General features: G+C 41.8%; 2 protein-coding genes across 5 annotated transcripts in view; both read right to left on the bottom strand.

The window, feature by feature from the left end:
• Window positions 1-63,658, bottom strand: part of efna5b (ephrin-A5b) — a 99,237-nt gene extending 35,579 nt beyond the window's left edge. For both annotated transcript variants that reach the window (XM_078214703.1, XM_078214704.1), the window contains exon 1: window positions 62,608-63,658. In XM_078214703.1, coding sequence (XP_078070829.1) covers window positions 62,608-62,726 — 119 coding nt within the window. In that variant the 5' untranslated portion in view covers window positions 62,727-63,658. The remainder of the gene's footprint in view (window positions 1-62,607) is intronic.
• An 83,036-nt stretch (window positions 63,659-146,694) lies between these two features.
• On the bottom strand, window positions 146,695-892,343 carry fbxl17 (F-box and leucine-rich repeat protein 17). 3 transcript variants are annotated; one of them, XM_078214702.1, is made up of 10 exons: window positions 891,769-892,343; window positions 880,026-880,712; window positions 875,333-875,455; window positions 860,935-861,192; window positions 826,936-827,067; window positions 634,454-634,561; window positions 587,208-587,338; window positions 362,083-362,159; window positions 190,363-190,505; window positions 146,695-150,296 (listed from the first exon to the last, which is right to left on the bottom strand). In XM_078214702.1, the coding sequence occupies exons 2-10, from the start codon at window positions 880,677-880,679 to the stop codon at window positions 150,159-150,161; spliced, it is 1,764 nt and encodes a 587-aa protein (XP_078070828.1). In that variant the 5' UTR covers window positions 880,680-880,712; window positions 891,769-892,343; the 3' UTR covers window positions 146,695-150,158. The 3 variants fall into 3 exon arrangements, with proteins under 3 accessions (XP_078070828.1, XP_078070826.1, XP_078070827.1); XM_078214700.1 differs by having other exon boundaries at window positions 891,619-891,839; XM_078214701.1 differs by having other exon boundaries at window positions 891,745-891,769.
• Between the last annotated feature and the right edge of the window lie 73,198 nt (window positions 892,344-965,541).

Genomic DNA, 965,541 nt, shown 5'->3' with positions numbered 1-965,541 from the left:
TGCCCCCTTCAGGCCCCACACCTTGCTAGTACCACCCAGGCAATCTAGCAATGCCAACCTGAGAGTGCCAATCAGGCTGGCATTGTCAGGGTTCCAGGGGCAGTGCCAGAGTTCTACCCAGCCATTTCCCTAACCACTCAAGGGGCTTCAATGGCCTCTGAGCTCCCCGACATGGCCACCTCGACTGGTCTCCGTTTTTGGAAGCCAGTAGTGATTCACGCCAGGTTCCTACTGCCCCTGAGGGTCAGAGAATCCTGGGAGCAGAAAGAATCCGACTTAAAACCAACTGAGAATATTTAAATGAGGATTTAAATATGCTACTCTGCTTCATGCCCTTGCTGGGCATGAATCCGATCCATCAGGTTGTGGGAGTAGGGAGAATCTCCCCAACGCTAAACACACTATGGCCCTTCCCCAGGCCCAGAGAATCACACCCATAACAATTAATGTAGCTAAATTAAAGCATTAAAAAAATGCATTGCTTCTCAACCAATGTACAGATGGATAAGTCCAAGGCAGACTATGTGGAAGTGGTCTGAACTGAGTTTTATTTGTATGCCCAAAAAGCAAATGTGGGATAAATGGGCTGAATGACCTCTGCTCAATTTCACAGAATAGGAATCTAGCGATGAGTTTCAAGTGGGCGGCACGGTGACACGGTAGTTAGCACTGCTGCCTCACTGTGCCAGGGACCCAGGTTCGATTCCTTGCTTGGGTCACTGTCTGTGTGGAGTTTGCACATTCTCCCCGTGTCTGCGTGGGTTTCCTCCGGGAACTCCCGTTTCCTCCCACAGTCTGAAAGATACGCTGGTTAGGTGCATTGACCCGAACAGGCACTGAAGTGTGGCGACTGGGGGAATTTCACAGTAACTTCATTGCAGTATTAATATAAGCCTTACTTGGGACTAACAAATAAAATTTACTTAAGTGAGTAAAAATCAATGAGCCACAATGAATAAAGATCTATTTGTTCAATAACACAAGAAACTCTTCACCAAAATATGACAACAAATGACACGTGAGAATCATGAATTTAAAAAGAAAATCCTTCTTTAAACACAGCAAGTAGTTAGGATCTTGAATGCACTACCTGAAAGGATAGAGGAGGCAGATTCAATCCTGGCTTTCAGAAGAGTTGGATAAGCACCTGAAGAAACTATAACTGCAGTGTGACAGGGATAGAGTCCAGGGGTGGGATGAGTTTAACCGGTCTTGCAGAGAGTCAGTATGGACTTAGCAAGCCAAATAGCCTCCTTCTATGCTGTAACCATTTAAAAATTGAGTGAATACCAGACTCCATCGATGCCAGTCTATGGTAAGGCACTAGAAAGTGCCCTAACATTGTTCAGGCTGATTGATCATATAAAATTAGCTTCCTCTCCCTTCTCGGAACTGTTTAACTTCCACTTGTGCTAATTTCAATAGCAGATACAAGATTACGACCTATACCATCCTACAATGCAGTATCCAACAGCTTCTGCGAGATTGCCTTCAAATGAGACACTGCTTGTGACACTAACTCGCAACAAAATTCTACAAGTCCGAATTCAGAATCTTTATAGAATGCCGTCGACCCAAAGTCATGCAAAAGTAACTCATTCGCCTCTTAAAAAGTGTTACAAATGTTGCTCTGTCGAACAACATACATCCCTTGGCTTTGGCCACATACTCTAATCTTACTTAACCGTGAAAATAAGAATCATCAAAAAGAGTAAATCTTACAAAACGAGTTTGTAGGTTATCAGCATCTGAATTGATTTCAACAACCTCTTCAACAGTAGAATGTGAGGAATTCCACTAACCCTTTTGAGTTGTGTGTGGCCCAGACTCGAGTATCAGGTGATAAATCTGAGGTGGTGAGGGTAACTTGAACTGGCTATTTATTTAACATATGCAACCTGAAGCAGTTAGTGTTTCACCAGTAGTCATTAAAACGGTGCCAGTGACAGGACCAGAAACCACTAAAGCTATGGCATTTAAAATTCATTATGCTTTTCCAAGCTTTGCCCTTAGGCATTGAAAATAGAAGCACTTTTCTACCAGACTCATTAGCAAATATGGTAGAGCTCAAACGAGGAACCCAGGTGGCTCACGTATTAGTGTAATGCAGATTATGGTACTGCCTATATTGGTAGTGAATTTAATTCCCAGTCTGCAAGGAACTAACTGATCTCAGTGAGTTCAGTGGGGTATCCCACTCCTGCTCAGTATCTCAGCTCCCTGTTGGAAAACGCAAAACTATAAACTTGAGAGAAGGCAGAACTTGCTTCATTTCCGATTCCACCAAGGTAAAATCCTCATTCAACACACAACCCAGAACAGATACGAAGGCATATTGTGAGGAAACTACAAGCTTGTTCTGTCGCTGTTTCAATAGGGACAGACAGGACAGAAGAAAATTTCAAAAGGTTACTAAAAAAAGATGCATTTTATAGCATCGTTATTTTTGTACTGTGAATTAATATCTGGGTTTGGGGACAAAGAAAGCAACAGTAATAACCTGAATAAGACTTAGCTCAGAATTCTCCGGCCGTTCACGCCCCACCATCTCCAGCGAAGGTGGAGAATTTGGCACTTGGCCAAACCTCAGTTCACTGAAGCGGGACCAGAAAATCCCACTGGCGTGAATGGCCAGAAAATTCCGGCCTTAGCTTTTAGTATTTCTTTTGAATAGGGACAGTGTTACAAGGCTATTGGACAGTGTTACAAGGCTATTGCACAGTTTAGGAATGCAGGTGTATAAACCACAGGACCAAAACATATTACACTCCCACATCTTCCATTATGTTACTCATAGTAATGTGGAAATAATAATGCACCGCCCAAAATGTACTGCACACCATCTCTCTCCCCACACACCTGTGTACATTTAGTCCTATCCATGCAATATCTGTGCAACATTTAGCCCTGATTTCATAAACGTTTGTCTTCCACAACCTTTCAGATTCCAGCAGTACCAGTCAGCTATCTTTTGGCAGCATTTGGGTTAATCCTAAGTGGCAAAAAATCCATTTGTACAAAAGTACATGCACCAATATATAGTGTCATGCTGCATTTTGTTTTTAAGAAATATATCATCCACAAGAACACTTTTAAGCACAATTTCAAGGAGTTACGAAAGGATGTGTTCTACCCTGTCTTGAACACAGTGAAAATTTTTTTTTTTTAGGAAAATTAGGAAAATGATACCAATACACAATTGATAATCTAATACTGGAGTACCATTTTCAAGATTCTCATTTCATTCGGTGCATGATTCGTTAACTCAATAACTCACTACCAAATCATTTACTAAAATAGTACAAAGCTTTGGGACTAAATATCCTACAATGGTTCTTGCTGATTGCAATACACAAGATAATCACAGCTAGAGTCGAGAAGTAGATAGATGTGGGAAAGAAAGAAAGAGTGTGGTGAGCAGGGCAGTCACCAGTAAATTTGGTGCCTCAACTATTTATTTCTGGTTGGGCATAACCAAGTCTGATATGCTCCCATTCTGCTGTTGCGACTTCTGGACCCTCCAACACTAACACTAACACTGTCACCATCATTTATCTTACAAAAGCTTCTGATCACAGTTGTCAGAATGAGAAACTAAAATTAAAGTAGGCACCTGAAAGACTGGAGCATATCGAATAACCTTTTGCTATTCTCAGGAGATCACCTTGTTTGGTCAATGAAGACAAAACAAAATGAGGGGCATTCTGATAAAGCAGAACTGCGTAATGTACGGTGGCACAATGGTTAGCACTGCTGCCTCATAGCGCCAGGGACCCGGCTTGGATCACTGCCTGTGCGGAGACTGCACCTTCTCCTCGTGTTTGCGTGGGTTTACCCCGAGTGCTCCAGTTTCCTGCCAGAGTGCAAAAGACAAGCAGATTAGGTGCATTGGCCATGCTAAATTCTCCCGTGTGCCTGAACAGGCGCTGGAGTGTGGCAGCTAGAGAATTTTCACAGTAACTTCATTGCAGTGTTAATGTAAGCCTACTTATGAGACTAACAAATAAACTTTATTCGCACCCATTTTAATCCCAGCTTTGAGGACATAGTGATTGATAATGAGAGGAGCATGCCGTCATGTCGGCACACAGTATATGTAATATATTGAAATCCTACGCCAGCGTTCACAAAAGAGAAGAAAATCTTCCACGAATTGCCTCTCGGCTTCTTGCCCACTCGCATTCCCTATTCTTCAATTTCTACACTTCATTCCTCTGGCTGGATCACTATCACACTCTTTTCTTGTTATGAAATCCATAGCTTTGACTTTTTTCTGCTCAATTACTTTTGCTCCCTATTTAAGTTTACTTTGCTGATGTCTCTTCAGTACATCTTCAGTGTTTAGTATGATTCTAGGATCCCCGATTGCTGGATGATAACACTGCATAATATTCTTCAATATAATGTTTGATTATCTTTTGTTTATTCATTTGTTCACCCAGGGATCTTGCATCAGGGAAGACAAATCACAAGAGAGAGTGGAGGTTGTGTTTCAGGCAAGTGTATCCTAATGTGCAACGAGAACACAACACTCCTTACAATGGGTGGTGGTGGTTTGGGGGGGGGGGGGGGGGGGGGGGGGGGGGGAGAGACCTGACAGTATAAAAGGGGGCAAAATATGTAAATCTTCAAAGTTCCTGGCATCTGAATGATGACAGTTCCTGGAATCAAAATGAAGAGGTAAAATAAAGCTCAGGCCTCCTTTTCTTGGTACTCCAGTAGGCACAATGCAAAAGAAAAAAAAATGGGGCAAGCATCAATCAACATCCTCCACTTGAGATCTGCTCTCCCCACTACGGATAGAGGAATATAAAAATAGCCAAAGGCCACATGCTCTGGTCAGCTTTAAACACTTTGGTGCTTAAAAGTTTGTCAAATGCAGCTGTCAGATCAAGATAATAAAGCTTAGCAAAGCATACAAGTTATTCCAGGTAGCTGCCTCAAGAGAAACACTTGCATGCAAGCCACAGAGCAGTCACACAGTATGGGCAGAATGCTTGCTTGCGACTGCGGCCCCGTCAATGAATAATTGAAGAATTTACGTTTCACGACCTACTCTTAGCTTTGTGGTGGGTTTGCATAATTTTTTTTGTTTAGGGTAGAAAACTAAAGCTCAGTGCACACCAAAAGAAGTAATTTCACGCATGAGATGGCGGATAAGATTTTGCCATTGAGTTTCTGAAATAAATGAAACCGAGGTACAATCTTTGGCAGAAACAAAAACATACTCCACTATCCACTTGACTACCATTTGTTCACTGGTTACCTAGGGTTTCTGCGCAAGTGAAGACAAATCACAACATGCCAAAAAAAGTGGAGGCTTATTTCAGGCAGATCTATCCAAATGAGCAATAGGAATACAACACACCCTCAAAGATGTCAAACCTAATATCGTAAGTACACCACCAAGACAATCTAGTTGACAGTTCTCCCTCAACCTATACTATCAAAACAAGTTAACTGGTCACTTAACTCATTGCTGTTTGCATAATCTAGTTGGACGTAACACTTGCTACGTACCAACAGTCACTAAATGCTTGAAGCATTTTGAGGTTTTTCTGAGAACTGATAATGGTCTCCAATGAAGCAAGTCTTTCTGAGATTACATATCACTGAGGCATTATTTTACTCTATGAAGTTTTGGGACGTATTATATTCCTGCCATCATATTGTCAACTCATCATTGTGCAAAGATGTGACAGATGATAATTCCAGAACATGTATATCCTATGAAGCCGTATCTCTGACAGATTACTACGGTAAAGACGATAGTGGATAAATAGAATTGTCATAAAAGAACACAGCAAAAACCGAAATAACCATTTTCACACAGATCTAAAAATTTCAGGTACATCATAAGTACTTTTTCCACCAACAGTTATCCACTTGTTTAATCGATTTAATGTGCGTTTTACATTCTTCATTTCCTTTTGTGCGCTTCTGCAAAATTGAGTGTGGTTGGACCATAGAATTCCAACAGTATTTAAATAAAAGATGTTTCAATGATCAGTGCAAAATCTTCATTACTCTGGTATTCTTGCTTACATCAATTGCAAATAGAGATGGGAAATGGTAAAAAGTGAAACATTTTTAGATATCTTCCGACTTTCGGTGCAAGATCTCATTGTCACAAAAGCCATCAGTGGTCTCACAGCATCCGCTGGTGGAAATTTATTCCCCCCCCCTGAACCTTGAATAGGACACTGCCATCGTTACAAAGCAAACTTGTCAGCTGGCACTGCACTTCAACCTCTGACCCCCAACTCAGCAAGAAATTCGTTCACAGTCCCAGCAGCATTAAACGGGGTGGGGGAAATGTCTCCAGAAGCAGCCTACTGCCTTGTTTCCTTTCAATGGTGGCACACAGACTTGGTCAAGCAACACAATCCCACAGACTTAATAAACAAACCATTTTTTATGTGTATTTGACGGGTCCTCACCCTCGTTTTAAGAACTGCTTTCACAAGCATTTAGCCGCTGAGAAGCTTCTATTCTTGCCTCAAATTTGATTAATTTGCGCTATTCATGTGTCTACTTTTTGAGCACAATGAAAATGAACTGGCTTTTAGTCAATGTACAAGCAATTTAAATCAGAACTCTTCATACTTTTGCAAAAGCGACGATAATGGCAGCTACTGGCTTGTTAATACTTCCCAGCAACACAAAGTGGAACCTTTGTCCTGACAATCAAACTCTACCTGTCTAAAGGCAGGAGGACTGGAATCGGAAAGAGGCAACAGCTGCAAAATTAAAATAAGTGGCACCTTCCTATAGTGTATGCAGATGTAAGTAAACATTATATAGACTCAGACGCGCTGCAGTAATATTTTGCCTCCTCCACCATCTGCCTGCCTTTATATGCAAAACTAATCAGCGCAAGTCAGCCATTCTTTCCTCCCCCTCTCAAAAAAAATCACTTAAAAGGGCCTAATGTGGTTCAGCAAGTAGACTGCGGAGACTTAAAAAAAACCACACACGAGCCTTATGTAGTCTCTAGAGCCTGACAAATGTAGGCTAGACTCTCAGCTGCACAGAGGCTTATTTTACCAGTGGGTGGGTGCAAGGGATCTCATTTTATCTCGAGGGAGACAGTGTTCAATCTCCAAAATTGAAATTAAAGCAGCTAAAACCTGACCCTCATCCTCTTGTTCTAAAAATATCTGCACTCCTTAACTTTACAAAATAAACGAATATCTTTCAGTAACTTGGAATGTTGTCTTTTTCTTCCAGAGCAGCCAATCATTCAGCTTGCAGGACAGAGGCTCCGCTCCCCAAGATTAATTCTCAACGTATTCCATTTTAGATAACTGTTCTGCACAAACAGCGCTCACCAGTCAAAATATCCACTGTCAGACACTTCCTTTTGCCTTTTAAATCACCCAAGGTAGCTAGTTCTGCAACTGGCCTCTGGCATGTGTTGTACTATGTCACATAATTAACTGTGATTAATGCTCCATTTTAAATGTCAAACAACAATAATTTCATAAGCGACAGCATGTTTTAATACACTTAGAAAAGCAGGTGGCTCGCATCATTGCCTTTACATACACTGCCTGACGGAATGCAACAATGGCCTGGCACGCACACAATGTCAATTAGTATGTGTAAACTGCAATGCCTTGTGGGTAATTATCACAATCTTTTGTGCCTCCTAATTAAGACACAGATAGAGCATCCATCTGCAAGTGCATAATGACTGATTCTTCATACCACTCCAGCACTGGGAGAGATGGCCACTGCGGGGACCACTGGCAGTCCCGCCACATTGATGGAGTTTGGACAGGCAAGTCAAGTCCAGGGTCTTGCCAGGGCCTGGTTGGTGTCAGTGCTTGGGGGGGGGGGGGTATGTGTCATAAAGGTGGGGATCTGAGTGGGAAGGGACTAGGTAGGTGCGGTTATCCCTCTTCGGTCAGGAGTTAGTGGTGCTCTCCTGGTCAGTGGAGGCTTGGGGGGAGGGGGGCAACCATTTCATTTTTAGGGGATGGGGCCCATCTCTGCGCGCGGAGATCAGGGTGCCCTTTCAAAATGGTGTTGCGATCTCTGAACAGCAGGCTTTCCAGGATGGATTCATTTGCATCTTTCAGGTGGATGACCCCCACCTGACCAACACGACCAGTGCAAAACACTCATTTTCCCGCCAGTGTGGGCACATAGCCTGAAAATGGGAGAATTCCACCCAACACTTCTTCCAAGCCACAGTACAGCCATTCTCCGAATCTCCAAACAATATCTCCTCCTGAGAAGTGACCCAAGTTCCAGGCACATGCTGCTTGCATTTCATTCCATGTTTTGAATACTGATATTGAAACTCATGCTGTGAAATGTTTGCTGCCTAAATACCCTGCTGAAATCTGTTGGGATGCCACAGGGTTTTGGTGTAAACAACAGAAGGCTTTCAAAATGGAGAAATCTGTAAACAGAATGATTCAAGTATATCTGGCTATAACTAAAGGGCGAATGTCACATCTCATGCTGGGGCAACAATTGAATCACTCAAAGATCCCAGGTTCAAAAGATGGCATGTGTCATATCAGGAATGTACACATTAACATTGAGTCATGGTTGCAGCACTGGGAAGAGTATCAAGTGGTAAAATCATGGAGTTTACTGCAATCTATTTTGGAACCACTCCTGAAAGTTCCTGCACTCCTGCAACAAGTGTGCCACAAGCTTTTCAGTAGCAGCAGTTGTGAAGCAGAGGCCGCATGCACATTATAGTTTCAACTCTTCAAATATACATTCTGTTCAGAGCAGATCATAGTTCACTTACATCTGACATAAGACACTTGCAGTTTTAAGAGACCTTTCTGGTTCTGCTCTTTGCTGACTTCCAATCTATCCTCCATCGAGTGTATCACCACACATCTGAAGAGTTAGGATCACAGCTTACCTGTGAACCTGTATCTTAAGAAGCAATGTCACTTGCAAACCTCCTTGTCTATGGTAACTTTACATAATAAAAGATGCATAAAAGCACGTAGAGACCAGGGCTGAAATTCTCCGTTCACACCCCACCACCACCGCAAGTGAGGAAGAAGAATTTGATGCTCAGCCAAATCTTCATTCATTGCTGCAGGATTGGAGAATTCCACTGGTGTGAACGGCTGGAGAATTGTTTTTTTGGAAATCCAAAAACCAAACATTTACTACACAAGCAAACATGTATAGTATTAACTATAACTGTCTTAATTAGTTGGTTATACTAAAGATATTAAAAGTGCTATGAACTGTTAATTATCTCAACCAGACTTGACTCAAATTTATTTCTATACACATTAGACTTAAACAGTCAAAACTCAAGTCAGACAATCATCAAAAATTGGAGGATTTGCCAATTGGTCTGAGTACTGCTTTGAAGATTTGTACAAGTGCTGAGATGTCTTGGGCCAAATGCTGACTTCTGGTAAGGTTTTCTTTTCAAATCTCCTCCAACAGTTGAAGACTCTCAGTTGCATACAGGTGCCGCAGATATCTTAAGTGGAGTCACCTCGGGTCAGAACTCTCCTGGTTCTGATATTCTTATACTCCGTAGTTTTGCATCCAAATATCTCTCTCCTCAACTTGGCTACCACAGATGTCCAACTCACTGTTAGTGGAGTCCTTCAGTTAACAAGAGTTCTAAACTCTTTTAGCCAGCACCCAGAATTTCAACTGAATTCTGCTGGCTATTTTCCCTGTTCTACAGCTAATTTGCTCTAAACTCGAAGAACTTGTTTGAAATAGAACTACTCCCCCTTATAATTTACTCCTTTTTACACTTTTTCTATTGTTTGTCGCCCAGACAATTTGGTCTCACGATCAGTTACTGGGTGCAACTGCATTACCAGAAATGATCTCCCAGAGAAACATAGTTCTTAAAAGGACCCAGTCCCAGCTTAGATTTTTCCCCAAAAGCACATGGTCCATCCCACTTTGAAGTCAATTTTGAGATGGAAATCGAATAACACGAGGAGATGATGTAATGATAATGTCACTATCACTAATCCAGAGGTCCAGGCAGCTGGTGAAATTGAATCAATTAATAAATCTGGAATATAGAACTAGTCTCAGCAATACGGACTTTGATAACAATCATCGATTGGGCAGCACGGTGGCACAACAAGTTAGCACTGATGCCTCTCCGAGCCAGGGATGCAGGTTTGATTTCCCCTTGGGTGATTGCCCGTGTGGAGTTTGCACGTTCTCCCTGTGTCTGCATGGGTTGCCCTCCAGGTGCTCTGGTTTCTTCCCACAGTCCAAAGATGTGCTGTTAGCCATGTTAAATACATGGGGTTATGGGAGCAGGGCGGGGGGGGTGAGCCTGAGTAAGATGCTCTTTCGATGGGCTGAATGGCATTCTTCTGCACTGTTAGGATTCTATGGAAGAGCTGGTAAACTGAATAGCTTTGACATTTTAAGACCAAAGTTCAACTTCAAATCTTCTTGAGTGGGGAATTAACATGATAAACAGGTGCACCATAAATGTTTCCTGTTCTGTTCTCCCTGCAATAGAAAACCTATACCTCAATTTAAGGAAAAAAACCACACTGCTATACCAATCCAGCATTTCCATTTTTAAACCACTCAAGTCTCTAAGCCTCTTACAGGTAGATTGTCAATGTAGTGCTAAGTATTGCCAAATTAGTGCTAATAGTAATCATTAATATCAGCTTTGCATAGTCAGAACTGGATCGAGACTGCTCGCACACCTTTCATTTAGGAGTCAGCAGAGTTTGATTCAATTAGCTGAGTCTGTACTGAAAAGATAGTGCTCAAACTCACTGCAAAAATCCAAGCCTGTATTTGCATATTATGTACACCCTAAGTCCTATATCACAGGAAAGGATCTGTTAACAAACTAGGTAATCATAAGCTTGAATCTCATGCAGCTCATCCCCTTGAGGTTCATGAATTTCTGCTGGCAATACATTTTTGCAATATTTACCCGATTATTGGATGTTGGGGTTAATCAGCACACCTGAATGCTCTACCTGGAAGCGACATTTTAAAATCACAACCTTAGAAAACATATTCATCAACCCAACAGGAAACACGCGAGAGCAGGTGTACGAGAAGTTTACAGTACACAGTTCTTCTCACACAGATGAATAAGACCAAGTAATTCAAGGAATGCGGTCTCCATAAATATGATTGGCAAATGCTTTCTTCATGATTGCAACTCCTTTGACAGGAAACAAAACTGCAGCATTCTAGATATTTTCTTAAGCCTTTTACATCTATTGACGTTCTCTGACACAAATCCACTCTCTGGGAATAAATGGTGAAAACCCAGTGAGTCAAATGACATGCATATATTTCACGTGAATACCCAGTTTAATCAGAAATGGGAAGGCCATAATAAAATAACTTCGATTTAAACTGGCAAGCACATTGAGACTTTAATCTGATGCTCAAGTTCGCACTGGTGAAAGACTCGAAAAGCACTTAACATGTGACAAACATTATAGACACAAATACTGATCAAAAGGCACTTGCAATATTGTACTAGGCTCACAAGAGTAACAATTTCAGTTTCTTCCGTGTTAACCCATATAATCTGAGCAAGCCACGCACAGGAGTAATACAATTACACCACTAGGCAGAGGCACCCAAGGAGGAGACTAAATGCAATGAATGGCACAAGAAATTAATTAATTTTTTTCCTACCCTTTCTTCTACTCTCTATTCAGCAGGTACAGATACATGTATGTATAAGATAGTGAAGGGGAAATCAGTCGATTTCTCTCACTGCTGCTGCACTCGAGAGAGAATTTATAGGCAATCCCCATGTCATGGGACAATAGCCACCACTCCTAATACATTCCCACCATTATCAATTAGAGGAATCTTAGAAATAAGGCACACAAGTTATTTCAGTTCAGGCATCCACTCTCACGGCAAACTGTTCAATCTAAAGCACGCATTCAGTTCAGACCCCAACAGTGGACCTTTGATCTTGCCGCATTTAGGAAAGAATCCCTGCCCTCCCAATGCCCAGCTGGCATCCACAGCTTCCTGAGCAAATACCCTGATTTCAGTCACACTGGAGCGCGCGCTGATTCATACAGAAACAGCATCCCCAGGGATTCCATTCCTCTATTTTCATCCTGCCTAATGACTTCAAAGAGTGAAGGAAAATGAACCGTTTAGGAATCAATGGAGAAATATAATGGTAAAAGTGCAATACGAGTTCATGTTTGGACATCTCTTGCCACAGTGGTCGCAGGGCTTTGTTACAGCAACTTTTACTTTCTCTCTTCCTGCTGACTCCCAAAAGAATAATCACTGCTATGCAGACAGGCAAGAAACTCATTTTCCCCCCTATAATAGATGCCATAATTTTGAAGAAAACTTGGCTTTGCATTCGTAGGAGTGTCTCTGACAGGTCTTCAGTGGGTATTTATGTGATATGTTTTTAATGTAAAAAGAATCTGACAGTTTACATAAGGGATGTGACCTCGTGACTGCAACCCCTGGCTCTCTGATTTTCCAGATGGAAGCAGATTAGCCTCCAGCTTTCATCCTTTAACAGGAGGGGCTTTTAACTTCTGGCGTAGCAAAGCTGGTGGAAAAAGTGATCTTGGTGACTGTATAAGCCACACAAAAGGGAGCATCACAAATGTCTGCTAATGTCTATCCTTCACAAAGCCCTCTTAAAAATCAACAGAAAAAAAGTTAATCTTGAAGTGAAAGGGTGACGGCAGAATTTAGTTCAACTGAATGCTTTCCTAGAAGTCAACATGAAAATGATTCCGCCAACCTCTTCTCCCTAAAGAAAAGGTGCGAACTATTCCACAATAATCCCCAAAATGTACCAGAAAAAGAATGGTGCGAGAGATTGCACTTAATACTTTCGGAAGAAAAGGAAATGGTAAAAAGAAAGACATGGGTGGCTAATCAAAGAGGACCAAAAGGTGACTGCACACTGTGTGAGCACATTTCCCACTTTACCCAAAGTCAGAAACTGAATAATCAGATTAGAACTGAGACGACAAAAAAAAATTGTGTGGGGCACGGAGGGGGAATTGGAAGCATCATCTACCATTTTTAGAAAAGCCATGGTCAGAAAGCTATGCATTTTCCCACCTCTACACGAAAAGCAATTACCTCATCCTTAAAAAAAAATTACCTCATCCTTCACTTTATTTTCATTACTATGGCAACTCCATATAGAAGGAAGCTATTGTCTGGCATCCTGGCTAACTGAAGCCGCTCTCAATACCACACACCTTAAAAATACAACTAAGCACATTCTTGTTGCCTTCATTTTCATGTGGTCTTTTCTCTTAAAATATAGAGCACCCAACAAACACTAATAGTTAGCTCCAGGAATTGTTGTCACCAAGAAGAACAACTGCCAATAATGTTAAAACATTTCCCCCCCCCCCCATGTGTAAGGAAACATCACCCAAGTCCAATACTGGCAAATTAGAACGACAAATTACATTTTGACCTTCAATCTTTGGGAAGTAGAACTCCTTCAAAGATATGAAAAATGATTTCAAAATAATCTTGAATTACCTTTGCCGAATTTAGCAACAACAATGTCAAATAAAGTTGAAAATCTCCTTGAGGCTGAATTGGGTCTCTCAGTTGTGTATTTGCTTGGAACTGGTTCATATCTCCGTGCATTCAACCACTGTAGGAATGTGCTTAAATAAGGCACGGAGCTAATTACAATAGATTAGTGACTTTGCTCAATGGTAGCATAGAGCATGGCTGGTAAATGGACACTTACAAACAAGGTTGGAGGTTGCAGATCAAAGTGCTGGGGTCAGTAATGGCATAGACCGCTGCTGACTGACACTTCCTCAACTTAATGAATTCCTTGTAAACTCAGTGCTCGATTAGATCAGTCAAGTGTAGCAAATTATAGGACTTTCTCTTTTCCAAGTCTTCTCCTTTGCGCTGCTGAAACTGCTCTTGCTTAGACACAGCTCCACGGGTTCCGACAGCTCAATGGTCCCCTAGCCATATTCTTCAGGTGTGAGCCTGAAAGGTGACGACAGACTATTCAAATGTTGGGAGATTTCACTTGGCATCCGTAGCATCTGTACTGTTGCTCCTTCAGAGTTCAGCTAATTCACCATAACCCAGGGAACTAATCTGGGCCTTTCATGATCTGGATGGCTTAGTCTCACAAGGCAGTGTGTTGATTCACTAAACCATCAACGGAGCTTGCATTCTTTGTATCGATAGAAACCTTATAGTTCTCTCATCGCAGGAAATAAAAGGCATTAGTTTTAATGCTAAGAATAATACACAAGCAGTAGGGGGTACAATTGCTTCCCTGCACTGCGCTGTTAGTATTATCAAAACTGTGCTGCTTTTTGAATGGCTCTGCCATTTTTGGTTAAAAAAATCCTGCTTCAGTCCAGTTCAAAGCCACCTTCTGAAAGTGAAGTTAACCTGTTATTGATGTGCATACAGGACAAACTTGGGTTCATTATACAAAGCTCAAATACCTAAATTACTATCCATTCCCCCCCCCCCTCCAAGAATCAAACCAGATGAGCAATTTTTCTCAGGTCAATGTCCAAGAAAAACCAGGAATCAGATTTATCTCCATAAAAGAGCAAGATACATTGCAAACTCTTAAATAAACACAGCAGTGTTTTCTTTTAATGGATGGAGATAGTTGATACTTTAAACCCACAGCAGGTGAGCACCACTCCCAATAGCTGGGACTTGGCAGGTTTGGTGCATAGCCTGAGCAATCACACTTGATTTTTGCAGCACCATTTCAGGGCACTACCAAAGTATATCCGAGCTGTTCACACTTACAACTGCGCCAACTCTTTCAGAAATTTATCTGATGCCGTTATTCAAGGATCGTTCTATGAATTAAATGGAAATAAGACCTGTCTTGCTGCTCTAGAATTTAGTAGGAAGTGCAGAAGTGTACAGATGTTAGAGATTAGCCGTAGAAACTGAAAAAGGTCTGTTGGCAGGAGTGTGGCTCACTTGCAAGCCAGATTCTTCTTAGATGTTAGCACAGCGCCTAGTTGGCATCTTTTCAAATCAACTTAACTGCCACTTTTTTAAACAATGCTAAATTTCTAACAGCTTAAAGAGGAGCCAAGAGGACCTTGCAGGTGAAGACAAAACGGCAACATATCTTGAGAAATACAGTCATCAGCCTGCAGGTTTGGGCTTGTTAACTCTCAACATGCTTTACAGCTGTTGTGGTTGGGTGGCTCCGAGAATCCTAATGGGGTGGATTGCGCAATAGTGTAAAACGGACGATGCAACCAAAATTCTTTTTAAAAAACAGGACATTTCCAAACAGGACTGCTGACTCACTATCACCTGCTTTCCACGAGTGCAGAAAGTCAAGATTGACCCCAGCAGCTGGATTGTTTGGAAGAGGTATTAAGTGAAAACAGAGTACGGTGCTTTTCCTAAAGGGAAGTGAAAATCCCACGATGCTGTTGCCTCCCTGCTCACTTAACTGATGGATGATGCAAGGCCTGAAGAATAGGGAGGAAAACATCAAAATATTATTGAAAGGTTCGTACTAGAAATCAAAATCTCCTCCCTACCTCTTTGATAATGATAATGGCAACAGATGAAGATTTCTGATATCATACTTGCAACTCACTTTCCTTGGCCGAATAACAGTTGAGTGTTCAAAGATTCAGTCCTGAGAAAAGCTAAAAGTTGTTGTGGACACTTAATTATTTTTAAAGCATATTTTTGCACAAAATGCTATGCTAACTGCAGTTATGGACCTGTGTGTTAAGAAATAGAACAAACCTTTCCCAACTTCGACATTAACTGGTGATATCAAGTATTCCCATGTTAGCAGCATGAGCCAGCTGAAGAATACAACTTCTGCCTACACCGACTGGGTCATTTTCTTGATCTCATGCTCTTTACCGCGTCCCCATCTATAATTGCAGGCATTTGTCCATTTCCCAAAGTATTTCTGAATAATACTGCACTTTGTGATGGGTTAGGCCTCGACAGCCCAGACTCATTTCAAGTAAAACTGACGCAACTATCTGAGAGAAGGGGGGGTGGGGGGGACATTCAACCATCCAGTCTGAGCTGGAGTCCAGTCCATAGTCACAAGGACTTGTGTGCTAACTCACAGTGCCACCCAACCACAACAGCTTTACGACCGCTCTGAAAGAAAGACAAAACCATTCATTCCATAAACACATAACTAGAAATGACCAAGACAAATCTTTGTTAAGTTTCAGATCATATTATGGTCCTAACAGGACTTCACAAATATCGATGAATTTGGAGTGCGTTTCCCATCCAGTCACATTTGGCTATAATGCGGTCCCAAGGAAATGGATCTCAGTTAGATCAAATCTTTTAGGAAGATTAGACTTCAAGGGTTAAATGTAGAGTCAGTTCAACTTTGTGCCAATATGTAACAAAGATATTGCTTTTGCCCATTTCATTCCCTTCTTATCCTCTTGTGAGGTGCTAATCCATGCTGGAATACGCCACATTCAAATGACCTAGACTGTCGAACGTGGCTATTTTGCTATTTTTAAGTAATTAAAACTCTATTCCAACTACCCCCGTCTCAGAATAACTGGGGCACACAGTCATATTCAAGGAGGCCTGACAGGAAGGGATGATAGATTAGGCTTCGCTCACATTGCAGATGCCAAGGTAGTTAAGGCAAAATTGTTTGAGGCCACCTGCTGGCTGGGAAATAAGTGAAAAGTAACACTTACTCATTTACAGGGATTCCTCCCTGTGTATTCAGAAAATAAACAACTTGCTGAGAGATAGATTGGCTTCTAGTCACTAGACTAACAGCAGCAGGATCTGTGGTGCCAAGGATCAGCAGGCAACCACCGAGGAGAAGAAAGGCAAATGAAAGCCAGACAACTGTTCTCGCCAGACAATACGTGTGTCAAGGAAAACAAAACACTTCGCTCTTTCAATAGCTTGAAGAATAAGAAAGTCCAAAAATACTGGATTGAAAAATAACATTGGAACATGCACAAAGGTAAGTGGAGGGTAAACTGTTAAGAAGATTTGAAGAGAGCAATGAGTATACATGCACGCAGGGAGTCAGACTTTTAAACATGTTTAATGAGGGTAAATGAGCAGCACCTGAAGTATCTACATCAAAGGCATTTTAAATCAATATATTACACAAGTATATGATTCTACACCCACATACATATATTCCACCCGGACACTTTAACGTTGCCACACATCCAATGCTGGTTCACGTAATCCAGTTTTTGTGTGCATGAAGTCCCAGACATGTCACAAAATTTCTTAATACTAATTTCACTTACTTCTTTGAAAGCATTGGAAGACTATTAATTAAGGTTTCAAAGGATTTTCTTTATTGACAAAGCATAGCTGAGGCTAAATCACAAGTCCACCGACCCCACTCCCCCCGCCTTCCTTGACTGACTCCATTTGGTTTTGTATTTGGCAAAAAAAACTTGACCCTATTCCTTACTTCAATTCTGAGTTTCTTTAGTTGAAATGATGTGATCAGAGTTTTCTGTAGTCACTTTCATCCTATTAAATATTTCCAATCTGCTTTAAATCTTAACCCCAAGAGGAAGGATTACATCCTTTTGGTATATTGGCTGCTGTAACTAGGTGGGGTAAATAATGGATAAATCCCAGATGGATAAGGAAAAGCAGGAGAATCAAGAGGCCAGAAATGCACATTAACAGGAAGAAACATTTCATGGTCAAAATTGAAGACTGATCAAAGAAAGGGAATGTGTGCGTTTAATTTTCCCCTAACTCGATCCCTACTGAACTGCAACTGAAAAGTTCAAGGTAGGATTTTCTTTCCATTAAGGTGTTTCTATGCTGGCTCTTTAGGATGCCCTTTGCTCTTTTATAATTTGTTACAGATTGTTGCTTGTTTTCATTTGAAAGGCTGGTCAGAACCTTCTATTAGAGCCTTGTTTATTGTTTGCATTGGTAATAGCCATTAATGCTGGAAACGGGTGAAAGGATTTTTGTCCGATGTATTTCTATAGTCAGACATTTAGTACTTGTTTGATTTGGACATGCACAATTGTGTCATTTTAATGAGGGGATATCCAACTGGCCAGACAAGGTTGTTTGAAAACGCTTCTTTTTAAATTCCAGAAATGTATACCAATTTAAAATGTTTTTCTTTTCTCACAGAACTCTCATACAGCAGCACATTGCAGCTCAAAAGCATTGAAAAGTTGACACAATTAACGCCTTGTCAACCAATATGTTTATTGGGAGCAAACAGTGGGCTGGGAATCCAGTGCTTTGTGCGGTGAGTGCAGGTGGTCATTTTAAGCAGCTTCTTGAGAGAGAACCCATTGATCTACAGAAAAAAAATTCTAACTCAATTCAAATGAACTGCTGATCTGACAGCACTTCTAATATTAAAACAGTCAGCCACATCTAGACGTAAACAAACCGCCTGCCCGGCAGAATCCAACATGGCGCCAGACACCAGGCCCACGGTGGTCTTTCTCTACGCGTTTGAAGAATTTAATTTAGGAATAGTCAATACGAAAGTCGTAACATTTAATCTCTTCAAAGACAACACTGGATCAATCATGGCAGACTCCGCTGTCACCAAGTTGTTGCCTTGCCCAGAACGACTGATTCCTCGATCCCACAGTCTTAGCGGGAAAGCCTGGCTTGGCAAGAGCGCAGGTGGAGAGGTCAGCCTACAACAAGGTGGCCTTGATTCTGTGATCCATGCTCCTGGTGAGTGGCAGCACTGGATCACCCCTGGAGGGTCAGCAATTATTTTTCTTTCATCTGTCTTCATGCAAGGAAACAGCATTGCACCAATGAAAACTGTTGCCTCTCATTTGAGATTTTCTGATGTCAGCACTCCTGTTTAGCAATCACGTTGCAGAGGTCATTTGTTCTGAACCCTCCTTTGGAGCGGGTCGAGATCCAGGGATTGTAGTTGGATAGGGGTCAATACCTTTGTTTAAATAGCAGGCAAAGGAATTTCAGTCAAAGATGCTAAAGCAGTCATTATTAAATTCTCACAATGCAATTTCAGTCCCCAGGTCTTAAACAATGCGAGTGCACTCACACTCATGCCACAGGTTTGAATAAGTAATTTGTTCTTGCAGATACCTGGTCAAGACATTAACCAGCAATGGCCATGTACTGTAGGCTTCCTAACCAGGCAGCCTTTGCTCACGATTCCATGGGTCAGATTCTCTAACCTTGTCCACAGCTGGGATTTTCCGATCCCGCTGCAGTAAATGGCGTTTCGGTTGAGTGCCAAATTCTCCATTTACGCTGTCAGTGGTAGCGGGGCGCACCAGACTGGAAAACTCCACCCATATTCCGGGTTCAATTCCGGCTTCGGGTCACTGTCTGTGTGGAGTTTGCACATTCTCCCCGTGTCTACATGGGTTTCCTCCGACACTCCAAAGATATGCAGGTTAGGGTGCTTGGCCACACTAAATTGCCCCTTGGCATTGGATGGGGGGGGGGGGGGGGGTCACTGGCACGTTGAATGCGTTGGTTTACGGGAAAAGGGTGGGATTGTCATTGGTGCAGACCCAATGGGCTTAATGGCCTTCTTCTGCATCGCAGGGATTCTATGGAAGCTGACAGTTTGCAGCCTATGGTACATGGTCATTGCTTGGTCAACATATTCTGGTATCCTATTTCCAACATTGTATGTAGAAAACAGCACATACTGACACTGTCCTACACAGAGTGGAATAATGCTTTAATTGTTGCCCATATTTTTTTATTTAAATGGAGCCTTAGAATGGCAAGGCTGCCTCTGGCATGAAGAAAAAGCTCGAAAGATTCTCCAAACAAGGAATGTCAGCTTCCACTGTTTGGAATCAACTTGTAAGCATTCAGTAATGGTGTAAATTGAGCGCCGACCACCCCTAGGGTCCTCTCTTTAATCCTCTTTTAGTATTTCTTGTACAAAAGCACGCAATCTCCTTCCACACAACGGCACTAAACTAATGGCTATAATCTGCAGAATCTGGTCAAGAACTGAATTATAGCACTTTGACATTGCTGCACTGGGGGTTCAAGAGAGCACTGTGATGTCAGCTCCAAGTACTATTTTCCACACTTGCATCTCACCAGCTGCATTCTAAATCAAACGTCAGCCAGACCAGAAACCAGCGAATCCAGCAGCTCATTCGAAAAGTGGGTCTCTTCTGCCTCCTGAATAAGGTAAATTGGCACCCTTCATGTTTTCAAGTGCAGCTGACATTGAGAGAACATTGTGGGCATTATTACAACAGAGACACTGGGGCTACAGCTCCCAAATTTAATAAGAAAAACGTCCCTAATTTAAGTCACAACGAGTACATTTTGAATTTATCGCGTCATTAACTCTAGGACTCTCCATTTTTTGCATGGAATCCAAATTGCTGCAACCCCCTTCAGAATAAAAGTCATTGTATATTCCAACCTTTGCCATCACCATCCTGTAAACAAGTGACCAATAGTGAAAACATTGAATGGTTGTGTCTATGTCAATGTCCTATCGTTGTTATTTATTTATTAGTGTCACAAGTAGGTTTACATTAACATTGCAATGAAGTTACTGTGAAAATCCCTGGAGTTGCCACACTCCGGCGCCTGTTTGGGTACACTGAGGGAGAATTTAGCATGGCCAACACACGTAACCAGCACATCTTTTGGACTGTGGGAGGAAACCAGAGCACCCAGAGGAAACCCACACAGACACGGGGAGAATGTGCAGACTCCACACAGACAATCACCCAAGCCAGGAATCGAACCCAGGTCCCTGGCGCTGTGAGGCAGTAGTGCTAACCACTGTGCCACCATGCTGCCCCACTTCTTTGATATTATGTTCATTAGAATTTGTTAAGATTATGAATTTATTTCTGTGCATATTTGCAGAGCTCTTGGTGTCTGCAGCAGTCACTGGATGTTGAGTTTGTTAACTTTCACCTCCATTTGTGGACCCCATGTTAACTAGCACTATATGCGACTCCCTGTCCTCATGTATTCTAGGCGACCAGGTCTTCACTCAGCAAAGCTCAAGGTTCTGCAGTTTCCTACCCAAGGTCCCTGTCCCTGCACGCATCTTACATAGAAACGTAAAAAATAGGTGCAGGAGTAGGTCATTCAGCCCCTCAAGCCCACACCACCATTCAATATGATGAGGGAGTATCCCACCTGCTTTCTCTCCATATCCCTTGATCCCTTTAGCCACAAGGGCCACTTCCAGCTCCCTTTTGAATGTATCTAACAAACTGGCCCGAACAGTTTTCTATTGTAGACAATTCCACATGTTTACAACTCTGAGCGAAGAAGTTCTTCCTCATCTCAGTCCCGAATAGCTTATCCCTTATTCTTAGACTGCAAACCCGAGATCTGGACTTCACCAACATCAGGAACATTCTTCCCGCAATTAGCCTGTCCAGTCCCATCAGGGGTTTATATGTTTCTATGAGATCCTCTCTCATTCCTCTCAATTCCAGTGAGTACAAGCCCAGTCGATCCAGTCTCTCTTCGTATGTCAGTCCTGCCATTCCATGAATCAGTCGAGTGGACCTCCGCTGGACACCCTCAATAGCAAGAATGTCCTTCTTCAGACTAGGAGACCAAAACTGCACACAATACCTCCTTAAGATCCCTGTAAAATCAACCACTTTTGATCATGCTTCTTAAAACTTTCCTTTCTTGGCTCAGGGTCATTTTTTATTTCCACTTCCATGAAAGAAATTGGGGGATGTTGCTACGTTAAAAATGCTATATAAAAACAAGTTGTTGTCGAAACCAATGAATTCCATAGATGCTAGCAATCCCTCAGTGCTTCCTCTGTTTGGGAGCCCCTTTTGTAAACTGCACATCCTGAATGCCGAGCAGGTGCACTCAGGAAAACATTGTCTGTAGGTGGCCTAACTAACGGTCCTTAAAGTGACCACTGGAGGCCACAATGAGAAAGGTACGTCTTTTTAAAATAAATGACTGAATACGCAATCGGGAGATGCAGCAGCGCTTCTCCCATGTCCACTGTAAGGTTGCAGACTTCAAACCCACTCACCTCCTCCAGAACATACCAAAATTGAAACGCTCTTCCACCTGGGAGGGCCCAAAAAGGTGTTTATAGCTCACCAATCTCATGTAAATAATGCCCGTGGCTTAATATCATAACGGACTTGGGCAACACCTTTCCAGCTCAGGGATCATTCCATGTCCAATTTTTAAGGCTTCATTTTATACAAGTGACTGTCTGATGAAACGACTGTGTTGCATAACTATCCAGGGAAGATGAAGCCTTGAAGGAGATGTCATTAAACTGCAATATTTAAAACAGCCATTAACTGAGAGTTCTTAGTACAAAAAAAGAGTTAAGAACATAGAAACTGAAATAATACTATCTCAACTAAATAAAGAAATCCAACAGAAAAATATGAGGCATGAATAATGCAGGAACAGCATTTACCGCAACAGAGTTATGGTCTAGTCGTTGTAGGAATGTTTATCTATTGAATTTTAAAACAGGATACTGATGGGTAATATGACAAAGAACAAAATGTTTTCCAGCACTTAAACAGACTTACGGAATAGTAAACACACTAAATAAGAAGGAACATTGATACAATTAACTCTTACAAAGGAACTGACTCAGCAGAAATGAGTGCTTCCTAGGAAGGTCTTAAAGTGGCTGGGTCAATTGAATTTTTAATACTTTATTCTGAAAGTGGCACCATTTTAACAAGCATCCTGGCGCAGTAAATCTACTGAGCAGCATGGCTCGCATAACATGAAAAAATCTTCGAGTTATCATAGAGCTGTTTCCCCCCACCCCACAAATCCCCCGTCACCGGCCCCCTACCAGGATAGGTCACCGGGACTCGACAGTTATGGGTGATTTTGTTTTAGTGTGAAGGAAATTGGAAGCTTTAAGGAATAACTGCCCAATAGGGCAAAGCTCAATACTTAAAAACTGCAAAGAACAACCAGGCAGCATGGACAGCACCGCAGAGTAACATGAAGCTGCTTCATCCTTTGAATTCTCCACATGATGCTGAGCCTCCAGGAGGGCAAGTTTCTAGTCTTCATCAGTTTCACAAAATAGCAGCTAGTTAATTCCAAAACTCAGTATATAAAAGAAACAGCAAAACAAAAGACCACTCACCTCCAAACTGGCTATGTTACTTCCATTGGATGGCATCTTCCCATTCTGCTGCAACAGGAGGCTTGGCAGCTGGAGGCACCTAACTGGGCAACAGTTAAAAAATCTGTTTCTCGATGGTGAGATAAGCAGTTTGAATTTTGTTCTCCCGACTCTGATGGCAGGTCAAACCTCCCAACGAACAAGGTCGGAAACTCTATTTGCATGCTTTAGTATCTCACGCTTGCTTGTTAAAAGGACAACTCGCCAGAATTAAGCTCACCCTCTCATTTAAGTTTCCCACCAGCTAGAATTTAGAATCTCTGTTTCCACCTCTAAATGCAAGTGGTGTGAACCTGGCGAACTTCACTTCTTCCACAACCTTCGAGGTCAGTACATGTTGCTTTTGTTTTGTTGGGGACCTCGGATAACTTCATTCATATTGGGTTACAGTCGCAAAAAAAGCTGCATCAAGGCTGGACACAATAAGCAGGGAAGGTGGGGTGAAAGAGTGCCTGGGGAGAAGGGGGAAAGAGTGTCTTAAAGGGCAGTGCCAGTGGTGGGGTCAACTCAGGGTATTGGTGGTAGGTCCAAGTGAGAGTCCTGGGTAATGAGTGGGGGGGGGGGGTTTCAAGAGTGACAGAAGGAAGAGGAAAATGATATTGGGTAGGCCAAAGGTGATGGGGGTACAGCAGTTGATGGGTGACGGGGAAGGGTAGAAGGTGGTGGACCCAGTCTGGAAGGTAACATATACCCCATTTTTGAAATCTGACCTTGATCATGCAGTTAGTTCTTGAAGTGGAGGGAGAGTCTTTTTGGGTGGGTGGAGTTCAAGGCCAGCACACGTGGCCAACTAAAGAGATGCCCAAAGAATTGAGGCAACTGGATATCAACAATGCTCAGTTGTGTTCTCCTGTCTACGGCGAAACCCACACGGCAGCAGGTTTGTACCCAATGCAAGGGGTGCAATTCTCCTAGGCTAGGTCCCATGGCAGGAGCAGGAATGTGGAGTGTTTCATATTATGGCAGCCAGCAAGAAAACACAGCAAGTCTTCCAACCTCACCCTGATTAATTATGCACCCGGGTGTTTAAGCTATATTCAGTAACGGGCAGCTCTGAATGGCGTGTAGTCCGCATAATGTCCGGGTGCCATATTGAAAAGGTGCCCAACATCACTGACCCACACTATTGAAGAAAGATGATGGATCAGCCAAAAAAGACGACTAATCGCCAGGAGCAATCTGAGACCAGAAGATGGATCCAAAGATAGGTCTCCTGGAACATCTGGAATGGAGTGGCCTCCATCCCAAACTCCGGAGACAGCCCCAGGTATTGTTCAGATGAGTCAGATGGCCAGGGTGGGGGTGGGGGGCCTCAGGCCTTCATCTGCACACCATTAATGGGATTCAAATGAGGTTAAAGGCGGCTTCTGGCGGGTTTTTCGACTTGACATGGTGTGCACCAACAGAAGATTCTGCTGCAAATTCGCAGCAGCGTCAAACCGATTTCTGACCCTCCCGCCATATTCTCCCACTGGGCCCGCCATCAAGAGCTTGGGAGAAATCCGTCCATCATCTCAAAATCAAAAACCCAAAAGCCATTACCCATCTGCCGTTGTCAGGGGCAGGGATGAATGGAGAAGGGAAGAAGATGCCTCCAAGGAGCACCAAGATGGTCAAGATGTTGGCAAATGGGGTCCAGTGCAATGTCAACCATTGACCCGACCATTGATATATAGCAGGCAGTGCTCTTATCCAGAAAGGAGTAAAAGGAAATAGCGGAGGCGTCGTCATATATCCCAGGATGTGGTTGCTGACATCTCCCAGCTTTTCCATTACGAGCTTCAGTCGCAAGGACTCAGGAGTAGTAACACGGAGCTCTTGGCCTGCATCGAATGAATGGCTGTCTGAGCTTCCTTTAAATGTGGCACCATGACCTTCAACCCCATAAGGTAATGGCAGGGTTTGCCACTTCCTGCCCACCTCACCATGTGACTTACCAAGCTCCTTACAGATACATTAATCGGTAAGCTGAACAGCAGAAGATCGAACATGTTCAGCCGTTCTGCCAACCAGCAGGAACCATGCCAACTTTTCTGCCTGCCATCAGACTGAGACTCCAGAAAAGACGATTCCGCCTATTGTTTTTTCAAAGGCCATCAAGTAATTTTAAGACTGCTCATAAATAAGGATTCCAGCTGAGTTCGGCAGAACTGCAGTCAATCTCATTACCATGCATTAGAGATCTGAAATTTTATGGCAGGATAACAAATCATGAAAGGGCTCAATGAGTGGGTGCATCCTCCACTTCCTCAGCCCTCACTGAATCAAGATTGTTTTACAAAGAGATGGCAATGTTGTTCATAGTTTGAATTTCTAGAATTGTTCATCCCAAACAAGATGCCTGCTGCCAGCTGCATTATTTTTTGCCCTGGAATAACTAATTTAGAGTTGATGGCTGACCCTTTAAGTTACAGAGCACAACAAGCCCAATGCTTGGCTGATTGGGAATTTGAGGTATAACCAGGGATGGGCAAGCATAGTCCCCAACCCACTTTCCCCATAACACAGACACTTTTAACTGATTATTTTCAAATTGTGGTGATCATAAAAAAATATCAGAGATGGGTTTTTTTCCATTAAATTTGAGGGTCCGTTATCATTTTAAAATATTACTGGGGCAGCACAGTGGTTAGCACTGCTGTCTCACAGCGCCAGGGACCCGGCCTTGGGTGACTGTGTGGAGTTTGCACACTTTCCCTGTGTCTGCGTGGGTTTCCTCCAGGTGCTCCGGTTTCTTCCCACAGTCCAAAGATGTGTGGGTTAGGTGGATTGGCCATGCTAAATTGCCCCTAGTGTCAGGAGGACTAGCTAGGGTAAATACGTGGGGTTACAGGAATAGGGCCTGGGTGGGTTGTTGTCAGCGCCGACTTGATGGGCTGAATGGCCTCCTTCTGCCATGCAGGGATGCTATGATTCTGATCTGCACAGTGCAAGACTTGAACAAATACAAACCTCTGGCCATAACTCGTCATTTCCAATACTATGACCACTTCAGTCTCAACATCATAAAAATTAATGGTTAAATATATAATTCAAAGAATTTGAAATGCTAAAGCAGCAGTGTAACTGAACTTTAATCTTGGTAAGCTGGCTGTTCTCAGTCAGGGTGGCAGTATGGACCCACAGATAAACCTCTCAGGCTGAGTTAGGGAAAGGGAAATTATCCAGCGTTCCTGTATGTTTGGATATCTAGCCAGACCGGGCTGTGGGTCATCTGTGATCCAACAGGCACGAATCAATTCATAAAACAATGACAATTTAATTGAAGTGATAGAGACCGATCACCAAAAATACAAGTTCAAAATTTGGATGCAGTGCATCCATTTGTTGGGCACTAGAGTAGTCATAGAACTCCACAGCATGCTGTTGCCACAAATCATGCCAAACAGCATACTGATGAGATATGTGGCACTGATTTGGCACCTGTGCTGCCACCTTAGAACTCAATGTTTCAACTAACGGCCTCTCTGAACCCATATTTCCAAGCAGCAAGGACCATCTGGCTATTAAATGGTATCAACAACAACATACAAGTTAGTCGTTGACAAGTTTCTACTAATTGTTGCAACAATTCTACATGTGTTTGGTGTACTCTTAAGGTCGCTAAGATCTAAGGGAGTGTTGTGGCACTTGAAGGATTTTTCACTGACTTCAAGGCTTTAGCACAAAACCAGTTAATGGGCGCACAAGAAGGCATCCCTTTGGAATACAACAAAATTGGAAGAATGAGCAGAGGCGATTGGGAACTGGACAAACTGCTGGAAGAGGAAGGAGGCAGTAGGGAAAAGTTCTCACCAGAAGGTAGTTTCCACCAAGGGTGTTCAAGAAGCAATTCCTATGTGAACCTCAGCGAGGAACAATGTGGGAGACATCTCCACATCTGTAAAGGGTGCTTTCGCATCAAATCTCTAACCCGAGTCTTTCAGGCTGGGGCTGGAGACATTTACAGTAACGTCCAGTTTACCATCCACTGTTGTGCAAAGGAGATCATTGGTACTATTTATTGAGAGATAAATACATTTCACTCTCTTTTGCTAGAGAACAGCAGGCCAAGTGAAAGCACTGCTTTGTGATAGTTGGAGCGTTTCCCATGGTCCAGGGTGCAACTGAATACATGCAGGTCACCTTGCAGCCACCACTGGTCAACTGTGAAATGTATCGCAATTGTAGGGGATTCCAGTCCATCAATGTCAGTCTGGTATGTGACCATATTCAATCAATCACACAGGCTAATATTTGGTTCCCTGGCAGCAGTCATGATGCCTTCATTCCATGGCAGATTGGTGTGCTACCTGCATCTAAGTCACTACAACATACCAGAAAGTGGCTACTGGGTGACAAGGGTCATTGCTGGTGACATTGGGTATGAGCAATGAACACATGGCTCCAAAGAGTCAAGGCAGGTTTCCACACAAAGTGTGACAGAGCAGTCCAGTGGCACGCTGAAACAACATTTATGCTGTTCCTCTGGAGGAGCTCTACAGTACTTTGCAGAGTGAGCATTAAGATTTGTGGTGGTGTGCTGTATGATGCACCATTTCAAGAGCGCAGTCCTTGCCACCAGTTATATGAGATTCTGAAAAATGGCAAAGTGTGAGGTTCTGACTGAAAACCAGTGTGTTCCTCCCCATTGAACGGTTTTCTCTCCCGATCTTCTGACACTGTCAAAACAAAAGCACGGGGGTGCGTTTTGCATCGTTATTCTTGAGGGGCGGAACCCAAAGACACCAGGAAGCCCGGTTCAGCAGAGATTGGGGTGTATTTCTTTTTAAAAAGAGTGCCCTGAACTCTCTCTATGGGCAGATTGCTGGCAGGGGGTGGAGGTAGGGCAGTATGGTGGCACAGTGGTTAGCACTGCTGTCTCACAGCGCCAGGAACCTGGATTTGATTCCCGGCTTGGGTCACTGTCTGTGTGGAGTCTGTATGTTATCCCCGTGTCTGTGTGGGTTTCCTCCCACAGTCCAAAGACGTGCAGGTTAGGTGGATTGGCCATACTAAATTCTCCCTCAGTGTACCCGAACAGGTGCCATTATGTGGCAACTAGGGGATTTTCACAGTAACTTCATTGCAGTATTAATGCAAATCTATTTGTGACTAATAATAAATAAACTTTAAAAAAAGATCTATTTGAAGTCTACCTGGCGCAAATCCCATTATGCACCTCTCGCAAGGGTTAGCAGTCATAACCGGATTTGCATTTGTGGCAAAGGGGGCTGGAAAATCACCCCCTATATCCAATTTTGTTTTCTTAATACTTCATTTATCATTTTCTAAAGTTAACTGGGATTATGACGACAGAATTTACCATTATGATGCAAATCTCAGCTGCAACTGGGAGCGGTTGGCTGAAAGTTGTCCTAATTAGTCTGCCAGCTGAATTAACTCATTCCTTATATCACTACAATTTGTGAATATTTGTATTATAGAAGAGCCTCCAGTCACTTCCGGACTGTTGCCTTTCTCCCCAACTACCTTTCCGGCAAGGTGTGCCGATGCCATGCTGAGCAAACACATTCCACTTTTCACATTGAACAGCGAAGCTCCAGAATCTCTGCATATCATTCAGGGAAGGCTGCTCCCTTTACACCATTTTCTTTACAATTCTCCTTGAGGGGGGGCAGTTTGACACAAATCAGTGGAAATTTCTGCACTTTTTGAATTAACTGACAGGTTATAACTGCTTTTTTGCATATTATCCCTTTTCCCCTGGTAGGATCACCTTATAAATTGTCATTGTTATGACATCATAAAAACATACTGCTGCAATAAATTGCACAAGCAAAAAGGATTTATTCTTCTCCTGAGTTTTTGACAAAAAAACAGCGATTTTTGTTTCAAAATAATGTGTTGTCTTTCAGATTCAAGTGGGACTCATTCGAATTCGTTCACGTGGCTCCATAAAAATGAGTGCCCATAAACCAACAAGAAGGGCAGTTGCAGGAAGCGGGTCTGTGGCGCTTTCTGTTCTTCTATAATATCTGCCAAGGCCATGTGCCTTTTCAAAGAGAGAAAGCACTGAAATGAGGGACAGATATCACCAGTCAGCTCATTTTGCAGCCAATTTCAGCTTGACGCAAGCCGGACAAAACCTCACCCCATGATCTACTCAAAATGCACCAACTTGCTGCTGTGCAGTGGAACAAAAGGCTGCTGGTGGGCGCTACCGAGAAGCTTCACGCTTTTCCTAAACCATTCTCTGAATATTGATAATCTTAGGGATGTTCGGTTTCAGTGTATCTGCAGGTTCACCTACCAAAGCAAGGCACAGATTCAGATGTCCTGTCAGTTGGTTTATGATCAGCAACATTAGGTGAAATCTATCACTATTAATGGACATCAAGAATTGCTGTCATTAGTACTTCAGTTGGTAATTCAGTTAAGATGCATCATCCAGAAACAGTGAAATTTCAATTCAACTGTTTAATCTATTATTTGCATACTCAATTAACACTATATTCTACACCATTTCCTTTCCTTCTTCCCTAAGGACTCTGTGAAAGGTTTACTTTGCCTGGCTAGCACGCAAGAAACAATACTTTTCACTGTATGCCTATATATGTGACAATAATAAATCAAAAATCAAAATCAATGTTCAAGTTTAAACACTGCTAACTGATTCGATGATGAACGAAAAAAGTTATTGCATGACTTTGACTTCTTTGATTATTGGCAAGAAAGAGTTAATTTGCTGACATAGTGTCATGTGTGAATGTTGATGCGGTGCTTGGCTGTCCAAATATTAATAGAATCTGAACTGGCTGATTTAAGGCATTTTGAACAACCTAGTTTACACATTGTGGATTGCGTGGTACCTTCTCATCAAGGAACCTTCTAGGATTTAGAATTAAGGATGAAGGTTCCTTTGATTCCCCCTGTTGAATTTATTTGTCAAGATATCAAGCATTGTAAGTGTCCCAGGCTGAATGTGGCCTTGGTCTCCAAAGAATTCAACAGAAAGGTAAGAAAACCGTCAGCTCTGTTACAAAAGGAGATGTGGGGCACCTAGTTATTCCAGGGGGTGGGGGGGGGGGTTTCCTTCCCCCTAACCCTGAAGTTCAGTAACAGAAGTCATAGATGAATATTTCATAGTTCTCCTGGGATGTGCCAAGATTTCCTCTCACTCACTGACTTTTGACTATTAAATCCAACTCTGTTTTTATTACACGGGATTGAAACTGATTTTTTAGGAGTTCTATTCGGAATGTCATTTTTCCCACAACCCCCACCCCTTTTTTATTTAATACCCTTTTTAATATTGGGTGGATTTAAATAGCACTTCGATCAGACAGCAGTATTAATAGGGTCCACTGTGGGGAATAGTGTTGTGAGACTATCTACTGAAATATAGTCACATGTCGTTGCTCACCATCCTCTGCCCTGCTGGTAAGGTTTTTTCTAATATCTGAGAAAAGCTCATCGGGATAGTCAATACTTTCCAAATATTGATATGGGAATGGTGGGCACACAGGCTACCAAGCCTGCATTCTTTAACGTTCAAAATTTGGTTTAGTGACCAACTTCACACTGGCTGCATTTATTCCATTGCTGATGTGTAAGGTTATCAATGCAAAATCAACTCTTGCAGGTGGTCTCACTTCAGTGCAAGTTTCAGCACCATTGCACACTCATTCATTCATTTTATATTACACTTCTGGCACAGAGTGGCTGAGGATGTGTCACTGATGCTATCAAAAGTACACCACACCCTTGATGTAAAATCTTTCTTTGGAACCAGCAGGCTGAAATTGCACTGGGTTCCATGTGTATCAAATTGATAGGAATTCCCTCCGACCACTAAATTAACTAATGCATTGCAATAAATGGATTACCATTTCATTAAATTAACAGAAAAATACATTTTATATGAATGAGTTAATACTGTATAACACAATTTCAACACACATGGAATATAATTTTCTGCCTGTGGTTTTAACACGCTGAATAATGCATGCGTTAAATTCCATTCTGTGGCATTTTTTAAAATATGGTTGTTAACCCATTTAAAATAAAATGGGTTAATAACAATATTAACTAGTGCATACAGGAGTTTAATGCAAAGGCCAAAAATAGCACACAGGAGGAAATTAAACCCCCAAGTGTTTTTCATATTGTAATGAGGCATGTGCTACAGTGGATGTCCCAAAAGAACACATACCATAACATGAGAAAAATCAGGAACCAAATCCAGTAACTCTCTGAATGAAGCTATGTATGCATTTTAGAATGAAGGTGGGAGCTTTTCTGAAATTAATGCTTCAATGGGGTTGTGTCTTTTCAAGCACAACGCATTTCATGATCACACTCAACCTTTGTCCCTTCTGATAATAGTTTCAAATCAATGAGCCTGAAACTAACACGAGAAGGGCTGAAGCCACCTGAAGTTGACAGGTTTTAAAAGCAACTGTATCCGATACACAAGTTTGGTCGTAAAGTGCATCCCGAGTTTGCTACTGTGTGTGGAGTAGAGCAGCTTTATTAAAAAGATATTACCAGATTTTTTTTTAAAATCATCTTTCAGATTCAGGCATGGATCATTTTAAAAGGACTCGTGCTAATGGTTGTCCTAGCCTCTTGAAGAGTTCCTTACTCAGATCATCAAATGTCTTGAACTCTTTAGCAGTAGAGAGAGCTCTTTGATCTGTCCTCCATGTTCTTAACATTAATGGCATGACTAAAACAGCGAATCAAACAGGGCTTGATAACTCAGAGTGAAAACTCAGCGTCCACACAGCATGGAGCTCTAACATAGGCGCTGCATTGCTAGTGAGCACTGGAATATATCCGTTAACCCTCAGGCTGTTGAAGGACTACAAGGCGAAGAAAGGTGACACTGTTCAGAATTTTTTTTAGGGGAAGAGAGGAATAAAAATAAAGGAAGCTGTGTTCAAGAATTGCCTCATTTTTAAAAAATGTGATACAGAATATTACTTTGCCTTAGGCCAAGTCAGGTGAATAGGATGCACTCGGTAGTAATTCCAGGTTCTTTTCCTCTCAAGCGATGTTTAATCAATTTTTCCTCGTACCCATCAATAGGCTGCTTGGTTGTTCACAGAATGTCTCAGGCTATTAATAGAATATTTCACATCCAATCACAGTTGCAGCACATAAACCATCTATCCTTTTTTCTGCCTCCATTATAGGAAGTATATAAAATATCTGCTTTAGATCAGCCCACGTTACTGTATTGCACTTTGGTACAGCTCCCTGTCCAACAGGCAGAAACAGCTGCTTTATGAGGCTAATTGTATCAAAATGATGTATTTTGCATCGGTATCGGAAAATGCATATCTTGAGGTTACAGGACAGGAATTTTGGGTCCCTGAAGATTTTGAAAATATTTACAGCCTGAAAATATTGGCATCACATTTGGTCACTATGACTGTCACAAAACAAATCAGAATTCAGCACAGTTCCCCGCGAGTGAATTTAATGGTGCTACTTTATACGCAGTCACAACCGGGAAAACTTTGTCTACTTGGCTACTCCTAAACATTTTTTCTCTCCCAAATACCTTTTGCATAATCGTACAAGCATGAAGGAGAAGAAATGACAGATAGGGGACTCTGCAGGAAAATACAGACTGCATTTGGAGAGTCGATTGGGTGCAGTCCCTCATTCTCAAATGTACGATTGGGCAACAGCCCAAATTTAAATGATACAGCAGATTATAAAGAAAACGATTGTGTTTCAGCATTGCATTCAAATGTGCTATGCAAACAAAAAAAAAAGTATATTTTTGGTAAGCAGGTAGCCACTTCTCTTACAAGGTGTTGTGTGTAAGATAAAAGAATAATCACAAAATGCAGCTCTTTGTGAAGTTCCGCCACGGTTAAAACCACAGCCAGTTTGAATTTCCAGATTTAACACAGCCCGTGAGCTGTGGGTTGTAACCTCTTTAAAAGAGGCGACACTTTTTCCAGTCAGGATTTGAGGTTGAGAAACCCACCTGCAGAAGTGCAGCCTGTTTCAAATCAATTTATAATCAAAAGCTCTTATTAAGATCATTGCTGTTTACTGTCTCTCAGTATTTTCAATTCCCTGCCAATATCAATCTCGGTTTCAAATCAGTCCCCTCTATGGCAAATTACAATGGCACCTGTCAGCATTTGACAATTGCCATTAAAAAAAACTCTTGTTTGCTTCACTGTTGAGCTTACATAGTGTCATTTAAAAATAGTAGGCTCTTTTTGGTCATTTATTTTTTAGAATTCATATCTTGCTCCAAAATCAAATTGGTGTTTTAAAAAAAAGCTCAATTTTGAACAGTGGACTCTACAAAAATAAATATTTCTGCCCTTGGTTTCTTCAGTTTCTTTAACAGAAGACTTGTTTTACTTTGTTCAGTAAAGTCTCACATTGCCAATGCGACTGCAGTTATTGATGCATAACAATGAGTTATTTCAACAGATTTCTCAACATGACTCTTGTCAAACCTCTAATTTTCCTCCAACAAAAGGTAGTTCTAAAAAAAAACCGTCAGCTGAACTATCTAACCTTCTCTTAAAATAAAACTAAGGAGACAATGATTGCTGAAGGAACAGACAACTTGGTGCTTCCAGTTTGTCTAAGCCGGGATAGCTAACATACCTCCTGAATGCTGCACCACACCTATATTAACATGAAAGGATTAAGCACAAAAAATATTTTGTCATTTGGATCAATAACGTTTATAAACAAGGTTATGAAATAGGGAGAATTATTCTTTAATTTTCTGTGGCATTTAATCCATGGAACACCCTCCAGACTGCAGAACTGGAAGTGGGCATCACTTCTGTTAAGAGTCAGGAGCCAGCCCCTTTGTGATTCATATGAAAATTTCAAGGGCCGGTGATTATGTGGCAGGGTGAATTTCCATCGGAGAATTCCACAGTCAGATGACAGGTCAGCAAGTCAGAAATGAGCTGACAACACAAGCAGAGAGACCTCAACTTTCAATTCGAGAAGACAGCAATTTATTTTCTTTTACAACTCTTCATCCTCCATCAACCTCTCCCTTCTGCACTCCCCATTCTCATTAATCTTTATGACCCTGGGATGCTCCTTTATCACGTCCAAGCCCCTTCCACATCACTTTGAAGATGTCAGAGCCAAAACCTAGACCAGCCCCATGATTCAGCAAAGCCCCCCCCCCATAGATTCTCTCCAAGGCATCAAGGAACAAGAGGTGCTCTTCGCAAGTCATGGCAACAGGGGCCTCCCGTCTGACTAAGGCAACCTGGGCAGAGATCACAGAAGTTAGCAACACTGGGATCCACTGAAGATCCTGGTTTCAGTGCAAGAAAACAAAAAAAGGTCAAAAACCTGTTTAATCAATGCAGGACAGTGTCACGGTGGCATGGAATTATCTCGTGAGCATCAGGCTACATGTGGATACACAGCGAGACAAGATCATGCAAAGCACTTGAGGCCAAAGCATGTCATAGTTTAGCTTGAGTGAATGATTGGATGCAACCTAATACATTGGTGGGCCAGTATGTTCGATGGGCATCCGTACAGACAAGGAGGTCAGTTGGTATTTGTGAAGTCACTAAATCTTCACTTTCTCCTACAGGACAAGACGACTCAACCTGAAAGAAAGAACAAAGACAGGCGGAGGGATGTTCGATTAAGGCTCTCATCCCTACTAAAGGAAGAAGGTCTCCAGATTGCAGAAGAACAGTGCAGCTGAGCTATAGTGGATTGACAAGACAACAGAGTATAAATGCACCAAAGTTATTGCTGCTATAAGGGTGCTCGGGACTATGTGAGGAATTGTGCAGTGCTCATAGATGTTGCAGACCTCATGTTTCTTTTTGTTCTCCTTTATAAAGGCTTACAAATACCCTATGTCTAGACACAATAACACCAGCGACCCAGAGGATGCACTCTCCACTAGTGCAGGTACACTCTCCCAGATAGCAGAGGGACTGCATTTAGAATTGGGTCCATGTTTAGATGAACGCAATTCAAACATCTCCCAGCAGCTGTGATAGCAGAGCTCCCAGACACCTGAAGGACTGTTGGGACTTGCTGAGCCCCTTGGTAATGACCGATTTCTGGTCATAGCCACAAGAAGTGCTGAAATTGAAACAGAGGTGAGGAGAATACATGGTGGAAATGCTAGGGGTATACACAGGTTTTGCCAATTAAGGAGAATTCCATATACACCATGAATTACGTCACATCTCATGCCTGTGAACATATGGCTTCCTCCATACAGAGTTTGGTCGCCACCACGGAGAGCAAAGTCGAGCAATTAACCCACATGCACTCCAGTCATGGGTTGGGAGGACAAGGCACTTGGACCTCCCTCCAGATGATGGACGAGCAGGTGCCAGCTACGCAGTGAGGTTCCTCTCAGAGGACTCTCAGGTGAGCAAGCTCTTCACATCCGTCTGCCAATGACCCCATTGTCTCCAGGCCAAAAAGAGGTTTCCTCTGCACTCGTACAAGCACCCCTATTAAGCCAGAGCCCTCAAGGCTCTGACTATCTGAGGATGTCCAGCAAAATCACAGCAAGCAATGGGACATCACACTCAGCAGCCTGCCTCCACCTCAGCTGTTGTTGTCGGGCTCACACCAAGGTTAGTAGTAGGAAAAGAAAATAAGAAATTATGCCACAATGGTAGCATGAGCTTCAGCACTTGTAAACATTGCACAATATATTGTTTTCACTTTATTCATGTGTGTATCATGATCCTTTTTTGGGGAAATGCTTTGAGAGCGGCCTAACTATACTGTGGGGCCTCATGCTTGGCACTCATTGAAGGCTGCAGGGAAAAGTTAGACATCTCCTTTATTTTATTGGAGACTATAGTATTGTGTGTTTGTGATCAGTCTTTTAATGTTTCGTGCATGTGTCAGTTTTCATTTCACCAAACTGCAGATATAGAAACCGCATAAACTGGTAACTCCAACCTGTCTGACAAAAACTGGCACCTGAAACATCTATAAATACAACTCTGAACAAAGGAGAATGTGCTTATATATTTCAGACTGTCCATTTGCTTTAACTAAGCTGTACGGTGTAATCTATGGTGCTATAGTTTACACTAAATAGATTATGGCTATACCTGCAGTCTCTGCCATCACAGATCATATTCACAATGCCACTATTTTTGTATGCACTTGCATTGATGAATTAAGATGCTGATACATGAAGTATAATGTGTTTGAGATAAATAAACTATATTGCGAATACAGCTTGTAAAATGTTAATTACATAATATATGGCACTTGATAATGGGGGCTATATATTTTAATGCACAGTAAGTCTTATTTATTGAAGCTCAGCTCAAAGTCAAGCTATTTATCTCAGCCATTCAATTATCTGTTTGAGATAACTGTGCTATCCTCCCATTATCCTCAAAACAAGGTCTGTAACTGCACTTTAAAAATCTCATTGTGTCATTAATTACGGTCAATAAATTAGCGCCGTCGTTGGGATTTCTGAATTCTGGAGCTATTTGAATATTTCAGATATTTGTTAAACAATCACATTCAGCGAATTGTCTCTAAGACTTTTCTCCCATACTATTATGCTAGATTTCAAGGATGCACTTGCACAGGGGAAAGCTTTGATATAGAATTGCATTTTTTTGGGCAGTTATGGCAAGATTCTCTAATTCATCTGAATGTTACAAATCAGTTGTGGATGGATTTCAGCAAATGGATAATGAAAGGCAGCAGCATTCTGTCTATCATGGTCTTATATTACAACATTATATTTGTTTCCTGCATTTAGAGCTACTACATTTCCAAAAGATTTCATTAGCAGCAGAGTGCTTTGGAAAGTCTTGAGCTTGTGAAAGATGTGATATAAATGCAAGTCTCTGTTGCACCTATTTGAAATCAACCTACCTCTCTCTTTTGGAATTAGCGCTTAATGATCATAGATTTTTATATTAATTCCTTTGAAAATTGGATAGCCTTTATATGAATTTTATAACATGGTAATTTTTGCTCTGATATGAAACTTGTACATGCTAAATCAAAAATACAAAGTAAAAATTATAAAGTATAATGGAATGAGAAGATTTTCTCACTTAATGTGTAATATAAATCAACAGAAGAACATTTAGAAGTAACGGCAAACTCAATCATTTTGGCTTAGCTGCCACGCAGTTTTCACTGGTTTATCTTGCACGGTGCAGTCTAACACTTGCGCACAAGATAATTGTAAATTGTCTCCCCTCCTTCACATAAAGATCAAGAGGATATATTTAATAATATGCTGGGGATTTTTTTTGCTGTAGTTAGGAATATTGTTGAATGAAAGCTGATTTCATTGAAATTTCAGAGTTGAAGGTTGTCAGGGCTGAGTGTGCTTCCCATTCCGCCACTTGCGTGCACGCAGCAAGAATTTATAGCACGAGAAATGTTAACGCTTCAGTGAGTTGAAATGGCAACTCGAGCATCGATCGCGCTGTCTGAAACAAATTTTAAAATGGCTTAATCTGCCCTGATAGATGAATGGTTTTGATTTCCCATCGCAGAGAAACTTGATTATAAAACATATTTCAAGTCTTTCTCTATGCGCAGATAATGATTCATTAATCAGTGCTTTCATTAACCCCCTACTGACTCCCCAAACATATACAGTCCAGTTTTTGAAGTGCAAAAGGGAAATGAATGCATAGAAAGTGACACATTAATGGCAACAACTGAGTCCTCCTCCCTGAAACTTAATTATCTGCTTGTCTGTGATGGTTGCTAGGTTGGAGTGAATTTTCAGCCAATTGCAATTTCAAAACAAAAGAAAATTGTTTTATGGTCGATTAGGATATTTCATACTCTAATCCTCAAAGAACTGGGCTAATATTTCTGCACTGGTTCATTAAATAGCAGAAGATTGGTTGAAATGGAATATTTTGCATGTTTGACTCCTAAATTCTTGCTGATGATTTTACAAATTACATCTCTTCTAAATTAATGGGAAGCCTACTGCATCTGATAAATTAATTTAACTCCCATCCCAAGACGGAGAGTAGAAGATTTATTTAGCAGAGTTTTCCTCTGTTGAAGAAAATATGTTTATTGGAAGTTCATGAAGAAAATATATTCGCTCCCATGCTGTTTAAAGGAGAAGCCTTGAAGGTTTTTAGCGCTCACCAGAGAATATAATTTTTTTTCCCCCCTTCATGAAGGTTTTGAAGTTCTGCAGGTAATTTTCATTGCACTGGCTCCATTCAATTCCAGCGAACAAGATGGTGGTGCAAACTAACCTCTATTTCAACAGTCATTTTCCTTGGCTGCTTGCCTTGTGCAGTTGTCCCACCAAACAGTGCTGCAGTTCTAATGGAAATTGGTATTGGAAAGGTAAAAATAAAATGCATCTCATGTTCAAGGTTCAGAAGACATTCACATCACAAGATTTCCTGCAAAGATAAGGATGTCCCCTTTGTTAACGGTTCAGCTATCACCTGGCTGCCTCTGTCACTCTCCAGTGCTCAAGACTGTATTTTTCATTTTGCCAATGCATGGTGGTTAAGAGTACAGAAAACTGCAGATGCTCTATCGTTACGTGACTCCTTCCTATTCTAGAAGTGTCAGTTCAAAACATAGCAGATAGCTCACATCAGAAAAGATGCTCTTTTTGGAAATTGCACAAAAGCAATGACTTCGTCACTATGAAACCACATCAATAGGAATAAAGCAATTTGAAAAATGATATGGTTAAACCTCTTTGGAAATGCACTCTGATAACAAAGCTCTCATTGCACAGGCATTTTCCAGTGAATAACTGCAGCAACATTTGAATAGCAACTCAGAATAAAAAAATCTAACAAGAAGAATTAACTTTTGAGCTTACAACAAAAATATGATTGCATTTTTGTCTTGACACAATGCTTCTACAACAAGTAATATGGTCTTACTCGTAAACAGTGACACAATATCCCATTGTATTGTTGGGGGCTTTTGGGTAGGCTTAATGGAGGATAAAGCTTTAATATTTTCTTATTTATATTAAAATCCACACAATGCCAGTTTCATTCGCCCCCCCCTCCCAAAAATCAAACCCCAGATTTAGTCCTTTGCCGCTTAATCCGATATCTCGAGTCAGTGAATGACCATCGACCCACTAAAATGGACGTATCTATATTAAGTGATCTCAGACCAACATCGCTTATTTTTAATTCTTTCACTGGTTGTGGGTGTCACTGGCTCGGCCAGCATTTATTGCCTGAATACGAGGGAATAAATGAACACATCAATCTGGAATTCCCACTTCAAATGCCTATCTCAGTGAAGTGAAATGTACCAAGGAGAAGTCATTTTTTCTCCTGTTTATTTCCAAGATTTTCGAAACTGTCAGAGGGAAAGAGAATGGAGAGAGATAGTCAGTCATTTTGAAAATGTATTGAGAACCAAAACGTGCTTTCTCTTGGCCTCCGACCCTTCCTTACCTTCTTCAGTTGGTAACAGTTAATAATAATCCATCGGGATCTGTACAAGGTTTTTTTTTTAAACTTCATAATGCAGCACAGGTTTGGAACACAATGAAATTCCGATAAGCAGAGCTCCTTGTGTGCCAATAGATAGAAAAGTAAACTGATTTTTAAAAATCGACAAACACTTTATTTGTATCTGTTTATCTTCTATAAATCACTGCTAAACAAATACATTTTCACTCATTATTTGCTGATAGCCCCTTTTCATGGAATTTTATTGCACGATTGAATCAGTCCAGCACGAAACTTAGCACGAAAAAACCCCCCCAATAAAAATTGGTTATGCTGCTTCAATTTAAAACAGCTTAATTGTAAGATGATGCAGTATTTCTCCTTACTTTTAAACAAAATGTATCATTTAAGTGTGAATTCGTTCACAATGAATATAGTCTTGCTCATACAATTATTTTTCCTCCGGAACACAAAATGGCACTGGGCTGCATTTAAAAAAAACAGAAAAAAATTACTGATCTCCTAGCAATTTGCGTCCTGCAGCACTGGGACAGGCGCTACTGGAACCATTGCCTCTCCCAGTACAGATGGCTTATAACTATGAACCAATACCTTCTGATCTGACTGCCAGTCGTTGTTAAGTGTCAGGTCCTGTTATATTTAGATGGCCCCCTTTCTCTGCTTCTAGCTGTGCATGTACTGGGCTTACACACGCAAACCAGTGATTACTGTACCCACACATCACTGCAGCGCAATGCCAGCTGACTGACTTGCTGCCTCACTGCACATTCGCATCACATTACTTCTGCTATTCTAACTCTTCCAGTTCTGAGCACCATCAATTATGCAAAAGAATAACAGAGCCATGGCTTTGAGATGTAACATAAAGGACGATTATGAGTGTAAATAATTTAGACACCTGCGTGCCATGCTCCTTTTACCAGCGATACTAGCCCAGTGCAAGTAATGTACCGACAGGGCAGGTTCCTCCTCCTAATGTACTGACAACTCCCCGTTTACTTTAAAGTCGGCAGAAAGTTGCTGCATTATTCAGCTGCGGTCTCTTGTCACTGCTGAATTTCAGTATATTCTTTTTCCCATCTCTTCGCTAACCGAAGTTTAGAGGCACAGATGCAAATGAAGGTGGGTCCAAAATTTTTTTTTAAAAAAAGAATGAAGTCAAAAACAAAAGGTGGTCTTTTGGACATGTATAGCGATTTGACGAAGTATTTCGGTGCCCTCTTTGTTGAGGACAAAAAATAAATTTCGTGCCCACTGCGCAAGGTCCTCAAGTCTCCCCAGGCTTCTGAAACGCAGCTGCAGTCACGTCATTGAAGCTAATGGGAAGTTTGCGTGCTACGATCAACTCTCAGATTTTTTTAAAATCCAAGGTTGGGGTCATTCCATTTAGTTACTTCATTTTAATATCACTATTTCTCACGCTATCTCAGTCAGATTCTAAAACTACCAAAACTTGATTCCATAAGCATTCTTCTAAAGGTTACACAACAGAGGAAGGGACACATTTGCACAAATGTTTCAAATTTACAAACAGATCAATGCCGTTTGAGTATTATTAAATCTAATGTGAAATCGTATGTGTATTGCGCATTCAGAATCACGTTAATAATCACCCTTTTCTCTATTTGACGAGGATATTTCGCTTAGAGAATCTAATTGCATGCGAAATCATATTCTACTTGTATTTTCATCGCAGTTTAACACAAAAACTCCCAATATAAAGATGGTCCTTTATTGCAAGATTCACACACAAAATAGACAGATTAAAGGTCCTTTAACAGAAGACCAGTCGCTTGCTTCATGGTTACATATCAAAGGAAAGTAAAGCCGCCATAAACAATTAGAACTGTGTCAGTTCTTAAACAGCTACAGTTCATTTTCGGAGTATTTTACAAAATTTTAAAAACTCAAATAAACATCTTTCTGTACAATACATTGTGTAGAGATAATAACAAGAGGTAATTCTGGAAACACACTAGATTCATCAGCTTTTGTAAAGAAAAACAATGGATTAATGTTTAGAATGTCGACCCATCGCAGGAGCTAGAATTCATAAAAAGGGTCTGTTGCCAAAATGTTAATCCACAGAAACTGATATTTTCTGCTTCTACCAAAGCTGTAGCGTCTTGGCAAGGAATGATGATTTTATCTGCACATAAATAGATTTCTAAGACTATTTTTGATTACCTCAATCACATTTCAATCATGGTATAGAAAAATATTCTACCTGTGGGAAACATGGAAAATGAACAGCGATGGGAGCAATATTCAATACAGACTGTGTCCAAAGGATTTCAAATAGTTTCATGACTGATTTTTCCTCCACTCGACTGTCATTGTATAGACAAAAATTAAAATTAATCTCATCATTTGGACAATAGAAAAGGGTGCAGTATTCCAAAATGAGTTGCTGTGAATTTAACTTTGTATATTGTTGATCTTCCTTTGATAAAATAAACAAGAAAATATATGTGTTTTGTACGAAATATTATCCAATTATGGGAAGTACGATTTCCTCAAAAGTTCTTTTCATGGGCGTGTGAAATTTTCAAGCCTTGCTTTGCCACTAATTCGCAGGCATCTTTTAATTTTTCATTGGCCACAAAGCACAGAGCGTGCCGAAATTCAATACAAGGAAATGCGTTATCGCTTCCTTCACAGACTAATAATCCAACAGAACTCAAACCAAATAGAAGTCACAACAAGTTTTTTAGGAAATGACGCACAAAGGTAGCCAATCTTTAACACTTTAAAATACATTTTTTTCAAACAATTCACGAAACACAGTCCCATACAAGGAAGCAGCAGCAGCTTTGGTAAGGTGTAAGTATGTATTGCGTCAGGGTCTGAAGAGACAGGAAATAAATAATATTCCCGTAGGTCTTTAAGTTTAAATGAAATGACCTCAAAAATTATAAACAGACCAGTAAAGCATTGTACTGTTCAGCCTTTAATGTAAGCATATGCAGAACAACCTGGAATGTGTATTGTGTAAATTTCCACACATGTAAATAAGAGAACCCAATCCTGCACAGCTTCGGATAGAGGTTTTAGTGGCAATTAAACAAAAGTAGGTCTGTCAAAGATTGAAGCCTTCAGTAGCCAGCTGTAGAGTTCACTATACAAATATGAACTGATTGTAGCTCAGCTACCTCCACAGCCAGTTGATGTAATCAAGCAGAGCAAGTTAGTGCTTAATCATAACTAAATCACTTCAAATATTTTCCAAACACTCATCTAATGTTTCTTCTGATGCTAAACCATTACTGCATGTTATGTCACAACGTACCTCAAAAGGAACGAATCCTTTAGATTAATGACCAGGAACAATTTCCTTTCTAAAATAATATTAGTGCATTCATTTTGATTGGCTTGGTCAAGGCATCGTAATTTCTCTTCCTGTCTGAACACACCCTTACACAGAACAAAGCAGCACCAGGTACGGAGAAATCTCCAACACAGACTTTTCAACAGAAGGATTCCTCAGTGAATCTTTTCTCCAGAAGCAGTGGTAAAACACATGCCAAAGTACAGGAGGCATTTAAATAACAGCTTTTCAAGTGAACATGAACTAAAGTTGTCCACATACATGAAATCAACTTAAGATTTTATCAAAAATCAATGAAATTGTTCAAAAGTTTGCATTGTAGTCACAACAGCAGGTGAGCTAGTACATCTTGGGACGTTTAAGAAATTTCTTCAGATTCAATAACACAGACTAATGAATACACCTTAGCAACTCAAAATCTGTTTTACATTATTTTACTATTTGTATTAATTAAAGGAACTCGATAAAAGTAGTAGTTTCAGATAAATTTCCGCAGAGTACGATAAGGAGTCGTCAGACAAGCATTACGTTATCAGTTGTACACCAACATCACTGATACTGTGCAAACACACAAGAGGAGCCTTCGGCTTCTGGTGGGAGTGAGAGACATTTATTAATGTTAAAATGATTCAAATGTAAATTTTCCAAGTGCCCAGGCAGACAATGGAGAGCCTGGACAATTTTTAAAAACACGGATTTGAACTTGATTCGAGTTAATTCTATCGAATGCTGAGGATCTTTTCATTCATGGCCTCTCGTAACTTGAGCTCAGGATTTCCAGCACCCACAGTATCGATACCACCCCAAATTGCAGAAGGACCCAAAAACCAGCTACATTTGAAGCTGGCACCCTAGGTAGCAACTTGAATAAAACCCTTTTATTCTTTATTTTTCGTACTTTGTTTTGTGTGTAAATACACGCTAGGCTGAACACCCAAAATCCGTAAAATCCCCAAAATCGGCACATGTCCGATCCCAAGGTTCTCAGATGTGAAGCTCAGTATCTCTATTTCCCTTTTGGCTTCAGGGAATTCGAGATTGCTTTGCAAATCAGGAATTAAACAGCCATTTTTGTGTCAGTGAAATTGTGAAAACATTTCACATAGGTGTTGTTGGGTGCAATCACTATTACTGCACCCGTTGTGTGATAATATAATCCATCACTATGGTACTTATACAATGCAATCTATCACTTTTGCACCTACATACTGTAACAATAACAATCTATCCCTACTGTTAGCCTTTTTTGTCCAAGTAGGTTGTGTGCTAAGTCCCACAGAGATTTGAGTACATTATCCAGGCTAATACTCCAATGCAGTACTAAGAGAGTGCGGCACTGTCAGAGGCTCTGTCCTTCAAGTGAGATACTAATCCAAAGCCCCGTCTACCTCTTAGATGGGCATGACAGATCCTGTACACGACAGGAAAATGAGCAGGGACATTCTCAGGGTGTCCTGGCCGAAACTTATCCCTCAATAAAAACCTTCAAAAACAGATCATCTGGTCATTTTGCTCATCGTTGCTTGTGGGACCTTGCTGTGCCCTAGTTGTCATCTTGCTTTCCTACGTTACAACAGTCACTACAATCAAAATGTACTTCGATGCCTATGAAGCAAGTTGGGACATCCTGAGGCAATGAAAGATGCAATCTAAATGCAAGTTCTTTATTTCTTATTACACCTACGTAGTGTGATATTGCAATCTTTCAGCTTCACCTACACAATGTAATATTATGATTTATCACTCATGTGACACCACAAGCTATCATAGATGTACCTACGGTGTGATATTACAATCAATTGCACGTACAGTGTGATATTACAATCAATTGCACCTACTGTGTGATATTACAATCTACCAGAACTACACCTTCAGTGTGATAATACAATCCATCATAACTGCACTTGCAGTGTGATATTATGATGTATCCCTCACGCACCTATACAATCTGACACTACAAGCTATCACAGATGCATCTACACATATGAGCTATTGCAACTGTACTAACACAATGTGATGTTATGGTCTATCGCTCATGCACATAGATAGTGCGATGTTCAGATCTATCACTCATGTACCTGCGTGGTATGTTACAATCACCACTGATGCACCTACAGTGTAACGTTACAATCACCACTGATGCACCTACAGTGTAACATTACAATCACCACTGATGCACAGTGCGATGTTATGATCTATCAGAACAGCATCTGCATGGTGCGACCCCACAATCTATCACATCCTCACAAATGTGTAGACATAGGTATGAAAAATGCCTTCTGTAACTGCACAGTATGCAAGTGTGCTCTATAACTTCTGTACCTACACATTGTCAAGATATAATCTACAACTGCTGTATCTACACAGGGTGAAGATGTGTTCTACAACTGCTGACAACTGTGACTTGTTCAACCCACAAGCATATGGTTGGATGAAACGCTCCTGACTCCCAGCTGCCATCACCTCTACAGTACAAAGTCCAGCTTCTCACACAGCACCAGAACAAGCACTTCAAGCATTCCTGCTTATTAATCCTCTGAGGGCTTGAGGACTTTTCAAGCTTCTGTGAAGAAAATGTGGTTTGTATCGGGCGTCTGTTAATAAAGAATGTGATAAAGACAAAGCCCAGATCACACAAAAGGTGAGTACTTTTGGATTAGAAAAGGACATTTGGAATTTTGGCCTTAACTAGATGTGAGGAAAAAGAAAAACAAAAAAAAGAAATCCTACTGCTCTTCTGACCCAGTTAGAAATCTTCATGGATATTAAGCAGCAGCTTACATGAATAAAAATCTCCAGCTGCTACCGTTTATGAACTGGAGTGGACAAAAGGGGAAAATGAAGGCTAAAGGGGAAGGTTATTCAAATAGACTTCACTGACAACAAGTCAGCGGCTAAGTCCCCAGTAACCAGCTCAGCCTTTCCTGCCTTTCCCATGGTATTTTTCACCCAAAAAAGCAAACTAATTCCTCCCTTTATTGTTTCTCAAGCTTCGTCAGCACATGATTGACCAGAGAGGGGGCAGACTAATACCCGAGGTAAAACTTGAGAATGCGTTGACATCTTAGAAAAACAAGGGCTAGCTATTCTCTGAAGTCCGATCAACTTCTCCTGCACCCCACCCCCCCTACACACACAGAAACCCTCCTCAAACTCCCTTCAAAAATGCTGACGCGGAAGGCTTAGGACAGTTTGAGGTCCTGCTTAAGATCTATTCATCTCATTAGCTTTAAGCCGATTAATAAGAATGGCCAGTTTGCCCCCTGGATATTTAAGAAGTGAAGAAGTTAGCTGAAAGATCTCAACGGAAGGGTTTTGTGTTCAGGACAATAATAAGGTGGCTTTTTAAATCCTTCATCGCTCTCATCATTAGGACTGAGAGTCTGTATTCAAATGAACTGGAGCTGGTCAAAACGAGCTCTTCGTGCAATCAATTTAAACTGCTGTGTACACAAAGAGAAAATAAACCTCAGAATAAGAGTTTGAGATGCAGAATTTTTTCTCCCTTAAACAAAAATTACACACAGCGTGAACCAACTTTTTAACCAAACACCAGCTTTGTCGAAGGTTTTCTCCCCTGAAACAGGAATGGTTTTTATTTGTGCAGATGGTATGAGAATAAAATGCTCCAACTGCAATAGGGGATAAAATGCATCGCCTGCATGCACTCCAGACCTTGCAACACTCTCCTACAAAAGGTTCAGCATAAGAGACATGGCAGGGAGGGTGGGGGGAGACTTTGGTCACCCAGCCAAAACAGCCAGTAAGGTTTATAAAGTCATGTAAAGCTACCTGCTGCTGAGAAACTGCAGTGAGTTTGCAGTCACAGATAAGCCAAGAATCACACATCTTGTCTCATCATTTTGTGGATGAAACTCATGAATTTCAGACTTCAATACTATGTTGACGCAAGACAAAAAAATCCATAAACAATGCTGCATTTGTATAGTGTGATATGGAGCCGTCTAATTTCAATGCACATTAACCACACTAGACACAACCATATAGGATTTGGCAATTACACAGCAAAGAAGAGACTATCTTTCGAACATCCAAACAGTGGCATGAACATGTAATATCTTTGGTGCTGTGAAGCTGAGGTGGGGAGGAAGGGTTTACCTTCCCCCAATAACTCTAATTAATCAACACTTGAAAAGTCTCAGCCTCTTACTTCCTGCTATGGAGAAAATTCATTAATAAAAACATTTAAAGGCACTTGCGAGAATTTTAGTGCTATTTACATGTCCAGCCAGCAAAGATCATACGTTCGAACGCATGTTACAGAAACCGTCCCATCTTTATTATCGCTAATGTCAATGGTTTCGATGAATGACATCAGATCTGAGAGAGACATTTTAGTCCCGGGTAGAACAGTTAAATTAGCCCCCAACAAAACTCTGAATGTGCCAAAATATAATTCTTCCATTGAGTGTTTTTCCCTTGTCTTCTGAAGAAACTGGCTTATGGTGGTATATGGTTCCATTTGCCGCAACTAGACCATTTTTCCATTCGGAAGTGGACCACGGTACTATTTGTGAGGCATTTTCACCATGGAGACAATGGTGTTCAAATTTGATTCAGATAGATCTGACATCCAGACTTGAACTATCCACAATGATAGATGTCTGAACCCCATAGCTGATTTTGACTCTACCTTACCTAAAGAACACGATAGCTCATTTCAAAAGTCAGTAAATTAAATGCAGACGAGAGCCTGAGCCATTCTGTCTGTATAACTCAGTGCACCTATCGACGAAGTACTCTGGTGAGCTTAGGCTATGGTGGCCTTCACAATTGAATAATTGCCACTGTGTTGAGTTATTTCCAGGAAATATTAAGCTATCCTGTTAAACACCGTTCAAAATTTGCACCAACCATTAATGGCCATCTGATGAAAGCCTTCAAATGCAGATGGTGAAAGCCTTCATTTCAAACCATTTCTTACTAATTCTTCCAGAACCTTTGCACTCTTCTGCAAGTTCACAACAAGTGCAAATTTGCAGCAGTAGCATAAACGAGGCACTGGGTCTAACGTAAAAAAAACCTGAGATCAATCAGAATTAGTTGTGACTTATTAAATCCTAGCACGAAAGCCAAGAAATCAAATTATCTCCGATTGCAACAGAGGTGTAAATTTGTTCAAAATAAATGTTTATACTTGGTTGCAATTGGTAATTCCACACCAGCTCAATCTTATTTATTAATAAATATACGAGAAGATCCAATTGACACTAGAGATGTAGCACTTAATAATCAGTGGTTGCAGCAGCAAACCTCACTCCAAAATCTATGAAAAGAAGCACTTTGCTAAGTTACACTAGGAAACACATTCATTAATAGATTATCCATCCGCTTAATTTGCAAAAATAGAAACCAACAAGAAAAGGTTGACGCACGTAACGCAAGACATCGCTGACAGCAATAAATCATAAGGTGAGGAAAATCATGAAACCGTGATTATGTGACTGCAGGCTTAGAGTGGAAGGGAGGATTAGCGAAGTGGTGTTTCAAAATCCAGAAGAATGGGTTTGAGTAGGAAAATTTTTCATGAGACTTCAATTTTGAGGAGGTGCATAGAAGAAACACGTGTGCAAAGCAAACCTCTGAAGCTCCGGAGGTACGAAAGAAGAAATTTGACAGTAGTCCTGACTGTCTTAATGTTGCTAAAAGAGAGAGAAAAATGCAAGGCAAGTTATGGGTTTAGTTATAATCAATACAGAATTGCCAGCATTTGCTGCCATCGCCAAAACTACCTTGGTTTCTGTAGGCACAAATTGTTTGTACAGGAAGTAATTCACATCCGGACAAAAGTAAACTGCACACAAGTTGAGCAAGATAAGTAAGTTTAAGGGAGAATGAGCAAGCGTTTTAAAAGTCTAATGACCATATAGTAAATAATTTAACGAGCATCAACACATCAGGGCGAGTGAAACCATCCAGCATTGAACAGCCATATAATCAATCAATAACATTACCAACAACTGCAGTTCAACCCTCTGCTGTATGGAATCCTATTTATAATGCTGCTAATTATATTTATGTAATGGCAACTTCTTTGACTGGACAAGATAAAAAATGTCAGAATCTGTCTGCAACCCGGTAATATTAGCAGCATCGAACATTTGTGCATTCATCAAGCACATATTTTGCTGGTGTAGGGAATGGAAATTTTTGTTGTCATCACACAGCCTTGGTATGATGGCATTGATCCTGACTGCCCGTGACACCACCTTATCCCGCTGACTGCTGCACAAAAAGATCAAACAGATACAGTAGGATCTCAAAACTGACAAAGACAAGAATCTCAGAGCCAACGCTCCTATCACCATAACCCCCACCCCCTGCAATCCACCACACACTCTTGATTTGAATTGTAATTTGTACAAAGTCAAGGATGCAGGAGGGGGTGGGTTGCAGTGAGTATATATCCTGCATTCCTTGGGGACTACTTCCTAGCATGGAACACAGCCTATGGTAACGTACAAGATCAGATGTGTATGCAAATCACAAATGCTTACTGCAACATAGTCAATCAGTGTGTAACCACCACCATGCCCCATCAAACTGCAGCTTCCTGTGGCATTTTGTGTGGTACACTTTAATATTGTTGAAATTATTCTATCCTTGCTGTAATTTTCTCTTGTACCTAAATAACATGCACAATTTGCAGAGATTTTTTTTGCGGCTTTTACATAAAAGCTAGTATGTGCATTGAAAGCTGGAAGATAACTAAATAGCTCTTAAAAGAACTGCCACACTTGTTCACATCCCCTTAAAACCAAGAGACCTACTCTCTAATTGCAGCTAACCAGTTCTGATCCAAAACACTCAATTGTTCATACTCCTCATTTGAGCTATCAATTCGGCTAACTGGAGTACCAAATCTTATATTCAGCTAAAAATAAAACAACAATAAGACTGAATCAGTTTGTGCTCGAAAGCCCAACAAATGCCACTTCACTGTGATACACAGGGAAGATGGTATAAATTAGCATTCACCCCAGGCACAGTGCTTTACCCCAGAATCAGCAGTAGGGTTGGACATTTACTCTGGTACACTGAAGGAATTTTTTAATTTATACTTCATTTAAATCTGCCCACCAGATCACTTTCAAAATTGCAGTTCAACTGTAGCAAATAATTGTATACACATCCAACCTCAATTTGTGTGTCATGTTCACAACTAGTGTAGTTTGGAGTGCTCAGGTTTTTGGTTAAATCGCAAAATCAAACCAAAGACTGCCCTATTCACTTGTCACTGGTGTAAACTAACCCCAAGGCACCTTCCAATGTGTTCCCAGAACAGACAGAAAGGGTTAAATTTAGCTGAATCCATATTGTCATGCTGAATATTCCATGTGTTTAGACCCTGCCCAATGACACACAAAGGGCAAAATGTTAAGTGCATCAATTAGCTCCCTCCATTTATAAATCCAGCCTCACCATACGGGCAGACTGTTTTTCATTTAGCTTTGTGGAAGTTTCTGTGATTCAGTGCATGTCAGTGCTTTGTATATTTTACTTTCCTCCACATTAGTACTTAAGACTTAGAGGTTCCAATGTGATGCCTATTTTACTTCCCTCCCTCCTTACTTCTTCCTATATATCTTTCTTATGCTGATTCTTAGCTTTTATCTCACACATACTTTGGTGTCCGTCATGGAGCACTGGTTAAGGACAGAACAATAGCAGTCTTTTAATTTGCTGGTTCCCGCTTTTAGAGCGGTCACAGCTCCAAGACACAGTCAATATTTACTGGAGTTTGACGGTACCGTTTTATGGTTCCTTCCAAGTGGAACTCAGCAGCAGGGAGCCGTGAAAGAGCCTGGACATTCGGAAATATTGGGCAAACAGCATTCAAACAAATTAACCAGAAAAGCCAGAGGACATGAAAAGACCTGGGCTTCCAGAAATATTGGACAAACAAGCATTAAAACAAAAATAAGCAGAGAAACCAGAGGACATGAAAAGAAAACTACCTCTGACATCACCACCAGAAAATACAACCACAGGATAATAAGAAAAGCAATGTTTCCCAGCATAAGCATCACTAACTTAATTCGCTGACCTGTCCAGAACTTCTCATATGTGACTCTGCCTCTACAAACTAACCACTCGACATGGTGGCACAGTGGTTAGCACTGCTGCCTCACAGCACCAAGGACCCGGGTTCAATTCCAGCCTCGGGTCACTGTTTGTGACACATTTTCCCCGTGTCTGCGTGGGTCTCCTCCAAGTGCTCCGCTTTCCTCCCACAGCCCAAAGATGTGCGGGTTAGGTGGATTGGCCATGCTAAATTGACCCTAGTGTCAGGGGGTTTAGCAGAGTAAATATGTGGAGTTACGGGAATAGGGCCTGGGTGGGATTGTAGTTGGTGCAGACCCGATGGGCCGAACGGCCCCCTCCTGCACTGTAGAATTCTATGAAAATCATTTTCTCCAATAAATCTACTGAATTGTAATGTCAACTATCCTAACAAAATATTATATTACATCAGCGTTACAAGGGAGACACGCCCAGTATCGATCAATGGCATCTGAACAGTTTTATACTGCTGCAGGAACTAAAACTCAGAAGGTCGAATACCTGGGGAGAGAAGGCATGTTAACGTGTTAATTTTTAAAAAAATATATTTGATAAGTATTTTCCTAAATTGCTGCAAGACAAACAGAGATCACCTCCCCTGGATGGAGGAGAGGAGAATTATTTTAAATTTGGAGCTCAGCATCTGCCAGTGAAATATTCATTTATTTTGTGAAAACACTTTGCACAACATAAAATAATTTCCAGAATGTTACCTGTGGAACCCCAATTAAGGAAGAAGTCATGCACAAAACTGTTTTTGAAGCTAATAAAACACTGGGATAGATCCTGACTGTGTAGTTGTGTCAATCTGACAATGGTAAGTCATCAGTCTGCTTTACATCTCTCCCTATTTTCACTTCCATTGACTTCAAGTGCATGCAAATAAAATGGCTTCTGAAAACAAAGATGGGCCAAATGGTCTTGTTCACCTCTAAGAATCTTGTGATGTGCTAACTGTGACTACTATTCAACCACTTGGGAATAACCAATTTAGCCCCTTGCTGTTGCTGCCAGTAACTGCGAAAAGGAGCCAAGTATATTTTACATGGTTAAACTAACATGAATGCAAGTCAGTTTTACCTTGAGAAACAACTTTTACAACGATCTCAAAATGCTTTGTGACAGCTTCACTAAATATGAACAGGTATGTTGACTGCAGAACGTGTAATGTTGTGTCCGATAAGATGACTGTACATCCTCCTCATGTTTTATCTTATCCCCTCCAAGATCCTCCAAATGTGACACTGCAATTTCCAGAAGAGAGAAGGTTGGGGGTCTACTTTTAATCTTCTTCTGATCCTATCCTTAACCAACCAGCAAAGATATGCCAAAGTAGATTATAACTCAAATGTCCTATTCAATGCATTATGTACCATCAAAATGCTATCAGATGATAATGGAACCTCTATTTCGAGAATGCAGCTTGCATAATAAATGCTAGAGTTGGTTTTCACCACTACCCTTTGTTCGACATTCGATCCTTTGTGAGTATTGACACCGATTGAGGACATAACCAGCACTGACAATCGTCACCAGCTAAATCTGCTAAAATTAGAGTATTTTATATTAAATTCATAAATTGCGGGAAAAAACACTATGGGCGCGATCTTACGGCCGTTCATACCCCGCTGCCGTGCAGATGGAGAACTTGAAGCCCAGCCAAATCTCCGTTCACTGCAGCAGGACCAAACAATTCTGCAACAAACGACCGTAAGATCCTGCCCTACATTATATATATATATGGCTTTTCACAACTACATAATGTCCCAAAGTAATTTACAACCAATGTAGTATTTTTGAAGCGTTGTCGCTATTGTTACATATGAAACAACAGCTAATTCACGCACAGTGATGTGATAATAATCAGATAATCTGCTTTTAGGATGTCAGTTGACGGGATAAATATTGGTTAGGACACACGGGATATCTTCTCTGGTCTTACTAGTATCATGGGATCTTTTACATCCATCTGAGATGGCAGACAGTCCTTCAATTTAATGTCTCATTCAAAGAAACAGCACTGCTGACAGCGCATCACTTCCTTAATACTGCACTAGAGTGTTGATCTAGATTGTAGTATTCGACAACATCTACTCAAATTTACCTACAATTTACTAAAACATCGAAAGGCAGTTTCCAGGAACATTATGAAACAAATAACACCGAACCACCCAAGGTACAATCAGGTCACAGTGGCAGGTTTTAAGGAGAGTCTTAAAGGTGGAAAGCGAGGTAGACTGGCAAAGGTGTTTAGGGAGGTAATTCCAGAACTTAGGGAATTGACAACTGAGGCATGACCTCCGATGGTCGAATGATTAAAATCGGGGATGGGCAAGGGGCTAGAACGTGAGTGCAGAGAGATCTTGGATGGTTGTAGTGTTGGAGCAGATTAGAAATGGGGAGGGGTGAGGCCATGGAAGGATATAAAAGGGTTGAGAATTTTAAAATCAAGACATTTCTTAACTAGAAGCCAATGTTGGTCAATGAGTAGCGGGATGATAGGTGAGCAAGACTGGTGCAGAGTTATGGATGATCTCATGTTTAAGGAGAGTATAAAGTGGGTAGCAGTTAGAAGTATTTTGGAATTGCCATGTCTAAAGATAACAAAGGCATGAATGAGGGTTTCAGTGACAGATAAGTTGACACAGGCAAAATCAGGTGGAAATAGGTAATCTTCCTGACCAGTGTGTTAAGTATCAGAAACTCAAATCAGGAGCCAATTATGACAGTGTGTTAACAGTGTGACTTTAGTCTCTGACCATTGCCAGTGACTGTGATTGGAGTTAGTACCTGGCAAACGGTTTGGAGGAGAACTGAAAACAATGGCTTCGATATTCCCAATATTCAATTGAAGGTAAATTCGGCTCATCCAGTACTGGATGTCAGATAAGCCATTTGATAATCTATGTCCCAAAGCAGGGCTTGAACTCATAACCTTTTAACACAAAAGGGAAAAATGTTACCAAAGAGTCACAGCTGACAGTAATGTAATCTCAGTCTTCTTAAATAGTTGTTGCGCACTTAAGAGCACAAACAGAACCTCTCAATTATTGCAGCTTGTTTCTTTGGTATGTTCAGTTCCAACCTTCTGATCCTCACTCATCATTTCATCATTGTAACAGAAGTCACCCAGTTTGTGACTACCTGCAGTGATACTCCTTCACTTCCAAGTGACAAAATACAATATAAGCTTTGGCGAAATCTCTGGATTGGAGAACAATTTGATAAACCCACAAGAGTGTACATTCCGTTAATACCCTGGAAATTAACAAATGTAGAATTTTTAAAAAGAGACATTCTTCAGAGAGAGATCATCTGCACTGTTTAAATCGTGTGACGAGCAACAATCTTCCTTTCAGTATTTATGTTAATCCCTACCTAGCCATTCTCTCGCACTTAATCATAGCGATTATTTATTGATTTAGAGGGATATTACTTTCAATCGCACATTTGAGGCAGCATATCAAGAGTAAAGGCTAACCAGTGGAAAGGGAGTCTTCCAACATTTCATCCTTCTGCTCTCTGAAACTATACAAGCCTCTCCAGCAGCATCCATTTTGAAAGTAGTCACTCACATAGTTTCCTCAGCTAGCTCTGAACACGAGTGCACCTCAAAGGTCATTCTGTGCAACTACTCGGAGACTGTAATGTACAAATGCAGTGACTAAAAGCAAGGACAGCAGCTCCTTTGATTCATATATAATCGCATAGCTTTTTAAAACCACATGCAAGACTAAAATTCTCAATTTTTATAAATAAAGCTCAATGAAAGATGCAGTTTAAGTGTATTTGTTTAAATTTAAATGACTTAATCCTCCTTTCTCTTCCCCCTCCCACCCCCACCCTTCCCCCATTCCTTTCATTACCTTTCCCCGTGTCATCAAAAAGAGACCCTCTGCCCTCCTCTGGGACATGGCCCACGGAGATGTGGAGCTAAGCTGATGAGCATTCTGCATTTGCCATCCTCCTTAACAACACACAGCGCAATTATTGTGCTGCTCAGGGCAATGTATGTGGAAGCACCTGCCTGCATAGAAACGCCAAATGCAATGTCCATGAGTTCTGAAGTTTCATAAAATAAACATGCCCACAATTAAATGAAGGACATGAGTCACTGTGTAAAATACTTTGCAATTAAATCACAGTGGGCTACTCAAGTGTAAAACTCATTAAGTGTAAACTCGTCTTTCTGCAACTTACTTACAATACCTTCAAACCGATGGTTCTGCCCAGTTTTACAAACAGTAACTTGAAACATGCAATAAAAATCGTATCAGGGTGCAATTATACATTTACAAAATGCACAAGCTAACTAAAGCAATACTGCTGGAATAGCCTGTGGTCAATTCAAAGATCACCCAATCGGACGGGTCACGAAACATACACACACATACTTTGTCATAGAACCATAGAAGCATTTATACTGCAGAAACAGGCATTTTGGCCCATCGAACACCTACAGTGCAAAAAGAGGTTATTCAGCCCATTGAGTCTGCACCAACTCTCTGAAAAGGCATCCCAACCATCCGCCTTATCTCTGTACAAATTTACCATGGACACTAAGGGGCAATTTAGCATGGCCAATCCACCCAACCTGCACATCTTTGGACTATTGGAGGAAACTGGAGCACAGTAGCCAACATGCGAGGCTAGTGTCAGGGCGGCACGGTAGCACAGTGGTTAGCACTGCTGCTTCACAGCTCCAGGGACCTGGGTTCGATTCCTGGCTTGGGTCACTGTCTGTGTGAAGTTTGTACATTCTCCTCGTGTCTGCATGGATTTCCTCCGGGTGCTCCGGTTTCCTCCCACAAAGATGTGTGGGTTAGGTTGATTGGCCATGCTAAAAGAAATTGCCCGTTAGAGTCCCGAGATGCGTAGGTTAGAGGGATTAGTGGATAAATATGTAGGGATATCAGGGTAGGGCCTGGGTGGGATTGTTGTCGGTGCAGACTCGATGGGCCGAATGGCCTCTTTCTGTACTGTAGGGTTTCTATGATTCACCCGGAAGAAACTCCCACAGACACAGGGAGAATGAGCAAACTGCACACAAACAGTCACCTTAGGCCGGGGGCAGCAGTGCTTACCACTGTACCACCGTGCTGCGTTATTTACTTTGCCAACATGCGATGCTAGTGTCAGCTGTTTAGCGTGTTCCTTATTCACTTCCCCAAAGTGCAGGGCCAGTAGCTGTGCAAACCAGGATTTATTTCAACAAATGAATTCACAATTATCTTCCTGCATCTCCACAGCGCGTTTTAGCAAAACCCTATGAACGTTAAACAGAGTGAAAAGGGGAAACCAGACTGTGGGTGGGGATGCTGAAGTTGTAAAATATATCTTTGGGACGAGGCTTGAAGACCTGAAAAAAAAGCAACAATACTTTTTTTTAAATCTTGCCTCCTTGTCATAAACAGCCATCAGTAAAACACATACTTTGTCATGTTTTTCCCCAAATGACAAGTTTAACAATAGTGACAGTCATGTGTGTAATTAGTTTTCATTGTTCCCCTGACAGTCATTGCTCAAAGCAGGACCTTGTCTTTGCTGTTTTAAATATTATGGAAAATGCTTCACTGACAAGTATTTAATTACTATGTAGTGCTGACAGGTCACGATGGGAGCAAAGGAAAGACTGACTGCCACAATCATTTTAGAAACAGAGAGAATGGCCAGGAAAACTATTCCTGTTTTTCACAGAGCCACTAAGCAATGCCACCACCTTGCACTTATAGTGGCTGTAGCATAGAAACATGTTCCAATGCACTTCATAGAAGTGCAAGGGAAAAATGGAGGCAAAGATATTATGGAGTGGTCAAAAGCTTGGTCAAAGAGAATGGCAATAAGGAGGGTCAAATGGAGAGAGCCGTGAAAGGGCGCAAAAGAAATGGGTTAAAGCTATCATGAAACGGAAAGAGAAGCACGAGAGGTCCAACTCAGAGGAATACGAGTTTGAGGAAGGACTTAAGTGCTGAAGGAAATCCAATGAGGAAGGATAATGCACCATTAGCAGTCACATAAAATGTTGCTTTGGACCATTTCAGTACTATAGGAAGGATATAAATGTATTTGAGCGATTCTGATAGGTTCTTGCAGGAAACATTGGCAAAGATTTGTGAGGCAACATGGAGAGAAAAGGGAGGTTGGACACAGAGCAATAATTCACGAAGGCAGAAGAGCTAACGGTATTTTTTCAGGTGTGTGTGTGTTGGGAGGGGTGGGTCGGATTTGTGGGTCAGGTCAACAGTTTTGGAAGAAAATAATACAGCATCGTAGAATACATGACATTTATAATGCTATTTAGCACACCTATTTCTGTTGACCTGCCTGGGTCCTAATTAGGCTGAAATATTTATTTGGGTTATCTAGCAATTGGACGTGTGCATATCTGAAGCTTGGGAAAGTAGACTGGGACTATCAGGATTTACTGTGCAAGTCAACAGAAGTGTAAAGGGGAGAGCTGTTACTGGGGAAGGATTATTTTCCTCCCGTTGGTACACTAATTTAGCTCAAGTAAAGCAACTTGCTGCTGACCTGAATATGCTTAAGTTCCTTTTATTGCATCTGCACTAAACAATAATTGTTTCACTGGATTGCAACCAGTATTAGCAAAGGTAATGAGAGGAAGAAACACAAAAGCATGTAAAGTATCTTAAAAGCTCCCCTAATGCTAAAAGTCCAGGTAAATAGAGCAACATAATTAATTATGGAATTAGACATAAAAACTGAAAGCCCCGTGCTTACCCAAATTTGAAGTTTTTAAGGATATATTGTCTACTATATATATTATATGGGAAAGGCTTCATTTGGACTAGTTTACATTTAATCTTTTACAACTGCACAGAGCTGTAATCCTTCGATAGGGACTCACCCCAGACACTGTACTCAGCACAACAGGAAATTTGTTCATGAAATCTAGAGATTGCAGAAATGTTTGCTCCATCACATCACTGGAAAAGATTTGTGCGTAAAGGTGAACAACCTCAAGGCAAAGGGGTTATTTTTCTTTATTAAATATCACATTTTTATCATCTGGACTCTGTTGTGTTACTTTCTTGGTGCAAAATTAATGAAACGGTTCTTGCAATACAACTATTTCTTGCCTAGGGTTACATTTCACATTGCACATGATGGCAAACTGACAAATTGTTGGCTGTTACTTGCGAAACTATGTTTAAAAGCATAACAACTGGAATGCGACATGTGAACTCCACAAAAATGACGAATAATGCATCGGCTTCACTGTAGAAGGAATTATACCTAAAAAGCGTTCAATGCACACGCACAGCTATTGATTAATTGAAATCAGAGCAATTTAGCAGTTTCCCTCATTTTAAATAGGACAAACTATAGCTTATATCCTACCCAAGGTTCCGGTGCAAGAATTTGTACCTTAAATGCGATTTATATCCTGTGTGCATGACCATACCTGTATGTTCATATGCGTCTGTCAATGAATCACTCAATTTCCCTTTCTCCCCTCCTAATTTTCTCTCTCATCTCTCACACAGTGAGCACAGGACTCCTGAAGGACTAATTGCATTCATTCACTTACCCTGCACAGCATGGCATTGTTAGATTACCAGATCCATAGCAACAGGAAAGGAGAAGAGACTCATCTTTAGCTGCACCTCACCAACAGGAAACATAGCATCTGGGCGGGTCGGAATGCAACCCCTTCATTAAGGTATTTGCAGTTCTGAATGGGAAGAATTTTTCCCTTTTTTTTTAAAAGAGCGCGGGGTAATTAACCTCTAATAAGTTGCCTGTCAGTACCTTCCCTCATGAGGCTGCAATCTGTGAAACCCTTATGGGTTCTGGTTTCTCTCAAGCTCACACAAAGGGACCACATTGAAAGAGCAGGGTTTCCTGCTGTAACAGTCATTGGATGCAGTGATGCTATTAACTTTCACTAAGCACTATATAATGAACTGCAAAACCCCTTTCTGTTGAATTTTACAACCAAAACCCGGACATATTTATGAGTAGCAGCAGTTTCTCTCACCCCCCCTGTGAGTGCCGAGAGAAGGTAAATAGTAAACTCAAACTTTCCCTTGCAAATAAAATGCTGACAACCACTCACTCTTAATAGGTAGCATTAACCCTTCTGGCATGGACTGATTCAAATCCACAGAACTTCATTGTGGACTCTAGTTTTCTTGCTCACCAATGCTCTCATTTTCAATTAATATTTTAAAGATTCAGCTATAGAAATATAAAAGTGGAATAGACAAAGACAACAAATAGCAAAATAGATCTGATTTTACTAATGGGTGCTGGAAGATTACCGCATTCAGAAAAAAACAGCTCGTGAGTTATCGTTAAAGAAACAACGTTGTTGAATTCATCCCAACTGCATTATGTAATAATTTTGTGTTTTTCTTTTCAGACATCAAGACTGTTAAAAAAACTACAATATATAGATACTATCCACATAGCTAAAAGCCCTAAGCTGATCATATTTCTCGGAGAAAAGCCGCTTAATCATTTTTTTAAAAGGTCACATTGTGGTTTATCCATAACTTTTGCTCAGCTGGACATCGAAGACCTACAACCATTACAAGGTCAGTGGCCATAGCCGATAATGTCATGATTATGCAGCCACTGGGGGCATGTCAAGGTATCTACAGGAAAGTGTCAGAATGCACTAAAATGCAGTGATGTTGATTCTGCCACACAGATGACATTTGAATTTGAAACAAGCAATTTTATGGATCATGAATTCCATGGCCATTTTGCACCCTTTCTTTAACAAGGAAATATTGTACTGAACCAATTTTGCAGAGGAGAGGACAGGCTACTGAAATAACCTAGCAATCGAGAGGATATGATCCCCGAATGAAAAGGGCATTACCCACTTTCCCATTGCCTACATTTGGCAAGACTAAAAATAACAATGATTGCATACAATTTAGTTCTTTATAAACAGCTTCAAACAGAATCCCACATGGTTACATTATATGTTTACTTGAAATGCCACAAGGTAATTAAAGATGGTAACATATTTTGTCACTGTGGGCGCCATTTTCTTTGATAAAACATATTGCTGAAACCCACGGACGTATCAAATGTCTAGTAGATTTTTTTTATTTTCAATTCTTCATATTTAGACCCACAAAGGCGATATTGCATCTTCAAACTTATAAACAACAGGTGAGGAAATTCTCCCAATAACTTAAAATCCAATGTGCAAGTTAGAAGCAGATTTTTGCCCACCAGTGTAGCAACCACACAGAAAAAACATGCCCTGTGACCCAAATCTGTTTGTTCATCTCATCTCAAACTGGGACATCACCTGTGTGCTAGGAAAAAAATAGATACACAAGACAGGGGACAACATTGAAAAGGGGAGAACATACAAACTAGGGTACGTACAGGAATGACAGGCGCACAAATTCTCAAAGAAGGGCACCAAGATAGAGAAGTGGAGAATATAGAATAAGAGAAAAACTAAAAATCTGGAGAAACAGATACAAAATGCAGTCAGAGGAAGGCAGAAGGAGAGCAAGGTGAAAAATACCTACAAAGTTGGAAGCAACTGATTCATGGAGACAGGGAGAAAGAAGGAAAACAGAGCGAGAAAGTGACATGCACAGAATGCAAAGATATATAAACATGAGAACTGAGGAAAAAGAGACTTTTACACACACAAAAATCACACAGAGGGCATGTGTACACAATTGGAGTAACAGAGAGGGAGCAACATAGTGACAGATTCAGAAAGAAAGGCTAAGGGAAGGTTCATTCAACAGCACCAATCCAAACCACTAATTGCAGGTTATATTGCAATGTGCCATTAGGATGAAACAATAAAAACAACCTTTTTATTGTACTCACTCCGAACCGCCCAAGTGTTCCCAAAAAGATTGAAAGAACTTGGGGAGAATCATTTAAACTGGATTGAAATGGAATCCGCACGTCTCTAATCTGTTTGTAGTAAATGGTTTTATGAAAAATCTTTACCTACCCCACTGTAAAATATGAATTGATATGTAAAATATTTTCATCTTTGAAAATGCAATAACTTAATATTGAATTTGGGAAATTTTTGAATATTTTAAAATCAACATTCACGATGAGTTGCATAAATCGCTGGAAAAAATAGTGACAAAACCCAGAAGTAAATAGTACATTTATGATGAGGATTGTTGGCTGGGTTGCTAATGTTTTAAGTCATTTTGCGTTATAGCACCAGACTGCAAATGTGCTGAGTTGATTCCTGGTATGGGAATGTTTGCAGTTTAGGTTTGTCTCACAGAAACAAGAAGAACTTTTTGAGTCTTTAATCTTTGAATTGTGAATCATTTATCCAACAAATCGATTTGCATTTCTGGCTTAAATTTCTAATTAAACTTTCAGTCTCCACAGATCAATGAAACATTAATAACAGGGCGGTAGAGAGATGAGGGGCGCTTGCATGGAGCGCAGCTGTTAATGCAAACCCAGATGTTGTTCCTCCTATATATATATATATATATATAAAGGTTTTATATATAATTTGGTTTCGGTAAAAGGAAAACAGCGCGACAGACAGGACTGGCGAGTGTGCGACTATGTTCTGGAAAATGTAAAGGCAAGGGAAACTTTATAAAACAACATATGGGAGCGTTCAGCGCTGCAATAATTGTAACTGTATGAACCGTACAGTGAAACTTGCAAGCTGCTTTCCCCGCATCCCGACCCGATGTTGTTCAGATGTGAGCCGGGGCCGGGCTGAAGGAGTCGTCAAGTTTCACTCTAAACTTTAGCGCCTTTCCCAGTAACCCTGCCTTGAGAAACTCAGACTTGATATATCCCAAATATCAAATTAAACATTGCGTGCGTTTCAAAACTCCAAATTTAATCTCCCCTCTCCCCCCTTGGTAGAGTGTTTTAAAAACACTCCTCTGGGGGATTGGAGAAGTCACTCCTACTGCCCAGCCGCTTCCTTTACTTTTCTGCCCTTTGAATTTCCAGTAATAAAAAAGAAACTTCGCCGCAAAGTGAAAAGCAGCAGCCTTGGGTTGTGGAGGGAGCCGCAGCTCTCTGGTGAACAGAGTGGCTTCCTCCTCGCAGCGGCCCCGCTGCCGGGGCAGCTTTGCACCCAGCGGGACACGGGGCTCCTTCTCCAGAGTTTACACTCCACTCTCAACTTGCTGTCGAGTTTTTTTTTAATTTTTAAAACGCAATGGACGCAGCATTTAAACACACACAAACTGGAGTGTTGAGAACCAACTGCGGCTCTTCAAACACCCCAGAGCAAGTTGCAGGGTTGTGAGAAGAGTAACTTTTCTATGGAGCAGGAGATCCATTGCAATTTCAAACATCAACCCCATTTCAAATTTCACCAGAGCCCACCTGGCTCGGAGGGCCAAATGGCCTCCTCCTGCTCCGATCTTCTATGTTTCTATGTCTATTTTTCTATGTGAAAATGCCCTCCTGATTGACAAAGGGGAAAGTCCACTCAAGACTCATTCAACAGCCCAGGAACACCAGTGTTTGATTTTTTAAACCATGAATTAGAGTCAGGGTAATCCAGACCTGTGGGGGTTACAACATTTTCCCCATCTGGGATTTTAAATAAAGAGGGAAGGTGTGGGACTCCCTCCCTCCTGGATACCTAGCCGGGGCCGGAAAAGCCGCCTGTCCTCCACCCATCCCCCCCCAAGCTCTGGCAGCCGGCTCCGGGCGCGCCTTACCTGGGGTTGCTGCTGTTCCAGTAGACCGCGTACCGGTCGGCCACCACTTTGCTGGGCTCCTGCGACCAAACACACATCCACAGCACCACGAAAACGACAACCATCTCCACGTTGAACATGCTGCTGCACAGAGGACGAGAGGAACTCGTTCTCTCTCTCTGTCTCTGTCTCCAAAAAACTTACAGCTTCAGATGTTCCCTTCACATTCAGTGTCTTCAGATAAGATCAAAGTCCGCAATCGGAGAAGCACAAAGTCCAAGATTGGATGGAGGATGAAATATCTGCGAGCGTGTATAAATTTTTTTTTAAAAACACTCTCCCCCTCAAAAAAAATAAAACACCGCAGAGAGAGAGAATTATTAATGCATCTGAGCACAGAAATGTGAGGCAGTGGTCAGAGGCAGTGACAAAAATATCCACCCCCCGGCTCACACTGGGAGCGGCGGAAAGTTCTGCGTTTGTTCAGCCAGACGAGGGGGGGGGGGGAAAGTCTGCAATCTGTATGCAACTGGCAGCGGGAAGTGGGTGCCAGGAGCCCGAGTGGCCCAGGGTGCTGGGGGGGTGTGTGTGTGGTTAAAATGACAGATATCACTTACTGGAGCAGCTGGAGATTCCCCAGGCAGCAGCAGCAGCATCCAGTCAGTCAGAGCATCCTCTCTCTCTCCCACCCCTTCTTTTCCCCACTGTGTCTCTCTGCTCCGCCAAAATAAAATCTCCCACTGAAGATGTACTTTGTGGTCTTGAAGAGCTGGAACAAAGTCTCCGCTGCGCACACACACACTCACTCCTCAGCCCGGTTAGTTAGCAAACAGGCTCCGCAAAACAGCAACCGAATGGAAGGTTTGCCTCTTCAGGATGAGGTTCTCTTTTTTTTGGGGGGGGGGGGGGAAGGGTTGGCTGGCTGTGTGTGTGTGTTTGCCCCTCCTCTGCCGGGATGAGATAAGCGAGCAGCCGGGATCCACAGCGCAATCCGGAGCGGAAAGCCAACACCGCCGCACAAGCCCCGCCGCTTCATTCAGAGTCTGGCGACTCGCTGTTGTTTTGGGAGGCCGGCGAGAGAGGCGGCACTCTCCCAGCCCCAGGGGGAGGGGAAGGGGGCGGGGTTTCACCCCATGAGAAAGGGGGAGGGGCATAGCAAAACTCCACCCCTTCATCCCCCCAGCCCCACCCCACCCCCCCTTAGCAACAGCTGATAGGCTGCGCCTGTCCCCGCCCATCTAGCCTCCAGCCAATAAGTGTGCGAAGGCGAAGGGGGGGGCGGGGGACAGTGATAGGGTTGGGTGCAATGCTGGGCTGGACACTCCTGGTAATCAGGATGTGGAGACTCCTGGTAATACAGGCGGCAGCAGCAGCAGTCTGTATCCAACTCCAACACTCACTACAGCTTCTTCCTCAACTTCCAACAATGTCACTTACAAAAGTCGATACATTGCATTGAAAATCATTGCACCCCTCCCATTCTGATCTTCCCCCAGCACTGTCAATGTCTCCATGCTGGATTCATGATCAGAAACCCATCCGTTAATAAATGAACCGGGTAAGACAATAATATTGCATTCCTAACGTGCGTCTTTATGTCAGGTTCAATCAATAGCATTAGTATTGTGTGAAATTACATGGTCAGTCCCGCTGCAACGGGTGAACTAGTCTTAGCTGCCCCCCATTCACCCGGGTTGTTACTTATTAGTACAAACAAAATCACAAAGCAGCAATGATCTACAGGTGGGAAAGAGTTTCACTGTCACCACCAAACGTGGATGAGCTCTCTCCCGCTTTGCTCCCACGTACGCAGTTTATCGAATTTCTCCAGAGATGGCTCGTAGCCCGAGCTTCGCACGTTTGTGTCTGCTCTTTCCACTCTCCAGTTTATTACGGGGATGTGAGTTTGTCTGCTGAAGGCACCCAGTCAGACCCCAGCGCTGTGTCTACAGATCGCAAACTCCTGTTAGACAGCTCCAACACTCCTCCTAGCGGCGGCACCACTTACCACCAACACATAGACTCATTCTCCAAATCCCTGTGAAATATCAACCCATAACTTTCCTCTCTCTCGCACATATTGAGCATTTCCAGTATTTTGTGTATTTACTTAAAGTGTTATCCTTTCCATTATACACGAGACTGTAATTGTGGATGCATTTCTCCAAAATGTATGTTTACATGCACAATCGCTCCAATTCATGGCTCTCTGGATAAAAAGATCAGAATCATGTGCCAGAAGTAATAAATAATTATGTGTATCTTGATTAGATTGTATCCTATACTTTGCATTGGACGAGTATAGGGGGTCAATACTCTGCTTTAAGGGCCCTTACCTGAAAATGTGAAACTATCCAGAACCTGTTTTTGTAAAGCGGTTGATGCGATAAAGAAACCACTGGACTATTCGTTGCATGTATAAATTGACAAGCTCGGCATTGCTGGATATCGGGGATAGTAGATCTTGACTTTAAGAACAGTATAAAATGGGCGACAGTGAGTAACCACCTTTTATTTTTTCATTGGAGTCAGTGGCAAGTTGGTGGGATGCTTTTGGCTGCAGGAGACTTTTGGAGCTAAGTTTTGGCGACTTTGGCAGTTCTTAGATTGTTTTATTACTTGGGGAAATTGGGGGGAAAAACACCTGAGGAAGAAAGTGTGGGAGGATGCTCATGTGAGCTTAAATACCCACATGAAGCAAGTTGGGTCTAACGTCCTGGTTCTGTGCGGTAAGTTCTCTGTGACTGAAGTGCTGAGGCCGAATCACTTAGCTTTGTTAGCTGTAGGAATTCAGGAAAGGATGGGCATCCTTTGTTGGGCTTACCGCTGAGGTTACAAGAGTAACAGCAAGCCTCTCAGCAAAGACCGGTGCAAAGTCAAGAAATATGACGAAGGAGGCAAGGGCGAATGAGGTGTTGCAGATTGTGGGTATTCCAGAATAACACGTCATATCTCAGGGTGTGTAAGGAGGCTACACTTCAGTAGGTAGGTAGCACTGATCTACCCTAACTGTTGCAGGCAAACATTGACGCCAAAGGACAAACACTTAAGAGCCTGGAGCTGTGAAGATAATGGCGGCTTCCTACTTTCATACCCTGATCTGGTTTCAGGGTGTAATAGGTGAGATAAACATCAGCAGTCAATGTGCTAACAATGCAGCTACCGAACAGATGCCAGAGCAGACTTCTCAATACAGGCTTCTGGGCAGGAGAGATCTTACATTTGTCCACATTGCTGGATTGGTTGTTCATACATTAACCCGCACCCTCTCCTTCAAGAAACAACAATGTTTTTACAAGACCGGTTGCTACTGTCTGAATGTTCAACTGGGCAGTTGTGAATTGTATATGAATTAGGTGTTTAATTGTATTCAGGTGGAGGTCAGTAACTGGACAGTCACCTATGTTCAGAGATTGGAGCAGGCTGACAACTGTGGATATTGGATTTTGAGGTGTAGGAGTGTGCAATTGTGTCTCTGCAGGTAAAGGCTTGTCGTGTATGAAGACTAGGCTCCACTTACATCCTTCACTGCCAAGTTATTTCCCTTATAACAACTGTGGCCCTAAGAAGTGAATATTGCAGGTCTGTTCCTCAATGATGCCTTCATTCTGCAAAGATCCTCAATTACCCCATTTGCAACCCAGACCAGCAAATGCCAGATTGGCTGCTTGAAGGCAGTGAGTATCCACTCTGCACCTGGTTCACAGCTCCTATTACGAACCTGGGTACTGATGCTGAGCACCAGTTCAGTGAAAAGATATCTAGATATCAGAATTCTCATGAGCAAACCATAGGCATGTTCAAAGAAAGCTTCAGGTGCCTGGATCAGTCTGGTGGTGCCTTGCAGTCTCATAAGTTTCCAGAATTGTAGTGGCTTATTGCATGCTCCGTAGCTGTGCCATTCACAGAGGCAAGCCATGCAGTCATAGAATCATAGAAACCCTACAGTGCAGAAAGAGGCCATTCGGCCCACCGAGTCTGCACCGACCACAATCCCATCCAGGCCCTATCCCCACATATTTACCCGCTAATCCTTCTAACCTACGCATCCTGGGACACTAAGGGGCAATTTAGCACATCTTTGGACTGTGGGAGGAAACCGGAGCACCTGGAGGAAACCGGAGCACCTGGAGGAAACCGGAGCACCTGGAGGAAACCCACGCAGACACGAGGAGAATGTGCAAATTCCACACACACACTGACCCAAGCCGGGAATTGAACCCAGGTCCCTGGAGCTGTGAAGCAGTAGTGCTAACCACTGTGCTACCGTGCCGCCCCACTGGAGGAAGAAGACCAGGAGTAAAAAAGTTGGTGATTCTTCTAAGCAAGCCCTCTCCCATCCCTGTATGCCACTTTTCCAATATTTAACCCAGCTTCTGAATAGCCCGCAACACTATCATCTCATTGTAACTGGTTCAAAGTTGATTCTGTAGGAGTTTTGCATGAACGCTAGTGGAACTGGTTTCAAGAACACCAGCATTTATTCAATGGTTCTCCCATTGAATCCGGAAGATGTAGCAGAGGGACTGCTGATGGAATCTTTTGCACTCTGTCATGTGTCACTGATACATACAAACACATGAAATGGGAACAGGACTATTCCACTTGGCCCCTCGAATCTGCTCCGAGATTCAATAAGATCATGGCTGATCTCATTTTAACCTCAACTTTACATTCCAGCCTACCCTCGATAACCATTCATCCCCTTGCTTATCGAAAATCTATCTACTTCTGCCTTAAAGATATCCAAAGGCTCTGCTTCAATCAACTTTTGGGGAAGAGAATTCCAAGCCCTCACAACCCTCTGAAAGCCATTGGCCTGGATTTTCCAAAATAATTCTAAGTCCCCAATTTTTTGGGAAAATGGGAGTAACTCCCACTGGATTTTTCAGCGTAATTTCCAGAGTGAATCTCCCACGCTCTGTGCATCGCAGAGTGCCCTAGCGGGATTCCCTCTGAAAATCAGTGGGCGGGGCCAGCAGCATAGCGCTGGCCATGCTACTGCGCATGCGCCGATTTGTCAGCGCAGAGATTGGAGCATACGCACTGGCCCCGCACTGCTGGCCTCCTGATCACTGACCAGCCCTGCAACCCCCCCATCGCTGGCCTTGTAGAGCCCCCCATCCCCCGATCGCTGGCCTCCTGGAACTCTCCGGCAAGCCCCAGTGTCCCCCTCCCCCTCCACCCCCCCCCACCGGCCAGCCCTGATCTCCCCGACTACACCCATCTGCCTCTTCCCCCCCCCCCCCCACCTCCCCTGGCCAGCCCCGCAACCCCCCTCACTATCCTTGCAGAGCCCCCTATCTCCCGATCACTGGGCTCCTCGAACTCCCCGTCAAGCCCTAGTGTTCCTCCCCACCCCCCACCACCACCGGCCAGCCTCATCTCCCCGACTCCACCCACCCTTCACCCCCCATCTCCCCTGGCCAGCCCCGATCTCCTGATTCCCCCCACCACACCCCTGGCAGTCCCGACCGCCACCTCCCCCCTCCCCCCCCCCCATTCGCCGTCCTCCCTCCCACCCTCACCCAGTCATCCCGATTGCAAAGTGGCAGCGGGTCCCCCCACCCCCACAGATCACCCTCCCAATAGGCCCCGACCCTCTCTGGCCCATCCCCTTGGCACAGCCTGATGCCTGGTGGGCAATGTCAAGGCACCCCCCATTGTCCCAGACCTCCCAGGGGGGAGCCTCAGTGGCCTCTCTTCCCTCCAGCGTGGTAGGGCTACCTGTTTCCCATTAGTGAGGAGCAGTTGTAAACCCCACTGGAGTGAACCACTCCGTGTGGGTGGAGGAGACACTAGCGGGCCTGGAGAATTCAGTTCCTGGCCCACTAATGATATTGAATTCCTGATTTACATATCAGCACGGATCTGATTACTCTGGAAATCTTAACCCAGAGACACGCAGAGGCCGTGGTGCCCAGTGGGAAGCTCGAGCAGCGTAGTGGCCTGGGAGAATCGTCCTCATAGGGTCATAGAGATAAACAGCATGGAAACAGGCCCTTCGGCCCAACTCGTCCATGCCGACCAGGTTTCCTAAGCTGAATTAGTCATATTTACCTGCGTTTGGCCCATATCCCTCTAAACCTTTCCTATCCATGTACCTGTCCAAATTTCTTTTAAATGTTGTAATTGTATCCGCCTCTACAACCTCCTCTGGCAGCTCATTTCATACACGCACCACCCTCTGTGTGAAAAAGTTGCCCCTCAGGTCCCTTTTAAATCTTTCCCCTCTCACCGTAAACCTATGCCCTCTAGTTCTGGACTTCCCTACCCTGGGAAAAGACCCTCATGATTTTATAAACCTCTATAAGGTCACCCCTTATCCTCCTAAGCTCCAGGGAAAAAAGTGGGCAACTACTTATTTTTCCCACATGTCAACCCTGTCAAGACATAGAAACTAGAAGCAGGAGTAGGCTATTCAGCCCTTTGAGCCTGCTACGCCATTCATTTTGATCATGGCTGATCATCAAATTCAATATCCTGATCCCACCTTCCCCCCCATGCCCCTTGATTCCTTTAGCCCCAAGAGCTATATCTCATTTCTTCTTGAAATCACGCAACATTTTGGCCTCAACTACTTTCCGTGGTAGTGAATTCCACAGATTCACCACTCAGGATCTTATATGTTTCAATCAAGTCACTCTTACTCTTCTTCTAAACTCCAGAGGATACAAACCTAACCTATCTAACCTTTCCTCATAAGACAATCTGCCTATACAAAGTCCAGGTCTTAGTGCAGCATGGGAGCATGGTTATGACAACTGCTCTGTACACTAGGACTTTGTTGACTTGTGGACCTCTTGGTTGTTAAATACTTGCTGCATATTTTGTAGAAGGCTGAAGTGGTGCAGCTGATCCAGTTTTGGGTCTCTTTGTCAATGGTGTCCTCTTGAGAGAAGTGACTATCAAGGTATGGAAAGTGCTCATTATATTCCTGGGTTCGTCCTACAAAATATACGGGAGGTGGGATATTTGGCTGATGTGGGTTAATATGAGTTTTATTTTGGCAGCAGTTAAGACAGGCTGAGTTTCTTGTATGCAGAATTGAAGAGATCAGGAGTAGCTCGCAAATACGTTGTGGAGTTAGCCATCACACAGCAGTCATCTGCAAACTGGTGTACAAAGATAAGCCTTTGAATGCATGTCACATCCTTGAGATCCCTCACTGTGCCCTTTCATCAGAGCTAAGATGCAAGCTCTCCCTTTGGCTGGTAGTTTCTTGGGCCATCTCACCCATTGCTCAGGCTCCTGTGGTCTCTTGCTTGCTGATTCCCTTTTGCCCATCCTTTGCTACATGTATAGTACCAGTCTCTGAGCTGGTACTTCCTAAAGTAAGTTTGAGTGACACTGCGTCATCTTATGTGATGCTTACTGACAGTTCTTCTCCTATGTTTTGTTGGCTTGAAGCATAAAGGATAAAGAAAAGAAAGACTTCTATTTCCTGGCCATTGGACATCCCAATGCACTTTTTTGAAGTGTAGGCACTGTTGTCGGGAATGTGGCGGTCAATTGCGCAAACTCCAACAAACAGCAATGTGATCATCTGTTTTTGTGATGTTGATTGAAGAATACATTTTGGCCGGAATACTGGGCATAATTCCCCTGCACTTGGGATTTTTACATCCAATTACATGACAAAATTATGATGGGGCTTCAGTTTAATGCATCATCCAAGAGACACCACCACTGAAAGTGCAGCGCTCCTACAGTACTGCACTGACTATTGTGCTCAAAGCCTGGAGTGAGACTTGAAGCCATAACCTTCTGACCCACAGGCAAGAGTGCTACCAACCAAGCCACAGCTAATAAGCAGCAATGGATGAGTGACTGCACCCTGTCATGCATAACGTCTGTGGTGAATTTGCAATGAGAAGAAACAGTCTAAGATGGCAAGAGCCCTGTAAGATGCACCTTCCAGTCTCAACACTCACCGCATCTTTGATGTGAGCCACAGCCGGCATCTGGATTACTTCTTCCTCAGTTAGGGAGAGGACCTGAGTAGATGTTTTCCCTCTGCCTGGACATTGCCCCCTCTCTATTAATATTCATCAGTTTTAGAGAGTTAGTGGATGTTCCGTGCTTTCGGCTATGGATAGACCCATTGGGCGGAATTCTCAGCTCTCGCATGCCCTGTTACTGCTGCCAGTGAGAACAGAGAATTTAGCACTCAGCCAAATCTCCACCCACTGCAGCAGAACCGGAGAATCCCGGCTGCAGGCGAGGTCGGAGAATTCCGGCCACAGTGTACTTTCAACATTTTTCAGCATTTGATGACTTTTTCTTTTTTGCATCAAAGTTACCACTGTTGATTGTCATGGCTTTAGGCATTCTTGAAGGCATTCATCACCTTATGGTGGGATTGACATTTTACAAGACTTTTTCCATGACATGTTATTAGTATCTAAACAGTGTTGCATACATCAAGATCATAAACATATAGAAGATAACAGAATAAATTAATTGAATGCAACTAAAAAACTGGGAGGAATACGAATCATGCTTACAAATAGTAATCCAGCCATTCCAATACAGTTCATAGCTAATGGCATCCTTGCAGCTGCCATGTGTCAGTTTAGTTCAGTTGAGATTTTACCTCATTCAGAAGATAATGGCCTCCAGGTATTCTCCCCACTTGAGTACATAACTTCGTGGCAATATTTGAAGGGAATTCTCCTAGCGAACGTTTTTTTTCTTTTAAAACCTAAAATTAACACCTGAGCATTTATCTTTGCATTGGGCTGGAACTCCGACCTTGCCCGTGGCTGGAATTCTCCAGTCCCGATGCTGTGAACAGAGATTTCGCTGAGCACCAAATTCTCCGTTCTCGCTGGCAGCAGTAGCAGACGTACGAGACCTGAGAATTCTGGCCATTGCATGCAAAAGGGCTGCTATGTTAGCCTATATAAAACAAATTGTCGGTATATGTTGACCTTTCTGAGAAATGTATTGAGGTTTGAGACATAAACTCAGTGCAATTCTTTCTTGATGATTTCCAAGTATTTCCATTTGTTTGTGTTGGTATACTCTATGCTTGCTTTTTGTATTAGCTTTTGTATTTGCATCACTGTAAATTATACGTTTCCTTACATTCTAATTTGGTTATTTTCCAATACAGTTCATTATTAGCACTGGGATGACTATTTTAAGGTAAATTAATGTGTAAACGTTGATCTTCAGTGTGTAAACTTTAAATACTTTGGCCAGGTTTCATAAGCTATAAATTCTTATCAGATGAATTAGTAGATAAGTGGCATGATCCCAACATATGTAATATATTTATAGTTAAGACTATTTTCCAATTGATGTGAGTTTTGTGAATTATACAATCAGGGAATTAGTTGGCAACAAGTGACAGGCATATTAGGCACAGTGAGACACTCAGTTACTGGGAATATGTACTCTATTTTCTACTAGACAAAGAGCACAATTGCAATCTTGAGTACATGCGTCAATGGGAAAACCGGAGTGGTTCCCACTGGCATTGGCAGCACCTGTCAGATGGGATTCTCCCACCTTCGGCATTTAAATTTATGAATCTCGGGAGTCATGCCAGCCAGCCCAGTTTTACAGAGATCAGGGCACCATTTTTAAAGGGCATCCCAATCTCCGTGTTGAAAGACAGGCCTCCCCTCCCCTCCACAACAGACATGGCAACTTCCACTGACGGGAGAAGCACCCCAATCCCTTAGCACAGAGGAATATCATCTCCCCCACCACTGAAAGAATGGTTCACCACACTGCGCCCCCACCTCACACCATGCAGGCATAAAGGTGACAACCGCCCCCCACCCCCTCCAGTCAGCGGTCTCAACACCGCCACCGCCCCCCCAACAAGAAAGACATTTCCAGATGGGTTCCCATCACAAACCCCCTCAGAAACCTCAGTGCCAACTTTACACTGCCCCCTAGCAGTGACACCCTGAACTGGCACTTGTACGAGTGAGCAAGCAGGTAAGTCAGGTACCCTTCTGCCGTTGACAGGCTGCAGAGGGAGGATCCCTCAAGTGACCTGGGAATTGGGTGGGCTTTGGCTGGGGGAAAGGGCTTGACATCGGGACTCTCCCCCAGGATCTAGTGGAGGCCTTGTCTTTGTTGCCCTGGGAAAGGTATTATTCAGTTTCAGGACGGTGAATTCTGACACCATTTTGTGGTAAGATATTCATTATTGCCTCTGGCCTCTGAAACCTTTGAAGTGCACTAGTTACTTTGACACCTAGACCCCTTGGACACCTGGAAACCTCTAAAATCACTGCCGCATTCCATTCCACAATAGGGATTGGTGTTAAAAGTTAAAAACACCCACGTTTGGCAGGACCTGAACCAAAACCCACCCAGTGGGCTTCCCAGTATGGGGGAGGGGGAGGAGGGGGGCAGGTACGTCGTGGAAGGCCATTGAATTGGGCTTCCAGCACACTAATTCACGATTAGTAGGTTTCTTGGATATTCATCCATTCCCGCCTGCTCTGGGCGGGAACCTGATCAGGGCTGGTGGAGCAGGCCGGGAGCATCACTCCGGGTTTGTTGCCCAGCAGGAATCCTGTTTTAGGCATATTGCCTGATTTAGCGGGCCGTGGGGATTCCTGTCAGGGGCTGGCGGGCCAGTGAACCCAGCCAAGAACCCAAATTGCAATTACTGCAGTAAGAAAAACAATGGGGCGATTCTAGGGACCTCATTGTGCTGTTAGCAGATTGCGCTGATCCTGGAGAATAGAGCGCAGACCTAAAAATCCATTTCACGCCCGGTGCCAAACAGTTTGTAAGTCACCCGGCCTCTTCTGGATGGTGCAAACTGGATTGCGCCCAGAAAGGACATAGAGCCAAATAGCCTATTTAAAGTAGCATTTAAATATGCATTATCCATTTAACTCCTAGCGCACAGAAGTCTCCGGCCTTCAAACACGGCGTGATAACGGCGAGAACCACTACTGATCTCCACTGGTAGAGACTTGCGCAATGGTCACATTGGACGGGGTGTCAGGAGCATGGGCCAGGTAGTTATTGGGCAGTGCCCACCTGCTAGGACCCACCAGGCATAGTGGCAGTGCTCACGAACATCCTGGCAGTGGCCACTGGACACCCATGTGGTGCCAGTTGGGCACTGCCAGTGTGCCGGGGCAGTGCCATGGAGTGGGCCCTGACTGGAGGCTATGACATGACGGGGGTGGAATGCAATGCAGGGGTGATATGATGGGTGGGCCATACGAGGTTCCTGATGGGGAGGGGTCATGCAGGCGTGGATCATGAAGGTGGTCATGATGGGAGGCCATTACGGAGATCATGAAAATATAGTGTTGTTGGGAGGGCCCCGATGCCAGCAACCATGTCAGTGGGGCAGGGGAGTCATGCCACCGATGGGTGAGGTGTCCCGATGTCTATGGGGAGAGGGAGGGGGTCTTCCATTGTAGTGAGGTCAGGGCACCATTGTGAAATGACACCTGAGTCCTCTGAAGCCAGGCTCACTGGCATGTATAGGTCGCATCCCCGCCCCCCCCAGTCCAGTGCAAAACTTCTAACTCTCCAAAAAAGTGACTGAGTGTGGGTGGATTGTGGTGTGGAGCGCGCCTGAGAGACTGGCATGGATCACTCCATTATTCTCGTGGTTATGACACTTTGGGGGAAAAATTCCGCCCAGTATGTATCGTAGAGAGGGAACTGGTTTAAAAAGGATAGTTTTCTTGCACAGAACACTAACATATTGGACAGACATCCAGCAGCCCTGTCTGCATAAAGTGTCAAAGTTCTGAACATATTCACATTGCCCTAATCCGATCAAAGTCTTCATTTTAAATGGAAGTCTCCAGGAAAGGGTTTGCTTCAGTCTCCTATAATTATATTACTCAGAATAATTTTAACCAATGACAATAAACATGAGGCATAGGTTTGTTTTGGCAATCAGCTGCAGATCATTTCTGCTATCTCTGCAATGATTATTTCACTGTGGATCGTTGTCCATAGTAAATGTCATCATGGATCAAAAGCATGGAGCACAATGGCAGTTGGCGTCTACATTCAAGGCCAGTATAGACACAGAAACTGAATAAAACCTTCACCAGAAATCAAAACACTATATTTTCTAAACAGTAGGAGATACCACATAGCGATTTCAAGGATGTAATCAAATCCCAGAATTGGATGGCAGCTATTAACCTTTTGGAGCTTCAGTCTTGTGGTTTGTGATGTCATCTGAACCACTTGATTAGATTACTTCCTTGTAATCACTATATTTAAAAGGCTCTCTAATTGTAACGTGGGTCCCAGGACACTCTTTGTTTCTGAAATCCTGTCTACCTTCACTGATTTGAAAGCAGGCTTGACAAAAGTTTAAGTATTCTTTACAAAAATGTTTTGCTCTTTTAAAAAAAAAAATCCATCAGATAAATACAAAGAGGTATGTTATTCAGCATAAAAAGATTGAGAAGTGAAATAGAGTTGCCATAAACAAGAAAAGGTACAAACAGAGCCAATATGGTTGGAACCTTCTGTTTGTTACATTATCAGGGGTGTGTTACAGACCGTCCAAATTGTAGGGAAAAAATGGAAAAGGAACTTTGCCGTCTGATTAGAGAAATGAATAACAACATTTTTGTGCTGGAAGTTTTTAAATTATCCATTTAGCAATTGAGACACAGAGAAAGCAAATAGAGGAAAGAGAATTTAATTCCTAGAATGCGTGCAGGCTTCCCAAAGTAGTGCATTAGTAGGCTTACAAGGGTGGAGCTGTTGCTAAATCTGGTTATGAACAGTAAAATAGATCAGGTAGGTAAGCTAATTGTGGGTGAGCACCTCGGGATTGGTGAAAACTATACAAGGTTTAAGAGCCAACTAGATAAGGGAAAACTCAGTGCCAGAAAGAAATAGAGCACCAGATTGAAATGACGGAGAATAAAGAAAGATGAGAAGAGAGCAAATTGAAGTGAGGTGGAGGGAGAAATCAGCACATTGGAATTTAGAACAACACAGGATGTGTTTTCAACATAGGGATTGCCAAGCTACCAAATATGTTTTTCCATCAAAAACAAAGGAAACTACTGCTAGTTTTAAAATGCAATGGATAAATAAAGAGGTTAAAAACTAATTAAAGTTGAAAAAGAGGCCTTTGAGAACCAAACAATAATAATAACGGAAAGCTGAAGAACTTGAGAAAATAAGATGAGGTTCAAAGCAGGAAAAGATAAACTAGAAGGGAGTACAACTAAATAAAACAAAAACATCGAAAGAAAAAGGGAAGTATTTTATAAATATATCAAGATAAAATTAATGGCTAAAAGTAAGATAGGATGAATGAGAGGTAAGGATGCCAATTTGTTGATGGATACAAACTTGAAGAGGTACCAATCAGACTTTACCAAAAAGAAGGATATCAACGAGGATGTAAATTCTGAAGTGGTTGAGAACAAGCTGAAAAAGTATGATGGATAAAAGAAAGTGGATATGTTTGTTAGTAAAGCTAAAGGAAGTCAAAGTGCCAGGGCCTGACAAGTTAATTCATTGAGATCAGGGAGAAAATCGCAGAGGTTCTGGAATTTATGGGTTAAAATTTGTCAGAAGTCAAGAAATTCTGCCGCTGGTATCAAAAATGGGTGCTGGCTCCTTGCCAGTAGGCAGCAGGACCTTGGGCAATAGGTTGGGATGGGGACCACCATCCAATTGAGATTGGCAACCCACCTCCCAGAGTTGCCAGCCCACTCCGAAGATCCGAAGGCATTCTATTCATACGTTAGGAACAAAAGAGTTGTCAGGGAGAAAATCGGACCTCTCAGGGACAAAGGAGGGGAATTATGCTTAGAACCCAAGGGAATAGGGGAGATCCTAAATGAATACTTTGCATCGGTATTCACGAAGGAGAGGGGCGTGTTAACCGGGAGTGTCTCGGAGGGAGGTGTTGACCTGTTAGAGAAAATCTCCATTACAAGAGAGGAAGTGTTAGGTTTTTTAGGGAACATTAAAACTGACAAAGCCCCAGGGCCTGATGGCATCTATCCTCGACTGCTCAGAGAGACGAGAGGTGAAATTGCTGGGCCTCTGACGGAAATCTTTGTCGCTTCTTTGGACACGGGTGAGGTCCCTGAGGATTGGAGGATAGCGAATGTGGTCCCGTTGTTTAAGAAGGGTAGCAGGGATAACCCAGGAAATTATAGGCCGGTGAGCTTGACGTCCGTGGTAGGGAAGTTGTTGGAGAGGATTCTTAGAGACAGGATGTATGTGCATTTAGAACGGAACAATCTCATTAGTGACAGACAGCATGGTTTTGTAAGAGGGAGGTCGTGCCTTACAAATTTGGTGGAGTTTTTTGAGGAAGTGACAGAAACGGTTGATGAAGGAAGGGCCGTGGATGTCGTCTATATGGATTTCAGTAAGGCATTTGACAAAGTCCCACATGGCAGGTTGGTTAAGAAGGTTAAGGCTCATGGGATACAAGGAGAAGTGGCTAGATGGGTGGAGAACTGGCTTGGCCATAGGAGACAGAGGGTAGTGGTCGAAGGGTCTTTTTCCGGCTGGAGGTCTGTGACCAGTGGTGTTCCGCAGGGCTCTGTACTGGGACCTCTGCTATTTGTGATATATATAAATGATTTGGAAGAAGGTGTGACTGGTGTAATCAGCAAGTTTGTGGATGACACGAAGATGGCTGGAATTGCGGATAGCGAAGAGCATTGTCGGGCAATACAGCAGGATATAGAAAGGCTGGAAAATTGGGCGGAGAGGTGGCAGATGGAGTTTAATCCGGATAAATGCGAAGTGATGCATTTTGGAAGAAATAATGTAGAGAGGAGTTATACAATAAATGGCAGAGTCATCAGGAGTATAGAAACACAGAGGGACCTAGGTGTGCAAGTCCACAAATCCTTGAAGGTGGCAACACAGGTGGAGAAGGTGGTGAAGAAGGCATATGGTATGCTTGCCTTTATAGGACGGGGTATAGAGTATAAAAGCTGGAGTCTGATGATGCAGCTTTATAGAACGCTGGTTAGGCCACATTTGGAATACTGCGTCCAGTTCTGGTCGCCGCACTACCAGAAGGACGTGGAGGCATTGGAGAGAGTGCAGAGAAGGTTTACCAGGATGTTGCCTGGTATGGAGGGTCTTAGCTATGAGGAGAGATTGGGTAGACTGGGGTTGTTCTCCTTGGAAAGACGGAGAATGAGAGGAGATCTAATAGAGGTATACAAGATTATGAAGGGTATAGATAGGGTGAACAGTGGGAAGCTTTTTCCCAGGTCGGAGGTGACGATCACGAGGGGTCACGGGCTCAAGCTGAGAGGGGCGAAGTATAACTCAGACATCAGAGGGACGTTTTTTACACAGAGGGTGGTGGGGGCCTGGAATGCGCTGCCAAGTAGGGTGGTGGAGGCAGGCACGCTGACATCGTTTAAGACTTACCTGGATAGTCACATGAGCAGCCTGGGAATGGAGGGATACAAACGATTGGTCTAGTTGGACCAAGGAGCGGCACAGGCTTGGAGGGCCGAAGGGCCTGTTTCCTGTGCTGTACTGTTCTTTGTTCTTTGTTTATCAGCAGCTTGGCAGCTTCACGAACAACACCACCACCAACGAGGCTGCACCATGAAGGAAGGGGAACCATCATCTTGCAGCAACCTTGAAGGTGAGGTGGGTTTTTTCATCAAGCCAGGGCCAGGCAGGCAGGTCCTGGTGATCGGGGTGGGACATGTTGCAGCAAAGGTAACCTAGCCACAATGGTAGCCATTGCCATCAGAGAGAGCCTCCAAGAGCAATGGAGAAACCATTTAGGAGGATCCTACCCCACCAGATGCTACGATGGTTTACCTGGGAGTATCCCCACATAGCAGCAGTGCCTCTTGTGGGCAGACTACAGGCAGGAGGGGAAATTGGCCCAATTAGTAAGTTCAATTAGCCACCTAACACACTGCCATGCAGCTAAAGGTCCTGCTGCCAGTAATACTCTGTAGCAACAGAAAGATGTTGGGCCCCTGATGGCTTCGTCCACCATAGTACTAACCCTCCTGCCTGCCAGCCCATCACCAAAGAGCTGGTAAAATTCAGCTAACTGTGGAGTGGCCATTAAAAAAGACAAAGTTAAACCAGGTGATTGGAACGAATTAGCATCATTAATTGAGAACCTTTTAGAGACTTTAATTAAGGATAAAATGTGTCTAGCCTGCATCGATTTGAAAAGGAAGAATAATGCTTATCAAGCCATATAGGAATCATTGCGAAATTATCATACCAGGTTACTGGTGTTAATGCGATATCGTGTATATGGAAAACACTCACCTGAGGAAGGAGCTGTGCTCCGAAAGCTCGTGATTCCAAATAAACCAAATTTAACCTGGTGTTATGAGACAGTGTATATGGACTTTAAGAAAGTCAACTACCACATGGAAGATAATGATGTAAGATTAATGGGTATTGAACTTTGGGGAGAATAGCAAATCAGGCCAAAAATTGGATAAAAGGAAGAAAATAAAAGTGTGAGTCAAGGATAAGTTTTAAAGGAGATTAGAAGTGCATAGTGATGTCACATCAAGTTCAGGTTTAGGGCTATTTCTGTTCAGTGTGAAGACTGCATTTTCTGGTGAGGTTCAAAACCCCAATATCATGTCCACTTGGGGATCCCAAACTCACCCTTCCCACCAGCGCAGTTTCTGGTGTAACCTCCGAGGAGGTGACCTCCTAATTACCTGCCTCTGCAGTTAGCATCCTTTTAAGGACAGATGGCATATTCCTGAGGCTGGAGGCCCAATCAGTGATGCCTAATCACTAGGAGAGGTAGATGCCACCAAGGCAAATAGGCAAGATCTCAACATGGAGGCACTCTAAGCTTCCTGCAGTAAAGTCCTCAAATCCAGAGACCTGAAGGCAGTCAGGCAATCAGGGTGTCAGAGAAATCCTTCCTCAGGTAATGGATTCAGTCACAGCCTTTAATCCCCTGTATTCGGTCATGGAGCCTCTGGCTCTTGTAGTCACTCAGCCTGCCAGTAGGAGACCACCTTTATTGAGTTGGCATCCTCCACACATTGCAGGAAACTACTCTGGCAGTGGGAAAATACCAACAACACAGCAAAATGGCCCCTGAGTGGGTCACTAATTGTCTGCTCGTTTCCATAGAGCAGCAGCCAACATTGTTCCCAGTCTTTCCTGGGAAAGTCCCCAGAGGCGGAAACGTGCCAAGGAAACATCCTGAAGTGGCTCCCTCCTATTTCCTAGCAATTCCCTGTCTCCAGGGGATCAGGAAAATTCTGCCCTTTATATTGTTTATTTGGATATTGTCCTAGAGGCAGTGGTGCTAACATTTTTATTTGAAACCAAAATAGGTGTAGTTAATTCCTTAGAAGATGAAAGGAAACTTCAAAGGTGGAGAAATAGGCTAAAAAGTGGCAGGTGGAATTCAATATTCGCAAATGTGAGCTGATGCATTTTGCTAAAAATAAAAGCAGTAATTATACTTTGTATGGAAGTAGACTCTGTGCTAGGGAAGAACAACCGTATTTGTTAGTAAGGGTTCACAGGGCATTAAAGGTAAAATATCAGGTTAATAAGGCCATGAAAAGAGCTAACGGGCAAAATCTTCCCAGGTATCGACAGAGGCGGGAAAAGCAACAGAACGTGACTTTTTCTGCCGTATTGTTTTCGACTTAGTCAGAAAAAATAGACAAAATTTTCCCGGAAAGCGGGAATGAAAAGCGGTGTTGAAGCTATTAGCAGCAATGGCAGCTTGCTTCATTTTATCGTTTGGGACTTTGTCAGCAACTTAGTCCCTCAAAGATCGAGGTGCCATTTCTAAAGGCCGCTCTAGCACACAAGTGTTCACCAGGAAACCATCATTTTAAAGAAATCATCTTCCAGAAAAACCTCGTACTTCAGGGGGGACTTGGCTCCCTGTTGGTCAGAGAACACGCTGGTCGATGGCAGAATTACAGGAGCTAGTAGTGAGCCTGCTGCATTAGTAGGAACATGGAGGAGTGAGTCAGAACCCCAATTCCAGTATGTCTGACGCCAGTGGGTTTAAGGGGGAGGTGGAAGGGGCCGGTCCAATCGCCAATCCCAGGAAGAAAGTTCAAATCCTAGTGCTAGACAGGGGCGAAGATAAGTTTGAGGTGGGGGTTAGTGCAAAGGGAAGCACCCCTGCTCCTCCTAACCCACAAATAATGCTGTAAAGAACTCCCTTTGTGACGTCCACCTGTGCAGGTAGGCAGAGGTAATGTTTTTGCCCACTAATCTGTCTGGATATATCTCAAAAACTAATGGGCGGATTTAAATGAAAATTGATACACAAATAGCCCAAGGAAGAATTGATTTATTTTAAGTGAAGATGTGGATCTGGATCTGTTAACATTGGGAGATAGGGTGAATAGATTTTTTTCGAGGATGTTGGATGTTTTAGCTACAATATTGTTTTAGAATATTGTGGGTTCTGTCAGCTGTTGTGGTGTAATTCCTCACAGCTGTGAAAATGTCAGCAGAGTTTTTAGAGCAGATTGTTGGATATGGATGGGCCTTGCACCTCCTCAGTGAGATAGAGCTCTTAATTATAAGGTTTCATTTTTGTGATATGTAGTTACAAACATCAACCAGACAGGGAAAAGCCTCAAGGAAGAGCTGCGTAATTGTAATAAGTTAACACAGGGTGGCAGAGGAATGCACTCTCCTGAGTGACTTCTTCACTTGTCTCGTCATTTTTTATGGAGCCTGGAAAAACCAACGGGTCAGGTTTAAATCTGGAATGCAGAATCACAGAATTGTTACAGCTGCAGAATGTGACCATTTGGCCCATCGTGTCAGTACCAGTCCACCAAATGAGCATTATGGCTCAGTGCCATTTTCCTGCCTTTTCCCCACACCCTTGCATAATTTTCTATTTAAGTAATCATCTAATGCCCTCTTGAATGCCTCAATTGAACCGGTCTCCACCACGCTTCCAGGCAGTGAATTCTGGACCCGAACCACTCTTGTGAAAATATCTTTTCTCACATCACATTTGCTTCTTTTGCAAATCACCTTCAATCTGTGCCCCTCATTCTTGATCCTTTTACAATGGGGAAACAGTTTCTCCTTCTCCACTCTGACCAACCCCCTCATGATTTTGAACATCTCTATCACATCTTCTTTTCGTTTTCTTCTCTCCATGGAGAACAGTCCCAACTTTTCCAATCTATCCTCATTACTGAAGTTTCTCATCCCTGGATCATTTTCGTAAACATCTTCTGCACTCTCTCCAATACATTCACATCCTTCCTATAGTGTAGTACCTAGAACGATACACAATACTCCAGCTGAGATCTAGCTAGTGTCTTGTATAAGTTCAGCATGACCTGCTTGCTCTTGTACTCTATGCCCTTATCAATAAAGCCCAGAATACTATCTGCTTTATTAAGTGCTCTCTCCACCTGCCATCTTCAATGATCCATACACATCTATACTCAGTTCCCTTTGCTCCTGCACCCTATTTAGAATTTGACCCCTCATGTTTCATTGTCTCTCCATGTTCTTCCTGCCAAAATGCATCACCTCAACTCCGCATTAAACTTCATCTGCCACCTATCTGCCCACCGCAGCAACATTGTCTATGTCCTTTTGAAGTTCTACACTGTCCTCCTCACAGTTTACAATACTTGCAAGTTTTGTATCATCTGCAAACTTTGAAACAGTCCCCTGCACACAAAGATCTAGATCATTAATATATATCAGGAAAAGCATTGGTCCCAATACCGACCCCCGGAGAACAAGCCTTCCTCCAGTTCAACAAATATCTGTTGACCATTACTCTCTGCTTCGTATTATTCATGATGTGGAGATGCCGGCGTTGGACTGGGTAAGCAAAGTAGGCCAAATTTGTATCCACGTTGTTACTATACCTTTCATCCCATGAACCAGTTTTTCTCTCAAGTATATTGTGTGGCACTGTATCAAATGCCTTCAGAAGGTCCAAGTACATGACATCAACAGTATTACCCTCATCGACCCTTTCTGTTACCTCCTCAAAAACTCCAGCAAGTTAGTTAAACATGATTTTCCCTTTAGAAATCCATGCTAGCTCTTCCCAATCAACCCACATGTTTCCATTAACTTTATTAAGTTAATGGCTATTAAATCTATCGCAAATAATTGTTTCTGGAAGCTTGCCCACTACTGACTGGCCTGTAATTGCTGGGGCTATCCTTACAACCTTTTTTGAATAAGTGGGTAACATTTGCAAGTCTCCAATTCTCTGTCAATTCCCCCGAGTCTAGAGACGACTAGAAGATTAAGGCCAGTGCCCCACAATCTTGATTCTCCCTTCCTTCAATATTCTTGGACCCAACTCATTCAGTCACGGAGCTTTGTCAACTTTCAGTACTGACAGTGTATTCGACACTTGCTCTTTATCAATTTTGAACCCTTCTAGAGACAGAATATCCTTGACTGTCACCATGACCTGGGTGGAATCTACCTCCTTGGTAAAGACGAATACAAAGTATTCATTTAATATCTCAGTCATGTCCCCAGCCTCCCTAATCCACCCTGCTCCTCCAGCTTAAGTCCGAGGTTTGCAGTGTCATTATAAGACAAATGTAGGTCCCTTACAGACAGAAACGGGGAATGTATAATAGGGGACAAAGAAATGGCTGAGCAACTGAATACGTACTCTGGTTCTGTCTTCACAAAAGCAGGCACAAATCAAATGCCAGAAATGTTGGAGAATGCAAGATTTAGTGACAGGGAGCTCAATATTCGTAGAGAAATGGCGCTTGGAAAATTGATGCTTGGAAAATTAATGGAATTGAAGGCGGATAAATTCCCAGGGCCTGATAATCTACATCCTAGAGTATTTAAGGAAGTGCCTCTAGAAATAGTGGATGTATTGGTGGTCATCTTCCAGGATTCTATAGACTCAGGAACAGTCCCTGAAGATTGGAGGGTAGCTAATGTCACTCCAATATTCAAAAAATGAGGTAGAGAGAAAACAGGGAATTATTGACCAGGAAGCTTAACATCAGGAGTGGGGAAAATTCTCAAATCCATTATCAAGGACTTTATAGCGGAGCATTTAGAAAGCAGTGGCAGGATCAGAGTCAGCATGGATTTATGAAGGGGAAAAATCATGCTTGACAAATCTGTTGGAATTCTTTGATGTAGTACTAGTCAACTAGTAGAGTTGATAAGGGGGAGCCAGTCAATGTAATATATTTGGACTTTGCATAAGAGATTATTGTGCAAGATTAAAGCGTATTGGATTGGGAGAAATGTATCGAGATGGATAGAAAACTGGTTGGCAGAGAGGAAACAAAGAGTTGGAATTAATGGATGCTTTTCAAATTGACAGGCAGTAACTAGTGGAGTGCCACAGGGATCAGTGCTGAGACCCCAGCTATTCACAATATATATTAATGATTTGGATGAGGGAACAAAATGTTACATCTCAAAGTTTGCAGATGATACCAAGTTGGTTGGGAGGGTGAACTGCGACGAGGATGCAGAGATCCTTCAGAATGATCTGGACAGGTTGGGTGAGTGGGCAAATCAATGGCAAATGCAGTATAATTTGGATAAATGTGAGGTTATTCACTTTGGAAGCAAAAACAAGAAGGCAGATTACAACCAGAATGGCTGTAAATTGGGAGAGGGGAGTGTGCAGTGGGACCTGGGTGTCCTTGTGCACCAGTCACTGAAGGTAAGCATGCAGGTGCAGCAGGCAATAAAGAAGGCAAATGGTATGTTGACCTTCATTGCGAGAGGTTTCAAGTACAGGAGCAGGGATGTGTTGTTGCAATTATACAGGCCCTTGGTGAGGCCACACCTAGAGTACTGTGTGCAGTTTTGGTCTCCTTTTCTGAGGAAGGATGCTCTTGCTCTCGAGGGAGTGCAGTGAAGGTTTACCAAGCTGATTCCGGGGATGGCGGGACTGATGTATGAGGAGAGATTGACAAGGTGAGGATTGTTTTTGCTGGAGTTCAGACGAATGAGGGGGTATCTCATAGAGACTTATAAAGTTCTAACAGGACTAGACAGGGTAGATGCAGGGAGGATGCTCCCGATGGTGGAGGATTCCAGAACCAGGGGTCACAGTCTGAGGATTCAGGATAGACCATTTAGGACAGAGGTGAGGAGACATTTCTTCACCCAAAGAGTGGTGAGCCTGTGGAATTCATGACCACAGGAAGTAGTTGATGCCAAAACATTGAATGTATTCAAGAGATGGCTGGAAATAGCACTTGGGGCGAATGGGATCAAAGGTTATGGGGAAAAAGCAGGATTAGGCTGTTGAGTAGGACAATCAGCCATGATCATAATGAATGGCAGAACAGGCTCGAAGGGCCAAATGGCCTCCTCCTGCTCCTTTCTTCTATGTTTCTATAATATGTTGTAAATTTTCCAGTCCAGAATGCTTGGAACAAAGTTATTTCCGGATTTCAATATTTTGTGAATTATAGAATAACATTAGAAAGCCGAGCCACAAGTGTGTAAAATGGAAACACCATAGGTATAAATATTTATCTGAAAGCTGGAACAGTGATAATACATTAAAATTGTTTTACTTTTCCAAATCTGTATCTTCCACGTCTCCACTGCCAAGGTTCTTTATTAAAATAGTGCCGATGATGTTAAAGGTCTGTTCCAAATATTTCCGAACAACTGGTGCTTCTGAATAATAGATTTCTGGACGGGAGAGGTTACAGTGTATCTAGATTATTAACCCACCTCTTGGGAGCAGTATGCTCACCTTGCCTGTCTCTTTAAAACCAAAAATGAGCAGGTTGGATGTAGGTTGGCAACATGGTGAGTTTTTTAAAAATGTTATACGTCACCTAACTCCAACCCACCCATTTTTGGGGTTGAGATTACCCCCAATGTGTAAGAGTAAGCAGGATATAAAATATCTTTTTTTTTTAAAAATCCTTTTGCCATTTAAGTACTGTTAATATAAAGCAATGGATCAATTGGGACACAATAAGAAAACAATTTACCAATGTGTGATTGTAAACTGGCACAACGCTAATTGTTAAGAGATTAAACTCTTCTGAAACTTCCAATCTTACATGTAGTTCCAAACAAAATTGCATAATAAATAAATTGTTTTGATTTGTCAGGGCTCAGATGTGGAAGCTGTGGGTTAACTGCAGCATCCCTGGGCTAAAGAGAAATGAGAAGTTAATTTATTTTTTCCTAAACCTTTATTGATAAATCGAAACAAATTGAGGCAAAATTTGTTCACCCCTTTTGCCAATGCTGTTAGCTCTGGATGGTAAATAGCACTGGCATTTCCAACTATGCTCAACTGTGACTAGCACATTGTGGTACAGGTGCCTGTTCGCGTCATGTGAATGATGTGCCCACTAACCCAACAGATTCTGGTGGGGTCAGTGATGGAAGTCACCGTTGGGACAATCCCAATCATCAATTTAATTATTTATTTATGTATTCATAGGCGATGGCCTAGTGGTAATATTGCAAGTTTATTAATCTAGAAACTCAGCCAATGTTCTGGGCATCCGGGTTCAAATCCCGCCACGGCAGATGGTGGAACTTGAATTAATAAAAAATATCTGGAATTAAGAATCTACTGATGGCCACGAAACCATTGTCAATTGTCGAAAAAAAAAACATCTGGTTCACTAATATCCTTTAAGGGAAGGAAATCTGCCATCCTTACCTGGTCTGGCCTACATGTGACTCCAGAGCCACAGCAAAGTGGTTGACTCTCAACTGCCCTCTGAACAAGTGCAACCAGGGATGGGCAATAAATACTGGCCAGCCAGCAATGCCCACAAATGAATTTTTTAAAAGACATGGTTGCAAGCTCCAGCAAAGAACACGTCTGCCTTATTTCACTCAGAGTTTAATTACTGCAAAATAGTAATAGAGAAAAAAACTAAAAAATAATTCCATTTCTTATTTTGGTGGAATAGAAAAGCATTTGACCTTGAATCCACTGATACATCTTTAAAATGTGTTGAAGCAGGCAGCCAGATATTATTAGGAGGAGACTGATACGTCCATCCAAACTTGGCAACTTTCCATCCTGAGGGCCATTCTCTTGAATTGGCTAAGAAGTTAAAGAGCTGCGGGCTGTGTAAGTGGAGTTGATTTCTGATTTAGCCCAATTCCAGGTCCTTTGCAAGAAATTCAGTAATTTTCTAAGAATCTCAATAACCTGGATGATTAATTAAATTCATTAAAAAGATAAAAGCAAAAGACTGCGGATACTGGAAATCTGAAATAAAAACAGAAAATGCTGGATGAACTCAGCAGGTCTGGCAGCATCATAGAGAGAGAGAGAGACAGACCTCTGGCCAGTATTTTACGACCTCGCTCGGCTGACCTCCCGCCCGAGGCCAACGGAGAATTCCATTCTGCGAACCACGCCCGCCCCAATTGTGGGGCAGGCACGGGGGTGAAATTACAGCCAGAGTTTCCCGTCGTAAATTTCAACAGGACTTCAATGTTCCCAGCATTTCTGTAATCCCCCCCACCGCCACCCCCACTCCCACTTTCCCCAACAGCTTCCCTCCCATAAATATCAGACCCAAATGGCCCTGGTCCATGAAACAGTTCCCACTTCAGACCAGCCATTGCACTGGCTGTTCGAAACTCACACCTTGCAAAGTCCGTTAACTATCTGGTCTGATGGTTATTCTGTTGGATGCTATCCAGTCCAACTTTGGTGTATTAACCCCTTCCATTCTACCAAGCAGAATACAAGTTAAAATTTAAGCACAGGCAAAAAATCCATCTACAGGCATGCTCTGATAATTTATATTCAAAAAGCAAGGGCGTCTTCAGCCATCAACTGGGAATGACAATAGGATTTCAAGAGAGCAAGATACTATTCACAAATACCTATACATTTAAAAAAAACTAATGGGGGAAATTGATTGTTATTTGGCATAATTGTCAGTAAATTGAAAACTGGTTAAATAAATACTATTGAAAGATAGAAAGAGATCAAAAGTTTCTATGTTCTGAAATCATTAAGGGAAAAGTCAAAATTATATGATTTTCAAATAAACAAACTAATTGTAGGACAAATTGCACAGAAGAATCTTGTCACTTTTTTACTGCTCTTATCTTTATTTTAGGCTAAATGGCTAAGACAGTAGATAAAATTGTCTCAGTTGTTAAATATTCCAGAACTTCTCTTGTCAGCTATAACCTTTCTCCAAGTACCCTGTAGTTTTACATCATTCCCACAATGATTCCTTTTTGAGCATCTCTTGTTTTATAATAATTGTTAACAACTCAAAGCAGTCATCTTCATGTTTTATTTTCTGAGGTATATTTGATGAGATTGGAGTTTATAAGTGATTCTGATTTGATTAGTTACCAAGCATCACATGTAGGATTGATGGATTACTTTGGCGGCAAATGCTTTTGATTAAGGTGTTAAACTATTTGTTTGTGTGGATAGAGCACAGAATTAACCTGGATTGGATTGTTTTAAATTGGATGACAAGAAGGAAAACCGTTATCTGCATTGCTGAGGATTTCAAAAGACAGAGATTTTGTTGGATTAGTTTCTTACAGTTTTTCTTAGTTTCTTCAAAATGGTCAGATTGGTCCTGTTTATTTAGCTTTGTTATTGATATTGGAAGTATTCGCAAAACTTGCTTCTAGTACAGCCTGTGTGCCGCAAAAAAGAAAAATGGCACAACATTGTTTCAAAAGTGAGGAACTTCTAGATTACTTTGGGGTTCATCAATCAATTAGTTCTTTAGGAAAGTGAAACTGCTGGACTTTTTGTTGATGACATTTTGGTTAATGCTGAATGACTTCAGCTGGTCTGGCAGTATCACACTCAGTGAGGTGTATGCCCATTAACCACCATCAATGAAATTCTAGACCCTCTTGGTACACCTTTCTGCACTAGCACTAAAGCAAGTAACTTTTGGTAGATGAAGGTGAATCCAATAAGCAAGGTAGAGTGCGCCCTTGTAGCAAAGTGTGACTTGTAACAATTTAAGATCACGGCATTTGAGCTTAAAATGCTTTGAAATATTAATGGAATAGTTCTTTAGGGGTCTTAGAGGAGAAAACTGTTTACTCTGTTTGCCATTATTTTCTCCAAATTTTGAACAAAGGGATTTGAAACAAATCCCTGCGACAGTAAAATATACTGACAGCTGCTTCTTAAAGGCGATATAAAATTGTTCTGTCATGTTGTACAGTTGTAGCATTGCCTCTTATTTTTCCTGAAGTCTCTGAGAATGAAGTAATAAAGAGAGATTCTTGGATAATAGGATGATATTACAGCTTTGTGCCAGACAACTTGGTAATTGTACAAACCCTGAATGTACTGAAGAAAAATGTCTGACTTGAAAGTGGACCCAAGGGGATAACAATACTTTTAAGGTCCTTGAAAGTGAATTAATTGAGAACTTCAGTAATGGGACATCCTGATTATAACCAGTCTTTTGTCATTCAGATTGATGCTGGTATATGTGATTTGGGAGATGTTCTCTGACACGATCAGAATAATTAGGCGAAGATTTTAACTTACCTTAGTAGGGCACCAACCACGTCAGAATTAAATTACAGCATATCAGTAGAAATGCCATTGCTGTCACTGTGAGCATTATAAAAAATGTATAGAGTCAGTGGCCAGGATTTTCTGGACACACTAGCTCTCCAAATGTTTCCATCCCACCTACAACGATGCTCGGAGCTGGTGGGGCCGGAGAATTTCAGCCAGTACCTTTCATTGGTCACACACCATAATTTATTGTTTTGGTATAGGTGAAATGTGCTGTACTTTATGGGATGAATTTGTGGAAATTGCCACCCACTTCTACTGGAATTTTAACCATTGATGGAATATCAGAAAGCACTGATTGGCTGATAAAGTACTGGACAGATTATTTTTTTATTCACTTTACAGGTGGACCAAGGTTTTGTTTGTAATGTCTTTAGGTCAGAATGAGCCTTTTGGGCAGAATTATAGGGCTGAATTTTTCCACAGGCATCCAAAAATTGATGTTGGGGCCACTTCTGGGTCCCAAGGATGTGCTATTCTGCAGTGGGCCTGTCAGCTTAATTTTATAGAAAATGGTCAAATAACAGGCCACTTCTGTGTTCATTGTCAGATTAGAGAAAGCAGATGGGTTTCATAGGAGGGAACTCAGGTCAGCGCAGCCCACTGCAAGAGCGGCTGTCAAGCCCCACTGTGTGACCAGTGTGAGTCCTATTGAGGTCCAGGTGATACAACTGACAGGGAAGAATACAGCTGCCATCAGCATCAGCAAGAGTGAGATATGGTGCTCATGACAATCGGGGACATTCGTCTCCATGGATCCACACTCAATAGCAAAGCTATTGACTTACCATTTTCTGCTAATACCAGTTAAATCGCAATCATATGTAATCTAGTCTCTACCTTCCACTTTGCAGCTGTCTTCTCTTACATGATAGGATATGGACAAAGTGGGAGCACAATGCTGCCATGTATGTAGTATGCTTATGAAATGCCATCTAACTACGTCATTAATAGGCTTGCCATTTGTCTGCTACCGCCAGGCACATTGCTGTTGCCAGTGCACTGCCACCTCCAGGAAAAGTAGGAGGAGGCAGCATCCCATTTGGCAGCAAATCCAACTCTCCCATTTCAAAAATGCAATGTGCCTGCCTCCCTGCTCCAAAGCTGCATTCATGAGACTGGGAAATTTCTGGCCATTGTTGCCTTGGATAAGGTAAGATTTGTTCTACACAATATGATGTTCAAATATTTATTTTAGTATGAATTGTATAAGTGTTTTAATAAGAGTTTCTCCAGGTTTTTAAATAGGAAAAGAGTAACTAAAATGTGTGTTGGTCCTCTAGAGAGTGAGTCTGGGAAATTACTAATGTGAAAAAAGAAAACAGTGGACGTGTTGAACAGGTATTGTTTTTGGCTTCACTGTAGAAGACTTAGAAAACTTCTCGAAGATACTTGAAAATCAAGAGGTGAAAGGGATGGAGGAACCGGAAACAATTGCCATCACCCAGGAGAAGGTATTGAGAAAACCAATTGAACTAAAAGCTGACAAGTCCCCAGCTCAAAGTGGCCTGCACCCTAAGCTCTTAAAAGAAGTGGCTGCAGAGATAGCAGACACATTGGTTACAATCTTCCAACATCCCTCAGATTCTGGAAGGAACCTAGTAGATAATAGCTAATGTAATCACTTTATTCAAGAAGGGGGACAGAGAGCAGCAAACTGAAGGCCAGTAGCCTAACATCTGTCATAGGGGAAAGTGCTGGAATCCATTATTGCAGAGATCTTAGCAGGATACTTAGAAAATCATAATGGGATTAGATATGGTGAACATGGTTTTGTGCAAAGGGAATCATATTTAACAAATTTATTAAAGTGCTTCGAAGATTTAACAAGCAAGATAAAATAAGGGGAACCTTTAGATGAGGTGTAATTGGGATTTTCAAAAAGCAACTGATAATGTGTCATATCAAAGGTTAATAGGGGTAACGTTATAGCAAGGATAAAGTACTGGTTATCTAACAGGAAGCAGAGATTATGGATAAATGGGTCTTTTTTGGGTTGGCGAGCTGTAACTAGTGGAGTGCAATAGGGATCAATACTGAGGCCTCAACTATTTATTGTCTACATCAAAGATTTGGATGAAGGGACCAAATGTACAGTCACCAAACTTGCTAATGACATCAAGATAAGTAGGAAAATAAATTATCAAGAAGAAGTAAAGGGGACATAGATAGGTTAAGTGATTGGGTAAAATTTAACAGATGGGGCAAAAAGTGGGAAATTTGAACATGTTCATTTTTGGCAGGAAAAATAGAAAAGCAGTATATTATTAAATAGAGAGAGATTACAGAACTCAGTGCTACAGAAGGATTTAGGTGTCCTGCTGCATGGATCACAAGAAGTTAGAAGGCAGACATAGCAAGTGATTAGGAAGGAAAATTGTATGTTGGTGTTTATTGCAAGGGGAATAAAAGATAAACATTGGGAAATTTTACTGCAGCTGTACGGGGCATTAGTGAGACTACATCTGGAATAGTGTACAGTTTTGGTCGTCTTATTTGAAAAAATATATAATTGTGAGAAGCAGTTCAAAGAAGGTTCACTGGACTCATTTCTGGGATTAAAGCCTTTTAGAAGAAAGGTTGAACAGGTTAGGCCTTTACCTATTAGAGTTTAGAAGAATGGCAGGCAATCAAATTGAAACATATAAGATCCTGAGGGGACTTGATCAGGTAGCTACCCAAAGGATGTTTCCCCTTGTGGAAGACACTAGAATGAGGGGACACAGTTAATAAATACGAGTTCTTTCTTTTAGGACAGAGCCGAGGAGGAATCTTTTCCTCAGAGGGTTGTTAATCTATGGAATTCTTTTCCCTAGAGAGAAGTGAGTGCTAGTTCATTGAATTTATTCAAGACTGAGTTAGTTAGGTTTTTGATAGACAAGGGAATTGTGGATTTTGGGGAGCAGAAAGTGAAGTTGAGACCACAACCACATCAGCCATGATCTTATCAAATGGTGGAGTAGTCCGATGGCCCTATTAATGTTATTGAAGAGGTGGGGGAAAAGGAGAGGGAATACTGTGTTAGATGTTAAATGATGCTGAAGAATTGTGGAGATCAACTTATATTGTGTAAATTAGCCAGGATGTATTGTTCTGTCCCTGTGCTTTTTACTGACTGCATGAATCACTAGGGAGACAAATATTTTGTGTGGATAGATCTGGCCTGCAACTCTTATAGAGGAGGAGCACTGTAGTTGCAATAGTCCACAAGGGAATCAGGGATTATGGGAGACAGACAGGAAAGTGGAGTTAAATGCACAGTTGGATCAACCACCATTTTATTAAATGGTAGAGCAGACCTGAAGAGCTGAATGGTTCAATCCAGCTCCTAATTCTTCTTATCTTATGTTCCTTACATTGTAAATTCTGTTCAGGTGAAGTAGCTTATCTGAATATTAATTGATCAGACAGAGAAAGACATCCTGGGCAGTTCAGCTTCAGGTTAATATTCAAGGGTCTTGCGTACAGTTCCATTCACATCGTCATTTGGTGCAGCTGATGCAATTGTTTGTTATTTTCTGTCTACCAACAAGAGACAGTTAAGCCTTTGACAGCTGAAAATCCACATTGTGCCAATGCTTCTATTCATTTCTGCACTTATACTTTAGTAAATCTGTTTGTCAGTTTATGGCCTAAGACACAAATCAAAAGAAGTGTTTATTTTACTGTTTTCCAAGGTCAACAAAAAGCAGAGGAAGGCCCTTGACATTACCAGTAACCAATCTACATTCATGTGGGTGTTACTTTTGATCCCTAAGCTTGTTATAAATTACCTAGATTAACGCATCGCAAACCTTTTCTCAGCAAGGCTGCATTTTAACACCTCAGACCCTCCTCCCCCACCCCCAGAGTAAAGATTTGGGGAGTACAAAACTTTGAGCCTGGGTACAGGTGGGGGCGTGGGGGCTCAGCTGTTGAGCGGGGCTGGGGTAGGGAGGGGGTGGTGAGGCTTCAGTTGTTAAGCAGAAGGTGAGAAATTAGTTGTGGGGTGGTGGGTGGGTTCAGGGAGAGGCTTCAGTTGTTGAGTTGGGAAGGAGGGTCCAGTAGTTACCCAGAATGGGGCAACAGTAGATAAGCATGGTGGGGGAGGGGAGTTGATGAAAAGGCAGAGTTTCTCCAAAAAATACATATTTATTCATTGGCTTTTTCCAGTGGCAGCAACTGGGCCTCAACGTGTGGTCTATTAGGCCACACCTACCTACAAAAAAAGACGTTTAAAGGGGCTACACAGCTGTCAGAAATCAATCCAAGCTCCACAGCAGCCTTTGACATCTTGGAGCCAAAGACCTCAAAATCCCAACTTGCGGCCCCACTGGTGGTCTCAAATTTTGGCAAGTTTAGATGCGCTCCAGATCCTCTTACCAAATGGTTAGTCTTTATGTACGGGTTGTGAAGACGGCATAGCCCAATCCTGCCCTTATTGAACAAATTGCTCATCGAACAAGAATTGCTGCACTGTAACCCTTTAAAAAGAAATTCAAACTCCCAGATCTTGATCGAAAGAATGGTTCCACAAGATTTCACATTTCAAAAAAAAATCTTTAATGCACAAGAGTTAAACAAACCAATGAAAAGAAAAAACTCTTCACCACCACCCAGACTAGGAAGCCTGGACGGAGGTGGCAGAGGAACAGTTTCAAAATAAGGGGGTCTTCCATTGAAGATGGAGATGAAGAAGAATTTCTAGTGGGAGCTTTGTATTTGGAATTCTCGCCCTCAGGGTGTAGTGAATGACAGCTCATTGAATGGATTAATGACTGATTTAGACAGAGTTTAGACAGACTCGTCTGCACTGCTATGAGTCTGAGTGAACGATGAACTTACTGCGGCTCTCAGATGGGTAACATGTGGAATCCCAACATGGGTGTTGACCATCTTCAGGGATATAACCTAGTGGCTTTAGTCGTTATATAATTGAGCCCTGTAGACCATTTGAATCCTTAGTCTATACTGTGTTAACTGCATTTATGCTGGGCAGCACTAAGGACACGGTAGCACAGTGGTTAGCACTGCTGCTTCACAGCTCCAGGGTCCCGGGTTCGATTCCCGGCTCGGGTCACTGTCTGTGTGGAGTTTGCACATTCTCCTCGTGTCTGCGTGGGTTTCCTCCGGGTGCTCCGGTTTCCTCCCACAGTCCAAAGATGTGCGGGTTAGGTTGATTGGCCAGGTTAAAAATTGCCCCTTCGAGTCCTGAGATGAGTAGGTTAGAGGGATTAGCGGGTAAAATATGTGGGGGTAGGGCCTGGGTGGGATTGTGGTCGGTGCAGACTCGATGGGCCGAATGGCCTCCTTCTGCACTGTAGGTTTTCTATGTTTCTATGTTCTATGTAATTAAACTCAGCACCCAGTGCTGATAATCAGCCACAGTAACCTCTGCTGGAAGTGAGGTTGTAGATGTTCGATAAATACAGTCTTGGGTTTGGCTTTGATGCCTTCCTGAACCAAATACCCTGCTGACATTCACTGCCAAGATTCACAAATAATGAGCATTTGGGCCAAGCATTATATATATCACAGAACCAAATTCTAGCAAAGAGTCGTCAACATCAGGGGAGCAGGTGATGGCTGGTGGGGGTGGGAGAATATGATGGAGGAAAAGCGACAATGTTTTTGAAATCAGGAAGATTGACAATAATAATCAATGAATGAAATTGGATATAATAAGTAAGAAATTCATCAGTTTATGATATGAAATTAACTAGCCTTGAAATAGGCTGCACCACACTCTCTGTTTTAAATTAAAACTAATAAATGCTTACTGTGTTCTGTTAGTCCTTTGATTGGAGGTAGCACCAGCAAGAACAGGTGCTGTCTTGCTGTTGAGTGGGTCTTTTATTCCCCTTCTCTGCAGTGTGTGGGAGGAGTTTCCCAAGAACAAATATCAATCCCCCATGAAAGCTGTCACTGCACTTTATCCATCATTGTAATGCTGCTTTAGGAGGGTACATCTTGCAAACATTCTCGCAATATGATTTATGGGTTCACAATGCTGCTTCTGACACTTCTGTGGTGAACTATCCTTACACTTATTGTACATTAATTTGCATACTGGAGCAAGGGTGCACTCCATATGCAGTTTTTAAAATGACTCCCATATGAATATCCAATAAACTGCTGCATAAAGATCAAGTTAATTGCGCAGAATATGCCTGCAGACAAATGAGCATTTTCAGTTATTAAATTGAATAGGTAAACAACCTATTCTAATTGACCCCATGATTGTATGCTTCTGTAATTATATTACATTATATTTGTCACCGTACAGCCAATTGTGGGCACCCATTTTATCTTTTGAAGACATCCAGACTCAAAACCCCATCAACATCCATCATTTAATTTATGATCAGCCTGGAAAAGATATTTGTCAATTTTTGTGTGCAAGATATTTGATGAATGTTTTGAATATTTTTGTAAAGATAATGAAATGAAACAAACCATAATACTGGCTTGAACACGTAGCTCTGGCCAGATGATTAATTTTAAACACGTCATTGAAGAATCGACCTCTGTATTTGGTTCACTAATCAGCATATTTTCTCAGATGTTTTATGAAAAATACTTCATAACTGCATTTGTTACGGAGAATGAGGGCCTGTCCGAACCATCCTCACAATCAGTTATGGTCAGCTGGAGGTTTCACTTCACTGAACTTCTGTCTGTGTCAGATTTCAGGCAATTTGTTGAGTTTAAGGGCACTGATTTTGCAGCAGTGCAGTAACATAGGCCTCAATAATCCACCAGTGCGTCACCAAACTGAGTAAGCAAACCATTTTCCAAGGTATCATAGACAAGCAGAATTCTATCTGTTCCTATTTTGAGGATTATGGGAGTATCACGGTTGTGCTACTAGATTTCTGCACCCTATCCTTTCCTTCTCCCCTATGTACTCTATGAAAGGTATGTTTTGTCTGTATAGTGCGCAAGAAACTTTTCACTGTATCCCAATATATGTGACAATAATAAATCAAAGCAAAAGAGACCTGGATTAATGATCTAGTCATGATGTGGAGATGCCGGCGTTGGACTGGGGTAAACACAGTAAGAAGTTTAACAACACCAGGTTAAAGTCCAACAGGTTTATTTGGTAGCAAAAGCCACACAAGCTTTCGAGGCTCTGAGCCCCTTCTTCAGGTGAGTGGGAATTCTGTTCACAAACACCACTCACCTGAAGAAGGGGCTCAGAGCCTCGAAAGCTTGTGTGGCTTTTGCTACCAAATAAACCTGTTGGACTTTAACCTGGTGTTGTTAAACTTCTTACTGTGTTTACCCCAGTCCAACGCCGGCATCTCCACATCATGACTACCATAGACACCGCAAACTGCCGGTTCCAAGTGGAGAGGATCGCCAAGAAGATCGCGCATATCGACACAGACATCAAGTTTCTACAAAGATGCAAGAAAGCAGACAAGATACCGAAAGGACTACAGATCACGAACCCACTCAGGTCAACCTATAACACAGACTACGCTGAGAGACTTTGCCGTCGCACCTCTCTCACCCTCCTCAACCACCTCATACACCAACTCTACAGCAAACGCCGCAGCCTGGAAACCAAGATCGAATCCATATTCTCAACTTGCGCTCAGGACGCAGACCAGCTGCGAAACTCTGCCAAGCAGACGAGACAAAGGAACTACACCATCTACATGCACACCAAGAACAGGAAACTTGAGAAACTCGGCATCACCACCAGCAGCAACCAAGCCTCCCCCGGTACCACAGTAGGAAACAGTCCCACTGCAGGGAAGTCCATTGTCAACTTGTCCGACTACACACTTCAACCAGATGAAATCGAAGTTCTCAGCCGAGGGCTTAATTTTTGCCCCACCACCAAAATAGACCCCATCAGTCTCGCAGCAGACACAGAGGAATTCATCAGGCGAATGAGGCTGAGGGAGTTCTTCCACAAACCCCAAGAGGCCAACAACGAACACAATGAGACAGCCAATGAACTGGAACAGCCGACAGAGAGATCCGCAGTGCATCCGAAGAGGAAAGAGTCGAATTGGACTCCTCCGGAAGGCCGCTGCCCTCGACTTGACATGTATGCCCAAGCCGTCAGGAGGTGCGTCAACACCAAATTCATCAGCCGCACTCACAAGACAGCCCCGAACATCACCCAAGCACAACGTAACGCCATCCACGCTCTCAAGACCAACCGCAACATTGTCATCAAACCAGCAGACAAAGGAGGGGCCATCGTCATACTGAACAGAACGGATTACTGCAAAGAAGTGTACCGACAACTCAACAACGAGGAACACTACAGACAGTTACCTGCAGATCCGACCAAAGAACACACCCGTCAACTCAACACTCTGATCAAGACCTTTGATCCGGACCTTCAGAACACCCTCCGTGCTCTCATCCCACGTACTCCCCGCGTTGGAGATCTCTACTGCCTCCCGAAGATACACAAGGCAAACACACCCGGCCGTCCCATCGTATCGGGCAATGGGACCCTGTGCGAGAACCTCTCCGGCTATGTCGAGGGCATCCTGAAACCCATTGTACAAAGAACCCCCAGCTTTTGTCGCGACACGACGGACTTCCTACAGAAACTCGGCACACATGGAGCAGTTGAACCAGGAGCGCTCCTCGTCACAATGGATGTCTCAGCACTCTACACCAGCATCCCCCATGACGATGGCATTGCTGCAACGGCCTCAGTGCTCAGCGCCAACAACTGCCAGTTTCCAGATGCAATTTTACATCTCATCCGCTTCATCCTGGACCACAATATCTTCACCTTCAACAACCAGTTCTTCATCCAGACACACGGAACAGCCATGGGGACCAAATTTGCACCTCAATATGCCAACATCTTCATGCACAGGTTCGAACAAGACTTCTTCACCGCACGGGACCTTCAACCGGTGCTATACACTAGATACATCGATGACATTTTCTTCCTTTGGACTCATGGTGAACAATCACTGAAACAACTCTATGATGACATCAACAAGTTCCATCCCACCATCAGGCTCACCATAGACTACTCTCCGGAATCGGTTGCATTCTTGGACACGCGCATCTCCATTAAGGACGGTCACCTCAGCACCTCACTGTACCGCAAGCCCACGGATAACCTCACGATGCTCCACTTCTCCAGCTTCCACCCTAAACACGTTAAAGAAGCCATCCCCTACGGACAAGCCCTCCGTATACACAGGATCTGCTCGGATGAGGAGGATCGCAACAGACACCTCCAGACGCTGAAAGATGCCCTCATAAGAACAGGATATGGCGCTAGACTCATTGATCAACAGTTCCAACGCGCCACAGCGAAAAACCGCACCGACCTCCTCAGAAGACAAACACGGGACACAGTGGACAGAGTACCCTTCGTTGTCCAGTACTTCCCCGGAGCGGAGAAGCTACGGCATCTCCTCCGGAGCCTTCAACATGTCATTGATGAAGACGAACATCTCGCCAAGGCCATCCCCACACCCCCACTTCTTGCCTTCAAACAACCGCACAACCTCAAACAGACCATTGTCCGCAGCAAACTACCCAGCCTTCAGGAGAACAGTGACCAAGACACCACACAACCCTGCCACAGCAACCTCTGCAAGACGTGCCGGATCATCGACACAGATGCCATCATCTCACGTGAGAACACCATCCACCAGGTACACGGTACATACTCTTGCAACTCGGCCAACGTTGTCTACCTGATACGCTGCAAGAAAGGATGTCCCGAGGCATGGTACATTGGGGAAACTATGCAGACGCTGCGACAACGGATGAATGAACACCGCTCGACAATCACCAGGCAAGACTGTTCTCTTCCTGTTGGGGAGCACTTCAGCGGTCACGGGCATTCGGCCTCTGATATTCGGGTAAGCGTTCTCCAAGGCGGCCTTCGCGACACACGACAGCGCAGAGTCGCGGAGCAGAAACTGATAGCCAGGTTCCGCACACACAAGGACGGCCTCAACCGGGATATTGGGTTTATGTCACACTATTTCACATAAATATTTCTGCTTTTTTCCTCCTGAGTCTTTATCATGCGATCCTAGAATCAGAATTTATGTCACACTATTTGTAACTCCCACAGTTGCGTGGACCTGCAGAGTTTCACTGGCTGTCTTGTCTGGAGACAATACACATCTTTTTAGCCTGTCTTGATGCTCTCTCCACTCCCATTGTTTTGTTTCTTAAAGACTGGATTAGTTGTAAGTATTCGCATTCCAACCATTATTCATGTAAATTGAGTCTGTGTCTTATAAGTTCTGTTTGTGAACAGAATTCCCACTCACCTGAAGAAGGGGCTCAGAGCCTCGAAAGCTTGTGTGGCTTTTGCTACCAAATAAACCTGTTGGACTTTAACCTGGTGTTGTTAAACTTCTTACTGTAATGATCTAGTGACAGGAGCTCAAATCTCACCACGTAAATCTTGCTTTCCTTCTTTAAGACACTATCTAAAAGCTTTTGGCCATCTATCCGAATATGTCTCCTCTTGTGTCTCAATGTCATATTTTGTGTAATGATGCCTCTGTGAAATGCCTTGGGATGTTTTATTCCATTAAAGACATAAATACAACTTGTTATTGTTATGACAGCAAGGGAACTTAAATTCAATTAATTAATTAAACATCTGGAATAATCAGTAATGGTAACTGTGAAATGATCAGATTAATGTAAAAAACCATCTGGTTCAGTGACGTCCTCGAAGGAAGGAAATCTGTTGTCCTAACCTGGTCAGGCCTACAGAGACTTGAGTCTTACAGTAAAGTGATTAACACTTAACTGCTGTTTGAAATGGCCTAGTAAGCCACTAGGTTATATTCCTGAAGGTGATCAATACCACATTCTCAAGAGCAATTAGAAATGGGCAAAAAATGCTGACGTTGCCACAATGTATACATCCCATGAATGAATTAAGAAAAGCTGGAAGCTTTTCTTCCCTTCTCTTCCCTTTGGTGTGGATTTTTAATCCAAAAATGTACTTTAATTATAAAGCAGTGTACCTTTACGGATTTTATGAATGAAGTGTGACAATTCTCAAATTGTAGGGAAGGTGAGGCCAATCATAACATCAATATTGTTATATTAGCTGAGAGCAGCAAACATGAGAAGGACCAGGTACTGAAACTGATATCTTCTAGTTACTGTGATCTGCTGGGTCACTCAGCAATCCCTTTACAAATGTATCCATTGTTGGAGATATTGAGATGCTTTGTTATTTGGAAGCTCATTTCATAGATGAGCGACTATTCTTCATTATAATATCTAATTAACATAAATTATTAACATTGAACTTCCCAACTGGTTTAGCATGTAATTGCAATGTACAATTTAGTACAGTGCAACACAGGAAGTTTCTGAGGTTTGGTTCTACATGTTCTGAGTAGAGTCATAGAGGTTTACAGCATGGAAACAGGCCCTTCAGCCCAACTTGTCCATGCCGCCCTTTTTAAAAAAAACAACCCTAAGCTAATCCCAATTGCCCGCATTTGGCCCATATCCCTCTATACCCATCGTACCCATGTAACTATCTAAATGCTTTTTAAAATACAAAATTGTACCCGCCTCTACTACCACCTCTGGCAGCTTGTTCCAGACACTCACCACCCTCTGTGTGAAAACATTGCCCCTCTGGACACTTTTGTATCTCTCCCCTCTCACCTTAAACCTATGCCTTCTAGTTTTAGATTCCCCTACCTTTGGGAAAAGATATTGACTATCTAGCTGATCTGTGCCCCTCATTATTTTATAGACCTCTATAAGATCACCCCTCAGCTTCCTACGCTCCAGAGAAAAAAGTCCCAGTCTATCCAGCCTCTCTTTATAACTCAATCCATCAAGTCCCGGTAGCATCCTAGTAAATCTTTTCTGCACTCTTTCTAGTTTAATAATATCCTTTCTATAATACGGTGACCAGAATTGCACACAGTATTCCGAGTGTGGCTTTACCAATGTCTTGTACAACATCAACAAAACATTCCAACTCCTGTATTCAATGTTCTGGCCGATGAAACCAAGCATGCTGAATGTCTTCTTCACCACTCTGTCCACCTCTGAGCTATGAACATATACCCCTCGATCTCTTTGTTCATTAACTGAGTAAGTCCTGCCCTGGTTCAGTCTACCAAAATGCATCACCTCGCATTTGTCTAAATTAAACTCCATCTGCCATTTGTCAGCCCACTGGCCCAATTGATCAAGATCCCGTTGCAATTGGAGATAACTTTCCTCACTGTCCACTATGCCACCAATCTTAGTGTCATCTGCAAACTTACTAACCATGCCTCCTGTATTCTCATCCAAATCATAATATAAATGACAAATAACAGTGGACCCAGCACTGATCCCTGAGGCACACTGCTGGTCACAGGCCTCCAGTTTGAAAAACAGTTCTCTACAACCACCCTCTGGCTTCTGTCAAGAAGCCAATTTTGTATCCATTTAGATACCTCACCCTGGATCCCATGAGATTTAACCTTATGCAACAACCTACTATGCGGTACCTTGTCAAAGGCCTTGCTAAAGTCCATGTAGACAACATCAACTGCACTGCCCTCATCTACCTTCTTGGTTACCCCTTCAAAAAACTCAATCAAATTTGTGAGACATGATTTTTCACTCACAAAGCTATGCTGACTGTCCCTAATCAGTCCTTGCGTCTCTAAATGCCTGTAGATCCTGTCTCTCAAAGTACCTTCCAACAATTTACCCACCACAGATGTGAGGCTCACTGGCCTGTAGTTCCCAGGCTTTTCCCTGCAGCCCTTTTTAAACAAAGGCACAACATTTGTCACTCTCCAATCTTCAGGCACCTCACCCGTGACTATTGATGATTCAAATATCTTGGCTAGGGGACCTGCAATTTCCTCCCTAGCCTCCCACAGTGTCCTGGGATACCCTTCATCAGGTCCCAGGGATTTATCTACCTTGATGCGCTTTAAGACTTCCAGCACCTCCTTCTCTGTAATATGTATACTCCTCAAGACACCACTATTTATTTCCCCAAGTTCCCTAACATCTATGCTTTTCTCAACAGTAAATACTGATGAGAAATATTCATTTAGGATCTCACCCATCTCTTGTGGATCCGTACATAGATGACCTTGTTGATCCTTAAGAGGCCCTACTCTCTCCCTGGTTACTCTTTGGCCCTTTATGTATTTGTAGAAGCTCTTTGGATTCTCCTTTGCCTTATCTGTCAAAACAATCTCGTGTCCCTTTTTGCCCTCCTGATTTCTCTCTTAACTCTACTCCTACACCCCCTATATTCTTCAAGGGATTCACTTGATCCCAGCTGCCTATGCATGTCGTGTGCCTCTTTCTTCTTCTTGACCAGGGCCTCAATATCCCAAGTCATCCAGGGTTCCCTACTTCTGCCAGCCTTGCCCTTCACTCTAAGAGGAATGTGTTTACTCTGAACCCTGGTTAACACACTTTTGAAAGCGTGTCACTTACCAGACGTCCCTTTGCCTTCCCACAGACTCTCCCAATTAACTTTTGAAAGTTCCTGCCTGATACCATCAAAATTGACTTTGCCCCAATTTAGAATTTTAACTTTTGGGCCAGACCTATCATTCTCCAGAGCTATCTTAAAACCAATCGAGTTATGGTCACTGGTCCCAAAGTGATCCCTCACTAACACTTCTGTCACCTGCCCTTCCTTACTTCCCAAGAGGAGGTCAGGTTTTGCCCCCTCTCTAGTGGGGCCACCCACATACTGAATGAGAAATTCCTCCTGAATACACTCAACAAATTTCTCTCCATCCAACTCTCTAATGCTATGGCTGTCCCAGTCAATGTTGGGAAAGTTAAAATCTCCGACTATTACCACCCTATTTTTCTTGGAGCTATCTGTAATCTCCTTACATATTTTCTCCTCAATTTCCCGCCGACTATTTGGGGGTCTATAGTACAACCCTATCAAAGTGATTTCCCCCTTCTTATTTCTCAGTATATGTACATTTTTATATATCTCATATATAATTGATATATATATATATATATATACAAGTGAAATAAAGAGAGCCGAAGAATCCCAAAAACCATTAATCAGATCGAAGCTCTGCAGTCTTGCCATATCCGGTTGTGGATGGTTGTGGACAATTAAACAACTAACCAAAGTAGAAGGCTTCACAAAAATCCCCATCCTCAATGATGGGGGAGCCCAGCACATCAGTGCAAAAGACAAGCTTGCAGCACTTGCAACCCTCATTAACCAGATGTACTGAATGGATTATCCATCTAAATCTCTCCCTATGGTCCCCAACATTACAGATTACAGGAATGAGTCGACTCACGTGTCTGTTTCCAAGCAGTTTAGAAAAAACTGGCCACCACAGGGAATATCTATTTCAAGTAGAGTCCTGTTGAAATTCTGTGTGCTGGCTGAAAAGGTTTTTAATCCTTTGACAACGGAAGTATCTTATTAACAGTGAATTGGACTTCTGGGATAGCCAAGCTGATCAAAGAGGGAGAAAGGTTCCAAGATGCAAGACTTCAAAGTTAAAGCAGATTAGAATCATGAGAGTTCTGACTGAGGTAGCTATGCTTATGGTGAACTGGATTACTATAACCAGGGGATGGTTGGAGGAGATTTGAAGGGATAACGTGACCAGAAGTAGGTGGAAGACCTAAGAAATCTCAACCATCATAGGAAAATTTGAAACAGTACTTAGACCAAACAGTTAATCTTCCAATTTTTTTCCAACTCGAGCATTTGAGTCAAATGGGTATAAAAGATAATTTGAGTTAAGTTTAGTTCAGAAAATAAACAACTGAGTCATTAGACTTTTAATATCTTTAATATAACCAGCTATTTAAGATAGAGTGCAATTAATAGGATTCATATTCTTGGATTTTTGTGTAGTAGAATTATTTTTGTTTTAAATGGTGAACCTGGTGGCTTCACTCTTTTAGTAAATATCTGAGTTTCCAGATTTCCTCTCAAAAAAATCACAGAACACTACTGGTCTCTACTGAGATCATAACAAAAGTGATGGAAGTTATCATCATCAACAGTGCTATCAAGCACCGCTTACACAGGAATAAGCTGCTCCTTGTTGCTCAGCCTGGGTTCCGCCAAGACCACTCAGCTTTGGCTTCATTTGTAGCTTTAGTCCAAACATGACAAATGAGCTGAACTCGAGAGGTAATATGAGAGTGACTGCCTTTGACACAAAGGCAGCATTTGGCTGATTGTGCATCGAGAAGCCCTGGCAAAACGGAAGTCAATGGGAATCAGGAGGAAAACTTTCAACTGGGTGGATTCATACCTAGCACAAAGGAAGATGTGTGTAGTTGTTGGACGTCAGTTACCTCATAATCCAGGACATCGCTGCAGGAGTTCCTCACAGTACTGTCCTAGTTGCTTCATCAATGACCTTTTCTCCATCATAAGGTCAGAATTGGAAATGTCTGCTGAAGGCACAGGTCAGGAGTATGATGGAATATTCTCCACTTGCCTGGATAAATGCAGCTCCAACAACACTCAGGACAAAGCAATGCACAAGATCGTCACCCATCCACCATCTTAAATATAGTCCCACCACCAGTGCACAGTGACAGCAGTCAATACCATATACAAGAAAGCTGCAGCAATTCACCAAAGCTCCTTCGATAACAGCTCCCAAACCCACAACCTCTTCCACCTGGAAGGACAAAGACAGCATATGCATGGTAATACCATTTGATTTGATTTACTATTGTCACATGTATTAGTATACAATGAAAATTATTGTTTCTTGCATGCCATACAGACAAAGCACCGTACATAGAGAAGGAAAGAAGAGAGTGCAGAATGCTGTGTTACAGTCATAGCTAGGGTGTAGAGAAAGATCAATTTAATGCGAGATAGAAGAAGCTGTTCTTGAGTTGGTTTGTACCCGTCCTCAGGCTTTTGTATATTTTTCCCAACGGAAGAAGGTGAAAGAGAGAATGTCCGGGGTGCATGGGGTCCTTAATTACGCTGGCTGCTTTGCTGAGGCAGCGGGAAGTGTAGACAGAGTCAATGGTTGGGAGGCTGGTTTGAGTGATGGGCTTCATTCATGACCCTTTGTAGTTTCTTGCGGTCTTGGACAGAGCAGGAGCCATACCAAGCGTACCACTACCTGCAATTTCTCTTCCTAGCCACACACCAACCTGACCTGGAAATATATCGCTGTTGCTTCATTGCTGCTGTGTCAAAAACCTGGAACTCTCTTCCTAACTGCATTCTGTGTGTGCCTACATTGGAAGAGCTGCATCAGTTCAAGAAGGTGGCTCATCACCACCTTCTCAAGTGCAATTAGTGATGGACAATGAATGCTGGCCTAGCCAGAGATGCTCAAATCTCATGGAAGAATAAAAAAATATTAGCTCCTATGGAGGGAGTGGGTGAATAATAGGGCTCATACAATTAGTCTCAGCAACACTGGACAAAGGAGTGGTAAAATCAGCATCCAATGACTCCTGTTAAACACGCACATGTGTGGGCAAAAGGCTTAGCTGTGACATATCTACAGTCAAATAGTTTGCAAAATCTGAGTCTCTAAACTCAAGCATGAGCCACTTTGGTGAGGTACCAAATTGCAGTTGGTACCCACGAAGCTGCAACCCAACACCAGTCTGTAGGCCCCTGGTAGCATGACTTGGACTGTCCCCTCTCAGCAAAAGACTAAAAAAGGCCTTGAGACTGAGATCCTTGTCCTATACCTTTAGTAAACTTAAAACTGTCAGCGAAATAGATGGCACAAGAGCACACTCATGCTGACATTCTAGTCCAGCCCCAGCTTACAACCCCTCTGAATAAAGATCCACAAATCACAGGAGCTGTGACATCCTCCCGGCCCAACTCCATTCATGCTTGGCCATTGTTGATTGGGCAAGAAACTCTCATGACTTACATGCTCCGAGAGATCTCACGCTTATCAAGGAGATGTGTTCCCCTGGTGAGAAATACACAATGTGCCAATCTGCCCTACAAACACAAAAAGAACATTTGGATATTTGCCAGTCAAAGCAAGTTATTACAGGCCATCTTTAGTGCTTGAGAAATATTAGGATATATAAGTCTCCCAAACAAGCAAACATCCACTCAATTCCAGCTTCCACAGCCAGGTTCATTTCAGATCTGACAAGTCCCAGCAAAACTGACATAGAGTAGCTGTTGCACAGCCTAATACAACTCCCTCACCAATCACTGGAGCCTCCAGTACCATGATCATGAAAGCCCCAATTTCAGTCACCATCACCCTAAAATGTAGAAGTGTATAACTATATAATCATTTTATGTACTGACAAGTATTATGAAATCTATACTATAGCATGGACTCTGTAACAAATCATATTTCAAAAAGTACATCAACTTCTTGTACAAGATTTTTTTAAAACCCTCATGGATAATCATTTGTAATTTAGTAAGGGATCATTTTGGCAAAATACTAACAGACCTCTGAAGTGGCCAACCTGGGGACTTAATTAAAATGCCAGGTTAGCCTATGTTTAGCACAAGACCCCATCTTGGTTGAAGGGTGTGTTAGGAGTGGCCTCCCAGATCAAGGGCTGGTTGACAGTTGAATTGCCTGAGAGCATTCATTAAAGAGGCTGCAAGTTGTTATAATGGGAAATGTTTCACTTAACAACTTCACCTAAAATAATCTGTGAATAGGAATGAACAAGTCCTTGTTGAGGATTTCGAGCACTACTTAATGTCAAACTCAGCTTTCAATGTTCAGTTGGTGATTGAGGCTAACTGACTATCCTGGCATTGAAGAGGACTTTTGATATTTTCTAGGATACTTTGTCAAGACTTCACCACTCTATCAAAATTTTCCCTAAGTATTTTCTCAAGACTTCATCTAAAAAGAGTGAGAACTGTGATACCATACCTTACTGATGACCTTATGGGAATCATGGGAAAAAGAGAGTGCTTGGTGATGGACATTATGTTGGGGATTCCCCCTTGCTCAATGTGAGAAATTGAAGGAGGCGTACTCCAGTATTCACATCCAAATTAGTGGATAAGGAGGCTGTGCTTTTCCAAGGAGATTACCAAAGGTTACCATGGAGTGAAGTTTCAGACCCCAAAGCTTGGACTGTATCATCTGTGGCAGTCAAGATCAAAGTTAATGCTTAATGTTTATGCTATTGGAGCCTTCCAGGTTGGCACAGGCAGACTCTGCTTCCTGCTAATTAGCCAATCCACCATACTTCCTTTCCTTTCTCTTTTAGGTTTTACCATGTTCCATAGGGTCACCACAATGCTGGTTGATCACCTTTCGTGTTAACTATCATTTGGATTTGGCAGGTAGTTTACAGCCAGATCTCCCTTCTTGCCACTAACCAGCGCCACTTATCAGCCTTGTCTGCGTGGGTTTCCTCCAGGTGCTCCAGTTTCCTCCCACAGTCCAAAGATGTGCGGTTTAGGTTGATTGGTCATGCTAAATTGACCCTAGTGTCAGGGGGATTAGCAGGGTAAAATATGTGGGGTTACGGGAATAGGGCCTGGGTGGGTTTTGGTCGGTGTAGACTCGATGGGCTGAATGCCTCCTTCTGCGTTGTAGGGATTCTATGATCTGGACTGGGGACTGACACCAATACGTGCTGACTAGTGGCTGGGTTGCCAGTCTTCTATCCATGCTAATATATTACCCCCAACATCTTCAACTCTTATCTTGTGTAGTAACCATTATTGTAGGATCTGTTGCCTGCATAGAGTAGAAAATGAATGTTACTGAATGTCTTTTGGAAATCCAGATAGACTACATCTACTTTATCCACCCTGAGAATATAACAAATGTCCTCAAAGAACGCCAATAAATTTGCCAAAAATGATTTCCCTTTGATAAAACCACAATGCTGCTGATGGCAGTGGTGGAGTTATTGAGCAGTGTGTTGGTGAAATGAGATCTTACCATGATCACTTGTGTCAAATCATTAAATTTGGCAGTTAATAACGTCCTGGGGCCAGGTCATTGTGCATGATTACTTTAAGAGCCAGTCACATGATTTGCTGGTGATGTCATTAGGGTGTTTCACAGGATCCTGCTTTAGTTTCATTTTCTACTCTGTGCAGGCAACAGCTCCTACAATAAATCTGTTGTTGTTATTTTAGATCTACTTGTGCAAATCTTTTCTTTTTGGTTAAAACCCACCATCCCTAACGTGGTTAGGACATTACAAAAAGAGAATTGATGTTGAACTGGGATTTTGTTTCATCGTGAACATCAAGAAAAGATCCTAAGTGAAAATAAATTGTGGGTCCTCGTACTTAAAATATCAGAAGGTTGAGGAAAATCAACAACAGGATTGAAGTGCCAATGAAGGAAGACCAAATAAAAAAAGGAAAAAAGTTGCATTATTTACTGGGAAAAAGACATTGGGCAAACTCTTCTGAGCTGCAGGGTCCGCACATGTGTTGGAGATGTGTAGCGGCAGAATGGGAAAGTCACCACACGATTGAAAATGGATGGAAGCTTTTTATGTGATTTTAAAAGAGGGTTTTTTTTTCCAATCAGAGAAACGTGAGCTTCTAGGCATTATCTGGCATATTTGAAAACAAGGGATGCTTTGCTATACGGCTTGGGCCATTTGAAAAAAAATCAACTCAATGGTCTCCAGGGTAAAAAGGGGAGCACTGGGAAGACAGTAAAATTAAAATAATATACTGAGCAGTCTCAACTTGCCAGTGCTTGTGAGAGAAATGGCGAGTCAATGGGATGTCATGGGTCCTTTTAATGAAGAAAATGAATCATGGAGTTCTCATGCAGAGCATTTGTTTTGTACAGGCAAATAAAACTGCAGACAAGTTGCTTGTGCCAACTTTTCTCAGTATAATAGGAAGTAAAACCTTCAATTTGCTCCAGAGCTTGGTTCATCCAGCAAAGCCAGGCTCAAAAACTTATGATGACTTGGCAAACATCCTTGAGCATTTCTCATGGATCATCATGGAACAGTTCTGGTTCCTCCAATGGAATCAGGTGGAAGGTGAAAGCACTGCTCAGTTTGTGACAATCTGAAAAAGGTTGGCACAACATTGTTAGTTCGATGAGTCATTAGAAGATACTGTTCCAGATAGTCTAGTTTGTTGTGTCCAAAATTAGGCTATTCGAAGAAGATTGCTTGCTGAACATGTTTTGACTTTAAAGATAGCAGTAGAAATTGCAGTTTTGGATGGACGTGACTGTGTAAAGATGCTTCACAACTTGTTGCAGGAATGAAGATCCACAATTTTGGAACTGCCCATAAGAAGCCAAAACTGCAACAAGCATGCCACAGATGTGCCAAAATGTGACTGGGCTACTTGCATCATACCTGTCATGAAACCAAATGGTTCCATTTGTATTTGTGGTGATTTTAAAACAACCATAAATCCAGGGTTATGTGCTGATAAATATCTGCTTATTTTAATTGAAGATTTGTTTGCTGGGCTATCAGATGGGCAGAAATTCAGCAAGATTAATCTTTCACAAACATATTTACAGATGAATATAGCCGCTGAAACTCAACCATTGCTTACTATCGTTACTCATGAAGGTCTTTTTCATTATAAGAGATTGCCTTTTGGAATAACATCTGCGCCACCAGAATAATACTCTAATTGCAGTATCCAGTGAATAATTTAAAAACAACATTGGAACATCTTCAAGCACCTGATCTGCATATCAGGAAGGAAAAGTATGATGTTTTTCAGATGTCAGTCCATTATTTGGGTCACGTTATTGATAGTAAAGCCCTACATAAAGCATCTCAAAAGATTGAAGCTCTTTTAGAAGCACAATGTCTAATGAATGTGAGGCAATTGAGGTCCTTTTAAGGATTCAAACCAGCCTCCCATCCATTGACTCTGTCTACACTTCCCGCTGCCTCGGCAAAGCAGCCAGCATAATTAAGGACCCCACACCCTCCGGACATTCTCTCTTCCACCTTCTTCCATCAGGAAAATATACAAAAGTCTGAGGTCACGTACCAAACGACTCAAGAACAGCTTCTTCCCTGCTGCTGTCAGACTTTTGAATGGACCTACCTTGCATTAAGTTGATTTTTCTCTACACCCTAGCTATGACCATAACACTACATTCTGCACTCTCTCGTTTCCTTCTCTATGAACGGTATGCTTTGTCTGAAGAGTGCACAAGAACAATACTTCTCACTGTATGTTAATACATGTGACAATAATAAATCAAATCAAAAATTAGTGAATTACTATGGCAAATTTGTTCCTAACCTTGCTACATTATTAAAGTCATTGCACAATTTACTAGGTGTGAAACTATGTATGACATGGAACTGGACAGCAGAAATTGAGAAAACATACAAGGGTATCATAGATGCTTTGCAGAAGTCTGAAGTATTGGATCATTTTAATGTGAAACTACCATTACTGCTTGCTTCTGGTGCTTCACATTATGGAGTAGGGGCAGTCATTTCACATATTATGCCTTTGGGAGAAGAATGATCAATAGCTTTTGCTTTGCATTCTCTGACTAGTGCTGAATCTAATTATGCTCAGCTGGTAAAAGAAGCATTGAGTATAAGGTGTAATCATTATTTATATGGCCATCATGTCACATAACTGACTGATCATTGAAACTTTCCCATTTTTGGACTATATAAAGGCATATTTTTGCAAGCTGCTAGTAGATTGCAAAGATGGTCACTGATCTTATCTGCACAATCCTACAATATAAAGTGTCATTAATCAGAGTGCTAAGTGCTATGTTAATGCATTATCATTCTTACCTTTACCTATTGAGCAGATGCCACCTAATACTTTTGCTAACATTCTTTATTTTTCATTAGTAGATCATTTGCCCCTGACAGCTTCTCATGTTCAAATACATACCAGAAATGATCCTGTGATGGGGAAAATGATGGATATGGTATTAAAAGGAAAAATAGCTGAAATGCATCGTATGCATCCTGATTTGATGCCATGTGGGATCTTACGACCTTGCTCATCCCGAAACTGTAAAATCCTGCCTGAGCTCAATGGACCTTCCCATGCTCCGCCCCTTGCCTGCTCCGATTCCTATGGTGGGTGGGCTGGTAGAATTCCAGCACATATGTGTCAAGAAAGCTTGAGTTGATCATCCAAGGTAGATGGGGAATCCGAGTGATCATTCCTCCTAGTCTGCGTGGAAGTGTTCTTGAACAACTACATGAAGGACACCCTGGTATAGTCCAGATGAAGGAATTAGCATGTAGTTAGGACATTACACACACTGACAGTGATCTCCTGGACAATCTTATCCCTCATGTCACATCAACTGTCTGTGGGTTACCTACCTCCTCTCTAGTTCCTCCATTAGGACCTCCAGTGCCATATTGGTGAACATGGATAACATCTTTTCTCCTTCTTTAGACATCATCCCACTCCCTGCCATCATATCCCACACCTTCACTGGAAGTGGGAGAGTGCAGGCTATATGCATGGCTCCAAATAAATTGACTGTTAAATCTGCAGTTGTTGGTTTCTGGGGAGCAGGCAAGTACAAATCATGATAATTATCAATTAGCCTGAAAATTGCATGCAAAATCCAAACTTTCAAACAGCCATCTCTTATTAGTAGTGCACCCATTGATCACATGTTTTCAGCCTGTTGCCAAAATATTATATTATATATTATATACCAATATTATCTAAAATGTCATAACATGTCCCGAAGTTCTTTACAAGATGAATCAGATATTTGATCGAGGTTCGGGTGAAGAGTTGGGGCAGCAGGTCGAAGGTATGGATCGAAAGGGGCTTGAGGAAGCCTTTGAGAGTGGAGTGCTTTAGGAAGAGAATTGCAGAGTGCAGCAGAAAGATGGTTGAATACTCTGCCATTATATGTCAAACAGAAGGAGGGGCTTCACAGTACATCTCAGTGTATCAGCATTGGGAGGACGCAGAATGTGATTTCAAGATAAGAATATGAGTGATTGCAGTGAGATTTGTAAATCAGGACAAGGATTTCAAAATCTTTGCCCTGGACAATAAGTAAATCCATGGAGGCCAACAAGGGCAAGGATTTTGGTGAGCAAAATAAAATGCATATGGGAAAAGTGTTATGGGGAATGGAAGACACTTACAGGAATAGAAATCATTGATGTCAGACTTTCAAAATTTCAGAACCCTAGAGTTTAAGGATTTACTGAAATTTATCAATGTAATTAGGCGTAATTGTCATTTTACATGAGTCACGGGAACAGGAGGAGACTTTCTGGTCCATTGAACCTGATCTGCCTTTTTGTTAACAATCACAACATTTTGTATTCCTAAATGGAATACAATAATCAAATGGACAGGAAGGTCTCAGATTTAGCTCCCAATTTGTGTTAATCTAATTGACTTTGGCTAAGACAGTAATATAAGGGGGGCGTGACTCGGCCTCAGAGCTCCTGACTAAAGATAATAAATGCAATTAGTGTTTTGCTTTCTCATTGCAATTCACTGACCCCTGCTGAAAAAGGAAAGGATCAGGCTGGACTCCGCCCCACAACCTAATAGCTAGTTAAGAATTACCACTGAGGCTCAAACTTGGCAAATCACTTGTGCTGATATGTGTGGAATCCTCTGACAGCTCATGTCAGCATCTTCAGATTAGAAAGGGAGAAAGTATGGGAAATCATGTAAAAACATTATCTGCTTATAATTACTAATGTTTTCCCTACTGATTGGAGGGACATAGGCCTTGAAATTGGGCTCCATGCTACCACTGGTGCTGCAGTACTGCACCCTGAAAGCCGATATTCAGCTGAACAGGCACTCAATAACATGAGGAACACCACCCCCCGCACCGGAACTGCCAGCACTGTTCAAAAAGTTAGATGCCAATCTCCAGGTGAGGTGCTTTTGATTTACTCCTGCTTAGGCAAAGTTAGTGGGAATGCTGTTGTATTGTTTCTAGATATTTTAGAGAACTACTGCATGAAATTAGGATTCAGGGTTTGGTGACCAACGTATGGGGTCTGTAACGTGGCCGCCAATGGATTGAAGACAGTAGAGAAGGAAGCTCTGTGAAGAGCGTGGAGGAGGAGGGCTCGCACAGAAGGCCCGACCAACCAAAGATTTTTCAGGAACACTGCTATTTCCACCTCACCCAGGCACAGTGCCTAAGGCACTGCAGGAGGGACAATATTTATTTTAACTTATAAAAACATTCTGCCAGTGAACACAGTCTATCGTTACCCCCTTTACGTTGTTCAATTAACTTTAACTGGGTATCATGATAAGTTCACTATCATGTAGTCTTTTATTTGGTGTGGTAGTCTCTGGTCAGAAGTATGGACAGGAATTTTAAGACGGCAGGGTTTTCCACCCCACCATCCACAGAGTCAGTGGGGAACACATCCCGCTGATACCAGCTTCCCTTGTAACTTTCAGCAGGGCATTAACTGGCTAAGGGTGAGACCTCCACTTCTATCTGGGGAGGAAATGCCACCTTAGAGAGCTCCTGGCCAATCCGAGAGATAGTCCCAACAGTGCCAGGTTCAAACAATGACCACTGCCGGGACTATAGGTAGTCCCCAAAGTAGAGAGGCTAAATGAGACTAGACTACAGATCTATTGCAGGGCCTGGATGGCAGACCCCAGCAAGGGTTCTGGGAGCCAGGTTTAAAAGTGTGGGGATGGGGGTGTGGGGAGGGGGGGATGAGGGGTGATGGACTAAAGTGTGACGTCTGGCCACTTTAAAGGGCAAGCTTCTGAAAGAGACATCTGACCCGGGCTAACCAATCAAGGACCAAGTTGGGGCTTCACTCCAGCTTGTCTGGGCTTGTCCCAGCAGTTAGATCCTAGAGTTATGTCTGAAAACATTGAATCTGCATCACCCTGTAAATAGTTGTTGTTCGTTAATAAACATCTATAGATTGTTCATAACTGATGGAGCCAAGTTACTGCATAAAGGGTAGTGTCTCCTCTGATGGTCTCAGGGAACTTTCAAATGAGGTTTCTCCCCCATTTTGCCTGATAACAGCTTGCCCAGTAAAAGCTGCTGGGCTACCCACTTGGCGTGGGTCTTTCCCAACCACAGGGTGGGATGAGGCACTTAATTTCAGTTAAAATGAAAGACATGTGAGCAGGTAGACAACAAGCAGGCCAAGCTTTGCATTTACGAGGTCCTCTTGCCTTCAAACCCACTGGTAAGGGACTGTAAAATTCTGGACAATGTAAAAGTAGCTCAATACTTTTTCAGCGACAATACTGCTCAGGATTATGATGTGATATATGGAGAGTCAATACAATACTGGGTAGGAATTTTGATTTGAAGGTTAATGGCAAATGTGGCAGCATCTTACCCCAGTTCTCTGCCAGTAATCTGGTTTTATCCTGCTAATTAAGCTGGCAAGCTCCTGTTTTTGGCTGAGTTCCAACATCATGGATAAATATCAATGCTGGTTAAGAACTTGCTCTTTTGTATTTGTCATCAGTTGTAACAGAATGCAAAATGCATCAGGCAGCAAAAGCAAAGACCTTGCTGCCTGACATTTAAGGACATGTTTTATTAAAAAGCAAATCTATAACCTGTTGGACCCTTGTGGTTTGTGCTTTCAACCTGAACTGTAGCTGTCTGCAGGTCATCAAACCTGCCAGCGGGGGACTGTAAAATTCCACCCTATGTATCAGTGTTCAAGGGAAAGTCATGCACACAAGAGACTTCACTGCTGGGCCATTCTGTAGTCACTCATGTGGGGAAAATATGGCAAGAGCCAAACTGGAAAGTGTGTGTGTGTAAATGGTAGGTGGGGTGGGTGAGACTTCACCGTGAGATTCCGCAAAGTCAATAAAACTGGGCAACACTCGCAGTCAGACTTCTAATAGGAAGAATAATTTTTGGGTAAGGTGCTCGGCAACTGCTGGCACCCAAAGAACTGTATCCAGCCACACCCAGAAAAAAAGGGAAGAACAATAAATATTTGCCTTGCTTTTGAAAAACGAGGAGTATTGAAAACAGATGGACAAAATGGGGCACTTTAATACAAATCAACCCAGTGCTTTTTAAAATGACATCATATTTTTAAAAATAAATGGAAATCCCCAAGTTTCTATTAATTACTTTTGCGTGGCTGACATCCTGAATTTAATATCAAGAGCCCGATGACTTGTAGAATAATGGGAGCTATGCTGATTTATTGGAATGTACTCTAAAGTATAGGAAAAATAAAATTACCATGACCCGAAACATCAGAAACTTCTACATTTTCATTAACCATTTCAAAAAAGCAAACCCTATCTTTGAGTTGTTGTACCATTACTAGTGCTGATATTTGAATAGTTATATTTCATCAACTTGGGTAAGAATCAATACACACAGGGGCCAGCATTACCTTTGCAAGATATCCATCTCCTGTAACTCGGAACGGGAATTCTTCCATTTTTTAAAAAACCATTTTAACACTGTTAAAATTGCTTGCACTGCATATCTAAAGAAGTTTTCCTTTCTCGATGAACATGATTACAGAGAAGACGAGGTCCATTAGTACCTTTTATAGCAGAAACCATTCGAATCAATAAAGAGAGATCGGGGCAATATGTTCCAAATGCTGGACAAAGCCTTCTTGGTGATAAATGAGGTAATAAATGCACTAATATCATGAGTGTAACAAATAGACACTCAAATGGGTAGTACTACAACCTGTGATTACTTAAGCTATAATGGATGACCATCTGCACAGCTCTGGAGAATTGAAGACAGGCAGGTCAGGTCCTTCAATCAGTGGCCTCAATTCTCCATTACAAAGAAGATGGCTCCATTATTAGTATTAAATCTTGCCACTTAAGTGAGAAAGCATTGCCACATGAAACCTACTACAGCAGTAGTTTAAACTCTGCACTGAATGGAGACAAGGCTTTTTGTGTCTCTTTACTGTGAACAATCATCGTTGAGAGCTGCAGTGACTCATTTTGTGGAATACTTGGAAAAACAAACTTGTTATTTGTTTGAAAGGGTACATGCTCTTCTATGAGAACATGCAACTGTGATGCCTAATGGGCACATGGCTACTCCCAGATCACTGCCAATATTGCCAAAGGCCAGTCAAATTGTGGTATATTATGATCTCAGCTGATACCCCACTGGACAAGTTAGATTCCAATATGGAACCTGGCTTGATGTATCCTAGCTTTTTTTGTTTAGGAATGTGGAGGGTGGCTACTGAACAGAGTCACACGTATCTGCCAATGAACTTTTAACACAAGAATAAAGCATTTATTAAACAGAAAAATGATATTAACTACTTCACTCACTATATCTTTATAGATATATAAAGACTCGTAGGGTTAACACAAGTCAAAAAAAAATCCATCTTATACTCTAATGTTTACAATAAGTATAACGTTCAGGTACTACTAAGTGACCTGTGGTCGGACACACTGTACTCTGAAACCAAGTGGCAGATGCCACCCAAAGCAACGAGTACAGTTTTCTCATTAAACCCCCACCCCCCGCAGTCTACTGGTCTCAAAACTTTCATACAAGGGTTTTCCACACGTGGGACCTTCTTCTGCTCTTTTGGGAACTCTGCTTTCGGAAGCTCCTCCTGGCACCTGCTTCTAAATGAACTAAAACTGACTCTCTGTAGGTCTCCTGTTGCTAGGCAATAGCCCAGTTTTTCTACTTTGTTTTAACTACCCGAAACCACTTTAAGACTGTAAAATCTCATTAAAATACTGGTATACAAACAGAGCTTCAGCCATGCTGACTCCTTCTCACAGAGAAAACTCGAAATGAAACTTGACCCAGGTTTCACCTTTGTAACCCACAAATAAAGAATATAAATTAAACTGAAAGCTATGTCTTGTTCTTAACACCCACAAATACAACATACTTAAAACTATCTCTAGTTCCTAACAGGTAAGTCAGTGGATACTTCCTATACGATCTTCCCTCATTCTCCATTTGGTGCTTCCTCTATGTAACTGCATAGGATGGCAGAAGGAGGAATTTGAATTAATATATTCTGTGGTGCTTTACTCTGGAGCCCCATATGGAGCACAATTGGAGGATTTGACAGAACATAAGAACATAAGAAATAGGAGCAGGAGTAGGCCATCTAGTCCCTCAAGCCTGCTCCGCCATTCAATAAGATCATGGCTGATCTGATAGTGGGTTCAGTTTCACTTACCCGCCCGCTCCCCATAACCCTTAATTCCCTTAATGGTTAAAAATCTATCTATCTGTGACTTAAACACATTTAACGAGGTAACCTCTACTGCTTCATTGGGCAGAGAATTCCAAAGATTCACTACCCTCTGGGAGAAGAAGTTCCTCCTCAACTCTGTTCTAAATTGACTCCCCCATATTTTGAGGCTATGCCCCCTAGTTCTTGTTTCCATTGTAAGTGGAAATAACCTCGCTGCTTCTACCCTGTCTAGCCCCTTCATTATCTTATATGTCTCTATAAGATCTCCCCTCAACCTTCTAAACTCCAATGAGTACAGGCCCAGTCTACTCAATCCCTCCTCATAAGCTAATCCCCTCATCTCCGGAATCAACCTGGTGAACCTCCTCTGTACCCCCTCCAAAGCTAATATATCCTTTCTTAAACAAGGGGACCAAAATTGTACACAGTACTCTAGGTGTGGCCTCACCAGTACCCTGTACAGTTGCAGCATGACCTCCCTGCTTTTATACTCCATCCCTCTCGCGATAAAGGCCAACATTCCATTTGCCTTCTTGATTATCTGCTGCACCTGCAAACTGAGTTTTTGTGATTCATGCACAAGGGCTCCCAGGTCCCTCTGCACAGTAGCATGTTGTAATTTTTCACCGTTTAAATAATAGTCCATTTTACTATTATTCCTTCCAAAGTGGATAACCTCACACTTACCAACGTTATACTCCATCTGCCAGATCCTTGCCCACTCACTTAGCCTATCGAAATCTCTCTGCAGACTCTCTGTGTCCTCCACGCAATTTGCTTTCCCACTCATCTTTGTGTCATCCGCAAACTTTTTTACCCTACACTCGGTCCCCTCCTCCAGATCGTCTATGTATATGGTAAATAGTTGAGGCCCCAGCACCAATCCCTGCGGCACGCCACTAGTCACTGATTGCCAACCAGAAAAGCACCCATTTATTCCGACTCTCTACTTTCTGTTAGATAGCCAATCCTCAATCCGCGCTAACACTTTACCCCCAACTCCGTGTACCTTTATCTTATGCAGCAACCTTTTGTGAGGCACCTTATCGAATGCCTTCTGGAAATCTAAATACACCACATCCACCGGTTCCCCTCTGTCAACCGCACTCGTTATATCCTCAAAGAATTCCAGTAAATTAGTCAAACATGACTTTCCCTTCATGAATCCATGCTGTGTAGACAGGGTAGAGTGTAGATGCTGAGAGGATGTTTTCTCTGGTTGGAGAATCAAGAATTAGACATTGTAGTCTCAGGTTGAGGGGTTGGCCATTTAGGGCTAAGGTGAGGAGTAATTTCTTTATCTAGATGGTTGTGAATCTTTGGAGTTGTCTACCTCAGAGAGCTATGGGTGCTCAGTCATTGAGTGTATTCAAGGCTGAGATTAATAGCATTTTGGGCTCTGAGAATCCAGGGATACGAAAGTAGGGCACAAAAATGGAACAGGAGTAGAAGGTCAGCCACAATCTCATTGAATGGCAAATAAGGCTCGAGGAGCCATATGGTCTATTCTTGCTGCTATTTTATTTGTTTGTAAAGCCAGACATCTTGCTAAATTTAAAATAAACTCTCTACAAATTTAAAAGTAGAAATTTAGCCTCGATGTGACAAAGAATGTTTGCCCCAGCTCATAATCGAGTTAGCAGTACTTTGTGTCAGTGTGGAAAATGGTTTGAACAGTTTCTTAATAGTTTCAGCTGAAATTCTAAGGGCTGGCTTCTTTGACCTTGCCCACAGCTGGGATTTTCCCATCCTGCTACAGCAAATGGAGATTTGGCTGAGCGCCAAATTCTCCAACTTCGCTGCAGTGGTGTGAACAGCCAGTAAGATCACACCAGGGCAGCGCGGTGGCACAGTGGTTAGCACTGCTGCCTCACAGCGTCAGGGACCCGGGTTCGATTCCCTGGATTGAGTCACTGCCTGTGTGGAGTTTGTACATTCTCCCCGTAAGATAATGAACGGCTTAGATAGGATGGACGTAGGGAAGTTGTTTCCATTAACAGGGGAGACTAGGACGCGGGGGCACAGCCTTAGAATAAAAGGGAGTCACTATAGAACAGAGATGAGGAGAAATTTCTTCAGCCAGAGAGTGGTGGGTCTGTGGAATTCATTGCCACAGAGGGCTGTGGAGGCCGAGACGTTGAGCGTCTTCAAGACAGAAATTGATAAATTCTTGATTTCTCGAGGAATTAAGGGCTATGGGGAGAGAGCGGGTAAATGGAGTTGAAATCAACCATGATTGAATGGTGGAGTGGACTCGATGGGCCGAATGGCCTTACTTCCGCTCCTATGTCTTATGGTCTTATGGTGTCTGCATGGGTTTCCTCTAGGTGTTCCGGTTTCCTCCCACAGTCTAAAGGTGTGCTGGTTAGGTTGATTGGCCATGCTGAATTGACCCTCAGTGTCAGGGGGACCAGCAGGGTAAATAAGTGGGGCTATGGGAGATAGGGGCTGGGTGGGATTGTGGTCAGTGCAGAGTTGATGGGCCGAATGGCCTCCTTCTGCACTTTAGGGATTCTATTGACAGTATCAGTCGTAATTTGTTTTATCAATAAACATCCAATCACAGGCCAGCACTTTGACAGGTAAAATATTCTGAAAACAAATTTCAAATTGTTAATTAAGATATGAGTAGCTAAGTCAGACTCTGTACGTGACTCAGCAGTATGGAGCAGTAGTATGGCTTCATCCAGCACTGACCTCCAGCACCAACATTAAAATTTGCAGTAACTCTAAGAATAATAGCCCATAAAATGAATTGTAATAGAGTTTACACTCTTGATGGCAATCTATTCACTGCTCCGGTGTCCCTTGTTGGTTGAAGATGACATCAATTATCTTTCTGATATGTGATGAAGTGAGCTTTTTTTGCTAATATAAATCAATATGCCAAGGAAATTATCTTTGAGATTGTCGTTCATGCTTAAAAAGAGCCGAGCATTACAAGTAAACGGACAAAAGTGGGAGTCTCAGACAAGAATGGATGGTGAAGTATAGTGGCATTTTTCTTTGACCTAAAGAATTTGAGTTTAAATTCAGACTGATAGGTTGCAGATTCTCCCTCTCTGTTGCCTGTAGCTCTGACATGAATGGATTTGGACAGCCTCAATCAAGGATTTAATGAGTGCAACTGCACAGGACAAAACTACTATAATCCTGCACTAATTTCAAGGCCATGAAGTTGGCTGGTGTGAGAAATAGAAATGTCATACTGGTAATGTAGCAGGTGCTCTTCTGAGGTTGCAGATAAGATGCTTTGTTCAGACAAAGCAGATGCAGCTTTATTCACATCTCACTATACTCTGCTGCAATCTTTTATGTTGACACTTATTTATGTTGTCATATTGTAAAATGTTCTACTCCACCAAGACTGATATTATTAAGTCCAAATAAATTATCTCGGCCAATGCAAGTACCCAATTGGTGGAATCAAAGTATGCACAACAGTACTGGGAAGAAATGAAAAAAAAACAAATAATGGTTTGAAGACAAAACAGAAGTTAATATTCCATAGATTCGAATTCAGGACTGTGAGAAAAATTGCTTTTCCTCCTTTATTTGATTTTTTGTTTCTCCTCAAAAAAATCAGCTGAAAATCCTGTCACAAGCAGCATTACTTCTTCAATCTTTGTGTACGTTGTATGACCAAATGCCTCTTCCAATAGGGAACTGAAATTCCCACTTAAAACTATTGATATTCCCAGAAGCAAACTGATTTTCATCTGAATAGTTTACAAGATATTGTAGTTAAAAACTTCTGTGTAAATGTATAAAACCCCAAATCCTCTTCAATCAGCCACTTTAACCAGTGTAACCAGTGTATGCTTGTGGTTTACCACAGAAACATAGAAAATAGGAGCAGGAGGAGGCCATTCAACCCTTCGAGCCTGCTCCACCATTCATTATGATCATGGCTGGTCATTCTACATAATAGTCTCTTCCAGCCTTCATCCTTCCCCCCTCCGCCCCCATACCATTTGATCCCCTTCGCCTCAAGTACAATATCTAACTGCTTCTTGAAAACAATCAATGCTTTGTCCTCAACTACTTTCTGTGGTAGTGAATTCCACAGGCTAACCACTCTCTGGGTGAAGAAATGTCTCCTCATCTCTATTCTAAACAGTCTAACCTGTATCCTCAGACTGTGACTCCGGGTTCTGGACAGCCTCATTTTCAGGAACATCTTTCTTGCATCTGCATACTGCATGAATGTTAAGTATGTGCACAAGAAATTACAATTATAAGACTGGGATTTATGTAGCGTCTTGCACAGCCTCAGGATGTCTCAAAGCAGTTTACAGCCGCAATTCATCTTGGCCGTCACTTGAATGTTACCTCAACTGCAACTAATCTTTCATTGACCCGTGACACAATAGACAGTTCAATCAAAAAAATGTTCTATTCCCCTCAAAGTAGGAAACTCATCATTTGAGATAGCCTCCTTCCAAGAGAAATATTTGTTATTGACAACAACATTATATATTTGCAACAACTTACCGACTGAGAATCTGATCTTTTGCTAAATCCTATGACCTGGCACTAATGAGTCCAGCTTCAAGTGATGCTCTTAACATGCATTAGTTATTATCCAGACATTATAATAGCTGCAGTACAAACAGTTGCCAGCATCTTCATACTCTTATGAGCTGGCAACCATCATTATGAAGTGCTTCGAAAGGTTAGTCATGGCATGAATCAATTCCAGCCTCCCATAGAATCATAGAATCCTACAGTGCAGAAAGAGGCTATTCGGCCCATCGAGTCTGCACCAACCACAATCCCATCCAGGCCCTATCCACATATCCCTACATATTTACCCACTAACCCCTCTAACCTATGCATCCCGGGACACTAAGGGGCAATTTAGAATGGCCAATCAACCTAGCCCGCACATCTTTGGTCTGTGGGAGGAAACCGGAGCACCCGGAGGAAACCCACGCAGACACGGAGAATGTGCCAACTCCACACAGACAGCGACCCGAGCCGGGATTCGAACCTAGGTCCCTGGAGCTGTGAAACAGCAGTGCTAACCACTGTGCTACCGTGCCGCCCATTTTGCCACCCCGGATTGCCTGGATTCACTACAGTTCGTCTACTGCTGCAACAGGTCTACAGCAGACACCATCTCCCTGGCCTTGCACTCAACCCTGGAACACCTAGATAACAAAGACACCTATGTCAGACTCCTATTTATTGACTGCGGCTCAGCCTTCAACACCATTATTCCCACAAAACTCATCTCCAAAGTCTGTGGCCTGGAGTGTGGCTCCTCACCCTGTGACTGGATTCTGAACTTGCTAACCCACAGACTGCAATCAGTAAGGATAGGCAACAACACGTCCTCCACGATCATCCTCAACACCAATGCTTCACAAGGCTGTGTCCTCAGCCCCCTACTATGCTCCTTATACACCTATGACTGTGTGGCCAATTTCTCCTCCAACTCGATTTTCAAGTTTGCTGATGACACCACTGTAGTGGGTAAGCTCTCAACAATGATGAGACAGAGTACAGGAATGAGATAGAGAATCTGGTGAACTGGTGCGGCAACAATAATCTCTCCCTCAACGTCAACAAAACGAAGGAGATGGTCATCGACCTCGGGAAGCGTAGTGGAGAACGTGCCCCTCTCTACTTCAATGGGGGGCAAAGTAGAAATGGTCGAGAGCTTCAAGTTTTTAGATGTCCAGATCACCAACAACCTGTCCTGATTCCCCCCCCATGCCGACACTATAGTTAAGAAAGCCCACCAATGCCTCTACTTACTCAAAAGGCCAAGGAAATTTGGCATGTCCGCTACGATCCTCACCAACCTTTACAGATGCACTATAGAAAGCATTCTTTCTGGTTGTATCACAGCTTCATATGGCTCTTGCTCTGCTCACGACCACAAGAAACTAAAAACGGTCGTGGATGAAGCCCAGTCCATCACGAAAATCAGCCTCCCATCCATTGACTCTGTCTACACTTCCCGCTGTCTCGGAAAAGCAGCCAGCATAATTAAGGACCCCATGCACCCCGGACATTCTCTCTTCCACCTTCTTCCATCAGGAAAAAGATACAAAAGGCTGACGTCACATACCAGCCGACTCAAGAACAGCTTCTTCCCTGCTGTCATCAGACATTTGAATGGACCTACCTCACACTAAGTTGATCTCTCTCTACACCCTAGCTATGACTGTAACACTACATTCTGCACTCTCTCCTTTCCTTCTCTATGCTTTTTTTGTCTATATAGCGCGCAAGAAACAATACTTTTAACTGTATACTAATATATGTGACAATAATAAATCAAATCAAAATCAAACCAAATCAAAGCTAATGGAGATGCTGTACCCTGCAATTAGGCCTGTATGTGTTCTGTGCTAAAGGTTGTTTTTAAAAATCTAATTCCAATATTGTGCAATTGGCTTTGTCGGAATTGAGTTTCATTTTGTTTGCTGCTATGTTCAAACATTCTCCTGTACACATGGCGAATTTGGATTTCCGACTTTTCAACAAAACTAAAACACTGTAGAAATAAAATATTCAATTACATTGCTGGATTTAATGTTCAAATTTTAAATTGTATTAAACATTTTGAAAAAAATGGTGGGATTGTCCTATGAGGAAAGATTGAGGAGTCTGGGCTTGTGTTCTTGAGAGTTTAGAAGATTAAAGGAGGGGATCAGATTGAAACATACAAAATTCTTACATGGCTCCATGAAGTAGATGTAGGAAGGATGTTCCCTTTGATTGGGGGACGGACATCTGGAACCAGCGGACACAGTTTCTGAATGGGGGCAGGCTATTTAGGACTGAGATGAGGAGGAATTTCTTCACTCAGAGGGTGGTAAGTCTTTGTAATTCTCTAACCCAGGGAGGTATGATTGCAAAGTCATTGAATACGTTCAACACAGAGATCAATAGATTTCCAGATGGTACAACATCAAGCGATAGGGAATAGAGTCATCGAGGTTTACAGCATGGAAACAGGTCCTTTGGCCCAACTTGTTCATCCCGCCTAGTTTTTACCACTAATTTAGTCCGAATTGCCCACATTTGGCCCATATCTCTCTAAACCCATCTTACCCATGTAACTAAATGCTTTTTAAAAGACAAAATTGTACCCACCTCTACTACTACCTCTGGCAGCTTGTTCCAGACACTCACCACCCTCTGTGTGAAAAAAATTGTCCCTTTCGACCCTTTTGTATCGCTTCCCTCTCACCTTAAACCTACGCCCTCTAGTTTTAGACTCCCCTACCTTTGGAAAAAGATATTGACTTTCTAGCTGATCGAGATGCCCCTCATTATTTTATAGACCTCTTTAAGGTCACCTCTAAGCCTCCTACACTCCAGGGAAAAAAGTCCCAGTCCCAGTCTATCTCCTTATAATGCAAACTATTAAGTCCCAGTAGCATCCTAGTAAGTCTTTTCTGCACTCTTTCTAGTTTAATAATATTCTTTCTATAATAGTGTGACCAGAATTGTACACAGTTATCCAAGTGTGGCCTTACCAATGTCTTGTACAACTTCAACAAGATGCCCCAACTCCTATATTCAATGTTTTGACCAATGAAATCAAGCATGTCGAATGCCTTCTTCACCATACTGTCCACCTGTGACTCCACTTTCAAGGAGCTATGAACCTAGCTAGATCTCTTTGTTCTATAACTCTCCCCAATGCCCTACCATTAACTGAGTCGGTCCTGCCCCGATTCGATCTACCAAAATGCATCATCTCACAGTTATCTAAATTGAACTCCGTCTGCCATTCATTGGCTCATTGGCCCAATTGATCAAGATCCCGTTGCAATCCTAGATAGCCTTCTTCACTGTTCACTATGCCACCAATCTTGGTGTCATCTGCAAACTTACTAACCATGTCCAATAAATTCTCATCTACATCATTAATATAAATAACAAATAACAGTGGACCCAGCACCAATCCCTGATTAACCCTGGTTAACATACTTTTGAAAGCCTCCCACTTACCAGACGTCCCTTTGCCTGCCAACAGACTCCCATCAATTTTTGAAAGTTCCTGTCTAATACCATCAAAATTGGCCTTACCCCATTTAGAATTTTAACTTTTGGGGGCAGACCTATCATTCTCCATCGCTTTCTTAAAACCAGTGGAATTATGGTCACTGGTCCCAAAGTGATCCGTCACTAACACTTCTGTCACCCGCCCTTCCTTATTTCCCAAGAGGAGGTCAAGTTTTGCCCGCTCTCTATTTGGGCCATCCACATACTGAATGAGAAATTCCTCCTGAATACACTCAACAAATTATTCTCCATCTAAGCCTCTAATACCTTGGCTGTCCCTGTCAATGTTGGGAAAGTTAAAGTCCCCTACTATTACCATCTTATTTTTCTTGGAGCTATCTGTAATTTTACATATTTGCTCCTGAATTTCCTGCTGACTATTTGGGGGCCTATAGTACAATCCTACCAAAGAGATTCCCCCTTCTTATTTCTCCGTTCTACCAATTTAGACTCAGTGGGCAAACCCTTGGATATATCCCTTCTCAGTACAACCATGATGTTCAAAAACACAACTCCCCTCCTCTGTTACCTTCTGTTCTATCTTTCCTGTAGCATCTGGAACATTGAGCTGCCAGTCTTGCCCTTCCTTTAGCCATGTTTCAGTAATAGCTATAATATCCCAGTCCCATGTACCCATCCATGCCGAGTTCATCTGCCTTGCCCGTCAGGCCTCTTGCATTGAAATAAATGCAGTTTAATCTGGACTTCCCTTTCCCTTGCTCTCTGGTCTGAGAAAGCAGGACATTTGCACTGTCATGTTGTGTACACTCTCCCTATGTTTTATTTTTCTAAGCCTTACTGGACCCATTCACGGAGATATCCACAGTTTCTGTACTCTGTACTGTGGCCCTTTTTGATTTTTGTCTTTGTTTTCTCTGCCTTCCACTTTTCCCCTTACTGCCTTTTGTTTCTGTCCCCACTTTACTTCCCTCTGACCTCCTGCATCGGTTCCTATCCCCCTGCCACGTTAGTTTAAACCTTTCACCACAGCAGTAGTAAACACTCCCCCTAGGAGATTGGTTCCAGTCCTGCCCAGGTGCAGACCGTCCAATTTAAACTGTTCCCACCTCCTCCAGAACCGGTTCCAATGTCCCAGGAATTTGAATCCCTCTCTCTTGCTCCATCTCTCAAACTACATATTCATCTTAGCGATCAGGACATTCCTACTCTGACTAGCATGTGGCATTGGTAGCAATCCTGAGAATACTACCTTTGAGGTCCTATTTTTTAGTTTAACTCCTAACTCCCTAAATTCAGCTTGTAGGACCTCATCCCATTTTTTACCTATATTGTTGGTGCCTATATGCACCATGACAGCTGGCTGTTCACCCTCCCCCTCCAGATTGTCCTGCAGCCACTCTGAGGCATCCTTGGCTCTAGCACCAGGGAGGCAACATACCATCCTGGAGTCTCATTTGCAAGTGCGGAAACGCCTGTCTATTCCCCTTACAATTGAGTCTCCTATCACTATAGCTCTGCCACTCTTTTTTCTGCCTCCTGCGTAGCAGAGCCAGCCACGATGCCATGAACCTGGCTGCTGCCACCTTCCCCTGGTGAACCATCTCCCCCCAACAGTAGCCAAAACGGTATATCTGTTTTGGAGGGAGGTGACCACAGGGGACCCCTGCACTGCCTTCCTACTCTTCCTTTGGTAGTCACCCATTCCATAGCCCTCTCAATAATTTTTATCTGCGGTGTGACTAACTCACTGAATGTGCTATCCACGACTTCCTCAGCATCGTGGATGCTCCAAAGTGAATCCATTCACAGCTCTAGACCTGTCAGGCGGTCAAACAGGAGCTGCAGTTGGACATACTTCTTGCACATGAAGAAGGCTGGGACACTGGAAGAATCCTTGAATTTCCACATTGCACAAGAGGAGCATGACATAGGTCTGGGGTCTCCTGCCATGGCTTAACCCTCAAGTTAACTTACAACAATAACGCCAAGATAAAAAAAGAAAGGAAAAACTATTTACCAGTCACCAGCCAATCACCTACCTCCTGGCTGTGACGGCACTGTGATGAATAGTACAAGAAAATTACGTTGAGGCAGAGGATCAGCCATGATTTAATTGAATGATGAAACAGGCTTGAAGGGGCTGAGTGGCCGACTCCTGCTCCTATTTCCTATGTTCCTATGTCAAATTCAAGACACAGTAAATTTGGTACTTGCACTAACTTTTCAACCAAGCTGTTACTAGCTTGGAGCTTCAATATAAAACCAGTAAAAATGGTTGTTCACTTTGGGATTTCTGAATGGATTGACAGGCAGGAACATATCCTATCATTACAACGTAATTACCTTCCACAAATTTTAGGTTGGCTCCAGAAGAGACAGCAGGGAGCTCAAAATTTCAGCATGCTCTTCAGTGAAACAATGCTATGGGAGTTTCAGATTTCCTGCCAAAACCTAAATACGGACCGTGAATTCTGTTATCCCTGACTATATTATCCACGCCTGACTGGTTACATTCCATTTGATGCTTTCATGATTCCAGTATGATTCGAATCACACTGTTCCATGGAGTATTACTCAGGAGGGTAACTTTCAGTCTAGCTCTCAATGCGATACTTGTCCAGCTCGTTTTTTGAAGGAGTCACGTGACAGAATGGAACAATTTTGATGACACTCCATTCTACCTCGGACACTAACTAAAGAAGAACCCCTCTCATCTCCATTTAGCTCGAGGCTTGGTAGATTTGAACTTGTGTCCTCTCGTTCTGTGATCACACTTTTAAGTTCTCTACAGATACAGAATAAACAATGGATTTCAACATTTTTAAAGACCAACATCAAACCTTCTCCCAAACTTCACATCAAAGAAAATAATATTCATTTTAAGAATTCTTTTCACGTAAGTGTTTTAAGTGTTGGAATCATCATTGCCGATGAACATGATCCAATGCATCAATATTGTTTTGAAGGTGAGGCAAGCAGTATGTCAAATGTGCCTATGAGTGACAGAGGGGAAAGATAATTTGTTTCAAATTATAGTCAAATGATAATGAGATGCATTCCATTCTTGTCTAGTCTGGTTTGATATTATTTCTCATCTCATCACAAGCTGCCCCTCAGCAACATCATCCAAAGACATCAGGTTTCAGATGTATATTGACAGCCTTCAGAATTATCTCAACACCACCTCTCTCAAACCCTCTGCTGCCTCTGTGCTGTCTGAATGCTTGTCTGGCATACACTCCTGGACAGAGCAACTTTCCTTCCAATTAAATATTGGCAAGAGCAAAGGTATTCGGCTGGATTCCTGCTATCAAGGCGAGTCGACAATATTCCTGACTCACCAGATCCCCCTCAGTAAAATGTACCCCAAATCGCATGATTTGTGTTCTGGGAGTGTGGGATAGAGTCGGGCCTGCTGACTCCAGAATCAGCGCAGGCAGCCACAGGGGGGCAGGCAAGTGTCGAGACAGGATAGACTTGCCTGGTTCTTTGACCCAGTTGCTTCAGAAACTACAAGGCCCTCTCGCCATGACCCCTCATATGCCCACCTACCTTCCATGGCCCCTGATACCCTCCATGCCGACTCAATGCCAACTGGGTTCATGAAGGGAAGGTCATGTTTGACTAATTTGGTGGAATTCTTTGAGAACGTTACATGTGCAGTGGACAATGGGGAACCTGTGGATGTGGTGTATCTAGATTTCCAGAAGGCATTTGACAAGGTGCCGCACCAAAGACTGCTACATAAGACAAAGGTGCATAGTGTTACGGGTAATGTATTAGCATGGATAGAGGATTGGTTAATTAACAGAAAGCAAAGAGTGGGGGTAAATGGGTGTTTTTCTGGTTGGCGATCAGTGACTAGTGGTGTGCCTCAGGGATCAGTGTTGGGACCGCAATTGTTTACGATTTACATAGATGATTTGGAGTTGGGGACCAAGTGTAGTGTGTCAAAACTCGCAGATGACACTAATATGGGTGCAGAGGACGCTGAAAGTCTGCAAAGAAAATAGATAGTCTAAGTGAGTGGGCGAGGGTCTGGCAGATGGAGTACAATGTTGGTAAATGTGAGGTCATCCATTTTGGTAGAAATAACAGCAAAATGGACTATTATTAAAATGGTAAAAAATTGCAGCATGCTGCTGTGCAGAGGGACCTGCGTGTCCTTGTCAGGAATCTCAAGGAGTTGGTTTGCAGGTGCAGCAGGTAATTAAGAAGGCAAATGGAATTTTGTCCTTCATTGCGAGAGGGATGGAGTTTAAAAACAGCGAGGTTATGTTGCAGCTGTATAAGGTGCTGGTGAGGCCACACCTGGAGTACTGTGTACAATTTTGGTCTCGTTACTTGAGAAAGAATATACTGGCAGTGGAGGGGGTGCAGATGAGATTCACGAGGTTGATTCCGGAGTTGAGAGGTTTGGCTTATGAGGAGAGACTGAGTAGACTGGGGCTATATTCATTGGAATTCAGAAGAATGAGGGGAGATCTTATAGAAACATATAAGATTATGAAGGCAATAGATAAGACAGAAGCAGGGAAGTTGTTTCCACTGGCGGGTGAAACTAGAACTAGGGGGCATAGCCTCAAAATAAGGAGGATCAAATTTAGGACTGAGTTGAGGAGGACTTCTTCACACAAAGGGTTGTGAATCTGTGGAATTCCCTGCCCAGTGAAGCAGTTGAGGCTACCTCATTGAATGTTTTTAAGGCAAGGATAGATAAATTTTTGAACAGTAAAGGAATTAAGGGTTATGGTGAGCGGACGGGTAAGTGGAGCTGAGTCCACAAAAAGATCAGCCATGATCTTATTGAATGGTGTAGCGGGATCCCTCTTTTTAACTCCACTGGGCTTATTTTAGGTTTGGTTCTCCGTTACCCAAATCCCACCAATGCCCGAGTGATTCTCTCTCTCGCCGATGGAACAACGGCCACCTTGCGTCTACTTCACTAGAGTAGCGCTCCCAAGAGAGAGAAAAGGAAACTGCTGCCTATCCACTACCTGGCAGCCTTTCCTGAGTGGGCGGTTTCGAAGGGCCCAGGGTACCCTCAGTTCTAGACTCCAGAATTATGGTAAGGGATATTTAATATTGTGACTTGGTCAGAGATCGTTGGTGAGAAATTGAAAAGATCAAAACGGACTCCAATGGAAGTCAAAGATATATATATATTTGTTAAAACATCAAGGTCAAGATCACCAAACACCAGGAAAACAACACACAATGCCTTACGCTCTATAAGACTATAGCTATGGAAGGAATATTAAAACGGGCACAACGGGAATGCTTACTTTACACAAGTTTACCAGTGTCTTAAACTATGAAAGGTGCATGCAAAAGCCCCCCCCCTTTCCCCAAAGCCTCATCCACTATGATGATCTCGGGAACTTCGCGAATTACCAGAGGATACTCACAATCCTAGTTTAAATTGCTCAGTGGGCTTCGGGCTGCGTGCTGGAGACGAACGAGAGGCAGCCAGGAACAGGAGAAGAGAGAGACCAGAGCTTGCTTGTCCCTTTTTAAAACCTGAACCAGTGATTCTCTCACACAAAACAGTTTCTGATCATTGATAGTTTCGATTTTCTGGAACAAAAAGGGCCGGAACTGTCGGGACCGCCCTTAATTGATATTTTAATGTCTTTTAAATGTTCTCTGAGTCATCCTGATTGGAATCCCATCAGCGAGCTGAGTCATTGATGTTGTCTGTGGATGGAATGATCTCTGTTCTCATTGTCTTGCTGCTGGGCTATTTACTCCTTGTCTGCTGGCCATGGTTTCTCCTTTGTTTCCTGTTGATTAGATTATCCCTGTCTCGACCTTCTCGTTATTCCCAGCCTCTTGCATATTCATGTGGCTGTAAAGGTTCCTGACAACCAGTCGGCCATTCTCCTTATCCCTGGGTTCTTTAATCATGGAGGATTTGCCCTAAACCTTGCAATGGCGGAGCAGGCTCGAGGGGCCAGATGGCCTACTCCTGCTCCTAGTTCTTATGTTCTTAAGTTCTTATGTTCTAATGCCCCCACATACCCTCCATGGCCCCTCATACCCCCCATTCACCTCCATTGCCGCTCACCCAGTATCCACGATGGCCAGACCTCAGGAGCCATTAAAAAATCTTCTTTTAATTCTAATATAGCTCTCACTAATACAAATTTGATTGTGGAAAATCTCCCATTCATAAAGTTTTTAAATCATTTCAAGTGGTTAATCTCTTATGAAGACAAACTTCTATTTAGACCCCACATCAAACACAGATAATACTTTAACAAACTGTGAATTCGAACCTCCTGAGATTCTGAGATAATTGTAACTTCTAAAGCTCAGCCAAACATTCAGAATGGCATAATAATAGGTAACTGTGAAAAAAGAACTCTTTTAAAACTGCAAGAACGAATGCTACTTGTTTTTTCTAACCTGCAGCAGATGGTCCGTCAATCAAAGAAGTCCGGCAGTGTTTTTTTTTTAATTGGGCAGAATCATCTCCGAAATCGGTACAGTCCGATTTCAGGTGGGGCAAGCACTTCGATGATCCTGACACCATAGGTAAAGGCTGTCCCTGCACACAGTTAGCAAACTTTGGAGTTGGCTGGAATGTCATGTCTGCCAAACCCAGGAAACATTCTGCACCCAAATCTACTGATGCTTCACTCGAGTGCCTGCTGTACTCAGTGGAGGCCTGCCACAATGTACTCTACCTACACTCTGGGCAAATACCTGCGACCAAGGTGATAAATCCAACATGGGAGTGGCAGTGGAGGTCAATGTTAACACCCTGCAGAAGAGGACAGCCATCCAGTGCCACAAGAGGATGATGATCTCAGTTCTGCCAGGCATTCTTCTCATCACTCACAACTCGCATGCTCAAAAGGCTCACCACACTCAATGCCAGCACAAGGGACACCATGACTAACTCTCTCACACACATCACCTCATCTGCAGGTCATGTCCTCATCACCTCAATGGTCCCACTCACCATCCAGACATACCAGTAATCCTTATCATCTGCCCTGGAACGCGTCTTGGTTATGCTGTCTCCATCTGTCTTCATGCACTGCAGCAACCATCAGCCGACTGTGCTGAGTGCTGTCTCCTGTTTCTGAGGCCCCTGCCATGCACTAATCAACTCTCCTTTCTTTTACAGACTCATCTAGAAACAGCTGACAAGGTCCGCAAACCAAGTCCTTGACTCCAGCCCCGACAGCAGCACAAACCATGAATTTATAGACCGCGGAGAATTGTCATAACACCCTCCACCAGCACATTGACGTGCACCTTGGTCAGACCTAGTCGCCACAGGCAACTATCGCACTGTCTGATCCACAGAACATGGAGGTAGAGACATCCAAGGATCAACATTCGGATGATTGCTGGAGCTCCAAAGACAATGGGGGGAGATCAGGAAGGGATGTCTGCTGCACTCATCAGATTACAAAGTTCCATGGAGGATTACATCCATTTTCAGATGAGGTGATTTTGTTGACAGACCAATGCGCCAAAGTCAACACTGGTAGGGCGGCAGCTGCCCTAGACCATAGAGACCTGGGTTCAGGATTACTGTCTTGCACGGCAGCAGGAGCTGCACTCTGTGGCAGAGACATTTACTGCCATCCATCAGTGTCTACACTGGTTGGGGTGGGAGGGGCTTCTTGAGCTCACTCCAGCTGCCCCTCCCTCTCAAGGAGGCAGGCAGCCTGGGGCCCTTGGACATCCCCAGGGAGCAGGATCAACTGGTGCACAAAACCCGGAGCCATCCACCCAGGTGATTCGAGAAAGCCATCTGAATTCCTCTTCCTGTGACGACTTCAGCTTCAGCTCCACAGGTGGAGATGGGTGACACTGCCACAAAGCAAGATCCCAAAAGCAGGCCAGGGCCCTCAGTTGCCTGCCAAGGTCATCACAGACAACAGAGCATAGCAGTCAACAGGCTGCTTCCATCTCTGCTGTGAATATTGGGGATGCACCAAGACATAAGATATAAAAACTAGGAGCAGGAGTAGGCAATTCAGCCTCTCGAACCTACTCCAGCATTCAATATGATCCTGGCTAATCTCATCACGGACTCGATTCCACTTTCCTGCCTATGCTCCAGAACACTTCATCCCATTTCTAATTAATGGGGTGTCAAGGTAGCTCAGTGGTTAGCACTGCTGCCTCACAGTGCCAGGTTCAATTTTGGCCTAGGGTGACTGTCTCTGTGAAGTTTGCACATTCTCCCCGTGACTGCGTGGGTTTCCTTTGGGTGCTCCGGTTTCCTCCCATGGTCCATGTGCAGGTTACTTGGATTGGCCATGCTAAATTGCCCCATAGTGTCCCAAGATGTGTATGTTAGGAGCGGTTAATAGGGATGGGGTGGGCCTGGGTAAGATGCTCTGTCGCAGAGATGGTGCAGACTCGATGGGCCGAATGGTCTCTTTCTGCACTGTAGGGATTCTATGAAAAATCTGTCTATTCCCTTCTTAAATTTATTCAACCTCCCAGCATCCCACACTCTGGGATAGTGAATTCCATTAATTTACAACCCTCTGTTTTAAATCTGCTACCCCTTTTCCTATAACTATGGCCTCTTGTTCTAGTTTGCCCCACAAGAACACTATTGTTGAGTACTATTTCCCTATTGATGATGATTGTTCTAAGTTCCTCCCTTTCTATTCCCTCTGCGTTACCAGTTACAAATGGGATGGTACCAGTATCCTCCACCGTGAAAACTGAGGCAAAATATTGATTTAGCATACCTCCATTTGTGTTCCCCACTATAACTCCACAGTCTCATCCTCCAAGGGACCAAATTCACTTTAGCTACTCTTTCCCCTTAATATACTTATAGAAGGTTTTGCTTTTCTTTTTTATATTTTGTGCCAGTTTTCTTTCACAATTTACCTTTGCCCTTTTTGTTACTTTTTTTTAGTAACTCTTTGTTGATCTTTAAAAACTTCCCAATCTTCCAGCCTGTCACTGACTTTTGCAATATGGTATGCCTTAGTTCTTGTCTTTATGTTGTCTTTAACTTCCTTGCTCAGCTCTGGATTTTTTTTCCCTCCTACAATCTTTCTTTCTCTCTGGAAGATATTTTAGTTGGAAGGAATTGAATATCTCCGTAAACAGCTGCCACTGCTCATCAACTGTTCGACCTTTTAGCCTTCCTGTCCAGCCCACTAGGGCCAAGTCTGTCCTCATGCCTCCATAATTACTTTTGTTTAACTCCAGAATGCGAGTGTGGGACTCCAGTTTCTCGGCCTCAAACTGAATTTTGAATTCTACCATACTATGATCACTCTTCCCTAGTGGATCCTGAACTATAAAGTCATTAATTAACCCCTACTCATTATGCAATACCAAATACTTAATAGCCTGCTCCCTGGTTAGCTCCACAACATATTGCTCCAAGGAACAATCACTAATATATTCAATGAACTCTCCCTTGAGGCTACCCCTGTCAGTTTGATTAATCCAGTTTATGTGCATATTAAAATCACCCATGATTATTGCCGTTCCTTTTTTACAAGCCCCCAGTATTTCCTGGTTCACACTATGCACCACTGTGGAACTATTATTTGGAACCAAGAGATTATTCGCACCATTTCTTTCCTTTCCTATTTCTTATTTCTACCCAGATGGGTTCCGCAACTTGATCTCCAATACTGATATCATTTCTCACTACAGCACTGATCCCTGCCTTCACTAGCAAGGCTAGACAACTTTCTTTTCCTTTCTGTCTATCCTTCCGAAATAGAGATAGATAGATTTTTGATCAGTAAGGGAATCAAGGGTTACGGAGAAAGGGCAGGAAAGTGGACATGAGGAATGTTGGATCAGCCATGATCCTATTGAATGGCGGAGCAGGCCCGAGGGGCTAAATGGCCTACTCCTGTTCCTATTGCTTATGGTCTTATGAGTTGTTCCTACATATTTACCCATCATTTAATGATCCATCTCAGCCCCCTTCCCCATCTCCAAGTCCGTCATCACAGGGCAGGTAAAATCCTGCCCAAAGGGTCAGCATAATTATGTCAGGCCACGTAGTGTCTTCTGTAATATAAGTTTCTAGGACTGCATGAAAATTGGTAAACAAAGTAGTTAGAATACTTGTTAATTTTTTAATTCAATGAATTATTAAAGAGGATACAGCGGATAATTAAACACAGCTTTCTCAACTATTTTCTTTTTTAAAGGTCTGATGTTGGAGACATAAACTATCAATCACCACTCATTGCCACACAACATTTAAATGAAGATTAGATCCTTTTGCTCCAGTCATTGAAGTATGAAAAATTCTGCCCGAGCTTAAAATGGTTTTCCATTTTACACTCAAACCAGCTTTCTTGCTAATATTAACAGCAGGAAAATGTGGACCAGCTGCTCTATATTTCTCTGATGCATATCAGTTTTGGAAAAATCTCTATGAATTGACTATGGTGCATTTTCAGGTTGATAAATCCAGAAGATGCAGGACATAAAGGTACTGCCTACACTAATCCACTTTTAAAATAGTTCAACTCCTAATGGTAGTCATTGCGGTGTATGGTAAGATTGTAATGACATCTTGCAGTATTGATTAAGCTGTCTCTATTGAAGTAGCATTTTTTCAGCATGCTTCAACTAGACTAGGAATAAACATCAAATAACTCTTTTAAGACACAGCACCACCACAGCAACAACAAAGTCACTGTATGGTAGCAGGCTGGCTGCACAGTGGGTTCATGCGCCGTTCTTTCATCTGTAAGCATGAATCCAGCCAAGTTGTACTAGGTCATGGTCTGCTCTCTCCGTTCTCTGTAAATATTCTACAAGAAACGAGTTTGGACAGTCTCAACCCATTTCACAGTGAACGCAAAGTGATGCCATAAACTGGCCCTGATTTGCACAAATTGACAGTAAACTGGTTATATCATTCAGACAGTCCATAATGATGGCTGATGTGGAAAATGGAAAAAGTTTCACTGCAGTGGGGGATTGGAAATAAGGCACAGTGTCAGACAACATTGAGAAATAAATTGGTCAGAAGAATCTAAGCATGTAGAAATGCATGCTGTCCTTAGAGGGGTACAACAGATAAAAGTGTTTAATTGTCTGATGATAATATCTTAAATCTTGAGCTGCAACGTGACTGCTTAGATTCCTTCTTCAACAGGAATCTAAAGGGAGCTGTGGTAGATAGGATTAGTCTCAGATGGTGGATTTTTAGGCATCACACTCAATTGCATGACTTTGGCTGGATTACAGCAAGAATTCCAGTCCACCGAGCTACCCATGTCGAGGGAGAAGGGAGTAAAGAATATTGTTGCTGAAAACCCTGAACGCTGGTGTCTTCAGGCAAGCTGAAAAAGCAATCAAAGCTTTCCATGTGTGTGAAAATGGATGCCCTGGCCTAATCCATTAGATCACACTATAACTGACTGCATTCAGCTAGTGATCCATTTAAAATTAAAGACCCCACTGGTCCACCTTGCGAACAAGGATAAGTGGAATCGGGGCAAATGGTTAACTGGATTGTAAAATGGCTAAAAGCTATAAAGCAGAATAGATGTTTGTGATGGTTATTCAGATTTGAGAATGATAAAGCTTTGTTCTATAAGTGTCAGTGCCACCACGATTCTTAATTTACATTAATGTTTTGTATTTAAGAATAAACAGCTCATTAACCTTTTCAGATAATACCAAATTGAACACTGAAGAAAAATGCTGTTGTAATATATCTTTAAGTAATTGCATACTGCTATTTCTTAAAGGGAAATATGTCTTGTGATCCAATCTCAGTTTCACTTCAGCCTGGAGCAAAACAGACACACACAAAGCCATGTTGCTTTCAATCCATGTACATGTGCCAGTTCTTAATAAATGAACCCATAGTATATTTGTAGGTCCCTTATGAGTGATCAGTGCCTTTATATCATTATAACAAACACAGCATGGTGTGCAGCAGTGGTTCCTTCTGAGCAACATACTGTTCAGACTGGTAGCAAGATTAAGTACAGGCATGATATGATGAACAGTCTTAGATCGTGCTACATAGCACAAGATGACCCTCAACATTCTAGTCAGACAGCAGTGAAGCTGCAGGGTCAGAGAGTGTTAAAATCACAGTGTGGTGACTGCACTAAAAGGCTTTGAAGACAGTGCAGATTTAGTGCTCAAATAAAAAGCTGATAAGCAGACGGATCCCTCCTGTGAGGACCAGCATTGTGTTAGTTCAGTTGGGCAAGGCAAGTGACCAGGGTGTGGGCTGGATCGATAGCAAGTGAGGGAAACAATGACAAAAACAAACAAACCAACCATAAAAATCAGGCCAGAGAAGGTTGCAATTATATTGAGCGGAGCTTTGGAAGAGTGCTATAGCAACATTCATCCTAGTTAATATAGGAGAAAGAAGGTCAAAGGGATATTGTCAAAACGTCCACAAAATTCCCCAGTTTGAATTGGAATGTAGCTGAGCTACTATCCAAATTAAAACTCTTTAAACAGCGAACAGTTTTAGTTTCTTGATTCAAGTGTCTCGAAACCAGACAAGCAAGCCATAAAAATTCAGCGAGCAACTGAGATTGGAGGTCTACGCAGGCTGAATGTGTCAGAATTAACAGCGGAAGTGCTAAAGGATTACGTGGGAAGACTGGTTCATTATCAAGTCAAACTATATGCTCATTGACTAGAATTCATGTAATTTCGACAACAGCCTACAGAATCCATAGGCTACTTTGTAGCAGATGCAGAGAAAAGGGTATGTACTGTGATTTTTCAAGCACAGAACTAGCAGACAGAATAGTTGAGTTGGTGATCACATCAACTCCCATGGAAACATTCCAGAAAGATCTGCCAGTCAAACCCAAAACCCAGCCTCGAAGAGCTACTGAAGGATGGGTGCAAGTACAAAGCGGTCTTTGCAGGTCAATGAAGCTTATTGGTCCACTAAGTACAACCCCAATTGTTGACCCACTTACTAGAACACCTAAGCCCAACAAGCAATGTGGAAGGTGTGGCCTTTAACTTGTACCAATGAAATGCTCAGCTTTCCTGCAATTCTACAAGGCATGTGGCAGAAAGGAGCAGTGGCAGTGCACTGGAGCAAAGGCTAATGTAATTACAGAGAGCAGTGCACTGATACAAACACATTATACACAACGGGTACCTCCAAGCAATAAGAATGACCAGCCAGTATCCTGTCAGAAACATATACATGAGATGACTGACAAACCAGAAAATGATGATGATGTGCACAATGAGACTACAAGCATTTAACACAGGTTTCACATCGTCAATCTCAGGGAAAACATAAATACCGCCGCGCCATCCGGAGTGTTTGCCAAAATTCTGCGGTAAGAAAGTTTGCAACTACTTGTTATTGGCCAAGATTGACATGGGGCAAGTGCCAAAATCTCCCCTTGCGAGTTTGAAAAGACATGTATCCACAGGCATGGAAGGACTTGACAAAACCTACTGCTATTCACTTATTCCATGTGCAGGATTCATTGTCCTGGAATGTAAGTTTAATCAGTTCTCCTGGGTGTCACAGATCTACATCATGGGGATTAAAGGCCCAGTAATTGCAGGTCTACCAGCATACTGTGACCTCACATTAATAACAATTCATGGAATTAGACATCACAAGGCAGATCCACTTCAGAAATTACATCTATTTCCTCATTTCATGACTGAAGGTCAAAATATCCAGAACATTTTGACAAAATTGGTAGTTTCAAGTGAGCTGCAACATTACACTTGCAGGAGAATGTAAGTCTGTCCATTGAACCACCACGTAAGTGCAGGATCCACTTACAAAACAAGGTAAAGGTCAAACTAGACTAAATGGAGAAAGATAGAATCATTATAAATACACAGGAGCACACAGATTGGAGCAGCTCTGTTATGTCTGTCATAAAGATAGATGGAAAGTCAGCGTGCAGGTACAGCAAGCAATAAAGATGGCAAATGGTATGTTGGCCTTCATAGTGAGAGGATTTGAATATAGGGATAGGGATGTTTTGCTGCAATTGTACAGGGCATTGGTGAGGCCCCACCTGGAGTATTGTGTGCAGTTTTGGTGTCCTTATCTGAGGAAGGATATCCTTGCTGTAGAGAGAGTACAGCAAAGGTTTACCAGGCTGATTCCTGGGATGGCAGGTCTGTCACATGAGGAGAAATTAAGTCGATTACAATTATATTCATTGGAGTTTAGGAGAGTGAGTGGGGACCTCATAAAAACTTATAAAGTTCTAACAGGGTCAGACAGAGTAGATTCAGAAAGAATGTTCCCAATGGTGGGGAAGTCCAGAACTAGGGGTCATAGTTTGAGGATAAGGGGTAAACATTTTAGAACTGAGGTGAGGAGAAGTTTCTTCACCCTGAGGGTGGTGAATGTGTGGAATGCACTACCACAGAAAGTAGTTGAGGTCAAAATGTTGTCTGATTTCAAGAAGAAATTAGTTACAACTCTTCGGGCTAAAGGGATCAAGGGATATGGGAGGGAAAGGGGGATCAGGATATTGAATTCAATGATCAGCCATGATCAAAATGAATGACGGAGCAGGCTTGAAGGGCTGAATGGCCTACTCCTGCTTCTAGTTTCTATGGATCATGGCCTCGATCCATGACATTTAAACACAACTTTGAAACATTGTCTTTATAAAATACCCAAATCACAAGAATTGAATCTGAGATTTGCAGATGTAAAATTCTTCTCAAAGCTTGATGCCAGGAATGTCTACTGTTCCATTCACCTCGCAGAGAAGTCCCAAGAGCTTACCCTATTTGGATGTTACTGTTTTCAATGACTTCCTTTTGGGCTGTTTAGCCAGGATCTCTTTAAAGCTCACATGGACCACATTACAAGCGCTATGCAGGGTGCATCTGTGCCAATGACATTGCTACTGTAGATAGAACAAAGCGAGAACATGGCTATAATCTGCACCCATTGATGCAAGTGACACACAATGAAGTATTGGTGTTCAACAGTCTGAAATATCCCAATGTGCAGCAGATCAATTTATTTGCTTTCTATTTATTCCAGCGTTGACATATGTCCCAATACAAGTGAAGTTGAAGGTACTAAAGACATGCCAACTCTGCGAGGTGAGAATAATCTTCAAAGATGTCTAGTTCCCTTTAATATTCTGAGTCCAATTTCACTCACAACTCTTCATCACTGCGGGAATTGTTGAGAAAGGATGTGCCTGTTCCGTGGCTTGAAGACCACCAATACCTCTTTGAAGTACCAGAACAGTCATTATCAGAAACATCAACAGTGCAATTTTATGATCTTGGGGAGACAACTACCCTGGAAATAGATACCTTTCAGAAAGGTCTTGGAGCATACATAATTACAAATAGGTAAACTTATTTTATTTGCTTCAAATTCTCTGTCTGTAATGCAATCCAACTACTCCAACATCAAGTGGGGGACATCGGCTTCAGTGTTTAGAATCATGTGTTTTCATAACTATCTGTTGGGCAAAAGATTTGTGGTAGAAACTTACCATAAACCACTGGAGAAGATTTGGCGAAAAGCTTTGATCAGTCACTGCCAAGATTGCAATGTCTCTTGATAAAGATTGAAGGTTATGACTGAGAGATCAGGCATATTGATGATCACATCAGACACATTTAGCAGATTGCCTAACCCAGTGAAAACAGAAGATGTATCCTTGGATTTACAAGTTAGTCTCACTGACATTGAACTTGAAGATTGATCTAGTACATTTCCCACAACACAAATGGCGGCAGCTACAAGAAGAAATGGCACAAGATTCTATACTACAGGAACTATGGAAAACCATAACTGAAGGATGGCTTGATTCAATTCAATACTTCCAAGAACCAGTGAGACCATTTTGGCCTTACTGGGACAAGCTAGGCATCTCCCAGGGAGTAAAGTTTAATGGCTAGCAGATCATCATACTGGAATCTTTGTGACCTGATATTCATCAACAAGTCCATCATTCATACATAGGTACAGATTGGATGAGAAGACTCACAAGAGAGATAGTTTATTGGCTGGGTATGAACAATGACATTGAAGTCATCATCAAGAAGTGTGAGGCATGTCGAGCTTATAAGAAGTCAGCAGAAAGAACTACTCATTCCACATGAAGTTCCTATCCATCCATGCTCCATAATGACATCCAACTATTTTGTGTCCATAGCACTAACTGCATCATCATTGTCAGATACCTCATCAAGTATCCCGTTATTTGACAATACATCAAGCACAACTGTCATGCACACTCTAGGTGCTACTTTAGTTTGTTTGGGGTGTCTCGAAAGATATTATAAATAATGTCAGCAATCTATTCATAAGCCATATGTGAGAGGAGTGGAACATCCATCATACTAATTTTTCATCAAATCATAGAATCATACAGCACAGAAGAGGCCCTTCGGCCCAACGAGTCCGCACCGACACATTAGAAACACCTGAACTCCCACCATTCCCAGCTGCTAGCACTTGGCCCATAGCCCTGAATATTATGACGTGCCAAGTGCTTATCCAGATACTTTTTAAAGTAAGTGAGGCAACTTGCTTCATCCACTCTCCCAGGCAGCACATTCCAGACCGTCACCATCCTCTGGGTAAAAACGTTTTTCCTCACATCTCCCCTAAACCTCCTGCCCTTCACCTTGAACCTATGTCCGCTCGTGACTGACCCTTCAACTAAGGGAAACACTCACTCCAACAGTCACTCCTGATCCACTTTGTCCATGTCTCTCATAATCTTGTACACCTTGATCAGGTCACCCCTCAGTCTTCTTTGCTCCAATGAAACCAACACAAGCCTACGCAATCTTTCTTCATAACTTAAATGTCCCATCCCAGGCAGCATCCTGATGAATCTCCTCTGAACCCCCTCCAGTGCAATCATATCCTTCCAATAATGTGGTGGCCAGAATTTCTCAGTACTCTAGCTGTGGCCTCACCAAACTTCTATACAACTCAAACATGACTTCCCTGCTTTTGTAATCTATGCCTTGACTAATAAAGGCAAGTGTCCCATAGCCTTTTTCACAACCCTACTAACACGCCCTTCTGCTTTCAGAGATCTGTGGACAAACATGCCAAGGTCCCTTTGTTCCACAGAACTTCCTAATGTCATATCATTCATTGAGTACTTTCTTGTCAAATTATTCCTTCCAAAATACATCACCTCACACTTTTCAGGGTTAAATTTCATCTGCCCATTTGACCATTCTGTCTACATCTTCTTGTAGCCCAAGACACTGCGCCTCATCGTTAACCATCCATCCAATCTTTGTATCATCTGCAAACTTACTAATCCTACCCCCCACATAGTCATCTATGTCATTTATATAAATGAAAATTAATAGGGGCCCCAACACAGATCCTTGTGGTACGTCACTGGACGCTGGCTTCCAGTCACTACAGTAGCCTTCTATCATCACACTCTGTCTCCTACAACTGAGACAATTTTGAATTCACTTCATCAAATTACCCTGTATCCCATGTGACGTTACCTTCTTCACAAGTCTCCCATGTGGGACCTTGTCAAAGGCTTTGCTGAAATCTAGACAAACACCATCGTCTGCACTACCCTCATCTACACACCTGGTCACCTCCTCAAAAAATTCAATCAAATTTGTTAGGCATGAGCTCCCTCTGATGAAGCCATGCTGACTATCCCTGATCAAGCGGAAATGCTCTCCTTCAGAAGTTTCTCTAATAGTTTCCCTATCACTGACATGAGACTCACTGGTCTGTCATCCCCTAAATTTGGGTCAGAGCCCCTGCAGTCTCCTCCCCTGCCTCCCATAGCAGCCTAGGGCACAATTCATCTGGACCTGGAGATTTATCCACTTTCAAGGCTGCCAATGCCTCCAATACCTTGCTCTTCCCTATGTTAATTTGCCCAAGAACTTCACAGTCCTTCTCCCTGAATTCCATACCATCGTCCTCATTCTCTTGGGTGAAGACAAATGTGAAGTATTCATTCAACACTCTACCAATGTCCTCTGGCTCCACCCACAGGTTGCCCCCTTCATCCCTAATGGGCCCTACTTTTTTCCCCGATTATCCTCTTCCCATTGATATACTGAGAGAATATCTTGGGATGTTCCCTACTTTTACCAGCCAGAGCTTTTTCATATCCCCTCTTTGCATTCCTAATTGCTTTCTTAAGCTCCACCCTGCGCTTTCTATACCTCACTATTGCCTCTGCTGATTTGCTTCCCTTGTACTTTTTAAAAGCCTTTCTTTTCCTTCTCATCGTATCCTAAATATCTATGGTCATCAGGGAACATGCTGGGCTTGCAACCTTCCCATTTCCTTTTTCAGTGGGATGTGTGCGTCGCTGGCAGGCCAGCTTTTACTACCCGTCCCCAGTTACCGTTGAGAAGGTGGTGGTGAGCTACCTTCTTGAAATGCTGCAGTTTCTGGGGTGTACAGTTCTGTTAGGGAGGGAGTTCCAGGATTTTGACCGAGCGACAGTAAAGGAGTGACGATATTTCCAAGTCAGGATAGTGAGTGACTTGGAAGGAAACTTCCAAGTGGTGGTGTTCCCAGGTATGTGTTGCTTTTGCCCTTCTTGATGGCAGTGGTAGTGAATTTGGAAAGTGATGGCTAAGAAATCTTGGTGAGTTCCTGAAGTGCAACTTGTAGATGATGCACACGGCTGTCACTGTTCAAAGGTGGTGGATGGTTTGAATGCTTGTGGAAGAGATAGCAATCAAGCAGGCTGCTTTGTTATGGATGGTGTCAAGCTTGAGTGTTGTTGGAGCTGAACTCATCCAGGCAAGTGGGGAATATTCCATTATACTCCTGACTTGTGCCTTGTACATGATGTACAGGCTTTGGGGAGTCAGGAAGTGAATTATTTGCCACAGCGTTCCTAGCTATTGACCTGCTCTGGTAGCTACATTTATATGGTTAGTCCAGTTCAGTTTCTGGTCAACGGTAACCCAGGATGTTGACTATTTCTTCTCCTCCTCATTACCCTAGATTTAACAGCCCAGCTGAATGAATGATTTGTGTGGTGTAATCCTTAATTCTCAAATGGCGACAGGCCAGCCAAGATCCACACATTGTAATGTTACATCCAAGAGCGACACGGTTAAGTGCAACTATTTCATCATCGGACAGTTTGGCAGACCGGTGTCTACCAATTTACCTACTCTTACCCATTCTACTCATCAGTAACCAGGAAGCAACTTTTAAAACTACAACAGAAGATGGCCACCAACATGCACGATAAAAATGTAGGTACAGAATTGCTAAGTTTACATTTGGGGCAAGTTTGCATCCAGGATCTCAGAGTTGGTACATGGTAATCAGCTGAAGAGACAAGCATTTGTTCAGAACCAAGGTCAAGTGAAATCACTACAAACAAAGGAGCAATGGTGAGGTGTAACTGAGGACAAATCAGATCCATTCCAGATCATCACCCACGGTAGAGTCCTATTACATCTATTACAAGATCTAAAGTGTATCGAGGAACAAAATCCAAGAATGACAATCTCACAGATAATTTGTGAGCAATTAAAGACACCTCCAGACAAAGTTACCATTACAAGATCTGGGCATATCAGGAGATACCTCTATTCTTTACAGGCTCATAGATTCATCAGTTCTATGAACTTAAGTAATGGTCACTAAATGAGATCATGTATAGATCATATAGTTATACTTCTTGGGAGGGGAGAAAGTGTCTTCAAAAAGGGGGATGTTGTAATATGCCTTTGAGATAGCAGCATGTTATCACTTTAAGAGAATGTGATCCAGTCACAGTTTCACTTTAGGCTGGAGCAGAGCGCACAAAGCCCTGCTGCTGATGTCCTGAAGCTGTCTATCCACGTATATGTTCACATGTGCAGTCCTTAATGAATGAATCCAAGCATGTTTTCACAATCCCTTACGAGTAATTGGTACCTTTATATCATTATAACACACATGACAAATGCAATATTCACATTGCAAATTTGCAGAATGGACAATTAGGTGGCAAATTTACTTAAACATAGATAAATGTTAGGTGATGCAACTTGGAAACAGAAACATCACCTATCCTTTTTTTGATATCTGCATGGGTTATGGATATCGTGGAAAGGACCAGTAATTGTTGTCCATCTCTAATTGTCCTTGTGAAGGCCTTCTTTAACTAGTTCATTGAATCATAGAATCCCTACAGTGCAAAAGGAGGTCATTCGGCCATCGAATCTGCACCGACCACAATCCCACCCAGGCCCTATCCCCATAACCCTACGTATTTACCTTACTAGTCCCCTTGACACGAAGTGGAAATTTAGCATGGCCAATCAACCCAACCTGCATATCTTTGGACTGTGGGAGGAAACCAGAGCATCCGGAGGAAACCCACGCAGACACGGGGAGAACGTGCAAACTCCACACAGACAGTGACCCAAGCCAGGAATTGAACCGGGGTCCTTGGCGCTGTGAGGCAGCTGTGCCGCAGTTGGCCAGAATTTTCTGGCCGTTCACGTTGGCGGGATTCTCTGGTTTCGCTGCAGTGAAGGGAGATTTGGCTGAGTGCCAAATTCTCCATCCTCACTCAAGCCACGGCGGGATGTGAGTGGCTGGAAAATTCCAGCCTGAAGTCTGTGAAGTTAGACCTGTGTTGTTAGGGAGGGAGCTCCTGAATTTTGAACCAGTGACAATGAAGGATCGGTGATATATTTTCAAGTCAGAGTGGTGTATGCTTGGAGAGGAACATGCTCCTATGGTGGTGCTCCCACATATTTGCTGTCTTTGTCCCAGGTGGCAGAGGTTGTAGATTTAAAGTACAGAGGCTGAAGGAATAAAAAGGAGAACTCTGAGATCATTGGCTGAGAGTGAGAATTGGAAAATTGAACACATACACAATAGTCAGAAGATTGAGGGCAGAAGGTATCCAATTTTAAGATTTGCCCCAATGGGAGACCCATTAAACTATCCCCAATAAGTTCACAGACCCAACAGTGATTATTTATAGACCAGTTGGTTTGTGTGTGAAATAAATACATGAGCGCAAAATTGCAACAATATCCTGGCGGAGATGTTTTTTGAAATGGTGTTTATTGGACAATCTTTAGGTAACAAATAGGCAAGTAATTTCCAACATTTTATTTTCTCATCTTGTAGCACTGTGATTTTACAAGAGACAGTTTACAGTTTATTTTTTATTGAATAGCTCCCTGGTAAAATAAATCAAATTTACACACTAGAGGAAAAAGGAATTTCTATGGATAAGAAAATGCCCCAAATCACTTGGAATTTCAATATTCGTTGAGAATCAAAGAAAGCACGAATTGAGAAAAGGCCAGTCAGCCCATCAAGCATTCCTTCCACAAATCATGTGCAACTCGCTCGATTAAAGGTCATACCAAACCCACCTGAATGAAAGTTCTGCAAAGTTTCTCCCTGCTTTCCCCCAAAAGGTAAATGAAATGAAACCTCAGCGTACGTGACAGTAAATCCGATATTATTTATCCTTGTCCCGTTGCCATGACATTCCATTGTTTCAGCAGAACAGAACTATCATGTCCCATTAATCATCTCTGTCAGTACTCATCATTATAACTCTCAATCTCATTCCTAACCGGATACTTACACAGCTCTTTTCTTTACAAAAAAGTATTAATAACACTTCATCATTTGAGAATCTAGTCCAGATACCCACTAATTGGATGGGAAATCCTTCTAATCTCAAACCTTGCTTGAGGCTTTGTTAAAATTAACTTATGGGAATGAAAATTGTGGGTGTACTTATTCTAGTCTGCATCAATTTGCCACACAAGAAACATAAAAGTTTTATTGAATTACTTGGGAATTGTGTGTACAACTTGCAGATTAGAGCTAGCTTTGTTATTAGCTTGCATACATATATTAATTCAAGACATAATCATCGTGCTTACTCTGTAGTGCCATCTGATATAAAACCAAGGGGAGGAAAGGAAAACACAAAGCATCGTCAAAAGAATATAGGGTGCTTTTATCAATAAAACCAGGTAAAAGAGTTTGGACAAGATGTCTGATCTTCCATTTAGAGTCTATATTTTTTGAGAAAAAACATCTATTTTAAATGTTGGAAAGGTGGGCATTTCACATATTTCTTTTGTTGAGGGTACACATTTTTTAGCATCATTAAAATGTAAGATTTTGAGATTACGTAAAAAAAATCATAGTTTCAAAACTGTTTTTAACTGATCAGTATTAGAAAAATGTATGGAATTTTGGGACATTTAAAATGCTAAACAGGGGAAAAAAATGTGCAGAGTACTTTCTGTTGAAAGGACTTTCACAGCTCAATTTGAAAATAATACAGCTAAAAAAGCAATATATACATTGCAATACCATCAAATGCATTGCCTGATAGAGACCCATCATTTATTGTCATCTTTTCTCTTGAGCTGCTCTGATTAGTTACAGGGGAGAGTCACTTGCATCCAAGGTGCTCCATTCAGCAAAATTCAGCATTTCAGTTTGATCTGAGCCAGCCAGACAGCTAGCCCTGAGGGAAAACACAGCTGGCTGAGTACTACTGTGAACTCAAGTAAAAATGAATGGTACTGGAATGGAGAGATTACAGCTATCTAGAAAGACTGAACAGGTTGTGGCTTTTTTCTTAAGAAAAGAGAACACTTAGTGGCGTCCTGGTAAGAAATTTTTTTAAAATAATGAATGGGTTGGATAAGGGTTAGATGTGGAGAGCATGTTTTCACTCGTGGCAGAATCCAAAAATAGGGGTCATAAATACAAGCTGGTTATTAATAATAGGGAAATAAGGAGACATTTCCTTGCTCAGAAAATGTTTTGAATGTTGAACTAGCTATCACAGGATGTGGTTGAGCCAAATATTTTGGATACTTTCGAAACAAACTGGAATAGTACATAAGACAAAATTGAACAGAAAGGTAAGGTGAAAAGCTGAGATGAGAGATACTCATGAGGAGTGCAAACATCAACACTAGGTGGACTGAATGGTTTGTTTCTGTGCTGTACATTCTATGTCAAGAGAGAGTGTCCTGAGCTCAGCTTACCCTGAACTGGCTCGCCTTCCCACACAACTCCAGTGAAATGGATAGGTATTCCAAGGTGGAAAAGAATGCTCCATACACCTGAATGTATAGGTTCAGCAAGGAAATCCATGATGATGAGATTCCCTACAAGCAACAAATCATAGTGCAAGTAACCAGATAATTTTATAATTATCATTTGTGTTCAGATAGGAAGAGCGCATGGGAATTATTTGAATAGTAAGTATTGCTTCCCTTTAATCAGCAGCCTTTAGTGATTGACCTAAAGATATGTAATGTTGGTTTTTGTGCATCTTTTCTAGTCAAAGCATTACTGAAGGATTAAAGCCCCTTTCATAAAATATTGCAAAACACTTTACTTTGGTGCATACCCCAATTAAATCCTCTCCATCAGCTGTGAACACCAACATTCTTTAACACATTCTAACACAGAATTAAATAGAAAGATACAATGTTGGCGAAATGGTTGTGTCTTAGAGAGAAAATGAGACAACCCTTCCACACTTGAGAAAAATCAATCTAATGGAAAATTGACAAACTTGTTTAATGTGTCTGCATAGGATCTGAGACACGACCCACAGAGACCTCCAGTTAGACACACCACGCTGTTACTGTCAGTTATCTTAATCTACTCAATTACTGCATTGGCTGTCAAAAGCAGCATTTACCAAACATCATTTAAATTGCCTTTACTTTCTCCTTCGTGCTTTCTCCTTACTTTTAGCATAGCCATGAAACATTGAAGCAGATTCTCTAGCTGCCCTGTACAATTTGTATTCCAGAGCAACTCTATATATTTCAAGCGCACACATCCTCTTTTAGGTTCCTAGATTTTCCTGTAAAATGGCTTACATTTTGTCGAACCCTTTATTTAAAAACATACAAAAGGTTCACGCACTGCATACTACTTTTTCTTATGACAATATAAGTAACTTAAGAGCTGGTGGGACATAATTATCATGTGCAAGTAAGAAAGAGTTGTACACTTATTCTCGATTCTGAAGTTTGATCACTTTTGCGAAATTGAAGGTCAAAGCGCTAAACCTCTTGGCTTCTGAATTTGAAACACAACATAATGTGTACAGTCTTTTTCACAGACTAAGTTCATTTAATGACAAATATTAAATAACAGAGTAATCCAGTGTTATTCCCTCAACTTTAACTATTACCTTTTGAAACACTTTTTTCAACTAAATAAGTAATAAAGCGTTCAGGCATGATATTTACAACAATTGTATAACTGACAAAAGTTGGTTTTATCTATGACCATGTTATAAAAAGTATGTCTTGCACAAGCTAGTACTTAACTATGTATGTAGAAAAATAACATACAAACAGTAATAAAATATGTCAGTCATTATTGTACATGCTGGCCACAGTTAAAGTTTGGATCTAGGGGAAAAACACTCCATTGATTCTTCTGTCTATAGTGAAATCTTAACAGGGCTGTTGCTAGTTTTTATCATCAGTCGTAATTGATTATTTCAAGGATGAATGAAGCTTAATAAAATGGAATTCAGATTTTTAACCAAGCTTATAATAAACGGAGATGTAATTTAAACAGAGAATATCTAAGAGAGGATTTGTTGAACAAGTGTATAACTAGATGAATTTAGTAGATTACTGTCACACCTGAAAAATCCCATTACATCTATTAGGGGCTCAGAGGTTGCAATCAGCAGAAAATCGGTTGGGGAGGAGACATCTCTTTCACTTTAAACCTTCTGACTATGCATTTCAGTAAATTTGATGACAGCTGCCTCAAAAAAAGACAGCTGGTATCAAATTATTCATAAAATATACTACTTTGGACTGGAATCCATACCTGCCCCCAATTATTTTGTTTTAAAGTCCTTCCATGGATGTCTGAAAATCCATGATTTCAACCTTCAAAGGGTAAAGATTGTCAGAACAGGAACATAATGTGGAAAAGTACTGTCTTTTGTGATTATAAATTCAGTCCAGCAGAGTCTACTGCTTGTGATTTCTCTTGCACTTACTCTTTACATCACTGTATTTAAGGATGACAAAATGATATTATTGAAAATTCTTCACAGCATTATGATGCCGTTGATGTATTGGGAATCCACCCCATCTGATAGGCTCGTTCTAGTGTCCGCTTGCAGTCCTGCATCACAGTGCTGAATGTGATATGGGGGTATTCTTGAACTAGACGTTCCACTGTGTCTTCATTCACCTACAAAATATGGATTTCAAAATAGAAGAATTAAAAAAAATGAAATCTACATTTTCCCTCACATTTCACCTCTACACTACAGATTAACAGGTTTTACCGGCAATCCAATATCTCATCCAGGTGGTCATTCTTCATTTATAGACAAGATAGTGACTGTCAGCAGCTACTGCAGTGCAACGCCATGGCCTAGTCCAATACTAGCCACAAAGATCTGAGATCATGTATAACCGATTTAAGAACAGTTTCTTCCCTGCTACCATCAGACTTTTGAATGGACCTACCTTATGTTAAGCTGATCTTTCTCAACACCCTAGCTATGACTGTAACACTACATTCTGCACCATCTCCTTTCGTTCTCCCCAATGTACTCTATGTACAGTATGCTTTGTCTGTATAGCACACAAGATGTGTAGCACACAAGAAACAATACTTTTCACTGTATGTCAATACATGTGACAATAATAAATCAAATCAAATAAAAATCAAATCTATCATCAATGTGTGCGCATTTTCCATTAAGGTCACTGGATAGAGATTTGGAATGATAAACTTGGCTCATTTTTTCCTTGCCAACATGTAAGTAATGAGAAAATAGTATCTCCGCTATAGACCCATTGAATATCAGCTAACACAGTACAAGCAGAGAATTAAGTCGGTAATCTTCTTGGTACTATATTATGCAGTGCAGATAACTACTGAGCCATCAAGATATTCTATCAAGCATATTCAACCAATGTGATGAAGCAGCAAATTAGTCAGTGTGACAGGACTGCAAAGATGGAAAGATAATCAAGCCCTCTTAAATGACCTAAAATACTTTATAAATCAAACATTCCGCGCAGCCAAACCGAGAACACTTAGGGTCAGGAAGCCTGATGATGTTATTGTAGTAATCGACATTGTTGTAATTGGCTGAAAAAAATCACAGCTTGGTGGCCATATTTACTGGTACCAGCTTTTCATTCCCAGATTTTCAAAATGGAGTTAAAATTCTGAGACAACCATTTCAACTCTTATTTTTAGAGAATAATATTCCAAGCCTCCAGATTGCATAATGGTTGCACTCTTATACCCCCATATTGGGTTACAGACAATTCAGGAATCATCCACTTATTTTCTAGATCACATGTTTCATGTTTACCTGCCTATTAGCATATCATTTCAATCAAGGCATTAACCTATTTTCCCAATTTTAAATAATTTACATGTTAATGCATAATTTGAATCCTGTGCCCTCATTTGCACCTTGGAGATGTTAAACTATTAATTGTTCACCTAAACTGGGCCAATTTAACACCTCATTATTCAATGTCTACAATAGTTTTCCCAATGTCATTAAAATAATCAAAGTGCTAAACCTGTACTATTATTTAAAATATAAAAACAAATTTCCTACAAAACCATATGGAATTATTTTGGGTGCATGATCCTGATAAATGCAAAATCAGTTATATATGTGACAGGAGTGTGTTATGCAAATGCCCTTAAAAAGCATTCCCCAAATCCTGTCCGAGAATGGTAATACATACATTTTCAAGTTTTAGCACTTATAATAATTCTCTTTATGAATCGTCAGTCAATGTGTCCGACTGTACCGGTCTTTTTTGGTGAGGAGGTGCTTAGAATCATGCACATTTTAGCACACCTTTCTGTGATAGGACAGGCAATGGCCCAGATGTTCCGGTTAGCAGAAATGTGTCCACAAAGTTTTCTACACCCTAACGGAACTGCCCATATTCAGCCAGGACTTCGATCCCAGCTGCAGCAGAAATAGGCAAGCACAGTCTTTCCAAGGCAAGTCTAGTGATTGCGGGAGAGTCAAAGGAAGGAGGTCATTTTTTTTTTGTGAAGTAGCTACTGTATTCAGGTCAGTTTTTAAAAGTCTCGAGTCTTTTATTAAACGAGTGTAGGTGACTGAGTGAGTGATAGTGGGTGGGAGTGAATGAGTGAGTCGGTTACGTGCGTGGGCATGAGGTTGAGTGAGTGGGTGGGTGAGTGGGTGGGTGAGTGGGTGGGTGGTTGGGTGAGTGGGTGGGTGGTTGGGCGACTGAGTGGTTGGGTCACTGAGTGGAGGGTGGGTGTATCAGTGGATGGGTGAGTAAATAAGTGGATGGGTGGGTAAGTGGGTGAGTAGATCGGTGGGTAAGAGTGTGCGTGCGTGTGTGGATGGATGGATGAGTGAGTGGGTGGGTGGATGAATGGGTGGGTGGATGAGTGGGTGGGTGGATGAGTGGGTGGGTGGTTGGATGAGTGGGTGGGTGGATGAGTGGGTGGGTGGATGAGTGGGTAGGTGGATGAGTGGGTGGGTGGTTGGATGAGTGGGTGGGTGGTTGGATGAGTGGGTGGTTGGATGAGTGGGTGGGTGGATGAGTGGGTGGGTGGATGAGTGGGTGGGTGGATGAGTGGGTGGGTGGATGAGTGGGTGGGTGGATGAGTGGGTGGGTGGATGAATGGGTGGGTGGATGAGTGGGTGGGTGGATGAGTGGGTGGGTGGATGAGTGGGTGGGTGGATGAGTGGGTGGGTGGATGAGTGGGTGGGTGGATGAGTGGGTGGGTGGATGAGTGGGTGGGTGGATGAGTGGGTGGGTGGATGAGTGGGTGGGTGGATGAGTGGGTGGGTGGATGAGTGGGTGGGTGGATGAGTGGGTGGGTGGATGAGTGGGTGGGTGGATGAGTGGGTGGGTGGATGAGTGGGTGGGTGGATGAGTGGGTGGGTGGATGAGTGGGTGGGTGGATGAGTGGGTAGGTGGATGAGTGGGTAGGTGGATGAGTGGGTAGGTGGATGAACATAGAACATAGAACAGTACAGCACAGAACAGGCCCTTCGGCCCACGATGTTGTGCCGAGCTTTATCTGAAACCAAGATCAAGCTATCCCACTCCCTATCATCCTGGTGTGCTCCATGTGCCTATCCAATAACCGCTTAAATGTTCCTAAAGTGTCTGACTCCACTATCACTGCAGGCAGTCCATTCCACACCCCAACCACTCTCTGCGTAAATAACCTACCTCTGACATCCTTCCTGTATCTCCCACCACGAACCCTATAGTTATGTCCCCTTGTGATAGCTCCATCCACCCGAGGAAATAGTCTTTGAACGTTCACTCTATCTATCCCCTTCATCATTTTATAAACCTCTATTAAGTCTCCCCTCAGCCTCCTCCGCTCCAGAGAGAACAGCCCTAGCTCCCTCAACCTTTCCTCATAAGACCTACCCTCCAAACCAGGCAGCATCCTGGTAAATCTCCTCTGCACTCTTTCCAGTACTTCCACATCCTTCTTATAGTGAGGTGACCAGAACTGCACACAATATTCCAAATGTGGTCTCACCAAGGTCCTGTACAGTTGCAGCATAACCCCACGGCTCTTAAACTCCAACCCCCTGTTAATAAAAGCTAACACACTATAGGCCTTCTTCACAGCTCTATCCACTTGAGTGGGTAGGTGGATGAGTGGGTAGGTGGATGAGTGGGTAGGTGGATGAGTGGGTAGGTGAATGAGTGGGTAGGTGAATGAGTGGGTAGGTGAATGAGTGGGTAGGTGAATGAGTGGGTAGGTGGATGGGTGGATGGATGATTGAGTGGGTGATTGAGTGGGTGATTGAGTGGGTGTGTGAGTGGGTGTGTGAGTGGGTGTGTGAGTGGGTGTGTGAGTGGGTGTGTGAGTGAGTGAGATGGGTGGGTGGGTGTGTGTGTGGATGGATGAGTGAGTGGGTGGGTGGATAAGTGGGTGGGTGGATGAGTGGATGGGTGGGTGGATGGATGAGTGGATGAGTGGATGGGTGGGTGGATGAGTGGATGGGTGGGTGTGTGGGTGGATGAATGGGTGTGTGGGTGGATGGATGGGTGTGTGGGTGGATGGATGGGTGTGTGGGTGGATGGATGGGTGTGTGCGTGGATGGATGGGTGTGTGGGTGGATGGGTGGGTGTGTGGGTGGATGGGTGGGTGTGTGGGTGGATGGGTGGGTGTGTGGGTGGATGGGTGGGTGTGTGGGTGGATGGGTGGGTGGGTGCGTGGGTGGGTGTGTGGGTGGATGGGTGGGTGTGTGGGTGGATGGGTGGGGGTGTGGGTGGATGGGTGTGTGGGTGGATGGGTGAGTGGGTGGATGGGTGAGTGGGTGGATGGGTGAGTGGGTGGGTGGATGGTTGAGTGGGTCGGTGAATGGGTATGTGGGTGGATGGGTGGGTGAGTGGGTAGTCAAGCCAGGTAGGCAGTCGAGCCGGGTGGACAGTCAGTTTGGAGGATGGTGAAGTCAGGGTTGGGGGCTGGTCAGTTTGGGTAGGCAGTTTGATCACATGGTTGGTTCGGGGGTGTAGAATTGGTGTTGGAAGAGAGTCAGACCAGCGGATGATGGGGGTGGGGTGTGGAGGTGGGGTTTGTTTGTGGTGTTCAGTTCGGTTACGTTGGCTAATCTCTGAGTAAGACCAGCTATTAGCCAGCATAACATTTTCTGGGTGAGTATACAGATGAGTCCCACATATCTGGTGCAAGTCTCTGACTTGGAGCTCAGGGTCAAAGGCATTAATGGAGAGTCCCAGACAGCACAAATCAGCCCCTTGGTAGTTTCAGCTTCCTGAGCAATGTGCATATGTTAGGACTTCCACAGGGACCAGACGCGGAACACAGATTTAAATGCAGGCTCAGTTGCTCTGGACTTCAGAAGATGTGGGCCAACTTGTGTTCCTAACTCATGCTAATGAAGCATGAATTAATTAGTTATCAACTAAATATTGTGACCGGATTTGTAATAGAGTGCAATTAAATTGAACTGCTTCCTACAATGGCTCCTTAGAACCGGAGCACCTGTCCTGTAAAAATGTCCTATTTATAAAACAGTTGTTGAAATCTTGTAAAATATTTGTTGCCAAATGGCTGGGAAAGTTAAGTCTCTTCACTGACTGCATGAGCCAGGAATTAAGACTTTAGTAATTGGTCAAAAAGCATAAACTAACATGAATCAGCTCCACATTGATGTTGACTGGCTAAATAATAAAAAAAAGCAGGTGCTAGTTACAGAAATAGTGGCCAGAACTTTACTGCCACGCCAGCCCCGGAATGGGGGCAGGAGGGTCTCACTAAACGGAATTCTCAGTTGGTCTCGGGCGGGATTTTACAAGCCTCGCCTGAGTGAGGTCGTAAAATACCGGCCAGTATGAGAGGCTGGAGAGTGAGAGTGCCGAGTAAAATTGGTATTGGACCATGGCGCAGTGGTTATCACTGCTGCTTCACAGTGTCAGGAACCCAGGTTCAATTCCACCTTTGGGTCACTGTCTGTGAAGAGTTTGCACGTTCTCCCCGTGTCTGCGTGGATTTTTTCCGCGCGCTCCAGTTTCCTTCGACAGTCCAAAGATGTGCAGCTTAGGTGGATTGGCTATGGTAAATGTGCAGTGTTACAGGGATAGGGCGGGGGGGAAAGACTGGGTGGATGCTTTTTCGGAGAGGCAAACATTAACAGAAGTTCAAAATGATCAGGCTCATACTGACCGAGTGGCTAGGGAGATTGCTGAAAGACACCAGAGTTTATAGTGAGGGTTGGTAACAAATGAGATTGGTCTTAGAAACACAGGAAAATAATTGGCTATGTATTCCCTTGGATCTATTTTGCCATTCGTTTAGATCATAACTGATCTGTATCTCAACTCCTTTTTGATTCATAATCTTGGATATCTTCATCTGATAAAACTACAGTCCTGAAAATTTACTTGCCCCAATATCCTCAGCCCTTTGGCAGACAGAATTCCAGATTAGCCCCACACTTCTCATGAAAAAAATGCCTCCTGATGTCACTCGAAAATGGTCTAGTTGTGATTTTAAAACTGTGCCTCCTTGTATTGGATTCCCCCACTACGGGAAATCGTCTCTCTGTATCCTGTTATCATTTTAAACAAACCAATTAGATCATTACTCAATAATCTAAACTTCAGGGAATATAAAGCAAGTTTATGTAACCTGAGTTCATCTTTTAATCCTTTAAGCTCTGGCATCTTTATTGTTTCCACTCCAAAACCAATAAATCCTTTCTGAGGTCCAGTGCCCGAAATGGAATGCAGCTCTCCAGATGGGGTCTGACCAAGGCTCATCCCAACTGGAATATCACATCCTCTCTATTGTTCCTCCAGCTTTACAGTGGAAAGAAATTGTGACCCATTAATGATTCCAGACAGGCAGTTTGATCGTTCGGGTTAAATTAGACGTCATCAGCCTACACATGGAAATTAACAGAATTCCTGTGAATGATATTACTGAGGGGCCAAATTGTATTGCAAATGTGGACAGGCCAAGGATAGATCAATGGGGAATTCAAGAGGTGATGGTGCAGGATGTAAAAATAATTGTTGTAGATACAGTTGGATAGATAGGAATAGGACAATAAAATAGAAGCCACATGTTTGAGGGCCATTAAGTAGAAATGAAGGTTAAAGTTGGAGGGCACTGTCACATCTAATAATCAAACAAAGGGGAATATTTGGGGGTGAAACTGGTTGACTGGCATCCATGTAAAATGTCAAAGAAAATTGAGCAAATTGCAAAAAAAAAATCACTATCAGATCGATTTACGTTATTGCTGTGGACCCACTTCTTTTATATAATGCTTCAAAATTCCCCTTTCTGTTTTAATTTTTTTCATATGTTTTAGCTTGAGCTGGCACAGGAAACGCTAACTGAAACAACTGAATATGAAATATGAAATCAAAGCAGCAAATTACAAAAATGAACATTTTCCATCATGAACAAAGATACGATTACTCTGCAACACACAAAGTCCTTTGGGTTACAAATATTGGAAGATGAAAATGAACATATTGAACGAATTAGAAACAGAAATACCTAACATATCAGCACACATGCTTCAAGACACTAAATCCCAATTTCCTAAATGTAGGAAAGGAACTGGACACAATACAGTGAGAAAATGACATTGGCAAAGTTGAAAAGGTAAGTGAAACCTTCCATACACACAAACACCCATTAAACAGTCTATGTTACCAAATTAATTTTTAAATTGTTAACTACTGTTATAAGGAACAATGCCTGAACAGTTCAAAATGGACAACTGGAAAGGCCACTTTCAAATCAATAATGATTTTTTTCTTACATTTCCACTTACATAATTTGCCAAATATTTGGTGTATAAAGATTTTGATAAGACACCCGAACTGGATGTACTTTTTGCTCAATTTATGTGCTCTATTATGTAGGTGCTGAAAATGAATTATGTTTAGAGTTCTTTTTGTTCAATGATATGCAATACACATCTAGAGCTGCATCACTTTGAGTCATGGTAATGACCCTGACACTATTGCTTCTCTATCTTGGTTTGTACATGCAAAATCTCAAAAAGGTACAGATGAAAAATGGCATTTGACCTAGCCCAGCTCATCCATTCAAATCAAACCTGCTGCACTTTCACTGTTTTACATGTATTTACTTGACTTGAATGTACAATATTTCATCAACCTGTAGTGGTTTTCCTGACATAAACGATATTAGATTACTGTACCCAAGACAACGACACAAATCAGCTGCAAATTTCCCTGATCAATTGCAAATTGTCAATCTGTGCCAAAGGCTGGATGTTATATTCGGTGGACTGATATTTTATATTTAAAGAAAGGATCTTCAAAAGAACTGCGTGACACAAAGTTTTTTTAATAAGGATATAAGATAGGAAATAGGAGCAGAAGTAGACCAGGCAGTCCCACGGGTCTGTTCCACCATTCACTAAGATCATGGCTGCTCTTTGACCTCAACTCATGTTCCATCTGATTCCCATATTCCTTGATGCTTTTAGAGATCAAAAAAGTATTGATCTCTGCCTTAAATGTACCAAATAACTAAGCATCCACGTTGCATCCCTAATGCCTGCTGAACAATGGAGGCCTGCTCTCTCCGTCAGCAGCAGGAGCTCTACAAGAAATGAATTTGAACATCATAACTATTAGGGAATTTGGACACTCATTTACCCAAGAGGTAAATTGTTATGAAGCTACACCTCTTTACTTTTGAAAATATAATTTTCAACTTTCAACTGAGTGGAACTTCTGCAGTTTGAACTACGACAGAGCAAATGTTAAAAAATGCAAGGCCACATTCCATGTTGAAGGTAAGATACCAACAGATCAGCCTCAATGGAGTGTGAAGAATCATTTCCTGCTATCCAGACATCTACCAAAACTCGTAACTGTGTAAGCAAGAAACATTACGAATATAAAGTACTAAATATTGAAACAATGGCTGCCATAGACAACACATCCAAAACCACCACACAGGTAGGGTCAGAAAGTCTTCAACTGAAGAAACAAGCTGAGGGCTTTTGCTTTCTCCATCTCTCTCTTTTGGAATAAGTGTGTCAACTGGTTCAAAGAGCCAACACACTACCAGACACCTACCAGTGAACTGAGGTCTCGTAATAATTGCAACACCTTTTCCGCCTGACCATATCCAACAAACCAGCTAACCTAAATTGGCCACAAGGTTTCAAATCTATGCCCCAAGAGCCATCAAAGGACAATTAAATGTATATTCTTTTACCTTTTTTTAATTGGACATTAACTCCCCTTATTTCTGATGTTTGTGTGTGTGTATGTGCACCCTAATGAATGCATCAAAGTTGAATGCATGACACTGACAAAAATGATAGTCAGCATGGTTTTGTGGCAGGTAGGTCGTGCCTTACTAACCTAATTGAGTTTTTTGAGAAAGTGACCAAGGAGGTGGATGGGGGCAAGGCAGTGGACGTGGTATATATGGATTTTAGTAAGGCGTTTGATAAGGTTCACCATGGTAGGCTTCTGCAGAAAATGCAGATGTATGGGATTGGGGGTGATCTAGGAAATTGGATCAGGAATTGGCTAGCGGATAGGAAACAGAGGGTGGTGGTTGATAGTAAATATTCATCATGGAGTGCGGTTACAAGTGGTGTACCTCAGGGATCTGTTTTGGGGCCACTGCTGTTTGTAATATTTATTAATGATCTGGATGAGGGTATAGTTGGGTGGATTAGCAAATTTGCTGATGACACCAAAGTCGGTGGTGTGGTAGACAGTGAGGAAGGGTGTCGTAGTTTGCAGGAAGACTTAGACAGGTTGCAAAGTTGGGCCGAGAGGTGGCGGATGGAGTTTAATGCGGAGAAGTGTGAGGTAATTCACTTTGGTAGGAATAACAGATGTGTTGAGTATAGGGCTAACGGGAGGACTTTGAATAGTGTGGAGGAGCAGAGGGATCTAGGTGTATGTGTGCATAGATCCCTGAAAGTTGGGAATCAAGTAGATAAGGTTGTTAAGAAGGCATATGGTGTCTTGGCGTTTATTGGTAGGGGGATTGAATTTAGGAGTCGTAGCGTTATGTTGCAACTGTACACAACTCTGGTGCGGCCGCACTTGGAGTACTGTGTGCAGTTCTGGTCCCCACATTACAGGAAGGATGTGGAGGCTTTGGAGAGGGTGCAGAGGAGGTTTACCAGGATGTTGCCTGGTATGGAGGGGAGATCCTATGAGGAGAGGCTGAGGGATTTGGGATTGTTTTCGCTGGAAAGGCGGCGGCTAAGAGGGGATCTTATTGAAACATATAAGATGATTAGAGGTTCAGATAGGGTGGATAGTGATAGCCTTTTTCCTCTGATGGAGAAATCCAGCACGAGGGGGCATGGCTTTAAATTGAGGGGGGGTAGTTATAGAACCGATGTCAGGGGTAGGTTCTTTACCCAGAGGGTGGTGAGGGATTGGAATGCCCTGCCAGCATCAGTAGTAAATGCGCCTAGTTTGGGGGCGTTTAAGAGATCCGTAGATAGGTTCATGGACGAAAAGAAATTGGTTTAGGTTGGAGGGTCACAGTTTTTTTTTAACTGGTCGGTGCAACATCGTGGGCCGAAGGGCCTGTTCTGCGCTGTAATGTTCTATGTTCTACTGCATTTTTATTATTTTTCTCAGATTTAGTGGTTAATAAATTTGGTCTTTCTTTGACTCATTAAACTCTTGTTTGACTGGCTCCTTACTGATCATAGCTTAAATAGATAAATATATTCTGATTTGCAAAAGGCATATCCTCGTAAAAAAGAAATTTAAACCTCTGTTGTGACCAACCAAGAAGGCTGAATAGAGGGAAGCCCTTCCTCACCTGGTCATAACAGTCATAAAGGTGACTTATATAAAGTGGGAATAATCACACTGGCGCAGCATGGACTGCAGCTCTGGATGAAAGTCACACTGTTGGACAAAGTTGATAATATGTGGTTAGCTGCTGCCTCACAGCGCCAGGGACCTGGGTTCAATTCTGGCCTTGGGTGACTGTGTGGAGTTTGCACATTCTCCCCGTGACAGTCTTTGTGGGTGTCCTCCAGGTGCACTGGCTTCCTCCCACAGTCGAAAGATGTGAGGGTTAAGTTGATTGGCTGTGCTAAAATTGTCCCTTCGTGTCAGGGGGGTTAGCAGGGTAAATACATGGGGTTACAGGGATAGGACCTGGGTGGGATTGTCATCAGTGCAGGCCCAATGGGCTGAATGGCCTCCTCCTGCACTGTAGAGATTCTATGATTTTATGTCCCTCTGCATCTGATTAGTAGTACATCTGCCTTGGAAGAGTTTGATTTACCTATTAAAAGTACAGGCACTGTATCCCCCATTGCCAGAATCGCTTACTGCTCAATCATTTATTTAAAATACATCAGCAATAGATTACAAGTTACTTGTATATTATAGAGCATAGCAGAAGTGTTTATGAACAAACACTAGTGATCTATCCCATCATAGTTGATGAGTAGAACTGCTTACAGATTAAAAAGGGAAATTTAAAGTTATGATCATCGGAGTTTCAAATTTTTATCACTTACAGACTGTCAGCCACTGCGTAAAACAGTAAAGTCAATAACCTGGTTTATAATTCAATATTGGTGAAAAGCAAGTCATGATACCAGTGCTTTGCAACATATTTCAGCTTCAAATAAGCAGCAATATGCAATCTGCTTTGCTGAAGCAGGGGTTTAGATTTTCATACCTTTGATAGGTACAAAATTAAAATCGCACTACGTCCATAACTGTGAAATGAACTTAAATAAACTGACAGATGAGTAAGAAGCCCAATGTCCCACACACCTACCGACTGGAACTGAGAATTCTTTCTGTATTATCATACCCGCACCATGCTGAAAAAAACCCCACAGTGGACCAGATTTTACTGCAGCAGAGATCTGCTGTTTGTTAGACTCGAACTTGTACATTTAGGTTTTTACAATTTGTGTGTGAAAAGTTGATGAAATGCGAGATGATAATGTCACAGCGAGGGAAACTGGATATCTGAGACCTGAATGAACAGGACAAGCACTGTGTATCTCCTTAACCAGACCGTAAAATTGTGAAATTAACTTTGGAAGGGCAGAGAAGGAATTGCAAAGTAGAGTCTGTCATTTCAATGTTAAGTCAGGCATTGACCAACAACAACTTTTGCTTTTTTTCACCTTTAACATAATAAGACATCCCAAAGACACCTCAGATGAGCATTATGAAACAATGTTGAACACCAAGCCTGATAAGGTGATGTTGCGGCAATTATTATTAAACTCCATACTTTTAATAGTTAATTTTCAGTCCCAGACGTTGATTGGTAGCAATTAACACCTTGTAGTTTAGACTTGTAATGGCTTGATTTAACTTTTGTGGCACACTTAATTTGTATCTATCATCGAAATGCAGCAACTTTACACTATTCAATACATTTCAATGGTGAGGAAGACAGTTTCTCAATGGGACACTGCACCTCAAGAGAACAATGTTTAGTATTTCCATGTTGAATTATGCAGTTGCCCCGAATCTGAAGTTACTCTACCACCTACAAGTAAATAAAGTGCCACTATATTAACAGAAAAATCCAGTCCATTATTAGAGAAAGTGTGTGAGCAATCATTTTTATTACTTTAATGCGTTTGAAATAAAAATAAACTTTTCCAACACTTTATTACTTCTGCTTGTTGCAATTTTCTCTCTAATTTTATTTCTCTTTTATTGAAGCTAATTCTCATTACAAAGGGACCTGAAAAGTTTTCTTATGTGTTTATTTTACAAAAACTAATTTGTTTGCAATAAATTTTTAATTTCTTAGATCAGGGCAGTTCAAAAAACCACGAAAAACATCCGAGTGTAAACCACACACTCATTGGATACCAACTGTCTATGCATACTGGGTGTTGAAATGTTAATAAAATAAATTCCAGTTGAAGGAGGAAATTTTCCAGAAAACCATATTTGTATCATCAAATATATTTTTATTGGACTAATTGGCACCACTCATAACGGGCCAACAATGCAGAGGGGCACCCCCGGATGGATATTCGATCGGGTCTCCCCCTGCACAGCTGAGAGACTCACGAATTTCAGAAACTGCGGGAGATCCCTAATCTGCCTAGCAACAGCCTGTAGCTGCATTTTAAACTGGCCAAGGAAGATCAAGATCCCTATGAAACGAGACAGAGAGTGGGTTATCAAAACCAAGCTATCACTGAAATATTACCAATTCGGCCAAGGCAGACATAAAAATCTAAGAGATAAGGATAAAAGGTTAAGAATGAAATACCCCAGACACCCAACAGGACAGGATGACATTAACACTCAATCTCACAAGCAGGAAACACAGACACGGAACAATAGGACCAATTTAAATAAGAGGACACATAGAGATAGTAATGGGAAACGCATTTAGACACCGGGGCAGGACCAAGTAATCCCATTAACACGAACACACACCATACAAATGCTAATCCATGAAACTTCCTAGGGACTTTTGAAACTGACAGACCACTTTATACATTGTGTAAAAAAAGGCATAATCAAATGTTCCCGCGCGAATTTTGGATCCCTATAAAGATCCAGAGCTGATGTGATTTAATTGAGATCAACGTGGCCAAGCCACTGTTTCTGAGCTGGCTACGGGGGTCTCCCTAGGATCCTAGTAAATTGTACAATAAAGACACGCTTTGAACCTTGATTTGCGACTCGGCTTCTATTCTGTGCTGGTAAGGGATTTTTCCCTACAACAAAATGGCGTAGTCACGGCAGGATTTGATATCTGACTTCTGACTGATGGCCACAGTTTGAAAGTCGGGATCAAATTTAAACGAATCTGATACAAATCCAGAGCAGTCAAAGGCGAGTGCAGGTCTCCGTTCAAAGTGAGGTACCTTTAAGGGTTAGGGTTTGTCTGTTTTAAGTATTGTTGTCTTGTAGAACTGTATAATCTTGCCTAAGTTTTTAAATTGAAACAGAAGTCCGCACTAAAGAGGTACAGGTCAGAACGACCGCGTGGAAGAAGGTAAGTAACTTTTAACTTTAATAGGAGTAAAGGACCAGAGGTAAAGATAACAGGTTTTGGGCTATTTGATAACAGGAATTAAGACTAATATAAAGATAAGTACCGCATGCAGAACTAATTGGTGTAACTAACCCAGGATTGTAAATGAAACCGCTGTCTGTGCCAAGGCAATAGGACAAGGGAGTGCTTGACTCAAGGTGCCCTACCCTAAACTGGACGTTAAGAGGAGAAATCTCCCACGCTAAGGTTGGGTTTTGAAGCGGGCGCTAAGAGGCACAGGCACTCAGGGTGCAAGGCACGGACAGTGTAAATCGGGTAACAACACTGACTCTGAAGGGACGAACAACCTCAGAGTCGATACAGTTACTAACTATAACAGGGGCTTTGATAACAGAGTACAGGTGTGTAAGTGTTGAGGAAAAGTGGACCCGATCCATCCTGACCAAGAGACACGACGACGGAGGATCCATTAGGGACCCGGGCGGAGTTTGATAACCTTGTTCGTCTGTAGGGAACACCACAGCCCATAGCAGGATACCCGGTTTTGGGGGGTAACGGATCAACCCTGCTAGTGGGGGTGGTGGCCGAGCGGGAGGCGTTGTACTTAGAGGGGCTGGGAACAGGGGCGGACAAACCCACTAAACAACCAGCACACATCCCAATAAGACAACACAAAATAGTCCAAGCGTGAGGTGTCAGGAATAGTTGGGGGAGCCCAGGGGAAAGAGACCCACTGGAACCTCACTACGAGAACCTACAGCAATACAGACGGTGCTGGGGCAGTATCAGTGACAGGAGATAAGGGAGAGAGTTGAGGCACTTTTACTGTAGCAGCCAGCATACGGGGGTTGCAGGACTGCTAGACAGAAAAATGGCAGACCACGTTGTTAAGGGAGAAACTGCAGTAGCTCTCATTTTGAAGTATCTGTTAGCCAGAGAAGCGATTGTTGCAAAGATGAAACGGAATGGGTGGAACGCATCACAAACTTTAGAAGATCAAAGAAAGTGGGTAGACGGAGTTAAACGGGACAAAACAAAAGTAATGGGAGTAATATTAGTGACCCAGTTAGCTGGACTAATTGAGGAAGTAAATGCCTCTATGGAGGAGAGACACAAAGAGACAGAGCAAATTAAAGTATTACAGGAGAGAGTGAGGGAATTAGAATGCAGAAACCACACTGCGGAGATAACGCAGAGATCAGAGGAAACGGACCCTCGGCGCCCATACGAGTCAGTGCAGAAACATACAGCCACTCCAGCATCAAAAGAAAACATAGACAATTATAATCTAGCGCCAGTCACGAGAGGAGGGACGTTAGCACAACCAAAGGCAACCTATAAGCCTTTTACGCCAGGGGAAAGGCAGCAGATGGATAGGAGAGATCTTAGTTTTTGTATTTCAGTGTGTTTGTGAGATCTGGTAGCTTGTCGAATGTAGGTGGTTGTTGTTGTAATTAGATTGAGAGCAGGAAGCTCTTTGTTCCTGTGGAATGTTTGCTACAGGCAGTGGGTGCAGTACATTGCACCTTGGTTTAGCCTCAGGGGGGCTGGGAGAGTGTTAAAACTGTAAAGATTCAAGTGATAGGATTTCTTGAATTTACTTCTGCTTTGAGTCAATTACAGTTTGGAAGAAAGAAGAATAAAAGCGATTGTCTTAATCAATGTTCAGTATTCTCTTTGAATGTTTTACACTCATCCCAGTCTGAAATGATAAGTTTGAATGAAAAAGGATGTACTGTGGAATGACTTTTGGAAGCTTCCATGTGTGTGTCTGTGTGTGTTTAAACAAAGTGGTTGCGTGGATGCTTTGTTGTTGTTTGTTTTAACGTTAAGAAAGGATTTAAACCTTGGAAGGAAGCATGTGCTCTTTCCTTTGTCTTGAAGTAGAAATTATAAGAGTTAGTTGAGGGGTTAAGAGAAGAAAATAAGTTATTTTGTGGAAAGGTAGAAAAGCAGGAACAAAAGACTGAGGTCTATGAATTAGTTTAAAGTGTATCAAGTCAGTGAAATACAGTATTAATCGCAGAATATCGCGATTTGCGAACGTCAGATAGTTTAGTATTCTGAACTAGTTTAAAATTATGTACTGCCGTCGGAATTTCATGAGCCATCAAGGTTCAAGGTTTGCCAAATATAAAAGCACTGCAAAGCTTAAAACCTAGCCAGTTAAGAAACCAAAATGTTCCTAATCAAATAACTGGTATGTATTGTACCTGCTTTGATTTTGATTCGGCGCCTGTTACTTTTCCTAGAGTGCGGGGGTTTCGATCTGGAGCTCAGTTTAAAAAAAGAAACGGCTTAAATTAAAAGGGTTTGGATATCACGGGTACGATGTGTAAAGTGGTATGATACAACTGCCGCTTGATTATTTTTATTATACAGTATAGCACTGCCATATAGACACAAGAATAACATCAAATCCTGAAAAGCCTTAACCAACTTTGTATGATATATTCATATACTATATTGAATATTGATAAAGACATAATTATTTTGTGAAGTACTGTGGTGTAGCGCTTGCACGCAAACAAATGATCAAATTAGAGATAGTGTAAGAGTACTCGTATAAAGATCGGAACTCTATGGCATGTGATTTTAATGGGGAAAGCGATGTCTTTTGATAAGACTACATACAAATGAATGGATGTATCCGACAATACATCCGAGACCTTAGCACCCAATTGAAGGGGATGCGCCGGTCCGTAATTTCTAATCAGGCACAGGTCGACGCAGAGGGGGACTCAGAAATATTACCAGAAGTCCCAAAAGCCGGGAGCCGGGTATTAACAAAAGTGCTTCCTGCAAAACCAGGATTTGCCCCAAGATGGCACGGACCTTACGAGGTCATTGTTAGCGGAGATACCTGTGCCTGTATAGATATAAGGGGACAGGGGGTCTGGAAACACTGGACCCAATTAAAACTATATGAGGACAAATGAACTAAAAAATACCGTTTTGCTCATTCAACTTCCACAGGAACCAGGACTAGATCTACTATCAAGACGTCGGAACCAACTACTTTTAATTTAATTGCCTGTTTATTTTCTGTATATACTGTAATTGTAAAATACTGTTGAAAAAAAAAGAGCGATATGGGAACAGGGACATATCTGATAATAACCCTGACCATTGTAAATACACTCCAACATATGGGGGTTAGGGGAGCAGAACCACCAATCATGGAAGGAAACCTATTCCTGAAAACACACATCCAGATCTATGGGAATAGGACCGCTTGTTACCCCTCAGCGCGATCAGTAAACTCCCTATTCATCGCAACACCAGGGTGGCTCCCACAAGAGTTATTCACTATTGACACATCGGGGGCACCCTGCAAAGAACATATTGGGTACTTTAAGCAAGGGATACAAGGAAGGTGTGTAGAGCTCACTGAGCCGGGAATTCTAAGGGGGACGGGACCCCAACCGGAGGAGACACATGGGAACTACCCACAATGTTTTAAGGGAGAGGGATGGGGGTGCGTGCATGCCTTTGTCCCTAAAAATGATTCGTGCGCTGAGGCACATTGTGCTCTCCAGGAGTGCCGGGTCCGGGAAGGACACTTCACTTGTGACTGCAAGCAACAAAAATGCATTGCAGTCACCGCGGGTAGGCAGCTTATGTGTGGCAAGTGCAACAGCACCCACGTAAGCTCAGCCTCAGGGACATATCCATTTGATTCTCACCAAGAGGTACAATCAAGTGGACAGTCCAGGGGGAGGGAAGGTTCCACAAGATGGGGCCATGCGGTCAAACGACCCCGGGGTAATGCATGTTATCGGGTTAAAGACGGGTACGTGTTTTTATTTAAAAATGTATATATGACGGCCACAGACAGGCCTCCAAGGTTCTTTTCCGTAGGGACAATCAGACCTCTCACGGTTCCATGCCCAAGTGAAGGGCATGTCCAGAAACGCATAGTGACCAGGGCCATCAGCGCAGAATTTTGCTCCGACTGGCAGGCCCCTGTCACACTAGGGTCTTCTTTAGGATATGGATTTCTGGGGACACTATCCCTGGGAGGCGCCGCAGGGGTGATCAGTGCCAGTAATAGGAACTTCTTCATATGTGGACTGACCATTTTAGGAAACAACACCCTACAAGCATTAGGCGCAATTGACCAAGAACTCGCAGAACTCAGACTATACACACAACAAACGAGATATGCGGTGGACTATCAGCTAGCCAGACAAGGGGGGGTATGCACCATCATCAAGGAAAAATGCATCACATACGTACACGACGAGACACTAAACATAACAGCAGCCATGTCCGGGATACAAAAGCAATTGGATAACTTTAAACAGGGGTTAACAGGGACTGATGGGTGGTTAGGATGGCTGTTTAACACAGTTTGGGGAGCATATATTATGAAGGGATTGATCCTAGTAGTAGCCATCCTGTTCACACTCTGCCTTGGCCTAACCTGTATTAAAGTGATATGTGCAAATATTACATCAAGAATGCTACCCACTGCCAGTATCCAGATGCAAGAACTTAACAACGATACAGAAGAAGAGGAACAACAACAACGGCAAGGACAACAGCTGTACAAATCACTGTTCCTCTGAAGGTCGTCCATGGGGGGTCAGCCATGAATGGCACCCCCTGGACGAGAGGAGGGACTGAAGGAGGAAATTTTCCAGAAAACCATATTTGTATCATCAAATATATTTTTATTGGACTAATTGGCACCACTCATAACGGGCCAACAATGCAGAGGGGCACCCCCGGATGGATATTCGATCGGGTCTCCCCCTGCACAGCTGAGAGACTCACGAATTTCAGAAACTGCGGGAGATCCCTAATCTGCCTAGCAACAGCCTGTAGCTGCATTTTAAACTGGCCAAGGAAGATCAAGATCCCTATGAAACGAGACAGAGAGTGGGTTATCAAAACCAAGCTATCACTGAAATATTACCAATTCGGCCAAGGCAGACATAAAAATCTAAGAGATAAGGATAAAAGGTTAAGAATGAAATACCCCAGACACCCAACAGGACAGGATGACATTAACACTCAATCTCACAAGCAGGAAACACAGACACGGAACAATAGGACCAATTTAAATAAGAGGACACATAGAGATAGTAATGGGAAACGCATTTAGACACCGGGGCAGGACCAAGTAATCCCATTAACACGAACACACACCATACAAATGCTAATCCATGAAACTTCCTAGGGACTTTTGAAACTGACAGACCACTTTATACATTGTGTAAAAAAAGGCATAATCAAATGTTCCCGCGCGAATTTTGGATCCCTATAAAGATCCAGAGCTGATGTGATTTAATTGAGATCAACGTGGCCAAGCCACTGTTTCTGAGCTGGCTACGGGGGTCTCCCTAGGATCCTAGTAAATTGTACAATAAAGACACGCTTTGAACCTTGATTTGCGACTCGGCTTCTATTCTGTGCTGGTAAGGGATTTTTCCCTACAACACAGTTAAGAAGAACATAATGTACTGAGGTGTTACTATTTCTCAGGGGATGATCTCTCCCTTTTAGCTGTCCTTTAACCTTGGTCTAGAATCTGTATCTGAATCACTTAAAAACTTAATGATGATAAGACAAGACAGAAACTCAAAGTAAAAACTGAAAAGCTAAATGAAAATAAACAAATGTAAACCATGTATAATCTTAAAAACTATTTGTTATATGTTGCAGCTATCATGTATTTGGTTTCAGGTAGCTGTGGAAATCATTTTATTCATATATTTATTCTCTGTGCACTGCAAAGTCTTTGAACCTGGCAACATTCTTCAGGGTGTGAAATGATTCTGTCTTATTCTTGAGACTGTAAGGACTTGTAGGCAATGCACGATCTACAAGTACACTTATTTTTCAGAGTATGTGGCCTCCTTAATCTTGCTATCAAAATATACGACTTGCATTGAAGTTTACTTCCAATGATACACCCACTCTGCAAGATCATTAATATCTTTCTGACTTTTGTATTAACTACACCTCCCAATTTAGTGTCATCCACAAATCATAAACTTGTGCTTCTGAGTCTCAAGTCCAAATTTTTTATATAAATGGTGAAAAACAATGGTCTATGCACTGATCACTGTGCAACACAACTTGCCGCGTTCTGTCAGCCTGAGTAACTATCTTTAACCCCTGCTTGGTGTTTCTGTTTTGCAGGCTGCTTGTTATCCACTGTTACTTGTTCTCTTATGCCACATGTTCTAATCTTAATAATCAGTGTACTGATCTGTGGTATCTTATTCAGGAACTTCTGAAAATCCAAATATATTACATCCAGAACATTATCTTTGCCGACCCTTTCCATTACTTCGTCAAATAATTCAAATAGGTTGGTAAAATGTGATGTATTTAGATTTTCAGAAAGCTTTTGATAAAGTCCCACACAAGAGGTTAGTAAACAAAACTAGAGCATATGGGATTGCGGGGGGTGGGGGGGGAGACAACATTATTGCATGGACTGAGAACTGGTTAATGGACAGTAAACAGACAGTAGGAATAAATAGGTCACTTTCAGGCCGACAGGTGAGAGGCTGGGAAATGTTGAACTTCAAAGCAACTAGAGTGTCTTTGTTCATGAGTCAGTGAAAGCTAATATGCAGGTACAGCAAGCAATTAAGAAGCCACAAATGCTGCCGGACCTGCTGAGTATTTACAGCGTTTCAGATTTTCAGCATCTGCAGTATTTTGTTTTTGTGTTGAAGTAAATAAGGGACCACCACCACCACCCCCCTCCCTCCCCTCCCACCCCCCAATGCCAAATGAAATTCTCCAGTTAGCAGGTGGTCGAAACACGATCAGTGAGGTCAGGCAGCCTCCCAGCAGCAGGCCAAGAGGGGGGTTGTGTTAGTGTGCCAGTGGGCTTTTAAACCCCTCCCCTCCTGAACAGCTGCCATACCCTGATGGTGCCAGCTGCAGCACAGGTTGTCCTGTAGAGGGGCTCCTCCACAATTCTAAATGCTTGTCTTTATTTCTTTCTCAAATATTTTAATTGTCAATTTATTGTTGTGACTTCTTTTTCTCAGCAATTTGTTTCTTTTCCTACATCAGCTTTTTTTGAAATTCATGTTTAACCCTGTGTCAAGCCTTAACTTTCCAAAATTTGTTCATTGGCCCTGAGTTTGAGAAAAATTGAAACGTGGTGTCCACATTCTCCTCGTGTCTGCATGGGTTTCCTCCGGGTGCTCCGGTTTCCTCCCACAGTCCAAAGATGTGCGGGTTAGGTGGATTGTCCATGCTAAATTGACCCTTAGTGTCAGGGGCACTAGCTAGGGTAAATGCATGGGGATATGGGGATAGGGCCTGGGTGGGATTGTGGTCAGTGCAGATTCGATGGACTGAATGGCCTCCTTCTGCACTGTAGGGATTCTATGAAGGAGGCAAGTCTGTCCTAGCAGCTCTGGCATCCTTTTGTATTTACGTTTTCAAAAAGAGTTCAGATGGTTCGAGATAAAGCTCTCCCCCTCCCCCCCTCACTCTCCTAGGTACATTGGCAACTCCCACCATACAAGCTTGTTACATCACAGGCATTTCAGGGTAATATTGTTCAAATTCATATTTATAAAAGGATACAATCTTCCACCATTATTCTAGCTTTGGGTTACTGCTCATTTCCATCGTCACAGATTAGGAAGGACGTAAAAAAAACAAACCAAGCATTGGGCTATGTCTCCAGAGGGATAAAATTGAGGAAGAGGGAAGTTTATGCTAAACGTGTATCAAATTTTGGTTCATCTGCATTCAGGACACTGTGTGCAATTTTGGTCACTATGTCGCTGAAAGGATGTCGAGGCACTGGAGAGTGTACAGAGAAGATTTGCAAGGATGGTGAGTGACTTTCTATTTCAGGGAAGGATGAACAGGCTAGGTTTCTTTTCTCTTGAACAAAGGCTGAGGGGCAACCTAATAGAGTTAAAAATTCTGAAAGGTTTTGATAAAACCTTTAACATACAGTGTTTCCACATGTGTGGAAGAGCATAACTAGAGGCCATCAATATAAGACAATCACAAAGAAATCACTAAGGGAACACAGAAGAAACACCCTTACCCAAAGAGTGGCAAGAATATGAAAAGTGCTACCACAAGCTGTGGTTGATGCAAATGGAATAGATGCATTTAAGGGGAAGCTAGACAAATGCATGAGGGAGAAGGGAATAGAGGGTGATGCTGATAAGACCATAAGACATAGGAGCAGAATTAGGCCACTCAGCCCATCGAGTCTGCTCCGCCATTCAACCAAGGTTGATATTTTTCTCATCCCCATTCTCCTACCTTTTCCCCATAACCCCTGATCCCCTTATTAATCTGATATAGTTAGGTGAGCAAATACAGGAAGTGAAGCATAAAGACCGGCATGGATTGTTTGGGACAAATGGCTTATTTCTGGACCAGATACCCTGTGTAATCGTTACGTAATTATAAATTGTTATTCTGGATTACTTCTCATCTCCCGTTCCCCTGTTACTCTGACTGTGAATTAATACTCATCTCCTACACTCTCCATTACTCTGAATCTGAGTTCTTGCCCATCTCCCACTCTGTCTAATATTCTGATCTGGATTACTGCTCATCTCCCACGCAGTGAAAAACCACAAATTGGATTTCTCTAGAATTATTGATCCTTTCCTTAATAAGGCTCCAGGACAAACCGGAATCAGCAGTTGTACGACTGTGACTGAACGTCATCAGTTATTAGGAGGGAGAAAAAAGACAAGGCTTTGCTCTATGATGTGATTTTTAACCTAATGTTAATACCTAATCATTGCAAGAACGGATGCTTTAAATTGTTATAAGCTGTAGAAACGATTTGCACGCAATTACCATAAACTGATTACAGCAACCATCTACAAGCTGCTGGTCTTCACTGTTTTGGGTGAACATGCTGCAAACCAAGGAACATATTTTGCCCACAAATTGCTGATCCTGTTGCTCTGCTGCCTTGATCACAATACAGCTGACCCTTTAGGCATCCAGCTGTTGTTATGGGCTGTTCTGTGCCTTAAGCCCTTCTTACTCCATGCAATTAGTCCAACTCTGCAGATAAATCCCCCAAGAATTCAAAGCAATAATGTGGCAACCTCAGTACTGCAGATTGAACATAAATCATTTGAAATTTGTATGGTAAATGCTGTACCCCTTTCCTAAATAACTGTTATATTTAAGTAAGAGTTTAATTTCAAGTTAAATATAAATAATCCACTGTCATAAAATGCCTCATTAACAATTGAGGTACATTCAATACTTTTCTGTTATGATTTAAAAATAAATGTCGCCAAAAATATATCATTTCACAGTAAAACTAAACATATTTGTACATATATATAACTTGCAAAATATGCATATCGACACAGGAATAAAACTACTATAAGAACAAGGGTGAAATGAGATAGGTGTTGCTGTTTCATAAATAAAGTCAAGCAATTTTAGAACTGAGACAGAAGAAGGGACATGAAAGCGAACAAGCCAAACATTTATGGGGTATCACCACGTCATCAAATGAGTATGATAATGTCATAACCTTAACCAAGTCTGACTTTTATATTTTTGTCTTACTTCGCATACCAGCATAACAATGTACTATAAAGCAATCCATATTTCACTCAGTGTATTTTCATTCTTGTAGGTACCCAAGAGGAAATAGTGGCAATGTACCTGTGAAATACAGGAGGAATAGAGTGCACTGGAGGTGTTATTCCTCCTTTAAAGACAACCAATGATTATCACATTTCTCTTGAATTAACAACCTGCCAACAAAGTCATGAGAGCATGGGGCTATGAAACGTGATTTCTGGTGACCTGATTTTGATGGCTGTTCATTATTTTTAAACTCTATTAGAAACATTTGTGCTTGATTCGCGAACATTATACATCAGAAAAATAAATTTATCACAACACTTATCAACGCTGAGCAGATCACTAAGCATTTTTCTGATTCTGAGGTCTGCATTTACAATGGGTTGAAATTACATCATGCAACTTGCTGATGCAAAGCTCAGACTTTTTATTGCCATCCTTGTAATAAATGTCAGAGCACGTTGCTCTGCATTGTACATAGGATGAGGGGGGTGGAAGAGAAGAAATTGTGTTTTTGTTACTTTAACATTAGGCTTGTCATTACGGCTGACAAGCGATGCTGACAGACTGTAGGTTCCCTTGATCAAATTGGAGCACAATTTTCCGAATATTTATATTATACCAAAAGTTCGGAAATGGGGATTAATCGTACATGTGATATGGGGCAATATGACCATTCCTATGTCATTATTAGTGTATATAAAAATACTTTATTCTTCAGTGCTGACATTTACCATCTAGGATGTGAAGAAAGTGACATTTGCCGTTGACGCTTTTTTCTAAGATGGTTACGCTGAGGAGCTGAAACGGGAAAAAAGGTCACGCCAACACTAATTTGATTAATAATGAATTCTTTTGATGATTTGTTATGGTTCTGATCAATCCATTCTTCTTCCATTGTGGCACTCTAGCCTGGAGGCAAATGATAATCAATGGAGTCATACAAGTGCATGGCTTCGCCTGGCCTTGAAAATGCTCTGATCTTTTACAGACAGGACAGTTAACAATCCTGCAACTCTGATTTATGTGTACTGCAAATAATTCAAACTGAGCAAAGACTCTGACATGAAGGATAAAAATAATGGAGAAACTGAAGCAGCCCCAATAAAGATTTTTTTTTAAGCATGTACAAGGCCAGAAGCTTAAAAAGGAGATTTTCAGTATTAACCCTTGACCAGTGAACGGAAAGAGATCAGTTGATGCCAGTCAAACAAAACAAATCATAGTTTCTTCCATATCCCTCAATTCCTCCATTGACATCTGTTTCATTTCGCAATGTACTCCTCCCTTGATTAGCTTTACTGGGGGAGATATATCACTACCCTCCCAAAGTCAAGGTCAATCGGTACACTGTGCTTACTTAAGTTCACAAAAATATATCCCACACAAAGGGGACATTTGTCGTGGTCTAAACTGGGACTAAACGGAGGTGGGACCAGAAAGAAAATGGCCTCCAAGTGCAGCAGCAGGAGGAAGCACATCTGTTTTTGCCCAGTGTCATTTTTGCAACATGTGAAAGAGTGTGAGAAACTAGACCGATGCCTAATAATGACCCATCATTAACATTGTTAAGTATCCTATTAAATGTGCACCCTAGGTAGGTTTTGTAATTTTCAGGGATGCGGCCAGCATTACTGGCTGTCAGGTTTTACACCAGCTGCATAGAGGCATGATTAGAGGCAGCAAGAATTTTAAGGGTGTGTAACATGCTTTGCCTCATTTACAGTTCATCTCGAGATGCTGCAGTGCGAGTTGAATCTTTGTCAATTAAGGTGAGTCATGATGGTGCTGTGCTTGGAAGATATAACTAGCCATTAAACAATATGCTTTGCCAGACTTACATCTGCCAACTGACAAGCTGCCACATATAACATCAACATTGTAAAGGTGGAAAAGTCTTCAGATGAGTTGAAAACATTCACCTAATAGATAAGAAGGTAGAGTACGTTTTACAGTATTGAGAATGTTACCTAAGTTTTTCTCATTGCTTTTATGTATTCAGTCAAGACATTTGTTGAAAAAAACAGTTCCAAAGTCAGCTTGTTTATTTGGGGAGAGATATGAGTTACCCAGCAGCTTCCAACTGTGATAATCGGGTTGTGAGTTATATTGATAAAGAGGATAATGGATAGGAAGGTGAGGGTGAGCCTAACAACAGAGGTGGTTTTGCGACAGTAGATTAGTTTTGCCTTCCGATTCCAACCTCCAAGCTGAAAATCCAGCCCCAAACACAACTTTTCTCCATTCTATATAACATTTCTTCTAAACCTTTTAGCATGCTGATTCTGCTGTAGATCTTTCTATTTTCACAAGGCTGTGAACTATTATTAAATTATTTTACATCTTCATTTATTAATCATTCCTTTTATTCAGTAATTTCTAGACAGCCTCCTGAGCCTATTAAAATTCTAATGTTAGAACATAGGAAAACAAAAAAAATGAAAGATGATTTGTTCTGGACATGTTTGGACATGTTCTGCTTTGTACAATCCACATGATCATGGATTCCATTCCACTTATTTATTTATCTGAGGGAAGGTGCCACAGGTCCACAAAATTCCAGGCTATTTAAGGCCCAGATTTTCATTGCCACTTTGGGTTTGCAGAGTTGGAAGATTTTCTAGATTGGCAAACCTCACATTTGAAAACGTCCGCTTGCAGGTTGGGTTTTCAGTAATGGATGGGAGGGTGGGCTGAAATGAATTGGTTAGCACAGAGGAAACAAAGAATCGGAATAAATAGATATTTTTCGAAATGGCAGGCAGTGCTGAGTGGGGTCCCGCTTGGGCCCCTGCTATTCAGAATATACATCAATAATTTGAATGAGAGAACCAAAAGTCATATCTCCAAGTTTGCTGACCACACAAAACTTGGTGGGAATGTGATTGGTGAGGAGGATGTTCAGACTTCAAGGTGATTTAGACAAGTTGAGTGAATAAGTAAATGCATGGTAGATGCAGTATAACGTAGATGAATATAAAGTTATCTACTTTGGATGGGGAAACAGAATAGCAAAGTATTATTGAAATGGTGATAGATTGGGAAGTGACTTATAAAGGGACCTGGGTGTCCTAGGTGTCACTGAAAGCAAGTATGCAGGTACATCAAGCAGTTAGAAAGGCATATGGCATGTTGGCCTTCATTGCAAGAGGACTTGAGGAGCAAGGATGCCTTATTGTTGCTATACAGGGTCTTGTGGTGACAGCACAACCTAGAGTATTGTGTGTGCAGTTTTGATCGCCTCATCTAAGAAAAAATATACTTGCCATGGAGGGAATGCAGTGAAGGTTTACAAGACTGATTCCTGGGATGGCAGCATTGTCGTATGAGGAGAAATTGGATTGGCTGGGCCTGGTATTTACTGGAATTTAGAAGAATGAGAGGGGATCTCATTGAAAGGTATAAAATTCTGATGGGGCTGGACAGACTTGATGCAGAGGTGTTGTTTCCTCTGGCTGGAGAGTCTAGAACAAGGGGTCACAGTCTCAGAATACGGGGTAGGCCATTTAGGTCTCAGATGAGGAGAAATGTCTTCACTCAGAAGGTGGTGAACCTGCGGAATTCTCTACCACAGAAGACCGTGAAGGTCAAGACACTGAATATATTTAAAAATGAAATAGATAAATTTCTAGACTCTAGAGGTGTCAAGATGTATGGCGTTGAGATAGAGGATCAGCCGTGCTCATATTAAATAGCGGGGCAGGCTCAAAGAGCCTAATGGACTACTCCTGTTCCAATTTTCTGTTATTATGAGTCAGGGCAGACCATCCTGGAATGAGTGCAGAGGCTGTTGGGTGCACAGGCAGGCTGGGTGCACAGGCAGGCTGGGTGCACAGGCAGGCTGGGTGCACAGGCAGGCTGGGTGCACAGGCAGGCTGGGTGCACAGGCAGGCTGGGTGCACAGGCAGGCTGGGTGCACAGGCAGGCTGGGTGAACAGGCAGGCTGGGTGAACAGGCAGGCTGGGTGAACAGGCAGACTGGGTGTAAACAGGCAGGCTGGGTGTAAACAGGCAGGCTGGGTGAACAGGCAGGCTGGGTGTAAAGCCTGCCTCAGTACTCTGGCACTGTGTTTAAATTCAAAAGTAATAAAACAAAAGACACCCATCCAGTTCTCACCCGTCACACATTCCCTTTGCTCATCCAAACAAACTAATGCCAGTGCATACACCTCATTCACGGTTCATCATACCTCCTATGCCAACCCATGCCCTTTACTTGCCTGCATAACCCCTCATATCCCCACACCAACTTACTGCCAACTCATGCCCTCCACTCACCACCCTTTGTCCTTACCTTCTCCATGTCAGCTTGACACTTCCTGGAAAGCTTGACAGTTCCAATGAGCTTGTGCATAAAAGGTGCATAATCAAGTTTAATTCTAGCAATCCCAAAGAGTGCCCTATCTTTCTCCAAGATGTCTTGGGAATTTATCCAAAGGGGTACCTTAGCTATCCAAAGTATCCACCAAGTTCAGGCCTCCTCTAATCTGGTCTGCTCTGTGTACTCTGGGATTCATGTAGATAAGGTTCGAAAGTGAGAAGTGGATGGAGGCAGTTGGTGGTTTAAATGGCCAGCTACTTAGGCGAATTGTGCATATCCACCCCCGCCTGACTCCAGTAATGCCCCTACAAAGATGGGAAATGCCGAATTCAGGGGCGAGATTTATAAATTTTGTCCATTTCCGGAATTGTTGCCACGATGGTCAACCTCTGGCATGGCGAAGATCCGGGCCCAACTCTCTGCACATCTGCATAATTGGAAACTTGCCAGTTGTTTGCCCCACAACATTTCCTTGGCTCCAGCAACACAGGGACAATCCTGTCAATAAATATTCCATTATCCCGTATCCCTGGAACCTTCAATTAAAGTAGCAACTAACATTATGTGGCTAACAGCTTCTGCCTTTTGAATTTATGCAATGTATTCCTGAATGTGACCCAAACAAACAGGCAGAATGTGATCAGTAGAAAACCGATGATCAGTAGCAAAAGTCACCTGTCAAGAGTGCTGATGATTTCTGACACATCTGGAGTAACTAATAAATCTGCATAACGTTTTATACAGCACATTTGTCATGGGATTGAGGCCCTCTTCTTCTGTGCGTGTTTTGCATAAGATAATAAAGACAAAATCCTTACTCATTGTTGATACAACTGGTTCTACTGTCTCTCAAGTTAATTAGTTTGGTCTGTTCACCAAGACATTACCCTCATGCAAGCAAAGCAGCTACAATAATTACATTGGTAAGAAATTCTGGGTTAAAATAACGTGGCTGAAAGGTATTGGTTGGAACTCTCTGACTTGCCCACAGCTGGATTCTCCGGTCCCGCTGCAGTGAATGGAGATTTGGCTAAGTGCCAAATTCTCCATTCTCGCTGGTGGCAATAGCAGGGAGGGTGAGAACGGAGAACTCCAGCCACTGTAATTTATTATTTTTAATAGTTTTACATGATGATGAGAGGTATAAACAATCTACTAGTTGACGGTGAAGAAAAATTAAAGGCGTAAATTTTGGTTCCTCAGCAATACAAATGCTGTTTTGGCTCCAAATTGGCATTCACAAATTCTGTTGGACACCATTTTGGTGAGTTTAATGCATGTTCAGAGAGTGTCCAGCAGGAGACTGCAGAGTGGGCAGACAGTGATTTCAATGAGTGTGATTTGACCCTGGCACCGCCATTTTGGAACTCAACAGCTCCAGCTAACATCCTTTCTTAAATACACATAGCTGAAGACATGTTCAGCAACAGGAAGGCCACTCCTCCAACCTAACCAGCTCTGGCTGTGTGCGCAAATTGGCTGCCGCATTTCCGACATTACAACAGTGTCTACACTTCAAAATAAAAGTAATTCATTGGTTGCAAAGTTCTTTGAAAGGTGGTTGTAAAGGCACTTGAAAATGTTTATTTTTCTTTACTATGCTAATTGAAATGATCATCAGTTACTGACCTATTTCTACTGGTTGAGGATGTGATTTCAGGAGCGTTTTGTGGTTTCCAAAGTTCTTAAAGTTGCTCATATCCAGAGAGAGCAGCGTGATACATGCCAAAAGACCTTAAGGATTCTGCCCAAACCACTTTCCCTCAGATATGGGTGCAAAAGTATACGTTCCCTTGGCCTACAGTATGATAGAATGAGCAGATGTGACATAGGGTAGGACAAGATGAGGAGGAGAAGAAAGACTTTCAGAAGGCAAGTATATCTGCCCAGCATGTTGGAGAGTAATTTGCCTACTTCAGAAATGGCATCCTCACCAAAGTCTGCTTGTTGCCTGTCACATTTACAACTGCAACTTCAGAGCAGGGTGACGACAACATTAATAGTGACTGTGACCATGAACCTTTATACACTGGGCTCCTTGCAGGCTGCAGCAGGTGACATCTGCAACCTTTCCCAGCTCAGCAGCTCTTGTTACATAAAGTCTTTAGGACACTATATTCTAAGAGAGGTTGAACACATTTCATTCTCTCTTGCAACAGTGAATGGTTACATATTGCACCGTGCCATTGACGGCATACATGTTTTGCTTTGTTAGTGCCACATGTCAACCCCGAGATGTACTGCAGCTAAAAGGGATTCCACTTCTTCAACTTCAAACTTATCATTAGCAACTTAGCATGCAGGTCAAAGCTTGGTATCCTGGCTGCAAACATGTTGCCTGCATTCTACTATAGCCTGTTGTGCCATCAGCATTTGAGCCACCGCGCAAATCACAGGGTATCTGCAATCCATGTAGATGTGGTCAGCATGCATACAATGAAAGCTATGGTACCACAGGAAATGTGAAAGATCATTGGGGTGCTTAAAGAATGCTTCCACTGCCTGGACCATTCTGGAGGAGTAGTGCACATCATGTTTTGGATGATATTCTGACGCTGCACTACCTTACCATCAAGGCCCTAGCCACTGACAACCAGTTGTGGAAAAGCAGCATGAGGAGCAGGATGAAGAGGAAGAAATGAGGTGACCAACGCAGCCCCTTTCTGGCCGGGCTGTCAATGAATGAGTCTTCTGACTGTGGCACCAGTGAATGCAACCCCAATTCCCCATTTACCAACATTGCTACACCTTACCTTCCCTCTGACCATTACAATAGCCACTTGGCTACAATGCAAAAATAAAAGGCAACACAAAATAAACATTTCCAGCCAAATTTATAAATGAGACCATGCCATACTGCATACAATAGGATCTCAATTTTATAGAGAGATTGAAAAAAGCTGATATTGTTCTTCTCAGAGCAGAGAAGTTTAAGGGAAGATGTAACAGAGATTTTCCAAATGAAGAGGAGTTTTAAAAAGAGTCAGTAGGGAGAAACTTTCCTCTGACAAGTGGGTCACAGATTTAAAATAATTGGCAAAATAACTCAAGAGAAAATGAGGAGAAATGATTTCAGACAGTGTTGTTCAGATTTGTAACTCACTATCTAAAAGAGTGATGGAAGCTCCACTCCAGAGATTGAACACAACATCTATGCTGACACTCCTGTGCAGTACTGCACTGTTGGAGGTACCTTCTTTCCAAAGAAATGTTGGATGTAAAAGATTTCATGGCACCATTTCAAAGAAAAGCACTATAAGGTTCTCCTCTTGCCCTGGCCAATATTTACCCCTTAACCAACATCACAAACAGATGATTTCATTGTTAACACATTGCTGCTTGTGGGAGCTTGCCGTCCACAACTTGCGCATTTGCTACATTATAACTGTGACCACACTTCAAGAGCACTTAATTGGTTGTGAATCACTTTCGGATGTTATGTAAAGCACTATAAAAATGAAGTTATGTAAAGAGAAACAAAAGTCCGCTAAGGAAATTGCGCAACCATATAACACCCAGCACTCCAACTGCATCTAAGATGCATCCAAAGTTGTGTGTAGGAGCTTGGTTAGACCTTGCCTGGAGTACTGTGTCCAATTTTGGCCCTCTTACCTCTGAAAGGATATTATTGCCTCAGAGGGTTTGCACTGAAGGTTCACAGACTTATTCCCAGGGGAGGGGGGGGGGGGGGGGGGGGGGTTGGCGTGGAGGGACTGCCTTATTATTGAGCAAATTGAGCCTGTATTCTCTAGAAATTTGAAGAATGAGAGGTGATCTCATTGAAACCTACAAAATACTTAAAGGAATTGACAGGGTAAATGCAGGTAAGATATTTGCCATGGTTGGGGAGTCTAGAACCTAAGGCACAATTTCAAAATAAGGGGGATGCCACTTAGGACTGAAATGAGGAGAAATTTCTTTACACAGAGTGTTGTGAATCTTTGGAATTCTCTACCCCAGAAACGCTGTGGAAGTTCTTTGATAAATGCCTGATTAACAATAACGTAAAGGGCTATGGGGATAGTGGGTGTAAAAGTCATTGAAGTGTCCGATCAGCCATGATGGTATTAAATGGTGGAGCAGGTTTAATGGGCTGAATGGCCTACTCCTATTCCTATGTTCCTAAGTTTATTTTTTAATGCAGAGCTTTAGTAAGAATGTATGAGGATCTTGGAAAGTGAGGTGGACCAACCTACAGCTCATGAGGTATTTCGAGTAACAGCTGTCCTGAAGAGCAGCATGAAGGTCAGTCATGCAAAAAGAGTAACCTCTTGCCTTGCTCATAGCATCAGGAGTGACTGAAGCAGTGAAACACAATATTCTTGCATAAACAGTAAACCCTCTCTCTCTTGCTGCACATACTACAGTGGACCTTGTACCCGGAGGATAATAAATCAGATGTCAAAGATCTACTGATATAAAAGGCAGAGATCTTTCCCTAAGGCTGTGTGTGCATGTTGTGCCAACATTAGGCAATCTTTAGTCTCCTACAAAATAGACACCCATGTAAACAGGAAAAATATTTAAGGTTATTTCAAGCTCAAACTCAGCTAGTCAGGAGCCAAGATATTTTTTGCTGTGGAGATTTTATTCCTGTATCAATCTGCTATTTGGTCTAGTGAATAATTTATTGGGACGAGCAATGGAAAATATTGTGCCTGATTCCAAAGGTGGGGGCAAAGTTTAGAAGAAAGGAATGAAATTAAAAAATCCTCTATTTATAGGCACAATTCACATACGGCTATATGGATAAGTGTTCTGGTTATATTGCAGTTTCTAAATAAACTAGACCAAATAAACTCTTTAATTTTAAACTCTAACTCAGACATTAATATATAGTGGACAGGGGTAGAAAAATAGAGCAAAACCAGCACCTCATTTACTTCTTAAAAATAAAAAATATTTATAAGCAATCGTAAGAAATAAGACTTGCAACAGATCAGAAATACTTACAAGAAAAATAGATCATTAGCACTATGTCATATATATCCATATCATTATGGATATGTATGACATGGTACTCTGAAACATTGTTCCCAAATCTTCCATTTCTCAGACCAAGTTAAATTCAGCCTAGATGATGGGCTTCTGATAAGAGTCACAAGGGAAATAGGTTTTGCAGACATATTGAAGTTGTCAGTGAACATGAGTGCAAAATACAGCGCTGCCTTTAATCTGGCACTAATTTGACAGTTTTCCCTCTGTGCGACCAATAGTAAAAAGATGCAAGGAATATGTGCAACAGGTGGTGTTATTACAAGGTCATGTTTGAGGAATAATCATTGGGAAAATGCTGTTAGAGAGTTCAAATGGATCACTGGCATGCAAATAAATTTACATTGTCATATCTTGGCAGCCTGTACTATACTATATAAGGCTGGGAAATGACAGTAAAGAGGATGCAATTTAAATATTCCTGTTCCATTAAATTCCATTACAAACAGAGGTGATACTGTTTAACATCAGACTTTTTTTTTCAGTTGATTTGTTTCATTGAAGTAATTTAATATCCACATATTTGAGTTGCTTTTCTGTTGCAACATGACTTGAATTAAGCCACAATTCAGCTAGCAAACCTGAATTTTAATCCACCTGATGCCTGAATGTAGATACTACTGCACTTCAAAAAGTGAGGATTGTTAAACCCAATTCCCTTATGATGTACCTTCCTGCCTAATAGTTTAGTATTTGCCTCTTCACTTCCATCAGTTAAGGAGATAAACAGTTTAAAAATTATTCACTTTTCTTTATTTTCCGCATAAACATTTACTGTAACACACTAATTGGAGTCAGCCAAATAGTGTGTCATGGTGCAGTATGTAATATAATGAGCCTTCCTGAATGCTTCTCGAGTAGACAGCACAAGTACAGAGAGTCAATGACACCTTCGTGGCTGCATCCTGCATTACACTTAGCAATTTGTAGGAACACATTTCAAACTTTCACAGCCAAAATGTGCTAAGTTGAACCCTGTCCTTGTTTCCCTCATCTATGTTGGCCCCACTACATTGTTATAAATGTTTGAAGTTTGTTTTATATGATATTGCTTATTGCTGCATTTTATCTGTAATTAATATATAAACTCTTTTTTTTAAGTAATATCCGATAAGGAGAACGATTCCAAAGATACTGTGCTAAAAGTTCAATTTGTCGTTACGGAGGAAAACCTTCCCCTGATCTATGTCAGCAGTTGGGGCATAAAATGTACCTTGTGCCGCAGAAGTACGAGTGGAGATGGGCAGTGCTGTTACCCCATCCAGTACATAGTGCATGACCATTCATCTGGTCAGGTGTGAAGGCATTTTTCAGCCATTACGTGGAAAACTGGCAGGATACTGAGTTGAAAGTTGCAGCACAATGATCTGCTGAGGGCAGCACTTGCATGGAGCCTTTTTGGGGGAAATCCACTACAAGCAGAAAAAAACCTATAGCAGCAAAGAGTGATTGGCTGCAGAAGAACTTCTTTCGGCTATACCACACTGTAGACAGGTTCTGCTAGCTCAATTTCAACAAAGTTGATTGCCCTAATCGGCCCAGTACAACCAACTACAATATACAATCCATTATTGGCCAATGCTGCACATGGTCCAATTTTTCTGCTTTTTTATGAACCAGTATCCAAGACAAGGGCACAAACACTCTCCCTATGAAGTTGCAACAGGGCTACCAAATATTTACTTTTTACACGTTAGTGCATGTCGCCTCTTTAATGTACATGCTTCCATTTTTTGAATCAATATGATTTGTGTGTAACTGAATCAGCTTCAATTTGCACTCCGTGAAGAAAATGTTATTATTTGAAAATATGTTTGGGTGTAGCGTGGTATTCTGTGAAGGAGACACTCCAGTGCAGTACTGAGGGAACACTGCACTGATGGAGTTAATTGTCATCTTACAGAAAAGGCACTAACCCTGTACGTTGGATAAAAACGATCCCATGGCACTACTTCAAAGAAGACCAAGGGTGTGCGCTATGTTTCCCTTGCCAATACTTACTCCACTATTTAACCAGTTTCACAAATCTGAATATGTAGTCATTTTCTTATTTGATGACTATGGAACTTTACTATGTGCAAATTGGCTGCCATGGTCACTACATAACAGCAATGACTATAGTTCAAGATACTCCATCAGTTACAAAACACTTTTGGATGACATGAGGTCATGAAAGGGTCTATATAAATAATTTCTTAAGTAATAGGAATGAGTTTTATCATGCAAATTATCTGTACTAGATTCCTTTTCTATGCCTTTAAGAAAAATCTGTTTTCAAATGACAAATGGTATTTTAAATAAATGAATATATTTGTCTTTGTTTGGCAAATAGTCTATTGAAGCTATTTAGTTCAGCCACTTTCCTGGAATGAAGTCAACGCAAGTTAATTGCATCAAAAGTTCCCTCATGTCTTTGAAATGCTAAATTTATGCAAAACTTGTTCCTGGAACCAAGTTATTTGATCTGCAAGGTAAGTGTCAAAAACAATCAACTCATTAAAACGACCAGAAGCCTGAGACTTACCTGAATGTTAAATTTGATTAATAACATGGTTGCCTGTCTAGTGGGAAAGAAGTACTTTAGTGTGAAATATCACAGCCTGCTTGGAATAAATGCTTCTGATTTTCCCCATTCGCCAGTTCCCAGTTTGTCTGTTTTTATCTATGTTGAAGCATTGTGAAGGGGCTTTGTACAGCAGGAGCACTCACATTGCATTTGTCAAAGGCTCAGTTAAAAGAATCTAGAAAAAGTCATTGAAGGGCAGAAATTACAAGACTCAGCTGCCAACGTGGAGAACATAAGAAATAAGAGCAGCAGCAATAGGCCATAAAGATTCCCAACCCACTGAGTGAAGACATTTCCCCTCAACTCAATCTGAAATGGCCAATCCCTTTTCCTGAGGTTCTGTTGTCTAATTCTAGATTGTCCACCCAGAGGAAACAACCTTTCAGCATTTACCCTATTGAGTCCCTTCATAATCTTAAATGTTTCATTGAGATTACTTCTCATTTTTCTAAATTTCAGAGTATAGGCCCACGCGATTCAACCACTTCTGAAGGGCAATCCCCGCATCCCAGGGGTCAATCTAGTGAACCTACATTGCATTCTCTCCAAGGCAAATATGTTATTGTTTGGGGATAGAGACCAGACTGGGTTTTAAACTGAATCTCGTACTTCCTATACTTGGACGTTTGGGCTCTCTTGTTACTTTTTTGGACAATATAAAGTATTGGGTATTGTGTGCCGTCACATTGTTAATTATTTGCTGCATTTTTTTGCTTAGTGTAATTCTCATTCTTGTAAGTTGTACCTTCTGACAGTTCTTTGGAATAGTCAGGACAACCAAAAGCAGCCCACTCAATCTTGTGTTAAGACCTGGGCCAGAAACTCCAAGATGTTTTATGAATATCGCCTAAGCTTTTATATTTGAATTTGGCACGGGTGAGTATCAGGTGTTTCACTCCAGTTATGATTCAAGTGATCCACTAGGAAGCTTTTGTCAAACAAAGTTTATTTAAGAACACAGTTCAGATCATAGAGTCCCTACAGTGCAAAAGGAGGCCATTCGGCCCATCGAGTTTGCACCGACCACAATCCCACCCAGGCCCTATCCCTGCAATTTCACATATTTACTCTTCTAATCCCCCTGACATTAGGATCAATTTAGCATGGCCAATCAACCTAACCCGCACATCTTTGGACTGTGGAAGGAAACCGGAGCACCGGGAGGAAACCCACGTAGACACGGGAAGAATGTGCAAGCTCCATACAGACAGTGACCTGAGGCCAGAATTGAACCCAGGTCCTTTGGCGCTGTGAGGCAGCAGTACTAACCAGTGTGCCACTGTTTATATATTTTATTACATAAAATTTGATTTAAAAAGATTCAGCATAACTTTTACCAATTACAAGAATCAAACATGATATAGTATAAACCTTAATAGCTAGCTTTCTATGATATTCCAAGTCAAACAAAACTCTTTCTAGGCTTGGCACAGAAAGCAAGTATGCTCACACGATACTGGTTTTTTGGATGTTTAACATCTGGTTTGAATGGGTCCTTTGAATGTGGGATTAAAACTTTGAGGCCTCTCAGTCCTGGAACTTTCTAAAAAGCTTCTGGAGACAAACAGAGAGAGACAGAGACAGAGACACTGCCTGCTTCCACCAGCTTCTAACAGCAACTCACAGGCTGCAGAATTTCCAACTCCAGAGAAAGGGGAAACAAGAGACATTGCTTTCGTCTCAAGTCCAAACATCTGAGAAAAATGAAACTAAAACCTTGGACTTTTCTGTGGAAAAAAAACTATCCCCAGGCATGACCTGACCCTGTCAATCATTCTCCATCCAGCAATTCCAAAAAGATCCTAAAACACCAGGACACTGTATTAGTCCAGATTAAAAATAAACATGTACCAGAACTCCACCACCTCGCCTGCCATGGAATCGGTGAGGGTCTGACAACAGAAATCTCCATTGACCTTGGGCGGGAATTTCCAGTCTCGCTCGAGCAAGGCTGTAAAATCCTACCCATGATGTCCATTACATTGGATAAAAGCAAATTACTGTGGATGCTGGAATCTAAAACCAAAAGAGAAAACACTGGAAAATCCCAACAGGTCTGGCAGCATCTATAAGGGGAGAAAAGAGCTGATGTTTCGAGTTCAGATGACCCTTTGTCAAAGCTGAAGCAATGTCCACTGAAGCAATGTCCATTACATTGCTTCTGTAACAATTGGAGACACTGGCTGCAGATAACACGGTGCCAAAATAAAATGCTAGGAGCCGCTTGAGAAACATGATTAAAATACATTTCTTAAAGGCGCAGTATCATTGGCTTTGATCTTTGGGTCCTCGCTGTCCACGGGGATGGTGCCAGAGGACTGAAGAGTGGCGAATGGTGTTCCTCTGTTTAAGAAAGGGAATAGAAATTACCCTGATAATTATAGGCCGGTTAGTCTTACTTCGGTGGTTGGTAAGTTGATGGAAAAGTTCCTGAGGGATGGGATTTACGACCATTTAGAAAGATGCGGATTAATCCGGGGTAGTCAGCACGGATTCGTGAAGGGCAAGTCGTGCCTCACAAATTTGATTGAATTTTTTGAGGAGGTAACTAAGTGTGTTGATGAAGGTAGGGCAGTTGATGTCATATACATGGATTTTAGTAAGGCGCTTGATAAGGTCCCCCATGGTCGGCTTATGATGAAAGTAAGGAGGTGTGGGATAGAGGGAAAGTTGGCCGATTGGATAGGTAACTGGCTATCTGATCGAAGACAGAGGGTGGTGGTGGATGGAAAATTTTCGGACTGGAGGCAGGTTGCCAGCGGAGTGCCACAGGGATCAGTGCTTGGTCCTCTGCTATTTGTGATTTTTATTAATGACTTAGAGGAGGGGGCTGAAGGGTGGATCAGTAAATTTGCTGATGACACCAAGATTGGTGGAGTAGTGGATGAAGTGGAGGGCTGTTGTAGACTGCAAAGAGACACAGATAGGATGCAAAGCTGGGCTGAAAAATGGCAAATGGAGTTTAACCCTGATAAATGTGAGGTGATTCATTTTGGTAAGACAAATTTAAATGTGGATTACAGGGTCAAAGGTAGGGTTCTGAAGACTGTGGAGGGACAGAAAGATCTTGGGGTCCATATCCACAGATCTCTGAAGGTTGCCACTCAAGTGGATAGAGTTGTGAAGAAGGCCTATAGTGTGTTAGCTTTTATTAACAGGGGGTTGGAGTTTAGGAGCCGTGGGGTTATGCTGCAACTGTACAGGACCTTGGTGAGACCACATTTGGAATATTGTGTGCAGTTCTGGTCACCTCACTATAAGAAGGATGTGGAAGCGCTGGAAAGAGTGCAAAGGAGATTTACCAGGATGCTGCCTGGTTTGGAGGGTAGGTCTTTTGAGGAAAGGTTGAGGGAGCTAGGGCTGTTCTCTCTGGAGCGGAGGAGATTGAGGGGAGACTTAATAGAGGTTTATAAAATGATGAAGGGGATAGATAGAGTGAACGTTCAAAGACTATTTCCTCGGGTGGATGGAGCTATTACAAGGGGGCATAACTATAGGGTCCATGGTGGGAGATATAGGAAGGATGTCTGAGGTAGGTTCTTTACACAGAGAGTGGTTGGGGTGTGGAATGGACTGCCTGCAGTGATAGTGGAGTCAGACACTTTAGGAACATTTAAGCGGTTATTGGATAGGCACATGGAGCACACCAGGATGATAGGGAGTGGGATAGCTTGATCTTGGTTTCAGATAAAGCTCGGCACAACATCGTGGGCCGAAGGGCCTGTTCTGTGCTGTACCGTTCTATGTTCTATGAGACTTGTGCAAAGTATTGTGATGAAAGGGGAATTGTTGATCCTATGGCATGTTGGTCCCATTCACAACACACAAAAGGATGCCAATTTCTGATCACAGGAAAAGTGGATCTACTTACAAATGCTGTCTTTGGTCCTTATTGAGAAAAACTGGGAGAGACAGCAAAGTATAGCACCTTACTTTGACCTGATTCAACAATGTTCACACTGGGCAATGAAAGTGCAAAGCTGTTCCTTTCCTCAGCACCGACAGCCATTATTGTGACAACCCAAAAATTCACCAAAGAAAACGAAGTAGAACGTACAGGGTAAATGGTAGGACTCTGAAGAGTGCAGTTGAACAGAGGGATCTGGGAATACAGGTACAGAATTCCCTAAAAGTGACGTCACAGGTGGATAGGTTCGTAAAGAGTGCCTTTGGTACATTGGCCTTTATAAATCGGAGTATCGAGTATAAAAGTTGGAGTGTTATGGTAAGGTTATATAAGGCATTGGTGAGGCCGAATTTGGAGTATTGTGTACAGTTTTGGTCACCTAGTTACAGGAAGGATGTAAATAAGGTTGAAAGAGTGCAGAGAAGGTTCACAAGGATGTTGCCGGGACTTGAGAAGCTGAGTTACAGAGAGAGATTGAATAGGTTGGGACTTTATTCCCTGGAGCGTCGAAGATTGAGGGGAGATTTGATAGAGGTGTATAAGATTTTGATGGGTAGAGATAGAGTGAATGCAAGCAGGCTTTTTCCGCTGAGGCTAGGGGAGAAAAAAACCAGAGGGCATGTGTTAAGGGTGAAAGGAGAAAGGTTTAAAGGGAATATTAGGGGGGGCTTCTTCACGCAGAGAGTGGTGGGAGTGTGGAATGAGCTGCCGGATAAAGTGGTAAATGTGGGGTCACTTTTAACATTTAAGAAAAACTTGGACGGGCTCATGGATGAGAGGGGTGTGAAGGGATATGGTCCAAGTGCAGGTCAGTGGGACTAGGCAAAAAATGGTTCGGCACAGACAAGAAGGGCCAAAAGGCCTGTTTCTGAGCTGTAATTTTCTATGGTTCTAAAAGGAAATGATGAGGGATTGGTCAATGGCCTTTACTGCAGGTACAGTTCATTTAACTCTTCCTGTGTTGGAGAAGGGCAGTACTTCAGCATTATTTGTTAATCTTTTCCTAAATTATACAATTAAGGAACTCAAGAGTGATTCCAATGACCTTGGAAAATATTACAGGAGACCTCCTGCAACAATAAGCATTGTTGCCTTTGACATGCTGGTCTGAGAAAGATACCAGGTAATCATGGAAGAAGGTTTGATGTAATGTAGTCATTTTAAAATTTTATGCACACCACATTTTGATTTGATGACAAAATATTTAGGGCATCCTTCTCTAAAATGTTGTTTAATTTCTGCAATAAAGCATGCAAACTTTTAGAAAATCGATACATTATGGCATGCAAATCAGTTTGCACTGGGTTTGTGACCATTATAACAGTGAACGTACCAGACAACTTGTTAAGCAAGTCAATAAGACATTAACATGGCAAAGTTGTACTAATCTTAAGTGCCTCAGTGAAGCCACTTACCTTATCACACCTCATAAGTCCCAAGTACCTAAGGGACTTGCTTGTCTGTGAGATCTGGGTGGCTCCCTTATCTGTGATTTCTTTGCACCAGCCTACATCCACTGTTTCAATGGTTTTACTGTACTGTCCAATTGCTATCAGAGCTGCAACAAATAAAGAACATGTCAATTTGGTGTGAGTATGCAATCATTATAATCACAGTAATGACCAAAATCTATGACGTGGAGATGCCAGTGTTGGACTGGGGTGGACAAGATGAGAGATCATGTGACACCAGGTTATAGTCCAAGAGGTTTATTTGAAATCTGCCTATATATTCTGTGCCTGCGCGCATCGTTCCACTTCACATGACAAAGGAGCAGTGCTCCGAAAGCTTGTGATTTCAAATAAACTTGTTGGACTATAACCTGGTGTCGTATGACCTCTCATCTTGTCCAAAATCTGGTGTTTTACCAACTGCTGGCTCTTACTGTTCTGAACTGGACTGCTGGGAAGGATGTGAATGTAGCTGGAGATGGCACACTCAATGAATCCCCATTTTTCCCAAAAAAAGTAACAATCGGTTCAATTTTAAATCACCAAAGGGAAAGCAGCAAACAGCAATGTGATTAGGAGGCTCACTTTACTCTATAAGTGATACCAGATCTATTTGAATCATCCTGAAATATTTTGCTACCTCCTCAGAAATAAATGATTGAGGGAAGGATGATGTCAGAAAAGCTTGAATTACGTGTAAAAGGGAATTCAAGATTTGACTTATTTGATTTGATTTATTGTCACATATATTGGGATACAATGAAAAGTATTGTTTCTTGTGCATTATAGCGTTTATAGAGTACATTGGGGAAAAGGAAAGGAGAGGGTGCAGAATACAGTGTTACAGTCATAGTTAGGGTGTAAAGAAAGATCAGCTTAACATCATAGAAGAACCATAGAATCACTACAGTGCAGAATGAGGCCAATCGGCCCATCGGGTCTGCACCGACCACAATCACACCCAGGCCCGATTCCTGTAATCCCACACATTTACCCTGCTAATCCTCCTGACACTAGGATCAATTTAGCATGGCCAATCAACCTAAACCACACATCTTTTGGTAGGTCCATTCAAAAATCCGATCTTGGTTATGCTGTAAAGGATCCAATAAATTGGCCAAGAGCATTTGTATGAAAGGAAAGAAATAACTTACATTTATATAGCTTTTTAATACAACTGACTGAAATGCTACTTGAAATGAAATATATTGTGAAGTTTCCATCATGTCAGTAAATGTGACAGCTATTTAAAACACAGCAAATTTCCACAGACAGCAATGAGATGAACCTCGGGTTAATCTGAGCTTTTCATGAATAACCACTTCATGACTGAATGTTACGCTTATGTTAAAAGTTGCCTTTTTTCTCTCAGGTAGCTGTTCTTTGCATACCTTCAGTATCATACTCAGTGTCAGTTTAGACTGTGTTCAGGTCTCTGTAGTGGGGTCTTAGCCCACAACTTTCTGTATTTGAGGCAAATCTAGCACTAAAATTATAACCATCTCATTTGTTACTTCAGGATATATTCATTGGTTATTAGAGAAATTCTATACATACTCCGTCATGCAAGAATCACATGCATTTCCCTACATCAACCATTCAATTAAAATCAAATCTACTAGCCATCTTTAGTTAACTTTAATAGATGTAGCCTGTCTATGCACACTACATTTACTAAACAGCGAGGAAAAGTTGATGAAATTAAGGTACAAGAAAGAATAAACTATGTTAAAGAAATAAGGAAAGTCATGTTAAATATAACATGCATTATTTTGGTCACAGATCCTCACGTTTTAGGATTATGTCTAACAAAAAGGGTGAATTTCCTGTTTAACAATCAATCTGCCTATTTGAAAGATAGTAACAGTTTTAACAACACCAGGTTAAAGTCCAACAGGTTTATTTGGTAGCAAATACCATTAGCTCTCGGAGCGCTGCTCCTTCATCAGATGGAGTGGAAACCTGTTCTCAGACAGGGCACAGAGACATAAAATCAAGTTACAGAATACTGATTAGAATGCAAATCTCTACAGCCAACCAGTTCTTCAAGATACAGACAATGTGAGTGGAGGAGGGAGCATTAAGCACAGGTTAAAGAGATGTGTATTGTCTCCAGACAGGACAGGAGGCAAGCTGTGGGGGTTACTGATAGTGTGACATAAAGCCAACATCTCGGTTTAGGTCATCCTCATGTGTGCGGAACTTGGCTATCAGTTTCTGCTCAGCGACTTTGCGCTGTCATGTGTCGTAAAGGCCGCCTTGGAGAACGCTGTGTTTACCCCAGTCCAACACCGGCATCTCCACATCATATTTGAAAGATAAGCATAGTTGATAGTCATGCGATTTCTTCTTGTTATTCCTTCATGAGTGGAGTTTACAGTGAGTCCTTGTGCTGACAAAGTGAGGTGCTCATACCTAAAATGATATTTATCTTGTAACATGATAAATAGTCCACAATTCGATGATACATTGTAGTTACTTAAATCCTATTTTGTGATTAAGCCTCGTGGCAACGGTGGGAAGGTGGAGCGTTTCCCGCTGCGTAGGCTGGTGGGAAAACAGGGCAAATCTTCCGGCCCTGACCTGATTAATTATGCACCTGGGTGTTTAAGTCGTATTCAGTGGCAGGCAGGTCTGAATGGCGTGTAGTCTGCCATCATGTTCAGGTGCCATACTGAAAAGCGTCCAATATCACTGACCCATTATTGAAGAAAGGTGGCGGACCACCTGAAAATGAAGACGAATCTCCAGGAACATTCTGAAGCAGTAATATGGACACTCTCTCTCCAGGGCACTGACTGTGAAAAGTCCACTTCAGGTGATTCCCCGACCCACTGCTCCACTGCTGTGGTGTACCAGCGTTCAGGGATGCAGGCAGTTCCATCCCAAAATCCGGAGACAGCCCGAGGCAATGTTCAGCTGGGTCCTGACATCTGCACAGCACATTGTTCCAAATATGTTTCGCGCCGGCATCATGGAGAATTTGGCATGGGGGGGGTCAGGCCTTCATCTGTATCCTATTAGCAGGACGTAAATGAGAGTCACAGCCTCTGGTGGGCACCAGCCAAAGATTCCGGTGCAAATTCACGCTGCCATGCAACTGATTTTTGAGTCTCCCTTATTCTGCTCCCAATCCCACCATCAAACATGCCGGTCGGGGCTTGGGAGAATTCCAACTACAGTTTTAAAGATATAAACTTAGATAAATTCCCACAGGTATAATATGCAAGAACTATAAAGATGGTATTTTTAAATATGTTTGTGGGATGTGAGCATCACTGGCAAGGCTTGCATTTATTGCTGAACCCTGATTTCCCCTTCATAAGGTGGTGGTGAGCCGCCTTCTTGAACTGTTACAGTCCATATGTTGTAAGTACAACTACAGCACTGTTAGGACTTGGGTTAATAGCTTTGGAGCTTCCAGAGAGATTTTATAGAGAGAGACTGTGCTGCTTGTCGGCTTCTATCTTTAAACAGCCTCTCCAGAAATGCACGCTTTTTAAAATAAAAAAGAAACCATTTTTTTCTGCTGCAAGCCTAGCTCCCCCACGCCATTAACCTAATATCACATGACTCAGTCAACCTAATCTGAAACCCCAGGAGAACTTAAGTAAACAAAGGTGCATTAACTCTGCAAAGTGACACATTCCTAGCGAAAATGAGTGATTATCCTGATTTCTCAGCAACTGCTGTATTCCCTCCAGATAAACCGACTCCTTGCAGAATAACACTGAATCTTAAAGCAGTCCCCCTGAACATAAAATATATTAAGAGCACACTATCATCACAGGAGGCTGTTATTTAGCTTCAGGTCTACATTTACTAAAAGTTACTTACGGGTGGTTTGATTTGATTTATTATTGTCACATGTACAATACAGTGAAAAGTATTGTTTCTTGCATGCTGTACAGACAAAGCATACCGTTCATAGAGAAGGAAAGGAGAGAGTGCAGAATGTAGTGTTAGTCATAGCTAGGGTGTAGAGAAAGAGCAACTTAGTGCGAGGTAGGTCCATTCAAAATCTGATGGCAGCAGGGAAGAAGCTGTTGTTGAGTTGGTTAGTACGTGAGCTCAGACTGTTGTATCTTTTTCCCAACAGAAGGTGGAAGAGAATATGCCCGGGGTGCGTGGGGTTCTTAATTATGCTGGCTGCTTTTCTGAGGCAGCGGGAAGTGTAGACAGATTCAATGGATGGGAGGCTGGTTTGCGTGATAGATTGGGCTACATTCACGACCTTTTGTAGTTTCTTGTGGTCTTGCAGGTTGTTGGTGATCTGCATATTGCTATTTAATGATGAGGAACCAATGATTAAGATGTAACTATCCAGTGAAAATCAGCTGTTAACTATCGCGGAGAGAATTCAATAAGATATAGAACATAGAACATTACAGCGCAGTACAGGCCCTTCGGCCCTCGATGTTGCGCCGACCAGTGGAACCAATCTAAAGCCCATCTAATCTACACTATTCCAATATCATCCATATGTTTATCCAATAACCATTTGAATGCTCTTAATGTTGACAAGTCCACTACTTCTGCAGGAAGGGCATTCCACGCCCTTACTACTCTCTGAGTAAAGAACCTACCTCTAACATCTGTCCTATATCTCTCACCCCTCAATTTAAATCTATGTCCCCTCGTGCTAGCCATCACCATCCGAGGAAAAAGGCTCTCACTATCCACCCTATCTAATCCTCTGATCATCTTGTATGCCTCTATTAAGTCACCTCTTAACCTTCTTCTCTCTAACGAAAACAACCTCAAGCCACTCAGCCTTTCAGTAACACCTTTTTATGTTAGTGGAAATTATAATCGGTAACAAAAATGGTCTTGTATCAATTATCTTTGAATTCATTCCGTGTTTGAATTATTGATTGAGATTTTTAAAACAAATTGTATAACCAGAAGAATCGCGGTCCTCAATTTCAACTAAAACAGACGAACAACCATTCATACTCTCTCAGGCTTTGATATTCAATGTATTTGTAATCAGCACTGGAGTCAGAGTGTACGGCTACCTCTGGTTTTCTCTGCAGCAATTTGCTATTAGTAGCAACTTAAATGAATTTAATGTTTATTAGGAACAGTTTTGATGATTTGCTGCATTATTTACTCCAACGGCAACACCAGGCTTTGAGAACAAGTAATTAATTACTCTGGATGCAGAAACAAACAATGCAGGAAACACTCAGTCGGTCAGACAACATTTGTGGAGAAGACAAAAGTTGACCAACTGTGTTTGGATGCTTCCTCAAACCTTCTTTATTCTGACGAATGGCCTGCACCTAAGAGGTTGACAGATTTCTTCACAAATGCTGCCTGACTTGCTGATAGTTGATTCGTTGAGTTTACAATTCTAAGCATGGAGTGCGAATTGGCAAGAAATATTAATTTCAATGATGTTGATTCATTTGCTGCCATGAAAGCTAGAAAGAACATTTTCATTTAGATACACTTGATTCACTTTTATTCCAATGCTTAATTTTCGTCCTGGTATCACTACTTCATTCTCAAATATTGAAAGATAAATTTTGCGTCAAATAAAATTTCCCAATTTCAATTTGTCTCTTTATATTCCATGAATTTTCTGTCCAATTAGTTTCTTTGATACGCTTGTTAAAGTAAAGATTCTTACAGCACATTCACCTCTTGTCATAAAAAATGAGCACACTAGCATATCGGTAATGGATGAATAAAAATTGCAAACATTTGAAATACATGGAGGCAATGACTGAGCATGATGAGCTTAAATTAAAGAAAATTGATTGAATCCAGGAAGAGCAGGGAAGTGTCATGTGATGAAGTATTTAAAAAGGCATGTTTCTACAGGCTAAGGTTACCTTTCAGCTGAAGGGAAGTTAAAGGTTTCCACATGCCCAACTGCATTAAAGCTCACTGCAATGTACAGCACCAGCAATATTGCAAGCAAGTCCCTGAAACAGGACACTGATGAATTTTGCATTCAGAAATGTAGATGTGTAAGGAAGTTATATTGTTATAATTTAGAAGGGGGGGGGGGGGTCCAGGATTGCCAATCCATTCAAAATGGGGTCCTTCAACCGAAAAAGTTGGCAAACCACTGTTTCAATGATTGGCTGAACAATATAGATTGAATTATTTCTCAAATATTTCCAGAGCCTAGCAAACCGCACAGTTAAAGGCAATTGGAGAAGGGAAATAAATGCCAGGGATTTCCAAATCCCAATATTGTCATGCTTTATCCTTATTTTTCTTTATACTTTCATGGGATGTGGGCATCACTGGCAGGGCCAACATCTGTTGTCCATCCCTAACTGTCCTTGAACTGAGTGGCTTGCTAGGCCATTTCAGAGGGCAGCTCAGAGTCAACCACATTGCTGTGGGCCTGGCATCACATGTAAGCCAGACCAGGTAAGGATGGCAGATTTCCTTCCCTAAAATACATTTGCGTTTACAACAATCAATGATAGTTTCATGATCACTATTACTGAAGCAAGCTTTCAATTCCAGATTTATTCATTCAGATTGAATTTAAATTCCATCAGTGGTGGGATCTGAACCCATGTCCTCAGGGCATTAGCCTAGACTGGATTACTAGTTCAGTGACATTACAACAATGCCACCATTTCCCCAAATATCTCAGAATTGTGACTTTGCCAGGTAGTTTTCCCAATCAAGGTGCATTATGTCATGGCTTAACAGTCAACTTGGGATATTAACTTTCTCAAACTTGAGGCATGATCTTCTCCTGTGAATCCATGTTGGTTGCTGTTTACTAGCATATTTTTATATATATATACTTCATGGCTTTAGTCTTGATGGTATACATATATTCTATTGCTTTGTTCTTGATGATATATATATATATATATATCCCTTGGTGATGAAAAATCTAACTCAGCCTTGAATATATTCAATGACTCAGCCCCTACTGCTCTGTGGGAAAGAGAATTCCAGAGACCAATGCTTGCAGCTGTAAAGTCTTAGATTATATTTGGCATATCTTTGGGGGAGACATATGGTTCAAAGCTAGCCTCTTAAAGTAATGATTCAGAACATGGACTGTCTTTTGTTCATCCACTGTTTTGGCTGCATTTGCAACCTTTATTGCTTTCATCTCTTTTGACTATTCTCTTTCTGTTAGAGGACTGTATGGGAGGGAGGATTGTCTTACGAGGAAAGGTTTGACTGGCTAGACTTGTTTCCACTAGAGTTTAGTAGAGTAAGAGGCAACTTGATTCAAACATATAAGATCCTTAGTGGTCTTGACAAAATGGGTGTGGACAGGATGCTTCCTCTTGCAGGAGAATCTAGAACTAGGGGTCGGTGTTTAAAAATAAGGGGTTGGCCATTTAAAACAGGGGTGAGGTGACTGTTTTCTCTCAGAAGGTCATGAGTCTTTGGAGCTCTCTTCCTGACAAGGTTGTGGAAGAAGAGTTCTTGAATATTTTTAAGGGAGAGGTGCATAGATTCTTGGTAAGTAAAGGGATGATAGGTTGTAGGTGGGATGCAGATTTGAGGGTACTAACAGATAAGCCAGGGCCTTATTAAATGGCAGAGCAGGGTCGAGGGACCAAATGACCTAGTCCTGCTACTTGTTCATATGTTTAACTTGTTTCTCCGAGTGAACTCCATTCCCACTTTTCTCTGCATAATTGATAGGAGTTACTATATTGTCACTTGTTCTTGTCACTATATTAGTTTTTAAATTTTAATCTGTTAATCCATTTTGGGATAGGAACAAAAGTGATTGTGGGAATAGAAGGTTCAAGGTAATGAGGATGGGATGGGAAAAACTACTGAGAGATTTGAAAGTAGGGACAAGAATGCTGAAGTCAACTTGTTGAGCCATAGGAATTCAATGCAGCTTAGAGAAATCAGGAATGATGAGAGTGTGGAACTTTACATGCACTTCAATTTTTGAATGAATAACCTATAGAGGGTTCAGCTTGGGAGGTAAAGTAAATTGTTGGAGTTGTTTGAGGATGTAATAGAAAGGGTTGATGAGGGGAATGCTGCTGATGTGGTGTACATGAACTTTCAGAAGGCATTTGTTACAGTCCCACACAACAGACATGTGAGAAAGGTTATAGCTCATGGAATAAAAGAGACAGTAGCAACATGGATACAAAATTAACTGAATAATAGGAAGCATTGAGTCATGGTCAATTGATATTTTTCAGGCTGGATGAAGGTTTGTAAGACTGTGCCCCAAGAGTCGATATTGGGACCCTTGCTTTTCTTGACGTATATTAATGGTTTAGATTTTGGTATGCAGGGGATAATTTCAAAGTTTGTGGATGACACAAATTTTGAAAGTATTGTAAGCTGTGAAGAGGACGGTGTTGAACTTCAAAACCAAAATGGTGGCACAGTGGTTAGCACTGCTGCCTCTCAGTGCCAGGGACCTGGGTTCAATTCCAGTCTCGGGTGAATGTGTGGAGTTTGTACGTTCTACCCATGTCTACGTGGGTTTCCTCTGGGTGCAGGTTAGATGAATTGGCCATGTTAAATTGCCCCTTAGTGTCAGGAGGATTAGCAGGTTAAATACATGGGGTTAGGGAGTTAGGGCCTGTGTGGGATTGTTGTCAGTGCAGGCTCAATGGGCCAAATGACGTTCTTCTACAGCGTAGGGATTCTATGATTCAAAAGGACATAGACAAGTTGGTGGAGTGGACAGATAGGTGGCAGATGAAGTTCAATGTGGAAAAGTGGATTTTGCATTTTGGAAGGAAGAACATGGAGAGGCAATAAAAAATAGGGGGCAAAATTCTTAAAAGGGATGCAGGAGCAGAGGGACCTGGGTGTATACGTGCATACATCATTGAAGGTGGCAGGACAGGTGGAGAGAGCAGTTAATAAAGCTTATAGCATTCAGGGCTTTATTAATGGAGGCATAGATATACAAGCAAGGAGGGAATGGCACTAAGTCAAGATGTTTGGTTGGAGAGCTGATGTAGACATGATGGGCTAAATGGTTTCCTTCTGCACCGTAACAATTCTGTGATTATCAACAAAAAGTGGACTGAGTTACTATAGTGATTCCTTGCGTACCGAGCAAAATGTTGCTTCACAGAATCACACTGGCTATTCTGTCCATCAGGTCTCTGGAAGAATGCTTCGGTTAGTCCGGCTCTACTGCTCTTTTCCTTCTAAATTTCTCTATTTCAAATATTTATCCAATTTCCTTTTGAAAGTTACTATTCAGTCTGCTTCCATCATCTATTCATGCAGTACATTACAAATCATAACAACTTGTTATAATAACAAACACTTCATATTTACTGTACAAGGGAACAAGTCCTCTTCCATGCTGGTTACATTCAGGACTCCTGGGAAATGAAAACACTCTGTATGTGGCAGGTTAGGCTGTTTGATAAGGAATATATTTTCCCATTATAAATGTTGGATCTATTATTATAAGCTATTTGATAACAAGTCAATTAAAAAAATCATTATGTGATTGAGCAGAGCTAATCCAATTTATGAAAGAAAAATAATGATTAACAAAGCTGTTGCTTTTTTTTTATAGGTTGTAACTAGCAGGTGGATAATGGGGACCCAGTGGATGAAAGGTATTGTATTTTGAAAAAGCATTCGATAAGGTGCCACACAAGAGGTTATTACACAGAATCAGGACTCATGGAATTGGATTAAATATTGGGTCTGAACTTTCTCGGGATGACAATCAGCAGTGAGTTGCCACTCCATTCCCAATTACCTTCGTCAATTCTTTTCAAATGCTATGTCACCCGACATTGCGACTCAGGCCAAGCAAGAAGAAATTAGATATAGCTCTTTAGCCTAAATGGCTAAACAATTTAGGACTGAGGTGAGGAGAAATTTCTTCACTCAGAGAGTGGTGAGCCTGTGGAATTCATGACCACAGAAAGCAGTTGAGGCCAAAATAAATTCAATGTTTTCAAGAAGGAGTTAGATATAACTCTTGGGGCTAAATGAATCAAAGGATATTGTATTTGATGATCAGCCACGAGCATAATGAATGGTGGAGCAGGCTTGAAGGGCCAAATGGCCAATTCCTGCTTCTAGTTTCTATGTTTCAAAGTGAAGGGGCCACTTTTTACAGCACTAACTTCCTTCAACTTCCTTAAAGTTTAAAGGTCCATAGAGATTAAAAGGTCCTTGATAGGCCAAGGAGATGGTGTCTCAGGTAAGTGGATAGGATTTTGGGGGTTGGGGGGTGTGGGAAATCATGGGGAGGAAGCAGGTCATAGATCGGTGGGTGGGAAGGAGCTAGGTCTCTGGGGCGGGTGGGGTGGGGTGATGGTATTGGGTCTTGGGGATTGGCAGGATAAGGGGTCCTTTGCAGGCAGCAGAAATCCTGTGGGGGCACGGGGGTGGGTAAAACCCCTGGGGCTTGGGGGCTGTGAGGTGTTCCTCTGGGTGTTTGGTCTGGTGTGTGCAATATTTATCCAGAAGTTAGATGTGGTTTTACTTCTTCTAACATTTTCTGGGTAACTATTGGTATAACCCAGTCAGAACCATCTGAAGTTTTTAATCGTGTTTTTGGATGGTTCGTAATTGCTCAGGGGAAGTTTGCACTCTGGGGAAAAGAATTCCAAAAGCTTCCCCCAGCTCTCAGTGAAGAAATTCCTCCTCATCTCAGTCCTACTTAGCCTGTCTCTTATTTTGAGTCAGTGTCCCCTGGTTCTAGACCCTCTGGGCCAGGGGAAACAAACTTCCTCCATCTACCCTGTCAAGCTTTGTATAAGCCCAGTTGTTGAGTATAGTCAAAATAGAGACTGATAGGCTTGAGGACACTAAGGATATGGGGATAGAACAGGAAAGTGGAATGTAGAAGATCAGTCATGATCTTGTTAAATGGCAGACCAGGCTCAGAGGGCTGAATGGCCTATTTCTAATGAGCTATGAATAGCAACTGGTTACAAATTGGGGTGTACTTTATCTAACAAAATCGTTCCCTACATTTCTTAAGTTTCATTTAGTTTTTGACAATACGCAGGAAAACTTCATTGGATGATGCTTGTAAAGTTATTTAGAAGTGTTTTGGTAAAATAGGTCAAGTTTGTTGCACTGAAAACATCTCTACTCCAGTAGGAAAGATGCGGCCTGTTCCAGAGGCCACTTGATCGGCACGGTGGCACAGTGGTTAGCACTGCTGCCTCACGGCGCCAGGGTCCCAGGTTCAATTCCGGCCTCGGGTCACGGTCTGTGTGGAGTTTGCACATTCTCCCCGTGTCTGCTTGGGTTCCCTCTGGGTGCTCCGGTTTCCTCCCACAGTCCAAAGATGTGCGGGTTAGGTTGATTGGCCATGCTAAATTGACACTAGTGTCAGGGGAATTAGCAGGGTAAATGGATACGGGAATAGGGCTTGGGTGGGATTGTGGTTGGTACAGACTTGATGGGCTGAATGGCCTCCTTCAGTGCTGTAGGGATTCTATGATCAACCAAATTAATGTTATTATCATAAGCTTCAATCTGGCTCTTATCCAAATATTGATTCAGATCTCTTTTAAAGAAGTTCATTAACACAGAATTAATTGCTGCAAGTCTAATCCACATAAATAGTACACTAGATATGGTTTAATCTCACTTGAGGTTTGTTCAGTTTGTATTTATGTCTTCTAGTTCTCTGCTGGCAGTAAGTTAAACTAACATTTTGGGTATTTAGGTATCTGACTCACCAAAACCTATTGTAGGTCTGTAATCTCTGGAGTGTAGAAGAATGAGAGTTGATCTCATCGAAATGTACAAGTTTCCGAAGCGGCTTGATAGCGTAGACGCTGATTGTTTCTGCTGGTATTTAATATAAACCTTGGGGGCACCGTCTCAGGATAAGGAGCCAATCATTTAGGACTGAAATGAGGAGAAGTTACTTCACTGAAAGGGTTGCGAACCTTGCAACGTACATGGGGTCCCTAGGCTTTTATCAACATGCACCTAATTTATTTGGACTTGGTTAAGTTGGTTGTGCTCACCATAAATAACGTATACAAATCTATTATTCCCATGTCACACATATGGATCACTTTCAGGGAAACATTTTTTTGTGTAGTTAATTACAGATGGCATTCCTGCTACTTTGCTGGCTGGCATTTTGAAGGATGAGCTGATTGCAACAGCATAGTTGAACCTCTTATATCTTATCTCCTTTCCTGTACAGTATTTAATAGAGTGACCAGACATATTAAGCTCACTAGCACATCTGTCACCATACCAGACATAGAAGAGGCAGGTAGGTCTGACCGGGTGATGGCAAACAATTATTTCTAAAAAATCATTTGCTGTGAGAGATGAACATCCATTGTACTCACTTAAACATATAGCTCACAAACACCAACACCTGAGACCACCATTTTAACTGAAATGGAATAGAACCATGTTTCTCATGAAGCTTATTTAAATATATGATAATTGAGTGTAATAGATTAGTTTGATTGGCTATGGTAAATTGCCCCTTAGTGTCAAGGGGATTAGCAGGGTAAATACGTGGTGTTATATGGATAGGGCCTAGGTGGGCCTGTTGTCAGTGCAGGCTCAATGGGCCGAATGGCCTCCTTCTGCACTATAGGGTCTCTATGATTCTATGGATAGCCATATTTTACAGACATTTTCCATATCACTAAATTCATTCATCATAAGATTTAATTTTTTTTAAAGCAAAAACCGAAAATTTCCAAATTCTAAAATCGTCAGATCATTTTCCTATATACTAACTTCTCAATTTCTATCAGTTCATAGAATTTTCATATTTCACCATTTCGACCAACATTTTTTTTTGTGATTACAGAATCCTCATGAAAGTTAGAAAACTTATACACTGCCTGAAGCAAGTCACTAATGGTCTATTGTAAGTCAAGGCAGGCTAAAGGATGGATACAATTTCCTATTTCTTTGGAAAATCTGCTCCAGTTGATATATCTTTACGGCTGTAGCTGTTGCTCCACAGGAGTATTTACTGGCCTCTAATCTAATCATTAGAAAAACTACGCAATAACCTTTTAAAAGTGGTCACACAGCCAGATATTCGTTACATTATCACGAGGATCACTCTGAGCACCTCTTGAATTAGCTCAATGGGGTCCAATAATTTATGCTCCCTGACAGAACATTGTGCAGCTACTGTGGTTTTATCAGCTCAGCAATTTCCACACAATTTTCAGGACAAAGTTTAGGAAACCCAAATTTAAATTATTAGCATATTATGCTTTCAAATGACCAAGTTGTACAAGTGTGGATTTCCTGGTTCCTTGATATGGGGCACATGTTCTCTGCTTGTCACAAAACTGCAGAATTGTTACACAGCAGGAGGCCATTTGGCCCATCATGTCTGCACGGTCTCTCTGAATGAGCAATTCACTTTGTGCCAATATCCCGCCTGCTCCCCATAATATAGGCATTCTATTTTTCAGATAAAAGTCTAATTCCCTTTTGAATACTTCAATTGAACCTACCTCCACCACACTCTGAGGCAGAGCATTCCAGACATTAACCACTCACTGCATGAAAAAAGTTTTACTTTTGTAATTATTGCTTCTTTTACCAAGTACTTTAAATCTGTGCCCTCTCATTCGCAATCCATTCATGAGCAGAAATAGTTTCTCTCTATCTACTTTGTCCAGAGTCCTCATGACTTTGAATACCCCACAAATCTCCTCTCAGCCTTCTCTTCTCCAAGGGAAACAGTCTTAACTTGTCAAATCTATCTTCATAATGGAAATTCCTCATTCCTGGAATCATTCAGGTAAATCTTTTCTGCACCGTCTCCAATGCTTTCAATCTTTCCGAAAGTGCAGCGCCCAGAACTGGATGCAATACTCCAGCTGAGGCCAAACTAATGCCCTTTACAATTTCAACAAAACCTCCTTGCTTGTGTGCTCTATGCCACTATTAACAAAACCTAGCTACTATACATTTTATTAACTGCTCTCTCTCTCAACATGCTGCCAACTTCAATGACTAACGCACATATATACCAGGTTCCTTTGCTCCTGCACCTGCTTTAGAATTATGCCCTTTTTAAAATTGTCTTTCTACCAAAATGTATCATTTCACGTTTCTCTGCATTGAACTTCATCTGCCACCTGTCCACCCATTCCACCAAATTATCCATGTTCTTTTGAAGTTCTATACTCTCTTCCTCACAGTTCACAAAGTTTTGTATCATCTGAAAACTTTGAAAATGTGCCCTGTACATCAAGATCTAGGTCATTAATATATATCAGGAAAAGCAAGGGTCCCAAGGCTGACAATTGGGGAACTCCATTACAAACCTTCCTCCAGCCCAAATAATATCCATGAACAATTACTTTCTGTTTCCTGTCACTCAGCCAGTTCTACATTCTATTGTTCCTTTTATTACATGAGCTATAACTTTTCTCACAAGTCTTTTGTGTAGCACCGTATCAAACACCTTTTGAAAGTCCTTGTGCACACATCGACGGCATTTCTCTGATCAACCTTCTCTGTTACCTCTTCAAGAATCTCCAACAAGTTAGTTAAACACAATCTTCCCTGAAGGAGTACATACTGGCTTTCTTTAATTAATCTGCATGCATTTGTCCATATGGCTATTAATTTTGTCTCAAATTATTGTTTCTAGAAGTTTCCCAACCAGCAACTTGTAGGAATAAACCACACAAACCCAAGTTCAAACATCTGAAGTGCAGGTTGGCAAGCATCCAAGTTCAAGGGCTGCCAAGTATGCACAGGAGTTTAACAAACTAAAACCACACAGCCAAAGGACACAGCACCAAGCTTCCTGCTTGATGCTGCCAGGAGTCTTTAGCTGGGTACAGCTGTTTAATTATGTTTTTCCAACATGTTGTTACTTGAAAAAGGTACAGAATAATGAGGTAAAAGCTCAGCTTTCAAGAATTAGTTGGCAAAAGTAAATATTGGAAACCCAATAGAGAAAATTATTTCCATATAAAAGCTGATTATGTTCATAATCAATTGTTCAGATTTATGTTCATAATTATGTTTAGATACATGTTCCGATGAACATAGAAATTTGTCTCTTGGTGGGATTGGGAGAACAGCTCTTGAAAACTGTTTGGGTCTCTGGTCCTTGATCTGAAATTCAGCCATTACACTGGCTTTTAGGTAGCTTAGATATCCTCACTTAAATTATGCCAATATACTTAAAATATAAGAAAAAAAGTAATCTGGTGGTCATGCAGCAAAGGGTAGGAGCGCAGATTAAAAGGCAGGAGGCGTTGCTGGCCTTTCTACAATTCAATGGCTAGCGACTATCGTCTGCCACATGACTACGCCAGTAATTTGTTGGGTCTTCAACCTGGGGACCTCGCTGTCAAACAGAATGGTTTTGGAGCAATAACAATGCTTCTCATGTGCTTATCATCACTCAAAGGAAAGGAAATGGAATGTTATTGCAAGGCTTTAGTGTCTGTGAAGCAACACTTGTGTGTAATAATGTCTCAGGATAAGGGGGAGGTGGCTGAATCAGCAACAGGAAGGTCTCCAAGACTGAGGAAGCATTCACGCCACTTACATGTCTATAAAATTGTCTTCTCTCCCTCCCAAGGAAAGGATGATCTATAGGGTGGTCTGAGAGAAATGTAACTGAGGGGAAAAAACACTATCATTGAAAATGCTAATTGTGTGTGAACAGGTAGCACAGAAAATCACAGGCAGACTGGCATAAGAGGCTGTAGGTCATGATGAGATGGAAACAAAGAGCATTGTTAAAATATAGGAAATGCCCATCATAGACAGGACTAGCAACAAAAGGTGACAACACAGATACTAAATTAAAGACACCATAATCCCAGATGACCCCTTTGAGGGGGAGAGCTGACTAGTGGTGATTTAACCTGAGGATCACCACATCTCAGACAAGGGGTAAGGTCGAGAAGGCGGACCTTCATTAATAACCTCAGCCGGTACAAGAATTGAACCCACGCTGTTGGCATTGCTCTGGATCACAAACCAGCTGTCCAGTCAACTGAGCTAAACCTACCCTGATAGTAGGAGCTACATAAAGGGAGTATGAAAGGAAACTTATAGCAGGTATCAAAAACAACACAAATACTTTTGTATAATTATGTTGGGGGAATTTGGGTAGTCAAGAGCAATCTTGAAAATTGATAACAGTAATATTACTCGTGAAGATAGCACTCAATAGACTGTATTGCTGTGTTATCTCAAAAGTTACTACAATTGCACAGCTCTTCCTTGAGGCATTTCCCTGCCTGAGTTGATGCTCTGTAATTTCAAAGCTGAGAAAATAAATAATTTTATTAAGGGCTTCCATCTCTCAGAGGTGATTTCAGGCCAACCAACATCCAACAAGCTGCTCTGAAAGCTGGGTTCACATTTTGACAGCTGTGACAAATTCCACCACAGCAGCTGAGACAACCCATACCATCTTAAAACATTGTAATTAAAACAATCCACAACATTCCAAAATTAAAAAGCAATTCACCCTATCTCCCAATGTTAATGGATCCTTTTTTAAAAAAAAGATCCAGGATTTGGATCCAAAACCTCACCAGGAACTAACCAGTTCTTCCTTGAGCCATAACCTATCTATGTACCAAGTTGCGTTAAAATTTGAGACATATTGTTTACGGACAAACAGAGGCAAAAGTGTTACCTGCACCTATCTTCAGTGGCATTGGTAATAAAGAAAGATGTTCAATAATTACTTTCTGTCAGTATTGACAAGAGAGGAGTATTGAAGACAGCCAGACTAAGTGAGTTCAAACTTTTGAGTGGATGATTTGTGGTGGTTGAGGCGAATGTTATACTAGGGGGAGCAGAATGTGAGTTTACCAATCAACCTGAAAAACACAAGTGTGCAATGTCAAGGTGGTCCTCATTTATTGAATGTATCCAGTATTGCAGAATCATTCACAGCGAAATAGGTTATGTGAAGGAAAATTTAACTGTAAAAACCATGGACCATGTAGAAGTAAAGAATGATCAGTGAATATATTAGGAGAGTGGAATGCAACCCAGATGCTCAGCAAACAACATAATTAATGTAAGTGTCATCTGATCACAGAGTGTGTCTCAGATTTTTAACAAGTTCTTGCTTGTAGCTGAAAATATACAAGCCCATCAAACAGGATGGCCTGTATATACAAATTTTTTAAAAAATGTATCACAGACTTGAGTGATTATAACTGGAAGGATATTGTGTGGGACATGGTCATGTTTGCTGGTGTCTTTTACATTATTAGTAAATCTCAGAGGGGTGCTTTAACTACTGATGTGCAACTTCAAATGCTATGGTGTCAGGAAATGCACAAGTGACTTCTTTTTCCTCTAATTAACATAGTTAAGTATCACATTGGGATTCTCATGAGAATCATGTACAAAAGGTAATTGGGCATTACAAAAGGACTGAAGGAAGTCAGTACAATGTTTAGACGGTTCCAACTTTTAAGCTCACTGCCCAACAAGTGCTGGCAAATCACATCCAATAGGATGTAAAGGAAATGCTCATGGTTAAAATATCAGATCAACTGCAGAGGTCGGCACCGCTGTGTTGTTCTTATCTTTATTCAAATATTATAAATTTAATTACAGAAATGTAGCAAATGCATTGAATTATCATTTAATGTAGAATCACGGAATCATGGAATCCCTACAGCGTAGAAAGAGGCCATTTGGCCCATCGAGCCTGCACTGACAACAATCCCAACCAGGCCCTATCCCTGTAACCCCATGTATTCGCCCTTCTCATCCCCCTGACACTAAGGGGCAATTTAGCATGGCCAATCAACCTAACTGGCACATCTTTGGACTGTGGGAGGAAACCGGAGCACCCGGGGGAAATCCATGAGACACGGGAAGAATGTGCAAACTCCACACAGTAACCTGAGGCCGGGATTGAACCCGAGTCCCTGGTGCTGTGAGGCAGCATGCTAACCACTGTGCTACTATGCCGCCATTTTGGCTTGATAATAAAAGTGAATGCAAATCTGAACACACGGTATATGTTGATTCACATATTACCTCCAAAAAAACAGAGTTAGATGCTCATACTTATGCTGACAAGTGTGGTTATCTGCCAGCATATAACAACTGAATTGTCTGCCACAGTTGTTTTATTTATTTTAGGGCCATTGCTATTTGCAAGGCCAACTCTCCTTCTCTGTGGCATGCTTCCCAGCAGTAATGGATGAATAAAAACATTTTTTTGTACTTTTTTTATAAATGACATTCAGCGCCACATCCTTCTGTAACCAAGAAGAAGATTAACCAACATAAACCTGTTGGACTTTAACCTGGTGTTGTTAAACTTCTTACCAAGAAGATAAACAGGGAATCTATTCCTGAAAGTGGATCTATTATAAACGGGCAGGTTGGAGGTCTATGAGAATGACTTGCTCTTTGGTTTTCTCTCCTTACCGACGGAGGGAACCACAGGGTCTCACCACTCCACAGTACAGCTGTTTACAGGCTTAAATCACAAAACTGTAGGACTTTATCTCCCACAGTTCTCTCTTCCTGGTACAACTCACAGGCTTTTAAAGCCCAATTTTGGTATCGGTTAATCACTCCTCCTAATTTACTTCATTGTTTTCAAAAAGCTAGAGCCCAACTTTGGCCCTTCATCTGGATTTTCCAAATTAAAAAGAATTAGATGGTACCTGCACCAAATTGCCTGAGTTCTCTGTCATAAATTCTAACCCAATAAGATTGACAAGGGGCACAATTACCACTGGTATGATATTAGCTGACCCAAACTTTCAGGTTCAGGATTTGTTTGAATGACTTAGCAACATTCCTAGAATAAATAGCACAGTATTTGTTCTTTCGCAGACCATTTTCTAATTCCATAAGTAGTATTTGCACTGTGGAATTTTGCACAGTGTAAATCAATTGAGACATACCACATTTTTTCATTAACAATCATTGGGGAGATGGTGCATTCATCGCATCAGGTTGGGCAGGATTCAAAGTGGAATTCAAGATGACAAAGGGCTTCTTCTAACTGAGTTTGTCAAACTTCATAGTTATTTTCAAGATATACAGGATGTAAGATTTTGATAATTCCATTCATTTTAGGGTATGTAATGTTTCCGTAACCACATTTTAAATGGTTCAGTTTGAATTTCTGTTTGTTGGAATTCTTTATAGGAATGTTGTTGCTTGCTAGAAACAACACATCATTGTTTCATCATTAAGTTCTTGAGCAGAGCAGCTATGGCTGCATTAATTCCTCACAATACAATTCGGTGTTTTTAAAATCAGTTTGAAGGATTGACTAAAGCAATATGAACTTAGGATGACACCTTGTCATTAAGCAACCTCATACATTGCTTTAATTGATCTGTATTATTTTCTGATCTTATGATATGAACTGTAATTGACCAGAAAATGCGATTTTGTTTGTGATGACGCGTATTTAAAAGAAACATATTATTTGTTTATAATGGAATGTAAACAGAGGAACCCAAGGGAAAAGGGATGAATGCACGTCTTTGGTCTTTATGGCTCTAGTTACAGAGGTGGGTGACACAAGATTATTTGCACCCTATAGCCAATTGAAGAGGTGGATTTTGACTATTTTCAAATCAGGGAGGAATAGTGAGAGACTGCAGGATAAAAGTTGGAAAATCAGATTCTTTGTTGGCACAGTGATACCATGGCTTCTGGGGTATGACTCTTCTTGAGACAGTTTAACGCCACTTCATAGACAAAGAGGAGAGGGGAATTGCTTGTGCTGGCAACACCAAGAACTCCAAGGAACTTGAGAGACAGAAAGCTTTATGTTGTCTTCATTGTTTCTTGTTAAACAGTGCTTAATATCTTGCTTAATAAAATATTGCTTAATAAATTCTGCTTATAGAATCATAGAATCATACAGTGCAGAAGGAGGTTATTCGGCTCATCGAGTCTGCACCGACCACCTATCTCCATAAGCCCATGCATTTACCCTAGCTAGCCCCCCCCTGGCACTAAGGGGCAATTTAGCATGGTCAATCCACCTAACCTACACATCTTTGGACTGTGGGAGGAAATCGGAGCACTCGGAGGAAACCCACGCAGACACGGGGAGAATGTGCAAACTCCACACAGACAGTGACCCAAGCTGGGATTCGAACCTGGGACCCTGGCGTTGTGAGTCAGCAGTGCTAACCTCTGTGCTACCGTGCCGCCCATAATTGATTCATAAATATTAGCTGTTTGTACCTTTTAGGTCAAGCACAACTGAGGACCTGGGTGTTATAAATTAAGAATGCGGAGTTTTTTTAAATTAAAGGCTTTTACACCTTGAGACCCGAAACCTTACAAATAAATAGATGTTCAGAAGCAATTTGTTTTAACAAGTACGTGTTAAAGCAATGTAGGAGTTACAGTTACAACTTTAATTTATTATTGCTTTTCTGAAAAATACAGTGCTATTATAAATCTAAACAAAAGCTGATTACATTTGTTGTGGAAACAATCAATGTAGAGCTTTGAACATAGTCTATATAAGCAAACCATTCCCTAAAGAGATTTAATAAATAGCCTCTAATAAAGGGAAGGTCCCCAACAACATAAAGGAAGGCTTGGATTTATAGCATCTCATCCTAAAAATGCCTCACATATTTCTGTTAAAGTATAGCTATGATTTTACATGCTGCAAAACCCCACAAACATTTAAATGAACGACAAGTTAGTGTATTGGTAGGCTTCTGCAGAAGTTAGTGTATTAGGTAGGCTTCTGCAGAAAATGCAGATGTATGGGATTGGGGGTGATCTAGGAAATTGGATCAGGAATTGGCTAGCGGATAGGAAACAGAGGGTGGTGGTTGATAGTAAATATTCATCATGGAGTGCGGTTACAAGTGGTGTACCTCAGGGATCTGTTTTGGGGCCACTGCTGTTTGTAATATTTATTAATGATCTGGATGAGGGTATAGTTGGGTGGATTAGCAAATTTGCTGATGACACCAAAGTCGGTGGTGTGGTAGACAGTGAGGAAGGGTGTCGTAGTTTGCAGGAAGACTTAGACAGGTTGCAAAGTTGGGCCGAGAGGTGGCGGATGGAGTTTAATGCGGAGAAGTGTGAGGTAATTCACTTTGGTAGGAATAACAGATGTGTTGAGTATAGGGCTAACGGGAGGACTTTGAATAGTGTGGAGGAGCAGAGGGATCTAGGTGTATGTGTGCATAGATCCCTGAAAGTTGGGAATCAAGTAGATAAGGTTGTTAAGAAGGCATATGGTGTCTTGGCGTTTATTGGTAGGGGGATTGAATTTAGGAGTCGTAGCGTTATGTTGCAACTGTACACAACTCTGGTGCGGCCGCACTTGGAGTACTGTGTGCAGTTCTGGTCCCCACATTACAGGAAGGATGTGGAGGCTTTGGAGAGGGTGCAGAGGAGGTTTACCAGGATGTTGCCTGGTATGGAGGGGAGATCCTATAAGGAGAGGCTGAGGGATTTGGGATTGTTTTCGCTGGAAAGGCGACGGCTAAGAGGGGATCTTATTGAAACATATAAGATGATTAGAGGTTTAGATAGGGTGGATAGTGATAGCCTTTTTCCTCTGATGGAGAAATCCAGCACGAGGGGGCATGGCTTTAAATTGAGGGGGGGTAGTTATAGAACCGATGTCAGGGGTAGGTTCTTTACCCAGAGGGTGGTGAGGGATTGGAATGCCCTGCCAGCATCAGTAGTAAATGCGCCTAGTTTGGGGGCGTTTAAGAGATCCGTAGATAGGTTCATGGATGAAAAGAAATTGGTTTAGGTTGGAGGGTCACAGTTTTTTTTTTTAACTGGTCGGTGCAACATCGTGGGCCGAAGGGCCTGTTCTGCGCTGTAATGTTCTATGTTCTATGTTCTATGTTCTATTTTGAAGGGTGGCTTGGTTAAGGGGAGAAAGGTATCCTGGATACTGAAATAATTCTTCGCTCTTCTTCAAACTGCTTTGCGAACTCCATGATAATCTACTGCTTTTGGCCCTACTTCAAGAGACTAAATCCCTCCCTCTCCCTGGCCCCCTCCCTCTCCCTGGCAAAAGCCCGAGAGTAAACCCAGACTGTTTGCAATCTTTATTTTACATTTGATCCCAAGATGAGCTTCTGACCACAATTTCACACCATACCTATTTCTCCTTCTGTAACATCATCCATCTTTGCCTCTGTCTCAGCACATATTGCAGCTGAACCCTCATTCATGCCTTTCTTAACTGCAGATTTGACTATTCCTCGCAACTCCTGCCTGGTCTCCCACAATCTGCCCTCTGTAAAATTAAGATCATCCAAAATTCTGCTGGCTGTGCCTCAACTCATACCAAATCCTGTTCACCCATCACTCTTGTGCTCCCAGACCTATGTTGGCTCCTGGTCAAGTAACATCTTGATTTTAAAATTCTCACATATGTTTTGAAAACTATCCATGGTCTCTCGTCCCTCTACCTCCGTAATATTTTCCAACACCATAAATTTCTGAGATATATGCGCTCACCTAATTCTGGTCTTTTGAACATCTTCAATTTTAGTTGCTCCACCGTTGGTGGCTGTGCCTTCAGTTGGCTGTATCCAAAGTTCTGGATTCCCTTCCTAAACCCTCTCCACCTCTCTACCTCAATTCCTTCTTTGCAAGACCCTTCACTCCTTAAAACGCACTGCTTTTGGCCAAGGTTTTGGTCATTTTACCTCATGTCTCCTTAAGTGGCTTGGTATCATATTTTGTTTCATAATGCTCCTGTGAAGGCCTGGGGGTTTTTATTATCTTAAAGGCACTATGTAAATATAAGTTGCATTGTATCGATGTTAACATTTTATGCAAAGGATAACTGATCTTACAGCATCTGATACACTCAGTGCTGCAGTCAGCCTAGACTAGGTGTTCAAATCCTGTAGTGGGCACTGAACTCAAGTAAGTGCCCACTACAGGATTTGAGCACCAAGCAGTTTAAGCTTGGTACAACTGACGCATTGTCAACTGTACCAAGCTTAAACTGGCCAATACTGTAGAGCTAAACAAATGTGGCAATTCCTTCAAGCCTGGGTGAAGGTTGATTATGGACATCCTTGTGATTGGGGTGGCAAGGATGGAGAGTCTTTGTTGACACACATTGCTGAATTGCTGTTAATTGGAGTGTTGCATATTTAGGGAATTACTGTGTGGGGCATGGCCCCTAAGAGAATGGTCATGTGATCATTTGTGACATCACGCGGCCTCCACAGCCTGTTGGCAGTTGGGGATTGGAGCCTGTACACGAAAGCGAGAGTTAACAGTCCAAGGCGGGTGTTTGTGGAGAACCAGAGTGATAATCCCTCCAAATTTACAAGAAACTGTTGGAGCAACGACACAAAGGGCATCCTGGCAGGTGGTCCGGATGAAGGAACTTGCCCGGACTAACTTTTGGTAGCCGGATGCCCAAAAAGAAGAAAAGTGGGACAATGCCAGTTATGTGCTCAGGTGAGGAACTCACCACCGTTGTCACCCCTTCTCCCATGAGAATGGCCTATAATGCCATGGCAATGCCTACATATTGATTATGCCAGTCCAGTAGAGGGGTATATGCTCTTGGTTGTAGTCAACGCACACTCCTTGTGACCAGAAGTACTCGCGATGAAATCCACCAACACGGAGAAAACCATTGAGAAACTGAAGGAGATCTTTGCAAGGTTTGGCAATCTGGAACAAATTGGTCGTGACAATGGACCTCAGTTTACGTCACAGGAATTTGAAGATTACCTCAAGGGGAGTGGTATCCAACACATCAAATCAGTTTCCTATCATCCAGCTACGAATGGGTTAGCTGAACGATTTGTGCAATCTTTGAAACACGCACTGAAAGTTTCTCGAGCTCAAGATTCATTAATCCAACGTCTCAATAGCTTTTTGGCTTCCTACAGGAATACTACACAAGTGGCCACACCGAGTTCACCTGCTTTGCAACTCATGAAGAGGAAGCTGTGAACGACATTTGATCTGCTGATATGCTAAATGACACTGGCGCTATCAGAGTGAAACCAACAGTCGCAGGAGGGCATGGGTTAAGGGTGAAAGGAGAAAAGTTTAAAGGGAATATTAGGGGGGGCTTCTTCATGCAGAGAGTGGTGGGAGTGTGGAATGAGCTGCCGGATAAAGTGGTAAATGCGGGGTCACTTTTAACATTTAAGAAAAACTTGGACGGGTTCATGGATGAGAGGGGTGTGGAGGGATATGGTCCAAGTGCAGGTCAGTGGGACTAGGCATAAAATGGTTCGGCACAGACAAGAAGGGCCAAAAGGCCTGTTTCTGAGCTGTAATTTTCTATGGTTCTATTAGAGGAGACAAGCCAGTGCCAAACGACACTTGTTTCACCAAGGGGAGTGAGTATTGGCACATAGCTACACTACCCGGCAGAAGTGGGTACCTGCAATTGTCTTGGCTTGAACTGTCCCCGGATTGTACACAGTCCAAACTGAGAATGAACTCATTTGGAGACGCCATGCTGACCACTTGCTGGCTGCCCACAATGGCTTGCCAGAATTCGAGACAAACCGCACCCTCTTGCTCCTGACGTTGGGCCTGCTACTACCGGAGTATCAGGCGAGCTTGAAAGGACTAGTTATCTTATTGTCACTGCCAATTCCCCTATTGGGAACAACACCACAGCCCCTCCAAGGGAAGAAACATTTAGCGACGTGCCCGAGCGACGGATACAAGCAAGTGCTCGACAGCCTCCCCTATTGATTGTGTTGCATTTAGTCCAGTTGCATAGCCTAATGTATACCCAGATTGGTGGTGCTATGTATAAACACCTCCGTGACTGACTTAGAGGGCGATGGGGAACGGTGGGCCTTAGAAGTAAAGGGGAGGGAGTATATTTGGGGAATTACTGTGTGGCGTGGCCCCTTTAAGAGGATGGTCACGTGATAACTCTGTAACATCACCAGGGGCTCCACAGCTTGCTGGGAGTTGGGGATTGGAGCCTGTACAGTGCACACCTAAAAATAAACCTCCTGCTGTTTTTATAAAACCTTGTGCGGACATCCTGAATGGAACTGATCTCTGCACCCCCACACCCCCCGCCCAGCCACAGACAACACAACATGGAGGTCCCATGGATTGAAGGCCTGGAGCTGATGGATTCTCAAAGGGATCATAGCTGCTGGAATATACCAAGAATGCAGGGAGGCCTCCCTTGTGCATCACTCCATCAATCTGGCATCTGGTACTGATTCTCCATCATGCAGACCTGCCTACTCAGATCAATCCTCCTTGTTGGATGAGGAGTGTGGCTCATCTAGATCCATGTTCAGAAAGATCTCCTTCTGCTACTTGAGGTTGTGCAATGCCCAGCAGATGACTATAATCCTGTGAGGTGCATATTGGAGATCTCCACTGCAGCGTTCCAGGCAATGGGACCTCGTTTATAAGAATACCATAGTCTGCTCTATAGTGGCTCTTGTGGAATCAGGGGATTTGTTGGCGCACTTTTCTGCTGGAGTTTTAAAGTTCCTGACTGATATCATCAACCAGGTCTTCAGGTGATGGCACCTGTCACCCAGAATCCATGCAGATGTGTGGGAGCCTCGACAGTTGTAGCACCTAACAGTGGTGTAAATGTGATCATCATGAGAGTCCCCTAGGGTACAGCTAGAGGATACATAATCTGTGGTCACACACCAATTGCGCATCAACAGAGTAGAAATCCATTCTGTTAATAAATGTATACAGGGTGGTCCTAGGAGCTCTGATCACCACATAGGTATAGTTGATAAGCTCCATACACTTTTGGAAAACCTGGCTTTCTCCATCCGTTCTGAAAAGTATGAACTCTCCAGCCCTTTTAAAGTGGGCATTTATCGCCTCTCTGATGTAGTGATGTGTGACTGCCTGTGATATGCCACACATGTCCCCAGAACCCTGGAAGGAGCCGTTGGTGTAGAAGTTCAATGACACAGTAACTTTGAACAACACTGGAACTGGCTTCCATCCCAGTTCAAGGGGCCGCCAGTCATCCCATAGTGGAGCACACAGGTGACAGCCGCCCTTAGACATCTGAAGATAGAACATAGAAAGCCACAGCACAAACAGGCCCTTCGGCCCACAAGTTGCGCCGATCACATCCCCACCTCTAGGCCTATCTATAGCCCTCAATCCCATTAAATCCCATGTACTCATCCAGAAGTCTCTTAAAAGACCCCAACGAGTTTGCCTCCACCACCACCGACGTCAGCCGATTCCACTCACCCACCACCCTCTGAGTGAAAAACTTACCCCTGACATCCCCCCTGTACCTACCCCCCAGCACCTTAAACCTGTGTCCTCTCGTAGCAACCATTTCAGCCCTTGGAAATAGCCTCTGAGAGTCCACCCTATCCAGACCCCTCAACATCTTGTAAACCTCTATCAGGTCACCTCTCATCCTTCGTCTCTCCAGGGAGAAGAGACCAAGCTCCCTCAACCTATCCTCATAAGGCATGCCCCCCAATCCAGGCAACATCCTTGTAAATCTCCTCTGCACCCTTTCAATGGCTTCAACATCTTTCCTGTAATGAGGTGACCAGAACTGCGCGCAGTACTCCAAGTGGGGTCTAACCAGGGTCCTATAAAGCTGCAGCATTATCTCCCGACTCCTAAACTCAATCCCTCGATTAATGAAGGCTAGTACGCCATACGCCTTCTTGACCGCATCCTCCACCTGCGAGGCCGATTTAAGAGTCCTATGGACCCGGACCCCAAGGTCCTTCTGATCCTCTACACTGCTAAGAATGGTACCCTTCATTTTATACTGCTGCTCCATATCTATGGCATTACCTTGCTGGCCTGTACAGGTGGTTAAGATGAGACTGACAGACTCCGCAATGCACCACTGATCTGCATGAAACTGGTCCTTGGTTTGCTCATTCCCGACCATCCTCAGCATTTGATCCCACCATAGGTTGCACCCCTTGTTGGCCTCCTGGTCACTATTTCTCTGGGCTCAGTTCCATTCTTCAGCCCTTCTCTCCTGATATTGGGGACTTGGCACATTGTTGCCCACATTATTCAACACCCCCCACTTCCCACCTCATTCTTCACTCCCTTGGCCAGCATTAAAATTGATCCACTGTTAAAGGCAGATTCCCCACTTTCCTCTGGAAAGCATGAGGTCTTGTCTGACTTTTACGAGTTAGCTGAGTTTTAAGAATTTGCTGAATATGATCATAGGTGTACATTCTATATTCTATATCTCCATTGTGCAGATATTCACAGCTTGCTGAAGTGTCAGCTCATCATCGAGCGATAACTAAGTTGAAGTTTATAAACAGATCAGTTTTATATGTCATCACTATTTATGCTGAGAGTCCAGGAGATTGGAAATGGGTTTAGTCACAGCTACGAGGCCGCTTTAAATCTTCACGTTTGTTTTAACTGGTGAATGTGGCCCAATGGACTGTTCTCTGAGGCCCAACTGCTACTACAAAAAAAAACCCATGAAAAGGTAGGTGTTCAGTGACCAAAATGGTTGACGAAGGAAGGGCCGTGGATGTTGTCTATATGGACTTTAGTAAAGCGTTTGACAAAGTCCCTCATGGTAGGCTAGTGAAAAAGGTTGGATCCCATGGGATAAAGGGGGAGGTGGCTAGATGGGTGGAGAACTGGCTTGGTCATAGAAGACAGAGGGTGGTAGTGGAAGGGTCTTTTTCCAGCTGGAGGCCTGTGACTAGTGGTGTACCACAGGGCTCTGTATTGGGACCTCTGCTGTTTGTGATTTATATAAATGATCTGGAAGAAGGAGTAACTGGGGTGATCAGTAAGTTTGCGGACGACACAAAACTGGCAGGACTTGCAGATAGTGAGGAACATTGTCAGAGGCTACAGAAGGATATAGATAGGCTGGAAATTTGGGCAAGGAAATGGCAGATGGAGTTCAATCCTGATAAATGCGAAGTGATGCATTTTGGTGGGAATAATGTAGGGAGGAGCTACACGATAAATGGAAGAACCATAAAGGGTGTAGAGACGCAGAGGGACCTGGGTGTGCAAGTCCACAGATCTTTGAAGGTGACGTCACAGGTGGAGAAGGTGGTGAAGAAGGCATATGGCATGCTTGCCTTTATAGGACGGGGCATAGAGTATAAAAGTTGGGGTCTGATGTTGCAGATGTATAGAACGTTGGTTCGGCCGCATTTGGAATACTGCGTCCAGTTCTGGTCGCCACACTACCAGAAGGACGTGGAGGCTTTGGAGAGAGTACAGAGGAGGTTTACCAGGATGTTGCCTGGTATGGAGGGGCTTGGTTATGAGGAGAGATTGGGGAAACTGGGGTTGTTCTCCTTGGAAAGACGGAGGATGAGGGGAGACTTAATAGAGGTGTATAAAATTATGAAAGGCATAGATAGGGTGAACGGTGGGAAGCTTTTCCCCGGGTCGGTGGTGACGTTCACGAGGGGTCATAGGTTCAAGGTGAAGGGGGGGAGGTTTAACACAGATATCAGAAGGACATATTTCACACAGAGGGTCGTGGGGGCCTGGAATGTGTTGCCGGGCAAGGTGGTGGAGGCGGACACACTGGGAACGTTTAAGACTTATCTAGACAGCTATATGAACGGAGTGGGAATGGAGGGATACAAAAGAGTGGTCTAGTTTGGACCAGGGAGCGGCGCGGGCTAATTGTTCCTGGTTTCTCGTTTCAAGGCTTCATTCTACGATCATCTTGCTGGTGCCAGTACAGAGTGAGACTGCGGATAGTTGGGAACCTGTCTCGGGGGCAGGGAATTCATATGGTGTTCGTGGAAGTGGAAATGAATAGGGTTGGGAAGCATTTTCCGATCGGGGCCATTGTGATCTCCTGGACTCGTTTCGATCGCCTCAGGGGGTCGGAGAGGAATTTCCCAGATTTTTTTTTTTCCCCATATTGGCCCTGGGGTTTTTCACTCTGGGTTTTCGCCTCTCCCTGGAGATCACATGGTCTGGAATGGGGGGGTGGGGGTAAGTTAATAGGTTGTAATGAACAAAGCATCATAGCTGTGAGGGACAGCTCGGTGGATAGGATATTGGTATGTAGATAGGCTGGAAAATTGGGCGGGGATCCTGGATTCAGGATTCAATCCTGGACCGGGGAGCGGCGCGGGCTTGGAGGGCCGAAGGGCCTGTTCCTGTGCTGTATTGTTCTTTGTTCTTTGTTGTTGTTCATTTCATCAACTCAACTAACTCATTAGTCACTGCTAAAACCAAGTGTGTATCCTGGGTGTAAAGATAGATGCAACAATCTTGGTCCGCTTCTGTCAGTGAACCAGCTAAAGTTGTGCAAAACAGTCTATATTTTAAAGATATGCACAAGTGGTATACTTGCTTACAGTTTTATGAGCAATAACATTTTTGAACGAGAGGAAAACTCATTGTGACTGCATATCACGTGGATATAGTTTTTGTTGTATAAATAACTAAAGCCCTATTGTGGTGACAATGGTATAATCTGGTTCTGTGTATAATTTGCAGTTATGTATATCAAATATCCTGTCCATGCAGAAATGAAACTTCAAGATTTTGAGGATTATGGAGTTATAAAGAGAATTATAAAGACTTAATTATGCACAAGTCCAATTTACCATGCAGGTCTTATGATATGCCAGATTTTAGTTGAGATTATTGCAAGTATTTAGCTGCTTCAGGTGCTCCCAGCACAATAATGATTGTGCAAGCTGTCTGTCTAAAGCTCCCCCTCCGCTCCAACCCCACTCCCCACCATTACCACCACTCAATGCTCCAGGGTCACACAATGCATTAACATTGAATCACCCCAGAAAAATGTTTGGGAAGCACTAGTCTGAGAAATAACACTTTCATTCCATCAGTCTGGTCTGAATTCAAATTCCAATCCAAAAGATCGGCATGCTGGCCTATTTTTTCATCTAGTTCACTTGTTTATCTTAAAAGCTTATTTTTAAAAAAAACAATAATCTGAGCGTTAATACTATGTTACCCATCATATCTGTACTATTTGCATTACAGAATAGCATGCTATGTTTCAATGACAAGAAACTTCTGGAAGCTGTTCCAAATGCTTGAATCTTCTCCTAATTTCCCCCCTTTTTCTCTAACTCAGCACAAAGAGTGGTTCTGGGGCCTTTTTATAACATACCACACAGAGGGAACTGTCAATTACAGTGGAATTTGTCAAGAGGAAGTATTCTAATTCTTGAGCTTCCATCGTCTTCAACTTTGCTCTTAGAATTCCTGAATATTTAAAAAATTCAAACCCGACAAGGTCTGACATAAGAGATTAAATATGTAAAGTTGAAGCGCATGGGTTTAGGGGTAGTGTATTGAGATGGATAGAAAACCAGTTGGCAGACAGGAAACAAAAAGTAGGAGTAAACTGGTCTGTTTCCAAGTGGTAGGCAGTGACCAGTGGGGTACCGCAGGGATCAGTGCTGGGACCCCAGCTATTCACTATATATCTTAATGATTTAGACGAGGGAGCTCAATGTAATATCTCCAAATTTGCAGATGACACAAAGCTGGGTGGGAGGGTGAACTGTGAGGAGGATGCAGAGATGCTTGGACAGGTTGAATGAGTGGGCGAATGCATGGCAGATGCAGTATAATGTGGATAAATGTGAGGTTATCCACTTTTGTAGCAAAAACAGGAAGGCAGATTATTATCTTTTTTTAACTCATTCATGGGTCAACATTTATGCCCATCCCTAGTTGCTCTTGTTCAGAGGGCAGTTGAGAGTCAACCACATTGTTGTGACTCTGGAGTCACATGTAGGCCAGACCAGGTAAGGATGGCAGATTTGCTTCCCTAAAGGACATCTGTGAACCAGATGGGTTTTTCTGACAATCAACAATTGTTTCATGATCATCAGTAGATTATTAATTCTGGATATTTTTTATTGAATTCAAGTTCCACCGTCTGCTGTGGTGGGATTAATAATACCACTAGGATATCACCTTCCCATCTGAATGGCTATAGATTGGGAGAGGGGAACATGCAATGAGACCTGGGCAAGCAAGACAGTAAATGAATGGAAGTCATGGGTTGAAGTTTGTTTACAGTAGGAGGGTAGATCCAAAGCAGGCAGAGAATAAAAGGGAGCAAGACGTTAAAATTCAGGAGCCTGCAGGGTGACAAAAAATGAATGGTATCCACATGACAAAAAAGAAGTAAAGTTGGAAGAATGAATATAGTTTGTCATCTATATCAATGATCTGGATGATAATGTGGTAAATTGGATCAGCAAGTTTGCTGATGATACAAAGATTGGAGGTGTAGTGGACAGTGAGGAAGGTTTTCAAAGCTTGCAGAGGGATTTGGACCAACTAGAAAAATGGGCTGAAAAATGGCAAATGGAATTTAACGCAGACAAGTGTGAGATATTGCACTTTGGAAGGACAAACCAAAGGAGAATGTACAGGGTAAATGGTAGGACTCTGAAGAGTGCAGTTGAACAGAGGGATCTGGGAATACAGGTACAGAATTCCCCACAAGTGACATCACAGGTGGATAGGGTCGTAAAGAGTGCCTTTGGTACATTGGCCTTTATAAATCGGAGTATCGAGTATAAAAGTTGGAGTGTTATGGTAAGGTTATATAAGGCATTGGTGAGGCCGAATTTGGAGTATTGTGTACAGTTTTGGTCACCTAGTTACAGGAAGGATGTAAATAAGGTTGAAAGAGTGCAGAGAAGGTTCACAAGGATGTTGCCGGGACTTGAGAAGCTGAGTTACAGAGAGAGATTGAATAGGTTGGGACTTTATTCCCTGGAGCGTAGAAGATTGAGGGGAGATTTGATAGAGGTGTATAAGATTTTGATGGGTATAGATAGAGTGAATGCAAGCAGGCTTTTTTCGCTGAGGCTAGGGGAGAAAAAAACCCAGAGGGCATGGGTTAAGGGTGAAAGGAGAAAAGTTTAAAGGGAATATTCGGGGGGGCTTCTTCACGCAGAGAGTGGTGGGAGTGTGGAATGAGCTGCCGGATAAAGTGGTAAATGTGGGGTCACTTTTAACATTTAAGAAAAACTTGGACGGGTTCATGGATGAGAGGGGTGTGAAGGGATATGGTCCAAGTGCAGGTCAGTGGGACTAGGCAAAAAATGGTTCGGCACAGACAAGAAGGGCCAAAAGGCCTGTTTCTGAGCTGTAATTTTCTATGGTTCTATGGTTCCAATAGCAGGTTGGCCAAACAGTGCCTCAAATTTGATGTTCTAATTTCTGAGTTTAATTTCCTCCATAGCCTTGCCCCTCCCGATTTTACAATCTTCTTCAATGCTACAACTCTTCCCAAATTCTCCATTCCTCTACCTCCAGCCTGTTATGCATCTTCCTTCTCCTTCACCCTACCAGTCTAGTGCCCATTCCCTTTCATTCCCTCTTTAAATCATGCTTCTGCACTCCCTCTAAAGAACCACCTCCCCCGACAAAGAACTATCTCCCCCTTAAAGAATCACCTCTCCGTAAAGAACCATGTCTCCTGTAAAAACCCTCTCCCCCGTAAAGAACCGCCACTCCCTCTAAAGAACCATCTTCCCCGATAAGAACCTGCTCCCCGGTAAAGAACCTCCTCCCCCGTAAAGAACCTCCTCCCCCGTAAAGAACCTCCTCCCCCATAAAGAACCTCCTCCCCCATAAAGAACCTCCTCCCCCGTAAAGAACCTCCTCCCCCGTAAAGAACCTCCTCCCCCGTAAAGAACCTCCTCCCCCGTAAAGAACCTCCTCCCCCGTAAAGAACCTCCTCCCCCGTAAAGAACCTCCTCCCCCGTAAAGAACCTCCTCCCCCGTAAAGAACCTCCTCCCCCATAAAGAACTTTGTTCCCCGTAAAGCGTCACCACTCCCCCTAAAGAACCACCTCCCCCTAAAAAAACTACATCCCACTCAAGTACCACCTCCCCTCTCCACTTCTTCATTGCCTCCAAATTTCCCTTTGAAGGACAGAATGAATGATGAGGGACTGAGCCCTATGATGCAAGTCTTATTGGATGGATGGAGCCTGAAATCATTGTGGCACTATCTTCTGTGACATATTGTTTTCAGATGCGTGCTGACAGGAGAATTTCCTTCATAAAAAAAAACTTGAAATTCAATGACCTTACACTGGCACCCACGGATCAGTTTAAATCATCGTTTAACCAAATGTAACCTCTAACCAAAGTAAAGCTTGTCAAAAACCACAGATATGAGCAAGGAGCCAATTAAGCCGCCATAATGATGCTTCCCTGTGCCTCTCTGCAGCCCCTTTCAAAGAGATGATGCATAACATGGAGGCGAATTTCACATCAGAATTGTATTTATTCTGCAATCCGTGGTCAGAGGATATGCGTGGGGATGACATTTGGACAAGGGGCACCTTTTGCAAACTTTGCACTGGAATTTGTTACCTATCAGTTGATTTTCATTCGATTATTGAAAGGGTGTATTATATCCATGCAGGTGTTTAGACATAGAAATGTTATCTGATGTGAAGTGATGTGTAAATCCATGGCTGTAGTTACCCCAGTGTCAAGGTTATTTGTACTACCGAAATTTGAAGTGACCCTGATCATCTCTGTAATTCTCTAAGTGGCTGTTGCAGCTGACCATCAATGAGAGTTTAAGAACATGAACAAAATTAAGAATGGTACCCTGCTGTGATAAAGCACAATCAAAGGCCATGAAGACAGGTCCAGCTACATTCAACCTGTTACCTTTCAAATCCCTTGTAGGTACTTTAAATCATTCTTTTGAAAGGTTGTTAGGCTTTATGAATTAATTTAGAAAGAATTTCTTTTAGGGTTTAATGAGATAGTATGAACACAGTCTCACAAACTAAGTGATTAGACCCCTCTGACAGTGCAGACCTACTGCTGGGCCATTAGGCCTTTTATTTTTTTAAAGGAAACTTTGCATTGAAAATGTTTTCTCTTCAGGACTTGATAAGAAATCAATCCCAGAGAACGATCAAAGTTCCAGCAGAAAGCCAAGATCCTTTTGTCTGGGAATTCATTTATTTAACGACAGACTCCCTATCAAGTCCTGTCACAGTTCCCCATCTTCAAATGCGATCACTACAAAGAGAAACAAGCAGGCTGATTTCAGCTAAGATCCAGCAAGTGTAAGTAAATTAATGGCAAGGAAAGGTACCTGTGGAGTACATTCGCACTTGGTGAGTGGATTTGTAACAAAGAACCCAGTCGAATGACAAAAAGATTACTTTCAATAAGGGCTGCTGGACAAATCAACCCAAAATCTTCTCAAACAAAACAAGTGTAAATTGCTTTACATGACATTTGCTGCTTTGCCACATAGTAAGGCGCTCAGAAAATCATTTCATATACAGGGTCTCTGTGGTCTGACTCCATGTGCAAATTTTACTTCAGCATATGGAATAAGTCTCTTCCCATCCAAAGCTGAGATACTGAAACAGAAGTATAGACATGATACTAGGTTTGCTTTTATGCTGCCCTGTCAAATTTCCATACATGCAAAACAATAAATTATAGTAATTAGTATAACTAATGTAGACACTTTTACTGCAAAGTGCCTCAGATGGTGTCATATTGCTGCAATACTACTACTGCAGTGGATTACTGTTGTGCTTTTTTGCGTGTCTGAGGCTGAAAACAGGATATAATCTGCATCAGGTAATTGCTATTATAAAACGACTGCTAATTATAGTCCATCAATAGAGATAATAAGCTTCCAGTTCCAGAAACTGTGTGATGCTTATATTGAACCTTTAATCTCGCTGGTAGCAGCTAGAATATGAATTAATGGAATGCGGTTTTGAGATCTTTTCTGCGCAAGGTCTACTACACCTTTATAGTTCTTGCAGTGATTTACAAAACAAACATGCCCTTGGCAATACAAATAGGGTAACTGCTCATTAAGTGCTACTGGGAACGGAGGCTTGAGGTCGGGGGGAGGGAGATGGGGTGGCTGTGGTGGAGAGGCGCTAGCGCGGCAATACAACTATCAAATGTTATAACAACTTCAGAGCTTACATACTGAGCAAGTAATCATCTCTGGTCATAAGGTGCAATCTTAATGCACATTTTCATGCAGCATAAGCCTGAAATGAACATCACAACCTACGCTATTAAATAGCATAATGCTCAGTAACAGGGAGAATATTGCATATAAATTCATAAGCCAGTAAGGAGCTTTTAGGCTCATAGTGTAGGTGTACTTAAGTTATAGCGGTAAGGATTTAAAAGTATGATCCACAGTGGGAGGATTATATTACATCATCCAACCAAACAAAATGCCAATGTGTTCTCTGTCAATTTTAGCTGGGTGGATTTAACACAGTCTCAATCTACTAGAAAAGACAAGCAACTTAACAAACACTTCTCATGGACAGAATGTATGTTCTCTCCTAGAACCCATGATCAGCTCATTTTGTATGGAAAGGGATGTGTTTTTTTGACTGTGGAGCCCAATTAAATAATTCCGCAAAAAGGTTTTTGTGTGTTTAAAATAACCAAGGTCATTTATTCTCATACTCCTACCCCGAATTAAATGCAGTGTCTCACACATTCAATTTCTTCCAGTTAAGGTTACAGTTAACACAGTCTCCAAATTAAAATCTTCAGTCTCCTGCATGGCTGGCCTGTAATTTCTTGGATGGCTTTGATGTTTTAAAGTTGAAAGAAGAGTCTTATAAAGCCAAGGGTTCACAGCAAGTTGGGAAGTTTCTTGTTGTCAAATTTCTAGGAGGTTGGTTCTCAGGTGAACTTTAGCTGGAACAGGTTACATTCTCTGGCTCCCATCTTTTCATAGAGTTTTACAGCAGAGAAAAAGGCTTTTCAGCCATCAGTCACCTATCTATTCTAATCCCATTATCCAGCACTTGACCCAGAGCCTTGCATGCTATGGTGTTTAAGTGCTCATCTAAATGCTTCTTAAATGTTGAGAGGGTTCCCCCTCTACCATCCTTTAAGGCAGTGAGTTCCAGATTCCCATCACCCTTTGGGTGTAAAGGTTTTTCCTCAAATCCCCTCTAAATCTCCTGCCCCTTAACCTGCTCACTGACCCCGCTACTATGAGGAAAAGTTTCTTCCTATCTACCCTCTCTCTGCCCCTCATAGTTTTGTACACCTCAATCAGGTCTCCCCATAGCCTTTTCTGCTCGAAGGAAAACAACCTCAGCCTAATCTGCCTCTCTTCATAGCTGAAATGTTCCAGCCCGGGCAACAACCTAGTGAATCTCTGCTGCAACTTTCTAGTGCAATAACATCCTTCCTATAGTGTGGCGACAAGAACTCTATGAAAAGATGGGAGCACACGGTACTCGAGCCAAATGGCATTTATACAGTTCCATTATAACCTCAGAGCTTTTATATTCTATACTTCGGCTAATAAAGGCATTTGCCTTCTTAAGCACTTTATCTACCGGTCCTGCTGCCTTCAGGGATCTATGGACATACACCCCAAGGTCCCTCTGGTCTTCTGTACTTCCAGTGTCCTATCATTCATTGTGTATTCCCTTCCTTGTTAGTCCTCTCAAAATTTTCAGGGCTAAATTCCATTTTCTACTGACCTGCCCCTCTGGGGCTGTATAGAAGCCCAAATAGTAATGGTGATGTTGGGAATGGTATTAAAAAGAAAATTAGAGATGCATGCAATAAAGAAACATCTGTAATTATGAATGACTTTAATCTGTATATAGATTGGACAAATCAAATTAGTAATAATACTGTACAGAAAAAATTCCTGGGGTGTGTACGGGATGGTTTTCTGGACCAATACATTGAGGAACCAACTGGAGAACAGGCCATCCCAGACTGCGTATCGTGTAATGAGAAAGGAATAATTAGCAATCTAGTTGTGTAAGGCCCCTTGGGATGAGTGACCATAATGTGATAGAACTCTTCATCAAGATGGATGGTGATGTTGTCGATTCTGAGGCTAGGGTCCTATGTCTAAATAAAGAAAACAACGATGGTATGAGGCACTCGTTGGATATGATGGATTGGTGAATGTTACTTAAAGAGATGACAGTGGAAAGGCAATGGCAAACATTCAAAGAGTGCATGGGTGAACTGCAACAATTGTTCATTACTGTCTGGCACAAAAGTACAATGGGGAAGGTAGTCGAAGCATGGATTATGAGGGAAATTAGAGATAATATTAGATCCAAGGAAGAGACATGCAAGTTGCGCAGAGAAAAAAACCAAACCTGAGGATTGAAAGCAGTTTAGAATTCAGCAGAGGACAAAGGCATTAATTAATAAGGGGAAAATAGAGTATGAGAGTAAGCTTGAAGGGAACATAAAAACTGTCTGTAAATGTTCCTATTGGTATGTGAAGAAAAAAAGATTGGTGAAGACAAATGTAGGTCAGAAACAGGGGAATTTATCATGAGGCACAAAGAAATGGCTGACCAACTAAATTCTTACTTTGATTCCACCTTCACAGAGGAGGACACAAATAACATATGAGAATTGTTGGGAACGCAGGGTTTAGTGACAGGGAGGAACTGAAGGAAATCAATATTGGTAGGGAAATGGCATTGGGGAAATTGGTGGAATTTAAGGCCAATAAATCCCCTGAGCTTGATAATCTATATCCCAGCGTACTTAAGGAAGTGGCCCTGGAAATAGTGGATGCACTGGTGGTCATCTTCCATGATTCTAAAGACTCTGGAACAGTTCCTACAGATTGGCGGGAGCTAATGTAACTCCATAATTTAAAAAGAAAGATAGAGAGAAAACGGAGAATTATAGACCAGTCAGCCTAAGGTTGGTAGTGGGGAAAATGCTAAAGTCTATTAGAAAGAATTTTATAGCAGAGCACTTGGAAACAGTGGCAGGATCAGCAGAATCAGCATGGATTTACGAAAGGGAAATCACGGAATTCTTTGAGGATGTAACAAATAGAGTTGATGAGGGGGAGCCAGTGGATGTTGTTTATTTGGACTTTCAGAAGGCTTTTAACAAAGTTCCACATAAGAGATTAGTGTGTAAAATTAAAGCGCATGGGATTGGGGGTAGCGTATTGAGATGGATAGAAAACTGGTTGGCAGATAGGAAACAAAGATTAGGACTAAACTGGTATTTTTCAAAATGGCAGGCAATGACTAGTGGGGTACAATAGGACCCCACCTACTCACAATATATGCTAATGATTTAGATGAGGGAGCTAAACATAATATCTGTAAATTTGTAGATGACACAAAGCTGGATGGAAGGGTGAACTGTAAGGAGGATGCAGAGATGCTTCAATGTGATTTGGACAAACTGAGTGTGTGCGTGGCAAATGCAGTTAATATGGATAAATGTGAGGTTCTCCACTTCAGTAACGAAAACAAGAAGGGAGATTATTATCTGAATGGCTAAAAATTGAGGGAGGGGAATGTGAAATGAGACCTAGGTGTCCTTGTACACCAGTCACTGAAGCTAAGCATGCAGGTACAGCAGGCGGCAAACAGTGTGTTGGTCTTCATAGTGAGAGGATTCAAGTAGAGGAGCAAGGATGTCTTACTGCAATTACACGGAGCCTTAGCGAGAACACACCTTGTGTCCAGTTCTGGTCGCCTTATCTGAGGAAAGATGTTCTTGTTATGAAGGGAGTGCAGCAAAGGTTTACCAGATTATTTCCTGCGATGGCAGGACTGATGTATGAGGAAAGGTTGAGTCACTTAGCATTATATTTACTGGAGTTCAGATGAGGGGGGAACTAAAAAATTATAACAGGACAGATGTTCCTAATGGCAGGGGAATCCAGAACTAAGGGTGACAGTCTAAGGATAGCGACTAAACCATTTAGGACTGAGATGAGGAGAAATTTCTTCACCCAGAGAGTGGTAAGCCTGTGGAATTCACTCCACAGAAAGCAGTTGAAGCCAAAACATTGTATGTTTTCAAGAAGGGGTTAGATATAGCTCCTGGGCTAAAGGAATCAAAGGATAAGCAACAAAGGAACAGACTATTAAGTTGGATGATCAGCGATAGTCATAATGAATGGCGGAGCAGGCTCAAAGGACCGAATGACCTACTCCTGTTCCTATTTTTCTATGTTTCTATCCCGTCCTGTAATTAAGGCTTTCCTCCTCTCTAGTTATCACCACCAAGGGTCTTGCTACTACAGTCCAGTTTTTAAAATAAAAAATTAATTTGAAGTTCAGAATATGACAATGTTTTTACTGGGCACTTTACAAAGCCATGGCATTAGATGAAGCCCATCGACTCAAGAACAGCTTCTTCCTTGGCTGCCATCAGACTTTTGAATGGACCTACCTCGTATTAAGTTGATCTTTCTCTACACCCTAGCTACTGTAACACTACATTCTACACTCTCTCCTTTCCTTGTCTGTGAATGGTATGCTTTGTCTGTATAGTGCACAAGAAACAATACTTTTCACTGTATACCAATACATGCGACAATAATAAATCAAATCAAATCAAATAATCTGATTTTTTTTTAGTAGCAATGGCTTCTCTTTCCGTAAGAAGTTTAACAACACCAGGTTAAAGTCCAACAGGTTTATTTGGTAGCAAAAGCCACACAAGCTTTTGGAGCTCCAAGCCCCTTCTTCAGGTGAGTGGGAATTCTGTTCACAAACAGGGCATATAAAGACACAAACTCAATTTATATGAATAATGGTTGGAATGCGAATACTTACAACTAATCAAGTCTTTAAGAAACAAAACAATGTGAGTGGAGAGAGCATCAAGACAGGCTAAAAAGATGTGTATTGTCTCCAGACAAGACAGCCAGTGAAACTCGGCAGGTCCACGCAACTGTGGGCGTTACAGATAGTGTGACATGAATATCCCGGTTGAGGCCGTCCTCGTGTGTGCGGAACTTGGCTATCAGTTTCTGCTCAGCGACTCTGCGCCGTCGTGTGTCGCGAAGGCCGCCTTGGAGAACGCTTACCCGGATATCAGAGGCTGAATGCCCGTGACCGCTGAAGTGCTCCCCAACAGGAAGAGAACAGTCTTGCCTGGTGATTGTCGAGCGGTGTTCATTCATCCGTTGTCGCAGCGTCTGCATAGTTTCCCCAATGTACAATGCCTCGGGACATCCTTTCCTGCAGCGTATCAGGTAGACAACGTTGGCCGAGTTGCAAGAGTATGTACCGTGTACCTGGTGGATGGTGTTCTCACGTGACATGATGGCATCTGTGTCGATGATCCGGCACGTCTTGCAGAGGTTGCTGTGGCAGGATTGTGTGGTGTCGTGGTCACTGTTCTCCTGAAGGCTGGGTAGTTTGCTGCGGACAATGGTCTGTTTCAGGTTGTGCGGTTGTTTGAAGGCAAGAAGTGGGGGTGTGGGGATGGCCTTGGCGAGATGTTCGTCTTCATCAATGACATGTTGAAGGCTCCGGAGGAGATGCCGCAGCTTCTCCGCTCCGGGGAAGTACTGGACGACGAAGGGTACTCTGTCCACCGTGTCCCATGTTTGTCTTCTGAGGAGGTCAGTCCGGTTTTTCGCTGTGGTGCGTTGGAACTGTTGATCAATGAGTCAAGCGCTATATCCTGTTCTTAGGAGGGCATCTTTCAGCGTTTGGAGGTGTCTGTTGCGATCCTCCTCATCCGAGCAGATCCTGTGTATACGGAGGGCTTGTCTGTAGGGGATGGCTTCTTTATCGTCTTTAGGGTGGAAGCTGGAAAAGTGGAGCATCGTGAGGTTATCCGTGGGCTTGCGGTACAGTGAGGTGCTGAGGTGACCGTCCTTCATGGAGATACGTGTGTCCAAGAATGCAACCGATTCCGGAGAGTAGTCTATGGTGAGTCTGATGGTGGGATGGAACTTGTTGATGTCATCATAGAGTTGATTGATCACCATGAGTCCAAAGGAAGAAAATGTCATCGATGTTGAAGGTCCCGTGCGGTGAAGAGGTCTTGTTCGAACCTGTGCATGAAGATGTTGGCATATTGAGGTGCGAATTTGGTCCCCATGGCTGTTCCATGTGTCTGGATGAAGAATTGGTTGTTGAAGGTGAATATATTGTGGTCCAGGATGAAGCGGATGAGATGTAAAATTGCATCTGGAAACTGGCAGTTGTTGGCGCTGAGCACTTCTCTTTCCGTCCCTTCACTAACTTCAAAGTCTCCAAACAATTCAACCTTAGCCCCCTCCTCTTCCTCACCTTAAATCAGGACGTGAGAAGTTGGTTTTAGTTCAAACAAGAACAGAAAAATGCTGGAAGATCTCAGTAGGTCTGACAGCATCTGTGGAGAGAGAGTAGAGCCAATGTTTCCAGTCTGGATGACCCTTCGTCAGAGCGGATCTGACCTGCCGTCAGACCTGCTGAGATTTTCCAGCATTTTTTGTTTTTGTTTCAGATTCCAGCTTCTGCGGTATCTTGTGTTTATCTTTAGTTAAAACAACTTCTATGTATCCTCATCTCCTTTGCAGCAAACTGCCCTTTAGATCATGATGAAAGTTACTGAAAAAGAGCCCTTTCTCTGATGATAATTTCCAAAATTTAACACACTTAAGTGTCCTTAAAGTATGGTTTACAATGAATACCATATTTAGTAGATAGAGGGAAACTATTTCCACTGGTTGGCGTGTCCAGAACTTGGGGGCCTAAAAATTAGAACCAGTTTTTTCAGGAGTGAAGAGTGGTGGAAATTTGGAATTCTGCAATGGCAACTGCACCAGATCAGATTTAACAAAGAACAAAGAAAATTACAGCACAGGAACAGGCCCTTCGGCCCTCCAAGCCTACACCGACCATGCTGCCCGACTTAACTAAAATCCCCTACCCTTCCAGGGACCATATCCCTCTATTCCCATCCTATTCATGTCCTTGTCAAGACGCCCCTTAAAAGTCACTATCGTATCCGCTTCCACTACCTCCCCTGGCAACGAGCTCCAGGCACCCACCACTCTGTGTAAAAAATCTGCCTCGTACATCTCCTTTAAACCTTGCCCCTCGCACCTTAAACCTATGCCCCCTAGTAATTGACTCTTCCAACCTGGGAAAAAGCTTCTGACTATCCACTCTGTCCATGCCTCTCATAATCTTGCAGACTTCTATCAGGTCTCCCCTCAACCTCCATCACTCCAGTGAGATCAAACCAAGTTTCTCCAACCTCTCCTCATAGCTAATGCCCTCCATACCAGGCAACATCCTGGTAAATCTTTTCTGTGCCCTCTCCAAAGCCTCTCCAAACACCTTCGTCAGATGGGGTGGATATCTGCTCACAAACAAGGCACACAGAGACGCTACGACAACGGATGAATGAACACCGCTCGACAATCATCAGGCAAGAATGTTCTCTTCCTATTGGGGAATACTTCAGCGGTCACGGGCATTCGGCCTCTGATCTTCGGGTAAGCGTTCTCCAAGGCCGCCTTCACGACACACGACAACGCAGAGTCGCTGAGCAGAGACTGATAGCCAAGTTCCGCACACATGAGGACGGCCTCAACCGGGATCTTGGGTTCATGTCACACTATCTGTAACCCCCACGACTTGCCTGGACTTGCAAAATCTCACTAACTGTCCTGTCTGGAGACAATACACATCTCTTTAACCTGTGCTTAACGCTCCCTTCACTCACATTGTCTGTACCTTTAAGACTTGATTACCTGTAAAGACTCACATTCCAATCATTATTTTGTAAATTGAGTTTGTGTCTTTATATGTCCTGTTTGCGAACAGAACTCCCACTCACCTGACGAAGGGGCAGCGCTCCGAAAGCTAGTGGCTTTTGCTACCAAATAAACCTGTTGGACTTTAACCTGGTGTTGTGAGACTTCTTCTTTGACCAAGCCAGTTTTGTATCCACCTTGCCAGCTCACCTCTGATCCCATGCGACTTCACCTTCTGCACCAGTCTGCCATGAGGGGCCTTGTCAAAGACTTTACTGAAGTCCATTAAATCTGAGATTGATCGATTATTGTTAACCAAAGGTATTAAGGAATATGGAATTAGGTCACAAAGTATACTGTACATGCTTTTGTTAAAAAAAAGCAAATGCTACTTAGAAGTTTGCCTATATTTTATTTTTGGGGCCATATTAGTTTGTCTGTACTCTTACCTCTCTCAACATTACCTAACCTCTAGTATATCTGAAGCCCAACATTATAAAGTCATAGAGGTTTACAGCATGGAAACAGCTTGTCCATGCCACCCAGCGTCAAATCATCAAGTCCTGGTAGCTTCCTAGTAAATCTGGGTGACCAGAACTGTACACAGTATTCCATGTGTGGCCTCACTAATGTATTGTGCAACTTCAAAAAGATATCCCAACTCCAGTATTCAATGTTCTGACCAATGAAACCAAGCATGCCGAATGCCTTCTTCACCACCCTGTCCACATGTGACTCCACTTTCAAGGAGCTATGAACTTGTACCCCTTGATCTCTTTGTTTTATAACTCTCCCCAACACTCTACCATTAACTGAGTAGGTCCTGCTTTGATTCGATCTACCAAAATGCATCACCTCACAGTTATCTAAATTAAACTCCATCTGCCATTCATCGGCCCACTGGCCCAATTGATCAAGATCTTGTTGCAATCCTAGATAATCTTCTTCACTGTCCACTATGCCACCAATCTTGGTGTCATCTGCAAACTTACTAACCATGCCTCCTAAAGTCTCATGCAAATCATTAATTTACATAACAAATAACAGTGGACCCAGCACCGATCCCTGAGGCACACTGCTGAGGTCACAGGCCTCCAGTTTGAAAAAATAACCCTCCACAACCACCCTCTGTCTTCTGTCGTCAAGCCAATTTTGTATCCATTTGGTTACCTCACCCTGGATCCTGTGAGATTTAACCTTATGCAAAAACCCCTTGTCAAAGCCCTTGCCAAAGTCCATGTAGTCAACATTGACTGCACTACATTCATCTATCTTCCTGGTTATCCCTTCAAAAAACTCAATCAAATTCGTGAGACATGCTTTTCCACTCACATTATGTTGGCTTTACTCAGTACTGCAAGAAGCGTGTTGTGTATTCAATCATAATCATAACTGATCACCTGCAAACAGCTAAATTCAGATTTAAAGCGCATATTATCAATGTTGAACAGGTTATGGGTCTGTTCTGCTTTTCAATAAAACAAAAGGTCAGACAGCAAAGTGCTTTTGCTGTCTAATGCATTTTGCATACTGTTGCAACTGATGACTAATATAAAATAGCAAGTTTTTAACCAGCATTGGTATTTATCCATGATTTTGGAACGCGACCAACTGCCAGCTTAATTAGCAGGATAAAACCAGATTACTGGCAGAGTACTGGGGGAAGATGCTGCCACACTTGCCATTAACCTTCAAATCAAAATTCCTGCCAAGTATTGGATTGACTCTCCATATATCACATCATAATCCTTAGCAGTATTGTTGCTGAAAAACTGCATTCAGACACTTTTACATTGCCTAGTTTTCTTGCCTGTGTCCTGGGAGTTTAACCTCCCCACACTTACTAATCAATCAAGAGTTGAGGTCTCCTGAGCATTGCAGAGATCCAATTAAGGTATACCGAGCATCACTGGCAAGGTCAGCATTTGTTGGCCATCCCTAATTGCTCTTGAACTGAGTGGCTTGTTAGGCTATTTCAGAGGGCGATTAAGTTGCAAGTTGCTGTGGATCTGGAATCACATTTGGACCAGGTAGGGATAGCAGATTTCCAAATGGTGACATGGTCACCATTACTAAGATCAGCTTTCAATTACAAATTTTATTAATGTATTTGAAATTCCACCAGCTGAACCCATGTATCCACCGCATTAGCTGGGGCATTTGGATTCCCAGTGCCCAGTGACATTACCGCTGTCACAGTCCCCTCCTAGGAATCAATTCACTCAGTTGGAGAGATGGCTTGTGTGTGGTTCAGAATAATGTCAAGAGCACAGATTTAATTCCTGTTCCAGCTGAGGCAGCTGGGACCTGACTCCTCTCTCTGCCCCTGAGAGTGGAAGGCAATGGCAAACCACCACTGACAAAAGAACTGCCAAGAAAATGGCTCAGGATGAAGCAAATATGTGGCAATAGCTACTTACACCATTGCAACTGTCTACCTGAATCTGGTAGCACACTTTTAAATCCATATTAAATACAGCCTCATTTTCTGGGTGCATAATGTGACCAGTCCTCTAACAATGAGACTTTGGGCCTGATTTTACCAAAGTCGGGCGTGAGGCCATTAATGCAATCCGCGCCCGCGCAGATGACCACTTTACCGAGGCCCGGGAATAGCCGTGATCCGATTCGCGCCCGAAACGATGATTTAAATGCATTTGCATGCATTTAAATTGAATTAATGAACTACCCGCCCACCTTTATCAGCATTTCCCCCTTTACCACCGCGTTCGCCAATCCAGAATCGGGCTGAAAGGACATGCTAAATAAAAGTCTGTTTCAGGCGCTCCAGCTGCTGAAGAGGTGAGTTCAGAGCTTCCAACGGCTCTCTGACTCAGATCAGTGGTGAGGGGGGGAGGGAGGCGGGCCTGATCATTCCCTGGTGGTGGGGGGAGGAGGAGGCGGGTCAGATGTATCTCTATGGGGGTGGAGGGGAGGGAGGCCAGATCATTCTCTGGCGGAGAGGGTGGGGATGGAGGCCAAATCGCTCTCTGGGGGGGGGAGAAAGGAGGGCCAGATCATTCTCTGGTGAGGAGGTGGGGAGGGAGGAGGAGGCGGGTCAGAAGTACCTTTGGTGGAGGGGGGGGGGGGGGGAGGGAGGGGTGAGGAGAAGGAGGCCAGATCTTTCTCTGGTTTGGGGGGGGAGGAGGGAGGTGGGTAAGCTGTACCTCTGGTGGGGGGGGGGGAGACCAGATGGATCTCTGGTGGGAGGGGTGGGGGCGTCTGCTGCCACTCTGCGGGCGATCGGTGGGGGGGAAGGGGGCAGTGGGTCGCGATTGGTCTGGGTAGCGGGGGGATGGGTGGATAAGGGGGACAGTGATGTCTGTGGGGGTCATCACTCCCGCATTTTGCTCTCGGGCTGCTTTCTGCGGCCTGGGAGCGATCTTACACGGGCGCGCTTTTTCAAATTTTTTTTTAGCTGCGCATGTGCAGTTCAGAGCTCCGAGCGTTTTGGGTGCGATAAGCCCACCCACAGCGCAATTCAGACCCGTGATTTTTTTTTCAAGCTAAGTGCTAATAGGGGCGCGCTTGATGGCAGATTTCCAAGTCGGATCTGAATTGCGTCCAGATTCAGCATTTAGAATGAAAATGGTAAAATTGGGCCCTTTATGTCACAGATACTGCTATAGCAGAAGAAAAATACAAATCATTGCTTGCATTGGCTTCTCTTCTCATCCCTGCACTAACTCCAAAGTCTTCAAACAATTTATCCGTGGCCCCCTCCTCTTCCTCACCTACATGCTGCCTCTTATCAACATCATCTGCAGAGATGGAATGAACTTCCATACTAATACTGAAGATGCCAGCTCTTCCTTTCACCAGCTGTCCATCTCGGTGCAATCTGTTGACGTGTCTAATAATCCATGAGACCAAACTTCCTCCAGCTGAACATCAAGAACACTGAAGCCAACATATTTCACCCTTTACCCTAACCACTAATTCCAACCCCCTCCTTCGTTAGTCACTGTCTCCAGATGAAATAGACTGATTGAAACCTGGATGTCCTTTTCAATGCTGAACTGATCAACATAATTCTTTCTAAAAAGAACAATTTTTATCTGGTGAGGGTCAGAGACTTAAGTCATGCATTAGCATTAAATTACCAGATCTCTGTTGCACCTTATAATAGTTTCTAAGGCCAATAACTGATGGAAAGGTGGAAGATTAAAGAAATACAAATGGGATTGTCATGATGGACAATGAGTAAATGATGCTCTTCTTTTCTTTCAATACTCAGCAAGACTGGGTTTGTCTGTCTGGAAACAAAGGGCTAAGTCGGAAGCTCAAGCCTGGAAATTCCCCAATTAGGGGGACTTAACTCCATGGAAACGACCCTCACACATGCAATTTTCGCTTTGGCAGGAGGGACATGTTCCTGTCAGACCTGACACCTCAGAGACTACCAGAGAGGTGGGCAGGTGCCGAGTCAGGATGGTTAGACAGCTTGTCTTGGTTCTCTAAGAATTCATCACAGTTGTATAAGAAGAGTGTTTGGCCCTCTAGTCCTCACCCCTTAAACCCCACCCAAGCTGCAATATCCTTTCATAGCCCCCATTCCACTTCCATGGCCCTCATATCCACAATTCCATCTCCATGCCTCAAGCCCACATGCCCTGCATATCCCCACTCACCTCTTTATACTCTCATGCCACTTCAAAGCACTCTCAGATAGCTTCCGTAAATTTGTGATGCCCACACAGTAGGTTAAGCACCCCAGAACAGAGAAAATGGGGACTGTTTGAATTCAGCATTAATTTCAAATGGCCATGCTGAGTTCCCGCTTCTGTAATTCACACCTCAACCCCTGCCAGTGAAAATGGGATTAGCCAGAATTGGGAGCGGGACTTCCAAATCCAGGTCCCGCTCGTAATTTTTAAAGGCCTTCAGGATCAGCCAGACTCTGTGTAATTCATTCCAAAAATGATTTTGGGGGCTTGGAGATATTAGGCACTTAATTTTATTTATGGTTACAGTCGATGCCACATGAGAAATTATTCCAACAGCGATAATACCTCACTAAGAGTGTATATCATATTGGTTAGAACTGTATGGAACCATTAAGATTGTTTTATTTTCAAGAATTCTTCCATTTGATTACCTACTCTTCAATTGTTATCTTCTCCTACATTGTTATTCATTCTTCATATTCTCTTCCCCCTTTATTAATCTTTGAATTGCTTCATCTTTTTAAATGCCTTTTTCCTGTCAGTCATTTTATTTTCTATTTTTCACTGGATTTATTATAGTCATTGTTCCTTTTTCAGATTAAATCATTATCTCTCCTTCCCTTCACATTTCCCTCATTGTATGTGCGTGTCTTTCCTTCCATGGGACTGCTGTCTTGGTGACTGGGAAAGGCAATTGAAACAGGCAGGAATCAAGACTAATGCGCAGGAAAGTAGTTAGAATCTGAAAGAAAAAGACAGACTGCACTTCATTAGATCACACCCAAAAATTAACTTACATTTTCTCTGAGCTGACTGACTCGTACAGTATTACCTCTGACTCAGTGACAATTGTGGAAGAAGTACTGATGCGAAGATCAAAGCAAAATACTGCGGGTGCTGGAATCTGAAACAAAAACAGAAAATGCTGGAAAATCTCAGCAGGTCTGACAGCATCTGTGGGAAGAGAATAGAGCCTGGATGACTCTTCGTCAGAGCTAAGAGCCCAAGATGCTGTCATACCACTTGAGATTTTCCAGCATTTTCTGTTTTTGTTACGAATACTAAGGTTAAGCTCCAATAGAAATAATAATGAATGGGATTAAAAACAAGTTGATACTTTTGTGATCAGTAATTTGTGGATTTTATTATTTTCATTTACCAACGTTATTCTAAATTAGGATTTTCAATGGGAGCCTTTGCATTAAGTCATGTTGACAACTGCTATGTACAGTCATTCGGATCTATTTCGGAATAATATTGCATTTGTTATATTTAAAATTGCACCTTTTCCATTTAAACAAAAGCATGGATGGGGGGGTGGGGGGTGGGGGGGGCAGCTGTTCCTCGGTGCATTCCTGTCAACACTGACTTGACCTTTTTGTCTGGGGGAAAAGCCTGGGGAGTAAACATTTCCTGGCTGGATTCTACATGGCAACACCTCAAACAATCGGGATCTACTTGCCAACCAATCAGCACTCTTTTCTTATGCAGGATAAATTGGTGTTCCCTTTGAAATTACGTATTCTTGTGTTTTTCTGTTGAAAAGTTTCAACAGCATGTCTGGCAATAAGGTTCAATTGTTCCAATTTCCATTCATGCACCACAGTACAGAAAGAGGGAAGAGTTTGCCTGCAATGACTACAACGTTGTACCAGTCAGTTTTGATCAAGTGGCAACCTTCTCACCTGTGAATTAAAAGGATGGGATACAAACCTACCCCTGTGAATTAATCCAGTATAACATTTAAGTGCACTGAAGGAACACTATAGGAAACACTGAAACACTATTTCTGGTATCAACGAGATGTTAAACTGAGGCTCTATCTGACTGCGCAGGAGGGAATATTAAAAATACCATGGCACTATTTAAAGAAAACCAGAAATGTTCTTTCTAGTATCTTGGCCAATGCTTATTCACCAACCAACACCACCAAAATAAATTATGTGGTCATTTACCTCATAACCGTGGGCAAATTGGCTGCGAGGTGTGGGTACATTAGGTTAATAATTAGAACAGAACTTCAAACCACTTCAAAGCTTATGAAATGGGCTCCCATGCCCCCTCCACCAAGATCTCCAACAGCAAGTGTACTCCTTCGTCAGTGAGACAGGTCATCTATGCTATTGCCTCTGTAACTTTCTTCCCTTCCCTAATACATCAAGCAAAAATTCTTTAAGGTCCCGACTGCCCCAGCCTTTGGCCAGCATTGTTCTCTAGTTCTTCTCCCATTTCTCTTCGTGCCCTCGCTGAGCTGATCTTGACCATGAGATCCACCTCCTGTTCCCATTATTCCATTAAACTGCTGATCACCCAGCTTCCCTACCTGATCCCCATATTAGCTGATATCATTAATTGGTCTCTCTCTTCAGTTATTGACCCTTTCTCCTTCAAATTTCACCTAAAAAATGACCATTGACCGCTCAAATTCAGCCTCCTGAATCTGTGCTCATCTTCCCTACAATTCCATACTTGAACCCTCACAATCAGGTTTCTGCTGATGCCTCACTACTGAAATTGATCCTTTTCAAAGTCACAAATTATATGCTTTGTGATTGTGATGGCAGTGAGTAATCTGTCTTCATTTTTCCCAAACTTCTTTGACATCATTGACCATACCATCTTCCTTCATTCATCCATTGTACAGTTGGATGGGACTGCACTTGTCTGGTTCAATTCTTACATAACCAGTTGTAAGCAGTCAGTTGCCTGCAATGGCTTCTCTTCCCAATCCCGCAACATTGCCATTGGAATCCTCAAAGACTCTATCCTTGGAACCATATTCCATTTCATCTGCACATTGAACTATGACTACCTTATCCTGTGGATGTAAGGTTCCATAGGTACACTGGTGATACCTAACTCTACCTCAGCATCATCTCTTTCTTGGCCCCTTCACTGCTTCAGATTTGTCACATAGCTTGTGCAATATTCAATACTGAATGAGTAGAAATTTTCACCAATTAAATATTGGGAAGGCCACCGATTCCTTGTTCCTGGTTACTGTTTGACACGCAACCAGATCTCTTGCAACCGTAGCATCCTATAAACCCTTAGCTGAGCTTTCGACCAAATCTCCTCTCCATTACCACCAGCATCTATTTTCACCTCTGTAACACCTCTGCCTCAGCTCGTCTCAACCTCATCCTTGCCTTTGTTATTTCAAGATTCATCTGCTCCAATACTGTCTATCTTCTGTAAATTTGAGCTCATGCAAAACTCTGGTCCTTTCCTAACTTGCATTACATCCTGTTCACTCATCATTCATGCGCTTGGTTACATTGTTCCCAGTTAAGCAATGCCTTGATGTAAAAATCCCACCATTGTTTTCAAATCCCTTCATAGCCTTGTCTCTCCCTATCTCCGTTATCTCCTCCAACCATACAACCTTCTGAGATACATGCACTCCTGCAATTCCAGACTCTTATATTGGACTCTTGGACAATTTAAATCTCTCCACAATTAGCAGCCAAAACCCTATCTTCTATGATTCCCTTCTTTTTGAATGTGTTCTTTAAAACCTATCCCTTCAACCAAACTATTAGTCACTATCCAAATCAACTTCTTCTGTGGCTTGATGTCAAACTTTATTTGATAATTACCCCTGTAATGTGTCTAGCGTTATTACACTACATTAAGCATGCTATATAAATCAAAGTTCTTTCCTGTTGAATACTAATAGAATTAGCACATGAATTTGTGCAGGGATCAGTTGATACCATGCATCTGATCTACCTATTTTCCAAAGTGGTCTGGTTGTTATTTTAGCTCTCTTGAGGACTTGCTGTACAGAGTATTTGAGGATACTATCCCTTTCAAGAATCTAGCTCTCTTGGGATCTAGGACTTCTCATAATGTTCATTTCTCTCGCCATTTTTAAACTTAGATCATGATTCCTCTCAACCTTCATTCCTTTTGTCCAACGAACATAATTCTGAGTTTCTCTTTGCAATGTAGCTCCTGAATATTTTTCGTGACTCAACCCTAAGCCTCTGTGAACACCAACTGTCAGCATTTTCATCAAGACTAATGTTCGACTAATTGGTACGTAATTCCCAGGTGCATTTCTCATTTCTTTTTTGAAGTTTGATATAACGCTGATTTCCCACAATCAACAGATGACGTTCCTGCGCCATGGAATCTGTATTTAAGGTGCAAGCTTTTCTCACTGTTGAAATTTAAAGCCACTATGTGAAGCAGCTCCAAGGGTTAAGGCAGTGAGATGCAGAGCCAGACGGAGCAAAAGGTCCAGGCTTGATTTCCTGTCTGTGCTGAATTAGTCAATCTCCAAAGATGGAGTAGTAAGGACACGACAAATAGCCTCAGCTCCCTGAAGTTAGAGAGGGCAAAATCATCCAAATTTCTACTGCTGGAATACAATCCAGAATCCCAGTTGCTGAAATTATAAAAAAACTATTTGTTCATGGGACGTGGCCGTCACTGGCAAGGCCACCATTTATTGTCCATACCTATTTGTCCACGAGAGGGTGGTAGTGAATTGCCTTCTTGGAGGCTTTCTAACGGGGAGGTGGCAGAGCGACAATGTCGCTGAACTGGTAATTCAGAGGTCCAGGTTAATGGTCTGGAGACAGGGATTTAAATCCCACCATGGCAGCTGGTGGAATTTAAATTCAATTAATAAATTTGGAATTAAAAGCTAGTTTCAGCAATGGTGGCCATGAAACTATTGTTGATTGTCTTTAAAAACCTATCTGGTTCACTAATGCTCTTCAGGAGCATTCCTTATCTCGCCTGGCCCACAACAATGTGGTTAACTCTGAAATGGCCAGGCAAGCTATTCAGTTGTATTAAAGTGCTACAAAGTCCAAAAGATGGCACATTTGCCTGTCAGGTAAGGGAAGGATAGGAAATCTCCCTAACACTCACTGTTATCACACAAAGTAAAGTTTTTAAAGTTTATTTATTCATCACAAGTAGTCTTACATTAACACTGCAATGAAATTACTGCAAAAATCCCCTAGTCGCCACACTCCGGTGCCTGTTCGGGTACACGGAGGGAAAATTTAGGATGGCCAGTGCACCTAACATGCACATCTTTGGATTATGGGAGGAAACTGGAGCACCCGGAGGAAACCCACGAAGACACAGGGAGAATGTGCAAACTCCACACAGACAGTGACCCAAGCCAGGAATCGAATCCGGATCCCTGGTGCTGTGAGGCAGCAGTGCTAACCACTGTGCCACCCCATATACAAAACAACCAAATGAACGATGTCAACAACTTGAATAGATGCAGTACCTTCACAAAAAGTGCTGTAATATTCAAGTGGGCACATAGACAAAAAAAGCAATATTAAGAGGAGTAAACAAAAGTTTAGTCATAGCTGCAACTTATGGAGGGTCTTACAGGAGGCAGAGGGGCTGAGGGAAGAAATTCTAGAGGGTGGGGTGCCTAAGTGGCCAACGATGTGGAGAGGTATGTGGAGAGATGGACAAGAGTTCGAGGAGGAAAGGGAGAAAGACCAAACCATAAAACACAAGGATGAAAATTTTCAACTGAAGTTGTCAGTGGCAGACAACCTATGTAGGTCAGCAAGGAAAGAGGTGCTGGATGAGTGGAACATTATGTGGGATAGGATTCAGGTAACAGCTTACTGGATCAACTGAGGAAGGGAGATGAGATGGGAGTGCATTAGTTTAGTTGCGTTGCAGCATATTGGCCAAAAGATTGTGGAGGCATGTGATGGAAGTTGCTGTTATTTGTGATTATGATCGAGAGGATGTAGGATGCAAAACTGAACTCAGGATCGAGTAAGATGACGAGTTGACCAAAAGTCTGCAATAATCAAGCAGAAACAGTGGCTGTGGAAGCAAATGGGACTGGTGGCAAGGGTACAAAGTTTGTCGTGGGGGACAAAACAACAGCATTTGTCTAATGTCTAATAAAAGTCTGACAGCACAATGAAGGGGTTGAGACTGGTGGTATAGAAATAGAGCTGGGTGTCTTCACCATACACAAGAAAACTGACCCCTTGACTTCAGATGATATCGCCAATTGGCAGCGTGTAATTAAGGGAGAGGAAGGAGCTAAGGATAGATCCCTGGAGGAGACCTGAACTCAAAGTGTGGGGAGAGGAAGATTGGAGTTGCTCATCTAGCTATACAACAGATATGCTCAGGTCTGTATCCCTTGAGAGGGGAAATATGGTTTCCAAGGTTGAATAAACAAAATGAAAGAACCAAAAAAAGGAAAACTGTTAAAGCAATTCACAGCAGGGACCAAAATACATATGCAAATGAACACACAGAGAATTCATATTTCACAGACATTGCGAACCAGTTTTTGTGGAACCATACCCCATCATATACCATTGATCTTTTTAGCATGTATGATCTTGATTCGTGGAACCCTGACCATCTGTACAAAAACTGGAAAAATATAGCATTTGGTCACAGTGAAAATAAAATTAAATCAATGCTAATATTTATGAGATTAAATTTCTGTATAATGAATTTTTAAAAATAAATGAAATCTTTCAACACTCCGATTTCAAATCCCTGTAATAATTTCTGCCAGACTACAATAGAATTCCTCCTACGCAATCTGACATCTATGAAGTAAAGAAAACTTCACACTGACAGATGCTGCTTAAAGTTTTTGAGCAATGTACGAGCTCTTCCGAACATGTTCTTTAAATTAATTGTTTCTCTCGGTTCAATTTTGACCTTTGTTCAAACGGTGGTTCAAACTGGATCCCATGGGAGCTGGCTGCCCTCTAGCATCTCCCCAGGTGTGAAAGTAGACAGTGCATTTTAAAATACCTCAACTGTCGGATATCTTATTGTGCCCAATAGTGCTTACTGTTATTATTAATGTTATTAGCATAACATTAACTTGCATTTATAACACAGAATTTGACTCTCCTCAGGACTGGACAGGGAGGTTGGGAAGCCTCCCCCCTCTCCCATCACCAATTAAAACAGGCTTTCTCAAAGGCATTCTCAACTAGAGGCCAACCGAGGCCCTTGTGACTAATTCATTGCCACCTAAGGGCTCCATCCAACCACTGCTGGAGAGGAATATGTATGCATGTGGGGAGACTGCCCAGTCAACACTGGCAGCTTTCCTGTGAGCTCACAGTGTCCTGTCTGAGAGGGCACTGTATGAGGGCCACAGAGGACCCACCTGACCAAGCGGCAAGGGTCGCTCACTGAAAGAAGCCACACCAAACTTCACCACCGGCCTTCCTGCAGCCCCTTACTTAAGTGTTCTTGACTAGCCTTGGAGAAATCCACAAACTCAACTTAATTCTGATGCCTCCTCCATCAGAGGTTGGTCCGGACCTTATGCAGTCTTGGTGGTGCTACTGGAACTAAAGGGCTGGCTGCCATCTGATTGGCCAGTAGCTTTTAGAAACAGGACCTCTAACTTTAATTGGCGAATAACAGATTAATACTGAACTCTGGCAGGGCTTGGCAAGGGTGCCCATAGCTTTCCAGATAGTGGACAAGGTCCCAAGACCAACTCAGAATTTCTGTCACATCAGCAACTCTCAAGTGTTCACTGATTGGCAGCTAGGACCAGGCACTTGGGCCAAATTCTATCCCATAGCCTGGAGACTGTGACACGTGACTTGGTTGAAACAGAGTGGTGATTGAATCTGGGTATTTCTGATCGATACAGTATAGCATTACACCACAAGATGCACTTAAAAGGTTTTTATATTTATTAGTGTCACAAGTAGGCTTACATTAACACTACAATGAAGTTACTGTGAAAATCCCCTACTCACCACACTCCAGTGCCTGTTCGGGTACACTTTAGCATGGCCAATGCACCTAACTAGCACGTCTTTCGGGCTGTGGGAGGAAATAGGAGTACCTGGAGGAAACCCACGCAGACATGGGAGCACGTGCAGACTCTGCACAGACAGTGACCCAAGCCAGGAATCGAACCCGGGTCTCTGGCGCTTGCGAGGCAGCAGTGCTCACCACTGTGCCACCATCTTAGTCACTAAATCCCAGGGGAAGTGTGTATCTTTTCATTTACAAAAACTACTTTGCAAAAACCTCATGCTGCTTGAATAACTTTTAAACAGAAAAAGAAATAAAATTTCTGATAGCTAACAGAATGAATAAAACTCAGGTTTTATTAAGTGATTCCCAGTTGTGCCATATGTGTTGGTGATCTGTTTTCAAGTGACTGAACATTTATTTATCTATTTAATGAGTATCAACTCTGTCACAGTTTGTGATTAGTGACAGTCTTTAGATGAAGGCTTTTGTCGTGGGCAACAGAAGATGCAGTAGTGGGTGGGAGCCTTCCAAGGCAGGGCTTTTGATGTATTGATTTTGTTGGTGTTGTTAAGAAATAAAACTTTTGTTCGTAGTCATGAGTTGCACATGGTCATGTGATAACAGGTTGGTAGCAGTCTTGAACTGAAAGACAACAAACTGTAAGCCCTCACCCCCTTGTGCATGGCCCCACCAAATGCATTCTCTCTCCAGCTCAATGTATATTGAAAGGACTGTAACCAAAATTAAATAATCAAGCACACAATTCAAGGATATTTCATGGAAAGTCAAAGAGTCGTACAGTGCAGAAAAGGTTCTTTGGCCCATCAAGTCTGCACCAACAATAATTACCATTCAAGTCGAGCTAATCCCATTTTCCAGCACTTGTCCCACATCCTTGAATGTTATGATATTTCTAAAATAGAAACCAGAGGCCATTCGGCTCATCAAGTCTGCTCCACCAATGTTCATCCAAACACTTTTTAAAGGTTGTAAGGTTTCCAGCCTTCACAACCTTCCCAGACAGTGCATTCCAGATTCTCACCACTGAGTGAATATTTTTTTCTTAAATCCCCTCTGAATCTCCTGCCCCCTCGTGATTGACCCCTGAAGAGGAACAGCTGCTTCCTATTCACTCTGTCCATACTCCTCATAATCTTATACACCTCAATCATGCCCCTCTCAGCCTTTTCTGCTGTAAAGAAAACAATCCAAGCCTATCCAGCCTCTCCTTAAAGCTCAAATGCTCCATCCCAGGCAACATCTTGGTGAATCTCCTCTGTACCCTCTTGAGTGCTATCATACCCTTCCTATAGTGAGGTGACCAGAACTGCGCACAATACTCCAGCTGTGACCGAACCAACATTCTGAACAGCTCCAACATAATCTCCTTGCTCTTATACTCTGTGCCACGACTGATAAAAGAAAGTGGCGCATATGCCTTCTTAACTACCCTATTCACCTGCTCTCCTGCTTTCAGGCATCTGTGAATAAGTACCCCAAGATCCACCTATTCCTCTGAGCTTCCTGTGTCCCGTCATTTATTAAGTACTTGCCTTGTCTTGTTTCTTCTTCCAAAGTGCGTGACCTCACACTTATCAGGGTTAAAACCATATTAAAGAAAGTGGGCACTGCACAAAACAACAGATTTAATTCAAATCATGCAGTTACAATCAAGAAATAAGCAGCACCAACCTAAAAATTAAATGGATGTTGACAATTCTCATAGAATCATCAAATCCCTACAGTGCTGAAGGAGGCCATTTGGCCCATCGAGTCTGCACCAGCCACAATCCCACCCAGGCCCTATCCCAGTAACCCCAAATATTTGCCCTGCTAATCTCCCTGACACTCGGATCAATTTAGCATGGCCAATCAACCTAACCCGCACATCTTTGGACTGTGGGAAGAAACCAGAGCACCTGGAGGAAACCCACGCAGACACGGGGAGAATGTGCAAACTCCACACACACAGTCACCCAAGGCCAGAATTGAACCCGAGTCCATGGAGCAGTGAGGCAGCAGTGCTAACCACTGTGCCACCCGGTGGATTTTAATATCCTTTTGTTTACTGCTGTTGATTTTTTAAAAAGATTACTACTTTTTCTTTCAACACAGAGTATAACATGATCAGACTTGAAGGACTGATTGAGCTATCAAGAGTCAAGGATTATTGTTAGCAGTGAGATGAAACATTAATTTGAATATAGTCCAGTTTTAAATCCATTTGTTATATCAGATTCTGCACATCACTGAGCAGGTAACACCTGCGCACTTTTGTCAAGAACGGGGTTTAATTTTTATCAATAATCCACCATGAACTTCAGAGGGAGATCAGTGGAAAACTGAAGAAATGTTATAATTGGTGGTAGATCAGGAGAGAACTTGCAGAAATTCAACCCATAGAAACAAGGAGTAGGCTATTCAGCCCTTCAAGCCTGCTCTGCCATTCAGTGTGCTCATGGCCAATCCTTCATCTAAACACCATACTCCTCACTCTCCCCATATCCCTTGACACCTTTAGAGTCTAGAAATGTATTTCTTAGATATATTTAGCAACTTGGCCTCCACAACCTTCTGTGGTGGAGAATTTCAAAGGTTCACCACCTTCTGAATGAAGACACTTCTCCTCATCTCAGTCCTAAATTGCCTCCCCCTAACCCAGTCAACCCAATCTCTCCTCACACAACAATCTTGCCATTCCAGAAATCAGTCTGGTGAACCATCGCTGCACTCCCTCTGTCAAGTATATCCTTTTTTGGATAAGGAGACCAAAACTGCAGACAATACTCCTGGTGTGGTCTCACCAAGGTTCTGCACAGCTACAATAAATCATCCTTGCTGCTGCACTCAAATACCTTTGCAATGAAGGCCAACATACCATTTGCCTTGCCAACTGCTATTGTACCTGTATGCTTGCTTTCAGTGACTCGTATACCAGGACACCAGATCCCTTTGTACGTCAACATTTCCCAATCTATCACCATTTAGGTAATACTCTGCCATTCTGTTTCTCCATCCAAAGTGGGTAAATTCACATTTATCCATGTTATACTGCACCTGCCATGTATTTGCCCACTCATTCAACATGGGGGGCACGGTAGCACAGTGGTTAGCACTACTGCTTCACAGCTCCAGGGACCTGGGTTCGATTCCCGACTTGGATCACTGTCTGTGTGGAGTTCGCACATTCTCCTCGTGTTTGTGTGGGTTTCCTCCGGTTTCCTCCCACAGTCCAAAGATGTGCGGGTTAGGTTGATTGGCCATGCTAAAATTGGCCATGCTAAAATTGCCCCTTAGTGTCCTGAGATGCGTAGGTTAGAGGGATTAGCGGGTAAATATGTCGGGATATGGGGGTAGGACCTAGGTGGGATTGTGGTCGGTGCAGACTCGATGGGCCAAATGGCCTCTTTCTGCACTGTAGGGTTTCTATGATTCTATGTCGAAATCACCTTGAGGCCTCTTTGTATCCTCACCACTCACATTCCCATCAGGTTTCAGCGCCAACAAACTTGTGTTTAAAAACCCCACTGATGTTAAATGCGAGGGTACCCCAAAACCCAGAAGGGTAACTTGGAACGCCGGTTTTTTGAGTTGCATGTTTTCAATTTGGCATAATGTGAGAAAACATATGCAACCAGAGAGGAACAGTCCAGTCATTTTGTGATCAATTATTAAAGAATATTTATTATCTTAAAACTAAACACATGACAAGAAGGACTATAAAGTTAAAGTTTTCTTTCTTAGTGTCATAAGTAGGCTTACATTAACACTGCAATGAAGTTAATGTGAAAATCCCCAAATCGCCACACTCTAGCACCTGTTCAGGTACACTGAGGGAGAATTTAGCACGGCCAATGCACCTAACCAGCACAGCTTTGGACTGTGGGAAGAAACCAGAGCACCCGGAGGAAACCCATGCAGACACAGGGTGAACGTGCAAACTCCACACATAGTGACCCAAGCCAGGAATTGAACCCAGGTCCTTGCCGTTGTAAGGCAGCAGTACTAACCACTGTGCCACCATGCTGCCCGGATTCACTCCCAACAGTACACTTAGCTACACTGATGGCTATATGTACACAATATCCCATGACATTACCCTTTTGTTCTTAATTACCTACGTCTCCTGAACCCTGAGATACCCCTTGTTCCCAAACAAATCCAATATTATATAACTATATGAGCTAAAGCCAGCAGGTAGTTACCACACACAGGTTATTTGTCTACTATTGGGATAGCATCTTCTGTTTCAGTAAAGGAATAATCGTCTCGATTTGAGTCTTGGAATTTAAACAGTTGCCTTTTAGCATTAGCTTGTTTTTGGGAGAGCCTGCTTTCTACAGCTGGGTGTGGCTATCATGGTAGCTGCTTCTACTGTGTCCCTCGCTCCAGTTATCATGTTATAGATATATTTGATGTTACCCAGCTTTTAGCATATAGGTGCCAATTCCCTTATCTCTCCACTTGCAAGTTACCTCTTCTTTACACCATTGTTTTCCCCCAGTCACATATAAACACTTGTTTTTCTCATTGGTATGTTAATTCACATATCAAAACACCCCTTCAGACAGCTGCACTTATCAATCCCCTTTAATCCCAATTTGATTTTTAAATCTTAATGTTCCATAATTCTTAACACTTGGAAATATTACATTTGGTTTCCTCATCCAAATCATTAATGTATATTGTGACTAGCTGGACCCAAGCACTAATCCCTGTGGGACTCCACTAGTCACCACCTTCACTTCGAACAAGACTCATTTATTGTTACTGTTTCCTGCCTGCTAATCAATTCTCAATCCATGCCAACATAGCCCCAATTCCATGCGCTTTAATTTTGCACACTAACCGCTTACGTGGGACTTTATCAAAAGCTTTCTGAAAATCCAAAATACACCACATGCACGGGTTCACCCTCCAGGTGCTCTGCTTTCCTCCCACAGTCCAAAGATGTGCAGGTTAGGTGAATTGGCCATGCTAAATTTCCCCTTTGTGTCTTAGGATGTGTAGGTTAGATGGATTAGTCTTGGTAAATGCATAAATTTGTGGGAATAAGACATGGGATTGGGCTGGGATAAGGTGCTCTTTTGGCTAGTTGGTGCAACTCGACGGGCCGAATGGCCTCCTTCTGCACTGCAGGTATTCTATTCTATGAAACTTAAAACGATTCCAGTAATGAGATATAGAAACTGGTTTAGAGACGATCAACAATTTTAAATATATTGGTTTCAAGTATCCTCAAGAAGAAAGCAATTTGAGCTGGGAATTGGGAGAATCACCACGAGCGTCAGTAAGTTATTAGATCGCGGGTAACATGTGACAGTGGGGGGGGGGGGGGGGGGAGACAGGTTTTCACCCATTTTTAAACCTTGACTTAACCACCAGGACACACACAAGCATAATTAATTAACCATTTAAGGGCCTCAGTTGGCCTAAGGATGGGTTGGTAATATACTAATGGAGGTAAGTAGGTGACAGGGACAGTGCCCCCCACCCCCCACTCCATGGTGAACAGAATGGGAAAATTCGCCACAAAGTTTCAGAGTGATCAATAAAACGCGGTCACAGAGCAAGAGAGCAAAAATGCAAAAACAAAAATGGAGGCTGGGGGAGAGGAGACAAAAACCCAGTCAAGATTAAATACGGTAAGGCAACTTTTAAAAGGAGGTAGAGAAATTACATGTCTCATAGAGAAAGTTTCAGGTAACAGGGGCATAGTGGCAAAACAGTGTCTGCAGTTGAAGGAGCAAAGAGATTGGGTGATACCGAATAATGCAATCAATCCAGAGAGATATAAAGAATACTCATGATTTCCAGAAATCTAAATAAAAGATAACAGTGGAATGCACTGATGATTAGTATGAGAGAGTGAGCAAGGGAAAGAAAAAGACAGGGATAGTTACAAAGAATGAGCAAGAGACAGAGTGTGGAGATGCCGGCGTAGGGCTGGGGTAAGCACAGTAAGAAGCCTCAGAACACCAGGTTAAAGTCCAACTAGTTTATTTGGTAGCACTAGCTTTCGGAGTCTCAGACTCCTTCATCAGGTGCGTGAGGCACAAGAGACAGAGGTCAGAGAGAGAGGAACAAAGAGAGGGAAAACAAAGGGGCAGGTATTGAGGGAGAGACAAAGAAAGGAAGAGAGAGAAACACAGAGAGAGAGCGAATGAGAGATTAATTAAAGAGAGTGCAACAAAAAGAAATGGGCTCTAATTTCTGTTATGAATGTTGACTGACATCTTGTGGACTGCCAGAATTTGCTCTGGTTAATTCATCTTTCCACACTTGAGCAAAAATTTGTCTCACCTCTGAAAGTGCCACCTTCAAAAGACTGTAATTTGATCGTCAGAAGGTTCAGCCTGTTGCAGCTTCAAAGATTTAGTTTTTAACCACCTTCCTGGGCCTGCATTGTCTATCTAAATATGTGCAGCCAGTCATACAAATCAAATGTAAAAAAAAAATCACGATACCACAAGCTGTGAGCACATATCCCACATCCCTTCTCTAGGAAATCATAACTGCACTGCGAGTAAACAAAATGAATATTCTGCACACTCCATAATAGGGGGTAAGCCAACCATAATAGCACATCTTGGCCACAATTGAAAAACTCAAACCACCGGATAGCTTTCATAGATATGATGTTGGCTGGGCAAGATCCCAGTTTATTTAGCAGTTCATGTCATAATCAGAACAAAAATACACCATTAAATTGTTCTTTCAATACAGTATGATTTTAATATATTAAATTCAACTAAAAGGCCATGCTCTTTCTCTGTTTTAACTGGTTTATTTAGGAAGAAACCAATGTGACGTCTTAAAAACAACAGTATTTTTCACTATTAATATTGCGCTCAGAGTTCTTCTGCATAGGGTGGCACAGTGGTTAGCATTGCTGCTACACAGGGACCTGGGTTCGATTCTGGTATTGGGTGAATGTCTGTGTGAAGTTTGCACGCTCTCCACGTGTCTGCGTGGGTATCCTCCAGGTGATCCGGTTTCCTCCCACAGTCCAAAGGATAAGTGGATTGGCCATACTAAGCTGCCCCTTGGTGTCCAAAGATGCATAGGTTAGGTTGATTAATAATGCGGGGATAGGATGGGGGAGTGAGCCTGGGTAAGATGCTCTTTGGAGAGTTGCTGCAGACTTGATGGGCCGAATGGCCTCCTTCTGCCCTGTAGGGATTCTGAGATAGTGGAGTGACAAATTTACCATTTTAAATTTAAAATGCGAAGTACAAACTCTTCTTCTGTTTAAAACTTGTAGAAGTACACAATCCTCTCTAACTGCAACTTTTCTTGAGCGTGTGCGCATGCCAAGAGATTGATGTCGCGCTTAGATCCTCAAAGTGAATGCTTGAATAAATACTCCTCTATTTAAATCCATGAAGCTTTCTGCTGTTATTTAAGTTGACCCCACACTTCCTGGGCGAACAAACACATCTTCTGCTCCAAAGCAGGTGCAGCATGGGTTCATAAAGGGCAGGTCATGTTTGACGAATTTGGTGGAATTTTTTGAGAACATTACATGTGCAGTGGACAATGGGGAACCTGTGGACGTGGTGTATCTGGATTTCCAGGAGGCATTTGACAAGGTGCCGCACCAAAGACTGCTACATAAGATAAAGGTGCACAGCGTTACGGGTAATATATTAGCATGGATAGAGAATTGATTCACTAACAGAAAGCAAAGAGTGGGGGTGAATGGGTGTTTTTCTGGTTGGCAATCAGTGACTAGTGGTGTGCATCAGGGATCAGTGTTGGGACCGCAATTGTTTACAATTTACATAGATGATTTGGAGTCGGGGACCAAGCGTAGTGTGTCAAAATTCGCAGATGACACTAAGGTGGGTGGAAGAGCAAAGTGTGCAGAGGACGCTGAAAGTCTGCAAAGGAAATAGATAGTCTAAGTAAGTGGGCGAGGGTCCGGCAGATGGAGTACAATGTTGGTAAATGTGAGGTCATCCATTTTGGTAGGAATAACAGCAAAATGGACTATTATTTAAATGGTAAAAAATTGCAACATGCTACTGTGCAGAGGGACCTGGGTGTCCTTGTGCAGGAATCTCAAGGAGTTGGTTTGCAGGTGCAGCAGGTAATTAAGAAGGCAAATGGAATTTTGTCCTTCATCGCTAGAGGGATGGAACAGCGAGATTATGTTGCAGCTGTATAAGGTGCTGGTGAGGCCACACCCGGAGTTCTGTGTACAGTTTTGGTCTCCTTACTTGAGAAAGGATATACTGGCACTGGAGGGGGTGCAGAGGAGATTCACTAGGTTGATTCCGGAGTTGAGAGGATTGGCTTATGAGGAGAGACTGGGTAGACTGGGGCTATACTCATTGGAATTCAGAAGAATGAGGGAGATCTTATAGAAACATATAAGATTATGAAGGCAATAGATAAGATAGAAGCAGGGAAGTTGTTTCCACTGGTGGGTGAAACTAGAACTAGAGGGCATAGCCTCAAAATAAGGGGCAGCAGAGTTAGGACCGAGTTGAGGAGGAACTTCTTCACACAAAGAGTTGTGAATCTGTGGAATTCCCAGCCCAGTGAAGCAGTTGAGGCTACCTCATTAAATGTTTTTAAGGCAAGGATAGATAAATTTTTGAACAGTAAAGGAATTAAGAGTTATGGTGAGCAGGCGGGTAAGTGGAGCAGAGTCCATGAAAAGATCAGCTATGATCTTATTGAATGGCAGAGCGGGCTCGAGGGGCCAGATGCCTACTCCTGCTCCTAGTTTTTATGTTCTTTTATTTATGACCTACCTACCTCGCATTAAGTTGATCTTTCTCTACACCCTAGCTATGACTGTAACACTACGTTCTGCATTTTCTCCTTTCCTTCTCTATCAACAGTATGCTTTGTCTGTATAGTGTGCAAGAAACAATACTTTTCACTGTGTACTAATACATGTAACAATAATAAATCAAATCAAAAGGGTCAAGGGTTTCAGTGCACTGCCAATCCCCTCTGTAATATAGGTAAGTTCAACTAACCCAATACAATAGATCAAACCTGGACTCTTTCTTGTTTATATGGCTTAACCACTCATTGGAAAATCAAAAACCATTCCATACAATCATTTCCTTTAGACCAAGAAAGTTCAATTTCTGCTCTGAGTTAGATGATCCAAGTCAAGGCTCTTGGAAATCCTGATTTGGGTTGGAAACTCGCTGAGGCTCTTTCTTGGCCCATGTACAATATCCTCTCCATCATCCTCTTGCCTAGCGAGGGCTATGAGTCGGGGTATTGGAGGAGCACAAGTTTTTTGATTTAATTGTGATATTCTTACCTCCTCCCTTCTTTACAACAACCCAAAAATTAAGTCGGCCCCGTACACTGAGACCCCGTAGCTTCTCCCGATCTTTCATTGTACCTGACTTGGAAACCTCCGAGGAACAACTCTTTTATGTCTGTTCTCTGAGATTTCCTTGAAGTTCTGGTGGGAGATCAGATTGGGGATTTCCCATGGAAATTCTTCCTCTCAATGACGAGGCTAGTATGTTAAGAAAATACACTGGAGAATAGAAGCTCAGGGTTGCCAGTGTCTATGGTTGTACCCCAAGATCAAGTCACTGTCTACAGGAGAGAAACTTAGAGGGACGAAAAGTTCAATTTTCCCAAGTTCATTATATAATTGCACGTTTTCACAGCTGAACTGCTAAAGTGCGATTGTAACATTTTCTAATCCCACAATAACACAAACTAGTAATAGAATACCTTGGAATCCATTCAAATAATTCCTGAGGAGGAAGTAGTAAGACAACAACCTCATTCACTTGTTTCAGCAGCAGTGATTTCAGCTGTTTGATGCTGCTTCCCTTATTGGAAGATTTCCTCAATGAAGAGTTAAAATTAAAGTTAAGTTAAAGTTTATTTATTAGTCACAAGTAAGGCTTATATTAACACTGAAGTTACTGTGAAATTCCCCTAGAGAGTGGGAAGTGGGGAGAAATCAAGGAATTTGGCTGAACAGGTACAGAAATCACTAAAATTAGTAATAGGAACGCACACAGGTACACAATGTAATCAAAAGGCTGCTGTTTCTCTCCTTTTATGCAAGGTTATTAAAACACTCCAATAATTATTTTCTGAATAAAAGAAATGTCACACTAGAATGGATTTCCAGCATGAAATTAATGTTTATACGGATCGTTGCATAGCAGCTCCAATTTACAACATGCTTGGCATTGGTCTCGGTTACAGCAATTCGTGTAAAAATTAATTGTACACACAAATTACCTTGTATTGTAATGGAACATCATCCTTCATTCTCACTTTTTTAAAAACCAAATAGAGGCCCTTCTCAAGTCAAGAGTCTGAGTAGCAGCTCCTGCATCTCTACCAATGCTGCTCTGCAACAGGATGGAGATGAATTGGGGCAGCGTGGTTCAAGTGTAAGCCATTCAGCCCCTCAAGCCTGATTGTTGAGATCAGAGTTCATTTGTACCTCGACTCCATTTACCTGTATTTGATCTTTATGCCTCAATATCCTTTTCTAAAAGAACCTGCCAATCTCAGTTTTGAACATGTCAACTGGACTATCCTCAACAGCATTTGGGAGAAGGGGTGCAGGTGGTGGTGGACATTCCAGACATCCAGTACTTTATTGTATTTTTTTCATTTGGTCAGGGGATGTGGGCTTCGCTGACGAGACCAGCATTTATTGCCCATCCTAATTGCCCTTGCAAAAGTGGTGGTGAGCTGCCTTCTTGAACTGCTGTTGTCGTCCCTGTGGTATAAGTATACCCAAGTGCTGTTAGGGAGGGAGTTCCAGGATTTTGACCCAGTCAGGATGGTGCATGGCTTGGAGGGGAACTTCCAGATGGTGGTGTTCCCAGGCATCTGTTGCCCTTGTCCTTCAGGATGGTAGAGGTTGCGGCTTTGGGGTAAGTGCCGTCTCAAGAGACTTGTTGAGTTTCTGCAGTGCATCTACTGGATGGTACATCCTACTATCACTGTGCATCAGTGGTGGAGGGAATAAATGTTTTCTGATGGGGTGCTAATCAACCAGGCTGCTTTGTTCTGGATGGTGTTGAGCTTTTCGAGTGTTGTTGGAACTGCATTCCTTCAGGCAAGTGGACATAATTCCATCACACTTGTGCCTTGTATTTGGGGAGTCACGGGGTGAGTTACCTGCCACAGAATTCCCATCACGTGGAGATGCCGGCGTTGGACTGGGGTAAGTACAGTAAGAAGTCTCACAACACCAGGTTAAAGTCCAACAGGTTTATTTGGCAGCACAAGCTTTTGGAGTCTCGCTCCTTCACCAGATGAGTGAGGAGTTGTGGTCACAAACAGGGTATATACAGACACAAACTCAATTTACAAGATAATGGTTGGAATGCGAGTCTTTACAGGTAATCAAGTCTTAAAGGTACAGACAGTGTGAGTGGAGAGAGGGCTAAGCACAGGTTAAAGAGGTGTGTATTATCTCCAGCCAGGACAGTTAGTGAGATTTTGCAAATCCACACAGATAGTGTGACATGAACCCAAGATCCCGGTTGAGGCTGTCCTCATGTGTGCGGAACTTGGCTATCAGTCTCTGCTCAGCGATTCTGCGTTGTCGTGTGTCGTGAAGGCCACCTTGGAGAATGCTTACCCGAAGATCAGAGGCTGAATGCTGAGGTGTTCCCCGACTGGAAGGGAATCCTCCTGCCTGGTGATTGTCGAGCGGCGTTCATTCATCCGTTGTCGTAGCATTTGCATGGTCTCCCAAATGTACCATGCCTCGGGACATCCTTTCATGCAGCGTTTCAGGTAGACAATGTTGGCCGAGTCGCAAGAGTATGTAATGTGTACCTGGTGGATGGTGTTCTCACATGAGATGATGGCATCCGTGTCGATGATCCGGCACGTCTTGCAGAGGTTGCTGTGGCACGGTTGTGTGGTGTTCGTGGCCACTGTTCTCCTGAAGGCTGGGTAGTTTGCTGCGGGCAATGGTCTGTTTGAGGTTGTGCGGTTGTTTGAAGGCAAGAAGTGGGGGTGTGGGGATGGCCTTGGCGAGATGTTTGTCTTCATCGATGACATGTTGAAGGCTCCAGAGATGTCGTAGCTTCTCCGCTCCGGGGAAGTACTGGACGACGAAGGGTACTCTGTCTGCCGTGTCCCATGCTTGTCTTCTGAGGAGGTCGGTACGGTTTTTCGCTGTGGCACATCGGAACTGTTGATCGATGAGTCGAGTGCCATATCCTGTTCCTATGAGGGCATCTTTCAGCGTCTGTAGGTGTCTGTTGCGATCCTCCTCATACGAGCAGATCCCGTGTATACGGAGGGCTTGTCCATAGGGGATGGCTTCTTTAATGCATTTAGGGTGGAAGCTGGAGTAGTGGACCATCATGAGGTTATCTGTGGGCTTGCGGTACAGTAAAGCCCACTCTCCACTCACATTGTCTGTACCTTTAAGACTTGATTACCTGTAAAGACTCACATTCCAACCATTATCTTGTAAATTGAGTTTATGTCTGTATATGCCCTGTTTGTGAACACAAGTCCTCACCCACCTGATGAAGGAGCGAGACTCCGAAAGCTTGTGCTGCCAAATAAACCTGTTGGACTTTAACCTGGTGTTGTGAGACTTCTTACAGAATTCCCAGCCGGAAAGAAGCAGAAAGTCCCAAAGATGAGAAAATCAGAACAGTATTTTCAGGATGGGGTGGTGATGTAGCAATATTTTTGGACCAATGAAAGACCAATTTTCTTACATTTCACCAGTATTCTAGCAGCTGGTCTAACAGTTGAACAAGACATTCAAAGCCTTTACAGCAGACTGCTAAATGGGAAGCAACAAATGCAAACTAATCTTTAAAAGACCGTAAAATGTTCCAATGCTAAGGGACAGAGATCACAAAGTGGAGCACTGCAATGAAGCTGAGGCACTATCAGTTACAATTTTACAAATCAGTCTTGATTTCTATTAATACACATATGCCAGTGACATGCAACATTGCATTTTCCAGTAATTGTCATTGGTCTACCCCATGGCAGACTATGGCATCAGCTTTTGTACTGTACAACACAAGGTGAAATTTAGATAATGATGTGTGCTACAAATGTTTACTTTGCTGGACTCATTATAATTATAAAAATGATTGATTTTCCTCATCCTTCTCTCCTTGGTCATCCTGCATTGTGCAACATTTGCATCCCAAGAAAAATAGACTCTAAATGACTCTGCATCCGACTTTCTCTCCCCATTACAGTTAGATAGCGGTATCTGCTGAGTCTCCATCCCAAAATGGTATAAGGTTAAAGTCAGTAACTCAGCACACAGGGAAATCAGAACTTTAAAAATATGTTTTGTTATGGACTGCCCATTAGAGATTGTCATGGATTACTTTTGGCAATGTTCAAAGGAACAGAGCCAAAATGCCCTTAACGGGCATTTCAATCTATAAATTTAATTCATGGAATAGATGAAATATTCTCAATTGTCAGTTGCTGTAATGCTGTATTTTTTGAATACTGCTTTACCAAGTTATTGACAGGAACTCTTTGCCCAACGCACAAGTGGTCGCATCATCTCCTGGTAGCCATGTACAAATGATCTTTATTTTAAAATTCACTTACGGGATGTGGGCGGTGCTGGTTAGAGCAGCATTTATTGCCCATCTCTCGAGAAGTGTGCTGTTCTGACATCGTGATTGTTAATCAGTGTGAAGGTCATTAAGCACCAAAGACAGAGTGTACTGTCAGCCATCATAAATAAAATGAAAATTGATACAGGGTTTAATAACTCTGCAGCCCCACGCCCAAATTAAATTAAGTTCCTTTTTTTTATGTTATAACATTATTAGGGACTCATTTCATGACTGATATTTGTTCCATTCTGAAATCTAAGCTCAGTGGTGAGAGCAGAAGTCGGGAGCATTTTCCACTATAGGGTGGAAAGGATGACCACGTGTGAGCTTGCGCTGGACAACTCATTACTTATGCATCTATGTGGAGAATGGTGAATCTCATCACAGGAAGTTGCCCTTCCCTCCGTTACCTCATGGGGTTGAAGGTCGTGAAATGGGGTGCCAGAGCTCCAGGAGAGTCAGGGGGCACAAGTGAGTGTAGTGGCCTTCACTAAGGAGAAAGTTCTGGGGAAACTGAAAGGTCTGAAGGTGGGTAAATCACCTGGACCGGATGGACTACACCTCAGGGTTCAAAAGAGATAGCTGAGGAAATTGTGGAGGCATTGGTGGTGATCGTTCAGGAATCACTGGAGGCAGGGAGGATACCAGAGGACTGGATAGTAGCGAATGTAACACTGCTGCTTAAGGGAGGGAGGCAGCAGACGGGAAATTATAGGCCGGTTAGCCTGACTTCGGTCACTGGCAAGATTTTAGAGTCCATTATTAAAGATGAGGTCGCAGAGTACTTGGAAGTGCATGATAAAGTAGGACTGAGTCAGCACGGCTTCGTCAAGGGGAGATCATGTCTGACAAATCTGTTAGAGTTCTTTGAGGAGGTAACAAGGAAGTTAGATAAAGGAGAACCAGTGGACGTGATTTATTTAGATTTCCAGAAGGCCTTTGACAAGGTGCCGCAAACGAGACTGTTAAATAATTAAGTGCCCATGGTGTGAAGGGTAAGATCCTGGCATGGATTGAGGATTGGTTGACTGGCAGAAGGCAGAGAGTGGGGATAAAGGGGTCTTTCTCAGGATGGCAGCCGGTGACTAGTGGTGTGCCTCGGGTCAGTGCTAGGACACAACTTTTCACAATATACATTAACAATTTGGAGGAAGGAACTGAAGGCTAAGTTTGCAGATGGTACAAAGATATGTAGAGGGACAGGTAGTGTGGAGGAAGCAGGGGAGGGCTGCAGAGGGACTTGGACAGGCTAGGAGAGTGGGCAAAGAAGTGGCAGATGGAATACAATGTGGAGAAGTGTGAAGTTATGCACTTTGGAAGGAGGAATGGAGGCATAGACTATTTTCTAAATGGGAAAATGCTTAGGAGATCAGAAATACAAAGGGACTTGGGAGTCATTGTTCAAGATTCTCTTAAGGTTAACGTGCAGGTTCAGTCAGCAGTTAGGAAGGCAAATGCAATGTTAGCATTCATGTCGAGAGGGCGAGAATACAAGAGCAGGGATGTACTTCTAGAGGCTGTATAAGGCTCTGGTCAGACCCTATTTGGAGTATTGTGAGCAGTTTTGGGCTCCATATCTAAGAAAGGATGTGCTGGCCTTGGAAAGGGTCCAGAGGAGGTTTACAAGAATGATCCCTGGAATGAAGAGCTTGTTGTATGAAGAACAGTTGGGGACTCTGAGTCTGTACTCGTTGGAGTTCAGAAGGATGAGGGGGGATCTTATTGAAACTTACAGGATACTGCGAGGCCTGGATAGAGTAGACGTGGAGAGGATATTTCCACTAGTAAGGAAAACTAGGACCAGAGGACACAATCTCAGGCAAAAGGGATGATGCTTTAAAACAGAGATGAGGAGTAATTTCTTCAGCCAGAGAGTGGTGGATCTGTGGAACTCTTTGCCGCAGAAGGCTGTGGAGGCCAGGTCATTGAGTGTCTTTAAGACAGAGGTAGATAGGTTCTTGATTAATAAGGGGATCAGGGGTTATGGGGAAAAGGCAGAGAATGGGAATGAGAAAAACATCAGCCATGATTGAATGGCGGAGCAGACTCAATGGGCTGAGTGGCCGAATTCTGCTCCTATGTCTTATGGTCTTATATGCCATATTTAACGGGCATCCAGACAGCCCCCTTCCCCTCACTCCCTTAGCCTGCCCTCCAGGTCCAACTTCTGCTCCACCCTTCCATTCTACTCCTCCCTTCCACCCTACTCTCACCTTCTTGCCTTTGTGTAGCTTGTGCTATTGGCACCTGAGATGATTCAAGTTGTGAGCAGACCCCAAGAATGCAAAAGTAGTATGCAGTCACCTCAAAGTCATGGAAGAAGTCAAACTGGCTAGGTGCACGCCACTTTTATAGAGTTGTAATGGTGAACGTTCCAATTTCTCGCTGGCAGGGGAATTAATTTAGAGGAGGAACTTAATTCTGGTGAGGTGGTTTTTATGGAGCATGCATGACGTGTTAATGCATGCATGGCATGTTACTACATGTAAAATGCCTTTCCAACATTATTCATCGGAAAGCTCAACTTGCCTTTAACCTGCCTTTAAAGTCCAGAGAACAGAATTCCTATTTAGATGATGTTAGAAATAGCTTGAGCTTCATTCTCATGCTATATTTCATCACTGGTGCCGAGGGTTAGAATGCCGGCTTCCAATAACTTTGTGGTTTCTCTTAAGCTTTGTACAAAATTGTTGTAATTAACACAACTTGAAGGCTTTTTCGATTTAGAAAGGTTTCTTTTATTCTTTCATGGGATATGGGTGTCACCGGCAAGGCCAATATTTGTTGCCCTTCCCAAATTCCTCTTGAAATGAATGGCTTGCTGGGCCATTACAGAGGAGAGCTGAGTCAACCATATTGCTGCAGTTCTAAAGTCACATGTAAGCCAGACCAGGAAAAAAGGACAGATTCCCTAAAGGACATTCATGAACCGGATGGGTTTTTATGACAATGGTTTCATAGTCGCCATTACTGAGAGTAGCTTTCAATTCCAGATTTATTAATTACACTTGAACTTCATCAGCTACCATCATGGGACTTGAACCCATGTGTCCAGAGCATTAGCCTGGGACTCTGGAGCACTAGTCCTGTGACATCAGCGCTATGCCACTTTTTTCCCCCATAAAATTTGAAAAGTTCTGATTTTCATTCATGTGACAAATGTTTATTGTAATGTCATATATGTCATTATGTTGTACGTGGGAAATAATGAGCTTAAAGTATTATTCCAATTTAGGGATACCCACTTGACAGAAACATGCTTTTAAAAATATATCAGTACCAGAGAGATCTCTATCGTAAGTTGAGTTCGCCAATTAACAGCAGCTTTAGTGTTGAGGTGATGTTGGGGGGCGGAGCATGTGTTCAACTGAACTTGCCTAGAAATACATCTGTGGAAGGATAAATAATATCACAGAGTCGTGGGCGCTCACCACGAAGCGTAATGTGGCCAAGGCAATCTGCTCAAACAAGGTATCAAATGAAGTTCAAACGCTGTAAGAATCAGATTTTAATGAAAATAGCTTGAATACTTAATGGGAAGAATGAGTAAGTAGACAATGCTGAGTGTGACAAATAAAAGTACATCGATTCGTGCTTGCTGAGATAGCACAGCAGCAAACTTGCATCTTCTGGAATCAAGGATTGTTGACAAGTGGGAGCTTAGCAGTGATCACAAGTTGCATTAAAGCTATTACAACAATGCTAATCGGCAGTGAGTAAAGCTGATGAGATATTGAGATGAATTAATAGGTAAATATTGAGCTGAAATAGTAAGGTAAGGCTTTCAAATCAGAAATCATTGGTGTGACCTGCATTTAGAATACAGTGTACAGCTCTGGTTGCTTCCATACAAAAAGGGCATTGAGCAATTGACAGGATACAGAACAAAACACCAGATTGATTGAGGGAATGAAAGATTGGTTTATGAAGCAAATTGGGCCTGGTCACTGGAAAGGAGAAATGGCATAACTGCAGTTTAAGGATTTTAAAGAGCCTAGATAAAGCAAACAATGACAATCTGTTTCACCTACTCCAGAACAACAGAATCAGAGGGCAAGGCCTGAGACTGAACCTGGGTAGTGGCCGGGCATTGTAAATTTAAGCTAATTTAACAACGGTTGGAATCCTTTTAACTTTTAAAATAATCTTCCACTGGGGACAAATGTATGGTGTCAGCTCTGACGGTCTGTGAATCCTGTCCCCTGTGTGATCTGCCCAGAGGTGGTCAATAATGAGGCCAGTTCCAGGAACACTATTCATTTGGGGACGGGGTGTGCATGGTTGGGGGGGTGTGCAGGTACATGAGGCTGCAGACTAGAGCTTGGGAAGGCTGGCAGAACCACTGGGAGAAATGGGCACTACTAAAGCAGCGAGAGTCCCTCAAAATGGATATGCCCTAAGAGGTGTCCAACAAAATTAAAGCTAATGAGGGCTTAGGCTGGAAGGCCCCTTGGAACAGATGGGAATCCCCTCTGCTGGATTTGTTTGTCATGATGTGGAGATGCCATGCAGACGCTACGACAACGGATGAATGAACATCGCTCGACAACCACCAGGCAAGACTGTTCTCTTCCTGTGGGGAAGCACTTCAGCGGTCACGGGCATTCAGTCTCTGATCTTCGGGTAAGCGTTCTCCAAGGCGGCCTTCACGACACACGACAGCGCAGAGTGGCTGAGCAGAAACTGATAGCCAAGTTCCGCACACATGAGGACGGCCTAAACCGGGATCTTGGGTTTATGTCACACTATCAGTAACCCCCACAGCTTGCCTCCTGGACTTGCAGAATCTCACTGATTGTCCTGTCTGGAGGCAATACACATCTCTTTAACCTGTGCTGAATGCTCCCTCCACTCACATTGTCTGTATCATTAAGACCCGGTTCGCTGTAGAGATTTGCATTTTAATCAGTATTCTGTAACTTGATTTTGTATCTCTGTGCCCTGTTTGAGAGCAGATATCCACTCCATCTGACGAAGGAGCAGTGCTCCGAAAGCTAATGGTATTTGCTATCAAATAAACCTGTTGGACTTTAACCTGGTGTTGTTAAAACTCTTACTGGATTTGTTTGTGCCATGGGTGCAGCCTTTCCTGCCCATGGTTCTATCACTGGGGCACAGATTCTCTGGCTCTGATGGCCACATAGCCTGCTGCGAGGAGGCCACCTCAACAGCACCACTGGGCTCAGCACTCAGGAAGGTTTCGCCACTAGGAAAATCCTGGTGGAGTCTTCTCCATCCCCTAATTATCCTCACAATTGTTCATTATTATCTCTCTGCCGCTGCTGGACAGCTAGCCACTTCTGTCACTGAAGTGCCCCCAGGCAATTGCCGGCCTGATGCTGACCTTTCCTACTTCCAGGATATAGAAGATGAGAACCTTGAGGGATGACGTATGCCAAGTTCCATATGCTTGGGAGGAAGAGCGAGGTGACTTTGGATGCTTGGGTTCCCAAAGCAGATCTTGCTTCCCAAAGCTTTTCACTTTTGGAGTTTTCCTCATATTATGCGTGAGAGTGCGTTGTAGACTAATTGATGGCTAGGATTCATCAACAACTCCATGATTACCATGATGGTAGAAGATAAAGTGGATAGATCTTCATCTTTTTGGTCTAACAATTCCTATGTTCTGTGAGGAAGAATTCTGGTCTCAATAAGCTGGATGCTGTGCAGTAAGTTGCTATAACCTCCTACTTTTATATTCAATTCCCCTCATGATAAGTGAAAACATTCTATTAACTTTGCTAATTACTTGCACGCTAACCTTTTGCAATGGTGAGTGTGACAGTTAGCAAATAGAGAAACCTGGTGGGGTATTTGTAGACAACATCTCGCCTACGCTTTAGTCTATTGCAATGTAAGTAGGCCTGAGCTAGGTCGACCGTGTGCACAGTATACAGAAAGTACCTCAAAGCCAAAATGTAATGAACCCCAAGGGTTTGAGATGAAGGATACTCAACTTTTATTTATGATAAAGGCAGGGCAGCAATTACCTGCACGCATGCACATGCAGACCCCATCTGTTGTGCTGGCCAATATTTATCCCTGAACAGACATTACAGACATGGTGGCACAGTGGTTGGCACTGCTGCCTCACAGTGCCAGGGACCCGGGTTCGATTCCCGGCTTGGATCACTGTCTGTGTGGGCTTCCTCCGGGTGCTCCGGTTTCCTCCCACATTCTGAAAGACGTGCTGGTTAGGTGGATTGGCCATGCTAAATTGCCCCTTAGTGTCCAAAAATGTGTGCGTTAGGTTAATTGGCCATGCTAAATTGTCCCTTAGTGTCAGGGGGACTAGCAGGGTAAATACGTGGGGTTATGGGGATAGGGCCTGGGTGGAATTGTTGTCAGTACAGACTCGATGGGCTGAATAGCCTCCCTCTGCACTGTAGGGATTCCATGATTCTATTCAGTGATTCTATATCCAACTTACTGGGAACAGAATGAGCTCAGTTTACAAAATTCAGAAACTAAGTTTCACCAAATCTACACTGGCAAACTTTTATATCACTTTCACAAAAGGACTGTTGACATCTGACATGAAATGCTATTTGTAGCAAACAAAAACATCAGTAATATCTCAGTGGTTTGATAATGGAATAGAATTTATAACCACACTGACTTCAATGCCCTTATGTTACTCCTTCTCTCAGCTGCAAATAAGAACAGAGGCAAACTTATGATTCTCCGGTTCTGTGATTACAAAATATTAAAGATGACATCTGGCAGTTAGAGCGGTTGGTTATTATAAACCTGCTGCTGTGCCCATTCAAATTGTTTTGCTGAAAATATTGTACTATATTCTGTGTGACTGCTGTTACCTTTAGTTTCACTTAATGCCCATGTTGCTGTGACAAATGGACCCACAAGAGGCTGGAGCAGCCATTTTGGTTCAGCACCAACAGACCGCATCAGTTTTGCTCGAGGCAGCCACTTTCACTCATTGCCATCTGAAACTGATCCTGTGCTGCACTTGTGTAAACTTGTCAAGCTGTATTTTCAGATACTTGACATCTTTCAGTGAATAGGAGTGCAGGATATGTTCACAAATTCAACTCAATTGAAAACAACCTGTCAGATTGAAGGTCAATAAACTAACTTAAAGGAACACTCCAGGGAAGTTCAAACTTGTGAACCTCTCACTAATATCCACATTTAACTAAGTGTAAATTCATCGAGCTTTTCTTTTTAAATGTTGGAAATAATTGATTTATGTATTTGGGATTCTTACATTCATGGGGCGGCACGGTAGCACAGTGGTTAGCACTGCTGCCTCACAGTAACAGGGACCCGGGTTTGATTCCCGGCTTCGGTCACTGTCTGTGTGGAGTTTGCACGAATTCCTAATGTCTGCATGGGGTTCCTCCGGGTGCTCCGGTTTCCTCCCACATTCTGAAAGACGTGCTGGTTAGGTGCATTGACCTGAACAGGTGCCGGACTGTGGCGACTCGGGGAATTTCACAGTAACTTCATTGCAGCGTTAATGTAAGCCTTACTTGTGACTAATAAATTAACTTTAACAAGGGTTCCTTACCTTTCCTGACCAAGGGTGCACTTACCTTTTGAGAGCAACTCGAGCTAATAATAACATAAGGCTACCTGACTGCCCGATGGCAACTGTGGAACTATTTTCAATTCAGCACTGGCAAAAACAAAACTTGATTATTAAAGTACACGACTCTCCCACGAGGTGATATTTGAACCTTTCAGCAGATTTTATTACTATAAAGTATTACTGGCAAATCAGCCCATGGCCTAATGCGGAAGACTTGAAATCTCATGCATTTACTTTATTCTGCAATGCTTTCACGGACTGTAATGCTCTGAAAATGAGCGTGAGAATGGTATGATGGCCTCAAGCAGCCTCGTAGGTGGGGAAGGTTGGTTGTGGAATAAAAATACTCGAGATGCTAAAAAAGGGAAGTCCAGAGAGAGTGCTCCCTTCTTCCAAAAACCCCCACAATCTCTATGAGAGAAAAATATAAATCACAAAAACATAAATTTGTTGCCTGGAAGAGATTGAGCACCTCGCCTCACCCACAAAGGTTTTCCGTTCGTGTTACAGAGAATAACAAATATGAGCACTGTTATTTTTCCCCAGCCTGTTTCTGAATACTTTTGGTTCTAAAGTGAATGCTGATGAGACCACTGCATGGGGAAGCTTGGCTTGGAGGAGTTGTCAAATCCAGCAGAGTGAGGAAACTGATTTAATGATTTAACATGCAGAGTGCTTATAGACACACAACTACTTCGGGTGCAAAAAATAGACAACTTTTCTTATTTGTGTACAAACGAAAATTCTCATAGGGCAAATCACATTGAAAAGATGTCAATTATATGGAGCATTCTGCCAAAAAAATTGATACATAGCTCTTTTTCCCTTCTCGATGAAGCTGAAAGACTTGCATAAGATATCAGAAAGAAAACTAAGGCGCTATTGTCTCATTTTAAATCTTTATGATACTATAACTCTGCTCTCACTGTCAGAATCAGGAACTCCTCCCAGTCAGTACTCCAGTGACATTTAAAGCAAAAAACACAGTAATAGCACTCGCCATTTAAACAAGTGAAAAAAGGATTCCAAGGTTTGTCATAATTCTGTGTGTGAGAGTTAGCACTCCCTTAATACTGATACCACAGTGCCATTCCAGTCAATACACATGGGGTGGATTTTAAAGTCGGCCCTCTGACTGATTGGCACCTCAAGGAGACTGGATATTCTTCCTTAAAGGGGTGGGAGTTCTGATGGCAAGCAGTTCACTGCCTGATTATTGTGCTTTCTGTTGTGCTTTCTGAAAACCACCACGGTCATTAAATTTAGCCCTTAATTTCACTAGGTGAATTGCATCCTTTATACTGTAAGTCTGCCATTAGCGGAAAGGTGTCTGCTCTCAAGTTTCTATTTAGTAATACTGAATTGTAAACCTGGCTTTCTCTTTTTTGTGACCATTTATGACAACACAATATTCATTTAGAACTTGGCAGACGGAATATAATATAGGAAAGTGTGAAGCTATGCGTTTTGGTAGGAAGAATAGAGCAGCTGGATATTATGTAAATGAGAAAGACTGCAGAAAGCTGCAGCACGGAAGAATTTAAGGGTCCTCGTACATGAATCACAAAAAGTTGGCATGCAAACCCAGTAGGTAATAGGGAAGGGAATGGAGTATAAAAATAGGGAAACCTTGCTAAAACTATACAAGGCATTAGTTAGCCCACACCTGGAATACTGTGGACAGTTTGGTCCCCTTGTGTAAGGGAAGATATACTGACATTGGATGCAGATCAGAAAAGGTTCACTCGGTTGACCTCAGGTAGGGAGGGATTTTCGTATGAGAAGAGGTTGTGTAGTTTGGTCCTGTACTTATTGGAGTTTAGAAGAATGAGAGGTGAACTTATTGAGACATACAGGATCTTTGGGGCCTTGACAAGGTAGATGTTGAGAGGTTGTTTCACCTTGAAAGAGTTTAGGATGAGAGGGCATAATCTCAGAGTAAGGAGGTCGGCCATTTAAGACAGAGATGAGGATGAATTTCTTCTCTCAGAGGGCAGTGAATCTGTGAAATTCTTTATCTCAGAGAGCTGAAAAGGTTGGATCATTAACTATGTTCAAGGTTGAGGTAGACAAATTTTTAATCAGCAAGAACTATGGGGATAAGGCAGGAGAGTGGAGTTGAGGATTACCCTATCAGATCAGTCATGATCTCTCTGAATATTGGAGCAGACTTGATGGGCATCTTGGCCTACTTACTGCTCCCTATGTCTTGTGGTTAGAAGTCACTTCCCAGGTATTGCAGGACACATTGGCACAATGAGGTTGTAAGTCCAGTTGTGCATACATTGAGAAAAGGGCAAAAAATGTGTGGATACAGCAAAATTATTTTTAAATTGAAAAGTACAGGTAATTCACACCAACAAATATGACATAACAGTGCAATATTATGACAAATTATATTCCTTCAACTCCCATTGGAAAAGCGACAATCCATCTATGCCCGACAAATTCTGCTTAAATTCATTGTTACAGGTTATTCGTTTGCTGAGAGGTGACATACAGAAGCATGCGGCGCGGGGGAGGGAGCGCGGCGAGGGGGAGGGAGCGCGGCGAGGGGGAGGGAGCGCGGCGAGGGGGAGGGAGCGCGGCGAGGGGGAGGGAGCGCGGCGAGGGGGAGGGAGCGCGGTGAGGGGGAGGGAGCGCGGCGAGGGGGAGGGAGCGCGGCGAGGGGGAGGGAGTGCGGCGAGGGGGAGGGGGCGCGGCGAGGGGGCGCGGCGAGGGGGAGGGAGCGCGGCGAGAGGGAGGGAGCGCGGCGAGGGAGCACGGCAAGGGGGAGGGAGCGTGGCGAGAGGGAGGGAGCGCGGCGAGGGGGAGGGAGCGCAGCGAGGGGGACGGCGTGCAGTGACAGAACTTTAAACATGGACTGCAGTCAGTATGCAACTTTCTGGAATTGTCTTTCATTTAAAATGACTATTAAGATGGCTGTCAAGGATTAACTCATGTCATAGAATGCTTCTAGAAAGTTCTCAGATGTGAATGGCTTTCTCAGGTGCAAAGCGACTAGCCTTACCAGCTCAATGGAAGGGATCTAACAAACAATGGCTTTCAGACGTGTCAGAGCTGTGAGGATGGAATATCCAATAAGGTCTTCCAGAGAGCTAATCAGTGCTATATGTTGATTTGTTACCAATGAAATCTGCCATCATGTGACTGAAGGTAGCTTCTGATAACAAGTCTTTTATTATTCCAAGCACCACAGAGCAAATCAAGCAGTTTACACAGCAGCAGCAGAAAAGGCGGTGGACCCACACCTTCTGAAGCTGAAGATAATGACGTCTAAAAAGTCTCCCAGCCTGATTCCTATTCCAAGCCTGCCTGTAAAAAAAAACTTAATTTTGTGGTCAGAAGAAACTACAAGTGGCTAACTTCATGATTGCTGAACATTCATCTCGTTCAGGGATCCTACAATTATCCCTGAGATATGATAACAGTTTTGAAACCACCTGAACTATCCTTTTGGAGTGAAAACACTATCGTTGCCAGGCTTGCAACAACTGTTTTTCTTCCAACAAGGCAAACATGTGAACTATGAACTATTATTTTGTTTACAACCTGAAAACGTGCACTATTCTTTTGAACTGCGTCACCATTTGTATGTTTGTGCGTGTGTGTGTGTATTCGAGACACAGTGCTTAAACTTTCAGGGTGAATGTGTAAATAAATAATCCTCTTTATTTAAACCCACAAAAGCTTGCCATTGTTACTTCAGTTGACCACAGACTGCAGGAGCTAAGCAACCACACATATTTCTCTCCAAAACCACTAATTCTGGACAGGAAAGGAAAGAGTGCAAAAGTTTCAGTTCTGTCCTGGCCCTGTCCATCAGAGTGTGCTGATGGATAGTTTGCAGAAGGAGGATAGCATGCACTAAAGTGACAGCATGTGCTAAGGGTTAGTGTGCAGTGAGGAGATAGTGTATACAGAAGGACATTGCGTGAGCTGAAGGGATTCCCTGCCCTGTGGGGATAGCGTGCGCTGAGGGGATAGCATGCAGGGTGTGGAACAGCATGTGGTGAGGAAGTAGCATGCAGTGAGGGGATAGTGTGCACGGGAGGACAGCTTGTGTTGAGGGGGTAGCATGCAATGAGGGAACAGTTTGCACTGATTGGGTTGCATTAACTAAAGGTTTTTGTGGTGAAATCAAAACATCTCACATTTATTTTAAAAATCTGATGAGATTGTAATGATAGATAACTCCTTGGGCAGTAAATGCTAAGCTAATTCTTGTGATTTTATTAACTTCACACTGCTGCCAGAGTAGCTCTTTCTCCTTCATGCCTAAAGTCACCTGGACACAAAAGCTGTTTGTTAGAAGCCACATTCATTTGTCTGAAGTCAATGACTCTGATGTGGAATTGAACAGGAAGCACTTAATTCAGAGAATTCACTGGATAGTCAGACAATGAGGCACTTTGGCTGCTTAATATAATTATCAGAATGCAGATACAGAGGTTTAAGTGCCTATATTTCATGGAATTTACATTCTTCGAGAGGCCACAAGACAGCTGAGCCAGGTGTTATTTAGTTATCTCAACCTCCATTCCATTCCATTTGGTCATCTCTGCCTGCATTCAATGCATCAATTGCTGAAACTGTGAAAACAAATCTAAATTTCAGAATCAGGAAATTTATACTGGACAGCGTAGGCTGAAGGGACCAAGGCTCGATCCCTGCTCCCCAATGTAATCTACAGCTAGTATTTGAAGCCAGTACATCCCTACATACCTTCCACAACACAGTCCATCATTCATACAGCCTAGAAGTGACCAAGAGAGAGCCATCGTCTCTGAAACTCTCAGTCTGGAGTCACCTCTGTGCCTCTCTGAAGAGCCAACCAGGTCTATCAGACCTCACTCCAGTATTACACTGTGAATAAATCCCAGTTGGATTCACTTCAACTTGATAGAAACTACATTTGAAAAATAGATCATAACATTAAGGCAGCTCCACACACTTGACCAATATGACAAATCTCACAAATGAGAGAGAAGCACTACCTCCAGATATTTAGCAAACGTCAGCCTGAGTCAACCTGGTTAGAAATTGTCCTCCACTCAATAATCTCATGCAGATGTACTTCCACACTGTGTACCACTCTTGATTCACTGACCAAAGGTGAGAAGACAGACTTGCATTTATGTAGTGTCTTTGACAACTTCAAGATATCCCAAGGCATTTTACAGCTAATGATGTACTTTTTAAACTGTAGACACTGCTCCAATGTAAAAAAAATGCTGCAGTTAATTTAGGCACAGCAAGATCCCCAAACAGCAATGTGATAATGACCAGATAACCTGTTTTTGTGTTGTTAATTGAGGGACAAATATTTCCAAAATACTGGGGAATGAGATATGACATCCAGATCGCATCCTGCATTTATTCCACTAATGCAAACTATGGCCCCCATGTCACATCCTGCACTTGTTCCGCTGATCTAAAGGTCTTTACCAGGAAATATTTGAGAGGCTGCAGCCTCCTCCATATGTCCTGGTCATCTCCCCTATTCAACCTTTCTGGGTCAGCAATCCAGAAGGCCAGTGAGCGGAAAGCCAGTTTACTGATCCTTGAGGACTCAACAGAGAGAAAGTGGTCTCTGGACAGAGAAACTAACCCACCAATGACACCGGACAGTGACCACACCCACAATAAACAGTATTCAGGAACCCTCTCTGTACATATTTCTAACCAATCGTAGAACCAAGCGCCAAACAGGTTCTAAGCCATCTGACCAGCATTGCACCAAAGAACAAGTAGGGACCTTCCCATTTACAGTCAGGAGCTACAGTGACTCCTTGATCCTGTATGTAATTCTGCAACTTAATAAAATGTATAACATTCTCAAATATCTAAAAGCTAGAAATGGTGGCAGTTCAAAGAGACTTGGGAGTTCAGGTCCATAAATCATTAAAATGTTATGAACAGGAACAGAAAATAATCAATAAAAATGTAATATGCTACAGAGGCTGGAAATCTGAAATAAAAACAGAAAGTGCAGGAAAAACCCAGCAAATCTGGCAGCATCTATGAGAGAGAAACAGAATTAACTTTTCAAATTCAATCTGACTTTGGAACACAAAAATAATCATAAAGGCTAATGAAATGCTGGCCTCTATATCACAAGAGCTAGAATACAAGGACCCGAAGTCATGTTTCAGCAACAGAAAACCCTGGTTAGACCATGCTTGGGAGAGCTGGGCACCCGATTTGGAAGGATATATTGGGCATGGTGGGAATGCAGTATAGATTTACCATGACGATGTCAGGACTCCAAGGACTAAATTACATGGAGGAATTACACTCACTAGGATTGTACTTTTTGGAATTTAAAAGGTTATCGGTGATTTGGTTGAAGTTTTCCATATATTCAGAGGAACAGATAAATGTTAAAATGTTCCATTTTTGGTACTGTGTCTTTAATTTTGATAAAATGAAGGGGGTCATGTGACTGGTTCTGAAATCTGCCTGACAGCAAGCCTGGGTGGTCTGACTGTTAAAGGGGCCCAGATTCTTTTACTGGGGTGAAGGTACAACATGTTTACACTTGGAGACAATGTTAGCAGTCTGTATGCTCTAAATGGACAGCTGTGAACCTCTCAAGACACAAGAAAGTGTTGAGAATGTCAGGTTTTTAAATAGTTGTGCTTTAGACTGTCCACGGCAGCACAGTGGTTAGCACTGCTGCGTCACAGCGCTAGGGACCTGGTTTCAATTCCAGCCTTGGATGATTGATTGGAGTTTGCATGTTTTCCCCATGTCTGCATGGGTTTCCTCTGGGTGCTCCGGTTTCTCCCACAGTCCAAAGATGTGCAGGTTAGGTGGATTGGCCAAATTGCCCGTGAGTGTCCCAAGATATATAGGTTAGATGAATTAGCCATGGTAAATGTGTGGGGTTACGGGGGGAGGGCCTGGGTAAGATACTCTGTCAGAGAGTTGGTGCAGACTTGATGGGCTAAATGGTCTCCTTCTGCACTGTAGGGATTCTATAATTTAGTTCCAAGGTGAAAGTGAGTTTGGTTCTCAAGGATAACTAATGAGCATCTCTACCTGGATTCAAGACCCATTTGATTCACATTGCTATGGTGATGGGCTTCGAGGTGGAAAGAAGCCATGGTGATATTGGGTTGTAAGTTTTCCTAAACTATCACTTTTTAACACTGACAGGTTAGTCCGCTAGGGTCTCAGAGAGAGGGGAGAGTGGGTAGAGGCCAAAGGTTCACGACATCAGAATGTAGGCGGAAGCTTCTGCTCGAATTGGAACAAGCAAAGTTGTGGGTAGTTCAAACAAGGTTGGAAAATTTCCCAAGCTTTAGCTAGGGGGAGAGGTCTCCAGGACAACTCACACTATGAAAGACATGAAAATTCTGGAATTAAAGATAATTCCAGGCTGGAAAGGAAAAGATCGTCACCAAACCCATGGGAGCTAAGAATCATTCTGGACTGATTCTGGAGGAATTGAATAGCTATTTAAAGGATAGTATGACATACACCTGATAATGGATTTTTCAGCTGTGTTAAAATTTGTCTTCTGTGGATTAAAGTGTAAATTGTCTGCAGAGATAATGTTTAATCAATAGAGCTTTTCGTCTTTTGTGACAGTAAGTATCTTAAAACATGAAATCATGTCTTGTCATTCTTTTAGTTATTAACTGGAAGTTTGAATTTCTTTTTAAAGCTATTGGTCTCTACAGAGATCATAACATAGGGTAGATAGAGAGTACCCATTTCTGTTTGAGAAGTGTAGGACTAAGGGAATAAGGGGCTACAAAAGCAGCACAGTGGGCCAGGAGAATCTAGCAGAGGCCATTTCGCAGGCTCCCCGCTGGGGGTCACGGCCTCTGCGAGTCTCCAACAGCCGATTTCCACGCTGAGCTGCATAAATTATGGTAGGTATATTACCATACAATTTCAATATCATTAGTGGGCCTGGGACTAAGGTTTCCAGGCCCGCTAGCATCTCTCCCCATCCTGCCAGGAGTGGTTCACTTCAGCGGGGTTCACTTGCGGGGTGCTGGCAGCCTGACCTTGCTGGAGTAAAGTGGGGGGCAATCGAGGGTTGGGTGTGGGGGAGTGCCACCTTGGCAGTGCTAGCCTGGGCCCCCTGGTACTGCCCAAGTGGCAAAGGGCCAATGCCCAGGGGGCACCTTGGCACTGCTCATCAGGCATAGGGCAGTGCCAAGGGGGCGGGGCCTAATGGGGGCATGCCTTAGGGGGCAATTGGTGGGGTTAGGGAGTACCGCTGCCACTCTGCATTTGGGCTGAGTGACAGAGGGAGGGAGGCCAGCAATCGGGGCTCGCCATCGGGGTGGGGGTCAGCCTGCCGGGGTTGGTGGGGAGAGAGGGATGCAGGGAATCGGGGCTGCTGGAGAGGGGGAAGAGGGCATCGAGGCAGGGTGTGTTCGAAGCTGACCCGGGCATGTTTAAGAGGTCAGCAATCGGGCTGTGGGGTGTCGCACAGCCGGTGATGAGGGGTTGGGGGGGGGCTGGCCAGTGCTCGGGAGGCCGGCAGTGCAGGGCCACTACGCATGCGCTGATGTCGGTGCTGACAGATTGACGCATGCGCAGTGGCCAGCTCAGCGCTATGCTGCTGGCCTCTCCAGTGGGAATCGTCCCCGCCCCCTGATTTTTGGATTGATTTACACTAGTACACTGTCCTGCACAGTGTGTGGGAGATTCATTCTGAAACTCCCGCTGAAAAAACCAGTGCGATTTACTCCAGTTTTTATGCAAATTCGACACTTGGAATTTTTTTTGGGAGAATCACCCCCACAGTCTAAAATTAGAGACAAATCTTCAGGAGTCAAACATTTCTGGACATGAAGGTGGTGGAAGTTTGTCATTCTATTTTGTATACAACAATTGATGCTCGAATAATAGTTCATTTTAAATTTGAGATTGATCGATTTTTGTTCACCAAAGGTGTGAAAGGATTTTCGGGCAAAGGTGGGTCCAAAGGGATAGGTCATAAATCAGCCACAATTTGAGTGAATGGCAGAACAGGCTTGAGGGGCTAAATAGCCTCTCCCTGCTCCTACATTCAATGGTTTCATAAATGTTTTGCAAACATACACCTATATATATATATATATATGAGCTTTATGAAATAAGTGAATGAATATAAATCCCCATAATAGCTTCATAAAATCTGCATATGCACGTACAGCTATTTGTACAGTAGGTACGTAAAATATTTATATGAATGCACACTTACATGTATAACAGCTTCATAAAATGCAAGTGTACACTCTTGTAAACCCAATTCAAAAAGAAATCTGGATCTTAACTGGCATTTGTCTTACAAGGGTAACATCACCATTAAAAAAATGATTAGTTTTGTTTTCCAATGCTGCATAATCAGCATACAATGTACATTTTTATTTGTGTTGTAGTTTTACAATTCGTGTTGGAAAAGTCACTGCATCGCAAAAAATGTCACTGGCAGACTTACCTGTGACATTTTCACAGAGAGATCGTCTTCCACTTTATTTCACTCTTTTAACTGCAGCTGCAACACCTATCCCCTTACATTCTGTACTTCATTTTATTTTCTCCCACTCTAACACTGTTACTTTGCATTTATGTTATTTAGTCTGATGTAACAACGTGAGGTGCCAGCTGTTTGCAGACTGGCACTTGCCACTTGAATTTCTGTGGTGTTTTAAATGGCAATTTCTTGTCAGCCAAACGACCAAAGAGCACAGCGCCTTCTACCGGGGAATCTTGGATTTGTTTGAATAGGGAAAGTCACTGCGTATCTCCCAAAGTAATCGGATTAAAGAATCCTTATTGAGCAACGTAGAGTCTGGACCCAGGAAGTGTAGGATGGAATATTGAATTTAATGTAAAATTAGGGACAGAAAGTAAAAAAAAAGCAGAGGGTAAGAAAGATGGGATTAAGAGTGAGAGATAAAAGAGATGGAAAAAGTTTTAAAAAGTATCTAAATTATTTTAAATCTTCAACAATAATTAAAAATGTAAGGAATGAGATTCCACATTTATGCAAGTTAATTTCCAGTACCAGAGAGGTTGTTTGGCAGCAATTACTGTTTACATTACAAGGGATTACAATAGCGCATATCTTTGTGTAATCGACTAATTTGGATATGTGGCCCTCTGTTCCATCACCTAAGTCATGAATGAATAGAATGAATAGTTGAAGTCTCAACATAAATCCTTGTGGGTCACCAGTAGTCACACTGAACCAATTAGAGTATCTGTTCATTAGTTTTACTCTTTCTCCTTTCGCTCAGCCATTTTCCTAACCAGGTCAACAATTTGTCTATAATTCCATGAGTTTCAACTTTAACTAACAGTCTCTTATGAGGGACTTTATACAATGGCTTCTGGAGATCCATATCAATAACATCCATGGAGATTTCCCTGTCCACTACTTTAAGTCAAAACTTCAAAAAGTTAAATTAGGTTCAACAGACATGACCTAGTCTGCACAACTACGCTGGCTCTCTCTGATCAGCTGAAGATGTTCAAGGAGTTCAGCCTTTCGATCCTTAATTATATACTTCAATCATTTCTTGACAACAGCTGTTAGGCTCACTGGTCTATTGCCTGTTTATCCATCTTCATACTCCTTTCACCCTTGGAAAATGGTTTGGAGTGTTGGAAGGGTTTTGCAGGCTGATTAACAGCCGGCTTTGAGCTGTGTAAACCCTCCTTCCTTGGCCAACAAGTCCTGGAGTGAGACTTGAATCTGAGACCTCTCAGCTCAGAGACAGGAATGCTACCAACTGAGACACTCAGGCTTCTAGCAGCAGTTTATAATTCCCTGATTTCCCTCTCTCACCTTACTTAACATTCAATGCTGGTAACTTCAGCATTATTTTTATAGCAAAACTGTGTTTACATTGCCCTTTCTGCTCATTTCCAAAATTACAAACAAGATTGCTGTAACGATTGACAGCTGGCTTGAATCTTGGCCAGAAATTAAATTAATCACAGTTGTAAATCACATGAAAAATAAAATGAAGTTACTTGAAGTTTGCTCTCAGAGGAACAGACAAACAAATCTAAGCAGCACAAGAAAAGGATGCTTCAAAAACGTATCAAGTTTCAACATCATTTTTCCTCATGCCATTCAATCCATTTAGTGCTATTTTAGGATAAAATGAGCACTTTGTGAAGCATAATGCAGAATGTGGCTGTCTGCCTGACCCAGGATTAAAGCGTGAATAAGTGCAAGTTATGGGTTAAATCTACAGGAGTATATTAAACAGGATGACAGCGCTCAGCATCATTTACAGAAAGCTTTAGTATCACTTTCCTAACAATTTTCCTGTCAATTTCACAGGGCTCAGATCTAATTTTATTTGCCAGTTAAAATGGTGGCACTCCCCCTCCCACTCCAGTTTTGCCCATCAATTTCCCAACATTCTGTGAGCAATGCTCCCAGCTCAATGCCTTGGTTTCATAGTACTGAATGTCCATTTTGTCACCACGCTCATCAGTCTTACTTTAATTTGGTTTCACTGGTAGAAAAGACAATGTGCAGTTGACAGATTATAGCCAGCAGCAAATGCTTGGTGCCTATGAGAAATATATTAAATTTTAGCCTTGAATTTCATAAATACAAAAGTGGATCAACTAATGATTTCCATTTATTCATGCTTATGTCAGAACAGAGCTGCTGCAAACACAATCAAAGTCTCAGATGACAAAATGTTGAACGTTTGCAAATGTTACTGGGGCAAAGAAAAACTTCCATTGTCATATTTCAGTCTAAGCCAGATAGCCTTCCAATTGTCTCTGCAGTAGGCACTGTCATTTCAAATTATGCAAAAGCATAGAAAGATCTACACCTAAAGGCACATCGAGAAAATTGCTATGATGTGTATCTGTCAAAATATCCAGCCTTCCCAAAAATGATTATTTAAATTAATTCCATTTTGGTGATATTAGATTTTGTGGCTCTCCCCCTAATGATTGAAGCAAATCAACAGTTCTTGCTAATAGCCAATCCACTGCATCTGCCAAGCTCAGTAGGGGAGGTAAAGGAGCAGACAGACTGAGTGACATGCATACCCGAGGCCGAATTTACACTGAGTCGGGAATCAGCCTGTAAAAATGGCAGGCAGAACCCGAATGCAACAGTCCTGCTTGCCATTTGCAACAGATCCCATTTTTGCCAGCGGGGGAAATGGGGAGGATGTGACTAACACAGGATTGAAACCCAAAGTGAACAAGTCCATTTGAAACTTGTGCTGAACTCAAACAGACACCATTTTGGTTGCTGCAAGGGCCTTAACTTGCAGTGCGGGAGTCACAAATTGATGGAGTAGAGACTTGAAAGACATTTAAGGTCTGTTTAAGTGTTATGATCTGAAGTTTTATAAATCACCCACTCGGGTATGCATGCTTTGTCCATTTAACACCCCCCTCTCCACCCGCATCTAATCCTGTCCGTTCATCCATGTTAAAATTCCCCCAATTATTAGTGGGACAGAATTGGAGTCATGGTGGGGAGGAAGAGAAGTTATGAAGTGCAACTCGTGTAATACGTTAATTAAAAAAATCGGAAATTGCTGCACATTCTAAATGTATTCCATAAGGTGGTGGAGCCAACAATGGAAGATGGGATGCATCAATTTTTATGGGGTTTTATAGCATCAAGTATGTTCACAAAGGAACAATTGAATAGCAGGGATTATTTTGGTGATTAAACCATCCTTCTAAAATGCTTCAACTCAAAAAATACTGCAACAGATGGACAGAGGGAGTTGCAGTTCAATTACCGTGACCACTTAACCCAACTGGGGAGTTAAGTGTATCACTGTATTACACTGCTAATGCAACCTTTACTCATAACAATGCCGTATTCAATTGGCACAACCATGCAAAGAGGAAAAATGATTTGAACAAAAGAAATTGCATTTATGCAGTGCCTTTCACAACCACCAGACATCCCAAAGTGCACTGCAGCCAATGAAATACTTTCTGAAATGTAATCACCGTTGTCTCATGAGAAAGATGGCGTTCGTATCCCGCTCAAACAATGTGATAATTACCAGATAATCTGTTTTTGTTTTGTGAGGTTGATTAGGGGATAAAAATAAGCAAGGACGGGAGTAACTCCCCTGTTCTTCCAAATAGTCATGATGTGGAGATGCCGACGTTGGACTGGGGTAAACACAGTAAGAAGTTTAACAACACCAGGTTAAAGTCCAACAGGTTTATTTGGAAGCAAAAGCCACACAAGCTTTCGGAGCCTTAAGCCCCTTCTTCAGGTGAGTGGGAATTCTGTTCACAAACAGGGCATATAAAGACACAAACTCAATTTACAGAATAATGGTTGGAATGCGAATACTTACAGCTAATCAAGTCTTTAAGATACAAACAATGTGAGTGGAGAGAGCATCAAGACAGGCTAAAGGGATGTGTATTGTCTCCAGACAGGACAACCAGTGAGATTTTGCCGGTCCAGGCAAGCTGTGGGGATTACAGATAGTGTGACATGAACCCAATATCCCAGTTGAGGCCGTCGTCACGTGTGCGGAACTTGGCTATCAGTTTCTGCTCAGCGACTCTGCACCGTCGTGTGTCGCGAAGGCCGCCTTGGAGAACGCTTACCCGAATATCAGAGGCCGAATGCCCGTGACCGCTGAAGTGCTCCCCAACAGGAAGAGAACAGTCTTGCCTGGTGATTGTCGAGCAGTGTTCATTCATCCGTTGTCGCAGCGTCTGCATGGTTTCCCCAATGTACCATGCCTCGGGACATCCTTTCCTGCAGCGTATCAGGTAGACAACGTTGGCCGAGTTGCAAGAGTACATTGGGGAAACCATGCAGACGCTGTGACAACGGATGAATGAACACCGCTCGACAATCACCAGGCAAGACTGTTCTCTTCCTGTTGGGGAGCACTTCAGCGGTCACAGGCGTTCGGCCTCTGATATTCGGGTCAGCGTTCTCCAAGGCGGCCTTCACGACACAACGATGGCGCAGAGTCGCTGAGCAGAAACTGATAGCCAGGTTCCGCACACGAGGACAGCCTCAACCGGGATATTGGGTTCATGTCACACTATCTGTAATCCCCACAGCTTGCCTGGACCTGCAGAGTCTCACTGGCTGTCCTGTCTGGAGACAATACACAACAGACAATACACAACAATACACTGTCTGTGTGGAGTTTGCACATTCTCCTCGTGTCTGCGTGGGTTTCCTCCGGGTGCTCCGGTTTCCTCCCACAGTCCAAAGATGTGCGGGTTAGGTTGATTGGCCAGGTTAAAAAAAAAAAATTGCCCCTTAGAGTCCTGAGATGCGTAGGTTAGAGGGATTAGTGGGTAAATATGTGGGGGTAGGGCCTGGGTGGGATTGTGGTCGGTGCAGACTCGATGGGCCGAATGGCCTCCTTCTGCACTGTAGGGTTTCTATGAACTCTTTAGCCTGTCTTGATGCTCTCTCCACTCACGTTGTTTGTATCTTAAAGACTTGATTAGCTGTAAGTATTCGCATTCCAACCATTATTCTGTAAATTGAGTTTGTGTCTTTATATGCCCTGTTTGTGAACAGAATTCCCACTCACCTGAAGAAGGGGCTTAAGGCTCCGAAAGCTTGTGTGGCTTTTGCTACCAAATAAACCTGTTGGACTTTAAACTGGTGTTGTTAAACTTCTTGCTTCCAAATAGTGCCAGAGAATCTTGAACTTCCACCTGAGAGGGCAGATGGGGACACAGTTCAATATTTCATCCAAATACAACACCTCTGACAGCACAACACTCCCTCAGTACTGTACTGGAATGTCAGCCTAGATTTTCCACTCAAATCCTGAAATGGGACTTGAACTCTCAACTTTCTGACTCAGAAGTGAGAGTTCCAACAACTGAGCCACATGTTTTTTTTTACTTTTTTTTGCATCCTTCCCGATTGATCAACCAACATTGTGCTTAATTTGTAAAGAAACTGCTCCGAACATGTTTGAATGTGAAGGGGCACTATGAAGCAAAAGAATCTAAAGGGCTCTGTGCTTTGTCACAACAACAACAACTTGTATTTACAGAGCACCTTCAACATAGGAAAACATCCCAAGCTGCTCCACAGGAACAGTGTAAGCAAAATATGACACCCGAGCCACAAATAGTGATTTTAAGTAAAATGGCTTGGTTTAAGAGATAGGTTTTAATGAGTGCAGTGAAGGATGAATGGGAGGCAGAGACGTTTAGGGGGCCAATGTATGTCAGCAAGGACAGGAATGATGGATGAACATGACTTGGACAGTTCAAGGCAGCAAGAAGGCAAATCTAAACATGTCATAAGAAACAGGAGCAGGAGTAGGCTATTTGAATCCTCAGACCTGCTCTGCCATGCAATAAGATCACGGTTGACTTGATTGTGGCCCTCACTCCACTTTCACGCCTTCCCTCTATAAACCATACACTCCTGTAGATCAAAAACCTGTTTAATTCAGCCTTGAACATATTCAGTCACCAATCTTCCACTGCTCTCTGGGGAAGAGAATTCCAAAGACCAATGACCCTCTGAGAGAACGAATTTATTTCCATCTTTGTCTTAAAAGGGCTTTGAAACTATGTTCCAGATTCCCCCATGAGGCCCTGTTGCCAAAACCCATGGCGGCCAGTAGTGTCAGGCACTGCTTGGGCTGGAGTAGAATATAACTTTGTTGCATGCAAGCCACTGACCATACATAGCAAAACACTTACAAAATGGCCCATGAGAGAGGTTGCATTACAAGTGTTGGATTATTACTCCAAAAATGGTTCCATTCTCAAACTCAGATGAAAGAAGAATATATTATAGAAGCTGTTTTCACACTGTTATCAAAGCAATACAATATTTTGGAAAGTTTTCAAAGGATTTTCCCCCGTCAAATAATTCGACTGCTCAGCAATATGAAGTGTTAGCAGCGAGTGCATTTGAAAAATGTAGTAGCATATCAGAATAGTTGAATGGATTTCAATTCCACTTCATGAAACTGTAAACATTGATCATATTGAGCCGATTTCCAAATCAATTCACTTTTTCAATGCCAATGCGTTAGTTGAAAAATTGCATACTCTTTTTCTCAGGATGAACTGCGATGTGACAAATATCTGTATGAAACTGTTTCCATGACGTTACATAAGGCACCAGCAAGCAACTTCACCATGCATGGATGGTATCCGAGTAATGGGGACAACCAGAAAAGATTCATGAGGTACATCTGTTACTTGCGCGCTAGTATATTATTCCATCAATTTGTTCATTATTTTAAACTTTAGCAAGTTGATGGCTGCTTGACAAAGCAGCAAAAACTATTTGTACTAAATTGTTATTTCAACATTGACAGTTTAAGACTTAAGATATAAGGTGAATCTGAGCAGGTTGATGTCTCGCCCACCCAACCCCACTACTCCCAATAATTTCAGGTGTTGTTCAGACTGGAGAAAGATTGGATGTAATGTGCCCTAGAAATTAACACTGGTTTCATTTCTGCTCTGGGGACACATGGACAATTTGGATATAAGGAAGACAATCTGGGAATTTTCCGATGACACAGAAGTCAGATATTTGCCAAATATTGATGAGTACAGGCAGATAAGTTAGACGGTTCAACTTAATGCAGGGAGGTGCAAGGTATTATAGACAAATATTGGGATCCTACACTTAATAGATGAATGCTGAGGGGTCTGAATGAACAGATATCCAGGAATTCAAATACAATTCCCTGAAACTACAGGTAGATAACTTCAATTAAAAAATGCGAATAGAATTTAGAATTTAAAAACAGGAATACAGCATACGAGACTAAAGAAGTAATAATCAATTCATAAAGACAAACACTGACTAGGCGGCAGTTAGATTACCGTGTGTTAATGTGGAGGCTCCAATATAGATAGGACAGAGCTACTTTGAGATATCTTAGGTAAGAGTTGGGGAAGTATGTGTATCCTGACTCCACCTCATTTAAATTTGATATCATGGATGGAGATGGGACCAGCATGATATCATCCAATGAAATGCCTGCCAGTCCTGCTGTTATAATGAAGATTGCCTTTGTAACAGGAAAGAGACCAAAATCCTCCTCTTTCCTCTATCCGAATAATTGCCGATAGTGAAATTTCCAACTCGCCAATCTGTAACCTAGCAAGGGCCCAGATGTGTACCAAATATTGACCACTTTGTGTATCCCTAAATCATGAAATATAAGTTGATCTGATGTCTAAGACAATCCCATTTTTCCTGCCCCAAAAATCATGTTTTTGCATGTCCTTGGTATATAACTCAACTCCCACTTTTCAGCCAATACACATTATACTCGCATTAATAAACAGCCTCAATTTTTCACCCCACAAATATATTTTTTACTTAGCAGTCCTTACAACTGGGCTCAAGGGAATATGGACTGTATTATGAAGATGGGCAGGAGTATTAGACATGCAGTCTATGCGCCGAATGCTGATGAAATTTCTAAATGATGACCAACACCAACACCGGCAGTTCATTTTTACACAGCGTAGAAGTCGAACCATGTATTTAATGGGATTATTTTGAGGTTTTAAAGATCAATTTATACATCAACATATACGGAATATGCCTTTGAGCTTGAAGTCAGTGATGGGTTGAAGCTGCAGGGTGAGTGAATACAAGTTCTAATGCACTATGCTTAGAGAAACAGAGATATATAATGGATTTTTGGAGCTGGTGATTTCAATTGCAATTAAGCCAACACATTCCCTAAACTGGGTGCGACTTTGAATACAATCGTATTGTGACAGCCAAGTGTCTTCGCTAGGCAGAACCTGAATAGACAAAATCTAGTCTAATTACGTGTAAGATTATCATTGCTGCCAACTGACCATACCTTACCCATCAGCCCCTAATGACTGGCAATTATATCAATAATCCAGTCAAAGTAGAGGCTCATCCATCTTTTTGCTTTGAGTCTGTCACAGGTAGGAAATATCAAAGCTGCTGGAATAGGAACCATGAGAATCCATAATCATTTCTGATGAGGGATGAAGGACTAATTGGGGAAAAAACACATGAAGGTGGCTTGCAATCCAATTAGCACTATAGTCGCAATTAAATGCGAAGGTCTTTTTATTCTGTAGAGATTCCCCTTTGATCACATTTGTTCAAATTGACTGATCTTAAACCAGCCATTTTGATTTCTGTCTATAATTAGCACAGTTCATTATAAATATCCACCTGACTTGGTACAAATAGCCCTTTTGCCTTTTTGGTGATTCTCCTTTGAGATGTAGTCACTTTGGTGACTATCATCACATCCTTTGGCCTTTTAAAGACTGAAATTAGTTCAGCTAAATCACAGAGGAAATAAAGCTGAAATAAACCCTTTGTGCAGAGTTGTAATTCCCAAAACAAAAGAAGTGGGTCTTGTTTTTCAGAATGTAAGGTTAATCAGGGATCCAAAGATAACACTCTTGGCGGGTCTGTTGTTAAATCAGACAGAATCTCCTTCTACTCATCTGAACACATTTACAAAAATTACTTCATTTGACTGTTTCTTTAACTTCTGACTGCCTTCGTTATGATTATTTCTTAACCCCATCTTCTCCCACCCCCCCTCCCCACTCGACAAGTTTTGCATACTCAAGTATAAATTTATTGTATCATAGAATCATAGAATCCCTACAGTACAGAAAGAGGCCATTCAGCCCATTGAGTCTGCACCAAACACAATCCCACCCAGGCCCTACCCCATATCCCTACATATATTTTACCCACTAATCCCTCTAACATACGCATCTCAGGACACCAAGGGGCAATTTTAGCATAGTCAATCAACCTAACCCGCACATCTTTGGACTGTGGGAGGAAACCGGAGTACCTGGAGGAAACCCAAGCAGACATGAGGAGAATGTGCAAACTCCACACAGACAGTGACCCAAGCCGGGAATCGAACTCAGGTCCCTGGAGCTGTGAAGCAGCAGTGCTAACCACTGTGCTACCGTGCGGCCCACCTGTACTTTCATCATAAAATGGTTCAACTGCGGACTGGATAGGATCATGGGAACCCCCACCAATATTAAAAGGGGTGAGCAGAGGGAGAAAGGGTTTGGGTACATAGCATCACCACAACTCAGCAAAATAGGCAATGTTTCCTTCTTCGTTGAATATGACATTTATGTCCCTGCGAACAGGCAAGAGCGGTTTTTGGACTTGCAGGAAAATTTTCTTGGGGAGTGAGCCAGGAAATGGATTTGATCTTCCCTCTCACTTGCACAAAGAAATGATAATGACATCTCAGTGTGGAAACAACATAGTGGAGTAATGAAAGTGGAATAATGCCACTTTGCGGCACCACCTGTTCTGAGCTTCACTGCAGCTAACTTGCCATCAAAAAGTGTTCCGTTCCCTTGGAGTGAACTCATTCCAGTCTCCCGGAGTTTGCCTTTTCCACATTTTTATAACTTCTTCCTCTACATTTCCCTTCTTCCTCATGTACCTTGCTTAGAACTTTTAAAATTGAACAAACTACTTAGAGAAGTCAGAAAGGGCTGCCTGCTACTTAGAAAAAAATGTTCAAAACTTTTAGAAAATGTACTTTTGGTGGAACAACACAGTATGCAAAATGACCATTGTGTTTGTAAAACAAACTATGAAATCATTCATTCTTTAGAAATTGTTCCAAGATATTTTTGAGACACATGATTTTGTACTACAAAGTAGTTTTACTTTCATTTTGCAACATATTGGGTGTCACAGTGCAGTTCAATATTACTTTTTAAGATTTGATGTTGCTAGTCAGAGAGACAGTGGTGAGAGAGAGACAGAGAGAGGCAGGATACTCCCAAAGCATGCCATATAAATGAATTACCATTCTAGTCACTGGTGTAACATAACTGCACACAGCAAGATCCCAATAAAAGGAAGCGAGATGAATGGCAAATTAATTTGGTTTCCAGTGGTAAATGCTGAGAGATAAATGTTGGCCAGGACACTTCTGGCATTCCAGTTCTTCAAATAATACCATGGGATAAACATAGTATTGGTTTAATATTCCAGCATACCCCCAATGCATACTCCCCCAGTGTTGCACTGAAGTGTCAGTCTACATTAGATCGCAGAATCTTCTGAGTCACAGCTGAGATAGTTTCCAGCCAAACCAGGCACTGGTGTTTAGATGGTTACTGTGGGGCATAGATCTTATTTGCATGTTACTGTTCTGCTAATGTTACAAATAATTGGGCATATGTGCATTTCAATAATTGAAGAAGGCTAACGTAAGACAGCAAACTGCAGGAGATGGCGAGTTAATTCCTCAAAACTGCTGATTTTTGTAGACATTCTTATTCTTCCTCTCTCTTGCTGTACCCTCTGTTTTTATTTTATTTCCCATCTCTTGCCCTGGAGGAAAGCTTGGTAATTTCTTCTAAATTAGCATGTTTGAGATTGGGAACACTAAACAAAAAATGCTCAATGAATTGTTTTAAATGTTACAGGTTATCTGATCATCATTTCATTGCTGCTGTGGGAGTTCCCCGTATGCAACTGGTTGCCGCTTTCTTACGTTACCACCTTTGTACTTCAAATTTAATGAATTTGTTTCAATGAGCTTTGGTATGCCCCAAAATTGTGCAAGTTGTTATATAAATGGAAGGCTTTTTTCTTTTATAATTGAATCAGTAGTCAAACTGAATGCTTGGAAAGGAAAATGTTAATTTAATATAACAATGAATATTGAGGTTAGTAAACCTTCCTCATCATAGGTAGATGACACACCATCAAGACTGATAGGCCCATAAATGCCCTGATTTACCTGGAGGTGTTTGCAATGCCTTTGTTAGCAAAGACATGAAGCAAGGAGTCTCTAAATTTAAAAATAAATTTCCCCGAGACGAAAAGGTTATACCAATTAAGATTGCATGGCTTTACCACCCAGATTTAAGCATATGGAAGTGAATAACTTTGATGTACTGGCGTCCGAGACCAAGATGACTGAGGTAGGTCAGCTAGTTCAGACACAGCCACAAGCGAGAAAGATGAATTTAGCCGGGACTAGAGGATTCATGAAAAATGGATGGCATCACTTCTGGAATTTACCACCCTGATGGTTCAAAATGCTATCCTCATCCTCCAGAAGAAGGCAAAGCTACTGATTCAACCCATGCTCATGAGGATAAGGTAATAAACGCTCTGAAAACATTGCTAACAATAAATACATAGACTTATAATGAATCAATAGATTGACTGAGTAATGTTGTTACTATGTCAACCATCAAAGGAGTCAATCCTTAATTAACCTCACTACTCTCATTCACTGACCTAAACAGTAAACTCATAATCAATGAACAGTTAATGCTGAATAACTATGACACTAAATTTTAAAAAGTTACAAAGGCAATCCAGTAATCAATTAATCTTAATAACAAATTTTAAGTGATTACGACATCAGGAAAAAAACATATCTTCACAAAAATGTCAAGCCTTTTAAGAAAGCAGAACATTTCTACATAAAGCACAATGAGATAACTAAAAGGCTACATCCAGTCAGTGTTTCAATATGGATGTGAGATTGGAATATAAGGCAATGGAAGATAAATTAAAGGCAATAGAGATGCAGGCCCATATTTTCATCTTTTGAGTGTGAATTGAGAGTCGGGCCATTTACCAATGTCAGGATCCCTCATTATTGCAAAGGTAATGGAATATAAAAGCAGAGATGTTTTGCTACAGTAATACAGGGCATTGATGTGACCATATCTGTGGTAATGCATACTGTTTAGTCTCCATATTTAAGAAAGGACATAATTACATTAGAAGCAGTTCACTAGACTGATAGCAGAGATGAGAGGGTTATCTCATTTGGAAAGGTAAAACCCCAACAGCATTGAGTGTACCTACACCACATGAACTGCAGTGGTTCAAGAAAGCAGCTCATCATCACCTTCTCAAGGGCAATTAGAGATGGGCAATAAATGCTAGCCAAGCCAGTGACGCCCACATCCAAAGAATGAATTGACAAAAACCAAGGAAACCTTTCGCAGATGATCACCAAGAGGCAACTACAATTCTTTGGGCGTGCACATAGGAGAGAGAAATGAAAACATCAGATATTGACTGGTTAAATTGAGGGTAGCAAAGTAAGAGGAAACATGGGAGGAAATACACAAACAGCTTGAAAAATAGAACACACACAGGGTTTGCGAACAACATCACAATGTTGACTGCTATCAAGGCCCGTGAAAGTAGAGAGCCATGATTGCCGATACGGGGAAACATGGCACCTGAAGAAAAAGAAGAATTATTGGCACATTAGTGTTGCTGCTAACAATGACTTATCGGCTATTGATCAGTTTGTATTGCACGACTTTATTTTCTAACATCTTTAGAATCTGCAATGAAGGGGTTAATTGATTCAGTAATTAGCTTGTGTGAACCCTGATGGAAGGTGGGTCACGTAAATGCTAACATAATCTGAACTGGTTGATGCAAGACTGTTTGAGCAAACTAATTTAGGCTTGTTCATGTTCAGGCATAAACTGGGAGGTAAACACTGACAACATGTTAAGGTGAAGAGTTAAATATTTGCTTGTTTCCCTTGATAGTGTCTTGTTAGAGTATTGATCCCAGTTTTCTCGCAATTCATTGTGTGGAGGATTGTGGCCAAGAATCTGACGTTTTCTATTCTTTTCACTTGCTGAGTCAAAGTTCCCGGTGTGTTTTGTTTTGTAAATTAAAAAGAGTATCTGTTAAATCTAAGTCAGAAAGAAAGAGATACCAAACAATACACAAAGCCAAGAGAAACTGCCAGCAATGAAGGATAGCAGCCTCAGAGCTGGGATGGGAAAGTCAAATGGAAGGGGTTAGGCAAAAGAGAGAGAGGAAAAGACAGAAAAATAATTACAGATACATGTGCGCTCGAGCGAGGCTTGTAAAATCCCGCCCGAGGCCAACGGAGAATTCCGTTCTGTGAGCTTCCGGGGTGGGCAAGGCGGTAAAATTCCGGCCTGTGTCTCTCAAAATTAGGAACCTTGGGACTGAAGCCATGCCGGATTTCAGCTCTTGCTGGATTTTGTGCCAGGTGGTTTGGTCAAGCCGGGTCGGGTGGGGCCAAGGGTTGCTCGGAATGTGGGAATGGACTGGCACACAAGCAGTGAAGGGGATAACCAGTCAGGCGTGACACATGCCAATGTAGCAGCTAGTTGAATGGTCCAGGCAAGATACTTTCAAGACGTTTTACTCAATTAAAATTGATATTTAGCACGTGCTAAACATGTCTGGTTTTCGGACAACTCTGGATTTTTGACAGCCACACTAGAGTCACTGTACTGTAATCTGTGAAAGGTTCAGCATAATGGAGTCACAACTCATACATCCCTTTCATCTTAGTTCATTTCCCAATGTATTTAGCCAAAAAGAAAATATTTTCTACCCTCAAAATATTAACCTTAAAACGATCAGCATGACAGCATTTTAATTTGATTTTTTTCTATGAAAACAAATATAAATGGTAATTTTGGTTTGTTGCCATTCTGCATATTCAGTTCTATCAGTTGTATGTTATCACTAGGAAATTAACAATGAAGGATATAAATCGATAAGCTGTGGTATTTTCACAAATTCCTATGTAAAATTCAAACGAAACAATGTCAAAAGCTTTATGAACTCACACGGACCATATCAAATTGAACTAAAGGAAGAATAGAGTGCAAATATAGATCATGGATATGCATTTCTAACAAACAATTAAAGTTTTCAAAGCAAAGTTACTGTGTTGTCATTAAATCAATTTGCAGAGCCCATTCCATTTACCCTTGTGCAATATTTCATATTGAATTGTATGCAAGAAGAATTTACCAAGACCAAAGTTGCAGATAAGTGGCACACTTTTGCTCCAATTCTCATACCACTTTAGGCCCTCTGTTCTATTCCCAGTCAAGGAGGCAACAATTATGAGTCCTACTTGATCAAAAGCCCGGCTAATTACAATGGAATAAGAATTTCAATCTCTTCCTGTCCAACGTACAACTGCCTGTACCCCTCAGCGCAGTGCTTAAACAATCTGGGAGAGCACAACCCTCCTGCCTTAGGTAAAAGCAGCAATGTGGATGAAGTGGGAAACTACACGCTGCTGGAAACCAGCAAACATGACAAGTGTAATAAATAACAGCAAAATACTCCGAATGCTGGAAACCTAAAATAAAAACAGAAAAGGCTGGAAAAACTCAGCATCGGTGGAGAGAAAAAAAAGAGTTAACGTTTTGAGTCCACACGACTCTTCTTCAGAGCTTTATAACACAACTCTGGATTGGGAACACTGGTAAAATACACTAGAAACCTATTTTCATCCCATTTTGAACTCCTTTTAGTCCCTGTTAAATGAAATTCTTCAGTGGGAAATGCCTATGTGAACAGTTTCTGAGATACCTGCATTCTCAAATCTTTCTACATGGTCAGGTTAATTAAAGGCATTACACATTATAATTGAATTGTGATTTTAAAAATCTCCAATTCAGCTGTTTGCTCGCACTCTGCCAGCCCACCATTCTGTTCTGCCTTGTGCCACGGAGAATTTAATCCACCTTCATAAAGCTTTTCTTCTTACCTTGGCAACCTGACTACGCATTATATTTCTGAATGGACTGTAATAAAAGCTGTCATTTGCAGTAAAAAGATAAAATATTGGCAGTGCACCAGGTGTAATTTTTTTTACTGTTCAATAAATCAATGTGAAGGGAAAATGCCAATAATGCAGAATAACCAACAAGATTGCAAAGATTAGAGAGATAGAGGGGTAAATGAAGAAGTAGTGAATAGGATTATGGGCTTTGTTTATTTAGCTGGCCTCCTAAGGCACTGCTCAAAATATAAAAAATGAAAATCTGTGAGATTTCGAATTTTTTATCAGTCTGTTTAATTTTGCCTCCAACTTCGTTTGCTCCCATTCTCTTCCAACCGTCTCACACATTTTCCAAATGTTTTTGTATCTTTTGTCAAATTCTCAATCTTGCTCCTCTACTTCTAAATCTCCTTTATTTGTTCCATTTTCTCCTGCATGCCTCTCACACACACACACTGGACTGCATTTTGAGGAGAAGATGTGGAGATGCCAGCGTTGGACTGGGGTAAACACAGTGAGGAGTCTAACAACCTTTAACCTGGTGTTGTTAGACTCCTTACTGTTTTAAGGAGAAGACAGGCCGTTCACCCCCCCAGCTCTCCCTCCCCCTCAAGGGAAGTCAGCCGGAAGCTGACACCCACCAAGGGAGCCTGCCCCACAGCCACAACATGCTGTGGGCGGACTAAATTGCTTAACAGTGTGATTTCTGCCTCGCTGTAAGGCCTGCCCTCAGGAGTTGCCAGCTAATCTGACTGGCAAGCAGATCTATCAGTCCTGGCATTTGCCAGAGCTTAGTAGTTGGTGCTACCAGACTGCAAGAAGAAGCCTGAATAGGATCATGGCTATCCTGGATAGAAAAGTCTAAGTGATTTAGGGCAGGGAGGGATCATACAGCCCATGGAGTAGGGAGCTGCATGGTGGGATTTGAACTTAGGTCCCCAGAACTTTAAGCTGGGTCTTGGATTACTAAACTAGTGATATTACCATGTGATAAATACCACTGTCTCCACCACCCCCTCATAATAAATAACATAATAAATCTATATCCAATATAAGCCACTGCCTGGAAGAAGTTTAGAAAATCTAAACTTAATTACAAACATAGCAACTCAGTTCAGCTGAAGACATCTGCTTGAAGGTTTTTAAAATTATTTCTTCCCAGGATATGGGTGTCAATGGCAAGACAGGCATTTTATTTATGAGGGGCCATAAATATTATTAATAAATACAAAAGAAACTTCAGGAAACAGTTTCTTTGCCTACAAGGTGGTTAGAATGTGGAACTCACTACCACAATGAGTGCAAACAGCAATGATGCATTTAGGGAGAAGTTGGATATACACACAAAGGAGAAAGGAATAAAAGGATATGTCGATAGGGTTAGATGAAGAGAGGTGGGAGGGAATATAAACACTGGACCTGTTTGGCTGAATGCCTGTTTCTGCACCATACATCCAACGTAATTGAATGTGACTGCTCTTCCAGTCGCTCACATCACTTGAATTCAATGAAACCCCCTCCAGCACTATAAGGTATCTGTTATTTTTCATACAGTGCGTCAGACACAGATAAGGAAAAAATATTCTAAAGAATCAAACTAAAAGTAAGTGTTTAAGTGTTTCTTTGGGATGTGTCACTTTAAGCATTTTTCTTAATTGATAGCCCTTTGAAGCAGTCAGTTCCTTCCATGCTTTTGCAATCCATTTTCATTTAGCAACTCTCCCGATTATCATCTCCCTTACAGGAATGGCGCCAATCCATCTTCTTGTCATATTCAATAAGTTTCCAGTAAATGGTGAACTGTTGCTTCCCTCCATGTTGTGATGAATTATGAGAAACTATTCATTTTAATTTACAGGCAGTTGTATCTGAAGTGGTGAAAACCATTTCCAGCAGTACCGCAACACACATTAAATATAAATTAATAATGTTACCCTGTCCAACTTCTTCAGCTTGCTCTCTAATATAAATTGTCTTTAAGCTGCAATAAACTGGAGTGTGCTATTTTTATAGATATCCCCCTGTTCAGTTCATTGTCCCAACTCCTCATTCTCCTCTCTCTGTCTAGAAAGACATTGTAAGGAGTCTAACAACACCAGGTTAAAGTCCAAAAGTTTTATTTGGTAGCAAACGCCACTAGCTTTCGGAGCGCTGCTCCTTCGTCAGGTGAGTGGGAGATCTGCTCATAAACAGCAAACAGGGCATATAAAGACACAAACTCAAGTTACAGAATAATGAATAATGATTGGAATGCGAGTCTTTACAACTAATCAAGTCTTAAAGGTACAGACACTGTGAATGGAGAGAGCATTTAGCACAGGTTAAAGAGATGTGTATTGTCTCCAGACAGGACAGCCAGTGAGATTTTGCAAGTCCAGGCAAGTCTCGGCACTCTACACCAGCATCCCCCACAACGATGACATTGCTGCAACTGCCTCAGTACTCAACGCCAACAACTGCCAGTTTCCAGATGCAATTTTACAACTCATCTGCTTCATCCTGGACCACAATGTCTTCACCTTCAACAACCAGTTCTTCATCCAGACACATGGAACAGCCATGGGGACCAAATTCGCACCTCAATATGCCAACATCTTCATGCACAGGTTCGAACAAGACTTCTTCACCGCACAGGACCTTCAACCGATGCTATACACTTGATACATCGATGACATTTTCTTCCTTTGGACTCATGGCGAACAATCACTGAAGCAACTATATGATGACATCAACAAGTTCCATCCCACCATCAGACTCACCATGGACTACTCTTCGGAATCGGTTGCATTCTTGGACACACGCATCTCCATTAAGGATAGTCACCTCAGCACCTCACTGTACCGCAAGCCCACGGATAACCTCACGATGCTCCACTTCTCCAGCTTCCACCCTAAACACGTTAAAGAAGCCATCCCCTACGGACAAGCCCTCCGTATACACAGGATCTGCTCGGATGAGGAGGATCGCAACAGACACCTCCAGATGCTGAAAGATGCCCTCATAAGAACAGGATATGGCGCTCGACTCATCGATCGACAGTTCCGACGCGCCACAGTGAAAAACCGCACCGACCTCCTCAGAAGACAAACACGGGGACACGGTGGACAGAATACCCTTCGTCGTCCAGTATTTCCCCGGAGCGGAGAAGCTACGACATCTCCTCCGGAGCCTTCAACATGTCATTGATGAAGACGAACATCTCGCCAAGGCCATCTCCACACCCCTACTTCTTGCCTTCAAACAACCGCAAAACCTCAAACAGACCATTGTCCGCAGCAAACTACCCAGCCTTCAGGAGAACAGTGACCACGACACCACACAACACTGCCACAGCAACCGCTGCAAGACGTGCCGGATCATCAACACGGATGCCATCATCTCACGCAAGAACACCATCCACCAGGTACACGTTACATCCTCTTGCAACTCGGCCAACGTTGTCTACCTGATACACTGCAGGAAAGGATGCCCCGAGGCATGGTACATTGGGGAAACCATGCAGACGCTACGACAACGGATGAATGAACACCGCTCGACAATCACCAGGCAAGACTGTTCTCTTCCTATTGGGGAACACTTCAGTGGTCACGGACATTCGGCCTCTGATCTTCGCGTAAGCGTTCTCCAAGGCGGCCTTCACAACACACGACAGCACAGAGTCGCCGAGCAGAGACTGATAGCCAAGTTCCGCACACGAGGACAGCATCAACCGGGATCTTGGGGTACATGCCACACTATCTGTAACCCCCACAACTTGCCTGGACTTGCAAAATCTCACTGGCTGTCCTGTCTGGAGACAATAAACATCTCTTTAACCTGTGCTAAATGCTCTCTCCACTCACATTGTTTGTACCTTTAAGACTTGATTAGCTGTAAAGACTCGCATTCCAATCATTATTCATTATTCTGTAACTTGAGTTTGTGTATTTGTATGCCCTGTTTGCTAGCAGATCTCCCACTCACCTGACGAAGGAGCAGCGCTCCGAAAGCTAGTGGCGTTTGCTACCAAATAAACCTTTTGGACTTTAACCTGGTGTTGTTAGACTCCTTACTGTGTTTACCCCAGTCCAACGCCGGCATCTCCACATCATGACTACCATAGAAAGACATTGGCAGAGCATTGGCAGTAGGTCCAGTGTTGTTGTACTGCCTGCAATTAGAAGCATGGTGACAGCAGAGTTAGAATAACTCTTCTTTGTATTTGCTATCCTGCCTCTGTTGCTGCAAGTGGAACAACAGACTGTGCGATTACCTTTCCATTTCCTCCCTCAGTGACTGTCTTCGTCTCCGACTTACCCCACATGGATTTCAACTCAAATTCCAGGAATACAGGTATCTCCAGGATATACAACATTCTTCGAACTGCTGTTCTCGCCGCATCCTGAAAGCCGCACACAGTGCCATGCACTGCCACATGAAGACACTCGACATCTCTCTCCAGCAACACCGTCTTTCTCTCAAAGCTGTCCTTGTCCCCAGTTTCATTTCATCCTCCGCATCATTCGACGTCTTAACAAAAAACATTTCCTGTTTCTTGCAGATGTAAAGGAACGCAAGCTTCAACAACTTATCAATACCACTGCCCATCCCAGGCCCTCCACCAGTCCCAATCTCTCGAACTCCATCTCTTCTAGCCCCAGCCCTTGCCATGTCTTCACCACATCCTCCGACTTTCCCCTCTCTGAGGCTGAGCGTGCTGCCCTCAATGAATTCCGGGCTCGACTTGATGTTGAACTCTTCTTTTGTCGCCTTCGTCATTGTGCCCACTTCTTTGGGCAAGGTCCTCCCCCCATTCCACTGATCCTTTCACATGCCTCCAACATTCTGCCTCCAATTGGACAATTACCTGCCCTCGATCTTTTCATTGGGAACTGTCGACGGGACTTTGGCCGTCTCAATTTTTCTGCCCCCCTCACCCATTCCAACCTCACTCCTTCAGAACTTTCCGCCCTTCGCTCCCTTAGGTCCAACCCTGACATTGTCATCAAACCTGCAGACAAAGAGGGTGCTGTTGTCATCTGGCATACTGACCTCTACCTCGCAGAGGCTGAATGCCAACTCTCAGATACTTCCTCCTACCTCCCCCTGGACCATGACCACATTATTGAACATCAAGCTATTATCTCCAACACCGTCACCGACCTCATTTCCTCCAAATGCCTTCCCCCACAGCTTCCAACTTCATCGTCTCCCAACCCCGGACAGCCCTCTTCTACCTACATCCCAAAATCCACAAAAAGGACTGTCCTGGTAGGCCCATTGTGTCAGCATGCTCCTGCCCCACTGAATTTATTTCCTCTTACCTTGACTCCATCCTCACTCCCCTGGTCCATTCCCTCCCCACCTACATCCGGGATTCCTCTGATGCCCTGCGTCATATTGACAGCTTCCAGTTCGCAGGGCCTAACCGCCTCCTATTCACCATGGATGTGCAATCTCTCTATGCCTCCATTCCACACCAGAACGGCCTGAGAGCTCTTGGCTTCTTTCTTGAAAAGAGGCCTGAACAATTCCCATCACCACCACTCTCCTCTGCCTGGCTGAACTCATTCTATCTCTCAACAACTTTTCCTTTAACTCATCCCACTTTCTCCAAATCAAAAGAGATGCAATGGGTACCTGCATGGATCCTAGCTATGTTTGTCATTTTATGGGGTATGTGGAACATCCCCTGTTCCAGGCCTACCCAGGTCCCCTCCCACAATTTCTTTACTGGTACATCGATTACTATTTTGGAGCTGCTTCAAGCTCTCGTCCAGACCTCGAAAAACTCATCAACTTCACTTCCAGTTTCCACCCCTCCATCGCCTTCACCTGGTCCATCTCAGACACTTCCCTTCCTTTCCCTTTCTGTCTCCATTTCCGGCAATAGACTACCTACCAATATCCATTACAGGCCCACTGACTCCCACAGGTATCTGGATTATAGCTCTTCGCACTCTGAATCCTGTAAGGACTCCATCCCTTTCTCTCAGCTCCTTCACTACCGTCGCATTTGTTCCAATGATGCCACTTTCCAAAGTGGTGCTTCTAACATGTGTTTCTTTTTCCTCAACTGTGGATTCCCATCTACAGTCGTCGACAGGGCCCTCAACAGCGTGCAGTCCATCTCCCGCGCATGACCCTCACCCCCTCCCTCCCAGAACAAGGATAAAGACCCCTTGTTCTCACATTTCACCCCACCAACCTCTGCATACAAAGCATAATCTACCGCCATTTTCGCCAACTCCAGTGTGATGCCACCACCAAACACATCTTCCCTTCACTCCCTCTGTCAGCATTCTGCAGAGATCATTCCCTCTGGGATAACCTAGTCCACTCCTCCACTACGCCCAACACCTCTCCCGTCACTCATGGCACCTTCCCATGCAATCGCAGAAGGTGTAACACCTGCCCCTTTACCTCTTCCATGCTCACCATCCAAGGTCCAAAACATTCATTCCAGGTTAAGCAGCGTTTCACTTGCACCTCTTTCAATTTGGTCTATTGCATTCGCTGCTCCCAATGTGGTCTCCTCTATATCAGAGAGATCAAGTGTAGACTGGGTGATCGCTTTGCTGAACACCTTCGGTCTGTGTGCAATCAGGACCCTGACCTTCCTGTTGCTTGCCATTTTAACACACGATCCTGCTCCCATGCCCACTTGTCTGTCCTTGGCCTGCTGCAATGTTCCAGTGAAGCTCAATGCAAACTGGAGGAGAAGCATCTCATCTTCCGGCTGGGCACTTTACAGCCTTCCGGTCTCAACATCGAATTCAACAACTTCGGATGATTAGCTCTACCCCACCTCAACCCCTTTGTTTTCATTCTATTTTATTTATTTTACTGTTCTCTACCTTTTATTTCTTTATTGTCTTTCTTCATTTTTCCACCCCCCCCCCAGTCTTCCCCCCACTTTATCCCCCCCTTTGCTTCCCCTTTTCTAAATTTTACCTCTGTCCTATCCATTCCCCCCCACCTTCATCTGTCACAGCTTATCCTCTCATTTTGGCTCCTTTGCCGTTTGGCCATTCACACCCTTTATTCTCTCTATGGACTGCCATTAGCAGTCTTTTCCTTTGGTTTCTGTGGCTATGACTCACCTTTCATTCTCTCACCCTGCAGTATAAATATCTCCCACTTTCGATGCCTTTTAGCTTTGGCAAAGGGTCATCTGGACTTGAAACGTCAGCTCTTTTCTCTCCTTACAGATGCTGCCAGACCTGCTGAGATTTTCCAGCATTCTCTCTTTTGGTTTACCATTAGTACTGTTTATTTCCCTCTTCTCACTAAAGAGATACTGTTCGAAACAAATGTTGCTTCGTTTTGCAAGAACAATTTAGATTTATCTCTAGTGTACTAAAATGGCTCAAAATATTTCACATGAGCAATATAAACAAAATATGACACTGAGTCACATAATGACCAGATGACTAAAAGCCTAGTCAAAGAGATAGGTTTTGAGGAGTGTTTTAAAAGAGGAAATTGAGGTGAGACAAGCGTCAGATTCCAAAAGGTTGGTATAGACAGAGGCTGGTATTCAAAATGGGGGAAGTTTCGGTTGTATACGCTGTCGGACAGACCTTACCATGGAGAACTGTGTTCAATTTTAGGCACCACACCTCAGAAAGGATATATTGGTCTCAGAAGGGTATGCAGTACAGATTCACCAGAATATACCAGGGTTTAGAGGGTTAGATTATAGGGATAGGTTACATAAATTGGGCTTTTATTCTTTTTAATATAGAAGTGTAAACAATGATCTTACTAACATTTAAAATGTTCAGTAAGGTGGATGCAGAGAACTTTCCTCTGCTGGGGCCAACAAAAATTAAGGGATATCATTTTAAAATTAGATCTTTGAAGAGAGAGTTTGATACGTTTTTTTTTAGGTAAGGATATCAGGCGGGGTGGGGGGAGAAGGCGGTAAATGAAGTTGAGCCATGTTCTGAGTGAACATAGAACACAGAACATTACAGCGCAATACAGGCCCTTCGGCCCTCGATGTTGCGCCGACTTGTGAAACCAATCTAAAGCTCACCTAACCTACACTATTCCAATATCATCCATATGTTTATCCAATGACCATTTAAATGCCCTTAATGTTGGCGAGTCCGCTACTGTTGTAGGTAGGGCATTCCACGTCCTTACTACTCTCTGAGTAAAGAACCTACCTCTGACATCTGTCCTATATCTATCACCCCTCAATTTAAAGCTATGTCCCCTTGTGCTAGCCATCACCATCTGAGGAAAAAGGCTCTCACTATCCACCCTATGTAATCCTCTGATCATTTTATATGCCTCTATTAAGTCACCTCTTAACCTTCTTCTCTCTAATGAAAACAGCCTCAAGTCCCTCAGCCTTTCCTCATAAGACCTTCCGACCATACCAGGCAACATCCTAGTAAATCTCCTCTGCACCTTTTCCAATGCTTCAACATCCTTCCTATAATGCGGCAACCAGAACTGTACGCAATACTCCAAGTGCGGCTGCACCAAAGTTTTGTACAGCTGCAACATGACCTCATGGCTCCGAAACTCAATCCCTCTACCAATAAAAGCTAACACACCGTACGCCTTCTTAACAACCCTATCAACCTGGGTAGTGGAGAAGGTTCAAGTGATTGCCTTATTGATTCTGGTTCCTAATTTTCCTTTGCTCCTCAGAAATAATTCTGATTTAAGGTTATTGTATCATTTGGTCATACTTCAATTGTGATAGAAATCACAAATTTGCACAACTTTACTGAAAGGAAAAGACACCCAAAATTGACGTGGAATACAGATTTAAATGTCAGATTTGATGGCTGGTTGGATAGTGGTCCCAAAGCTAATAATGGAAGAGTAGAACAAGATGTGTGACTGGTAGGCTGGCAAGGAAAATAAAAAAGTTGAAGAATGATGATTGTTTCTGAATCTGTTATGCCTTTAATGCTTCAAGTTCTATTGCCTCAAAATCTACTTCTTTCCCTCTTACTAAACAACTACATATGACTTCTTTGAATACATTCTATTTTCCCCAAAACTCTGTTGATTTTGTCTGTATCTTTGTCTGGGAGGAAGAGAGAGTATGTACCTTCTTTTTCTCAACTTTCTTTTCTACTGATCTTTGAAAACAAAAGAAGGGGCATTGGCATGAGCCTCGAACGCAATTTGCATTCATTTAAATCTAATGGATGCTCATTAAAGCAGCTAATGGTGGCGGTGGTCTGGAAGGAAAAAACAATGTGCTGAAAATATGCATACATAATGAGGTTTGGCTGAAAGCCCAGACAACCATTAGAGTGCTAAAACAGCTATATCCCAGAGAAAACATTCTTTGATTGACAGCTCAGACTCACTGATATCTGCTGTCCATTTCACAATGTTTGTTTGCACAAGTTAAGTGGTTTCAAGAGTTTGTGGTTTGTATTATAGACATTTTAAAGGATCTGGTTGATTGCCACTTTTATGAGCTTATAGGGTAATAACATTTATTTCAACATAGGAGAAAGTTATAATGAATTGCTTGTTTTTAAAACTTGTTTCAAAAGCATACCACAATGCGCTATAAGGTTAATTAGTTCCAGACCATACATAGTGGATCAATCAGTATGGAAATGCTAGGCATAGGCAACATAAAGGGCCATGGGGGAGGGTGAATGGGTAAAATTTGGCATTGGGGACACGACGAGGACCTTTTAAATTTACCTTTTAAAAAGTCCACTCACGTAGACTCGGGTTCAGGACTCCTCTGAGGAGCCGTGAACTGTGACTCTTTAAAGACCTGACCTGATCCCACGAAACTCAGAGCGGAGTGCGTATCTCAACATTGCAGTCAGCCAGCTTGGTCGGCAGGATGCAGGCTTTCGACAGGAATCAGCCTGCACTCTTTAAAGGCACTCCCAGAAATCAGGCAGCCTGGGAATGAGGTCAGGATTCCCAATATCGGAATCTGCCCATCATTTTAAAGTGCCCCCGAGTCTTCAGGACTCAGTGAAAATCCAGGTTGTACAATTCATATTTTCCAATGAGAATTCTGTTTGCATTTTTGTTTAAAATAATGCAGCCTTCTTTCATAAAAGCCACACAGGTGAGTGTGGCAGCGTACAGTCACTCCTTTACAAATCTCATCACTTTCTACAACGTACGAGTGAAAATTTGAGCAATTGGTAAATGCCAGTTTACAAAAAAACAGCAGTTCTCAAAGGATTACATTATTTCTTTGAGAGCAAGAATAAAAGCTGACCTTGTCAAATTGATTGACAGCATGGCACAGTATCTCAGGTGTTTCTGGCTCACCACTGGACCCTAAGTACTTCTTTAAAGACAAGGTGGATCAATTGTACAATAAGCAACAATGTGAGGTCGAGGTCAAAGATGTGAGAATTTTGAATTGCTACCATTCAGGATGTAGAACTAGGTTACAGAAGCAATACCGACTTTAAAAGATTATTTTAAACATTTTTTATAAACAGATTCTTTGCAAGCAGTATTATTGACAGGGCAATACAACATGCTGAATTTCACTCCTATTGCGAGCTTCTGGTTAGCTGCGGGCATTACAGATAGTATTTTTGACTCTCAGTCCCACTTCAGAGACTTGAGAGCATAAACTAGGCTGGAACTCCAGGGCAGCAATTAAAAACATGATAAAAAAAAATAGGAGCAGCAGTAGGCCAAACAGCCCATCAAATCAGTTCTGCCATCCAATAAGATCATGGCTGAACTTCTACACCAACTTCACTTTCCCGCACTATCCTCATATTCCTTGATTTCATTAGTTCTCAAAAATCTATTGATCTCGGTCTTAAATATATTCAATGACTGAGGAGACATTGCTCTCTGAGGTGGAATACTTCAATAACGTGGAACCTTCTGAGTGACAAAGTCTCTCCTCATCTTAGCAATAAATGTCCAACTCTTTCTCTTGAGACTACGACCCCGAGCTTCAGCCAAGAAAAAGAGCCTGCCTTGACAAGTGTAAAAACAAGTGCTCACTGAAAGAGTGCCACATTGTCACAGATGCCGGCCGGAATTTTACCGTCCCGCCTGCCACGGGAATTTGAGGGGGCAAGGGGCAGATCATGGAAAGGTCCGTTGACCTCGGGCAGGATTTTACATCTGGGATGGGTGAGGTCGTGAAATCCCGCCCGCCATCTTTCAGATGAGATATTAAATCAAGACCCCCATCTGCCCTCACGTGAATGGAAAAGACCCCGTAGATTTGAAGATTTTATCTGTCATTAGTTTGTGGGACCTCACTGTGAGAAATTAGCTGCCGCATTTCCTAGATTACAACTGTGACTACACTTCAAAAATACTTTATTGGTCATGCAGGACTTTGATTGCCGAGGCTGGGAATGGTTTTATATAATGCAAGCTTTGTATTTGTTTATGTTATGTGGACATCAGTTGTACAAGGTATCCTGCTATTTTGTTATTCAAAGTCCTATTATACATAGTTCTGTAGTAGTTGTTCAATTATGTTAGATAGTGTTTCTGTACTGTGCTAAAGTACAATACTTGCATACCAATGTAGTTATATGCTTCTGACATAATAAGTCCTCTTACATGCATATTTCTTTATGATCCTGGGAGCCAGTAATTGTGTTATAGTCCGATCAACAGCTGCACAATTAATAACAATACAAGTTTCCTTTTGGAATACTGAAGTCTATTTTATAAAATGCAGCATTTGAAGTAATTCATTTATGAAATTAAAATCTGACTACAATGACCACTGCTGAGTACTTTCCACACGGTTCATCAAAGCTGGATCTCAGAACTAAACAATGGCTGGCTCACCTCTCTTCAGCTTCAAGTTTTATATAATAACAAGGCTTATTCTTAATTTGGCAATAACCCATTTTATTTCCTTTCTGCTGCAGTGCATGCTCCCCCTGAAACTACTTATCCAGGAAGTTCAGTGACAGCTTAAGGAAGGCATGGGGGCCCCAGTGAGTAAATTAATTGCAGTGGAATGCTTTAGCCTCAAGTTCCAATGTTCATTCCTGTTAAGGATTTACTTCCACTACTCCCAGCACATGTCGAAATGAATTTGAGTTCAGGTTGACTTCCTCTCACTGAGCAGGTGTGGATTTCTTTCAGGTGGCTGTACAAAAGGACAGTTATCAATGTAGATTTTGCAAGGGCACATTTCTTCAAATGTATACCCAAGTGTGACGCTTTACTCCATTTGTATACCACTGATTATGTAGTACTCAAGCTTAACTATGCAGTGCATACTTATGCATGGGGGATTTTGGTAAGGCTTCTGACATTTCTTAATTTGGGATAATGTATTTCAGTATGTGAAGTTAATGAATCAAAGCTGATGTGTGAGTGAATGAAACAGCACCATAAATGATCTTATATCCTATTTACTGTTTGGGTGCAAAGTTTCCTGACCTTTCAAAAAGAAGACATATGACGAATGCACTAGCAGGAAAGAATGAACCAATATTAGCATCAAGCAGGTTAATTTTTGATGTTTGAGCTCTATAGATATAGGTCACATATTTCATCAGCTTAATAATGCTCAGACAGTACGGGACAGAACTCGTGACAATGCAACATGCAGAAACTGCAGCTAACGTGCTGTAAGAAATCAAATTAAAAACGTTCTAAAAGAGTAAAAGATGGTTCTGGGACTCATTTGAGAAGCAAACATTCATAAGCTGAGTTACTTGTGCCTACAAGTATAAGCATATAATACTTATAATTTACAAAAGTCTGAGGTCACATACCAACCGACTCAAAAACAGCTTCTTCCCTGCTCTCATCAGATTTTTGAATGGACCTATCTCACATTAGGTTGATCTTTCTCTACACCCTAGCTATGACTGTGACACAACTTTCTGCACTCTCCTTTCCTTCCCTATGTACGATATGAGTTGTCTATAAAGTGCGCAAGAAACAATAATTTTCACTGTATACTAATACATGTGACAACAATAATAAATCAAATTATACTTACTTACATATTTACTGTAAATAAATTAAATGGACACAGACATACAAATGCAATCGCAAGCTAAAGAGATATTATTTTCACACATTTAAGTGGTCAATGGGAAAGTGACAACATTTGTCAGTCACCTCAAAGAAAGTTGTCCATAAAGATCATGAAAATTCTGTGGCATGGTTTTCACCTTTCCAAACATTAATTCCAATCTGGCATCAAGTCAAGGGGTCCACTAACATCTAACAAAAGTGATACCATCAAGCAGGGTAAGTCGCAAATGACATGGCAGAGTTTTCACCGAAAACAAACCAACATGCAACAATCTGGTTTTATCATTCACTTTTTATGATTGCAAAAATTGAAATAAAGATTGGGGCATACACAAGGCAGTAAGGTAGAATTTCAAATATCATAATGATGGAATTTTTAGCACAGAATGCAGAAATTTAAAATTCCACAAGTAAAGTATTTAGTTTTCCAGGGTCAGAGAAGTTGTTCAGCAGTAATTATGACTTAATCTATTATACTCCATTTAACATGGCGTGACGTTTTCAAGGGTTTTAACAGGTAGAATAATAATGCAAAAAGTGGAAGTTCACGCCAGCTTAGCGATTTCTGTTTGATTTTCATCTGCAAAAGCTTTGACAGGACACCTGATGGCAAAATTGTGCTCAACTATTTCTGGATTTCGGCATTTAGCAGGTCGCATGTTCTGGAATAATGACAACAAATGCTGACTGTTTTGCTGTCATAACAGCAAAATCTAGACCTTTATATCAACATCAACCTGTCATCAACAATCATCCAGACTCAGGACTGAGTTTCAGTTCAGGACCACTGTTGCTCCTCTTTGGACAGCAGGTGCTCGTAATGATTTTGTGTTCACAGACCTCCCCTTTTGTCCCTATCTCTCCTCCCTTCTCCTCTGATCATCCACCGATACTTGCTCACAGCCTGTTACATCTGTAATGCACTCCAGCTCTGACGAAAGGACATCAACCTGAAACATTGGGCAGGATCCCACCCGAGGTTAATGGACCTTTGCATGGTTCATGTCCCGCCCGCTTTGATTCCCGTGACGGGTGGGGTGGGAAAATTCCGCCCATTAACTCTGCTTTCTTTTCCATAGATGTTGCCTGGCCTGATGAATAACCCCAACATTTTCTGTTTATATTTCATAATTTGTAGCACCTGCTGCATATTTGCCCTCTGTGATTGGCACTTTTATACAAAATGTGATATCTTCGCACCTAGAAGAGGCAGGAGCTCGAGTTTAATGTTTTAAGTTTCATTTCTGCTTTCTTTTCGTTTCGGGCAGTCCCTCTTTAAGGGACTGCCCTCCTTGCTTTGTCCCTCAGTTTGTTTAATTTAGTTTAATTGGTTTACCAAAAAGAATGGCAGGTAGCTCGAATCGTTAAATGTCTAGACTCACCGACATGATTCAGTAGAAAGACCCCTGGAAAGGATCAACATTTACTCTGGGAGTGGCGGATAGAGTCTGGGACAAAGTCAGACCCCCCTTTCTTCCTCCCCCATTGAAAAACCAGAACAAGATTGGAGGTGGCCGCCCTAGTGCCACTTTAGGAGGATTAAAAGGCCTGCCTTGACTCTCTGGGATTTTTTTCCCCAGTTGGTTAGTTACATTTTAGGTCCTCCAGTCCTCATGCTTCACGCCCCATCGACCACCTGACCCACACCCCATATCAATTCATTTCCCTCACCTACCCACATGGCCCCTTACAACCCTCTTGCCAACTCAATAATACATCCTGTCCCCAACCACCCAATGGCCTCTCTTACCCTCAAGTCAACTCATGGTCTTTCAATGCCCATTCATCCAGTACACAATATGCACAGAACCAATGATCCCTATAGTAATGATGGCTGTTTTGAAAAAAGGCACAGTAAGAAGTCTCACAACACCAGGTTAAAGTCCAACAGGTTTATTTGGTAGCAAAAGCCACTAGCTTTCGGAGCGCTGCTCCTTCGTCAGGTAAGTGGGAGTTCTGTTCACAAACAGGGCATATAAAGACACAAACTCAATTTACAAAATAATGGTTGGAATGCGAGTCTCCGAAAGCTTGTGGCTTTTGCTACCAAATAAGCCTGTTGGACTTTAACCCGGTGTTGTGAGACTTCTTACTGTGTTTACCCCAGTCCAACGCCGGCATCTCCACATCTTGAAAAAAGGCACATATTCATAATTTTTGGGGAAAAATCTAATATTCCTACAACGTTATAAAAGTGCCAATCAAAAAAGCCATTAAAGTATCAACAACAGATGCTTTAACATCTTTGAATCTTTCATATCTCTTAATCTTGAGCAAATAACATTGAGACATTGATACATTACATCACAGAAAAATATAATTTGTTATATCCTCAAAGAATCCAACCAACCAAAGTCATCGATCTCTTCAGCCAAGTGGACAAGGCTCCCATTGGCTGGACACTAATTTGACTAGTCCAATTGGCCATCCTTTATTGCCTGTCCGATTTTAACAGAATGAAAAGACATGTTCTGTACAGGGTTTTAGATCTGCCCTGCTAGATTACTGCCCCAGACATCAAAGGCGAAACTTTACCAATAAATATTGCATTTATATAGCATCTTTTACATAGTAAAGTGTCCTAAGACACACCACAGCAAGATCTCATATGAAGCTACATTGAGAGATATTAGGACAGCTGATTAGAAGCATAGCTAAAGAAGTGGGTTTTAAGGAACCTCCCAAAAGAGGAGACAAACACAAAGAAGTTTAGAGAGGAGATCTCAGACTTTAGGGCCTAGCAAACCGAAGTGGAATAACTGAAATTGGGGTTGAGCATGAAGTCATAAGTGGAGGAGTGCAAATATCTCTTGAGGGCTGCAGAGGCAACAGAAATAGGGAGATTGGAAAACAAGGATAAGAATCTTAATATTGCTACATTGACAATGTAGGTCAATGAGTAAAGAACGATGGGTGACCAGAACTTAGTGTAAGCAAGGTTGCAGGATTTTGGATGGGCTTTAGTAGGGTGGAAGATGGGAGGTTGGCAAGGAGAGCATTGGAGTAGCATCCAGAGAAACAAAGACATACACATAGAGGTATAGACTAGGTCTAATGAAGGAACAAGGTGGATTTTTCGCTATATTTGATAGAGCTAAAATGTCTACAGGAGATGCGCAGTTTCAGCAATTAACTATTCTCCATGTCTCCATATATTGAAGACAGGGACCTACATTTTTAAAAAAGAAACTTGGAATGTTACAGTAAGTACGTTACCCGGCTAAATCCTGTACTGTCTTTTTTCTCCACATTGAGCCCCTACCCTTTTTTCTCCACATTGAGCCCACTTTCCTGCTTCCTCTATATATCCTTCTATAACCCTCTTTTTTACACATCTATGTCTCAAATAAAAGAATAAGTATAATGATTAATTAGGGACAAACCGTTGTATTGAACAATTCTCGTGTAAAGCCTTTTTTGCGAATTACTCCTTCTGCCTTTTAATCTTTGCAATTACACAAAATGTTTACCTATTGGAAAACAGCAGAAATAATTTACTATGTTCCACTTAGCTTATAAAGCCCTTCGTAATCTTTCAGACCTTAAACAGGTCATTCCTCATCCTTTTCAGTTCAGAGAAAAAGCTTGAAATTCTTAAGTCTGAGTAACTAAAAGTTCCCCTCTCCCTGTTGGTAACATCTGATGAATCTACACTGCCCACCTTTCACATTGAATGTAGGGTAAGATTTTGAACAAGATGAATATTAGCTTCTTGTTTTTGCCTTCTATGCCCCAAATACAAAACCAAGAAGTAGCCCTCCACCTCCCCAAATTTGGTTCTCCCTTTTCCAAACTTTTGCTGAATACACTTCATCCAGGTTTCCATTCTTCATGTACAAGACGAGACAGTTAGGGGCGAATTTTCCCGTCCCACCCGCCACGGGAATTGTAGCGGGCGAGGGGTGGACCATGGAAAGTCCATTGACCTTGGGGAGAATTTTCTGGTTTTGGGGCAAGCGGGGTCAGAAAACCCCACCCTTAGATTGTCCAACTGTAATGGGTATCACAGCTAAGACCAATCTGGGATATAATCAGCTCTCTCAATAGAGAATAGGGACTAAAATAAGAATTTTAAAATTTGAGAAGTTCATTTCCATATTGGGCAGTGCATTTATCCAGTGATTAATTGCATCATAGAGTTCGAGCCACTGCGAAATAGATGGAGAATTTCAAACTCACTTCATGTAGGTCTTTACAGCTGACAGATAGATTATACTTGCTTCACACCAGTTCAGGCTATGATTCAAGTGCATATCCTAGAAGAATAACCATGCTTCGCTTCACTCCATTCCAGAACCGACATTTATGCCAAACATAACAGGTTTATATAATGGGCCATCATTTGCAGGGCAATGAATCGTTTCTGCCATTAGTTGAACTTGTCAGTGCTCTTTTAAGCATGATGATGTTTTGTTCACTAAGGTTCTGACAATGCGAGCCAATGATGTTCAGCAAGGAAAATGGGGCATCCGCAACCTAAACTATCAGGGCAAGCAACTGTGCATCTTCCTCCGGAATTAGATTAATGGATTGTCACATTAACAGTGCAAGGACTGAGAAGGGAGTCTAAATTACATTCAATGCCAAATTCTAACAGAAAGAGAAATAAAGAATGGGCAAGGTTGGATTAAGAGCGACATAAAATAGGGAAATTAAATATAAGTTAATTTTATACTTTTAAGATCTCCAACAATTAAAACTTGAAGGGATGAGACTCCATCTCTGTAATATAGAACTTTCAGTGCCAGAGAGGTTATTTGATGGTGATTAATACATGGTGAAAATTGTACTTGTGATGAAATAATTTGCTGTGGCACATAAACTTCATATTTAACCAGCAAATACAGCCATGCTGCACGATACTGTTTTCACAAAACTAAGAGTGAAGTAGTGCATTGCACACAGCAACTTTTGGACTTCAAAAGTAACCTCAACTGATGTTGCTGTGGTATGTGTGCAGAAATAACCGTGAGTGCCATTATATCGACATTAAATTATGGCCCATTTCTTATACAAGGATCTGTAACTGAATTTATCACTGATGCATCAAAGTCACAGATCAAGTGCTGCAATTCACTCCACTATTTCACCTCTTATTCCACCCAAAATATATGCTTTTGTAAACATTATGCACATGAAATAGAATGGAGATTTGTCTGCACAAGTCAACTGATTGTCAAACCGTGGTATTTAATTCAACCCCTAAAGATTAAATCATTCAGCAGTACACTTTGCATGAATTTAAAAATGATTCTATTATAATTACATTTCACAAGCATTCAGAAAATACTCCTGGTGAGGACATTGTTTATATATTTTTAAAGATATGAATTTTCAACAGTTTGGTTACAGATATTTTGGAGTTGAAGTGTAAATAATTATTTTTACTCATGGAGAAATGACAAGTTTGAACCTGTTCAGAAAGAAGCTGACCACAAGCTTTTCCCTCCAGTTTAGGACCGAAAGTATATTTGCACGTTATTAGTGATGCAATTGCTTTAAGTATCTAGCAATATTCTCAACAATTACATGTAAAAAAAACACAATTTCTGATGTACTTGTGTCACTTGTCCATTTATTTTCTGTATTTTTCAGGGGATTAAAATTGGATAATGTTATGTGCTTCATGTTGATACAGTGGCTGAGAGGTCAATGAAACTGGAAATAACTTGAAATCTGCAGCAAGAATCAAGTTTTACATTATAAATAAAGATTTGGGTTTAACTACCACTTCCTTACATTGCGGAGAAAGATTGTATGAGAAGGACTGAATGTATGGTATCTAAATTTGCTGAAGGCACAAAGATAGGGAGGAGAGTAAGTTGTCAAGAGGTCATAAAGAGTCCACAAAGGAATATGGATAGGTTAAGTAAGTATAATATAATGTAGGAAAATGTGAACTTGTCTACTTTGGCAGGAAGAATAGAAATGCATTATATTATTTAAATAGAGAGAGATTGCAGAACCCGGCAGTATAGTGCGATATGGGTGTCCTGATATGTGAATCTCAAAAAGATTAGTATGCAGATACAGCAAGTGATTAGGAAGGTAAGTGGAAAGTTGTTATTTCTCACATGGGGAATGGAATCAAAAGTAGGGAAGTTTTACTATAGTTGTACAGGGCATTGGTGAGACCCGCATATGGGGTACTGTGTACAGTTTCAGTATCCTTAATTAAGAAACGACATAATTTAATCAGAAGCAGGAATGTTCACTCAAATGATTCCTGGGATCTTATGAGGAAAGGTTGGGCCTATATCCATTGGAGTTCAGAAAAATTAGAGGAGATCTTATTGAAACATATAAGACCCTGAGGGGTCTCAATAAGGTAGGTATTGAGAAGATGTTTCCCCTTACGGGACAGACTAGAACTAGAGAGTACAGTTAAAAAATAAGAGGTCTGCCAATTAAGAAGAAGATTAGCAGAATTGTTTTCTCTCAGAGGGCCATTCATCTGTGGAATTCTCGTCCCCAGAAATCAGTGAATGCAGGGTCAGTGAATATTTTAAGGCTAAATTTGATAGATTATTAAAGGACAGGAGAGTAAAAGGGTATATATGGAGCAGGCAGGAAAGTAGAACTGATGCCACAATCAGATCAGGCATGATCCTATCAAATGGCGGAGCAGGCTCGAAGGGCCGAATAGCCTACTCCTGCTTCTAATTTGTCTCTGTAATTAGAAAGAGACGTTCAATAATTATGCTTCAAATATTCGTAACCAATTAGGAGTCACTCAAAATCATTCATTTGTTTTTACATCAGTCAGCTTGTGCAGGTTTTTTCAGGTTAACCACTCACAATAAAGTAATGTTTTTTTCCCCCCCATCTCCTACCATCAGAAATTTGTGTGCCACAACCAACTATATGTGTCGTTTGTGTCAGTATGGACACACAAACATGAGTGTGGTGGTGAGAGGGACAGTAATGTTACTTTAGCATAAAGTTGGTTCTTTGCATTGGATACAAACAGTTGGACATTTAGATATCTGTTTCCTTTGAACTAAACTGAAAGCTCTGTTTTACCAGAAACAGAAAGCTTATGAATAAATTAGAACACACACCAGAGCTAACTTTCAAGAAAAAATGGTTTTTTTTGCGTACAATAGGACTTTTTGATTTTATCATACTCCTGTCTAAATAGTGTTGTGAATGTCTCAAGTGGAGTGTCTGTAGAAAAATAAATTTAATCTTTTGATTCGTTCCTCTAGTTTTAATTGACTAGGTCTGCCAATGCAGCACAAATTGCTGGATTTCACTGTTTCACAAATGCCCACATTAAAATGCACAGGTAATACTTATCTTCATTGTTTGTACATCCAAATATTGGCACCCTAAATAGAACAAGATAATGCAGTTTGCATATTGGCAACCTCTTGACCCTGCAGTAATTACATGTCGATTCAGTTTTACCTGACTCCCTGCATCCTAATGCTTGTGATGCTGTGGCTTTGTTCTACCTTAACATGATATTCAGCAGCCGAGCCACATTTAATTTATGCTCACAGTCTGAGGTCATTCTCAAACAGTATTGTATGCTTTGCAATTATAGTTAGTAGTGGGTCAAAACGCTTCCCAGAATGTATTTCTCCAAAGGTTTGTTACTGAAGAAAAAGATTATTTATTTGGATTAAATGAACCCAACAGCACAGGAAGTATAAAGGCAACATGGACATGCCAACTGAATGAGAAAAACTGACAGATAATGACACAGGACTTTACTGTAGAATGAAAAGCATCAAAGCTACTCATTAACCTGCCTTTTTGTTCACTTTACAATTATTGCCTTTTTGCCTCATGAGTGGTGAGGATTGAATTATTTCAAACCTTAACCATTGCTGAGCTAAATAAAAATATTCAACAAAAACAATAAATCAGGTGACACTGCTTTGTTAGCCAGCTCAGTTGCAAAATGAAGACATTTATATCAATCACCAACTGACATTTACACCCTATGGTTAAATATGTGACAACGTAAAGAGTTTAAACCTGCTTAAATAACCACTGTCTCAGATACTGCATTCACCCTACGAGCTCACCACCTGTGCCAAATAGTTTTCGCCTGGCTCTGATGATAAACTTCTGGAGTGTAAATCGTAAGTTAAGGCTCAGAATGACTAAAGTGAGGTGGAATGAGATTAATCCCTGATTTAGGATTCAGTCTGCATTTACATGACAGCTGCAGCCTCAGCGCGAGGTGACACTGCTTTGCACCAAAGCCACAGTGCAGTATGAATGGGCTCAGAGAGAGAGAGAGCGGAAAAGAGTGAAGGAGAGAACTCACTCATCCCCATACATATCTTGACAATTATTCCTATACAGAACTCACATTCTTTGCTCAGCTGTAACCCAGGAGTTTAACAGTAATCCCACAGCGCAACCCTTTGAAGAATGCTCGAACTTTCCAATCAAAATTAAACATTCTATTTATTTTATGCTCACAGGAATCTCATAAAATCAGAACTTACTTGATTTAATGCTTTTTAATTCTTTATATCTCTTCAATTCTACCTGCCATCAACAATCCAAAAAGCAAGAAATATTTTCCTAAAGGTATGTATTTATATTTCATATGGTAAAATATTGCTTCAGCAAAGTGCTGAGTATTGTGCTGATTAGCTATAGAAACAAACCAGTTCCTCTTCCCCAAGACACAAGGCTTTGATGCTTTGACAGCACCATAAATGCAAAACAGTTCTACTGCACCACACAAAGGTACAATATATGACGGGTCAGGCAATGTCAGCAAGCTTTCAAAGACAGTCATTTCTGAGATATTATAAATGCCTCTTGGATTAAGATATTATACTTGTATATTTAAGCAATAGTATTTGTCTTTTTTGAAAAATATTCTGGGATAGAGGGTTGGACTAAGAAATGACTAGCTGTCCTATTGTGATAATCAAACAGTTAATTCAATGCCATTGAAAACCAATTATACTCACCTGAACTAAGTTCTAAATTATTCCACAGGACCTAAGAACTTCCCTGTATGGAAGAAGGCAGAATTATCCCAAGGCTGCTTTTCTGCATCTGATAACATGGCAGAAGACCTGAGACTAGATTAAATTTAGAACAAAACAGAGAGGGGCGCCCCATCAAATTGAAAAATAATGATTCTGAACAAGAATTTTTGGAAGTTGTAAGGGCTAATCTGCAATTTCAAATCCCTATAGACACTGCATGACTGTACCAAACACATAGAGTGGAATTCTCCCATGCTCCTGCAGGTGGGATCAATGGTGGACAGTTCGGAACAATTTGGCAGGAGGCCCACAAATTGGCTTTACACTGCTGCAAATTTCCCGTGGGACTTTCCGATGCGGACAGTTCATACAGACATGAAACCAATTTGCATCCCGCTAATAGGATGCAGATGAAAGCCTGTCCGGGATCTTCCCCCACGTCCAATTTGCCACAATGTCAGCAGGAAAACACGCTGGTCCAGAACATATCTGGACCTACATGGCATGCAAAAATTGGGACTTAAGTGAAGAATGCCTGGGGCTGCCTCTGGAATTAGGGATGGAGGCCACCAGTGACCCGAGACCTTGGAACACTGAACAGTGGGTGGGGTGGCATTGATCAGGTCCCTCTACCAGTTTCAGTACCTTCAAGGAGGTCCATCTTCCAGTCTTAGATTGTTCCTGGAGATCTATCTTCTTTATTCAGGAGGTCCATCGTCTTTCTCCATGGTGGTTCAGTGATCTTGGGTGCCTTTTAAATACAGCACTCAGATATGCGTGCCATCAGGTTTTAAGGTGTGCAGATCACTAACAACCTGTCCTGGTCCCCTCATGCCAACACTATAGTTAAGAAAGCCCACCAACGTCTCTACTTTCTCAGAGGATTAAGGAAATTTGGCATGTCAGCTACGACTCTCACCAACCTTTACAGATGCATCATAAAAAGCATTATTTCTGGTTGTATCACAGCTTGGTATGGCCCCTGCTCTGTCCAAGACCGCAAGGAACTACAAAAGGTCGTGAATGTAGCCCAATCCATCACGTAAACCAGCCTCCCATCCATTGACTCTGTCTACACTTCCCACTGCCTTGGCAAAGCAGCCAGCATAATTAAGGACCCCACGCATCCCAGACATTCTCTCTTCCATCTTCTTCCTTCAGGAAAAAGATACAAAAGTCTGAGGTCACATACCAACTGACTCAAGAACAGGTTCTTCCCGGCTGCTGTCAGACTTTTGAATGGATTTACCTTGCATTAAGTTGATCTTTTTCCACACCCGAGCTATGACTGTAAACACTACATTCGCACTCTCTCGTTTCCTTCTCTATGAACGATATGCTTTGTATAGCACACAAGAAACAATACTTTTCACTGTATGTTAATACATGTGACAGTAATAAATCAAATCAAATCAACTCAACTCAACTCAAATCAAGCCTGTTTCACTGCGGAAGATGGCTCAAAACACCCAGATGCATAATTAATTACGTCAGGGACAGAAGATTTGGCGTGGTTTTCCAGCATCTTCCCGAGCGGGAAACATTCCCTGCCCCACCATGGGACTTAGTCTTAGATGGGAGAATTCCGCCCATTGTTTTACAGGAAATGCCTGGTGCCATGTTATATATATATTTGAGTGAAGAGTGTCTTCTGCATTAAAAAAAAACTGTTAAATAAGGAACTCAAAATTTAAAATGACGTTTTCAGGTGAATAACATTAGTACTGATGATAGAACTAAAATCAACATGTTTTACATTTCTGAACTATAACAGAAGCCTTTACTGTATTACTAATGGGATAATTTACTAATTACTAATTCTTTACTAATTCTTGAAGAGAATTAGTCTGAATCTCTCCTGTCCAACAGTATATGGCAGGTATCCCTGGATACACTATGGGTTAAAAAAGACTATTGAACCAAAGCAGAAATTCAAGAATAAAAATGGTCAAAATCTTTCAATGTCATTGCGGGTTCTGAGTATGGCCCCACACAGTCAAGGAAAAAGCCAGGTTCAATCCCTGGTGTGTGTTGAATGAAGCAAACTCAGCCAGATTCTACAAAAATAGTTCCTGTACTCGAGCTAGGTAACCTGCCAGGGTCCCAGATCCTGATTAATAAACATAGGTTGTCAATAGCACGTATACACAAAAAAAATCTTGTGTTACAAAAAAAAATCCATCTAGGCATCAGAGCCTTTTACACTTGCTGTCTTAGGTTTTCAGTTTTCATTTCCACTACCTTGAGTTGATTCTCTCTTTGGAAATGATAAGTTAGGGAAGCAGTGAGGCAGGCCGCAGCACTAACAAAGCATTTGTGTGCTCAGAGTTGACAAATCAAAAAGCTTAAAATTGTTCTGTCCAACCACATTAAAAACCACTGTCAAAGTGATTTTAATTCAGCACCCACCCTGCCAAAAACTCTACTCCTTTCAGTCTACTGCAGAGATTCTCACTGAAATGTACAAACACAATCAATCTTTTTAAATTTACAGCACAGGTGAGCATTGCTGCAATGTGCCCATTTTGTTCTTTCGGATTTTAGCGATGCTTCTGAATTAGAATCAGGAGGTAAAGACAAAGAGTGACCTGCAACTTTTAAACAAAATTTCAGATTTCCACAGGCTATGGGGAAAGAATTAAAAGGCAGATGTTTCCAACTGATTGGCAGCATTTCAGTGGCTCAGGTGGGATGACTAATAGCAGGTAGAGCTCCACAATCAGTAATGTTCTCCTTCAAATAAAATAATCAATTAATATCAACTCTAGTAGAGTAAAATCCTGATGTCCCTCAGATTATAATCTAAACTCCAGATGTCCCTCAGATTATAATCTGTCAAAATTTGTCCTTCAAGTCTACTCTGACATAACAATGTGATTTTATCTGTTTTTTTCCACCCAGTATTGGTGTTACAAAATGGGACATTTACTATTTAGACTTTCCTAAATCAGTTTGACAAAGGAAGTAAAGAACTCAGAATATTCCCTTTCCTTGAAGCAGCAACCTTCACTGAACCTCTGTCATTTTGTTTCATTTCCCACACGAACTATGCTGAGTCAAGGTGTTAATCTAATGTTGAATTACAGTAGATAACATATAACAACATCAGAAATAGGAGCAGGACTAGGCTACTCGGCCCACAGTCTGCACTGCCATTGGATAAGATCATGGCTGATCTGATCGTGGACCTGACTCCACTTTGCTGCCTGCTCCCCATAACCCTTGACTCTCTTGTCAATTAAATGTCTGTCTACTCAGTCTTAATTACATTCAATGACTCAACATCTTGCTCTCTGGGGATGAGAATTCCAACCATTAATGACCCTCTGGGAGAAGACATTCCTCCTCATCTCCATCTTCAGTAGCAGGCCCCTTATTTTCAGGCTGCCCTACCTTGTTCTAGATTCCCCCATGAGGAAAAACATCCTCTCACCATCTACCCTTTCAAACTTCCTCAGAATATTATGGGTGGAATTTTCTCATTTTCTGGGTGGAATTTTCTCATTTTCTGGCTGGGTGGCATAGCAGGTGTGAAAAATATGGTGGACACCCACAGAATCCCTCCACCATTTAACTTCCCTCCCTCCCCCCACAAAATTCCCCCTTCCCCCACAGAACTCCCCAACCACAGAACACCCTCCTGGCACTGCCCCTGACACTGTAGTGCCAGGGTACTGCCCAGACATGACCCTCTCCCCTCTGGGGGCTGTACTCGTCTGTGCGTCTCTGGTGGGTTCTGCTCTCCAGGTTCACATTACAATGTGATGTGCTGGACAATTTGCTGGTAAGGGGAGGGGCATATCTGGGATAAAGGCCTGGTAATTACATTCAAATGGAGATGCCAATGCCCTTACCCACTCGGAGATGTCCTAACTTAACTGCAACATCCAGTTCTTGATTTGAGTGTGCTATTAATACAAATATGTTTGAGATTGAAACTCTCGCTGTTAATTTGATCTAAAATGTACAAATACAAAATATGACTTTCGGTCTTATATATGTTGGTTTTTCTGCTCTAAGATGTTTTCAAAATGTCAAATGCAGATCAGTATCCTTTTGTGCAGCACAAAAAAGCCAAAAGGTTTGGTGTTCAAGTCTCCTGAGTTTTTTATTAATTGCTGAATTACTAGAATAAAGGGAAACTTTCTGATATCTCCGTTCCATGTCCTGCTCCCAAACATTATTCCACTACTTTCCTTTCGTAGGTTTGCTCTCATGTTCACCAGAATTATTTTTTCCTTGTTACCAAACCCCAAATATGGCAAAGCAACAAACCAACAAATATTTGAATCAGAAATTCCTTTTTAATTCCTGTTCAATCAGAATTCAAAGTAAAATGAAATAATGATTTCTAAATTCTTAATTGATAATGAGCAACATGAGAAAGAACAATAATACATGCAGCAAACCTGACAGTTATTGTTTTCAGACTGAAGTCTGGAATGAGCAGCAATGATAAATCAGCATAACCTTCCGACATGAGACAATCTAAAGAAGGTTTAGTGTTCTCAACAACTCAGTAGATGTATATGTTGCCAAGTAAGTGCTAGGTTGAAACTCTAGTGATGAATTTGTCCATCTCAGACACAGCAACAATGCTAAAACACTCTACTTCTGAACTCTATCTGATGGCAACTCCGGGAATTATACAGTGATTTAGCGCGAATTCAGATATAATGCGATGAATTGCGATGAATCATTGGACCCTTTTTTTCCCGCAAAAAATTGGCAAATTTAGTGCGAGCCCGCTTTTTTCGCAATAACATTTTATGGACCCCAACCATTGCGTTATAACGGGGCCGCACTGTATTTGCAGATTTTTACAGAAGATAAATATATGTCGGTGTGATCTCGTGAGAGCCTCACCGTCTACCGATGCTAATGAGGAGAGAAGAAGGGGAAATGATCTTCAAGTAAATTGGAGGAAAAATTTAGACTTCTGAATTTAGTAAATACTTAGATGAAATAAAGTTCTCACAAAGTAACTCAATATAGAAGGTAGTTTATAAAAAGCATTCAGCATGGCATGGTGTCACAATGGTTAGCACTGCTGCCTCACAGCACCAGGGACCCACATTTGATTCCCGACTTGGGTCACTGTCTGTGCAGAGTCTGCACATTCTCCCCCTATCTGTGTGGGTTTTCTCCAGGTGATTCGGTTTCCTCCCACAGTCCAAAAGACACACTGGTTAGGTGCATTGGCCATGCTAAATTCTCCCTCAGTGTACACGAACAGGCACCGGAGTGTGGCGACTAGGGGATTTTCACAGTAACTTAATTGCAGTGTTAATGAAAGTCTACTTGTGACACTAATAAATAAACTTTAAACTCACCCAAGTGTACATAACATCACTGATATAGGTTAAAAACTCTTTGGAAATCCACAACTGATTCATTTAACAAGAAGAAAATCAGTGTATGGATAACTGGAGGTACTATAATGGACTTAACTTTGTCAAAAGGCCAAGGATAAATAAAATCAGCAAGTATAGCCACTCTGGAAGCTGCATGCATTAGACATCAAGTGAGGACAAGATTGGCTTAATTGTGATGTTCAAATAGTCTCACTGTCTAAGTTGAGACAAGAAATAGCCACACAAGCGAGATATCCAAAGATGTTGTGTACCAACATCTTCCCTAAGGAATTGAAAACCCAAATTTGAGGCAAAGAGCACCATATTTTTGAAAAAAAGTTTAATTGTCCTTATCCATTTTTCTGACAGCAGCAGAAAAATTAAAAATGTCTATTCTTGAGATTCACTATTCAATACTGCTTTTCTCTTTTATACTTTTTCATTATAGCAGAAGCGAGTTGTGTGTGTATTTGACCTATATCCTACAGGTCAGGGCAATTTTGGTATTCTGTTTTGTTCATTCTTTGCAGAATGAAAGAAATAAAGTATAACTAGAGAAATAATCAAATGGAGAACACTTGTTGCTCAGGGACTCAAGGACACAAGGACACACAGTGTCATGTACAGCCAAATAGGCTTCATTTCTGTTACTCTAAAGCAAATAATACATGTAGCGCCTGCATACAAATATCAAAACTAGGTTACACAGCCGGCTAACAATACGGTGTGCACTATTGCTCCAAACCACATAATAATTAAAACATTGATAAGGATAATTTTATTGCCACATCTGCAAATATTTTACAAACATTTACTATTCAAGCAAATTCTTTTTAACTTTGGCTAGACCTTTAATGCTAGTCACTTTTAAATGGCTTGCTTACGAACCACACCATTGCTTCATTTTTAAATTGGCCAATTCAGAATGAAAAATCATATCAACCTATTATCTGTTCAGTTTTGCACAGAAGCCCCAAAGGATGTAGATTTTAAAATACTGCACCTAAAGCACTCTCTTTCTTCACTGGAAAGTAATACGACAACAGCTTAGTGTAGTTCAAGCTTGTGTTTGATCCAAGTGATTTGTAAATAAAAAGAAAAACTCTTCACAATAGTGATGGACCCATCCAAGGAACCAGTTGGCATTTCGCATATGATTTTACTCTTCACGTAACATTATTGAAAATGGTCGTTATTCGTGTCAGAGAGCACAATCTTGAAAACAAACAAATTAAGAGCACAAAAACTCTCAATAATAAAGGTTTCATTTCTCTCTTTTCCATTGTAGACAGGGTAATAGGATGGTATAATTTGCAGACAATGCTAAGAGCTCCATCAATGGCACTCCTTAATTAGTGCACTGTTTTGAGTATTTTCCTCTCGCTCCCTTACCCCCTTGCCTCCCTTTACCCTGAAAATTGTCACCTGAGATTGAATTAAACCAGTCTCCTATTTGGGAGCCCTGGCCAACAGTTCTCCCTCAACTAGCGCAATATGGAGACAGTGGTATAGTGGTAGTGTCACTACCAGAGGTCCAGGCTAATAGGCACATAGATTCCAATCCCATTGCGACAGAAAATGGAATTTAACTTCAATTATTAAAAATATCTGGTGATCGTGAAACTATTATGGGCGGCAGGGTAGCACAGCGGTTAGTACTGTTGCCTCACAGCGCCAGGGACCTGGGTTCGATTCTTGCCTCGGGTAACTGTGTGGAATTTGCACGTTCTCCCTGTGTCTGCATGGCTTTTTCTTCCAGGTGTTCTGGTTTCCTCCCACAGTCCAAAGATGTGCAGGTTAGGGGGATTGGCCATGTAATTTGCCCCGAGTGTGTAGATTCGGTGGATTAATTAAGATGGATGTACGGGGTTGCAGGGATGGGGCAGGTGAGTGGGCCTGGGTGGGATGCTCTTCAGAGTGTCAGTGCAGACCCGATGGGCCAAATGGCCTCCTTCTTCACTATAGAGATTCTATTCAATGATAATGGTCATAAAAATTCACCTGGTTCATGAAAACACTTCAGGGAAATATTGAAGAAGAAATGAAACAAAAACTGTTTTCCTATGTAGCAATTGTGAATACTCTTTAAAAACAATTAATTGGTTGTGAAATACTTTGAGACATCCTGAGTTTGCTGATAAACCGCCACTGAAATCGGAGCTGTTTTACGAAGTGCTTGTTCAATCTACCTTCGGAGAGAATAAAGAAAGTCAAATGACAGACATGAAGAGGCTCTCCTGATTATAATGGAACACTTCTGTTCTATCCCTGGTTTTCTCATTCAAGTAGAAAGACTGCAGTGAGAGTCATTTCTCAGTAAGGTACTTCGATTGCTTAAGGGAGTAATCAACATCTTGGAAGTCAAGAATTTCTGGCAGACCCAAATTTCTATCAGGCCTCAGAGATGTCTAAAAGCCACAAAAATTAAATCGATGGATAAAATTAAGTGTATGATATGATTTTACACATTTTTCAATTTGTTATTGTTTCAACCTTATGTTTAGATATTAGAAATTTCTGTTACGAAAAATAAATGATAAAAAAATTCACAATGCATTTTAGGTGACATGCGAGGAACTAGTTGGGCAGACTTTTCAACAACAAGATGTTACAACTTACTAGAAAGCAGCAGCCATTTTGTGTCAAACAGTTTAATAATTTTCAAATGATCAGAGCACCACTTTCTGCAGTTACAGGTGATTCTAACATGTTTGCAATGAACCTCTTATCCCACATACCATAATTAATATTGTTAAGTTTTCTGCCTCTGGGTTTCCAGACTAAATCTGAGAAGACACCAATTAGAACATTGGCAGGTTAATTTCAGGAATGGACTCAACTATCCACAATAATTAGAATTTTCAGTACAACAAGAGTCTCCTTTGGGCTGGATTTTCATCCTCGAGGAGGGTAGGGGGAATCAGAAAAATTCCTGACTTGGCCTGTCCGCTTTGAGAGATGGGATTTTTATTGTTGGGAGCCAGGAACAAGCTGGAGTCAGACCAGCCAACCCAGGAAAAAGTGTAGAGGCACCAGGGGCTGCCAGGTGCCGAGATGGACTGTTTAAAAGGCTCACCTCAGAGTGGAAAAACTAACACAAAGGCCCTCACCCCTGCTTCACTCTCCGAACATTTCCCATGTTGCACCTATGACACCTCATTACCCCCTCCCCCTTTGGCCCTTCATGCCCCCTGTGCCAAGCTCTGCCACCTCTATGCAGAGAACATCACAGCGTCAAGTGGGATATGTGCAAAAAAGCTTTGAAAATATATACTCCTTTGCTAAATCTCTCGTGTGAAAAAATGGTTTGGACTGAAAACTCATAAAAGTGACAATCAAACATGTCAATCAAGCACTTCTATGAAAAAAAAGTTTGGACTGAAAGCTAATGAAAGTGTCAATCAAGCACCGAGACCTCAGCATCTATTAGAATGACAGAACATCTGCTCCCCAGTGTAAAGATTGTTTGATTGATGAAGCTTTCTGATTTCTGTGGTTCATTTCATTATGTTTGCTCACATAGCTCAACTGGTTTTCAAGTGTTTGTGGTTTGCGGCTTTTGAAACTTCAAAGGACTTCAATGATTGACACTTTTATTTTTTGATTTAAATTGCAAAGTTGGGATGGTTCTGACTTGAGTTACGTCAATAGTAACCCAGAAACAGCTAGAAAAATTAAAACCTCCTCTGATTGCTGGATAATCACTGTACAGACCAACAGTGACCTACCTGTGGGACTCCTCTCACACCCCCAAACTCCCAAAGGCCTTCCCCCCAACAGGACTCCCCCTGTCATCCAACCAACAGGACTTCCCCAACCCCACCCATGGGACTTCCTGCGAACTTTGCCTCGAAGGAATGATCTGACCCAACCCCTGAAGTATCGACCTGACCCTCTTCCAAGGCCCAACCCAAGCCCCTTCTCTGATCTAACCACGCCCCACCTCTCCCCCATCGTACCCGCTTACCAGATACACTTATCTTGTCAAAGACCTTCAAACCTAGCTGGACCTTTAACTTACCTGGTTTATGGTAGTAAAGTGCTGTAAAATGGAGGCATGGCTTATTTACTTTGACTTTACAGCTCTCGATGCTCGAACAAAACATCAAGCAACTTAAAGCTCTTAAAATAATTAAAATAAATAATTATTCATCAATATTGAATATATGCCAATTTGTGAAAATGGTCTAAATCACTTATCATTGAATGTAACAACTGGTCTATTGTCATTCTTAATTCACTGTTGTCCTTAGTCTTATTAATTAATTTTGTTCTTATGAAAAAGGCTATATTCAGCTAATCCTGAATTGATGTGCTTTCCTTTGACAAAGACCTGTGTGTGATCCTGTTTTAATCCCTCACATGCTGATTCCAGTAATACAAGATGTAAGATTTTTTTTTAAATCAGCAGAGACCAAAAAATATGCTTTTGTCACAACGGACATTGCAGAAAACGCTTATGCCAACCTTTTGCATCATTGCCTTCAAGTTCAGAGTACTTGATTAATACCACATTTGCTGCCTGCAAAAATATACTGAATAAATGATTTTCAATTTAAAGATCTCTGTCAATGTCTGATTACAAAGTAAAATGCACATGTAAAATATGACATTCTGCCAGATCCACTTTTTGATTCCTGCTGATTAACATTGGTGAATAATAAAAGATAACAGAACCATTTTTTTTCAAAAGCATATTCATAATGAGAGTCAGCGACAGCTCAGGTCGTGGAATTCTCATTGCTGAGTTCTACTCACATTCCAGAACTTGAGCACAAATATCAAGGCTGACACTCCAGTGCAAAACTGAAGGAGTGCGACACTGTCGGTGGTGCTATCTTTTGGATCAGATGTTAAATTGTGGCCGCATCTACCTACTCGGGTGAGTGTACAGGACTTTATGGCATTATTTTGAAGAAGAACAGTGGAGTTATCTCTGGTGTCCTGGCCAATATTTATCACTCAAGATCACAAAAATGTTGCTGTGTGCAAATTGGTAGCTGTGTTTCCTACATCACAGTAAGGAGTCTAACAACCCAGGTTAAAGTCCAACAGGTTTATTTGGTAGCAAACGCCAATAGCTTTTGGAGCGCTGCTCCTTCGTCAGGTGAGTGGGAGATCTGCTAACAAACAGCAAACAGGGCATATAAAGACACAAACTCAAGTTACAGAATAATGAATAATGATTGGAATGCGAGTCTTTACAGCTAATCAAGTCTTAAAGGTACAGACAATGTGAGTGGAGAGAGCATTTAGCACAGGTTAAAGAGATGTGTATTGTCTCCAGACAGGACAGCCAGTGAGACTTTGCAAGTCCAGGCAAGTTGTGGGGGTTACAGATAGTGTGACATGTACCCAAGATGCCGGTTGAGGCCGTCCTCATGTGTGCGGAACCTGGCTATCAGTCTCTGCTCTGTCGTGTGTCGTGAAGGCTGCCTTGGAGAATGCTTACCCGAATATCAGAGGCCGAATGCCCGTGACCGCTGAAGTGCTCCACGACACCACAACCCTGCCACAGCAAACGCTGCAAGACGTGCCGGATCATCGACACGGATGCCATCATCTCACGTGAGAACACCATCCACCAGGTACACGATACATACTCTTGCAACTCGGCCAACGTTGTCTACCTGATACGCTGCAGGAAAGGATGCCCCGAGGCATGGTACATTGGGGAAACTATGCAGACGCTATGACAACGGATGAATGAACACCGCTCGACAATCACCAGGCAAGACTGTTCTCTTCCTGTTGGGGAGCACTTCAGCGGTCACGGGCATTCGGCCTCTGATATTCGGGTAAGCGTTCTCCAAGGCGGCCTTCACGACACACGACAGCGCAGAGTCGCTGAGCAGAGACTGATAGCCAGGTTCCGCACACATGAGGACGGCCTCAACCGGGATCTTGGGGTTCATGTCACACTATCTGTAACCCCCATAACTTGCCTGGACTTGCAAAATCTCACTGGCTGTCCTGTCTGGAGACAATACACATCTCTTTAACCTGTGCTAAATGTTCTCTCCACTCACATTGTCTGTACCTTTAAGACTTGATTCGCTATAAAGACTCGCATTCCAATCATTATTCATTATTCTGTAACTTGAGCTTGTGTCTTTATATGCCCTGTTTGCTGTTTGTTAGCAGATCTCCCACTCACCTGACGAAGGAGCAGTGCTCCGAAAGTTAGTGGTGTTTGCTACCAAATAAACCCGTTGGACTTTAACCTGGTGTTGTTAGACTTCTTACTGTGTTTGGCCCAGTCCAACGCCGGCATCTCCACATCATTTCCTACATCACAACAGTGACTAGACTTCAAAAAGCACTTCACTGACTTTAAAGCATTTTGAAATGTCCAATAGTTATGAAAAGTGCTGTACAAGTGAAAGTCTTTTGTTTCTTTTCACTGCTCTCTCAGATCCTTTGAAATGTATTATGGAGAAATGGTGTTTGTCATATCAGATTGGATTTTCCCTTTCAAGTCAGGACGAGTGAATCAGGCTATTTCCTTCTAAAGACAGTCCATTAACACAGGATTTTCATCTAAAAGAGCCAGTGGCAGACTGTGTGTGACTGGCACTTTCTTGACAAAGACCTGAAGCAGAAACAGAGGCAGATGAATGCCAAGGCCAGGGGATCAGAAGGCCTGCCTCTGGTCCTTGGGATATTGACGCACTTCTCTGCATAATTGTTCAGCCCCCTAGCTCTCAACTCTCCTCACACCCAGTTAAAATAAATGTCCCTCTTAAATGCTTATGAAACTATCAGACATCTACAAAGCCATTGGAACTTGTCTTGAAAAATTCTCAATCTTATCTCTCAAGTGTGGATTTATCTGTCACAATAAACAGCTGCCATTTAAAATAATCTCCAAAACATTTAATCTATCATCCCCGCATAAAACTGTCAATCAAATAAGCATACTGCCTCATCCACAGCAGTGTCAACAACTCCTCCGGAGCTAAATCCATTAATGAGGTTTGGAAGTCAGCCACGCATTCATAATCGGATTCCATTCCCCAACTTAACAGCCAAACCCTGCAGAGCTCAATACAATGGAGTCTTTGAAATTGCCTGACTAGATATCCACCCATATGCTCTTTTTCTTCAAAGGCTCATTGTATGGAGTTTCAAGCTAAGAAATCTAGCATCTGCTTAATTTTTATCAAGAACTCTACATATATCTGGACTTCACTAAACATAAGAATCAACAAACACTGTCTAGATACTCAATGCAGTTGAAAGCATGAGAACATTTTATCCACTGGATAAAGCATTCTACGGCATGTAAACTGCTGGTCAATCTAATGATTGTTTAATTTTTAAATTCAAAGCATTATAATAATTTACTGGATTAAAATCACATTTTACTCATCAAATAGCATCTAATCAGGAGATTTGGAGTTGGCATAAACTTCTCAGGTTCCTGATGCATAGCAGCTAAGGTTCATGAAAATACACCCCTTGCATGTTTCCCGCAGCTTTCAACCACTCCCCTGTCTTGACAAAAATACCAGTAACAGGATAAATTGTATTTGCAGGAGGCACATGTCCCACACCAGGGAAAATTATGTCTGTCTTGAATGGCTTGTTAAGTATAAATTTGTGGGCCCCCACACCTCCAGTTCAGACCATATGAAGCCATTTGTTACTGTGATGCAACACTTCCCTTTGTTGCTGGCAGGATACAATCCCTAAGCTGTTGTTCCACAATTTTAGACGAAGAGGATGTTTCTAAACTTGTTCAGTAAGAAATATTTTGCTTGTCAACACCACAAAAAGCAAGTCCGACTGTGAGCAAGTGCACATTCCTGTTCAGGATCTATCAAAGATACTTATCATGCCATCAGTATTGTGTAACCTCCTGGATCATACAATGCTGTTCACAAATCATATCTTCAAATAAGCTGTGCATTCGGCTACTCTGGATTGTTAATTAATTTGGTAATATGTGTTACATGTTACATAACAGGCAGTAACTTCGGATGGAGTGCAATTGTGCCAGATTGCCACTCTTCTTCAAAGTTCTTCCCTTGAAATCCAGGCAGTCTTACCTTGCCCAACCTTCCTACTCAACCTGGTGTTAGGAATGGGTTAACAGACCTTCAAAATTAAGTCCTAATTTGATGTCAATTATTCAATAGAAGTCACTGATATATAAAGGGGCCACAGGTGGCATCAATTGTTGGTTGAGAATTGTGTGTGAAGTTGGATCAAAGAAATAAAGGTATTTTATGAAGAAGCAGAACTTGTGTCTTCTTTACCCTACAACAACCGAGAGGCTCAAACACCTGGGTGAGATCTGGGAAGTGCAGCATGTCCCCAGGACCCAGTCTATGGCAGTGATTTTGACTGATATTTGTTTCTGAGACCTTCTAAGATGAGGGATAGACCTTTGATTGGCTGGAGGCCACTGTGCTGAACAGCTTGGTGGGACAGAGACAGCACCTTGAAAACTGATAAATCATTTTTAAAAAATGATTTAGTATTGTCACAAGTAGGCTTACATTAACACTGCAATGAAGTTACTGTGAAAATCCCTTGTGCACAACTAGTTGTAATTAGTCCAGATGAGCAATCAATCAACAAATCTTGCAGCCAAAAGCTAGAAGACTTTCTGTGTGGTTAGCATAGCTAAGGAAGCAAATTTCAGTTTTGGGGAAAAAATGAGTCGCATCTTTGCTGTTTTATGTATGCATTAATATAAATAAATGTATATTTTACTACGTTTACTGTACACTCTCCGTCCATACACTATGTGAATAGAACCACTACTTGTCCAAAGCCAGTGCCTGAATATAGGAATTCTCATCTCTGTGTCTCACCATTGTTACCTAGATATTGAGAGCAAAAATGTGCTCTGGATTGTAAGCAACATTCAACGAATTTACAGGATTGACCTTGAAGTGGTATCCGAGTAAGTACCTAGCAGAATGACAAAGTGTGAAGTTTTTCTACCTTCTTTCAAAGTTTTAGCTTTTAAACTGGTCTGTATTTCTTGAAATCTTCAGTAAAGTTGTTCGCTTAAAGACATTTAATATTGAGAGAACAGCAATGAACCTGAACATCAACCTTTAAGCATTGCTATCCTTCATCATAGTGACTACTGTGTCTATTTCTATTTGTCTGTTACAGAGCTAATGATAAATCAAATGAACAAGTTAGTTGGAAAATCAGCTGGAACTATTACGAGGAAGTTACAAGAAGTCAGTAATGGGCGTAATTTACTCATCCAGACATGGGTCCCAACATTACACCTAGAACTGAGTGGCATGTCCACTCGTGGTGGGAATGGCTCACTTATTGTGATTACATGGCTGCCAACCAATAAACATTGTGGGGGCACATGGTTCAACTAGTTATGCAGCAGACAGGTAGAAAGTCACCAAACCTGCCATCAGCTGATGGCATCAGAGGTTGGGTCACCATTTTAAGCAGCACCCAGCATATATCCAGCACTGGTGTCGCAGAGGCTGCTAGGAAACCAGGATTATCACCTTGATGTCCTGACTCAATCTGCACATGGCTCAAAACAAACAACTTGTAGCTCCACAGTTCAGCAATCCCTCACTGCAGATTTTCCAGGTTGTCTGGGAATTTCAGGTTCTCCACCAGATCAACAAGTCTTCCTGCTTAACCAATGAAGCCTGGATGGCAACAACAGTGGAGGTTAGCAACCATGTGGTCCACAGGTGTATCTGGTTGCAATGTAGAAAGAGGGTCATTGACCTCCTCCAAAGTACCAGGATGAATAGAATGACGCTGATGGATGAATATGGGGCTCTTGTGAAACAAAAAGCAATGTGTCTCAACGAGGGGAGGGGGAAGACAAGCAGGGGAATAAAGTGCAAGACAAAGCAGTGGTTGCTTGGATCCACATTGGCCAAAATTTACCAGTTCATTCTTCCATCACAGGGCATGGTGATGTTATGGTAATGTCACTGGACTGGAAGTCCAGAGGCCCAGGCTAATTCCCTTGGGACATGGGTTCAACTCCCACCATGGCAGCTAATAAATCTGGAATATAAAGCTAGTCTCAGTAATGGTGATTATGAAACCATTGTTGATTGTTGTGAAACCCCATCTGGTTCACTAATGTCCTTGATAAAAGGAAATCTGCCATCCTTACCTAGCCCGGCCTACATGTGACTCCAGATCCACAGCCATGTGATTGATTCTTAACTGCCTTCTGAAATGGCCAAGCAAACCACTCGGTTCACAGCCAATTAGGGATGGGCAACAAATGCTGGTTTTTGTCAGCGATGCCCACATCCTATGTGGGAGTACAAAGAACAGTACAGCACAGGAACAGGCCCTTCAGCCCACCAAGCCTATGCCAATCACATTGTCCTATCTAGACCAACCACCTGTATCCTTCTATTCCCCACCTGTTCATGTGTTTATCCAGATAAGTCTTAAATGTCGCTAACGTGTCTGCCTCAACCACCTCACTTGACAGTGCATTCGAGGCCCCCACTACCCTGTGTAAAATAGCTTCCCCCACATATCTTTACTGAACTTATCCCCCCTTGCCTTGAACTTGTGCCCCCTTGTAATTATCATTTCTGCCCTGGGAAAAAGCTTCCAACTGTTCACCTTATCTATGCCTCTCATAATTTAAAAAACTTCTATCAGGTCGCTCCTTAGCCTCCGTCTTTTTAGGAAGAACAATCCCAGTTTATGCAATCCATCTCTCCTCATAGCTAGTGCCCTCCATACCAGGCAACATCCTGGTAAACCTTTTCTGTACTCCCTCCAAAGCCTCCACGTCTTCTGGTAGTGGGGCAACCAGAATTGAACACAATATTCCAAATGTGGCCTAACCACCGTTTTATATAACTGTAACATAATTTGCCAACTTTTATACTTGATGCCCTGGCCGATGAAGGAAAGCATGCCACATGCTTTCTTCACCACCTTTTCCACCTGTGCTGCCACTTTTAAGGATGTGTGGACCTGTACTCCCAGATCTCTGTATGTCTATACTCCTGATGGTTCTACCATTTATTTTGTAGCTCCCACCTGAATTAGATCTACCAAAATGCATCACCTCACATTTGTCCGGATTGAGTTCCATCTGCCATTTCTCTGCCCAATTTTCCAGCCTATGTCCTGCTGTATGCTCTGCCAAACTTCATCACTATCCGCAACTGCAGTATCATCCGCAAACTTGCTAATCAGACTAGCTACATTTTTTCCAAGTCATTTATATATATTACAAACGACAGAGGTCCCAGCACTGATCCCTGCGGAACACCACTAGTTACAGACCTCCATTCAGAAAAACACCATTCCATCCCTACTCAAGCTAGTTCAGAATCCATCTAGCTAGTTCACCCTTGATCCAGTGTGATTTAACCTTTTGCATCAGCCTGTCATGAGGGACCTTGTCAAATGTTTTACTAAAGTCCATGTAGACAACATCCACGGTCCTTCCCTCATCCACCATTTTTGTCACCTCCTCAAGAAAGTCAAATTAGTGAAACATGACCTCCCTTGTAAAAAACCATGCATCTGTCACTTATAAGACCATCCAGTTCCAAATGTGTATAGATTCTATCCCTAAGAATCTTCTCCAACAATTTCACTATCACTGACGTCAAGCTCACTAGTCTATAATTACCCAGGTTATCCTCGCTACCCTTCTTAAATAACAGGACAACATTGGCTACCCTCCAATCCTCTAGGATCTCACCTGTGGCCAATGAGGAAACAAAGATTTCTGTTAGAGGCCCAGCAATTTCCTCTCTTGTCTCCCTCAGTAATCTGAGATTGATGCCATCTAGCCCTGTGGATTTGTCTACCGCATTTCATGACCCCTTTTTGCCCTCCTAGCTTCCTGTTTGAGTTATTTTCTACTTTCCCTGTATTTTTCAAGTGCTTCATCTGTTTTTAGTTGCCTAGACCTTCTGTATGTATCCTTTTTCTTTTTGACTAGACTTGCAATTTCCCTGGTCATCCATGGTTCCCGAAACCTGCCTTTCCTGTCCTTCCTTTTCACAGGCACATGCCTGTCCTGCACTCTGATCAACTGCTCCTGGAAAGACTCCCACATGCCAGATGTGGATTTACCCTCAAATAGCCTCTCCCAAACAACAGCCTCCAAATCCTGCCTAATCTTGGAGTGTTGATTGATTACCTGAAGGGCCCATTATCTGTCAAACAATTCCATGTTGGTAAGTGAGTTGGTTATGTAGTCATCCATTGAGCTGAATGTCATTCTCTCCTTTTGACTGCAGGAGAAAATGACACAATAATGCCAAAGAATGAGTAAAAATGGATGGAGGGGCGTCCAACATTAGGATACTGGCACCTGTAAAGGAAGAGGAGGTGCAATTGGCTGGATCTTTGTGTTCTTTGTATTCTTCAATACAGGTTTTTACATTCCAGAGGGACAATCTGCTCGATCATCCATAACCCTATAGTCCATCTCTGAGGAGGATAATCGAGGCTCAGAGGGTGGACCATCACAGCTTTCCCCTACACTCACCATCACTGCAGATACAATCACCTCGGTGGGTATGTAATTGCAGTTAGAGTTGGGGGTGACAATCTAGTGAGCACATTACAGACACACTGGAACAGCTGATGCAAGCTGTGACAACTGAGGAATCTGACTGTCAAACAACTGTTGAAATCCAGGCCCTTGTTGAACCGCCAAAGGTTGCACCCCCTCACTGCCCCGATGGCCTCCTGGTATTGTTTGTCTAATCTAACCTTCCTCTGCACTGTTCCTCTTGAGGCACTCCTGAGGCTCCAGGAACACTGGATGGGCAAGATCCATTTTGCCTTGAGAAATTCAAGAGGTCAAAACCCTGGCGTGTGTGTGTCCTGCAGTAGCAGCGACCTGGCCAACAAAAAGCTTGAATATGTAAATGAATAGCCTCTTCTACAGTTTGCCAAGTTCCTGAACCCTGAGCCCACCCTTGTCCTCCGTTTGGTCACCCTCGACCTCCCTTGTTATACTTCTCAGCCTTCTCTCGCCTCTTGTAACAAAATCTCTGAATGGTGACAGGTAACTCCAACCAGCTCACCTCAACCTTGAGGACTACTTCACCTGCTCACTGATAGCTTTAACTGGTTGGGAAACTAAAGGCCTGTGATCCCTATGTGCTGATGTGGAGATGCCGGCGTTGGACTGGGGTAAACACAGTAAGAAGTTTAACAACACCAGGTTAAAGTCCAACAGGTTTATTTGGTAGCAAAAGCCACACAAGCTTTCGAGGCTCTGAGCCCCTTCTTCAGGTGAGTGGGAATTCTGTTCACAAACAGAACTTATAAGACACAGACTCAATTTACATGAATAATGGTTGGAATGCGAATACTTACAACTAATCCAGTCTTTAAGAAACAAAACAATGGGAGTGGAGAGAGCATCAAGACAGGCTAAAAAGATGTGTATTGTCTCCAGACAAGACAGCCAGTGAAACTCTGCAGGTCCACGCAACTGTGGGAGTTACAAATAGTGTGACATAAATTCTGATTCTAGGATCGCATGATAAAGACTCAGGAGGAAAAAAGCAGAAATATTTATGTGAAATAGTGTGACATAAACCCAATATCCCGGTTGAGGCCGTCCTTGTGTGTGCGGAACTTGGCTATCAGTTTCTGCTCCGCGACTCTGCGCTGTCGTGTGTCGTGTGTCGCGTGTCGTGTGTCGCGACTCTGCGCTGTCGTGTGTCGTGTGTCCCTATGTGCTCCCAACTTAATTGAAAAGGTAGTGTTGAATCACTAAAAATTGTGGTTTAATGAATATTTATTATGTGCAAAGACATTAAAATTACCTTCCCACTGTGTGCTGTTGGCATTGCCTCCATCAGGATAATTTGATGCTTCCCCCCCTGACTTGACATGGCGCTTCTCATGTGACTCAACGTCTCCCCCTCCCTAGTTCCCCACTCTTCTTTTCTAGCATGAAATTCTGTCCAATGTCTTTTGGATCAGTGTCTGGAACATCTGAATGAGGCTCACAGAAAGGATATGCAGTTGACGTATTTGACATGATTCCTTTATACTAATCTGCTGGCATTGACATAAATAAACACCAGTGACATTTGGTGACCATTTAGGGTCTGGCCATTGTCCATTTTTCGAGGAAATTTTGTTTTAGTTTTGAGCTGAAGTTCTAATCGGCTTTCTGCTTTGTTTCTGAATGCTTTCAGCTCTTTGTTAAATGGCATTGACAGTTCTAACGTGATTTTTTTCCAAGAGCTGCTCAGACATACATGCGTGTTAAAAACAGGCACACGCCCTCAAGCAACTTTGAATTTATAAGAATTCTCTCATGGTGTTTCCTAATGGTTAACATGGTGACACTTGGAATTCGACCTAAAACAGACATCCTCAATAAGACTCCGCATGCCATTATGAGAACCATTAGTGGGGGAAGAAGATATAATAGAATTCTGAGCGCTTTAAAATCCTCTTGTCTTTACAATGGATAGTCTCTGTAATGCTGCAGACATATTTTCCTACAGATTAGGTCATGTTGAAACAGCTGCATGCTTTGAAATCAGTCTCACTTACAGCACTGAACTAAAAAAATGTTGCTCTCAAAAAGTGTCTCCCTTCTGGTAACCCAGTGAAGATAACATTGTTCATTTGTACCTCATAACGGTCTCATTACAGATTTTTCAAAGGGTTCAGACTCGCCTTAGATTCAGATTTTCATCCCAAGACTATTTATACTCTAGTGCCACTTTCTTTTATCTTTTAAAATTGTCATTTAATAATTAGACAGCAGAGGAGAAGGTCATCGGTCCACTTTGCCATTCGCGGTGTTTTGAAGGACCTGCCCAATTCATCACACTTCTCTGTTCATTCTTGTCATCCCATTTTTACCCCATCAAGTGTCTATCCTTTAGAAAGCTATCAGTGAATCTGCTTCCAGCAAACTTCCAAGCAGCACATTATAGATTATAACAACCTGCTGCGTGAAAACAATTGTCCATAACTCCCCTCTTTGTTTTCCAATTACCTGCCCTCCTGCCAATGGAAATAGTTTATCCTTATGTACCATATCAAACCAGGCCACTGCCACACACACACCACCCCCCCCCCCCGATTTCTTTTAGAATCTCAGTGCTATCTCACAATATCCTGTTCGCTATAAAGAAAATAATCCAATCCCTTGGTACCCCTTCAAAGTCTTGACACCCTTCTGAAAGTATACTGCCCTGAATTGATCACAATGCTCCAGCTGAGGCCTAAACAATGCTTTGCTGAAGCTTGGTGTGAATCCCTTCTTGCTTTTGTACTCCTTTGGCTGGACTTTCCCTATAGGTGGTCATGTTCAAAAAGGGTCAGATCCCATATCATGTGGGAAACAGTCAGTCATTGTGAATTTCCCTGGAACAGCCTATTAATGACCAGAGGGTGGGCTTGCTGTCCAATTAAGGAGGTTGTGAGGGTTCTCTAAGCTGGTGGGCCATCAGAGGCTTTCCAGCTTGAAAATAGCAGGCTGCAATAACGAATAATTTGAGGACACTTCAAAAGGAGGCATGCTCCCTTCACAGGTCACCATTATAGTGGAGGTGGGAAGTGGTTATGGGGAGGAGTGTAGCCTCTCCACAGAGTGGCCTGCAACTGTTGCTACATCCAGACAGGCAGGGCGGGCCTCCAAGCCTGCTTAAAGTTGCTGGTCTCTACTGAAGCCATCTCCAAGCAATTAAACTGGCACCTCTAGAGACATGGAGGCAGAGATAGGAAAATCCCAACTCGCCTTTTGGTCCTTAATGAGTCAGATCAGCTATGGATAGGTAACCCTATTGCAGACAGTCCTAGTCTGTGAAAACAGCTCAAGGTGAGGTGGAGTTGGAGAACCAGCACGTTGTCCAATGTGACTATTTTTTACCACCTCTATTCCTGGCTACAGCAGTGCCTAAAAATCAGGCCCACATCTGCAGCCATATAAAGCCAAGGATACCATCTGCTTTTTAAAACATCGCCTTCAAAGATTTGTGCATGTTAACCCCCATTCCCACCCCACCACTCCACGCCAAGGTCTTGCTGTTCCTGCAGCTCCTTTAAATTTGTACCATTCAGCTTAAAATACCTCTCTTTATTGCTTCAAAATGCAGAAACATCAGTTTCTTATATACACCGCTCAGCTAAGAGTTTTGAACTTTGTGTTGTTTGTGTGGTTATAAAGCCTTTGAGACCAATAGGAATGACAAGGTCCTATTCGACTTTGACGTTCTGCTTACTGTCTTCATTCACCGCTGTGCCTTTTCATAGATTGTACCTTTGAAGTAATTTGCAGGCTTCTTGCTAGTAAGCCTTTCAAATAGGTTTGCCAACCCTCCAGAGTTGGCCTGGAGTCTACAGGAATTGAAGATTAATCTCCCTGACACTACAAAGAGAGACTGTGGAGAAAAATCATGGGGACATAAAGAAATGAAAAAGTTTTGTTTTCATTTTACTGAATACTTTTTTGTTTATTGGTTTTAAAAATATTGCATATGGAGAAAAATAAGCTGTTTGACTGGACATCTTATGTCCTCCAGGAAGGCATCCAACAAGAGTTGGCAACTCCATTTTTAAATCTCTGGAAAATTCGACATAAAAAAACACAATGTGCTCAGCAAACAATATTATCTTTCACTGACATACATTAGTAAGTAGGTACTCAGGCCACAGGATAGAAATTATGGATGAATCACAGAATTGTTACAGTGCAGGAGGCCAATCAGCCCATCATTTCTGCTCTCCGAATGAACAATTCATTTAGTGCCATTTTCCCTGTAACCCTGCAACATATTTCCTTTTCAGATAACAACCTAATTTGCTGTTGAATGCCTCAATTGAATCTGCCTCCACCACACTCTCAGGCAGTGTATTCCTGGCCTTAACCACTGCCTCTGTGGAATTCTTTTCTCAATTCACACTGGCTACATTTGTCAATTACTTTAAATTGTGCCTTCTTCTCCTTGTCCTCTGATGAGGGAACAGATTTTTCCTATCTACTCTGTCCAGACCCCTCCTGGTTTTGCCTTCTCTTCCCCAAGGAAAGCAGTCCTAGCTTCTTCAATCTATCTTCATAACTGAAGTTCCTCAGCCCTGGAACCATTCTTCTGAATCTTTTTCACACTCTTTCCAATGCCTTCACATCTTTCCTGCGACACCCAGAACTGGATGCAATACACCAGCTGAGGCCGAATTTGTGACTCATATAAGTCCATCATAACCTCCTTGCTCTTGTACTCTACGCCCTATGACTAAAGCCGAGCATACTATATGTTTTATTAATCACTCTCTCAACCTGTCCTGCTGCCTTTAATGACTTAAGCACATACACCCAGGTGCCTCTGCTACTGCATCCCCTTTAGCATTGTACCTTTTATTTTACATTGTCTCTCTATGTTCTTCCTATCAAAATGAATCACCTCACATTTCTCCAACTTGATCTTCATTTGTCATCTGTCCTCACATTCTACCAACTTGTCTATGTCCTGTTGAAGCTCAAGCTATCCGCCTCAAAGTTTACAATGCTCCAAGTTTGTGTTATTTGCAAATACTGATATTCCCACTGATCCGAGGGAACCCCACTGCAACCTTCCTGCAGCCCACAAAACATCCATTAAGCACGACTCTCCGTTTCCTGTCACTCAGTCAATTTTGAATCCATGTTGATAGTGTCCCTTTTATTCTATGAGCTGTAACTTTTCACACAAGTCTGTTGTGTGGCATTGTGCCAAATGCCCTTTGGAAGTCCATATATAACAACAGCATCATCCTTATCAGCCCTCTCTGCTACCACTTCAAAAAACTCCAAAAAGTAAGTTAAACACGGTTTTCCCTTAAGAAATCCATGATGGTTTCCCTTAAGTAACCCACATCTTTCGATGTGGCGATTAATTTTGTTCCAAATTATTCTTTCAAGAAGTTTCCCTGCCACCAAAGTTAAACTGACTGGTCAGTAGTTGCTGGGCTTATCTTTACACCCTTTTTTGAGCATGGGTGTAACGTTTGCAAATCTCCAATCTTCTGGCACTACCGTGAGTCTAAGGAACATGAGAAAATTATGACCAATGCCTCTACAATTTTCGCTCTCACTTCCTTCAGTATCTTTGGATGCATCTCATCCAGTCCTGGTGCCTTATTAATAAGCTTTTGGAGTCACAGTTTTATTCATCAGAAAATCAGAATGACTTTCTGACTGTTAGTGAATAATTTATGAGAAAAATATTAGCAGTAGAATGACCTACTGGCTATGATATTGGACCAGCAAATCCAGAGGTCATGAGTTAGCGTTTTTGCATTATATATATTTATATCCACATTCCATTGGGAAATGTGTACACAGAGATGGTAACACAGTGGTAATGTCACTGGACGAGTAATTCAGAGACCCAGGTTAATGCTCTGGATTCACGGGTTCAAATCCCACTGGTGGTGTTTGAATTTGGTCAATAACAAGTCTCTGTAATGATCACCATGAAACTATCATTCATTGTGTAAAAAACCCATCTGGTTCACTCATGTCCCTTTGGGAAGGAAATCTGCAATCCTTACCTGGTCTGGACTACATGTGACTTTAGATCCATAGCAATCTGGTTGACTCTAAATGCCCACTGAAATAACCTAGAAAGCCACTCAGTTCAAAGGCAATTCAGGATGGACAACAAATGCTGGCCTGCCAGTAATGTCCGCATCACACAGAAAGAGTAAAAACAATGTAACTTAGCAATGATGTAACTTTTTAAAAATGTGTTCTGTCATGGGATTCAGGCTTTGCCTCCTGCCAACAGCAACACTGTAATACCTCGGGTTTGCAACTCCCAGCTCTCTAACTTGTACTGTCGAGGGAAAGTCCTGTATTGTAAACTTCTTTACCTCAGAACTGCCTTATGTTTGATTTAAACAGCCAAACATTAAACAGAACATTATGTAAACTAAGGACAGTCAATCTGCTGAGATGTTGCCTGTGTGAAGTTAAAATCCTGCAAAATCTTCAGTGAAGCAGGATTAGGATGTAGGTTTAGTACAAGGGCAAGCAAATATAATCCAGTTCCCATTTTATAAATCATACATTTAAAATCTGATTTATTGTATTTCTTAAATATATAGCATTCTAACTATAACCAAGTGTTTATGAACATATCTGTACAATGAAACTGTGTTTAAACTTGGATTTGGATATGTGCAGACTACAGATACAATTAGCTGATTTGTAATTGTAATTTAGTCAATTTGCTCATTTATTCTGCAAGCAAATCTAAATTAAAACACTTCATCATGTCAAAAACCATCCATATATGAAAGTCAACCAATTTCAGCATACCAAGCAATAAAAATACAGACAAATGAAATAAAAAGCCCAATGATGGGTTATGGACTGGGGAGAGAGGGAAAACTGAGTTCCTTTATTTTCTTGCCTTCTCATCATAAGCAGGTGTTTTGATTTTGGAAATTGGCTGTGGTGTGTTTCCTCAAAACCTCTGTTTGTGAGGTCAATTGTTAAAGTTAACTTGCAGTAAACACACTTTAGAATTAAATCAGAATTTAAATTTATTCATACATTCAAAGCTGGAGAATGGTTGCAACTTCACAACGCATGCACAATCTCAGAAGACAGGAAAGGGGAGTTTTTACAAACTTGAACAGCTTAAAAGAAAAAGAACCACACATATGGATCTCAGTTCATGTGACTGCCAGAGTCCAGAAAGTCAGAGTTCAGTCAGACCAAAAGAGAAATGTTGGAAAATCTCAGCAGGTCTGGCAGCATCTGTAAGGAGAGAAAAGAGCTGACGTTTCGAGTCCAGATGACCCTTTGTCAAAGTAAAGGTTTCAGATTCCAGCATCCGCAGTAATTTGCTTTTATCCAGAGTCCAGTGAGAGTTCCTTTACAAAAGAGTTACAGTTCAGGTGGTTTCAGCTAGCTGAAGAACGAGTTGCACAATTCCTTTAAAGTTTTATGCAAATGGATAAGGTTGGTTTGCTCAGCAGGAATATTCCAGAGGAACAGGCCTCGAGGAGGCTTAGACTAGATGCAGACTGTTGGTCTGCCTGGAGTCCTACTTTGATGCTTGCAAGCTGGAATTTAAAGCAACAGATTGAGTTGCGGGTCTGGAAAGTAATTTTGAAATTTTCCAAAGGCCAAAAGCGTAAGTCAGGTGATATTGCCCATTAATGAGCCAGTTGCAGGCTAACAAGCAGTTTCTAGGCCTCTAGTAAAAATCCATTGTTCACTTTAAGAGACAGATGGCGGCTATTAGTGCATTTGCAGGTATAATGAGTTTTCATAGAAAGAAACCCTACTGTGCAGAAGGAGGCCATTCGGCCCATCGAGTCTGCACTGACCACAATCCCACCCAGACCCTATCCCTATATCCCTACATATTTACCCGCTAATCCCTCAAACCTACGCATCTCAGGACTCTAAGGGGCAATTTTTAGCATGGCCAATCAACCTAACCCGCACATCTTTGGACTGTGGGAGGAAACCGGAGCACCCGGAGGAAACCCACGCAGACACGAGGAGAATGTGCAAACTCCACACAGACAGTGACCCAAGCCAGGAATTGAACCCAGGTCCCTGGAGCTGTGAAGCAGCAGTGCTAACCACTGTGCTACCGTACCGCTCATTGATTCCCGAGTTTTGATGGCTCTCCCTTTATTATATAAACAGGCTGGGGAAACAGAATGTCTGCCGGTCTCCGATTTCATTGACGTGAATGTGTCTTCACAAAGAGATGTGGGAGATTCCACAAGGATGAGGGTTGACCTTTTGTCTAGTAACTGCTGTAGGAAACTGTACCCAACTTGTGACCTGTAGCAGCCATATTTTGGTTCGGCAAAATCCACTCTTAAATAAGCAAAAAAGTAAGACTTGATTTAAACAGATTATGATCTCTTTCATGTCTCAAATTTGTTTAGTGTTCCAGCATCCACTACACTCTGGGATGGAGAATTCCACAATTTACGACCTTTTGAGTAAAGTAATTCCTCCTCATTTCTGTTTTAAATTTGCCACCCCTTAGCCTAAAAATACAGCCTGTCAGTCTAGAATGTACATTTACCCTGTCAATCCCCTTCATCAGTTTATATGCCTCAATTAGGTCTTGTCTCATTCTTCCGAAACTCAGTGAATATAGGCCTAAACTGCTTAATCGGTCTTTGTAAGAGAAGTCCTTCCTCCCTGGAACCAATCTAGTGAACCTACTTACAACATCTACAACTTTACCTGCATCAACTCTCTCTTACTTTATCACAGAACATGTTTATAATTTCAGGAAAATATGATTAATTGAGAAATATTTAATGTTTTGATTAAGATCATGCATTCAAGTTTTACAACCAGCATAAGAAAGTCTGTGTAACTAGAATAAATATAAAAGCCCATAATTTGCTGTCAAAATAAGATGAGGCTAGATGTGGGGTTAAATACAAAAGCAAAAGGTTGCTGCCCAAGTTTTGTCACTCCACTATTAGCTTTGTGAAAGCGGAATTTCACTTATTGTCTTGCCATGGATAGGCATCAGATGTTCTGAAGTTCTTGGGCGGTACGGTGGCACAGCGGTTAGCACTGCTGCCTCACAGCGCCAGGGTCCCGGGTTTGATTCCCGGCTTGGGTCACTGTCTGTGTGGAGTTTACACGTTCTCCCCGTGTCTGCGTGGGTTTCCTCCGGGTGCTCCAGTTTCCTCCCACACTCCAAAGATGTGTGGGTTAGGTTGATTGGCCATGCTAAATTGCCCCTTAGTGTCAGGGGATGCATAGGTTAGAGGGATTAGTGCGGTAAATGTGTGGAGTTACGGGGAAAGGGTCTGGGTGGGATTGTGGTCGATGCAGACTTGATGGGCCGAATGGCCTCCTTCTGCATTGTGGGGTTTCTATGATCCTATGATTCTTGGCCTGGATATTCCCATTGGAAATGGGAAACAGGAAGCAGGAACATTCTGGCTATTAGAAACCTGTTTCTGCCAAAACTCTGAATTCTGTTGCAATTTTCACTTAGTTGAGTCCTTAAGTGGTTTGGAAGTGGGTTTTCCACAAAATTGAAGCTGGTAAAGGCAGGAGGGGAAGTGCCACTTGCACCACTGGGACTCCAGATGGGACATGGGAGATGGAGAGGAAGGAGGTCCTCTTCATGCAGCAGCAGCATCTCTCTCCTCAGGTCACCTCTCCCTGCCTGAGGCTGTGCAGGGCACCACCTGACCAGTTCTGGCACCAGACACAGCAGCCCTGAGCCTGTGATGCTCTATCAGTTGTGATCTTCGTGTGTTGCCCAGCTTCATTAAAGAAGGCACATGTTACTTGGGTGATACACAAGTCTGCAGCCACCTTTGGGATGCCAGGGAGCTCTGCAGCTGATCAGAACACAGATATCTTTGACCATCTCTTCAGAGAGTTGCAGTTTCCTTTGCCATTCATTCTTGGTCATCTACATTTCTACACTAGAACCTTTGCTCAAGTTAGTGTCTCCCCCTTTGTGGCCTTCATCCCTCTCCTCTGGCCTCCCAATGCCTGGGAGAGGCTGCTTCCTGTGCAGGCTGCTGTTCCTCACCCCAAGGGCCTCAATCTCCAATGATGTAGCACTCATTTCAGCTGCAGGCTTTCCTGATGCCCAGGTTGCATCCAAACAGTTGTGCCCACTGTACAATGTCAGGAGGGTGAGGACCCCCGGAACCGGCAAAGTTCCTAAATCTGTCTCATCCACTGATCTGTAATGGTCTCTAACTACAAAGGGGTAAGCCCTGTGAATTAAAAAAACACATTTTTACTCCTTTATCATTCTTGCAGTTCCAATACATGGTTCAAACCTCCACGCAGCTATTCCGAAGCCAGACAGTTGGTAACTACAGCTGTCACCCCGAAAATTAAAGAAACTTATCTTCAACAGGTTCCTAATGAATGAGCCCACAAGGTCCTTCACAAGCTCCTTAATCAAAGCAGGTCTATTCCCTGGCCTGCTCCCTCCCCTGCCCTCAGGAAAAATGGTTGAGGGTGGAAATGGAGGCAGGATATCTGACCACATGCCTCCCCGACCATTGTTTCCTCCGCCTTCATTTGGATCCAATCAGGACGAGGAAAGTCTGGCCTCTTGAACTTGCATGGCACATACGTTTTGTTACAAGTTTAGTTTGTAAGTAAGGTTACTTGAAATCTAAGTTTTTGTTTAAAAATGTGATCAGTGTTAATTGCTGGTGGTACACCTGTGATACTGAAAATTAACCAATACAAGTGTGGAGTTCAATTCCAAGGTTTTAATTGTTGGAATTTTAAAAAATGTACAGTTTTTAAAAAAACATCCCCCGAGATCCTATGTAAGGACTGCACAGGAATTGCAAGGGAAGTTTCAACTTCTATTACCCTATTATCCCATTGAACCACCCAACACCACCCCCCCCCCCCCCACCAGACTATCCCCTCCCCTCTAATTCCTGACTGACCACCCAACCCCCAAACTATCCCCTCACTGCCCGACTGACCATCCGACACCTCACCCATCTTATCCCCCATGCCTACCTGACTGACCATCTGATCCCCATCCACCTCCTACCCAACTCTCCCACCATCTCATTCGCTCCACCTGACTACCTGATTCACCAAGCCACCCCTCCCTCCACCCACTTACCTTACACAGTTACCTTCTCTCCCGTGAGTGTGGCTGTGACCTTTAGAACTTCGCTGGTCTACATCAGCTAGTGCTGTACAAAGGGGGCCTAGCTTCAGTTCCCCCAAAATTGCTGCCCTGCACAGAAGAGACTCGAGGAGTAGCTGCGCTGCACATTTCTCATCAGGCCTGGGTCGGAGGTGCAGCCGTGAAATGTGTAGCTCCAGACTAAGCCAAGTGAAAAAAAGAGTTGAATGGCAATCCAACGGTGATTGCCACTGTGCAGAAGATTCGACCCTTGCTTCACAATGCGTCACTTGGATTACTTAAGGTGTTACACAGTTGCTTGCACTTTTCACTCAGGTCCCAGGTGCCCTGTTTCCACCACTGTGATGTTATCAGTTGTCAGTAACTTGCCAAACAAAATGTAAAAAACCTGAACATGCAAGAGAAAATCTAACTCATGGCAGATGCTGTTACCTGTCCTGCTACATGTAATTATGGCCAAGTGTGCTTTGATACATTTATGAAAAATCTTTACAATACACTGGTCAAACCATATCATACAATGTTCTAACTTTCACAAAAGTATAGGGAAAAAGAGATATTTAAGCTTGATAGTCTGTAAAGAAACAAGAGTATAGAATGGTGGCATAAAGTAAACCTAGAATTTTACTTGAGAATAAAACAGGAAATTTGAATCACAACATAACAAGTTAACTTTGTGAATAGTACATTCAAAACACCCAGATATTTGGAAGAATTTCTTTACACAAACAATGATAGTTTTTAAGAATAACCCAGCTGATATGGCAGTGGAGGTAAAAGCACTAGATGAGAAAACGAGATTGAAAACTGCAAGATTGGAAAGGGAGCTTTATCCTTGGCTTTTCTTATGTTTTATTTGCATATTGGTCTAAGTACAGCATTCAATCAATAGTCAATTATGTAGCTCTCACAGCATTAATTCAAAAGCTTAGCTGATATAACACTATATTAAGCAAAAACCATGATTAGTCAAGTAAAAATGGTCTCAGAAGCTCAGATAGTCTTGCTTTCCCACGGTTCCGATCATCTGAGTTTTGGGATATTCCAAAACTGGAGAAAGAAGAGATTTCATTTTAAATGCCAAGAACAGAATGCTATATTTAAAAGGAAAAGCAATCTATAGCAGTCCTCAGCTGTCAAAATGAAAACAGTGCACTGAGTATATTCAGATTTGCTTGCACTTAAAGAAATGCAAAACTTGGCCAACAACCAGTCTGGCCTTTTCTAAATAAAGCACTCGATGGCATTCTAACAATTACGATATCAATGTACTTTTTAGGTTAAAGACGTAAGAATTATATTTCGAAAGGGATTTATTCAGTACTCAGTAAGGTCACAATGGGTGAGCAAACCAGAGCAATGAGCGTAAATATAAGCAAAATACTGCAGGTGCTGGAGACCTGAAATAAAGAGAGAAAGTTCTGGAAAATCTCAGCAGCCTGCCAGCATCTGTGGCGTGAGAAACAGAGTTAACCTTTTGAGTCCAGTACGACTCTTTTCTTGGCACTTTCTGTATTCATATCAATGAGTCCCTCACAGAGATGAAAGCCAACTAAGAAATGACTTCAGTGTGTCATGAAATTCAAACTGCAGCCACTTGCCTGGGAGTGTGGCAATGGATGTTGTGTTACCAAAATAAAAGTAAATCCCTGCCTGCCTGATCTTGAGATATAGATTACATTCAGTATTTGCTTGCTTTAATTGTTATGCTGGTAACAAGAACTGTGGATACAATTTACTCTCTTGAAATCTGTCAGCATCATTAACTAAAAACAAACCCATTTCCTCAACAGGACTGAAAAGACCCAAGGCTCACTTGGGTCCAACTATTTTGCTACCTTCACAGTTCTCATCGGGTCATATTCCAAAGGGTTCCAAATAAGATGCCCCTTATTTGTACTTTAATATTTTCTAAAAACAGGGCAGTGACATATTCACCATGTCATGATGGCCATGAAGGACACAAGAGATCATCGATAGATCTCCCCGTGGGCATCATGGAATACAAGCTTCCTTATTGAGGGTTCGGAGGCTTGCAAAATGAGAAGCAGACAGCAGGGGCATATAAACCTGTGGCTCAACCCGGACCGACATTGTAGATCCCAAGGTGTAAACTGTCTAGCTGTAAGCCGCAGGTGTGGCCCTTCTCTTTGATACACAATAAAAGGTCTTTGGTGATGGGAAACTGGCATCTGGCTGAATTACTACATACCATGTAGTATAATTAATTTATACACCAAACAAGATCATCTTCCTGATCTTTGTTAACCTTTCATATTTAAACAAACTTTGACTTCCCTCTTTAATTCAAATGTGGATTATTTGAGAAAAGCCAGCACAATTTGTTCAGGACAAATTGTTTTTAACTAAAGCCTTTTGATAAGGTAACCGAGAAGATTAATGAGAGTAATGCGGTTGCTGTGGAGTATATGAATGTCCAAAAGGTATTTGATGAAATGCCACAGATCAGGCTTGTTGAGATGCAGATAAAGCCCATGAAATAAAAGGGACAGTGGCAAGCATGGGTACAAAGTTGGTTGAGTAACAGGAAAGAGAGAAGTGGTGAATGATTGGTTTCAGATTTGGGAAGGTAAAGAGTGGGGTTCCTCAGGATTGGCACTAGGACCACTGCTTTTCCCGATATCCATTTATGACCGAGATTTGGGCGCGCAAGGCACAATTTCAAAATGCGCATAAGACATTTGGAAACATTTTGAACTGTAAGACGGATGGTGATATGCTTCAAGAGGACATAAACAGGTGCTGGATTGGTGAACAAATGGCAGATAAAATTTAATGCGGAGAAGTGTGAAGTAATTTGTATTGGTAGGACAGTGGGGGGTGGCAATATAAAACAAAGGATGCAAATGAGGGTGTAGAAGCAGAGGGAGCTGCGGGTATATGTATATAAATCACTGAAGGTGGTAGGGCAGTTTGAGAAAGTGGTTAATAAGGTGTATGGGATCCAGGGTTTAATAAATAGAGGTGTCAAATATAAGAGCAGGAAGTGAGGATGGATCTTTGTAAAACACTAGTTTGGCCTCAACATGTGTCCAATTCTGAGCAGTACATTTTCGAAAGGATGTGAAGGCATTGGAGAGGATGTAGAAAAGATTCACGAGAATGGATCTAGGGATGATGAAAGTTCAATTACTTGGATAGATTGGCAAAGCTAGGGCTGGCCTCCTTACAGAAAAGAAGGTTGAGAGGAGATTTGATAGACAGAGTCAAAATCATGACGGGTCTAGACATAACGGATAGGTGGAAATTGTTCCCATTGGTGGAAGAGTTGAGAATCAAAGGAGACTGATTTAATGTGATTGACAAAGGAATAAGAGAAAACACCTTTTTTCACACACACCGAGTGTTAGGATCTGGAATGGACTGCCTGAGAGTGTGATGGATGCAGATTCAATGGAAGCTTTCACAAGGGGATTGGATAATTACCTGAAGAGAAAAGAATTGTAGAATTACAAGGAAAAGATGGACAGTGGGGGGGGGAGGGAGGGGGTGGGACTAGCTTAGGAGCTCTTATAGAGAGCCAGCATGGACAAAATGGACTGAACGGCCTGTTTCTCTACTGTAACCATTTTATGATTCTTTCTTTTTTCCATGCTTCACTCTTTCATTTCCTTTCATCCTTCAGTTCAAATGATTGCTAATTTGTGCAATTGGTAGGAAAGCCTCCAAATTTATTACATTTAAATTGAAAAATGGCCTCAGCAGCCAGATCACCATTTTGGGTGGGTGGGTGGGTGGGGCGGGAGCCTCGCTAGAGGGCAGCTGGGACTGGAGCTGATACTCGAAAGGCCGGCAGGACCTCTAAACCTGGCATGGAACCTTGTTGCCTGGTCTGCTGCTAAGCAGTTATCTCCAGACAGCTAACCCTTCCACCTCTCCCCATCCAACCTCCTGGGGTTAGGGATGAAATCAAGGAACTGGCATGCCAACCAGTGGTGCCACCTACTTATATGCCCTTCCCCATTCAGGCTGAACTAAAAGCCAAATGTTTTGACGTGACCCAGCAGCTGACTCAGTATCAAATTCAGTCACAGCTCACAAGCTGGTTGTCACCTTATCTTTTCAGTCAAAACACTTGAATGGCATGAAAAACCATGCAGGTGAAATAAGGTTCCTACTAAAGGAACAAACATTAAAATGATTTGGTATAATTTATTAACATATGCCAACATAATTTATTAAAAGAATAGGAAAATACATAAAAGTCAGAAATTTGTATACATGTAAGAAAATAGAGTAATTGCAGTGCTAGGGATAGAAAATTGCAGGGAGCATCACTAAGGCTACTCTCGCACACCTTCTTTTAAAAAGCAGTGTTCCAGCTGGTGCGGCTGACTGGAAGAATTCTGAGAGAAAAGCAGAAGCAATCATATATAATTTTTATATTACATGGGCACTGTGGACACTGTTGCTGATGCAGGATACCAGTGACTCTAACATGAACAATCTGCCACATCCTAAAAAGGTAATAATCAGAAGTCTAGCCTTTTGCACTATTCTGCAAGGAGGAGATAGCTGAACAAACTGCAGCAACAGAGGCTGAATCTGTTTACAAATCAGCATGTGCTACAGTGTGAAACATAATACACTGATTACCATGTCAATCACTGCTGCTGACTTGGAGAATGGGAAGAGGGGCCTGATTTCAGACTTTGTTCCCTAATTATTGCAAAAAAATTAATAAGCATTTAAAATCTGTTGTCTGAATACATTATGCATAGCTTTATAAAATAACACTTCCATATTTTTATACTGCTACTGACACTCAGTGAATCGACTGAATGTAATACACAGCACCACAGATCAAATCCATTTTTAACTGTAAGTCATTGACAAGGCAATGAAATCGGAAAAGTTTAAAAAGCCTAAAAAAAACCAACACTCTCCATTTTCAATCAAAATACAATCAATGTATTATGACGTCAGATACATGCTTTTCAATGCATCTCCACGTGAATACAAAAAAATGCTTTTGTTGAAGTATTTCTGAACAGAAAATCCTGGAACTCCATGGAAATGAATAAAAAAATGAATTAGAGTGGAAAATCAAAAAGACAGTGACACAATTACATATACGATTGCTATCCACTTTGTCAGCCGCACACGATGACTCCAAACTAATTCATTTGACACACTATCTCCCTAAAGCTGAAGTAAAGCTCACTTTCTTCCAAGTCCTTGTAAATGATAACATCCTTTCTGAAGGAGAGAAGTGGCATAATCAACCGCTAATCTCCATGCAATTTTCATCCTCTGAGCTGCATTCTGCTTTCATCCAACCCTTCTGGAAATTGAGGTACCTCTTTCCTTTCAGTTTTGTGCAAACGAAAAGCCTGAGTTTTCAGGGTTTTCCACTGTACAAATAGTTTTTTCTGTTACACATCTACTTCCACAGAACAAGCACCTGAAATGTTGTTTAACAACAACAATTTGTACTTGAATAGCATCTTTAATGTAATAAAATATCTCGCGGCACTTCACAAAACTGTTATGATGCAAAATTTGACACTGAGCCACATAAGGCCATGTTAGCACACATGGCCAAAAGTTTGATTAAAGTGACAAGTTTGAAGGAGTGCCTTAAAGGACAAAAGCATGAGAGGGAGGCGGAGACGTGTTGAAAGGGAATTTCAGAGCTTAGGTTCTGGACTACCAAAAGTACGGCCACTGGTGAAGCAATTAAAATCGGGGACACTGAAGAGTCCAGAATTAGGGGAGTGGACATATCTTAAAAGGTTTTGGTTCTGGGGAAGATTACAGAGAGGGAGGGAGGAGGCCATGGAGGGATTTGAAAACAACACAGAGTACTTTCTTTAAAATATTGCTTGAAAGGGAGTCAGTGTTGGTCATCATTCACAAGGGTGATGGGTGATCGGGACTGGTGCAAGTAAGGGCACAAGCAGCAGAGTTTCGGATGATTCAATTTTGTGGAGAATAAAATGTGTTAGACTCTTGAATAGTCAAGTCTGAACATAACAAAGGCTTGGATGATGGTTGGTATGGACAAATATACGTTGCTTCAGTGATGGCGTCGAAATGTGGTCAAAAATTCACTTTGGTGAAATATGAAACTGAAGTTGAACAGTCTGCTTCGGCTTCAGACAGTTGCCAAGGAGAGGAATGAAGTCAGTCGCCAGGGGAAAAAAGATAGGAAATGGGGAAGGTAAAGGTTGTAATGGGGATTGAAGAAAGCATTTAACTGAAGAAAATTTCTGCTCATCCAGCACTGGATGCTAGCCAGGCAATTTGATAATTTGTCACTTTGATCACAGCCTTTTTGATTAGGAATTAAATAAAACAGTCCAAGTTTTTATCCCTTAAAAGTAATATGAAAAATATTTATGAACATTAGTATCACTGGAGTGGTACATCAGAACAGACTGTGCAAAATATTACATGTCAACTGACACTGCATATACAGGGCCAATGTAAAAGCAGTTTGTTGTTTATGCTCACTTGCAATCTAGTGATTATCCCAAATTCAATTCACTTAAACTGACAGGAAAAAAAGACTTACATCCCTGCACTTGATTATATTTAGGAGGAAATTATGCTTCAGTGGTACAGAACCTCTGAGACCCATCTGGAGCTGTGCATTCAGTTTTAGACACCACACCTCAGGAAGGATATATTGGTGATGCAGTGCAGATTCATAGGAACGATATCAAACCTTTGAGTGTTCACTTAAAGCTTACATAAACTTCTATTCCCTAATAATACAAGGCGGAGGGATGGTCTAGGCAAGGTGTTTAAAATGTTAAAAGTTCTGTTAATGCAGAGAAACTATATTCCTTGATGACGGAATCGAGGAGGAGGCGGGAATAATGCTAACGTAAGAGTTAGGACATTTAGGAGGGAATCAGGAAGCATTTCTCTCCACAGCTGAATAGTGGAATTTTCTCCCCCAAAAGACTGTAGTTGGTGGGATAATTTGAGCTTTCAAGATTGAAATTACTGGATGATTGATTGGTAAGAATATCAAGGATCTGGAGTTAAAACAAGTTGAGGTGCAGGTCAGCCATGATCTAATGAATGGTACAGCAGACTTGAGGGGTCAAATGGCCTCTTTCTGTTCATAATTTCATCAGGCCAAAATAGATCCAAAAAAAAAATCCAAATCCAAAGTGAAAAAGACAGAGTGCTATACCACTGCAAAACTCAGTCTCTTCCTTGGTGTACTATCATGCTTTTTAAATCACAATGATAGCTGCAAGTATGTTGAATCTAAAGGATGCACTGCAAGCAAACACCAGTCACTTTGACAGTACCTCTCTCCACTGTGACCTCAACCACCGAGAGGAACAATGTTGCGGGAGCACCATCACCTTCAAATCTCACTCCAAGTCACGTATGAACGTGACTTGGACAAATATTGCATATTTCCTTCACCAGTGCTGGATCAGAATCCTGAAACACTCCATCTCACACCACTGTGAGATATCCTTTGCCACAAGGACTACCGTTTTGCTAAGAAATAGAACCCACCCCCACCTTTCCAGGGTAACTAGGGGTGGACAATAAATGCGACCTGTGTTGCCAACATTCTGTGGATCAAACAAAAGGAGTTGGTATTTTAAAACCATTTTAGCAGATAACATTGTGACAGTATTTATTCAGCACCTGATCTAATGCCACCATCAAAACAGACATGTATTCACCGCACAAAAATAAATATATTTTAAAACCAATACATATCACCTGAAAATATAGTGAACAAATTTAATTGGGGAAACCATCTGAACTCCTGATTAACATTAAATCTTTATTTTGAAATGACTGGTGATTGATTTACTCAGCTAATGATCAAAATTACCTGTCAAATAGCTGATAAATTGCTTGTCAATCAATCCTAATCTGCAGACAGCATCTTCCAGGAAACGTTCTCTCTGTTAGTCATAATACTATTGAGAGTTTAAGAGTAGATTACAGTAATATTAGCGAAGTACCCACACCAAAAAAATCCTACATAGAAATATATATTTTTTAACTTTTATTTCTTTTACAACATTATTATTTTCACATCCTCGTAGCTGCTATTATCTCTCACCTATACATGTGAATTAACTTAAGAAAAAAATTAACATACGTTTTCTACCCATATTTACAGAATGAATCCACTTGCCTCCATCGCAACTGATTTATCTTGAATTCTCATGATTTGGGCCACCTCAATAAAAGCCGGAATTCTCTGAGCTCGCTCGCAGCTGGGATTCTCCGTCCCGCTGCAGTGAATGAAAATTTGGCTGAGCACCAAATTTTTCGTTCTCGCTTGCAGTTGGGGGGGGGGGGGGGGGGGGGGGGGGGGGTTGCCCCATGACATTGGAGAATTCCGGTCAAAATCAGTTTGTGATGAGGGAAAGGGTATTGGAAAGTCTGTTTCCCCTGTGAGTAATTTTCCATTAAGGTTTCACCTGATTATACCTTCACAAGAACAGGTTTAAGGTTTTCATGCACAATAGTAAAATATTGTAGCTGCTGGCAATCTGAAATGAGAACAGAAAATGCTGGAAATACTCAGCGCATTAGGCACCATGTGTGGAGCAAGAAGCAGAATTAACCTTTCAGCTTGATGGCCTTTTTACTGTTTCTCCTTTCACAGAAGCTGCTTGATTTGCTGAGTAGTTCCAGCATTTCTGTTTTATTGAAGGTTTTCATGTGATACGAGCAGCTGAAAATTGTCGGTGGTTGAAGGTTGCACACCAAAACTGTGAAACTATTGGTCGCACTCTTACCTCTAAATCTGAAAGTTGTGAGTTGAAGTACCACTCCAGAGACTTGAGCATAAAATCTAGGCTGATTCTCCAATTTGGTACTGAGTTGCCATCTTTCAGATGAGATATTAAACCAACAGCCCATCCACTCTTCCAGGTGGGCATAAAAGATCCCATAGCTTTGTTTTGAGGAAGTATAGGGGAATTATCTCAATGTCCTGGCCAATATTTAGCCCTCAATCAGCACCATTGGAAAAACAGATCATCTGATCATGATCACATTTCTGTTGTGGGAGCTTGCTGTGTACAGATTGGCTGCCGGGTTTCAAACATTACAACGGTGACTACCCTTCAAAAGTGCTTATTTGGCTGTTCAGCGATTTAGGATGTCTAGAGATTCTGAAAGGCACGACATAAATGCAGGTTTTTCTTTAACTTTTCCAGTGTCAGCAATGGAATAAACACCAAATAACCTTTCTCCCAAAACAGTTAGCTTCCTGATAACTAATGGAAACATTTCATTTCTTTAAAATCCAAAATTAAATACTTGTGAGATGTTCAGAAAATTCACAAATGATACAACAGTCAGCTACAATGGCTCAAGTATATACTGGCGTGGGTTTTGTGAGCAGGAGTGGGAAGTTGTGTTGCTTAGGCAGTATGCAATCTTTTAAAATCACAGTGTGCGCCTTTTTCCTGAGCAGGATCTTCCCTGCCCAGAAACTAGCTTGATTTGGGGGCAGCACGGTGGCACAGTGGTTAGCACTGCTGCCTCACAGCGCCGGGGACCTGGGTTCAATTCCAGCCTCAGGTCACTGTCTGTGTGGAGTTTGTACGTTCTCCCCGTGTCTGCGTGGGTTTCTTCCGGGTGCTCCGGTTTCCTCCCACAGTCCAAAGATGTGCGGGTTAGGTTGATTGGCCGTGCTAAATTGACCCCTGTGTCAGTAGATTAGCATGGTAAATATGTGGGGTTACAGGAATAGGACCTGGGTGGGATTGTGGTCAGTACAGACTTGATGGGCCAAATGGCCTCCTTCTGCACTGTAGGGATTCTTCTACGATGGTCAGGCTTGGGTCCTTATCACATTGGGGAGATTCCCAGGAGGCCATAACCCAGGACCAGCTGGAAGCCTCCTGGTTGTGGTATCCCCAAGAGGATTTAATCCCTGATCCTGGGGTAACCAATAGCAGGCAGGGAAACTTGGTAAACTTGGCAGGATGGGAGGAAGCACTCTGATCCGTTTTTCATCTATTCAACCTTGGGATGCGAGTGTTGAGGGCAAGGTTGCCGATCTGCAATTATCCTTGAGAAGGTTTTGGACAGTCACCTTCTTGAACCTCTACAGTGCGTGTAGTGTAGATACACCCACAGTGCTGTTAAGGAGTTCTTGATCCACAAGCTGTGCTGTAAAAGCAATACACTCTTTCCTTTAGCTGCTACATTTCCGGGGGCCCAGGAAACTTGGCTGGCCAGGGCTAAAACTGGAGCTCGGGCCAGATCTGTGACATGACGCCTCATAATGATAGTTAAATAAACAATCGTTAAATGTTGGTTCAAAATGATGGGAAATCTCAGCAGGTCTGACAGCATCTATGGAGAGAGAACAGAGCTAACAACTGCTCTGATGAAGGGCCATCCAGGCTCAAAACATTAGCTCTACTCTCTCTCCACAGAAGCTGTCAGACCTAAGATTTTCCAGCATTTTCTGTTTTTGTTTCAGATTCCAGCATCTGCAGTAATTTGCTTTCATTTAAATGTTGGTTGAGCATCCATCCCCTCCCTCCCCCACCTCATCCAACCCATCCACCCTCTCTACCCATAACTTTAAAATCAAAAATGGCCAGGTTGGAGGCGATTTAGGTTTGATTCGTCTGATCAAAACCGCACACCGAGTTAAAGTTCTCCCCTATGTCTTTTTGATCAGATATTAACATTGATAGCCTCATTTTTAAACACTACTTTCCTTTCTCTGCAGTGCATCATTGTAATGAACAGCTTGCACACCTAAACTGGCATGGGGTCTTGACATATAAACAGCGCTCTGTCCAAGTATTGCCTTATGCGCTATTCACAACTTCATAATATATGAGGTGTGGACAATAAAATCAGGAGTCGTAGAAAAACACTGTCAGCATCTGGAAAGACAAACGGCCAGATAAGGTTTTATGTAGAGACCATTGTTGGAATTCAATGCTGAATGATCTGCCCTCAAAAGCTGTCTCTACTTTTTCAGATGCCGATGAACCTGCAATGGATTTACAGTATTTTTATTTTATATTGCCAGCATTTGCAATCCTATATTGTGATGGCAGGGAATCTTTTTGCAATTGATAAAAATAACCCAGTAAGACAGCAGGTCCTATATCAGGAAACCAATATTCCTCCAGAGGCTCTATTCCTTCACACAAACGCCATAGCAACAGCAAAAATGTATTTTAAAACAATAAGCCTCTGGGGCATTTCAAATATTTTCGATACAGTACTAGATAGCTTTTAGTGAATTTATTCTTGGGTTTTAGATGGTTGGTTTAATTTGCTTGAGTGATGGCCAGTATCCTTCACAAAGTTGCATAAACTTAAACTTTATCTGACATTTTCCTTAATCTTTCCTTACGTGTAAACTTCTGCTCATCTCTAACTCATCTATTCCGTATGTCTTACTCCTTTTCGTACATCTGTCACTTCATGTTTCACACACTGCGGGCTGAATTTTCAGGTCTCCCTGAAATCAAGAGCGGAGGTGGGTGGAGTGTGGGGCAAAATTTCTGGCAGCGGCCAGCCTGTCAGTTCAGAACACTGTTCCTGACACCGGCCATTTTGGGGACGGGGGAAGAGAGGGAGAGGGGGTGGTGGCCTGGGAAAGCTGCCTGCCCTCACGAGGCAGGCAGAGAGTCAACCTTATTAAAGCCACATTTAGAAGGCCAATTTCCGATACGATGGTGGGGGGGGGGGGGGGGGGGGGGTGTGTGTGTGTGTGTGTGTGTGTGTTCTGGAGAAGATCAATTGCTTGGAAGCAGATACCCAAAGACAGGCAGGTGCACCAATACACTTGCAGGAACACCTGGAGGCCCGTCCTTCCTGACTAGGCAGGGGTACAGCCAAATATAACACTGTAGGAAGGCCATTCATTGACCCTACCCCTGGATCCAACCCCACCCACCCCCCTTCTCCCATCACAGTGGCTGCCCGGCTGCTTTTTAATTTGTTTTACAGTGATCGAGAGGGCACCTTCTTGCTTAAGCGCTCCCCCAGTTACTTATCTTGTGCTGAAGTTTCTGAGGCTGGAAGGCCTCCGATTAACCCTCCAGCTTTGAAAAGTCATTGTTCTTAATTAAACATGGAACTCACCTCTATACCAATTAAGGGCACAGCTATGTGAAAATCCTTAATTAGTTTGTCCCTGGAGGCATGTTTCTGACCCAAAAACAAATCCAGCTCCTATTTCCCGCCTCTATGGTAAACAGTCAGGCCTGTCTCTTTGTACTTAATTCTGTCTTGTTTATTTTTTGTATATCTTGCATTTCCATTATTCCAGTCATAGTGGATTTGAGGTAGACTCAGACTCCAAGGGTTACACTTTCATTGGCCCTTGGCAGCAGGGCCTGAACAGAAGAGTGAAATGCAGGAGCTTATCTGCAGCTCCCGGATAAGTTCCTGCCTCCACAAATTATACAGGAGTCACACGACAGCAGGAATAATTAACTATCCACACACACACAGCAAAAAATCAATTAAGCCTGCTACGGTCACTCTCCTGAAGCCACCCAGATATTCAATCTGGTGCATGGATCCCCCCCATCACATCAGGAATCCATCCATAAATCCATCCTAGCGGCAGGGCAGGCAGACACTAGAGCTGGTGACACCAATCCATTTGGAAGCCTCTACTCCAAATATAGGTCACAACCGTGGCAGCGCCCATTACTGTTGGGCCATTTCTCCTGTTTTATAATAGCTCTAACTCTTCTGACCTTCTTACTTACTTAATCTGTGGCTGGTGAGCAGGAGAACCTGGCGAGCACCTATGCACCTCCCTAAATATTTCTGCAGCTCCCATCTCTGACAGTGACTGCTGGAAAGGTTTCTATTGACCTTCCAGACCTTCTATTGACCTTCCAGGCTCTCCTTAACTGGGTGGGACTCTTGTAGGAGCCCACTAACTGGCTGTCCTTCTACAAAGTTACCCATTAGATCTTGCCATCAGCATTTTGGGTTCCCAATGCACATTTCATTCTGATGGCAAGGTCAGGACACCAATGAGAATTTGGCCTCAAACTTCTCACAGCCACAGAAATCACATTATCCCTCTGGATGCAATTACTCCATTCTTCTTTCACTTATATTTCTTGTCATCTCACTTCTCCACTGGTTTTACCTCTGTTGTTTCTCTCTTTGCTTTACTCATCTATGTTTCTCTCCGCCTACTCTTCTCTCATTTCCTTTTCACTTGCCCAATTTATCCTTTTTTATGTTTTGCTACTTGTCAAACCTCTTAAAAATATTATATGTTTCAGGCGAGACCAATTCTCATTCTTCCAGACACTAGCCAATATAGGCCTAGCCCACTCTATTTCTCCTTATAGGACAGTCCTTTCATCCCAAGAGTCAGTCTAATGAACCTTTGCTGTACTCTCTCAAACAGGTAAAGGCCCCTTGTTAGGTAAGGAGACCAAAACTGTGCACAGTACTCTTGGTACTTCTTTTACCAAGACTATACATTATTGCAGTTAGATCTCTTTACTCTTAGACTCCAATCCCTTTGTAACAAAGGGTAACATACCATTTATCTGCTTAATTGCTTGCTGTTCTTCCATGTTAACTTTCAGTGACTTGTGTACAAGGACACTCAAGTCCCACCGAATGCCAACATTTCCTAGTGTCTCATCTTTTTAAAATATATTTTATTTTTCTAACCTAAGTGGATAACTTTGTCCTTCTCGACATTATATTCCATCTGTCGTGCTCTTATCCCTGACTTAATTTGTCTATATCTCTTTGCAGTCTCTTTGTGCCCTCGTTGCATCTTGTTTTCCTAATAAATTTCGCATTGGCAGCAAACTTGGTTGCATTTCACTCGATCCCTTCACTTAAGGCACTGATATAAATTGCAAATAGCTGACCCACAAGTGCTGATCCTTCCAATATTCCACTAGTTAGAATCTGCCATCTCAAAAAAGACTTCTTTATTCCTACTTGGTTTTCTGGCCACTAACCGGTTCTCAATCTATGCAAATACATACATCCAATCCCAAGAGCCCTAATTTTGTGTGATAACTGGTGTGTAACACCTTATTGGATTTTTTTTGAGAATCCAAATAAACTCCATTCACTGGCTTCCCTTAGTACCTGCTAGCTTCAACTTAACAATGTTAATCGATTTGCCAAACATGACTTTCCTTTTGTAAATCAGTCTAAGCTTATTTATTAGTGTCAAAAGTAGGCTTACATTAACACTGCAATGAAGTTACTGTGAAAATCCACTAGTAGCCACAATCTAGCGTCTGTTTGGGTACACTGAGGGAGAATTTAAGCATGGCCAATGCACCTAACCAGCTCGTCTTTTGGACTGTGGGAGGAAAATGGAGCATCCAGAGGAAACCCACGCAGACACGGGGAGAGCGTTCCAAAGATGTGCAGGTTAGGTTGATTGGCCATGCTAAATTGACCCTAGTGTCAGGGGGATTAGCAGGGTAAATATGTGGGGTTACGGGAATAGAGCCTGGGTGGAACTGTGGTCGATGCAGACTCGATGGGCCAAATGGCCGCCTTCTGCACTGTAGGGATTCTATAATTCTATGAACATGCAGACTCTGCACAGACAGTAAGTGGCCCAAGCTGGGAATTGAACCTGGGTCACTGGCGCTGTGAGGCACCAGTGCTAACCACTGAGCAAGCATGCCGCCCACGAAATCCTCAATTACTCTGCATAATCATATTATGATTTTCTAACTGGCCTCTCATCGCCCCTAATAATTGTTTCTATTGTTTCTCTGCAAGACAAGAATGTCCCTAGCACAAGTATAGGCTTAATCTGAACTTCATTCATGACACTGATGCAATTCCAACCTGCATTAAATGTTTGTCTGAATATGCACATGCATGATGTTATAGGCAGCAGTTCACACCTTTGCTACTCAAGTCAACATAAAGACCTCAGCTGTTGTCCTCCCAGGGAGACACCGAACAACAGTCATGCATGTCGCAAAGGAAGAGAAAGGAAATGCTCAAGAGTTACCTCTGGTGAAAACCAGCTTTAACAACAACATGCATTTATAGAGCACCTTGAAAATCACAGAACATCCCATCATGCTTCAGAGCAGCAATATGAAGCAAAATTTGACACTAAACTATAATGGGCAATATTAGGGCAGAGCTAAGTTTTAAAGCGTGTTGGAAAGGATGAAAGGGGGTGAAGTGGAGAGTCTTAGGGAGGGAATTTCAGAGTTAGGGCCTTGGTATCTGAAGATATGACCATCAATAGTGGAGGAATTAAAATCAGAAATGCGTGAGAGGCCAGCATTTGAATAGTGTAGATATGTGTAGCTTTTAGGACAGCAGGCGATTACAAGATAAGAAATGTTGAGGCCATGTGAATGAGGACATGGGTAGCAGAGTCTGGATGAATTCAAATTTATGGAGGGTAAAATGTGGAAGGCTGAATTGAAGTGCATTGGACAAGTCAAGCCCAGAGGTGAAAAAAACATGGATGAGGGTTTAGGGAGCTGATGAACTGAGATGCAATGGAGTCAGTTGATTGTATGAAGGTGGAAATAGGCAGTCCTGGTAGGTGCCGGAGACATGCAATTGGAAGCTTTTCCTGGGGGGCCAAATGCGACATTGAGCAATCTGGTTCAGCCTCAGAGAGTTACCAGGGAGAAAGATGGAATTGGGAGCTCTGGGGAAACTATGGAGCAGAATCTCTAATGGAATCCAAAGAAAATGCTGTGTTTTTTAAGTGGAGAATAACAGAATAACAAAGGCCTTATAGCTGGTGATGGATTTACCATTGCCTGCAAATAAAAAGGAAGCGAGAAGGAAAAATACATTAAATTATGTACATTTGTGTATATATGTATGCATTCTTCCAGTGGAATCTTGTTAAGTTGAAATATGATGCCAGCCATTTGGAGGATCTGGTGTCAAAGTCGTTTTCTATAAAATTACAATGCTTAATCAGGAGGCCGAGGAAGGTGCAGAATTTGATTTAAATAACTAAAAATGTGTGCTGAATTTCACTAAGGTCTCGGAATTGCAACCACAAAATGCTTCTCGTTTGGTGGGGGAAGAAGTAAAAAGAGAGAATGTAGGAACAATGACCAACTTCACTGTAAAACGTTTAGCTGAGTAACCCTTGGCTACATTTGACAATGTATTAGGTTTTTTTTCTTTGTTAGTGTCTCATTTTTACTGAACATTGTAGAAATAAGAAATGAAAATTAATATTAAAGCTTTGCTTAATCAGTGACGTGACCAACTGCAACTTGAATAGATTGTAGGCAAAATATAATGTAAAAAGAACTGCAAAAATCAATCTTTTAAACGTACTGTATTTCAAACCTTGAAAAAGTAAAATGTGTTGTGATCTCCCACTGGACCGCTACTGCTTACAGAGTGCTGTCAGAAGGAAGAATGCGCACTCCAAAGGTGCCAATCAAAATTAGTTAAAAGGTTATGCTGTTTTAATTGGTCTTCGTTAACTTCCAATTAGCAAGCTCCGAGCTCAAACAAACTGTGTTTTTCAAAACAACAGGGGTGATTTTGAACCCACACTCTGCGTCTGCGGGAATGATGGCGCGTGCTCAAAATCCGGAGAGCGTGGTTCGCGTTGGCGAGTTTCCACATTCCAATCTTACCGGTCCCTCACCAGTCGAGTGGTGCGAAACATGCTGCGGGACCACAGAAAGCTCATTTTAATACATTAGCATGTCATTGGTGAGAGGACTTCCCCTTCTCACTGGCGGACGGGGGAGCAGGAGTTTTTTTTTAAAAAATCCCCTGCCAGAAATGGCTACTGGGGGGAAGGGGGGGGTTGGGGGAGGGGTGGTGAAGTGGTAGTGCAGGTGAGTGCTGGCTTAGACTGTGGGGGCAGGGGAGAGAAGGGGCCAATGATTGGGGGATGAGTGTGGAAAAGTGACCTCCATGTTGGGTTGGAGGGTGAGAATTGCTCAGGATCGAATCGGGGGTGGCCTTTAAAGATGGCGCCAATCTCTGAGCAGCGGGGTTTTGCTAGCGTGCTGAGGCCCCGCCTCCCTGAATAACACCGTGAAACACGCCCCTTGAATTTTTTTTGGCAGAATTTTGTAAGATCAGGAGAGAAACACACCAAATTTCTCACCGGAAACAACACTGCCATTTTTTTGGTAAGAATTCGTCCAATAACTTGTAGTTTAACAGCTGAAAGACTGGATGTTGACGAATGATTTTTTTTAGACGACTATATGGTTGAACCAAATGAATTAGATGGTCACTTGCGAGGCACAAATGTGACTTGCCACTTGTCAGACCAAGCCTGATATTGACCAGGACTTGTTGCATTTGGACATGGACTGCTTCAGTATCTGAGGAGCTGCAAATGGTGCTGAACAACATTGAAAAGTTGGAAGCAGTGGAGGTCCAGAGGAACTTGGATAAACGATGACACAAACTAGCCTTGTATTTCCCAGAATTTAGGAAGTCAAAAAGTGATTTGATCACAGTTTTCATGATATTAATGGGAACTGATAGGGTAGCTTGAAGGCAAGTATTTCTGCTGGTTGGAGAGTGTAGGTCCAGAAGACAACCTAAAAGTTAGAAAGGTCTTCCAGCCGTGAAGTTAAGGTACACTTTTACACTTAAAGGATGGTAGAAATTTGGAACTCTCTTTTGTAAAAGACAGTCAATTGTACGTCAATTGTTAATTTTAAATACAAGCTTGACACATTTTTGTTTACAGGAGGTATTAAGGGATATGGGGCAAAAGCAAGTATATAGACGTGAGCCATTAATCAGTCATGATCTCACTGACTAATGAAAAGGTTCAAGCAGTCAAATGCTTTATGCTGTTTGTATGTTCCTAATAGCTGTCTGAATAACCATCATCGACTGAGCATCCCAAGCACCATTTGTTTTTCCTGACGGGAAGCATGGCAGACCTGATCACATACACCTGATCCACCAGTAAACACTTACAAACCTAAAATATAAATTATGAGAAAAATGATTATAAATTAAATCTAATACAACTGTTTGCACATGGGTGCAGAAGACAAAGAGGATACTGTAGCCAAGATTTTTTTATACCTCAATAGATTTCCATCATCTAACTGCTTTTTGCTGAAATATATCCAAAGGTCTTGTCAAATAAACTTATGAACATGAATAGTGAGACAAAAGCAGAGAAAGGGGAAGAGAAAAATCTATTTTTCTAATATTATGGCAGGCTGACTGATCTCCTCTGTGCTGCAACTATTCTACGATAATATACCTGTACCTGGATTGTCCTATGGCTGACCCAGAGGCAGTGAGGCATATAATCTGAATAGCTGAAAGCCACTAACTCACTAACCCAAAGGGAACAGTTATGATATTGAAAAATACTGCATTAGGGTTACAACATCATTGGGCAGAAAATGCAAATGGTGGCCAGAGCACGGATCCCCAAGTCCCATCCCCGTTTCCATCTCTGCTGATTTTCAGCTGAGCAAAAGATGGGATGGGACAAGAACCTCACACCAGGTAGTTGAGAAGTTGTCGGCACCATTTTGGAAGTGGGTGTTTCAGAATTACTACAGTTTTCACGAAGATGGCTGCGTTTTGAAAGCCTTCCCAAATCACACCAGGTGAGCGGAGACATGACTATGGATTGGAGAAGGGAACAGACTTGGTGAGTATGGGCGGAATTTTTGCCCATAAAAAACAAATGTCATAATGGTGAGAATATCGGAGCGATGTGCGCCGGTCTGTCAGGCGCAGTCTGGGCTGCAATCATCCCACATTTAAGTCATTTGTTTTCAGAGAGTTGTGAGTTGCGTGCCTGTTTGAGGGGATGGAGGGGTGGAGCCTAAACATGCCAGTGAGCTGAGCTGCAAAGCACTCGGGCACCATTTTGGAAGGGTGCCCTGATCTCTCACTGCATTGGGAGACCCCCTCCCTCCCCCCATGGACATCAAGACCCCCATTGTTGCATGTTTCCCCACCCTCTCACCAACAAAGTTCACTGGCATCGGGGCCCTTCCAATGGGTACACCCCACGTGCTCCCCCACCCCCATCATGACCTCTGATGCTCCTCTTCATACCCCACCGCTGCATAACTCGCCTGCATAGCCCCCCGTCATAGAACCACTCAGGCCCCAGCTCTGGCACTGCCCCTGGCAGTGCCCAACTGACACTGCCAGTGTCTGGTGGACAGTGCCAGAGCACCTGGTGGACAGTGCCAGAGTACCTGGTGGGCACTGCCATTTGGAGACCAGTTGTGATTCTCGTCAGTCTCAAGCCAAGCTCAAAGATTAGAAGACTCTGGAGCTGGGAGAATCCAGCACTGAATGGGATATGCATTTTTAAATGCTACTTTAAATGTGCCAATCGGCCTTGTGCCCTTTCTGGGAGCTATCCAGTTTGCACCATTGAAAGGGACTGGAACGATTGCAAACTGTTTGGCACCGGGCACAAAACCAATTTTTGGGCCTGCACGCTATTTTCCAGGATCAGCGCAATCTGCGCCAGGTGCAACGAGATTGGAAAATCACCCCGTGTTGCCTCTTCACGGTTCATCATGAAATGCAATAGCCTGAATATCTATGTTTGCTGAAATGTATGATAACAGTGCTGTAATTGCAAAAGGTTTGTGACCATTAAGTAATGCAGTTGCCAAGTTGTTATGTGTGACAACTGGCAAGCTGTCAAAGTGAAAGAATAGCATTGTCTAAGTGGACAAATCTTTGGAATTGATCGTCAACTGGATTATATTGTATTTTACAAGTTCAGACACATGCACAAATTGGGCATCTAAAACGTACTTTTGCAGAAACGTCAAAATCACTCTTCAGTAGGGTTCACATTACAGATTGTTAAGGGGAGCACTTCCAAGATAATTTTGCAAACCAGATGGACTAACAGTGGGGCGAGTGTAACAGAATGTTGGTCATGGATGTGGCTCGTTGTAAAATTACTCCTGCATCTCAAATTTTCTGTGATGTGTCCTTGCTTGCTTATATTGCAAGATAAGGAAATAACTTTCTAAAATTCTTCAAAAAGGAATATGAGAATCTTCAAACAGATTAACCAGATTCCACTTTCTTTGATTTGAGGGGGAAAGAGGTTTTTCTAAAAAAAAAATCAGTGAAATCGATTGGTATCATTTAAAATTGTCCACTGGTAACACCCTAGACTTTGGTAAATTTGTACAAGTTAACATGCAGTTTAAATGAAGCATAAAATGATTGGATATTCTGAAGATTTGAAAAAATCCAGTTTCAGCAAAAGATGCCCCAGCTTTTTATGATTACTTTTGAGAGGCCTCAATGCCCCGTACATTCGATGTCCTTATAATCTCAGGTTTGCAGACATAGACATATCCCAAAGGCAGCAGTGATAAACAGCAGCAGTAATACACACCGTAATCAGTAATCTTACAGGACACCAGGTACAGCTCCTTCAGGCTTTGTCCTTCCTTAGCTACGAATTCCACACATCTGCAAAAAAAACAAAACAAGATGCTCTGTTTAATACAAATTGGAGTCAAAGGTTTAAAATTGTTAAGTAAACGAGATCTATCATCACAATATCTGCCTGCAACAGACGGGATAAACGCAATGCCAAATCCACCCCATCACAAAACATTGTATCAATTTTAAGAAATCAGTGCTTTGTAGTTTTATGTCACCAACTGGTAAGACATCATTTTTAGGCATGATTCCCCACAGGATATGTTTTCCTATATTGCCTCTCAATGGAAGGGATTAAAAGAAAATAGAGTGAATTTGTATAGGTTACTCTTGCATCTAACCTGGCCAATCAAGAGCTGTAATGACAAGGGCTTCGGTGCAGGTTGCCTGTTCAACTCTGCAGCATAAATTAGGAGTTCATGAAAATTAAATATGATAGGATAGAAAATAGAACACATTTTTAAAAAAAGACTTGCATTATTTTAGTGCCTTCCAGAACCTCAAGGTGACTTGAAGCGCACTACAGCCAACAAAATACTTCAACACTATTGTCATATAGGAAATGTAACAACTAACTCAGGCATAGCAACTCACACAAACAGCGATGTGATAATGCCCAGATAATCTGCTTTTTTGTGATGTCTGATTGAGGGATGGATTTTGGCCAGAACATCGGAGATAACTTCCCAGGTCTTTTTCAAAATAGTGCCATGGGATCTTTATGTCAATCTGAGAGCGCAGATTGGGCTATAGTTTAACATCTTCTCCAACACACCTCCAACATAAAGTCATACAGTATAAAAGGGACTCTTCAGCCCATCGATTCTACACCAACCAAACTACAATAAATCTACACTAATTCCATTTTCCAGCACTTGGCCCATAGCCTTGAATGTTATGACATTTCAAGTGCTCGCCCACGTACTTTTTAAAGGTTGTGAGTTTTCCCACTTCTGTCACCCTCAGCCTTCTTTGCTCCAAAGAAAATAACCTGAGCCTATCCAGCCTCTCTTCATAGCTCAACACTCCCTCAGTACTGCACAGGAGTGTCAGCCTGGACCTTTGTGCTGTGGTCTCTACACATGTGAGGAAGGGGCAAAGCTCCGAAAGCTCGTGCTACCAAATAAACCTGTTGGATTTTAACCTGGTGTTGTGAGACTGCTTACTGTGCCTACCCCAGTCCAACGCCGGCAACTCCACATCATGTCTTTACAATTGGGCCACAACCTTCTGATTCAGTGTTAAGACTGCTCCCAACTGAGCCACAGTTGTTGTTTTAAATTAATCCAAATACTGGCGGAAAGTTTAAATGATAGGCAAAGAATGGAAAATCACAATGAAAACATCAATTTAAGTCTTGGTGAGCAAATTAATCACTGCATCTTGAAATTGATAAATGGTTGTGTTTACATTTGGACTGTACATTAAATTGTTCAAGGTTGACATCACAGTGGCTATAGTTTAAATGGTTTTATTTAGCACAGCAGGAATTAATACAGGCAGTTAAATGGTAGCTTACAATGTATATTATGTTTGCCTTTATTGTACTTTGGGTGGAAATTACCAATTTTCCTGTATCTCTTGCTCACATAGAATTGTATACCTGTCCGGTGTACTCCTTGATCCTTCTAAGCTGAGACCCAAACCCGGAGGATATACACCAAAAACTAGAACTGTAGAAAAATCTTCTAAACTCCCTTTCTATCATGGGCCCAGCACCCCTTATCTTGTTTTTAGCCATAGCACAGCACTTTTTGTACTTGTTTTCTCATTGTAAATTCGTGAAAAGTCCTATGAACCTTAAAGCCAACATGAGTTCCAACTGTAGACAGAACCAAGATTCAATATGCTTCTTCTCTCTAATTCTAATAAATGAGAAGTGATACTGAATTAATAAAACTGTAAACTAGCAAACTTATTAAACTAGATTCTAGCAAAGCTTAATACTAATAGTAAATGGAAATTATTACATTCTGCCCTCTCTCCTTTCCTTCTCTGTGTACAGTATGCTTTGTCTGTATAGCACACAAGCAACAATACTTTTCACTGTATACTAATACATGTGACAATAATAAATCAAAGTTCTGGTCCTCACATTACAGGAAATATGTGATCGTACTCGAAAGATACACAGAAGATATACAAAGGTGTTACCAGGACTGGAGAATTTTAGCACTAAGGAAAGATTGGATATTCTGGGGTTCTTTGCAACAGAGGGGGTTGAGGCAAAATCTAATTGAGTTGTATAAAATTAAGGGGATAAAGTGGAGAGGAAGGACCCATTTCCCTTAACAGAGAGGTCAATAACCAGTGAGTCTAGATTTCAAGAAATTGGCATAACGACGAGAGGAGAGTTGAGGATAGTAGTTAAGAGCTCACCTCCTTAAAGGCTGGTAGAAGCAGAAACCATCATGACATTTAAGCAGTACTTGGATTTTACTCAGAATGCAGTAAGGGTGGCGCAGTGGTCAGCACTGCTGCCTGAAAGTGCCAGGGACCCAGGTCCTTCTGGCCTTGGGTGACTGTGTGGAGTTTGCTCGTTCTCCCTGTGTCTGCATGGGTTTCCTTCAGGTGCTCTGGTTTCCTCCCACAATCCAAAGATCTGCAGGTTAGGTGGATTGCCCATGCTAAATTGTCCCTTAGTGTCTCAAGATGAATAGGCTAAGCAAATTGATGGAAGGGACACATGTTTATTCTATCTGTGCTCTCCTCAAGCTCCAACAAAGATGTGTTATTTCTGTTCACTATCTTCCCTAAATGCTTCACTTGAGACCTTTCATATTTAAGTGGCACCAGCCATGACTTGATACTGCTGCCATTGATGGTGCTGATTAAAACAGAAGGGACCTGGCTTTGACAGCTGGACAACATCAGAGTCTCATGTTTTTGTAAGTTGCCGTCAGGTCCCCAATTACAAGGAAGTATGTGACACTGGATTTCCCTATTCTTCTTTGCTAGGAATTGTAATTCTCTGATGTCCACACTGTGTTGACTAAGAGCAGTGGAACCAGTCAACTTAAACAGCAGGAAACAGTGGACAGAAATTATGCTTTTCTGTTTTAACTCTACTCCCCGGGAACCCCTGATGAAAATATAGAAAGGCCATTAATGGCACTGCAGTGCAACAATTAACCCAACCATAGAGTGCTGCATTGAGTCAAAGGAGCACACTGCATCAGAGGGAGTCACAGCCATACTGCACAGCGCTCTGCCAGACAACACCTTGAATACTGTGTCCATTTCTCATCATTGAAAAACAAGGGAAGGCATTCAAATGCTAGACCAGTGCTTTTGCTTCCCAAACCATTTTCCAATGTGACTCCATTTTAACACTTGGAAATTAAAGTGACCCCAGATGGCAGCAAAAATAAATTAGCAATAAAGCAGCATAGTAACATTCAGTATAAAATGATTACAATTTGCATATTGATCAACATTTAATAAATACATCATACATCAAAGGAAAAAACTCCTTGGTGGGAGTAATTTACAGGCCCCCGAGCAATACTTCCAAAATGGGGCATAGTATAAACCAAGAAATAATGAAGGCTTATGAGAAGCTACAGTAATCATGCGTGATTTTTGACTGGATTAATCAAATTGGCAAGGGTAGCCTCGAGGGAGATTTCATAGAGTGTTTCTTAGAGCAATATATCATAGAGCCAACCAGGGAGCAAGCTATTTTAGATTTAGTATAATGTAACGAACAAGGGTTGATAAATAGTCTTGTCGTTAAGGATCCTCTTGGAAAGAGTGATCACAGCATGCTAGAATTTCATCTTCAGATTGTGCGGGAAAAGATAGAGTGCCATACTAGAGTTTTCGTATTGGGCAAAGGTAATTATACAGGCCTGAGGAAAGAGTTGGCCCAAGTAGACTGGGCACAATAATTGAGGGTAGGACAATTGGGGAACACTGGCGGATGTTCAGGGAAATAGTAAATCAATCTCAATTAAAGTATATTCCTGAGAGAAAGAGGAATTATAAAAGGAAGAAAACGTTCCATGGTTAAACAAGGAAGTCAAAAGGTATAAAGGAACACAGGTCACAGATCACTGAAAGTGGCAACGCAGGTGGAGAAGGTAGTCAAGAAGGCATGCGGCATGCTTGCCTTCATCGGCCGGGGCATTGAGTTTAAAAATTGGCAAGTCATGTTGCAGCTTTATAGAGCCTTAGTTAGGTCGCACTTGGAATGAAGTGTTCAATTCTGGTCGCCACAGTACCAGGAAGATGTGGAGGCTTTGGAGAGGGTACAGAAAAGATTTACCAGGATGTTGCCTGGTATGGAGGGCATTAGCTATGAAGAGCGGTTAGAGAAACTTGGTTTGTTCTAACTGGAACGACGGAGGTTGAGGGGCGACCTGATAGAAGCCTATAAGATTATGAGAGGCATGGACAAAGTGGATAGTCAGAAGCTTTTTCCCAGGGTGGAAGAGTCAATTACTAGGGGGCACAGGTTTAAGGTGCGAGGGGCAAGGTTTAAAGCAGATGTACGAGACAGATTTTTTACACAGAGGGTAGTGGGTGCCTGGAACTCGCTGCCGTGGGAGGTAGTGGAAGCAGATACGGTAGTGGCTTTTAAGGGGCGTCTTGACAAATACACGAATAGGATGGGAATATAGGGATATGGTCCCGGAAGGAAGTGAGTTTTAGTTAAGTCGGGCAGCATGGTTGGTGCAGGCTTGGAGGACCGAAGGACCTGTTCCTGTGCTGTAATATTCTTTGTTCTTTGAAATAACATAGGCATACCATGGGGGCGGGTGGGGAGTATTCATCGATGGGAATGACACTGAATGTCAAGGGGTAACGGTTTGACTATCTCTGTTGCCATTACCTGGCACTTGTGTGCCTTGAATGTTAATTGTTACTTATAAGTCCAAGCTTCAATATTTTAGAGGCCTTGCTGCATATGGATATTGACGGCTTCAGTATCTGATGAGTTGTAATGGTGCTGAATATTGATACAACTATCAGCAAACATTCCTACTTCTGCCCTTATATCATAGAAACCCTACAGTGCCATTTGGCCCATCGAGTCTGCACCGACCACAAATGATGGAAGGAAGGTCATTGATGAAGCAGCTGAAGATGTTTGGGTCCAGTACACTACCCTGAGGAGCTCCTTCAGCAATGTCTTGGAACTGAAATGATTGACCTTCAACAACCACAACCACCTTCCTCTGTGCTAGGTAGTTTCTCCTCATTTTCACTGCCTTCAGTTTGCTAGGGCTCCTTGATACCACACTTGGTCAAATGCTGCACTGTTGTCAAGAGCAGTTGCTTGCATCTCACCTCTTGAGTTCAGCTCTTTTGTCCATGTTTGGATCAAGGTTGTAATAAAATCAGGAGCTGAGTGACCCTGACAGAAACCAAACTGTTAGTGAGCAGGTTGCTGAGTAACTGCCACTTGATAGCACTGTTAATTACCCCTTCCATTACTTTGCTGATGACTTTGCTATTGATTCCATCCTCCTCCATGACAAGAGTCTGAGATTATATCGGTTTAGTCCAAACTTTGGTGTAATGTTTGATCTCCAAATATGCTTCCGATCTCATGTTCATGCCATCACTAAGGTCGCCCATGTCCATCTCTAAGATTGCTCAGCTCATCTGCTGCTGAAACGTTCATTCTTCTCTTGTTATCTCTAGACTTGACTATACCAATATATGCTTGGTTGATCCCCCATAAACTTAAGGTCATCCAAAACTCTGCTGTCCATGTCTTAATTTGCAGTGTCCCATTCTCCTATCACCCTTTTGCTCACAAGCCTCCCAAACAAGCAACATCTAGATTATAACATTCTCATCCTTGTTTTCAAATCCCACCATGATCTTGACTCTTCCTATCTTTGTATTCTGCTTCAGTCCCACAACCCTACAAGGTATCTGTACTTCTCTAATTCTGGTCTCTTGGGCATCCCCAAGTTTAATTGCTCCACGTCCGGTGGTCATGCCTTCAGTTGCAAGGCCGGAACTCTGGAATTCGCCCTCTAAAGCTCTCCATCTCTTTTTCTTGCTTTCCTCCTTTAAGGCACTCCTCAAAACCTACCTCTTTGATCACGTTTTTGGTCACCTGATATAATAATCCAGGATTTTGTCAGACCAACAGAGGTCTCGTTCGCTGCTTGGAGAACTGGCAGGGAACACCCTCCAATCAGTTCTGTATGGGAGATCCGACAGAATCAAATGTCTTACAGGCATTTAGGTGACCAATGCTGGGTCTTTCTCACGATTGAGGTCCCCAGCGGTGGCAGTCCTGCATGCCGAGAGCTGCCAGCCAATCACAAGACAGCAGCTTTTCCTGCTGTCAATGCTAGTGGGATGCGGCGGCAATGCATCTACCAGAGGCAAAGGATCATCATGGGACCCCAGGCCAAAGGTGAGTGAAGGCAGAATGAAACTACAAGTGCTGAAAAAAAAAACTCAGCAGGTCTGGGAGCATCTGTTACGAGTGAAACAGAGTTAATGTTTCAAGTTCAATCTGACTTTTTGGAACTGAAGAGAGGTAGAAATGTGGTGGGTTTTATGCTGCTGAATAAATGTACGCTCGTGGGGGTGGTGCATCAGGTGGAACAAAAGGGAAGGTCAGGGATAAATTAGAGGGCAGGAGAGATTAGATAACAAAAATGTCATGGAACAAAGGGCAAAGGGAATGGTGAGGGTGGTAGTAAAGAAGCAAAACATTGGTCCAGAGTCGGATTAATGAGCCTAATTGGCATCCCACCAGCAGCAGCTGGAATCCTGTGGAATCCCCTTCTACCCTCTGACTTAATCGGTGAGATTTTGTCACTCATGGAGTTCTCCCATGATTAATTGTGCACAGTTGCCATGTTTTACACTGCGACGGGCTGCATTAAACATTGTTCTGTATCTCCTTATGTAGCTCAGTGTCACACTTCGTCTTATAATGCTCTTGTGAAGTGGCTGGGGGTGTTTCATTACATTAAAGGTTCTGCATTAATATAAGTTGCTCTTCTTTCCAGACTGGAAAGGAGTGCCTGAAAAAAACAATCATATAGCGCTCGAGTTCCCACCATTTAAAATGTCTATGTTTAAAAGGGGCAGTTGTTTATACCAGACAAAACGTGATAACCATTAACCACCTCTATTAATGTGAATTTCAAAGCTGCAGGTTATGGCATCTTAAGTGTTCCATTTATTTCAGACAGTAACAGCCATGCTTACTCAACGGCAAGGATTTACAGTCAGTTACCAGCACAGGATTGATCAGATTTATCAAGGTTACAGTAAGAGCAACAGTTAGTACAGCATCTGCACAGTCATTACCTATGGTAAACCTTATTTTTGTATTGTGTCAATAGTCTATATATACACACTACTAACGGCAGGCAATAAGAAGCAATATCCAAATAGATTCAAATAATAAAAGATAACTTTATTCCCAGTGATTAGGCAGCAGTTTGACACTTTCTTCATAAAATCAGTATGTAAAATTAATCAATGATGACAACATTCTTAAAGGAACTACCAGAATGCAAATGGCATTGAGGAAATTCCAGGGAATATCCTGTCTGCACCATTCCGCTTTTAGGAGTCAGGAGTGACGATGAGACCAACAAACACAGGCATGCAATTGGCAATGAAATGAACAGGAAAAAAAGCTTCTCTTAAAAATATATTTTTGTATATTTTTCAAAGACAATAATTTTAAAAGACTATCAATGCATAGAATAGCGAAGCCTGAATCAGAGTAGGAAGCCCATAAATCATAATGTATCTAATAATGTTCTCATTATCAGTAATAAAGGTGACCATAGCCTGGATAGCTGGTGGTGATTGAACCTGAGGATCACCATACCTCAGGCAAGAGGCAAGGTTGAGAAGGCAAGGCCTTCATGAATAACTTCAGTCGGTATGGGAATTGAACCCACGTTGTTGGTGTCACTCTGCATCACTAACCAGCCATCCAGCCAACTGAACTAAATCTCATTACTGAACTATTAGTAATCAGCAACAAATAACTCATAGAGCTACCATATTACAGCAGCCATTGAATTTAAAAGGTAAATTGCATTTGCATGAACATGCCTGATCTGTATGCGAGACAGCAATCTGTATATGAGACTGTAGACAGGATAGTAAATGCCATAGAAAAAGGTAATGCAGAATACGAACCAAAATTAAACTATGAGACTCGTCTAAAGGAACACATGTTCAAAAGGTAATTTTAAGTAATTGGTAAGTGAAGTGGGTGATCAATACAGAGAATAGACTTCCAGGTAGAGGAGTAGTGGAGGCAAAAAACTCAGACACACCAAATGAGGGAAATGTAGCCTCAGTCTGGATAGGTGAATTAAGAAGGGGCAGAACCTGACAAGGGAAGAACCTGACAAAAACAAAGTTCCCCCATCATCCCCAACCATTGGAATTTTTCTGATACTTGTGAAAAATGTTACTGCTCTTTAGCTTTCCAGATGACAAGAGTGGTACAACAGTGGGAGGAGAAAACAAAGAAAATGCACAAAGCACAAGGAGGTTGCTGCTGTTTCTGAAATCATATATTAACAAAAGGCAGCATCTCAGGAAAACTTAGGGAAATGAATGAGGGGAGATAAATTTGGGACAATAATATAGGAATATATCATTTCACTATGTACTCGCTAAAAAATATTTATGGTTATAGAATCAGATAATTGGGAGTGTTAGAGGGCCACTCATTTGAAAGTGTATCAATGGATAGGTTTGTGATAATAAATTTAAAATTTGACACTAGTGACAACCGACGGTAGTTAATTAGGAAATACAGCCATTGTTCTTGGCAGCAGATAGCAGTCCTAAGAGGCCTTGTTACTGTTTACGATGTATTCACAACCAAGGGAAAGCTAATTAGAACTGTCATATATTGGTTATCATCTCTCACTCTCCAGGTCTGGGGGCCTTAGATTACTCCAGAGTTTAAAGCAAATTGCACCTTAAGAGACACTTAAATAACTAGATTCTGAACTGCCTCTGGCCACATTTTGTTATTAATTTTTATTTATATCTGTCAAATCAGCCAGCCAGACAAACGGGCACAGAGATAACAGGGCCATTTTCAGCCACTTTCCTGACAAAATTTACTTTTGCAGGCAGCATCATAGGTACCATCTTACACCAATCAACAAGAACAAACATGCCTTTGTGGCCTGGTTTAAACAGTGTATCGTTGTGTTTAAAACAAAATAAAGTGGGGAAGAAATAAAACGAGGACTTTCAGATTCCTGAATTCAAGGACATCATTTCAAACATGATATCCCATTATTATTGTGGTGATTGTCTAGTATTCTGCCTCCAACAAAGCCCTAGTGCATTGAAATGTTCGCTTTGGAAGCTTAATCTAAACTCGGATCAACAAAAGTAAACACAATGGTGAAGGTCTGATTGGGTGCACATTGATGAAAGAACAAAATTTCATTTGCAGGAGGCTAAAATTTTAGAATGCTTTCAGAACATGGGAAAGCAAAACGCTGGCTACCTGGAACCTGAATGTACAAAACATTTTCTCAAGTTAATCTACTGTCAATGCCTGCCAATGTTACATATGTGTTATAATCCAGGATGATTTTACAGTATTATTCAATCCTCACTTTTCAAAATTATACTCGGGAGTTGGAATGATAAGTGTGGCATCATAGAATCATAACATCCCTAAAGTGCAGAAGGAGGCTGTTCGGCCAATTGAACCTGCACCGACTAAAATCCCACCCAGGCCTTATCCCCGTAACCCCATGTATTTACCCCACTAATCCCCCTGACACTAAGGACAATTTAGCATGGCCAATCAACCTAACTCACACATCTTTGGAATATGATTTGGAGTATGATGGAGTATGGGCGGCACGGTAGCACAGTGGTTAGCACTGCTGCTTCACAGCTCCAGGGTCCCGGGTTCGATTCCCGGCTCGGGTCACTGTCTGTGTGGAGTTTGCACATTCTCCTCGTGTCTGCGTGGGTTTCCTCCGGGTGCTCCGGTTTCCTCCCACAGTCCAAAGATGTGCGGGTTAGGTTGATTGGCCAGGTTAAAAATTGCCCCTTAGAGTCCTGGGATGCATAGGTTAGAGGGATTAGCGGGTAAATATGTGGGGGTAGGGCCTGGGTGGGATTGTGGTCGGTGCAGACTCGATGGGCCGAATGGCCTCCTTCTGCACTGTAGGGTTTCTATGATTTCTATGATAAATAAAATCATCCACTGAATGCTAAATATAATTCTAACAATATTTGTTTTCCGACATTTCAGTATTATTGCAGCAACATAAAAACAACAGAATAGTTTAAACACATACACATGTATTTGTACTTCTCCTCAATGTACAAATTAATATAGTAGTTGGCTTTTGGACAAGATGACACCTGGCAGAAACTATTGAAATAACTTCAGCAAAACCAGCAGAATCCATCATAATTTTTAAATTCTCTTCTGCTTTCACTGCAACAAGAACAGCGTACATTTGACTGAGTAAAATAAGCAAAGGAGCTGCACTAGACCATAATCAAATAAAATTTGACAATCAGCTACATATGAAGATTTTACAACAGGACTGTAAACCTGGTCCAAGAGGTAGATTGAAAGGTGCTCTTATAGGAGGAGAGATGTGGAGCATGTTAGGAATGAAATTCCAAAGATTTATGGCCAAGTAGCTGCTGGCAATGTGACTAAAGTTTATTTATTAGTGTCTGTCACAAGTCGGCTTACATTAACACTGAAATTAAATTACTGTGAAAATCCCCTAGTCGCCACACTCCGGCGCCTGTTCGGATACACTCAGGGGGAATTTAGCATGGCCAATGCACCTAACTAGCACATCTTTTGGACTGTGGGAGGAAACTGGAGCACCCAGAGGAAACTCACGCAGACACAGGGGGAACGTGCAGACTCTGCACTGACAGTGACCCAAGCCAGGAATCGAACCCAGGTCCCTGGCGCTGTGAGGCAGCAATGCTAACTATTGTGCCAACGTGCCGCCCCAGCGAGTTAAGCGAGTTAACGCTTCAGGTCAATGAAGTTGGAGGTGTAATAGGTTTTGAATAAGGGGTGGGTAGGACAAGGACAAAAAGGTCTGTGACAGGGTAAAAGACAGGAGAGATTGATGACAGGAAAGTTAGTCTCTCAGGACCAAAAGGAACGGTGATGGGTGAAGAATAGAAACAAGAGGTGTGCCTGGAGCAGGTGTGCTGCTGACTGAAAGAAAAATCAGAGAAAAATCAAAACTTGCAAAGAAAAGGAAGCTGAGTTTACAGTCTGAAATTGTTGAACTCAAGAGTTCAGTCCAGAAGGCTGTGAAGTGTCTAATCGAAAGATGAGGTGGCATTCCTCAAACCTACTCTGAGTTTCACTGGAACAGGGCAGCAGTTTGAGGATGGAGATGTCAGCTTGAGGGCACAATGAAAAGTTAAAATGAAGAGCCCCGAAAGCTCAGTCACGCTGGCCGACTGATGGGAGGCGTTCTGCAAAGCAGTCACACACAGTGTTTGGTCCCGCCAATGCAGAGGAGACCACATTATGAGCAACAAATACAGTAGACTAAATTGAGAGAAGTGCAATTAAATCACTGATTGTTGTCTTGTTCAAAACAAATTAACTTTTACCGGTCTTGATAAAAGGTCATCAAACTGAAACATTAACTCTGTTTCTCTCTCCACAGATGCTGCCAGACATGTTGAGCATTTCTAACCTTCCCGCCAGATCAAGTAAGCAGATTCCTTCCGTAAAGGACATTAGTGAACCAAATGGGTTTTTATGACAATCGTTTCATGGTTGCCATTAGAGTTTTAATTCCAAATTTTTGCAGATTTCAAATTTCATCATCTGCCATGGCGGGATTTGAACCTGTGTCCCCAGATCTTGCCTGTGTCTCTGGATTACTCATCCAAAGACAATATCACTGCACCATTGCCTCCCCGCAAGTCTTTAAAGACACAAGTCACTTCAGGGCTTTTATCCGACAATCATACATTTCTGTTCACAGCCTGACCATGTTTCTCTGGCAGCATTTAGTATACACTCTGTCAGTTATAGAACCATGCAGTGCAGAAGGAGGCCGCCATTCAGCTCATCGAGTTTACACCAACTCTCCAAAAGAGCTTCTTACCAAGGCCCACACCCGCCCCCACCTATTCCTGTCACCCCACACATTTACTATGGCTAATCCACCTAACCTACACATCTTGAACACCAAGGGGCAGTTTAGCATGGCTAATCCACCAAACCTGTGGGATGAAACCCACGGAGACACGGGGAGAACGTGCACAGATAGTCATCCAAGGCTGGAATTGACCTGGATTTTTGACGCTGTGAATCAGCAGTGCGAATCACTTTGCCACTATGCCCCCCTCCCCAAATTCAAAGTTGCTTTGTTCGCATTTTCTGATAACTCAAATTTTAGCACTAAAGCTGCACTTTGCTGTGTTATTCATAGTGCTCAATTTGAGTAATTGTAAAATACAATTATTAAGTTATTAATTAAAGACCTTTGAAAATCAGATGTCCGTATTCACAAATGTATTTAGCTCATGTTTATTAATGTGTAAATCCAGGAAGTCAAGTGCACACCTGAAAATTACAGCCGTTCCTCTAATTCCTTCCTGGAACCATGGCCAATTTTGCTTGCCAACCAGAATCTGATAATACCTGAGAAATTCCTCCGCTCCCAGCCAGATCTCATTAGTGCAGCCACTTTGCTCCGGCCTGATCTGATAGTGCAATAGGAGGCACTACAACAACACTGGCCAGCAAAGTCAGCAGGTGTCCTGTTCCTGACTGCTATCCAGTGGGCCCTGCACCTACAGGAGAGCAGAGTCACGTTTGACTGATGTTCCCTATGTATCCCACCACACGTTGTTCCTTCTAGGAAATAAAATTATAGTGCACCATTTCCCATTTTGTCCATGCTGCAATGATTCTTCAGTCATGAGATACAACCTAAAAGGGAATGCAGCGAAGGTTTACCAGGCTGATTCCAGGGATGGCGGGACAGATGTATGAGGAGAGATTGATTAGGTTAGGATTATTTTCGCCGGAGTTCAGACGAATGAGGGGGGAGGGTTTCATAGAGACTTATAAAATTCTAACAGGACGAGACAGGGTAGATGCAGGGAGGATATTCCTGATGGAGGGGGAGTCCAGAACCAGAGGTCACAGTCTGAGGATTCAGGGTAGACCATTTAGGACGGAGGTGAGAAGACATTTCTTCACCCAAAGAGTGGTGAGCCTGTGGAATTCATTACCACAGGAAGTAGTTGATGCCAAAACATTGAATATATTCAAGAGGCGGCTGGATATAGCACTTGGGGCGAATGGGATCAAAGGTTATGCGGAGAAAGCAGGATAAGGCTATTGAGTTGGATGATCAGCCATGATTGTAATGAATGGCAGAGCAGGTTCGAAGGGCCAAATGGCCTCCTCCCACTCCTATCTTCTATGTTTCTATGTTAATGCCACTATCTTGGTTAATTTAGAACTTGCAAGCTAAAAATAAAAAGTTAACAGTCTAGTAGCTCTTCAATGAAGATACTGCCAGTGAACATATACCTGAACCAGGTTTACCAGTGAACCATACGAACCAATTTCATATGGTGCAGCACAGACGTCTGTCGGTAGAGCAGCTTAGATATCGTCACAAGCACAAACAGCTGGTCTTGACAGACATGGTACATCTGTTCTCAGAGCCCACTACAGTCACACAGGACTTCCAAGATAATTGACTCCCCCCTTTCTTTACATGGATGCTTTTACTTATAGATGAGCAGCATAAAATTACACTGATTACAATAATTTAAACCTCTATCTTTCCACTGAATGGCATCTTCAATTTTAGTGAGCATACTGAGCTAAACAAGGATTCTCACCAAATATTCTTTTTCAACCATAAAAAGCTTAAATGAATCACAGTCAATGTTAAGTTGATTTTTGATCACTTTAAGTCCCTTTCCAAGGATGGAGCCACTTGTTCCCTCGGGAACGTTGGTGTAAATTGAGGATCCAGCTGTGAAGAGTTAGAGACCATGGTGTGAGAAAGCAGCCTCAGGCTTCACTGTTATTAAATCTCCAAATAAAATCCAGCATCCACAATTAGAGAGACAATGCTGAAGGAAGGAGCCTGCATTTATTGTAGAATTCAGCACACAGGGGACCAGCTGCAGCTGAGGTGAAATACAGTTCTCAAGCTGCGATAAATACATTTTGAGTTCATTGCTGATATTGAAGTATACCTTTGTGTATTTGTTTTCTGAGGCTGTGTCTGTGATTATGTGATGCAGAACAGTAAGTGGTTCAGATGGAATTAAGGTGAAGGAGACGAAGCCATTTTAATTAGTTATCAGTTAATTAGTGCCCTGCTTTGCCCTTACCCGTAATCTAATTAGACAATAATAAATGAGATGGGTTAAAACGAAAAATCGTTAATGTGGAAATGTGAAACAAGCAGACAATGCTGGAAATACACAGAAGGCCTATCACTTAACTTCTCGCAAACATATGATAAACAGGATAATGCTGAAGGTTCCCAAGTTGACCTTCCTTTCATTTTCAGATGTGGAAACCCTGTAACATCAATGAGGTAAATACAGCTGGGGTATGGTGACATTCCACTTCAGTGCCTTGTGTTATAAGGCAAAGCTCAACATGAAGCAAATTCCAAACTCCATTCATGGCTCAGTAAGTTAAAAAAATACTATTTTAGATAATTATCAAAACTCTTGTCACCTCTAACTAAAAATATGTTGATATAATTTGAAGCTTAATCTATGAATCGCTACTTAAGTGTGGGTCAGACACTGAATTGGATTGCAGTCAAAATGGGGTGCCCCCTATAAACACAACTGTAATGTTGTCTTTGTGTGTCTAGGTGCAAACCAAGCCACTACGCTGCACTTTTGCAAAATTATTTCCAGCAAATTCACAAATGATTTTACTTCTTGCTCATTCCAGCATTAGAAGTGATTCTGTAGTCAATTGTGTTTATCATGGGAATTTTGTCTCAAATTTCAGCTTAGTGGGTTTAGTCACCAACACAGCTGCTTAATTAAATGGAGCGTTGACTGTGTCAATACCATCAGCATCCATTCAAAGTAGTAATCAGGTACTGCAGGATTGTAGTCTAGTGCTTCCTATCAGCACAATGTCCAATTTTGATTAAGGCTGAGGAAGAGCATCCAAGTATCCATCATTTGATCTGATTTGATTTATTATTGTCACATGTATAGGTAGAGGACAGATGTTAGAGGTAGGTTCTTTACTCAGAGAGTAGTAAGGGCGTGGAATGCCCTGCCTGCAGCAGTGGTGGACTCGTCAACATTAAGAGCATTCAAATGGTTATTGGATAAACATATGGATGATATTGGAATAGTGTAGATTAGAGGGGCTTTAGATTGGTTCCACTGGTCGGCGCAACATCGAGGGCCGAAGGGCCTGTACTGCGCTGTAATGTTCTATGTTCTATACAGTGAAAAATATTGTTTCTTGTGCGCTATACAGACAAAGATATCGTTCATCCACCCAAAGACTGTAAAACCTTCCCATTTCAACATTCACTCATGTCATAGATTCTAGGATTTGCACCCATATCACTCTTTGAGTCTATTTCACAATTTGGTCACTTTCTGTGTGAAGAATTCTTTTGTTACCATCACCTCCCATAAGATTTAGCCAAGAATCCACTGCCCTACTCTCAATCAGATCTCTACTCTGAAGACTAGCACACTGCCGCAGACTCCCACTTACACTAAATTAGGGCGCAGTGCTGAATGTGCTAATGATGTTCCATCCATAAATACGAGATCAAATTGGAAACTCTCAGCTTTCTCAAGGTGAAAGACATTGAAGAAAAATTGAAGCACTGTAGATCAGCATCATATTTTTTTCAACTTTTTATCTTTTACAACGAAGGAAGGTACAAAAATAGAGGAATTGTTCTTATCATACTTCCATTCTTGTGATACAACAGGTCACCATTAAATGTTTTTGGAAGGCAAATAAATTGGGTGGAGTACATTCTGCTGAAATGCATCATCGCATCAAGTGTATAGTCCATGTGATTAAAATCTTTCTCAAAATATGTCATGGTTTATTTTCTTACCCATCCTCTAATTCATTTTATCTCTTATTCTCCTCTCTGCTGAAGGCACTGAGCGGCAGTACCGTAACCCTTCAGCAAGTTGTCTAAATGGCATTCTTCATGTGAGAGCTTGGACCACTCAATCCCAGGAAGATCATCGCTGCCAAGCCCAATCCTACAATGTCCCAGCATTTGTGCTGAAAATCATCCTGGTCTGCAGTGTCTAACACTACAGCAAATAATACATCTGTCCAATGAGTTGTTCAAGATTTTGTAGAATTTTCTTTCTCAAGGTTAAAATGCCCTTCAAAATCAGATGTCTCTAATCGAGGTCTAGTGAGATTCTGGGCAGCTGTGGTCTTTTCCTAGTAGCAACAACCCCAGAGTTAAAATTCTCGCCCACCGAGAGCTGGCAGAACGGCAGCGCCACTTGAGAGGCCATGGCTGCAACCAGTATGACCATCTATGGGCCTTCCCACTACAGTCTTAATTGGGATAGAGGCAGAAAGACAGCAGGATCCCCACTGCCAACCCTCCTTCTTGATTAAATGCTCCCCACCACCAAACTTGCCAAGGGGGAAGAGTATTAATTTCGGCCCCACATCCCATCGTCATACATACTAAATATATTTGGTGCTAAAATTAAGTGCATCACAAATAGAATGTGTGTCATATATGAACACTATCGTGGCTTTTAGTTTGCATTAACAGAAGGCGATCGACTATCCTATTTCAAAGTAGTCGTATTCTTATTTGAGCACATTTTTTTCTTTATTCATTGGATGTGGGAGTTGTTGACGAGGCTATCACTTGTTACGCATCCTTAATTGCCCTTGAACTGAGTGACTTGCTCGGCCATTTCAGAAAGCAGTTAAGAGTAATTGCTGTGGGACTGGAGTGACATGTAGGCCAGGCTGGGTAAGGTTGGCAGATTTCATTCCGTAAAGGACATTAGTGAACCAGATGGGTTTTTAAAACAATCAATGACAGGTTCATTGTCATCATTAGTGAAACTAGCTTTAAAATCCAGATTTATTAGTTGAATTTAAATTGCATCAGCTGCCAAGGTGGGATTTGAACTCGTGTCCCCAGAGCATTAACTTGCATCTCTGAATTACTAGTCTAATGACATTGCTACTATGCTACTATCTTCCCCTAAACATGAAATACAATTTTTGTTGTTTTGTAATGTTTTGCATATTTTTCCATTGCCCACACCAATCATCCTGTAATCTCCATGAGTGCTAATGTTATTTAATTAGTAACGGATTAACAGCCAGTTTTCTGCTGGGGGACAGTGTCCAAATCATTAGGCAAAAAGACTGTCCAAACCTATCTACAAACAGTGCAATCTATGCTCATTAGTTTTATATCAGTTAAGGCTGCAACTTAGCTTTGATCAGAAGACATTTATAAGGAACCTCTTATTCACAACTACAAACAACGTTAAGTTTCTATTCCAAGAAGTTGTTTAGTTATGGTGGTTATAACCTTGAGCACCAACAACACTCAGTTAAACCTTTAATTCTATGTATAACTGGAATGCCTTAATCGATACATGAAGTTACTGACTGAGTTGGATGGTTGTTGATGAGATGCATATCAGATGTATTTTCGCATCAATTTCATTTGAATCAATTTTCTTCCCACTGGTCCAAGTCTTACTCACTGAGCAACAGCAACATATTAATATCATGTCCTGCCCAGAGGAGCTGGTTTTGAGTGATTAGCTCCTCAATGTTGGGCATATCGACTTGGGAGAGGACGCTGCTATTAGTCTGGCTCATTATCTCTCACTTCTGGCTTCAGATTCCTGAACTTCACAGGACATCTGAAATGCATTTCTGCACCGGGCCACATTGGGAGAAAAAAATACAGCTTCTGTTTACAATCTGCTGCTTTTTTGAAAATCTGTGACTCGGTGGACAAGATCTGTATCAACTTTCAAGCTTTGCTTCAAATTTCTGGACTCCCCTTGATGTCAAGACTGTGTTTCTGCTCTGGCCCAAATGGGGTATGCTGTAAGACCCACCTTTCACCAATGTCTTGCTGCTCCTTTGCAATACTTAAAGTATCTTTAATCATATCTGCTTATCTTCCCCACCACTGCCTTGATTGAGACTCCAATTATCAGCTGAACCTACTTAGGGCTACTGGTTTTCCCACTTCTGCTGGTAGACCAGGGAAAGTAAAACATGAGCTGGATCGCAAAATGAGTCAGAACCATATAATCCTTACAGTGCAGAAGGAGGTCATTCGGCCCATTGAGTCTGTACTGACCCTCCGAAAGAGCATCTTACCCAGGCCCACCCCTGTATTGTCCCAGTAACTCCGCGTATTTACCATGGCTAATCCACTTAACCTACGCATCTTTGGACATTAGGACAATTTAACATGATAAATCTACCTAACCTGCACATTTTCGGTCTATAACTAACTAACGACACTGGTATTCATTGAGATTACAGGGTGATTGGTATGGGCAATGGAAAAATGTGCAACATAAAATTTACTAAATTACTAAAGTAAGAAATTACTTCACTGTCACATTTGGTTAAATGAAGATGACATGCTTGTGTCATAACTCCAATTTTGCAGCACTCCTCAGCAGTGAACTGTATTATAAGGCTGAATTATGTCCTCAAGTTGTTAAAGAAAGTTGAACCCAATCCTTTGACTCAGTGGTGAATGCGCTCCTGTCTATCGCAAACTAACTTAGAAGAGGAGAAAACCAGGGAGGAAAAATGCTTTTATGGATATTTGCTCAATTGTTTGTTCAGTACCTATTTATATATTTGATAAAATATATTTCATCAGTACTTCTATTGCCAATCTCCACACAATAAACTATAAATGTGATTTAAAAATACAGTAACTTTTCCTTTATTCCTTCCATTCTTCATTCAGCTGATGTTTACTGCAGTTTACAGCAGTAATGCTACTCAGATTTCTCTATAGAGCAATTTTTCTTTCAATTCAGCATCAATAGAATTTGTCAAATAGATACATATATATATAGATCAGAATTTTCCTTGCATCTTACTCCCTAGTCACAGAGCCAAACATTCGTACTAGCTTCCTAACTCTAAGATGAAAGTCATGATACTTGGGACCTCAGGCAGCCCATAAAATTAACAGTTAATCCAGATTGAGTAGACATTTGTCATATGTGACGTAATTAGATTTTTTCGGAAACTTATTTTTTGAAGATGATGTTTGGCGCTCATTGTGAAATGCATTCAGTCAGTCAATCACTAATTCAAGTTCAGTTGTGTGTGGTCTCTAAATAGAATATTGTCTCCTCAATTTAATAAACAAAAGTCATTGAGGTCAATGAGGTAACAGTGGCTTTGCTGCACCAGAACCACATGGAAATAACTACTTTTTTGTTTATATGAGCAGACATGTGAGTCACATGAACATATTATGCGATCCAGATCACCATCTTGTCAGTGTTGAGTGCAATATAATCAATATCCTCACTTTCTGATTCGTAGACTCAGGTTACCAAATTTGCTTCCATTACTCTCAGATCACAGCTGTGAACTGAAATTCTATCAAACTATTGAATGAATACACTGAAGATACATCACAATCCGCCTCTCTGGGATGATGACAAGAAAAAGCCCAGCTCAGACCAAACTAGGGTCTGCAAATGAACACTCTTGAATATAGCTCATTCGTTGTATATATTCATGCAATGAACTCACCTTTGCTGGTGATGAAGGGTTGGATCCTGATTAAAGTACAAGCATTCGGCTTGTTATTTATCAATTATGTTCAAATTAGGACATTAAAAGAAAGTCAAAAGATAGGAAAAGTACACTGGAATTTTGTATGAGTAGCAAGATTATTCCATATGTCTGAGGCATTTGTCAATCTCCTAAATAGTAAAGCATCGCCAATCCACATTGAACAATTACACACTTGTCAAAAGACATTTAATTGTAACAAATTCCACTTCATTTGGTCTTGAAAAACAAATAAGCCACAGTCACATCAAAAGCCCTGGTAACAAGCAAGCCTATGATTACTCCAATTCAAAATGTTCAATGCTCTGCCTGATGAGACAAAGCCCTTTCCTTCAATATCTGCTGCCTTGGTGTTAAAATTTACTGGAACTGTAAAACCAGTGATGTGAAGCCATGAATTTTCAGGGAAAAAGCTGATGTTCAGCAGTTGGTACACAGTACACACCATCTCGCACTAAAGTGTGGAACAATCTATTTTCATAGCAGATTTCAAGTGTTTATTACTTCTTCAGAATATTTCCATCGTTTTTGTATCAAGGTGCTACATTGTTCACTGTCATCAACACTTTAATAAAAATAATTTGAATTTCTAACTTTCCACATTGAGATTCTTACAGCTGAAGCATTTTAGGAAGATTCATCGAATTTGCTGGAAATCGTAAGAAAATGAGAGAGAGAGGTAGCTTAGCGAATTGGATGGGACTGCTCATCAGTTCAGGTTTCATGAATCTGACCTTTTTTTAATACTGAAGATGATGGATCAAGGCCAAAAATGCAGATAACACCAAAGTTGATAAAAGGTAACAAGACAATATAAATCAAAGGGCAGCATTTGAAAGTCTGGATTATATGTCTGCAGACAGAAGGAGGATGAAAATGATGAAAGTGGCAAGAACTGCCACTGTTTCAGGGTGCCATGGAAGGAGGAGTTATTGGAGAAGACTGTGTGTTGAATTTTAACAACAGCAAATTGAAGATTTAGGAAAAAGGGAAAGTATGTAGCATGGTGTTTTTGGAGATCTGGGGCAGTGTAGACAGTGTCAATGTATGGAAGGCTGGTTTGTGTGATGGACTGGGCTTCATTCACAACCCTTTGTAGTTTCTTGCAGTTTTGGACAGAGCAGGAGCCATACCAAGCTGTGATGCATCCGGAAAGAATGCTTTCTATAGTACCTGTAGAAGTTGGTGAGAGTTGTAGCAAACGTGCCAAATTTCCTTAGTCTCCTGAGAAAGTAGAGGCATTGGTGGGCTTTCTTAACTAAAGTGTCCGCATGGAGGGACCAGGACAGGTTGTTGTTGATCTGGACACATAAAAACTTGAAGCTCTCGAGCATTTCTACTTCATTTCCATTGATGTAGACAAGGGCATGCCCACTACTATGCTTCCTGAAAGAGCAAGGGATGAAAGTTGGATATCTAAATCGCTGTACGGCCAATTATATGCTTTTGAAATGTAATCATTGTCGTGATGTAGGAAACACAAAAGACAATTTGCAAACAGCAAATTTCCACAAGCAGCTATCCTATGCAAAACCCACAAACTGGTATCCAAAGACTTCAAAAACATTTCAAGCCCATTGAGTTAGAAGAAAGTTAACATGCATTAAACTACAGTTCGCCAATCGCCGCAACAGGTCTACATCTTCTTGGCCCTATACTCAACCCTGGAACACCTAGATAACAAAGACACCTATGTCAGACTCCAAGTCATAGACTACAGCTCAGCCTTTAACACCATTATTCCTACGAGACTCATCTCCCAACTCTGTGGCCTGGGTTCAGCTCCTCCCTCTGCAACTGGATCCTAGACTTTGTAGCCCACAAACCATATAGTCAGTAAGGATAGGCACCAACACCTCCTCCAAGATCAACCTCAACACCAGTGCTCTGCAAGGCTGTGTTCTGAGCCCCTTACTTTATTCTTACACACGCATGACTGTGCGGCCAAATTCCCCTCCAACTCAATTTTCAAGTTCGCTGATGACATCACTGTCGTGATTCGGATCTCAAACAATGACAAGACTCTCTCCTTTCCTTCCCTATGTATGGTATGCTTTGTCTGTATAGTGCGCAAGAAACAATACCTTTCACTGTGTACTAATACATGTAACAATAATAAACCATATTAAATCAGATCAAAATCATTATTATAAATTCTTGAAGTCCACAAAGATTTCAGTATCATTCAAACTAAAATAGTCAGAAACTTATTGATAATGTGATAAAGACCAATCTGTTTTTGTGATGTTGAGTGAGGGATAAATATTGGCCAGGTCAAAGCAAATGCTCTTCTTTGAAATACTGCCATCCACCTGAGGGGGCAGATGTCAATTGCCAATTATCATCTCACTTGAAAGACAGCACCCCTGAAAGGACAGCATTCTCTCGGTACTGCACTGCAACGTGAGCAGGGATTTTACTGCCCAGGTCCTGGACTTCAACCTGGAACCTTCTGACTTAGGGATAAATGTGCTAACAGCTGAACCATGACTTTTCACTAAGATACACAATATGGGAACAGGATTCAAGTCTGCTGAGTATTTTCCATCAACTACAGATTTTTACAATTTAAACTCAAGCTTATTTGAAGGCTTTAAGTATATGTCTACTCTCAATCATCAATAAAGTGATGGAAGAGGTCATCTGTCAAGCAGCACCTGCTCAACAATAACTTGCTCAGTAACACCTAGTTTGGGTTTGCCAGCATCACTCAGCTCCTGATCTCATTACAGCCTTGGTTCAAACATGGACAAAAGAGCTGAATTCCAGAAGTGACGCGAGAGTGACAGCCCTTAACATCAAGGCTGCATTCGACCGAGTGTGGCATCAAGGAGCCCTAGCAAAACTGAAATGAATGGGTGTCAGGAGGCAAACTCTCTGCTGGTTGGAGTCATACCTGGCATATAGGAAATGGTTGCGGTTGTGGAGGGTCAGTCATTTCAGCTTCAGGACATCACTGCAGGAGTCCCTCAGGGTGGTTTCCTAGGCCCAGCAATCTTCAGTTGCTTCATCAATGACCTTCTCTCCATCATAAGGTCAGAAGTGGGGATGTTCGCCAATGACTGCAACGCGTTCAGCACTACCCGTGACTCCTCAGATATTGAGGCAGTCCATGTTTAAATGCAACGAGATCTGGACAATATCCAGGCTTGGGCTGACAAGTGGCAAGAAACATTTGCGACATACAAATGCCAGGCAATGACCATCACCAATAAGAGACAATCTAACCACAGCCCCTTCAATGGTGTAACCATCACTGAATTCCCCACTGTCAACATCCTTGAGGTTACCATTGACCAGAAACTCAACTAACTCGTCACATAAACACAGTTGCTATAAAAGCAGATCAGAGGCTAGGAATATTACGGCGAGTAACTCACTTCCTGATTCCCCAAAGCCTATCCACCATCTACAAAACATATGTCAGGAGTGTGATGGAATACTCCCCACTTGCCTGGATGGGTGCAACACTCAAGAAGCTTATCATCCAGGACAAAGCAGCCCACTTGATTGGCACCACATCCACAAACACCCACTCCCTCCACCACCGACGCTCAGTAGCAGCAGCATGTACTATCTACAAGATGCACTGCAGAAATTCACCAAAGATGCTTAGATGCACCTTCCAAACTCACAACCACTTCCATCTAGAAGGACAAGAGCAGCAGATACAATGGAACACCACCACCTGCAAGTTCCCCTCCAAGCCACTCACCATCCTGACTTGGAAATAAATCACCGTTCCCTAACAGTCGCTGGGTCAAAATCTTGGAATTCTGTCCCTAACGGCATTGTGGGTCAACCCATAGCATGTGGACTGCGTTTCAAGAAGGCAGCTCACCACCACCTTCTCAAGGGCAACTAGGGATGGGCAATAAATGCTGGGCAGCCAGCGACGCCCATGAACCACGAATGAAAAAAAATCAGTGATTTAAATAGAAAGTCAGCAGAGTAACATGATACAAATTATTGATAACTCAGAGTAATATATCATAAACAAGTATTAAATAAGCCAAACTATCCAAAAGCAACCTGTGTAATTTAATGTAAAAGTACATATTAATGTACTTTTTAAAGTGATACAAAGGCGCAACATAATTGTAAGTTATCATACATGAAAACACAGATCAGAATTTTTTCAGGACTCATCTATTTCATAGACATCCTTGATCATCGCAATAGAAAGAGGAAATGATGGAATGACTTATGTCATTAATTATGGCACTTCACATTTCCTGTGATATTCGTGCTTCTCTGCCATGTACTCCGTGAAAACATTTAGAAAGTAATTAGCATAGCCCAACCTTCATTAACATCAATGGTGATCGTGATTTTCCGACACTTAATTCAGCTTTCACACCGTTGCCACGTCGGCTTCAAAATAATGGTCTAAGTGGCATGATTTATTACTCCAAGATGGAGTTTAAACTCCCAGTTGTTAAAAAATGTATTACAGCTGCAATGATTAAACAACGAGGATGTTTGAATACCAACTTCCTGCATCTGGGAATTCCAATTTTAATACTGCCACTCCATATGTTCATATGAACTCATTCAATTTATGAGATTGTTTGAAGAACTTAAATGGCTGCTCTGTTTTCCCACAGTGCTTAATCTCACTAAAGCCACTTATACAACCAACATATTTTTTCTAACAACTCTAATTTGCTTATTAATGACTATTGATACGAGCAATTTGTTTGCACCCATGGGATGCAGGGTCATTGTCCCCGTCCCTAAGTGCCCTTAAGACAGTGGTTTGCTCAACCATTTTAGAGGGCAGTTAACAGCCAATCACACTGCGATGGGTCCAGAGTCATGCAGAGGGCAGACCAGGTAATAATAGCAGATTTCCTTCCTGAAAGGACATGAGTGAAAAGGAAAGATTTTAATGACAATCCAGTATTTATATGGTCATCATTACTGGTGACCATTACTACAGCCTTTTTTTCCAAATTTATTTAACAACTTATTTTGGAATTTCCTTGTCGTCATAGTGGGATTTGAACAATGCTTCCAAATCATTTATCCAAGCCCCTGGATTACATAACCACTATGGTATCCTATGCAACACCTACAAACTGATGTACACGTATTTCAAAAACATTTCAAGCCCATTTAGTTAGAGGAAAGTCAGCAAGTGTTATTTAGTTTTTTTTGCAGTCTACCAAAAATTTCAATCTCATTCATATCAAAATAGTCAGAATTTTGACTTTCAAGGGAGTCAAGGTTTATGGGGGTGGCTGGAAGTGTTGTTAAAGCCACAGAATAAGATACGATCTGACTTGGTGGCAAAGCAGGCTTGATAGGCTGAATGGCCTGCTTGTATTTTTCTCTTATGATCTTTCTTTCAGCAAGGTACAAATTCAAGGTTAGTTTGTTCAGCTCTGTTTACGCGCATGGAATCCAGAAAGTACAAGTCTATAATCATTTTATTCTTAAATTATAAATAATTTAATAATGGATCAACCTGAAGTAGTCCGAGCACAGAGCAGTAAAACTGACAGAAATCTAATACCTCAAAAAGGGACGTTACAGCTTTGAGTAAGATCAAAGTTTATTTAAGAAGTTAGCAATTCCATTTGTGAGATCCTGAGGTTATGAAAGGCTCTTTATAAATGAAAATCCTCTCTTTCTTTAACAGAGTATTTGACTGAAAATATTCAGTCATGCTCAAAAGTATTTTACAACCCAGCTGCTGTTCGATCTAATTGCAAATACTTTATTTAAGTCTGGATTCCATTTTGAAAGATCAAAAATACCAGTTGTAAATTTCACTTGAACATTTCTGGAGCCATGTACATTCCTCTTCCTAATGTTATGTATAAATCAAACTAACAAAGTCTTAAACTGTGATCTAACCTCTTGTCTAGATAAGTTAGATCTAGTGCCAAACAGAAAGGCTTATCTTAAACCATTATTTGCAGCACAACATAAAAGTAAACCAAGCTGAAGCAGCACCATCAACCACAAGTGACTGAATACAATTTCATTTTTATTGCAAGCAGATGATGTGACAGTATTTTGCATAATATTGCACAGTGTCAAGGTTATCCTTAGTCGGTCCGAGCAAGATTAAAAGCTAAGAATATAGCGTGGTTCCTGATATGAAAGTAATATTGAAATATAGTATGATGTTCAGTAGCAGTACAAACAGTATTTTTAATTTTAGGTAATCCACTCAGCATTGAATCGGTCTCCAAATAACTGTGTATTTGGCACCAATAATACATTTAATTTTACTTAGAAAATAGAAGCGGGACTCAGCCATTTGGCCCTTGGAGCCTGCTCCGCCATTCATTATGATCATGGCTGATCTCATTCAATATCCTGATCCAGCTCCCCCCCCCTCCCCACAATCCCTCGATCAATTTAGCCCCAAGATCTTGTTCAAAAGAAGCCCGAAAAATTGAGCAAAAAAACATGCAGTTTAAACAGCTAGAACAGTAATACTGAAATAGGCGCTGAGGCAAGACAGACAAAAACAAGTCACATGGTAACACTTCTACACACACCCTCAAGCAGCGGAGCTGAAATCTTTTGACAGCTTCTTCCAATGCTAACAATATTTGCTAGTTTTTTTTAAAGTCAATTTAAACTAGTATATCACTTCTGAAATAGACTGGCACATCAATAGGACAGCTTTCTGAATGACAACTCACACACAAAGCAGCCTCGTCCATATATGGGAATCTCTGCAACATTCTCAAAAATTCAGCAGGTTAATCCAACACTCGCTATATTATAGACCAAGGGAGGCCTCAGATTCAATCCCACTTAATGTAGAGTTAGCTTTTCTCAGCTGATCCAGCAATAAGTTGCTAAAACTGCCCTGAGAAAACCTGGGCAGGGTGAGGAAAACCATCCAGAGTCACATTGCTATCCAGCAATCCATGCTGAAAGTGCAAATATGTGGGTGCCCAATAAAGGAGAATGAAAACTTAGTTATAATGATCCATCTGGTCAAATGGCCCACTGACACTGACCATCCAGGATCACAAATGAAGGAGTGATCCATGAGATGAAGTTACAGAGGGTCCCGACTGTGGTTTGTTGATCTTATTCAAGCAGGAGTCAGAAGAGGAGCAGGGGGAACAATTCAGAGCAAAAAGGTAAAACTGTTACACGGATTTTAATTGTAAACAAAAAAATACTGCTCCTTTGCTTGTTCAGGATTTTTTCCAAGTTCACCCAAAAGGCGAAGAAGTGTGTACACCAGATGCTTTAGTTTACCACAAAACTCACTACAGCATTTGCATGAGCCTGCAGAGATATTTCAATGATGCAAACATCCAGCGATAGTTCATAGCCTGAAAGCAGATTTCATTTGTCACAACAGATGAATCTTAAACTGCTGAGTATGTGTGCAGAACAGGTGGGAACTTTTCTGTGCTAACATGTTTTTTGGAAGTAAAAACAAATAATCATATATTTCGGATGAAAGGAAATAGCAAATTTCTAAAATAGTAAACTTTGAAAGAAATATATTTTATAAGGGGTTTACAGGGTATTTAACCCTCAGCACACTTAAGGAAATCCAGCTTTTCAATTTTCAAACAAGCCTTTCTGGTGCCATGTTCCACAGTGAAATTATTCTTCACAGAAAATGAGCAAATAGATGCTTCCTTTGAAACTAACTTTTAACCTAGATCACAATCCTCTGCCGCCCATTCACACTGCCATCATGTGGCTTATTTGAATCCCTTTGAGCAAAGATAAGAGACTTTTGGAAACCGTTAATGTCAGCTTCCGTCACCGTTCCTCTGCTGAAGTTGCTGATCTGATGTCAGGGTATGAATCTACATGTGCTGACTGCCATGCAAGCAACTATCAATCATGTTGACCGTGGATGGAGAGTGCCAGGAGGTTATTCAACAATGGAAGGGATCACAACCAAGTCTAACTCCATTTTCTGTATGGGGCAACTGCTCAGATCACTGGAGAGGTATCAACAACAGGAACTAGGCTGATATTTCCCCCTTTCCCCTGTCCACTATTATGTCTAATTGTAAAATGCCTACTGTTGAGATCAGCTAACTTGGTGCAAGCTACAAACTGTGAAACTTTGTCACCCATCGTGGTGGTTAACATGATCATGTTACATGGTGGAGTGGGCTCGAAGGGCTGAATTGTCTACGCCCTAATTCCTATGTATCTTTGATCACTGGACTCTGGGAAGAATCTGAATTTCATCTTTTTAATTTACATATTTTCTGTGTAAGAGAGGTGACAAAATAAATAATTTTCTAACCAGTTTAAATAAAAATATAGTGGAATTGATGAGAAATGGCTTTGTACCTGGACTCTCTTTAATCTCCACAGTAAACCAGGAAAACATGTACACAGGAACTTGATGTTCCTAAACTGAAGTCCAGGACAGAAGACAAAAAAAAAACTGGACTGTGAAGAGTACTTGAATTTGAAGGGTGACAAATACTGAAGCTAAATGTGGGTTGATTTTTCATCTTTGTTCATCCCGATAAAATGAGGTTGTCTGGAAAAAAAAACTGGTCTTCGTCTGTCGAGTGAAATGCATTCGTATTGAGTCGGCAGCTTGTTTAACACACCATTTGATTCTCGTTTCCATTGAAGTCAACAGAAAATAAAATTGGGTGGTGTGTTAGAATAGACTGCTGATTCCCTATGAGTATTTCACCCTACTGGTGAAGACCAATGTCATCCCTGTTTATCTAAAAGACAGACCAGCCTGTTTAAGACCCATGGCAAAGATTAACATGGCTCTGACAAGCTGCCTAGTTGCAGATAAATACACACAACAATGATCAGTACAGATTACTCCATGTGGCCGACTTGCAAATCTTCATTTAGGTAAAGATTATGGACGAGGGCAAGTAAACCCACACATCCAATTAAAGAAATTAGAATAGTAGTTTTCCATTTCAGTGACAGCATATCACGTAAAGCCATTGCTACATGAAACAACGAAGAAACACATTTCTATACCAATATGAAACTGGGCAATATGGAAGCTTGTGAAGAGGCCTAGCAAAAAAATATAGTATTTTCCTAATGGTCCTATAGTCCAAATGTGAATGAAATAAGAGAAATATCCTCCCCCAAATGCACAACTCCTAAGAATCATCATAAAATTTCTAAACATGCCTGAGAAATTAAAACTAGTGTTGCTTAGCCTAGCACTAAAACAAATCGAAAAGAATGGTTTTGAAGATTATAGTATTAATTCTATCATTTTAAACAATAAGAATGAGCTCTTAATACATTGTTACGGATAGAATCCCAAAGAGGGTTTTGATAGCATAAAGCCTTGGAAGCTTGGAAAAAGTTATTTGAAATAAAGAAAATATTGGAGCATTTTATTAAATTAAAGGCACGATATAAATACAAGTTGTTGCTATTGATCTGATTCTGGTTGATGGACAGAGAAATGCTGGCCAGGATTCAGAAAATATTCTTGATCTTCTTCAAACTGCCCTGGAACCTTGAATCTAGTTGAGTTACTAAAATAGACAGGCAGCACTTTAGTTTCATGAGTGTTAAACAAGATTCATCTTTTGTGCTCACACTGACATTTTAGTAAAATTAACAAAAAAGTTCATTCCCTCTCTTTGGTGCTTCTCTACATGTCTCGTTTGTGCTATCCCATGGACATTATAATTTCACATCCACAGAAATCGGCTGGAATTCTCCAGTCTTGAAAGCCCTGTTACCTTGTGCCAGCAAGGGAGAATTTGCACTCAGCCAAATCTCCATTCACTGCAGCGGGACTGGAGAATCCCAACCATGGGTGAGAACTCCAGCCTTAGAAAATGCTCTGCATTAATTAAATGGACCATTTTTCTACACATTCACATGTATTTTATATGATCCAATTCACAGGTGGGTTTTCTATTCCGGGTTTTCATCTTGGGTTCATAAAATGCAAGTCAGGCAATGATGCAGCTTGACAAACACACACCAAACTCATGTCTGACCTTTCCCAAGATGTGCAGAGTTGGGCCATTTAGAAGGCGCATCTCAGATCTCAAGGACAGCAGCCCAGCTCCCAACATCTTTCCTATGTATAATAAACATCACCCCTCACTCCCGATGCCTCCACCATGTCCTTTCATACTCTCCATGCCACACCATGCCTCTTTCATACATCTCATGCCTCCCCCCTGATCTCTCATATCCCCCATTCCAGCTCCAAGTTATTAAGGCATCATCCATAGCCACTCACTCAGTATCTATTATGTATAGTCCTCAGGAGCCATGGAATAGCAATGGGTGCAGACGAAATAAATGAAGCCTGTAACAATCTAATAAAACTTTCAGTCAAATTAGCATCATTGATCCTGCAAAAAATACTGCAGCATCATAGTAAGAAAGTTTAATCTCTTAAGTGACCATTGAGCCGTGTTCAGGAACCACATCAAAGGCAGAATATTTTATTATAACCTCTCTAAAACTGTCAATCAATCTACTGAGCAGCTGCATTGAGAGAGCTAAGTACTTTCCTTAGATTTTGGAACTCAACCAAGCATCCAGAATAGTGACAGCTATCAAAAACCATTACAGCTCCAGCCAAGAAACTAAAAGATGAAATGGTGTTTCATTCCCTTTTCAAAGCAGATTGCCTGCCAATCATTAGAGTGGAGCAGGAAGTTTTAACTTGTTTTTTCAAAGTAAAATATATTTGGATATTTAAATACCAGTTGTAAAAATGACAGGAGAGTTTTCTAGTATATCTTTCAACAATTTTAAATTCATGATGGCACTTTCTCCATTGGGAGAAATACTGTAATGTATGCCAATACCAATGGGGTCAGTTTAGGATAGAGTTGAGGAGGAACTTCTTCTCTCAGAGGGTGGTGAATCTCTGGAATTCTCTACCCACTGAAGTGGTGGAGGCTACCTCGTTGAATATGTTTAAATCACGGATAGATGGATTCCTGATCGGTAAGGGAATTAGGGGTTATAGGGATCAGGCAGGTAAGTGGAACTGATCCACTTCAGATCAGCCATGATCTTATTGAATGGCGGGGCAGGCTCGAGGGGCTAGATGGCCTACTCCTGCTCCTATTTCTTATGTTCTTATGTTCAATACAATGATGGTCAATGTAATGGTCAACTTATCTTCACAGAAATGCCCTATTAAAATTCAGCTATCTTAGAATACAACATCTAATAGTGACATGCAAAGTATCAAAATCATTTAACGCTGATCTGTCAGAATGTTCTGGACTCCTCAGCAGGCTTCAAGAACTCTTCAGGTGCTTCAAAAACTGGTACCAGCACACAAAAATACCTTGAGAAAGGAAATTCTAATTTCCTATAGCCTTCACAATGGCAACCCGACCTTAGCAAAGATACAGGCGCATTTTGCACCCAAGGCTGTCCATCGCTGAAAATCTTCACCAGCACACAAATGATGTCAGGAAGGCAAAAGAAAACTCTTTTTCCAGCAAATAAAACTACATTCAGAGCTTTGCGACCTGATTCCTGCCTCCACTGGGAGACAAAGACCTGGTGTTAGGGTTATTAGTCATGTGTCAATATCAAAGTCCCACTTCAGGACTTGGGATCATAACAATGAGTGAAATGCAAACTGCACTGAACATGCAATATGATTGAAGACATATTCGCTGATTGTTATCGAGCCCAAAGATGTGCAGGTTAGGTTGATTGGCCATGCTAAATTTGTCCTTAGTGGCCCAAGTTATATAGGTTATGGGGATTAACAGGGTAAATATGTGGGGTTACGGGGTAAGCCTGGATAAGGGTCGGTGCAGACTCGGTGGGTCGAATGGCTTCCATCTGCATTGTAGGGATTCTATGATCTTCTTAGTTGGTAGATTACATAACCATGACTCTCCTACACTACATTATGGTGGGGTTCATTATAGCTCACATTCACAAAAATTTCAAAATGCTTAGCAACCAAAGACTGTACCATGTCCAGGACAAATATATTTGGAGGAGGCCTTAAACCAAGCTTATTCATTGTTTGTTGATGTTGAAAACTGTGATAATCATTGCAAAATGCATGATAAAAGTATGGGACTAGAGGAGCGTTGTTCAAAAGAAGATCCATAAACTCCATACATCATTGTCCTTTAGTTATATTTCTTGTTGTTGCTGCTCTGAAGGAAGTTCAGAGACTCAACAGTCACAGCTACAAAGAGAAGAAACCAGTTTCATGCAGTTAAATTTAACTGGGAGCATGAGGAAATCAGCTGAGCAGCTGTGTCAACAGAGCTAAGTACAACAAAGTTGTGAGTAGCTCATATTGTCAAGTCTCCAGAGGCCAATCATTTAGTGAGTTTGGTTAACTGCTGGAATACCAGGCATGATACTTAATTAAACTGCAACCGCCTTTAGTTAGCCACATATTCAATATACCATTGTTTTGCAGGAGATGGAGAGTTATACCTATCAAGTAATTATGGACTGGATTTAAAGCTCCCACCAATAGATTTGAAAGCAAGGGGGTGTGGGCTTTCTGAATGCATAGAAGTATAGAAAATAGGCACAGGACTAGGCCATTCAGCCTGGCCACCACCATTCAATATGATCATGGTTGATCATGCACTTTCAGTATCCACTCCCACTTTCTCTCCATACCCCTTGATCCCTTTAGCCACCTCCAGCTTCCTTTTGAACATATCTAAGGAACTGGCCCCAATAGCTTTTCGTGGTTGAGAATTCCACAGGTTCACAACTCTCTGAGTGAAGAAGTTCTTCCTCATCTCAGTCCCGAATGGCTTACCCTTTATTCTTGGGCTGTGACCTCTAGTTCTGCACTTCCCCAATATCGGGAACATTGTTCTTGCATCTAGTCTGTCCAGTCCCATCAGGATTTTATATGTTTGTATGAGATCCCCTCTCATTCTTCTCAATTCCAGTGAGTACAAGCCTAGTCGATCCAATCTCTCCTCATATGTCAGTCCTGCCATTCCAGGAATCAGTCTGGTGAACCTTCGCTGACTCCCCCAATAGCAAGAATGTCCTTCCTTAGACTAGGAGACCAAAACTACACATAATACTCAAGGTATGGCCTCATCAAAGCCCTGTATAATTGCAGCAGGACATCCTTACTCCGATACTCAAATCCTCTTGCTATGAAGGCCAACATGCCATTAGCTTTCCTTATCGCCTGCTAAACCTGCATGCCAACCTTCAGCGACTGATGCTCTGCATCCCAGAGTACCCAAAGAAGTGGCCCAAGAAATAGTGGACGCATTTTCCAGCATTCTATTGATTCTGGAAGAGTTCCAGTGGATTGGAGGGGAGCCAATGTAACCCCAGCGTCTGTTCCACCATGACAACCAGGTTACGTGAACTTCCCCTTTTTCTAATCTGCCACCATTCAGATAATAATCTTCCTTCCTGGTTTTGCCACCAAAATGGATAACCTCACATTTATCCACATTATATTGCATTTGCCAAGTATTTGCCCACTCAGCCAGCCTGTCCAAGTCACCCTGCAGTCTCTTAGCATCCTCCTCACAGCACACACTGCCACCCAGCTTAGTGTTGTCTGCAAATTTGGAGATATTGCAATCATTAATGTATATTGTGAATAGCTGGGGTCCCAGCACTGAACCCTGCGATACCCCACTAGTCACTGCTTGCCACTCTGAAAAAGACCTGGTTATTCCCTCTCTGCTTCCTGTCTGCCAACTAGTTCTCCATCCACGTTAATATACTACCCCAATACCATGAGTTTTAATTTTGCTCACTAATCTCTTGTGTGGGTCCTTGTCAAAAGCTTTTTGAAAGTACAAATATCCAAAGTCCACTAGTGCACCCTTGTCCACTCTACTGGGCACATCCTCAAAAAATTCCAGAAGATTTGTCAAGCACGATTTCCCTTTAGTGAATCTATGCTGACTTGGACAGATCCTGTCACCGCTTCCCAAATGCTCAGTTATTACGTCCTTAGTAACTGATTCCAGCATTTCCCCCACCATCGATGTCAGGCTAACCAGTCTATAATTCACTGTTTTCTCACTCCCTCCTTTTTTAAAAAGTGGGGTTGCAGTAATCACCCTCCAATCCACTGGAACTCTTCCAGAGTCAATGGAAAGCTGGAAAATGATCACCAATGCGTCCACTATTTCTGGGGACACTTCTTTGAGTACTCTGGGATGCAGCGCATCAGGCCCTGGGGAATTATCGGGTTTTAATCCCAGCAATTTCCCCAATACAATTTCCTGACTAATAAGGATTTCCTTCAGTTCCTCCTTCATGCTGGACTCTCTGTCCCCTAGTATTTCTGGAAGGTTATTTGTGTCCTCCTTAGTGAGGACAGATCCAAAGTATTCAGCTGGCCTGCCATCTCTTTGTTGCCCATTATGAATTCACCTGATTCTAACATTTGTCTTCATCAGTCCTTTTCTGTTCACATATCTATGGAAGCTTTTGCAGTCAGTTTTTATGTTTTCTGCAAGACTACTCTCGCATTCTATTTTCCCCCTTTAACCCTTTGTCCTTCTTTGCTGAATTTTAAATTTCTCCCAGCCCTCAGGTTTGCTGCTTTTTCATGCCAATTTGTATGCCTCCTCTTTGGCTTTGACACGATCCCTGATTTCCCTTGTTAGCCATGGATGAGCCACCTTCCCTGTTTTACTCTTACGCCAGACAGGGATGTACAGTTGTTGAAGTTCATCCATGTGTGCTTTAAATGTCTGCCATTGCCCATCCACTGTCAAACCCTTAACTATCCTTTGCCAGCTTATTCTAGCCGATGCACGTCTCATACCATCAAAACTAGCTTTCCTCAAGTTCGGGACCCTAGCCTTAGACTTAACTATGTCACTCTCCATCTTAAATGAAGATATTATGGTCACTCTTCCCCAAAGGACCTCGCACCACAAGTTGTTAATTAATCCTCTCTCATTACACAATACCCAATATAGGATGGCCTGTTCTCTGGTTGGTTTCTTGACATATTGGTCAAGAAAACCATCCCTTATACATTCCAAGAAATCCTCCTCCATCGCATTGCTACCAAGTTGGTGAGCCCAATTTGCAGATTGAAGTCACCAATGACAACTGCTGTACCCTTACTGCACGCATCGCTAATTTCCTGCTTGATGCCATCTCCAACTTCACTACTACTGCATAGGGTTCCTGCCACTTTCCCACCCACACCTGCCCTACTGGAATTATAGTAACAGAGGTGTTGGATGGCCCACGCGCTAATGGGCCAATTGAGGCTCTTAGGTAGGCAATTAATACCGATTTTAAGAGCTTCATCTTGCCATCAATGTTTAACAGGCGGCAAGAAAGGCCCACACCAAGTGTCCAGCCTGGCAGATTTCCCTGCATGGGCTGTTGGTTGGCAAGAGGAGCTCATCGGGTGCTGGCCATCTAGACTCATTGGAGGGCACCACTAAAGATGTTAGCCCTCAAAGGTTGCTGTCACCATGGTCTCTCAAACTACAGCCAATAAACCCCCTGGTTCCACATGCCAGAGTCTGCTAGATTACATACCCAAAATAATCCAGCACCGCACACCCACAACGCTGGAAATCAGGCACTTTGTATAATTCAGCCCAATATTTCCACTACAAATCCCAAATATTTCCAAGGCCAAATACAAAAACAGTGGCCTCTAATGCAAAAACAATTGGTCTGTCACTCTGTACACTATTAAGTTAAATTCACATGTGCAATTAAAATAAAAATGACTTTGAGTTGACAGGAGTGGACATCAAGTCCTAGAGGACTTGAACTTGGGGCGTCTGGCTCAGAGACAGGAATGCTACCAACTGTGCCACAAGAATTTCACAATGACCAACTAAGAAGGAGTAAATTTCCCAATTAGGAAAATGAATTTGTAAAAATGACCCCTTAATATATGTCAAACATTAAAGTTTTGCTAGAGTTGAACGTTCCACTATTCCAGCGCTTACTTATATATCAGCTGACCTTACTTTATGAAAATATTACTTACGATGTTAAGGAATGTTGCAGTAAGGGTTATCACTAATTTTAACATGATGGGCTGTTTCCTTATTTCTTCAATGAGTAGAAATACCAGAATGTTAATGAAATGTGGGCTCAAATGTATGTAGAAATGAAGGAAAATCTAGTAAAGCACTGAATTATTTATGGATAAATAAAACTCAGAAGAAGCATACAGTGATTAACGTTCTGCTAAATGTCAGCATAGATCAAATTGGCCCATTATCTAGACATCAGCATACATTTTCTTTGCTATTCCCTTTCACATAATCTGATCATCAAAAGATACAGACAGATCTTCGATCTCTGAAGCTCATTGTCACACTTGTAAACTGTCAATAAAGAGTGAAAGAAACAAAGAAAACCACTGTCTTTGCATGTACAAAATTACAATTATTAATTTTGTATTTTTCAATCCATAATACTGCCACTGTTTTTCACCATAGGCAACATATGTTAGCGTATTTAAACAAGGTTTTCTCTACAGTATGAGGCATTAATAGTTCTAGTGCTGACTAAACACTTAATGTTCCAAAGTCATTCCTTGGCAAATTTATTAAAATGGTTCAGTGGGCAAATGTGCCACGTACTGAGTTCAACAGATCAGAAAAGCCTCACCTTCTATCAGTGGTTTCTGCTGCATTAACTGATCTTTGTAAGAAGTTTAGCAACACCAGGTTAAAGTCCAACAGGTTTATTTGGTAGCAAAAGCCACACAAGCTTTCGGAGCTGCAAGCCCCTTCTTCAGGTGAGTGGGAATTCTGTTCACAAACAGAGCATATAAAGACACAGACTCAATTTACATGAATAATGGTTGGAATGCGAATACTTACAACTAATCAAGTCTTTAAGAAACAAAACAGCATGAGGCACTTTGTATAATTCAGCCCAATATTTCCACTACAAATCCCAAATATTTCCAAGGCCAAATACAAAAACAGTGGCCTCTAACGCAAAAACAATTGGTCTGTCACTCTGTACACTATTAAGTTAAATTCACATGTGCACTTAAAATAAAAATTACTTTGAGTTGACAGGAGTGGATATCAAGTCCTAGAGGACTTGAACTTGGAGCTTCTGGCTCAGAGACAGGAATGCTACCAACTGTGCCACAAGAATTTCACAATGACCAACTAAAGTTGGTGTCTTTATATGCTCTGTTTGTGAACAGAATTCCCACTCACCTGAAGAAGGGGCTTGCAGCTCAGAAAGCTTGTGTGGCTTTTGCTACCAAATAAACCTGTTGGACTTTAACCTGGTGTTGTTAAACGTCTTACTGTGTTTACCCCAGTCCAACGCCGGCATCTCCACATCTTAACTGATCTTTGCCAAGACATATGTGGGATGGCTACAAGTTGTCTTGCTTTTTAGTTTAGAAACAAAATCTCCAGGGATTTCCACTCCCAACAGTTATTCCAGTTCACCATCCCAACTGAAAAGCTTGCTAATAATGAGTAAAGGTAAACGTCGATGGGTAAGGTACCCAGGTGCTGTTTACACCTGTGGAACTTCGGCCCAATAGGTATCAAAGTGTACAGGAGTGGATGGGCAATGGAAAGTAACCCAAGAACAATATTTAACTTTCTGATCTCTGTTAAATTGAGGATTGAAGGTAGGTGTGTACGCATCTGATGGTAATGCAGGATAGCAAGCAGCCTTGTTTTCTTGTTCAACAAAGCTGGTGAGCAACTTGCCTGAGGCTGATGGGTGAGTGGTGCCACTTGCGTTTAACTGGGATAATTATTGATTTGCCAGTAAACATCACCTTGGAAGAGCAAGGCAACTTTCTTAACATGCCTGAACATCAGAAGCACTATACTGACTTATTATCAGATGAAATATGCCAGGCTGTACAAGAAAAGACACCAACTTACAGACATTTTTGGACAATCCATCATTGAAAGTGATTGAGAAGAGATATCACAGACTAAATATTAACCACCGGATCCAGGTCCTGAGTGCATGATACTGACTTCACAACATTACACACTGACATGACACCTTTAGTGTAGGAAAATGCCCAAGTGCTTTACAGGAGCATTGTAAAACAACACTGGACGCAGAGCCACCTTAAGGTGTTATTGGAACAAGTGACCAAATGGGCAGAAGTTGGATGAAAGTGGTGTCAGCAAAATCCATTCAACAGAATAACTTGGGCCTAATTAACTGGCAACCTTTTGGAGCAAAATAATTTGCCAGATTTTATTCGGGCCCCACTTCTTCAATTTTCTTTTGGCTTGCCTGTTAATTCTGGTTCTTTATAGCTGCCTGTAACTTTTCCCTATCTCCCACATACTTAAAATGTATTTAATATTTAAGTTGAAATTCTACTGGTTACAGTTTTGATCAAGTTTTTGGTCAGTGAGAATTGTAAAGAGTAACTTTAAAAAAAAGTTCCATCTGTGAATGAAACTATCTCTCGTCCCCTGGGGTTTTGAAATCCCTCAAGTGAAATGAGTTTGGGTAGTCTCAAATCAGTTCTAAGAGGACGTGACTTCACAGTAAAATTGGCCATAATTCAATACTAATTGATTCTAAATGGGTAATTTTAATCTACAGTGTCAGAAGAGTGGCTAGGGGATACAAATGTTATGCACATACATTAGGAATCTTCTTCTGAGTTTGGGATTGAAGCAGAATGCTGAAATTCTCACCAGATTGGCAGTAATAGTTAATCATTTTAGTACATTTGCTCAGAACTATGATCTTCTCTTTTAGTTTGAGGGAATGTTATCGGTTGCTGGTTAAACTGCTAGTAGAACTTCCACTGGGAGGTTGCAAAAGCATTAAAGTTTGCTGGAGTAAGCCGACTGGCAAAGTTGTATTAAGGACAAACTAGAATTATAACCTATTTTTAAGTACCTGGCAGTGAAGGTCAAAAGGAAGCAACAACTAATTACGACAAAGTCTATAAAATCTTTATGAAGGGCAAAACAATGTGGCTATCTTTATTAGAGCGGTGGAGATTGAGAAGTAATTTATCAGAGATACTAACGTTATAAAGTAGTTTTCTCCAAAATAAATTGCTGATCTCTCACAAAAAGAGTTAAGTGTGCTTCACATGTATATTATGTATATCACTGGTATTATCACAAATAATACCAGCATTCAGTGCAAAACTTTTCTCTATCATCAAAGTTTGGAATTCTGGTATTTTTTTATTAGTTGATGGGATATACCATCACTGATTCGGCCATTGAGAATTGCCCATTCCAAACTAACCTCGAGAAGGTGGTGGTGAGCTGCCTTCTTGAACTGCTGCAGCCCGTCTGGTGTAGGTACACCATGGTGCTGTTAGGAAGGGAGTTCTAGGATTTTGACCTAGTGACAGTGAAGGAACAGTGATATAGTGTCAAGTAGGGATGGTGTGTGGCTTGGAGAGGAACTTGCAGGTGGGTGGTAGTGTTCCTGTGTATCTGCTGTTGTTGCTCTTTAAGGTGGTGGATGTCATGGGTTTTGAAAATGCCTTTATTATCTGATACAGCATATCTTAACACAGCTTCCAGAATTTTGTCCAGATGTTGCGATGTGTACCTTGCTCCTATCAAAGTGATTGCTGAGAATGTTGACTCTCACAATAAGTCAGGACGATTTGCCCTCATAACAAACACTTGCTACCATATATGACCTTTCACAACCTCAGTATTTCCCTCAGCATTTTAGAGCCAATGAAGTACTTTCAAACATAGTAACTATTGAAATAATGGAAATGCGGCAGCCAAACTGCGCACAGCAAGCTCCATTAGAATGTGCCTGAATGCTTCTTTTTGCTATGACAGGCTGTTAGTCCAACTAATACTGCTGTTTCCATGGTAATGAATTCTGGTGTTTCCACCCAAATTGTGCATCATTTCAGCAGATAACCAATAAAAAGTAACCAATAAAGCAAAGCACACACGACAAAAACACTCACATTCGACTTTTCAAATGACCATTTTTCAACAAGCCCACAGAAAGGCAAGCATGAATATAGCTATGACGTGTGAATAAGTAAAGAGATCACAAAGCATGGGTATAAGAACATAAGAACATAAGAAATAGGAGCAGGAGTAGGCCATCTAGCCCCTCGAGCCTGCCCCGCCATTCAATAAGATCATGGCTGATCTGACGTGGATCAGTACCACTTACCTGCCTGATCCCCATAACCCTTAATTCCCTTACCGATCAGGAATCCATCCATCCGCGCTTTAAACATATTCAGCGAGGTAGCCTCCACCACCTCAGTGGGCAGAGAATTCCAGAGATTCACCACCCTCTGGGAGAAGAAGTTCCTCCTCAACTCTGTCTTAAACCGACCCCCCTTTATTTTGAGGCTGTGTCCTCTAGTTTTAACTTCCTTACTAAGTGGAAAGAATCTCTCCGCCTCCACCCTATCCAGCCCCCGCATTATCTTATAAGTCTCCATAAGATCCCCCCTCATCCTTCTAAACTCCAACGAGTACAAACCCAATCTCCTCAGCCTCTCCTCATAATCCAAACCCCTCATCTCCGGTATCAACCTGGTGAACCTTCGCTGCACTCCCTCCAATGCCAATATATCCTTCCTCATATAAGGGGACCAATACGGCACACAGTATTCCAGCTGCGGCCACACCAATGCCCTGTACAGGTGCATCAAGACATCCCTGCTTTTATATTCTATCCCCCTCGCGATATAGGCCAACATCCCATTTGCCTTCTTGATCACCTGTTGTACCTGCAGACTGGGCTTTTGCGTCTCATGCACAAGGACCCCCAGGTCCCTTTGCACGGTAGCATGTTTTAATTTGTTTCCATTGAGATAGTAATCCCATTTGTTATTATTTCCTCCAAAGTGTATAACCTCGCATTTCTCAACGTTATACTCCATTTGCCATATCCTCGCCCACTCACTCAGCCTGTCCAAATCTCTCTGCAGATCTTCTCCGTCCTCCACATGTGGAACATTCTTTGTTTCAATCCTATTCAGGTCTCCTCCCATGCCTCATTTTCTAGTAAACTGATAATTGTATCAATACCATTTCTTCCTCATGCCCTGATAATTGGAATAAATTTTGCTTCAAATTTCTACCCCTCCCACGCATCTTCACAAGATCCATCCCTGACTCTTCCCTTCCATGACTTTCCTATCTCCATTGCTTGGGATAGGTGAGCAACCAACATCTGCTACAAGCCCACTGACTCCCATATCTACCTTGATTGCACCTCCTTGTACCTCACTTGGAAGGACTCCTCAATGCTAACATCCACACTAGTGTTCCCGATGTCTTTCTCCTCAGGAGTCTTCAACCATGGTCTACTGTGTCCATCCTATTCCCTTTTATGAAATGCTTCCTGCATTGTGAGATTGGATTATTCTTCCTTCAGTTATTCTGAGAGAAGGAAGAGCAGGAAGTGTTCTTCAACATCAGCTGATCGCTAATAGGGAGCCTCACACGCCTGGCGTGTTTGGCCCGGCGAGATTCACATGGGGGCAATATTTTTCAGTTTGTTGAATTGTTCAGTTGTTGAATCTCGCCTCACAAGCAATGCCAATGCCAGCAGGAACGCACTGATTTTCCCACTGGCGGCAGCACTTAGATTTAATTTGGGAGAATCATGGCCAAGGTTCTCCTTATGCTTACCTTCCACCTTACCAGCCTCTGTATAAGGAGAATGTGCTGTTCCTCAAGCTACTACTCAGTTTCACTGGTACTGCGTCAGAGGCCAAGGACCAAGTAGAGCAGAGAAGTAAAGTGACATGTGGCTGGAAGCTCAGGATCATACTCGTGGACTGAACATTGATGCAGAGCAAAACACGTACCCAATCTGCGTTTGGTCTCCCCATTTGTGAACAGTGATTACGGCAAAGTATATTGAAAAAAGTTCAGGTAAATCAGTTTCACCTGGATGGATTCTTTGAAGGCCTGGATGGTGTGAAGGGAAGCGAAAGGTCAGGTATTGCATCTCATGTTTCTGGATCGTTGTGTCCTGTTGACGGGCATCAGAAGTGATGGAAAAGTAGACTAGGTGTTACAGAGACAACAGTCCTTTTCAAAGCTGAAAGGAGAGGGGAAGATGTATTTGCCAATGACATCAGGCTGGAGGCGGACCACAAGTGTGACCCTAAGCTTCCAATCACCTGTCACTATAATTCTCTGCTTCATTTAATCCTCGGCTTCTAACACTGTTCCAAAGAAGGTCAGTGCAAGCTCAAGGTAGAGCACCTCATCATTTAATCGGGCATTTTAGAGCCTTCTAACTTCAATAATTCAATAATTTCAGATCATAATAACTGCTTCCATTTTTCCTGACGTTGACAATGAATTTGCTGTTGCCATTTACATCTCCTTCAGATCCATCTTTTGTCTCTTCACCTGCCCCATGTTTATGCAGATGCTTATGAAGCTATGGGACGCAATACACATTTCTTACCTATCTTCTAAAATGGGGGTTTGCAAAAGCACTAAAGGAGACTGGGGAAAAATAATATCCAAATTAAAGGATCTAAATGTAAACCAATAATCATGGAATATGTTGATCAAATATTGCATCCGTAATCTCCTGCATTTGTAAGCGCCCTGTAACTTACCCACATCCAATCAATACATTTTATATTTGCTTCATTTAAAACCATCTAAATAATCACCGTGCAAATTTGTTCACAAAAAATCTAATTTTGATTAGCAAACATTGCTTAGTCTTAGAAAAAATCTTTGTGTATCAATTCAGATATTTAATTTAAATCATTTCAATTGTAAACCAGTTATGTAAACATGGATCTTTGAACTTGGCTGGTTTTCAATTTCATTCCTCTCCTATCTGCTACTTCTGCAACCACCTTGAGATTTTCCCTTGAATGTTTAAGTCTGAATTGATCTCTGCCCTGGAAAGTTTATAGGGAAAATACATTCAGATCAATTTGGTTTCATTTCAAAGCATGGGTAATCCAGAGCATTAAAAGTTCCAGGAAAGCATAACCCAGAGAGAAGGCTGTTGCATATAACAGCTCTGATGTGAATCATGTCCGAGTCAGACCTTGAAAATGAAGGATTTATACTCCCTGGAAAAGATTAAGAGACCAAAAAAATGATTAGCAGCTCAGCGAGTCAATTTACAAAGTTTGCCAAATTTTCATATCATCACGAGTGGTATTCAACTCAAATGCTGACTAATTGTCCGGGGCTCTTTTATTCAGAATCTGATATGATCAGTGCACAAGGAACTCAACTCCTGACTCACCCTTTCTTCAACAATTCATAATATTTATACGACACACCTGTCATGGAATATATACTTTTAGAGAGTACGTTGATTGGGCACCATTTTCTCTTTTTATTAAACTGTAAATGTCTCCTAGAGATCCTGAAATAGTTCTTCAGGCACATAGTCACTGTAGTAAAGTAGAGAACGCAGCAGCCAATTTGTACGTAGAGAGGTCTCACAAATAGCAATGCAATAACAGATCATTTGCTTTTTTGGTGATGTTTGTTGGTTGAGGGATAAATGTTGGTCAGGAACCAGAAGAACTTCTATTTTCTTCACTGAAAATGCCAAGAGACCTTTCAAGGGAATGCTTCCTTCTGCGGTAAGCAACAAGTGAATGGAGCAGTAAATCTTCCAAGATACACGTTTTCCAGCACCTGCAGTAATTTGCTTTTATTTACATGCTTTCCTTCTTAGGCCGACCCTTGGGATTGAGGATGACTTACTTCTACTCCAGATTGGTGGTTTCCATGAAGACTGATAAATCCAATGTGTGATCTGCAGATTCTGCCACTTGCGGGATAGGTGCTGCTTGAAGGGTTGGGTGGATGGGTTGTTTGGAGATTTGTGCCTTCCCTCTGATGCCTCGACCTCACCTCTGCACATTCCCAACCATATCACTTGATGCATCTGGTGTCTTCCCGAATGAGCCTTCTCGATTTTGAACAGTCACAAGCCAGGGTGCCCCATGAATTGGTGGGTACGTTTTGACCTCTTCAGGAATGCTTTGAAGACATCCCAAAAGCTTTTTCCTGCCCACCAGGAGTATCCTGCTGTGGCTGTGTTCCGAGTATAAAAGATGCAGCAAGAAAATTAAGGAACATTAAAAAATTTGAGAAGACACACAGAAGGAAACCCTGCATCCATAAAAATAGCATGTTGCAAGAAATAAAGAATTGCTAAGGAGCAAGATGATAAGGGTTAGCTCTTATTTTGGTTCGAAAGGGTTCTATTCGGCTCTTAAATTTTACTTTTCATTTTCACATAATGATGAATAGCCCTTTTAAAAATCAATAGCTGCCTTTTAGTTAAACAATGGACAGTGCTTTGCACCTTCGTTCCAATCATTTGATTAAAAACTCAATGCGTGAGAGTCCATTTTCTCATTCTCTGAGATTATCTTCTGAGCATCAAGTTACCCCTGAAGTCCATTTCTTTTCCACTCACATTCCATATTTATATTTTTATCTTCTCCTGACAATTTCAATTCAGAATTCAAGCCTCTTGTACTATTTCACAGGTGCCATTACAAAATGGCAATCATTCACCAGAGCCTTCTTTTATCAAACAGCCACATTTTTAAACAAAGGGCGACAAAAGACAGGACTTGCGCTTATAAGCACCTTATCACCTCTTCAAAGACATCCCAAAGTGCTTCGTATCTAATGAATTTCTTTTGAAATGCATTTGCTGTTGTGACATATGCAAAAGGGGAAGACAATGACAATTATTTTGTTCCCTTGCTTTAGCAAGTAAATGTCACCAACAGTCACCAATGCTCCTGGACACCTGCTTCCACCAAATTACATGTCAGCAGCTTCCACCTTATCTCATTAGCTAAGAGGGGGAAAAGAAATCAGGACACACCAAGAGCCAACGGCAGGCATTTAATCTATTCACATTGATGTCTATTTTATTAAAAACGGTCATGGATGGTAAAATGCTCATTGCAACTTAATGTGGTAACAGGAAAGTCAGGTCCAGCGCCCTTATGCCTATGGCACTAAAGAGTTAATTAGATCTGATACCTTATGCCTTAATCCTCTAAACTACTGTTCCTATCATGTATGCTGCGCCTGCTAAGCACTTAACAATTACCTTTGCATCTAAGTTTTATTCATTTTGAGAAATACTCCCTTTTTCCTCAAGATTTCTCAGTTTGTATTTTTTTGGATTTCAATCTAACATCTGCCAAACCCAGCCAAGCAAATAGCCAACTGAGCTCCACCACATTTACCAATGACAGCATGAATTTATGGAGTGCCTTTAATGTGGTAAGTTACCAAAGACACTTTACAAGAGCATTATCAAACAAATCTGACCCTGAGTTATATAAGGAGATATTAAGGCAAATGACAAAATACTCGGTCAAAGAGGTAGTTTTAAGAAGCATTTTAAAGAAGAGAGAAATAGGAAGGCAGCCAAATTTTAAGAAAGATTCTACAGCTTAGGACCTAGGCAGCTGAAGATTTGACCATCATTGGTGGAGCAATTAACATTAGGGATGCAGAAGAGGCATTATTTGAGGAGCACAGAGATCTGAGGGCTAAAGGAGATTATAGAGATAGTTGATGTATTGAAAAGATTTGAAGACAAAGCATGAAAATTTAAAAACTGAGATGCTGCTGAGTGGGAATCAGTGTAAATGATTGAGCATTGGGCATATGGGACTTGGTGTGGGTTTGGATATGAGCATCAGTTTGGGATAAGCTGCAGATTAAGCAAAGTGGAAAATGGGTGGCTGGCCAGAAGTCAAGTCGAAAGGTAAGACAGGCATGAATGAGGGTTTCAGCAGTAGATGAGCTGAGGCAGAGGCCCATTTAGGCTTTGTTACAGGGATTGAAGTCGGTGGTCTTAATGATGAAGCAGGTATGTCATTGAACCCTCATCTCAGAGTCAAACACAACACCAAGACTGTGAGTGGTTTGGTTCAACTTCAGCATTTCCAGGGAGGAGGATAGTGTCAGTGGCAAGGGAACTAGATAATGCTTTGAAAATAGTTGACTTAGAATACTTCTCCCTCAATTTCCCCTCTGAGAGAAAATTCTTGGCCTCTGTTTAGCATCTTTCCGTGGAGATATATATAGCAGCAAAAGCTTTACTTGATGGGAATTGTACATGTAAGCATGTTGCCCAAATGTTAGGAACAACGTGTAACTTAAACTTTAATTTATATTTGCTTGTTTTAGTTTTACTTTATGAGCTTAAGGCTGGAAATTCTGGAGGGCCTCCAAGCAAAATAGTAAGGTTTTCTGGATTTGTTTTTATACTTGTATTTTTAATGAGGTTTTATAACCCTTGAAGTGAAGAGATGGGTTACAAATGGGTCAGTAGTTTAGTGATTTTGGTGAATAAACAAAGTGGTAAAAACTTTGCTGTTGCCGAACGACAGGGGCTCAGTGACATACTTTAAAGTTTATTTATTAGTCACAAGTAGGCTTACATTAACACTGCAATTAAATTACTGTGAAAATCCCCTAGTCGCCACACTCTGGCGCCTGTTGGGGTACACTGAGGGAGAATTTAGCATGGTCATTGCACCTAACCAGCACATCTTTCGGACTGTGGGAGGAAACAGGAGCACCCAGAGGAAACCCACACAGACACGGGGTGAATGTGCAGCCTCCACACAGTAATCCAAAGCGGGAATCGAACTTGGGTCCCCTGCGTTGTGAGGCAACAGTGCTAACCACTGTGCCACCCAGCACAGAAAAGGAATTCAGAGTGCACATGTCAGAGAGCAAAGGGAGGTGTTCGAAGCTCTCTGATAAGAAATACTGTAAAACAGCGGGGACTGAGTTTAAGGAACTCGTGTGTTTGTTTTGCAGCTAAAGTAACACTGAGTTTAAAATGTGGTTCAGAGTTTCTCAGGGAGATATATCAGCTGGGGAAAAAGCATCCAATGAATGCTCAGAAATCCCCCACAAGAAAACCATTTGCAACAGGGCCAGCCAAAGCAAGAAGCTTTGGTGTCAAGATAGTGGTAAATCCTCACTGGGATTTTGAGTCAGTAAAGGTATTTGCTGGGATAAAAAGAATAGAGTGAATTTGAATTATTTTCTTGTGTTTGCATTGACATCTTTCTAACCTTTTCATCTGGTGTAATATAGCGGACGATCTTACCAAAAAAATTCTAAGTTCTGAATGAGCATGAAAAATGGAAGTTTCCGACCTGTTTTTTTGACGAGGCCACAAGTCCAATGTTATGCCACTCTGTGCAAAAACTCTTGTTAAATCTGTTTCCTACTATTGGAGCCATAGTATTTATATGGTCAGTCTACTTAGTTATCTCGTCAATGCTAATTCCCAGAATGTTGATGGTGGTTGCTGAACAATGGGACGTTGCTGAATGTAAAGGAGACATGGTTAGATTCTCTCTTGTTGGAGGTGATCATTGCCTGATACTTGCGCAGCATGAAAGTTAGTTGCCACTTATCAGCCCAAGCCGGATTGTTCAGATTTGGGGATGGACTGCCTCAGGTCTGAGGAGTTGCAAATGATGCTGAAGATTGTTCAATCTTCAGTGAACATCTCCACTTCTGAACTTACGATGGAGGGAAGTTCATTGATGAGGCAGCTGGAGATGGCTGGATCTAGGGCACCACACTAAATAACTCTTATTGTGATGTTCTGAGACTGAGATGATAGGCCTGCAACAACCACAACCATTTTCCTTTATGCTCAGTCTGACTCCAACCAGTGGAGATATTTCCTCTTCATTGACTTGAACTTTGCGAGTTTTCCTTGATGCCATACTGAGTCAAATGCTGATTTGATTTCAAGGGCAATCACTTACCTCACCTCTTGTGTTCACTTCTTTGAGTCAAGTTTTGAACAAGACAGCAATGAGGTCAGGAGCCCAGTGGCCCTGGTGGAACCCAAATTAAGCATCGGTGAACAGATTACTGTTGCACAAGTGCAGTTTGATAGCATCATCGATGACATCTTTAATCACATTGCTAATGATCGAGAATAAACCAATGGGGCAATAATTGGCCAAATTGGATTTGTCCTGCTTTTTGTTGGACAAGACATACCTGGCAATTTTTCAATTTTGTTCGGATAGGTGTTGGTTTTGTAGCTGTACTTGAACAGCTTGGCTTGGGGCATGGCCAGATCTGGAGCACAAATCTTTAGTATTACAGCTGTGATATGATCAGGGCCATAGATTTTGCAATATCTAGTGCCTTCAGCCACTTTGTGGTATCATGTGGAATGAATCAAATTGGCTGAAGCTTGTGAATCTGGTGTCCTCAAGTGGATACTGAGATGGATCAACCACTTGGCATTTTTGCTGGCTCTCCTCCATCACTGAAGACTTGAGGTCTGATTTGCTCCTTCCTAAGCAAGAGCTACCTAGATGAATTGCAGCATCTCTAATATTAATGGATGGTTGATTACGTTGTTAAAGATACACAAGTGATGGGCTTTGTTTTATCAAGACGAAGAGCACACACATACAGATTCAGCGGTGGACTCCCGTCCAGGCTGACTCCCATTCTGACAGAATTTCACATTGGTCCTGCACCCCAACACCTCCCTCAAGAGCCACAGCCCCACAACTTGAGCCGTCTCACAGAAATCTCCTTCATGCCTTTCAATTCGACACGGAGAGGGTTTCCTGTATGGCCTGCTGCTGCACACCCTCCACTTTCCTTTCTTGCCTTCCTCCATTGTCAGGACATGCCTTGGTGTTCTGTTCTATCACCTCCCAGTGGTGGAGGACCCTAGTGGCAGGCTCTCTATGTGAGAGTTCTCCCTTTCTCCATCGGAGACCTGGCGCGGAGAGTGTTGCTTGTAGCGGTGCCATGTAACTGTAGATTAAGGTGGTTCACAGATTCCTCGGCCGTATTGTCCTTTCTGAGGCCAGGGGGACTCTTGTGTTCCACGTTTATGTCGATTGCCTAAGGTTGCAACCCCCTTTTTAGTTATTTGAAGGGGATGCTCCTCATCTTTTGGTTGCACTTCAACACCGTGCTCCTAATCTTTGATCACCTGAATTGGAGGGCAGGCAGTGATTTCACTTTAGTTATTGTGCTCCAGTAGGGGCTATCACCCCAGTCCTTTTTGTTTAATATATTTGGTTCTATTAAAAGAATATAAAAATAGTCAGCTGGGATGCTGAATGGATATTTAGGAAGCCGAGATCTGTAGCACTGTATCCTATGAATAAACCTACTCTCAAAGATGTGTCTTGTTTTGCACTTCATTACCTAGCTTGGACTCATTTAACTTGGTAACAGAGTTATGTTTGCCAAAAGATGAAGATTGGAAACTAAGGAAAAACATTTTCTGATCGAAGACTATAAACAGAGTTACTTTGAAGAAGAATGGTGAAACTAAATGTAAAGTGTCCGGTTATGATTTCTCGGTGATGTTCTCTGAATGTGAACCTTATGACCAAAGGCCTCGGCACTGTCACTTCCTAACCAAAACAGGATCAGATGAAAAGTATTTTCAAAGCAAGTGACTTGTCAGTTGGACATTGAGGAATATTTGCACATTCTATTAAAATTTATGGATAAAATTTATAAGAAAGCTGATCTAATAAATGCATACAGGCCATGGTCTGGTTTTGATAAATTTAGAAAGGCATGCATTAGTGCCTTAAGAGGAATATATTGTGGAATTTTACAGACTATATACAAGACTGCAGAAATTTTATTTGGAAATTCCTGATTCAGTGCTTGCTTTCAAATTGTTGTATTGTGCTTAAGTGCCATATGAGGACAAGCTCCTGATCTTCACTGAGTAAGATTCTCAGAAAGAGGCATGCTTTTGGATCAGATGTATGAGGCCTTTTAAAAACAAATTCTGGGAAAAGTTATTTCCAGCCGTCTTCATGGCACAAATGGGACATTCAGCAGGGTCACAGAAGATGGAAGATTCAATGCTCGTAGCATTGTGGGACCATTCAGATATGGAGCAGATGTGTCACAATAGAAGAATCACAAACAAAAGATTCTGATTGTGCCAGGTTTGGTTAAAGGGATGAAGTAATGCCCTGGTTGGGTCAATTAAAACCTCCTGACTTTCCAAAGACAATTCCTTTGTTATTCTCCATGTCCAAATTCATTTGTGTCTTTTTCATGGATGCCTTGCTCAGCGGCAAAGGTATCTCACTGGACATTACATTTGTATTCATAAAATAGTTTACAGCTATTGTACATGGAATCACCACTTTTTTCAGTGTCTATTCTGAAGTGCCAGACAGGGAACAGCCAGACATATCACATAGGTGGATATTTATGGAAAAAGTATTTCCTGATGGGAGATCTGAAGTAAGACTAGTGGTTCGAGGTTTTGAAGAGAGAATTGATGATCAAGATCTTCCTCACCACAGAAAAAGTGATCTTGAAGATTTTCTTAGTTCTTTTAGCCATATTTGTGGGGATATGGTTGATCGATATGAAAATCACGTTTTTGCAGGGTGAAAGATTTCAAAAAGAGGGCTTTCTAAAACACTTAAAGAAACAAGTGACAAAGAAAAGAAGCTGTGGAAATTAAACAAATGGGTTCATGGATTAAATGATGCGTCGAGGGTATGGTATTTCTCGGTTGGGTTTGTCTTGCTGAAAGTTGGTTTTATTCAGTTGAAAGCAGACCCAGCAATGTTCTACTGATATCACAAAGAGAAACTTGCAGGCATCTTTATGATGCATGTCAATATGGGTAAGTTCTGTGGAAGTTGAGCAATTTGTTATAGGTAAGATAAAAGGGGAATTTAAGCAAGTCAGGCTTTAGGGGTCTTTGATATATAGGCCCAAAACTTCTGATCTCGAGGAAATTTTACCCTGGAGGTACCCCAGATGATGTGCTGAGGGAGCCTCGGAATCCCCACACAAGGACTGCATAGCAATTGCCCAGGATGTTTGAACTTCTGATGGCTAATTACCATGCACTGGGAACCATTCAATACTCAGATCTAAACCACCACCACCACACCCCCCCTCCCCCGGTTCTAATAGAGTACGACATTAAGAATACATGATGGCAACCTTGAATCAATAATCATACTGAAGGTATTAACTGTAGTCCAGATCCTCACAGAAAGATGATCATGAATCAGAAGAAGAAATACAGTAGTTAAAAAGTGTGATTAGTCTATGCACTATGAGAAGATCAGGTGTCAGCTATAATTCATTGAAACCTAGTACAATCATGAAACACAGTTCAGGAGGTTCTGAGGGCAATAATACATTAGAGAAATTAAATTTGGTAAAATAGGCACTCAAGTTTCCAGGCGTGGGTGACCCAAAGATATGAAATTAGTTGTTTTTAGTGCTGCTTTCAATGTCAATCTTCTGAAAAGGTATTCATGCATAGCAGGGTTTATCAAATTCTTGGTGGGTCAGAACAGAAATGTCCTTTCTAAGAAGCCAAGAAAATAAAATAAAATAAAAGAAAATGAGAGATACCTTTCCTATCGAAACACTGGCACCAGCGTAAGCAATAGATCTTGGATTATATTTGCGTACTATTCTGAAAGAAATCCCTTAGAAGGGGCATTCTGACAATAGTTGTGCATAGAATGCTATGTAGATAACTGTTCTCATTCGAGAAAAGGTCAAGGATTGATTTTGCTAGTATAAACAAAATATTGGAAAGAAAAGCAATCTCTAAAATAAAATGTGTTGACACAAGTTACCAATCATATTGTTGTACATTAAAGAGGGACATCTTCTGTAATGATGAGTTGAAGCAAATACGGAAAATCATTTTTTTTCTTTGATTGCTTTGTAATTATTTCAGTAAGTTTTTGTTTAAAGAAAGGGGAATCTGTAAATGGTTGGTTGATTATGTTGCTAAAGATACACAGGTGCTGGGCATTGTTTGATTCAGGACTGAGGGCACTTATATTTTTAATCTTTCAGTATGGTCAACCTAAATGGAGTTGGTGTACTTGGTGACTGCTTCCGTGCCCCCAGAGATGTATGTTTGGCCAGTTCCCCTGGTAGCATGAGGCAGATAGCGCTCAGGATCTCCTGGGCCGAGATGGTGTACCACTTTCTGTAGTGAACACGGTGTAAGGTCGTGAAAGGGATGTACTCGAAAACATCAAACATGAAAGAGTTCATGATGCTCATGGCCTTGGATAAGATCCAGTGGAAGGCTGGACCTGGGTCAACATCCGGTACATGGAGCAGCTCTGCTTGCGGGATTTCCTTTGTTTCTTTGGTGGCTTCTTGGTGACTTTAGTCAGTGACTGACTGGAAGCCTTGCAGGGCACCTCGCCATTGGTCACAGGCACCAACTAATGCATTCTACTTCACTTCGATCAACTCGGGGACTGAGTCAGTTTCCTCTTAGTGCAGGCTTGAAAAAGGTGTAGCCCGATGGCCAGATACAGCCTGCAAAACCCCTCTACTCTGACCCTAGAGGCAGTTTCCTCAAAATCCCTGTCAATCAGCTGAGTTGCAAGATTCTGCTTGAAGTTGCTCCTCCAATCAGGGGCTGTTTCACTCCTTTGTTTGCTATAGACAGGTTGACGAATGAGCAAGCCAGGGAGAGAAAAGCCGAATTGGGCCCAAGGAAATTAAAGTTTTGTCATTTTGGCGGGACAGGGGTGGAGATGGTAACAGAATGGGTGTGTGGGAAACATTGATGGAGTGAGTGTCTGAATGAGTATGTGGGAGAGAGTGAGAGAGTGAGTGGGTGGGTGGGTGGGCAGGCGGGCGAGCGGGAGGGCAAGAGGACGGGCGAGTGGGTGAGTGGAGTGAGTGAGTGGGCAGGCGGGCGGGCGGGTGAGTGACTGGGTGGGTGGATGAGTGACTGAGTGGGTGGGTGAGTGAGTGGGTGGGTGAGTGGATGAGTGAGTGGATGGGTGGGTGGATTGGTGTGTGAGTGAGTGAGTGAGTGAGTGAGTGAGAATGAGTGAGTGAGAATGAGTGAGTGAGAATGAGTGAGTGAGTGAGTGAGTGAGTGAGTGAGTGAGTGAGAGAGAATGGGTGAGTGAGAGTGGGTGAGTGAGAGTGGGTGAGTGAGAGTGGGTGAGTGAGAATGGGTGAGTGAGAGTGGGTGAGTGAGAGTGGGTGAGTGAGAGTGGGTGAGTGAGTGGGTGAGTGAGAGGGTGAGTGAGAGGGTGAGTGAGTGGATGAGTGAGTGGGTGAGTGAGTGGGTGAGTGAGTGGGTGAGTGAGTGGGTGAGTGAGTGGGTGAGTGAGTGGGTGGGTGAGTGGGTGAGTGAGTGGGTGAGTGAGTGGGTGAGTGAGTGGGTGAGGGAGTGGGTGAGGGAGTGGGTGAGGGAGTGGGTGAGGGAGTGGGTGAGGGAGTGGGTGAGGGAGTGGGTGAGGGAGTGGGTGAGGGAGTGGGTGAGGGAGTGGGTGAGGGAGTGGGTGAGGGAGTGGGTGAGGGAGTGGGTGAGGGAGTGGGTGAGGGAGTGGGTGAGGGAGTGGGTGAGGGAGTGGGTGAGGGAGTGGGTGAGGGAGTGGGTTGAGGGAGTGGGTGAGGGAGTGGGTGAGGGAGTGGGTGAGGGAGTGGGTGAGGGAGTGGGTGAGGGAGTGGGTGAGGGAGTGGGTGAGGGAGTGGGGGGGTGAGGGGTGAGGGTGGAGGAGTGGGTGGGGGGTGGTGAGGGAGTGGGTGAGGGGAGTGGGTGGGGGGTGGGTGGGGTGAGTGGGTGAGAGGGTGGTGGGTGAGGGAGTGGGTGGGTGGTGGGTGAGGGGTGGGTGGGTGAGTGATGAGTGAGGTGAGTGGTGATAGTCTACACATGCATTCACGTGCACTCAGCCCCCCATCACCCTCATACCACCCCCAATCCCACACCCCCCCCCCCCCCCCCCCAACATTCTGGTCATTTTTATTGCTTACTCTTTTTTAATTCAAAGTTCATTGCTGTGAAATTGCTTTACGTTTGTCCAGCAATTGTTTTTTTCCTTAAAACCTCAATTATGTTTTTGAAATTCAGTTTATTGTTGCACCAAACCTTATATTCTGAAATTTGCATATTGGCCCCTTTATTGAGAAAGGTATGCAAATATGGGCCCTGAGCAAAAAGGTTAGACAAGGCTGCCTTAGGAACTCTCAACTGGTTTAGTTTTTTTTTAATTGGTTACTTGGTTAATTTGGTAAATCGGTACTTAAAAGTTCACACACTGGGTGGGTAATTAGGAGACAGTGAGCTGTAATGCTGCATCCGACTGCTGAATAAACCTCCTCTCAAGGGAAAGATCTCTATCTTGTTTTGTACTTTACCATCTGCCTTGGATCTGTTTAACATCTCGTGCCATCCTGGATGAAATCTGTTGCCTCAGTTTGAGAACCAAATGCACGGTCTTTTTATTTTGAATGGTCATAATTAAATGAGCCATGCAGCCACATCTGGCACTTCACAACGAAGACTCCCCAAAGTATTTCATTGGCTGTAAAATGCTTTAAGGCATCGGGTGATTGGGAAAAGCAAGAGATAAATGCAAGTCTTTCTTTTCTTTGAAAGCATTGCTTTAACTAATTAAAATAAAGGAATAAAATGCAAATTTCAGTCCTTCCCACTCTTGGGGCATATTGATGTAATTTACCTCCTGCAAGCAGGAACCAGTTCAACTATAATAGGGTGCATTGTAGATAAATCTCTCGGTTAAAGCCTCTTCATTTTGTTCCAATGCATCACCACACGATTGTTCTAACAGACTGAAGTTAGCTAACGTATTCTCCACAGCAACAGCTGAGGAATTATTTTTAAGGCTGATATCAAACAATAGTCAGGTGTTATGAATTGAACGCCTGACCATGAATTCATGGGGCATTTGGGTCGTGTCTGCTCTCTTCTTTTCCTGGCCCTCATGACATAGTTTTGATGCCTTTGAAGAAGGGGAGCCTTGCTGGAATTTGTTTCATCCTCAGCTGGAATTCAAATACTAAGACAAAAGGCTGGGTTTCACAAACATAGCAGTTGAAAGGGATACATTCCAATAGTGTTCGACATGCTTAGATTTGTAGAACGGGGATTGAGTACAAATTTATTGAAGAAGCTAGTGTGCTTAATGTAATAAGCAGCACGTTTAACTGTTATGATATAACAAATAGTGCAATTTGCCCTACAAAGACAGCTGTCTGTGATCAGCTTGAACACCGGAAATGATGATTATATTAACATTACTATTAATGAGCTGATGACTTTTTCAGCACATAGATATTTAAAAAGAGGTGGGAGTGAATAACGGGGGTGTATTTACACACCATCTATATTGGTGAACTTGGATCTCGTCTCAGCACTGTGTAATAGGGAGGAGAGCACTGCATTCGATTTCAAAGCCCAACTTAAAGCACAAGCGACAAATTTTCAATCGGACCAAAGATGGCTAAGAAATGTAATTGTTAGGTTTTGTTTAAAAAAGATTATTTTACATTTCTAAGTTGTACACTTCTAAGTATGTGCAATAACCGTATGCCTTGACTGGAAACTACCTGCATAGTTCAGCTGAGTACAGAGGCTGGAGAGTACAATACATCTAAAAATGACAAGGCAATTTAACAGAAGATTTTAGGCTTCATTGTAGCTAATTGCTATTTAAAAAAATGTTTGATACTACTGGGAATAGGGTAATTAAAATGAACTAAGCTCTTGAAGATGTTAAATGAAGTGGCGTTCTTTGCCTCTGTTGTAAGCCAGTAGGACACATTGATATGGGCACTCTTTTCCACAAGAACCTTAAACTTCAATACGTGTTTATTTGTTAGATATATTCTTTTCTTTGGCATTGGACTTGGCAATCAGATTCAATTACTCCAACATACTGATGTATATTTTCAAGTTTTATCTTATGGTCGGAAACTTCCGATCAGAGTTGAAACCCCTGTCCAATTATGATCAGACAAAACACTGTGCACATTCTTGCATACACTGAAAAGGCTCCTACTGCAATGGACTCCCTCAGCGCAGGATTCCTTGCAGAGAACAGCGAGGAGAATCTGCGCAGAAGCCACACCCCACTTCTGTTGCACGAGCTGCTGTATTCTGGTAAGTATTTAAAGGTCCCCAAGCTTCTTAGTGTGCTAGAGAATGTGTGAGTGGGTAAGTGCGTAAAGTGGCAACAAGATAAGGTAGCAAATGGATATAGTGGTAGATGAGGTGGGTTGGGAGGTGGGGAGCAGGGGGTTGAGGGGAATCAGTGGTTCAGGGGTTCGCGGGAGAGTTAGTGGGGATGGTCAGTGTAAGTGATTGTATAGGTCAACTGTATAGTTACATAGGAGTTTGAGTAGCATTTTTTGGTCCAACATTGTTGGATAGCGGTTCAGCCAAGTTGGAAATGTCCATGTCCTCCAACCCTAACTCAGAATCGGAGTTCCTTCGGAGGGTTCCAGAGAGCAGGGAAATTGCTGATCAGAGACTCAAATTTCCTGGGCAATACCATGGAGTAATTGTGTTGGGGTTTCAAAGGTGTCCCAAAGTGCATCTTGGAGGGGTTGGTGAAGCAGTGCTATGTCCCGTCTTCAGCGATTAGGAGGAAAATCTGGGTCCATGTATCAGATCATATTATATTCACATTGGGATCACACAGGTTTAAATGAAACCTCATTTTTTAACTTGCATGTTACAGCCTTCTGCTCTGACCAATAGCTTTAAAAACTTCAGACCTTATTCTCTCAAACAGCAGTTTTGATGAAGGGTCACTGACCTGAAACTCTATTTACCTCTCCACAGATGCTGTCTGACATGCTGAGTATTGGCAGTATCTTCTGTTTTACTGCTGATAATGGAATTTTGTTGCACTACAATGGGAAACAGATGGATTGGTGGCTGGGATGCAGATCCTGCATTGGTGTACATCCAACAGGATCATTCACTCCCTGGGATCTACCTACATTTTTCCATCATGTTTTGGAACCAGAGGAACCTTCTCAAAATTCAACATGCTTTCCTCCCCTCTTTATTCTGTTGTAATCATTCACAAATCCTCTGGACAGATCTTTTGTTTCCTTATTGTCTCTCGTATCACCTCTTTTTCTGTGAAGCATCATCACTTGTGTCATTTAATCATCAGCTCATCCATCTGATGCCAGTTAATTGACCTGAAATGTTTGCACTAGGTTTCTCCCTCCACAGATGTTGATTTGCAAAACATTTCCAGTATTTTGCTTTTGTTTCAAATTTCCCATATCTGAAGTATTTTTTTCCTTTCTACTTTTGTCATAGTTACTTAATATAATGTTCATGTAGCTCAGCACAGATGGTGCGCAGTATTGCAATAATTACCATCTAAAGCTGTTCCATTAACTAAAGAGAATCTAATGTTACTACAAGATGAGGCAAAATCAAAATTACACATCATATTAACAACCTTTATCAATTCACCATCATTCTCCCAAAGTGAATAGAGAGAGGGAGGCAGTATAAGTGTCATGGAAAGACAACCTCAGGACAAGAATTTTAAAAACATCAAAAAATCTGCCTGCAAATTACAGGGAGATTGCTAGGATTTAGTTGTAAAGTGCAATGCAAGCATGTTATTTGAATGTAAAGCAGCAGTCAGAGACAGAGACACACAAGGATCTGTTACTGTATTTATGTGTTGAAATCTCTCTTCACTAAATACCTCTTCACCAATCTGGTCAACCAGTCTGTGATGAGAGGAATATATTAACACATCAATAAACCCCAAACAAAGTAAATCTGCAGCACCATTGCCTTACATTTAAATATGCCATGAGAATGTTGTCAAATATTCTAAGTAAGATATGATACAGGGTAACAACAGTACATTATAATATTAGCTCACAAATCATTGTGCTGAGCTTCCCTGTTTGGTATTATAGAATCATAGAGGTTTACAGCATGGAAACAGGTCCTTCGGCCCAACTTGTCCATGCTGTCCTTTTTTTTAAACCCCTAAGCTAATCTCAGTTGCCCGCATTTGGCCCATATCCCTCTATACCCATCGTACCCATGTAACTATCTAAATGTTTTTTAAAAGACAAAGCTGTACCTGCCTCTGGCAGCTTGTTCCAGACACTCACCACCCTCTGTGAGAAAAAATTGCCCCTCTGGACACTTTTGTATCTCTCCCCTCTCACCTTAAACTTATGCCCTCTAGTTTTAGACTCCCCTACCTTTGGGAAAAGATATTGACTATCTAGCTGATCTATGCCCCTCATTATTTTATAGACCTTTATAAGATCACCCCTTAGCCTTCTATGCTCCAGAGAAAAAGGTCCCAGTCTATCCAGCCTCTCTTTATAACTCAATCCATCAAGTTCCGAACTAATACTTTGGTTAGGATGCTGGTCACACCTGTAATGTGAATCCATGGTGGGTTGGAAGTGACATTGTGATTTACGACCAAATTTAATTTTTGTTTTAACTGTATTCTAAGATCTAGCATTTACATCCTACAAACATAAGTTGGTTGGGTGGCAAATCTGTTAAACGACTAAAATAACAAAGACAAGTTTTCAGTTAATATTTGCTTGAAGACTAGGAATAAAATGCTGCGACTCCACTGAGGGCTTAGCAAGTTTACCAAGCAACTAGTTGAGCAATACAGGCCAAAGAGATTGAATTTAACATTCGCTCTGAACACTTAGCTGATCTCAGGTGTAGCAATGGTACTGGTACAATTGACCTTTATGTTTCTAAGTTAAGAATAGGAGTAAAGAGGCAATGGGCAACAAGCCCTGCAGAAATTACACATTTGTGGATGAAGATAGGATCAGGTTTGGCTGAGATGTCTGCAGTTAAGCACTGCGATGATAGTCAATTTAAAAGCATCTATGCCACTTAGCAAGGTTCCAGGAGGATAAAGGATCCATATCCAGCAAGGAGTCAATTAATTCAGAAGAAAGATTTGCAATTATTTAGCATTTACATAAGTATTTTATCACATCCTCAGCATGTCGCAACACAGCACACTTCAGAATTAAGTTAAACCTGTTATGCAGGCAAATGTGCATCAATGAGAGAAGAGAAAATCTGAGACAAGAACAGACCGTATGATATAATACATAACCTTAACCTTGAATTACATAATGCACACAGGATCAGTTGTTTGAATGTTTGTGGGAAGTGACAATTATTGAAGATATTCCATCGTGTTATGATAATCTATGGGGAGTTGGAGGGACCAGAGACAATATGCCATTGGCCATTAACACCCTTAGATAATCTAACATGGCACAATAAAAGGCTCTTTGCACACGCAAAGTATAGAAATCCTTTGAAAAGACGACTACTGTGCATTCAGAGCAAACAGGGGAGAAATGGACCTTTCAAGGTTATGAATTAAATGTTATTTACTTGTTAGATATGCACTGTCATTCATAGTGTGATACATTGCCATATACTAGAACATAATTGCACCATTATATCTAAACGTACAAAAGTGTGCAGTGGTAAACGCATAATTAAATTTCAACTTCAGAAAAACTTGGCTTTTGTCTTAGTTTTTACATTTAATAAATCTTGAACAAACACACACTGACTTTCAGAATTATTTGCCTCTTAGCAGCTTGCCATCACGAGTGATGTTTTAAGTTAAATAGCTTGTAATACATTCAAAATGTAGCTTTCTATCTTCACAACCCCGAAAAACGTCTCTTGAATTGTTTGATTCATAGAATAGCTGCAACACAGGATACTTGCTGTGTCCGTGTCAGCTCTCTGCAAGAGTAACTCATGGAGTCACACTCCGTTGCCTTTTCCTCAGCCCTGCAGCTCTCTTCTCTTCAGATGATCCAATTGCCCTTGGAAAACCATGATGAATCTGCCTCCTCCACACTGGTGGGTAAATCATTCCAGACCCTAACAACCACTCGTGTTTAGGAGGAGTTTTTTCTCATGTCACCTCTGGCTCTTCTGCCATTCACCTTAATCTCCTCTGGTTCTCAATCCTTCTGCCATTGGGAATATTTACTCTATCTACGTTCTCCAAACCTCTCATGATATTGAAAACTGTATCAAATCTGCTCTCAATCATTTTTAAGGAGAACTATTCCAGCTTCTCTAATCTATCCACAAAACTGAAGTCTCTCATCCCCAGAATCATTCTCATAAATCTTCTCTGCATTCTCTCCAATGCCTTCACTTCTTTTCCAAAGTATGGTGCTCAGAATTCAACATAATTCTCCAATTCTTTGAAACAGTGTCAGAAACCCCATTTTCCAAGTTCCAGGATTGGCAGTGAATAAAGCAAATATGCTAGAAATATCAACATGCCTGAAACCCCAAACTAGGGTCATCAAAAGGTTCAGAATCGATATGGCGTAGGAGAAGGCCATTTGGCCCAGTGTGTTGGCACAGACTTTCCAAATTAACAACTCATCTAATTCCATTCTCCTGCCTTCTCCCATACGCCTGCACATTCCGACAACACCAGGTTAAAGTCCAACGGGTTTATTTGGTAGCACGGGCTTTTGGAGTGCTGCTCCTTTATCAGGTGAACGTATGCAAGCTTGTGCTACCAAATAAACCTGTTGGCCTTTCAACCTAGTGTTGTGAGACTTTTTACTAGGCCCACCACAGTCCAACGCTGGCATCTCACATCATGGCCCAGTACATTTTAGCACATTTGCTTTAGTTCACTGCCAGTCCTGGATCTTGGAAAATGGGGTTTCTGACACTGTTTCAAGTAACTGGAGATTATGTTGAATTTGAGCACCGCACTTTAGAAAGGAAGTGAACGCATTGGAGAGAATGTAGAGAAGATTTATAAAAATGATTCTTTGTTTTCAATTAACAGTCTAATTCCTTTTTAAATGCTTCTGTTCAAACTGCCTCTGCCACACTCTCAGGCAGGATGTTCCAGACCCAAACTACTCACTGCGTAAAAAAGTTTTCCTCGTATCACTATTGCTTCTTTAACGAATTACTTCAAATCTGTGCCCACTCGTTCTCAATCCTTTTATGAGTGGGAACAGTTTCTCCCAATCTACTTTGTCCATGATTTTGAACACCTCTATCAAATCTTCTTTCAGAATTCTTTTCCTGAAGGAAAGCAATCCCAAATTCTCCAACCTGCCTTCATAACTGAAGTAAGTCACCCCAGGAACAATCCTTGTGAATCCTTTCTGCAACCTTTCCAATGCACTCACATTCTTCCTAAAGTGCAGCGTCCAATACTCCAGCTGAGGCCAAATAAATGACTCGTACAAGTTCAACATAGACTCTTTGCTTTTGTACTTGATGGCCCTATTAATAAAACCCAGGGTACTGTGTGCTTCACTAACTGCTCTCCCAACCTGTCCTGCCAAATCCAATGACTTATTCACGTATACACTCAGGTCCCTCTCCTACTGCACTTCCTTTAGAGCTGGAGAGTTGTACCCTCAATTTTCTTTTGTTTCTCCATGTTCTTTCTACCAAAATGAATCGCTTCACATTTCTCTGCATGAGCTTAATCAGCCACCTGTCCACACCTTCCACCAACATGTCCATGTCCCTTTGAAGTTCTACACTATACTCCACAAAGTTCACAATGCTCCTAGGTTTTGCATCATCTGCGAAATTTGAAATTGGGCCTTGTATACCAAGTCAAGGTCATTAATACATATCAGGAAAAATAAGTGTCCAACACTGACTCCTTGGGAACTCCACTACAAACCTTCTTCCAGCCTGAAAAACATTAACTCTACTCTCGGTTTCCTGCCACTCAGACAAATCCATATCCATGTATTCCATGAATTATAACTTCTTTCAGAGTCTGTTGTGTGGCACTGTATTGAAGGCCTTTTGAAAGTCAATATACACTGCATCAACCCTCTCTGATACCTCTTCAAAATATTCCAGCAAGTTACTTGAAAATGATTTTCCCTTTAGAAAACCATGCTTTCTTTAATTATCCCATATTTGTCCGTGTCATTATTTGACTGGAATTATAATTTCTAGAAGTTTCCTCAGCAGCGAAGTTAAAAATAGAAACATCGAAAATAGGAGCAGCAATAGGCCATTTGGTCCTTTGAGCCTGCTCCACCATTCAGTCTGATCATGGCTGATTATCCAATTCAATAGCCTAATCCCAACCTCGCCCCATATTATTTGATCCTTTTCAACCCAAGAACTATATCCAACTCTAAGGATGTGTGGGTTAGGTTGATTGGCCATGCTAAACTGCCTCTTATTGTCAAGGAATTAGCGGGGTATATACGTGGAGTTACAGGGATAGGGCCTGGGTGGGATTGTTGTTGGTGCAGACTCGATGGGCTGAATGGCACTGCAGAGATTCTATAATTCTAACTCTTCCTTGAAACATACAATGGTTTGGCCTCAACAACTTTCTGTGATAATGAATTCCACAGGCTTAAAACTCTCTGGGTGAAGAAATTTCTCCACATCTCAGTCCTAAAAGGTTTACCCCTTATTCTTCAACTATTCTGGACTCCCCAACATCAGGAACATCCTTCCCGCATCTCTCCTGTGTAATCCTGTTAGAATTTTATATGTTTCTTTGAGATACCACTCCCCCAACCCCTCATTCTTCTGAACTCCAGCAAATATCATCCTAACAGACTGAATCTCTCCTAATACATCAGTCCTACCATCCCAAGAATCAGTCTGGTAAACCTTCGCTGCATCCTCTATAACAAGAACATCCTTTCTCAGATAAGGAAACCAGAAGTGCACAAAATATTCCAGGTGTGGCCTCACCAAGGCTTTGTATAATTGCAGCAAAACATCCCTGCTCCTGTACTTGAAGCATCTCACTATGAAGGCCAACATACCATTTGCCTCCTTGCCTGCCTGCACCTTCAGTGACTGGTATACAAGGAAACCCAGGTTTCATTGCACATTCCCCTCTCTCAATTTATAGCCATTCGGATAATAATCTGCCTTCCTGTTTTTGCTACCAAAGTGGATAACCTCACATTTATCCACATTTTACTGCATCTGCCATGCATCTGCCCACTCACTCAGCTTGTCCAAATCACACTGAAGCATCTGTGTCCACACAGCTCACCTGCCCAAACAGCTTTGAGTTATCTGCAAATTTGGAGATTTGCATTTAGTTCCCTCATTTAAATCATTTATACTCTGAATAGCTAGGATCCTAGCACTGATCCCTGTGGCACCAGGGTAGTCACAACCTGGCATTCAGAAAAAAGATGGTTTATTCCTACACTTTGTCTGCCTACCCGTTTTCTATCCATCTCAATACATTACCCTCAATCCCTTGCGCTTTAATTATACACACTAATCTCTTATGTGGGACTTTGTCAAATCCCTTCTGAAAGTCGAAATAAACCACACCCACTGGTCCCCCGCATCCTCGAAGAATTCCAGAAGATTTGACAAGCATGATTTCCCTTTTGTAAATCCATGCTGACTCTTTTTGATTCTGCCACTGTTTTCCAAGTGCACTGCTTTAAAATCCTTGATAATGGACTCTAGAATTCTCTCCACTACCGATGTCAGGCTTACTGGTTTATAATTTCCTGTTTTCTGTCTACATCCCTTTCTAAATAGTGGGGGTACATTAGCTACCCTCCAATCTATAGGAACTGTTCATCTTGTTCAGAGTCTTGAGAATTTATCAGTCTTCAATCCCATTAATTTCCCCAACACCATCTCTCCACTAATACTGATCTCCTTCATAGAAACATAGAGAAACATAGAAACCCTACAGTGCAGAAGGAGGCCATTTGGCCCATCGAGTCTGCTCCGACCACAATCCCACCCAGGCCCTACCCCCACATATTTACCCGCTAATCCCTCCAACCTACGCATCTCAGAATTCTAAGGGGCAATTTTTAACCTGGCCAATCAACCTAACCCGCACATCTTTGGACTGTGGGAGGAAACCGGAGCACCCGGAGGAAACCCACGCAGACACGAGGAGAATGTGCAAACTCCACACAGACAGTGACCCGAGCCGGGAATCGAACCTGGGACCCTGGAGCTGTGAAGCAGCAGTGCTAACCACTGTGCTACCGTGCAGTTAGTCCCTCTCACTTAACCCTGTGTTCCCCTGTTAATTTCTGCTATGTTATTTGTGTCCTGCTTTAGGAAAACAGAATTAAAGTACATATTTATTCGATCAGCCATTTCTTTGTTCCTCATTATAAATTTCCCTTTTTCAGACTGTAAGGGACCTACATTTGTCTTCGCCAATCTTTTTCTCTTCACATACCTATAGAAACTTATATGGTCAGTTTTTTATATTCCCTACAAGCTTACTTTCATATTCTATTTTCAATTTCATACTCTATTATCAATCCCTTTGGCCACCTTTGCTGAAATCTGAGCTGTTCCCAATCCTCAGGTCTGTTGCTTTTTCTGGCCAAATTGTATGCCTCTTTCTTGGATCCAATACTATCTCTAATTTCCCTTGTAAACCATGGCTTGACCACCCTTCCCATTTTACATTTGTGCCAGATACAAATAAACAATTTTTGCAGTTCACCCATGCACTTTTAAAATGTTTGCCAATGCCTATCCAGTGTTATCCCTTTAAGTAACATTTCCAAATCCACCTCATGCCTCAAACCACTGTAGTCTCCTTTATTAAAATTCAGGTCTCCTGCCTCAGAATCAACTGCATCACTTCTTATATATCATGAGTGGGATTTTCTAGCCGTGCTTGCCCCCAAAAATGGAAAATCTCGCCCGAGGTCACTGCACCTTTACATGGTTCACCCCGGCCTGCTACAATTCCCGTGGTGAGTGGAGCGGGAAAAGTCCCCCCACCCCAACCATATCTTTGTATTTCTATATTCACTTGCACGTTGTGCTGGGAATAATGGGAGTAAATGGGGAGTTATTAACTCCCCTCAAAAAGCGAGAAGCTATATGCATAAATATTCCAGAAATGATCCCATTAGACTCCACACTCAATCTACTGCTTGAAAGCCCTTTCCAGTGAAAGAAACATAATCATGTCTGCTGATCTGAGGTCACTTTGCAAGATATTTCCTCAGTGGTTGGTAAGTTGATGGAGAGGATCCTGAGAGACAGGATTTATGATCATCTAGAGAAGTTTAGTATGATCAAAAGTAGTCAGCACGGCTTTGTCAAGGGCAGGTCGTGCCTTACGAGCCTGGTTGAGTTCTTTGAAAATGTGACCAAACACATTGACGAAGGAAGAGCGGTGGATGTGGTCTATATGGACTTCAGCAAGGCGTTCGATAAGGTCCCCCATGCAAGACTTCTTGAGAAAGTGAGAGGGCATGGGATCCAAGGGGCTGTTGCCTTGTGGATCCAGAACTGGCTTGCCTGCAGAAGGCAGAGAGTGGCTGTGGAGGGGTCTTTCTCTGCATGGAGGTCAGTGACCAGTGGAGTGCCCCAGGGATCTGTTCTGGGACCCTTGCTGTTTGTCATTTTCATAAATGACCTGGATGAGGAAGTGGAGGGATGGGTTGGTAAGTTTGCTGACGACACCAAGGTAGGTGGTGTTGTGGATAGTTTGGAGGGATGTCAGAAGTTGCAGCGAGACATAGATAGAATGCAAGACTGGGCGGAGAAGTGGCAGATGGACTTCAACCCGGATAAGTGTGTGGTGATCCATTTTGGCAGATCCAATGGGATGAAGCAGCAGTATAATATGAAGGGTACCATTCTTAGCAGTGTAGAGGATCAGAAGGACCTTGGGGTCCGGGTCCATAGGACTCTTAAATCGGCCTCGCAGGTGGAGGATGCGGTCAAGAAGGCGTACGGCGTACTGGCCTTCATTAATCGAGGGATTGAGTTTAGGAGTCGGGAGATAATGCTGCAGCTTTATAGGACCCTGATTAGACCCCACTTGGAGTACTGCGCGTAGTTCTGGTCACCTCATTACAGGAAAGATGTTGAAGCCATTGAAAGGGTGCAGAGGAGATTTACAAGGATGTTGCCTGGATTGGGGGGCATGCCTTATGAGGATAGGTTGAGGGAGCTTGGTCTCTTCTCCCTGGAGAGACGAAGGATAAGAGGTGACCTGATAGAGGTTTACAAGATGTTGAGAGGTCTGGATAGGGTAGACTCTCAGAGGCTATTTCCAAGGGCTGAAATGGTTGCTACGAGAGGACACAGGTTTAAGGTGCTGGGGGGTAGGTACAGAGGAGATGTCAGGGGTAAGTTTTTCACTCAGAGGGTGGTGGGTGAGTGGAATCGGCTGACGTCGGTGGTGGTGGAGGCAAACTCGTTGGGGTCTTTTAAGAGACTTCTGGATGAGTACATGGGATTTAATGGGATTGAGGGCTATAGATAGGCCTAGAGGTGGGGATGTGATCGGCGCAACTTGTGGGCCGAAGGGCCTGTTTGTGCTGTGGCTTTCTATGTTCTATGTTCTATATTTCAACTTCCTCAGATCTTAGAGAATATCTGATTAACCATCCTACCAGAAAGTGGGTTTACTTATCTATGTGTCAACAGATATCTAAGAGGATTGTTATAGTACAGATACTAGCCTAGGAATAGTATGTGTTAAGAAAAATCAAGGTCCATCTTGTTCGCCTTCCATCACCCTGTTACACACATGGTATAATTGCGTGCTTGCGACTAATCAATCTCAATCAGTTAGTCTACTACAGACCAATTTGTGAGGCAAGGAAATACCCAAACTTTTAAGAATCATAGGTCTGAAGTCTTCTGCTCAACATAAGCATGTCACACTTGTATCTAAATTATTCACATGCTCAGAGAAACATTGACTGGGAGACTCAACATACACGTTTAAGCCTTATTCTCTCGGGACCATGACATTTTGAACACGAGTGGTTGCATAAAACTTTACTCATTGCCAATGAAATACTGCCAGTATCCAGCAGATTTTAATGATGGAACGGTCAGCCTTCTACCAAGATTCAAATACTATATTTGAAGCTTAAAAAGTTATTTCTGAACTTTACAAATTTCATCACACTGATGTTAAGCAGGTTTATAGAGCAAGTGTTTCAGACAATCTGCACAAATTTAATTAAGGCAAATTCACAACAAAATTTTACTATGCAATTTACATCCATGTGAAATAAGTGGAGTGTATCTTTGTAAACTGGGGGTCTACAATTTGAAATGGAACAGATCTTGTTTTTGCAGAATAAAACTGAACAGACAAGTTTACTCAGAAAAACAAGGAGCACTTCATACAGAAAGACTGCTAGAATGAAGGCCATCATTTTGTGAACAGGAACTTTTTCATTGCATTATAACTTCTCTTTCTATTAGGTACGCTAGCAATGGTATAAAGAATATTGTTTAACTGACCTACAGGCCTTCATGCACTTGTAAAATCTTCCCAATGAACACATCATGGATACTAGAATTTAGATTTGTATCAGTACGGCTATTGGCCAGAACAATAAACCAGACATATTGGCTACATTCCGCAAAGCAATCAGTCAGTGAGAGCACCCCAACAGTATCACTTAACTTTTGAGATTATCTTGTTCAGACTGTTTTAATTTGATATTAACTGCTGATCTTAACTGCTAAGCCATTATGCAGCCATTATGTCAAGTCTGGAAGCTGGACGAGAAGGGACTCACTTCAATACATATTCTGGGTATCATGCGATAACTCATAAAGAAAGGGTCAATGATATAGTGTATATTTCTTTAACAGTCAACTCACAGGACAGCTGGACGGGACAACGCCTATAGAGGACAAGTTTGACTACCGTTGGTCTGCATGAAACCAGATTGTATGAACCTATTGTATAACCATATTGGCTACAGTACTTTTGGTGTGAGTAATTGTTACGATCCCAGTTGATGTTATAACTGGACGGGGTGATCCCAGAATAGAATCCTAGCTCAAAAGACTGTAATTTTTACTTCTTTTAAAAACGTGGAAGAACAGAGTAATAGACGGCATGGTGGCACAGTGGTTAGCACTGCTGCCTCACAGCTTTAGGGACCTGGGTTCGATTCCCGGCTTGGGTCACTGTGTGGAGTTTGCACATTCTCCTAGTGTCTGCGTGGGCTTCCTCCGGGTGCACCAGTTTCTTCCCACAATCCAAAGCTGTGCGGGTTAGGCTGATTAGCCATGCTAAATTGCCCCTTAGTGGCCTGGGATGCTTGGTTAGAGGGGTCCGTGGGGTAAATATGTGGGATTAAGGCCTGGATGGGATTGATTGTCGGTGCAGACTCGATGGGCCGAATGGCCTCCTTCTGCACTGTAGGGATTCTATGATCGCTAATTAATTTTAACATCCAGAAAAATATTTAAGCATCAAAATTTGGATTGTGATACCATACACCTTTACTCCCCCCTGAGCTTAACAAATATACACAGATTTTAAGGTTAATACAGATTACAAAATATATCTAAGGCTACAATGGTCTCAGTAACACAAAGTCCCTTTAAGCGCACAGACTGGCTGCGATCAAATATACTCTCCACTCTGAACCCAAGTGAATGTCTGCGGATTTCTCTTCAAAATACCCCCCTGATGATTGTCACATGAGTTTCCAAACTCCACAAATTTTCTTCCACAATAATGCTTTCTATCAGCGATTTGTATTCCGAAATCCAGTCCAGGTTTTTCAAATTACTCTTTCAAACAAAGCTTCCATTCCAGTTTTAGCAATGAATACAATATCCAGGTGTTCCACCTACCCCTTCAGGATTCCCAGACTTCATTAAAATGGCATCAAACTATAAATTTATCCGGCAAATTTGCTTTCCCATTCAATTCTGGTTACTGCAACTGTTTCTTTAACTCAGGTCTGCTTTCCTTTGAATTTTCCTCTTAACAGTATCTTGTTCTCTATTCTCTTAACTTCAGTCTTCTTTCTGTCCCAAATCCTGAGTTATCTGGATTGCATCTGGTTTCATGGGAAGTCTGCCTCTTTGCTGCCCCTTTGTCCTGTCCAGTCTTCTTCTCCTGGCAGAATTGAGATGCTTATCTTCAACTGCAATGCATCCAGCTAAAACTAAATTTTTTAAAAAATCTTTCGATCTTAAAAAGGCCTCCAGTTACTAAGGAACCACTGCTACTTCTGGCAGCTTTTACTTATTCTTCATGCTGTAACCCTCTCCAAGCACAATAGAAACACAGCTGTTAATGAAACAAACCTCCACATACAAAAACCTTTGTCTGGCATGCACCTAACTATAGTTTCTTCCCTTCCAGGCAAAGAGACATTAACTTGAACACATTTACAACTATACCTTATTTCTAATGTTACCAATACAAATATAAATCCCTTAAAACTACCTTTGGTTTCCTAACAGTAACAAACTTGCACTTGGACAATCGTTATCTATGTTTCCAAGATTCCCTAACAAGTTACGCAGATCTAACTTGCACAACAAATTTACTGTAATATTCGAACACCCAAGACATAAATGTACATCAAGCAGACAATGCCCATAAAATAGGCAATAAAACAGATTGCTGTTTGGATCAAAGAAGGATATTTTCCCCCGAGCTTCCCTTTGAAGAAAATCTTTTCATTTGACTTTAACATGGTCAACACTGTAGCTGCTGACTAAACGTAACTAATTAGACTGTGGTAAAGGCAACAATAATGTTTTTATGAACATATCAGAGAAAATACACAAATCTACAAATGTTTTATGATGTATGAAGTCAAACAAATGTCACATGAATATTGCTGGATTTTGGAACCAGCTTCGGTAAGTGATAAAAACGTCAATTTCCTTCACCCAATGTTTGTCTCCCTCTCCCGAAGACAGCAACCCAGGTTGATGTATGGTTGCACCCGGTGCTAGATGTCCCCCATAGCTATCCTTAATGCCTGAATTTAAACAGCACCAGTTTCCTTATTGGGCTCAGTTAGGAGTCGGAAGGATTGGGGGTAGTTAAGGGTGTTGGAAGAATATCATGGTTGGGTCCAATCATCTTCTTGCCCAATATCCAAGGAAGTGAATCTCCCTAAAGAGGTCAGTGAATAGTGATTAGCAATAGAAGTCCCATCAGATTTTTGCCCTCTCAACTCTGGTGTTGATATGTCCATTATCTGTATCCCTACAGCAAAAACCAGGGCTATTCTTAGAAACATCTGCTTTATGTGGTTCTCATCCACAAGTGGGGCTCTTAATTTTTGAAAGTTATAAATCAACTGACTGTACATAAGTGAACTATTGCCAAACAATAGAGAATAAATTGCTCATATTCTCTCAGCACTCATACAATCATTCTGGTTATGGAATGGGCAGCACAAAATAATGGAAATTATGACAGAGGAACACCATGTAAACTATCATAGTGATGCTATCTGCTCAGCTTCTCTGCTCTTTCCTTGTCACCTTTTTAAATCTTTTCCTTCTCAATAATTTATCCAATATCATTTTACATATTAGCTGTTCTGTATACTTTTAATTTGTTTAATTCATATTAACTGATAATTAAATTTTTCTTAGTACCGCTTATTTACTTTCCTTCATTACTTGAAATGTTTAATTTGAATTATTGGAGAATTCATGATTTTTTTCAGGCTGCAAAAAAACCCCTCTGAATTATCAGAATTAACATACTGTCCACCTTAACAGCCTCTTTGATTAACCATTTCATGTTCTAGGGACCACCTGCCTGGTGTAAAGAAAATTCCACGTTCACAGAAACAGACCCCAATCCATTTTTGCAGACTCACTAACCAATGGAAAACAAAATGGCCATTTACCCCTTAAAACTTTTAGGAATTTGAAAACAATTTTCAGGCTCTTCATAAGCTCTGCTCCCTTCTGAAGCTCTGCTTCATGGCTCTGCTCCCATAAGAAAATCACCAATTTTCCTCGACTTAATTTCACGACGATAACCTCAGATGAATTACTGCATCTACGGAGCGAGAGGATATGGGGAATTGGTGAATGCAGAAGAGAACATGGTGGAGAGGGAGCAAGGTGATCAAATAGGGAAAAGGGAGTAGGGTTTTTGGATGATGTTTGAAGAGGAAACGTTGGCTGATGTTCAAGCTGATGATAAAGAAAACTAGAACAGAGCAGAGGGGTTCATATGCAAAGTGCAGGGAAGATGATATGAGCTCAGAAAATACAGAGGATGAGGGCCGAGTGGAAAAGGAAATGTGGGCTCAATGAGGAATGGGTGAGCAAATGGTGGCTTAGTGGGAAAAAATGAACTAATTTAATGCCTGTATCATTCTAACATCATAAACCACATGCTGTGGCTCCATTGAAACCTCTGATGAGATGTATTTCTACTAAGTTCTGCAGGTATTTATTACTCACTGCATAATCAATATTTTTTAAAAAGTGTACACAAAAGAATTGATGTAGAGTTGCAGAAGCGATCATGCATCCTTCCACTAAACAACAGTGGCACCAATTGGTTTGGATATGGAGCTATATCTAGCTGGCAGCTATTGTGTTTAAATAAATGACTTCATGTAATGAATTAATGCGTACTGAGGTAACATTGAAAAATACATCAAGGATTGTAAATATTTCATGCTCATTCTGTCAATAACTATAATAAATTGTTCACCATCTTCTCATGACAGATCTTCCCTTCTTTGTTAATTTACTTTACCAATAAGCAACAGTGAAAACAGTGAGTGAGAAACCCACTCACCTGATGGCATCATTCAGATTTGAATATTTAATCAAATTATCAGGTCTGGAAATCAAGATTTTTTTCAATATTAAGTTGGAAGGTCTTCGCTGTCAGGTTAAATAGCTACAGGATATGGTGAGTAGTCTTTCAGCACTGCATGTTTCTGCTATCAGATGTGAATAAGAATCCATTACTACTGTGATCCTTTGTTGATCAGTGACTGGTGACAACTGTCAAGCTGTCTGTATACCAGTTCATGCATTAAAAAGCGATTCAAAAGGTAACCTTGCCAGAGGCCATGTTCCATATTTGCCAGGTCTATCCTTCCTACCTCTTCATCCATTCAGTCTTAATTGTTTGCAAAACAGGGAGTTACAGGATGAAATCCAAATGGGCAAACACAGAATTAAACCCTCCCAAAACTCAATGTTATTCCCTGCAATAATCTTTGGAGTCCTTGTAAAATATGGGTCTTTAACTCTCAGGTTCCATTTTCATTAGGTATACCAAGTCACAGTCTCTTTATTTTTGGTGAGGACTTGTGGTGTTCAGGCAATTCTTTTGTTAAAGCTGTAGTCTCACGCAGTTCTGATTTTTTCCCCCAAATGCCTGGGTTGAAAGGACTCATGATGTGGAGATGCCGGCGTTGGACTGGGGTAAACACAGTAAGAAGTCTCACAACACCAGGTTAAAGTCTAACAGGTTTATTTGGTAGCACAAGCCACTAGCTTTTGGAGCGCTATCTCTTCATCAGGTGAGTGGGAGTTCTGTTCACAAACAGGGCATTTAAAGACACAAACTCAATTTACAAAATAATGGTTGGAATGCGAGTCTTTACAGGTAATCAAGTCTTAAAGGTACAGACAATGTGAGTGCTGTCACAGTGAAAGGTAGGTTCTTTTTGTTTAAAAAAGTCTTTTTCCCTTGGTAGGCTATTGGGAAGGATTTGGATAAAATTATGCTTCATAAGAAGCTATCCAACTGTTCAGTGAATAAGTATTTTTTTGGGTGGGTGTACACTCATAGTTTCATGGGAGGGACAGGATTGAGGTCTTGGGTTCAATTGATTAAATGGGGCAGTCTGGTTGAACCTAGAGTAATTTCAGTTGTTTATCAGTATTAGGAATACATGAGAATAAGACACAGGCTAAGATAAAGCACGATAACTTTGCTCATGGCCCAAAGTGCCGCTTTTGAATCAGTTGCTCATAGATCAGTTGGCAGCCCACTTCACCCCTCAGGGACCTCTATATCGCTTTACATTATTGAGGCAAGTTCCTATCTTTATGTTTCTGCCTTAAAGCATTTAAACGTAAATAAATTGCTTCTTAAATGAAGGAAAATCACCGGCTGGGCGTGAACAATTTCCTGCTGCAGACTCCTAGTATGCTCCAGAAGAGTGGCAACAGAAAATGGAGTACATTATCTGTGAGTTGGCCGAATTATACAGTCTTTATTAGAAATAAATTCTCATAAATAAAATTCATTTTTTATGCCATTTCCAAATTTTTAATACATAAATATTACCTTAAGCCTCAAAATGGTTCAGATGTGTGGCTGTTTTAATTGAATTTTCAATCACATTAAATGCTGGTCAGGTGGCTGTGGTGTCAATGTATATTCTGTAACAAGTTTTTTAAAAAACTGATAGATCAAAACAGCCCTGAATATAGGTCTTATTATACACAACTGTTTTGAGCTGTCAGTGTTTCTGAGATTGTCATTCAGCTTTTGTCAGTTTTCTAGGTTCAACTGGTTTAAATTTGAAGTCTCCCTTCAGGAACAGCACCATTGCCAGTAAAGCACTTACTTCTGCACCTGACCTCGAAGATCAATCTTTATTTCTTAGCCGAGATGAGGTGGTGAGAGGGAAAGAATAGATCCAAGTTGAATGGGTTCACACAGTATTCTTCTGCAAGGGTGATTGTCTGACTTTCAGAAGTAGGATGTTGTTTTTCCCCCCTCACTTAATATGGGGACACCAAAACATGAGACCGTCTGTTTTGTTTCAATTATTGTTATTTAACCATCGAGTCAGGACAAGTTTTCAACACACATGGGATCGTTTGCCAAAACACTGACAATAGATGTTTATTTTTGTTGAACAAAATTATACACAACCAGATTAATTAGACATTTCCCTTAACCCATTGTTTAAAGAACAGTGCTGCAATGTCAGTCTCCATTCTCCACTTTGAAGGAAGCAGCGCTGATTAAAGCATAAGAATCACAAGAGATAATTACAGATGAAGAAGGTCATTCTCCCCACCTTAATTCAACTATTCAAAGAAACTTGGTTTGCTCTTCATACCACATCAACATCCAAGGCCCCAAACACTCCTTCCAGATGAGGCAGCAACTTACATGTAGTTCATTCAGGCTAGTATACTGCATCATGACACCTCCATACATGGCACCCAAAGATCTGTCAGGTGACCACTTTTCCAAACATCTCTGTTCTGTTCCATACCACCTCCACTATTCTCACATGCTCTTAAAAGTCTGTAGCTTCTTTTATTGTGATTTTTCCTACTGTGTCAAAGTACAAAGAACAAAGAAAGTTACAGCACAGGAACAGGCCCTTCGGCCCTCCAAGCCTGCACCGACCATGCTGCCCGACTTAACTAAAACCCCCTACCCTTCCAGGGACCATATCCCTCTATTCCCATCCTATTCATATACTTGTCAAGACGCCCCTTAAAAGTCACTACCGTATCCGCTTCCACTACCTCCCCCAGCAACGAGTTCCAGGCATCCACTACTCTCTGTGTAAAAAATCTGCCTCGTACATCTCCTTGAAACCTTGCCCCTCGCACCTTAAACGTATGCCCCCTAGTGATTGACTCTTCCACCCTGGGAAAAACCTTCTGACTATCCACTTTGTCGATGCCTCTCATAATCTTGTAGACTTCTATCAGGTCACCCCTCAACCTCCATCGTTCCAGTGGGAACAAACCAAGTTTCGCCAACCTCTCCTCATAGCTAATGCCCTCCATACTAGGCAACATCCTGGTAAATCTTTTCTGTACCCTCTCCAAAGCCTCCACATCCTTCTGGTAGTGTGGCGACCAGAATTGAACACTATATTCCAAGTGCAGCCTAACTAAGGTTCTATAAAGCTGCAACATGACTTGCCAATTTTTAAACTCAATGCCCTGGCCGATGAAGGTAAGCATGCCGTATGTCTTCTTGACTACCTTCTCCACCTGCATTGCCACTTTCAGTGACCGGTGTACCTGTGCACCCAGATCCCTTTGCCTATCAATACTCTTAAGGGTTCTGCCATTTACTGTATATTTGCTATTTGTATTAGACCTTCCAAAATGCATTACCTCACATTTGTCCGGATTAAACTCCATCTGACATCTCTCCGCCCAAGCCTCCAACTGATCTATATCCTGCTGTATCCTCTGATGGTCCTCATCGCTATCCGAAAATCCACCAACCTTTGTGTCATCCGCAAACTTACTAATCAAACCAGTTACATTTTTCTCCAAATCATTTATATATATTACAAACAGCAAAGGTCCCAGCACTGGTCCCTGAGGAACGCCACTTGTCACAGCCCTCCATTCAGAAAAGCACCCTTCCAAGGCTACCGTCTGTCTTCTTTGACCGAGCCCGTTTTGTATCCACCTTGCCAGCTCACCTCTGATCCCATGCGACTTCACCTTCTGCACCAGTCTGCCATGAGGGACCTTGTCAAAGGCCTTACTGAAGTCCATGTAGACAACATCCACTGCCCTACCCTCATCAATCATCTTCGTCACTTCCTCGAAAAACTCGATCAGGTTCATGAGATACGACCTTCCCTTCACAAAACCATGTTGCCTCTCACTAATACGTCCACTTATTTCCAAGTGGGAATAAATCCTGTCTTGAAGAATCCTCTCCAATAATTTCCCTACCACTGATGTAAGGCTCACCAGCCTAAAATTACCTGGATTATTCTTGCTACCCTTCTTAAACAAAGGAACAACATTGGCTATTCTCCAATCCTCTGGGACCTCCCCTCCAAGGAGTCTAACAACACCAGGTTAAAGTCCAACAGGTTTTTTTGGTAGCAAACGCCACTAGCTTTCGGAGCGCTGCTCCTTCGTCAGATGGAGTGGAAATCCACTTGAGATTTTTGAGATTTCCACTCCATGTGACGAAGGAGCAGTGCTCCGAAAGCTAGTGGCGTTTGCTATCAAATAAACCTGTTGGACTTTAACCTGGTGTTGTTAGACTCCTTACTGTGTTTACCCCAGTCCAATGCCAGCATTTCCACATCATGACCTCCCCTGTAGCCAGTTAGGATACAAAGATTTCTCTCAAGGCCCCAGCAATTTCCTCCCTTGCCTCTCTCAGTAATCTGGGGTATATCCCATCAAGCCCTGGGGACTTGTCTACCTTAATGTTCCTCAAGAACCCTAATACCTCCTCCTTTTTGATCTCAACATGACTCAAACTATCTACATTTCCTTTCCCAGACTCATCATCCACCAAGTCCTTCTCTTTTAATTTTATCATTTTAATTTTAATTGTCATTTTAATATCAGGCCTGCTTTTTAACCATCTCCTGTTTTGTTTCAAATTTAAGTATTGCTGTATTCCTTATGCACTTAACAAGTAGCTTAGTTCCTCACAAGTGTGTGAATGCGCATTGTATTCCCTTACTCCTGGTTCTGTATTTTAAAATAAGGTTTACTTTTAATTTGGTCCAGGTCTGATAAGGAAGTGAATTGTCTGCGTTCTCTGCTGATGGGAATTGACAAAGTGTTTACGGTATTTGCCACAGAGATTACAGATAACAAACTTTTGGAAAAAACAACCTTGAAGTGTGAAGTGACAGATTTTGGCGGGAAGAACGAGGTGAGACAGTACAAAACAAAGGATACAATTTTAAAGGGGCTGCAGGAGCAGAAGAACTTAGCATATAAATCATTGAAGGTGGGCAGGGCAAGTTGAGAAAATGGTCAAGAAGGGATATGTAACCCTGAGCTATATAAATAAGAACACGATGTATCTTTATAAATCAGTGGTTTGGCCTCAATTAGAGTGTTGTGTCCAGGTCTGAGCATAGCAATTTAGGATGGATGAAGATGGTTCCAGAGGTGAGGAACTTCAGGGATGCAGATAGATTAGAGAAGCGGAGTCTTTTGCTTTTGAGAAGAAAAGGTCCAGTGGAGATCTGACAGAATTATTCAAAATCAGGAGGGTTCTGGACAGGTGGGATGAAATTGTTCCCATTGGGGAAAGATTTGAGAACCAGAGGACAATGATTTAAGGTGTTTGGCAAAAGAAGTAATGGTGACATGAGGATATGCTTTTCCAAGCATGCAGCGAGTAGTTAGGAATACACTACCTGAAAATGTGTTAGAGGCAGATTAAATTGGGACTTCCAAAAGAGAATTGGATAATCATCAGTAGTTAAATACAGGGAATATGTGAGGGAGTGGGACTAGCCAAATTGTTCTTGCAAATTATTTATCTTGCATAAGCACAAAGGGCTGAATGGCCTCCTACTGTGATGTAACCATTCTATGATGTTACTATTAGTCAGAAGTGTATAGAGTAAACACCTATACCTTTGAACATCCACACTTAAATATACTGAAAAATGCTGTATAGTGATAAAAGAAAAGTAGTTGTCATAAAATAAATAATATTAGCATAAAGTGATGTTTATTACGCTTAGTAGCAGAGACCCACAACACAATTGAACATAGAACATAGAACATTACAGCACAGAACAGGCCCTTCGGCCCACGATGTTGTGCCGACCTTCATCTGAAACCAAGATCAAGCTATCCCACTCCCTACCATCCTGGTGTGCTCCATGTGCCTATCCAATAACCGCTTAAATGTTCCTAAAGTGTCTGACTCCACTATCACTGCAGGCAGTCCATTCCACACCCCAACCACTCTCTGCGTGAAGAACCTACCTCTGATATCCTTCCTATATCTCCCACCATGAACCCTATAGTTATGCCCCCTTGTAATAGCTCCATCCACCCGAGGAAATAGTCTTTGAACGTTCACTCGATCTATCCCCTTCATCATTTTATAAACCTCTATTAAGTCTCCCCTCAATCTCCTCCGCTCCAGAGAGAACAGCCCCAGCTCCCTCAACCTTTCCTCATAAGACCGACACTCCAAACCAGGCAGCATCCTGGTAAATCTCCTCTGCACTCTTTCCAGCGCTTCCACATCCTTCTTATAGTGAGGTGACCAGAACTGCACGCAATATTCCAAATGCGGTCTCACCAAGGTCCTGTACAGTTGCAGCATAACCCCACGGCTCTTAAACTCCAACCCCCTGTTAATAAAAGCTAACACACTATATGCCTTCTTCACAGCTCTATCCACTTGAGTGGCAACCTTTAGAGATCTGTGGATATGGACCCCAAGATCTCTCTGTTCCTCCACAGTCTTCAGAACCCTACCTTTGACCCTGTAATCCACATTTAAATTAGTCCTACCAAAATGAATCACCTCACATTTATCAGGGTTAAACTCCATTTGCCATTTTTCAGCCCAGCTTTGCATCCTATCTATGTCTCTTTGCAGCCTACAACACCCCTCCACCTCATCCACTACTCCACCAATCTTGGTGTCATCAGCAAATTTACTGATCCACCCTTCAGCCCCCTCCTCTAAGTCATTAATAAAAATCACAAAGAGCAGAGGACCAAGCACCGATCCCTGCGGCACTCCGCTAGCAACCTGCCTCCAGTCCGAAAATTTTCCATCCACCACCACCCTCTGTCTTCGATCAGACAGCCAGTTACCTATCCAATCGGCCAACTTTCCCTCTATCCCACACCTCCTCACTTTCATCATAAGCCGACCATGGGGGACCTTATCAAACGCCTTACTAAAATCCATGTATATGACATCAACCGCCCTACCTTCATCAACACACCTAGTTACCTCCTCAAAAAATTCTATCAAATTTGTGAGGCACGATTTGCCCTTCACAAATCCGTGCTGACTATCCCGGATTAATCCGCATCTTTCTAAATGGTCGTAAATCCCATCCCTAAGGACCTTTTCCATCAATTTACCAACCACCGAAGTCAGACTAACCGGTCTATAATTACCAGGGTCATTTCTATTCCCTTTCTTAAACAGAGGAACAACATTCGCCACTCTCCAGTCCTCTGGCACCATCCCCGTGGACAGCGAGGACCCAAAGATCAAAGCCAAAGGCTCTGCAATCTCATCCCTCGCCTCCCAAAGAATCCTAGGATACATTTCATCAGGCCCAGGGGACTTATCGACCTTCAGTTTATTCAAAACTGCCAATACATCCTCCCTCCGAACATCTATTTCCTCCAGCCTATTAGCCTGTAACACCTTCTCTTCCTGAAAAACATGGCCCCTCTCCTTGGTGAACACTGAAGAAAAGTATTCATTCATCACCTCGCCTATCTCTACTGATTCCATACACAAGTTCCCACCACTGTCCTTGACCGGCCCTAACCTCACCCTGGTCATTCTTTTATTCCTCACATAAGAGTAAAAAGCCTTGGGGTTTTCCTTGATCCGACCTGCCAAGGACTTCTCATGTCCCCTCCTAGCTCTCCTCAGCCCCTTTTTCAGCTCGTTCCTTGCTAACTTGTAACCCTCAATCGAGCCATCTGAACCTTGTTTCCTCATCCCTACATAAGCTTCCCTCTTCCTTTTCACAAGACATTCCACCTCTTTTGTGAACCACGGTTCCCTCACTCGGCCATTTCCTCCCTGCCTGACAGGGACATACCTATCAAGGACACCCAGTATTTGTTCCTTGAAAAAGTTCCACTTTTCATCAGTGCCTTTCCCTGACAGTTTCTGTTCCCATCTTATGCCCCCTAATTCTTGCCTAATCGCATCATAATTACCTCTCCCCCAATTGTAAGCCTTGCCCTGCCGTCCGGCCCTATCCCTCTCCATTGCAATAACAAAAGACACCGAATTGTGGTCACTATCTCCAAAGTTCTCTCCCACAACCAAATCTAACACTTGGCCCGGTTCATTTCCCAGTACCAAATCCAATGTGGCCTCACCCCTTGTCGGCCTATCCACATATTGTGTCAGGAAACCCTCCTGCACACACTGCACAAAAAGTGCCCCATCCAAACTATTTGACCTACAAAGGTTCCAATCAATATTTGGAAAGTTAAAGTCCCCCATGACAACTACCCTGTGACCCCCACACGTATCCATAATCTGCTTTGCAATTTCTTCCTCCACATCTCTATTACTATTTGGGGGCCTATAGTAAACTCCTAGCAACGTGACAAATTAGTATATTTAATCAATTCCATCATTGCATCTATCCCTTCCATGCAAGCTCCCATGCCATGCTTCTCATGCCAATGCTACCTCCTTCTGTCCATTCCCATGCCATCTCAACACTATGCCATTCCATCCTTCCCTTCCTTGCCATTCGCAACCATTCCCCCACCCCATGCTTTTCTCTGCCAATAGAGTCTCTTACCGCCCCTTCTTATGCACCACATCCTTCCGTCCCCAGACCCTAATGTTGTCCATCTTCTCCAATTCCTCCAGTTAGGTTGTTGGGCTTCCCTTACCTCCTGCTGTTTTATTTCTACATCAAGCCCCCTCCCCCCACATTGCTCCCACCACAAACCGTCCCGGTAACTTTGTGCTGGGCTTCCCTTATCTTCTGCTGCTTTTTTTCTCCACCAAATCACCCATACCTGCTGCTGCTGCCACCACCAACAACCATTGGTAGCCATAAATGAATTACACACTCCTATCCTTTTTGTGTGCCAGGCTCTGCACATGAAATCAACCAATCTGCGTATGGACAGGCAAAAACTGCATATGATGATGATAGATTTTAATGGCTAGAAAGCAGGGAACAGTCCGATTCCTGCAACAGTACAGTTCAAATTCATGTGGGATGGCAATTAACCGCACCCCAAAAACTTGACTGAAGTGTTGAAATATGAATCTCACAGCAATAAAGATTTCAATGCGATATAGATCTTGTGTGTTTTAAGCAAGTTTTTTTTCTAAAGGCCACACAATTCTCTCACAGAACAATGAAAATATTCAGCTCATGTCTCAAAGATTATTTTGGAGTCAGTGCAGTTAAAACTATTGATGTCCTTCTATTCAATGAAACGGGTATGAACTATATTTTATTCCTGCCAACATCCCAATCCTGCTTATTCACTGAAGCCACAATGTTAGGCTCGATATAGGGTCAATATAACGGCTTCAATCAAAACATGAATAAGCGCTCTCTATGGATCATCTGGTAAAGACGAGAAATATGTTATTGTTCTCAACTAGTTCAGCTACTTTAGGGACTGGAGGTTTAATTCAACTGAGCCAGCTATGTCTCTTGGATTCCAACTTACAAAAGGAGGAGATTTTGAACTTCACTTTGTGTTCAATTATTTCACACACGCCTTCCATCTGAAACAACCATTAACTTGTGAGTCTTTCAAGACTGTTTATGCTGCTCACAATGCTGTCAACTCTATACTAAGGAGACCAAATGCAGATTGGGTGATTACTTTACAGAACACCTCCTTACATACAGTCTGTAAGCATGACGCAGGTTTCTGGTCATCAGTCATTTAAATTCTCTGCCTCAGTCCCATTCTGATCTCTCTGTCCTTGGTGTCTAACACATTTCTAATCTGATTCAACGGAAGATCGAGGAACACCACTGCATCTTTCAATTAAGCACTTTGCAGCCTTCCAGACTCAACAGCAAGTCCAACAATTTCAAATCTTCTTGTCTCTCAGCTATTGGTAATGATTTTACTCTTGCCATTTACACCTGCTTTTTGTTTATTTACTTGTCGCATTATCAATTCTATTAACCTTGCACCATAATTCCTTTTGTTGTTTAATTTCCCCCCTGCCTTCCACCCTAATCTTCCCCTTTGTTCATTCTTTACTATCCCCACTTTCCTTGCATCCAAACCTACAACATTTTTAACTTTTCCTGGTCCTGCTGAACGGTCTTTGACCTTAAATGTTAACTCTGTTTCTCTCTCCATAGATGCTGTCTGAGATGCTGAATATTTTCAGCACTTTCCTGTTTTTATTAAAACACAGCTGAAGGTATACTTTCATTGGAAAGGACACCCATACAATAATGGGCACCACATATCATAGAATCATAGAATTCTTATGGCACAGGAGGTGGCCATTTGGCCTATCGTGCCTGCACCGGCTCTCCAACTTAACAACTCATCTAGTTCCATTCTCCCTCCTTCTCCACATAACCCTGCATATTTTTCCTTTCCAGATGACAGTCTAATTCCCTTTGAACACTTTAATTGAACCTGCCTCCACTACACTGTCAGGTGGAGTAATCTCGACCCTAACCATTCACCGCATGAGGTACTTTAAATCTGTGCCCTTTCGTTCTCAACCCTTTCACAAGTTTGAATAATTTCTCCCCATCTGCCCTGTTCAGATCCCTCATGATTTTGAATATTTCTCTCAAATATTCTCTCCGCTTTCAGTCCTCACTTCTCCATGCTATCTTCGTAACTGAAGTTCCTCATCGCAGGAAACATTTTCACAATTCTTTTCTGCACTGTCTCCAGTGATTTTACATTTTTGTAAGTGTAGCACCCAGAACTGGACACAATACTCCAGTTAAGGATGAACTAGTGATGTTTACAAGTTCAACATTACCTCTTTTATCTTGTACTCGATGCCCCTATTAATACAGCCCAGGATATTGTATGCTTTATTAACCATTTTCCCAACCTGTCCTGATAATACATAACCACAAAGCTGTGACATCAGTAATAAGTGATATCATGATGCCTATGCAAGGAGTGTTGCATATATCTACCTCCTGGCATGATGATGTATCATAGTGCAATGTGTTTGTTGCCTCAAGGAAGAATGACTACAGTCAGGAACACTCAGCTCAAAAAAGGATCTTAAACAAGGCCTTTCCAGATGGTGCTTGGTGCCAGCTGCTCAAAATAAAACTGCTGACAGCTCAAGTAAAACAGTCTCGGGATGAGAATCACTTGCTTCTACTTTGATTTGATGGGTTCTGAAATGGCTGGTAAGTCCAATGCATAATCTGCAGACTGTCACATGCGGGGCAGCTGGTTCTTGAAGAAATGGGTAGATAGGTTATTTGCACCTCAATGCCTCAACTTCACCACTGCACATTCCCAACAAAGTCGCTCGACGTGTTTGGTGCCTTCGGAGCGATCCTTTTCCATTTTAGCTGGTCTCCCATGATTTGCAGTTTAGAGTTGATTTCCTGATAAGAGTGAAAATCTGTGCAGTGCATTGGGCTGCTATAGCCCAAACCAGCAGACAGGGGAAGCTTTCAGCTCATCTTTGAGAATTGGATTTAAACTGCACTCAAAGAAAAAAGGAAAATTTGACAACCCACAGCATTGCCAGGTTTCCTTAGTCTGTACATGTTAAGTTTCATTTGCAGAAACAACAAAGCAGCACCTTTTCTGCCAATAAGTAACACAAAGAACTAATAGAAGAAAAGAATGAAAGGAAGAAAAATACAGAAATGGCATTAGTCAAATCTTGGAGAACAAATTGCAGCTTTGGAATATTATCCAGAATTTGTGGGTAGTGGACCTAAACAAAGACTGTCAAGTAAGCAAACTTCTGCAATTGCTACAGTATGGAATAAAGCATCTTAGTGATTCCAACCAAGCTTTCTTTGCCTTGCCCTATTAAACTTGGTCCATCTTAAGAAAAAAAATGGGGATATGTATTGCAATCAATGTAGCTATCCAAACCTGGTTGCAAGAAGGGTCCATTTGTTAGTTGCCACAATCACCCCATCCAATTTTAAAAATTCATTCTTGGGGTGAGGGCTTTGCTATCGAGCCCAGCAAACCCCAAGTGCCCTTCTGAAGGTGGTATTAAGCTGACTTCCTAAACTGTTACAATCCTTGTGGTGCAGATTCACCCATCCTGCTGCTCGGGAACAAGTGCCAGGATCTTGACCCAGTGACAGTGAAGGAATGGCGATATATTTCCAAGTCGTGATAGTGAGTAGCTTAGGGGAAATCCTCCAGATCCTCTGCTGCTCGTCCTTCTTGATGGTAGTGGTCGTAGGTTTGGAGGGTACTGTCTAAGGAGCCTTGGTGAGTTCTGGCAGTGCATCTTGTCGATGGTACACATTGCTGCCGCATCAGTCCCATGTCCTTCACAATAGCCATGTGGAGTCAGGTGAAACACCTTATCTCAATCCAGAATGTAAATTAGGACAATTTCTTCCCTGTTCATTATGGTAAATCTTGTGCATCCACACAGAACTTTGTGGACTGTTTCATTACTTCAACGACTGAGCGTCTTGAGAATATTCTGAATTGAAGAAGAAATGCAAGCTTCAATCTTACATTTAATGCAAGTCTCATTACTCCAAGTGACTTCTTTTGCAAGGAAGAACAGAAAATCTCAATGACAAAAAGAAAAAGAAAAATAAAGACTGAAAATTCACAGCAGGTTGAAAAATGTGAGAAAGGAACTTTCTCATTCTGAATGGCTTTACATTTGCAGCATTTTCTATTGTTGCATTTAAAATCATAGCAACAGTCACCCAGTTGCTTTTACATGTTCCTGAAGGCCAGGTCAGGAACAGCATCAGCAAAGTCATTTGCAATACTCAGCCAGAGGCACTGTCCTTGTAAATGTGCAGCTAATAAGGGAGGCTATAAATGACCAGAGCCATTAGGAGATTATAATCTGCCTCTGGTCACCAAATAGCATTGTGTTATTGGTTACAGTACGTGAGAAAGTGAAATGTTTGCATACTGGGGTTTGAATTACATTTTAAAAAATTACACTCCTCCTGACAAACAAATATTTTACTGCATGTTATGAGCATCCAACAACATTAGAGATAATAATAGGAATAATATATAAAAAAACAGAGCTTCCTATTATCAGCCAGCACCAGGTAGTGACAAAACGGAGTTAATTATATCTACGAGACTTGAAGTAACACTTTTTTTTGTTCTTGGTATATATTCTTTGTTCTTATTCCCTGATCAGCATGGGGAAGATAGTGCTGGAGAATGGAATTATTTCCATCCAAACATTCTACGTTATCAATTAGGACTTGCTGCTGAAGTAAAACCTGGGCTGGGATTTTTGCTTCTGAGACGCTGCTCGGACAGGGAAATTCCAGCTTTGTGCACTGGCCACAGAGAAAACAATCCTGAATGACAAGATTTTCATTCCTGGGGCTGGGTGTGAATGGAATCAGATCCACAGGCTCCCAAGAAACAGTTTGGAAGCAATCACGGAGGTTGCCACATGCTGAGGCAAGCTGTTTAAAAGGCCTGCCTCAGCACTCTGGGACTTCGTTCCTGTTGTGATGAAAGCAGTTAGGAACTCACACGGACCTCACACACCCCTCCCCCACCCCCTCCACCTATTCCCCATGTCCCACCCACTCACGACTTTTCATTCCCACCTATGCCCTTCTACTGACTCTGTGGCCCTTTTTAGCCCCATGCCAATTTAGGCCAACCCATGACCTCCAATTATCACCATGGGAATGGGCATTGCTGGCTGGCCAGCATTTATTGCCCATTTCTGGTTGCTCTTGAGCTGAATGCCATTTCAGAGTTTGAGAGTCAACCATATTGCTGTGGCTCTGGAGTCACATGTAGGCCAAACCAGGTAAGGATAGAAGATTTCTTTCCCGAAAGGACATTAGTGAACCAGATGGGTTTTTTCGACAATCGACAATGGTTTCATTGTCATCAATAGATTCTTAATCCCAGAGTTTTTTTAATTGAATTCTAATTCCACCATCTGCCGTGGCAGGATTTGAATCTGGATCCCCAGGACATTAGCTGAGTTTCTGGATTAATAGTCTAGCGATTATGTCACTAGGCCATTGCCTCCCCTTTTGCCTTTATACCATCCATGCCAACTCAACTAGTATCCACCATGGGCAGACTGTGGAAGCAGTCAACTAGTACTAACGATAGTCCTCAGGCTTATGTCAGTAAACAACTATTTAAATTGCAAGCTTTGATTTTTTTCCACTGAGACACAGCAAGCTGTTTTTTAAATTTATAGGATGGGGATGGAAATAACTTGATAGCTTGATGGTCTACCGACCTTATCCACTTTTTATGCATATTCATATCTCCTCTTATTGCCACACACCGCGGGAAACGGAGCTCGCTCCAGCAGAAATTGGGTCTGTTTGAACTCAAATGGCCCTGCTGGGTTCAGCTGTCCCCCACGTATGAATCATATCACACTCTTATTCCCCCACCTGATAGGAAATTGGCATGGGACTTCTAAATCTGGGGTCCCAAAGCCTGAGGCATGGTATCTCCACAACTCCGCAAAAATACGGGCCACGCTCTGTTTCTCTTCAATCTCACAAGTGAATACAAAGTTTAGATTTCCTTTACAAGTCACCATTACGGGTTTTCTGAGTGAGATTGTCAATTTGGTTCCAATTAGTTCTGTAAATTTACATCTATCAGGAGTTAAGTTGATGTTGTATCAAACACTTTACACTTAAGACAGAGAGGAAAGCATTTCAGTGCATTTAGTCACAAGCTCCACGAGTGAATGGAAAGTCCGCCAGTTCAATGTGACTTACATTTTTAATTCATAAGTTTTGTCTAATATTTAACTTAATAGTGCAAAATATTTTATACGACTCCAAAATATCATAACATCTCATGATTCTGGATCTTCTCACTCTCAAATTTAGTGAATGTAGCGCCCCTTGAAGATCCCTTATCGGTTATGTGCAAAATATCCACTGTAAAACCTGTTTTTATAGTGGAAATGTAGTGACATTTGTGACCTATTCAGACTAAGCATAGAAACTGCTGCCTTGAACAACAATTACTGTTTTGTAAAATCAGTGATAATTTAATTGTGGGTACACTGAACAACAGTTACAAAACAGTAACAGTGTACCCACAATTAAATTATCACTGATTATCTTCTCAATGAAATACCTCATTGAGTTGATTTTGCAACTTTTACTCAGCACTCTACAAAGAACAAGGTTCAGATGAGAGCTCACCAAGTGTTGACTTGGTTTCTCTCTCCACAGATGCCGCCTGATCTGCTGAGCATATTTAACATTTTCTCTTTTTATTACTATTTCAAACATGAATGCTTTAGAGCAAACTTCAAAATCTAATATATAAAATATTGGGTGGGATTTTCCACACCCCCCTCGTGGTCAGTCTCATGGCGGTGGAGACAGCCCGCCATTGGCTGGCAGTGGGATCTTCTGGTCCCGCTGCTGTCAACTGAATTTTCCCTTGCAACCCCTTCTGCTGCCGGGAAACCCATTGTGGGGTTCGTCATTGGAAAATTCTGGCCATTGCTTTTAAGTGTTAAAAACTCATTATAGTTTAGAAGAAGATTTGCAAACTCAGTTGATGAACTCAGTAAGCACCACATATCTGAGAAAATATACACATGTTCCCAGCACTTGCTCCAGCCATGAGAATCTCAAGTCATTTGAAATGACAGGTTTGAGCATCGGTGAGCCACTGGTTCTTTGCAATGTCTAGCATGGTTGTTAAACAGCCACTGGTGTGCACTGTACTGAAGAGTATTAATTCTGGCACCCCATCTTTTTCTCCTGCAACGCAGATGACAGAAACAATGCTACCAGCTACTGCTTGATTTGTTGCATATTCAGTGGATCCAGCTGAGTAAGGAGAATCACTCTAAATTCAGGAGCAGTACTTCACTCACTGTGTTAATCTGACTTTTCATCTTGTCCTAATTCAAATCACTTTTGATTTACAGACTTTTAACCCTTTACAACTCTTAGCGAATGCATGGGAATGGAAAGTCAGGTCATAAAAATAGAAGCAGGAACAGGACTTGTTAGCCCCTCAAGCCTGCTCCGTCATTCAATAAAATCATGGCTCATCTGAATGTAGTCTTAACTCCACTTTCCTGCCTGGCCCCTAAAACTCTCGACTCCCTTGCAGATGAAGATTCTGTCTAACTGCACCGTAAATATGTTCAATGACAGCCTCCACTGCTCTCGGGGCTAGTAACTTCCAAAGTTTAACAGTCCTCTAAAACAAGAAATTCCTCATCTCTATTTTAGATGGACTGTGCCCCCAAGTTCTAGTTTTCACCATGAGGGAAGCATTCTCTTAGCATTGATCATGTCAACCCTCTCAGAATCTTATATGTTTCAACAATATCACTTTTCATTATTCTAAACCTGAATTGAGCACCGGCCTAATCTGCTCAGCCTTTCCTGATAAGGCAACCCTTCATCCCGGGAAGCAACCAAGTGAACTGATAACCTGATAAAGATGCCAATCAAAGCAAACACTCCATTTCCACCTGTGAAAGCAGAACTTGCTGAGCTAATCCATTGGTGAGTCTTGGAGCTCAGGCAACCATTCACTGTAATTCATATGGTATAGGTACACCCACACTGCTCTAAGGAAGCAAATTATAGGGTTTTGACAAAGCAAAAGTAAAGGAAATGCGATATAATTCGAAGTCATTGAGTGACTTGAAGGAGAACTTGCAGATAGTAGGGTCCCCTTCCATCTGCTGCCCTTGCCTTTATAGATGGGAGAGGTCAGGAGGTTGGAAATTGCAGTTGGTGATTTGCTCAGTGCATTTTGTATATAATACACACTGCTGCCACACCATTCCCGGGCTCTGACCTGCTCTTGTAGCCACAGTATTTATGTGGATGGTCAATGGTAACACCCAGGATATTGAAACTAGGGGATTCAGCAATGGTAGTATAATTGAATGTCAAAGGATGATGACTAGATGCCTTCTTGGTGGAGATGGTATTTGCCTAACACTTGTGTGGCACTAGTGTTTCTTGCCACTTATTAGCTCAAACCTGAATGCTGTCCAGTCTTTCTGCAAACAGGCACAGATTTCTTTAGTACCAGAGGAACATTGAGCAATCATCAGCAAACATCCCAATTTCTGATGTTATATTGGAAGGAAGGTCATTGATGAAGCAGCTGAAGATGGTTGGACATATGGCACTACTCTGAGGAACACCTACAGTAATGTTCTGGGGCTAAGGTGATAATTCACTATCAAACACCACCATCTTTCTTTGGGTTACGTACAAGTCCAACCAATGGAGAATTTTGCCCTTGAATCCCATTTACTTCAGTCTTGCCACACTCAGTTAAATGCTATCTTGGTGGCAAGGACAGTCTCACCTCGAGTTCAGCTGTTTTGTTCATGTTTGGACCAATGAGGTCAGGAGTTGGATAGCCCAGGCAGAACCTAAGCTGAGCATTAGCAAGTAGGTTATTGTTCTGGAAGTGCTGCTTGATATGACTGTCACTGACACCTTCTATCTCTTTGAGAATAGGCTGATGGGGATATTATTGGCCAGACTGCATCTGCACCATTTTCTTGCGGACAGGATTTACCTGGACAAATTTCTACATTGTCGGATAGATACCAATGTTGAGGCTGTACTCAAAAAGCATGACACGAGGTGTATCCAGTTCTGAAGCACAAATCTTCACTACTACTGCCATTAATGTTGTCAGGGCCCATATATTTTGTAGTATCCAGCACCACCAGTCATTTCTTGATATCACATGGAGTGAATCAATTTGGCTGAAGACTGGCATCTGTAATACTGGGGACTTCAGGAGGAGGTCAAGATGGGTCATCAACATAGCACCTTTGGCTGAAGATGACGATAAATGCTTCAGCATTGTCTTCAGCACTGATGTGATGGGCTCCCCCATCATTGAGAATAAGTATGCTTGTGGAGCCTCCTCCTCAAGTCAGTTGTGCCAGCTAACTACAGTGATGATAGATGGATTTTTTTGTGTTTCAGGGGAATGATTAAAAATTCAGCTTTATGCTACAGGTAGTCAGTATGTCAAGAGAGAATGCAACTCAGATGCTGGGAGAGCAGAATGATTACTATTTTAGCCTTGCAAGTGGTTTTGTTAAGTAGAGTTGATGGACTTTTGTTTATTTAAGTTCCCAAGATTTCTGATTAGAGTGATTGACATGGACATTTGGTTTATGTGCAGTCCTGGGTCTCGAGCAGTGAAGAATAGCTTTTACAGAAAGGAGTTGGAGTTCAGCTGTACTGGTTGAAGTTAGGAGAATTTTACAGGCTTCTGAAAGCTCTATATCTCTCTGAAAGCTCCGAAGCTGTCGACACTTATTATATTGTTGAGATAAAGATGTTGGAGATATACTTATTATAGCAAGCATATTTGTGACTGCTAACAATATTTAAAGTGGTCTTTAAGTCTGTAAGAGGAATGTTGCTTATTTGGATCTTAAACAGTGATGTTAGAAATTAAATTTGTTTCCTTTTCATCATTAAATATTGTTTAACTGTTAATAGTTAGGTTTCTTTATTTGTTAGAGTTATATAATAACATATAATAATGTGTTATTAAATAAAGTTTCCTTCACTACAAAAATCCCGACTTTGTCAGTGGAATCGTTCACATTGCAATCATTTTTGGAGTGTAGTCTTGGTGACTAATACCTCAGAACTTTTCGTGAATATGAGTCTTGTTCAATTACATCTCTCAGTGGTAGAAATGCGGATAGACATATGCAGACACACACACCAGCTAAAAGAGAGGACCTGAATCTTCCAATGACCAGAACAGCAAAATCTGGAATAGAATCCATGTTGCACGTTGGAACTCTGTGGACGATCTGACACGTGCGCATGCCCTGTAATTGCCTGGGGAGTTTAAGCTATTGATAGGCTGATTTGCATGTCTGGGACACTACCTGAAAAGCTCTTAGGCTGATCTCAGTGCTGGAGACGTGAGCTAAATCAGGGGGACTTACCTGGATATGTGACAGTTCAATCTCTAGTGTAACTCAGTGATTAACCGGGTAACTGAATTGAGCACCACAGTTGACACCTCCTTGCCCAATCACACCACAACCTGACTCTGTCTCATACCAGCCTCAACCTGACCACCCCCACCTAACTCCCAACCCAAGCCAACTATCCAGTCAACAAGCCCCCCACCAAACTACTCACCCACCCACTATCCTCCGATACGACTACTCCCCGAACGGACTACACCTAAACTGATGACTCCCCCACCCAAATACTCCAATTAAACCCTAACCTGACCACCCCCCTGAACTCACTATCCCACCGACACAACTACCCACTGACCGATTTAATCATAACCCCCGATCCGACTACATTCACCCACTTAATCACTACCCACTCATTCAACCCATTCACTTATCTACAGCAGGCAGCACTTTGTAGGCAAGCATGCAGCCAATTTACACACAGCAAGGTCCCACAAACAACAATAAGAACATTTGAAGATTTTCTTTATTTCTTTCTCTTATTGCATTCAACCGTTAGGGCAGAATCATGAGGGTGGTGTTTTGCTTGCTCTCCCGTAGCAAGAATTGGCAGCATCTAATTGGCTCAAAAAACCTGGCAGCAGCAATAGCGCAGTGCTAGTGGGTTAAACAGATTAAGTGGGACATTTGTCCTCAACAGCTGCTGGCCAATCTGAGTTTCCGGCAGCTCCAGCAGTCCCAGAACTGTGTCGAGAACACTGCTCACACTACAAGTATCTCCATAAGGGAAGGAAGATGTCAGAGCCAGCTAAATTGGAGCTTTTTTGATGGGAAGGGATCAGGCAGCTGGTGGGCAGGGCAAGGGGGGTTTGGAGGCTGAGCAGAGAGGAACAAAGCTGTTTGCGCCTTCCCCAATGCTCAATCATGCCCCCAAATGTTATTCTCATCCCCTTCCTGCCTCTACAAAATGTCGTTCTAAAGCGGGCTCCTCACTCCCACCCGCCTGCCCTGGCTGATCATTTTATGATGTGGAGATGCCGGCGTTGGACTGGGGTAAACACGGTAAGAAGTTTAACAACACCAGCTTAAAGTCCAACAGGTTTATTTGGTAGCAAAAGCCACACAAGCTTTCGGAGCTCCAAGCCCCTTCTTCAGGTGAGTGGGAATTCTGTTCACAAACAGGGCATATAAAGACACAGACTTTTTAGCCTGTCTTGATGCTCTCTCCACTCACATTGTTTGTATCTTAAAGACTTGATTAGCTGTAAGTGTTCGCATTCCAACCATTATTCATGTAAATTGAGTTTGTGTCTTTATATGCCCTGTTTGTGAACAGAATTCCCACTCACCTGAAGAAGGGGCTTGGAGCTCCGAAAGCTTGTGTGGCTTTTGCTACCAAATAAACCTGTTGAACTTTAACCTGGTGTTGTTAAACTTCTTACTGTGATCATTTTATGGCCAAGGCATTGTGAAACATGGCTCTGACAACGTGGTAAATTAACTCAATTACAGGCTAATTAATTATTTACAAATGGCAGGCAGGCTGCTGATTTCAGAATTTGCCCACCCACTGTATTGTGGGAATCGGGTCAGGGATGGGTGGGAAGGTGGTGGGCTTGCTACCACTTGTATTTAACGTGGTTCCATGGCCCCCAGCTGGAAAGACACTTGTCAGGTAGCCATAAAATCCAGCCCTGAGTAACACAAAACTAACTACACACCGAGCATTGCCATCAAAACATTTCTGACTCATGGAAAGCACCTATAAAACATAACGTTCCCTACTGTGCTGAGATAACTGCAGCGCAAAAATACTTTGGCCATAAATACTGCAGGAAATTTACCCATTACATTGATATTTTGGGGCTTTCCAAGCAGGAAGGGGAAAACCTGCAAGTAGTTCTCCTTGTTCAAAATTCATCCCCAATTAATATCAAAAAACAGTAGACCAGGGAGAATTCTGCTTGATGCTTTCGTGGTTTTCTTCAAGATGTAGAGCTCCTCAATCTGGGTCATTATTCCCTGCGAGGATGTTCCAATTATGTCATTGATAGGAAGCATTGTAATGCATCCAAAAGTAGCTTCTGAGGAACTGGTGGCTCTCTTGGTTCATGGCTTGGTTTCAGGTGATTCTTGCCTGTAACTTCCAGTGGAGTGGCAATTGAGGAAAGGTAGCTTCCCCCAGCCCAGAATAAGGTTCAATGCACCACTTTAAATTAAGGCTCCTGCTTTATCTTAAGATGATGTGGAGATGTCGGCGTTGGACTGGGGTAAGCACAGTAAGAAGTCTCACAACACCAGGTTAAAGTCCAACAGGTTTATTTGGTAGCAAATACCATAAGCTTTCGGAGCAATGCTCCTTCGTCAGATGGAGTGGATATCTGTTCTCAAACAGGGCACAGACACAGAAATCAAATTACAGAATACTGATTAGAATGCAAATCTCTACAGCCAGCCAGGTCTTAAATGTACAGACAATGTGGGTGGAGGGAGCATTCAACACAGGTTAAAGAGATGTGTATTGTCTCCAGACAGAACAGCTTGTGAAATTCTGCAAGTCCAGGAGGCAAGCTGTGGGGGTTACTGATAATGTGACATAAATCCAACATCCCGGTTTAGGCCGTCCTCATGTGTGCGGAACTTGGCTATCAGTTTCTGCTCAGCGACTCTGCGCTGTCGTGTGTCGTGAAGGCCGCCTTGGAGAACGCTTACCTGAAGATCCAAGGCTGAATGCCCGTGACTGCTGAAGTGCTCCCCCACAGGAAGAGAACAGTCTTGCCTGGTGATTGTCGAGCGGTGTTCATTCATCCGTTGTCGTAGCGTCTGCATGGTTTCCCCAATGTACCATGCCTCGGGACATCCTTTCTTGTCCCGAGGCATGGTACATTGGGGAAACCATGCAGGCGCTACGACAACAGATGAATGAACACCGCTCGACAATCACCAGGCAAGACTGTTCTCTTCCTGTGGGGGAGCACTTCAGCAGTCACGGGCATTCAGCCTTGGATCTTCAGGTAAGCGTTCTCCAAGGCGGCCTTCACGACACACGACAGCGCAGAGTCGCTGAGCAGAAACTGATAGCCAAGTTCCGCACACATGAGGACGGCCTAAACCGGGATGTTGGATTTATGTCACATTATCAGTAACCCCCACAGCTTGCCTCCTGGACTTGCAGAATTTCACAAGCTGTTCTGTCTGGAGACAATACACATCTCTTTAACCTGTGTTGAATGCTCCCTCCACCCACATTGTCTGTACATTTAAGACCTGGCTGGCTGTAGAGATTTGCATTCTAATCAGTATTCTGTAATTTGATTTCTGTGTCTGTGCCCTGTTTGAGAACAGATATCCACTCCATCTGACGAAGGAGCATTGCTCCGAAAGCTTATGGTATTTGCTACCAAATAAACCTGTTGGACTTTAACCTGGTGTTGTGAGACTTCTTACTTATCTTAAGATCGCAGTGATTGCTGTCTGTCATTGATATCACTGGAACATCTTGGTAAGGAGCGAAGCCCAAAATTGATGGGACTGTTCAGTATATAAAGGCTCCCAGAAATCAAAGAAAATATTGTTAAGTTTGCTTCAAAATAGAAAAATATATGAAGCAAAAATGCCCTTGACTCGTTCTCTTCCCCTTAAACTTTCTCTTCCCCTTAAACTTTCCACATTAATTTTTAGAAATGATTCCTCAAATAACTTCTCAAAGTCATCAACGGATGATCCAAGACCCAAATAAACTTGATTAATCCCTCTCAAGTCTACTGAACTGAATATATGAAGTTCCAATCTGCTCATTTTATTATACTTCCAGTGAATTGGCAAACACTTAATAAAATGGTATTCTTATGCTATCCACAAACTTCTTGTTGAAAGAATCCAAAGCCCAGTTCTCCAACAAGGTCAAGTTAGCAAACTAATTTCCTTTCTTCTTCACCATTAGTGCCAATATTAAGTACAAGAGGATGAATAGTACGACAAAATAGAAGCAAAGTACTGCTGATGCTGGAAATCTGAAATAAAAACAGGAAATACTGGAAAACCTCAGTAGATCTGGCAGCATCTGTGGAAAGAGAAACAGAGTTAATGGGCAGAATCTTCTGATAACTTGTCAGAGTGTCGGTTTCAGCGAGAAAACCGGTGTGTAGCTCTCCAGCGGCACAGCCGACTTTTCTCTCTAGATTGTCTGAATCTGGGGACATGGCGCCATCAGGCAGGCTCTGAAAGAGCAAGCGACACCAGCTCCACAGAGATTGGGGCACCATCTTGAAATGGTGCCTCAGAAATAACCCCCCATCGGACAAGGGGGACGCCCACACAAATTTCAGGGTGACCCACCTCCCAAACAGGCACCAGGGTGACTCCCACCCCACACAGGCATCGGACGACAGGGCACACTGGCAAGAGATGTGGAAAATCAGAAAATGAGATCTCGCCGATGAGATTTAATTTGCTGACTTTCACAAGATTTTGAGCCTCTCGCCGTCTACATCATTCCCAATGTTTCAAGCTCTGAGTTCTGAAGTGTCATACTGGACTCAAAATGTTAACTATGTGTGTCTCACTCCACAGATGCTGCCAGACCGACAGTTTTTCCAGAATTTATTGCATAGTACAGCAGCTGCACTGATGTTTGATTGCCGACTTATAGGATTCATACCCTAGTGTGTATTAAAAGGCGGAGAGCAACAGAAGCACATATTGATTTATTTTGTTCATTAACTGTTAAAATTTGCTTATTCCTAAAGTGGCTTTGCCTGTGGCCAAAAGTCAATCCATTCCATTAAGTTTCCACTAAGTTTGTGCCTCAGGGTGGTAGAGTATGATAAAATTGAAGCAATACTTTTGCAAAAATCATTCAGGTATCCTAAAGTTGAGCTTTATTGTATTTGAAGAGCTATCAAGTTAAGACTTCACCATTGCAGAGGGTAAGTAAATTGTTGAAAATATAGGTGGCGGGAGACGGAATAAATGCCAATGACTGCAACTGCAGGTTAAGTTGTAAATTTACGCTTAGTATTTGCATAGAGAAGGAATAAACGCACTTGTATGAAATTTCCATTGAAAGATGATTTTTATTCTGTGAACCTGATATGTCAATTCAAGTCAAATTCAATTCAAGTCAAAGAAGGTTTAATCACACTAACAGGTCACTGGCACCTAAGGCCACATTAGGAAAAAATAGTAAAATGTAAACTTAAAGTGCTGCAGCTGAATATTCAGATAATTTTAGATGAATTAACTGAAGGGATAAATGGGTTTGCTATAGTAGCCAATACTGACATGTAGATGCAGGGCGACCAGATTTGGGAACTAAATATGCCAGGGTATTTGACTTCTAGAAAATGCAGCGAAATTAAAAATGATGTAAGGAAACTCTGACAATCAAGGATGAGAGCAAAGCAATGAACAGAAAGAATCTTCGCCCAGAAAATGCAGAATCAGTATGGGTATTGATATTGAGCCTTAATCCAGGAGAGACCATAGGTATCCCATCATAGAATGCTACAGTGCAGAAGGAGGCCATTCGGCCAGATGTGTCTGCATCGACCACAATTCCACCCAGGCCCTATCCCCATAACTCCATGCATTTACCCTAGCTAGTCCCCCTGACACTAAGGGGCAATTTAGCACGGCCAAGCCACCTAATCTGCACATCTTTGGACTGTGGGGGTAAACCGGAGCACCCGGAGGAAACCCATGCAGACATGGGGATAATGTGCAAACTCCACCCAGGCAGTGACCCAAGCCGGGAATTGAACCGGGTCCCTGGCGCTGTGAGGCAGCAGCGCTAGCCACTGTGCCACCCCTGTCTCACTCTGTTAGAAAGAGACAGTTGGCTATGTAGTTTGAAGGATACTACTGTGCATCAAGCACAGGGCTGGACAAAGAACTAGGGCTCTATGAACTGCCTGAGCCTGCACTGTCGGTGTTGTTCTGCACCGCTCTACAATCCTCCTGCACCTGAGCTAACTAACCCCCAGAGCAATTAAATTAAGGGCAAATATTTGAATTTTCAGAGGGCATTTGATAAAATGGCCCACAAGAGGTCATTACCGGTGGGGCGGCACGGTGGCACAGTGGTGAGCAATGCTGCCTCACAGCGCCAGGAACCTGGGTTCGATTTCCGGCTTGGGTGACTGTCTGTGTGGAGTTTGCACATTCTCCCCGTGTCTGCGTAGGTTTTCTCCCACAATCCAAAGATGTGCGGGTTAGGTGGCTTGGCCATGCTAAATTGCCCTTAGTATCAGGGGGACGAGCTAGCTGTAAATGTATGGGGTTATGGGGATAGGGCCTGGGTGGGATTGTGGTCAGTACAGGCTTGATGGGCCGAATGGCCTCCTTCTGCACTGTAGGGATTCTATTACACAAGATTAGGGCTCATGGGGTTGGAGTCATATATTTGCATGGACTGAAGATTGGTTAACAGCAGAAAACAGAGAGTAGAAATAAATGGGTCATTTTTAGGATGATAAAGTTTAACTTGCTACAAGGATCAATGTCTGGGCCTCAGCTATTTACAATCTATGACAGAGATGAAGGAACTGAGTGTAATATACTTAAATTGACTGATTATATAAAGCTAGGTGGGAAGATAAGCTGTGAGGAGGATGCAGAGGCTGCAAAGGGCTATAGATCTTGAAGTAAGCCAACAAGAAAGTGGACTATAATGTGGGAAGTATGAAATTATCCACTTTGGTAGGAATAACTGAAAAACAGAATATTTTTGTAAGACAAGATACCAGTAAATGCTGCATTTAAAGGGAGGTGGGGGGGGTTTGTATATGAATGACAGAACATTAACATGCAAATTAATTTACAAACAATGAAAAACGCAAAAGGTATGTCCACATTCATTGGAAGCAAGATGAAGCTTAAGATTAAACCACTGTTGCTGCCTGGAGTAATTTCATGAAAGTCTCAATACTACAATCTTTAGATAATCTCTGAGCAAAAGATTGAAATGAAAAGCAAAAGAAGTTTAACACAGATTTCTGACTATTTTATTATTTGATACCCAGTGACCTGTGCCGTTGGTTCCCAACCTGGGATCTGTAGAGACGTTTCAGGGGTCCGTGAAATAAGGTTAAAGTGTTTACCAGGCAAAGTGGTGCTCATGGATAGACGACATGGGCTACTAAAAAGGCAGTAAGAAGTTTAACAACACCAGGTTAAAGTCCAACAGGTTTATTTGGTAGCAAAAGCCACACAAGCTTTCGGAGCTCTAAGCCCCTTCTTCAGGTGAGTCACTCACCTGAAGAAGGGGCTTAGAGCTCCGAAAGCTTGTGTGGCTTTTGCTACCAAATAAACCTGTTGGACTTTAACCTGGTGTTGTTAAACTTCTTACTGTGTTTACCCCAGTCCAACGCCGGCATCTCCACATCATACTAAAAAGGCACCATGGCCAGGTGGGGCAGGGGGGTACTGTAATCAAGAATAAGTGAATAAGGAGTGACCAAATACAGGCTTGGTACAGCCACTACATGCGTGGTGCAGAATGGACTGGCTGTCTCATCTCAGAGGTGAGCATGCATAGTGATGCACTGAGAGGGGCACTCCAGGTAGATCTATACAGGCCGGTAATGGGTAAAAGGTGAATGCTGGTTTTCTACAGAGAAGGGAGTTTTACTAATATTTAAGAAGAAAAACTCAAAGGGTGCCAAAATACAAGTTCACCCAGGATGCTAGTTCCCTAATTAAATGGGGGAAAAGGGGTCTTTCAACCAAAAGCATTTGAGGAACATTGAGTTGTTTCACTTGGCTATTTCAGATGACAGTTTGAGTCTTTTAATTAAATGCATTACCTCATCCCACAATCCTGGGTCTTCTAGGGCATAGGAAGCAGTGATGTTATGAATGATCATCTTCGGCAGTACAATATATGCAAATTTGCAATCACTTATCTGGTTGAGGATTATTGAGTTGTGTAGTTAATATGCCAGCCTTTGAAATGAAATACTTATCAACCCAATTTCGGATTGCTTGCTCATTTGAAGGAAAAAATAATTCTAAGCTGAATAGAGCGAGCGCAAATTTTGCCAACTGATCACATAGGAGCTGCATTGTGCAAAGTAGAAAACACAAATGTTATTAGTCAAAATAAGAGAATGAAGTCACGTTGAAGCCTTTAAAATCTAGGATTCAACCCGAATTTCAAGATCTGCATTTCCAAGGCTTCACCTGAGCTCTGATTTTAAGATTTTGCAGACAACCCAACAGGTTAAGGCAACAGAATTGCAAATTAGGTTCTCTGGCACTTTGGAAACATTGACTACTTGGCAGTATAGCTTACACACACATATATTTGATCCTGAGCATGCATTTGAGTTTCATTTGACCTGCACTATATATAAATAAATAAATATTGTGCCAACTCATCATACCCCCCATCTCCCTCCCCAATACTGATCAAGATTTAATTAAATGAGGTCTGGAAGATAGGGAACTATAAAGACACAACTCCCCTGCTTCACACCATAAAATAAAACACTTCAGTCCAAAGGGAAGCAGTGGAGCTGATACCAACTCTTTGATTTGTGGACACATCTTGCAAATGGTTTTAATTAAAAAGTGTCAAGTAGGAGTTACTTTGTATTTACTTAAAACTAAACAGCTAATTTTCCCAATCGTAGCCATTCCTCGTATTAAGTTAAACAATGGTAGCTAATATAACAAAGTACCTTCTGCAGGCAGATAAATATTTCTGATGCTCTTGAATCTCTGTGATAACTGCTGTAAATCCATTGGGCTTTTTTAAAATATACAAACATTGAAAATCAAGTGATCAACTAAGTACAAAATCCTCAGACTTAAATGAAATATCAAGTTGCTTAGATTTTAACTAGAGCAAAAAACCAAAATCATTAGAAACACAGTTTGGTAAACAATACACAAGCTAAAGAGTTTATAATAGTAGTCCCAGTTTTGTTGGCAATCAGTGATACATTGACTTATTTTATTTTTAGTTGATAGCTGGAAGATTTCTTTCTTTCTGATATATGCTCTGCCGCATCCATGTAGGTCGACCGAAATTGATAGATGACACATGACATGTAAAAGGATGATGCACTTCAGGGTGAGAAGCATAAGCTACTGTCACTGCATACAGATGAGCTACTTCAGGTGAGACAGAGGAGGGAGCTATCACAAATAAATGCTCCAAAATCCACTCCAGGCATGTTAATTTTTGCATTATGTGTGAATGAGAAATTATGGAAATGCGATTTACACAATAACAAACTCTGCTTTAAGACAGGATCCATATACCACATTTTTTAACATGTTTAATTTATAATTAACATTTTTAAATTAAATGTATGAGGTGGGGGGAGGGGAGAATGAAGACACAAATGCCAGTATTCACGTGTAACCTTCTCTGAATTGAGTGCATCCAAGAATTGTAAATTTGTACTGCATTTCCATTTCAATTGTAGGGATTAATTTCTATTGCAATACCCAAACCTTTGATAAGTGAGCACATTATTGGGGCGACCGGTGGTTTCCATCTACTTTTTGCTGTTGCTTCCAGCTGAGTGAGTATTTTTAAAATACAAACAACTTCAAACAACAGCTGGTTTGAAAGCTGCTATTTTAAAATGCTGTCCTGTGTGTTATTGTGGCAACTAAAAATGTGCTATTACATCTCCAATCAAACAATAAAAACCTTTATTCAGGGATATTCCATCATTACAGCAGTAATACTTTAATATTCACTGTCTGAAATTTGTGAATAACGCATGCTTTATCACAACTGTTAGTGGTATTTTATAACTAGCTTCAACTGCAATTGATATTCAAAAAGAAAGCATGAAAGGATAAATTTTCAGGCAGTTTACAACTTCATTTTTTTGACTAAAGGAAAATGCACCTCCAATTTCTGTTTTTACACTCAAAGCTACAAACTTGGATGTGTCGGAGTTGTCAATTCCCATTGAGAAAGCAGTAGTGCGGTATCCCCAGTCACCTGCTTAATGTGAACTGAGTTGTTCAAAATGCAACTTCCAGAGCGTGACTCAGTCAACTGCCTTGAGATTCAGCAAGTTACATCAAAAAACAGTTTTTTCACCCAATTTTAATCCCATGAATGCTGCAAATCTGCTTTCCTACCACACTGCACTCCAACTCTCACCCAGGCCGAAATTTTCCATCCTCCTTCATGGCTGGCATTTTCTGGCTGGAACACCAAATTTTCCGTTCTCGCTCGCAACGGGTTCCATGACAGATGAGACCAGAGAATCCCACCCCAAGAGCTGACAAAGTCAATCAGCTGAGGCAAATGGAGCATCAAGCCTGAAGTTCAATACTTGAACAAAGTAGTGTCCTTCCATTGAGCAGGTAAAGGGCGAAATAGGTGCAGAGACTGAAAGTGTGTAAAAATCTCTTTTTGATGGATTACTTTATTACCTCAATTAAATCTCAAAGATTACAAAGAGAGAGACAGTTCGCTTTTGAACAGATCACCAGCACCTCGATTATTGCTCCATCCCAATAGAAGTACTCAGAAGTTATAAATGGAAACACTCTATTTTGCCCACTCAGCCACACAAGCAAATACCGCTATTCATATTTACAGAGGTAGGGAGATATGAAGCTATGGAGAAGTTAGTCAGCTGGGAGCCAATGTCGGTCAGTGAAGACTAGGGTGATGGTCAAGTGTGATTTGGTGCAGGAAAGTATACTAGCACCAGAGTTAGATTCCCAGATATTGGGTATAAATCCGCATTTCAATTCTTCAGCAGCCAACTTTGGCACCAAGCATGATAAAAATATCTGGTCTATAAATGAAATTCGTATTATAAAAGATCTTACGAATTACCTATTTTGACACTATACATACAATGATCACTATGACACATCCAGTTGTTATATGCTGCATCACAACCATCAAACAGTTATCAATCTACAGCCACAATTTCCCCCCCACCTCCACAAAAAACTAAGTGTGATAACAGCAAGAAAACCAGAATGATCCACGTCAGTCTGTTCGGCATGGACTGGACTGCAAAATCCTACACTTAGTCATTTTTTGGGAGAGTGATCAGTTGCTGCTAGTTCTGGGAGTGACGTCGGAACCTAAAAACACCAGTGAGCTCAGCTTAAAAGCGATGGGGCGCCATTTGATTAAATGAATCTCTATTAAAGTTATCAATGAACCACTCCTGTGATTTGCTGAAGACTTCATTTTTCCAACACTACTCTGAGGTAACAGTCAAGGTTTTTGGCTGAGATGGGGTAAGCAGAACGTGCCCTTCTCAAAACAGCCAAATACTTGTGTAAATATTCACAGATAATTGCAAAGCTTTTGACACTGTCCAGCATAATGCCATATGGAAGACACATATAGACGTTGGTGTACTCAAACATCTTGAGCAGCTAATACAAGAACTATTCAGAAGTGCTTCAGGAGTCACGGAGTTGATGGTGGGCATATAAGTCAATTCCAGTTGAGAAGACAGTCAGGGAAAAATCTCTTCTGTCACCCTTGCTGGGGGTGAGAGATAATGAAGATGGTGCAGGAAGAGTTACCAAGGAGGTGTGGCTGCATTACAGGAAGTCATAGCATAAGGAATGTCAGATACATAAATGACACCACACTCAGTTAAAACAAAGGAAGAGCTAGACTATGGCAGGCTTAGTCAAAGACACATCAAGTCTTTTGGATTGATCACAAATGAGGCAAAGACCAAGGTTATGGCTCTAAATGGCTCTAAAAGATTGAAAGCAGTGAGATAGAGGTAGTGTGCAATTTTAAGTACCTTGCTTGATGATAAACACCAAACTTATGTTCAAGAATGAATTGCAGGCTAGATTGGCTATGGCAGGAAGTATGACCAGTGACTCATGTAGCATTTGGAAGTCCAAAATCATTAGCGTGAAGCTGGAGAAAAGTCCAGTACAGTCACTAGTGTGGAGTGTTGCACTCAATGGATGTGAGAGCTTGTATTTGATTTATTGTCACATGCATTAGTATACAGTGAAAAGTATTGTTTCTTGTGTGCAATACAGACAAAGCATACAGTACATAGAGAAGAAAAGGAGAGGATACGGAATGTGAAGTGTGGGTATGGTGGAGCATGCTCAGATGGCTAGAAAGACAAGTACGTGGACTAGATCAAGAGTAGCAGTTCAGGAAGCAAAAAGGTTAGTAAGTGGAGTTAATGAGAAAGATTGCCAAATACAAACATTGGAAACAAATAATCAGCAGCCTTATCATGGCAACAATTAAAGAAAAAATTGAGGGTAAAAGCAGAAAGGAAAGAAGAAAAAACAGGTGTTTTGATAACATTGAATCATGGACTGAAGGAGGCTTGAAAAAGAGAAAGAGAAAAGATGCCAACTAAGACAATGGCAAAAACAAACAAACCATTTCTGTAAAATTAATTTGATTTTGTTTATATTGCTATAAAAACTGCCCAAGAGACACACAAAAAATATGAATTATTTCCTAAATGTATTCTCATGGTGAAATAACCTTTATAAAGATATACAAATTAGTCCACTGAAATTGTAAATCAAAAGTGAATAGAGTTTAATATTTGCTGGCAGCTCTCAAGAATTCCACTGTCCCCAAGCTGACTTTTTCGAAAATAGAATTCAGTTCATCATTGTGATATTGGAAAATGCAAAAATATTAGTGTAATAGTGCAATTCAAATGTCAAGAGCTGCTTTGTTCCTGTAATACTCCTTCGGTTATACAGAAACCAAAGTATCTATTTTGCACACCATTTTTCTTACATTTCTGCTTTGCATTCACTTTTTACTCCACTTTTGAATCCACTATTTAAATGTTTATTTTGCATTACTGTTAATGACTAAAAACCCAATTTAGCATTTCCTTTTTTCTCCTTGCCATTATTTCTCTTATTTAAGGTCAAGCAACGTTCTTGAACTCTCAATGCCTCAGCAGGTTTATCCAATAATTGAGCTTGAAAAGTACAGGTTCAATATCCAGTGTGAATGGAGGTAGTTGATCTGTGATCATGATCGGTGACAGCACTACAGAGTTAGAGAGGAATAATTGCCGAAAGATCTTGCTCCTAATCACTATCCAGAGACCCTACTTGGAATTATCCATGCATGGATAGTTGCACTCTGCAGTATTGAGCAATTGTGATGGTCCCTGTGGTTGATAACCTGCCAACAATCATCGACAGGACTCACATATAAATCATTTGGACTATAAAGTAACAGAGAGTGCAAGGCCTGCCTGGAACAGTACCCCAGCAAAGTGTCAGCTTCTTGAGAGCATGGGGGGAAAATAAAACTATTGAGGAATATAAATAAAAATCAATTAATAATTGAACAAAGTTACTTGATTTCTCTGCCACAGGAACGGTGGAACAGGAGTAGATCATTCAAGCCCCTTGAGCTTGTTCCGCATTCATTAAAGGTCATGTACATATAGATTTGGTCCATATCCCTCAATACATTTTGTTAACAAAAACCTATCAATGCCAGATTGAGAAATAACAATTGATCTCGCATCAACTAATTGCGGATGTGATTTCTAAATTGCTACCGCCCGTCACGTGTAGAACTGTTTCCTAATGTCATGCCTGAAGACTCGAACTTTAGACTATACCTCAAAACAGTTTTGTCTTTGGACATAACCACAGCTCATGCCTCAGCCCATGTTTGGCTAACATAAAGGACTGGAGTAACCAGATCCCACAGGAGGAACTTCTTCTCTCAGAGGGTGGTGAATCTCTGGAATTCTTGGTGGAGGCTACCTCGTTGAATATGTTTAAATCACGGATAGATGGATTCCTGATCGGTAAGGGAATTAGGGGCTATAGGGATCAGGCGGGTAAGTGGAACTGATCCACTTCAGATCAGCCATGATCTTATTGAATGGCGGGGCAGGCTCGAGGGGCTAGATGGCCTACTCCTGCTCCTATTTCTTATGTTCTTATGTTCCAGAACTCAAGTGACCACTGGATAATGTGATGACCAAATAGAGAGCAGAGTATTGTGAAACAAGTAATCTGGGTGCAGTGTTCAAAGAGTTAAAAACACTGACAAGATGCAGTGTCTGACACCATAAAGATCCGAGATAACAGCATAACCATTCCTGGTAGCACTTAGTCCTTTGAATGTGTGGAATGATAATGCAAAGCAGCAATATTACTTTGCACAACTCGCCTGACAATATCCAAAATGGCTCTGGACAAAAGAAAACTCTTGTGAAATTAACTGCCAGAGTTGTTGCCAATTTACCAAATCAAGAGCTATTTTTGCAAGACAAGGTTAAATTCATTGTGAACTGAAGTCATGATCTTTGTCAAGGGGTTGTCATAGTAGTTATTTCATTTACAAATAAACAAAAATTTGATCTTTTTTGCCTCCATTCCTGACAGTGCTGGCTCATACTAGGCACTGACTAACTCATGCTCATTTTCTCCAATAACTTGCTCATCCATACTCAATGTAGAAGCCTGAGTTCCAAAAGACGATTCCATTATGCTGGGGGCAGGGGCAATCACAGTCAACTTGATCCTGTCTTGGCCCAAAATCCACAAACGCTAACCAGCTGAAGTCACAAGGTAGCAATCAGGAATAGAAACTGGTTTTGTGGTCCCCCCGCTGTCAGATTTGCAGGCGGGGAGCCTATAATATTTCCCAGGTGGCATTCCCACCATCCTCCTGCCCACCCCTGAGCAGTCTACAATTTTATAGGGGCCACTTAAAGGCCACTTCCGTATAACAGCAATTTTGAAGCTGGCAGATGGAGTTTGGGGCATTGGGGGTGAAACCCAGATGATTAACCTGCTCAGACCTCAGGGGAGGGAGAGGGGCACCTCCAGGACTACTCCCCTTTCCAAATCAGACACCCCCCTCATAAGATCTACTCCCTCCCATCTAGATGCTTCTTCCTTCCTCCCCATCTGGCCTTGCTATCACAACACAATACCCAAGCCCTGTTGCCCAAGACCCCACACCTACCTGGTTCTGTGGGCTCTAGCACTTTTACTCTGGTTGCCCCAGCAGTGGCCAATGCTCCCATTTGAGCTGCTGGGACTAGTGATGCCAGCCAGACAGGCCAGCAGCTTTCTGAAGTGGAACTGCAGCCTCTCCAGCCAATTAATGCTCCTTGAACCTTAAATGGCTGTGGGACTACTATGATTCGTCGGATTGCATTTCCCACAGACTCTTCAGCTGGCAGGGTGGTCACCTGCCATATGAAAAATCTTGTCCTCTGTAACACCCCAAACACAGCAACAGCTCAATTGACATTCACTGATCTGGTCAACCTGTCAGAGATCAAACCAAGACTCTCTTGTAGAACATGATACCATCCAGAGAAGCATATGAAGAAAAAGTGTACCCTAGAGAGGGGGCCATACTGGACCTAGTACTGGGGAATGAGCCCGGTCAGGTCTTCAAAGTTTCGGTAGGGGAACATGTGGCAAATAGTGACCACAATTTTGTTAGCTTTAGGATAGTGATGGAAAAGGATGAGTGGTGTCCCAAGGGTAAGGTGTTGGATTGGGGGAAGGCTAACTTTAATGGGATTGGGCAGAAATTGGCAGCTCTTAATTGGGAGAGGCTGTTTGAGGGTAAATCCACATCTGGCATGTGAGAGACTTTTAAGTAACAGTTGTTAGGGCTGCAGGATAGGCATGTGCCTGTAAAAAAGGATAGGAAGGGTAGGATTCGAGAACCGTGGATAACCAGGGAAATTGAGGGATTGGTCAAAAAGAAAAGAGTGGCGTACGTTAGGTCCAGGCAGCTAAAAACGGAGGGAGCTCTGGAGGAATACAAAGAAAGTAGGAAAGAACTCAAACGAGGAATTAGAAGGGCAAAAAGGGGTCAAGAAATGTCCTTGGCAGACAGGATTATGGAGAATCCCAAGGCATTTTATTCATACGTTAGGAACAAAAGGGTTGTCAGGGAAAAAAATTGGACCTCTCAGGGATGAAAGTGGGGAATTATGCTTAGAGCCCAAAGAAGTAGGGGAGATCCTAAATGAATACTTTGCGTCGGTATTCACAAAGGAGAGGGATGTGTTGACTGGGAGTGTCTCGGAGGGGAGTGTTGACCCGTTAGAGAAAATCTCCATTACAAGGGAGGAAGTGTTAGGTTTTTTAGGGAATATAAAGACTGACAAATCCCCAGGACCTGATGGAATCTATCCCAGGCTGCTCAAGGAGACGAGAGATGAAATCGCTGGGCCTCTGTCGCAAATCTTTGTCTCGTCACTGGACACAGGTGAGGTCCCAGAGGACTGGAGGATGGCTAATTTGGTCCCGTTATTTAAGAAGGGTAGGAAGGATAACCCAGGTAATTATAGGCCGGTGAGCTTGACGTCCGTGGTCGGGAAGTTGTTGGAGAGGATTCTTAGAGATAGGATGTATGCGCATTTAGAAAGGAATAAACTCATTAACGATAGTCAGCATGGTTTTGTGAGAGGGAGGTCATGCCTCACTAACCTGGTGGAGTTTTTTGAAGAAGTGACTAGAATGGTTGACGAGGGAAGGGCTGTGGATGTCGTCTATATGGACTTTAGTAAAGCGTTTGACAAAGTCCCTCACGGTAGGTTGGTGCAAAAGGTTGGATCTCATGGGATAAAGGGGGAGGTGGCTAGATGGGTGGAGAACTGGCTTGGTCACAGAAGACAGAGGGTGGTAATGGAAGGGTCTTTTTCCGGCTGGATGCCTGTGACTAGTGGTGTTCCGCAGGGCTCTGTATTGGGACCTCTGCTGTTTGTGATTTATATAAACGATCTGGAAGAAGGTGTAACTGGGGTGATCAGTAAGTTTGCGGACGAAAATGGCTGGACTTGCAGATAGTGAGGAACATTGTCAGAGGCTACAGGAGGATATAGATAGGCTGGAAATTTGGGCAAAGAAATGGCAGATGGAGTTCAATCCAGATAAATGCGAAGTGATGCATTTTGGTAGAACTAACGTAGGGGGGAGCTATACGATAAATGGCAGAACCATAAAGGGTGTAGATACGCAGAGGGACCTGGGTGTGCAAGTCCACAGATCCTTGAAGGTGACGTCACAGGTGGAGAAGGTAGTGAAGAAGGCATATGGCATGCTTGCCTTTATAGGACGGGGCATAGAGTATAAAAGTTGGGGTCTGATGTTACAGTTGTATAGAACGTTGGTTCGGCCGCATTTGGAATACTGCGCCCAGTTCTGGTCGCCACACGACCGGAAGGACGTGAAGGCTTTAGCGAGAGTGCAGAGGAGGTTTACCAGGATGTTGCCTGGTATGGAAGGGGTTAGTTATGAGGAGAGATTGGGTAAACGGGGCTTGTTCCCACTGGAAAGACGGAGAATGAGGGGTGACCTAATAGAGGTGTATAAAATTATGAAAGGCATAGATAGGGTGAACGGTGGGAAGCTTTCTCCCAGATCGGTGGTGACGTTCACGAGGGGTCATAGGTTCAAGTGGGGGGGGGGGGGGTTTAACACGGATATCAGAAGGACGTATTTTACACAGAGGGTGGTGGGGGCCTGGAATGTGCTGCCGGGCAAGGTGATGGAGGCGGACACACTGGGAACGTTTAAGACTTATCTAGATAGCCACATGAACGGAGTGGGAATGGAGGGATACAAAAGAATGGTCCAGTTTGGACCAGGGAGCGGTGCGGGCTTGGAGGGCCAAAGGGCCTGTTCCTGTGCTGTATTGTTCTTTGTTCTCATTACGTTCTGTACTCTTCCGCAACAGGAACATGGTATAATGGACTAGCTTCAGTCTTCATTTCCACATGGTATCTCAACATAGGTCAGTGAGAACAGCTTGATTGGGGAAATGGACTTGTTGCCAGGTAAGACAGGGCAACAGGGCTTTGAATAAACTCAACTTTATTTAATTCAATTATATTGTCCCTTCAACTTACTTTTGCTAGTAACCTATTCTTCATGTTTATTATCCTGCCACCTAACCTCCAGACATCCTAATTTCTGGAACTGCAAATTAACATTGTCTTTGTATCTCTGAAACAGCATCATTGTTCTGAGAGACTGAATTCATTGGTAGCTATGTGACAACTGAAAGCAGAATTCAGGGTATTATAAGTGACGCGGTCTGAAGTAATGAATTGCAAGTGAAGGGGTTAACATTACTGTGGTTGAAGCTTTCCACCTTATTATAAATTGCCCTAAGGGTAGTAATGCTGCAGGATATAAATTCCAGATAGCTGTCAGCTATTCTGCTCGGATTTTAAATGTTATGCAGCACTTTAAAGTACAGCACAAAAGAGCTCAAGTTCCAGAGAGCAATTTAAATTTTATTTCTTGCTATTTTTAAAAGACTAATTGGATAGTGGTAGCTTTCACCACTGGGGAAAACCACATGTGTGTAGCATTATTCTCAGACATGGTAGTTAGCTGCCATGAAATGTGGTTATCAGCAGAGATGGCAAAATAAATCAGGAATCAATATCTTGACATCGGCTGAAAATACATCTCACTGTGAAATCAAAAGCACTGCCCTCAACCTTACAGCAGATCAGATTAGCCTAATTAGAGTCGGGGGGAATATTCATGTTTTGGTGTCCATGTCTTATATACAATTAAGCATTCATTATATTTTCAACATGTTTTTAAACATGTTACTGTGAAATGACCCTCTCATTATACCTTTCATATTGGAGAAAACTAAAAAGGAAGTACAAGAGACACACATGGAAGATTTTGTTTTGATTTACCTTCATCCCCAGAAGCACTATCCAACTTGCATGATTTTTCTGCTGCATAGTGCTTTGCTGAATGGGGCTAATGAAGCGTAGAGGAAACATTACTCACTCATTACCCATTACCTGTCCCGAATTGCCCTTGAACTGAGTGGGTTGCTAGGCCATTTTAGAGGACATTTAAAAGTCAACCGCATTGCTGTGGGTCTGGAGTCACAGATAGGCCAGACCAGGTAAGGATGGCAGATTTCCTACCCTCATAAGTGAACCAGATGGGTTTCTATGACAACTGATTGATTTAATTCCAGATTATAATTATACTCAAATTTCACCATCTGCCATGGTGGGATTTGAATCCGGGTCCCAGGGCATTGCCCTGGGTCTCTGGATTACTAGTTCAGTAACAATACCACTGTGCCACTGCCTCCCCAGTCACATCTTGTCACCCAGACATCCCACAAGTAACTGGGGAACTTCAGGCTATAGCATAAACCAGGATCTTGTAAACCATGACCAACCACTCAATTAAAAACAGGCAATGATATCAAATTCCAGTTATGCACCACCTCAGTCAACTTAAGCTCTCCTACGAGCTACAAATCTTGTCCATCACAATGCTGGAACCATTCCATCCTCCCACAAAGATACAAGAATAGTAATGTCATCTTTGTACAAATTCTTGTTTGGAAAATACATAACAGAGCCATGCTGGTAAACAGTATGATGTGGAGATACCGGCGTTGGACTGGGGTGGTAAGCCTCACAGCTTGCCTCCTGGACTTGCAGGCTGTCCTGTCTGGAGACAATACACATCTCTTTAACCTGTGCTTAATGCTCCCTCCACCCACATTGTCTGTATCTTTGAGATCTGGGTGGCTGTAGGGATTCGCATTCTAATCAGTATTTTGTAACTTGATTTTTGTGTCTCTGTGCCCTGTTTGAGAGCACATTTCCACTCCATCTGACGAAGGAGCAGCGCTCCGAAAGCTAATGGTGTTTGCTACCAAATAAACCTGTTGGACTTTAACCTGTTGTTAAAACTCTTACGGTAAACAGTATGACAATCAACAGCAGGACTTTGAAAAACATTTCCAGTCCTCAGTCCATGGGCAGCATGATCTATTATCATTTGCCACTCAGATGTGATCAGTTAAAACAGCCTAGGCTGGGAGTCAAATGTCAGACAGGTTCAGTACCATGCTTGATAGCATATTTATTAACTGAGCTGCAGATAGAGCACAAGCAACATTCAGAAATTGCTAGAAGCCTCAGAAATAGAAACATAGAATCCCTACAGTGCAGAAGGAGGCCATTTGGCCCATCGAGTCTGCACCACCCACAATCCCACCCAGACCCTATCCCAATGCATTTACCCTAGCTAGTTTGCTTGATATTAAGAGGCAATTTTAGCATGGCCAATCCACCTAACCCACACATCTTTGGACTGTGGAAGGAAACTGGAGCACCCGGAAGAAACCCACGCAGACACGGGGAGAATGTGCAAATCCACACAGACAATGACCCGAGCCAGGAATTGAACCCAGGTCCCTGGCACTGTGAGGCAGCTGTGCTAACCACTGTGCCCACCATACCACCCCAATTGCTCAGAGTTGTACAGCTTGCAATGAGCACCATGGATTTTTTTACATCGCTCTTCAGATTGTATTAGTTTTGCAACACAAATTGCTAATTGTAACTTGATAATCGTATGGCAACATCAATGGAGCATCTGGGAAGTCATGAATAGCATCAATGGCCTATCTCCCTAAGCAATGAAATTGAAGGATAATCAAAGAAACCATGCAAATGAAAGAAAGAAATGTGATAAATTAAAGTCAAATTAAATGCAGAAAAAGAAACCAAGGACGGTGGAGAAAGAGGGCAGATTAAGAGAGTGGGAACAAAGCAACAAAAGAAAAGTTAGGAACATTAAACCTTTGCAAACAATTCACTGCCTGCAAGACTGATACTACTTCTTTTCTGGGTCTCCATGATTAAATGTAATGTTAAGACCGTAAATCGCAAACTCTGAGTTGCTGCAACTTGAATTACCAACCTAAAGGCCTGTACCAAGATTGACCTGTGTTTACTGCACAAGTCCAGCAATGTTTTGATAATGGCTGAGTGTCGATAGACAGGTTGCTGGTGAGTTATCATTTTCACAAGGCGAACAGTCATGTGGTGCAAATTGTCCAACAATTTGTGGCAACTAACAATTCATGGCATATTGCTTGCTCATCACAAAATGCTGTTTTTTGACACCCTAATAATGGCAGATTGTTATTTTATCAGCATTTTGTGGGCCCTTAGATTAGCACTGGGATAATTCTTGATCTAAATCGTTCGTTTAAGAAAGTTTTCTTTTGATCACCAGAACAGATTTTTTTTAAGTGCTGAAAATTTGTAATTCTTTTTCTGAAGTCTTCTTCCAAATAATCACAATGCATTCCAAACATTATTAAATATTTAGATTTAAATTACTTCTCTGCACAGTAGCACTCCTTTTCAAACAACAAAACCACCCAAAAGTTTAACAAGTAAACAAAACAAATTATGCACATCTCTAGTCTACCACACCGTTTTCAATACAGACACAAGACAATGATGGATACGGAACACCATTTTTAACAGCTATCCTTAAAGATTGTGACCCCCCCCCGCATCATTAGACTATTCACTTTGTGTTTTTAATTATTTTTCAGGCTTTTGGTTCCATTACTCTACTTAGGAGTTCATTCTGTAATTTATACTTTTAAATGCAAAGAACTTCCTGATATCAGTTCTAATTTTGTCTATGTTGTGTATCGTTGCCTCAACTAGTAATTTGGTTCAATTTGAACATCAATTAAAAACTTTTTACAGACACATTTGCAGTGGTACCTCAATTAGATACTCAATTGTTAACAACAATTTTCGTGGCAAATGGGAAAACCAGCAGGAGTCAGGGCTAAGCATTGATTTAAAACAGCGAAAATGCTCTATTCGTCTTTGTAATTGTATTTTTTGTAGATTATGGCTTCTTGATTCAGCAGGAAGTAATTGTTATCTGTCTATCTTGTAACTGGGTGGATTTATAATTCATCAACATTTAGCTTCAGGTCTGGGGAACAGAAGAAGTCAAAGCTTTGAGATGGAGAAACTAGTTGGACCAAGACTGGCTCTTCTCTGAGTACACTGATCAGCTCAATTTGTTCTGCTGATCAGCAGTTTCTGTTCAAACAGAGAAAATGATTTTGTGCAGTCTTGCAGTTTATTCAGGAAACAGAAAACACTTCATTTGCCTCATTTCTCAGCGCATTCTCCAACTTATGTCCTTTAAATGATCAGATTGATAAATTACTTGAATGTGGGACAGATTTGGGTTTTATTTTGAGGCTAATTTGGCCAGAGTGCAGAAAACAGAGCTCTGGTGCCATTGTATCTGGTTTAATTGACAGCTTTGGGCAGGAGGATCCGAGTGCACAGATGCTGTTACCAGAATCGATGGCAGGTTAAAATTATAGGGCTATACTATCTGAGCTATTACAGTTTACAACTTTGATGTTTTATTGTGTTTAACAATAAAAAAACTTGTACCTTAACATAAATTAACATTTCCCATTATGTTTCCCTTTTGATATTAACACGAACGTGAGGAGATGGTGGCATAGTGGCAATGTCACTGGTCTGGTAATTCAGAAGGCCCAGGCTAATGCTCTGAGGACACCAGAGCAAATTTCACCATGGCAGCTGGTGGAATTTAAATTAAAATAATAAAATCTGGAATTAAAAACTAGTCACAGTCATGGTGATCATGAAACTTTTGTCAATTGCCGTAAAAACCCCATCTGGCTCACGAATGTCCTTTAGGGGAGGAAATCTGCATACTTACCTGGTCTGGCCTACACGTGAATCCAGATCCACAGCAATATGGCTGACTCTTAAGTGTCGTCTGAAATGGCCTAGCAAACTACTGAGTTCAGGGGCAACAAATGCTGGCCTTGCCCGAGGTGCCATCATCCCATGGAAGAATAAAATTTTTAAAATGCAGTATAAATGGGCAAATTTTAAATGTTTCACTGCTCTTTTTCTTGAGGCTAAAAACAAATGTAATCGATTTAAGAGTTAAAAAAACCCTCATTTTTCTGGCAGCTTTCATGTCCTGGGGTGCCCCAAATGTTTCACCCTGAGTAATCGTTTTTTTAAAGTGCTGCTCAGTCACTGCTATTTTCTTTAAAGAAGCACAGTGCATTGCATTGCACAAATGGTAATGACATCAATGATCAGATAATCAGTTTTGCTGATGTTGGTTTAAGTATAAATATTGTCCCGAATACTAGAACAACCCTGTTCTTTTCCCCTTAGTGTTCTGAGATATTTTAGATCCATTCCAGGCAGGAGATGGGACCTTATTTTAATACCAATGCAGCATTGCCTCAGTACTGTTTTGAAATGCCAGCATAGATTGTGTGCCTAGTGATCAAACCTGCAAATCAGGACACCCTGTAGTTCGCATTTCACCGCATGTTTTAAGATGGTTGTGGAAAAATTGTTAGCCTCAAGACTGTGATGGACTATTAAGAAGGTATCGTCTAAGAAGGTACTGTGAATAATTCTTTGGAATTCAAAAGAATCTTATTAAAGTTGAGGGTAGTGTAATGCTAATACTTAAATTGCAGCATGTATTTGAAAGTGTTGTACTTGTTTTTGCAGCAAAGTTATCATGGATATTGGATTTCTGTGTAAAGTTGCAAAGTTCAACTTTCGACCAAACATTACCAAAGTCACCAATATGGATACACAACCAATGCCTCCGGTAGGCTATGTAACACTAAGATCATATGTAAAGGTATAATGCTAAAACAGCATGTACATCTCAAGAATCAACATTTAAAGTGTCAGTCTCCATATTTCAGTCCTTAGACAGAAACTTCCAACCACACAATTTAACCCACAAAGGGAAGGCTGATTCCCTTCCCTCGATGCTTCTACACACCCAAATCTGAACCATATCAAAAAAGAGCAATTTGTAATGCCGAAAGTGGATTTTCATGACTAACTTGTAATATTACTTCTAACTGCAGTTCACAGTATGAGGGGCAGTGTGTTTCACAGGTAAGATGATCTGAGCTGCATCCTTCAGTGCTTATATTTTATCTCCAAACTAGCAAAAAAAGAGATTAAATATTGGAATATAGAAATTCTGCAAAATCAAGATTGTCAGCTGAATTTATAAGGAATTAAAAATAAATCTTTAGAGTGAGACGCACACACATACAACACACACAAGCATTTGTGACCTCCGCACATGAAGGTAGAAATGACTTAGAATTCCAGTTATTTGTGGAATCATTATACTCTCAAGTTATCTATATAGAACAGTTCTCACACACACAAGAGCTTTTCATATATTGAATACATTCTCTTCACAGTTTGCACAGATAGGATTTAATATTGGAGGGGGGGGCTGAAAATTCCGTTTCCACAGCTCCTTTCTTTATTCAAGGACAGTTTGCAGCACTGCGTGAATGTCTAAGACTGATAGTTAGGATGTCTGCCGAATATCATCATCATTACTTAATCTTCACATCAGAGGTCAAGTAAAGCCTTAATCACCTTAGACAGCAGAGTTATTAAAAAGAGGTCCCCCTCTCACATACTGCACAGATGATTATAAACCAGCATACTTAATCCTTTCAGGATATTGGACATATTTAGCTCAAAAGATAAAAATGGAACAAGTTAATGCTTATTGCAACAATTCTACACAAGCTTTCTTCCATTTTTTGCTGAAAATGATGCCAAGTTTTTCAGTGTGGTTCCACAGGGGTTTGACCAAAATAGTCACAGTTATACAAGTCTTTTGGATAAAAACACGCAAGTGGTAGAGAGTACTCAGAAAACAGACAGTTGTAGCCTGACCACTGAAGCACGCTGCATTACGGAATTCCCCTGCCAGTGTCAATTCAAATCCCTCAATGTTAGATTCAGTTCTTGCCTCAAATTATTTCCCCAATGAGGACATCAAGGCCCAGACTTATATGTGGGCTTGGGAATACCCGACCAGCACACTTTTGCACTTTATGAAATACACACCTGATCCATATGTAACTTTGCATGGGAGCTTTGTCTTTTCACACAGGGGTTGGGTATGCAGCGCATTTTGTGAACCACAATGAAATGGATGAGGAGTGTGGGTGCAATGGTGGGCCAGCTCCCAACACCATTTAAAAACTCCCTAAACCTCACCCATTATCCTCCTCAGTCTCTCAACTGCCCCCATGCCATCCCGAAGCCACAAACAAAAAAAAAACAAAGGTATATTCTCTTATTACGGCCTGTTAAAAATTTTACTTATTCTCGGATCAATAGACTATCAGACGGAGCTGAAGCTATTCTCGGCTTTCAAAATTCAGTCGAACTCATAATACTCAGAATGGGTGGGTTTTCCAAATTTTTTAATTTTCCAAAGCAGGTTTAAAAAGATAGTGCAGTCGGCTGATTTAAATCACAGCACAAAATATGACAGCAGAGGCTGACAGAACATACTTTTACATTTTTTTAATGCATTATGATGCTTTCCCCAATGGAACAAGTACTGTAATGTATAACAACTCTTACACAATGATGATCAATATAACTTTACAAGACACATCCTGATGATTACTGAAAGCATACTTGTACATCCTCTAATTGAGACATTTGAATTGTCAAAATATTTTTCATTTATCTTTCAGAATACCTCCAACTTCTCAATAGGTGTGTTTTTAAGGGCTTCCAAAACCCACACCATACATGAAACACAATTTTTTTTGTGGCCATAGCAATGGGGCCCAGACCTCAGGCGGTTTTGCACCAAGGCCTTCCCAACTTGCCCAAAGGCCATGTGAAAATGGTTTGAGGTGAGGAAAGTACAGGGAAATTGTTTTTCCAGCAATAAAAACACAAAATTCAGTGTTTCGCGACCCAATTCACATCTCTATTGTTAAGCAAAAATAAAGCTCCTAGATTCACTGCTTAAACAATATTTGAGGCAATGAATGTTGTAACATTCCCGTGCACAGTCCTGTAACTGCCCTTCACATCATTGGTGAAAGAATTTAAATATATGAAGGTGGAATTTGCAGTGATGCTGAGACAGGTCACTGGACCCTGTTGTAGCAATTGTGGAAGCGTGTAGAAAATTAAATCATGAAGAATAGGCAGAGTCAACACATAAGAAAGCAAAATTCAGGTAGCAAGTTGGACAAGGGGAAGAAAGGGCTGCACACCAATGAGATGATACAGCACACAGAAAGTTAGATTCAAGGCACTACTAACTGGCAACAACTGAACTGAGAGCCTGCAAAGTATAGGCTGACCCTAGATGAAGAGCACAATCAATAAAGTGTATGATTTAAACCATGAAGTTAACTTTGGTAAATGGACAAAGTCAGTTCAGTTTGTTCTTGGAAATGTCGGTCAACAACAGTTCAGCACATGCAGGTAGAGAATGTGGAACACTTTCTTTCCGTGTGCATTCTTCATTTGGGGTGGACACATGGTGCAATAATTGGGTAAGAGAATTACTATGTTGCAGCAGATCATATTTTAAATAAACAAACAGTAATCGAGTAAGTAAAGGAGAGGGGAAACGAGCTGAAAGGAGTTCCTTGAAAATTCTGCTTAGATTTCCAAGTTTGGCCTTTGCCAATATCCATTTCTAATCGCAACATATTGAAATATTCTGAAGGCATCATATTGATTGTTCTTATTTTAAGGTAAAGACCAATAAAGATCCAGGGCAAGTTTTGGATAGTGGGTTTCCTGCCCTACCATCCAAAGAGTCGGGGAAATGCTTCCCCACAAACAGAAGCATTAATTGGCATTAGGCAGGACATCTGCCCTCACTTGAGTAGAAGTCCCACCTCAAGATAGCCTTCCCTCCGCTCCATAAAATTGTGGACAGGTGGGGATGGAAGGGTCAAGGGAGGCCAAGTGGTACAGGCCAAACCTGATCAACCTTTCTTCATATGATAAGCACTTCATCCCAGGAATGTGTCCAGAACATTCACTGAACTGCTTCTAACACGATTATATCCCATTCAAATAAGGAGGTCAGAATTGCACACTTCTCTCGATGTGGTTTCACCAAGGCCCTATACAGCTGCAGTAAAACTTCCCTACCTTTATATTCCATTCCGTTGCAATACATGCCAACATTTCATTTGCCTTCTTAAACACTTGTGGTCCCAAAATACCAACTTTTTGTGATGTGTGTTAGGACACCCAGGTCCCTCTGTACCACCACATTCTGCATTATCTATTTGAATAGTAGACTGCTTTTCTAATCTTCCTGCCAAAATGGACATTTTCACATTTTCCCATTTTATACTCCATCTGTCATTTTGTTTGCCCACTCACTTCATTATTTATATCGCTTCGTATACTACTTACCTGCTCTTGACAACTTACTGGCCAACCTATCTAGGTGTCTTCAGAAAATTTTAATTCTATGTAAGATCCGGTACTCCATCTGTAAAAGCCACGTGGAGCGGGGGAGCCAGGGGCCAGGAAGACAAAGGCTGGGGGAAAGGCCCAGGGAGCGGAGGTGTCAGGGTGCAGGGCCCAGGGAGCACATATGCCAGGAAGCAAGATCCAGGCATCCTAATAGCACAGCTCAAAGTCACCCATTATCTTGCCATGAGCCTTGACAACTGATGGTGAGTTCAAGCCAGAGGCAAAGAGTGCTGCACTGTTAGAGGTCATGTCCTTATAAATTTCTACTGGTGCTCTCAAGTGGATGTCAAAGATCCTGTAACATTATATGAACAGGAGCAGTGCCTTCTATTACTTTCCTGGCTCGCATTTAACCCACATTAACTCAGCAGAAACCAAATTCTACAAAAGGCCACCTGACCATTTGTTTCATTCCTGTTTGTGGAACCTTGCAACTTGCCAGGTTTCATGACTTACAACAGTAACTAAACTTCAAAAATACGGCATTGGCAAAAATAGCTTTAGGAAAGTCTGAGGCCATGAATAGAGTAAAATAAATGTAAGTTCTGTGTTCATGGTCAAATAACATCCAACTATGTTTTTCAACAATCTAAATATCATAAGAATATAAATGAAATGTATTAATGTTGGTAATGGTCTTATTGATCAGTCATGGTGACTGTGGACACACTCCACTGAATACTTTGGTTGATTTCAAGTTCTAAATGTGTGTTCATTATTTCATCAGCAATTAGTCACAACTTCGACGATCCTTGATTGCAGATTTTGTTAAAATATACTATTCTCAGAAATCAACTGAATTCTGTGCGCTCCATCATCGAGACTATGTCAAACCAAAAGAAAAACTGCCAAAGCCATTGAACAGTAAAATTGTAATTTGTACATACAAAATCAGATCATTCTCAGTGTTCTAAATAACATTTACTATTATTATTAGAATACCAGTCAAGCGATGAATATCATTACACTACCAGCCAACTGATGCCGCATAGCTAACATCCTGTGCCATTTACTATTGCATAACATTACCTGTATCATTCTCACACTTCACTTATGAACAACTAACAACATGAACAGCAAAAGCAGCAGCCAGAATTAGTAAACAAGTCTGCCAAACTTCTGCATTGAATAGGAATGCTTTGCTGACAACTTCTCAAGAATAAGACAAGGCGATTAGACATGACAGTATCTTTGACTTCATACGCTTTGTGGAATAAATCATTTTCCTGAAAATAATGCAAGGAACTGGATTTTATTTTGAGAAATAATAAGAGGGTGCGAGATTAGATAGCAGCTGAAAATGGGTGCATGGATCACAATACACAATTAACCTGCATCTGTTTGACCGTCACAGAGGTTTATAGCATGGAAATAGACTCTTCGGACCAACTTGCCCATGCTGCCCAGTTTTTAAACCATTAAGCTAGTCCCAATTGCCCGCATTTGGCCCACATCCCTCCCTACCAATCTTACCCATGTAACTGTCTAAATGCTTTTTAAATACAAACTTGTACCTGTCTCTATTACTGCCTCTGGCAACTCGTTCCAGACACTCACCACCCTGTGTGTGAAAAAACTGCCCCTCTGGACTCTTTTGTATCTCTCCCCTCTCACCTTAAACCTATGCCCTCTAGTTTAGACTCCCCTACTTTTGGGAAAAGATGTTGACTATCTATCCTATCTATGCCCCTCATTATTTTATAAACTTCTACAAGGTCACCCCTAAGCTTTCTACGCGCCAGGGAAAAAGGTCCCAGTCTATCCATCCTCTCCCTATAGCTCAAACCATCAATTTCCAGTGGTATTCTAGCAAATCCTTTCGGCACTTTTTCTAGTTTAATAATATCCTTTCTATCATAGGGTGACCACAACGGTACACAGTATTCCAAGTGTGGCCTTACCAATATCTTGTACAACTTCAACAAGACGTCCTGGCTGCATTGGCCTGAACAGGCGCCGGACTGTGGCGACTAGGGGAATTTCACAGTAACTTCATTGCAGTGTTAATGTATGCCTTGCTTGTGACTAATAAAGTTCACTACTCCTACTACTACTACTACTACTACTATTAACTCCTGTATTCAATGCTCTGACCAATGAAACCAAGCATACCAATGCCTTCTTTACCACCCTGTCCACCTGTGACTCCACTTTCAAGGAGCTATCTAAATTAAACTCCATCTGCCATTCATCAGCCCACTGGCCCAATTGATCAAGATCCCATTGCAATCCCAGATAACCTTCTTCACTGTCCAGTATGCCACCCAATCTTGGTGTCATCTGTAAACTTACTAACTTACTAATCATGCCTCCTAAATTCTCATCCAAATCATTAATTTAAATGACAAATAACAGTGGACCCAGCACTGATCCCTGAGGCACACCGCTGGTCACAGGCCTCCAGCTTGAAAAACAACCTCTACAACCACTCTCTCTATTCTGTCATCACATGCTTTTCCTGATGTACATGAATGATCTAGAAATTGGTGTACAGGAAAAGATTTCCAAATTTGTGGATGTTACAAAAGTTGGAAGCACTGTGAGGAGGAGAGTTTAAAACTTGAATAGACAAGTTGGATGAGTGGGCAGACATGTGGCAAATGAAGTTCAATGCAGAGAAATGTGAGGTGATACATTTTCGGAGGAAGAAACAATATAAAATGAAGAGTACTATTCTTAAGTGGATACAGAAGCAGAGGGACATAAATGTAAAGATGTATAAATCATGAAAGGTGGCAGGCCAGGTTGAGAGGGCATTTAATAAAGCATATAATATCCTAGGCTTCATTATTAGAGGCATAGATTACAAGAGCAAAGAAGTTATGTTGAACTTGTCTAAGACACGAGGTAGATCTCAGCTGGAGTATTCTGTACAGTTCTGGGCATTGCATTTTAGGAAGGATCTGAATGCATTGGGGAGAGTGCAGAAGAGTTTATGAGAATGACTCCAAGGGTGAGAAACTTCTGTTATGAAGGAAAACTGAAGAAGTTGGGACTGTTTTCCTTGGAGAAAAGGAGGCTGACAGGAAATTTGATAGAGGTGTTCAAAACCATGATCCATATGGACAGATTAGATCGGGACAAACTGCTCCTCCTGGTGAAAGGATCAAAAACAAGAGGACATAGATATAAAGTAATTGGCAAAAGAAGCAAAAGTGACACAGCGAGCAGTCAGGGTCTGAAATGCACTGGCTGAGCATGAAATTAATGATTTGGATGAGAATTTAGGAGGCACGATAAGTAAGTTTACAGATGACACCAAGATTGGGTGGCATAGTGGACAGTGAAGAAGGTTGTCCAGGATTGCAATGGGATCTTGATCAATTGGGCCAGTGGGCTGATGAATGGCAGGCGGAGTTTAATTTAGATAGCTGAGTGTGGTGGAGACAGGTTCACTCAAGTCATTCAGGAGAGAATTAGATGATTATTTGAAAAGAAAGAATCTGCAGGATTACAGGGCAAAGGCACAAGAGTAGCACGAGATCAAATGATCATTCGGATAGCTGCTGCACACAATGGGACAAATGGCCACCTTCTGATATGTTCTGTGATTCTATAATGTGTCCTGTATCCACAGCCAACCAGGAGGTTGGCACATGGTCAACAGGCAATGGAAACAAACAGCTATGACGGTCAATGCCAGTGGAACTTGGATGTAATGTTGCAAGAAGTTCAAAGGGCTCACCTTAGTGTGCACAGTCAGGATATGAATCTTCAAATGTTACATTTCCCCAACTGTACCAATGACTTCCCCATTGCTCATCTGTCAACAATATCCATCAATCATGACTCATACCTGAAATTCATTTACTCCATCTCATCCTCACACACTCACTCACCACTGCTGGAGATACCACACATGCCTCTTGCCAGATGGTCAAACTTGACAGCTATGACAACCAAAACAGATTTCAGGACAGTTGTCCCTCTCTCTCTTGCAGGTTAATGTGGTTCACAAACCGGCAGAAGGAGGCAAGGGAGGGACTGATATGTCTGCATCTTCCAACATCCATGGAGGGAATGGTCTTGAATATGATTAGGATGTCCATCCTTAAACCATGTCCAACAATACAGCTGAACTCACTAAAGGTGATGATATGCTTTTTTGGTAGCAAATAGGAAGACAGGTTATTATTTGAATGGGTGCAAATTGAGAGAGAAGAATACTCAACAAAACCTTAGTGTCAGTCGCTCAAAGTAAGCACACAGGTACAGCAGGCAGTAAAGAAGGAAAATGGCATGTTGGCCTTCATAGCAAGAGGATTTGAGGATAGGGTAGGGATGTTTTTCTGCAATTGTACAGGGCATTGGTGAGACCACACCTGGAGTATTGTGCGCAGTTTTGGTGTCCTTATCAAAGGAAGGATTTTCTTGCTTTAGAGGGAGTACAGTGAAGGCTTATCAGGCTGATTCCTGGGATGGCAGGTCTGTCATATGAGGAGAGACTTAGTTGATTAGAATTGTATTCATTGGAGTTTAAGGGTGAGAGGGGATCTCATAGAAACTTAGAAAATTCTAACAGGGTTAGACAGGGTGGATTCAGAAAGAACGTTCCCGATGGTGGGAGAATCCAGAACTAGGGATCATAGTATGAGGATAAGGGGTAAACCTTTTAGGACTGAGGTGAGGAGAAATTTCTTCACCCAGAGGGTGATGAATCTGTGGAATTCACTACCACAGAAAGTAGCTGAGGCCAAAACATTGTGTGATTTCAAGAATTAGTCATCGCTCTTGGGGCTAAAGAGATCGAGGGATATGGAGCGAAGGCAGGATCAAGGTATTGAATTTGATGATCAGCCATAATCATAATGAACAGCAGAGCAGGCTCGAAGGGCCGAATGGCCTACTCCTGCTTTCTATGTATACCTAATCTTCCTCTTCACACCCTACATGTCCTATCCTAAAATCTCTTGGATTCTCCCTCTTCCCCCACAACAATCCTCCCTGGTGCCTTTCCCTTTCAGACACTCAAGCAATGCAACTTGGCGAGGCAGCGGAGATCACCAAAAAGACTGATGATGAAGACACAGCACAGTCACTTAATTTTACACTTGGAACCACCAGCTCAGATACTGACACTGAACGCATCTGAAAAGACAGAGACAGAACTGTACATGGTCAGACACCAGGCTTGATTGACTGCAGTGAGATAACGGTCGTGTGAGATTGTGCAGGTGTCAGCTCACTGGAAAGTGAGGTCATACACACATTCTGCTGCAGAAGACTCAGAAGAACATTTCTATTTAGCAGCCTACAGGAAAACGTTGATGGGTAAGCACAACAAATTGTAAAAATACATACTCTTTGACTCCCTTGTCAATCAAGAATCTATCTCACTCAGTCTTGAAACTATGCAATGACCAAGCCTCCACTGTCTCTGGGAAAGAGAATTCCAGACTAATGACCCCCTGAGAAAAAAAAAATCGTCTTAATCGTAAATGCGAGATCCCTTATTTTTAAACTGTGTTTCTTGTTCTAGTCTCTCCCGTAAGAGGAAACATCCTTTCAACATCCATCCTGTTAGGTCCTCTAAGGATCTGATATGTTTCAACATGAATATCTCTTACCCTTCTAAACGACAATGGATAGAAGCCCAACCTTCCTCTTAAGATAACCCCATCATCCCAGAAAACAGTTGCAAGAATCCTCTCTTTGGGGCAGCATGGTGGTACAGTGGTTAGCACTGCTGCTTCACAGTGCCAGGGATCTAAGTTCGGTTCCCGGCTTGGGTCACTGTCTGTATGGAGTTTGCATATTCTCCTCGTGTCTATCTGGGTTTCCTCCGGGTGTTCCGGTTTCCTCCCACAGTCCAAAGATGTGCGAGTTAGGTGCATTGGTGATGCTAAATCCTCCCTCAGTGTACCCGAACAGGCGCTGGAGTGTGGCAACTAGGGGATTTTCACAGTAACTTCATTACAGTGTGAATGTAAGCCTACTTGTGACTAATAAATAAACTTTAACTTTTCTGCATTGCTTCCAATTCAATTGTATCCTTTCTGACATAAGGAGACCAAAACAATACACAATTCCAGATGTGGTCTCACCAATGCCCTGTACAATTGTAGAAAATCTTATGTACTTTTACATTCCTTTTCCCTTGCAATAAATAACAACATCCATGTTGCCTTCCTGATCACTTACTGTGCTTGCTTGCACACTAACTTTTTGCTATTCAAATATCAGAACACCCAGATTCCTCTGCACCACAGACTTCTGCAATCGTTCTCCATTTAAATAAGATGCTGCTTTCTATTCTTCCTCCAAAGTGGCAGGTATACCTGCAGTCAATGTCAAGGTCAATCCAACTCAGGGCTTTCTGTATCCCTTCCAACATGGAAGTGGAGGCATACTTGTAAACACAACCCATCATGATTGTGGCCAATGGCTCAGTCTCTGCTGCAGCACAAGCAACAGCCACCTAATATCTGGGTGCAGATGTGGAATCCATCATGCATGGTCAGACTGCAGCCAACATGACTGTGGATTACAGTGTGCAGGATGTCGCAACGGTGAAGCAATATGCCTTCCAGCAGATTACTTGAACTGCTGGGGTGCCACTCCAGGGGATTCCAAATGGTTCCATGGAGCACAAACCTGCTGTCCTCTCTCAGCAACACATTCATCCTCCCACCTTTGCCATTCTACCTTCTTGTTTGCCAGCCAACCAACACTACTGCCACCCATGCTCACTTAGGTGGTGCAATCTGAAGCAGAACATTCTCGGCCCAGAACTGGTTGAGAGTATCATCTAAATTCTAAGGCTTCAGGCCATCTGTAGTCTCCTCCACTGAAAAAATGTCCCCAGCTATCCTGTAGCCATTAGGGTAGCATTCATAGGAGCATTAAGGCAGATAAAAACAGAGAAGACAGGCACCAATGCAGAAGAGTTACTAGCTGACATTCATGGCAGAATTCCATTCCTAAGTTTAATTTGGTGGCTTTCATAAGAACATAAGAACTAGGAGCAGGAGTAGGTCATCTGGCCCCTCGAGCCTGCTCCGCCAATCAATAAGATCATGGCTGATCTTTTTGTGGATTCAGCTCCACTTACCCACCTGCTCACCATAACCCTTAATTCCTTTACTGTTCAAAAATGTATCTAACCTTGCCTTAAAAACATTCAATGAGGTAGCCTCAACTGCTTCACTGGGCAGGGAATTCCACAGATTCACAACCCTTTGTGTGAAGAGGTTCCTTCTCAACTCAATCCTAAATCTGCTTCCTCTTATTTTGAGGCCATGCCCCCTGGTTCTAGTTTCACCCGCCAGTGGAAATAACTTCCCTGCTTCTATCTTATCTATTCCCTTCATAATCTTATATGTTTCTATAAGTTCTCCCCTCATTCTTCTGAATTTCAATGAGTATAGCCCCCAGTCTACTCAGTCTCTCCTCATAAGCCAACCCTCTCAACTCCGGAATCAACCTAGTCAATCTCCTCGGCACCCCCTTCAGTGCCAGGATATCCTTTCTCAAGAAAGGAGACCAAAACTGTACACAGTACTGCAGGTGTGGCCTCACCAACACCTTATACAGCTGCAACATAACCTCGCTGTTTTTGCATTGTGGCCAATTATGACACTAATGATGCTCAGTGACAGGGAAGGTAGGTGAAGGCCTGTTGGTGAATGGAGAATTGGGGTTGCAGTTACTGGTGGGAATGTAAGCTATGACATGGATACAAAGAGGTTGCAAGAGAAATAGATATGTTAAATGAGTGGGCAACAAGATGGTGGGTGGAGCATAATGTGAGAAGTGCAAGTTGGTAAAGAATTTTTTTTAAAGGTAGGAAACTTCTAGATATTGCTGTTCAGAAAGACTTGGGTTTACTTATACAAGGCACAGAATGTTGACATGCAGGTACAACAAACAATTCAGTAGGCAAATTGCATGTAGGCTTTATTGTAAGTGGTTTAAAATGCAAGAATAATAAAGCCTTGCCATAATTGTTCACTGTGCATGATTGTGGTCTCCATATTTGAGGCATATTTGCACATATTCATACTGACATTGGAGGCAGTACAGTAAAAGTTCACCAGATTAGTTCCAGGTATGACAGGGTTGTCCTATAATGACAGGCTGAGTAAATTGAGCTATTCCTCTCTGGCATTTAAAACATTGGGAAGTGATATAATTGAAATATACATGATTCTGATGGAGTTCACAGAATCATAGAATCCCGACAGTGCAGAAGGCGGCCATTCGGCCCATTGAGCCTGCACCGACAACAATCCTACTCAGGCCCTATCCCGCAACCCCACATATTCACCCTGCTAATCTTCCTGACAGTAAGGGGCAATTTAGCATGGCCAATCCACTTAAGCTGCACATCTTTGGACGGTGGAAAGAAACCAGAGCACTCGGAGGAAACCCACGCAGACATGGGAAGAACATGCAAACTCTCCACAGTCACCCGAAGCCGGAATTGAACCCGGGTCCCCTGCGCTATGAGGCAGTAGTGCTAACCACTGTGCCGCCATTAAATTTGACAGGTTAGATGCAAAGAAACTGTTTTCACTGGCTGGGGAACCTAGAACAAGGGAGTGGTTTCAGGAAAATCTCAGCAGGTCTGACTGTGTGAAGAGAGAATCGAGCCATCGTTTCGAGTCTCGATGACCCTTCGTCAGAGCTGACAGCTAGATCTCAGCTGCTGTCAGGCCTGCTGAGATTTTCCAGCATTTCCTGTTTTTGTTTCAGATTCCAGTATCCGCAGTATTTTGCTTTTAGCACAGTTTCAGGAGCAGGGGCCGAACATTTAAAGAGGAGAAGAAAACCTTTTCACTCAAAGGGTTGTAAATCTTCAGAATTCTCTACCCCAGAGAGTTACGGGTGCTCCATCTTTGAATATATTCAAGATATTCAAGGCTGGGATAGACAGAGTTTTGATCTATTGGGGAATCACAGATGCAGTGAAATTAAGACAGATGATCAGTTATATCTGTATTGAATGGCAGAGCAGGCTGAAGGGGTCAGGTGGTGTACTGCTTCTATTTCTTATGTTCTCTTGTTCCACAACACCCCTGGTTTGTAGATTTTGAGCAACTGATTTGTGCAGAAGTCTTCAGTACAAAAACGTCCTTCAGTACCTGTCACAACATTTCCTGTAGGCTTTGGAAACCTTCAACAGCTGTAGAAAGCACTGACTACATCCATAACTGTACCAAAAGCCAGAAGAAGCCAACGACCAACTGCAAGTAATTAATGACCCCTTAAAATAGTGTCCTGAAGAGTGTGCATTCAGCTAGAGAAGGTGAGAGAGTGTAAGAGTATTAAGCTCAAAATGGCACCACTGGTATCAAATCAATATTGCATGCTAATTTGCATAACAATCTGCCCGTTTTATATAATTCTCGCCATGTTCATTGCACATGGGCCCTTGCCAATATGGCATCCATTGCAATTTGATTCAGAAGCGTGCATAGCCACCGCAGAAGCCATTTTGGAACTTGTAGCATCCCAAAAACAAAAGAGACCCATGGGCCCAGCTTCTCATCCACAGTCTTTGAAGGAAGCTTCATCAAGCTGAGAGATACCCTATTGAGGAATGGAAAATTTCAGCTCTCATATTTCACAGAGGTGCCATGCTGCCAGAACAGAAAGGAAACTATTATCCACATTAGTTTGGGCTGGATTTAAACAAAGGGCAGTGTACTGATTCAGTCAGTGTGCTGACTGACTATCCAGTGCAATGAAGCAGTATTTCAATCTCAGGAGCTCGATTGGTTTTGAAATTTGTCAAGCTTTGCTCTAGTCTGCCTCTTTCATTCAACTACTGCTTCCTATCTCACAGCCAGCAAGCTATTATTCTATCTGTATGCAATAGCCTGCATGCCCATGTATCGAAATGAAGTTGCCAAGTAAACACTGAAAGCTGCTACCAGAATGTATAAAAAAGCTGAAGCTCAAAAGCAAATTGCTATCTGATAAACATTCACCTCTGCTAATGTAGGCAGTGTATTCACCTGCCTTCAGTGATTGTATCTGTTAAGTATTCAACTAAAATTCACATATCAGGAAAGCATCAAAGGGGGCATCCTTCTATTAAAACAACATATGAAGCCAAAAAAAAAGTTACACATTACTTGTTAGTTACAATATTCAAAAAGATACTTTATCATCTAATTTGGAGCACAGTGACATTTCTCTGTAATTCATTGTCTAAATTGTACTGTATCCAATGAGGTCCTACGTAATGCATTGACACATTATCACAACCTGGGCAAGATTTTTCTCTCGTGGTTCGAGCCCCAAAGGGGGTCAGAACCCTGCATTTATTTACAAATTGGCCAATTAGTGACCAGAATGTGAGCTCACTGTCCAATTAAGGGTGGCAGAAAGTTTTCAAAGCTGGAGCACAAACAGGAGAGCACCATTTAAAAAAAGGAATGCACAGTAGTACGCAAGAAGCAGTAGGCTGCCTTTTCAGGAAGAAAAAAGAGAGGGCACTTCAAGAGACCTCGGGTGGAGGGAAAACTCCTCCATTGGGCAGGCAGCGGCTGCAGCTAAGGCAAGGCAGACTGTGAGGGCCTGAAAGGCTGTCTGAAGTGCTGGCACTCTCTCTCCAGGCTGCCACCAAGAGACTGTCTCCATGGAGATGCCATAACCTGATGCCTCCTGTAGCCTGGAAGTGGGCTAGAAAATTCCTCAACCTCTACCAATAGGTACTCAAAGAGTCACATATGAATCTTCACATATGAATCTGCGCCCTGATGGAGGTGATGCACACCTCCATCAGGGCGAAGAAATCTTGCCCATTCTACCAGACGATCACTCAGATTCTACATTAGTATCAATGAGATAATACTTGGGAGTTGATTGCATGATCGAGTGCTTCCAGTGGTGGTGATGCTCACAGAGCGCGTTTCCCAGAAAATCATTGTTCCCCAGCCCATGACTGTCTAATCATCTGAATGAATACCATGTATTTTACCCTACTGGAGATTCCATAACGCAAAACCACCTGGGATGTCTGTCGATTGCTTGCAGGCAATATTGGAATCTAAGGGTCTAGCTGTCAGACAAATCACTGGAGCTTCGATCCATTTGTCTCTGCATCATAGGAGCCTCTTCATCAGTTAATCACACTTGATAGATAATGAATATCATGCATTGTTGAAGCAGTCAATTTATAAGCCAGGAATTAAGTGGTAGCACTTAACTGGATCACACTCCTCATTATTGTTGATGCTTCATTGAAAAGAAAATCACCCATATTGGCTTGTAGTTTAGTTTTTTTCTGTTCACAATGGTTCTGATATCTTCTTAGACTTATCCATCAACACAAATAGGTAAATCCTAAAATATGTGTGAATCAACAATCTTCGGAGAAAAAAAGCATTTTGCAGCATTTTGTTTTTAAAGCACCAATGATTTTAAAAGTTTGTCGGATGGGGTAGTAGATTTGCCATTTCGCTTTCATTTCTAGCACCTAAGTCAAGATCAGCTTAGCTGATAAACTTTAATTCTCATTTCTCTCTGCTCTTTGAATGAGTTTAATTCTTTAAGAATTAGGTTTCTCTCGGATCTGCTTTATGGTACAAATGCAACTGGCTTCCTGTAAATGATCATGTGACCAAGTTGCCTGAGGTTGTGTTTTCAAGCAGTTTAGTTTATGCTTTGAACAAGTGGGCTGCAGAAGAACAAACATACCTCTCAAACAGCCTTCAGTGTTACGTGTTAGCTGAAATAATTTAAATTGCTTGTTAACTGAAGGACTCCTAATAGAGAGCTAAAAACACATTACTCATATCTACCGTGATCATAAAAGAGGTACAAGTGAAGGGGGCAGGGGACTGCAGTTTAAAGAAACAGCTGGAAATTGGGTAATAGAGTAATAAAGGAGAATGACTTCATCTTTGGTAGCTAAGATGTTTCTGGTTAAGTGGGACTAATATCCTGGTGGGGAGATTTGCTGAAGCCACTCAGGAGGGTTTAAACTAGTTTGGCAGGGGGTGGAATGCAAAGCACTAAGGAGACAGAAGAGAAAGTTAAGGACAGCATGGAAGTTAAAGAGCGCACATTAAATAGTAAAGGCAGTGTCAGTAAATGTAGTACTAGAGAGATCAGGCAAAAACAGGGCAGAGAGCAAGGGAAGTCCAGAGTAAACTGCATTTATTTCAATGCAAGAAGCCAGACGGGCAAGGCAGATGAACTCAGGGCATGGATGAGTACATGGGACTGGGATATTACAGCTATTATTGAAACATGGCTAAAGGAGGGACAGGACTGGCAGCTCAATGTTCCAGGGTACAGATGCTATAGGAAAAATAGAACAGGAGATAAGAGAGGAGGAGGAGTTGCACTCTTGATTAAGGAAAACATCACGGCAGTACTGAGAAGGGATATTTCTGAGTCTATATGGGTAGAATTGAGAAATAAGAAAGAGGAGATCACTTTGAAAGGACTTTACTATAGGCCCCCAAATAGCAGGAAATTGAGAAGCAAATATGTAAGGAGATTACAGATAGCTCCAGGAAAAATAGGATGATACTTTCCCAGCATTGACTGGGACAACCATAGTATTAGGGGCTCGGATGGAGAAAAATTTGTTGAGTATATTCAGGAGGAATTTCTCATTCAGTATGTGGACAGCCCAACTCGAGAGGGGGCAAAACTTGACCTCCTGTTGAGAAATAAGCAAGGGTAGGTGACAGAAGTGTTAATGAGGGATCACTTTGGGGACCAGTGACCATAGAGGCTATATAGAATGATAGGTCTGGCCCAAAAGTAAATTCTAAATTGGGGCAAGGCCAATATTGATGGTGTGCAACAGGAACTTTCAAAAGTTGATTGGGTGAGTCTGTTGGCAGGCAAAGGGACAGTTGGTAAGTGGGAGGCTTTCAAAAATGTGTTAACCGGGGTTCAAGGTAAGCACATTCCTTTTAGAGTGAAGGGCAAGGCTGGCAGATGTAGGGAACCCTGGATGACTCAGGATATTGAGGCCCTGATCAAGAAGAAGGAGGAGGTAAATGACATGCATAGGCAGCTCGGCTCAAGTGAATCCCTTGAAGTGTATAGGGGGTGTAGGAGTAGAGTTAAGTGAGAAATCAGGAGTGCAAAAAGGGGACCCAAGATTGCTTTGGCAGATAAGTCACAGGAGAATCCAAAGAGCTTCTCCAAATACATAAAGGGCAAAAGAGTAACAACGGAGAGAGTAGGGCCTCTTAAGGATAAACAAGGTCATTTATGTGCAGATCCACAAGAGATGGGTGGAATCCTCAATGAATATTTCTCATCAGTATTTACTGTTGAGAAAGGCATGGATGTTAGGGAAATTGGGGAAATAAAGAGTGATGCCTTGAGGAGTACACATATTTCAGAGGAGGTGGTGCTGGAAGTCTTAAAGCCCATCAAGATAGATAAATCCCCAGGACCATGATGAAGTGTATCCCAAGGCGCTGTGGGAGGCTAGGGGGGAAATTGCGGGTCCCTAGTAGAGATATTTGAATCATTGACAGCCACAGGTGAGGCGCTTGAAGATTGGAAGGTGGCAAATGTTGTGCCTTTGTTTAAGAAGGGCTGCAGGGAAAGGCCTGGGAACTACAGGCCGGTGAGCCGAACGTCTGTAGTGGGTAAGTTGTTAGAAGGTATTCTGAGAGACAGGATCTACAGAGGCAAGGACTGATTTGGAGCGGTCAGCACGGCTTTGCGAGTGGAAAATCATGTCTCACGAATTTAGGTGAGTTTTTGAAGGGGTAACCAAGAAGATAGATGAGGGCAGTACAATCAACGTTGTCTACATGGACTTTAGCAAGGCCTTTGACAAGGTACTGCATAGTCGGTTGTTGCATAAAGTTAAATCTCATGGGATCCAGGGCGGGGTAGCCAATTGGATACAAAATTGACTTGATGACAGAATGTGGAGATGCCGGCGTTGGACTGGGGTAAACACAGTAGTAAGTCTCACAACACCAGGTTAAAGTCCAACAGGTTTATTTGGTAGCAAACGCCACTCGCTTTCGGAGCGCTGCCCCTTCATCAGGTGAGTGGGAGATCTGTTCACAAACAGCAAACAGGGCATATAAAGACACAAACTCAATTTACAGAATAATGATTGGAATGCGAGTCTTTACAGCTAATCAAGTCTTAAAGGTACAGACAATGTGAGTGGAGAGAGCATTAATCACAGGTTAAAGAGATATGTATTGTCTCCGGACAGGACAGTTAGTGAGATTTTGCAAGTCCAGGCAAGTCGTGGGGGTGACAGATAGTGTGACATGACATCTGTACCTTTAAGACTTGATTACCTGGAAAGACTCACATTCCAATCATTATTTTGTAAATTGAGTTTGTGTCTTTATATGCTCTGTTTGTGAACTGAAATCCCACTCATCTAATGAGGGAGCAGCACTCCGAAAGTTAGTGGCTTTTGCTACCAAATAAACCTGTTGGACTTTAACCTGGTTTTGTGAGACTTCTTCCTGTGTTTACTCCAGTCCAACGCCGGCATCTCCACATCACAAATATGCTTGGACATTTCTGGCAGAAGTACTTTCTGGCAGAAGGATTTATTTTTTTAATGCAGCAAGTTATGCTGATCTGGAATGCACTGCCTGAAAGTGATGCAGATTGCAGAAACTGGTAATTACTTGATGAGGAAAAATTTGCATGACAATGAGGAAAGGGCAGGGGCATGAGACTAATTGGAGTTCTTTCTTTGAGTCAGCACAGGATGATGATATAAATGGCCTCCTCGTGTACTGTCTCATTCTATGATGCTATAATTAAGTTAAGACTTTCTAAAATTAACTGACTTTGACTTTGATTTTGGCTCTCCCAGCTCTTCAATTTTCCACCTCTTGCTTGGTATTTCCTGCTAATTCTCTTACATTGAGGGTGCTTTATAAAAGCAAGTTGTTATTGTAAAAGCTTCCTTACCCCCACAGGACTGAGCTAAGCTAAGCTATGAAGTGGCTACAGATGTGATCCAGTGTTTTTTCTGAATTTACTAATTTCAGCTGATATGCACTGGGGAAAAGGCAGTGGCTAACACTGGCCACAATTCCTTTCAGCTCAAGAAATTATTTTTTCCAGGAATTTCAACGGCCCCATCCCCAGCGCTCCTGATCCCTGCTGGAAATGTGCAGGAATGTGATTTTAGATAAAGGTACAATCATATGTAGCTATGATAATTCTCACAATCATACAGATTGCAGGCACACACTCTGGGTTCATAAGTGAAGAATTGATTTTCGGTCCTGCATGGGCAATGCCTCGTCACAGCATTGGGAAGTGCTTACAGGATAGAAGGGATAAATATTAACAAAATGAAAAGTTACTCCAACAGAAACGCACCATGTGTTGTTTTGAAAATTAAAACCTAGAAGATTCAGAGCAGTTCTGCTCATTGTAGTGTGGACCATGTTTTAGGGCCACCCCTGGAGACATTCGAGAAGCACCCTGATATGTGGAAAAAAAAGGAAAACATTTGCATTGTGTGATTTTTGTTTGGGCTTTCCAACAGATTTCTGGTTTTCATTGTCCAGTGTGTCATCAGATCACAAACACTGGGAAGCACCCAGAACAAAGAAAGTACTCAGAAAAGAAAGTACTCCCCCTGAATTTTCCTTTCCCTTTGTACGATGACTTGAAATTATAGGCAGCAGCGGTTCACTTGAGGAGATTTTTGTCCACATTTGACAAAGACTAATTATCAGAATGACACTAGTACATTGTTTGTTTTTAACCATCGAGATTAGAGCACTCATGACATTCAGTACAACAGACCTGTTAATTTATTTCATCGTGAACACTGAAACAAAATAAATCCCATTTCAGACTCCAATTTATATTCAAGCTTTGAGTCCATTAGCAGAGCGAAGCAGTGTTGTGGTGCACAGCTGCAACAACTAACTCAATTTTGTAGCTTATTCTGGGATAATTGTAATATTTACCAGATGTGTTAAGAATAGCTACTCAGTGGGTTGCTGCAGTGTCCCAAAACCAATATTTCAAGATCCACCCATTAAACTATTTGTAAACATGATCAATGATGAACTGGAATCTACTCCAATAAATCAGCTTCCTGAGAATTATCAACTGATAAAGTGCTTCTTTTTGTCCTGCTGACTATACTGCCATCTAAGCCCTTGACAAAATAACCAAGTCTGAATCCCAATTTCGTGTCACATACATACTTGGGCTAGTCTCCAGTGCCATGGTGTGGGGATAAGGTATGGATAAGGGTTCCAGCAGGAGATGAGCGGAGGCAGGTCCATCTATTGAAAATAGTCGTAACAGTACTTCTTCAAAAGTTAATCTTCTTCAGCAAAAACACAAAACCTACATTATTTCTAAAAAAAAAGTGAAACTCATTTTAAATGCACCAGAACAACTGGAGTACAAATAAAATTTAAATTAGGCAGAGGGGATTTAGTGTAAGTACTGACTTATCCTGCAGGTTCAATGGAATGGCCAGCAATAACACTTCTGTTGGACAATAGTCAGTTTTGGTAATCTGCAGCAAGGGAGCAGAGTTAGTCAATGCGAAGGGTGCTTTACAGGTTGGAGAGTAATTAGAAATGCGGATTGAATTGCTCCTTCATAATGCACATTCATGTTCAAGACCCCATTGTCAACATGCAAATGTTTTGTTCAATTTATTTTTGGCAGCAGCAGGATCAGTTGAAATCAGAACCTTAAGAGAACATAAACTGAAGACCCAAACTGACAGCTCTTACTGTTATTGTATTAATGATAAACATTATTTATGTACTGCTGAGGTAAACCATTCTGCTCGTGCTCAGATGCACAAAATGTCTAAAGATGGCCAATTAGTAAACAAAAAAATCAACTGAAACACAAGTTGACACAAATCTTCATAGTTGCATGGAATACACAATCTATTACATAAATTGCCAAGTTCTCCCTCCCCTTTGATAACATGAAAGACAAGTTTCATTGCAGCAGCATTACAATTTGTTAGTACTATACTCATCACTGAGACATCGATTGAGGTCATTGTGTGATGTCTGGCTAAACTTTGTGTGAGGCAACCAATTAGTGCCTTACCTCCAATGATAGCTGTCCAATTTGGGACGGTGAACACATTGATAAGATAGGTGCTAGATGTGGCAGACTCCATTCAAAAGGTACCGATAGAATCCATGGAATCCCAACAGCGCAGGAGATGGCCATTGGGTCCACTGACTCTCCAAAAGAGCATCTTACACAAACCACCTACCCCACCCCGCCCCAATCCCTTTAACCCTGCATGTTTACCATGGCTAATACACCTAACCTACATATCTTTGGCGCTAAGGGACAATTTAGCATGGCCAATCTACCTAACCCGCACATCTTTGGACTGTGGAAGCACCCAGAGAAAAACCCCCACAGACATAGGGAGAACATGCCATCTCCACACAGACGGTAAACTAAGGCCAGGATCCAACGTGTGAGGGAGCAGTGCTAAACACTCTGTTCCACCTATTAGCCATCAATGTGGTTGCAGGCAGACAGTATTATTGCAGATTATGCAATAGTGGAAAACAGCAACATGGCACGCAGTCATGGAAAGGAAGCTCCACAATTAAGTGATATTTCCCTGGATGTTCTGATAGAGGCACTGAAAGCCTGCAGGAACATTTTAGTTTTTGAGATGGTAGGAGGAGGCCAGTCTGCCAGACTATAGTACATAGCTAGAGGTGGGAAAGGGGCCAGCAGCTGCAGTGTGGTGATCAGAACAAGGATCCAATGCAGGAAGTGCTTCAATTACCTTCTGAGATCAAGTTACGTAGGTAAGATGCAACACACAGTTGGCAAACATTAAGTCAATAAAAAAGAGAAGAACCTCAATGTAGACATTGCCCAGAAGAACATGTCTGCCCATGTTAACGCCTCACTTGATGGAAGGAGTCACGTCACTTTAGCTTTTGGAGAATTTAGAGTTAAACTCATGAGCAGCAAATGACCACGATCATCACATGTGAATGTACCTCTTGATATTTTTATGGAATGTATTCACAGTCTTGCACAAAATAAGGAATTGTCAAAGAGGGAGTAGGAGTCACAGTAACCTGACCGCTAGTCTGGAGGCATTAAGTAAGCAAGCAATTAGGTAATTGATTAATAAGGTTTGAGGTTTTTTTCTAAACTAGACGTTAGCCTAAACTAGAACCAGGAAAGGATAAGTATTGTCACATATTCAAAGCTTAAAATTTAATATAACTGAAAATAATTGCTGAATAAAGCTAAGTAAGTAAATAAAATCAGGCTAGTCTAAAATATGGCAGTGTAGGTGTGTCCAGAGACTGCAAAATGTAGAATTTATTTTTGAGACTGTTTCGCCAAGCACTGTAGGAGATGTCGCCATCTCAAATCTTTCTGGCTCCGAGTCATTGAGCTGCAGTGCGAGTTGGAAAGACTCAATACATAATAATTTCTGTGTGATTTTAATAGAGCCACACCCTAGAGTGAAAGCCAGGATGAGGAAAGGGATATTGGGACTAATAGGGAGCTTGCCAGTGATTTTGGTGAGAACAAGAAGGTGGTCCTGTCCAACAGATATGATGCACTTTCTACCTTGAAGGACAAGGTGAAAGACTAAGAGTGGACAGCCACAATGCAGACCAAGGCATCATGTTTCACAAGAGAGTGCTGGGGACTGGGGGAAGGAGGGTGGGTGTGAGGAGTAGAATACAAAAAGGACACTTTATAATGAGGGGGGAAAGGAAAAGGAAGAGGGTTATCAAGTGAAACAGTATCATGAGTCAGGTTGTAAATTAAAAACCAGGGTCTTGAGAGTAATCATCTCTAGATCAGCTCTAGAAAATTAACATATGGAGAAAGGGGTGGTGTGGGAAAGGGGAGGTCCTTTTTATGGGACATTGGCACCCATTCAGATTAGAACCAGTAGCAGAAAGGATAAATAGGGAGGTGGGCAAAAGCTTTAGACTAGTAAGATTGGGGAAATGATCTACAAAAAAAGTAAACAGCTTAAGTATAAACAAAATCGGGGTGGGGAATAAGGGAACAAATAAAACATGGGAGGACATTGATGGAAAAGGAATAAATAGAGTTCAAGAAAAGGAGTCTGAAAAGATGCTTAAACATAAAGAGAAAATACAATTTGAAAAAAAGTTCAAATGTCTGTACAGCAATGTGTTCATTATAAAACAGGGAAATAGGAGGCACTCATGCATTGGGAGTAACCAAGCATAGTAATGCTCAGGACAGGAGTGGGGTTAATGTAAATAGCCCTAATCTCCCCTCTCACCACCCATCCACAAACGGAGAAGTGTTTTTGATTTGCTTCCTCTCTATAAGCGCTGCTGCATTTCCCAACCTCTCAGTTCTGGTATGATCCAATTTTCTATTAATAACCCCACAAGATACTCAAGACAGGATAAATTCAAAGGTTCAGTTTATTGCACACACTCAAACATGGCAGGCAGGTCACAACGTAGCCTCCTGTGCATTCATACAGTAAAAGAGGGATTGAGAAAGAAAAATTTGCAGGGCAGAGATCACACGAATCCAGAAGCAAACTCCAATGAGATATTCCATCACAGAAGTCAGCAAGCTGAAACTTGATGTGGTCTAATTTTCTACTTTTTCAGTAGAGTTGGCTTCACACAAGGAGATGGATACATATAGATGCATCTGTCTTGGAAAGTGAAGGAATTGAAGTTCCAGCAGAAACAATGTAAATTGAGACAGATATTCAATCTGGGCATAGCCCCTTTTCTGTGTTGCTGCTTGTAAATGATAAAATTGCACACCGAGCTTTAGGTTCAGCAAGGCAAAATAACTGGTCCCACCGGCTAGTGGTTCATGTCACATGACTGCCACCTCACTGCTCTGGCTTTGACAAATGGTGCGTATCCCTTTCTCTGGGTCCATGAGATTAACTGTTCCAACTTTAAGATTAAAATGAAGGTTGCAGTGTTCTTTGTCCTAGCAGACCAATAAGCTCCAATCGGCTGGGCCTGGAATGAAATGCAGAAGGCTTTTGTATATTTTTCTTTGAATTTGGTCTCTGCAGCCCATCATGGTCATTAGTGTCTCTTCGGCAAAAATGAAGCACAAGTTTCTGCAATACTGCTATGGTAGCTCCTTTTGTTCAGGGTTCCAGAGGCAGACATAGCTTCCACCATCGTAAAAGGTCATTGGTCTTGGTTTTAAAATTTTAGAAAGCAGCCATGAGGAAATCCAGAGACTTGGCAAGAAAAAAAAATCAGAATCTAATTTTTTTTTAGAAAAGATAGAGGGGGAAACTGGGAAGTGGAGGAGCTGTACTTACCAGGGATAAAATAAGGGCAGTAGAAAAAAGAGACACAACTATCAATAATGCACAGATAAAATCCACATAGATAGCGATAAAATGTAATAAAGGATCAATCACACTAATAGACGTAGTTTTACAGACCAGCTAATAGTGGAAAGGTGGTGGAGGAATAAACATGCAAATACATTCGGAAATTTAATAAAAGACAGAGAAAAATAATCATGGGGGATTTCAAATACCCTGATACTAATTGGATAGGAGAGGAGATAAGGGAATGGAGTTCTTGAAGATGTACAGGCCTCCTTTCTAACCTAATATAGCCACAATGTCTCAAAAATTAAAATTGATGTACAGTACATTCTATAAACTTCAGTTTTTCAGACAGTTGGATTTGAGACACTAAACTGGGTGATAGTCAATACTGAAGAGCATTTGCAACAAATTACAGGATGACATTATAAACTGCAGAACAGACAAATAACTGACAAATGAATTTCAACACTGATAAATATGAGCGAGTACATTTTGGTAAGAAGAAGAGGGAGGTCATTTATGACTTGGAAGGTGCAAGTCCAGATGGGGCTGATGGGTAACGGGTTACTGGAGCACAAATATGCTAATCGCTAAAAGACCAAGTTAGCGAAGCCAGAAAAACTGCAGACCAAGCACTAGGGTTTATTTCAAGAGGAAGAGAATTGAAAAGATCCAAGTTATGTTAAATCTGTATCAAATCTTAATCAGACCACACTTCAAAGAGCTGCATGCAGTTCTGGTTGCCATATTATAAAAAGGATATAGTGGACAGTGAAGATTTACAAGGATGATACCAGAAATGTGTACGTATAAATATCGGGAAAGGATAAATCACTTTAAATAATTGGAATGGCAGGGATAAAGGAAGGGCAGGTAAGAGGAGTATCAATAGTAACTAATGGCTTTGCTAATATTATTGCCAAAACAGCAACTAAAAAATTTCTTGTGCCACAAACCCATACTCTCACTACCATGTGGTAACATAGAAGGAGCAACATACTCATAATCAAAATATTAATGTAGCAGAAAACAGGTCAATGGGACACTGTGCAAAGGGAATTTTTAAAAATGTTATGTCTCAAAGATATGTGGTATGATAGTAGGTAAATTGTAAAATATATATTTGAATAAAATTAAATGCTCCTTTAGAATTCAAGTAAGCAAATGGTACTGCAACCTGTTGAACAATTTCATTCAGAACTGTGTCTATGGACCAATCATCCTGACAACTGGCAGAACAGGTTTGGATTATTGGCACTAGAAATGTGATGGTTTTCATTCCCTCCGTTAGAGCAAGTCATTGATGAGAATATTCATGTTTATTGTGACTGCCAGATTAACTACCATTGATGGTAACACCCTCAATCATTGAAAGAAGTTCACTACAAAAAATTACATCCCTGCCAAAGTGGCAACTTTAAAAACTTTATTTTTGAAAACAAGTGTCCTTGAGTGATTCTCAAAAACATAGATTATGGCAAATTCTAATTTAACAAAGTTAAGTTGTGAAAAGCCCAATAGGGTAAAGAATCAATATTATTTCTTCACTGTGCGAATGTTAATCTTTGTGACTTATTAAGTAATTTTACAGAACTTAGTTTTTAAAAAAATAAAATTGGGCACTATTTGTAACTAAAAATGAAGACAACATAGTGAATTATTTCATTAAATAATTATCATAAGTTTGGTAACATTCAAAATTGATGATACATTGTTACTTTTGGGCAAGAAAATTGGAATTACTTCCGATTTTTAAAGTCATGAACCCAAAATAAAACAAAATACTGTATTATGCATTTACCAAAAAGAATATCAGTGACATTCAGCAGAAAAACATACAATCCACTTGTGAATATGATTAATATAATTTATTCACTCTTCTGACTCGGCCAGGTCCGCAAGCACTGAATGATGAGATATGTAATGCCCACTGGAGGTGAAGTCAAGTAGAACTAATTGAAGAACAGTAATTGCACCTCGTTTTAAAAGACCACATTGCTGGAAAAATCTTGTTTAACAATGTTCTCATACGTACATCTAGAAAATTTGTAAGGTGCACCCACAAAAGCAGAGAACACTTCAATGCAAAATGATCAGAATAACAGATCTGATTTTTACACTGCCATCATTTTAAGTGAATCAATTTCCAAGTGTTAAATATAGGGCGGAATTTTCCCATAATTTGTTCACGTGTTAGGGTCTGACCGAAAATCGACATACATCTCTCCAGAAATACTGCTGAATTTTCAGACCAGATCATGAACCATTGCGACAAAAAAAATTGGGGGTGGGGGGGGGGGGGGGGGGGGGGGAGGAGGAGGAGGAGGAGGAGGGAGAGAGAGAGAGAGAGAATGTGTGTGTGTGTGTGCGTGTGTGTTAGTGTGGTGAGGCAGGGGCCTGATAGAACGAGAAAGGCTGATTCCACAGAGATCGGGCCGCCATCTTTACAAGGCACACCAAGCGGAACTGAGGTGAAACTCCCCCAGCAGCATCCCGTGCCACCCCCCTCCTCTTCCCCCGCCCCAACTGCACTATCTTTGGGAGCTCTTGCCCCCACGATACAACTGTCGGTGGCTTGCTCCACTCCCGCCGCCCCCCTCTGTCATGACACAACTTTCACGGGCTCTTTCCCAACAACTAGCAACCACTGCGGCAGCATCGCCAGCGCTCACCCTCATTGCCAAATCCTCCCCTTCAAAGGCCTCATCGCTCTGTCCCCCCACCCACCACACATAAAGGGAACCCCTCCGTCCACCCATTTGGGTTACTCAGAGGGCCTGTCCCTGGCACAACCTATTCCAGGATGCCCGGGCATGTGCCTCTCCCACTGGGAGCTGTATACATCTTTGCATGCCTGGCGGGATCCCCTCAACTGGTTCCAGTCTTCATAAAGCTGTTTGAATCTCGTCCACATGTGAATAATCTGTATGGGGATGGATCATGTGCTGAGTTGGCCTTTTAATGATATGCAGATTCATTAAAATGTATTTAAATGAGGCCCCCTCCTTTTCTGGGTGTTTACGCTGATGGCTAATACAGGTTAAAAATCGCCCCATAATGTGGGGATCAGGGAAAATGATCAGGACTGGGTATGAAGGGTGCATGACACCTGTTTGATTATACATTTTGTGGTTTACAAAATTATATCAGTTGGATTTACGAATCAGATAAATTGAATCTAGACCATGCAGGAGTTTTCTGAAATCATTCAACAGTGAACTAAAACTGTTTTGCAAAGGTAGGTAAAGTTGAATCTTTTTTTTTCCTGAGGGAGCTGTTCCAGGACAAAATTAATTGTTACTTAAACATGGCATAATAAATGAATTTATTAAAAGAGAGCAGCATATTTTTAAACTTGATTGTGTTGTTTGATAAAATAACAGAGGGTTGTTGAGGGTAGTGTAGTTGATGTTGTGTAAATAGACTTTCACAAGGCATTTGATAAAGTACCTCGTGAGCAAAATGAAGCCAATGACTTCAGCATGCTTATAAAATGTATTCAGGGGGAGAAATCTAATTTTTCAGACCAGAGGAAAGTGTCCAGTGGTGTTCCCGAAGGCTGTTTTTGATATATATCACTAACTTGGAGCTGGATATAACAGGGCTTTATTTCAAAGTTTGCAGATGACACAAAATTTATGGATGTGTTAAAATATGAGAATGATGGTAACAAATTTCAGAATGATAAGACTGGCAAAACAGACAGACTCATGCCAGATGAAATTTAACACAGAAAAGAGACACATTTTAGCAGGAAGAATGAGGAGGGGCAATATGAAATAAATGGGACAATTTTAAAAGTGGAGCAGGATCTGGTTTTGTATATACATCAGTCCTTGAAGGTGGAAGAGCAAATTGAGAATCTGTTCGAAAGGCATACAGGATCCTTCGCTTTATAAAAAGAGGCAAAGCAATTTATGCTAAATATTTACATACAATTGGTCAGGCCTCAGCGGAAGTATTGCAGCCAATTCTGGATGTCACACTTTAGGAAGAACGTCATGATCTTGAAGAGACTGCAGAAGAGATCGACAAGAATTGGACCAAGGATGGAATACTTCAGGTACATGGAGAGACCAAAGGAAACAAGGTTGTTCTCCATAGAGCAGAGAAGTTTAACAGGAGGTTTGACAGAGTTGTTCAAAATCATGAAAGGTTTTGATAATGTAAGTAGGGAAAAGCTTCTTCCAGCAGAAAAGTGTCCACGACTAGCTGACACACACTTCAAGCAATTGAGAAAACAACCAGAGACAGTGTGAGGATTTGTTTCCACAGTGAATTGATATGATGTGAAATGCACGACCTGAAAGGGTGGTTAAGACAGATTCAATAATAACTTTAAAAAATAAATTGGTCACTACTTGAAGGGAGAAAAGATGCAAGGCTATGGGTAGTGGGACTAATTAAACAGTACTTTCAAAAGGCAAGCACAGGGATGATGGGTCGAATTACCTTTTTCTGTGCTACATTTATTCACTGATTCCCTAGACACAAACTTATTAAAGAACTGCTGAGGAAATGGCACCAATTTAACATTTCCTGCTATGAGGTGTGAACACCTCAGGTAAGTGGGTGAGTGGTAGGGTAATATCAAAAGAGCTGCTCAAGAGAGATGTTACTATATAGTTTTGTTGCTATTTGCTAATCCAGAAACTCAGCTAATGCTTGGGGACCCGGTTCGAATCCTGTCACAGTAGATGGTGGAATTTGAATTCAATAAAAAAAAATTCTGGAATTAAGAATATACCAATGACCATGAAACCATTGTCAATTGTCAGAAAAATCCATCTGGTTCACTAATGTCCTTTTCCACTCCATCTGACGAAGGAGCAGCGCTCCGAAAGTTTATGGTATTTGCTACCAAATAAACCTGTTGGACTTTAACCTGGTGTTGTGAGACTTCTTACTGTGTTCACTCATGTCCTTCAGGGAAGGAAATCTGCCATCCTTACCTGGTCTGGCCTGCATGTGACTCCAGAGCCACAGAAATGTGGTTGACTCTCAACTGCTTTCTGAACAAGGGCAACTAGGGTTGGGCAATAAATGCTGGCCAGCAAGTGAAAATTACCCCATCAATTGCAGAAAGTGGCAGTGGGATACAACATGCTGGCATTATGCTGTTTTAGTACCAATCTGCATGTGGTACAAATCCCTCCAGCAAATAGATCATCTGAAACATTTGATTTACCGCAAATGCACAAGCATAAAATAAAAGTCTCTGTTCCGAGCAGGGGCTCCAATGGCACAGCCTCAGTAGATTCAGCTTTTATCGACTTCTAGTGACAATGAACATACTAGAATAGAGAAGCTGGAGCTGATTAAAGTGCTCAGTTGCACCTCATGCTTTAATCAACTCTTTATATCCATTCCAGCATAAAACATGTTGGAACATTCATTAGAACCACAGTGGATGGATTGATAACCTTTTCAGATCTGCCTGGGTAACCTTTCCCTAGCCATTAATCAATCTGAAATTCTGCAACTAAAATTGTTAGGCAATTACTGTGAGAGAAAAGCACATGCAAACACATCTTGCTTCCACAATTTTGCAATGAATGATTGTTTTTTTTTCCAGAATTGTTCATAACAACAACTACATGCAAGTTCTTCATTTCAGAATTCAGAGAGCCACTAACAAAAATAGGGAGTTAAAGCACTGGGATATTCTGCTTTGCTACCACTTGTGCAAGGACACTACTTCTTAAATTGTAGCACTCAACTAGACCCGTGCTATAATTAAATGTCCAACTCCTGCATGAGGTGCAAGTTTAGCAGCTCAGTCTGACCCTCAATCAGAAAACTTCACAAATCTTCTCAGTCACTGCTGTCAAATATGGCAATTACAAGTCAGTTGGGAATTAATATTTCTATTCATACAATGCTTCCTGTCTGCACATGCTGCCTTTTAGATTAGAATGTATATTAGATGAATAGGGGATAAATTATCATTTAGTGAGGCTCACGTTTGGCTTACACTCTGAGGGAGTTAGAGATAAACCGGTACAACTTGGCAGATATGAAAGAATGCTGTGTTGTCAAATACTCCACAATTCAACTATCCAATTGGAGAAACATCGTCATACAATTGAATCACCTACTCATAACTCTCAAAAAGAAAAACAGTTTTTTTCTCTCTGCATGTTGACTGTAATACAGTAAATTTCTAGTACATTCCATTTTATCATTTTGCATTGTCATTTCATGGTGGCCGGGCAGCTAAAATCAGAACAAAGAACAAAGAACAATACAGCACAGGAACAGGCCCTTCGGCCCTCCAAGCCCGCGCCGCTCCCCGGTCCAGGATTGAATCCTGAATCCAGGATCCCCGCCCAATTTTCCAGCCTATCTACAGACCAATATCCTATCCACCGAGCTGTCCCTCACAGCTACGATGCTTTGTTCATTACAACCTATTAACTCACCCCCACCCCCCCCATTCCAGACCATGTGATCTCCAGGGAGAGGCGAAAACCCAGAGTGAAAAACCCCAGGGCCAATATGGGGAAAAAAAATCTGGGAAATTCCTCTCCGACCCCCTGAGGCGATCGAAACGAGTCCAGGAGATCACAATGGCCCTGATCGGAAAATGCTTCCCAACCCTAGTCATTTCCACTTCCACGAACACCATATGAATTCCCTGCCCCCGAGAGTCTCGCTCTGTACTGGCACCAGCAAGATGATCATAGAATGAAGCCTTGAAACGAGAAACAAGGAACAATTAGCCCGCGCCGCTCCCTGGTCCAAACTAGACCACTCTTTTGTATCCCTCCATTCCCACTCGTTCATATAGCTGTCTAGATAAGTCTTAAACGTTCCCAGTGTGTCCGCCTCCACCACCTTGCCCGGCAACACATTCCAGGCCCCCACGACCCTCTGTGTGAAATATGTCCTTCTGATATGTGTGTTAAACCTCCCTCCCTTCACCTTGAACCTATGACCCCTCGTGAACGTCACCACCGACCCGGGGAAAAGCTTCCCACCGTTCACCCTATCTATGCCTTTCATAATTTTATACACCTCTATTAAGTCTCCCCTCATCCTCCGTCTTTCCAAGGAGAACAACCCCAGTTTCCCCAATCTCTCCTCATAACCAAGCCCCTCCATACCAGGCAACATCCTGGTAAACCTCCTCTGTACTCTCTCCAAAGTCTCCACGTCCTTCTGGTAGTGTGGCGACCAGAACTGGACGCAGTATTCCAAATGCGGCCGAACCAACGTTCTATACATCTGCAACATCAGACCCCAACTCTTATACTCTATGCCCCGTCCTATAAAGGCAAGCATGCCATATGCCTTCTTCACCACCTTCTCCACCTGGGACGTCACCTTCAAAGATCTGTGGACTTGCACACCCAGGTCCCTCTGCGTCTCTACACCCTTTATGGTTCTTCCATTTATCGTGTAGCTCCTCCCTACATTATTCCCACCAAAATGCATCACTTCGCATTTATCAGGATTGAACTCCATCTGCCATTTCCTTGCCCAAATTTCCATCCTATCTATATCCTTCTGTAGCCTCTGACAATGTTCCTCACTATCTGCAAGTCCTGCCAGTTTTGTGTCATCCGCAAACTTACTGATCACCCCAGTTACTCCTTCTTCCAGATCATTTATATAAATCACAAACAGCAGAGGTCCCAATACAGAGCCCTGCGGTACACCACTAGTCACAGGCCTCCAGCCGGAAAAAGACCCTTCCACTACCACCCTCTGTCTTCTATGACCAAGCCAGTTCTCCACCCATCTAGCCACCTCCCCCTTTATCCCATGGGATCCAACCTTTTTCACTAGCCTACCATGAGGGACTTTGTCAAACGCTTTACTAAAGTCCATATAGACAACATCCACGGCCCTTCCTTCGTCAACCATTTTGGTCACTTCTTCAAAAAACACCACCAGGTTAGTGAGGCATGACCTCCCTCTCACAAAACCATGTTGACTATCGTTAATGAGTTTATTCCTTTCTAAATGCGCATACATCCTATCTTTAAGAATCTTCTCCAACAACTTCCCCACCACGGACGTCAAGCTCACCGGCCTATAATTACCCGGGTTATCCTTCCTACCCTTCTTAAATAACGGGACCACATTGGCTATCCTCCAATCCTCTGGGACCTCACCTGTGTCCAGTGACGAGACAAAGATTTGCGTCAGAGGCCCAACGATTTCACCTCTCGTCTCCCTGAGCAGCCTTGGATAGATTCCATCAGGCCCTGGGGATTTGTCAGTCTTTATATTCTCTAACAAACCTAACACTTCCTCCTTTGTAATGGAGATTTTCTCCAACGGTTCAACACTCCCCTCCCAGTCAACACATCCCTCTCCTTTGTGAATACCGACGCAAAGTATTCATTTAGGATCTCCCCTACCTCTTTGGGCTCCAAGCATAAGTCCCCACTTTTGTCCCTGAGAGGTCCGATTTTTTCCCTAACAACCCTTTTGTTCCTAACGTATGAATAAAATGCCTTGGGATTCTCCTTAATCCTGTCTGCCAAGAACATTTCGTGACCCCTTTTTGCTCTTCTAATTCCCCGTTTGAGTATTTTCCTACTTTCATTGTACTCCTCCAGAGCTCCCTCCGTTTTTAGCTGCATGAATATGCATGAACGCTACAAGTTAGGCAGGTTGCAAGTTTCACGACAACAGACTTGGTGCAATGGCTGCAGAATGCTTTTCTCTTACTTGCATTTTTTCTTGTAATCAATTTTGCTAGTTTCTCATTTATGATACTGTTATCTTGTTTATCTTTTTTCTCTCAAGTGGTTTACGATGGCTGGCAGTTTTATTTCAATACCAAGCATTAAACAGCTTTTCCTTTAAATTGCTAATTTGATTGGCAGAATTAGAATGGCATTAAAATATTTTACATTGGTATCAAGCCATTTGCGCTGCCAGTTTCCGACGAGCGGATCTCACGTAGCAGGTGGCAAACCAAAGTACTCTCACCACAAAAACAGGACTAAAGAATAGCTACTTTTAATGAATAGAAATGTAAACTTGCATTGCAGAACATATGCTGAAACAGGACCTGCAAGCAGGGTCAATAAACCAATGAGGTGGCAGTATTAAAAGTCGAAGTTCAAATCCTAAAGGGCCTGGAGGAGTGATAGCTGGCTAATTCGGGGATTAGATGAATAATTGTAGCAAAATAAAGACTTGCCTGGCATTTTGGATATGTTCAGTGGGACCAAATCCTGTGCATTCTGGCACCACTTCAGTTCACTCCATCCATCAATGATTTGGATACAGAGCCAGAGGAAGTGGTTTCTACATTTGCAGACCAACAGGAGGCAGAGTAATTAATTCTGAAAGCCAGAGGACACTGATAACATTCTGGAATGGGCAAAAAAAAAGGCAGATCAAATACATTTTCAGTAAATATAAACTGGTACATTTTGGGAAAAGTATAAAAGGATTAACTAACTTTACGCCAAATAGCAAAAGCTGAGTGATGTTGGGAAGCAGTTGGATTTGAGGTTCAGGATCTTAAATGCATCAACTAAAATGGATAGGCTCATGAAAGAAGCTAACAGAATATTGGGCTTTCATACATCCCTACAGCGCAGGAGGAGGCCATTTGGTCCATTGAGCCTGCACCGACAACAATCCCACCCAGGCCCACGTATTTACCCTACTAATCCCCCTGACACTAAGGGCAATTTAGCATGGCCAATCAACCTAACCCACACATCTTTGCACTTTTATTCAAGAGGCATAAAATACGAAAGGACAAGATATACTGGTGAATCTGTATAAAACCTTAGCTATAGCCCAGGTGAAACTGTGTGAAGTTTTGGGCTCTGTACAATAGGAAGGACGTTGGGACAATAAAGCAAGAGCATTTCAGATGCACAAGAACGTTGCCTGATCTGACAAAATGCAAATACGAACAAAAGCTAAAAAAGAGACTGTTTTTGCTAAATGAGAGAGAGAGAGAGTGCTTTGTTAAAAGACAAAAGATTAAAGAGTGATTTGATAAAGGTTCGTAAAGTGATGAAGGGAAAGACTGAGTGTTCTCAGTACTGGAATGGCAGTGGTGGTTGGGGAGTGTCATTGGCGATGGGATTGAAATTGAACATCCTGGAACAAAATAATTTAGGGAAGCAAGATTAGATGTAAGAAATCTAGGGCAGAGAGCTAAATGTTTTTCATATGGATGGCTGAGGATGTGGTTCATGTACCAAAGTTAAAGTAGGCATACGCGGATAGATAAAATAAGTGATCGAATGTAAGTCAGATATGGTACAATGTGATGTGGAATATTGGATAAAGAAATGCAGGATAAGGTCAAATTGGATAAAGAGCAGGCAGCTGCAATTTGAACTTTTGATGTGAAGGATAATTAACGTGCAAGCCTACATAAGCAGTGCCCTGGGTTAACACAGTAAGAAGTCTAACAACACCAGGTTAAAGTCCAACAGGTTTATTTGGTCGCAAAATCCACTAGCTTTTGGAGCGCTGTTCCTTCGTCAGGTAAGTGGGAGTTCTGTTTACAAACAGGGCATATAAAGACCCAAACTCAATTTACAAAATAATGGTTGGAATGCAAGTCTTTACAGGTAATCAAGTCTTAAAGGTACAGACAATGTGAGCGGAGAGAGGGTTAAGCACAGGTTAAAGAGATGTGTATTGTCTCCAGCCAGGACAGTTGGTGAGAATTTGCAAGTCCAGGCAAGTCGTGGGGGTTACAGATAGTGTGACACGAACCCAAGATCCCGGTTGAGGCCATCCTAATGTGTGCGGAACTTGGCTATCGGTCTCTGCTCAGCGACTCTGCCTTGTCGTGTGTCGTGAAGGCTGCCTTGAAGAACGCTTACCCGAAGATCAGAAGCCGAATGCCCGTGACTGCTGAAGTGTTCACCAACAGGAAGAGAACACTCTTGCCTGGTGATTGTCGAGCGGTGTTCATTCATCCGTTGTCGTAGCGTCTGCATGGTCTCCCCAATGTACCATGCCTCGGGACATCCCTTCCTGCAGCGTATCAGGTAGACAACGTTGGGCGAGTTGCAAGAGTATGTACCGTGTACCTGGTGGATGGTGTTCTCCACATCTTGTCAAAGTTAACCACATGAACCTACACCTCTCTCCTCCATCTCAAACCTTTTTAATGAGGCAACTTTCTTATTGTAAAGTAGCCAAAGCATTGGACAGACTCCAACATAATAATTGCAGCTCAAGAGTCAAAATTTAAGAGATTTTCTTGGATTCAGCGTTGAGGGGTGATTATTAAACATAAAAACTATGTGGGGTACTGAATGAATACAGGAGAGGTTGTTTGGATGCACACTTCCATGTTATCCACTTCTGCATCAGAAGACAACTGGCATTCACAAATCAGTATCCAAGAGTCAGGTGGAGGGGATACTCGAGCACATATACCTCACTTATACTTTCAAAATTACAATTTATTGAAACACGCGGTTCAAAATTGGTAGCTTCCAGTACAAAGTATGACATGCAGCAAATAGACAGACAGCTGTGGGAATGGTTTCAATTACCATATCATACTTTCAAAAGAAAACAATATGTTACAGCATCTGCCAAGTAATGTTAATTAAAACAGTTGCTTTACATATGACTATGATCTTTGTAGGCACAATGGTAATTTTCCAAAGATTGTTATGAGCACTCAGCTTTTCAATTTGCCTCCCTGTAATAAGCTATTCTTTCATTGTATCTTATGAAAAGCATCTATAATAGTTACAGCCACTGTTAAGGACACTAAGGTATAGAGCGTTGGTTGAGCGATTTTGTTGCAGAATTTTCCAGATTATTTCCATTTCTAAACAAGATATTTGCATGAAGCAAAGGAAGAAGATTCAAGATTTGATTGCAAATGCTCATACCAAATCAATGACGAGAATTATGGACAATAATGGCACATTCAGCAACAGTTCACAGTCTGTTCATCACGAGCTAATCTCTGAGTTATGGCGATTTCGGGTAATTCTAAATGTTAGCCGAGGGGAGAAAGCAACAAGTATATATTATAGAATATTGGTGTTTCATGATGGGATGGACAAATTGCTAAGCAGTGCGGCCAAGAATTTCAAATTCACATTAACAACCTTGACTTCTATCAATTCATCAATCAGACTTCTCGTTTCTAGAGAAGAGTACAGCCTTTCCTCAAAAGTATGACTTTTCAGTTCAAGTATCACCCTTATAAATATTTTTACCCCTTCTTTGTTGCCTACAAATCCTTTTTATAGCATAGAGACTAAAGTTGCACAATACTCCAAGTACGGCCTAACTAAGGACTGAAGTTCTACACAAGTTTAGGATGTTTCTGGTTTTTGATTTTATACCTCTTGGAATAAACCCAATTAGTTTTTTTTTCATGGCATTATTCACCATCACTACTTTTTGTGATTTGTACTTCAAGGTCCCTCTGCTCCTCTACCCCATTTAGATTTATTATCTAAGCAGTATGTGACTTCCTTATTCCTCCAACAAACCACACCACCTCACACTTGCCATATTGAAATTATATTTTTGGTTACCAATCTATTTTACAGGTCTGTTAGCGTTTTCTTGTATTTCATCACAGATAATGGTGCCAATTCTCCGCCCTATGTGCCCATCGAGGGCATGAACCAGTTAGCATATTTAAATCTTCATTTAAATATGTACTTGCAGGTTTTAACCACTATTCAGAGCTGTCAGCTCAGTGGGCAGCCAGCAGGAAACATTACTGCCCACGCCTGGGAGCTCAGAGGACACTGAAGCCCCAAGTAATCAGGGACATGGCTATAAAGTGCACTGGCGCTGCCCCCTGACATCACCAACCTGGCAATACTGCCAAGGGGCAGGGGTCCTGAGGAAACCCAATGGTGAGGCTTCGCCCAGTTGGTAGCAACAATTGGAGGGTGAGGGGTTGATGTCAGTGAGTGAGGAGCAGGCTTTGCCGGCAAAGGAGGGGGGAGGGGGAGGGGCCTGTAGGGTTGACTGGATATCGGGGGGGGGGTCGCTTTTAGTAAGGTGCCCTGATCTTGAATGAGCTGACCTGCCAGCATCTTTATATGCTGCACAACTCTTTCCCAGTGAAAATCACCCCAAGCACCAAAAGAATGTTTAAGTGTGGGTGCATTGCGATCTGAATCACGTTGACCCACCCGACAGAAATAGCGCCACTTTTCCCACCAGGGACAACACTTAGAAATTTTTTGGAGGATTACGTCCACTTTTATGTTAGATGAGACAACTGAATCAGAGGAGGATTCTCCAGAAATACAAACTAAATTAGACAAGATATATAAATGGTTGGAACAATGATTAATGAAGAATGAATAATTATGGAGTAAGTACTATACAGAGGAGAAAACATTAACAACATAGGTATTCCAAGTTGAAGTTGACAGAAATCTCGAGGTTGTAATAGACTCCATGGCCAATTTGGTCACCCACCGCTGAACAGCAATCAGCAAAACAAATAGAAGTCTTAACTATATGGACAAAAATGTAGAGAACAAGCCAGAAAAAACTGGATATGTTTCAATTCTGCACTGGGCACTCCTAATAATTAAAATACTTTTGGCACTAAATTGTTTTTACATTATCCAATAACTGAAAATATAAACAATGTAAATAACACAAAAGAATGAGACATTTGTACAAAAATGTGAATTAGCAGTTGATGTGAATTAAAAAGCGCAGGTTGCAGCCCTCTGATTGTACCTTGGTCATTGTTCCCAATTCTGGACATCAGTCACAAGGAAGACATTCAAAGAAGTGCCACAAGATCGATTGCTAACATCGAGATCCTGCATGTACAGAAGTTCATTGCCTCAAGTTACCAAGCATGTACAGGGTCCAAGGGAGAGCAAGAATAATTCCACCTCCCCAATTTACCAATCCTTTCTCTGGAGATGCACCCCAATAAATGATAAATTTCACTTTTTTCATACCCCCTAATTCAACTCAATGCAAATTACAGTAACATATTAAAAATGCAACATATATAGTTTGAAGAACTGCTGATAGCTAAAGCGTCCAACCTTTTTGAATTAGGTGTGAAATGTTGATTTTGGAGCATCTAACTTGCAACGTGAATGACTGGCAATGCTGCTGTTTTCAGCTGGCGTTTGTCAATTTCTTTTACTTTGTGTATATTTGTTTCTCACTGCTTTGTACAATCTCTTCAACAATTTCTCCTACTGTTTATGACCTATTACATTCATTTTGGCTCCATTTGTCCCCTTTCCTTTCTTCTCTTATTTCCTGATGTCTCCCAGTCTGAAAGGTTGCGGAGATACAGCAATGGTATGTAGTTATACGAGAAACAAGCCGGGCTTGAGTCAGGAACGGTGCCAACCCAAGAAAGCTTCCTGTTCACTCCAATGTTATTTCTAAATTGCCGTGAAGTAAAATTAGAAAAATACCTCAGTGCTCTCCAGCACGGTTTTGTTTTTGATTTGTTGTTTTAATCATTCAACCAAGGATATAAAACAGAAGAGCTGGCATAGGATATTAATAAGATTTCTGATCAGTATCACAGACCTGCTCAAAGATATGGAGCCCTATTCATTTCCAAGAGGAACATCAAAATGGGTCAACATTTTAAAACTAAATTGTAACTCTTGGCGAATGGAACGAGGCAGATCCAGTGCATCATTTTATTTATAATTTTCTTAGCTGTGGGACTGAAGAGTGTGATGACAGTGAACCATTCACACTAGGGTGGTGTTGCATTCAGTCTGCTCTGTGCACAGAATTGTTTCCTTGGTAATAATATAACACTCCCACCAGGAAGAACATGGTGTTTTCACTGCTCTAAGTGAATACTCAATTTACATTCGAAAAAGAAAACTGCTGTAGTACATACATATCAACCATCTGTGTTTTATGGGGACAGTTTTTCAACCAGGTTTTCATGTTTTCTCATGCTACTGCTCGAAATCAATAGAAATGCAAATGTCCTGTGCTCCTCCAAGGTCAGCCTACGGGGCATCGAAGCTCAGTTCTTCTGCACATCCACTACAGGCTTGGTGGAGCAGATTAAAACATTTATTTTCCGAAAAGGAAATAGTGCAGTAACTAGTTTTGGCTAAAATGCTCTTTTCACAAAAGAAGTACCACACTAAAGACAAGGAATAAAAACAGATCAGCCTTTTGAATGTTACACAAAAGGTCAGCTCCTCAAGCCCGATGTCAATGGACAAAGACAATGTAAATTCAAACTTCCAATGTACAGTAGTGGATGCCTTAAGCCCTGATACATAGTCAATTTCCAATGACTTCTGCATTCAACAGGATAGACTGAAATGTAGCTGCATGGTTGTCGGTGAGACAAGTGCTACAGTTTAAATATTATTGCTGTTTGACTTAATATATGAGTTTTTGGGGTTAAGAGAAAATTTAATTTACATATAAATGGACTTGCACATAATTTGTAAATTTGTCTTGCAGCTCTGGAATTTTAGCTTATGTGTCGTTTCAAATCTGCCTCAGGTGTTGGGAACAGAGGACACCACTTGGCAGAATTAAAACAGAGATAGAAGCCATGGTACTCTCTCTGGACAGTGCCTTTGAGATCCAAAAGAAGGGGTAAAGACTTGCTCATGCCGCATGGGGCCTCAGTACCTTGTCACTGAACATAATACAGAGTGCTGTCCACAGCTCCAGCAAGTAATGGCCATGGGGAGATGGATGCAGTACCTGAAGACCATCTCCTCCTCGGTGCAGTTCCAAGCTTTAGAGAAAGGCCCATGGCCTGTGGGTGCCAAGCACAGACAGGATGAATAAGAGAGGATGATTGTACCCCTCTGGCAACACTTTCAATAAGATCACCTGAAAAAATAATAGTTTTCCCCAATTTTACACCAATTGGACTTCTAGAAGTTGCTGGGTTCTATAGATTAACAGCAAGGGACGATCTAGCAGAAGGGTTCATTCAACAAGCTTAAATGTGTGTCTCCCTGCACTGCGAGGGGGGGTGGTGGTGGACGGAGAGAGAGACTCCCGCACTCCTGTGTCCACGTCATCCCAATGTAGCTATGACCATCCTACAGGACTTGAGATAATTTTTTAAAAATCTTTTGTTCTTTTTAAAAAAATTTATTCTTGGGTCATTAGGAAACCCAGCATGTATTGCTAATCCGTAATCGCCTTTGAGAAAGTAGTGGTGCGGCTTCTCCTTTGATAAACTCATGGACAGTTAAGAGTCAACCACATTTCTGTGGATCTACAGCCACGTATAGGCCAGGCCACATAAGGATGACAGATTTCTTTCCAAAAAGGAAATCAGATGAGTTTTTACGACAATCGGGTAGCTTCATGGGGCACAACTTCATGACCCCACTGGGAGGGCTGGATAGCAGGTGGGGGAAGGGGTTGCAAAATTGGGTGCCATGCAAGTGGCCTGTCTCTGCCCTTGCTGAAATTGTATCAGCAGTGGAGAAGGCCTGGGTGACCCATTCGCACGTGAACATATTGAGTTCCTGAACTGACTGTTAATTGGCTACCACTAGAGGTCAGCACCAAGTATTACCTGGCAGACTGGTGGCTGGGTGGGAGGGGGGTGCTCTTTTTCAGGCCCTCTGTGCCCATCAAAGCTTCGCCCAAAGGTATTTCTCCCACACTGTCTTTCTGCTCTTCCCCTTCTCTGTCCACCCCAGCCCTCACGCACCCTGCCAATCTCTGCCTGGTGAGACTCCAGACTTATCTTTTCGACATTACAGCACGCTTCTCTCTGGGACACACTGCAATCCCAGAAGTGGCCATTGCCTTTGGTGGCACTATTGAGACAGCCAATCAATAGGAGCGCAAGTCTCACCTTGAGCCATTTATCGGTCACCAGATCTCCAGACCAGTAAAACAACCACTGTGCTATGTATCTGCAATATTAACAGTAGTTATATATTTCCAGTAACTGAAGGGAACTAAATTTTTAACTTTTCATTTAACTTGATCTTTTAGAAAGTATATTTAATTAAATCACCTGCAAATGTAACTGATATTGAAAGTAAAGCAATTGTAGAGAACCATAGATTTTCAATTATTCATGTTTCACATAACTTTAAAAAAAGAACTACTTTAGAAAAAGTGAATAATTTATTATCTTTACTTCTATGAATGCTCTTAATATTTGATTGAAATGTTATTTAATTAATAACTATTGATACTAACTCAAAGCCTATGCAGGAGGAATGGACAGAGGTGAAACAGTCCATTTAAATTTGCATACTTTTTAAACGCCAATTTGGGTATTAAACACTATAGTACTTGAGTACTGTATTGTTGTTTTTCAATGTGACTGAAAAACAATTTTGCCCAAGTTATAATTTTTCACCTGACAGGATGTGCGTAACCCCTGTAATATTGTATTGTTCTCATCAAAATGCCAGCCCAATTAGGTCCCACTGTAGTTTTGAGACGTTAATAAAAAGTTGTAAAAATAAATCTTCAAATTACTAGAAATCAAATGACATCATTAGGACAGCTTAAAAGCTCTGTTGGTTTCCAGAACCAGGCTGTATCGTGCTGTGTTAATGAATGAGACACCTGATCATCTCACCTCCGGGTCTTTTTCACTTCCAGGTCAAACCTGAGTGTTTTTTTTCAACCTTTTATGATGCAAATTAAAAAAAGGGCCCTGCACAATACTAATCTGCCAAACTCAGCTTCTGAGAACCAATTATCCACAAAGTGTGTTTCTTTCTTTGCTTACATTCTTTCAAAGTTCTCATAAAGTCTCTCTGCTGACAAGTACACTTGGTAACCATCCACTTCATGCAAATAAAACCGGGTTTGAAAAGCTTGAAAAATATGTGTAATAAAATTCATGCAATATTCTGGAAAACCTCCACCAAATAACGTCATTGAGGTAGATGTAGCAAACTAAAAGTTGACTTCTGGTTTGCTTGGTTTTGATACTGTCCACCACTCAGTTTCTCTCTAAACTGTAAGGGTTGGAATTGGAAAGTCTCAAACCAGTCCAGCCAGAGACTCAACTCAACTCAAAACTGGCACTGTTCTCGAGACTGCGTTCAGAAAGAACTCAAAAGATTACAAATGGAAAGTATGCCACTGGGATTTTTCTCAAATGTAAATATTCAATCAAAAATAAACCTAAACAATTTGACTCACTGAATGGTGCAAACAAAAATGCACCAAAGTGAATCTTATACATGCAGTCTCTGCTGTAGAACAAAGACCGCATCCTACTGTGTCAGCTGTGGCACAGAAAGTCACAAGGCTCTGGGTTCAAGCCCCACTTCCAGCCTTGAGCACAAATTTCAATGTTGATCCAGTGCAGTGTTCAAGGAGTCTGTCAGATGAGTCTGCTTGCTCAAGTGAATATAAAATATCACACAGCACTATCTTGATGAAGAACAGGGGCATTATCTTTCAGGTATTGCCAATCTTTATCCATCAGTCAACATCCCTAAACAGTATATCTAGTTGTTATCACATTGCTGTTTGTGGGTGTTTGCTATGCACAAATTGACTGCTGCATTATAATGCATTACATTATAACAGTGAACACACTTCATTGGCTTTGAGCACTTGGAGATGACTGGTGATCATGAAAAGTAATATATAAGTGCAAGCTTTAAAAAAATTTAAAAATATGATGATTCACATCTCTTCATAACATGCCCATCTTCACATTGCAAAGTCATGAATTCTTCACCACTACATTTTCAAAATTCATTAGCCTTTATTCAACCAGAGAATATGGAGGGTGGAATTCTCCCAAGCCCCGTTAGCCGGTTTCAAGTCAGTGTGAGGGGGGAATATGGCAGAAGGGTCAGAAATTGGTTTCACGCTGGTGTGAATTTACAACAGGATTTTCCGCTGGCGCCCACCATGGGGGTTGGAAAATCTGTCTGGGGCCAACGTGAAACACATCTGAAGGCCCGGCCCGACCCCCACCCCCCCCCCCCCCCCCGCCCCGCCCCACACAGGATTCTCCACGTTTGAAACAATGTGGCAAGCAGATGCTGGGACTCACCTTGACAAAGCCCGGGCTGCCTCCAGAGTTCAGAATGGAAGCCGCCCAAAATACGGAACCTGGAACACCACAGCAATGGGTCGGGGGAACATCTGCAGGTGGGTACTCTGGATTCAGTGTTGTGGAAGGGGTCCATCTAATAGCCCTAGAATGTTCCTGGAGTTCCATCTCCTTTTTCATGAGGCCAATACTCAGGCCTCGAAGGTCCATCTTCATTTTCAGGAGGTCCACCTTCTTTCTTCAATAGTGGGTCAGTGATGTAAGGCAGCTTTTCAAGATGGATAGGATGGTAGACTATGCGCCATCAGGCTTGCTCCACCACAGAAAAACCCAGTTACATCATTAATGAGACCAGAAGACGTGACGTGTTTTCCCACCAGCCTTCGCAGCAGGAAACACTCCAGGTTTCCATCATCTCCACAGGGCTGAGTCCCAAAATGGGAGAATTCCAACCTGAGTGTTTGTTCAATCGGGACTTTTATGCCAATTTGAAATGGAAACTAAATGAGGTTTAAAATTATATTTTACCCTTAACAATGGCTTTAAAACGCTGAACTGAATTTTTGTGTGAACTGAGTGCTCCAGTATGAGTCAGGTAATGCACAATGAAGGGTTGTTGATTTGTACAATGCTGTTATTTATAGGTTGAACTAATTTGAATACAATGTATGGACGTGAGGAAGGAATGCTCTTCTGACTTGGGTTCACAGATGAGAGGATGAGAATTTGTGTGCTGCTGCTAGTCTTAGCGGTCTGCTGCAGCACTTTGAAGAGGTCATGGATTTTGAATCCTTTGCGCGGACATGAAAAATTTCAGTGAGCTGTCGTGGCAGCAACAGAGCATCACATCTCAAATAAAAACAGTGATAGAATCCTGTGCTGAAATAAGTTTTATTTTCCTCCTCTTTTCTACATGGCTGTCAGATCAGCCAAAGGATGGATCAATGTAATTAGCAGGATGTGATTGTTCTTGTGAATGCCAGCAGCACTTTGCAGAGGATCTGGATACAATGATACCAAAACAAAATCCATATTATCACTTATTAGAAGTAGCAAAATAAGGACCCAAACTACAATCTCGCAGTTATGCAGTCCACTAATTACTATTGCCATAAAGAGCTTCTGCCTAACTTCCGTCCAACTTGGCATCTAAGTTCCCATGGTTCCCAACTGGGTTCCACTGTACACTGCAAAACATCATTTTCCAGCATCATCTCAATGACAGGGACTCCTGGCACTTATTCCATGGCCAACATCTATATATGCTCCTGTCTTTTAAATGTCACTCTGACAGACTGCTCTTCAGGTATGGGACGTCATCAGTGTCAAGTCCTCAATGTATGCCTTTTATTCTAATATGAATAGAGTGTGCATAGCAAGAGGGGAAAGAGGACATTAACTGGACAAGACTGGTCAAGTTTCAGTCCAGCTACATTTTCCATCAGTAGTTCCTCGAAATAAATGGATACAACAGCAACTTTCATCATTGATGCCAGTGGGGGCAAAGGAGGAGGTAAGGGCACCCAAATCAAGATTAGTCAGTGGCCACATTTATCAGATTAGTAGCCCTGTTTTTCTTTCCTTTTGTCTCCACCATGTTGAATCATATACTCAGTGAAACTCAAGGATATCGTCTCAAGCCTGGAACAAACCTTGGAGTAGGCGGGGGAAGGATCCAACTGTTGTGATCCACATGGGTACCAATGACATAGGCAAAATTATGAATGAAATTCTGCTGACAGAGTATGAGCAGAAAAGAACACAATTAAAAACCAGAGCCATAAGCAAATAGGCAAAAGGTAATTAAAATCTGAGAGTGAAATGCACAGCTCCAATATTGGTGTGGAAGAACTTGGTTGGTTCCCTGGCAACTTGCACCAATATTGAGAAAAGAGGAAGCTCTGCACAGTTGGGACAGCCTTCATTAAACCCTGCAAATCCTGGCAAATCATCACTAGAGCATTAAGGAGGGCTCTAAGTAGTTGGGGTGGAGGTTGAAGCAGGGAGGTTTTATGTGAAGTGAGATTTTAGAAAAAAGAGGACAAGGCAATAGTGCAGGGTTGTGAGATGGGGAATGATAACCAGTGTGACAGGAAGGGATACAAGATACAAACATTGGAGTACACCAGGAAATAGGATAAGATTAGGGAAAAATGCTAAAAGGATAGAAATAAATGCTTTTTATCTGAAAGCACATGACATGGATGAATTGATGGCACAAATAACAATCAATAGGTATGACATGATGGCCAGTACAGAGGTGTGGTTACAAGGTGAGAAAGGCAGGGAATTGGATTTTTGATATTTCGGACAATACCAGTATACAGAGGTGGTCTGTTAACAACGGACAAGGTTAGCAGTGGTGAGAAATGATCTTTGCTCACAAGATCAAGATGTATAATCAGTTAAGGTATAGTTAAGAAATAGCAAGGGAAAGAAGTTATTGAGGGTGGGAGTTGATCATGGGTCCCCTAATATGGCTCAGAGACGTGGATTATGTACAGCAGGCACCTCAAAACTCTGGAGAAGGACCACCAGTGCTGCCTCCGCAATATCGTGCAAATCCATTGGCTGGATAGGTGCACCAACATCAGTGTGCTCACTCAGGCCAACATCTCGAGCATCGAAGCATTGGCCACACTCGATCAGCTCCACAGGAGCCAGCTCATCCACATGTCTGACATGGGACTCCCAAAACAAGCACTCGACCCGGAGCTTCGATACAGCAAGAGAGCCTCAGGAGAACAGAGAAAGCTTCAAGGATACCCTCAAATCCTCCTTGAAAAACAGCAATGTCCCCTCAATACCTGAGAATTCCTGGTACAGAACCACCCCAAAGTGAAGGAAAAGCATTTGGGAGAAAGCAGAACACTTGAGATTTCATTACTGAGAGCAAGCTGAAGTCAACCACCAATGGCCAAAGGAGCACGTGGCAACCTGGGCACCTCACCCATCTGCTCCTCCAACCACCATCTGCCCCACCATTTGGGAAAATGATGTTCTCTTTCACTCATAGGGAAAGGGATAAAATGGCTCAGTCTAGAACATCAGGTAGCGGTCACCTGCAATGCCATTTGCACCACAACGTTGGGATAAAGCATAATTTTAAAGAACAAAGAAAATTACAGCACAGGAACAGGCCCTTCGGCCCTCCAAGCCTGCACCAACCATGCTGCCTGACTTAACTAAAACCCCCTACCTTTCCAGGGACCATATCCCTTTATTCCCATCCTATTCATGTGCTTGTCAAGACGCCCCTTAAAGGTCACTACTGTATCCACTTCTACTACCTCCCCTGGCAACGAGTTCCAGGCACCCACTACTCTCTGTGTAAAAAAATCTGCCTCGTACATCTCCTTTAAACCTTGCCCCTCGCACCTTAAACCTATGCCCCCTAATAATTGACTCTTCCACACTGGGAAAAAGCTTCTGACTATCCACTCTGTCCATGCCTCTCATAATCTTGTAGACTTCTATCAGGTCACCCCTCAACCTCCGTCGCTCCAATGAGAACAAACCAAGTTTCTCCAACCTCTCCCCATGGCTAATGCCCTCCATACTAGGCAACATCCTGGTAAATCTTTTCTGTACCCTCTCCAAAGCCTCCACACCCTTCTGGTAGTGTGGTGACCAGAATTGAACACTATATTCCAGGTGCGGCCTAACTAAGGTTCTATAAAGCTGCAACATGACTTGCCAATTTTTAAACTCAATGGCCCGGCCGATGAAGACAAGCATGCCGTATGCCTTCTTGACTACCTTCTCCACCTGCATTGCCACTTTCAGTGACCTGTGTACCTGTACACACAGATCCCTTTGCCTATCAATACTCTGAAGGGTTCTGCCATTTACTATATATTTCCTATCTGTATTAGACCTTCCAAAATACATTACCTCATATTTGTCTGGATTAAACTCCATCTGCTATCGCTCTGCCCAAGTTTCCAACTGATCTATATCCTGCTGTATCCTCTGATGGTCTTCATCACTGTCCACAAATCCACCAACTTTTGTGTTGTCCGCAAACTTACTAATCAATCCAGTTATATTTTGCTCCAAATCATTTGTATACATTATAAACAGCAAAGGTCCCAGCACTGATCCCTGAGGAACGCCACTTGTCACAGCCCTCCATTCAGAAACACACCTCTCCACTGCTAGCCTCTGTCTTCTCTGACTGAGTCAGTTTTATATCCACCTTGCCAGCTCACCTCTGATCCCATGCGACTTCACCTTCTGCACCAGTCTGCCATGAGGGACCTTGTCAAAGGCCTTACTGAAGTCCATGTAGACAACATCCATTGCCCTACCCTCATCAATCATCTTCGTCACTTCCTCGAAAAACTCAATCAGGTTCATGAGACATGACCTCCCCTTCACAAAACCATGTTGCCTCTCACTAATACGTCTACTTATTTCCAATGGGAATAAATCCTGTCTCGAAGAATCCTCTCCAATAATTTCCCTACCACTGATGGAAGGCTCACCAGCCTGTAATCACCTGGATTATTCTTGTAACCCTTCTTAAACAAAGGAACAACATTGGCTATTCTCCAATCCTCTGGGACCTCCCCTGTAGTCATGATGTGGAGATGCCGGCGTTGGACTGGGGTAAACACAGTAAGAAGTCTCACAACACCAGGTTAAAGTCCAACAGGTTTATTTGGTAGCAAAAGCCACTAGCTTTCGGAGCGCTGTTCCTTCGTCAGGTGAGTGGGAGTTCTGTTTACAAACAGGGCATATAAAGACACAAACTCAATTTACAAAATAATGGTTGGAATGCGAGTCTTTATAGGTAATCAAGTCTCAAAGGTACAGACAATGCGAGTGGAGAGAGGGTTAAGCACAGGTTAAAGAGATGTGCATTGTCTCCAGACAGGACAGTTAGTGAGATTTTGCAAGCCCAGGCAAGTCATGGGGGTTACAGATAGTGTGACATGAACCCAAGATCCCGGTTGAGGCCGTCCTCATGTGTGCGGAACTTGGCCGTCCTCAACCGGGATTATTGGGTGCATGTCACACTATCTGTAACCCCCATGACTTGCCTGGGCTTGCAAAATCTCACTAACTGTCCTGTCTAGAGACAATGCACATCTCTTTAACCTGTGCTTAACCCTCTCTCCACTCGCATTGTCTGTACCTTTGAGACTTGATTACCTATAAAGACTCGCATTCCAACCATTATTTTGTAAATTGAGTTTGTGTCTTTATATGCCCTGTTTGTAAACAGAACTCCCACTCACCTGACGAAGAAACAGCGCTCCGAAAGCTAGTGGATTTTGCGACCAAATAAACCTGTTGGACTTTAACCTGGTGTTGTGAGACTTCTTACTGTGTGTACCTCCCCTGTAGCCAGTGAGGATACAAAGATTTCTCTTAGGGCCCCGGCAATTTCCTCCCTTGCCTCGCTCAGTATTCTGGGGTATATCCCATCAGGCCCTGGGGACTTGTCTACCTTAATGTTTCGCAAGAACCCCAATACCTCCTCCTTTTTGATCTCAACATGAATCAAACTATCTACACATCCTTTCCCAGACTCATCATCACCAAGTCCTTCTCTCTGGTGAATACTGACGCAAAGTACTCATTTAGTACCTTGCCCATTTCCTCTGATTCCACGCGTAGATTCTGCCCCCCGCCTTGTCCTTGAGTGGGCCAATCCTCTCCCTGGCTACCCTCTTGCTCTTTATATATGTATAAAAAGCCTTGGAATTTTCCTTAATCCTGCTGGCTTTTTCATGACCCCTTTTAGCCCTTCTTGCTCCTTGCTTAAGTATCTTTCTGTAATACTTTCCTGGTATGTGCATTTCGCACACTGGCGGGGAAAATCTGGACACTTGGGGAGGTTGGAAGGGATTCAAACATGGAGGAGTGGGGTGGGGGAGCTTGGACATGGGGGACAGCTGGACATAAGGAGGGAGTCAAACATTGGTGGGGGTGGCATGAGTCATATCTGGGCGGGGAGGGGTTGGGGGAAGTCAGACATTGGGGGGTTGTGGTTGGAGAGATGGGTCAGGTCAGGGGGTAGCCAGGCCTGAGGTCAGAGTCTGGTGAGAGGGGGGGGTGTCAAGGGAGGTGTGGATGATTCCATGTGGGTAGGGCTGTGGGGAATACTGTGGGGAGTGGAGTGCTGAGTTGGGGAGAATGGGGAATCACCTAGGGAGGAGATCAGGTTGTGGAAGATGACCCTTGCAGGGCTGTTTGGGTCTTTAAAATAGTTACTCTGCAGTTAGAAGTGCTTTGTTTCCTTCTACCATAGTGACTATACGGGTAAAACTGGCAGAACCATCTAAAGTTAGCAATTTAAATCACTTTGTCAGATGGTTCCCAGCCCAGTACAATTTCCGAGGGAAGTTAGCTCTTCTGGATAATTGCCTGGCATACCCTCATCTTGGAACCTCAGAGTGCAGCGGATCCTTTGATTCTCAGTACATCTTTGGGGTGCTTCCCACCCCCCCCCCCGCCCCCGAAAATCCATGCTAGGGACCAGGAAGTAACTGACTGGCCTGTCGGAAAAAAATGATACTCAGGCAAATGCTCCACTCACATAAGTAACATTTGTATTTTACAAATGGAACAGTCCAATAGGGGTCTCTTTCTACACTGCATCAGATCTTTAGTAAGTGAGCAATATTATATCCAGGCAACAGGTGCGAAGTACCAAGGGGTTTAATTAAAAAATTCAGACTGCAAATAAAGAGATTAGTCTCCAACTAATGTAATCATCTGTGAAAATTTATTACATCTGCAAGGTTATGCAAAAACAGCCTATAGCATGAATATTTTACATATTTAAAGAACGCTCATATGTACTTTTAACAGTCTACAGTTTTGTGTCACACTCTAATCAATCTAGGTCACAGAGGAGCCTCCATTCACTGACAACTGTCTGCCAAGCTGAAAGTGTAATACCATATGGATAAAAAACGATTAGTTTATTCAGTAAGATGGGAGTTCCCATGTATTGTCTGCAGCATAAAACTGTTGTTTATATTTGCATTAGTTGTGGCCCATGTGGTAACTCTCAAATCTCTTAGTTGAAAAGTCAAGGATTCAAGTTCAACCCCAACGACTTGAGCAGAAACATCTCGGCTAGCATTGCAGTGCAGTATTGAAGGAGCATTGACTTTCAAATGCGACATTAAACCAAGAGCCAGGCTTTCCTCTCAGCTGGGCCTCCCCATCCCTCCCATTCACTGCTTCACTCTCCTCCTTCCTTGCCCCTTCCCTCTGCAAAACCCTTGCTGTGAGCAAGGGCTTGGGAGAGGGGTGACAAGAGAGTGGATGCGAACAAGGGGGCATGAGAGTCAAGGAGGGAAGCATAGAAACATAGAAAATAAGAGCAGGAGTCGGCCATTCGGCACTTTCAGCCTGCTCTGCATCCATTGTGATCATGGCTGATGATTCAACTCAGTAACCTGTTCCCTCTTGCCCCCCATTTCCTTTGATCCCATTAGCCCCAAGAGCTGTATTTAACCCCTTGTTGAAAACAAACAATGTTTTGACCTCAACTGCTTCCTGTGGTGGAGAATTCCACTGGCTCACCACTCTCTAGGCAAATAAATTTCTCCTCATCACAGTCCTAAATGGTTTACCCCGTATACTCAGACTGTCAACCCTGGTTCTGGACTCCCCTGCTATGGAGAACATCCTTCCTGCATCTACCTTGTCTAGTCTGGTTAAAATTTTATACAAGATTCCCCCCTCCTTCTTCTAATCTCCAGGCAATACGTTCCCCTCTCTCAGCGAGCGGGAGGATCAGGGATCAAAGCAGTTAGTGGGAGAGCGATTGCAAATGGGAGGATCAGAGGGAGAGAGAGTGTGAGGAAGAGAGTGAGAGAGAGAATGCAAGTGGGAGGAGGATCAGGGGGCGGAGAGAGAGAGAGAGAGTGAGGAAGTGAGTGAGAGAGAGAATGCAAGTGGGAGGGTTAGAGAGGGAAAGAGCAAACAGGAGAGAGACTGCAAGTGGGAGGGTCAGGATGGGGGAGCAAGAGGGAGAGGTGCTGAGTGAGTGGCTGTTTGAGAGAGATGATCTGATACCAGCTCTGTGCTGAGAGATGTGTGAAATCTGAAACCGCCGATCAGACCAGAAAAGTCTTTGCTTTAGAAAGCAGTGTTCCTGAATCTTCTTGGATTTTCACAGCAGAGCGGAAGGGGTGAATTATCCTGTTCCGCCCGCCACAGGAATCTTTGTGGACAAGGGGTGGACCATGAAAAGGTCTGTTGACCTCGGGTGGGATTTTCAGTTTCAGGGTGAGCGCAGCCGGAAAATCTTGCTCCAAATGTTTGATCAGTCCTGAGATATACCTTTACTAAAATACAGCAGCTTTGCCCTTGGATAATATTAATCTATAAGGGAGTTGTTGCCAAGTAGTTTACTTGTGTGTTCTTTTGTTTGACTGTTTAACTGTGTAACTTTAATCTTGTGTGCTTAAGTTTTTTCTTTTCGATCCCAGTTGATGTTATAACAGGATGGAAAGATTCCAGATTGGAACCCTGGCTCAAAAGAATAACTTTTTTTTTAAAAACATGGAAGAACAGAGTTACAAGACGGCTGATTAACTTTAACGACAAGACATTTATTAAACATAAAAAGTTGGATTATGATACAATACTCCTCAACTTTTCCCTTCGCTTCAAGAATACACACAGATTTTATGCTTCACATGGATTACAAAATATATCCAAAACTACAGTGGTCTCAATGACAACGTTCTTTAAGCACACAGACTGGCTGAGGTCATGTACACCCTGCACTCTGAATCTAAGTGAATATCTGTGGATTTCCCCTCAAAATCCCCCCAGATGATTGTCACATGAGAACTTCCAAACTCCACTCCAAAAAAAACACACTTCAGAATTATCTTTTACAGCAATGTTTTGCCTTCGGGGGTTTGCATTACGAAAAATAGTCCAGATTTTCCAACTGACTCTTTTAAACAAAGCTTCCATTCCACTTTTAACAAAGAATTCAGCAGCCAGGATTTTCAACACCCCTTCAGGATTTCTTTGTGTTGACTGTTGTACAAACTGTTCACAAATGTTTTAACTATCAACTCCCAGACACTCAGGAAATGGCATCAAATGTTTGATTTACCTCTGAAGTCTGTTTTTCCATGTTAACTCCGGTTACTGCAACTGTCCCTTTAATTTACAACCGTTTGTTTTTCCATTGGATTCTCATGAACAATACCTTGGTCTCTTTTCTCTTTACTTCAGTCTTTTTATGATATGTTTTATGTCCCAATTTCCTGGTTATCTAGACTGTACTTGATTCTTTGGGAAGTCTGTCTCTTTGCAGCTCTCTTGTCCGATTAAGAGATGTTCATTCTCTGGTGTACTTACTATCTTCAGCTGCAAACAAATTCAGCTAAAACCTAAATTCAATTTCTACCTTAAAGGCTCCAAGTTGCTAAGCAACCAGCATTACTTAAGCCAGCCTTTATTTACTCTTCATGCCGTAACTCTCTCTAAGCACACTAGAAGCAGTTTGAATTGAACCAATTCTCACATACACCTGCATCCTGCGTTAATCTAACTGAAGGTTTTACCCTTTCATCCACAGAAACATTAAATAAAACCCACTTAAAAGTGCACGTTACTTCTAATGTATACCAACACATATACAAATTACTTAAAACTACCTTTGTTTTCCTAACAAAATTCTAAATGTGTTACTGGAGTTCTTTGCTTTTGGAGTCAGTAGCTTTCTATTCTCATTTTCAAAAGACGAAAAAAAAAAAGGCTATGATCAGTTAGACAAGGTTCCCTCTGAGATTTGACTTGCTCAGGAAATAACATCTGTTGCGGTTGTAACACAAATATATTGGTGTGTAAAGGTGAACACCTCATGAGCACCAGGGTTGACAGAAACCTTGGTATGTTGTGAGGGCAAAGCGAGTGAGATGGTCAAGGTGTCTAATGAACGGTCAACAAGGGAGAGATTTTCATGTTTGGATGACCCATTGCAGAAGCATGAGAAGTATATGCTGATTAGTCACAAGTATCTATGCCACACCAGTCACTGTCCGCTCAGCTGAGCTCCACAGTGCTATCTCCTTTATCATTTTACTGGACCGCAATTGCGGTTTCTTTTACCATGGGGCTGGTAAAATTCTGCCCATTGTATATTAGCAATCATGGGAATTTGCACAACTAGCTTATATGGACAAGGTGACCCGAGGCACTATGGAAATTGAAATCACAGGAAAATACTACCAGAATGGCATTTCAATACATTGTTTACACGGTTAAAACTGCCTCTCATGCTCATGGTGGAATTATAAATTTATGTAAAGTTGGAGCCACGTTTCTGCCACCAGAATAAGGATGTCAATTTCAGTGGTGGAAATGCAGGGAATCAGTATGTGTCTAACCCTACTCAAAACAAGTGGATGGCATGGTGACACAGTGGTTTAGCACTGCTGCCTCACAACGCCAGGGACCCGAGTTCAAATCCAGCCTTGGGTGATTGTCCGTTTGGAGTTTGCACATTCTCTCCATGTCCATGTGGGTTTCCTCCACGTGCTCCAGTTTCCTCCTACATTCCAAAGGTGTGTAGGTTAGGTTGATTGGCCATGCAAAATTTCCCATAAGTGTCTCAGGATGTGTGGGTTAAGGGGATTAGTGGGGTAAATGCATGGGGTTATGAGGATACGGCCTGGGTAGGATGCTTTGTCACAGAGTTGTTGTTCCTCTGTTTAAGAAAGGGAATAGAAATGACCCTGGTAATTATAGACCGGTTAGTCTGACTTCGGTGGTTGGTAAATTGATGGAAAAGGTCCTTAGAGATGGGATTTACGACCATTTAGAAAGATGCGGATTAATCCGGGATAGTCAGCACGGATTCGTGAAGGGCAAGTCGTGCCTCACAAATTTGATAGAATTTTTGAGGAGGGAACTAAGTGTGTTGATGAAGGTAGGGCAGTTGATGTCGGTAGGGCAGTTGATGTCATATACATGGATTTTAGTAAGGCGTTTGATAAGGTCCCCCATGGTCGGCTTATGATGAAAGTGAGGAGGTGTGGGATAGAGGGAAAGTTGGCCGATTGGATAGGTAACTGGCTGTCTGATGGAAGACAGAGGGTGGTGGTCGATGGAAAATTTTCAGGTTGGAGACAGGTTGCCAGCGGAGTGCCGCAGGGATCAGTGCTTGGTCCTCTGCTCTTTGTGATTTTTATTAATGACTTAGAGGAGGGGGCTGAAGGGTGGATCAGTAAATTTGCTGATGACACCAAGATTGGTGGAGTAGTGGATGAGGTGGAGGGCTGTTGTAGGCTGCAAAGAGACATAGATAGGATGCAAAGCTGGGCTGAAAAATGGCAAATGGAGTTTAACCCTGATAAATGTGAGGTGATTCATTTTGGTAGGACTAATTTAAATGTGGATTACAGGGTCAAAGGTAGGGTTCTGAAGACTGTGGAGGAACAGAGAGATCTTGGGGTTCATATCCACAGATCTCTAAAGGTTGCCACTCAAGTGGATAGAGCTGTGAAGAAGGCCTATAGTGTGTTAGCTTTTATTAACAGGGGGTTGGAGTTTAAGAGCCGTGGGGATATGCTGCAACTGTCCAGGACCTTGGTGAGACCACATTTGGAATATTGTGTGCAATTCTGGTCACATAGAACATAACAGCACAGAACAGGCCCTTCGGCCCACGATGTTGTGCCGACCTTCATCTGAAACCAAGATCAAGCTATCCCACTCCCTACCATCCTGGTGTGCTCCATGTGCCTATCCAATAACCGCTTAAATGTTCCTAAAGTGTCTGACTCCACTATCACTGCAGGCAGTCCATTCCACACCCCAACCACTCTCTGCGTGAAGAACCTACCTCTGATATCCTTCCTATATCTCCCATCATGAACCCTATAGTTATGCCCCCTTGTAATAGCTCCATCCACCCGAGGAAATAGTCTTTGAACGTTCACTCGATCTCTCCCCTTCATCATTTTATAAACCTCTATTAAGTCTCCCCTCAATCTCCTCCGCTCCAGAGAGAACAGCCCCAGCTCCCTCAACCTTTCCTCATAAGACCAACACTCCAAACCAGGCAGCATCCTGGTAAATCTCCTCTGCACTCTTTCCAGCGCTTCCACATCCTTCTTATATAGTGAGGTGACCAGAACTGCACGCAATATTCCAAATGCGGTCTCACCAAGATCCTGTACAGTTGCAGCATAACCCCACGGCTCTTAAACTCCAACCCCCTGTTAATAAAAGCTAACACACTATATGCCTTCTTCACAGCTCTATCCACTTGAGTGGCAACCTTTAGAGATCTGTGGATATGGACCCCAAGATCTCTCTGTTCCTCCACAGTCTTCAGAACCCTACCTTTGACCCTGTAATCCACATTTAAATTAGTCCTACCAAAATGAATCACCTCACATTTATCAGGGTTAAACTCCATTTGCCATTTTTCAGCCCAGCTTTGCATCCTATCTATGTCTCTTTGCAGCCTACAACAGCCCTCCACCTCATCCACTACTCCACCAATCTTGGTGTCATCAGCAAATTTACTGATCCACCCTTCAGCCCCCTCCTCTAAGTCATTAATAAAAATCACAAAGAGCAGAGGACCAAGCACCGATCCCTGCGGCACTCCGCTAGCAACCTGCCTCCAGTCCGAAAATTTTCCATCCACCACCACCCTCTGTCTTCGATCAGACAGCCAGTTACCTATCCAATCGGCCAACTTTCCCTCTATCCCACACCTCCTCACTTTCATCATAAGCCGACCATGGGGGACCTTATCAAACGCCTTACTAAAATCCATGTATATGACATCAACCGCCCTACCTTCATCAACACACCTAGTTACCTCCTCAAAAAATTCTATCAAATTTGTGAGGCACGATTTGCCCTTCACAAATCCGTGCTGACTATCCCGGATTAATCCGCATCTTTCTAAATGGTCGTAAATCCCATCCCTAAGGACCTTTTCCATCAATTTACCAACCACCGAAGTCAGACTAACCGGTCTATAATTACCAGGGTCATTTCTATTCCCTTTCTTAAACAGAGGAACAACATTCGCCACTCTCCAGTCCTCTGGCACCATCCCCGTGGACAGCGAGGACCCAAAGATCAAAGCCAAAGGCTCTGCAATCTCATCCCTTGCCTCCCAAAGAATCCTAGGATACATTTCATCAGGCCCAGGGGACTTATCGACCTTCAGTTTATTCAAAACTGCCAATACATCCTCCCTCCGAACATCTATTTCCTCCAGCCTATTAGCCTGTAACACCTTCTCTTCCTGAAAAACATGGCCCCTCTCCTTGGTGAACACTGAAGAAAAGTATTCATTCATCACCTCGCCTATCTCTACTGATTCCATACACAAGTTCCCACCACTGTCCTTGACCGGCCCTAACCTCACCCTGGTCATTCTTTTATTCCTCACATAAGAGTAAAAAGCCTTGGGGTTTTCCTTGATCCGACCTGCCAAGGACTTCTCATGTCCCCTCCTAGCTCTCCTCAGCCCCTTTTTCAGCTCATTCCTTGCTAACTTGTAACCCTCAATCGAGCCATCTGAACCTTGTTTCCTCATCCCTACATAAGCTTCCCTCTTCCTTTTCACAAGACATTCCACCTCTTTTGTGAACCACGGTTCCCTCACTCGGCCATTTCCTCCCTGCCTGACAGGGACATACCTATCAAGGACACCCAGTATTTGTTCCTTGAAAAAGTTCCACTTTTCATCAGTGCCTTTCCCTGACAGTTTCTGTTCCCATCTTATGCCCCCTAATTCTTGCCTAATCGCATCATAATTACCTCTCCCCCAATTGTAAGCCTTGCCCTGCCGTCCGGCCCTATCCCTCTCCATTGCAATAACAAAAGACACCGAATTGTGGTCACTATCTCCAAAGTTCTCTCCCACAACCAAATCTAACACTTGGCCCGGTTCATTTCCCAGTACCAAATCCAATGTGGCCTCACCCCTTGTCGGCCTATCCACATATTGTGTCAGGAAACCCTCCTGCACACACTGCACAAAAAGTGCCCCATCCAAACTATTCGACCTACAAAGGTTCCAATCAATATTTGGAAAGTTAAAGTCCCCCATGACAACTACCCTGTGACCCCCACACGTATCCATAATCTGCTTTGCAATTTCTTCCTCCACATCTCTATTACTATTTGGGGGCCTATAGTAAACTCCTAGCAACGTGACCGCTCCTTTCCTGTTTCTAACTGCAGCCCATATTACCTCAGTGTGCATATCCCCCTCAAAGTGCTTTTCCGCAGCCGTTAAACTATCCTTGATTAACAATGCTACTCCTCCACCTCTTTTACCAGCTTCCCTACACTTACTGAAACATCTATACCCCGGAACGTCCAACAACCATTCCTGTCCTTGTTCTACCCACGTCTCCGTAATGGCCACAACATCGTAGTCCCAAGTAGCAATCCACGCCCCAAGTTCATCCACCTTGTTCCGGATGCTCCTTGCATTGAAGTAGACACACTTCAACCCATCTTCCTGTCTACCGGTACCCACCCTTGACCTTGATACCTTCCCCAATATCTCACCACCCTCAACACTGACTTCCGGACTACAACTCCTTTTCCCACTCCCCTGACAAATTAGTTTAAATCCCCCTGAAGAGCCGTAGCAAATTTCCCTCCCAGGATATTGGTGCCCCTCTGGTTCAGGTGCACCCCGTCCTGTTTGTAGAGGTCCCACCTTCCCCAGAACGTGTTCCAATTATCCACGTATCTGAAACCCTCCCTCCTGCACCATCCCTGCAACCACATGTTTAAGTGCACTCTCTCCCTGTTCCTCAACTCGCTATCACGTGGCACCGGTAGCGTACCAGAGATGACCACATGTTTTGTCTTTGCTCTCAGCTTCCAGCCCAGCTCCCGAAATTCCTGTTTTAAATCCCCGTCCCTTCTCTTACCTATGTCGTTGGTACCAATGTGTACCACGACTTGTGACTGTTTCCCCTCCCCCTTAAGAATCCGGAAAACACGGTCCGAGACGTCACGGACCCTGGCATCCGCTAGGCAACAAACCATCCTCGAGTCTCTTTTGCTGCCACAGAACCTCCTATCTATCCCTCTAACTAACGAGTCCCCAATAACTATTGCCCTCCCGCTCTCCTCCTTACCCTCCTGAGCCACAGGGACGGACTCAGTGCCGGAGATCCTCTCACTGCGGCTCACCACTGGTATGTCGTCCCCCTCAACCGTATCCAAAGCGGAATACTTATTGCTAAGGGGAACGACCACAGGGGATCCCTGCACCGACTGCTTCTTCCCAGCCCCTCTCACCGTCACCCATCTATTTTCATTCCTCGGAGTAACTGTATCCCTGAAGCTTCTGTCTATGGCCATCTCTGCATCCCTAATGATCCTAAGTTCCTCCAACTCCAGCTCCAGTTCCCTTACACGGTTTTGGAGGAGCTGCAGATGGATGCACTTCTCACAGGTATAATCAGCAGGGACACTGTCGTCGTCCCTCACCTCGAACATAGTGCAAGAGGAACATTGCACTGCCTTCACACCCATCCTCTCTAGATACCCTGCCAGTACCAGGTAGAAACAGCAAAAAATGAATTAACTCACCCAAGCCCTGTGAGCCAAAGCCCTACTGCTTTCACTCTGCCTCCTGCTCACTCTGCTGCCCGCTAACGACGCTGCCCGCTCAAAAGTGCGGCCTACTTTTAAACCCTCCAAAAACCTTCCCAGACTCCTGCTGGGCCCACTTCCTGTTTTAAAAAAAACCTCCGATTTTTTTACACAAATTTAACTTAAAATAAATAAATAAATGTAGTGAACAAACCAACTGCTTTCTCCTCAGCCTGGTCCTGTGGAACAATGAGGCTGAAAACTGCAAGTTAAGCACTTTTAAACCCTCCAAAAACCTTCCCAGACTCCTGCTGGGCCCACTTCCTGTTTTAAAAAAAACCTCCGATTTTTTTACACAAATTTAACTTAAAATAAATAAATAAATGTAGTCACCTCACTATAAGAAGGATGTGGAAGCGCTGGAAAGAGTGCAGAGGAGATTTACCAGGATGCTGCCTGGTTTGGAGGGTAGGTCTTATGAGGAAAGGTTGAGGGAGCTAGGGCTGTTCTCTCTGGAGTGGAGGAGGCTGAGGGGAGACTTAATAGAGGTTTATAAAATGATGAAGGGGATAGATAGAGTGAACGTTCAAAGACTATTTCCTCGGGTGGATGGAGCTATTACAAGGGGGCATAACTATAGGGTTTGTGGTGGGAGATACAGGAAGGATATCAGAGGTAGGTTCTTTACGCAGAGAGTGGTTGGGGTGTGGAATGGACTGCTCTGCAGTGATAGTGGAGTCAGACACTTTAGGAACATTTAAGCGGTTATTGGATAGGCACATGGAGCACACCAGGATGATAGGGAGTGGGATAGCTTGATCTTGGTTTCAGATAAAGCTCGGCACAACATCGTGGGCCGAAGGGCCTGTTCTGTGCTGTACTGTTCTATGTTCTATGTTCTAGTTGTGCAGACCTGATGGGGCAAATGGCCTCCCTCTGCACTGTAGGGATTCGATGATACCTCATGTTCCAGGCTGTTTCAGAGAAGATGCAGACATTGAGCAGTAGGCATGTTCGAGAAGGTAACCAAATAGATGTCCCAAGAGATGGGTTCGAAGGAGGTTTCTCAAGGTGAAAGGCAGAAGGATTTCGGGAGGGAAGATCCAGCAAGTCAGATTAAGGTGGCTAAAGGCTTTGCCACCAAGAGCTGAGAAGACAGGGATGCACAGTCAGTCAGATGTTAGATGTGATTCAGAATATCATACTAGAGAAGGTTGCAAAGGGGAGGGTGAAGTGAAAATATAAGGGACTAAAAGAAGAAATCCAAATTTTAAATGTAATGATTTGTGGGAAGATTGCTGCAAACCCCCACTTATGCATCTATCTGGGGTTCATACCAATGTTCCAACGTAATTATTGTGGTCAATCCGAAGAACTGGAGTGCTGCCGAAATTCAGCTTCAACCCCACCAAATAAGTTAGATCCTTGTTCCACCTTCCTAGACCCAAATATTTCACAGCCACCATACCATGGGCAGAACTTAAATAGTTATTATACTTGACAAAGTAATCTGCCTCAATTATTGACCTGCTTTGTGGACTGGAGGTGAGGCAATATTGAGACATACCAGGCAAATGTGTTCAAGAATACTTCAAAATATACTTGCTTTGAACTCTCTCCATGTAGTGAGAAAAATGTAACAGAAATATAATGTTTATGGTATTTTTTACTCCAGAGTAAATTTAAATACGAGAGTACAAAATGTCACCCTCAACTGCCGACTGTGCCTACTCACCATCGAGCTGTCAACATCATCATTTTTTACCATTAAACTGTCACTTCAACTGGTGCTTAGCAAAATAAATGAGACATGTGTCAGAGGCACACCAGCAGATGCAATATACTGTGTAGACTAACAGGTTACACTTGTAATAAAAAACAAAAAATCTTGAAAATAGACAGTTCATACCAGGACTGCAGCTGTTCAGTTAAAACTCTTGTTAATTTCTTTGCAGAAAAGAAATCAAAAAGAGAACTTACAACTAGCTAAACATTTAAAATAAAATCACAAATTAGCATCAGAAGAATTCTGTTAAAAATATAAAATTCTCTTCTTTCATTATAGATGCTGATTGACCATCTGTACATTTCCACCATTTCCTGTTTGTATTTCAGGTTTCCAACAGCTGCAGTTCTTTTTTGGTTCGATCGCAATGGAAGCCAAGGTTCACGTTTGAGACTTAAGAGTCTCACTTGAAACATTGATCTGGCTCTCTCATTTTTGCGCTGATCAACCGGCTGTATATTTCCTTTTTAAAAAAATTTCAGATCAACATTAATCATATTTTCCACCAAAACTTCCGCATTGGCTACGTTGTTTTTAACTTAACATTACAAGTGTAAAGTTCCAGCAGGTACTTTAGTGGCACTATTAACTCTACAGCTCTGGCAACTGCTCATCACAGTTTGAATCTTGATTACTCATAGTTATGCAATGGCTGATCCAGTAAATGTGCTGACGATTTAATGAGTGATGGCATGGTGTGGGAGAGTGCGTATCCACTGCTGCTCTTAAAGCACAATTACTTGTTACTGACTGAAAGGGCGGTAAAGGTGGGAACACTCAAAACATTTCAGAAGCAATTAGATGAGCACCTGAAATGCCACAGCATACAAGGCTACTGACCAGATGCTGGAAAATGGGATCAGAATAGGTGCTTGATAGCCGATGCAGACACAAGGGTTTAAAGACCCTCTTTCTGTGCTGTAAAATTCAATGGCTCTATTTACATAAAAGATATTTTGGTTGGCATGGCTTTTCACCGAAAATTAATTTTCTGGTATTCTGTTGGTAGTCGCCTTTTTGTTCCCAAATGATAGCTTGCTTCTGTACAATTTTTTAAAAATGTCTTTGTTGTCCTTTTCTTGTTTTACAATTTTTGAGATTCCCTCATTAACTTCTCCTCTTTTAACATTTGACTTAATTCTTTTCCATTGCTCTTAATACTGACTTAAATCTCAAGGTTTTAAAAATTTTGTTCACTATATCTCAGCTGAACTTCCTGATTTTTCTGTAAATTTGGCTATTTTATGAATATTTTATGTTGTGCGTCAATTCAAATGACTACATTTCTTTGTTATAAACTCAGCTATGAATTTATATCAGGATCAACCTGTTTTAATATAGGTGTCTGGCTATACTTTGAAAGCAGCTGTTCTATCTTGGAACAGGGAAGAAGTACGTGGTGCTGTCTGGAATTAGCAATTAGTTTCAAGGGTTTAAGTTACTGTCTATTAAGAACACCAGATGCTGGAAATCTGAAATAAGAACAGAGAATGCTGCAAATACTCAGCAGGTTAGGCAGCATCAATGGAGAATCAATTAACGTTTCAGATGCAACCCCTCATCAGAACAGCCAGGATTTCTTTGCAATTATCATGTGAATTTAATGTAGCTGACTGGAATTTAAAGTAGCTCACTGGAGCAGGCATAACAGCCAGAAGAGTCGGGCGGCAGTACCTGTATCTGATTCCCAGCAGTGTGAAAACTATCCTAAATTTAGTGGTGTGTGGGAAGGGCATGAGATGGGAATTTTACCAGGATGCCAATTTAAACTCATTAATGGACTACTAAAAGACAATTATTCCTGAGTCCACTGGGAATTAATGGTGGCTTGAGGATTTAACGGGACCTTCATAGGTCTCCTGCACTTTGCAAAAGCTGCCCAGCAAACTGTCAGGTTTGCCAGTGGCTAACCAAGGAAGTTACTTGTTGACAGGCACTCCTTTGTCGGATTATGGCATGTAGCATCAGGAAGGAGGGAGCCTGAAAACCACAAGCCTGCCCTTACTTCCAATTAGCCCCCAACTCGCCGGCAATCGTGACTCCTCATCCCACCCCTCTTGCCTGTCTCCTGGGATCCAACGATGGTCCCTGGTGAAGATCTCAAGGCATTACCGGCAGTACCCTTCTCCTGATGATGCTGTTGGCAATGGAGAGCTACCAACTTCTTATTGGGTGGCAGCTCTTGGGAACAGGATTTATGCCTTTTGATCACGTGGGAGGCCTTACACCAGCCAGTTAAGTGCATCATTACACTCAAATTGTTTTGACCCCCCACCCACAGAGAAAAATGATATAGAACTCCCACTGGTTCACCGATCAGCCGGGGTACCCGTGTCACACAACCAAATTCCATCCAATATGTGGCAGTTTGTTGCTATAAGGTGAAATGTAGCTTGTTGCTTTTGATTTCCACAAACAAAATGCGCTGTAATGGCAGATAGATATTCTAAAACTATCTGCTTCAATCTGACCAGCAAGCAACCTTTTAAGTCAGAGTAGTCCAGTACCATCAACATGCACCTCACGAGCAGAAATATTGCACAAAACATGGAGATCTTATACTGTTCAGCTTTAGCGGTACTCTGATATTCTGAATCATTTCATGTTCATCATCATTAGTGCTGGTTGCTGTCACTTTTTTAATAAGATATTACAAAACCATATACTTTTAACAAACAAATTACTGTCAATGTTATTGGTAGCTAATCTCCCTGAGGGCTTTGTTATAATTACAAACTACAGAATTCATGAAACCAACTGCAACCAAGCCTGTCTTGAAGTATACATTTAAAATAATATTTTAATTACATAGCAAAAGTAAGCATTTTGAACAAATTTCAGGCTTTTAGAGAATCAGTTGCATATTTGCTGAATGGCAAAGAATTATTGAGTACATAAGCAAATATTGTGTTAGCACTGTACTGGTCCATAACTCCCAATAAATCTATTACAAACAGTACATTCTCACTAATTAAATTACAAAATGAATATTGTACATTAAGTTATTTGTTTTTCCTCATATACTAACAAAGAATTAGAAATAAATTAAATGTTGATTCATAATACCAGTGCGTGATGCCAACTGGAACATGTTGAGGAGAAAGGGTGCAATTCAACTCAATCTAGTTTCTGTGGTGTTTGAAATGTGAAAGGCCTTGCAGCACACAGATGGTCTGATAAGTTCATTCCATATCTCAGAAATTGTGCTGGCGATGTGTTATTATCTCAGGTCACCAGTGGGCAGTATGGTCTCCAACATCTGAAATTATAGGGCTGATTTGAGAAAATGCACACTTGCACAGGACTCGGGTCAGGAAATCAAATGCCCACAGTATGTGATTTTCTGTCCATTGATTTTAATGGACAGAAAATGACAGGTTACAGGCCTGTGATTACTGACCTGCACTCCTGCTGGAAGCTCTCAGGCAGAATTAGCTTCCATGTATTTTAATTTGATGCTAACTGGCTCTAATTTGTCAATTTGATATAGGTACAGTGGTGTATCGGTCACGGTACTGGACTAACAAACCAGACATTGAGTATTTGCATCACAAATGACAAATTGTGAAAATAAATTCAATAAATCTGGTAATTAGTTAGTTGAGACCTTCAGAGAATAGAGCCTGCTTCCCTATTGCATGGTTCACTCGGAATATTCAATGAAATGGCATAGCAAGTCGATCAGTTGTACAATCACTATTCAATAAAGCCTGCCACTTTCTCAGAATAACTAGCAACAGGCAATAAATTTGGCGTTGTCAGTGCCAACTATATCCCAATTTAAAAATAAATCCATCTTCAGTTGCTACAGGGTGGCTAAAATGGAAAACAGAAACATTTCACACTGATGCAGCAAGCTGCTGATCTTCTGAGGTTTTTTTATTCATTCGTAGGACATGGGCATCGCTGGCTGGTCAGCACTTATTGCCCATCTCGAGTTGCCTGAGGAAAGTGAAGAGTCAACCGCATTGCTGTAGCTCTGGAGTCACATGTAGGCTAGACTGGGTAAAGATGGCAGAGTGCCTTCCTTAAATGACATTAGTGAACCAGATGGGCGTTTCCGGCAATCGACAATGGTTTCATGGTCATCAGTAGATTCTTAATTCCAGATAATTTTTTACTGAATTCAAATTCCACCATCTGCCGTGGCGGGATTCGAACCCAGGCCCCCCAGAATATTAGCTGGGTTTCTGGATTTATAGTCTAGCGATAATACCACTAAGCCATCGCCTCCCCCAAGTTGCCCAAGATACACTGCTGTGTTAAAGCCATTGACTGACCTGCACCTGAATTTGAATTTCTTGTTTCTGAAATGAGATATATTCCATTTCTCAGCACTAACAACTCTTGAACAAAAAGCTCAAAATTCAGCAAACATTTTTTTTTACAAATGTTAAACATTCTACTTTGAATTCTCTATGTCTTACTATTGTACAAATGATCAACGTACATAGAGTTCACTCAGGAGTACTCACATAGGGGAGAATGGAAAGTCAATCTTCAGAAGTTCTAACTTTTTCATTCCTCAATGTATTATTTCCTCTATCTAACCATTGCTCACTCCCATCAGTTATTTGGTACTGGTCCCTTGAAGGTGCTATTGTGGTTAAACAACAGTTGTTAACAATTGTTTACAACACTTCAGGAGAAGAGTTAAAGTATAAAGAATATCATACATGATTGTGTATCACAATGTGAAAACACAACATAGGAAAATAAATTTCCCATTCATGAAAAATACAAGAATACAGGTTGGTAAACCTACAAATATTGGTCCCATGTCACCTCACTATTCCAATGCAGCCACAATTACCTGCCATACTCTTAAGGTTACTGGCCAACATGTTCCAACGTTCCATTTAATGCCCCTTTCCACATTCATCTCTCTCCTACCTAATATGACTTGTAAGCTGGTATTTGCTTTCATATGGATGCACAAAAGCTGCAAGGTTCAAAAAAGACCACGCCATCTTCTTACAACCATCAGAAATGGTCAATGAAGATGTGGCTTTGTCAACAACAGTCACAATCCGAGAACAAAACAAAATATATGTTCATTGCAACTCGGTTTCACCTCCCCAACTAGTATTCATGATTTCACAGTTCTCACCATTGGCCAACATCAAGTCATATTGTGTCGATTCACAGCAGCCAAGACCAAAATTACTCCATTAATTCACGTCAGAAACTTCACAAGCCCCAGTTCCTTCCAACTTGCTGGATGTAAATAAAGTTCAACGTGATGATGTGAAATTTCAATGTCCATTCATCCTTCAACTGAACTTGTAAGCCCACATCCAGTCTATTCGTCAACCTCTGAAATATTGTCCGTCCCTATCCCTACCTTATCTCCAGTTGGCATTGCATCTTATATCATCCCCAGGTACCACCTTTTCAACATTCTCTTCTCCAATCTCCAAGCCTACTTCACATGAACTCGAAATCATGTACCACTATGCTGCTTGCAAACCTTCAGAAGCAAAATCTGCATTTGGCAATCTCAACTTGTTACTTTCCTGTTCCTCAGCCCATCCACTTCAAAATCTATGTCCTTGTCTATGTGGTCTCATACTACCTTACATATGTATCCTCTTCCAACCCTATCACCCTATTTGTATTTTGTGCTCTTCCAATTATATACAGTTACAGGGCTATGCCCCTTTACTTAAGAAAATATGATTTTTCAACTTTCAACTGACTGGAACTTTTGCAAATAGAACCAAGACAGAACAAAATGCAAGGCCACATTCCAAGGTGAGGGTGAGAAACAAACAATCACCCTCAGCAGAATGTGAAGAAAGAGGCGTTTCATATAATCCAGGCACCCATTGAAACTTGTAACTGTCCAAAGACGAGACATTAAAAGTGCAAAGTACTAGATATTGAAACAATGGCTGCCACAGAAAGACACATCTAAAACATCTTGAAAATATACAGTAAGTAAAGGATTTCAAGGCAAGGCTGCCACTCACTGGAGAAATAAACTGCAAGTGACACAGTGGGTATCAAGAGTGTTCAGCAGAGGAAACAAGCTGAGGGCTGCTCTTTCTCCATCTTTCTCTGTATTGAAATAAAAGTATCACCTGGTTCGAGAAGCCAACTCCATCAGAAACCTATCAGAACTACAATAAATTAGTCAAGCACAACTTCCCTTGTACAAAACCATGCTGATTCTGCCTGATTGCACTGAGATTTTCTAAGTGCCCACTGTAACCTCCTTAATAGATTCCCAGCAGTTTCCCTATGACAGATGCTAAGCTAACTAGCCTGTAGTTTGCTGTTTTCGGTCTCCCTCATTTATTGAATAGAGAAGTTACATTTGTTATTTCCCAATGTAATGCAACCTTTCCAGAGTCTAGGGAATTTTGGAAAATTAAAATCAATCCACGTATTATCTCAGCAGCCACTTCTGTTAAGCCTATAGGCTGTGGACAATCAGGGCTTGAAAACTTGTCAGCTTTTAGTTCTAATAATTTTCTTAGTACCCTTTCCTTGGTGACTGTAATTGTTTTAACTTCCTCCTCCCTTTCTACCTCCTGATTCACAATTCTTTTTGGGATGTATTTGTATCCTCTACGGTAAAGACAGATGCAAAATAACTATTCAATTAATCTGCCATTTCTTTGTTTTCCATGATTAACTCTCCAGATTCACTCTCTAAAAGACCAACACTTGTTTTGCTTACTATTTTCCTTTTGAAATACCTGTACAAACTCTTACAATCAATTCTTACGTTTCTAGCTTTCTCATGCTTAATTTTTCCCTCCTTGTTAATCATTTAGTCATTCTTTGTTCTTTATATTCTGTCCTATCTGCCAGGTCACGTTCACTCATCTTTGTAGACTTGCACACTTTTTCTTTCAATCTGGAACTATCTTTAACTTCTTTATTTAGCCATAGATGATACATCATTTCTTGAGAGTCTTTCTTTCTCACTGGAATAGATTTTTTCCAAAAATCTCCTTAAAAGTTTGCCATCACATCTCTATTGACCTGTTCCTTATCCTAATTTATCAATTAAATTCAGCCAGCTCTGTCTTTATGCCCTCATAATTGCCTTTATTTAAGTTTAAAACACACAGTCTTTGATCCATTCTTCTCTCTCTCAAATTGAATGTGAAATTCAATCGTATTATTTTCACTGTTACCTCGGGGCGCTTTCACTATGAGGTCATTAAGTAATTCCATCTCGCTGCACATTACCAGTTTCAATATAGCCTACTCTCTGGTTGGTTCTAGAACGTGCTGCTCAAAGAAACTGTCCTGAAAACATTCCATGAACTCACTCTTCAGGCCACTTTTGACAATCTGATTTGTCCAATTTAAGTGTAAATTAAAATCACCCATGATCATCACCAGACCTTTTTTACAAGCCCAATTATTTTTTTCCTGTATTCCTTGTCCTATGCATGGTTACAATTAGGGGACCTATAAACCAATCCCACTAATTAGCTCTCACCTCTACCAAAAATGATTCTATGGGTGGGATTTTCAGGTCCCCCTGCAGCATGTTTACCGGCAGCAGAGGCAGCTCACCATTGGCAGCCAATAAGATCTTCTGGTCCCAACAATGGCTGGAGCATTGTGTGTGGCTCACTTACACCACCACTGGGGAACCCACCGTGGGTGTCACTTTCAGCGGGACCAGAAGATCTACTGGTAGGAAGGGCTGCAAATCCCGCCCTATCTTGATTGCAAGAACCAAGGTAATCTCTCCCTATTATACCAATGTCATCTTGAATTAAGAGAGCTACCCCTCCACCCAGTATCTGGTCCTTCCTAAATATCATGTATTCTTGAACATATAGGTCCCAGTCTTTGTTATCCTGCAGCCATATCTCTATTATGGCTATCAGATCATATTTCTTCATTTTTACTTGTGCTGTCAATTCTTCTGTTATGTTATAAATGCTACATGCATTCAGATACAGAATCTTTAGTTCTGTCTTTTTGCTGTTTTTGTAACATCTAGCCTAATCTGTTCATGCACTCTTAGGTTCATACACCCTGTCCCTTTCTGCCATGTTCTGATCATCATTTCCTCTATTGCCACTATGTTCACTTGCCTTGTCTTGTCTATTCAATTTGTCACAACTTACCAAACTTGATCCCTCACCTACTACTTAGAATAAAGCCCTCTCCACCAGATGAAGACTGTCCCATCAGCACAGCTCCCACTTTCTCCAGTACTGGTGCCAATGCCCCATGAATCAAAACCCATTTCTCCCACACCAATCTTTTCAACTCTCTAGTCAGATTTCAGAATTGTGGTGTGCTATGTGTTTCTTTCTTGATCCCAAAGCCTGCCACCAACTTGGCTCCACATTCTAACTCCTTCCCTAAGCCCCTCTTGCCTTGTTACATCTCTACCTATCTTATTCATTCATTCGTGGGACATGGGCACCATTGGTTGGCCAGCATTTATTGCCCATCCCTAGTTGCCTGAGGGCAGTTGAGAGTCAACTACATTGCTGTGGTTCTGGAGTCACATGTAGGCCAGACCAGGCAAGGACGGCAGATTTCCTTCCCTAAAGGACATTAGTGAACCAGGTGGGTTTTTCCAACAATCGGCAATGGTTTCATGGTCATCAGCAGATTTTTAATTCCACATTTTTTGTTTAATTAAATTCAAATTCCACCATCTGCAGTGGTGGGATTCAAACCCGGGTCTCCAGAACATTAGCTGAGTTGCTGGATTAATAGTCTATCAATAATATCACTCAAGGCATCACCTCCCCTTTCTGAGAGCATTTCCTTCAAATCTATCTCTAACACCATACCTTTGGTCTGACATGCTCAACAGTGAAGTGCCTTGGGGCATTTAACTACATTAAAGGTGCTACATAAATTTACATTCTTATGAATGCTGGAAGATAAACTGCATCATAAACAATGTGGATTATTCACAGTCCGTTTGTACAACCAATCCAATATGAATATGTCAATTCCAATCAAAATTCAATAAACTGAATTCTATCGCTCAAGGATTTACACAAACCTGTGGTCCAGGAGGTATTAAATTATAAATCCAATGCAAGTGTCTTGTCAGATTACATCGGATTTGCAGTATGCTATTAATGCCTATCTGATGCGAGTGTCTGATTTATCAATCCAAAGGCCAAGATGGGAGAGTACTTAATCTGAAACATTGTTCCTGAAGCAGACAAAGCTGCAAATTCATAGTTCATATAATGGTACATGTAATGAAAAATAAACCACTGTAAAGAACAAGAACATATCTGAGCAAGGTGTGCTGCTTCATACTTTAAATAGGAGAGCAAACATTCGTAATCTTTCTGAGCAGCACCATTTAATACTCGAGGCAATAAGAGAGAACAAGTTGCGTCTTGCAAATTGTGGAGTTGCATTTTATATTTTTGATAAGAAAATACAATACCTCACTTAATTAGCATGAGACCACTATTTAATATTCTGGATTGGGGAATGGTATCATGCTTCAGTTAGCAGAGGTATATTTCATATTTTACTCAGAGAGTAACATTTCTTATTGCAAATAGCAGAAAGAATATTGTTGAATATAATAGGCAACAGAGTGGTACTATGTAATACATAAATAACATTACAAAGCCATTCTAATAATGGAAATACTATTTCACACCCCATTTATATTTATATGATGTGCTGAATTTCTCTTGCATACTGCACACTCATTCAAACATTAGTTGTAGAAGGGCTGATGGGCCAAAAGGCTGATGTCGTAGGGCCAGTGAACATCACAGCCAGGATTAAATGGTTTCCAAGTGCTACAATTAATATTTGGCATCTACAGTATTCCCATATAAAACTAATATAAATTCAAAAAAAGAAGCATTTACATTTAATTAGCATCTTTCATAACCACAGAATGCCCTCAAGTGCCTTTTAAGTGTAGTCGTCGTTGTAATGTAGGCAAGGTGGCAGCCAATTAGTATACAACAAGTTTTCACAAACAGCAATGTGATAATGACCATTGTTGTTGATGTTGATTGAGGGCTAAATAATGGTCAGGATACAGAGGATTGCTTCCCTGTTCTTGTTCAAAAGGAAGCCAGGGGATCTTTTATGTCCACCTGCTGAGAGGGCAAACTGGGCATTAGTTCAACATCTCATTCTAAAGCTGACACCTCCAACAATGCAGCACTCCCTCAGTACTGCACTTTACTATCAGACTCAATTTTTGTGTTAAAGTCCTGTAGAGGGACTTGAATCAACAACCTTCAGCGATAAGTGTCATAGCGGACAACATTTTGCTTCAAATACACAAAACTGTAAAAATAATTTCTAACATAGTGATTTCAGACTGACTTTACAAAAGTTGCTCAGCCTACCCTTCCAAATAGATTCTGCCCATTAATACAGATGGTCAAATGCTTAATCACAACATACAAAAGGACTAGGGGTTTGCAAAAGGTATAACTAACTACATTTCTCTCTTTGAATTTGAAGCAATCAGGGTTATTTTGAATTGCAAGCACAGACTTTTCACTCTTTCATCAAATTACTTGAAGTTCATAAAATATCGGAGCAGAATTAGGCCATTCAGCCCATCGAATCTACTTTGCCATTCGATCATGGCTGATATGCTCCTCATCCCCATTTTCCTGCCTTCTCCCCATAACCCTTCAACCCAGTGCCAATTAAAAATCTGTCTAACTCCTCCTTAAATTTATTTACTGTCCCAGCAGCCATCGCACTTTGGGGTAGCGAATTCCACAGATTCACAACCCTTTGGGAGAACCCTTTGAGGTTTCTCCTCAACTCTGTTTCAAATTTGCTAACCCTTATCCTAAGACTATGACCTCTTGTCCTAGAATGCCCCACAAGAGGAAGCATCTACTTTATCCATGCCTTTTATCATCTTATATACCTCAATTTTGTCTCCCTTCATTCTTCTAAATTCCAGAGAGTATATGCCTAAACTATTCAATCTCTCTTCATACGACAAACCCCTCATCTCTGGAATCAATCTAGTGAACCTCCTCTGAACAGCCTCCACTACCACTACATCTTTCCTCAAATAAGGGGACCAAAGCTGTGCACAATACTCCAGGTGCGTTTTAACCAATGCCTTGTATTCCTTTAGCTATAAATGCCAACATTTATAGCTAATGATTTGCAAGCAAATTTAGTTAATACACGTCATTTTGTACTGTTGTGCAGACCAACACCAGCCTCCGACATGCATCTAGAGCAAATAGACCACTATATATTAGTGAGCACGACATAATCTTATCAGTGGCCTACAGGCACTTTCAAAGCACCTAATAAACTAACATTACACATGTGCAAACTGGGCATGATATTTTACAGCACACTATGTCATGTTGACACGAGAGGTTATGAAAACATTAGTCAATTATGTCACTATGTAACATCATGACACCATCAAAACTTGCTATTACCACTTTTTCAGCAATGTTTTTATCAGTCCAAGTGCGGCTGCCAATGGCCAAGTATACTGATGAAAAATGATCTTACGTTACTAATGTAAAATGTTGCTTTCAGTTGCTACAGGAACCAATAGCCAAATAATGTATTAGTAACTCAAATCGTCACAAAAGAGCCTTATCCTATCCTCCCTTAATGTCTACATGTATTTTCGAGCTGAGTGACTAGCTAGCAACCAAGAGCAAGATACCCAGCTCATCTTTCCTTCCACTAGCCCAGAAGCACTGAAAGCAATTCCAATGGACCAACTTCTTTTGCTTTCTATTGACCATAGAAGCAGCTAGAGCTGGAATGAGATCAGCCTGTAGTCAGCATTTTGCAAACAACCTTAAGGAGATTTAAAGAGATAATAATGCGAGGACTCAATACTTTGTGGTCAGTCAATTTAGCTTTCTACAAATTGGCATAGTTGACTGGGCATTAGGTAGTGATTAAAGTGTATTTCAATACATCAGCACATATTACATTTGTTTTATTTATATTTTGCAGGCAATTCAATTCAAAGGCACTGGTTCGAAATAAAAATTAAAGCAGTATCAGACTCAAAATGCATCACATTGTAGGTAATCTTTGATATTTTAATGAGCACTGGGGAGTTCTTTTAGCATTACTGCAACCCAGGAAGTCTGACTGACAAAGATCTGAACTAGCAGCGCTGGCTTAAATGGATCTTTTAGCCTAAAAGAAAACGAAAGAACGATGACAGGAAGGCTGATTTTGACCAGAAGCCAGAACCTCCATTGTTGTTTTTAGCACTATAGGAAATCAACTTTAGCTGGTTCTGCATTTATAATTAGAAAGTAACAATAAGCCACATCCAAAAATATCACATTTTTAATTACCAGGACAGGTCAGGAGTGACAATATCCAAACCATAATGCAATAAAACTAAACAACTGAGCAACCTTTAAGTGTATACCACTGTGAAAACCATGACTGATCATGTTCCCTGGAGCGAACCCCAGAATATATTGTTGGTATGAATTTCTCACACTGACCTTGATGTCTTTCCCCTCAGTCTTTATTATAATTACAATTTATTTCCCCAGCACTTTTACGAATATTATGCATTTTTATTCTTTCCTAAGACAGAAGTGTACAAAACAACATTCAGAAATTCACAAAGCATCCTTGGTAAAGTTTGTTTTCTCCTCTCTACTTCTGGAATTGTAATGTAATACATCTTCAGAGAATACCATAGTCCGTAACAGCTCCCCCAGTTACTCCGTTGGCAAATTTACTGCCCAATGTGGAATTGAGTCACATGGACCAAGAGGGTCACAGATTTGATTTACACTCGGAGCTCACGACAAGAATGACTACCAGGAGCTTTACAATTGACTTTAAACGCCTGGGCTCAGGCCAGAAAAAAAGTCAGCTTGTATTCCTGTTTCTGGTGGAAAACAGGGGTGAGTGACAAGATTTCCCCAGATATAATAGATTTTGCAGCCAAATAGTCTGCCATTAATGTCAAGGCTGACACATTAAGAACGGCTATTTGGGTCAAGACTCAGGGTCGAACATTCAGAAAACCCTGACATGACAAAGAGCCAGCACCTTCAAGGAAAAAATTTAAATGATAAAAACAACTGACAGGATGTACTTAAATAATTGATTAAACAACATATATCAAAGTTAATAATAAACTGAAGTAATGGGCGGAAACCTCCCATTTTGAGAATAAATGTCGAGGTGGGTGCAGGGACGTGTACTGTTTCTCGCTGCAGTGGCTAGCAGGGAAACACAACAAACCTTCTGGCCCAAAATCATTAATTATGAACCTGGGTGTTTCATGCCATGTGCAGTGGCCGGGCCAGGTCTGGGTGCAGCATAGTCGACCGACTTGTCTGGGTGCCAAACTGAAAAGGCATCCAACTGACCCAATATTGAAGAAAGAAAGTGGACATCCTGAAAATGATCTCCAGGAACACTCTCAGGTTGGAAGATGGACCCTTTCCCTGGATACCTAATCTGAAAGGTCCACTCGCAGATGCTCCTAAACAACAGCTCCAGGGTCCAGGATTGTGAGCCTCTATTCTGAACTCCAGACAGCCCCAGACATTGTTAAGAGGAGTCCCGACATCTGCACGCCGCATTGTACGAATGTGTTTCACGCCAATGTGTTTTCCCACCAGCAATGTGGAGAATCTGGTGGAGGTGGTTGGAGTTTCAGCTACATACTATTAATAGAATGCAACTGAGGTTCATGCTGTCTTCTGGTGGATTTTCCAACTCTCCATGGTGGGCATCAGTGGTAGATCCTGCTGTAAATTCACACAGGTGCAAAACCAATTTATGGCCCTCCTGTCATCTTTTCCCACTGTACCTGCCATCAAACATGCTGGCAAGGGCTTTGGAGAATTCCGCCACGTGTCTCTAAGATAGCAAAATGTCCATTTTGTTAATATGCCTCTGGAAGTAGTTTGGGGTGTTTCACTTAGGACAGGGACTTTAAAAAGTTGTGAGAGAAAAGAAATGTAACTGAAAATATTGGAGCTTTTCCAAGTACTTTTGCCTTGATGAAGTGCTATCAAGGATACAAAAATATCTTTATCATTGTCAACTCCTTTTCAATTATAAAGGAAGAGTCTCCATGGATCCCACAGCATCACAGACCAAGGTTTTTATAGATCTTTCCATCATCAACAGATCAGGTTTCTGAAATTCTGGCCTAAGTGAAAATAATCAATAATGTGGACAGAAAGTGCCATACTACATGGTAACCTCCGTACCTAAATTTCTGGTATCATCTCCCAATTGGCAAAGAAGCTTCCTGTTGGAAGAGAAACAGTGTTCTACTTGACCACAAGCTCCAACCCTATATTTTCTTCATGGGAACTGCCAATTTCCAGCTCATTCTGCGGCTGGGATTTTGTGCCCGCGGAAACCACAAGCGCAAACAGCGAATTCCCACGAGAGTCAGGAAATGAGAATCTCCCCAGCAAAATCTCATTTTGAGATTTCCCCCCCCCCACCCCACACTACTTGCACAGTTTTGCAGACTAATCCCTGGAAGGGCAGGATTGTTTTATGGGGACAGATTGAGAAAACTGGGCTTGTATTCTCTATAATTTTGAAGAATGAGGAGTGATCTCATTGAAATTTATCGAATTCTTACAGGGCATGACAGGGTATATGACAGTAGGACTGGTTGGTGAGTTTTGAACCAGGTACGTAGTCTCAGATATGGGGCAGGCCATTTGAGACTGAGATGAGGAGATATTTTCACTCATGATGGTGAATCTGTGGAATTCTCTACCCCAGAGGACTGTGGAGGCTCAATTATAGAGCATGCTCAAATCGGAAATCGATAGTTTTCTAGATACTGATGACATCAAGGAATACAGAAAAACATGGGAAGATGGAGTTGAGATAGATCAGCCATGAACTAATCAAATGGTAGAGCAAGCTTGCTACACCAAATGGTCTACTCCTGCTCCTGTGTTTGTCCATCACCCTTATGCTTACTGATCTACATTGGCTCCAAATGCAACAAAATGTGGAAGTTAAAATATCACTCTTGCTTTTAAATTTCTTCACAGCCTGTCCCTTGCTGTCTAATATGTTCCAGCTCTTGAATGCCTGCAAGACTGTCTTTTCTCTGAATCTGGCTTCTCGTGCCTACACCCTCCCTTCAACCCACCAATGATAATGATGCCTTAGCATCTCGGCTGCATGTTCAAAATAGGCTCTGTGTTCTCAATTCTCTCTTTAAACCACCCCACCCAATTTTCCTCTGCTCTTTTAGACCACCTATCTCTTTGATCAATGGACTCAATGGGCCAAATGGCCTCCTTCTGCACAGTAAGCATTTTAACAACACCAGGTTAAAGTCCAACAATATCCAACAATATCTTCGTCAGAGCAGCGAAGGAGCAGCGCTCCGAAAGCTAATGGCATTTGCTACCAAATAAACCTGTTGGACTTTAACCTGGTGTTGTTAAAACGCTTACTGTGTTTACCCCAGTCCAACCCCGGTATCTCCACATCACTCCTTCTGCACTGCAGGGTTTCTACGATTCTATGAGCTTGCACATTCATTATTGTGCAGCAAGTATTTGAAACAGCTAAACACATGCCATAATGTCATCTAAAATTTGTCATATCGTAATATCTCCATTGTAAATTGGAGCACTTGAAATGCGATAGCATACAAGGCTACCCACCAAGTGCTGGAAAATGAGATTTGAACAGATCACTGCTTGATGGCCAGCACAGACACAATGGACCAAAGGGCCTCTTTTTGTGCTGTAACACCTCATGTCTACAGACAAACGGATCATCAGCCCTCTATAATCCTATTTATAAGGCCATATGGGGATTTTGTGCCCCGATTTGCTGTGGCATGAATGGCAATGGGGGCACAAGAGGCCAAAAACAAGATCCATGAAATCTCTCAATGTGATTGTCCCTGCCCACCAATGATGTAATGGGGTAACAGCCATGTACTGAGAGGCGGTGGCATAGTGGTATTGTCAAGGGACTAGTAATTCAGAGACTTAGGGTAAAGCTCTGGAGACCAAGGTTCGAATCCCACCAAAACAGATGGTGAAATGTGAATTCAATAAAAAAACTCTAATGAGAATCATGAAACCATTGTTGATTGTTGTAGAAGAACCCAACTGGTTCACCAATGTCCTTTTGGGAAGGAAATCTGCCATCTTAACCTGGCCTGGTCAACATGTGACTCCAGACCCACAGTAATGTGGTTGACTCTTAAATACTCTCTGAAATAGCCTAGCAAGCCACTCAGTTCAAGGGCAATAAAAGCTGGCTCAGCCATGACGTCCACATTCCATTAATGAATTTTTAAAAATGCAATTACAGGGACTGCATTTAAATATATTTTAATATTATGAGTGGACTTCCTCGTTGTATCGTTCCCCCCACATTCATATCTCCCCCCACACCGATGAGGGGAGATGACGATGAGGTTTACGACAGTTCTGGACCAACGTGAAAGGTGAACAGAACCCACTGAGGGTGCACAGGTAAATACAGCCTCTGGGGGAAGAGAGCTATGCCTTGGCAGTTCCCAGGCATTGCCCCCTGGCACTAAGGGGACAGTGCCAAAGAGGCTTCTGCCGGGGGGTGGGTTCTGTATCATGTTGGGGGTTGGGGTGGGAGGGTGGGGTGGGGGGGGGAGTAGCGTTTTCTGTGCGCATGCACATGGTGGGGGATCTTTTCTTCTCATTCTGCTTGATCGGGATGCCTTTTCCTCTCTTTGGAAGAGTGATGTTGCCAGCGGGGTGGGCCAGCATGGGACCTGCGTCCAACATTTCTTCCCCTCCAGTGTTTAAAGATTCAGTGGGAAAAGCAGGCAGCGCAGCTGGCTGGCTATGTCAGGGTTCCTTCGGTACCAGCAATCTTAAGGCACACTCAATCGACTCTTAACACAAACAGCGCTGGACACCATGCATCCAATACAAGGTCTTTAATTACTTGTGCACAAGAAGAACTCCCCTCCCCCATGGAAATGGCCAGAGCAGTTCTGAAGTTACAGAGAAACAGCTCAGCAGTTATAGTCAATTACAGCAGATCAGGAACAAGAGATTTTTCACATCTTTCAATGACACACATATTTTCCAATTAAATCCTGGCTTTTCGTCCTTTCTCATTCGATGAAAAATTGACTTCTGCTAATCCTGTATTTGCATAGCATATCCCCATATCTGGCCTTTGGTATTAGCTATGGAAAAAAATCTGGTCTTGCTCACCCTCTGATGAAGACCAAAAAGCAAAATGTTATGGGGCCTATGCAGAATAGCAGAGACTGACTCCTTTTGAGGATCAGTAAGCTGATAAACATTTTCCACCACTGTACAGAGAAGGCATGAAACTTTAATTTGAACACTTTAACTTCCGCACAATTTAATTTCCAAACTGTGAAACTTCAATCTGGATATTTTAACTTCCACAGCTACGCACCACTTCTATCACCTGAGACAAGACCTTGATAAACAAACAGAAAATTCCCCCCGATAATTCTTAAAATCTTCAAGTTCCATTTCAACATGTATAGGACATTTAATATCGATAACTGCAAATTGCTTGCAGAACCAGATTATGGGATAATCACCACAATAGGGTTTTATTTACAGACCCAACATAAACTATAATCCAGGTGATATGCAGTCATGAAGGATTTTCCTCCCCTCAAAGATTTTATGGCTCTTAAAACTTTTAGCAGCAGGAATATACTTTTTAAAATACATGTATAACTCTCACATTTATGGTGATTTGCACAAACCTTAACCATCGCAATGACAGAAGCAATCACAAGGTTGTTGCATCGAGCTTAGCAGTGACTAATGAGTTAGGGGAGTTGATGAAAAGGCAGGGGTTCTACAAGAAAAAACAAACAGCTACCTTTTGCAGCAGCCTCAGAAAGCAGTCCATTAGGCTACGCCCACCAAAAGAAAAGAACGTGAGGATTTAAAGCAGCCTCACAGCTGTCAGAAATCAGTCCAAGCTCCAAGGCAACTGAGCCTGCAACCCCAAAACCTTGTCTCACCACCCCAACAGGGGTTGTGACCAACAGTTTGGGAAACCCTGCAGTAAACGTCATAGACATTTAAAGCTCAGGAGGCGGATATTCAGTCCACCGTGTCCACATCGGTCAACAAGGATTCATTGGAAAGAATATTGTGCCCTATATATACTGAGGGTGTTGCTGAAAATTACATTTGAAGTGAAATTGCAGCACTTCTGCAGTGAAAGGTCAATGAAACAAGGAAAGGTTATTGACTCTGACTGGAATTGAGAAGAGGTTGAGAGAAATAGAGAGAATGCACAAGTATACAAATCCTCTCCCCTCATTCTCAGTTTTTGGGGTTCTGCACAGAACTGGAATCAGAGATTAATTTAAATCAAGTGGATCGGGCAGGCAATTTAATACATTCTGAGCAGACCTCATTATAAACCACCACAAACAATGTACAGCTTCAGTCATTCAAACCCAAATGTGATCTTTGTGGAGCTGAAAGTAAAAATGCAATCTCAGATAACTGTTAATCAATAACATGTTGCTTCTACAACTGTATACACTGAACATTTTGTTGTCAATGACAAACATCTTGTGAAGGAACCTAAATTAATCAGACCATGTGACTATCTATATGCAGCAACAATAATTCATTTTCTTCTGGAAATTTTATCACAGTGAAGCTTGTCTGAAGGCACTTTTGCATTGATTGAATTCACTCCCAATATCTACTAAACTAAATGCCATAAAAACCAGGTAGGAATCAGAGAACAAAGGTTAGAAACATAAACAGCACATGTCCATCTCCACTGGTTTTTCTTTGCAGGATCCTGCAAAGGATGCTGTTAAAAGCAGGCAGCAACACTGGGATGATGCAGGCCTCCACCTGAGCATCATTTTCCCACAACTTACTAAGCAAACCATAAATGCTTTAAATTGCCTCCATCACTTTACTTAAAGAACTTCAACAAGCTTCTTCCAGAACTACAATAGCATCTTAATTACGGTGTTCCTCAGGGGTGGGGAGGAGGTTGTCATGTCATCACTTTCCGTAACCAAGTATTTTATTGCAGGTTTATTGCGAGGTTCCAACTGAGCTCTTAAATCTGTCTGGAAGCAGAATGGAAACAATTCAAGTCTGGTTTGGGAGCGTACAGAATGTTTTTTGAAGTACGACGACCCACAGTCAGTAGGGTTCACTGGCTGCAAAGATTCAGTCACATTCTCTTCTGGCAAGTGAGCGACAGCAGGAAGTGCCAGCAAGAGAACTGATGTTTTTCAATTGCTCTAATAGACTGTTAAAAGTCTCTTGGAGTGTTCACAGTTTTACAGCTGACTCAGGATAAGCAACAATAATGAATTCCACGCGGAAAGAGGATGAAACATTACATTTCCTACAGTCATCACTCACATTAATTATCTCCCAAAACTGTGGTGTCGTCCATTGTACACCCAATGAAGAAGATTACAGGTTACAAAGTCCATTTTCTGTGACAGACTTAAAAAGCATTGTGTATAGGAACATAAAAGCTGGCTGCTGACTGCAAGATGACGTGAAGATGTTAAAAAAACTCATAGGCTGATTATTTGTTAATTTTAACATTGGTCGTATATGATGGCAGGGTAATGCTGGCAACTGGAAGAGTGGAAATAAATCAGGAATGTATTCCATCTACTATAGTTTGCTTCCTTTGCAACTAACTGAAACACCTTTTAAACAGGATAAGCTATGGTAACAGCAGCCTCTTTTATATTCAGTAGGTTTACACTACGATTGCTGTGCGCTGCATCTGGATCATGCGGCATGGCACTCCATTGATACCAATTTAAACACACCATGTTTTCCTGGCTCCAGTGCCTCTCTGGTGTAATGAACTGAATAAGACTAACACATGCTCAACTGCAAGCAGCCATTATTGAACAAATATTATTTACGCTTTCCCAACGGAGGGGCAACAAAGAGGGCAATATGATAGAAAGCTCAGATCTTGCACTATATCACAGTCTCCATCTTGCCCTTCATCATCCATTCCAATCGTTTGGTCTTTGAGAACAGCTTTAATATGAATGGTCAATAATCACATTCAAATGAGGTAGCAGCCATTAGTCTGGGCAGGCAAGGTTTTGTCAAAGGTGAAAATGCTTACGGACAGGACAAAACAGTCAGACTGGTCTAAAGGAGCTTAAACATAGATCATCATGTTTTTATAATGATAGAAGCGCCAATCACTTATAAGGGATTGTGCAAACATGTTGGGGGTTCATTCATTTAGAATAGGCACATGGGAACATTTATTCATAGATAAGAAGCAGGAAGATACCAGCAGCAGTCTGTGTATATATGCTCTGCTCAGAACCAAAAGTGGAACTAAGACTGGATCGCATGATAGATTTCCCTTCTAGTGGTGTCATATTAATATCCCTTAAAGGCACACTAAAATATCCTCTTACTTTTTAATGATACCTTCTTCCATAGAAGGTGAGAGGTCACACGACACCAGGTTATAGTCCAAAAGGTTTATTTGAAATCACAAGCTTTCAGAATGCTCCTTCTTCGTCAGGTGAAGTGGAGCAATGTGCGCAGGCACGGAATATATAGGCGGCCTGATGATAGCCTGACACTAGCAGGTAATCAAGACTGTCAAAGGATGTAGACATGTTGGCAAGTCTTTGCAAGTAATCATGAGTGCTAATGGACAAATGCACGCAGTTAAGTATAATCAGTACGTGTAAAGAGTCAACAAGCTGTATAACAAGGGAAGGGATGACCTAAGAACCAATAGTTTAAGGCAGAGAGATAATTATAAACAATCAAAGAGTGAGATGGTGCTGAAATACTATGCAAGCTAATTCAGGTACAGAGATCATCACACATAATCAGGGTATGCATGGTGTCAGAACAGGACAGTCAGGGAGATTTTTCCCCCACTGAATAATATGGTGGGGTTACATGTAGAGCGGCATGAACCCAAGGTCATGGTTGAGTCCTCATGAATGTGGAACTTGGCTATCAGTTTCTGCTCGGCGATTCTGCATTGTCTTACGTCTCGAAAGCCGCCTTGGAGAATGCTTACTCAAAGATCGGACACTGAATGTCCTTAGAAACTGAAGTGTTCTCCGACTGGGAGGAAACACTCCTGCCTGGCGATTGTTGCACGGTGACCATTCATCCGTTGTCGTAGTGTCTGCATGGTCTCGCTGATGTACCATGTCCCAGGGCGTCCTTTCCTGCAGCGAATGTGGTAAACTACGTGGCCAAGCCGCATGAGTACGTACTGTGTACCTGGCAGGGGGTGTTCCCACATGTGATGGTGGTATCTGTGTCGATGATCTGGCATGTCCTGCAGAGGTTACCATGGCAGGGTTGTGTGGTGTCGTGGTCGCTGTTCCCCTGAGGGCTGGGTAGCTCGCTGTGAATGATGGTCTGCTTGAGGCTAGGCAGCTGCTTAAAGGTGAGTAGTGGAGGTGCAGGGATGGCCTTGGTGAGATGTTAGTCTTCATTCATGACATGCTTAAACTGCAAAGAACCTGGCTTAATTTCTCCATTCTGGGGAAGTACTGTAAGATGAAAGGTACTCCGTTGGTCGTGTCCCGTATTTGTCTCCTGAGGAGGGTGTTGCGATCTTTCGTTGTGGCATGTCGGAACTGTCGATCGATGAGTTGTACATCGTATCCCGTTTCTACGAGGGCATCTTTCAGCGTCCGCTGGTGTCCGTCAGGTTCCTTAGAATTCTTCCATGGAAGTCTAACTACTTACAATACATGTTCATATTTAGTTACCATTACCTAAGTGTATGGAACTGATTGATCTACGAGTCTCTAAAGCATAGGGATAAACTGCTGCTACACCTGGAAGTCTTGTCTGAAGGTTTATTTCCTTGTTCATGATGATCTGTCGGACTGCCAATCTTGGATGTATTACTGGTTGCACTTAGGATTGTGCCCACTATTTTCCTGATAATAGGACTGCATGGTGATAACAGAGCTGCAATGGATCTGATTTGTCCTCAGTTACGTTGCACCGTTGCACATTTGTATTGACTTCATAGGACCTCGGTTCTGAACTAATCCATGCCACATCAGCTGGTTGCCACATGTCTGCTGTTGGATACTGGATCCAAACTTGTTGTCTCGATTATAAACCTGGCAATTGTGTATCAGCATTTTTGTCATGCACATTTCGTCATGTTTTCTTCCAGTTTTAAAAGTTGCTCTCTAGTTTCTGACAGAGTAGAATAGGTATAAATAGGTGAATTGTTACAAAAAGTGACCAAAAGAGAAAATGCTGGAAAATCTCAGCAGGTTTGGCAGCCTCTGTAAGGAGAGAAAAGAGCTGACGTTGCGAGTCCAGATGACCCTTTGTCAATGCTAAAAGGCATAGAAAGTGGGAGATATTTATACTGAGGGGTGAAGGAATGAAAGATGAGTCATAGCCACAAAAACAAGGGGAAAGGCTGTTAATGGCAGTCCATAGAGAGAATAAAAGGTGTGAATGGCCAAACAGCAGGGAAGCTGAAATCAGAGGGTAAACTGTGACAGATGAAGATGTGAAGGGAGGGGCAAGATGGGTGGGAGAGAGGTAAAACTGAGAAAAAAGGGGAAAAAGGGAAGCAAAGGGGGAGAAAAGGTAAGAAAAAGGGGGATAAAATAGGGGGAAAGAGTTGGGGGGGGGAATAAATTGTTATGCACTGCTCTGCCAAACGTGAGCTCTACTGATGAAGGAATAGTTGCACTTTAAGAATTGCTCTCAGATGCAGTGTTGCAATGTATAGACATTTCTTGGTCTGTCTGAGAATTAGGGATTTCACCATGCAAATCATTCATTCAGCTAGGCCATTAGCTCTAAGGTAATGAGGAGAAGTAGCAGCGTTCTAGGAAGTGGTCAACAATTGGGGTTGTACTTAGGACCTGTAAGCTTTGTTGACCTGCAGACCCAGATTTTCTGGAATGCTTCCATGGCAATGGATGTAATTACCAACTCAAACAATTCTATCTGCTAATTTTGCATTTTAAAAATCACAGTATATACCCTTTTCTATGCACCTGCTGACAAAGTAGCCTCTGGATTCTGTCAACTGTTGTCGAAATAATGTGAACTCTAATCAATGAATATCAAAGTTTAATCAGATTCTGAAGCAGTCTCCCAATGTAGTCCATATTTTGGGGAATCCTTCATCTGTTCTGTTGTTAATCCTGATGTGCCCAGCTTGTGTTAACCTTCATTCCCAAATGTTAAGCAATTTCTTATGGCTTGCTTGTTGGGATCAGCTATGTCTAAATGAAAAAACGATAGCTCCGTACAGTATTTCAACATTTTGAATTCAAATAGCAGGTCTGCTGCATCCCAGTTCAAACTGGGGGATTTTGTGGGCATTCTGACAATATCACTTTGGCCTTCCTTCTCCGATATTACCTGGGATGGCTGTCGCTGTAGCCACTACTGTGACTTTTTCTGAAGTTCCACCTGCTATAATCGGAACCTTCTCTGGTCTGATTTAGAGTGAGAGGTTTACAGCATGGAAATAGGCCCTTCAATCCAATTTGTCTATGCTACCCAGTATTTACCATTAAGCTGGTCCCAATTGCCCATCTTTCATTTCTATGAGAGTTTATTTTTGTTTGACTCTCCCTCGCTCATTATCGATCCAGCCCACACCCTGGCCACTCTAACCCGGTGCTGGTCCTCTGAACATTGAACTAACCGATTATCCACAGCAATCACACCACAAGGGGTCCATCTGCATACCAGCTTCTATTTGAGCACTAGCTTGGCACTGTGTCCTCAAGGTTTTTCTGTGCAGTCACCATGCTGCAGTTTCAACTCTCTCTGATGTGCGGCTTTATTGTGGTCTGATCAGAATGTTAAGGGTCATTTCATGCCATGTAGCACGATCTAAGACTGTTCCTTATGTCACACCTGTACTTAACCTTGCTGCCAGGCTAATTGACCACCGCTGAGCACCATGTTGTGTGTTTATAATGATATAGCACCAATCACTCATAAGGGAATGTGCAACCAAGTTGTAGGTGCGTTTATTTAGAATAGGCACTTGGGAACATTTATACATTGGTAGAAAGCTTGAAGGCACCAGCAGCAGAACTGCGTGTGCTCTGCTCAGAACCAAAAGTGAAACTAACAACAGGTTGCATGACATGCCTTGTTCTATTGATGTCATGCTGCTCTCCTTTAAAGGCATATTACAACAGATTGATGTCATGAGAATGGTTTATCACACAGTGTAGATCAGACAAGAGGAGATTTTGAGGAATTGCGTGCAGGATTTGCAATGACAATACAATGATTCCAAGGTAAGAAATGTGAAATGGGATGAAGTGCTGAAACAATGCAAGAAAAGTAGGAAGGAATCTGAAGCGAGATCTGTTGAACAGGTTCATCACCATGGTCTGGAAAAGTCAGGTTAAGGAACTTACAGGCGGGCAGGGAAGCTTCAGTTTTTATTGTGCAGGAGAATAAAAACAAATTGGTCCAAATATTTCTAAAAGGTCAGCCAAGGTTCCTCCTCCTAATCACTCTCCACTGATGTCTGCTAGAACTGCATGCATGTGACAATTGTACAAAAACAGAACCAGCCCAAGCATGAACCTTGGTGACATTCATGGTTTAGTGTCCTATACAAAGAATGCTAATTAGGCAAGTGGTCAGTGCCTATAAAACGTGAACAGGATGAAAGCGATAGAAGAAATTTTAAAAGGCGCCAAGATGGTTTAAAGATCTTTACACTGCAACTTGAAATGAACTGGTAAAAAAGGGCTTAATTTATTGGAATTAATTTTCCTTTAAGTCATGTAATCACTTGGCCGCAATCACACAGGTGACAACACATTTTTCTCTAAGAGTGAATGCTGAGAGGAAGTTTAACTTTAGAATCTAGCTTTAGGCAGGGATAACACAGTGGCATTTTGAAGGGAATATGGAAACAGCTGTTCTTTAAAAATGTACGAGTAGCCTTCTGTCATTGCCTCAGTGTTCAACATGAGAGACCATCTGTTACACAGTCACTCATCCAAAGAATTAATAGAACTCAGTATAGATTTTCACCTGTAAAATCAGGTTCTACAAAAAATTCAATTAAAAAAAGCATCAAGACAGGATGGTGGCATCCCAGCATACAGCATAATTTAAAAAGGAAAATAAGTTTAAAACTAATGAAAAAAAAAGGGAATTGGGACAGGACCCTTTTGAAAGAGGGCTCCAACACCCCTGCCATCACATGATATAGCAACTTATATTTATGCAGCAGTAATGTAATATAATTAAACATTACAAAGCGCTTCAATACAACACCAATACCAATACAATAGTCTTAAGCTCCCTTAACCCACACACTCTGACTGCTTTGTTCTATCCTTATTCCAACGCATTTGGAAACAGCCAGAGAATAAAGCGTTATGCAAACACAACATGATTTGGAAGTTATGCTTGCTACATCAAACTAACAAAGTGATGACGCAAGATTCTTATCTGTAGGAGAGCAAGCCTTGAAGCTGCACACACTCGTATGCCTACTTCATGAACCCAGACACAACTGGCCTGGGCTGTTTTACAAGTGGGTGTTGTCAAATAATGTTTTTCTGCAATAACATTTAAAAACTTAAATGTTAGGGAGCAAATTCCCGAGCTTGGGACCCGAGCAGCTGAACGCACAACCTCCAATGCTGAAACAAATGAAATCAGGAATGATTAAGCAGCTAGAATTAGGAAGAGGAGATACATTTCAATATACGAGAAACAACAAGGGGACAGGCCACATTGGATTTAATAATGAATAAAGGGACAGATTTAGTTAACAACCAAACAATGTTTGAACTTGTATTTAATAGTGGTCATGGTATGATCAAGTGCAATGCAGTACTTAAAAGGGAGAAAGTTGAAATAGTTAAGATTCTATATTTAGGTAAGGCTAACTTTAAAGGGATGTGATAAATGGTTTCCCACCAATATCAGTGTTAACAGTGAGGAGGAGAGACAGAGACGCTGATACGCTGGCAGAATGGGCAGACACATGGCAGATGGAATTTAATGCAGAGAAGTGCAACATGAGCCATCTTAGGATGAAGAATGAGGAAAGGCAATGAAAAATAATGAATACATTTCTAAAGGGGTGCAGCAGCAGAGGAACAAACAAACATGTGAATTAGGAGCAGAAATAGGCCATTCAGCCCCTTGTGCCTGCTCCACCATTTAAGAAGATCATGGCTGATTTGTTTGTGTTTTGAATTCCACGTTCCCATCCACCTCCAAAAACCTTTGATTCCCTTGCCTAACAAGAATCCATCTACCCTCATCTTAAAAATCTTAAATGACCCCATCACCACTACCTTTTGAGGCAGAGAGTTCCAATGTTGCAAAACCCTCAAAAGAAATTGTCCTCAACTCAGGCCTAAAAGGACAACTCCTAAACAGTGCCCCTAGTTCTGGAGTCGTCGACAACAGGAAACATCCTTCCCATGTCCAGCTTATCAAGACCATTCAGGATCTTATATACTTCAATCAAGTCACTCCTCACTCTTCAAAACTCCAATGGAAACAAGCCAGTCTGTCCAACCTTTCCTCAGAAGAAAATCCACTCATTCAAGATAACAATCTGGTAAACCTCCTTGGAACCTCCTCCAACGTGCTTATATCCTTCCTTGAATAAGGAGACCAAAATGGCACTCCTTATTCGAGATGTGATCTCATCAATGCCCTGTATAACTGAAATGTAATATCCTTACTTTTACGTTCAATTTCTCTCATAATAACGGATAGCATTCCATTGGCCTCATTAATTACTTGCTGTACCTACATACTAACTTTTTGTGACTGGTGTACTAGAACACCTAGATCCCTCTGCACTTTGGCATTCTGCAGTCATTCTCCCTTTTAGTAATAATCTGCTTTTTTATTCTTCCTGCCAAAGTGAACAACTTCACATTTTCCTATATCGTACTCCAAAATTTTTGGCCACTCACTCAGCCGATCCATATCCGTCTGCAACTTACTTTTGTCCTCTTCACATACTTTCCTACCTGGAAGTTTGGCTGCACAAATCATTGAAGGTGGCAGGGCTGGGTTGCGAAGACACTTAATACAACAATACACTTAATACACTTAATACACTTAAGACAATTTACTACCAAATAAACCTGTTGGACTTTAACCTGGTGTTGTGAGACTTCTTACTAATTTATAAATAGAGGCAGAGAGTACAAAAGCAAGGAGGTTATGGTGAAACTTCATAAAATACTCGTTTGGCTGCAACTGAACTATTGTGTTCAATTCAGGGCACCACTCTTTAGGAAAGATATGAAAACATCAGAGAGGGTGCAGAATAGATTTATAATAATTCCAGAGATGAGGGACTTCATTTACTAGGACAGAGTGAAGAAATTGGGACTGCTCGCCTCAGCGAAGAGAAAGGTTGAGAAAAGATTTGACGGATGTATTCAAAATCAGACGACTCCCGACATAGTAGAACCAAAGCAACGTGAGAAAAAACTTTAGTACACAGCAAATGGTTTGGATCTGGAACCCCCTGCCTGAGAACGTGGTGGAGGCAAATTCAATCACAGCTTTCAAAGCGAACTAGATAATTATCTGAAGACAAAATATTTTCAGAGCCACGGGAAAAAAAGCAGAGGAATGTAACTAGTTGAGTTGCTCCTGCAGAGAGCTGGCACGGACACAACAGACCGAATGGCCTCCTTCTGTGCTGTAATCTTTCCATGATTCTATGAAAATATTCTTTGAAACAGAATGCTGCCCACAACTTAGGCAATTGCTAACTACTGTCCAAAATTCACTCGAGGGCAGGATGAAGTGGGATTGTGGCTTAATTTCTGATGCTAGCTTTAGTCATTCTTATCTCTTTGATATGAAGTGGGTGTTGCCAGCAAGGCCAGCATTTGTTGCCCATCCCAAATTGAACTGAGCGGCTTGCCAGACCATTTCAGAGAGCAGCTAAGTGTTTTTCTTATTTTTTATTGGTAGCTTTCAGTACTTTATTTCTAATCAAAAAAGACAATTCAAATCAAGTCCAATCATGGTCCCCACATGAGGGACAAACAAGCTCCAACCTAATAAGACAAAACATTGCATTCCATCTTGAGCTCGATCAAACAAGATCCAAGCTGAGGCATTGTCAAAAGGCTGAGATGGCTTTTTACCTCATTTGTTACCCTGATCCTTTATTCTAAACTAACTTTGGGAAACCATCATCACTGGCATCAGCACATCCCCAGTGCAATGGGCTAACCTTGTGCCTTGTCTGATTGGTGACTTTCCCCTGCCAGGTAAGCATGAGAACCCTGAATCACATTCAGGCCAGACCTGGTAAAGAAGAGATTTCTTTCCCTAGAGGACATTATTGAACCATTTACAACAATTGACGATAGCTACATAGTTACCATTACTGAGACCAGCTGAATACTCCAGATTTATTAATTGAATTAAAATTCTCGCAGCTGCCCTGGTAGGGTTTGAACTCATGCCTCCAGAGCATTAACCTGGGCCCCTCGATTACTGTTCCAATGACGTTACCAATACCCCACTATCTCAACCGACTATTGATGCAAGGTCAGATTCATCTAATAAAGGGCTAGTTCCCAGAGATACACAAACCATTTAGAATGTTAATTACAATCACTCCGTGCGGAATATATACAAGTCTATTTCTCTCCAGAGAAGCTCCAGGCATAAGTATGAATACACACAGCCTCTTACAGAGCAATGCTGATGTCCAAGGACAAAAATGACACACAATTTGCTTGCCTTGATTGATATCATAAGCAGCAGGAAATTGATGAACTTGAATAGAAATTGTATTATTCATGTATACATGCTATGCAAAATAAGCCAGTTTGTTAGTATTCAATCAGCCTGATCTTATCATCATTCCTTTTATTAATTGTGGAAAATGTATGTAGTAGTGTAATCAAGATCAAAGTACCCAGTGTACACAACAAAATAAAATGGAAAGACTTGCATTCAAAAAACACCTTTCACACCCTCAGGATGTCCCAAAACACTTTGCAGCCAATCAGGTATCTTTGAAGTGCAGTCACTGTTGTAATTTTGGAAAAGCATCACCAATTTGTGCATGGCAAGGCTCCACAAACAGCAATGTGATAATCTGTTTTTTGTGATGTTAATTGAGGGATGAATATTGGCCAGGAAACTGGAGGTTAATTTCCTACTTTTCCCATAGGATATTTTACATTCACCTGATAGAGCAGCTGGGTCCCCAATTCAACATCTCAATGAAAGATGGAAACTCCAAAGAAAGATTTAGTTTGAAACCCTGGGTCACACCTTCAATTGACAAGATATTTGGCGTAAAGGCACATGCTTGATGATAAAAAAAATGAAAGGTCCACTTAAAAAGTGACCAGACGTGCTGAACCCAAGAGAATATGAACAATTGGAATTTGTGACAGCTCTTCCATCTGAAACATTGACAGGGTCCAGCATCACTGTTCCTTTCGTGAATATACAAACAGAACAGAGAGGGTGGGTATATATAAAGTTGATAAAATTCTTTTTTTTTAATGAACTTCTGCAATTCCATCTCTCTCCCCCCTCTTCTGAATGCAGCACTTCCAATGGTACACACAAAGCAGACAACCATCTGGCTCATTTATTCACCTTTGTCATAGTTGACAAGTGGCACATAAATTTTTAACAAGGTGATTAGTCATGATGGGAGATCTTAACAATTAGCAGAAGGTGCTTATGGTTATCTTCCTTTTACAGCAGCCACAGAGCATGGTGTAATAGGAAGGAAGATTAGACTTACATAGCTTCGAAAATTTGTTAAAGTCTGATGAGAGCAGCATAAAAATTGACATAATTGTTCTTCAGGGCCATAAATGTAGCTTTTCCTTCTCTAATTAGTGACAACCAGATTGACCTTTTCTGGTGTAATTGTAACTTCGGTATAGTAATTGGACAAATCCACCACCTCACTCATTTAAGTCAAATACAAGACCAACCTCCATCACCAGTGATTTCTGCATTAACATTCATTAATCAGCTTTGTCCATTTGGTTAATATTGGGGAAAACTGGAATTAGAAGTTCAGTATTCACACATGAGCTTTGCATAAGCTACAAAAATCAATTTTTGAATGAATATTTAATGCATTTCTAACTCATCTGCCCATAGGTCTTGGGAATGCAAGAGTTGCCCATGACAGCGAGCAAGTTTGACTGAAAGCATTTTCTACCAATTAAGAACTTTAACCACATACAAATTGATCAGAGATTGTGCAACTTCGACATAGAAATAGTCAATGTAAATGTCAACAGGTTTATTTCTGTGATATAGATTGTAAGTCAGTGAACTTCAAATATCTTGCATAACTGAACCTTTTCTCTCCAAAATATCAGAATGCTAAAATTGATCAAGTAACACCATTCCAAATGTGCCACGACTTCAGTCATTGTGAATCTGCATGTATGCATCAGTAGAGAGGATCAGACTGAATATCAGCTGATAGCTCTATCTGTTCTTAGTTTTATAAGGGCTGGAGTATTGTACTGTGTGATACACAATATACAATGCGTAAGTATTCATCTCTTTAAGGTTCCAAGATTTAAGTGCTTTACATTTTTGAAATCAATTCTTGAGTCAGTTACAAGTCAGACTGATTTTCTCTTTCTTTGTTTACAACATGTTTATTATTTTTCAGATACAGGCCAGAAGCAAGCCGCATAAAGTTACAGTAGCTATTTCAACGTACTCCCTTCATAACATCCAACAGAACACATCAAAATATATAAGATCAAATATTAGGAGAGCATTGCAAGAAGTCAGGTCTTGGCACTGTGTCAGGATTTTAGTTAGCACCGTAATGAAAAGAGCCTTGGCAAGGCACGCACATTTGGTAGTGGTGTAAAAGTGCAGGGTGGGGGCAGGAGGACAGAAGAAGAAGGGAACAAGTCTGGAGACACCTAATATCAGGGGTTCTGACATCCATGACTCTCAATGGGAGCGGGTACAGAATCAGCAGCAGTGCAGCCTAAATCTCATGACATCAAAAGTGGAAATGGGTCTATATGGACCCGTAAGAGGGGCATTTTTCAGTTCTTTTTGGAACTATTTCCCCTGCATCACTGCCCCCACCATTCCCACCCCTGCAATGATCACTAATTTGTGGCTTCTTCAGTGTGTGATGTTAGTGTACCTTTACGAAAGGTTCTTTTTTAAAATCATGATTTCTGCAGCTCTCACAGCTTCAGTGTTTTCTTAGCTCACAGCCTCGGCTAATGTCATTATTCTTACCGGCTTTACCAGATGTCTTTCTGGAAAAAAAACTGGTTGGCAGATCAGGTGACAGAAGTTCTTTCATTTTCAGTTCCGAGTTAAAGTGGAGTTTTAGAAGGGACAGCAAGCTGAAAAGAAGTTTCTGTCTTCCTGTTTTATTTGGAAATTCTGCTGATTAGCTGAAAGCAAGATCTTGCCTTGCTACAGTGAAGAATCTGCTGTTGGTGGCTTGACCAAGACAGCCCCTGGGGGTTCTGAGAAGCTGTTTTGACTCCAAACCGTTCTGGGTGGATCAAGAGAACTGCAGACTTCATCCAAAGCTGTGTTAAACCTGTGAAAAGGGTCTTTTGTCCAAGGGATTGTTTGATTGGAAACACATTAGATCTATTTGTTAAGGGTTATACTATATCATGTTTGTTTGTTTCTTGTTTGTAATTAATAAAAGTTCTTGCTAATTTCTTACTATATATGTTAACTATATTCTTAAATAAACTTTGTTTGATAAAAGCCCCCTAGTGGGTCATTTGAATCATTGCTGAAATGAAACATATCATGCTTATCCTAGTCAAATTCAAGATGCAAACTTATGATCCAGGTGGGCTCCATAAAACACTTTGGAGTTCCTAACCTAAACTATAACAAGTGGGAAGGTGCTCCTTGGGACATGGACACCTGTCATCCAAATCAAATTAACAGTGGAGATCCTAGGCAGACAAATTCCAGAAATTAAATCAGGCTGCACCCCTCATTCAAGGGTTTTTCTGATCTCCCACGTACCTTTGGCAGAACCACTGGCGAAACAGCATAAACAGCTAAAATTAGCCATTTACAGTTTCTGATGTCCCACTTAATCAGCGTGTGGAGTACTTACATGGATTGCAGCAGTTCAAACCCACAACCTCCATCAGCTAGGGAGGTGACAGCAGCTACATGGGAACACCATACCTGCAATTCCCCTCCACCTCCCCAAGATTCATACAGTCTTGGCTTGGACATACATAATATGTATATATGAGAGTCAGCATGGATTTGTAAAGGTTGGTAATGCCTGATGAACGAGACTGAAATTTTTCACAAGATGACTGGAGAAGTGGGTGGACAGGGAAATGTCTATGCATGTTACATACATGAATTTTCAAAAGGCATTTGATAGAGTCCCTGAAGTTAAAGCTTCTGAAATTGAAGGAAAATTACTGACCTGATTAGGAAATTGGTTGAACAATAGAAGAGTAGGAATAATGGGTAGATTCTCTAATTGACAGGATGTGGCAAGTGGTGTGCCACAACTATTTGTGTTAGGGCCTGAAATATTCAGTATGTTTATAAAGGGCCTTTAATGTAATAAAAGGTGCAAAGCATTTCACAGGAGAATTATAAAACAAAGTTTGACACCGAGCCACATCGGGTGACATTAGCTTGAGGTCAGTCAAAGAGGTAGGTTTATGGAGTGCCGTAAAGGAGAAAAACAAGGTAGAGTTATTTTCCTATTCCAAGAGAGCTTTCGGGTGGGAATTCCAGAACTTAGGCTTTTGGCAGCTGAAGATAACTGCTGAAGTGATTAAAATTGGGGATTTCCACGAGTCTAGAATTAGATGAATGCAGAGATCCCAGAGGCTTATAGGGTTGGAGGACATTAGAGATAAAGAGGGATGAGGCATCGGAGGAAATTGAAAACAAGGATGAAATTTTTAAAATCAATTAATTGCTTGACTGGGACCCAATGTAAATCAGGTACACAGGGACTTGGTGCAAGTTATGGCAGCAGAATTTTGGATGACCTCAAGTTTATGATGGGTAAAATGTGGCAGACCACCACTATATTCAAATTTAAAAAATACAAGGGTAAAAGACACAACTCTGTCTCATCGATTAGTGAAAGGTCATGTACTGAAACACGATGCATTTCCACATTTGGCTTTCTGAATTTATTTAGCATGACAGGAAGCTTAATGCACAAGCACATGAGTTTCAAAATAGGCATGCGAATCAACACCTGGCTCCCTGTTCAACAGTTTCAGTCAATTGCTTTGAACATATATGTTGGGAATTCTATCTTCAAAGTCTGTCAAGCTCCTACAGCTGTGGCGCGAGTGGATGATACAATTCCCTAACTTGAGCTGACTTAGAACCCTGCTGGAGGCGACAATAATGTAGGGCACGGTAGTGTGAGATAGACATACATGCTGTCTGACCCCATTTCCTTGAGAAAGGCAAAATAGACTCACATCTGCCACTGTAGCCAGACTTTCAAAGTCAGATAAATGTGACTTACTAAGTTGAATGTGCACCATCATTTAAAAGTAACTATTTTATAAAGATTAGTGATCCCTATTTCCGTAATCGCATCCAGCCCACAACCCCCAAGATATCTGTAATCTTCTCATTCCAGTCTCTTCAGCTTCCTGATTTTAATCAATTCATCAATGGTGGTTGCTCCCTGAGCTCGTAGCTCTAGAATTCCCCCCCCTGAACTCTCTATCTCTTTCTTCTCCTTTAAAATGATAAGCCCCACATGATCTATGAGGATTCAGATTGATCTCTCTGTGGGGTTCATTGAGTACGAGTTACCCTGGTAACTACCCTGGTCTGCCGAGCTGGAACTCATTACCTCAGTATTCTATAATGCAGGTCCAGGACTGGGCCTGCTGATCAGTAGTCCCAGGCAGGGACTAATATGTGTACAGCACGGTAGTTGTTTTACTTTACATTCTGTGATAAACTATGTTCCTTTCCAGCCAGATTTCCTGAGTCATTACAAAGATGCTTCTTAAAACCTCTGTCTTTAACAAGCTTTCATCAATTTCTCCTAATAGCATCTCACACAGCTCAATATCAAAGTTAACTTATAATGCTCCTGTGTGGGATCCTGTGATATGTTGTCACATTAAAGGCACAACCATTGTTTTTGAACTGTCCCATTGAGTCAGAGGTAGTGGGTTCAAATGCCACTCCGAAGACCTGAGCAGATTTTCTGGACTAAGCACTTTAGTGTCACTCCTTTGATGACACATTGATCCAAGACCATCTGCCTTCTCAATTCAACATAAATGATACCATGGCGCCATTCTAAAAGAGAAGGTCTCTCTGTGTCTGAACCACTGTTTGTCAATGAACACCAAAAACAGTTAATATGATTTTTTAAAAACAGTTGTTTGTGGAAGCTTGTTGTATATAAACTGGCTGCATGTTTCCTTACATTACAAAGGTAACACTTCTAAAACACTTAATTCACGACAAAGTACTTTTGGATCCCTCGAAGCCATTAAATGCACCATATTAATGTAACCTCATTCTTTCTTTTCTATTATAAAGGGAAGAAAAATTGTGTGGATAAATGAGAAAAAGTAAATCAATATCATTACTCACAGGGAGTGCAGGGTGTAGAGTTAATTTCCAATTGTTACTTTAAGCCAGATTGGCTTAATCAAAAAGAAAAAAGACATATACCCAAACTGCCAAACTGATGTTTGCAACAGATGCCACAGCTACAGCGGAATTATATTCCATTTAACATCAAGGCCATATAGCACAGGATAGATCACTGCACAGGTTCTTCCACCCCTGACTTCTGAAGCTGGATTTGGAACTGAGTCCTGACATCTTCAGGTCAACGTGCACTCAATTTGTTATTGATGCATGAACAGCAATCTACGTTTGTTTTCCCAATATACTGATTCCTACTCTTCACTGTTGTGTAAGATTCTCGTTTCTCAGTACTTTGTCACTCATTACCTCTTTCAATTATATTTGAAGTAGTTCTATGGAATCTCTATCACCTACTTTATGGTGTTGCCTATTCTACCTCAATTTTGCTCTCCTCAGTCCTTCCAGTTCCCATGTTTTTCTTTCTTTGGGCAGTGACCTGATTGTCTTGTCATTTTCTGCATATTCAAGAACATCTTAGAGGTGCCACTCCCAACGCCGAAGGGCAAAACCAACACTGAAAAGTTATTTTTAAGATGCTGGAAAACAGAAATGTCCGTTTATTAAGATTCTTTTATTAAGAATCTTAATATAAATGATAGCAAGAATGTGAGTTCCAAAAAAGAAACTAAATTGCTCATGTCCGTAAACAGGATCAATAGTCTGGATTCCCCAAAAAATGTACTAGCTGCCAGGAAGTGGCTGGGAGAGACAAGGAAGTAAATATTCCAGGGAAGTAATCCCTAAAATTGCCCTTGGGTGAAGGTGGGAAAAAATTAAATTCAAAGAGGAAATAGTGAGGGCAAAGTGCAAAAGGGCTGAACTATTAGGTTTTCTCAAATTTATTTTCAAGCAATGGCGTTATTATATGTAACTTCCCAGTGGGAAAGTCTGCTTTGTGCAGTTTCATTTCTATGTTCCAGCGAAAGGATATATCAATAGCAAAGGTTTTTAACCCAGTTCAACCACTTCCCATGACCTTCCTGTAAATGGTGAAACATTAAGATTTTCAAGGAGAACGGTCTCCTCTTTTCAACAGAAATTTTTCATCAATAGGCAAACGCAATGTTTTAATAACTGCCTTTTGAATGTGTTTTAAGAAGTATGAAACATAAGACAAACCAGTATAAGCTACACCCTATGAAAATACCAATACACTGCACCACACATTATGGGTGGGATTTTTCACATATCCCACGGCATGTGGGAGGTGGTGGAGGCAGGATCTTCTGATCCTGTCACTCAACAGGGTTTCACTTTCTACGTATCCCTTACCACCAGGAAACTTGTGATGTGGAGATGCCGGCGTTGGACTGGGGTAAACACAGTACGAAGTCTCACAACACCAGGTTAAAGTCCAACAGGTTTATTTGGTAGCACAAGCCACTAGCTTTCGGAACGCTGCTCCTTCGTCAGGTAAGTGGGAATTCTGTTCACAAACAGGGCATATAAGGACACAAAGGTACCTTAAGACTTGATTACCTGTAAAGACTCGCATTCCAACCATTATTTTGTAAATTGAGTTTGTGTCTTTATATGCCCTGTTTGTGAACAGAACTCCCACTTACCTGACGAAGGAGCAGCGCTCCGAAAGCTAGTGGCTTGTGCTACCAAATAAACCTGTTGGACTTTAACCTGGTGTTGTGAGACTTCTTACCAGGAAACCTGTGGCAGAGGTTTGCCGTCGGAGACAGGACGATCCCGCTGGAGAGTGTGGCCGGAAAATTTCGGCCTGTGTTCTTACACAGATGAAAAACTTGAAATTATAAAGAGACTGCATATTACACTGAAAAAAGGAGAATTCTCAAAACTTAAGTTATAAATAATTTACTTGCCATGTAGAAAGAATTCTTTAACCTAAAACCAGTGTGTCTGGTACGATGAGGTCAAATGAGCTAAAGACTGTCCTTTTTTGGGATGTTTTATTACATTAAAGGCATTATATAATCAAAAGTCATTGACACTACCTAAAATCCAGAATTGAACTTACTTAATCCCAATTTAAAAAATCATGCTCTTGTAGAATGTTTTGAAACTTCAGCAAACTTTGAAGTTATAATTTACATCTTTTCCTGTTCCTCTCCGTGTGTATACTTTGGCGTTATCATATATGTAGCTTCCCAGTGGGAAAGTCTGATTTGTGCAGAGTTTCATTTTTATGTTCTAGTGAAAGGATATATTAACAGTAAAGATTTTGAAGACAGTTCAACCACTTCCCATGACCATCCTGGAAACGGTAAAATGTTGAATTTTTATTATGGGTATGTGTGAGTTCACAGTAAGTTTTGAAGGTTCAAATGCAAATTGTATAAATTTGATTCAGATTCCAGTTTATAAAGGGATAATGACTTTAAAAAATAATATTTAAGAGCATGAAAAGAAACAGGGGGTTGGGTTCAGACAACAAGCTCAGGTGGAAAAACACCAATTTAAGCATAGAAATTCATCCTCAGTTAGCAGGATGATATGCCTCTGAGGTTGTTTCCCCATTCCCACAGGGAACGTTGAATTTGAATCCCTCTGTGCAACAGCTTTAGTTCTCCCCCTGCTACTCTGCCCTGCTGAGCCTCAGAGTCAGCGCTTGCCACTCTTATCACACTGAGCAGAGTTCTGGGTGTTCTCTCTCCACCTTGAGCATCTTTTCCCTTTGCTAAACCTCATTCCGGACTGGCTTTCTGTTCTTCACCAGCCCCCACCCCAATCCAACCCAATCAACAGAGTACCATCTCCTGTTGTTCTGCCAAGATCCCATTCCTCTCCCTCAAGAGTGTATGGTCCTGCTTGCAGCTGCTCTGTATCAGCTGCAGTGTTCTTTCCCGCTGAGTGTTATCTCCAACTGCTCTACCCTGGTGAGGACTGGGTCCCGCTCTTCTCCACCGCGAAGCATTGGCTTAACAGCATTGGCTGTTTTTCTCCCTTCACCCCTTCAACCCCATCGTGTATAACCTTCCTCACTGCATCCGTTCTTTGACTGCATTCCCTGCTGAGCACCACTGGGCAAAACAGACCACAGAAATAAAATGCAAAGACGTAAAAAGTACATTTTATGTCAAACTCCAATTTGTGTAGAGTTTACAGTTTTTCTTTCATATTCCATACTCTCAGCAATGCTGGGAAAACTACTCATATAAATTATGCCTTCGTTTAATGCCAATTTTAAAGTAACATTATTTTAAATTTTAGCACCAATTATCAGCTCCAGTGATTTACGGAGAAGGATGAAGTCAACTCCCATTTTTATTACATCGGATTTTCACTCCATAACTCCAGTTGCCTTTGCCAAACTGGATGATAAGAGCTGCCAGCAAAACAAATCAGAACAAGTCACGGATCTGATCAGGATTGTACACTTCCACCAAACCACTTAACAGTGAAGGGAATAAACTAAAACAAGCCTGTGTTATTTAGTGGGAAACAGGCATATTACTAGCATCAACTGTTGTTTTAAGTGTTATAGGTCTGATTAGTGGGAGATAGGAAAGTGCACACACAGTAATGTACAATCTTCCACTGCAGTATTTATCATTTGGCAAAAACCATTAGCACAACAGCATTTCTATCCATCTTCATAAAAGGCCCAGGAGGCTTTCCAGGCAGCCTGTATTTAAGTAAAACGTAAACCATACTCAGCCTTTGGAATTCACATGAAATCTACTGAATGCCATTTTTGATTCATTATAATCTATGTATTGATAGATTTTGCATTAAAAAAGCATTATCTGTACATGCAAAAATGTTGAACTCTCATTGATCTCTGTATAATTCATTCATTAAAGCTGGTTTCAGACAATAGTCTCTTTTGTAAAGTACAAATAATAGCAAAGCCATTCAATTGTCATTTGTAGAAGCTCACAAATTTGCAGCAGATCTCTTTGAGATATCTGAAACCCTTAGGAAAACAGCAGAGAAATAAAAGAATTCAGTAATTTTAAAGATTATTTGTTTTCATTTTAAAATATCTAATTGAGGGCCAAGTATCTGGAAAGCTGTTTAAAATAACCATGACCTTGTCACTTTTGTTGCTGTCGAACAGCCAGAGACCAAGAATTGTCTGTGCAAATATTCGCATACTAACAGACAAGCCTGCTCTCTCCAACTGCTCTTCAACTTACTGAGCACGGTAGATTTGACTGATGGATGGTTGCCAGATACATGTCTTTATTCATCACACACAACAGACCTACAGTGAATGATGATGACCTACCCATGTGAATGAACATCACCCAGGGACTTCTACACGAGTAGGAGATATTCAATGGAATGCAAATTCCTTATTAAGTGGAATTCAATTTCAGTCTGTTTAATATCCAAGAACAAAATACTATGTGCATTAAGAGGGAAAGGAAAGTCCAAGGGAGTACTTTTATTAATTGTACTCCCCCTTTAAAATACAAAAAAAATGAACAGAGAATTTTGATGGACTGTTAAAAAATATATAACTGCCATTGGTTTCTCGTATTGGGTCTCCATTCTCAAAACGCCATTTGAAAGACATCACCAACAGTAAGCACCTCCACAGTAAACAGGGTCCCTGACATCTAAACAGCCTGAGATTCATACTGCTTGGAAGTTTTCTAGACTTGAAAAACCACACCAAAAGATCGACACAGCAGATTCCCATGCTCCCAAGGGCTCCTGTGATCGGAGGGCTCTCAAGTGGTCTCAAGGCCCAATTCCTGCTGTTTCTTATCAAGCATCTCCGGGACACTAACCATCAACATTATCAGTATGCTAGCCAAACTGGGATGGAGATCTGACTTGAGGGTTTCAATGTCAGTAATAAAACTGGCACTTTTTCAAAACATGTCAATCAAAATTCTCCTGGGGCTAATTATCTTCTCCTTTTACAAAAACGGGCAGAGTAGTTTGAAGAAAAATTGTATACTTTGGACCTAGCTTCCCCTTCAATCAATTGTTCTGAAAGTGTTAAGAAACATAAAACTATTCATCTCAAGCACGTGCACAGCATCACTTATTTACATTTTCAAAAAATATGCGGGCCAACTTGTATATGATTCTGAGCATTTAATTAATCGGAAAGAGATGCACGAAAAAAGGAACGGCAATTAAGGTAGTTATAATTAAGAGTTTAGGGCTTCCCAAGCAGTGAGGAGCACACTATTAAATTTAAGAGTCAAAAGCTCATCGGCAGCAATGGCTGCCATGCAGCTCATGATTGATAGCTAATAGCTGCAAAGCCCCTTTAAATCCTCTCCATTTATTTAAGCTGGGCGTGACCTACCTGACCAATCTTTGAGTCTTGATGCCCAGTCCAAAAAAAGCCGGTGAGAAGCCTTCATTTTAATATTCCGTTCTCACAAGTCTCTTTCCCCTCTCTGAAATTCCCACCCTCCAAGTCCAATCTCATAGCTCTGCCACACCTCCCTCCCCACCCCCTCACTCTGGAGTCACGGCAATTTTCAAGCCTCAAAATGGGGTCAGTCTCAAGTTTAAATATTGCAGAACTTCATCTGAATCTTCTCAGTGAGAGGTCTTTATTGAACTGCCTTAAGTTCTCTGCCTCCAGAGAGGCAGGCTCATGGCATAATCACATGACAACAGTAAGTCAGATGTGACATCAGACTGATTATTTTTAAACCCAAACATCCTCCTTTTCACACTGAACAAAAGATACAATATTCCTCTTTTCCTTGTGAACAGAAGTCACATTTGCATGCACAATCCTATGTGACTGTGAGTTAGCCAAGTTACCCAGTACACACCCACTATTCTCGTGCATTAATAACTCTATGTCACGAGTCAGTCACTGCACATGTGTTGCACACATAGGGCAGGATTTTCCCTGCCCTTCTGCTGGTAGGATCTTGCAGTACCACCGACGGCTCACCCCTGCTGCCGGTTTCCCAGTGGTGGGGGATGAATTCAATGGGAAATCTAATTGATAGCGGCGGGAGCAGAAGATCCCGCTGCCAACCAACAGTGGGCCACCTCCTACCACCGTGAAACAGATCATGGGGAGGGGACAGAGAATCCCACTCATAGTCTTTAAATTGTGCAAGTATCTTAATTGTATGCATGTTCATTGGCAGTTTGTCTGGATGATGTTCCTTGTCCATTAAGTGTTGCTTCAGCTGAGCTGAGTGGTCGTTGTATCCCACCCTTGATCTAGAACTCTAGATCTTCCTTCTTGCCATTGCATTGGGCGCTCACACTGATTTTGTTCTCTCAACAGCACAAACTTCATAAATATTCCAGTTCCAGCTCCAGTGGAAATGAAAGGCAATGTGCCATCATTTAGCCATCATTTAGCCTCAACCTCAATTTTGAGGCTTTCATTTTCAGGTTGCCATGTTGTGTCACCTCTGGCCTGTGAAGGTCATTATGGAGTGTGATGCACCAGTGTCAACCTGACATTTCTTGTTTGTTTGATACTCTCCCTCTGCAGTCATCATTGTAACAGTCACAAGCCATTTATCACCAATACACTTGACAGAATCAAACAGTTTCAACATATTTAGTTCTTAATCAGACTCTTCAGTTGATAGCTCTCCAGTGGCCATCTGTATAGGTTTTTTTTGCTTCTCACTAGCCAAACACTTGTATACGAAACAATTCTGTCCTTTGCAGTTAAAACACTGCTTTCTCCACTCTGGGCAACCCTTCTTTTCCTTTGTGTGCTGTGCTCTACAATATTTGTATCCTGCCCTATGACTTTGATTGCTCTGCTCTTTCGGCCTGGAAATTCTCTCAGCATAACGTATCGCCTGGTTGGTTCTGCCATACAAATTCTCCAGCTGACATTTCAAACTTCTGCATTTTGACACATCTATTGCTTTCTTTAACATCATCTTTCAGTGGACTTGCTCTGACCAAGGGGGCTTGCATGCCTAAGGCTAATTTATCTTAAATGGGGTCATCTTTTAGCTGTCTGAATTACATGATTCTGCAAGCTGTGGTACTGCAATCATATATTGATGAATAGTTTCTTTCTCTCCTTGAGTTCTAGTGTTGAATACATAGCATTCATATGTATCATTCACTCAGGGTCAAAATGTGCATTCAAGGTGTTCAAAATCTCTGCCTTCTGTTTTCTTTATTCATCAGTTAGGTTTAGGGTGGTACACAATTTGTAGCAGTGTTAGGAGTGTGGGTACGCTAATCATTTCTAGCTTGCTACTTAAGTCAGTTGCAATCTCAGAGTTCTGCCATTGTAAGTGAAAAAACTGTCATCTTTGCCACATTGCCTTTCATTTCCACTGGAGCTGGAACTGGAATATTTATGAAGTTTGTGATGTTCATTCACCTAGCATTGCCTTGTGTTTAAAGACTGTGCAAAGCTTCATTCATATCTTCACAATCAGAGGTCTTTAACTAAGATGTCTGCCTCCAAGAGGGATAGCCTCATAGCATAGTCACATGACTGTGGAAAGCCAGATGGAACATCAGACTCATTACATTTCAAAACCCAAACAGGGTAACAGTGGGGAAAGGTTTGGGATCATTTGGGAGTGGAGCCTGAAGAGTTTTCAGGGTGTTTGGTCTTCAAAAACAAAAACATGCAATCAGGAATGAATCTAAAAAGAGCAGAAAAAGCACCATGATAGAAGCAAACACTGGGCTATACAAACATCTGGGCTGGGAATTAAAAAAGCATACCCAAGTGAGCATGAAACCAAAATAGAAATTCTGGGAGCAGGAATTAAAAGTTAACTGTACAGTCAATGCATTAAAAACTGCTGTTAATTTCCTTGATTCTCCCGCTCACCCAATATTTTCCCAAAGGTTCTGAATGGTGAGTGGAAGAATTCCCTAAGAAATTCAACCCCATAAAAATTGGAAGCAGAAGTTAAAAATAAACAGCAGAATGATGTTCACAATCAGAAACACTGGGAGCAATAACAAAAATACACAAACGCTAGCAATAGAACTAAAACACAAACTACAAAGTGCTGAGAGCTCTCATCTGTACATATTCTGCATCATTCACCTCTTTATCTTGAGGCTCAGATCACTGCTGAGAACGTTGTTCTTTGAGGGGGTTTTAGTTCTGTCAGGCAGTATGGTCGGTGCAGGCTTGGAGGGCCAAAGGACCTGTTCCTGTGCTGTAATTTTCTTTGTTCTTTGAGACAGAGCCATTCAATTTTACAGCCCAAAAGAAAGCCATTTGGCCCTTCCATACCTGTTGCAGCTCTCCAAAAGAGCTACTCATTTAATTCCTCATGTTTCCTTGCCCATTTCCTCCTAACTTTCAAGAAACATCATCCTCAAAATAAAGTTATTATGGATTCCGCTCCTCTCATTGTTGAAATCAGTTTTTACCATTTGTCTTATAAAAACACTTCATAATTCTGAACGCTTCCATCAGATGTCCACCTAATCTATGTTTGAATCAAAAGAACCACAGTTACTGCAATGTTTCTCAGGAAGGAGGCCAGGAGTCACGAGCAGGCGGTAGAACTAAATAGTCAGGGTTTCCCTTTTAAATTTCAAATGGAACTAGGATGAAGTCTACAGGAATCTTGAGGCTCACAGCTCATAGCAATGTGCACAATTAAAATGGGTGGGACTGAGCCTGTCATTTCCACTCTTGACCCTGCCTCACCCACATATGCTTCCACATAAACCCAGACTTCTCCCCTCTCTCCCAATCCTCTTTTCAAAGCTAAAGTGCTAGCTTACCAGTAAAGAGAAGAGGAGACTTGGGGCTGAATTTTATGGGATTCAAGGGGAGGTGTTGTAAAGGTTGCCTGCTCCAGACTAAAGTGAGGCCGTTAAGTGGGCAATTATTGTAAAATCAATGGCATCATCTCACCACTGCTCTAATAGAAAGAATGACAGAAAAGGCCTGCATTTAACATTTAACCCTGTAAGCTGCTGGCCACTCAGAGGGAGGGGGCTGTCGTCTTTCTAGTGCTCCTGTCTCAATTGGAATCCCCCACACACAGTTTTGCCTTCCCATGTTTGCCATACTCCCCTGACCTGTCCAACATACCCATCATCCCCCCCCTGACCCCCTCAAATTGCTCAGGCCCGTCAGCCTGACCACAGATTTTGTCCTTCGTTGAATGCCTCCCCCACTCTTACCTGCAGGAGCAGCAGTGACCAACTCGATGAATGTGCAGCACTGCCAGTCTCTGATTGGCCAATGGCTCTATGAGGTGGGACTTCCTCATTTTAAAAAAATAATTAATTATGGGACATGGGCGTCATTGACTGGCCAGCATTTCTTGCGCATCCCGAGTTTAAAGTTTATTTCTTAGTGTCACAAGTAGGCTTTCATTAACACTGCAATGAAGTTACTGTGAAAATCACACTCTGGCGCCTGTTCGGATACACTGAGGGGGAATTTAGCATGGCCAATGCAATTGACCAGCATGTCTTTCAGACTGTGGGAGAAACTGGAGCACCCGGAGGAAACTCATGCAGACACAGAGAGAACGTTCAGACTCTGCACAGACAGTGAGCCAAGCCAGGAATTGAGCCCGGGTCCCAGGCGCTGTGAGGCAGCATTGCTGATCACTGTGCCAGCATGCCACCCCTTGAGAAGGTGGTGGTGAGCTGCTTTCTTGAAACGCTGCAGTCCACATGCCGTCAGGGAGGGAATTCCAAGATTTGGACCCAGTAACTGCGAAGGAATGGCGATATACTTCCAAGTCAGGATGGTGAGCGGCTTGGAGATGGTGGTGTTCCCATGTATCTATTGCCCTTGCCCATCGAGATGGAAGTGGTAGTTAGGTGAAGGGAAGTCCCACCTCATAATAATTAGAAGGACTGTTGCCTGAAAAATTAAGATGTGGTAAGCTGGCAATGGTAAATCAGGTGCACCACTGAATTTTATGTTGAGGTCCAGAAACTCTGTCCTCAGTGTAAAATCCAGTCCTTGGATGTGCAATAGCCAGTCGAATAGAGAAGGCCTGAATGAATGGTACAGACAGAGTCTTAGGAGTTGTGAGATTCAGCCTCAGACAGAAAGTTAGAGGCAGCAGGCTGTAGCTGAACAGCTGGATACCAGGAGTGCCAGGAGGATACAGGAAAGCACATGTGAGCATAAGGCTTGATTATTGTTTTACATAAAGTTTAAATACTGGCCTCCATAACAAATATTGAAATACATAATTCTAATGTTAAATATAATTAAATGTCCACGTAAGATATGTGACACAGGGTGAAAGGTTTGTGGACAGTAAGTGCACATTAACCACAAGATTTTTAATTACATATACATCAAAGAACACAGCACACTTTAAAACGCATCAGATGTTTTCCCAATTTCATCCCTATTTCCCCTCTTTGAACCAATCACTTCAATGATGCCCACCTAATTCCTGATCATTCAATGGCCATTGTTGGTCAGCATGATAACTAATATTGTTAATGGTTTCCTTTTCTCAGACACAGTCCCCTCCCATTCAAAATTATCACCCTCAACTCCAAACAGTTATCCTCCCTAATTATCACCCATCTCTAACTTGCCTTTCCTCTAGAATTTTGTTGCCTTTCCTCTAGAATCCAACTGCCTCCCAGCTTCGGGTCATCTCTTCAAAATCTCCCAGTTGGAAGCTCTATCAGTTGTCATTACACCCACTCCAAAGAGAAATTAATGAATGGTGGTGACTGTCACATATTCTTCCTTCTTCAACTTACTGCAGCATTTGACACAGTTGGTCATGCTGTACCCCTCAATTGCCAATCTTCTATTTTCCAGCTCCATTTGACTGCCTTTGCCTGGTAACACTCCCGCCTGTCTGGATGCAGTCATCCCCAGTGGCATCACCATCTTCACAGCTTCTCTTCCTCGCTCATATGTTATGTATTTCCTTGAGAAACTATCTTTACCCCCACCCTTTCAGCATCTATAAGCCATCCATCAACATCATCACCACGGGCACAGGGTCAGCTTCTAAATACATGCTGCTGATAGCCATGATATGTGTCACTTTTCTCAACTCTGCAATTACTTCTATTTGGTCAGACTGTCAGTCAAACATCAAGTCATGGACGAGTCAAAATTTCTCCAGCTGAACGTGAAGAAGGCTGAAGACATCCCTGTTGATGCTTGCCATAAATTCTGCTCCTTTGAGACATTATTCACATGCAAGTGCTACCAGTTTGCCTCCATACTATCCAAAAGCCATGTGTAATAGCCCAGATCGTCCAGAGACTGGACAGACCGGATCATCAGAGACTGGACAAGATGTGCTCCAGGACTCCTTGGAAAGTCCAAACGCACTTATTCTGTGGGAATTTCTTGGAAAGTTTGAACTAGATGGACAATTCCCCTACTCCCCAGGATCATCCAAAAAAGTTTTCAACTTTGAGTTAGAGTGGGCAACTTCAGATGGTTCCGGCTTACCTGAATAATTACCAAGGAAATATTAGACTGAAGAATCCTAGTCAAACTCACCGAGACAACACCCTTGGCTCCCTTTGACCTCCTTACTCCCCCGTGACCCTCCCCTTTCCAACCCCCTCTGACCAAACCTCACCATCCGGATGCTCCCCGAACCCTTGACCCAAACTGGCCTGATCTTACCACCCCACCCAGCTGCCCCCTTATCAACTTATCTCACCCATCCTACCCCCTTAGGTCAGCCACCCTAACCCCTCACCCACCCTGCTCCCTTCCCCATTTACCTCCCAATACATTCACCCATTCACTCATGCAGTAACACTGAAAAGCTGCTTAAATGTCGGATCTTTGCAATTCTGATGAGTGAACACTTATCAGAATGTAGCAGCTAGTGACGTATAAGGGTGATGTCTTGTCTTGTCTTCCCCTGAGGATCCAGCTTTATGAGAAAGCAGATGTACTGAAGATAGACACCACATTTCTGAAGAAACCAGGATTGGAAGTTCCGGCCAGAAGTGCAAAGCTCTGGCATGACACAGCAAATTAGGAACGGAGTGACAATTCAACAGTGATTACTGCTCCTTGAAAGATATCAATATCTATACAAAGTAATTCTATAGCCCAAAGCATGCCATAGTATTCCCACCGTAAAAACATTAGGTTTGTTGAAATCAGCACATACAAGGCTCATGTCAAACCCACCATCAAACTCAAGTTGTGCATCCATTCGAGTATATTTAATTTTTCATTCCTATGTAAGGGAAATAGGATGACATTTTGCAGATCACTAGTACGACTTGGTAAGTGTTCATGCTGATTGGAACTCTACATAACCTGCCATACCTTATTAGCAACTCAGGTTGAAACAGTAAAGTGTTAAGAAATGAGTAACAATTATTTGCGATCACATGATTACATCTTCATTAAATATCACGCAATTAGGTTTCTATATCTGACCAAAATAATGTATAACTTCGGAACAAACTCCTTCAAATATCTTTTGTTACCCAGCTCAGAATCTAGAACCCCATCATAGTGATGCGTTTATTCTGGTAACATCTGGTGCCATTTTACCTAATTCTGAAACTGAAAATGTATTTATTTTAATTTACTTTTATCTTGCTCATTAACTTACAACATAAAGTAAATGACGAAAAGTCATTTGGTTTAAGGAAGAAAGGAGATTTTTAAAGCTTTAAAGTAACTCTTGAAAGTCAAAACAGCAAATTAACATTATTGTGAATTATTGTACAAGGTTGTCAAGAGCTTTAGTGAAGTTAACTCAGCAGCCACAGACGTTAATTCACTGCAAAAAGGAAAAGGCGACAATTGAAATCATAGCATTGCAGTGCATATGACAAGAATTTAAGGCATCTCAAGGAAAGTCCATGTTTGTTCTGTGATTATAATTCTTTTCAACCAAGGTTTTCAAATCCAGGAAATGTCAAACCCTCCATTGTGAAATGTTAGAAACTGTTAAAATTAACCCTAATTTAGTACAAAACCTGCATTTTCTCGCTGTCACCACGTTAAAATAGTAACAGACATATCGCCAGCCACAACAGATGCGTGCAGTTAACTATGTACTTCTGCATGTTTAATAGGGCATATGGGTAATATTTACAAAGGTTAGTGCAGTAATAGAAAAGAATAATGAACGATTTAATGATTCCAAAAAGAATGACAGACCCTGTCCTCCAGACTGGAGCTGTTCGGAGGAGAAGAAAAATGGCAATTTATACCTTTGCTGTTGTAGATAATCTTTTGAGTTTAATTCCCCAGTGAAAATAATCAGACCAATATTCTCCTGTCATGCCTCCCAAACTCCTGTATGATGTGACATTCAAAATGCAAAGCCGATTATTCTCTGATAGAACCACTCGCTGGTCCTTGAATGTACATTGCTCAAAAATATGACTATTCTATGAGAGTTTTGAAATGACAGCACTGTGGCAGACAAATGGATACTGTGCACATGCAATGTTTGCATCCATCCCTGTGTACCTATAAAAGTTATAATATTTTAAAACTATCAAATTGGGAGGGTGGCAGAAAGCCATTCCATTGCTGCCTGGAGAGGCCTGTAATAAAAAAGTAACTCAATATTTATATGCGAGAGAAAGATGAAAAAAGCTGCTGCAAGACTTTAATATTCCTGAATTATTTTTCCAGAAGGATAGCCCATGTAAAGATGCAAGTGATGAATTACAAGATCAGCCATGATCTTATTGAATGGCTGAGCAGGCTCGAGGGGCCAGATGGCCTACTCCTGCTCCTAGTTCTAATGTTTATCCAACTCAATTTGAGCAGGAATCAAACCAGACTGACTGCGATTTCATACTTCCCCACTGCCCGACATGGAAGCAGTTGTTTGAAATGACTTATGCCATTCAGCTTAGTAACCAATTTACCTGTTAAGAAACTGTGATCAAGAATCATATTAACCACAGAGATACTGCAATATGAGAGAGAAAGAGATGCTCCCCTCCAAATAACCCACCATCCTAACTTGGAAATTTATTGCTGTTCCTTCACTGAAAATGGATCAAAATCCTGGAACTTGCAAACTAAACAGCAATGTGAAAATATCTTCAACACATTGACTGCAAGAAGGCAGTTCAACACCATCTTCTCAAGGCAATGGGCAATAGATGCTGGCCTTACGAGTGATGCTCACATCCCGTAACTAAATTGAAAAAAAATGCAAATTGCAACATCTGCCAAGATTAGGCAAAGCATGGAACATGCACAAGGTCTTTCTCTAACATCTTGATAGTGAACTACATTGTTGGTCTGTTTCGGGTGAACCTGAAAATCTGAAGATCTATTGCTACGCAGACTGAAAATAATCAATTTGTTCCATAAGAGATTTTTTTCATAAAAGTTCTATATGGTATTTTTAAAAATTCATTCACAGGATGAGGATGCCGCTGACTGGGCCAACATTTGTCGCCCATCTTTAATTGCCCTCCATTTGCTTCCCTATTGGACATTAGTGAATCAGATGGGTTTTTGCGGCAATCTACAATTGTTTCATGATCCAGAAAAAATTCCAGATTTTTTGTGAATTCAAATTTTGAATCCAGCTCCCCAGACCATTACCCTGAGTGTCTGGATTCCAAGTCCAGTGACAATACCACGAGGACACCAGTGCCCCAACTCTGAAATAATCATTCTCTGACTCTGCAAAATTCCCTCCAACACTATAATATTACATCCAACATTACTAAAATCTTTGATCAGAAATAGTGTCTCTTTCACACTATGGTTTCCCATTTTAGACAAAGCTGCAATATTAACTAAAGATGCATTCTCGGAGAAAGCAAAACATTTTCATTCACTGTACAATTAACAACTTCTTCATAATTTACTGAAACAATTTACATGGAAAAAATTTATTGAATTGTTTGATCTGATTTATTCTCACATGTACTGGAATACAGTGGAAAATATTGTTTCTTGCGTGCTATACAGGCAAAACATACCATTCATGAAGTACAGAGAGAAAAAAAGGAAAAGGATAGGGTGAGAATTCAGTTTTAGAAGTGCAGAACGGGAGTCAAAGATGAAATTAAACAGCAGGCTAGGGACAGTTCACAAGACGTTGCGTCGCTCCGGCAATTTCCCCAATTGCCCCATAAATGTAATCCTCCTACTTAGAAAATCCATTGCGCTTCAATTTCCACCTTCAAGAGAGCATTTTTACAACATGCAATGCATCCCGGGAAGCATGAACTAATTGTCAGCGTCTGCACTCTATGGTTCCAGTATCAAAGCTCCAGAAATGCTGAACTATTTTTTAAATTAATTTTTAATGAGGGACTTAATGGAAACCACATAAATTCCTTTCACACAAGGCCTTTAAAATTAGCTGTGTAGGATATGAGTCTGGAACATAAAGGATTAACATTGAACTGAGTACAGTACCATCCATATCGTGATATAAGAGAACACATAACCCACACCTAAGGGTCAGTGAAATGTTGGACAGTGCCACGTGTAGAAGCAAGCATGGACTCAACTCCTAGATTGGATCTTTATTGTCCCTTTGTATACAGTATGTAGTTAATAAGTACTTATTGTTGAACTACCTAAGGCTACAAATATCTTAAGACAGACAGACCGAACGACACTCAACACCATACATCAAGCAACACCATCAAGAGCTCAGCAAATTTACCCAGTTAACACCTGAGCCATAAAGAATACACAGCCAGTACCCAGTCTCTGTGAAGTTAGTTGATGGCATTCAGATTGGCAGTCAAAACGTTTTAACTGGCTTTGGGCTCAAAGGGCTAGGGAGGGAAACATGAGCCATGATCATTGTTCCTTACTGTTATCATCTGAATCCTCATATGATATTTGGTGAAGACACTGAATGAGCATGACTGCCATGTCTCCATTCCACCCACTCCTCACCAAATATTTTGCAACACATGTACAGAAAGAATAGACACTTAAAAAGTGACATTTTTGTCACCAAACTTTATCCCAGAAATAAACCTCCATGAGTGGAAGAGAAATTTTTATCCAATTAATCAGGACTGAACTTGAACCCAAATTCTTGAGCTGGAAGCATATCACCTATTGCATCACTCAGTTTACTCTCAAAGTATATCTTCATAGTTCCCTTTTCAAGCATTTTAAAGTAGCTGTTTCATATATATATCAATCTACAAACTATCTTTTCAAAATGTCCTATGGACCTGTGAGATAAAAGCCAAGAACTACTGAAAGAAGAATTACAAAATCCCTCAAAATCCTATGAAAGGTGTCATTGAGCCTTCTCAATTAGAAATCTATTTAAATAAACTAGGTGTCATTTTTTAAAGGATAGTAAATTAGCAAAAGGAAGACAAAAATTTATAAACTATGAATGCTTAATTGCAACTTTTGTCAAGCATATCCTATTGTATCTTAAAAGCTGGAGATCTGCAATCAGTACATGAACTTTGTTTTGAAGTTTTAGCACCATTTGTTTTTATTTCAGGATAAAAAATTGTGTTGCGGGGAACTGGCAGAATCACAAGGGGTGATATTGATCTTAACTGTAGTGTAAAATAAAACAATAGCGAATCAGCAGTCAGTTTTACACAACATTCAGCTTTTCTCTCCACTGGCTTTCACTCCCCCATAAACCAATGAAAGTGATTCTTGGTTATTGTCCAGTAAAATAACTCACACGTGATGCAACCTAACAAAAAGCAAATGGTTCACAATAACTTCATATCATTAACATCCAAATTAATTCAAAACGCTTGTCATTACAGCCACTGAAAAAGCATATTTTAATTAGTAATCTTAACTAATCTGAAGCAGTTGCTGTGTCACTTTCATTCATGATCTAGCAAATGTTTATTTTTACAATGACTTTGTCAATTAAAAATTAATGGAATGATTGATCCTTAAAATATGCAAGACCATCTTTTAATGCAGATGTTCCTACTGTGACTCTGGAAAGGAAACCATTGCAGCTTACATCCTATAATGGCATAAGGATTCATTTTGGCTGTAGCGCCTAAATATGTGGCAAGACAATATAAAAGTTTTAAGCTTTTTTGTTGTCGTGTGCACATTTTATATTAACCTAATGCACGCACCACAACATACAGCTGTACCTGTCATTAATGCTCCAGTTCAGACATAGATTCAGAGAGCTTAGGTTTTTGCATCTCTTCACCACCTCCATTACTGTTTCGTTATTCAGCTCAGTTATATGGCGCAGGTCCAAACTGGCGAGCTCCTTCAGCTGAGGAAGGAAAGGAAAATAAAGATTAAAACACATCACTACAGATTCATTTCGCAAATCACAATAAAGTAACTGTAACAGGGAATCTAGAATTATTCACATGATGTTCCTTTTCATGAAATAACTGAGGCAAACAGCTTGATGCATTTGAGGGGAAGCTGGATAGGTGTTTGAGGAGGAAAGAAATGGAAGAGAGTTAGATAAAGTAAATTAGAAGAAAGCTCGCGTGGAGCATCAACACCAACACAGACTAGCTGGGCTAAATGGCCCATTTTTCTGTTTGAAATAAAATGTAATATGTGATTCTAACTTCCCATTTACTAATGTCATTAAATGTATTGATGTATTAAAACTAATGTTTAATAAAGTCAACTGCCCTTTCTTGCCTCCATGCATCTTTTCAGCACTCCCCTTTCAATCTTCTACCTATCCTAGTTCATTTCGCAACCCTTCAATGCTCAGCAACCTTCCTCCTATCCAGCTGACAGCTCAGGCCCAACTCCATCTTGGATAAGACTGCAGCATTGCACTCTGTCTCTCAGTTTTCTCTGAAGGCCCTACTGAGGCGTGAATCACTGCTTTGACAAATCAAAGCTTTGATCTGGACTCGAAACGTCAGCTCTTTTCTCTTCTTACAGATGCTGCCAGACCTGCTGAGATTTTCCAGCATTTTCTCTTTTGGTTTCAGATTCCAGCATCCACAGTAATTTGCTTTATCTTGAATCCACAATCTTATTCTGGACGATTGCATCAATATCAAGTTCATGATGGAAAACTGACTAAAGGATGATCTCAACCTTCTCCTAAATGTATCCTCTCCACCTGGTTGTATCTTTCAATCCTCGTCTCACCCAGACCATCAACAGGTTGGGTTGTGGTCCTTATCACCAAATCACACCTTGGCCTGTCCTCTTATTGCCCTGGTACTTTACTCCCCTTTGAGAATGTCCCTTTGTTCCTTCATAACTTACCTGAGTTTGCTCAAGTGACTGTTAGTTTAGTCCCAGATTATTGTAAGCTTTAATTCATGTTTTTTGCAGTTCATCTCTTTCTTGATCAAAATTTAAAAAATAGATATACATGACTGAGGTGGGATTCATGTTTTGCACACTGTACAGTTACATGTTTCATAAGGGTGAGAGCTGGTCACCTGATGACAAGGGACATGATAACATTTCACCATGTAGGAACCAAAACATCATAATTTCAGGTGGAAAGAGTAACAGAGAGAGAAAAGTAAATGAAATAAACTTGTATTAATGCTCTGATATAGTCCTGTTCATCTCTAGTTTTCAATGAGGAAAAGACACAAATCGTGAATGGTGGTGAACAATTAAACAAGTAACCACAGGTGGCGGGCGGCTCCACAGATCCTCAATGATGAGGGAGCCCAGCACATCAATGCAAAAGACAAGGCTGAAGCATTTGTAACCATCATCATTCAAAAGCGCCAAGTGAATCATCTAGGTTGGCCTCCTCTCAAGGTCTCCAGCATCACAGATACCTGACTTCTGCCAATTGGATTCACTCATAAGAGACATCTGAAGGCACATGATACAGGCTATTGTTCCTGACAACATCCCAGTTTTGGTGCTGATGACATGTCCTTCAGAACTAGTCAAATTCCTAGCCAAGCTGTTCCAGTTTAGCCCCACACTGTCATCCATCCAAAAATGTGGAAAATTACTCAAGTATCTGAAAACAGGACAAATCTAGTCCCACTAATTACTGATTACCCCAAGAATAATTCTACTCTCAATCATCAGCAAAGTGATGGAAGGTATTGTCGATAGTGCTGTTGCACTTACTCAGTAATAACCTGTTCAATAGTTAATTTAGATTCCACCAGGGCAACTCAGTTCTAGAGCTCACTAGTGCCTGGTCCAAACATGGACTGAAGAGTTTGATTTCAGAAATGAGATGCCCTGACATCAAGGCGCATTTGACTGAGTGCAAGAACAAGTCAAATGATCAGAATTATGTGGCAAATTATTCATCACCTGACTCCCCAAAGCATAACCACCGTCTACAAGGCATAATTCAGGAGCACGATGGAATAGTTTCCGCTTGCCCAGAAGAGTGCAGCTCCAAAACCACTCAAGAAGCTCAACACTGTCCAAGACAAAGCAGCCTGCTTGATTGGCACCCCATCCATCATTTTAAACATTCACTCCTTCAACCACTGGAGCATCATGGCTGCAGTTTGTTCCATCTACAAGATACATTGCAACAATTCACCAAGCTTTCTTCGACAGCACTTTTCAAATTTCTGATCTCTGCCACTGGAAAAACAGGGCAGCAGGCACGTGGGAACACTTCCACCTGCAAAGTCCCTTCCAAATCACACACCATCTTGATTTGGAGCTATTCACTATTCCTTACTGTTGCTGGGTCAAAATCCTGGAACCCCACCCTATTAGCACTGTGAATGCATTGACACCATATAGACTGCAGTAGTTCCAGAAGGCAGCTCACCACTGCCTTCTCAAGGGTAAACACAGTAAGAAGTTTAACAACACCAGGTTAAAGTCCAACAGGTTTATTTGGTAGCAAAAGCCACACAAGCTTTCGAAGCTCTAAGCCCCTTCTTCAGGTGAGTTTCTCACCTGAAGAAGGGGCTTAGAGCTTCGAAAGCTTGTGTGGCTTTTGCTACCAAATAAACCTGTTGGACTTTAACCTGGTGTTGTTAAACTTCTTACTGTGTTTACCCCAGTCCAACGCCGGCATCTCCACATCATGACTTCTCAAGGGTAATCAGGGATAGGCAGTAAATGCTGTCTTTCCCAGTGATGCTCACATCCAGAGAACAAATAAAAAAATGGCACTTCAGTTATCGTCATATAGGCTACAATAATAAGTATGAAGTTAGGTAAAGCGGGAAAAGTTTCTCAAGTGCATTCAGGAGAGTTTTCCTGACCAGTACGTTTACAGCCAATTGAAAAAGGAGGCATCATTGGATCTGTTCCGGGAAATGAGGTAGGCCAAATGGATCATGCATCAGCCAGGGAACCTTTAGAGAAAAATGATCATTTATATGAGACATGGAAAAGGACAAGGGCAAAGAAAAATCTAAATTGGAGGAGTGCCAATTTCAGTGGGATGGGAAGGATTCCAATTTAGTGAGGCCAGGTTCAAAGACTAGCAGGCAAACTATAATGGAACAATGGAGTGCCCTTAAAGAGGAAAAGCTTTGGATATAATTGAGATGCATTCCCATGGGGGCAGGTAGGACAAACAAAATCAGAGCTCCTTGGATGAAGAGGAAGGTAGAAAATATGAAGAAGTAGAAAAACGTGTTGTATGGCAGAAATCAGGTTGATAAGCTAAGCGAGAAACAGATTGAATATGTAAGTTTAGGGGGGAAGTGAAAAATGAAATCATAAAGGCAGAAAACAGAGTATGAGAAGAGACTGGCAGCTAAAATAACAGTGGATCCAAAAGTCTTCTCCAAGCATCTGGATAGTAAAAAGTTAGCAAATGTTGGGTGGTGGAGGGAAATGATTCAGGAAAGAAAAATGACCACTGAATGAATACAGAGGGTATAGCTGAGATATTAAATGAATACTTTGCATCTGTCTTTACTAAGGAAGAATATGCAGCCATAATCATTGTGAAAGAGGAGGCCAGTGAATTTAACCTTGTTGGTGGAAAGCTTTTGAAGACAAAAAGCCACTTGGACAAATGTGGATTAATTAAGGAAAGCTTGCACAGATTTGTTAAATGCAAATCATGTTTAATTAATGTGATTGAGCATTTTGATAAGGTAACAAGGATGGTTGATGAAGATGCGGTAGAAAAGGACTTACAGAAGTGTCTGATAAAGAGCCACACAATAGACTTGCCAGCAAAATGAATGCCAATTGAATAAAAGGGACAGTCGCAGCATGAATACAAAACTGGATGAGTGACAGGAACAGAGATTAGAAGTGAACAATTGTTTCTGAGAGGGAGGTATGTAGTGGGGTTCCCATGCATCTGTCTCAGGGCTACTGTTTTTCTTGAAATATATGAATGGCCTCGACAAGAGTGGTCAGGGCACAATTTCAAACTTTGAAGATGGCACTTGGTATTGTAAACTGGGAAGAGAGTAGTACTAGACTTCAAGACAGAGACAGGCTGCTGAAATGCGCAGTGACAGATGAAATTTAATGCAGAGAAGTGCGAAATGATTCATTTTAGTAGAAAGAACAGAGAGGGGGAATATAAAATAAAGGGTATAATGTTAGAGGAGGTGCAGGAACAGGGGGAATTGAGGGTATATGTGCACATATTGTTGATGTTGGCAGAAGGAAGGTTGAGATAGTTGTTTTATAAATGGGGGTATTAGAGTACAAAAGCAAAGAAGTTATGATAAACATGCATAAAACAGTGGTGGTTAGGCCTCGACTGGAGTACTTTTCCCAGTGCTGGGCATCACATTTTAGGAAGGATGTTAAGGCATTCGAGAAGGTCCAGAAACGCTTTAGAAGAATGATTCCAGGCATGAAGAACCTTCAATAAGGTGAAATAGATTGGAGAAACTGGAGCTGTTCTCCTTTGAGAAAAGAGCATTCACACATGTTCAAAATAATGATGGATCTGGACAGAGCGGATGGGAGAAACTATTCCTGTTGGCAAAAGGATTGAGAAACAGAGGACACCAATTTAAGGTGATGTGTAAAAGAAGCAACATAGACATGGGGAAAAAATAAGGATCTGGAATTTGCTACCCGAGTGTGTGTGGGGTGGCCGATTCCACAGAGGTCTTCAAAAGAGAACTGGATAATTTTCTGAAGAGCTAAAAAGTAAAGTTGGGCCTGCGGGAGTCGGTCTTGCAGACAGCTGGCACAGATATGATGGACTGAATGGTCTCCTTCTGTGTTGTAACCATCCTCTGATTCTATGTGAATTAATTCGATAATTGTGTGACCAGAATGATACCAGGAAAGACTGTATAGTTATGAAGAATTGCATGAAATATTGGAATTTTATTTTCTACAAGACAATAGAAGTGTGGAAGGGGAGTGGTTGCAGGATCTGCCAGAGGCTTGCAAAATTATGCTAAATTCTGATGGAGTAAATAGTGAAAGATTACTTTCATCAAAGACTATGAAAGAATAAAGGTGGCAGTTTGAAGAAAGCTTCTCACTCACAGTTAATGCAACATCAATCAAGTCAGAGACCAGAATAGATTAAAGAGACAATTGATAAATATTTATACATTGAAGTTTAAATAGAAACAGGTGATTCTTGAAAAGGAATATAAAATGATATCTAAAAAGGATCAGTGAAATGCAATGAGAACCAGTAGCTCCAGTTGAAGAGTTAGGGTTTATTTTTCTGCTTAAGCAGGGAGGTCGAGTGTGACAATTTGCCAACTCACCAAATCTGCCTCTGTAAAATGTGCCCCAAGTTGCATGATTTTTGCTCTGGAGTGGTGTGGGATGGAGTCAGGTCCACTGACCCTGGAAACAGAGCACAGACAACTATAGGGGTCAGCAACGGCTGAAGTGGGTTGGTTGGAAGGCCCGCCTCAGTTCTCTGGGACTTTGTCCCAGTTATTTTAGAAAACTTCAGGCCTTCCATCCCTCCCCTTCACACCCCGCTCACCCACCCACCCAATTGTAGCTTTTGAAACTTAGCCAAGCATTCATAATAACCCTACTGCTCAAAATGGTGCTATGTCATCTGACCTGTCAATCAAAGCACTCCGATGGAGGATTTTTTTAAACAATCACTGACAGACATAGCCAGTGTTTTCTTTGCAGTTTAAAGAGTGGGAGAATCAAAAACCTTCGGACGGTGACAGTTAAACAGATCCTATTCACCTTGCAAGAACATTTGCACCTACTCCATAAATTTCTAACTCCCACACTGTGGGTTAAGGCCTTGCAATAGCCAGAATGGGGTGTGTGTGAACTCAGCACTACATTCATTACTGAGTTTGGGATTCCCTTCTTTGTGAATTATGCCCATCCCCATTTCCTCCATTAGAAATGTCAGAAATGTTACTGGGACTGCCGCACCCAGGTCCTGCCTGCCATTTTACATTGTCCATGATGTCTTCCTGACTCGGCGAAAATCCAGCCCTTAGTCTCTGCACGATGGACCTTCTTCTGAGCTATAATTTCTATCATACCACAAAATAAGTACAGAAATATTGGTTAAAAATACATTAAAGTATCAATCTGTTTAATAACTCTCCGAACTATGAAAACAGGTTTCCTTACAGTTATTAATTTTTTTTCCACATAAACATTGACCTCATTGTACTTTAAAGTATGCATAGATATGGAAAGAATTAAAATTGCCTGCATTCAAATTAAATAGTAATGACAGAATTTCCTCTGCTGTATTTTTGATGAAACAGCTGACAAGAAGGCAATGGATCCAGTTATGCCAGGTTACAAGTTTACACTCGGCCATCTTATAAGGCTGCTGATGTGGAAGGGGGCCTGGGAATAATGGAGCTTCCTCCGCATGGAGTTCCACACTTTCCCAGCACAGTTGAGGCATACTGGGCTCCAGAAGGACACGGCTGGATCCCGATGGGAGTGTTTGTGGCGCTCTAAGCAAGGCAAGAGGCATGAACACCTTAAGAGAAATTATTTAAAACGAATACCATGTGCAACAGTGTCATCTTGTTTAAAGAGACAAAAGGGGTCAATGAGAAGGTGTTTTTAGGAGAAGAGAACAGATGGACATCGGGCAGCCAGCAGCAGCACACAGCTGGCTGGTGCCAGGTATATGCCTGTGATTAGAGTCCATGTTCCAAGGAAACTGCGCTGCCATCTCACTGACCTCAGAAACTCCATCAAGTCTGTGCTGTCGGGAAGCTGCAGGAGTGATCCCAACTTAGTGCTGGGGTCAAACTCCATTGTACTTCACAGACAAACAATTTCACTAAATTAGTATATTGTGACATTTTAATTCTGACAGAGATAACAACTGCACTCCACACATAAAATCCTCATTTGGACTAAAAGAGGTCTTAATCTATGATAGAGAGTGTCTTCAAAACGATACCTAAAGTTGGAAGTAGAGTCTCTAATTGTGATTGACATTAGTAAATGATATTGTGTGTTTGGGGCGCATAAAGAGATGTTTGCTGGAATGGGAGAAGGGTAGGAAGCACAAGACTCACATTTAGAGGCAGACAAGAACAGGACTTGAGGTCCTGGTACCATGACAAAGGTGGTGTTAGTAAGGATAGGAATATCTCATTGGGCTATTTGAAGGCATATTGAAAGACAGGGATAGAGAGAGAGAGATCAATACGTCAGAAATAAAAAGAAAATTTCTGAATGTTGGAAATCTTGAAATAAAAGTGTAAAATCATGTAAATAGACATCAGATGAGTCAGTATTTGAGAGAGAAAGATACATAGAAATCATAGAAATCATAGAAACCCTACAGTGCAGAAGGAGGCCATTCGGCCCATCGAGTCTGCACCGACCACAATCCCACCCAGGCCCTACCCCCACATATTTTACCCGCTAATCCCTCTAACCTACGCATCCCAGGACTCTAAGGGGCAATTTTTTTAACCTGGCCAATCAACCTAACCCGCACATCTTTGGACTGTGGGAGGAAACCGGAGCACCCGGAGGAAACCCACGCAGACACGAGGAGAATGTGCAAACTCCACACAGACAGTGACCCGAGCCGGGAATCGAACCCGGGACCCTGGAGCTGTGAAGCAGCAGTGCTAACCACTGTGCTACCGTGCCGCCCCAATACAGCAGACTACATCTAAAATATTAATTTCTCTCATCTTCAAATATTGACTGGTCTGCTGTGCATGGCCAGCACTCGTGTTTCCTTTATTATAAATATTCAATAACTCCACGCAAAGCAGATTCTTCTTCCCTCAAGCCTTGACCTTCTTTGTATGTCATATACAATCTATTTTCACTGCACTTACAGCCTTTTGCTTCACTGTATTTTCAAGTTATAGACAAATGAAGTGCTGAAATAAGACCAGTTGAGCATGAGCCATTAGTATTTATTAAAGCCCAATCAATGACACTAAATCCTGGATGAAATAGATTAATCATTTTCTGATCCAAGAGTAAATATGTTTATTCTCTTAAGTCTCCATTAAAAAAAGACTTACATGAACATTTCATATCGATCCCTTGGTGAAGAAAACAGCAATTTACTTAGCATTTAAGGAAATTGCACTGCACAGCATGTTCCAAGAGGACCCCAACTGACGAGAACTGTTCTCTGACGAGCGATATTTAAATATGCACAGCTAGACAGACCAATATTGTATTTCCTTTCTCAAAGCCAAGAAAAGCTCTAATGCTTCACACTGTAAAGGGTTGAAAAAAATTGAGCTTAAATTGATATTTTGTACTTGACAACATATAATTTATCCTGTTATACCAAAAGAAAATTACCTACAGGAAATTGGTTTGCTAAATAATTGTAACGCTTAGCAACTGTAGCCATTTACATACAGAGCACATTAAAATAGAACAGCACTCTTTCAGTTTTGCTGTAATAAATTTCAAATACACAGGTAGCCAGTTGGAAGCTTTGTCCTGGTACTCACAAATGTAGCATAACTTTAGAAGAAAGGGATGTTTACAAGACATATTGTCCATTAAAATTTCTTACCAGACCATAATAGTTGACAACAGAAAGGAAAATATTTGGATGGTGATGATAGTAAGCACCACTCTGACACATTGGGTACACCAAAAAGGTTAATTTCTCTGTTCTCTCCACAAATGCTAGTGATGTGCTGAATGTTTCCAACATTTTATGTTGTTGCTGTTTTGGCTACTCCTTTTCCTAGTCTAACTCAGTAATGTATAATCCAAGAAATTGGAGTTTACTGTGGACAAGGTTTCCTTCTTTTCACTATTTGAATTGCAGATTCCTTTCACTCAGGTTTCTGAATGTGCTACAAACTGCATCCAAAGGAAATCTCCGACTGCAGCCTCCCATTGCACCCCAACGGATCTGTTAGAAGTTGTATTTTTTTTAAAAGGACTATATACAATAAAAAACATTAACCACCAACATACTGCTTTTGCTAGATATACATGACAATAATAATTCCTGCCATTTTTGTAGAAATTGTAGAAAAACTAAGAACAGTAGCTTGACAAAAACAGGCTTTCATCATAATCCCTTACATCTTATCTTGTTGTTTTGGGACTATTGAAAATTCCAATAACTTCTGCTGCCTTCAAACACAACTCACAGCAATAGTTTCATATAAATTTACAATGCAACCCCAATGTGCAAAAATACCTTCTGAAGTTAGAAAGGGTGTCTTTTTGAGGTGAACATGCAAAATTAGCATCAAGAGCAAATAAAAATTCCTAATATACAACAGCAGAAGGAACAGGTTCCCCGGTCTTCTCCCCAGGAACTTCTCATGCTGGAGGGGTGAGTGCTGGCAATCATAAATCATCATAAAAAATTCAGGAAATGTACTTCAGGCCATTCAGCGTCAGTAAGACAGAGTCAAAAAACAACCCTGCTGTGACCTTGTGTTATAATTGGTGAGAGTCACAGATAAAATATCAATTTATTATCTTGCATGCTGATCAACCTATTCACTTCCAGCAATTAGCATTTACATTTCAGACTTCCAGTATTCATGTTTATTTTTCCTTTTTATCGCTGCTAAGTGATCTTGATGTTTCGCTTTCTTTCACGTTTTTTATCCTTTACTCTATTTGACACACGGTTAACTTTTCTGCCTAACTCAAACCCTCTTGGTGTTAGATCCCAATCAGTAAGCTGTAAAACGCTTCAGTACTTCTCTCCTGGGCTCTGAACCAGAATAACACAGCCAGAGGCATTTTTATATAAAAAGGATTGAAGTATTTTACCTATTGAGTAAAGTTCCTATCTAAAGCTGCACACAGAAAATTCCAAATATGCACTTTTTGGCAGGAAACCTGGAACTAGTTAAACCTAAAGCTAACAATTTGGTGTAAGGAAATGCTAATGCTTACATAAAAAAAACATTGTGTTACTTGAATACACTGTCCAAAAGGATGTGCCTTTTAAAAACTAAATACTAATAAATGTTATTTCAGAATTCCAGCTTCTCAAGAAATCTAAATATTCAACCAAAATAGAAAAACCACGAGTCAGCAACAGTTGTGCTTGCTCCATGTTTCATGGTCTGGTCAAGCACAGCATGTTCTCAATCTACAAATATTGCCATTGTTGGACAACGGCACAGCCACATTAATACAGTGGCTACAAGAGCAGATCAGGCTGGGAACATTGTGGCAAGGAACTCAACTCTCGAATCCCCAAAGTCTGCCCACAAAAAGCACAAGTCAGTGTGATGGTGCAGCTTCAACAAAACTCAAGATGCGCAACATCATCGAGGATATAACAGTCCATTTGGCCATCCCAACCACCAACTTAAATATTAACTTCCTCCACTACCAGTGTATAGTAGTAGCACTGTGTATATAAGGTACACTCCAACAACTCACCAAAACTCTTTGAGCAGCACTGTCCACACTCATCACCTCGAAGGGCAAGGGCAGCAGACACGTATGAACACGACCACTTGTACCCCCCCCCCCCCCCCCAAGTCACACACCATCCTGTAAGATTTAGGTTGAGTTCAGGAGTCACAGATTACCCAAAGTCACAGGTGGTTCAAAACTAGTTTTTTTTAAGTAGTCTATTAAGAATCAATAGTTTAAATATGATGCTTAAGCTAAATGGTCAATAAAAACATAGGGGGCAGGATCTTCCAGCCATGCTTGTCCAAAAACCGGAAAATCCCGCCCCGAGGTCAACGGACCTTTGTGTGGTCTGCCCCCCGTCCGCTACGATTCCCAGGAAAACTCCTTCCATGATGTGTGTTGGCTGGGACAGGTTTCAGTGTGTCTCTTGTCTGTTTGTTAGCAGCAGTATTTTCCTTTCTGGCTCAGGTTTTAGGAAGCTCTTTTCTGCTTAGCGAAGAACTGCTCCTCAACCTTGGAGTATTCGTTAAGATACTTTATTTCTGGGAGATGATTGTCTACTCTCTGTTAATTATTTGTTCAAGGTGTGATGTTCCCCCTGTCCATCACTTTAGTTGAGGTCATCTTTTAGCTTACACCATGTTGGGTGGCATTTGTTAACTCCTGCCAAATATCAATATAAATAAAAGGGTACACATGGCACCACAAGAATCGCTGAGCAACATCTCAGTGACCATTACCTGGGTCCCAAACTGCTACTGTTGATGTTTTTCAGAAAGAGGGGGAAAACAGCTTTTCTGTCGGATGGCCTGTTCCTCTGCTCACTAACTCCATAAGAATTCTACAATATTCAGAAAACTACCATTGGAACTTAGAACTATATCGCTGCTCCCTCACAGCCACCGAGTCAAAATCTTGCAATTCCCCTTCCTAATTGCACTATGCGTGTACCTACATCTCATGAACTACTGCGGTTCAATGGCAAGTAGAGACAGGCAATAAATGCCCATCTTGTAAGCAAGCCCATGAATGAGTGAGAAAAAAAATGAAGTAATTGTGAAATGCAGATTATGGACGGATTAGCACCCTGAAGTACATATGAGTGGCGTAAAACTGCTTCTTTCTTTCAAAGCAGATAATGAAGTTGAGACTCACAGCAAAACATTAATGTCGTTCACTGCTAAAATTCACCCTTCCTGCAGGGTTTAGAATTTCAACTGCGCGGTGAGGAGAATGACCAAGCTACATAGAGACGGTTAAAACAGAATGACAGATCATTGCAGACTCTCTGCATGAACTGCATACAGCCGGGCTCTGAAGTGGTATTCGAGTAGATTTCACGTGTGAACTATGGGATGTGGTAATTGAAGATCACAGAAATCATCAATTTATCCAATCCATCACCCAAAGCAACCTCCCATCCATTGACTCTGTCTACACTTCCCACTGCCTCAGCAAAGCAGCCAGCTTAATTAAGGACCCCACGCAACCCGGACATTCTCTCTTCCAGCTTCTTCCTTCGGGAAAAAGATATAAAAGTCTGAGGTCACATATCAACCAACTCAAGAACAGCTTCTTCCCTGCTGCTGTCAGACTTTTGAATTAAATTGATTTTTCTCTACACCCTAGCTATGATTGTAACACTACATAGAACATAGAACAGTACAGCACAGAACAGGCCCTTCGGCCCACGATGTTGTGCCGAGCTTTATCTGAAACCAAGATCAAGCTATCCCACTCCCTATCATCCTGGTGTGCTCCATGTGCCTATCCAATAACCACTTAAATGTTCCTAAAGTGTCTGACTCCACTATCACTGCAGGCAGTCCATTCCACACTCCAACCACTCTCTGCGTAAAGAACCTACCTCTGATATCCTTCCTATATCTCCCACCACGAGCCCTATAGTTATGCCCTCTTGTAATAGCTCCATCCACCCGAGGAAATAGTCTTTCTGCACTCTCTTGTTTCTTTCTCTATGAACGGTATGTTTTGTCTGTATAGCACGCAAGAAACAATACTTTTCACTGTATGTTAATACATGTGACAATAATAAATCAAATCTAATCAAATAACCATACAAACTGCCCAGTGTCAGCTACATTTTATCTTCATTTTAAGGTTTCATGCTACGAACTAGTGAGAGAGATCAGGCAGGGAACATATTCCCAGAATTCATAGGGCAGAATGTTATCAGTAATGTGCTGTAAGAACTGTCAGTGCACGCTACTTCTACTCTTACTTTTTCCCCATTTCCCACATGATTATAATTAAAATTTAAAATGATGGTGGCATGAACAGGAGACATGATCCCATGGCAGTGGAAGCATTTCCACACTGAAACCCGCCCTTGGCTGACATTGTAGCAGGTACAAGTGGGCTATACACAATCCTGGTCAAACAGGGCAGCACAATGGCACAGAGAGCAGCATGGTGGCTCAGTTGTTCGCACCACTGCCTCACAGTGTCAAAGATCTACCTGTGTTCAATTCCAGCCTTTGGTGACTGTGTGGAGTTTGCAAGTTCTCCCCGTGTCTGCGTGGATTTCCTCCGGGTGCTCCAGTTACCTCCCACAGTCCAAAGATGCGCAGTTTAGATGGATTGGCCATACAAAATTGCCCATGGTGTCCCAAGATGTGTAGGTTTGGGAGGTTAGCAGGGTGAATGCACGGGGTTATGGGGATAGGGTGGGAGGGATTGGACTGAGAGCTGTTTTGGAGAGCCAATGCAGACTCGATGGGCTGAATGGCCTCCTTCTGCAATGTAGGGATTCTATGATCGGGGGGCTCTGCTTCACAGTCAAAACTTCCCTGTTCAACTTCATTGCTATTAATACCGAGCATAAAAGTGGCACGGATGTTTATTTCAAATATAAATTTCACTTGTAAATATTTCACATTTCATTGTTTTCACTACATTTATGTTGCATCATTATTTATTCAGACTAGTTTAGTCAGAATTCTAAATGTACTGGTACGCCTCATGGTTGGCATTCATTGATGGTTACAGATAGCGCAAGGTTCTCGTGCTGATTTTATCTAAATGGTTGGATGTAATTTTAGTTTTGCACGAAAGAGTATTCATTACACGCAAATGTATTACAAGTAGGAACCTGTCACACAGGTTGGTAGTGAAAATGGTTGCCATGGATCGTCACGCTGCCGTTATGCTATGCACTGGCTGAATGCAATTTCCATTGAACCGGTTTGCTGATTTCATCTTGGACTTGGATTTCAACAAATTGACGGCATTTGAGCCTTGGGGGTTGGGGGAAGGTAGAGGTTCAATACGCTGTTGACCTAATCTCGAGATTTCAACCCACCATCGGGAAATCAAAATTTTGTATCCCATTTAATTCAGTCATCCCCACATCAAGTTTCTGACTTTTTGCAGAAAATTCTGTAGTGGCCTGACTCATTTCAAGTTCCACTTTCAGGACTTGATGGCCATAGAAGGTACATTCAAAATGTGGCCAATCAAGTTGATTATCAGCCGGTAAATCCTTCCAATACGCCCTGATGGCAGACATTGAGAGCTGGGGTATTTCCTGGTCAGCCATACTGCAGACGGCAATGGCAAACCACTGCTGTACTTTGGCAAACATGATCATGGACCTGTCTAATGAAGCCCTTGGTTGTCAACATGGTACCTGAAGGAGGAGGAGTCTGACTCATTCACCAGCTTCTCTACCCTCCCCACAATCTCCAAGATCCCAATACAGTCAAAAGCCAAGGTGAAATCAAGAAACCAGTTGCATGGAAATTGCATTCAGCCAGAGCGAAGTATAAAGTCAGCAGCATGACAACCTTTTTCACTTCCAAATGCAAATCTGTTGCAAGGCTACCATGTAAGAAGCAGAAACCCAATAAGCCAATCCGTATGAACTGGCTACAAAAGGGAGAAGGAGGGGAACTTTAACTGGCAAAGATTTTCAGCAAGCAGTACAAAATTACAATACAATTTGACACATTTCAGCAGCAGAGCTCATGATGATTTTTAATGCGACCATCTGGACAGTGACTGCTTACCTGAGGAATATCAGGCAATGCTTGGCCATGCACTAGCAATACGGGAACTGTGAAGACAAGTGTTCTGGAGGCATCCCATCAGGGGGAGGGACTCTGGAAGCTTCTAGGGTATGGGGAATTATGTAATTATGTAAGGATGTAATTATTTGAAGGCAGTACATACTTTTAAAAGTGATGCCTCATTAACATTACACAATTCATTCAAGAAAAAAGAATTGTGACAAAAATGAGGTATAGAAATTAGTGATTCACACAAACATAAACACCTGCAATGATCTGTTCAGCCAGATGGCCTGGTTCTGTGCTGTGATATTTCATGATTCTGTACAGATGAAAAGTCAAAATGTTTATAAAGATTGATAATAATCATGAATGTGTCCCGCATCAACTACAGGGAATATCTCGGTGATTCCAGCATGAATATCACTGGCAAGGGGGGTTAAAAAAGGTCCAGAAAGAAGGAAACTTGTCCTACAGTTTATTTACCTATCCATTACAATTATGAAAGAAAATAAGTCTATGGCCTCCTCTGACCATCTGACTGACCTTTGGGTCCCTGTTGCTTTCTAGTAAATTGATTAGTTTGTGGGAATGATTCAAATCTCCATTTATCTTCCAATGATGACTGCTCCAAGGCACCAAAAAACTGTGGACATTACCTGTCATATGCTCATCACAGATCAATCTCTGTTTTATTACCAATCTTCCTGCAATTTGCAAGGTTTCTAAAAGTCTCCCAAGCCAAGTTATCAGACCTGCACCTACAAAGCTTCCCGACATACAGGTCAGGCCTCTCATTTTCTATTGTCACTCAGCTAGGTCTGCCACTCTTCCCTATCACGTTCCCCTCAAAGGTAGGCAATGGATATCAAAGCAAAGACCATTCATTCTCTCTACACAAATCAAGAGCATCATACTACCCTCTAAGTCCCGATCCAGTCATTTGTTCAGATCTCAATTGTAAAGGAATCAGCAGTCTCAGACTACTTGAGTCAGGCTTTCTCTTTCTTCTATCCCTTACCCAGATAATGTCTACCTGTCCCTTCCTCCCTCTAATCCCAGCCTTGGCATTCTGCCTACTCAAAGATCTTTGTGCCAATCCAAAAGTACTTCAGTGAGAACACAAACAACATGCTCAGATTACTATGTTTACAGAATACCGCAACATGTATATATCCACTTAAACTGGCACCATTGACAGCCATTGTGTTGTAAAGTATTACAGGCCACTCAAGCCTGTCAGCAATACAAAAGGAAATCCAGTCATGAATTTTAGAAACAACAGATATTTGGGCGTGATTACAATCTCACGTCAAAAATCAAATAATGATTATCAACCGCTGGAGGCTAGTGATGTGAATCTAGAAACCCAAGTACTTTATAACAACTATCCTTTGATGCCAAGTGTTCTGTTTATATTAACTTCTTCTTGTAACAATTTTGAGCGAATTTAGTCAACATGTACTCAATCAATGGCTGGATATTAATTGTGGCGCCTGATAAAATAATTTAATGATAGTGTCTTGCGATCACTTTTAAATTGTGAAATGCATAAAAACCTACTCAATTACAGTTCAATTTGCAGCAACGGTTAGAATTTTGGATCAATCACAACAATGTTTCCTTTCTCAACATTTCCTGTTAAAAAGTGTAGCTCCCTAAAATTCAGAAGTTTCAATATTTCTACATTAGATTTTTATAAGAGCATCTTCAGGTGATAAAACATCACTGGTGTGTGTTGAATAAAGTTCTGACTCTGAACAGAAAATCCTGCTCATCATCCTCAAATATTCATATCACAAAATACAACTCAGAAGGGCAGTTGAATTCAAGCCAACTCCCCCTGTCAACATATTAATTCGATTGAAGCGCAGGCTTCAGACAGTGCACAACTGCTGTTTGGGCATTCTTTTCTGTGAGATAGGAGTGAGGCAAAATTGGTGAATCGCATATTCTGAGTATTCTGCATGAAAAGGCTGGAAGAGCTTTAGGAGCATCAGGGAAATAAATAACTGGCTAAGCAATCAAGTGTTTAAGTCTTAAAAGAAGATAATATTAATTTAAAACAAATAATGGTTTAAAAACATTCTAAAACGTAACAACAGGCACTGATGCCAGCAGACAATTAAAGCATTGAAAGAACAAATGCAGTACAACTGCACTTATTGTCTGATACAAATTTTCTATACAGATGGCCCATGAAAATCCAATTCAAAACCAAATTTGCCTCACCGGGGATTTGCCAGCTACTCAATCAGATCATCACAACAGCGGTTTTCATTACATCTTGAGAGGGTCAAAGTAGTAATTCTCCTTCCGTCACAGAAACAGTGACAATTTTAAATGACTGTTTCTCCTGCTTGTCTCATGATCCCAGTGTGTTTCTTTGGAAATTTTATACTGAAGTCACTCTGCATTACAATGTTTAATGTTTGAAACTAGCAATCTGATTATTTTCTTCACCAATGTCTACTGTCCCCCAGAATGTTTGTAGCAAGTCAGGAACACTATTGTCTTTCTCAGCCTCATCAGCAGTCAACTTTTTAAACCAACAATCTCGTAAAAGCATTGCAATGTTGCCCCACACACTATTTACCAGTTTGCAACTGCAATTCCACCTGTGTTTTGCTGTGATTTTCTCCAATGACAAATGCCTTTTAAGCATTAATGCAGCTGTTTTATTTCCAAAGCTTACAAAGTGTTTCATTTTAATAAGTCTAACCTATTTAGATGGCGGTGGGAATATTAAAAGGGCTACGGTACATTGGACTGGGAAATTGCGATTAATATTGAGTGTGAAAATCAGTTAAATGAAATAAAAGTAAAAGTAGGCTCAGAAATAATACTGCAATTGACACAAAGCAATGCTCTTTCACAATTCACACAAGACCACCTCTAACTTTGAATTATGTTTTCATATTAAAGAAAACATCCAGACCCAGTAAGGATCCTCATTCTGGAGAGACTGGATTCACCAAATACCAGTATTGTATAATTAGGAGACCAGGTTTGTGTTTTGCTATGAACAAATCGGAGCCTTTTTAATAGGCAAAATTGAAATGTTTGCAGGGCTGTAGGGAAAGAGTAGGTGAGTTGTGCAAACTGGATAACTCTTTCAAAGAGTCAACAGGCACAATGAGCCGAATCACCTCTAGTCATGTACTATTCTATGATAATAGTGTCTTCGAGAAAGGCATCTTATGGCGGGAGTGATTTCCTCTGTCACACATTTGGCTCTTCCCTTTAAAGATAATCCAATCTTGGCTTTTGGTATGTGACAACAACTGCCATTTATATTGTTCCTTTAACATAGTAAACTATCAGAAGGAGCTGCAGCAGCATTAAAGGAAAATTAATGTTCAGCAAAAGGCAGGCGATATTGCAAAGTGACCACAAACTTGTTCTGAGAAGAGTCTTGAATGTGGAGAGGCAGAGGACTGCAGGGAGTCAATTATACAGCATTGAGCCGAGATAGCGGGAAGTATGGCCCCAAATGGTGTGGGGGAAAAAGAGAATGGACAACAAGCCCAGGGCCAGAGGAACAGAGAGTTTGGAGGAATGACCAAACAGACTATTTAAACACAAGGTTGAGCATTAAAAATTTGCAGTTTTGTAGAATTGGGATCCTGTGTAAATGAGTGAAAACAAGGTCAGTGGGTGAGACCGGGATAAAATAAGGACAGAGTTTTAGATAAGCTGAAGTTTATGCAAGGTCAGACTCCAGGCAGAAAATCATGAAATCAAACTGAGAAGCATGGTAGGTGTTTCAGAGGCAGATGGGCTGAGGTCAGGCTGGTTGGACAACGTTACTGTGGCTGAAGTGAACAGATACATTGACCAGGGCCCAAAATTGCTACCTGTGCTTAACACTGACCACTAGCACGTATGTTTTTCCTTCTAACTTTGTTCCCTAACCCCAACCAGTTATTTGTTCAGCTTTATACATCAAAGTTATTAAATTTACTCCCAAATCTGTCTGCGGTGATTATAGCTTGTAGCACTTTCCAGAGAATTGCATCAATATTGATTAAACTCTCCATCATCATGAACAAAACTAATGTGTTTTCATCTCAGTGAATCATAAGATGGTTTGACTATAACGAATACTTCAACTTCAGTTATATAATCTACCTATTGAATATGTCTGTCTTGACAACGTTGGTAGGACTAACCACTGCACAGTCTACGTCTTCACGCTGGGGACATTCTCCAACATACCATGCATCAACCTCATGGTGCTAAAAGCAAAGGATTCAGGACAGATAAAGCAGTTCATTCACTCACGCACTCCTCCATCACCCTCAAGCCAGACAACCAATTCTGGTTCAACGAGGAGTGCAGAAGCATAATCTGGAATACACTGCCAAAAAGGCTGGTGGAGGCAGATTCAATTAGATGAAGACTTGAAGAGAAAATAACTTCAGGGTTATACACTGAGGGCTTTCAATTACAGAAAGATTGGAATTGTCTGTCAAAGTTTGGTAACTTGCATGATACTCATCCTTAGTAAGAGTGGTTGGACACAATGCCCCTCATCACCAGGAATTTAAATAACTGGTGTAAACAGGATAGAATCCTGATGGAACTAAGTTCCAAATCATATTCAAATTGGACTTGACATCCTCTCCCAATGCAGCTTAATTCAGGCGCCAGAGTGTGGTGACTAAGGGAATTTCACAGTAACTTCATTGCAGTGTTAATGTAAGCCTTACTTGTGACTAATAAATAAACTTACTTTAAAAGGAATTTGGGGTCTCAATTTCGAAAATTCTAAACGTGGAGATTTGTGTTGTTGCCTGAAGCAGGAAGTAGTTTAACAGATTTATGTGATATTCTTCTGTCTGCTATTTCAACAGTGGTATTAATGCATTTCCTTTAAATGGGCCTACACCCCAATGCAACACCACATGCAGAAAATGTCACAAGTACTGTTAAATGCTTGTACAAAACAAACTGAAGCAATTTAACCAATCATTAAGAATTCTACCACAATATTTGTCAGATGCATAAAACCTTTCTCAAAATTTATCTCCACTAAGTTATTTTCTGTTAATTTGGAATGTCAATCTCAATTAGCAACTAAAATATAAAAATTGATCCAAGTAATATTGTGTTATGGGCAGGAAGAGCTAAATTCAAACAGCCCTGATTTCTCATCTCACCATCTGTCCATAAACAGAAAGGTGTTTTGATTTTCCTTTTATAAGCGGTCGTGTATTTCCCAACCCCTCAGTTGTCGTGTGATCAATTTTTATTAATAACCTCAGAGCAAGCTCAAGATAAGGCAAACTCAGAGGGTTAATTTATTTGGCCAACTCAAACATGAGAGGAAGGTTGCAACTTTGCCTCCCTTTCATTGGTATAAAAGTCGAAGGATAGAAAAGAAAGATTTATAGGGTAAAGACCACAGAACAAAGAATTCTTGCTTCGTGCGAATCCAGAATCAAAGTTCCAAGGAGTTTTCCTTCACAGAGCTCAGCAGGTTGAAAACTGATGCTGGAAAATTCATTTTCCATTCGAGATTCACAACCACAATGAGATAGGTACACAGTGATTAATTCATCTTGCAGGCAATGGTATAAATATTCAAAAGTTCTGGTGAAAACAATGTAGATGGAGGAAGGCATTAAAACCTGGTCAGAGCCTCTTTTCTGAACTGCTACTTGATAGTTGGAAGATTGCAGACTGTCTTGCTATCCAGTAAGGAGGTATAACTGGTTCTTTTAGCAAGGAGGGTCATGTCATGTGCCTTTCACATCACCATTCTTACTTTGACAAAGAGTTTATATTATTTTGTCTGGGGTCCTGAGATTGTTAATGCTTCAATCATTAAGGATCTGAAACGAAGGTTGCCGGGTCCTTTGTCCTAGCAGGGTACTCGACCCCAGGAGCCAGGCCTAGGTATGTAATAAGAACATAAGAACATAAGAAATAGGAGCAGGAGTAGGCCATCTAGCCTCTCGAGCCTGCCCCGCCATTCAATAAGATCATGGCTGATCTGACGTGGATCAGTACCACTTACCCGCCTGATCCCCATAACCCTTAATTCCCTTACCGATCAGGAATCCATCCATCCGCGCTTTAAACATATTCAGCGAGGTAGCCTCCACCACCTCAGTGGGCAGAGAATTCCAGAGATTCACCACCCTCTGGGAGAAGTTCCTCCTCAACTCTGTCTTAAACCGACCCCCCTTTATTTTGAGGCTGTGTCCTCTAGTTTTAACTTCCTTACTAAGTGGAAAGAATCTCTCCGCCTCCACCCTATCCAGCCCCCGCATTATCTTATAAGTCTCCATAAGATCTCCCCTCATCCTTCTAAACTCCAACGAGTACAAACCCAATCTCCTCAGCCTCTCCTCATAATCCAAACCCCTCATCTCCGGTATCAACCTGGTGAACCTTCTCTGCACTCCCTCCAATGCCAATATATCCTTCTTCATATAAGGGGACCAATACTGCACACAGTATTCCAGCTGCGGCCTCACCAATGCCCTGTACAGGTGCATCAAGACATCCCTGCTTTTATATTCTATCCCCCTCGCGATATAATGTGGGTTTCATGAATGGGATTAACACTCGCGATATAATGTGGGCGGCCTTCGTATAATTCCCATTGAATTTGGTCTGTGCAACCCCCAAGGCATCTTTAGTGTCTGTTCAGAGATAACAAAACGCAAGGTGCCAGGATACTACCAAATAGCTTGTATTGTTCAAGGATCACTGCCAGACAGCTTCAGTCATTTTTAAAAGCCATTATCCAATTTTAAAATTTTAGAAAGTAGCTATGAGGATATATGTTTTATAAAAAACATAGAATGTGAAATCTTAGCTCCATTACAATTGCCTTACTATTTCCAACACCATTAAATATTTAAGCTTATTTTAGAATAATGCTGATAGATGATTTTGTATTATAAAATACGGCACCATGCATTTTTAAACATGACTCAATAAACTCTTACAAGTGTGATTATACCATTTCTCAGCAGAGATGTAACTTAAGACATTGTGCAGATGAACTTCAGTACCTCTGCTGTTTACTGCCTTCCTTACCAAGGTAGATCTATCTCTGTCTCAACCTGTATCCTCACCTCCCTAGTTTCTTCCTTATTTGCCACCCTGGCCCCACACAGGCCGTCTCCAACAAGTTAATCCCATTCATGAAACCCACTTATTTCTTCCTTAATCTTATTTCCAATAAACCATTGATTATCCTCCTGGCCACCATGCTTGTTGGTGTTGTAAATGACTCACTATTTTCTGACACTGTTGACCTATCATCACCTTACTCTTGGGCAGGAAGAAAAAATATTCAACCTGCCTCCTTGAGCCACATCTCAACATCTGTTTCCTTTCCAGAATCCAGGAATATATTGTCATCTCCCAGATCAGTGTCTCCTAGACGAGACACTTCTCCCACAATCTTCTGTCTGAATCCCTCCTAACATGAGCCAAAAAAGAGCTCTAAGTTAGTTGGCCACACCAGCCCTCTTGATGCCCGCCTTTCTTTCATTTTCAAGCTCAGCAGGGCTGTCCTAATCTGGTTCCAATCTTACCAATTCAACCATAGCCAGAGTATCCCAGCCAATAGCACTTCTTCCCAACCCCACACTGTAAGCTCCTAAGTTCCCTAAAGGAGTTAACTACATGGCAGGACTAACATATGAGGAGAGATTGAGTCAGTTAGGATAGTATACGATGGAGTTCATAAGAATGAGGGGAGATCTCATAGAAACCTATAACAGGACGAGACATGGTAGATGTAAGAAAGATGTTCCCAATGGTGGGGTGTCCAGAACCAGTCTAAGGATGCAGGTTAGACTGTCTAGAACAGAGATTAGGACAATTTTCTTCACCCAGAGAGTGGTCAGCCTATGGAACTCGCTACCACAGAAAATAGTTGAGAGCAAAACATCAGGCTATTGAGATGGATATGAGCCATGATCGTAATTAATGGTGGGGCAGGCTCAATGGGCCTACTCTGCTCTTGTTTTCGATGTATGTTTCTACCTATCATGTAAATACCAGCATGACTAATGTAAGAATTGTGAAAAATTCACACTGCTTAAGAGAATACTCAAAAGGTTGGGGATAGAGCACTCAGTGGGGAAGAGAGAAGGAATTTGCAACACTGAACATGATTCTTTTTGTTATGTTATGATCTGGTGAGGGACTGTTAATATGTAAAGAGAAATCCAAATACCTTGTTTTAATCAATAGAACCGCACCACAAAATTATTTTTTTGAAACTTTATTGTACATAAAAGACTTAACAAACCAAACACTATTAATATTATGGTTTATCACTATATATGTGATGCATTCACATTTACTTCCTACTTGCCCCAAGAGTTTAAAGACATTTCAATCTTAAAGTTATGTACTTCTGTAGGGACCACCAATAAGTATGTCACAGTCCCCTGGAGAATTTTCCTCAGCTCCAGCTATTCTCAAAGGTAAAACTTTCATTTACTATCGCTTGATTGTGGAGTCATCAGTCTCATGTTCTAATACATTTCCAATACGTCCAAGCTAATTGGCTGGTTATTTTCTTTTGCAATAAGACACTGTGACTACTGCAGATTCTCCCTTTAGCTTCACACCAGGTAATCTTCCAGTTTGTGTCCCTCAAAATTCAACCTGAGATCACCCGCTTTCCACAGTCAATGATGAAGTTGTTATTTTACTCTGTTTACAGAGCAGGTCAGCCTTTCATTCATTTTGGCTAACTTCTCTCCGTGAACTGCAAACCACACCAGGGGTTCAAACTGCAACCAAAAACCTCTCCCAGAAAACACCCAGATAAATTGGAACCAGAAAACCTTCCGAAACTCCACACATCTCCACGATGACATAATCTGCTCTGGGCTATCCTCAAACTGACCGTTAAGATAATTACCACAATTACAATTTCTCCAGCTAGGTAAGCCCACCTGCTGTTTTATAGATCTATCTCCACTATTCTGACTCAATTAAACACATGTGGGTAACCTTCTGAATTGTTATTTCTTTAGGTGTTCTGCCAGTCACTAAAACCCATCATTTTAATTATCTTCACGATAATAATCTTCCTCAAACTAAATATTATCTCTCTATTAACATGAAACACAAAGTAGATGATTGCAATTGATATACCTGACCTGACCAATCCTCAAAAATAGAATACTGAAATTACAAGCATGGGCTTAATGTGCACAAGAATACACACTTCCGTCCTTAAAATTCTTACTAAAATTTAGTTTACTGTCAATAAATTAACATTCGCCATGCTGTATAAAATTCACAATCTGGTAAAAAAAATAATTTTCAGCAGCCCCTAAATTATATTCTAGCCCATACTTTGAACATAAGCAGCAATAATTTATGTCAGTGGCTGGAATTTTACACCCACTTTACCAGAAGCAGGCTGGTAGGCAGGGGCATAAAATTGGGTGGCATGGCAGCGGGTGACATGCCCGTCACCTACAGGCCTCTGCTGTTATTTTACCAGAGATGGAATAGGCATCAGGTGGCCTGCCCACCCTCGAGACAAGTGAAGTCCTTAAGGAGACAATTCATGGTTAAGGGCCTCCTGCCGACTTTGCTGGTATTTTACCAGTAGCGATGGTGCACACATCATGTGATGCAGCCACCAGTTAAAGCTTGGCGAGTTGCCTGAGAGTTTTGAGTGAGGGCCTGCTTGGACACCCTGTGCCCAACTGGAAACCCCATTACCTCGAAGATGGTGGTCAGGTGATTGCCACGCTGTGCCTTATTTCCCTCCCTTCCCCTGGCCTCTATGAGATGGTAGTCATGATGTGGAGATGCCGGCGTTGGACTGGGGTGAACACAGTAAGAAGTCTCACAACACCAGGTTAAAGTCCAACAGGTTTATTTGGTAGCAAATACCATAAGCTTTCGGAGCACTGCTCCTTCGTCAGATGGAGTGGAAATCTGCTCTCTGCAGAATCTGCAGAACAGTTCTGTCTGGAGACAATACACATCTCTTTAACCTGTGTTTAATGTTCCCTCCACCCACATTGTCTGTACCTTTAAGACCTGGCTGGCTGTAGGATTCGCATTCTAATCAGTATTCTGCAACTTGATTCTGTCTGTTTGCACTGTCTGAGAGCAGATTTCCACTCCATCTGATGAAGGAGCAGTGCTCCGAAAGCTTATGGTATTTGCTACCAAATAAACCTGTTGGACTTTAACCTGGTGTTGTGAGACTTCTTACTCTATGAGATCACAGCCGCTCACCAGGGCCTACCTGATTGGCCTGAGCAGAGTCGCTCCATCTCATTGAATCCAGCCTCTTGCAAGGGTCCTTGTGGGGGACTGGCTGCAGTCTCGAGAGTGGCCATTTCTCCCAGTGGGGCTGCTGGGGTGGGAGCTGGAAAACCATCTGTTTGGCCAGCAGCTCCAGACAGCAGGACATCCTCCCAGAATGGGGCCGAGCCACTTAACATCCTGACATCCATAAATTTTAATAATGGCTTCCCACCCTGTAGAGACAGACTCACCCCTCATTTTTCAGCCGGGGAAGCGGGGCAAGTGCCTCCGTGAAAAATTCTGTCCAGTATTTCTCTAAGATGATAACTACTTTCAGTACAATGTCATAACAACCAGACTGGTTTCACAATATATTCCCATTTCAAGCACTGAACCTGTCCTAATGTTAATGCCCTCACTGCATTCCTTGACCTAACTGATACAAATCACAAGCAATTAAATTACTTCAAGCTTGACTATTTTTCCTACAGCACAAGCATATCCAAAATCTATTAAACTCGGCCGTGCTCCAATACTGTACCTGTACATCTTTCTGGGAATGATGACACCCATAAAGGCAGACAATTGATCCCAGTGTAGATGTACGATCATTTTTAAAATTCAGCCTATATTCCTACAGCAAATAGACAACAAAGAATGAACAATACTAACAATTTTGCATATTGTCAATAATGTGCCTATTTATTTCTGAATATTTGAAATCTCATTCCACAATGAGCACCAAAGAACTATTGCCATTCTGTGCCGGAAAATGAAAATGTAAATCAGCCAAAATAGTTAGTAAACAGTTATAAATGAAAGCTTAACTAAACTGAATACCTGAGCACTTGGGTGAAACAGTGAATCATCAGTTTTTGAGCAAGCCAAGTTAGAGTTGTCAGCTACAGAGGCCTACTCAATTTTACTTTTTATTGTCTGTCACAGGAAACACATTTATACAATAAATATTTTATCAAATATCCAAATTTGTGAACCAAAAACATTCCATTGTTAATAATATTGCACTAGTTCCATATGGTCTGCTTCCACAAATGCTTACTTTCACAAAAAGTCCACTGATACCATATTTCATCAGTTTATTCTCAGTACACACTGAGAAAATGTTACTTCATACATTTGCAAACTGAGTGCATCTATTAATAGTTCATCAGATTTGTGTAGAGACATAATTAACATAGATAATATGTATATATAATATATAGGTGGGAAGGGCATGACGAAAAGGTTATCCTTGGAATGCAAAAAGAGATTAAAACCTGAAATAAAATCACAGTTTTCTCAGTGCTGTCATTATAAAGTCAGCACTAAATGTTCGTAACATTTGCACTTATATTAGAAAAGGAAAAACTTTCAATAAGTTTCATTTTCTACACAGTGATTCCCCAACTAATCTCATTCCACCAAAAGATATATTCCCCACATGGGAAATTTTCATCCAAGAGAAAGCACACCACAGCCAAGTAATCTGGATGCAACAGTTTAACATGGAACTCAAGAGTCCGGAACTTGGCAACAGATGAAAGGCAGTCTTCTAAAGTAATTGCAAAGTCTGTGAGAGAAAAGGCATATCTGAAGCATTTTGAGTCAGATGTTTCAGTTGCATTCAACTCCTCGATTTTTAAAATTACAGTTTAAAACATAACAGAGTGCCCATTGTTAACTTCAAGGTTACTTTCATGATGAGCATCTACAAAAGATGAACTTAAATGGGGAAGAAAAAACTGCAGTGAGATAGCAGATTTATTAAGTACATGAAATAATGTATGAATAGGCACTTGCTTCGGCATAGGGCCTTTGGAAACAAAATTTCCCTCAGTGGAAACTAAAAACAACAACGTCCTAACATAATTGTAGGAAGATGAGGGTCTGGAAATCTATAATTTTTGAAAACAATATTTCAATAGCAAGGCATTAATTTCAGAGAAAACAAGGCACTTTCCTGATTTGCATCAAAGGAGGATCATCATGCCACCCATAATGCCTTCTTCTTCTGCTTGCAGTTTTACATTTTTCTTTGTCTCATTTTGCTCTATCATTTAATGCACAATCTTTCCCGTTCTTTATTCCTAAATTTGTCTATAGTTTGTTTTCCACTTTGATTATTGCAAGTGAAATTTATCACAAGAAAATAAGCATTTGTAATCAGTGCTGTCCACTACCTGAGAGCAACCAGATGTTAAATGACTAAAAATGACTTCTAAAAAATATACAGAACCACTAGCTGGTAACATCATTGTAAAGGAGTCATTCACTTAGCAAGTTAAAAGAAAAACGTTTTTAATAAGAATCCTTGTGATCAATAGAACTATTTTTGTGGCTCGGGTCTGCTATGGGTGTGATGCTCTTAAGTTAACGGAAACATTCCTGATAACTTGAGTTACACCGAATTCCGTGACCTTTTATATATATTTTAAAACACAGCTCAATTGCCATATTTCATGGCAGGTTCAGTGACATGTGTATCAGTAGAAACTCAACAAAAACATTTCTTGAAATGGGTGTAATTTGTACCACTATTGCCAAAGGTGACCAGGTCAGAAACCAGACCACAATATTTCCATGCACCACATGAAGTCTGTAAATTGGCTGAAGCAAATATCACCACCACTTTCAAAATGTTTCTGATACAGACTTCATTGCGGTTTCAAGTCAGTATGAATGTGACAGCCTTCAAATTGATGTTAACCCTTCAGCACAAAGAACTGAAAAATGCTATCAAGGTACAAGGGGTTTTCACATCTACAAAAGAAAATGAAAATTATTGTCTCATCAGAAAAAAAAACTATAATTATCAATTCAGTTTAATCATATCTTTGGAGTTCTAAAATCAATGATGCTGCTCACATTTTTGTGAATCAACATTTTTGTCTTGTATTATTGCTTTTGTCTGAAGTATGTGTACACACAAATATATATTTAACAAATGAATTCTACAGGCGATCTTTGTAGTGTAGCTCAGAAGCAGAAAACAAAATTACCGGGTGCTTTCAAGTAGTTTTTTTAAAAAATTGTTTTCATTTCAAATCTTCATTCCATCTCCTTTCTTTTGACAGGAGATAGAAGACCACCCATGATCCTACTGAATGACAGAGAGGGTTTTAAGCTGGGTATCAGCTATGGCTCAGAAGGTTGTGGGTTCAAGTCATGCTCGAGGAATCAAGCTCAAAAATCAACACTGCCTCTCCAGTGCAGTACAGAGGGAGTGCTACACTGTCCGAGATTCTATCTTCCAGATGAGATATTAGACTGTGGCCCTATCTGCCTTTTCAAGTGGACAAAAAGATCTCATGATACTATTTTGAAGAGAAGGCAAGTTATCTCAGGTGTCTTGGCCAATATTTATCTGTCAATCACATTAATGCTTTTGGGAGCTTGCTGTGCATAAACTGCAGCCATATTTCCTACATTACAATGACGACTACAATTCAGAAGTACTTCAAAATATTTGTGGTTTGGAAAGTCCTGAGGTTGTGAATGCAAGCCCTTCTGGCTCAAAGGGGTGAATAGTCTATTCCTGCTTTTATTCTTTTTCAGAGGTCTTCTGAACAATTTCATGTCTGTTGTCAATGCAGCTCTTTAACTAAATAATGGAAGTTGTAGAAAAAGACTAAGTATAGCACTTTTTGATCACCACTTTATAAGACTTAAATAGACTGAAGAGAGTGTTTTAATTGCAGTTTTTAAAAATGCTGATATTAGTGTTCTTCCCACCACAGAGATACTCAAGTTGGATGTCTCTCCTTGCTAGTCACTGATGAGGAGCATCAATAGGTCAATTGGAAACAGTAGAGGATACAACAGACTGGTGAAAGCTTTCCAACATCAGGAAATCAAGCTAAAGGTTAAGAAATATGAAATCAGGGTAGTACAAGAACAACTGGTCTAAGTCACCAACACCACCATATATTATGGATCTGCTGCACTACACACGGAGGGAGGGGGGCATTCACTGTCAGTAATTGTGATGAGACAGGCTATTTGAAAGGGAGAACAAATGTTAGGTGCTTCCTCCGGATCTTCCCACACCTTTGCTATCTGTTAGCCTCTGACCAACACTTGCCAAAATTTCCCAAGTTCAAGAAAGACTGAATCAAAGCAGAGCCCTACCATTCCTAAGTACAGAGCACTATAATGGCCCACAAAAATTGGGTGCTTGCTTAGATCCTCTAGAGCTCTACCACCTTTTAATTTCTTACGAAAAAGGCCTGTCACAGTTCTCTCGTTCCAGTTTCATTTCAAGCACTTTAATAAACCCTCTGTTATACACAATTTTTCATACATTCTTTTATGCTAAAGTCAGAATTTCATTGTCAGTGGAAATACACCAGGCACAGTTACTCACTCTGACTTTTCCCATCCTGTACTGACAGATCTATCATGCTTTGAATCTGTACACCAGAAAAATTTATCATGGTTATTCGCCAACACTTTGTTGTGGGCCTACATCTATGAATCTTCATTCTATTCTTGTGCCAACTTGACTCAGTTGCTGAAACTCTCGAATCATGAAATCAAAAGGTTGTGAATTCAAGTCCTTTGCTTGTGCACATGTCGACAATGTAAGCAGACAGATTCCCTATAAATGCTGCTTTGTGGGAAGCACAATTTCAAATAGGCAGCAGATTGAGATCCTGCCTGCCTCTTCCAGCAATTCAAGTAGAGTCCTATGGCTAACATCCCTAACTCAAAACGTTGTCTAGCCAGTCATCTGTTTAGTGGGGATGGTAATTAAGATGTGCTCTACAACAGTAATTACTTAACTTCAAAGGAATTTAGTATAAATGAAGCAATTTGAGACATTTCTAAGAGACGTGATACAGTTCAAATAATTTTTGCAAGCATAGCCCAGTTCCAACAATATTTCAGAACCTGCAGACCGTGGGCCACAGGTGGCCAGCTTCCTTCATCGAGTCTCACTGATCTAAATGTTCTTCTTCATCACTTCCTGAAGCTCTTTGAATTGCAAAACTTGCACTCTGTTAGACACCTTCCACAGACCAAACTGCAGCAACTAGAGAAATAATTGTTACTAGGTTATATATTGCTCCACATATGTTATAAAACGTAATTACAGATGTTATTGTTTCCTCCAGATTTAAACCATATTTAATTCTAAGACATTCTAATAATGCCATTGACAACGTAAGCATTTATTCTTTGTGAGACTGAACACATTTGACATAAGGCTGCTGAACATTACATTATAACCTGGCTAAGCACAAAGCAACTTAATTTGAACAAATTTATTTTGGACCGAATCCAGAGGCATGTTTGAACAGTACACGAATACCATGCATACATAAAATCCAAATATATTGGATCTACTGACCATGTTACTATTAAATCTCTAATGAAGCATCACAGAAATGACCAGGATATATGTGCAAAGCTGTGAGCTACAGGCTTATATAATCCTATACAGGTCCACATTCCACAGAAACATTTGCTAAGACAAATATGAAATGACTAACATGGTAGAAACATTTATTTATGATAGTTTTAGAAATATAATTTGTGGTTAGTGCAATGGTGGATCACATGACCCACTTCCCTTCTACTGATGGCATGTTATTATCCCTTAAAGGCATATTGCATCTACCTTTCTTTATAAAAATATTTTCTCCCCTTCCAATGAAGTAGAACTATTTACAGTGCATGCTTATGTTTAGTTACTATTACGTAAGTATATCATTGATGAATATATAAATCTCTAAAGCATAAAGCTAATCTATTGTGGCGCCCAGATCTTGCACTGGTAACCACGTCTGAAGGTGGCTTGAGTTGCTCACAGTGATCTGTGGGATTATCATTCTTGAATGTTGGTCCTTGTTGCATTTTGGATCTTGTCCTTGAGGCAATAGGACTTTTCGTGGTGGAGGAGCTGGAATGGATCTGATTTGTCCTTATCTCACCACTGCGCCTTTATGTGGCATAGAACCAGAGACCCAGGAGTGCAGAAAGAGGCCATTTGGCCCATCGACTCTTCAAAAGAGCATCCCACCCAGGCCGTCACTTCCGTCCTATCCCCGTAAACCTGCATATTTATCATGGCTAATCCACTAACCTACACCTCTTTTGGACAGTAATGAGCAATTCAACACCGCATATCTTTGGACAATGGAAGGAAATGAGAGCACTCAGAGGAAACTCACACAGACAAGGGGAGAACATGCAAACTCCACACAGTCAGCCAAAGCTGGAATTGAACTCGGGTCGCTGGCGCTGAGGCAGCAGTGCTAACCACTGTGCTGCCATATAATGACTTCAAAAGGCCTTGGTTCTGAATAAATAGATGTGTCACTTCGGCTGATTACCATGTACTTTCTAAGGGAGCTTCAACGCAAATTTGTTGTCCCAATTGTAAACTTGGCAATTCTGTACCCTCAATTTTATCATGCACATTGATCATTTTCTCTTGCAGTTTTAAAAGTTGCTCTCTACATTCTGAGAGAGTAGAATGGATAAGAGTCAGGAAATTGGTAAGCACTGTTCTGCTAAACATGAGTTCTGCTAATGATGGAATACTTGCGCCTAAAAGGTGTTGCTCTCAGATGCAGCATTGCAATGTGTAGATCTTGCTTCACCTGTCTACATTTGATCATTAGAAATTTCACCATACAAATCATTTGTTCAATGAGGCCATTAGATTTAGGGTAATGAGGAGAAGAAATAGTGTGATCTATATTCCACTTCTCACAAATTTTCTGAATAGATGAAAGGTCACACGACACCAGGTTATATTTCAAATAAACCTGTTGGACTATAACTTGGTGTGTGACCTCTCATCTTGTCCACCACAGTCCAACACCGGCATCTCCAGATCATATTCTGAAATAGTTTGCCAATCAATTGCGGACCAATACCCATAATGATCTCTCTGGGCACATCAAATGAACTGAAAGCAGCATTTACAATATGAGCAAAAGTGTGCGCAACAATGTGTGCAATGAACCTGATGCATTGTGCAATTGTTGGATAATGGGGTAATTGATAAAGTCGTCGACGATGATAATGAAGTCAGTGCCATGGACAGGAAAAGATGGGGTAGGAATTTCATGTGGAAATAATAGTTCTTTGTGCTGACTTGGCAAATGCTCTTGACATGTCTTGCACATCTAACCAATGACTTCAATGTCATTGCTCATATGTAGCCAATGGACTCTCTCTCTTAGCTGGTTTATGCCCATGGTCAAGTTGTTGAGGTGACCAAGTTGTAGAAGTGACCAAGTTGTTGAAGAATATCAGATCGCGAAGATTTGGGAATAATGACCTGCCTGTCTTCAACAATGACTCCCTGGTAGATGTCTTGTTTGATCCGGTAAAGCCAAAATGGTCTCACTGATTTGGGGACATGTTGAATTGAATCAAGCCATCCTTCAATGATGGTTGTCCTTAGCTTCCGCAGTGTAGAATCCTTTTGTCATTTCTTCTTGTAGATGCTGGCATTTGCATTGCGTACAACATACAAGATCAGTTACAGTCTTGCATTCTCCTAAGGCTTAATGTTGCAGCTTCATTGAAACTGCCAATTTTATCAAAATATTCTGGAAATTTTGATGTTAGGTCGTGGACTGAGGCAATAGGAGTAGTTTCTGAGGCTGATCTGTTGTGTGAAGTCTGAATGATTCCACGGATTGTTACTAGTATAAGGTCACAGCATGTCAGTGCATCTACACTCACTGAGTGTATTTGCACTCCAGGGCTACAGATCCTGTGCGCGAAATTCATGACCGTTTTACACTGAACGTTGCACTATAGTAGGTTTTGCCCTGGCTTTCCACCTCTATGGATACATGACTTTTAGAATCCACAGAGTGTGATGTTGGCACCTGCCCCATGTCAATCCTGGTCAATGTTACCTGGTCAAGTTACCAACTTTCTTAGATAATTTGAATCTTGGCAAACAATTTGGATAGTGTTACAGTACATATGTTTTCCACAAGATTGACATGCATATCAGCATCATTTTCTGGTTTGTCGATAACATCATGTATATCTTTCTGACGGGATAACAAATGGTCTTTCTTATTGCTTGAAGGTGCCTGTTGAGTATGGTCTGTTTGGATGAGTGCCCAGCTCTTCATAGCTGCATCAGTGCACTGCTGCTGCCACGGGCCCATTCTGCCACATGACTTGTAGAATTGTTAGGCATTTCCTGGGTGTATGTGGAAGGCTGCATCTTTCACATATCTTGCTTATTTTGGGTGTTCTAGTGAATGTGTCAGCAATTGGAGTCGTGTTTAGGATCCGTAAGCTTTGACGACCTGTGAGGATCACTTTGTTCTTATGTCCATCCTTGAGTAACTCTTCGATGCTATGAGTTTTGGACTCGTCTAGATCTTTCTGGAATTCTTCCATGGGAAGAACTCAACAATTCTGTCTGCTAGTTCTGCATCTGCTGACAAAGTAATCGATGGATTCTGCAGACTATTGTCAAAATGACATGAACTCATCAATGAATATGGAAATTTAACCTGTTTCTGAACTGGTCATCCAATGTAGTCCATAGTTTTTGGTCATCCTTTAGCACTTCTGCTATTAATCCTTATGTGTTCAGCCTGTGTAGGCCTTCATTCCCAATTGCTAGGCAAATTTTTATGGCATGTATGTCTGACTCACATGTAGCTGAATAAAGAAATTACTGCTCTATACAGTGTTTAAACATTTTGCATTTGAATCATAGGTCAGTTACATCCCGATTCAAACAGGGGAATTTGGCCCTTTGAACTTCCGTCTTCTATAGTACCTGGGATGAATGCCAACGTGGCTGATTTTGTGCTCTATTCCGAAGCTGCATCTGTTTTAATTGCAATCTTCTCGAGCCAAATTTTTATGCCGAGTTTTTTTTTTATTGACTCCTTCACTCGCTATCGATCTGGACCATACCCTGGTCACTCACATTTCTGACTGAGCTAATCCAGTGCTGGTCCTCTCGATATACTATCCCACTCCCTGAATGGACAATCTCAACCACAAGGGATCTATCAGCTTACCACCTCTTTCATTGAGTACTATCCCAGTCCTGTATCTTCTAAGTTTTTCTGTAGTCACCACACTGCAATTTCAACACTCTCCAACTTTAAAAGTCCATTTCATTTTGCCCCCAATGTCGAGGGTTATCTCATGCCATGTAACACAACCTAAGGCTGTTCATTATGTTGTACCTGGACTTAATTTTGTAACCATGTTGTGTTTTCATAATAATGTAAAGGCAACAATCACTCAGAATATTGGATAACAGGCTGTACGGTCATTTACCTAAACTAGTCACGAGAAAATATATGGATAGAAAGCTTGAAGACATGAGCAGCAGTGTTGTGTGCCTTACATTCTGCTCACAGGCCAAAATGAAACTGAGACTGTATCATATGACACACTGACCTTTTCGTAATGGCATGCTGCTATCTCTTAAAGGTATATTATAACAAAGTGCAATAGTTCTCTGAACACTGACAGTCCATTTCTGCATCATCCAAGCGGCAATTATTTCTGTGTAAGCTCCGAGTGTCAGCAAGACAGTTTAAATTGCTGACCAATATCAGCGGTCAGACAGCATGAAAGCCTTTTGTAAATTTTGGGGTCCATCTCCAAGTCTGAAACAGGTTTCTTGGGTCGCATGTTGAGTTGACACTTGTGACTAAACTAGTGAGTCACATTGTAGAGCTCAGGTCATTGCTGGTGACTACTCCTTCAGTTCACAGGGTCTCACACTCTGTTATGCTTTTTAATTGTTAAACATTACTTTCAGGAGGGAAAAGTGGCAACCAAATCTATTACTTCTGATTAGTTAAGTATTAAGCTATAATTTACTGCAAAAGACTATCCCAGGGAAGAGTACAATTTGTAGCAATTCAGGTGTCTTATTTGAATGGTTGAGTTTCCACAAACGTTTAAATTAAAACTGAATTAAACAATACAATAAATAAATCTGAATAAAGCAACTTAACAAACATAAATTAAAATTCTGATTTGATTCTAGAAGGATATCTAAAGTTGACTAAATTGATTTTTTTTCCTTCAGTAAATGTTGGTGCATTTAGGTTGATAGATTTTAGATGACATATTGTCTAAATGTGCAACCTTGTGTATATCCACAACAAATCTTAATAAAATCAAATTTACAATTATTGAATTCTATATATTTAATAAAATTTTGATTTGTGAGAAAATGAAGTTTTAATACCTTTAATCTAAAAGCAATCGAGATGAATCCCGAAGTAATCATTTGGAATTGATAGCCAGAACTGCTTTGCAAACCCAATGATTAGCAGTTGATGGATTTTGAGCAGTGATTTTTAATTAGAACCTTAACATAGCTAACAGGCATCTGTTCACATAGCCAAGGACGATTGAACAGTAAGTGTAGACATACACATAGTATATACAAATCATATATACCAGACAGATTGTAGGTGATTTGAAACATAGGAACAGGAGCAGGTCATCTGGCCCTTCTCACCTGCTCTGCTCTATAAGGAACTTTTCAGGATCTTCTTGCACTTGGAGTTTGAGCAGGGTCAGAAAAACTTTCAAACAATACAATTTTGGGCAACTTATCCTGAAGCAGGCTATTTTGTCAGACCAAGTAGATACAGTATAGCACCTTCATGCAACACGATAGGTTTCATTTCTTAAACAACCTAAAGGTTGCCTTCCTGAATATTTATGTGTGACTGAGTGCCATGTGGCGGCAAGCAGAAAAAAAAAGGAAATACAAAACACACTGTGCACAGAACATTTATAATAAACAGCCTGGAGGGAAACTGTGGAGCTTAATGGAAGAAATCCTAAAGAAGCAATTTCTAACTGCCTGCTAAAGCCAGATAGCTGATCTGCAATCAAGTCATTATGAGTCAGACCCAAGTCCCATTAGAATCAAGATACATTGGCATTTGTTGCACTCACACCAGCACAGAATTGATGCTCCCCTCTGTGCAACTTCCATTATGGTCAGGAGTGACATGTTGTCTCAGTATCCCATCAACTTGTGAAAAAAAACTAGCTTTACCAGGTGGTGGAACTGGTCAATGAATTTATCTATCTTCGGCTTGGATTTTCCACAAATGCATCAGGAACACATCACTGCTTTGCGACAACAGCGATCAACCAAAATCAAGCAATAATCTGAATCCAGTGACTTTTTTTTACCGATTTAAGTTCTCTTTCCTGCCTCATAGTAAAAGAAAAATCACAAGAATCTTGAAATGAGTAATACAACTTTCTTGCTGAAGTTGACAAAATCATCATTTTCAGAATTTGTTTCCAGACTCAAATTATAGCAGGTAGACTTTAACGTAATGAAGCATGAGGTCATCCATATGGGATCCCAGAAAGACAAACATGTTCTTAATTGTGAGAGACTGAACTGTGAATGAGCACAGAATTTGCGTGCCCATGTGGACAAATCACTACAAACTAATAAACAAGTCTAAAAATAATCAAAGGTGAATGGAATTTTGGCCTTAATCTAACTCAAAGGATACAAGGGGAGGAAGTCATGCTTTAGTTGAATAGGACATTGGTCAGATCCTATCAGGGGCAATGTTTTCAGGTTTGGACCTCTGGCCTCAGAAATTATATAAAAGCAAAATACCGCAAATGCTGGAAATCAGAAAATAAATCAGAAAATGCTGGAAGCACCCAACAGGTCAGAAAGCATCTGTATAGACAGAAATAGAGTTCACATTTCAGGTCGATGACCTTTCAGCAGAACGTTGTGTTCACTCCGTCTTCTTCAAATCTCTCTCGCATTCAGATGGTCTGTTTGTGCCATTAAAAATGCAACTTGATTACAAAATCAAGTAGCAAGCAATAAGTGTTACACTATACAAAAGTCATCTTTCCTTTCTTTTAAAACCTTAGTTCATAGTTGTAGATTTTCTCTATTGCTTACGAATTGCAATTACTGAGCGAGGCAATTGAGAGTGAACCCATCACCTTGTAATATATGTTCCATATAATTAGCATGAGTGGAATCAGTTGTTCCAGAAAAGGTCTATTAAAAACTCTCTCCTGATATTTTAAGCAAGCACATGTAAGTAAGGCTGATTTAAGCACTCAAATGCACAGCAAAGACATATTCAATTCCCCATTTGCTCAGTCTGATCTGACCCACATCCAACTGGGAGCATTGGACTGAAGCTACTGTATGGTCCAGTGCTAAATAGATAAGATTCCAGGAGGAGATTGAATCCAATTAAGACAGGAAGGGCACAGGGAGAGCATAGGTGAAAATTATCTACTTGGCATGAGGAGATGACAGGAGGAAGCTATAGTGTTTCCACACGTGAATTGAAAAACTTACAGGAGGATGCTATTGTATTTTGCTTGAGGAGAGGCAGTTGGACAAGAATGTCCTGCTGTAGCAGAGCCCTGCAACTTTTATCAGCTATCTGAAGTTTGAAGCTTGGCAGCAGAATTAAGGATACATCTTGAGTATTTTTGGAAATACATAGTTTTCCCTTCAAAGATCAAAGACATTTAATCCATCGCTATTGCCCTTCAAGCAGTCTGCGAGGATTCTTCAAGATAAGCAAATTTTTCAAAACAATAGGGCATAGGTTTAAGGTGCAAGGGGCAAGGTTTACAGGAGATGTACGAGGCAGATTTTTTACAGAGAGTAGTGGGTGCCTGGAACTCGTTGCCAGGTGAGGTAGTGGAAGCGGATACGGTAGTGACTTTTAAGGGGCATCTTGACAAGTACATGAATAGGATGGGAATAGAGGGATATGGTCCCCGGAAGGGTAGGGGGTTTTAGTTAAGTCGGATAGCATGGTCAGTGCAGGCTTGGAGGGCCGAAGGGCCTGTTCCTGTGCTGTAATTTTCTTCGTTCTTTGTTCTCTAATACTTGGCCATAGATTTAAGGCAACATGAGGACATTATTGATTAAAATGCAAGCACCCTGAAGTTGGAAGGTGGCGTGTTGGTTCTATAATAACTGCTGAATTATGTAAACTGCTTCGGGTAGCAGCTTTATAGACTGTACCAGCTCAAGTGAAACTACAACAGTTCTGCTCCAGAAGAAGTAACACCTCTCAAAGAAAATCCCTTCACAGAGGAGCATAATTATTTTCAGAAGAGCATTTGGGCATCCTTTGGTTCGAAACAGCTAAACCAATGTGCTTTGCCTTATAAGATATGAAGCAATGACTGACCTTGCATGAATATCTGATTCCCTCAACATAATACTCACCTTTATCCAACATCCTTGGCAGTGGTGCACAGCAAGGATGGGATCAAACTCATGTTTCGGTTGAAAAAAAAATCAAACTATATTTGGAAAGCAAGTCAGACTTCACTGCAGGTTCATTTCAGCCTTCACAGAACACGAGGACATATTTTAAACTACAGACTATGACTCCTGTCGGGATGCAAGCTCCATGAACAGTACTACTCCTGTGGTGCCTTATCCAAATGTTCATTTTTTAAAAATTAATTCGTGGGACATGGGCATCGCTGGCTGGCTAGCATTTATTGCCCATCCCTAGTTGCCCTTGAGAAGGTGGTGGTGAGCTGCCTTCTTGAATCGCTGAAGTCCATGTGCTGTGGGTTGACCCACAATGCCGTTAGAGAGGGAATTCCAGGATTTTGACCCAGCGACTATGAAAGAATGGCGATATATTTCCAAGTCAGGATGGTGAGTGGCTTGGAGGGAAACTTGCAGATGGTGATGTTCCCATGTATCTACTGCCTTTGTCCTTCTAGATAGAAGTGGTCGTGGGTTTGAAAGATGCTGTCGAAGGATCTTTGGTGAATTGCTGCAGTGCATCTTGTAGATAGTACACACTGCTGCTACTGAGCATCAGTCATGGAGGGAGTGGATGTTTGTAGATGTGGTGCCAATCAAGCGAGCTGCTTTGTCCTGGATGGTGTCAAGCTTCTTGAGTGTTGTTGAAGCTGCGCCCAAGTGTGAAGTTGTACGAACTAAGGAATAGCATGATGGGAAAATTGGTCAACTATTTGGTACAATATAAGAACGGCTGACCAAGCTATTTCAAAATGCCTGACCCCTGTAAGACCTGATAAGGCTGACTCCTCATAACTTAAGACATGAATAAGACCAGAGAAGGTCAGGCTATTCCAAAATGCCTGACCTCTGTAAGGCCTGATAAGATTGACTCCTCATAACTTAGGGTTGTAAGAGTAAGACATGATAAGGTCAGGGATGAAGGGGTCACCGACCTCTTTCTGTTACATCAAAGGACAAGATAAGGGTATGAATGATGAGACAAAGCGTTCTAGGAGGTCAGCAGGTTGTTCCATGATTAATGACATTCCTTATGATTCTATTACTGATCAAATTCCTGAATAAGCTCTGGTCACACAAACTGATAATGATTATGTATAAATACTGAACTGTTTCTTTCTGTAAGCGTGGACTTGAGGAGGAATTAGCAAGTTGTACCAACTGCTCTCTGAACTCAAGTTTCAGCCAATACTGCATGCAGTCTTTCATAAATAAAGACTAAGTTATTTAGTCGGAACAAATTTTGTTGAGTCTTTCTATCACAGTCAAGAAGCAGGAAAATTTCCACTTCAACATTTGGTACTGAGAAGCAGAAACCAATATCCTGAGTGAATTCCGTGGGGGACTGAAGAAGTGATCGAGCCACGACCCGGAGGGAAGAGACGGACGCCGGCACAAGGTAAGATTCGCCTTGGTCTCTCTCTCTCGGATCGGTGCTACAACCCCTCGTCCCTGACGGAGGACACGAACAGGTGACGGTCTTCGAATCTAAATTGGACTGTGAGTAGAGTATTTAGGGTCAGGGACCCGATAGAGTATTTAGGATCAGGGACCTGACTGTGGCTAGCCTAAGGTCAGGGACCCCTTGATCTCGTTTTACATCCAGATCAGGGTTACACAGGCTTAGTTTGGGTCAGGGACCCTGTGATTTGACTTTGGTACCAGGAATTCTTTTTCTTAACATTTTTTGCCAGGGTCACAGTATACTGACGTTATGGGACAGAGTTTAGACAAAACAGGGGGCAATTCTCCTTTGCTTTTTATGTGTTCTGAGACCCCTGGCTCAGGAACGTAATTTACGTTGATTATCTGCTGCACTAAATAGTAAATTGGGTAAAGATATTTGGCCACTAGGCGGCACATGGAACATGGAAAATTGCACTGCAGCAGAAAAAGCTATTTGGACGAAAAATGCAGGTTCCAAGTGGAAAACTTTAATTTCAAAATGGAAAAAAGAGTCGACTAGGCGCCACGAACAATCGTTATTAATGAGTTGGAGGAATAACGCCCGTAAAAAAGGGATTAATGAATGTGTGAACGGGAAATCAAAGGATTGGGAAACTTTAAAATTGGAATGTGAACTTCGGGATAGGAAGCATCATGAGACGAAACGACGGGGTAGGGATAAGAAAGCATCGGGTGATAGGCAGGTTGGGCTTGCCCATCAGATTCAACAACAGGAGGATCCTCCCAGTTGCTCTGGCATGCTGCTGTTTCCCTATTCAGGCGATATGGAGGAATCTCCTTGATGCTGTTCAGCTTCCTTGTCAATTGGCGATTATTAAATGTGCTGCGCACACGAAGGGGGACACTCCTGTGCAATTAGGGAATGCCCGTGCTGATTCAGCTGCTAAGGTGGCAGCTGTATCGGCCTCTGTGATTGTTCCCACTGGGGGTAATCAGGCTCTAAGTTGGGTACCTGCATTAGGGACGAAGGGCATGCCAGAGATAACTGAGGTTCAACATTTACAGAAGGACGCCTCTGATTCTGAGCGCACACTATGGAAGTCAATGGGGTGTTCGCACTCCTTGGCACGGGACCTCTGGTTTACTCCAGTTGTGATTTGGAGATGCCGGCATTGGACTGGGGTAAACACAGTAAGAAGTTTAACAACACCAGGTTAAACCTGTTGGACTTTAACCTGGTGTTGTTAAACTTCTTACTGTGTTTACTCCAGTTGGTCAAGTTTGTATTCCAGATTATTTATTGCCGGTACTTATTGACTATTTGCATTCTTGTACCCATCTCGGCAAGGAGGGAATGGTACAGCTACTTCTAAAGACTTGGTGGCACCCAGATTTGAATACAACAGCACAAATGCAGCTCGATCGATGCCTCATTTGCATGAGAAATAATAAGGGTCAAGGCATTAAATGCCCTCCCGGAACCACTCCCTTGCCAGATGGCCCTTTTGCCTGTATACAGCTTGATTTTATTGAATTACCAAATGTACAGTGCTATAAATATTGTTTAGTAATAATCGATGTGTTTAGTAAATGGATTGAAGCCTTCCCCACCACGAATTGTACTGCACATACGGTGGTGAAGTTATTGTTGACAGAAGTTATTCCCCGTTTTGGGGTACCCAAAATGTTGAGCTCAGATAATGGACCACATTTTGTGGCTCGGATCAATACTGAATTGTGCAAAGCACTCGTAATTAAACAACAACTGCACTGCGTGTATCACCCGCAGGCTGCAGGAATTGTGGAAAGAACCAACGGGACTCTAAAAGAAAAATTATCTGAATTGACTGAAGAAACGGGGTTAAATTGGCTAAAGGTATTGCCCTTGGCACTGTTTCACATGCGGGTGACTCCACATTCACGGACCGGACTGTCAGCTGCAGAGATAGTCTACGGGCGGCCAATGAGGACTCCCTGGGCTGCCCATGAAAAACCCCTAGAGGGAGTAGACCTCCATGTGATGGGGGAACAGATGCAGAATTATTTGAAGCATTTAACACTTTCTCTGAAGTTTCTCCACTCACAGGTGAAACAGGCACATCTCCCAGTGACAGCAGGGACAGCCACCCCTCGATATCCAGTGATCGAACCCGGAGACTACGTATTGGTGAAGAACTGGGATAGAAAGAAACTAGGACAACGCTGGAGCGGACCTATTCAAGTACTACTGACCACACCGACTTCTGTCAAACTTGAAGGACGTTCAAGTTGGATACATCTATCCGATTGCAAGAAGATTGACTCCAACCCGGATACGAACACAGGATGAAGATCTTCATTATATTTTTTGGACTTTCTGGACTATTTGGCCTTAATGGCCACTTGGTAGTGAAAAAGCGAACTACCCGGGGACTGCATGCCAATACCTATTTATATATGTCGTATATTTATGCTGAAAAATTGAATGTAAGCAAGTGTTGGGTTTGTACCCACATCCCCATCCATTCGAGGAAAGGAATACCTCTCCAATCCCTCCCATTCCAGATAGGAGAGACAGTTGAATGGATTCTACGTCAAAACCGAACAGGGAGCAGGGGAGATATGAAAGAATGGAAATCAGCTGGCTATGAATTGACTAGGTTTTCGGCTTGGTACCAGCCTACTTATAATCATGCCTTGCTTCCACCCTCCCTCACTGTCCCCTCGAGTGATGTGCGGGGTTCCCTATGTTTTAGTAAATCAGGGGAAGGAAAGTTGATGGGGCAAGTAGATGCAACCTTACAGCTGAGTGGCAAGGACCATTGGCGGAACCAAATGGTTCTTTATGATGGCCTTTCCACGATATGGAACGGGCAGGGCAGCCAACGAACTGATTCTTGTGGCCTCAGCATGGGAACAACTGGCAAAAATAACGGCAGCAAATGCCAGGGCAACTGGACAGGCACTGGCCGAGGTCTCGGCTGAGCTAGTGGCTGTCCGGATCGTGGCATAACAAAATCGATTGGCTTTGCATTATCTGTTAGCCTCGCAGGGAGGAACGTGCGCCATTGTAGGTCAGGAATGCTGTACTTATATCCTAGATGCCTCTGAAAATATCACCAACCTGGCCGACCATATTAAGAGACAGGCTGATCAAATTCAAGAGATTGGCCGTGAATTTCATGATTATGACCCACCAGGTTGGTTAGGATGGCTGGGTCACGGATTATTTGATTGGATCTTTAAGGCCTTCATGCAGCTACTACTACTGCTACTGGGGATAGGATTGCTTGGTTGCTTGTGTAAATGCATTTTTAATCGAGTCATGGATATACCTATTTAATTAGTTGTCATGATATGACAAAAGGAGGGAATGTGAAGTTGTACGAACTAAGGAATAGCATGATGGGAAAATTGATCAACTATTTGGTACAATATAAGAACGGCTGACCAAGCTATTTCAAAATGCCTGACCCCTGTAAGACCTGATAAGGCTGACTCCGCATAACTTAAGACATGAATAAGACCAGAGAAGGTCAGGCTATTCCAAAATGCCTGACCTCTGTATGGCCTGATAAGTTTGACCCCTCATAACTTAGGGCTGTATGAGTAAGACTAGATAAGGTCTGGGATGAAGGAGTCACTGACCTCTTTCTGTTACATCAAAGGACAAGATAAGGGTATGAATGATGAGACAAAGAGTTCTAGGAGGTCAGCAGGTTGTACCATGATTAATGAAATTGCTTATGATTCTATTACTGATCCAATTCCTGAATAAGCTCTGGTCACGCAAACTGATAATGATTATGTATAAATACTGAACTTTTTTTTCTGTAAGAGCGGACTTGAGAAGGAATTAGCAAGTTGTACCAACTGCTCTCTGAACTCAAGTTTCAGCCAATACTGCATGTAGTCTTTTGTAAATAAAGACTAAGTTATTTAGTCGGAACAAATTTTGTTGAGTCTTTCTATCACAGTCAAGAAGCAGGAAAATTTCCACTTCAACACAAGAGCAAGACAAGCTATTTAACTATGAAGGTTGTGGTAATATCAATAGGTATCATTTTCCAGCAGTGATCACCGAATCGCTATAAGGAGTAGAAACTAAAAGGAGTATTGATATCCCCTTTTTCTATCCTAACAAGGGGCATCACGAGGATTCTGCCCAACTACTCAAGATGAAATCAAATAACCCAGTAAACACCTGGAATTTAAAATGGGACCTTCTTGGTCTGTTCAATTTGGTATCTGATCATTTTTTTTTACTGTTTCCACCACTGTACAATAAAAAAACCGAGTCGAACCATTTATATTTTTGCACAACTGTGCAACCAAAACATTTTCATCTGAACAGCTGTAGTGAATGTTATCTGCCAGTAAAATTTTATGTTAAGTAAATCTGACTGGAGAACTTAAAAATAAACTATAATGATGTCAATCTGACACAGGTGATCAGGATTAATTTACTCCCCATGAACCTATGTTAAACAAGTAGCCAATCTTTAAGATATTAGATAGGAAGTTATATCCAGGCTGCAGATGTCGGGAGCAGAGATTTTTAAAAAAGGAAACTGGCCCAAATCAATACCATCAAAATAAAACGTGAAAAAAAAGTCAAATCCATCTCATCAGATTATTGTCTGAGAGCTCACATTTAAAGTCTTTCTTCTGCATTGGGAAAGGAGGTCTTCCTTTAGGTTGAAGGTCGAAAATGGTTATCACATCAGATAATACTTGAACCAAGTTAATCAATCCCAAACCCAAACATTTTCATGTTAAGCAGGGATCGGAGCAACTGAGTAACATGCTTGCAAAGGCAGCCAGTCCAGAACATTTTGCTTACACTACCATTCTCGCATTGCCCCCATGCATCGGAAAATCCAGGGAGCAGATTTAAAATGCTCATTCAAAAATGCAGATATGGTTCCTGCCCTTGCTAGGCGAGAACCAGATTACGTTCGGGAGCAGTAGGTGGGGGATACTGACGAGGTTTTGCACCGGCACAGAATGGGCTAAATCGCTCACCTGCGTTTCTGCTCTAACACCTTCAGATAAAGAGTCTTTAGGAACATAAGAATTATGAGCAGGTGTAGGCCGTCTGGCCCCTCGAGCCTGCTCTGCCATTCAATAAGATCATGGCTGATCTTTTTGCAGACTCAGCTCCATTAACCCACCCACTCACCATAATTCTTAATTCCTTTACTGTTCAAAAATCTATCTATCTTTCCCTTAAAAACATTCAACGAGGTAGCCTCAACTGCTTCACTGGGCAGGGAATTCCACAGATTCAGAACCCTTGGGTGAAGAAGTTCCTCCTCAACTCAGTCCTAAATCTGCTCCCCCTTATTTTGAGGCTATGCCTCCTAGTTGTGATTTCACCTGCCAGTAGAAACAAACTCCCGGCTTTTATCTTATCTATTCCCTTCATAATTTTATAGGTTTCTACAAGATGTATCCCCCACCCCAGCCCCATTCTTCTAAATTCCAATGAGTATAATCCCAGCCTACTCAGTCTCTCCTCATAAACCAATGCTCTCAACTCCGGAATCAACCTAGTACCAGTTCAAGTGTTAGTTTTACACATGGATCGTATCCACTGATCCACTGGGAAATATATCGCTGTTCCTTCACTGTCGCTCGGTAAAAATCCTGGAACTCTCTTCCTAACAGCACTATGGGTGTACCTACACCTCAGGGACTGCAGTATTTCAAGAAGGCAGCTCACCACCACCTTCTCAAGGTCAAGTATGAATCAGCAATAAACGTGGGCGTAGTCAGTGAAGTCAACATCCCATAAGTGAATAAAAACACCATGAGTATTTCTGAACAAAGAGACATGTTGTCAAAGCACTTTGTCTTGCTCTCATTGGGACAGATGCAAGAATGCCAAATTTCAAAGGAAACAATAACTTACAGTACAGGAGAAGTCAGCTCTCATTGGTTGAGACACTTAGCATGGCAACATCTTGATGAAAACTTTGAGAGTAGATACACAGGTCACTGAAAGTGACAACGCAGGTGGAGAACATAGTCAAGAAGGCATACGGAATGCTTGCCTTCATCAGCCGGGCATTGAGTTTAAAAATTGGCAAGTCATGTTGCAGCTTTATAGAACCTTAGTTAGGCTACACTTGGAATATAGTGTTCAATTCCGGTTGCCACACTACTAAAAGGATTTGGAGAGGGGACAGAAAACATTTACCAGGATGTTGCCTGGTATGGAGGGCATTAGCTATGAGGAGAGGTGGGAGAAACTTGGTTTGCTCTCACTGGAACAACGGAGGTTGAGGGGCGACCTGATAGAAGTCTACAAAATTATGAGGGGCATGAACAGAGTGGATAGTCAGAAGCTTTTTCCCAGGTTGGAAGAGTCAATTGCTAAGGGACATAGGTTTAAGGTGCGAGGGGCAAGGTTAAAAGGAGATGTACGAGGCAAGTTTTTTTACACAGAGGGTGGTGGGTGCCTGGAACTTGCTGCTGGAGGAGGTAGTGGAAGCAGATACGATAGTGACTTTTAAGGGGCGTCTTGACAAATACATGAATAGGGTGGGAGTGGAGGGATATGGCCCCCAGAAGGGTAGGGGGGTTTTAGTTCAGTCAGGCAGTATGGTCGGTGCAGGCTTGGAGGGCCGAAGAGCCTCTTCCTGTTCTATAATTTTCTTTGTTCTTTTGTCTTAATACAGCAATAAGAAGAAATACATTTTCAACTTTTACCATTATGAAATTTCAAAACTTACTGTTGGATCGTTGGGACATGAAAAAGAAATATTATCACTTTTTTAAAAAGCTGAATCAAAATCACAAGATACAGAGTTGGCCCTTTGCCTTGGAGCTACTCCCAAGAGTTACAAAATATAAATAATTATTTTCTCAGCTGGTTGCATCTCATACCTCATTGTACAGACCCCTGATAATCACTAAAACCTGGAGACTTGCACATTGAAACCTGTTACGGTTACAGAACTGCTAAGAGGCTCATGTGACATCTGGGACGGTCCAGGCTCATTTGAAAAGGGAACCAATAGGTTCAATAAATGCAATCATTTGCATCCGATAAGCTCACCTTGGTAGCAGAGTCAGTGAGTCTGCCTGGACAATGACTTCCCATACCAGACCCTCAATATGGACGGTACTTTTTCAACAACCAATGACTGGAACACAGTCCTGAAATCAAAGCCAATTCCAGACACTGGATAAACAACCCTTTCAAAGAGAGAAAGAAGGCTACATGACTCGATTGACCATTTTGAAATCTCTGTGTGCCTTTGAGAACTGAGAAACAGCTAGTCTGCTGTTTTATCAACAAGAAAGGAGTCTAGCTGCTCAGCTGAGCAAGTAATCAGGGTTCCATCTCTCAGCTTCTTCAAGTCCATCTCTGATGGAAGGTTACCTACCATCACCAACATGGAATACATTGTAGCAGTGAGAAAAATGTATTAAGAAGCAGTCATGATCTGAAACGTTAACTTTGCTTCTCTCTCCACAGATGCTACCAAGTCTGCTTAGTATTTCCAGCAGTTTATGTTTTTATTCTTGAGAAGCAGTATTTGTTCCATAATAACCCTTACTAGTTCTGGAACTCAACTAAAGTTTGAACTTTTAAATTATGTCAAGGTGTCGGTGGCGCAGCAGCAGAATCAATAGTTCTTTCATGTTCTAGTTCATTCTATACTTCTTCAAAATTGTCACAGCTCACAGGCTGACAGTAATTACAGACAGTTAAGACAAGTGGTTACCAGCTAGTACTTACCCTAGTGAGGTGGATGACCCCTTGGGATGTAACTGAGCAGCCCATAAAGCCCACGTATTGCAGCAGAGGACAATGTTCTGCAAATGCTTTCACCGATTTATCTGTCACCTGCACAGAAAGAAGTGTGAAAAACAAATTAGTCCAACAGTCACAAAACTGCAAAACAACATGTACATCTTTAGAAAAGTTTTACCCAACTCCACAGGACAACTCATGTGAAAGAACATATCAGCTAAAAAGTTGTTTTACTGCAATCAAAATAAATGAGATGCTTCTCAACTTGGAGGTCCTCAATTTTATATTACCTGCAAAAGCTGCTTTTGTCAATCTGCACAAAAATAGTTATAAGTAAAATGAAGGAATTAAATGTTGGGGATCAATAAGAAAATAGGACTTCTATTTTACATAATGAAAGATCACGATGCGTGCCTGTAAGAAGCATACCGTCGGTGTTCTCTCCAGTTTGGATATTTCTATTTTAACACCGAATGACTTGCTGCGACTTAAGAGTCTGGAATGTCCTAAAGTGAACCAGATGGGTTTTTTAAGACAAGCTACAATGAGTTCATGGTCATCATTAAACTTATCATTCCAGATATTTTATCAAATTCAAATTCCACCATCTGCCATGATGGAATTGGACCCCCAGTCCCCAGAGCATTACCCTGGGTCTCTGGATTATCCAGCAACAATACCATGACCCCACCACAGCCATCTTCAGCCAGAAGTGCCGAGTGGATGATCCATCTCGACCTCCTCCAGTGGTCCCCAGCATCTCAGATGCCAGTCTCCAGCCAATTCGATTCACTCCTTGTGATATCAAGAAACGGTTGGAGGCACTGGATACTGCAAAGGCAATGGGCCCTGATAACATTCTGGCAATAGTACTGAAGACTTGTGCTCCAGAACGTGCCGCTCCCCTATCCAAGCTCTTCCAGTACAGTTACAACACTGGCATCTACCCAACAATGTGGAAAATTGCCCAGTTATGTCCTGTGCACAAAAAGCAGGACAAATCCAACCCGGCCAATTACTGCGCAATCAGTTTTCTCTCGATCATCAGTAAAGTGATGGAAGGAGTTATCAACAGTGCTATCAGTGGGGGCAAGGCAGTGGACGTGGTATATATGGATTTTAGTAAGGCGTTTGATAAGGTTCACCATGGTAGGCTTCTGCAGAAAATGCAGATGTATGGGATTGGGGGTGATCTAGGAAATTGGATCAGGAATTGACTAGCGGATAGGAAACAGAGGGTGGTGGTTGATAGTAAATATTCATCATGGAGTGCGGTTACAAGTGGTGTACCTCAGGGATCTGTTTTGGGGCCACTGCTGTTTGTAATATTTATTAATGATCTGGATGAGGGTATAGTTGGGTGGATTAGCAAATTTGCTGATGACACCAAAGTCGGTGGTGTGGTAGACAGTGAGGAAGGGTGTCGTAGTTTGCAGGAAGACTTAGACAGGTTGCAAAGTTGGGCCGAGAGGTGGCGGATGGAGTTTAATGCGGAGAAGTGTGAGGTAATTCACTTTGGTAGGAATAACAGATGTGTTGAGTATAGGGCTAACGGGAGGACTTTGAATAGTGTGGAGGAGCAGAGGGATCTAGGTGTATGTGTGCATAGATCCCTGAAAGTTGGGAATCAAGTAGATAAGGTTGTTAAGAAGGCATATGGTGTCTTGGCGTTTATTGGTAGGGGGATTGAATTTAGGAGTCGTAGCGTTATGTTGCAACTGTACACAACTCTGGTGCGGCCGCACTTGGAGTACTGTGTGCAGTTCTGGTCCCCACATTACAGGAAGGATGTGGAGGCTTTGGAGAGGGTGCAGAGGAGGTTTACCAGGATGTTGCCTGGTATGGAGGGGAGATCCTATGAGGAGAGGCTGAGGGATTTGGGATTGTTTTCGCTGGAAAGGCGGCGGCTAAGAGGGGATCTTATTGAAACATATAAGATGATTAGAGGTTTAGATAGGGTGGATAGTGATAGCCTTTTTCCTCTGATGGAGAAATCCAGCACGAGGGGGCATGGCTTTAAATTGAGGGGGGGTAGTTATAGAACCGATGTCAGGGGTAGGTTCTTTACCCAGAGGGTGGTGAGGGATTGGAATGCCCTGCCAGCATCAGTAGTAAATGCGCCTAGTTTGGGGGCGTTTAAGAGATCCGTAGATAGGTTCATGGACGAAAAGAAATTGGTTTAGGTTGGAGGGTCACAGTTTTTTTTTAACTGGTCGGTGCAACATCGTGGGCCGAAGGGCCTGTTCTGCGCTGTAATGTTCTATGTTCTATGTTCTATCAAGCAGCACATGCTCAGCAATAACCTGCTCAGTTTGCGTTTCGCCAGGGTCACTCAGCTCCTGACCTCATTACAGCCTCGGTCCAAACTTGGACAAAAGAGCTGAATTCCAGAGGTGAGGTGAGAGTGACAGCCCTTGATATCAAGGCCACATTCGACCGGGTGTGGCATCAAGGAGCCCGAGCAAAACTGGAATCAATGGGTATCAGAGGGCAATCTCTCTGCTGGTTGGAGTCATACCTGATGCATAGGAAAATGGTTGTGGTTGTGGAGGGCCAGTCACCTCAGCTCCACGACATCTCTGCAGGAGTCCCTCAGGGGAGTGTCCTAGACCCAACAATCTTCAGCTGCTTCATCAATGACCTTCCCTCCATCATAAGGTCATAAGTGGAGATGTTTGCCGATGATTGCACAATGTTCAACACCATTCGCAACTCTTCAGATACTGAAGCAGTCCATGTTCAAATGCAACAAGATCTGACAATATCCAGGCTTGAGCTGACAAATGGCAAGTAACATTCACACCACATTAAGGTCAGGCAATGACCATCACCAATAAGAGACATTCTAACCACTGCCCCTTGACATTCAACGGTGTAACCATCACTGAATCCCCCACTTTCAACATCCTTGGGATTACCATTGAGCAGACTCACCATGTAAACACAGTGACTACAAGAGTAGGCCAGAGGCTAGGAATACTGCAGCGAGTAACTCACCTCCTGACTCCCCAGAGCCTATCCACCATCTACAAGGCACAAATCAGGTGTGTGATGGAATACTCCCCACTTGCCTGGATGAGTGCAGCTCCAACAACACTCAAGAAACTTGACACCATCCAGGACAAAACAACCCACTTGACTGGCACCACATCTACAAACATTCAATCTCTCCACCACCGACGCTCAGTAGCAGCAGTGTGTAGTATCTACAAGATGCACTGCAGCAATTCACCAAAGATCCTTAGACCTTCCAAACCCACGACCACTTCCAACTAGAAGGACAAGGGCAGCAGATAAATGGGAACATCACCACCTGCAAATTCCCCTCCAAGCCACTCACCATCCTGACTGGGAAATATGTCGCTGTTCCTTCGCAGTCGCTGGATCAAAATCCTGGAATTCCCTCCCTCATAGCATTGTGGGTCAACCCACAGAACATGGACTGCAGCGATTCAAGAAGGCAGCTCACCACCACCTTCTCAAGGGCAACTAGGGATGGGCAATAAATGCTGGCCAGCCAGCGACGCCCATGTCCCATGAATGAATTTAAAAAATTATCAGGATCACTCAGTTTAGCAAACTATTCATTGATTGGGAGCACATGCCTATTTCAAATGGAAATATAGTCTAGCAGGTGACTGGCCTCAAAATATAAGAGGTATACAACACCATCCATGAACTTGCAGTTCCCTGAGGGAAGACACAGATTCAAGCTCTGGAAATATATCAGTAGATATATACTTGATGACTCTTGAGCAGAGCCGGCCAGACAAATTACATTCTAACAATACACTTAGAATATAAAACTGCTTTATTGGAAATGGTCCTATTAACATAACTGAATCCCCTTGAGGCCATACCTTTAATTTTTTAAACATTCATTCTTGGAATATGAAGCATCATTAGTAATGCCAGCCTTTGGTGCCCAATCTTAGTTGTCCTGAGAATGCTTTATATGACTGAGTGACTTCTGAGGTCACATCAGTGGTCCAGTTAAGAGTTAAACACATTAGTGTGGGACTGGAGGCCTGGCCAGGTTTTCTTCCCTAAACGACATTAATGAGTGAGTTGGCTGGGTTTTTGTAACAACTGAACAGCTACATCATCACTTTTATTGATAACAGCTTTTTATTTCTGTAATGACTTCAATCAGGCCATTGAGGTTGGCCTATTGGAGTACGAACTCCCGATTAAGGATCCCTTCCATGCCCGCTGGGCACCGCAGGGACTGGGGTGTATTATTGACCTCTTTAATCACATTTTAATTGATGTTTTAAGTTTCTTTTCCACTTTGCCTTTTGTTTCGAGCGGTTCCCCTCCTTTTCGGGAGCTGCCCTTATTTTGAGTTAATTTGATTTTGTTTATTTGATTGCACAACAAAAGATTAATAAGTCCCTGATTAAGGATCCAATTGATGGGCCAATCAGGGAGTCTTTGCTTTGCACTTAACTGGGAGTGTCAGTTCCTCTGACACCCCCCTGGAGGTCAACTGCTAACTGCTAGCACTCTGTGGACTGCTGTGAGAGTTTGTAAATAAAGGGATTTTGGTGAAGGACTTCGGCCTCCGAAGACTCATTACAATTTCCATGATTTTTAAAACAAATTAAAATTCTCAGTTGCATTTTGGGATTTGGACTCAAGTTCTCTGGACGTTTAGTCCAAGGCTCTGAATTACTGATCCAGTAACATAACTATTACTCTTTTGCATCCAACGACATTTCTGATTAATGGAAGTACAGCAGGTAAATGTACATGTGGGGATAAGAGAATAGGGTGATAAAGCAGAAGGACAGCTGTGATCTTACTGAATGGAGAAGTCTTAAGGTGCGTATGGCCTATTCCCATTTATTAGGTTCTTATATATTATACTCAACCTGGATCGTTTGTTTAAGATCACGGCCGGAATTTTATTGCCCCACCTACCATGGGAATTAGGGTGGATGAGGGGAGGAGCATAGGAAGGTCTGTTGACCTCGGGTGGGATTTTACGGTTTTGGGACAAGTGAGGCCGTAAATTCCTGCCTCACATTTGCAACCTTGTCAGTCAGGTTGAGACTTAGCCACATGTGAGGTAAAGGACTTCACAGATTAGTAATGGGCAAAGTATATTGCAGGCCTAGATATATGGACACAACATCAGTGGCAGATGATGTTCACATTTGCCATTGGAGGTACCCAGAGGTCAGATGCAATGTGTGAAAACATAATCCAAGAGGAGTCTAAGTGATTCAATGGTACCAATGATTCCTCATTTCCCAAAGTTGTCTGAGGTGGTTCTGGAAAGTAAATGGGCACAAAGTGATAAAGCAGCGGCATCGGACTGAACAGTTCCATTCACCTTGCCCACAGTGCTGACAATGAGAACCTGAACTCAACCAGGCCAAGGAAGTGCTTTAAAAAAAAGAAAAACCTCTGAACATTTCAGCAGATTGTGCTTTCAAGAAACCTTAGCTTGCTCTAAAGTACAAAATTTCTTTCAAAACAAACTACTAAAATCTTAACCACCATTGCCTAAATGTTGAAGGAGACATACTGCTTCCATTTTTTTCTGCTCACACCTTTGATCTTTAGCTTCTCTCTTAGCTTTCTTTTTTCCTCTTCACTGATACTTCCATGAGCATCTTAACTTCTCTTTCTTCTAGTTTTAGCAAACAAAGCTCACATCAATTGTATAATAATGGTGGCCACCAAGTGTGTGACATGCAGTCACCTGATTTAGATCAGGAATTCATGGGATCAACTTCCCCAAAAAGTCTGCTGGGAGATGCAATGTCCCATGTTGGACTGTTTTGCTACTGAGCCACAAAGACCGGATGGTCCCATATTTGATCCCTGGTCTGTATGCAAACTAGGTGTATGTGGGCTAGGGCAGGCTCGGCAAGTCAGTGTATGTGGGCTAGGGAAGGGCAAAATCAATCACAATGTGCTTTCCTGGTTGAAATATGATCACTTCAATTAAATACAGATTGGCTGCAAATGCCAGAGATCAGGTGAGACTGATTGTCCTTGACATCAAGGCAACATTTGACTGAGTGTGGCATCAAGGAGCCCTAGAAAAACTGGAGTCAATGGGAATCAGGGAAAAGTCATATCTAGCACAAAGGAAGATGATGGTAGATGTTGGAGATTAATCATCTCAGTCCTGGAACATCGCAAGATCATAAGAACATCAGAAATAGGAGCAGGAGTAGGCCATCTAGCCCCTCGAGCCTGCCCCGCCATTCAATAAGATCATGGCTGATCTGATAGTGGTTTAGTTCCACTTACCCGCCCGCTCCCCATAACCCTTAATTCCCTTATTGATCAGAAATCTATCTACCTGTGTCTTAAACATATCTAACGAGGTAGCCTCCACTGCTTCAATGGGCAGAGAATTCCAGAGATTCACTACCCTCTGAGAGAAGAAGTTCCTCCTCAACTCTGTTCTAAACTGACTCCCCCTTATTTTGAGGCTGTGTCCTCTAGTTCTTGTTTCCTTTCAAAGTGGAAAGAATCTCTCTGCCTCTACCCTGTCTGGCCCCTTCATTATCTTATATGTCTCTATAAGATCTCCCCTCAGCCTTCTAAACTCCAACGAGTACAGGCCCAATCTACTCAATCTCTCCCCCTCATCTCCGGTATCAACCTGGTGAACCTTCTCTATACTCCCTCCAAGACCAATATATCATTCCGCAAATAAGGGGACCAAAATTGCAGACTGTACTCTAGTTGCGGCCTCACCAGTACCTTGTACAATTGCAGCAAGACCTCCCTGCTTTTATACTCCATCCCCTTCGCGATAAAGGCCAACATTATCTGCAGGAGTTCCTCAAGGTTGTGTCCTAGGCTGCTAGAGTGGTTGGGGAAGATTTAAACTAATATGGCAGATGGATGGGAACCTATGTAAAAATTCAGAGCAGGGGGAATCGAGAACAAGAGGAAAAGACAGCAAGGAGACGGAAAAAAGTAATAGAGAAACCAATAAGGACACAGTAATAAATAGTAGGAATGGGACAAGAAATGTTAAAAGTGCACACCTAAAGGTTTTGTACCCGAGTGCTCGGTGCATTTGAAACAAAATGGATAAATTAGTTGCGCAGATAGATGTAAAGGGGTATGATATAATTGGCATTACGGAGACATGGCTCCAAGGGGACCAAGGATGGGAACAAAACATTGAGGGCTATTCAGTGTTCAGGACGGACAGATAGAAAGGAAACAGTGCTGGAGTTGCATTGTTGCTGAAAGAAAATATTGATATTATATTGCGGCACGGTAGCACAGTGGTTAGCACTGCTGCTTCACAGCTCCAGGGACCTGGGTTCGATTCCCGGCTCGGGTCACTGTCTGTGTGGAGTTTGCACATTCTTCCTGTGTCTGCGTGGGTTTCCTCCGGGTGCTCCGGTTTCCTCCCACAGTCCAAAGATGTGCGGGTTAGGTTAATTGGCCATGCTAAATTGCCCCTTAGTGTCCCGGGATGCGTAGATTAGCGGGTAAATATGTGGGGATAGGGCCTGGGTGGGATTGTGTTCAGTGCAGACTCGATGGGCCGAATGGCCTCTTTCTGCACTGTAGGGTTTCTATGATTTCTATGATGATTTCTATGATTAGCACAGGCAATGTGGAATCTGTATGGCTCAAGTTAAGAAACACCAAGGGGCAAAAAACATTTGTGGAGGTGATATACAGACCACCAATCTGTTGTGGTAATGTCGGGAATAGCATTAGACAGGAAATCAGAAATGCATGTTTAATGGAACATTTGTGATTATGGATGACTTTAATTTGTAAATAGATTGGAAAAGTCAAATTAGTCACAGTACAATAGAGGAGGAACTTCCGGATTGTATACAGGATGGTTTTCTGGACCAATATATTGAGGAACCAACAAGGGAACAGGCCATCATGGACTGGGTGTTGCACAATGAGAAAGGATTCGTTGGCAATCTAGTTGTGAGAATCTAGTTATCCCCTTGGGGATAAGTAACTGTAATATGATAGAATTCTTTGTCAAGGTGGATAGTGACACAGTTGATTCTGAGACCTGGGTCCTGAATCTCGATAAAGGTAACTATGATGGTATGAGACATGAATTTGCTATGATGGACTCAGAAACATTACTGAAAGGGAGGACAGTGGACAGGCAATGGCAGGCATTTAAGGAATGAACAGGTGAACTCCAGAAGTTGTTTGTTCCTGTTTGGCGCAAGAGTGGTCAGGAAACTGTGACCAAACCATGGCTTACAAGAGAAATTAGAGGTAGTATTATATTCAAAGAAGAAGCTTACAAATTGGCAAGAAAATAGACCTGAGGATTGAGAGCAGTTTAAAATTCAGCAAAGGAGGACCAAGGGATTGATTAAAAGGGGAAAATAGAATATAAAAACAGGATGGCAGGAAATATAAAAACTGACTGTAAACGTTTCTAAAGGTATGTAAAGAGAAAAAGCTTCATAAAAACTAATGTAGGCCCCTTACAGTCAGAAAGGGGAGAATTCATAACGGGAAACAAAAAAATGACTGAGGAATGAAATTTGTACTTTGGTTCCGTCTTTACAAAAATGATGTGGAGATGGACTGGGGTAAGCACAGTAAGAAGTCTCACAACACCAGGTTAAAGTCCAACAGGTTCATTTGGTAGCACAAGCTTTTGGAGTGTCGCTCCTTCAGGTGAGTGAAGAGTTGTGTTCACAAACAGGGCATATATAGACACAGACTCAATTCACAAGATAATGGTTGGAATGCGAGTCTTTACAGGTAATCAAGTCTTAAAGGTACAGACAATGTGAGTGGAGAGAGGGTTAAGCACAGGTTAAAGAGGTGTTTATTGTCTCCAGCCAGGACAGTTAGTGAGATTTTGCAAGCTCAGGCAAGTTGTGGGGGTTACAGATAGTGTGACGTGAACCCAAGATCCCGGTTGAGACCATCCTCACGTGTGCGGAACTTGGCTATCAGTTTTTGCTCGGCGATTCTACGTTGTCGTGCATCGTAAAGGCCGCCTTGGAGAACACTTACCCGAAGATCAGAATCGCCGAGCAAAAACAGCTTCGATGGCAATAATAGGAAGATAGATTATTATTTGATTGGTATAAATTGAGGGAGGTGGATACTCAGTGAAAACTTGGTGTCCTCGTGCATCAGTCACTGAAAGTAGGCGCCCAGGTACAGAAGGCAAATGGTATGTTCGCCTTCATAGTGAGAGGATTTAAGTATAGGAATAAGAATGTTTTATTGCAATTGTATAGGGCATTGGTGAGGCCACACCTGCCATATTGTCTGCAGTTTTGGTGTCCTTATCTGGGGAAGGATGTCCTTGCTATAGAGGGAGTATAGTGAAGGTTCATCAGGCTGATTCCTGGGATGGCAGGTCTGTCATATGAGGAGAGATTAAGTTGGACAGGATTGTATTCATTGGAGTTCAGAAGAGCGAGAGGGGATCTCATACAAACTTGTAAATTCTAACAGGGTTAGACAGGGTAGATTCAGAAAGAATGTTCCGAAATGGTGGGGGAGTCCAGAACTAGGAGTCATAGTTTGAGGATAAGGGGTAAACCTTTTAGGACTGAGGTGAGGAAAAGTTTCTTTACCCAGAGGGTGGTGAATCTATTGAAATAACTACCACAGAAAGTAGTTGTGTGATTTCACTAAGAAATTAGATATAGCTCTTGGGGCTAAAGGGATATGGGGAGGAAGATGGGATCAGGATATTGAATTTGATGATCAGCCATGATCAAAATGAATGGTGAAGCAGGCTCAAAGGGCCAAATGGCCCACTCCTGATTCTATTTTCTGTGTTTCTATGTTATTGGGGAATTGGCCACTTCATTGATAAGGAAACAAGCCAATTCTGCCAGCCTGTTCATACTTAATTCTAAACCATGTTTCAGGAGCAACTATTTCGAAGGGGCTTTCAAAGGACTGAGATTATAATGTATTTGGATAAATTGTTTAATAAAAAGAAAGTTGTGACTTGTGTATGTAGGCCATGAAGTAGTGACTTTATTTTGTGTTTAACAATAAATACGTTTCTTTCCAGTCAGGCTTCTGCGTTATTACAACCAGGAGTGAAAGATTTTAGCGATGAGCAAAGATTAGGTAGGACAGGGCTGTTTTCTTTGCAACAGAGGAAGCTAAGGGGAGATTTAACTGATTTATATAAAATTATGAACTGGATAGAAAGGGCCTACTTCCATTAATAGAATGGCTAATGACCAGGGGTCTGGATTTGAAGCAACTGTTGGAAGGATTAGCAAGGCTTTGAGGAAAATGTTTACGACCCAGAGGGTGGTGGGGGGTCAAAACTCAATGTCTGAAAGCGTGTCAGAGACAGAAATCCTCGGCTTTCTAAATAAGTATACATGGATCTGCACTTAAGGTGCCATAAGCTACAGACCGAGAGCTGGAAGGTGGGAGTAGACTCGATAGCTTTTTCTGGTCAGCTTGGACCCAATGGGCCAAATGCTGCTCTGCCGTGCTGCTGTTCCCGAGCTTGTTCCCATGATGCCCCCTGATTTCTTGATATTCTGTTCAGCGTTAATTCTGATACCATTTGTGTTAGATCATTTATGCACTAACAGAATGGTTAACGCACAAAAAAACCGAACAACAAGAATATAACAATTCGGGTAACAGCATAACATGCCAGGAGCTAGCTCATGGATTCCTCTCAGACTGGGAACTATAATCGCACCACTATAAAAGTTACTTGCTGTAGGTTATCTAATAGCTCTTGTATAGGAAGGTGATGCAATTCTTGCTAAGATACAGTGGCACTTCAGGGCAGGCAATGAATGTGGCCTTGCCAATGTTACCATCATAAAAATGCATTTAAAAATTCTCTTTACAACAGGGGGCTGCACGGAGGCTGTTCTACAACCATTGTTTTTATTGCTGGTTCAACAATTGTAAATGAGGAAATAGAGAATTCCAATCCTCTGAAACTCACTTTCTTCCCATCAGCTCACAGACAATATGAAGGAAGATTTATTCATTTGCTGGGCAGAAATGTAAAAAATACATGCCAGGCGTAAGTTTAATCTCACCTCCTTTTACTTCTGTTATGCAAAATAACTCCCTACATGTTATATTATTCCAATATGATTAAGGACCCGTTTGTTCATACATATGGAAACATAAGTAACCAGAGCGCTCCATCATTCACTGCTGCACTACAGGCAGAATACCAGTCTCCAGTACATGATGTGATCTGAGTAATATATTCGATGAAGTTCCAGTATTTGAGTTTAAAAGTGTGATTATTTCAAACCTCTGGGAATCACAAAACATAAAACAGTGGTGGCAAGTGTCTGTAAAACCGAAGTATTATTTTAAAAAAATGCTGAATTGAACTGAGAAAAATCAACCCGAATAAGTGCCAGAGAGAGAGAGAGAAAAAAGCTGAGTGGATTGTGTGAAAACAAAATGGCCATCACTGCAGCAATGAACGCACAACTCCAGCACCGGATTAATTGGGAGACTGATGATGTCGTAGAGACATTTGAGAATTTTAAACAAATCTGCAGATTGACATTTGGTAGTTTTCTAAAAGGTACGAGTGAAAATGAAAGGATCAACTACATTCTTCTGTAGTCAGGAGAAAATGGATTAGGTCTGTTTAATAGCTGGGAGATCAGTGAGAATAGTGAAAACCCAGACAAAGTTGAGAACTTCAGCAGACATCTCCAAACCATCGGATCCATTAGTATAAATTTTAAAGCCTGAGGCAGGAACTAGGTGAGCCTGTTGATAATTTCTCAATGAGATTTAAGGTGCAGGGGGGTAGGTACAGGGGAGATGTTAGGGGTAAGTTTTTCACACAGAGGGTAGTGGGCGAGTGGAATCAGCTGCCGTCAGTGGTGGTGGAGGCAAACTCAATAGGGTCTTTTAAGAGACTCCTGGATGAGTACATGGAGTTTAATAGGATGGAGGGTTATAGGTAGGTCTAGAAGGTAGGGATGTGTTCGGCACAACTTGTGGGCCGAAGGGCCTGTTTGTGCTGTAGTTTTTCTATGTTTCTATGAGATCAAGGAATGTAGCCAGCAAGCATAAATTAAAGGAAATGGATAAAAGGCTGCGATCAATTCATTTGGGGTTCTGCATAATCTGATGCACGTGCTAAAGGTTCTGATCGGAAAATACAAGCTCACAATATGACTGCCAAGGCACAAGAAGCCATGAATGGACTGATGCAGATGCTGACTACCCAAATGGTGAGCCTTCAATTAAGTCAACAAAATGGCAGCAAGGTTGATGCAGTGAAACTGCAACAAATAATGCACCCAAGACAGAGAAAGATGTGCAAGAGCTATGGGTGACCACAAGGTCACAGGCAGAAGGAAATGCCCCACATATGGATCGAACTGCTGAGCTCGTGGAGAAGATATGCAGAACAAAGAGAGGAGATTATAAAAGAGAAACCAGAAACACATCAACAGGACGAATGAGAAAAAATCCAAAATATCCGTGCCCTGGCAGATAACGGTCAGTGTGAAGTCACTATAGACATAGGAACCATACAACTGCATGAATGTGACAGTTCCCAGAGAACAGAAATACACACAATCATTCAGATCTAGAAGAAAGTGAGAAATAAGCTACAACCATAAATCCAAAGCTGGACCTTGATAGCAAAGCACAGAATAACATCATCCCACTCAGACGACACAGAAGGATATTTCCTGAAAATCTGAAACCAAATGGTTACCATAGAAAGATGCTCGAAAACTAAGCAATGTGGCAGCATTTAGTGGAACTCGGATTCAACTAGGAACAACCCAATGAGGGACTTACAAAGGAAGACCCAAAACTTGCCTTATCGTCACTCCGAACTACAACTCTCAAAGCTTCCATTAAATTATCCACAGAACTACTCAGCAACAGAAATTACAAGACCACTTTGCCAAGAAATCTATAACCTCCAACTGACCACGAGCAAGTAAAACAACAACCCGTGGATTCACATGTAGAAGTAGGTCAACATTTCAACAAACATGTCTGAGTTGTTGAGAGGACAAACTGTACATGTACAGCACCTAATCATGAAAACCTGGAACCCAGCAAAGATTGTTGGTGAAGCTTAGACTCCAAGGTCATACATCACTTAGAATCAAACCAGTGGGTGAATAAGAACAGAATCTATATTCGACCTACATCTGACCTGCAAAAGCACAAAAGGTCATCAATAACACCAGCAACATCACTAACCAGTGAGGCAACATCAACAGTATCAACAACAAGCAATGGGACATCAAGAGCGTTAGCAGCAAGTGACTCATCAGCAACATCAAGCAGAGCTCCTACAACACACGTCACCAGTACAGTGGGCCAACTCATCAGAGAGCAATGACTGCAAAATCCACAAGAAGGATCCACACCTAACTGATACTGTGAATAATGTTTTTTGCGAAAATAAAATAACAGACTCTGTGTTCAATTTAATTACAGAATTTAATTGGTAATCTTTAATTTAGACATAGTTTGTAAAAGGATTCATGACTGGCATAGTTATATTAATATATGGAGGCATTATATTTTTTCAGAAAGACGGATGTTATATTATCCTAACATTATTCCAGAATTATATGTTCATGTGTATGTATACATAAGTATCCAAAGTGCCACATCACTTCCGACTGCACTACAGTCAGGGTACCAAGAAATAAACTATCAGTCCATAGTACATGGTGTGATCTGAGAAATTCATTCAATCCAGCATTTGAGTTTAAAAGTGTGATTATTTCATACTTCATGGAACCACAAGACATAACACTACCCAATGTGGATCCCGAGCTGTGCCCAACATGTGACAGAGCAGCTAGAGATTTCCCCACATCTGGTTTCAGGAACCTGTACAATGGTGTGTAAGGACATAATTTCTGCACAATGTTCTCTATTTCAGCAATAAAAAGAAAGTAATCCATTTGTACCAAATGTACCAAGGTATAAAAATAAGCTTGAGCTTTTCACTAAGAAAGCGAAAGAACCTTTACAATGAAGTTACAGTTCCAAGTATAGTGCTTCATGTTATACAGGATATAAATACCATGGAGAGATTGAAACTTGTGTTGGAATATATTTGCTAAGCACCAGGTTTCCTGAATTAGTTCCTATTAATCCCGATAGCAAATTGAGAACTGAACCTTAGCGACCTTCTTAATTTTTCTGAAAATTTAACAACGCTCCTCCAGTGAACCCCTTGGGGTGTTCATTTGAACTTCTAGGCAATGGACACATTCCAAATCAGGTTTATTCATGGCAGTCTTTAACCATGGGCATTCTGCAGAAGCAACTATTTTAATTGCAAAAACTGAACACAAACTCGTATTTGATCTAATATTTATAAATCTCATTGAGCATAGATAAAATCCCCCAGTCAGTCTCAGAGGAAGCCTTTCACTTTACACTCCAAATAATCTTGTTTTATTAGCACAATAATATTTTGTGAATAATATGGAAGAGCAGATTTAATAAAATAGCAGTAAGCAATGGAAATAAACAATTTCCTCAGTACTTATAATGTTCAATGATTGTGAATATGGAAGTAACTCAGCCTGAATATATATGGTTACTCCAACTCATAAACACATCATAGTCAAACATTGTTTTTATTGATTATTATTATTGGAATTCTTAGCTGAAGGACTAAGCCCATTATACAAAATTGAAAATGGTAGGAAGGGAATAATGATGGCGTCATATCTGTTCACACACACACACACACACACACATATTACATATGCATAAAGCATGTTTAATGTAGTAAAATGTCCCGAGGCACTTTACAGCATTATCAAACAAAACTTGACACCAACCCGTACAAGAGATACAGGTGATAGGTTGGTTTTAAGGAGTATCCTAGATGAAGAAAGAGAAATAGAGAGGCGGTGGAGAGGCTTTGTGGGGGAATTCTGGAATCTGGGCCTAGGAAGCTGATGGCAAGATGGCTAATGGAAAGATTAAAATCAGAGATGCACAAGAGACTGGACCTGGAGGAGTGATGTGTCTCACAGTGTAAGGCTGTAGGAGATGACAACGGTAGGGCTAAGATCATGGAAAGATCTGAAGACCTGAATGAGGACATCATGACATTGAGGAACCAGGAACCACGTAGGTCAGCAAGTACAGGGGTGATGTGTGAATGGGACTTGGTATAAACTGGGGCACAGGCAGCAAAAATTTGGATGAGCTTAAGTTTATGAAGGGTGAAACTCCAACTCTAGCTGGATTGGAAAGACGGTCCATTGTTTCTTGTGGGTGAACTCACTCTGATATGCGTTTGGGAACTAACCAATCAGATGGGTGGTGAAAATTTTCTGCCATTAGTCAGCTGAGTATTGATTTAAACATTAAGCCCCCTGAAAACATCAAAAAGATAGTTAGGATGAGGTAAAACATTGCTCTTTAGCTATCATTGCATATAGCTGAACATTAATTTGATCCCTGGCTAAAACAAATATGCAATGATCTCATTAAAAATCTGCAGTGTTGGTTTCTGATGACTTTTCACATAACAGCAGATAGCAGATGAGCACATTTGTAACTAAACCTGTTGTTTACAAATTGTTTATACTCTGCACAAAATTAACTATCTCCCCCAAGAAGACAGGATTTTGATTAGTGATACTTCACTGCAGAATTGAGATTGCAGTCCAAGATCAAAAGTGATGCCAAATCTTGTTATAATTAAGCTGAAGATTTCTTTGGCACACTTGGAGCTTGTAATGAGAATATTGCAGCACTAACACTGGAAAAGGTGGAAAGACTTTATATAGTCAGATGTGTAGCATCCACACTTTTAACTTTTGCTTCTGCCTTCGACTTGTAAAACTGTCAATGCCGTACTAGATGGCATTTTATCACAACAGGAAGGTAAATGTCCAATATAATAGAACCACACTTAGAAGTTATACCTATGCATATATGCAATTAAGAAAAGGTTTCACTCGCTATGAACCGACCATGAATACTGAGTGCCAGACTGAGTGACTGGATGTATAATAGACCACACCACAAGACAACAAACTGCAAAGTCATCTTGAACCACTGCAATCATCACAATGCGATACTGGGAGGCAAAAAAGGACTTAAAACTGATTCAGCTTGCTCTGATCACAAATTTAGTGGAATGCATCAGACAGCAGTTACGCCCATGCCTTGACAAAAATTCGCAGTCATACTAAATTTAACTATACATCTGTGTGGAGATCTGGTCAAAGAACACTTATTCACTTCTGATTTGCTCTTTAGGGATGGAACTTGCACATATTGGGGGTGATTCTCCGATCCTGCTGTGCTGATTTTTTTAGCGCAGCGGGCCGGGAGATTTTAGCGGGGCTGGATTACCGCGATCCATGCTGGGGGCCTGGCCCCGGGCACATCTTCCAGCGCCAGATTTCCGGCTCAGTCATCTCTGTGCCAGAAATAAACGTCAAGTTGCATTATGTATTCAGTTAAATCTATTTTAACTAGAATCAGCGGACCCGGGACTCGAGTCTCCAGGCCCACTAGCTCCTACCTCCAACAAGAATTATTTCACTCCAGTGAGGTTTACAGTAGCTCCTCACTTGCAAGGAGCTGGCGGCCCGACCCACTGGAGTGAACGGCGGGTGGGGGTGGGGCAATTGAGGCTTCATACAGGGTCGGGGGAGGGGGAGTACCACCTGAGCACCTTGGCAGTGTCAACCGAGGCCCCCCTAGCACTGTCCAAGGGGTAAAGTGGCAATACCAAGTGCACCCTGGCACTGCCCATCAGGCAAGGGGCAGTGCCAAGGTGGTGGGGCCTCAGAGTGATTGGTGGGGGTGGGGAGTCCCGCTGCCACTCTGCATACAGATCGCAAGCAGAAGGAGGGAGGCCAGCAATCAGAGCTGGCCATCGGGATGGGGCGGGGGAAGCGTTTTCAGGCTGGACCCGGACATGCTTACGGGCCAGTGAACGGGCCATGGGAGGCGTTGCAAGAATCGTGAGTCTGGCCAACGATTGAGCTGGCCAGCAATCGGGAGGCCGGCAGACAGGGGCCACTGCGCATGCATGGATCTCGGCACTGACAGATCGCTGCATGCGCAGTGGCCTGCTCCGCGCTATGCTGCCAGCCTCGCCAGTGGGAATAGGCCCCGTCCACTGGTTTCCAATGTGATTTATGCTGGTGCACTCAGCAGTGCACAGAGTGTGGGAGATTCTTCTCAGAGCTGTCACTGAAAAAACCAGCGTGAGTTATTCCAGTTTTCACGCAAATTCAACAATTGGAATTTTTTTGGGAGAATTGCCCCCATTATATATCAAATCCGGTACGCAAGATATGAGTTTCACCGAGAACCAGTTGCTCCTTAAATGATGCTATGAAAAGTATTTCCAATGTTAAAGATCTACTTGTATGACACGCACTGCTGCTATTTGTCAACGTCAATGGACTGAATTTTCATCAAGTCGAGATGACTTGGGAGCCCTATAAATCTGACAGGTGGGTACTGATTCCAGAATTCCCAACCCCATTCCTGAGCTGAATGATTTTTGTTCGTACTGTTACGAAGTTGCATATATAAGGTTGGTGCTTGACAAATGCAAACATTGAAAATAAATTCTGAAACCAAAAGATCATATAGCATTGGCTCTTTAAAAAGCATGTGTTTTGAGCTTGGATTTTTAAATTGAAGAAAGCAGGCTGCAGAAGCCAATTTTGCAACACTGTGTCAAAAGCCAGGAAGCCAGAGTTCCAATATAACAAACAGACTTTTGAATTGGACCAACGAGTTTAAAGCAAGCACTCAAGGACACAGAGCCAATTGAATTCAAATTTGAATGTTGTTGACAGCCTCAAGCCATTCAAACTGCAAGAAAAGTCTGAGGTAATTCTAGGTATTAAAACCCGGACAAGGGGAAATAATGGTTATTGAGTAACACTGCCACCTCTTTGGTCAGAAAAAGAGAGAGGCGAGTCTTTCATGTAGAATCTTGCAGTTTAATGTATGGCTTCATAAAACGTACCATCTACAGTCGGAAAATAGATCAACTCGGAAGATGAGTCAGACCTGAACAGCAAAGACCTTCAGACTTTTAATAAGTGCCTTGTTGTATATATATCCTTTTGAAAATGACTGGAATGTATAAGCCTGTGTTTCATTCGTGAGTCTTGTATTATTCAGACAGCATTCTATTGGGGAGTTCATTCAGTTTGTTAATTAGAACCATAGAACCATAGAAAGTTACAGCTCAGAAACAGGCCTTTTGGCCCTTCTTGTCTGTGCCGAACCATTTCTTGCCTAGTCCCACTGACCTGCACTTGGACCATATCCCTCCACACCCCTCTCATCCATGAACCCGTCCAAGTTTTTCTTAAATGTTAAAAGTGGCATTTACCACTTTATCCGGCAGCTCATTCCACACTCCCACCACTCTCTGCGTGAAGAAGCCCCCCCGAATATTCCCTTTAAACTTTTCTCCTTTCACCCTTAACCCATGCCCTCTGGTCTTTTTCTCCCCTAGCCTCAGCGGAAAAAGCCTGCTTGCATTCATTCTATCTATACCCATCAAAATCTTATACACCTCTATCAAATCTCCCCTCAATCTTCTACGCTCCAGGGAATAAAGTCCCAACCTATTCAATCTCTCTCTGTAACTCAGCTTCTCAAGTCCCGGCAACATCCTTGTGAACCATCTCTGCACTCTTTCAACCTTATTTACATCCTTCCTGTAACTAGGTGACCAAAACTGTACACAATACTCCAAATTCGGCCTCACCAATGCCTTATATAACCTTACCATAACACTCCAACATTTATACTCGATACTCCGATTTATAAGGCCAATGTACCAAAGGCACTCTTTACGACCCTATCCACCTGTGACGTCACTTTTAGGGAATTCTGTACCTGTATTCCCAGATCCCTCTGTTCAACTGCAGTCTTCAGAGTCCTACCATTTACCCTGTACGTTCTTCTTTGGTTTGTCCTTCCAATGTGCAATATCTCACACTTGTCTGCGTTAAATTCCATTTGCCATTTTTCAGCCCATTTTTCTAGTTGGTCCAAATCCCTCTGCAAGCTTTGAAAACCTTCCTCACTGTCCACTACACCTCCAATCATTGTATCATCAGCAAACTTGCTGATCCAATTTACCACATTATCATCCAGATCATTGATATAGATGACAAACAACAATGGACCCAACACCGATCCCTGCGGCACACCACTAGTCACAGGCCTCCACTCAGAGAAGCAATCCTCCACAGCCACTCTCTGGCTTCTTCCATTGAGCCAGTGTCTTATCCAATTTACTACCTCCCCATGTATACCTAGCGACTGAACCTTCCTAACTAACCTCCCATGAGGGACCTTGTCAAAGGCCTTGCTGAAATCCAGGTAGACAACATCCACCGCCTTCCCTTCATCCACTTTCCTGGTAACCTCCTCGAAAAACTCTAATAGATTGGTCAAACATGACCTACCACGCACAAAGCCATGTTGACTCTCCCTAATAAGTCCCTGTCTATCCAAATATTTGTAGATCCTATCCCTTATCACACCTTCCAATAACTTGCCCACCACCGACGTCAAACTTACTGGCCTATAATTTCCCGGATTTCTTTTGGAACCTTTCTTAAACAACGGAACAACATGAGCCACCTTCCAATCATCCGGCACCTCCCCCGTGATATATTTAAAATACTGACATTTTAAATATGTCTGCCAGGGCCCCTGCAAGTTCAACACTAGCTTCCCTCAAGGTCCGTGGGAATACCCTGTCCGGTCCTGGGGATTTATCCACTCTGATTTGCCTCAAGACAGCGAGCACCTCCTCCCCTTTAATCTGTAAAGGTTCCATGACCTCCCTACCTGTTTGTCCTATTTCCGTAGACCCCATGCCCGTTTCCTCAGTAAATACGGATGCAAAAAAACCATTTAGTATCTCCCCCATCTCTTTTGGTTCCATACACAGTCTACCACTCTGGTCTTCAAGAGGACCAATTTTATCCCTCACTATCCTTTTGCTCCTAACATACCTATAGAAGCTCTTTGGATTTTCCTTCACTCTGTCTGCCAAAGCAACCTCATGTCTTCTTTTAGCCCTCCTGATTTCCCTCTTAAGTAGCTTCTTGCACTTTTTATACTCTTCGAGCATCTGATCTGTTCCTTGCTGCCTGTACATTTCATACAACTCTCTCTTCAGTGTTACAATCTCCCTCGAGAACCAAGGTTCCTTATTCCTATTTACTTTGCCTTTAATCCTGACAGGAACATACAAACTCTGCACTCTCAAAATTTCTCCTTTGAAGGCCTCCCACTTTCCATTTACATCCTTACCAGAGAACAGCCTGTGCCAATCCACACTTCCCAGATCCCTTCTCATTTCATCAAATTTGGCCTTTTTCCAGTTCAGAACTTCAACCCGAGGACCAGATCTATCCTTATCCACGATCAGGTTGAAACTAATGGCATTATGATCACTGGATCCAAAGTGTTCCCTCACATTCACATCCATCACCTGCCCTAACTCATTTCCCAATAGGAGATCCAATATCGTATCCTCTCTAGTTGGCACCTCTATATACTGATGTAGAAAATTCTCCTGAACACATTTTACAAACTCTACCCCGTCTAAACCTTTAACAGTATGCGAGTCCCAATCTATATGTGGAAAATTAAAATCCCCTACTATCACAACTTTGTGTTTCTTGCAGTTGTCAGCTATCTCTCCGCTGATTTGCTCCTCCAATTCTCGCTGACTATTGGGTGGTCTATAATACAACCCCATTAATGTGGTCATACCTTTCTTGTTTCTCAGCTCCACCCATAGGGCCTCTGTAGACAAGCTCCACCCATAGGGCCTCTGTAGACAATTGTTTTAATAAAGTTGTCACCAGTTTTAAAATAGAGACCTGTTAATTGTTCATGATAGAGTGTGTCCAATCCTGCTTTAATTTACGAAACCAATAACTTCCTACTCCCTCACACACACTTACTTCAGATTACGAGGTGAGATAAATCCATTTGGGCGAGGGACAATGGGAGAAAAATATGAAATAAGCAAGGAAACTTAAACCAACAACAAAGATGCAACATATCTTAGAAGAGCGAAGAACAGGAGAAGAATGACAAACATCAGTAATTGTCAATCAACCAAATTAAACCTTACTCTGAAACCCCACAGGACACCCCAAAGAATGAGAGATAAGAATGGGAGATTCAGAACCTGTTGTAACAATAGGATGTGTAAAAAAAACTTTAAACAAAGACTCTCGCTACTTTCAAAATGTTAAAGTCATTTCACTCTAAGGCAATAAAAATATAATTCCGACCATTTAAAGTTTCAATAACTGAAAACACCAACCCCTGAAACTACTTAACCTTGTGTAAGCTAACATTGGGATCAGAGAGACAGAGCTGTCAATTAGCCAAGTTTTCTCTGGGATGCAGCTGTTTCAGCAAGACTAACGGGTTTCAGGACTCTCAGGTGACTGAGAGAGTTATGGGAACATGCAGGAAAGTGGAGCTAAATTCACAGTTACATCAGCCATGATCTTATGGAATAGTGCAGCAGGCCTGATGGGCCATTTTTGCCTACGGTTGCTTCTATTTCTTATAATCTTATGCAAAGCAACAGGAAGGCTCGAGAGTGATGGCAGTGTCAGGGTCTCCCCTCTCAGGGGACACGAGGCAGGAGAGATGAAAGTAAATAGATATTTAGAAACAAAGGAAAGGGAATGAACTTTTCAATTCCTTAAAGCCTGTTCCACCATTCCAATAGATGGTGGCCGATTTATGCATTGCTCTCCCACATTGCACATTCGGATGCTCATGCTTCTGTTTCTTTTCAGAAATTTCAAATTGGACTGCATAAAGTCTCCTGACCAAGTTTTACGATAAGGTATCTGCAGGACTCCGTGAAGATCAATGTCCAAAGGAACCAAATATCCGAGAAGATGATCTCAGCAAGTCTGGTGAAAATCCAATAAAACATTTTTAAATTATTGAGGTAACAAATTGTTGTACAAGGACAGACTGTTTATTCGAGATCCACGGCTGGCTGCACTAATATTTACCAGCTTGTCTATTTTCAAAAGGAACCCAGAGGCTGACGAGAGGAAATTATTTATTGAGGTTGACAAAAATCCAATAAAGGTGAGACTTGACTGTTTACAGGCATTTAGATGAGATTAGCACTGTGCTAACTGATTATTTTGGGAATCAAATATCCTATGAATTATTAAACAGATGATTCAGCTGTTGGTATAAGTTAAACCACAATAAAAATAGTGCAACTTCCACAGTTAAATGTGGTGCTGTTTTACAAAATTTGTGAACAAAATCAAACTTGCTCAAACTAAGGTCCGAAAGCAAATATTTATCCACAAATATTGTTATGTGCATCACCTGGTCCATAAAGCAAAAGGCGAAAGCACTTTGCATGTTGGTCATTCAAGAATGTTGGTTGTTTTCAGTGGAATAAAGTCTAAATAATTGGCTAAAGTCCCCCAACTAAACTGAACTGAGACCATCTACATAGAAGAAATGAAATCAGACCCTTGCACTGACATGTACTGAGTGGTTAATATTTCTGATGTCACCAGCAGTTGTTTTTCCACAGACATTCACCATTTCAGAGTCATCGTCAGTTCATCAACATTAGGAGGAAATGGCCAAAGCAAGTTTGAAATTTCCACTCTACAGTTTGTGCTATGAGTTACTAAAGCCCAATTACAAGGTATATATACTGCTACACCATGTCTCACAAGATTGGCAGGATAGATTGATGTCAAGATGGAGACTCTGCTCTGTAAAACCATTATGCTATAGATAAATTACTAGTGTACAATTAGCATAGCACTTGCAAGATCTGTCAAAGTTCAATGCTAAATTACTTGCATGGCAGTTACTGAATTTTAGTTTAACAAGATTTGGATTTGGTCCCAAATTCCCAAAGAATTTTCAACACCCTGGAATAATTCTAATCCTGCAGCATTGCTGATTTTGTTTTGCATGTATCACTGACTTCCAGAAGTCCATCAGATAAAAGTGTGTATTATATCTATTATTGACATTGGATCGTGGCTCCTACTGGCAATCATAAAAGCTATTGCACACATTATCAATGTTGTACAGAAAGTACCCATACGAATGCACATTGCTATTGTTACATGGATAAACATTTGAAGCAAAGGAAGAATTAAGGTGAAAGGACATGGAGGAACGAAGCACAACCACAGAATGTCCCAAAACACTTAGCAGTCAATGAGGTACATTTGAAATGTCACTCTTGTAATCTAGGAAATTAATCACCCAATTTCGACAGAGCAACCTCTATCAAACAGCTTCATATGGCCAGATTTTGCGATGTTGATTGAGAGATAATTAATTACCTTGATACTGGGGATAACTCCCCTTCTCTTCTTTGGAAGAGTGCCATTGGTTTTTTGAGAGGGCAGAAGAGCCTCAGTTGAACATAACATCCAAAAGATAATACCTCCGACAGTGCAGCACTCCTCCAGTCTCCTTCTCCAAAGAGTCAGCTTTGATTTTTTGAATTCAAGTCCAGAAGTGGGACCTACATTCTTCGCACTCATAGGTGAGATTACTACTTACTGAGTGACAACTGAGACAATGATTAGCATTTGAATTGCTTCAATGATAGTCAGTACAAACAGGATAGGCTGAAGGAATTTAAAGATAGACACGAAATGGTCACAAATTTAAAAAGAAATTCAGAATATGGATGGTGCAGCCAGATAGTGTAGTTTAAAAGGAAATTCCAACAGGTAAATGTGTAATGGCTGAGATAGCTTGCAAACAATAGTTATCACTAGTGCGTATACAAGTACTGTTTTTAATTAAACTGAGAAGTACTCTCCCTCAACTATAGTTAATAGGACAGGAATTCTCTCATCGAAATACGAGTTAAATCTAGATAAGTCTTGCATACTCCAAGCTGACATTTCCTCTGCAAGGGAATTAATTGCGATGTCACTTTATTTGGTTGTTAAGTTGAATCAAACTACAACTTGCATTTATAGAATGCCTTTAATGCTCTAAAACATCCCAAGATGTTTAAACACTGACAATATTGAACAGATCAGGGTCTACAGAACAGGGCAAAATATCATTGACATTGAACAAGCAAGAGCAATTTGCCAAAGCTAGGCAAATCTTCCAGCCCCATTCAAGTTCTCAAAAAACTGATCTCTTCAATCCAAGCAATCTACATTTTGTATGGCAAACAAATGGTAAGTGCAGTTCATTGGCTTATATTGATGTTCGCAGCAATTTCTGGGCTATTGATAATTTTCTATGGTTCAAAATACTGATAATTTTAATTAACCTTTAAGGGAAGTACTTTTACACAAGTTACATGAGGTACAAAACCCTCAATGTTGCGCAATTGGCACTGAATTTTCCTCAATCTCAGATCCACATGTGGCACAGGTTATAGCCACATTTCAATAAACCCCGCTCATAAATCCTTCACGTATGAGCTCAGTGAATGTTAACAGACTATTTGTACAGTATTCACTGCATGGTTCACTCTCAGCTGTTATGTTTACTAGAATTGCACATGAGTGGAAACCTTAGCAATCCCTCCCCTCTCTAACCCAAGATAAATATAGCACACACCCATTGCAATAACAACCAAAACTGCACGGTTGCACAGTGGTTAGTACTGTTGCCTCACAGCGCCAGAGACCCGGGTTCAATTCCCAGCTTGGGTCATTGTCAATGCGGAGTCTGCACTTTCTCCGCTTTTCTGTGTGCATTTCCTCTGAGTGCTTCGGTTTCCTCCCACAGTCTGAAAGATGTGCTGATTAGGTGTATTGGCCATGCTAAATTCTCCCTCAGTGAATCCGAACAGGCGCTGGACTGCGGCGACTCGAGGATTTTCACAGTAACTTCACTGTAGTATTAATGTGAGCCTAATTGTGACACTAATAAATAAACTTAAACTTAAAACCAGAGATCAAGATTTATCTTAACCTCATGGTACTTTTGCTCTTTAGGTTATCGGGGAACTCAATATCCCCTTGCTTAAATTGCAAGTGAATTGTGATTCAAATGCTGTTCCATTTAATGAAATTAGGAAGTTACGATCCCCTCAAGGGATCAATAACATTGAGAAAGATATTCGAATTTCTAGTGACTAAGTGGAAGGTTCATACAAGATTTCAAGTTTTAAAATATTATAAAAGCAACACTGACTAGTTGGCAACTTATACTCTAAACAGCATAAAAGATCCCCCTGTTTACTTTTTCAGATGACCGAAAATCTCCCTGAATGGTAATGTTTTACTCTGTCCCTTAAGTGGATATTTCATTCTGCAGGAACCTGCCCAAAGCTATTCTCTTCCTTTTTCCTTTCCCAGCCAGATAATTTCTAATCTCTGAACTAATATTCATGTTGAAAAGTTACCCTAAGGGTTCCTCCATCAAGACAAAGCTAGGCAAATCTTCCAGCCTCCATTCAAATTCTCAAAAAATTGGTCTCTTCAATCCAAGCTCAATCTCCTACTTGCATTCTGCATGTGAACAACAGATTCTGCTGCTTCTATCTCTCTGCTGTCTTATTGTCTAAGATTTGTGCAGGCTAATCTGTCTGAGAAATTCAGGACTACCTTAAGAAAAGCCTGTATGCCGATATTACAATGGTTTTCTATGGCCTGTTCCCCTCTCAAATCCACATCTGTCGAAAAGTGAATCACATGGGCCTAAGTCCCCAATATTATTCTTTCTTGGAATTAAATGGACAGTTTAAAGCATAACCATTTATAAAACCTGACCTTCCTAACGTCTCCCTGAGAGATTTTGAAACTTAACAGTCTATCCACAGAAGCCCCTACCATTGTTCCCAGGTGTGAATATCATGCACCTCATTCTCAATCAAAACCTTTAACAACGAAATCAACCAAACTTGTTGTCTAGTGGAATTCAGAAGAGGTCAATTGACTCCTTCATTCCTATATTTAAAGTTAAAGTTTATTTATTAGTCACAAGTTGGCTTACATTAACACTGCAATGACGTTACTGTGAAAATCTCCTAGTGTTACCCTAAATTAAAGAGACAGTCCCAAAACACAACGCTTGGAAAATTCATTTTTGTAACAAGAACTTGATGAAAAATAACAGCTATTTAATCATAAAAATGTGGCTGTTCACAAGTATATCTGTCCATTTTTTTAGCTTTGTGTTTTGGGTATACACCTGAAATGGGTTCTTCGTGTTTACAAACATGGTAATTGAAGCAACAAAATGATTTTTGCAAATAGAAGTAGATGGTTAAATGGACTGCAGTTTCTATGCCTAAAATCCTTCATGGATCGTAGAGCCTGCAATTCAAGGGTTGTGCTCAATATTTCTTCAGAATTCCTATCTACTTTATAATATTGGAGCCTTAAATTTTAGCTATGCTCATTTCCTTCTGTGCAAGATTTTGCTTTTCATTTCTTAACGCAAAGCTGCTCCTTAATTGTTTGCTGCAAATACACCAGGCACCAAAACAACTTGGCATTCTCTTCAGTCATCAGCAATTTACTTTTCCAATTTTCTCTCCATGTTCCTAATTCCCTTTTTAACCACTTTCAATTGTTTTTCCAGTTTTCTTTCTAATTCTTTCAATCATTGGAAATTACTTCTGCTTGTTCCTTATGAACCTTTATCTGCCAATTAAAAAATCTGAGGCTACTTCATCACATTCCCCTCTGAGTTCCAAATGGAAAAGATGCACTTGAATCCAATGAAGTTGATCCGACCGTTGGCTTTTAATTTTGGAGCGAGAGTCTAAACTTCTAATCCAGCAGAATAATACATTGCTTGAAAAGTAAACTTAAAACAGATACTTGAAAGAACCATTTTTGCTCAAAGAATGATATGCATTTGAATTCATTGACTCGATACAGCAGTAGAGACTAAAATATTAGGTACATTCTAAAAGCAGCAGGATGCTAGAATTGGAGAATGCGTGTCCTGCAGAGATGTGCTTTAATGAGTTAAATTGCCTTACAAAGAATAAAGAACAAAGAACAAAGAAAATTACAGCACAGGAACAGGCCCTTCGGCCCTCCAAGCCTGCACCGACCATACTGCTCGACTTAACTAAAACCCCCTACCATTCCGGGGACCATATCCCTCTATTCCCATCCTATTCATGTAAGAAAAGAACAGCTTTACCTCAGCTTTAACTTTTTTAAAGTCCAATCATCATAGTAAACACAAATCTTATTAGATATATTAATACGTTTAATTTTAACTTCTCCAAGTACAAAAGCAAACATCTTCCTATAGTATAATGGAATATCTTCGACGAAGTGCCAACAAGAGTTAACTATAACAGTCTGTGATGTCATGGAAAGAAGTCACATTCATGTGAACTAAGGCTCAAAGAAAGTAAGCCTGGGAGGAAGCGAGTGTAAGGGGTATTCTCATAACTGTAAATATGTCACAATAATGTATTTGAAAATGTATTGCAATGGTTCTAACCTGACAGCACCTTAATATATGCTGAGCAGTGACAAAAAAAAAGATGGTAACAGAGAAATCTCTACCTCAAGCTCCGCTAGAGCACTTCAGGATAGTCGCAGGTCTTAACCAGGCTTAAGTGCAACCAAAGTAATAAAGGAGATTCGCTCAATTTCACAACATATTGGGTCTTGCAGCGAAGCAAGTCAGTACACTTTTATACGCAATGGGCAACTGTGCAGACGACATCTTAGCTATCCTGGGAATTGATGAGGGTAAAGCCACATATGCCTAAGTTCTTGATGCACTGATGACATATTTCAATCTCTACAACACCACCTTTGTGGAATGTGCAAAATTCAATAAATGAACCCAGAGACAAGGGAAAGCATCAATGCATTTATCAATGATTTATACCAATCAGCAGAGGTCTGTGAGTATGGTCATCTGAAAGAGGAGTGAAATCGTGACAGAACAATCATTGGAGTAGTGGATGGTGCATTCAGATAATGTGCAGTCCCAAGAGTGATTCAATTAAGAAGGCAATCCAGGAATGGAAGGTATAACTGATTGCCAGGGGGAGGATGCGGTTAGTGAGGAGGAAGAAAGAGAGAGAGCAAGAGAGAGAAAGCGAGAGCAAGCAAAAACAAGTGAAAGCAAGAGAGAGAACGAAATAAGCATTGGAATTGTCCCACTGAAGACACACAAAAATATGTGCAAAGCCACTACAGGTCTTGCGTTGCAGTAGAACAAAAGGGCAGGACATTCAAAAAGACAATGCTTTAAAGGGTAACAGAGTCTATGAAGTAGAAGATTCACAAGATACTGAGATACCCTTCTTCAGAGAAATTAAATCATTAAGTGGAAATTATTGGGGTGCAGAGATCCTGGTAGATGGTCATAGAACCACAGACAGATACTGAAGGAGCATTTTCAGTTCTCTCAAATGCTGAATCATGGTTAAACATGAGAGTTTTACAACCCTCCTGCAAAAAGCTACAAGGATCAGGATAAACAGAGCTGGAAGTTCTGGGAGAACAAACAGCTACTTTAAAGTAGAAAGAGAAAGTGATCGCTGAAGTTCTGTACATAATTCAAGATAAGAGTAGCTTGCTCTTGTGTAGAAAGGAATATATAGAATTCACTCGAATGTAAAGAACAGAAGAAATAATCAATGGTGAAGGTCAATCAGGAGACTTCACAGCAAAATTCCTGAGGTTAGTTACATGACTGGGAAAGCTGAAAAAAACGTACAAGAGAAACCAATATGCTTATATACACTCAAAGGTTCTACGTCCTTTACTTCCAAAGGTAAAGAAAGAGATCGACTCAATGGTAAGATGAGGAGTCATTTCACCCTAAAAGAGCCAACAAGTGGTACTTAAAGATGGTCCCGGTTTTGAAGCCAAATGGTTCCATAAGAATATGTGTTGAGCTCATACAACTCAATCAAACTGTGAAAAGAGAAGTGCATCCACTGGTATCAGTACATGAGAGTTTAACTAAATTAGGGAAGAGCTCAATATTCTCTAAATGAGACACTAACAGCAGATTCTGGCAAAGACCAATGGAAGAGGAGTCCAAGCTAATCAGAATATTCATAACACCATTTGGAAGATTCCATTTTAACAGGTTACCATACATGCAAGTTTTCACAGCCAACAATCATCTTTGTTGGTCACATAGCGAGTACGTCAGGAATAACTGTTGATCCACTGAAGACCAGGATCATAAAGATTCATGGAAATGGTGAATCAAATAACACAATGTCTATAAAAAAAACCTGAAACAGAGTTCAATGAGCCATTATGCCTGTTGTTACACCAAGATGATGCACATCAGAAATCATTAGAAAAAAATCAAGGAAAGATTGATGTCATCAGAAATATTTGCACTTTATGATCTGGAGTTACCTACAATTATTGCCGCAGACACATCGTCTACAGGATTGGGGGCAGTACTTTTTCAGGTACAAAGACATGGAGCCCATAGGCCTGTCTATTACACATCACTGTCATTAAAAGATACAGAAAAGAGATAATCAGTAATCAAAATGGAAGCATTAGCAGCGATATGGGCCCATTAGAAATTTGTTGACTACGTCTTGGGTCTTCACACTAGGGTAAAAAAAGGTGCCTTATGGTGTTTGTTCAAGGGAAATAACAGAGGACAGCAGCTGCAGTATTACACATTGAAACAAAACCCAGAAAAACGCAATATTGAATTTGTGGAATAAGTCAAGGAGTTTACTATTGTGACAATTCATGTATTGCTACATTACTGTATGAAGATTGAATGAAATCAGAGAGGCTCAAAAATCAGACACAGATGTAAGCAGATCAGAAAGTATTATGTTAGAAGATGGCCAACATACATACCACATATTCCTATCTAGAGACCATATTTCAAGCAAAGGGCACACCTGCCAGTGATCGATGATTTACTGGTGTCCACCGATAGAATAACAATCCAAAGAATATTAAGACTTGAGATTTTATAGCACCTATATGTTGGTAATTAAGGTAGTACCAATGCAGAGCCAAAGCATGGTATTTGATTTAGTGGTCTGGTCTCTCAAGTCATTGGAAGAAATGATATCCAGATGTTCAATTCACAAAGAAGAATCAAAAGAACAACTAATGTCATTTTCTTTACCTGCAAGGCCATGGGAACACCCAAGAATGGATTGATTTGAGAATGGATGGAATTATAACAGATTAGGAATCGAGGTGGATTGAAGTGAATCAGTTGCGTGGTCACATGAGAGACACAGATAACTGCAATAAATTTTCACAATCCATGGGATTCCTGATATTGTGATGTCAGATAACAGCCCACAATTCACAAATATAGAATTTCAAGAGATAATAGAATAATTTGCATTTGCTGACACAGGTTCACTGAGGTTTCCACAGCCCAATGGAGAAGCGGAAAGAACTGTCTGAACTGTAAAGGCATTGCTGAAAAAGAAAGAACATTTTCAACTAGCATTTTTGAGTTACAGACTGTCACTCTTGCAAAATCGTTAGCTCCATGCAAGTTATTCAGACAAAGGAGGTTGTGGGCACAACCGTTATGCATGCATTGTTACCATAAGTAAAAAGACATAGGGCAGGATTTTCCGGCTGCGCTCACCCCAAAACCGGAAAATCCCATCCAAGGGAAACGGACCCTTGCATGGTCCGTCTCCTTCCCAGTACAATTCCCGTGGCAGGCAGGATGGTAAAATTCCGCCGCCCACAGATTTAAATTATGAGGTGGAGAGGAAAGTTACAAAGTAGACAGATGAAATACTATGATGGTCATCACAGAACACAAAAATTATCATATCTTCAACCAGAAGAACAGGTTTGAATCAGAGATCAGTTGAGATAGTGAGGAATAGTGGAGAAATTACCACAATTGAGATCTTACATTGTCCTGATGTAACTGAGCACAGTAAGAAGAAACAGAAGAGCTTTGATTGCAATTGAGCAACAATGTGAAAATTAAAGATCAGAAGCAATCGTGATCATTATATATGAAAGAAGACACTGAAGCAGGTGATCTGAAACCATCTGCGATTTTGAATTCTGGACAAAAGCATCCAGAAGACTGACATCAGAATGAGAATGCATTATTCCTTAAAAATTGGAAGGAAACTAGGCATGGTAGACCCATGAAGGCACCATAATGTTTATCGATGTAAGAGAATGTGGTGGAGAGAGAAGAGACAACAGAATGTACTCTGGGTGGGGACTTCACTGTCCATCACCAAGCATGCCGCAGTAGCATCACTACCAACCAAGCTAGCCGAGACATAAGGGACACAGCTGCTAGACTGGGTCTGTGGCAGACGGTGAGGGAACCAGCATGAGGGAAGAACATACTTTACCTCATCTGCACCAATCAGCTTGTCACAAAGGTATCTGTCCATCGGTAAGAGTGACCACTACACAGCGTTCATGGAGTCCAAGTTCCGACTTCACATTGAGGATATCCTCCATTGTGTTGTGTAGCACTACCACCATGCTAAATGGGATACATTTCAAACAGGTCTAGCAACTCAAGACTGGGCATCCATAAAACCCTGTGGGCCATCAACAGAAACAGAATTGTACACTACCACAATCTGTAGCCTCATGGCCCTGCATATCCCTCACTCTACCATTATCGCCAATCCAATGGCTCTACCTTGGTTCGCTGTAGGAGGCATATCAGAAGCAGCACCAGGCATACCTTACAAAAAGTGAGGTATCAACTGGGTGAAGTGATAACACATTATTACTTAAGTTTCAAACAGCATTACCAACGTGTGAAGGACAAAGCTAAGCGATTCCACAACTAACAGATCAAATCCAAGTTTGGCATCCTGCTACATCCAATCATGAATGATGCTGGACAATTAAACAGCTCACTGGAGAGGGAGGCTCCACAAATATCTTCATCCTGAATGATGAGGGAGCCCAGCACATCAGGGCAAAAGATAAGGCTGAGGCATTTGCTACAATCTTCAGCAAGAAGTGCCGAGAGGATGATCCATCTCAGCCTCCTCCAGAGATCCCCAACATCACAGACGCCAGTCTTCAGTCAATTTGAATCACTCCATGTAATTTTCCTAGTAAGAGTTAACGAACAGTTTAAAATGTCCTGAAAGGAAGTGGCATACAACCATGTTACCTGAGGCTCAAGGAGAGTAAGTCTGGTCACCTCTCGTATAAGAGGTGCTCTCATTATTGTAAATATGTCACAATAAAATTAGAATGTTTTGCAGCTTGCGGTCTTTGAGAATTTATTGAAACTACTCTGACCTAACAACACAATAACATAATCAAGCACTTTTTTAATTCTGGCAGTTCGTTCAAAAATCAATCATAAGCAACTATTAAGATTTCTTTTTCTATTTACCTGTGGTTAAGTGCTGGGTCTGCTCTGCCAACGTCCCACAGATCACAGTTGAAACCTAATCATCAGACTGACTGAGCCACATGCGTAAATGGTGCTCATTCTTTGAAAAATGCCTGCAGTTTTCAACTCATGGACTTATCAGTCAGTGTTGTCATCAGGATTTCAGTAAAGCACAAGAGTAAGCATGCAAAGTTTGTCCATTTGATCAATGAAAAACACCCAGCTGCAAGTCTTCCACTGGCAAATGCCAGAGCGAGGGGAAATTTCAAAATGTAGCACAGGAGTCATATTGCTCAACACAAATATATTTTCCTACAGGAAATAAGTCCAGTCGCAACAGCCTGTATTTGTCAACACATCATTACTCCCATGGGTATGTGTAACTGCATAGCCTGGAATGATAATGAGCCATGCAGACAAGGAGTGTCTCATCTGATCTCCGACTGATTGAAGTCTGAAACCATGGTGAGCATGCTACAAGTTCATTCCACATGTGTGGTGAAACCATACCTCAACAGGAAACACCTTCAAGCAAGGAGAAGAGAAAATTGGGAGAGAGATTAAAATGGTTCAAACTGGGAAGTTTGCTTTTGATTTTTCTAGAAAGCGGGTGGAGAAATGTTACTTGGATGTTTCACCAGAAATTATCTCCTTTCCACCCAATCAGCACATTCCTATGATTTTCCTCATGTTTATATTGTCTTTGAAATAAAAGTTTTGAATGCTTTTAATGTTTCAAGCCATGACAGAAAACCATAAGTGCTCGGCATTAAGCAAACTCTGCTGCACCTTGCAGTGCTTGTTCAAGAATGGAATTGAGAAAGGACTGGTGGTAATAACCCAGGCTGCCCAGTTAACATCTATCATTAGGAGCGGTGAATATAAAAACATGAAAATAATGTAAAAGAAGAAAAATAAGCAGTGGCAAAACTCACGCTTTTTGGTCTGCGCAACAGCCTCTGCACTCCACAAAGTAATTCATATTGACAGAAACACTAAGTCCTCATATAAATCCAAATACTTCCTTTCTGCACAGAAAAATCTTCATTATAATTTTATGACGTAAACAAAAATACATTTATTACAAGAATTTTTTTTGTGCCCAGAATCAGATCATTTTACCAGCTCTCTCAAAGAAGCAACCATTTACTCCCATTCCCCTACCATTTTCCTTGTCCATTTCATATTTCTTATCAAAATATTTACAAAGATACAAACAAAGAACAGTACAGCACAGGAAACAGGCCCTTCGGCCCTCCAAGCCTGTGCCGCTCCTTGGTCCAACTAGACCAATCGTTTGTATCCCTCCATTCCCAGGCTGCTCATGTGACTATCCAGGTAAGTCTTAATTTATCCACTTCCCTTTACAAGTGACCACTGTTTCTGGGAGGATATGCCCTAACAATCCTCTGCATTAAAGAATCTCCTAATATTTCCCTTTGTTCTTTCAGTGATCTCAATATATACCCTGCAGTTATTAACTCAGTGTCTAATCAAAAGTGATTAAACATTTTAGCTTCTCAAAACCACTCAAGTTTTGTTATAGTTTCAACACTTCAGTATAAAACTAGCAATATGATTCAAGATTTTAAAATTACATAGCTTGTTTTGCTTTTGCAAACATTGTGAAAAATTGCTCATGAAATGGCATTGTTTGCTAATTTCAATGTGGTCCCAGCATGTTGAAAATAGTATGCATTCTTCTGTAATGCCTGATATGCCTAAAACAAAATTAAGGCTTGACCTAATGACAGCCATTGAACTTCAGGATTTGTGGATTTCCAGAGTAATGGCCATATTTGGAAAACAGTATGTTGATGAGCAAACATATGGATGTTATAACCTTAAACAGACAGACACACATCATGAGTTTTTTTAAAAAGGTACACTTCATGATTAAAATTCTGAACACTGTAAAAATCAGATCTTTTAGTAAAGACATTTGACAGCACAATCATGTTATCTAATGTGCGCAAAATATGCTGAATTGTAGCCTGTAAACAGACTGCAAATCTTTTCTCTCATTTTAAAGAAAAGCATTGCACTCTTACTTTTAAATACTTCTACAACACAGATGGGCTAGGGAAGGAAGCATGACAATACACCCCGGCCTGGCTTTTCCCCTGCCAATAAAAGGGAGGCCGTCAGCATTCACTGCTGAGTAAAATGTCCTGTCAGTGATGCACTGCTCCTCCACAGATCACACTGTTTCTGTCTTTGCAAATGAAATCTGCAAGAACCTTAGGGATCATTACCTATTGCAATTGCACTAAAGACTAATTGAACCATGTTCTAAGTAACTAAGTTTTTAAATTGTGTACAAAATTACAATCAGTGATAAATCACCTCTCGGGCTGTGAAAAATGAACTTTGCATGCATGCAATCTCATTCCCTCTGATAAAAATTATGCTGCAGTTTTTAAAAAAAATTTCTTTTAATATATAGTTTATGTGCTTTGCTCTCCTTTAACTATGACCCAATCTTTATTTTACTTCCTATACAATGATTCAAATATCATTGATATTTCTTGATTTTTAAAATCCAGAAACGTCGTCTGGCAGGCTTTCCCAATCCGATTGGTTGAAGAGCCTCACTGCTGCTTAAACTGTTCACAAAAATCAATGACCCTCGGTACAGAGCAGCACACTCAAACAGCTTGCACTTTAGAAATCTCCAATAGCAAACTCACTATAAGTCTGTGGGCACAATACCTGCACTGAATGGCAAAAGCTATTCCTTTGCAGCTCACTGGTCCGCATGTACTTGAATCGCACTAAACCATTTTCAATTCTGTGGAATTGTACTTCAAACCTCATATCTGGGAGATGTACTTTTGCCAGGTGTTTTGAGTTCCTCCAAAATGTGTGCACCAAGGTATGGGAGTCACTGTCCATTGGACTGTCATATTAGGCATCAGAGAAGAATGCACACTATTTGCAACACGTTGGGACCACATTGAAATTAGCAAACAATGACACTATTTCATGACCAATTTTTCACAACATTCACAAAAGCAAAACAAGATGTACGATTCACTAAAGAAGATCTATATTTTCTGTTTGACTCTCATCCGTGCAGTACTTCGTAAATCCACTGAAAATGAGAAAAAAATTCTTTGAATACGTCCAGCGTGAAACAACGAAAATGCTTCATCATGATTCGAAATACACTTCAGGCAAATCAAAGGAGAAATAACATACTTTTTTTTTAAAAATGATGTTCCCGTGGAATTTATGAAGTCAGAGGATACATCAAGAGCAGTATACACATAATTCATTATTAAATGTACAGGAAGCTTTAGCTGAAGGGACAGCCTTGAGAATAAGGTGTCAGTTGCTAACTTCTTGCTGGCTGAGTCCTTTCAGGCCACCAAGGCTGACTAATCAGAATAAAATTTTAACACTGCACCAACTCAACAATTCCATGTGATAAAGCGCCATGAGTGGACACAATCAGAAAAAGAGATCCAGCTTAATGTTAATTGGGCAAATTTCTCTAAGAAAATTTATTTGGCTGATTTTATTTATTTGCCAGTTTCTCCTCCTGTTCAATTATTTATAAATCACATGCACATACAGCATAACAACATTTGGGGCATTGCATGATGTAGCACAGACACAAGGCTTCTAATTCACATATGAACAAGAATCACACCTTATTATCATGTTTTATTTTGTTATATGGATTGGAAAATGTATTTATATTTGTAATCTAAAAATAAGCCTCATGTAATTAGTGTTTGGTTAGGTTATGTAACAAGAAGCAAATAAAAATAGAACTTGAGTCGGCATTCTAGACCTTCAGACATAGAAATAAACATCACCCAAAAAATTATTTAATCAGAAAATTTTGGGAGGAAAAAACCGTACAATTAAATAATGAAAAGGTTAATTGTCAACTTAATAGAAAAAATAAAATTAACTTACGCTCCTTTAGACAGAGTAAGTGTGTCCAATGACACAAGGGCACAGAAAATCACAGCTGATCACATTATCCAAGTCCATTAGCTTTCACTCAGGAATTTGTAATAATTTGATTGCCTATTCCACCTTCATTGACATTCACTCTTTGGGCTTAGCTTCACATTCGGACTTGCTCAAAGCAAGTCATACAGCTGATGAAAGGAGATTTATAAGTTATGCACTAAAGCTTTGAGAATGGGAAAAGAGACTGGTCTGGAACTAATGGCATTGATATTTTTTCCACCCATTAAAAAAGATCTATGATCGGTCTTGGTTAATACATTTTCCTTATTCAGTGCACCAGATCGCATCATCAAATTACAACCTTCCAATACATCAAGGATTACAACTTTTGTGTTTTTTTAAGCAGTGTTTCTTTCCCTCTTCCGACTATCGAAAGTCATGTGAGCTGAAAATCAATTAAGTTTTTTTAAAGCAATCCATTTCACTAAGAAATAGTATTTCTTATTAAGTAATGTTGAATTAATTACTGAAGTTAAAGATATTTAAACATTTTATTGATTTACCAGATTAGAAACATGCTAAACAAAAAACAAACTACATTTTCAGTGTTTTAGCAATGTTTCCATAACTACGACCCAGATTTTGCAGTAATAATAAGAGAAACAGAGTATTTTCAGTCAGTATTCCACTGAAACTGACAGCAACTTGTGCAGTCCAGACATGCACATAATAATTTGGCAATAGTAGCTGTTAGTGATCCCACACCTGCAGAGAGTGGGCTCTTGAGATCCACCAGACCACAATCACGAAGCAATCAGTGAATTGAGGAAAATCTCTGCTTTAATCCTGTTATTCTCACTGTTAAAATGCCACACTGACTTCAGATTTACTGTTCAACACTTTCACTGACCCTGAAAAACGAATTCTGTTCAAGAATGCCAAATCTCTCCATTATGCTAACAAATTCCATGCATTTTAACCTTTTAAATTAAAATTGTTTGTCTTTATTTTAGCTTCAATCTTAATCCAATCGTAATCATGCATTTTATCAGAAATTTTAAATTCAAAATGAGGGGATACTATGCTTTTAACTTCCTGGTTTGCTTGGCTCTAGATTTGCAGGGGGAAAAAGGGAAAACCATGTCACAAAGGCTGAGAGATTCTTTGTGGGCAGCTTTATTTGACATCAGAGGCAAGAGGCTTTGCTTCACTGCTGATACAAAACCAGGTCCCATAGCAGTGGTGCACAACTGATCACACATTCTAACCATGTCACCATAGACATTCAGCTGAGGAGTGTGTGTACACATGTCTGTGCATATGCGCCTGTGCAGGTGAGTGTGTGCATATGCGCCTGTGCAGGTGAGTGTGTGCATATGCACACATGTGAGATGTCCCTATTGGATAACTATTGGATAACATCTTTTCTGGATAATACACCCTGTCATGTCAAAGGGGCCACTTCAATTCACAGAAATTAACTGACCACTGATACACTTTTAAAAATAGAATAATTTTAGTTTGCTGTGTTTTTAGTTTTCAACATTTTCTATTTACAGTAGCTGCATGAACCTCTTTGGTCACTTGCCGAATATGATTTGTTTGAATGACTGGAACAAGCATCATACCTAACCTATGCCAGGCATGCCTGCTCTATTTTCTCCAAGTACCCCATTACATGAAGCAATTAAGTTGTTAAAAGGTCTTGTGCAACTGGAATATTCCTATTTACACAGAACCGCTAAGGAGTTACTAATCAAACCAAAATGTTGTGGATTTATTTACGCTTTTTGGGAGGGTAGACAAAGAAATAAGTCTATTGGGTTTACATTTCTACTCATTGCACAGTAATCTCATATTGAAGTACATGTGCTCAATATTAAGAGGACAGGGAGGTGGTAAGTGGACATAAAAATATGGGATCATATTCAGTGACAACTGGACACCCTCTACCCTAAGAGTTGATACTTGCTGTTCAGGATTATGAAGGAAGAGCAGCTGCTCTAATGAAGTTCCAGAGTCAACAGCATCTGCAAAAATGTTTTTTGTTCTTCCATCTCTGTAAAGTGCCTTGGGCTTTTTTTTTAATGTAAAGGATGTTAGATCAATGCAAATTACTGCTGTTGATTCACCGGAACAGAAGGATGTGGTTTTTATCTGGAAAATTTAATATGCTGAGTTCTGGATCTTCATCATATAAAAGCTCCAAGTGGTTTTATCCAAATGACAGGGAAAGGAAAACTACAAGGCAATATAGCTCTTCCGCGTTAGGTTTTCAGTTCATTCACAGGCAGGGGCCTTCAGAACAGGTTTCCCATCGAATCAGAAACTGTGACAAAGATCAGAGAGGGAGGGGATTTCTTACCACAAAAAAAAGAGTGTCATTCAAAGCTGTGAAACTGCATTTCAGAATGACATTTTCAACAATTTCCAAGTTGCTCCAGCTTATTATCAGAGACAATGATGGAAGAGTCGAAAGCAAATGAACACAAAGCGCTGCAAGTTTTGCGAGTTCCAACTCCCAATTCAGCCTGAGAGACCAAAATAACTGATATTTTCCTCAGCTACCTTGCGAGTGCAAATTTTATTACAAAATCGCAATGCTACCTACCTTTTTCAGATTAACTAGCACTTCATCTCACAATACATGGAATTTTAAAAAGGTGCAGACATTGTCCGTTTCGGTAATTGTCCCCTTTCCAATTTCTGAGTTTAGTTAAAGATTAAATTTGAAATACTTACACAGAATTCACCATCTTGCATTACCTGATAAATATCCTTTGGCGAAAAGTGAATTGCTACAAGAAAGTTACTGTACTTGAGTCTGAGCTTGAAAATTCTATAATGCCAATTGCTGCGTTAGCAGCACTGACCCTATGTCTTTCTAAAACGATTCACCAAAGGTAAAATCAAGTAAATCTCAAGGACAGAATGCAAAAGCATAATTTTGCAAGCGTTTTATAAAAACATTTGATACACAAATGACTAAACAATCTATTGATGCTACTTAAGATAACTACTCAGCATGAAAGGATGGATACATCTCTGAAACTTAATGATTTTTATGATTTAGTATCAGCTGCGGCTCAGTGGGTAGCTCTCTCCCTTCCAAATAAAAAGGTTGTGGGTTAAAGTTCCACTCCAGGTAACCTCAGCACAAAAATCATGGCTGATGCTATGCAATGCTGCATTGCCAAGACACTGTCTTTTGGATTAGAGGTCAAGCAGAGCGCCTCTGTCTGTGCTCTCAGGCAGATGCCAAACATTTCATGGCACTACTCATGGCTCTCCACATTGGATTAGAGGTCAAGCAGAGCGCCTCTGTCTGTGCTCTCAGGCAGATGCCAAACATTTCATGGCACTACTCATGGCATCTCCACATCATGACTACTTTGAAAAGCAGGAATGTTAACCAGTGTCCTATTTATCCCTTAATCAACACCACACAAACTGACCGTCTGGTTATCATATTATTGTTTGTGGGAGCTAGTGGTGTGCAAATTGGCTGCCACACATCCTACATTACAACATTGTCTACACTTGCAAAGTACTTTATTGGTTGTAAAGTGCTTTCAGGCAACCTGCTGTCATGAAAGGCCCAATATAACTGCAAGTCTGTCCTTCTTAGTTAACTGGATTAAGAAATGAAACTTAGATAACAATGTTTGGAAGTATACAAATCATTGACCCCAGACACATTGAAAATTGGATCATAACGGAAGGATTGGCAATATTTTTGTAATCTGGATAATATTCACCTGAAAACCGAGAAAAAAAACTAACAAACCAGTTGCAGTTTGCCTTTGTTATAATTTATGATGTTTCCTGGAGAAATCTGGTTTAACAATCCTGACATGGTCAGCTCGGAAAAATGGGAGGAGGAGGAGGAGGAATCATCTACCTTGATGGATAAGAAATTTTTGGTGAAACTGTTTTTACTTTGGGAGAGGAAAGCACAACAATCAATCTTTTTTCTGTTGACACAATGGCAACATGCACGTGACACAACAATAAAATTTCACAATGTTGCTTGTGAATTCATGAATAAACATTTCCAAAGCTTTCTCTATTCTCTGACAAAAAAAGAAAGGTGGGGAATTCAAATATGTCATTCAATGAGGAAAGTGCAACCCCAGCATTTTGACTTGAAAATAATTAACTAGAATGTAGACCACTCTCCAAAAGATTTTGGCAAACTGGCAGAAGTCAGATCGCATTTCATGTCTACTGGTGAGAATAATGAATGGTAGAAAAAGGATACATTTTATTTTTTCATAGGTTACCCGATAATGGAGCATAATGACATCAGGGCGAGAGGATAAGCAACCAGTTTAACTTTGCTATGCTGTACACTCAGCGTAAGGAATGAATACTTTACATCATTTTTTAAGTTTATTTATTAGTGTCACAAGTAGGCTTACATTAACACTAATGAAGTTACTGTGAAAATCTCCTAGTCGCCACACTCTGGTGCCTGTTTGGGTACACGGAGGGAGAATTTAGCATGGCCAATGCACCTAACCAGCACATCTTTCGGACAGTGGGAGGAAACCAGAGCACTCGGAGGAAATCCACGCAGACAAAGGGAGAACGTGCAGACTCCGCACAGGCAGTGACCCAAGCTGGGAATCGAACCTGGGTCCCTGGCACTGTGAGGCAGCAGTGCTAACCACTATGCCACCAAATTATCTACAGACATGACGTACATCAAAGAGAATGCCCACACTTAACAGATATATTGTACCAATCAGCAACTAAGACAGAGCAGTAGGCAATCAAACAATTTGCTTCACCAGTCACCACAACCTTCAAATTAAACCGCCAAAGTTCCACTATTTGTAAATGTGAATGATATTACACTAATTTAATTGTGGATTCCAATCTCAATGTACTTTTACACAGTACTCGTGGTCGACACATAGCACTTCTACCATCAGCAGCAGAGTCAAAAATTTAATATTTTCTAGGCTTCTTGAATTGCCACAAGAACTTAACTTGATCGACTCAATCCAAAGATGCAAAATTCATCCCATCAGCAATGGAAGGCGCATCAATGGCTAGGAATCAAATTCTAGGCCTTCATAATCTGCTTGACTGCAATGCTCCTGGGACAGCACTTGTAAAACTGAACTCTCAAACTCACCCACAATGTTTTCCCCAATCAGCAGATTGGCGACATAATGCATCATAAAAATACTGCCAAAGAATAAAGAAAAAAGAAAAAACTGTTCCACCCTGGCACCAAACATCACAGAACTTGGGGAAATCAGGACTCTAATTTATTCCAACTTAATAGAAATCATAGAAACCCTACAGCACAGAAAGAGGCCATTCGGCCCATCGAGTCTGCACCGACCACAATCCCACCCAGGCCCTACCCCCATATCTATAACTTGCAAAGAGATAATGTGGGGTTATGGGAATAGGGCCTTGGTGGGATTGTGGTGGGTACAGACTCAATGGGCCAAATGGCCTCATTCTGTACTGTAGGGATTCTATGAATCTATGAAAGAAGACAGATTGTGGACTTGATACTTCCCAACATGAGTACATAAAAATCTAGTGAACCAATCATCCGTGATCAGTCCTTCACCAAGGTAGTAGTGATTTGCCTAAGGGCACGCCTCTGCTCAATTCTCTACACCAGTGATGGACAAACAAGGCTAGTGTGTGGGCCGCATTAGTGGCCCTCCTTCATCTCAGTGGGCTGCAAGGTTGAAACTGGGCATGTTCACCAACTATGACCCCTGAATAAGATTGAACATATTTAATACACACTGAATATTTCATAACAAGTTATAGAAAATGCTAATCATTCATATGTTAATAGAACTGTCACCAGCGTCAAGCGGTTAAAACAAAAGAAATATTTACACTTGATTGGACACAGAGCTCTCATGGTCAATGTTGTATGCAATCAGCATACACATCACTTTAAGTGCCCTTGTTTTATGTGCGTGTCACTTCAGTCACACCTGTGGGAAAAATGCTACTTGGCGGGAAGCTGGCAGAATGTGGCAACTCCGCACATGGACAAGTCAACAAAATGTCCTGTGGACCGCACTCAGAACCCTGATGGGCCGCATGTGGCCGGTGGACCGCAGGTTGCCCACCATTTCTCTACATCTTGTGGTCTTCTAATTTCCTCTTCAGTTGGTTGTAGCAGCTCCCAATCTCAATTTCAAAATGTCTAACATCTTCATTCTCTTTCTCCCTCCTGGTCCACAACTCTCTAATCTTTCAGTCACATCATTCAACATGCCTTAGAAAATGTTCAATCCAACCTTCTTGCCTATTCTTGATGATACCCAATAAGGATCTTCCTGCCTCCACCATCCTGAGAATGTCTTTATTCCTCTAGAGTTCTTGCCAACTGGCCCACTCCATCCTTCTCCAGAACCATATTCCACAACTTTGGCTGTCAGCTTTTTTCCAGGTCCATGTTTCGGGCCCATACAACAAGACGATGCAAATCACAATCTTGATAATTATTTTCTTAAAGCCTCTATTCATTCCATTTCTATTCAGCGAGGTAACAGCTGATCAAAAGTCAGCATTCCTCACCCTCTCAACAAGAGACCAAAGGGTTCCTTTGGTTAAACAAATAGGTTATTTTTAAATCAACAATGGTTTCTTCGCCATCATTCCACATTTTTACAGGATTCAAGTTTCACCCTGGATCTCCAGTCCAATGATAATACCACAACACCACCACCTCCCCATCGATATCCCTATCAGATTTTCAGCACCCACAGTATTTTGCTTTTGGATTATTTTTAAAAATGAGTCAAGATATGAAACATTATAACTCACATTTATCGAAATATATATCAACATTCTGGTGTAAATTAATAGATGAAAAGTAAGGAATAGTTCGGTATAGAAATGGAACATATTTCCATTTTTGTCATTCAGTGAGAACATTAGTCACCCCCTCATTTTCTTCCATCATGCATGCTCCAATCCTTCAATCATGATCTGTCCTTCTGGCATTTTTAGTTAAATTTAGTCTCGATTGGGACATAAATATAGGATTTGGGTAAAAGCTGAAATTGAAATTTCACAAATATAAATTCAATTCCTCAGGGACAGTTAGGCTGTTCAGCATTATTTATGAACTTAATGCACCATTAAAAACCAAGCTACACTTCAGTCAACAAGGTGTAACGTTTTCAAAGAATTTTACAGAGAGATAATATCGTAATAGGACAACTTTTAGCAGTTCAGCAATTTGTACTGGATCGGCGCATGGGGAGCATTCAACAGTGCGCCTGGAGGGGAACTGACAGCAACTTCTAGATTTCCACTTTGTACTGCGCATTTATGGACTACAGAAGTTGCAACGAAGTAACGATGGTGACATTGACAGTTTTGTTGTCATTACCAGGACAAAAGTGGGGTCCTGTAACAGCCCAGCATGCACAATACTAACATTCATTTCCTGCTCTCCAGAATCTCTGATGCTATCTGGTATGTCAAAAAGCCCGATATCTAATCAAACAATTTTTCTCTATTAAATTGAAACACATCAGATTGTAGATCAGCCTCCATTTGAACACTATAAACTGCCTATGTACATACTATTTTGGCACATACCTGCACGTATGGTGCATAATTCAGTAACTTAGTAACACTAACAACATATAGGCCAAGCTAACACCATCAAGGTCAGGAGAGACATGAATGCAATCGAGGCTCAGGTCAGGAATTGAGGAGGGGCCAGTCACATCTTCTGAAACAGTAGCAGCAACAACAGAATTTCATGTTCCTGCAGCAATACAAACTAAGCAAATAATATTTTTGTGGTTTAATTTCCTGCAAATGAAGCAATTTTCTTCGGCTGAGCATATTCACTCATACTTATGAAGTATCAATCTCTCATATGTTTTGCACTCCCCTGATCACTTAGGTAGCAAAGACAGAAAACACCTGAGTTTCACAGAACAAGACCCGTGTTCACTCTCCTGTCCATCTCTGGTCATCTGATTAAGGCTGGGGAGCTGTGGAATGGAACAACAGTCTCAGCAGCTGAGTAAGAACAAATTAATTGGCAAAGGAAACTGGTTGTTTGTAATCGAACAACTCCTGCTCATGAGTCAATGGTAAGCAACAAAAGCCTGAATGTGTTTGCAAGGAAGGGTCTCACTTCCGAGTGTGGTGGAGGGAGCGATCAGGGTCTTGGGGAACACGTCCAGGGATAACATGACTTTGGGAGTGGGGAGGTGCATCTCTGTCAAAGAGAGCTTCTGATGGAGGTAGCCCCTGCACTCCACTTCCCAGCCTCTGACGTGAACTCTAAGTCCATTGATGATTGGGTTTCCCCCACACAAGGTCAATCCTTGTATCAGCCTAAAAATTGGAACTGGGTGCGAAACAGCCTTTAAGTGCCACTTAAGGGCCTCAATTGGGGCAAGGGCGGGTTTCCTATCCGAAGCCTTGTCCGCCTTGTGTAAAGTCACTACATAATTGGGGCGGGCAGCAACCTCCAATTTAACACTCTCCCCCTGCCCGCCTAAAAACCTGTAGTGTTGGGCAGGGAGGGACCAGGACAGGTTGTTGGTGACCTGGACACCTAAAAACTTGAAACTCTGGACCCTTTCTACTTCGTCCCCATTGATGTAGACAGGGGCATGTTCTCCTTTACGCTTCCTGAAGTCGATGACAATCTCCTTCATTTTGCTGACATTGAGGGAGAGATTATTGTTGCTGCACCAGTTCACCAGATTCTCTATCTCGATCTGTCTCGTCATTGTTTGAGATCGGACCCACCGTGGTGGTGTCGTCAGCAAACTGGAAAATCTAATTGGAGGGGAATTTGGCCACACAGTCATAAGGAGTATAGTAGGGGGCTGAGAACACAGTCTTGTGGGGGCACTGGTGTTGAGGATGACATTCTAGCCAAAGTCTCATGTAAATTCATTCCATGAGGCCATGCTCAGGAATTGCCTTCCTAAATTCCTTTGCCACCTACTTATCTCCTACTTAATATCCTGCCTTAAAATCCATCTCTTTGACCAAGCTTTTGAATACACCTCCATTTGCACGGCATCTTGAGATGTTCGTTTTCTATGTAACAGCAAAATAAATGAAAATTATTTCAGGATTCTACCCTTCTTGAATGTGCTGAAGTTAAAAACCTCTCAAGAGGACTGGATTATACTCTGTACCATTTTCCTGCTCTCTTTCCCCACCCTTTACATTTTTGTTTACTGCTACCATCACATTATGAATTTAGTTAACACTTTCAACATAAGGTGTACCTTAAGCTTCACAGATAAATGGCACTGATGCAGGGTGAGAGATATTCAGAAGTTAAGGATTGATTGGTTGAGAAGGATTCTTGAGACTCAGTTTTTAAAAGTTGAAAGTACTAGAGAGTTGGACCAAGACAGCTGAAAGCTCCACAACCAATGAAGCAAAGAGAGGAGAGAAAGCCAGAATCAGAACAACAGGTGAGGAGGAGAATCTATTGAAATTAGGGAGCTTGCAAAAATTGAGGTGGTCAGCGGTTTTACAAAGAGGACATCTAAAGTAATGCTTTATGGGGACTGAAAACAGTGAAGGTCACTGGGGATGCATTGATGAGCAAGTGGGACTTTGTACAGACAGAACACACCCATTGAGAGTTTGTGGAGAATGGTGGATGGGATGTTAGCAAGATGCAACATCCTGGGGGTTGCCATGGACCAGAATCTGAACTTATCATATAAATACCCATGGATACAAGAACAGGTCAGAGGCTGGGAATTGTGTGCAGGGTAACCCACTTCCTGACTCCCCAAAGTTCATCTGCCATCTATAAGTGTGATGGAATATTCTCCACTTGTCTGGGTGACTGCAGTTCCAACAATCAATACCATCTAGGACAAAGCAGTTGCATGACTGGCATCCCATCCACCACCTTAAACATTCGCACCCTCCATCACTGGTGCACAATGGTAGCAATTAGACCCATCAACAAGATACACCGCAGCATCAAACCAAGGTTCCTTTGACAGCACCTTCAGCACTTCATTGAGAAAATCGCCATTTGATATATATTTTCATTTCCAATCCCAAAATGCCTTCACTCACATATATCTATAATAAACTGCACTTGTCACTTAATTGCTCCTTCTGGCCTATTTACAGCTTCCTGATTTCTTTTTCAATATTTCATATATAATATGCAAACACATTCTGTTATTTTCATATATTAGTTGATTTCCCATAGTTTTGTAGCCAGGGAACGCAATATTCAGGGTCTGATCACTAGCTGGACTAAGTTACATGGGAGAAACAGAGAGGAGGAGGAAGATAGAAAGTAACAAATAGGAGGAGAGGTTTATAAATGTGGAAAAGGAAGGCGCAAACCAAAGTTAAGAGGAGGTTTAGACTTTGTTGTTTAGTTTGGAGGATCACCAACACTGCTGAGTATTCAGGTGGAGAGGGCACCATATGGCGTAACGGAGAAACGTATTAACAGGTTTGATTTCAATAAGTAGGAACACTGACAGGTTGATTTTAGAAGAAATCTTTCACTCGCTTCTTCATCGTGGTCTCGGCTCAAAACAGACAGTACAATTTGTATATGCTCCAAGATTGTAGGCCAGTGCCTAGGGGTAGAACTGGGACGCAGTTGGTGGTGATATACATTGGGTAACTCTGGGAACATCTATCACAAAGACATAGGTTAAGAGATGTATCACGGAAGAAAAAGAGAAAATACAGTGTTCACTCTGTCACTGAAACACTGGACCTCATTACTTCTCTTGGAGCTGACATGATGTTACAGGTGGCTCAAGATGCTGAGATAAAAATTACTAACTTTCACTAGAGAGTTTTCAAACAAGGTGTCCTTTCTCAGGGACTTAATTTTTATATGGACCTTCATAGTGAGATTTATTTTTAAGTGTTTGTTGCTGCAGTGACACCCAGTGGTCAGGGTATACAATTACAAAGATATTTCAATTGCTGAGTAAAAAACTGTATGCATTTTTATGGCGCCCATCACAAACTCTATGACCTAAAGCACTTTATTGTAAACTAAGCACAGGTGTTGGCACGTAGAAAATATTGCAGCCAATTTGTGCACATCAAGGTCCCACAAATAATAAACTGATGATCTGTTTTGGTGACAGTGGGGAACATAGAACAGTACAGCACAGTACAGGCCCTTCGGCCCACAATGTTGTGCCGAACCTTTTCCCGAAACCAAGATCAAGCTATCCCACTCCCTATCATTCTCGTGTGCTCCATGTGCCTATCCAATAACCGCTTAAAAGTTCCTAAAGTGTCCGACTCCACTATCACAGCAGGCAGTCCATTCCACACCCCAACCACTCTCTGAGTGAAGAACCTACCTCGTACATCCTATATCTCCCACCACGAACTCTATAGTTATGCCCCCTAGTAACAGCTACATCCACCCGAGGAAATAGAGCAAAGGTAAATAAAGTACACCGGAGAGAACTTCCCTGTTCATCGTTGAAATAGTGCCGTGGGATCTTTTACATCCAGCGGAAGAGGACAGACAGGGTCTCAGTTTATCATCACATCAGAAATATGGTACCTCTGACAGTGCAGCACTGGAGGGTCAGCCAAGCATTTATGCTCATATCTCTGGAAATGGACTCGAATCCACAACTTTCTGACTCAGAGGTGAGAATGTAAGCACTGAGACACAGCATGTCATGTTGCATGATTACTGCAATTAAGTACCAAAGTGCCACCCACAAGCATAAAAGGTACTGCATAAAATGTTGTGACATTCCACTCATGTTTTATATAATATAATGTATATTATATAATCTATGTATATGTACACATAGATAAATCTGGATACATACTGAGTTTTTATGCCAGACATTCTCTCAGAATTAACATCACCCATCAGTCCTCTTAAGTCAACTTTCCATCTTCTATGATCAGGACTGTAATGTTTTCTGTCCAATATGAAGCAACATAACTGTCTAACTTTAATGTTGTAATAGAACATTAACTTCATACACTGGCTACTGAAATAATACATGCAACCAGAAAGTGAATTCACCAAGATTTACAGTAGATAGGCTTTACCAAGATGGGTTACAATTTCAAATCATCAACTGGTTTATTTCACACATGACACTGTTCCGAATCCCGACTTAACGGATACCAGAGCAGAGGTTGGTGGCGTCAGGTCCCAAAATGTCTCAGAAGTTTCCACACCTGCACAGATCAGGAGCAGGTTGTCAAAGTGTAGTCCAACATTTCAGAGATTTTCAAGCCAAGGACAAGTGTCGAGTGCAGCTGTGTGGGAAGGATCAGCACGAAAACCCAATTACAGGGCCCAAGAATGGGGCGCCATAACAAGAGGAGTACCAGGACAGGGCATAGGGAGAGGCAACAGGAAGAGGTTGCAAAGAGGGAACCCAGGTAGAGGTCACAAAGAAAGAGAGCAAAGAGAGAGACACAAGTAGGAACCTTGGAGAGAGGAGCAAGCAAAGCAATGGTATTCTGCTCGGCATGGCTGAAGAGCTGGAGTTATGCGTGTGAGTTGGCACTGGAGTGCAAACTCAGGAATCCAGGGGAATGTAGTCTCGGCAGACAAGATTGCAACCCTGGGAGGTCAGCAGTTGTTGAGGCAGTCCAAACTGGCGCAGCTTTGGGGGATACAGGGATTGGATCTTGGGAAGTCGAAAGTCTGGAAATCCGCTGTGGGGAGACAGTTTTAACGAGATTCTGTAACTCACAGACAATACTGACATCTGGATAAGCTTCTGAGAAATCTTTGGGATCTGTCTTGGTCAAATCTGTGATTTATTGTGCCGTGTTGTGTGTTTGAACACAGTTTGTCTATTAATTCACATGCCATAGAATCATAGGATCCCGACAGAGCAAAAGGAGGTCATTCGGCCCATCGAGTCTGCGCTGACCACAATCCCACCCAGGCCCTATTCCCGTAGCCCTACGTATTTACGCTGCTTGTCCCTCTGGCACTAAGGGCCCAATTTTACCATTTTGATCCTAAGTGCTGGAATCTGCTTCAGATCTGACTTCTGGACCTGTTCTCAGGCGCCCCCATACGCACTCTGCCTGAAAAAATATCAGCGATTCTGAATCGTGCTGCAGAAGGCTGTGGGCAGGGCTAATCGCGCCCAAAACATTGCAGCTCTGATCGGAGCCTTCAACTGCACATGCGCAGTAAAAAAAATAGAAAAACACTCCTCTGGCACATCGCTCCCGGACTGGATAGTGCCTCGCCCCCCCGCAGCCCCCACAGACATTGCCCCACACCCACAACATAACTGTCCCCCTTACCTCCCCACTACCCAGATCGATCGTGGCCCCCCTGCTCCCCTTAGCCCCTACCGATCGCACTCAGAATGGCTCCCCCCACCAGAGAGCCGTCTGACCCGCTTCCCTCCTCCCCCCCTAACAGAGAGCTACCTGACCCACCTCCCTCCCCCCTAACAGAGAGCCATTTGACCCACTCCCTCCCCCCCACCAGTGAGCGATCTGACCCACCTCCCTCCCCCGCCACGAGAGAGACATCTGACCTGCCTCCCTAACCCCCACCAGAGAGCCATCTGACCCGTCTCCCTGCCCCCCCATCAGTGAGCGATCTGACCCACCTCCCTCCCCCCCCCCACCAGAGAGACATCTGACCCACCTCCCTAACCCCCACCAGAGAGCCATCTGACCCGCGTCTCTCCCCCCCCCCACCCCCCCCCCCGCCGGAAGCTCTGAACTTACCTCCTCAGAAGCTGGAGCACCCAAATCAGACCTTTGCGGACCATGTCTGTTTCACGCCGAATCTGGACGGGTGAACTTGGTGGTGAAGGGAGAAGTGCCGGTAAGTTTGCGTGTGCAGCCCATTAAGTCAATTTAAATGCATCTAACTTGCTGTCGTGCCCGTTTTGGGCGCGGTCCCGATCATGGCCATTTTAGGCACTTGGTAAAGGGGGAACGGGCGCGGATTGTGCTACTCACCTCACGCCAACTTACCAAGTTTTTGCGCTCGAAAACAGGCGCAACTTGGGCCCTATGGGGCAATTTAGCACGGCCAATCAACCAAACCGCACATCTTTGGATCTCATGTAACGTGTGCCACATGTTAATTCTGAATGTTCGAGAAAAAGATAGATATTGTAGATGGTTTTACTTTTCTGACTTTGTAAAATAAAATGTATTTTGTTTGTTCATAAACCTTGTGGCTTTATATTGAGTAAGGACTAGGAATTTCAAACTTCGACTATTTTAAACAAAAAGTTACTAGTCCCTAACCAGATACTTATTTTTCAAAATCATGTTTATTGAACTTTAGTTGCAAGTTTTTTATTTTCTCTCCTACTCCTCCTACATTACCCTTTTGTTTCTATTTATGGATTGCAGTATTTCTCCCATTTTTTGTTCTGTTGTTTGCTTGTTTTTTAACCTTTATTTTCACCCGAAGCAAATAACTCGTCCATGGATCAATGAAGCTCGGTATTTGCCTTTATAATCAAATTACTTTTCAAATCTCTCCTATTAAGAATGTCCAACTGGTGCCCATAAAACCAAAGAGATGAATAGGAAAAGAAAAAGAAAAAAATGTATATTTTAAGCATGAATTGTTGTTTTCCCCAATTTAAAAATTCTAAAACGTAAATTTAAGAATATAAATTCTGAAAATTACAAACATCTAATAAAGGTAACACCATTACAATCAGTTTCAAAAAACTATGAGAAAATTGTCCTAACTCCAAAAAGTTCAAGCTCATGCTATGGCATACTTTCCCCCAGATACAGGAAAATGCTGTTAATTTTTCAATCAATGCAATTTTTCCCTTTGCTTCTGATTAAATAACTCTTGCACAATAATCTGGATCCACCAGTCAGCAACTGGCAGGAACCAAGCTCATGCTTCATACCCTGATAGCCTGAACACCAACTGATCTGAAGGGGTGGGGGGTGCAATCCCAATAGAAACGCTTGCCCCATTTTAACATGAATACATGCATTTCAGTAATGCACAATAACATCTTGAGCACGTTTCTGTACTGCTGGTGCACTAAGAGTGAGAGGAGGCTGGAAATATTTTCCAGCTGAAACTTCCATTTTAAAAAAAAAATAATGTAGGCTGACGCATTAGTGAGTAATGTGAAACAACATTCCACAACCAGCATCTGATAGTAGTTTTCAACAACAGATTCTGAAGCTGAATATCAGAAATGCACAGAATCAAAACGGCAAAATCAATGTCCTGGAAATAAAGTAAAACGGAATGGATTTCATTGTGGCAACAACTGCTCCCCTTCTTAAAGGGTTAACATCACAATTGCTCGCCCGGTCAGCAAACTGACATAACTCTCATATCATAATATGAGATCACCAGTTAAAGACTCTTAATTGACTTGAAAAAAGAAACTCCACTGTGAAATACGAGTATTCTGTATGTTGCAAGTTTCTCTGTAAATAGAAGCAAAGAGCTATGGATCAGGAATGTTTCAGAAAATCAATAACATTATTTAAGAAAGGCTTCAAGCAAGATGATTGAAGCTGAATTAATGTTAACTGGTCTTCTTATGTAGATGGGGAGAATCACACCATTCATTTCAAACTTACTGATGTTCACATTCCTGTCATGCTGCTCATGATGGGCTGAGCAATGCAATAGCCTTTTAAATATTGCACAATATCGCCCAGGTTTAAGGTGCGAGGGGCAAGGTTTAAAGGAGATGTACGAGGCAGATCTTTTACACAGAGAGTAGTGGGTGCCTGTAACTCGTTGCCGGGGGAGATAGTGGAAGCGGGTACAATCGTGAGTTTTAGGGGGGATCTTGACAAATACATTAATAGGATGGGAATAGAGGGATATGGTCCCCGGAAGTGTAGGGGGTTTTAGTTAAGTCGGGCAGAATAGTCGGTGCAGGCTTGGAGGGCTGAAGGGCCTGTTCTTGTGCTGTAATTTTCTTCATTCTTTGTAATAGTGACTTCATTTCACAAGAGGTGGGATGTGTGCCTATGAGGATGAATTTGTGAATGAGAAAAGGTTCCAAATAGAAATATGTTTGGGGAGGGAGGAGGACACTATATTACAGAATCTCTAGACAATATTTAAAATTTCAAAATTACCTACAAACTATAAATTGGTGAAGTGCACAATAAACAGTGTATATTTAACAGTCGATAACCATTACATATAGGCCACATAACATTTTGCTTCGGACAAAATGTCCTCAAGGAAAGATAATAGCTTAAAAGCTCGTAATGGTAAGTAGCTGTACTCCGTACATGCTAATGATAAATGGTTATTAAAAAAAAAGAGACTGATCATCATCTCAACAGTGTTCTTCCAGCTAGAATAAAATAAACCAGCTACACTCAGTCTTCAATCTGCATTAATTTGCTTTAATTGCTGACCACAAGTCTTGGAATGACTATGTAACTGACATAATTCATTTCAATGGGCGGAAATCTCTCAGCAACCTTCCTGCTGGAGCCAATATTGTCTTTTTATATATTTTAAGACATTTTGTGTTTTGCATATTAAAAAGACAACGCATTTTGGGAGAGGATACATCAAAATGAAAGATTAAAAAAATGAAATATTTAACAGCATCATTTTCTAGTCCTATAGTTTCATTATCTGTGAGCCTCTTTACTCATGCTGTTTTCTCATAACAGCAAACCTGAATTGGATTAGAACTGTGCAGAAAATATTATGAGGATTATCACCAGTTATGTCAGCCATCTATTGTGAATGTCTATTTATTTCCAGTGTTCTTCCCAAAAATCTAGCTATTAAAATCTAACAATATATAATCAAAATGCACTTGGAGTGTCGCAAGTACAATAGATACTCCCGAACTATCAAATAAATATAATACGCGCTACCAAACCAAGAAATAATGAGTCTGATTTTGCTGAAAAATGCCATCTGAATGACAAACATCAGTATTTTGTAAACCAGCACATAACTTGCAGCAAAGAAGAGACATCCCATGAATTGCAGATGACAAGTTGCTGGTCGGTTCATGACATTCTTCTGTTTGCTTCACAAAAAACGCTTGTGCTCAACTTCCTCATAAGTTTCATGCACCGGGATTTTCTGACCCTGCCATTGGCAGACATCATCGTGGACAGGATGGGAAGATTTGGAGAGCAGTTAAAAGTCATGACCATACCCACATGTGTCAGAGCTGGAAAATCCTGCCCAAGAAGTTGCTGTGTTTGCACATGCTGATTTATCCATTAAACCCACCAATGAAACTTAGGCTTTGTAATTAACAGCATAAAGATCCTTTAACAAGATGTTAATTATTAATGACTGTCAATCAACCTCACTTGCCCAGAAAACGAACAAATGAAAGTACAGAGTCTGATTTCTTCAGATTGTGAATTGTTGCAGGAAAATTTTAAAAACGACAGGTCACATTTAAAACAACAGGTCACATTTAAAATGGCACATTTTACGTTTTAAGTACTCTTTTCCAACTTTTTCTCTCTCTTAATCTAATCTTCTTCTCATCTCAACATATCTTTCTGTAATCTACTTTGACAATAAATTCACCCATTCAAATCCACCCTCCTTCTCGGCAGCATGTTCCACCCCCTCCCCGACATGGTTTACCCAGCATCGGGGTCCTCCAGATAGGTCACCCTGCCTGACCCCCGACATGTTGATATATACCCCGCCCCATCAAGACTGCCTTCATAATCCAGGTGTTCAATAAGGTCCCACGTGCCCTGCTACCCTTGTGTTATCAGCTTGCAATTCCTGCAACATACAAGGCAGAACATTTTAAAATTTAAACGTGCAAGAACAATGGGAGCCATTTTCCGGTATCCTGCTGTCAGGCAGCCATGCCTGCCAGAAGCACATATTGAAAAGTTCAGATATACACTGTGCATCATTTTCCAAACATTAACTTAACAGGTTGGAAAATCACCCAAGGACACAGTGGAAATTCCCTGATGTACACTCCGATTGGGTGAGAGTCCCAGACAGAAGCATGAAGTCAGAAAATAAGCACAAAACTTTCAGGTGATATTTGGTTCTTTGCACTCTGGAGCCTAGTCAAGTGTCGATAGCACACTGGAAAGCTAGTTCTAATACACAGAGGAAAGTTCATAAAAAGAATAAATGTTTGTTTTTGTGCACAGGAAAATGAGAAATGCTGCTTTCGATTATCCCAATATTCTGCGACCCCCAACTTCTGAAATGTACAAACATTAAGTACATCATTCAGCTTCGGTGACAATTTATTGGTTTTTTGATTGCTCACAGAAATAAAAATTATGTTTGAAAATTCCAGTGGCCATTTCAGTAAGGTTCTGGTCTAGCTGAGTCAAAGACAACTGACATTCTATTTAGGTGTTTGAAAGTACGTCAACATTGCATGTTCACCATGCAAACCTGGTGCCTGCTTTACTCTTGCTGGTACATAGACACTATCAAGGCAAGGCACATTTAAGCCGAGGAGGACAGCCAACTCGAACCAAATGGACAAACTGAAATTCATTTCGATGTGACTTTCTTCACTGAGCACAGGAAGATAGCCATATCTTTCAATGTGGCTCTCCAACAATATGAAAAAGGGCACTCCTCCACTAAAATCAGTGAATTTAAATTTCACTTGTACAAATGGAGAGATAATAGCTCCACACTGCTATTCCCTGTTGCCTAGAAACAAGCATTAAGATCAAAGGCAGCATCAGAATGTCACTCCAGGGCTGTATAAAGTGCAAACACCAGAGTCACTAATATTAAACTCACGGTAGGAGAGCTCAGTGGTTAAAGTGATGATGGAAAGCAGTATTTCACTCATGGTGCAGCCACACAAGATTCGCTCAAAATTATACAGATCCTCTTAAAACAGAGCAATGATAATTATTTAGTTTGTAATACCAGTTAACCAGCACTGCAGGAAGGAACACTTTCCATATAATTATTCCCACCCACATCGAATGCAGCACCAGAAAACAGTGCGAATATCCCTCGACCAAAAAGAAATGATTTAAATTTATTCTTTTTTCAAATTAGTTGCATGTCAATAATTTCCATAGCACAGAACCAGAGAAGTTTACAGCACAGGATGCCATTTGACCCATGTACATAGTACCATTTGCTGAAGCAATTCATTATTAATTCCACTGCTCTGCTCTCTCTCCACAGCATCTTTGCCTCTCGTATGTACTTAAATTTTCTGTAAAATTGTGATGGCTTCAACTGTTTCTCGCTGCAAAACAAGCCATGTTTCAATCATCCTCCATATTTTGACCCACCAAATCTCCTCCTCCATTCTTTATAATGAGAAGTGGTCATTTTAAATTAATGGCCCATTAACAATTTTCCCTACTCACTCCCTGTCAAAACCTTTCAGTAACTTTAGAAATCCTTTCAATTTATTTTCAACCTTCTCTGCTCCAGTGGAAATAGTCTTGTTTTTTCAAGTTCTCCTCAAAGCTACTTGGCTGTCTTGGACATTATGGCTGGAATTTAATGCGACAGTGGTGGTCCCATTTTTTCAATCCAATATTCAATCCAGTGGTGGTTCCAAATGTTCAATCCAATATTCAGAATGTTGAAATCATTGTTTTCAGCCCCACCACAAACTCCATTCTCCAGCCACAGACTTCATCCCTTTTCTGGGCAGATGTACAAGGCACAGGTTGTTCTCAATTTTGATATCAAATATGATCCTGAGATAAGCTTCTGGCCAGATATCCAAACCATCAATAAGACAACATATTGAGTGTAGGATCACCCAACTCTGCCCCCATCGAAGCTCATCTGCTGCTGACATGCCTTTGTTACCTCCAACTATATTAATACTCTCCTGGCTGGTCTCCCAATTCTATTGTCATAAATTTGAGCTCATTCAAAACTCGACTGCTCAAGTCCTAACTTGCACCAAGTCCACCCAGTGCTCACTGACCAAAATTTGTTCCTGGTTAGGCTGTGTGTTGACTTTAAAATTTTTATCCTTATTTTCAAATCCCTTTATGGCCTTGCCCCTTGCTATCTGTTTACATTATTTGTTCTTTTTGGCCAAGCTTACCTGATGTTTGTCATTTTCATAAATGACCTGGATGAGGAAGTGGAGGGATGGGTTGGTAAGTGTGCTGACGACACCAAGGTAGGTGGTGTTGTGGATAGTTTGGAGGGATGTCAGAAGTTGCAGCGAGACATAGATAGAATGCAAGACTGGGCGGAGAAGTGGCAGATGGACTTCAACCCGGATAAGTGTGTGGTGATCCATTTTGGCAGATCCAATGGGATGAAGCAGCAGTATAATATGAAGGGTACCATTCTTAGCAGTGTAGAGGATCAGAAGGACCTTGGGGTCCGGGTCCATAGGACTCTTAAATCGGCCTCGCAGGTGGAGGATGCGGTCAAGAAGGCGTACGGCGTACTAGCCTTCATTAATCGAGGGATTGAGTTTAGGAGTCGGGAGATAATGCTGCAGCTTTATAGGACCCTGATTAGACCCCACTTGGAGTACTGCGTGCAGTTCTGGTCACCTCATTACAGGAAAGATGTTGAAGCCATTGAAAGGGTGCAGAGGAGATTTACAAGGATGTTGCCTGGATTGGAGGGCATGCCTTATGAGGATAGGTTGAGGGAGCTTGGTCTCTTCTCCCTGGAGAGACGAAGGATGAGAGGTGACCTGATAGAGGTTTACAAGATGTTGAGAGGTCTGGATAGGGTAGACTCTCAGAGGCTATTTCCAAGGGCTGAAATGGTTGCTACGAGAGGACACAGGTTTAAGGTGCTGGGGGGTAGGTACAGAGGAGATGTCAGGGGTAAGTTTTTCACTCAGAGGGTGGTGGGTGAGTGGAATCGGCTGACGTCGGTGGTGGTGGAGGCAAACTCGTTGGGGTCTTTTAAGAGACTTCTGGATGAGTACATGGGATTTAATGGGATTGAGGGCTATAGATAGGCCTAGAGGTAGGGATATGATCAGCGCAACTTGTGGGCCGAAGGGCCTGTTTGTGCTGTGGCTTTCTATGTTCTATGTTCTATGATGTGATTTAGCAGCAATTTTCTTTTGCTAACTCTCCTGTGAAACACCTTGGGATATTCTACTATGTTAAAGGCGCTATCTAAATGCAAGTTTTTGTATTTTTGCCTGGAGGCATTTGCCTATTTAAAATGCTATGTAAACATATGCTGTTATCTTTGTTAACTGACGTCCTCCTTGCTGCAAAACCAGAATTGACTTGGATCTTGCCAGTGTCTATGCTTCAATTATATGCTGCTTTTGAAACTAAAAACACAACTGAAAAATTGGATCTTTTCTCATTATCACAATACAGACTGCAGGGCGATATATCAGAAGTCTTTAAAAAATACAAAAGGACATGACACAGTTAATAGAAGCAGACTGTTCACATTCGTCAAGTGTCAAGAACAAGAGGTTTTAGAAACAAGACTAAATTTAAGGCATTTATAACAGAAGGCGAGGAAAAGTTCTTCAGAGAGAGAGATCAGGAGTGGTGGAATTCACTTCCAGGTGTAATGGGTGCGACAGAAAGTACAGATTAAATTGGATTGGTGAAAGAATGAAACAGGGGATAAACAGATAAGGGAACTGGGTAGCTAAGTGAGTTTAGCATGATTTTCTCACTGACAGGCCAGTCTAATAAATGGGCAGTTTCTCTGCTGTGACCTCTTATTTTTCTCTGTTGTTTGCCAAACCTCATACTTTCCACTTTGACAACATTTCCTGCACACCAATCTAAATCATTGGTATATATACCAAGGACAAACATGGACCTGTTACAATCTTGTTAGGAACAGTTAACATTTGAAAAGAAATCGGAACATCCAATTTTAGCCAAAAGAAAATTTCATGTTTTTAAACAAAAACACACTTTACTGTACACAAAAGACGTAATCTAAATAAGGACTATTAACTTAATAGGGTTTATAATTAGGTAAGTGATGCACTCAGTTGAACTGAATTGATTTATTATTGTCACTTGTATTGGGATACAGTGAAAAGTATTATTTCTTGCTTGCTATACAGACATAACATACCATTCATAGAGTACATAGGGAAGAAGGAAAGGATAGGATGCAGAATATAGTGTTGCAGTTACCAATAGCGTGAAAAGAAAAATCAGCTCAATCTGTGACAGGGCCATTCAATTGTCTGATGGCAGCAGGAAAGAAGCTGTTCTTGAGTCAGTTGGTACGTTTTCAGACTTTTGTATCTTTTTCCTGATGGAAGGTGGTGGAAGACAGTATGTCCAGGGTGCGTGGGGTCCTTGATTATGCTTTCACGAGGCAGCGGGAAGTGTAGACAGAGTCAATGGATGGGAGGCTGGCTTTGTTTAGTACCTCTTGATTGTGGAGACCTCAGTCACTTGTTCTGGTTGTCTTCCCAGTGCTTCCAATTGATTCTGTTGGTTGTTTACTTTCGCCACAAGACTCTGAGGGCATCATATTTTTTTCCTCCAGCTTAAAACTAGACAATATCCAGCTCCTTTTTTTTCATGAAACCCAAAACAAGATTAAGCTCTATACTCATTCCACGTGGAGAATAATGTAGTTAGCTTTTTCGTTTCTTTCTGCTCAGGCCTAACTAACTGTCATTTACTTTGACTATCTTCTCTCAGAAAGCTGCACCAAACATAAAATCCAAGCTACAATTAAAATGCTCAGCAAATACCCAGATTAAATGAAACCACAGATTCTCCCTAAAACTCAACTCCATGACAATGTGAAATGCTCAGGGTTTGCCAAATGCTTTTAAAAATTTTAAATCTAACACCTGAAACAAAAAATTCTCTCTGGACAGCCCTTATTGCAAGGTTTGTAGACATCATATCTCTACCAAAAGGCCCACAAATAGGTCATCCAGGGTCTAATTTTCTCCACCTGCTGTTTTTATGACTCTAACTTTCTAACTTTGACCTTTTAAGTCAACATGGTCCAGCCTTTCAATAAACAAGATCCATTCTTTGAACTGTAATTACTTCAGGCTTGCTTGAATTGCATTTATGTCAGATGTCAAACCGCTTTAAATTAGGTATTACCCCAGTTCTCTAAACTTTAATTCCGAAAACCACAAGTTATATTTTAAAACATATAAATGATGACAAACACAACAATGACCTCTGGGTACCACTTCCATTGTGGACAAACGCTGTTTCCTGTCTAGCAACCAACTTTCTTTCCAAGCTGCGACATTCCCTCTTCACAATACAACTCAATCCTCTGAACAAGTCGCATGCGAGCCACTTCATAAAGACACCTTCTAAAATTTCATACACACACGGATTCATTCATTTTATCAATCCAGTTGATGACTTCTTCAAAACAAACCTCCTAAATCCAATGTTGAGCGCAGATCAGGTTCCATGACAAGTCCAGAGAGCAACTTCCAAGTTTCCTTTCAGAATTAATCTCCAATTTATCACTACCTAATGTCAGTGGAACATCTGCCTTCAACAAAAATAACAACTAAAAATGGCAGAGATCACCACTCTGCTAAAAAATAGCAAAAGTAACAAAACAGATATTCAATATCTGTTTTACATTGTTTCACACATTTTGGAAGGAGTGAGGAATTTACATCAAAAATAATTTTTTACTTGCCCAATTGGCCATTCCTCATGTGTGAATGTTGACAAGCTATTCAAACACCAGGGCATCTTGTATCCAAATCAAAATGCATATTAATTTGATGGCTGAATTTGATGATGCTGCAACTGCAGAGGATGCACTTCTCACACATGCTGCTATTGTACCTGTGATGTTAAAGCCAGCAACATCAATGATCGAGAAATAAGAATGGGGTCAGTCAACGGGGAACATGTACTGTGGAAATGAATGGCATTTTCACTTCTACATATTAAGAGCATACCGCTGCCAGGTCCCACAGAATCCCTACAGTGCAGAAGTAAACCATCTGGTCCATCGAATCTGCATGCACTCTCCAGAACAGCATTCCACCCAAGCCAAATCCCACCCCCCCCTCCCTCCAATCCCGGTAACTCCTCGCATTTACCTTGGCAAATCGACATAACCTGCACATCTTGGACACTATGGGGCAATTTAACATGGCCAATGCACCTCACCGGCTCATCTCTGAACTGTTTGAAGAAACTGGAGCACCTAAAGGAAACTCATGTGGACACGGGAAGAATGTGAAAACTGTCCACAGTCATCCAAGGCCAGAATCGAACCCAGGTCCTTGGCACGATAAGGCAGCCGTGCAAACCACCGTGCCACTGGGTCGCATATTCAATAAAAAGCAGATTTAATAGCTAACTCATGTGAGTTTAAAAAGGTTCTTTCAGTCCACCACCACAATAGCTTCCACCTTTGTTCTTAATGAACACATATTTTTCCAAGATTCTTCACATTTTATACTGCTTCTGAATTACCATCAGGGCTGAAGCCAATAGACTGATTTTCCCTCAAATGCTGGAGGCTATTTAATACTTCCATAAGATCACATGTGCCCTAGTTATCATTAGTAGAATAATGTGAAAGTGAATAAAAATTCTTCACAGTGGTTTCACATTTTCAAATAAATATTGCCCATCTATTGTGTAAAATACTTCGTTATTTCTTAAAATTCTCTTAACTGTGGCAGAAAACTGGATAGAAGGTTGGAGATGCAAAAAAGGTAAATATCATGAAGCTCGTCCAATGAATGGACCTCAACAAAAAATGAAATATCCACTGCCAGCATCAAGCACTCCCAGCCCATGTATTGCACAGTGATGTTTCAACTGACTATCTCCTCAATACTATGTTTCAGATCCCTTTTGTTATCAATTATTTTTTTCTTTTTCCTATTTCAATCAGGCATGTTGCCCTTTTGAGTAAAGCTTCTAATATGTGTATTGGGGTACGGAGCAGAAACCCCCAAGGTACATTATGAAGCCAGACTAGACCTCAACAATTTGCTATTTTGGCATTAATGTGAGGATATGATGATTCACTCCAGCACGATTCTACTGACACACTGGGAAAATTTTATCAAAACAAACTTTATTTCACAATACAGTTTAGCTATAACAAATGAATTAGCTTAACATTTAACAATTGAAAAATACTTAAACATGACAAGATACAATTCTTGACTGCTAAACTATCCCAACAAGTTCAAATTCAAGCAATATTCCTTTGACAGACTATAAATCTTTCTTCAAAATCCATTCGCAAAATACAGGCTTATGTGCTTGTACTTGGGTTCCCAGCCCTGGGGCTCCCAGACAACCTCAAGAGTGAAGAAAAAGAAAACATGTTTTGATTTGATAGTCAGCACGGATTCGTGAAGGGCAAGTCGTGCCTCACAAATTTGATTGAATTTTTTGAGGAGGTAACTAAGTGTGTTGATGAAGGTAGGGCAGTTGATGTCATATACATGGATTTTAGTAAGGCGTTTGATAAGGTCCCTCATGGTCGGCTTATGATGAAAGTAAGGAGGTGTGGGATAGAGGGAAAGTTGGCCGATTGGATAGGTAACTGGCTGTCTGATCGAAGACAGAGGGTGGTGGTGGATGGAAAATTTTCGGATTGGAGGCAGGTTGCTAGCGGAGTGCCACAGGGATCAGTGCTTGGTCCTCTGCTCATTGTGATTTTTATTAATGACTTAGAGGAGGGGGCTGAAGGGTGGATCAGTAATTTGCTGATGACACCAAGATTGGTGGAGTAGTGGATGAGGTGGAGGGCTGTTGTAGGCTGCAAAGAGACATAAATAGGATGCAAAGCTGGGCTGAAAAATGGCAAATGGAATTTAACCCTGATAAATGTGAGGTGATTCATTTTGGTAGGACTAATTTAAATGTGGATTACAGGGTCAAAGGTAGGGTTCTGAAGACTGTGGAGGAACAGAGAGATCTTGGAGTCCATATCCACAGATCTCTAAAGGTTGCCACTCAAGTGGATAGAGCTGTGAAGAAGGCCTATCGTGTGTTAGCTTTTATTAACAGGGGGTTGGAGTTTAAGAGCCGTGGGGTTTTGCTGCAACTGTACAGGACCTTGGTGAGACCACATTTGGAATATTGTGTGCAGTTCTGGTCACCTCGCTATAAGAAGGATGTGGAAGTGCTGGAAAGAGTGCAGAGGAGATTTACCAGGATGCTGCCTGGTTTGGAGGGTAGGTCTTATGAGGAAAGGTTGAGGGAGCTAGGGCTGTTCTCTCTGGAGCGGAGGAGGCTATGGGGAGACTTAATAGAGGTTGATAAAATGATGAAGGGGATAGATAGAGTGAACGTTCAAAGACTATTTCCTCGGGTGGATGGAGCTATTACAAGGGAGCATAACTGTAGGGTTCGTGGTGGGAGATATAGGAAGGATATCAGAGGTAGGTTCTTTACGCAGAGAGTGGTTGGGGTGTGGAATGGACTGCCTGCAGTGATAGTGGAGTCAGACACTTTAGGAACATTTAAGCGGTTATTGCATAGGCACATGGAGCACACCAGGATGTTAGGGAGTAGGATAGCTTGATCTTGGTTTCAGATAAAGCTCGGCACAACATCGTGGGCCGAAGGGCCTGTTCTGTGCTGTACTGTTCTATGTTCTATGATTTCTTCAGAACCAGGCAGAAACTGCTAGTTTTAAAATGAAAGAGAAACTGCGTATCTTCGCTACAAGCTTTGCCCTTCCCATGAAGCACAAGACTCTGTCTCTGTCAATCAACCTTACCAAAACTCTACTCTGAAATCCCAGGGGAAAAGCCAAGTAAACACAAATGCATTAACTCTGTTTAGGCAAACACACCATTTGCTAAAATTATCCTGCGGTTTCAGCATGGAGTTGCATGGTTTTTTCAGACAAATCAACTCCTTGCAACAAAACACTGCCTCTTACAAGAAACATGATACAAGTATATTTCGAAAAGGCACAGTATAATCACACATGCCAATTTATCAGCATTTTTTTTCATTCCACATCCATGATTCAGCAGAGGTATGAGGGAAAGCAGACACAAGATTGTGAACTCAATTCAAAACTAAATTAAAGGGTGAAAAGGAAATCTGCTAATATGCCACATTGTCTCATTCTGTATCGCATGCACTTTAAACAAAAGCAAGAAAAATAGTCAGCAATTCTTTTTTGAAATAATCAGAGAGAAGTTGTGTGTACAGTTCCTTGCGATTTAAAATAACCTGACCAAGAGTAGCAATGTGCTCAGCAAGACATTCAGACTGCAGCACAATTTTAAATTAGTTGGCAGGCCATGCAATCTGCAACGTCTGATTAAATAAGCTTAACATTCGTAAATCCACAATCCTGACCACCATTCAAGTACTGCTAATCAAGGTAAAATAATGAGAATTTGCATCTGAGAAATATTCTTTCAAAATCAATACATTAACTTTGATACAAGTTCCACTGGATAAGCAGAATTACACCCACACTTCCAGCAAGCAAACCGGCAGCCCAATATTAGGATGCTTAAAACACCTTTACCAATCTCGCTCAATTTTACTGCACCTGATGCCTCGATGATGCTTGAAGCAAGACATTATTTGGTATCAATGTAAACAAAGTGCCTACATGCATGTTTCCTTCACAGATGAAAGGACTCAGGCTGCAAAAATACTCTGGGTTCTCACCAGCACAAAGCTATTCTTAATTTGTAATCATTGAGGTCCATCAAAAAGAATTATTTATGCAAGCAAAACCATTTTCAAAAATTGCTAATATAGTTAACATGACGTTCAAAAGGCACAATTGCATGTTACAGCAGGTTGTCCTTCCCCTTAACTAAGGATTAGTTTAATCTGAGGAGATTTAAGGGGAGGGCGGAAAATAAGCTATCGGACAAAGAAAGGAATTGATTTTTTTTTTAAATCAAATTTTCAAGCTTAACCAAGGAGATTCTGTGATATTGTAGGGAGTCTTTCGATTCCAGGTAGCCACACTGGTGCACTTTGCCGTTGTATTACCATGCTAAGGAACAGTAGAGAGAGGTCTAGTCACTTGCAAATTCACATACAGTAGTCAGAGTTTTGTGGAGGTGGGGGATGCAGGAGGGGCAAAGAGGGGGCCGCGGAGGCATCAACGGGGGAAGGATCGACATAGGGAAGGAGTGGCGGAGGAGGGGCGATGCGGATGAGAGGACAGGAACAAGAAGACAGGGATGAGAGGAGGGGTAAAGGAACTTGGAGAGGGGACAAGGGTTAGCCAGACCGCAGGGTGGTGGTGGGGGGATGGGAAGGGGTTTTGGCAGGGAGGGGGAAGGAGGGATCGAGAGAATGGAAAGGTGGAGTGGGGGCCAACAGGAAGGCCTTCTCCATCCCCCACTTCCTAATACTAGTTCTTTCAATCAGGGCTTGCTTAGGTGCCCCCTTATTGTAGGTCCCACCAGCTGCTGAGTTAATACCAGCAGGAATGGGATGAGGACATAATGTGGTTGTGAAAATAAAAAATTCCGGAAATTCGCAGCTGATCAGACAGCATTAGGGAAACAGATTTTACATTTCAGGTCAAGGTGACCCTTCATCAGAACAAGTGGTTGTCCATTTCATGGCCTTAATTAGTGGCTAGATGGTAAAGCCATCTGTGGGTCTATCCGCCATGGATTTAATGAGGGCTGAGATGGGAAGGTGGCATAGGATCCCCACCAGCCACCCTTCCACTAGATTAAATGCCCCTTCACCACCAAACCTGCCACATGAGGAGGCACCAGATTTGTTGCTCTTGAGAAGGTGATGTTGAGCCACCTTAGAATAGAAATCATAGAAACCGTACAGTGCAGAAAGAGGCTATTTGGCCCATCGAGTCGGCACCGACCACAATCCCACCCAGGTCCTACCCCCCTTTTCCCTACATATTTACCCGCTAATCCCTCAAACCTACGCATCTCAGGACACTCAGAGGCAACTTTAGCATGGCCAATCAACCTAACCCACACATCTTTGGACTGTGGGAGGAAACCAGAGGACCCGGAGGAAACCCACGCAGACATGAGGAGAATGTGCAAACTCCACACAGACAGTGACCCAAGCTGGGAATCGAACCCAGATCCCTGGCGCTGTGAAGCAGCAGTGCTAACCACTGTGCAACCGTGCCGCCCAACCACTGTACTACCGTGCCGCCCAACCTTCTTGAACTGTAGTAGCCTATCTGGTGTGTGTTATTCCCACAGTGTTAAGAAGCTTCTGCCCAATAAGCTCCCAAGCTGTCAAGAGAGATTTGTATTCTTTCACATTAGAAGTGTCTAATAACTTTCTTGACTGCAAGCGTTTCCCTTTCTTGATTTCCAATATGCTGAAACTTACAGGGCAGACCAGAGCCAGGAGGATTCTCAATTAAAAAAAGAAAATCAGCCATTTATTTTACAGGCAGCTCAAGCATTTCCCAAAGCTAGACTCAAAAACAGTGTTGACGAAGACAAAAAAGCAACCTGCCTCGTCTACCTGAGGGACTGTTACCCACCAGCCTTGTCTAGCCCCAAGAGGATATCACCCACTCTTCCTTTTCTAGTTCTTGGGGGCGGCCATCCACCTACCCTTTTCAGCTCTGAGGCACTGCTACCTTCCTGCCTTGTCAAGCCCGAAGGAACTGCTTCCCACCTGCCTTGTCTAGCCCTGACAATGTCTACCGACCCAGCTTGTCTAGCCCTGACAATGTCTACCGACCCAGCTTGTCTAGCCCTGAGGGACTGCAACCCATAAACCTTGTCTAGCCCTGAGGGACTGCTACCCAGCATGTTTTCTATTGTTAACTCATTTCAGTGGGAATCTTTAGTATGAGAAACATCTCCTGTTCCACACTGTCCTCTCATCAGTAAACGACAGAGATTTAAAGTTGCAAGTTTCTATTTTTCTTGCAGACAAACTGTATTTCCTTATCAGGCATAGTAACATGGAAAATGCATAATTCTAACAAGGTCCAATAAGAAAGCTTTATTTATTTCACATTAAAAACTTAAACATTCTGAAACATCAAAGTTTCTGTAGAAATGTCTAAAAAATGTCTATGGCAGCACGGTGGCACAGTGGTTAGCATTGTTGCGTCACAGTGCCAGGGACCCGGGTTTGATTCCCGGCTTGGATCACGGCCTGTGTGGAGTTTGCACATTCTCCCCATGTCTGCATGGGTTTCCTCCTGGTGCTCCAGTTTCCTCCCAGTCCAAAGATGTGCAGGTTAGGTGGATGGGCCATGCTAAATTGCCCCTTAGTGTCAGGGGGACTAGCTCGGATAAATGCATGGCGTTATGGGTATAGGACTGGGTAGGATCGTGGTCAGTGCCGACTCGATGGGCCCAATGACCTCCTTCTGCACTGTAGGATTCTATGATTCTAAATGGGTTAAAGGAGCAATAGGATCTAAGGGTATAGATACAGAAATCTTGAGAAGTAGCAATTAGGTTAATAAGGCAGTAATACAGGCAGAGCAAGTACAGAGGTACATTTCCAGAGGGACAGAATGAAAAAGAAAAGTTATGTTCTCCTTCTTGATTCACGGTTAGAGTGTACTGAGCACAGTCTGTTCCCTGTATTACAAACAGAATATACTAGCATTTGGAAAAGATGCAACAACAATTCATAAGGATGATACCAGAGAGGCTATAACTTTCCGCCAAGGTTGAGCAGGCTGGGACTCTTTTCTCCATACATGAGGAAGCTGTGTGGTGATTGAATAGATCTTTCTCATATTTGGAAAGACTTGGGTGAAAGTCTCCATAGGGATACAATTTCTACAGATAGGAGGAGTGGGAGACAAAAACTAGAAGGCCATCAATATGAAATAATTATCAATAAATCCAACAGGGAATTCAGGTGAATTTCTTTAACACAGAGTGGCAAGAATGTGGAACTTGCTGCCATAAGGAGTAGGTGGGGTTAACAGCAAAAATGTATTTGAGGATAATCCAGATGAGTATTCGGGAGCAAACACTAGAAGGGTTTGTTTTATACGACTGGATGAAAACCAGTGGGAAGAGGCTGACATGGAGCATAAAGCAGTTCATCCATCAGTTGGGCCAAATCACTCATTTTTGTGCTGTAAGATTCGATGCAACATGATGACAGTGCACTGGAAACAAAATTATCGCAGAGAGAATACTCCTCGTGTGACATATTGAGATCATATACAGAGAGAATACCCCTCACTTGGGATGATGGACAACGAGGACACTCAGCTGATCAATATGGAGAGAATATTCCTCGTTTGACCAACTATTCTCCTCGTGTCTGCGTGGGTTTCCTCCGGGTGCTCCGGTTTCCTCCCACAGTCCAAAGATGTGTGGGTTAGGTTGATTGGCCAGGTTAAAAATTGCCCCTTAGAATCCTAAAATGCGTAGGTTAGAGGGATTAGCGGGTAAATATGTGGGGGAAGGGCCTGGGTGGGATTACGGTCGGTGCAGACTCGATGGGCCGAATGGCCTCCTTCTGCACTGTAGGGTTTCTATGATTTCTATGGATGATATACACAGAATGCTCCTCATTTGACTGGCAATACCCCTGAAAATGTATTACCACTTTCAGAGCCTGGCTCATCCAATCACAAACTGTTGCACTGTCCTAAGGTTTCTGGTTCAACTTTTTTTAATAATTGAAGGTTAGAAATTCAGGACCCAATCAAAACAGCATTTTTACAAAATGTTTTGGCAATTTTCTATTTTTCTAAACTTGTTTTGAATGTTCTCCTTTTGTGTAACATTTAGCTCCTTATAAACTATTTGCTTCTTCAATTCTATTTCTTAAATTTTCAATAGATTTTCTCCTTCCTTCACAAAACCAGAAAATCATTAACATGGCAGCATTCATCTTCCCTCAGTCATAATCCAATCGACTGAGATTTGATATTCGTCAGCAAATCAGCTTGCTAAATAGAGATTATAGTGCATTCTGCTATCTGCTGCCAAATCGGACTGAGGATCTGCTCGGCTGTAATTTGCCACTGAACATTTACTTGAAAAATTGCTTTCATTCGAATATATGGTCAATCCTTATGGATAGTTGCAGCTTTATAAATTTCAATTTCCCGCATCTCAGGAACCTTAACACCACAGGAGGATAATAAGCTTATGGAGAACGTGTCCTTCGAAATGCTACACCTGAGTTGGAGAGATACCTGTAACAGTTCATTGAAGAGGTCTGTCCATTGCTGAACATTCTTGCTTGATACTTAAAAGAGATTTCAATTCTTTCCTTCACCGTACATTTTCACAAACCATTTTTCTTCCTCCTGAAGGCTCCCTGTGTGCCTCTGAGCACTGCCTGACTGAGTGAAGAGGCAGGTAACATTCTTCCAGTGGTTTTCTGCTCCAATGCTCACTGCTGACAATTGCATTGGTAAAAATATCTGTTAATGGCCTGCCAACTCCTCTGACAACTTCAGCTGAAATCAGGAGCTCACCACGCAAGGAAAACTGTAATGGAGAACCAAGCCCTCACCAACCCAAGTACAGAATATCACCACACCAAATTATATAAAACAACTGATCAGATATGCTAGTTTTTTTTAAAAGAACCAAAAAGTAAGGATGCAGTTTAAAAATCACATGATGGAACCAAGCCAACAGAAGATGCTAGATGTTTTCCAATCTGGAAAATGGAGAGAGGGAATACAAATCTGGGAAGAGATGCCTTTAATAGTCTGGTGTATCTCTAGGTGGACTGCTGATAGAGGATATGGGGAAAGTAGAGGAGATAAAGGATGGATTAAATATCTAAGAAAACGCCAGCAGACAGAATGAAACATTGTGTAATAACCAATAGTTGCTACAGCTACAGGATCTCTGACCCTAACTGTTAAAGAAATATTACACTTCCTGAGATCATCATGCATTTTAGCAATTTATTTTCTGATTACTGTAATTGAAAGAGATGGTTTCTTTAAGGTATCCAATTTCCCCTCTCAAACTGTAATCACTTCCAGCTCAGCTGAAAACCAAGCCACTGTACTGGTGAAATCACTCGCTAACAAGCAAAAAGAAGTTTCAGCATGTAAAGTGGCAGAAAGAGCAGTCATTCAGAATAATCTCCCAAGTGCAGGAGATCTTACTCATACCGGTCCATTGGTAGAAGGTACTGAAGTACAAATCATTTCACACAACTTTAAGTCTGAGCCAAATACCATATCTTCAAATAGTTGTTCTTGCTGGTGATTTATACAGATACCCAATTATTGTATCCGCTTACTCTGACAACAGTTTTATCTTTTCATTAACCAGTCTGATCAATATTACATTCTACAGACTCAGGACAACCAACTGCAGAGTTTCAGCTTCGAATACTGAATAACCTTTCTTTCACCTTTCAAAAATAACTCAACAAACATATATAACAATGATTATCTGTAAATATACTCATATAATCTTAGAGCAGAGAATGAAGTCATTGTCTTTCTACCACGGTTTCTAGAAGGGAAAGTGTCCAACCAAATCTCTGTAAAATACGTACTCCTAACTTTCATCATTATTTTGATAATGATTTTAAATAATGGTCCTTCAGTTACCAAATTGCCAATCAGTGGGAGGAGAATATGAGGTCAGAGGTACAGATGCATTTTAGAGAAGCTTTGCGCACAAAGTGTGGGAGACCTCACCCTGAGTGAGACGCAGCCAGAATGAGTGTAAGACCATCAAGTACTTGGGGCCGACTGGGAATTCGGTACAGAGGGGAAAGAGGTGCTTTTTGCTTATTCTACTCATTTTCTAACTTTTAAATCTTCAGAGAGTGGCCTTGCCCTGCTGCGGTAGTAGAGGACACAAGGGAAAGAGCTGATTCATAGGTAATGGGTAAAGTCAGGTAAGTATTTAATACTTTTATCACTTAAGAGTTTTCAGAGGGCTTTTCTGTGGTTTACAATTTGCTTAAGAGTTATGTTCGGTAGTAACAAGGACCAGGAAAGAAATGCCCTAGAGAATTGGATATAACCTGATATCAAGCATCTTTTAAAAGGGGAGACATGACAGGGGAGCTCCAAGCCATGGCATGCTCTCTGTGCTCTATATGGGAAGCCGGGAACATTTCCAGTGTCGGGACCAGCAAGTGGACAGGAAGTGTCTCTAGCTGCAACTCCTGGAATCACAGGTTTCAGAGCTGGAGCAGTGTCTGGGGCACTGTGGAGCATCCACGAGGCGGCGAGTATCATGGATAGCTGCAGGCTCAGAATCTACAGGCAGGGAGGGAATGAGTGACCATCAGGCAGAGCAAGAGGGCGAAGCAGGCAGTGCAGGAATCCCCTGTGGCCATTCCCTTGAAAAACAGATATGCCACTTTGGATACTGTTGAGAGGAATGACCTCTCAGGGGAAAGCAGCAACAGACAAATTTGATGCATCATGGTTGGTTCTGCTACATAAGGGAGGAGTAAAAAGTGTGAGAAATGCAATTATTATAGAGAATTCAATCAAAAGGGGAATACATAGGCACTTCTGTGGCCACAAACAAGACTTCAGGATGGTACATTGCCTCCCTGGTGCTAGGGTCAAGGATGTCTCGGAGCGGTTCCAGGACATTCTAGAGAGGAAGGGTGAACGGTTACTGGTTGTGGTACACATTGGTATCAATGACATCAGTTTAAAATAAACAGAATATAGGGAATTAGGAAGAACATTGGGAAGTTGGGCCTCAAAGGTAATGATCTCAGGATTACTATTCTGCTAGTCAGGTCTGACCACTTCTCTATATGTGCTATCCATGATACTCACTGCCTTGCAGATGCTCTGCTGGTCAGAATAGAAATAGCAGGATATTTCAGATGAATACATGGCTGAAGTGATGATTTGAGGGAGAGGGTTTGAGATTCCTGAGGCATTGGGACCAGTTCTAGGGGTGGTGGGACCAATACAAACTGGACGGATTACACCTGGGCAGGACTGGGACTGATGTTCTCAGGGGAGTATTTGCTAGAGTGGTTGAGAAGGGTTTAAACTAAAATGAAAAGGGGATGGGAACCTATGCAATGAGTCAGAGGAGGGGGAATCAAGGACAAAAACCCAAAGGCAGAAAGGGGAATAAGAACAATGATAGGCAGAGAAGCAAAGGGCCAGATTCAAACAGGGCCTGAGTGAAAAATAGTGGGAACGGGACCAGTCACATTAAAAAGACGAGCCTCAAGTCTTTGTGCCTTAATGCACAGAACACTGACAGTAAAGTAGATGAATTAATCATGCAAATAGATGTAAACGGGTATGATATAGTCAGGATTACAAGAGATTGACTGCAGGGTGACCAGGGATAGGAACTGAACATCCAGGGGTATCCAGTATTTAGGAAGGACTGACAAAAAGATAAAGGCGGTAAAGTTGCATTGCTGGGTTAGTGAGGAAATTAACATCATACTGAGTAAGGATATTAGCTCCGACAATGTGGAATCTATATGGGTACAGCTAAGAAACACAAAAATGTTAATAGGCAATGCATGTACACCCCTAAACTGTACTGGTGAAGTCGGTACTGACATTAAATAGGAAATTAGGGATGCATGTGATAAAGGAACATCTGTAATTTTGGGTGATTTTGATCTGCATATAGGTCAGGCAAATCAAATAGTCACAATACCGTAGAAAAGGAATTCCTGAAATCTATCTGGGATGGTTTTCTGGACCAAAACGTTAAGGAACCAACTAGAGAGCAGGCCATTCTAGATTGGGTATTGCATAATGAGAAAAGGAATAATTGGCAATCTAGTTGTGTCAGACCCTTGGGGATGAGCAACCATAACATGATAGAATTTTTCATCAAGATGGAGAGTGATGTAGTTGATTCTGAGACGAGGGTCCTGAATCTTAATAAAGGACACTACGATGATACGAGGCAGGAGTTGGCAATGATAAATTGGGAAAAGTTACCGAAAGGGATGATGGTGAATAGGCAACGGCAAACATATGTTGGCCTCCATAAGAGAGGATTTGAGCACAGGAACAGGGATGTCTTGATGCAATTATACACAGGGCCTTGGTGAGGCCACAACTGGAATATTGTGTGCAGTTTTGGTCTCCTTATCTGAGGAAATATATTCTTGCTCTAGAGGAAGTGCAGAGAAGGTTTACCAGACTGATTCCTGGGATGGCAGAACTGAAGTATGAGGAGAGATCTAGTCGGTTAGGATTGCATTCGCTGAGGTGCAGAAGAATGAGGGGGGATCTCGTAGACACTGATAAAATTCTAACAGGACTAGACATGATTGATGAGAAGGTTGTTCCCCATGGTGTGGTTGTCCAGAACCAGGGATCGCAGTCTGAGGATACATGGTAGACTAATTAGCACAGAGATAAGGAGAAATCTTTTCACCCAGAGTGTGGTCAGCCTATGGAATTTGCTACCACAGGAAGTAGTTGAGACCAAAACATTGAATGTTTTCACGAAGCAGTTAGGTATAGCAGTTGAGGCGAAGGGGATCAAAGGAGCGATCGGGCTATTGAGTTGGATGATCAGCCATGATCATAATGAATGGCGGAGCAGGCTTGAAGGGCCAAATGGCCTCCTCCTGATCCTATTTTCTATGTTCCTACGTAAGATGGTGAAGCATATGAGGAAGAAGGGAATAAATGATTAAGCTGATAAGGAACGACGGAAGATATGGGGCTTTGACATTAGCATGAACTGGTTGGGCTATATAGCCTACTTCTGAGATATATATTCTGTGTAGTTCTATGCAAATAGCTTTTTCCTGGTTAACCTTATCAAAACCTCACAATTTTGAACATCTCTTCCCAGATGATTTCTTCTTCTGGGACTAAAGTCCCAGTTGTGCGAGCAAACTAAACTCTCTCATTTCAGCTATCAGATTACTAGATCTTTCCTGAATTCTATATTCTTGACCCCCTTCCTAAAGTAAGGCCTTTAAAACTGAAAATTATACTTTAACTGCAGCCTGATGAACATTTTTGATGTCTTGCTCTACCTCTGTATGTTTACACATTATGTCTCCATTTATATAAACCTGGGAGAGCACTATTTACTTTTCTCCAGTCTAAAAACAATACATCACTGACGACAGTTGTATTTTTTCCAACCATTTAACTAACTTAATATCAAAAGTACATTACTTCATGTAATATCACTGATTTAATTTTACCAAAACGCGTTCAAAGTGGCATCATATCAAACATTTTTTGGAAATAAATAACCACCATTTGCACCGTGTTTTCTTTGTAAACACATGTCCATTTCCTAAAGACTTTTATTAAATGTGTTGGACACATGCTCACCGATACAATTCCATTCTGGCTGTTTTTAATTACAGTAAGAAGTTTAACAACACCAGGTTAAAGTCCAACAGGTTTATTTGGTAGCAAAAGCCACACAAGCTTTCGAGGCTCTGAGCCCCTTCTTCAGGTGAGTGGGAATTCTGTTCACAAACAGAACTTATAAGACACAGACTCAATTTACATGAATAATGGTTGGAATGCGAATACTTACAACTAATCCAGTCTTTAAGAAACAAAACAATGGGAGTGGAGAGAGCATCAAGACAGGCTAAAAAGATGTGTATTGTCTCCAGACAAGACAGCCAGTGAAACTCTGCAGGTCCACGCAACTGTGGGAGTTACAAATAGTGTGACATAAATTCTGATTCTAGGATCGCATGATAAAGACTCAGGAGGAAAAAAGCAGAAATATTTATGTGAAATAGTGTGACATAAACCCAATATCCCGGTTGAGGCCGTCCTTGTGTGTGCGGAACCTGGCTATCAGTTTCTGCTCCGCGACTCTGCGCTGTCGTGTGTCGCGAAGGCCGCCTTGGAGAACGCTTACCCGAATATCAGAGGCCGAATGCCCGTGACCGCTGAAGTGCTCCCCAACAGGAAGAGAACAGTCTTGCCTGGTGATTGTCGAGCGGTGTTCATTCATCCGTTGTCGCAGCGTCTGCATAGTTTCCCCAATGTACCATGCCTCGGGACATCCTTTCTTGCAGCGTATCAGGTAGACAACGTTGGCCGAGTTGCAAGAGTATGTACCGTGTACCTGGTGGATGGTGTTCTCACGTGAGATGATGGCATCTGTGTCGATGATCCGGCACGTCTTGCAGAGGTTGCTGTGGCAGGGTTGTGTGGTGTCTTGGTCACTGTTCTCCTGAAGGCTGGGTAGTTTGCTGCGGACAATGGTCTGTTTGAGGTTGTGCGGTTGTTTGAAGGCAAGAAGTGGGGGTGTGGGGATGGCCTTGGCGAGATGTTCGTCTTCATCAATGACATGTTGAAGGCTCCGGAGGCGCCCACTTCTTGCCTTCAAACAACCGCACAACCTCAAACAGACCATTGTCCGCAGCAAACTACCCAGCCTTCAGGAGAACAGTGACCAAGACACCACACAACCCTGCCACAGCAACCTCTGCAAGACGTGCCGGATCATCGACACAGATGCCATCATCTCACGTGAGAACACCATCCACCAGGTACACGGTACATACTCTTGCAACTCGGCCAACGTTGTCTACCTGATACGCTGCAAGAAAGGATGTCCCGAGGCATGGTACATTGGGGAAACTATGCAGACGCTGCGACAACGGATGAATGAACACCGCTCGACAATCACCAGGCAAGACTGTTCTCTTCCTGTTGGGGAGCACTTCAGCGGTCACGGGCATTCGGCCTCTGATATTCGGGTAAGCGTTCTCCAAGGCGGCCTTCGCGACACACGACAGCGCAGAGTCGCGGAGCAGAAACTGATAGCCAGGTTCCGCACACACAAGGACGGCCTCAACCGGGATATTGGGTTTATGTCACACTATTTCACATAAATATTTCTGCTTTTTTCCTCCTGAGTCTTTATCATGCGATCCTAGAATCAGAATTTATGTCACACTATTTGTAACTCCCACAGTTGCGTGGACCTGCAGAGTTTCACTGGCTGTCTTGTCTGGAGACAATACACATCTTTTTAGCCTGTCTTGATGCTCTCTCCACTCCCATTGTTTTGTTTCTTAAAGACTGGATTAGTTGTAAGTATTCGCATTCCAACCATTATTCATGTAAATTGAGTCTGTGTCTTATAAGTTCTGTTTGTGAACAGAATTCCCACTCACCTGAAGAAGGGGCTCAGAGCCTCGAAAGCTTGTGTGGCTTTTGCTACCAAATAAACCTGTTGGACTTTAACCTGGTGTTGTTAAACTTCTTACTGTGTTTACCCCAGTCCAACGCCGGCATCTCCACATCATGTTTTTAATTAACCAGCTTCTTTTTAGCTGCCACAAATTTTATCCAATCTCACGACCTCTTGCCATATTTACGTACAAAGATGGAACAAGCTGAAAAATTATTTTTCCTTTTCTTATAATTGCACATTATTCAGCTACTGAGCAGAACAAAATGCATAAAGAGGAAGAGAAACATGAACTTCATTTGTTAACAGCTTACCCCATGTCCTTGAGTTAAATTCTAACATCAGGTGTATCAGAGGATTTGCTATTGCATTCAATTCAGTGCAGTCTAAAATCACTGCCAGAGACACTGTGATCAGCCTTCATGAAAACTTTTTAATTATAAAAAAAATATTAAAAAAGCAGCAGGGAGGATTTGGACTGTCATAATTAGCCACTAGACTAATAATTTTCTGATGTGAGTAATGCTTTGAAGTCTCCGATGATTTCTTACTCCATTAGAAGGTACTGAACCAGCAGCAGTACTGCTGATTAGCAACACTGAGGAATTTAAAAATCATTGAAAGTGTTTTTATTTAATACAATTGTGGAAAAATTCAAAAGGGAACAGAGTGAGCTATAAAGAAAAAAAGAGGAAAATCAGATTGCTCTCTCCCCCTTCTAAACATTTTCTTACTCAGGCACTCCTGAATGGCATGATTTTTTCCAACTTTTATAATCCACTGTCAAATTCACGAGGCAAATGAGAGGTAACGTGGCTCGAGACTAAACAGAATGCCAATTCACTTTGTCCCAACGAGCTTTTATCTCATCCTTAAAGCAGCACCTTTAATATACTAGTATTCATGTTCTATCCTTATAGTTTCTAAGTCTTCTTTGCAGCTAGAAGAATAGAGAAGCAAGGGTTCAATTACAATGTTCTAACGCAGCAAGGTTTTGGCCCTACGTCACCTACAGCTTTAGATCAGTAGCTGTTCAAAATGATAGTCAAATCTGATTCCACATTCTGTAAAATAACTTGGGATAAATACAATTGATCACCGGTCTATTTCTACTTCAGAAGCTTCTCAATCCAATTGCACATAGGACATATGCACAGAGCATTAAGCCTCCCAAAGCTAATATTAAAGCACTACGGAATATGAATTCAGACGAGGACCTCTAAGGTAGACAGTCAGAGTTGGCAGAAAACATGAATCTGGGGTTTCAGGTTTTTTAGACTTGCTCCTCTAAATTTGATCAAATATCCAGAAACATCACAACATATTGCATTATCAACACAGCTGATTCCAGAATAATCACATTTAAAATTAATTCAGCTAAAGAGAAAAGTCAAAGGAACCGAACACGTCTAATCCATCTGTTTTAATTATGTCATCAGTTTTCCGAAAAGGGTTATGTTTTGCTCATTCGCACCAAATCTCAAAAGCAATCTCTGCTTTAAGAAGTGTTGCGCAGCAAGTTAGGAAATAATTGAAACATTTGCGTAGTTATTGTTTAAACAAACTGAAGAAATTGAAACCAGGAAACTAATGGCACATTGCATTAATCCAAGATTGACCTGGATGAGGAAGTGGAGGGATGGGTTGGTAAGTTTGCTGACGACACCAAGGTAGGTGGTGTTGTGGATAGTTTGGAGGGATGTCAGAAGTTGCAGCGAGACATAGATAGAATGCAAGACTGGGCGGAGAAGTGGCAGATGGACTTCAACCCGGATAAGTGTGTGGTGATCCATTTTGGCAGATCCAATGGGATGGAGCAGCAGTATAAAATGAAGGGTACCATTCTTAGCAGTGTAGAGGATCAGAAGGACCTTGGGGTCCGGGTCCATAGGACTCTTAAATCGGCCTCGCAGGTGGAGGATGCGGTCAAGAAGGCGTATGGCGTACTAGCCTTCATTAATCGAGGGATTGAGTTTAGGAGTCGGGAGATAATGCTGCAGCTTTATAGGACCCTGGTTAGACCCCACTTGGAGTACTGCGCGCAGTTCTGGTCACCTCATTACAGGAAAGATGTTGAAGCCATTGAAAGGGTGCAGAGGAGATTTACAAGGATGTTGCCTGGATTGGGGGGCATGCCTTATGAGGATAGGTTGAGGGAGCTTGGTCTCTTCTCCCTGGAGAGACGAAGGATGAGAGGTGACCTGATAGAGGTTTACAAGATGTTGAGGGGTCTGGATAGGGTGGACTCTCAGAGGCTATTTCCAAGGGCTGAAATGGTTGCTACGAGAGGACACAGGTTTAAGGTGCTGGGGGGTAGGTACAGGGGGGATGTCAGGGGTAAGTTTTTCACTCAGAGGGTGGTGGGTGAGTGGAATCGGCTGACGTCGGTGGTGGTGGAGGCAAACTCGTTGGGGTCTTTTAAGAGACTTCTGGATGAGTACATGGGATTTAATGGGATTGAGGGCTATAGATAGGCCTAGAGGTGGGGATGTGATCGGCGCAACTTGTGGGCCGAAGGGCCTGTTTGTGCTGTGGCTTTCTATGTTCTATGTTCTAAGATGCAAGGATTCTAAAATTGGTTAATAATTTAGGATTTTCCACAATAAAATCCCTGAAATGCTTAACAAAAATGTTATGCCAATTTTCAGAATGATCAGCACCATATCATTCCTATGAAATATGAGCCAAATAACCTTGCACCTAAACATATCATCAGTAAAAATATTTCTTTTTAATTAAATTCATTACAAAGATTGATCACATGAACCGGCACCAGAATGCAGATTCTGATCACACCTACCACAAGAAATACTAACTACACATTCAGGGAAAGCAGAGGGGAGATAATGGGGGCAATTCACAGGCTCCATTAGCCCCAGTGGAAATCCCGCTGGGCTGACGAATTTGGCAAGAGGCCTAAAATGGGATCAGCGCCGGGTGTCAAACAGATTGAGATGCTGGCCACCCTGTTCCAGCCGACGTGATTAGAAAAGGCAAGAATTTGATCACAACTAACTTGCATTTATTTGTTTTAATCTCATTAGTGAGATTCAAGTCAAATGTTGCAGCCTCCTGGTATGTTCCCACCACCGCAGCGGGAGTCACCCAGGTGCCAATCACTAAAGGTCCCGAAAAAGCAGGCACCAGGCGCCACTGACTCCGAGGGGGAGCAAGGTGAGTACTATCTACACACTTACCTCCAGGGTGTCCATGGGCAAAGGAATTGCTTCCAGTGTGCACGAGGGGATCCTCCAAGCGAGATGGTGTTGGTGGGGGTGCCCTTGGCTGCGAGCTTTGTCTTCCCTTTGTTGTCTTGAACAGTTTTGATCTCTCTCCCAGCATGTCAATTTCAGATAGCTATCAAGTTGAAATGGAAGTCTTCTCTCTGTTGCCTTGAAAAGCTTTGAAGTGGTTTGTTCACATTCCATTCCATGTCCCATTAACTGTTACAAACCTCTCGGCTTGCTGAGATGTCCAAAAGCTTTGAACTGCATTGTTTACATTTAATTTCTGGCCCACTGACTTTTACAAAGCCTCTTGATTGTCAGCTGAATGCTTTTACAAAGGAGGAATTAACTTTGTTTTTAATGGCACATCACCTTCCATTAACACTGAAGTGTTTTCTCTTTTGATCATGTGCTCTGTCTGACCACATTTTTTTAAAAGGGGAATTATGCAAGTCTGGAGAGCTTCCGAGACAGTCTAGGGGTGCAGTTTGAGTGCAATTTTTAAGGAGATTCTTTTTTCTAACTCTCATGCCTGAACAGCATGCCTTTACTGGAGGGTGGTCTTACCCAATACCAGCAGCTGGTACTACTCCGATATTAAAGTCCAAGGGTTTCTCAATGGGACCTTCTCACAGCCATAGCTGAATTCTCTGAACAGATATGATGACCATGCCGGGGGCTCGGAGGCCATTGTAGCCCCCTGGTGGGTTCAGGGACGTGGCGAGCTGTGCTCTGCCCCTGACACACTGATGTGGAGATGCCGGCGTTGGACTGGGGCGGGTACAATAATCTGATGAAGGAGCAGTGCTCTGAAAGCTGGTGATACCAAATAAACCTGTTGGACTTTCATCTGGCACACTGGCAGTGCCAACCTGTTCCAACCTTTTGGAACTGTCAGGGTGCCAGGAGGCAAGGCCTGAAGAGGGGCTTGTGGAGTGGGGGGAGGGAGGGGTGGAATTGGACAAACTTGCTTTGTTTTCATTTGAATCTTGGAGGCTGAACCTGATAGAAGTTTACAAAGATAAGACAGGCATGTTCAGAATGGATAGTCAGAGTCTTTTGCCCAGAGTAGAAATGTCAATTATGAGGCGATATCGGTTTAAGGTAAAAGGGTAAAAGTTTAAAGGAGTTGTGAGAGGCAGGTTTGTTTTTACACAAAGGGTGGTAAGTGCCTGGAATGCACTGCCAGAGGAGGTGGTAGAAGTAGATACAATCGCAATGTTTAAGAGGCACCTTGATGTGGAGATGCCGGCGTTGGACTGGGGTTAACACAGTAAGAGTTTTAACAACACCAGGTTAAAGTCCAACAGGTTTATTTGGTAGCAAATGCCATTACCTTTCGGAGCGCTGCTCCTTTGTCAGATGGAGTGGATATCTGCTCATAAACAAGGCACCTGTGCCTAAAGCTCTCTCCACTCACATTGTCTGTATCTTTAAGACTTGATTAGCTGTAAAGATTCACATTCTAATTAGTATTCTGTAACTTGAGTTTGTGTCTCTGTATGCCTTGTTTATGAGCAGATATCCACTCCATTTGACGGAGGAGCAGCGCTCCGAAAGCTAATGGCATTTGCTACCAAATAAACCTGTTGGACTTTAACCTGGTGTTGTTAAAACTCTTACTGTAAGAGGCACCTTGACAGATACATGAATAGACAGGGAACAGAGAGATACGGACTCCATAGAGGCAAAAGGTTTTTCAAGTTTGGAAAGGTGTCATGTGTCAGTGCAGCTTGGTGGGTCGGAGGGCCTGTTCCTGTGCTGTACTGTTCTTTGTTCTTGTTCTTTGGAGCTGCACTCATCTAGGGTATTCCATCGCATCCTTTACTCGTGCCTTGTGGATGGTGGACAGACTTTGGGGAGGCAAGATACAAGTTACAGAATCCCTGGCCTCTAACCTCTCACGTAACCACAGTATTTGCATGGCTGGATCTATCCATTCCTCCCTTTTTAAACAACAGCACATGTTAGAGTGCAAAATCAACTGTCCAATCATCAGCAAGGTATGAAGAAATCTCAAGAACAACCCATAGCTAATTAAAAAACTGTATCATGCATTTGAAAAAAAATGTTTACATCTATTTTGTAAATGGAAGGAAAAAATTCAAAACAATTAAATATTCATCCCATAGGAATGCAATTGTTCCATTTCAATATTTGAATGCCACCAGTTTATATATTAAATATTAAAAGGCAAATTCATCAACCACATGAACGGGGAGGCGACAGTGTCATGGTAATGTCACTGGACTAGTAATCCAAAGGCCCAGGATAATGCTCAGGGGACATAGGTTGAAATATTATCACAACAGCTGGTGAAATATAAATTCAATTAATTAAAAGAATTCTGGAATTAAAAGCTAGTCTCAGTAACGGTGGCCATGAAACCATGGTCGTAAAAACCCACCTTGCTCCACTTGGGGAAGAAAATCTGCTGTCTTTACCTGGCCTATATGTGACTCCAAATCCACAGCAATGTGGTTGACTCTTAACTGCCCTCTAAGATAGCCCAGTGAGTCACTCAGTTGTATCAAACTGCTGCAAAGTCCAAAATAAATTAAACTGGACAGATCATCTGGCATTGACCCAGCCCTGGCAGGTTTGGCATAGTTGACCACAGACTAGTCAAGCAACAACCTGACATAATCGTCCTCACAGAATCATACCTTACAATTTTCCAGCCACCATCATCACCATCCCTGGGTAACTCACATCCCACAGACAGGGCAGGCCCATCAATGTGGTGGCACAATGACATATAATAAGAGGGAGTTGCACTGGGAGTCCTCAGCATCCATTCTGGACACCATGGAGTCTCATGTTATCAGGTCAACATGGGCAAGGATCTTCCCACCTCACCCCCTCAGCTGATGAATCAGTATTCCTCCATGTTCAACACAACTTGGAAGAAGCATGGTGGATGCCAAGGGCACAGAATGGACTCTGGGTGGGGGACTTCAATATCCATCACCAAGAGTGGCTTGGTAGCATCACTGCTGATCAAGCTGGCTTAGTCCCAAAGATCATAGCTGCTAGACTGGGTTTGTGGCAAATGGTGAGGGAACCAACAAAAGGGAAAGACCTACTTGACCTTGTGATCGTCAATCTAACTGTCGCAGATGTATCTGTCCATGACAATACCAGTAGGAGTGGCCACCCCATAGTCATTGTGGAGACTAAGTCCCAAATTCACATTGTGTTGTGTAGGCACTACCATCATCCCAACTACAATAGCTATCAAACAGATCTAGCAACTCAAAACTGAACATGCAAGAGGTGTTGTGGGCCATCAGCAACAACAGAATTGCTTTCAGCCACAATCTGTAACCTCATGGCCCAGCATATCGACCCCCCCAGTCTACCAAGTACCATCAAGCTGGGGAATCAACCCTGGTTCAATGAAGAATGGAGGAGGCCATGTCAGGCGCAGCACCAATCATACTTAAAAATGAGGTGTTAACCTGGTGAAGCTGCAATCTAGGACTACTTGCATGCCAAATAGTGGAAGCAGCATGAGATGGACCAAGTTAAACAATCCTCCAACTAAGCTATATGACCGGAGTGGGAATGGAGGGATACAAAAGAGTGGTCTAGTTTGGACCAGGGAGCGGCGCGGGCTAATTGTTCCTTGTTTCTCGTTTCAAGGCTTCATTCTATGATCATCTTGCTGGTGCCAGTACAGAGCGAGACTGCGGATAGTTGGGAACCTGTCTCGGGGGCAGGGAATTCAGATGGTGTTCATGGAAGTGGAAATGACTAGGGTTGGGAAGCATTTTCCGATCAGGGCCATTGTGATCTCCTGGACTCGTTTCGATCGCCTCAGGGGGTCGGAGAGGAATTTCCCAGATTTTTTTTTTCCCCCATATTGGCCCTGGGGTTTTTCACTCTGGGTTTTCGCCTCTCCCTGGGGATCACATGGTCTGGAATAGGGGGGTGGGGGTGAGTTAATAGGTTGTAATGAACAAAGCATCGTAGATGTGAGGGACAGCTCGGTGGATAGGATATTGGTATGTAGATAGGCTGGAAAATTGGGCGGGGATCCTGGATTCAGGATTCAATCCTGGACCGGGGAGCGGCGCGGGCTTGGAGGGCCGAAGGGCCTGTTCCTGTGCTGTATTGTTCTTTGTTCTTTGTTCTTATTACCAGATCTAAGCTCTGCAGTCTACCATGTCCAGACGTGAAAGCTGCTGGAAAAGTAAATAGCTAACAGGAGGGGGCGGTTCCATGCCCTCAATGACAGTTATGCAAAGTACAGTAAAAGACAAGGCTGAAGCACTTGCAACCATCTTCATCCAAAAGTGCCAGCTCAGCCTCCCTGAAGTCCCCAGCATCAGAATTGCTGGCCTTCAGCCAATTTGATTCACTCCATGTAATATCAAGAAATAGTCAAGCGCACTGTATACCGTAAAAGATGTAGATCCTGACAACATTCCAAAAATAGTACCGAAGACTTGTGCTCCAGAACTAGTCATACCCCTTGCTAAGCTATTCAGTATAGTTACAACATTAGGATGTATCTGGTATTGTGCAAATTGCCCTATGCCTTGGCCACAAAAAGCAGAACAAATCCAACCCAGCCAACTACCACCCCGTCAGTCTGCTCGCAATCAGCAGCAAAGTGATGGAAGATGTCGTCCACAATGCCATCAAGCAGCACTTACTCAGTAATAACTCAACAAGGGACCCTAACAAAACTCAAGTCAATGAAAATCGGGTGGCGGGGGGCTCTCTCCAATGGTTGGAGCCATAGCCCAGCACAAAGGAAGATGGTTGTGGTTATTTGAGGTCAATCATATCAGTTCCAGGATATCACTGCAAACATTCCTCAGGCAAGTGTCCTCGGCACAACCATCTTCAGCTACTTCATCAATGACTTCCTGCCATCAGAAGTGGGAATGTTCTCTGATGACTGCACAACGTTCAGCACCAGTTGCGAATCCTCAGATACCGAAGCAGTCCATGTCCATTTGCAGCAAGACCAGGACAATATTCCAGCTTGGCAAGTAACATTTACACCACACAAGTGTCAGGAAATGACCATCTCCAAAAGACAGAATCCAACCATACCCATTGATGGCATTACCATCACTGAAAATCCCACCATCAACACTCTGGGGGTTAATGTTGACCAGAAACTGAACTAGACTCACCATATAAATACTGTGGCTACAAGAGCAGGTCAGAGGCTGGGAATTCTGCAGTGAGTAAGTCACCTCCTGACTCCCAAAGCTTGTCCATATCTCCAAGGCACAAATCAGGAGTGTGATGGATCAGTGCCATTCTAACAATACCATCCAGGACAAAGATACACACTTGTTTATCATCACATCCATCAACTTCAACATTCACTCCCTCCACCACTGACGCACAGTGGCAGCAGTGTGTACCATCTACAAGACGCACTGCGGGAACTCACCAAGGCTCCTAAGATAACACCTTTCAAACCTCTTAGAAGCAGAAGGGTGAAAGGTGCAAGGAACTACACTGCCTGCAAGTTCCACTTCATGCCGCACACCATCCTGTCTTGGAAATATCATCCATTTCCTTCACTGTGACTAGGTTAAAATCCTGGAACTCTTTTCCTCACAGAACTATGAGTGCATCTATGCCAAATGGAGTGCAGTGGTTCAAGAAGATGACTCATCACCATTTTCAAGGGATGGGCAATAAATGTTGGCGTAGCCAGCAATACCCATATCCTGTGAATGAGTAAAAAAAAAGTGATATACAAGGGAGAGATCTGAACATTTGGCACCCATGCAGTTTGTCCATCCTTCTTTCAACGCGTGACCTGCCCCCACACTTTTGCCTTTGGTTGACCAACACATCTGTCCTTATGATGCACTGTCGTCCTACAAAGATTAGAAAGCAAATTACTCATTATCCAATTGGATGATGCTTGACTGTCAGCCAAACAGCCTTTTTTCTGAGAAATGTTCAAAGATAACGACAAAAAGAAAAATACTTCTATAATGTCCCAATGATTTTTCTCCAGTGTTGCACACAACTGGATCCTGGAGATTCATCTCCAGTTCCTGGAGACTCCAAGCAATCCTGGAGGGTTGGCAACCCTATTCTTAACTCACCTTTGGAATTCAGCTTTTTTGGTCCATGTTTGACGAAAGCTGTATGTAATGTCAGGAGTCGGGTGGCCCTGACAGAACCCAAATGAGCATCTGTGAGAAGGTTATTGCTAAGTAATTGACATTTGAAGCATTCCAGTCACTCGGCTGATGATCGAGGGACTGATAAGGCAACAAGCAATACCTGGGCAATTTCCCACATTGTCGGATAGATGTCACCATTGTAGCTGTACTGGAACAGCTTGGCTGGGTCGCAGCTTGTCCTGGAGCACATGTCTTTAGCTCGACTGCTGAAATGTCACAAAATGTCACAACATTTTCGGTTTTCATTTGGAGATTTTGTATGATTAAGTGTTTAATAAGCAACTTTTGGGGAGAGAGAAAGAAGTCAGACTCGTTGAGGTATGATGGAACAGGAGCTCTAATGCACTGCTGCTTCATTCTGAGTTAATAAAGCTGAAAGACCCAAGTCAAATTTTTAGTTTCATCCTTCAGTTGCTCATTTTATTCTCAATTTGGAATTGCTGCTTGCTTACAAATTCTTCAACTACTAATCACATGCAGCACACATATAAATAGCTCCCACAGATTCCAAGCCCAGAAATCGTCATTTTAATTGGCAATGCATTGCCTATGATCACCAATGTATCTCTGTCATGTGATTAGTTCTGACAAATACGTTACTTGCAGAGACCATCTTTAACATGATTTAACGGAATGGTAGCATGCATTTCCAATAACTAACAGATGTGTTTCCGACCATATTGTAGAATCATAGAATCCGACAGTGCAGAAAGAGGCCATTCAGCCCATCGTGTCTGCACTGAACACAATCCCACTCAGGCCCTATCCCCATAATCCCATGCATTTACCCTAGCTAGTCCCCCTGACACTAAGGGACAATTTGGAGTGGCCAATCCACCTCACCCTCACATCTTTGGACAGTGGGAGGAAACTGGAGGAAACCGACGCAGACACGGGGAGAATGTGCAAACTCCACACAGACAGTGATCCAAGCCGGGAATTGAACCCAGGTCCCTGGCACTATGAGTCAGCAGTGGTAACGACTGTGCCACCATGCCGTCCCATTTCATAGTCCGCTCACTTATCATAAATTTTAAGAACTATTTATCACCCAAAATCTTTGCCAACAACACAAACTTGTAAAGCCAGCAAACCATTTTTTTGAGCACACACTAAAAACATCCGCATGTAACAGTATGACTGATCAGTGTTAACATTTGCTCCTGTTAACCAATTGTCCAAAAAGCCTGTCATCAAAATGATAACTTCTGTCAGCAGAGTTTCTTAATTCTTCCCCTTCTCCTAAAAGCTTTGCAATTTCAGGATAATACATTTCAGTCCTTGTGGATCAATAGTGTGCAAGGATGGTAAACTTCAATCAAATTCCTATTTCTATGTCAGTCCATTTATAATGTCTTCTGAGAAACCAACTGGCAGCACAATTTGATGGTAGTAATGCAGGGGAAAAAATGGGGCTCCAACAATATCCACTGCATATTAAAACAACCTTGATGGATAATGGGCACTCGAGAAGAAAAAGCTTCTTACAAATTGGTTGGATACTCAACTGTGATGTTGTAAGGCACTGAATCTAAAGACTATAAACCACAGAGCCCAAATTCACATAATTCACTGAATGATAGCACTGTGAATTATTCACAGTTTGGTAATAAAACAAAAAGATTAGAAGTATTAAAAAGAGAACAGATTTTCAGGACGGCACTGACTGCCATTACAAGTGTTCCCAACTTTTGACACCAGTATTCTTTTTACGTAGACATTAAAAGATGAATAGATTTCAAATTGATTTTCCCCCGATGAGAAAACATCATTGGCCACTTTTTCCCCAGAAGGATTTACCTTATCAATCACTCAATAATAGTTAGTCGAATCCCCCACAAAATTACTAACTACATTCTATGGTAGCATTTCTGAACCACAGCAGTCTTATTAGCAGCTTTCAGTGGGCTCAGTTAATATTTTTGCCTCTTTCAGGATCCTCAAAAGTTTATAAGAAATAAAATGCAAGATAGCGCAATTCTATTTTAGCTTGCACTTTTCTGCCGAGGGGTTTGAAAAGTCGATAATCAATAGTGTTCAGATGCAACTGATGTTAAGATGTTATCAAGATAACGTAAAATCACTGAATGGAAAGTTAATAGGAACAGGAGTTAGCCATTTAGCGGCTTAAGAATTTTTTTAAATTGTCGCTGTTCACGAATTTTCAGTGATTTCTGTACCTGGGCCCCGAAATCGCTTTGCCCTTCCACAGTCCCGAGCTTCTCATCGTGCACACAGGAATCGTCCTTTAGTTCAGCCAGTTAGCTCTGTTGTTCAGGATCATCAACATACTGCCTTGCATTGACCATCTCAATTCATTTCCAACCACTGAACATGACCCTTCCTCAAAATCCACTGAAATATATACAATGCAAGAGAAAGGTAATAAGTCAGCACCAAAAAATAGACAAAATTTGTATATATAGGATTGCAGTTCTGTAATTTGTCACAATTTTCTTTTTTTCTTTTACTAATTCTTTTTCAATCACTTCAGAGTCCCAATAACTAGGGAAATCACAAGTTAAAAATGTAGAGTCGGAGTTTCAGGTGGGTTTGGGAAAGACTGACCTGCGTACTTTTAATCCTTCTGAACTGCACACCCCAATTCATCTTTATTTTCACTCAGAATTTTTGCCCTTTCACACAGACATTAGGTTTGCAACCACGGTGGAGTGCATGAGGAATGTAGGTGCAAAGCTGGTCTGATTCTTCAGTGCAGTAGCCTAGCTCTCAAAATTGTTTGAATGACCCCTAAATCTTATCCCTCACCCACGCAATCCACTCCATGTCCCTCAGATCTCCCATGCCACCATTCTCCCCATGTATCCCCCATAGCTGCTCACCTAATATCCACTGTATGTTGTTCTCAAGAGCTATGCAATAGCAATGGGAATTGTTTTAAAATCACTGGGGAAAAAAATAAACCGCGAATATCGAATAAAATCCTGAATTCAAACATACCATCATTGATAGTAGAAGGAAAAAAAACACTTCTGCGGTTTTAAAAATGCAATTCTTTAAGTGCCTATTAGGTTTGTAAACAAGAAACCACATTAAAGGCATATTCTGTTATTACAACATCTTAAACATGTCCATCATTCTTGGATCAACAGACCACCTGCTGAGCTGAACACATTGAGATTTTGAAACCCAGCGAATGACTACAGCTGTCATAATTAAACTTTCGAGCTGGATTGCCTGAAACGGACAAAACAGAATAGTGCCCAATTTCCTTTTCAAGGCATAATGCCTGTCAGTCAGGGGGAGCAGGTGTAGAGATTTATTTTCAACTTTCAAAAGCAGAATCTTTCAAAATAACCAGAGCTGTAAGTAGATTTAAATTACAGCAGAAAACATGGCAGCAGAGGACTTTTTTCATATGAGCACACCGTCACTGATACTCGAAAGAATAATTACATAATGGAGGTCAAATTAAGTTCCCGATGATCAATCATTGCATTAGAACCACATCCGCATTACAATGCAGCAGCTAATATTGATATTTGAAGGTGTCAAAACATTTTATTGTCAGAATGTTCACAATTCCTCAGCAAACCTGCCCCTCAGGTCACAGCCTCTCCAAGGAGAGGTGTTCTTCGGGCTTTCCAAAACACAGCTCCACCATAAAATGGTGCGTGGGAAGGAAGGTCTTCACAGTGGAGACCCCAACATTTGCACATCAGGCTTTCCCGACCTGTGAAAAGTCCACACAAAAATCCACAGGATTACAAAGGCAGAGGGAAAGCGTTTTTGGACCCAAATGCTGCCACCATTTGGAGGCAAAAATTCTCCTTCGGTATTGCACCCTCAGTGTGGTAAAAATGTCCCAACGTACTTTACAGGAGTATTATCATTGAGCCACATTAACAGATATTAGGCAGATGACCAAAAACTTGGACGAAGAAGTAGATTTTAAGGAAAGAGGGTAAAGGAAGGAATTCCAGAGTCCAGCCAGAGGCCACTGAAGGCGCAGTTGCCAAATTATGGAGTGATAAAAATTAGCAATGCACAAGAGGCAATAGCTGGAGAAATGCAAAGATCTCGGAGTATTGTAGGGCAGCAGAGTTTTGGATGAGTTCAATGTAACACGGTGCAAATTGGACCGCTGGCCATCACAACCCCCCCCCCCCCCAACGTGGACTGCCAAGGCCAAATTCAGAGAGCTATACAAAGGCCATCTGCACTTCATAATCCAGCCTAGACAACCAGAGTCTACTCATTCGCTATGACAAAAGGCCCTGCAATCTTCCTTTCAATTCTTAATGATTAAGACATTGAACCAGCTCAAGGACCCAGGCAAAGAATGCATTTCCTTTGTGAAAGCCAGAGTGGAGAAGTGGGAGTCATGTGACATGGACATCTAGTTTGTGGAACCAGTAATATTGCCATGTGGGATGCAAGCTCAAACTGCTATTTATTATCCTACAAGTAATCTCACAGAAATAGGGCTCTGTTCCAGGTTTTGACACCTGGCCCCTATCTACACTACTTCTACAGGGACTTCTCCACCATCGCTAACAAAGCTGATTCATCTCTGCATGCCCAACTCATTGTGTGAAGCCAACACTCCTGTCTGTGACACCTGGCATAAAGTAAACTATATCTGAAGTAGGTGTCATTATTTAATCCCAACCAAAAAGGTAGCATGAATAAAAGGGCTAACATATAAACCAGCATTTATTTCAGTTCTAAAGTTTAGATTGGAGAATGGGTCATCTGCCTATTTGCCAAACAACCATTTCCAATGTGGCAACTTGTCTTAAAATAAATGTTAATTAATTTGTACAGCACGTATTGCCATTTGTTAGTACATCTAACTATATAAAACGACAGTGCAACCACCTGGCTGGGAATCGGCAAACACCTAGCGGGGAATCAACAATGCAAATCAAAAATAATGCTTCAATCGAAAGAATTGTGCGCTATAATAGCACAATTCCCCTTTCACCTCAAAGATTGCAAATCCAATCCAGACTTAAATCTGATTGTTGATTTGAAAAACAATGCGTAAACACATACAATGAACTAGGAATGAACATCAAAAGAATTTCTAGACTTGGAGCAGAGAAATGTTTGCTCCTACTTCATAAAACGAAATATCAGAAATTATTTTGATGTTTTCTCATTTAAATCTGTAGGTACAATCCAATAACACAAAATTACCTTGGCACAATGTTGTTTGAGATTTGCTCTGAATCCTGCTATGCAAAAGTGATGAGAGCTCTTGATTCCTCAGCTCAACAAACATGAAGTTCACGAGAAACAGTTCTAATACCCTGCAAATGTCATTCCTGTGGTAATCAAAGTATTAACTATACACCTACTGTATTCCACCTGAAAATAACAAACATGTTGTGATTCTTGTGAAAAGGCATCAGAAAAGTGATGGAAAAGTTCATTCAGTTTTGTATCAGGAAATTGCCATGCAGCATTTGCATTGTAGAAATGGGTTGCATACCTTCTTCCTGTTTAAGAACAGGTTTTGTGCAGTTACTCAGAAAAGAATTACATATTTAATGGGTACTGCTCACAGGACACATACAGAAATGTATTAAATTAGATTGGACTTAGTTTGTAAAGTTAATGGTACAATTCTAAAGTGTGTACAGGGACAGAGGGATCTGGGGAGTTCATGTGCATTGATCCTTGAAGGTTGCAGGATATATTGAGGTAATCAGCAAAGCATATGGGATCTTGGACTTCATAAATAGAGATATTTGGGTGAATTTTCCCATTCCGCCCGCCACAGGAATCGTAGTGAGGGATGGACCATGGAAAGGTCCGTGGACCTCGGGCGGGATTTTCCAGATTCGAGGCGTGCCTGGCTGGAAAGTCCCACCCATTGAGTACAAATGCAAGAAAGTTATGAAGAACCTTTATAAGCTCTGATTAGGCCATTACCAGAGTACCCTTGAGTGGGTGCAGAGGGGACACCAGAATCATTCCAAGAATGAGGAATTTTAGCTACAAGGTTAGGCTGGTGAAGCATGGAGATTGAGGAGAGACTTGATGGAGGCGTACAGGACTATGACAAATTTGGAAAAGGTAAATGAAGAAAAGTTGTTCCCTCAGCTGATGGTACAAGGACCGAGGACTCAAAAAAGAACTGGCATGGATTCAAAGGGTTGTGTAGCCTCTTGTGCTGTAAAGACTCTCTATGACCCTTATTCTGACTGAGTTTCCAGGATACATCACCAGCTTGCCTGGCCATTACCAAGTGCTGGAAAATGAGATGAGTGTTATTTTAGTGGTAATTATTGCCGGTGCAGACTCGAAGGGCCAAAGGGCCCTTTTTCTACACTTTACGATTCCATGATTCTACAATCAGAGAATTTCTACGGTGCAGAAAGAGGCCATTCAGCCCATTGAATTTGCACCAACCCTCCAACAGGCCCTATCCCTGTAACCCCATGTATTTACCCTGTCAATCCCCCTAAGCAACATATCCTGGGACACAAAGGGGCAATTTAGCATGGCCAATCCACCTAAGCTGCACATCTATGGATTGTGGGGGAAAACCCAAACAGACACAGGGAGAACATGTAAACCCCACATAGACATGGGGAGAAGATGCAAACCCCACACAGACACGGGGAGAATGTACGAACTCCACACAGTCACTCAAGGCCAGAATTGAACCCGGGTCCCTGGCGCTGCAAGGCAGCAATGTTAACCTCTGTGCCACCATGCCATCTATATGACTCGATGACCAACCTCCTTCCAGAAATTCTGAGTGAGAAACCCAAATCAACGATTAGAAATGAACACTATACCTAATTTGCTAAGATGTTCACGTTTCACATAAGGTTCACCAAAAAACTCCACACATTGACCTGACTTAATCTGTAGTTCTAAACACGTGGATGCCAGAAAAATAAATACCTTGCCATTCAGTAAATCAGACACAAAATGAACAAGTGACAAGTTAAGTTTCATAAAATACTATGGTCAAGGAATCATTTATTTTAAAAGAAAAGAAAATCATTGAAGGAATTTTGATTTTTTAAAAATATAAAGTCTTTTTGAACTCATGCCAATTCAGGTACCCAGTGTCAGCTGGGTAAAACAGTTAGAGGTAGAGGATAATTTATTTTACTCTTCCCCAATAACGTGCCCCAACCACTGAAGAGCATCTTCTGCTCCAGTTGGGCGTCAATTTTTCCCACTTGCTATGCCAGCCATCTTTTTGATTCCGCCAATTTATTAAGTCATAGAAGGTCTGTTTTTATTCTGTAGGCTCCCCCTCACAAGGAACTGACTAAGACTGTCAAATCAAATTTCAAAAAGAATCTTAAAATTACCTGAGCTCAGATCCAGATAAAGGGCAGACTTTAGGACCGATACTTTCAGAGCCATTTCCATTCCAAAGTCACAGAACAATATTCATCAGTCAACCTCCTCACTTCCTCTTCCCCCAAGGATAACACCCAAAAGAAGCAAGAGATTAGGTAATAGAATACACTTACTTTTCAGAATTCCAAGGGGAAACACCAAGGGAATAAACACTAATTAATAACACACCCAGCACTGTTAGAGTAATTAATTTTTGAAATTGGATTTACTCTTTGTGTTGAAAGCTAATTTGTAATTTGGACAGATTTAAGTAGCAGGAGGATAATGGATGGGGATCCATGATCACCAAGGTAAAGGACGACTTGCACTTACACAGCGCCTTTCATGACTTCGGGATATCCCAAAGCACTTACAGTCAATTATGTACTTTTGAAGTGTAGTCACTGTTGTATTGTAGAAAACATAGCAACTAAATTGTATATAGCAAGATCCCACAACACCAACCTGGTAATAACCAGACAAGCTATATCAGTGATGATGGTTAGGGTTAGGTATTGACTGGGAAACTGGGGATGACACCCCCACTTTGAGACCAGAAGACGTAGGAGCAGAATTAGGCCATTTGGCCCACTGCGTCTCTCCGCCACTCAATGAGATTATGACTGATTGAATATGATAATCCTCAACTCCACTTTCCTGCCTTATTTCCATAATCCTTGATTCCCTAACTAATTAAAAATCAGTCTATCTCATCAAAATAGTATTATGGAATCTCTTACAACCACTCAAGAAGACAGGCCGAGCGTGCCGCAGGGATCGGTGCTGGGGCCTCAACTGTTTACCATATACATAGACGATCTGGAGGAGGGGACCGAGTGTAGGGCAACAAAGTTTGCGGATGACACAAAGATGAGTGGGAAAACGAATTGCATGGAGGATGCGGAAAGTCTGCAGAGAGATTTGGATAGGCTAAGTGAGTGGGCGAGGATCTGGCAGATGGAGTATAACGTTGACAAGTGTGAGGTTATCCACTTTGGAAGGAATAAAAGTAAAATGGACTATTATTTAAATGGTGATAAATTACAATATGCTACTGTGCAAAAGGACTTGGGGGGGTCCTTGTGCATGAATCACAAAAACTCAGTTTGCAGGTGCAGCAGGTAATCAAGAAGGCAAATGGAATGTTGGCCTTTATCGCGAAGGGGATGGAGTATAAAAGCAGGGAGGTCTTGCTGCAATTGTACCAGGTACTGGTGAGGCCGCAACTAGAGTACTGTGTGCACTTTTGGTCCCCTTATTTGCGGAAGGATATATTTGCCTTGGAGGGAGTACAGAGAAGGTTCACCAGGTTGATACCGGAGATGAGGGGGTTAGCTGATGAGGAGACATCGAGTAGATTGGGCCTGTACTCGTTGGAGTTCAGAAGGCTGAGGGGAGATCTTATAGAGACATGTAAGATAATGAAGGGGCTAGACAGGGTAGAGGCAGAGACATTCTTTCCACTTAGAAAGGAAACAAGAACTAGAGGATACAGCCTCAACATAAGGGGGAGTCAGTTTAGAACAGAGTTGAGGAGGAACTTCTTCTCTCAGAGGGTAGTGAATCTCTGAAATTCTCTGCCCATTGAAGCAGTGGAGGCTACCTCGTTAAATATGTTTAAGTCACAGGTAGATAGATTTCTGATCAATAAGGGAATTAAGGGTTATGGGGAGCGGGCGGGTAAGTGGAACTAAACCACTATCAGATCAGCCATGATCTTATTGAATGGCGGGGCAGGCTCGAGGGGCTAGATGGCCTACTCCTGCTCCTATTTCTTATGTTCTTATGTTCTTAAAAGAACTCAGTCTGTACTGCAGCATCAATCTAGGTCTTGCCCTGAAATTTCTGAAAGGAATTCAGAGGTATTCAAAGACAAGGGCAAGAACTTTAAATTTCAGATGCTGGACAACCAGGAGCAAATGTTGGTCAGCAAGGATGGTGGGGGAGGGTGATAGATGAGTGGGGACTCAGCTCAGAGTCAAAAAGGATGCCATGGGTCTGTTTAGTTGAGTTCAGTTCAAAGTAGTGGCTGGGCAGGGGATTGGGTATAGAACATAGAACATTACAGCACAGAACAGGCCCTTCGGCCCACGATGTTGTGCCGACCTTCATCTGAAACCAAGATCAAGCTATCCCACTCCCTACCATCCTGGTGTGCTCCATGTGCCTATCCAATAACCGCTTAAATGTTCCTAAAGTGTCTGACTCCACTATCACTGCAGGCAGTCCATTCCACACCCCAACCACTCTCTGCGTGAAGAACCTACCTCTGATATCCTTCCTATATCTCCCACCATGAACCCTATAGTTATGCCCCCTTGTAATAGCTCCATCCACCCGAGGAAATAGTCTTTGAACGTTCACTCGATCTATCCCCTTCATCATTTTATAAACCTCTATTAAGTCTCCCCTCAATCTCCTCCGCTCCAGAGAGAACAGCCCCAGCTCCCTCAACCTTTCCTCATAAGACCGACACTACAAACCAGGCAGCATCCTGGTAAATCTCCTCTGCACTCTTTCCAGCACTTCCACATCCTTCTTATAGTGAGGTGACCAGAACTGCACGCAATATTCCAAATGCGGTCTCACCAAGGTCCTGTACAGTTGCAGCATAACCCCATGGCTCTTAAACTCCAACCCCCTGTTAATAAAAGCTAACACACTATAGGCCTTCTTCACAGCTCTATCCACTTGAGTGGCAACCTTTAGAGATCTGTGGATATGGACCCCAAGATCTCTCTGTTCCTCCACAGTCTTCAGAACCCTACCTTTGACCCTGTAATCCACATTTAAATTAGTCCTACCAAAATGAATCACCTCACATTTATCAGGGTTAAACTCCATTTGCCATTTTTCAGCCCAGCTTTGCATCCTATCTATGTCTCTTTGCAGCCTACAACAGCCCTCCACCTCATCCACTACTCCACCAATCTTGGTGTCATCAGCAAATTTACTGATCCACCCTTCAGCCCCCTCCTCTAAGTCATTAATAAAAATCACAAAGAGCAGAGGACCAAGCACCGATCCCTGCGGCACTCCGCTAGCAACCTGCCTCCAGTCCGAAAATTTTCCATCCACCACCACCCTCTGTCTTCGATCAGATAGCCAGTTACCTATCCAATCGGCCAACTTTCCCTCTATCCCACACCTCCTTACTTTCATCATAAGCCGACCATGGGGGACCTTATCAAACGCCTTACTAAAATCCATGTATATGACATCAACTGCCCTACCTTCAACAACACACCTAGTTACCTCCTCAAAAAATTCTATCAAATTTGTGAGGCACGATTTGCCCTTCACAAATCCGTGCTGACTATCCCGGATTAATCCGCATCTTTCTAAATGGTCGTAAATCCCATCCCTAAGGACCTTTTCCATCAATTTACCAACCACCGAAGTCAGACTAACCGGTCTATAATTACCAGGGTCATTTCTATTCCCTTTCTTAAACAGAGGAACAACATTTGCCACTCTCCAGTCCTCTGGCACCATCCCCGTGGACAGCGAGGACCCAAAGATCAAAGCCAAAGCTCTGCAATCTCATCCCTCGCCTCCCAAAGAATCCTAGGATACATTTCATCAGGCCCAGGGGACTTATCGACCTTCAGTTTATTCAAAACTGCCAATACATCCTCCCTCCGAACATCTATTTCCTCCAGCCTATTAGCCTGTAACACCTTCTCTTCCTGAAAAACATGGCCCCTCTCCTTGGTGAACACTGAAGAAAAGTATTCATTCATCACCTCGCCTATCTCTACTGATTCCATACACAAGTTCCCACCACTGTCCTTGACCGGCCCTAACCTCACCCTGGTCATTCTTTTATTCCTCACATAAGAGTAAAAAGCCTTGGGGTTTTCCTTGATCCGACCCGCCAAGGACTTCTCATGTCCCCTCCTAGCTCTCCTCAGCCCCTTTTTCAGCTCATTCCTTGCTAACTTGTAACCCTCAATCGAGCCATCTGAACCTTGTTTCCTCATTCCTACATAAGCTTCCCTCTTCCTTTTCACAAGACATTCCACCTCTTTTGTGAACCACGGTTCCCTCACTCGGCCATTTCCTCCCTGCCTGACAGGGACATACCTATCAAGGACACCCAGTATTTGTTCCTTGAAAAAGTTCCACTTTTCATCAGTGCCTTTCCCTGACAGTTTCTGTTCCCATCTTATGCCCCCTAATTCTTGCCTAATCGCATCATAATTACCTCTCCCCCAATTGTAAGCCTTGCCCTGCCGTCCGGCTCTATCCCTCTCCATTGCAATAACAAAAGACACCGAATTGTGGTCACTATCTCCAAAGTTCTCTCCCACAACCAAATCTAACACTTGGCCCGGTTCATTTCCCAGTACCAAATCCAATGTGGCCTCACCCCTTGTCGGCCTATCCACATATTGTGTCAGGAAACCCTCCTGCACACACTGCACAAAAAGTGCCCCATCCAAACTATTCGACCTACAAAGGTTCCAATCAATATTTGGAAAGTTAAAGTCCCCCATGACAACTACCCTGTGACCCCCACACGTATCCATAATCTGCTTAGCAATTTCTTCCTCCACATCTCTATTACTATTTGGGGGCCTATAGTAAACTCCTAGCAACGTGACCGCTCCTTTCCTGTTTCTAACTGCAGCCCATATTACCTCAGTGTGCATATCCCCCTCAAAGTGCTTTTCCGCAGCCGTTAAACTATCCTTGATTAACAATGCTACTCCTCCACCTCTTTTACCAGCTTCCCTACACTTACTGAAACATCTATACCCCGGAACGTCCAACAACCATTCCTGTCCTTGTTCTACCCACGTCTCCGTAATGGCCACAACATCGTAGTCCCAAGTAGCAATCCACGCCCCAAGTTCATCCACCTTGTTCCGGATGCTCCTTGCATTGAAGTAGACACACTTCAACCCATCTTCCTGTCTACCGGTACCCACCCTTGACCTTGATACCTTCCCCAATATCTCACCACCCTCAACACTGACTTCCGGACTACAACTCCTTTTCCCACTCCCCTGACAAATTAGTTTAAATCCCCCTGAAGAGCCGTAGCAAATTTCCCTCCCAGGATATTGGTGCCCCTCTGGTTCAGGTGCACCCCGTCCTGTTTGTACAGGTCCCACCTTCCCCAGAACGTGTTCCAATTATCCACGTATCTGAAACCCTCCCTCCTGCACCATCCCTGCAACCACATGTTTAAGTGCACTCTCTCCCTGTTCCTCAACTCGCTATCACGTGGCACCGGTAGCGTACCAGAGATGACCACATGTTTTGTCTTTGCTCTCAGCTTCCAGCCCAGCTCCTGAAATTCCTGTTTTAAATCCCCGTCCCTTCTCTTACCTATGTCGTTGGTACCAATGTGTACCACGACTTGTGACTGTTTCCCCTCCCCCTTAAGAATCCGGAAAACACGGTCCGAGACGTCACGGACCCTGGCATCCGCTAGGCAACAAACCATCCTCGAGTCTCTTTTGCTGCCACAGAACCTCCTATCTATCCCTCTAACTAACGAATCCCCAATAACTATTGCCCTCCCGCTCTCCTCCTTACCCTCCTGAGCCACAGGGACGGACTCAGTGCCGGAGATCCTCTCACTGCGGCTCACCACTGGTATGTCGTCCCCCTCAACCGTATCCAAAGCGGAATACTTATTGCTAAGGGGAACGACCACAGGGGATCCCTGCACCGACTGCTTCTTCCCAGCCCCTCTCACCGTCACCCATCTATTTTCATTCCTCGGAGTAACTGTATCCCTGAAGCTTCTGTCTATGGCCATCTCTGCATCCCTAATGATCCTAAGTTCCTCCAACTCCAGCTCCAGTTCCCTTACACGGTTTTGGAGGAGCTGCAGATGGATGCACTTCTCACAGGTATAATCAGCAGGGACACTGACGTCGTCCCTCACCTCGAACATAGTGCAAGAGGAACATTGCACTGCCTTCACACCCATCCCCTCTAGATACCTTGCCAGTACCAGGTAGAAACAGCAAAAAATGAATTAACTCACCCCTGCTCACCCAAGCCCTGTGAGCCAAAGCCCTACAGCTTTCACTCTGCCTCCTGCTCACTCTGCTGCCCGCTCAAAAGTGCGGCCTACTTTTAAACCCTCCAAAAACCTTCCCAGACTCCTGCTGGGCCCACTTCCTGTTTTTAAAAAAACCTCCGATTTTTTTACACAAATTTAACTTAAAATAAATAAATAAATGTAGTGAACAAACCAACTGCCTTCTCCTCAGCCTGGTCCTGTGGAACAGGTATAGTGGCAAGGGAGCAAAGTTTATGGTGGAGGCTGAAAATTATGATTTCACTGTTCCAGTGTTGATCTGGATAAAGTTAAGGCTCATCCAGATGCAATGCAAGGGGGTGGATTTGACCTGCTCTTTTGTTTAACCAAGTTTCCAGAGACAAACTAATTTTGTCTTTCTCTTTCTCTCTGCCCATTCCCTTGCCTTTATTCTTCATGATGTAAGTGATTTTTTTCAATTCTTTCAATATACCTCCCATTATCTCATGTTAATATCATCTGCCTGTTAATTGTCTCCTGTTTATCCAATTGAGAATGTTACCAGTCATGCTATTTATTTTCCTGTTTCTGCGGTTACACTGGGTTTTTTTGGTCAAACAATCATTTTCAGGAGAGTCTGAAAGGACAAGAGGAGAATGTGGAGAGCAGCCAAGTTAAAATTAAAATTTCACAGCATGAAGTCGAGGTAGTAAAGATATGGTTACCAATGATGGGGTTAAGGGATGGCAGGCTATAAAAGAGACCGGAGTCAAAGAAACTGAGAGTTCCAGGGATAGCGGTTGTCAGTTTAGAGATGATTACTGAGATAATAAAGAGTGATGGCATGCAGTGAGTTAGACATTGGAATAACAACTTTAAATTTGAAGTGCTGGGGAAACAAGTTACCAAAAGGCAACAAGGCTAAGAGTAATGTGTGCAGGGCTTTGTGAAGTAAAGCACAGAAAACAGAATCTTGGATGAGCTGAAGTTTGTGAAAGACGGAGGTGGCTAGTAGAACACTGGAGAAATTGAGTGCAGGGGGAAGGACATAGATGAGGCTTTCCATGAAAGATGACCTAATGTAGGCGCAGAGGCATATAACATTATAAAGTTGCATGAATGTGCTCTTCATGGTGGAGAGGAATGGGAGGTTGACAATTCAGCTCAGGATTAGATGACACACTGAGGTTTGATTAATGTATTCACCATCTTTAAAAGTTTGTATTTGTCTCGAAACAAACCGATATTAATTCACCACCTTATTTTGGCAGGATTTTAGTGCAATACAAACTAAAAACAATTATTGCTAATTGAGAAACAAATCAATCTCAGTGATAAGTCTGTATAATTAAGTGCACTGTCCATTACATGAAGAACCATTATTGGGATTAATAAATTTTGCTCCACAAGCAGAGTAGGATTCAATTTTTAGTGAGCAAGCTCAACTTGCTGCATTAGGAGGATGACATTCAATGAACACGAGGAAAAAGGCGCCGGAATCAATTCTTCCCTGATTAGTCACTTTTCTGGATTAAAACTGGAGACTATTGCCATCACTCACAAGAATGGATGGCCAAATCGGGTTCTCTCCCAATGCAGCCTAGGGGCCACCACTCAGGAGCCAGTGGCTAAAATGTTACAGTCAAGGTTATCCAAAGGTCTCAGGAATAGATTAAATAACTTGAGGGTGGAATTGAACTGTATTAGCCACTTGAGTGATCTGAATGAATTACAAAACGATGAAATTTTAATTCAATCTCTGATCATCCTCATATTCCAGCTATCAATTTTAGAACTGTCAAGAATCCTGGCCAGCTCTTCCATAGGTACAAGAAGCGAAAGTAGGTTATTCTGCATCGACTAAATGTAACCCTCAGAATCCCTGTGGTCATTAAATACATTTCACTGTTCATTTCACAAACTAGCTACCCAACGCATGACTACTAAAATCAATGTCAGTACTAATCCAGATAATAAGATAGCTTAAAGAATTCTGTTATGATTAGTAACATTTCCAAAGCTGAAACATTAACAGCAAAAAATAGCTGTTTAAACAAGCTGAGTTGTGTTCCTCTCATCCATATGCAATGACAATTTGTGTGCATATGCGGATATTAGGATATTGTTTTAGGGGGGCTGGGGGGTGGGGGGAGGAGGAGTGAAGAGGGAGACCAAAAAAAGCATCCGCGAAGAAAATTACTTTTGCATACACAAATCAATTCCAAGTTAATTTAACCTTCCAGATATTTTTTTCAAAGAAATTAACATTTATAAACTGTCAAAACAAAGCACAGAATTTTTCATAAACTCAACGCCCATCAACAGATTCATTCCAATTTTAGCTCCAATAAGTATTATGTCTCATCATCGTTTCTTCTGTGCTCTGTCCAAATTAGTCATATTATCAACATAATGCTTTAATAAGGTGATCATTTCACTGCTAAATGTTTTTAATTTTTCACAGCTTTTTCCCCTTGAATAGAGACGAGCTCATATTTGTTTTTTAGGAAGGTGCCCTGTGATAAAATGCATCTGAAGGGAAAGCAAATAATCCCAAGTGAGAAAATCCAATCTCTCCCAGAGACCCCGGAGCACTGATTTATATATACTATGCATTACTAATTTATGGGGGTTAAGGCTTTGATATGGCTCTGGTGCTCAGTAAAATCACTGAAGTACTATTTCTTTCACTTTGAAGTACGTAGAGAAAAAAATCACTCTTAAACAGCACTCTTGTAACTATTCCTCTACTTGGTAGATATTTACTTGGAAATTCAGTTACCAATTAAAATGGAAACAACGACCATACCAATTAATATTTTTATTTACTGTCAATTGAATATATGACAACTTATCATAATTAAAATTTTCACGGAATATGTAGGGTTGGTGATGTGTGTATTCAAACTGACAGTACATAACCAGTTAGTTGAACAACAATGGTAGGAACAATAATGGAATCTGTATTCAAAAGATATCAAAGAAAAACGTCCAGCAACCAAGAATACAATAAAGAACATTCTGTTAAATTCCAGAAGGATACAACTGGAGCCAATTATTTACACTTTTATAGGCTTTTACCAACAGTGATACACATTGCAAACGTGCACCTCCCAATCCAACCACCACAGTTTCAGTCTGTTCCTTTGTATAGCAGTACAAATGAAACCCCAGTTAAAACCTACCACCTGCATACAATTAAACACATCAATATACAATTAACACAGTCAGCATCTATTCATATACCATATTGAATCCTGTGTTAATCGTAAATACAGATTGGCAAAATGGGTGTTCCACAACGATATAATTTAGCTTTGACTCAGGAATAATTTCTAAATTTGTGCACCACTGAACACCAACATCAAAGTGGGATGAAGGGCTAGTTGGTACAAAGGAATAGTGTGACAAAATAAAAGACGACCTTCATAAACTTTCAGAATGGGCATTTAATTTCCAATTAGGTGACTGTGAGGTGGCGTACTTTTGTAGGAAGAATAAGGAAGTAAAAAGCTACTCAGGTGAGGATAAATGGAGTAGAGGGTCAAAGGGATGAAATGGTACAGAGATAGAAATCACAACAAGTCGGGGTGCAGGTCAATAAGTCTACTTAAAAAAAAATCAAACAAAATTAGGGTTAATTTCTAGAGAAATAGAATTGAAGAGCAAAGGAGTTAGGTCTAGAACTTGGTTAGACCATACTTGGAGTATATTAAGTCCTTATTTAATGTTGTAGTTGCATTCATGAAAATCACAACTTTAAGAAGAGGCACCTGAAGGACATCCCCAGCGAACACTCATTGTTGGCAGCAGAAAAGCACCGAAGATCCAGTGAGGGAGCAGCAAAGACTACCAGAAATGAGAGGCAATAACTTAAGGAAAAGCAGATCAGGTTGTGATAAACTAGTAGATGTCTCCAGGATGGTTAAAGGGTTTGATAAGATCAGCATGGAGAAAATGTTTCTACTTTTAGGGAAAAACAAAACAAAGTTTAAGTTTACTTATCAGTGTCACAAGTAGGTTCACATTAACACTGCAATGAAGTTACTGTAAAATTCCCCTAGTCACCACACTCCGGTGCCTGTTTGGATACACTGAGGGAGAATTTAGCATGGCCAATGCAACTAATCGAGCACGTCTTTCGGACTGTGGGAGGAAACCGGAGCACCCGGAAGAAACCCACGCAGACACGGGGTGAACATGGGAAGGACATGCAGACTCTGCACAGACAGCGAATAAGAATAAGACAGGAATCCAGCTGTGAGGCAGCATTACTAACCACTGTGCCACTATGCCACCCTACAAGCCTTAAACATAAAATAGTTACTAATAAATCCAACAAGGAATTCAGAACAACATTAGGAGAATAGAAGTAGTAGTTGAAGCAAAGGACAATGCATTTAAGGAGGAGCTGCAGAACTACAAGGAAGAAAGGGATATGCTGATAGGGTTAGATGGGAGGAAGAGTCTCATGTGGAGCACAAATGGCAATATAGACCAATTGGGCCAAATAGCCTGTTTCCGTGCTGTAGGTATGAAGTAACCCACATCTCAGAAAAACCGATTTTCTCGTTATTGCTGACTTCCAATATTAGTACAAAACACAAAGTTAAGTGGAAGTTTTTACGATGGCAATATTTTTCCCCCACATACAGACTTTCTAAATCTAGCTGGGGAACAACATAAACAGGATGCAGACTTCATGTATTGTGTTAAAATAAAATGGCAATCCAACTTTACTCTCGTTTACCAGGCACAGCTACCTCAACAGTGGCATGGGAAACACCTGGGAACAGGATTTTGAAATAGGGTCAAAATACTTTCTTAGCCAAATGCAAAATACTGCAGATGCTAGAAATCTGAAATAAAAACAGAAAATGCAAGAAATACCCAGCAGATCAGGTAGCATCTGTGGAGAGAGATGCAGAGAGATATTCCTTGGGTGGAGGCGGTGGTCTAGTGGTATTATCAATAAACTATTAATCCAGAAACTCAGCTAATGTTCTGGGGACCCAGGTTTGAATCCCGCCGTGGCAGATGGTGAAATTTGAATTCAATAAAAATAACTGGAATTAAGAATCTGCTGATGACCATGAAACCATTGTCGATTGTCAGGAAAAAACCCATTTGGTTCACCAATATAATTCAGGGAAGGAAATCTGCCGTCTTTACCTGGTTTGGCCTACATGACTCCGAGTCAAAGCAATGTGGTTGAGTCTCAACTGCCCTCTGAAATGGCCTAGAAAACCACTCATCACCACCTTCCCAAGGGCAACTAGGGATGGGCAATAAATGAGGCCAGCCAGCAGCACCCATTTCCCATGAATGAATAAAAAACGCAGAGTTAACGTTTCATGAACTGAGGAATGTTAGAAATGTAATAAATTTTGAAAGAGGAGAGTGAGGTGATGAGATAGGAAGGGGGGGGGGGGGAGACATTAAATGACAAATAATTTCATGGGACAAAAGTTAAAGGGAGTGTTGAGGGATGTACTAATGAAACAAAAGATATGTATAGATGAGATGTGAATGGCGAATAGCAGCTATCCGAATGCAGAGTAAAGGGATTAAGAAAGAAACGAGGGGAAAAGAAAACATAAAAAAAGACAAAAACAAACAAAACGTATAAAAGAAAGCGGAGGCAGAGGTTATGATCTCAGATTGTTGAACTCAATGTTGATTCCAGAAGATGGTCAAGTGCTACTCCTCAAGTTTAAATTGGGCTTCACTGAAACACTGCAGCAGGCCAAGGACAGAAAGGTCAACATGGGAGCAAGGTGGAGAATTGAAATTACAAACAACAGCCAGCTCAGAGTCATGCTGTTTGTGTTTCTTTTGTGTGGGGAAGGGGCTTAAAACAATATTTATGTTGCTAATTATGTAACTATAAAGTGGAAAAATACTTAGAGACAATCAAGTTTTATTCACTTTATTCACTACTTTTCTCTGCATTCCTTATTCACTTTCATTGATATAAAGAAAATGAATTATCTCTTGTAAATCACTGGTTAATGCTACAAATTCTCTATTGTCCCTGCTTAATTAAGTTACATGTTAGTTCATGGCTCGAGTCTTAATCAAAAGAGCATATATTTATCCACCTACTAAAGATGCAACGAATCGTGTGTCAGCCCTTTATGTATTAGAACCATAAAAAAGTTACAGCACAGAAGGAAGCCATTTGGCCCATCGTGTCCATACCAGCCGGAGGACAGCCAGGTGCCCTTCCGATTCCCACCTTCCTGCACCCAACCCATAGACCTGTAGCGTCCAGGACTTAAAGTGCCAGATCCAGATACTTTTTAAAAGAGTTTAGGGTCTCTGCCTCCACCACCAACTTGGGCAGCGAATTCCAGACACCAACCACTCTTTGCACAAAAAAGTTCCAGCAATGAGTCACAGACTTGAAACGTTAACTCAGTTTCTCCCTCCACAGATGTTGCTAGACCTGCTGAATGCTTCCAGCATTTTGAATTTTATCTCAGATTTCCAGCAACTGCAGTATTTTGCTCTTGTATGGCTTGCTTGTCAAATTCCTCAATCGCTTCCTTGATACAAGAAAAGGGGTACTTTAAAACATTGGAGGCGCAGTATCCACTGATAGGAATGGTCTGCAACCCAAGCAAATTATCGAACACAAAAACAAAAGAAGGTACTGCAGCTTGAGAAATTATCACATTTTCAGCTGTAGATCAAAGAAATTAGTTGAAGATTTGAAATATGAATCAAGTTGAATAGTAGCAAACAACAGTACTGTTAAGGTTGATTGTGTACTCAAAATACTTAAGAGGTAGTGAGCTTGGCTGGTTGCAAAGAAAAAAGGCAAGAATACAACAGTTAGAAGTTCAGAAATTAAAGGTCATGAAAGAACCATAGAATCCCAACAGTGCAGAAGGGGGCCATTCGGCCCACTGAGTCTGCACCAACTCTCAAAAGAACATCTTATCGAGGCCTGGCCAACATCCTCCTCCCACCATCCCCGTAATCCCACACATTTACCATGACCAATCCACCTAATCTATACATCTTTAGACTGTGGGAGGAAACCAGAGAACCCGGAAGAAACACACGCAGACATGGGAGAACGTGTAAACTCCACACAGTCACCCACACACGGCCAGAATTGAAATTGGGTCCCTGGCGCTGTGAGGCAGCAGTGCTAATCACTACGCCATGCTGCCCTAAAAGAACATAAGACAGAGCAAAAAAAAAAGTTGAGGCACTATGTAAATGCAAGGGAAGAGGTTATGAAGAAATAGCAATGATTGGAGATGGGCAAAAAGAGGCGCATCCAACACACACCCGAAATGTCCTAAAGAGACACGTTGGGCTAAATTTTGACCGAGTCGGGTTGATTTTTCCTGGGTCTGTTGGCATGACTCCAGGTGCAACTAGACCCCACCTTTTCAAGCACTTTCTCCTGAGCCAGGAATTTTTCCAACTCCCGCTACCCACCTGCAGGATCATACTTTAAGCCAATGTTTGCAAGGTTAGACGGTAAGGGTACAATTGATCTAGTTCATAACTTGATATGGGTTAATTTTGTTACATCTAGTCTGATTCAAAATTATCCAAAGGATAATGATACTGAAAGATTTTTACAAGTGTTGAATTGCTGGCAAGCCACCTCAAATATAATGAAAATTAATGGGTAGAACTACTTATATTTGCTCACTGGGCAATAAAACGCTGACAGCATTTTTGCACGCAGATCCAATGGAGAATGCAAACAATGGAACTATAAAGCATGTTATTATTCTGTTCAAGTCTTTTAAGACCATAAGACCATAAGACATAGGAGCGGAAGTAAGGCCATTCGGCCCATCGAGTCCACTCCACCATTCAATCATGGTTGATTTCAACTCCATTTACCCGCTCTCTCCCCATAGCCCTTAATTCCTCGAGAAATCAAGAATTTATCAATTTCTGTCTTGAAGACGCTCAACGTCTCGGCCTCCACAGCCCTCTGTGGCAATGAATTCCACAGACCCACCACTCTCTGGCTGAAGAAATTTCTCCTCATCTCTGTTCTAAAGTGACTCCCTTTTATTCTAAGGCTGTGCCCCCGCGTCCTAGTCTCCCCTGTTAATGGAAACAACTTCCCTACGTCCATCCTATCTAAGCCGTTCATTATCTTGTAAGTTTCTATTTTGGCCTGAAGCACGGCATAGAAATTTCAGAATCTATGAAAAATACTTTATAGAGCTTAGAGGACTGAAATATATCCAGAAACTATGGTTAGGATCACCCATAATGGTTTATTAGAATATGTTGAGGGAAGAGTTCTGAATGATTTGGCGATGTGGTAGTTTGATAGGGAATCAAGGCACTCAAATGGTCAAGTGAATAATCAACTTAAGTGGCTTGAGCACCCAGAAACTGCTGATGGATGGGCAAAAGAAGAGATTTCTTGCACTTACACTTTCTTTGGCCCATTTAATGAGCTAAAGTAAAATTAACTATGAGCTAGTGTCCAAAGACCAGCAGAATATTTCCATTGTGAAGAAGTCATAGAAGACCATGAGTAGAAAAACATATCCTAATGATATATCACTGCAGACACTGTGCAAAAGTATTCTGTGAAATGGTGTAAGTGATGGAACTCCAATCTATGATCAGTAAAAAGGCTATCATTCACATCAACAATTCTTTCATCCCGTGGGCAGGTGAAATACAGATCAATGGAATATTCTGAGAAAATTAAAGGAGGGTCATTTCCACATCATGATCCAGCAACTGGTCTCAGTGCCAAAGGTAGATTTTGAATCCTGTCACATGTTCTATCCTTGAATGTCACATATTCTAGAGTTGAAAACTCAATTACAAAAAAGGAAAAGAAAGAATCTATGCCTATATGACATGCTGTGGAAAGTTTCACAATAATGAATTACTTCTGAAGTTCAGACACTGTTATGTAGGCCAAAACTGTCTTGCATGTATTCACATTAATAGGGAATCCAAGTGTGGCTACTTCTACCCTGTAAATAAAAATTGTGCGCTAGTTAGCAATTTTCAACATGGATCTCAGCATTTACATCTGCAAGGTACAGGTATACTTTTACATAGATTATAGGAGTACTTTACTTGCTTAGTTGCTGATTATTGATTATCCGCTGAAAGGTTGTGAGGTAAAACTGAAAACACTGGACTTCAGCATCATGGAAACAATGGACACATTGCAGAGTGAGGGAAGCATGGTCACCTCAGCCAAATCAAAATAATCTCTCTGGGTCAAGAGAAGAAAACAAGCTCAACTAATTACAAACAAGGCACATCACAGCAAAAGGTAAACAGCATCTAACCTGGTTCTGGATGGAAAGTAAGGGCAGGTATGATACGCCTCATATGAGTCAATATCATTAGCAGTCACACTGCTGATGTCAAAAACACCCTTGCAAAATTAGAAGCTACATTAAAATGCGAGAGATTTGCATTTTTATAGCACCTTTCACAACTACCGGATTACCCAAAACACTTTACAGCCAATGGAAGTCTCTGAAAATTCATGCCAGAACTTCAAATTGGTAAAAAAAAGAATCACTGCAATGTTTTGTAGTCAACCCAGGCAGATGCATTTCAAGTGACTATACAATGTGGAGATAGCTTTCCACATCACCACAGCAATGCGTATGGCCTATCACCAACTTCTATTGGACTTCATTTCTGCAGCCAAACATGACAATCAAGTGCACACGATAAAGTCACATATTGGGCAGAAGACCAAGAAAACTTCCAACCCATTTTGAAAGATGTCAGTCAAAAAACTGAAGCTATGTGACCTTCTGAAGTGACAACAGGCCACCACCTGGCATAACAACAAAGTACTCCAGCCATTCTGTAATCTGTATAGAGTTATGTCAAAATATGTTGTTTGCAAACAAGGTTGGAATCTAAAGACAGAATGCCTGATGTTTGTTAATGGATGCATTTCTCTCAATTTGTTTGTTAGACAGTCATTCTAATCTCAAAGACACTCCGAACATTTGTGAAAAGCTAAAAGTAGATCAAGACAAGATATGAAACAGAGATTTTATCCAAACCAGACAATCTCAATTGTCAAATGAGATATGCCCATGTTTTCTCTCCTGTTTTCAACGATTGTTCCTCCAACATCAGGTCAGAAGTGGAGATGTTCATTGAAGACTGCAGTGTTTAGTATCATTCACTACTTCTCAGGTACTGAAGCTGTCTTTGGCCATATGTAGCAAGGCTCGAACAGCATTAACGCTGATAAATGATGAGCAACATTCACTTCACATGGGGCGGCACGGTAGCACAGTCGTCAACACTGCTGCTTCACAGCACCAGGGATCCAGGTTCGATTCCCAGCTTGGGTATCTGTCTGTGTGGAGTTTGCACATTCTCCCCGTGTCTGCGTGGGTTTCCTTCAGGTGCTCCGCTTTCCTCCCACATTCGGAAAGACATGTTGGTTAGGTTCATTGGCCCGAACAGACACCGGACTGTGGCGACAAGGGGAATTTCACAGTAACTTCATTGCAGCGTTAATGTAAGCCTTGCTTGTGACTAATAAATAAACTTTAACACAAGTTCTAGGCCAGAAGTTGTTTGACCACTGACCAGAAGTTCCCAAACTGTGGGTCACAACCAAGATTTTGGAGTCCTGAGCTCCAAGGTTACAATGGTTGTCTTGGAACTCGGACTGAGCTTTGACAGTTGTGAGGCCCCGTTAAATGTTTGTTTTTGGCGGTGGCCATGGCTTAATGGAGTGTACCCTGAGGCCCGTTTGAAGCTACAATCACAGCCTTCAAAATAGTGGGTCTTTGTTTTTTTTCAAGCAGTTTTATACGTCATACCCTCCACTGAACAATTCTCATGCACCCCAAGCCCCAAAACTCACTCTGGGGGTGCTCACACAAAGTCTGAGTTGCTAAAATGGGGTTACATTGGGAAAAATATTGGGAAGCACATACTAGGTAATGACCATCTCCAACAACAGAGAATCTAACTATTGCCCTTTGACAATCATTGCATGACCATCACTGAATCCCCCACTGTCAACATCCTGGAGATTACCACTGACCAGAAACTGAACTGGACCAGCCATATAAATAGTCTGGCTCCAACCAGGAGTAGGTAAGAAGCTGAGAATTCGATAGCAATTAACTCCAAATTCTCAAAGCCTGTGCACTATCTATATGGCACAAGTCAAGCTCTAACTAAGGGTCATCCAGACATGAAACATTGGCTCTATTCTCTCTTCACAGATGCTGCCAGACCTGCTGAGATTTTCCAGCATTTTCTGTTTTTGTTTCAGTAGTGTAATGAAATACTCTCCACTTGCCTGAATCAGTACTATTCAAACAACACTCAAGAAGCTCAACACCACCTGGAACAAAACAATTCACTTGATCAGCACTCTGTCCGCCACCGTAAGCATCCACTCCCTCCACGACCGGAGCACAGTGACAACAACGTATACTATATATAAGATGCAGCAATTACCAAGGTTCATTTACAGCACTTTCCAAACTCCTAACCTCTATCACCGATAAGGACGAGGGTGGCAAATACATGAGAACACAGAGGATGGATTTTATTTTTGGAGAATATTATGTTATCCTGTGAAGAAGGTGGGTGTTTGTGTAAATTATTTAATTAAGTTGGGAAAAGATTACCAGAGAGGGTGAAAGGGGGCACTCTAATAGGTTAGTAAGATTTTTAAACATTAGACATTAAGGCACTGACAGAACTACCAGCATTAAGTTAAATGACTTTTAAAACAAGCCTATGAGCTAACAAGAAAACAGTTTACACACATGAAATGCAGTTTGAGATTTAAACAAGTGATTATGATTTGAAAACACATATGCTGATATAGTGTATATTGAAGATGATTGATTTTAAACTAATGAACATAGAACATAGAACAGTACAGCACAGAACAGGCCCTTCAGCCCACGATGTTGTGCCGAGCTTTATCTGAAACCAAGATCAAACTATCCCACTCCCTATCATCCTGGTGTGCTCCATGTGCCTATCCAATAACCGCTTAAATGTTCCTAAAGTGTCTGACTCCACTATCACTGCAGGCAGTCCATTCCACACCCCAACCACTCTGCGTAAAGAACCTACCTCTGATATCCTTCCTGTATCTCCCACCACGAACCCTATAGTTATGCCAAGTTATGAAAGGCGAGAATAATTGATAAGAAAATGTATAATCGATCTGTTTTGAATTGTATACGTCAGATTTCATCAGAGAGGGCTGGCTGCTCCATCTCAGAGCTGCCCTCATCCTTTGATGGTCTCCGAGCAGCTGCTGTTAAATAAAGTTACATCTTTTCTGAGACACTGGCTTCATGAGTCTTGTATTGTCTGAAGTTTATGCAGTACTACTGGTCACCTTGGGTACCCCACCAACAGAGGGTTAGGACATAAAAGGATAGAAGTGTTCAGTTTGTGTAATTGCAATGAGATATTATGGTGGGTTTGAGGTACAAGTAAATAGGTTGGATTGAACATGTGTAATTTTTAGATAAGATGAGAATTTGCTTGAATAACAAAAGGAAGTCAGAGGTGACAAGAAACATTTTACAGGAGTTCCAAGGGTGAACAAAAGAGGGTAAATTACATTTTATTGACTCAAAAGCAGACAAAATAGAAACATGGAAGATTTTATATTTGGAAGGATTTAAATTTCAAAGAGGTATGAAAACAAATAGAACCTGAGATGAAAGGGGAAAAGGGCATTAAAGCTTAGTCGTTGGCTGTGAGAGGAAGATCGCCGAGAGAAACAGCTGTGGACTGGGAAATGGTGTGCAGTTTGATTAAGCCATCCAGCCAGGCCAGAAAAGCCTTGGCCTGCAAAAAGCAGTTCTGAAGGTTTCTTGGATTTCCACAGCAGAGTGGAATAGAGTTTGAGAGGTCCTGTGGTAGCCCTTATTAAAGCAACAGCAGATTTGTCTTGGTTAATATTACAGACTTTTATATTTAAACATCAATAAGGGAGTGTTGCCTGGAAGATATTTACTTATGGGTCTGACCAAGTAGGGAGTCTTTTGAGGGGAATGTTGTGCAAGACTAATTTTAACTGTAACTGTAATATTCTGTGCATATGTTTTCTTTTCTTCTTGTCAATAAACCTTTTAAATTCAATTTTAAAATCCCACAAGTGTTACTGCACTTCTTGCTGCTGAGATCAGTACTTTACTTCTCATTTTCAGAAGACAAAAAAAAGGTATGGCCCATAAGCCAAGTTTCTCTCTGGGATTTGATTTGCTCAGCAATTAACATCTGCTGTGGTTATAACAACACCAACAGTTACAAGTTCCCCTCCAACCCATGCACTATCCTGACTTGGAACTATATCACTATTTTTCACTGTTACTGGATCAAAACCCTGTAATGCCCTTCCTAACAGCACTATAGAATCATCGAATCTCTACAGTGCAGAATGAGGCCATTTGGCCCATCGAGCCTACAGTGACAACAATCCCACCAAGGCCCTCTCCCCATAATCCCATGTATTTACCCTGCAAATCCCCCTGATGCTAAGGGGCAATTTATCATGGTCAATCAACCTAACTCGCGCATCTTTGGACTGTGGAAGTAAACTGGAGCATCCGGAGGAAACCCACACAGACACAGGGAGAACGTGCAAACTCCACACAGGCAGTCACCCAAAGCCAGAATTGAATCCAGGTCCCTGGCGCTGTGAGATAGCAGTGCTAACCACTATACCACCGTGTCTCCCATGGATGTACTTACATCACACACACTGCAGCAATTCTAGAATACGGATCACCACCACTTTCTCAAGGGCAATTAGGAAAGGGCTTTTTTTAAAAATCCTTTCATGGATTGAGTGTGCCATTTGTTCGGCCACTATTTATTGCCCATCCATAATTGCCCGCGAAAAGATGGTGGCAAGCTGCCAGCGGCAGTAGTGACAGCAGCGCTCATATCCCATGAAAGAATTGAAAAATAAATTCCTGTCTTCCTCATTCAGTAAACTGTCAATATTTCAAACGATCATTTTAATCTTAAAATATCTTCAGAAATCTGAATATGTTGTCCAAAGTAGCCTGAAGCAAAACATTTGGAAGGATTAACCAAAACCAAGAAGGAAACATTTGTGCACGAACAGAAGTGAAGGAATATATGTCAAAATATTTATAATAAAAATTAACCATCTTCCATATCCACAATGGGGAGGAGGGGATCTGGGGCTAGGTGGAGTATAGAGTGGTTAGAGAGGTTAAATCATCAAATTCACAATATCCAATCCCAACCCACTGGGCAAGCACCTGTTCCAATTTTAATCGCAGCAGACATCTGGACATCCAAATAACCCACTGTGGAAGAGAGATAGGTTCGTAATTGATTTTAATGAAACTCTTTTCTTGATATTTTGACAGATTTTAAATTAACATCTCATGCATGTGTTTCCCAGGACTTGAGAAACTCAACAGCTAACGGGAGGTGGGGGTACAGCTGGATCCAACAGGCAAATGTTTTTAATAGCACTGCATGTGGGCCAGGAGGAGCAGGAGTGTTCCCCCTACCTCCCCCAATACTTTCTCCTTCCAATTCCTCACGCAAATCTTCAAACTCTTCCCCCAACCCCATGAACTCTCCCAGCCCCCTCCCTCCTCAGTCTGACAGACCTCACAACACCCAATATTTCCCCGCTTGCAGCCTCCTTCTGCTGGTCTTCTCATCCAACAGCCGATCATCCTAACCTACACATCTTTAGATTGTGGGAGGAAACCGGAGCACCTGGAGGAAACTCACGCAGGAGAACGTGCAAACTCCACACAGTCACCTAAGGCTGGAATCGAACCCATGTCCCTGACGCTGTGAGGCAACAGTGCTAACCACTGTGCCACCCATTTCAATTCCAGAATTATTAATTAATTAAATTGAAATAAAATTATTTGAACTTGTGTCCCCACATTTGCCAGGGTTTCTGGATTACATGTGCAGGGCCACTGCATCACCATCTCTCATAATTAATGCACCAAAACACAGAAGCGCGGGTGCTGCTTTGTTTTCAAAGAACAATGCTTATTTTTGGCAGCATACATGGATTTGAAAAATGCACACAATCAAGCAGAATAATTTGTTTCCTGCTGTTTTATACTTCTGGCTTTGCATTTTCACCATATGACCTGCCAATCATCTCAAAAATTCAAATCTGTTTCTGGAGCCTCAGATTTACCACCTCCCCCTTCTAACTTCTACAGTTCATGCTGGTTTTGCTGTCATGATGATCATCGATTTCCATTATCTTCTTCAACTCCCAATCTTTACTATATAGTTCAAAAATAGATAACACAAACAACAGCACTGTTCAGCATAAATCACAAGTCGGAGAAATACACAGCAAGTTGATCAGTGTCTAATAGAGGAAGTAATGATATTTTCTTCATGCAAGGCCCCTCACAAAAACTTGTTCCCAAGCTACACCTGAAATAACCTAACTTTTCTTTCACATGCTGTGTGTTGTATATATTTTGAATTTCTTTTGTGAAAGATCTTAAAATGCATTGCACAATAAAGTCATTCTTTGCAAAACCCATGGTGTGAAGAAGATTCAAAAAGGTACTTTTTTTGCTGGTAGAATAAATGAAACACTACAACTTTGCATTCTCCAGGTTTCATCAGCGTGTTCACTACGCTTGCTGAGTAATTGTGAGCACATTATGAAACTGGTCACTTATTACAATACTAGTTACAATAATATAGCTTTAAATATCTTTCGCATTGCTTTAGTGTTCAATTTTGTAAGAATGTTCCAGTGCCAATGCTTAAAAATCTACCAATGTATTTCCATCATTAATAAGTAGGGCACAAAGATTCAGGCCCCTAGCTACATGCACTGAATCTGATTTAGTTCAGTTCCCAAGAAAACAGTATTTCAAGGAATATTAGGGATTGGATGAAATTAATTATTTATAAATGACAACTTTACATTCCATTTATTTAGCCCTTGGACATGATATCTAACAGGATAGTGAATTGCCCTCAATTCAAGTTAAGTCATTATTAAAGCCATAGATTTATCGCCAAGCCTCCTTTCGGAGCACCGTCCAAACCTATGATCTCTTACCATCCAGAAGGACAAAGGGAGCAGGCACATGGGAAAATCACCACTGGCAAGCTCCCCTCTAAGCCACACAATATCCTGACATATCGCAATTCCTCCACTGTCACTGGATCAAAATCCTGAAACTCCCTTCCTAATAACACTACAGTGTACCTACACCAGATGGACTGCAGTAATTCAGAAAGGCACTCGACATCACCTTCACAAGGACAACAAATACGCATCAAAATTTTCCTGTTATATTCTTCCTTCCACATTGCCTTGCCAACAATGCCAACATCCCACTCAACAACTAAAAAAAGGCAATAATAATCAGACAGTTGATCTGGAATGCTGAACTTCTATTATATCTGTGCCCAAGACGTAGGTTCTCATTCACATCGCAACATTGACAAATTCCTGATCTCAGCCAATGCTAAGAATTATTTTCACTCAAAGACTACAAAATGTCAGTGATCCTTATGAGCTGTGCCCAGCATACCCTCTAATTCTATCTTTTACTCTCATTCACCATCTCCTTTCCTTCTCTCTGAATGGTATGCTTTGTCTGTATAGCACACAAGAAACAATACTTTTCAATGTATACTAATACACCTAACAATAATAAATCAAATCAAAAGCTGCATCAATTGCAACATATAGGAAGAAACAAATACTCAAGAAAAATATTTATGGGCACCATAGAATAATAAAGAAATAGGATTAGATCAGATGTGGAAACAGCTCCAGTAAGATTGAACGTACAGCACGTAAGATTGAATGGATTTTTCTGTGTAGAAATTTATTTGATTATATATAATGTTATAAGGAGGTATGGATAAGAAAAAACTACCAATGTACTTGAAATATTGTTAAAAATTCCAAATCAGTAAGGACTTCCCATCTACAAAGCTTTACTTCCCGTGGGTATATTTTTGTCAATCTTACATATCAATATTTTGCCATTATATTCTTTCCTTCCACATTTATAATAGAAGCCACATGCCAAGAACTTAGAGGTTTGCAGTGCCATTTTAGCACCATTTCTTTTACATTTTCCTACTCCCCAACCTGTACAGTTACTGCAAAGGGATGAAATTGGATAGCACTCATCTTCCACATGCACTGGACGCAGGGTACAATCCCTGCAGTGGAATGGGTAGAAACAAGACACACCAGATCTTGGATGAGCCACAGACACTTGCAGTCAACACATCATTTAAATTTCCAGCCACTGCATGGTTTGCATTGGTCCTCAGGCTCTTAAAAGGATAGAGGGGAAAGGGGTGGGGTGGATGGTTGGGGAAAGAGCCACTAGTGGGGCCTGAAGCTGCACTCCTGCTTAAGCGGTGGCCTTCAGTCATGGCTTTAAAGTCTGGTGATTAGGCCACATGTAGGCTTGGTTATCCAGAACACTGATAGGTGCTTCAAGGTAACTCATTTTCAGGAGGATCTCAAAATAGTGTTTGGCCCCATGTTTGCATTTGCAAAGTGCTCAACACATGCCGCATGCACAAACCTGGAGGCCACAACAGCAGCCTTTAATAATAAGGCAGGTGGCACATATTTGATATGAAATGTTGCACACAATGCTAGTTGTATTGCATGCTTAGACACCCATTTTATGCCTGCACAATGGTTGTCTCATCAACAAATCAACATGCACCCATCTAATTTTCTTCCCAATAAGCTTCAACTCAATAAGGACAGAATGTGTAACTTCCAGAAGATCCAAATTAACTGCCCACAGCTTGATCTTAACATTCCTAACTTTAACCCTGCTCCATTATATTATGTACAAATGTGCACACTTCCTAATTTCATGATTTTTGGGAATACCTTCATGCCATTTACATTGTTAAAAATGGTGTGCAATAATTTAAAACTGCAATGACAATTTTCCTTTGTAAACAGTTACAAGTAATGATTCAATTACAGACTTTTGCCATACACACAAGTAATCCAATTCTAACAGGTCAACTATTTTGTTGTTTATCACCCTCCTGCTTTAAATTGTTACAAAAATATAGCGAAATAAGGAATCTATACACATCACACATTTCATGTCCTCCAAATGTTTCAAAGCACTTCTACAGCCAATCGATTACTTTTGAAGTGTGCTCGCTGTTTTTGGCTAATTTGTCCTGTAAGGTCATACAAACAACAAGTTAATCAGTTCTGGTTATACCAGGAGAGTTCTGCCATTCTTCTTCAAATAGGGCTAAGGAATCATTTCCATTGACAGATGCAAAGTGAAGGGGCCTTGGGTTAATATCTCACTTGCAAGTCTCAATCTACAGCACTGAAATGAGGCTGTAGTCTAAACACTGTTGTTAATATATGATTCATAAGTTATGTGGTATAACCTTCGTCTTTGGAATTCAAGTGTTAAATATAAGATGCATGCAAAAGCCTGATTAAGAAATTGATAAACAACCCTCATATAAAAATCAAAATAAGCCCAGATTTAATTAACTTGAATTAATCTTACAAGGTCTTGGGTAGAGGTGTCAACCTTTAAAAGAATGACCCATCTCTAGGCTTGCAATGGAGCCATAAGGGTTTACACTTAATTCAATAAGATTTAAATTATGTGTATAGTTCCCAGATCAAAAGAAGGTAACATCAGGTCGTAAACAAGAATTTCTTAATAGGACAAGTAATTCTGGGAGAAGAGACATAAAGCTCCATTGGAAATATAAACCATTCAGAATCAGAGAGCTGTGCTGAAGGTGAACTAATTAATTTACATTTTTGTTTGAGTCAATCCCAAAGAATGCCACATTGTCATACAGATGACCTGCGGGGGTAGAAAGTTCCTTTGCTTAATTTATCAATTTCTGTTTGCTGAAAGAAGCAAACAATTTAGTTTGGGAAACAATCCCACGCAGTTGCAGCTTTGTTGTAGACTGCATTTCACTACAAGAGAGCCCGTAGGAGATGACAGTCATTTAAGACCTGCCCTTCAAGTGGAGAAAATACTCACTTGAATCATTCACCCTGTGGCCCTGTCTCAGGTTGGATTTCTTGAAGGAAAAGGCAGCTGAAATATTTGCTCCAGCGAGAGGAAGAAATCCACAGGGTCCTCGCACAGCAGAAAGCAGTCAACAGAGTTAGCTTGGAAAGTCATGGGAAGGGATTTGCGTGTCTGCCAACAACCTGAACAGAGTCAAGGTACCCACAGTTGTACGGTCAGTACAGAAAAGGTGAAGGGTTGCACAGCCAAAAGCTAATGGAAGAATCCTCACAGATTCTTAGCTGAGGGGATAGCTGGAACAGTGAGATGAATTCCAGAAGGCTGTGGCATACTTTTGGGTTGATGTCTAAAGGAGTGAATGCACTGTTAAGATTGTTGTCAAGTAGAAGAAAATTCTTGGGGCGGAGGAGTAAAAATTTCATAATGTACTTTGTTGTAAACCATAGTGTTAAGTTAATAGTGCTTGCTTACTTGAATTATTTTTGATATACAAAGTTCCTTCTTGTTTAAAAATGTACAGACATGTTTCTCTCCCCACAGAGGCTGTCACACCTGCTGAACTTTTTCCAGCATTTTCAGTTTTTATTTCAGATTTCCAGTATCCACAGTATTTTTTCTGATACTGAAATCTCCTTATTCTCTCCAAACACACCTTCATTCATTATATTCACTCTGCACTCATGCACAGATGCGAATAAGCTTGCTTAGAGATTCTCTTCAAACTGCAATCAAAGGTGCACAGGCAAGCACAGATACCTGAAAGACATGCAAATCACCAGCACCAGGAAGTAACAAAGCCATTCTCAACCTGTTACTGCAGGCAGTCAGTTGTTTTCCAATCCTTTGGTGAAATAGAAATAGATCTTTTGCTCTATTCCTGCTTATTGTTATGGGGTGGAGAATATAAGGAAGAATACCAGACACAGAAGGCATTGAAGGTAAAACATCATTGGAGGGGGTTACCCACCACACGCATCCTGATGCAAAGAGTGCCTATGCCTTCCTTTACTAATGTCCAAGCAGATTTCTGAGGATATGGCTGTTTGATGAACTTGCTTTTCCCAAGGAGACCACCAAATAACTCCACCACTTGCTCTGCGATGAGTTAAAACCTATCCAGCAGATAGGATGGCCACCCCAAGGGACCTGTGTAGGTTTGGTGATGGACAGTGGCATCCTGCATTCAGCAAGCAATAATAGGTGCTTTGTTCTATAGGGCTGGGGAGTTTATCAAAATTGCCATGTCTACAGTAAATCAAAGGCAGAGGACATTAAGTTTCTACAGCATTGCTGGCTTCAGTTGTTTGGAAAGCTCTGGGGGTGCACTCCATTACTCCGAGAGAGGACACCATGCATCATCATCACGTGCTCCACCCTGCACAAATATACCACAATCGAAATACTAAGGACTGCTTCCCATTTTAAGTGTCACCTTCCCCATTATAAAGTAGTTGGGAACCAGGCATTTTTCTAACTATCTTTATAGCTATTGGCTGGGTGAATCAACACAAGGGCTGTTCCCCATTTTCTAGAACCTTCAGCTTAGGTGTTGTTCTCCTTTCCCCCACCCTCACCTTGGAACATGTCGGCTTCGGTTTTGATCCACAAGTAGGAGTAAAATTAGCACAGCTCAAACTGGGTCATGTTAAAGGATGAAGCAAACTAACACGGGCAAGTCCAGAGTAAATTGATCTTATAAAAATATTTCGACCATATCTTGGGGGTATCTATTTTGCAGCTTTATTTTAGAGCAATTAGGAAAAACAAACTTGCTCTTGTTGGTTATTTGCCACGTCATTGGGAATGTAGGACAATTATTTATATTGCGCAGGATTCTCCGACCACACGTACCCCAAAACCAGAAATTCTCGCCCAAGCTCAATGGACCTCCGAATGGTCCACCGAATGTTCTGTCTCGCCCACTACAATTCCCGCGGCAGGCAAGATGGGAGAATTTTGGCCATTATGTTCTATTTATTTCATGTTTACGTTACATACTAGGGCCAAAAGTCTTGCAATGGGAATGCAACTCCTGACGTACATATCAGAGCATGTTTTCCATAAAGTATGTAGTTTTAATTTAAGTAGTGGTTTCCAGGAACATATCTATGGCTTAGAATTGGGTATTCCTGTATGGATCACTTTGAATTAAAAATATTATACTTCGCTGCAAAACACATCAAAAACAAGGCAAACAAAATGAGTTTGATATGAGATATGATACTAACAGTCACAATCTTCCAACCAGACACTTTCCTCCTTCCTGGCAGAGGAACAGAAAGAGGAAGGAGGAGAAACAAGAATTAAACTCCCACAACTCCATCAAGGGTCTCCACCTGGCCCAGAGGCTTGACAAATCTTTCAGTCAGCTCCTCCCCTGCATCTCCTCCCAGTTGAAACAAATGGCGGGGCACAGTGGAAAGATGCCAGGCTGATTAGTCATGAGTCAGCCCATGCCCCTTCATCAAGATTGTTGCTGTCAGAATTCCAGAGAGAACTCTAAACCTGTTTCTTGCAGTCTGTTGTGTGCAGATAGCAGCCTAGCTTCTGTTAGAAGATGAGAGCTCAGGCTAAAGCTGGCAGCACTTGGACCACGTCAGCTACCCTTCCACTGCAGCCTTGATCGCTGGCACAAAGTCAGCTGTCTGATCCAGCCAGGCATCAATAAGAGACTGGAAGCCACGAGTCATTACGCCCTCCAGTCTGTCACCCAAAACCTCAAGAGCATCGGTTCTCTTGTTGCTTCAGTTCTCACAGCTCTAAAATATTGGCATTGAGGATAGAACATAGAACATAGAACATAGAAAGCCACAGCACAAACAGGCCCTTCGGCCCACAGGTTGCGCCGATCACATCCCCACCTCTAGGCCTATCTATAGCCCTCAATCCCATTAAATCCCATGTACTCATCCAGAAGTCTCTTAAAAGACCCCAACGAGTTTGCCTCCACCACCACCGACGTCAGCCGATTCCACTCACCCACCACCCTCTGAGTGAAAAACTTACCCCTGACATCTCCTCTGTACCTACCCCCCAGCACCTTAAACCTGTGTCCTCTCGTAGCAACCATTTCAGCCCTTGGAAATAGCCTCTGAGAGTCTACCCTATCCAGACCTCTCAACATCTTGTAAACCTCTATCAGGTCACCTCTCATCCTTTGTCTCTCCAGGGAGAAGAGACCAAGCTCCCTCAACCTATCCTCATAAGGCATGCCCCCCAATCCAGGCAACATCCTTGTAAATCTCCTCTGCACCCTTTCAATGGCTTCAACATCTTTCCTGTAATGAGGTGACCAGAACTGCGCGCAGTACTCCAAGTGGGGTCTAACCAGGGTCCTATAAAGCTGCAGCATTATCTCCCGACTCCTAAACTCAATCCCTCGATTAATGAAGGCCAGTACGCCGTACGCCTTCTTGACCGCATCCTCCACCTGCGAGGCCGATTTAAGAGTCCTATGGACCCGGACCCCAAGGTCCTTCTGATCCTCTACACTGCTAAGAATGGTACCCTTCATATTATATTGCTGCTTCATCCCATTGGATCTGCCAAAATGGATCACCACACACTTATCCGGGTTGAAGTCCATCTGCCACTTCTCCGCCCAGTCTTGCATTCTATCTATGTCTCGCTGCAACTTCTGACATCCCTCCAAACTATCCACAACACCACCTACCTTGGTGTCGTCAGCAAACTTACCAACCCATCCCTCCACTTCCTCATCCAGGTCATTTATGAAAATGACAAACAGCAAGGGTCCCAGAACAGATCCCTGGGGCACTCCACTGGTCACTGACCGCCATGCGGATGACAGCAGATTTGGAGGTCAAACCTGTGAGAATCTTGACGTTACTGTTGTTGGATCCCAGGATCCTCACGTCCCTTTGATATTCCATCAGCACGCACCTCCTCAAAACTGCAGCTGTCAAAACACCATTAACTCACTGGTCTGTAGCTGTCTTCCAGCCGCTTTCTCAAAATGTCTCTGTTTCCTCAAAATGGCATCTGACACTGCAGTGTGTACTGAAAAGTGCAAGAGTGATATCGTGGCTATAATGGGGAATTTTAATTATCCAAATATAAACTGGAATAATCGTAGAGTAGAGGGCAGAGAGGAGCAAGAGTTCGTAGAATGTGTTCAGGAAATACAGCAATATGTTTCCAATTCAGCAAGAAAAGGACAATTCCGAGATTTGGTTCTTGGGAATGAGGTGGGTCAAGTGTCATTTGGAGAACATTTAGGGGACAGTCTCATTACGCTCAGTTGGTTATGGAAAAGAACAAGGAGCAATTCAGAATAAGAATAATTCACTGGCAAAAAGCCAAATTCAATCAGGTAAGAATGGATATGATCCAGATAAATTGGAATCCAAGTGAGCAGGCAAAACCACCACTGTGCAATGGATGCCTTTAAAAAAAAATCCAAGACGAGACGAAATCCATCCAAGGGTACTGAAGGAAGTGAGAATTGACTCCAGTCTTCCTTATAGACTCATGGGTGGTACCAGGTGACTGGAGAATTGCAAATGCTGCATCCTTTTTCAAAAGAGGTGTAAAGTTAAGTTCAACAATTGCAGGCCAATCAGTTTAACTTCGGTACTGGAAAAGTTTCTAGAAACAATAATTCAGGACAAAATTACTAAGTTATTTGGGCAATTCAGAGTTAATTAAGGAAAGCCAGCATGGATTTGTTACAGGCAAATCTTGATTAACTAACTTGATTGAGTTTTTTTGATGAGGTAACAGAGAGGATTGATGAGGTTAATGCTATTTATGTGGTGTACATGGACTTGCACAAAAGATTTGATAAAGTGCCGCAGAACAGCAGAGAGAGCTTAGGGAATAAAAGGACAGTGGCATGAATACAAAATTGGCTGAATGACAAAAAACAAAGAGCGGTGGTGAATAGTTGTTTTTCACACCGAGATGAACATTTATAATGGAGCTCCCGAGGGATCGGTATAAGGATCCCTGCTCTTCTTGATATATATCAATTACTTTAACCCTGTGCACAGAATACAACTTCAGAATTTGAGAATGATACAAAACTTGAAGTATTGCGGACCACAAAGATTGTGCAGAATGAAGTGGAACGGGCAAACAGGTGGGAAATGAAATTTAATGCAGAGAAATGTGAAGTGATTCGTTTTGGCAGAAAGAACAGAGAGACAACATAAAATAAAGGGTACAATTCTAAAGAGGGTGCAGGAGCAGAGGGACCTGGGTGTAAATGTGCATAAAATCATTGTGGTATGACTTGTTGACAGACTGGTTAATAAAGCACCAGCCTTTGTGAGCGTTATCAACAAAGGCAGAGAGTACAAAAGCAAGGAAGTTAGGTTAAACATTTTTAAAACTCTGCTTCAGCCTCAACTAGAGTGCTATGTCCAGTTCTTGGCATCACACTTAAGGAAGGATGTGAAAGCATTACAAATAATGCACAAAAGATTCACAAGAATGGTTCACGAGGGATGAGAAACTTTGGTGATACAGAAAGACGAGGGAGATTAGGACTGTTCCCCTTGGAGAAGAGAAGGTTAAAAAGAGATTTGATAGAGATATTCAAAATCATGAAGGGTCTGGAGAGAGTAGGTAAGGAGAAACTGTTCCCATTGGTGAAAGGATTGAAAATCAGAGGCCAAAGATTTAAAGTAATTGGCAAAAGAAATGATGGAGACATCAGGAAAAACTTCTTCACACAGTGAATGGCTGTGATCTGGAATGTACTGCCTGAGTGTGTGGTCGAGGCAGGGTTATTTGAGGCTAAGGTGAACTGGATCATTATCTGAAAAGGAAAGATTTGCAGTGCTAGACGGAAAAGGCAAGGGAGTAGCAGTAGGTGAGCTGCTTTTTCAGAGGGACAGCACAGACAGGATATACTGAAAGGCCTATATCTGTGCTGTAACTATCCTATGGTTCTACAGTGCTGGTACCCAGTTGAGAAGAACCGAGTGTTTAGCTCTGTTTTGAGGTGGCCTAAAGGTGTGGAGAATAGTTCACTCGCAGGAAAGGCAGAGGTATGGGACTTGATTTCCCTTCCCCAATTATTTGCCCTTTCCCATGCAATCTTCATATTCTTGCCTGCAAAAATAAAAGTAGAGACATGTATTATATTTGAGATTTGTTAGTAATGCTTTTTGGCAATGTGTTAAAATTAAAGGTGCTAATTGTCAGCATTGCTCTGGGAGTTTTCAGTGCAAGATCACTGTCAGATCATCCATCTTATAGATTTGAAAATGGTGCCTGTAGTGGGCGAGGGAGAAACAAATAATGTGGGAATGTTGTACCTTCTCTACTCTGGTCAGGTCATTGACTTTTCTCTGCACTATGGATGTGGCCTTCATGCCTCTAACATCTCTTGTCAGCGCACACCTTGTGTTGGCATGTGATGGCATGACATGTTGGGGAGTTGAGGAGCCTTGTCCAAGAGGAACTGCAGGCCATTTTCTGTGAAGCTGGAAGTCCTCATCCTGGCCATGTTCTCCTGTGAACCAGTTATCTGTGAGAAGGGGAAGATCTGAGACAATAGATACTCTCCATATTTGAATGAATTAAAATTTTGCACAGAGCTGTGTGTTACTTCCCTTCCACTCCTCAGCCACCGTCTGGAGGATTTTTTTTGTCTCCCACTCCGACAGTTCTCCATCCTTTCAGGCTCCATCACTCTTGTTTAAGTCATATTTTCTAATTATGTCCAACTTCTGTAATTCGCAATGGGCTTGAATCTGTGTCTTTCCGACTCAATGACAAACATGCTACTCCTCCATCAGACTGGCACTTACATTTTTGAGTTAATTTTTAGCTACCTTTTCAAAGCTCAAGGCCCGTTTCAAAAACCAGCTATTCTAAGGCTCCTGTTTCTATTGTTTTCTTTGAACAATATTATCTGGCCTACAGCTATGCCTGAGGCCTACCTGGTGTCTCAACCATTTTTCTCTACTGTCTTCCAGACTGCCAAAGAACCACAGAATCCCCATAGTGCAAAATGAGGCCATTCGGTCCATTGAGTCTGCATCAACTCTCCAAAACAGCATCTCACACAACAGTCCCTCCCACCCCACCCTGTCTCCATAACCCCACGCAGTTACCATGGCTAATCCACCTAACCCACACATCTTGGAACACTAAAGGTCAATTTAGTATGGCCAATCTACCTAACCTGCACATCTTTGGACTGTGGGAGGAAACCCACACAGACATGAAGAAAACGTACAACTTTACATTGACAGACATCCAAGGCTGAAATCAAATCCAGGTCCCTGGCGCTGTGAGGCAGCAATGCTAACCACTGTGCGGCTAATTTGAAGGAAGTAGGGGAGGGCATTGTGAACAGAATTGAATGAAAGGAGTGAGAGAGGAGATGCAAAAATGGTTATGGGAGACAGAAATACTGATGGAGAGAAAAAGAGATAGAGATCTCCAGGGCAAAAGGACACATATCAGGGACTGAGAGGACAAACATCTTGGAATAGTGGGCATTCACTTTGCCTTAGCTGGAGATTTATTAGGTACTATCTTACCACCACAGCAACATCAGACACAGTGGACACTCTTCAGAAATCAAACTCCAGAGAATATGGGAATCAAGCAGGACACACAAGGCATTTTGGCACAAAGGAAGGCAAGTAGCAAGATCAGGGGTTATGTAACAAGTCAAGAGTACCAAACTGACAATTTACCATAAAGCGTGTGTAATATTAATTACTTGCTAGTCAGCCCACTAGAAATTATAATTTCAGTGACTTCCTCTCCCACCCAGGGCAGAAAAGAACAAGCAGAGATTTAAAAAGGCAGAATTATAGACAGGGACCTAAAGATAACATCAAAATAAAGCACATGTAAGATGACTCGTGCACTGACTAACCGTGAGCAATCTAAGAACATAAGAAATAGGAGGAAAAAAAAAGAGGCCGTGTGACTAGTTTAGTCTGCTCTGCCGTTCAGTACAATCATGGCTGATCTTCAGCATCAACTCGACTTTTGCATTTGCTCCCCATAGCCCTTGATTCCTTGAGATATCAAAAAACCATCCACCTACTAGTGATAAAAGTGTGCTTTTAAGGAATGTATTTGCATTGCGTTTCTTGTGAAGGGACAGTTTTATACTTCAGCTCTGAGTATGATGCTGATTGTCTGCAACCGGCAGTGCACATGCTGATAATGCAGAAGAATAATTGCTCCTAATTATTCAGGTGTTTGTTTTAATCTGAGCTAATACAGTTTGATTGTTTTTTGTGTTGTTCCCTGGGGTTTCAGAGTAGGTTGACTGACAAGAAGAGACATGTGAATGGGCAAAGAAAGGGTTCCAGAGGGAAAGGCAGGCAGTTGCTGTTTGAATTTGAAAGGAACAGCCCTTTCTCTCCCCCCTCTGGAAATTGAACAAAGAACAAAGAACAGTACAGCACAGGAAACAGGCCCTTCGGCCCTCCAAGCCTGTGCCGCTCCTTGGTCCAACTAGACCAATCGTTTGTATCCCTCCATTCCCAGGCTGCTCATGTGACTAAAAGATCACTTTTAGTCTAGAACCTGCTACAAAATAGGTATCTCTCTCTGCAGAGGTCCGCAAAAGACAGTAAGTGTTTTCTCCCTCTCTGTCTCTGGAGTTCTGCTGTTTCAAGACCAGTCTTTCTGTGGAGGCTGTTGTCTGAGAATCAGAAGGCAGGTGTCTCTTTGTATCTCTGTTCAGAGGTATTAAAAGGCTGGAAGACTAGCAACCCACGTAAGCCTGAGTGTTTTTGCTCATTGATTCTGAAGAGGAGTTTACATCTTTTTGGAATATTGCTGAAATTGGAAGTAATAGAAATAGGTAGCAGTTAAGAATTATACTTTGTCATGTTTAAGTATTTCAATTTGTAAAAGTTATGCTAATTATTTTTGTTAGAGTTGAACTGTAATTATAAATGAAGTTTTTTTTATGATCAAAAGTTCCAAGTGGGTCAAAAGAATCACACCTGGTACAAACAACTTATGCTCACACTAATGCAAAAATCAAAAAACAGTTGGGGGCAAGACTAACTTCACACATACCTTGGAGTTTCTGATCTGGTCCCTAACATAAGCGTTGAATGTATTCATTAATGGCGCATCCATAACATTCTCAAGCTGAACTTCTTTATTCTTGCACAACAATCCCTTTGCAACAAAAGGCAAAATGCCAATTATTTTCCTAATTGCTCGCTGTACCTGCCTGCTAACATTTTGCGTTCCTTGTATGAGTACACCCAAGTCTTTTTGGACATTAATACTTTTTTTAAATGTTCTGTTTTTCTATTCTTAAGAAAGATAACTTCATTTTCCCCATATTGTACTTTATCTGTCACCTTGTTACCCACTCACTAAATCTGTTTATAACTCTATGCAGCCTTTCTGTATCCTCCCCACAGCTTGCATTCCCTTCTAGCTTTTTGTATCATCAGCAAACTTAGATACATTTTTCTCTTCTCTTCATCCAGGAAATTTATGTCGATTGTAAATTGCTGACACCCCAGCACAGATCCTTGCAGCACTCTAATAGCCTGCCAATTTTAAAATGCTCCCTTTATCTGTACTCACTGCTTCCCGTCTATTAATCAATCCTCTCTCTGTGCTAATCTATCATCCTCAACTCCATGAGCCCTTATTCTGTGCATCAATCTTCTGTTTAGCATTTAATCAAATGCTGATTTAGAAATCCAGGTGTACTATACCTACTGCTTTTCCTTCATTTACCCTACTCGTTACATCTTCAATAAACATGAATAAACTTGCCAAAGAGGATTTCCCTTCCATAAAACTATGTTGACTTGTTCCAATTATACCATGCTTTTATCAGTGCATTGTTAAGACTTCCTTAAGAATAGAATTCAGCACTTTCCCAATGACCGTTGTCAGGCTAACTAGCCTGTAGTTTCCTCTTTACGCATTCCCTCCTTCCATGAATTGCAGTGTTACATTTGCTAACTGCCAAGTTGTTGGGGCCTTTGCAGAATCTGTAATTTTTAAAAAAATCATAGCTAGTGCATGCAGCATCTCTACAGCTATCTCTTTTGGAATGTAGACCATCAGATTCTTGAGATTTGTCAGATTTTAGTCCCTTAAGATTCTCTAGTTTGATTCTGATGTTGATTGAAAAGAAGCTTTATAAAGAATAGGAAATTATTATTCACTCTGCTGACTTCAATCTGCCATTTAATTCTTTACTTTGTGTCTTCACATGTAATAGTTATGTCTATTCCTTTCTCTTGCCTTGATGTGAAAGCCACCTCTTGAATGAATGACTGCCCAACTTGCAGCCTTGGTTACTCTCAAGCTCTCTCTTGTTCAGGAATGAGCAAGAAAACAGAAGGATCAAAGTTACTTCCTTATTTCTCTTCAACACTGTACTGAAGGCAAGTAACAATTATAAAATTGGGAAAACCTAGTTTGATTTGATTTATTACTGTCACATATATTATACAGTGAAAAGTATTTTTTTTCACGCTATACAGACAAAGCATATCGTTCATAGAGAAGGAAATGAGAGAGTGCACAAGGTAGCATTACATTCATAGCTCGGGTGTAGAGAAAGATCAACTTAATGCAAGGTAAGTCCATTCAAAAGTCTGACAGGGAAGAAGCTGTTCTCGAGTCGGTTGGTATGTGACCTCAGACTTTTGTATCTTTTTACCGATGGAAGAAGGTGGAACAGAGAATGTCCATAAGACCAGAAGACATAGGAACAGAATTAGATCACTCGGCCCATCGAGTCTGCTCCGCCATTTATTCATGGCTGATTTCTTTCTCATCCCCATTCTCCTGCCTTTTCCCCATAACCCCTGATCCCCTTATTAATCAAGAACCTATCTATCTCTGTCTTAAATGACCTGGCCTCCACAGCCTTTTGCAGCAAAGAGTTCCACAGATTCACCACCCTCTGGCTGAAGAAATTCCTCCTCATCTCTGTTTTATAGGATTGTCCCTTTAACCTGAGGTTGTGCCCTCTGGTTCTAGTTTTTCCTACTGGTGGAAACATCCTATCTACGTCCATTCCATCCAGGCCTTGCAGTATCTTGTAAGTTTCAATAAGATCCCCCCTCATTCTTCTAAACTCCAACGAGTACAGACCCAGAGTCCTCAACCATTCCTCATACAACAAGCTCTTCATTCCAGGGATCATTCTTGTGAACCTCCTCTGGACCCTTTCCAAGGTCAGCACATCATTCCTTAGATATGGGGCCCAAAACTGCTCATAATACTCCAAATGGAGTCTACCAGAGCCTTATACAGCCTCAGACGTACATCCCTGCTCTTGTAATCTAGTCCTCTCGACATGAATGCTAACATTGCATTTGCCTTCCTAGCTGCCAAGTTAACCTGCACGTTAACCTTAAGAGAATTTTGAACAGTGACTCCCAAGTCCATTTATCTTTCTGATTTCCAAAGCATTTTCCCATTTAGTCCGGGGTGCGTGGGGTCCTTAATTATGCGGGCTGCTTTGTGAAGGCAGTGGGAAGTATAGACAGAGTCAATGGATGGGAGGCTGGTTTGTGTAATGGATTGGGCTACATTCATGATCCTTTGTAGTTCCTTGCGGTCTTGGGCAAAGCAGGAGCCATATCAAGCTGTGATACAACCAGAAAAAATGCTTTCTATGGCGCATCTGTAAATATTGGTGAGAATCGTAGCTGACATGCCAAATTTCCTTAGTCTTCTGAGAAAGTAGAAACGTTGGTGGGCTTTCTTAACTATAGTGTCAGCATAGGGGGACCAGGACAGGTTGTTGGTGATCTGGACACCTAAAAACCTGAAGCTCTCGATCCTTTCTACTTCGTCCCTGTTGATGTAGACAGGGGTATGTTCTCCTTTACGCTTCCTGAATCAAGAGTCCAGAGAATCTGGAGTCAGTTTTACACGGAGATTCCACAAGAAGCTTCACATGGCCATTCTGTGTAATAATCTTTAATTGTAACTTTTCAATATCACTTTAGGTTTAGATCGTCAGTAAAACGTTTACTGCATCCAAGAACTGCAGAGCCAACCTCATCTGGGTATACTTCATTAATAAAATTTTCGGTTGATAATCAAGTGTCAAGTACATGGGTCTAATGATCAGCATCAATTGGTACTTAACATGCTTGTAATTAAACCTGCTGAAATATCTTGGGCTCCAGGCAATCTAGCTATATCCTTCGACCAGAATAAAATGAGAAACAGTAAAGATAGTTAAAGATGTTGCTCAACTATTAAAGACTGGCTCAAATGCACTGAGCATTCAACCATGTAGCAGCTTCTAATGAAACTGCAGGCTGATAAAACTTTAGCACATCAAACCATTTCAGTCCAAGTGTGACATTACCATTCCATCACTCTGACTGCTCTTTGGACATCCCATTGATTCACTGTCATTTTTGATTATATTACCCCAAGTCCCAAAATAGAAAGTGGAGGAAAGATACTGGAGATTTTGTGATCTTGTAGTTAGTTAAAGCATGGAGACATTTCTTTGAATAGCCTACTCTTCCTCTAGTCGGTTATGGAGAGTAACGCATGGACACGAGAGGCTCAATGACTTGTGTCGTGAGTTTTCTGTGAAAAACATTTCCAGGATGGTGCTGAATGCTTCGGTCTCAACCATGAAAGTGCTTTACTGATGTAAAATGTTGCTGTTCAGAAGAACTGACTAATGGTCACCTTTCTATTCAATTGGCAGCTAACAAGCAAGGTTGCTGAAAATATGAATTTTACTTTTTAAAAAAATCAATCTATTCTGCAAAAAAAATGTAATTAGCAAACAGAATATGGCAGCAGCCTTAGGATGTTCGCTGAAGACAGTATTGGTTAACGGCTATTTTCTGAAATACAAGGATGACAACAGTGGCAGGCCCAGAGCTTAATGTTAAGGCAATTGTTTTTCTCAAAAAAATGTTGACGCAAGACTGGACCAGAATATACAAGGCAAAACATGAACAACTTAAAATAGGCAATGGTTAATTATGAAGAGGGCTGTAAGTGAATTCAGGAAAATGCAAGCAAGTAAATGAATTGGGTACAGAGAAATAAGAGGTGATGCATTTTCAGAGCAACACTAAAGGATGGGAAATATAATGTTCAGATATATAACAGAATTTAATCAGTCATGCATTTTTTAACATGCTTGCAAAAGATAACAAGGCAGTGTTGTCCTCCATCTCCAATTTTGGCACCTGACAATAATATTTGGCAGATTTGGAGATGGACGGTGACTGGCACAGAACATCACAGGCATTAATATGTACATGGTATTCTTTTGATCTTAAAGATCCCAGGGATAGTGGCTGTAGGGATCCTTAAAGCTCCAATTTATTTGCATTCATTTCAGAGTATAAAGGTTAATTGGATGTAATCAAAAGTGTTAACACTGAACAAATTTTGTACTCAAGATCTTCTGTCAGGTTTTCCATTCATTCAGAAGCCAATGGGAATTAATTATTTGGGAATTATAATCTCCCTCGAGTTAGAAAAAACATCCCAAATGTAAATTAGGAGCAGATAGGATCAAAGATAGAATCTGATCCCAAGTGATGGCATCTGGTACCCTCTATCTGTTGGCTAGAATAAATATACAGAATATTTTAGGATTTAACTATCCATTTGCATTAATTTCTCAATAACTTGCGAGAAATTGTTTCGAAAGAATAAATAAATTCGAAAAAAGTTACAGGTTAGAAAACAATGAACTTGACTGAGCTTCCCAAGGCAGAAAGGCCATAGCATTGACTGTTTTACCCAAGCGTTCAGTATATCACGTTCCCAAGTCAGATATTAGGCATTATGAATACGAGATCAAGATGAATTTATTGGAAACATCAACAAAGTTGCCCCAATGTCAAACTGATGCCTCTTAGATGAGGTTTGGGACAGCTAAGAAACAGGTCAGCAGAGTCAAAATAGACAAAATCAGGATACATAAAACATAATATACAAGGCTTTTTAAAAAAATCATAAACAGGCAATCAGGTAAACAGTGGGACCCTGAAAGAGGGTTATATCATGTGATCAAGGAATGGCAACTAATCCCAATGAGTTACTTACATCGCAGGAGCAGAGGGAATTGGGTATAGATGTGTATAAATCATTGGAGGCGGATGGACAGGTGGAGAGAGCAGTTAACAGAGCATATGGTATTCTGGGCTTTATTAATAGGGGCATAGAGTGCAAGAGCAAAAAGGTTATGTTGAACTTGTACAAGACACCAGTTAGACCTCAGCTAGAGTATTGTGTACAGTTCTGGCCACCACTTCTTGGAAAGGACATGAATGCACTGGACTGTGTACAGAAGAGGTTACAAGAATGGTTCCAGGGATGAGAAATTTCAGTAATGAAGATAGATTGGTGAGGTTGGAACTGTTCTCCTTGGAAAGAAGGCGACTGAGAGGAAATTTGGTAGAGATGTTCAAAATCACGAGGGAAAGAGTAGATGAAGAGAAACTGTTCCCACTCGTAGAAAAAACAAGAATGAGAGGGCATAGATTTAAAGTGATTTGCATAAGAAATAAATGCGCTGTAACAAAAACCTTTCACACAACAAGTGGCTCGGGTGTAGAATGCACTATCTGGAAGAGGGGTGGAGGCCATTTCAATCGAGGCATTCAAGAGGGCATGAGATGATTATTTGAATACAAACAATGTGCAAAAGATATGGGGAAAAGGCAGGGAGGGGAATCGCATTAAGTCTTAATGTTTATTTGGAGAGCCTGTGCAAATGCAACTGGCTGAATGACCTCCTCCTGTGCTGTAACAATTCTGTGATTTTATGATTTGCAAAGGAAACATTATTCAGGCCCTTACTGTTGAAAAATAACTTCTAAGACAAAAGGATGAGGGTCAAAGAATAAATTTAACTAATGAATAGGCGACAGACAAATTGGCAACAATGAAAGAAGCCAAGACCCTGGGTCCAGGATGCTCAAGGCTGGAGCAAATTAAATGAGTAATGCTCTAGATAATATATTTAGACAAGTTTTCAAACCTGCAACACCAAGATTTTGGTGACAATGAGTGGGAAGGAAGTGTGACTATAAGGGATAGAGCAGAGCTGAGATAGTCTGTGTGATAAATATCAGATATATCAAGATCCAAGCCTTGTCCACCAGTTTCCATGGAAACAAATGTGATCAGGACTCCCAGGTCTGTTCCTTGTCACCAGCCGGCATGCACACATTAAACGGTGGCATACTGGCCATTGCAGAATCACAAGTGAGGTTGACATGCACGTAGCAAAGTTCCTGACCTTGACTCTCCAAGAAATTCTGCCATCCATGTGAGACATTCAGTTCCTTTGCTAAACTATTGGAGTGTGAATGGGCTAAAAGAAAAATTCCTTCCTGCTGCTGGTTTCAACACACAGAATTGCTTTTGACCAGGATTGCACTACCATCCCCAGGTATCATCCCCAAGATATGGTTATGCCCCATTAAATGGAGCTTTAACTTCATTCAATGTCAACAAAACAAAGGAGATACTCATCGACTTCAGAAAGCATAGTAGAGGACATGCCCCTGTCTACATCAATGTGGATGAAGTAGAAATGATCGAGAGCTTCAAGTTTTTAGGCGTCCAGATCATCAGCAAACTGTCTTGGTCCCTTCATGCCGACGCTAAAGTTAAGAGAGCCCACCAATGGCTCGACTTTCTCAGAAGACTAAGGAAATTTGGCATGTCCACTACGACTCTCACCAACATTTACAGATGCACCATAAAAAGCATCCTTTCTGGTTGTATCACAGCTTGATATGGCTCCTGTTCTGTCCAAGATTGCAAGAAACTGCAAAGGGTTGTGAACGAAGCCCAATCTATCACTCAAACCAGCCTCCCACCCATTGACAGTGTCTACACTTCCCACTGCCTTGGAAATCAGCCAGCATAATTAAGGACCCTACGTACCCAGACATACTCTCTTCCACCGTCTTCCGGGGAAAAAGATACAAAAGTCTGAGGTCACGTACTAACCGACTCAAGAACAGCTTCTTCCCTGCTGCCATCAGACTTTTGAATGGACCTACCTTGCATTAAGTTGATCTTTCTCTACACCCTAGCTATGACTGTTTCTCTCATTTCCTTCTCTATGAACGGTATGCTTAGTCAGTATAGCGCACAAGAAACAATACTTTTCACTGTACACTAATACATGTGACAAATAATAAATCATATCAAATATATCAATTCATTCTGCCTTTTCTGGTTAAATCAATTTTTCTTTCATTATTATACACCCAGCTAGACAAATCTGTTTTCAGAAGTTACATCAATACATTTCTATAACTGCCCATATTTCAAATTTCACTTTGCTGTCCATTTTCACCCCTTGTCAAAGTGCTAACTAATTATTGAGGTACAGTTCCCAAGCGCTGACACCCTCTAGTACCCCGAAAGCAAGTAGCTGGCATTAAATTGTATAAATTATCACAGCTGAGCCGAAGATGGATTCTGATCTCAATCAACATGCACACTGTCCTGGATAACAAACAAGAGGGGCCATATTGTCAAAACTTCCCCAATTCTAGCCCAGTAGTGCTTGTACAAATTTCTGTTCAGACAGCACGAACCAGAAATCAAACCTGAGACCTGGAAAATAATTCATCAGAGAGCTAATCACAGGGGATTTTAATGCAGAGTTCATTGTAAAAATTTCCAAAATGTGTTTACTCTTTGCAGGCGGCAAAGAGTGTGGGTGGCACGGTGGCAAAGTGGTTAGCACTGCTGCCTCACAGCGCGAGGGACCCAGGTTCCGTTCCTGGAGTGGGTCACTGTCTGTGCAGAGTCTGCACGTTCTCCCCGTGTCTGCGTGGGTTTCCTCCGGGTGCTCCAGTTTCCTCCCACAATCCAAAGATGTGCAGGTTAGGTGGATTGGCCATGATAAATTGTCCATTAGTGTCAGGGGGATTGGGAGGGTGGATGTGTGGGACTGCAGGGATAGGGCCTGGGTGGGATCGGGCCTGGGTGGGATCATTATTGGTGCAAGTTCAATGGGCCAAGTGGCCTCCTTCTGCACTGTAGGGATTCTATGATTCTTTCTCTAAAATTAATAGGACTTGGTGGAATAAACAATGGTGTTCAGTTTCACAGATAGTATTCTAGTCACCAAAATGTTAAGCAAGGAACTGTATTTTTAGATGGAGTACTCCAAATAATCCGAGGGCCAAGGAAATGTTAAGATTATTGACTCGTGAAAGAATGAATGCACATCTGAAGTTTTTTCACTGCTGAACAAAGCCGACACACTCTAACACTGGGCACTGTTAATGAACATACCTACAATAAAAGATGTGCACCAAGTAATTGCTTTGAGTCTAACAGTCCATCAAATACTGATTCAATCGGTATGATTTTGCTGAAATACTGCAAAGAAAAAACGTGATAGATATTTCTTTATTACCACCATTAGCTTTAGACAGATTACAGAAAACGACAAGGAAAAATCAAGTACAAGAATCTTCAACTGCAACTGGGCTAATTTCCGTGAGTTGAAAAGGGATCTGACCCAGTTGGATTGAAATCAAGGATGGGCAGGTAAAACAGCAAGTGAGCTACGGGAGGCCTTCAAAAAAGAGATAGTTCAGATACAGACAAGACATTCCCACAAGGGGAAAAAGATAGGGCATTCAAAGCTAGAATTCCCTGCATGACTAATGATGTAGAGGAAAAAATGGAACAAAAAAGGAGACTTATGATAAATGTCAGCTTCATGATTCAGTAGAGAATCAAGCTGAATATAGAAAGTACAGAGCAAAACTGGAAAAGGAAATAAAAGGGGCAAAGGGAGATGATGAGAATAGATTAGCAGTCAATATAATGTCATGTGTGCTCTGCCTGAAGGCAAATCTTTGCTTCATAGTCTGCTTGTGGTTCATCCTGAGCCATTTTCTTGAAGATTTTGTCAGTAGTATTTTGCCATTGCCTTCCAATCTCATGCAAGGATGCAGATCTCAAATCTACCTCACCCAGAGAGAGAATCAAACCCACATTTTTAGCATTAATCAGAGCCATACACAAGCCATCTCGCCAAATGAACTAACAAAATTAGTTGGCAACAGGGAAAAAATATATTGCGAACTGCAAGCCAGCACAGATTTCTTAAAGGCAAATCATGTTTGATTAACCTGATTGAATTCTTTAATGATGAGAGCAGTGGAGTTGGACTTTCAAAATAAATTTTGCAAAGTATTTGTTAGCAAAATCAAAGTCCACGGATTAAAGAGGCAGTGGCATAATGGACATAAAATTGACTGTAGGCAGAAAGCAGACAGTAATGCTGAGCTTTTGTTTTTCAGACTGGAGGGTAGTGTGCAGCAGTGTCCCCCAAGGATCAGAATTGACACCACTCTTTTCCATGCATATTCATGGCCTAGACTTGGATATTCAGGGTATAATTTCAAGGATTGCAGCTGGCATGAAAATTAGGCAGGATCGAGGAGAATAGTACCAATTTCAGAAGAATATAGTCTTGAGAAATAGACGGACCCATAACAGATGAAATTTAAAGCAGGCAAGTGGAAAGGATACATTTTGGTAGGAAGAACAAGAAGAGGAAAAACAATCTAAATCGTTCAATTTTAAAACATGTTCAGACAAAGACAGACCTGAGGATGGATGTATTCGAGAAGATGCAGGGCAAGTTGAGAAGGCTGTTAAAGAAACATGTTGGCTCCTTTGCTTTTAAAATTGATGCATCGAGTACAAATGCAAGGGGTTATGCTGAAGATTTATAAGACCATTGTTTTTTTAATTCATTCATGGGACATGGGCTTCACTGGCTGGCCAGCATTTATTGCCCATCCCTAGTTGCCCTTGAACTGAATGGCTTGCGAGGCCATTTCAGAGGGCAGTTGAGAGTCAACCGCATTGCTGTGGCTCTGGAGTCACATGTAGGCCAGACCAGCTAAAGACGGTAGATTTCCTTCCTTCAAGGACATTAGTGAACCAGATGGGTTCGGTCCCTTAATGTTGAGCACCACATTATGAAGGATTTCAAGGCCTTGAACAGGATACTGAAGAGGTTTACTAGAACTGTAGAACGGAGGGATTTAATTATGTGGGGAGACTGGGCTGTTCTCCCCAAGAGCAGATTTTTAAAAAATCATAAAGGTTTTGGATGGAGTAAATTGGCAGAAGTTGTTTCCAGTGGCAGAATAATCAGATGACACAGATTAAAACTAAAAAAAAATCTCCCCTTCCCACAGAAACAGTACAAGAAATGCAACATCTGTCCATTAACCTCCTCCCTTCCCATTGTCCAGGACTCATGAGGAAAATATTGGTGACATGAAAATATCAGTGAAATCCAAGACATTGGAATATTTTCTGTTAGTTATAAATAAAAACTGTGGAAAATGCAAGTTAGCCAAGGCAGGGACAGTGTGACTGTGTTAATGGAACTCGTGCCTTTGATATGTTGATGAGTTTAGCAACACTGCAAGCAGATGTTCACCGAAGGTATACCAGTAACAATGGGGGACAGAACATGAATGGATTTGAATAATTTGTTAAGGGTTCAAATGATGAGATACAAGCTGAGAGAGAAAGGTGTGAAGAAAGGTTCATAAAGTGAGCACACTTTGCTTTTACACTCTAAAAACTAAAATCAAGAAATGATGTAATTAAGTCTGAGCTCCAAAGAGGTTAGGTCAAGATCAAAGGGAAAAATTGTATTTAAGAAGATGATTGAACCTATGCAAGGAGCGGTCTTTCAACCTCAGCCAACAGTCTGTCTTGAAAAGCAAGCTGCTTGTTTTACTTCAGGAACAACCCCAAAGAGATGTCACCTCCTGGTGTGGTAACTTTTACTGGATCTTTATAGATTTTTAAATCTATACGGTGTTATGGAACCATTTGGGGAGAGGTAGCCCCGAAGATAGTTGTTTGAAACTGTTTAAATTAGTGATACTGTGTGTAGCCATTGTCTTAATTCAATGTACTTGTGGTTTACTTTATTGTTGTTTGTTTTATTTCTTAAGAAACAATTATTATATTTAAAATCAACACAAAATGTCTGGGATATCATTCTCTGGATTTCAAACCTTTCCTCGCGTCATAATAAATTGCAAAAATACAGTTGAAGGCAGTTGTTTCAAATTTCCCTTCTGAGATTTTGAACTCAGCACTTAGCATCAGCCATGTCCTTAACCGACCGCAAACACTTCCTCCTGGTGTAACAGCAACTTGTACTTTCAATTTACTATACTGAATTCACTGTTCATGATGTTGTTCCCTCTGGGAAGACTAAACACAAATTGGATGACCACCTTGGTAACACCTTAATTCAATCTGCAAAGTGTGACCTTGAACTTCCTGACATATTAATTCTCTGCTCCATTTTCAATCTGACCTTTCTGTCCTTAGCCTCTGATGAAGCTCAATTTAAACTAAAGGAACATCACCTTCTCTTTCGACTGGATACTTAACAGTTTGCCTGACTCAACATTCGAGTCCAACAATTTCAGATCATAACCCCGTACAACCATTTATTATTTTGTATGGCAACTGTTGATGATGATTCTGCTTTCCCATTTATGCCTCCTTTAGACACATTTTTTGTTTCTTTACTTGTCCTATTACCATCTCTTGCTTTGCACCGTCATTATTTTTATCATTCAATCTCTCCTGCCTTACACTCTATCACAGACTGCCCTTTTGTTCTTTCCTCCCCGACTTTCTCTACCTTACTCAATAACTATTGCATTGCTAAGTACTCCCAATTCTACTGAAAGGTCATCGATCTGAAAGGTTAACAGTTTTTCTCTGCACTAATACTGCCTGACCAGAGTGAATTTTCCGATTTTTTTCAGATATCTGTTCTATTTAATGCTTCCGATGTTCTGTAATGCACTGCTGGGAGGAGGTACAAGTGGATTCAATGGTGTCTTTTAAAAAGAACGACATAAGTACATTCAGGGAGAAAAGTTGGAGGACTATAGGGAACGAGCTGGGAAATGGGAGCATTCTGAAAGCCTTAAAAAAATCCAGCATACGCACAATGGCCGATGGTCTCCTTCTGTGCTGTATGATTCTATGATCTGACATTACTTTTTGCTGTATCAATTCTTCCAACATTGCAACTCTGCCACGACTAATACCCTGTTCACGAGACTTGTCCCTCTTCAACCAGAGCAGAGATTAAGAAAATCTTCAACATATAGAGTGCCTTTCACCACCTCAGGATGTGCCAAAGCATTTTACAGCCAATTAAATGTTTTTGAAGTGTAGTCACGTTTGCAAAATGAGAAAAATAGCAGCCAATTTATGCACAGCAAGCTCCCACAAAACCACAAAGAAGGACGCCCAGATAATCTTTTTCTTTTGTGATGTTGACTGCAGAATAAATATTGGTCAATGCACTGGGGAGAACTCACTTATTCACCTCAGATAGTACCATGGGATCTTTAACGTCCACCTAAAGGGGCAGATGGGTCATCCGAAAACAGCACCGCTGACAGTGTTCCTTCAGTGCTGCACCAGAGTGCACCTAGAATTTTGGCCTCAAGTCTTTGCAGTGGAGTTTGAATCCACAACCTTTGACTCAGAGGTAAGAGTGGAAGCCGCTGAGTCACAGATGACACATGACATCCTCAGGTATGTGATCATTCTTTTTTATATTTTATATGATCAAGTGGAGTAATTGTGAAGAATATTTGAAGTATAAGAAACAAATATTTGGGAGAGAAAATTTTAGTTATAACCTTGTATGTTGCAAATGTAATAGGAAAATGTCCTGCTAACTAAATTCAATTGCAGAAGGAAGCAATTACAGACAAGTTTTCAGTGCTGATGATAAATGCATGGATGGCAAAATTAAAACCTCGGAAAAACACTCAAGAGAACAGGCTATCAAAGACATCACTCTGCAGAAATATTGATTTAAAAATATAATGTGTACAGATTTAACAGATAGAAACTTAAGCTGTAAGGGTGGAAATAAATACTTTTAATGACAGGTCCTGCCCCCGCCACGCACCACCATTATTCCCCCACCCAATCCCATTGTTAAAAATGCAGTTCAAGCCTTACGCAAGAGAAGTTAAATTGAAGGCAATTTCCTCTCTTCTATATAAACCTGCCATTTCACACCACCAACAGAGCCACTGAACTGACAGAAGGTGTTGGTCCAGTTCATGACTATATCCATAAAGAGCAAGTCAGATTAGTTTCATGGTGGAAACAGCTGGATACACCAGGAAGATGATCCACGTTTTCCCAATGGAATCATTCTAATGAAGCTTATAGCTGACTCCAGCTGTGCAACTACTGCAGATTGTGGAAGTCTAAAACATGAGTCTAGACAGGAGGCAGGAAATGGCCTTAAACTTGTTATCTCACACAAAATGAGTTTATTTTCTACGATTTGTATTGCTCGATTGGGAATAGAAGAAAAGCTTGACATGTTAGGTTTCCAGTTTCCTTCAAACTGTTGATAGAAATAATATTTTCACATTTTTATACAACAACGATGAGGAAATTAAAACAGCGATTTGTGGAATATAAATTTCTAATATCTGCAAATTGGAAAGTTCGATTTACTTTAGCAGGACTACTAGGCATGAATTATCAAGATCCTGCGACATACCTAGTTGTTAAGCTTAAATATTTGGTTCATCTTTTCTCTTGCAGATTTATAACACAGCTTTGTATGTATACAGCTGTTTCCTGAATACAAAGATATCACAGCAGTGTGTCATAACCTTTCCCACTGAAATAAACAACTAATTACGGAGCAGCCTATTCTGATATTCGAGTTACTTTGCAATACTGTAACTGTAGTGTGAGCACATACACTTCAGTCATGTGTGAACAGCAGTGAGTTGTATGACTACTTCTTTGGAGGTACTGGTGAAGAGGTATTGTTGGTCAAAGCACTTGGACAACACACTGCTCCAAACTGTCTCCATCCCGAACCTTCGATACAAGATCTCTGCTTAATATCGCTTCAAACTTAGGCAATATTGCACTCTTGTAATACCTAGTTAGCAACTTAAAATGGAAATTTAAAACAGTTAAAATGGAACCTGTGACTGCTCATGTGCTTTTGGTGAAAAAACAATCGATGTTCAATGCTGGGTTAATGTCTTATGGTCTTATGGTCTTAATGATCAATGCTGGGTTAATGTCTTATGGTCTTAATGATCCTTTTAAGAACTAGGTTTCTCTCAAAGATTTCTGGTGTAGTACCTGGCTTCCAGTAACTGATCACTCAAACAAGCAGCAGGAGTCGACCATTGAGTACCTCGGGCATTTAATAAAATCATGGCTTATATGATAGCAAACTCAAATATGCATCTTGCCGATCCCAGATAACCTTTCACCCCCTTATTTACCAAGGACCTATACATCTCTGCCTTTAAAATATTCAAAGGCTCTGCTTCTGCCGCCTTTTCAGGAAGAGACTCCAAAGTCTCACAATCCTCAGAGAAATAATTTCTCCTCATCTCTTGTTCTAGATTCTCCCACATGAGGAAACACCCTCTCTACATCCACCCTGTCAAGACCTCTCAGGATCGTATATGTATGAATCAAGTTACTTCTTTCTCTTAAGAATGCCGGCGGTTACAAGTCTAGCCTGTCCCAGCTTTCCCCAAAAGGCAACCCGCCCATTCCAGCTATTAAGGGAACCCTCTCTGAACTGCTTCCAACACATTTACATCCTTCTGTAAATAAGGTGACCAGTATTGTACACAGAACTCCAGGTGTGGTTTCACGAGTGCTCTGTAAAACTGAAGCTTAATCTCCATACTTTTGAATTTAATTCCCCATCTAGTAAATAATAACATTGTTAGCTTTCCTAATTACTTGTTGTACCTGCAGATGCACCTTTTACAATTAATGCACTCAGACAGCTCAGAGCTCTGCAATCTCTCACTATTAATATGCTTCTCTTTTATTCTTCCTGCCAACATTAGATGTGACTCTGCGATTGGACAAGAATTGCTAAATAATCCTCAGTATGCTAAGAATTGCACTGACAGTATTTTAGTATCCTGCATTTGCATGCGCCAGAAGCAACATATATTAATACGTGGGTTCTGTTCTTTGCAGCAAGGAAGAATATGCACACAGATTATGCCTGTTTCAGCTAAACAAAGTGACAGCCATTTGCTGATTCATTTCTCAGGGCATTACCTTGACCAGCGTCAATGTTTGGTGGTTAACCATAAACTGGTGCATTCTCCATGGTTTAAAGCTTAAAGTTTATTTATTAATGACACCACAAGGCTTACATTAACACTGCGCCTGTTTGGGTATACTAAGGGACGATGTTTTTAGCAAGGCCAATGCACCTAATCCGCACATCTTTCAGACTGAGAGAGGAAACGGAGCACTCAGAGGAAATCCACATAAACACAGGGAGAAGCTGCAGACTTCACATAGACAGGGAATCGAACACGGGTCCCTGGTGCTGTGAGGCAGCAGTGCTAACTACTGTGCCATCGTGTCGCCCTTGGCAATGCCTCCACTCGAGTCCACTTGTCAACCAAGCAGCACTCTCTTCTCATACAGTATAAATTTGTTGATTTCCCTTTCATTGTATTCTTGCAAATGTCTTTGACTAAAAATGTCTCTTCTCAGCAAAATCCGTTCCTGTATTACCAAATGACTTGAGTTGTTGGGGATATAAGTCAAATCAATGCTGAAAGCAAGACGAATTAAGAAGTTTGGTTTAAAGGCTCAGTAACTGTGTCCATTGTACTTCGAATATCTTTAACATAAATGGCTATTTAAGATAAAGTGTAGTTAGTAGTATTCACTTTCTTTGACCTTGTGCAGTAAAATTCTTTTGACTTAAATTGTGGCTTCATAATTCCTGGGTTTCCATATTCTAAACAAATAAATAAACAAGTTACTGATCTCTATCAAGATCATAACGATGCAAACACTAAGACCTCCCAACATAGAAGACAAAAGCACTACAGAGTAAGATGATAGTCAAGATAAAATAAGTGGTGCAGAAAATATACCTGTATTACAAATTAAAGCTTGCAATAAAGATCATTGGTTCATTACAAAGTACATTAATGTTTTAATGGCTGTGATCCAAATCATTTAACTGTTATACTAATTTGCTGCTCGTTATTATTATGATTACATTCAAAAGAAAGAATCCGAATGGTTTTCAATGGCTGTGTGAAAAAGAAAACAAGGACAAAGCGCTTTCAAACATCCAGTACATAACTTGGTTTTATCATAAAATCAGTGCAATAAAAATCTGACCAGCTCCTTGTATCTCGCACATTAACATTAAACTCTTGTACAAGCTAGCTGCTTGAACTTCACAAGCAATGTTGAAGTACACTCTCTCCCATCACTTATTCCTTTACTTTAAGCAGCCTTCTGCCAATGGTAATCTTTCACCTACTACCAGTATCACATTCTCGTTCTTATTCTAATCAACTTTAGTATTAAAACACCTTGTAAATGAAAATGCCACACTGAGAACCGATCATACATGAATCTGGAATTAGTTGCGGCTGATTTCAATGGGGTGAGAGAAAAACTGCCCACAGTAAACTGGGCAAATCCGTCACTGGGTAAAATAATACAAGACCAGTGCCCAAAAAAATGCCATGGACAACCAAGGAAGTAAGAGACAACATTAAACTAAAAGAAAGAGCATACAAAATGACAAAGAAAAAAGCACAGATCTGAGCAACTGGGAGATATACGAAGAACAGCAGAAGGTGACAAAACAGAGTGAGCTGCAAAAAGGAAGCATGAAACTTACAAGAAAGAGAGATCAAAATCAGAAAGAAATGTACAGGTAAAAGAGGGAAGGAAATGATCACAGGTGAAATCCAAGTTCCTGGAAAACTGGGAAAAGATGTATTGTAAATTAAAATTAGGAAGTTCCAGACATTCTATGATCTATGATCTACATGTTGAATAATTACTTTGAATAAGTATTTACAGCAGAGCATGCTGGATATTCAAAGTGAAATTCAGAGCCAGTGTGATGCCAGGGATTTAGACCATACCTCCCAACGACTGGTGGATCATATCGAATAGCACATCCCTTTGGCTCTTTGTAACAGGCAAAGTGCTAGCTGTATCCAACTAGCCCATGCTTGCAAAACCATAGTGTTCAGCATGAGTGCTAAACAATCATGAACGTGCTAAGAATTACACTGAAAACCAATTTAAGATTATGAGTTGGGCTCGTACCTACGCATGCTAGAAATCACATATATTCACATACCTGGCCTGTCCTTTATGGACAGAAGACACATGTCCATGCATTGTGCTTTTTTCAATTCAACTAAAACTTGGGGAACAGCCATTCCCATGCCAATACCTTGACCAATCAAAATCGACTTGCCTGGTTTGAATTTGAATAAAAAATTTATAATTAACAGTTCAGTTCTCTGCTGCATTCTCCATGGCAACGCTTCTACCAGAGTCCAAACATCCAGGTTTGCCCATAACAGAAAGATAGGCAACATTATAGCAGTGTAGAAGGAAGCATAAAATTGCAAAGAAGTATTAATAGATTAAGTGAATGTATAAAACTATGGCAAATGGATTTCAACACAACTAAATGCAAGATTGTCTACTTTGGAACTATAAGGATAACTATAACACTGTACTTTCCAAATGGTGAAAAGCCAAAATAGTGAAGATCCATGTACAAAGATGATTAAAATGTCCTGGGCAGGCACAGAAATAATCAAAAGGCTATTGGAAATCTAGGGGAGTAGGATAATAATTATGATAGAAATTACACAGCTACTATACAAAACGCTAGGTTAGACCACACACAGACTACTGTGAGCAGTTCTAGGCACCATACTTTAGAAAGGGTACATTGTTCTTAGAAGGGATGCAGCATGAGTTTAACAGAATGATGCCTGGGCTCCAAAGGGCAAGTCATGATGAGAGACCACATAACCAAAGCAGTATTCCCTGAAATTAGGAGTTTAAGGAGTGATTGGATGAATGTTTTTTAAGATATTAAGGGGAACAGATGAGGAAGATAGAAAGAAACTATTTCCACTCATTCACAAGTCTCGTTTTAGGGGGAACAGAATAATAATTGGAGCCAAGTCTTTCTAAATTGAAGTTAGGAAACATGTCTCCATGCAGAGGGTGGGAGAAGTTTGAAACTCTCTTCTGCAAACTACAGTTGATGCTAGAACAATTGTTAATTTTAAATCTGAGACAATTCCTTTAATTAGCAAAGATCTAAGAGTTGCAGAGCACAGACGGGTAAATGGAGTTAATTTACAGATCAGACACGACCCAATTAAAGGGCAGAACTGAGTCAAGGGGTTAAATGGCCTGCTCTTGTTTTTGTGTTCATAACTGTATTTCTAAAATTGTTTTCAGTGAAGTATTCTGCAATCTTGACAAACAAATCAGCTGGCTAGATAATGGGGCACATTGAGACAGCCCCGCTGACTGCCATTTCCTTTCAAATTATTTCACCAACTCCAGTTCCTGATCTGTCAATGAGTCCATTGGCACCTATACTATTCAGATCATCAACAGGACGTACATCAAAGGCTATAATATTATGTGGAGTACTTCAAACTGCTCTCCTTCAATTGTGCAAGAGCTAACTGCAACCAACCAAGGTTTTATTCTGCATAATATGGACCAAGTCAGTTTTCGAACAAACGCAAGTTAACCATTCCAGACCGCGGGGGACAATTGAGCAAAAAAAAATCTTGCAGCTCATAATGGAAAGAACACAACATACTCACCAGATTAAAAACCATTTTACAAAAATATCTGATTATAATATGATGATACATTTTCTGAAATAATTTCATATTAAATGGAAATGAAATGGTACTGGAAAGCTGGCAATGTTTTTGAATAAGAAAAGGTAGTAGCTATACCAATACCATTCTATAAGTCAAATAGTTTGAGATTAAATTTTATGTTTTAATTCACCTACCTAAACTATATTAGAGATACAAAAGTGAATAGTTTCTGTTTGGTTTGAATGATACCTCACATGGGGCAGAACCCTTTGCCCTTCGCATGGCAAGTTAGGTGAAGGGTGGACATTTAATTGAGTGGGACGGTAGCTTGTGGGAACCTGCCAACTTCCTGCTTCTGTCCAGATTAAGTTTGGGTGAAGAGGCCCATAGACTGCCTTTCTTCCCCACTCCCAACTGAGGCCCTTAAGTGGGAAATTACTGTCCACTTCAGGGCATCATCCCACTGCTGTTGGCATTAACTCAGTGATAGATGGGGGTTTGCCATGCGAGCAGCACAACAAGCAAAGCCTGTTTGTCTCTGTTTGCAGGCTGCTGGACATTTCTCATTCAAAGGCATTCAGGGACATGTCATCAGGTAGTGGGAGAGCTGCTGAAGTCAAACCCCCAGCCTTGCTGCTGACCATCCTTCCCTTTCTCCTGCGACCCCAATCCTTGACCCCCCTTTCTGCCATCACTTGCGTGCAAAAGTCCCTCCTTGATCCTAGCCCTTGGATGAGAGTAGCACAAGCAGCAGCCATTGTCTCCCCAATGGTACTGCTGAGTGCAGAAGGGCTGCTGGTCAATCATCCTGGCAAACAGGGCTCTGCCCCGGGGTCCTTGAAACCCAGGGGAATGCCCTGAACTGACCTGGTGTGTGGCACAAGATATAGTGGGCCTTATCAAAAGGGATCTTGCTGGTTCAATCTGCCAGCAATCAGGAACTCCTTTGTCTTCACAAGATTCTGCCAACAACACTGAACTTAATTCAGGTAGGGCTTCCTCACTGATAAATTTTAAGATTAGCACAATGCACAATATAATGAACCTCCCATGGCTCAATATGAATCACACAACATTAGGGAAATGTGACAAGTGACATTTATTATCAGCAAGAGTGAAATAAATTATAAATTTGTCAGCGCTGATGGAATTATGTTTACATTTAAGAATTAGATGCACCAAAGCAAGTTACACTTTTAAAACCAAGATGAGAGATCATTCGCCTAATGACCAACACTTGGAATATCTGCAGCTTTGCCTATTTATGCCACCAAGCTGTTGTGAAACCTGAACTTTTGACAGGTATAAAGAAATTTTACTTAATACTTTCTATGAGTTAAAAAAGAATGACGTATCTCTTCTTTCAGACAGAGTCATACTTAACAGCACAGAATGGGATCTGATACACAGCATTTTTATGTCATCTCAATGCACCCCGATTTCAATGCATGGCCATGACTGCATTTATGATATTTATGCTCAAATACTCAAATGCAACAGCAAGTTCCACATTCTAACCATTTTTAGGGAAATCATTTTCTCCTGGATTTGTTATTGAATTTATGGGTGAAGATTTTACATTGATGACCCCAAGTTTAGGACTTGTCCAAATGAAAACATCTTCTCACGTCTGCCTTATCAAACACTTGCATTCGCTTAAAAATCTCTATTCGATCATCCCTTAACTTTCCCTTTTCTAGAGCAGAGAACCATAACCGTTTTCTCTTCAGATTCTGGCACAATTCTTTTAAATCTGTTTTGTATTTCGTCCTCAATACTATTTTACAATATACAGACCAGAAAGAGGCCTATCAAAGATTCAGTTTTAGACTTTCAATACAAGTGTAAAATGTTTCCCGACTCCTGTACCTCACAAAACTAATGTAAACAGCCATCTTGCTTTTTAGCAGAAACTTATTAATAGGACCAACCCTGAGACTGCACTAAAAGTGCACCCACATTATCATTGTTCCAGCACAGTACACTTTGAATTCTTAAACTGCAGGATTCCATGAAGATACTTCATAAGTACAAACCATGAATACTGAACAAAGATGCAATCAGAGTTAAAGTAGCTGGCAAATGAGCTATTAAGTGTGCCATTATCTCTTCATGGTTTGTAATTATTTCTGCAGCTGCCATCTAGTGTCAGCTTTGCAGAACTGTAAAAAAACGTCTGTCTCTTCCTTCCGATTAGGTTTGCTTGAGTGAGAGGAAAACAAGCAATGCTCAATTAAACTGTTCATCTGCACCTACAACTACAAAATTAGGTTATTTATAAAGTTGGGATCTTCAAGGAAACCAATCAGGCTTGCAACTTAAAGACTTGTGACTTCAAACCCTCGTCTTGGATGATATTCAAACTCAATCAAGCACATCTCTCTATTGTAAACTGAAATGCATACAATAAGAAAAGACAACTTTGAAAGCCTGGCAGAGAGAAACAAAGAGGAAAAAAATCCACTATTGTTGTCTGACCTTCTTGTGTATTTCCAGCAATTTTTCGTTTTCAATCCTGATAGTTAACAAGGTCTTCTTCAACCAAGTCTGTTCCTTGTCCTCCTTCGTCCCCACCTTACACCTTACCAGCCTGTTTATTCAACACATCATCATCCACCAATTGTACCGTCTCCAACATGTCGTTACCAAACACATATTTCTCCCCATTCTGTATTACAAAAGGACGATTTCCTCCCCAAAAACATGGAACCTGTTCGAGGAATTTGAAATACCCTGGGATTTAAACACTAATAAAGACCTTTAGAACCCTGGGATTTAAAACACTAAGGAAAACTATTAGAACAGAGTGGATTAGCTTAAGGTAAGAATCACAGACTGCCTTACATATATTTTACAGAGGTACTGTTTGCATAGAAACACATATGACCACAGTTAGAGGATTTAAACATGTATTTTTGAAAGTGTATTATTGAACAGGCATACAGCTTGGCTAATGGCACAGAGTTCTGAGGCATCATGGGAAATAGGCCAGTAAAGTGAACCACATTCATTATAACAATACATTCATAGAAGCATAACTTTTATCAGCGTGGGTACCAGTGAAAGAGATAAGCTCAATGAATAGGCAGAGTCTTTAACTAGATAAGGGAGTCTGAAACTGGCAATAGATGGCCATGGGAAAGTCAGGCAGAAACCACGAGAACCTATTGTTCCCATGCTGTCAGAGAATATCTGTAATTGATCAAGGAATACAACATTTACTAATGATGATTGGCTCATGATGAGCCAGAGGGTAGGTAAAATGTCTTTTGGAAAATGTATAATTATAATGCCACCATGATGTAACTCCAGAAGTGTTGGACTGCCCAGCTCCTTCTCTCCCAGCATTGGTCAATAAAGAATGTCTTTCACCAGGATACTGTGGTCACGGGTCTTTGTATTAGCTAAAGTTGAGCTCAATACTTAACCTCTGAAAAATCCCCTACAGAGCCTTTACAAACAAGTGCACACGATGCAAAAGCTATCCTTTCATATCTTACCTCTCCCACCATCCAAGGTCCCACATGCTTTGCAGATGAAACTGGGATTGGCACTTACTTCTTTCAATTTAGCAGACATTATTTGCTGCTCATGATGCGACCTCCTCGACATGTGGAGAGCAAACACAGATTGATTGATCATGTTGGTGAATACTCCGCTTAAGTTGCAGAAGTAATTTGGAGCTTCCAGTTGCTTGCCTTTTTAATTCATCATCCAGATTGGGTGGCAGCTAATGTAAACCCACTATTCAAAAAGGGAGGTAGAGAGAAAACAGGTGACTACAGACCAGTGAGCCTAATGTCGGTAAGTAGGGAAGTTGCATCAAGGATTTCATAGCCCAGCATTTGGAAACCAGTGGTATAAACAGACAAAGTCAGCATGGATTTATGAAAGGGAAATCATGCTTGACAAATCTACTGGAAGTCTTTGATGATGTAACAAGTAGTGTTGACCAGGGAGAATCAGTGGGTGTGATTTATTTAGACTTTCAGAAGACTTTCGACAAGATCTCACATAGCAGATTACTATGTAAAATTAAAGCATATGGAATTATGGATAGTGTCTTGAGATGGATATAAAGCTGGCTACAGTTAGAATAAATGGGTCTTTTTCCAATTGGCAGGCAATGACTAGTGGAGTACCCCAGGGATCTGTGCTAGAACCCCAATTATTCACATTATATATTAATGACATGGATGAGGGAACTAAATGTGTTATCGCCAAATCTGCAGATGATACAAAGTTGGATTGAAAGGTGAGCTGTCAGGAGGATGCAGAGATGCTTCAGCATGACTTGGATAGGCTGAGTGAGTGGGCATATGCATGGCAGCTGCAGTATAATGTGAATAAATGCGAGGTTATCCATTTTGGTAGTAAAAAGAGGAAGGCAGATTATTATTTGAATAGATATAAATTGAGAGATGTGGATACTCAGCGAGACCTTGGCTTCCTCACGCATCAGTCACTGAAAGTAAACGCACAGCTACAGCAGACACTAAAGGCAGCAAATGGTATGTTGGCCTTCATAGCAAGAGGATTTGAGTATAGGAATAAGGATGTTTCAGTGCAATTGTATATGGCGTTGGTGAGGTCACACCCTGAGTATTGTGTGCAGTTTTGGTGTCCTTATCTGAGGAAGGAAGTCCTTGCTATAGAGGGTGGCATGGTGACACAGTGGCTAGCACTGCTGCATCACAGCATTAGGGACCTGGGTTCAATTCAGGCCTTGGGTGACTGTCTATGTGGAATTTGCAAGTTCTCCTTGTGTCTGCGTGGGTTTCCTCCAGGTGCTAGTTTCCTCCCACAGTCCAAAGATGTGCGCATTTGGTTGATTGGCCATGCTAAATTGCCCCTCAGTTTCAGGGGGTAAATACGTGGGGTTACGGGGATAGGGCCTGGGTGGGATTGTCGTTGGTACGGCTCAATGGACCAAATGGCCTCCTTCTGTACTGTTGGGACTCTGAGTGCAGCAAAGGTTTACCAGGCCGATTCCTGGGATGGCAGTACTGCGATATAAGGAGAGACTGTCGGTTAGGATTATATTCATTGAAGTCTAGCAGGATTAGACAGGGAAGATTCAGAAAGAGTGTTTCCAATGGTGGGGGAGTCCAGAACCAGGGGTCATAGTTTGAGGATAAGGAACTGAGATGAGGAGAAATTTCTTCACCCACAGAGTGATGAATCTGTGGAATTCACCACCACAGAAAGTAGCTGAGGCCAAAATGTTATGTGATTTCAAGAAGGAACTAGATATAGCTCTTGAGGCACGGAGCAATTGCAATTTTGACACTTTGGCATTTTTGGGAAAATTCCACCCAATGGTTCTACTCTTTCAATCTGGCCTCAACCCCCAATTATTATTCCAAACAAGTTCAGTAGAAGGTCAATGAGAAACACTTCATCTCCCAATTAGAGGTTTTATAATTTCATGGACTCAACATTGAGTTTAATAACCAAAAGAGAAAATGCTGGGAAATCTCAGCAAGTCTGGCAGCATCTGGAAAGAGAGAAAAGAGCTGACGTTTTGAGTCCAGATGAGCCTTTGTCAAAGCTAAAAAGCATAGAAAGTGAGAGATATTTATACTGCAGGGGTGAGGCAATGAAAGATGAGTCATAGCCACGGAAACCAGGGGAAAAGGCTGCTTTTATTGAGTTAAATAATTTGGCTTTTTTGGACTGCAAGTTGTGCTAAGAGTTCTCCTGTTGTGAATTACCAACCCTGTAGACCCATGCTTCTAAACTTATCCCATGAGCATCTCTTTTGTCTTGCACCATTATGACTTTTGTCATTTAATCACTCCAACTCCGACCTTATTACAGACCTTTCATTTTGTCCTTTCCTCCTTCTTCCCTGCCTCTGTACTTACTCAAAATGCACAGCTCTAACTTTTTCCATTTCCGAAGCAAGGACATCAGCCTGAAACATGAACACTTTATTTCTCCAGAAATGCTGCCTGGACTGCTGAGTATTTTCAGCAGTTTCTGCTTTATTTTAAATTTCAGACTTCCAGCAGTATTTTGCTGTTCAACAAAATAACAATACAATTGAAACTCTCAGGCATAATTTTACAATACTTGGCTTTCCACAGAAAGGCTCTCTGGTTAAATTATATGAAGCGAACTACTTAAACCTGAAATGCACCCATAAGAACAAGATTACAATCAAATAAAACATCTGATTGTACTGTAAAGATCTTAACATTCCCATGCATAATTTAGTGGGAAAGCATCAAAAGAGAGAAAATGAGCAGTGTAAGATACCAACTGGAACACTGTCAAAAAAAGACTTCTAAGATACACTATTATTGGGAAGCATTGAGGTATTTCACAGAACAATTCACATAGGCAAGCCATTTCCACTACACTGCCTTATCCATGACTTGTTATTTTTGTAATAGAAATCTGAGATCTGTTTAACAAAAAGTACATAGAGTCATTTATGGTATAGAAAGAGGTCACTCAGCCCACTCTATGCTGGCTGTCCGCAGAGCAATCCTGTCAGGTTTTCCCTGCCCCGCTTGATCCCCATAGCCCTTCCTTCAAGTGTCCATTGAATTTCTTTTTGAAAGAGCTTCATATGCAACAAGTTCGCGTATTCAACCACACAGTAGACCATTTCACAAAAATGAGGATAAAAAACATTTTTTATGCGCTTTATTATGCGTTGACACCTACAACAGAGGTTCACTGAGCACTAGTTAGCACGTTAAAGTTTAAAACTTAATTCCAAAGAGGCAAAAATATGCGAAGCAGATGCAATTATTATCATCTTTAACTCATGCAAATAAAGTCGGATGGCTGGTGTTATTTGTTGTATTTCTCAGTTTGCCAAATACAAACTTAGCAATCTCACACAGGACTGGTAAACTAAACATAGGTTTCGGTTTATTTTAAGATATAGTGCAGGATTGCTCAGTAGACAGATTTACAGCGAAGATTCAACAGCTATTGTGAAACATGAAAGTATAGCTGTGCCTCCATCGTGCCACATGTTTCTAGCTAAATTGAAAGCTACTGTTGAACAATGTTTGCTGATCACATGGTTTACATCCTGGCTAATTAAGTATTAGCAAATTCTTTCTTTAGAAGGTATCACAGCATCATTGAACCTGAATCATAAATGCATGGCTGCAAAGTGAGTGGAGCTGAATAAACAGAGACAATATGCAAAAAAATGGACTGGGAAAGTTCATTCAGTCTAAAGGAAACGTTTAAATTTTTAATCTAAAAGTCCTAAACTATGCTTTATTAGTACAAGTAAAAACACAAGATGGAATTGTGACTGCGCAATATCTTAAAATTAAAGCAATGTAATTTTTAAGCGTTTAAGTTGGCAACAATGCTATTTTTGTTGCCAATTCACATTTCAATAAAATGCGTCGCAGCTTACAGAAATAGAATCATGCTGTAAATGTGTCTTGACTATTCTATTTAGATGCATCTACTCCAGAGATAAACACATGCATCAACAATAAGAATGCATTTACACGAACAGTAAAATACTTGATATTGCTGTATGAGTCATTTATATAATAAAAACAGCATGTTTTGTCATGATATTACAAGGATTAAGACCTTTGAAAATGTAATTCACTAACTACTGTTAGAAATTCTAGGCATTCATTTATCTGATCTTGTCAAAGATACCCAATCATGAGTGTCAATGAGGCTCAAAATGCCACTGTAGCAGGTGACCTTAGCTTAGGTAATAACTCTTGCAAATCAGTCATACTCGTGGTTGGAAAATATTACCAAATAACCATTTCTCAAACCTAACAAAAACTGCATTACAATGTCAGAGTTTCAGGCCAAATTACAACATCACGCTGGCTATTAGGTTCAAAACTGCCCTTACATGCAATATTGATACAAAATTTCTCAATCTGGAAACCAACTATGTTACTTATCAGACTAGACTGCCTTTCAAAGTTTTGTTATTTTTGCTTTCTTAACAACATTTTGATTCATTTTCTCAACATTAACTTTACATTCTGTGCTTTCAGTATTTCTTAAGTATATCTGATCTGATTTAATTTCTTATTTTTATTTAATTTTCAGTACATGCAACCAGGTCGGTTAAACTAATATGTGCAATTTCCCATGGTAGAGAGTTTCATCTATCTAAAATGCAAATGATAAAATGAAACAAAACATAATTCAGAAACTAATGGGACATTTTTACTGCTATAATTTACAATGTAGCAGAATAAAATTAATTGTATAATTTTTTGGAAAATGGATTAGATGGTTTACAATTGCAAATAATTAGAAACAGATGTACAAAACAAAATCACAAACTTTTGAGTATAACTTTACTCCAAGTAGTAGTGACTAACGAGCAAAGATGTTTTATAGACAACCTACTATCTGATCCATCTCCTTATAGCAGTGAACTTCACTAAAGGCTGGATGTTCAATTAATACACACTAATTCAGAGTCGAGAGAGCAAAACATTTCACTCTTCTGATTCTGGTGTTTAAGATTGTTGTTTGCATAAATATTAACGCAAGATGCTGAATGTGGCATGCAGAATCAAATGTCCTGTTGGCTAACAGCTGCATTCAGCACCAGACGATACCCTCAGGTACAGAAGAACAGTTGTTCACTTTGAGAACATACGTTGAAAGTGAATATTACATTTGATTAAACCATTGAGCGGCTTTTTAAATCAGCACAGGGTTTCAAGTACGTTTCAGTATTCAGCAACATACAATTACAAACCTTTAATGTACTCAATAATTTTTCTAAAAATAGAAGTTCTATAGTTTCACTTAATTCTATTTGGTAATATAAAGCAGCAAGTATGTAGATTCAATAAATTCTACGGTAGAAAACAGGCAACTCGCAAAGGGATACCAAATCTTTCTATTACTTAAAAGATGAATGACTGCAGTAATTTACCAATTGCCTACAAGGGCTACAACGACTGACAGATATCCGAAACATATAAAGAAAATGTAAGCAAACAGTTGCTGTCAGGTAAACAGAAGTTATAAGCCACCTTTCCCTCGAAGTGCTATAATCATTTTAATAATATAGTGGAATAACATCAATTGTGTACTTGCCTGGAAAATTACATTTTACTTCAAATAAAAGGCTTAAAAGTCTTTTTTTTCTTGTTTAGTCAAATAAGATATCTTAAAAGTTAGAGATAAAATGTACACCTGTGGGCACTTATCAGGCAGTGACCTGAATGAGATTATATCCCAAATTGAAAATGAGACTGGCAATGGAACCGCAAGTTAGGTTACATCTTATTTATTATTTTTATTCTTTATTTACAGGAGTTTTATTCTGTTTTCCTGTAGACCCTTACAAACAATCAGTGCACTTTTCGTTACCAATGTGGAACAGCATTCACACATGAATTTGATCCGATTGATGCAGGCAGCAGCTAATCGCTGATAAGCCCAGTGCAACATACATTATAAAAGGTGAGTGAAAAATAATTATTAAACAATTATCATTTCAGCAGAGTGCAATCTCATTTCTCTAATCTTTATAGTTTTCCATTTGAGATAAATACTTTCAGGTAAAGTTGAATCGTAACTTAAAATAAGGAGCTCGTTATAAATTGCAGCACATCTCTAAACAACCATAATAGTGCAATATATGAAACATAATTAATTTTCCTGCAGATTAAAACCAGTAACAAACAAGAAACCATGTTAGGTGCTCAAATTGATGCTAAAAATGTTATTTTATGCATCATCTCCAAATTCAGCCACACTGTATCAAAATTTATAACACATTAAGGCACTGTTTAACTGAGCAATCCAACGGTCAGTATTTTATACCATAACCAAATCAAACCCTTCAGTATACTTAAATACGTACATACTTCACAAATGTTTTTAGTAATTGTGGAAGTTGATCTTACAGCTCATGAAATAATACATATTTGTAATTTTTAATAACTAGTTATTACATGTCACTCCATATAATGTCCAAAACATTTTCGCCTGAGCTCAACTGTCCTAAAGGTTTTCAATGCATTCGAGAATTCCAGGGTACTTCAGCGAAGAAAATCTATCGCCCAAAAATAAATGCACAAATGTTTTACCTAAGAAAAATAATTTTCCCCTGTTTTTACAGTTTCATTAAAAAAGCTGAAGTTGGATGTTCTCACTGACCTTGCTCATGCCCAACTGAAAATTCAGATATAGTGGCTTTTCATAACATAAATAGATAAGATTTATTAATACTTCTTTTAGATGTAGTCACAGGATGTAATGCATTCTAGCATTACGCTGACTGTGAGGAACAAAGTACTTTGAAACTCTAAACCCTCAATGTAACTTCCTGTTGAGTTATAGCAGTTCTGAAACCACCCAGTCACAGTTTGCACTCTTGCTCCACTTGACATGCACTGTACATCAAAGTACATCAACACAATCTAATGTCTGAGGCCTTGTTCCCTTCAGTAATCAGCCAGGTGTTGAGGGAAGAAAGAAAAGCTTCCTCCACAGTCCTTTGCCTTGTTTGATCACTGGCTGCGTTTGATCTGTCGCTGGCCAAGATTACGTAATGACTTCCCTTCTCCAAACCTTTCCCGTAAGTGTCAGGTAGGATAAAGACCATCAAACAGAGCCCGACATGGACGATGGGGCCATGACATGCGATTCCAAGGAACAGCCTTCAGCTCCCATCATTTCCAATTCAATTTATTTTGTTATGGGCTGTCAGGCCCGAGCACATACAGCAGAAAAAAGGATTATACTGGCTATACAGCTAGGTCCTCTTTGTGTTTGTCTCTTTTCAACACTCAAAAGCTCTTAAAATCCTGTTAACCCAATCGTGACTGCAGTTAGACAATTATTCTTCATGTGGAATGGATAATTTTCTGAAAAATTCTAATCAACAAAGACCATCTTACATCGTGTGATACAACAGCAAAGCTTTCTAAAAGGCTGCAAACTAGCAACAAAAGGTTTTCATGGAAGCTTTCTGGCAGACACCATTCAAAGGGCAGAAGCAAGCCTTTTGGGTCAATAGATCAAGAACAATGCTGTTTATCCATGGTAAGTTTTTCAAAGAAGAGCCATGCAGCTAATTCAGCGTTGTTTCCTCATTTCCAAGTCTTAACAAAACATTGTTTTTAGTTCTCAAAGATTTGTCAGTAGTTTGCATCTAATCGCTAAGCATCCAACACTTCACACCACATTTTTCCATCTTAAGCTAAATTTGACATGCTTTATAGAAGCAGTGTTCAACCAGAAAAATCAAGCTGTGATAAATATGTCAGATTATTCAACAAGAGTGTTGTGGGAAGCAAGGGTCAACTGCTTTACTCTGTTGCACATTCCTGGAACACTGTTTCAAACAATTCTATGACCATTACATAAATTGCTTTTTTAGGTTGTTTTTTTTTGAAGAAGCAACTAGAAACTAAATAGACTAAAGAAAAAGCTGCCCAATTTATCGTATGCATTATCTTACACTGCAAAACAAAATATTTACAATGGATCACGATGTTTAATTTGAAACGGCCCCAAAAATCATGTTGTTGGATATACTTGGCGTATAAGTTGACACCCCCACCAACCCAGCTATAATTTGCATTAATCAGTTTCGAATCTTCTTCTGCTGCCCCACAAATGCATGTTTTACTGACTGGTACCATCCAACGGGAAGCAAAGAATCAAACAGAAAATTACTGCATTGCAAAGTTTTTTTTAAATTTGGTTATGGGATGTCGGCATCATTAGCTTTGCCATCCCTAATTTTCCTAGGGCATTTCAGAATCAACCAGATTGCTGTAGATCTGGAGTCACATTTAGGCCAGACCAGGTGAAGATAGCAGATGATCTTTCCTAAAGAACGCTGATGAATCAGATGGATTTATTCATGACCATCGACAATGGTTTCATGGTCATCATTAGACATTTAATTCCAGATTTTTTATTGGATTCAAATTTCACCATCTGCTGTGGTAGGATTCGAGCCCAGGTCCCCAGAGCATTCTGAGGTCTCTGGATTACTAATCTCATGACAATTCCACTCTGTGACCTCCTCCCCTTGTTGCAAGGGAGTTTAAGACACTCCCACACAGTACAGACCATCCATGTGCTCCAGGACTAACCATGCCCTTAAACAAGCTGTTCTGCTACATCTGCAGCACCAGGCACCTGCCAAGCGATGTGGAAAATTGCCCAGATATGTCCTGTCCACAAAAAGCTGGATAAACCCAACAAGACCAATTACCACCCCATCAGTCTACTCTCAATTATCAGCAAAATGATGGAAGGGGTTGTCAATAGTGATATCAAGTGACATTTACTTAGCAGTGACCTACTTAGTGACACGCAGTTCGGGTTCTACCAGGGTCACACAGCTCCTGACCTTATTACAGGCTTGATCCGTACATGGACAAAGAATCTGAACTCCAGGGGTGAGGTGACAGTGACTACCCTTGACATCAAGACATCATTTAATCATGTGTGCATCAAGGAGCCCTAGCAAAACTGGAATAAATGGGAATCAGCTCTCCAAAAGTTGGAGCCATACCTAGCACAATGGAAGATGGTTGTGGTTGTTAGGGTAAATCATCAAAGTTCTGGGACATCACCACATGAAGGCACAATCGCCTTTAGCTGCTTCATCAATGACCTTCCTTCCACCATAGGGTCAGAAGTGGGGATGTTTGCTGATGATTGCATAATGTTCAGGACCATTCGCAAATCCTCAGATATTGAACTAGTCTGTGTACAAATGTAGCAAAACCTGGACAATATTCAGGCTAAGGCTGACAGGTAGCAAGTAACATTTGCACCACCCAAGAGGCAGGTAATGATCATCTCCAAGGAGAGAGAATCCACCAATTTTCCCTTGACACTCAATGGCGTTACCATCATAAATCCTCTACTAAAAACCTCCTGGCGGGGGTCACCAATGATCAGAAACTGAACCAGTTCTGGGGTATATCCCATCAGGCTCCCCAGGACCTGATGGGATATACCCCAGTATACGGAGAGAGGCAAGGGAGGAAATTGCTGAGGCCTTGAGAGAAATCTTTGTATCCTCACTGGCTACAGGGGAGGTCCCAGAGGATTGGAGAATAGGCAATGTTGTTCCTTTGTTTAAGAAGGGTAGCAAGAATAATCCAGGTAATTACAGGCCGGTGAGCCTTACATCAGTGGTAGGGAAATTATTGGAGAGGATTCAAGACAGGATTTATTCCCACTTGGAAATAAGTGGACGTATTAGTGAGAGGCAACATGGTTTGTGAAGGGGAGGTCATGTCTCACTAACTTAATCGAGTTTTTCGAGAAAATGACAAAGAGATTGATGAGGGTAGGGCAGTGGATGTTGTCTACATGAATTTCAGTAAGGCCTTTGACAAGGTTCCTCATGGCAGACTGGTGCAGAAGGTGAAGTCGCATGGGATCAGAAGTGAGCTGGCAAGGTCAAAGACAGAGGGTAGCAGTGGAAGGGTGCGTTTTTGAATGGAGGGCTGTGACAGATGGCGTTCCTCAAGGATCAGTGCTGGGACCTTTCCTGTTTGTAATATATATATATAAATGATTTGGAGGAAAATATAACTGGATTGATTAGTAAGTTTGCGGATGACACAAAGGTTGGTGGATTTGCAAATAGCGATGAGGACCATCAGAGGATACAGCAGGATATAGATCAGTTGGAGACATGGGCGGAGAGGTGGCAGATGGAGTTTGATCCGGACAAATGTGGGGTAATGCATTTTGGAAGGTCTAATACAGATAGGAAATATACAGTAAATGGCAGAACCCTTAAGAGTATTGATAGGCAAACGGACCCAAGTGTACAGGTACACAGGTCACTGAAACTGGCAATGCAGGTGGAGAAGGTAGTCAAGAAGGCATACGGCATGCTTGTCTTCATCGGCCGGGACATTGAGTTTAAAAATTGGCAAGTCATATTGTAGCTTTATAGAACCTTAGTTAGGCCTCATTTGGAATATAGTGTTCAATTCTGGTCGCCACACTACCAGAAGATTGTAGAGGCTTTGGAGAGGGTACAGAAAAGATTTACCAGGATGTTGCCTGGTATGGAGGGCATCAACTATGAGGAGAGGTTGAAGAAACTTGGTTTGTTCTCACTGGAACGACGGAAGTTGAGGGGTGACCTGATAGAAGCCTACAAGATTATGAGAGGCATGGACAGAGTGGATAGTCAGAAGCTTTTTCTGACTATCAGGGTGGAAGAGTCAATTACTAGGGGGCACAGGTTTAAGTGTGAGGGGAAATGTTTAAAGGAGATGTAGGAGGCAGATTTTTTACACAGAGGATGGTGAGTGCCTGGAACTCGTTGCCGGGGGAGGTAGTGGAAGCAGATACAATAGTGACTTTTAAGGGGCGTCTTGACAAATACATGAATAGGATGGGAATTGAGGGATATGGTCCCTGGAAGGGTAAGGGGTTTTAGTTAAGTTGGGTAGCATGGTCGGTGCAGGGTTGGGGGGTCCAAAAGGCCTGTTCCTGCGCTGTAATTTTCTTTGTTGTTCTTTGCATAGGCTGTTAATTGCACAAATATGGGCAGGTCAGAAGATTGGACAGAATATTTAAAAAAAGCAAAAAATGACTCAAGATTAGCAAGGAGCAAAAATTGAAGAGTTTTTGCAAAGAAATAGCTCGAAATATAAGGACCAATAATAGATACATTCATGACTTGGCCTCTACAGTCTTCTGTGATAGAGAATTCCCAAGGTTCACCACTGACTGAAGCAGTTTCCCCTTACCTAAATGGCCGATGCTGTATCCTGAGACCCACTTCCCCCACTCACCAGGGGAAATCCCTGTGTCCAGTCTGTCCAGCCCTGTCAGTATTTTATACGTTTCAATCAGATTCCCTCTCATTCTTCTAAACTCCAGTGAATTCAGGTCCAGTTGACCTAATCTCTCCTTATATGACAATTCCGTCATCCCAGGAATCAGTCTGGTGAACCTTCACTGCGCTCCCTCTATGGCAAGTAGAAACTTTTTTCGAAAAGGAGATCAAAACTGCACACAATACTCCAGGTATAGTCTCACCGAGGCCTTGTACAGCTGCAGTAAGACACCCTTCCTCCTTTACTCAAGTCCTCTTGCAATGAAGGCGAACATATAATTTGCCTTCTTAACTGCTTGCTGCACCTGTATGCTTGCATTCAGTGATTGGTGGACGATACCCAGTCACCCTGTACATCAGCATTTCCCAATCTATCACCATTTAAATAATACTCATCATTCTGTTTTGCCTCTCAAAGTGGACAGCTTCACACTTATCCACGTTAGACTGAGTCTGCCATGTATTTGCCAACTCACTCAACTTGTCTTAATCTCCTTAAAGCCCATTTACTTTCTCCTCACAAATGCTTAAATGCATTAATTCTCTGAAATCTAACTTGTAAACAAAAATGACTTCAATTTATGACCCTATCCCTTATTACTATTTTTAAATAAACACAGAGAATTCATGTCCAGAGCTCAAATTAGAACAGTTTATTCCAAGGATGCTTTAAGACAGTGCAAGCTGCAATCTGTATGTTGAATTAATTTTACCGGGTTTCTCAATTTTAACTCGCTCCCCACTGATGTCAGCATATGAATTGGACATGCAAGACATTTCATAATTTGAGAGTGTATACATGGAGTGAATTTTATGTTTGAAAATCGAGCACACTACCCACGCTGAGGTAAAATCCAGCATGATGATGTTGAGTCAACCCAACGTCAGGTCTCCAATGATATGGAAGTCACGTGCATGAAATCAGCAGCCTGCCCGCCATTTTTTAAAAGTTAATTAACAAGCTATTAAGCTTGTTAACAGCCCAATTATCAGCAATTTTACATATCCCGCCAGAGTTTATGTAGGTCGTGTCTAACAGAGTCTGAAAGATTTTCTACACCAAAGAAAAACAAGCAGGCACAAGGATGGCAGATGGCTGATCAAAATCTAAAAGGAAAATAAAGTGCTGCACAGTGACTCAACTTAAAAATAAGACTCTCAGTATAAAATTAGATTTTTCAAACATATTGGAATTCTTGCTTAGACTGAAACCTCATCTGAACACATGCAGCTCATTATATGCCTTCTATTCATAACAAGCTGGAATACACCTTTAATCTTAGTTATCTGTTTCCAGCCGACAAGAGTGCATCTTAATAAAAATCAGAATTATTTTTGCTACACAACTGACACTGATTGAAATACAACTTTGCACAGATTTCAGGTTCAAATTGGCACACTAGTAATTTTCCTACTTGTCATTCCAGACAGTGAGCCTCACAGGTCATGAACATTCACTGGTCACTGGAAATTTCAGCTGCACGTTGTGAATGACTTCCAACCATTGAACTTACCGATTGACAACTCAACCAAAATCCACACCTGAATTTGCAGTATGCACTCAAAAATGGGCAAGGTTCCTGCAAGGTGAACATGGTCAAAAACTTATCTCTGTGGAGCTGAGTGAAGTTCAGTAAACTGGTCCAGGCATTATGTTGTGGAATGCTATCAACATCAGTGTCCAGCTTCCAGCTCAATATATATCTTAGTAATCCTTATGGTGCAAGAGTGTCAATAACAACTTGTCATTCAGTTATTCTTGATTAAATTATCACACTATGGAATTGTCAGCTATGGCTCGGGGTAGCAACCTCACCTCTGAGACAGAAGGTTAGAGGTTTAAGTCCCACTCCAAGGCTTGAGCAATCAAAGCCAACATTCCAGGTCAGTACTGAGGGAGTGCTGTACTGTTGAAGGTGACGTTAAACTGAGGCCCCTTTAGACGAATATAAAAATCCTGTAGCACAACTCTGAAAAACAGCAGAGAAGTCACAATAGTAAAAGCAAAATACTGCAGATGCTGGAAAGCTGAATTAAAAATGGAAAATGCTGGAAAAATTTAGCTGATCTGGCAGCGTCTGTGGAGAGAGAAACAAAGTTATGATTTCAAGTCCATTTGACTCTTTTTCAGAGCTCCTGTAAGCAGAGAAGTCAACTTTGGTGGCCTGGCCAATATTTTCCCTCAATCAAAATCATGAAAACAGACTGTCTGGTGGTCATTGTCACATTGCTATTGGAGGAGTTTGCTGTGTGCAGATTGGCTGCTGTGTTTCTTATATTACAACAAAAGCTATACTTCAAAGGTATTTATTTGGCTATAAAGAGTTTTGGGATGCCTTATGCTCATAAATGGCACCACATGCATGCAAATCTCCATTTGTTCACTCCTTTCCCTCAACCTCACCCCAATTCGATATCTAACAGTTCTGCTCAGAGCTTTAAGAATAGTTATTTATTAAACAATTAATCATGATCATTATTTTGCGCTGTCTGCAAATCAGTAATTCTGCTTTAATTTGTACTTTACCATTTTGTGAACAGTTCAAATAAAAAGCCTAAGCATTCATTGGCTGAAATTTCACATCTTCTCTCCCGTGCCAGGGACCGGAGTTCAATTCCAGCACTGGGTCACTGTCTGTGCAGTGTCTGCACGTTCGCCCCGTGTCTGCTTGGGTTTCCTCCGGGTACTCCAGTTTCCTCCCACAGTCCAAAAGACGTGCTGGTTAGGTGCAATTCTCCCTCAGTTTACCCGAACAGGTACCAGAGTGTGGAGACTCGGGCATTTACACAGTAACTTCATTGCAGTGTTAATGTAAGCCTAATTGTGACTAATAAATAGACTTTAACTTTAAAAGTTAGAAATTTCTATGCTAAGAAATCAAGATGGTTTCTGTTTTCTGTGCATTAAGACTGAAGTTAGCTGCAATCATAAGTACTTTGCAACCTAGGTTTCTTAATGTTTTGCTCAATGACAAGACTATCCCCTACAGGGATCACATTGAGCTTTGATTCAATCTTAGCTCAGGCCCTAAATTTGTACTGCCAGTTTACTATCAAGATGAAATGGAATTGCTCGGTATCAATACCAAACCTGTACTCATAAATGAATGCAACCTTCAAAAAAATGTACTTATTTCCATACATCATTTTGTAGATCACCTGCTCCTAGATGTCTGTCAGTTTGTTCTATAACTAGTTGCTACGAGATGTGCAGGAGTGGCTGAGGTGGTAACGCAGCAAGTGAAAAACTGTGGGGTCTAACTTGCATCTCTTCACCCCATCAGTCAAATTTGATAAGAACGTCTAATATACTTAAATCAGTTCCAAATTTTCTAACAGTTTTTAACAGACATTTCCTTTTCCTTTCAGTTTTGGTTATAATGATGACACTTTGGGGAGGAGCAACACTTTGGCAGCAGTGTGGCACTGAGCATGTAGACGAACACTCCATGCTCTGAAACAAGGACACACAAGTTCAAAACCTACCTACTCAGTTTGCAATTGGAGGGAAGGAGACAAAGATGCTGCATCTTCCAAGAGAAAAGAAAATTGAGGAGCTCAATACCTAGCCAGTCCTAAAGGCTGCAATGCAGCAAGCTACAGCCCCAACCTCTTAGCTGCAAAAGAAAAGTCAGGTTAGACAGTTTCTTTTCAAAGAACCAAGGTAAAAAGGTCAGAAATCTAGCACTCAGAACACCATTAAGCTGGAAGTGGATCGAGACAATGAGATAAAATGAAAGAAAATTTTGAATTGACACCATCAATTTAATTCCTGAACATTGGAACAAAGATGGCACATGATTAGAAGTTCCAATTTCATGATCCTGGAAAAGTACAAGTTTGAGTAAGAATGTGTAATATCTCTTGATTGTAACGTTGAAGGAAAAGGAAGAGCATGAAAAATGGGATGGTTGGAATATGGAACAATCATAAAAGGCAAGTTCAGATGATTATTGACTGCATGAATAAAGAAATATGATACGATCATATGATGTGTTTGTGTGTGAGACATGGCTGACAGATAAACAAGTCAGTTCAAGTAAATCAACCATCAGGACAAACTCAAACTTATTTTCTCAAGTCCTTTGCAGGTGTGAAAAAGGAGTCAAATTGCAGGTTTACATGTGCACTGAGTTGAAAAAGGTTGAGGGAACTATGGGGGGGGGGAATACAAAAATACTTCATTCAATACATCTCTCAAACATGTTCAAAAGCAACAATGAGCATATCTTTATTTTCTGTCACCCTGATAAATTACTTTTAAAAGATAGTTCACATAAAAATAACTCTTTTGTCCGTACAAAAAAACCATATAGACAGAAAACATTTTTTTTCAAGTCAGGGACTCTGTTGAGTAAGTTGTTAAGGCACAAATGTGCCAGGATTGATCTCTGGCGCTTGCTGAGTTAGATCATCTTATAAAGCAGGAAGATGCTGCACCTGATCTCAATAACTCTGGGTCATGGGGGAGAATGAAAATAAAAACCAAGCTGGCGGAATCCCAAAGGGCATAGCTACCAGACTAAATCTGCAACAGAAGGTGAGGGAACAAACAAGAGAGAAAAATCTAACTGACATGTCTTCACCAATCTACCTGTCACAGATGCATCTGTCCATGACAGAATAGGAGTAATCACCACATCCTTGTGGAGCCTTCACACTGAGGATATCCTCCATCGTGTTGTGTGACACTACCACCCTGCTAAATAGGATAGATTTCAAACAAATGAAGCAACTCAAAACTGGGCATCTATAAAACACTGTGGGCCTTAGCCCACAGTGTACACAACCACAAGCTGTAAAGTCCTGGCCCGGCATATTCCCCCCCCCTCTGCCATTACCATCAAACAAAGGGGATCAACCCTGGCTCAATGAAGAGAGGAAAAGGGCATAGCAGGAGCAGTATCAGGCATACCTAAAAATGAGGTGTCAAACTGGTGAAGCTACAACATAGGACAACTTGCATGTCAAACAGTGGAAGCAATATGCAACAGAACTAAGCAAACCACAACCAATGAATCAAATGTATGCACTGCACTCTTGCCACATCCAGTTATTCATGGTGGACAACTAAACTACTAACAGGAGGAGGAGGCTACGCAAACATCCCCATCCTCAGTAATGGGGGAACCCAGCATATCAGTACAAAAGATAAGGATGAGGAATTCACAACAATCTTCAGCCAGAATGGATGATCCATCTCAACCTCCTCTGAAGGTCCCCAGCATCACGAATGTCAGTCTTCAGCCAATTCAATTCACTCCATGTGATATCAAGAAACGACTGAAGGCACTGGATACTGCAAAGATTATGGGCCATGACAACATTCCAACAATAGTACTTGAGACTTGTGCTCCAAAACTTGACCTGCTCCAAGTTAAACTGTTCCCGTATAGCTACAAAACTGGCATCTACCGAGTATTCAGGAAAATTGCTCTGCTACTTCCTGTCCACAAAATGCAGGACAAATCCAACCCAGCCAATCAATCTATTTTCAATCATCAGCAAAATGATGGAAGGCTCATCGACAGCACTATCAGGCAGCATTTACTCAGCAGTAACCTGCTCATTGATGCTCAGTTTAAGTTATGGCAAAGTCCCTCAGCTACTGACCTCATTGCAGCTTTGGTTCAAACATGGATAAGAGAGCTTAATTCCAGAGATCAGGTAAGAGTGACTGCCTTTGTCATTAAGGCAGCATTTGACCAAGTATTGCATCAAGGAGCCCAAGCAAAATTGGAATCAATGGGAATCAGGGGAAAAGCTCTCCACTGGTTGGAGTCATACTAATACAATACAAAACGATTGTGGTGGTTGAAGGTCAATCATCTCACTCCAGGCCATCACTGCAGGACTTCCTCAGGCCTAGGTTTAACTATCTTCACCTATTTTATCAATGACCTTCCTTCCTTCATAAGGTAAGAAGTGGAGATGTTTGCTGATGATTGCACAATGTTCAGCATCAGTCACTGCAACTCCTAAGATACTGAAGCAGTCCATGCTTATATGTAGCAAGACCTGAACAATATTCAGGCTGGGGCTGATAAGTGGCAAGTAACATACAGGCCACCAAAGTGCCAGGCAATGACCATCTCCAGCAAGAGTGAATACTTCCATCTCCCCTTTACATTCAATGGCATCACTATTGCTGAATCTCCCATTATCAACATCTTGGAGATTACCATTGACCAGACATATAAATACTGTGCCTACAAAAGCAGCTCAGAGGTTCGGAATTCTGCTGTGAGTAACTCATCTCCTGACTCCCCAAAGCCTGTCCATCAACTACAAGGCAGAAGTCAGAAATATGATGGAATCCTCTCCACTTGCCTAGATGAGAATAGCTCCAACAACACTCAAGAAGCTGTTCAGCATACTGACAATGCAGCCTGCTTGACTGGCATCCTATCCACCACCTGTTACATGCATTCCCTCTATCACTGATGCAGTGGCAGCAGTCCGTATCATCCACAATATGCACTGCAAGAATTCACCAAGGCTCCTTCGACAGAACCTTTGAAACCTCTGACCTCCACCACCTCGAAGGACAACAGCATCAGATGCACCGCCACCTACATGTTCCTCTCCAAGCCACACACCATCCTGACTTGGAACTGTATCAGTGTTCCTTCACTGTTGTTGGGTCAAAATCCGAGAACTTCCTAACTGCACTGTGTACCTACATCACATGGACTGCAGTGGTTCAAGATGGCGGCTCACCACCACCTTCTCAAGGACAATTAGGGATGGACAATAAATGCAGGCCTGGCTTGCAATGCCTGCATCCCATCGAAGAATTTAAAAATAGCTCCAAAGGGCGCATGATACTAGTTCACCCTGAAATCAATTAAATTTCTCTAAAACGCATGCAGTCCACATTAGTCACTTGGGAAGAGAGTGAGTACAGTGATTAAAAATATTCAATTCAATAATCAAATATTTCCTCTGTTGTGTTTTAAAATTCTTAGAATGCCGAGATCAGAAATTAGAAACAGCTCAGTTTACACTCTGCATACGAGGTCAAGCTCAGGGTTTGCAGCATCAGTATTTAGCTTAAATGTCAATTATGGACTGGAGATCATGGACAATCTAAGTTTCAGTATAGCTAAGTTTCTAATCTGAAAATTCCAATGCAACAAATGGCACATTTGTTTATTATCCTTCTGGATAATGGGTGATTGAATTCAGTCTGAGGTTTTCATATCTTTTCACAGCTCATCTTCCCATTGCATGAAGAGAATGCAACATTATTCTCTGTGAAACAAAATGTAAATCCCAGATTTCCTTCTGAATTTGGGGAGAGTACACAATTGTACATGGAAAAGAGCTCAAAAGAACAAGGATTTGTCCATTTTTCAGGTCAACCAATTCTATGAGATGAGTAGTTAATTTTTACATTTTGTGCATTCAATGTCCCAAATGTCCAACCTCTGTTTAATTTTCTACTTGTTCCAAAAGTAAATAATAATTAGAATAGGAGGTGAAACCTGCAAGAAAATTTGCAAAGGGACTTGAATATCCCACCAAATTTATGCAACGTGCCTCCCTCATCACAAATACTGTTAAAGCGATAATATATGGAATCAAATAGGCAGCTGCAGAAGAGGACTAAATGTTGATAGAAATACCATGGACCACGACACCCATTTCTGGCCATGCTAAATGAATGCAGAAGCATAGGAAGAAATTTTATAACTTACAACACAAAGCTGAATCAGTTAAACCACTAGAGCTTGTGTCAATACAAGCTATTCAATTGGAGCTCTATAATTTAACACTATTTCTCTAATTTATAATGTTTAAAAGGATATGGGAGAAATAAGGACATAAATTTAAAGGGTTGGTTGTGTAAACTTGTCCATTCACATGAGAATGTCAATTTTGAAAATAACTCAACAGAACTTGAACAGCTGAGAAAAATAATTGAAATGACTGCATAAATGCAAACATACTCGTGTCTTTAGAAATGAAATTTACTTCAGAAGATCAATGTTTACAACTGGGAAATATTTCCCAGCAGTTTGCTGTGATATATGTCTTAAGTGATTCATCCTCTACATTTTTTCGCAAACTTCATAAGAAGTTTAATCTTTACAAAAACAAAATTAAAATAACAGTTCTCATTATTCAAAGTTACTTGTCACTATCTCAAGAGATTCACACTTCAGTTTTTTCTTGAAGGAAAACACTACAAATAATTCCCCTGGGAATGGAGGAAACTGACTGAGGAAAAGCTTGTGAAATGCTCTAGTGGTTCTTGTGGTGTGTTGCCCAAAAAGGAATATTGCTTTTCACTAATGTCAGCCAATCCATTTCATTCTCTTCAAATAAAGGCTGCTGATCGAACACCAAACAGACTTCTCAACTGAATTGTGGACCACCTTTCCTGGAAACACAATGGGCCATAGCTCTAGCTGTTGGATCACAGACAAGCCCAAGAATGAGCCTGCAAAAGGACATAAAGTGACCTGGTCAGCTTCTTCATTTTTGCGAATGCATGAAAGTAACAACAACCAGCTACCATCAGTTGAATGGTTCCTTCCATGCTTTCAAGTCCATGATTTCATTTTATGCTTTCAAATGCACTAATAGACAAAAACAGAATTTGTGCCCTATGATTCAATCAACAGCAGTCACATAAAATATTTTCTTAAATATGAAGAACACACTCGACGCACAATACATTGTGAGCTCTCCAATCAGGCCAACCAGTTGTGCAGAAATTGCTTGAGCAGGCCCAAGCAACGCAGAATCATTTTGGTGCAATGCCATGGGAGCTGAAACATGGCAAATACAAAATTTGAATAAGTAAATTAAGTTTTAGTGTTGCTTTATAATGTTTAATCAATGTTTTACAGTTCAAGTAAAAATTTGTTCCTGGTTCATACACTTGTGCTAAGGCATTCTAATGTCATTTTACAATCCAGAGGATTCTGAAATCCAGAAATGGCTTGGCCCTGGACTGGAGAGGTTACACTGTATTCCCTTGAGTAGCAAAACACAGTTAACCATCATGACTGCAATCTCATAGAATGCAGAAAAGTTTTCATCAGATGTCAGTGAAGGACTAAACTTATTTTCTGAACGAGACAGGCTGGTTTTGGTCCTGTTTCAAGGAGAGCTTGTGTTGCTTTTATGAACTCTGAAGAGAATGCTTGTTTTGCACTTGCTGTTGCTAATCTGCCAAAAATGACAAAACAGCAACAAACAGCACATAGAAATGAATGTTTGATCAATAACAACAGAAAGAAAACCAAAAAGTTCCAATGTGATCCTTCATCAGAAATAAGTAGTTGGAGTAAAATCTGGTTCTATCATTTCAGTTCATGGAGAACTAACATAAGTGGAAGAATCAGTTCTAATTTAACAACTGCCTTCATCTCTTCAGAAAGCAAAAGGAGAAGGTGAGGTGGGAGAGAGAAGACAGCAAGATTAATTAAATACACTGGACTCTTGTAGGAATCCATGCAAAGATGATGTTTATGAGGAAAGCACAAATTTATTTCACTCATTTTAAATGGTCAAAATCAGAACCTCATTTTTGAATTGAAGGGCCTCACTGATGTCAAGTTAAATTATTTACACTTTTAATGGCATGCTAGTTGTTAATTGTATATCATTTGGGTTTAATTGAATGCAGGTGATGGACATGGACTGGGGATTGACTTGAGGACCTATAAAGAGGCACAGGCTGACACTGTGGTGTTACATTAGGACGTGTATGTTTGTAATGTGTAACTCGAAATTAATATCGAAGCATATGCAAGGATTTAACTTCAGTTCCTTCATCAGTTGGCCTTCTGCAGTAGAGTATGGCAGCACAAGATTCTTATGTGAAGGTAAAGCTTGAAAGACAAGAAAACATTTCAGAAAGACAACTGTCGCCCTAGTGGCCATTGCGAAAGAATAGCAGCCAGCAAGTATTTATTAGCATACGATTGCCCTCTGATATTCATGGTGTCTGAAAAATATGACCAATGGAAGAATGAAGTAGATAAAATACAGCAGATAGATGTCAATCCAGTGGAAATATTAAAGATAGAATGAGGATGAAAGTACCTTCATCAGATTCAGCTACTACAGCAATAATCTGCAAATGAATTGCAGGAATGCCCAAGCAACAGTTAATAGTTAGAACAGTTACAACTCAAAATATCGTTACACAGTGAACTCCACAAGCAGGCAGGCAGGGTACTCGCAGTGACATATGACAAACAGAATTCTGACAAGATGAAGATAATGATCTGAATGTAATATACAGGTCATAAGAAGTTTTAATTCTGTGATTGTGTTAGTCATGGACTCTTTCAACTTTGCAGTGCTTGCACTTTGACAGCACATGAAACAAATTCTGCTAAAAGGTCCAGGTGTGGTTGATGAAGAGCATACAAGGCTAAATAGAAGAACTAAGTGAGGAGTATATTTACATATGTCACAGAGGACACCACCAGGGTCCTCGACTCCAAAAACTGAATGGCCTACTGCAGTTTCCATGCAGGTCAAATTAGTGCAAGAGGCTTGCTTTTCAGACAGGACATCTACTAGTACATCTAGAACAAAGAAAATTACAGCACAGTGACAGGCCCTTCGCCCTCCAAGCCTACACCGACCATGCTGCCCGACTGAACTAAAATCCCCTACCCTTCTGGAGACCATATCCCTCCATTCCCATCCTATTCATGCATTTGTCAGGATGCCCCCCCCTTAAAAGTCACGATCATATCTGCTTCCACTACTTCCCCCGGCAGCGAGTTCCAGGCACCCACTACCCTCTATGTAAAAAAAAACTTGCCTCGTACATCTTTAAACCTTGCCCCTCGCACCTTAAACCTATGACCCCTAGTAATTGGCTCTTCCACCCTGGGAAAAAGCTTCTGCCTATCCACTCTGTCCACGCCCCTCATAATCTTTTAGATTTCTATCAGGTGGCCCATCAATCTCGTCATTCCAGTGAGTTTCTCCAACCTCTCCTCATAACTAATGCCCTCCATACCAGGCAACATCTTGGTAAATCTTTTCTGTACCCTCTTCAAAACCTGAAAAGATTTACCTTTATCTCCTTGAAGAGTGACAACACTTATAGAAACTTAAGGACATAAAACTTAAAAGGTATATATTTGTGATCAAACTCTATTTTGATCAATTCCTAGCAATGGGCACTACATTTGACAATTGGTATATAATATCCCCAAAGTGATTGATAGATTATATTGCTAAAAGTAGCATTATAAAACATTTACCTGAGTAGCTGTGGAATTAAGGTCAAGGCTATAATAACTAAGCTGAATGCAGTTCTGTCTCACATTTGCTGCACACTCACAAGAGACATTGATTTCTTTCGAGCTTGTACTGTCATATGACAAATTGATTTTCTTGAAAGTATAACAGGCCTGTCATTCATCAATCAAACAAGTAAGCCTTTCATGCAAAACAATAGTTTCAGGCATTGGCTTCTGCAATGCTACACAAAATAAAATCTACTTCAGCTGAAGGAAGGTTTCCTGCATTGTGCTTCGAAGAAAGAGGAACACGTTGATAAATTTTACTGTATGTAATACAAAACAAACGTTCCCAATTGAGAGTTAATGAATAAATAATCTCAATCGGTGCTGTCACTAAATTTTCAGCATGTCAATGGGCGGGGGTGAAAATTTCCTTCGATGCACATCGGAACAGTTGAACAAAATAAAAGAAGTGTAGATTTTATCTTCTCAATTCTGCATTCTGTCTGAAAAGAGCATGTCACGCATTGAAGTACGAGTGACTACAACTCTGCCATTAGTAGTGGTGGGAGCTCATTGCTCTTTTGAATGAATATCACACAAGCAACATGCTGCACAAATTTAAAGCATTGTGACTGAAATTTGCTTGTTCTTATTGCAACCAGCAAAAAAACAAATAATTCAAAAAATCCCAAAGCTTTTCACAGATAACAAATTATTTTCAATCTTTTCTTCGTGCTTAAAGATGGATAGAGTAGCCACTTCCAGGTGATACAAACATTAAATCAGGTGAATGGTCAGGTTAACCAAGTCGATGGATGATTAAGGGACAAATGTTGCCCGGGATACCAGAAAAAACTCCTTTTTCTTGAAGAACAAGAGTGCTGGGTGATATTTTATATCCACATGAACAAGCAGCTGTGCCCTCAGGTTAAACATTTCACCCGAAAGGCCGCATGTCCAACAATGCAGCACATCCTCAGTACTGTACAGGTATCAACCAGATTTTGAGCTCAAATCCTCAAGTAGCGCTTGAACCTACAAGCTTCTGACTCAGAGGCAGTGGCGCAGAAGCAGTAGCATAGTGGTATTATCGCTGGACTGGTAATCCAGAGACTCAGGGAATTGCTCTGGGGACCCGGGTTTGAACCCCACCATGGCAGATGGTGAAATTTGAATTTAATAGAAATCTGGAATTAAAATTCTAATGATGACCATGAAACCATTGTCCATTGTTGTAAAAACCCGTCTGGTTCACTAATATCTTTTAGGGATGGAAATCTGTCGTCCTTAGCTGACCTGGCCTACATGTAACACCACATCCAGCAATATGGTTGACTCTCAAAAGCTCGCAGGGATGGACAATAAATGTTGGCCCAGCCAGTGACATCCACATCCCATGAACAAATAAAATAAAAATGCTTTCATTAAACCAAGCTCGCAATTCAATACACTGAAGTTTCATAACATTTATATTCAGGCTTTTCTAACTTGACACGGCAAATAGCTTGACAAGCAGAGCTATTTATGTCCAACAAGAAATACGCACATGATCTTACTAGCTTGCATCAAATCAATTCTGCAATAGCGACCATTATATCATAATGATTAGATTAGCAACGGAGAAAAGTGAGAAACAATCCAATATCGAATTTCTAAATTGGAAATGAGAGCTCATTTCAAGATGAGAAGGGATCTGGCCAGGATAAAATGGAACTGGAGACTGACAGGAAATACAGCAACAGAACAATGGTGATCTGAATGAAGAGATACCAGGTATATTCCAACAAGGGCAAAAGTTAAGGGAGCTAAATACAGGACTCCCTGGATAATGAAGAAAGTAGAAATATGAAGAAAGAAAGCAAAGATGTATGATGCAGATCAAGTGAATTCTTCATGTGAGAACCAGATCAAAAAAAATAGGTTGAAGGTGGAGGTGACTTGCCAAGAGTTAATAAGAGAATAGAATGACAGTCAACATAAAAGGGAACCCATAGTAAGTGGGTAGTAAGAAGTAGAATGGGTCCTATTAGGGACAAAGAGGATGATATATGCTTAGTTATGAAAGGCAAGACTTGAAGATATAAATTATTTTTAATCAGTGTTTGTAAAGGAAATGGAAACTGACAAAATATCAGTAGATGTGGAGCTCGTGGAACAAATGGATAGGCTGAAAATTGAAAGAGATGTGCTATCGGAAAGACTGGCTCTGCTTGATGTTAAAAAAAAAAATCACCAGATCCAGATGGCTTGCATCCCAGGTTGGTAAAAGAGGGGATGGCTCGAGGGAAAGAACTTGTCTTAATCTCTCAATCTTCCCCAGATATGGAGGAGGGGCTAGAGAGTGACAAGTGTGACATCCTATTTCAAGGAAGTGTGTTAGAACAGTCTTGGCATTGACATTCCTGTTTGTTAACATAAGTGGTGGGTAAGGTTTTTGAATCTATAATTGGGGAAAAACAATCAACCAACACTTGGAGAGATTTTAATTAAGGAGAGACAGCACATATTTGTGAAAGGCATGTTGTGTTTGACAACAGAGAAAGTTGATGAAGGGACTGTAGTGGATGTGGCCTATAATGATTTTAAAAATGCGTTTGACAAATTGCCACATGTAAGGCTAGTTACTGAAATTGAGGCTTATGTAAAGAAGGTCAATTTGACAAAAATTGGATTCAAGACAAGAAAGCAAGTCATGGTAGATGGTCATTCTCCAGACTGGAGATTGGTGGACAGTGGTGTTCCCCAAGGATCAGAACTAAAACCTTGCTTTTTAACCACAATTAAATGATTTCAATTTTTGAATATGGAGTAAAGTTTCAAAATTTGCAGTTAATTTCTAACTTGGAGTGGAAAACAGAGAATGATGTGAATTACCTGCCATATGACATAGATAGGCTGGTAGACTAGCAGACAAGTGGCAGATAGAATCTAATTCAGATGCATTTTGGCAGAAGGGACAGGGAGGAAAAATGTGGATTTAATGGTATAATTCTAAAGTAAAAGTTAAAGTTATTTATTAGTCACAAGTAGGCCTACATTAACACTGCAAAGAAGTTACTGTGAAAATCCCCTAGTCACCACAATCCAGCACTTGTTCAGGTACATTGGGATGGAGAATTTAGCACGGCCAATGCGCCGAACCTGTTTGGCCAAAGAGTTAAATTCTTAAAGTTGTTCGGACTGTGGGAGGAAACGGGGACACCCGGTGGAAACCCACGCAGACACGGGGGACCCATGGGTACATGTGCATCAATCTTTGAGATTGGCGGGGCAGGTTGAGAGAGCGCATTTAGCAAACCATATGGGATTTTGAGCTTAATAAATAGAGGCATTGTGTACAAAAGCAGGACAGTTATGCTGAACCTTTCTATAAAGCTTTGGTTAAGCCCCAACTGGAATATTGTGTCCTGTGCTGGTCACCAAACTTCAGGAAAGATGTGAAGGTTCTTGAGCTGTACAGAGGAGATTTATCAGAATGGTTCCATGTATGGGGGATTTTAGTTACCTCAGGGAATGGGTGGCGTCGGTTAATCATAAATGTGGTTAATGGTGGATTGGGGACACAAGACAAGTTGTGGTATATCTTTGTTCAAGCACAAGAATCAAACTGACCCAAACCAAGAGCAACCATGTAGATTTACAATCTATTATTATTAGTTTATTTTGAAAAATAATTCATTATCTGAACACAAATGATTGGCTTTTAAAAATAGATCAAGCTGTCAGAAATTCCAGCTAGTAGAGAATTTCAGTTGGAAGAGTGCCACATAGCACAAAGTTTACTGTCCCAAGTATTAAGAAGCAGACAGTTGCAGCATAAATGATTGGCTTGCTTGTGAAATGGTGTTGGAATTATAAACCACTGTGCTGAACCTCATTGGCACAGAAGAGTTACATTTCAAACTCACAGGATCACAGTGGCTTGCTGTTCATATGGAGATAAGAATTGAAGTTGATTCCAAAGATTGAAGGACTGGGAATATGTTTTTATACATAGACAACCTAGTCTCGTATTGTTCATTAGAGCTATGAGAACTGTAGCACAGCTTAGAGTTCATCTGCTAACCTGTCTCGCTAAAGTCACTGCTCAGGTGCTCCTTGTTGGAAAGTTTAGGTCTTACAAGTCAATTGGAGGCTAATTATTTTATGTTGGAAATGTTCCAAATGGGCAGCTGCTTGGCCCCACTCTTCTGCTCAATAACCTCTCTGGGTTATCGCCAGGCTAGAGGAAAGCAGTGGGAAATAATTGAATTGTCTTCTCTTTAAGTATATTTAATGTCAAAATAAAAAGATTGTTCAGCTGAACTTTTGAGTTTTATACAAAATTTGAGCAGTTGGGAATGTGATGACGTTTCAAAACTTTGATACAAATAGCCAGAGTGGAGAAGATGGCACGGATATTATAAATCAGTAAGCAATTCAAGCAAAGAAAACAAATCAAAAAGGATGAAAGAATCTAAAGCAACATTTTAAAACTACAATGAGATGAAATCATCATGCCCAGCTCTGGCATGTCATATCATTAACTTTTAGTCAATATTTCTAAAAATTGAACACAAACAAGCTGTTAAGATGGCTGCCGCAAATTAAATAAGTTGTGGTATTAAGACTACAAACAAACATAGTAAGGATACTCACAACGATTTGCGGAATTCACACATCTCACTGTTTAAAGAGCGGAAGCCTAAAGGCGATGGTGTTTGCAGACTGTCTGTTTCCATGATTCATACTGGACAAAATGGAAGTTTTGAACTTGATAGCCACTATCAACTTCACGTTGTACCATCTTGGACTCCCCTATCCAAGATAGACTGGGTGGTCCTCAGAAGTATTAAACCAGTCTCATATGAACAAAATTAGTTTCAGGAATGGCACCTTTATGACCCCAGGAGGCCACAGATCCATCAGAACAAGTTGTCAGGCAGAATGAGAATCAGACTCTGAAATAAGCTACAAGTCATTCGGCAGCCGAAGTGCTTAACCTGTTCCAGTATCAAAATTTGCCTGAAGATCAACCTCCTAGGTATCAAACTACAAGAAACCTCGCAATGTGGCTTGAGATCCAGAGGTCCCACCATCCTCTGGATTTCCATAAGTGTCTGCATCATGCAGCTGATGCCCTGCACCTTGGAGCTCATGCTCTCAGCCATGGAGATCCTGAGCTGAACCATGGAGTGGACACCCCTTGCCATGAAGTGCAGGTTCTGCACTAAGATCTCCACTGTGGGTGCCACCCTTGCAGTGTTGGCCTCACTGCATTGGAGTGATGACCCCATCTGCTCAGACAAAAGAGGTGGTTTGGTGTGGGGGGGAATGTTGGAAATCCGTGAAGTGGCTAAGTGAAAAATCACTGTGGAGGTGTGAAGGGTGTGTGAAGGGATGCAGTAGGAGTCATGAGGAGGCAAACTCACTCTGGCTGCTTGAAGGTGATCATTCATTTTCTTGAGGCAGCGTTGTCTGTCCCTTCTGCATCTCCACACCCCCACTTCTTGCCTTCAAACAACCGCGCAACCTCAAACAGACCATTGTCCGCAGCAAACTACCCAGCCTTCAGGAGAACAGTGACCACGACATCACACAACCCTGCCACAGCAACCTCTGCAAGACGTGCCGGATCATCGACACGGATGCCATCATCTCACGTGAGAACACCATCTACCAGGTACACGGTACCTACTCTTGCAACTCGGCCAACGTTGTCTACCTGACACACTGCAGGAAAGGACGTCCCGAGGCATGGTACATTGGGGAAACCATGCAGACGCTACGACAATGGATGAATGAACACCGCTCGACAATCACCAGGCAAGACTGTTCTCTTCCTGTGGGGGAGCACTTCAGCAGTCACGGGCATTCAGCCTCTGATCTTCAGGTAAGCGTTCTCCAAGGCGGCCTTCACGACACACGACAAGCGCAGAGTCGCTGAGCAGAAACTGATAGCCAAGTTCCGCACACATGAGGACGGCCTAAACCGGGATGTTGGATTTATGTCACATTATCAGTAACCCCCACAGCTTGCCTCCTGGACTTGCAGGCTGTCCTGTCTGGAGACAATACACATCTCTTTAACCTGTGCTTAATGCTCCCTCCACCCACATTGTCTGTATCTTTAAGACCTGGCTGGCTGTAGGGATTCGCATTCTAATCAGTATTCTGTAACTTGATTTTTTGTCTCTGTGCACTGTTTGAGAGCACATTTCCACTCCATGTGACGAAGGAGCAGCGCTCCGAAAGCTAATGGCATTTGCTACCAAATAAACCTGTTGGACTTTAACCTGGTGTTGTTAAAACTCTTATTGCCTTCTGCAGCAAGCAGGTGAGGTTGATAACCTTGGTGGATGGACGTCTGCGGGAACGCAGGTAGAGTATGTTACACCTCTGCTCCATCCATCCAGGAGTTTGGTCAGGGTTCCCTCCAAGAATCTTGGTGCTGGCATTCTGGCAACCGTCCCCTCGACTGGACTTGGAACAACTGCAGGGGTTGCTGGTGAGGTGTTTAAAAGCAGAGCACCAATGACTGCAGAGCTTAAGTTTTCCCAGGGTGAGTAAATCAGAGGCTTGTCACCGCAGCCGTGGCGTGAATCACATTTTGTTAATGAAGCTCAATATTTGGTGCCTTTTCCTGCCTTCAGCACCAATGGAATTCTCACCAGTTTTCTCACCAGAACGGACACGTTGAAAAAATATGGTACGATTCAGCCAACTGATCATGGGTACTGAGACATTCTGTTTGTGATAAAATGCTGGTGTTCATGACATTTGGTGCAGCAAGATATTATACTGGGATATAAAAACATGTGACACCACAGGAAATGGATATTAATACAATGGATATTAATAAAAGAGCATAGGATACTACAGAGACAGAGGCAAAGTCGAGGGAAGAGCAGTTCTAAATGTGCCAGGGAATTTAGAAATCTGCAAAAGTTAATTGCCATCTAAAAGAAGGTACACATTGAAGCCAACTAAGATCAACAAGCTGGTGGAGCACAAACATAAAAGAAGGGATCTGTCACAAACACCTCTGAGTACGATGAAGTCAAAGGAAATACGTTATCAAGTGAATTAAGAACAATATAAAAAAAAACAGTTTCTATCATTACAAATAGGAATTCCTGCAAGTGGAGTGAAGCTACAGAATCACTACTCGAAAATGTGCTGCTACAAATGTTTTTTCAGCCACTGGGTAAATTTTAAAGCCAGAAAAGCATGCGACACGTTGTAGATCAGTACAATTACTGTTCGTCCCATTAGGTGAATCTCTGCACCGGTAGCATCAATCCAACATTCTCTCATTTTACCTCTAAATTCACTTTAAAATATCATGCAATCCAATTAGAAATAATTTATATCTAGTCCCGTATGGATTGCCTTTGTTCTTGGACAGAGTCATATATTTGTCCTATAGGTGTGTATAAAAACAAGGTCTTTCTTTAACAGGATTGGAAACACAGGGCCAAGCCCTAAACAAACGGCTGAGGTGCTTGCATACGGATATTTTGACGCACAGAAAAGAATGCTGGTTTCAGGGATTAGAAACACTGTACCAAATGGTCAGTCATTTATCTTCTTGATTTATTATTCTCCAAGTACCGATGATAAAAGGACTTGCCTGAAAAGAATTTAAGGATGGACAACCTCTAAATTGTTCTATGCAGCATTTATTGAAGGTGTGAATATTGCGTCATATGCTGCATTTGAGGGGTGTGAAGAAATATTCAACACAATGTGATATGTGCAGAGGCAAAGCAGTTGAAAAAAAGTGAACAAAAGTAAAATTCTGTCACTGCTGGCAATTTGAAAAAGAAAAACAAGAGTTAATGTTTCAGGTCAGCAACCTTTCATCAATTTAGATGAAAGATCATCTCGCTGAAAAGTTAACTCAGTTTCTCTCCACAGATGTTGCCAGAATTGCTGAGCATTTCCAGCAATTTTTTTAATTAAATATTTTGTGGCATTCAGTATGGTTGCTATCAGGGGAACAGGACTGCAGAAGATTTTTTGCTGTCAGTTAGTACATTTCCTAACCTTAAGTGCATTCCATAAACTCTGGCTACAAGTGTTCTTAATTTTATAAAAGATTTTTGCCAATACGGTAGCAATAGTTCAAATGAAAAATAACTGGATGGGAATCAGTGATGTGTTGAAGCTGCAACGGTATTTGCCTGAATGAGAAAGGCACAGGTTTGCTGCTATTTCCCACACAATGGGGTCATGGGCTTTGCCATGACAATGTGGGAAGATGCTGAACAGAATCCAAGCACTTTCCCACAAGGTGAAAGGAAAATTAGAAATAGAATCACACAGGATATAACACAGCATTGTCTCCCAGTGATTGCACTGGGTGGGAACAGGGCACAATGCAGCGAGAATTAATTTTTTTTGAAAATTAAAAAAATGAATGCTGTCATTGCAAAGTGAATGTATCAAGATGAATCAAGTTGGAAAAAAGAGAAAGCCCGCTCTTTTGATGTACCCTTTTGATTTGTTGACCTTTTGCGGCATTTGGAAACCAACAAATGGAGAAGAAATTTATCACATTTAATCTTAAAAAGTCACCTGTCGTTTAAGCCTGTTCTAAAGCTAGATCAGCTAGATGATCAAGAACACTTAATAAAACGTATGAAAGATGCAATTTCTGAAATAACAAGATAATTTGTGCCAAAACCAAGTGCTAAACTAATTTGATTGGCCCCGAGATAATTCCTTAACACTGTGAAACAATATTCATTTATTTTCAAACACAATGGTACAGCTCTCAACTATAATTCACTGAAATTGGGCCACAGTGCAAATCAAACACATTTGAAACTAAGATTAAAAATATGCAAGGATATAAGCCATAGATCTTGAAATTCCTTCTACTCATTAATTTGTTTGTCTTTGCAAATAAATGTCAATTTGTGTTGTCCTGTTCGTAGTCCTTTCCATCAGATGTTATTTTTTTCCACAGTAATTGTGAATGCAAATATAAAAGGATAAAAAATGCCAGAAATCTGATTTAAAAACGCAAAATACAATTAACACACAACAGGAGGTCATAGAGTCTGCAAAGAGAAAGGACAGGTCAGAATTGTTCCAAGGAAGGTATTAAACTCATAACAGTAAGCTATATTTTCTTGTTACAACTGTGATTGCAACGCAAGTCCATTGCAGATTCAGTCCTCTATCACACACTCACTCACTCTCTCTGTGGGTCAACCGACAGAACATGGATTGCAGCGATTCAAGAAAGCAGCTCACCACCACCACCTTCTCAAGGGGCGGCACGGTAGCACAGTGGTCAGCACTGCTGCTTCACAGCTCCAGGGACCTGGGTTCGATTCCCGGCATGGGTCACTGTCTGTGTGGAGTTTGCACATTCTCCTCGTGTCTGCGTGGGTTTCCTCCGGGTGCTCTGGTTTCCTCCCACAGTCCAAAGATGTGCGGGTTAGGTTGATTGGCCATGCTAAAAATTGCCCCTTAGTGTCCTGGGATGCGAGGATTAGCGGGTAAAATATGTAGGGATATGGGGGTAGGACCTGGGTGGGATTGTGGTCAGTGCAGACTCGATGGGCCGAATGGCCTCTTTCTGTACTGTAGGATTTTTATGATTTCTGACTAGGGATGGGCAACAAATGCTGGCCAGCCAACGACACCCATGTCCCACGAATGAATAAAAAAAATTAAAAACACACACACAACACACACATACATATATACTATTAAAAAAATGGTTCAACACGCAAAATATTGCAATGAATTCATTCCAATGATAAATACTTGTTAATTTAAACAAATAAGTTGATCAATTTACTCAACATGTCCTAAAGCCATTCTGTTAATTGCATCCTGCTTTTGATATCGGCAGTCTCACTGTGCAGAGTTACACCTCTGAAAATAATAGTCACTTTTGACATAAATATAAATTTGAGTTCCAATGAATAATACATATAAAGCTAAACATTTAGCATCCTAAAGTAAAACAAAAAATACAAGATCAGACGATGGCACTCAAATATCTAGACCAAAACTCGTATTGAATAAAATATACAGAATAAGTTTTAACTAGCATTTTCAAATTTACCATCTTTATCAGATTAACAAATCAAAGCATAGCATTTCAAACACAGGAAGTATGCATCTCAGTGAACAGGCGCAATGTTTAATTCATATAAATTACATTAATATTTCCATTTGAACTACCTCTATGCTATTCACTAGAAAGCCATTAGTTATAAAGTGCATTAATATGTACAGCAACTGCTGGTAAATCTGCCATAAAGTTGACTTCTCAAGAATTGGCTCCGAAATGACAGTATCATTCATCACTGGCCAAGTCTCCCAGAACTAGAAAACAATAATGTGTACCCAACAAGCCCAGCAGAATGGGACCTGACAGTTATCTTCTTTGAGAATTAATCATGAATGGGAAAACAATAATCTCCTGGTCAAAAGCATCTTGTCTAAAGCTCAACATTATCCAGCTAATGTGGTAATATTTTTCACGTTTCCAAGTTCACAAGAAACCACCTGTTGTGTCTTCAAATGTTTCTCAACAGAACAATAATCTTTGACCTTGAAGGAATTGCAGGCAACTTTCACGTTGTGGCAAGATCTGATCTTACACTAATAAACATTCCCATGTCATTAACTAATGCAAATCCATAATTAATATTTCATGCCCAACCTAACAGCTAATTGTCAGATTTATCTATTACATGCATTTTGCAAAATCAACAAGATTTGAAATATCTTACTGCTTTTGATCTTTTTTTAAAAATCATTTTAATATTGGAATTATAACCAACACCACTGCCACTGAACATATTATGCTGAGAAATAGTTGGGACATATGAAGTGACACACATATGTTGGAGGGTGCTAAGGGAAACAATATACCAAGTTGTTTCATAACATAATTCACGAGAACTGGTTATCAACATTATTCAAACAGAGGTGCAAGTATTTAGGCAGGCGGCACTGCTGCCTCACAGCGCCAGAGACCTGGGTCTGATTCCAGCGTCGGGTGACTGTGGAATTTACACATTCTCCCCTTGCCTACGTGGATTTCCTCCGGGTGCTCTGGTTTCCTCCCATAGTCCAAAGGTGTGCAGGTTAGGTGGACTGGTCATGCTAAATCGCTCCTTAGTCCAAAGATGTGGAGGTTAGGGGGATTAGCAGGGAAAATACTTGGGGTTACAGGAATAGGATCTGGGTGGGATATTCTGTCAGGGAGTTGATGCAGACTCGATTCGCCAAATGACCTCCTTCTGCACTGTAGGGATTCTATGATTCAGGAGCTTCTGGCTGACATTATATAGCATGTACTAACCTCAGACCAGTATCTATATGGTGTTACATGGATCAGTTCAAATTGCACTACCAATGCCACCTCATCATGGGCCATTGAACATAATGACAATGGGATTCTTGAGCATCCTTGAGTCTAGAATTCCAAAAAACACTTTCCTTTGCCAAGTGCATCACAAAATGCAAAGGGACACATACAGATCGGGCAATGAAATACACAGTAACATAGGAAAAGAAACCCAGCAGTTATAAATTGAGGAAAATGCAAGCACACAATTTTTTCCAATGGTAGAAAACCAGGATATAAATGAGTGCCAAACGAAAGGGTCAGTTAAGCAACAGGAATGGGAGTTCAAAGGAAATCTTCATGGGAAGCTCAAAATATAACACTGTGGCTTGGACTTGATTGAAATATCAGTAATAATTCTGGTCCTTGATCGCCATCAATGCTTAATACTTGGGCTCATAAATAGGTTCAAATCATACAGGTATTCACTTAATATGTGGGTTGGGAGGGGGATTGAAAAGGTAGGAAAGACTACATATTCTTGATAAAGAAGCAGTCTGTGCCACATACAGCAAGACCCGGGCAACATTCAGGCAACATTTGTGCCACACATGTCAGACAACAACCATCGATAACAAGTGAGCACCTCCCCTTGATGTTCAATGGCATTACCATTGCCAAACTCCCCACCATTAACATCTTTAGGGTCACCTTTAGGACTAGAAACTTGACAGGACCAGTCATATAAATACAGCAATTTAAAGCTACAAGAGTAGGTCTTGAGCTACAAGAGCTGGATATTTTACAGCAAATGACTCACCTTGCATCTTCCCTCTATGAAGCACAAGTCAATTGTGTGACAGAATATACTTAATTTGCCTGGCTCAATGCAGCTCCAACAAAAACAGCTCAACACCATCCAGAAAACAGCTTGCTGGAATTGACACCACATCCACCACCTGAGACATTTATTCCCTTCATCACTATGCACCATGTCTCCTGTATAACAGCTACAAGATGCTACTCACCAAGACTTCTTTGACAGTACCACCAAAACCCACAACCTCTTGTGACTAGAAAGAAACTAGCGTCAAGCACACCAGAACATCACCATCTGCAAGATCCCCTCAAAATCACAGACCATTCTGACTTGGGACTATATTGCCATTCCTTCACTGTGTTGAGTCAAAATCTTGGGCCTTCCTTTTTAATAGCATGGTAGGAATACCTCAGCCATATGGACTGTCAAAATTCGATGTTCACCACTATCTTCTCAAGGGTAATTCAGATTAGGCAATAAATGCTGAACTTTCAACAATGCAGAAATCCCATGAATGAATAAAGAAAATTCTGTATGACATAACCTAACATTTTGAAATGTTGTACTTGCAAATTTAAGTTGTTAAGCTAATTGAAGTCATAAATCATTCTTCCAGAAGTATAACACGCATGGTAATATTAACTCTCAAACAGCTAAACTCAATTTTAAGCTTTCATGTCCTTGGCTTCTAAAGACTGTCATTGCTAGTTAAACTTTGATGATACTTATGCTCCCTCTTCTGGTACATGCGTTTTTCTGCTTTGTCAGAATAAAAAAAACACAGATGGTGCAATGTTATCCACTGACAAACATCAGCTTTCAGAGTAACCCAAGATCAAAATCACTCACCCATATCCAAAATCTCCAATCAAGTCATTTTTTAAACTACTATATCAATTTGTCTCATGAGAACACATTCTTCAACAGTTATATGTTCCAAGAAGCCAGCTTTCCTTAAACTGACTTATCCAATAAAAAATGGTCACGTATGGAAATTATCCCCATGATTTGAAGAACAACATTTAAGACAGTAGTGCTGACTTCCAGCAATAGTCGCTGAATAAAATATAGTCCTGGCATTTAGAAAGCACCTTTCACAATCGCAAGATGTGCCAAAGCACTTCTTTTCCAATTAATTGAGTAATTGTTGCTACTTTGGAAAACTACAGTTGTATTTGTATCCAGTAAAGTCTCACAAACGGCAATTTAAAAAATATCAGATGATGACCAAATCGTACCATCACTAGATTGTCAGAACCAGAGGAATAACTAAAGATGCATATCAGGACCTTGTGGGAAGTCTTGGCATGCAGACCCATGTAGGAACTGCCCAGGAAGTTTCAACTTCTGATGAGCAATTCCCCTGCTCCCCAGGACCCTCTATAAATAACTCCAGTTCTGATCCAGAGTCAGAGATTGAGGACAAATCTATTGTACATACCTGGAGACTTACTCAGGAAATATTAGACCAGTTAAAAGCTCATCTAATATCCGGTTGGCCACACAACTGAGCCTCCAATCATCCCTTTGATGCCTGGCCATGCCTCTAACCTGAGCCAAGTGCCCTGCTCCCCCACTGGATTCAATCCAATTATCTCCAAGTCAATTGCCACCTCACCCACGCTACCTATCACCTCACCCTCCCATTCACCTTTCCATTAACATTCATTCACTAACATTCAGACTGAACCTTTAGACTTACTATACAGCAACTAGCCCACAAAAGGAGGCTTGTCCCGTCTTCCCCCAATTCTATGCCATTTCAATGGAGCTCTCAAAGTTGGGCTCGTAAGGGCCCAGTAGAAATCTGCAGCGACGTCGAGTCAGGGAATTTTCAATCGCAGGAGCAATCCAATAATCCTGGTTTTGGTCCCTTTATTTAAGGAAAGGTATATTATCATTGGAGGCAGCATAGAGGTTTACTAGGATGATCCTGGGTATAAGAGGGACTGCTATATGAGGAAAAATTGGACAGGTTGGGTCTGAACTACTTGGAGTTCAGAAGAATGAGAGGTGATATGATTGAAACATATAGGATTTTTAGAAAGTTAGACAGGGTAAATGTTGCGAGGATGTTTCCATTCATGGGAGAGTGTAGGGCAAGAGGGCATCGTCGCAGAATAAGAGGGTTCTCATTTAAGACTGATTTTAGGAAGAATTTCTTCTTTCAAAGATTTATGAACCTTTGGAATTTTTTACCCCAGGAAGCTGTGGATGCCGAGTTCTTGAACATTTTCACGGCTGAGATCGATTGGTTTTAAATCAGTCGGGGAACTAATGGTTATGGAGATAAGGCAGGAAAATGGGCTTAGTGAGTGTCAGATCTGCTGTGATCTTATTATCTGTACTTCAATCACTAACTCCAGCAGATCCATGGCCTCATCTTTCATTGTACTATTGTGCTACAAAACTTTGTCTGAAATTTCACTATTGAATATGGAAATCTTTAATCCCATTTGGTGCTATTCATGTGATTATAAATTGCGAATCAATCAAAATTCATGAAACGGCCAAATATTGCAATGCTAGAAATTTGAAATTAAAACAAAAATGCTGAAATTATTCAACAGGTCAAGCAGCATCTGTGGAATGAGAAACCGAGTTAATGGGTCGATTTTATGGGCCCATTCACGTTGGCACAAATTCCACTATGGCCACTAAATATCGCGCAAGAGTCATAATGGGGTTGGCACCGGCGAGATCTCACTACGTTACGCTGGCGGGAATCACTGCTGGTTTTCAAAAACAGACATAATAACCCCACCAGGGCCCCAACAGAGCGTCACAAGATCTGGTGAGAAAACCTGTGTTGCTCAGAAGAGAAACATGCCAGTTTTCAGTCAGAACCCAACACTTGGCCATTTTCTTTTGATAATCCCAGCCAACATTTCAAGTTTCCCTCTCCAGAGACGCCCCATGACTTGATGAAGAATTTCAACAATTTTAATATTGTATGAAATTGGTATGAAGCTTTTGATCAAATGCATCTATCAGTTTGTTTGCAGAATCACCTTACTGTGTGACAAAATAACTCGAGATGAATCAAAATTGATAAAAGCCTCCAATAACGTAATGTAATTTGCCTGCCATATATCAAAACTCTTGTACTTAATCTAAAAATTCTGACACTGCTTAAATCTTGAAACAGGCAAAAAATCCTTCATGAGAACCTGTGCACTGTGCCACTGGTACTTAGCACAGAAAAGACACTCAGGTTGAGTATCCTTTATCCCCAAACCCTCAAGACCGATTGCATTTCAGATTTCGGAAAATTTTGGTTTTTGAATATTGCATATTGTCCTACTTACATTACAACAGCTTAAGTTTAGGACAACTGAAGTACATAAAGTGGCTAGAAAAGTAAGATGTGCCACTGAGGTAATGCATTTTGGAAGGTCTAATACAGATAGGAAATATACAGTAAACGGCAGAACTCTTAGGAGTATTGATAGGCAAAGGGATCTGGGTGTACAGGTACACAGGTCCCTGAAAGTGGCAATGCAGGTGGAGAAGGTAGTCAAGAAGGCATACGGCATGCTTGCCTTCATCGGCCGGGGTATTGAGTTTTAAAATTGGCAAGTCATGTTGACGCTTTATAGAACCTTAGTAAGGCCGCACTTGGAATATAGTGTTCAATTCTGGTCGCCACACTACCAGAAGGATGTGGAGGCTTTGGAGAGGGTACAGAAAAGAATTACCAGGATGTTGCCTGGTATGGAGGGCATTAGCTATGAGGAGAGGTTGGAGAAACTTGGTTTGTTCTCACTGGAGCGACGGGAGGTTGAGGGGAGACCTGATAGAAGTCTACAAGATTATGAGAGGCATGGACAGAGTGGATAGTCAGAAGCTTTTTCCCAGGGTGGAAGAGTCAATTACTAGGGGGCATAGGTTTAAGGTGTGAGGGGCAAGTTTTAAAAGAGATGTACAAGGCAGATTTTTTACAGAGAGTGGTGGGTGCCTGGAACTCGTTGCCAGGGGAGGTAGTGGAAGTGGATACGGTAGTGACTTTTAAGGGGCGTCTTGACAAGTACATGAATGAGATGGGAATAGAGGGATATGGTCCCCAGAAGCTGAGGGGGTTTTAGTTAAGTCGGGCAGCATGGTCGGTGCAGGCTTGGAGGGCCGAAGGGCCTGTTCCTGTGCTGTAATTTTCTTTGTTCTTTGAATACTAAATGCAGGGTACCTGTAAGTTCCCACCCATGGCACCATCTGTCATTCATCTTATGGGGAAAAAAAAGTGTGGTTTTTGGATCTGTGCGAATTTCAGATTTACGGATAGAGGACACCTGACCTGTACTTTGATTTAATCTGTATTGCTTGTTTGCCATAATTTATGTTCTCTCACAATGATTTACACAAGAACAACTGAGACTATGAACATCATGTAAGTTTACCAGTGGTATATGCTGAACAATTATTTTGAAAAGCTGGTTCGATTAACTGTACCTGAACTTTTGGTTGTACAGTCAAGTAATTTCCCTGGAAGTGCACTTCACCGAGATACGAACTGCTTACGAAACACATGCTTCAGCCCAAAATAACACTATAATAGTCACTTTGTAATTGGCAATAATGGTGATGGTAACTGATGAATGGTATTTGCTTGACCCAAAAATGATTGCCCAGTTTAAGGCAGTGGGGACACCTTTTATTTCCTTAAACCCTGTTGGGTCACACTTTTACTATTTGGCAGTTTGGGAGAAAAATTACACCTCAGAACATTGAACTTAACCTTTCCGTTTATATGTTTAATTCTCAACCAAGTTAATACCCCATGAAAGATAGGATCAAAAACTGACTCAAATTCAAAAGGTAGACAAACATTGTCAGTTAACAAGTGAAAAAGCATCAATAGTGGAGAAAACAGTGGAAATGTATAAGTACTGTTGATCTGCAGTGTTTAACTGCTGCCCTCTTCCAGGATATGCTTGTCAGATACTTGGCGATGCCATTCTGGGAGGCCATCAAGCTTGATAGCCTGGACCTGCTGATCCAAGAAGTGATTCTCCAGAAAGTCACACATTTGCGCATCAACCTTGTCAGAAGTCAGGTTATCTCCAGGGGGGGCTGGTTCATGGGTTCTCTCCAAATGAAGGGCACACCTCATGCCTTCGAGACCATTGCTCCACTCATCCCGGTCAGGTTTCGAGACATCCTACAGGATAACATGACCTCCACGCTGGTTTTGGAATTTCAACAGCTTTTCCACATGTTCCCTTTCCTCATCAGATTGGTGTCTGAAAAACTTGGCGAAGTTATTCAGGGCAACATCATCCCTGTCGAAGAAGGCATACATAGAGATGTAGACATAAGAAGCATAGAGCTCCATGTTGATCTGGTGATTAATTGTTGCTTTGCATTCCTGGTGGGAATTCTGGCGGATTTGGAAAGCACTTCTTGTCGAAATAGGCAAGTTGACAAAATAAAAATGTTAAAAAAAGGATTTTTTAAACCAAAGGAAGTTTGGGTTCTATTCCATTCAAACACTGTTGGAGCAAAAATATAAGAGTGTACAACTTTGTTATTTTTAGTCTTTTTTTATTCTGATTGCTAAACAGCGTTTACCAAACTGCATCAAGCCAAGTGTGAATGTCTCTCAGTTCAGGGAACAAGTAAAATGCAACACAGAGCTTCTCATATACTGCCTGAACACTGAAAGCAACTACTATCAGTGCAATATTTATGATTTTTGCTCTTTCTGTATCTGAGTTAAGTATTCAGACACTGCTGCAACTTGTGTTCTTTTACTTTCAGATAACAGAACTAAAAATCACTTATTTCTCACCGATATAACTCCCACCACCACCCCAGTAGCATAAATTTATGTTGTGCATTACCAAATGTTACTAAGTAATAGAACAACTGTGTGTTTCTAATTTTCCACCTATTGCTATCTTGATTTTTTGAGCAGTAGTTGAGAGAAAGCAGATGCTAGATAAGGTCCAGTGCTACCCACTGAAAGGGAGGGGAAAATGGAGAATTGGATAATTGGCATACGGTGAAATTGTTGATTGAAGTGACAATGGTAGAAATCTGGAACCAGTTTGTCCTTACGATTGCATACATGGGAAGTGAAAAAACATGAAATTAGCACTTAAAAGGAAACAAAACTCATTTCAAAAGGCAGAAAACGAGATAAAATGAAACTAGAGGAAGAAAGAACACTAAAGAATTTTGCTTTGTAGGATGCTTTGCATGTAATACTTCGTGTACAAAACCTATGTGAATTAAGTTTATAATTACCCAGACATCCAGGTACGTCATCTTAACTCGTGCATCACGTTGGAAAAACTGCCTTTTCTGAATATCTACCAAGCGGGCGTTTAACTGGTGTCTCAACTGTGTTTCTTCCCCAGTATTTTTAAACCCCACCCCTCAATTCCGAAATATGCTCAGGTACAGTTCCACTTGAACTGTTCACCCCCTGGTACATTTGATATTTGGAATTTATTATCCTTGATATTTAGTGTCTGCAGTTTATTTAACTGCAAGGCTTATCACAACTAAGCCCCAGCTTGTATAGTATCCACATAGCAACAGAAGGCACCTCTGGATATCAAGCATAGGAACATCGAAACAGGAGGAGGCCAGTCAGCACATTGAACCTACTCCGCCATTCAATATGATCATAGCTGATCAGTCGCAGGAACTCTAAACAACCTCCTCTCTTGCATTTGTAATGCCTGTAACATCTCCACACCTGAAATCTGTTAATTCTGTCAGAAAGCCTGGAACGTTATGTAATAGGACATTTATATGATAAGTTCACTCGCCCAGGAGGGAAGCTCCCATTAAAATTCTTACACCAAAATTACAACAAAGTAAAATTGTCCAACCATTAAATACCCAATACATTCGCAGCGGTCAAAATGTAAAGCAGGAGTTAGTTCAAAAAAACAGGCATTATCTTTGAGAGTTAATGCTATGACAACACAAGATGGCAGCAGCACCACCACTGGTGAAGAAATATCCCAATGATTAATCAATATTTCTATTGAAAGAAACTTAACCAAATATTGTTAAATTTTAAAAGTAAGTAGCATCTGATTCAATGCTATTATTGCCAAAACTGAGTTCTGGCACAGCAAGCAACCAGGAAGGTTAGAATGAGAATAGGAGAAAGAAGTCGTGTTGGAATTATACAGAGCTTTGGTCGGGCAACAGCTGGAGAACTATGTCCAGTTTTCGTCTCCTTACCCAAAGCAGGCAATACAAAGATTGATTCTTGGTATGACAGGGTTGTCCTATGGAAGATGTTAAACAGAACAGGCCTATAATCATTAGGTTTTGGAAGGATGAAAGCAGATCTCACTGAAACATACAAGATTTTGAGTAGGCTTAGCTTGGGAGACACTGGTTATCTCTTTCCCTTGGCTCTAGAGTCTAGAAATAGTGATCACAATCTCAGGATGAGGGATCAGTCATTTAGGTCTAAAATGAGAAGCAATTTCTTCACTCTAAGGGTTACGAACACTTGGAAGGAATTCTCTTGCCCAATGGGTTGTGGATGCTCAGTTGATGAATATTTTCAATGTTTTTGGACACCGATGGAATAGAGTGACAGGGAGATTGGATGGAAAAGTGGAGTTAATGTAAAAGTTCTGCCATAATCTTATGGAATGGCAGAGTGGACTCGCTGGGTTGTATGGCCTACTCGTGTTCCTATTTCTCATGTTATGGTGGACTTGTCTGGCTTTGTGCCACTAATTTAACATGTGAACACATTCTACTTGCTCGTTTTAAAACTATTTTAAACCTGCATCAAATACAGCCTTATATCCCTAAACGGGAAAGCGTCAGGTATAAAAACGAAGCCAAAATAAATCAACATTTATCAATAACTGCATAAGTGCCTCCTCTTTGCTGAGTCTTTGTGCAATTGTTCCTACGCAATGGAAGCAAATGAACATACTGCTCTGCATTGAAGCTGTCTGTCGAACTGCTGTGGCAAACAAGGAAAGTGGTGTGTGTGTTGCACGACATCTGCAGTTTGCCAACAGTAATCCATTTCCAGATCCAGGTTTAATTCTAATTTTAGAATTCATTTGTCATCGGCAATTATCAAAATTAAAATCAAGCTGAACCTCAAAATAAGATCGCTTAACAAATACAGCAATCCTTTAAATAGAATTGCCAAAAGATTGAAAAGAAAATCATGCTCAGAAGACCACTATTTACAGGACCTTACATTTTGTCCAAATGAACAATCACGACACAACAATGCAGAGGTTCCAGCCTCCAGTTTATTATACAGTACAATAATACTGTACAATTAAAACTGACGTAACAAAATCTGGCCAGCTGATGGATTCAGCTATATTTGTATTAAATGGCTTCAAGTAAATGGCTTTCCCAGGACAACTGAGAATGGCATGAAATGTCAACTTTACCAGTGACACCCAAGAAGAAATCCTGTCACAAAAAACTGAACAGATTTCAACTCAGTGGGAACATGTTGTGTCAACAATTAAAATTTCATTCAGAAATGATAAACTCTGTGTATAAAAGGACTGAATCAGGTGCAGATATTTCAGAATAAAGCCTTTTTTTATTCCTGCAAGGAATTGTTTACGGACAAATGTTGGAGTGATTATACTTTAACCATAAATTTCTTCCACTTCTTCAGCAAAGAGCCACTGAAGATTGATTTTGCCATAAATGTCATACTTAACAACACAAAAATTAGAAAGTGCAATACGACTGTTTATTTTCCTGAAAAGAATAGCCCACCTAACTCACTTGTGAAGTAAAAATCAATTCCCCACTTCCAATTATGTACTGCTCTTCATGTTCCCAACTAGCATCAGAATAATATTTATGTTTCTGTCATTTGATGAGGACTTCTGTTACCTTCAAGTGACTTTGTTCTGAACACATTATCTCTATTATTTCCCCACTCCAAGTTGTTCTCACTGCTGGGTAGACCCTTCGTTAACATGATGTAATGTCACCATAATGTCTAAAATAGTGTGGATGATATCTTGTTCATTCAACATGTATAAAAGTTCACATTGTTGATCTGCAATATATTTCAGGTTTCAATTTATTGAACTATTGAACAATTTCAGATTGCTTCTACTTTTCTTTAACTTAAAATCAATGTTTAAAATGGATATTTAAATTGAACAGAAATGATAAATTAGTTACTGAGCAGTTAACCTAATTACCAAAACGAACATGATGCAATGGCAAAAAGTCAATCATTTTAAAATTTGAAAGTAAACAACTTGAGGATATGTTTCTGATTATAAACGAGAGATTTTATTTCCTGTTCCGAATAAAAGATTATTTCTTCATTTGTCTGCAACTCCGAGAAAGCTGCCTGTCCTGAAATTATACACCAACAAGTTCAAGCTTCTGTCTCTGGCTTTCTAATAACACAACATCTGTGCAACTGATAAATTAAGACAGTGACTTTTACTTCACAAACAGGGACGGGCAACAAATGCTGGCCAGCCAGCAACGCCCATGTCCCACAAGTGAATTTAAAAAAACCAATATTGTTGCAAAAATAAAAATCCAGCTCAATGCAGATGACATGAATTTATTCATGCGGTGCCCATGATTAAAATCTGTCATAACAACAAGCATTTTACTCAAGAAAACCTTACGTCTTATCAGAAATGCTATATCAAAAAAATTGACCATCCGCTAAAAGATAAGATTTGAAAGCAGTTCTCCAGAACAACTTAGGTTGATGAGATGCTGATATTATAACTCAGCCAGTCTTTAAATTTTGACATACCAGTTTGTTTTCTTGCATGTAGATTCTCTGTAGCCTCGGGCAGCCCTGTGCCAATGCTATCATGCCTTCATCTGTGATCTTGTAACATTGACCAAAATGGATATCCAAGACATCTGGACATTTCTCTCCCAGCTGTAACAAAAAGTGGATGCAAATTGTTTATTAAAGTTTTTTTCAAACAAGTAACACTTGTACCTTGTACTCTTCTATGTACCTCACACGTTAAATTATTTTGCTATACTAGTCAATACCTCCATCACTCACTCTCTACTTTTTCCACTTAACACCCATCTCTTAGACCAAATTCTGGTGATCCTCCTTTTGACACAGCATCCATTTTTGTCTAATCACATCACTGTGAAGCATCTTAGGACTATCTTTTTGGCATTCAATATTATATATCATATAATATTATATAAATTAAAGTTATTGTTGAAAAGCTAACATTAAGCAATATTGAATTGAATTTTACATTTTATGCATGTAAAAATATTACCTTTTAAAAGATGAGTGCAATCTTGTTGTAGCCTTAAAATTACATTATAAGCACCAGCCAAATACAACATTTTGTGCTCGAATCGCTGGGCATGCTTAATTTCTAGGATTTAGTTAATGACAAGAAGGATCTCTGAACTCTCTAAATGACAATATATATGTCTGGCCTGTCTGTTCTTGGTAACATAGAATATATGTCCAATTAAGTTAAATATTCATGTGCTTATGTTTCTTGAATTATATGCCTTCATTAACACAGTATTTTCAAGGTAGCCCAACCACTAACTTTAGAAGTAACAGTTTTATAAGATCACAGCTCAGACAATATTCCTTTCAGCATAAAAGGAAAAAGAATTGCTGGAAATATTCAGGTCAGGAAGTATCAATAGAACAAGGAAGGGTTTTTCCATTCTCAGCAATGCTGTCTGACGTGCTTTGTATGTCCAGCAGTTTTATGAGTGTTTATCCTTCAGCATAAATTTCATTTGCACTCTGTCCCAAAAGCCCTAAAGGCACAGTACTTAAATTTACCAGACCAACACATAAAACTCATTAACCCTGGGATACAAAAATCAGAGTAAGCTCTGGAACAGTCTAAAATAACTTATTTTTAGGATCAAAACTTGTCATAGGCTCTGTTGAATCAGACTTGGGTTTATACAAAAATACAGATACAAATGGCATTTGGCTGCAGGTGACCAAACAAATTGTTGTATTTTCCAATTGACTTCCATGAACCTGAGTATCATCAAATGCTCAAATTTTCAGTTATTAGCTCTCATTTGAGAGTTCAATAAAACAAACAAACAAGATTAAAAGTGCCATCCCAAATTTGTTGTCCTGGAACCAACAAACATATCATTTCCACAGCACATGGTATATGTTGAGACAAGATATTCCCCACAATGCCAATAAGGTAACTGAAATTGAAGAGTGAGAAAGAAATTCCAGCTTAGGTTGACGTTCTCGAACCAAATGGAGCTTCTCAATAGAAATATGAAGCTAAGTGAAAAACTGATCAGAAATTGAAAAAATTATGAAAACAAATAAAAAAAGTCGACAAATGAAAAGTGTGAAAAGGATTCATGAAGCAGAATCTTAAAAACTTCTCGTTCTCAGCCATAGTTCATATTTTTCCTAGAGCACCAAAAATAACTTGCGTTTATATCGTATCTTCCATATAATTACCACTGGACTCGTAATCCAAAGACCGAGGATAATGCTTTGAGGACTGAAGTTTGAATCACACAATGGCAGATAAAAATCTGGAATTAAAAATCTAATGATGACCATGAAACCATTGCCATTGTTCGGTTCACTATGAACTCCACCTGGATCATAAGTTTTACACTTCGAATTTGGCTCGGATGAACGTAATATGTTTCACTTTAGGCATGATTCAAATGGCCCACGAGAGAGCTTTGTCAACCAAAGTTTATTTAAGAATACGGCTAACATGTATGGAAAGAAAATTAGCAAGAACTTTTACCAATTATAGACAAGAAAAAAATGATATTGTATATACCTGAACAGCTAAACACCATTCTAACAAAACAAACCTTTGCCACAGATTTAACACAGCAAAGACTAATGCTCACGTGATATTGGAATTTAGTTCTTTGGTTGAATGCTGCAGTTCTCTTGAGGCACACACAGACAAGCTTGGAGCCAGAACAGCTTCCCAAAACACCACAGAGAAAGAGACTCTGGGCAAGCCAACCACCAATAGCAGATTTTCCACTCCGAGATAGCAAGAAACCTTGTTTCCAGCTAACCAGCAGAATTTCCAAGTCCAGGGAGAGTGCGAGAAAAACTGCTTTCAGTCTGATGTTCACCCCCTTCTAAACTAAAATTGAAAATAAATCCTTAGATTTTTCCCCTGGGGAGGAATCACCTCACCTTGACTTCTCAATCAATCTTCACTCTCACAATGCAAGGTCATAAAAGATCCCAGACTATAAATAAACAAAACCCCATTTAAGCCAGTGAAGTAGCAATAAAAGGACTTCTGTCAGACAGCCCAGCAACAATGAGAAAAAGAACCGAAAAACTTTGCTTACAACTGCAGAGATCGTGATTTTAAAAAAACATTTCTTAATGGTACACTAACATCACAACAGTGTGTACCATCGACAAGATGCACTGCAGCAACCCACCAAGGCTCCTTATATTGCACCTTCTAAACAAATGATTGCGACTATCTAGAAGGACAAGGGCAATAAATACATTGAACACCATCACCTCGAAGTTCCCCTCCAAACCACGCACCATCCTGACTTGGAAATGTATTGCTGTTCCTTCACTGTTGCTGGATTATAATCCTATAGTCTGGGATCCTCCCTAACAGCATTGTGGGTGTACCGACACAACATGGACTCCAACGGTTCAAGAAGGAAGTTCACTACCACTTTCTCAAGGGCAGTTATGGATGGGCAAGAAATGCTGGCCTAGCCAATGATGTCCATATCCAATTAATTCATTGAAACAAAATCCAAGACACTTCACAAGCAAACACTTCAAACAAACTTTGACACCTAGCCACATAATGAGAAGACAGTGTACTCTTATGGAACTTCTGATGCATAAAGTGAGCTGAAAAATAATATGACAATTGCACGGTGCCAAACCTTTCAAAGGGCATCATCCCAAAGCTATTTTCCTTCTGGACAACTGACATTTTTGAGTATGGGTGAAATAATTAGATATAAAATTTTCAACTTATATGGAACATTTCCACTCAATGACCAAGAAAGAAACAATTGAAATCCTAAGTGTTTTATGTTTTCTAGTAACTTAATTAGTTGAAGTCTGCCTGACAGTAAACAAGGGTCGACTAAATTAATCCCACAAACCAATGGTCAGTTACATTTCCCCAAAGTGGCAGTATTGAAGTTTATTTTCAGCTTTGTAATGAATATATAGCACAGTTTCCATCACCCAATATTTCAGTGACAGACATTATCTCACCACTTCCAAGTTTCTAAATATGGTTCTCTCGCAGACATCATAAAGTATTTCCAAAGAGATTTGTACACCCATAAAAGGAAAAATAATTCCAAATATACATTTTCAATTGGCTTTGGTGCCTCGAGTACGAGATCACAGTCATGATGTTGTATTATAAAGAAGTAGGGTTACCAGGGGGCATAGGTTTAATTAATTACTAGGGGGCATAGGTTTCAGGTGCGAGGGGCAAGCTTTAAAGGAGATGTATGTGGCAAGTTTTTTTTTTTTACACAGAGCGTGGTGGATTCTTGGAACTCGCTGCCAGGGAAGGTAGTGGAAGCAGATACAATAGTGAGTTTTAAGGGGCTTCTGGACAAATACATGAATGGGATGGGAATAGAGGGTTATGGTCCCCAGAAGGGGAGGGGGTTTTAGTTCAGTCAGGCAGCATGGTCGGTGCAGGTTTGGAGGTCCATAGGGCCTGTTTCTGTGCTATAATTTTCTTTGTTCTTTGATAGCAAAGCAGTTCTCATGTTGACTCACAACAAACAGGTTGAGAGTTCAAACACCATGATGGCATGCTGTGAAACAGAATTCAATAAACCTGGTAATTGTGGTGAAGCACAATAAAAGTAATCTTGACAGTTACTGAATTGTTATAGACTCTCAACTGATTCACCATTTCAGTGTTGGAAATCTGACCTACACTTAACTCATGCCCACACTGCGTGGCTGCCTTCGCAGCAACCAAGTGCAGACAATAAATGTTACTGTTCCAGAATCATCCTAAAATAGCTGAAAAACAATCTTGTAATACAGGGGGAGGCCACTCAACAAACAGCGGGTTGTTCCAGCAGCGCCATTCCTGCTGGCCGGAATGGTGGGAACTCACACCGAATTCTCCGCTTGCAGCCTCATTAATTATGCATGAACAAGCATTTCTCCTCATCACTGGCAGGCAGGAGCAAATTCGCCTGGCCATCGTCAGCTAGCAGGTTCAAAAATTCAGGAAGCGTATGTAAACACCAGTCCAGCACACTCATATCATTCTCTCCTGCCCATCAATCTTCATGGGATCATGCAGGATGTCCAGAACCCAGAGGCAAAAGGCTAGCAGCCTCAAGAAATCTATACCTGACCTAACCACCAAGCCCTCAAGGCCTTGACTCCAGGTGTCTGGGTGAGAGGCATATCCTTTACCCATGGAAAGACTCCAGGAAGCACACACCAACCTCACATCTCTGGCTTTGAAGACTATTGCTCAGGAGGTCAATGCAACTGGCAGCCATGCAAGAAGCATCACACAGTACAAGAAGCAGATGAATGATCTCATTCTCTCCACCAGGCCGAGTCCTCTCTTAGCTCCCTCCACTATCAAACTCTCTTCATGACATCATGTACTCAACTAACTCTTTTCACAGATCTCACACATTCATTAGCGAGGGTGACATCTCTCATGAATACTTTCGCATCACCACAAGCCCATTTATCATGTTGCTGCTCACACTCGATCCTCTGGGCCTTCTGGAGAGGCTCACATCTTTGTGTAGCAAGAGTGTGAAGGGTACAGAAAACTGTGATCATGCCGGATACCTCTTCAGTGCATATTGCAGAACGCCACATAAGCGATTTTGGCATCTGAACTGCATCTTCATAAATTCTGTGGTGTGCTCCATGAGGGAACATGTGGAGCTGTGAGCAGCATTGTACCCACTCTTAACACGAGTCTGAAGGTGACGCGCTGTGGTTATCAGCTACTATTTAAGTGGGTAACCCTTCCCACCAGCAATCATCCCCACAGACTTTGTGACCCAGTCATTGTTATGGTGGATATTCCCACTCTCCCACTGAGCCCATCAGATGTGAGGTGCCCATGTCCCTGGTGGACGTCCACCCACCCCATCCAGTAAACAATCTGGTATACCTTTGACCACCTTGTCTGTGAACATTTCATGCTGCCTTGTCGGGAACCAGTTTCTCGCCCCTCAGTCTTCCCTCTGCCTTCCATCATTCATCATCCTTTGCACCCTTTCTCCCTCCACCCTCTTGCATTGTCTTCCTTCTACATTGCCCCTCCCTTGTCTTAGTCTCACTCTAGGACTTCAGCACAACAATCGAGGGTGACATTCCAGTGCAGCTCTCAGCGCAACCAGAGATGACGTCATTCAGATAGGATGTTAAACCGATGGCTGCCCAGCCTTTCAGGTGGATGCAAAAGATCCTATGGAAATATTTCAAGAGCAGGCAAGTTATCCCCAGTGCCCAGGTCAATGTTTATCCTCATTCAACATCACAAAAAATAGATTATCCGCTCATTATCACATTGCAGTTTGTGAGAGCTTCCCCATTCCAACAGTGGTGATACTTCAAAACTACTCAATTAGCTGAAGAGAACTTCTGGACATCCAGAAGTCAAGAAAGACAAGTCTTAAGATTTTTTTAAATTAAGCCCCACACTGCGGCCTTTTCATTATAGCTCTGCAAATTAGTCCGCTGAAAGTAAATGTCCAATTGCTTTTTCAAAGTTCCTTTGGAAACTGCTTCTATCACTCTTTCACGCAAAGGTACAAGAGCTCAACTACCTTAATGCCAAAAAAATTCTAATTTCCTCTCTTTTGCTGTGGAAAGGGTTACCCACTTAAACAGTAGCTGATGACTCCAAGCACTTTTATCAAATATACAGTAAATGGCAGAACCCTTAAAAGTATTGATAAGCAGAGGGATCTGGGTGTAGAGGTACACAGGTCACTGAAAGTGGCAACGCAGGGGGAGAAGATAGTCAAGAAAGCATACGGCACGCTTGCCTTCATCGGCTGGAGCATCAAGTTTAAAAATTGGCAAGTCATGTTGCAACTTTATAGAACCTTAGTTAGGCTGCGCTTGAAATATAGTGTTCAATTCTGGTCGCCACACTACCAGAAGGATGTGGAAGCTTTGGAGAGGGTACAGAAAAGATTTACCGATGGTTCCTGATATGGAGGACAGTAGCAATGAGGAGAGGTTGGAGAAACTTGGTTTGTTCTCACTGGAACGATGGAGGTTGAGGGGCGACCTGATAGAAGTCTACAAGATTATGAGGGGTATGGACAGAGTGGATAATCAGAAGTTTTTTCCCTGGGTGGAAGTGTCAATTACTAGGGGGCATCGGTTTCAGGTGTGAGGGCAAGGTTTAAAGGAGATGTACAGGGCAATTTTTTTTTTTTACACAGAGGGTGGTGGGTGGGTGCCTGGAACTCGCTGCCGGGGGAAGTAATGGAAGCAGATACAATAGTGACTTTTAAGCATCTTGGCAAATATATGAATAGGTTGGGAATAGAGGGATATGGTCCCCAGAAGGGTAGGGGGTTTTAGTTCAGACAGGCAGCATGGTCGGTGCAGGCTTGGAGGGCCGAAGGGCCTGTTCCTATGCTGTAATTTTTTTGTTCTACTTTAAATCTGAAACCTGCGCTTATCAACCCACTTGCCAGAAGAAACAATTACACGAGCAAACTCTTCAGAATTTTCAAAACCTCTATTATTAAGTCTCCCCATAAGCTTCTCTGCACAAACTGGAACAATCCCAGTTTCTTCCATCTCTCCATATAACTAAACACCCTCATCGCTGTAATCAGCCCAATAACCCTTCTCTGTACCCTCTCCTAGGACTTGACATCCTTCCTGAAGTGGAGTAGAAGAATTATATGTGCTACTCCAGCTGAATAGAAGAACATAAGGACTTGAATAAGAGGAGACCATGTGGTCCAGTGAGGCTGCCTCAGCAATCATTGGGATCATGGTTGATCTTGGGTTTTAACTCCACTTTAACTCCACCTGTTCCCCCTATTCCACAATTGTCCAAGAGGTCAAAAATCTGTCTGTCTATCTCAGTGTTCTGTATTATATAGCATCCACAACCCTCTGAAGTGTAGAATTCCAAAGATTCACAATGCTTTTAGTGAAAAAATTTATCTTCTTCCTTAGTCCTAAATGATCAGCCCCTTACCGCGAGACTGTGCCCCATTGTTTTAGATCATGCAGCCATGTAAACAACCACTGATTGTTGAATCTGTGAAGCCCCTTCAGAATCTTGAACGTTTCAATGAGATCAGTCACGAGAGGACATAGATTCAAGGCGAGGGACAGGAGGTTTAGGAGGGATGTGAGGAAAAACCTCTTTATCCAGAGGGTGCTGACAGTTGGAGTGTGCTGCCTGGAAATGTGGGAGGGGCAGGTTGCCTCAAATCCTTTAAATGCATGAGCACTTGGCACATCATAACATTCAGGGCTATGGATCTAGTGCTGGTAGATGGGATTAGGTAGGAGTTCAGGTGTTTCTCACTCGCTGGTGCAGACTCGATGGCCCATAGGGCCTCTTCTGCGCAATGGCATGATTCTATGATTCTGTGAGATCATCTCTCATTCTTCTCAACTCCAGAGAATGTAAACCCAATGTATTCAGCCTGTCATGATTGGCCAATCCCCAAAACCCTGGGATTCTTCGTCCCCCACATCATAGAACAATCATTGGAACAGGTTTCACTACTGGTGGTGTATTCAAAACTTCCTTAAGTGCCTGGAGACAGTCACTGCTGGTTACAAGCTCAAAAGTTTCCAATAAATTTTTCAAACACAATTTCCCTTTCATAAAACCATGCTGGCTTTTTCTGATCGTACTATAATGTGCATTGTTAAGACTTCCTTCATCATCAATTCCAGCATTTTCCAATCGCTGATGTTAGAATAACTGACATACTTTTTTCTCTCCCTCCTTTCTTCGTATATTTGCCAACGACCAATCTGGTAAAACCATTTCAGAATCTGGAGAGTTTTAGAAAATCCTAACCAATGCACTCAGTATCTCTGCAATTCTCTCTTTGAGAACCATAGGATGAATGCCATCTGGTCCTGTTGATGTGTCAAGTTTTGGTTCATCAAGCTTGTGCGTCCAAAGATGTGCGGGTTAGGTTGATTGGCCATGCTAAAATTGCCCTTAGTGTCATGAGATGCGTAGGTTCGAGGGATTAGAGGGTAAATATCTAGGGATATGGGGGTAGGGCCTGGGTGGGATTGTGGTCGGTGCAGACTCGATGGGCCGACTGGCCACTTTCTGTACTGTAGGGATTCTATGAAGCTTCTCCGATATATATTTTCTGTTGATATTAGTTACTTTGATTTTCTCGCTCTTTAGACACGAGATTACTCTCTATTTCTGGTATGACAATTTTTGTCTTCTGCTGTGAAGACAGACACAAAATATTTGTTCAATGCCTCTGCCATTTCCTTATTCTCCACGATTTCTCCCCTGCTTCATTGCACAATAATTGATCTAAAGGTAACTATCTCTAATTGGTTCCACAACCTATTATTCCAGGAAACGGCCATGGAAGCATTCTGCAGCCTTTGCCAATTTCATTGGTGCAGCCTTCTCTGGATTCCAAGAGATTTGTCCTGGCATGGCCAAGAGAAAGAAGAATCATTCGAACAGGCCTTACTGCTGATGGCAGATTTAAGAAACTTACTGAATTACCTGGAGATGGTCACTTGAAGTTACTGCTCGGTGAAATGGGTATGCAGAAACACAGTGGAATCCAGGAATAACTAAAATAACATCAATTCCATGGAGTGTGTGATATGCATAAGTTGCCAACAAAACAAAAGTAGCGGTGAGTCAGCAGCTTTTGTTTTGCATTTCTTATAGTAAAAAATTTGAAATCTGAAATCTTGTCAGATCATTCTTTCAGCTAATGAATTGAAGTCTGAATCTCTTTGTAAAGGTTATCAGCCTCCACAGAGATCATAACACAATGAGATCTATACCATTTAACTCCAATTGTGCCATTAGTCCATCTATCTCATTGCTAAGTCTTTGCACTTCAGATGAAGAGCAAATCATTTTACTTTTATTATCATTCTGTCTTTGTATGTTAGTATTAAACGGGTTTGGGATAACCTGGGACTATAAAAGACTAATAGATTACGATAAACTAATTTAGAGTGAATATAGTATCGAAAAAGTACAAAGTACCTGGAGTTAGAAAGGTACAGTTTGCATAAAAACACATATAGCCACTGTTAGAGATGTTAAACAAGTATTTTTTGAAAACGTATTGTATTCTGAATTTAAGGCATATGCCTTGGCCAATGATGTCCTAGGGCATTATGGGATACAGCTGAACAAGAAGAAGTGCATTCCTTGTAAACAATACAGCTACCGAGAACTATCTTATCAGCTTTACAAAGTACAAGCTTTCCAGACAGCAGAATGAATAGAATAAATCAATTTTGCCGATAAGGGGCTGTTAAAATAGAGTGGGAAAATAAACTTTTGAACTCTACGGACTTTTCACATATTGAGGTTGCTAGGAGACAATGGGCAAGAACTTCTGGACTCTACGGACCTGTGTATTCTCATGCTGCCAGAGGAGAATGTCATTGGCCAAGGTAAATGATTGATACTAAAATGATTGGCTCACTCTGGCTTGGATGAGCAGAGTGGGCGGACAAATGATTTTTGAAAATATATAATTGTGATACTGATAACAATGCAATTTAGAATAATTTGGGCTGCCCCAAATCATTCTCCCACATGCGTGGACCAGGCCTGTGCAACAATAAAGTATGTCTTCAACCAGAACTACTGTCTCCATGAGTTCTTTATATATTTTGAGTTGTAATTAATAAAGATCGATCTCACACATGAAAGTCAGTATAATACATAGGTCTCTGAAAAGCTCCTAATTAGGTATTGATGGATTGTTACTGTTAAGCTCTGTCCCCCTCTACTTGTCTTCACCCAAAAAACTGTGTTGCTTTTTTGCTTCAATTTTTCTCTTTGATTTTTTATTCTCCTTCATCTGAATCCTCCCCATCTCTGTTCATCTAAATCTTTATGTCCATATTCCTAGTTATACAAATCACCAGGACACTAATCCAAGCCAGGTTTAAATAGAGCTCATCCCAAGGGAACAGTTCCTTCTTTCTGGAGTACTGTTGCTAGTGTCCCATCAATCAAAACCTCCTGGTCGTGGCTGCAGACAACAGTATCTATTCCCTGGACTAAACTCTTCACTTTTCATTCTTTTTCTTTTCATCCTACTTGAATGGCATCCTGCACTATGGTGCTATGGTCCATTTGCTCAGGCACCCTGCAACCCTTGTTCTTACCAAGGTTGCAAGTATCTTGCACCTGTTGGTCAAAGTATGCTGGATCCCCATATTTGGCTGGCTCCAGTCATATCCTCCTGTCCCTGACCAACTCGAAAGATGTATCTCAATTTAGGAGGTAAGAGGACCTCCGAGAACAAAATGTCCAGCTAACTCTCCTCCTCTCTGATCCCTATAATGGCTGCAAATCAAACTCCAGCTCAGCAATGCTGACCCAAAGCTCCCCAAGCTGCAGATATTTACTGAGATATGGTTGTCCGGAATTGCAATGCAATTCAGATTCCCGTATGTTGCAGTCATGGCACACAAGCATCCCTGCCATGTCTGTCTTATCCATCTATTTAATTAGGTAATCAGTAATTAATTTCGTTAATTAAATTAATCATAATTTATAGCCTCCGAGCTTGCCAACAAAATCACCAGCTACAAGAGGCTGAAAAAAGACATTAAAAAACAGGATCTCCTTCCCCCTCTGAACTGAATCCCTACCTGCATCAATCTCACAACTTACATTTCAATCACAAACTGTTGTGATCTTGGATTACTCGGTGCTTCCTTCCCGAAAAGCAAGGGATTTTTTTTTCAATTGCTGAAATTGGGCCGTCAGGTCTCCATTGCAGCCACTAGATCATTACCCCACATGGGAACTTGTGCCTGCTGTTTGTAACACTCTTCGCATGTCCACACATGCATTTCAACAGCATTTGTGTCAACTTTGCTTTCTTCCTCTATCTACACTATTCTTCATTCAGTTGCTGTTTGCTCTTCCTAATTTTCTATGCAGCTCATCTCTCCTTTCTTCTGGCTATGCCCTGCTTGCCTACACCCTGAGGGCAACACTGCCTACACTGTTGCCAACAGTACTGGATAACCATCTAGTGAGGACATTGGTCTGCGCCTTGTTCAGGTCCTTCCTGTCCAAGACTTGGTCTCAATGTTCTGTTTACTTCTGTATTCAAAGGGTGCTTACAATAATCTGGTTGAGCAAAAAGCAATTGCCTTGAGATGTGCCCACAAGACTTTACTCTGCAGAATTTTGGGGCGGCACGGTAGCACAGTGGTTAGCACTGCTGCTTCACAGCTCCAGGGACCTGGGTTCAATTCCTGGCTTGGGTCACTGTCAGTGTGGAGTTTGCACATTCTCCTCATGTCTCCGTGGGTTTCCTCCGGGTGCTCCGGTTTCCTCCCACAGTCCAAAGATGTGTGGGTTAGGTTGATTGGCCATGCTAAAAATTGCCCTTAGTGTCCTGAAATGCGTATGTTACAGGGATTAGTGGGTAAATATGTAGGGATATGGGCGTAGGGCCTGGGTGGGATTGTGGTCGGTGCAGACTCAATGGGCTGAATGGCCTCTTTCTGTACTGGAGGATTTCTATGATTGTTTCTATGATAATTATGAAACTCCTCTCCACGAATAAATATACTTGCACTTGAATTGTATCGAATTGCTAAAAATATCTCCAAGTACTTCACAGTGAACTTGTTTAAAGTACAGTGGCTAAATACTTGGGTTTTAAAAAATGCAATTCAAGAATTTGAACAAGACCACATCCCCATAAATTTAAAATCTGCATTAAATCATCGATTTAAAAAAACGCAGGTCCAAAATTAAACTCTGAATAACTAAATATTCTAATCGTATGTAACTCACACTTATGAGCTTTGTGAAATAATGGGTTGAAGTCCAAGAACAAGTGGTGATTACGCTTGCTCTGTCATCTGAGTTCCTTTTAGTTCTAAGTGCCTACTATTTTGTGTAAATGCAAAAACCAAGACTTTTAATGGGAAGCAAAGGGGGGAAATGTAAGCTGAGAAGTTACTCTGGTCAACACACTTCCAAATGTCCTCACCAAGAGGTATTCTTTAAAACCAATAGGTTAACAGCTGCATTAAAATAATGGGAGAGAAAAATTTGATTCAGGTCAGAAAATATTCAGGTTGATCAGATAATATCTGTGGAGACAGCTGAGATGTGGTATTTTTATTGTGAACCCTTGGAGAGAACAGAGAAGTTCATGTTTAAGGTAAATGATGGAAATATGTCACTTGACCTGATGAGTATTTCCTGAATTTTGTGTTTTTGTTTCTAACTTGTACTATTCTAACCAAGGTTCAACATAAATTTAACATAACTTCATTTTTGTACTTTTTTTGTTTTAAGAATTACCAATGTGCAAAAGGAGACGATTCAACTCAAGTCTCCACTGACACTCTGACAGAATATCTTACCCAGGCCATCTCCTCTGCCCTATCTCCATAACCCCACCGTTTTCCATGGCTAATTATTCTAACCTACACACCTCCACACACTAAGGCACAATTTAGCATGGCCAATCCACTTTATCTGCACAGCTTTGGACTCTCTGGACGAAAACCTACCACTTCGCCTGCCCTGGAATTAGGATGGGCGAGGTTCCCAGAACGGAAATCTCCGTTGGCCTCAGGCGGGATTTTACAATCTCGCCCAAGCAAGGCTGTAAAATCCTGCTCTATGTTTCAATTCCATTCCTCCAGAAATAAACATTAGCGTTCAGCTTGAGGAGCCCTACTCCCAAACTAATTTAGCATTTTTAAACAACATACCTGCCTGTAGAATACTGCTCTGTTTTGACTGATGTTCCTTGGTAATTTAACATTGTAGTTCCTCTCTGCCTTCTTATTGTTTTCACTCGGTACAATAAGCGAGGCTGGAGCAGTCTCTCAAGCTGAAAAAGGAGGCCCCGGTTCCAGCAAAGGAGTGACTCTTTTCACCAATTAAAATCACAGATGCTGGCTATGGCCTTGGTTACTAGTAATCATGTGGGTTAGGTTTCCTAGATAAAGGGGAAGGAACCTACATGGGCAATAAGCTAATAATCTCCTATTCCTGTTGACAGGTGGAACGTTATTTGCTAAGGTAATAATGCTGAATATTGTGATTGGGCCCTCCAGTCTGATTGACAAGACTGGATGCGATATTGAAATGTTCAGAATAATATAATAATTTTACCTTGCAATATTAGCTTAGAGAGGACAGTCAACCCTCATTGACTGTCTCTCTCTCTTGATGTATGCATTAGCAAATAAATTCCTTTTTGTTCTTGCTATCTTTCGCAGTCTACGCTTTGGCTGAGTGAGGTTCAACAAAATACAGAGCACCCCAGGGGATCTCTGAGAAAATTCCTCTTGCACCATGTTCAGCAGATGACCAGCTCTGGCAAAAGATGTATACCACTGCCAAACTGATTTTTTTTCATCTCCAGAAGAATCCTACTTATCAGAAATAATAACACTGCGGGGAAATTACATAAATTATGCTGCTTTATGACTCTTTTGCAGTCTTTCAAGAAATAGCAGTTTGCTCTCCTCTTTCAGACAACACAGTGTAGTTCATTAATAGAGTAAGAAGTCTCACAATGCCAAATTAAAGTCCAACAGGTTTATTTGGTAGCACAAGCCACTAGCTTTCAGAGCGCTGCTCCTTCATCAGGTGAGTGGGAATTCTATTCACAAACAGGGCATATAAAGACACAAACTCAATTTACAAAAAATAATGATTGGAATGGTTATTATTTTGTAAATTGAGTTTGTGTCTTTATATGCCCTGTTTGTGAACTGAAATCCCACTCACCTGATGAAGGAGCAGTGCTCCGAAAGCGAGTGGCTTTTGCTACCAAATAAACCTGTTGGACTTTAACCTGGTGTTGTGAGACTTCTTACTGTGTTTACCCCAGTCCAACGCCGGCATCTCCACATTATCGTGAATAAATAGTGCAGTTACTTCACAGAGCATTGTGTATCACAACATTAGGTTGCAGTTTCCATCATTATGAAGCAAGCAATGAGTTTTTAAACACTATATAAGTAAAAATGGAACATAATTTATTTATAAACTGGCAAACTGCCTATTCTGAAGTTAAGCTCGGTGTCTCTTCCATTATCAACAAGCCCATCCTAATTCCAGAGATGCAGTCCCACTTTTGACCTTCATGCAGGTCCTGAACTCATTTATCACATAAATGAAAAAAGTTATAATGCAGACAATGGTCTATAGAGAAGTGATAGCAAGAAACACCACACAGACTGTATGAATCACGAAGCATAAGCATGGAAAAGCAGACCTTGGACAAGAATGCCAACAAAAAATGTTTCAAAAATGCTACATTTGTTTAAAGAAGTTATAAAGAATAAATTATATACAAGTTATTAAGGATTAAGAAATAAGTATTTTTGGCTTCCCCAGTGGACAGTGTGCTTCCAGTGTGATGCAGAACAACACAGATCCACAAAAATCACAAGATTCAATTGCAGTCTATGCTAAGATAGATGATTCCAGCCAGTGCAGTGACAGGGATGCTACAATTAGCCTCAATACAACTGTGAAAGCAAGTGCATGTGCTCTTCAAGTATTGAAGTCAATGGAAATAAAAATCAAGAGTTCTGGCTGATGGGCAGGCAATCAATATCACCCGTTTCACATTATAAGTCAAAATCAAAATTACTCCCAAGATCTTTGCACAGAATTTTGATCAGTTACTGGGACAGGTAGTATGAGAAAACTCAATAAAAATGCTGTTTGTGGAAGAAATGCACAAACTAAATTTACAGCAAGTTGAGAATGCCTTTTGACTCAAATTAATTTCACTCAACTCCTAAAACTACTTGGGGAAGTATGTGGAGAAATTATCAAGACTCCTAAATCTCATCAATATTTTTCACTTTGCCTTTATATCTGGGATGTTCTCGCATCTAGTTTGTAGAAGTGAAATTGTATATAATTATGTTAAATAAATAAATTATCTTTGGCTATATCCTGTTGGTATTGGCAGGATACTTGGTTGCATGAACATGCTACCCACACCTTTAGCTATTATCTATGATATCAGGCTAAGTAATTGGGAGTCCAGTCATGATACAGCTTACACACCTGACTCTCAGGTATTTTTAAAGGAAAACATGCACAAACATTATTCTGATCTGCCCCACAATCTCTACTTTTATTTTAACCTTAAAAAATTAGCAGGTCTGCAATACAACACAGGTGCTAAATCAGAATCAAGTACCTTCACTCATCTTATAGCCAATCATATATTTATATTAAAAGTCAAGTGACTACTTAATTAGGGGAAAATGGTAGAACTCCAGGCTTAATTGCCTCAAAATTGTTTTCATTACTCAGAAGAAAAATTATAGTTTATTGAAAATATCCATCAACTCTTCACCACATTGGCAGTCTGGGCATACAAATGTCAAATTTACATGCATCTGGAAAGGAAATAACCAGCCCCAAGCTTTGTGTTTACTTAAACAGCAAGTCCAAATAATTTATTGATGGGAAATACTGATGAAAGAAAATAAAATAGAATATTGTTCTCCCAAAAAATCAGCATGCTTTCTACTATTACCAACTTAGAATTCATCACTGTTAGATATAGCAGTAACGGTTCAAATATTCTCCACTGAATAAAATGAAATTCCAGCATGATCTGTAACAACAACATTGCAATCAAGTCATAAAGATGTATATTTCTGAATATTTATTTTTCTTTCCTCAAGAGAGTAATGCTGTTTTGGTAACTGAAAAACAGCGACTCTATGTTTCTCTGTCTCTCATTTAGCATATAGGGGGTGATTCTCCCAGCCCGCTGCGCTGTTCGAGTAGTGCAGCAGACCAGGAGACATCAGTGGGGGCTATTTCATGGACTTCCCACTGGGCGTCACGGCCTCCGCAAGTCTCCAAGGCTAAGATTCCCAGCGTAATCAGCTCCGCACCAGAAATTGGCACGGAGCTGATTACAGTATGGAAATCGCTATTTACATTTCATAGAAACATAGAAAAACTAGAGCACAATACAGGCCCTTCAGCCCACAAAGTTGTGCCGAACATGTCCCTACGGGTCATTAGCGGGTCTCCAGGCCTGCTGGCATTCCCCCCACCCCACCCCCCCTCCCAAGTTGGGACAGGCTACCGAACACCACTAGAGGGAAGAGAGGCCATTGAGGTCCCCCCCAGGAGGTCAGGGATAAGGGAGGGCCTGGGCAGTGCCAGCCTTGCCCCCTCGGCACTGCCCACCAGGTGGGGGTCAGGGGAAAGAGAGCAGGACATAGGAGCTGGCCCAGGGAGGTGGGAGGTCTGCTATCGGGGGGAAGGGGGGATTGAAAGGCCAACAATGGAGGGTTGCGGGGCTGGCCAGCGATCTGAAGGCTGGTAATGCGGGGCCACTGCACATGCACCCATCTCCGTACTGACAGATCGGCATATGAGCAGTGGCCCGCTCGCTGCTATGCTGCCAGAATCTCAGGCGGGGATAGGCCCCATCCCCAAATTTTCAGAGTGAATCACACTAGGGTACTCTGTGATGCACAGTGTCGGAGATTCATTCTGGAAATCACGCCAAAAAAACTAGGAGGATTTACTCTCATTTTTCTGCACATTGGGAACTTAGAATTTTTTGGGAGAATCCTGGCTATATTTTTTTAAAATCAATGCAACTTCCTAATGTGGCTAAGTTTCAAGTCTTTGGAATATCAAAACACCAAATACCTCAAATTTCAAGAAAGCGAAATGTTAGATGAAAAAGTAAACGAAACTCCTTCAGAATGTGCATAAATATGGCAGTGACATTCAACCCTTTTGACCACTGTATAACTATATCACCCATTTCGATTAAGAGATAGGGATTAAAAAGGTTCCAGATTTGTCCCCTGTACTGCAGAAACAATTTCAGCCATAACAGATGTCGACTTGGCCTATGTTGGAGCCGGGGAAATAAAAAACTGTTCCAGCTCCATATCCAGCAAATGCGACAAGTAAATGCAAGCTTATGCAGGTGGTGTTGAATGATGACAGACTATGAGATCATTTAAGAATTTATTCATCAGTGTGACACGAGTGCTAAAACAATCCTGATATCAGAAGCGTTTGGTGTTAGCACTCGTGCCTTATTGATATACAAATGATCACCTTCAGATAAAACGCAAATTACTGGGACACAGATTAATAATTTACATGCTCCTTTGATAGTCCTATATGATAACCCTTGAGGTCCACAGAGAATCACGGATTGATCTTCCTGTGGGGCTTATTGAGTACAAGTTTCTGCGTTTTATAAGGCAGGCCCGGGGCTGGACCTGCTTAACTATAGTCCCAGGCAGGGATTTATTGAGTCAACACCACAGTAGTGGTTTTACTTTGCATTCTGTAATAAACTATGTTCTTCTCCAGTTGGGCTTCCTGAGTCATTGCATTATATAATACCTGCATTCCAGGCAGCGTAAAGACAACAAGCTTGGCCATTCAGACAAAACAGGGCTGCAATTAAGAATTAAGTCAACTGATGAAACTTCTTTTTTAATTCAAAATTATATTTCACAAAACATAAAACTACCACCAGCACAGGTTTTCCCCTTACCCCATATCATACTTTCAGAATAAATTTCAAAGTAAGATACTCTGTCGGAGAGTCAGTGCAGACTCGATGGGCCGAATGTCCTCCTTCTGCACTGTAGGGATCCTATGAAAGTTTGAACTGTAGAAAAATTGGGGCATTTGGTATAAATAACCCTCATGTAAATGCAACTCAAACAAGCCTGGGTTTATTGCACTTAAAAGGTAGCCCCAGTTTCTGTTGCAAGGTTAGAGTCAAAGGTTAATGGAGCCGGGAGTCTGGTGAAAGAGTCGTAAAACTCCTTGAGCCAAATAAATTATACATCTGGGTTACAATCAAAAAATTGCAACTGTATGTAAAATAACTTGTTGCATTTGCATTTCTGATTGAACCAGCCCAAAACATGCCACTTTACCACAGAGACAGTGATTCAGAGTGAAGCCCAGGTTAGAAGGTTTTTTTGTTTCACATATGTTTGCTGACAGAAGCAAGTAGTTTAATTTAGGAACTGAGGCACTTGCAGTTTTAGTCTAGACATAGGGTGCAGCTCACTGAGTTGGGAAAGCTGAGAAAATAAATGTTAGTCAATCGCTCTGCATTTTAAGCAGAAAAAATATTAAATCCATCATGTGGAATTTCGGTGGGGCTCCATATCAGTTTGGACTTGGGGGGGGGGGGGGGAAGAAGCTGGAGGATTTGCTCCAGCTTGCAGAAATCTACAGTGGTCCTCAGAGTCTTGTGTATGGGAAGGCAAATGGGTGTCTGCCAGCAAAGAAGGAACTGAGGCAGTCATGATCTGTAAAGGGAAAAGTCCACGGTTCGCATAGCTAAAAGACTATTGGGAGCTCTTCCCACCCCACCCCCACCCCCCCCCTCCCTTGGAATCTAACCTTGGAGGATAGCTGGAATACTGAGAAGAATTGTAGTGAATCTGGAGGGCTGTGGCATATGTTTAGGCTCATCCCAGGAAATGTAACATTTGTAATATAAGGGAATAAAAAGTGGGCCTGAGTTTATAGCTTAAGTAATTCTAAACTATGGTGTTAAGTTAATAGTACTTAATTCAATTATATTTAATTTTTTATAATACAATAAAATTTATTTGTTTAAAAACTAAAAATTGTGGCGGTTTGACCTGTGCGCTCAGATTTCTCTTTAAATGTTAACAGTCTCTAACAAGATCGTAACAGCGTAGACACATTTGTCCATGTATATGTTTCTCACAGAATCGTTAAATGTTGATCAAGAATAAGAATATCACATTGTATTCATGGAATGCATCACAGCCATCTGGGGTTGTACTCCTTGTTAGAACATAGAACATAGAAAGCCACAGCACAAACAGGCCCTTCGGCCCACAAGTTGCGCCGATCACATCCCCACCTCTAGGCCTATCTATAGCCCTCAATCCCATTAAATCCCATGTACTCATCCAGAAGTCTCTTAAAAGACCCCAACGAGTTTGCCTCCACCACCACCGACGTCAGCCGATTCCACTCACCCACCACCCTCTGAGTGAAAAACTTACCCCTGACATCTCCTCTGTACCTACCCCCCAGCACCTTAAACCTGTGTCCTCTCGTAGCAACCATTTCAGCCCTTGGAAATAGCCTCTGAGAGTCTACCCTATCCAGACCTCTCAACATCTTGTAAACCTCTATCAGGTCACCTCTCATCTTTCGTCTCTCCAGGGAGAAGAGACCAAGCTCCCTCAACCTATCCTCATAAGGCATGCCCCCCAATCCAGGCAACATCCTTGTAAATCTCCTCTGCACCCTTTCAATGGCTTCAACATCTTTCCTGTAATGAGGTGACCAGAACTGCGCGCAGTACTCCAAGTGGGGTCTAACCAGGGTCCTATAAAGCTGCAGCATTATCTCCCGACTCCTAAACTCAATCCCTCGATTAATGAAGGCCAGTACGCCGTACGCCTTCTTGACCGCATCCTCCACCTGCGAGGCCGATTTAAGAGTCCTATGGACCCGGACCCCAAGGTCCTTCTGATCCTCTACACTGCTAAGAATGGTACCCTTCATATTATACTGCTGCTTCATCCCATTGGATCTGCCAAAATGGATCACCACACACTTATCCGGGTTGAAGTCCATCTGCCACTTCTCCGCCCAGTCTTGCATTCTATCTATGTCTCGCTGCAACTTCTGACATCCCTCCAAACTATCCACAACACCACCTACCTTGGTGTCATCAGCAAACTTACCAACCCATCCCTCCACTTCCTCATCCAGGTCATTTATGAAAATGACAAACAGCAAGGGTCCCAGAACAGATCCCTGGGGCACTCCACTGGTCACTGACCTCCATGCAGAGAAAGACCCCTCCACAGCCACTCTCTGCCTTCTGCAGGCAAGCCAGTTCTGGATCCACAAGGCAACAGCCCCTTGGATCCCATGCCCTCTCACTTTCTCAAGAAGTCTTGCATGGGGGACCTTATCGAACGCCTTGCTGAAGTCCATATAGACCACATCCACCGCTCTTCCTTCGTCAATGTGTTTGGTCACATTTTCAAAGAACTCAACCAGGCTCGTAAGGCACGACCTGCCCTTGACAAAGCCGTGCTGACTACTCTGTGCTATCTTTAAACTTGAGCCTCTGTTACATGGATATGAGTCATGATGTGGAGATGCCGGCGTTGGACTGGGGTAAACACAGTAAGAAGTTTAACAACACCAGGTTAAAGTCCAACAGGTTTATTTGGTAGCAAAAGCCACACAAGCTTTCGGAGCTCTCAGCCCCTTCTTCAGGTGAGTGGGAATTCTGTTCACAAACAGAGCTTATAAAGACACAGACTCAATTTACATGAATAATGGTTGGAATGCGAATACTTACAACTAATCAAGTCTTTACGAAACAAAACAATGTGAGTGGAGAGAGCATCAGGACAGGCTAAAAAGATGTGTATTGTCTCCAGACAAGACAGCCAGTGAAACTCTGCAGGTCCACGCAACTGTGGGAGTTACAAATATTGTGACATGAACCCAATATCCCAGTTGAGGCCGTCCTTGTGTGTGCGGAACTTGGCTATCAGTTTCTGCTCAGTGACTCTGCGCTGTCGTGTGTCGCGAAGGCCGCCTTGGAGAACGCTTACCCGAATATCAGAGGCCGAATGCCCGTGACCTGCAGAGTTTCACTGGCTGTCTTGTCTGGAGACAATACACATCTTTTTAGCCTGTCTTGATGCTCTCTCCACTCACATTGTTTTGTTTCGTGAAGACTTGATTAGTTATAAGTATTCGCATTCCAATCATTATTCATGTAAATTGAGTCTGTGTCTTTATAAGCTCTGTTTGTGAACAGAATTCCCACTCACCTGAAGAAGGGGCTGAGAGCTCCGAAAGCTTGTGTGGCTTTTGCTACCAAATAAACCTGTTGGACTTTAACCTGGTGTTGTTAAACTTCTTACTGTGTTTACCCCAGTCCAACGCCGGCATCTCCACATCATGACTCATATCCATGTAACAGAGGCTCAAGTTTAAAGATAGCACAGATTTATGGAATAAAAGACTTCACACTCAGTGAGCTGGAGCAACAAAATGTATATTGAGTTTTGGCAGTCAACTTTAATATTGACGAACAATACTGAGCCAACAATCCTGGTCAGAAGAACACAGGATGAGAATTAAAACAATGTCACACTGGTGCAAGTCGGGGAGGATCTAATGAAGTTATGGTCGAGGTGAAATACTGGAGTGGTTAAGTGGAGCTTTTTTTCTGCAGCCATTCATTTATACACCACAGCAAAGAAACAGGTCACATGACCCAAGCCATTCATCTCAGAATTTAGCCACTAATCTAGTTTTTGCTCCCCATTGTATTTAAGTATTTCTGTTATAAAAGTGTGTGTCTGTTTATCAGCTTTTTTAAAAAACTTTAATTGTGCATTTTCATTTTTTTGTAGAAAGAGTCCAGTCAGCTGGTAACCCAGTCGATCCACAAAAGCCTGACTTCCAAACCTCAAGTTTGCTTTAACACCAGCCACTGGAAGTGGATGATGGGGTAGAGGGGAGTGGCGAATGGAGCAAACTGCTTAACTGTTGTTGGATTTGTAGCCACCTATCCAACGCATCTGTTTATTTAATATCCTTTATTTTCAAGAAGCTCTCAATATCCAAAAGATAGCCCCCTAAAATCAAAACAAGCCCTCAAAAAAAAATTCTTCAGGCTCACAGGATGCCTTCTTAGAAACACCAAGTTGTTTGTCGAATCTTTTTGCTAACAATAATTTCTAGGATCAAAGAAAATAAAAACTTGAGCCAAGAGTTAAAGATCAAGTACATCATTTGACCAATAACTGATTACTGCAGCATACATGATTCAACATTAATTATAGTCCTTGTCTAATTTATTGGAATATTTCCCATCATATAAAACAGCATGACCAGCAGTACAAAAGAAATTCTCCTCCACAATATTGGAAAATCAACCAGAGGTCAGAATTATATGGGAAGGCATGCTCCTCAATCCTGGAAAGTCAATTCCATTCAATATGCAACAAGTATACCCACTTCAACAAATATCACTGCAGTATTTCCCTTCCATTTTATTACCAATAACAATTTTATGAATGTCACTGCAGATTAATTATTTCTAAGTAGTAGTTATTCAATGTTTCTGAAAGCCACCCTACAGATCCCCCCCCCCCCCGCCCCCGCCCCCGCCGCCCCCCACACCCAAGTGTCATCCAATACTCTGCCTATGTTGTCAAAACTCACATCTGATTAATGGTCAGAGAGATGTTACTGAAGGGTTAATAGCATTTTCACTGGATTCCAACATGGACTCCACACATCCAGAAATGGTGGAAGGGGCAAAAGAATCTAGCAAAAATAGTGAATGTAAAAAAAAAATTTGATTAGGCAGATCGACATCCCCTCAGGCAGGAGATCTGTAATTGTATTTATATTTGAAAGCCAGCTCCTGGTCCTACCGCTATAAAACTAGTCATAATTGCAGGAAAGTTTCTGCAAGAACCAGACAAACATTAAAAGCAGGATCATTGTTGGGCCAGTTTAACCCCATTAATTTCTACCTTGCCGACACAAACCTTGATCTGTTATCGGAACAGCGGATTACTCCAGAAGTGGAAACTTCAAGAGTGCATGCTGGAATTACTTCCACATTTTATGAAAACATTTAAAAAGTCTCTTCTACTCTGAACTTAGGATTTCTCCTCAGAAAACACCATTGCTCTCGCGGTACAAATCAAATTCAGTCCTGCAGCTAGTCAAATGCAAGTCAATTTTGTCTCAGATAGGTATTTTCTAACTATACAGCAAAAGCCACTTCAGTGCATATTTCAACTGACATGTTCAGTAATATATGCTGAGAGCAGCAATCTTTTAAATCCTATCCCCAGAGGCCACAAACAAAACTATATATCAACACGTGGTTTCACAAGAAGTTATCAAGCGAGGCCATTCTCCCATGATCTGTGAAAGATAGATAATGAGTATCGTCTTAAACAGGCAAGGCTTCAGTTTGCCCTCGTGACCTGCAATATCAATGGTGCTTTTACAGTTTTATGACTGGGAGCTGTTTCTCCAAATCTCTCTCCATGAAAATGGAAATATGAATACTTGTTCTGAATGTTGCCCAGTGCTCCAGTGTGTCTGGCCAACCCTAGTCTAATATTTTTATTCAAGTTATTGTGTGGCCTAAATAGATCAATCATTTTCTGTGTTACTAACCCAACAGGGCAACATCATTTCTCCAATTTATTAGCCAATGTTAGTTCAGTTCCTTATGCATTTCATTTGTGGTACCTTCACTGCAAGTGTAACAGGCTATATTCCATGCTGACATTCAAATCAATACAGCACAGCTAAATTGGAGGTTAAGTTCCTTCCAATGTTGAAAGTTATACTGAGTTTTGCTCGTGATACCTTGTCCAGAAACAATTATTACATTCACTGTACAACACTTGACGTGAATGCAAGCCAATTGCAAATGGTGGCAGTCGATGCATTTTGCGGATAAAACATATCCATAAAGCAGATGAATAAATTTCCCATCAGACCCAAGTGATTGTGTACCTGCCCTAATTGTGTACCTGCCATAATCAATCTATTCAGCAAAATATTAAAGCCTTGTGATTGCAGTAAACATTCAATGTGCTTGCTGAATTACAACCCATTGTCTCCAAATAAAATTTTCAACAGTAATTACTAAATTCACTATTATTTGTTAAACTAAATTTAATGGTACAATAAATAGAATTCTGTCTCAAAAAGTAAAAATTGGAGTGAAGCAACTGCAGCTATATTGCATTAAGAAACTTCTGAAACCTCAGATAAAAGCAGCCCTTGCACAGCTTGCAAAAAGATAGAGTGGGACTCAAATTTGAACATTGTCTGTCAATTGCTTTCAGCACCCAATTGTTATATCAAATAGCTTCCTGTCCCACAAAGTTTATTTAACAATATGACACTGCAAGTTAAAATGTAATAACATCCCAAAAATAAAGAGTTGCAGATGCCATTAATTTTTCATGTTGGCAACCACCAATGCTGTTTAACTACAAAGTGAGCTCTGAACCCCCATCTCCTCTCTATCAAGTATCAAAATCCATATCTGTAATGTGATCTGGTCCCAACCCTAAATGCTCACCTAGCAAAGATTACACTCATACATGCTTTCTTCACTCGGAGACTCAATCACTCCGATGCTCTCTTTGTGGATGCAACCTTCCAGAGACAGCAGCCCTCTATATTGTCACTGCGCTTCTCATACAATGTACAAAGTGGTCCGCCATAGATAACTGTGCATCAGTCGACCTTTGAAGCCTTGAAAATTCCTGAACAGGTCCCATGCTAATAACCTGCGTTCTTTGTGCAGGGCCTATTCCAGACATCATCAATCCACAACTTCACTCGATGCTCACACATTCAACAGTTGCCATGGACATGAACAAAATCTCCTGCAGGAAAATTCATTTTCAACACAGTTTCATGTTTGAAAATTACCACTGGCTTTAATTTTGGTCTGTCAGCCAATACAGGATCGTACCACCATGATTCTTAAATTCTTGCATCCAGTTGTTTTCCCTGCAACTGCTTTCAAAACTTGCCCCTCCACAGTTCAGGACATATTGAAATGCATGATGTTTCATCCATGTTGCCAATGTGACACAGGGTGGTCCTATTTACCGCTGTCAAATGATGAGTCACTGGAAACAGGTAATTTTGGCATTGAGCTTTTGGAACATAGAAAAGCGACAGCACAAACAGGCCCTTCGGCCCACAAGTTGCGCCGAACATGTCCCTACCTACTAGGCTTACCTATAACCCTCTATCTTACTAACTTCCATGAACTTACCCAAAAGTCTCTTAAAAGACCCTATCGAATCTGCCTCCACCACCACTACCGGCAGCCGATTCCACGCACCCACCATCCTCTGAGTGAAAAACCTACCCCTAACATCTCCTCTGTACCTACTCCCCAGCACCCTAAACCTGTGACCTCTTGTGGCAACCATTTCAGCCCTGGGTAAAAGCCTCTGAGAATCCACTCTATCAATACCTCTCAACATCTTATACACCTCTATCAGGTCACCTCTCATCCTTCGCTTCTCCAAGGAGAAAAGACCTGGCTCTCTCAACCTATCCTCATAAGGCATGCCACCTAATCCAGGCAACATCCTTGTAAATCTCCTCTGCACCCTTTCTATGGCTTCCACATCCTTTCTGTAATGAGGCGACCAGAACTGGGCACAGTACTCCTGGTGGGGTCTGACCAGGGTCCTATACAGCTGCAGCATTATCTTCCGATTTCTAAACTCAATTCCTCTATTGATGAAGGCCAGTATTCCATACGCCTTCTTAACCACAGCCTCTACCTGCGACGCTGCTTTGAGCGTCTTATGAACCCGGACCCCAAGATCCTTCTGATCTTCCACACTGTCAAGCATCTTACCCTTAATATTATATCCTTTCATCCTATTCGACCTGCCAAAATGAACCACCACACACTTATCTGGGTTGAAGTCCATCTGCCACTTCTCCGCCCAGTCTTGCATCTTATCTATGTCTCGTTGCAACTGCTGACATCCCTCTACACTATCCACAACACCACCAACCTTTGTGTCATCAGCAAACTTGCCAACCCATCCTTCCACTTCCTCATCCAGATCATTTATAAAAATCACAAAGAGCAAGGGTCCCAGAACAGATCCCTGGAGCACTCCACTGGTGACCGACCTCCATGCTGAAAAAGACCCATCTACAACCACTCTTTGCCTTCTGTGGGCAAGCCAGTTCTGAATCCACAAGGCAATGTCCCCTTGTATCCCATGCCCCTTCACTTTCTCAATAAGCCTTGCATGGGGCACCTTATCAAACGCCTTGCTGAAATCCATATAAACTACATCTACCGCTCTTCCCTCGTCCATGTGTCTAGTTACATCTTCAAAAAATTCAATTAGGCTCGTAAGGCATGATCTGCCTTGGACAAAGCCGTGCTGGCTATTTCTGATCATACTATTCCTCTCCAGATGTTCATAAATCCTGCCTCTCAGGATCTTCTCCATCAACTTACCAACCACTGGGGTTAGACTCACTGGTCTATAATTTCCCGGGCTATCTCTTCTCCCTTTCTTGAATAACGGAACCACATCCGCAATCCTCCAATCCTCCGGAACCTCTCCCGTCTCCATTGATGACGCAAAGATCATCGCCAGAGGCTCAGCAATCTCTTCCCTCGCCTCCCACAGTAACCTGGGGTACATCCCATCCGGTCCTGGCGATTTATCTCACTTGATGTTTTTCAAAAGCTCCAACACATCCTCTTTCCTAATGTCCATATGCTCAATCTTCTCAAGTCTGCACTGCAACTACCAAGATCCTTTTCCACTGTGAATACTGAAGTAAAGTATTCATTGAGTACCTCTGCTATTTCTACCGGTTCTATACAGATATTCCCACCGTCACATTTGATAGGTCCTACTCCTTCACATCTTATCCTCTTGCTCTTAACATACTTGTAGAATGCCTTGGGGTTTTCCTTTATCCTGTCTGCCAAGGCCTTCTCATGACCCCTTCTTGCTCTTCTAATTTCCCTCTTAAGTTCCTTCCTACTAGTCGTATACTCTTCTAGATTTCTAACATTACCTAGCTCCCTAAACCTTTTGTTGGCTTTTCTTTTCTTCTTGACTAAATTCGTTACAGCTTTCGTGCACCATGGTTCCTGTAACCTACCATAACTCCCGTCTCATTGAAACGTTGCTGTGTAGAGCTCCAGACAAATTTTCCTTGAAAATTTGACACATTACTTCTGTACATTTCCCTGAGAAAACCTCCTTCCAATTTATGCCTCTAATTTCCTGCCTAATAGCCTCATAATTGCCCTTACTCCAAATAAACACTTTCCTAGCTTGACTGATCCTATCTCTCTCCAATGCTGATGTAAAGGAGATAGAGTTATGATCACTATCCCCAAAATGCTCTCCCACTGAGAGATCTGACACCTGCCCAGGTTCATTCTCTAATACCAAATCAAGTACAGCCTCTCCTCTTGTAGGCTTATCCACATACTGTGTCAGGAAGCCCTCCTGAACACACCTAACAAACTCCTCCCCATCTAAACCCCTTACCCGAGGGATATTCCAATCGATATTTGGGAAATTAAAATCTCCCATCACGACCACTCTGTTATTATCACATCTCTCCAGGATCTGCTTCCCAATCTGCTCCTCCACATCCCTGCTACTATTGGGCGGCCTATAGAAAACACCAAGTAAAGTTATTGACCCCTTCCTATTGCGAACCTCCACCCACAGAAATTCCGTAGACAATCCCTCTGTGGCGTCCATCTTTTCTACAGCCGTGACATTATCCCTGATCAACAGTGCCACTCCCCCACCTCTTTTGCCTCCTTCCCTGTCCCTCCTGAAACATCTGAAACCCGGCACTTGAAGTATCCAGTCCTGTCCGAGATAACCAAGTCTCTGTAATGGCCACCACATCACATTTCCAAGTCGTGATCCACACTCTAAGCTCATCCACTTTGTTCACTACACTCCTTGCGTTAAAATAAACACATCTCAACCCTTCGGTCTGAGCGCTCCCCTTCTCTGTCACCTGCGTATCCTCCCTCTCTCACTGTCTACAAGCCCCTTTTATTTTTAAGCTAACCTCCTCTCTCCCAGTCACCTCATTTTGATTCCCACCCCCCAACCATTCAAGTTTAAACACTCCCCAGTCGCCTTAGCAAACCTTCCCGCCAGGATATTGGTCCCCCTGGGATTTAAGTGAAACCCGTTCTTTTTGTACAGGTCGCACCTGCCCCTAAAGAGGTCCCAATGATCCAGGAACCTGAATCCCTGACCCCTGCTCCAATCCCTCAGCCACGCATTTATCCTCCACCTTATTCCGTTCCTTCCCTCACTGTCTCGTGGCACAGGCAGCAATCCCACGATTACTACCTTTGCGTTCCTTTTTCTTAACTCTCTACCTAACTTCCTATATTCTCCCTTCCCCTTTCCTGCCTATGTCAGTGGCACCAGTATGGCTCCTCTCCCTCCCACTTCAGGATTTCTTGGGTACGGTCAGAAACATCCCTGATCCCGGCACCATTTCCTTGCCATTTGAAAAATCCTGATCTATTCTTTGACAGGACATGCGTGTCATTGGCGAGGCCAACATTTATTGCCAATCCCTTATTGTCCTTGAACCGCTGCAGTCCATGTGGTGTAGATACATCCACAGTGCTATTAGGGAGGGATTGCTCCATCAACAGTGAAGGAACAGCGATATATTTCCGTGACAGGATGCTATGTGGCTTGGAAGAGAACTGGCAAGTGGTGGTGTTTGTTCACATCTGCTGCCCTTGTCTTTTGAGGGACTAAAGGTCATGGGTTTGGAAGGTGCTGCCAAATGAGCTTTGGTGAGTTACTGCAGTACATCTTTAGATGGTGCACACGGCTGCCACTATGCATGGGTGGTGGAGGGAGTAAGTGTTTAAGTTGGTGGATGGGCTGCCAATCAAGTGGGTGCTTCGTCCTGGATGGTGTCAAGCTTCTTGAGTGTTGTTGAATCTGCACTCACCCAGATAAGTGGAGCATATTCCATCACACTCCTGATTTGAACCTGACGGATTGTGAACATCCTTTGGTGAGTCAGGAAGCCAGTTACTTGCCATATAATTCCCAGCCTCTCAATTGCTCTTGTCATGACAGTATTTATATGGTTTGTCCAGTTCAATTTCTGCTCAATGGTCACTCTCAGGATGCTGATGAGGAGGATTGAGCGACGGTGATGCCATTAAATGTCATGGGGAAATTGTTAGGTTCTCTCTTGTTTGGAATAGCCATTGCCTGACACTTAAATGGCAAGTAACATTTGCACTACACATCAGCCCAAGCCTGACTGTTGTCCAGGTTTTTAATGCATACAGACACGGACTCTTTCGGTATCTGAACTAGGTTCTGCTGCAGCACAAGGCACTTTCATTCCATAAAGCTGCGATACCAAGTAGCTGTTGCACTGAAAACTTTGCTGGACACGGGGTCTGATTTGGCCCACATCAAGTATATATGTACACAGTGCATTTAGAACATAGAACATAGAAAGCCACAGCACAAACAGGCCCTTCGGCCCACAAGTTGCGCCGATCACATCCCCACCTCTAGGCCTATCTATAGCCCTCAATCCCATTAAATCCCATGTACTCATCCAGAAGTCTCTTAAAAGACCCCAACGAGTTTGCCTCCACCACCACCGACGTCAGCCGATTCCACTCACCCACCACCCTCTGAGTGAAAAACTTACCCCTGACATCTCCTCTGTACCTACCCCCCAGCACCTTAAACCTGTGTCCTCTCGTAGCAACCATTTCAGCCCTTGGAAATAGCCTCTGAGAGTCTACCCTATCCAGACCTCTCAACATCTTGTAAACCTCTATCAGGTCACCTCTCATCCTTCGTCTCTCCAGGGAGAAGAGACCAAGCTCCCTCAACCTATCCTCATAAGGCATGCCCCCCAATCCAGGCAACATCCTTGTAAATCTCCTCTGCACCCTTTCAATGGCTTCAACATCTTTCCTGTAATGAGGTGACCAGAACTGCGCGCAGTACTCCAAGTGGGGTCTAACCAGGGTCCTATAAAGCTGCAGCATTATCTCCCGACTCCTAAACTCAATCCCTCGATTAATGAAGGCCAGTACGCCGTACGCCTTCTTGACCGCATCCTCCACCTGCGAGGCCGATTTAAGAGTCCTATGGACCCGGACCCCAAGGTCCTTCTGATCCTCTACACTGCTAAGAATGGTACCCTTCATATTATACTGCTGCTTCATCCCATTGGATCTGCCAAAATGGATCACCACACACTTATCCGGGTTGAAGTCCATCTGCCACTTCTCCGCCCAGTCTTGCATTCTATCTATGTCTCGCTGCAACTTCTGACATCCCTCCAAACTATCCACAACACCACCTACCTTGGTGTCGTCAGCAAACTTACCAACCCATCCCTCCACTTCCTCATCCAGGTCATTTATGAAAATGACAAACAGCAAGGGTCCCAGAACAGATCCCTGGGGCACTCCACTGGTCACTGACCTCCATTTCTGGTGATGTAGTAACAATTCTGATGATTCGAGGACCCATTACGATGCATGTTTCTTAAGATGCAACCAGTGACTGGTTCCAGTTCTCACGCTGCATTTAGTCTTGGGGAGATTCCTCCTTCTTCCATTCTCACACCAGTTTTTCATGGCACCAAATTCCCTCGTTGCGATACAATTATTTGGTGAGTTAGTAAATGTTATGATTTTTGGCCTGAAACCAGCATTGTACTTAATTCCTTTTTGCTCAAGAACCCAATTCTGTTTTTCAATCGCCACACTCCTTTAGCTCTATATGCGTGTATTTTAAACTACCATGCATCTTCTTGGTAACATGACCTGAATTGCCAGGCTTCACTAGTGGCAGAAAGTTATTCAGTGCCGGTAGCAGCAGTCCCAGGACCACCAGCACTGACTAACATCTGCCACTAGATGGAAGCCATGATGTGGAGATGCCGGCGTTGGACTGGGGTAAACACAGTAAGGAATCTCACAACACCAGATTGAAGTTGGACTTTAACCTGGTGTTGTGAGACTTCTTACTAGATGGAACCCAGTACTACAGTGAGAGTTCAGAGCAACAGCCAGTAGCAGCAGAACTGAAGAACAAGAGGAACAAAGAGCAGAGAGTGGGAGGCAAGGCCGAGGGCAAAAGAAGAGGCAAGGCCAGGAGCAAGGGGAACAAGTTCTGAGGACAGGAATGGAAACATTGTGCATAAGATCATGCGAGCAGACAGACTACAAAATAGAAAACAGCACGAAAGTGAAACTACGTTAAGTGAGTCAATGTTAAGTGGGGATTTACTGTACAGCGTTTCTTCGTAGAAAGGGCTGAATTAAATGCCAAGCATAAATCTAAACATTAATTTTGGTGCCAAAAAGATGGGATTATTTTATATGCCATGGTCTTGCCACTTCCAATCTCGTCTCTGCACTCTCCCCCATTCCTATGAGCCACAGTACTGCTGATTTCTCTCTTCACCTCTTCTCTCTTAACCCCACCACTGGCAACAATGTTTTCTTTTAGACCCTAAGAATTTAACTCTTTGGCCAAACAGATTAGGTAAATTGGCCATGCTAAATTCTCCCTCAGTGTACCCGAACAGGCGCCGGAGTGTGGCGACAAGGGGATTTTCACAGTAACTTCATTGCAGTGTTAATGTAAGCCAACTTGTGACTAATAAACTTTACTTTGTGCATTCTCACCCCTGAATCTCTCCTTTAGTTCTGCCTGCACTCTTGTCATGTAGTGAAATCAAATGCAGTGAATGCTACCAATACCGCCTTGGTTGCGACCACCTAACCGAACATAGGTTAAGTCTTCCCAGCCTCCATATCACACTGTAAGATGCATGAAGGAATTAACAGCCACAACAAAAATTGAAATTACAATCTCCAAATTTAGAAAGGTAAACTAATTTTATATTGACAAAGCTCCAAAAGCTGAACTTTGAAAGTTCTGTAGTTACAAAATATATGTAACAAGTTTTAACGTCATGAATTTTCTTACTTACAAAATATACTTGGCAAGCAGAATAAGGATCCTCAGTATTTTCTATTCTGATGACAGTTTTATCATTTTGGAATAAAATGTCAAGTTATGTACTTCATATCTTAATCTGTTGATACAGATAGCCCTCACTTTAAGTCGCCCCACTTGATGTTATTCTTTAGGGCCAGTTTCTCCAATATACGCCATGAATCATCGCCCCTCCAGATCAGTGGAACAGTGCTGCCAGGAGGTGTATCTGCAACACAAAGAACTGGCTTGGCCAATTCACAGATCAGCTCTGCTTCTACCCGACTTGCTGCCTTGCCACTGCCCCACTTGCTGCTCCACTCCCGCCCTGTTTATTACCCTGCTGGCTAGCTCCTTCACCGGCTCACTCCAAATGGCTGGAAGCATTGCTCGAGGGGGAAAAGAAAAAACCCACCAGGGTTGGAGCAGGAGGGACACTCGCCAGGGGCCAGAGGCAGGAGGTGGGGGGGAAAGACTATGGATTTCTCATTCTGTGGTACCTTATCTATTTCCCTTAGATTGCTCTAAAGCACTTTGAGATGTTTTTACTATGTTAGGCATGTTATATAAATACAGACTTTTGATGCTGGTGCTGGAAGCGTGCTCTTCCAAAGTTGAAGTCAAGACATTTTCAAACAGAGTACACTAAACTTTATTATCCAAGTTAGTTGCCAATGCTGAATTCTAAATGTGGAAACTATTCTCTCCCTAGTACCCAGCTACTTTGTTTAAGAGCGGCGGGAAAAAAATAGCCGACTTCTAAACAAAGAGGTTCATCTCATCAGATTACATGAATTGGTGTGGCTCCAGACAAAGCAAAGTCCTGAGGTAAATAAGGCACCAGAACGTACAAGCTCTGATAGCAAGTAAAAAGGGAAACTGCCCATGTCCCTGCCTTCTCAGATTGGAGGATGTGATGAACAAAGCATCGTAGCTGTGAGGGACAGCTCGGTGGATAGGATATTAGGATGTAGATAGGCTGGAAAATTGGGCAGGGATCCTGGATTCAGGATTCAATCCTGGACCGGGGAGCGGCGCGGGCTTGGAGGGCCGAAGGGCCTGTTCCTGTGCTGTATTGTTCTTTGTTCTCCTCAGGAGAGACATTCAGCAGTTGGATTCCTTACTCTAAACAAATGAGATTCCATGGTGCAACTGAAACAATCTGCGTTTATATTTCTTTTTCAGAGAACTGTGAGAAAGGCAAAAAGATCTGAAGCTTTCCATCTTGCAACATTCTGTACTGGATGTCAGAGTAACCTCCAAAAAAGTCCTGCTGTTAATGCCTTTATGACACTACGTATGTGCTCACCTACTGAACCACCAGGAAATCTGCTGAAAAAGCTTTTGAAAAATTGCATTCATTTTGAACTATACTTTTAGGTAACAAAGAACCATCAACAAATAAATGAAAGCATTCTGTACTCATAGCAGTTAAGTTTCAAGTTAAAACCCATAATTCCTCAACTATCAGGAGCCAAGTGAAGTCACGCTGCTGCAGCACTAAATAGGAGACAATTTACCGAAAGATGGAGGGAAAGTAAATACTAAACTTCAACTTACATGTGCATCACTTCCAACTGGTAGGACCAAAGAGCATTGGACATCAACCCACTCGCTTGCACATCCAACTAATGTTTTCCTACCACAATAATTTATGCCATGTGTTTTCCAGTTACTGAAGCAGTTTGCCAGTAATACTTCCGAGGCCCAGTAATTTTAACAAATTAGGTAGCAAACGTAACATCAAAATAGGCTAACCCAATCCCATGTGAATGAAGTGCATTTATTTTCTAATGAATCTGCTAAGATGTTACAAGCACATTCTACTAATACCACAGCACTAAATTGCCTGACCATGACTGAAATATGCTCGCAGGAAATATGGCCTCAAAGAAGTTCAAAAAGCTGTTGAATTAAAACTTGAAATACAAAATGAACAAGTAATTAAGTGAAAACCTGCTGTAAGGATTCATCTGTAAGCTTATCCTGGTTTCCCACATGTACTTTCTGAAGAAAAGGGCAATGGCAAGCGATTGCAATGAGAGAAATGTCACTGAGCTGTTTGCATCGATATGCAATATATTTCTGTAGTCCTGGGCTTTGTGATGCTATCGAACTCACTCCTGTATCAGAAATACTTCGACAATCGGAAACATTAATTTGAATTGTGTTTCGATTCTTTGACGCAATTCTCTTAAGTACATCATCAGTGATCTGTCAAGAAACAAGAACACAAATAAGAGCTTTATTTTTGAAATTGTGCATTCAATAATTAATCCATCAATATCAAATTATCAATATCATAAACAATCTGTTTAATTTTCATCTCAGAAGTTCTACTTTGCAGGGCTGAAAGAAAACACGGTCTCTAGGGAGTGATCACTCAAAAGAAAGCTAATAAAATCTCTAATGGATATACCAACAGTTTCTGTTATCAAGTGTGAATATATTAAAATGTTGCATCATATAACGTATGTGTGATAAAATATTATTTCTTAGAACAAAAATGCCAACATTAAGCACTCCCAGAAAGTCCAAAGATGTGCGGGTTAGGTTGATTGGCCATGCTAAAATTGCCCCTTAGTGTCCTGAGATGTGTAGGTTAGAGGGATTAGCAGGTAAATGTGTAGGGATATGGGGATAGGGCCTGGGTGGGATTGTGGTCGGTGCAGACTTGATGGGCCGAATGGCCTGTTTCTGCACTGTAGGGTTTCTTTGATTTCTTTGAAAGGTGTAACAAAGGCAAAAACTGCACCCAGAGTAATGTCTCCTCCACTTTGGGCCCATCAAACTGTTTGAATGCAATAATCAACACTTTTCCATGCGAGCCACTCTCAACAGACGCTTCAGATTTTGGCTTCTTCCGCTTTGTGGACTGACCTCCAGGGGAAAGAATTCGATTCATAATGTCTAAATTCATGGAATATGTGACTAGCATATGGGACTGGATTCAATCTCAGGTCCCAGTGCTGGCTAACTACAATAATAAGTTCCAGCGTTGCTGTTCCTACAGATGGATTAAAATATACAATTTAAATTAGAGTTGAGAGCTAGAAAATATCTGTCTAGATTTTAACTGATTTCATTGATTTGATTTATTATTGTCACATGTATTAGTATACAGCGAAAAGTATTGTTTCTTGTACGCTGTACAGACAAAGCATACCGTACATAGAGGAGAAAAGGAGAGGGTGCAGACTGTAGTGTTACAGTCATAGCTAGGGTGTAGAGAAAGATCAACTGAAAGGTCATTGGAGAAACGTCTTCTGTTAAAAAGTACATTTCTGATGTTCAGTCCCCCCACCCGATTCTCTGCAAAGATGCCTGATCCTCACCCAACCTCAATTCAGCTTGCACAATCCAAGTTATTTGATCATCAAGAAATCAGGATATCAGCTAATCCAAGACATTCCAGTTCTCAGTTCTTAATTGTGTTCTTCAACTATGATAAAGAAGTTAAAGAAGTGAGATGATGATAACAAAAGCAAAATACGGAACTCCTATGTAATTGGGAAATCAAATCAAGCATTTGCAAGTGCAGGAAGAAGTTGGGATGTGGAACTAAATTGGACTAACAAAGCTATGAACAGCTGAACGGCCCCTGTCTGTGTTACAAGATTCGATGTTTGAACCGAAGCCCGTATAATTAGTAATATATGAACTTCTAATTTCATAGAATCATAGAATGATTACAATGCACAAGAAGGCCATTCAGCCCATCATGCCCATGCAAGTTCTACCAAGAAGAGCTCAGCAAGTCAAACTCCCCCAGCCTTGTCCACAACCCTGCAATTGTTTCCCCTTCAAGTACCTTTGCAATTCCCTTTAGAAAGGCGCAAATGAAACTGCCTCTACCACACACTCAGGCACTGAATTCCAGATCCTAACCACTCACGGCATGAAAATGTTTTCCTCATGTTGCCGCTGCTTCTTTTACCATTCACTTTAAACTGGTGCCCTCCATTTCTTAACACTTGCGTGAATAGAAAGTTTCCCCCTACCTATTCTGTCCAGACCCCCTAAATTTTGAATATCTCCATCAAATTCCCTCACTACCTTCACTTCTTTGAAAAGACAATGGCCCCAGCTTCTCCAATTTATTTATGTAACTCAAGTTCCTCATCCCCATAAAACTTTTCTTCACCCTCTCAGAAGCTGTACATTCTTCCTAAAGTGAGATACCCAGAACTGGACACAACACTCAACATTTGAGGCTGAGCCAACCTTTTGCAAAGATTTATCATAACTTCCTTGTTTTTGTACTCAATGCCTCGATTTATAAATTTTATCTGCCATCTGTATTTGCTCTTCCTGAAGTCTATCACAATCCTCTTCTTAGTTCACAATGCTTATAAATTTTGTATCATCTGCAAATTTCCAAATTGAACTCTGGACACCCAAGTCTAGATCATAAAGCAGTGGTCCTCGTGCTGACCCCTGAGAAAACCCAATGTATACTTTGCCCGGTCTAAAAAACAACCAATCATCACTATCCTGTTTCTTGTCACTCAACCAACTTCATAACCACTCTGCCACATTCCCTTTGATTCCATGATCTTCAACTTTGTTGGCTGGCCTATTAATATTTTCAGCCTGTTTTTTTGTTTAACTAAATTAACCAATCAATCTGCTATTTACATGTGACTTGCATCTTACTGGACGTGATCTGGAAGTGGAGTAAAAAGCGTGGATTTCTGATGATGCTAAATGGGTGAAAACAATGACTGTCTTCATGCAGCAAAACAGAAATGTCATATTCAGAATGACATTCATAAACTTAGCAAAATGACCTGTGCTAAATGGAAATGCTAAATCTGTGTCCAACTTCTAACTTAGAATCATAGAATCACTACAATGCAGAAGGAGGCCATTCGACCCATCAAGTCTGCACCGACACTCTAGACAGTGCATCTTAGAACCACAAAATACATACAGTGCAGAAAAGAGACTATTCAGCCCATCGAGCCTCCACCAACTCTCCGACAGAGCACCTTACCGAGGCCCACACCCCCACCTTATCCCCGCAACCCCATGCATTTACTCCGCTAATCCCCCGAACCTACACATCTTGGACACTAAGGCCAACTTAGCATCGCCAATCCACCTAACTTCCTCCAACCTAAAGCAGTTTCAGTCATTTGTTCTGGGCTCAGATAAAGCACTGTTACAATAAATAGTTTCCCTAATTTTAGTTTTGTTTTAACATTCTGTAATTGTTTGAAAGTTACTAACTGCTCCAAGTATTTTGCCAGCCATTTGAGGAAATCACGCGAAATAACAGTTTGATAAGTCAGGCACAATTTGGTTCCAGATTATTCTGTTCTCAGTGAATATAAGTATTCTTGCAAAGTTGCATTTACCACCCAATTAATTTTTATGGATGCAAATATGGAAGGACAAGTTTTATTTTCCCAAGTAATTAGAATTCAATTGTCACCTTCACAAAAACTATCTTGTGAATGATTCATCTATAACTGCAACTGTTAACTTTCTGAAAAAGTAAATTTTCTGAAAGGTTATAACCATACGACACTTCAGGAGAATACAACACAAAAGGAAGGATGAGTCAGAAATGTGAACAGAAACCTTACCCACACAACACCTCCACAGAGTTCAACCAATGAGCTACATAAACATGTCTTCAAAATAATGAAAATTAACAGGAATTATTGGCATTCAATTCAGAAATGTGCCTCAGTAAAGTGGGTTTAATAAGTACATAAGAGCAGGAATAAGCAATACAGCCTTTCAAGCCTACTCTGCCATTCCATAAGATCATGGTTGATATAATTTTGGCTTGAATTCCACTTTCTAGCTTGTTCCCCATAGCTCTCAACCCACCTAAAGTTTCCCTGCCCATCTCATCCTTGAATATATATGATTCAAGCTCCACAGCATTTGGAGCAAATAATTAGAAAGATTCATGATCCTCTGAGAAAAGAAAGTCCTCCTCATCCCAGTCTTAAATAAGTAAAAGCACAAACTGCTCTACCTTCCCTTGCAAGACAAGCCCCTTATCTCAGGAATCAACCTAGAGAGCCACCGCTGAACTACCTTTGATACAAGTATAACCCTCCTCAAATAAGGAGACCAAAGATGTATGAAGTCCTGCTGGTGTGGTCTCATCAATGCCTTGTACCGTCTTGGCAAGACTTTCCTACTTTTGTCTGAACGCACAAGCTATGAGCCATTTGGCCCCATCAGCTCACGCCACCATTCAATAGATCATAGCTGCTCTGATTGTGGTCGCAATGCCACTATCCTACCTAACCCCGATACCCCTCAAATATTTTTAAGGCAGAAGAAGATACCTCTACTACTCTCAGATAAAAGAGTTCCACAGATTCTCAATCCTGCAAGAAAAAAAGTTCTCATCTGTATTAAATTGAAAACCCTTTATTCCTTTATTTTTAAATTGTGTTCCTTAATTCTCGTCTCTCTTACAATGGCAAACATCCTTTTCGCATCCACTGTCAAGACCCCTCAGGATCTTATATGTTTCAATAAAATCACTTCTCATTCTTCCAAACTCCAATGGATTTGGCCCAATCTTTCCTCACAAGATAACTCCCTCATCTCAGGAATCAGTTGAAAGAACCTTTATTGAATTGAGTTGAATTCAATTATGTCCTTTCTTAAATAAGGAGGCCAAAACTGTACACAGTACTCCAAATGTGGTCTCACCAATGCCATGCACAATGCTAGAAAATTATCCTTACTTTTACATTCCATTCCCTTTATATTAAATGATAACATTCTATTTGCTTTCCTAATCACTTGTTATACTGCATACTAACTTGTTGTGATTCACATAACTGGACACCCAAATTCTCCATACCTCAAATCTCTCTCCATTCAGATTATATAGAACATAGAACATAGAACATTACAGCGCAGTACAGGCCCTTCGGCCCTCAATGTTGCGCCGACCTGTGAAACCAATCTAAAGCCCCTCTAACCTACACTATTCCAATATCATCCATATGTTTATCCAATGACCCTTTAAATGCCCTTAATGTTGACGAGTCCACTACTGTTGCAGGCAGGGCATTCCACGCCCTTACTACTCTCTGAGTAAAGAACCTACCTCTGACATCTGTCCTATATCTATCACCCCTCAATTTAAAGCTATGTCCCCTCGTGCTAGCCATCACCATCCGAGGAAAAAGGCTCTCACTGTCCATCCTATCTAATCCTCTGATCATCTTGTATGCCTCTATTAAGTCACCTCTTAACCTTCTCTCTAATGAAAACAGCCTCAAGTCACTCAACCTTTCCTCATAAGACCTTCCCACCATACCAGGCAACATCCTGGTAAATCTCCTCTGCACCCTTTCCAATGCTTCCACATCCTTCCTATAATGCGGCGACCGGAACTGTACGCAATACTCCAAGTGCGGCTGCACCAGAGTTTTGTACAGCTGCAACATGACATCATGGCTCTGAAACTCAATCCGTCTACCAATAAAAGCTAACACACTGTACGCCTTCTTTCTTTATTCTTCCTACCAAAATGGACAAACTCACATTTAGAACATAGAACATAGAAAGCCACAGCACAAACAGGCCCTTCGGCCCACAAGTTGCGCTGATCATATCCCTACCTCTAGGCCTATCTATAGCCCTCAATCCTATTAAATCCCATGTACTCATCCAGAAGTCTCTTAAAAGACCCCAACGAGTTTGCCTCCACCACCACCGACGTCAGCCGATTCCACTCACCCACCACCCTCTGAGTGAAAAACTTACCCCTGACATCTCCTCTGTACCTACCCCCCAGCACCTTAAACCTGTGTCCTCTCGTAGCAACCATTTCAGCCCTTGGAAATAGCCTCTGAGAGTCTACCCTATCCAGACCTCTCAACATCTTGTAAACCTCTATCAGGTCACCTCTCATCCTTCGTCTCTCCAGGGAGAAGAGACCAAGCTCCCTCAACCTATCCTCATAAGGCATGCCCCCCAATCCAGGCAACATCCTTGTAAATCTCCTCTGCACCCTTTCAATGGCTTCAACATCTTTCCTGTAATGAGGTGACCAGAACTGCGCGCAGTACTCCAAGTGGGGTCTAACCAGGGTCCTATAAAGCTGCAGCATTATCTCCCGACTCCTAAACTCAATCCCTCGATTAATGAAGGCCAGTACGCCGTACGCCTTCTTGACCGCATCCTCCACCTGCGAGGCCGATTTAAGAGTCCTATGGACCCGGACCCCAAGGTCCTTCTGATCCTCTACACTGCTAAGAATGGTACCCTTCATATTATACTGCTGCTTCATCCCATTGGATCTGCCAAAATGGATCACTACACACTTATCCGGGTTGAAGTCCATCTGCCACTTCTCCGCCCAGTCTTGCATTCTATCTATGTCTCGCTGCAACTTCTGACATCCCTCCAAACTATCCACAACACCACCTACCTTGGTGTCGTCAGCAAACTTACCAACCCATCCCTCCACTTCCTCATCCAGGTCATTTATGAAAATGACAAACAGCAAGGGTCCCAGAACAGATCCCTGGGGCACTCCACTGGTCACTGACCTCCATGCAGAGAAAGACCCCTCCACAGCCACTCTCTGCCTTCTGCAGGCAAGCCAGTTCTGGATCCACAAGGCAACAGCCCCTTGGATCCCATGCCCTCTCACTTTCTTAAGAAGTCTTGCATGGGGGACCTTATCGAACCCCTTGCTGAAGTCCATATAGACCACATCCACCGCTCTTCCTTCGTCAATGTGTTTGGTCACATTTTCAAAGAACTCAACCAGGCTCGTAAGGCACGACCTGCCCTTGACAAAGCCGTGCTGACTACTTTTGATCATACTAAACTTCTCTAGATGATCATAAATCCTGTCTCTCAGGATCCTCTCCATCAACTTACCAACCACTGAGGTTAGACTCACCGGTCGGTAATTTCCCGGGCTGTCCCTGTTCCCTTTCTTGAATATAGGGACCACATCTGCAATCCTCCAATCCTCCGGAACCTCTCCCGTCTCCATCGACGATGCAAAGATCATCGCCAAAGGCTCCGCAATCTCCTCCCTCGCCTCCCACAGTAACCTGGGGTACATCCCATCCGGTCCCGGCGACTTACCAACCTTGATGCCATTCAATAGTTCCAACACATCCTCTTTCTTTATGTCCACATGCTCGATCCTTTCTGTCCACCGCAAACCAGCAGTACAACCACCCAGATCCCTTTCCACCATGAAATTTCCCACATCATTTTCCATCAGCCAAATTTTTACTACTCGCTTAACCTATTATCCCTTTGTAGACTCCTCATGTGCACTTCACAACTTACTTTCCTACTTATCTTTGTGTATTCAGCAAATTTAGTAATATTTGGTTCCTTTATCCAAATCAGTGATATATTGAGGCCCCAGCACAGATCCATGTGGCACCCAGTCTTACATATTTCCAACCCAAAAGCAACCCGTTTAAGCCAATTCTGTTTCTTGTTAGCTAGCCAATCGTCTATGTTCGTATGTTATCCCTTAGGCCATGAGTTCCACTTTGTGTAGTAACCTTTGATGTGGCACTTTGTCAAATGCCTTCTGGAATTCTAAGTACACTGCATTCATAGATTCCCCATTATCCACATTGCTAGTTACTTCCTTCTCTTACGCAAAACCACATTGACTCTGCCATAACATCTTTAATAGTAGCTTCAAACATTTTCCCTACGAGAGATGTTAAACCAACTGGCCTTTTTGCTTTTTGTCTCCCTCCTTTCTTGAATAGAGGAGCCACATTTGGTATTTTCCAATCTGATAGGACCTTTCCAGCTTCAGGGGAATTTTGGAGAATTAAAAGCAATGCATCTACTATCTCGGCAGCCACTTCTTTTAAGACCCTAGGATGAAGTCCATCAGGACCTGAGGACTTATCAGCTTTCAACTCTAATAATTTTCTCAGTACACTTTCCCTGGTGATTATAATTGTTTTAATTTCTTTCCTCCTTTTCACCCCTTGATTCACAATTATTTCTGGGATGTTATTTGTATCCTCTACAGTGAACACAGATGTAAATAATAGTTCAATTCATCCAACATTTCCTTATCTTCCATTACTAATTCTCTGGACTTAATTTCTAGGGGAAAGAATAATCGCTTTACCTATTCTTTTCTTTTTTAAATACCTGTATTTAGTCTTGGTGTTTCCTCACAACCTACTTTCCAGAATCAAAGGAATTTTGGAAGATTACAACAAAATGCATCCAATTTCTCTGCAGCCACTTTTTTTAAGAATCAAGTCCATCAGGCCCTGGAAACTTGTTAGCCTTTACTCCCAGTTGGTTGCCGAGCACTTTTTTTCTGGTGATAGCAAGTTCCTCCCTCCCTTTTGCTCCCTGATCTTCGAATATTATTGAGTTGCTTTTCATGCCTTTATCTGGGAAGCCAGCTACAAAATAGTTGTTCAAAGTCCTCACCACTTCCTTGTTTCCCATTATTCCTTCCCAAGTCTCATCCTATAAGGAACCAACATTTACTTTAGCTGCCCTCTTCCTTTTCAAAATGTATAGAAGATCTTACCATCTGTTTCTATATTTCCTGCTAGTTTACTCTGAATCTATTTTCCCTTATTTTATTTTTATGAGTCATCTTTTACTAGTTTCCAATAATTTCCCAACCTTCTGACCTATTATAAATCTTCACAACATTCCTTGGCTCAATTCGAGGAAATGAAAATAGCAACAGGGTTCTCAAGTGTTTTAGAAAAGCTTCAATCAAGATAATTCTTTAAACAGAATGGCAAGCTCCCATTCCAACTGTTACTGATGCCTCCAGTCTTGCTTTTAGAAGCTACAGCTTTAAACATTGACTTTTACCTAAAATATGCCTTCAGAACTTACAAACCAACAATCCTTCACAAATCAAAGCCAATTATGTTCAGCTTTCAGCAAGTGACACTGGAGTATGACTAATTTAATGATTGATGAGACGCAAGAAAATTTCAGCAGGTTTAAAATCATGCTTACAACAACTGACAGAACCAGGGACTTGGACTGAGCATTCAGGGGCAACACAGAAACAGGAGCAGGGCATTAAGCACCCATCCCCCAAAGCCTCTTCAGTCATTCAATTAAAACAGAGCTAATCTGTGTATCAACTCCATTTATCCATCATGGTTCCAGATCCCTTGATGTAATAAAAATTAATCAATGTCAGTTTTGAAATGTTCAACTGATCTAGCCTTAATTGCTTTTTGGGTGAAGAGAACAGCAACTGAAACATCAATGTCGACCAAAAGCCCAAATAAACAGCCGCAACAAATTCACAGCTTTCAACTCATTTGGATTGTTGCCATAATAGAAGCAAAATACTGCAGATGCTGGAGATCTGAAATAAAAACAAAATGCTGGAAAAACTCAGCAGATCTGGCAGCATCTGTGGAGGGAGAAACAGAGCTATGGTCATGTCCAATTTGACTCTTCATTAACAACCATCCTTTCAACATCATTCAGAAGTGATTGCACCATTTGCAATTCTTTAAGTACCAACGCAGTCAGTGTCCATGGGCAGTAAGGCCAGGACAATATTCAGGCTTGGGCTGATAAGTGGCAAGGAATATTTGTGCACGCAAGTACCAGGTAATGATCACCTCCAACTAAAAAGAATCCAACCGTCTCCCCTTGACATTTAATGGTATTACCATCACTGAATGTCCTATCAACAACATCCTGGGGGTTACTACCAGCCATATAAATATTGTGGCTATAAGAGCAAGTCAGAGGTTAGCATTCTGTGGTGAGTAATTTGCCTCCTGACTTCCCAAAGTCTGTCTACCATCTACAATGGCTCAAGTCAGCAGTCATGAAATACTCCCCATCTGCCTGGATAAGTGCAACACTCAAGAAACAGGACACCATTCATGACAAAGTGCCCATCTGATCAGCAACCTAAACATTTGCTTGCTCCATCACCAAAGCATAGTTGCAGTAGTGTGTACCATATACAAGATGCACTGCAACAGCGCTCGATCTCTACAACCTAGGACAAGGGCAGCAGATGCATGGGGACACCACCGCCTGTAAGTTCCCGTCCAAGACACGTGTAAACCTGACTTGGAACTATGTTACTATTCCTTCATTGTTGTTGGGTTAAAGTCCTGAAACTTCCCCCTTAACAGCACCATAGATGTATCTACATCACATGAACTTCAACAGTTCAAGAAAATAGCTCACCACCACCTTTTCAAAAGCAATTAGAGATGAACAACAAATACTAACCTCGCCAGCAACACCCCACATTCCATGAAATAATAAAAATGTGCTCAGCACAAGGAAAAGAGAACAAGGCATAACTAGGTTTCCGATGGGTTACCACATAGACGGTTTTGAGCGGTGTTGTGAGGGGAGAGCTAGATGCTTGTCAAGAAAAAGAGGTGTTTAATAAAGGATTGAAGACACACTAAAAGATTGGTTTTGGCAAACTTTTGAAGGTATCAAGTAATGGAGTATTTCTTAAATGGATTTGGGAGGAATTAGTTGGAGGATAAAGATTTAATCAATATTGGACCAGTATGAAGTGGTCAAGAGAAGGGAAAGAAAATGAATAGAACTCCTGAGCAAAAGGTCACACAGCACACAATGAGAATCATTGAGTAAATGGGGGATGAGGGTCACAGAGCCAATGGAAATATACAAGAATCCCCATTGTGTGCAACTTTACATGGGAGAGCAGTTGCAAGATCCTTTTTACGCAATAGATCCTTACATTGATTAGATGTTGAAAATGCGAGGGTACACATTTCATCACTCTCTGCCTCTTGCCTTCAATAACTCACCTCACCTGCTTTCTTTCCACCTTCAACCATGAACTTATTGACTGGCAATGGAGGCTCGCAAGGCTGAATGGCTAACTCCAATTGCTATTTGTTTTCTTATGTGCAGCCAGTAGCAGAGGAATATTGGGAAATGTTTACTGAAGTGAATATTATTTAAAGGGAGATTAAATAAAGGAATAAAATCGCATGTTATCTCTTTGGTACAAATTATCCTGATCCTTTGTGAGGCAACAAGCCTCACACTGACCAAGGAAGATACAGCAATCAGGTCCAATGGCCTTAAAGGGCCCATCAGGTTCCTCACAACTGTCCTGTAGCAGTATAATTGATTACGCATTGCATGATACAACTCTCCTGTCATTATAAAACATGACATCCTCGAACCAACTGTGAGCAACAACTGGGGAAATCAGGGAATCAAATTTTAAAGAATCTGGGTTCTGACTTTTGAGTTTAAGTGTTCTGCTCAGGTGTATAATGGGTGCAGAAAATGCAAGGAGTTGTTTTACAAAACATCAGAATATTTGAGGTGTAGAGTTTTAAATTGTTGACCTAAACACGTGAACCAAAATATTTGCAATACAAATCACATTTCAAATGGAACAAGTGAATCACACACACAAAATAAAAAGTAATGCAGAAATTATTCTTGTTCAGAAAATACTGTATGGCAGATCAACTGCTGTTAAGATACTGTTAATAATTTCTGCAGAAGGAAAAATAGCTCAATATTGAAAATGCAACTACGCCAAGGATGAAAATAGCTCAAAATTAAATTTGTTGGAACAGAATCGTCATTTTAATAAGTTGCACTGCAAGAATACAAAGGAAAAGCCACAAAGTATTTTTGATTTTGAATACAGGAAAACCACAACTGACTGTATTCATTTTTTAAGCCACAATGCAACAAACCACTGTTTAAAAGGAAACATACCAGATTCTTATTTATGGAAAGGTTCTGTCAACATACATCTGAAGGCACTGAACAGAACTTAAGAACAATACAGCACAGGAACAGGCCCTTTGGCCCTCCAAGCCCGCGCCGCTCCCTGGTCCAAACGAGACCATTCTTTTGTATCCCTCCATTCCCACTCCGTTCATGTGGCTATCTAGATAAGTCTTAAATGTTCCCAGTGTGGCCGCCTCCACCACCTTGCCCGGCAGCACATTCCAGGCCCCCACCACCCTCTGTGTAAAATACGTCCTTCTGATATCCGTGTTAAACCTACCCCCCCTCACCTTGAACCTATGACCCCTCGTGAACGTCGCCACCGACCTGGGAAAAAGCTTCCCGCCATTCACCCTATCTATGCCTTTCATAATTTTATACACCTCTATTAGGTCTCCCCTCATCCTCCGTCTTTCCAGGGCGAACAACCCCAGTTTACCCAATCTCTCCTCATAACTAAGCCCCTCCATACCAGGCAACATCCTGGTAAACCTCCTCTGCACTCTCTCTAAAGCCTCCACGTCCTTCTGGTAGTGTGGCGACCAGAACTGGACGCAGTATTCCAAATGCGGCCGAACCAAGGTTCTATACATCTGCAACATCAGACCCCAACTTTTATACTCTATGCCCCGTCCTATAAAGGCAAGCATGCCATATGCCTTCTTCACCAAGGCACTAAGATTCTCCTACCCTTAATGCACAATGCCTCAAAAGTCTCTCCTCCAGGAAAAATACCATTCAAACCTGAGTGTACCTGAATGTTTTGTCTTTCAGCCTACTGAGGATCCCTTTCATTTCATACAGAAGTCACAATTCTTTTCTTGGTGATCTCTGATTAGGTAGGACATGTTTCTCAAGACATTTTTGCAAATGCTTTAAAACTTAATTATGCATAATATTTATTATGTTCCTTTTACCCTCATTTTGAAGTCTATTTACACGTTTTGTTTGTAATGTAGTTCACCAAAATGCCAGAGGTGAGATGCGGAAACCATTTTTACCCAGCGAGTTATCTGTAATGCTCTTACATTAGGAATATTCTAAAGGGAGTTGGATAAATACTCTTGAGGGAAGAGAATTGCAGGGGAATGGGTCAAATAAGATAGCTCTTTCAGAGGCATGATGGTCCAAATGGCCTTGTGCTATGATTTAAGTTATGTTTCTATGAAGAGATTAAATTGGAGTATTGACATGTCTCCTATTGACTTGGAGTGATTTAATATTGTTAATTTTTCACCACGTTAAGTTAGAAAATATTATTTTTAAATCATGATGCTTTACAACTGCATAGATAAACAGAAATTCTAAGGTGAACTTTTGAACTGAGACTGACCCTCAGAGCATCAGCAGATTTTAAATGAAGTAACTACCTGTTTAACAGAAAAGCCAACTGGGAATGTGAGATGACCTCAAATTTGACAGCAGTGATATTATTGATACTAAGGCTAAAATATCTGAGTAAACATCAATTTTAATTAGAGTTTAAAACCAAAAACCAGTGCAGAATGATACAGAATCAACGACAGGTCAACAGTTTTACTTGGTGGAATAACAATTATAGGTAACAGAGAAATGTGCACAAAGAGAACAAAACAAGGAATTATACTAATATCATTAGTTGAACAAAAAGCTCATTAGTGACAAAATCAACTACTAATGTGGTTTGGGCCATTAATTTCTCCTTACATTAATTGATTTTTAAACATTGGGAATCATCATGCAATGTTAAACCATACTAGTGGTGACTTAGTAGGGAATAAAAGAAAAACATGTAAGTGAATTATTGCAAGAATCCGAATTTGAAGGTTTTATTTGATCAATCAGAATGCTGAGCTCAATGCATGAACATGCTTTTGCAACAACCAGATTTGGCTTTAACTACTATATAGATTTAGTTGTGCTATTCGCAGGATGCACTCCACCAACTCACCAAACTTCTTCAACAACTCCTCACAAATCCACCACTTATACCAACACTGAAGGACAAGAACAGCAGGTGCACAAGAAAACTATCACTTCCAAAGCAGGATGGTGCGTGATTTGGAATATATCACCATTCTTTCACTATCTCTGGATCAAAATTCTGAAAGCCCCTACCTAACAACATTGTGGGAGTGATTATACAACATAGGTTATGGCTGTTCAAGAAGGCTGCTCCCTAGCACTTTCTCACGGGTAATAAGTGCTCGCCTTGACGGCAATAACAACACCCCTTGAATGAATTTATAAAAAAAGACATATAATATTTGCAGCAAATTGCACATTAGGTAATCCACTCTCCGAACTGAAGGCGGCAATATGGAGGATCATCAAGTCTACTGAACAATTGTAGAATGCTTAAAGATATTTTAAAGCTTTATATAGCGCCTTGTTTTTATTTGACAAATTATTTGAGATGACTTTCAAACCGGTTTAGAAATACTCAGCAGACATACAGGGCTTGATATAATTTATCATAAACTGCATCAGCATAAAAGCAGTATCTTTTAGTATTCCTTCCTTCCCTCCCTCAAAAACATATTTTATTTATATATGCAACCTGTGAAAGACATTTAAGATGATAAAATTATTTCTCTTTCAGCATTTTTTTCCAACTTCTATCATAAGACAGTGAAATTCATACCTGCTGTCGTCCACTGAGGTCCAACTGTTTCCAAAATTGAAAATCTAAACTAAGATCACGCCAGTACTTGCAAACTAAAGATGCTGAAAGACACCTTTCCTTCAAAGTTAAATGAGCAAAGACCTAAAATGTAAAAAGATTAATGATCAGAAGCTCTGTGGTCAACATTCTGCAATTAATTACATTGCTGTCCATGACTTATGAAAATGTGCTTAATAACCTCTGCAAGATAATTAAAACTTGCAGACAACAAGATATCACATATGCTAAATTCACAATTGCGCATCAGTGTTGATAAGGAAGAATAAAGCAAACAGGATAATGAAAAGGAAGCAATGAAAACACCAACAGAAGAGCAACACGACTTCCTAGTCAGATAGACATGAGCGAAAGACTGGGTCATCATCCAGTCCTCTTCACGAGATTATTTTTTTCAGAGTCACCAAAAGACAATAAAAGGAGAGAAGAATAGAGAGAGATTTGTAGCAACAGCAGTAACACCAACTTCGAGTTATGCAGCACCTTTGACATACTGAAACATCCAAAGGCACTTCACAGGAACATTATAAAACCAAGTATGACGCTAAGTGGGTCAGATGACCATAAGCTTGGTCAAAGAGGTCGGTTTTTAAGAAGTTTCTTAAAGGACGAAAGTGAGGTGGAGAGGCAGAGGTGGTGTACGAAAGAAATTCCAGAGCATGGGGCCCAGACAACCTAAAGCACAGCCAGCAATGGTGGAGTGATTGTGATTGGGAATGCACAAGAGGCCAGAATTAGAGGAGCGCAGATATCTCGTTGGGTTGCGGGGTTGGAGAAGAGGCAAGGTAATGAAGGGATTTGAAAACAAGGATGAGAATTTTAAAATCAAGGAGTTGCTTTACTGGGAGCCACTGTAGGTCAGTGAACACATGGATGATTGGGAATAGGACTTGCTGTGAGTTAAGACACGAGCAATAGAACTTTGGATGACCTCGAGCTTAAAGTAAAATAAGTAATAGGGGCAAGTCAACACAGAATCCAACTGCATAATGAGTCATGACTGCAACCATGAGTAAAGCATGAATAAATTTGTACTTTAAAAATGTTTAAATAAACATAACCGAGGACAGTCCCAGAAGGCCCAACAGTGGAGGAAAGGCGAGAACCTGCAAACAAAGGGAAAGTACTGTCTCAGAGAAGGATGAGATGCCTGAAAGATACCAAGAGCTAATAAAAAAGGATTTTAATTAAATTATAAAAACGCATACCTAGAAAGTTACAATTCGAAAAAAAAACTTACCTCAAGAGCAAGTAATATGGTGATGGAATCTCAGCTACACCCAGTGGGCAGTTTATGAAATGACAGCGGGACAAGTTTAAAAAGACCATTTTTATTCTAAATGCAGACATGGGGTATTACTGGAAAAAGTTAACAAATAAAACTGACAAAAAAGCAGGAAATAAAGTTTTGCAGACAGGAAGTGCATCGTGAGATGGATACAATTGAATCTCTTGTGGAATTACAGACCAAATTAAATCTTCAGGTGAGAAAAGGGCAGGGTATATAGATATCAGTTCCCATTTTCAAATCAGACAATTATATATAATCATTAGAATTACTTAAACAGCAAATTTTACAGGAGCTTTTTGAAATTTGAGATGAGTTGATCGGAACATAGAAATCTCTGCAGTAGAGATTGATGCACTTGAAGACACCAGAGCTGCCTACAATAATTAAGTATGATGTGGAGATGCCAGCGTTGGACTGGGGTGGGCACAGTAAGAAGTCTTACAACACCAGGTTAAAGGAGCAGCGCTCCGAAAGCTCGTGATTCCAAATAAACCTGTTGGACTTTAACCTGGTGTTGTGAGACTTCTTACTGTACAATAAGTATGGACTTGGGAATTTAGAATGGAAAAAGTTGACATAAGTAAATATACACATAAAGGCACAAACATCTCAAGATACTTCAGTCCTCCTGTACTTCATTGTCAAACTTTAGCTAGTTCTATATGGAGAGGGTGCTTTCCCCACATGAAGTGTTTTAAATCTTTTCCAACTTACATAAAGTTTGAACTTCAAGTATTAATTTAGCAGTGCTTTGCAATTAATTACTCTAAATACCACAATAGAGATTGAAATTCCTTTCCCCAACATAATTTATTTAAATGTACATAATAATGCTCTCTGGCCTGAAAAAGAAGTATGTCAAGACAGCATTTCCAACAGGATTGCCTGTTAAAAGGTCCACAAACAGACCTGTACCACACTCTTCAGAAGGGCACTCAAGCTGCAGATGTTGGATTCTGCCATCCTCATCAACCTTGTCATATTTAAGGACACAAAGTTAGTCCTTCCTCTTACGCTGGTTCCTCTTCGGAGGAGTGCAAGACCTTTGCTTTCTTGTGGCACCACAAGGTACACACATCAATCAGATTAATTCATCCACTGTTATACAGAATCAACCACTTCAAAATTCAATCCTCAAATTGCATTTCAAACAAACTTTCTTACAACTTTGTTCCCCTTAAACCATCTTCAACAGCATTTAATTCCTAAGGGCAGGAGACTGCAAAGCATTATATTTCTGTCACCAAACTCTCCCTTCAGGCCTTTCCCATGTTACATGGGGTGGCCACAATGCTGGTCGATCATTTCTCACATCAACTGCCAATTTTTGGATTTGGCTGATGCTTTTACAAGCGAATTACCTTCCTGCCGCCAACCCTCTCCACTTATCCAAATCGGGGACTCAAACTCGCTTGTCTACACTAGTGGCCAGGTTCTTTTGCAGTTGATAAGTCTTGTAGCAGGACTCAAACATACGCCACTCAAGCTCCTTTATATTCATACCAGCAAACATTATCCCCTTAATAGCTAGAGAAATCACAGATTTTCAAATGACAATGTGCTTTGCACATACAGATCAAAGACACATCTTCATATAATTGCAAAGTTACCTCAACTGGCAATGATTTAATGCTATCCTGTATTGGGTCCCCATTCAGAGATCAGTCCTAGGGTCACAGATCTACATTAATTGGCTCTTAATCCCCTAGATAATTGCCATTATTTATACTGCACCTTTAATGCAGTAAACTTTCCCCAAGATGCTTCACAAAATCATTCCCAGTCAGAATTAAATTAAGCCACAGAGAGCTTACACAGGACTGCCAAAGAACTGGTCGAAAAACTAGGTTTAAAGGAGTGACTTAGGGAGGGGAGACAGATTTAGAAAAGTGAGGGTGACTGCCTTTGACATCACGTCAGCATTTGATTTGAGTGTGGCATCAAGGAGCACTAGTGAAACTGAAGTCAACAAGTATCAGGGCGAAACTCTCCAGTGGTTGGAGTTACACTTGGAACAAAGGAAGTGGTCCACCTTGAAAGATTAAATCTATTTCTCTCTCCATAGATGCTGCCTGACCTGCAAAATATTTCCAGCATTTGCTGTTTTTATTTCACATTTCGCGAACTTGACAATAGATAGGGAGAAACCCTTCCCACTCAAAGAAAGGTAAAAAAAATCAGAGGGCACAGATTTGAAGTGATTGGCAAAAGAACATGAGGAAAAACATTTTCAGGCAACAAGTGATTGCAATTTGGAACACTGCTTGAATGGATGGTGGGGACAGATTCAATTATGACTCTCAAAGCACTTCAAGGGAAAAATGCAGGGCTGCAGGAAAAGGCAGAGGCATCGGACTAACTAAACTTTCTTTGCAGAGTGTTGGCACCGACTTAATGGGACAAATGCCCTCTTTCTGCCTGCAACCATTCTAGGATCAAAAGTGACTAAAAAGCAAATATGCATTTTGACCATTTTACTGGTAAGTTAAATACAAAATCATGAGGAGCATACTTCGGGCAATAAAGACTGAGAGATATCTACATTTGGAATAGTATACAGTTTTAATCCATTCCTGATGAAGGATATTTTGGCTATAAAATGGGCGGCCAAGATAATACAAGATCATGGAGCTCTGAGGTTCCAAGTGTCAGGGTTATTTAGTTGGGAGAAATAAATGTAGGCTCAGAAGAGATGTGATTGTTTAAATGATTAAATTATTAGTTGGAGAGGTGTTTTGAAATGAAGAGGGATAGTAAGAGTAGATTTATGTACCATAACATGTTGCTGAAGAGCTAAAGAAATGATACAGAGGTGCTAATTAACTTCCAAAAATACGGATACCAGGTGCTGTGATTCCTACCTCTCAAAAAGATAGATTTGCTTCTAAGAACAGTTCAGTTCATTCTTACTTCAAAAGAGGTAATCATAAAAGGTATGTGATAATGGTACATTTCATTGTTTAATGTCATCTCAAGAACTCCACAGAACAAAGTCATTTATAACGTTACGGCATTTACGCTGCACAGCTAAAACTCTTATTAAGACTGTAAACAATATTTCTCTGCAAATGTAATATTACAGGAACATCTGTTACATTGCCCCTTTCCCAATGCCTGTGGATGAAGCCAGAACATTGAATGTGAGTGAACCGGAGAACTAAAAACAAGGAAAGAACAGAGGTCAAGAAACCAAACAGTATCAATTTTTATAAGATCCCTTCCAGCTTCTCTGAAACACATATGTATTTTGTATATGCTCAGTTTATAACAATCCAGGTTTGTTTTTGCACTCTCACAATTGATGGCGTCACGTCAGACAAAATTCAAATCATAAATATCACCTTGCGTAGCCAGAAACCTTACCTTTAGAAGTATAGAGGAAGGAAGCTGATTTATATTTGGTGGTTCAGATTCCACTTTTAAATCTTTAAAGTTTTCATGGGGAAGAAGTTCATTGTCTTCGGGCCCCGAAGGAGAGACTGGACATTGCAGCAGAGAAGAACAGTCACCCATGTTCCCCTGAATACCCACGTTAGTGCATTCTGCTGTGGAAGTAGGCAAAGTACATACAGGTACCGGATGCTGTGCTATGTCATTATTTAAACCACTATCAGGAATTCCTTCAACTGCAGAACGAGGCAATTTGCAAGGTGTACACGTTTGTACTCCAGCACATTTACGTTTGCAAACTGGCATCTCCGAATAGTCTGGTGAGACTGTTCTAAACAGAGGTGGCCCAATCAGTTTTGCTGGAACACTGGAAAGTAAACTCTTGCCCTGTTCTTCCCAGATAGCAAGCTCTTTGGGAGAAAGAAGAAACTTAGCACATTCCTCTGTTGTGGTCAGCGTGGCGTATCGCTCAGCTAGTTTGGATGCACTTTCGAACTGATCCTCATCAAGAGAAGTATTGTGAACAATGAAGCACAACATGCAAGGTCCACGAAGAAAGCAGTTCTTTCTCACTTTCCGTCTTCTCTTCTTCACACGCTTACCATTTTTTGAAAGAAAATGGCCCATATAGAAGCTTCAAACTTCTCTGACAGTATTATTCTACAAAAGAAAAAGTTTAAAAAAATCACTGATACAGATAATGGACATAACATATTCATCATTCAACTCTCTTGTAACTTCAAATCATAAATATTAGAATTATAATCACAAGTTCTTTACATTAGGTATACAACACATATAGGTCATTTAGTCCAATCCATCCACGCTGATGTTTATGCTCTACTCAAACCTCTGCTCACCTTTCCTTCCTGAAATACAGCCTCATAACCTTCCACTCTCTTCTCCCCTATATGCTTATCAAGCCTCCCCTTAAATGCATTTACACCATTCATTTCAACTATTCCATGCGGTGAAAGAAGCACAAGTTAAAGAAACCTAGCACACTTCTCTCTTGTGCTCAACCTGGGGTACCATTCTGCCAATTTGATGACAAGTCTCCAAATGCTTTTGCCGTTGCATTTGCAGGTGCAATATTTTCTGCTATGCACTTAGCAAATTTTGGTGGTTCAATTACATTAACTATTTTATGTCAACAAACTTTGGTGCAAATCCACAGTAAAAGCAGCTGATTGAACACCCGGAACGAAAGATAACTTTAAGAGCACTGATTTACAAAACTGACATGACAGCGGCTTCCTAAATTTCAATTAATTACAATCCTTAAAACTTGCCCCTTATACAATAGCTCATTATATTGCTAACTGCAACCATTTTGAAGTCTAAAATTTGAGACACAGGCTTGCTGCTTCTATCTATTATCTGTCTTACTACAATAGAACATTAACTTAAAAATATACTTCCACTGTACCTGCTTCATTAAAACATAATGCATCAGATATTTACTGTCAGTAAATTTATTGGTACAAGTAGGCATTTTTTCATAATTGCAATTTTAAACCCTCTCTATGCAACCAGTTTAACCAAGGCCACCAAGTTGTCATTCTGCTCAAATAGTGCACATCAGGTTCACCTTCCCAGTCAGAAAAACTTTTGTAGAGATATAGCATTGAGACAGAATACAGACCTTAGTAAAATGGGTGAAACTATGTTATGAAAGTATGAGGCATGAGTTGGCAAAGATAGATTGGGCAACTTCACTAAAAGGCATGACAGTAGATAGGCAATGGCTAATATTGAAGAAACGAGTGTATGCATTGCAAAGTAAAAATTCCTTTCTGCCGCAGACACAAGAAAAGCAGCCCAACGATGGCTAACACAAGAAATTAAAGATAGTATTGGATCCAAAGAGGAGTTATATAAAGTTGTTAGCAAAAGCAGCAAGCCCAAGGATTGGGAGCAATTCAGAATTCAGAAAGGAGGGCCAAGATTTTGATTAAGAGGGGAAAAATAGAGTACAAGAGGAAACTTGCAAGTAACCTAAAACTGGACTGCAAAAGCATCTGCAAGTACATATAAAGAAAACATTAAAGATAAATGTAGGTCCCTTACAGTCCAAATCAGAAAAATTTATAGCAGAGAACAAGGAAATGGCAAAGCAATTCAAGTTTAGTTCTGTCACCCCAGAAATGTTAAGGAACCCAGGCTCGAGTGAGAAGCAGGAATTGAAGGAAATTAGTATCACTAAAAAAAATGCTACACAGATTATTGGGACTCAAAGCTGATAAATGCTCAGGATCTGATCATCTGAATCCCACAGTACTAAAGAAGATGGCTGTGGAAATAGTGGATGCATCAGCGGTCATCTTCCAAAATTCTGTAGATTCTGGAACAATCCTGGCAGATTGGAGGGTGACAAATGTAACCCTGCTATTTGTAAAAGGAGAGAGGAAGAAAGCAAGGAATTACAGACCGGTGAGCCTAACATCAGGTGTAGGAAAAATGCTGGACTTTGGATGTGATAACAGGACAGTTGAGAAAATATCAGTGGGATAAGACAAAGTCAACATGAATTTATGAAAGGGAAATCATGTTTAACAAACGTACTGGAGCATAACAAGTGGAATAGATAAGGATGAACTAATGTATGTGGTGTGCTTTTGATAAAGTCCCACAGAAGAGGTTAATTTGCAACGGTAACGTGCATGTGACTGGGGATATTTTACTGGCATGAATTGAAAATTGATTAGCAGACAGGAAAGAGAGTAGGAATAAATGGGTCATCTTCAAAGTGGCAAGTGGGGACTCGTGGGGTCCCGCAGGGATCAGTGCATGGGTTCCAGCTATTCACAATATAGGTCAATGGTTTGAATGAGGGAATGGAATGTAATATTTCCAAGGTTGCTGATGACATGAAACCTGGTGGGAATATGAGTGGTGAAGAGGATGTTAAGAGACTTCATGGTGTTTTAGACAAGTTCAATCATAAGACCATAAGACCATAAGACATAGGAGCGGAAGTAAGGCCATTCGGCCCATCGAGTCCACTCCACCATTCAATCATGGTTGATTTCAACTCCATTTACCCGCTCTCTCCCCATAGCCCTTAATTCCTCGAGAAATCAAGAATTTATCAATTTCTGTCTTGAAGACGCTCAACGTCTCGGCCTCCACAGCCCTCTGTGGCAATGAATTCCACAGACCCACCACTCTCTGGCTGAAGAAATTTCTCCTCATCTCTGTTCTAAAGTGACTCCCTTTTATTCTAAGGCTGTGCCCCCGCGTCCTAGTCTCCCCTGTTAATGGAAACAACTTCCCTACGTCCATCCTATCTAAGCCGTTCATTATCTTGTAAGTTTCTATCAGATCTCCCCTCAACCTCCTAAACTCCAATGAATATAATCCCACGATCCTCAGACGTTCATCGTATGTCAGGCCTACCATTCCTGGGATCATCCGTGTGAATCTCCGCTGGACCCGCTCCAGTGCCAGTATGTCCTTCCTGAGGTGTGGGGCCCAAAATTGCTCACAGTACTCCAAATGGGGCCTAACCAGTGCTTTATAAAGCCTCAGAAGTACATCCCTGCTTTTGTATTCCAAGCCTCTTGAGATAAATGACAACATTACATTTGCTTTCCTAATTACGGACTCAACCTGCAAGTTTACCTTTAGAGAATCCTGGACTAGGACTCCCAAGTCCCTTTGCACTTTAGCATTATGAATTTTGTCACCGTTTAGAAAATAGTCCACGCCTCTATTCTTTTTTCCAAAGTGTACGACCTCGCACTTGCCCACGTTGAATTTCATCAGCCACTTCTTGGACCACTCTCCTAAACTGTCTAAATCTTTCTGCAGCCTCCCCACCTCCTCAATACTACCTGCCCCTCCACCTATCTTTGTATCATCGGCAAACTTGGCCAGAATGCTCCCAGTCCCGTCATCTAGATCGTTAATATATAAAGAGAACAGCTGTGGCCCCAACACTGAACCCTGCGGGACACCACTTGTCACCGGTTGCCATTCTGAGAAAGAACCTTTTATCCCAACTCTCTGCCTTCTGTCTGACAGCCAATCGTCAATCCATGTTAGTACCTTGCCTCGAATACCATGGGCCCTTATTTTACTCAGCAGTCTCCCGTGAGGCACCTTGTCAAAGGCCTTTTGGAAGTCAAGATAGATAACATCCATTGGCTCTCCTTGGTCTAACCTATTTGTTATCTCTTCAAAGAACTCTAACAGGTTTGTCAGGCACGACCTCCCCTTACTAAATCCATGCTGACTTGTCTTAATCCGACCCTGCACTTCCAAGAATTTAGAAATCTCATCCTTAACGATGGATTCTAGAATTTTGCCAACAACTGAGGTTAGGCTAATTGGCCTATAATTTTCCATCTTTTTTCTTGTTCCCTTCTTGAACAGTGGGGTTACAACAGCGATTTTCCAATCCTCTGGGACTTTCCCTGACTCCAGTGACTTTTGAAAGATCATAACTAACGCCTCCACTATTTCTTCAGCTATCTCCTTTAGAACTCTAGGATGTAGCCCATCTGGGCCCGGAGATTTATCAATTTTCAGACCTTTTAGTTTCTCTAGCACTTTCTCCTTTGTGATGGCAACCATATTCAACTCTGCCCCCTGACTTTCCTGAATTGTTGGGATATTACTCATGTCTTCTACTGTGAAGACTGACGCAAAGTACTTATTAAGTTCCTCAGCTATTTCCTTGTCTCCCATCACTAGATTACCAGCGTCATTTTGGAGCGGCCCAATGTCTACTTTTGCCTCCCGTTTGTTTTTAATGTATTTAAAGAAACTTTTACTATCATTCCTAATGTTACTGGCTAGCCTACCTTCATATTTGATCCTCTCCTTCCTTATTTCTCTCTTTGTTATCCTCTGTTTGTTTTTATAGCCTTCCCAATCTTCTGACTTCCCACTACTCTTTGCCACATTATAGGCTCTCTCTTTTGCCTTGATGCATTCCCTGACTTCCTTTGTCAGCCATGGCTGCCTAATCCCCCCTCTGATAACCTTTCTTTTGTTTGGGATGAACCTCTGCACTGTGTCCTCAATTACTCCCAGAAACTCCTGCCATTGCTGTTCTACTGTCTTTCCCACTAGGCTCTGCTTCCAGTCGATTTTTGTCAGTTCCTCCCTCATGCGCCTGTAATTACCTTTATTTAACTGTAGAACCTTCACATCTGATTCTGCCTTCCTTCTTTCAAATTGCAGACTGAATTCTACCATATTATGATCACTGCTTCCTAAGTGTTCCCTTACTTTAAGATCTTTTATCACGTCTGGCTCATTACATAACACTAAGTCCAGAATAGCCTGTTCCCTCGTGGGCTCCATCACAAGCTGTTCCAAAAAGCCGTCCTGTAAACATTCAATGAATTCCCTTTCTTTGGGTCCACTGGCAACATTATTTACCCAGTCCACCTGCATATTGAAATCCCCCATGATCACTGTGACCTTGCCTTTCTGACATGCCCTTTCTATTTCGTGGTGCATTTTGTGCCCCTGGTCCTGACCACTGTCAGGAGGCCTGTACATAACTCCCATTATGGTTTTTTTGCCTTTGTGGTTCCTCAACTCTACCCACACAGACTCCACATCGTCTGACCCTATGTCGTTTAGTGCTATTGATTTAATTTCATTTCTAATTAACAAGGCAACCCCGCCCCCTCTACCCACCTCTCTGTCTTTTCGATAGGTTGTGAATCCCTGGATGTTTAACTGCCAGTCCTGAACCCCCTGCAACCACGTCTCTGTGATGCCTACCACATCATACCTGCCAGTCACAATCTGGGCCACAAGCTCATCTATCTTGTTCCGGACACTGCGGGCATTTAAATATAGCACCTTTAATTCCCTATTGACCGTCCCTTTTTGTTTTCGTAGTGTGGTGGACCTTGGTTTACTGAGCCTTTCCAGACACTGTGTCATATTTTGTGAGATGGGGACTATCGTAACCTCTCCTGAGCGCTGTCTTTTCGTGATTTTTTGTAATCCTAAGCAGCTACGCTTCCCACTGATTCCTTCACCTCTTGGTTCCCTGACTTTCCCTTCCCCCCCAATCTCTAGTTTAAAGTCCTATTGACCACCCCATTTACTCTCTTCGCCAGAACACTGATCCCAGCTCGGTCCAGGTGGAGACCATCCCAACGGTATAGGTCCCCCCTGCCCCAAAACTGATGCCAGTGTCCCATGAAAAAGAACCCTTCTTTCCCACACCACTCTTTCAGCCACGTGTTAACTTCCCTTATTCTTGCCTCCCTATGCCAATTTGCACGTGAGTCGGGCAGTAATCCGGAGATTATGACCCTTGAGGACCTGTTTTTTAATTTGAATCCTAGCTCTTTATAATCTCTAAACAGGTCCTCTTTCCTAGACTTGCCTATGTTGTTGGTACCAACATGGACCACAACAACTGGATCCTCCCCCTCCCTCTCCAGTATCCTTTCAAGCCGGTCAGAGATGTCCCGCACCCTAGCACCGGGCAGGCAACATACCATGCGGGACACTCTATCCTGCTCACAAAGGATCCTATCTATCCCCCTGATAATAGAATCCCCTACAACTACAACTTGCCTATTTACTTCCTCCCCTTGAATGGCCTGCTGAACCATGGTGCCTTGGTCAGCTGACTCAGCTGAATCAGAGGTAAAATACATGCTGATGCAGTATAACGTGGATAAATGTGAAGTTATCCACTTCCAATAGAAAGACAGAGTGTCATTTAAATGGTGATTGGTTGGGAAATGTTTATGTACAAAGAGATCTGGGTGCGCTACTACATCACTACACCTGGAGTATTGTGTGCAGTTTTTGTCTCCCTATCTAAAAAAGGAAATATTTGCCATAGAGGGAGCAAACGTTCACCAGACTGTTTCCTAGGATGGCAAGGTTGTCGTGGGAGGAGAGATTGGGTCAACTGGGCCTGTATTCACTGGGATTTGAAGAATGATGGGGGGATTTAATTGAAACATATAAAATCCAGACAGGACTTGACAAACTGTATGCAGGGATATTGTTTCTCTGGCTGGGGAGGTGTAGAACAAGGGGTCACATTCTCAGGGTACAGGGTAGGCCATTTAGGACTGAGATAAAGGAGAAATTCCTTCACTCAGATAGTGATGAACCTGTGGAATTCTTTACCACAGAAGGCTGTGGAGGTCAAGTTACTGGATATACTTAAGAATGAAATAGACAGATTTCTAGACTCTCAAGCTCTCATGGATTATGGGGAGAGTGCGGGAGTATGGTATTAAGATAGAGGATCAGCCATGATCATATTAAATGGTGGAGCAGGCTTGAAGGACCGAATGGCCTACTCCTGCTTCTATTTTCTGTGTTTCTAACTGAAAATGAGGTGAACATGTATCTTTACCAATACAATAGATACTCATCTCCCAAACACCACAAACTCTACCAAATGGTCAAGAGATATTAACTCTTTTCAGGTGCAACCCTCATCTCAGATTTTCCCTCATACTCGTTAGAAGATATAACAACCACCTGCTTGATGATCTCTACTCAACATGACACAGAACTGAGGAAAGCTCCCAATTGTGTTCATCCCCAGCAGATCCCACTGAAGATTAGCATAACAGCAAGAACTGCAGTAATATTCCAAAGCCACATTTCACTTAATTTTTAGAAAGACCCAAGTCATTATCATTCCTCGATCCTCTTTTCAAAACTACTACTCTCCTCCCCACAAAACCAACCAGCAACTTATGCCTGATCTCAAACCTCCCTCCCCAACTTCCCTGAACATATATTGTAATCTGCTTCTATGCCAATCTCTCCAACAACTCCATTTCAATCCCTCCAATCTGGTTTTAGCCTACCCACAGCACCAAAATGGCACCAATTCTAATTGAGTAATGCCTGTTTAAAACTTCTCTGTAGACATCCATACACCACAATCTTCCAGCACCTCAACCCCATAGAGCTTCCGTTACCTATAATTGTGCAGAACATTTAATTCTTGAACTCTGTTCTGGTCTAGATCACTCCCTTGGCAGATATGGGAGGATTTTTAAGGAGATTTTTTTAAGTACTCAGCAAAAATATATTCCGGTGATAAAGAAGGACTGTAAGAAAAAGGATAACCAGACGTGGATAACGAAGGAAATAAAGGAGAGTATTAAAATAAAATCAGATGCGTACAGAGTGGCCAAAAATAGTGGAGAATTAGTGGATTGGGAAAGCTTTAAAGAAAAACAAAGAACGACTAAGAAAGCGATTAAGAAAGGAAAGATAGATTATGAAACTAAACTAGCTCAAAATATAAAAAACGATAGTAAAAGTTTTTACAAGTATATAAAAAGGAATAAAGTGGCTAGAGTGAATGTTGGACCCTTGGAAGATGAGAGGGGGGATTTAATAGTGGAAAACGAGGAAATGGCTGAGACTTTAAATAAGTTCTTTGTGTCGGTCTTCACGGTGGAAGACACAAATAGTTTGCCGAATATTAGAGATCGAGAGTTGGTGGGAGGGGAGGTCCTTAATACAATTACTGTTACTAAGGAGGTGGTGCTTGGTAGACTAATAGGACTGAAGGTAGACAAGTCCCCGGGCCCGGATGGAATGCATCCCAGGGTACTGAAAGAAATGGCTGAGGTAATAGCAGATGCGTTAGTAGTAATTTATCAAAATTCGCTGGACTCTGGGGTAGTGCCGGCTGACTGGAAAACAGCTACTGTTACGTCGCTGTTTAAAAAAGGAAGTAGACAAAAGGCGGGTAACTACAGGCCGGTTAGCTTAACGTCTGTAGTTGGGAAGATGCTAGAGTCCATTATTAAAGAGGAAATAACAGAGCACCTGAACAAGAATGGTTCGATCAAGCAGACGCAGCATGGATTCGTGAAGGGAAAGTCGTGTTTGACGAATCTACTGGACTTTTATGAAGATGTCACTAGTTCGGTTGACAGAGGGGAACCGGTAGATGTGGTGTTTTTAGATTTCCAGAAGGCGTTCGATAAGGTGCCTCACAAAAGGTTGCTGTAGAAGATTGGGGTACACGGAGTTAGGGGTAAGGTGTTGGCGTGGATTGGGGATTGGCTATCTAACAGGAAGCAAAGAGTTGGGATAAATGGGTGCTTTTCTGGTTGGCAGTTGGTGACCAGTGGCGTGCCGCAGGAATCGGTGCTGGGGCCTCAATTGTTTACCATTTACATAGATGATCTGGAGGAGGGGGCTGAATGTAGGGTATTCAAGTTTGCTGATGACACGAAGGTGAGTGGAAAAGCGAATTGTGTGGAGGACGCGGAAAGTCTGCAGAGAGATTTGGATAGGCTGAGCGAGTGGACGAGGATCTGGCAGATGGAATATAACGTTAGCAAATGTGAGGTTATCCACTTTGGAAGAAATAATAGTAAATTGGAATATTATTTAAATAGAGAAAAATTACATCGTGTGACTGTGCAGAGGGACCTGGGGGTCCTTGTGCACGAATCGCAAAAACTCAGTCTGCAGGTGCAGCAGGTGATCAAGGCGGCGAATGGAATGTTGGCCTTTATCGCGAGGGGGATAGAATATAAAAGCAGGGAGGTCTTGCTGCAACTGTACAGGGCACTGGTGAGGCCGCAACTGGAGTACTGTGTGCAGTTTTGGTCCTCTTATTTGCGAAAGGATATATTGGCCTTGGAGGGAGTGCAGAGAAGGTTCACCAGGTTGATACCGGAGATGAGGGGTGTGGCTTATGAGGAGAGATTGAACAGATTGGGTCTGTACTCGTTGGAGTTTAGAAGGATGAGGGGTGATCTTATAGAGACATATAAGATAATGAAGGGGCTGGATAGGGTAGAGGTGGAGAGATTCTTTCCACTTAGAAGGGAAACCAGAACTAGAGGGCACAGCCTCAAAATAAGGGGGGGCCGGTTCAGAACAGAGTTGAGGGGGAACTTCTTCTCTCAGAGGATAGTGAATCTCTGGAATTCTCTGCCCATTGAAGTGGTGGAGGCTTCCTCGTTGAATATGTTTAAATCACGGGTAGATAGTTTTCTGATCGATAAGGGAATTAGGGGATATGGGGAACAGGCGGGTAAGTGGAACTGATTCGCTTCAGATCAGCCATGATCTTGTTGAATGGCGGGGCAGGCTCGAAGGGCCAGATGGCCTACTCCTGCTCCTATTTCTTATGTTCTTATGTTCTTTCACGTTCATGCTAATGACACCCAGCTATACTGCTCTCCGTCAATTCATGACCTCCATGCTGTCAGACTGTTTGTGCGATTATATAGATGAATAAATTAAAGCAATTATTTTTTAGCCCGGCCACAACTCCACAACATGGTTTCCCAAACAGGGTCACAAGAGATTCCGAGGTTGGGAGCTCTGCAATGGCTTCTGCAGAGCTCCACCTGCTTAAGGAGTGATTCTTGCTCCAGAAACCAACCTAAAGGTAAGTTATTAAAGGCACATAATGATTAAAAGCACTTCCCCATCCTTGCCCACAGCTCCCTCGGAGGGGTCATGGCAATTTCAAAGCCTCAAATTGGAGTCGCAGTGGAAAAAAGTTTTGGAAAGCACTACTCCACATTCTCCATGCCTACTCCATCCCGACAGCCATTATTTTAGACTGAAACAGAACCTCCACAACTATGGTAGAGACTCACAGCTCCATATCCTCTTTATAACAAAGACTGTCTCACTTTCTCCCACATCTGTAATCTTCAATTGCCACCTACCTACCACAATAGAAGGCACAAAAAACATCCCAATAGCACAAACCAGGAGATAAAAGGGAGGGAGGAAATTAAAATAATCACAATAACTAGAGCAAAAGTAGATGAAAATAATTTATATTTGTTTTGCACTTGGCAGTGTGAAATTACTGAATTTCAGACTGAACTGCAATGCATATCATGAAATTTCAGTGCAAGTCAGTAATCTTGTACTTCAAATGACACCTCTCACTCATTCAGAACTATACTAATATCCCCCAAATAATCCTGGGCCATTTTTAAACCTTATACTACATACATAAACAATACTGAAAAATACAGAGTTGTGTCTCAGTAAGTCAACTGTAAAGAGTTTTGTAGAAGAGTAATATATAGTTTACAATTGAAAATGTAAATATTGCATACAATTATAACTGACACTGGTCAACTCGGGTGGATTGCAACAGCATTTGAAACAGCCATTTGATTAAATTAATAACATATATGTCTATGTGTTTTGTGTCTGAGGCTTTGTCTCCATCTTGTAAACATATATATGTATTCCTTAAGAATGTCACAGGGCTTTTTAACATTGAAATCACAATGGATTATTCACTGAACCCTTATATTAATGTGTCAGCCTGTAATTGTTGACTATGAACTAAACTTGATATTAACAACACACTTCAATAGCAATGTACCCAAAATATTTCTGTACTCAGAAGCGCTGGTATTGTGTCCTGTTGGGAGTTCTCCTGCTGTATTGTCCCAATGTTGTGGCCAGACTCTAACACTATATCCGAGTTCTGAAATTCCAGCTCTAACATTCTCCTTCTCTCTCTCACACACTCACACATTCATTTTAAACAAGGCCTCAGCTCCCACTGCCTGTCTCTCAAACAGTAAATAACAGGAAGAAACGTGCTGCCTACCGGCGGCTATAGCTCCCTAGCCTTCACACATTTGCAACCTGGTGCACACAGATGTCATCATTCTCGGTTTAAAATATAAACACGACATCACTAATCGGGTTTAAATTCAACAAACTGAATACAAACTGCTCCAGAGCTCAGTGCACTCACTGCGAGGCCTACTTCCCAGCGGAGCGAGCCGCAGCCCGGCGCCAGCTCCCCCCCCGGCACCGCTCATTGGCGGCGGCGGCTGGGCGTCACTGGCTGAGCCCGCCTTCCCATCGGAATCCCTATCCCTCAGCGACCGGGAGGCCGGCACCACCCAGATACAGCACCGGGAGGCCGGTACCGCCGGGGAGGCCGGGCTGTCAGCACCGGGAGGCCGGTACCGCCGGGGAGGCCGGGCTGTCAGCACCGGGAGGCCGGTACCGCCGGGGAGGCCGGGCTGTCAGCACCGGGAGGCCGGTACCGCCGGGGAGGCCGGGCTGTCAGCACCGGGAGGCCGGTACCGCCGGGGAGGCCGGGCTGTCAGCACCGGGAGGCCGGTACCGCCGGGCTGTCAGCACCGGGAGGCCGGTACCGCCGGGGAGGCCGGGCTGTCAGCACCGGGAGGCCGGTACCGCTGTCGGGATATCAGCGTCGGGGGGCCCGGTACCGAGATACCAGCACTGCCAGCCTGCTGCTGTCCCCGGTTAGCCCGCTGCCGCCGGGGAGAGAGCTTTAACTATCGTTGCTTTCTTTACTTGTAAAGCGTCGCCACCAAGTTTTTTTCGGCAGAATGATGCAGACCCGGGAGCTGTTTATTTCCTGACATTGGTTGTGTTTGGACAAACACAAGTTTTGAGACGCTGTGTGGCCTTTTGGAAATCCCTTCCCTACCCATCTTATTAACGTGTTTTTATATGTTTATCCCCATTAACCCCTTTCCCTAAAATTCTGCAGTCCTCTTCTTTTTGACTTCAGTTTTGTTCATGTTTACTTATTGATTTTCAGTACATATTTGTTCTACACTCTCAACACTGCCTTTCAATATATTCTACTTAGCCTTGAGTGAATTGTTAATCAACCTGGTAGATGGGGCAGTGAAGAAGGCTTTTGGCATGCTGGCCTCCTTCAGTCAGGGCATTGAGTCCAGAAATTGGAAGTTATGTTGCAGTTGTACAGGACGTTGGTGAGGCCACACCTGGAGTATTGTTCAGTTTTGATCGCCTTGCTACAGGAAAGATGTTATTAAACTGGAGAGAGTGCAGAAGAGATTTACAAGGATGTTGCCATGACTCAGGAGACTGAGTTATAGGGAGAGATTGGACAGGCTAGGACTTTTTTCTTGAGCGGAGGAGACTGAGGGGTGATCTTATAGAGATCATGAGAGGCGTGGATACGGTGAATGCTTTCAGTATTTTTCTCCGGGTTGAGGAATGGCGAACTAGAGGGCATAGGTTTAAGTTAAAAGGGGAAAGAATTAATGGTAACTTGTTTACACAGAGGATGGTATGTATATGGAATAAGCTACCGGAGGAAATGGTTAAGGCAGGGACATTGACAACATGTAAAAAGCATTTGGACAGCTATATGGATAGGAAAGTTTTCGAGGGATTTGGGCCAAATGCAGGGAAATGGGATTAGTTTAGAAGGGCATTTTGGTTGACATGGACCAGTTTGGGCCAAAGGACTTGTCTCCGTGCCATAGATTCTATTCTAACCTTCACCCCCCCCCCCCAAGAAATTTTAATCTATTTTACAATTATATACCCAGGTATTGGGTAATTCTGTTATGCCTTATATAGGTTATTTACGTGTGGCTAATACATTTCAAGTGTTTCTTTGCAGGTCCCTCAGTTATTTAAACCAGATGTTCTTTGCATAGCTGGTGAGAAAATTCTGATATATCAGTTAACAGCTACTGGAAGATATTCTTAGACATTAGGTATTAGAAGAAGCAATAATATATCCACGATTGTATTAGGAGGTATGCTGAAGCTTGTTTCAGTGTCTGCAAGTGGAGGGCTTCATGTCACTGAAAGTTTGGGGAAAGTTTCACTGCGAATGGCTATCTGAGTCAGAGAGGAAAGCTCCAGAGTTTTTCTTTCTTTCTAAATTGTCCCAAATCTTTTCATAGAATTTTCTTCTGCCACTCTCTAGAATACATATGTCCGCCAGCAAGGTGGACAGTGCAGGCTTTAGGATCGATGGATAGGTTTAATGATGTGAACAAGTTTTACCCTGTGGGATGGAACAAAATTTATGGCTCAGCTGTCCTTTCACATTTGTTCATAATTTAAGCCTGACTGGTGGAACCACCAAGTGCTAGAATCACATTTTTTGTACCTGCTGTCCTCCTAGTAAAAATCAAAACTCAGTTTCGCATTATTAAGATATGGCTGATGGTAATTGCCAGGTTGACAAAATCGCAAAGGGAAATGTGGGCAAGCTTTCACAACAATTTGCAAATTGTGCTTTATTATGAGAAGGTACTGAAGTAGGGGTCAAAAATTCCAATACCACTTTTGGAAATGTTAATTATGAAATCAAATATTTATTAACAAAAGAACTTAAACACACACAATTACATTTACACAATTAAGAATTAGTCTTACAATCATTTCCCCAAAAGATTTCTAATTAGTTAGACTCACAAATAAACACCCCATTTTAGACAACAATCCCTATAGATACTTTTTCCCATCCTGCAAAGTGAACGGAGATTTGGCTGGGCACCAAATTCTCCAACCTTGCTGCAGCAAGAGCATGTCATGAACGACCAGTAAGATCACGCCCTTAATCTATTAAAAAATCCAGTAATATTATGACAAAGTGCTCACTATTGTAATAGGGAAGATATTTCACAGGCCTTCTCTTTCTCCGTCACTCAACAGTGGAAATCCCAACCTTTACACAAATTCCTGCTTTCTGGAACAAACAGACACTTCCCAAGGGTTTCTATAGACAGTTCAGTTTGTGTCTTTCACAGCTCTCTCTTAGCACTGCATACTACAGGATCTTAAATAATCACTCTCCTAACACAGCTTTCCATCTTTCCTTAAAAATGCCTTTACTCTTTCACCTTTAAACCCATTGTTATTATCCTTCTTTACCTTTCCCAGAATGTAAAAGTATTTCATCTTTACCTAATGTTCACTACTTTCAGGTAAAATAAACTTAATAACCTTGATTTAATCATTTATAATCTTTGCCAATTTTGAATCTCCTTATTTCTCTTTGAAATTCAACAGCAAAATCCCAATGCAAATTCTCACTTATCTCCTAATGCAAATGTTTACTGAGGTTGGTCTTCTCCATTTCCAATGCCTGATTTGCACCTAGCCCTTTTGATGATTTAAATCTTGCAAACTAACTGTCTTCAGTTTAATTAAATTATTCTCACATACAAAGCTCCCAAGTCTGTCTCACTGGATACTATAGTAATATTGAAAACATATAATTTCTTTACAATCATTTATCTAATAATCTTCCAATGACGAATTTTCTTTGAATGAGGAAGCTGTATTCTGAGTCAAGATGGCTGCAGAATGACATGCTTTGTTATATTATGGTGAGTGGCACAGTGGTTATCACTGCTGCCTCACACTGCCAGGGACCCAGATTCAATTCGGCCCTCAAGTCACTATCTGTGTGGAGTTTGCCCGTTCTTCCTGTATCTATGTGGGTTTCCTCCAGGTGCTCCGGTTTCATCCCACACGCCAAAGATGTGCGGGTTGATTGGCCATGCTAAATTGTCCATTAGTGCAGGGGAATTAGCAGGGTAAATACGTGGGGTTAGGGGGATAGGGCCTAGGTGGGATTGTTGTCGGTGCAGGCTTGATGGGCCAAATCGCCTCCTTCTGCACTATAGGGATTCTATGATTTTTTTAAAAACTAAAACAACCTTTTGTGCCAACTTTGTAATTTAATTATTGAGAAAGCCATTTACACAGTACTCCACAGCATTGTAGATAATTGATTAATCAGGCTACCTTACAGTGCAACCTGCAGAAGTGTTCCTGACACTGGTGGGTGGATTTATTGCATCATTGTTCCAGATAGATGATAGTTCCTCGTCAGGAATTGTAATTCTGGATAAATAGCTCTGAGCAGTGTGGGTCTTTAGCTCTTGGCTCTCCCAACCTAGCTCTAATCTCTGAACTGTTGTGGGTGAGAGGTCCATGGAAAATAAGAGTATACTGCACAGTGGTTAGCATTGCTGCCTCAAAGCACCAGGGACCCACGTTCAATTCCAGCCTTGGCTGATTGTGTGGAATTTGCATATTATCCCCAAGTCTGCATGGGTTTCCTCCAGGTGCTCCAGTTTCCTCCCACAGTCCAAAGATAGAACATAGAACAGTACAGCACAGAACAGGCCCTTCGGCCAACGATGTTGTGCCGAGCTTTATCTGAAACCAAGATCAAGCTATCCCACTCCCTATCATCCTGGTGTGCTCCATGTGCCTATCCAATAACCGCTTAAATGTTCCTAAAGTGTCTGACTCCACTATCGCTGCAGGCAGTCCATTCCACACCCCAACCACTCTCTGCGTAAAGAACCTACCTCTGATATCCTTCCTATATCTCCCACCACGAACCCCATAGTTATGCCCCCTTGTAATAGCTCCATCCACCCGAGGAAATAGTCCTTGAACGTTCACTCTATCTATCCCCTTCATCATTTTATAAACCTCTATTAAGTCTCCCCTCAGCCTCCTCCGCTCCAGAGAGAACAGCCCTAGCTCCCTCAACCTTTCCTCATAAGACCTACCCTCCAAACCAGGCAGCATCCTGGTAAATCTCCTCTGCACTCTTTCCAGCGCTTCCACATCCTTCTTATAGTGAGGTGACCAGAACTGCACACAATATTCCAAATGTGGTCTCACCAAGGTCCTGTACAGTTGCAGCATAACCCCACGGCTCTTAAATTCCAACCCCCTGTTAATAAAAGCTAACACACTATGGGCCTTCTTCACAGCTCTATCAACTTGAGTGGCAACCTTTCGAGATCTGTGGATATGGACCCCAAGATCTCTCTGTTCCTCCACAGTCTTCAGAACCCTACCTTTGACCCTGTAATCCACATTTAAATTAGTCCTACCAAAATGAATCACCTCACATTTATCAGGGTTAAACTCCATTTGCCATTTTTCAGCCCAGCTTTGCATCCCATCTGTGTCTCTTTGCAGCCTACAACAGCCCTCCACTTCATCCACTACTCCACCAACCTTGGTGTCATCAGCAAATTTACTGATCCACCCTTCAGCCCCCTCCTCTAAGTCATTAATAAAAATCACAAAGAGCAGAGGACCAAGCACTGATCCCGGTGGCAGGTAAGGTGGATTGGCCATGCTAAATTGTGTCTTGGTGTCCCAAGATGTGTAATTTAGGGGGATTAGTGGGGTAAATGTGTGGGATTAGGGGCTAGAACAGAGGGTGGGCCTGGGTAAATGCTTTGACGGATAGTTGGTGCAGAACCGATGGGCTGAATGGCCTTCTTCTGCACTGTAGGGATTCTATGATTCTGTATATTAGGCAAAGGGAAGTGCTAACTGTGTTGATTTCCCACCAGCTTCGAAGAGGTGATGGGTTTCTTTGTGTGCTAGATACCTATCTAATGAACAAAAGGCAGTTTCTGATAGCACACGTTGTTTGAATACAAATGCACAGCTTAACTGAATGTGAGGTCATGGCTTTGCATCAGTAAATCCTCAAATCAGTATTCCCAATCTCAGCCATATACCACCAGGAAAACACAGAATGGAAGCTAAGCACTTCCTGAAGAATAACAAATCAGGGGAAAAACAACTCTTAAGCCACTCGACTATGCTTTATAGAAGACTCGCATAAACTACCTGGTTTCTTTGAGGAGCTGCACTTCTGTCACAACTGAGTAAAGGAGAGTTTTAACCTCCAATTTTTAAAAAATCAGAAAAACTACAATGGCCCTTACTTAAACCTAACATCGTTGGTTTATATTGTTGTATGACTTGCCTTACTGTGTCAGTTATGGATATGATGGTGTTGTGAAGTTGGTGTTTGTAAAAAAAAAATGCATTGCGTGATCCCTTTAAAAGGTAGTGTTTTTTCTGTGTTTAGAAAGTTTTTAAAAATGCAGATGCATATGGTGCCAGTACACAGACCGAAACATTGTATCAAAGGCCAAACAGCAGGGTTGCCTTGGTATGCTTGAATTTTGCCCAATCAGTTTAAATTAGGCACCTAGCTACCAGCAATCTATGAGATTTGAAATTGATGTTTTGGTAACCTGAAAACCAATCATATTGTAGGAAATATTGATATGTCATCAGGGGTATAAGAGACAGGGGGCAGTGAGACAAACGGGGAGAGCACCTGCCACCTGTCACCACTCACAGCTCTCCGAGAGAGAATGACTTGTTGGTTCTCGTAACTGCATTTATGTCTTAAAAGAAAGCACCATCCGAATAGAAAAGGTACCAAAAGAAGACATAGATTCCAGACAGAAGAAATCAATAGAGCAGACCATAAGATTCCAGAAGACACCAAACCTGGGTTGTAATTGAGAGAGTGACTAAAAATTCAATTTTTTTTTTGTTGATAAGTGGGAATTGTATTTATCTAAACAGCATTCCATGAGAAGAGTGCTTTATTCGGTTTGTTAATAGTTTAGTTAACCTGTTCACTGTTAGATAAATAACATATTGTTTGTTTTTTTTTCCAGTGTGTGTGTCAGGTAATTATTTTGATTTAACCACTAAAAGTTGCTGAAGAGCAGACCGTACTACTTCACATACACTTTTAACAGATTATGATGCGAGATATTCCTCTTTGAGTGGTTCGGTGTTAGCTCTCAAGGTGGTGACCAACCTCCGCTCCACAACAATGGTGTTAATATGTACCAGTTAAGACACATCTCTCTTTATTTCACCGGTAAGGAGAGTCATAACTCGCCTGTAAAATAAATTTAATTCAGACCCATTATTATCTTAGAACTCCACTTCTTAGTATTAATCCTTTGTTTAAAATCAATCTGTCATGATCATGTCTTGCATTAATCTTCTCTTGAAAGTAATAATCAAAACTTGTTTCTTGAGAACAGAAATATTTTGCATCCAGGGCTTATTGTTAACTGTTCTTTTCATCAAATTTATCAATGATCATTCTGATGACCATAATTACAAAATTGTTTGCAAAAAAAAAAGCCTGATACATCCAGCAGGTCAGGACAGCATTTGTGGAAAAAAGGCATTAACTTTTCAAGCCATAAACATAAAACATGCTTTTTTTTCCCACAGATGATTCCCTGACATGCTGGTGTTTCTGGGTGTTCGCTATTTTCAGTACTTTGCTTTTTATAACTTTTACATCTGACCTTACCAACAAATTGAATAGTTTTTTTTTTAACTTGTTCACAGTGCACTTTCTGAAGTATCTGACCGTTCTTTTTGTTTTTCTCATTGTGTAAGATCGTGGGGGGCAATTCTCCCATCCCACTGTGCTGCTTTTGTAGCGCAGCTGGTTGGGAGACTTTTAGTGGAGGCCGTTTCGTGGGCTCCCCGCTGTGCGCCACGGCCTCCGCAAGTCTCCAGCAGCCAGATTTCCAGCACCGGTAGCTCCGTGCCAGAAATCAGCGCGGAGCTACATACGTTGCGTAGATGCACATAATCTTTTTTACAGATCATTAGCAGGCCTGGGACTGAAGTCTCCGGGCCTGCTAGGCTCTCTTTCCCCACCCACACCCCCACCCCATTCCTCCGCCCCGCCAGGAGTGGTTCAATCTCTAGTGGGTTTAGTATAGCTTCCCACGGCCCGACCCCACTGGAGTGAAGGGGGGGGCAATCGAGGCCCCCCAGGAGGTCGGATGCCAGGGATGCTCCTGGGGCATTGCCACCTCAGCAGTGCCAGCCTGGACCCCCTAGCACTGCTCAAGCTGCAAAGTGCCAAAGCCCAGACAGTGCCAAGGGGGCGTGGTCTACAGTGGGTGGGGCCTCTGGACAATCTCTGGGGGTGGGGGGAAGGGGAAAGCGGAGGTGACTGGGGGTGCAGGGGAGAGCGGTGGGGTGGGTGGGTGGGAGACCAGGAGGGGATGGATTGGGGGGAGGATTGGAGGGGAGATCAGGGTGGTGGGTGAGAGACTGGAGGAGGGGAGATTGAAGTGGACTGAGGGGCGTGGGGGGGCCAAGGCTGGCCCGGAGTATTTTTCATATACTATGAGCCAAGAGGTGAAAGTTATCGTTTGGGCCATGGAGAGGTGGGAGGGCCGATGATGCAGGGGTCGTGGGGCTAGCCAGTGATCGGGCTGGCCGGCAGACAGGGGCCACTGTGCATGTGCTGATCTCACCACTGACAGATTGGCGCATGTGCAATGGCCCGCTCAGCATGCTGCCAGCCTCTTCAGCGGGAATAGGCCCCAACCACTGAATTTCAATGGGATTTAAGCTAGTGCACTCTGCAGTGCACAGAGTGTGGGAGATTCATTCTGAAACTCCCGCTGAAAAAAAAACATGATTTACTCCAGTTTTTATGCGAATGCGACACTTACAATTGTTTTGGGAGAATCACCCTCAGTGAAGGCACATATCTTTTTTTCGGTGTGCAAGTGTCACTGTGTGCAACCTGTACTTACTTGTCCTTAACTCATTGACATAAACTATTGGTTGCATTAATGAAAAGAGAATGTAGTTGGTGTATCATGGATTGATGGGCAAAAGTGACATCAGCTGCTTCCTGCAGGTTGAGAACTTCAAACTTTGATTTGCTAAATATGATAGCTAAAATTGGATTCATTTATCAATACTAGGAAGATTGGGGCAATGAGGATCCAAGTTGCCAGTAAAAAAAATAGTGGCATAATCAGATTGGGTGAGGTAGGTTTTCTTCTCAAAAAAGGCAGCAAGCATCTTCAAGAAGCTCAAAAACGTGGATTGACAGTAAAAACAAGTCAGGATGTTCAATAGCATTATGTATAATTCATGTCCTATATGGAACTGTTTAAACAAAGTTACAAAATTTTAAAAGTGCAAAGATAAGTAGATGAGGAACATTTTCAAGATCTTGGTGCAGTGACAGATAATGAATGAGGTAAGAAAAATAGGCAACTTGCTGTGATTTTAAAAAATTATGTTGATTCAACTTCTAGTGAAGTAATGCCATCAGGAAAAAAATAGGATGATTCATTATTGCCTGAGGAGCCATTTAAGTCCTGAGAAAGATAAGGTTAAGAATGTATCATGATATGAAAGATGCTTATTGATGACTAAAAGTAAATGGTCCTTGCCACCTAACCCTTGCATGTTGCAGACAAGTGTGTCACATTAAAATCAAATGTAAAATTTTAAATGATGTTCATAGAATAGAATCCCTACAGTGCAGAAGGAGGCCATTTGGCCCATCGAGCCTGCACCGACAACAATCACACCCAGGCCCTGTCCCTGTAATGCTACAAAAAACCCTGCAAATCCTCCTGACACGAAGGGGCAATTTAGCATGGCCAATTCACCGAACCTGCACATCTTTGGACTATGTTGTATGAATTTATTCAACATTAACACATCCATTTAATCTTTTAATATCAAAAGATCATCCCTCAAATTTCAAAATTTCATGATTAATTTAGCTGATAAAAATAATGTTATTTTTGCAGACTATAAGTAGCATTCCTATTTTATGTTTGCATTGGCAACTCACAGTTGGTCATTCTCAGTAAAACTGCATTTTAAAAATACCACTTGCAAGATTATGTTCTCATGAACTTGTGCTTCTCAAGATATCTGTTGTGAAGCTAATCGTTTTTCATTACCAAGGACTTGCTTGTGAAAATAACTTGTTTTGATGAAAAGAACGCTATATTGTCATTAGGGAGCAAAATGACAAAGGTGTATATTCATGACAAAGGTGTATATTCAAAACAACTGTTAACTCTTGAGGAAATGACAGGCTCAAAGGTCCTTGTACTTGAGGCTTTTTATACATACGAAGGTTGTTAGCATTTGTGAAAGCAAGTTCCAAAACAAACAAATGAACTGTTACACCACTGTAGTTCATCCGTACCTTTGTTTGTTTTACTGTCATCTACTAGCCCTCTAGTACTAACTTGGTAGAGCCTTAAGGTCAGAAAGCACTTGTTTTGTAATTCAAATCCCAGTTTGTCTAATAATCGTAAACGGGCTTCCTCTAGTGGAGAGGTTTGCCAACTTCAGTGGACAAATGTCCCTTCCACAAAGTACAAGTTTGGCTCTGAATGAAGGAGCAAGGAGGTGCATTAGTTAAGATGTCTCTGGTCTGGATTGCCCTGATGATGACAGTGTGATGCAATGAAGGAAGATGTGAGCAGAGGAATATGGAAACATGTAAAGAAACAAAAACTATGAGCCAAGAGGTGGAAGCAGTAGAAGGGGGAGATAGAATGGAAGCCAGAGGGTGATTGTAGAGGGTTGTTTTTCAAACTGGAGCCCTGTGACAGCGGTGTGCTGGGTCCACTGTTATTTGTCATTTATATTAATGATTTGGATGAGAATATAGGAGGCATGGTTAGTAAGTTTGCAGATTACACCAAGGTTGGTGGCATAGTGGACAGTGAAGAAGGTTATCTCGGATTGCAATGGGATATTGATCAATTGGGCCAGTGGGCTGACTAATGGCAGATGAAGTTTAATTCAGATAAATGTGAGGTGATGCATTTTGGTAGATTGAACCAGGCAGGACTTACTCAGTTAATGGTAGGGCGTTGGGGAGAGTTACAGAACAAAGAGATCTCGGCGTACAGGTTCATAGCTCCTTGAAAATGGAGTCACAGGTGGACAGAGTAGTGAAGAAGGCATTTAGCATGCTTGGTTTCATTGGTCAGAACATTGAATACAGGAGTTGGGATGTCTTGTTGAAGTTGTACAAGACATTGGTAAGGCCACACTTGGAATACTGTGTACAATTCTGGCCACCCTATTATAGAAAGGATATTATTAAACTAGAAAGACTGCAGAAAAGATTTACTAGGATGCGACCGGGACTTGATGGTTTGAGTTACAAGGAGAGGCTGGATAGACTGGGACTTTTTACTCTGGAGCATAAAAGGCTGAGGGGTGATCTTATAGAGGTCGATAAAATAATGAGGGGCATTGACAAGGTAGATAGTCAATATCTTTTCCCAAAGGTAGGGGAGTCTAAAACTAAAGGGCATAGGTTTAAGGTGAGAGGGGAGAGATACAAAAGTGTCCAGAGGGGCAATTTTTTCACACAGAGGGTGGTGAGTGTCTGGAACAAACTGCCAGAGGTAATAGTAGAGGAGGGTACAATTTTGTCTTTTAAAAAGCATTTAGACAGTCACATGGGTAATATGGGTATAGAGGGAAATGGGCCAAATGCAGGCATTTGGGACTAGCTTGGGGATTAAATAAAAAGGGTGACATGGACAAGTTGGGCCGAAGGGCCTGTTTCCATGCTGTAAACCTCTATAACTATGACTCTATGATATAGCTGTACAGGTTGCATCTCGTGGAGATGCAGCTTGCCTCCTGGACTTGCAGAATTTCACTAGCTGTTCTGTCTGGAGACAATACACATCTCTTTAACCTGTGTGTAATGCTCCCTCCACCCACATTGTCTGTACATTTAAGACCTGGCTGGCTGTAGAGATTTGCATTCTAATCAGTATTCTGTAATTTGATTTCTGTGTCTGTTTGCACTGTTTGAGAACAGATATCCACTCCATCTGACGAAGGAGCTGTGCTCCGAAAGCTTATGGTATTTGCTACCAAATAAACCTGTTGGACTTTAACCTGGTGTTGTGAGACTTCTTACTGAGGTTGCATCTGAACAGAGAACTTATGTCCTTGTAGGCAGTTTGCTGGTGACAGCGGAATAGGTACCAAGAGGTAATATTAGAGGGAAATGCTAAGTACCCAAAGAATTGGGAGGGACAGAGCATTGAAGTAGGAAACAGTGGGAGTCAGAGTCAGAGGAAATGCAATAAAATCTAAATTAAGTTTATAATACTTGTATGTGAATATACAAAGTGTAGTAAATAAGATTGGTCAGTTGCAGGTAGCCACGTGGGCATATGATGTTGTGGCATGTTGAACATTTTTAAAGAACAACCTACAACGTGGCAAATCCACACAAGATTACTTTATTTGCGCTTACAATGGCCATTGGGAGTGATCAGAAGGATCTGCTCAAAGTTGTTCTGTTACAGCCATCTTTTATACAGATCATATGAGTAAATTCAAGTCTGTACATATCTAATCATTCCTCAATACAATGGATTTTCCACCTTTTTTTTTCCAATAGATCTTCACCAAAATACAATTACACCCATAATTAGGTTACTTATGTGGCTGTAGCTTTTCTTTCCTGGAGCATTCAATTGTTTGTATGCCTTCATTTGATTCGAGTCATGCTCTCTTCTCTAACCCCTGTCAAGCCATGCTAAAACATATTTTCTGAGTTACTAATGGGCAGATGTATTAGAACAAGGATGGATCTTGTATTTCCAAATTTGGTGGAATTTACAATGATTGGGAGGAAAAGAACCAGAAATGACGGCCGCGATTCTCCCAAAAGCGCTGAATTGGCAGGAAAACTGTTCTGGATCCCGACTGTTTTGTCAGTTCAGCTTCTCACCCGAATCCCCCCACTCTGTGCAGTGCAGAGGTTCCAATCGTGAATCTCATTAAAAACCCAGGGGGGCAGGGCCTATTCGCGCCGGAGGCTGATAGTTCTGGAACTCTGCGCATGCACAGTGGCCCCGTTCTGTAATTCTCCCCGTTTGTTGGCCAGCTCAATCGCTGGCCACCCGGGACCCCCGCAGTGCTGCCCCTCCAACTGCCCCCACAGCCCGATCGCGGCCTCTACAACGATTCCCCGGCCAGCTCTGGCCCCCTGCCCCAGAGCACCCTGCTGTCCAACCCCCCTCCCCCCCACCCCCCAGCAGTAGCAAACCCCCCACCCCCCTCACCCCAGCAGACCCCCCCCCACTGACCCCCCGGGGAGGCAGGACACCCCCCCCCCCCCCCCGGCACCCCAATCGCTGCCCTCTCTCCATCCCAGACCAATCGCCATGCAGACTGGCAGCGGGACCCCCCACCCCCATCGATCACCCCTAGGCTCCACTCACAATAGGCTCCACCCCCCTGGCACTGCCCAATGTCCGCTGGACAGTGCCAAGATGCCCCCTGGGCATGGGCACTTTGCCCTTTGGGCAGTTCTGGGGACACAGGCTGGCACTGCCAGGGTGCCCATGCCCAGGGGGCACCACTCCTCCACTGCCCGACCCCCTAGGGGGGCCCCTATTGCCCCCCCCTTCATTCCAGTGGAGTCTCCCGCTAATTCCCCGAATGTGGGGGGCTACTCTAAACCCTGCCAGAATGAAGTACTCCTGGTGGGGTGGAAGATTCAATCGGGACCGGTAAATTCCCGATAATTACATTTAAAAGACAATTTAAAACATATTAAAAACAGATTCCAATTACTTACCTGCCTTCCCGCCTTTCCAGCGTAGTCTGGCCTGCGACTATTCACCTGCTTTGGGAGATGCGCATGCGTTCCCGGGACATGCGCAAATCCCGGAACAAACCGGCGACGCGCATCTCCCACCCCGACCTGCCAGAAAAGTTGCGGGTCAGGATGGGAGAATTGCGGTCGACCTGAGGAACAATTTTCTTTACATAGCGAGTGGTTAGGTTCTGGGATGCACTGTCTGAGAGAATATAGTGGAGCCAGATTCAATCATTGCTTTCAAAAGGGAATTGGATAATTAAACGAAGAGAAAAGATTTGTAAAGTTCTGGGTAAAAGGTGGGTGAATGGGTCCAGTTGAGCTGTTTTTGTGATGAGTTTTGCGCTCTAATGTATACTGTGAATAGGAATAGCAATAAGCTTTATTATTTCTCACAGCACCAGGGTCCCGGGTTCAATTCTGGTGACTGGGTGTGTGGTTTGCACGTTCTCCTTGTGAGTTTCCTACAGGTGCTCCGGTTTCCTTCCACAGTCCAAAGACGTGCAGGTTAGGTGGATTGGCCATGCTAAATTGCCCCCTAGTGTCCCAAGATGTGTATTTATCTATATGTGCCCTGTTTGTGAACCCAACTCTCCACTCACCTGATGAAGGAGCAGCGCTCCGAAAGCTCGTGATACCAAATAAACTTCATAGAATCATAGAAACCCTACAGTGCAGAAAGAGGCCATCGGGCCCATCGAGTCTGCACCGACCACAATCCCACCCAGGCCCTACCCCCATATCCCTACACATTTACCCGCTAATCCCTCTGACCTACGCATCTCAGGACACTAAGGGGCAATGTTTTAGCATGGCCAATCAACCTAACCCGCACATCTTTGGACTGAGAGAGGAAACCGAAGCACCCAGAGGAAACCCACGCAGACATGAGGAGAATGTGCAACCTCCACACAGGTAGTGACCCAAGCCGGGAATCGAACCCAGGTCCCTGGAGCTGTGAAGCAGCAGTGCTAACCACTGTGCGGCCCAACTTGTTGGACTTTAACCTGGTATTGTGAGACTTTGTACTGTGCCCACCCCAGTCCAATGTTGGCATCTTCACGTCAAGATGTGCAGGCTAGGGGGGTATACCTGAGAGGTTAGAGGGATAGGGCATGGGGATGTGGGCCCTCTGTCAGAGAGTTGGTGTGGACTTGATGGGCTGAATGGCCTCCTGCTGCACTGTAAGGATTCTATGATTATGATACTTTGCAGCAGAGGTTACACAGGCTGTTGCTTTCCTGTTATTGCCTGAAGTCTGAAAACTGTCAGCTGTATTTGGAATTACACATCAGTAGCACAAAGCAACAGAATAATCTGAAGTACAAACACATCAGTTACCAAATGTCCTCAACTGCTTAGATTTTTTAAAGATTCTTCCACTGACTCATTGAAGTTTGCTGTGTTGGTCCCATGGAGTTCCATTTCACTCCCGTAACAATTAGAACTGTAGAATTGTGAGTCAGCTACATCTGTACTGTAAAACAAGCTTCTAACATTACACATCAAAGCAACCTCTCTCTCCACACCATCACACAGTGGGAGACTGGCTCACTGCCAATCGCTGATACCAGTAGTTATTTCTGGACAGGGTTTGTGGATTTAACTTTGCTTACCCCATATAAAAACAATATAAAAACACATAAATTCCTTACCGAATTACGTAGCAAGTTTGGTTTCCCGCTTTCCCAAGATCCACAAACAGGACTTTCTTTGTAGACATATCATTTTGCCTGTTCTTGCTTCATGGAACTTATTTCCTCAACTATTGTCTTAACTATTTTCTCTCCCTTTGTCAAGTCTCTCTCGACCTGTGACTTCCTCTGCATTTGAACAGCTGTGAATCATCTCCTTTTCAGAATAATGGCTCGTACTTCGACTTCTCAATCTCCACCAGAAGAGCCTAAAGTCTCTTTGCTTATTTCTTGAATGGAAGCTCAACCAGTCCCCATCTACCACCACCGCTTGTCCACCTGGCTTAACATGTTATTACATTGAATTTCCTTTGATTCCACTCACCTCTAAATACAAAGTGTTGCTAAGAACACACAAAGGGGTTACAGCTATGCCTGCCTTCTGTAGGACACATGAAAAATTATTTCTTCCAGTCCTACACAGGTCCCATATTTTGCATCTTTTTTTCAGTATGGCACATGGTGACTTTATTAGCATTGTTTCCTGTTCTCACCCCAAACCAGAAATTAGCATTAACTTTTCCAATTTAAACCCCTTCCTAACCTTCAACGAATCCACCTCTGACTCTTCCCTTTGACCCCTTGACTTATACGGCACAAAATGAGACCATTGTGTTCCTGTCAGCTTTCTACAAGAGCAACTTAGCTGTTCCGACTTCACTTCTTCTCTGTAGCCTTGGTCATTTTACTCTGATAATTATCCAATTCTCTTTTGAAAACTGTTATGTCAATGAGACATGGAAGAAATCCAACTGTGTACTATTCTTCAAATGGACTAGCTGCTGAAACCAACAAGGTGGCTGCTACACGTCAAATGACCACAGAATTGGAGCATTGTTCTGAAAGTTTCAAACTTGATTTATCAGAAAAAAAGAATCCTGCTCTCAGCATTGTGGAATATCACATCCAATTGTATGGACATTATAATTATAAGACCAGGGTATTTGCAGATCAAAACGCGTAATTCTTGCAGAGTTGTTAACAGCCCCATCTCACTCTTGGGATTGTTCAGGTACATTTCAGAAGGGGACCATTGAGGGGACAATGGACATAATTCACATCTTGATAAGCTTACTCTTTCATCGAGTCAGAGGATCTTCCCTGACAATAGTGCCCTGACCCAAGAACCTCGATGTGGATTTATAACTCTTTCAAAAGGTAATGGTTGGGATGTTATCAGTCTTGAAATCAAAGACAATACCTAACAATAGATAAACGTCTCTTAATATCACTGTGGCAAAAAAGGTTATATGACTTGAGTGACCACTTTGAAATCTCTATTTTCCTTTGAGAACTGAGAATCCCTCACTCTGCTGAATTACAGACCAAATGCAGGACTCCCAGCTCACCAAGCAGTCGGTTACCATGTCTCAACTCCTCAAAGTCTATTTGATTTTAAAAGTCTCTGATTATTGCCTGCCAGACAGTCTAAGACATTGTGCTGCATTGTCATTTGTTTCGAGGATTTTCATGTTACTGTGTCCAACTAGAAACTCACCTGAACAAGCTTACAACATGTTCAATATCAACGAGGTGCAAGCACAGCCTATTTCCAGTAAACAGATTGAGGTGGAGATGGACATAGGAGCCTCCACATCTGTAATTTGTGAGGAAACCTGTAAGTTGACATCAGAGAATAACCAAGCGCCAGCCCTTACTCCAGCAGAGATTAATCTTCAGACTTGCACCAAAGAGTCCACACCTTTGCTTGGGGCATTTGAAGTCCATCTTGTGTATAATAGTTAAGAAATAAGGGTGTGGCTCCTTGTGGTCAAAGGGTATGGGCCGAGTTTCTTCGGGCATGACTGGGTCAGCAAGATTCCATTCAACTGGGGCGAGGGAAAGCATACAAAGGTGACTGAGGATGTTGTTCAGAAGTATCTGGACATGTTCAAGGATGAACTGAGTACATTGCGTGGTACTACCATGAAGTTGATCCTCAGGCGACACCTCATTTTTTCAAGCCTGGGACAGTGCGCTTTTCCAGGAAAAGGGAAGTGGAAGAGGAGTTGGAATGGCTGCAAAGGCTTGGAATCATTGAGCCAATTCAGTTTTCTCATTGGGCAGCCCCAATCATTCCTGTCCTTAAAAATAATGGTACAGTGTGTAACTACAAGCTTATCATTAAGCAGGTTTCCACAGTAAATGCTTATCCATTGTCTTGGGTGGAAGATTTGTTTTCAACTCTTGAGGGAGGCAAGACATTTTCAAAACTGGACATGAGCTTGGCATATCAACAGCTCTTGCCAGAGGATTATTTGAAGCAGTAGGTGACCATCAACACGGAAGGGTTGTTCAAGTACAACTGTTTGGTTTTTCGCATATCCTCCAGTCCGGTGAACTGGATGACATCTTAATTGCAGGGAAGACTGAGGAGGAGCACCTCAAGAACTTGCTTCAAGTTTTAAAAAGGTTTTCAGAGACGGGACTGCATCTGAAGAGGAGCAAGTGCATTTTCCAGGCACGAAACGCAGAGTATCTAGGCCACAGAATCACCGCACAGGGCTCACCTCCTGTGGAACGCAAAATTTGAGTCATTAAGGAAGCTCCGGAGCCCTGGAATTTGTCAGAGCTCAGGGCACTCTGGGCTTAGTAAACTATTCAGGAAAGTTCTTGCCGGATCTGTCTACAATGTTGGTTCCACTGTAGCTATTTCTGCACAAAGAAACCAAATGGAAGTGGGAGTTCACACAGAAGAATACCTTCAAACATGTGAAGGCACTGCTGCAATCGACTAATCTGCTGGTCCATTTTGATCCAGACAGGGAACTTATCCTGTTGTACAATGCCTCGCCCTATGGTGTGGGGGCAGTACTTTCTCATCTAATGGAGGAAGGGTCCGAAAAACCCATCAGTTCTACATCTAGGACGCTGACCAAGTCTGATAAGTGGGCAAAGCATGTCTCGCTATTGTTTTTGCAGTGAAAAGATTCCACCAGTACCTCTGTGGTCATTCGTCCACCATATATACCAACTAATAAAAGCCTTTATTTCCAGGGTACGATCTAGCCTCCCGAGTGATTTAATCGCGCATCAATTTTATTAGTAACAAATTTTGGTAAAAAAAACCATGGAGCAAATGTTAAAACCCGATCGGCTTACCTTAGATCCACATGCAGCTGGAGCGTCAAACACTTTCGACCATTGGTTGAAGTGTTTTCAAGACTATATCGATGCCTCAACAGCCATTCAAAACAACGCTGATAGACTGCGGGTCCTCCACGCAAGGGTAAGTGACACTGTATACTCATCAATCCGCGATGCCCAAGACTACAAAGGGGCCATCGAACTACTTAAGAAACTGTACAACAAACCGCCAAACGAGATTCATGCTCGACACCTTCTAGCCACTCGATGGCGGCAGCCCGGTGAAACGACGGGACAGTACCTGCGCGAACTTCAGCAGCGAGCCAGAGCCTGCAATTGCAAGCCAGTGTTGGCGGCCCAGTATACTAACGACTTGATCCGAGATGTGTTCGTGGCGGGAATCGGCTCATCCTATATTCGCCTGCGGCTGCTAGAGCAAGGTAACCTAGACCTAGCTAAGAAGGTGGAATTGGCTGACACGATGGAAACGGCCTCCAGAAGTCTAGAAACTTACCCCACCGACCACGTGGGAACATCGTGGCAAGTACAGCCACCGACTCAACTCTACCCAGCGGCTCCGAAAAACTGCGCGATTGTGCTTTCAACCTCGGACCTGACGACGGCGGCAGCTCCAGGAGGCCTGCGGTGCTATTTCTGTGGATTGGCAGAACACCCTCGGCAGCGATGTCCGGCCAGAATGGTATTTTGCTCTGCGTGTGGGAAGAAAGGGCACTATGCCAAAGTATGCAGAGCTAAACCACCCTCGAAGCTTAGCAGCGCGGCGTGTGATTCTCCAGAACCTGTCTCCTTGTCTCCGGCTTCATCGAGGTCTTCCACCACGTGCGATTCACGAGCGCCGCCATTCCTGACGACGAAGACGCAAGACACGTGCGACCTGCAGGGGCCGCCACTTTTAGCGCCACCGACCACGTGCGATCCATGGGCGCAGCCATTTTGGTCGGCACCGACCGCAGACGACCAGCAGGGGTCATCATCATCAACCATCTCAGCTGCCTGCAGTTGCACTTAATACTCAACGGTGGCGTCAATCATCCTGGACCAGGCCAAGCCTCACAGACTCGACAAATCCATGATGGACATAGAGGACGCCTAATACATTGTCTGTTTGACAGCGGGAGCATGGAGAGTTTCATTCATCCCGACACCGTGAAACGGTGCGGTCTCCGAGTACAGACTGTCAGACAGACAATTTCTATGGCGTCGAGGTCCCGATCTGTTACCGTTCTTGGGAGCTGCGTGGTCAACCTAACGGTGCGGGGCACAGTTTATGAGAACTTCAGGCTCCTCGTGTTACCGCACCTTTGTGCTCCGATACTCCTGGGACTAGACTTTATGGTCCACCTGAGGAGTGTGACCCTGCAGTACGATGGGCCACTCCCTCCACTTTCAGTGGGAGAACAGCAGCCTCCAAATTGCCCAGCGCGCTCCACGTGCAGTCTCTCGACACTCACAATCACCCCGCCATCTTTATTCGAGAATCTCGTGCCAGGCTGCAAGCCCATCGCAACTAAGAGCAGGCGTTACAGCGCTGAGGATCGGATCTTTATTCGATCTGAGGTTCAGCGGCTCCTCAGGGAAGGGATCATTCAACCTAGCACTAGTCCATGGAGAGCGCAAGTCATGGTGGTTAAAACTGGAAACAAACCCCGGATAGTCATAGACTATAGTCAGACCATTAATAGATACACGCAGCTGGACGCGTATCCTCTCCCGCGCATATCTGACATGGTCAACCAGATTGCGCAGTACCGGGTGTTCTCCACCATTAACTTGAAGTCAGCTTACCACCAGCTCCCCATTCGCCCAGAGGACCGAAAATATACGGCCTTTGAGGCGGTGGTCGTCTCTACCACTTCTTAAGGGTCCCCTTTGGCGTCACGAATGGGGTCTCGGTCTTCCAGTGTGCAATGGACCGAATGGTGGACCAAAACGGGCTACGGGCTACCTTCCCGTACCTGGACAACGTCACTATCTGCGGCCATGACCAGCAGGACCACGATGCCAATCTCCTCAAATTTTTACGCACTGCGTCTCGCCTGAATCTGACCTATAACAGGGAGAAGTGTGTATTTAGCAAGCGCCGCCTAGCAATTCTCGGATACATGGTGGAAAACGGGGTCCTTGGCCCTGATCCAGACCGTATGCGTCCCCTCCTTGAACTTCCCCTACCCACGAGCATCAAAGCACTGAGAAGATGCTTAGGCTTCTTTTCGTATTACGCACAGTGGGTTCCCAATTATGCGGACAAAGCCCATCCGCTCATAAAGTCTACCTCTTTTCCCCTGGCAGCAGAGGCTCGCCTTTGAAGGGATAAAAGCTGACATCGCGAAAGCCACGATGCACGCTGTCGATGAGTCCATCCCCTTTCAGGTGGAGAGTGATGCACCTGATTTCGCCCTGGCCGCCACACTTAACCAGGCGGGCAGGCCCGTCGCCTTTTTCTCTCGCACCCTCCAAGGCCCTGAAATTCGGCACTCCGCAGTGGAAAAAGAGGCTCAGGCCATTGTGGAGGCCGTCCGGCATTGGCGCCATTACTTGGCTGGAAAACGATTCACCCTGCTCACGGACCAGCGGTCCGTGGCGTTCATGTTCAACAACACGTTACGGGGTAAGATCAAAAATGATAAAATCTTGAGGTGGAGAATCGAACTCTCCACCTACAACTATGATATCATGTACCGTCCGGGGAAGCTCAATGAGCCTTCAGACGCCCTGTCGCATGGAACATGTGCCAGTGTGCAGGAGGACCGGCTACAGGTCCTCCACAATGATCTCTGCCATCCGGGGATCACTCGGCTCTTCCATTTCGTAAAGGCCCGGAATCTACCCTACTCAGTAGAAGATGTCAGGTCAATAACCCGAAGCTGCCAGGTATGTGCTGAATGCAAGCCGCACTTCTATCGACCTGACAGGGCACACCTCATTAAGGCCACTCACCCTTTTGAAAGACTGAGTGTGGATTTCAAGGGCCCCCTTCCTTTGACAGATCGGAATGTGTACTTCCTCAATGTGATTGACGAGTACTCAATATTCCCTTTTGCCATTCCCTGTTCAGACATGACCGCTGCCACGGTTATCAAAGCATTGCGGGATCTTTTCACCCTGTTCGGTTACCCCAACTATATCCACAGTGATAGGGGCTCGTCGTTTATGAGTGACGACTTGAGGCAATACCTGCTCTCAAAAGGGATTGCCTCAAGTAGAACTACGAGTTACAACCCCAGGGGTAACGGGCAGGTTGAAAGAGAAAATGCTACAGTCTGGAAGGCTGTCTTGCTGGCGTTGAGGTCTAAGGGTCTTCCAGTCTCCCGTTGGCAAGAGGTACTTTCTGATGTGCTCCATTCAATCCGGTCCCTCCTGTGTACGACAACCAACGCCACCCCACATGAGCAGATGTTTTCCTTCCCTAGGAAGTCTTCCTCTGGGACCTCACTGCCGTCTTGGTTGACGTACTCAGGACCTGTCCTCCTGCGGCGGCATGTTAGGACCCGCAAGTCCGACCCTTTGGTTGAACAGGTCCATCTCCTCCACGCCAACCCTCAATATGCCTATGTGGCATATCCTGATGGGCGAGAGGACACGGTCTCTATTCGAGATCTGGCGCCTGCAGGGGACTTGGAAACCCCTGTCGCTCCCGCACCCCTGGTTAGGGACCCCTTGCCCTTTATCTCCCCTCCTGACACGGCGCGGGCAGTATCGGGACCACCACTTAATCCTCTTACTCCCGTGTACAGCTTGCCTGAGTCCAGGAGATTGTCGCCACCTCGGGGCGTGCTCGAGTCCAGGAGATTGTCGCCACCTCGTGGTCCACCTGTCCGTGAGGAACTGGAGGAGTCACTGGACACCGCCTTGGAGAGAGGGTCATCACGGTCACCAGAACCGGCGCTACCGCCAGTGTTGAGGAGGTCGCAGAGACGGTGCGGCCCTCCAATACGACTGAAGTTGTGAATATATGGACAGTTCGTTCTGTTTTTTTTGCCCCACCGGCCTTTGTTTTAAAGGAGGGGTGAATGTGGTGAACCATAGATGGTTACCACTATGGGTACTGAACCATAGATGGTTAGCACTATGGGTACTTGTACATATGTTACTGTTGTCACTGTTGGGGTTAGGGTTGGGGTGTTCTACCTGTTGGTATTGTTCTGTGGTACACTCCGGTTGGCTCCGCCTACCTGTAGGAGTATAAAGGTCACTGCACTGCCTGGTGACCCTTTAGTCTGGGATTGTATTGTTATATAGTATGCTCCATTCTTGTTACTAATAAAAGCCTTTATTTCCCAGGTATGATCTAGCCTCCCGAGTGATTTAATCGCGCTTCAACTGTTTCTTCTTAATTTGGACTCATACAATGTCCTGGAGTTTTATGATTCATTTTGAAGCGTTAGGTGGAGCCTGATTGACAGGTCAGGTACCTTGCGGCAGTTTTTTTTTAACAAGAGTTTTAGTTTCACTTTGTTAGAAGCTGTTTGGATTGCAGACTGGAAGCAGCCTTTCTTGCCTCTCTCTCTGGAATGAAAATTCTGCTGTCAGTCGTTTGATAGCTAGAAATTAGAGGCAAGCAATGACTCTATCTCTCGAGATGTACTGGAAGCTCCAGGACTGAGAACTCATAGTTTCAATTCTCCATCCAAAGGAGATACACAGCAGGTATTGCAAAGCTACAAGATCAAGCATCACATGAGCATACTTGCTAAGCCTAGAACGGGATGTATGTTTGTAGGGAATTTTGGTTGGAACAGTATATTTAGCTGTTAAGGTTTGTACAATATCATGGTTGTTTTTTTCTTGTTCGTAGTTAGTAAAAGCTCTTGATAGCTGTCTTATTGTATGTTAACTGTATTGTTAAATAAACGTTTTTTGATAAAAGCTCCCGAGTGGATCACTCGAATCATATCTGGAGTGAAACATCTTATGCTTACCTGTGCCAAATTCAAAGTGCAAAACTTACGGTCTAAGCTGACTTCATAAAATACTTTAGAGTTTCTGACCTGGCTCATAACACCGCCAACAGAAAGGAAGTTGGGGGTGGGGGTGGGGGCGAGCCTGGAAACGTCCAATGACCCTTTGCCTAAAGATTGGATTGAGGACCCACAGGTGTTCGTGGCATCTGAGGGCCTCAGTGAGAATGAGCAAGTGGTGTTCTTAAAAATCAGACAGAGAAATACTGGGGGCAAGTGTTGATGGCCAAAGGAGCCCGCGACTGATCTTTGAGATCTTGACAAGGGTGTTTGGGGACGAAGTAGAAAGGGTCGAGAGCTTCAAGTTTTTAAGTTTCCAGATCACCAACAACCTGTCTTGGTCTCCCCATGCCGACACACTATAATTATGAAAGCCCACCAACGTCTCTACTTTCTCAGAAGACAAAGGAAATTTGGCATGTCAGCTACGACTCTCACCAACTTTTACAGATGCACCATAGAAAGCATTCTTTCTGGTTGTATCACAGCTTGGTTTGGCTCTTGCTCTGCCCAGGACCACAAGGAATTACAAAAGGTCGTGAATGTAGCCCAATCTATCACACAAACCAGCCTCCCATCCATTGACTCTGTCTACACTTCCCGCTGCCTCAGGAAAGCAGCCAGCGTAATTAAGGACCCCATGCACCTCGGACATTCTCTTTTCCACCTTCTTCCGTTGGGAAAAAGATACAAACGTCTGAGGTTACGTACCAACCGAATCAAGAATAGCTTCTTTCCTGCTGTCAGTCTTTTGAATGGACTTACCTTGCATTAAGTTGATCTTTCTCTACACCCGAGCTATGACTGCAACATTACATTCTGCACTCTCTCATTTCCTTCTCTATGAACGGTATGTTTTGTCTGTATAGCCGCAGAAACAATACTTTTCACTGTATGTTAATACATGTGACAATAAATCAAATCAAATCAAATATCAATAAGTTGTTGCAGATGCAGCAGATGCTCTATGGGTATAAGCAGGAGAGGCCCTGGTGTCAGTGTCCCTGGAGCTTGTGAATCTATTCAACTGAACCATCCTCCTGGGTCCCTCCTTCAAACCAATCAGAAACTTGCAGCTGAAAGATTGCCTAACTGAAGTGGTAAGGGATGAAAACATTTGGAGTTGAGGAGATTTAGCAGTGACTATCCTCCTTTGTGCATGATCACACCATCAAGAGCATGGGGAAAGTCTGGACTATCAAGATCAGGAGGCAGGTCCCCATCAGGGAAGGTGACTGTCAGCGTTGATGGAGATGTAAACTTCATGCTGAGGAGACAGGCAGAACAGATTGCTGCACAGAATGCACATGTCCAATCCTTGTTATCCTACCTCTAATAAAGCTGCAAGGCTGATCAGGTCCAAGAGATACTCCAAAGAGGTGCTGGAATTACAGTTGTGTTGGGCATTTGAAACAACGTTCCTCAACCAGAGACCCCACAAACATCGGACATGGAGACTCCCTGCAATGTAAGTGCATTCCTTCTTCTTTAGCAGATGTTACACTTGGCATGACCAAGAGCTGAGCAGAGGGTGAGATTATTTTGGAAAGAGGCTTGGTCTTACAGAAAGCCCAGAAAGTTGTCTAGTGGTTTGGGTAAGGACAGGTTTCATGTTTAATTGACACAGGAGCAGAAGTGTCGACCATTGTCATTTAATCACAGCCTTAAATCCAATATCTTATTTTTGTTCTTCCCTGCCTCTGAACCTGTTCTCTCTCTACCTTTTGCCAATGCTGATGAGAGATAAATGGCTTGAAACATTACTGTTTCTCTCGCCACAGATGCTGAGTATTTTTCGCGTTTTCACTTTCTTTTTAGATTTCCACATTTTGCTTGTGTTCATGTTGTGTCAGAGTTGCCCAACCTAAAATGTTATAATGTGGGATATTATGTAAAACAAAATACTCTGTTTCTATCACACACAACAATAAACATACTGACTGCACCTTTGTAGTTTGTATTGTGATATACAATGTACTTTGATCTGTTCTCTTCTACTTCTGTTTTTTTTAATCCTCAAAAGGATTTCACTTGCCTTCGTTTTTCATTTCGACAAGAGATCTAACCCCAAAATAGTAACCTTATTTCCCTTTTCAAATGTTTGCAGTTCCGTTGTGTATTTCCTGGGTTTTGCAGATTTCCACAATAGAATGTGCTGAGTTTGAATGCGTAGTTCATTTATCCAGCATTCCTGAATGTCTCTATAAATAGGATCAAATAACAGTTTATTTTCACTGGAGGGAGAAAGATATGTGAAGACGTGATACAGGCCTTCAAATAATGATGTTGCTCATGGACAATTTTTAAAAAGTCTATTGACTATATTAGATCTAATCTAGCGTTTATTCCTGAGAATTTCATTTTATAACCAAATACCAAATCTCCCATGGGCATTCTTCTTGTGAGTCGGGGGGGTGTGCTGATGCATTACAGTGGGAATACTGTGCCTTGTATTATGATGATGGATTCTCTCCTCACTTCAAAGGATGAGTGTTCAGCAGAATAAAAGAATAGTTTACACTCTAGGCTGATACTGTTTTATGTATGACATTAGGCCAAGTCTCAATTTGCATAACCAATTGCAAAAATACTGCATATGCGAATTATATTTTCAAGCCAGCCATATTTGTACAGAACCTCCCATGGGTCTTCCCGGTATATTGTGTCAAAAGCTTTGGCCAGGTTAATGACCACCTTTTGAGGTCCTTATTCTGTTCACAGGACTTTTCTTGAATTTGACATGCTGCAAAGATTGTGTACTCCTAGTCTTGTGACCGCGAAGAATGGATGAGCATCAAGGAGCTGTGTTTCAGGTTTCTCCATATAAACTCCCCAACTCATATTCATGGCCACCTTAAACCATAGAATCCCTACAGTGCAGAAGGAGGCCACTCGGCCCTCTGCGTCTGCACCGACCGCAATCCCACCCACATTGGTTAGCATGACCAATCAACCTAACCCACACATCTTTGGACTGTGAGAGGAAACAGGAGCACCTGAAGGAAACCGATGCAGACACAGAGAGAGCGTGCAAACTCCACACAAGACAGTCACCCGAGGCTGGAATTGAACCCGCGCCCCTGGCGCTGAGGCAGCATTGCTAACCACTGTGTCACCGCGCCGCCCACAGACGAAGAGCTGTTGATTTTTATCACGGTTTTTATCTTTTATTATGCCTCATTTTGATACAAAGACAGCATTTCTGCTTTGAGTGAAAAAACATTGAGGGTTACATCCTAACACATCCTAACCCGCACACCAGGGACTGATATGTACTGCATGTTGCTGTTCAGAGAGTTATGTCTGGTGATGATCAGACCCAGCTGGTACCAATGTCCTGATCTTGAATGTCTCCAGGACAACCTATGTCATGGCTTAAGAACAGAAAGTACTGAAAACACTCAGTAGGTCTGGCAGCATCTGTGAAGAGAGAAACAGAGTTAAAATTTTGAGTCCAATATGACTCTTCAGAACTCTGTGACATTGTTTGTTCTGAAAGAAGGTGTTGGGAACACAAAGTTTGTGGTAACAGTGAAGTTCAAGTAGTCTCTGTCCCTTCTCATTTATCTGTGTCAAGCCACGATGTACAAGGTAAGAGAGCTATGCCTCATGGTCCACACCCACTCCTGCGTCAAAATCCCCCAGTAGGTAAAAATGTCCTGTCCTGACTTAGAGATCCTGCTGATAGCAGTGTCAAGCTCCTCCTGGAGCCGATCTTTCACCTATATCTATGCTCCATTATATTCATGAGGTTTACTGGTCCTATTTGAGTGAGAGGTGAATGAAGAGAACATTTTCATAACCATGAAGCCTACACCTTATTAACACCTTTCTGTCAGGGACAGACTGACACATTTGGCTCTCTTTTTCACATTCCTGCTCGCCGGTAGCGTAGGCTACGAACAAGAAGCGAACTAACACACAAAAGAAGAAAACATGCTAACTCTCTTCACAATATGCATCACATCGCTTTGTTGTACAAATTATAATCAACTGCTTATAAACATTCCAGTTCTTTAAAAGGTTTTTGTGTGGCTTAGTCATGGGGGGATATGATGCAGAGTGGTAATATCACTGGGCTAATAATCCAGAGCCCAAACTAATGCTCTGGGGCTTGGCCTTCTAATCCCTCCAGGATATCTGGTGAAATTTGAATAAAATTAATAAAATCTGGAATTGAAAAGCTCGTCTCAGTAATGGTGGCCATGAAAATATCACCAATTGTCTGTTTTACTAAAGCCCTTTAGGGAAGGAAATCTGCCATCCTTACCTGGTCTGGCTGACATGTGACTCCAAACCAATAGCAATGTGGTCAACTCTTAACTGCCCTCTGAAAAGGCCGAGCAAGTCACTCAATTCAAGGGCAAATAGGAATGGGAAACAAATGCTGATGTTGTCAGCTACACCAACATTCCAAGACACAAATAATTTTACAAAATAGTCAACAGGGAATAAAAGGTCATACTCCAAGTAAAGCAACTGGAAAGAAATAGTCGTGCAGGTAAGTGGTGAACAGGAATGGATGTGGGAGATCAGAGCTTACAATGACAGGGTATGAGACCTGTGGGATTTTTGGTCAGAATCATGATATAAAGACAGTATGAGACCTGAGTAATAGGTTCAACAATAGTCAGTGTTCCACCATAGCAGAAAAACAGGTTGAGATTATAGTGGGAATCTTCCTGAAACAGAGAGGATAAGGCATCTGTAAATGGTGAAAACAATCTATTCTCTCTTCTGTTTATTGGATGAAAAACATAAAAATCAAGCTTAAAATATCCAATAAGTGAGAAAGTCCTCAGAATTGTGGAAAAACAAAATAATAGAAAGCAGGGAAGTATCTGAGTCATGCCACAACACCATGACTGCAACGATGAAATGGCAGAGAACCACCCACATATGGGACTGCCATTATAACTGTCAATTGTAAAATTTAATATAAAAATGTTACCAAAAATCAGAACAGCTGTGGGTAAAGATATTTTTGCAGAGCAATGAAATTTTTAACAATTTATAGAAAATGGAAACAAAATGATGATGTTTCTCCTCCCAGTTTAAATGCAGCAAATATTTGAAGCAAATTTATGCTTTGTTGTAAAAAAATAAGATTGTTCAGTTAAATCACTTTGTTATGTTGAAGTCATGTTTGTTCCTCATGTGATTACCAGGAACCAATGAGCTGCAGCTACCAGAGATTATTCTCTTATATTATTCTCATGGAACAATGAGCAGTGGTTAACATACCAAGAGTGATGTGGTTTCCAGGGACCATGCAGAACCTGCAAAGACCATTGACATATACCATTAGCCTTCTCTTTATGCAAGTCAGGAAGCATCTATAATGTTTTTGGATTCTCTGTTTTTGTTTCAGATTTCCATCAGCCAGAATATTTTATTTGCTTCCAGTAGATTCCCTATCCCAATTTTGTCCCTCTTTCTCTCCAGTGAATCAGAGTTCAGTCAGTCCAATGTAAAACATTTGGGTTTCTCAAATGAGTAGCCAAACAAAAATGAGAACGTTTTAAGGAGGTACAAATATTATTGGCAAATAAGGTCACGAGAAAGCATCGCTCATTTGTGAAGATCATGCATGGAATTTTACAGCCCCTCCAGTTGCTGGGATTTTGTGGTCCTGCCAATGTCAATGAACTTTTGAACGGCTTGCCACATTTTACAGCCCTGCCCCCACCACGGTAGGGACCTACAATTCTGCCCCATATGATCACGGCTGGTCAGTCAGATTGGTGAAAAATCACAAGCTCTAAAGTGTATGTATTGGGTAGATTAATGAGCAATTTAGAAGAAGGAGGGGCACGGGTGGAGGCACACCTTGAATCAAGGCCAGATTTCCACTCTAACATCCACTAATGTTCCATGGAGTGCTGAGCTATCAGGCTGTTTTTTCAACTCATTTCCATGTATGAACACTTCAGTAAAACTTTGCAAGAGTGAACTGGCAGCCAAACAAAAAATATGGAACTAATATAATAAGTTACTTATTTCTAAGCAAGAAATTAACTATAGAACCTCCCTATTGGCAACCATCAGGCTGCAGCTGCAATAAATAAAAGCCAGTTGCAGCCCAAACCCCAACCTACAGACTTTACACCACCACCTTTCCCATTGAAAATACCTATGCACCCTACCCCATCTCCATCAAGCTGGTAATGTTAAGGTCCTCACTACTGAAATTAAATCTTCAAGCAAAAAGAAAATTATTACACTTGAAAACAAGGAACTTTGGTGTGGCACATGCTTTGTTAAAATTGCCAGTGCTGAATTCTAAGTCCAATTTAGTTGAATTGTTTTGCATCATTGTTATTCCTCCTCCAAACCTCCAAAAGCTGCCAAATCTTTGGTTTGGCCTCGAAGGAAATGGCATGGATTCTGACTGAACAGCTTGCTTTTGTCAATAGTTTCAACTACTTGCAGTGTGTTCAGATGTGCAGCCTTGTGATAACTCATCTGTGCCCATTCATCATTTATGAGCTCACACAGAGTGTCAGGAGTCCACTCTTCCTTGAAACATCACAGCTAATGATCTTGTTTTTAACCAAGATGCAATTCCAATAGGTTCACTGGATGATAGTCAGGACTACAAATTCTGGCTGATTTGTTTTTCTTTTTCCAAGCCCACAATACAAAAGCAAACTACGGCAGATGATGAAAATCTGAAAAAAATTCTGGAAATACTCAGCAGGTCAAACAGTATCTGTGGAGAGAGAAAACAGAATTCATGTTTTGAATACGGTCCATCCAAACTAGAAAAAGTGAGAACTGTTCAAAAGATTTTTTTTTAAGTTATAAGTTAGGGTACTATTGCCACCTGCACCAAATCATGCAATGAAGATGCGATGGAGATTGAACCTGGGGTATTCTTAGTTCCTATGGCACGAATACAATTTATTTACTCATGTATTTTGGTGTCAGCTGTTGCTTTTGAATTAGATGGCCATGGCATGAAGTCCCACTTCAGCACACAACCTAGGCTTGACACATTATTTCACAGTAACTTCACAGGGGAATTTCACAGTCAGTTCATTGCAGTGTTAGAACATAGAACATAGAACACTACAGCGCTGTACAGGCCCTTCGGCCCTCGATGTTGCGCCGACCAGTGGAACCAATCTAAAGCCCCTCTAATCTACACTATTCCAATATCATCCATATGTTTATCCAATAACCATTTGAATGCTCTTAATGTTGACGAGTTCACTACTGCTGCAGGCAGGGCATTCCATGCCCTTACTACTGTCTGAGTAAAGAACCTACCTCTAACATCTGTCCTATATCTCTCACCCCTCAATTTAAAGCTATGTCCCCTCGTGCTAGCCATCACCATCCGAGGAAAAAGGCTCTCACTATCCACCCTATCTAATCTTCTGATCATCTTGTATGCCTCTATTACGTCACCTCTTAACCTTCTCTCTAACGAAAACAACCTCAAGCCCCTCAGCCTTTCCTCATACGATTTTCCCACCATACCAGGCAACATCCTGGTAAATCTCCTCTGCAGCCTTTCCAACACTTCCACATCTTTCCTATAATGCGGCGACCAGAACTGTATGCAATACTCCAAATGCGGCCGCACCAGAGTTTTGTACAGTTGCATGCAGCATAACCTCCTGGCTCCGAAACTCAATCCCTCTACCAATAAAAGCTAACACACCGTACGCCTTCTTAACAACCCTATCAACCTGGGTGCCAATTTTCAGGGATCTATGCACATGGATACCCAGATCCCTCTGTTCATCCACACTACCAAGTATCTTACCATTAGCCCAGTACTCTGTATTCCTGTTACTCCTTCCAAAGTGAATCACCTCACACTTTTCCGCATTAAACTCTCAGCCCAGCTCTGCAGCTTCTCTATGTCCGTCTGTAACCTGCCACTTCCCTCCGCACTGTCTACAACTCCACCGACTTTAGTGTCATCCGCAAATTTACTAATCCATCCTTCCACGCCCTCATCCAGGTCATTAATAAAAATGACAAACAGCAGTGGCCCCAAAACAGATCCTTGCGGTACACCACTAGTAACTGAACTCCAGGATGAATATTTCCCATCAACCACCACCCTCTGTTTTCTTACAGCTAGCCAATTCCTGATCCAAACCACTAAATCACCCTCAATCCCATGTGTCCGTATTTTCTGCAAAAGCTTACCATGGGGAACCTTATCAAACGCTTTGCTGAAATCCATATACACCACATCAACCACTTTACCCTCATCCACCTCTTTGGTCACCTTCTCAAAGAACTCAATAAGGTTTGTGAGGCACGACCTACCCTTCACAAAACCGTGCTGACTATCCCTAATCAAATTATTCCTTTCTAGGTGATTATAAATCCTATCTCTTATAATCCTTTCCAATACTTTGCCCACAACAGAAGTAAGGCTCACCGGTCTATAATTACCAGGGTTGTCTCTACTCCCCTTCTTGAACAAGGGGACAACATTTGCTATCCTCCAGTCTTCTGGCACTGTTCCTGTAGACAATGACGACACAAAGATCAAAGCCAAAGGCTCTGCAATCTCCTCTCTAGCCTCCCAGAGAATCTTAGGATAAATCCCATCCAGCCCAGGGACTTATCTATTTTTACCCTCTCCAGAATTGCTAACACCTCCTCCTTATGAACATCAATCCCATCCAGTCCAACAGCCTGCATCTCAGTCCTCCCTTCGACAACACTGTCCCTCTCCAGTGTGAATACCAATGAAAGATATTCATTTAGTGCCTCTCCTACCTCTTCAGACTCCACGCACAACTTCCCACTACTGTCCTTGACTGGCCCTAATCTTACCCTAGTCATTCTTTTACTCCTGACATACCTATTGAAAGCTTTAGGGTTTTCCTTGATCTTACCTGCCAAAGACTTCTCATGTCCCCTCCTGGCTCTTCTTAACTCTTTCTTTAGGTCCTTCCTGGCTAACTTGTAACTCTCAAGCGCCCTAACTGAGCCTTCACGTCTCATCTTAACATAAGTCTCCTTCTTCCTCTTCACAAGAGATTCAACCTCCTTAGTAAACCACGGTTCCCTCACACGTCTGCTTCCTCCCTGTCTGACAGGTACATATTTATCAAGGACGCGTAGTAGCTGTTCCTTGAACAAGTTCCACATTACAATTGTGCCCATCCCCTGCAGTTTCCTTCCGCAACCAATGCCAGCTAAATCTCGCCTAATCGCATCATAATTTCCTTTCCCCCAGCTATAACTCTTGCCCTTTGGTATATACCTATCCTTTTCCATTGCTAAGGTAAACGTAATCGAATTGTGGTCACTGTCACCAAAGTGCTCACCTACCTCCAAATCTAACACCTGGCCTGGTTCATTACCCAGTACCAAATCCAATGTGGCCTCGCCTCTTGTTGGTCTATCTACGTACTGCGTCAGGAAGCCTTCCTGCACACATTGGACAAAAACCGACCCCTCTAAAGTACTCGAACTATAGCTATTCCAGTCAATATTTGTAAAGTTAAAGTCCCCCAGTACAACTACCCTGTTACTTTTGCTCCTATCCAGAATCATCTTTGCAATCTTTTCCTCTACATCTCTGGAACTTTTTGGAGGTCTATAAAAAACTGCCAACAGGGTGACCTCTCCTTTCCTGTTTCTAACCTCAGCCCAAACTACCTCAGTAGACAAGTCCTCATCAAATGTCCTTTCTGCCACCGTAATACTGTCCTTGACTAACAATGCCACACCTCCCCCTCTTTTACCACCTTCCCTGATCTTACTGAAACATCTAAACCCCGGAACCTGCAACAACCAGTCCTGTCCCTGCTCTATCCATGTCTCCGAGATGGCCACAACATCGAAATCCCAGGTACCAACCCATGCTGCAAGCTCACCCACCTTAATCCGGATGCTCCTGGCGTTGAAGTATACACACTTCAAACCGCCTTCCTGCCTGCCAGTACACTCCTGCGACTCTGAAACCTCATCCATGACCTCACTACTCTCAACCTCCTGTACCCCCCTGTTGAATTAGTTTAAACCCTCCCGAAGAGCATTCGCAAATTTCCCCCCCCAAGATATTGGTACCCTTCTGGTTCAAGTGCAGACCATCCTGTTTGTAGAGGTCCCATCTACCCCAGAAAGAGCCCCAATTGTCCAGGTATCTGAATCCCTCCCTCCTACACCATCCCTGTAACCACGTGTTCAACTGCTCTCTCTCCCTATTCCTCTCCTCACTATCATGTGGCACGGGTAACAAACCAGAGATAACAATCGGCACAGTAGCACAGTGGTTAGCACTGCTGCTTCACAGCTCCAAGGACCTGGGTTCGATTCCTGGCTCGGGTCACTGTCTGTGTGGAGTTTGCACATTCTCCTCGTGTCTGCGTGGGTTTCCTCCGGGTGCTCCGGTTTCCTCCCACAGTCCAAAGATGTGCGGGTTAGGTTGATTGGCCATGCTAAAAATTGCCCTTAGTGTCCTGAGATGAGTAGGTTAGAGGGATTAGCGGGTAAAATATGTAGGGATATGGGGGCAGGGCCTGGGTGGGATTGTGGTCGGTGCAGACTCGATGGGCCGAATGGCCTCTTTCTGCACTGTAGGGTTCTATGAAACAACTTTGTTTGTTCTAGCCCTAAGCTTCCACCCTAACTCCCTGAATTTCTGCCTTACATCCCCATCCCTTTTCCTACCTATGTCTTGAGTGCCTATGTTAATGTAAACTTTACTTGTGACTAATAAGTAAACTTTACTTTATTTGGACTGATGATGCAGCTGAAGGAATGCTGGATTGTTAGATATACTGTCTTTTGCATGCCTCAGTTCAAGATTCCATGCCACTTCTCGAGCAAGAACAACAGGGTTCTCCTGACATTCTGCTCAAAATGTATTCTTCAAACATCAGTAAGACAGATTACATGGACATTGATCTCACTGGTGTTTGTAGCACTTTTCATTGTGAAAATTGCCTGCTCTATTTCCTACATTACAACAGTGACTACTCTTCAAAAGGCTGTGGAGCACTTTGGGATATCCTGAGGTTATAACAGGTGCTATATAAATGTAAATTTCTTTATTAGGCTAACATTGGTTGTCTTTCTGTAACAGAATAATTATCTAATTTTGTACATGCGAATAAACTTGTCAACAAATAAGCATGTTCTTTATTTCCCACCATTAACAAATAGCTATTGAGAGCAAAAAACATGCTGATGTCTTTGAGAAGTTCTCGAAGGAAGAGTCATTACAGCCGTGGCCATTAATAATGGCAGATTTCCTTCTAAAGCTAACTTAAAACAACTGCTGTTGCTGCAAAAAATAAATATTCAGTTTCCTTATGTGGAATGTAATGTACCAAAATTAGGGCAAAAGGGTTTTGTAGAATTTATATAAATTGTGAGTGAAATTTAGAAAGAAATTCAGGATTTTAGTGTCATTGGCAAAGTTGATATTTATTGCCCATCCCCATTCTGCTGAGAATTCAGTAGTTGTCCTCATTTTTGAATAGTTTGATATAATGGGACAACTTGCCAGGCCATTAAAGGCAGTTAGCAGTCATGCATTTTGGTGTGAGACTAGATATACAGACTTACTTCCCTAAAGCACATTGTTGCACCCCGGACACTCTCTCTTTCACCTTCTTCCGTCGGGAAAAATATACAAAAGTCTGAGGTCACACACCAACCGACTCAAGAACAGCTTCTTCTCTGCTGCTGTCAGACTTTTGAATGGACTTACCTTGCATTAAGATGATCATTCTCTACACCCTAGCTATGACTGTAACACTGCATTCTGCACTCTCTCGTTTCCTTCTCTATGAACAGTATGTCTTGTCTATATAGCGCGCAAGAAACAATACTTTTCACTGTATGTTAATACATGTGACAATAATAAATCAAATCAAATCAAACTAGTTTAGTTTTAATAACATTACAACTTCATGATCGCAGTTTCCTTTCAAGTGTGAATGTTCAGACTCAAAACATTGGTTCTATTGTCTCTCCACAGATGCTGTCAGACCTGATGAGACTTTCCAGCATTTTCTATTTTTGTTTCAGATTCCAGCATCCACAGTATTTTGCCTTCATAGAGGAGTTACTCATCTCATTGTTGAACAAAACATGAAAAGATGTTAAAGTGCCCTGTGTTAGTGATAACATTTGGTCAGGTATTTGATGAAATAGCAGAGAAAGTTGGTGAGAGTCATGAAGTTGATGTATATTTGGCCTTTCAAATGGCATTTGATAAAGTACTACATAATAAATCTGTTAACAAAATTAAAGCCCATGGAATGAAAGGGTCACTGCCTTCATGATTACAAAATTCGCTAATGGACAGAAATTGAATCATTGAGTGGAATCTTACTAAAAAGTGTGTCAAGGTCTGACTGAAAACTAGCATGTTTCTCTCCAGAGGAACAGGCCGCTTTTCTTGCCAGATCTTATGACACTCTATCAAAAAAAAACAGGGGGGGCGTGTTTCACACTGTCATTTTGAGGGATGGGGTGTAAACACGTGGGTAAAACTAATTGCACACCTCAATCAAGCCAAGAATAACCTCCACCTCACCTCATCACTGAGGTGTTACAGGCCCTTCCACCACACCCCCCCCCCCCCCCCCCACCAATTAACACTGGCATCTCTCTCACCCCATTGACGCCAGCAAAACTAATTCAAAAGTTTGCAGATGACACAAAATTTAGAAACATAGTAGTCAACAATGTGGAGGTTAGTAACAGATCGCAGGAGGACTTAAGGCTAATTGGTGAAACAATAAGACACGTGGCATTTTAAATTTAAGGCAGAGAATTAAATTTTCAATATCTCCACACAGTGCTCCAAACTTCCCCTGCACACTCTCAGAGGTCTTGTCATCGTTTGGTGGGAAGAGTGAGTAGAAGCAATATAAACTAAATTTTAAAAGGAGTGTAGAAAGACAAAGATCTGGTGGTGCATGTACACAAACTTTATAAGGACAAGTAGGGAAGGCTGTTAAAAAAGACTTACAGGGTTCTTGACTTTATGAATTGAAGCATGGAGTATTTAAAAATTGAGCTTATGTAAATCTTTGTGAAACAGTGGTTAGGTCTTAGCTGGAGCACAGTGTTCAAGAATGGGCATCATAATTTTATAAAGATGACAAGACCTCTGAGAGTGTGCAGGGGAAGTTTGGAGCATGGTGTGGAGATATTAAAAAAACTGGGGTTCTTCTCATAAAAATCATGGAATCATTACAGCAGACAATGAGGCATTGTGTCCATGGTGGCCCACTGCAAGAGCAGCTCAGGTAGTCCCACTCCCTGTCCTTTTTCTCATAGCCCTGTCAGTTTCTGAAAGTAAGAAGTTTAACAACACCAGGTTAAAGTCCAACAGGTTTATTTGGTAGCAAAAGCCACACAAGCTTTCGGAGCTCTAAGCCCCTTCTTCAGGTGAGTGGGAATTCTGTTCACAAACAGAGCATATAAAGACACAAACTCAATTTACATGAATAATGGTTGGAATGCGAATACTTACAACTAATCAAGTCTTTAAGAAACAAAACAATATGAGTGGAGAGAGCATCAAGACAGGCTAAAAAGATGTGTATTGTCTCCAGACAAGACAGCCAGTGAAACTCTGCAGATCTAGGCAACTGTGGGGGTTACAAATAGTGTGACATGAACCCAATATCCCGGTTGAGGCCATCCTCGTGTGTGCGGAACTTGGCTATCAGTTTCTGCTCAACGACTCTGCGCTGTCGTGTGTCGCGAAGGCCGCCTTGGAGAACGCTTACCCGAATATCAGAGGCCGAATTCCCGTGACCGCTGAAGTGCTCCCCAACAGGAAGAGAACAGTCTTGCCTGGTGATTGTCGAGCGGTGTTCATTCATCCGTTGTCGCAGCGTCTGCATAGTTTCCCCAATGTACCATGCCTCGGGACATCCTTTCTTGCAGCGTATCAGGTAGACAACGTTGGCCGAATTGCAAGAGTATGTACCGTGTACCTGGTGGATGGTGTTCTCACGTGAGATGATGGCATCTGTGTTGATGATCCGGCACGTCTTGCAGAGGTTGCCGTGGCAGGGTTGTGTGGTGTCATGGTCCCTGTTCTCCTGAAGGCTGGGTAGTTTGCTGCGGACAATGGTCTGTTTGAGGTTGTGCGGTTGTTTGAAGGCAAGAAGTGGGGGTGTGGGGATGGCCTTGGCGAGATGTTCGTCTTCATCAATGACATGTTGCAGGCTCCGGAGGAGATGCCGTAGCTTCTCTGCTCCGGGGAAGTACTGGACAATGAAGGGTACTCTGTCCACTGTGTCCTGTGTTTGTCTTCTGAGGAGGTCGGTGCGGTTTTTCGCTGTGGTGCGTTGGAACTGTTGATCAATGAGTCAAGCGCCATATCCTGTTCTTATGAGGGCATCTTTCAGCGTCTGGAGGTGTCTGTTGCGATCCTCCTCATCCGAGCAGATCCTGTGTATACGGAGGGCTTGTCCGTAGGGGATGGCTTCTTTTACGTGTTTAGGGTGGAAGCTGGAGAAGTGGAGCATCGTGAGGTTATCCGTGGGCTTGCGGTACAGTGAGGTGCTGAGGTGACTGTCCTTAATGGAGATGCGTGTGTCCAAGAATGCAACCGATTCCGGAGAGTAGTCTATGGTGAGTCTGATGGTGGGATGGAACTTGTTGATGTCATCATAGAGTTGTTTCAGTGATTGTTCACCATGAGTCCAAAGTTTCAGTTTCTGAAAGCCCAGATTGGATATAATTCCACCACATTTGCAGTACTACATTCCAGATTCTAACCATTCCCCATCTAAAAACAGCCCTTTTGCCAATGGGGCAGTTTCTCCTAATCCACTCGGTCTAGATTCCTTATGATTTTGAACGCCTCTGTCAAATCTCTTCTCAAACTTCTCCTGTTTAATGAGAGCAACTTCAATTTCTACAATTTTCCCCATGTAATTGACGTCCCTCAGCCCTGGAACCATTCTTGTAAATCTTTTATGCTCCTTTATATCTGAAGCCTTTCTGAATCAATGCTCAGGATTGGACACAATGCTCCAGCAGAGACTGAACTAGTTTCATAATGATTCAACATAACAGATTCAATATGACGACCAAGCTTGTGTACTCCATTCCTTTATTTATAAATCTCAAACTGTCTTTCTGAAATTATGCTGCCACCTTCAATGACTTGTACACATATACCCATTGGTGTCTCCATTCTTGCACTTCCCCGTTTAAAATTGTGCCCTTTCGTTGGTATTGCCTTTACCAATGTACCAAAATGTAACTTCTCTGCATTAAATTTCACTTGCTACATATTTGACCATTCCATCAGTCTCTCTATGTCCTCTTAAACTCTATTGCTATCCTCTTCACAATATTTCCAAGCTTTTTGTTATCTGCAAATTTTGAAATTGTGCCCTGTACATCCAAGTCCAAGTCATAGATATATAATACGGAAAGCAGCGGTCCCAGTACCAACCGCTGGGAATTTCCTCCCGTCAAAAGTTCAACCATTAACCACCACTTTGTTTCTTGACACTTAGCAAACTTTGTATTCATGCTGCCATTGTCACTTTTATTCCCTGGGCTTGAATGTTGCTGGCAAATCAGTTATATGGCATCTTATTAGAAGCTTTTTGGAAGTCCATTTATACTACATCAATCACATACCCTCATCAATCCTCTCTGTTACCTCTTCAAAAAGTTCAATCAAGTTAGTTAAACACAATTTGCCTTTACTACCCTAATTAATTCACACTTGTCCAAATGACTGTTAATTTTGTCTGGGATTATCACCTCTAGAGGTTTTCCCACCACCAAGTTTAAATTGACTGACCTGTAGTTGCTGAGTTTAAACTCATCTTTTTTTTTGAACAAGGGTGTAACATTGCCAAGAGAAGGAGGTGCCGGAAGTCTTAAAGCGCATCACCGCAGATAAATCCTCAGAACCTGATTAAATGCATCTCTGGACTTTGTGGAAGGCTAGGGAGGAATGATATTTGAATCATCAACAGCAACAGGTGAGGTGCCTGAAGATTGGAGGGTAGCAAATGTTGTGCCTTTGTTTAAGAAAGGCTGCAGGGAAAAGCCTGGGAACTACAGACCAGTTTTAGATTCCCCTACCTTTGGGAAAAGATGTTGACTATCTACCTTATCTTTGTTTAAGAAGGCTAAACTAATTAGGAGTACAGGTTCATAGCTCCTTGAAAGTGGAGTCACAGGTGGATAGGGTGGTGAAGAAGACATTTGGCATGCTTGGTTTCATTGGTCAGAATGTTGAATATAGGAGTTGGGACATCTTGTTGAAGTTATACAAGACATTAATAAGGCCACACTTGAAATACTGTGTACAGTTCTGGTCATCCTATGAAAGGGTGAACTAGAAAGAGTGCAGAAAAGATTTACTGATGGTTTGAGTTATAAGGAAAAGCTGGATAGACTGGGACTTTTTTTCCCTCGAACGTAGGAGGCTTAGGGGTGATCTTATTGAGGTCTATAAAATAATGAGGGGCATTGATGAGGTAGATAATCAACATCATTTCCCAAAGGTCGTGGAGTCTAAAACTGGAGGGCACAGGTTTAAGGTGAGAAGAGAGAGATACAAAAGGGTCCAGAGGGGCATTTTTTTCACTCAGAGGGTGGTGTCTGGAATGAGCTGCCAGAGGAGTAGTAGAGACGGGTACAATTTTGTCTTTTAAAAAACATTTAGACCGTTACATGGGTAAGATGGCTATAGAGGGATATGGGCTATATGTGGGCAATTGGGACTAGCTTAGCGGTAAAAACTGGGTGGTATGGACAGGTTGGGCTGAAGGGCCTGTTTCCATGCTATAAACATCTATAATTCTATGTGTGTAAGGAAGATTATGGCCAGTACTGCAACAATTTCTACCCCTCTTCTCAGCAGCCTTGGATGTATCCCATCTGGTCCTGGTAACTTTATCAACTTTATGGGCAACTTGCAAAGCTATGGGAATCAAAGAGGGGAGTGGGATGAATGGCCTCCTTCTGTGTCATAAATGACCCTGCAACTCTAACACTCAAAGCACAGCCAGCCTTTCTAATACTGTACCTTCTTTTTTATTTTATCTATTTGTGGTCCAATCACCTTTTCACTATGTCTTGGGCAGCATCTTCTTCATTGGTAAGGATAGATCACTTAGTTAGTATTAGAGCCATGTCTTCTGCCTCCTTGCATAAATTCAAAGTTTAGTATTTAATTGGCTCCGCACCTATTACTCTCTTTTGACTATTTATGCACTTCTGGAACATCTTTGAATTCATTTTTCGGCTGGATGCCAGTCCCTCTGCATAGTCTCTCTTTGCCTGATTAATTTCGTTTTTCACCTCCCCTCTGATCTTCCTGCATTCAATTAGAAACTAGAGCAAGGGAAGGTTGACAGGATATTTGAGAGAGGCATTTAAAATCATGACTGGTTTTGATATAGAAAATCAGGAAAAACTTTTTTAAAATTAGAAAAAAGTTTCCAGTGAGAAAAAGGTCAATCACCAGAGGATGTAGATTTATGGAGATTTGCAAAAGAACCAGAAGCAACATGAGGAAACATTTACTGATCTTACTTTACTTTAGTGAACTGTTATGATCTGGAATGCAATGCTGAAAAAGTGGTGGAAAGCGATTCGATAATCTTCAAAAGGGAATTGGATAAATACTTGAATGAAAAAAATACAAGACTTTGGGAAAGATCATGGGAATGAGGGCGTTTGACTAAACTCTACGAAAGAGTTAGCAGAAACACAATGGGCCCCTACTGTGCTGAATGATACTATTAAAAAAACTAAACAAAAAAAAAATTAATAAATTAGTCATACTATTGTGTTTTTTACAATGGCCACAATGGCATTGTTCATCCTATATCTGGGCATACCATATTCTCAGAATGAAAGAAGTCATGAGATGGTTAAAATATGATTGAAAATAAAACATGTGTTTTCATTTTGTTTCTTGTGATGGTAAACCAATCTGGGACACAAATTTAATCCTGTACATGGTCCAGACAAACGCTTTGCATTATTAATGTTTTCTGATTGTTTAATGGAAATGTTTTGCTAAGTTAAGCTGAAGATAGTTGAGCACAAAATGTAATGAAAACACTGTTGATTTTATTTCCTAATATTTTTGAACTCAGCCTATTTGAAAAGGCTATCAAGAATGTGGAAAAGCAAAACAGCTGTATCCTTCACATTTAACTGGCAGCTACAATTTCAACTTATTTGGTGGTTTATAAGTCTTCAGCTTTATCTAGATCACGCTGTTTTAAAGTCTGCTTTGAAAGGGTGTTGCTGAAAAGCAATCAGTCTTGCCATTTTATTATAACCTTTTATTTTTATTCCGGCTCACCCAAATTTCCAGATCCTCGAACACAAAGTATTTTGTGTTTGTTAAATCTTGTACACTCATGTCCTTATATCTAAAATTAGGGTACTCAAATTATATGAAGAATGTTTATTATATATTTCCTCCTTTGTGAGCTAAAATGGGAGTGGGGATTGTCAGGTAAAATTGACCTTCCACTGTTGATTGCAGTGGAGGCAGCATGCCAGCTTCATACTGCCTACTCATTTCAATTTTGTCAGCATCCAGGCTGACCTTGTTGATTGGTTGGACACATCAGCAGGAGGCCAGTATCACATTTGGCTTGCTTCAAACTTGTAATGTCCTAACTATGTTAGGGGTTTTGGGCTTTAAACAAAAATAAAAAAGATATGGTTTGCACACATAGATTCAAAATAACAAGACAGGTTTATTGCAGGAACTGTTTTCTGTACCGAGTAGAAAATGAAATGAAGCAGGAGCCTGTCAAACACCCCAAAGACATCATCATTAAATTATGTGACTGGCTTTTAAAGCAATCATGCAATAACATAAATATTTAACATCCCTCCCCCTTTACTTCTGTGGTCATGACAACAAATTACTAAGATGTTTACATAGGATCAATAATAATCGAGACACAGTATTATGCACCATTAATCATTATAAACAGTAAATAAGAAAGTCAATCAGGAGGATGTCTATTCCTCTTTGGTTGCATACGACATTCTGGAATTTGGCTGTCCTTGACCCTAGAAGTATGATTTGGAACTTCAGTAGATACTTCTTCTCTTGGAACTAATTCTGCATCATTCTCATGTGGTAACTAGCAAAGACGCAATTGTCAGGCAATCGTCACAATCGTTAGATTCAAATAAGTCTTCCACAGTAGTATTCACAACACTAGGGACTACAAAAGTTCTTATTTTTCTCATTTGTGGCATAATTATATGCTAACCCTCAATCTCCTTGTTGAAATGAGCATTCTTTTGCTCTCACTTCTCATCAAGCAACTTAAGATTGTTTTGATTTGATTTGATTTATTGTCACATGTATTAACATACAGTTAAAAGTATTGTTTCTTGTGCGCTATACAGACAAAACATACCGTTCATAAAGAAGGAAACGAGAGAGTGCAGAATGCAGTGTTACACTCATAGCGAGGGTGTAGAGAAAGATCAATTTAATTCAAGGTAAGTCCATTCAAAAGTCTGACAGCAGCAGGGAAGAAGCTGTTCTCAAATCGGTTGGTACGTGACCTCAACTTTTGTATCTTTTTCCCGACGGAAGAAGGTGGAAGAGAGAATGTTCGGGGTGCGTGGGGTCCTTAATTATGCTGGCTGCTCAGCCGAGGCAGCGGGAAGTGTAGACAGGGTGAATGGATGGGAGGCTGATTTGCGTGATGGATTGGGCTACATTCACAACCTTTTGTAGTTCCTTGCGGTCTTGGGCAGAGCAGGAGCCATACCAAGCTGTGATACAACCAGAAAGGATGCTTTCTATGGTGCATCTGTAAAAGATGGTGAGAGTCGTAGCTGACATGCCGAATTTCCTTAGTCTTCTGAGAAAGTAGAGGCATTGGTGGGCTTCCTTAACTATAGTGTCAGCATGGGAGACCAGGACAGGTTGTGGGTGATCTGGAGAGTATAAAGCTCTCGACCCTTTCTATTTCATCCCCGTTGATGTAGACAGGGGCATTTTTTCCTTTATGCTTCCTTAAGTTGATGACAATCTCCTTCGTTTTGTTGACATTGAGGGAGAGATTATTGTTGCCGCACCAGTTCACCAGATTCTCTATCTCATTGTTGTTGATGCTCCACAATCTCCAAAGTTTCTGGATGTAATAACATATCGAACAGAGTTCTCAAATTTCTCTTTAAGAGTAGTAATGCAGGTGAACTTTGAATCGTTGCATGAGTAGTGTTTTTATAAGATGTAGCGGCATGGTGGCACAGTGGTTAGCACTGTTGCCTCACAGCGCCAGGCATCCAGATTTAATTCCTGGCTTGGGTCACTGTCTGTGTGGAGTTTGCACATTCTCCCCGTGTCTGCATGGGTTTCCTCTGGATGCTCCTGTTTCCTCCCACAGTCCAAAGATGTGCGGGTTTGGTGGATTGGCCATGCTAAATTGCCCCTTAGTGTCAGAGGGACTAGGTAGGAAAAATGCATGGGGTTATGGGAATAGGGCCTGGGTGAGATTGTGGTCAGTGCAGACTCGATGTGCTGAATGGCCTCCTTCTGCACTGTATGATTCTATGATTCTCTGTACCAAAAAAGCCAGTCACATGGTGTGATAATGAACCTTGCTCTTTTGAAGCTTTTAAAGAATGTTTCAAAGATGGTACCAATCTTTCAGCTAATCCATTGGTTAATGGATGATAAGGTGCAGATTTTATATGCTGAATACCATTTACTTTGAGATAATCCTCAAACTCTTGAGAAGTAAACTAAATATTATTGTTAACAATCTGTTCCAGTTTACCATGCGTTGCAAAAATGTCAAGTTTTTCAGTGCTTTGTTCAGTTTTAGTAGATCTCATGACAACTTCTCGCCACTTTGAATGTGCATCAGTTATGACTAAGAACATGTAATCCTCAAACAACCAGTAAAATTTAGATGAAATCGTTGCCATGACATTTTAGGCCATTCCCAAGGGTGTAAAGGAGACAACAGTGGCATATTTCATTTTTGTGCACGGGATTAACACTGTCCCACCTTTTCTTCATTCTGAGCATCCATACCCAGCCATCAAAAATAACTATGTGCGAATTCCTTCATCTGGACCATACTAGTATGTCCTTCATGTAGTTGTTCCAAGAATTCTTCCACGCAGATTAGGAGGAATGATCACTCAGGTTCCCCACAATAGACACCCACCTTGGATGGTCAACTCAAGTTTTCTTGACACATGTAGTTCAAATCAGGATGTGTACAATGTGTTCCAGCTTTTGTTCCTTTCAATACCTTCCCCATCACGGGATAATTTCTGGTATGTCTCTGAACTTGAGAAGCTGTCACAGGCAAGTGATCTGCTCATGAAAAATAAAGAATATCCACAAAACTAGTTGGTGGCAACTGTTCACTAGGTAAAGGTAAGCGTGATAATGCATCAGCATTAGCATGGCATTCTGATTAATGAGATTGTTTATTGTAGGAGTGTGCAGATAAGATCAATGGCTATTCTTGCAATCAGCTGGCAGCTAACCAAGGTATGTTTTTATATGGTCCAAAAATGGTAGTTAAGGGTCGATGATCAGTCAATAATAGAATCTTTGGAATCCTTAGTGCAGAAAGAGGCCATTCAGCCCATCAAGTCTGCACTGACTCTCCAAAAGAGCATTCTACCCAGGACCTCCCCTCCACCCTATCTCTGTAACCCTGCGCTTTTACCATGGCTAATCCATCTAACCTACACATCTTTTGGACACTAAGAGGCAATTTAGCATGGCCAATCCATCTAACTGCACATCTTTGGACTGTGGGAGGAAACTGGAGCACCCAGGGGGCGAATGTGCAAACTCCACAGAGACAGTGACTCAGGTCAGAATCAAACCCGAGTCCTGGTGCTGTGAGGCAACAGTGTTAATTGTAGTCACAGATCGAAAGAATCATAGAATCCTACAGTGCACAAAGAGGCCATTCGGCCCATCAAGTCTGCACCAACCACCATCCCACCCAGGCCCTATCCACATATCCCTACATATTTACCCACTAACCTCTCTAACCTATGCATCCCGGGACACTAAGGGGCAATTTAGAATGGCCAATCAACCTAGCCCGCACATCTTTGGACTGTGGGAGGAAACCGGAGCACCCGGAGGAAACCCACGCAGACACAGGGAGAGTGTGCAAACTCCACACAGACAGCGACCCGAGCCGGGATTCGAACCCAGGTCCCTGTAGCTATGAAGCAGCAGTGCTAACCACTGTGCTACCATGCCGCCCATAATGATGCATGGTGGCGCAGTGGTTAGCACTGCTGCCTCACAGCGCTTGGGACTCGGGTTCGATACCCGGCTTGGGTCACTGTGCAGAGTCTGCACATTCTCCCCCGTCTGTGTGGGTTTCCTCTGGGTGCTCCAGTTTCCTCCCACAGTTCAAAAGACGTGCTGGTTAGATGCATTGGCCATGCTAAATTCTCCCTCAGTTTACCTGAAGTACCAGAGTGTGGCGACTTGGGGATTTTCACAGTAACTTCATTGCAGTGTTAATGTAAGCCTCCTTGTGACACTAATAAATGAACTTATTAATGTGAAATGATGGCCATATAAATAATGATGAAACTTTGGTACCTCAAAAACTCTCAATACTTATTTTTCTCGATAAGCATAGATTTTAGACTGCCCGAAGTATGAGAAGTAAAAACTGTTGGTCATTTTCTCCCGAAGGCATAATATGTGAAATGACTGCCCCTACTCCGTAAGGTGAAGTATCACAAGCAAGCAGTAATGGTCGCTTTGGATTAAAATGAACTAATACTTCAGACTTCTGAAAGCATCTTTGACTTCCTTGTATGCTTTCTTACATTCTGTTGTTCACTCATGACTGTTTCACACATAGGCCTATAACTTCCTCCTAGTGACAGAAAGCCATGGGCCACCAGAAGTAGGAGAATTACCTGTGTTGAAAAATCCCAATCGAACTCCTGATTAGAGCAGCAGCCTTCAGCCTGCAGCGAGACAGTCTCTGCAGGCCCCAGCGCAGTGCAGGAGGAGTGTGGACAGTGACTCAAGGCCAGAATCTATGCCCCCTTATGAAAGGGCCAGATTGTGAAAGCCCATTGAGGTCATGCTTTGAAACAGTAGTTTTAAAGTAAAGTCAGAAAGTTGAAAGGATTCTCTGCTATTATAAAGGTATGTTGAAGTTTTTAATTTTTTTGTTATTTCTTTTCAACTGTTAATTGGCTCACTTAATGCGTTATTTTTAATTTTATTTTTATGATTATTATTTAATATGTATAAGTGAACATAGGTTTTGTTATTTGTTTTAAATCTGTGAAACCTCTATTTAAATCTGCATTATATTATTCTATAACTTTATGTGTGGTATACCTAAATGTGTTTGTCTGTTTTAATTTAGACTATGGAAACTGAAAATTTATTTGGGAAGAAGAGAGGTTGGAATTTCTCGGACCATCACTTGGATACCCCATTGCATGAGTTTGAGCAAAGGAGAGTTCACATCTTGGGCCATGGAAAATCTAACCCACCAGATGTTTATCATTAGTATTCTTCTGCCTTGTTTACTTCAATTATGTAATTCATTTATAATTATCTCATACTTAAATGTTGTGTTTTGATGTTTCAATAAAACATTTGAAGAATTTGGTAAGGTTTAATAGTAAACATTTATTAACAAAAATAATGTTATAAATACAAAACTTTGATACCATGTTAACATTTAACGAAAGGTTTAACTTTAGCAGATGCAGTATGACATTTCATCTACTAACTACCTCAACTTTTCCAAAGTTCTTACAATGAAATATATATTTTTCACTTTATCACAATGATCAATAAAATATTTTCTTTTCTTTAACACAATGGTTCCGTTTTTTTTTGTAAACAAGGGAGGGATGTAAGAAGGGGAAGGGAAGGGAGGGCAGGGGAAGAGAAGAGAGAGGAAGGGGGAGGAAGGGAAAGAAGGGGAAGGAAGGGCAAGCAGAAGGGAGGGGAAAGGAAGGGAGGGGAAGGTTGGGAAAAGAAGGGAAGGGAAAAGAAGGGAAAGGGAGGGGAATCGGAGGTTTGAACTTGGCTGCATGCCTGTGTGTCAGGATTTCCATGAAACAAAATCCTGACTTGTCACCAATTTTTTTTGTAACGTCCTAACTATGTTAACGGTTGTGGGTTTTAAACAAAAACATAAAAATGTGATTTGCACATGTAGATTCAAAATAACAACACAGGTTTATTGCAGGAGCTGTGGACTGTACAGAGTCGAAAATGAAATTAAGCAGAAACTTGTGAAACATCCCAATAGTATCACCATCAGATCATGTGAGTGCCTCTTAAAGCAATTATGTAACCACTTCAATATATAACAAAACTCACTTGCACTGCAAAAAGTTAACCTCCACCTCTTAATGTGGTGATGCATTGTGGCTGTATCAGTGCTGGCAGTTGTGAAGAAAGTGAATCTGGTGTGAGAAACATTGAAGATGATACAATATAGGGAGAAACGGATTCTTAAGGCTTTTAATCGTGATTCTGGAAACCTTAATGGAGGAGGTGGAAAGGCAGGGATATGTCCTGTATCCTAAAGAGGTCAGGAGACCCTCCAGGCACATGTTTTAAAGGCAGTATATGGCCTTGGACGTCGATACCTTGTGTCAGACCTGAGAACCTGGATGGAATCTGCAAGAAGATGAGTAGTCAAGTTCTGGGAATGCATCATCAAATACCATATCCTACCAACTGCACCACTAGTACAGACATTGCTCAATTCACCATACCAGTATCTCTTGTCTACCAAAAATCTCTACCAACCACAATTCATACATAACATTCATATGCTCCAGCCTATCCTCACACATTTAGCATTACTGAAAGTTACATATCCACATCTCATAACTTGCACAGACTGCCAGCCACATCATCTAAACAGACTGTACAATAATCACTGGCCCTCTCTATGACAGAACATGATAGCACTGATCTGGAGTTAAGGGCATTTAAATGGTTATTGGGTAAACATATGGATGATATTGGAATAGTATAGGTTAGATGGGCTTTAGATTGGTTTCACAGGTCGGCGCAACATCGAGGGCCGAAAGGCCTGTACTGCGCTGTAATGTTATATGTTCTATGGAGGCAGCAGGAACTAACCAGAAAGAAACAGGCATGCCTACAGTCCAAACCCTCCAAAGAGGAGACAGTGTTGATCATTATCAGGGTGGCCATTGCTGTGGCCATGGGGCTGAAACAGTTGGGGGCCATGGCGGTACTTTCTGACCTAACCCTTCTTTTCATATACCATCTTATCCCACAATCTCTTCTGACAAACAAGCTCGGGATGACGTAAGTATGAAGTTCTTGCCTCTCCACTGCTCTTCTCACCCTGCACACCAACCTTATCATTGTGCCTTTCTCTTTTTAAATACCCAAGGAGTGGAGGATAGTCACTTGATTTCATGCTTGCAGTCATCAGTTTAGATACTGATTCTTGGGTATAATGGATAGCATAAAGGCAGAATGTGCACATGATGAGACACCAGGTACAGGTGGCCTGCAGCCAGGGCAGAGGACAAGGATAGTGCAGATGCCAGCTTGCCAGAGAGCAAAACAACGCATGAGTTCTGATGGAGAAGAGCATTTTGATGGAGCAGCAAAACAAAATGATTGGTGCATTGGAAAGCCTGCCAGAAAGCCCATTGGCATTGTTAAAGAGCATGGAGGAAAATGGCAGCAACTTGATACAGAGTTTTGTATGGAGCTCAATCCTCTGGAGCTGGTGGCAAACTCTTCATATACTTTTGGATTCAACCATGATGCAGTGTCTTATACCAGATGTTTCAGGTTCTATTGCAGCACAACCAGTAGTCACCTAACACCTTAATAATGCAGTAGAAGCCTGCTGTCATACAAGGTCCGTTTGGTGCCATGCCACCATAGCTGTGGTTTACCATGTGTGCAAATGATCTTGCAGGGTGTCACAGAAGTCCAGCAGATTAGTAGGCTCTGTGCTGGGGAAATGGCAGTGGCTCCATGGAGCATAAACCTGCTGTCCTCTCTCTGAAAGGCCGCATTTGTCCTCTTGTAATGAATTCAATCAGGCTATTGAGGTTGGCCTACTGGAATATGAACTCCCTGATTAAGGAATTCGTCCACCCTGATTGTCTGTGCCTCTACCATGGTTATATTCACGGCCAGGTGTCCCTGGAGAGGGAGCATGTGGTGTCCACGGGCGCGGTTGACGCCTTCCGCGCCCGATGGGCACTGCAGGGGCTGGGGTGCATTACAGACCCCGATAACCACATTATGATATAATGTTTTAAGTTTCCTTTCGACTCTGTTTTTTGTTCGGGCTGTTCCCCCTCCTTTTGGGGAGCTGCCCCTTTTACTTTGTGCCTAAGTTAATTTGAGTTTGTTTATTTGGTTGGTATGAAAAGAAATCCCTGATTAAGGAGTCACTTGATGGGCCAATCAGGGAGTCTTTTCCTTGTATTTAGCCGGCAGTGTCAGTTCCTCTGGGACTCCAAAGGTAGACTGCTGACTGATAGCACTTTGTTGTACTGCTTTTCGAATTGTAAGTAAAGGGATTTTGGTGAAGAGACTTCTGCCTCTGAATACTTATTACACCTCCCATCAATGTCACATCTCCAGTGCCCTTGCTACATTGGGACATAGGAATCTGGAGCAGAAGTAGGCAAATTCAGCCCTTTGAGCTTGCTCTGCCATTCAATCAGATCATGGCTGATCTCTTCCTGGCCTCAAATCCACCTCCCCACTTGTTTCCCATATCCCTTTATCCCTGCTGCTGAGTGTCAGTCAGACAGCCCAGACTGCTGAGCCTTCCAGATCTCGAGCTGCTTGAAGTTGTTGTGATGATATGGTGCCTTTAAGAAATGTATTTGTCATGTTCATTGTGCAGGGTCTGTTTCAGCAGCTTTTTTATTACTGTTGTTGTTTTGTCTATATTTGGTAGCCCTGTATTGTTCCTGCAGCAGCATAATTGCTTCTAATTGCTAGAATGTCTGTTTTAATATGGACTAATGTTGTTTTTAGTGGGGCTTTGCAGAGTAGGACTTGATTAGGTTGATTAACAGGTAAGGTCATATGACTGGGTGGAGCTTGGCTTACACAGAGAATTCAAGGTTAGTTGCTGTTTGAGCAGGATGCTTACCATACAAGTTAGTGTTTAAACATGGTCCTTGTATAAGCTTTAGTTTGCCTAAGCCTGACATCAATAGCAAAGTAAGGGGAAACAAGACCAAGTGAAGATGAATCATGATATAGCAGGCATAAAATTATAGAGTTCAGCGCTGGTCAGAAGATCACGGTGAAAAACCACCAAGGTGATCAGTATTTGGTTGGAGTTGTTGTAAAGAAACTAGGCGCATTTGCGAGCTGGTAAAGATTGGAGAGAGCCTCCATTAGTGTCAAGTAGATCATTTGCTTGAAACAGGAAATGTGATGAAATAAGAGCATAACAACATTTTTATAATCCAAATTCCCCCTACAGTCAAAAGTGAAAATCAGAAAGAAAGTGGAAGTCACTGAAAGTTTGCAAGTATCACAGAATCCACCGGTAAAGCAAAGTGAGTCAGGGTCTTTGCTTAAGGCTAATCAATCCATGTCACAGTCCAAACATTCAATGGAGTTAGTAGTCAAAGTCAAAGTTCAGGTCTGACAGTCAGAGTTGTTGAGAGCAGAGTTAAGTTAATGGAAATGGCAGAATATACAAAAACAAAAGTCAGATAGGTTAATTGAAAGTAGGGATTGTATCCCAGGCTGTTAAAGAAAGCCAGGGATGAAATAATAGATGCCTTGAGGATACATTTTCAATCCTCACTAGATACAGGCAAGGTACCAGAGGATTGGAGGTTTATGAATGTTGTGCCAGTCTAAAAAGGGTGAAGGGAATAAGCCAAAATAATTATAGGCCTGTCAGTCTGGCTTCAGTGGTGGAAAAATTATTAGAAGCAATTCTGAAAGCCAAGATAAACTGTCACTTATCATGGGATACAAGAAAATGTGGCAAGTTGAATCCAAAATTGGCTCAGTGACAGGAACCAAAGGATAATGATCAATGGATGTTTTAGTAAATGCAAAGGGTTTTTGAGTAGCATTCCACAGGGCTTTGATCCCTTGCTGTTTACTGTATATGTTAATGATTTGGACTTAAATGTAGGAGGCATGATTGGGAAATTTGAAGATGACACCAAAATTGATCGTATAGTTGATAGTGAAGAGAATAGTTGTGGCCTCCAGAATGATAGAAATGATTTGATTGAGTGGGTGGAAAAGTAGCAAATAAAATTTGATTTGAAGAAGTGTGGGGTTAACCATTTTGGGAGAGCAAACAAAGAAGGGGAATACTCAGTAAATGCCGGAATATTCAGAAAGAGAAAGTGAAAGATGATGGAGTACACTTCCAGAGATCCCAAAAGGTGACAGGGCAATGGATAAGGTGGTAAAGAAGTCATATGGAATGCTTTCCTTTGTTGCATGAGGTACAGAACTCAAAAGGATGCAATGTTGGAAGTGTACAAAATGTTGGTTAGGCCACAGCTGGAATTTTGTGCACCGTTCTGGTCACCACAATATAGGAAGGGCCTAATTGAGAGTACAGAAGAGATTTACAAGTATCTGCTGGTTAAGTACAGCAATAATACTTTTTCCATTTCTTTTCTGGGCGATTCGAGAGCTTGTTTTTTTTTTCCCGTTGTATTCATAGAACATAGAACAGTACAGCACAGAACAGGCCCTTCGGCCCACGATGTTGTGCCGAGCTTTATCTGAAACCAAGATCAAGCTATCCCACTCCCTATCATCCTGGTGTGCTCCATGTGCCTATCCAATAACCGCTTAAATGTTTCTAAAGTGTCTGACTCCACTATCACTGCAGGCAGTCCATTCCACACCCCAACCACTCTCTGCGTAAAGAACCTACCTCTGATGTCCGTCCTGTATCTCCCACCACGAACCCTATAGTTATGCCCCCTTGTAATAGCTCCATCCACCCGAGGAAATAGTCTTTGAACGTTCACTCTATCTATCCCCTTCATCATTTTATACACCTCTATTAAGTCTCCCCTCAGCCTCCTCCGCTCCAGAGAGAACAGCCCTAGCTCCCTCAACCTTTCCTCATATGACCTACCCTCCAAACCAGGCAGCATCCTGGTAAATCTCCTCTGCACTCTTTCCAGCGCTTCCACATCCTTCTTATAGTGAGGTGACCAGAACTGCACACAATATTCCAAATGTGGTCTCACCAAGGTCCTGTACAGTTGCAGCATAACCCCACGGCTCTAAACTCCAACCCCCTGTTAATAAAAGCTAACACACTATAGGCCTTCTTCACAGCTCTATCCACTTGACTGGCAACCTTTAGAGATCTGTGGATATGGACCCCAAGATCTCTCTGTTCCTCCACAGTCTTCAGAACCCTACCTTTGACCCTGTAATCCACATTTAAATTAGTCCTACCAAAATGAATCACCTCACATTTATCAGGGTTAAACTCCATTTGCCATTTTTCAGCCCAGCTTTGCATCCTATCTATGTCTCTTTGCAGCCTACAACAGCCCTCCACCTCATCCACTACTCCACCAATCTTGGTGTCATCAGCAAATTTACTGATCCACCCTTCAGCCCCCTCCTCTAAGTCATTAATAAAAATCACAAAGAGCAGAGGACCAAGCACTGATCCCTGCGGCACTCCGCTAGCAACCTGCCTCCAATCCGAAAATTTTCCATCGACCACCACCCTCTGTCTTCGGTCAGACAGCCAGTTACCTATCCAATCGGCCAACTTTCCCTCTATCCCACACCTCCTCACTTTCATCATAAGCCGACCATGGGGGACCTTATCAAACGCCTTACTAAAATCCATTTATATGACATCAACTGCCCTACCTTCATCAACACACTTAGTTACCTCCTCAAAAAATTCTATCAAATTTGTGAGGCACGACTTGCCCTTCACGAATCCGTGCTGACTATCTCGTATTAATCCGCATCTTTCTAAATGGTCGTAAATCCCATCCCTAAGGACCCTTTCCATCAATTTACCAACCACCGAAGTCAGACTAACCGGTCTATAATTACCAGGGTCATTTCTATTCCCTTTCTTAAACAGAGGAACAACATTCGCCATTCTCCAGTCCTCTGGCACCATCCCCGTGGACAGCGAGGACCCAAAGATCAACGCCAAAGGCTCTGCAATCTCATCCCTTGCCTCCCACAGAATCCTAGGATACATTTCATCAGGCCCAGGGGACTTATCGACCTTCAGTTTATTCAAAACTGCCAAGACATCCTCCCTCCGAACATCTATTTCCTCCAGCCTATTAGCCTGTAACACCTTCTCTTCCTCAAAAACATGGCCCCTCTCCTTGGTGAACACTGAAGAAAAGTATTCATTCATCACCTCACCTATCTCTACTGACTCCATACACAAGTTCCCACTACTGTCCTTGACCGGCCCTAACCTCACCCTGGTCATTCTTTTATTCCTCACATAAGAGTAAAAAGCCTTGGGGTTTTCCTTGATCCGACCCGCCAAGGACTTCTCATGTCCCCTCCTAGCTCTCCTAAGCCCCTTTTTCAGCTCATTCCTTGCTAACTTGTAACCCTCAATCGAGCCATCTGAACCTTGTTTCCTCATCCCTACATAAGCTTCCCTCTTCCTTTTCACAAGACATTCCACCTCTTTTGTGAACCATGGTTCCCTCACTCGGCCATTTCCTCCCTGCCTGACAGGAACATACCTATCAAGGACATCCAGTATTTGTTCCTTGAAAAAGTTCCACTTTTCATTAGTTCCTTTCTCTGACAGTTTCTGTTCCCATCTTATGCCCCCTAATTCTTGCCTAATCGCATCATAATTACCCCTCCCCCAATTGTAAACCTTGCCCTGCCGTACGGCCCTATCCCTCTCCATTGCAATAACAAAAGACACCGAATTGTGGTCACTATCTCCAAATTGCTCTCCCACAACCAAATCTAACACTTGGCCCGGTTCATTTCCCAGTACCAAATCCAATGTGGCCTCACCTCTAGTCGGCCCATCCACATATTGTGTCAGGAAACCCTCCCGCACACACTGCACAAAAACTGCCCCATCCAAACTATTTGACCTACAAAGGTTCCAATCAATATTTGGAAAGTTAAAGTCCCCCATGACAACTACCCTGTGACCCCCACACATATCCATAATCTGCTTAGCAATTTCTTCCTCCACATCTCTATTACTATTTGGGGGCCTATAGTAAACTCCTAGCAACGTGACCGCTCCTTTCCTATTTCTAACTTCAGCCCATATTACCTCAGTGTGCAGATCCCCCACGAAGTGCCTTTCCGCAGCCGTTAAACTATCCTTGATTAACAATGCCACTCCTCCACCTCTTTTACCAGCTTCCCTACACTTAGTGAAACATCTATACCCCGGAACGTCCAACAACCATTCCTGTCCTTGTTCTACCCACGTCTCCGTAATGGCCACAACATCGTAGTCCCAAGTACCAATCCACGCCCCAAGTTCATCTACCTTGTTCCGGATGCTCCTTGCATTGAAGTAGACACACTTCAACCCACCTTCCTGTCTACCAGTACCCACCCTTGACCCTGATACCTTCCCCAATACCTCACCACCCTCACTGACTTCTGGACTACAACTCCCTTTCCCACTCCCCTGACAAATTAGTTTAAACCCCCCTGAAGAGCCGTAACAAATTTCCCTCCGAGGATATTGGTGCCCCTCTGGTTCAGGTGCACCCCGTCCTGTTTGTACAGGTCCCACCTTCCCCAGAACGTGTTCCAATTATCCACGTATCTGAAACCCTCCCTCCTACACCATCCCTGCAACCACATATTTAGCTGCACTCTCTCCCTGTTCCTCAACTCGCTATCACGTGGTACCGGCAACGTACCAGAGATGACCACATGTTTCGTCTTGGCTCTCAGCTTCCAGCCCAGCTCCAGAAATTCCTGCTTTAAATCCCCGTCCCTTCTCTTACCTATGTCATTGGTACCAATGTGCACCACGACTTGTGACTGTTTCCCCTCCCCCTTCAGAATCTGGAAAACACGGTCTGAGACATCACGGACCTTGGCATCCGGTAGGCAACATACCATCCGTGAGTCTCTTTTGCTGCCACAGAACCTCCTATCTATCCCTCTAACTAACGAGTCCCCAATAACTATCGCCCTCCCGCTCTCCCCCTTTCCCTCCCGAGCCACAGAGACGGACACAGTGCTGGAGATCCTCTCACTGCGGCTCCCCACTGGTATGTCATCCCCCTCAACCGTATCCAAAGCGGAATACTTGTTGCTAAGGGGAACGACCACCGGGGATCCCTGCACGGACTGCTTCCTCCCAGCTCCTCTCACCGTCACCCATCTGTTTTCAATCCTCGGAGTAACTGTATTCCTAAAGCTTGTGTCTATGGCCATCTCTGCGTCCCTGATGATCCTAAGTTCATCCAACTCCAGCTCCAGTTCCCTAACACGGTTTTGGAGGAGCTGCAGATGGGTGCACTTCCCACAGGTGTAATCAGTAGGGACACTGTCGTCGTCCCTCACCTCAAACATAGTGCAAGAGGAACATTGCACTGCCTGCACACCCATCCCCTCTAGATACCTTGCCAGTACCAGGTAGAAAGTGCAAAAATGAATTCAACTCACCCCTACTCGCCCTTTCAGCCTAAGCCCTGTGAGCCAAAGTCTTATAGCTCACACTCTGCTTCCCACCCACTCCACTGCCCGCTCCCGACGCTGCCCGCTGTATACTGCAGCCTACCTTTTATACTTCACGCGCTTTAAAAACCCTTCCCAGACTCCTTTGCTGCCCACTTCTAGTTTTCACTTTAAACTTGAAAAACTGCTGTTAAAGTAAAGGCCAGAAAAATACACACACTAGCTGACTAATTAAATAAATAAACAATTCAATTAATCTCTCACCAGCACTGCTGCCTTCAATCACCCCTCTCAGCTTGCTCCAGTGGATCAATGAGGGGGAACCTCCCAGGTAACTGACTTTTAAAGTTAAAATAAAAACCCTTCCCAGACTCCTTTGCTGCCCACTTCTAGTTTTCACTTTAAACTTGAAAAACTGCTGTTAAAGTAAAGGCCAAAAAAAATACACACACTAGCTGACTAATTAAATAAATAAACAATTCAATTAATCTCTCACCAGCACTGCTGCTTTCAATCACCCCTCTCAGCTTGCTCCAGTGGATCAATGAGGGGGAACCTCCCAGGTAACTGACTTTTAAAGTTAAAATAAAAACCCTTCCCAGACTCCTTTGCTGCCCACTTCTAGTTTTCACTTTAAACTTGAAAAACTGCTGTTAAAGTAAAGGCCAAAAAAAATACACACACTAGCTGACTAATTAAATAAATAAACAATTCAATTAATCTCTCACCAGCACTGCTGCTTTCAATCACCCCTCTCAGCTTGCTCCAGTGGATCAATGAGGGGGAACCTCCCAGATATTCGGCAGGGACTTGCACACTGTTTCCCGTGCTTTGGGAATCCTGATGGGTTCGTGGTCCAATCGGGACCCATTGTTTTTCATCAGTAATTTATTTTTACTAGCTCTTTTTCATGTCCTCGCATTTTTTAACTTAAAGCAACTGCACTTCTGATTGCTGTTTGCTTTTGGAGTCTTCTGAACAACTGAAATTATTTTTTCTGCGATTATATTCTACAATTTTCTATTTTTAAAACTCTGCAGGTTTCTTATTGTTCCAAACGCTACAAACCTTGTATTTAATTACCAGCCCTTTTCTGCAGTGCAGTACAAATCCAACTGAAAAATAAAGATTTTTTTGCTTCAGTTTCACTTTTTTTGAGTGGGATTATGCACAGGTCTGTCATCCTCCTTGCCAGTTTGTAATGCCTTTGGTCCTGGTGCCTTTTGGTACACACGTAGATGCAGGAGGTGATTAACATTGCAACTGTCCTTTATTGCTTCAGCAGTCAAATTAATAAGAAATCATGAATCCTGCAATCCCATGAGGCACTAACTTGCAAAGTACAGCAAGTATAGGCAAGACGTACAATACATAACAACTGCAGTCCTCAAATACTAGCCTTTGAACATCTCTGACTTTAATTGCTCCATCATTGGTGCTGCAACTTCAGTTGCCAAAACCTTGAGCTTTCCAACTCCTTCCCTCAGTCATTCTTTCCTCCTTTAAGACATTCCTTAAAACTTCAGCACTTTGACCAAGCTTTTGGTCACCTGCTTTCATATCTCCTTTTGTGGCTTTGTGTCGACTTCTGCTTTATAACATTTCTGTGAAGTGCCTTTGAATGTTTTATTATGTTAAAGCCACTACACAAATCAGAGCTGTTGTTGGCGCAAGTTGCTGACACGTCACACAAATGTGTTTGCCGATATCAACACTATTGCTTGAAATTTCTTGCATGAAAGACACAGTCCCTTAGAATCTCTGAATCAGAGAATCTTACATCACGTATGTTCTGTTGTGTCTGTGACATTCTTCGAAGGAGCTGTCTACTTTAGCCCCATAACCCAACTTCAGCCCTGTAATCCTGCAAATTAGTTTCCTTCAAATAAATGTCCAGTTGCCTTTTGTAGGTTTCTATAGTACAGGATTCCACTACACTTTCAGTTAATGCATTCCAGATCATAACAGTCCTTGGTTTAAAATAACTTCAATTCCATTCAACTTCCTTCCAATCATTTTAAATCTATAACCTCCGATCAGCAGCTCACTTGACAAGAGAAATAGTTTCTCCTCACTTGCTCAAACAAAATCCTCAAGATATTGAATACTTCTATCAAATCTCCCAGTAACCTTGTCATGAAGCCATGCTGCAATGGCTTTGAAAATAAGATTTTTCAACATTTAACTGTTTGCCACAGACAAACACCCAAAACACAATAGGTGAAGTATTTCAAAGCAAGGCTCTGCATTTTCACCAGAGAGAAAGTGCAAGTGACACAGGCGCAGTGTCAAGAAAGCCTTCAGCAGAGGAAAGAGGTTGAAAGCTGCTTTCTCTCCACCCCTCCCCCCATCTTGGAATAAGAGTGTCATCTGGTTCAAGAAGTTATATCTACCAGAAACTTTACACATCATGGGACACTAAGGAGCAATTTAGCATAACCAATCCTTCCAACCTGCACATCTTTGGAACACCCGGAGGAAACCCATGCAGACACAGGAATAATGTGCAAACCCCACACAGAAAGACCGTCAGCCGAGGTTATAATGAAACCCGGGTCCCTGGCACTGTGAGGCAGCAGTGCTAACCACTGTGCTGCCCTTGTAATAATAGCTACATCTCCTACTTCTGACTGCAGCCAAGAAACTGGCTCACCTAAATCAGCCACAGTGTTTAAAATCTATGCCTCAAGGACAATCAAAGAGTATTTAACCACATATTCTTTTACCTTTTTATATTGGGACTCTTATTTCTGACGTGTGTATCTATTGTTTTAAATTTCATTTCGGGGATATGGGCGTCACTGGCTAGGCCAGTATTCATTGCCCATCCCTAATTGCTCTTGAGTAGGTGATGGTGAATTGCCTTCTTCAAACGTTGCAGCCCCTAAGCTGTAGGTACACTCATAGTGCTGTCAGGGAGGGAATTCCAGGATTTTGACCCAGCGACGCTGAGTAAACCACGATACATTTCCAAGTCAGGTTGGTGAGTGACTTGGAGGGGCACCTCCAGGTGGTGGTGTTCCCAGCTATGTGTTGCTCTTGTCTGTCTAGATGGTCATGGTCTTGGGTTTGGAAGGTGCTGCCCAAGGAACCTTGGTGAGTTCCTGTAGTGCATTTGTAGATGGTACATATTGCTGCCACTGTTCATCAATGGTGGAGGGACTGAATATTTGGCAAAGGGGTAGCAATCAAGCAGGCTGCTTTGTCTTGGATGGTGTCAGGCTTCTTGAGTGTTATTGGAGTTGCACTCATCCAGGCAAGTGGAGAGTATTCCATTACACTCCTGACTTGTGCCTTGTGTTGCGAAGTTGAGTAGAATGTTAGAATTTGGTGTTTGTAAAATGCTAAGAGGTGAAAGTATTGCATGGTCCCTTTAAAAGGTGATGCTTTTTCTGTGCTTAGAAAGTTTTTTAAAATGCATATAGAGAACTCAGACTGAAACATTGTATCGCAGGGCCAAGCAGCAGGGTTGCCCTGGCAACAGGCTTCAGGCATTTGAATGTTTTTGAATTCAGTCTATCGATTTAAATTAGGCACTTGAGTATCAGCAATCTGTTAGATTTGAATGTGATGGTTTTGGCAACCTGCAACCAATCCTATTGTGGGGGAAGTGGATATGTCATCTCGGGTATAAAAGAACAGGCATTGTGACAATAAACAGAGAAAGCAACTGCCATCGGCCCGGTTCAAAGCACCATCTCAATAGCGAAGGTACCAGAGAGGAAGCAGTTCCAGACAGAAGAATCAACAGAGAAAGCTCAGAATATTCCGGAAGACAGCAAACCTGGTTGTAATTTAGAGAGTGACTAAAATTCTATTTTTTTTGTTAATAAGTGGGAATTGTATTAATCTAAATAGCATTCCATTAGAATCGTGTTTTATTCGGTTTGTTAATAGTTTAGTTAACTTGTTCACAGTTAGTTATATAAATAAATTGTTATTTGTTGACTTTAAATAGAGTCTCAGGGAGTTATTTTGATTTAACCTCTAAAAGTTGTTGAAGTGCAGATATAATCACTTCACACTCACGTTAACAGATTGAGGCGAGGTACTCCTCTTTGAGAGGTTAGATGTTATTTCTTAGAGGGGGTAATCAACCTCCACTTCATAACACTTGTAGATGGTGGATAGGCTTAGGGGAGTCAGGATATGAGTTATTGCCACAGAATTCTTAACCTTTCACCTGCTCTGGAAGCCACTGTATTTATACGGCTACTCAAGTTCAGTTTCTAGTCAATAGTAACCACCAGGAGGTTGATGTGGGCCTGAAAGACGATATGAAGGTTGAATGTTTGATGTTGCTTTTTTACTATTTTTCTTAGGTTTAGTGGTTAATAAATTTGCTCTTTCTTTGCCTCAAGAAAACTTTGGCTCCTTATTGCTCATAGCTTAAATAGTTCAATACATTCTGATTTGAAAAAGGTAAATGATTATGAAAAATGAACTTGGTTGTTACCAACCAAGCAGATCAAATAGAGGGGAGGAAGTTAATCCCTTCTCACCTGGTGGGAACAAGCTCTACTCCAAGGAGAACAATCATAACCTTTTCAATCTCTTCACATAACTGAAGTCCATTATGCCTGATACCAATTCCTTTATTCACTTTCCAAATGCTTGACGTCCATCCTCAAATGTGCTGCCCAGAATTGTGAACAGTAATCCAGCTAAGGCCTAACCAGTGATTTGCAAAGCAAATTTGGGACATTTTTCATAAATACGTTTGCCTACATCAACACTTGCAATGAATCGTTTGGCAGGACCGCTGGCAGTCAATCCAAACTGTCCCTTTCTGTGCTGCCACTTTTATGTTCATTTAGTTGGTTACGGTTGAAAATTATCTGTAAGATTGACTTGTCTACTTCTCACATTCTTCATCCTATACATCTAGTTACTGCTCTCACCTAATCCCATTACCAGCTCACTCTTTGATATACTCTCAGCTCGAGCTCGATTCAGTTATACCTATATCTCCCCAATCGTTAGCTCCCTTTTACCTCCTAAATTCCTAACCTTTGGTCACTCAATGTGAAAAAAGGTGAATAGATCAGAGGACTTCTATGGGTGGCACAGCGGTTAGCACTGCAGCTTCCCAGTGTCAAGAATTTGATTCTGGTCTTGGGTGACTGTCTGTGTGGAGTTTGCACGTTCTTCCCCCTGTCTACGTGGGTTTCCTCTGGTTGTTCTGGTTTCCTCCCACAGTCCAAAGATGTGGAGATTAGGTGAATTTGCTATGCTACATTGCCCATTTGTGTCCCAAGATGTGTAGGTTAGTGGAATAAATATGGGGCTACGGGGATAGGACCTGGGTGGAATGTTCTGTTGGAGAGTCAGTGCAGACTCAATGGGCAGAAAGGCCTCCTTCTGTATTGTAGGAACTCTATGAATCTGGATTGTTCTGCTCCTGGCCTGGGAAAAATAAACCCCTAACGGTTGCTCCAGGCTGGGCAGGATCAGGAGCAAGTGTACTTCACTAATTATTTGTTACTTTCTCATTGTGTAAAGAAAGGCTACAAGGTTTGAAAACTGGCATAAAATCTTCACCCAGAACACAGAATACCAAAGGGCATTCACACAGTGATGCGCTATTCAGACACGAGGCTTGAAGCTCAGTAAATGAAAGGCTTTTATTTACTGTTAACGAAGCTACCAGAACTTATCATAGAATATCATAGAATATCATAGAATATCATAGAAACCCTACAGTGCAGAAGGAGGCCATTAGGCCCATCGAGTCTGCACCGACCACAATCCCACCCAGGCCCTACCCCCACATATTTTACCCGCTAATCCCTCTAACCTACATATCCCAGGACTCTAAGGGGCAATTTTTTTTTTAACCTGGCCAATCAACCTAACCCGCACATCTTTGGACTGTGGGAGGAAACCGGAGCACCCGGAGGAAACCCACGCAGACACGAGGAGAATGTGCAAACTCCACACAGACAGTGACCCGAGCCGGGAATCGAACCCGGGACCCTGGAGCTGTGAAGCAGCAGTGCTAACCACTGTGCTACCGTGCCGCCCAATATATATTATATATTATATTATATATATATTATATATATATTATATTATATTATATACACTATCCCAGACTGAAGGGGTCCCGGCCAGAGCAGGGACTCTTATACCTCTCCCAGGAGGCGGAGCCCGACTGGGATGTGCCACAACACTACAGTACAAAGGTGTAACAACCCTACCCTAACCCCAACAGCAACAATAGGACAACCCAACAGTAACATATGTACATCCTTGTAGAACTGGCCAGCCCCTGGCTCAGCACTATCCAGTGGGAACCAATGATGGTTCACCACACACAGCTATTATCCGAGCTCTGTACTTCCCTTCTACACGCAGCATGAAAAGTCAGACTACAGAGAAAATCCGATCGCTTGCTAAAGCAGCATTGTTAGACCATGCTCCAAATTTCAGAAGGCCTGACTGATACTCAAGCTACTTTTAGATTGATTTTGTGTTGTGCTAATGCCATCCATTTCCACACTTACAAATTCAGCAGCAGCCCAAAGTAAACTTCCTGGATGCACTCATGTCAGCAGCTGGGAAAGCTAAGGCTTTTTAAAAAAAAAGTATTTTACATTCTCATAATCACCAGATTCAAATATGCTAAGGACAGCTCCTCTTGTCACAGGAAGGCTGCATCCTGTTTATACTGCAGTTAACTGAAAGGCCAAGTTCACTCTTCTAACATCTACTTCACAGCAACAAAAGTAATTTCAGCTCCAAAAAGAGCACACTTTGAAGGCAATTGTAGCATTTGGATTGATCGTCCTTCCTGTTAATCAAAGGTGGGGGCAGTGCAAGGGGCAGAGCCCCAGCAGAAAGATGGCAACATGCATGTAAGCATTGCAATATGTTCTCCATAAAAGTTACGTTTACCAACACCAAAAATGCTCATCCCTCAAGACATCACACCAGTGATGAGGATAAATCCAACTAATGCTGCATGCTTCACCCTGATTGCAGTGAGTGCTACAGAGTTTGGAGGCAGTAGAGTCCTGCAAAGTTGAACGGGGAAAAAAAGAAAGAGAAATGGGCCCTTTCTCAATGGTTGAGAAACCTCTCCGAGCACCTCTCCCAACTTTAAAAAGAGGACCTGCAAAGAGAAAAATAGTAAGAAAGAAAACAACCGGCAGAGCTGATGCTTCACGGCTTTCAAAATAGTGCACATCCGCCAACTCTCCTGAAGCACCAAGGAATCACTGGGGTGACACTGACAAGTTACAAACAGCTCCTGGTGAACAAAAGCAGGAGAAAACCTGCAAAGTCCAGTGACAGCAATCGCTAATTTGCTTCAGGTAAAGAAGGTGGTTCCCAAGGTTTTTTTTAAAAAAAAATGTCCTGATCAGGCCACGAGCCCATAGGGCTTCCTGAATATCCAACATCAAAAGTCCCTGCTGAGTAACAAAACAAAGCTACAGGATTGTCCAGGAGAGAGATTGCTGCTGTTTTTTGAACATGAGCAAAGAAGTTGTTAAATATTTTTTTAAAAAGCAGCCATGCTGCTGATGACCCTGCCAAAACCAGAAAAGTGCGGGAAACATAAGGACAGAACCGATAAGCTGTTGACAGCCTGCAGTTAATAAAAAAGCTCAGTCTTAAAGTGGCAACCGCATTTAAAGCGGCAAACACAAGAAAAAGAAAGCAGCTAGCACTTGCAGAAGCAAAAAGATTGGTGATTATCGGGTTGTTCGTGAGGAGCAATCCGTACGATGCAGATGCAGTCACAGTATTATTTTTTATTTAATCGTGGGACATGGGCATCGCTGGCTGGCCAGCATTTATTGCCTATCTCTAGTTTCCTGAGAGTCAACCACATTGCTGTGGCTCTGGAGTCACATGTAGGCCAGACCAGGTAAGGACGGCAGATTTCCTTTCCTAAAGGACATTCGTGAACCAGGTAGGTTTTTTCGACAATGGTTTCATTAATTCTTAATTCCAGATTTTTAAAAAATTGAATTCAAATTCCACCATCTGTTGTGGTGGGATTCAAACCCAGGTCCCCAGAACATGCGCTAAGTTTCTGGATTAATAGCCCACTAGGCCATCGCCTCCCCGAAAAGAAAATTTTGAGAGGCTTGATTTCTATTTCATTGCGAATTAAATCGGACGATTGTGTGTGGAAGCAAAATGTATAACCTCATCAGAAACCTGACTGCCCCAAATGCACCCAATACAAAATCACATAATGAGTTAATGGAGCTTATGGAGTTACTAAAACTGTAACTATGCAGTGTTTCAACATGATAGTTCACAATGCAAGTGAATCTATTGCCACATTTATGGCAAACCTGAAACAGGTTACCAAGCAAGTATTGAGTATTTGGGGATGCTTTAAGTGATATGTGTATCCAGGGTGAATGACGATGCCATACAGCGCTGTTTGCTTGCTGAATCGGCAATTGATTTCAAACACACTCTGGAATTTTCTCTCGCGATGGAGAGTGCCGTGAAAAATTGAGGATTTGCAGCACAAATAGTGGAGCACTGCACCATACCAGGCAGAAGCCTATTGCACAACGCAAGGAGCGGCACTGCAGATTTTCAGCATGATTCCCTGTCTACCAAATGATGACAGTAAGAAGTCTAACAACACCAGGTTAAAGTCCAACAGGTTTATTTGGTAGCAAGTGCCACTAGCTTTCGGAGCCTGCTGCTCCTTCGTCAAGTGGAGTGGGAGATCTGCTCACAAACAGGGCATACAGAGACACAAACTCAATTTACAGAATAATGATTGGAATACGAGTCTTTACAGCTAATCAAGTCTTAAAGGTACAGACAGTGTGAGTGGAGAGAGCATTTAGCACAGGTTAAAGAGATGTGTATTGTCTCCAGACAGGACAGCTAGTGAGATTTTGCAAGTCCAGGCAAGTTGTGGGGGTTACAGATAGTGTGACATGAACCCAAGATCCCGGTTGAGGCCGTCCTCATGTGTGCGGAATTTGGCTATCAGTCTCTGCTCAGCAACTCTGCGTTGTCGTGTGTCGTGAAGGCCGCCTTGGAGAACGCTTACGCGAAGATCAGAGGCCGAATGCCCGTGACCGCTGAAGTGCTCCCCAACAGGAAGAGAACAGTCTTGCCTGGTGATTGTTGAGCGGTGTTCATTCATCCGTTGTCGTAGCATCTGCATGGTCTCCCCAAATGTACCATGCCTCGGGACATCCTTTCCTGCAGCGTATCTGGTAGACAACGTTGGCCGAGTTTCAAGTGTATGTACCGTGTACCTGGTGGATGGTGTTCTCACGTGAGATGATGGCATCCGTGTCGATGATCTGGCACGTCTTGCAGAGGTTACTGTGGCAGGGTTGCGTGGTGTCGTGGTCACTGTTCTCCTGAAGGCTGGGTAGTTTGCTGCGGACAATGGTCTGGATGGCCTCAACCGGGATCTTGGGTTCATGTCACACTATTTGTAACCCCCACAACTTGCCTGGGCTTGCAAAATCTCACTAACTGTCCTGGCTGAAGACAATACACATCTCTTTAACCTGTGCTTAACCCTCTCTCCACTCACACTGTCTGTACCTTTAAGACTTGATTACCTGTAAAGACTCGCATTCCAACCATTATTTTGTAAATTGAGTTTGTGTCTTCATATGCTTTGTTTGTGAACAGAGCTCCCACTTACCTGATGAAGGAGCAGCGCTCCAAAAGCTAGTGGCTTTTGCTACCAAATAAACCTGTTGGACTTTAATCTGGTGTTGTGAGACTTCTTACTGTGTTTACCCCAGTCCAACGCCGGCATCTCCACATCATGGCTACCAAATGACGAGTCAGGAAGCCTACCGACAATGTGTCAGCTGGCAAGGGATACATTTGCTATAGATATGGCGGGAATCATGACGCATGCAGATTAGGTGAGGCCACAAGAGAGGACACCAGGCTAGGTTGTGCAGAACAAATAATAAATCAACAGCAGAGCAGAGAATGAATCTGATTGAATCGACTGACACTGCAGAAGTTGATCCTGCTGTTGCATACTCTCTGTGTCATGTAACTGCTGATAAATCCGCATCCATTGCAGTGACAGTGCAGGTGAGTGGCAAAGAACTGCAGATGGAGGTGGACACTTGTGCTTCAGCTATTGTTATTGGGGAGCGCACGTTCAAGTACCTCAGTGAAGTGACGAAGCCATTGACAGTGGAGCGCAAGTCCACCATGCCGACAGCCTACATTGGAGAGCCTGTTCATGTTGAAGGCCTTGCTGCTGTTCCAATCTCCTTCAAGCAGCAGATAGCCCAGCTTACTGTGATGGTCATAGAGGGAGAGGAGCCCAACCTTTTGGGTCAATATTGGCTGCAAAATATGAAACAAGACTGGTCAGAAATATTCCACCTGAAGTCTGATGGAATTCCAAGCTCTTGAAGAAATATGACATTTTTTTTCCAAGAGGAATGGGAAAACTAAAGGGCATGCAAGCTAAAATGTATGTTGATTTTAAGAAAATACCACAAGTAAGGCTGGTGCGCTACTCACTAAGAGAAAAAGTGGAAGCAGAGTTGTGTAGGTTGGAAAGCCTGGAAATAATTCAGTTCATCCAGTTTTCTGAGTGGGCCACACCCATCATCCCAGTTGTGGAGCAAGGCCAGGCCATACATCCGTGCGGTGACTACAAACTGAGTCAACACAGCAGCACAACTAGCCAAATATCCTGTAATAATTCCGGTTCACCAGTTAGATAAATAACAACTGCAACATTATTTACGTACAGGTATAATACAGAGGCTTGCAGCCTCATGGCTGCCAGCAGGTCCTGGGAAGATTCTGGAACAGGAACCCCAGTTCACCAGGGTGATCCCCATCCTGCTCTCCACTTGGATCCCCAGGTCATGTGACCCTTACTCTGCAGATTGATGCTTAAAGGGGCAAACACCACATACCTCCCCCTCTCAGTCTTTTTATACAAATGTCAATACTCAGTTTACACAGTCCAACATAATTCAAAATTTAGTACATGAATTTCTTCTTAGAAATCTTCTTAGAAACCCTACAGCACAGAAAGAGGCCATTCGGCCCATCGAGTCTGCACCGACCACAATCCCACCCAGGCCCTACCCCCACATATTTACCCATTAATCCCTCTAACCTACGCATCCCAGGACACTAAGGGCAATTTTAGCATGGCCAATCCACCCTAACCCGCACATCTTTGGACTGTGGGAGGAAACCGGAGCACCCGGAGGAAACCCACGCAGACACGAGGAGAATGTGCAAACTCCACACAGGCAGTGACCCAAGCCGGGAATCGAACCCAGGTCCCTGGAGCTGTGAAGCAGCAGTGCTAACCACTGTGCTACCGTGCTACTGTGCTACCGTGCCGCAATTATAAATTCAGTCTTTCAGGGGGTTCCGAATCCTGTGGAGTGGCGTAATTCCTCTGTCTGGGGTGCTTCCACAGACTTGCTGTCACCTGAAACCACAATGATAGGTGCCTGTTCAGGCCAGGCACAAGCAGTTCAGTTCTATCTGTTTCCATGGAGACATCAGTTGTGCCTGCCACAGGATAATCAGGTACTTTAGTGTTTGGATAATTGACAACATTCCCGATGGCAATATAGCTCCTGATGGCAGTACTAGCTGCTGGGGCAACTCTTGCTCTCTCAAATGGTCTACATGTTTCTGGTGATCCTTTCTTCTACGTCCACTTGATAAGACAGGGGTCTAATTTGGATACAATGGCCGGAATGTTACTGCCTTGCCCGCCCCGGAATCGCGGCGGATGAGGCTCGCAGAACGGAATTCTCCATTGTCCTCGGGCGGGATTTTATGAGCCTCGCCAAATGACTTGAGAGAGCTAACTTGACCCACTTCCAAAATTGCTCATATAGACAGCTTCATCGACTGAAGACGACCATGTTGACTTACATGAATCATGGTTCCCCTTATGGCTGCTTTGGCTGGCCTCTACCCTCTTCAGTAAATTTGGAAGCATGAGGCTCAGTCTTGTTCTGAGACGAAGGTTCATTAAGAACTCTGCTGGTGGGACTCCTATTGTTGCAAATGGGTGTGGTCCTATAGCCCAGAAGGAATCTTGAGATTCTGGTCTCCAGGGTCCCTGACTGCTTCTTTAGGCCAGACTTAAAAGTTTGAACAGCTCGTTTGGCTAGTCCGTTGGATGCTGGGTGATGAGGTGCAGTTCTAATGTGCTTGGTACCATTGAAGGCAGTGAAGTTCTGAAACTTAGCACTCATGAAGGCTGCTCCATTATCAGGCACTATGACTTCAGGTATTCCGCGGGTGAAAAAACATTGGCATAATTTCTTAACAATAGTGTGCAATGTTGGAGACTTCACCTCAAACACTTTCATCCACTTTATGTGCATTCACAAGAAGCAAAAACACTGTGCACATGGATGAACCAACATGATCAATATGGACTCGTACCCATGGTTGGTTAGGCCACTTGCAAGGGTGCAGTGGGGCTGCAGCAGGCAACTTTTGTTGCAACTGGCACTGTTCACAGTGCTTGACTGAGCTCTCAATGTCAGTATCAATATCAGGCCACTAGACATAACACTTGGCGAACAACTTAGAATCATAGAATCCTACAGTGCAGAAGGAGGCCATTTGGTCCATCGAGTCTGCACCGACCACAATCCCACCCAGGCCCGATCCCCATAACCCCATGCGTTTACCCTAGCCAACCCCCGACTCGAAAGGGGCAATTTAGCATCGCCAGTCCACCTAACCTGCACATCTTTGAACTGTGGGAAGAAACCGGAGCACCCGGAGGAAACACACGCAGACACGGGGAGAATGTGCAAACTCCACACAGACAGTGACCCAAGCCGGGAATCGAACCCGGGTCCCTGGCGCTATGAGGCAGCACTGCTAACCACTATGCCACCGTGCCACCTGAAGAACTTCATCTTTGGCACACACGGATGGGCACTGTGTAATTCAGCTGGGAGCAACTCTGTTCCTGGAACAGGGACAACTACTCTTGCTCCCCAAAGTATGATGCCATCTTGGCAACTCAGCTCATCTTTTTGTATAAAATATGGTTTTATCTCTTCAGAAACGACTGCATTAACTCAATCTATTAGCATTCTGTGACTCGCTTTGGACAGCACTGGCTCCCAACTGGTTCAGTACCTGATTTGTTTCGCCAAGACTGCAATGTGTCTAAAAAATTCAATGCCATGACAATTTCCTGCTGCACTGGGGGACGTACAACAGTCTCTTGCAAAGGTAAGCGACAAAGTGCATCTGCATTCGCTATCTGTGTTCCAGGCCGATGCTTGAAACTACATTCGTAGGTGGAAAGGATTGTTGCCCAATACTGAATTCTTGCGAATGTGATTGGTGGAATAGCCTGGTCTTCTTTAAAAAGACTCAAAAGTGGTCTGTAATCAGAAATAATGGTAATGTGCCTACCGTACAAAGACGAGTGGAATTTCCTGACACCAAAAATTATTGATAATCTTTCTTTTCATCCTTTTTTGAACTGGATTGTGGACCTCTTCTGTGCTGAGTTGGTACTGACCACCTTCCTCCAAGCCAGAGCAGGAAGCTTAGTGGACCTCCTTCTCCCATCACTGAGCAAAGAATGTGCTGGTGTGCCTCCACCCCATCCAGCGCATTGTCACTGAACCTGGGGGCACTCGGCAACTATCCTTTGGGGGTTATCACTGTCATTGACAAATCCTGGGATGCAGCAGTGAAGGTCCAGTTTAAATATAGGTCCTGGAAAGATGAATTGATGAAGCCATGGTAGCGAGGACGAATTGCAGATTGCCCCGCCATGAGGTCCAACGTGCTTCCTGTTCATGCATATTTAATGAGCCAGAAAACGGATGATCTGGTATGGAAACCTGCCATTCCAAGCAGTAAGAAGTGTGCCACTTTTCCTGTCCACCACCCCACTTGGTCTCTTGAGTGGAAAATCCCACCCCTAGTATTTCTCACAAGAAAGGAAAAGGAGCAATGAAGCAGAGGGCCAGATCAAAGGCTCTCAAGCTCTCCAATAGAGCAGTAGAAGTCATATTCCAAAAAATGAAAAAGGAGAGAGATGTGATGTTTCTGCAGGGAGTGAAAAGGCCCTTCAGCTGTGCACTGTCAAGGAAATGGAATGAGATAGTCAGAGTATCATTCAAGGAGTCTGACTCTGAGGGCCTTGCTGATTGCTGGTAACCTCAAGTGATCAAGGTCAGTGAATGGATCTTCAAATGCCATCTCCTACTCACTGTACCATCAAACACACACAGCAGTCAATGCACCACACCTTCATTACTCACCCATCAGTAATCTCTAGCAATCAGATTTCATGCCTAACATTCATATGCTCCATCTAACACACACACACAAATACCACTGTTGCAAACCTCACACCCACATCTTGGAGCTTCCACGTACTTACACCTTGTCAGTTATGACAGGCACAAAAGCATTGGAACACACTCAGTAACACTCATCCCTCTTGGAGTTACTGAGGCCATTGTAATTAGTGCCACTGAAACCTTCTAGGATAACGACACATTCTGCCTGAGGCATCTTCTCAAATTCCATTTTCCCTCATCCTGCAATCTGACATGAAGTACAAGCTACGTATACCCCTCTTGCTTTCCACACAACCTTACCTTCCCCTTCCTCGTCCCAACCCTCCCTTCTGTATTTATGCTTTCAAATACCCAAAAAACACCACCTAGTTAATCAGTGCAACCAGCTGATGAAGGCTGAAAAGAACAGCATCAAAACTTGATCGGATACTCACAGCCACAATGTCACACATTGGCAAGTACCTCAGAAGCTAAAACAGTGTCAGGATCTGCGCATAGTCAGTCAGAATGCACATGTTGATTGCAGGAGGTCCAGAAGAAAGGGCAGTGCAAGAGCCAACTTCCTGGAGGATGAGGTCTCAGCTGAGGTTTGCTACAGAGGTTTAACATGAGGACTTTGATGGAGTGGTGCATAGGAAAAGGTTGATGGTCGTGTACACAGAAATGCTTATTGTATTGATAGACAAGCTGTCACTGTCAAGGAATGCAGAGTGTGGAACCCATGCCCTTGGTGAATAATAGCTGCCTCAAATACTGTTCCTGGCTGAGGTGGAGATGGAAGAAGTGCTCTCTGAATACCCAGCATCTGTCTGCCAGACACACTCTGTGATGCATTGCTGACATAACAACCCAGGCCCCAGTGGCAGTGATAAGAACCAGGTCTGGCAGCTGTTGCCCCAATCACGGGAGTCAGCAGGTGCTAACATGGCTCTTTACATTGCATGGACTCAGCAGTGCTGCCTTCGATAGGAACCCATCTCATGATAGTTGTGAGGGTGCTTCTCCACCATCTGTCTGAACTGCTGACTATTCCTGGAAGTCACTGCAACAGACGTCTAGGTTACCAATGGATATCTCCTCAGAGCCACCCGTATGCTCTCCGTCCCCACCATGGCAATGATGTGGCAGCGGTTGGCAGCCCAATGAGGCACTGGGGATGGCATTGGACTGCCAGTGTCCAGACTCATGGGGACATGGGTGGCTGTCAGGGAGTGAGGGGCCGGGTTGGATAACCTTACTGACTGTCTCTCCCTGCCCCGATCCTCTTTACTCCAAATGACCTGGCAGTCATTCTCGAGGCTGCTGAGGAGGTGGAGGGATGTCCACCACTGCAAGGCCAGCCCAGGCCAGAGGCCGCAGCAGGGGGAAAGGAGGCCACCGATAGGCGGCAGGGCATAGCTGCCCATCGACCAGAGGGGGAGGGCCAGTCGGAGATCCGCCTTGAAGGAACCATATGTCCTTTGGCTGCAGAATGGTGTGTATCACCGCAGGCTTTGCCTCAATAAGGAGACAATGCAACCCCTGTGCCAGGTCCTCATGAACTTGGCGTCTTGTGGGGCAGGAGGTCACCTACTCCTGGTGGCAGTGAAGGACACGATGATCCTCAACCTCTATGTCATCACGTTCTTCCAAGCTTCCATCGGTGACCTCTGCTGCATCTTACAGTTCTCTGTGCACATGTGCATCCGTGAGATGATGATGCCCTGTACGCCCGGGTAGGCCACTACACCAACTCTGACATGGGCCAGGCCCAATGAGAAGCCCGGACTGCAGACTTCGCCACCATCACCGGGATGCCCCATGTGCAGGGGGCTAGTGATGGCACACACATCGCCCTGCGGGCCCCGTACGATCAAGGGGTGGCCTTCATTAACAGGAAGGGGTTCCACTCCCTTAACATTCAAATTGGTAGGACAAATTTGAATGCGGATTACAGGGTCAAAGGTAGGGTTCTGAGGAATGTGGGGGGAACAGAGAGATCTTGGGGTTCATATCCACAGATCTCTGAAGGTTGCCACTCAAGTGGATAGAGCTGTGAAGAAGGCCTATAGAGTGTTAGCGTTTATTAACAGGGGGTTTGAGTTTAAGAGCCGTGGGGTTATGCTGCAACTGTACAGGACCTTGGTGAGACCACATTTGGAATATTGTGTGCAGATCTGGTCACCTCACTATAAGAAGGATGTGGAAGCGCTGGAAAGAGTGCAGAGGAGATTTACCAGGATGCTGCCTGGTTTGGAGTGTAGGTCTTATGAGGAAAGGTTGAGGGAGCTAGGGCTTTTCTCTTTGGAGCGGAGGAGGTTGAGAGGCGACTTAATAGAGGTTTATAAGATGATGAGGGGGACAGATAGAGTGGACATTCAGAGACTATTTCCTTGGGTGGATGTAGCTGTTACTTGGGGGCATAACTATAAGGTTTGTGGTGGGAGATATAGGAGTGATGTATGAGGTAGGTTCTTTACTCAGAGAGTGGTTGGGGTGTGGAATGGACTGCCTGCTGTGATAGTGGAGTTGGACACTTTAGGAACTTTCAAGCGGTTATTGGATAGGCACATGGAGCACACTAGAATGATAGGGATAGCTTGATCTTGGTTTCGGAAAAGGTTCGGCACAACATCATGGGCCGAAGGGCCTGTACTGTGCTGTACTGTTCTATGCTCTATGTTCTAAATTGTGTGTGATGACCTTCTGAACATCAAGCAGGTGTGTGCACGCCACCTGGACAGCATTCACAATGTTGCGCAGCTCGGCCATCCCCGGGCTCTTTGGGGCCCACCCCAGGCTGCCAGGATGGCTTGTGGGGGTCAAGGGCTACCCACTTAGGTCATTGCTGATGGTGCCAGTGCGGAGACCCAGCAGCAAGATGGAGCCCCGCTACAATGAGGTCCACACTGCCGCCCGGACTGTTGTCAAGCAGTGCATCGGGCTCCTGTTTTCTCGACGTTAAGACACTTAGAAATTTTTTGGGAAAATCCCGTCCTTCATATCTGTAGCAACACTGTGACTGTAATATGTGCAGTGACTGTGTGCCAAGTTTGCTCTTCCTGTTAAAACCAAAACAAAATATGACAGATGCTGGAGATCTGATCTAAAATAAAAACAGACGGTGCTGGAAAAACTCAGCAAATCTAGTAGCATGTGTTGGGAGAGAAATGGAGGTAACATTTTGAGTCCAATATAACTCTTATCATTCCATCGCAGTCGCTGGGTCAAAATCCTGGATTTCCTTCCCCAACAGCACCATGGGTGTACCTATGCCTCAGAGACTGCAGCCGTTCAAGAAGGCAGCTTTCTGAAGGGCAACTAGGGATAGACAGTAAATGCTGACCTAGCCAGTGATGCCCACAACCCATGAATGAACTTTAAAAAAACTCTTAGTGAAGAAAAGTCATTTTGGACTCAGAATATTAACTGTTCCTTGGTCCACAGATGATGCTAGACTGACTGACCTTTGTCAGCACTTTCTATTTTTATTGCACTTTCTACTTGTTAAATATCTACTCAGTAACTGTCTTCAATGTCTGAAGCTCTTGCAGTCTCCCCAAACATACAGCGCAAAATCTTTCTTTCTTCCCCAGCCTCTGCTAAATACTGTCCAATCATACTGCAAAACAAACTTGTTTCTCCAAGATACAGTCACCATGATAATTCCAACTAAACCACTTGAAACTTCTAAAACAAAATTGTGACATAATTAAAAAATAGTTTGTGTTTTTTCTCCTGATATTTTTGCCACAAGAACGGCATAAAGTTCACAAAGGGAATATAAAATTAGAATGAGGAAAAGAAATGCAAACAGATAAATTACT

Source organism: Mustelus asterias, chromosome 6, assembly GCF_964213995.1.
Source record: "Mustelus asterias chromosome 6, sMusAst1.hap1.1, whole genome shotgun sequence".
In the NCBI taxonomy this organism is placed as follows: Eukaryota; Metazoa; Chordata; class Chondrichthyes; order Carcharhiniformes; family Triakidae; genus Mustelus; species Mustelus asterias.
The sequence above is the reverse complement of the archived record's forward strand: the minus strand, read 5'-3'. Positions and strand labels throughout refer to the sequence as shown.

What these genes read in the sequence shown, in the direction of transcription:
- fbxl17 (XM_078214702.1), bottom strand. Translation starts at nt 880,679, where the DNA reads ATGGGCCATTTTCTTTCAAAAAATGGTAAGCGTGTGAAGAAGAGAAGA. An exon ending in ACCTCAGTGGACGACAGCAG is followed by an intron (nt 861,193 to 875,332) that starts GTATGAATTTCA and finishes GTTTCTTGACAG; the next exon opens with ATCACTGATGATGTACTTAA. An exon ending in GACTTATGAGGTGTGATAAG is followed by an intron (nt 150,297 to 190,362) that starts GTAAGTGGCTTC and finishes CATATTTTGTAG; the next exon opens with GTGAATGAAGACACAGTGGA.